General features: G+C 39.5%; 26 protein-coding genes, 4 long non-coding RNA genes and 1 pseudogene across 70 annotated transcripts; 13 read left to right on the top strand and 18 right to left on the bottom strand.

The window, feature by feature from the left end:
- The first annotated feature begins 31,147 nt into the window (after positions 1 to 31,147).
- On the top strand, positions 31,148 to 37,798 carry irx4a (iroquois homeobox 4a). The gene is made up of 5 exons (XM_018680313.2): positions 31,148 to 31,260; positions 32,195 to 32,446; positions 33,459 to 33,565; positions 35,311 to 35,621; positions 36,603 to 37,798. Exons 1-5 carry the CDS (start codon positions 31,216 to 31,218, stop codon positions 37,337 to 37,339), a joined length of 1,452 nt encoding a protein of 483 aa, XP_018535829.1. The 5' UTR covers positions 31,148 to 31,215; the 3' UTR covers positions 37,340 to 37,798.
- Positions 37,799 to 84,264: 46,466 nt separating this feature from the next.
- Positions 84,265 to 108,860, top strand: LOC108889071 (lysophosphatidylcholine acyltransferase 1). The gene is made up of 14 exons (XM_018685384.2): positions 84,265 to 84,775; positions 91,135 to 91,274; positions 92,454 to 92,668; positions 95,740 to 95,852; positions 96,298 to 96,358; positions 96,602 to 96,660; positions 99,094 to 99,128; positions 99,923 to 99,977; positions 100,224 to 100,306; positions 102,053 to 102,178; positions 102,824 to 102,977; positions 103,442 to 103,540; positions 104,018 to 104,159; positions 104,388 to 108,860. Exons 1-14 carry the CDS (start codon positions 84,653 to 84,655, stop codon positions 104,618 to 104,620), a joined length of 1,638 nt encoding a protein of 545 aa, XP_018540900.1. The 5' UTR covers positions 84,265 to 84,652; the 3' UTR covers positions 104,621 to 108,860.
- Positions 108,861 to 111,851: 2,991 nt separating this feature from the next.
- slc6a3 (solute carrier family 6 member 3) lies at positions 111,852 to 128,016 on the top strand. The gene is made up of 16 exons (XM_018685410.2): positions 111,852 to 112,792; positions 113,707 to 113,831; positions 114,255 to 114,465; positions 115,268 to 115,399; positions 117,424 to 117,640; positions 119,010 to 119,148; positions 119,426 to 119,560; positions 120,393 to 120,496; positions 121,125 to 121,249; positions 121,945 to 122,057; positions 122,621 to 122,749; positions 123,014 to 123,113; positions 124,523 to 124,623; positions 125,206 to 125,373; positions 125,536 to 125,607; positions 125,796 to 128,016. The coding sequence occupies exons 2-16, from the start codon at positions 113,745 to 113,747 to the stop codon at positions 125,817 to 125,819; spliced, it is 1,857 nt and encodes a 618-aa protein (XP_018540926.1). The 5' UTR covers positions 111,852 to 112,792; positions 113,707 to 113,744; the 3' UTR covers positions 125,820 to 128,016.
- A 3,978-nt stretch (positions 128,017 to 131,994) lies between these two features.
- On the top strand, positions 131,995 to 153,065 carry LOC108889092 (doublecortin domain-containing protein 2). The gene is made up of 9 exons (XM_051076103.1): positions 131,995 to 132,697; positions 133,561 to 133,615; positions 136,694 to 136,770; positions 137,051 to 137,185; positions 137,680 to 137,829; positions 138,870 to 138,924; positions 139,632 to 139,809; positions 150,476 to 150,546; positions 151,112 to 153,065. Exons 1-9 carry the CDS (start codon positions 132,411 to 132,413, stop codon positions 152,150 to 152,152), a joined length of 2,049 nt encoding a protein of 682 aa, XP_050932060.1. The 5' UTR covers positions 131,995 to 132,410; the 3' UTR covers positions 152,153 to 153,065.
- Positions 153,066 to 156,340: 3,275 nt separating this feature from the next.
- Positions 156,341 to 162,412, bottom strand: nrsn1 (neurensin 1). Of its 4 annotated transcripts, XM_018685457.2 has the most exons (7): positions 162,301 to 162,412; positions 158,815 to 158,933; positions 158,480 to 158,572; positions 158,194 to 158,312; positions 157,777 to 157,964; positions 157,467 to 157,603; positions 156,341 to 156,679 (listed from the first exon to the last, which is right to left on the bottom strand). In XM_018685457.2, the coding sequence occupies exons 2-6, from the start codon at positions 158,911 to 158,913 to the stop codon at positions 157,500 to 157,502; spliced, it is 603 nt and encodes a 200-aa protein (XP_018540973.1). In that variant the 5' UTR covers positions 158,914 to 158,933; positions 162,301 to 162,412; the 3' UTR covers positions 156,341 to 156,679; positions 157,467 to 157,499. The 4 variants fall into 4 exon arrangements, with proteins under 4 accessions (XP_018540973.1, XP_018540948.1, XP_018540955.1 ...); XM_018685432.2 differs by having other exon boundaries at positions 156,341 to 157,603; XM_018685439.2 differs by having other exon boundaries at positions 156,341 to 157,603; positions 158,815 to 158,930.
- Positions 162,413 to 240,165: 77,753 nt separating this feature from the next.
- LOC108889124 (uncharacterized) lies at positions 240,166 to 246,698 on the bottom strand. Of its 10 annotated transcripts, XM_018685471.2 has the most exons (14): positions 246,610 to 246,698; positions 245,944 to 246,041; positions 245,301 to 245,583; positions 245,035 to 245,180; positions 244,615 to 244,906; positions 244,300 to 244,445; positions 243,880 to 244,171; positions 243,565 to 243,710; positions 243,145 to 243,436; positions 242,830 to 242,975; positions 242,410 to 242,701; positions 242,091 to 242,236; positions 241,671 to 241,962; positions 240,166 to 241,501 (listed from the first exon to the last, which is right to left on the bottom strand). In XM_018685471.2, exons 2-14 carry the CDS (start codon positions 246,005 to 246,007, stop codon positions 241,327 to 241,329), a joined length of 2,712 nt encoding a protein of 903 aa, XP_018540987.1. In that variant the 5' UTR covers positions 246,008 to 246,041; positions 246,610 to 246,698; the 3' UTR covers positions 240,166 to 241,326. The 10 variants fall into 10 exon arrangements, with proteins under 10 accessions (XP_018540987.1, XP_050932141.1, XP_050932137.1 ...); XM_051076184.1 differs by lacking the exon at positions 242,091 to 242,236 and having other exon boundaries at positions 241,671 to 241,935; positions 242,675 to 242,701; XM_051076180.1 differs by lacking the exon at positions 244,300 to 244,445 and having other exon boundaries at positions 243,880 to 244,144; positions 244,880 to 244,906.
- Positions 246,699 to 273,693: 26,995 nt separating this feature from the next.
- On the top strand, positions 273,694 to 274,499 carry LOC127143342 (uncharacterized). The gene is made up of 2 exons (XR_007814668.1): positions 273,694 to 273,965; positions 274,132 to 274,499. It is a non-coding gene; the product is annotated as an uncharacterized LOC127143342 (long non-coding RNA).
- Positions 274,500 to 281,949: 7,450 nt separating this feature from the next.
- cdkal1 (CDK5 regulatory subunit associated protein 1-like 1) lies at positions 281,950 to 717,131 on the bottom strand. 9 transcript variants are annotated; one of them, XR_007814618.1, is made up of 19 exons: positions 716,971 to 717,131; positions 715,126 to 715,289; positions 713,700 to 713,812; positions 682,287 to 682,371; positions 653,156 to 653,252; positions 646,102 to 646,150; positions 640,128 to 640,248; positions 621,475 to 621,578; positions 594,888 to 595,054; positions 585,512 to 585,657; positions 563,472 to 563,652; positions 554,266 to 554,328; positions 522,896 to 522,979; positions 519,169 to 519,333; positions 370,175 to 370,311; positions 356,329 to 356,421; positions 340,477 to 340,539; positions 327,203 to 327,259; positions 319,445 to 321,553 (listed from the first exon to the last, which is right to left on the bottom strand). XR_007814618.1 is itself a non-coding variant. In XM_018685548.2 (15 exons), the coding sequence occupies exons 2-15, from the start codon at positions 715,281 to 715,283 to the stop codon at positions 507,541 to 507,543; spliced, it is 1,695 nt and encodes a 564-aa protein (XP_018541064.1). In that variant the 5' UTR covers positions 715,284 to 715,289; positions 716,971 to 717,131; the 3' UTR covers positions 505,760 to 507,540. The 9 variants fall into 9 exon arrangements, 2 of the variants coding, with proteins under 2 accessions (XP_018541064.1, XP_018541068.1); XR_007814617.1 differs by lacking the exon at positions 356,329 to 356,421 and adding an exon at positions 346,059 to 346,292; XR_007814620.1 differs by lacking the exon at positions 356,329 to 356,421 and having other exon boundaries at positions 319,445 to 321,094; positions 321,447 to 321,553.
- Positions 311,282 to 312,819, top strand: LOC127143293 (myosin heavy chain, fast skeletal muscle-like; annotated as a pseudogene).
- Positions 407,890 to 418,511, bottom strand: LOC127143318 (uncharacterized). Its single transcript, XR_007814623.1, has 3 exons — positions 418,362 to 418,511; positions 416,509 to 416,875; positions 407,890 to 415,208 (listed from the first exon to the last, which is right to left on the bottom strand). It is a non-coding gene; the product is annotated as an uncharacterized LOC127143318 (long non-coding RNA).
- Positions 424,126 to 428,677, bottom strand: sox4b (SRY-box transcription factor 4b). The gene has a single exon (XM_051076036.1). It carries the CDS (start codon positions 428,065 to 428,067, stop codon positions 426,814 to 426,816), a length of 1,254 nt encoding a protein of 417 aa, XP_050931993.1. The 5' UTR covers positions 428,068 to 428,677; the 3' UTR covers positions 424,126 to 426,813.
- Positions 717,132 to 717,945: 814 nt separating the features above from the next.
- LOC108889207 (transcription factor E2F3) lies at positions 717,946 to 730,179 on the bottom strand. 2 transcript variants are annotated; one of them, XM_018685572.2, is made up of 8 exons: positions 729,616 to 730,179; positions 727,131 to 727,251; positions 725,923 to 726,053; positions 725,713 to 725,801; positions 724,465 to 724,623; positions 723,875 to 723,989; positions 722,826 to 722,967; positions 717,946 to 721,988 (listed from the first exon to the last, which is right to left on the bottom strand). In XM_018685572.2, the coding sequence occupies exons 1-8, from the start codon at positions 729,895 to 729,897 to the stop codon at positions 721,696 to 721,698; spliced, it is 1,332 nt and encodes a 443-aa protein (XP_018541088.1). In that variant the 5' UTR covers positions 729,898 to 730,179; the 3' UTR covers positions 717,946 to 721,695. The 2 variants fall into 2 exon arrangements, with proteins under 2 accessions (XP_018541088.1, XP_018541097.1); XM_018685581.2 differs by lacking the exon at positions 729,616 to 730,179 and adding an exon at positions 729,264 to 729,587.
- A 3,181-nt stretch (positions 730,180 to 733,360) lies between these two features.
- On the top strand, positions 733,361 to 746,818 carry mboat1 (membrane bound O-acyltransferase domain containing 1). The gene is made up of 13 exons (XM_018685592.2): positions 733,361 to 733,766; positions 734,264 to 734,409; positions 734,870 to 734,947; positions 736,238 to 736,333; positions 738,636 to 738,691; positions 739,116 to 739,170; positions 740,362 to 740,554; positions 740,846 to 741,038; positions 741,163 to 741,266; positions 741,422 to 741,486; positions 741,575 to 741,707; positions 742,245 to 742,396; positions 743,342 to 746,818. Exons 1-13 carry the CDS (start codon positions 733,677 to 733,679, stop codon positions 743,520 to 743,522), a joined length of 1,542 nt encoding a protein of 513 aa, XP_018541108.1. The 5' UTR covers positions 733,361 to 733,676; the 3' UTR covers positions 743,523 to 746,818.
- On the bottom strand, positions 741,643 to 790,909 carry LOC108889232 (transmembrane protein 65). 4 transcript variants are annotated; one of them, XR_007814581.1, is made up of 11 exons: positions 790,701 to 790,907; positions 789,944 to 790,294; positions 775,624 to 775,668; positions 772,779 to 772,846; positions 766,752 to 766,806; positions 759,994 to 760,036; positions 752,842 to 752,947; positions 750,702 to 751,990; positions 747,670 to 747,738; positions 741,961 to 742,082; positions 741,643 to 741,757 (listed from the first exon to the last, which is right to left on the bottom strand). XR_007814581.1 is itself a non-coding variant. In XM_051075768.1 (8 exons), exons 2-8 carry the CDS (start codon positions 790,251 to 790,253, stop codon positions 751,835 to 751,837), a joined length of 783 nt encoding a protein of 260 aa, XP_050931725.1. In that variant the 5' UTR covers positions 790,254 to 790,294; positions 790,607 to 790,909; the 3' UTR covers positions 748,137 to 751,834. The 4 variants fall into 4 exon arrangements, 2 of the variants coding, with proteins under 2 accessions (XP_050931725.1, XP_018541117.1); XR_007814582.1 differs by lacking the exons at positions 741,643 to 741,757; positions 741,961 to 742,082; positions 747,670 to 747,738 and having other exon boundaries at positions 748,137 to 750,903; positions 751,665 to 751,990; XM_051075768.1 differs by lacking the exons at positions 741,643 to 741,757; positions 741,961 to 742,082; positions 747,670 to 747,738 and having other exon boundaries at positions 748,137 to 751,990; positions 790,607 to 790,909.
- An 880-nt stretch (positions 790,910 to 791,789) lies between these two features.
- Positions 791,790 to 843,747, bottom strand: LOC108889255 (protein MTSS 1). 7 transcript variants are annotated; one of them, XM_018685632.2, is made up of 16 exons: positions 843,213 to 843,747; positions 841,269 to 841,330; positions 835,808 to 835,881; positions 810,690 to 810,774; positions 809,255 to 809,346; positions 809,021 to 809,095; positions 802,397 to 802,554; positions 802,048 to 802,155; positions 801,785 to 801,882; positions 799,950 to 800,214; positions 798,375 to 798,485; positions 797,758 to 798,003; positions 797,257 to 797,490; positions 796,522 to 796,681; positions 796,124 to 796,405; positions 791,790 to 795,916 (listed from the first exon to the last, which is right to left on the bottom strand). In XM_018685632.2, the coding sequence occupies exons 1-16, from the start codon at positions 843,282 to 843,284 to the stop codon at positions 795,351 to 795,353; spliced, it is 2,688 nt and encodes an 895-aa protein (XP_018541148.1). In that variant the 5' UTR covers positions 843,285 to 843,747; the 3' UTR covers positions 791,790 to 795,350. The 7 variants fall into 7 exon arrangements, with proteins under 7 accessions (XP_018541148.1, XP_050931920.1, XP_050931919.1 ...); XM_051075963.1 differs by having other exon boundaries at positions 791,790 to 795,847; XM_051075962.1 differs by having other exon boundaries at positions 799,950 to 800,211.
- A 1,660-nt stretch (positions 843,748 to 845,407) lies between these two features.
- Positions 845,408 to 851,735, bottom strand: mal2 (mal, T cell differentiation protein 2). 2 transcript variants are annotated; one of them, XM_051076235.1, is made up of 4 exons: positions 851,429 to 851,735; positions 849,934 to 850,002; positions 847,347 to 847,547; positions 845,408 to 846,774 (listed from the first exon to the last, which is right to left on the bottom strand). In XM_051076235.1, exons 1-4 carry the CDS (start codon positions 851,543 to 851,545, stop codon positions 846,703 to 846,705), a joined length of 459 nt encoding a protein of 152 aa, XP_050932192.1. In that variant the 5' UTR covers positions 851,546 to 851,735; the 3' UTR covers positions 845,408 to 846,702. The 2 variants fall into 2 exon arrangements, with proteins under 2 accessions (XP_050932192.1, XP_018541236.1); XM_018685720.2 differs by lacking the exon at positions 849,934 to 850,002 and adding an exon at positions 849,739 to 849,909 and having other exon boundaries at positions 851,429 to 851,712.
- A 3,179-nt stretch (positions 851,736 to 854,914) lies between these two features.
- LOC108885637 (CD209 antigen-like protein E) lies at positions 854,915 to 856,913 on the bottom strand. Its single transcript, XM_018680073.1, has 4 exons — positions 856,808 to 856,913; positions 856,539 to 856,613; positions 856,024 to 856,260; positions 854,915 to 855,291 (listed from the first exon to the last, which is right to left on the bottom strand). Exons 1-4 carry the CDS (start codon positions 856,911 to 856,913, stop codon positions 854,915 to 854,917), a joined length of 795 nt encoding a protein of 264 aa, XP_018535589.1.
- Positions 856,914 to 858,645: 1,732 nt separating this feature from the next.
- LOC108889315 (CD209 antigen-like protein E) lies at positions 858,646 to 862,258 on the bottom strand. 2 transcript variants are annotated; one of them, XM_018685709.2, is made up of 4 exons: positions 860,412 to 860,715; positions 860,080 to 860,154; positions 859,642 to 859,878; positions 858,649 to 859,463 (listed from the first exon to the last, which is right to left on the bottom strand). In XM_018685709.2, exons 1-4 carry the CDS (start codon positions 860,515 to 860,517, stop codon positions 859,087 to 859,089), a joined length of 795 nt encoding a protein of 264 aa, XP_018541225.1. In that variant the 5' UTR covers positions 860,518 to 860,715; the 3' UTR covers positions 858,649 to 859,086. The 2 variants fall into 2 exon arrangements, with proteins under 2 accessions (XP_050932194.1, XP_018541225.1); XM_051076237.1 differs by lacking the exon at positions 860,080 to 860,154 and having other exon boundaries at positions 858,646 to 859,463; positions 860,412 to 862,258.
- Positions 862,259 to 862,385: 127 nt separating this feature from the next.
- On the bottom strand, positions 862,386 to 873,211 carry colec10 (collectin sub-family member 10 (C-type lectin)). The gene is made up of 7 exons (XM_018685701.2): positions 872,935 to 873,211; positions 870,583 to 870,654; positions 867,021 to 867,092; positions 865,096 to 865,149; positions 863,815 to 863,910; positions 863,148 to 863,359; positions 862,386 to 862,756 (listed from the first exon to the last, which is right to left on the bottom strand). Exons 1-7 carry the CDS (start codon positions 873,050 to 873,052, stop codon positions 862,499 to 862,501), a joined length of 882 nt encoding a protein of 293 aa, XP_018541217.1. The 5' UTR covers positions 873,053 to 873,211; the 3' UTR covers positions 862,386 to 862,498.
- Positions 873,212 to 914,725: 41,514 nt separating this feature from the next.
- Positions 914,726 to 934,898, top strand: LOC108889331 (tumor necrosis factor receptor superfamily member 11B). Its single transcript, XM_018685728.2, has 6 exons — positions 914,726 to 914,920; positions 924,757 to 924,984; positions 925,768 to 925,912; positions 930,994 to 931,206; positions 933,248 to 933,472; positions 933,560 to 934,898. The coding sequence occupies exons 1-6, from the start codon at positions 914,873 to 914,875 to the stop codon at positions 933,952 to 933,954; spliced, it is 1,254 nt and encodes a 417-aa protein (XP_018541244.1). The 5' UTR covers positions 914,726 to 914,872; the 3' UTR covers positions 933,955 to 934,898.
- Positions 934,899 to 937,691: 2,793 nt separating this feature from the next.
- On the top strand, positions 937,692 to 941,831 carry LOC108889340 (tumor necrosis factor receptor superfamily member 6B). Its single transcript, XM_018685739.2, has 5 exons — positions 937,692 to 937,834; positions 939,053 to 939,443; positions 939,776 to 939,955; positions 940,115 to 940,196; positions 940,301 to 941,831. The coding sequence occupies exons 1-5, from the start codon at positions 937,817 to 937,819 to the stop codon at positions 940,500 to 940,502; spliced, it is 873 nt and encodes a 290-aa protein (XP_018541255.1). The 5' UTR covers positions 937,692 to 937,816; the 3' UTR covers positions 940,503 to 941,831.
- Positions 941,832 to 945,076: 3,245 nt separating this feature from the next.
- On the top strand, positions 945,077 to 1,010,433 carry LOC108889349 (F-actin-uncapping protein LRRC16A). 3 transcript variants are annotated; one of them, XM_051075975.1, is made up of 39 exons: positions 945,077 to 945,543; positions 949,897 to 949,994; positions 968,912 to 968,962; positions 974,111 to 974,170; positions 975,863 to 975,984; positions 976,567 to 976,664; positions 976,892 to 976,962; positions 977,203 to 977,276; positions 977,477 to 977,552; positions 981,391 to 981,479; positions 982,348 to 982,442; positions 983,494 to 983,580; positions 984,963 to 985,066; positions 986,233 to 986,310; positions 986,896 to 986,972; positions 988,056 to 988,160; positions 988,554 to 988,623; positions 990,595 to 990,676; positions 990,839 to 990,938; positions 991,238 to 991,292; positions 995,149 to 995,321; positions 995,539 to 995,607; positions 996,917 to 997,010; positions 997,191 to 997,289; positions 997,824 to 997,952; positions 998,051 to 998,182; positions 998,497 to 998,672; positions 999,112 to 999,199; positions 999,484 to 999,624; positions 1,001,484 to 1,001,550; positions 1,001,767 to 1,001,993; positions 1,002,203 to 1,002,312; positions 1,002,473 to 1,002,736; positions 1,002,846 to 1,003,056; positions 1,004,752 to 1,004,788; positions 1,005,070 to 1,005,336; positions 1,005,470 to 1,005,613; positions 1,006,097 to 1,006,133; positions 1,007,093 to 1,010,433. In XM_051075975.1, exons 1-39 carry the CDS (start codon positions 945,504 to 945,506, stop codon positions 1,007,145 to 1,007,147), a joined length of 4,152 nt encoding a protein of 1,383 aa, XP_050931932.1. In that variant the 5' UTR covers positions 945,077 to 945,503; the 3' UTR covers positions 1,007,148 to 1,010,433. The 3 variants fall into 3 exon arrangements, with proteins under 3 accessions (XP_050931932.1, XP_050931931.1, XP_050931930.1); XM_051075974.1 differs by lacking the exon at positions 1,006,097 to 1,006,133 and having other exon boundaries at positions 1,005,073 to 1,005,336; XM_051075973.1 differs by lacking the exon at positions 1,006,097 to 1,006,133 and having other exon boundaries at positions 945,078 to 945,543.
- Positions 1,002,637 to 1,032,572, bottom strand: LOC108889382 (uncharacterized). Its single transcript, XR_001961970.2, has 4 exons — positions 1,032,139 to 1,032,572; positions 1,007,059 to 1,007,227; positions 1,002,811 to 1,003,014; positions 1,002,637 to 1,002,720 (listed from the first exon to the last, which is right to left on the bottom strand). It is a non-coding gene; the product is annotated as an uncharacterized LOC108889382 (long non-coding RNA).
- On the top strand, positions 1,010,608 to 1,022,302 carry LOC108889373 (secretagogin). Its single transcript, XM_018685800.2, has 11 exons — positions 1,010,608 to 1,010,792; positions 1,011,092 to 1,011,162; positions 1,014,438 to 1,014,530; positions 1,017,497 to 1,017,586; positions 1,018,261 to 1,018,317; positions 1,018,707 to 1,018,784; positions 1,019,254 to 1,019,309; positions 1,019,685 to 1,019,730; positions 1,019,895 to 1,019,954; positions 1,021,376 to 1,021,444; positions 1,021,669 to 1,022,302. The coding sequence occupies exons 1-11, from the start codon at positions 1,010,723 to 1,010,725 to the stop codon at positions 1,021,795 to 1,021,797; spliced, it is 819 nt and encodes a 272-aa protein (XP_018541316.1). The 5' UTR covers positions 1,010,608 to 1,010,722; the 3' UTR covers positions 1,021,798 to 1,022,302.
- A 1,406-nt stretch (positions 1,032,573 to 1,033,978) lies between the features above and the next one.
- ccn3 (cellular communication network factor 3) lies at positions 1,033,979 to 1,037,603 on the top strand. The gene is made up of 5 exons (XM_018685817.2): positions 1,033,979 to 1,034,178; positions 1,034,497 to 1,034,725; positions 1,034,847 to 1,035,101; positions 1,035,673 to 1,035,902; positions 1,036,022 to 1,037,603. The coding sequence occupies exons 1-5, from the start codon at positions 1,034,122 to 1,034,124 to the stop codon at positions 1,036,313 to 1,036,315; spliced, it is 1,065 nt and encodes a 354-aa protein (XP_018541333.1). The 5' UTR covers positions 1,033,979 to 1,034,121; the 3' UTR covers positions 1,036,316 to 1,037,603.
- Positions 1,037,604 to 1,039,877: 2,274 nt separating this feature from the next.
- LOC108889396 (E3 ubiquitin-protein ligase TRIM39) lies at positions 1,039,878 to 1,045,955 on the bottom strand. 3 transcript variants are annotated; one of them, XM_051076031.1, is made up of 3 exons: positions 1,045,847 to 1,045,955; positions 1,045,416 to 1,045,633; positions 1,039,878 to 1,041,984 (listed from the first exon to the last, which is right to left on the bottom strand). In XM_051076031.1, exons 2-3 carry the CDS (start codon positions 1,045,629 to 1,045,631, stop codon positions 1,040,407 to 1,040,409), a joined length of 1,794 nt encoding a protein of 597 aa, XP_050931988.1. In that variant the 5' UTR covers positions 1,045,632 to 1,045,633; positions 1,045,847 to 1,045,955; the 3' UTR covers positions 1,039,878 to 1,040,406. The 3 variants fall into 3 exon arrangements, with proteins under 3 accessions (XP_050931988.1, XP_050931989.1, XP_018541340.1); XM_051076032.1 differs by lacking the exon at positions 1,045,416 to 1,045,633 and having other exon boundaries at positions 1,039,878 to 1,042,202; positions 1,045,847 to 1,045,940; XM_018685824.2 differs by lacking the exons at positions 1,045,416 to 1,045,633; positions 1,045,847 to 1,045,955 and adding an exon at positions 1,042,424 to 1,042,551 and having other exon boundaries at positions 1,039,878 to 1,042,202.
- A 6,626-nt stretch (positions 1,045,956 to 1,052,581) lies between these two features.
- Positions 1,052,582 to 1,087,024, top strand: sntb1 (syntrophin, basic 1). Its single transcript, XM_018685834.2, has 8 exons — positions 1,052,582 to 1,053,533; positions 1,064,439 to 1,064,685; positions 1,071,520 to 1,071,637; positions 1,071,799 to 1,071,888; positions 1,073,994 to 1,074,130; positions 1,074,829 to 1,075,025; positions 1,080,982 to 1,081,211; positions 1,084,445 to 1,087,024. The coding sequence occupies exons 1-8, from the start codon at positions 1,052,987 to 1,052,989 to the stop codon at positions 1,084,535 to 1,084,537; spliced, it is 1,659 nt and encodes a 552-aa protein (XP_018541350.1). The 5' UTR covers positions 1,052,582 to 1,052,986; the 3' UTR covers positions 1,084,538 to 1,087,024.
- An 11,149-nt stretch (positions 1,087,025 to 1,098,173) lies between these two features.
- mtbp (MDM2 binding protein) lies at positions 1,098,174 to 1,125,238 on the bottom strand. 2 transcript variants are annotated; one of them, XM_018685856.2, is made up of 23 exons: positions 1,125,060 to 1,125,238; positions 1,124,581 to 1,124,664; positions 1,124,404 to 1,124,477; positions 1,123,528 to 1,123,676; positions 1,123,261 to 1,123,319; positions 1,122,281 to 1,122,425; positions 1,121,748 to 1,121,862; positions 1,118,619 to 1,118,735; positions 1,112,761 to 1,112,855; positions 1,112,405 to 1,112,471; positions 1,112,077 to 1,112,194; positions 1,111,396 to 1,111,575; positions 1,109,768 to 1,109,881; positions 1,107,974 to 1,108,132; positions 1,105,436 to 1,105,529; positions 1,105,187 to 1,105,345; positions 1,104,475 to 1,104,570; positions 1,104,033 to 1,104,296; positions 1,103,742 to 1,103,905; positions 1,102,405 to 1,102,517; positions 1,100,145 to 1,100,258; positions 1,098,946 to 1,099,011; positions 1,098,174 to 1,098,844 (listed from the first exon to the last, which is right to left on the bottom strand). In XM_018685856.2, the coding sequence occupies exons 1-23, from the start codon at positions 1,125,124 to 1,125,126 to the stop codon at positions 1,098,806 to 1,098,808; spliced, it is 2,652 nt and encodes an 883-aa protein (XP_018541372.1). In that variant the 5' UTR covers positions 1,125,127 to 1,125,238; the 3' UTR covers positions 1,098,174 to 1,098,805. The 2 variants fall into 2 exon arrangements, with proteins under 2 accessions (XP_018541372.1, XP_018541379.1); XM_018685863.2 differs by lacking the exon at positions 1,109,768 to 1,109,881.
- A 650-nt stretch (positions 1,125,239 to 1,125,888) lies between these two features.
- Positions 1,125,889 to 1,136,691, bottom strand: LOC108889432 (zinc finger protein ZFAT). Of its 3 annotated transcripts, none has more exons than XM_018685868.2 (24): positions 1,136,496 to 1,136,691; positions 1,135,337 to 1,135,495; positions 1,134,814 to 1,134,963; positions 1,134,349 to 1,134,483; positions 1,134,000 to 1,134,110; positions 1,133,643 to 1,133,765; positions 1,133,483 to 1,133,556; positions 1,133,213 to 1,133,298; positions 1,132,838 to 1,132,921; positions 1,132,514 to 1,132,662; positions 1,132,313 to 1,132,404; positions 1,131,928 to 1,132,076; positions 1,130,874 to 1,131,837; positions 1,130,500 to 1,130,626; positions 1,130,094 to 1,130,326; positions 1,129,709 to 1,129,790; positions 1,129,101 to 1,129,220; positions 1,128,191 to 1,128,364; positions 1,127,917 to 1,128,005; positions 1,127,256 to 1,127,394; positions 1,126,960 to 1,127,066; positions 1,126,655 to 1,126,742; positions 1,126,452 to 1,126,549; positions 1,125,889 to 1,126,373 (listed from the first exon to the last, which is right to left on the bottom strand). In XM_018685868.2, exons 1-24 carry the CDS (start codon positions 1,136,512 to 1,136,514, stop codon positions 1,126,173 to 1,126,175), a joined length of 3,753 nt encoding a protein of 1,250 aa, XP_018541384.1. In that variant the 5' UTR covers positions 1,136,515 to 1,136,691; the 3' UTR covers positions 1,125,889 to 1,126,172. The 3 variants fall into 3 exon arrangements, with proteins under 3 accessions (XP_018541384.1, XP_018541400.1, XP_018541390.1); XM_018685884.2 differs by having other exon boundaries at positions 1,125,889 to 1,126,367; XM_018685874.2 differs by having other exon boundaries at positions 1,133,213 to 1,133,295.
- A 1,253-nt stretch (positions 1,136,692 to 1,137,944) lies between these two features.
- LOC108889453 (protein tyrosine phosphatase type IVA 3) lies at positions 1,137,945 to 1,141,135 on the bottom strand. 2 transcript variants are annotated; one of them, XM_051076158.1, is made up of 6 exons: positions 1,140,998 to 1,141,135; positions 1,140,780 to 1,140,872; positions 1,140,547 to 1,140,677; positions 1,140,235 to 1,140,309; positions 1,139,980 to 1,140,105; positions 1,137,945 to 1,139,945 (listed from the first exon to the last, which is right to left on the bottom strand). In XM_051076158.1, the coding sequence occupies exons 1-5, from the start codon at positions 1,141,091 to 1,141,093 to the stop codon at positions 1,139,988 to 1,139,990; spliced, it is 513 nt and encodes a 170-aa protein (XP_050932115.1). In that variant the 5' UTR covers positions 1,141,094 to 1,141,135; the 3' UTR covers positions 1,137,945 to 1,139,945; positions 1,139,980 to 1,139,987. The 2 variants fall into 2 exon arrangements, with proteins under 2 accessions (XP_050932115.1, XP_018541441.1); XM_018685925.2 differs by having other exon boundaries at positions 1,137,945 to 1,140,105.
- Positions 1,141,136 to 1,143,154: 2,019 nt separating this feature from the next.
- On the bottom strand, positions 1,143,155 to 1,146,539 carry LOC127143330 (uncharacterized). Its single transcript, XR_007814647.1, has 2 exons — positions 1,146,118 to 1,146,539; positions 1,143,155 to 1,143,420 (listed from the first exon to the last, which is right to left on the bottom strand). It is a non-coding gene; the product is annotated as an uncharacterized LOC127143330 (long non-coding RNA).
- Between the last annotated feature and the right edge of the window lie 6,894 nt (positions 1,146,540 to 1,153,433).

The raw sequence follows: 1,153,433 nt of genomic DNA, 5'->3' as shown, positions 1-1,153,433 counted from the left end.
AACATCTGATAGAGTCAGCATCCAGGGGGGATTATCACATGCATGAGTATTAGACCTCATTACCAGCTTGACTGCAAAATTATTACATCTTGTAATTGGATGGCGAGATTTATACACAGATTGGGCCAGGGTTCCTCGGTAAGATTGTAATTACAGGCTTCGCTGGTTTGCTACTTATCACACCGCATGCAGGAGGGAGGAGGGCCGAGAAAAACAAGCGGCGAAGAGGGGAAGGAAGGACCGTTTCATTAAGCAGGGCTACCCTATCAATGGCAGAATGGCGTCGCAGCCAGGCTGCGTGGATGGCTGGGGCGAGTGGGTAACATCTTCCCTCTCCTTCTCTATTTATGAGGCCAAACACTGGAGGTGTTTGCAGAGGGAGAGTGGGGTGGGGGCATTGGAGGGTGGGGCGGGGGGAATTTATTATTACCGGGGTTCCTCTCCCTGACAAATGGGATTTCATTTATTTAACCTCTGCTGATCTATTCCACTGAAACGTATAAACAAGCCATCCGTTTTTTTACGACCGCCGCAGAGTCAACGCCTCAATTATCTAAAGGCTAACTAAGTGTTAAAGTGAGCCATCTGCCAGTGGGAAGCCCATTGATTTAATTTGCCTTGTGGTTTTACCCCTGATGCAACCAGGGCCCCACTTTGTGCCTATAGAAAAAAAAAAGATCCCTCATTGAACTTGAGTTCAAAGAGAGTGGTCATGGGGTGTTTGTCTGCGTGCAGTTGTTGCCATGTCACTGCACACTCCCCAATTCCTTCTTGGAGCATATGTACTCCCACTGCACCTCATATTCTTCTGTGGAACACAACTGAAAAAGAGAGACAGAGTGAAAAGAGAGAGAAAGAGAGGTTAAGGGAAATCAATACCTGGGCTTAAATTTGACGAGGAGGATGTCTGGCTGCCAACGGAGGGGACACCTTTGTTCTCCTGTAGCCAGCTAATCTCTGCCTGCATGCTGAATGACTATTGACACAGTGCGTGCGTGTATGTATACGCGTGTGTATGTGTGTGTGTGTGTGTGCTCATCTGTGTGAATTTGTAATGTCTGTGTTGTCCATGCATATATTTCTCCCACTACCTGATTGGATGGTATGTGAGTAGTATCTGTAAGCATGCATGTTTGTATGTGTGTCTAAGTGTGTGTGTGCATGTGTGTGTGTGTATGTGTGTGTGTGTGTTTGCATCCTGGAGGGCTCCTTTGCAGCTAATTTTATAGTCGGCCCCACACACTAATCAGTGTGCCAGCAGTAATGGAGTTGTTATTGGAGTCCATTACAAAGACCTAGGTTGGATCAATGCTGGTATCAGTGTTCACAGATGCAGCCAGTTCAACCCATACAGACACAGAGATTCAGAGGGGAATGTGTGTGTGTGTGTGTGTGTGTGTGTGTGTGTGTATATATGTCTGTGTGTGTAAATGCTCTCTCAGTACAATTACAAACTCAGTACACAGGCTCAGTGGTTAAGGCTCAGTTGGTCTTTTATTAATACAACTAATATTATATCATTAAGTTTTATATCATTCAGTTTTAATGTTGTAATATATCAAAAGATGAACATATAAAGTAATCAAATTGAATAAAATTCATAAAAACTAGTATAAACTAGTAAAACTAGTCTTTCTCTATTCACCTGCATCTTAAGTTTTCAGTGGTGCCCTGTGTGAAGTAATGTTGCAAAATGCTGGAAGATTGGAATAATGTTTAGACAGTTTCCATTGCTAGTGTACAGCTACTGAATTCAGCCAATAATCACCTGCTGCTAACACTGTGAGTGTTATTGGCAAGCAGATGAGTGAAAATCCCTTCAAGTGACACTCAATCTCTTCACGAGCAACAGCTAACGAATGCATGGGTTCACTCTAATGGACAGTGACCTTATGTATTGACTTACATGTACCTGCTTGCAAACACACTGAGATGTACATGCAGTCACATTCTGATGCACACACACACACACACACACACACACACACACACAGAATTTACAGAGGCCTCTTAAATCCAAAATTCCTACATTTTCTATATTACTGCTCAACCTTAAATCTGTAAATTTGTGATTTTAATCATTTTACCATACTTTATGATGAGCATTCTCTTATTCACTCTTCCTCTCTTTCTTAGTCTCCCTCTATCATTTACACCAGCAACTATCCCTGGCCTACCCCATCTCTTTACCCTACCTCAATTATTCATCCTCCTTCTAGCCCCTCCTACCTCCTACAGCCTTTCTTTCTCCCCACTTCTCACTCTCTCTTTCCCTTGTACTTATTCCCTCTATTCCTCTTACCACATCATATCATCTCTCCTTCCCTCTCTTCTATTTTTTTTCCATCTTTCAGTCTCAGTCCTTCTCCCCTCCCGTTCTTTCCCTCCCGCTCTCCCTCCATCTCTCTTTCCCCAGAGTCACTCATATGGTATTTAAGTGGAGTGGGGCCCATTAACCCTGCCAGCTTGTGTCTCTTCTCTCCTCCATTGATCAGAATGCACACTGGAGATATTTTATTACTGCTGGTTGTGGGGGGACTGGCAGAGCCATTTAAGCAAGTCTTCATTTTTAGTCATGATGGAGTGGGATTGTGTGTGTGTGTGTGTTTGTGTGTGAATGAATATAGGATTGGACACAGATTAGAAGGAAAGTTGCTCCCCTGGGAACTATCAGAGGGAATTATGAGTGCAGTTAGACTGGCTGGAAATTGCTACTGAAAAGAGCTTTTGTTAATTTTTCTTATTTTTTCTGTTGTTTGTGTCTTCGTTTGTGTCGTCATTATCAGGTGTTGCCTGAACTTATAGATTTCTCCAGCACTGTAGTATTTCCTCTGTACTGTATCATATATATTACTGCCTGTTTTTTCTCTCTGTTTTACTTAATGGGTTGATATTGTTATTATTTATATTGTAATGAGAATTGTTTGTCTAAATGCCATACAATATGCTGATTAACTATAATCATGGAGGTCTGATTCATTTGCACCGTAAGCTCAATACAGTAGTTTGTGATCTCTAGCTAATCTTACATTTCCACTTCCAGAATATCAATAATCTCCGTACTTACTGTATCACTGCAGATGGATCAATGGCTCAATTTAGCCTGCAGAAACTGGTGTGATAGATCTAGAGTAAATCATTGCACCTTTTGTGATTCACAATAAATGTTTGCAGCTATATTAGAAGGAGGAATTGGCAACAGCAGAGACAGATAAATGAAAGGTGCATGGAAAGATGTCAGGAAAAGCTCACCAGGTAAATGTCAAGGAGCCTCAAGTCCACCCTTATTATTATTATTATTATTATTATTATTAATAATAATAATAATAATAATAATAATAATAATAATAATAATAATATCAGGCAGTGTTCTCCTCGTGGCAGAACTCAAGACTTCAAACTTGGATAAAACAAGGCCACCAAAAATGTTCTGCAGATGCAGAGGTAGAATTTAAATCTGAGTAAAGACTGGACTTCTTCCAACTGCATATAAACCAAAACACAGAGCAGAAAACAGCTGGAAATCTTTGAGCTGGAAACAGTTCATGGTGCCAAAAGAATCTGACACATCAGCTTTAAATCAAATATCTTTTTTTAGTCATTGTGACTGAATACAGACATGGGTGTATGTAAGATAGAAATGTTAATGAATGCTGTACTCAGTTGTTAATGGTGCTGCATAGGATATGTTGAAAACTGTGACTTTAAATCTTCAGTCTGTTTATGTTGGTTCATATGACCTGTTACTTTACTTCAGCGCCACTTTTCTTAAAAAGTGAAGGTCACAGTGGCTGCTTTACTTTATTTTCTTAATTTTTTTTTTTTTTTTTTTTTTGTTAATGTTTCTATGACAGCTTCTGAGATTGAAAGTGGGTGTATAGTACTGTGAGCCACTTTGGGGACTGGAACAAATGAGGAGATAATAAAAGACGTGAGCCTGGGGAGGAAGTCAAAACAGAGTCAATGAGTGTGTTCTAATTTATCCTTAACTCAGCAGTTCTTTGGCGTGCAAGTTTGACTTGATCTAACATGAGGATAAATGTCAAAATGCAGGGATTTTTACTGTAATAAGCACAAGCGCACACACAGGCATGCAGGTAAGCCGAGTGCATGCTCATACACATTTTAAGCTCTTGAGCCAGAGATACCAGACAATTCTATCAAGTCTTAAAGCTAAAGGGAATTATTTTGCAAAAAAAAAAAAAAAAAAATCTTAAGAGAAACCTTTAGCATGATGTTTCACTTAAACAGTTTCATTTAGTGTACTAACCTGCAAGTACGTACACTACCACAAGCTCTATATAATAGATTGCACTGCACAAGGCTGTACTGTGTACCCTGTTGTATTTCATTGTAATGTATCTTGTATGGCACCAGACCAAAGTGAGATCTCAATCATTCACACAGAACAGTTTTATTGTTATTGTTGCTGACATCTACGTGTTGACACATTGTCAGCAGGAAGAGAGAGAGAGAGAGAGAGAGAGAGAGAGAGAGAGAGAGAGAGAGCAAGCTTTGGCAGCTCTGTTGCATGTGGAAAAAAAAAATCTGCTGGACGTGGAGTCGGCTCAGCACAAGGAACTGGCCAATTATTTCTGAAATGGCAGGGGAGTTTTTGAAATGTGAGAATATTTCCCCCGATATATACCTCAGACAGCAAATAAATGACAAGCACATAAACAAGACGTTCAAGTGATGACTTTTTCCCCTTCCTTTTCCCCTCACACACACACATATTCGCGCACCAACACAATGGACAGAATAGTGTTTCTGATATCAAAATTATTGACTCAAAAGCTCTGGCCGGCTCAGTAAACGCATTCAGCATGTGTGTCTATGTGTGTGTGCATGCGCGCTTACACACCTCTCCGTGTGTTTCGGCATGTTTGCTCACAAATTCCATTCACTTGAAGCAGCGATTCAAAGGTTGGCTTGTGTATCATAAACCTGTGCTGTTTGACATTTGATTAAATAGCATTACTGCCAATCAGCAGGGCGAGATGCTGAGCGTCAGGTCACACGGGTTGTGGATTCTTTCCCTTACCGTTGACAGGCTGCCCAAATAAAAATGTTTACAAGTCTGTGTCTACAGTTTATATCCACAATCAGCTAGTTATACATGATATAATGTGTCGTGACCAACACGTTTTCCCTATATGCCAATCACGTGTACAGTTGTTCTCACCAGGTCACAAAAAATACATTTGGTGTTTGCAAAAGATATTAAATATTGCACATAAATTAGCATTTCCACAGAAAATGTCATATTTGGTGTACTTAATAAAACATTTTGATTACATACCAGGACTACTGATAAACCAAATCACCTTATCATGTGTATTTCACACTGAGGGTAGTTGATTTAAAACTCATGCTGTTGTGTTTTGGACTTTTGAACATGTTTAACCAGTACTGCAGGCAGCCACTAGTTTCCATTCAGTTTAGTGTGGTTTAAAAATGTCTATATACACAAGATAGAATCCCAGTACATACTGTACATAATGATATTGGAATAATATAGTAAAATACCTACATATACACATACATGCACCTGCATACACATCTCCACCCTGCAGCTGTTAGAAAAACAAGACAGAAGACAGAAACATGCTACACAAAACACGTGACCTCACAAAAAACAGACGAGAGGAGAGGAAAGACAGTTGGCAGCGGTGCTGTACCCACTCAAGTATGTGCATTAAACCCGGCGAAGACACTGTCAGAACATATGGAGTGAAAGCAAAACCGTTCTGTTAAAGTGGTTTCTTTCTGTATTTGACAAGCTGAGCATTATTGTACACATTTTTACATTCTCAAATGACTGTTCATCCAATATTCACCCTCACTTCTTAGCCAACTGTTCCAGAAATAGATGATCCTACTTTCCTTTAACTATTGACAATCTGATCAAAACACAAGAGTCAAGTATCAGACCAGAGGAGAAAAACGAAAAAAAAACACCAGTATTTATTTGTCTTCAGGTCAAGCTTCCTCCACAATAAAAGGTTGACCCATGACCCCTCTGTCCATTAATCAATGTAGAGATGAATAAATAAGTGGGATATCTGGCAGCTGGCCTTCCAACAAGCTGTCTACAACTGTCCAAACCACTTCAGAGTCATTTGCCAAGGGGAGGCCTATAGATCAGCCAAATGGAGTTTGAAACCTAAAGAGTGACCAGGGGATTGGAGAGGAGAAGAGGGGATGATAGCACAGCAATCTGCCACTGGTGTGGGGGGTCTCGCTGGAGAAGGTGAGACGAGGAAGAGAGAGAGACAGAGGGAAAGGGTACTGGAATATTTTAGAGGGGAGATGAAGGATGGGTTGGAGGTTAGAATGGCAGAAGAGGGGATGTGTAACAAGAAATCAGACAGAGATGCTGGGTAATCTGTTGCTGTGGGTGGTCTGGGAAAGCCAACAGGCAGAGAGGAGAGAGAGACAAGGCAACAGAGAGGTCTTTAAGGGACGAGAAAGAGGAGGGGGAAGTTATATATTGGTGGACCCCAAAGTGAGGAACTGGTAGAAGTAAGAGGAATGTAAGACAGGGCTTTAATGGGGGACTTGAAAAGGAAAAAGTGAGTGTATCTGACTTGGAGATGTGTTTTGATTTGATCACTTAACAGGATCTTGTAACATAAGTTATAGTACAGTCAGTCTGTCTCAAATCAGTAGTTGGAAGGAAAGATGGATTAATGGACAAAAAAAAGGACTGAAAGTGAAGAGAGGGCTGGAGTTTACAGAGGAGAGAGAGTGCTCTACTCCCTCCATTATTGATTATGATCTGAGCCCACCAGAGGCACCAGATGTTAACCAGCCAGTTTAAGTTTCCACTGGCCTGTTTAAAGCTGCCAAAACTCATCTCCCTCTCTCATCTTCCCTGTAATGTCCCCTCTGCTTTGTTGCAAAGTCTCAGTTGTTGTGTTTGTGATAAACATTTCTTTAAAGGTTTCCTCAGCAATGTATTGCACTTCTACAAGGCTTGCAAGAGACATATTTCAAAATAGAATGGTCAAAATCGAAGCAACCTAATGCAACCCAACAGTGTTTTGTCATTAGACTTCCCTCACCAAAACTCTATGCCTTAGTTTGTTAGGCAGGATTTCTGTAAAGACAAATGTTTCACAGGCTGGGAAAGTACTTGTTACTATGAATTACCACCAAATTGAACTTAGTGGATTGCCCCTTTAATGTGTGGTCACCACTCTACCTATTTTTACATGCTGTGTATTTACAGTCTCTCTCTCGTCTTCTCTCATTCTTTGTGCTTCATGCCACTATCCACCGCCCACCATTACTGCTAATGAGCAAATTGATTTAGGGCTAATGACATCTGAGAGACAGTGATACTCTGTACATCATAACTGACACAACAATGGAGCAATGGGAGAAAAGGTGTTTGTGTGTGAAAATATTTGAGTGTTTCTTTCTGCTCTTTATATCTTCATAACAGTTTTTTTTTTTTTTTTTTGGTTGGGTTTTTTTTGTGTTTGTTTGTTTTTTTGTTTGTTTGTTTTTTGAGAAGTGTGTTTGTCCTCTCAGTATCTCTCCCATAGTATCTGTGGGACACATCAGGAACGTCCCAGTGACCTGATCCTGAACAAATGAAATAGTAACGCTTTGGATGGGAAACAAGAGCAGCCACATAATTCTGTTTGAAGAGAAAATCAATTCAACACCAAAACACAAGTCACCCATCCACCACACTGTGTCTCCACTATGGCTGAAAATGAAGTCATTGTCCCAGTATGTGTGCTGCTGTAACTGTAGTTGCTGTTGTTACTTTACAATACTGTAAATATGTTCTCAGGAATAGTAGTGCATTTCAGTCTGTTTGCTCTCTCTCTCAGATAGAGCTATACCACATGGTTAAGATGGCAATACTGACTGGAAGTATGAGTAATCCAGAATATCAAAGTTGAGGGCAAACGTTTTTCATTGACTGCTATCCACCTCCTTTTATTCTGCACAATATCAACATCATCATATGAACTTCTCATCATAGAAAACAATTCAATTCCTGACCTCTGGTCTGTTTAAAAACCATGAAGAAAAGCTAAATGTGGAGTTAATTGGCTGTAGTTAACTTGGTAAAACAAACCACTGCAGTAGTGTTATTTTAAAGGTAACTACAGGGGCCTGTGGTGGGGCACAAAGTTATACACTGGCACATTAAAGTTGTATACCTAAGTTCTGATTTGCAAATCCATGTTGTGTGGAGCTTTTTACAGTGGTTAATGTCCAAATACCTACAGAGAGTGCTGTAAATGGGGACAAAAGACACACATATATAACCACAGGCACAACCATACAACTCACACACACTTAATCAGAGAAGAGAGGAAGATTTTTTTTTTAAACTTCACCTCACTCTTCCCTCTCTTCCGTCACTCGATTGATTTCCTGACAGGGATGAGAGGGGAGCATGCGACCTATTAAAGACTAGTGTCTGGTGTCTTAAAGGTTAACTAATCAACAGTAATGGAGAAGAGTAAGACGCTTTTACCGCACCAACACACACACACACACACAAACGTGTTTGCATCATGCTTAACTCTTGACACAATAATGTTACACTCCCTGTGCGCCTGTAAGTGTTTGTGTGTGAGGTGGATTTTATACTGTTCACTCACACCAAAATGAAAACTACTTTTTTTCATGTTTTGAATTTGCAGAACCACACGTAGGGTGAATGAAAGCAATGTGCCTGTGCCTGTGTGCACGTATTTGTATGACTGTGTATGCGAGTGCATGTATGTGCATTGCATCAGATGCTTAAGTGGTATTAAATCACATTTAGTTTTGCATGGTGCAGATGTGATGTCCAGGCCCGTGTTTAAATGTCGCAGCATTGATAAGGTGTGACTGGACTCAGTCAACTGTTAAGGTTTTGATGTCGCATTATAGAGTGTTTAGTTCTGCGTTAATGGGCCGCTGCACAGGAGAATGTTACATTTACATCAGTCAATGTGTATCTCGTGTAGGGCAAGGAGGAGATTTTTTCTTCTATTATCGTATTTTCTCTATAGATCTATTGTTTTAGGATGAATGCATGTCTCCGTGATAAATGTGTTACATCCTATTCTGAAATTAGCTGTAAGTAATACTTTTTTCCAGCATCTGCTCAGAGCAACATATTAAGTCTTTCAAGAACATTTAATATGTGATGTTCCTCACCATAATCCACAAGGGTTTTCACATTCAGTGATCAATCTTGTCTTCTTTCATTTGAGCTCCACACTTATGACATTTACAGTTACTTCATATTTGTGTGTGTGTCTCTTAGCTGGGCTCCTGTAATACAAGCCCACTACGTGTGTATCCAGCAATTTTATTTCCTGATTTTGAGCAGCACTGTTGCAATACTTCAAGAAACCAGGAGGTGGCAGCTCTTATACTGTTTCCACAAGCTCCTCACCCCAACTACTGAGGAGGCTTAAACCACCAGCAACATCAGCAGAATGATATTACTTTAACATTACATTTAGAGAGAAATAACAATGATTTAAAATAATAATAATAAGACAAAAAGGTTAAAAGGATTGTTATTCATTGCTTTGAAATACATCTGAAAAACAGAATTTGTATTGAATCTTAACTCGAAAATGTGTCAATTAATTGTTCTATTTAACCTAATTGTGTCATTGATTCTGCAGTTTCCACAACTGAATGCTTTATTTTCAGAGCCAAAAAAGAGAAAAAATACAATTAAATATGTATAGTTTCAGCTCTATCTCTCCCTTGATATCCTTTTCTAAGTGACTGACCTGACTTTCAAACTGCCGCACAAGCACCACCATCATCATATTCTGAAATGGTTTGCAGTGACCCACTCGCAGGCACATAAAGGAACAATCAGCCATCACCACGTCCAAATACCTGTTTTAGTTACATTATAGGAATTGAGAACCTTCCCAGGGGGTGTTTTGTGTCCATTTAGTCCCCCTTCTTCCCCTCTGAGAGGTCACACACCCACACGGCCAGTTTACATTTCCTCTGTCACAAAAGCAATACACTGCAATTTCCCTGCACGAAATACCCCCTCTGGTCACCACCAACAGAATGACCTTTTCTTTCTGTCTTTCCCTCTCTCTCTCTCTCTCCTTTATTTCTCCCTCATGTGATTTAAACACTGACAATCCATCTTCAAATAAATATACACACTTATATATTTTTTTTCTTTCTTTACCCCCCTCTCTTCAATCCCCTCTATCCATACAGGAATGGAGGATAATCCTCCTGAAAGAAACATAGAAGGGTTAGAGACAGAAGCAGGAGAGTGTGCATCTAGAAAGCAAAACAGGAGGAATTCATCGCTGACCTGCAGCAGCGGCGTGGATGGGCAACAGGAGCTATTCCCCCCTGACTTCACCCTCTCCTTTCCACACTTCTCCTCTCCTCCCACCTTTTCAACCCTTTTTCCTCTATCTTCCCCTGGGTGCCTCCTTGCCTTTCCATAACCCCCTCCCCTCCTCTTTACTTCACTTTACTCCTCTTCTCTTCAGCCTGTCTCTCTTTCTCTCTCACTCTGTCCCTGTGTAGCACTCTTGACTTTTCTTTAGTTTTTTCGCCACTTTTGCTTTCCTCCTCTTGTTTTCCCTCTTCTGCGTCTGGTGACCATTTCTTTATTTTTCCCTTTCTCCCTATCTGGCTTTTCTCTTCCTTCTTACTTCACTCCTTTCCCTCCCTCGTCCCCCTAACCCCACTCCTCCACCTACAGCCACACACGCACGCACACACACACACACACACACACACACACACACACACACACACACAGAGTGCCGTTCCCTCTCTTCCCCTCTCTCAGACTAACACAGGGTCTTTCCGGCCCACTGCATCTCCTGTTCAAATGTAACAATGCTCAGCGTGATTTGATGATGGCCTCAGTTCACCAGCCTGTGTGTGGGTGTGTGTGTGCATGCGTGCGTGTGTGTGCATGTGTGTGCATGTGTACTGTATACTTGTGTATATCCAAAGCCCACCACAACTGGAATTGTATGGTGTCTATGTGCGTGTGAGTTATTAGAAAGCAAAACACACAGGAAATAATGAACTAAATCATACAAAATTAAGTGTTAAATTATATATAGTATAACTCTACTCAATATTCTCATGTTTCTCATTTTCTTCCTGCATTTTTTTGATAATTTCTCCTCTCCTTTTTACTATTCCATTGTACTATAGTGTTATCTGTTTTACATGTTGAGTTTCTCTTATTGTTTGTTCAGTCACCCTCACTCTATATTTGTCTGATTTCTTTTCATATTCATAACAATGACTAATTGATTTCCTTTGATACGCTTTGGTCATTTTCTTTCCTCTATCCTTGTCTTTCTCCCTCCATTTGTCCAAACATGCTGCCTTTATGCAACATACATTTATTTATCCTCTCTAGATCTCTCACCACACACCCCTCACATGTGCACAAGTATGTGTGTTTAACAGTATGCTGTTATGTTTGGCCTTTTTACGTCTGGGCTTTAATTTGTGTGTTTGTCTTATGTACATGTGAGTGTTTATATGACTGTCTCTATGTTTTTGGGTGTGTATGTGTTTTTGTACACATAGAGTATATGTCTGCATAGACATGTGTCAGTATGTAGTGCAGTGTTGTCTCTTTGTTACCTCCTTCAACCAAATATAAGTGCAATAATAAATAAATACACAGATAACAAACTTCTTAAGTGAGTGCAACTTGCATCACAGAGACAGAAAGTTAACTTTGACAACAGCATTGCATGTGTGCGTGTGTGTGTGTGTGTGTGTGTGCGTGTGTGTGTGTGTGTGTGTGTGTGTGTGTGTGTGTGTGTGTGAATGTTTGTGCAGGTGTTGGCTCTCCTCTCTATGCAAGCACAGGCATTAAAACACATCAGGAGGCGGGCGGGAGGCGGGGGGGATATTGACTAGGCTGTGTCTCCCTCACACTCGTGTTTGGTCGGCAGGCAATCTACCAACCGTCAATCACAGAGAGGCGACCCAAGTTGGGAACCATCAAACAGCCTGACTTCTGGTGTCAGTGCTGAGGGGGATCTATTTCAGCGTGACACGCCATCAGCAGCAAATCTAAAGAGGGCTCCATTGTCAGAGCGGGGGAAACACACAAGGATACACATATTCATGAATAAGCACACATCCATACATTGTGCACCCACCTATGTGTTTTACTTCAGTTTGATAGAATATTTACATTCAGGTGTATCTTTTTTCCCCCATTAATAATAGTTTGTGCATAAGAATTGTAATAGAAGATACATTCACTTTCTATAGAGGATTTATTTTCTTGAATGATTTAGACAATATTTACTTCACATGCAGGTTTTTTTTTTTTTTTTACCTCATACCATTTTTTAATAAATAATATTAATCCATAAGCTATGTTAAAAATCAAACATCTACTTCCCTCTTTACCTGTGTTCTTAGATTGGTTTGAATGAGACAATAATAAAGCATTGATGCCCTACGGGGCTTATAATCATTTGAAATCGATTGATAGAAAATTACTTTTCCACCGGTAATAAAGCATCGCACTTTCCTTAACCTTTGAACTCTTGCCACTGTTGCCCCTGGCTCTTCAGCAGCCGCGGATGGTAAAGTTCAACATGACATTCAGACACATTTAAGTGCTCTCAAGCTTTGAATACAATTAAAGGGTTGTTCTGTCTTTTTCTGTAAGAGTGACTGATTCAAACCTCCTGGGGGTAAATGCAGCCCTTAATGAAAAATTAAAGAAATGCTATTGTTGACTATGAAATAGCTAAAACAGTAGTTATCGGTATATTTTGTTTTGTATTTTGTATTTATATATTTATTTTTAAACATAATGACATCTTAAGAGTATATTAAACTACATAGTTTGGCAGAAGAAACATATACTAATATGTTCCTTCTGTTCTGCATGACCTCTTTTCATGGTTATGAGTTATTAACTACCTTTAACACCACTGCCTCATATGAATTCCTTAGGGATTATCGCTCTCAAGCCCTTATACCAAAGTCATTAAACACTGCTTCCAAATTAACAAATGACATGTCCTGTTAGTATAAAGTATTACTTAAGCAAAGCATATTGATCCTGATTTAAATGTACAACTATATGCATATTGATTATCTGAAAACCATTAACACAGTAACTGAACGAGTAGAGGCATATCTTATTGTTATTTATTGTTAGACATAGATAGTGGGATTGGCCAGACAATAAAGTGATTTACCTTAATAATTTTTTTTAAAAAGGAGATAAATGTATATTGTTTATGATGCATGAAGCAGTGTGTTCTTGGAGAGTCCTCATGGGTGATTTGTCATTTGTTGTTTGTACATACAAGGCAATAAACAGAGAGGGAGAGAGGGAGGGAGGGAGACTGCATTTCTAACTTACAGTAATAAGCCTCCAAAGTATTGTAGACCACCATAGTTGAAAAGCATTTCCAGTAAGGCTCAAAAGTGATTCACAGTTGCCATCAATCTCACACTTATCTCTCAAATCACATCTTCTCTTCTTTGCCTTAATGTCTCCTTCAGTCAAACACATTAGAAACCATGCAAAATTAAAGATGCTGTAAATATATTGAGCAACATTCTCACAATACCAAAGAGTAGCAGGAGGCATGCTGTATACCGCAGTAAATGAGTGAGCCTCCATCAGGAGTGAATGTTGACAGAATGAGACATTGTACTTTTGAGCCATGAAATTACAGGCTGGTAAGCCCAAGGCAGTCGCCAGGTGTGACTGATGCGATCGGGGGGCCTGCTTGGACAAACGCAGCAGTGCGCACCAACATTCCTACTTGTCAGTCATGTTATAGATCTCCAGGATATAACTCATCACAAGCACCAAAGATGAATGTTGAAGTTAATTGATGTATATGTGTACATCCCCTCTCAGTTTTATACTATATAGAAAATTAACTCTATACAGTATGGGTGTACTTTTCCCATTCCTAAAAGCGAGCACAGTAATTGAAAAAAAGTTAAAGGGATAATTGCCATATATCTGTTAATTGTGTCACTGGTCACATTAAAATTCACAGTAGTAGGAACTGTTGTAGACTTTTATTTTACCTACTACTGATTTTGCTGTTGATGCACTACAGACACACAACTGGGGACTTCTATAATGGCTGCAACTGTAATCCTTCTGGGTGCATGGTGGTTTGGCCTTTGATGTAGTTTTATGTACTTGTATTGGCTTGGCCTCTATGCTATACTGATAATTACAGAGAGAAGTTGCTTTAGTGACTCAAAAATATTGTAACCTCCAGAGAAAGAATACTAACATAAGAATACTAACTATATTTCTTTTACCTCACATCTCATAATTGTTTAGAGAATGTTGGATATTCACAAATTTCATTCTTGCTAATTGCAATTTAATTCCACTGAGCAAGTTCTATTTTAGGCTTTCTAACATGTTTGAACAGTGGGTGGTCTCTGTGGAGAGGTAACTGTGCTGCTTTCTACTGTACTGTGACAATTACAGTGAATCAAAGCTGCTGTGTGGGGGCCTTTAAACTTCTCTCTCCCTGGTTCCCACACCTGTCCTCAGGGCACAAAGATTTATGTCTCTGTCCTGCTGATGAACCACTGTGGCCCTTGCTTACAATACCACTGTCTGTGCCTGTGTAGTATATGCCTGTGAGTCTGTGTGTTTGTGTCTGTATGTGTTTGTGTGTGGGAAATGAATGTATACTGGTATGTGAATGCTTGTAATACTACTGGGGGTCCACAGTTAGACTTCTGAATTGGCAAACACTGAACTCTGTGGTCTAACAATCTATAACTCTCCTCTGTTGGGACATTTTACTCCCTGGAAAGAAAAGTCATAGATGGCTTGAAAATTTTGATGCAGTCTTTGAAGTGGATGTATACACAGATCTGTCAAATGAAGTGAGAGTCACACTGCCCAGTCAACTGAGAAAGCCTGATGATGATGAAATGAACATCTGTGAAAATGATCTGAAATAATCTTTTTACACATCAAGAGCAAGAGCACAAAGACTCGCCCTTTTACTATAATTTTGACATGATACAGATGGTGGAATTTATGACATGTATAGCAATCATCTCAACTCAAGAAATGTTATACTGTATGGCACAAAAATCATCATGTTGATTGTAATCAGCAATTACAATCAACATATTTCATGAATTAAATTGTTGTGGATTGGTGTCAAAATATAATTACCGCTGATAACTTCCACCTTCTTTGACTGCAATCTATGTTCAAACTTAGCTGTCAATCCTCAAGTGTAGCCGCTATGGTATGGTCTCCAAACGCCAGCGACAATTAGAGTCATCTCCTCTCCAAGCTTCTGTGACACTCTCCTGATGGTGATAATATGCTGTCCTCATAAATATGATGTGCTCTTAAAGGACCCACAGGACACTGCTTAAATCCATCTGAAATATGCATAATGTTCCCCCTATCTTGAGAAGTGAGAGAGGAGAATCGTGTCCTATATACTGTAACAACATGCTACCAGCTCATTTAGGCTCGCATGCAGCTTTGAGTTTGATGTTCATCAAGTAAGAACAATAAGTTTTTCTTATATTGCACCTATTTGCTGTAGTCTGAAGTTGAGGCTAAATGTTTATGCTCTTTGTGCTTTTACACTGTTGTTCTAGGTTACCCATCATTAATAAAATAATAAGAAACAGTCAATAGCTTTGCACAGCCCAGGAAAAATAAACTCTGACATACAAACAACTCAGCAAACCAAACTCATCTTCAGCATTTCCAGTAATTTAGAAGTGAAAAAAGTTTCACTGCTCATCAAAGCAGAAGGAAGGCACTCTCATATATCCCAGGCTATCGAGGAACGGAGTCTAGAGAGAAAATATTGAGCTTTAAACGGTAGCTTTTAAAAGGTAAATTGAGTCAAAATGCTTCAACCAATAAATTTGCCCCCAGAGACAAGAGGGAATGTGTAGCAGGCAGAATAATACATGTGGGTGAGGGGGTAATGAATTGGAAGGGATGCAGAAAATGCGCAGTGCTGAGCATGGCCCTATGAAATGGATGGGGAGTTCTCAGAGCAGACTGCTCTGATGCCCTCTGAAGCATCCTCATCCAAGAGAAATGACTATCCTCTAGCTGATTCTGATGTTATGACTCTCTGTATCCACTGGATATGGTCATGTTAGATATGTACATTGGTTTATGCCATTCCTAAGCAAGAGTGCATTGTTCAACTGGGCATTTTCTTCAAGGAATGAGGTGAAAGATGGCAACTGTACCACCTGACCCACAGTGGGAGCCTCCTGTTGTGCTAAGGGCTGTTTCATTTGAATCTATTGATCGGATAGTCCTTACATTTCAGTCTTCTATGCCAGTAGATGGCTCTGACTTTGGCAAAGCCAGTCATGGATTTGTGTTTTCCGCCAGTCCACTTGAGCTGTTTGTTAATTTGAGAGGACTGAAGTGATGCTACATTTTTATTGAACCTTTCATTTGTAGTTAAGAACCTCACATGTTCTGCTTGAGTTGAGGATGATGCAGTTTAATGCTTGCTTCCCTTCTCTATCTTGCAAGGAAAAGAAAAGAGAAATTGAATTGTTTGCCTCCTGTGCATGCTCTGGCTTTGTGAAATGCACAGTATCGTTGTGAATCTCACAGCAGGTGTTCCTCTATTGTGGTGACAATGTCAAGCCCCTGTAACAGTGGCTCACTCTTTGGCTAGAGCAAAGCTTTTCAAATGTGTGAATTGGAGTACTGCTGAAATACACTACACCAGGTGTATTGTTGCTTTAAGTGCTGTCTTCAGTGAAACTGTAGTTTACAGTGTAGTGTGCCAGATCCTATAAAGGTGAGATCCCTATTTAGTTCAGCACTATAAACCTTTTGAAGAATTTCAAACCTCTTTCAGTGTTTTCAGCTGTGGGGTAGTGTAGATACCTGACCAAAATCTGTCGCGATCCATCAGACCAGGTTTGGACAAAATGTTTTTAAAATATTGTTCGGGTTCAATCACTTCAGCCAAACAATAGGCAGCGAACATTTGACTGATCACATTTAGCTGATGACATTGCATAATTTGTGTGTATGTGTGTGTCTGTGTTACTGTTAAAATAATCAATAAATCTGACTTTTGACAGACATTTACACAGTGCCCACATGTGTAATTAAACTTAATGCTTCAGCTTACGTTAACTGCTTCAGATGTGGTTCGGGTTCAGACAGAAATTTGCATGATGATGCCTCCTGACCATTCTGGGATTGATTATATTTTGAGGGTTAGGTTACCAGCATCAGGCGTTCTGGACCTAATAAACACTTGGTTGAGGTTGTGGAATGGTCATGTTAGGCATACACTTAGTTTACAGGACCTTCAAGATCAAGGTTAATATAATAAAAAATGCGGCCATGGTTTTACAGCAGTCAAGGATAAAAGAAACTACAGTGACTTTTGGTTTCACACAGGAAATGTACAGTAAAAGTAAAAGTCCTGTGTTTTCCTATTTTGTTCCTGTAATTACTAAGGCTCCTAGAGGTTGCTAACAATTAAATGTAACCAGACAAAAGACAGACATATTATGACCCATGGGTTCTTTTTTCTTTTTTTTTTTACAGGAGCATAGTGTCATACGTGTTGGTATATGCTGAGGATCTTAAGGATTGTCATCCTCATGCACAACGAACCTTCAATTATGTGTTAGTAGACTCCTCATCTCATCCACTACCACCACTATTTGGTATGCAGGGGATACAGACTGTGTATGTTTTGTACTCTATAAGTTCAGTTAGGTTTGGTGGCACATGGCATTTACTTTCCCATCCTCACTGAGTTAGTGCTACATTGCATAACCTTTAGTATATGGCTCCAACAACAGTTGCAAAAGATTCTCTTAAAAACACAAGTATGGCAATACATTTTGGTATAGACTACTGATTTGCTGCATTTACTTTTATCACTGAGGAGGAAGGACCATTCCTGCCTCCCTTTTCCTTTCTCATGGGTTGCTGAGAAAGGATACTATACTGTAAAATTTCATGGAGCGCGCAGGTCTGACAAGCACTTGTAGTGGATGACATTCTCTCCTGAGGCCCTCTGAACTTCTCTCTCAGTCAACTGATGAAATATTTAGCATTACAATAGCACCCTCTTTAAGGGAGGAGGGTGTCACTGACTTAGATCCATTGTTGTGTTCCTGCGCTCTTATTGTGTGTTTTGGATGTTAATCGGTGAACTGTTGTCACAATTATTTTGTTATCATGATGATTTTTGTTACTGCCATTGGCTGGGTATGGAGAGTGGGAGGAATCAAGTATACCTTAGTATGTCCTTGGAAATTTCCGTGGCATGGCAATATAAGCAACGCTGTGATGAAATCTCCAAGAAGCAGATGACACACAGGCTCAATTGCAAGATGTGTAAAAATCTTGCTCTTAGTTGCAAATATGTATAAAGGTTGTTGTTGTAATGACAGTTTTATGACAAAAAACAGCATGGATTTCCTTGGCAGAATACAATGCAAAAGTGACTTTGGGATTTAAACTCAGCTTTTATTTCTTTTTTTCATCAGCAGTGTTGAAAAATAGATGGAATTGGGGACAGTGCAAGGTGTTGTATTCAATATATGGGCTTTCATGTGATAAATTGAACGTTATTCATATATGAGTGCACACTGTTTTTTGGTTATTCTGGAGAGAAGTTGCTTCTTGCTGCCCAGGGACCCTTTTCCTTTTAACTGAGAAGCGGTTCAGGAGCGGTTTAGGAGAGGAGGGGTTGGGGGTGGGGTGGGAGGAGGGGTGCGTGGGTTGGTGGGTGGTTAGGGAATCTCTACAGACCTTGATACAATTACTGTGCCTTCCCCTCTCCTTCCGCACCACTTCTGGCCACGCTCTCACCGCGCCGCTGGGAATAGAAAGGCCCAGCTATCTGGCAGAAGATTTGGTCAGTCAGGCATCAAATGCAGGGCCCTCTTCTCACACTCTGTGCCGGGGGTGGGCACACTGGGGGACCTGCATTGTGCATTTTCACACACTTTTCTCAGAGGGGCCGCTGGAATCCTTAGCCTTTTTGGAAAGGAAGAGAAAGTGGGTAGAGAGAGAGAGAGAGCGAGAGAGGCAGAGAAACACAGACGGAGGGAGAGTGATGGGGTGGATGGGGGAAAGAGATGGAGCAAGAGTGAGAAAAATCGAGGGAGGGAGAAGGAGAGAAGGGAGTAAAATAGGTCCAGAGGCTAGACAAAAAGCATCAAGCCTGCAGGCAACCTCAAGGAGACAAATAACAGCTCATCAGACACTGGAAGGGTTCTTTCTCTGTCTTTCTGTCTGTCTTTCTGTCCACCCTGCCCCACCACCACCTCTCTTTGGAGGGTAGAGAAGGTTTTATTCAGGGGTTTGGTGAGTTGACCCTTCGTGGGTGTGTGACAGTAATGGCTGCAGGCTATAGGGCTCAGGGTCAGGGTGGAAACAGGGAAATGTATTTCTATTCATGGTTTCAGGGCACTATACTTGTTCAAAGACTAATGTCACACAAGCATTTTTTTTTTTGTTTGGGAAAAGGAAGGTGTATAGAAAAGGTGCAAACCCTCGAGCATCAAATCTCCATCACCAGGCCAGGAGACCCTCTCATTTCCCTCAACTATCTCCACAGAAAATGTGATTGTTTCTCAGATCAGCTCAAACTTTTTTGACACATAGGGCGAAAGGCCAACACATATCATTTGTCTGTGGGCACTGGGGCAAAAAAGAACAAAGGAAGCAATGGAGTAGTTTGTGAAGCATATAACAACAACCAAAAAGAGAAAAAAAAAACTTACATCACATCACCAACATGCAAATATCTGAAACTATGTCTCCACATTGCTACTTAGATACCATTCATTTAGTTGCATTAAAGCAACAACAGATAAGCTTGTTTTTAGTTTTATCTCTGATATCAAACAGTATGGTATAGTGTATAATAAAATACATTGCTACCACAAGAAAAAAAAAGTTTAAATTAATTTCAAATATGTTTCTTCTTCCTTTAATCATTCCACAGGATGAAGCTAACTAGTGCACCACTCTTTAAGTGGTTCTTTATCTATACAATAAAACAATGCAATGCTACATTTCAGTTGTCATGCTTCCCAATGTTGTTTTGGCAGGGTTGCACGAAGAAGAATGTTCTCTTTTATCATTTGACAAAAACACATGTTGAGGGTATTGTATACCCTAATGAAAGAAGTTAATGATAAAGGAATGGCGTGACACCTTGTCTAACCTGCTGTGTACGTGTGTGCTCTGCATCTCTGTGTAGGTGGAAGAATGAATGATGGGTCCTGAAATGAATTAATGTAACACACTACCTATATACTGTACCTTCCAGCTGTCCATTATCAAATAATGCAGTGTCACAATAATTATGGTAATTGTTGCAAACATCAAATGTTCTGTTAAAAGTTATGTGTTTTATAACAACTTTCCCAACAACTGCAAGGCCAATAAATAAATAAATGAATAAAATACTTTTTTGGTTTAATACCTACAAAAATGTGGATGCTTTTCATCCAAGTATAACATTTGATTTTACCTATTCTAAATATATTCATCAAACTCCTGCAACCTTCCCATAGAATTGACAAAGCTACCCCATATCTTCCACTATAATTCATTCCCTTGCAGTTTACTTTATTATCTGCAGTGATAATAGGATTTCTGCAAGAATTTGCCAATTCACATTCCAGTTGAAGGTAATATCACTCTTCTCCTGTCCTTGTATCAACACATTACAAAAAACAGCCCCAGTATCATTCACACTGGATAAATCTCAGCTACTAACATGCACATCTTTAAAGAGATTATAAAGTCAAACGAAAGACCCCTCTTCTAAAAGCGGGTAGTATATGAATATTATTATTGTTGTGCATCTCTGTGAAAAAGGGAGAGAGACTTCCCGGCCATCTTTATTGCAGTGTTAAGGCCCAGGTAATGCCTCAGAATAATGCATGATAAGGCAAACATAGGCACTCCTTTCAAAATATTCAAATGTGATCGGCGGAGTGGAAAATAAAGGAACGTGGATGGGTGGAATGACTTCCCTCTTCTCCATACTCCTTCATAATATTCATATCACTGCTCATTTCTTTTTTACTTTGTTTTTCAAAGTGACCCTGACACAAGAGGAACACACATTCTAATGTTTTAAGGGACCTAATGTTTCAATTTTTTTTTTATTTTATTTTTTGTCCGGCAAAATTTATTCTGTGTCACTGAGGTGAATTTGAGCACTGGAGCATATGTCCAGCCTGTGTTCATTCACCCTACAGTACTCGCTGTATATGGTGTAAAATCACTTACCTATCCATATATGCACAAACTCTGTGAGTTTGTGTGGCAACTCTGCTTCTATCTAATTTCAGAGCACACCAGTGACTCCTGCTCTTTCTGTTACTTTATTTCCTCCTGTAACAACAGATTCATGAAACCCCAGGATAAACACAAACACTCAAACTGAAACAGTCATATCCACTTGCATTCTTCCATTGACTTTATATGCAATTATGCTAAGTCCCATTGCATTCCTTAATGGTTTCTATTGGAAATGTAGTTAAGATATCTGAAAGCTGAAAGCTGAAACTTTACTCAGTTGACCCTTTTTGCTGAATTTTATAAATCCTGCATCCATCATATTATGATCAGGAAACCTAATCCCAACCATGGCCCCAAACCTAACATTAACCATCTTTAACCTAAACCCAAAAATTATTTGATTGATGGGGCTTGCTGTAAGCATGACACACAACTTTGGAATATGTGTTTCCTCAGAAGCTCAGACATGGAAAGGGGTCAGAGGTCATGAGTGGCCTGGTGCTCACCACACACTGGGTAGAAGGAAACACTAGATAGGTTATGAGTCTCTTTGGTGTAGAAGTTCATGTAAACATGCTATGAATCCATAGTCCATGAATCCATCACGTTTCACATCGCCATTCTTGAACGTGTCTTCTGACTCTGAACAGGACTTTTCAGGAGAATAGATACATTGTTGCGCGATCATTCATGACTGTTTGCCTCCATACTGTACATGCATATGAATCCTCTTTACAGCCTGAATTCCTAATTGTGTCCTAAGACTAAAATGTTTTCTTATATGCAGAGAAGTGCTCAACTACAGACAATAAAATGAATTATAAAGTACAAAGTTCTTTATGTGCCCCAAATCTTGTGCATTTTAGAGCACAACAAAGACAACAGAACAAAGGAGAAAGCCAGAATTAGAGTGCTGGGAGAGAGCAGCCCACTCAGCAAGCGAGATCTTAATGTAGCGATTAAAGTCGGGGAATGCTGCAGACGTGCCTGGTTGAAAAACCATGTCCTGCCCATAGCTGCCACAGTTACTCCTGCATTACCTGCCTGCTTTTTATGCAGAACTGCAAAAAACGAGAGGCACAAAAAGCAACTGCATGTTAAATAGGTATTAAAATTGTATAGTTTTAATACCTCCAGGTAGAAGAAAATATTTAAATGCATCCATTCCCTCTTGTTCTGGTTTTGAGTGATTGAAGGAACTTGTGATTGGGTTTCCACATAATGCTCCCATCTGCACATGCCAGCCCTTATCCACCTTGATATTAACATGGCTCTTTCATTAGAAACCCAGCCCATTTTCTGGTTTATGGGTAAAATAAGACGCGGAATGAGACAATAAAGTGCATTTGTGTTTCAGTAGATGCATTATGAATAAATAATTGTAAGTGCCTGCCTAGGCTGTGTCGTCTTCAGGAAGATAATCACTGCCTATAACACATTCTCTGCTCCTTAACGCAGCTATGCTCGATGTACTAGTTCTATTATGTAGGTGAATATTGAAAGAGGATCATGACTTTATAATATCTGTGTGCATCAGGCGCAGAAACAAATGGAGAGATGGTGAAAGAGGATGAATACAGGTCATTTCTGGTCATTCTGACTCTGGTTATTTCTAGACAAATAGGAGAGAGAGAAGAAAATTTTTTTTTTTTTTAAAAGCAAAAAAGCTGAGACAGGACAGGAATCAAGTTTTAACCATGTCTTAACAGGTGCACTGACACGACTGTATTTGGAGGGTCATCTAACTTTTTAAAATACTTGTCTATGACACTTGAGCTGATGATGGCAAGGTCCTGTCCAACAAGTCCTCCAATCTAAACCACCGTACAGGTCGCTTCACCCTACTCTAGCATAGAGCAGCAGGCATATTGGCATATACGTTAGAGGACCTTTGTCATTGTAGTTGCAATAATAAATAAATAATATGTGGATATGGTTATTTTGTAAACACATCCATCCACCTATAATATTTTAGTTCATTGGTGATTCCATAACAGACCTCTGTTTTTAACAGCACATTGTCATGATTGGTTTGAATGAAAACTACCATACTTGTGTGCAGTGGTGGCCAGTGGGTAAGGCTTTTAAACCATACTATAACCATTAAAACAGCAATAAGCAGCAACCCTGACTTGTATGACAGTCTGTATATTAATATTAAACCAAATGTTCCTCACAAATTTCAGATGGTGAAAATGTATTCAATAACTGGTGGCTACACATGGCTGCAGCTGGGTTGGCTGCACTGGTGAAGGTCGCAGGTGCCGGGGGCGGGGGGGGGGGGGGGGGGGGGGTCGAGAGAGTCAGTGGTCTGGTCTAAGGTCTGTCATGACAGAGAAATCAGCCACCTGGCCCTTCTGTGTGTGTGTGTGTGTGTGTGTGTGTGTGTGTGTGTGTGTGTGTGTGTGTGTGTGTGTGTGTGTGTGTGTGTGTGTGTGTGTGTGCGTGCGTGCACATTACACTATGATCAGTGTCACTCCAGAGTCTGACATGATGGGCCTGCTGTTGGTGACACATGCAAGTACACACACACACACACACACAGTCAGGCAGAAAGGTGACTGACAAGTCACATTGTTTGGCCAGCCATCATGTTTGCATTTACCTTCCTTAAGAAGAGCAGGGGAAAGGAAACTACATTCTAATCAGATATATAAAAAATGATAATCCATCTGGCCCAGGACATGTGTTCCCTTTGTCTAAAGTTATCTTAGGCACATGTGAAATTTAATCTTTTCTTTATTGTAAAAGACTGTTTCCTGAGATGTGAGATTTAACATGATAGGCCCTAATACACCTTTGCTGTTTTACTTAAATTTGGGTTAACTCTCAGAAGTTGTTCAGGATGCAGAACGCTGGATGATTTTAGAAACATTCGTAGTAAAAATCAATAACACGGTGCGTCAAGATACACTTAAGAATAGCAAAATAAAAAATGTTGCAGTAAAATAGAAGAGCTTGGTTTCTAGATTTGTTTTACAGTTTTACATCCAACTTAGTAGAAGACATCAGAGCAGATATAAGAGAGTCAGAGAAGTGATGACCAAAGAAACAGAGATGATAATACAATGCAGACAATAGAGACAAACACAAAAATGAGTTATAGTAGCTGAATCAAAGGAACAATATCCCGTTAAAAGTATGAAAAGTGTATCATATTGTCAGCCACCAAAGGCTGTATTTGTTCTGAATGTGTATTATATGACTGATCTGTATAAATAAATGAGTAAAGCAAGATACATCAGATTACAAATCAAAACAAGTTATGTATCAAAAGTGAAGTCATATGAAATAGTTGGATAACTGCAATATATCCATATGTTTCTAATCCAATTCGCATAAAAAAGCAGCATTGTTGCATAAGTTGTCATTTACTACATTTTCATGGTGTAAAGAGGAAATAATCCTTTACACTCAGCATTTAAATCGCAGGGATGACCACAGAGGAGCAGGTGCAAATGCCAATGTTACAAGACATTTCATTGTTTTCACCCATATCCTGGACTGTGTAATGGGCAGACACACATACTGAGTCCAGTAACACAACCAGGGAACAAGGGGCCAGCACCAAGATTTACAAGACACATCGGGTTCACATTTTTGGGGCTTGGGAGTCTACATACAGTACTTCAGTGTTTCAGTCCCTGGCCAGTTGCTAAGGGAACACCTGCAGATAGCTAGTTAACTAAGTGCAGCGAGGATGCTCCCATTGTGGTGATCAATTATGGATGTGCTGAGAGAACTTTGACATGTTAAACCTCTTAGAGAGGCCGGAGAGGAGGAACAGCGAGAGAGATGGGAGTGAGATGAAGACTGGGAAAGAGAAGGCTGGGTAGACTCATTCCAGACATTATCGTGGAATTGTTAAAATCTTGCATTGGATTTCACCACCATTGCTACACACCCTGCTTGGGACAAATACATGAGAGATAATGGATATGATATCATTTAAAATGCTAAGGCTGCATGATTCGCATAATGCATTTAGATATCCACCTTAGTAATATGTTTAATATAGTATATAGCACAAATCCATACACTGCCCTTTGCTTTCTTTTTTGTAATGCTTTAGATTATGGCTTGTAAATTACAGATTACATATTTTGTAAGAAAATAAAGTTTTTACTGGACAACTGACAAATGTTACAAATGTTCCAAACTAGCTAGCATGTTAGCCAGTTTGTAATTAGCTGGAAAAAGGAGTGAACCAAGAACTGCTTTTATCAACACCCACATATCTTTTAACTACAATGTAATCACAGTGAAAATTGGGTTTCACAACGGACCACTATATTTTACAGCCCAGATACTCTGGACTTACACTGCAACAAGGCAGTACACATGTGCACATTTTCAGTTCTTTCTCTTGATTGTAGTGTACTGTGACCAAAAGGTAACCATTGCTAGCTCAGCTGGAATTTCTATGACCTGCTTTTGAATTTAAGTCTTTATATTTAACCTCAATAAACTTTGTTTTTGAGTATGAATATATGGCTTTGGCATCTTAGTTATGTAACCTGATGGTAAGACATGGATATGGATATGGAGTATTTGCAAATGTCTAGGTTGCATGAAGAACCAACATTAAAACTGCATTACTTTTCCTTATTGATACAACTTTAAAAAAACCATGCTGGTAATTATTTTATCAGTCATGTCTTATCCCAGTAGTTTGTTTACCACCAGCAATAATCATGTACACTCCATATTGAAGTTACTCCATGTAACTCTAGATTTAAAAAAAACAGTAAATGGTATAGTCACACAATAACTAACCCACATATATTTTAAAGTTACCCAGGTACTATAAAAAATGACCTACAGCGTAATTTATTTCTAAGTCCCTCTTGAACACAAAGCTCTTGTCTTTTTCCCCTTTTCTTACACATTTGTCTAGTATAGGTACCCAGTACTCCTTTACTGGATGAAAAAATCAACAATACAGCTGACTGACCAAGCTAACCTGATAAACAGCACATTAGAGCAAAGTGATCTTAAAAGCCACCTCAGCTGGTAAAGACAGAATGTTTACTAGTTTGCACAAACCACCGAATAAAATAATTTATTACCACCTGGAAACATCTTCAGCAACAACAACAAAAGTCACCATTTTTACACATAGTGCCTGAAGGAGCCCAGACTACAACCCAACTCATGCAAAAACCATTAGGGCTTTAGGGCCAAAAGAGGAGAAATGGTAAAAAAAAAAAAAAAAAGGAGAGAGAGAGAGGAAAAAAATCATTGTGTTGCTCAAGAGAAGAAATAAGAAATACATTGAGAAGATCGTTGGAGATCAATATTCCATTTGGACTCCAAGACTAGACTAGACAGTAGATAGGCTAATGTTTTGCTGGATAAGCATTGTGTGTGCGTGTGTGTGTGTGTGTGTGTGTGTGTGTGTGTGTGTGTGTGTGTGTGTGTAAAGAATGCTTGAACATTATTTCTATGACTGCAGAAAGAGAAACATGGTAGCTATTGAAAAGCCTGGGAGCTGCTCGGGGCTTCATGTCACAGAGCGAGTCGGCCTGTGCAGCTGTCTTCGCCTATTGAGGTCAGCTTGGGTTTTCTACATTGTTGACTCAAAAAACAGTACATGAAACAGTGGACCATAAGACATCAGAGGGCTGGAGCATTATCCTCATACGGGGTGAAGTAGAATAGAACTAATATTTCATAAAGCTGGACGATTGCACAGAACCTTTATAAACTGACAATTTGGCTAAATGTTTTATTTTTATAACTGTGACAGAAGAGAAGAGAAGACTGAGAGGGTGACAGGATGAGAGCTGAGGATAAAGAAAGACACAGAAGTAGGACAAGTCCATTTTGAAGAAGTCAATAAGCTGAGTTCTTTTTCGTCTTTCACCTGATGCCAACCCACATTGGGGAGTTTTAACATGGCAGGGGTCAACATCAGCACTATCGCTGAACCACACTTGATTGAGGCAAGTTCCCTGTTTCAGCGTTCACTCAGTCCTCAGTACTGTCCAAAACTCAGAGCAGAATTCATTCATTCAATCTGCAGAAATAAATTGCTCACTCAAAGCTTCCTCAGGTACAAATTAGTGTGATGATACTGAAAGTTAAATTATAGAGCTAATTATCAAAGGTTGACCACTGATCCAGACTTGGCCTCTTAACAATACTGTTCAAAAGTTTTTCAAGCACAAAAGACAGAGCAGATGAAACAAGATAAAGATGTTTACTGTGAAAAAAATTGGATTAAACTCAATTCTGAGGAAGATATTTAAAAGTAAGACGATCTACATATAAATCAAGTTGAGTGAATTTTATAATAACTCAGCCAGCTAAGTTTGTTCCCAGGTGGCCATAATACCATATGGCCATTGTCAATAACTGTGTTGATTCTCAAAGCAGCTAATAAACAGTCTTGTTGTACATAAAAAAAAACCCTATCCATCAACATTTAACATCACCCATCGCTGTCATGAAAGATTGAGTTTGCTGCATCATCAACACCTTTGTTTTTGTTCCCTGTCTCACTTTAAGGTCAGCTGACTGAAATTTGGGGATAAGAAGATGTTCAAGCCTCCTCCCTTCTCTCTCTCTCACTTTCTTCCTCCCTTTCTCTGACTGCATCTTTCACACACATAAACACACACATAGAGGCACTCACGCACTCCCCTCCTCCAGGCTCATTAATCAACCACAGATTATCAGGGAAGTGACAGCTTCATGATTACAGTGTTTCTGGGGAACTTTTTAATATGAGTTAAGCTGGAAAGGAGATGCAAATTAGCGGGCTGCACTTCAAAGTGCAACACAGATTACAGTAGTTTGGGGTTGATGTGGCAAAAACTGAAACTCTTGCACATAAATGACCAGAAAATCTCAAGAACGTTACAGACTTGGAAGATTTTATGGTTGAATTTATGACTGTGAAGTAGAATTGTGGTACAGTGATAATAATTACCCCATTACTTGGTCTAATTCCAGTGAAGGAGTTGATTTATGTTGCTCATTGAACATGATGGATTCTCCTACATTACATCACCGCTCAACACTGTTATCTGTCTTTATCTACGTCAAAGTGAAATCATACCAATCAGTAACAACTAACTGACAATAACTTGCTCATTATCACGTTTAATTTCATTACAAAAAAAAGGAAGAATAGAGATGCAATCAGGCTATAAGCATGGCATCTTTGACCTGAGCTGGAACAGCATCTTATCCCTCACTTGCTCCACTTTAAACGCAGAGCATCCCTGCTTCCCCACATCTGTCCACAAAAAAAAAAGAGAAGTAGCTTCTCTTTTAATCTTTAAACGCTAAACAAGCATGAACCCCCGCTGTCGCCTTCATTTTCCGTCTAAAAGCATATACTAGTGCGCCTAAATATTTTATTACAGGCGCCCGATAACACTGAGTAACGCAGTGTATAATGAAAAGGTATACACCGAGGGCAGGGTGTGTGTGTGTGGGCTGTATAGTGTAGAGAATGTGTCCAGTGTCTCCGGCCTAATTCCATACATACACAAGGGCAAAGGTCCATGCAAAGGATGATAAAGTAGGCTCTGTAGCTCTGATTATAGAGTATACATGCCACTTAGGCGTGTGTGTGTGTGTGTGCGTCAGGTGCGTTCGCACCATCCCCAAAATCAACGTGTCAACACTTTCTCCTCCGTCCACTGGGTGTGATGTTGAAGATAAATTGGGTCCCGCCCTGCCTCAATGCACCGCGTGTAACATTAACCCCAATGAATTTAAAGAAGAAAAAACCTAAATTAATAAGACAAAATGGAGCTGTGTGTGTGTGTGAGGTGTGAGCGAGTGTATGGTTGAGCGCTTCAGACGGGTTGTTAATGTTGAGGTGGCATTAGAGTTAATGCAAATTAAAAAGCGCTGGCTGATCCCTTTGGACCCCCCCGCCCCCCCTTTCAGCAGCGTTAATGCGGCCATTTGCTTGGAGGTACTAACCCCCTATAATTCAATTTGTCAAAATGAATGAGAGAACAGACATTTTATGGAGCCCCGCCCACACCACCTCACCTCACCTTCCTCCCCAAAAATAAAAGGAAGAAGAAAAAAAAAAAAGGGTAAGACAAAAGTTACCTAACCGAATCACAAGCCTCTCCATCTTTATGGCTCTTTATTACTTCTTTCATCTGTAAATGAAAGCGAGCAATTATTACAAGGTGCCGGTATCATATTATTATGTTGGCCCCGGTCCCCTAGATAGTCATCAATCACTCTCAATCGACCTGTCACCGGCAGGCAGAGATCCAGCTGGAGAGGAGAGGAGGAGGAGGAGGAGGAGGGAGGAGGAGGAGTACATCATCATTAATTTGAGGAGTGACCCCCGGGGCTATCCACATGTCTCAACCCGGGATTCTCCAAGCAAGGCAGCGCGCGCTCGGTGCTGGAGCTTTGGCGAGCCAGTTTTGGGGCCTTTTTTTTTTTTTTTTGGCCGTTACACTGCTGTTATGGTTACTGCAGCTTCACCAGTTTACCTGGCCAGAGAGAGAGAGAGAGAGAGAGAGAGAGAGAGAGAGATATTAAGGGAGGGTCCATGTGTAGATAGATAGATAGATAGATAGTTAGAAAGAAAACTGTTATAATAAGAGTTGAAATTGAAAAAAGTTTAGAAAAGTTAAAAAAAAACAGCTTTTACATCTAATAAGTTAGATATTAATTAAACTGAAAATGTTACATGCGGTGCAAACTTATTACATCACATGTAACATGATTTAGCAATCAGATAGATAGATAGATAGATAGATAGATAGATAGATAGATAGATAGATAGATTAAAAGACTTAAAGAATTAAACTCTTTTCTGATTTTCTCCAAGATGTGCGTGAAGTTCACATGGACAGGTGCAAAGTTCATTCAAACTACATCCCATTAAGCACTTTTGGGGGGGTGTGGGGGTAATTACATCACTCCAGGGACTCATTGCTCCAGGTGGAGTTGGAGAGTAATATGTAACCAATAGATGATCTGTTGTGACTGGCTTATTATGGTGCTTAATTTAAAAAAAAAAAAAAAAAAAAAAAAAAAAAAAACTAATATTTTCAATGCCTTTATTTTTGCAGGTTTATTTGTTTTGAGTCTGGCGGGCTGCAATTTGTCTTTTTGCCCGAGATGAAAATATTCTTTACTAATTAATTTAAAATCAATTAGCTCCCCGTGTGATTAGCATCAGTGCGGAGGAATGATAGGAATGTGCTTAATTAGGGCCTAATGCATTTAAACCGATACATACGTTTGCATATTCGAGACACTGATTGCCCTAATTGATTGATTGGGACTGCAAATTAATCTCCAGGACATCTTTTCTTTCTTACTTACTTTCCTTCCTTCTTTCTTTCATTCTGTCTGTCTTTCTTTCATTTAAACAGAACGCCTTCCTTCGTTACCTCTCAGAGATTTTCATGTTGAATCTGCTCTTTCTGGTTTTTTGTCGTCATCCCTGGGAAGGAAAATGCATATTAAAGTTACAGTCTGGTCATTTTTAGAGTGGGAAACTTCTGACGTCAGAGTCGCCGCCGTTTAAAACAACCTGCCTCTGCTGCTGACGTCTTTTATACTACTTTTTTATAAGGCAAAAATATGTATCTGACAACAAAGTGATTATTCTAGGCTGTAGCACAGTAATTCATTTATTTATGTCTAATAGTCTTTTTAGAAGAAAAAAGGGGGAAGCTAAAGATTTTCTTAATTTATTTATTTTTTATTTTTTTATTCCCCCCCATACACCCCTCCTCCATTGAAAGGCGTTTGAGTGGGGGGCATTTTACACAAATTAAACATGCTACTCTGCTTCGCCCTATAAGCATCCTAGGAGCCTGTGCTTACCAATCAATTGGTACAGTCAAACAGAGCCGCAGCCTGCGTTAGAGTGGAGACCTTCAGTCTCGCTTTATTTCTGGATATTGGGGGACCTCTCTACCATGTCATATCCACAATTTGGATATCCCTACTCGTCTGCTCCACAAGTAAGTTCGTGTAACCACCTCTGTTCAGTTAATGGCTTGTTTTGGTTTAGATCTTGCCCGCGATTGATTATGTCATCGATTCAAGCTTGATGCTTTTTACGCACTTTGGCCAAGAATCAGAGAGGCTTCCACAGCGCTTTCGGGATATCGGGAAAGGTATTGCGTTACAGCCAGTGGTACCTGTGTTCCTGCAGCGATAGAAAAGAGGTAAGGAGAGGGTAACCAGAAGCCAACGAGACCCCCCGACCTCCCTGTTCACTGATTTCTGCGAGATAATAGCCGCTCCGTAATGTCAACCATATGTTTATCTGCGCTGGAACACACATGCCAACTTGTTCTACACACGCTGTGTGTGTTGTTGCCTTTTTTTTTCGCCATAACCCAGCTGCTGTTTTGTTTTGGCTTTGAGCCATAAAAAATCATTTGGGGCTTTACTTTGGGTATCTACCGGGCGACGTTGGGAAAACATGTTGTATCTGTTTGTAACGCTTGTGTTTCTTTTGGATCTGAGCTAACAGACGGCTCGTTTTGGACATGTTTTACGCGCACATTATCACAAGAATATCATCATCAAATATCAGCCTTTACGAGTCATTTATTCTTGTATTTTAGTTCTTTCAGATTGACATTCTGGAGGAAAAAGCTGCCAGTAAAGCAACATCGCTTTTGTCCAAAAGTTACTTAAATCATGTGTCATTTTGAGGTTAGACAAGTAAAACAGTTTTGGAGACGGTTACACGGTTGAGTTTATTTCATCCTGACGATATTTCCTCCACATTTTAAAATAAATAAAAGTTATGAACTAACTTCCAGACCAAAGTGCTCAAGGTTCAAGCTTGAAATCAGATTTTGTTTCGTTAAATAAAGCACACCGATAACTTAAAAAAAAAGAAAAGGAAAAAAAAAAGATAATTCTCTCTCGGTCTCCCCCTAGTTCCTGATGACAACCAACTCTTTGACCACTTGCTGCGAGTCCACCGGCAGATCCATAGCCGACTCCGGAGTAGCGGCGTCCGGGCAGACACCGGTCTACTGCCCCGTGTACGAGAGCCGGCTACTGGCCACGGCGAGGCACGAACTCAGCTCGGCCGCCGCGCTGGGCGTGTACGGGAGCCCCTACACCGGCGGGCAAAGCTATGGGAATTACGTTACATATGGCACGGACGCCTCGGCTTTCTACTCGCTGGTAAGCCCCATTCATCTGATCCCTCTTGGCATTGATTAATGGAGCCGCAGGGTGCTGAGCCTTGAGCCAGGCTTGCACACCTCTCCTCTTGTTTTTATGCACTATAGCTACACCGCAAAATACCACTCCTTTACTGTACGTGATGTATTTCCAGATCATCCTTCAGGCCAACTTTTCTTGAAAAACTGAAAAAAGCTGTTCAGTGTAGCAAGATAATCTCACTTGTTTCAGGTGTATATATGTCTTGAGACAAAGCATTTTTATGAACGTTAAATACAATAAAACACATAGCTTTTCATTGAAAACAAGCTGCATCTTATAAATAGACAGACTTTGAAAACTCTGTAATTGTTAAATTATCAAAATAAAAACAAAAATACAAATTCTCAGTTGGTTTTTTAATAACTGACTCTATCAGGATTACATGGGCCTGTGAAGTTCAAGAATGGTGTTTGTTTCAGTTGTTTTTGTGTTGAAATTCTGTGCTGACACAGAGGAAATATATGATGATAAAGGCAATTAGAATAGCTTTGCAGTATGTAATGGATAATTTCTGCTGTATTAATTAATCTAGTTTATACCTTGTAGGATACTCTTCTAGAACCATCTTACAAATGTGTTTTCTCAGAGCTCTGCACTGAACAAGTTTCTAAACCTGCAGTTCATGTTGTTTTCCCTCAGTTTCATTTTTAAAAACTTCTGTTTTGAAGGTCTTTTGAAAAGTTCTGTCACTTCAATTTCCGTGTAAACATATGCATCTGAATATAACATATCCCATGGACAGTTTGATCTCTTTAGTATAGGTACTGTAGTTTATCCATGTTTCTTTTAGCACAACTGCACACTCTGCACAGTACAATCACAGACAGCCCTAATGAATGACACAACCAGGCAACTTTGAAATGCAACCAGTATACGTCTGTTTTACTGATTTACTGTCACTTAATGAGCCAGAAATCGACATCTTATTTGTGTGACTTTTTTAAACACTTGTCTTTATATATGATTGCAGGGCACATTTGACACTAAAGATGCCACAGCTTCTGCGCATGCGGGAATAACCCAGGCAACAGCCTACTACCCTTATGATCCTACCCTGGGACAGTATCAGTATGACAGGTATGTTTCTCTGACAGTGTGACTTCTGCTGATGTTTCTAGTGTAAGACACTTGATCGGGAATGCAAACATCGGAAACTTCGAGTGAACTGTGGGTAGTAGATGATGGAAAAGTGGTGTGTCTAGTTAGAAAAGTCAGAACTTATTTTGAGCCGTGTAGTTCACACAGGTTTGCAAGCTCGTGATGTGAATACAATTTAGTCAAAAGGTTACTATTAAGCACTGTGCGCCAGTGTAGGGTGAGTTTTCCAGCATTAAATCAATCATCTCTCAGAGGTCAACGTCATTTTCATCACGTCTAACGACGCTGGGTGAACACCTCCATCTCATGACATATTTCTTTCCTGATGGTGTGAATTGCATCAGAAGACCCTCGCCCCTTTCAGCAAAACAGGAGGCCTCTTCGGTGTTGAAGAGCACGCCTGCCATATTGAAAGGTCTTCCCGATAATCAGATGACACTCAAATTATGTCTGTGATAGGGTGAAAATATGGGGCATGGACAATAACAACTGATTATGTTAATCGTAGCATGCTCTTTGAATAAAACTAGCAACTTTAAAGGAGCCAGCACCAACAGAAGTGCATGGGGGGCACAGAAAATGTAACTCTTTTTATGGTGTTGTGTGTTCAGTGATCAGCAAAGTGTCATATTGATTAGCCTTGTAGCTCAATGAGAGTTCACATCACCAAAAAACAAAGAGCCCTTTTACCAATCAGTCTAAATTCAGTATAAAGCGTAAAAGGTGTCAGCATGCATCCCAGTAAGTGCATATACAGCAAAAGGCCTTAAGTCTAAAGCAGAACATAATCAGTAACATTTAGATAAACAAGCAGGCCCACAGCAGTACCACTCTGTCTGCACCCGCCTTTTACCCGAGGGCTCATCATTACACTCAATAAAGCAATTTTACAGTCTATTTTATCTGCGAGGGAGCAACACGGGGTAAGGAAAGGTACAGCGCTCCTCTCCTTTTGATTCCCTTAGCAGTGCTTGACCTGCACTAAGCTATACGGAGCAATAAAGGCCTCATAAAAGCCTCCCCTGAGAGGACTTTTACAGCTCACTGCTGACTGAAAATCAACACTGTGCATTTTAAATGTAGGTCTATGGGTAATATTTGTGCCAGAGGAGAGAGTATGGGGATGGACTCGTGCTGCGCTTGGGATGGTTTTAACAGATAATACATTGAAAAAGGTTTGGAAATAAGAGGTGGAGCCCAAATGTAGTTGGTATTTTTATTGGTGAAACATTTTATTGGTAGAATAATTTGCACATTTCCAAAGTATATTGATTGCAAATTCAATGTCCTCTCCCTTCCATCTTGTCAGTCCTGCACAGTACTTTATACTGCACAACGCCTATGTCCATTTATATTACGATGTTTTGACAATACTCATTTCACAGTTTCCCAAGGAATAGACTGTCTGGTGTGTTTAAAGTGGGTTGGTTTTCACTCCCAAATAATGTCTCCTACCTGACATGTGTTTATGATGTCTACTTTTAATTTTCAGATATTGACACAATTATAGCAGGAGATAGGTTAGGGGATAGGAGTGGAACTTTCAGGCTTATAGGTGCATCGTTTTAAGAATATCCCAAGAAGCAGATGGTACTGTCACGGTTTTCAGGAGGAAAAAACATGCCAGGGCCACAGACAGACATTGGCATGCAACAAGCATCATCAGCATAGTATATGTGGGTTAACTCTCATTACCATTTTGTTTGTGTTCCTCTTGTTAACAGATATGGTTCCATGGACGGGGGGACGAGGCGGAAGAACGCGACGCGCGAGACAACCAGCACGCTGAAGGCCTGGCTGCAGGAGCACAGGAAGAACCCATACCCGACCAAAGGCGAGAAGATCATGCTGGCCATCATCACCAAGATGACCCTGACGCAGGTCTCCACCTGGTTCGCAAATGCCAGGAGGAGGCTCAAGAAGGAGAACAAGATGACGTGGCCGCCCAGGAACAAGGGCTCAGAGGAGAAGAGATATGACGAGGATGAGGATGGGTCTCAGGAGGAGCAGATAAAAAGCGAGAACAACGAGGATGGTTAGTGTCAAAATGCCTTGGTGCTCTGTAGAAATAAAGTAAAAGTGAATGTTTTAAAAACTGAATACTTATGACATCTTCCCTTGAAAATACATTATTTTATTGTCATGATCATTGGTATCAGGAAGTTCCAGCGCAACCATATCTATAAGTGCTCTTATTTCTTTGGCACTCTATAGACTGGGATGCTGTTACAATTAGGCTATTAATTTATTTTTTGAAATTGTTTGTTTATTTATTTTTCATTTGTTTATTTATTTATTTATGCTCAAATTGTAAACTAGAATAAGGATTGTTGATGTCACATTATTTGAATTTTTATAGATTCTATATATGTCTTCTATCTGGATAGGCCAGCAGTGTAATTTTTTACATAATCATAACAAGAATATTAGTGTCTGATACTTAATGCTAAGCAGTGCATGATGATGATACTTAGAAACAAATGACACTGAGGCCTTACAGTTTATTTAATTGAAGGTAAATAATACAATTATTGCAAGATGCACAGTGTTGCAACCACTTTGTAAGTTTAAATAATAACATTTTAATTCTATTCACATACAAAATGAAACTTTTCAACAGCATCAGTTTTTGATTTTTTTTTTTTTTCTTTTTCTATTCAGGCTTGCCAAAAGACTTTGGTCAACATAAACTATGGACCTGTGAACAGGCCTCAGTCAGTTTCACAGAGGGACAAACCAACTTCTCACCAACTTCTTTAACTGATAAAAGTTAAATTAAAGTACAGCAAACTGAACTATATAACTATATAACTATATATATATATATATATATATATATATATATATATATATATACATATAGCAGCTGTAATTCTACAAATTTGACTGCAAATCCAGTGTTTGACTCCCGACTGAACTGTCCTGGATGCCATTATCTGATCTGATGCCACATCGTCTGACACATTATCTGTCACTGACACGTCTGCTGTCTCCTTTCTGCCCCCCCCCCCAACAGAGACCAGGAGTCGGGCAGACAAGGACCTCCAGCTGAGCGACTTGGACGATTTCGACACGCTGGAGTCTGAGAGCTCCGAGTGTGAGCTGAAGCACCGATACCACATGAACACACACATGTCAACGACAGCCGACTGCCCGACCGAACACCTCATCAAGGACTCGTCCCTGAAAATCTCCATCCCGGATTCTCTGGGAGGGGAGCAGGACTTGAGCAAAAGTTGTCTCAAAACGAACCCAGAGGACTTCCAGCCGGACAGCAGACAGCAGGCAAAGGCGTGTTATAATCAGCAGCAGCATCAGCAGATATTAGACGGCAAACCCCGGATCTGGTCTTTGGCCCAGACTGCCACGTCCCTGAACCAGACTGAGTATCCGTCCTGTATGCTGAGGTGCCAGCCGCAGCAGCCGCAGCCGCCGCCGCCCTCCTCCCTCACCCCGTCCCCCGCCGCTACCTCACCCGTGACCGGCCTGGACAACAGGCAGGACTCGCCAGTCACTACCCTGAGAAACTGGGTGGACGGGGTTTTCCACGACCCTTTGTTCAGGCACAGCACTTTGAGCCAGGCTCTGACCAACACCACCGTCTCTTGGACCACGAACACCAAAGGCGCCATTCTGGAGGCAGAGAGGAGCGCGGCGGTCTTGCAGCAGCAGCAGCAGCAGCAGCATCAAGACTCCTCCAAAGACAGTGCCATGAGTTTTCCCAAAACTATCAACAAACTTTTCTGCTCCTAACAAAACCAAATGACCCTTTTATTGCAAAAAGAGAAAGACTTTTTTTGTGACTGGCAGAAAGTCGAATGGAAAAGCCTGTTAACGTCTCCATGTCCCTCCCTCCCCCTCATGATGTTTTATTCGTTTTTTTTAAAGCAATGGTAGCTATATACTGTTACATTGGCGTCACACAAGTGAAATATCCGGATCTCGTTTGGCTTATTTGATTCAACGCACGCACAAAACTTATCGAAATGTATTAAAAAAAAGTTTACATCTTGGAAAAAAAAAAAAAAAAACATAGGCCTAAGGTTTACATGATTTTTATTTTCTTTACTATGCGCATGCAAATGTAATTGAATATTATTTAGGTCTCAGCCGTTAAGTATCACTATTAAAAGAGGAAAAAAAAAGTCTCACAAATGCACAGCTCTCCTAGGAGGTGGATGAGAGCGTTTCAACTTTGTTCACTGAAAATAAAAGCAGTCGGTTTCTGAAGAGCGCTTGTGATGTTGGCTTCATGCTAAGAGCTGCTGTCCATGGTGCTGAATCGTAGGCCTCGCCGGTCTTTCTTCCTCTGTGGTTTTCATTTATCTTTGTTCATGTGAAACAACATCCAGTCTTTTACAACCAGGACACACGAGGCCTGCAACACGCCTGAGCAGAGAGGGACCTTTTAAAACGCAATCTACTGTTAAATAAAGCAGTTTTATCATTCCAATTCATTTTTATCCCCTTAAAACAGGCGCAGTCTAACATCTCTCACCATCTTATTTATTTCATTTTTTGTCTGAAAACATTCACTCCCATTTAGTGACAGCGAGAAAAGGAGGCAGCTCAACCCTCAAGACAGAGCAATATCAGTATCCAAGATCTGCCTCATTAATTCCCTCTAAACAGGCTGTAATTGGGATGTTCGCAGTCATATTTCATGTCAGGCTATTGATCCCCCCCGCCACCCACCCACCCCCTTCTCTGCTCTCTGATAATTTTATCGAAACATCTCAACACCGTCCATGATGCAGTTGTCAAAAGGGTAAGTTATTCGCCATTAACGGGTTCAGGGACGGAGACCCCTGCGAAAAAATAATTTGAAGTGAAGAGTTTTCGTTTTGACACTAACCCCTCAATTTCCTATAGAGACGCGGAAGGGAGGAGGTGTGTGTGTGTGTGTGTGTGTGTGTGTTTGGGGGGGGGGTTGCACAAGAAAACCTGCAGCCCCGGATGCCGATTCCTCCTCTGAGAAAAAAGTGAAAGGGCTTTACGGGGGAGAGGCACTCACGTCGTCTAAAAGTGAAAAGGGCAAAGGAACTCGAATTAGTTGTTGTAGATAAAAGGGCAAAACGAAAGGAGTCAAGGGTACTTGACAGTAATGGCGAAAGTGGAGCTCTCGGGGGACTCTGTCTGTCCTGCGAGAGGGAGTAGGGGTGGTGGTGGGGGGGGATTCAGTGATGAATTTTAATGGGAAAAGCACAAACGATTGACCCCCCCAATGCTATGGTGGACAAAGGGGGTTTTCTATATATATTTGAGTCAGGGTGTATGTTTTTATTTGCCTCCTTAGGTAGGAAAACCCAGCCTGCAGCATTTTCTTTCCTTAAGTTGACATGACGGCAAAGAAACTGGAGGACAGACACAAATGCTTGTCAGAGAATATATACCTGACAGGTGTATGCAGGGTTAATGGTTGCTTATTTTGTGGGGATATTTTTAGGCACTTTTTACTCGACGTGTGCCTGTTTATTATTAGTCTACATGCAAAATCGTGTATTTAATTTTTCATAGCTGCTGATAGAAAAAAAAAATAGGCCACAGTTTAAGTCCCCCACAGATAAGACAATACCGCCTTTGAATTTAATTAATTTAGCACGAAGACAGATTTTTATTAGACCTCTGAACCAAGTAGGCTTCTTTTATGAGAGAGAGAGAGAGAGAGAGAGAGAGAGAGAGAGACATGGAATAAAACAGGAAAGAGAGAGAGAGGGGGAGAAAGAGGGAGGGAGAGAGAAAGAGAGAGAGACCTGCTCTAACTAAATCATTCAGCCGTGGCAAATACGAACACACAGTGGGAGCGAGATGGTAAATTAACAGGAGCTTTTTACATAGAGACCAAATAAAACTGTAATCAGCGACGCGTTACTTTTCATTAAGCGAGGTTGACAGCAGCATATTCAGCCACTCCGACACACACACACACACGGGAGCAGCGCAAGGGCCGGGGCTGAAATAAACTGCTCTCAAACCGAGAGTCATAAGATAATTCCTTAAGCTCCATTAACAACTCTTAGCCGCAGGAAATGGGCTCCCCCTGAAAACATCTCCAAATCTAAAAGCTTTATCGACCTGGCAAACCTCAGCTGATGGCTTCTCTTTTTTTTCACCCCCTCCTCTTACCTCTCTCTCTCTCTCTCTCCCTCCCTCTCTCACCCCATCCCCTTTCCTTTTTTTTTTTTTCAACTTAAGGGACAGAAACGTCCAACTGAGGTAATAGACTTTGACACAACACATTAAATGGGAAATGAGAAAAGGGAGAAGAAAGGGCACTCTTAAACGCCTTTTAAACGTTACCAATTAGAGGTTTAAAACTTGAATAAGATGTAGGCCATTGGCATATGCTTGACTGATGGGACATTTAACTGAATACCTTCCCCACACTTGGTAAAGGCAGTGCGTAACTGAGCATAGTGTGTAGTCATCCTGTGAGGTATCTGAGTCAGGGGATTAATACCAAGCTTTTTCTCTCTGTCTGAAAAAGAAATGTCCACCAGTCTTGTGCTTGTGCAACATGATTGTCTCCGGATAAGTTTTTTTTTTTTTTCCCCCACAGTGCCATAAATGATATCCTGAAAGTTATGGAACCCTTTGGTACTTTTCCTTAAACAAGAATTCAGTCACACACACCTGCTGTGTTTGTAGCAGAAGGCCCCACAAAAGCTGAACTCAACAATCAGTAGCAAGGAGCTCCCCCCAGAGAGAGAGAGAGAGAGAGAGAGAGTCTAGGTCAGGTTAATACCACAGTGACCCTGAGCCATAAATATATTTACACATCATTACACATCAACGTACACACACTGACACGCACACATACATACAATCCAGCTCAAATGCACTGCTGTGTGCGCGCACACACACACACTCACACACACACACACACACACACACACACACACATCAGGCTTAATTGAATATTTAATCTATTCATTGACTAACATTAATATGGTGAGAATAGCAGTAATGTGAAGCTTAAATGAAAATATGAAGCATGACCACACACAAAGAGCTGTGTAGAGACACCACTAGCGTGCACACACACACACACACACCAGCAGAAAGCACAGTGCTGTTGTGGCCCATTTCAAGAATCAATGGGATGGCCTTTTATTCCAATTAAAATGAAGCACATTATTATTAGGAAGAAGAAAATGTATTCACAGCTACAATAAACAAAACAGCCTGTAGGTGTGTAATAATATCATTTCAAAAACATCTTTTTTCCCTGAGGATTAAATTAAATCTAAATGTCAGTTGACGTGAATGCTTGGCACGGCTGATCTTAGCAAATTAATATATTGATAAAATACAGAATAACACACCAAGTAGATCAGCAGAGGAGTTTGAGTAGAGAGTTGAGTAAAGTAGAGAAGACCAAAGTGGAGAAGAGGGTATGCAGAAAAGTTGAAATTTGCAGATCCAGGCTTTTAGGGTGAGTGACACATCTAAATCTAGCAGTAGTTTTCTTTATCATGAGGATGGGATGTAGAATATCTACCCCTCTACTTTAAGATCCAAAGTGCCTCCTCTTATTCTTCCTTTAGTGGTTGGAGATATACTGTGTGTGTGTGTGTGTGTGTGTGTGTGTGTGATCATGTGTGTATATTTGTGGCTGTGTTCAGAGCCCAGCTGCCAAAAGGACATGTCCAGGATGTGCTTTTTAGGCCCCAGTGACTGGCCTCTATCAGCCCCTTGCTGCCATCACCTCCCTGCAGTCATTCCACAGGTCAAGGGGTTTTAGCCCGAGGGGCATCACTTTTCATCATTTCAGTTGTCTCAGTCTGACTGACTGAACTTTGACTGTGCTTCCCAAATTCACAATCACTCGTGTTATAGGTAGAAAAATGCTTTCCATATAAAGTACTTACTTTTTCTTGATATGATATGTATAAAGATGCAACTAAATGTTCTCAATAGCTCAGAAAAGCAGTCATAAAGTGGCAAACTGGCTCTCATGTTCTCTTCTGAACTAATAGAATGTAAGATAAATCACAATAATGCTTGTAGAGAGTGATTTCCTAAATTTGAGTTTGCTGTATTTGGATACCATACTATATTTATATACCAATGTTCTAGTTCCCCAAAAAATATCCAGGATTGTGTTCTCACACCCACTCAAGGTCAAAGGAGAGGTCAAGAAGGTCTAATCACAGGTCATCACAACACACTTCAACTCTGTCAGACAAGTTAAGCTCAACACCAGATAACTGGGATTCTGTCAGCAGACGTCAGAGTTGTTCACTCTATGTTTATTATTACGCTTTTCATTTATAGCCCAGTGTAATGGCAGTATCTTCCAGGTTCATAAAACGTGACATCATAATAGTATCACACTCATTTCTAAACCTGAGCATATTCTAGCAGCCTGAGTCAGTTCAATGGAGGAAACAAAGACCCAATATTGCCTTGTTGAACATGATGTTTTGCTTGTTTTATTGTGTGTATTGTCACAACAGCTGATCTGATGAGCATGCGTATTTGATATTTTCTCTGGGCATCTGTAACAGGCAATCAAAGTTCAAAAACATATGCAAATACTCTTTGGCAATAAGGTCTTTCCATATGGTTGAAGCAGTTATGCTGAGTCAGAGCCTGCTGCTGTGTAAGAGTTGCTTGTAGATCAGATGTAAATCTTCTATACAAATGCCACAACATCTTGTAGTCATAATACATTCACTATGACTTCACTGTAAAAGGCAGCATCTGTGAAATTTAACTAAAATCCATCATTACTGGAGTAAAGTGTAGGTGTAGTTACAAACAAAAAAGAAAAAAAAAAAACAAACAAAAAGAAAATGAGTTGGACATTGTTTTTTCATCTATAGTACCACTAAAGCCACATAGAAGTAATTGCTAAAGGTCAAAAGAGACTGTGTTTTACCAACGCATTTGTGTTTATCATTCAGGACAGATCAATACAATATTGTTGTTTTAAAGAACAAAAGCCAGGGGAGACTTAACACTGACCTTTGCTTCCATTTTCCATTGTGTTCAGGAGGTCCAACAAAACATACAAATGAGGCCCTCTGGTTTCTCTGGAAACAAAAGGTTTCTTAAAGTGCTGGATGGGTGTTTAACTAGGAAAAGTATCACATACTTTTTTGAACAATAAGTCACTTAGAAGAAAACTAATGCAGACTTTTCTCCATTGTGCAGGGCTGTTGTTGTTCTAGACCTCCATAGGGGACAGAAATTTCAATCCTGAATTCCAATCTGAATTCAAATGCTATTTGAATATGTATGTTTTTATAATGCCACATGAATTTATAAATAGTTCTAAGACCATAAAGCCAAAAGAAAAACTAAAACAGAACTAGATTTTATTAACTTTTATTCATTTTTCAAAAAAAAAAAACAAAACAAAAAAAACTATGAACCAGTGTTTGGAGTCTTTATAGCCCAAGATCTCAAGTAACAAACAACAGAAAAATGAAGCCTCTAGTACACACACAGGCAAAAAATATTTACATTTATATCTATGCGTCGGACTTATCAGCTGCTTTCAGATTATTATCTTGACATATTATTTCATCTCTTAAGTGTGAGTTCTTGCTACACTAGATTTATAAATGCTAAGGACACAGCATAAACCCGGTCAGTCATATCCGTAAATCAGGGATCCGCCATATTGTGACTCTCATTGGATCAGCTGTTTCCGCAACCGGCTCAACAATACAGCTTATGATTGGTTTACACAGTCAATATGGCTGCCATGAATTTCATTAATCAGAACGCGGTAAAAGTTGTTAATAAATAATGCATTAATGAGGACGCCAAACGCGAATTTATCGACTTATTTTTCCCCCGGATATATCAAAAAATAACACCTGTTTCCATGATGGATTACAAAGCTCCTGGAAGGATGATAATCGCAAACGAAGGCTTGTTGTGAAGGCAAAACCGAGAGGAGTAGGACAGTTTTTAAAGTAAGTTTCTACACAAATGCGCTACAGAAATACTGATGAAAGTATCGGATGAGTATCCCAGAAGGTTAATGTGTTGCTAAATTGCAAGATGATGATAGTGAACATGTCAGCTGAATGTTCATTGAAAACTCATTGTGTCTGTTCTCCCATAATGTCTGCATTTGCAAAATCCACTTATAGCAACTAAAGCATGATTCTTGGCATCAACAGTCCCAGCTATTTTAAGGTTCAGGTAACTCTTCAGGAAGAAAATGGTTTTGGTTAAATGTAAATAAATCCAATGTATCTAAAGTCACTACCAGTAGATTCTGGGAAGATAATCGAGGTTATGTTTCTTTACAAAAGAGACAGTGTTTGTGAAAATGAATGCATCTGCTAGAAAGAAAAAAAAGTAATGGTACAATATAGGGCCTGTTTATACAGAGTTCAGAAATGTATGATGCTGCAAACTGTTGCTGGTTGTTATCAGCCATAACAGGCTTGTCCATCTGCATGGTTGCTGATAATTATTGTTGGTGCTTGTCTGATCATGTGCTTTGATGCAAATGAGTTTGATCAGTGGTGGCAGTGGTTAAATTGTTTGCTCTCATGCAAGTTGAAATGAAAATCAACCAGCTTTTATGTTTCAGTCTGATGGTTTTGGTCTCATCTTGATCACTAGCTACAGTATGGATATGTGTACCATGTGGCACTCCTCTTTTTCATTGATTGTGCACCTCATGATTTGTATCCAGGGCCAGCATGTTCTGATGTAATGGTGGTTGGTCGTGTAGCGATTCTGACTTTCAGGGACAGGTGTTCACACCCTGTCACAGGCCTGTTCTTAATGTTCAGCTTTTTATTCAACCCTAACTATGATCATGTCATGTGCTTAGATTGCAGTGAGCATGAATTTAAAAAAAAAAAAAATGTTGGAATTATTTGCACATTAAAAAGAAATCTTTGTCTCTGAGCGTAATCAGAGGTTTTGCCGAATCATTCATCAGCAACAGTTCTTGTCTGATGATCAGCTTGCAGCTCAGCACTCATGATGTTTTCCTCGGAGCAATTGAAAAGAAAAAAAAAAACAATGATTTTCACATTTTAATTCCTTTCATGCTTTAGTGTCTAACAATGGGGTGTCTTGTTGGCCTGTTTGCCAATTAGTTTTTCAGTAAATTATCTGTGGCGTTTTATCTGTCGTGTTTGCATGTGAAGTTTTTTTTCCCTTCAAAGTGCTGTGGTGACCTTTTGAGTCTCATTATAGGGAAAAGTTTCTGCGTCAGCACTTCCATTATTTGAAAACAGTGTACTGGTGTCATCTGAATCAGTCTAATGCAGAAACCATTGTTTTCAAAGAAGATTTTTTTTTTCCTCAGGAAGCTATTTTTCACAGTGTCTTAGAAAGCAAACTTCTTTCTCATACTGCCACATAGTGTATGTACAGCCAAGTCAGTACAAACTATTTATTATCCCAATTGGAAGGTGAAAAATCTCATTCCTTTTAGCATTTCCCATCAACCCTCCAGTGTGTCCACACTTTACTTCATGCTTTTGTGGACATGAAGCATCCACATCACCAGCACGTCCACAAACATTGGTTATGTGGTAAAGTTACAAATACAAAGCTCATACGCAATATCGCTGTATGTCTTCAAGAAAACAGTCGTTTGATTCAAAACTGAATTTGAGTCGACTGCACAGACTGTGTTCTGTACCGTGAATGTGAACGCAAGTGTAGCTTTGTGGTCATGCATGAAAATTAGTTGTTGCTCTTGCACTAGCTGCCATGAAAACATTAAAAATGTTACGGTTCAAATCCAACAATTTTCTCTTGGATTGCTTTCCACTAGGAACCAGAATTTCATAAAGTATATGGTACATCTCAAGGTGCTTTGCAGCAGCTAGAATGAGGGCAGAGGAGTTCCAAAATAGCACCTCTAACAAGTCCCGCAGAGAGAGGAAAAGAGACACCTTTGTGGGCCCATTGCTCCTGGGCTACAACATGTAGTGTGACGACTCAGTAACTCCAACAGGTCGACTTTAGACTATTTGGAGAGTTTTGAGAGACAGCCCGGCCAACTGTGAGGATGTGCTCTGACGCGCTAGGTGATTCTCCGTCTGCCACGCGTCTCAATCAAGCCTAATGTCCGCTTCCTGGCTACTCTATCTTCACCCCTCACTCTCACTTTCCTCTCAGCTTTAACTTCATATTTGATCTCTCCTCTCCTCAGGTGGAAGAAGGGGGAATCATTTTTGCCTCCAAATTGTGATGAGTCAGCCAAGCGGTGTGCTTTCCACCTTTTATTTTTTTTCTTTTTCAGAAATAACTGTTTGACTCAAACCTACAAGCTGTACTTTTTCTTGACAATCCAGAGGGAGAGGAGAGAGACAGCATCTTTGTTCACAGGCTTGTAACTGCACCGGACTGGTTGTGACTGAGTTTACAGTGTCCACAAGCTGTCAGGCTAACTGGGACTTTACGAAGGACAAGGCTCTTGGTTTGCCTTTTTAGCCGACTCTTTTGCAAACATTCCCAATTTCTGGTTTTGTACCCCATTTGACAGGGGACATTTACACACTTCAAAATGACCTTGACTGAAATGTATGGGTTTCAATGCAGAACTGTTTTCTCAGTTCCAGAGGAATACGTCAAACAATGATATCTGTGACAAAAGCTTCTTTAGGGCTCTGCTCTGTAAAGAGTTTCTGTATGTGTTAATGTTGGTGGCAAAGAAAATGGACACATTTTGTGACTCTGTTGTACAGTGTTAAAGCATAGTGGTAGTTAGGAGCTAACTGCATGGATTAATCACTGAATGAACGTAACTGGGCCCAGGCCCAAGGGCCCCAGAGAGCAACACAGTTAGTGTCTGAAGTGACTATGCTGGTGTTATTCTTCTTCGCATTTGCATGTTTTCCATTTAATATGAAGGGATTTTGATAAATGTACATTTTAGTTTTGATTTAGTTTAATTTTGGCTTATGTCAATAAGCTTTCTCAGCTTCTAAGCAAGGCCACAGTTTTAAGTAAAAGGCTGAAGTGAGGAGGTTTTCAGACGACAGCAGCAGCGGAAGTCTGTTTTTCCTTGGGTCTGGTCGAGGGGTGGTGAGGTTCGTCCCTGCATAAGCAGCATGTGGGACTGGTACAGTGGCTGCGGCTGACTGACCTGCCTGCTCATTAAGGCACTAGCGAGCCCATTTGGCCTGCTCCTGTAATGGGAGTCTGTACTGTGTCAGAAACACTTATTTGCTCCACAGCCATCACAGAGCATTAACATTCACGACAGCCCATCACATGAGGGAGGGCGAGGGGGGGGTCAGAGGGGTGTCTGTGAGGGTTTGCTCACTGCACCAGCCCAGTCACACACACATGTACACACACACACACCCACACACGCACACACCACATTTCATACATGCACATATACACAAACACAACACTTATTCTACTCACCTAACACACCTGAAGACACACAGTTGCAGCATATGCATGCTATTACATAATATGTATGAACACTCGCATGCATACACACATGCACTTACACATTTTCATTCTCTTAACACACCCTTTGTGAGATCACATACTTGCTCTTGCTCTCTCTCTCTCTCTCCCTCTCTCTCTCTCTCTCTCACACACACACACACACACTTCAAAACCCTGTGTTCTCTCACACACTCTAGGAAACATGCAATCAGCCCTCTAAGTAAAGGTCACATTTGCAATGCAGGTGACTCAAGCAGAAGGCAGCAGGTAATTGGCTGATGGGACGGGGAGCACTAATACCTCGTCTCTGAAAGATAATGTGATGGATGGGAAATGCTTGGCATTGGGGTAATTAGATGTGTTTGGAGGAGAGTAGACCAGGCCAGGGCCTCCACTTATGGAGAGTGGAAGTTAAGGGGGAATGAAGGGGGAGCAGTTAAAGAGAGAGTCTTAAGGTTGAGCAGCAAGGGTCACGCAAGGCCTCCACTAAATTTAAGAGATCAGGAAACAGAGACAGAAATACAAATGCAGAATAAAATAAGCTTAAGCATCACATAAGTTTTAAGCTATATGTATGCTTCTCATATTTATTATGCTTACTTAGCTTGTCAAATGCATTAACTTGAAAACTTGTGAGGAAGAGAGGAAGTTGTACAATAGAATATTACTGAATACATGCGTATCTGTGTAGTGTATTACTGTACCTCATGTAAAGAAAATCAATTTACTGCCACTGAAATTTTCTGTGCAAATGGTTGAAAAAGCACACATACTGGAATGACCGAGGAAAGGAGAGAAAGGACACATGAGAAAGGAGAGAAAAGATGAGTGCAAAGCGTTCTAATTGGAGTGGGCCAGCTGTGGTGGGGTGAAACCCTTTAAGACACATGCATTATTTACATAGTGTGTGTAGGCCTCTGTGTGTGTGTGTGTGTGTGTGTGTGTGTGTGTGTGTGTGTGTGTGCCTGTGTGAGACACCCTGTCTGCATTGCACCTCCTTTGGAGAAGGAATATATTCTATCACAGGGCATCCAAGTGGAAACAAAGAGTCAGCCATTCTCCATACAGACTATCTACACAGCTGGAGAGAGGAGGATTGGAATGGAAATATTGTCATTGTCACTGTTCATAACCGGGGGTTGGAGAGGAAGGAATTAAAAGTATTCTGATCTTTCAAGTGGGAAATGCATCAGTTACAGATAAGAGACAATAAGTAGGTGAGGGTATCTGAGGGTAAACAACACAATCACAATATGACATAAATTTCAGTTGTAATTCAATACATTTGAACATATTTTTCACAGTTAAAGATTAAAGCAGATGCAGGGTGTAAATTTTTTATGGTGATTCAGTATCTTACTGAATGTAATTAGATTTACTTAATACATTTAAGTAGATTGAATGACATTTCTATGTCTAATAAGTAATATCAGTATATTACTATTATGTATGTTCTTTATGGAGTAGATTATACTATAGCAACTGTTGTAAAATGGAGAGCTTTATGTATTTTTATTCCAGTATCAGCATTAAAGTGGGTCACATGACATATCATAATGACATATGGTCAGTAATTCTTGTCAACCCTTTTCTATCCTCTTCTTCTCTGTTATTTCTTCCTCTTTTCTCCTCTCCTCTCCTCTCCTCTCTCCTCGCCCGGCAGGTTATTGCCGCTGTGTGCAAATAAGATTAGCAGGTTGTATTTTCTCAGGTCTCTGCGCTGAAACAGTAAGCCTGGCTGTGTATATAATTAGAGAGAGATTATGGCAAGGCCACTGCCAACGACAACGGCCAACTGACATTTTGTGTGTGCATGTGTGTACGCGAGTGTGAACTGGCTGTGTTTTTTTTTTTTTTTTTTCACAGTGGCCTCTCCATAATCTCTGTGTAATTGTGAGTGCGTGTGTGTGCGTCCGCGTGTGTGTACAGGACCACAGGTGATGTTTGAAGTGCAGTGGAGCCAGGACCATGGAAACCAAAGTCCTGACAATGCTGTCTCTGAAAATATGTAACATATAAAGATGTATGTTGGGTGTAATTTACCAGCTGAGAAGAGATGTAGAATGACAGACATAAACACACAAATATAGCACAAATTAAAGGCTTATTAGGTGTTTCTTTCCATGATAGAAATGTGTTAATTTGCTTGTCAGTGCTTGCCCTTTGTTACTCCAGGCTTCAAACTCAATCACAGTGCAAACATGCACCCCTGTGAACTTGGCAGTTGTCTACAGCCAGTATCTATCATCCTGATGGTCCGAGTGTTTGACTTTGACACCATCGATATCCTGTTTATTCAGTCTGCATAGGAATAATCACTTCAGTAAATGTGTGATATTTTGCAGGATTTATAGGTTTGTAGGTCAGAACTGTTGTCAAACACACTGACTGGTGTGGTATTTCAACTTTCAAATCATACACCACACTCACCCTCAAAAATACTGGACAAATAGAAGTGTTATTCCTGCATACCAAGAACCAATGAAGGAAAATGTTCACATAGAAAAATATGAAAAATGATTAATAAAATACTACTTAGGAGGCATGCGTTATTTTCTCTGCAGTATTTCTCTTCATCTTGCTTTTATTGTGCAAGGGCATTTAAAGTTGAATACAATAGTCAGTCACAGACTTCAAAGGTTGCTTTATTATTCATCCGTCAAGGCACATTTTTGCAGATTTAAAGAAAATAGTTATATTTTCTTTACATTTTATCAATTTATAGTTTGTCAGATAAATGATAGCCTTGTTATAGCAACCAGTGTGTTAAACACTACAGAGACTCAGGTGCTGTCACTTGCATCTCTTTGCATTTCTTTTTTTTTTTAAGTGTGAAAGTAAAAATACCTTCCTTTTTTTTTCTTCTTCAACAAGAACAACAACAAAAACCCACTGTGTAACATCACCAACTGCAGAAATTCAGACAATGCCTTTTTTCTTTCCCCCTTATTTTCCATGTGCCCATCACTCCATGCTGCCTGAAAGTTACTAAATAATAGAAGAATTATGGGTATTTTATTCAGCTATTTTTCACGCGCAGTTTCACACACATTTGCGCTCAGAGCGCTTTTCTAACTGACTGAAGAGTCTTCATCGTGGTTTTGCTGTTGCCACTCCTAATAGACGCCTCACAGCTCCCCATTTTCACCTCTTGCAATTAGTTTTCATTGAATGCTATTGATTTTTACCCCCTTTCAATTACATACACAAAAGTCAACCACATAGATGTTTGTAGTCATTAGGAGGCACTCTTTGTGTCTTCTCCAATACTAATTATGTCTGGCTGCTGGTGTTTGTTATCCTCCCTGGATGAGAGAAAAAAATAAAAACTCCAAGAGAAAAAAAAAAAAAATAGAATCACTACATGCACCAGTGGAGATCTGGGCTCCTGTCGTGTGTGTGTGTGTGTGAGCGAGTGTCTGAGCGCATGGCTATCCTGCCACCATGAAGCCTATGGAGAATACACCTAATAAAATAAATATGACTTGGATAAAGAAAAAAAGAAGAAAGTGTTTGTCCCTTGGCACGTCTCTCACAGAGTGTGTAATGTATTGTGTTTTCTATGTGGCCTGGCATTTCTCCTGCATTGTTAAAGGAATGTTCCCAGAAATGTCTTTGTTGTATTTAATTCTAAGTAAATCCTCACATTAAATGGCTATTTCCTTTGAACACAGTTTTGGGATTTATACTGAAATCAGTTTGAAGATAAAAACAGAAAGGAAAGGACAGGACAGGGAAGGAAAGGAAAGGAAAGGAAGGGAAGATAAATAATTTAATAATAATAAATAATAATAAAAAGTTATACATTTATAACTAAAGGATGAAGGCTTTCAGCTTTTGATCATGGGCCTTTGATGAACAACACATTATTATTCATACATATTGTCCTATTAACTGTACTCTGTAATTGTTCATGTTCCCCTCTCCCTCGCCCCTGTAGCCAAAATGTTGCAGATTAGGGGAAAAGGTTGCACAGGTCCCTGTGTTTGAACTAACCTCCGCCCTGTATTTACACATCCTCTAAACAGGAATGCCATGCATATGTACAGAACAGATTTGGCTAGCATCTCTCTGAGATGAAGCATTATGCCCTTTCCTCTGCATGGCAGCAGTTCAATGATAGCTCTGACCGTGAGAGGGAATGGACATACTATTGCACAGAGATGTAGAAGCTCTGTGGTATAGTTTTTGGTCATTTGATCTGGAAACCCACATTTTCCTAGTGTTCTCTTATGAAAACAACATCAAATCTTGAGGAAGAGATGGTCTCATAAAAAAAAAAAAAAATGTATTTTTAGGGGACCACTCACATCAGCGTTTAAAAATGTTAAATTTTTATACAGCGTCAGTCCATTAAAGTGCAATCAGTGGATTATCTTGTGGGACTAAAGTTTTTTGCAATTTCGATGTGCAAATTTGTTTCGTTGACCAATGACAAACCATCTTAACAGTGCTCACCACTGAGGGAACGGTCGAGTCCAAAATGAAGGAAGGCATTGTAGTTTCCTAACTGTGTTAGAACTTCCACATTTGTTTTAACCCTGTTGGAGAATAAACTGCTACACAAGAGAATAGTGGCGTGCAGACAGTGTAAATAGAACGAAGCTCAGAACAGCTGTTCTGACTGACCAGCATGTTCCTGGCTGGCTAGCATGTTAGTGGTTAGCTTGTCTGCTTGTGTAGTAACCAACCAGCTCTGTGAGTAGTCCCTTCGTCATTAAGCTTTGAGCTACTTTCTAGTGTGATCAGGCCAGAAGACTTCTAGCTTAGATATCCTAATATTCTATACAATGTATATATACAGCACAATAAAACCAATGATTGTATACTCCAATGACATTTTATCAACATTTTACTCATATGGTTTATCCTTCACAAAACTTCCCTTAAAGTCTGTTTTGGATTGTTCCTGCAGTCTGCAGTTCTAAGTGTGGAGATTGCTTAAAGAGTGAAGTGAAACAGTGTTTATAAAGATCAGGGGTCATGACCTTAACTCGGCTGCAAGCAAACTTCATGAGATCACATATTAATTTCAAAAAGTCCTGCTCCATTCTTATTTCACGACCTGCTGAACTTAATGCATGAATCTAGAAAATCGTTTTAAGAGCACTACGGCATACTTAAAGATTACCACCCTCAGTACCCACTTGCCACACACAAAGCGTTATTTGTGCTTCACACACTTTTACTTCAGCACTTTGTTATCACCAAAGGTTAGCATTTAGTGCGTTTTCCTTTGACAGCTAATTAGAATAGCTTGTTTGACAGGTGCACGGATGTGTCTCAGATAGAGGTCTAATATATCAACTTGAAAAAGAATTCATGAGAAAACTCTTATCCGTTGGATCAAAGTCAGAGAAATCCTCTAATTATGATGAGGCTCAGACTGGGTGTCTCACTCTCTCTTTTCTTTGTGCTCCCTTGATCTCTCAGTGGTTGACTCTGCCATCTATCACAAAGTGTTCCTTTGATAATTACATGCCAAAATGACTTAAAACTCCCCCGCTAGGTGTAAGGCATTACAGCCTGAATGACATGCCAGCTCACCTTAAGGACTTTTTAACAAGGTAAGTCAGGAGTACGCCATGCAGTCACTCACTCTTTTGCACAATCATTCAGCAACACCTAATTACAGTCTTTCATAATCCTCCGACTTGTTATTTTGACTAAACAAGTTCACAATGAAAGCCACTGTGGCAGTCTGCCATCTCTCTGTTTCTCTCTGCCTTTCTATCTCTCTGTTTCTGTGTGTGTGTGTGTGTGTGTGTGGAAACATGTAGGCATAAAGTAAGGTAGAGACAGTCTGCCACTCAGTGAAACAGATAATTAACTGTTGTACAGCGGAGTGGGGATTTATTTATTTATTTTAACAGATTCAGTGGGCAGGGAGGATCCCGCCTTTGTGTTTGTCAGCTGATGGAAATGAGACTTCAGGAGAGAGGGGGCAGACAGGAAATAGAATGTTGATGGGCCAAATGCCAAGCCATAAAGTCTCTAGTGAGTTCCTCCATGAAACCGTGTGTGTGCACAAGCGTGTGTGTGTGTGTGTGTGTGTGTGGGTGGGTGGGTGCAAACCCCCAGAAAAAGCCAGCGGAGCTTGAACGTTTGGCACTTGCAGTTCATGTGTTAAATGTGGGCATGGTTGTCAGCGTGTATAGAGGTGTGTTGAAACTTGCTTAGCATGTCCCATGGACACTTGCACACTTTGTATACTTTTACACAGCATGTCTGGGTTATGGAGGCCTCACACACGCACCTCTGTCTGGTTGCTTCAGTTTGTATGTATATATGCAAGCAGACTGGGTTGGTCGTTGGTTTGTGTGTGTGTGTGTGTGTGTGTGTGTGTGTATTTCAGAGCCTGAGACTTAAATTTGACTGGTTTTCTTGTATGTTTCTTTTTTTCCCCATCTTTTGTTGCTGGCTGCGAAGTTTTCCACATTGCGAAACAGAAACGCTCCTGTCTTCAAGCAGTCTGTATCTCTCTTTTAGAATGATTCATATAAATTAAATGTTACAAGTGAAATGAATAGACAGGGCTGGAGCAAATGATAACTGCATTTATGACCATGTCTGATGCTGTGTTTTATGACTGCCAGTGTATAAGTGCTATTTTCTCAGACAGGTGAGTAATACTGACAGGGGTTTCCACTGAAAGTCAGAGATGAATGTGAGGAACACTAAAAATTATAGCCTACAGCCAGAGCAGCTGTCACGACAAATTCCAAGTTGTTTTTTTGGTCTTCGAATCCCAAAAACTTTCATCTAGGTAGAGGGTCGTGTTTTTATGTTACGCTGAATAATCTTTGTACCTGAGGTCACATTTCAGGGTCAGTTGGTTTACTGTTACTAAGATTACAGTGGTATGTGATATCATTACTGCAGCTACAGCATGTTAATGTACCAGTGATCATTTAACCATAAAAGTATATAAGAACAAAATAAGAACTGTTAGCAGTTCTAAAGATGGATGACGGTTAATTATAGATCAGAGTTAATGTTAGCTCTGGAACCAGCTGGTACGAGGAACAAGTTAGTAGAGCATCTGAAAACTCTACCCTCTTTGAGAACACTTAGATTTCTTTATGGTCTTATATCTCTTCCCCTTGAGATGTCAACTGACTAATCTTAACTAAACGAAATAGGTTGGAAACAGATTTCACTGATGGCAGCCAAACACCTAGAATACTGAGATAATTCTCTAAGATTAACTTCCTAATATTGTGCCCAATACACCTCTCAAATCCTTACCTTTATTAACTGCTCAATGATTTGCTTTGGCGTTTTGAAACTCAGTGTGAAGACATGGTGGTACTACGGAGCAGTGTCAAACATAATGACATATTTGAGGTGTGTATCTTTTAAGGAGTGTTTATTAACACATAAAAAACTCTGGGCCATGCTGACCAAAGCATTTTATATGACATCTGTTGTTTGTCTGCTATGGTGGGGCCTGCTAGCAAATGAAGATGTGGTCAGCCTACTGTACTTGCATTCCATTTTGGTGTACTGACACTTTGAGTATTTTCATCTTTATTTCTTTCTTTCTTTTTAACCCGTACACCTACTGCTCCATATTTGTTTGAAGATTAGTATTATTATTATCTTTGCAGAAAAAGGCATTTCATCACACTCTGCTGGACAACAAGTGTTGAATGCTGTGGTCGTATGCTGTTAATTTAGAGCTCCTACAGGGCCATCCTTCAAAGCTTATTATAATATGCCATTATTATTTTTGAATGGTTACAATTGACTGCTAATACCTCTGTACGTTTATTCAGGTAAAATGTAACATTTTAAACTTAAATCAAGGATGTTCAAGACCTTTCCCATCATCGCTTTAGGGTGACTAGTCTAAAATACTCACTTAGCTTTATGGTTTTGTGGTTTTAGTAGTTCAACAAGGTTTCTATAATGTCAGCTAAAAACTTGAGGTATGTTTCTCGTACCAAGTTTAACCACATCAAGTGTGTTGTAAGTGCTTTGAAAAGTGTTTGAGGCTAGTTTGAGGTTACACCCTGAGTGCTTAAGCTCTCTTACAATTTAGACACTATCTCCTGTGTGCTTCAGCCCAAAAGTGAAAAACCACATGCAGAAACCTACCTCTCCATACGTCAGTGCAGTGGCTGCAAAAAGAACACTTGAAAGTATACTGTATATTGACAATACACTAAACATTACCCCTTGAGCTCCAGTAACACAGTTTACCTCATTAATCTTGATAGAATATAAAGAAGAAACATACTGAAACCATATCATGCACACAATTTAATGAGAAAATAAGAAGCATTTCAGTGTTATGTGTGGACTTTAAAAGGGACAAAGGCAGGTTTACAGAGACTATCTGCTTTAAGTAGTATGTAAAGCAATAGTGACCTCTATGGTTTTAAAAGGGAACTGCAGAATTAAGCCTAAATCCAAACCTTTTAACTTCATATTATTTTATGAAGTTTAAGGGCTTAGATTTAAACTCAAGATAAAGTTTCAGAGCTGGCTGAAAGAGTCAAAGCTGTAATATTTTTTTTCAACAGCTACTTTAACTTGATAATGTGAAAAGCTTGCTTTATACCAACATCCAAAACATGTGAGCAAACTTACACACATCAGTTTAAGAGTTGCACATTAGAAAGGAGCAGGGCAGATATTTAGTTTTTTAATTTTTTAAAATTTCGTGTGTGTGTGTGTGTGTGAGTGAGTGAGTGAGTGGAGAGAATCAGCAACCCAGTGTCTTAGTGCCCATCCCTCTGCCAACATGCCTACAGTGCGTCTCTTTGTCTGTCAGTCTTGTCTGTCCATCTCGCTGTCGATCATTGTGCATATGTCTGTGTGTCTGTCTGTGTGTGTGTGTGTGTGTGTGTGCTAGTAAGAGAAAGAAAGAGAGAAAGGGAGGGAGTCTGACTGTCAGACTGTCTGTCACCACTGATACTAGCAGTTTGCTGGAGGGGAAACATCCAGATATTTCTGCTTGACCGTACAGCTGCCCAGCCAGAGACTGCCTCTTTTCCTGCTTGGCCTCTCTATGGACTGCTGTGTGTGTATGTATGTGTGCGTGTGTGTGTGTGTGTCTGTTTATGTATGTGTGTGTGTGGGTGTGTGTGTGTGTGTGCATGTGTGTAAGTCAGACAAAGCCAGACAACATGTGGCCAGTTGGACAGTGATTTTGGAATCTGTTTCACCCTCAGGTGACTGTCAAACTGTCAGAAAAGCAGGTTTGTTCCACCTCGAGATGTACCTCACCATGTTTATATTTGCAGTTATTTTCCCCTTTGAGTGCTAACATCTTGTTGACAACGCTGTACACAGAGAGGCTGGACAGGTAAATAAGTCACACAACTCTCCAGATCTGCAGGAGCATTTCAAGAAGCCGGTATTTGTAAGATAGGCAGGTAACAGGAGTTTCTTTGTAGTTCTTGGAGATTTTATAGGCAGACTATATGAGATCTTAATATATACCAGTTTTAGAAGCAAATACTTCTTGAATTGCTGAACATAAACTAAAGAAATACACAATTTTAAATGTGAAAAGTCCTTTAATAAGAAAATGAGTTCTATTACAGTGATTTCAGCAGAAGTTCTGTGCTTTAATCCAGTCCAGTACGCTCAGACTGAAGCATGACACCAAACCACACAGCAGCTGTATGAGCGTTGTATCTGAACCATCCATGTGGTTTATCACTATACAGATAATAATGAGCCTCTTAGTTTATCGTAGTACACAAGACAATCTACTCTGCTCATTGTCTCCTCTCCCTGGGTGAGTGTGCCCTGCTAATCACTCCCCTGGTCCCTCCAGCAACAAGGACAAAGTGAGGAAAGGCCCCTATTCTCTCTGCACCTGAATACCTTTTATGCAGCCATAACCATACAGTAGCATTTCATCAGAACAAACAGCAACCAACAATGAACGGACACATCATTTTGGCATGAGAAACGGCAACAAAGAGTTTGGTCAAACAATAATCCAGAAATGTCCATTTTTTTATGATCCAGGATTGTAATGAATGAAAGCATGTGAGATTAGTTTGGGGGTTTTGTTCAAGCCTGTTATCAAAGAGGAACAACAATGGCGGCGAAAGATGGAACAGGCTGGTGCAAAACAGAAAGTTTTTGTTGTTCAGTTTTCAAAGCCCTCGCTAAGAGTCGCTAGGGGAAACAATCGCCCTGACACAGGTCCATTGTTTCTGGGCGGGTATAAATACAAGAGGCCTAATGTGTCTGTTGTTTACAGTTTCTGGCTCTCGGCGTTCATCGCTTCCCAGAAGATAGGTGATCAAAGATAGAGACAACAGGATGCCAAAGAGATATCACAGAGAATGTGAGGATTTACATCTGCACTGCTCATAAAACCAGACGCTTTTTGCAATGGGATGGGATGCGATAGGCCCCCGCAAGGACTGTTTGTGTATGTGTGTGTGTGTATGTATGTCTGTGTACAATGGATTTCCAGCTCCAAATCAGTCTCCTGTTATTATTTGCTGTGTGAGAAACACCTATGGGAACCTCAACAGAAAACGCAATATCTGCAATTTAACACAAAGGAGCAACTAACAGAATTATGCTTTCAAAAACCTCTGTCTTGGATGGAAACAAATGCATGTGCACAATCCCACATGCACAAACTTGCACAAACACGCAGCCAGATGCAGGCACATGCACATCACAGAGCACGGAAGGGATTACAATATTTTCCCCCCTCAACCAGATTAGACAAGATCAAATTATTTCCCTTCTGTGATGCCAGTTTGCTGCTGTCTAATGCCGGCTTTTCAAACAACACAAGGTTTATTGTGCGAAGCACATAATGCAGCAGATTTCAAATTCCTGTCAAATGCGGTGTGACAGAATACAGTAGCTCTTCTCGTATTCAGCAGGAGGAGGCCCACGCAGGCCACTTACACTGGGCTGCAGCTAAGCTGTTTATGTCCCCCATTCAGCAGTTACAGAGGCCAGCGAGTGTAAACACAACAGTATCTTTTTAATTGTGCTGTTTCAAGCCTCGCTTCTCTGTCGAATTAGAGAGCAGACCACTCTCTGTCTCTCCCCGAGTCTGGCAGATTAGGGGCCTCGCTGTAAGGAAATGCCGGGGTGGCTTGGTTTGGGTTGTCACCGAATCAGCTTAAACTTTGCTCAGCGAGCATGGCGAAGAGCGATAACAACCGGACGCTTGTTTGCGGTGCAGAGATGCTGCGGCAGGGGCGGCTGGGCACAGGCGTGCCACGTGTGGATGCTTGTGTGTGTATGTTCAGCAGACTTTTTCTGCTTGTTGTCCTCTTTATTTGTTGGAAAGCCGGAGATAAGGAGAAACAGAGAGAGCGAAAGGGACTGAGATAGGTACTCTGTGTGTGCACAAGTGTGCGATAGAGAGACACTGAGTGGGTAAAGTTTGTGTACAGTGCTGAGTACAGTGGGTACAGTGTACACACATGTCATAGAAGATGGCAGTTACACAGTAGCTTCATATGCTAACAAAACGGACGTGGTGCCTCCAGCTCTAAGATTTGGGTTTTTGTTGATTGTTTTTTTTCTTATTTTGCCTTCACTAGTAGACTAGAGTTGACGTAATGTCTGATCTAAACATAACCGTTTGCATTTAGTTTCAGTGAATTGTTACATGTTAGTTTGAATTTGTGTGGACTTTTTAGTGTTTTACCACAAAGACAAGCCAGGTATGGTACTTGGCGTCTTAGTTAATTCTGGTGAATTTCTAAGTCCTAATTACACATGAAAATGAGACACTTTTTTTCTGTTGCTCCATCTCAACCAATTAAAACTTCTCCAAGATTGGTTGGGATGCATTTTTCATCGCACCATGTGCTTTTGTAGAATGATCAGCTGGAGTTAAATTGGTTAGGACATGTAGGTTTTTAAATTTTAAACATTGTCTTTAAAAGATGGGGGGCAGGGATATAACCCTGGCGGTTGAAATGAGGTCTGTACACACTGAAGGAATTAACCTTTTCTGTATTTCAGAGCTGTGGAAAAAAGACAGGAGAGTCTCTGTCTGTCACCTCTGGCATTCAGGAGAGAAGAGAGGGAGAGTTAAAGAGGAAAGGGAATGAGGAAAGGAGAGGAGAACAGATAAAGGGGGAGGGGAGGGATGTGAAAGCTCATGAATATTATAATGACAGTGGTTTAATATTTTTTTATACCATTGGTACTTCACAATACAGCCAGACCTTGATAACTTCCCTGACATGAGAGTGGCATGATACTGTACGTGACAAACACACAGAGCTGTGTGTGTGTGTGTGTGTCCAAGTCCCAATATTTCTTCTGTCTTACTCGAGCTTCAATACTTCAGTAAGCACTATTTAAAAGTGGACATTGTTGTTAGTTGGACCTGTTTTTTATTGTTAAAATGACAGGTGGGTTTCAGTGAGCTGTGCTGTGAGCTTTCATTTCAGTTACCACTGATGTCTGTAGGTACATATATTTTAAAGTGACATTATTTCAAATAATCTGGTTCTGTGCCTATATTTGAAAAATAACTTTAAGCAGTTTGGTGCAGAATGAGATATCTCAACAACTACTCGAAAGATTGGACCTTTGTGCAAACATTCTTGGTCCCCAAAGGGGAAATCCAAATTACTTTGGTGATTCTCTCACTTTATTTCTTGTGCCACTATGAGGTTGATATTTTTGGGGATATTTTTTGGATGGTTTGGACTTTCAGACCAATAAAAATAACTTTAGGCAGGCTTGTCACCTGGTTAACAACACAAGAAGAAAAATAGCCAGAAGGTAAAAATGAGCCACAATAGCACATGTGAAAAAGAAAAGATGACATATTTAATTGTAATTTGGTCAAAAGTCAACCTGAAAAACATGTTTAAAAAAATGCAGAAATGTATAAGTTCTCTTCTGAGTTGATTTGACGACACACCAGCATTAGACACACTCCTGCTTATAAACCTACTAATGTCAAGTATAGGTGATGATGACAGAACATAGACCTGTCTTTAGTGTACTCACAAAATTGCGATGTGAAACAAAAACTAAGCAGATCAAATGCATTCAGTGTAACAAATACATTAACTTTAAGGTGTGAAAATACCCTTAGTCTTGTTTGAAATTATGTGTTGCACTATAGTGACACCAAGAATGTATTGTTTGTTAGGACATAGTTCCTCCCTAAACTCGCACTGAATGGTGAGAATGACAATATGTATCAGTTTTATGCTACAGTAAAGATAGTATGCAGTTCTCAATCTGTTTTTTTTTTCCCTTCTGTATTTTACTAATCTGTTTGTTATGAGGAATCATGTTCCACTATGCAGTTTATCAAGTAGTGTATGAGTATATATTAGTCTAATACACTGTGCTTTAAGACAACACTGGAGTATATTTGAGATCTAAAATAGGTTTAAGGTCAATGTCTGAGCCTGTACTTGACATAGCTACATCATTAGAATAAATAAATCAAAAAAGAAAGTTGCTCTAAGAGTTGCTAATCTATTAGATGTCAGTTAGTTTTAGAAGAAGTTGGTGTAAATGAAAAGCAAAGACGTTGGTGTAACTCTCACCTATGAAGATCTTAGAAAACACCTTTCATTTCCTTGATTGTTAAATGTCATTGATATGCTCTCAGCCAGGGAAGATGTTTTAAAATACATAAATTCAGCAGGAAAAAAATGAATTTATATTAATATTTTCAAAGGCAAAGAAAAAAATCAGGTCTGAAGAGCACTGAGGTGATGCCTATTAATCCCCTTCTATCCGACAGCAGCGTTGGAAAAGGTAGAATTGTGAAATGACAAGCCCCTAAAAAAAGTGAACGAGCACACTTGAGCGATTTCGACTACAGCTCCCCTCAACCATGCCTGTGGTTTTGAAAAGGAGGCGAATATGGTGAATTCTGTCTCTAGACTGACGCAAAGCCGAGTGGACAGGCAGGTAATAGGAGGGCGAGGTGGGGAGAGAGAGACAGGCATGGAGCAATCATGAAAATGAATGCAAATGGAGGCAAGGGCAGCCATGGGAGGTCCCGGAGCACGGAGAAGAGTGTACTTATAAAATATCTGTTCAAAGAGCACGGAGGGCCTAACCCTTACTGAATACAAACAAATGGTTTGATGACTTTCTTGCTTCCTCCTAACTTGCATTAAACAATATGATCATCATGGGCCTCATCTTGCCCATAGCATTGATGACACATAAAGGTGTTTGTTATGTTTCAAAACCTGTGGGTTATTATTCGTTATCTTAGCTTTTTCCTCCCTTTATTAGAACCACCTGGAACCACAAGCTGATGATTTTTGCATCATCCCTTCACTCCTGTCCTCTTCTCCCTCAAGTTGCCCCCCCCCCACCCCACCCCCTCGATTCCATCTTTGCTCCCATCACCTTGCTTCCCGCACTCCCTTTGCCTCCCCTCTCACCTTCCATACCCACCGCTTCTCCCAGTTCCCTTTCTCCCCTTCATTCTGTCTCCACCCCCACCCCCTCCACCCCCTGTTCTCTCTCTTGGCTCCTCACTCGCCTCCACCTCCCCCACGTCATCCCCCTCCTCTCGTCTTCCATACTAGCACGGATGCAGCATAGCAGCTTTTCTGCTCAGTCGTCCCAGACTGACAAGTACCTTAAAAAACCCTGTCAGTTTAAAAACATGACGCCCCGTGACCTTCCCACGCCCAATAAATGAATGGAAATATATATCAGAACTGTGAGTGTGTGTGTGTGTGTGTGTGTGTGGTTGTGTGTGGTTGGGTTGGTTTCCACATGCAAATGCAAAAAAAAATAAATTAATGAATACACCAGAATTGACTGTTATCATACTTTTATGTTACAAAACTTAAATGATGAAAAGCAGCTTTGTGTGTGGTTGAGTTCTTAGACTCTAGTGACTTTCTGGATAACTTTGAAGCCAGTGATGGTAGGGCTCCTGATGAAGTGTTGGCAAACATGCATACATAATTCCTCTGTCTCTTTCCCTCTCACTTATCTGCCCTCTTTTCCTGCACCACAGGTTTTGGCCTTCCTGCAGCTTTGAACATCTCAGCTTGTGGTTCCAGATTAATAAAACAGGAAATTAATGAATTTTGGATGAAATCTTCTCAGTTGGGGACAGGTTGCGCCTCATTAAGGCCTGTATTATTGATCAGATTGAAAACCTCCACTACCTCTGGAACCAAACTGTTAAAACCAGGCGCCCATACCACCCCCAACCCACCCTCCCACCTCCTCCATAAAGAATGCTAATTGTACAGAGGTAAAGGATTAATAGCTAATTGAGCATATTTTCAGACAAATCATCGTCATGGCTTGACACTAAAACGAACGTCTTTAATATGCATGGGCCATGTCACACACAGTTAGCATGGTAATGTTGTGGACAAGATTAAGAAAGGTCTTGCCAGAATCAAAAGAGGCTTTAAACCACTGTGCATATTATAAGACTCATATTCCTCTTAATACTGCTAGACTGGGGAAAACATTACTGTATGAGGAACCCACAGTATTTGGCACATACTTTTAAAAGTATTGTTATTCCATCAGATACAAACAGTCAAATGTTATTTGTGAGACTTTTGAAGGTGCAGTTTTCTATTAGTGATTTGCAATTCTCGCATCAAACTTAATATAGTATATGGAATCTTTGATAGACAACAAACAGCTATGAGAACATATGACGCTTTGCCAGAGAGATTTTTAGTAAGAATACATCTGGTGTCATTGAGGTTAATGTACATTTTCTTTTCTTTTCTTTTTTTTCTTCTTTTCAGTTTTACTCAACTGGGTTTGAAGCTCAAAGTAAACTCAGAGCTCTTGCACTTCATTGCCAATATGTTACTTGCCCCCTTTCTGTGTGACAGCTGTATATAGATGCATCTTCTATGGTTCCATTTTGTTGTTTTCTCCTCTGTGACTGTATTTTTTTCTCCCAAGCAGCTTGCCATGAAAAATTAAAAGGATGCTAAGTGACTAATGCATTTTCTCAGTCGTGTGTTGAGACAATAAAAAATTAACAATAGAAATAATTAATTTTGATTGGTGCCCACAGTGCTAAAAAACTTGTGTTGTGCTCGTATGAGTAATTCATATCTCATGCAAATTCTCCTCTTCACTTACATGCAAAATAATGTTGCATCCGTGTTATATAAATTCTGAAAGACTTTTAACTTATGTTCCAGCATGTTGTGATATCAGCACGCCTCGGTGCACCTCAGCGTGGCTTTGAAATTTTATTTGATTTTATTTTGAAGTTCCACCAAGTCATCTAATATGCATTTAACCAGAGGTAAACATGCATCCCAAGCAAGATTTCATTTTGTAACTATTAATTCTTACCTTTCTCCCCAGCTTGGCTCATTGTCACACTATTGTAAACATCTCTCCTTTTGTTTTGCTGTCTGCTACTTAGCATATCGCTACCAGCCCTGCATGCCTTAGTTTTAACTGTCATTTAGTCTAATGCGGCATCCAGTTCTCCTTGTTTACATGATGTTACCCTGACTACTACCACTGTGGTTACGTTAGTTTGACTGTTTCCTAAAGTGATTCAACAAATAGACCCGATGTTACCGGGGTACCTACAGTACAACTGTAAGTCACCATCTATACAAGAGGGACAAAACTTCTAATTGCCTCACGTAAAAGGATAATATAGGCATTACTTGAGCTGCGGACAACACTTAAATGACTTATTCTTTCATTGTTGTGTGTAACACTGCAACTAGACATGATTTACTGTTTGTACATTTATGACTTGTACACTGGCAGTTCCCCAAGTAAATGGGACAATAGTACAGCAATATATCCACAAGGACTTCATGTACTTTATGCACTGTACTTTTCTAGATTGAACATGTTCCTCAGTTTCCAGGTGTTTCACCAATATGCTTTGATCTAAATGGTCTGCAAATCAGTCACTGAAGTTCAGCTGCAATGTTTTATCTACTTGTTTGTACAGAAACAATGATTAACAAACCATATATAAGTGATGATGAACATATATAAACATGTATAAGTAATAAATAATCTGGTGTACTGTATTTAGCTAATACCTCATGTACTTTTCATCTCTAGATACTGTGGAGGTAGACATAAAAAAACAACACAAAGGACACAGTGAAACATACAACACTGTGATTACATGCATTTTCCCTCAGCCCTGCCTCCGCCCGACCAACACTGACACTCACGTAGACAAGTAAAGTTCTCCCACTTAACACTGACGAGTACATACACACATGCACACACACACACCCACCTCTCTGCCCCTCATGATCCTCTTGTTATCCCCGTATGGCATCTTGCTGAATGAGTGAATCCATCTTGACAACAAATGGGATATAAGACAAAGAATATGTTTCCCTTCACTCTCCCATATTACTAATAGATAGACTGTTGGGTTGCATAGCATAAATACTTTAACCACGTCGTCTCCATTTGTAACTGTGTGGCCCAAACTGATTCAAACAGGAACATATAAAATATAAATTGGCATTTTATAATGGCACTTTGTGTGTGTGTGTGTGTGTGTGTGTGTGTGTGTGTTGCATTGTAGTGACACTCTGCAGGGACTCCGCAGCCCTTCAAGACAAAGTAAATTGAGAGAGAGGAGAGGCCAGGCTTTTTCTGTGGGGATTTGAGTTGAGATGGCAGGCAGCTGTAACAAGTCATTCCAGGGAAAATGTATTTCATCCAGCAACATCTCTGCCCTAATTACACCCCCCCCCCCAAAACACACACGTATGCACTCTTTCAAAACCATGTCACATGCAAGAAGGTGGTAATTGTATCTACATATGGAGGGGATAGATGTGCAAATCAGTAAAAATATAATCACATCAAAGGTAAACAGGATAATTCCACTTTCAGAATCTTGACAATTTTGTTGAGGAATTGTCTCAAAACCTACCATGGATTCAAAATCCATGGTAGCCTTATCCTCATTTATGCATGACTTTTAAAAATGCATTCTGTCAGAAAACAGAACAAAAGTTGAACATTTAAATGAAAGTGACACAAAAAAAAAATGTAAAAGAGAGGGTCAAATAAGAGACTTCAGGGAGGAGGGATGCCGGAGAGGAAAGAAAGCTGCCCGGAGGTGGAAAGTGCTGGAGGAAACCTAGTTAGCTGAGCAAATGCACAGAACATGTAGACCAGAAGCAACATGGTTTCTTGCCGCTTGTACTACACTCCTGTTGGACATCATGTCAACCCAGGGCTGATCCATCACACTCAGCAACACCATACACTCTAGTTGTGCATCTCCAACCGCAGATCTGTCATTGTAAAGGCTGTAGAACATCTTGTCTGTCTAACACACATTGGAGCTAAACTGCTGTACAACATCTTAAATCACGGGTCCATCATTGTACTGGGTGAAGAACATCTAGTCTGTCTTGTTACAAACTTAAGACTACGAATTGAGGCAATTACGGCTTCGCAGATTTTACGCACACACACGTGTACACTGAGACGATTTCACTTTGGCTTGATTATATTGATGTAATACACCTCACGCATCATTACACACTGACTTAATTATAAGAACATTAACAGCACAAATAAATACATGCATATGCACTAACTATGTGCCTCTAAAGCACTTCACCAGCTGTTAATAGCACCCGTTTTGAAAAGAGGAGACTGACCAAAGGTTCCCACTTTATCCTTAAACACATAGGAATACATAAATACAAAAGTACTACTCCCTGCTAACACATCAACATATCCATAAATGCTAATTCAGAATCACTCACAAGCACACAGGATGTTAGTTTTCTCCAAATAAAGTGGAGCATATGCTTGTGTTTTGTTCTCAAATACAGTCCTGTGGGCAAATATCAATATAACTCACTGTGTGTTTATTTAATAGCGTCCCCGCCAGCACAATGAATGTGCAAACCAGCATACACAACTCTACCACTAGTAAAACATAACTTTTGCAGAGTGTTGCCATCAGAGCCAAATAAAGTGTTTCTCTTTGGTCACAGGTGAGACATTTAGCCTGTGAGAATGCAAGAAATTCAAGAGAAAATTCTGGACTTTATCTACACTCTTCAACACAGGTCCACTTTATGACTTGTTTCTATAAGACAAACATAAGGAAGCATAGTTGCAATGAATGTAAACAGCTGCTTTGACCATGTGTGACCAGGTGTGTATATGGCATTTTTGACCCCCCCCCACACACACACACAATAATGACGGAGCAAACAGACACCAACTCTCTCAGCGTCAGTGTTGGAATTGCATTGGAATTGCACACTCTGTCCTTTAGAATTATCTTGTTTCCATTATTCCTGTTTGCGTACACACACAAACTCATAGATGACAGTGGTTAGCTTTGCATGCATTGTGTCAGACAGCTGAAATTCCTCTACTGTCTGAATGCTTCCTCAGTTGATAACTTGCTGATTCTAATCTTAGATTTCCAGTGAATTTTGAGGCTGTGCAAGGAGTAGCCAAGACAAAAAAGACAGAGAGAGGCAGAGACAGTGGCTGTCCATCCAGCTCAGAGAAGTACCAGTTCAGATAGCACTGGCAACCTTTGATTTAGAGATAATCTCCTTATCCTCTCCTCTGTGATAAGTGGACATTGGATCTATCTGGAGTGACTCACTGCTGCTCTCTGCCTGTCAGCCTGATTGCCTCAGTCTGACACACACACCTCTATAGCCACACACACACTCACAGTTTCTGATCATACACAGTTGCACAGGTACATATACATATTCAGGAATATTGTCAGGGCTATTATCAGGTCACACACTCACACACAGACACTAAGTTTTCAGCATAGATGGACACACACTCTTTCTCTCTTAGACTTAAACACACACACACACACACACCATCTGAGGGTCTGACAGAGCACCCAAGGGATGGATAGCATCACATTTAAACACTTAACAGACCAACCGGCTGTCTTAATGTATCTCAGACTCTTCTTCTTCATCCTACAGCTGCTGTGAGAGACAGACAGATACTTCAGATGTTTCTGCTAATGGATCAAAAGACAAATGGGCCTTTAAAAGGGACAGCCGCCCCACAGGAGTGGTGTGTCCCGAGGAGATAATTATATGACACATTCTTTGTCTGGTGATTTTATCATATGCCATTTTTATTAGCCCTGATGAAAATGTATTCTGCAGCTGCAGCAGTGCAATGTAGCACATTGTATGCTACTTAATGATTTTGTCACAGATGGCTGTCATCACAAATCGCCAAGAAAAGTGGAATCAATTTTACATTGTTACATGTGCAGGTTTATTATTTTGTGCACTGGTAAACTTGCTACCTTGAATGCTTTCTGTCTAAAAAGATTTGGTATTGGTTGAAATCTTTTGTTCCAGAGAGGAACTTTAATCAGCAGGTAGTAAAATCCTGTATCATCGCAGCAGCTCCCACAATGTTCACACACACACACACACACACACACACACACACACACACATAAGCTTAAATGATGTGATTATTTTACTATTTCTTTACTGTTTGCTCTTTAAAACTTGACTTTTGGCATCTCATTCTAAGTGAAGTAGAAATATATGAATGAGCCCATTTAAAAGGATTTTTAAAAATACCCTTTTTTTTTTTTTTTTTTTTTTTTTTTAACTTTTATGCGGTTAAAAACTTAACTCAAGCTGGACTTTAACTCTCACTTAAAGAAAAAGTTTGACATTTTTTCGAACACATTAATGTGTTTTCTTGCTGCAAGTTACATGTTAAGATTAATATCATTCCCATGTCAGTATAAGCTACCACCAGCAGTCAGGTGACTTACCACCAAGACTGGAAACTGCCAAAGGTAACAAAAGCCATTTACCAGTCACATCTGAAGCTCATTAATTACGACATTGTATCTTGTTTGTTTAATTCATACAAAAGCTGTGCATAAAAAAACCTAGAAACAATAAATCACCATTGAACTGTGGTTATGTGGCAGACTTTGTTGTTGTTGCTGCTGTTGCTGCTGGCCAGGCTAGTCCCCATGTTTCAAGTCTTCATGTTAATCATACTGATGATTGTATTGTACTGTTGCTATCAATCTTGTCATCTCAACTCTGGGCAAGAAAGCAAAGCATTATTTCCTAAAATGTTGAACTTTTCTTTCTCCAACTGCAGCAGCTTCTAACATAGACAAAGTTCCAGATACTCAGATGAGCTTGCATTGCATGTTTTGAGTCATATGTCAAAATATGTCAGTATCTTTTAAAAAGATGGAACATTAGAAGTTTCCATTAGGTTGTTATGAAAATCAGTAATGCTGTTTCATCTCTTTTAGGGCAGAGAAAAGAGGGACAAAGAGAATGGCACTGAGAGAGAAAGAGAGAGAGAGAGAGAGGATTAAACCATTAGTCAGATGTTATTAATGACTCGCTCATATGCATGTGCTGGACAATTAACCATTCACAGGTGAACGTAACCGATAGGCGCCTTGCTTTCTCTGTGGCAAATCGAATGAACTTCGATAACATCAATGGCATCCCTCTTGTTTCCTGCACTCATTCATTCTGCTCCTTTTTTTATGCGTTGTCCGCAGCATGCTGGTGTCCCTTTGGTTATCAAACTATCGCCAAAATTTGCTTGCCCATCTATCGAGGTGGAAAGAGGGAAGGAGGGCAGAAGAGAAGGAGAGAGGGAAGAGCCTAATTACTTTAGCCTGTTCCACTGTCAGGTCATTAATAAAACCTAGTTATCTTCCAGTGACGTTCAGCCAGGAGCCTCCCTCGGCCATATCTGCACCTTATCTACTATAAAATATTTTGGATTTTTTTCTCTGAAAATAATTCAAGATTTTTGTCTGGGTTAGATATTAAGAAAAGGGGGGAAAAACATACTGGCCATGCCAGAGATATTCATGGCATAATGGAAAAATCCCACTAAGTGTGTGAGCTTGTGTCTGTATGTTTCCGTGTGCATGTCTACACACGTGTGTGTGTTCCTGCTGGATAAATGTGCTAGAATTACACTGGCCCTGGCTTCATAAACATTGATGGATCTGGGCAACCTGCAAATGCAGATAAGGACTGTGGAAAAATCACTGGGGTAGCTTTTTACTTCTTGGCCAATGTATATTTAAAAATGCTATAGGTTACATATGCATTACTTATTCCTTTGCCCACATACATCAATGACAAGCAGGGAAAAATGAACAGTCAATAATAGCATGGCGAGGTTGTCCCACGGAGTCCAGCCGTGCATATTTTACACCTGCCTCTATCAAAAAAAGGAATGGTTATGTGATATTGAGTTCATTTCCTGTAGTGTAACCTCTTTGGCCTGTTTGCTCAGGAGTCTGGTAGATAGAAAACAGAGTGCAGAGTCTGTAAATCAGGTAGGGAACATGTGCCGACACTGTTTTTTACCTGCTATCATTTGTCTAGCTACAAGCCTGGAACTAAGTTTGCATTTTTAGTCCACGGCCAGCTGTATCAAATCAGGCAAACTGCTCACTGGACTTGAGAGGGCTAGGTAGGGCCACAGTAGTAACAGTCAGAGTGATCATTCATGGATATTATGCAGAGGTCACTTGGGCAATTTGTCTTTTGGTTTGTGCTAACAGAGTTCAGCTGAGTAACCTGAGTAACCTGAGTAACAACAGGGCTTGAGTTCCCAAACCCTGTTGTTACTCAGGTATTACAATGAAATACATAGCACAGCATCTGTGTGTGCATGTGTTAATAGTGTATGATGATCCTAAGCTTTCAGATACAACCCATAATACCCATCCATTACCCCCACCCCACTGATGACAGATCATTTCCAGCTGCTTTGAAACAGTAGCACCCTCAGCTGTGTACAGGTCTCTGATCACACAGGAGCTGTATTCAGCGGAAAACTGAGTCACTGGATCACTGGATATGGATTATAGAAGATGCTGTTCACTCAGAGTATCCCATCCAAAGCATTCCAGAGAAACTTAACTCAACAGGAGGAGGGGAGGAGGAGTAGAGAGTTCAAACAAAGTGTCTGGAGAGAACATGAACAGGTGTCTCCTCATGTTCACTGGTCAAAGAGAATGAAAAACTATATTCAGCCTGTTTCAAGTCATTAAACAGTTTGTATGTAGTATTTATGAGCAGCAATCCTTTTACTTGACAGCAAAATACATTCTATCTATATCCCTGTATAACCATAGCCCATTCTCTACCTGTTCATCAACATGCATATTAGTGATTTTTAAAATATATTTATTTGTTGTTGTTTTTGTTATGATTATTATTACTTTTAGTTGTCTCTGCTCAGAAGTGCATCGGAAATAAAATATTGAGTAAATCAATAATAATGGCTGCACAAAAGGCAGATTAATTACGCAAAAATATTTGTTTGACTCTTTTGCATATTTCAAAAAAAGAATTCTGTTAAATTCAACAAATCTATCTAGGAACTATGTGATGGTTCTGTACCTCATCATTTACATCCAGTGCCAACATTTAGTGCCAGTTGAGTGCCTTTAAATATAGTTGCCATATCCAGTTTAAGAACTGGTAGGCTTGAATTCTTTTTATGAAGATGCAGAATTGCTTTAACCTTTTAAAACACATCATCCCACCATCCCACACTTTGGCCTTGGTCCTCTTTAGGTTTATTTTTGTCTTTACCAAAAGTTTGAAAGCTCTAAGTCTCCTCATTCTATCTGTGCAAAGCATTTTAGGATCCACATATTACTGCAACAGCTGTTGTTCATTTTGTAGCAGATTAGCACACAGAACAGAAAAGTCACTCCTCACATTTTCAGTTGTTTGTTTGAAAAAATCCAAAAGCATGAATAGGTTTGTTTGCAATTGCTTGACTGATTGAGACAAATGTTATGACTATACCCACATGGGTTGATGAGCAGTAACATTTTTATTTTGGGTAACACTTTTGCACAAAAGTGGGGTCGTCTAGTAAGAGGTTAACTTCAATTCAGGTCCTCATTGAATCACACACTCTTCAGTCATTATTCCCAACAATAACATATAGAGTAGCAGTTCCATGACAGTACAACAGCAAAAATCAAAAATGTTTTGTTGTGTTTTTAAATAACACTGTTAAAAGTACTAGCAGATCTATTCTGTGTACTTGTAGTGTATCAAGAGTACTAATCAAATTTGAATATATCCTTAAAGAACCCCACTGACAACACACTCTCCAAACTCTCCTTGCCTACTTTCTACCCTCTCTGTCAAAAAGTTGGAGTGCTTGGGCATAACGAAAGAACATGTTTTATAAATAAAGATTGCATATGCTCTTTGTTTATCTTAGATGGCCCTGTAGATAAAGTCAACATCGCAGCTGGCGCACTGAGTTTGATTCAATCACAGAGCTTTCATCTAATATCCCCCACCACACACACACACACACACACACACACACACAGACACCCATAACCCACCCCCTATGATTCAGGGTCAGCCATGCCCATCTCCTCTGCTCTGCATTTAGGACTCATGAATAAGTAATGACATCTCTCATCACCTCAGAGCACTGACAGTCAGGCCGAGAGCTTTCATCTGCTCCAGCCCTTGTTCAATGTTAATGTTTTTTCTTCCTTCCTGATCATGTGACAGACAAGCAGCTGACCCGAAACCACCATAAACAGTAGCGACCTGTAAGTGCATGACGGTGGGGAAATGGAAATATCTGGCGAGATTATTTGATTTTCATTTAAAGTCATTACTCAGGCAGGGTCAACACTCAAGTCTAAGTTATTTGAAAGTGAGATATAGTTTGGGATCTTAAATACAGCCTGCATCTGCCAGTAACTAGAATGAAAAGAGAGGTTTTTAAGCCCCAGACAAACAAAATAGATGATCAACTTATCAAATCCATTAGTCGAGAGAGAATCGAAAGGGACATGATATTAACTAAGTGTAAGTGTTTTATAATAAACATCTGAAGTACCACAATATTGCAGGAAGCACACAATACATGTTAGACCTTTGGATAGCTAGAGTCACCATAGAATCTAATAGCCAGCTATTTACATTTACAGGCAAATAGACAAATTCAGTATCCATATACATCAAAGCATCATCAGTATACTACAGCAGTTTCTAATTTTATCAAATGAGCAGACAGTTTTCATCAATTAAGATTACATAGTCAATAATCAAACCTTTAAGTTCAATACCAGACATATCAAAGTTTATATATTACATTCTTTATAATGATTCTATCACAGAAATACATGTATCTCCATCATCCCCATAGGCTACCAAAACATGGCTCCCTTTATCAAACTATTTTATTATTATTATTTCATAGCTGAATCTGTTTAAGACTGTAAGTCCAACATATATGAATGAATGTGCTGATAGTACAAAGCTTTCACAATGTTATTCTTCAACCTGGTGTGAGGTTGGTCTTTCAAATCCACTCTCTCCACAGGAAGTGATGCATTTCACAGCTAGCCTGGTTTCTCTGTAATATATACAGTAGACCTTAAACACAAAGAGCTTTTTTTGTAATAGTAGCATAGGTAGCAAAAGCCACTATGGCTGAACAGATACAGAAATCATACAGCTATTTGGGGTGTTGTGTGCCATCAACCCAGTCGTAGCAACAAACTATTACTGTTGTGAGATCATAGGGAAATGTATAATATCAAAGCAATAACTATATGTAGCCAAAGGTGACATAAAAATCACAAAAAACTCTTGCTGAATACCAGGTTGAAAAAAAGAGAAAAAAAGATAAATGGTCAGATTTCTAAAGCACAGAACAGGTTCTGGATCCCATGCAAGGTTCAGGGCTGCCCTTAAAGATGCCCTTTGGAGTAAATAAAGTTTCTGTTTGTATTCAGTGTTACTCACCAAAACACACCATGCATAGCCATGAGGTTTAACAAATATAAAACATTTGCAAAATGGATTTTTCTTAAAGGTTTGAGTCTTCAATTGTATACATTCATGTTTACGTACATCGCTGTGTTTTTTGGTTCATTGCCATCAACTTGAATTAAATAGCATGCAACTACTAGCAAGAATATGCACACAGAAAAACATTACTCTCTAGCACTACTACTGGTCAAAAACTTTACAGGGTAACTTTAAAATTTAGTTAAGATTAGGGAAAGATGGTGGTTTTGGTTAAACACCAAAACAGTCAATGTGTCCCTTCCCTTTAAAACAGTGTTGTCTTTTCAGTAGCTGACCAACACCACAATCTTTCACTAACATATCCGGCAGCAGACCTGGACCTTGTACTGAAGTCGTCCTACGTACGTACAAGGCATTGAGAATGTTGTCCTTACAGGTCTGTTGATTCATCTTAAATGATGTTACAATGGTGATGTGTTTTCATTAGGTGATTTATCGATGTGTGCAACAGTGAATTGCGACTGTAATTTGGCTCCGGTGCGTCTTATCTGTCATTTTGAAATATGGTGGAAAACAAAACATCTGGTGATGGATCTGCCTTGAAGATGCGAATGTGGTTTTCGTAGGTAGTAACTAATAATACCAAACCCATCCCCATCCGTTATGCTTCTCTCCTCCTTTCCCTCTCTCTTTTCTCTCTCTCTTTCTCTTCCCTTTCATTTATTTGCCCTCCTCTTTTATCATTGTTGACGAGGTTGGCTGACACCCCCCCCCCCCACACACACTTTTGCATATTCATTTCATGTTAAATTGATGGATTAAGTTATCCCTGGCTCAAAATCAATCGTGGCTTGCTATTCCTTATTCTTTTACACTGGACCACAATCCCAGAGAGAGAGAGAGAGAAAGGGAGAGTGAGAGAGAGAGAGGGAGAAAGTGAGACTGAGAGAAAGAGAGAGAATGCATTGAGACACTGATAAGGCTCAGTCCCATTATATGTCATTTTAAACAAAGAAGCAAAGCAGCCTGTGGAGACTCCCTATCAGCTATTAAACAGAGACGTAGCATGCAGCCTGAGATTGATGATTAGCATTTTCTCCTGGTAGAATAAAGATGCCGGCCTGGCCCAGCGATAACCAGAGAGAGTAAAAAGCTCCCCCTTTTTCTCCCCTCTTTTCCTCCTTTTTCTTTCAGGATTTTTTTCCTCCCTCTGCTCTTGAGTCCATAAATATCCATATCCAGAAATAACTATTTCACTCTCTCTCTTCCACTCTCTTTTTTTCTCCCTCTCCCGTCACCCTCTCAGCCCCTTACCCTCTCTCCCTCCCTTTTTATCAAGGCAAATAAATGCACAGGCCGTGTTGCTGTCCTTTTGTCTTCTGTCCTTGTGTAATCTGTTAGGAGTGGACAACATGGAATCCCTTATGTCACAGCCGGAGACTTGTAAGTCCTGGCCAGATACAAGGCAGAATGACACAGAATGAAAGCGGGGTAAAAGGGGGGATTTAAGTAAGAGTTTGATAGGAGCGTGTCGGGCCATTGTTTTCTTTGCTGCAAGACCAATGTCAACCATTGTGCTGGGACAGTTTTAACAGCATGTAAGGACTGTAAGACAGCTGGGTTTTAAATGTAAAGAAAGGATGTTTCTGTTTGATAATCTTTCTGCTGTTGAATGTCATTGTAGTTGCAGTGGAAAATTACATTTACTCTTCAAAACTACAGTACAGTCCTCTCTTCCTCCCTGCAGAATCCCTCTTTTTTTTTTTTTTTTTTTAACTTTTTCTTTACAAAACACTTGTGAGATGTTTTGAAGTAATAATCGTTTTCCTCATAATTACAAGTCATGGGACCAGAGTGTCACCAGTGTCAAATGCACACTGACCTTCACATCTTTGTTTTATTGTTTTTGTTAAACCGCTTCATGGAATTCTTTTAGAATGGACAAATACAGTTCTCATATCAATGCACGTCACTTATCTGAGCTGAAGTTCATAATGCAGATTTCACAAAAATGTTCCTACCTTTAACACTATTACAAACAAGAAGTTTTAGAAACTTGTATTAAACTTGTAATGTATTTTGTATTATTCCTTGATTTAACTTTCTTAAAAGATGGTTAATTGCATGATTTTGTCTTCGTGGGTAAAGGCATATACCATAAGACAGGTCATGTAAGTTTGGCAGGCTTTTAATGTCTTCCCCATGTTCTACTCTTTGGCCTCTTTCTCTGTGTATTTTTCTATTGTATATTTTTATACATTGTTTTACATCATTAATGCTCAAAGGGCAATGCTCTGGAGCCCTGTTGTTTTTCTTCATTTTCTTTATCATCCTTCTTCTCTTTTGAGATATTCTCAAATAAAAGACACGCTGCAGCTTAACTTAACTAACAGATCCTACTGACTTCTCAAGCAATCCTGACTTTCTAAATGGTGACACTGTAACAACCACTTCTACTTACTGACCAAACTAACCTTTTTTTTCCAATCTCTAAAGTCTGTATACTAACTTGGACAACATGTGGTACTGTAGGTCTGAGAGAATCCAGCTGCCATGGATCTTTGATGCTTCTAGTTGCTGCTTGTGTGGCTATGTATATAAGCCATTGTTATGTATGTGTGGCTATGTATGCATTGATATTGTTGATCTTTTCTTGCTCAGGTCAAGAGACATACTTCTGATAAGATTATTAACATTATACAGTAAAGTCAGAATAGTTCATTGTGTGATTTTGAAAAACTGGCATAACCAAGCAATTTAGATTAGTTTTCATTCTGATTGAAAGAAAGCAACATTTAACTTGTAGCCATACTAGTGATTATTTGTTACATGCACGTATTGAACACAAATATGCATAAACATATGCATAAAACCAAACTCGACCCCTTAATGGAAAAAACAAAAACAAAATCATATCCACAAACGCATGTCCATATTTGTATCCATGCATACTGTACATGCAGTAGTAACACATAAACACATGCATTCATGCAAATGTAGGTGTTCACACACACATAGAGACACAATATTTGTCTTCTGGTCCTCCCAGTGATCTTCCCAAGTGGTCTAAAGTACATCACTAGAGCTCCTCCTTTTGCTCACAGCTAGAACTGCAACAAAGAAAAAAACCCTGTATGATTTGTTCCACCTTGTAGCAGTTGATATGTATCTATTTATATACATGTACTTAGAAAAACAGATTAACATATTCTATATAACATTGTTGCAGGTGATTTTTTTTTTCACCATAAGTAACAACACTCTGCCATGTCAGTCCAGAAAAATGTCCTCAGACTCTGTTACATTAATACTTTTTTTTTTTTTTTTTTTTTTAACATTTAATCACATCTTTTAATGCAGAATTAACAGTTGAAGGATTATGGCCTGTGTCATACAGCTGTCCTACAACAAACCTTTTTTTTCTCCACACAAAAATATGTTGCATAGTAAAATAAAAATCAAATCAATCATATAATGTACCTTGATTGTGCCTGCGAGGCAAAGGCAAATGCAAACTTGACAGAAGTGAATATTAAAACACACATTTAAAGACAAATAAGGAGACTGATTGTTCAACATTGTAATGAAGGTCAATGCTGTAGTAACACTATAATATGTTTTTTAAAAAAAAACATCTTACCAGTTATGTCATGCTGAGAAGCTCTGTTGAATTAATTGTTTTTTATTTATTTGTTGGTTTTTCCCCCTTATTCATTCATATTCTACAAACACATTTTCCCAGGTTTGAGGAGAACAACTGGCTTTCTTATAATCATAATCTCTAACCTCAAGGTTGTCACCACCACCACAGACAGTTTAATAAGATCTCCTGGAGAGGATGAGGAAATGGCCGAGGGAAAGAGACAGAAAAGTCCAACAGGAAGAAAGAGCGTGAAATCAAAATCCCATTGCTTTGATACCTTTGTCATCACCATAGATGGTCAATTAGACTAAACAGCAGAGAGCAGGACATGATGACAAGAGAGGCAGAGAGAGGCAAAGAGAGAAGAAAGAGAAACATTTGTTGCAGTGTTGACAGATGTGGGGACATGGAAGGACATCTCCTTAAGAAAAAAACTTACCAAGAACATTTGACTCAAGAAATGTGACGCTGGTCTTTCACCAGTCTGACTGCAAATTCATCTTCCCATGCCCCTCCCTTAATCCTTGCATATCCTGACCACTTGTTTCTATCAAAGGGGAGTAATTTTGTTTTTGTCCACATTGTTTCAATCTTCTTGTCAAGAAAATAATTAACCCTCTCTGACTCTCTCTCCCTTTCTGTCCAGTCTTGTCTACTTGATGTTTGTCCTGTCAGGTTCATGACAGTCCTCTAATGTGTCTAACTGCGCCAAAACTTTCTTTTGATGTGGTGCTGCTTTTGAGTAACTGTGTGTGTGTGTGTGTGTGTGTGTATATATATATATATATATATATATATATATATATATATATATATATATATATATATATATATATATATATATTTTCACTTCTCTATCACTTTACAAGAAACTTGTGGATCACACATGACAAGGGTCCAGGACGTCCATGGCAAAGTGACGCCAAGTCATAGATTTTCAGAATGGAACAGAATTTGTTGACACTCATTTATTTAAAGGAATAGTTCAAACACTTAAACACTTCTTTCCTCTCTTGAGTAGAATCAAAACCACTTTCATGGTATTTCATGGCACTATCCTGCCTCAGTAACTTTCTGGAGTCCCATAACTGATGAAGAAATAGTATGGCACATAGCCTATCACAGCACCCTGTCATGTTGTTTATACACATATTTTTGTGTGGATTAAATAAATGTGCTTCCAGTCTTTGTGCTAAGATAAGCTAACTATGTCTTACATACATGAGAGTACTATCAATCCTCTAATCTAACTCAGCAAGAAAGAAAATTAGCACATTTTGAAAAATGTCAAACTTTTCCTTTGACTCTGATGTGAGATGCTACTGGTTCACTGTCTATACATTAGGAACTTGACTTTGTCGGTTCATAAAATGAATCTGCGTTTTATCCTTGAAAATCCTCTACTGTGAACTGCAGTACATCAAACTGCTCCAAAACATGAAATCTACCATAAAATGTAAAGCTATCTTCCAATCTTAATCTCAGGGGCTTCAACTTCTGTTTGTTGACTATTTGGCAAACACAAACCAAATGTGGGGCAATGACAAATTTCAAAGCAAAGTCTACTTTATGGTCTTCGTCTGAGAGCAGCTCACACATAAGATGTGGACCACTGAAGTGATGGGTGTGCCTTTTAGTGAGTATCGTTTAAGCCAAATCATATACATAATGGATTATTCCTACTAAATTATGAAGCATAACACCTGCCACACTATGATGTCGGTAGTGTTGTTTTATACCTCAGAAGCCAGAGTGATGCGAGTGGAAAGGTCTGGTTCTCAACCAGTGTATCATGATAGTCTGGTGAGCATTGTGAAATCTTTCCAAGTATGGGAGAAATCTTAGGATAATAAAAAGAAAAGAGACACCAATGTTTTGTCCTCTAAAGCAAAGCCTTTCTCTCACTCTCATACATACACATACACACACACACACACACACACAAATACAAACACTGACACAGGTCACAGATGTCCTAGTGCCTTATCAAGGTTTTAGCACTGAGGCAGATCGGTGGTTTCTGTCAACTAACACTCGACCCTTGATGATAGCACAGCGGGGTGCATGTATCTGTATTGTGTGTGTGTGTGTGTGTGCGTGCACGTGTGTGCAAGGGCTGCATTGCAAGAGTTTATCTGTTTCCTCTTCCTGCTCTCTATCACCCAGTCACATTCCAAAGCTATGACCTCCCCTTTCATCCCCAAATAGGCTTGTGTTGCATCTCTATTTATTGTCCCTCCTTCTTGTTTATTTCATGTTTCACTCTCTCTGAATGCGAAGCTTACAAGGAGAAGATGAAACCATGTTGAAAACCCCAGATTTTCAGCCATTCGGTCACTCACAGTGACCAGTCATGGCCCAGCTTTCTCTCAAGGTCGAAGGCCAACTCTTGAATATTCCAGCAACATTTTTCAGTGTCCAGAATCAGGTGTCACATTCATTTGTTCAGTGTATCGGTCCCACCTCGTGAGAGGCTGACGCTTTTGAGATGGAGGGTGATGATTTTCCCCATCAAACATTACCCTTCAGAAGAGGGCACTCAGCACCACTTATGGAATTCTTCACAAAGAAAACACACACACAAACACAGGCCTGTATAATCCACCCTCCCCACTCCCCCCACCCCCCACCATCTCCCTGTGTAGCATGACTTTGTTTTTGCTTGTGTAAAATTACAGTTGTACAGGTGTCCAGTCGGCAAAGCAATGCTGACAGACAGGCATGCGAGAGGACAGCCAAGCACTTGTGTTCACCACAAAGATCTTTCTTGTCTTACAACTGGCTGTCCTGCCCAACATGTGGCTTTGGTTACAAAACCCGCTCCTCTTGCAGGAGCCCCCTTCATCTTCCCCCGAGGAACACAAGAGGACGATGGAAGGCGCTTTCCAAGACGAGCGGCAAAAGTGGCTTCCGCTTTCAAAGGGCTGTGGATGTACATGGCTCATGGATGCCTGTGTTAGCTGCGAGATAGCACGGCACCTGGAGAGGCCAGACAGGAAGAAAGGACAAGAGAACGGGAAGAGAGAGATGAGAAGGAAAAAAAAAAAAACGGAGAGAAGCCGCTTAGATTTGATGCCAGGGATGGGGGCCGGCAGCTCTCTCAGATTTCAGTTGTCCGTTGTGTGAAATTGTGGTTTCAAATGCTTACAATCTGACTGCCTTCCCACCCCACCCCCCCCCATCCCCCCTACCCCTCTCATCCTCATCCTCATCCTACTCGTCATCAGCATATCATGAATCATGTAGATTAGCACTTTCACAGAAGCATGCAGCACAGATGTGACTACTGTGAATCCCACTCTCACCTGTAGACTTTCGACAAAATCCCCCTCCCTAGGATAAATCTACGGCATTATACTTTTGTTTCATCTCAGAAAAAAAAGTCTCTTTTTCTCCTCAGTCCAAATTTAAAACAGAAAATTCATGTGTTTATGAGGCATACAAAGACAAACGAAACAAAAGGAAACGTCTTTGTTCCCGAAGCTTGGGACAGGGGTAAAACAAAGGGCCTTTGGTGATTGACACATCCAGAGAGTCCCCTGCCAATCTTGCGCACAATCCATTTCCTCGAGCCAAAGTGTTCTCTTTGTGTGTTGAATATGTTTTGGAACATGCCGGCCATTGATTGACATGGGCGCAGGGGCTGGTAAAACATTACTGTGGTGTGAAGCAAACAACGGTCCGTCTGTCACTCTGCCTCAGATGTTTGGCCTGAGGGGGTCTACTGGTACAAATGGTGGTACAAAAATCTGGACATTCTCTCTCTTGTTCTCATTCTCTCTCCTCCCTTTCCCCTTCACTCACTGTAAAATGATCATTCTCATTTGTATTTTTGCTCTTGAATTCATTCAATGCTCATCGGGGGCCTCTGACTGTCTGCTTCTACTCTCTGCACTGATCTGCTGTGTGTCTCTCTCTCTATGCAGTGCCTCCTTTATTTCAGCAAGACACAACTGGTCTTCAAAAAGTCCCAGAAGCTGTTTTAATTTTGGGTATAAAAGCATATTGAGAGTGATGATAGTCACCCAAGAAGGTAGCCATCGTTCACATGCCCCCTTCAGAGTTGAAGTACATCTAATCCTGCTCTGACTTCTATTGTTTATGAGGAAAAGCATGAAATCTTATCATTTAATGATGATTGCCACAGTAATGTAAACAAAACCACATAAATATACTGATTACTTTCTCATTTTCGGTTATTCACTGTACATGTTGAGTAAGTACTATGTAGAACAATGATAGCGACATATTTATACTTGTTTAGGATATTGAAACTTCCTTTTTTCTCTTCAAACAGTTGGAAGGCATAGTAATGACACCCTGTGCAAGTCACCACCTTGCACCTTTATGTTTCAAATGAAAACAATGGGGGAAAAAATGCTGTCTATATAAAATGTCCTGATACTTGTGTATTTCCAAAATGTCATATGGATTGATTCAACACTGGCATTACAATTTTAATCAGCGGTGTAGAACCAGGTGTTAAAACGCATGCGGCAGCCCTCCAGGCCATAAGAAATTGGACAAGGCACCAGGAAATTGTGTCTCCTCCAGAAACAAGTGTTTTGTGATTGTTTACCCCATGTCTTTAAATTGCATTTCTTCCTTTTTAATTTAAGCACCTCAGCTATGGGATTGAAGTGGGGGAGAGAGCGAGGGAAGGGGATGTGGGAGGAATGGGGGAAACCTTTTCCACTATTTTTTTTCTTCCTTTTTTTTCTATCCCTCCATTCTCTCCAGTATTAACCCTGTCTGATGTGATTCCTGTCAAATGCAAATGTCACGACCTGATATGGTCAGCCCACAGGGCACTTTGACTACATGCTCCACACCCAAATTAAAATAAGAAGTTGAATGGTGTGTGTGTGTGTGTGTGTGTGTGTGATTGTCTGCCCACAAAGTATGCATGCCACATGGTTGTGCACATGTGTATATTTGACTGGTTGATCTTGACATGGTTGCAATTACAAAAGCGTAAGCAAGAACATGATTGTGGTGAGGACAAGGAGAAATCAAGTGTGATAAATAAAGCATAGCCTCCAAAATGCAGCACTATGCTTGAGTACCTATATGAACATGAAGTCCAGTCAATAGGTTTGCGAATGCGGGACTTTACAAACTGCTGTGAATGCACAATTCAGCTTATAAAAAATAGAGTAAAGCTCTGTGGTATACAGTGAGTAAGTTATACTTTTGTCTTTCTCTACAAAGTGTTCCTTTTGTTTCAACTTTGTTTCAACTTCTGGTTATGGTTGCAATTCATGGGTGGCCTATTGAACTTCAGTACTTCAGCATAATGATTGTTTCATCACATATGTTTTAAGGACAAACAGATTTTTGGGGACTGTTCAAAACTGACCAATTAACAGTTTTACTCTGGGTTTTTATTTTTATCTGTTCTTACGCTTGTTCCAGTAACACATTGACACTACTGCAAAACATCCTTTACCCCCACCCCCACTGCCCACAGTTCTTTACCAAACCAATACTTTACTGCATTGAGGATGGAAATCAATTGAGAATCATGTACTGTAAAGGCAGTTAGTTTGTTTGCAAGGCACATGCAAGCCATCTCTATTTTTCAATAATAATTGTGTCTGTCATTATTATTATATGTAAGTCATTATTCTTATCCTTGAAAAGTCCACATTACTGGTTACAGCTGCTAATCAGGAGGCAGTACCTGCTTTGCTTAGAGCAAAAGGAAAGATTGTGCTTATTATTAGTAGACTAGAATTGCTGTCCAGCTCTTCATGTTGTGGAGGAGTGGGCAAAAATGTATTGTAAAGTGCACTGTATGGTTCATGAGAACTGTGGCTGTAACTCTGCGTGTGTGTGTGTGTGTGTGTGTGTGTGCACGTGCACATGCGTGCGTACACATATGTGATTGAGAGGGTGTAATATTCCACATAGCACCTCTGGAGGTACTGTGAGATTTTAACCACTAGAGGGAAGCATATAATCAGTTTTGAAGAGCAACTAAACTGAGACTAGAAACAATACAAAAGGCAGGTAATAAGGCAAAACATATCAGGCCTCTGTATGAGATGAGTGCAAGACTGTCATCCGCCTTATGCACTATAGGTAGTATTCTGATCAATTCATCTTACATTTAAAACCATAGTGCTGAATGCACCCATATTTTCAAATACATATATGCTTTAGGGAAAATCCATGAGTTCTGTATTTTTATTTTGAGGTGAAACATAAATGCAAAATAGCAAAGTCAAATGCTCTTAAGGTTTATTTTCATTTGGGTCATCACATCATTAAGTGGTTAAAAAAAAAACTTAACCACCCCTAGCAGTGCATTAATGGTGCCCATTCCAAATGTTTAAAGTGATATGAATTTGTATTCAGTCAGACAGAATAAACTAAACATTTGGATATACTGTATATTACCACTTGTGACCAATAGGATTTAAAAATCACAGGGTATTAATTGATAGCATCAGTAAACAATTTATAGTTTGCTGCAATGACATGTAAATCATCTATAAATATAGACCATCTTTGTGTTCTATGAGTCATTTCACAGAACCAGTGACTGTACTTCAGAGCATTACACCCACTCAATTACTTATGTATACACACACACACACACACACACACACACAGGGCAGATACAGCTCTTGTGGCCCATACAGTACATTTTCACCCAGCCATCCAATAATAAACACCAACTCTTATGACTCCCACTCTTCTGCTACATAAATATCTGGACACCAATTCTAGCCTGCTAATAATAGGCATAACCTTTCCTTTTGTTCTAAGGAAAGCAGGTGGTACTGCCTCCTCATTAGGAGCCTTAACCACCAGAGTGCTATAGATAGATAGATAGATAGATAGATAGATAGATCCATGCAATTACAGACTTCCCCCACTTTTTCTACACCCAATCCATGCACACATTTCCTTGTGCTGGAACACACATCATTAGTAGGATGGAATATTGATGAAAATATTGATAAAAAATAGATCTAATCCAGAGATGGAGTGAGATAATTAAACATAGTGCCAAGCCACACCATTTTCAGATGGTTGCACAAAGATGAGATGAGCTGCAGGTGTATCTATTATTTTTATTTTTATTGTTATTTTTTGGTAGGCATTGGTATTTACTATGCATTTGTGCACATATACATACATTGTAGCAATGGTTAGTTCCTGTTTTCACTTTCTCAAAAAGAACTGGGCCTGCAATTACAGCCTGTTTGTCTGATATTATATTTCAGAAATGAATGACAGAGACACAGTTAGGTACATGCACTGTATTGCAGAAATATATAACATTTTGTTGCAGTTTTCTGTAATCATTATATCTTCCTCTGAAATATACATGAAATATATTCTTGCACAACTTTCCACTGAGATTTGTGCAACAGTGTGGGGTAATTCAGGGTATACTAGAAATGTACAAATATCAAGCACTTGTTGGGAATTCCCAGTGTGCTGATGTATAACACCTCAGAAATTAACAAATTTTAAATTCAGCATTTGGCAGTTGCGGGGATGCTGACTATGGTAAACATGGAAAGAACTAGAAGCCAATCATAGATCGATTTTTACATGTATTTTTTTACGGTGCTGTAAACTGTCATCTCTTCCATATAAATGACAATCCAGCACTACAAATAAATAGATAAATTAAAAAAAAAAAAAACTTTTGATGCTTACACTTCAGTTGCGGTCACTCATAAGTGAGGATTTGTTTCAACTGAAAACACTTTATTATCATTATTATTATTACCAAAACAGTAATAACGGTCTCAAAATGTTTGAAACATAACATAAAGTGACCCTACTTTGTAGCTGCTTATATTTTGTCCATGTCCAGTGGTAGAAAATCCCCTGTGTAAATGTAAAATTACTGCATATTTCGGCCAGTTGTGAAGGTAGCATCACATCGTGCGAGGCACAACGATATGGATGCGAGTGATGGTCATGCGCATGCGCCCTTTCAGAGGAGAAGAATCGTGGCTCCGTTAGCATCCAGAGCTAGCGGATTGATTGGGGAGCACGGTGTGGAGGAAGGCGTCTTGCGCACGGAAGGCAGAAAGATATCGGCGACTTCAAATACCCCCAGCTAATCCCTGAGCTAACCATTATCCCTCCATGCTGTCCGCGGAAGGAAGATAACGTTAATAACCCTGCACTGCCACCTGAATTAGCCACGGTGCAAGACAGATAGGGGAAACTGCGTCTTCCTTTCTGGCAGAATCAGTTTTCTCTTTTGAATAATAAGAATATATCTGCAGCATCGACTAAGTAAGAATGAAGCTACCGAATAACAGACAATGTGCGATGGAAGGAGATGGAAAGAAGATGGACCAAGCTCCACCGGTCAGAAACCCTTTTGTGCACGTCTTGAAATTCACCCCCCTGGAAAAGGCAAAGGTAATATTATGTTTTCAGGTTTACTGATTTACCCGTGTGCGGATACGTTGACATGCTGTTACGGTTGTTTGCAGAACATCAACACTTTAATGCGACACAGTGGAGAAGCTGTCACCGTCGTTTAACTTGGCAGTTTTTCCCGATTGCCTGTAGTCAGCTGAGCTAGTGTTAGCTAGCCAGCTAACATTAGCTACATACATGTTGCTCTCTCCCTTCTGTCTTGTTGGCTCGCTGCCTCCCTTTAATGCTTCTGTGAAGGGCTGGGAGGGTTTGAAAAAAATGGATGCTTAGTTGCAGCCATGGTGTGTATTTCACACATAAATACATACAACGTGAAATTGTAACTCGTCTCGCCCAGGAATCCGCTAACAGCCCACTAAAATGAAATACAGTTACTTGAGCATGGCCGCCTGTCCACGATGGGCCTAGCTTGTTGCTCTTCAACTGTTACCATAGATATCATGGTAGGTTTTACCAGGAAGGCGTGTCTCTGCGGGAACAATTACATGTGGCATTTATATTAAACACGGTGCCGTTTTCTAGCTTCCCTTGCATTTCTTTCTTGCTTTGTTGGCTCTCACTGTGCGTCCTACTCAGCAGCCAACACGTGTGGATGTGGAGGGTGGAGAAAGGGATGGAAAACTGACAGTCATGTTCATTTTTTCCCCCATCTGCAGCTTAGATGGATTTTTTCCCCAAATGTTAAAATTTACACGCTTTTGCCAATCTCGTTGAAAATAGACCAGTCACCTGATTACATATTTTACAATTTTGCTGCACAGAGCAAACATGCAGTGCAACTATCAGTAATTGCTGTTATAATCAGATTTAGAGCTTTCAGGCTTCTCAGCAAAAGGTGTTAACTTGCAGGCTACTTCAAGCTTGAAGCCACTGGTTTTATATTTTTGGACTTCGCTGCTCTTAAAAAAGGTATCACTGAGATGCAGCCTGCACAGACATTACAAGACAGAAATTTAACAGCCTTCCTAATCTGATTGATATTACACTTACGGTAGAACTGAGGCTTTCCAAATATTGCAACATGTTGCATTATGCACAGGTGATGGACACCTCTACTCATCATGTATACGGCTGATATCTTGCTCTTTCAAACTGCGACTGCTTTTGAATTTGGATGCACATGTGGTCTCTTTGAAGTTCACCTCATACGATCTCTCAGAACGGCTTAAATAGTTAAGGAAGTTTGTGTCTGTATATTCACCCTCATGACCCATGAGTTACCATTAATCAGTATACTGAGTCAGTAGATCCTGTTAAATACATTTGTACAGTAGCATAGGGATTTAGGTGAGGTTTGAGCTGTTCAAGTGTATTGTACATTTGCGCCAGGAAAAAATATAAAAATGTTTATTAAAAAATGCCAGCATGCATTCTAAAATACTTTGATATGAATGTAGTGTTGGTGGACTCTTATTACCTACAGCTCTAGGGCAGACAAACAGATAAGTGTGATAAATCTTATAAAAACCAGTTCAGAGACTTTGCCTCTAAATCTAAAATTGGCAGGAGCTCTACAAAGTTGCACTTTGATTGATGTCTAGCTGTGATTACATTGTTACCTGTAAGTACAAAACGGTAAAGCATGTTAATTTCTCAGCATGTTAAATGGTTGCCATCAAGATTTGAACATAGCGTATACTGTGTAGTATTAGTAAACACTGTGGAACTGGGACACAGCTGTGAGGTATTTTCAGTAACAGACCTCAGTGTAATGGGAGAGTCTCAGTTTTATGAATGGCGCTGCACTGGCATAGCAGGTATGAGAGAGTATCTTTTTACAAATAAGAAGAGGGTCACACATACTGTATTTCCTTCCTCCTTGCTCTCCTGGCAGAGATTGAAGGGAAAAGTTAGAATGTCAAGTTAATCAAAGCTAAGGGAATAGGTATGTTTTCTGGTTTCTTCTCTAAATTTAACACAACAAAGTCAGTGGAGCAGTGAATTCAGCTTATTTATTTAGACTAATCACAGAATCTAGTGCTAACTTGTGATTATATGTGCAGATTAAAATTTGCAGAATGTGATTTTTGTCGACTGGGCCAAAAATAGATGGTATCTGTTTTTGCATGAATACACGTTTTAACATTACATTAAGGAGGTCAGAGCAGATAGGCGCTTGAAACTGCTTTCTTGTAAACACTAAGTGCTGAACAAAAAGTGGGTCATGGAATGATGGAAATTACTGTAGTTTCCTAGTTGTTGTGATGTAACTGGGAACAACTGCTTTCAGCACGTTGCGCTGGTCTTGCTTTCACATCCACAGCAGCATGAGGAAGGCACAACCTGAACTGAAACACTGACTACAGCAAATAAAGCAAGAGTGGTGTCTGTCAGATGACTAGTCATACACAGATGAACCCACATCATTTCTTTTAGGATGAAAGATAAAAAGGGTTGTACTAAATGTCCCTTGTCTTTTGTGCCTATCATACTGTGCTAGGTGACACACTGTAACTGAATGGTATGAGATGACTCAGTGTTGTTGCCCCAGTGCCAATTACTGTAATGAAACCAATGCAACAATTTTGTTGCAGTGGTTTGTCACAGATGGATACAGTTGTCTCTGAATTGTTTTTTCATTAGTAAGTAATCATTCCATATAAAACCCTCCATAGTCCACATTAGGAGGGGTAACAGATGGTAATAGGAACAGATGAGTTATGTTGGATTAACCCAGGCCATGAGAGTATGGTTGGTGTTAGACCATAAGGCTATCGCCTGTAGGCTAAAGGCCTGAGAGCCACTAGGCTGTAGCTGAATGAAAAACTATTATTTTGTAAATTGGCATTGTGGCTCACAGTGCAAGAGTCTACTGCCGAAAACAGTGGAGAATAAATGAAGACATTGCACCTCTCTTCCAATCCTTGACTTTTATTCCTTTTTTGTGTGTGTCAAAAGGGACAGCTTATGAGAAAAGAGGGCATAGTTTATATGGTGGACCCAAATGTTGGATCAACTGTGGAGACTTGCAGATACTCATTAGTAGTCTCTACTATAATCCAGTAGCCTGACCCGTGAATCCATAGAAAGATGCTCCTGCAGTTTGGTACCTTGATGAGCTAATTCATAGCCCTATTGTGAGAACATATTGCAGTGTTTCTGTTCTGCTCTGGAGTATCAGAAAACATTCCAGTCTTAAAATAGTCATAAACCCTAAAAGATGGTAAGTCAGAGGGCAAGCTGCTAATGTTAAAGTTAATTTAATTCCCAGCTTAGCATTGACAAGCCTCATTTGCATTCCTGTGTGATTTATTGGGGGAATCAGCAAAGACCTAAATCTGTTTTGATCCTACCAAAGCAGCAATGAGTCAATAGCTTATTCCCACACTGTATAGATCAGTATTTCTGTGCATTGGACTCTGAAATAGGCATCTGAATACAGGAATAGTTACACATATTCATCAGACAGATTTTGAACGTTTGTCCAGTTTAAGGCCCCAGGTTTAAGACATTCAATAACTTCAAGTAAAGTGCCAGTAGCATGTAAAGTATTGCTCGCCACTGAGCCCAGAAAGTGTGGTTAAAGAAAAGCCTGTGAGGTCCCAACTATAAACTTGACTTTTCTGCTTTATGTTTTGCTGTATTTCTAATCTTGCATGCCTTTTAAGCTCATGAATGCAGTACTGTTTTGCATCTACTCAGCAATACCTGAAGCAACTCACCCACACCAATAAAGTGGAAACACACTAAAAATATCATTGATTGCCCCTTTTTAATTGGCCAGAATGGAAGATTTTTCCTTGTTTGACAGTTGCGCGTTCTCCATGGCAGTTTTTTGCAAAATTTGTTGCAGGTAGATCTCAAAGACATATCATAACAAATGATTATCAAGGTAGTGCACAAATATCAAATGAAGTATTAAATTTGTCTACATTCCCCACACCAGTCTTGCCATTGAATTTAAGAAACTAAATGCACTGCTGCAGCCTCTCAATGACCCTATACACAGTTCAGCAAGGAGACTGTTCAGGTTTATATGTGCAAAACAGTTGCATTTTGAAAACAGGAAGCTCATACACACCTCTACTGTGAATACAGTTCAGCTTGTCTATCTGGTTGTTTTTTCTTTTTTTTTCTTATTTAGCACAACTTCCTGTTTGGGCATTAAGTCAAGAAAGGTTAGAAATGTAATTTCACTTGTGGGAAATTTACATGTTACAGCAGCAAAAAAATGTTCTCTTGGTTTGACAATGCATTCAGAATTAAAGAATACACACCCATTAAAACAGATGGTTATATTCACACACTGAGACACTGGGTCTACTCTCCTAACTTTTTGTTGAACATTAATGGTTAAAAATGCAGCCTGGTTTTGACCTTCCGGGGTCGTCCTTGTCAGGGTGGAGAAATCAAAAACAGACAAGTAACATCTGGTTCGCAGTTGACTCCAATTTTTGCTTTGCATTTTGTTTACTGACTACAGTTCAGCATTTAGAGTAACCTGTGATTTTGATACCAGGTTCACTCTGCACATTTTTTTTTACAGTATTTTTACAATGTAGGCAACTACAATACAATTCCCAAGTTGCATCAGTCCACATGCATGTTTGTTTTGTTTTCCCATTCATTTTTAAGTCGGTGACAAGCCCTGTTGCATGAATTGAAAGATGCCTTTTAGTACAATGCCTGAATTCACTCAAACTCCTACATAACCTCTCTGCCTTTGTAGCATTGCCTGTTATTTAATTCCAAGTGACATTCATGCATTCTCATGCTTTGGGTCTGAATAAATGTTTTAACAAATGCATTATACAGAGGCTCTCAAACATTCCAGGCAAGGCCCTTTTTATTACAGGGAGGAGGTACTGGTACTTACTGTGTTTGTTCTTTCTTGTGCAAAACAGTATACTTCAGATTTTTACAAAATGAGAACTATATGTGGTAGAAGTGCATGATTAATTCATGTGTCTTAAGAGAATCTTGGGAAAGTAAACAGTTTGGAGGTCTCTGGAAAGAGAAAAGAAACTAGTGTGGTGTGTCAGTGTGATAGTGGTAAGATTAGTGTATAATATCTTAAAAAAACACATCTATAATGTGGATAATGCCATCATAATGTCTGTCTGTAATATTTCTCAGTGCAGGGGTATGTTTTGAGGAAGACTGACTAGCTTTCAACAAGTAACCAAAATTTGTTTAGTTGTTTGGTGCTCATTGTTTGTCAGTAGTTTAACAAGCAAGCTTTCAGTTGATTGATTTAAATTTACTTAACTGTCAGACAAGAACTCTCCCCAGATAAGAGAGTGCAGATAGACTTCATGCTCCCCAGTGGTTGCTATCAGGACAAATATTGACAGAGGATAAGCACTGTTATTAGGAAGTCATAAAAAGCGCTAAAGTAAACAGCTGCCAATGGACTCAAACAATGAAGTGCCAGGTTTTGTCAGAGCATTAGAAAATGCTCATATGTTAGATGTAATATTTACATTCTCGTGTTTCTGTATGTGGCTCTAAGAAGTGTCATCCACACGAAACTCATACTGTGATCTGAGGGTAATCAAACCATTTTTTAAATAATCACTTACATGTTACACGCACAGCTCTTTGTGTAGGATCACTCGTGTTTTGCTGAGCTGCTGCTGGCAGCTGTGAACAGAGGCCAGGCTGTAGATCTGGTGATCTCCAGTACCAAAATAGTCTATTTGTGGAGTAAACTTTTGGTATATGGTATAAGAATATTACGTGGAACTTTTTCAGTTGAACCTTGAGCCCTCTTTGCTTTTTAAGAAGAGAAGAAAGAAGAAAAAGTTGTTAAAAAACATTTATTGTGAAGCACATGAAAAAGTTGTTGAGTTAGTATCAATTACATCTCAATACATTGTTTTATTACTGCAAATAACAGAAAAAAATTGTGCTTCCCCAGTGGCAGCAATAATTAAGATATATGATAGATGTACTATTATACACAAGGCATTGTCATTTGTCCTAAACATCTGTGTTGGTGGGCAACCACCACTGACAAATCCTAGAGGAAATACTGCATGGACCAAAGTCAGCCTGAGACTGAGGATGTGTTTGAAATCACTTTCTGGTTACTATTTTAACCTCTGTCATTTTATTTGAGTGACCTCTGAGTCTGTATGCAGTGCCCTCAAAAACTCCTCAGTGGAACAAGAACATTTCCATTGTGTCCATGGCATATACACTACTTAATGCTAAGAATTCCACAGTGCAACGCTCAGCATTTTATAGATGTGAAAAGTGAGTGTCTGTTATGTAGGGAGTAGTGAATGAGGAGGTGATTTTGGACACAGTCTTGAAGAACTAAAATGGCTCACAACACTTATATTGATATGGATCTGTTTCTGTAAGCCTTTTCTCTTTTCCTCAATCTCTTACAGATTGCATTAATGACAGTCACACTATTCCCCATCCGTCTACTCATAGCTGCATTCATGATGCTGCTGGCTTGGCCTTTTGCCTTCCTGGCCTCAGTGGGACGCTCCGAGACTGCCGTCGAACCCCAGTGCCTCTGGAGGAGGTGAGTGCTTTGTATGCATATGTGTTCTTGCTCTTTCAAACAAGTAATATTGAGTCATTTGTCTTGGAAAGATTCATGCCTGGACTTGACGCCAGCAACAGTGGAATGCTATGGGCAGTCAAAAATGCTATTTCACATACAAGTTCCAACAACAGCACTGTATTTTGTCTGTCTTGTGCTCCATACTCCCTGATTGTGTAATGTCCAAGAAACTCCCACAGCAGCTACAGGTCTCCTCTTCTTGAACACTTGCCTCAAACAAAAAACTAAAAATGCTGCCTGAAGGGTTAATGAATAAGCAGGTGAATGACATGTTTTCATAGGAGACTTGGGTATAAATGATGCTAGTCAATGAAGTATGTGGTTATGGTGGAGAGAGATATATAGAGAGAATAAATTGAGAATTTTAAAAAACTGAGTGGAGGTCAAGTAGGGAAGAGAAAAGACAAGTGATTGAAATGCAGAGAAAAGACACACGTGGGTAGCAACCAAGAAAGTGACGGAGTCAGAATAGATAAGGATACTCTCTTAGAATATGTGCTGTTGGGCCTGAGTGTATAGACAACAGCCATATGCAAAGATGAGTGAAGCTTTTTATAAATGTCTGTATTTCTGTTTGTTCTATTGCAGTTTTTGGAGGAATTCTGATAAAGAATTCTCATAAAGAAGTAGCATCTGTGTTCCTTATGCTTAGCAAATTCAAGATCCTAGCCAGGCTCTTGATTGATCTAGAGTGATGACAGTTAAATCTTTGACTTAAGCTGTGAGATCTCAGCAGTCGTGGCAATGAAGAAACGCTGACAGGCCGAGACAGGGGAGAGGCAGAACATTGACTCAGTGGGGACGACTACACCACTGGCAGATTCTACACACTGTGGAGAAGTGCCTAACAGGGTGTTAACAGTGTTAGAGCTTAGTGTTATGGTGGTGTTTTCTCTCTTGTCACCACTCACTGATCCTGTCTATTTCCTGCTTTGACTCATAACTTTGACCCTACCTAGCCCTAATCCTCTAGTTCTATTATGTTTTTGGCATTGAACATACACATCTGTCATATTATCCGGTGTATTATTTGACGACTGTCAAATCATGTTACATCATATAGAGTGTGTCTCAGTTTGTCCCCATCTACAGTTTGAATGAAGAGTGTCCCTCACACTTGAATGATCTTGTTTCCAGACTGGTGGACATAATTCTGAAGATCATCATGCGGGTCATGTGGTTTGCGGGAGGCTTCCATTGGATGACCATCAAAGGGCAAAGGGCCTTGCCTGCAGAAGCACCCATTCTCACCCTGGCACCCCACTCTTCTTACTTTGATGCCATCCCAGTCACCATGACAATGGCCTCAATTGTCATGAAGGCTGAGAGCAAGGATATACCTCTTTGGGGGAGTAAGTAATGTTACTTTTCTGACTATGACTTGTATTGGGAGGGAATAATGTAATAACTCTAATCTGAAAAAAAACCTGATCTGATGCCTCACAACAACGTTACAAAAAAAATGTGACTGGCGTACAGAATTTCTATGCATAGGGACAAACATACGTGGGTTCCACAGCAGGTCAAGTTACACATTATGTGCCTTGTGCTCCCACCTTGTAAGAGGCAGGTCACAACAGTTTCTACGATCAGCCTACATCAGTAGACAGTAAACAGAGGGGATTGCCCAATCTACTTCCCAGAAATGTTTTATATGAATTGAAGCCAACTACAGCTTGACTAACATTCACAGCAGTAGTAACACACACACACACACGCATGCACACACACACACACACACACACACACACACACACACACACACAAGCCTTGTTGTAGTGGAAGCAGAAGTTATTTTCAACAAGAAGACCTTTGATTTGTCACATCTGACTCAACAAGTTGATTCTATAAAACATTCTGATTGTTATTTTTCCTTCTATTCCTTCTAATTTATTTATTAATGTTAGAAAAAAAGAATTTATCCCAACTGCTGCTCGCTTCTAAATTGTTAAGATTTTATTGTGTGTTTCAGTGTTTCAGTCTATATTTATTGTGGTGTCACTACTGCCAGATATGGATCCCATTTTCAGAAAGGTATCTGGAGTTACTGTCTGTTCACTGCCCAAGGCCTTATGCAGAGGTTAAGTAGGTATTGCCCAGCTGCAGTCAGTACACACACTAGTATAATAGCAGATCCTACTAACTAGCTTGCAAGTTCAGTTACGTTTCTAGTAGCCAATTTAAGCATTTGGTCCAAGGCCAGGGCGTACAGTAAAAGGCTTTGGTATGTGTTACTTTAACCCTCCTTTCTCCACCTCCCACCCTGCCTACCAAGTCGGTAACTAGACACTTTTTTTTTTTTAACCTCCAGTCTGAGTGAACTTGCCAAGTTACTGCAGCTCTTCTAGTATGAGGACTGAAAACATTTGGACACATTTGCTCCTTGACTAATTGACATTGTTGTTAGCATCACGCAGTCAGCTAAGATGATGTTTTGAAGGAATCTAAGGAGCATACAAGTAACACATTTTACAATTTCAACATTAATGTGGTGTGTCTGGTCTCTGTATGTTGGGCTTCCCCTAAAATGTTAAATACAGGCCACCCACTAATGTGTCTGTTCAGCTTTAAGTTGTTGGCCGTGTAGTAGGACCCAGAGACCAATGCCTGGCCATGCAAGTGGAATCCAGAATAAGCATTAAGACCTGATCAGCCGCAGTGACGTGTGTAGAGTGTCTCTCAGGGTACTAGCTAGAGCCATAATCCCTTCCTGTCGGCAGACAGCTCACAGTTGGAATCAGTATCTTCTTCTCATGGCCTCAACCTCTTCTTTCTTCATCTTATGTTATCCTCACTCTCCTCTTGTCACAGAGCTACCAGGAATTGCTTTTGATAATTTTTCTATGTGTTAATAAAGGCGGGATGTATAAGAAAATGCTCCCAGCATCTACAAACCCCCTGCAAATGTAATCTAAAAATATTTAAACCCAGTCTTTGTCTGTTCACAGTTCCTCTTTCATTTCATTGTACGTTTTCCTTTGTAGGTCAGCTATGCCTAACAGGGGTGAAATGCTAGAGATACTCTCAGTCTTCAGTCTCTACTGATTGCACACTATGCAAACATCATTTGGCTGAGTTTTCTTTTAATAATGCACCAACTCTGTGTTCACTGCATTACTCTGAGGAGTTTATCTGTTTGACACAATCAAGTGGCCATGCTATCAGATAAGTGACAAGACCTTCTTGCAGGTTGTTGCAACAATTTTCTTTAGACATGTGGAGGTTGTGTGGTAGTCAGTGAACAATTGCGTGTGTATATGTTGTTATCATTTATGATATGGCAAATGTATAAAATACAAAGTCACATAAAAATAACAAAGTTGAGGTTTAATGCTTCTGATTGTTTTTTAACACTGTAATGTGTTAGCATTTGTAACACATCTGAAGGAAAAAATGTAAAAGCTCATATGCATTTGCTACACCATATGATCATATCACTCCACTGAAAGTCCCTAAAAGATGATAACGAGTTGTTGCCCAGTTCCACAATATTGCTGAGATTACACATGTAGCTGATATCAATGTGATTCTGCCTGTTGATGCTCTGCCACTTTTGAATTAGAAGGTGTCTGTCTAAAGTTATGAATTTCAGTTTTAAATTCTCAGCTAGCAGCAGTTTAATACTCCATCACTGCAACTTTGTTTTGTTTTGCTGTGTCACTTGAATTTCTTAAGTCAACCCTTTGGTGTCTAAAACCCTTATAGGAACTACCTTACTGTCTTAATGCAGAAGAATACAGCATGTAAAATGGTTAGGCTAGCTTCTTACTGCAGCTTCCAGTCTTTGTGTGGAGAATATCACAGCTGGTTAGCAAGGCCCATAAACTGTAATAGTGTGATACTGATCAGTCAGTGTGACTGGATACTGTTTGGTCTGGTAGTTCAGATAATATGGTTTTTATCCTGGCAGTGGTTTACTGGTATATGAATATGTCATGAACACACAGGAATCTTTCAGTACAACCACATTGTTCCACTCTTCACCACCGTGCAGCTCTGTGGGAGTGATTTGGTTTTAAGTGCTTTGTTAAAGGACACCATAAGAGCGGTGGTTGATGTAAAGAAGAGTTTTGCTCTTTCCCCGGCTGGTTTTTCATTGTAAGTGAAGTATTTGTGATACCTAATATATTAGATTATTTAACAGTTTTGATATTGATATTTACTGCAGAAGCACAGTCACAGCATATATACCAACTTAAGTGAAAAGAACTTGCAAATTATTGTGTTTTTTGTTTTACACCCAATTCTAACTGGAAGTCAAAATTTCCCCCTCGCTCAACAAAACCATGAAATGCAGTAGATACAAATGATGAAGAGAAGTTTTAGTTGCTTAGCTGTCAAAAAAATATACAAACGAAGAATAACTATTTATGTAGTAATTTGTATGTATTTTCTCCATTCTCTCTTTGCCTTTTGCTTCTAGCTTTGATTAAGTACATCAGGCCAGTGTTTGTGTCACGGTCAGACCAGGACTCCAGAAAGAAGACTGTGGAGGAAATCAAACGCAGAGCCCACTCTGGAGGAGAATGGCCTCAGGTAAGGAAATAGAAGTCACACACAAACACATACGAAAAAGTCTTCATATTTGCAGTTACCAAATCCGTGCAAAATGGTACCTGATTTTTAACATCAGTAGACATCAGTTGAACTTTTTCACAACTCATTTTCCAAAGACAGGACAGAAATTGTGTAAGAAACTATACTGGTGACTCTGTATGGCAGCAACTGACCTATATTCCCTGTAGTCATATTTTCAACTGAGATGCGCTGGCTAGTTGTTATGAAACCAAAATGTAAACAGCACACTCATACAGTATTTTTTATGTGTAAATCAGGTTTGCAGATGCTGTTGAACTAACTAAAATGTTGTTGCACACAACACACACAACATGCTGACCTAACTTGCTGTTTAATATGTAGCCACTGATTTAATTAATTTTTATTTTCCAGTATTTAAACCATTGTCTTCTCTTACCTACAGATAATGATTTTTCCAGAAGGAACATGCACCAATAGATCCTGCTTAATCACCTTTAAGCCAGGTAATTCCTCTTTCTCTTTCTTCTCATCATCTTTTGAAGTCATGGAGCCTGTTGTTTTTGTTGAATTAAGATGTGAAAGTGAAAAAAGATTTTTGGCTGACAGTGAAGTTTAGTTATTGAGTGCACTCTTTCAAATATGCAATTATTATTCTAATTTGTGTGGTCTTGCTCTCAAGCCAGTTAATTGTTTGTGCAGACACGACAAATTGAAATAAATCTTTTATGTTGTATTTACTCTTACAGGGGCCTTCATCCCCGCTGTACCAGTGCAGCCTGTGGTGATTCGTTACCCTAATAAACTGGTAAGACTGCTTAAGGATTCTTTAGTAACACCGCTTAATGACACCACTATTTGTTGAAAAATCCCATTCACATTTTTGATTTTATGCGATCAGTGAAAAATCTGTGAAATAATCTGTTTGACATCAAGACGTTGTAATATCAAGCAGATCGGAAATAGAGTGTGAATGACTCCCCACTTGTCTCCTTATTCACAGGTTAACTGTTTGACAAATTACAGATGTGACTGGTTAAACACTGGTTTTACTGGAGATTAATTTGTGGCCCACTGACCCCCATCAACAATCTTCTTTACTCTGTTCTTACTTTCATTTAGCAGGTAGTGACCTCTGACCTGCTCTCTTTTGCCTCACTCTGATATCTGCTGCTGTAATACTGCCATTAACACAACCTAGGCACTAAGATTATTATAGAGCAGATATCCCATCTGTTTCATCATAGGTGAGGTATGAGTTATGTACAGTTAAAAGTCAAAACCTATCAGTGGCAGTGGCAGGAAATTAAATTATGTGAAGGGCCTGCAATAGGGAAAGTGTTAGTGCTTTGTGTTGGTTCTGTCAGCCATTTGCATGGGCCATATTGTGTGTGCATATCTGTATGTATACTATGCATGCCCTGTAGCGTGCTTCGCATCTTTCCAGAGTCATACTCAGTGGATCGGTGAATATCTTACCGGTCACATGGTGGGAACAAAGATTTTACAGTTTATATATATATAGTATCCATGAAGGAGAAAATGTTCTGAGTCAAGCAGAAGCATTTTGAAAACTCAGCAGAATCCCATACAGTAACGTGAGACCCTCCCTCAGTCAGCCCTTGGTGTTGTGGCCGTATCTTGTCCGTCTTCAAACTCTTTAGGCAGGGGCTGCCAGGGACATTAATGATTAATGATTGATTAAGTAACGTTTTGCAAAATTGACTCAGCAGCATTTGACCGTCCCTGGGATATCAGGGTTTTCAGCCTAAAACTGAATTCCCATTCAGTTTGAATGCTTCTTGCATAATGTGAGTAACACTGATCAGAGCCTGTGGAGCAGGCATGAGTGGTTTTCAATATGTGGGGAGTGTTAGAGCAAAAGGTGTTGCTACCTAGAGTATGGTTGGGTGATAGAACAAAAAAGTTGCTATCAGAAAAGAAACCTAATCTACATTTAAAAAAAATTATAATAAATACCTTAATATTTGCAAATAATGAAACTTTAAATGCAGACAGCGCCATCAGAAATCATATCACTGTTTACTACATATTACTGATGAGCTGTGTCTGCTAACCTACAATGCTCTACTTCTGTGGTCCACAGACATCATGTGAGACTTTGTAATCCAGTAGAGAATTGTCGTTATGTAGATGTAGCATGTTGTGGGGCATATGGGACTCATGGCTATGGCAGCAATTTTGAGTGTTTTTATTTATAGATCAAATCATGTACATCTGTTCATTTCATTTATGATTCAGATTTAATTCCCATTGTGCTTCAAAAAATAGCCCATGGCAACGATTATATAAAGCTCACATAATTACGTAAAGCTTTTACGGAGAAAGTATGAGTTTGCCCTGTTCAAGTTTCAGCATCTTTGTCTGAGCCAAACAGCCACAAATTCTGGGTGCTCACATGAGGCTACGTTTATCAACTAAATTTATCTGCGCCTGACATAATGTGAAGCATGACAGAAGCTCAATTCAGTTAACTCCCACTGGCAGGCCCAAGAGGCTGATTTGGTTGAAGAGGTTGGAGTCTGTTTATGAACAGAATTCAGTGAAGCATTCAGAGCTTTCTTAGTCTACCTGGAAATCTGGCTGATCGTGGTATGACTCAGCAGGCAAGTCTAAGGCATTGCTCAGGCTTGAAGCTACTGAAACCCATCTTCAATGGAGAACACTATGAGAAGGAGTTGTTTGATGAAACAAATGTACTCTCTTTTTTCTGAAGAGGTAGTGTTAAGATGTTCTGCAGTATCTGTTGTAGAAATCACAAATGCAGTTGCAGAATTTCAGAGTAGTGCCTGTCGTGACAGTGTGGTGAGGAAGTTGAAATCAGTTGGGTCAATAGTTGAGTTGAGACATACCTTAAGTTTTAAAGAAAATATGCAAAGTCACTGTGTTTAGATGCACTTCAGTAACTCTAGTATTCCCCACTTGTTACAGTAACCTGATTTCGGAAATGTCCGTGTAAACAAGAGTAACTTGGTCAACATAAATAAATTTATTAGGCCTGGGTTGTCCACACTGCATGTAAACCAGTGTTTACCAGCGAGTGGTCAGACTAGAGTAATACATGGGAACCGATTTCCTTCCTTAACCTAATTGCATAATAATCTGTTGTTGTTGCTGTTTAAAGCAAGAACAGCTGCAGTGAAAATGCACCCTGAAATATTTTGATTTATTTTTAATTTAGTCTGTGTAACACTGTCTTGGCTTTATGTGCTTTTTACAGGACACAATCACATGGACATGGCAAGGACCTGGAGCGTAAGTGCACAATTGATTCATTTTATATTTGTGTGTAATGTACGGTGTTTGTCACGTTGTGCTTGGTCTTAAGATAGCAAGAAAATGTTTGTTCTGTTCTGTTTTTTAGATAAAATTCAGATCGCTCAATGAATAAACCTATGTGTTAGCTCAAATATAAAAAAACCAACAATATGTTTTTTTCTTTTTTACTTCCAGTGTTCAATATATATACAATTACTGTTATGCATGACAGCAAAGGTTTCAATCTACAACTCAAGTGCAGGCTATATCTTGGTAATGAACAACTTGGAAGCAGAATAGTTATGGCTGTGGAAGAAAGACTGTCCTTGTTATCCATCTCTGAAGAGTCCTTAGAAAACTATGTTCTGTTTGGATTCCATCATGGTGGCTCTCTGGATGCTGTTGGCCGTCTTCCCAACTCAGCTGAGCAGAACCATATACTATTTGACAAAATATCTAAAACACACCCACACACACAAACTCATGCACATAGATTATAAAAAGACATTTCTTTCCAACCATGACATAATAAGTTTAATAGTAACACCATATTTAGGTGCCCATATGGTTGGCTCTGTCTCTAAACTGAGCTTACATGCATCTTGTTCTGTACTAGGCCCAGCTAAAGGCGAAACCAAAACATTTAAAAATATCTGCACCTATCTGTCCAGATCCAGGCATGCAAAGCTTTGAAAGGTACCTCCTAGAGGATTGATGCATGTAAACTGTGGCAATAATGTGGAAAAAGTAGAGTGTGTTCTGTATTTGTTTATTGTCTGTTTATTATCCAGGTTTGAAATCTTGTGGTTGACACTCTGCCAGTTGCACAACGAGTTTGTGATCGAGGTGAGCGCAAAAGTACCTCTCCATACTGCCTAATTCCAAATTAAGACAGCCAGGGTTTAACTGTAATTAATTCTATTCTCTTCTTTATTTCTTCAAGATATTGTACAATATATGTCCCAACAATACTGTGCAATTCTCATTTCTGTGTTTGAGTGTGTATTTGAAAAGTCTGTGAACACTTAAACTAAAAATATGCCCATACACTTAAAAAGTTTATTTAATACCAGTGATCTGCTCCCTCCACAGTTCCTTCCCATCTACACACCATCAGAGGAGGAAAAAAAGAACCCTGCTCTCTTCGCTATCAACGTGAGACGTGTCATGGCAAAGTAAGTTGAATGAATTGTTCCTATCTTGTTGGCTGTTCACCCTTTGTACAGTACAAAGGCAACCTCCATGCAAAAACATGTATACATCTGTGACCACTGCAGCAAAAGCGAGTGTACCTGCCTTCACTGCAAAAGTGATTACACTTGTGATTTACAATAAAGGCTGATTGCACAAACAAGGTCATAAAATAAACCCAATTGTGAGTCTCCAAGAGCATCAGTAGGCTACTGAACCAAAACACAGTTGCAGCAGTGGTTAGGAGGTACAGCAAAAGCCATACTACTGATAACAGAGGTCACAGCAGCCATCCTTGAAAAGCAGATGAGTGATTTGTGATAAACCTTATAATATGTGGAAACTGGTATTTCAGTAACTAATCACAGTGCAACGGACATCGCATGACGTCAACCCCTACAAGCAGTGTTCAAGAAGAAAATCATTACTCACAAAACTGCAAGATAAAATTTTGCCAAAGAACATGAAAAGAGCCTTGATTAATATTGGCAGCACATTCTTTGGTCAGATGAAACCAAAATAAATTTGTTTGGATCAGATGGGGTCCAGCATGTTAGACGTGGAGCTGGCCAGCACCACCACAATGACTGCATAGTGCTGACTAGGGAACATGGAGATGGGAGTGTGCTGATATGGGGCTGCATGATTGCAAAGGCGTAGAGATGACATTTATAGACAGCTCTATGAATGTAAGTTTGTACTGAATGAAAATATGACTCCGTACCTCAAGAACTTTGGCAGGAGAGGAATTTTGCAACATGACAGTGATCCCAAACACAAAGCAAAAAGAGAAAAAACACAACAGTTTTTACAGAAGGAAAAAGAAAAAAACTATGATCTCACCAAGTGTGTCCCTTGAGTTGAATCCAGTAGAATACCTAGACGTATTTCAAAGCAGAAGGTAGAGCAACAAAACCATTTCAGCAAAGAGCGGCTGAAAGGTAGAATGGCAGAACATCTCACCACAGATTTGTACAAGCCATGCCTAGGAGGATTAAATCTGTCATCAAAAATGGCAGACATATAAAATATATTAAAAAATAAATAAATAAAAGAATACAATCCCACTAGTGAAGGTTGTACTGACATTTGTTGTAGCTGGCTCTTTTATATGGACTTTTCATCATAGTTTAATTAACATTTCGGGTTTTCAAATTAATTGGCCTCATTCTTCTTCAGGTTGTGGCTAAATCCATTTAAAATTGTATTAAATGGACCAGATTTGTAATTACTTAACATTACTCAACATTACTGACCAAGGGTGTACCTATTTTTTTTAACACTGTACATTATGTTTGTCTGTCTCAGCAACAAGAAGGGACAAAGGCCTGTTCAGTACATCTTTCACACAAAGCAACAAGTGAAAACAGGTTCATCTCTGTGCAGCCTGGTCTGAAACAACCAACAGTGGTTATGAACACCTATGTTAGTGGCTCATTCTCATCACCCTATCTTTCTTTTCATGTAAACCCTTTTATGCAGTGCTCATGTTGTACAGGCTATACTTACCACCTGTGTTCTCATACACCCCCACACTCTGTGCTTCACTGCTGTGAGCCCGGTTGGGGGGGAAACTTCTGCAGGTGGCCAAAAAAAAAACTGCACACATTGTTCTGAACATCAAAAGCGGTCGTATCGGCTACTATATTGGCCTTATAAGCCGCAAGCGAAGTTTGTATTGATTTGCACACACTGATGTCCCGTTATTGTCTCCTCTGTGCTCTGCTCAGAGCCCTGGGCGTACCTATCACAGACTATTCATTTGAAGACTGCCAGCTGGCCATGGCAGAAGGCCAGCTGAGACTGCCAGTCGACACCTGTCTGCTGGAGTTTGCCAAGCTCGTCAGGAGACTGGGGTGAGTCACTCAAACCTTCCAATGCAATGTATCCATCAATGAGAACTAAGTGAGGGGCACAAAGGCGAGTCGGGCAAATACTCACACAACACTGCAGGCACCCAGAGCCTTTTTCTGGCAGTGGTATTCGTGGCGTGGGTGTGCAGGTGGGAAGGAGTTTGGGGATTGTTTCCTTGTCCCCTTCGCCAGTGACTCCCACTGGTTTGTCAGGTGCCTGCACACGATGTGATCTTGAGGGGGGGATACAGAGATCTCCACACATAATTCATTTTCTTGGTGAAACACCTCTCTGGCAGGTTAAAAGAAGCAACTGGCAACAGCATGTGTATCAGAGGAGATACGTGACTGTCTACTCCCTCCTGGCTCTGACGGTGGAGTTGGCAGTGACAAGGACCACTGACAGAGCAGGAGGAGAGAAAAGGGGGATCTGGATAGAGAACAGGGGAGGGAAAAATGTAAATAGACTGGACCAAATACTACAACAAACATTTCAAAATAAAGCAGCCCGACAAACTACGGGTTAAACAAATTTGTGAGAAGTTCATATACATCTTTAAAAAAATGAAGATGGGAACAATGCCTCTGCTGTTTATACTCTGGTCAAGTTATTAATTAACATAACGCTTTTTCCTCTCGCTCTGCAAGGCTGAAACCACGGAACACAGAGAAGGTTCTGCAGGAGTACGGGAACAGAGCCAGGAAGCTGGAGGGGCAGAAGCTGGACTTGGGTGACTTCGCTCAGTTCCTCGATGTGCCAGTTTCAGACATGCTGCGAGACATGTTTGCTCTTTTTGATGAGGTAATGACTGAGGAGATTTTTCATGTACAGCCTTGGTAGCTCCCCAGTCTTCCCCAGTGGCCGCTAATAAATAACTAAGCTTTATTGTGTCTCTTTTTCTTCATAATGAATTTTACACTCACTGAAATATCTATCTATATATGTACACCATTTACATAGTAAGCAATATGGGCCCTAGTTTAGGGAATGATAGAACTCCTAGCAGTCATTTGTCAGTGTCGCTATAAAAACACTACCAAGCCTGGAAGCTGCATTGAATACCAGATGTACTTGTAAAACTAATCACAGCACCTTGTTTTTCATCCAGGGATACATTTGCAGTGTAGTACCCAAACAAACTAGTGGTGTGTTTGCAATTCAGACAACAATCACCCACAGCCACTCCTATGAAACAAGTAAGTACTCTTGCTCACACGCTCTGTCTTCATCTCTCGTAACGTGTTGTTTTCTCTTGTTTCATTCAGCATGAAGATAACTGCATGGATATCAGAGAATATGTGATAGCCTTATCTGTCGTATGCAGACCTGCCAAAACTCTGGAAACGATGAAATTGGCCTTCAAGGTATGTTCAGTTTCAAGCTTTATCCTTATCTAACCACCAGACAGAATACAGCTTTCTGTGCTTACTTAGGATCAGCATGACATTTGCTATGTTAAAATGCCACATACTGTTGGTGTCTTAGGTTTTGTAAGCAGAGTAATGAAATGAAAAAGTGCAATCAGGGGGGTTATTATTGCAGCCAATCTGTTGTTGTAGTTGCATGAAAATTAAATAGCTCAAGTTTGAATCACTTTTGTGTTTTCACTCGAATTGCTTCATATAATTCATAGACTTGAGCAAGTTCTGTGACCTTAGAGCTCACAAACCCTCTGAGGAGACATTCATTATTTATAATAGCATGTATTATTTCAGAAAAAGGGCATCCACTTGAAGACTGATTTCACTGGCACCTAATCTCACAACCCTGTCAGAGTAACATGCCACAAGGCAAAGTCAAAGAGATGACATCTGCATCTCTTTTTTCTTTATCTTTCCCAGATGTTTGAGGCAGAGGAGGATGGTGCCATCACAGAAATGGAGTTGGCAGTTATACTGAAGACAGCTTTAGGAGTGACTCACCTCAGTGTGTCGCGTCTGTTTACCGCAATCGACCCTGAAGACACAGGGAAGATCACATTTGGTAAGAATAACTAATAAACCATCTCTAGGTATTAATCAACCCAGATATTTCTTAATTTAATCATTGTTTCAGACTTTCCCTGGTCATCAAAGCAGTTGTCTTCCTTTCTGGCTTTCCCCAGCCTCTCTTGTGGTGCAGGTATTAAGTGTAGTCAGTCTGTGTGCATTTTTCTAGAATTGTGTTTAACGTTTTCTTTGCCTCTGGCGCCCTCTTGTGGTCTTTCCGCAGACAAGTTCAGATGCTTTGTGGAGCAGCACCCAGATTTTGCTGAGGAGTACCTGCACACAGAAAACGCAGGCCTCCACACCGGGCCCTGCCACGGTCACCAAATAAAGCCCAGCCTGTCTTCTCTGAACCTGCAAGGCACTGCCACCACCAAAACGGCTAATGGTATCTGCCCCGACTTTAGCCCCAACGACCACGATCGCACAATAGATGGACTGCTCAAGAAACACAACTAAAACAGTTTGAAAAATGTAGTGGGGGCAAACAAACTCCTCTCCTGGTGAGAAGGTGTTGTGTAAAGGGTTGTTAGTTACTGGTTAGTTAGTAAATCGTTTGAACAGTAAGGGACTATTATTTCAGTAACCCCAGCTACAAAAATGAAGAAGTTTACCTAACCCTTTTTTATTAGTATTGTTTCAATGAAATTTTCTGAGGTTATTTTCAGCCTGGCAACAGTTTATTTTGTTATAAATTCCTTTTTTTTTATTTTTTCATAGAAAGGATCGTCAAAATGCCAAACACTGGTTGTTTCAGATACAATGCTTGAATACTTGAAGGGCAAGCACTTATAAAAATCCCCGGGGCAAAAGTTTATTTTACTTTTTTTTTTTTCCTTTTCCCTCCAACATAGTACTGACAGTGCATGTTTTTAAAAGGAGGGAAGCAAGAAAAAAAAAAACCCTGGACAGTGAAGTGAACTAATTTTTAGTGAAATCAGTGTTGGATTCTCTTTTTATTTGTAACTTTTAACTATTTCCTTTCTTTAATGGTAGCTGCCTTTTGAACTGAAAGTGCAGAATGCATGGGCTCATGTTATTTTGAGCAGTATTGAGGATTATTTATCTGAAGAAGGGAGGCCTGATGGTACCAGTGACAATTGTTTGACCACTTGAAGCGTTTAGCTTTAGTAGCCACATTTGAGGTGAACTCAGGTCTCTGTGAGTCGATGGTCATAATTGCTACAAGCCTGTTTTTATATATATTATACACACACACTTATACATATGTGTGTGTGTGTATATATACATATATATAATAAACACAATGATATATTTGATTTAGCTCAGGGTTCAGTGACAAAAATGAAAAACTTAACTTGTATGATGTCATCATTTTTGATGCTCACTGGGTTACATGCATGTTCTTTTTTCTTCTTATGACATCAGTACTTTTCTGCCCAGTCATTCCTCATTCATCAACTTCACTGATGTATTTTTTTTCTTTCAGGTCAGCAGATTCAAGTGTCTTTTTTTTAATTGTTAAATTTACACAACTTGGACCAAAAATGCATTAGGTGATTTAATGTCACCTTTTATATTTGTACTGTCCTTTTCCAGTCGGCAGTGTAATGGCTTTCAAGGAAGAATTCAGTGTGTGTGACCATTGAAAGCACATTTAGATTGGTGGTGAAGTTGGGTTTGCCAAAGGCAAGGTCATACTATTTCCCTCTCAGCATTACACTGCTATACAGTATCAATCATTCCATCACTTTTCATGGCATATTATTCCTCAGTCTATCTGAAATCCTTACTATTCCTGTATGTTTTGAAGGATCTAATAACAAACCATTGGCTCCTTAGTCACTTGTAAATTTGACCTACCTGCTCTGTTTCTGATGTCCACCAACAAAGGCATGTTTTGAAAGAGGTCCAAGCACCTTTGCCATTTAATCACATTTTAGGGACCAGTATAGAAATTGAATAATATCTGCCTGAGGTAATATTTATGCCTCATTTTTAAGTTTTTGCTAATGATGGTCATATTGGCACAAAAAGATTTGTCACAAATGTGATTTAATGGCCTCTCAGTAAACTGACATGCAGCCTCTGGCCATAAAATGTATTTATAATCATGGGCCAGGTGGAGCCATGCTTTCAAATTGAATTAAAATGAAGGAATATTTAAGTTAACAAATTTTATGTCAAATCAGGCAAATAGTGCAGTTGTTTATTAGTCTTAGTTTATTGGTCTTTTAAATTATTGATTGATTCATACTGGGAAGAATATTGTGTTAACGCTTCTCACCTGATATTTTCTAAATAGCCCAATACTCATGCTTTTTTTATTTATTTTTTTGTCTGATTTTAATTCAACAAACTTAATCTGAGATTACAATCAAGTGACACTGTCTGATGTGTTGACAAAACTTTTAGATTTAGATAATACAGTGATGCTCATTTCAATCATTTTCTAACAGTTAATTATTTGGCTGTTTTTTAAAACTTCTTTTTGTTTCTGGGAGCAGATAAAATAACCTAAAAATAGTGCAGTTATTTATATTATGTCATTTTGTAGAAACATTATTTGTTAAAGGGAATAACTCTCCTGAGCAGATTAAATGAAACACATTAGAATCTGTCTGTAGCCAGTTGTACTCGGGTTCTGTGCACTCATTGTTTGATACTGTTGACTTTTTATTCATCGATATCACAAAAAGGATTTACAGTGGTTTCTCTTTTCTTTCCTTTTTTGAAATTTTGTTAGTTCATCATGTTGGTGAGCATCGTATTCCCATCACATTCATGACCATGCATACTGTACATGTATCCCTGTTATGGCTTTCAGTGAAGCAATATTTCACATCTTTTAAGCCTTCTCAAGATGTATGCTTTTGAAGAGTTCTGATATGTATTTTGAATATTCCAAATGCAGGACATTTTGTGAATTTTTGATATACGTATATGAATGATTTTTATTTTCACTGCCATGACAGAGATCTGTGATCTTCTCTCCTCTGCAGATTGTATTGATGGTGAAATTTGAGCCACTTTTTTTTTCCTTTGTATGATACTGCAATCGTTTTGTGCTGTATTCCTCCTACACAGTGTAAAGTTTTATTGTTGTAATATTATTACTATTCCCGCTGAGTTGACTGCTTAGAAACAAAATGCAGATTTCATATGGAAACCGATAGCCTTGAATCTATAGAATTTTTATGCTAAAAAAAAAGAGAATGTATAGACAATCTTGTCACAATCAGAAGCTACACAAAGCGCTGATCTCTAGTGGACATTTTCCTAAGAAGTTATGGTTTTCAAATGTACACTTTTTATCCTGTCTTCATTGACTTTTTTTATGTTTGAGGCGTGCAGGTTGAACTAAGCAAAGTGTGAGTGTGTAAGTGTCAGGCCTTGAGGTGATGTCTGCCGCCACATGACGGGCCACATCGCACAAACACTCCAGACTGTACGCAGATATAAACTTAACATTTGATATGTTCAATCACAGTCTTTTAATATTGCTCCCCCACCCTGTTCTACTTTGTCCTGTTAAACTGTATGTATTTGTGCTTGCACTTTAGATTATTTTCTTTATTTTTTTAAAGAAACATCACATTGCTGTAAAGCCTGTTAAGTTTGTAGATTACAGTATTGTAGCGCAATTCTGTTACTATGAATATTTGATAAAGTTTGCATTCATATGTTTGCTACAGTAACGGGAGCACAGAGGAAAGTAGGGATCACAAGTTAACTGAAGCTGTCCCTTGCCCCACATTTGATTTTGTACTGTAAGAGCTCAGTTAGTTAACAACATCTAAAACACTTTCTAGACCTACTCTTCTGCTTTGTCTCAGGATTGTGGAAATTTTGTAGCTTGAAAATGACTGTAAATTTGTAGAACATGGCTCGTACAGATTTGAATGACTGAAAATAGTTTGCACCATGGAATGGATAAGTATTAAATATGTACTCCTAAGTGATGTGATTTTACAACAGGTGGTTTGGTATACAGTTCACCCTGTATGTATGTATGAGGGAAACCATGCTGTTTTTGTACATAGGTGGGTAATCTGATTACAAATTACAACTGACACAGTGATATCAATTGATATCTCAAGACATGGCCCAGGATGAAATATACTGAGCCACAGTAACCCCTAATGTAGTTTTTTTTTTTTTTTTTTTTTTTAAACAGAAAATTCCATCTGAAGGTCTAAAGGATGTTACCATACTTCATCAGCAAGTCAAATATGTACATTTATTTATATATTCAATATTACATTCAGAACAATTCCGCATTGGGGTTGTGTAAAAGTACTGGGTCCATTTCTTTTCACACTTGTTTTACTTCCCTTTATTTTAAATACCTCAGTAGAGGTGAATCTCATTTTCTACTTGCTATCAATCTGAGAAAATGTAAACCTGCGAGAGATAAACTTGTATTTATGGTACTGCTGCCTGCTTAACCACAGTTTGTCCAGCAGTGAGCCTAAGACGAGAGACTTGTGTACTCTTGACAGAGTGATATTGTCTTTCTGATGGCTTACTGTATGTGGACCAAGAAACTGAACTCTGTTTTCTCTGTAGCTTTACTTCCTGTCTTTTTCTATTCTCTACAGGTTTTATTTTATTAATGCATTTTGATGATGAAGAGTCATTACTGCAAGCTACTTTGAATTTGTCTGTTCAGGACTGCTATGATATAACTTGTTAATGTGACTCTTGGATTGAATTAAAAAAGAACTGTTAACACACAGTAGTGTCACTGTCATAAAGGTAAATTATAATGTGTGTTTATGGTCACATGATGTAGAGCCTGAATGTGTTCTGTGCCTTTCAGTTAGCATGTCCTCTTGAACCAATGTCCCTTCCTTCCTCATGTGCTGGCTTATTGGATAAATGTCTCCCTCTTGAGGTAACATAGTGAACATGTGGTCCTTATTAGGTCACCACAGTGTTGAGATTCACATCAGGTATGTTGTATTTTGTAAAGATATTTCATACAGCTGTATGCCGAGACCCTGGCAGGAGAAATCCATGGCAGTAATATGAGTGGATAGACCTGTCAATACATTTTAAATGAAATATCTATGATGTATGATGTGGCTTTTAATGGACAAGTTTACTTTGCCATTACCAAAGCTCTTCTTTTACTAGCCTTGATCTCTGTTCTCATTGATTACACGTTGATGTCTATAGATATTCTGTCCCTCACTGCCTTGCAGAAAGCCATTGTGTGGGATTGGATGGAATTTGTATGATAGTGATTTTAGGATTTCTACTGATAATGTATGCTATTTCTCACTGACTGTGTGGTGATCTTTCTTAGCTAACCTGGCTGTCCTTAGTAGTGTTGAGTGACTTCAAATAATCTCCTGTCTCTTTCCCTGTAGGTTTGACTGATGGACGGGGCTTTGTGGCACAGTATTGTGGGTCAAGCCTTTGTCCACCATTTTAGTCCTGACTGAAATATCTCAACAACTGCTGGATGATTTGTTGTGAGATTTTCTACATACATTCATAGTGTCAAAACATTTTCATTTTTCCAATATTTTAACAGCTACTGGATGAATTGGTGGTTCCCAGATGTTGAAACCTAATGACTTTGGTCATTTCCATTTGTTGCTTTCAGTGAAATGTTGGATTGGATAGCTAATGACATGACTTTGCTACATGTTTTCACGTTTCCTTTTGGATGAATTGTAGTAACTTTGATAATCCTTTTTCAGTTTTCAGTTGTCTAGTCATGGCCAAACACCTGTACCAGTAATATTAGAAAATCCCATCAGCCACATTAGCACTTAACGCTTACCTGTGCTAACTGGTAAATATTAGCATGCTAACACCCTGCTAACATAAAACCTGCTAAACATCAGCTTGTTAGCATTGCCACTGTAAGCATGTTGCAATGGTAGTATTTAGCTCAAAGCACTGCTGTGTGTGGTACAGCCTCAGCATGGCTGTGGACTTATCAGTCAGTTGAAACCAGCTACTCATTAACGACATACAGTGTAAAGATTACTAAAAATCCCTTGTGTGTAACAGGGTCTCAGTCTGGATCTTGAAACAAAGTGCTTTTTGTGCATCACCATTAATTACACAGAGAATACATTGAATATTTGAAGTGCACTCTTACGTTTTATTTTAATTAAGAACTATTCTCTTTTGCAGGTCTCATTATACGACTGAATGAGACTTTGTCAAAAGTCTCCACCGCAGGTAAGATGGTGGTCTGTTTTTTTTTTTTGGGGGGGGGGGGGGCAAAGTTCTAATTGTCTGGAATCACTGGTTCCGGTCATGACTCAATATGCAAAGAATTTGTCCTCATTCCTCTTTTATGTCTTTTTTCTTCCTGCAGGAGCAAACAGACCCCCCCCCCCACCCCACCCCTTTCCTATTCCTCCTCTTCCTCTGCTTCACCCATCCCCTGCTTCTTTCCCTCCCCCTCTCACTCTTCCTCTCTCTGGGTCTCAGCTGTTGCATTTATGAAAACAAGACACTCAATAATGTTCACCTCATCGTTGTCCAAGCTCCATCTGAAACCTCATACATCCAGCACGGCTTACATTGACCCAACGCTTTCTGATATGAGGCCTGAGGCTTGATGGATGATTGCACTTTATAGGTGTGTGCGTTGTGGTGGCGGCTGCGTTAGTGTTGGGGATTAGTGGCCAATTGATCATTACGATTGGCTTGCAAACAATAAGCTGTCATTCTGGGCACGAGGGTCATAAATCTGTCCGTGGGGAGCGGGCTGATTGTGTTATTTGATGCCCTGGTCCTGTTTTGGTTGAGTTTGAAAAGGGAGAATTGTGCTTAGGCCTGTCGGACATTTACAGGTAATGAGATTTCTGCCAATTGACAGGTTGGGTAGGTGGGTCATTGGGGTCTATTGAGGGGTGGGGCAACAAGAGAGTAAAAGAAAAAAGGCAACTACTGTCATGGACAGAGACAGGGAGGGAATTTTCTACTGAGCAAAACGATCAAGTAGATTTTAACACAGGAGTTAAAGAAAACTGAAAAGTTTTTATATTTTGAAAAAGTCCCTTACTTCCCTGAACCAATCAGGATTTAGTGATATTTGAATCGGAATCTGACAACAGTTAGTCAGTTGTTTATGTTGCCAGGACATTATCAATCAAATCTGAACAAACCACACCCACACAGTAGTGATGATGCAGACGTTTCACTGTAGAAAAATAATACCTAAGGGTAAGTAAGTAAGTTACCAATTGTTTAGTCATAAATTTGTAATGTTATCATGAAAAACTTAAGATGTCAAACCAAGCTGTTGTTGTTTTCACATCTTGCACAATTTAGGGCTGGAGACAGCAACAAACAACAGCTCATTTCTTTGATTATTTATTGAGGAGTTTGCACTAGTTTGCTTCCAGCTCTGCCATATTCACACACATTAGTTGAGTCACAGCAGAGTAGGATGTAGAATTAATATCACCCATCAAGTAAATCAAGAGGATAGCATTTCTTAGACTGGAGTTCATTATCTTTTATTATCTAAGTTTAGTTATTTTTCATATGTTCAAACCAAAGAAGAGTAACGTCATTATCTTGGACTTTTTCCCTAGTTTTCCTTTGTTTTTAGACAAATGTTTATTGATCAATATTATAATATATAGTATTTGGATTAGAATTTATAGAATTTAAAAAGGATTAGAAATTGAAAGCTAACAAACACTGTTAACTTATTTTTCCATACTGACAATATAAATTTTTTTGTCCTTTCAAAAAAAAAAAAAAAATTGAATCACCCAAGAGACTATGCTTTATATGCATGTGGATTTATATGCATTCAAAAGCATTATCTTTGGCATTTTCATACTTTGTCATTTTGTCAGCAGCTTCCACTGGTCTGGTTATAAATGTGAATCCACAATCCAGGGATGACACTGAGGGTAATAACATGCCAACTAACTTTAAGCTTCTGCCACAGCAGTCACATCCTCAGGCCATGAAAGATCCATTGCATGTATACATTTTGTACAGTTTATCTTTGAATAAAACATTTGGAGCGAGTAGATGATGGTGATGCTGAAGGTGACCACAGAACAAAGAATCCAATTATTACAGAGTCGAGAAATATCAGTGTATCTGTGTGTAATATTTAATTTCTTTATATTTGTTTTTTACCTTGCAGATGTATGTTTGCACAGAAAGAAAATGCTTAAATCAGTTAAGAAAATATGCAATGATATGAGAAAGAGGAGGAGGAACAGACAAAGCTTTGGTGAGGAAGGAGGGAGGGAGGGAGGAAGGGAGGAGAGTGACGGTGATGTAGGGGGTGTCGATGATTGTTTCTCATATTTCAAGAGTGGTCCCGCAGACAGATCTTCACATCAGACTACAGGGTACTCTGGACTCTGTGTGTCTGTCACTGGAGGGTGGGAGGGCTTCCTGCAACTCATCATAGCTTTACCAGTTCCTCTCATCTTTTTTTCTGTCTTTATCTTCATCTCCTGTCTCACTGCCACTGTCTCTTACTGCATTTTTTTTCCTTCTGTTTTTACTAACATCTTTGCCTTGATGTGGGTCTGAGTCTAACTTCTCACAAAACGGTCTGCGTAAATATGGTCAGCATCAGTTTGCGGCACACAGAGGAACATCAGCACAACTGGAGTTAAATCGACCAAACTGTAAACTGGAGGAGCTTTCACCTGTCCTTTTTCAAAGGTAAGTGTTTAATTTCCAAGTAAATATTTCTTCTTTTATTCCCCTTTTTTTGTTTTTTATTTGTTTTATTTATTTATTTTTTTATTTTTTTGCATATTTGAAATTGATTTGCAATACAGAATTTGATTGTTACCTATGGTTTAATAAATTATTGAATTTGAATTTGAATTATTTTATCTATTTATTATTGAGTACTTGGGAAATTGTTTAATGCTAAAAATGTTCAAATGATCCTTAAAACAGTGATTCAGGATTAATGTCAAAAATTAAAACAAAAGCAAAGAATGCACATCATCTATTGCAGAAATGTATAATGTGTCTCTTTCTTTATTAAAGAATTGAACTTGGGCCTATTACTGGTACTTTTTCTAATAAAGATCATTTTAAAGAAGAAAATTCTAAACTGAAATCAGAACTAAATCAGGTGAACAACATGTTGTGGTAAGACGGGAATTGTAGACGCTGGGCCAAATCCAGCAGCAAAATGGCGATCAACAAGTGTGAAATGAAATGAGCACGCTGTGATGGCCTTGCAGAGACGATCCCCCACCCCCCTCTTGTTACACTCATCCCAGATCCCATCACTCTGTTGATTTTCAAATCTTTCATTTAAGTAACTTACGCTCTCTATATATTTGACAAAAAATGATAGAATTTGTCATGTTACATATTCAATGCTAAAAGTTTTTTTTTTTTTTTTTTTTTTTTTCCCCCCCCACTTTTGCTTAATTTTTTGCTGCACCATTGTGGTGAGTTCCCACTTAGGCTTTTATTATATTTGCAGCAATAACCTCATCTCCCATCCCATCTCTCAAAGAGAATGATAAAGTTCCCTTCCTAAGTTATCTGCCTTATTTTGCACTTAAGACTCATCAGCTACAGCTACTCTCTCTTCCTTCCTACCTCTTTCACAGCTACCGGCATTTCACTCCCAAAGACTGTGAACCCCTCCATGCTGACAGAGAGAGTCCCTGTCGGCCTGATGTCCTCGGTTGTAGCCCCGGAGAAACCCACCTCCAACACCATGGGCCCCAAAGAGGTCAGCGTAGATCACGTCAGACCCGTGTAGTGGATTAGTGGCAATTCAGCCCATTTGATAAACTACTGTGTGGTGCAAGCTTCTTAATTAAATGCGTTGCTCTTTAACTTGGTCTCAATTGACTGTGAGTGTTGGGTGGGAAAAAGGATCATAATGATAATGAAAGCCAGATTTTCTGGACCTCTAGAGCTCTTTTTCCCCCATTTACAATGTACTTATGGTATAGATGACATGCTAAAAATCCTCAGTTGGTTTATGAGATGAGGGTGATAGTCACTGTCTGTTATGTGGGAGGTGAGAGAACATTAAATCACATATGACATGGTATATGCTTGTAAATGTAAATGTGATCCATCTGTGGTTCTGTACAGAGATGGTGCATGGTAAATGTTGATGTTGATCATGAACTTCACGACCCCTCAGGTGGAGCTGATCCTTGTAAAGGAGCAGAACGGGGTCCAGTTCACCTCGACCACTTTAGTGGCTCCGACCCCGACTCAGACCAACCCCAGCGGGGAGGAGGAGAGGGAAACCTGGGGGAAGAAAATCGACTTCCTCCTGTCCGTCATCGGATTCGCTGTGGACCTCGCCAACGTATGGAGATTCCCCTACCTTTGCTACAAGAACGGAGGAGGTGAGATGGATGAGAGGGGTATGAGGAGAGGAAGCAAAAGATGGAGGTTAGGTGTGTGACAAAGTAATCAAAGTAATCATCCTTCTCTCCTACAAGAATACTGTGGTTGGGGTAGAAGTTGAAGGGATGAAGTGTGTGTGTGCGTGGTTGTGTTGAAAGGAAAAACAGCTTGGAGAGGAAAAAAAGTGTAGCATAAGAAAGAGGAGAGAAGAAGGGGAAATGAAGGGGGAATTCATTTACCCACACTTGCATACTATATTTTTCCACCTACTTTCACTATACGCATATACATGTGCAAGTGCACAGTATTTACTTAGGCGTGTGTACGTTTTGCGTTTCATCTCCTTGTACATGCTGGTAGCTGTTTGTGATTTTTTTTTTTTTCCAAACCCTTTCCAGAGATCAAAATAGGGGAAAAAACCACCACAGCTGCTCCGAATAGATTAGCTCTAACAATCACTGCCACTAATTACGGCTGTTTAACATAGAGCTCTCATTATGTTTAAGAGCTGTAAATGATACTGTAGCAGTGGTCGAGGCTGACACCCTGCTCCAGGGGACAATGTGTGTGTCCCCAAATCCAACATGCTGTCATACCTGTGTTAGGGAACATAGACCAGAGTTTCATTTTAGGTAGTTAGCCTAAACAGATCAAATCAATTCTTTATCAGATATTCTTTATGTACTTTGTTTATCTATTCAAGTATGAAACCACTATATTATTATGACTAAAAGGAGTTAGGAGTTTTAAAGTGTGTGTGTGTGTGTGTGTGTGTGTGTGTGTGTGTGTGTGTGTTTGCAGGTGCGTTCCTGGTTCCATACCTGTTCTTCATGGTGATAGCAGGCATGCCTCTTTTCTACATGGAGCTGGCTCTGGGACAGTACAACAGAGAGGGGGCAGCAGGGGTCTGGAAGATCTGTCCCATATTTAAAGGTAGGATGTGACATGACTTAGCCAGGAGACATAATCATATACTGTATCCAGACAGACTTGAGGATGTACACATCTCTCAACACCTGCATGTTCTTACAGGAATGTTTGCACATGTATATTAAATCTGCCCGTCATGGTATGAGTTGCATTCTCTCCGTATGGCTGTCTGATAATATACCTCCTTTAATATCTACATGTCTTTCTGTCTGCTTGTCTGCCCACATGCCTGCCTGTCCACATGCCAGTCTCTTTTGTCTGCTTGTCTCTGTGTTGAGTGGCGACAGGCATTGTTTATCCTCCCCGGAACATCAGGTTCTGTTGGCACTCAGATGGAAAGCAAATGAAAATTGGGCTTTTAGACTCTTGTCCTGATTGTCCAAATCCTTCTGTCAAATAGTGGCAGGGCCGCACAGTCTGACGCTCTCTCTCGGGGTACTTTTCAACACATCAATAAGCAAAGTGTGGTTTAGGAGACTGCCATCCAAACGTACACTAATGGAGAAAAACACATTGAGACCAATGTGCATTTTTGAGCAAAGTCATTGGGTGAAAATATAATGATATGCTTCACTTTTTAAATGTTTTTTAATATATTTTACAAGATGTCACTAGTGTGTATTTATCCGTCTGTCTTTTGTACTGTATACCCTGCTCTGATTTTCTTTTAAAAGCTATAGTTTAACTTAAATCCATTTGTTGCACATCTCTATGAAGTTAAAGATGCACCAGAAATGCAGCATCAGATACCGTTATTACCAGCAGACCATCTGTTGCTTCACAGTATGAAGCCATACCGCTGTCTTTTGTTGAGCATGATCATGTCCTTGTTGGTCTGAAGGTGGCCTACAGTGTGTACATATTTGCCTCATGTGTTTCTTTGTGTGTGTGTGTGTGTGTGTGTGTGTGTGTGTGTCTCTGAGCCTGAGCCTGAGCCTCCTGTGTACGAACATGTGCCGTCTGTCAGGGACCACACTGAGTACGTTGACGTTCTAATCATATGCTTCGCTCTCTCTCTGTCTCTCAGCGGGGGGATCACAGTAATTATTCAAACACACACACACACACATGCCCATATTGACAGTAATTATTCTGATCAACAGGCTGGTTTCCTCTCAAGATCAATGCATTTGAAGAAAAGGACTGAGAGAGGGGCAGACAGAGAGAGATGGAGAGATAGCATGGCCGCATGCGGCGCTAATAAGAGGCACCGCTCCTTGGACAAAATATCACATCCACATTACAAAGGAATCAATAAGGCACAGTTGTGGTCATGCCTCTTAGCAAAGGTTAACAATTAAATTCAGCCTTAGAAGAGTGGACATTGTTTCTGATTTATATAAAGGGTAGATGTGTTGATAATTAAGGCATGAAGAGGCAAACTTGAAAAGTTGTGCTGCTCTCTGTGAGACAGCAAGCATGTATCATACGCTACTGTACTCACACTGAGAGAGAAATAGTGCTCTCTGGTGTGCGTTGTGGTGCAGGGATGTGTCAGGGTGTAGTCACAGCTTAGCCTGAGTTTGAACTGTATGTGGAACATATTACTTTTTCTCCTGATTCATACTGATGTTTAATGACCAAATGATTAATACCTAGAAATAACTAAGATGAGCACTGTCAAGGGTTCGAATATCGTTTGTTCTGCTATATCCTGCATGGTACCATATGCTGGAGGGTGTATGTTGCAGGAAAGTGCGAACAGGTGATTTTGTGGTCCCTTTTTGGTTTGGTCCCTTGAGCAAAACAATAAATGATTTCCTAATCAACTAAGATTCACTAAAACCTGGCGTACAATACTATTTGTTAAGCTTAAGAATCAGTATGTTTGTATATGGTTTTGGGGACATTTTATGCCTTTAGTTGAAAGCATATATTAGCCATGAAAGCACAAAGGCACTTCTGTTTGTCATATGGATATATTCCGCTGAAGTGCTCCTGTCAAATATCTCAGGTGCTAATTTGTGCAGTGAGTGCAGTCCACTACTGCTGTCTGTCAATATTGATCATGTGTGTTCCCCGAACAGGTGTTGGCTTTACAGTGATCCTCATTTCCCTCTACGTTGGTTTCTACTATAACGTCATCATCTCCTGGGCGCTGTTCTACCTCTTCTCCTCGTTCACCGGCGAGCTACCCTGGGTCCACTGCAACAACACCTGGAACAGCCCAAACTGCTCTGACTGGGCTGACAACAGCTCAGTCAGTGACATTTACAAGGCTACCCCTGCTCAGGAGTACTTTGAGTGAGTTGGCTCGAACTTCAGAACTCTGAAACTTCAGATTCCCTGTTTTTGTTGAGTTCTTTGCAAATATGAAAACTGCACTTAAAGGCAAACCTACTTAACATTTTTTGTCAACTGCTATATATCACCTGCACATTTCCACTTCAAGCAGTGCACATGGAAAAGTTGGTTTGATGCAGTAAAGCCATGTCATAATGTAGTTACTTGTCTTGACGCTGTCAATCTACAGAATAACTGAAATTACTGTAATTACTATCAGCCCTTTCTCTAGATTTAGTAATACCTTAGAATATCGATGAATAACTAAAGAAGTAATAAAATATTCAGACATGAACATCAGATATGCAGTATTTTCCTCAAAATAGAGCCAGAGCTTGGCTACATGTAGCTGTTGCTGCCTCCTAGTGCACCTGACCAGGTGTCTCCTTTTCCAACAAGTGAGGGGTTGTTGTGTTGTGACAGTTGAGGCATATAATCCATGCTAGCTGAGGTGGGAGTATGCTATTTAAACAGAACCACCTGCAGACAATTTGACCACATCAGCGGAACACAGGCTGATCTTATTCAGTCTCATCCGTTAGGCCAGCTCTGAAATTATCTGAATCAAGGCGTCAGCGATGTTCAGTGACTTTAGTCTAGTCCTGTAATATAAATGTACACTTTCAAATCTGTCACCTTTTACTGCTCATGCAGTTTTCTCATCTTTGCAGGCTGCCATGAACTTTGAGAGCTTTAATGTACTATAATGTTAAATCTTGCAGCACTCGCAACAGATGCACCATCGCTTCATATAGTATCTATCTGGCAAGATTTCCCGCGGTCTCACATGTACCTTGTCACTGAACAACAATACCAGGTATCTGAGCTTCCAATAAAGCCAGGGGTTAATTGTTAATTCCATTTTTACACAGGATACACTTTCTGCTGTATTGTTCAGTGGACTCTGAGAGTAATAATGTCTTTCAGGTAGGCTGCATGGGCATTACAATTTGCTAGAGCCTAGATGTATGAAATCTGAATACATCTAAAAACTAACTCTGCTCTATCTAACTCTGCCCAGCTTTACCTTTAGTCTCATGTGCATCTTCAGTGTAACTGTTGCCAGAAAACATGAATCTTGTTCCAGTAAGATGCCTTCTGCAGTGAGACCAGTAGCTTAGGCTCTGGCACTTGCCATACAGCTTCTTAGACGTCAACTACAATGTTAAACACAATCCAAATGAAGGCGCTTGTCTCAGCAACACGTGATATCATGGTAGGTTCTTAGGTTTGGTAGTGGGTACTAGTTCTTAATGGAAAAAATGTGCTTCAGATATATTAACAATGGTGGAGTTGTCATTGTACTTAACTGGAATATTCCTTTTCTTAGACGAGGGGTGCTCCACATCCAGGATAGTAATGGTATTGATGACCTGGGTCGTCCACGCTGGCAGTTGACTTCCTGTCTAGCTGTGGTAATTGTTCTACTCTACTTCAGTCTCTGGAAGGGAGTCAAGACCTCTGGCAAGGTAGGAAATGACATAATAACCATGTTTCTTACTGCAAAAAAGAACCATGAGATATAAGTCACTTAAAGCTATGGAGTTACTGTAAGGTTATGCGTGATGAGGAAGTGCTGTGTCCTCAAGTCCTGTTTAAACCCACTGTATGTGTGTGTACAGCATAAATGCGTCTTTTCACTCTAACTTGCATGTGTTCACGTGTATGAATCTGATGCGCATGATCTTCTTTCCTTCTGTATGTGTGTGGCTTGGCGTGTGCATGTATCGCGTGCGACCCTTTCAGGTTGTGTGGATAACAGCCACCATGCCCTACGTGGTCCTGACTGTTCTGCTGCTCCGCGGAGTCACTCTGCCTGGAGCCATTGATGGCATTAAGGCCTACCTCTCCGTGGACTTCCTGAGACTCTGTGACGCCAAGGTGAGAGAGTGGGGGAACAGAGAGAGGTGAGAGTGGTGGGGATGCATTCAAGAAGAAGGAGGAGAAGAAGTGGCATTGGGGGAAAACAGTGGCTAAAAGGCACTTTAAAGGAAAGCTCTGACATTTTCGGCTCTAGTTTCATTTTCTTTATCTAACGTTATCTAAAAAGAGGGGTTGTTCTAAGTAGAAGTAGTCTTTACAGGGGTAGAGGGTGCATTCTGTCATCATAAAATCTTGAGAGATATTAACCCAAACATTTTATAACAGTCCTTCAACTTCACTGTCAAATTTAATTTTTATCCACAGGGCAGAACAACAAAAGCCTGAGTGTGCACTGTTGGGTTGATACATAACATCCGTTAGATGTCTGCCTTATTGAAAGGAATTGAACACACTGGTTTAACACACTGCTAAAGAGGGATTTCCCCATGTTACACAAAAATGTGAAAAAAGTGTTGGTGTAACCCGTGTCTAATATTTCCCTTATCTGTGACACCAGCTGTCACATTTTATAACAATATCTTATTTACCTTAATATCAGGCACTAAGGAGCTCGGTAAGTAAGCATGCGGTACCAAAGGATCCAGTTATGGAGAAGGAGAGAGAATGCAAGATGGAGAGAGATAGAGAGATGCATGGCAGCAATTGGAGAATTAGATTAGATAGATGCATGGAGCAGTAATTTGCAAAATTACCCCCCGTATTCACAAGCGTCTTTCATCTACTGCCGTTGAATGAGTTTCCTGCAATTAACCCTAATAATGGCTTTTTTCCTCTCCTGTGCCTTTTGTTTGCCGCTTCACACAAGTGCGCTTGTTCTGTCGCTCCCCAGGTCTGGATTGAGGCAGCGACCCAGATCTGTTTCTCACTGGGAGTGGGGTTTGGTGTGCTAATTGCCTTTTCCAGCTACAACAAATTCAGCAACAACTGTTACAGGTAAAAGACACACAGCAGGGAGGGCAGGACAGAGGACGGGAGAGAAGTGGCTTCCTCAGATTCACACACACACATTGCGTGCACGACATAAGCAGGTGAATTACAATAACCTTTGAAGCTCCTTGAAACCCGCTATGTCTTTGACACCAAGCTGAGCAACAGACAGCCCTAACACCAATCAAAACTGTCGCACTCTTTGAAAATCATCAGCATCCCACAGGAGGCTTTTATCTCTTTTTTGTGTCTGATAACTGACACATGACACCATCCACCTTGAGGATTCCTCCTTGAGCTCATTTTTTTGTAGGGCACTAACAAAAAAAACTTGCATTTAGTCAGCTATCTTCTTTATTGACTTACTTTCAAAAAGGTTCTGTTATTATTTTCTAGCCAACCAATTTATAATTTTTTATTTGATATTTACTTACTACAGTGAAATCAAGACAGATTCTCTAAACTATTCTGCCACTCAGACTCATTACAGCAAGCCAACCTGATCAGCCTAGACCCGCCCCTGACCTTTTCTTCAATTGACTGATCAATAATGTTGATATTGACTGTGTGATGGCTGATGACTGACCAATAAACTGATTTTTGACTTTTATCTTATTTGATTTTCTTGATCCAGAGATGCCATCATCACCAGCTCCATCAACTCTTTAACCAGTTTCTTCTCTGGCTTTGTGGTCTTCTCCTTCCTTGGCTACATGTCCTATAAACACAATGTGGCCTTGGACAAAGTTGCCAGAGATGGTACGGTGTTACTTTATCAGTGTCCATGTTTGCAATGTGGTGTTTGTATATATACAGTATATGGTGTCGATATCCTGAAGCAGACAGTATCATCAAGTCAAGACTTTCCCTTTAAATATGGAGCGGTCAAAGCAAAAAAAAAAAAAAAAAAAAAAAAAAAAAAAAAGAGTCTACGAGCGCTTACATACTTTTGTAGCTTCTCTGCACATGTCAGTAATATATGTGGGAGAGAGAGAGGGTACATTATGATTGGCTGTTGATTTTGGGTATCCCACATCAGTACTTTTGGCACTATTCCATGCTGGGTGCTATTCAATGACACTGCAAACAGCTCACAGTGGGATAGTCAGTGCCAGAAGAGTAGAGTAGTGCATTCTTTGATTATTTTGATTTTTAAGTGTCAGCGATATTTAAGATGGCTCATTTTCAGTTGTCGGCACTGTAATCAATGAAGAAAACCCACACTGAACTTTACACTTACATCATGAGTCCTGTTAGTGGAACTGGCTTACTGCTCTCAAGCTGATTAAAATTGAAGATGTTGCACAACTTCTCTGTTATATACCATACTTTATCCCCCTGTCTTTTTTCATGTATGTTGGAGGTACTTTTTCATGTTAAATGCTCCAAATGCTGTGTGTGTGTGTTTGTGCAGTTTTCTACTTGAATCTTGACTTGAATCTCCTGTTCTTTAGGTGCTGGATTAGTGTTTGTCATTTACCCAGAAGCCATTGCAACATTACCTGGGTCATCAGTGTGGGCAGTTATCTTCTTCATCATGTTGTTGACACTGGGTATTGACAGTGCTGTGAGTATGTGCCCACCCCCACACACACACATTTGTTTCACTTTCCCCATGGGGACAGCTCATTGACATAATGCATTCCCTAGCACCATACCCGAACCTTAACCATCACAACTGAATGCCAATCAGTAACCCTTACCCTAACCCTAATCTAAATCTAATTGCAATCCTGAGCCTAAAGCCAAGACTTAATCCTCAAAAAGCTCTTTGTACCCATGGGGGGCTCAGTTTTGGTCCCCACAATGATGGTGAGTCCCTATGGGTTGGTGTGTATTCAGGTTAACAGTCGCCACCAGGTAATAAAAACAAAAACACACACACACACAGACTTGTATACACACCTGTTTTTCTCTAGCAGATGACATTTGCCTTTTCGTTATTTGTTATATATGCTGGGTCAGATTGATTATTATTTTATACCTTTAAATAATATCTCAGGTGTTTGATTCCTTTCAGACATTCATTGGACAGAATGTAACACAAACTACTTTCATTTTGCTGGAGCTAAAAAACTGGGAATCTATAGTGACTTAGCAGTTCTGTGTTTCCTTCTAACTCTCCTGTAGATGGGTGGGATGGAGTCAGTGATCACTGGGCTGATTGATGAATTCAAATTCCTCCACAAACACAGAGAGCTGTTCACCCTCTTCATTGTTGTTGCCACCTTTCTAATATCCCTCTTCTGTGTTACAAATGTAAGTATCATACTGGGGGGGTCAGTTGTGGCATGTTGGTTTTGCTCATATGTTTGTTGATATCCACCTTTACACGGTGGTTACACAGTAGTGACTTCATTTTACACTGTCCTGCCAATCAAAGGTGGACAAACATCCTCAAATGCAATGAACTGAATAATCATAATTAACTTGTGTGTCTGTGCCCTCTGTAACCTGTATGATAAAACTTTATATAACAATTATTGTGCATTAATTTTTTCCTCTACCTCTCTCTCTTTCTAGGGTGGGATGTATGTGTTTACTCTGCTGGACCACTTTGCAGCAGGAACATCGATTCTCTTTGGAGTGCTTATTGAAGCCATTGGCATCGCATGGTTCTATGGTGAGAAAGATGGACGGGAGAGGAGAGGAAGGAAAAACAGACGATTCACGTTTTCATGGCCAGCAAAGCTGATGCTATATTAGGGGTTTGATGAGAAATCTGTTGGTATAGGTGTTCTGTGCCTCAATACAACATATTTCTATTAGACATAAGAATACCACATTTAGAGGATCTTCTTCTGCTAATGGTTTTGGCCTCTTCAGTCTCTGGCGAGGTCTCTGCGCATGTATTGTTAAGGTACAAGGATAAACTGTACCTGTAGCTGTGGTGCTTGTGAGAGCTCAGTGAAGTTAAATGGCCCGGGTTTGACCGCTGCCAGTGTTACAAATGTGTTCAGCAGTGGTGAGATATCACATAAAGAAAACTAACTGCAGCTGGGGAACAGGCACTTCCCTTTTCTCATGGACAGGAGTCAGCTGTCTAATAGCTAGACTGTAGATTGCTGTGGGTGGCAAGTGAGGGGTGACCTCAAAGTCAGTTCCACTCCATATTCCTCTGACAGTGCATTTTACATCCATTTACCATCATCCCTACAATGTTATGTCAAACATATATATTTCTGTACGTTATTGTTTATTTCTGCATGAGATCAGTTTATTTTCTGGAGTGAACGACATGGCTTTAGGGTGATGTTTTTCAGTACCATATCAGAACTATATCAACAATATGGAGGAAATCCTCTAGTTGTGAAGGAGTGAATAAACTGCAGATTAGTCACTAGATTAAAGACCTCTTATGGTCACTAAGACCAACTAACATAGTACATTAGTGTTAGTTGTTTTTCAGCTGTAGTAGATTTCTGTAATCTTCAGTTGCTTTACTGATGGATATTTTTCTTTGCATGCATTTTCACCCTCCACCAGCAGAAAAATGATGTTTTATAGACCCCCATTTTGAAACAGGGAAATCAGGAAAAACGATTGACCTGAACTTCTGTGTTGAGTTTCTTGTCTCATGTCTTCTTAATTTCACTGTGGAGAGATCCATAAAGGGATAAATACTAACCAGGGGGTCACCATATTGCCCCAGTTAGGTGGGTCCTGACCTTGGCAAGCCAGATAAATCAAGCCTAAGGCTTCACTGGGCGGTTTTCTCTTCCCTTTAACTGCTGGCAGGGACCTTTGACCCCTGGCCACTGTGGTCTTTCGTTCTGCTGTCCACCACATTTGTACATTTAGCTGTGCTGAATACCTTGTTGTCGGTCTGAATATAGTCCTCTGCAGTAAGAGATGCCTTCCAGGCAGAAAGGAAAAAAGAAAGAAAAAAATCACAGAGCCAGTTTTATGAGAGAAGGAAAATTGTGAAATGGTAAAAATGATGCAGAGGCTTATTAAATTTGGCTTGCATACCAAGCAGGAGAGATGACGAATGTCCCCCAAACCTACTGAGAATATTCCTGTGTGTTTCAGGAGTGGATCGTTTCAGTGATGACATTGAGGAGATGATTGGCCAGCGACCGGGCAGGTACTGGAGGCTGTGCTGGAAGTTTGTCAGCCCCTGCTTCCTCCTGGTGAGTCGTAATTTTTGAACACAACAAATCAATAGATTGAAGGTTAAAATAAACTGAACTGAGACTGTGAGGTTAACCTCAACAACATATGGCTCTAGCTCATAAGCAACTTGACTTTTACAGTGATTTTACACTACTGACAGCCTAGTTGCTTATTCAGATCAAGTTTCTTGTGAATGTAAGCCAAGTATATCAGATGCTGCTGTTTGTTTTTCCTTGACAACTACTTCCTGCTCCTCCTGAGCATTCCTCAAAAGCTCCCAGGGGGCATAGGATAACCTTTCTAGGTGTCCTGAGATTTGCCAGCAGGTTGCCTAGTGTTTCATACACCTACACAGCTATAACTTATACTTAACGGAAAGTGCTCCTCATCTACTATAAACAGGATAAAGAAATTCTCTTGAACCCGATTTGAGGACTGTCTTTCCTTGGATGGCTAAGATATGCTATGTGCAGTACAAAGATTATTTTAATGACATTGCATATATAATCTTCTTTGGACGTCTGACTTAATTTTGCGTTCCCTTTAACCAGATGGTTTTTCAAGCCTTTTGCATTCATAACATTTTCTCATCATCATAGTTTATGGTGGTGGTGAGCTTTGCCACATTCAACCCTCCAAACTACGGCTCCTACATGTTCCCTCCGTGGGCTAACATGGTGGGGTGGTGTCTGGCCATTTCCTCAATGACCATGGTGCCTCTCTATGCCATCTACAAACTCTGCACACTGCCTGGGAAATTTTGCGATGTAAGTCTGACCCATGTCAAAATGAGGTGAAATGAGTCATATAAATGTTCATCTTTCTTTCAGTTTGCTTTGTCATGATGGAGTCCTTTCATTAAAGATCGAGTACAGTGTTTTGTTAGAGCAGGGGGCTCAAATTGCTCTTCTCCTTCTCTGTTGTAACAGAGACTGGCTTATGCCATCACCCCAGAGACAGAGCATCATTTGGTAGACAACGGGGAGGTTCGGCAGTTCACTGTAAGTGTTGATTTGACTATAACTTATCATAATCATACACATAAATGTCACATAGCTGCAGCTTTTACACAAATATGCATATTTACATTGCTCTGATCACTCCCCCACTGCAATTGAATTTAACTAGTATGACTCAGGTGAATATAACTGTGTTTTATTTCATTGGCATATCTCGATTTTTCCCACAGCTGCATCACTGGTTGGTGGTCTGAGAGCTACAGTGAGAGAGACAGAGAGAGAGAGTGAGTGAAAGAGTAACAGAGAGAGTGAAAGAATGAGAGAGAAAATGAGAGTATGGATATTGGGTGGATGAATGAAAGCACAGCAAAGGCCTGAAGAGCTAAGATGAAGAGAGAAATAGCCATTTAAATTGATCCTGGTGATAGGTGCGGTGGCGGTGGTGGTGGTAGTAGTTTAAAAGTGCCGACAAGAAAAAAAAAAAAAACCCATAGAAAATGTAGTGTTCTTTAATTTCAGCAGTGGATGTGTGAAGCTGTGCATTGACCCTCTCCACCATTGCATTGACATTGGTGTATGGGATTCAGTCAAACAGGTCATGTGGTGTTTTCAGCCTGTTACTTCCATATAAATACAGAAATCACCTTGAAGATACACTCTGCCATGTACCTTTTAGCCTGCTGGTTATCTTTATTTAGCACTTGTAACAGTGTGAGAAACATTCTCAGAATTTCCTGCATTACCCATTCATAACAAGGTGCAATGACAGCTGCAGGTCAAAGGATACAGAATAATTTACTTTATATTGCGTCAAGTGCACAGTGAAATTTTGTTGATGTACATGGGGTGTAGATGTTGAGGTGCTACACACAAGAATAGGAAGATTTTTTTTTCCCTAAATGCATTGTCTGCTTTGGCAATAAGCATTTTTTACATTCATTTCTGTTTGTTTTGTTTTATTTTTTTCATTTTTAATTAGCTAATCACATTAGCAATAGGCACAAGTTTATTATTTATTATTAAGTTTCATATTGTTATTCTGCATTAAAACTGAACTTTACAGTCAGACATGTATTGAATGCCACATGCGTTACTGAATCCCAGTCAGTTTCTTGTAATTATTTATTAACTTAATCTTTTTAAAGACTGTTATGATGTTATGTCACAGATCTCTGTAGGCTTTAAAAATAAAGACACTCAACTTTTGTTTACTAAACATTTACCAGAGCTTTCTTAGAGCTAAGCTTCTTTTTTATCCCATAAACACAAAAGGGACTCATCGGTTACAAATCAATAGAATTGATTGTCTGAAAATAAAAGTCATCTCCTCTTACTGTGTTCCTGCTTTTAGTTATGTTTGATGGACCAACAGAAACACAATCTGACACATCCATTGTTTGTTTATTCTAACACTGTTGTTGTAAATGATAATTGCAGGGTTTCTAAAAAAAATACTAGAACAAAACCTGCTTGTCATCAGTGCAGTTTAAAATTCCTTATAAAATGTGGTGCATATAATCAGACTGAAATAGTTTGAACCACAGAGTTACATCAACTTAATAAGTGAACAAAAAACTTCACTCAACTTCCTAATAAATATCATTGACATGCTAAAAAAAACAAACAGCATCATCAGCCACACTGCTGATTTAATCAACCAAAGACTAAAATGAACTCAGACACTCAGATATCGCTTCCTCACATGAGAATATTTTGCAGAGGCAGTTTCTTTTTTGATTAGTAGACCACTTGATTGTTAACTCTATCATACCAGGTTAATCCCCATTACGACAAAATAGTGCCATTGCAAATGTTTTTTTGTTTGTTTGTTTGTTTGTTTGTTTTTTTTACTTAATTAGACAGTTGATGCCCCTTTTCCCTTCAAAGTTTCAGGTGGTGGCTAGGGAGCTATGACTGTCATGTTTCACCTCCATAAAGCATAAAGCTTTAAGTTTACCGTTTACAGAATCTTATTCAGTAATTCAAGACTGTTTAAAAAGCTGCTTTTTATTGAACTGCAAATGAATAGTGTGTAATGTAATATAAGAAGTCATTTAAGTTATATATCTGTGTCAGTAAATGTAATGTAGAGGGGCTTGTATCGTATTGTATTGTATGAAATTAAATAACAAGACCAAGAAGATTATACATATGGATTATTGCTTTGTTACTGTGAAGTTGATACATATTAGCCTTAAGAATCTTGATGAGAATTACATGGAAAATTCATAGAAACCTTCTTCTCACAAAACTCTTTCAGAAACCAGAAACCATGAAACCCTTTTCAGACGGGTCAGCAGTGACTTGTTCTCACCTTGTGGTACATGTAACACACTGAAGGGTTAATTATGTCCCCAATTGTATGCCTGTGCTGCTGTTCTGTGCCTTGTGGTGTTTCTGACTGTATGACTTTGTTTTGTACTGTCAAATAAAGTATAAATAATTAAATTATTACATTTAAAATGTCCATCTCTATATTTGCCATTTTCCTTACTTAATTTACTTTGTTATTAACATAAAATTCGCCATCAGTCCCTTTCCCTCTGCCACTGCAGTGGATTTCTGGAAGGTCAGACGCACATAAAACTGTCCCCTTGCAATTTTGGCAGAGTCATTTAAGCCAACAAGGCAGCATTACCAGTACCATTGGTACATGTCATCACTGTGCTTCAATTTCAGTTTTAGTTTTAACAGTTTCTATGATTACATGATTCATGTTGCTGAGTCACTACACACTGTTCCCCACTGCTTACTATACTAATAAACAAAGCTATTATTTTGAAATTAAATGACATATCATCCTACCACTGCATTTGGGCTATTAAAAAATCTATTGTAAAATGCATGCTACAATACCTTCCCAATGGCTACTTAGCAGCTGTGAAAATACTGTGTATTAGTCCGGTATCATCACAAGCAGCAGAAATGTCAGGGTTCCTCTTTAACGCTCGCAATGAACAAAATGAATAAAGATTAACAATCCATCATAATGTTGTGTTCAAGATTCCAAAATGAGACATCGGTCATCTTGCCTCAAAACAGATCTATACGCAGAGAAAGGACAGATAAGGAAACATAAGCACAGCCCTAACGTAATGAGGAGCACCTATAATTGTTGTGAGCTTCTTCAAGATTGGTCAGCATGACCCTGAATCAACAGTGTTCATTACAGTAACTGAACAGTCAAAGCACACTGTCTTAGGGGCAGCCTAGACAGGTAGAGGACCCAATATCCTCAGCAGACAACATTTGAGGATGATTACTATCTTAAAAGCTTTGGGATTTATTGACATATGTTCTAGTCAGTGGGCGGTCCGACCATCACACTTGAGTTAGATATTTTTCACAAGGTTCACAGGCTATCGACCAGCATAGCAACTAGTCATATTTATTTAGGAATGGGCAGACTAGCATCCTACTGTGCAAGTAGGTGTAGTGGTCTATATTTACAGGCTTGTTCAGTAGTTACTTATTATAGATTGTTTATCAGGTAAGAGGAAAAGACGGAAATACTTTGTGTTTGTGGATAAAATGTGTCATCTCTGTCATTTCCCCCTATTTCATCCCTGACCAAGCGCAAAATCTCCACACCATTTGTCCCCTGTGAAACCACGACTGCAGCTGGGAGGACAGAATCATTATTGCAGTCAATACATTTATTTGTAGTTAAATGTTACTTTTATGTTCCTCTTAATAAGGAGGTTTACAAATGTAAATATTCATTTTGTAATTGTTCTCCACCGCATCTGTATTCCATAATAATTACCCACTCAAGAAGTCTGTACTGTTTGCACACTACAGCTTTCATACGGTAGATGAGAGCAGGTTCGCTGAAAATGCCACATTAGCATTAAGCTACATTCACAGAGAACAGATATTGTCGAAGCAGAAACCCAATTGAATATGTTACTACACAACTTACTCTGAGCCCACTGTCAGTGTGTGGCAGTAAACCTGTTGATGTCTCATTCTATAATCTGCTATTCTTATATTTTGCATGACATAAAGGGGGGTTCCTTAACAAATCTAAATGTGTGTGTTTGTTGATGCCACCTTACCTCCATTTGTTGACACTGGTAAAGAGCTGTGACAGATGTTTTGCTGTGTGATTTTCCAAATGTTGTCAAGCTAGGACAATTGCAAAGCAATTTTGGCCATGCAAGGAATAGGGTTTAAAAGGTGCCATTATCACATCCAATAAACGATGGCAATTATGTATAATTTCATGTCTTGCCTCTGGTGTTGAGACTGAAAGGATATGCACAAGGAGAGGTGGAAGGAAAAGGGATTTTCTTATTTATATGTGTGATATTGACTTTGTCTTGACATTGTGTCAAAGAAGATGTGCACAGTCAACAACCAGTGGCTTTGGCTGAAATATCTCTGGCTCTCTAATACTGAAAATGCAAACACAGATGGTTAGTAATCACTGGACACTGTGGGCCTAGATAGGCATGTAATTGAGAGAGAGAGACAGGACAGGACTACATGTAAGTAATACTGCATTTGGGTTTTTGACAGAATACAACACATACAGAGAGATGACTATAATGACTATACTGTCCAGAAGTGTAGAATATGGCTTCACACATGCCAGTTTTGGACAAACATGGTGACTGGATGGAGCAAATTTCACACCTTTTACTGCATTTACATAAAACGTACTTCTCAATTGTATGCGCTTATGTGTGATGGTCAAGTATGAGCTGTTTTTAGTTGTATGCTGCCTTCTGCTGGTGAAACAAAGGCACTACATGTCTCTCCACGTACAGCATCTTAACACCATTACCACAGTTGACATGTTTAAATAAAGCTCCTCGGATGTTTCAGTCTTAAAAGAAAACATCCCATTGGCAGAGTGAGAGCTCAGTCACAGAAGTCATCTGTGAACAAATTTTCACATATACCCTTGCTCTGGGATGTGCAAAAGCCCTGTTTAAAAAATAGCATTTTACATTTTAAAAACATAGGAACATAGCTCAGGTGGTAGAGCGGGTTGTTCACTTTTGGCGGTGTGATCCTCAGTTCCTCCTGCCCATGCGCCTAAGTGTCCTTGGGCAAGACAATGAACCCCAAGTTGCCCCACTTGTAAGTCGCTTTGCAGAAAAGCATCTGCCAAATGAGTAAATGTAAATGTGGATGTATAACACAAGCTTAATATAAGAACCTGTGAGTTTCAGGGGTGTAAGCAGCAGGTTGTCACATCTAAACTTCTATCACTCTATACTACAAGGTCAGGTCTTTAATATTTATCGTCTACTATCTATCTTTATTCAAGTTTGAGCATATGATAACTCTGCAGCTACTACTAATTAAAAAAAAAAAATCCTACTCCACATTATATGCTATAGCACCATCAGGTGGCTCCAGCAGCAAACTGCATCTAAAGAAGTCTACAGTATAGTTAGTCTGTGCAGTAAATGAGGTGTGGGGTGCATCTTTGCAGTGTAAGCAACTAGGTTGCTACTTACAGAACTGCTGTAGGTCTATAAGCATTATACGTTATATTATGTTAAGTTTATTGGAGGCTTTTAGCCCTGGCTGACCTTATTGTTGGCAGTCCCACCCAGTACACCCCAGTGAAGTAGTAATTCTAACACTGATTGCTGCTAATGATGAAAGAGGTTGTGTGCGGTGAAGGAGGAGGGAAAAGAGTAAGAAGAGGTCTTGGTGATGATTAGCCCTCTGGTTCCACAGAGCAGCTGAAATAGCCCGAAAACAGACAGAAAACAGACTGTAGGCTGTGGTAGTACATGTCACAACTTCTGTGAGAAATATAGATAATAACCTGTTATATTTCACGGCTTCATATATGGTGGGAAATTTATTTCAAGAATTTGGATTAAAAAGATAGAACTGACATAAATGTACTACTATTTAATCAAGTTATATTATAAATTCATCTTGCTTTTAATTGGTTCAAAAAGAAATGTGCCACTTGACAATAATGTACAAAAGGACATAGCGTACAGATCTCCCTGTTGTTGTGTAACACAATTAGAGTACACAGAACAAACATGTTTTGTGTCTCACTTTCGGGACCGGGATGTCACCGGGTTTCCAATTGGTCTCTTGATGCCCAATTAACTTTCTCACATGGCTGTTGGAGTGTTTTACACCATTTAAGCGTTGCAATTTAGTTTACTGTCCCCCTCCCGACCCCCCGCTCACTGTGCTGGTCGTCGTGCACCTTTGCTTGTGTTTCCCCACTCACTGACAATGTGCATTTTATTAAATAAATCATTTTTTTTCTCCCTCTTCAGTTAATGATCGACTACCTGCCGATTACAACTAGGTGAGGTCTGTGGCAATCGGTGAGAGAAACAGCGGGGTGTTCCCATAGATACATCCCAACAGATGAGCTCCCATGATGCTCAGCCTACATCGTAGGGAAACTACAGAGAGTCGTTTGGCTTTTACCATCACCTGCTGCGCAGCTGGTGCACGCGAGGCGGATAACTCTGCGTTGTTTCCGTTGTAGCGGATTGAGATTCTGCAAAACTTATGGATAGCTGACATTTACGACGTTGGATCATCGTAACACATACTGAACTTACGTGCACGTGGTTTTATTTTTGTTCCTTTACTTCCTCCTCCTAACCCCCGAGTAGCATTTTGTCCTGAACGCTTTTCTGTCCAAACCATTGACCTCCTTGATGATCCGCGTGCCGCGTGTTTCTCCGCTCAACCGTAAACATTTGGCCAGCATGGACCAGCTCTAATGGCATTATAATGGACTGTAAGCTTTTGTCTGGCAGTTGGGATCAGCCCGTTGTAGGTTTATTATAACAACAGATCTCTATTCGTCGCGCGCGCGCGCGCCAGCCTGTTGTTAACGCACAAAGATGGGCTCGGAGAAGCCAAACTTTTTGTCACAGCCAGTCGTGAAGAACATTTTCATGTTTCGAAACGGTGACCCGTACTATGAGGCTCGTCGTATCGTCATAAACCAAAAGAGGGTTTCCAACTTTGAGACTTTGCTGAGGGAGGTGACCGGCGGGATACAAGCCCCGTTTGGAGCGGTGAGAAACATCTACACACCGAGAGGAGGCCACAAGGTGGACTGTTTGGAGAGCCTGCGGAGCGGAGAGCAGTACGTCGCTGCTGGGAGGGAGAGATTCAAGAAGATGGAGTAAGACTAAATTACGACTTGGCATAATGATATCAACTTTCAAATGTCTTTCCCCTCTCACTGTTTTAAGAGTAACTGAGGATGCAAGTGTTGGTGACCTGGCAGTAGGCAGGGAAGCATGCTGGTCAGTTGTAAATATTGTTAGTTGTAAGGAATTGAAATCTCAGTTGTATTACACACGCACCAACTGGGTTCCACACTCGGTGCTTGGTCCAGCAGCCATTGTTTGCATACAGTACATAAGACACTAATGATCAGACCTTTTGACTGGGTCATGGTCTTAAAATTTAAGTGACTCAACAGTTTTGCACCAGTGCTGAGTCACAGCATGAGGCAGATGAAATCAACACTGTAAAAATGTGTTCTCTGCTCTTCTCGGCTCTGCCCCGGCCTGGCCTTTCCTGGTCCTAAAAAAAGATGGACTTAGGTTGACACACAACAGGTAATGAGATTTGTGCAGTCAGTTATTCATAGAATGCAGAGGTGAAGCAGTTGCATCAGGAGGTATTCTGGAGACATGAAATTTGACTTTTGCCTTGTTAGTCACAGTATGAATCCTCTGTTGCAAACCTGAGTATATAATTTACCACAGTTGTCATTCTACTGTACCTCTCCCTGATATCATATTGTCACTTTAATGCCCAAAGGAATTGAATGCAAAATCAGTTCTAATGCAAGAGATGATAAATACATGAATAACTCCAAGTAAGAATTTACTCACAGTAAAAATGTTACAGCAGCTACAGAATAGATATTCTGCTTCAGCTAATCAGTGCTTAAATACGAGCAACTTACTTGCACCTTTTTAATCATTGTGACCTGAATGATTCACTTAGCCTTGTTTATTTATGTTTTATCTGCAGTTACCTACAGATTGGCTCTAGAAAGAGGAGGATGCTGCAGAGTCTTCACCTGCCGGTAAGGAGGAAGTCTTCCCTTCTGTCAGTTTTTCAGAAAGTTATTTCTGTCACAAAGTTAGTCAAGAAAGGAAAGTTCCCCTTGAAAGCAGCAAAAGCCCTGCTGTCGATGTATTCTGTTTGTTTACTATGTAGAGCAGTTTAGCTGTGGCTGTGTTGTGAGGTAGTAGTAAGGTAAGGTAACTAGCAGCAATAGCTGTGCCAGCCACTCCCAATAGTTATGATCTTTGGCATCACATCAACACAATCTGCAGAGATGGAACCTGTTAATTAATAATTTACATAGTCTTGTCAGTGATCCAGACAGTCTTGAGGTGTTGTGGATCTTATATGCCCTAACCAGGGAAGGGATCCTGAGGTTGAAAAAACACACACTGGAATGTTTTTGCTTCAATCATAAACACATTCTTTAACCGCTTTATTTTCTTGCATTCGTTTGGTTTTAGTTTTGGAGATTAATGAAACCCCTTTAGTGGCTACGTTTTCGCGCCCTGGTTTCAGTTTCAACAACATCCTTACTCAATCCAACTCTTCAACATTTGAAACTGCCACTAGATGCAAGATAGATGAGGATTTGGGAACATCACCTCTGCACCCTCGCCCCCACCCACAGTGTAAAGGTTTTAGAAAGATCATTTAAGCAAGGTGTAATGTTAAGCATTCCTCCCCATTGTTCTCTGTGAAGAATCACTTTGTTGTTGTCTCAATGGCCATGAATTATTGATTTATGGATCATAATCATCCCTCCTTTCAATGCATCTTTAATCACCAGCTATGAAGTCACAGCCAAAACAAGGGCGTCAGGCTCATCTATTCTGAAAGTCAGCTGCAGGTCTTCCTTCCAAATGAGAGCTGAAATTTTTTTGTTGTTTTTTATAATAAGGTTTACAGATATTTTAGCATGCTAATGTAAGTCAGAGAAAACAATGGGTCACACAAGGTCTCAGCAGTAAAAGTGTGCATCTCATTTTTTTTCCTTTGTCTTTGACGTTTATCTCTGGCCTTGTGGTCAGAGCCTCAGCACTGACTGTGTGTGCACCCGGCCTCTCTCCACTGTAACATGTTAATCACACAAAGAGAAATCAGGAACTACTCTCTGTGCTCTTGATTTTGACTTATCGCCCACGAGCAAGTAGCTGTTTTTCATCTCAGATAACCTCAAGCACTTGTTGCTGCTGTGATTGGCGAGCATTAAAAGAACCAATTTTGTTTACAAGGACCCCGCTTCCTCCTGGCTTACCCCACTTAACCTGGCTGATTATGTTGATTAATGATGAGAATGCAGTAAGGTGCTCAGCAAGTTTTGTTTTTTGGCCTTACTGATTCTGGGGCAATTACATGATGGACTGACAAAATTTTATGGTCACTGTCTTCGATGTACCACTCTTTATGTGACCCACTCTGACCACAGCTTTCCCTTTCACCTGGAAATTTATGTTTTTGTTAGTCTGTTTTTGATTGGATACGCTTTAGAGGACCCACTTCAAGCCGTGCTCAAACCTGCTGGTCATTATAAACAAGGATCTAAGTATGCCAATTGAGTTTTTAAGTGAGATGAAATTATTGAAATGAATTGGTCATCGTGATTTCTGCCAGCAGTCAAGATGTAGTACCTTGTTATACACAAAATCCATGCATTAGAAATAAAGAGCACTGATTTTGCTGTTAGCGTAGCATCTGCACTCTGTGGATAGAATCGAGTGGGCGAGAGATGTTAAGTATGTGAGCTGTATTGAAAGTAAAAGGTGTTTTCCCAGCCTGGGTTTCCTGTTAAAGGTGCTATAGGTTTCATCATTTGACTTATTAAAGCCACGTAACCGCACCAAATGATGTCTGCCAAATGGGATGGCCATTAAAATGAGCTGAGTGGACTTTTTCCCACTGTACTATAAAAGATCACGAGCTGATAAAAATCACTCTCAACAGAAAAACAAATCTGATACTTTTAATAGCTCCCTGGAGGCTGATTCATGCCTTGCCTGTTTCTGTTTGTTCCTGGGTTGGACTGGTTACCAGCCGTGTGGTTTATATTAGTCTCTGTGGCACACATGTAGCTGTTGCCTTTGTAGCACACATAAAAGGCAAATAATTAAAGTGGACATGCAAGCAACATTGTTGGGAATTTGATTATATTGGGATATTATTTGAATTAAAATATATTTTAATGTTTGTGTTATTTGTACAGTTTTTAGCCAGAGACATGGGGCTTAAACTCAATAACAAGACCCTGGTCTCATGCCTGGTTACAGGTATATCTCTGAACATGTCCCAACACCTTGTTTTAAGATGCACATTTTTGCGTTCTCCTTTTCACATCTCTGTTACCAGGGTGCACTCACAAACCCCAGAGGAGTTTTAATATACCTCCTACCATATCTCTCTTTCTCTCATAGGATCCAAATCTCAGTCTTAGTGTCACAGCAGGTTACCAGGTGTTATGGGACGGGACCTGCAGAGCTCACTCTTTGCAACCTCATAACCTCAATGGACAGAAGGATCATTCTTTTGCTGTCACAGAGATGAGAGACAGATTCTTTCAGTGTGGACAATAGCTCTTTCTCTTTGGCTTTTATGGGTGAAAGCTTTTGATGTCACACAGTACTGTTTTCAGGTACTGTAAACTGACATTTCTCACAGCAGAAAGAGAGAAAAAAAAACAAAAAAACAAAACAATTAAAAAGTGGATTCATTCTTTAAAAAATGCATAAGACTATACATAATATTGTCGACAATAAGCACATAATTCTACATCAAACTGCTGCCACCCTCCCATTCTCCAAGCACTTCTGGCTCTAGAGGATGTATAGTATTAACTCTGTTGACTGTCCTGACATGGGCAGTTATATATAGCAACTGGAGTTACCTTAAATGTTGTCCTTACCAACCAGAATATCAATACTGACTCCAGTGTTAGCATTGGTCCCTAAAGCAACGTTCACACAGGTCTGTTTTTCTGAGCCTCCACTGGGAAACGAGAGCTGTCCTCTAATCCCAAGAGGAAACACTGATCTGCTGACAAACTTTCAAAGCATTGATAGGTTCATGACATATTTCACTCTTTCTTATCTCTCCTTTCCAGCCCAAACCACTCCCACAGAATCGAATCGTTGTGTCCGCTCGATTTCTGAAACCCATCAAGGAGCCGTGTACAATATTGTAAGTTCAGTTTCCCCTAATTTCACACTAACCATCTTACACTGTTTTACCACAATCCTAACCCATTCATTTTGCCCGCAGAGTGTTTAGACCCACTCATATATACTGTACATATACAATAATTTAGCTGCCAGCAATGTCTTTCTGTGTTCCCAAGTGGGAGATAATGTCACAGACTGCTGACTTCCTGATGTCACAGGGACATGCTCGATCTCAGAGGAGATACACTCAGTGTCACTGTTATTTGTAACTCATATCCATGTGTATTTTCTTCACTTAGCGTGGTTGCAAATGGTGATGTTTTAAACCCCGCCATGAGGCTGCTGATCCACCAGAGGATGCTGGGCCAGTTTGACAGAATACTAGAGATGATCACGGAGAAGATGGGTTTGAGAGTCCTGGGGGGTGTCCGAAGGTACCACAAAAAAACAACAACAACAACAACAAAAAAAAAAAAAACATATGGAACATATGGACTGTATTTTTTTTCTCCCTACATCATGATATAATGTCTGTTTATACTTGTTAACGAAATAAATCAAGAACAGCACATGACAGAGGCTTCAGACTTAAACCACATGTTCTTCCATCATAACAGATGATCTCATTAGATTTTCTAGCACCTTGCTGCATACATTTGCATATGAATGAAACTGAATTTTCTTCAAACTGCTTCAAGTCATTTATGTTAGCGTAGACCTTTTTTGAATAAGTTTTCACTTGTTGTACGTGATACACACGCCCACATATTCTCTATAAAGACATGAATGTGGTTGTTGGTGTTAGTGAATAAATGACCACATGATGATTGTGGGTGGGCATTCAGCAACGAGTCCATCTCGTTTTGACTAACTGGTGCAAACACATGATGGAAATCGTGGGGCTTTTGACTCTCTTTGTGTGCTCTAGTCTCTACACCTATGAGGGACACCAGGTGACTGATGGGAATCAGCTGGAGAGCGGTCAGCTTTATGTGGCTGTGGGAAGAGAAAAGTTTAAGAAGCTGGCCTACAGTGACCTGCTCTTCACCAAACCAAGAGGGACAAGGAGGGTCAATGGGTAGGCAGAAAATATACTGGAATAGCACGTTCTCTGAAGACTGACATCTTGATAGAGAATCCAATTTAGTCAGTGGTTCTATCACACGTCTGCATTGTATTATTTGATAAACTGATTCTCAGAACATCTTCACATGTATCTTCTGAATGTTTCAGAAAGGCATCTCTTTATAGAGGATTATTTGGTGTTCTTTTTTTCTCCTCCCCCATATGACACAACCAGTTGAAAAATAATGCCATAGTAGGGTGTGCCTTTATAACTTCGGAATTTCCCATTTTTTCCCATGCTTACAGTATCTATATTGATACTCATCCTATAATACAAACATGAAAATTTTGAACTTGCACAAACTGATATAGAGGCTAAGATATAGAAACTATTAATGTCCATTTTGTGTGAATGTCTCTTATATACTGAATAAACCCCTTAAACAGGTGTTTTTTAATTGACCAGTATATCTCAGGTTACTGATTTGACATGCAGCAAACAACACTTTCAAGTGATACACATTGCTAGTATCCATCAGTATGTAGAACCTTGAGTTCTTCTTCATCAAGAGTTATAGAAATGTAAAAATGGAATACTATGGCTACCAGAGATGGTTCTTGGAGACCGTTCAGTTTGTGTTCTAGTGTGGCAACTAATTACTCCTCCAGGGCTAATAGCTTCCCTCAAACCTCCTGAAAGCTACATCCCTTAGCTCCAAATATTATTTGCAAGATGAATAATTTACTGCACATGAATAAAAGTTCTAGTGCTTATATTTTAAATTATTATTATTTTACTTTGAATGGACAAAAATGAAAATTTACAGTGTTTACAGTTTTCCATGCTCATATTGAACAAAAAATCTAATCTATCTATCTATCTATATATCTATATATATATAGACTATTTAATAGGCGTTTAGCTTTACCTATACTGGGGTTTACAAAATTACATGGCTAATATCAGATGTGCTCATGAACCAGTTTTGTAAAGCAGGTACTTCATATCATGTGTTTATGTAAATTACATCTTTTTGTCTGTTTTGTCTACAGAATGAAAGCCTACTCTCTTCCACCTATCTACAGATTCTCCAAGCACAATGGAAATGTAAGAACTGCATTATCCCTTTGCATGAATTATTTTGATTATTTAGGTTTGAATGAAATATTTTTACTGTTAAAAACAGTATTTTCTCTTGGATTTTTTTTTTTTTTTTCAGCAGCGGTGCTGGTGTGCGCACATTCGCAAGTACATGACGCCAGATCTGCCTTTACACGCACTGGTGGAGGAATAGTCATATTAGCTAAATTATGTTATCAGAATCGTTATATATAGGGTGATTATTGTTCACATTGTTATGTGTGTGTTAATTTATCAGGAGCTTTTAGGGGGAGGCCCAGATAGCCATAGTTCTAAATGTCAATGAATGAAATGCCTCAATGCTGACAATTGCTCACAATATTCCATAAAAATCCATAAATGGAAATGGATCATATAAACTCAATGTTTTTTTTTTTGTTGTTTTTTTTTTAACTTTCACTTGATACTGCCATATCATGTTAATGTGTCATGTTTTAACGTTTAGTTCCCCAGCCCTAGCTAATTTAAATAACTTTGGTCTTAACCTTCAAAGAAAATATAATAAGCACTTTCTCATATCAAAAGATAAACACATGCAGCAAGGATAAGCAAAAAGTCTCTTCATCTCAACAGGAAGATGTGCATGATATTTTGTACATTTTCTTCTTATTTCCACACTGTATATACAGTATATAAAGTTTGTCATTAACTGACTAGACTTCCACTTCCCCCAGAGTAAATCCACGGTTCAATATAGTGACAGTGGAGACTCCAAGGCCTCCCCTCCAGGCCACAGCGGAAACAACAAGGAACACCTGGCCTCCATCGTCAGAGAAATCTCTCAGGCCAGACTCCTCTCGCTCAGGAAGAAGAGGAGCGGACAAAGCATGACCCTCGGCACCTCTGACAATGGTAACATGGGAGAAAATAGAACAGAATCGAGTATGGAATTTATATTACTAAATGATGATATGTTTGTGTTCTGTATTAGTAATTCAATTATCACCAACAATAGTGATAAAAATGTCTTATTAATGTGTTGAGGTGTGATGACATTTAAAAAAAAAAATCTGTGACAGACTTCGATCTCAAAACTGTCACAGGCTATTGTTCTGCAGCTGCTGCTGAGTATCTACTGAGTGTCATCCCCATGTGATTCACCGTTTTCTATTAGTAATTGTTTATATGCAATTACTAATAGCGCTTGGATGTGTGTGTGTGTGTGTGTGTGTGTGTGTGTGTTTTAAATGACAAATTGAATATCTAAGTGGGTGTATGCATTCATGTGTGATTGCATGTGCTTGTGCAATTCAGAAGATGAGTGTTTGGCTTCAACAACATTCCCTCTCTACTACACCTGTCAAGATAATACGACATGGACATATACAAATTACCTCCTGACCTTTGAATGTCTGTATGTCTTAGTTGTCTTCCTCCATAGATAATTACTGCAACCTGTGGCACAAACAGGCCTATATAGCCTACAGTTAAGATTATAATGTATAGAGATATATGATGTAATGCATGGTGTTTGAAATCTTATGTAACCTGCTGTGTACTTAAATGCCCACATAGTGGCACTGTTGCCCTGCAAAAAATACAGCAAGGAATATTGAAAGTAGGTCTAGTATGATGACATTAACTGCTATTACAAGAAACACATTACGTCATCCTCTTGGCTTCTGATCATTCTTTTATAATGACCAGAAACTCTCTACTTCCAGTTAAACTTCACTTGTGTGCTTATTGGCAGCTGACACTCCTTCCACCATTAAGGTGTTTTGTTGCTTCAGGATCCTGATATTTTTTTTTTTCCATGAATGACATCTGCATTACATACAATAACTATTGGAGAGCAGTTCAGAGCATTTTTTTCTATTTTTTTATGATCATTTTACAGAAAAGGGATTTAGATTTTCTGCAGACTGCTGCTGACCTCGTTGCAACTCCTACTGCGGTATGAGCCACATTACGTCATCTCGTGGCTCATGATAGATGTTGCTGGTTTTCTCCTCTGGCAGGATGGTTGACAGCAGAAGCCCAAAGGAGCGTGGAGAATTGTGTCTGTGGTTCAGGGGAGCTGGCATTTTGCATCAAAAGAGAGGAATAAGGAATGTGTGTGTGTGTTTTGTCTGTATCTGTGTGTGCATGTGAGCATTTGAAATCTGTAATGTCACCCTCAAAATCCTCTGTACATCAGATTGTGTGGCATGTCATATTATAGCCACAGAAAACCATGCTGCATTATTGGTCCCCTTGGGTGACATTGACCAAAGATTGAATTAACAGACAGACAGCTCGGAAAACAAGATCTGGCATTAGACGAGATCGTTTGAACGGCTTAGAGAGCATATCACATTCTCATGCACCCTCCACTGACCTATGAAGTCTTTTGTTAAATGCTGACATGTTTACAAGAAACAACATTTTGCTTATTTGTTTGGCTCAGTAGCTTGGCGTCGTGGATACAGTGCAGTTTCTGTGTATGGCAGTTAGCCTGTCTCTGTCCATGGTGCTGAACAGACTCAACGTAAGATACAGTAGGTTCAAATGTCCCAAAGGCATCCTTATTCTTTTTTGTTCATTGCCCTGTCCAAAGAAAATCAATGCTGAAATATTATTTGTCCATTTGGCTTCTCAAAAGCAAACATGAGCTGAAATCATAGCTGCCCATTGGCTTACCACAAACAAATTAGCTCTACATCCGTTAGCCTTCCTGGAGCAGGTTAAGTTTAGTGTTGTGGTCTCGTTCGTCCAGTTTAGCTGCTCAGTGGGAACATAGTGTTTATATCACCTCTGCTTAGTGATTCACAGCAGAGCAGAGGCGTTTTTGGTGTTATTTTCCCCTTGGGGGAAATCCTGCCCTGGTCGGGTATGAGGTAAACACATCGCGATCTGCTGCCAAAAAGGAATGCAGCCAAAAAAGTTGGCTGACTGGCAGAGGCCGTGGAAAGAACACAGCATGAAACCCACACTTCAGATCTCTGGTGTGCTGGAGCATTGGAGCGAAAACAAAAGATTATTATAAAGGTGTCATGTCATTATAAATGTATTTGCGATGAGAGGAATAGAGGGAAGTTCAGAGAGAGATGAGAGAGAAAAAAGATAAATGGGACAGAGTGACCCTGTAACTTGAGATTCACCCTCTGTTCTGTGCTGACTCTGTTGTGACAGCGAGGTTAGTTTTTGTGTGTGTGTGTGTGTGTGTGTGTGTGTGTGCATGTGTGTGTGTGTATGTGTGTGCGTGTGCATGTGTGTGTGTGTCCATGTGTGTCAGTACGCCGGTCCCCATTATTCACTGTCTATCAGCTGCTGGGAGCCAGACTGAGGATGAGCGCGGCAGTTTCTGCCTGTGCGTATTATAAAGCTTCTGACTTTTCTGCTTCATTAGAGTGAACACAGTGGTGAGTGACAGCAAAGATGAGGGGGAGGCAGCTTGACAAGCCATGCAGCAAAGGTCATGGAATGAATTTGAACTTCCCATAACAAAGACATTTGGTTTAAAAGACTTAACCAACAAGACACATTGCCTGTCGTATGCTTCGCCCAACAAAGTTACACTTCATAGTAGCTCAGTTTGACCAGTGTAAGCTGAGAACACTCGTGTTCAGTTTGTAACCAATTAGCAGTTGTTGCTAACCTCAAAATAGAAGAAGGATGTTCACAAGTGTTCTTTTTCATACAGGGCCTTTGTGATCAGTTCAGTTTAATGGCTCCCTTGAGAAGGAGAGAGAGAGAAGAAGTAAAAAGAGCAGCAGGAATGGGGAAAAAGGAGAAGAATAAAAGATAGGAGAAAGAGGAGATGCTGATGCGGTTGGACACAGGTGAGGAGGACATAGGAGACAAAGAGAAGAGATGATAAAAGAGGAGGTTAAAGAAGAAGAGGGAATAAAAGGTTGAGATGATGAAGGGAGGAGAACATTATGAGGAAGCATGGAGAAGAGAGAGAAAAAAAGGAGCACAGGTGGAATCAAATGGCGAATGTGGTGAATAGCCTGAGATGGTGAAGCACGAGCGCTGGGTGTAAAGAAAGGCTCAGAGAGATATTGAAGGGTAGAGGGATGGGGCGGGATCAGATAATTGCCTTTCATTTTGATAATCTCTCCATTTAGAGTCATCAAAGCAGAATTTTACTTGTCTCTGCCCCTCGCTGAGGCCAAATTGCTGCTCTGAAAATCAACAAAAGAGCCTTGCATGTTGAGGAGGAAGGACAGACAGGAAGGTATGGATGAGAGGAAGGAGAGGAAAGGCACTGATGGAGGGAAGTGCGTGTGTGTGTGCGCGCAGTGGGGGTGGTGGGTGGGGGTCCACTGACAGAGGACAGAGTGTGTCTTAATTATCTGGACTCTTACATGGCTTGAACATGCCTCCGCGCATGCATTAATGAGGGGGCACAGCATTGCAAGCTTTTTGATTTGCAGAATTATGTGTGTGTCCTTTTCAAGTCTATCAAGCCTGAATGAGTATGAGTATCTGTCAGTATACGCAAATTTTCCTCCTTCAGATGATGCAGAGCATTGGACCAAGAACTGCAGGATTAATAAATGACATACAGACACTGCTTTTTAGAATACAAGTTTGTTTAAGGCCAGAAAATCAGCTTGGATCCCTTGCTTGTCTCAGCAGCGTGAAAGGTGACTGCTTCAAACAATCTAAAAGCAATACCTGTTAATAGTAAATTTTAGCTTTAAAACCTCAAGGGCATCCTCTTCCCGCAAAACCTTGTGTTATGAATAGCCTGCTACTTCCTTTTCATGCACTAGGGCCCATATTTGAATGTACTGCAGCAGGAGCCAATTCAATTTATGATACATGACAGATCCACGTCACGTCTGTTCCCATTATTTTCCTCGGAGGGACTTTGATTGGAAGTCGAGAAAGTTTAAGGTTGAGGCATTCTTCAGGAAAAAACAAATTTCAAGAAGTCAAAATGGAAACATTCTTGGTATTATTTACAAGTTGAATGTGAAAGAAATGAAGATTGTTGTGTGTGTGTGTGTGTGTGCGCGCGTGCCTTTGCACATGCATGGGCCCATCCAGCCAGATCAACCTTCTGCCTCTGGTGTCATAAAATGTGATGCTGCCTTGGGGAATTAGCCCTGTTAGCATATGTTTCTATAATGCCTGTCAGCATGAAATAGGGTTCAAAACAGCCTTGGGAGGCAGTAGACATGTACACAAAGAGGCTGTGTCTTAAATCATGTGCCTGTGTCAAAAAAAGAGGTTAAGCAGCGAAGGATGAGAGATGGCAACATTTAAAGTTTTTATTTTTCCCCTTGCCAAGTTCTTAGAAAGTGTGGTTTGTGAGCACAGTTTTTGTATGTGTGTTATGTGTGTGCCTGTGTTTCCGTGCATTGACGCACACACTTGTACGCCACATTTCAGACAAACATGACCATCCTTCCCTATCCCTCCTTCATTCTTCCTTTCCTTTCATCTCTCTCTTTTCACTACAGTAGAAAAAAAGGCTTCTTCATGACCCTTTGATGCAGGATTACTGGATTAAAGAGCAGGGTAGCTGTGCTAATCTGCTACGTTAATCTGTTAACAAGTGTTTCAGCTGTGACACACAACGGTGTTGGCTATGACATGCAAAGCATAAGGTTAGGGTAACGTGTGACACTCTCAATGACACAAATTTTCTTAAGGCCTGTCACTTTTAATCTAGGCCCGCTTTGCATGTTTTAGGGGCCTTTTTTTTTTGAGGTTGAGCCAGTAGACGTGCATCTGAAGTGGTTATGATAGAGCATCTGCAGGGTTTGTATAAGCCCGAGACGCTGAAACAACATTGACATACAGCCTAAATGGCAAGAGTAAATATCTGACATTTGTGGGGATCTAAAATTTACATCATGTGTTGGAGACAGGCTTAAGATAGCATCTGAAGTTGCTGTGCTGCCAGAGCAAAATGCTGTGTGTCCATCCCATAATGCACTTGCTCATACATTATTACAGGTTGTGTATTACAGTCATCAGCCAGCTGTAGTTCAAATAATGTAGTTTGGGGTCAAAGAGAACATGAAAACAAATTGCACAGGATGTAAAGCACATCAGCAAAATGCTGAATTTAGAATTTTTCACTGAGGTCTTCATTCATACTTAATACAACGGTAAAAAATATTACTTTCAGTCTATCTTGGTTCAATGATCAAATACTCGACCACATCCAATGATAATTAAGTCACTACTGAGGAAGACTTTAGAGCATAAAATAGCTTAATATTGCTGCATTTTGGAGCATGGAGTCGTGCATGCTTGTTGAGAAGGAAGAAAAATCCAGTTTCAATATCTGTCCATATTACACTTATTAGACATGAGCCTTTTGGAATAAAACCTTCATTTAATGGAGATACTGGATAGTAAGGTTTCAGGCAACTGTGAGAAAAGTGAGAGAGAACAAACTCCATGAATTATTAAAATATTTAACTGAAGCCATGACCTTTATAAATATTACTCGGCCTGTCTGACTGCAACATTGTTAAGCAGAGCTCTCCTCTGATTTAATGTCAAAGCTATTTAAGCACAGGACTGCACATAAGAGGCATTTTCTACACCACTGAAAAGGTTCACTTCAGAGATAATGGTATGGTATCTTATTTTTATATGGGTGCATCTCGGAAACAAACTTTAATGTAAAGAATGTTATGCACCAGATATGCTTTACAAAATCAATGTCATAGACCATGTGCCCACACAAGAGAATGAGACCTGTTTCTCTTTTTAGTGCATTCAAGATATTTGAAATAAATATGCTTAAGATGTTATGATATTTTAGTCATAACCACAGTTTCCATCAGGCTTATTGAGTTTTTAAAGGGACACTCCAGGATTTGAACAGAGCATGTCCATAAAGTAAAAAAAAAACAACAAAAAAACAAAAAAAAACATCTAGATCAAAAGCTGCAGAGGCTGAGATATCATATTTTATTCCACAGATATGGTATCTGTCATTAGAGAAGCTTCCTTTTTACAGGCTAAATAGAGCTTCAAGTAAACCGAGCTCCATGTATAAAATTGGTGGTGTACCCCTTTGATAGAATTGCTGTGACTGTCTTTGCACACTTGTGTTTTAGAGACTGAGATGTGCAGTATGTTTACACGGAGCCTCACCTTAACCCCAAATCTAATGATTCTCTTGATACCCTTGCTTTGTGCTCTTCTGCCTTGTAAACTGAATTCTATGAAAATATATTGTGTGTATGCATGTGAGAGATAAACACATGGACATGCAAAATGTCCAGTCATCAGATTTTACGCTAAGCAGCTGGACTGGTTTCTCGGTGTCACATCACTATAAATGTTTTAACAGGACCCTGGTCAGTGACTGGAGCACACTTGCTGAGTGGCAACATTTGATAATTACCATTCAGAGTTACTACCCATGTTGTTTTACACCCCACCATAATTCAGGCATGTGCTGACTAGGGTAAATCAGCAGGGTGTATATAAGCAATATACTGTACGGTGCTGTGCTGTACTGTATGGTGATATGCAGAGAGTGGTGTGTGGAGTGATTTAGGTACATTAGGTGGTGTGTCATGGCTTGAGTGTTTATTTAACACTGAAGAGCTAATCCACTAGAAGTAGAATTGGCTTGTGGAGGCCATGTTAATGATTTTTCCATGCTTTGGTTTATAAGCATGCAGTAAATACACTGTGTATTGAAGCAGTGATTTGGTTTTATTCAGAACTGCAACCTCTTAGGGATGTTGTTTTGAAAGAATGAGGATTCTGCTTTTGTGAAGCCAGAAAAAAGAAAACACTATTGACTAGTCCGTCCAAAGCATTTCCAGGAACATGTCTCTCTAGTATGCTTGTAAGACAGATGTCATCCTGTCAGAGGTTATAATGCCTGAGTGTCTCCAGGTGCACATTGACTACAAAAAGAATGCTGTGGATGTTAGGTTATCAGTAGACTGCACAGTAAGTTCTGGGTAAAGATTTTCTAATAAGCACTGCAATAATTGGAATACATACAAATTCGAGAAAGGCAAATAGTTTTTTTGTATTTGATGTTTTGTTTTGATATTATCAGTGCACTTTCTTGAAAAAACCTCACTAATATGGTTTTCTAGTCGTGTCTCAGCACAAGACAAAGCTTTATTCAGTTCAGTAGGTTTTCCCTGAAGTGGCACAGCACTGAGGACTTCTTCTAATCCTAGAAAAATGACATTAAAGCTTCTAGAGAAACTAGAGGAAATGATTTGCACAGCATTAAAAACAGCAGGTTTCTCCAGGATGGTGATTTCGCAGCCATAAAAAGCATCATACATCCTCAATGAACCTATTCATGTTTTCAATTTGCAATGGAAAAAAATGTATTCTTGAACTTGCCTGCCACAGATTTCCTGTGGTGTTGAGAACTTGATTGCACTGTATGGCTTTTACACAGAAATGCTTCCTGGAGGGGTGGAAAAGCTTTTAAACTTATTAGACCCCACAGTTCTCTGCAAGGCATGGCTGCCCACACAAGGAAACACTGAATTAATGCACATTGTCTCATTTGCCATTAGAACTTCATGTTCTTCATAAAAAGAGAGTGATACTATGCAGTTCTTTTATTTTGTTCCACAAAAAGACAAGTCTTTATTCCCATAAAACATTCTCCAACTCCCTGTTGAGTTTAATCTCATTCTTACAACTTCTGTAAACAAGAAATGACTGCTGACAATCCCTTATATGCTGTAGAAGAAGTTGGAAGATGTACCTTTTTGCTTACACTGTGCCAGGACTTGAATAAAAAAAAGATATTCTGTGGCAGATTCAGGGTTCATCTGAGCATGGGGAACCACAGGGAGTTGTTTCTTGCTGTGTTACATGTTGTTTTATTAATTAAGTTGATTTATGTAATCCGTACATATTTCATGGAATAGTTTTCACATTGTGTTATTCCCCTGTGGTATCAGGGTTACTAGAAGTGAATGAGCACATCAAATGGAAACACAGATCAAAGAAATGCTGCACCATGTTATGTGTCTGAGGTGTGGAGATGGAGATCACAAAAGTCCTGTTTTTATTTATTTATTTCATTTTTTATAAAGCAGTCCCCTAAAACTAAAATCCCAAAATCCCACAGAGGCAGAATGTCTGTCTGTGTGTGTGTCTGTGTGTGTGTAAAGAGATATATACCGTTTGCTTGTTGTGGAGTGGGAGGTTATTGTAGTTTACTACCTGCTATCACTTCATCTTCAGTTGTGTTTTATTACATTTCTCTGGAACACCAGTCATTTATAACTTTACCTCTCATAAGAATGGCAGCGAGAGCCATTTATGTGAGTAATTATACCCGCTTACAGTTGCATCCTTGTTTTACTTCACTCTGATGGATGAGATGTAGCATTACCCCTGAAATGTGGGTGTGCTCTACTGGTGTTTGTGTGCCAACAGTGCATAAATGAAGGAAGGAATGTGTGTGTGTGTGTGTGTGTGTGTGTGTGTGTGAGAGAGAGAGAGAGAGAGAGAGAAAGATTTTTGCATGATTATGACAGAAAGAAAGACATTTTATTCACACTTGCACACACATACACAAAACTGTCCAACCAATTGCAATGCTGGAGCCCAAATCTACTGGATTTAATGAAGAGCAAGAAGGGGGAGACTAAATATTGTATTTAATTTGATTTAGCATTTTCATGAGCCTGTGCCTCATCCTCAAATCACGTTAAGATGTTTAGAGTCGTGGTGGCTCATCCACTGCTTACTGCTTACAGTCAATCGTTCGGCCCTCGCCACTAATGAATGCAGGCGATTTCCATAAAATATTCTTAAAGAGGTCCGTTATTATTACCATAACGTTTCATCTCCTACCATAGCTAAACTTCAATCAGTTTTGCATTTGAAATGCATTAAATGTCTCCATAAACTCTTCTAATCTCCACCCGAGTCATTTTTCTTCTTTAACTGGTATTTGTAGAAAGGGAAACTAATATTAAAGACATTAATTACACTGTTCTCTTTTTTTTTCCTCCACACTCTTTTGCCGCTTATTTCTGATTGGAAACTTCAGTCTCATCCAGTGTTTCAAAACAAGTGCGTAATTATGTTGTTTATCAGAGCGTATAGTTGTATTCCTCTTATGATGTTTAGGGTTAATTACTCCAAGGCCTTTGATGCACATGCTCACATGAAAACTGAAAATCCCCACATTAATTTTGCACTCCAACAAACCTGCCTTGCTGAGCTGATTGCTTCAATAGAAACGAGTGTGTAGCTGGTATTGAGTTGCTGTATTATGTCTTCATTTAAACAGAGGGATCCACAGTATCACTTTGCAGTTGTTCAGACTGTCTGTGATGACAGGTGTTTCCTCAGGGGGCCAGTGGAAGATGTTTTCTGTAGCGGAAACTAATCTTGTGGACTGTTATTAAGGCTCATCATATTTCATTTCTTTTTTTCTCTCATCTTTTTCTGCTGCCATGCGAGTACTTTATTTAGTCTTTCTCGCACAGTTTGTGTTGGACAAAATAATCTTGACACAAGGTTGCAACTTAAGTAAAAATTGGAAACTGAAAAAGCTTCAGCAAAAACCAGAAACCAGTCATTTATCCAAATTAAAAAGAAAATGGAGGGCCCATTTCTCCCTTCATGAGTGCCTACGCTAACACTGAAAACCACTGTTAGTGATAAACATTAGCACTGGAATCTCTGAGCAGTGGTTAAGGTAGAGCAACCTCTACCTTATGAAATATACCTGTGGTGATCATGAGGATGATTCCTGTGGTGGTGATAGCAATAATGATGATGAATATGATAGTAATCTAATGTGACATTCATATTCTCAATCTTCTCACGACCTTCAACTTCCCTGCAGTGCTCTTCCCACCCCTCAGCTTGTAAAATGTTTACTGTCTCTCTCTCTCTGGCACACGTCCATTGTCTGGGGAAGTTGTTTACTTGCCTGAAAAAAAAAGTGATGAGTGGTTCCCGCCTTTACCACCAGGTGTCACTCTTGTGCTGTGTTTGTTCAGGTTCTGAAAACATAACTGCTGAATAAAAGCTGCACAATTTCAACAAGTCACTTACAGGAGAATGTATAAAAGCTTTGTTATTCATAGAGGAGGTTTTATGGATTTCTGAAATGATGTAATGGGCTTTGACTGAATTACACAGCCTATTTGTGATAGTTGTATATAAACAAACACAGTGCTGTGGTGTACCATGTACGGTGGTGTATTCTGCTTCATTTATTCTTGTTGAGTCTCTTTAAGACAAAATGTCACTCAGTTAATCAAAATATTGTTCAGGTCTTTGATGCAACTGATATCATTTTATTATATTTCTGTTAATTTTGTCTGTTTTGGCCCAGACAAGTCTACTTAAGTCTGTGTTAGATAAAATAAATGTCTCTCATTCACACTTATCACTCAACTCCAGGTTATATTGACCCTAACAAGCCCATTCAAGATATAATATCACATGGATGTGATGAAACACATTGATTTATATGTGCCATAACATCACAGTGAAACATTCTTTATTATTTTTTTCTTTAAAGGAGAAGTCAACTTCCTGTAATATCAGCTTCGCTTATCTGCCTTGCTCAGTGCACCCGGTTAAAATGTCTCCCTCTTATTCTCAGATGACCTGGAGTCAAAGGTTGATGATGGAAACACTGACAACAAAACACCTCAAGACCAGCCAGCTGAAGAGGTACATACAGTAGTATACATAATACACTACTGCAAAGACAGTTTTATAAACAGAGGTAAACTGTGGGTAAACATTCTGCTTGTCTCATTAGGGGGTACAGCAGACACATTTCCGGCCATAGTGTTGTCAGTTTGGTTATTTGTCGCATGTCAATCTTTTTGTCATGGTTTTCTGGAAATAACTTATTATGATTGTATATTTATATCATCAGGAACTGGCTGAGTCTGATGCTTCTTTTCTGATGATTCTCATAAGAATGAGACAAAACTTTTATTTCAGCTGTTAATTCTTTAAGACACAGAATTGATACTAATATCACCCATGTGTTAAGTGAATAATTAATTAATTATAGAATTCTGTAACGTCTCTTATTTAATTACCCCTTGATACCCCCTGATTGATATACCGTTATAACCACTTGTTGCATATTGAATGACATTCCATAAAAAAGGTTCTTGAAAATCTCATGACATTATAGAGCTATCACTCTCTTTCAGGAAAGTGTAGATCACACACACACCTACACACATTTAGAGAAATTGTTTTTGTGGCATTTCATCCACAGAAACCTGCAGATAATGATGCGAAAGCCACAGAGGAGAATGGTTTAAAGGAAGGCGAGCAGGACGAGGCTGCTGCTGAAAACACCACAAAAGAAGACACTTTGGCCGGCAAAGAAGAGAAGGAGGAAAACCAGGAGAGAAATAGTGAAACTGGGGGAGGGGAAGAGGAAAAGGAAAGTAAAGAGCCAAGTAATGAGAAAGCAGACAAATCAACAGTGGGACCTGAGGAGGTGAAGGAGGAGGTAAAGGAGGAAGTAAAGGAGGAGATGAAGGAGGAGGTAAAGGAGGAGATGAAGGAGGAGATGAAGGAGGAGGTAAAGGAGGAGGTGAAGGAGGAGATAAAGGAGGAAGTAAAGGAGGAGGTAAAGGAGGAGGTGAAGGAGGAGGTGAAGGAGGAGGTGAAGGAGGAGATAAAGGAGGAGGTAAAGGAGGAGGTAAAGGAGGAGATGAAGGAGGAGATAAAGGAGGAGGTAGAGGAGGAGGTGAAGGAGGAGGTCCTGGATGAGAGTAAGGAGGAGGTTAAGAGTGAGGAGCAGGGGTCCAGCAGTAGCAACGGTGATAAGAGCCAGGATAGTAAAGAGAAAGAGGATGGAGGCCATACATCTTCTGAGGGTGAAAAGGATGAGCAAGTTAAAGGAGAAGGAGAAGAGAAGCAAGATAAAGATGATGAAAAGGGGGAGGAAAGCACTGAGGACCAAAATAATGATGTAGACACAGAAAAGGAACAGAAAGAGACAGAGAGCAGCAGTGACCCAGGGAACACTCAGTCAGATAACGAGACAAAAGAGAACGATAATGACAGAAGCAACAATAGCAACAGTAACCAGGAGGAAGATGCGAGCAAAACAAAAGAGGGAGAGTTGGGAGAAGAGGAGAGAAAGGTGAATGGAGAGGTCAGTGGAGAAGATGATCAGGTGGAAAGTGAAGCAGAGCTGGACATGGAGGGGAACAGTTCAGCCAGCAAAGATACCAAAGCAAATGGAGAGAAAGGGGAGGATGGTGATAAAGAAAAGCAGGAGAACAGCACAAAAGAGAAGGATTAGGAAAGAGAAGTTATTGGATGAGCAGTGCTGAAAATAGGAAGCAATATTTTACAATACAATATAAAAATAAAGAAGGTGGCAGAGCAAATTCATGGAAAGTAAAGAAAGCCTTGAGTGCAGATATTTAGTACATGGCCTTGTAGAAGTTGCACTGAAAAGAAGATAGTTCCACAACGCTGAGCAAGTAATAGAATCTTTGAATGGCTGACTGCTAAATGATGGCAAGTACAAAAACTGTTATTATTAACTACTATTATCATACAAATTTCAGGTATGTATTCAAAAGCTATTCATCAAAACACTATCCATGTCTGAAAGAGACAAAAGAAATAAAAGCTATACTGATATATTTTTTTATTTTCCATTGAGACATACTGTTAACTCTTGGGCTGCTTTGTTGTTTCAGTATACACTGTGAGCACTGTAGTGAGTGATGCAGGGAAATAGAAATATATAAAGCTGCAGTCATACATTATGTTTAAATCCAAAAATATAAGTTTATTTTTAACAGGCATAATTCTGCTAGCTGCTTATTTTGAAAGAGGGCTTTTGTATGTATGATATTTTTTCTATTTCCCAAAGCAAGTGATACAAATGAGCCTTTTAAGTGAGTACAATAAGCTATATGTAATACTGTATGTGTCTGAATATTAAGCTAAATTATATGATGAATTAATTTGAGAGTCTTCTTTGTAAAGCTGTTCCAAATCATAATCCTTCATTATTTAGTCATTATGTCTCATGAATATTTGTTTGTTTATTTATTTATCTTATACCAAAAAATCCTGAAAATTATAGTTAGGCATCTTTAAAAGATGCTTTATTGTAACAGACTTTTATGCCTTTGTCAGTTCATTATAAAATTATGCTTAATCAATTTGTCAAAAAAATAAAAATAAAAACAATACTTGGAATGTTGGACAAATTGGACAATCTGCTGTATGTGATACAGATTATTTACTTTACTACTTATTTACTTACTTGTTCTTATTTTGGTCTTGTTTTAGACAACAGTAGTGAGCCCTTGGTTTGCCTCTATTTCTGTTTCTTCTTTTCTTTTTTCAAACATGGTTTCTTGCTGGAAATGGGCAATGGCGATAATTGTAAACATTGCTGTTGCTTTCCACTGCTGGAGACAGCTCTTGGCGAACAAAACAAAGTTTGATGCTGAATTCACAACTTTTCATCAAGATTGGTAAGTAAACAGCTAATGATGGTAACTGGCTATGTAGCAAAACCAAAAACTTACATATAGCACCTTTAAGGGAAAGTTAGTGGCCTGTCATTACTGTACTACTACTATGAATATGAACACTCCAAAATGAGTATGTCTTATGCCCAGTGGCAGTGTAAAAAGTACATTTGTCTCTGCAGTGTAGAATAGTACAAGTATTGCATAAAAAAGAAAATAGTCAAGTAAAGTACCTCAGACCTTTAGCTCAATGCTTAAGTAAATGTGCACCCACCTTTTGTATATACTTTATAGATATGTATTATATAATGTTGTTGCTGATGTCACATGTAAACAAAAAGGAATAAGCCCTTTGCAACACTGGAACTCATCATTAAGGAAAAGGAGGTGACAATCCTCACCCCCTGTAGCCAATCACTTAACAGCAGAATATGGTGTTGAATAATATTTCAACTATTTGTCTAACATTAGCTCCAAATCCAGCACAGACAGCAACAGTGATGAATACCATGTTGCCAGGTCAAATGATCCTCAGAGCTAAAGGCAAGGCATGTTAGAAATACAGCTGATGATGTTGGAGTTAAGGAACATCACTAGTATGGTGCACAATTCTTTTGTCATCTCTTGTATTCATCTCAGTCAGTATTTCCATGCAAACTAGTCATTTTTTAAACTCTGCATAAAAACATTTAGAATGTAATGTAGCTAAGACTTTTCATTTTCATTCAGTCATTTTGCCTCTCTGTTTTCCCATGAAACAAGGTTGTATAAAGCAACTGTAAACTGCCTTCCACTGGCAGGAAACTATAGTGTGACCCGCGATCTAATTTCAGCATCTATGATGCCCTCACCACCCTCTCATCCCTGCAGCTGCTTAAATTGGAATTCATGCAGTCAATGTGTTTGTGAGTCACCATCCCATGAGAGTGGGAGAGCATGGGTGAGAGAGAGGGTGAGGCAGGAGGAGAGAGCAAAGAGCAAGCGACACAGAGAAAGGCAGAGGAGGTGGGGGCCGGTGTGTGTGTGAGTCATACAGCCTGACTGGTCGGGGTGATGATCCTTAAGGTGCTATTTCTGGAGTTACCATCAATTCTGTCTTATCTCCACCACTGGCCCCTTTCAGTGTGTGTGTGTGTGTGTGTGTGTGTGTGTTAATAAGGCCCTGAATAGCACAGACACTCTTGTGCACTTCCCCTACCTAAATGACTCTTCTGATTGATTACAAGCTCCTACTCAGTGTAATGAAGTCTTTATATGTTGGGAAACCATTGACCGTTTGGAATCTTTTATTAATGAAAACCAAATCCTACAATTCTTCATTTTCTCTCTATTTTCTACATAAAAGGGATATACTATCTCCAAGAACAAGAAAGGACCCTGCTTAGACACATAGAGTTTATTATCTCATTATCTCAGGTACTTAAAAATACTTAAAAGTGTCAGTTGTAGGGCAAAATTCAAAACAGCAAAGCAGTGAATTAATAAGGAAAACGATGCTAAAGAATGAAGTACAAGAATAAAATGACATTAAAAAAAACAGAACTATTCTAGATAAAAAGACAGAACAACAGATATTCAGCCTAATGTCCCATGTGAGGTTCTCAGTATTATCAGCTATTAAGTATTATCATTAAATATTAGAAATTTTTTTTTTCTGTTTATTTGCTATTGAGTTTAATGAGTATATTTTGATATAAGGATACACAGAATCTTCACACATTTTGAGCTGCAGATATTTCAGTTTTATTGTGTTCTCTGAAAAATAGACATCCTGTATATAGACACTGATATATATTTGTTCTTTATCCAATCCAACCTTCCAATAAGTACAGTATACTTTTATTTTTATTTGATGGGAGAATCCACTGTTACATCAGGAAACAATTAGAGATGGAATCAGAGGAAATGAGATCAAATTCAGAATTAGAGCAGAGAAAATCTCCATCTTGGATTTTGGATTGCACTGAAGTTCTCAACTTCAATCAGTTGAAGGATAAAAATAAAATCACAATTCACAACTATAACTCAGCACATTTATTGACCACTTACTAAAGTTCCAATGACACGGGATAGTTTGTTTATAGCAGCTTGGTTTATTCCTCTTGTACTGTAGGTTTGCAGCTTAACAGTGGTTGAGCAAGTTTCTTGAAAAATGTCATAACTGATTATTAGTATGTTGTTCTTCATAGTTATAGCTACTACAGCTGTTTGTGTTGAATCTGAGACCGAATGTGTTGAGACGACATCACAGAATTCAGTAAAAGTAAAAGAAGAAATGCAATAAAGAGGAGAACCAAGGCTGTGAGAATGACTTAAAAGGTCAACTTACATGGACATAAACTGCACAGCAATTCACTATTTTATACATCAAGTATCCTGTGTTGATGCTGCATGGATTTGAAGAGAATACATTGTTTGGAAGAACCTGTTGCATTGATGCACATTAGGAGGCATGTAGCTTGATGTCACTTGGACAGTAACTACCACTGTAACACTGCTCTAACCAAGTACAGTATGTTGTAACTGTGTGTAATTCATTTAAAAAAAAAAAAAAAAGTAAAGTGGCATGGTCCCTATTCAAACATATATTTATGATCAATATAGACAAAAAGTTTTAAAAAGCAGCAACACATGACTGTTAACAGCTTATTGTGCTTGTAAGTTACAGTTACGGTATGTGAGCTTGAGCTTATGCCAAGCTTGTGTAAAATAAAAACCGTCTTGATGTAATGGCTGTTTCACATAGCGTGTAAGTGAATATGCAACTTGTAAAAAAAAAAATCTTTGATGATGCGCCATTTCACCATCACCACTGCTCAGCATCTGTGAATCCTCACAGACTGAAAACATTGAGCACTGTCAAACACATTGCAGCTGATGTGATTTCACTGGAGAGCTGAATGTGCTTTCTTCTTCCCTGTTACGCAACATATCTGTCATGTTGTTTGTCTCCCTTCATGCACCCTTGCAGCATCTCCATTCTAACATGCAGCACCTCTCTTTTTTTTCCAGCTCACGACTGCTAACTGACAACATCTGAGTTCGAAATGTTGCAAAAGTGTGCATATTTCAATGGATAGGTGTGTCTCTACAGAAATGATCAGTATAGGTATTGAAGTGTTTAGGGAAAACAACAACAACAAAAAAAAAAAAATCAAAGCTAGAGGGCATGATGAATGCTTTATTTATCTTATCTAGAAAGTAATCTGTTTGATTAAGTGACAGACTATGCTGTTCTGCATGTTCTGAATGGTTGGATGTACCTTTCATCAGTCTGTCTGCTCTCGTCTATCGATCCTGTCTGAGGATTTACTGAAGAAGATGAGGTCAGAGGCCTAACGAGACAGAAGAAAATGTCAGTGTGAAATCTGCCCTTAAGGTCTGTTCTCTTTGTGTTAAATTGTTCTGATGGTGTGCAAACTTCTGGCAACAAATCTGCTGAGACCTCTCTTGGCTTGCTGTTGCATGTAAACAGTTCTTACAAGAACCACATGTATTCATGTTGTGTGGTTGTCAGTGTAGGGATTAACAGCTGAACTGCATATACATATACACACAGTACACGCACAGTATTCTGTACATACAGACACTCATCCTCTGATGTCCTTTTAGACACTAGGCAGAGATAATGTTGTTGTGTTCAGTGCTTCATTTGATCATTTCTGTGGATGACACCCAATCACCAATCACTTCAATCACACTGCATCTGCTGCTGTACACCCTCCAGCAGTAATACCACCCTTTTATTTTAACAAAATGTGAATCCTCTCAACAGAGAAATGCTCTGTGGAAACCATGATGATATTGTTCAGCAGCTGTGTTCTATTGATTTGTTTCTGTGGTCTGTTTTCTGTGAAGGGCTCAAGACCTTGCATGTGCTTTGTTAGATTACTATGAATTTAAGAAAAAAATAAATAAAAAAATAACTTAAACTTTATTCAACTACATTAACTTTACACCTATATAACCTTAAAAATCAAGCCTTAATGTCAAATACAGCAAATAAAGATGAAGAATCAATACTATCAGTCATGTAAGCTGACCTTTCAAAAGAGAAAATGCACATGTTGATCGTGTACGCGCTCACACACATTCTGCCCTCCAATCAATCCTCATACACACTTTTATCACTTTATGCCTTCATCTGGACCTCTGTCAGGTTTCTGACTTTGTGGTCACTGGCTGGATGTTCTGGACTTTAGAAAGTGTGACTGGCACCTTTCCCTCTCCAGGGGTAGGTGCTCTCATTATGGGTGTACCTGTGAGAAAAGAAGTTGGTGTTATGTGGGGTATTAATACAAAACAATACAAGTACAGAATAATGGTTTTAAAAAATAACAGTTTCATTTACTCTGCTTACTGTTTCACAAATTTATTTTGAACATTTAATCCATATTGTCTTACAATGAGACAGAAGGGGGTGAAATCTCACCAACTGTTGCGTGCAGATCTGCCAACCTCTCCTTAAACTTCTGTTGCAGATACAATTCTTCTTTGGAATAGCTTTTGGCAAAGGCAGACAGCAGGAGGCCCACAGCCATAGAGGTGCCTCCCACACAGAACAGCACAGCACCAGTCAGCTTACAGACATCCAGGGCACGGTTGAAAGTAACGGCATGGCTGTCCAAGAAAAAAAGACAATTGGTTTAGGAAATTAATGAAAAGTGTATCATTAAGTTTTCATGTAACTGTGAAGTGGAAAATGTCTAAGCTCTGAGGCCAAAAAGCTACCTAGTGCAAAGTTACTCCAGTTCTGTTCTAGTTTAGGTGGAAATAACAACATTCACTCAGTCTGTGATCAAAGATTACAGCAATTTTCTACTATTAGTCGACTGTATTGATCATGTACCTGTCAACAAAAAGGAGATCATCTTCACCAAATGCCTCAATCCTGGCTGGAGTGGCGTAACCCACCAAAATAACAATGAGGCCTGCAAACAAGATCAGGGTGCCGAACGCGAGACAGACCTGGAGAGGAGGGGGAAAAAAAGGTCAGGATAGAGGAGAGACTGTGTTTCTGTGTATAACAAAACTCAAGACTTGCTCTGATCACAGATCACTGCTTGAAGTCTCTTGCAATTACAGTATGAGAATAAGAGCAGGTTTTGTTTGAGCAATCTGAAGGTTAACCTCACCTTCCAGAGTAAAGAGCTCCACCTGCTAGGCGATCTCTGAATCTGAAAATCTTCATCACGCTCCCAGATAGATGCTGTGCACTCCTCATAAAACTGGATGAAGGGATCAAAGAGAGATCCTTTTGTCACATTTCAAATATGGAAACTGAAACCCACCAGAGATCAAGATCTAAAACCCCAAGTTTCAAAAAGAAAAAGTCGAGCGATTACGATGTGAGACTGCGAAGATGAAGGGTATGTGATAGAGAATCGTTGATATTTGTAGAAGGATGCCCCATACTTGTCTTTCTTTTTCATGTGTGTATATATTTTATGCGTGTGTGTCTGTCTTGTACCTGGTGTAGGTAGGAGCGGACTCCATATTGCTGGTAGTTCCCGCTGACTTGAGCTTGCTCACCATACCCCGACCCACAGATCTCTGAGCAAGAAGTCATCCTTCACATCTGTCTACCTGCTTGAGATACACACACACACACACACACAAACACACATACACACACACACATATGCATGAATGCATGGCTGCACACTTGCTTCAAGAAACCACCCATGTAGTTTGTGGACAAGCTTTGCGTAAACATGTACATACACTGTACATTTAAACATTCACACATAGACAAGCGCGTATAGCCTCACACACGCAGTGCCAGAAAGTTATGTAACACTGTACTGAAGGCTAGGGTGGTTCAGTACATTGAGATTAATGATGCATTCTCCTTGTCTGCTATTATGAAATAAGCCATGAAACATTACATCGGCCTTCCTCTTGAGATTCAATCATGCGTCTGCTGGATACAGAGAGTGCTGACATACACAGAATGATCCCTTGTTTTCTTCTTTTCATATTATGCTCCATGTAAAAAAAAAATCATGCATCAAAACCCATTTCTTGCACCTGGCATCACAAATTAAAGCAATATATATATAGAATGTTGCAGTTTGCAAGCCTTTGTAGAAGATGCAAATCAAGGGCATGCTGTGTAAGGTTTATCATGCTTTTTGCTGTACAAGCCAGATCAGATACAAACTTTGCCATTTACAATCACACAACAAATGTAACAGCAAAAATAGCTACTGTAATTTATATGTTCTGAAATCATAAAACTGTTACTGTTAATGGGAAACTCATTTACCCAGATTTATTTGTTTTTACTAGACTAAAATATTTTACATAAAGCTCATTAAAGGAATGTATTTAAAGCTGTATATATATATTATATCATATATTACACCTGTTACAGTTTGTTTTGCTTCTTTAAAAGTAACTTGAATCCTGATTTATACACACACACACACACACACACACACACACACACACACTTGAAATTCCCTCACTATCCATCTCTGTTTCAGAGATCCAGAGACATTACACAGCTTGGCGCCTCTACACAAACACACATAACTATGTTTCAATTTTATGGCAGCTAGCACTAAATCTAAACTGCTGTTTCAGTTGTGCCACAAAAGAAATAGACTGGGGAACAAGAAGTGAGAAATAAAACATTGATCCTGGTGTTGGCAATATTTCTTCTAAATGCTAAAAGAACTAAAAAGGCAAGGTATACATCCCAGTAACACATTATTTTAGAATATATTATGGTTCCACAGCAGCAATTCTGTGCTCTCCTGACACATGTGACAAATGGAAAATAAAATCACCCTTGAAACAAAACCAGTGGCTTAACAGGCTTTCTGGTTCATCATGGGAGGTATGTAAATCAACTAGATAATGTTAAATAAGGTAGCGGTGGTTACATGCCTCTTGTGTCAGGCTTGAATCTCTAAGTACTTTCTGGTAAACTAATCAGGGAACAAGTTACAGAATAGTTTTCTAGGTAAGTATTAGAGTAAACAGTATCAGTGCAATTTCCTGATGCAAGGTGTGCAGTAATAATGCTAGATCAAAGAGTTTAGTGTCACATGAGAGGGAATTCGAGGGGCTTATTTACAAAAGAGCATCTTGAACCTCCAGACTGTATTGTCATTACACAACTCTGGTGTGCTTAAACTGTGGTTGAAAGGCAGTGTTTTGTAGGCCCCAGTATCAATTAATCCATAAAGGACATCACCACTGTCTTGCTCTGTTTTGCTTGCCATTTACAGCTCACATTACACAGTCGCATGTACCTTGTGATGCTTTATCCAAGTCAAGTCAGGTTTGTTTATAAAGCCCAAAATCACAAATTGCCCCCAAATGGGTTTGCAATCTGTACAGCATACACAACCCTCAATCCTTAGACCCTTGGGGAGGATAATTCTAATGTCAGCAGGACACAGCTAATATGTTGTCATATGTCTGAACATCCTCATAGATGTTCAGATTATATAGATTACAGATGCTCAGAAATGCATAGAGAAGACAGAGTGTCTCACTTCTGTAAATTACTAAACATGAATTCACATAGCGTACCATGGAAAATGACATATTTTCAGCCTGGTAACATAATATGACTGTGATGAGTGAAATGCTGCATTACGATGAAGCACACTGTTCCGTGGTACGTCAAGTTAATCATATTACTGTTTAATTTGTACCTGCTGAGGACTCTCATGAACATCTGGCTCGGCTGAGCAGATGTTGTGAAGTCTCTTTATACCCACATCTGCATATGTCTGAGAAAGTTTAAATATTCATCATCCTGCCAAGTGATCAAAAATGAAAATGTGGAAATATGAGAGATTGCTGATCATGAACTGCAATTATTGTCCTAATTTCTTAAACCTGGCTGGTTTTTCATCATCATATTTTTCATTCTCAGTATCAAGTTTTTGAAACATTACATTGGCTTTGAATAGTGCCCTTGACCTTAGGAGGCCCCAGGAAATAGACATACAGCAGATGTAAAAGGTTAAAGCTGAAGTACACATAGGGATATTTGGTTTACTGAATGAGATAATTTCGCCACTGTATGAACAGTGGCGAAATTAAAACAATACTACCAAGACGAGTCAAATATAAATGTCAAATAAGCTAACAGCTCACAGCTAAGGTCATTTTCGCTCTTAGCCAGGTGCATTCTCTTGTGTTTGACCCCCCTTCGTAACACATTACAAGCTGCTACTGAAACAAAACTAAACCAGCCACATCAACCGAACTACAGAAACCTCGACCTCTCTTGACCTACATCAAACTAGATTTTGATAAATAAAACCAGAACACGCCAGTACAATCGTCAAAATGAGCATGCATACGCTCGAAAAGGTCCCTACAATGTGTTCTCTCCTGGAACTGGTCGTGGTGCTGAACGCCATTATTTCCATCCAGCCCTCATCCCAGCAGGAAAACACACAGACGTAACATGTGACGCCAGTCTGAAAACAGACCTCATCCATTCGTCCTCCCCCACCATGAGACGCGAACAGACACACAGCACGTTTTCAAATAAACTTACAAGAGGTGGACTTTAGATGCGTTAAAGCATCTTGACTTAATCAGGTCAGCTGACGTCATGACCACCTGAAAAAACAATTCAATCTCCGAGAGAAAAGAGACACATCTACAGGTACAAGCACTGGGATTAAGTTGTATTCCATTAGGATTGATCAGGATACCAACGCCCGACACGCTTATAAATTGATATAGAAAGCATCGTTTAAGGTAAAAGACGACAAGTTTAAAACAGACAGATGTTCGACGTTATCCCCACACGGAAGCTACTTCCAGATGTGCAAGCTGATATCATGTGCACGGATGACACCGCTGAAAGAGATCTTTGCAGGAAATTTGAACCCTTTATATGTTATTTACAAGCGCAACAATCAAAGGTAGCCACCGTAGCGTCAGAAATATTATGTTAAAAATCATTAAAATCGTCATTTACCTGTCATTACCAGCTCGGAGAGTGATCACTCGCTGCTGTTCCCTCAGCCGGGTCCCATCACTCTACGGTCACCTCTCTCTCTCTCTCTCTCTCTCTCCCTCTCTCTCTCCCTCTCTTTCCATCGATGATTCAGATTTTCACGCTGTCTACTGCGCAAGCGTCACATCCATGACAATATATTATGATTCAATGGCGAATATAAATAACCAGGCAGCAGGGCTGGAAGGACTAGCTGAGCAGAAGGGCATTCATTCAAGATTCAACATTCATTGATGGATGAATGAATTTATGGATGGCTAAAATGAGATAGATAGATAGATAGATAGATAGATAGATAGATAGATAGATAGATAGATAGATAGATAGATAGATCAGTGAGATGTCATACATATAGAGCTGCAAATTAAGACCTACAGTGAACAAAGTCAGAGGAGAAACAAAGTGAAGGTGGTGGAAAGGCATCTGAGTCATGCATCCAAAACCACAACAGGTACACAACAGTGTACAACATACACACATACATACTCTCTCACACACATACACGGCATTTTCCTGAATTCCAGTCACATTCCAGTCTATTTTTAGCACTGTGAATGACGTATACTATTGAAGCAAGTGTTAGTCACCATCCCAGTGCTCCTCTTGACGAAGGTATGACCTAAAGAGACAAACCGCATCACGACTCAGATATAAAATCCCTGTTCAATAAAGAATGAGAATGAGTCTGCTGCTCCAGCAAAATTATTTTCATGATTTATTCATTAAGAGTCAGTACTTCAAACTGAGAGAAACTTTTTTTTTAACTTCTCAGTTTTTTAAGTATTAAGATTTTCTTTAAGAACTTCAGCATCACATGTTAACAAAATTAATTTCCTCTCAACATTGATAGTGGCCAACCATCAGGATTTAGATACATAGTGCATTAGTTTTAAACTGCCACATCATTTCACAATTTCAGGAGAAAAAAAAAATCATTTTAGGCTATGCAAAGACACATTGTGGAAAAAACACCCAATGGAATTTACTAGTCAGATCAGTTTTATTAATTGTTTGACGCTATTCTCAGGAATATATTGTCTTCTTCTGAATTTAAGTTACTTAAATAGGGCTAGGATTAATTATTACTCCCATCACACTTCCTCTCTGAGGGTTTGACAGTGTGTGTAACAGTTAAAATGAGTGATTTCCACTTGCACCTAAGCAACGTCAACCAACATTTATACATTTTCGATGGCTGTTCGAGGGAGGAATTATTCCTGCATGACAGATCTGCAACCATCAACCGATTAGTGAAGTGACTTTTTACTTGGTCAGTGTAGGAGGAATTTCAGTCAGCAAGGTGAGGACAGTCAAACCAGGCAAACACTATTAAGAGGGCTAACAGGAGGTGGCAGAGCAAAACATAGGCTGGACCAGAAAGACTGAGACAATCTGGCGGAAACTCACTGTTATCCACCCTCTTTATATGTGGAGGCTTGTGTGTGATAGCAGATGACTGAGTCAGATGATGTGCTGAGGTTAGAAACTCAAGACTGACAGCTGCTGGGCAGGTGTGAAATGGCAGGCAAATCAGGAGAGGTTATCACGCACAAAACATTAGCTGAACCACAGGAAGGAAAGGGAAGAGAGAAAGAGATACAGTTGGTGCAGCTGTCGCCATGACAATGATCTTCAGGATATTTCTGAGGTGAGATGTTGTCATGTCTCAAAGGAGACGCTGTGTTACATCACGCTTCAAATGAGCATTTAATCTGATCTGTGTGAGGACAGGAGCAGCAACATGTTGTGTTGCTCGTAAAGCTGTTTAGTATGCACTTGAGATTAAGTGAAAATGATGTCATTATATATTTTGGGTATATTAGATATGAGTATAAGAATTTGCAGACAAATGTATGACAGCTTTGGCCTTTCATTGTGTTAGAATAGAGTTAGACAAATGGCGAGTGTACAGATACAGATGATGATGTGATAAGGACTGGGGACCCAATCTAGAGTGTATCCCCACCTTTTATCTGATGTATGTTGTCACAGGCCCTAGATCTGCATGATCACTAACAACAGGATTAATAACAAAACAATAAAGAAATGATCTGCACATTTGGTGTTAAATCAGAATAAACCTATTTGAGACAAGAGCCTATAACAGCTTTCAAACCTTGGGTATGTTGTTTCTTGAGTAGTTTTAAAGTAAATTTTCTGACAGCCAAGTGTATCTCTTGCAGCATTCAGTTAACCAACAATTGCAAACACATTGCATGCAATCCTATGTTAAAACACAAAAAGTTGTGCTTGAACATATTGCATGTGATTGCAGCATATTCATAGTTGTTTGCATTTGTTTGGTGCCAAATCAACTAAGTGAGACAAAAAGGAAACTAAAAAACATAGGTCCGTTTAGTGTAAATAATTTTCTTAATTGCACCATTGGCCATGCTTTTAAAAATAAGTTGTAAAGCATTCCTTGAAGCACAATTCTTCATATACAGTAGATTAAGGGCATGTGTTTAAATTACCTCAAATAGTAGTGACTTTGTTTGCGAGAACTGCCTTCAGATTAGAGGAACTAATGGCCCTTTACATCCTATTTTTTTTTAAGATAAATTAGATGCAATTGAGTATAAGAAATGAAGGCTTGTGGATGGCCTATGTTTAATAATAGGTGAGTCCATACCTATTTATTATCTGTTAACAAAATAATCTGTACTTCCACATCACAAAATGATTTGTGCATGTGCTATCACATTGCAGCATACTAATGCACTTTTGTTTGGAAGAAAATGTTCTGTTATCTCTCTCTCTCTCCCACTCTGTGAACAAGCAGAGCATCTCCTAGCAGAGAGAGGTGGTTTCTATGGCAACATGGAAAGGTCACCTTCAGGAAGTTCTCTGTGAGCGTGTGCAGACTGCCAGTTGGATAATCAGGCTTCCTGTAATGACTGATAACAGACCACAGCTCATTAGAGAGAAAGAGAGAGACAGGGTGGGTGTGGGTGGGTGGGTGGGGATTGGGATAGATAATTACTTATAGTGCAAAGAAACAATAGAGCATTTATACAAATGGTATGCCACACATACACACTGTACATGTGTTATGTGAATGTCTTTGGCTCACAAGCTGTTCCCCTATGCAACACAGTTAATGTGAAATGCCATGCAAGATTTTTGCTTCATTCATACGGGGCATTTGGCACAAAGCAGCCAGACAGGACTCTAACTCTGAACTGTTCACTGTTCCCTCTGATTCAGAAGCATGGTGACACTGTAGGCAAGTAGATAGTTAATAGTTTAGTTAATAATTTAAATAAAAAATATCTGACAATTTAATCTGAAAAGAATGTCTGGTCTGTCTTACAAAATGTCTTAAATATCTTACAGTGTCTACCTCCTCCATAAATATTTTTTTGTACAGCTTTGTGTTTATTTAATTATTACTACTTAAGAAGTGTAATGCCGGTTCCCATATGCATATGTGATATGTTTTTTTTTTTTTTTTCATTACTGTTATGGAATGGGATATGGTTTAATCCAAACTTGTAGTCATTTTATTATTTGCCGTAAGCTACCATTTGGATTGAGTATGGGCATGTTTCCTCTGATTATGCGTGTATTTTTCCCCCGTGCTTGTAGGTAACACATTTCAAACTGGTGTATTTCCGATGAATGCGTCTGTTGTGCAAAAAAGCGTGCATCGGGGCAATTGTCGTAAGCCTCCTACAGCTTTGCAAATAAAGGTGATTTTTACATGAATCACTCCAGCCACCTGTTCCTACCTCTGACTTAAAGTAGGTACCAATTGTAGCCGCTAGGGGAGGCTACTAAACCGTATGCATCATCCGGGCAACTTGCCAGCTGATCTTACCCCGGAACCTCCGTATACAGTCGCACATGAGGTTAACGTTAAATTTACCTGCAGTTAAGGCTACTGTCTTAAGAAAAAACTGAGGAATATGTATGTGAAAAAAGCTAAATGCGATGGCGGCTTATACCGTGGTGAATTTTGAGGAGGGACCACTATGGTATTTTATCGTATTTTAACCTGTGGCTGTACCGAACCGGAGTAAAAAGACGAGGAGCTAATCCATTAGGCAGCTAAGACGACGACCCTGCTGAAAGACAACTTACCTCGCAAACGCAACGGTGTTCTTGCGGTTACTGCTCTCCACTGCTGACTAAGAAAGAAAACTTGCTGATTCCAGACAGAAATAATTCCAGGAGAAATGGATCATTCCACGGATGATAGTAATTCCAGCAACACTGTCCTCTTGGAGACTTTGCATTCCCAAAAACTGACTGAAGAAAAGACGCAGGCCAGCAGGACAAATGCAGCAGCTTATGACAAGGTAAGGTTACAACAAACACTGTCAGGAATCACTGTGTGTGTGCGCGTGTGTGTCCCATAAGCAATAAACAGTAGCGTATTGTTATATTTCTGGACGCACAATGAGCCGAAATTACAGTGGAAGCTGAGAGGAAATGGTCACAATTGTACTGGATGATAAGCCAGAGGTTAAGAAAATAAATAAAAAGTAAAGAGAGTGTGACATCTCAGAACAGTGTTAGGAAGGGGGGTCTGCCAGTTGGTGGCCGTTCCTAGCAGATAATTAGCTCTGGTCAGATTCTGAATCATGAGTTGGGAATAATAATTTAAAAAAATCACATTTATTTGGAAAGTTTTTTACCCTATTAACCCATATGACTTCAATCCCTGTATGCTAAATTATCTTACAGATGATTACATTTGTGACTCCTCTGAAAACTGCAGGAAAAAAGAACACTTAATCACTAGACCTTCAAAAAAAATCACAGGCTCAAGCTACATTGGGACAGATTTGGGTGAAGCATTTAAAGCCTCATATTTCATCGCAAACCATTCATCTCATATTGTAGTATTTGTGTAAGTCTGTACAAGTGTACAGCCTACTACTTATGAAACCTTATCTTTTGTTGTGCAGTGCGACTAGTCTAAACCACATTGTACTCATTGAGTGGAATCTTTGTGTCATGAAGACTATGGATATTTACATGTGATTGTAATATTGCTTACTCTTTGTCCCCTGTTCTTTGAAAACTGTCCTGTTATGATTATGTATTCTCTGATAATGGAGCCAATAAGCACAGTATTATGCTGGGGTGTTATCAGGGATGTTGCTATAAATTAGATTAAATCATAGTAAATCATTCAAGCAGCTCAACACAGCTGCACATTATTTGCTATTTGTGTACCACTATAAATACCAGTAGGAGAGTCAAGAATGACTTGCTACTAACAAGGCTGACATCTGCTGGACATAATGGGTTCTGCACCAACAGTAAATACATGCTGTGTAGATATGTTAAGTCACATCATCATTCTATTATATTGTCAGTACTTTGTCCAGTTTTTACCTGTTGTATTGTCTGCAATGTTTGCATTTAATGATTTCAAAATCTAGTTGTGTTGCTGTCAAAACTCAACTCGTCAAACATTTTTTGCAAAGCACAGTAATAAAATCAACTTAGTAAGTAGAGCTTTTGTCCTTAAGGCCAAGGCTTTTGCTGTAGCTTTTTGAAACTAATTTCACATATTTTTTCCCTTTTTATATTATAACAAGAATGAAATGTTTTAATTACCAAGTTTCACAGTGTTCTGTCATTTCTCAAATGAGACTAAAACAGATTTTGCTTTTCTAGATATGATTTTGGCTGCTTTGCTTTAGCCCCCCTCCAAGCTGTTATATTGTATGATAGATGAGAGGGAGGAAAAGCAGACCTATCCATCTCAGGAACCTTAGCCTTGGTGTTTCTGTTGATTCTTCATCTTATTGATTCTTCTGTCACTCTCCCATACCAGAGCTGGAAGCTTAGACTTTCCACTTGGACCATGTTGTATTTCATAAACCACTGACTGGAGGGGGCAAAAAAGTTGTTGCTCCAGTGGAGGTGATCTTTCTTTGTGGAACAAAGCTGTCAAAGTTATCGCTGTACAGACATTAAACTGTATCAACATTTACAGTCTCAAAGAATGGTGGTATATGTGAGAAAACAACGAACATCTATAGTGCAATTTAAAGAGGTCAGCTTGGGTAATATTAATTGGTTTAGATTAATCTTTATCTTTGTCATATGCCCTTTTTTAAAATAATGGAGACATCAAGCATACAGATAACTGTTATGCAAATTTAATTGTAATCCTACCACATGCTCCCCCATCATTAATGATAGCCATACAATAAGGCTGTGGCCAAAGGCTATCTGTTTTACTTGGTCTTCAACAAATCTAGTTATGAGAACACATCGCTTATGTTTCCTGTAATCATTTATTAGCAAACTGAGACGCTTCAGGCAGGATACAGAGAATCAGGTTAGGATGGTAAAGCCACAGTTGGGGATTTCTAAACAAATCAGTCACAAATATCCGAAGAAAGGGGTAGGGCTATATGGGCAAAATGTAATTTTACAATATTTTTCTTTATTATGAAAGTATAACAGCATTAGTCTCTTAGACCTCCAATACAAATTAAACTTACATCTTTTTTGTTATATAATTGTTTTGTTACAGTTTATATTGATATAGATTTTTTAAGACAGCAGGAGTGGAAGTGGAAGGCATGAGTAAGTAATTAGGTTAAGAAAATATATGTATAAATAAATCATATATTTATTCTCTTATAACATTGATTTCAGGTTACACAGCCATCAAGGTTTAAACTTAAGTAAAGTTATGCAAGAATGAAAAAGAAATGTTTCTATTTGAAATAAATTGTAAGTGTACAGGTATTAATCATACATCATACATAAATAATGGCAAGTGATTTGTTTAAGCTTTGTGACAACTTTTTACCTACAGGCCTCACCGCACACACACTCAGCACAGACACACACATACACAGTTTCTGGGGCTATAGCCCAGTGCTCCTCTGTGATCCTCCGCTACCCCCATATTTTAATTGTACCATTTCAAACATTTGTGCTGAGTGGCCATCAGTCACTGGTCTACCGGGGGTTGATGTATGGGTCTTAGCTGTAATAGTCTCTGCTTTGCTCTCCAGGCACAACATCACTTATGAGAGACACACTTAACAGCAATTAATCATGCCGGATCACACCCCTCAGACTCTCACACACACTCACCTCTTCCTATTGTGTGTTTCAAGACACTTAGATGAACAGTGCCAAAACAAAGCAGAGAATTTGGGTTAGGATGGTTTTCCATGCGTTAAGTGGTCTTTATGTTAAATTAGAGTTGGTTGGAATTTAGAAAGAGTTTGTTGTATTAGTAATTAGTGTATTAGTAAGGTTAGACTCTGGGGATCTCTCCATCTCTGCCTATAACTACAGAATCTGTAAGGAAACAGTGTTTTCTCAAGATTTAAGATTCATGGGTTCATAGTTTGCAGTATTTATGGCCTTTACTGGCATTCACTTTGCTTTCACCGTGTAAAATGCAGACCCTCCTGTGCCAACACTCCATTTTTCACTCAGTTTTAGTGAAAGAGCGCTTAAAAGTCTAACTTGAGCTGGTGTGTGCCACCTTGCACCTGCCCCTCGCAGTGGATGGGGTGGGGTTAGGTCCAGCTGGATTTTAACATGACACACACACACACACACAGACACACACACACACACTGCAGTACCTCTCCATCTACAGTACTGCTCTTTTTGTATTCTGTAGTTCCATCTGCCGTTCAGTTTACTCTCCTCCTCAGCCCCCTCTTCTCCTCTTCCTTTCTGTTTCTCCCCGTGTCTGTAATTGGCTATTTAAATGAAAAAGCCTCAAATTGGAGGATTCGAGGTGCCTGTCTCTCTCTTTCACTCTGTCTCTATGCGTGTGTGAAATAGAGTAAGAGAGAGAGAGAGAGAGAGCGAGAGAGTGAGAGAGTCCCATGGTGAAATGGCAGACAATCTCCAAGGGATGTCCTTAAGAACAAAAGCATCTGGGAGAGGCCTCCTTTACACTCTCTGTTACCGTGGTTACAGACTGGCAGCTTGTGTGTTTGTATAGTATGTCAGTCTGTAATGTAAGTATTTATTATCTTGTGCAGTTGAAATATCCTGATTGAAAAATCCCTTGGTTTTAAATTTCATGACAAAAAATGTTTTTAATGGACAGATGAGGTGGAAAATCACAGTTATGGCAAACAGTGGTATACAGTATGATATATAGGTTAGGGTAAAGGTAATAATTATTTTGGGGTGAATCAGGATTTGATTAGAACAAATGTTAGTTGATGGACGTTTCTGCCGGAGTGTATATTTGTGTGTCAGTGTGCATGAAAGTGTGTGTGTACATGTGTATAGACAGGCCGGCTGGCAAGCAACTGTCACCACGTGGCAACAGCCAACCACGCTTCACTTCTGGCCGTGCCAAGCTCTCCAATTACAGAAGCCAGCTCTGCCAAAACCCCCCTCTTTTCCTCTCAAAAGATGGGATGACTGGGCTGCATCCTCTGACACACACACACACACGCCTCTCTCCCCTTCTCTCTTCTCGTGGTGCACCTGCCTCCCTGCTCTCCAGGCCAGCTCAACTCCTATCAAAGGAGCTGAGCTCTTTTCTTCCAGAAAGCTAATCCAACACCTGTCTCCAGGCTTTATACTGGGAATAGAGGACTGTGTGAGTGTGAATGCATGAGTACAGTGTGTGTATGGGGGAGAGAGTGCAATGAAGGGAGTGTGTTTTTCAGAAAAGGAGACAGTTTGTGTTTTTGTGAGATCAAGAGCAAAAATAAAGAAATAGTGTGTGCGTGGCTCCTTTGTGTGAGGATTTGAGAATGGACATATGGAGACCACAAGGCAGACTGTATTCTTTTCAGTGGCAATGGAGTATCAAAGGACATTTTGGGAATAGATGGGGTTTTATTTTGCAGGGGGGTCAGATTAGTTGCAACACAAAGATCAAGAGAGCATTCATTGTACTATGAATGCTACCCACTGTAACTGTTGAATGTCTGTTTTTTGGCAGCAACTGAAGAAATACAGTATATGTCCCAGACACATTATGCAACAAATAATGTTACACAAAAGGCATTTAACACTGCATACAAAAAGAGCAGACTTTAACTTGTGCAGTCCTAACATCTCTATTTAAGGGGATTTACTCGTCACATGAGGGCTGTTTAGTTAACATTCAGTTCAGGTTTTTTCATGACTTTTTAGCTCTGGGCCCATTTCTGGGGACTCAACAGTAATGCACCCTGAGTCGAAGAGACCTAGAAACCATGATGGTTAAGTGATGCATACTGCTCTGTGTACAGAACATGGAAGGTGTTCTGGTCTTGTTGCTCTATTTAGAAACACGGGGAGCCATTGAAATATTTTTGCCATTTTTTACAGACTTTAATTTAACAGGACGACTCACATCAGGCCCTCTGAAGATTCGCCTCCAGCAGCAGGGGTCTCTCAAATTGGAAATTGGAGGTAAAATAAATCTAAGATTGCTTCCCTCCCTGTAGAGTCCCGAAAATGGCTGCAGGGGAGATATTAAAAGAGAGGGCTGAGAAGGAGAGTTAGATGGATAGAAGATGGGGGCAAGGGAGAAAAAAGGGAGAGGGAGAGGGAGCAAGTAGGAAAGAAAGAGCGAGAAAGGAAATAAACAGAGAAGGTAAGAGAAAAATGGAGTGAAGTGTAGAGAGAAGGAGAGAGAGAGAGAGTTAATGGAGCTTTATTCACTTTAGCCATCGGGGCCTGAAATAGTCATTTTAGCAGAAAAGGGCTCTGAAATCTCTGATGTGTGTGCGTCTGTGTGCGTGTGTTTGCCTGTCAGTGAACATGCATAGGTCTTGGTGCATGTCTGTACTTGTAGATGTGTCATGGATTTCACATGCATGTGAGCATGTATATACATGGATTTACACTTTGTTAAATATTCCATCAGTCATCAGAGGAGGGCAGTGATTGGATATGTCTAACCGTGGCACACCAGAGTCACATGTACACGTGTCACCGAAAATGAAACAAGCTCTGTTTGAATCAGTCTTGCCAACGTGGGAGCAGCTGAACGGTCACACTACACACACATGAACACAGCAGCACTGACAGTTTTTCTTTGCCTAGACATGTACTTACATGAAAAGTACTAGTTAGATTATAATCTAAATGTGTTACTGGGTCAAGTCTCAGAGATAGCAAGATGCATGTCCAATCGATTGGCCACAAGAATGGAAGATAAACTCAGCCATGTGATTCAAAATTATATTGTCTATGGGTTGTCAGATCTTAAAGCTCTGATATTTATGGAACCCTTGCATGCAAATTTGCCAAGGATTTTGGTTAACATCTGACATAAAACATGGTTAATATAACATTCAGGTTTGTAATAGCCATAAGGCACATTAAAAAATACATCAAAATTTGTGACCATTTTGAATGCTTAAAATGGTAATTAGACCTCTCTCAGACTGGATCATTAATGTGTTATGGCTAAAACCAAAATTTGCAGTCTATCTAAATAGCTCAGCACATATCATCCAATCTGGCTGATTACTCCGCTCCCAACCTGGACAAACTGCTAGGTTTTGTTGAACAGGTGCATTCATGTGTTGTTCACACAACAATTGACTGACTTCCCACTAGTCCAAAAAGACAGAATAGAAATAATAGCTATAATAGAAACAGAAATTTAGACAGAAATAGGAGAGAGTAGGCTTCAGTGGGTGAGTAAGTACAAACAAGACATTAACTGATTAATTGTTTTACTTAAATCATTAATGCCATCAACTCCTGGGGACCACAAGAGACTGGGTTGCTGATTAATGTACATTTATTGCCAGCATTCGTGCTCCAGAGAGGACAAACCCTTCCAGTTTTAACAAGCCCATGGCCTTTCCACCAAAGCCACCCCCAGGACAAACTTTGGAGCTTACTATTTCTCAGATTTTAACAAAATCAAAACTACATGCTTTTTGTCCTCATTTGAAACTTTTAATTTTATGGGGTATAAGTAACACAGTAGCATATAGGTTCCATAAGCCTAACATGATGAGTTTAGTCATCATTTTATGTACTTCCCATGCAGTCCTCTAAGGAACTCTATGAACTTAAAGGTAGTGATACATGGGCAAAAGAAAGAGGGAAGGTAAACATAAAGACATGTCGTTGCTGCAAACAACCAATGCTTCATTCTGATATGGACGTTTTCCTTCAAATGAGCTGTGTTGGCATTACAGTATGTCTATCCAGGAAAAAAAATGAGTCATAAGAAAATAACGTTCAGCAAATAAAGTTAAATCTGCATTGCTCTAAGTCGTGCCTGCATCATTGCATCATTTCATGGTATGTATACTTAGTAAAATGGATTCTTCGTGAGGCCAGTATTTTGCATTTTAATCCATCTAAATACATGGGCACAGTGCTGAATTTTAATGTCTGTCCCACTGTGTCAAATAACACTGTCACGAGCCAGAGAGTAAATTTTTCATACGGAACAATAGCTAATCTAAATGCGTTAGTGTTAATGAAGCAACACCTTTGCCTTGATGACATAAAGATATATTCAGGCATAAATGACCTTGCGCCCCAGCTCTAAATATGTATTTTTGCCAATTGTTGCTTAGCATCTGATTAACCAGAAACCCGCTAGCGCTGATACTCCCATCCTTCTGTCACATATTCACATGCAAACATTAACCCCTTCCTCCATAAACTGAACACACTTCTGGTCTCTTTTACCTCCTTCCATGCACATAAACATGTGCCCCATACCCATACACACTGTACCAATGTTTACCCCTTGCCTCAACACACACACACACAGTCGCATTTTGCTGAGTGCCTTAGAGGTAATTTATACTCACTTTTCCATTGCAATGAGATTATAACTGTGTCATTCGGTACTGGCTAAGCAGAGCTGGTGTAACTGGAAGCATGATGAAAAAGGACAACTGGGTCTTTTCTCACTCTCAAGCTCAGACACACACACATACACACCAGCCAGGCTGTTAAACTCATATCAGCAGAGGCTCACTGGATTAGCATATCTGGGTGAGATAAAGAAGCAGACGATGGTTACTTAACTTTGACTTAATGTCCCCCATCTGCCTCTTTCTATCTCTTGCTCCTGCTGTCTGGCTGTCTTTGTCATTCTGTCTTTCTGTATAACCGAATGGTTTTTTATTCTTTCCAGTGCTGATCCTGTCCCATTTTTTGACTAATTGTCTTAGTGTCTGTCTTTCTCTCCGTTTCTCTCTGAGTGCCGCTCTGTTTCTCTCTTGCTCTTCTTCTCGTGCTCTCCTTCCCTGCTTTTGGCAGCTGATGACATCAATGAAAGAACATTCATATGACAATAAATTTCTTATCATATTGCATCCACCATGAGGTTGGGGATTATCTGTTTGTGCATTAAACTGGTCTGTCTCTCAGTGCACACCACTGACACTGTAAATCAAGGACATCTACCAAAAAGTAAATTTATAAGGTCCACCTGCACACAGACAAATATAAAACATTCCAAAAAACATAGGTGCAACAAAGAACATATTTGCAATAAACACAAATGTGCAACACACACAGATACAAGGATAAACAAAGTTTATACCCCAAGAAATGTCACTCAAGAAATGTCACGGGTATGTACATGAGATAGACGACCATGACATTTTATTCCCGTATTTTGGAATTTTGGATTATACAGATAAGGATGAGATGGAAAAACGTTGCATGGTGTCTACCCAGCATATCAGTGTGGTTTAAATGGGATATTCCTTACACCCCTAGTTTCCATGCATATATAAAATAGCAATTGCTTTTCTGAAGTTAGAGTATATGCTGCATTTTTTGCCAACATGGAGCACTGCAATGGTTTAATCTATATTACTTTTATTTCAGTTATATACAAATGAATAGTTTATAGAAATATGACAGTTGAAATAAATGAAATGAAATAAACACATTAATTCTAATTTTTGCAATAGTAGCCATCATCCTTATCAGGCATTTATTTGCTGTACTGTGACACTGCACCTCAACCTATTCTAATATGACAAAATTGCATATTGGAAAAACTCTCAATGATATGCTTGGAGTCTTTCATCTTTTGAAAGATGATATTTAGTGAATTTACTGTAGCAGTATTCACTGGTAGATGTACTAGAGATTGGCACTTCTTTAGTACTGTATGGAGTAGTTTCATACATTTGTTTGGGTACAAATGGTACCAGCTTCCATTGTGTTTGTGAATCAATGTGCCCATCTTTATAACGGGTGGTCTGTGTGTCATTATGAGTTCAGTTAAATTAGATCACGTCCATCACAGCTTAATAAAATATTGGTATTTGAAAGTCTAAGCCAGAATAGAGTTAACCTTCCCTGATTGTCTGATTTGAACAGACTTTGTTCTGTATTAGAGCTGGACATTACCAATCACCAATGATAATGAAAGCAGCCCACATTACATTCCACAATTTAGCCTCTTGTCCAATCTGAATAACAGTGATCCGTGGACATGAATGTCCCATTTGAATCAATTGCAGTTCAAAATGTCACAGCCATACATAATCATAAGATTGCCACAGGAATGATGGTTAAGAAAGCAACTGCACTGAAACCTATGAATCTCTATTTTGGAGTAAGTTAGTGTTTTCATTTGTCAGAGGCTAATGGTGCTATTAGGCAGCTCATTGGCATTTGTTGCCCCTCAGAATGAATTCATACACAGGACTATTCATCCCAAAAGAGGACTCACTTGTACAGGAACCCACACAAAACATATACAGACACAATTACAGTCAGTAATACATTTGGCTGTACTCTGTAGGCATAATGATAATTTATTCAGTTCACTGTCACCTGTCAGTGTAATTGAGGTTTGCTTGCTACTGACCACCCATAACATCTGTCTGACAGAATCCCGAGGGTATGATGGTGATTGTGGATGCCGCTAGATACACTAATTCAAATAGATAGTTACTTATTAAGAAGGGTAGACAGGCATGTTCTGTACATGCATATAAGAATATGTTTCCAGGCACACATTGATGACTTTGGCTCCTGCAATGATACAATAATCTTGCTGGATGGCTGCAGAGTAAAATATGCGTGCATGCAAACATGATTACATCAACAAAACTGTACACAGTTACACATACATACGCACACCTATGCGGACACACAGAGAAACAATGATGAATTTGATCATTCAGTTGGACAGCTGCACACTGACACAAACATACATTGACATACTTTATGCAGATGCATAAAAAACAGTTTTATTCACTGTCACATGCACTCATACAGTATAAACATGGCAGCTTCCATGGGAACAAGGACAGCGGCATTGTTGACAATCTGAAAAGATCTACAGTAATCTAACCAATGATGTAATTCCCAGTGGAGTAATGCAAAATGGAAAGCTCTGCATTAAGGGCATGTTGTGGTGGAACTCATTCTTTAAATTGATTTGCAATTATCTTTAATAATAGATAAATATGCTTAAAAATAAGTATAGCTCCACCTGTCTTACCAGCTCTCACTGAAAACCTGTGTCATGTCTTCTCTTGTCTTAACAGCTCTTACTTCCTTTCTTGGCTCCTCTCCTCTTCCTTTTCTCCAGTTTCAAGATACCTATCTTTCTTGTCTCCATCTCCTCCATTTCTTCCTTTCCGTCTCACTCCTTCTCTCTCCCCTCTCTAATTTACCTCAATGACAGATCCCCCACCTGCTTCAGATAATAAGATACTCCCACTGGCCTGAGAGACTCATTCCCCCAGCATCCATCACTCCCAGACTCACATTACTGCCCTTTACAAGCACCAGGATGTTTTTCTCCTTAATTGTAGCCGTATACATACCTCACCCCCCCACCCCCCACCCCCCTGTAATAATAAATGGTCTTGTCCTCCATTATGGCCATTAGGGAACTCACACTGAGAGTAGCATGCTGCCCACAGTGAAGAGGGCTTGTTTGAAGTTGGGTGTCGTAGCCAAGGAGAGGAAGAATGTCCCTGTGTTCTGGAAACACATGTTAACACATTCAGTGTCTCGACTAGGAAGGTGCTGCAGAAATGGTCTTACTCTCCCCCTCAGTTTCTCTCTCACTCGGTCTCTTTCTCACTGTTCCAGACAAACACACAAGTAAATAGAAACACCAGGTTGGGCAGGAGAAGAGCAAAGGAAAGACTGAGGCTCCAGGGATTTTGCAACATTATGTGGCTGCAACCAGATGTCTCAGACAGCAAGCCAATTTCTATCCACAGTACCGCCTTGGGCCAGAAGATGGCAGTATGTTCCCATTATATTGCAAACACAATGCCTTATATTATATTGTAGTCATGAAAAGGCAGGATGCTTCACAAAAAAAAAAAAAAAAAGAATATTCAAAATTAGATGCACCAAAAGGCTTCAATGAAAAGGTAGAGATTGAATGATGTCTAAAAGTCTATAGTTTTTTTTATTTTTCTTTTCTGGCATTTATATACTGTTGTTACTCTTCTCAAAACAATTAACCAATTACATCAAACCCAGTGCCTGATTGTAGATGGTGTTGTTGCATTTCCAACTTTTTTTTTTTTGATTTACTCTATGAGCACTAAGTCAACAACAGAAAATGTAATTTGAAAAGCTGAAAACACACAGCTTGATGCATCAGTAATTTGATATTTAGCATAAAGTTTTTTTGTTTTTACTCTTGCATATGTGGCTGATAGAAATTTATGAATGAAATCACTGTGAGTAGAGTAGTAACGGTAGATGTCTGCGGTGTCTTCATTTTCCCATTGAAAACGAACTGCTGTTGTGAGGTAGAAAAACTGGTGATGTCATCCTCTCCTGTGAAGAGCAAACAGGTGCTGGCTGGCTAGAATGTGATGTCTCGGCACTTCGTGTTGCACATACTGTTCACTTATAACACTTCTGCCCAAGGTTTCTTAACTTGTGGATGCAGGGATTAATTTTGCTGATAAATGCTTATCAGCACAGTGGAAGAACTACATATCTTATCCACATTTCTTATCAAGCAATTTGATGATGACTCTTTCTGTAACTGTTTGTTAATGAACCCTAGAACTACATCAATGAATCAAATTGTATTGAAGTGATTATATTAATACTGGACTTTTTTGTTTTTTATAACTGTAGCTTTTCCTTCTCTTATTTGACAACATAAACAAAATAAGAGACAACATAAGTGATACTGGGCTATTCAGATAAACTTGACACTTAAAGAATATCCAAACCCAATGGGCATCAGAAGAAAACTCAGCGTTCCTAATTAAAAAAAAGGCTGACTTTTTTGACAGAATGCTGTATTACTACAGTAGTAGTAATACTTCTGTATTACCTTAGCAGTTATTTTGATGTTTTTTTTATAATGATTACTGACCTATGTCTTTTGCAAACATGCCAGGCTCTGCTTAAATTCAAACACATACTACTTGGTGTTGTGTCCTTGTCCCTTTTTCTCTTTAACAATTCCCCCACTTTCTTTATAGATTGATTTCATGTGTTACACTGAGACATTTCATCTCTTTTTCAGCAGTCCGCTGTCATGTCTGTCGCTATATGTGCCTGATACCAACAGGCCAATTTACAGATGGCGACACGAGAAACGGACAAGGAAATCATTACGGACAGATTCATAAATATCGGCTGCTCTGTTTCTTTTAATGGTCAGGAGTCAGAAGTTTAAGGTATGGGAGTCCTGGAGCTAAAAGACTCAAGGATAGATCAATGTCAGTCGTCAGGGGGAATGAAAGCCAGTCTGGTGGAAAAAGAAGGAAAGAAGGAAGGAGCTTCAGGCACTGAAAAGTCATATCATAGAGTCGTCAGGGTGGGCTGTGGTGGTTTCAAATCATGAATTCTTTAATGTACTAAGTCCAAATGGTCCCTTGTGCCCCCGCAGTGCCTTGCCTGGCAGTCTGAAAATAATTGAGGACTTGAGCTAGAGCAAAGGGAGGGGTGAGTAAAGAGAGGGAGTGAGGATGCGGGACAGGGGGAAGAGGAAGAAGGAGAAAGAGAGAATAAGTAAATGACAGGAAGAGAGAGATGGAGACTCTGCTCTTTACAAAAATTACCTTACCTCTACACTTACATAGCTCTCCTGCGACTCAGGGGCCGTCATTTGTTCAGTCCTCCTGCCCCTGTATCACTCAACACCGATGATAAAGCTCTGGTGGAAGGTGGAAGGTAATCTAGTGGCATTTCAGGGAATGGACCTCAGAGGAATACTTCTTTCATCTGAGGTCATTAATCGCAACGTCCAATCACGTCGCTCGTAGATCAATAGCACCTTCCCGGGCTAAAAATGAGGGCATGAAAAGTGATACCGAAGTATAAAACATGTGGTATATGTTCCCCCTCAGCAAGTTTACAGCTGGCAGGGTCAGTGAGTTGGTGCTGTGTGGCCTTTCAGATCATCATGAAGGAGCTGATCTAGAGGTTTGGTCGCTTAGGCTGTGATTAAGGACGCAAAACTGCTTGCATGTGAACTTTGGATAAGCTTCTATTGGAGACTCATTTTTGTGAATTTTTCTTTTTTTTTTTTTTTTTTTTTTTTTTCCTCTGATTTACAGCTGTTTCAGAGGATCATATTTAGGAAAGTATGTCCCAGAAAAGCATATAATTGCATTTGTGTAATAATGTAAACTGCTGCAGGGCTGCCGCAGTAAGACCAGGATTCTAAAACCAAGGTTAAAAACATGGCTCTGGGCAGCAATCCCCGATCAGCACTGTTTGGGAACCTTGATAATTGCCTTTCCTGGTTTCTCAGTTCAGTGAGTACTGGCCACTAACTCTCTTAGCTGGTTGGGTGTTCATTAGAAGTCCTCATTCAGTAGTTAGAAGGGATATGAGTTTTCAGCCAGCCCATTAAAGGCCAAATGTCACCAATTTAACTGTGTGCAAGACTCATAAAAGAAACCATGCATGCTATTGATGTTCAGCACCTTTCCATTCTTCATAACGAGCTCCCTGCACAGAACTGCAGAGTGTAGAATGGATATCTCTGACTTTAAACTGACAGATAATGAGCATGACTATGCCATTACAACTGTGTCTGTCTGCTATAGATAGAGAATTATTTTAACCCTTGTTTGTCATACTTGCAGACTTGGATTGATCAGGTATTGCACCAATTTATGTTTTTGAAGGTGTAACCACTATCCTGCGTCAGCCTCTACATTCTTCTATGTTGTTATTACTTCTATTGTTTATTGTGTATATCAAGTATGTCTAACAGCTTGGATAATCTTTTCCATTTATGTCTCGCTTGAAACAATAGATGTTTCATCATTAGCTCCATGCTATCTACTTAATGCAGTAATAAAGTCCAGGCCTATGTTTGCAAAGTCACATGAAGTGAAGACCTAAGAAGGCAAAGAGTTTACAACCATGTTAGTGGCTCTGTGAGCAGCACTATGAGCTAAAACTGCTAATGCTAAGCTGCTTGAATGGTAGGATTCAACTTCGGGTTAGGGTCAATGAGTGTCTCTACAAAATTTGCTGACAATCCATAATGAACTTGTTGAGATATTTTAGTGTGGACTGAATGACTGACCGACATTTTCATCCCTAATGCCATGCCGTTAGCATGTCTAAAAACATTAGCAAGCAGCATTTAAAAAATCTCAAAACAAACAAAAAACTTGGCATTTCTTTTTGGTTGCAAGTGTTCCAATCTGCTGCAATAGTGTAGAGCATACTGCAACAACATCAACTCAAATATACTTACTCCATGTGTTCACCATGAGGGTACAAATAACCCACATCAGCAAGCCTCTCAACATAGCCACAAGGGGAGAAAGAAACAAAGGGATTGGGTTATTCCAAAGATGAATGTGCCTTGCAGCTTTTGGGCACACAACACAAAACCAGCGAAAGGGAACATCGGCATCATTTGATGAGGCATTCCAAATGTCTCTAGGGGACTGAATTGCCAAGGGCTAAATGACAAATATATGTTGTTGGTGGTAGAGAGTGATTCTGCTGGCTGCCCTAAGGTGCACTGTGGCTGCCAGCACTATATCATTTGTCCTTGAAGATGTTGGCTGAAAATGTTGTCATCTGCTTGGGCTGTCTTTTGTGCCTAGTTTGTGTGTGTACAGTTACCTACTCTAAGTCCCTTTATCTTGGACTTGTGACTTCTTTTACTCTCTATGAGACTGTCTGTCTTGCCTGCTATCTTTATGATTCACTCTTTTTTTCCCTCTGTGCTTTTGGGTAGCTTCAGTCTCTCTATGCCCAGTACATTATATGGACATGCAAAGGTAGACAAGCAAAATTGCATTGATAGATATATACATACATATATATATATATATATATATATATATGATTGTACAGTAATGTCTCCACATGATAGCATGTTCTTGTAGCTAAGGACTTAAATCTACGTGTGTGTGCTGCAGTTATAAAATAGAATCTGCAAATATACAGAGAAATATAAATAGTCAAAGGCCACACTATAAACTTCAGGAAAGTCTTCAAGAAATCAAATTAAATTCTCACAAAAGTTTCAGCCTAATGATATGCAGCTGCCTACACACATAAAATCTACCATTTTCATAAACGTTACCTTCTATACTGTGCAAGACATTATTCCTATTTCAAAGTTTTGTAATTCTAAAAGGCTCTCACTTACAAAATACATGGAAATGAATAATTCTACGTGGGAAGCCTTACGTATGCCTTTCCTTTTTTCCTACCTATATGCCTGAATTATTGATACAAGTCTCAGAGAACTTCTTCTCCATGCACAACATGGATTATCTATGCATATGCCTAAAGACAAAACAACATTGTGAAAACCTCCATCAGAGGAGTGAGAGCGAGGGAGATGGAGTTTGAATATTTACAGTCAGTTAATGACATTTCCATTCTGTGGGCTTGTCAAAAATAACAAAGCCCTGCATTTACCCTCTGCATCTGCTTAAGTCTCTTTTCCTCCTCCCTGTGCCCCAAGTGGCTCAGAAATCCTACTTTATAGCGAAGAGGTGTCAGAATTTTAAACAGGCCCCGTCTTTATCCCCTGCTTCCCCGAGCTCTTTCCCTTTAATTCCTGGAAGACTAGGCTGCGGTCGCCTTTTAACCCTCACCTGCTCCTCTGCTAGAATAATGTTGGCTTCTCTCTCTATTCTGTGTGTGTGTGTGTGGTTGGGGGGAATAAGGGGAGCGGGGGAGGGGAGATGATGGAGAGAGAGAGAGAGGAAAAGGGGAGGTATGAGGGAGAAGAGAGTGTTCCACACCAAAAAGAGAGATAGGGTTAAGATGGGTCGGAAAGGGTGGGAGGTGTGTGTGTGTGTGTGTGTGTGTGTGTTGAGGTGGGAGTGTCTGACGGAGACAGCAAGTTAAGGAAAAAAAAAGAAAAATGGAGAATACAGGCAGAGGTAGAGACAGGAGGCACGGACAGACAGTAAAGGCTGGAGTTATGTTATTTTCTGGTGGGACGCTGACTAGCCATTTATCACGCCTTACTGTGAAAAGAAACGAAGGAGGGAGAAGGATGGTGGAGGGTTTTTTCCATCTCTTGTCAGACAAACCTGATGACAAAGCACTATCCACATGGCAGGTAACTTCCCCATTGTGAAATTGGAACAACTTTATACAAATCCAAAATAAAGAGGGGGAGTGATTGGCCTACATTTTACTCGAAATAAATGTCCTCCTTTGTCCTCATAAGAGTAGGTACACTTGGTTGAGTGAGGGGATGTGAATGCGGATTATGTGTGGAGTATTTACCATCTAAATGACCATTCATAAACGATTTTGTTTAAATTCTAACACATCTTACAAAATGTACAGTCTAAATCATACAATCATGACCTTTGTTGAAAGGAAATATCACTAATATAAATGCAAATATTATTATACCTGAAACATTTCTAAGAAAATATTCGAGACATTTTAACTTTGCTTCATCTAAAAATTGTTTGGCACTAAAAGAATAAATTGGCAGAAGTTTCAGAATGAATTGTCTATAAATTATATTCTGCTGTATGAGTAATTGCCTGCAATTCACTCCCCTTTGAGTCAATCTCATGTGTGAAGTCAATGCTGTTAATTAGACCTGTTTTTATGTTCAGGGAACCAGCTGAGCCTGCCTCTTTCTCTCCCTCTCTCGATCTCTTTCTCTCTCTAGCATTTGTACTTAATTACTGAGGGACTGCTGTCTGCACCAGCGAGGCATAACAAAGAGATGTAATGTCATTAGCAAGCACAAAAAAAGGAGAGAAATTTAATCATTTCTCTTATTCTTATGTCTTAAGAGAGTAGAGTGGTTAAGATACACTTTGTAGCTAGCTGTGATATTTCCCTATATCTAGTATTAGAATTGGTCATTACATTACTGGAAATTCTTCAGTCTGATTTATGTGCTGTATGCATTAAATGTGTAAAGTTGCTGCAAACGGATGGTAAAACCACTAACACGGCTAGAAATCCTTGGTATACTGTTTCCTCAGAGGTTTGAACATAATGGATCACAGGAAATGTGCTAATCATATATTAATGTTGATGCAGAGGTTTGTATAGAGAGATATAAACAAGTGCTCTGTAAATAAAATTTGTGGCAGTATTTTAATGTAGGACATTGCTATTTGAAAAGAACACATGTACATGTGGACAATGATTGCACAAGTCGAGGGTTTGCTCATTGGTGCGCCATCATGCAGTGTCTGAGGTTGAAAAAAGGATGTTGCTGGTTTCACTCATGTTTAAAATAGGTGACAATATCCAGAATTCATGAGCTACTCTTCTGATATTAAGTATAATTACTATAAGATAAAATAATGTTTTAATTGTGATGATGTAAGTAAAATGTGCAAAGTAGAAAGATTGACATAAGGCACACAATGACACCTCCTGGGTGTTGAAAATTGGATTCACACCACAGTGGTTACTTCCATTTGTTGTTCAAAGAGCAGAGAGCGATAGTGCGGATATTGAGTGGCAAGATAAAGTGCACACGCACACACCCTACATGCACAGGTGCGCGCTCACATGTACACAGAGTGTGAGAGGAAGTTTTACAGGTTTTGACACTTTTGATTGCATTTCACACCACAGAAGTCCACAGGACATGTAACGTGGAAATTATCCATTGATTACAGGCCCATGTTCCAGGTTTTTATATGTAGTGAATTGAATCAGTCATAGCTTTGCTAAGCTCTGCAATACCTGCGGTTATGAAAGAGAGTTCATAATTTAATGCAGGCATAACAGCTTGAACAGCAAAAGCAAAGGCAATCATGTAGTTTGAACTCATATGTTTGGCTCACCCAATTCCCCATGGTCCATGGCAATAGCTTGATTTTGTTGATTACAGTAATTGCATTGATTTCTAAAAGAGAATAGTTTTCTTTATTGCATCTAGGTAGCTTTTATGTGATTTAATACATTTAAGAACAAAGATTGGACTGGACATGTGTCATTATTACACATTACACAACAGTCTGTGACCTGGGATTTACACTTCAACTGGCAGCTTTTTTCCCCCCTATTTTTTCTTAATATGTATGTAAAATTCAGATTGTCCCTGTGTCATGACATTCCTTTAATTTGTTATTTACCAGTCAAAGCATTTTTTATGACTATTTATAATATCTCTGTAGCTATTACAAAATCCATACCATTGCATGTGTTATACTGTAAAATGTGACAGTGTTGTTTAAGTACTGTTTTTGGACAGATTAAGTTACAGGGCATTTTCTCCTTTGCACAATTATTCTCAAGATCAGGGGTTTAAAGGCTTTTGGTATATATTTCTTTTATCAACTGTATACTGTGGTTGAGCTTACCTCTGGCTTTTGGTCAAAGGTCTGACTCACTCCTCCTTTTGGAATTGTTCAGTTTGAGAAGCAACGAGCAAGTGGTGAGGATACTCACAAGGCCCCAGCTGAGCTCTCAGTGCTGGAGTTTGTCCAATCTGAGAAGGTCACCTCGATGCTAATGTGTGTTGCAGGGGTCTTAGGAAACACTCCACCTCTGCACTCTAAACACTCATTCTACAGTTAGCTGTCAGTGCTCACATTGCCATTAAGAAAGCAGGATGCTTTGCTATTGCACCTCTGTCTGGGGCATGATTGTCCATTGTGATTGTATGTAGGTCCAAAATGAGGTGTCACTTTCCACCAACATTTAATTATCAATTAGCATTTGGTCAGATGGCTGATGAGCACACATGGTAAAGCTAAACAACATGCAGTGAGGGTGAACTGTGAAATGAAGAATGTGGCCTTTTGGGCTTCTATTCAGTGCTAGGTCAAGTGTAGCTAATTATCAGTGGGTGCTGGACTCTGCCAGTGGTCATGCATGTGGCTGGTGGAGGTGTGCTCTGAGGATTGCATAACTGCTTTTTGCAGATGTCACTGTTCAGTTGCCTTCATCTGTCCTTCATCTCAAGCACACACTGGTGGAGGCCTTGGGTAAATATGAAGAGACCCTTATTTGGGTGTCCACTTTTAAGGCTATTCAGTACTCATGTAAAATTATGTGTATCATCCCATCTGGGTTTAAGATGCATTGCTGATAAATACTTAAAGTACCTTTGAGTCAACTGCATGAGTGAGAGTAATACAGTGTGGGATCAATAGGACAGCAGTTGTAGCCTCATGGTTATTGTTATGGTGGGAAGGGAGTTAAGCCTGAAGGCAGCGTTGATCTGCTTTATGTTCTGCTTTACCTCTACCCAACTATATAGTCACTCATTTTGGGTAGTGATCCAGAGAAGAACCAAGTAGATCACATTTGCAAGTTGTCAAAATGCAGGGTGTCTGGACTCACCTTCCAGGACAGACTGTGGAGCTCAGATCTCCAGGAAGAATTTAAAGCCATTTGATCAGAATACCTTCCTGTGACATACTCTGGCGAGGTATTTCAAACCATTCTAACCTGAAGGAAACCCCAGGGCAGAATCAGAAAACACTTGAGAGATCTAGAGAGATATATATCCCAGGTAGCCTGGAGAACACCTCAGGATTTCTTGGAAAGATTAGGCACTAAGATATACTGTTCCATAAAACCTAAAGACCTAGTTTTAATGCAGTGGTAGACCTTCATGCCATCACCCCCCTCTCTCCCAATATTTGACAGTTCTCTCCACTATTATCGATCAAATCATGAACACCTACAAAACTATAGTCATGGTGCATGCATATTCATTAAGAATATATTAAAATTAAATGCTCAATCAGTAACATTTTGACTATATTCACACAGTTGAAAGAGTGACGCCTTGCTTTCAAAATGATGAAAAACAAATAATATGAGGCCAGAGCGACACTGGAATCTCTAGGGATTTTGTTATTCACACAATACAAACATGCACACAGATGCATGCCGGTAGACAATCACACATACATTTCAGCGCTGTATATTCATAATATCAAAATATCTCTAGACTTTAATATGTCCAAACCTTTTGATTGATGGTTCAGACTTGAATAAAGCTATTTCAATTTTAGAGGCATCATGCAAGCTATATTGAAAGTAAGCATTCCATTGACTTGGTTCAGAAAGTGTTTAAGGCAAATTCCATTAGTCTCTATGTCCCATATAAAGACATAGACCTACCATGCCTGACTGCTTTTTGCACTTTCAAATGTGTGACATATTCTCATTTATCAAATGCTAAAACACTACAACCTGCCATGGGCAACAAAGGATCTCATGGATCAACCTGATCACACAGTTTAAGAGAGACTTCAGGGTATATGCTTTATGAATTGTTTGCATACATGAATGGTTAAGTTGATTTTAAGGATATTATTAATATCAACATTAAAACGGGGAGTTGAATTTTCATGATCTGTAAATGCTGGTGCAGGAGGATTGCCACCCACATGCAAGTGTGACACATCAGCCTATGAATTAAAATAATGTTTGATAAAGAGGGAACATTGTCTCTTTATTTACACAAATATAGCTGGAATCAGTTATTCAGAACCCAAGGCTATTTCTCACTAAAATCTTCTCAGTGGCACAATTATCACTTGTGACTGTAAAATTTGTTTCGTTTTGATTCATGAAAAGTATCAGATATTAGAAATAAATTACTAAACATAAGATTGTGATTGGAGACCTAATTACTGTTCCATATTAATCAGGAACACCTGCTATTTATGCAGTGTTATTAAAGATCTTGCACATTTCACATTAATTTTGCTAGAACTCGGTGTCAGTCACACCCATTCAGTTCTAAGAAAACAACTTTCAAAAGTTGTCTTTGGTTTAAAAAAAAAAACAAGTTATCTGTCACTATATAAAAGAAGGTGAAAATCTGATTTCACAATGTCGCACCTAAACGCTGATAGCGGACTGTATAACTTTTCAGAAAATGATGAGAGCTTAGATAATCAGTAGTAGAAATGACAAAGTAATCACTACAGTGCAGTTAATGGTGGTTGAGGCAGTCCCTTTCCTGTTTTGATTGAGGCCCTCTCTCATGCTGTAAGTCAGTCCTCCTTCAAGAAATTGAGCTTGGGGACAGATAGAATAAACACATGGAGAAAAATACATAGACTGAGTCAGTTTCCTCAGGTATAATCCAGTTTCTCCACAAGTTCATAGCCATTATACTACCCTGTCAAAAACAATTGGTGAATGTTATATTAAATATGTTAACTCCATTATGTCACATGCTCTCTGCCTGTTGTTATACATTGTTTGTAAAGATGCATTCAGACTATATAGAATATTATCCAAATCTAACACTGCCTATAAAAGCAACATGTAAGTCAGCCCTCAGTCTAAGCCTCTTTATATAGGTAAAATATGACAGTAAAGATCATATAATGAAATGTGTTATGGTCAGTGACTTACACTGGTGGCTGGCTGCTGCTGTTTATGACATTGGCACATATTGAAACACCCCATTTTTCATTTAGTGGGCATTAGTAAGAGTGACCTTTCACTAAACTACTAACAGGCGTTTTGATTACCTAGATTACATGATAATTACAGTAAGAATAAATGACTCTGTAAGAGCATTAAATCATACCCATGTAATATGTCCACAGTAATCTATGTATTATTCTCATAGTGCCATTAGCAGTCATGGTGTTCTTTCAGTATTAACATATGGACTGTGATGTTTTGGTCATGTGGGGAAAGTTTGTTTCAAAATGTGCCAACATGCCAGTAAGAAAACTCAATGAAACAACACAAAATGTAGACTATATTTTTATGTTTAGTCCACAAGAACTAACAAGAACTTATTTTGTCAGTGTGAGATGCGGTACATAGGATATATAATCAGACAGAGTATGAAGTGGAGTGTCTGGAGAATGTTAAGCAATCAGGTGTATTCAGGTCAACCTGTGCTAAAGCTGCACAGAATTACAGGAAACATTTTTCCCTGCCTACTTTAATGATCCTCTGTCTGCTTGGTTGAGTGTGTGTGCCCCTGTGTGTCTGTCTACTTTCATGGCCACATGTCAGACGTATAATTTACTGGATGTTTTAAGGGCACAATGTATTCATTCAACTGCATTTCATTCAACCATACAGTGAGTTCTTACAGTAAAGGCAGCAGTACAGTGCGGTATATTTTGGAAGAGCTTTGGAATGGTTGTGTTTCCACCGTATCTGTCCTTCCAGTTGAGTTACGACCCTGATGGAACAACAGCTCTTTGTGTGGAGTTGTCACAGAAAGTGAGCGATGGTGTTTGGGCAAAACACACTCCTGCTTTCCACATGAGAGCACACACTTAACTGTGTGCATGTTGTGCACACAGACGCTAGTCTCTGTCATATTCTGAATTTCATCTTAATCCGATTCCGAAGTAGGCCCATAAATAGCATCATTACTCATTATAATGGTGATAATAGTAACTGAGCTAAAAAAAATGACACGGTTACAACCATAGTGTATTTATTGCCAATTTTTGCAAAATTGTAACATTTTTAAAAATGATTTCAAATTATTTTAAAAGTTGTTTATTTTTTAAATTTTGTTTTTTAACCATTAGTATTGGTATACCAGTGTAAAGAGGCATTATTTTAGTTGTATACCTAAATTTATCATAAATGTAACTCACATCGCAACTGAGGTGAGTTTCAGTTGTATCATAATGGTAAAACACATATGGTCAATATTATTATATATTGTAATATATTTATATTATTATAATATTAAGCATTATATATTTATAGAAAAATGATGCATACTGCTATGTACAGTTTAGTGGTACAGTCATGAGGAAAACACATTAAACAACCACAGCTATGTATGGTCAATTTACTTACGGATTTATTAAAAATGAAACTTTAATAAAAAAAAAAAAACACTATGCTCACTCAGACTAGTAGCCTATGGCCCTCTTAAGTGCCTCTCTGTGTGTAGCATGGAGTGACGGTAAAAGGCATCCTTAGGAGGGTATCTTAAGGTCATCACCATCCCTCGCAGCTCACTGGAGCCGTAAGTTGATAAATTCAGAGGGGCATTTGCCCTTCAAGCCGCACAATTTGCTAGCGGCCCTGCCTCTGTTAGGCCTGCCCTAATCTAATGCCAACTGTCTGCCTGTGAAGAAAAATGGAAAAATTGTTTGTGAAAAATGAGCGTCAAATCCTTTCCTCCGCCCCCAGCCCCTAATCAGAAATACAGTCAGCAGCAGCATTTATTGGGCCTGGGAGAATTTCTTATGTTTGGCCCTCTAAGGAGAAGTAAATGCAGGCAATTATAGATGAAGTGATTTAACATGCCAGCGTTCCTTTTCTACATAAGTGGCTCATTGTAAAGAGCAGGCTAAGGGGGCAGAGCATGCTAAGCACCCTATAGCACTGCTGCTGTTACGACTGCAGCCATAGCAATAATTTCTGACAATGTCTTTAAATGGAATGTGACAAAGGAAATTTTTACTCTGTACCATGTTTCTTGGATGGTATGGGCACTGTTAGTAGAAACTGAAAATGTGAACAGCTCCACTTTCAGCTGAAGAAAACCCTTTGCAATTGCTCCTATTTGCCAGCAGGCTCCATCTGTCCTCATCTGTGTGGGCTTCAAAATTTGTACTTAAAAGAATCTAATTAATACAATATTTAGCCAAAAGAATCTAGACAGCATATTAAAGTTAGTCTCTCTTGCTGTTGTCATAATCATCCTTTAATTTCTGGTAGAAGCAATTATGATTTAGCTTTAACGTTTGAGTACTTATCCTGTGCATGTTTGAGTGAATATTGACTAATGTGTGCTGTGCTTTTTTTTTTTTTTGTTTGTTTTTTTAAGGTTTTGTTTTTTTTTTCGAGAGCAAAGTCTCACAGCATGGCAGTAGCTTTGCCTCATGTCAGCTTTGGACATGCTTCACACAAACACACATGCAGACACACAGGGCAGGAAACATATACCAGACACACAGTTGCAGACAGACCAACACACTCACACACACACCCCTACACTATAACCTAACACCCCCATAAGCGCCTCTTCTGCATGCCTCTGCCATAACTAACTGGATTAGTCAGCCACAATCGATTTGGCACATGCTATCAAAACCAAACAGCCAATCTCCTCTCCCCCCCGTCCATCTCAGCACCCTGTGCTTCCTTCCCCTCTCTCCCCCACCCCTCACCCCCTCCCATCTTTTTTGCTCCATGTCTGCTTTTCCTTTCCCTTTCCTCACTCCATCTGGCCTCCCCTCCTCCCCCTCTATCCCTCCTTTCTTCGTTCTCGAGCACTATTTCTCCACCTCCTCGTCCCCCCTCCATGCCTGCCTTCCCCCGTCCCTCCCTCCTTTGTCCCAACACAAACTATCAGTCCAAGCAGCCGCACACTTCTTTTTAATCCCCCTTTCATTTCTTGATTCCTCCCCTCCTTTTCTTCCCTCAGTGCCTCCATCACTCCCTTCTCCCTCTTCAGCTTATGCCGGTCCTCTACCTGTTTTTAAGCATTTTCCCAAGTCTGTGCATCCTTACTTTCTTTTCTCTCTCCTCTCTTCCACCCATTGTCCTTTCGCACCTGTCCTCGCCCCTGTCTTCTGCCTTTTTTAAAAACTTTTCCTCCCTCCCCTCCTTTCCCCTCATCTGTCCTTCACCGTGACTTCTCTTCCCATTCTCCATCCCTCCATGCCAGTGTGCCACCACTCCTCTCCTCCTCGCCACACATCCATCCATCCTTTCTTTCACTTCACCAGCCAAATCACTCTCTAACAGATGCCGCACTCATTCAGTTGGTCTCCCAAGTGTATGGGTGTGTGTCTGAACGAGTGTCTGTTGTGTCTGCGTAATTATGCATGTGTGTGCGAGGGAGCACGTGTGGGCATGTGTGCATGTGTGTGTCTCAGTGGAACAGGCCTGGCCAAGGCTAATTGCTGCCTCCTACCTGGTGGTGACAGGCCTAATCAAGGATGATGAGCTCACTGCTGGTCTCTCTCTCTTTCTCTCTCTCTCTCTCTCTCTCTCTCTCTCTCTCTCTCTCCCCCCCCCTCTCCCCCCCTCTTTCTCTCTCACTTACTCTCTCTTTCTGTCTCCCCTCTTTTGGCAGAAAAATAGATAGACAGCCTCCAGTCCCCCATTATGGGTTGTTTTTGGAGAGGAGAAGAGGATGGGAGGATGATGGTGGTGGCGGATGGGGGGGTGGGTGGGGGGGCAGAAGGGAGAAAGAAGGACAAGGCTTTTCATTTCAGCTCTCTCCTCTTAAGGGGACAGCATGGGAGCAAAAATTGGCCACAGTGCTTGAGGGGTTGAGGTACACAGGTTGCAGCACAATGGGCCTATTCACCTCCTCTCAAATAGTGAAGAGGCCAAAATGATTGGATGAATGAATAAATGAATGAATAAATTTTGTTTCAGGGTGTTTTGGGGGCAAGGTGAGGAGATGGGATGAGAGGGGTTGTATACGCATGTGCACTAGTGTGTGTGTGTGTATGTGTGACAGGCAGACTGTGTGTCACTGGCTTGAAGGGTATGGCTATCCAACAACTGCCTCTTGTGGTCCAGAACTGCTTGAGTCTTGAATTAGAATAATGACATTTGGCCCCAACAGCACTATAACAGATGTGTGTGTGTGTGTATTTGTGAGTGCCTGTAAGTGTATGTATGAAGCTGATTGCAAAGTACCTAATACTGTATTTGTGTGGATGATGTGATAGCTCAGAATAACCCCACAAATAACACAGTCTCTCTCTTCCCCTCTCACCCTTGCTGTAAAACACTCATTCACACAATTGCTGATACACTCATCCATGCGCCTAATATGTCACTCACTGATTCTTTTCGGACATTTCTGTTTTCACTTCACCCGTGGCCTTCTCCATAAGGGTCAGAGGTAAAGGTCAGGTGCAGTTGGGATCCAATATTGAACTTGACCTTGTTTGAGGACTTATCTGAAAACAAGTGTGGACAAAATGATGAGGACAAGAAATGAAATTAAACAAATACAGTAAAATTAATTTCATGAAAATGAACCCACAACGTGTTCATCTCCATTTTTCTCATTTTCACTTGACTGCATCACCAGCTATAATGAGCAAATATGTACATGTGTTCATGAGAATGTCCTTTTTTGTCACTTAGATGATGGTTGACCTCTGCTATATTTACACAGAACCAAACAAGAGTAAATAGCATTAAACAATTTTCCTAGAGATTCATAGTGAATTACACAAGGGATTTCTCTGAAAACTTTTAGGGGAAATGGAAAAGCAGTCATAAAAACCATTTATATTTTTCCCCAAAAGATGCATTAATCACAATCTGGAGATCTATCATTAAAAAGAAGCGTTAACCATAAATGTATTAAATTCCCATACCCAACAAATTTCGTCAGGTTTAGGTTCTTTATTAATTTTTCCGCTATCTCATCCCCTACATCAAAACCTGGGAAAATCCCATTCCCATTTTTTACACATGTTTTGAGAGTAAGATGTTTGGACCTTTAAGATGATAGCCATCAAAGCCTGTGGACCTTAAAGAAGTGGAGGCCTCCTGGTGCAAAGGAGAGTTTCATCATGATGGATTTAGCTCAAAGCTCTTCATCCAAGTATATGTCATGTGTGTGAGTTTCTCTCTTTCTCTCTCTCTCTCTTTCTCTCCATCTATTTATCTGTTGATCTCTTCCTCTCATATGCTGCTTTTCTGTCTTTCCTCCTCCCATTTTCTTTGTTGTGCTTGTGCTGTCTTTTTGTATGGTGTCCGCCCCCCCTCTCAGACCACCTTCCATTTTCTTACATATCTCTTGCTCTCTGGGGCTTGTCAAGTACAGGCAGGATTCACATGGATGGCTATCTTTAAGTATAGGCCACCCCTGCATATTGAGGTATTATCAGGCCTCTTTGAATCAAAGGTAATGGGTGATTGAATAGATCTCTATGGAGTGATTTGGTGGAAATCTTTAATTTATATTCCAGACTATCTCAGTTGGAAGAATATTACTCATTCTGTGTGTTTAGGTGGTGTATGAAAAAGAGTGAATGTGGTATATGGTGAGAATAGCATGCAGTGGAATTTATATGAGTTGCTTACTGAAATTTACCATAGTTATATCCTGGTTGATGTTGTTTAGATACCCCAAAATTACAGTCTGTAAGCCTCATTAGTTATTCTGTTACTGTCGTACTGCCAAATTCTGACAGTTCTCTGCATTTTAAAGTGCTCATCGGCTGATCATTTTCTTTTGCAAGAAAGTGAGCAAATCAGACCATTCCTCTGTCCGACACAGCAATAAAATATTTCTTTGATATATATTTATTAGACTGAGATTTAGATTTAGCTCATTTAGGTCACTGAAAAATTTAAGATTCACAACAGATTATATACCACACTATATGTCATTAGTTGCTGTCCCTGTCTTAATGTTATTCTGTAATATTTTCTTTTTACTCTTTTAATTGTATGATTAATGCCCTTCCAATGGAAGTGAATCATTTTTAGACCCCAGAAGCACACAGAAGTAATGTTTATGACCCAATCAAATATATGACTGTGGTTGTAATAAAAATTCATAATTTCCCCAGTGCATGATATTAGAGAGACATACACTTAGAATCATAATTTCTGGTTTGCACATGAATAATGCGACTGTGGCTTTGAAGCTGGCCTGTAGATCATCAGGTAATTTAGGAGAGACCAGGCAAGAATAGTGAAAAGATGGCTTCATCTCTTATACGCAAACATGCTAATACGGTAACACTTTAAAATCTTTAGGTAAAAGAAGTTGCAGTGTCTTTTTTGTCATGTGAAATTACAATTCTAATTGGAATGAAAACACACTTAATTTGAACTGGTGAGCTCAATCACTAGTTTATGTCTTACTGTAAACACTGATTCAGTGTCACTTGTTTCTATAAACCTCCAGCAAAAGGTTTTGGTAAAGTCAAGTGTCTTTTTTTCCAAGTGTGTTTTTTTTTCCCATGATGCTAGCATAAAAGAGATGGATAGGTCAAGCATTTGAAAGTGGCTAGGGGCAGAGAAGTGTGTCATATTCTCAAAGTCAAGTGTGTCTGCAGAAAAAATAAAAGGAATTACGAAGACAACTCCACATCAATGCTTTTCTGTGATACAGCACATACTGGAAACAACAAATAAAAGATTCTTTGTACTTACTAAAATTTCTTTTATCCAGCTTAAGTCTGACTTTAAGAATTCAGCTTGTAATTTATTTTTTTTCCCAGACAACCCACAATGAAACTACAGGGATGTCTGTACAGCACATCAGTGGTTTCCCATTAATTCATCTACAGAGGAAATGATGTGTGCACAGGCATATTTGGAACTTTTACACCTTACCTGGTGTTTCTGATAGTCCATGACACTTGATTTACCTACCTAAACTCTGCAGCTTTCAACAAAAATGCAGTGACAATATTAGATATGGGTATGGTTTGTGTATTTCACTGGTCAATAGATCTTTCCATTACTGTGAATCAGCAGGCATAAGGGGAAAGTATACAGTGGCGGTCTGCCGCAGCTCTCCCACTGGACACAAATCAACTTCTCTTTGTATGAAGGTGCTTTTTCCGCGCAAAAAATTGTGAGAGTATCAGTGGGAGAGGATGAGGAAAGGTAAATTGGTCCGAATAAGAATTTAAAGTGCACTCTATTCCCATACATTTCACTGAGCTATTCTTGATGTCTGTAAAGCTGATGGTTGAAGACGTTGACTGCAGTGAAACTGGCATTGATAGGAGTACTGGGTCTCCTCAAATATTACATTACTGAACACTCCAGTGATAATAAAACTTTCCTTTTTGCTCTCACAGCAATAACAGAATCTAAACTGCATTGCACATGAAAGACCACAGCAACGTCAGGTCCATCAAACCTAATTGATTCTACTATGTCTTCATTTCCAAGGAAAAACGTGTTGGGCCAGTGAGAATGATAGAGGGCTTGATTTATGAAGCGCAGAGAGTGGAGATGTGGGTGTTGCAGGTTTAGAAAATTTCATCTCGGATCAAGCCCCAGCACTGTGGAGATAAAAGCAAAACAGCAGAGGTTTTGTACTTAAATGGATTATGTTTATGGCTTGTGTCTCACAAACCACAAAGTGTGGGTGTGTGTTTTTGTGTGTTGTGTTGCGTGTTACTGTAGCTTTTCATATACAGAGCTCAAATCAGTAGCCTGAGATGGAGGAACCTTGAAGGGCTATCAAAAATAGACACTAATGATTTACAGAGCTGTTTACCAAACCATCAGTAACACTCTGACCTCGTCTTTCCGCCACTGGAGAATGGTTTTGTGCTCGCTTGTGTGTGTGTTTCTTTGTTTTTGGTTTTAGTGAGTGTTATGCATATGCATGCATGCACATAGACACCATTTACTACAATAACAGACAACAATGAATGAACTTAGAAATGAATGAAATGAAAGTGTTGCCCACACAGAGATATCGTTTAGCCTCTGGCTAAAAGCTGGGACCTCAGCTGTGAGACCCAGAAGAGCCACTAATAGTGCAATTAATGGATAGGAAATGGAATTGTCAGCCTCAGTTAATGTTTCATGTGGTGATATAGTTAAAGTTAATAAACAATAACCCATTTCCACATGTCAGAGGTTTAGAATAGTGTACATGTATGCTTAGCAGTTAATGGACATGAGTAATGTTATGAGGAAAAATGGCAAAGTATATTTCCAAAATAAATGAATAAAATACAAGGTACACCAAAAGCAACATTTAATAGTACAGGCATATGACAAGGTGATGCTTGAAAGAGACTGCTGGAATGGAGGAAGTAAAAAGTGTCTGCAGTTTAGGCAGGATCACAAATTCCAACTGAGACCTTCCAGACTATCTTACAGTAAGTACTGCTACCACCCCCCTCCCACCTCCCACCTCTGATACACTGCCTCTGGCTGTGCTTTGTATGACGGAGACCAATAAAACCTAAAGAACAGACAGCTACTCTTTTTCAAGTCAGCATTATGCCATAGGAATCCCGCACCTGCTTTCAAGTCTTCTTCCTCTGTGCTCTCGGCTGGGCTCAGACTGCGTGTGTAGTGTCCGGCTGGGGGATGTGATAACTCGGCCTAAGCCCAGTCAAACCAGCTTAATTCTCCCTGTGTCAGAAAAGCTTCAGAATCGTCCATTTTCTGGTTTAAAAAAAATCAGAATGTTCATTTGGCTTCCAGCAGTGAGGTGGGGCATCATCTAAGGCAGGAGATTTCTCTCTTACTTCCTCTCCCTTGCTTTCATTATAAATATGCCATGCCATTGGTCTTGTTCTTTGGTTTGGCTTACATCCTTGCAGAAGTTCTTTTTGACTCTCTCTGGTTTCAAACTTTCTTACTTAAAAAAAAAAAAAAAAATCTTTCTTTCTCTCTCTCTCTGTATCAACTGTCAGACATTAAATAAGGGATAAAGCTTTAGCTGGCCTTTGCCAGCAGCTTTCAGCCCTGTGAATCCTGTCTCCCCATCAAATAATAGTGAAATGAATTCCTCAGCATTTGATTTAGTCATGTCAAAAGGCCAATGAAATGAACCTCTGTGACACCAAATCCCTCTATGCCAGGAGATTGGAACTAAATTTATTTAATATTAACAGGAGCTTTTATATTGCATCCCCACATCCCCAGTCATCTTTTCTGTTCACTTTGCAGCGATATGCTTTGTAGAATCAGAGGATGTGTCCCTTTTATGATAGGGCCTGAATCTTTTTTTTTTCCTTTTAAACTCTAGTTTGACCCCTGCCACCTTATTATGGGGTGAATATTGGAGGTTCCAGGCTCTGTGAAGATCCAGAAAACAACATATCTGCATTACATCAATTACATCTAATACATCAGTTGTAAATTATTGAGTATTTGCTTGGTCATAGACACCCCCATTGCACCCCCAACCTGGCTCCATTCAAAGAAATGGGAGGGTTGCAGTTGTTTCATATAGTCACCTTGAACATAGCCTAAATCTGTTAACATGCGAAATGCCACAAGGGCTTCTAAGACTTTTTAGAGCGCACCAATACCATCAAGCTTGAATGAAACAGAACTAATGGTTGGTATCTCACCTGGCACTAATGGCACCAAACAGCTACATACAAGGACGAACTGTATTAGTTTCACTACAAGGTAAATTCCTGCTGCGATAAATTAAAGAACCAAAGAGACATTTGGCTTCTATTTAGTGTATGAGAGCCTTCACTATTAAAAATTATTTGACCGAATTTGTGCTTGAGGTTTTTTTTGGTGCTTAGGGCAGTCTCAGTGTACTATAAAATAATATGGCATACAATATAAATGGACTCACACACCTGTCTTGTGTGATTTCATTTCAGCAATGTCACAATTACATTAAACATATTTATTAAGACTTGTCTTACTTAATCTGTGAGCACTTTGTGAAACTTAAATGACTGGAAAAAAAAATAAAAATAGAAATTTTTATATATATATATATATATATATATATATATATATATATATAGAGAGAGAGAGAGAGAGAGAGAGACTGGTTTCAGCAGCTCAGTTAAATAAATCAAGAGGGGCTCTTATCTTATCTTCTTATCTCTTATCTTTTTTGTACTAATTCCCTCTTTGTTTTACTATTCAACTACTGTGGCTCAGTAAGGAAACACTGTCCAATGAAGAAAAAAGGGGGACTAGCATGGTAACCTGTAAATAAATAAAATATACAGTACAAGAAATACACTTCATAGATAAAAGCCAAGCTTCTTCTCAAAGCTGCTATTCACTGAAAGTAATGAATGCATGTTTGACTACAGGCCATGTTTCTCTAACCTCACCATTTGCCACAAAATCACATCTACAGCAAACCTAACAGTGAACACAGACTAACTGTCAACCGAAGCAAGCAGAATTGAAATATCAAGCGCTTGTTATTAGGCACTGTGTTCATTAGTGTCTACAGTGATTGAATTATCTGAGACTACATTGTTGTTCAATAATTAGCTTATTAGCATGGAAACCACAGCAATGGAAGGCCAAGCAATCAGACCAACAATTAGCCATCAGCGTAAAGACAGTGAGATTGGGGGCATGCAGCAGTGGCAGCTTATGACAATAGTGGTCAACTCATTTCCATTACAATCAATTAGTGCTCGGCCTAATTCGATCAAAAGGAAAAGAAATCATTAAACAATGATGCACTGTGAATAGCAAAACCATCTGTTTGAGTTTGTTCATTCTGCAGTGATTGAAGAAACAGGTTTCTTGAACAGAACATTAGGAGTGGTTATTTATAGCTGTCCAAAGGATCCTCAACAGACCTTTTCAGTGTAAAATGCAGCAGACTATATTTATTTGCCAGTATATCCATGTTTATTGTTTTGTCTGCATGGTCACATTATGTGTTTTATGCAAGTTTTATGTCTTATGAATCAACACTTTAATTTAGCCCATGTGAATATTATAAACATCTCCAAGTTTTGATATAGCTTTGACTTCACTCGTTTGTCTGTGGGAATTGCCCTCCCAGAGCCTTGTCAATGAGCCAGATCAAAGACACAGACATGGTATGTTTTTTCTTCTGTCTGTGCACTTTTCTTGAAGTGTAAATCAGACTGCAAGCCATTTTCCTGCTGTAAGCCCCCAGCCTGATCATAACTGAAATGCCAATTATTTTCTCATCGCTATAAAACCTCATCATGAAAATCTCACACACATCCACACACCTAATGAGGTTGAATCATTTGATATTGGTTTAAGGACCAGTGAAGATTGCACAGACATAATCACATCTCTGAGAGGCTAATTTCTGTGAGCCTGCCAGGTTGGCACTTTGTTGTTTGTAATGGCTGTTTTTTTTCTGAGGTGAAATTGCAACAAAAGGACTTTTAACCTGCATGTCACTGGAGCTTTTCAAAGCAAGTATGGGCACAGAGAGAAAAGTATAGAACAATCCCAAAGAGCTATCTAAAAAACAAAAACTCCACCACATATCAATGCCTAGTTTACATATCTTTGTACAACACATTTTTTTTACGAAGGCATCCTCCAAATTGCACAATACACTTTTCCAGAGTAGTTCATCTTACAGTTTGCCTTTCATTAAACTCACATGAGGGCTCATGCAAATGTGCTATGCTCGGAGGTACAGCCAGCACGTATCCCCATCTCCTGATGATTGTGAGGGATGCGTGACAACGCGCATTACTAATTTCACAGCCAAGGCATTTACTTTGCCCAGGGTGGAAGAAATCAATAGAGAAGCAGATACTGTTGAGGGAGCGAGCACACCCACATCTTCTCTTAGACTTTTTGCATGATTTCGATACATCTGTAAGTGAGGTATCACCATTCCAGGAGAAGAAAATGGGATGCAACACAAAAGCTGTTTTTGAACATATAAACTACTGAGCAGTCTAAAAGTTAGCAGTCAAAAAGATTACACCAACATTTAATTTATTTTTTTTTTTTTTTGGTAGCATGTTCAGCTGGACCCATGAATTTGTGCCTCTGACCAATAGTAAGCCATCTTGACAGTGCTGACCTTTGAGGGGAGAGAGAGTCCCAAATGGAGGAAGCTACTGTAACTTATTAGTTGTGTGGTACTATTCACTTTCACTTAACCCTCACAAGTATTAACTGCACAGGAGAGCAGCGGATTGCAGACAGTTATGCTGAAGAGTAGGTGGTACAAATCTGTCTCTTGAATAAACTGTGAGAACTTATTGTCCTGTTAGTGACCAAGCTAAGCTACTGAGTGTGCTAACTGTCCATTAGCAAGTTTTGTCCTGCAATCTGCTGATAGAAAGCAGTTTGAATTATAAGTAACTAGTTCATGTTTTGATATTCTCCCTAGTAGATGTAGGATACATTTTTTCTAACTGAACAAAACAATTTAATTTGGGTAAGTGTGATCCAATGCCCCCATGAAGTGACTTCTGCCTGCCCTTCAAGTGCTGCTCTCACCAAATAGAATGCAGTATACTCCTAATACCTTGTTCAGACTATGAGTTCTAGCAGTGCAACTCTTTTCCCTTTCTGCTCCTATCAGTTTGTGAACAGGCAGACCCACCAGATGTTCTTGCCAACATCATCTATCAGCAACTTGTATGAAGGTTTCAAAGCAGGCAGGATTATGAGAATAACAATGGAGGGACCATGTGGGTTGTGTACACTGGAGATTACCAATACCCCAAACACCTTTACACATCAATATGAACATGCTGCAGAGTTATTAAACAGGCTATTTGTTGGTTATTCAAAACACCTGGAGATTTGCATCACACAAACCCTACTCTGTGAACAGAATGGCATCTGTGGATGCGGTCAGACAAGAAAGGGCAGAGTGAAATTTACTTGCAACTCCTCTGTGTAAATTTTGACCTTCATTTAATCAGGAATTTCTCCTGAGATCAAAAATATTCTTCAACAGAGTCTGTTCAGGAAAGACTAGAGTTTTTATGGTTTGTGATTTGCCAGTTACCCTTAGCATTTCACACATTGCCAAACACTTTACTGTCAATATCCTCATCCATGTCCCAAATGTAAAAGATGTGTAAGTCTTTTCACATCAAAGTTCAGCCACAGTGACCTTTCTAAAAGGTGAATCTATTCACAACAGGAAGCCATCTTCGGCTATTCTTAATTCAAAATTCATACAAAAACAAAAACACAAATAGACAGATGTTTAATAAATGTAAACAAACTTAAAATGCCCCTTGTATCTTAAAAGGCACACACAGCAAATTTCAACAAGCCCTCTCTCACATGAGGTGAGTTGTGGCACTCTGTGGAGTCATCCAAGGGCCAGTGGAGGGATTGATTGTCTATTGGGAGGAGGATTACAGATTCCTGTGTTTAGCCTCCTACAGTCCAATTGGGTTTGTTCTGCCATGGCTAGATTATGGAGCTAAGTCTGAATGCATCGTATATCAACAGTTTCCCTGTGTTAAGAACACCCAAATGACACCTCAGCAGAGGATGTGAGTGGGTAAGCAGCCCACATGCAAAGATGCACACACAAATGCTCACACACAGCACAAAATCATAAGCACACATATTGACATTTTTTATAAAAACGCACGCATACACACACACAGCCTGTAAGCAGCTTAAGAGGAGGTGTATTGACCTGATCCTTTTATACACACACACACATAACACATAACATAGACATATACTGTCCTATATGGTAATAGACTTCATTTCACAGGTAGAAACGCATACATTCACAAGGCAATATGTATGGTGGGGATGAATGTAGGATGAAAACTGAAATATTGTAATGAAATGTTGAAGCTGAAGCTTTTTCTTTTCCAGGGATTTTTTTTTTTTTCAGGGCAGCAGTCCTTTCAAATGTGTAGGGGTTTTGGCAAGCAACATTTCATTTGACATTTTACTGATTCAAACATTCAATTCACTGTAACTACCAATCAATATGGCATGAATAATCAAAATAATTTTGATTTGTTCCACAGTATAACTTATGTCATTTATGATAACAGCTCTGCCATGTTGGCTGCTGGCATAGTGAGACTTGGGCATGCCCTTTAGAACAGTTATGACAGCCAATTTTTAACACAAATAGCTGAAATAACTCATCACTTACTTTGTGTATTGGCAGTGCTAAGATAATAAGAGAATTAAACAAAAAAGAGCAGCTTAAGCATAGCAGGGTAATAAAAGTCAGTTCAACATCAGTTTGCCACAATTGCTTAATACTTGAATGGGAAAAGAAAACATCCCTGAAAGTCCTCTGTTGTCCTAATGTGTTAGAAATCCATTAAAGACAAAGTGAAGCAGCAAAAGAACACTGCCAGCAATTCACGTGCGATTCTCATGAGCCCCACCGCCCAAGATATGGCCCAGGATGTTTGAGCCCTGCTCCAAATTAGCAAACCTCCACAGTCTAGGCCACACTTCAAGACAGCAAGACACTCATAAAACATAGTCCTAATTGCTCTGTCACATCAGCTAGTGTATCCCCAGTGTACTTTATTGTCCCCTATTAAATGCTAATATCATTCCAAGAAGTTTGCAATAATGTATCTCTCATTAGGGCCAAAACAGCCCAGAATAACATGAATGAGAGGAGCAATTAACTTAAACACACCTCCCCTATAGATTTGAGGCCCATGCCAAATGGTCTTAATAAGAGAGAAGAGGACAAGAAGGATATCCTCCAATTTATTAAAAAATACTCTGTTCATTAATGGCTCAGAGACTGATTTGCATAATTTAGCATTCACTTCTCTTTAGCAAGCATTATTTTCCCAGCATTTCTTTACACCCATGAGTTTTAGTCAGGGCACAGACTATAAATCTATGATAACTTTGACACTCACTTCGCAGGCACTTTTCAGCAAAGCAGGACATTTAGCTTGGCAGCAAAAACAGTTGTGTGGCTATTCACTGTGTGTCATTCCTCATGCCTGTTCCATTCATTGTGTAACCTAATTATATTTGTTTATAGCATAAGAATTTGTATAAAAGCACCTCATTATTTAGTACATGACTGCTATGGTTATAAATACCAAAAGACCAAAGGAAAGAAGAGTGATTATTTGGAAATTACCACACATAAGCAATGTTATGTGGTTGCTGTTTCCACTGATTTGCCATCCTTGTAAGATGCCTCAGTGTACAATGCCACTGACAGCCTCTGATCCCCTGTCTAAAAATCAATGTAGCATCTGAATGAAAAACCAAATAGCCTTTTAGTAAATACAAAACAGGTAGCTTACTCTCAATTCATTCTTGTCTTTCCAGCAACCTGCCACAACAAATCATGCAACAAATCTCTAGAGTAAAAACTGTGGAAGAAAACAATAACGTTACATTTGTTAAAAAAAAAAAACAAAACAAAACAAAACAAAAAAACCCATTAATCTGAGTAGTACCAACAAAAACATGTATATTTGTATTTTACTTCATCTGTTTCAGCTGTCATCCATCTGTGGAGTCGAACTGTGTCATGGCAAATATTGCAACCTGTTCCTCTGGTTTAAAGGTGTTGTATAAAGCAATGTATATGTCTGCACATGTTATATTTATTTAACTTCAAACTGGAATCTACTTTGGTATAAAGCACTGTCTTGTAATGTGTTTGTGTCTTTCAGCAATTAATTACATAGCTGAACACATTTGAGGATCATTATTAGATATTATTGATTCTCATAGTTTGTCACAGGATTATCTACCCCTAGATGACCATATAAGTAGACAGTGATTCTGCTAAAATGCTGCACATAAATTTCAGACCAAAAACTGAGCTTAATGCTTATGTCAAGTTGACAGAGATACAATATTCTTGGCAACACCTACAAAACAAAGAAACACAGCTTGGACGAGCAAGGTCACAGGCTTTTGTCAGGATCACTGACTTGGACATTAAAGGTGTGAGATACAACTGTCCCCTTTAGCCTGGGCATCCTGATACACAAAATTATATTGAGATTCAACAAATAAAGATCTGAATTCTGAATGGAGGACACAGATTTTAAACCCAATTTTGGAAAAAAAAAGAAAAAAGAGAGAGTGTGCTCAAAAGGAATCTTTGAATGCCAGTAGCTATGACACAGCTAACCTCTGTCAAATCCTGACCTCTAACTCTCTATGCTATTCAAGTTAAAACTTAGCAGTCATCTTTATGCTGTGGGGAGATGTTTCATGGATCATGAAATATAGGCTCTTCCCTTCTGTTCTCATCTCTCTCCTGTTTTATCTTTCCTGTAAGTCTCTGTCTACAATGACTTACCACAATAGCCCCAGGAAGAATGACCTTAGCATCTTAACAGACAAATAATTTCATAATATCCTCAGTCCTTACTCATTTGCCATGACATCATGGTGGCAATGAGGCCAGACAATGGACTGACTTCATAACTTTACATGCTTGTTATTTGTTTGGTGGCCTGAGGGGGGCAGACAAGACCTATGATAGCAGGCATACTGTGAAAGAATGATTTCAGCACTTTTATGTTGGATGCAGGGGAAGTTTAATTTACACCACTCCTTTCTCTTCTGACTTAACAAGGAAATCCAAAAAAAAAAAAAAAAAAAAACATCCATTCAATTTCCGTCACCATCAATGTTTTGTGAAAACATTTACTTTTGCCATCATGTTACATAAGTCAAGGTTATGTTTAGTCCTTTTACTGAACATGCAAATGTTAAATGTTTAAAATAACCAACATTATCATTGACACAGCACAACTGCTATTTTTTTCAATGAGTTCACATTCTTATTCATATTTTTTTTTCCTTTTTATCTATGTTTCATAGTGTCGCAATGAGTGCTGCCCATACTCTATGAACCAATTCACAGTCTTGTTAATTAAAGATTTAATTCTTCACTTTTTCTCTGTCCTTCTGTCTTTGTCTTTTTCACGAGTAGTCGCTGAGAATCAGTCATCACACTTCATTAATCATCTAATCTTTTGTTCTCTGTCTCTCTATTTTAAGTCAATCAAAGCATATGTATAGATTGTGATTAAGTTATCTCATTATTCTTTTATGTAGCCATCTCATTCTCTTTCACAGTGACTCTGTGGGCTTTTAGCTGCTTATGTGTCGGTCAGCACACACTGTAAATGCCCTCCCTAACCCCATTACCTTTATTCTCCTTCTATCTGTAGATTTAGAATGGTAGCTCTCTCTACTTTTTCAGCCATAATGCCCCAACAACCCTCATCATTACTGCACAAACACATTTTTTTACCCCCATTATAATTATTGATCTGTCATATTCATTGCATTATGACTCAAATTAACCAATCTAATGTCAAAGACTGTGAGGAGATGTCAGGTGGTTGCCCTCAGTGGCCAATAGGCACCTGCGGTGGAATAATTGCGCTGATTACGCTTCCTGGTGCACCCGTGTAGACCTGTTAACCTTTTGTTGCTGAATGACTAAGTTACCACATGAGCATTTGTGTTTATAGGAAGTATTTACACAGTAGCCTCTTCTGTATGTGTGTGTGTGTGTGCGTGTGTGTGCATTTAGGGCAGTGACATTGTTGTGTTTGTCTGTATGTGTCACAGTGGTATCTACAGAGCACCTACTGAAGGGCAGAGCTCCAGTCTTAATTAAAGTTATAGATAGAACACAGCATACAGAGAGATCAGCATGAGTACAACCACAAACCCTAAGGTTATAACAGTATGGTATGCATAGTACATGTACTGAATGTTGATGTGTAAGTTTATACTCAAAATGCTGTTTCTATACAAGTCAATTTTTTATGAGAATATGTTTATTTCTATGCTGTGATTGTACACAAAACACAGTAAATATATAAATATATATGAGGTGCATTTTTACAAGTTGATTACAAATAGAATTTATAATTTATGTATTATGTATTAATATGTATTAATCACAAGATACTTGAGATGTAACTCTGCATGGGATACATCTGAAACTGATTAAACCTAAAATCATGTTTTCAGAAAACAGTTTATCAGTGTTTACAGTGCAGCAATATCATGCATGAATATTCAGACCATTTATTCAGTGCTTTGCAGAGTCACCAACAGCACTAATTATAGCTTTCTGTCTTTTTTGTCTATGGCTCTATGAGCTTTACAGAGCTGGATTTTGGATAGATTCTTAACTTCTTTTAAGTTGAGCCTCTCAAACCCTGTCAGACTGGATACTGAGCATTTTTTAACTATTATCTTTAAGTCTCTTCAGACTATACAGATTCTATGTCCTTGGAGGTTTTTGTAGAGACAGTTGTGTTCATTGTTCAATCCATCTTTGACCTGTCTCCCAGTCCTTACATCCCTGTGGCTTTATGCTGCCACCACCGTGCTTTGCTGGCCAGATCGTATTAAGCAGGTAATGGGCAGTACTTAAATGTTATCACAGCTTGGCATTCAGGCCAAAAACCCCACTTTTGGTCTTATCAGTGGTTTTGGCCATTTTTATGGCCCACTTTGCAAACTCTAGGAGCACTGTCATGTGTGTAGTAGTGTGCTACACCATAAAGGCCAGAATGATGAAATTCTCTGGATTCTTGCTTCTTTAATGGCAGCTCCAAACTCCAAAACTCTGTTTTTTCTGTCACCTCCCCAAATAACACCCTTTTTATACACGTACTGAGTCTTGCCAGACCAGCTGTAGGAGTCTCATAGACCATGGAACTGTATTTAGACAGTGTGCGGTTGTCTAAATCATGTCCAGTCAAGTGAATTGAATTTGCTCAGGGGAAATCTAGTCACCTTCTAGAAAGATTTCAAGTATGAAATCATGTATTCTGAAGCCACCAAACACTGTTAGCACGTACATTTTATGAATATATTGGTAAAATGTAAAATAATATGGAAAAATCCCAGTGATGACTTAACAACCTACTTTCAATATCACAAAATGTCTTATGTCGTAATGAAACACTATTGTCATATAGCAATTTGAATTGTGCCTATAGACTGTGGAAAAAAGTAGTAGTGAATAGCTTTCATCATCAAAGATATAGCCTCAGGCAATTCACTTTGTAACATATTATGTAAGAATCTGTGAGCAATGTCACATTGCATGGAGTACGTTATCTTTCTGACTGCACTTGAGCTACATATACAGTGCCAGGGTTAGCGATGCTACATACTGGGTTTGCGAAGTAGGGAGAAGATGTGCAGAGAGGAAGTCAGGAGAAGTGCAAAGAGATGGGAGAGCTGCAACAAGGCCAAGCAGGTTGGAAGCTCCCAGGGAGAAGAGGGAGAGTGAGAAGCTGGGCTGAGCAGAATGAAGGAATGGAGCAGCTGTGTATGTGTGTGTGTTGAGTGTAGACACACAATCGTGCATGAGTATGTGTGAAGATCAGAACATGTATGAGCATCAAAAGCAGAGCGCATGCATAAGTGTGCATGCATTAATGTGTTTATGGGCAAGTGTGTGTTACAGTAGTGTGCGTTCTCTGTGTATATGTGCGTGTGTGTGTGTGTGTGTGTGTGTGTGTGTACATGCGTGTGTGCGAGCAACTGAAGCATTTTGATATTCCTATGTCTGTGTCTTCCGGCGTTAAATCGGTTGGGGGTTCAGACCAGTCTCATGCTGGGTCCCTCCAAGCACTCACACTGCTGTTCAGCATTCATTTGTCTCCTCTCCTCTCCTCTCCTCTCCTCCTACCCTTCCAGTTTCTCATACTCTCTCTACCCTCTTTTGCCACATGTCTGTCTCTCTGTTAACTGCCCTTGCTTTTCTCTTCATTACTTGGGTCTCTCTCTCTCTCTCTATCACACTCTGTTTTCACCACATCCTTTCTTTTCATGTGTGGATAGTGGATGCTCATGAATTTATGGATTTCTGCATGGGGGGCTCTCTTCCGAGGGAGACCAAAAATGATTTCACAGCCCGCTGTGTGGAATATGGGCTCGTGGAGGAACAGGGTGGGAGCTCAAAGCACCAGACAACTGTTTTGTTCTGGTCCATTCTCTGCCACAGAGGGAGTGGTCCACCTGAAATAGAGCATAAAGTGGCCTTTCTTAGAGTAGAGGTGTGAGGAAAATACCAACGACCTTGTTTTCTATTATGATTTTTCTGTTGCATGCAATAGCATTCCTTCTCTTTGATGGTTTGACTTGATTTCATTCAGACTGTTGGTTGTAACAGATGAGGGATGACCCCCACGCCCCCAAATAAATAAATAAATAAAATAAAAATAAATTAATATAATAAAATAACTAAATAAATAATTGTTAATTGCCTTTCTAAAACATTTTTTTGTTTGTTTTGCCCATTTGGGGGCAGCAGAACAAGCTGTAAACACAACACAAAAATTATTATCATGACATTGATGTGGCAAATGTAATTGTGTAACTTCAGGCTTCAGGCTATTGGCTTTTTCTTCACATTGAGCATTCATCTATTAGCATCATTATTCATGTAAAGTTGTGTTTGTGTCCACTTGGAAAATGTACAATATTCATTCTCTTTGCAGGTCTGTTTTGATTACTATTAATTCCTCCTCCCCACGAGCTAGTTGCTAACTTTGGCTGTTTTGCTGTGCAGGTAGAACACAGTATTTCTTTTGTTTGTTCTTCTTTTGTAACAGCTGCTAGCTACATCTGGAAATAGCGCTATGGAGAGCTTTGAGAGTGAACCAGAACATTGAAATTACAGGCTGTAAAACCAAAACACTTATACACTTGAGAGTAGGATGGAATATTCTCATCACTACATATGCACTGTTAATATATAAACATTGATTAGAGTAGCTTTAAGTTAAACAGTGAAATCCTAAATGCAACAGAGAATTCTGATTTCATGTTAGCAAAAATGTTTTAGATGCACCTTTGACACTGCTCACAGCCCAATACACAATAATGCAGGGCTAAGTTTAAAGAGATAGATCTGAAGTATGAAAGTACACATAAGGTCACTGCTATACATGTAAATCCAGTAAGTTGTTATTCAGCTGGTGTAGACGGTTGCATTGATTTAAAGCGGAGCATATCTGATCCCTGAGACGGATGACTGAAAAACATGGCTAGAACCTACACTTTGTTAGGGTTCAGTGGTGACACCCATTTGACATCATGCTGCTGGGCCTTCCAGCAACACACCCATAAAATGCAACCTTCCATATATTCACCTCCTAGGAGGTGTTTTTGGAGATGACCTAAGATTATTACACGGATATTTTCACAGGAGCTAAAAAAATAATTGAAACAAATTGACTCCATGTTTTCATCCAACAGTTTAATGAATAGAGAAACAGGGTGGAAAAAGCCTGCAGCAAAGTTCTTTATTCTTTTATTCATATAGCTGTATAAAGATGGAGCTACTACTCTAGCTACAAACCTGCATTATAGAAGCAATTACAGCAATGTCTATTGTTTTTGGCTGTAAAACTATGATGCATTATGTGATTGTCCTTCAAAATCTAATGACATTAACAGCATGGAAGAACAAGTAATTTGATTTGTTCAATTCTCCAAGCAACAGGGAGTGAGATATAGAGGAGAGGAGAGAAAGTGGGAGGGAGACAGACCAACATATGCATTAAAGTTAGAAAGAAAGGAGTCAACCAAACGCTGCGAAAATGCAGTTACACATGATTTATTTCAAAGAAGTTATTCAGTATCATCATTAAATTAGATTCATCTTGTCATCACTAAATGAACTGAGAGAGGTACAAGTGGGGAACAGTGAGTAAGTAATTTCAGTCAATCAAACATTAATACATATTGTGGTATTGGTTCACCTTCTTATGTTTGGCAGAAGAGAAATCTGACCTGTTCCATAATATAGTGGCAAGTGAAAGTAAGCAAGCCCTTTGGAAATACCTGGTTTTATGCATTATTTGGTCATGAAATATGATCTAATCTTGTGAGTCACAAGTAAGTAAGCATTAAAGACTGAGTGACTTCAAAAGATGGCTTTTCTTTGCTTTCTTTGCTTTTCATTGTCTTGCTGCATCACCCAATTCAGCTGGTGGACAGCCACCTGGACATTGTCCTGTAAGACACCTTGATGAACTTGATGATGTTTTCATGTTGATATAAAATGCATGTTTTTCCAAAACAATTCAGCCTTAGATTCATCAAAGCAGGAAACATTTTCCCAGTAGTGTGTGACTTTGTTTTTGCAGAGCTGTGGCTTCCTACTCAGCGTCCTGCCATGGACAACATGCAACCATAACACCATGATTTGCGTGTGGTGGACTGATGAACAGAAACCTTAACTGGCTCCAGTGATTCCTGTAAACCTTTAGCTGTTACTCTTGGCTTCTTTTTTTTTACCTCATTGAACATTCTGCATCATACCGTTGGAGTTATCTTAACTGGGCATACACTTTGAGGGAGAGGAACCACAGAACTAAATCCCTAACTGTGGACTGATGAATATCCAACCTCTTTGAAATTACTTTGTAACCCTTTCCAGCGTTATGCAAGTCAACAATTCTCAACAAGTCTTCTGAGGTCTCTTTTTGAGGCATGGTTCACATCAGCAGATGCTTCTTCAAATGCATACACTAGGTAGACCTGCACAGTGATTGTGTTCCAGGCAATGAATTCATCATGGATTTGCTGAGAGCAGATGAAACATAAATGATAATGTTAGAGCAATACAAAACATCAATGGCATACACAATGTCGCCTCCACTAAAAACATAATATGGTTCAGTTTATATATTGTGTCTTTGCAGATATATCTGTTTGGTTATTTTTAAATATTATCTCACATAATGGTTTACGTCCACACACACCACCTTCCCTCTCTCTCACACACACGTCAATGGACAATTAAATTGTGCCAAAGTTCCTTTTAACCTCTACTTCAGGAGGAATCTTCAAATTATATGTAGAAAAGAAATAATAGTGTAAATTCCCAGATTTTGCCCACAACAGACTGTCATTGTCATTGAAAAACATCTTTAATTCTAATTTCCACTGTATGTCCTTCCCTCAGAAATTGGTCAAATGTGTATATAAGCCATCATTGCACAGTGAACTGCAGCAGACATCAGAAGTCTTGGTGACTTGGTGAAGCAGAGACTCAGCAAGTGTGTGGCAGTTTAAGACTCCCATTCTGATATTGTGTAACTGCTGCAGTGCTTTTACTCCTTGCTTGCAACATTGGTCCTTACTTGCAATTTACAGGTGTTTACCATGCTGAAGATAAAATAAATGCACAGTGTGCCAAAAAGTATGGGCATGTAATGTGAGCCTTCATTAGGCAGACAGTACCAATAAAGATGACCTGTATGTAACCAGAGGGAGGAAAACACACTCAGGGTTTGGCAATTGAATAGAAATCACAATATGACTTTTTGAATATTGAGAAAGAAAATAAAACATGTATTCTACAGTGAATCCCTCTGGAATTTGACAGATCCCTACTTTTTCTTAAATATAAAAAACACTCACTTTGACATACACAGGAACAACGTATTTTGTTTACTCAATAAAAATAGTAAAAAATATATTGTATATCCCAAGACTTGTACTCACATTCACAAAGGACTTGCTCTTCTTTGTTGGGTTTTGTCTGTGTTTTTCATTTTTCCCAATAATATTCTGTTTTTCTCCAAGCCTTGGAGAATCCAGTGTCTTCTTCTTGTCTCCAGTCCTCACATCTTCTTGCAGTAGGGTTGCACAATAGATACACAGTAAAACTGAAAGCATGCCATCAACACAAAACCACAAAATACATCATACAGGCAGGATTCCCATCGCTCCCATACTCTTAGTGGTATATATCCCTTGTCTTGTCTGCTGGACTTGGGCTGCATTGTATAATAAAACCATTATTGTTGAGTTGACATATAGCTCTGCATTGCTTCCATGAATCCTATGTGCCAACAGAGCTATGAGGGTGTCAATTTGAGTGTCAGACTAGGACAAATTTTGGACAAACCACCAACTCAGCATTAATGGTAGAGAACTGGAGAGATGGGGTTAAAGGTTAGGGGTGTGCGAGGGAGAAAAAAATAAATCTGTGGCCCATAGAGGCATAGGTTAGATTCACATATACAGAGATGTGCAAGTGTACCAATATACGCCTACACATGGAAACAGATGCACACTAATGGATAGCCCAAACAAAACAACAAAAAGTACAGTATATTACACTGCATAAATGTGTAAACATGCTTGTATAAATGAAGATTATACAATGTTTTACTGTGTTAATTGAAGATTAAAAATATAAAAAAAAACACTTTCTTTGAAAGGGAAAGCAAAGATAACAAACCATGGACAAATTACTGGGGAATTGTCTGGGCCCCTATCCAAATCCTTTGATATCAAGTATCAATACTACGCTACAACTGCCCAGTTCACACTCAAGCCACAAACCTGAAAATGAGATGAGATAGAACTTGATTCAAAAGCTTAGTATACATCGTAAAAATAACTATGTACACACTGTGCTGTAATGTATCTGGCATGTTGAAAGTTGTAGCAGAAGCTGAGAAGATACAAGATACTACCTCAATGTTTTGTATACTTCTCTTTGCTAATAGAAAAGAGAAGGGCAAGATAGTGAATCTGTGTCAGAGGTCAGTCACTTGCTCCAGTGCCTTCACAAATGCAGTAGATGCTGGCTGTCATAAAGAAGAGCAGCTTTACAACACTAGCCAGTGGGGATGGACAAAACACAGTACAGTAAAGATAGGCTTGGCAATTAATTGGGCTCATACCAGTTATTTGTTCAATCCACAAGGGGCATGTGTTCAAATTACTGTTGTTTATGTTGTAACCTTCATTACTGCCCTGTAGCTCTACTGCTGCTGTTTCTACATCTTTTTTCTTCTTATTATGTGTTCCCCAACTTGACACATATCTCTCAGATGAGCAGTACATTCTCCCACATGTATTTCATGTGGGAGAATGGTGCCATCGCTTAACTTCTCATAAGAAGCGCTGTCTCACTAGACACCTGTAGTTGCTGTCTTGTTTAATTGTCCTTTGCTCTTCATGTTTGGCTTTACCTGTTTTTCTTTCTTTATCCCCATCCCTTCCCTCCTCCCAACATGGTCCTCTAAACTCTCTGGATTCGTGGTCCTCCGAGGTCTTCTGTTATGATACCTAAGTTTGCATTTTTCCAGCTCTCACTCAGACTTGCAGCTCATAAATTGACCATAACCTTGATGCAGTCCAGGCCACATGCATGTCATAGAGTGACCACAACAACAATTCCAGTAACCGCCTCCAGACCAGCTGTCTGAGAGTAACATGCTTAAAACACTCTACAAGGTTAACAGATGTTGATTATGTTTGGGAGGTAAGGTTATTTAGAGAAAGCTTTGTAATTTGATATTAAACTTAGAGGAGAGAGATTATGCTCAAGGAGTGTCCCTGCTTATTGCGTCAAACTATGGCACGGTTACTGTTTCTGTGTCTGTCACTAACTATTAGGATATACAAGTCATTAAATACTAAATAGTATTTTATTCATTTATTTAAAGAAATAATTTTCATGAAAATGAGAGAAACTAAAAAGGCTTGAAATCTGAAATATCTGCTGTACAATATGCAGTGTAATCCCAGAGAAGAGTAATTTAGATATTCCTCAAAAAGCCTTTGTAATGTCTTTAGAAAAAGAGTACAGTCCCATTATAAGGCATATCAGCTCGCCAAGAACATTTTTTTCATTATACAACCAGCTTTTCATTTCCAAATAGTCCATCATGTCTCCACTCCATGAATATTGAACAAAGTCTACTATCTTTATTCGGACGTGGTGGTTCATGCATTCAGACATTCAAAAGCTGTCCACACAAGTCAATTCCTCAGCTCTTCTATTATATCAAAGAACGTCAAAAGTGACTGAGAAAAGGAACGGATCAGTTACAGCTGAATAAATTCCTCCCAGATATACTTTTCTTATATAACATTTCACTCTTGTTTGATAGACACAAATCCCTGTAAAGGATAAATTATCCATATATACCCTAAGGAGTCAAGAAAAGTTTCCTCTCTTTAACATAATCCCACATTTCTATCTGTCAGACGCAGGGGAACGTTTTCCTTAAATATTCGTCGTGGAAAATGAGGGACCAAAAAGGCCAGACCTCTTAAAATACAGCTATTCAGAAGAAGTTATTTTATAAGCTTATCCTCCTTGTCTTAGAAATATTGTTTTAAACAAACCAGCAAGAAATCAAAATCTGATTTTTTGTTTGCTTGTATGGTCTGTGCATTTTAAAATAAGCCATTGTGAGAGACATACTCACTCCCTCTGAATATAATCTGTGAAATTAAGCTTCAGAAAGTTAAAGGACTCTATAAGACAAGACTAAGCATAATGGGTTTCATTAGGGAGTGCTTCCACTTAGTGTGTCTGTGTAACTTTTGCCTTGTACTTATCATACCTTATAAGTACTAGTGCTGTGGTGACTTCATTTAAAGGACATGGCTCCTTGGCTAATGTTCTCATGATAATTATGTTTTTTTTTTTTTCAATATATGAGACATTTGCTAAAAGAATTCAGATGTGAACAGACAACAAAGAATAGGGGCCACAATGATGTATTGGTGATGACCCACAGTATCAACACTTTTTAGCCATGTTAGCATAAAAACTACCAGATTGGTCCCCAGAAGATAAATCCTATTGAGCAGCTATTCTCTGAATTTTGTGTTTGACAACTAATGAATAGATTGACATGAAATTTGGTGCAGATGCCCATGGTGCCCACAGGATGAATTTTAATGACTTAATGACTGGTGATCCTTTGACTTTTCCTCTAGTGCTGTCATCAGGTTGATATTTTTTGTTAAGAATCTCTGCAACTATTGAATGGTTTATCGTGGAGACACAAAACTAAATGTTCCCATTATTTGTGTTTTGGGCTAATTAGGAAATGTAAGCACGCCAACATGCTAAACTAAGATGATGACCATGGTCAACAATATCCTAGCTAAAAGTGCATTTCACAAACAGTACCACTGCTTCACAGACCAACCAAACAGACACTCGATAATCTACTGACTTTGTATTTTGATAAAGATCCGGATGAGAGACATACTATGAGTGATTTGCATATGTGAGCTGCACAAATGTAATTTAATGAGGTTACTGCATAATTGGAGTAAATATGTTTGAATCTCTGTATCCTTTGACTAAAGGTGAACTTGATCTCTCCATTAAAGCCTAATCCAGAATGAAGAAAAATACATTATCTGTATCCTACAGCCAATACATCAGCTACTGGCTTACGATTAATTTTACCTTTACCGTAACTGCAGTAGGTGATCATACAAACATCACGTACATATAATTTGCACTGTCAAGATGCAGTAGAGTCCACCAAATCTGCAGAGGAAGCTGCACAGGGAATGATTTATGCTCTCAATTTATGTATGAAAAAGGTTGAAGTACAGTACTTTGGATGCAGAGTCAGATCCATTCAACAAGGTTATTCACAGTTCTGTCAATACTACGCTTACCTTTCAATATGCAAGATAAGCCCTTCTCTATGAAGGATCTAGAAATCTAATATACAGTACTGGCAAAAAGTGAGAACATACAAGAGACAAATACACACACATAAACACACACATGCATGCTGGTTTGAGAGGGATTTGAGGATTTGCTCATAGACTTGATGCACCTCATCACGACCTTATTGGTAAACAGGCCTTTCCAGGACCCTGAGCAAACTCAATAAAACTAGCCTCCAACTCCAAACCTACTGCACTCTGCAAGGTCCCTCGAGGAGCGCCAAGACAGAATGAAGGGAAGAGAGGCAAGGGGAGAGAGAGAGAGAGACAGACACTGAGAAATAAATGGAGAATCAGATGGGGGGGCGTATAACAAGATATTGAGATTGAGGGAGACAGGGAGGGAGAGAATAAGACAGGAAAGAGAGAGATCAAAGACAAACAGTGAAGCAGCTGAGACAAGGAGAGAAACACTGAACGAGGGAGAGGGGAACCCGGTGGTGGAAAAGTAATTCAGCGCTGCAGGGAGAAGTTGTGTTCCGTTTCTGCTCTTGGCCTCACCAGCTGTAATGAGCCTCAGATTACAACTAGGCCCCGACCCTGACATGTGCAAAAGGCATTACTGTTCAGGCTGGCAAAGCTGGAGACTGCACTCAGAGAATCAGCTCATCATTAAAACATATTGCCCTCAGCCAGAATAACTGAAAATAGGAATAAGTACTGTAATTTCTGATGAGTGTTTTTCAGAAAGGAGAAAGAGCAAGACGAAGAGAGATGGGGGGAGTCTGTGAAGATTGTACATCTTGTACATCTAGTGAGATTTTTTGGAGCGTTGTTTTCTATTTACAGTAGATCAGTAGACTTTGTGAAAAACAAAGCACTGGTGCTGTATAGCTAGTGAGGCTGAAGGAATTGGATATGGTTATTAGAATGATGAATATAGACTTATAAACAATTTAGCTGTAGAGAGAGGATCTGTTGTGAAGACTAAAGCTTCTACTTCCTTTACACTGTTTTAAACAACATGCTCCTATTACACCATAATATTTCATTTCTTAGCAAAATCTAATGAAATCTTACCATTGGACAGTTGTATAACTGAAGACATGTTGCCACTCAGGCTTTATTAGTTCTATTGGGAGGAAAAGTCAATATACACTAGGCTAACAAACCAACAAGTCAATCTATGATGATTGCTGTATCACATAACATCTGTGCAATGTCTTCCCAAGAAAGAAAACTGGTTCTCCCCATCACTATAGTATTGTACTGTTGTGACCTTACACTGCGAGATGCAACAACAGGTTATATGGTAGAAAAATCCTTTCTTACTACCAGCTCTCAGGTGGAAAAAATGCATGGCTTCCAAATATACAGCTTACTATCATCAAATGGCAAATGAATAACACGGCAATTTCCTCGAGTAATTTTATGTGTTATCACAAAGCATTTTGTGCTTTTCACGTGTCATTTCATGCTTCAACATTTCTCTACTGACTAACCCATAACCCTCCCCCTAAACCTAACCCTAACCAAAACTGTTTTAAATGATTTGTGGGACCAAAAAGGTATTAACAGACACACAAAAAGCTTAAAATGCGTAGATGTGGTGCACAATATGTCCCTGACAGTGGTGTGGTGTTCCTAAGCAGTCCTGTGAGATCACATAGAAAGACACTCCTGACTTGGCAGTACTACACTTACAGTAGCTGTTCCACACAAATACTGAGTTACACACGCAAACACATCCTATACATACATATGCAAAAATTAAAAGAAAAAAAAAGCATAGAGTCACTGAATATACACAAGTGCAATATTGAAATTAATGTTGACCATCTTAGTAGCCAGGTCTTCTGACTGACCAAACAGTTCCATCGGATATAGTGACAGTGTCTTTGTGTCTTTGTGTTTGTGCATGCATGTCTATGTTTATGAGCAAGAGAGACAGTCAGAGAACAAGTCTGGTCAAAGTGCATGAAAGGCTTAAGAAAAGACAGAAAATGGAGCTTAACCTGTATAAATCGTAGAGTAGGCATAACAACTTTGTAGTATGTGAAATGTTTCTGGCAATAAAAAATATCTCTTAATATTAAGCAAGTATACTTGTACTTCATGTACAGTGTATGTGTCACACTTAAAAGAGCTAAACAAAATCCCACACCCAAAGAGCTGGTCACTGAAAATCAAAGGCCACACATCTGCAATATATTGTGAGAATGTGTCAGCAGCTGCACATTCCCACCCAACTGGAATCCAGGCTGTCATTTGGCCCTGCTATTTCACTGTGCAATGAACCACCAATGCTATGCCATCACACCACACTTCACCACCAGTGAGGATTTTCTCTCACATACACACCGAGTAGAATTCTCAAAAATGTGAAATGGAGCTAATGCACAAGGGAAATATAACACAATTTCAACAAGCACTGTAGCAAGACATTTGTGGAGCAGACCGAAAACCAAAAATACCATCCTCTTTTTCTGTGCATGTAGAAATCACTTCATGTAAGTCAAATCATATAGTATGTTTATACTTTCTTGTAAGGTGGTGAGAGTTTGCCTGTTAAATGAAGGGTGAACACATCCTGGGTATCGGCTCTCCTCTCCTTTTCCACTGCACCCTTCTCCAACTATTCTTCCCTCCCTCCATCATTTCATCCATCCACATTGTATTGTGCCACTTCAGTGAACATCAGGGTGCACTGACTTGTTTTGGCTCTATCTCTCTTGCAAATTCACTTTAGTAGACAAAATTGAATGTGGGATTACTATCCTGTTGTGCAGCTCCATTTCAAAACCACAGATGTCCTGCCCCCCACCCCCACCCCACCCACACACACACACCTTTTTCTCGTTTAATGTATAACTCTGTCAACTTGGAACATACAGTTGCCTATCACATATTTCTGGGACCAACCTACCTGAGTGGATTATATTATTGTGTTATTCTAGCATCAAACTCTGATTAATATAGTGATGTAATATTGCAGTGCATACTGTACATCCATTTGTCAACAGGAACTGTACACCATATATCATATTTAAGGTTATAACGCAAAGCAACCCAAAGCCTAGTATCTTACAACATATATGCATGTGTAACCATCCATAACCAAAATGAATAAATAGGAGGTCAGCTGAAGCCACAGTGTGGCAGATGCTCAAAGCACTACTGCTTTCTGGTGTCTGATTTTTTGAATGAGACTGCATGGTGTTTCTGCTTCCAAAAAATTTCTTGCTTAACTCTGGATGGATGGATGGAACTCCTGGCAGTATCAAAGACAATGAGTTATATAATTGTCCATGCTCATGAGTACTACATTTGCATAAAGTCAAATAACTGACTAATTAGACTATTCTAGACTGATTCCCAGTGGCTCAGCCTCAGTCATTCTTCCAAATTGGTGCCTTGTGGACATGACTATTTCTTCATATGCTCATTATCCAATTTTTGTGCCAGTATTAGATTAAATGAGATGAAAAATGTGTGAGGAAACTGTTATATGTTTATAAGACTGTCTTACATACTATGTTCCACTTGTACCTGATGTTTGTATGATCACCTAATGCATTTATGTGTAAAATTATACTTAATACAATGCTTTCCCAGATCACCTCTAGTTTAGGATAGCTTCTTATTGAATATTTTCTATGATGCACTTAAATATATGATCAGTGTCTAATATGTATCATTATATAATATAATTTATATCAAAGCATAACAGTTACACATACTCAAATAGTATTCATCAAACACTGCTGTATGTCTAAGGCAAAATAGGTAACGTTTTTGTCTCAATGAGTAAGACAAAAATCAGTCCAGATGTTTAACTGTCTGAAACCAAAGCGGTCCATTAATGCTAACTGATGTTTTTATGCAGCCTATAGCTCAGCTAAGAAAACATTTTTATTTGATCATGTTATCTGTCCATGGTGATGATGCTCATGTTGAGCTGACATCGACTGCAAAGTCAGTCTTTAAACTTTAATCTGTTTTAGTAGGGTATGCACTAAAAATTCATCTGGACAAACATGCTCATGCTCAACAGTACATGTAAAGTAGACCCAGTCAGGCTGGAAGGCTCTGTTCAGGTATGACTGGAGCATTGAGAGGAAAGAGATGACAAATTGAATTAGTTACTATGACCAGCCTATGAAAATTTCACTGGCCAGAATGATATGTCATCAAATGCAATGGTAAGACTGTATATGTGATCATAATAGTTTTTGAATTAGGTGTAGGTCAATGGCTCTGTGGCAGCTATATGCTTTGACTACATGCTAGTGGCAAGGGGGATAAAATCATTCAGTTTAATTTGTGGGTTTTTTTTCCAAGAAAAATATTCATTAATTAAAATGTAAAACAAAACAAAAACAAAAGTGTTATCCATCAAAGTCACACTGTCTGTGCAAAGGCCAAGTTCTGTACCTTCGCCAAGAACATAAATAACAGTTGCTGTGATGTGAGCCAGGATATATACTGGTAAATATTTGATCGAAGAGCTTTCTCAGCTCACCACCAGCCATGCCACAAGTCAGAAAATCAAGGGAATCACCTTTGTGATTTGATGCAATAGAAGTCAAAAAAATGTTGCAGCCAGAGGACAAACACACACACACGCATGCACGCATACACATACACATACACACACACAGAAAGAGAGACTCACACACTTCCATTCTGCTCTCATGCTTGTTAAGATCCCATCTATCTTTTGAGAGAGGGTGAGAGCCCTTTAGCCATACTCAGAGGGCTCATTTTCATTCCAACACACACACACACACACACAAACAAAACATACTCACGCACTACACATAACAACAAACATGCACACACAAACACACATACCCACACTAGCGCAGGGATTCCACAAGTACCTGTAGATTATAATGAGACACAGTTCTTTTGACCTTGGAAGCACCAAAAGTGAAGCTTGTCAACCTCCAGGAAAGGCTTGCTTGAGATACAAGCATGTATGTGTGTGTCCCGAAGTAATATGCTAGGCTTTATCCCAGTGTTCCATTGAGTGTGTGTGTTTGTCTGAGACTGAGGCTGCATACTACATCGACCGAACACCTGCTGCTGCGGTAACTAGGATGTCAGTGTGCAGAGGAGTGCTTCATAAATATATATTAGAATCAGAGCTGATATTAAACTAGGGAATAACCCAGGGAATGATCTCACTTGGTCAGTTTGATCTGGTTTCATCCCTCCTCCTCCCTCACCCTCCTTCCTCATCTGTTTCCTTGTCTTGTTGCCCTTATCTATCCATCTGTTTGTGTGTCTGTCTGTCTCTCTGCCTGTATTTTACATGTCTCTTTTCAGGTTAGTTGAACTGGAACTTAACATGTAAATATGCACTGAAAAAAATGATTTTGTGTTGTAGTAATATTTATTACGTTAACTGTCACAATTTTTATTTTGTAATTGTAAGTATCAGTAAGAACTGGAATTATTCAAGTAAAACTATTCAAAGGTATTCAAAGGTTTCATAGTCACTGCACATGAACCTAGAAATACTTAGTAAGTTTTATTAATAGTGTTGCGTGTTTTGAATCCGCGCATGCGCCTTGTGACACGCATACAGCACACATGTGCTTCATTGTCCGTTTTGGCGGAGGCAGGAGCGGCTAAATCATTTTGAAGATAAGTCATTCAGGGTTTTTCCTGCATATTTTCCTGCAGCTTAATTTTACTATGGTCACTAAACGCAATGTCCCTGTGGACTTGGGTCGTACACCCCAGGGGTACAGCAGTTGGACCTCGCTGTCCCCTTGGTAAGTGCACAAGTTATGAGCTCCACCATCGTTTTTATTAATTATCTTAATTTTATACAAAACAAGTGGTTTATTTTGTGTTTATGAAACGTATAGCTCCCAAACGGTCAAGCGTGTTCTTTTAATGTAAAGTTGACGGTGGTTTTCTTTATTTATTTATATAATATGGCCAGCGCAACATGTGTTGCTAGCTAACCAGCTAACCTCTTTTTATTTTGCACTTACAGTGAGACGTGTGTGTGTGTGTGTGTGTGTAAACCGGGACTGACTGTATGATTAATCCTTCGCCAGATGCTGGATGTATGAAAGATGTGTAATTTTTTAGATCAGAGCGACCTTTTAAAATATTTTGACAGCATATTATCAAAAATACATTGGTTTGACAGTGGTACAGTTTATTTTGGTTACATGATTCTGTAGTTTTAATGTAGTATTTCTTGAAGTATTCTGTAGTTTTAATGTATTATTTTGTCTTTGTGTTTTTGTCCTTAAGCCCAAAGCAACAACTTTCTGCAGCTGACACAGTGAAGTCAAGCAGCAGTAGTCAAGAAGTCAAGCAGCAGTCAAGCAGCAGCTACAGCAAGCTGTGTCACAAGCAAAGCCATCTGGCTATTCAGGTAAAAAAAAATGCGTAGTGCTTTGCACTTCATAAGTTTTAAGTTGACTTTTATACTGATATGAAAATCTAGTTGAGATGAGGTTTGATTTATTTCTGTCTGTATTTTCCAGATTCAAAAAAGATGAAATGGTCGTGTAAAACATGTAGATTCGAGACTGACACACGAATAGAACTGTTGAAACACTACAGATTAAGACATGGAATGGTTAGCCATGGCCAGACAGTGCCTTGCCTTGCATATAGTAGTGTGTATGTTTGTGTGCGGCGTTGGAAAGAGCAGCAGAGCAAACAAAGATACATTATGTTTTTTGTAATATTATTTACAGAAATCTAATTCCAACCACGAGCAAGAACTTGGCACCACTGGCAAGGAAAAGACATACATGTTGAAAAAAATAAATACATATAATGTAATCTGTACTGTAATCTATGCAACAAAGAAGTGCCATTTTTTTGTTGTAATGAAGTTGTAGTTTGTATTAAATACCTAAATAAAATAGATGCAGAGATAAATCGTAATTAAAAAGGGAAAACAACTTGCTTTAATTGGCAAAGGCAAAACATTTTGATAGAGCATGTCAGAACTAAAAATTGTTTGTGTGTATTTTTCCTGTGAGTTTCTTGCAAAAAAAAAATAATTTAATTTATTCAATTTAAGCTGTGGACTAAAAGGAAAGCTTCCGCTGACCAAGCACACTAGAGCTGGAATACTTGAAAGAAACCATGTAATATAAAACAGCTTTTTGAATACCTGAATGATATTACTTCATCAGTTGTATTATAAAAATACTTTCTAAAAAGGGTGAGTGAGTATTAGGATGAACCAAACTCATTAGACCTACTGTTGCTGACAAAAACAGGGTCTCTCTCTCTTTCTCTATAACACGCAAAAAAAAAAAAAAAAAAAAAAAAAAAATATATATATATATATATATATAATATGTACTGTTTTAAAAAACATCATTAAACTGCATGTTTTAGGGAAGAATTTTTAAGATTTTTACTGTTTTGAAACTGAACAATGAAACTCCACGGTAAGTGAACCTTGCTTCATGAACTTTAATAGTCCCCTTGCCTCTGCTGACTCACAGTACCCTAAAATTATCTCTCCACAAATTCCAGAAAAGATGTATTCCAGTGAAAGACATCCCACTTTAAACGGTCTTTCACTCTCTGACATTTTATGGTACACTTCACACCTCTCAGCATTAATCTTTCTAATTTGATTTGTGACAGATTTTATTCGAGAGCACATTCCCTTCCTTAACTTATTCATTCATGTCTTTAAATCCCTCTGTGGTAAGCAGTGACAGGATATTGTCGAATCAAGGTACTGTGAAAAAAAGTATATAAGCGTGAAATGTGCAGGTCTTTACACACACAGGTCTATAAACATGAATTGGAGGGATACATTTTCTCTCTTTCTTTATTAATGGGTTTCTGTTTTCTTACCCTGTTAAATGGTTGTTTACATGTATTATCTCTGTAAAAAATAAATTCCCCTGTCTGTGAAAAAAATCTGCAGCTAATCACATTAACAACATAAAACTCATCGTTTATTGTGCAGTGTTTATTTTATTTTGCAAAGTTATAATTCTTCAAGAATAACTTTACATCTTCAGCAGAGGCACACATGACCACAAATAATATCTCTGCTATGAAGTCATCTGAATTACGTAAACCATAATTACTTAACAAAGGAAAAATAAAACACTGAGTGGACTGGAGGTCTATGCACAGGAAATACCTTGTTGAAATTCCTGAATGCCTCATAAATTAACATGATGATATTAGAGAGTACCTGGATGGATCAGTGCTACATTACCTCATGCTTAAGACAATATATGGACTTGCAAAGCTGATATATTGCTCACCCCAAGGGGGAATCCATCTTGCCTGACAGACAATGGAGCTAGTGAAAGACATAAAATCCTATCAGACTCCACCATTTGCCTGTAATTAGAAAAATAATGAAACAGGCAAATGTGCATAATATTGAGGGCAGGAGATGTGGATGGGATTCTAATTGATGCTAGACAGTTCAGTAGATAGTTCAGTATAAGCAATGCATTTTGCATCTGAGGGCATCTCTCTGATTTTTTAAATAAAGACATACTATGTTTATGCACGTTAGTGGTATAAACATTGGTGTATCTTTGTCTGTGTATGTAAAGTATGACTGCAAGGTGAAGGAGGCAATAGTTACGGAACTCTCAAGTTGCCCTCATAATTTTTATTTTTATTTTTGCCCTCCTAACTTTTAAAAAAGTGAAATGTATGTGAAATGTAATGTAAAGTGCAAAGTTTACAGTTGACCAAATTTGCTTATACTTTTGTTTAGATTATAATTGTCCAGATTATGTGCAGTTTTGACAAAGAAAATATAAATGTAGCTGCACTTGTTTATGACAACCATAATCATTCAGTTGTGTGTACATGTCCCAGAGAGTCAGCTGACTGGCTGTTCTTCTCTGTGATAACATAATATTCTTGCCTGGAAGATGAAAAAGGTCGAGCTCAACAAAGTGTACATCAGTTAAAGAGGATTTTTCAATCTTATGGCAAAATGTCTCAATTTTCAAAAGCTAGACCTTGAACTTGCAAGGTGACAAACAGTTCCAGGCTCCAACCCATCACCTTAATTCAACCGCTTGTCGTTAAAATCGCCAATTTATCAGATGCCTGTGTTATCAGAAATAACTTGCTCTTGGCAGTTGTGGAAAATTGAAGATTTGCTCTGGATTGGGTGGTCAGTATGTTGCTTGAAATATCAGATTTTAAGACAAAGTGAAAGCTGGGGCAAAAGCACATCTTCTGAACAACTTTATAGTTTGAGTACAGTGGCCTATAAACAAAGTCATACAACCTTTTAAAAAAGTGTGTGTGTTTTGTGTATATGCAAATATAGATTAGTTTGGTGTGGTAGATTTATCAAACCTCATCAGATACCAGAGGGCAAAGACTGACACGGTTGGATATTTCAGAAAAATTTGTCTCTTTCAGTTTTACAAAACAGCGGCACTTATCATTTAATGTCTAGTTTAAGGAATCACCATGATGCACAAGTGCTGGTTGTTTCTACTAAAATCAAATCCATAACATTACATATTCTATTGTCAAGGAGAAAATAAACAAATGGGGTGAAATGTAATAAGTAAATAAGGAAGAATAAAAAATAAAAATCACAACCTCCTAATATTTCAATCCAAATTCCTTATGACATCAACACCCATACTGACCTCTAGCACAATCTCCAACAGTCCACATGACATATATGAAACTATTTTTTCACTTTGCAGTTTGAGGACAACTCAAAGTCAAACCTATAGCTCATTCCATGTGTGGGTGTCTCGATTCATTTTCTCTTGACTTCCAATTTAGAGAGGTAAAAAAAAGAGTAAACCCCATGGCAGTGACCTCTGCTGTAGGGCCATGAATAATGGGGACTATTAGTTGCAAGGCACTGCATTCTGAGAAAAGTAGTCATTTCAGCCCCAGGGCTGTTTAATTTAGACATGGGATAGAATGTGACATTTTTGTAGAATGTTTTGCATACGCCCAAAAATATATATCTAGTTGTATGTAGAACATGCTGCAGGTCACAAACATACTGTATCTCACATGCCCTGTCCCATAGGTGCACATTGAATTTCACATGCTCTTAACCTGTTTTTCTCTCTACCTCCATCCTGCTTAAGCATGCACACTCTTATAGTGAATAAAGTATTTGTTTCATAGTAATGATAAAATGATGCAGTTTGTAACAAGACCCACAGAGTTCAAGTTTTGTGCCAGTTACCATGTTAATTATTGTGTTTGCTTTATCACCCCACAGTGGCTAAGCTGTATAAGTGAGGCACCGTTAAACCATTATTAAAGCTCAGCAGCCATGACTTAGATGTTAATTTAAGGTCCCAATGGTTAAAGAGTGCAAAAAATAGGTGGGGGTATTTGGAGTTTGGAGAAGCAGCACAAGCCAAGTAAATAGATCAAAATAAAGAAATCAAAGCTTCAAAGACTAAATTCTTTCAGTTGAATTGGTCCAAGGATAATGATCCATTTAGCCAGTCTGGGAGTTTGGCTGCCAAAGGCAGGAGGGGGAAATTACTCACCCATCTCCAGCAGAGAAATGTTTGTTTCCCAGCCCTGCCCTCAAATTATTTCAATCAAAACACAAATTAAGTGCAATTAACGGAGTGCTAAAATGCTCCAAACCAACTGATATGGAATCATTAGGAGTCACCTCAACCACATCTCCTTCTTTCTTTCTCCCTCTCCTTCTCTGTGTCTCTCTCTCTCTTCATCAATGAGCCCTCACTCAGGGTAAACTTCACACTTCATTAATTAATTCATCACCTAAAAGCTGAGTATTGATTTTCAGTAATGGCTTTACAAATCTAACGGACACCTAGCTGCAGAAATAATTAAAAAGAATGCGTATTTGCAATAAATCATCTTTAAAAGGGTTAAAAGTCTTGCAGGTCATCAGGGAGTTAGGTTACAATATCAACAAACAGGCTCTAATATCCCCTAGTCACTGAGGACACCAAAGGACAGCTTTTACGATTGTTATTTTTTACCATAGTAACAACCAAAGTGAGCTTAATGTATGTCATGAAATACAGAGGCAGAAACTGAATCATCACAGAATAGAAACTTAAAAGTGATGTATCGATGGAGGGTTATTGATTAAGTCAGCACAAAATATAAATGACTAAAGGTCATGGAGCATACACATTTTAAGTGAATGAAGATGGACAATTTTGCCAATATTTATGAAATGCATTTCTTCAGTGTAATTTATTCTACATTTGTTCTGTGGGGATTTTCTGTGGTAAACCCCTGCCATAAAATGTATTTTCATTTAAATGATGCCAAATTGCAGCATATTGTTACTGTAAAGAATCTGATGAGAGTTACAGTGCAGAGAACAATCAAGACAGTTATAAGGGATATATATCAGGATAATGGACATTGTGCTGGAAGGCTGCGTCTTCATTCCCTCGACTCATTTCCCACCAGGGCATGCTGGGAGAACATGAGGCAATGCCAGCTTTGAGGCCATACACCCAGAGCTAACTGAGCATGTTAGCTCCTGCTCAACAGAGACCCACAGCGTGTGAGTCTGTGTGTGAAGAGACACGTTCACAGATCACTGAACTAGACCCTGACCCTGACACTCAAGTTATCTACATCATCCACACAACATTTGGGGACTACACCTACATCAGGTTAACTTAGAGCAAGGCCCAACTGGGATGCAATCTTTTCATTTTTATGCACTTACTATTCTGTTTATTTACTTATAGTTTGCTTTCTGTCATTTTCAGAAGTGCATCTCTTTTTATGGCACATCCACAGGGCTCAGATAACTTCATAGAAGTTGATATAACCCATGTGTACTGTTCAGTCCACATAGAAACCAACTGGTTTCTGTCAATACGGAAAAGATTGGTCAATACCATTGTCAAATTGATATATCATGTTTTTTATAGAAAATCAATACAGCTAATTACCATTAGCAAACTGACATTACTGGTTCACGATCCCATGTGGTTTCCGAATGATTTGCTGATGGCCTTCAAAGTTGGGTGAGGGAAAAAATCCCACTGATGGTTAAAACATCTAAGTGGCTATTTTCCATCCTTGGAGATGTACATAAAGGACTGAGATGAATGGTTTGTTTGATATAACTGGTTAAGTTTTGTAAGTCATTCATTGTAAGCCTGTCAGTATATAGTGGCAAGAAAAAGCATGTCAACCCTTGGGAATTCCCTGGTTTTCTTCATAATTGGTTGTGAAATGTGATGTGATTTTCATCTAAGTTATAGTAATGAACAGACACCATCTGTTGTAACTAATAAGACACAAATGATTGCATTGTTCTTGTCCATACTGAATACATCATTTATATATTCATAATGTAGGTTGGAAAAAGAACAAGAAAGAAGAAAACAAAGGTTAAGTGGTGTCAGATGTTAGCAAACCTGGAGTCCAGTCAATTAAACCAGTTTGGAGGTGTGGGTTAGAGCTACTCAGAATTGTAAAAGAGCACCCAAACATTTTGAGTTTGCTGATGCTTCAACTGATGTGAACCATGCCTTACAAAAAAGAGATCTCTGAAAACATATGATTAAGAATTGTTGATCTGCATGAAACTAGAAAGGGTTACAAAGAAAATTCAAAGAGTTTAGAAATTCATTATTCCACAGTTAGATGTTTTTTTAGGTCAGTGGAAGTAGAAGTGGGCACTCAGCCAAGATTACTCCAAAGGCACAACACAGAATCCTCAATGAGGTAAAGAATAAAAAGTTAAAGGCTTAAAGTAATCATTGGAACTGGTTATCATCTCTGTTCATTAGTATACCTTACACAGAACATTGAGCAGGCAGGGTGTCCATGGCAAGACACAATGGGGAAAGCTACTGCAAAAAAATTTCCAAGTGCCTGAAGTTTGCTGAAGAGTACCTTGACACTCCACGAGATTTCACATACCTTTTTCTCCCCACTGTATCTGATATGCTCCACAGTGCAACTAAAAGCTTCATTCTAGAGGAGAACAAAATGGCAATACAATGAAAATAGTTGTACTGTATGTACAATTTCTCCTTAATACTAAAATTGCAATGGCTTTAGCCCCAACAAGGTGAATTTGTCATTGAGAACATGTAAATGTATTCAGCCAACACCTTATATCATAGTAATCACAACGTATCTCCACTGGGGCAAAGCCTGTGATTTAAGACTGGAGACTCTGTTTTATAACACTCTTTAAATTTCTTGCTCACTCTCCCTCCCATTCCTTCCTTCTGCCTGTATGTGCTCCATTTTCAGCTCTCTATCTTACTTTATCTCCTCTCTCTCTCTCTCTCTCTCTCTCTCTCACACACACACACACACGCACACACACACACACATAGCAAAGGAGAACATAAATCTGGATAGTGTGCCAGACTGGGCCATGGACACCATAATTACAGAACATCAAATGAAAGAATTAGTGTCCCTTTTCTCATTGCCATGCAAGACTTGCAAGTCCTCTGCAATTTCTCAGCTTACCTCTGCTTTACACCTACACATACAACACATTTTCTCTCTCTCTCTGACACACACACACACACACACACACAAACTAACACATGAACAGGTACACAAGTAGTTTCACAAGGCTGCAGACAAAAACCACTGTGCAAAAATACAGATAAGCACACATACATGCTCGTACACATACTGTATGGACGTGGCACATGGGCTGACACCTACAAGCATGCACCTGCATATGCAATCATCATCTATTCTGCACTCTCCAGAACACACTAAAAAACTACTGACTGATGTGGATACTATGTATTCGTTAAACTGTATCTTTAAAGGCATCATAAGGCTGATTATGTCACATAAGAATTAATAATGTAAGCGTGATGTGGGGTTCACTGCAAAGCTGTCCCACAGCATGTGATGGGCCTAACGTTATAGTGAAAATCTTGGTTGTTTGCTTGAATTAAAACTAGTATTACTGGTAATATTTTTAATAGTCAGACTCCTGATCTTGTTGGATTGTTAAAATCGTCTGAATGTAACCATACTGTGCTGTACCTTATACCTGAGGTTTTTGAAAATGAACACTATTACTGAAAAAGTTATTACTTTTAATGACTCTTAGCTAATGACCAACTCTAATAAACTTCTGTGTGTTTAAAAAAAATAAAATTAATAAAAATTAAAAGTTGATTCTTGAGAGGCATGTCATTAAAAGGTAAATATTTCTTTTGTGTCGCTGAAATTCCTAATGAATAGACCACCTCCTCACTTTGTTTCTTATTAGTTTATGTAGTTTATTAACTAATACATTATTAATCTTTGTTTGATTTTAGCTGTTGAAGAAAGGAATGTGAGACAGCATGCAATGGAATCAGTCATATTTAAAAGCTACACTTATTCTTGTTATTATTCTTATATGAGTAGTTAATTTGGTAGCCTTAAAGTTTTTTTATTACAGTCATTTTCTCTTAGATGCTATCTAACAAAGGAGAGAGGGATTATGTTTTTTTTTAGACGGGAGGAAAGGAGTCTAAACTAGTCAGTATCAACAAGTATGGTTTCAATATAATCAAGGGTATGATGTGTAGTGTGGGGATTAGAAAACAAAATATCTTCTAATTTGTCACCAGCTAGAACAATTCAATAAGAACACGACAAGTGCTCTTTCTATGCATGAAAAACAATAAATATTTGTTGGCAATGCTCCATGTTATACTCAGTGATATGGCAACAGTTGAAAGTCTGAGTGTTCAGTGTTGAGTATTTTTGCTTCTGTTTATACCACAGAAGATGAGAGAAAAATGTGCCATCTACACCAGAAGTACCAAAGCCAGTTGTGCGTCTTGATATAATGTCCTTGTCACACCACTCTAAATCCTTTGTGTTAGTGGAAATGCCCCAATCAGAGATCCACTATGTACAATATTGATGCCATGACAGACAGGCGATCCATCCACATGCCCTCGAATCTCCAAATCCCTGAGCTGAATTGCCCCAATCACAAACCCACTATGCAGACTCAGCGACAGGCATGCAATGCTACAACACTGACAGTTCCTCTCACCTATACCTTTCTTGTCAATTACCGCTCCACAGATAGATGGAAAACTGCACATCTCAGCAGTTTCAGAGCCACACTCAACTCAAGCATTTCCCAAGGTTTTGATTGCAAAATAACATGAAAAGCTCAAGGTAGTGGCTTTTGAGGCTGGCTCCCTATGGAATGTGAGGGCATACAAACGGCTGCCTTTAAGTCCTAACTGAACATAACAAGGCCCTGGAGTTAGAAAAGCCCTGGGAGAGCTTGACTGGAGATGAGGAAGAGAAGGAAAAGCATTTATATGAGAGAAAAAGGACAAAAAATGGAATTTCACCAGCACAATATTTTTCAAATGAAAAGAACCATTTATTTCACAAAAAACTGTGTGTGTGTGTGTGTGTGTGTGTGTGTCTGCCCGCTACAAAAGAAATGATGTCACTTAAAAAAGACTAGCTCAAATGAGTGAGTGTTTTCCTTAGTGAGGAAGCATTAACAGGGTGAACAAAAATAAAGAGAATGATTTTAAAAGCTCAGTTTTACTGTATGACTATGTTCCTCTGTTACCAAACTCACAGAATGAAACAGCTGCAATATAGTTCAAAGTACAAAAAAGAAATGACACATATATCTTGTTGTTAATAAGATTACATGGTTGACTTCATTTTGGCAAACATGATTATAATCAACTTTATTTTTTTTGCGATACAAGTATAATGATTTTACCTTTATTATCCTTGAAGATAATTTCAGTATTGTTGTAATTTACCTCATTAATAAATGCTAAAATGCTAAGTTGAGCACTAGGAACATCAACTATCCCTGCTGCCGTGTGTATGGCAGAACAATAATGTATGTATGAGCATTTCTCACTCCTATAAATAATGTTCACAGTACAAATCCGTATGTCATTGTAAATACACATGGCTTTATTGCCCACATAAAATATATTTCTATTCCAGCATTGTCTCGATGACTGTACAAAAGGCTAACTTATATTGAGGATTCATTATCATGTCAATTACCTTGCCATTGTTTTGTTTAGCCCTATTTACATTTTATGTAGTGGGTCTGTGCATTCAAACCTAATTGACATTGATTTCACAGAAAGAGGTTGGAGCCTTGCCCATAACACAGTTGTTTCCTCACTACTTGACAATCAATTACAGCTTTATGAATAGACCTGTGTCTATGTGGTTAGCATCTATCAACACAGCCCTCCATAGCCACCACTACCACCCATGAAGTTCACTTATGATTTAAAATCCATGGGTAATAACCTTTTCCGTTTAGAGGCTTATTTACACATCACGACAGATAGGAATAACAAGAAATGTTTGTGATGTACCACTCTGGTTGGTTGGGGTTATAAATATTAAAAGAACCCCCAACTGATTTCCATTACCCTACTAGCTCAATTCCACCTAATAGAGCAATCAGAGCTTACACTGTTATGGTGCTGCTACTAAGCCACCTTGCTCACAGGTTACACCCAGTTTGAGCATGTGTGACAAGGACTGACAGCTACAGAAATCAACAAAAGTGATGTTCTAGTTTTTACATACTCCAGTCCAGTCCAGTCTGCTTAAGAACAGTTTGTCGTTTTTCCTATTCCTTTAAAAGTATTATCTGGGATCAGGTAACATGTTACTTTTGTAACATGTTCATGTTCTTACTGCCCCTATTTTCTCCACAAGATTTTCAATAAATGCAGTTTTAGTTCTAAGCGACAAATACCGAAATGACAACACATCTCCTGAGGCTACATTGCACATTAAATGTGTTGCTCTATGCAGTGAAAATTGCTGCAACTTCCAACTTTTGCATTCCAAACCTCATCCATCAAATGCAATGGGGCATCCAATTGCATCTCATTGATTATTAAAATAAAGAATCCCACCTGGTAGATCCTTTGCCTTTCATGGCAGAAGGGGTCAGTGAACAAGAGCTGGACAGAAATGAACTCTGATGTAAATGTGGGAGTATCACTTCAGATTTTTCTCACTGAGGGGATGACTGATGACTGTTTTTCTGCCCGACTGCCACAGTGGGTTAAGACAAGGGGCTTTATGATGCATGGACATCCTTCGTTACTAATTAACCTTCATACCACACTAATTAATTAGATTCTAGCAAGGTCAAGCTTTCTAAATGGGACAATTAAGTGCCTTCCTCATACAATATTGCACAATAAAGAGCCTAACAAAGAGACTGGCTAGATACACTTTACAGAGAAAATAGTTAGAATAGCAATAAGTAAAACATTACATTACTGTGATATTATGAGGAATTTATAAATGTATATAGGCAAGTTATTGGTATTTAAAATGAGAAGATGATGTGACAGTGACCAAGGACGGATAGGGGTGAGAAGTTCAAACAACAGCTCAGAAAAACACTGGTTTGCACCGACACGAAAGATGGCTGTGGATAGTAACAAAATATTCAAATGAAGCAAGGTAATAATAGGGCGATGTGAGCGTGCTGTGGGTCTAAGAATGTTTTAACAACACATTAGAGATTTCACTAATGATAGTGGTAGTGAACATTAGCACACATTTTCATTTTCTTTCAAATGCCTAACAGATCTATTACAAAAAAAAAAGATGTCATGAAAGAGGATGTGAAAATCAGGAAATTAAGTCTGCATGAGTACACACACACATTTTCACTAGCAGGCGTAATGGACCAGTTGGACAGGACAGCTTGCTTATGTTGAGGAAAAACTTGTCAAATAATGCCACAACCACATGCAAATGTGCGCGCACACACAGTCATACACACATACGCATGCACTTACATAGTTCATTACATACGCATATGCATATGTACAAACACAAGTGTACTGTATATGTGTCTCATACACATTTGCATATTTTGCACAAACGTGAGCACGCAGACACAGGCGGTGGGGTAGGTATCATTTAAACGACTACTCCCCATGCACACTTGAGCCCATATCTGACTAACAGTGTGGAACCAGCCAAATGTGGCAGCCAAATGTTCCCCATCCTCAGGCTATCCCTGGACTTGGCCTGGGTACAGCAAATTGTATCATTGCGATGTGTGCGTGAGTGCTTGTGCACCTCTGTGTGTACATTGTGGATGCACTTCAGAGACACAACAGTGGGTTTGCGGGATAAAATAACTGTATTGACTGGTACTGAATAATGCAGTTGACTTGAGGTGGTGTTTGTGCATGTAGAGAGATGACATGGCTCCTACTTGGTTATGTGTTAAGACCTGTGGTTTGTTAGTAAATCAGTGTCAGGGCGTGTAACTGTGTGACTGTGCAATTTATTAACCAATCAGTAAACAGAGAATTAACATGCAACAATATGGACTAATTGTCTGGTGATTTCTATTTGTTTAAAATAATCTAGCAGAAAACAAGAAAGTAAGCAAACAAGCTAAAAACAGATATTTGCTGGTCCCACCTCCTCAAATGTGAATATTTGTGACTTTTTTCTTTTACGTACCTTAGGAAATGTAGGGTTTACACCTCTGATTCAACAAAATATGCAATTTAAACGTAGTGTTTACATCACTAAGAAATATTTTATACAAGTTGGTTGCAGTCTTATTAAAATAATGCTATAACTGTTCTCTTCTGTGATTTTAGGTGTAAGAGCAATGCAACCAACAAGATATTTGGTTTATGAAAACAATTTTTTCTTCGTCTTAAATGCTCATCAGAAGACTCTTTTCTTTCATAAATGCTTGGGTGACTTGTCAGGTTTGCGGCAGACATGGATGAATGGTTCTGCAAGGTTTGCAGTGCCATGTAGGGAAAAAAAATAGACAAATTATTAGGTCACAATGACCTAAGCATCAAGACTTTAAAATGATTCTCATTTAAACCCTTAATTTATGCTCTCTCTCTTTTCTGTCAAAAACTGAATCCCACTGATACACTGATTTGTGCTGTTCAGGTGTGTGTGTGTCTTCATCTATGAAAGTATGAAAGTTGTGGAAAATGTAGAAATAAGTGTATGTGTGTGTGTGCATGTACTTCAGATGTCTAACTGTGCATCTGACAGAGATTAATAGGCAGTAACCCCATCTTGGGATTACCATGGGGATATAGGCCCTATATTTTAGCAACTGCCACATAAATAAAACCACAGGGTACCATTTGGTGACAGTAACAGAGATAAATAAATCTGAATTTGAAAGAAAGAAAGAAAGAAAGAAAGAAAGGTCAAACATTTAAAAAAGTTGTTTCTCCCATTTCACTCGGGTCACTTTGAGAACCAAATTCTTCCAGATGGTGTTTTATAAATTTTTATTTATTTCTGGGGAGCGATGTGGTTAGATGACATGGCTGATGAGAATATTTCTGTGATGTGCCCTGGGACAAATGAAATGCTGTAAAGACTGCAAGGTTAAAGAGCCTATTACACAATCTGCTTAGATCACAGTTAATACCACAGGTTTTAGCATAATGCCCTTCTCAATGTCTTTTAAAAGGGATTCTCATTTTGGGAAAAATACTTGCTGTCTTACTGAGAGTTAGATGAGATCAGTATCAATTTTATTGCTATTTAGTCAGTTGAGAGACTGGTTCACCACATGTTCAGGCTAGCTTAGTGCAGAGATTGCAAGCAGGGTCAAAGAGTTCTGTCCTCCATCAAAGGTGCCTTTCAGCTACTCCAAAGTTCTTGTGCTTTTTAACATGTGAAAACAGAAAATCAGACTTTATAGGTTTTAGGTATGCATCAGAGTCTTCACTGACCAACAGTGACTAGAGCTAGTGGATGCACACCCACCTGACAAAGATGCAGGTGATTCTTGGAAGTATGTGTTTACCTTGTTAGCATCAGAGATAAAACTTATGAATTAGTTTAAGTTATTTTCTGGCTTTTTGCCTTTATTTGATAAGATAGTGAAGAGAGAAAGGAAATGGGGAGAGAGAGTAGGGGATCTCAAGTGCTGAAGTTGAAGGCAGCTGGACTTCTTTTAGGTTTCTTGGAGACATTTCACCTCTCATCCAAAAGGATTCCTCAGTTCTGAAAACTGGTTGGGGAGTCCCAGGTATTTAACCTCTTGGAGGTGCTCGTGATAGTGGTTAACTCACCCTGTCATTATGTGAGTCGTTGGGGTCACATGAACCCAGGTGTGACTCGTTGCTCCACCCTGACATCATGAGAGTCGTTCAGTCACGTGTCTCAAGGTGTGAATGGGGGTAAACCGCCTGGGTAAGGATCTCAGTACTGCATTATAGGTGGCTGATGGTTGGCGTCGTAGGCCGCGACCTCTGTTTAAAGATGGACATTCCAGATGGACATAGATAGCCTCTCTCAAAACATCTGTCCTCTCTATCCAAAATGTGGACCTTGTTGTTGACAATGTCCCTTCTCCTTTAGATGTAAATGAACAGTCGAGTGCATTGCACAGCATACACAAGGTTACTCAACTTGTGCTTGGGAGTCTTGTCCTTGGGATGAACCAGTTTCTGTCTAAGGGTGTTGCTGGGTCTGAAGAGCACCAGGATGGTGTGTTTGGAGAAAATTCATTTGAATTTCTTCTACAGGAGTGGAGTGACATTTTATTTTAATTTCCACCTATCAAACCCAAATCTCAAATACCCTCTTGAATTTTGTTAGGTTCAACTTTCAACATTTCCAAGTAACTTAAGTTGTACTGTAGCTCAAACCCAGAGATTTGTAAGGAACTTTTGTTGGAAGAGAAGGCAGAGACACTCTGAAGTCTACTTGTCTGAAAATGAGACAAACAACACAAGCCGTTATGCTGTATTTTTTATGAGTTACTTGTTCCAGTACTGGAGCTTGGAGCATTTCTCAACTATTAAGTTGATAAATGTACTAAGCTCCAGTGATGTGCATTGCAGTAAAAGTGCAAGATGCTCCTGAAATTGATCTGAAACAGTCAGTTGATTGATCCTCTAGAGATTATGACTGGTGATTGAGCATCCCTTCACTGAAAAGTCAGTGTAAATTATGTCCACTGGCATACTCTAATGGTTTTCATGATAAACAGTAATGCAGTAATATAAACAGAAACCATTCTGCCCTAGTAACATACAAAATATAGTATATGAATCCTGACTAGTTCAACATGTTGAAGTCTACCAGTTTACTCTACAATTTAGCTACTTTATAACTCTCTCAGAACAATGCTATGATAACAATATTTTCTAGAATATTTAGGTCATTGCATCAAGTCTGTTATACACATGTAATCAGATAAAAACCTCAGAGAGAGAGACTGAGAGTATGTGTGGGTGTTAGCAAGAGAGATGAAGGGGTAATTAGAGAACATGCTTGTATTATATTCATTCATCCACCGGGGAAGTCCAGCAACACAATGCTTAGGCACACAGAGACAAAATGCCACATCTCCAGGTGTAATTTATTAGGGAGTGATGGTAGATAATATGGATGCCCTGGCTCACACAGGAAACAATGTGTTATCCAGTTACCATTACACACAGCTAGCACTGCAGAGGGCTTAGATTAATGATGCACCTGTTTGGTCTATATGGAGTACACGTTAAAAGCCAATGGCTTGCATGTATTAAAGCTTATTAAGAGGCCAGAGATGGAGAGAAGGAGAAGTGGTTAGAGGGTGATGGAAATTAAAAAAGAGGAGAAATGAGGAGATGGAAGAGAAAAGGAGATAGGGGGGTAAAAAAAACACAAGTGTAAAAAAGGAAAGAACAAAGCATGGGAAGAAGGCAGCAGGGGGAAAAATAGATGAAAGACATAAAACAGGAAAGACAGTGGAATACCCAAATGCTCCCAGAAAGCACACTAAATTAATCAGATACATGTACATAGATGCCACAGTGCATATATTATTATCACAGAGACCATTGTGTTGGGTTTACTATAAATTAAAGTCCATTACAGAGCAGGGTTCACAATATTGACAATAAAGAAGCATAACCAAGGGACACATTTATCTCCCATAATGGCAAGAGAACATTACAACCAGAGACATAAAGTAAAATGTTCCTTGTTAACTAGTTGCAGTATTTATATAAATGTAACAGGATACAAAGTGAGTGAATGCTCTAATCACAGCTCTTCTTTACAGCCTTTGAAATAAAGATCTGGTTATCAAATGACTATGCACCACATACATTTCATATCCTATCTTAACAATTTGAAATGCAAAAGTTCAAACTGTAAGTAGTAGTAAGTGGAAGCAAGTTTAGATCAGATACAACAGAATATCCCCATTCATATCACAAGTTGTTATTTTTCCTACTTTTTGCCACACTTCATTATTAACCAGATTATAATTTATTCTGTTTTGAAAAATATATATTCAATATTCAATCTACCAAGAATACAGGTGGACTGATGTTCCATTTACCCCACCATGAAAGAACAGATTTTGTTCCACACTATTAAGAAATGACTGATAGGGAGGAGTGACAATGATCCAGCCTCCATGACAACCTGCTATCATTACAGTATCAAATGACCCCCTGGGCTATATTACAACCACCCAGTGTCACCAATTACTAAACAAAGATAAGTTGTAATATTGCAAATGTGCATTTATACTGTCTGTTGTCAAATGTTAATGTTGCATAGAGGTCATTTGGGCACAGTTTGATTCTGTATTGTGGCATTTGATGGACAGAAATGCAGCAAATTGCACCCTGAATGAATGGTGGAGAGATGCTGAAGCAAGACAAGTCAGACCATTATTATTAGTCATAACAGGAGTAAAAAGCTAAGATGTATCCTTCTGGGCTAAGACTACTATTGCAATATTTCAAGTTAAAGCCTACTTTTAGTCTGCCCAGTTACAAAACACAGTACAGCTAACAGTGGCTGTGTACACCCTGCACACTTACAATGCTGTGTATTTTGTGTAGTGTACTAATGCAGACACACACATGGCAGGTTGTGCTCATATTTGTGAGGAAAAATAGAAATCTATACATAAAATAGTGACAGTGTTTTGTTTATATTGCAAATAAAACACTCATATTAAAGATTCTTTCATAATTTTTCAATTTAACTTCATAAATAATCTGAATTGTGTTGGATTGTGGATTTTGGCTCTAACCTCTATGATAGAAGTCAATGGCTGAATGAACCTGTGTCTCAGAGTACTCCCTGGCTTCCCTTACGGACCTGAAATGACAAATATACAGTCTGGCTAATCGTCAGAGAAGTGCCCTTGCTATTACACACTGCACAGCCCCACAGGGATGGTCGGAGAGAAAAGAATGGATAATTTGCTGATCTGGACATATTCTTTCTCTCCCTCTCTCTCTTGCTGCGCATGCATATGTGCGTCTGTGCCTGAGTCTGTTTTGTGTGTGTGTGTGCATGTGTGCGTGTGCGTGCATAGGTAGGGAAGTGAGTGTGTGCAGATGTGCAGCAGAGGGAAGAGAGAGAAAGAGAATAAATGACTGTAATAAATGAAGATGAACATTCCAGGGCCTCTGCTCTCTTCCTGTGTTTTTCTCAATGCCCCCCCCTGCCAAATATGTATTGATTTCCATGCATATTTATAATCTGTGCTGAACCAGTGGGTCTCTAGTGTTTTCAGAGGTGATAGGCCTGCTCCATGGAGCAGAATCAACAATATCGAACACACACAGAATCTCCAATCCCTCCTCTAAGCTCTGATGATATAAAGCATTCATTTCCAACTCTGGTTTGTTCTGGCATTGTGTACCTTGGGTGTGGTGGAAGGTCGGTTTAGGGTTTTATATTGTGGTCAAACATTATTTATTCTGTTTTCACCTATTGGTTGTATTCTCCTAATTAATATGGATATATGTACTCTGCTGTGTTGTATTTTTGGTGCATTGTGTGCTTTACCATACAATTTACTGCATTAAGTCATTTCCTCTTCCAGTCTCTCTTCCATTTTCTATTCTTCGTGCATGACATTTGATGTCATTATATGCCTTCATATCTGAGTTACTCTTCAGGCTGGTTTATATGGCACTTTGATTAGACAGCATCCCCCAAAGACATCCAGCATGATTAATACTCCACTAATTCTTTGATTAATTGTAATTTTACACAATCATGTTCTACTTTTCTATGCTACCTTAAGACTTATTCCATTCATTTCTCTTCCATCTGACATTGTGAGCAACTATGACTTCATCGTTTATTCCCTATCAATAGGCTCTTTGAGCATAGAGCTCTCAAAGGGGAGACACGGGATAAAGACAAGAGGCAGGTCTCCTAAGTGGCTCTTCATCTGCCTGCTGTCAGGCTTGACCTTGCTCTGATGGCTTTGTGGATGTGTGTGTGTGTGTGTGTGTGTGTGTGTGTGGAAGAAAGAGAGAGCATGTTTCCTCAGTACATTTTGTGTGTATTGAAAATACATTCAGGTCCTTGTGTGTGTCAACTTGAATGCACTACCCTTTGTATGTTTACAAATTCATGTGGCATGGGTAGCTTAAATGCTTGTAAGTATGTGCATTTGGGACCAATATATGTATTTGGAACTATGTATAGTGTCTGACTAATCAGGTAATATGCTTTAGAGGGCATCTTGCTATCTCTCTATATCTCTCTTCCTCACTGTGAATTTCTGTCTTTCTCTAACCCAACATGTGTTTAATTAGTTTGGTTGATATTTTTTTTGTTTGTTCTTTGTTTTTTGTTTTTTTTTTTGTTTTGTTTTGTTGTTTTTTGATTCCAGTCTTTCTGTACTGTGTGGGATACACAATTCCTAAGTGACAAGTGATCACTGCAAATAGACCATGCAGATATATTGTACAGGCAAGCACAAATTAACACACAACAAACATAGACAAGCGTAAGCAGGCTTTATTTATTGTTGAATATTCAAACATACATGTCATCCACATCAAAAAATGAATAAAATTGTATGAATTCAAACATCCAAGAAAACCATGTACCAACATGGAGAGCCATTGAGACATAGACACAGAATGAACATGCACTTTGTTTGTGTCCAGTCTTCCAAACAGTAATTAAATGCTAGGTGAAGCACAAAATACTAATGGTTTGATGGGAGATTTCCCTTGGTACCGCATCCCCTCACTCAGTTGATCAAAAAAGAGACAAGTGATGGAAGGTTACACTGACCAAGTACGATGACACATCTAATGAAAACAGTACAAGTCTGCCCACCACCTACACACCACCTTTAACACAGTAGGGCTATGAGGAGACACAACTAGTATGTGTCCTTGTTCTTTAGCATAGCACATGAAACGTAACTCAATCAGTCTTAAAGGGACTAAGATTAAAGGACAGTTATACATTCAAATTATGAGAGGAAAACTATAGTACAAACAAGTGACAGCAAGAGCTGAAGCTTTGAGCAGGTGTCCAACAAAGTGATGTCCTTCTGCACCTATCCCAGTACCCTAATGACCACAATGTTGAGATGGAAGAAATTCTGTCTAATCTACCATGTGATACCATAGCTACAAACAATATTTCTATACTAATTAATATTCCTGAAGTGTTACTATATACTTATTTGGAGGGTCCAGCTAAAATCTTTCCACTTTCAACAATTAGTATTGAAATATTAAACATATATTGGCTTGAAATCTGAATACATATTTAGAGATTTATTCTAAATCTGAATTATATAAATCAAAATATATCATAGGTTTATTGGATGTGTAATTTAAAAAATGATTTCATCTGATGAGTTTACTGATTCTTATTGTGCAATAGAAAAAAGCAACTTGGCAAGTAGGTGTTAATATCATATAAAGAGACCTCAGGCAACTGTTCAAAAGCGATAAAAACACTGTTGAATAGTTCCAGGTACTGTATGCCAGCAAAAGAGAATGGCAACAATTGAACTTTGATATCAATCATTAACTATGAGTAAAAATATTTTAATCAGGAAATGAAGCAGAAAAAAATGTCTGAATTAGCTTTAAAATTAGTAGTACACCAGTAGTACAGGTGTAGGGAATTGTTTCAGACTCAATTGCAGCTATATTCAGGGAGATCATCTGATTCTGTTCCAGACACCTCTACCTCACACAGTGTGAGGTATTCTTTTCTTCCAGGAATCACAATGTTTATATAACGGCCTTCCATTCCATTACACACAAAGGTTTCGGAGGTCCCAGCTCCGATTGAGGAAATCACAGCACATCTGAAGAAAAAGACAGGAAAGCAGAATTATTGATAAACAGGTCTGCCCTAAAAACAAACAAACAAAATTATTATAGATATGATGTAGATACTGAGTGCTCTCATTGATTGTACCTTAAGAAACCATGATCAATTGTTCAAATCTGATATAAGACAGACAGTGCTGTTACCTGGGATTAGCATTGCCATTGTCATTGAGAGAATTTCCAATGTGGATCTCAGCTCCATCAAGCCTTTGGTGGCAACAGTCTTTTCTGTTGGTGATGGTGACAGTGTTGATCTTATACATCTTAAGAAGGTCCAGTCTCCACCATGGTTTGTGATCATTTTGGGTGTGGGTACAGGATCCCGCTGACCACATGCTGGCATGATTTCCATCAATGGCCCTTTCAGGGACAGCATTCCCATACAGTGAGGACTGAGTCACTTGTCCACCTCGAGCAATATTGGCAATTTTAGTACCTGGACAAAGGTAAAAAATATGTTATTAAAGATAGTATAAGGGAGGCACAAAAGACACGTGTTGATCTGCCCAAAACACTCTATTGGACAGTTTTTATAGTACAATTCAGCAGTCAGACCAATGTTACCTGAAGGCTGACCAGTAACTTCCACCTCACACAGTGTCAGGTATTCTTTTCTTCCAGGAATCACAATGTTTATATAACGGCCTTCCATTCCATTACACACAAAGGTTTCGGAGGTCCCAGCTGCGATTGAGGAAATCACAGCACATCTGAAGAAAAAGACAGGAAAGCAGAATTATTGATAAACAGGTCTACCCTAAAAACAAACAAACAAACAAAATTATTACAGATATGATGTAGATGTTGAGTGCTCTCATTGATTGTACCTTAAGAAATCACGATCAATTGTTCAAATCTGATATAAGACAGACAGTGGTGTTACCTTGGATTAGCATTGCCATTGTCATTGAGAAAATTTCCAATGCGGATCTCAGCTCCATCAAGCCTTTGGTGGCAACAGTCTTTTCTGTTGGTGATGGTGACAGTGTTTATCTTATATATCTCAAGAAGGTCCAGTCTCCACCATGGTTTGTGATCATTTTGGGTGTGGGTACAGGATCCCGCTGACCACATGCTGGCATGATTTCCATCAATGGCCCTTTCGGGGACAGCATTCCCATACAGTGAGGACTGAGTCACTTGTCCACCTCGAGCAATATTGGCAATATTAGTACCTGGACAAAAGTAAAAAATATGTTATTAAAGATAGTATAAGGGAGGCACAAAAGACATGTGTTGATCTGCCCAAAACTCTCTATTGGACAGTTTTTATGGTACAAATCAGCAGTCAAACCAATGTTACCTGAAGGCTGACCAGTAACTTCCACCTCACACAGTGTGAGGTATTCTTTTCTTCCAGGAATCACAATGTTTATATAACGGCCTTCCATTCCATTACACACAAAGGTTTCGGAGGTCCCAGCTCCGATTGAGGAAATCACAGCACATCTGAAGAAAAAGACAGGAAAGCAGAATTATTGATAAACAGGTCTGCCCTAAAAACAAACAAACAAAATTATTACAGATATGATGTAGATACTGAGTGCTCTCATTGATTGTACCTTAAGAAACCATGATCAATTGTTCAAATCTGATATAAGACAGACAGTGCTGTTACCTGGGATTAGCATTGCCATTGTCATTGAGAGAATTTCCAATGCGGATCTCAGCTCCATCAAGCCTTTGGTGGCAACAGTCTTTTCTGTTGGTGATGGTGACAGTGTTGATCTTATATATCTCAAGAAGGTCCAGTCTCCACCATGGTTTGTGATCATTTTGGGTGTGGGTACAGGATCCCGCTGACCACATGCTGGCATGATTTCCATCAATGGCCCTTTCAGGGACAGCATTCCCATACAGTGAGGACTGAGTCACTTGTCCACCTCGAGCAATATTGGCAATTTTAGTACCTGGACAAAGGTAAAAAATATGTTAATAAAGATAGTATAAGGGAGGCACAAAAGACATGTGTTGATCTGTCCAAAACTCTCTATTGGACAGTTTTTATGGTACAAATCAGCAGTCAGACCAATGTTACCTGAAGGCTGACCAGTAACTTCCACCTCACACAGTGTCAGGTATTCTTTTCTTCCAGGAATCACAATGTTTATATAACGGCCTTCCATTCCATTACACACAAAGGTTTCGGAGGTCCCAGCTCCGATTGAGGAAATCACAGCACATCTGAAGAAAAAGACAGGAAAGCAGAATTATTGATAAACAGGTCTGCCCTAAAAACAAACAAACAAAATTATTATAGATATGATCTAGATACTGAGTGCTCTCATTGATTGTACCTTAAGAAACCATGATCAATTGTTCAAATCTGATATAAGACAGACAGTGGTGTTACCTGGGATTAGCATTGCCATTGTCATTGAGAGAATTTCCAATGCGGATCTCAGCTCCATCAAGCCTTTGGTGGCAACAGTCTTTTCTGTTGGTGATGGTGACAGTGTTGATCTTATATATCTCAAGAAGGTCCAGTCTCCACCATGGTTTGTGATCATTTTGGGTGTGGGTACAGGATCCCGCTGACCACATGCTGGCATGATTTCCATCAATGGCCCTTTCAGGGACAGCATTCCCATACAGTGAGGACTGAGTCACTTGTCCACCTCGAGCAATATTGGCAATTTTAGTACCTGGACAAAGGTAAAAAATATGTTATTAAAGATAGTATAAGGGAGGCACAAAAGACATGTGCTGATCTGCCCAAAACTCTCTAATGGACAGTTTTTATGGTACAAATCAGCAGTCAGACCAATGTTACCTGAAGGCTGACCAGTAACTTCCACCTCACACAATGTCAGGTATTCTTTTCTTCCAGGAATCACAATGTTTATATAACGGCCTTCCATTCCATTACACACAAAGGTTTCAGAGGTCCCAGCTCCGATTGAGGAAATCACAGCACATCTGAAGAAAAAGACAGGAAAGCAGAATTATTGATAAACAGGTCTACCCTAAAAACAAACAAACAAAATTATTACAGATATGATGTAGATGTTGAGTGCTCTCATTGATTGTACCTTAAGAAATCACGATCAATTGTTCAAATCTGATATAAGACAGACAGTGCTGTTACCTTGGATTAGCATTGCCATTGTCATTGAGAGAATTTCCAATGCGGATCTCAGCTCCATCAAGCCTTTGGTGGCAACAGTCTTTTCTGTTGGTGATGGTGACAGTGTTGATCTTATATATCTCAAGAAGGTCCAGTCTCCACCATGGTTTGTGATCATTTTGGGTGTGGGTACAGGATCCCGCTGACCACATGCTGGCATGATTTCCATCAATGGCCCTTTCGGGGACAGCATTCCCATACAGTGAGGACTGAGTCACTTGTCCACCTCGAGCAATATTGGCAATATTAGTACCTGGACAAAGGTAAAAAATATGTTAGTAAAGATAGTATAAGAGAGACATAAAAGACATGTGTTGATCTGCCCAAAACTCTCTATTGGACAGTTTTTATGGTACAAATCAGCAGTCAGACCAATGTTACCTGAAGGCTGACCAGTAACTTCCACCTCACACAGTGTGAGGTATTCTTTTCTTCCAGGAATCACAATGTTTATATAACGGCCTTCCATTCCATTACACACAAAGGTTTCGGAGGTCCCAGCTCCGATTGAGGAAATCACAGCACATCTGAAGAAAAAGACAGGAAAGCAGAATTATTGATAAACAGGTCTGCCTAAAAACAAACAAACAAACAAAATTATTATAGATATGATGTAGATGCTGAGTGCTCTCATTGTGTGCTGTTACCTGGGATTAGCATTGCCATTGTCATTGAGAGAATTTCCAATGCGGATCTCAGCTCCATTAAGCCTTTGGTGGCAACAGTCTTTTCTGTTGGTGATGGTGACAGTGTTGATCTTATACATCTTAAGAAGGTCCAGTCTCCACCATGGTTTGTGATCATTTTGGGTGTGGGTACAGGATCCTGCTGACCATATGCTGGCATGATTTCCATCAATGGCCCTTTCAGGGACAGCATTCCCATACAGTGAGGACTGAGTCACTTGTCCACCTCGAGCAATATTCGTACCTGGATACAGTTTGAAAATTTGTCAGTAAAGAGAGAACAATGTTCTCTACTGGATACTTGATGTAGTTAAAAAAAAAATCATCACTTGGACCTGGACAAAGTTTTAAAGTTTGACATTACAGCATTTTTGATTTAAGCGTTAACAGTTACTGAACAGTTTTTTTTTTTTTTTTTTTGTCATTGTTTGTTTTTTTGTTTTTGAACTGGTTTCTACAGAGGTAGAAAAACAAACAATCAAATAAAAATTTTGGGTAATAATCTGCACAACTTAAAATGTTGAAGTGAACTGGCAATATTACATTGTAATTAATTAAGGAAATATCAACAATTTGAATGAGCCAATTAGAAAAGTAATCTCACCAAAAGAGCAAGTTGTCTGTCCTAGAACAATCAACAAGGCAAAGGCCACAGCTGGAGTCCTCATCCTGTGGAAATGTTCACCACCTCCCCGTGGAGCACTGAAATAATTTCAGTAAACCTTGATTTAATGACATATGCATGTATTTATATACAGATATGTACATAATACTAACATATGTTTCAAAGTAGTTACTTGACTAAATGAGTCTTTTGAAAATCCAGGTACCTTAATCTACCTGTTTCTGTGTACTTTTATTTCTCCACCATGGAAAACATAAGTGAAAATAGACTGGAAGGTTAATGAGTAAATACAAGTCAGAATTGCATTGGGCCATGTATGATATAAGCTCCAGATGGATGTGAATTTAGTCTGAAGTGTCTGCCATTAAAAAAATAAAATGACTATTTAAAAAGTAATAAAACCATTACTAAAAATTTGAAAAGCTCCCTTGCTCCCATACTCTGTGCATCAAATATTACATGCATTAATATAATTAAACCAGTGCTTTAGCATGGTCCTGTTATTAATATTATATATTATTATTATTGTACTTAGCATTACCAAGCTGCAAAGTGGTACCAGATTCTGTTTACTGACAAAATATTGCATGTAGTAAAAAATAAGATAAAAGGAAAGTTGACCATTCTATTCTACCGAAGACTTACCTTGAAGCTCTTGAGTACACTGGAAGAAGCGATTGTGATTTCCATGTGCAGAGAGAATGCAGTTCTTATATATCTTTGTCCAAAGCATGATTGACAACTGTTTGATGAAGAAACATCCTGGTTAAATAAAAGACATTGACTTTGTACCATTGCATACTGTTTATACACACCCTTTTCAAGTGGTGCATGTGATGTTGGTGTACATGGCCCCTAAAAACAAAGGCACACCCTGAGTTTGAAGAACAGAACATGGGTTTTGTTGCAAGGCACATGAGGAAAGATACAGTATATCTGTTAAATACACAATTAAGCATTCTTACATGAAAAAAGTAAACAACTGTTTGTTTCTGTTTTTGTGAAAACAACAAAAAGATGTTACTATCTAATTTTACATTAAATTACTGATGAAAGGATTTGCAGTTTGTTACTGTTATTTGCACTTAACATGCAGATGTTACGTATTGTATTTTTGCAGATTTTTTCCACTGTGAACTGCAGTACATATATCATTCATGATACTGTATATGTTATTGATTAACTAACTGCTACCAAAAAGTACTACAGAAATATTTTTTTTCAATACCATGTGATTTGAGAAATTACTCCTGGCAGTTCTGCTATAAAACACCATGGTTTAACACACGGAATAAACATTGTCTTTGAAATCAAAACTTACTTAATTTTAAGACAAATAAGGCAAAGAGACTAACAAGGTGTGTGAGTGTGTGTTCACTGACATATAAGTCCCACTCAAAGTCCTTTCATTTCTTTAGGAGACTGGAGACATGAGGGTTGACTGATGCCATCTTTTTCTGGGTGACTTTGCCCAGTCCAATCATGGCGCCTCACTTTGGTTTTATCCCATTGAACCACCTGAAAAACAAGTGTGTTATCTGTGAGATGAAACTCAAAGAATACAAGGTCCTCAAAATTTTCAAAGCTGCTATGAGCATAGTACCAGCTGGAGAATGTAAGCATCAAATTAATTTGAGTGAGCATGCTGCATCATCTTGGTAGTGAAGAGCAAAGCTGACTGGACACCCTCCCAAATGACGTGACCCTCAGTGCTGATCATCCAGTGGTGAATACATCTGTCTGGCGTTTCACCTGAAACCCGACAAAGAAAAACCTGCATCAGCATTGACATTGCTATTGTTACACTACAAGTGATGCAGCACCAGAGAAAGTGATTCACAGATGAGCCCTGTTCTTTTTAAGAAATGTATTTTTATTATTTCATCGATCATGGATTGGTCTGAATGTATGAGTATTTGCTTTACACATTATAAGGTTGTGTGATCTTGCTTTGTAGATTAATACTGAAGACATCAAAACTATGAAAGAACACATAGAATTATGTAGTACACAAAAAAGTGTGAAACAGACTAGAATATGTTTTATATTTTAGATTCTTCAAAGTAGCCAACTCTTACTGAGGAACAAGAAAAAGATTGTGTGTAAAATGTTAATCTTTTATTCCTGAGCTTCAACCAGAGATTTAAATGAAAAACAATGTTCTCTTTTAATAAAAATAGACCACATTATGATATATTGAGCTTTACATTTTTCACATTCTATGAAAGAAAACTGAAAGAACATTAAACTCCTATTAAAGAAGGCTATTGTGTAAACCTGAGTATTTTATCTTGAAGTGCTTTAGCTTCAACACAGTATGCAACTTGTCAGTTGACCTGTCCTTTCTCCAAAATCCAAAATGTTTCCAGATCACTGATTTACTACCCTGAGGGAAGACAATATAATTGTTCTTTTTTCTAGGTGTTTGCCATGGTGCTGCCTGCATTTTGTTTGGAGGTGTGTGCTCTCAGGCGGAGAAATTCAAAATGAAGGCGCGTCTTACAAATGATTCTATTGTGATGATATATGTTATGGTAGTGTTGTCTTAGCAAAGAAACATTGTTCAAACTGTTAAGTTGAAGTACTGTTATTTCAGGGTTAATGAACATGTTGCCAGTTTAGACGTGGTGAAGCCTGTCTGTCATGTCAGCTGCCTACATCAGCTGGGAGTCAGGATAGAGATGGTCTTTGGGTCTTTCCACAGAAAAATGGGCTGATGTAGGTAGTTCAGGATTTTTTGTTATTTTTGTCAGCGCTGGCCACACAGGAGCCCACAGCAGCCTGTGTTATTGCGCTAAATAAAAGTTGTGCCAAAACCAGCTGATGTTGATCCCTGAGACATTGGCTGTGGAGGTGGAGTTGCAGCCATTTTCAATTCCATTTTATTAATCAACCCTAAACCTAAACTCAGTTTTAACTCATTTGAAAGCCTCATTCTTAGTCTGTCACACCCAGGGTGGAAAACACTAAAGCCAGTTTTATTTATTGTATTGTACCACCCTCCTGGCCCATACTCCGTCTTATCTGAATTTTCCGAGTTCCTGTTGAGTTTAGTACTTAGAACAGATAGTCATTATAGTATGTGACTTCATTATTCTTGTAGATGTCAATAATGACAGCTGTGTGTCAGGCAAAAAAGTTCTAACTAGAAATCTATCTGATAGTGCAGTAGCTAAATTCAAGGAAATGATTTCCTCTAACCTAAATCCAGTGCCTTATATCAATTTAACGGAAGCTACTCCCTCCCAGCTTGATCATCTTGTAGACAGTGTTGCAGGCTCGCTATGTACATCTTTAGACTCCATTGCCCCCCTAAAAATGAAAACAATAAAGCGAGAGGCAAGCTCCATGGTACAACTCTCAAACTCGTACACTAAAACAAATATCACGTAGGCTTGAAAGAATGTGGCGTTCCACCAAACTGGAGGAATCCCACTTAGCCTGGCAAGATAGTCTCAAAAGATATAAGAAGGCCCTCTGTAATGCTAAAGACGCCTATTACTCGTCATTAATAGAGGATAATAAGAATAACCCCAATTTTTTAGCACTGTAACCAGGCTGACAGAGAGTCACAGCTCTATTAATCCATGTAGTCCTATAACCCAAAAGGATACAGAAAAACTAGTCCATGCATTTGTTACATCCAGGCTGGACTACTGTAATTCATTATTATCTGGCTGCCCCAACAAGTCTCTAAAGTCTCTACAAGACTCTGCAGTTGATCAAAAATACTGCAGCACGATTACTGACAGGAACCAGAAAAAGAGACCATATTTCTCCTGCGTTAGCCTCTCTACAATGGCTCCCAGTCAAATCAAGAATAGAATTCAAAATCCTCCTCCTCACCTACAGAGCCCTTTATGGTCAGGCACCATCATACATCAAAGATCTCATAGTCTTTTTTGGGCCTTTATACCTTTATTAGTTAGGACAGTGGAGAGAGACAGGAAGTGCAGGGAGACAGAGCAGGCGAATGACATGCAGCCCTAACCATTTACCTATCATATTTATCAGGTCACCCAAACTGAATTTAATCAGTCTTTAATCTACATCAAAATTCCAGCAGAGCTGCACTAATTTATGGCAGGGGTCCATTCCACACTTTCTCTGCCTCCTTTTCCCACCCTTTCTCACTCACTTCCTTTTTCATTTTTTTTTTCATTTCTAACTTCTGGCTATCTACATATACTCTGTGAACTATTTTCCTTTCTTTCTCTCAATTTCTTCAGATCCACTTTTTCCAAGTTCCTTTCCATTATTTCTGTTGTATGTCTATCTACATTTCATTCATTTTCTTCATTGCATTTCTATTTAGCTACTCTTCTGCTTACCTGTTGTAACTTCCTCTGTTATGTCCCCCTGTCTGTCCTCACTATGCCCCCTTTTCTATTCCCCTCCATCATACCCCTCTTTCTTGCTTTACATTATCTATGATCTGTCTGTCCCTGTGTTTGTCTATGTAATTATATCCACATGTTTGCATGTGACAGGCCACATTCTCACTGCATCCCTAATATTGCCACAGTCTGCTAACCTGAGTGTTCATGCTCGCATCAGTTACTGTAAATTGATCTTTCTGTTTGTTCAGTCTCTAACTATGTGTGCTTTCCAGATAATATCTTTGTGTATTCTGCTCTTTGCATACAGTAGGTCACATGCATAGGTTCATATCATGAGTGTCTACCCAGCCTTATAATATTAATAGCTTCAGTTTCCTTATAACACATAGTACCTTGCAAGAGAGCAGTCAAATCAGCCAGATACATTCCTGGCCACAGACTGCCTGAAAGTCTGCCTTAAGGGACACACTCCAGAGCACTGCTCACTCTTAAGTAGTTAACCTCTTGTTAGAGGACGGACGATCTTCAGTAATAAAATAGTGTATGATGTGGTTAATGTATACACCATCTGTTCCCTGGTCAAAAGCTCAGCTGTCATTTGGAAATGTTATTATACAAGAATTATTATATGGCATTAAAAAACAATGCTGATGTATGTATTTGGACATCTATTTCAAACTTTAATTAAGGATGAATAGAACACAAGATTTTGTTTGATGTGACTGGCAAGTTAGGAAAAAACATGAGTGATACAAAAACATAAGATATAATAAGGTAAGATAAGACTTTATCAAACAAATGGCAAAAAATAATATACTGATGCACATTCTAAAATTTTAGTGAACCTTATGACTCAAAATGTACTAACACAATAATTCATTTCTGAAAATTTGTTGTTTTTTCCCTTTATTGTACATGTTTCTTTGGTAACAGTTGTGTACTAGAAAATAGTAACTCTAAGCACAAATATATAATGTGACCTGCAATTCTGACTGTGGCCACTTCACAAAAACTAGCACAGTGCTCAGTGAGGAAGTGGAGCCTGTCTTATAGTAAGCAGGTTCTTTTGAAGCCAAACAGGCACAAGCACAAAAAACCTTTAAAACAATAGATAAATTAAAAAAATAAAACAGACTAGTATCAGGATTTTCTGCTGTATTAGCATTCTTGCTGACTTCACACTCACTCCACTCAAATGTAAGGGCCCATAGGTGCTAAAATTCTCCTATTGCCTGATTTTAGGCATTGCATAACAAATTTTTATATACTTTTATGGAAAATGGAGGCTACATGCAACACACAGCTGTTCTGTTGCAGAACCCTTGGAATTTTTGAACTTATTCAGTCATCATATTGCATTATTTATAACTAAAAGATTAAAAGTATTATTTTGTATCCAGTAAAAAAAAAAAGGACACTCAAGGACATTTTAAATGTTCTTTTCAGTGACTTACATGATGATTAAAAGAAATAAAACATGAAGTGCCATCAGTATCACAAAACTGTAACTTACTCAATGTCATGTACAAAGCAGTCAAACTGATATTTCTGTCAGTGATTACTTAATTAATAATTTTTTGTCATCATGTGTCATCATGTGTGAAAGTGTGTTTTTAAAAGAGAAACAATGCTGAGTCACTATATATTGTAAGTGCAGTGCAGGGGCTCAATCTTCAAAAAAAAGATGCTAAAATGTATTTATCAAATCTGTGAAGACATCATTTATTTGACAGAAGTAAGCAAGCAAGAAGGAAAGAAGGATAAAGAGGGGTGTTAAGAGGGAATCTCAGTGAAAGAACAGACTCCACCAGCTCTCCAGGGAAGCACTCTCTGCTCAATCGCTTGCTCTTAGGTCCCCTCTAATGACATCTCCAGCACCAGATTGCCTCCCCTGCCAGAGTACTTGTTTCAGTCTATTGTCCCAGAGAGATGTTTCTAACATGGAGTGTTGAGCATGTGGAGGTGGGGTGAGGGCAGTCTATCAGACAATCAAATGATAGGATTTTCTCTTCCAATCATTTTTGATAGCATGTCTCTTTCCCCTTCCCTGGCTTTTGGTGTGATGATGGCAATGAAAAGGATAGAGAATAAACATAAAAAAGGAAACACTGAATTTCCTTTTCTGTCATTTCCCATCAGGTCCATGAAGATCATTTGTCCTTTTCTCTATTGTTATTTGTTTTTTGGATGAGTAGTCCTCAAGTTGTCTTTGATTTGTCCTTTTCACAAATCTGAATGCCAGTGCTCTTTGTCTCCTCTCACCCACAACCAGCAAAGCCTAGTGGTTCAGCTGAGTAAGGCACTTACATTAGTATATATATGACATAACTGCACAAGCTTTCCTATAATTCCTTAAACTTGTGAAAATGTGAAAAAAAAAAAATGTGTATCTACCGTCAGGTGAGCTGAAATTTATAATATCTCATTAAGCATCCACATAAAAATGTTCAACACAAAATGTTGAGAGGGGCGATCCCACTCCTGAGCACTGTTGCTTCACTTTCTTCTCTAAGAGTGCAGGAAAACTGATGTTGCCACAACAAAGAAAGAAAATGTGGCAGAATGTAGCTGTACCTGTTGATATATCATTATCTAGCACGTTCACTTGCTGTGCCAGCTAATGCTATTGAACTCAAGAAACTCTGAATAAAGTCTGATGGCAAGGCCCTCTCCAGAATCAATGTGGTAGGCATTCTCTATTTCCACTGGTGGTATTGAAGACACAGGCTCCCACAAAATGAATGGATGTGAGAGGAGGAGAGAAAGGAAGTCAACTAAACTGAACTCTTGTTATGCCAGCATTTTCTTGATGCTCTCATAAACTGTTGCCAGATTAGGTCCTATTACTCCCAATGGAGATATCCTCCCAAGAAAACTAGCATCAGTTGTTTCAGTAAATGCCTGAAAGCAATATTTGTATATGTTCAGGCAACAAAGCTTGAAATTGAAATTTCTCTAACCATAACTAACCCTGGTTGTACTTATTTAAAAATAGACAAAACATTGTTGCTGTAATACTTTTTTTAGAGTTGTAAAATCCTGCTTTATAAACAGAGGTGTCGTGATTTACAGTATCTGAGTATGGCTACACTCAAGCATGCCACAGTCTTTAATGTAATCTGTGGTCACAGAATCAAGTCAAGAGTACAATATTATCCTCTGAATCTTTGGCCACACCAAAAGAGGCCTTTCTCAGCGTGACAGCCTTCACCCCCTTTTACAAACAGTGTTGTATGAGCTAGTACATTAATGGATGTAATTTGTTACAGCTGTTATGGTAGAACACATTCAAAACATTTCACTGGTAGATATTTAGTAAATATTATATTACAGGACATCCCCTTGAAGGACACCTAGACTGAGCAACAACAAGTGTGCTTATTGTTGTACCAAACACACATTTTAGAATTAAAAAACTCATGTGCAGAGACCTTCCCATGGCACAAGTTTCTCCTGATTTCCTCACTTTGTCAATTGCTGTCCTTCTCTTGCTCTTCCTGTAACCCCCCACCTTCACCACCACCACATACACACATGCACGCACACACACACACACACACAGTCTCTTTTTTTGCTCTCTCCTCTATTTGTCTGTCTTCCTCCTCTGTCCCTCTCTTCAAGCCCCTTGATCCTTTTGCTCCTTCTACAGTCTACAGTTTATCACCCCCCACCCCTATCCCCAAGCCCCCTCAATGCCTTCACCCATCCCTCTCTTCCCTCAGCTCACAGGAGGGTCAAGTGCACAGGCTTTTGTCTCAAAACATGTAGAGGGAATTAATTGGCTCCAGCATTTGGCTCTTTCCACCCGACTGCTTCTGTGTGGCTGTCACCTGGCTCTTGCTGCCGCTTCTCTCTCTCTCTCTCTCCCTCCCCCTCTTTTCTTACCCTATCTCTCCTTTTTGCTCATTCTCACTCCTCCTTATGTTCCACTTTTTTCTTTTTTTCTTCTACTGTTCTTTCCTCCTACTCTTTGTGTCGTGGCCCCCTTGTAAGATCAAGCCCTGTGCTGCAACTGAAGGACTCTCACGTTGTGTCTAATGAGTGAGGATAATGTGTGCTGTTGTAGCTGATGGTTGGGAGACAGAATAGATGGACAGAAAATGAAAGAAGAGAATGACAAGTACAGAAGTACATATACACATAAATACATACATACAGACTTATATACCATATATACAAGAAATTATTTTCAAGGTTTAATTTCCCATAAAATAAACAAACAAAAGATTCACCCTCACCACAGCAGACATGTACATACTTTCTGATTTTCTCTCTTTGTCTTCTTGAAAACCTGACTTTGACTAAAGCTTTTTGTTCACTTTAATCTGCATGCATGCAGTTATTTCAAATTTTAAGTTGTGGTTAAAAAGTCACATTTTGTAGAATCTATACAGATGGAGGACATCACTCCTCTTTCAGTCTGTCATTTCACCATCCTAACCCATCCATTGACCCACACATCCATACATTGTCACAATTGTCACAATTCCAAAATAAAAGGGGAAAAACTGCTTTGCAGGGGGCTAAAGATTGATTTAAAGCCATCTCATTCCACTTCCTTAACCTGTTTTATCCCTACCCATCAATTCATCCATCCAGCCTCCCATCTTCCTCACACCATCACACCCCAAAATTCAGATGCATTAAAAATACTGCTAATTTCATTTTCCCTCCTTTTTTTCTTACCCCAATTACCAGACCCCCACCATTCTACCCCTCCCTGCACCGTATCCTTAGAAAGAGGGATAAATCAGGCTGCATATTAATTGTATTCAAAGGGGGGACCATGTGCCTGGCGTACTCCTTGTTTCCATGACAACTGGCTCAGGAGCCATAAAGATTTCAGGGGCAAATGGGTCTGGGAGGGTGGGGGTCACCCCAAAAGAGGATAAGCATAATTACAGTTAGATAGAAAGACAGTCAGGGAATGGTGAGGTCTGTAAGCAGGTGTCCCAGGCAGAAAGAAACTGTGTAGACTCTACCTAGAATTTAATGGATGAAGCATCTTTTATACCCCCTGAAATACTGTTTCTGTCATACGTTATGCTATTACTATACACTATATTTTATACCTATAATCTAAGATACATTTTTCTAAAAAATGACTGTACTTTTGTTTTTTGGCACCAGATATTAACAATAATGGTCATTAATGCTTTTCATTGTGGCATCAATATTTCTTACTGGCTTCATGTAATTTGAAAGCATTTTACCATATCCATTGGAAGGTAAGCTTCTCTGTCCTGTTTCTGATCACCTCGCCCATAAAATTAGCTGTATTTGCACAGGCAGGCTTGCTTATCATGTTGTTTGTTTTTCAGCAACACCATGCAGCAGAGTCACTTTTATCAGCATGTTGTGTTCAGAGGAAAACCACACAAAAGAGCTAGGAAGTGTTTTCATCTTGACTTTCATTGTAGTGAAAAGTATTTTCAGCTGATTAAGCACAGCATATAGCCTGATGTGAGCATTTATCCAAAGCAGAGTATATGTTTTTAACATATAATTTGAATATTTTTTATATATATGCATATCAGATAATGATAACTGATCTGTGGACACATTACTGCTCAGCAAATAAGCACTGGGCATTAGACCCATCTGTGTGATTTGGAATCTACAGTCGAGAGCAGCACGACAAACTACAGGAACGCTATACTCCTGCCTCGTTTACTTAGGCACAGTACATAGAGGAGATCAAAGATGGAATTACAGACACACAGTGTATGTGAACAAGGCGTTACCTTTCTGTTTAAATAAACCTGAACTCTTAGGACAGATATTGGTTTTACTGAAATTTGGAATCTTCTGTATTCTGTATGTCCAGCTTATTTTTCCAAGTGATTTATCTAATATGTCAATATCACTCTTGGAGGAATGAAAAGTAGCCACACCCTTTTTTGTCACAAATACACATACACGCATACACACACATGCACATGCACAGACCAGTGCAGGGGTTTGATGTATTATGCATGAATTTGGTTTAATTGCAGGGATCCTATTTGCATAACCTCTCCTAGATTGATCAGATATGCTCATCTATATTGCAGCCCTCTGACCTTGGGTGTGGGCAGGTTAGTTCTTGTGGATGCATGTGTGATGTGTGTGCATGAGTAAACAGCCAGCATGTATAACCAGTCATTATGTACATATTCCATGTGGACATGCTACATTTGTATTTATGTGTGTGAATGTGTTAATCTGTGTTTGTATCTGTTGGGTGTGTATGTGTGCATATATGGTAGTGGTAGTCTCTTAATAACTCCTGTCATTGGTGCTAATGCTGCTCTGTCTATGAATGGTCTCGGCAGGACAGGCATAGGTAGTTAATCTCAGTATACATGCAGTCTCAACTGTCAGGACACTGAAAACTGACCTGGGGAGGTCACATTCAAAATATAATTGGTTACAAACAGGCAATTACATTCAAAAAGCTGTAATCAATAACGTGTAACACACAAAATCATCCTTGGTTACCATGGGGACTGACTACAACAGTTGCTATTAAACAAATGCTTTTCCAGCTCTGTAATTTGACTCTTGTCAGTATCAAATCATCATATATAATCATATACAATCAAATCATAATCAAAACAATAACGTCTGATGCCAGCACATCTGCTATAACTTTTGTGTTGGTTTGCAGTTTTTGGTTTTAGCCTGTTACACAGGTTAGGAAAAAAAAAAAACCCATTTGCAACTATATATAAATAACAACACATATGCATCATATTCAAACATACAAAAATATTCAAGTGTTTTTTTTTTGTTTGTTTTGTTTTTTTTTTTTCCGAGGTGATGTCAACAGCAGCTGTCTCTCTCCTCAAATAGTGGCTTAAACAGTGTAAATGTGCTTGAGTACGTCGCTGCCCTTTTGACTTGTCTTGAGCCTTCAAGTGATTTCACTGGCTGGAGTCAAACAAGTTGTTTGAGATGCAAACAGAGGAGAACAAATGCACATCTGCTCCAAGTGGCACAGACTGAGTCAAAAGGGAAAAAAAAGTTGAAAATGTGTCAGGTTGAGCAACAATTCATGGTGGTCTTATGATGTATTACAACATGAGACAGAACATCTGAGAAAGTTCCTGGTGCATTTTGAAATCAGTCTGTCTGAGCTGTTGCACACAGCTGTTGCTTGTTACTACATACATACCCTCAGTTGGAGAACTCATCCACTGAGTGTTTGTGGCCAAAAAATACAGATTGCAAAAATAAGTCAAAACAAGTCAGAAATTTACTTCATGCAGCATCAGAACACAGTTAGAGATTAAAAAGAAAAGAAAGAAAAGAAAAAAAAAAAAAACGCCACAGCAGTTCACACCTACTTGCTGCTGCTCATATACTGTTTGGGATGTAATTTATAAGATTTACTTGATGCTGCAACCTATTTTGCAACATCCTGATTCATATAATTATGTTTTTTTTTAATATGATGCAATAGTATCCTATCCTTTAACTCTGCAGGAGTATCAGTCAAGTTTTCCTGAGGTCTTTTGGGGCTGTATAAATGTGTGTATAAATTTGGCTCTGTCCCATTGTCAAATATTTGCTTGTGTTCTCCTTTCCATCCTCTTTCCTTAACTTCACCTACTGTAATTAAGTTCAGTGCAGGGCTAAGGGGAATTGTCAATGCCTTTACCTTTTTCACGTTTCTTAAATCCTTTCAAGAACCCTCCATATCATCCTGGCCTCTAGGTTGGAGCTGCTATCTCAGACCCTAATTCAAAACCAAGTTTGATGGATGGATGAACAGACAGATGGATGGGGGGATCGATGGACCGATAAACGAATTGGCAGACAGATGGACGGATGAACAAATGGATGGTTGGATAAGTGGATGGGTGAATGGATGGATGGATAGGCATTTTTACACATGACTGTCTGTCTGCATTCCCGTCATGTCCAAGGCTGATTTTTGAGCCCAGCTCGGGTCTGTGTGTGTGTGTGTGTGTGTGTGTGTGTGTGTGTTTGTGTGTGTGTGTGTGTGTGTGTGTGTGTGTGTGTGTGTGTGCGTGCGTGCGTGCGTGCGTGTGTATACGGGTGTGTGCATGCATATACAAGCAACTTTTGTTTTTATGTGTGTTTCTGTGTATGTGTGTTGAGCAGCTGCGCTCAGCAGACAGGTTATCTTGGAGGGACGTGCCTTAGACGGCAAGATGATATTTATTCAGAGGGGCAGATCGGATTTCTGCTTGGACCATTTCCTACTGTAGGCTCCATGTTGTTCTGTGACATTCTGCAAATATGTGACACTGCATTGGATTTTGACCCAAGCCTGATGTACATACAGTACTTAAAGCAGGGCAGGCATATTTTAGGAAAGAAAAAAAAACGTGTTAAAGACAGAAATAAGGAGCATTTGTATCACATACGCAAATGGTTCCACCAATATGCCAACCAATCTGTGGGTATGTACTGAAAGTATAGTTAAACCTCGAGTACATGTGTGCTAGTTAGTGAATTTGAATCACACTGATGAAAACAGATTCCTACATGCTTCATATTTTCATAATTTAAAGCCAGAATTGTAAGTGATTGTGTGTGTGTTAATATATTTAGATGGATGAATACAACGCTGCACACTCTAGCTACTATACTGGCTAGATGTCACAATGCAATCTAAGTTGTCCCTGAAGCTTTAAAACCACTTAAACCACATATGGTTTAAATCTATTTGCTTAGATGCATCATGTCATTAACTGTTGATTAATTGATGTTGAATTATAGCAGTGGTTATGACACTGGGTTGTCATGTGCTTGATAAGTGACATTATCACAATACTAATTACTTTAACAATCCGTGAATTGTATGTTACAATTATTACCATTTACATTTTATTAATATTATGTCTCACTGATATGTGTAAAAATTTCCACATTTCAATTCCTCTCAGAATGTTCTATTGATCTTGTAAATCCACTTTGTGTTTGTCTTCACTCCTGTTCCCCCCTCGAGGTTTAAGCCGTAAATACCAATAACCTTACTGGAGGAAAGACCTGGGAAAGAGTCATTAATTATGGGACAATGGTTTGGCAAGGAGCCACTGAGTGCAATCTATGAATTAGAAGCTGGCCAACAGTGCCATTTGCATAATACTGGGGGACTAAATTGCAATTCCAGTGATCTCTTGAGAAACAGTTGTGGGGCAAAGCTAATGCATCTAAGTCAAAGGGAGCTAGGCACACATTCACAATAAATTATCCCTCATCTATGCAATCACTTGAAGAAATGATTGCTCTCTTCTCTCTCATTAGTATTTTCTCTCTATTTCTCTCCTGTCTTTTTCCTCTTTTTTCCTTCTTTACTTCATTCTCCCTCTGTCCTTATTCACATCTGTATGTGACTCAAAGGCACAAATGCATACCATTATCCAAGTGTACTCCATTGTCTAGTTCCGCCTTCCCTGAGCCTGACTGTTCCTCACTGCCATTTAGGTGAATCTCTGTCCCTGTGCATTTAGTGAGGCGATGACAGGTGATGCATGGTAATGACATCAATTACTGTGAGCTTTTCCTCAGTACATCCCACAGAAGTAAAAGCACAACTAATGTTTGTATGAATAAAGGAAGAGGGGCTTTCAGGAGCATGAATACAGGGTTTTGTATTAATAAAGGAAGAGGGGAAAATCACACTGGAGAGTAAAAAGAAACACCCATCCATTTTATGTTTCATGCTTAGTTTTAGCTTTAAGTTTCACATCTAGGATATGATTTTCAAACCCTTATTTTATCAGGTAAAGTAGTAGTACTTTGAGAACCATAAGTTCTACTTTTAGGAAGACATCATGGACATGGGTAAAAATGATACATTTCACATTAGCAGCAAAAAGATGGGATGCAAAACTTTACTTTTTAAATCACTATATAAATCACTATATTTTTATAATTGCTAATGCAGAATATAGGTTACATAAGGCCACAAGCACTTACGGAATGTGCAATAAAATCTGCTCATAGATGGATACCAGGTGTAAGATACAAGGGGTGTTACAAAAAAAGATCTTATAATCACTTCAAAATGAGATCTGTGAAATTGTGAATGTCAGATGATCACACTCTCCTAGTGCTTGAAGGAGAAGAGTCAGTGCAAAACAAGTAAAGGCTAAAGCGTAGAGAGTGAGAGGCAGAGACAGACAGACAGACACAGAGAAAAAGATAAAGGTAGAGTGACAGAGGATGTGTACCTTCCTGTCTTTAATCCCTCTTCAGCTGGACCATCTGCAACCCTGTCAATGTAACTGTAATTAAAGGCTACGACAGCCGAGGACACCCGGCAGGGGGTCTGCCTGCCCTGAACCACAATGCACGTCAAATGCACCCCTTCACCCTCCACTATTCCTCTGCATTGCCCCTAATCTCATTTGACATTCACTGGAAAACAATGCAGAAAAGGGGCTTTCCTTAGGAAACTATGTGCCAACAACACTCCAATCCAATGACCAACACTGGAAATCATGGCAAGTGGGAAAGTTTGGTGTTTAGGTCTTTATATTGTGACTGAATTTATTTATTTTTTGCTATTTTATAGATTTAATATTCTGGTAGATAATTTCAAGTAATCAGTTTGAAAAACTTTCTCACATTTATTAAACACCTAAAATAAGACCGTGTCTTCAACATTGATACTGGATTGTCCTCTTCCTAGCGACCTTTCTACAGGTCTAAATAGATAGGTGAAATTAACTTGTCAAAAACACAATTTTATTAATTTGTGTTATTATTATTATTATTATTATTATTATTATTATTATTGCACTTTTCCCCTCTGTACTGCCTGTGAAAAGGGTTGTGGATGGGAGCAAGAAAGGTTAACTGGGTTGGACCATGTGTAGTGATAAATCTAGGGGTAACCTGGGTGGTAGAATGTAATTGTAAGTGAAGAGGGACTTTTTTTGGCTCTCCTTGGGCAATGCATACGGGCTACTGTTGGTCTCTTTAGATAGAGGCTTCTTAGCTAAGTCCAAGAAGATCTGGAGTTTGCTGGACATCTATTTGATCTGACTTAGAGGTCCTGCATATATATTATCTCCCCACCACACAGATGCACAAATCACCCCACACACCCCACTGCATACACACATATTGTGCACACACAAGCACACACACACACAACTGTATGTAACATTTATTAGTTATCTGGGCTCACTCTAGGAGGAAAAAATATTGCCCTCCTGCTGAGCTGCCACAACACTGTTTGCAATATTTCTCCCTATCTACTGTATCTATCTATCTCCCTCTTCCTACAGCATGTAATCCTACTCTGTTCTGGAGTTTGTGGTGCTGCATGCTGAAAGATAATTGAGATATTATTGTAATATATTAATAATGTGGATGAATAAAATACTAGAATCACCTTTCAATATACACCATTGTGAACTAAATGGTGATTGACTTTATCACCTTATATTCACCTCGACTAAATCAACACTTCTCTGATCAATTCTCAATAAAAACTCTTACTATGATGTATTTTGTTATCAGATTCTTTCTTTGACCATTTAGGTTTTGTGTTCTGTATTGGTGGTTTAGTGAAGAGCCTGTATGTGAGATGGAGAAGAGTGGCTATTGAGAAAATGCTGTGAATGACAAACAAATTGGAGGAAAAAAGTTATAAAATAGAATTCATGGTAGTGTTTGTAAGTGAAGCAACAGATGCAGCAGGGATATGTTACTCTACTGTATGCTGTCGGTGATGAGTAGAGCAGTGTTTGTGCCAGATTCTCTTATTACAGTGGCAACAAGTGCAGGTATTAGAGCTCCACTTGGACCACATCCAACCACACACACATCATACCTACACACACACACACACACACACATACAGACGGAGTGTCTGCCCTTGCAGGTGTTTGGCTTGCTAACAAGCGTCCTCTCATTATTCTTTTAGAGAGTCGATTAACCACTGAGATCGTAACAATCATGATCACTAAGCAGCTGATGAATTCCATAACATCATAATTCAGGAACTTGTGAGCCTCATTTGTCTCTGTGGCATTTTAATATTAAACCTTTAATTGATCATGTATTACCTGCTTTGGGCCATAGAACTTGTTTATGTCTCTGGCACACACACATGTTGTTTTCTGACTTAGTGTTATGACTGCTTGGACAATGTTTCAAAGTAACTTAGTGTAACATGGATTTTACATCACAGGATAGAAATAAGACCAAAACACTACATTAGTGAATTGCAGGCTCATGTCCATGCAGGAACTATGTGGTACCCTGGGATTTACCCTTGGCTTATTGCTATAAACTAAGTAGGCGAGAGAAAATCAATATCTGGTGACAGCTAGTCAATCTTGGACTCAATGCTGAAACTCCAGTCTGCTTAAAAGGACAGATCTTCCCCATTCACATTCAATCTCAACAAGGAAGCTGCGTGGCTCAAGATGGAGAAAGCCCCATGTAAATTGGACCAAATAGGAATAAATTGCCTGACAGCATCACTAAATAACTTTAAGTCCAGCTATCCCTGTCTGGAAATGGGTTTACATTGACTTGTACTGAGAGCATTTACATGTGGGTGAGCCTGTGGTGGTTTTACATGCCTGGACCCCAAATGAATAGAAATCCTGACACATCGAAAAACTGGCTGAAGCTCCTAGGTCTTAAAAGAAGCCCTTCAGCATGTTGCCGCACTGGAAAAAAGCAATTTCTGTCTTTCACGGTGCTTGGATAAATCAGATGATGCATTTCTGTGTGCATGCAGGAGTTGATTTATCAGGCAATATCAGTGGTGCTGCAAAAATCCCCTATTAAGCTTAGGTGTTTGTTCCTTTGGTTTAGTGCCTTGTAAAAAGTATCTCTTCCTTTTTAGGCTGCCTCATAAAACATTTCATATGTTACTGCTTTTTGCAAACTTTTTTCTTTATATATAAAAACTAGTTTGATTTTATATATATATATATATATATATATATATATATATATATATATATATATATATATTTATACCGCTTATAATGTTCTTATGTCACTCTCAGTCTATTAGCTGTCAATTCCAACTTGCACCAGTGAGAGGTAGGGTGCACCCTGGACAAGTTGCAGGGGCTAACACTTTAAGACATGCATACTGACTTTTTTTCTATTTATGGATAATACCAGTGCAGTCATATAGATAGATATAAAGAGCATAAAAAGTACCCACAGAAAGCCTGCAGCTATGGTCCAGGTTCAGACTCAGGATTTTTTTTTTTTTTTTTTTTTTTGCTTATTGTTATTTTTACAAGATTTCTCACCTACTGAAAGGTATTTTAGATTAATTATTACCATCAAAGATTCCCCACCACTCATATAAAACATGTATTGTCACAACTTCTTTTTTAAGAATCATTTAAAAAAATATTTTTAGACATACAAACATTTTGCTTTCATCTTCACTAGATAGAAAAAATGGAGGTAAATAGAAATATGACTCAGCCATATCTGAACAAGGAGTTACATTCTTTCATTTTAGACCACTGGACCATAAGGATGGCCAATGTCCCAAGTTTTAGATTAACATCACTGGCAGGTAGTCAACAGCCAAAAACCTAGCTTTCATTCCTTAAGAAACCAAAAAAGTTGTCCACATGGCTTGAATTTATTCATTCACATAATTAAGTGTTAAAAAAAATGGTCCTCTACAGTTGAATGCAGCCAATAAAAGCATAATTTTCTCATTATGATCATTACTTTAAATGTAAATACATCAAATTTACCAAACATGATATCCCTGGAAATTTAAATGATACCCTTTAATACTGGTGTAAACCAAAACTCATAACAGTTTTGGTTAGTCCCATCAGGGTAGAGTATTTTGTTCAGTGGTTATTTTGGAGAGCAAAATTATGTTTACTTTAACTTCAATCATTAATACAATAATCAACCCTAGAAGTTGTGGGTAAAATTAATTGCTGTAGTTTATAGTTGGGATAAAAACATGTAACTCATGGGCATCCATGGCACATAGCTGCATCTACAGTACATTATTGTGCTGTCTACAAGCAACAAGCTGTATCTAGCTGTGGCCACTGGTGTTAAAAATACATTATACATGTTTCATATTGTACTGTATGTGCAATCAGTTAAATCTTTTCCCTGTAGGAAGTCTAGTTGAAGAATCGGTGACCTTGAGAGAACAGTCTTGAGAACATTCAGCCTCATTCCATGCCTCTTATTGCTGTTTTGACAAGTGCAGCCCAATCAGACATGTTGGTTCAGGATCCAATTTTTTCACTCTCTGGTGACTGTGAGGGGGTCACAGGGTGTGTGAGAGAGAGATACAGAGGCTGACAGGGAGAGAAACAAATGTGTGGGGAAACTGTGCAACATTCTGTGTGGGTATTATACTTATACTGTAGGTGACATTAATTTTCAGTTATGTGTGTGTGGGCTTGTTTTGGGGCATGTTGTGGTGTGTCTCAGTGTCTGAATGAGTATCTATGTGATGAAGGCATCCATTCACAATTTGTGATAGTGGTATGATGAGAGACAGCCAGGGGCCTTAGGACCAAGGATACAAAGACCCTTGACACATCTGCCTTCAGGTGTGTGCATGTGTGTGAGTGTGTCAGAGAGAGACACCAGCATTTATATGTGTCTGGCATCCCTTTGTGGTATGTGTGTGTGGAAGGACGTGTGTATGGTGTAGTGTCAGCAGACTGCAATAGTAACTAGCACCAGAGGGAGACATTGGACACCTTTTTTGTCAGACCGCCCTGACCTATACTGAAAGAAAGAAAGACAGAAAGAAAAAGAGAAAGAAACAAAGAAAGAGCACATATTCAGATAGATGGGAACGAAGGAGAGGCTAGTTGAGCTGACAGATCACAGGAGCCTTGGAGCAGGGCCCAGTTGTCCTCTGTGTATGGTTGGCTGGGGGGTAGGTGATGTCAACCCCTGACAGGTAATTTGGTCTGAGCCGGGCTCCCTGGAGCCAACAACACACATACATTAGCCCAACACAAACACACACACGCACATACCCGCTCACTTGCACATGCACTGTCTCAAACCTGGCCCAAATCCCCTTAGCTACTCTATATTTGGATGTGATCTTCAAAAGGACATTAAGAAGAAACACATGCAGTAGTGTCAAGTGCTCTTGCAACAGACCAAGGTTCAAATCTAGAGAGAAAAAAAAACACACCTGAAAGGTTCAATTGAACACATCTCCAGCACAAGAGATTTCAGCTGAAAGTTGATCAAGGGATCACCAAAGTCTGTGGGATTTATCCTGTGGAGACCATGAACATCAGACAAAGTTTCATGGCAATCCATCCAATGGCTGATGAGACAGTTAAACCTGGACATTGCCTCTCCAAGAAAAAAGTCACATAGACCACACAACCAAATATTTCAGTTTAAGCATCTTGGCAAAAAAGAAAAACAGTTAATGAGTGAAAAAAAGAGTCACATCTTAACAAATAACTGAATTGGTTTTGACCACTGCTTACTCTCTATTTAAAGGACTCCCTGTGTGTCTGTAGAGTTGAATGCAGGAAAGATACAGTGTGTGATGAGGGACTTCTTTGACAGTAACAGTGCCCTGGTTGAAACAGTGTTCGGCAGGTTATGCAGTCTGTCTCTGCCTGTTGGCCAATTACTGTGTCTCTCTCAGCACCGAGAACTGAGGTTCTCACCTTGTCTGCCCCAGCTGTCCCTATGGAGCCCCAGTGTGTTCTGGATATGAAGGCATGAAGAGGGCATGTCATCTGGCAGGCTGGTTTGGTCAGTTAGTGCTGCTCTGGCTGGGATGCTTGCACATTGGCTTTGGGCCACAGAATCTAAATAAGGAGAGTCTTAATGACTTTCATTAATCCTCTGTACTGTATGAATATAGTGGCTGACTTTTTTTCCCCTTTTTTAAGGCATTGACTAATGTTTCACTTTTAAATATATTTCCCCTTTTACGCTAACAGAGCAGTAAAAATTGGTTTGGTGCATAGGACATTAAATATAGACTTGCTGCCCTGGCAAAACATGACCTGCCTGAAATTTCAATTTCAATTTCAATTTCAATTTCAGGACATGTTAAGCATTCCAGTTTTATAGGGTTTCTTCAAGCTATTTATTAATAAAGCTGCACTTATTTCCATGACAACACTGTCAGTCTGTCCTCTGGCCAGTGTTTGAATGTCTGTCTGAATATTCCTCAGTCTGCTTAGAAAAGCAGAGCATGCTTTCTTTTATTTTTTGCCATACACGTTGATGGTTTATTTTAACAGAACTGGTATATAAAAGTATACTTTTTAAATTCATTTGTTTCATTAGAAGCATACCTTTTGGACACACAGTGCAAGAGTAGTGAATGAAAGGACACTGATAGGAAGGCCATCCCCTCCTTCAGAGCAGTTTCACATCTCTATCTCACAGCACACCCCATATATCCCCTTGTGTCTTCTGGATGTGAAAACATGTCAACATACTGGTTGGCCCGGTCAGTGCTGCTCTGGCCTCACTGGACTCGCTAACTGCCTAGTTTATGTCTGTCTGTCTGCTACTTGGATAAATTTGGCCTGGCTTGACTAGGGCCTGTCTATCTGCTGCCCAATTATTTTCCCCAAGCCAGGACCCCTGAACTCTCTTCTTCTAGGACAGACGTGTTGATCCCATGCGTGCTGTAGTTGTGTCACTGAAGGTTGGCCCGGTCAGTACTGGTTCAGTGAGGCAGGGGATATCTGCCTGCTTGTGGCCAGGGTGGGCTGTTCAAAAGATTTGTATGAGCCACCATAGACAACAGAAACAGCACTAGAGGCAATTAGGCCTGTGGTCAACTTGTACTCCTAGATATGTGTGTATATGTGTCTTTGAATATTGAGGGAGCATGCCACACAGCTATTTTGCACCATTTGGAAAAGAAAAAAAAAAAAACTGCAGTGTTCACAATATTTGCTATTTACTTTGGACATTTCTAATGATCTAAACTGACAGTTAATTGAAGCCATGGTTTTGGATGTGTTTGGTGTTGGGTTGGCTTTGACTGTGTGCTACGGCCTTTGTGAGGCATGATAAACTACAACTGCCATGGCATTTCTGTCTTTGCCTGCTTGTGTTATGGCTCCCAATTATCTTCTTCAGACCAAGACCTCCAGAACCTCTGCAGAGTAGACATTGAGGAGTGGTCCTGGGGATGGTCATGGTCCTTGCAAGATGTATCAGTGACAGCTAAATAAATGTGCTCAAACAATACTGCACAGAAGCACACACATAAACAAGCATGTGAAGCCCGTCATCATTCCGATCCCTCAAATATCTTTTCACTGCTTACCAGAGTGCCTGTAGACAGTTGTAAGCTTACACACACACACAAATACATGCATGCACAAACACAGGCATACTGTGCAGGCATTTGCAAACTGCAAACTAATGAGTTCACAAGGGGTTCAAATTCAAACCTCTAGGGGCTAGAGAACATCAGTGGAGTTAAGCAGAGGTGAAGCGAGGGGTATGTGTGTGTATGCTTGCATACATTTGTATGTGTATTGGTTATAGTAGTCTGATGTGAAAGGAAATGGTTACTGTCATTCATCACAGCTAGGGCAAATAACTTTTTTGCAAGCTTTTATTGTATAAGCACTAGCTCTCTGACAGCTTGGGTATGCTGATGTGACATATCAGCCCTTGACTCCTTCAAAAGACAAAAGACAAGAGCTTTAGCTGAACTGAGCTCTCAAAGTGTCTGCTGTGTCAAAAAATTGTCCACATGGCTTGAATTTATTCATTCACACTCACATTTTCAAGAATAAAGCCATGAGAAACAAATCACTAAATCAAAAAGACTTCCTGTGCAGAAGCAAATTCATATTCAGTGCAGTAGCAATACTAACACTGAACAGTTTAGTGGGTACAGTATATCAGAGTCTTGCTCAGTTTGCAAACTGAGCACTATGCAACAGCACTGAAGCTTCAAAACTAGAGGCAAGGCTAATAATAATTAGACTAGAGGGCCAAAGGGCCAGTGACAGGATCATTTGTGACTCAACTAAAAGTGTAACCTGGGCCCACAGAAAAACATGCCGTGGGGTGTTACTTTCATGGGATACACAGAAACTGTTGATTTGAATATCATCAGTGCCCTGCAGAAATCTCATATCTTCAAAAGAGTGCACTTGACAGAAATTCAAATTGTATTTGGGAGATATGCAGTTTGCCGTCATCTCTGTGTCACTATGAGAGAGTGGGAGGCAATGTAATCTTTTAGATAATTAAATAAATAATGCTGGGCGGCACCGTGGTGCATGGTTAGCACTGTCGCCTCACAGCAAGAAGGTTCTGGCTTTGAGCTCTGGTTCGGGCCTTTTCTGTGTGGAGTTTGTGTGGGTTCTCTCCAGGTACTCCAGCTTAGGTTAATTGACACCCATAGCTGTCAATGTGAGTGTGATTGGTTGTTTGTCTATCTGTGTTGGCCCTGCGATGGACTGGCAATCCATACAAAGTGTACCCTGCCCCTTGCCCAATGACAGCCCCAGCGACCCTTAGTGGATAAGTGGTATAGATAATGGACAGATGGTTTGATACTTGGTGCTTATGGAACAGTATATTGTCTGTATAGGTTAAACAGAGATGGAAGAGATGTAGCTATATAAAACTTGTATTAAACAGTACACTTGTGGTACAGAGAGGGAACTTTTACTATTACTACTACAACACATTTGCAGGACTGCACTTTTGAGTGGAAAAAACTAAAATCTAAATAAAGATTAATAAATGTAAATCTGTATGCTGTTTTTCTGTATGGATTTTTTTAAGGTTGGAAAAATGGCATTTTCTAGTAATATGTTTACATGTGACAGTGGGGAATTTGCACATTTTAGCATTTGTTGAGAGTTGTGTTTCAGTAGTGTCTTCACAAAGAGAAGACAAGCATTATTACATTACCTCATTATTCAACCCACCCGTGACTCTCTCTCTCTCTCTCTCTCTCTCTCTCTCTCTCTCTCTTTCTCTTCATCTCACTTTCCCTCAGTCTGTTACCCTCCCTCCACTCCTCCACACACATCCTCCAATTCCCTTGGTGGCAGCCAAGGCTCTAACTGAAAAGCTTCAAGGGAGACAGAGAGAAAAAGAGATGGCAAGTAAGAGAGAGGAAGAGGTAGAGAGAGGCAGTGTTATACAAAAAAAGAAAGAAAGATAAGATCCTGGCACCAGAGTACATTGTTTTCGCTCTTTGCCATGTTTCCTATTTTTGCTTTCCTTACCCCCTCCTCCACCTCATCCTCCCTCTCCACTTCCTCACTGCTCCCTCTGTCTGCTTTGCTTTTTAGTCTGTGGCGCTTCAGGCAGATCAAAATTCAACTCACTGATGTGTGACTAACATTAGGACACACAATACGCAGCCACAAACACTTTGATCATAATTCCATTTAACTGTGAAAATGTACGTGGCAAATAAAGAATGAGGAAGAAAGGGGAAGGATGGAGAGAGGGAGGATGGGAAGGAAAAAAATAGGGAAATCATTGTGCTTGTTACTCTGTCTTCATGCCCCATCAAGCTTGAGATGGTCGGCTAAATGTCAAGAATATGAAAGACATGTACTGTACACAATTAAGGATTAGTTATTTTAAAAAATATGCCCACAGCAAAGACTGATTTTTTTTTTTTTTTTTTTTTTTTTTTTTTTTCCTGTTTGATTTGCCTCATTTACATCACGTGGCACATTTCTTCAACAATTACTGTGAGCTGAAAATAATATGGTGCTACTGTGGCTCGCAAGAAAATGCATGTTTGGCCCTGTACTAAATCCTCCTGCTATGTTTCAGTTGCTATTCAAATAAAAACTTCAAGTAAAATCACAACAACAAACAAACTGGCAGTAATGTGTCTAACTGTAATGTTATAGTACACTGTTGCCCATAAAGTATATAGGAATAATATTTTCAGACACATTTCTCTTTCTATTCCTATTTATACACATCAGTAATCACCTTTGACCAGGTGCAATGATTACACACTGAGTCCCTCTTACTGATTTTGTTTTGAGAAGATATACACTTTATCTATCAATAATAAATCACATTATCACAATCACGTTATTAGAAGAGATAAAAGATATTTTATTCAAACTTTATGGGCAACGGTGTAGTTGTTGGGAAGAGGGTGGACACCATAGGTTAAGGAGAGAAACATGGTTGGACTCATGGTTTGATTCCAAGCAAATAGTACCCTGAAAAAGGCTGAAATTTCAGTAAGACAGTCACATTTTGAATTAATAATTAATAACCTTAATGTCATCTGTGAATGTGAAAAATTTTGGCATTTTTGCCATACCTTAGGTGACTTAATGACAGTTCCATGCTTACATAATAAGGTCGGTGACCTTCATGAGAGTGCTCTCACTGTCCTTTTCTCAAAAACATCATCATTTAGCACAGAAGAGTGAATCTCCTGAGGGACTCCTGTTGCAATGGATGACCTGTGTCTCTCTCTGTGGCAGGCTTGCAATGTCTATGTCCATCCTCTCACAGACCATGCATGCGAAGTTGCCGAATATGGATGATAGATGATATATATACCTTGCATTTAAAATAGCATACTGTATGAGTGAGTGGTCATGGAATATGCTGGCAAGTGAATTGTCGCTATGTTTTTTATATCAAAATCAAAATCATTGAGTTGCATTGCATTGTATTGTAGGGTATTCATTGCACAGAGGAATCAGAAGGCCATCAAAAATGATGGAAGGCCATCAAAAATGATGGCCCTCTGGAGCCATGGTACCTGCAAGTTCAGTTTCTATTCTCTGTCTAGAGAATTCCTTCTAGTGAGATAGCCACATCCTGTGTTCATTGTTTCCAACACGTGCACTTCTCACAACAAAAGGGGATGATAACTGCTCCACAGTTTATGTAACTCAAGTCTATGTAACAGGTATAGCTGTGTCTGCCTCCCTGAGGGTTGATATATGCAAAACTACTGTGCTGCCAATATTCCCAACATTATGTGACGATCCTAGAGAAACATTCTTTACACCCTGTGCTGGAGGTTGAAAGCTCCATCGCCGACTTCCAGTTGCTTGGCATGATCAAACTAGGGTTTTGGAGGTGTCCATGGAATTTCTCCTGCAGGGAGAAAAACAGAAGCAGATTGTCTTTTAGGCCACTTATAGGGATGAAAAGTTGTCAGGACAAGCTTCTCATGCAGCTTGCAGGTAACTCCGGTTGGATTGAGTGAACTGCAACATAGGCAATAAGCTTGTTACAATGTGTCAGTTTTGGATAGTCTTGTTGGATAACTATGACATAAGCAAGTGCAGTAAAGCACTAGATGTCCTTACTAGGAATAAAATACTACATAATCCACCTTGATATACTAACCTGCCTGTCATAAACTGTTTCAGCATCATGAATGGACTCCTTGCTTTTGGGGCTTCAGGTTAGTGCACAATGTCTTATATGGTTGGATTTCAAGAAAATACTTCACTGAATGGAGCTAAAATTGTTAAGTAATTAGGATCCATTTTTCAATTAAAAAAATAATAACTTCAGATGATTGTGACAAATTTAGTCTTTTTCAATGAAAGCACTGTACACATTATCATATTCATAGGATGTTTTAAATATATTCAATCAAGGACTGTATTTTGAAAGTCTTCCACATACCCATGAGAGCACAGAGGACTGAAATAAACATCTGAAGCAGAATGAAGCGGTTTGATTTACTCAAAATGTCCTGGATTTTTGTTTTGTGTTGAAAGAGAAGTGAAAACAGGAGGTGGCGGTAACCCTCTCTGTCCTGCACAAACATTTATATAAGATACTTTATCTTGACAAGGAGGGATAAAGGTTACATCACAGACATTCTAAGATGTGTGTGTGTGTGTGTGTGTGCTCTTTTGTTCTCTTTTAGATGAAAATGTCTCCTCAAAGTCTTACTTATTGTCACTGTGTTATTTAAGCTTCTTAAGGATCTTCATATCTCTGGTTCTCTCTCTGGTCTTCAGGTTTTTACACATAAATCTTCACTGTGTGTCACTTGTCTGTGCACCAAGGATATTTATCAGCCATTTTATCTGTATCTGCTTTGTCAGTATCACAAAAATGTTTGTGTGTGGGTTTACTTGTGTTCCTGCTGTCTTCTCTCTCATATATGAAATTGTCTCCTGAAAGCTTTTAAGTTTTTTTTTGCCACTCTGTTATTTTAAATGCTCTAGTGACCTGCTATTAGCTAAAGTCGTTACTGGTTCACAACCAGTATGTTGAGATGAAAGGCCTATCTATGGACTTATTGACAAGCATTTGATAAACTTAACACACAGGGGTGGTAAGTTGATGTTCTGTACATCTATAAGTCTGAGTTGTGACCTGTTGGAGATTTTGAATGGGCAGCCAGGGGTCACAAATAAGATTATATTCAATGTTATCAAGTATACAAAGTAAAAATGATTTTCACACCCTGCTGTTTTGAAAGAGAGATCATTTATTGTCCAAGCTCTATTTTACAGTAAATGACGTTTTCACTGTAATAACAGCTGTACAATTTGTGTTATAGTGCAACAAATGAATACAATAACAAAATTTTTTCACAAAGCCTTTATTAATTCTTTTATTTTGAGATAAATCCAAAATACTCACAATTACAGTGCTAACAGGTTTAACAAGTTAATTAGCAACTAAAGCCCAAATACGTTGATGAACCACTGTTGTTAGCATATTCCATGTATACACTCATTTATCATAAAGATTGATTGTGTGTTTGTAGGTATCTTCTCCTTGCGGAGGCTAAAATCCAGTCTGGATAAGGTCAAACAGACACTTCACCGCTATTCCTATTCAGTCTCTACTTCATAGGTTTCAGGCTCCCCTTCTATCCACTACCTAAAGCAAGTTCTAAACATCTAAACAGTATATACTTAATAAAGTACATTTCTAGTGTATATTCTTATTCTAATTTTACATAAATTATTGCTAATTATCAGACAAAAGGATTTGGATATCAATAAACTGATGGTGCATACATCAACATATCACAGTTTTAAAATTTGAATTGTCCACTTAGATACATCAAAACTAATTAATCAGACACATTTTAGAGTCGCCTTCCTTCAAGTTTTGCTTACTAAGAATATAGTAATAAAGCTTGTGGTTTAATAAATACCTAGCTGAGGAGAAGATCAAGATCTTTCTCAGAAATATTTCTTAAATGTTAAGAAAGAGCCAAGAGGTAGTTAGCTTACCTTAGCATAATGACTTGAAGCAGGAGAAGCACCTATCTTGGCTGTGTTCAAACTTTTTAAAAAACCACATACATGACCTGCAGCTCTCAACCTCCTTGATTAAAAGATTGGAATACATTGTTTGTCATTGGGTCATGGTTTGGAGTGAAAAAATGTCAAAATTTCAGGTCCAACTTTTTCACCTCAAAGTCACTCAGGGGCATGTCTTATGCCATTTGGAGTGGATTTGGACAGGTTTTGGGTGAATTCTTTGAAAAAGTTGACACCACCGTTTTTGGTGACTGCGACAGGCGGCGGGTCATGGTTTGGAGTGAAAAAATGTCAAAATTTCAGGTCCAACTTTTTCACCTCAAAGTCACTCAGGGGCATGTTTTAGACCATTTGGAGTGGATTTGGACAGGTTTTGGGTGAATTCTTTGAAAAAGTTGACACCACCGTTTTTGGTGACTGCGACAGGCGGCGGGTCATGGTTTGGAGTGAAAAAATGTCAAAATTTCAGGTCCAACTCTTTCACCTCAAAGTCACTCGGGGGCATGTTTTATGCCATTTGGAGTGGATTTGGACAGGTGTCTGGTGAATTCTTTGAAAAAGTTGACACCACCGTTTTTGGTGACTGCGACAGGCGGCGGGTCATGGTTTGGAGTGAAAAAATTTCAAAATTTCAGGTCCAACTTTTTCACCTCAAAGTCACTCAGGGGCATGTTTTATGCCATTTGGAGTGGATTTGGACAGGTGTCTGGTGAATTCTTTGAAAAAGTTGACACCACCGTTTTTGGTGACTGCGACAGGCGGCGGGTCATGGTTTGGAGTGAAAAAATGTCAAAATTTCAGGTCCAACTTTTTCACCTCAAAGTCACTCAGGGGCATGTTTTATGCCATTTGGAGTGGATTTGGACAGGTTTTGGGTGAATTCTTTGAAAAAGTTGACACCACCGTTTTTGGTGACTGCGACAGGCGGCGGGTCATGGTTTGGAGTGAAAAAATGTCAAAATTTCAGGTCCAACTTTTTCACCTCAAAGTCACTCAGGGGCATGTTTTAGACCATTTGGAATGGATTTGGACAGGTTTTGGGTGAATTCTTTGAAAAAGTTGACACCACCGTTTTTGGTGACTGCGACAGGCGGCGGGTCATGGTTTGGAGTGAAAAAATGTCAAAATTTCAGGCCCAACTTTTTCACCTCAAAGTCACTCAGGGGCATGTTTTAGACCATTTGGAGTGGATTTGGACAGGTTTTGGGTGAATTCTTTGAAAAAGTTGACACCACCGTTTTTGGTGACTGCGACAGGCGGCGGGTCATGGTTTGGAGTGAAAAAATGTCAAAATTTCAGGTCCAACTTTTTCACCTCAAAGTCACTCAGGGGCATGTTTTATGCCATTTGGAGTGGATTTGGACAGGTTTTGGGGGAATTCTTTGAAAAAGTTGACACCACCGTTTTTGGTGACTGCGACAGGCGGCGGGTCATGGTTTGGAGTGAAAAAATGTCAAAATTTCAGGTCCAACTCTTTCACCTCAAAGTCACTCAGGGGCATGTTTTATGCCATTTGGAGTGGATTTGGACAGGTTTTGGGTGAATTCTTTGAAAAAGTTGACACCACCCTTTTTGGTGACTGCGACAGGCGGCGGGTCATGGTTTGGAGTGAAAAAATGTCAAAATTTCAGGTCCAACTTTTTCACCTCAAAGTCACTCAGGGGCATGTTTTAGACCATTTGGAGTGGATTTGGACAGGTTTTGGGTGAATTCTTTGAAAAAGTTGACACCACCGTTTTTGGTGACTGCGACAGGCGGCGGGTCATGGTTTGGAGTGAAAAAATGTCAAAATTTCAGGTCCAACTTTTTCACCTCAAAGTCACTCAGGGGCATGTTTTATGCCATTTGGAGTGGATTTGGACAGGTGTCTGGTGATTTCTTTGAAAAAGTTGACACCACTGTTTTTGGTGACTGCGACAGGCGGCGGGTCATGGTTTGGAGTGAAAAAATGTCAAAATTTCAGGTCCAACTTTTTCACCTCAAAGTCACTCAGGGGCATGTTTTATGCCATTTGGAGTGGATTTGGACAGGTTTTGGGTGAATTCTTTGAAAAAGTTGACACCACCGTTTTTGGTGACTGCGACAGGCGGCGGGTCATGGTTTGGAGTGAAAAAATGTCAAAATTTCAGGTCCAACTTTTTCACCTCAAAGTCACTCAGGGGCATGTTTTATGCCATTTGGAGTGGATTTGGACAGGTGTCTGGTGAATTCTTTGAAAAAGTTGACACCACCGTTTTTGGTGACTGCGACAGGCAGCGGGTCATGGTTTGGAGTGAAAAAATGTCAAAATTTCAGGTCCAACTTTTTCACCTCAAAGTCACTCAGGGGCATGTTTTAGACCATTTGGAGTGGATTTGGACAGGTGTCTGGTGAATTCTTTGAAAAAGTTGACACCACCGTTTTTGGTGACTGCGACAGGCGGCGGGTCATGGTTTGGAGTGAAAAAATGTCAAAATTTCAGGTCCAACTTTTTCACCTCAAAGTCACTCAGGGGCATGTTTTAGACCATTTGGAGTGGATTTGGACAGGTTTTGGGTGAATTCTTTGAAAAAGTTGACACCACCGTTTTTGGTGACTGCGACAGGCGGCGGGTCATGGTTTGGAGTGAAAAAATGTCAAAATTTCAGGTCCAACTTTTTCACCTCAAAGTCACTCAGGGGCATGTTTTATGCCATTTGGAGTGGATTTGGACAGGTGTCTGGTGATTTCTTTGAAAAAGTTGACACCACTGTTTTTGGTGACTGCGACAGGCGGCGGGTCATGGTTTGGAGTGAAAAAATGTCAAAATTTCAGGTCCAACTTTTTCACCTCAAAGTCACTCAGGGGCATGTTTTATGCCATTTGGAGTGGATTTGGACAGGTTTTGGGTGAATTCTTTGAAAAAGTTGACACCACCGTTTTTGGTGACTGCGACAGGCGGCGGGTCATGGTTTGGAGTGAAAAAATTTCAAAATTTCAGGTCCAACTTTTTCACCTCAAAGTCACTCAGGGGCATGTTTTATGCCATTTGGAGTGGATTTGGACAGGTGTCTGGTGAATTCTTTGAAAAAGTTGACACCACCGTTTTTGGTGACTGCGACAGGCGGCGGGTCATGGTTTGGAGTGAAAAAATTTCAAAATTTCAGGTCCAACTTTTTCACCTCAAAGTCACTCAGGGGCATGTTTTATGCCATTTGGAGTGGATTTGGACAGGTGTCTGGTGAATTCTTTGAAAAAGTTGACACCACCGTTTTTGGTGACTGCGACAGGCGGCGGGTCATGGTTTGGAGTGAAAAAATGTCAAAATTTCAGGTCCAACTTTTTCACCTCAAAGTCACTCAGGGGCATGTTTTATGCCATTTGGAGTGGATTTGGACAGGTTTTGGGTGAATTCTTTGAAAAAGTTGACACCACCGTTTTTGGTGACTGCGACAGGCGGCGGGTCATGGTTTGGAGTGAAAAAATGTCAAAATTTCAGGTCCAACTTTTTCACCTCAAAGTCACTCAGGGGCATGTTTTATGCCATTTGGAGTGGATTTGGACAGGTGTCTGGTGAATTCTTTGAAAAAGTTGACACCACCGTTTTTGGTGACTGCGACAGGCGGCGGGTCATGGTTTGGAGTGAAAAAATGTCAAAATTTCAGGTCCAACTTTTTCACCTCAAAGTCACTCAGGGGCATGTTTTATGCCATTTGGAGTGGATTTGGACAGGTTTTGGGTGAATTCTTTGAAAAAGTTGACACCACTGTTTTTGGTGACTGCGACAGGCGGCGGGTCATGGTTTGGAGTGAAAAAATGTCAAAATTTCAGGTCCAACTTTTTCACCTCAAAGTCACTCAGGGGCATGTTTTATGCCATTTGGAGTGGATTTGGACAGGTTTTTGGTGAATTCTCTGAAAAAGTTGACACCACCGTTTTTGGTGACTGCGACAGGCAGCGGGTCATGGTTTGGAGTGAAAAAATGTCAAAATTTCAGGTCCAACTTTTTCACCTCAAAGTCACTCAGGGGTGTGTTTTATGCCATTTGGAGTGGATATGGACAGGTTTTGGGTCATTTCTTTGAAAAAGTTGACACCACCGTTTTTGGTGACTGCGACAGGCGGCGGGTCATGGTTTGGAGTGAAAAAATGCCAAAATTTCAGGTCCAACTTTTTCACCTCAAAGTCACTCAGGGGCATGTTTTATGCCATTTGGAGTGGATTTGGACAGGTTTTGGGTGAATTCTTTGAAAAAGTTGACACCACTGTTTTTGGTGACTGCGACAGGCGGCGGGTCATCGTTTGGAGTGAAAAAATTTCAAAATTTCAGGTCCAACTTTTTCACCTCAAAGTCACTCAGGGGCATGTTTTATGCCATTTGGAGTGGATTTGGACAGGTTTTTGGTGAATTCTCTGAAAAAGTTGACACCACCGTTTTTGGTGACTGCGACAGGCGGCGGGTCATGGTTTGGAGTGAAAAAATGTCAAAATTTCAGGTCCAACTTTTTCACCTCAAAGTCACTCAGGGGCATGTTTTAGACCATTTGGAGTGGATTTGGACAGGTTTTGGGTGAATTCTTTGAAAAAGTTGACACCACCGTTTTTGGTGACTGCGACAGGCGGCGGGTCATGGTTTGGAGTGAAAAAATGTCAAAATTTCAGGTCCAACTTTTTCACCTCAAAGTCACTCAGGGGTGTGTTTTATGCCATTTGGAGTGGATATGGACAGGTTTTGGGTCATTTCTTTGAAAAAGTTGACACCACCGTTTTTGGTGACTGCGACAGGCGGCGGGTCATGGTTTGGAGTGAAAAAATGTCAAAATTTCAGGTCCAACTTTTTCACCTCAAAGTCACTCAGGGGCATGTTTATGCCATTTGGAGTTGATTTGGACAGGTTTTGGGTGAATTCTTTGAAAAAGTTGACAAAATGAGTTAAAAAATGTGTTAGCTGGTTAGGTCTAATAGTGTAAATTTTTACGAAAGTGACTATAGTAATTATAGGGTAATTAGGCCTAAAGATTTTTTTTTTTTTTTTTTTTTAAAGTCTTTCTCCCCCAGTGTGTGCTTGGAAAAATTTGGGCCTTGGACAAATGTAGTTTTTGACCCCTGCTCTACTATGCTCCCGTATTACATACTTATTTAAATACTACGTGTTGAGCTGACAGTTGTGACTGTGGACACAGTTGGATTTTATTTCACACCAAGCACATAATAGCCAGATTGTTAAAAAGAAACTTTTAACACCAGTTTCTTTGTTTTCAATACTTGCATTTATCTTGAGAAGGTGTTTTGCAAAGCACTTGTATGAAAAATTGTAGTCAAACAATTTTATCATCTTGTTTGTTTTCAGTTAAACAACAATATACAAGAAGACCATGGACCAAAGTGGAGATCTCTGCAGTGATGCGTCACTTCAAAGGTCACATCACCAAAGGTCATTTGGCCACTATGAGGGAGTGTGAGAACCTGTGAGGACCTGATATTAAAAACCCGCAGCTGGCAAAAAAATTGAGATTTTGTGAGAAACAAGGGGCTAATGCTGCAAAGACCAAAACTGATCAGTCTTGCAAAACAGGACACAAAATATTAGATGTTTTCACTCTCACTTGTTATTGTAGCTGTTTTTATTGTTAGTTTTTATGTCTCAGCTGTGGCTGGGAATTGGTCTCAAACATGAAGTAATTATATTTTGGTGACACTAAATGTGCAAGTACCCTGTTGTGATCACTCTGTTTTTTATTGCTACAATTATTCTTGCTCTTCATGAATATCAATTGCATTTTTGAGGGGTTAAAGTTGGCTGTGTAGGTTCTAGGTCATACTAGTGCTACAGCTGAAAGCAACTGGACTTCTTTTAGCTTACTTGAAGACGTTTCACCTCTCATCTCATAAGCCTGTGAAATGTCACACTAATATATGTATGTTCTGAAAGTGAAAATATGTTTTTGAAGTGGGATTTGTGTTCTGCAGATCAAATGATTTTTTTTTTAATGGATTTGAAGTTGACTGGATGGTACAAATAATGGGTCCCTGTAAACCACTGAGAAGTTAGATTGACCTCATAAACCACAAATGCCTATATGTGTGTGTGGGTGGTTGGTTGGTTGAGGCTGTTGGCAGCAGCTCTCTTTCTTTCTTTCTTTCTTTCTTGGGGTCTCTAGCACATGTGAATACCCAAAAAGCTGACACTTTCTGTCAGTGATCACAACCAGCACGGCAAGAGAAGGGATAAGAAAAATGACAACACACGATACCTCCACCACAACACTGTTCAAAACCTTAAAAGTGGCACTGCTGCAGGAGCTGACAAATAGTATGGGAGGCGCTGGGTTTATGTAAATAATTAATTTATTACTGAGGTGATATGGATTCACTAATAAACCTACAGTACAGTTGGCCCTCCTGTTGTGAGGAGATTTATTACTGCATACACTGTGGCAGGAGCTTCTGCTAGTGCATATGGCATGTCTCTGAAGTGTTTTATGAGAAAAAGACAGGAGAGGTGGATGGGGAGATGAATGCAAAGAGAGATGGATGATGAGGGATATGTGTAGTGAGAACAATAAGAACAACAAAACTTCTCTTTACCTATCAGACAATGGCACAGGGTAGAAATTATAGCTTAAACATCACATGAAGCATAACTATGACAAGCCTCAACACAACAATTTAGGTTTTCCAGTACTTTCATTGTAAATTAAATACACTTCACATTATATTTATGTTTACATGTCATTCTTTATTTGTTACAAACCCTGCCTTTCACAATAACACAGCATATACTTTCCACATATAGTTTGAAAAAGCCAAGCTGAGAGCTTGTACTGTAAGTCAGTTTACCAAGAATTGTTGAATGTTTCTTCAATTTCTCAGTCTAGTTCTAAGAGAGCTTAACAATGCAAAACATCTCAACAAACAAAGTGCATGCAAGAGTGAAAGCACAGACATCAAGGGAAACAGACAGCCTATCCTCTTGTAAAAATGAAGACTGTGAGTCTGTGCAAAGAGGTTATTACAACCCATGGTTATGTTATACTGTTAGCCAACCTCATGTGGTCATAGCAATTAATGAGCCAAGGAGGAAATTAGGTGACCCAATATATAGAGCAACAAAGTTAACATCAGATGGATGATTTGTTGACAAAAAATTAGTTTAACACAAGGGACTGCGGTTTGTTTCTCATGTGAAATCAATACTAAACATTGTTTATTTTAACCAAGATCCTTCCACATCCTTAACCATATGTTTATAACCGTGTTGATGATGGTCCTCCAGCAATGAATACTCATGCCTGCCCCTCAGATTTTACGTAGCTAACCTAAAATAACCCTTTATTAAGTGTTTGTGGAGATGCAAGGGTGCCCCCCCTCCCTTCCAGTAGTCATCTCAGCAGCTTGCAGTCACACTCCCAAGATGACCATCTTTCCACTGAGTCAAGGTTCGATGTGTTCATTCAGTTGTAAAGAGTGGCTATCTGAGTTATGATTGCCTTTCTGGCAGCTCCAACCAGTCTGGCCATTCTCCTCTGACCTTTTTCATCAAAAAGGCAGTTTGTCAGCAGAACTGCTGCATAAACATAAACTGCATCCTGAATAAACTCTAAAGACTATTCTGTGTGAAAGTCCTACAAGAAAATCCAGTGCAGCAATGACAGGTTAAGTAGCCACAGAGGATTAAATTATATGAAGCTAATTCAATAATTTTGATTGCATTTTATTAAAGAAACAAGATGATGAGAAATGATGAGTTAATGTTATCAAAGTTTATGGAATAGTATTTAATGCCTTAGATATGCTTATAACACTGCCTTAGAGCACAGCCAATGTCCAAACACCCTAAAAACCAATTAATACCATCTAAATACCACAACAAGAAGTATTTCTGCAGGTCAAGGTCACCCATCCATTCACGGCCGCAGCCCTTTTTCACAGATATGGATTATCTCCCCTGATAGAAGAACATGACAAATTTAGTTTGTTTCGGTGGCTTGAAAATAAACTACATCTTCATCCATTGGCTTGATGTAGTGTGATAGGTTAGCAGAATTTATGTAAATGCTGCAGAGGCAGCATGGACCAAAATTTCAACTGGCTATTTTCAGATTTTCAGCGATCTTGTGTCACAAAAGATACTGACTGTTCTCAAGGGAAAGACAGGCCTACCTAAAGATAGCAGATGTAGGCGATTAAGTGTCTCCTTTCATCTATGCACAGCCTTCAATTAATGTATGTAAAGAATCAAGAAATTAGGATTACCAGACAAAAATGGCACACACTGCTTCTCTTTCCCATTTCTTGCATCACATAATCTTGCAGTAATTGCCTGATGCATACTGACCTTTATTAGGTTAATTGAATTAAAATAGCTAATCATTGCACACATTTTTAGCATCTATGAATGATGAAAGCTTATTTAGAACCTAAGGAAAGCTAGGTTATTTGTCCTGGGGCATATGTTACTTACTGGAGCACAAATTAGTCACACAGTGAGGCAAATTAAATCTGAAATGACCATGCATATTCAAATTATGGCTGCATTTAGGCAGTACACATACAAGCACGCAAACACATTCTGAGGGAGTAGTTTGTTGGTAAGTACGGCTCTGGGATGTTTAATATGAAATCCTAATTTAGTGTCTTAACTCCAGGGTAAGACATAGCCCACTGTAAAATTAATATGTTAAAATGACAATGTAGGGAACAAATATCCACACATTAGTATTAAAGCACAATAATTTGCCTGGCCAAGTTTATTTATATGATATTACAAAATACAATGTGCAGATGAAAGAGATAAAATAACACAGTAATGAGTAATAGAATATACAGTACAATATGATATTAATATAGAATACAAATTGATTTATGACTTTAATAATTTGTTAAATGAAGCTGAATACATCCAATAGCCACATATTTACATTCTGAGAAAAGTGTTATGATCAGCACAGTTTTGCTTCAGAAAATCTACAAGATTGATAATGGTTAACCACGGTTCTGCTTTTTAGTTTGTGACATGTGACTTTGATGTAAATCTACTGTCTGAGCTGCAGTGTATATTGTTTCTCTAGCATACGCTAAAGTACAGAACCCCCCAAAAATGTAATAAATGTAATAAATCTGCCTCAGTTGCCATGGAGACTGGATGAAGCCTTTCTGTTGAGAGAGACAGTGAATGCCCTAGTGCCTGTCAAAACATTTCATTGAAGGGCAGTCCACATGGTGTCCTTGCATTAGACACATGTTACAGTATTTAGTGCTACTGGTGGAGCTGAAAGATAGTAAACTACTCCCCCTATTCCTTGATTAATAATTCTCTCTAACACCTAGAAATTGTATAATTTGATGTAGCAGGTTCCATATTTCTGTCATCTTTAGAGTTGGTGTTAACTAGTAGATTTCCAAAGAAATTTATGGCAAAGAGAATGGTAACATCTCTGTTTTGCTTGAATTGTGTGAAACATAATGGTAAGGTGAGACACACAGTACATATGAAGGCTTGTTTACCATCATTATATATTGGAGGGTGGTGGATGTAAGAAGGTCAGACCAACTGCAGTGAGACCCTGTGCATCTTCATTTGGCCAGTTCCCAGAAAAAATAATCAGTGGATAAAGTAACATAAATGTTATTTAACTGAACTAACAATTTTGAGCCACTTGCAGGAATTTTGAGGACATTACCTTATACATGCATTGTAGACACCTCTCAAGGAGACAACACACAGACAATTTTAATCACATGCACACTCATACACATGAAGGCATACACAATGCAAGCACATATTTGTGTGTTCTATACATGATAATATGACACGTCAATCTCTTTGGACCTGTCGTTATATTAGCCATCTATATGTCACAACTGAATGTAGAGTCTGCAGTGAAAACCGTTTAAAGGTGTACAATATACAAAATAGAACTTATGTCATTCAATGACACTTATCAATATGTAAGCCACTCATTTAAAAAATTTAAACCGGTAAATATGACTCTAGGATGTAACAAGACAGTGAGGTGCTTATGCATGTCGAGTGAGAGGAGAATGATTATTGGCTGTAGCGATATGTTGAGAATTTTTATGTTCACAAAGAAACATAAAAAGGGTCCTCCCACTATCTACAAAAATGCAGGTCAGGTGAACTGAAGGCTGCAAATTGCCTACAGGTGTGAATGTGCATGAATTTGTCTCCTTGCCTTCTGCTCAGTATATTCTCAAATAGCCAAGAGTCTGCCTGTGACCCTGAATAGGAATAAGTCAATATGGAAAATTTATGAATGGATGAATAAAATGACTGGATACATATATGGGTATTAAATATCAAATAGATATTCTACAGCTCCATAAAACTCCCTTTGGTTTTGGCGAGAATTTAATTCTTACATATTTCGTCTGTCTGGGATTGGAGGGATACCAGATAAATTCAGAAACTTAGCTTCCTCCACTCAGCTTACAGTCATATGCCATGCCTGTGCTTTCAACAAGAAATAAGCTCAATTGTGGGTGTAGTGTGAAGGCACTCACTAAGTGAATTAAATAAATATAGCTCCACAGAAAATCTGTAAATTGGTAATGTAAGTGATTACACTTCAAACTGTCATTACGTTTTATGTGTGTTTTTTTTTAGCTCTGGAAAGGAGACAAATCAAAATAACAGTATTGTCTGTATGTTTGTGTTTGTGTGTATATGTGTGTGCATTTGTGTTACTTCTTTGGAACCTTTTTCTTGTATAAAAACACAGACCTTGTAGGGAACAGTAGTCATCATGAGGACCAAATCCCAGTCCTAATGAGGCAAAATATAATTTCTGAGGTCCTGGTTAAAGGTTAGGGGTAAGGTGTGAATTGAGGTTAGGTAAAGGTTGGGGTTAGGGTTTGTGTTAGGCTGTCCACAATGAATGGAATTCAGCGCAGTGTCCTAACAAGGATAGCTGCACAAATTTGTGTGTGTGTGTGTGTGTGTTTGTATGTCTGTCCGCCTTTAGGGTCAACATCAGGAGAGTGCCCTAAGCACTTCCTGACATCTCACGACATCCCTTGCCTGTCTTCTTCTCTGCATTTCCTGTCTCTCTCTCTCTCTCTCTCTCTCTTCGCAGTTTTACGTCTCTATTTTTCTTCGTCTTTGTTTTAGGTTCTTTGCTTTAAACTGCCCTAAACTGCTTTCTTTAATGTCTTTGTAGGATGGACCAATTTGTTACCTTATATTCACCTAAACACTTTCAGAATCACTCCCACCTTACATTCAGAGACGAGTGTGTGTAGTTAATCAGTTAGTTAGGGCAAACCAAACCAATTTAAGACAAATTCCAAGGGTTTTTTTTTTTTTTTTTTTTTGATGGATTACAGGACCTAGAAAGCCCTTGCATGCTCTCTTTTAGTGTCTTTTCACCTTCTCTCTACTCACCTTTCTGCTTAGGTACCTTCCATCTCCTATAGATTCTTTCCTCCCCCTTCTCTTACTTTTTGTCCCATCTCCCTCTCTCTCCTGCTTTTCCCTCCGTCTATCTTCACATTCTCTCTTCCTCTCTGTCTTTCGTTCAGTGCCAGGTCCTGGTGGTTGGTGGTTCCCTCTCTCCAGATGGCCCACTATGATCATTTATTGATGACAGGAGAACAGAGGAAGGCCTTCCCAGCTGCTGCTGCCTGGCACCCCACCCAGTGTGCACACACAAATAAGCCCAGACACACAATTTTTGCACAATGACTCACACACATGCATTCAGTTATTTGGGATTGACTCAAACCCTGTCACACATTCAGACAAAAAAAATATTTCCCTTTGTCTCCTTTTTGCGGCGTCACTTGTTTCTGCATTGCTCTCTTCTGCTGTCTAGTGTAATTCTGTGCTGCACTTTTGCACCTTCTCCCTCCCTCCACCTCCCTCTTCCTGCCTCCAGCTCTCCCTCTTTCACCTCCTGCTGTGGTGTTACTGACTCTGTCACACAGGAACAGACAGAAGGAGAGACAGAGGGTGGGGGGTGGGTGGGGGAATGTGAGAGCTTGAGAGTAATGTGTAAGATTTTAGAGTTTGCACATGTCATAATAATCAATGTGCTGCAGCTTATAAAAAATGTCTTTGAGGGGGAAAATAATAACAATAAGAAATATTTAACTAAAACTGTGCTCTGATGCTTCTCTGACAAGTCTGTTTTTGATCAGAGAGTTGGTAGATACCTGCATCTTTGCATTGCTTCTACTACTGCTGCAATGCTTTGGGTAAGGGAGTAGCTCACCTTACAACTCATCTAAAACACTGGAACCAGTTTGTTTTCAGCATCCCAAATTCCCCTAGTATCATTCTGCTGCCGTGCCACCCCTTGCACAAACTGCCTGTGGGTAACTACCAAATCCTCAACTAACTAAGCCTTTCATGACAGTGCTATGGTAAACACTTGGTTAGATTTAGGCATAAAATAATTTAGTTAGGCTTAGTTAGGAAAGAGCATGGTTATGGTTAAAATAAGTAACTTTGTTGTCATGGTTACAATAATAAACATGTGGTTAAGGTTATATGATCATGGTCATAGTTAAATTAAGCAACATCAACTCTTAGTTGGAAATGGAAAAATGAATAGTGGCTTCTCAAAATCTGATGTTTTGTCCCTCCACCCCAACCATCTCTGTATGTGGATTTACTATATAATGACATCACCTTAATTCCTTCTTTACTCCTTTCATTATTACTACAGCCACTACAGAGCTTTGTCACTCAAACATTAACATTTTATTTTGGGGCAAGAGGTCACTTAACAATAAAATGAAACTATGGATTGTAATAAGCAGCTTGCACAACAACCTATTGCACCATTTTTATGGGAGGGTTGGCTCCTGGTATAGCCATAAAAAACATTAAGTATGCTTTAATTGCTCAAGCAGATATTGCATTACAAGCATTAGGAGGATGAATTGAATAAGTACAGAAAATTCAGTAAGCTTTACAAATACAAATCATTCATAAAAAAAATTTTCCTCATGTCCAGAATAAATTTTCCTATCTTATATAAGTCATTCTATCCTAAAAAAAAATCTGAATTTGGAGGCATTGTGTTTTTCTTAAAATTTATTTGCTGTTTTAGTAAGTAAGTCTTAGTAAAGTACATTATAAATTATAATTTCAAAGATGCAGGATTGTAAATTCAAAACCTAGCAGCCACTAAATTGAGCTGCCTCTGCTTTTCTTGTATTGTATAAGACACAGAAAGCTAAACTCTGCTTGAAGTATCTCACATTAACCGTCTGGCCAGTGAGTGTGTATCCCCTCTTTGCACTGTTTTCCCAGTACTTGGATCTGACATTAATTTTTGTATATTCAAAAGAACCAGCCTGAACTGATACTTCTGCATTGATGTGTATCCGCTGGACTTATTTGGGGAAAAAAAAAGAAAGAAAGAAAAACAGAAAGAAACAGCACATGGGAATCTGGAAGAAACCCAGTGCGACCAATGTAAACAACATGCACAAGACGAAGAAACAAGCAGTAGAGGTTCATAACTCCTGCTACTGCCTACTGGGAGCCAAACTGTTCCTGTGTTCTTGTGGAAATGCAATCTGTAGAGATACAAAGCACTTTTCTTTATGTTTATTTACAGATTCCTTCTTTTTTTCACACCACATGTTTTTTGTTCTGTTTCCATTGTCCTTTCTTTTGTTCATTTCATCCTCTCCCCAGCCATGACAGTCCAGAAGTTTTCAGGCAGACCTGAAAAACAAAGTCAGAACACAGTGAAGAGAGTCAAATTCTCTGTGGCAAGGCAGTTTTCAAAGCATGGTTACTTTAGTTTTAAGTTGTGTGAAGGACACATGACATGCATGCATGTTTCTGCTCTCCAGGGCCAGAGAGATTTCTCTGCAGTCCTCTCAGATCCAAAAGTCACTGAGAAAACTTACTGACATGATATCCTTGAAGGAAGAACATGGAGACAGTAGGAAGGTGAGCAGTATTTTTATATATGTCCAGGTTTTGTTACACAAAGCCCAGCATAAACACATGCGTCCTTCCTGTGACTGTGTCATAAATAGCCTGAACCGAGCATGCTGCGACTTTGAAGTTACACATGGGAGTCTGCTGTGATATACAGCTGGCTTCAGCTGGGGTACCCCAAGAGATGCATGAAAACACACACACACACACATATTAATATATTCCTTCATACAGCACACACACACACACACACACACACACACACACACAGATGCACAACAGCAACCTCTCTATTACCCCAGAGGTGCAGTTAGTGGTAACACACATTGTTACACACTAGTAGGGTCATCCTATCTCTAGAGCTTAGAGAGACAGTGAAAAAGGAAAAAAATGAAGTGTGTGTGTGTGTGTGGGGGGGGGGGGGTTGAATCACTAACTACAATTAAAAGGTAGATTAGGACTGACAACAGTCATCCAATTTGTTTTCACTGTATATATTATGTATTTACTGTAATGGGAGTCATCTTGTGATTCACCAGCATTTACCATTGAAGATTTTGTATTCAGTTTTCCTTTTTACATAGATTAAAGTTTTAAATAGAATTGTTGAACTTTGATTGTAACATTAAAAGAATATCCATCAATATCTATTTATTGATTTATACAATAAATTGCCAGGTATTTGTAAAGGAAAATAATACTTCTCTGTACCCTTATATCCCATGATGCAACGAGTGGCCAGTGGAGTCTGATTATTATATAGTAAACATGCAGTAGAGAACATTCTGTAACGTGTGCAGGCTCATTCATCAAGAGCGTGCAAATGTACCTCTAGGTGGCACCATCATCATGTGTTGAAGATGAATGAAGCAGTAGTCATTCGGTCATAATATAAAAATGCAGAGAGCAAGAGTATGTTTGACTTGGAGAGGAATATGTCTCATGTCTTTTTTTTGTTTGTGTGTTTTTTTTTTTTTTTTTTTTTTTGCTTTATAGCCTTCCATCACAAAACAAGGACTTCACAGAAAAAGTAATTAACAACCTCTCTTATATGATGCTTTATAAGAAACAGTAAAATAATACATATGTTGATGTGTTGTAGCAGAGAACGGGACAGTAAAATTCTGATAACAAGGTGCAATTTTTTGCTTTAGTTCTTTAGTTCCCAGCCTCAGGAAACATCTGTAAGCCTGTGGAAGAGGTTACAGTGATGGAGGACAGGATGACAACCACTATGTGTGTGCGTGTGTGTGTGTGCATGCGTGCACATGCATGTGTTTGCCTGTGCAAACACACATGTGCATATTAGAGACTGAGGACAGGTTGACAGCCATAGAACCCTGCTGTGGTCTAATCCCTTCACAGGTCACTAAGGGTCACATGCAGGGGCATGTGTCTGTTTGTATGTGTACATGAAAGAGAGGGATTGTCTGTGTGTGTGTGTGTGTGTGTGTGTGTGTGTATGCAAGCAATCAAGCACATGCACATACAGTTCACACACACTCAGGCATAGATATTTCCATCTACACACTACAGAGTTGGGGAGTCAAGCAGCACAGAGGCCCCACTGTATGTCCAAAGCCAGCTGCATTCCTTTCTGTCCCACTGGACCTTCTATTGCACACAGCACCACATCTGGATAACTGAACACCCCCAAACATACCTGTGTCAATATGTGGGAGAAAGTGTGTGTGTATGTGAGGAATGAAACTTCAAGTCATGCATATCAACATGCCGTTTACAAGTTTTCATTGAAATTTCAGAAGTCTGGTAAGGTTGGAAGACAGGTCCTGTTTTGCATTTTTTATGCATTCCTTCTTTTTATGCCGCTTGATTTCTCTCTTTCTCATTCACCCTCAATTTTTTATTCACAAACTTTCAGGCACATGGTTTGACATATTCTGTGTAGTATTATTTAGGGTTTACATCTCTAATAAATTACTTGCTTTTGAGTTATTTCCTTTCAGTCTGTTAATGTTTCCCCAGCTTAAACAAATGCATCTGTTCAAAGTCAGTTTGAAAATCATCATTCATAAAACATGCTCATGAGAACAAATTTTACTGATGCTTACACAAAATCTGACTAAATCACTCAGGCTTCTTTGTATGGAGTTTTTTTTTTTAATTCATGACTCACACTTAAAAAGGATATTTATTTTAGAACAATTTTGATTAGAGACAGAGTTTGAAATGCAATATAACTACATTTAATAGTGTAGACTAAAAAGATCTTTTTCGTCTTTGTCATGTCAGATAAAGATAAAAAAGCAACTGAGCAAGCAAGAAAGAAAAGAGTGGGTGAGTGAGCCTGAGACACAGACATGCATAGAGATCTGTACAACTCAATGAGTTACAGCAGGCTGCTGATAGTTTCTGACCCTGCAGGCTTGGAACTGAATCATAAAGAGTTCTGCTGCAGCCCATAAGACTTTGGATACAAGGTTATGAAACCCTGGAGTGGACTGATTAAGATCTGTATGTTGGAACTGTTTGATTTTGCTCTGAAACATCTGAAGCACAGTGTATGCAGGAGTTTCCTCAGTGTTTTCAATCAGGAAAGCAACCAAGTGGTTTAGCACAGGAGGACACAGGGGTTTTAGGAATATATCGAACACTGTAAGCTTTAACTTGTGCCTTCTCTATTTAGAAAACATGTTATACTCCATTTGTCTATTTGTGAGTCTGTTAATGAACATTGCATGTTGTCACACATGGAATTTATTGATAACAAAAGTAATTACATACCAACATACAATTGGGAAATATCTTCTGCTTTTATAAGTATTACTTGCTTCTTAATATACACAGAACACAGAACACTTTGTAAATATATATGGTTCAGTTAAAAAAAACTCTTTGCACTCAGCTGTGAGTATTTAGGTTCAATAAAGCAGCAGGGACCTAATGAGACAGCCAGGAGCGATGGCAAACAGTGCCCCTTACTTCTTTGGGAAAGTGTTCAATCAAGTGGATGTTTTCCATGGAAACCTTTGATTTGTTGTCATGCACAAGAAATGTTTTGCATGGAAACCCTCCCAGTCTCTTTGATACTGCAGAATTGTCTTGATTTTGAGAAGAAAAGAACACTGCAAGTATGTTATTTCATAAACAATCTAGGTACATTTGAAATATATTATGATCAAGTAGACAAGAATTTAAACAGAAAGCTGCTACAAAGTAGTCAATTAAAGCATTAAATGTGAAGTAGTTCACTGATATCTGTAGTCCAAGTAGCTAAAAGGATTTTATAAGACTCATCTGTGAGTATTTAACATTAACAAAGCAGCAGGTCAAATGAGATAGTAAAACAGACTGAGCTCCAAACACATGGTGGATTTCAGTGCCTGCCACTTGTCTGGAGGTCCTTGTTAAAGAGTTTTTGCAAAGATCATAAGGTGTATTGATGATATGCAGGCCAGGTCATATCATGGCAGTAGGGTGTTTGAGGAAGATCCTGTTAGTATACTAAGCTAAAGTGTGCACCACACTGTAGAGCAGCATTTTGACATAAATCACAAACTTCACTACTTATCTTTTCTGTCTTCTTAATTCCCAGTTAGTCTTTCCTGTATATTGTGTAAAAAGGGAAAAACTATCATTAGAATGATATTTTAAGGAAAATATCATATCTGCTCAAAGATATGTCCGCTCATTATACTCAGGCAATCTTGTGAAATCACTTCCACCCACTGGGGCTCACTCACTGTGGCAGAGAATCTGACATCAACGCCTGCCAGAGCATGTCATGATGTCATGCTTTGACTTACTCTTACAGCTTCAAAGTTCATATTTCATAATCTCGATAGAAAATCATCAGAGGCACATGGTTCTTTCCATTTTATGCCATCTTTAATTCATCTTATTCTCTTGCTGCGAGACGCATCTCTTGAGGGAAACCAGTGGCAAACAGGAATAAAGGCTTTAGAAAACAGTCAGAGCACCTGCACAACTGGGTTTTAAAAATAGGTTTTTGATAATTTTGTTCATTGATTCTCTTTATAATCATGTTATGCTGGGCAGAAAATGTTGTTTTAGGGAGATTGTATGTAATCCACAGTGAAGGTACAATCTGGTAATCCCTCATTAATAATACATTATGCTTCTGATGTATAAAAAGGCTTCAAAATCTGACAATATACAGAGTCTTGCTGTATTCAGGGCATCATCAAAAGCTTACAAAGAGATCTAATTTTAAGTTTAACTGTAGGCAGTGCTGAAGAATATGATTAAACCCTGTGTGTTATCCCAGTTAGTCCCAATGCAATAATTTGTCTGCTATATTACTGTTGTGTAAGGGTTTTTAAGGCGGTGTTACTCCTTTTGAGGGACTGGACAAACTGGACTGGTTTTTAAACAAGGAAAAGTTTGACAGTTAGTGAGATAATTGCGTATGTGCCAAATATTCAGACTCACAAAGAGCCAGATTTTTAATTCTTGGTAAATGTAGTTGCTTTTCAAAGGCAAAGCAGTCAAATTAGCAGATTCCATTTTTAAAATGCATTTACAGCTAAGTTCAAGTGTAGGTAAGTGTTCACATGGGACATAATCTCAGTTAGTCTTCTGCCTGCACTGGGATTTAAAAGCTAAATGCAAATGTAGCCAGGTTGGCTTTACTACGAATTACAGTTGTATTATACTTATGTGGCTTTATTATAGAATATGTCCATACTCACCAGTTATACAGTCATCAGTCAACAGGTGGAGCTATTCCACACAAGATGGGCAGTAGACAGTTAACCAAGCATGACCCACTGTGAGGTCTTGACTGCAGTCTGTTAATGTGAGTTCAAAGTCTGGGATCACTTTCAAGACAGGTGGCCACGATGCCAGCTTATGTGTTACATTCCATACTCAGTTATTGCAGAGTTTTCCATACATTTGTTTACAGTTTCAGTTTAGAATAGCACAGAGGGTTTAGTACAAGGCTTTGAGCAGTGCATTCGTAGCAGTTTTCCAATGAACACACAACCTGGTGGAGCCAGTTGCTTGTGGGGACCAGGATTTGAGTGACAGCTGTGAGGCAGCTTAGGGTATGAATTATGCTCAAATTGAATGGAAAGACAGAGGCTATGCTAACAAAAGAGTAAGTTTCGAATTCTCCTTCAGTTACACTGCTGGGCAGAGCACACTGAAGACAAGCAGGGGAAAGAAGGAACAGTGAGGCCAAGCCACATTCTTTATTTGTAAAGAATAGGTGCTTAAATATACAGTAGAAACTACCATGTTGAACAGCCAACACTCTCCTGTGTGTATGGAGCTTATAAAGCCAAACTGGTGTGAGGATGCATTGGTGTCACACAAATTCTCCACTAATCCTCACTTCCCAATAAAAGAGAAAGATATGATGTCATTAAAAAGTTTTTCCCTAACCTTTAAAAGATTTTTTTGCACTGTCAAATGTGTTGTTTTTTTCTCAAATTACAATTTAATTATTTACACAGATGCTATTTGAGCTTGGCCTCATCCCAAGTTGTCTTCATTGCTAAAGCCACATGGGAAAGGTCATATGTGCATGCGTGTGTGTGTGTCTGTGTACCTATAACAGAATCAGCTCATCACTCATGTTTATGCATAATTTTCTCTCTCTTCCCGTCTGTCTGTAAACACTTTTTCATCAAAATTCTTTGAGCAACAAACTCTTTGAAGGACATCGCCTTTAGGTACATCTGCCTTCAAAGCACTGCCTCTCTTTTTGTCTCCTTCTGTCTGTCTCTGTCTATCTCTTTAATGCTAAGCCTACACTTGTGTAGCAGAACGAACAAACCTCCTAATTTCACATCCCCATTGTTCAAAGCCCTGTGCGCACAGAGATGTAGAGTTGTGTGAGTGTGTGTGTGTGTGTGTGTGTGTGTGTCTTTGCATGTGTGTGTGTGCATCTATCTGAGTCTTTAAGTTGCCGTTTTGGCTACAGCAGGGCTGAGTTTGAACCAAAATCCTACAAAGAAGTTTGAAATCTGGCTTGGCTCCTCTGTTCAGCTGTGGTGGGTGCTATCACACACACATACACTCAGTGATGTGGTGGGAAAGCTATCAAAGAGAGAGATGCCTGCAAGGCACAGCAGCCTCAAGCCCAAAATTGATTTACATAGTGGGAGAGAAAGAGGACTGGGAAAGGAGAAGAGAGAGGAAACACGTTAGGGTGTAGGAAACATAGAGACAGAAAGATACTGAGAGACAGCAATAGATTTTAGGATAATGTAAGAATGTCCAGCTAAACTCAAAGCTTGTTAAAATAATGTGGCCCTTGTTAAATCATATTTTTCCTTCTTGAGGGTTTTAAGGATTTAAGGATTAATAAGTCTTGATGCTCTCTCTGTCTCAATGCTTCACTTGTGTTAATTTCAACCTTGAATTCCAAAACTTAATTTCACAGCAAGGCTTTGCTCATTACAACATTATCAGCGCATATCTTTATTGATTTGTGGTAAGAAAACTCAACAAAACAGCACACAGATCCAAGTTAGATAAAAAGTCACACATAGAGGTAGTCTTATGTTTGTGTGTGTTTTTGGACTACAGATATGGACCCAAAAGTCTCTTTGCAGGTAACAGCAGTGATGTGCTCTCGTGTTTGAGCCTCCATGTGAGATAAATACCTTAAACCTGAGTTTCAGGATGAAAGAACACATGTCTTGCTTGAGTCAGCATGGAGAAAAGTGTTCAGAGAGAAGCAACCAGGCTTGATTTAGAACTTACATAACTGTTGCACAGAGGTACTTCAGTGTGTGAACTACCACCTTTTTATTTAAAATACACTTGGATGTTACTGTTATTTCATAGGTTTTCATCATTAATTGAAAGGTTTCTCGTTTGCGCCCTGTGTTGCTTTTTATATGCACACAGGACTCTCTGAAAAGCAGTGTTGATAGATAAATAACAGTGGATTATCTGGATAAAATAAAGTAATGTGAGGCGAGGACCATTTTTGAGCCAGGATTTTTCATGTGACTTTAATGGTACAAACAGATCTCTTCCAGACACTGAAACATTCAGCAGATCTTCCCAGTCATTTTGATATTGCATACTCAGACTTTTTGGACATCCAGTGTGGTGAGGGCAATGCTCCCAGTGAGCTTCTTCATTTACCCTACATATCTAATGCCTAAGTGGGGCATTAGGTGCAACATTTTGAATAGCAGACAGGGCTTAAAGGAAAATGATTGTCTATTAAAACTTGGGTTTTTATTTTTATAGTTCACTAAACTAAATGCTGAGATCGCAGATGGCAGAAATGTCTCTAAAAAGTAGGTCAAATAGGGCAAGAAACATGAGCAGTCAAACAATCATAGGACTTTAAACAACCCAAAACTATGTATACTGTAGTGTACATATAGCATCTGTCTTCTTGTGTTTCTTGCTCTGTCTCTATTCTTAGCTGCTGACATGTTCCCAGATGTCAGTAATTTCTTGGATGACCACAATGTTGTAATAGCAATAGAACTGATCACCAGAACCATAAAAATAAAACCCAACTTGCCCCCTTGTTCTCAGTCTGCGCAAGGTTAGGTTTCCTGTTCCCTAAACAACTGAATAACTGGGTCAAAAGTAGACAAGCAGTGTGTCGTCAGGTTAGTGAAGTCTGTGAAACCAGAGATGGTGTACTTGAGTTTAAGAGGCTCCTCCAGATGTATGTAACACTTGTTGAATAGAGAAGACAAGGAGGAGTTTTTATTGTGTATTTATCATCCTGAAGTGTTGAGCAGTGGGAACAACGGCAGGGCTGAGTATGAGCAAACAACCACCATGTTCTATCTCACTTTCATCACTCCATCCAGTAAGTATGGTCCAAGAAAATGCGACAGTGTTACTATTTGTGGAGCTTAAGAGAAGCAAATAATGAGCAGAGTTGCTGCTGCCTCTTAGGAGCAGTGCTGACTAGTCTCATCCTGATGCAAAGTTGAATGGAACAAAGTTAATGTGTGTGTTATAGCAAAGGGCAAAGCCCGTGTGAAATCAAGTAATTAAAAAACGTCTGCTTTGTCAAAATTGCCAGTCCCTATCGCCTCAAAATATGATGCAATATTAGCTCAAAACAAATTACAATGATATACTGTAGACTGACTCAGCTCCAGGCCTCCAGCTCTGAGACAGACACAGAGAGAAACTATCACTTGCTTGTTAACTCAATCACTGTCTGCCTCTCTGGTTTGTTTTCCCTCAGCCTCATGCACCAGAGATTCCAGCAGGAAGGAATAAAATAAAAAAAAGACATCAGCTAAGATAGATTCACCTGTATGTTCTCTCTTGCTATCTCACTTACTCACACATTTCTCAGAGCAGAACTGGGGAAAAGTCTAACACAGCACAGAGGGTTAACTTTTAAAAACAAGGGCTGGAGTTCAGAGGTCACCATGGGCCAGTAGCCTCTAGCTACTCAGATGTTAATACGCAAGTGTGTGTGTGTACATGTTTTTGTTACCTCCTTGGGACCTTTTCTGGCATAAACACCAATCTTGTCAGGACCAGTAGTCTGTATGGGGACCAAAGCCCAGTCCTACTGAGGCAAAACATCATTTCTGAGGTCCTGGTTAAGGTTAGGGTTTGGGTTGGGCTGTCCACAATGAATGAGAGTCAGTGCAAAGGCCTACCAAGGACAGCTGCACAAACTTTTCATTCATCCATTTATCTATACCACCTACCCGTTAAGGGTTGTGGGGGGGCTGGAGCCTAGCCCGGCTGACATTGAGTAAGAGACGGGGTATATCGCAGGGCCAATATATATAACCAAACAACCATTCACCTGGAGAGAACCCACACAGGCACAGGGAGAACATGCAAACTCCACACAGAAAAACCCAGAACCCGAACCCAGAACTTTCTTGCTATGAGGCAACAGTGCTAACCACTGCACCACTGTGCCACCCACTGCACCAACATATCACACTCAAATGAATTAGAATATTGCTGTAAAATGTCAGAGGAATGTGTATATGACTTTACACAAATTTTGCAGGACTGAATTATAGTACAGAGGATGTGATTTGATCTGAATCACCTCACTTTTTATAAAAGGCCTGATGTTCCTGGAAATGACAAACTGTGGGACTCAGTTGTATAATCTTCCAATAAAATTTTAAGAGACACACAGACGAGGCAAATGTTTGAAAGGTCACTTTTCTTTTACAGGGGACATGAAGACAAAATGTTTTTGGTTTGACACTGATGAAGGCTTGATAGCTGAAAAGGTTTTGACTACTTCAAACACAGAGCATGATTACTCTGCATATAGGCCAATATTTGTTTTTCAATTTCTCACTATACCCATTTTAGAAAAACAATTCTCACCAAAATTTAGAATACTAAACAACCAATATCTAAAATAATTTATGATTTCATTATGAGGGTCTTTTCAATGCTTTTTAAGCCTCTCATTCCATATTCTGTGTAGTGCTCTTGAAAACACAATCTGGATTTAAAGTGCCACTGAAGCAGCTTGATGTGGCAAGCTAATGACATCAAAATGCAGATTGGGAGCTTTGGCTTTGGCACAAAAACACCTCTCACTTCTCCGACAACTGTATGCTGTATGATGCACACACACACACACACAAATGCACACAAATACACATGCACGTAACTCACTCATACAGACACACAAGCACAACTGTGTTAGCAGCCACTCCTCCCAGTCATCACATACACACACACACACACACATGCACAGTCCTCTACTCTCACAGTTTGCACAGTTAAATCAAACTGATTTGCTACCATTGTGAGAGGAAATTAGCATAACAAGGATGGGATCAAATGAGGTAGTTACAGCTTGAATCATAAATTGCAGACTGAGCGAACGTGTGGCTGCAAATGGATTGTAGTTCACATCAGTATTCATGAAAAGAGAAAAGTAAGCTTCAGAATGGGTTGTGGTATTTTTTTTTCCACTGTCAATTTAATGTAAAAACCTTGTATCTCAATTTTTGTCCTTTTTTGTCCAATATTTAGTCTAATTAAGTTTTATGAGTCAAGGACCAAACAAAATAGCATTTTTTGAATAGCTTATGTTTTATGTATTCATGTATTTATTGAGGATATAAGGTTTCACAGACCATTAATGTTACATGAATACAGACACTCAATTTTGGATCCATATGGCAATATTACCATGAGGACTCATGCATCCATCAGACACATGCATTCACATAAGATGAAGGCTTAAAAGGTTACAATATGCAAAGCATTATGCTATAATCAGCTAAAATTGCTTTTTTTTATGGCATAATCAGTTACTCCACCCTGACTGAAGTCAGTAATGGTATATTATACCAATATCATACCTGTAGTAAAAGTACTGGTGCTATCTATGCCTTAAGAGTCTGTGTTCACAACAAACATACATTAATATATTGGGACACAGGCTCATTGTCCTCTGAAAAACATAGAGACTGTTAACCAGGATGATATTCATTTTTAATATACTTCTGTCTTTGACTTGATGTCAATAAAACACTTATGACTGAGTAAAAGAAACTGTGGAATACAAAGTACTTACATATCTTCCATTTGGCAGTCAAGTTACATTAGTAATAAACAGACAACTGCCAGAACAACAATATCTCTTTAGCATTACAAGAATGATAACCTTTTTTTTTTAATGTGGCTGTGGACCAATTACTTATTAATTATAACACTGAATTAATTATCCATAGTCACTGTTTGGTTTTGAGGAATGGGTTTACATAATGATATTTAAAACCATTTCTCTCTGTCTCGTTCCCTGGGTCTGCTTTTTGTTCAACAACTGTACTGTCACACTTTCCATTCTTTCTCATTTCTCATGTTTCTCATATTTTGTAATTCCTCTCTTCTGCCTCTTACTTATTTGTTCTCTGTTGTGCAGCAAATGTTTTCATGCACCAAGGCAGCTGTTGACATAATGCTAGCTAATAGAGTGTTGATGTGGACCAGATATGTCTATAGAGGATCTAGGTATGTGATTCCATGGTCTAACCATACTGTGACTGCCATATATGTAATCTAAAGCAGATGTTACAAATAAGTATATGATAGCACCTTTGTAAATGTAATGGATGGATAAGTTAGTGGTAAAGGTACTGTCTTTGTGACCAGGTAACTGTGGATGTATGTTTAAACATTTCTCTCAAACTTTCATCCTAAAGAAGTGGTTTATGTACTGCTATTCTCCAAAGACAATAACTCAGTTTAAGCACACATCTGAAACTCTCAGTGGAGGAGCAAGAAAGCATAGAATTCTCTCCAAGTGAGTTATGATAGATTCACTACCTGTGCCAAAGAAAAAAAATTCTTGCTCTGGTTGCAAGCCTTGAAATTTGACTGGTAGGAAATCTTATTTGTGTACAGGAAGTGACAGACTGAAGATTAAAATAACACCCCACTGAAAATCTGTGTTTTGAAAATCAAACACTTGCTTGAGGTGTGGCTCTGAAAAGTTTGTAGCTTGCTCCTTTGCAATGACAACTGATATGGAAAGACTACTAAAGTACATAATACTCTGTTGACCATCCAAATGCTTACCAGGTTCAAAATACACATGTGTTTGCCTTGGGTATTCAAAGCAAAACATATTATTATTATTATTATTTTTGCAGAGCACCAAATAGCAGACATGCAAAGTTAGCAGCTACCAGGTGAATATGAATATAGTGAATATATTATAGTAATATAGTGAATATAGTAATATATTGAATATAGTGGAGCACTAAGTAGCTAAAGAGCCATGTATTTCCCTCACAAGTTGGCGGAGAACAAAACAAAGAAAAAAAAAAGAAAAAAAAAGAGTGTACATTTTGCTGATGTTGCTCTGTGTCTGCTGCATATGTGAAAAAGTGATGGTTGGTTTAGGAGCCATAGTTGCTCATAAATAAGAAGGACAAGAGAAAGCTGGGCCAAAGTAAGAATACACTGAGATCTAGATTTGGTGACATGTGAAGTTATTACATTATGCATCAACCACTTAACTGCCTGCTGTCTTCTGACACTACTACCATGCAAAGTACCCAAACATAGAAATTACATACATTTGCATTTATCTGCCACAAGCATCTTTTAATTGTGAGTGGGAGATTGGTTGGGATTTATTACCTCTCCGCTTGCCTGGCTGCTGTCACCCAAACCCTCTTTTAAAATAAGACTACACGGGATTGCTCAAATATCTACAAGTGCTGGTACCTCTATACTTGTATATTGATGAATGAAATAGACCTAAACATATTCCCCTTGTAACAGCTGCATGACAGCTACCTGACATATAATCAAGAAGACTGGTGCATACTTAATGGCGGCCTTCATGCAGTATTTATGAAATACCATTTTGTTTTGGACTGGAGCTTCAATTTATTAAGTAAATAATACCAGGCTCAGTGAAGTAGAACCATGTCTGAATTGTGTTTTTTTTTTTCCTTGTGTGCTGCTATCATGTGTTGAGAAAAAAGATGCTATTGATGATGAGGTGTGCTGACCCTCCTCAGTAAAATGCACACACGTACAGAGGTTCCTCTTGGAGAGGAAAAGTTGATGTTGATAACTTGCATAATGAGTACTTCAATATCAGAAGGTTAATACCATATTCCTATGTGACATTTTGCTTGCTAAATATTCACCATCCTGGATTTGGAGAGCTTAACCTTCCATATGAATATGAAGTTATTGAAAAATACATTTCAGCTTCCAGTCATGACTGATATCACAGAGAACCCAGATATTAGCTAATAAAAAAAATCAAACCCAAAACAGAAACTTTGGTCTTAATCAAAAAAGCCATCATTACTTATTCTGCTCCATGGCTGAAAGTGACGTTTCCCTGAATGTAATTAAGCCTGAGCCTGTAAGGATAAAAAGTAAGCTTGTTAATATGTTCCGTGAGTAATGAAAAAAAATAAAGACAAAGAATAAAATACACACAAGTACTGTCTCCCGTTTATTGCTTTAGAAATGATATTGGATCTAATAACCCAGAGCTGTGAGACCACATAGCAGGCTATCATTACACCGCCCCCCAAAAAAACACCTGACAACTGAGGGATAGAGGACAAGTGAAGGCAGCAGTGGAAGTAGGAATAGAGGGGGATTAAGAGGTAGAGGGTAAAGGAAAGGGACAAGGGGTGAAGAGAAGAGAAGAGGAGAAAAGAGAACAATGGAATCAACAATCCACAATAATACCTCTGTTTTGTTGTATTTTTCTACAACTAAGAAATCTCAATTACACCAATGAGAGCAAATTGCATCGAGTCCAAGCTGAGAATGATTAATGAGCTATCACAAACCACCATGTGTTTATTAATCTGGAATCAACTGTTTAGGTCAAATTTAGTATCTTTTGAAAGTTAAGTGGTGTTTGACATGGCAGCTCAGGGGCATTACTGTACATAGCAGATTGTGAAGAGGTGTTAATGACAATAATACACAGAACGCGGAGAGGGTTGTTTCACTTATAACATTTATAAACTGCACTTTGTGAAATTGAGCAATAACCACAATCCTTAGCACTGCATGGTGATTTGACATGTTTTCCAAAAAAGTACTTGCAATCACCAACTTGTTGGAATAACCTATTTTTCCTCAGTATTATAACATTTAATTACAACTAATTTCACAGTAATATTTTAATGAAAAAATCATTTGTGCATATTTTTTTTTTCATCTCCATTTGTATGGATTTAGACGACCCACTCGATGTTTTACTTTGCAGTGAGCACAGAAAAACCAAGGCAATTATTCAATCTACTAGTTCATGACCTCTGTTTCTAAAACTGCCATGCTTTCATTCTGGGTTCAGGCAGTTCATTCAAATGATAATCCTCACTTCAAACAAACAAGCCAAGGCTTCCTACAGACAGCACTTGAAAACATTCCATCACCAGCCCCTTGTTCCTCCTCTTCATCATAACAATATGTATGCATTCAGGCCTGTACATACACAATATGCCTGCCACCCAGAAACTTAAATTAATGCACGCAGATGCAAGTGGAAATCTCTGCATCTCAGCATGAAGACTGACATGCACACATTTTTGTGCATCTTAATAAACAGCCATGGTTCCAAACATGAGCACACACTCTGACGCATGTGCATGGGCACAGGAAAGCTCTTCTTTTGAAACTCTGTATATGTTTCTTTGCAACAAGAAAGGGAAAAGGCATAAGGTGGGAGGGGGCAGGGGTGGGCAGTGGGGGGTGGCGGAGGGGCAGCCCAGATTCTTTACAGTGAGTCACAGTGAAGCCGGCTGGAGAGAGATGGAATATCCTACCGAGCATGGATCGTGGTAATTGCCTCTGTGTCTGTGTATGGGATAGAAAGAAAGAAAAAGAAAAATTGTGTGTGTGTGTGTGTGTGTGCGTATTGCCAACACCACCTCCAGGCTGAACTGATGAGCTCATTATTTTTGCTCCCAGAACCCCCTCCAGTCTCTGGAAACAGCAACACACAGCGGAGCTCCCTGTTAGGGGGAGTGTGTGTGTGTGTGTGTGTGCAGGACTATGGCCTTTCCCTTAGAGTTTTGCCTCTGAACTATTTATTGTAAAAGCGATGGGGATAAAGAGAGGTGGGAGACGCAGAAAGTAAGGGACGTGGAAGAGAGACAAACGGGGAGAAAAAGAAAGAGACAGTCAGTTACCTGCGATCATGACACCAGCAGTGAGAGGTGAAAGATATTAAGTAATGCTGTGGGTATATGAGTGTGTGCAAGTAGTGTGAGTATAACTAATAATAACACTAAGAATATGAATATGCACAAACTAATCAACATTCCATATTCAAGACACCCAAATTTTAGCTTTTACCAAGATTGTGACAACGAGGATCAGAGGCTTTGAAGGTTAAAATGTCGATGTAGACAAAAGATCATGTGGGAATGTGTCAGATATTTGTCTGACTCCTGTGATTCACTCTCTTGATTCATTCCCTGCTTTGCTTCTGTTCAAAGAAAACACAGATCACAGATCTGACATGATCGCCACACCACAACCAGAAACTCCCAGCCCGATAACAGAAAAAGAATGAAGGGAAAGTGGATTTTGTTGGTGGTAACATTAAAAGGAAGGTCTCCATTCAATCTTAACTTAACCATCCATGTGGAAACCCCAAAACAGACTCACGTATGTTAGAAATGCTGCAAAACAACAGTGTATAACAAAATGCAGTGATCAGATAAGATCTGTCATGGTTTGTGCATAGATCACCAAGCTGTGACAGCAAGAGGTGCCCTGGCAGAGGATCTCACACAGCAATCAGGCTGATATATGGAGTTTGAGACATGGAGCTAATCTCCAGATGACTGCAGAGTCACTGTATAATTAGCATTTCAACCTTCTTACTAAGCAAGATTAGGGAGGTGCATATGCAGGCAGGCAGGCAGGCAGGCACACACACTCACACACACACACACACACACACAAGGGATCAGATCCCTATCATTTTGATAATTAATGCCGATGTAATAAAAGGCAGGACATCTAAATTTAAGACTTTGGGCAAGACAGACATCATGTGGCACAATTACGCTGCATGATATGAAACAGACACACAAACACACACACACACACACCCAACTGTGCTTTCATGTGGTTTGAGTTTGGGAAAGGCTAAGTGTGTGTGTGAGTGTGCGCGTACACGCGTGTATGTTCAGTTACTTCAACTTAGCAGAACTTAAATTTGTATTTCTTATTCCATCTTTGTTAATTTGTGCATCGTTGCTTGTTTTTTATTTTATAACATTCCATGTATTTATCTTACTTTGTTTGATTTGCAGCAGTTATTTTTGTTCTTTACCTTAACAAGCCCAGTTTAGGTCAGGTCAGGTCAGATCAGCTGAGCTGTTTTTAATCAGTTTCTTTTTCAGTTGTGTGTGTGTGACAAAATCCCAGACAGTATACTTATAATTAACAGCATGATAAACCCTACTGTGTTAAAATGCAATTAACACCACCAGTCATCTCTCATATCAGAAAATCACACAGAGGCGTGAGTAGGGTGGACGTGTGCTTCATCATATCAACTGAATATTCTCTGTAATCATATTTAGAAAGAACCTATTTGCATCCAAGCATCTGTCCTCTCATTCAAAACCCCATCTATCAATCTTGTTTGCTATGGTTTTGTTTTTTGTTTTGTTTCATTTTTTCTCCCATCCTCTCTCCCTCCCTTTCCTTGTCTGTCTGTAAAAAAGACAAACAGACAGCAGCTGGAGAACAGGAGCTGTGGTACATATATTGGTAGTCTGCAATGCAGCCCATCCTCCTTTTTAAAGTCTACAAAAAACAACTTATTTATAAAGCTGTTGTGGGATTTCTCAACCAGATCCTGCATCCAGGTAAGGTTTCAGTGTTTGGAGGTATTTTGTACAGAGCTTGCTTATCATAGAGAGGAAAGTGTTAACGTCAGATTATGAATGTTATCATTCATCGTCTAGAGTCTGGTTCTCATAGTTCTTCTGTGGGCTCATGATTACATCAGATGTGGCCCTGAGATAACCAGGCCTGCCAGAGACAGTTCTGTAGAGGACGCACATGGTTAGAATGGATGGAGAGGGAATTCCTGTTGAAATACGTGAACATTCCTAAAGTCATTTGGCTGATCTACTCATGATGTCTAAGATCCTGATAATGTTGTCAGAGATACAGGCATCTCTGCTCTGTAATGACTAGCAGTTTAACATAACATGGGACCACATGTGCTACAGAGAATTTATGTTCAAGTGAAGAAAATCAACATTGTACAGTAGCTGCAAGAGATTGCAATGGAACATTGGGAAATATCTTATCCCCAATTGAAATTATTTGTCAAGCTAATCATCACTTCAAGAAAAAAATGCTAAAATCTGACATAGTGCCCATTCACCATATGCTGTCCATGACATCAACTGCTAAACTCTTTTCAGTGGAAAAAACAAAGTTCATGCAACATTGCGACTGCAAGTCCTGAGGTACCATGATAATATCTAATAATCTGGAGGAATCATTTATTATTTAAGATTTGGTAAACCGTGCCACAGTACATGTATCATAGTCCTAGATCTGTGCTTTAATGATGATGTGGCTACAATGTCCAGTCCTTGTTTTCCTAGGGCCAGTACAAGACCTCTCTGTACATGTCTGGCTTCGTCAGCAGCTGGAGCTGCAAGCCTCATTTACCAGATTCAGATCAGTTATATTGCGCCACAGTTTAACTGCTGAAAAGTACAGGAAAATAAAGAAAGATAGCATCTGAACTAAAAACAAACCCATAAAAATGTCCTCTAGCAGTGGCTATTACTGTGTTGTATAAGGCTTTGAAACGAAGCCAGCGGTATTAAGAATTAAGTATTATTGCCAAGTCAAAAAGTTGCTTGCAAAGCAGTTTTTGCTGAGATAAGAGCTGCCTTTTCATTTAGGTCTCACGTAAAGTAAGAATAGATAACAAGGAGCTGATGTGCAGTATGGATGAAGATAAGGATAGACAGAAGAGAGACTGTTAAGTCAAAGATACATTAGCAACATCTGAAGAAATCCAGATGGATGATTTTGTTGTCAGCTGGAATAGTGAAGTGGAAAATGGACAAAAATAAAATGGATTAAACAGACAATTCGAAATGAAAATGAGTTGCGTTTAGTGTGGCCTTGTCTGCATTACAATGTTACTGTGTTTGAGAAACTGAACCAAAGCCCTCCCACAGGAGGTCAGGGCAGGGACAGGACAGGAGAGAGGATAGAGTTCCCAGGTCTGCTGCAGCTGTGGACATGACAGCATGGGAAAACAAGGGGGGGGTTCAAGGTAGAGTGATGCAAGAAAGAAAGAAAGAAAGAAGTGGATGAGGATAGGAGCAGAATTTAGCTGCACTGTGGGAAAGTGGAATTGAGCTGGCTGTTTGTCCAGCCGCTGCTGAACTGGCTTTGCTGCACTGCAATGTTTCCCCTTGTTTCCAGTCTCTATGCTAAGCTAACCTAACTGGCTGCTGCTAGTAGCTTCATATTTACCACTGAGAATGGTATTAATGGGTTTAATCTTCTCATCTAACATTTACCAGTAAGCTAATAATACTAAGCAGCATATTCTCCAAAATGTGAAACTACTCTTTTAAATAAGTCATGAAATCATAGTTTCTCGTCAGTGACCAGGCCTTATTAGTGTAAGAACCCAGGTTTTTAAAACCTTTGCTGAGCCTTCAGCCACTATAAGATATCCCACACGCACCCTGTATAATGTTAGGACTATAGGCATTTTTATATACAGGAGTGAAAATGTTGTATTTCTTGCAATGCAAGAACTCATGAATTTTTATATATAGTATAGTATACCATTACAAAGTTACTCAACTTTTTTGGGAGCACATGATTAACACTACTACTGAACCAATGGGAAACCAGAAAGCTTAATTCAGCTACAGCAATTATGTGAAGTATGCTTTAATAACTGAGTTTGAACAGCAATGAGTTACTGAAAAAGCAGCTGAAAGGAAGCATTACACAGTGTTATACTGAACTGAAAAAAAGGTGAAAAGGAGAGAGTGTTAGAGGAAGCAAGAGAGGGACAGAGCACCCGCTTTTTATTAATTTATTTATTTGTTAGTCAACAGAGAAAAATAGAGCAAACAATAAAAGAAGCTCATGTTAAGTTGCTTGTGAAATTCAAAAATTTACAGCTCATCATTTAGTAGTTTGAATTATGACATCCCACTTCACACTTCATCATTAGGGTGACCAGTGAAGAGGCAGTGAGCTTTTAGTTAAGGAGAGAAGATAGGAAAGGAAAGTGTGGGATGAGGCCAAAACAGAACCGGAGAGGAAAGAGACAGTTCTCATATCACTGAAATCAAAATGACCTCAGGTTTTTGGAGAAAACTGCATCTTCAGCTTACAGGGTGGGGCTGAGAGAAAGGGTGTGTGCATGTGTGCATGTGTGTGTATATCTATGCTTGTTCGTGTGTGCATGTACGTGCGTGTGTGCATGGTCACATGACTGACTGGCACATACGCAGCCAATCACAAACAAGAATTCAGGTTCACTGCTAAGTTTACTGGGTCAAAACAGATGTGAGAAGAAGGAGGGAGCACAACATAGAGGGAGGGAGGAGGAAAAGGGAGTGTACATCAGCCACAGTCGGAAGTATCTGCGAGTACCAGTCACAGATTTTCATTCTTCCTTGTGGGTTTTATTGCTTTTTCTGTGCAAAGTTTTTGTCGCTCTCAATCATTTTTCTACCTCTTGTCTTTACCATCATTTCCCTGTGTTCTTTTAGTCCCTTATGCAACAAATCGTTTCCTCTTTACTGCATACAGTATGCTGTCACGTTCTAAATATGCCTAAATAGCATGTTATCATGCCTAAGTTGCAATGATTTTGTCCACCATTTTACCCAACTTTAGAACTCCTGTCCCTTTGCCCTTATTACTTTCTTTACTCATTTTCACCTGATTCTGATGCATTTCCTCTTTCCTCTCATTTCCCCTCTCTATTCATGCATCTTTGTTTTTCACTCCTCTCTCCTCTCCTCTCCTAGCTCTGCTCCCTCTACCTTCCACTCTTCTATGTTTGCTGTTTTAGTCAGCCAGCATCACATATACACACCTCTCATCTGACTGTCAGTATTTGACATGTGAGAGAGTTGCCAAAAAGATCCCAGTAACAGGTGGAGTAATTTTGTAGATTTTTCTTTTCTTATTCTATTTTAGAGGAATAATTGTGCACAGGAGCAATTTGAGAGGTGCCTTAGCTGAGATCCTGCTATTGTTTTTTAACATGGCTTGTGGAAAATTGAATCAAGATATACTGTATGGGTGGGGGGAAAGCAAGAAGCAGGAGAACAACAGTAGATGAAACAGAGATATACTGCTTGGGAAAGAAAAGAAATCACACAGAGAGAGATCAAGAGTAAAATCTAAAAAGAGGAGGAGAAGCTGAGAAACACAAACAGGGGAAATAATAATAGGCTGAGGCAGCAGAGAGATAAGAATGAAATGTGAAATGGAGGCTTGATTGGGATGAAAATGAGATGACACAAATGAGACAGAGAGGAAGTGAATTGATATGCTGTTCACTGACAACACAAAGGGTGCCACACACATTCCTTCATAAACAATTTAACTGTATTTCTCATATAACACACTCCTCAGTTATTCTGTGCCATATGCTTGTCCCATTTACTTATGGTTTCACATGCAAGCAGTGTCATGACTATAATTTCCGAATAATTTTTTCCTGCTGTTTCATATGCCTGTATCTTATTGGCGGCCATATGGCCAAGCAGTGTGGCATTCAGTTTACATACAGTATACTTCTATTACCAACATCTCCATCAGATAACATTCAGCACAATCACTCTCGATATTGGACTGGCTATTCTTTCTCTCATAGCACAATGTTTTTCTGATTACCATCAGAGGCAATATGGGGCACCACAATTCACTTGCAAATGCAGCATGTATAAGACCGCATTATGCTTTTATTGGCGACTGAAAACATTTCTAATATAAGGACAGACACAGGGGGAGAAATAAGAAGGCACTGTGCTGGGTGCAGCCTTCAATAATACAATTTTGTGTTCAGCAGCAATAGAAGACTCCCTCCTGTGCTGCACATATACCACGCTGGCCTGTCAAACAGGCTTTTATTATGAGAGACAGAGAGGGAGAGAGCATCTGAGACAGCAGGAACAATTACAGTATTATTTGGGGTTTGGTTATTTCCTGGCACCCTGTGTGTGTTTATAGGAACATGCAAGCAAGTGCTGTCCTGTGTCTTTTGCCACATATTCTTCTTGGTTCACTTGGATAACAAACAGGAAACGCATGTGTTTCCTAAGGCCATGATACAGAGGCAACAACAGTGATAATATTTTTTCCATAATATATATTTTTTTATCCTTTGGATAGTTGCCCTGTTTAATCTGAAGTTATCTGCCCTGTTTAGCCCCATCTTTTCTCCTCACTTTGTAAAGAGAACAACATGGTAATATTAGTTAATATCAGTTTTGTGCCAGTGGTGATAATATGATAGGATACTGAGTACTTCAATGATCACTCCATTTCTAATTGTGTGGTATTTATTTTAACAATATGTGGCTCTTTGTTTTAAGTTACCTCTACTTAATCTACTATAACCCTAAACATTTTTAGTGTAGCATGATTCTGCATGTGTTAAACTGGCATCAACACAGCACATTTCAGTGAACACAGTTGACTGGGTTTGTTTATTTGTTGGTAATCCTCATTTAAAACTATGCACAATCACCTGTTGTTTTGGCAGGCCTGTTCTTTGAATAGAAACACGATCCTCTGTCCCTCAAGAAGACTATAGGCTTTGTAGGGCTCTGGAAAACCTGACCTTTTATTTGTGCTTCACTTTAGTTAATGGATTATAATGACTCAATGCTGAAGTGCAGCCCAGAATTTTTATAACAGCACCAGTTGCATTCAAGCACATTTTTCAATTCCAAATTGGCCTTTAACTTAAATTAAGGAGGAAATTCTAGCCAGAGTGCCTTTTGGCTGTGGATCAACCAGGTCCTTGAAGGTCCAGCAAGTCTGATCAGTGGATAATTTTTATTGGCTGCCATCAGGGATGTGTTCCAAGAAGCAGATTTTACTGAATTGACTTGTACTGTATTGAGTAAATCTAGGAAGAGGGTGTACCATATCCGTTCATGTTTCAGATTTGAGGGGGTTTCACATTTTACTTAGAAAAGTTATCAGGATATCTCACTAAACCTGCTTCTTGGAACAGGCCACAAATTTTGGAGCAACTGCTGAGCTCTGTTTGTCACATCCAGTGTCTGGTGCTGGGAAGACTGTCAACACCATGTTATTGAGTGTTTCGCAACCATTGCAGTGACTGAAGGCTAGAAGGTGGCAGAGCCCACCACTTGCAAAATGAAGGTAAATTCTATGATGAGTTGATATTAAAGATAACAGGCTCAACATAGAGACCCTGCTGTCAGAAGAATTTACTATGTGACCGTGCCATAAAACCATCAGAATGCCATTGTGCTCTGCAACCTTAAAAAAGATGTGTTAATAGCTACACGTGGTATGCAGTTGTACACAAAATTAGCTTGCCTAATTTGGAACCCTCTTTCAGTATCTCACTATGTTGACAAGGTATTAACAGGGCGGCCTCTACTTTGACAGCGGTATTAAATGTTATCAGCAGTACAGTTGTTGACACAGAGCAGTGGCATTGGCATAGGCCAGCAGTGAGGTACTGGAATGGTGGGGCTAATAAAAAATAATGAGCGACTTCAGAAAGCTAACCCCAACCCTAACCCTGTGTATGAGAGCTATAAGCTACTGATATCATTGAACTTTTTCAGCTAAAGATTACTCTTTTTGATGTCAACAAATTCCCAATAAACAGCAATGAAACACTGAAGCATTATCAACTGATCAACTGAGCACGCCACTTTCAGGGACATTATACACCTCCTGTCTATCCTGTCATTTAACACCATTTTGGTTAGGGCTAGTTGGAGGGGAGGGTCAGGGTTTGGGGTTAGTCAGTACAGAAATGGTGTGGCGTGAAATGACACACGAAAAGCAAAGAATGCATAGTGGGACTTGACTTTTTTGAAATTGATGTGTTATTCATAAGCCACTGCGTGAGACCAGACTGGACTGTGTCAGTGCATCATCATCAAACCAGAGGTCAACAGGCTGCAACAAAATGGTTTAAAAGGCATAAATGCAACACTCCTGTCAAAAGTCAGTGAGCCATGAGTAATACTTAAATTATGTGTTGTGTATATCTCTTTTTTTGAACATGTGTGAAATTCATTCATTCAAGGTTGTGATACAAAACAACCTCTGACATAAATATACTATGTTTGAGTGTGTGTGTAGACCTGTATGGATATTTTTATATTCTCTAACCTTTGTGACTATCCAGTGATCATCCAGGGTGAAATAACTGTCAAGTGCATAAATGACACTGAAGAGTTCATTGCCACAGATGTAAGTCAATGGAAAGTAATTTGCTGCGCTCCAGATGGATTTAGGCTGTGACACATTGTTTGATGTTTTGACTCCCCACTGTTATTACTTTACTGAATATGAAATGACACAGTAATTATGAGTTAAAAGACTGGCAGCTTTAATTAAAGGTTATATTCAGCCTTATGGAGTGAACAATTAAATAACTACTGTCATTTCATATCCAAGGTAATTAAAACATCAAACAATGTGTCACTGTCCAAATACTTAGAATCACAGAGAATACACCAAAGAATGAACTCTAACAGCAAATGACTTTTTTTCCTGTGAAATTCAGACTGCCATTAATATTCTCAACTGGTGACATGTTGACTGGTGCATTATAGCAACATAAAGTTAAGCAAGCAGGGTGAGCCTGATGGCATTGCAGTGTAAGTACAGGTGGATTCATTATTACATCATTCCAAAGCATTTCAAAAAAACCTAGTGCCATCACAACTTCCAGTGATCCCACATGATATGATATGACATGGCATTACATGACACATCATGTCATATCAGATTTAATGATTGATGTGGTGAAAGGCAATGAGTTGGTTCCTGGTCTTGACAAGAATCAGAGGAACATTAATAAGACAATTGGTCCATCAAGGGATATTGGAATTAAGTAAAAGAGTAGAAGACATTTTAAAAGAGAGAGAGAAAGAAAAAAAAGTATGATTTAAATAACTGAGATACAATTAAACAAAGAGGACTGCATATTGATATTATCACAGCATATTGCACTTAAACTAACACATTTCAGATTCTAAAATAATATAATATTGTCGTTCAGCAGGCTAAAACATACTTGGCTTCCAACTTCGTCTACTCTCTCTCCAAGAGCGATATCCTGTCATTACTCACTTTTCACTGGTGTATTTATAACACCACATTCTCGCAGATTGAAAGCACACGTATGAAGAGGGCCAAGCTGAGCTGGAGGCAGCCCAGAAGGAGGCCAGATCTATGAGCACTGAGCTTTTTAAAATGAAGAACTCCTATGAGGAGACTGTAGGTCAATTAGAGACCCTGAAGAGGGAGAACAAGAACCCCAGCAGCTTAGAGTACATCAAGAATGCTCTTCATGAGGTTAACACATAACTGCAAATACAGCACGCTTGAATTCAGTTCTTTCAAAACCTGGTAAGTGAACAGATTCAATGTAAGTGGCCAGAGAAACCGTGAAGACCTTGTCTGGCTATGCAACAAATTTTTGGTTCCTAGATTCACACCCTGTTTTGGTCATGTTATATAGACAAAGAACACACTGGCCATATATGCTACTGATATAATAACCAGTACTGCTGGGATTTATCAGCCTTTCAACAAAACAAATCATATTTACATTTCTCTGAAGAAGAAGCATGCTTCAGTACAGCAGGACTGTAAAAGGTTATTTTTATTCACAAATTAAATAGTTTACTTTCTATTATTTGGATAGCACCCATCCATGACAGGAAGAAAATGGAAAGGCTATCCTTGAAAAATGAATTCCATAATCTGGTAGTTCAGTTTATATGTTAGAGCCAAACATTATGTCGGGGGAAACAAATATTATAACATCAGAATTTCCAGAAGGTTCTGAAAATAAGTATGTTATGGGAGAATTAGGTTATAGTGGCTTTACAGTAACTTCAACATATTTCCAGTTGTATATTGGGTCTGTATCCTACTTAAATAAAGTAAAATCACATATCAGCATAACTATATTTGACTTCCAGATAATAGTGAAGAAATTTGATTGGTTGTTGACATCACAGATGCTAACGCACCAAACTTGGACATCTTTGGTGGAATATTCATAACATAATTTATAACCATGTGGGAACACAAATCATTGTGTCATTATCCAATAATTACACCAAACTAGAGGCTTGTTTGTTTCTCATGTTTTCTTCCGAAGTGAAAATCTCTGACTTAATTGAACAGAAAATGTGAAAATTAAATGAGCTCAAGAGGGCTAAAGAGGCAGAGTGTACCAGGCTCCAAGAACCCAAACAAGGCACCTTGGGGTTGCACTGAAAACTAACCAAAAATAACTTCAAGAACCCTTTGTATTTAGGAAATGTATAAAAATGCAGTGAATCATAACATTTAAACTGCACGTATAATATCACCTCCCTTTTGCATCTCATCAGATTGATTTATTGGATTAGTCTGCAGCATTTAGAGTTCCCTGATAAGGATACCCGTGAGCATGAGGAGCCCAAGATTTTTGGTGTTCAGCTTGAGCTGAACATGGAGGTCAAGATTAAGGCTGACAGGAAGTTGGCAGAGAAGGATTGAGATGGAGCAAATCAAGAGGAATAGCCAAAGGGTGATTGACTCCATGCAGAGCATCCTGAACTCTGTGGTGAGAAGCAGGAATGATGCTGTGAGGATCAAGAAGAAGACAGAAGGAGACATGAATGAGAAGAAGATTCAACTGAGCCGATTGAGCCAATTGCCAGGCTGTGGAGGCCCAGAAACAGCTCAGAGATGTCCAGGAACAGCTCAAAGTGGGTTATGGACCATTGATTCAGTAGAGCTGGAGCCAAAAAGCTGCAACCAACAGCTCAACGGCTGTCTAACTGTATAGAACCAAATGAAGAGCCAAATGAAGAATCATGGTATTTGTGAGCTGCATATATTTGTGAAAGTCATTAGCAATATTCCTTTGAATAATATTTTAACTTAGACAATCTGACTTATGTATGGGTGTTTATGTTCTTGGCTATTGATGGTAGACAGATTCCAGATTAACAGGCAGCCAAACACCCATGTGAACAGGTTCAGGACAGTATATCTGGAGCTGGAGGAAGCTCAGAGGGTAGCAGACATCACAGGGTCAAAGGTTAGTAAGCTAAGGTCCAAAGACTGTGCTGAACAAATAATACCCTTCACATATTGTGTTTTGTCTTATTTTCCAAATAATTTTAAGCACTAAATTCATATAGCTCAAAACAGAGACAGATCATTTGCTAGATGCTTTTGTCCAAAACAACTTGTGGTAAGTGTATTTTGAGAAATGGTTTCACCTGCTCATAAGATGTTTTTGTAATATTTATCAGGTGTGAATTATGTACCACTGGTTTACCTTTTAACCTGCCTTATACCTACAGCAAATTCTCATGTTTTCAGTTCTGTTCCATTAGGAAACTAGGCAGATGAATACAGAGAGAACACCCAGGTGGGCATTTCAACACTACTGATAAAATTCCCATTTTATTCACTGTTCTCGTTACTGTGCACAGGGGACAAAGCAATCTCCTGGAAACAGAGAGGCGACTTTGATGCCAATCTTCTTGTCACACACTGGGTGACCAATGGGCTAAAATCCCCAAAAAGCAGTGCAATCATCTAATAGCAGTGGAGCTTTTCACTTAGAAACAGTGAAAACTGAGCCACAGCAGTGGCACTAAACTGCACAGGCTGATTATGGGCTTGACTTTGAATTACATGACTTCAGCTAAGTGGAGTGATTTACAGGATCTCAACTCTCCAAGCTAAAATTTCGGCATTATGGCAGGAATGAGCCACAATAGATACCTGCAACAACACAGAGGTAGTGATGAAAATTGCCTTCGGGCTGCGCTGTAGGAGTGAACAACAGAGGAAGCATCTATTTTGTATGTGCATCAACGGCAGGTACACACGCAGACACCCACATATGTACAGTACACAAAAATACTGACATTGATATGTACACATGCGCAAAAACACTCGGGCACACACACAGCTCAATAGGTGGTCTGACAGAAGTGGTTTATTGTGCATGAATGCTCCTCAAATTTCACTGTGTTGCATCAGCCAGGCAACTGTGTTTTTGCTAAATTAGTTTGCCCTTGTTTCCTAGAACAAATGAAACAGCAGACTATGCAGTGTAAATGGCATTTAGATCTTGTATTTAGAGTGAAACATAACTGTAGAAAAAAATATTCATACATTGTATATGTTTTAGGTGGTTTTATACCTTATCATTTCCCACTTTTTTGTCTTGTTAATTGCTGTGGTATATTTTTAATAACATCAAAACATAAGACCCTTATATACAAAACATGGGGAATAGACAGCACATTTAGCATGGTTTGCTAAAGAGGAAATATAATGTCTTTATGCTTGATAGGTGTTTACTGGATATATTGCTCACCATGGGCTCTGAGTTTACTGCTGTTGATAAAAACATCTACTTTATAATCAAAACAAAGGACCACAGTTTACTTTGAACAATTTGTGTCAAAGAGTTGAAATTTGCATGCATGCGCATCCAGTCATTTTGTGGTTGACAATTTTTTGAATTCATGTAAATTCTTTCCCCCAGTTTGGGTTTGTTTGCTGACTCTGATTTTATGCATCCCTTTGAAATTCAATATAAATACAAAATCAAGTTTCAGAACCAACTACACACACTGTACTGACAATACATGTGATTGATTTTTATGGATTTATTGAAAAAAGAAAATATTCATATTAATTTAGTAATGATTTGTGCATGTTCGTACAGTTTGCAACATATAATTCTGATGTACCTGAAGATATGTTTGTAAAATGTATAAAAATATGATAAAAATTGTCAGGAAATGCATTCTGCAAAAGTCTGATTATGCAGATATGGTGATGAGGTTTTTGTGGATTGTCAGTCTGACACTCGCTTGGTTTGTTTAACTAATTAAATGATTAATCATTTCATTACTTATTCATTTATTTGTTCATATATTTACTCATTTCATCAGTCATTCACTGAATCACATAATGTGATACAAAGACTTAAACACCATCATACATTAATTATATTTTTATGGGCATGGTAAGTCAACAGTACACAGTCATGGATTTGTTTGTCAGTCTTAAGTCTGTTTCAGGGGATATTGTCTGTCTCCCTATTTTCTGTTGACAAAAAGTCAGATCTGCTGACAGAGAGCAACATTTAAACATTTGTCTCAATGTTTTTAATGTTGCTGAAGCATAAAACAGGGTGGATTATGTTTTACATAAGTAAACACAAGGGAGGGCCATACATACATTACACACCTGTCATCTTTTATTCAGGTGTGTAAAGGCATCACAAATGCTGTGATAACATTACAAATGTGTACCCTTGTGTCACTAACATGTCAAGCAGCCAGATCATGAATGAGTAGTTCAAGTGACCCAGCAGCGGCAGGACAGCAGAATAAATGAAAATGTGATTGACAACAGCAATATTCATGATATATTAACTTTCAGGAGCAGTGTCAGCGCAGTCTAAATTTATCTGCATCTGTTCTGAGGTCTAAAAAACATCCAGTGAATTTTATGCAGAAGTTTATACCAACACAAAACAGTCATAGCAAATAAAACATAAACCTAACATAACAAGCAAGTTTTCAGGCTACTGTAGTTGTGCACTGTGCCTCAAAAACAAGTGTTGTGTTTGTATCTATGTATTTTATCAAAAAAGTTCTTGTTCTTGGGTGGAGGTGATAGCTGGCACTGTAAATGTTTCATCATTCTTCCTGCCTCCTGTCTCAATAAAAAAAAAAAAACATGTTTTCTTTTTCAATCTTAGAGAAAGAAACTCAGCTGCTTTTGTGCATGCTGAGACACACACACGTACATATGCACAACATATACACACTTTCACACATGCACACATTGCTGTCAGGCCCGGTTTCTTCAGTGAAGTTACCAACTTTGTCTTTCATCATGGTAAAGAGAATGTGTGCAGGGCATGGTGACAGTTTCACACACACAGCTGCTGAATTAGGCCCAGCCTTGCTGGTATTTTTAGCTATTGAATTTTTTTTTTTTTTTTTTCCAGACAGAATTTGTCTGATAGTTAGTTTGGGTGGTGCTATTTTTTGTATTGTCTTTAATCTCATCTCACATTGTATACTGTACTGAATGTTCTGTCTTCTGCACAGCACTGAGCTGTTTTGTTCTGGTCTGGTCTTGTCTGCGATGATTTGGTCCATATTGTTTGTTTCTATTCTATTCTATTCTATTCTATTCTATTCTATGCCATTGCAGCACAAAGGAAAATGTGTTCCCTGTACTGTTAGTTACATATGTGCCAGAATTCAACCTCCACCCCTTAACAGATATTTTTAACTCTTTGACAGCTCTTCCAACAGAAACAGACAGAGTGATGCAAAGAGTTGTGGCTGTGAATTTTCCTTTCTTGTGTCACTTAACTTTTCTCTGTTCTGCTGTGCTGTATTAGATATCTGTGTTATTTATTCTATTTTAAGCTACTCTGTTCTTTTTCCTTCTCCTTGTTTTTGTATTCCATTCCACACTGCTTTCCTATTCCATGCTCTTCTCTTTAGCACTCATGCTGCTCCACATTTGTCTGTTCTATGCTGTTCTATTCTGACCTTCCTGTTATCTGCTGCATTTTTAGTATCGCAGTATCAGGTGCAGTGAGTGACAGTTATTGGTCTGGTGTCAGTGGCTCAGGCTCAGGCGTTACCTCTCTTTAAGGCTGATCTCATTTCCTGCACACTTCCTCTGTGGGGTTAACGGCTGGCAGGCTCATACACATCCTGGCTGAGGTACATAGCAGGGAAAACAAAATAGGAGCCATTGCTGTCACAGGAGTTAACAAGTAGAACATAACATGTGCACAGTGACATTTCACTATGTAATTGCTTCAAAAGTCCAATTACTTAAAGAGTCAGGTAACAGTTGTCTGTGCAGCTATGATGCTAATAATTCTTCTGTAATTGCCAGTATCTTTTTTGCTTGTTAAAATCAAGTTTTTAATTAACTTTGCAAACTAGCAATTTATGCCTTTTAATGAAGCAGACTTGTGGTGCAGACTTTGAAATTTTTTTAAAAGTGCATTTTAAGGTTATTTGTAGAGTCCTAAAATAATGTCATTAATCAAATGACTTCCTGCAGAAAGTTGGAAAATAGGAACCAAAAAGCCTTATTTTTGCTTGAAATGTCTAATGGCTTGAAAGACACCACCCTAACTTTCCAGCCTGTGTCAAATTAGACCATTGTTGTATGTTGTTTTGCACAGCTAGGAACCTGTAGCTGAAGAGAAAAGCAGGGGGAGATGGAATTTGAAGAGCATAAAAATTATGTTCTATCATGAATGAAAGGTGTCCACTAGTAGAGACTATATTTTTTCATAACCACTTCTAAAAAAAACACCTATTACAAGTCTAAAAATAGAATCCGGTCAAAGATTTACTGTGTCCTTACATACAACTTTCAGAAGAAATTGTACTTTTTTCCTTTAACTACAACTTACAGAAAAAGTTACAGGAAACATATTGACTGTTCAGGAACTTATACTTTGCCCTACTTCAAGTGTGGTATTGCACCTAACATGTACTACTCAACAAAAAATCATTAAGTCAAGAACAGGGGAACAAGCGGATCCTCTTTATATCAAGGTTTACTTGCATGCCATTAAACATATATGGTCTAAATATATATTTCAAGCATAATCCGTGTTTAAATCGCTTGAGATAGCAGCTTGCAGAAATAAGGCCAGCTATTGGACAGGGCTGAAGACAGAGGTGGTTGGTGTTTTATGCTTTGTTCCCTCGTAGGAAATTGGCTTCTCGCTTTCTGATAGAATGTCTGTGATGTCAGGAACAACTGACACAAAGTATAACAAACTGGCCAAGAAATTAAATCATTTTACGTGACATTTAGCTCCATACCTAACAATCTCAGTGAAATCAACCGAATCATAACTGATCTATTAAACAGTTTATTTAATAAAATATGACTCCATTCAGTTCCATCGAAATAACATTCACAGAAATTCAAGTTAAGTCAATTTCCCTACCATTCAATTCTATACCATTCAGTGTGTATAGGATCATTTTGACTCACTTCAATCAATCTAATGTGTAATGCAAACATTTATGTTCACTTGTGATGGTAGTTAAAGGAAAACTAAGCTAAGCCCACCATTCTGTTTTGTATTTACTTGTCAGACTTTTAGGTTATATATCATCAGCATGCTGTAAAGCACAATATAGCTTTCCATTTGCTCTATAATGGTATGTCCCAATGTCTTTGATTTTCCTGTCTGGTAGACTAACTGGGGCCCCAGAGCAGAGGGAAAGGAAGTGTGATAAACTGTCCATGGAAAACATAGGGGGCCCATATCTGACCACTTTAGCTGGGGTTAGTAACCACAGACAAAGATGGAAGGAGTCAGATAGAGAGGCCTCAAAACTGATCCCTGCATGGGTGTGATAGGGCTAACCCAGCTCTGGTAATTTCAGTGTTCTGCACTGGCTGAAAAAGTGTTTTCTTACATAAAGAAAAAAAAAGTCCAGGTTTTCTTCCATGACAAATTATATATGACTGGTCCAAACATTTAAAGCTGTTAATTAGCCATGGTAGCAGCATGGCTCAAGGGACTGTATTGTCGGTCGGTACTACCACACTGCATCAGACTGAAATATCTCACGGTTCATAGATCCCAGAGGACCTAGTGACTTTGGTGACCCTTGACTTTTCCTCTTGTGCCACAATGAGGTTGACATTTTTGTGAAATGACAACTTGCTGTGAATATTCATGGTGATCAGAGGATGAGGCATGCTGACTTACTGATCCCCTGACTTTTCATCTAATGACACCATCAGGTCTAAGGTTTGACTTGTCAAGTATACTTTAGTTTAATCTAAGAAGTAATAGAATTCCCATCAGCCTCAGCTGTACCTTGTGTTTAGTGCTAATCAACTACTGTTACCATGCTAATGCTAAACTAAGATGGTGAACATGGTAAATGTTAGCATGTTAGCACTGGCATTATAAGTATGTAAGCTTGCTGACACAAAAATATCCTCAATGCACACCTAACCCCACAGAGCAGCTAGCATAGCTGTAGACGCTCAGCCTTGTTTTTTTCTTTACTTACTTGAGTTTTAACACCTATCACAAAAGATACAATTCCTAACTGTCATAAGGGCTCTGTCAATAAGATGCTGCAAATTGTGATTTCGGTCATGGAAATATGTGATTAAAATGAATAAGATAACCACAATCTACTTTACTTACTAGATGGTAAGTAAAGTACACCTATCATAACTGCTGAAAGGTGATTACAGTTAAAACTCAACCTGTGAAGACAAAGGATTTAACCACAAACATATTTTGAAAGGAGGCTTAGGAAGTAGTATTTTATCATTCAAAACACAACTGTATCTAAGATGCAAAGCTTTGAATAACATCCTTTATTCAACATTGCATTAGCAGGATTCTTCACAATATCCATTAATAATCTATGTTGCAATGATGAAAGTGAAACGCTGTACATACATTTTCACAAGGGCACTACAGTCTGGGCAGATTTCTCCACAGAGCTTTACATATTGTATGAGTACATGTCCTTAATGTTGTCTTTGCTCCCTTGTGACCAAATTGTGATCATTATTTCTTAACAGATACTGTGCTCATACATGAATATTGTACCAGACACTAGGGTTGTCAAGGCTTTGTAACAGTACAGTTCCTCAGATGCATACATTGTTCTGACCACATTTCCTCAAATCTACACCCTATATGAAACGCATTAGGATTACACTAGAATAATGGCCTGTAAAGAAGAGCATTTACAGTATATAATAAAACACGGACAGTAGATAAACAGCACAAGACACAGGCAAACCACCATACGCATGTATACTGAAGAAATATGGTGGTGGTCCTGGATGTACAGCTAATGAAAATCTCATTAATCTTTACTATTATGCTTTTCAGATTAGGCCACTACAACTCTGGAGAGACAAGAATCTAAGGTCCCTTGGCGGGCCATAGAGGTAGCGTGGGTGAATCCTCACCGACTGGAAGACCTACTATATACAGGCAGGGGACATAGAAACATTAGTTTGTGCTGTGGGAGCACCATAACCAACTCTATAGCTGTGTGGCAAAAAGTTGAGCTGATGATGGGCAAGACAGGTTCATTTTATAAAACATCTCCACTATGGAATAACTATAATTTTCAATCTGGTTGATCAATCTACTCACACACTGGCAGTCGAAAGGGTGTGGGCGAAAGACCTTTATAGCACTGGTCTAGAGCCTGACTGGCCCAGTATATGGTCCAACCTAAACATCACTTCTAAAAATCTGCCACATCAACTCATACACTTTAAAATGATTCACAGGGCTTATGCTACTCCTATCAAGCATTTTAAGATGAAATTGATTACTAGTCCCAACTGTACTCACTGCCAAGTTCAGAAGCCAGACACGGTGATGCATATGTTTTGGGAATGCTCAGTGATGATTGATTTTTGGATTCAGGTTATGTTAACACTCTCAGAGTTATTAGGGTCTGCAATATCACCTAACCCCTGCCTTTGTCTATTTAATGATGATTCATCACTGTCTCTCAATCTGAATCAACGTAGCTTACTGTTTGCAGGCTTAACTGCAGCTAAAAAGGCTATACTGTCATTATGGTATAACCCTAATATCTCCTTGATTCACCACTGGATGGTATCCTATCAGAGCATAGTGTCTCTTGAGTGTACAACAGGCTTAATAGAGCCAGAATAACTACTGTACAGGCATGGTCAAACATAGCTGTATCTGAGGGACAACCTCAGAAAGAAGAGCTCTCCCCCCTCCCGTACATCTCCACACTGAGGACCAGATGAGACAGTTGTTATATATGATTTTGCCATTATTTAATTTCCTTTTAGTCCACTACTGCTTATGTTTTGTTAGTGAATGTCTCGCTTGTTTTTGTTTATGACAGTCATGACTGTTGTGCTGTAAAATTCCTTTTATGACCTTGTTTTTCTTTTCATCATCCTTGCTGCTGATGTGCCACCCTCTTGTTGCTTGTTTTATTTGTGTATCTGAAAATAAAAAATGCTGATCACAAAAAAATAAAAATGAAAATCTCATTAATCCAGGGCTTTATACATGCTCACATTGCTTTGTTTTAAATCCAGCAAGAGTTGTTATCTCTTCACCATATAACACATACAAAAGAACATGCATAACGATACCCTGTGAAAAATAACACTTAAGAACCGCTGGTGATTGCACATTCTAAACTTATCATTTAGACTCCAAAGCCACCAGATGTTGCTATATACTGAGAGTTAAATACTTTATTTGTAGTGGAGGGAGTTGACAGTGGGGATGACAACCGTTAGATGTTAATTTATATGTGGCAAATATATAGAATTTAGCTGTTTAACATACTCAAAAAAAGCAAATGTTCCCGCTTCCCTTTTGTGTTCCTTTCCATCAAGCTTTATCTTCATTTTCTCTTTCTTTTTTCCCATTTTCAAGCAGGTCACTTCCCAGATCTGGATTACACACAGTAAGAGAGAACAGATGATAGCATTAGACATTAAAAAAAAGAAGATAAAAGTAGTGGCAATCAACTCTAATCTTTCATTGAAATATTGAGCATTGCACAGCTGCTGGGGAAACCTGTTGTCACCTCTAATGTATGATCATGAGTCATAGGAACATTATAAGTTCCTGTGTGACAGTCAATGGTATTGCTGTTGCTCACCAAGCAGCCAGCTGATTTACAGTCAGGGTTGTTCTCATAACAGGAGGTCCAAACATGAGCCAGCTTTGATCCATATATTCCCATATATAACTGCCATGTTTCTCTAAGTTCTGGGTTTGCTCAGTTTCATTAAACGGGATCTGAGCTATAGCTATGGCCCAGCATTCAGTATGTGTATGTGTTAGGCTACTGCTGGACAGGGCCATATTTGCCTACCTTGTATAATGCCACTCAAGTAACATATATATTGTTCTAACACATTTAGATGATATGCAAATATATACAAGGTGAGTGAAAGAAGAAGAGGCAATTGCATATCACAAGCTCTTTGCTAAATTTCATTGTTTAGTGTCTGAGTTACACACATTTATCTTTCACTTGCAGTCAGCATAAAAATTAAGAAGTCTTGACAGTATCTCTCTAATATGTTGCACCACAAGACAATGATGGTTTAATTAGAAACCTAGAGGCCTTAACCACAGGACCAACTTGGCCTGTAGGGGATCTACAGCTTAGGATATCTGTCAGAGGGTCCCACATGTTGCCTTCACAAATAATGATTAGCACTCATTTACTTGCTAGACAAAAGGCTTTGACCATTATCTATAGAAAGGAATTCTGAATAACATAATGAGGTTCACTATTCTGGGAAACCCAACATGGGATCTTTGCTCAGCATATTGGAGAGTGTAAATTGAAGCCTGAGTCTGAATCTGAGGGCCTATGTGAAATGAAAAGCGGCTCATAAATCACCACTCTTTAATACTATATCATTAAACAGGAACTGACACATGAATCACTAGCAGTCTATATTATCCCCAGGGGGTATACGTGCTTTGCACTGTCTAGCTGTCTGTCTCCGAACATGTCAGTCTGGCAGACTTCACCTCTGGATCACTATTATTATGGCAATCATAACATTTAACAGGGTATGGTATTTTAGACACAATTACACAATATCCAAAATTGAAAGTCAGTGTCTTGTCAGAGAGGCATGATGTCTATATGTACAGTATGTTTTTAGACCTAAGAGCATACAAGGAACATATTCCAAGTAAACTGTAAGTGGACCTAACACAAATTACAAGCAATAATATAACTTAATTATTAATTATTAATTAATTATTAAGAATGAACTTGTATCTGAAAACTCATTACTCAGGTGAGGTAGGGAAAACACAGTTATATAAAAACTATATAACTACAGCTCCAACTAAAACAAATTCATGACCAAAAAGGGGTTGGAAAAGTAGAAAATGTAAATGTAGAAGTCATCAAACTTAAATAGAGACAGATATTACGGATTATGCTTAGAACAGCAGTTAGACAAAATTACCCCACCAGACTGTATCTCTCATATGTCAGACAGGCAGACAGTCCAACTATATCAGTGTGCGTCAACAGTGAACATCAGAGTCATGACTCATCATGACAAATCTGAAGACTCTTACATGCACATACACAAACACACACATGGCCACAAAGAACTATTGTCTAATGAGCTAAAATGTATCAATAGTCTGTATTCTTCTTGCGCAGTTAAAAATGAACAATTATCCACAGTTCATTATAACAGTCTTATCAAAGGTATGATCATCAGCCTTTGCTGATTTGTCAATGTGACACAACAAAATGGTGGATGAAATTTTATTGTCTAGAATATGCGTGAATGGTCACCTTTGTCCAGTCCTAGTCATCATCCCTACGGTCACGGAAAACCAAATATAGCCTTTGGTTTTGTACTGAAAACATGAACACATGGTTTCTTACTCACATGAGTCCAAACAAGCAAAAACAAAAGCAGTCACCAATCAACACACAACATTCAGCTCATACAAAGATGATGTTGAGTGAGAGGAGAAAAGAAGAAGGGCTGTGAGGGGGGAAAGAGGCATTAGAATAGGAGAAAGAAGAGAAAACCCCCTATACAAATTAAATTACATCCCTGTCCTGCCTCTTCCCCTCACTCACTGTCTTCCTCTACCCACTATTTTCCACCCCCTTGTTCTGCTCTTGCTTTTTCAACTCTTTTTGCTGCCTCACTTTCTCTGCCCCCCCTCCTTTCCCCTCCATTCTTTCTGTCAGTCTCTGTCTCTCTCTCTCCCCATGAGCAGACAGGCAGAGACAGGAAGGCTGTTGTTGTGCTTGCAGTCTGACACTATCAGCTCATAAATCCCTGTCAACAGCTTGTATGTCTCCTCTCCTCTCTTCTCCTCGCCTCTCCTACCTCCCTTCATTGGTGGAGGAGTGGAGGAACCCAATGACCTGCCAATGAGGGTTTGACTGGCACAGCCACACAGAGAGCGACACACATTTTGGAAAAAGAAGCACACATAGGGACATGCACATACATAGATAGATAGATAGATAGATAGATAGATAGATAGATAGATAGACCAAGCCACCAAGCTGTGTTTCTATGATTCCTCCTTCCTCTGTCTCCCTCCCTCTCTCTCTTCCTCCCTCCCTGTCTTTCTTTCCCTCGGGCGATGTTTGCCGGCAGACAGTCGTCACTGACAAGCACTTCCTGTGGTTGGGGGTAAACACCTGGGTAATGAGGCCACGGTGCACAACAACCACAAAAAAAAAAAAAAAAAAAACACACCCCACCAAGGTTCACAGCCCTCACTCACTGCATGTGACGATATATACTGTCAACACACAATCAGGTCATGCGAGCACATAGGGAGACACACATACACATACACATACACACACACACACACACAGTCGGGCATTCACACACATGCACACAGATCCTGGAGAAAGACAAGTACAGACATGCACACATATAAACACATACACACACACACATAGCCACACACACATACTGTATGCTTGGCTCAGACTGCTAAACAAGCACTGAGCCGACCCAGCCATGTCAGCCAAAACTCAATACCCAGACTGACTGCAGTGTTAAAGGCACGCTGTAGTGAGTTGAGGTGAGGGGGAACGAACCGAAGTCAAGCTTCTTCTTTTCCTCCGCCGTCACTAATAGTTTATTCTCCAAACTTAGAAACGAATCCCACTCCAAGTGTTGTCAGTGAGAAACTCAGTTTGAACAATTTGCAGTATGTCTAAAATCCTGACTGACTGCAGTGCAAAGTTGTGCTGTGGTGAAGTGTGAGAGCTACTGCAGTGAAGTGTAGAGCTGTCACTCTGACTGCAGTGTCACTAACACTGTATGTCACTGGAAGAGTTTTTCTCTGCTGAACTGATGAGCCATTAAAAGGAGGGATCCACTGACCAGTCTCATAGCCTTATGCACATCACTCATGGCATGATAACTGAAGTGTGAGTGACAACATAGAAGACTTCATTTGAAGTTAAATGATGGTCCTAACGGTCTTGTCAAACAGCTCTCACGTCATAACTGACTGTCTGAAGATAAGTTGATGAGCCAAGTTGCACTATATGAACATATTTGTTCAGAGCAGCTTGCTTCTGCATGTATTGACAGTATCAGTTCGTTCTCCAGATTCAGGAACTATTCACACTAAGTTCAATGTTGCCTGGACACATTTTGGAATGTGCAAATAAGACAGCTTTGGAATTGTTGGAAAGAATATTTTATCATTTTTGAAAAGGCTAGGCAAACACTTTGTTCTTGCTTGTCTTTGAACTACAAAGGCTAAATACACCCCAGATCTATCTATGCATTGGATGGATGAAGATGAAACTGATATCACTCTCCTCATGTGAATGTGGGTTTGGCTGCATACACAATTACTCATCTTTTCTTCTTTTTCGCTGTGTCTTTTATTTGTGGAGAAAAAAAAATTAAAGTGCACAAATTCTCTCTAGCCCCAAGATGACTTAATAGAATCATTTTGAGGAAAAAAGATGTGCAATTTACTCAACAACTACAACCAATAGTACGTTTTCATGTCACTCTTTTTCCGCGCAAATGTACTGTTACCCAAATTGATTTTGTCACAACAGAATTACATATTTTTGCTTCACCGCCTCAAGAATGTTCCGTGTCAAAAGCACTACTACAGTACAAGTGATTCACTCCAGAATCATCTTATTGTGTTATCTCTGGACAATACGGCGCTGCCTGCATCTCATGTGTCATAGGAACAACAGGGAAGCCCGTGTTGAATCATCAGCTCTGCCAGACTTGCAAAGCTGGAAATGTCTTAGAGCTCTTTGAGTTTTTCAGAGGTTTTAATGTCCAAAGCACGTCACACAAATCTGTTGTGTTAAGCATGACTAACTTTGGCAAAAACACTATGTATATTGTGTTTAGAGTATACATATATACATGTGTACATATGACAGTGTCTGTGTGTGTGTCTGTGTGTGTGTGTGTGTGTGGCCCACACATGTCTTTGTGTGCAAAGGAAATGGCTGACAGTGAAAAATGTGACCAATTCTAATTTTAATTGCCAACGAAAAAAAAGGCCTCAGTATTTATGGGATCTGTCCAGACGAACAGAGGAGAAGGGTTTAGGAATGAAAGCATATTCCTTATCACAATTAAAAGGTGCTTTAACATGACTGCGACCCCTTGAAGTTAGATTAGCAGTAATATTGGCGAGATCGGCCCTGGCTTCAAACAATGGGAACTGAATGGGGAAAAATAAATTATTTAACAGAGCTAAAGGTAATGCGTCCTTTTCGTTGTCTCTCTTTTTTCCTCTTGAATTAGCCTCATGCAATTTTTTTGATAGATTTTCTTGTCCAGAACCACTGATTTTTTCTTTCTTTTGAACATGAAATTCCTTCAAGTGTACATGAAAAAATATGCTTAGAGTCCAACCTTGGGACTTGACTGAAGGGACCAGAGAAGAAAAGAAAAAAATAATAATAATTTGACAGCACAGTTTGAAATCTTTTTAAAATAATTTGAAGCTTGGAGTGACAAAAAACTTCCCAGGTATACATAAGGCTGCTAAAGAATTGTAATTGCAAAGACTTTTGAGTCTGAATTAATGACTTGATTGTAAGATTCTGAAAACCATAAACAACCAACTGTGGATGTCTGAGTTACAGAAAGAATGTAATTCAGCCAGTCCTTACATAAAGGAAGACAACCCATGGGAAGACATGGGGCTGCGACTGAGAGCTGTGTAATTAGACAGAAAGAGGAGAGACAGAAAGAGAAAGGTTAACTCCAGGCACAGAAACAGGAAAGAGGGAGGGAAAGAGATTGACAAGGTTGACAAAAATCATCCCATGTTAACCTGAAAGAGAAAAGAGAGGGGAACAAGGAGGGCAAAACAGCAAACAGCAAGCAGCTGCTGAGGATTTACACGCTGTAAATTATTCATGTAATCAGCTGTAGGAGCACAGAGACAGAGAGAGATGGAGACGCAGACAACAAGAGAAAAAAAAATAGCTAGGCTGCGGAGAGAAAAGAAGGAGAAAGATGTGCAAACACAGAAAGGTATTGTGTACTGTACAGACAACAAAGGGAGAATGTAACACTTACCCTGACAGTCCTGTCTAGACCAGGTGATTTTCCCCTCTCACTCTCATTCTGCCACACCTGGAAGAAAGAATCACTGTGTTTACATGTGTGTGTTATTCTCCAGTTACATGCATAGCTTCAGATTTCTGCTTCCAAGTTATGAATGATGACTAAACATGTGCCACAGCTTTCTTTGAAAAGGTTGTCTATAGACATGACACCAGGACTTTATTGATCCTCTTATTTGCCTTTACATCATTTTATATGTCTGTTTATTGATTTACTCCCATGCACCCATAATGGTCCCTCTTAGGTCAAATGCATACTATATTGCATGTGTTATTGTTTTCTACCGTTGGTGCCTGTGCAGTATGGTGATAAGATGTTAAGAGTGTGTGTGAGCAGGCATGAGTGACAACACACTGACCATAAAAACTCCACCTGTTATATCAAAAATGCTGTGGTGTCACACTGTTGCTGTTTCTTACTGAAATGTTTCACACTTTGACCACACTACAGTTAAAAGTATCAGTCAGCTGCTGTCTTCTGTGTAAATAACCAGTGCACTAGCTTCCAATTTTGAATTTGCGCTTTGCATAAACTAAAGTAACAGAGTAAAAAAAGGAACATTAATTAGGTTTTCACTGTATATACTGCAGCTTTACATGATTCTTACAAATATCCCTGCAGGCAACACCAGAGTTGAACTGATACAGAGTGCAAAATCCAACAGCAAACATATTATGTATGTACTACACAATAACAATCACATACGAGTGCAGCTCACCCTGTGTGAGTAATTGAGTTTTATTTTTAGTATTTGGATTGATTAAAATGCAATGCAAGACAATGAAGAGCCCTACTTAATGTATTATATCAAACTTTCTGCAGGATTAATCTCACTGTATTGATGTAACATATCATTTACTTTTAGTTAAGAGAGCAAACAGAAACATAAGTATGCATGAATGTAAAAGGATAAATAAAGATTCACAAAATGCCATTGCACAGAGCAAAATGTAAGTAGATTTTTTTCCCCTTGTATGATCTGTTTTTTTAGTGTCAGACTGCCTCTTAAATTATGTCACCACTTGTCTTGCTCTCCTCCTCTCCCTGTCACCCTCCTCTATTAAACTATGCTACGCAGAATACATCAGAAATACCACATAAAAATAACGACCTCACTGCACTCATTGCACTCTTTCTGTGCTCAGTTATACACTCTAACGCCCAGGAGCTTTTTGAGAAGATGCTGATCCACAAATTCCCATGGGTTTGGTGGAGTGGACCGGAGCCAGTGGAAATTGCAAACAAACACTGGAGCTGCTGTGTCTGATGTGAGCACAAACAACCTCAAAGCCCTCATTCTCACACATCACATCTGTGCATGCGATTGTGCATGTGTTTGGTTGTACGTGGAGGAAAGTGAGAAAGGAATTGTGTGTATGTGTGTGTGTGTGTGTGAGAGAGAGAGATAGAGAGAGAGAGAGAGAGAGAGAGAGAGAGAGAGAGAGAGAGAGTGAGTGAGTGAGTAAGTGAGTGTGAGTGTGTGTGTGTGTGTGTGTGTGTGTGTGTGTGTGCCTGTGTGTGTCTGTGTGTGTTTGATTGCAAGGCCTAGAAGGCGTTTCAAAGGCATTACAGCATTAGATTTATGAGGGCATTCTCAGCAACACTGGCAATAAAACAAAGATCCCAGCTCCTGTCAAAAGTTCATATTAGGTCTTATTGTGTTGAGAGAGTGTGGGAGGAAGAGAGAGAGAAAAGTGTGTGTGAGAGAGGATGAAGGGTAAAGAAAGAGGTGAGACTGGGAGGACAAGAGAGACACAGAGAGACATTAAGGAAAAAGAGCTCGAGAGGAGAGAAAACAAACAGAAAACAATTTCAAACCAGGGAGAGAGAAACCTCTCATGACAGGCCAAAGGCGAGAAAGGGCCACAACCAACAATTCAAAGAGCAACTGAGAGAAACAGTTACCAGCTCCCCCTCCTCTCCCCTCCCGTCTCTCCACCCCATGGTTTTAGTGGCCAAGCCCACACCACATTATGGGTCCCTGGGTTTTTTATAATGGCTGGGTGTGTTCTGATCCCGCACTAAAGTCATCTGCAGTTAAATCCCATTCCTAATTAGTGGTGGGAACCAGAATGAAAAAGGGAACAAGCAGATCGGTTGAGGAACAATTAAACATCACTGAGGGAAAACAATATTTTCAAACAATATTTCACATCATGGGGTGTTATGGTGCCACATAAGGCACATAACATACAATCATGACACTGTGGATTTCAACTTACGACTGAGAATATGTGTTGTATTGCATCTTTCTCCTCTCCCTCTTGCCTGTATCTCTACTTGATACAGCATAATTTTACCTAAAACTTCTATCAAGCTCTATCTTGTTATCTAAAGAAATTACAGATGTTTTTCAGTTGATGACATTTTTGGGTAGAGCGATAAAGGATACAAATGTTAATAATAAAATATGTTCTATCTTTAGTAATAATTGATGTTTCTGATGATTTTTATTGCTTTGCTAGCCCAGAGAGCAGAATGTCGCAGTGTGTGTCAGACCACTTTAAACAGAGTGTCCCAATTCAAAATGCATTGTTTAATGTGTAAATGAAGACGTTTATCTGAAGTACTGTAACAACTGGAAATAGATTGCTAGCAGATGAATGTGGTGAGCAATGCTTTGGGGGTCGAAGTCTAGAAATACAAAGCATTGAAAACATGATGTAGAATAAAATAATTATATGGCAACATGTAGCACATTGTGGGCATTCCATGATGTCAAATGGCATTCGTGTCAGTTAGTCATTCACTCAGATCACACTTTTGCTCGAGTAAATCACAATGTGCTCTGACAGTATGGAGAGCACTCACCTGTCCTAGAGGCTGATGTTGAAAATCTTAGGAATGACTAATGACTAATGTAAGCTGTCAGTGTTTAAGGACACAGTTTTAATTGTATGTCTACAATTTGGCATGCCTGTGACTGAGACATCAATCAGTGATGGGGAAAAAAGAATTCAGGAAGCGAGAATCAAAGGTGCAGCTTCATAATTTTACATATGTGATCTCTGATTGATAGTGCTGAAAAAAGAAAAAAAAAACACTTCTGATGAGTAATTCTTGCCAATAAATGCACCAGACCATAAATAAGACTAAGAAACAGGAACCAATATACACTCACACTCAGATACTATTCTAAATGTCTAAATTGTAAAAAGAGCCAAAATTCTTATATAAGCAGTGCATTCTGCTGGTTGCACTCCGAGTTTGGCCTTCTACGCCTGACAGAGAACAACATACTATTGACAAACAAAAAAATGCTTTTGACAGTGCGTCTGTGTGCTATCTATAATACCCTACTTTCTCTGAGTGCAGAGAACCTTCTCATACTTTAAGATACAACGCAGACTCACATATTTCTTTGTTATTTTTTCATAAGCTGCTCTGTATCACTGAAAACTGCGTTCATACTGTAAATTGGATTTTTAACTATTGTGGGCTACATCGACTATGACTAAAGAGTCTTTAAAGCTCATGAAACTCATAGTAAAAAAAAATGGCTGCATATGTCAGCTATGGAGAATGCTGGACTTTAGAGCAATGGGAATTTATTACAGATCTCATCACTGCTGTTTCAAATCACAAATGCAATGGTTTTTGGATTAGGACTTTATTTATTTTTCTTTTGTTGCAAAATGCTAAAATATTGTGTTACTGCTTAGCCTACTGGGCCTCACTCTATAGCATGTGTTTCTCAGTGCACGTGCGCAATAGTTCACGGTAAGGAGCAGAAACATACTGCACATACTGTAAATCTCACATGACACATGTAACATTTGATCCTGTGAAACTGTTAGTTCAAATACAGGCTCTAAGATGTGACACAGTGCTCCAGCAATCCATCATCACTCTACAGCACACAGACTGTAACAGTGAGCTAATGTTTGTCTCTGCATTAATTGATCTAAGCTGCAAGCATGCATTAAGCTGATTTTTGATAATGGATCACCGTTGTTGGCACTTAATGGAAATTAAGTTTCTGTAAAGTTTTTGTCCTATTCTTTTATATGTCTCTCTCTACCCCTCTCCCTGTGGTGCTCTCTCTCTCTTAAAATTCCCTCTCTATAAAGTGATTTTCTAGTCAACAAGGTTTTTCTCAGTGTTATGTTAGAAGTCAAATGTGCTGACTCGCAGCATGGACATGATGTCAACACACTGGTATGCACCTCCGTCTCTCTGGGGGTGGAAGGGCGAGTTTATATTTGATTGACAGGTGGTGAGTCAGGCCACTGAGTGTGGAATGGGTGTTGAAAGCAGGAAGGAAAAGGGGGGGGGGGATTATGACTGATTGACTGTACCTACTGAGCAATTAAGAGTGAGATTAATTGGTTGTTGTCTCGTCATTGGACTCTTATTAGCCAAGTTGCTCCTCTCTGGAAACCATTTAAATGTGAGCTAATTGATGTAATTGTTCTGAGGATGACAGAACTCCTGTGGTATTACAGAACACAGAACACTTTGCCTCTGTGGGTTAACAGTGAACTAAATGGTAATTCACAAAATGTTGCAATTCAGAGTGAGGAGGCAGTGGTGAGAGAGAGATGAAAGACAGCAAGACAGGAGGAAGGCAGAAAGAACAGAGAGTAAAAGCGAGAGGAAGAAACAATATTATGTGTGTACACAAGTGTGCATGTGTCTGTATATATGTGTGTGTGTGTGTGTGTGTGTGTGTGTGTGTGTGTGTGTGTGCATGTTTGAACAGCATGGAGTTGAGGTCATGGAAACTTAACTGCCTGTGTGCTTTGGCCTGTGGATTAGCCAGGACATGCCTCCACTGTGGCAGGAATGCTTCTTCATCACACACACACCACACATACAAACTACATACACACATGCATGCACAAGGTCAGGCTTGGAAATTAGAGCAGCGTTTGAGATGACCTTGTGAGGTCACTTCAAACTACAAACTAGCTGAAAAGTTTATAGGATTAATAAATGATCCATCCAAGGCACTAACACATATCACATAATATATTCTTGAAGCTCAAGCACATTTTGTATTCATGATCTTACTAACGCATACACTTAAAATGTTGATACTTCTTAATATTTAACTGTGTGGTAAATATTTGATTATTTGTGTATAATTAATGCAATACTTACTGTATTATTGTCAAGAAAAATGTGAGCATATATTTTGAAACCTCCCTATCTATGTATTTTCAACTTGCCTGATAGAACATTTATGCTGTACATATATCACTGCTGAAGATCAGGAGGAGCCAGCCTGCAAAATAAGCTGCCATGGAGATTAGATCCCATCAACAGCATTCAGGATTTTACCGGAGTTTACAATATCATTCATTAAAAAGACATCAAATTATGTGACAAAGTGACAGGGAACTATATGTTTTTGAGAGATATGATATAAACCAATTAGGAAATAGTGTCTTTTCTTGCACAATCTCGAAGATGAGCAGTCTGATAAACAAGTATTCACTTACATCTAATGCTGAAAGAGGAGCTTTTGTAACTTCAAGTAAAGCAGCTTTCGTACTGTGTTTGCAACCAAAATCAGACAGTTTCCAGATTTCCAGATCTCAATGATCTGAAGAAGTAGCTGGGTGAGTGCAGATATATCAAGCATTTTATCTGAGAAACACTACAAAAGTGCTGAGTGCTTTCAACTTTCCATAATACTGAAACAGTGCTTTTACTAACAGTTCCTTTTTACATACAAAAACTTTTAGATTACCGCTCTTGTATTTATGTTCAGCTTTGTACTCAGCTGTCAGAGTACAGGTATGCTTATTCAGAGATAGAGAGCTTACATACCTGCAAGACATGGAGCTAACTTTGGGTCATCAAAACAGGTACAAAGGAAATAAAAAAGCTTGAGTCAAGTTGAATATGACTTTAAGATTAGTGTGACATTTCTATAATTACATGACTCTAAAGATGCCATATTGTATTAAAATGGGATTTCCAGGTTAAATTATGTTTATAAATGTTTTACATTTAAGTACCTCATCCCCTGTTTCATCTGGACCTACCTGGAGGTATTTGAAATTATTGCAGCTAGTGGAATCATCTTACCCAGATGGTTTTTATAGAATAATTCAAATAATTTATTCTAAAAACTGTATCCAGTTTGTATGTTTTAAAGGAATTAAACCAATGAAATCAAGCGTTTAACTCTAAATTAATAACCATGTTTCCTGTGGAGTATTGTACATTCTCCAACAAGATAAAATCCACCCACCACCTGGAAAGTATTACAGTATGTTACAGTGGGGCATATCTTTCCCTTGGTGAACAGGAAATGGTTTATTTCTCCTGAGTAGATCCTGTCCCAGCTTGGGAAGTGGCTAACCACATGAAGCTAGTGTGATCCAGTCTGTTTACATACAGTAATTTGCACAGGTGAGAGAGGATGGGCTGCTGGGATGAATACAGCAGAGCCTTGTTTAGTCCTCACCACGAGGGAGTGGAGGTCATTTAGGAAAAGTCATGAATTCGTGTCATTCATCAGACCCAGAGATTTGTTCAGGTCTTAAATCACATATGTAATACAAATATTGTTAGTTTTAGAGATATGGGAATGTTGCTGTAACATCAGCAAAGCAATTAAACAGTGTGGAATCTGTATTTAAGTCTAATTGGCCTGAATACATACATTATAACCACACAAACAGTGTACACACACACAGCTGGTTAATATAACATGTTCTTGGAATCTAAGTGATTAGAAGTGACTTCACAATAACAAACTTGCCTTGAGCCACACCTGTAGAAAACACAGTTAACACCACAATCCCCTTTTGTTTTACAACTGAAATGCTTGAGGTGGTACAGTGGCTCAGAGGCTTAGTACTGTTTGTCAAAGCAAAACTGTCATGACATTTTTTACATTCTTTTTTTTTTTTTTTTTTTTTTTTTTTAGTTTGCATAGCTTTGAACCAGGTCACTTTCCTCTAGTGTGAACACATATCAGGGGAATTGGACTGGAAAGGAACTTCCCCTTAGCATGTAAGGCTAGGCTCCAAATATATTTCAAGTGAATAAATTATAGCCACTTTTTAGTGAAAAACACCCTATTTTTGCAAAGATGAATTGTCTGTTGGGCTGTGGTTTTAAATGAAGCTATTTCAATCTGCTGTTAAACATCTTAGATCTGCACTGGCCTAGTTCCTTTTCTTGGTTTTCCTGTGGACAAGTGGTCAAGTGTGTTCACTAGGTCTGTTATGTAGACTGCAAGTCTTGTGATAATGTTGTGGAGCTGTCTCTGGCAGGGGAAAGACTCACAAGTGTCAGTATGACCCCGTCACATGGGCCTTGTAGTGACACAAAAAGACAAGCACAAGTAAACACGCTGACATCCCTCCAGCAGCTCTGAATCATTCCAGTACTTACTTTGGTTACATACAGAAGCCTCACTGTAAAGACTAATTTTAGTTTACAGCCCTTTTAATCTTAGCACATTTCTTCATTATCACTTCTTTATTCTGCCTCTGTGACCTCCATCCTTCCCTCTACTCGCTTTCCATTATGTTAAGTTGTTGAGGGTTGTTCCCAAAGTCTTTCACATCTCCTTTACCTTTCTATCCAGCATCAAGGTTACTGTAGGTTACTTTTTTCTTACTTTCCTCTATCATTCTGCATACGAAAATACCCCCCACCCCCCGCCCCGGGGGTGTTTTTGCCCATCATATGAGGTTATTCAGGCTTGTTTACAATTCCCCTTCCCTCTTTTCTCCTCCAATCACTCATTCATCCGTCATCATCACTGATCATCCATCACTGATGCAGTCTTTATCATCTGTCTTTAGCACTGGTTGTTTATGTGTTCTCAACCCTCCTCTGCTGTGCTGTTTACTGACCGTCCTTGCTTTTTTTTGGGACCACTCTCCTTCAACTCTTTAGCCCAACCTATTTATTAGAACCTTTTTCATCCTTTTCCATCCATCCATCTCTTCAGAGCAGAGTTCTTGAAGCTTTCTATCTATAAAAAATCATCACTTTCTCTCTCTTTCCATCCCTCCATCCAGCTCACTCACCTCTGCCGAAAGTTATGTCGAATTTGCCGCTACCTCTTTCATCATCCCCCTCTCTCTCTCCTTCTCTCTTAGAGAAGTTTTTTGAAGTTATTTGGGTTTGTTTATCAAATATTTCTCATCTTATCCTCCCTCATTCCCTGCCAGTCCACTTCTCCATTTATTCCCGCTCTACCCTAAGGTACAAAAGTTGTTTCACTAGCAGACTGTATGTAGTTCCCTCTCTCTGAGATCATATATGGACAAACTTTGTGATCGATGCTTATTTCTCTCTTCAGATGAAAGGCAGCGAAATAAAATCACAAATATCTGACCAAAACAAACCAGACCAGACAGTCAACACCACCCCACATTATGGGACTATGTGTGCACGTGTGTGTGTGTGAGGGGCATGAGGCGTGAAGTTTTGAAGGGAGACCGAGCGAGAGCAAGCATATGCACACAAGTCGCACACACACAAACCCTGTCAGATGTCCGTCTCACACTTCAGAATTTATTTGATTTTATTTTTTTCAGCTTTATGCAGCAATCCCCTTTCAAATCCAACTCGCACCCGTTCGTCTGACTGACCAGCTGCCCTCTTGTTTCTTTTCAAAGAGTAGAATTTCATAGACCTTGAGCAAAAAAAAGAAAAAAAAAATGGAAGAATGAGTGAGAGGGAGTAAGAAGAAACGCAGCTAAGGTAATAACCTGATTTCGCCTCAGTTGGTTTTGATTTAAGAGAGGAAGAGTGTGTCAGAGAAACAGCAGGCATTCTCCTGTCTCGATTTCATGCCAGATTTTTGAAGAGAGAAGTGAGAGCGAGGGATGGAGGCACAGAATGAAAGAAGAGACAAACTGAACAAAGAGAGATAGAGACTGTGAAGCACATCCCATGCCAATGAAATGAGGTGAACTGACACAAAGAGACAGAGATACCATTGAGAAAATGAGCGCGCTACAGGGGGAAAAAGGGTAAGGGAGATGGAGAAGGACGAGTGGGAGGGTATTACCAATGAATGAATTTTTAATAGCTCTGAGATCAGCCGTACTAGGAGCACAAACACAAATAAATACCTCGCCTCTGATAAAATAAACCTCTTTTTATAAAAATGTAGCAACGGTAGTTTATTTTTTTTCTAGCAGCATGATTCTTAATCAGTCAGCAAACATGACAGTGTACCTGACACCAAATAGCAAGGGAGGCGGCCTGACAACAAGACAGGCAGGGACCGAGAGGCTTATGGGTAAACACAGCCTTGCATGCCACTCACACCACATACGCACAGCCAGTTGATTACCCCAGGTGTCTGTATTCACACATGAGGAGCATTTGAATTTTAAACTCCTCCAAAAACATGTGTCAGCCCTCGCCCATCTGTCTGTCACCCTGCAACACCCTGACAATAGCACGAGCACAATTAATGTAAAGCTGGGGGAATGTGCCAATTTTACCCCAATTTCCTGCTTACAGCAACAGACCTTTCTTTCAAATGTGCTTTTTTTTAGCATAATACATGAGGCGTGCCATTTTCCTTGCCAAAAGCATCTCCATATCAACGAGGATGTCCCAATTTGCCAGTCTTGAAGCACATCCCAATTTAGTGCTTAAAACATTACAATTTTAGCAGCTATATTCAAATATACATTGCCACATGAAAAAAGGGCTATTCTACTGCATTTTGAAGCTGAAACATTTCAGTCTAAAACTTTTACCTAAAAATGAATTTGTCCATTTGTTTTCTATCAATCTATCTATCAAAGAATAACAGCTTCAGAATCATTTTGATGGTACACTGACTCGTAATAGAGAGAATGGTATACTTCTGTCATTCCCACTCCATGCCCCACACACCTGTTCTTGCATTATGTAACTATGGTGGGTGGATCCAACCTCCTGCGAGAAGTGCATAATTGAGTAATAGTCAATGGCTGCGATCAGGCCCAGCAACACCAAATTGCAGATCAGTTTAAAAGACTTCAGTCATTAAAGTAATCATAAAGTAGCATTCATCTCCAATATGCAGCAAGGAAACTTTGAAAATATCAATAATTCTAAATAGAGTTTGGTGTGCATTCAGCACAGCACTTCAGACTCTGAAAGGCAGGGATCATGAGAAATATACCTGGTTCAGCCATATTTCAATTCAGTGAAAAGGACTACGCAGACAGAACTCTGGTCAAGTAATTGATAGGCTTTACTTTCTCTATACAAAAACTGCTTGGCCACTCGGACGTGAAACCCAACAGACTTAATCACCGCTCGTGGCAGCAGGTGCTCCTGCAAAGTTACATTTTGTTGCTTTAACCTAGCTTGTCTGTCATAGTTTGCTCAAACAGAGGATGCACGGAACATGTAATAAAGGTTTATTTTTTTATGCTCTGCAGGTATACAAGAGCTTTGTTCAGCTTTGTTTATCTATATTGTGCATGAGAGCAGGAATATCAATATGCAGCTTAAAGTAAAAAAAATGAAAGAGACAGATTCAACTTTGATTTCATTACAGTGCCAGTCCCTCATCAATGAAAGTATTAACTCCCCAACAATATGCAGTCTGAATCAAGTGTCAACCTAATCCTTATTTTCTTATCCCTTGTCTGGAGCTATCTGTTAAGTTCCTTTTGTAACAGTCGTGACTGACTCAGAAATTTGTGTAGTAGCATCTTATATAATAATAATATCAATATAGCATGATGCATGCAGTTTATTCAAAAAAAAAAACAAAAAAAAAGCTGTGAACAGCTCTTTCAGTGTGGTGATGGTTATTGCTTCCTGTTCCAGCTGGTGGCTGTCAAAAAGACAACTACAGGCATAATACTAAAAAAGTAACAATGATGAAATAAACAGTGGAGGCCATACAAATCAGTGGGATGTCAAGAAAAAGAAAAAAATAAGTCTTTTACTTTCCACTCCCTATGTTTGTTTGTGTTCCTATGTTGGTGGTACGGTGGTGCAGTGGTTAGCACTGTCGCCTTATAGCAAGAGGGTTCGCGCCCGGGACTTTTCTGTGTGGAGTTTACATGTTCTCTGTGTGCCTGCGGCTTCCTCCCACAGTCCAAAGACATACAGCTTAGGTTAACTGATAACTCTAAATTGCCCATAGCTGTGAATGTACAGCAATCCGTACAGGGTGTACCCCGCCTCTCGCTCAATGACAACCCCGCGTCCCTTGACGGATAAGCAGTTTAAATAATGGACGGATGGATTGAATCATACATGTGCCTTTGGAAGCATCAACTTAGCAGTTACCTTGTTTGTGAGCAAACTTCCCAGGAGAGTGAAATTTTATGAAAATATGTCATACACAGTTAAAGATAAGGCAAAGAAACATTCTGTGCATGTGCAAGATTTTGATACATTTGGTTAGCATCAAGAGAATGAATGTGGGCTTGTATGTGAGAATTCAGCAGCGATTGTCTATCTGAGCAAAATGAGACTGGAGCGAAGCCAAAAGCACAATGATACAGATGTTTTCATTTTATTTCAGTGATGGAATTCAAATCATTTCCCAACCTTTGCATTAGATACAGAGGGCTAAAATGATCAATATTCTGATCCCTCTCTGTCATTTGAGACGTCTGCTGACTTTTTAATTTTATTTCTAAAGCATGGGATTGATTAAAATTCCAACCAGCAGTTTCAGAATGCTATTCCAGTTTTGAAGGGCAAGTTTTAATAAGGTTTTAATAAGTAAAATGGATCAACGACCACTGAGATTTTAGAGTTTGGTTGTTGTATTCGCTTTCCCAGGGAGATGAAATCATAATGCACCACACTGGCCTTGTGCAAAATGTGATTAATCCAGCTTGATTTAATTAACATACAATTCTTCTTTGTACTTACATAGCTCCTGCTATACTTTCTAACACAAAGAAGCAGAATTAATCAGAACAGCTGTCATGTTTCTGGGTGGATGCAGAAAGAGAAAAAAGAGACTAGAGGAGAATGACTTAAGGAAAAATACAGTGTTATTCTGTAAGCCTGTCTTTGTTTACCCCTGTTTATGCTTAAATCCATGGTTTATTGTTGCCTTTAGGAATGGTAAACAGCCCCCCTCTTCACTCCCTCCTTCTATCCAGTCATCCATCCATTCATCAAGCTTTCCTCACTCTGGTGCAAATGTTCTTTGGGCCAGACTCTGCTTTTTTTCTGCTTGTCTGTTGGCCTCTTCCCTTCCTCTTTCTCTCCCTCTCTCTGTTTTGGCCCCGGTTTTGTAGCAGACACGTTTGTCCCTTGTGTGTGTCTGTGCACATGTACTATTTCCATGCTATAAGTGCCCAGCAAATAGCGAATGACAGGTTTACTTGTCATTTGACTTTAACTACTTGCATGCTGGTTTTAACTAAATTTGTGTAAGTCTTCATTTCTTCATCTGTTAAAGACATAAAACTATGATTATGGTTGTAAAAATAATAGCAGTAGCAGGAGCAATATAACAGAGTTTGGGAATGAATATTACATACTGCATATTAGGTATTTTAGGAGCTAGTCCACCATGTTCAACTTCAATTAGCAATGTTCATGAGTGACAATCTGTAATATATTCCAAGTGGTGCTTTTTTCGGTTATAAATATGTGTTTACAGTAAGGTATAGTAGAGTTAAGTGGCAACAAGCAGGCTGATAAGTGGTGACTTTCCATGACAAGATTTTCACCAAGCTTTACACTAATAAAAATGGTAAGTGTAGTGGTAATAATGCTTCTAGATAATGTAGCTGCACTGTAGTAGTTTTAATGGTAATAGTAGCTTTTACAATCATAAAGCTTCTGTACTCTCATTTGCTGTCAGACAAAAGCAGGACTGACACGCACACACACGTGCAGAGCATGTGTGTCACTGCAGTATATGCAGTAGCTGAAATGTACAGTTGTAACACATTTAACAATATCATATAGAAGCAGTGGTATTCTTTCCTGCACCTATTCTTATTATCAAAGGCCCCTACAATGACTCAAATTAAAAGTCCTATTAATCCAATGGTGTAATCCCTCCATTGCAAGGAGCAGTCCTTTCAGCTTGAGTGTGGATTAGAGAACAGTGAGACCCTGTGTTGGTGGCCACTGGTGTATAACACCTCATAAAGATAATATGCAGTGTGTGTGCGTGTGTGTGTTTCCTGCTGTGTTGGTGGTCAGCATTGTATAGCAGAGAAAGCGTGTGTGTGTCTGTGTGTGTTAGGGTCAGATGGGGGTGGGGGGGTCGGTATGTTGTACATGTGGATAATGTGCTTCTTTTCTTCCTTTGTGGTTACCTGGTGAAGGGGAAAATCCCTGTGAGGTGGTCCATTCGCAACGTGGACTACAAAGAAGGGGGCCTGTAACAGAGGAAACAGTGAATTAATAAAATAAGCCCCCTGAGTTGAACGCTCTTTCTAGTCAGAGGGCTCAGAAATGGCATGGAGGGGAGAGTTTGGATGGGAAAAGCAGAAGTGTAGACAAAAGGCTTGATGCACGCTGGCCATATTTCATATGTTATCATTTACTGAATCAAGATGGAAGTAGCTGTCAACAACTTGTTTTTTTAGGTTTAAGTTCACTTTTTGTCAATCCCCCTCCCTCCTTACCCTCTCTACTAACAGCTCATCATGTAGCTCACACTGTGTCCCTTATTTGTATGTACAGTATCTCTAAGTATCTATAAAATCATAATTCTAACCCTCATTGGTGAAAGAGAGAGCAAATGCACCTCTTGACCCCAACTGCATCTCATTCCCTGAGATCATTTGTTCTACGCAAATTGGAACTTGTGGGCAAAAAAACGCAGATGGCGAATGGGAAATTGAAACAGTAATAATAATAAACATTTATATCCCTCTGCTGCTGTATGGAAAAATCTATACTGTACAGCCTTCACACAATCATGAAAAGATATTGGTCAGAGATGCACGGCTGCACAGCTCTCACCGGAGCCTGGAATGAATGTATTCATCACGCACTGTTGTTGCATCCCAAATGGGGGACAATTTTAAAAGGTGGTCCTAAACATAAAAACAGTTTATCTTCATTTGAAGCGATGATGCATAGTGGTGTGTGTGTAAGTGTGTATGTGGGCGTGCATCTACAAAGAGATGTACAGTATGTATATATTCACGCCTGACTTTTATAGCCATGAAAACGAGGCCCACTAGTCTACAGTGGCAAACAAGTAGATATTATTCAATTTTAGCACCACCATCAGCTTATAGTACAGTAAAGCGCCAAATAATGCGCCAAGTCAAGTATGTATGTTCACAACGTAATCCTATGCATACTTATTATTTAATCTGTGGTGTTGTGACGATGAGGTGATTACTGTTGATGGATAATGGAAGGACAAAACTATAGTCTTATAGTCTCTTTGTTAAGTCCTCTGGGAAAAAAACTGAAATTAGATGACTTATTGATTTGGAAATGTAATATTTTGTTCTTATTTAAGTCCCACTTGCTTACTAAGCTGTTGTTGCATCCCTGAGATGCATTGCTTGTGGAGTGGTACCAGCATCTTCCCATTACATCAGCACTTCTTCTGATCCTGGTGTCATTTTCTACTGCAGCCATTTATCCATTTTGCAGGCTTGCTGGAATGTTTCCCCAACGCACCCAAACCAAACTATTTTTACATGACAGTCTTGCTGTATTAATGCAGGATAAGTGTACTATGGTCATTCTGATTTTAAAAAAACATGGGTGGGCATGCACAAAGTGTCAGGTACAGTGCAGAACAAAAATCTCCTAATCCCCTAACTCTTTGCTATTCATTATTATTTCACAGGGCATCCGTCCCAAATACATAAGGCCCTTACCCTGCTCAGCCCAGTCTGCCAAGCTCCAAGTCTGGGTTTGATGTTCCTCCAACATCCAACAGGCTATGATTATTTCATTCCTTTTTTTAACATAACACATTAATTATTCAACCTAGACCAGATTTGATTTTTTTGATTTAACAAAAATGACTGTGTGTGTGTGTGTGTGTGTGCGTGTGTGCATCCACCCATCTAAGGGGAGACTGCATATAAAATATTCTGCAAAGATAATACCTCATGCCTTGGATGAGTGATAGATGGTAAAGGGGTGGAGTAGAGGGAGGAAAAAAAACGCAAATACTTCGAATAAATGATAACCACATTAGCATAGTATAGCAAATGCTCCTTTCACTCTGCGATAAATTGCCTCCCATCCTCATGGAAAGCTGTCCACAAAACAAGTGTAACTGTGACAGTGCATGTCCTTATATATGCTGGTGACTTTTCTTGTGCTAATTGCAGTGAAGTGTAGCACTTCTGTATCAGCATTGCAACAACCATAAAAAAGATTAGAATATTATACATTGACACAAATCCATTACCTCCAGGTTTTGCAGTGCAATTAAGTAATTTCAAATATCCACTGGGTAGCAATAGTAAACTTTTACTGTACCAATGTGATGAAGTCCTAAAAGTTATAACTTTTCCCTAAAGCATTTAATTGTTAAATTAATTAGCTTGCGATGCACAAGTCTCTCATTAATTCATACCTTGACAAAAAAATGCTTCCTTTATCCTTTGGCCTCATTTTCCCTCCCTCACTCCCCCTTTTCCTCTGTGTGTGTGTGTCTCTCTCTCTCCCCTGCCATTCCTCTCCCCTCCTTACATCCTCATCTCTGCTAATGAGCCCACTTAAATCTATGCCAAAACACAAACAGCAAGAGAAGAAGAAATAGGTGCAGGATTCATCATGTGAGCTGTTTTCAATAAATAATAAATGCAAACGCTGACTTTTGTCTGCAGACGAGACTTCGGGACATGAATTATGCATTGTTATTCCTGGATAGGGCAATGCAGGGACAGGGTGGCAGTATGTTGTGTGTGTGTATGAGTGTGTGTACATGCAGTAGATCTGTATACACTGTGAATAGTTTCTGAGGCTTACAATCAAGGCTCTTATGTGGACACAACTCACTGCGATTACAGCTCTTAATAAATTATGATGTGTGCAAACACATCTGTGGTCCAAATCTTAAGCTCCCAAAAGCTCATTTTGACTTTGAGTCCAAACTTAAATCAAAGGGATCAAAAACCGCACTGTGCAATTATTATCATTAGCTTATCAAGTCTCTTGATTGGCTGGATGATGAAAAGCAGGATGTGTGAGTGTGTTTTCACTCTCCTGTCCTGTGTGTAGGAGGTGTGTGAGGTGGCCCTCCCAGCACATTTGTGTTTACAGTATTTTTCCATTTGATCTCTACTCTCTCCCTTCTCTCCTCTCTTTTCCTGCTTTTTTCCCCACTCTGTAATCATTACAACAACAAAGGAAGCCACGTTCCCGCTAGACAGTGCAAAGGTTCCACTAGCGACGCTAAAATGTATGTGTGTCTTCTTCTCCTACTTCTCATCTCTCGTCACTGGGGGAACATGAGTGAAAAACTTGATTGAAAATCAGGAAAAAAGGGAATAATTACAAAGAGGAGAAAGGCACCCATCTACCCGCAACAGCAATCATCAGTGATCTCTGCTGTCATTTCACTCCGCAGTAAATAATTCATCAAAAGAAACAAAGGGGAAACAAATATGCAAATAAATCCCGAAAAGGCCAGTAACATCGGCCTATTGCCACATGGGAAGAATAGTAGTGGATTATTATTATGGCAGGTTATGACTGTGATGAATCTGAATTCCTCTTGTTTCATCTACCTTGACAGTACTGAAGTCACACATACACAGGAAAAAAAAAAAACCTGAAGGGATTTGAGGGTTTGATTGAGGAGAGAAGGGAGGGAGAGAGGGAGGGATTAAGGACAAGGGGAATGGAAGGATTGAGGGAGGGGGGAAGAAAAAGCAGGGAAGAGGGGCAGTCGACATCGGAGGGGAGAAGAAAGAGATTTGGGAGGGGAAGGGAGGAAAGGAGGGAGGGAAGCTTTTGAGGGTGTATTCGACAGTACTGTGAAAGGTAGCCATCAAGGGCTTTGATGAAAAGTGCAGGCCTTCTAAAGCTTAGGAGTGACAGCATATGATTTGGTCAAAGCATGAAGCTTTTCAAAGGTAGACATTCTCACTCCCATTCATCTTTCTCGGGTTGAATATAACTTTTGGGCTGAGCTCTAGCAAAATTCCGAATTGGTTTGACAGATTGACTGCATGTGGTATTGTCCCTGTGACTTACAGACAGTAGGCTGACTGGAAATGTAGACATCCTGAAATGAAGGGGGGATTACATGTAATGTTTCAACAAACTGTCCTAGATCAGCAGCTATGCAGAAAGCCACGTTTCTATCAAGGAAGTGACATAAGATGTGTAATTCTGTGTACCTAAAAGAAACCTCATTATCTTTGTCCATGGTTTTTTAACAGTAGCCATATAAAAAGTGCTTCATAAAACTATAACAGCTTAGCATGAAATCATTTGTGAGCATGTTTGATTGACTAAGTCCCAACACATGTCTGTTAAAACATTCAGCTGCCCTGAAAACCCATCCTAATTCTATTTTACGCAAGAACAAAATGGAATTTAGTAGATTTCATTTTACGAATTATGAAATCAGCTTTTTCCATACTTTCTTGCTGCAAACACACTTCTTGTGGATGTTATATGTGTTTTCTGCATTTGATAACACCTTAACACATGGTCACTGCTGTGCCAGTGGCCACACAGTTTTCTTGGAGTGGTGCTTGAGGCTTATTAGCAGTTTGGCTCAGTACCAGCAATATAGACAGGCTTTCTGCGCCAACAGTCGTTAAAACTGAGGGTTGAGGTTTACAGTCCTAGGTCAGTGGTAACAGGCAACAAGCCGGTAAGATGACACCAGAGTGTAATTTTCACACACACGTACACAAACACGCACATACACAAATTCATTATGTTGAAAATAGCATGCAATTTAAACACCCACACACAGACAGACAAACACACTCATGATACTGCTCTTTACATGTAAAAGCATGCATGTGCACAAAATTGAGTGTGCATGCCTATGAGGCTCTGGTCTGATAATGGCATCTAGTTCTCTCTCACTACACACACACACACACACACACACACAAAGATAATAGTGTCTAATTTAGGCCCTCATATCTGTAGAGTTCTCTAGAGGACTAGACCTCATCAGGAATATATTGGTGACCTACATACTAGGAACACACAGACAGACAGACAGACAGACAGACAGACACACACACACACACACACACACACACACACACACACACACACACAAGCATAACTGCACACACACACTTTGGCACTGGCACACAGACATCCACGGTACTAATAGGCATCTGCAGTGTGTGCCTGCGTGCAGGCACGTGCACAGAAACATGCCTGTACATCCTGAGTATAACTGTACCCACACAGTCAAAGACAGAAACACACAGAGACACAAATATGCAGGTGTGTAAACATGTCTATATGCTGTACGTCTGTGTCAACCCACCCTGCGAAACATACACAGACATATTGTATGAAGAAATTACTATACTCCCACTTCTTCTTTGAAGGGTCACAGAAGTTTTCATGAAAAATAAGAACATATTCATAATGTATATAGAAAATGTGAAATGATGAATGGGATTGCTGATGAAGTAAGGGTCAGAGGCACATTATAGCTTACTGTTTTACATAGCCTGGTTTTATATGGTTAATTGTTTAAGGTTGTGAGCACTAAGAACTTTGCAAGTCAATGAGATTAATGTTGAAATCATTCTTATTATTAGAAATTCAATCACAGAAAACACACACTTCTGACATGCCCCCCATGCTGAAACATTAGTTCATGTTTTTTTTTGAGTGTGCTTTTCAAGTCTGACCAACTCAGTCTTAAAGCTGCCTCACTGAAACACTTGGAGTGATGCATGGTTTAGGTTTCTGGATAGGAAAGACATACCTGAATGCTGTTTACAGTGGATTTCCACTTTAAGTGGTTGCGCTTTTCCGTTGAGGGCAGAGCTACCAGTGATATGATACAATGACTGCATCATGTTTCTGGTGGGAAGGAGTGGAATTGCTGTATCTATGCTGTATTATGCGTTCTGTTGGCACCAGACAGACCTCTAGTCATCATTCATCATTCATGGACATCGTCTGTCAGCTTCACAGTCTACTAAATGGCTGAAAGGACCTGACAGAGAGTGGGAAAGAGAAGGAGAGAAAATCTCAACTAAACATACCAGAAGGCCTGACTCATGCACAGTTATCACCATGGCAAACACCTAGACTGAGCGTAAGCCCAACGCACTCATCAAGTGAGTGATAGAGGGATGAAGAGTGAGATATGAGATGGCATTAAAGAGAGAGGTCATAAAGTAGATGATTATTGTTACTTCTCTCATACAGTTCCTAATACCTCTTAAGGATCTGGTGTCATGAAAAGAGTCAAACTGTATCCAGTGGCAGGTTAAAGAGAGGTTCGGAGCCCCTGCTCTAAAATATCTGCCAACATACGCAGACATTTGTGGGTGACTGTCTGCTCAGCACCATGTTTATAAATGGCTAGAGGAACCTGACTCATACGCTGTATTGGAGGCTACATTTGAAGGAGATGGAATTGAGGTTAGGGACCACAACTGGTGCAGAAATAGGCATCTGAACAGCATGGAAACACATTAACTATTTTCATATTTATGGGTGGTGAGAGGGACTCGGCTCAATGGCGATGAGGACCTGACTCATATATAGTGGTGTTTTTGCTTAGCATCAGAGCTAAAACATAATTGCAATTTTTGGAGCTGGTGATGGTCCACAGCTCAGTATTCAGTACAATTACAATTAAAGCAGACTCACCGCCCTATCCATCACCTTACATTGATGGACAGATTCTGTTTGAATTCATACCTGTCAATATAAAGTCTAAGGATAAAGTGGGTGTCAGAGCAATGGTGATGAAGAAATAATTAGATATTTATGAAAAGATTTCAACCCTTTTTTCTGACTTATCTCATACACAGCATCTTCCAAAAATGTTTCACAAAACGTCTGTCTCTTGGTTTATGTGAACTACAGCTGGAGACGATACAGCAGAAAAGTTGATCCTCTCTCACTCACTGAATGCGCCTGGAAGGCAGTCCCAGGCACTGATTGTGTAATTATCTGTTGCCTCAGTAAATCAGATGTTAATTACAGGCAGATTGTGCCTTCAAATTGAATGAAATTTGAGCTGCACTTTCATGTACGTAAATCTGGCCCTTAGAGCCTAAAGACTCAGGTAGTTTATTTCATCAATGGCAAAGGACTTGTTTGAGGTAGAACAGCTGAAACTTTGAACCAAGTAAGTTGATCAAGATGTTAATTAAATCTCAAACACACTGACATAAGGGAGCTGGCTGCCCTCAGGAAGGACAAAATTGTTGTCTGCTTTAGTAACTGTTGACAAAAACATTGATGTTTGTCTGCTGAAGGTAACATGAGGCTTCACCTCTTACATGTAGAACTGCAGCAACAGCAGGAGTTGACACAGCAAACTGCAAGCTCTACTTATGGCACAATATCACAGGATAGAGAAATAAAACACATATACAGTTTCTCCTTTGTACATTCCAAAAACAGGAATAAGATAGGAACAGGAATAAGATATGACTACATTTTTTTTAATTAAGTTACTGCAGGCTTCATGACCTTGCCAAAAAATAAAAAGCTTCCTGTTCTGTTTAGGGAACACAAACATATGGGAAGGTAGTTTGTCTCCTGCTGCCTCTGGCAAGACAGATAGAAGACAAATCATCTTTGCACTTGTTTTTACTGTGCAAAGATGACTTTACTTTGTCTTACTGCTGCGTACAGTATAGATTTATACTATGAGGTCATGTCAAGAATGATTATCTGTTTTTGTTTGTTTTTTTAGGATTTAGCAGTTCTTCAGGGTATACTGCTATGTCTGTGTTGATGCAGATTTATAAATTTCTATTATGAAGATAACAAATAGAGTGATAACAAAAAGAGCATGCTGCCCCTGTTGGAGCTATGGACTATGAGTGCTTTCTAGTTACTCCATATTTTGTTTCACTGCATGCAGTTAATGATTTTCTTACCAATATCATATTTTATCATGCCCATTGTCTTTCTTTTCCTGTGAATGCATAGGCAACAAAATTGAAACATGTCATGCCAATGGGGCAAGTTGAGATTGAAAAAAAAAATGTGGAGAGTTCAGTGTGATGGTGATATGTCTAGATTGCATAAAATGTTACTGTCATGAAATGAGATGGAAAGTGAAGGAGAGACAAATTTAAAGGGACAGAGAACGTAAGAGAGACCGACAGATGGACAGAGTAAGAAAAAGGGCGAGTGGAACAGACAGCATTTTGTAATCATACATTCAGCGTGTGCTACCAAAGAGCTGAGCCACTGTTATGTAAACCAGAATGAAACATTCATGAGCAAACTATCGTCTCGCTCTCAGCCCGTTGGGATAGTGCATGAATGACCCATATGGTGGGTTGGCTACTGTCTGAAATTCATCTATAGCGAATGGAAACACTTTGCCTAGATATCAAACCTGGAGAGTAAAAAGAGCAGGGAAAGCAACGACCTTTATTAGCATGAATGGAAAAAAAATCTTATGTTGCCAGAGCAACTAAGTTTATATTTAAACCTCAAAGAGAAATATGGAGAGGGGTGGGGGGGGGGGGGGGGGTCGAGGGACAGAAACAGGGATTCATAAGGAAGAAGAGAAGAACGGGAAGCGAGACAGGGATTAGGCAATAAAAAGACAGATGAGATCTAGAGACAGCTCTGACACGCTCAGGCAGCGTATGCTTTCTTGTGAGCCTGGGAGCAGCTGAGCTAACCACACGCACACACACACAGCCAAACACGCACACACACATGCACAAACGTTGTGATGTGGTTAACTGTGACTTTGTCTCTGACTGGGTGTATAGATGAGATGTTTAGAAAAGGGTTTGTATTGTAGGAAGTTGTGCCAGATCCCCACCACACCACACCCCACCATCATAAGGAGAAGGGGAGTCAGTGGGCTTTGCGATTCTGTTGTGGTTTCTTTAATTCTCTCCCTCTTTTTTTTCTCCTCTCCATGACTCTCACTCTATCTCTGTCCTTGCTGTCTGTCTGTTTCTCGGTCCAACGCTCCGTTTCCCTTCGGCTATTTCTCTGCATTTTCTTCTCTCTATATCCATCAAGCTTTTCTCTCATCCTTAACCCATCCATCGCTCACTTTCTAAGAGGCAATACACAACCACGAAATAACATTTGCAGTAATCCAACAACATATCTGAACGCAACCATTCAAACAGGGAGTGTAAATGTCCATAGCTCAGCAATCTAAGCTCAAACAGGGACACAAGAATATGAGAGGATCTTTTGAAAGTCTTGTGATAGTATGAACACTGAGCTACTGGGACACTAAGGAAGTATGAGTTTCAAGAAAAAGTCAGATCAGTCCCACACATGGTTAAAGAACCTGATCTTTGAGGCATGTGTGGACCTAAGTGCTGTAACATGAACACAGGGGGAGTTTAGATTATGACGGTAATAAGTATAGGAACCTCCTGCCAGATAAACCACACTGCTCTGTGATCATAAGGTGGTGGGCCTTGTTGAGGTTTATGACTTCTGTTGTGGTTGCTTTGTACTTCAGTGCTATTCTGTTTTTTTCCCAGGATTATCATGACATCTACTGAGCATTTCCCCATCACTCAACCTCTATCTCAACCATTTTTTTTTCTTTTTCCTGCAGTGTAACTTCAATATCCCTTAATGACTATGGTATGATGTGTACAATAACCCGAGCCTTTGATTTTCTCTGCCTTATAGCTGCTCTTATAGTTCTCCCCGCCTCCCTCCTCTCTCTCTCTGTTCTTATATAAACCTTGCTTTGTCTGAGAGCTATACTTCACTCTAACTTGAAAGAAATTTTAACCTGTCTTCTGTGTCACCAGGCACACAGGCTGGATCAAGACTCTAGAGGTCTGAGTAATCCCTAACCTCGCATGTATATTACCTCCACAGATTCCCACATACACGGGCACGCCACCACACACACAAATACAGAAAAAGCCCTAGGTGTACTGATACACACATGGAACCTGATCAATCAGATTTTCTGTCTATATAAATGCACACACACACACACACACACACACACTCTTCTACCACCCACCCCCACATCCCTCACTTCTTCCACTGTTTCCTAAACCTCAAACACCCACACACTGCCTCTTGATTCAATTAAACCACAGTCAAGTCTGGATTGTGACATATACCCCATGGAGGGAAGTGGGAGATGTGTGTGTGTGTGTGTGTGTGTGTGTGTGTGTGTGTGTGTGTGTGTGTGTGTGTGTGTGTGTGTGTGTGTGTGTGTGTGTCTGGGTTCTTTTGTATGAATCAGAAAACTTCATGACCTCCTTCGCCATGGCCCTTCCTGCTCATTGTGGTAATGGATGAGTAACCTTTGACCCCCTAATATATTCTATTCCTGCCTTCTTCTCCTGCTGCTCTCTGTCTTTCTTTCTCCCCATCTTTTGCTTTTTTTTTGTTCTTTCTCTCCCTTCCTGTCTGTCTGTCTCTCTGTCTCACTCTCAATCTCTCTTCCCTAATGAGACAGGGACTGTCCTCCCTGTAGGGAAAGAGGTCAGTGCCCCTGACACACACACACACACACACACACACACACACACACACACACACGTACACGTACATGCACACACAGAGATAAACAGACAGACATAGACTCCACACATGCATATAGGACACATGCAGACATGCACACATCCATGCAGATAAAAGGACAAACCCCCACTACCACAGCCACACACACATCATATACACAGACGCGCACACACACACACTGACTCAGAAATCCCATCTCTATTATGCAGAACATCAGTTAGCTGATGGTGAAGCTGATTATGCAGCTACCCTCAGCTAGCCCACAACTCCCTGGTGGATATCTGCCTTTAAAACCCCAATCTCAAATGTCTTCTTAGCATATCAATAGAGAATTATATATTCCTAAACAGTGGGACTTGCATACATACAGCTTTTCACAACTTTTTCATCTCATCATGTCACAGGATGACCCTGCTCGTAAAAAAAAAAAAGACAACTTAAGGCAAACATTTCACTCTAAAAGCAACCAAAAGTAACACTTAACTGTCACACTGATGCAAAGATTACAGAGGTTCCCTATCATGAGTTGTCTCTCCATCTGTCATAGTATATTCTATAAATATTGTATTAGCAAGTGCAGATATATTAGTTTGACTTCATAATGAGTTTAAAAAAAAAAGTATGAGTTTGCCAAAGTCTTTCATCTAAAATTTTATCTTTACTTGACAATATAACTCCGCTACATTTTGGGAAATTTGACTAATGGTCAATTCACTTAACAACGGATGAAAAAACAGACTCATCAGCCACAATTAATTATTCTGGTGCACTATGCCAAGACTTTAGCATACACCATATTCATTGACAGAACAGATAGTGTTACAGGAGCGAACACTTGAACATTCCAACATTTGAATGGACACATGAAATATCCAGTTACTGACTTTTAATTTGTGTTGCACACGTGGGTGACTGGGGATCAGCAGCAGGTAGCATGGTTTGGAGACATTTTTGATCAAACAGGGTCAGAGGTTCGATTCTCTGTTCCTCCCATTTACATGTCTAAGTGTCCTACACTGAGGAGGTGTGTGAGAAATGTTGCAGAACACGATGTACAAATAGTTAAGGATTTTGGAGACATTTTTGATCAATCCAGCAAAAACCATGATTTTATTTGCTAAAACATCCAAATTTGTGCCTCTGACTGGCATCTTCTCTATAGTGATCAATGCTTATGTGTGCGTAATGTTAAAAGAACTGTATATTATAGTGCTGCTAAAAGAAAAACATTTCTGACCACCTAACTGTGAGAAAAGAATACCTCTAGTCCTTTTACTCTCTGCTTGTTCACTTTTACCCCTTCATTGGCAAGTTTTAATTACTATCAGGTAAGTTTTCTTAGTTTCAATGCTGCTAGTGGCCTCTGTGACATAGTGAGTGAACTGAAGAAATGGCCTGATCGATGAGTTGATAGTTTCAGTCGAAAACCTGACAGTCAGTCTTTTACTGTTGCACACTGCATTCATCTTAAACCTGAAATCCCCAGTACAATGTGAACGAGTCAGCAGAAGCACAGAAACTAACTTCAGATCACTCTACAAATACCTTGGCTTGACTGGCTCCCAGAGGGTTGGTTTTATAGATTGGTGCAATGCAGGGGTGAGTCGTGGTGACCCCACCAAAGATTGCTTGCTAAGCAAGTAAGCAAAGTAATCTGGCTCTGTCTGTGTGTGCATGTGTGTCCATACATGCATAAGAGTGTGTGTATATGCCATATGCTTGTGTACTTGTCTGCATATGTGCCTGAGCAATGTCTGCATATGTTTGTGAGTGTGTGTTTGTATCTGTGTGTGTATGCTTGCCTGCCTGCTCATGAGGAACTGAGAATGCGGCCCCTCTTGCATGTTCATTGATAATGCCATGCATTGCCATTCTGCATGTTTTAGCTTGGTAATTGAAAGGCCATCTGTGGTCTACTGGGGAGGTTTAGTAAAGGGTAAACTACGAAGCTCATTATTTCAGGAGGAGGACACCCCCGGAGGCCAAAACAAATGAGTTTGTGTCCAGTTTCACCTTCGGAAAACTCAATTACTGTGGGTAAGGTGTATGCATGTGCAGTATTCACGCATGTTCTTCAGGAGTTTGTGCAGACTTGCATACATGCTCTCAAACAGCAGTAATAAAACAAAGTCAAGCTGACCTGTAGTTCTGGGCAGACAAAACCAGCCACTACTTTGTCAAACAGACAATGTTGTGTTAGCCAAAACTTTGTCCAACAGAGTATGAAACAAAGAAAATTAGTAACACACAGAGAGTGTGTGTTTGCTTGTCTGCCTTTGTGTGTCTGCTGAGTCCATAAACATGGCAACAGACATGACCTGCATGTCTCAGCAGTTTCCTGTGTAAGCCGAGCCCTGTGTGTATGTGTGTGTATGTGTGTGTGTGTGTGTGTGTGTGTGTGTGTGTGTGAGGAGGGGGGTTCATGGTTCTCCTGTCACTCCTTGGGCCTGCAGAGCAACACTTTCCACTCTATTAGTGTGTCTCGATATCTGTGCGCCAGCACATGTGTGTCAGCTTTTACATGTATGTGTGTTTCCATCTGTCTCCTGTCACCACCAGTTCTCTCTGCACCATTAGGACCTGTTAAGATCAAGGGTCATTTTTCTAAAGGTCAAAGTTCACCTCTCCCAAAGGTGAAAAGTCACCAGGGTCAGGTCTGCTGTGAGGTGACACTGAACAAGTACACATCTGCAGCCTTGACAACTAACACCTTTGGGAACTAAAAGAACATCTCATGTGGGCGGCATATAGTATATCCAATATAAAGACATACCACAGCACTCTTTGATAAGTAAACTGACATGGGAAATTGTTCTGAGGGACAAGTGGTTAATCAACAAAAAAGAGTAATATAAAAACTAAAGAGTCGTGTAAAACTAATAAATGACTCACAGTATGTTGCCAAGATTATATGAAATCTCCTTAAGGTTAGGATTTGAACATTTCTGACTTAAACAACCGTATCCTGTATCAGAGAAGCCACTGAGACAAACATCGATGTATGTGCAAAGCCTTATCTCAAAGATGCAACCCCAGGACATTGACATGACGGGGATAAAGCCAACAAATAGACGGCACCAACTTTTGCTATGATACTTAATATTTGTGTAAACCAAAACTCATGCCATTAGAGTAATTTGAAAGATGCTGTGATACGGTATTATGGTACATATACAGTAGGTGCTTTAATTAGTTTCCAAAGCATTCTTGAAATATATTGTACTGCTGTTGCTTATTAAGCTGCTTAAAATAGAGCTATGTTATAAGAACAATAAACATCTCAGTAAGGGTGAACTGCCTAAGAGGTGACTAATTTAGCAATGTCTTATGTCAGTCTGGGCTGAAAAGAAAACTTAAAAGGGGAGGAAGTCCAAGTTCATCCTGGAATTAAGAATAGGGGATGTTTGGCTACACAGACACAGACATCCGTTAACATCCACACACAAACACACCCACACTCTTGCACTAGCACGGGCACGCATGCACGCACGCGCGCACACGCACACACACACACACACACACACACACTGCCCAAACAAATATCTCACCCATGCACCAAGTCAACCCATTCACCCAGCCCCAGCAGTTAAAAACAAAGTTTGCCCCTCCAGCTAAACTCAAGCCTGAACATAATTGAGTCTGTGCTTTCAAATGATATTATTGAATTCCATTGCACTGCTGTACTTTTATTGTTTTTATTTTGTTTTCTATACTGCTACATTCAGTTTCATTGTGTGTGTTTTAATGTTTGATAACTTGGGGAGGATTGATAAAATAAATATCATCATGTGCCAATATGTTCCTTTCTTTACGGTTTCTTTTGAAGCATCTTGTGATGATATTTGCCACTATCACGGCTGGGATATTTGCAATTATAAGAAATGGTAATAGCAATGTAACCACTAGGCTTATAGAGGAGCAAGTGGACTTACATCAAAATATAATCCAAGCAAAAACGTAACATTAACTAGGTTAAATTCCTGTCTGCACTACATCATCAGTGGCTGTGGTTGCACAGCCAGGGGTCATGGAGTTGGTGATCACACTGGAAAGAATGTAACTTAGAGATAAGAAGTAACTGACAGTCATTAATGTGCTACCAAAAAAAAGACTGAAAAGAAAAAGACTGACAATTTTGTCTCCATCTCTCACTCATAAATATATTTTACATATCACAAATGAACATGCAGCAAATGGATACATGACAACTGTATACACCACATTTGCATGCTAATACTGAATACACATGGACACACATGAATGCACAAAGCCTAGACAGACGTAATGAAGGCTAATGTTAGGTTCTGAGTAGATGTTATCACAAAAGAACAAAGTAATGATGTCCAGCAAAGAAAGAGCCCAGAGCTACTCATGCTGCTTTTCCTCTCCTTTATTTTATTGGCAGAAATGGAGCCTTGGTTTCCAAGGTGACACTTTGTATCGTTTGGGGTAATTTTATTGAATGAAAAAAAAAAAAGCCAGCACTCAAAAAAATAAATCGTTTGATGAATGTAATTTCATTACCCCACTAAAATCCCATCCAAACAAATGATGTACACCCAGTCTATCAAGACTGTGTTGGTTAAAACACCATGTAAATTTGCTGGTGAAATGTTAATATCTGAAAGCAATGTATTTACCTTTTATTCGATCAGAATGTTCATCCTTAGTTCATCTATCTAAATTCTGTTTATATTGGTCAAACTGTTTACTACAATGAAATTCAGCCTTGTTCTATGAACTATAATAAATCGTTGGATGAACATAATTTCAATACGCCACCAAAATCCCATTTAAATAAATCAAGTAGAACCAGTCTCTCTTGACTGTATTGTTTGAACACCATGTTAATATCTCAATTCAACGTATTTGCCTATTATTGGATTAAAATGTTCATCCTCACTTTGTTTGGTCAAATTCAATTAACTTCAGTTTACAATGGTCAAACTGTTTAATACAACAAAATTCAACCTTACTACAGAGAAAAGAGCATCCAAAATTATTTTAATATTTTGCTTAATATTTTAATATACAGCTTAACATACATTCAGAACCATTCTACCCACAGAAATACATGTAGGAGAACTTCCACCACAAAATTCACTCAACTAATACCACAGCGAGAAGGATTATACAAATGACACACTCATTAGTACTGGGATGTTCATTTTTAACATGGTAATTGACAAAAACAGCACCAATTAAAAGCAATTTCTAAGACATTTTAAGGCTCATTTTGTATTGTTTGTGTCAAAAATTTACCTAAGAATGCAGTTCTTACTTCCAAGTAAGAAGTACAAGTGTAGTGGCTTCAAGAAGTTACAAACATTCCTGCAATACAACCATCACAACCACAGAGAACACTGCATAAATCTGGCCTGAAATTAGTGCAATTGATGATGATAATAGCCAAAGAATTAATTCAGTATTTTGTACACTAATGCCGTTTAATAAGTCATATTCATAACCCTTAATTTCTGCTGTGAATCTAACATAGTTGCACACAGACAAATACAGGAGAAGCAACTAACCATGTATTCCTTTACAAGTTTCTCATGGTCTTCATTCAGGTAGGTACACAGGGACTTGAGGATGCACGCTTGCCTTGTGTTAACTGTGTCATCCTGTAAAAAAACAAAAGGAACCTATTTTGACAATATTCTGCATTTTGAGCAGCTATTTGTTAAAACAAGTCTTAATAATAAACTGCAAGTTTGATGAATCATCAGTGTTCAGAATAGTGTGTGGCTGACTTTGGTCTTGGTAACCCAGAAGGCAAATATAACATCAACATCTATAAAGGTAAATCACAGCTAAATCACACACGAAATGAGACAAATTCTCTGTGTTTTTTACAGGTGCCATCTGCCAACGGTGGCTTTGCTAGCAGGGCGGCTAGCCCTCTTCCAGCATCTATATCCATCCATCCATCCATATCACTATAATATAACTATAGAAGTATATTATTAGGCATATGATTATAATCAGAATAATAACAATACAACCACAAAGGCCCCCACCCTCCCAGACAGTCATCCTAGGGAAAACATGGGACCTCAAAGATGTAAATATGTACATGTACAGATAAACAATGGAAAACTTATCATGTAGTGGTGAGGGGGTGCAAAGACACTTGCGAGTATGGGGACAGAGTTTTATTTTATGATGTATTTCTGGTAAGAAGAAAGAGAAAAAGAGAGGGATATTTGCACTGAAGGGGACTGCAAACAATTTTGTTGTGCTCTTGTACAATGACATTAAAGATTCTGATTCTGACGGTTGTTCAACTTTAATGCAGAAGATCCAGTAGCAGGAGCACAACATGCAATATTCCAATAAAGATAGTGATTTAAAATAAGTGCCATAAAGGCAATGATTTTCATCACTTACCAATTAAGGCCAAGTACTACTACAGATGTGCTAATGTGATGCTACAGAGGCAGGAAAAAGAACATACTTCTACAACTGTAAACAACAATTTTATCTTGCTTCTTTGTAATATAGTGCATATCAGTGTGCAATAAATTAGCAAAGCAAATTCTATTTGCTTGACAAGATAACACAGCTGCACAACAGCTTTCATTGCACCATATTTCTCTATAATATTTCAAATACTTTTGCTAGTATTTTCAGAACTGCCGCTGCAAACCAGCAGCTCCAGAGATTTCGTGTCGGGAGCCAACAGTAAAATAGTCAGAAATATCTATTTATACCTCATACTGACCAGACAACACTGCTGCATCGATAGTTTATACTTCTTCCCCTCGCTCTGCGCGGATCAGCTGTTCGTCCCGACAGGACGCTCCCTCACTCTTGCTCGCCCACTCACTCACTCCGCTAGCTTAAGAAGCTATGAGCTTGCACACTACAGCTAAAACATTAGCCAAGTGCCTCAACTTATCAAGCCTGCTCTCCAATACTACGCTTTTTCGTTTCCTTTTATTTAAAATATTCTGTAGCTCTCTTTGTGGTTCGTGTTTTCGGGTTTGATGTCAGAGAATAAACGGTTGTAGGTTGTAGAGTTAATATGCATAACACCCCAGAAGAATCACATCCCTCTACGTAGCTACGGTACCTACACTACTGTAGGAAAACAAGTACAGTCAGAATTATCAGAATCAAGCATCAACTTTGAACCGAAGTATCGGTTCTCGTAACAACCCGTAACTTAGACGCTCTATGACTTACCATGGCTACGACTACATCCCGGCGCTTCTCCCCACGCACCCCTCTCTTTTAAGAACCACTAGCCTAACTACAACCCAGGTGTAGTTTCCACACCAGGCCAGTCTCTTAAGGGGCTATTACTTTCACTGATATGAGCACTAAATTATCGCTACTGCTTGCGGTATTACTTTTCTGCACCGCAGTTGAATGTCAATTTTGAGAGATACATCCATGGTGTAATTAAATAACACCTAGCTATAGCAACGTTTAGCTAACATTAATGTAATTGAGACAAGCTTGCATGACAAAATTCATGTTTAAGATAAAACCGTCCAACTGAGAAATGTCTCAGAAGCGTCACTTAAGAATCACTTATCATGAAGAACTAAATACATTCATGTAGATATATTAATTTCTTACCCTTAACATCAAGCATGCCAAAAGATGATGCGAGAGTACAAGGGTATTGACCACTCCCGCCTTTAGGAAGTATTTCCGGATATGTTTGAATTGGAGCATGCGCAATAGCTCACCTTATCAGAGTCAGATTTTTTTTGAGTTGTGTCCAACGAACATAAACCAATCATTTAATGACCATAAACAGAAGCAATTCACTTTATACTGACATATTTCTAGGTTGCTAATCAAACACATGCCATAGTTGAGTTTTTGAGTGTGGTTTGTGTAGTAATTGATAAATAGTAATGTTACTTGCAATAACCTCTCTATCATAGTTTACTTCATTCTTGATTTCCCGCATTCTCTCACCCCCTCCTTTTGTTCCATTACATATTTGTCTCCCATTTTGTCTGTGTCACTCTTTAGGTTGAATATTTTTTTAACTCTATTGATGTTATAAAATAGATACAGACAGGGATACAGTTGATAGGAACTGAAATATGTGCTGTAATAAAGCTCAATGTCAGCTGCATCTGTTTAATGTGTGTGTGTGTGTGTGTGTGTGTGTGTGTTGTTATCTCTGAAACATATTTAATCAATTTCTTCCTTGATAGTCCACTTGTGTTTTTCTGCCCTGAACTACTCACATTAGTGAAAATCACTATACCTCTAAATTTACTTCCAGCCCACACAAAAACAAACCTTCTAAATCTGAGAGTGTGTGTGATTGAGTGTGGGAGTGGGTGGGTGTGCATATGTATGAATGTGTGTCCATCTTTTCCCAGGTTGAACAGGATGTGAGAGGTCAGAGGAGAGGGTCAAAGGTCAAAGCCTGACTAAATAATTACCAGATACTCTTTCCGATGACACACACACACACACACACACACACACACACGTCAAACACACAGCTTCACAGCTATATGGGTTGTTATTTTTGAGATGTCTGGACTCTGTCTTCCTCTGTGACCCCCCTAAGCTTGTGCACACACCCTCACCTATACACAAACATACACTTGAACATGCTCTCATTCCCCGCCTGTCTCAGTGGCACTGACACACTCGCCCACCGATCCACCCACTCACCCTCACACACACATAATGTGCTGGCCTGAAAGCTTGTCCCACTGACAGGCTATCAGTCAGGAAACAGAGGGGAGAAAAGGGGACGAGAGCAAGAGAGAGGGGCATGGTGGCTAGATTTAGCCTGTCAGTCACAAAAGGTCAAGGGTCGCACTGAAAGCCCACTGACATGTATGCACGTGCACACACACACACACACACAGGCATGCATGCACTCACACACATACAACTGTGTTCATCAAAACAAGGTCAGAAGTGGAGGGCAGACAGCTGGCTAGGTTTACAGAGAGTAAGAAGGAGAGCAGACAGCTGGGTAGTTTTACTAGCGTCTGCCCTTTAAATAGAGACTGGAAGAAAGTTTAAAGAGGGCACAAGTGAATGTTTACAGCAGGGCAAAAAGGTGCAAGCACTTATTTCAATTGTTCTGAATGAACTTAATATCAGTAACATACCCTCAACAATTCATGGGCACATTTTAAGGGAATAATAACAATTCAATCAGAAAAAATGAAACTGTTAAAGATGCCATAATGTAATTGGATCACACAAAGTACAAACTTTTTGTCTTGATATTTTTGCCACAAGTATTGCACAGCCCTTTTTCCCAGCACCCTTTGAAAACTGTTAAAACAGAGGAAGGAAGCAGGTAAAACAAAAACACTCCCTATGCCAAATCCTCTGTTTTTCATTCCATGTCACTGTGGCACACCTTCTAATCATCTAGATCAGTCTAGACCGGGACACACCAAATTCACCTCCTGTCTCTGGACTAAAAAAATAAAAAAAACCTTCTGTCCTTTTAAGTCCACACACAGGTAATTAGTGCCTTAATGAGAAGACATGAGCAAAGAGACCTGGGTAGAAATGTGCACACAGACACAAAGACAAATGGGTATATCTGCACACTTAATCATGCAAACTGCACATGTTCATGAACACAAACAATGTCATGCATTCAGACAGGTAAGGTTATACACACACACATTCACTTCCCCTCCACTCTCACCAACCATATGGCCCACAGGTCACGTACTTGCACTCACAAACTCTATAACCAAAACAAATTAGAAGTTTATTTTCTCTGACTACTGGAAAATGAAAGGAGAGAATAAAGTTGAGATAGGGCAGAGAGAGAAAAGGTGAAGAAGTAGTTTCAGATGGTAATGAGGGTGTTAGTGGCTCTTTCTCAGAATAGCCCTCTGATAACATTAGTATCAAAATATCATAATCTCACAATTTTAAGGTTAATGATTTCTTTGAGACTGTGACGGTTGTGCACTGCTGTTTGTCAGTTAGCAGGCAGCACCATGGCATTGTTTCCCTTCTTTTCAGTTAGTATATTTGACTCTGTAGGTGGAGTTCATTGCCTTATTTGTTCAATGAGGGTGGATATCCCTGGTTATGCTCTGGCACTGCTTGACACTAGGTTATTTAAACCTAAAATTTGAAAACATTTATCAAGTGAGCACTGGTTGAATCACTATTGCGGGAAATGCAGTAAGTTATCTGTAGAAAGTAGCAAATTTTATTTTCATGAAAATGTCCTGTGGGCTACTTTGCATTTCTTTTGTTTATCCCAGAGGAGTTTCACCTCATGGAGGACCACTTTTACCAGCAGGGACCCCACATGTGGCCCCAAACAGCAAAGATAGAAAAGCCTAAATAATGTGACTATTCAGTAATACAAAAAGCCAGACCAGGCAGAACAACATGGGTGGTCAAGGTAGAGCAGCCAGGTGGGATTAAAAGGAGGACTGTTGGAAATAAGAGAATGGAGTGGAGCATGTGGCCAACACAGCAGGAAACCCAGTGGTCATTTCACCCATGGACACACACACGTACACACAGCAATTGATAGACTTACTGATAAAGTGAAAGATGCATGGTTAGCCAAACATGGAGACAAACAGCGAGACAGGCCAGAAGCCAGATGAACAGATAAGGATGCATGCAAGGCTACAGTCACACACACACACACACACACACACACACATAAACACAAAGAGACAAACTGGTCAACCTGGCCAGACAGGCTGAGTTTGCTTTGCCTGTGGGGATGATCAAGGGTAAGCTGGGACACACAGTGATCTGTCTCATTAATGTTGTGCTGTCTGGGTCATGAAATCTACTTTTTTTTCTCCCAGCTCATGCAAGAGTAATGCTTTCCTTGTGATTTTATATTATCATCTAATCTCTCAGCCCACCATTGATCATTTGTGTGTCCACAAAAGGTGAATAATAAGTGAAGGTTTCTGTGTTTAAAAATTCAGCAAAACATATACTGTATAAAAGTCAATGCTTTTGATGCAATAAAGGTAAAGCATAGGTGAATGTGGAAGCAACGCTAGGGTTAATATTTCATTTGCAAGATCATTTATATTTTTTATAAGGCTGTGTCAAGTACACTACAAAAACCATCCATCTTAACAAGTAATTTCATCTCACATTCAGCCTTTGTGAGAGGTCCGTGTGGGACTGTTTCCAATGCCGCACCTGCCTGCAACTCACTATCTAATAAAACTCAGCCTCATCCCACAGGACAAATAAGACACATATTGGCCTTATGGATCTTTTTAATCTAAAAAATGAAATTACAGTTTCTCAGCTGTTTACTAACCAATGTGTCGAAGACCTACCAAATGCCTTTAAGAGTTAAAAAAAAAAAAAAAAAACTCCACCTTGCAACAGCTTAAGGCATTTGGAACTAAAATTGATAAAATCATTATGCATCATGTCCTTATTTCTCTGATTGTTCATGTTTTATGCAGTGGCAATAGATACAAAACAGATGTTAGAATATCTGATTTCAGACCAGCATTGTTAGTATTACTGTTATCAAAATGAAACCATCTATACATGATACTTAAAGTATTTAGCTTATCAGATTTGGACATGTACAGTTTATGGAAAACATGATTTGTTCAATTAATAATTGTAATATAACAGTAGTAATGTGAAATTTCATACAAAACTCATCTAAAGATGGTAATGATGCTGCATCCTCCTACCAACATTGTTTTGGGTCTCACAGACAGAAAGCAAAGCCAATTTTAGGGGCAGTGTGAGTGCATAAAAAACAAGATTAAATGTGAAACTGCCATGGGCGGCAAATTGATGCAAAGACACTCCCATGCAAGTTCAAGTTTCTGATGAGTTCTGAGTTCAGGCAGAGGCTGAGCTGAAAACAAATACAGCCACAGGCCCATGTCCACAAACAGGGTTGGAGCATATGTTACTAGCTAGCATATAGCTGTGTACAGTTGTGTACAGTTATGTACAATTGGGATTAATATACTGGCTGTTTGGGGCAAATGAACACAAACAGTCCAGCAGTCATGATCCTCTGCTAGTTTTGATCTGTAGTTACTGTATGTTCTTTTTGTGAGATGTTAAATGAGTCCTAAAAACAATTAACTTAAATTGGCCTTGACTATATCTGTAATGGTATTCACCCACTGTGTTGCTGCTCAATATTTGTGCTAAACATCAACAATAGCTATCAGTGTACTTGCATATGTAATGATTTATCAACCTTCGAGTCTTCGGGTCTTCTCTGCATGTCTGCTTCAGTTTAATTCTGAATATAGTCCAGTTATGATACCTCTGACATTTCACATACTTACTGCACAGCTGCTCCACCTAAAAAGAAATGATTTGGAAAGAAAACAGCACCGGAGCAAGACGGACACAGGAAATTGAGAACTGTGAAGTGGCTAATAGGTAGAGAACTGTTATCTGTGTATCATGTTCATGTGAGACAGAAGCATAATAGTTCATTATTATGATGTGGTGTAACAATCCAATCTGATGGCAGCAAAAACTCCACCCAACCACGTTGGGAGTGGAAAGATTGCATGCAAACGCCTTCTCTCTTGCTAAATCAGTCGAGGGGAAATGACGCGTTGCACAATGGCTCTGTTGTATTATTAGCCCCTCAGAGGAAGCTACAATTGTCGGATCAACCTCCAAAAAAAAAGAGTAAAGTAAGTCTGGGAAAATATCAGCTTCCTGCCCATGACTTCAGGGTTTAGCCTGAGTAAGTGTTTGCCTCTGCCTGTCTGCCTTTCTCACTGCTTCATAGACTTTCTGACCCTGTTTCTCCCCCCCACCCCCCCACCCTCACTTCACAGTTATTTGGCTGGCTCCTTGTTTACCCAGATCAAACTTGTCAGGGAAAGCCAAGTGAGTTTAAACAAACACATGCGTACACTCACACACACACACACACACAGACACACACCGATCAAAATTAGCTGGCACCAGGGCACCACAAAACACCACTGCTAAAACACCAACTGCACCAGTATCTGATTCACATTCAGTACACTCGAGATTATTGCTGTAATTTATGCTGACATAAATAAATCATTCAAATCTGTGTGCGAGCATGTGTGTGTAAGTGTGTGCACATGGGAGATGAGATGGAGAGGAAGTGAGTTAGGCTCAGAAGGAGTGATAGTAAAATGAGAAACAGACAGTATTTCATTTATTATTATTATTATTAGCGCTAATGGTCAGATTTGGTTTCCCAAGAGCTCCTCTCAACCTCCAACGCTCAGTGGAAGCAACAAGCTCCCAAAAAAATGAGAGCGAGACGGGACATCTCCTTCCAGCTTATCTGGTTGCTAGCCAGTCTGTATCTCCCCAGGGCAGCACACACTGTCTGTCTGACCTCAACTGAACTCAACTCAACTGCAACAGTAGTCTCACTGCTGATGATGTGGAGCTGAGAGAAAGGGGGTTTGAAGAGAGCAGTGGAGAGAGAAAAAGGGTGGGAGGGAGGGAAAGAAATGAACGCCCTTTACATGTTTCTGGTGAAGAGGCAAAGCCCAAGTCATCCCCTCCATTAAACTGCTAAACTGATTCAATATTCAGAAATCAGTAAAACCATATGTTATCCATTTGTTGGAATTATGTAATTAGGCACCACATAAAACAAAATTCTATAAAATGCTTGATTTAGCATTCATTTTAATGAAATAAGTGGGTGAAGTAGACACTTAGTGCATGGTCAGCAATAACCTGGACTGAACCAAATTATCATTCATTTTATCATAGAGAGAGATGAGAATTATAGTCCCAAAACCAATTTAGCTGATGATTTACTGTTATTATGATAGCTGTTTTTCCTCTGTTGTTGAACTTATTTGTGAGTGTTGACTCTTCCAATCACCACAACTTGTGCAGCTTTGGCCAGAGGTGGCAATTCCACTCTAGCCTATCAAACTTTACTAAGCTCCTCTCCCTTTATTTTCAGTGAGGTGGCTGTTGAGTGAGTGGTTTGCATGTAGCATTAAGTTTTGGGGTTTGCACAAGTTTAATGAAAGGTAAAGCTGATTTAAAAAAAGCATACATATATATGTAAGTTGAAAGAGACAAAGAGACATAGAAAAGGCAATGATGCCTCTCATTGTAAATGCATACAGAAGAGAAACACAGAACATGGGAACAGACAGAGTTGAGATCCAAAGCTACTGATGGAGGTTGGGAGTAGGAAATGAAAACAGAGAGGATAGAGTGATGGAAGGGCAAGTAAAGAGTGAGGAAGAAACAGGAGGAAAGACATGAAAAAGAGGGAGAAAGATCAGGAAGGAAAAGGAGAGTGGGTGTTCATAAGCCAAAGACATAGTAAAGGAAATGATGGAGTTGGCACCAAAGAGCAAAGGTAGAGAAGGGGAGTGATGAGTTTGGAGGAAGAGTTCAGCAAAGGCCCTGGATCCAATCAAAAGACTGTTTTTGATTCTGTTTTTCATTTCACCTAAAATAATGTTTCAATAGTCACTTGCTCACAGCTATAAGCACCAGCCTTGGTCTTTGAATGGGTACTCATTTTGAGCAAAACACTTCTCTGTGGCCCCGGATGAACTGCTAAAGCTCACTGCAGCTGTAGCTTGGGGAACTGAGCATTGTGGGATTAGCTAACCTTGTTTCACTCTGGCAAGCCCTGTAGAATTATTCAGTCTTTTGAAGATGTAGTTTAGAGCAGGACACCTGATTCTTTAACATTGCTTGATATATTTGATCCTAAAGGTGACTGAGCGGAACCACTTTTGGTTGCATGAGTGGAATTGAGCTGCATTATTCATAAATCAACTGATATTATGTTTTAAGTATGGAAATAAATGATGGATGATTATGGTAGAAACTAATGGTAATTTGTATAATTACAATATTTTCATAGGCTGCATTGCCATACGCATAACACCTTAAACCAATAAAATGAACAGAGCACAGGAGCAGAAGCGGCACCGTGTCTGCAAGGATCTCCATCACCAGGCCCGGGATGGGACCCAACCCTCATGTCTTGGATCATCACTGGGGACAAGAGACCAAACAACACTCTCTGCAGTGGAAAAGCCCTCAGTCTCCAAGACTGAATGAGGTGTACCATGCTTATGTTTTTCTTCGACATTCATAGGGTTGTACATCATGAGTTTTTACAGAACAGAACTTCCAGGGAGCATTCCAAGCACAACAGGAGCTTTGGGAGCAGTATATTACTGCACAAGGTGAGTAATTTGAAGGGGATGGCGGCCAAATTTAAATCAGGTATGGTTTTTCCTTTCTGTAGGTATAATCTGAGCTTTTGATTGCACCTCATATATATATGATATACAATATACTGTAAATGATAAAAACAAACTCAGAAATATTCAAAATCAAGATTTAGTGCCCATACTGTACTCTAGGGTAAAGTTTGGTATTATCTTTACATCACCTTGTATTCAAACCCTGAAAATGTTCGTAAAACTTTTATTAAAAAACAACTTACTTTGACAGCTTGTTGTTGATTTTTGGGTAGAATTCTCTTTCACAGCTTTAAAATAATGCTATGGGACGTGGCTGAAAAAGCCAGGAGAAGTGTTGGCAGCAACCATCATAAATATATGATACATGACTACAACAAATTAGAACTGAAATTTTAGCCTGGCACACATTAATTCTCCTAAGAGATAAAATATTGATTGCGATCGATACAGAGTAGTACAAAAAACTGAAAAACAGTGAGTTTTACAAACTACGTGAAGTCTCAGTGGTAGCTGTGTTTACAAGAACCAAGCAAGAAGCACATACAAAAACAAACTATACACTTACAGTACTGTATGGTCTGGCTTCACTACAAGCACATGCAGACGTGTCTCACAAGCACACATGGCCACATCAAATGCATGAAGTGAAACAAGCATATGTGTAAAATTCCTTTGAGAAAAAACTTATTTTTCAGAGACAGACCCAAAATACTCAACAGTGGCTAAGTGTGCACATTTCCTGTGAACACATAAACACATGCATAACGTTCTCTCCCAAACACAAACAAATGCAATGTGAAGTTTTCTCAAAAACACAAACTCGTAAATACACATGAGGCCTCTGACAAATGCATAACAAAACCTGCATGTGTCAAGCCCTCCACAAACTTATGCATTTATGCATGAAGGTTCTCACATGCACACACGTGCAGAGCTGCTGTCTGCCTCCCACATGTAGTGTTTGTGACGCATAGGAAAAGTCATTAGACCCGCACTTCCTCTCCAAACAGAAGAAAAAGAAGAAAAGACCGTCTTACATGAAACACACAGGAAATGTGTGGGTGACTGCCTGTATGTAAGTGTGTGTGTGTGTGTGTGTGTGTGTATGTGTCAGTTTGTATATTTGTATGTGCATGTGTACACCCATGTCTCCCAGACTGAAGTTCTGCCCCAAGGGCTGGTGACCAAGGTCTTGTAATTGCTTGCCTTTGATTGCTCTCATTGAGTAGACTACAGCAACAATTACAGCCAATTAAAACACACGGCTAAGGCTTGACTTGCTCAGCAAAGTCGCATACCATGATCTTGTGGGTTCAGTATTTGTCCAAACCCTTACCCCCCCGATTTCCAGATTTAGACTTAACCGAATTATATTAAACTGGAAACAACCCACTATAATTATATAATGTCAAATATGTTTTTTTTTTTTTTTTAAGAATAATCATCATTTAAAATGTGCAGCAAAGGTGGAAATACATTCTAACATGAACTCAGTCTATCACAAAACTGGCTTTAAGCATTAATTTACAGCATCCCTGATTCAACATAAAATAATGGCAGAAAACACATTACAGTGCTGATCAGGCTGGATGTGTTTTTCAAATTAGTCAACAAAATGTAAAACATCTCAAACCATGTATGGCTTCAACTGTAGATTTCTGAGCTTCACAAGTTTCATTTCTCTCTACACAAAGGTAAAAACAGTTAGAGCTTCTGCTTTTTAATGGAACTCATGGTTATAATTGTGTAACTAATCACTTGACAAACAACGGTGTGTGCGTGTGTGTGCATGTGTGAGTGTGCGTCTCGTTTATGTTCCTATACACAAGCTTAAATTTTGCATAACGTCCAAACCAGCACTTCCCTGTGTTTCTGACTGTGCGTGGGTGCTTGTTTATCTGCATACTCAGTCAACATCAACAGTCTGTGGCGTGTCTGTGTATGAATGTTGTGTATATGCTTGTTGAGTAGGTATATATATGTGTGTGGGTGTGTGTGCGTGCGTGTGAAAAAGAGAGAGAGAAAGAGAAAGAAAAAGAAAGAGAAAAAAAAGAGAGAGAGTTCTTCTCCAAATTGGCCCAAAGTCAATTTAAATAAATGATCCACTGCAGCAGCTTGTGAGAAAATGTGCGAGACAAGGAGAACAGGAAGAATTTAACAGAAAAACAGTAGCTCTTAGAAATCCAAAACAACAAAGACAGGAAGAGAAGACAGAAGGAGGCAGAGGGTGAATCCTGGGGTTTGGACATCTGCTGAAGCTTCAGAAAACTCAATCACTTCATGACTGAAGGTGGAAGTCTTACCTGTCTGCACTAAATCATGTCAGATTACACACACATACACACACACACACACAATGCCGTGAAGACAGCATAGACAGGTGAAGGGCAGCTTTCCTGACTGCCATGGGGAAGAGTACTCCCCCTTTCTCTCTCTCTCACACACACACACACACACACACACACACTCACCAGTGGATTAATTTGGACACTGCGTCTCATCTCTGCCTACCTCTGCCATGAACATCTGTTACCTCAGCAGGATCCAAACTGCTAATAAACACACAAACGCATGCTTGTGTGCACAGACACACACACACACACGCATTATCTCTGTTTCTCTATCTCACACACACATACAGAGACACTTCTCCTTCAGTCACAATAGACAGCTAAATTTGGCCCAGTCTCCATGTGTTACTGCACTGTTCCAGTATTTTGTATATAGCTGTCTGTCCACATACACACCTACACCCACAGCTAACCAGCACAACTAAGACTTCCACACTTCTACTTTTTGTATTCACTTGCTTTTATGCCTATCCATGTTCATACAATACACACTGATCCTTATGTGATAAGAAATTGTATTATGATGTAAGAACTAAGACATCTGTCCCTTATGATTCCTTGGAGTATAACTTTCTTCATTGCTAACAGCAAACAGTCTCTCAGGTGCTGTTTATTGGCACATGAAAAGAGAAGAAGGTCTGTGCATGCAAGGTTCACCTCTGATTATTCCACTCAGAGTTGGAAATCCCCCCCTCACAGCAGACACTAAAACATGCAGGTGTTACAAACTGTAATCATTAGCTTTTGAACTTAAGGCTGAACATTTTGTGTTGGACTGTTCAAAGGGAAAGTTTTAGTGTTTTCAATTTATAATCTGGAAATTTGGTTTCAAAGGTGTTTATGTGTGTGTGAGAGAGAGAGACAGAGAGAGGGAGAGAGTCGCTAGTTTCAGTTATTCTTTTTGTTCAACAACTCCAACTTTTCTGTAAATATTTGTCAAAAACTGCTTGACAACCACATGTTCCACAAACCTCTGACGTATGTATTTTTAAACTGTGTTACATCCTCAAACTGGCATACTTTCTGTTTAAAGAGGACAAGACCATGAGATATATTGAAGGGAAAGTTCATTTCAAATATAAATCAATGAAGCAGAGTGAGAAAATGGAACCAAAACAACATTAAGCTTAAACCTTAAAACATATTCCAACATGAACATGAAAGCAAACAATCAATCAGCTTATGGACAATTATTTGTTACACATATAGAAAGTTTTGCTGGTTAGCCACATTGGGGTGCTCTCAAACTGTGGTAAATGTTTCATGCTCTTCACTTTCACATTCAAACTTGGTGTTGTGGGTGTATGAAATTAATACATCAGCAACTGTAAACAGCCTGCACACAAAATGATGTGATAACACCATTTTGAACTTTCACAGAACTGTTGCATCTAAAATGTCAGTGTGGGCTGTGGGAAAACAGCACATAGTTGCATGCTAAATGAAGGGGCTACCAGCAGTGGTAGCCCTCTGTTGCAATTTCCCGGCTGTTAGCTAAACTTAATAGTTTTATATCCTCAAGTCCACTAGTTCGGTAGTTCTTTGCCTTGTAATATAGTCTCTCTCTCTCTCTCTCGCTCTCTCTCTCCCTCTTTTCATATATATATATATCTATACACACACACACACACACACACACATACATACATATATGTGCTAACAATAAATTAGACCAGTGTTGTTCATTTCTCTAAAACACTGCTAGATTACATGTATATTCAGAATTTCTTGTATGTTTTTATGCATTCAATATTACCATCTCTCTCTATTACCAAACTCAGTAGCTGTAATTTAAAAGGTTATTAGTGTATATTGCCTGTAAAAAACACATTAGCTTAGTGCCTTACCTTGGCAATCTAATTCCCCTGAATGTTCCCATTGTAGAGGTCTGGAGCCAGGGAGGATTCCTCCAGTGTTAATTAAACCGTCTGTCTTGCAGAGAATTAAGGTCGTGATCTCCCAGACCTCACTGCTCCCACACTCCCTGAGAAGAAAGGAGAGAAGAAAAGAGACTTAATGAAGGAATAAAGGGATGAAATGACTTAATGAACCGCCTAACGAGGCCTGCGGCCGTTTAATAAGGGCTTATTAAAGCTTAATTAGAGCAATAATCCAGCTTGTTTGGAGTCATTCAGTGTTGACTTGTGGCTGATTGTGTTTTTATGGTAACTGGGTAAACAAGGAAACGTTATCATTCCACAGGACGGAAGACAAGTTCAACAGTGTGTGAGTGTGTGAGGTCATGTGTGCATGTGTGGTGCCACAAAGAGGGACTCCAAGGTGAGAGCTTCAGATGACCTTCCTGTCACATAGAGATCCTACAATCACATGTTAAAGTTTGATTCACATCCACCACCCAATTAAAACACTCTTCCAATAACCATATTACTCCATAGATGTCAAGGTAGCTCCTTTCATCAACAGTTAATGATCAGATTTTCAGCATCTTCAAGGCAACCAGCAAAAGCTTTGTCATGTAATATCCTCACATCACTCGGCAGGAGCTGGAGCTCAAGGCACCAGACATGCTACTTATAGTAACACACTCCATGCAGTCAGATAGATCCTTTACTTTTTCACTTATTATTTACTGACTCACTAGTTTTCTGGCTAATTACATAACTACCAAACAATAAGGTCTGACTGTAAGATCATGCCATAGGATCTAATACACAGAAGTTGCTTTATGGACCTTGGCAAATGAGTTACGTGGTTTGTATAACCCTAATGATTCAGCTGGCAAACTACTTTCCTCATTGATTTTACCACAATACACAATGTTTCCTCTATAGACATCACCATGACTCACATGAGTCAGAGACCACGCTGCATTGTGCCAGAGGGCACATCCTAAGAGAGTGTAAGGTATATAGCACACATGAGGCTTCAGATTTTCATTATTCAGACAGTGATGCCATCACCCCTCAGAGGACTGAGTCAACCTCACAGTGTGCTGTATCCTACTGGTATGTGGCTGTTCAACTCTGATCTCATTACTATGGCTCTCTGCTCTGTGATTCATTTTATATCAGTGATTCAGATTGTTAAAGTTCCCAAAATCCAGTGGTCCCAACAATAAAAGGAATTACTCATCCTTCTTCCTGATAATGTGAGATCCCCAGACGACCATGCTTACAACATTCTGAGCCATACAGTGTGCATATAATATGCTGATTCAAACTAACTACATTGTAAATGTGGCCACCCCTGTAATGTATGTGCTTGATCCACACACAAAAAGGCAGTGCACACAGACACAGATCTAAATAGCAGTATATAATTCTAATATTTCAATGATATACTATGGAATGATGTATTTAAAAAATAGGCCAGGAACAAAATTATGCTATTGGCAGCATCCTATGTGCAGGGACCTGTATGGAGTTCATCATCTTATCTATCATCATGATCAGGATTTCTGGATCAAGACTCAGACTTTTGCAAACATACCAACTCAAAAAGCTAACAGCTGTAATTCACACTTTGAATGCAATCAGCATTTCAAGGACAGATCCAGTCCCAAAGTGTTAGTAGCATAAATGACACTGAAAAAAAAAATAATAATAAAAAAATTAGGCCGGGGCCTGGTTGTAGTGACTGGCAAGTGAAAAGCAGCACAGCCAAGAGTTATAAGTTGAAACTTCTTGTCAAACAAGCTTCTAAGCTTACCTCTCTCTAAACCTTAATATTGCCTTAATATAACTTATTTATTTTTTTATATCCCCACATTGACATTTGAAGAAATAAAATTGGCTACGAGAGACTGTGATGTCAACATGTATAGCAAGACAGAAGCAGTGATCCCTCAGTACAATGAGAATTTCCTTGGAATCAGCACCTAATGATCATTAGATGAACTACTTAGGAAGAGAATGAAATGAGCAACTAGCCTAACACAGTGTGTTAGAGTGGCTAAAAATGACATAAACACTGACATGTGGACTAGACAAATTCACACACTGACGATGAGTACACTATATACTGTATGTATGACTTAGGTGGCAGGGAAGTTTTGTATTTTCAGGTTAGAATTGCTTTACATAAAAGTGACAGAACATAGATAGTCCCTGTGGTAGAAATTTGCACACCCACCACACATTGGCACATTTAACCGATGCATATTGCTTTAGCACGATTCACGCAAGATGACATCACTTAGCTGTCAGCTCTCTGCAAACACACACCCCACCGCTGTAGTTGTGTGTGTGAAAGTGCATGCACAAGTGTGTCTTTGGCATTTGTGGCATGTGGCATATGGCATTTTTTTGGTGGCACATCATCTACCACAAATACACACACACAGACACACACACACACACATGCTGTGTCTCCCTCTCTCCTTAGGAAACCACTAACAGCTAACAAACACACACCTTTCTAGCACTGTGGTCATCATTTCCCACCATGCTGTCACTTTCAGGGTGCTAATCCACCAGAGGAGTTCTACACACAACTATTTAAGTCAGGTAACATTTCCCCAGCCGGTAAGATTTAATTCATTTTGCCTGTAGCACTTTTGGTTGTAGTTTAACACAGCAGAATCACCCTCAAGCACTTACAGCAGACGAACCCCTGCTTCTTAGTTTCGCAAATTTACTTCCTGGGATCAAAACCACTTGGAGGCTGGGGGAGGCTTAATAATCTGTGTTCAGATCCAAACACTATGAATTTTAGTTTTTTAACCTTGAGCTCTTTAATGTGGTTATGATTTTTCAAATGCTTTCGACTTTCTCATTTCCCCATTTTTATATTAGTTTCAAGTTTTACACTGGGTTCCCAACGTCTGGGAATTATGTCATTTAGCCCGAGGGCAGACTGAAGTCACACTCCAGAGGGTTATTAAACAACTTTAGACATTACAGTGTAGATACACTTGGAACATTGAGCGGAGATGTGTGACAGCATTTCATAAGGAAGGTTTGAACCCTTACAGTTACAGTTCATGGACCGTGTCTCTGGCAAGTCTGCCGTTCTGCTAAAACACTTCAATCCCCTCCATTTATTTCCAGAACGCCAAACAGCTGACGAGTCCTGCAGAAGGGCCAATGATTTCCATTGTTCTCATATATTTCCCCTCTTCCACACATATGTCAATTTTATGTCAGAGGATTAGGGATGCCATTTATTGTTCTGCAGCATGAGAATGATGTCAACTTTCCTACAGGGCCTTTTCTGTGAGATGTAGACAGCAAAGCAGCTGACAATTCCTGCAAGGATGCCAACACATCACATCATTTACAAAACCACTTCCCTGCTCTTCAGCTTGGTCCATCATACACTGGAGAGTTAAAGAGAGGAAAAAAAAGAATGATGTCATGTTTCCAGCAGGGCTTAAAAATCTCAGAGTTATTATGCCAGTGCGCTGAACTGTGGGAGATGATGATGATGGTGCTGGTCAGTGCAGTGGTCATGGTGGTGTTGACAGTGATGATGTAATCTACCCTAAAGCCTCTTCCCTTTTAGTTAAACAGCATAAACGGTTTACCACTTCTCTATTGGTAGCACTGTAGAGGAAGAACAGGTGTTTACAAGGCTTCAGCTGATATACCCCTTTTAATCAAAAAACACTCCTAATGTCCTTACTAATGTGCCTATTAATATTAATATCATTAATGTACCATAAATTGGAGGGGAAATTAAGTTTACTTTGAATTATTACATGATGTATTGGTCTTACAATGTTCACCAAAAAATAATAGCCTCTTATCAACTTTTTAATATTCATAAACATCCTCAAATTATAAGAAAATTATTGTAATCAGACTGGTTAAAATATTTAGTAAGTTGATCATGTGATACAGTACCAGAGCTTTTATGCTGGGAATGTAAATACAGTAATACTGGTTTATGTTAACTTTATGTATTTACTCCACCCACAATATTACATCATCAGATAACACATACAGTAAATATTAATTTTGGAAAGTTATTACATTTTATGGCACTTTTTAAATCATCAGCTGAAACATGCCTCTCGTGACAAGGAATTAAAATATTAGGCATTACCAGTGGTTTTCTGAATAGAGGCTACATCCTCTGGTGAAGTCTAAACTGTAGGCTCCAGTGCAGAAGAGTCAGTCCATCCTCTATTGCCCTACTCAGCAATGATGAGACGCCGCGCTCACTGTTTGTATTCTCGTCAAAAGCAATTACTTCAACATGCTTGAGTTTCTAATGTGAGTGGATTACAGTGGAGCATCCTCCCCTGCTCCAGAAAAACTGTAGCCGTCATTATTTCCATTGTTGTCAGTCTTTCTAAATTTTCACTTATTTCCAAAGATTCCCTGTTATTTTCCAGTTCCACCCCTGTGTGTTAGTCCTAAACTATAAATTATGTCACTGCCACTGGGCTTCTTGCTCATTATGACTAAACTGATAACACATGCAGAGGAGCTTTAACTGTTAAAACATTTCAACACTAAACAGCTGACTGTGCCGGAGCTCTTAAAGGGCTAGCACATGTAAAAATCAATTTGAGGCTAAAAATCTATTTCTTTAGCCATGCTCTGGTAAAACACATCAATGTAGGCCAGAATGTTAGCATTACTTTCATACTCTAAAGGTTGCTACTGTTGCAAGCATGAGATGTTCAAAGCTCTCACTGAGATTCTGATTTAACACACAGTCTGATTCAGATATTGGACTTATCACCCCAGCTTTGGTCTCTAACAGATCAAACCAACAAATGTAGTGTATTTTTGAACATTTCCGAATAGTGTACTGAAAAGTCAAAGCTGAGGTTTGCACTTCAACAGTTTGTGCACATCTTTATCTTTGTTTGTTTCCACCGGTCTCAGTTGTTTTCAACAATCTCTCCCTTTTCCTACATTTTCCAAGTTACACCCCTGTGTGTTAAAACTATATCTAGTTTTACACAAGGCATGATGTCATTCTGCCTGCGGGGCTTTCCCACATTCATGGCTCAGCTGATAACACATGTGGTGGAGAACTGTTAAAACACATGGGTGTGTATAAGTTTTAAACTCCTAACCCATATCAACCCTCCCTGAGAAATAGAATGAGGAGGGGGCTTTGGCAAAGAAAACAGGGGACCTTTTCTCCCCCGCAGGCAACAGCTTTAATGCTCATCTAAATTGTGATTATCTTGGCTGAAAACAGTATCCTAGCCCATGTTGATGCAGACAGGCTACAGCTGTGCTTCACTCCATAAAACCTCCAAAATTTCACTTTAGTCATTCCCTTTACCATGCTGATTTACAGAACTACAAACTCCACCTGAATACATCTGCAGGAGTGCAGTGTCATTTAAATGGTCAAACAGAGCTAAGCTGTTGAATTCCACATACTCCGGTGCCTGGGAGTTTTTTGACTCAAGCATACATTGTGGTTTGCACACATGATCCACATTGCTGTACAAACTAAAAACTGCTTCACCAAAATCCCAGTGAGAAGTCAAATCCTTTCACTCACTTAATCCATGCTGTGAGTCAGGGTAACTAAAGTAGACTCTAGGGATGATTTGGGGATAACATCTGACTCACCAACCTAGTCTTTTGTGGTGTGCACCAGTAACCTATTCTTATTCTTTGTCAAACACTGTAGAACTAAACAAAGTCTGGTGCAGAGTAAATAGTGAACATAGTCTCGTGCAGCTGTAGAAGATGAGGAAAAATTAATGCTGACTTTAGCAGTATGTGCAAGAGAGGGGAGGGAGGGGCACTCTGAAACGAATTCAAGTCCCACTGGGACACTCACAGGATAAACTCAGCTGATATGGACCCTTGAGAGGAAGTTTGGACTTGTTTATCAAGGAAATGACATCACTGGGCTTGGATCAGACAATGAGCTCATGCAGACAAGATAATGGCTGAGAGAGAGAGAGAGAGAGAGAGAGAGAGAGAGAGAGAGAGAGAGAGAGAGAGAGAGAGAGAAAGAAAGAGAGAGAGAGAGAGAGAGAGAGAGAGAGAGAGAGAGAGAGAGAGAGAGAGAGAGCGAGAGAGTGGGAGGGAGAGAGAGAGAAAGAGAGTGGGAGGGAGACAGGGAGAGCAGTGTTTGGTTCATGAAAGGTGAACAAGTTCACCATGGTTATTTTAAACTTCAGAGTCCAGTGCTTAATAGATTTGGTAAATGACTGCTTAGCAACATTGGCTGACTTTAGTTTGATAGCATTTGATTAATAGTTTTTCTCTTAATTTGCTGGCCACAAACAAATATTCAGTGTAAAAAATTTAGGCCACACAGGGAGGATATGAGGAATTTTTCATTAGTTGCCTCAGTGCAGCACACACAGTGTAGTTTAAAATGCACATTTATATGATGTTAGAGGATTGGATTATGACACAAGTCATACGACACACAAGTCAATTAGTTATTTCCTCAACAAACATTCTATGCAAGCATAAATACGACAGGTGGTAAAGATTTATCAGCACTATGTGATATTGCACAACATATGTGTGTCAAAACCTCAGATCTCTGGTGTTATTTGTAGATTGAATAGACATAATGAGCTTGAGCAATGGAAAGATGAAAATATATTCCATTCACATTTCAGAGTGTGAGTAAAATATGGTGAGGAATTTCAATGAATTTCTATACAGAACATTTAATCTTCTTGGGCAACCTTGACTCCTGAGGGATTTGGATAAACAAGATTTTACACTGAGTAAAAATTATTAAAAGATAAGCAACCTATTTCTGTTTCTGTATTGTACAAGTCTTTTTTTTTTTCTTTTAATGTTGCTGTTCCAGGCCTATTCACTCACACAAGGGACCATTACAACTTTCCAAAACAACATTCTGTTGCTCTGCACTTTCTATAAACTGCTCTGTGACGACCTCTAATTGTCCCAGGGATTGGGACAGCATGATTGAAAATAAAAACCCTTCACGCCGAAAAAATGACTAGAGGGGGTTTGGAGGAGCTGTTGGACCTCCCAAGAGCAGAGCTGGACTAAAGCCCAAAAACAAAGCTTGTTGCTGGGTTAAGGATCTTAGAATATGCCCTGGATTACAGAGCCAGAGAGCCAGAACATGCCCGGGGACAGTGGTGGAAAACTAATACTGATTTTGGCTAAAGAGGGATACTGGCTTTTTCGAGAGACAGTTTTGTTGTTAGGATAATGACAGTAGTCAGGGGATAAAAATAATGGATTTTAACAGGGGGAGTTTGCTGTTAGTCAACAGCTGGTTTATAGTGCAGGAAACTGCTTTCCCCACATTTATACGTGAGTGTTGGGCAAATATAATTAGAAATGATCACCGCTGCTAAAAGAAAACAAAAGTGTGATGTATATTTTCTAAGAGAAATACTTCCAGCGTTTTGTCAATCAGAAATTCAGATGCAAAGCATAGAAACTGGCACAGTGATCAAAAGTTAAAATAATGCTGATGTGAAAAAGGAGTCATAATTTGTGGAGGATTTAAAAGGGACAAATGCAGGCATTTAAATTCACAATAACAGCAAACACAAGGTTTCAGTTTTAAATCAATAAAATGAAATATGAGAATATCAGCTTAAATAATCACCAAAAGGGCTTAAAAACTAAACATAATTAAACTGTATGGCCACCACAGTTAAGCACACTGGATTCCACAACTCCATCAGCAACTTCCAGGAAAATCGTACAATGTTAATACATTAATTACAGTCAAACTGTACATATAGACTGCACCATAGTCATGTAATTTCAAGTATGAGAGAAGAGATACATATTACACGACTATGCGAGGGTTCACTAGCTGAAGTTGTTGCTCAAGAGAAGAGGAAGACATGATTGGGTAAGCAAATTCAGCTATGGGAAAGATAGTCATTGTTGCACCAGTGGTGAACACACAGATCAGTGCAGGTAAAAAAGAAAGTTAACAACAAGTCTGGTATATTATGCTATAGTTCAAACCTCCAGAATAAGGAGTGATTTGTAATTAGTTATAGGTTTTACTTAACACTTAGCTCTTTTGGCTAGTGTAGCATCACAGTAATGGCCACTATGGGGACCAGCAGTGAACAGAATGTTCTTATGGCCATGAGGTTCAGGGAAGCAAATCCCCCCCAAAAAAGTAAATTACAGCACTTGAACATATAATAACTCCAGGAATGTGCTACTCATCACAGAACAATGTTCATAGTGTGAGGGTATCTGAGGGTGGATTTGTTTTTAAAGATGCATGCTTCAGTGTTCCAGCCTATAGATTTCTAACAAATACTATGTATTTCTAATGAAAACATTTTCAAAGGCCTGTCAAGGATTTTCTTTCCAGGTCTGACGACAAAGAAGTAGAGAGAGTTGATTTACACAAACAGAATGGTCCCATCTGGTCTGATTAACATATTACACTGCTAATGCTAACTTTTAATGGTGTGATCATCTCACACGCTCATTTTCACTGAATCCTTAATGCAAAATTAGCATATTAGAACAACATATTGTCTCTCACTAGCTCGGGGGCCTGATGCAAGGTGGTGTCAGATTCCATTTTTGTCTTACTCCACAGTTTGAACAGTCAACAGTGGTGTTCATTTAGACCTGCAGAAATAAAAATTGTATAAAATGTGTCCTTGGACAGTAATATAATTTGGTTTATTGTGTGTTTTCACAAGAAGTTTAACAGAATTGTCAAAGTTAATCAAACCAGTGACACATTTTTTTTTCTGTTCATGATACACTCAGAGTAAACACAGCAGCTGTTATTAATGTGTATCCAGGTGAGTTAATGTTATTGCTTCTGTGTTCTGTAGCAGCAGCATCAAAATGCATTTTGGGAAAATGACAGTATATTTTGTTATTTAAAAAAATCCTGCATCATTTTTTAATTCAGCCAAACCATCTTCTTTTTTTAAAAAGCAGAGAACTTTCCAGGAAGAGATGTTAGATGTGAAATCTAATAATTGAAATGCATGTTGCACACAGCCTGCAGTCTCACTGACCCCCCCCCAGACACACACACACCCATCTGCCCCTCCACACACAGCAAAACACCGTCCTCTGCAGAATCTGTCGCACTAATAAGTCACAGCATCTCTTCATGCACGGAAGAGGAAACATAAAATAAAAATGCAAACGCCGGCAACAGCTTTTTAATGTTGCTATAAATCAGGACACACCATCAAAGGTAGCTGGTAGCTGTACTGGAATAACTCCCTCTGTTAACACAGACACACACTCACACACATTTAAACACACCATAGATATCTATCTATCTATCTATCTATCAATAGATAGATAGATAGATAGATAGATAGATAGATAGATAGATAGATAGATAGATATTATTTGCACCAGTTCTTTGAAAGTTACAGTGTGTGTGGTACAGATAAGAGCTCTGACGAGTGTTTGTGGCCCTCAGTCACACAGGCCTCAGACCACCACTGGAGCTGATAATAACTCCAGCTATCAAAGCAGACAGGCTTTCTTTTCAGCCCAGAGAAAGACGGAGAGGGAGAAAGCGATAGCAGAGCAGAGGACAGGTGGGGTGAGGGAGGGGGAGGGAGCCTACATATTTCACCTCCATTCACCTGCTGACATGGCCTCTCAAAGAAACCTTTCATTAGACCTTCAGAGGAGTCAGCTTAGCCTGTCCAGTGCCGTCAATTTAGTTGTCATATTACACTGGCTCACTTTCTGCTCTTTCATCTAAAGGGGTTTTTCATCTCATGATTTTCATATGGGAGGATGGGCAACAGAGGTGTACGTGGTGGAAACCTCAGAAGGCAAACCATCTAATACATCAGTTAAGTGATTTATGGTTTGCATGGTTAACCTGCACACACCTGAATCCACTCCTGCAGAAAAAGTGCTTATGGAAGTGACACCTTGAAAGAGAGTCTTTCAGCTATTCATCACTTTGGGAAAGGCTTCACTCCAGCTTTTATCATTCAGGCATATTTGATCTAATATAATCTATTACTCTTGGCAAAACAGCTTTAAACACCTCTGCATACAGTGCTTCCTTAACTGTGATCCAGGGCTTAAAATGGGCCATGACACATATTTTATTTTATTTTTTTCAGGTTTAGATTGACAGAGCTAAACAGCCATGGTTCATTACAGATTTGAACAGGCTCTTCTTGGGTTTGGGTGGGGCTAGGCTCAATCTTTCTTGGCTGGGTTCAGCTTCACTGCAGATATGTGTGGTTCACATATGGGATCTCAATGGGTCCTTTCAGAAGGTGATAATTTAGTCTGCCAACACCTCTTCTAAATCATTAACTTTAGGGAAAGTTAGCCAAGCCAGCTTATTTTTTCACATAGTTGTGCAGTGAGAGGAATGCTTAAAGCATACACAGACAGAGAGAGAGAGAAAGAGAGAGAGAAATAGGTACAGAGACAGAGAGAGAGAGAGAGAGAGAGAGAGAGTGTGTGTGTGTGTCTCCCAAAGCTTTCACCTTAAAATAGAGCACATCAATAACATTCTGATGTTGATGTAAGACTTCTGAGGATTGGCTGATTTAACTTTCCAGAGATCAAGCTTAAACTACCCTCCTGTCTCTCGCAAAAGTTTTAGGCCACCCACATCATATAGAGACTCTCTCTATACTCTACAGCTAAAGAGTAGTGTCAGCAACTTTTCATACCATCCTTCTGCCTCTCTTTCTCTTTTTTCTTCCACCGTCACCCTGTCAGCGAAATGACCTTCAGAGTTTTTATTACTGCACAGACCAACTCACAGGGTCTGCAACACAGCTATTAAAAGTATTTATACTTAAGCTCTCTTTTTTTCTCTTTTCCTTAACTTAAATAGCAGACTTTTTAAAGAGCTGCCCCACCTGTGACCAATTTCAACACAGAATTCCTGGACAAAATGGGCATAACATGCAACGAAAATGAGGGAATAGAGTGAGGGGACAGGGCACACCCACTATTTGCACATACACAGCCACACACACAGTCTCACCGCACTGTTTTCATTCAAATTGAGCAGAGTTGACAACCAAGAGACACCATAAAACTTCACAGCCCCACTGTTTATTGAGCTCCGGTTTGCGCAAATATCAAAGCTTCTTACCCGAACAGCTGAACAACTTTGCTTACAGTGGCCCAGTTGAAAACCGGTAAGTATAGTAACTAACATCCAATAGTGAAAGCACTGTCACTACAACAGACAAAGGTGTATATTGCACAACTAGGCTAGGAAAGTTTTTTTTTGTAATCACAGCCCTACAGCACCTCAGAGGTCCAAACGACAGGATATAGCCTTAAAAGTACCTAAATCAACATTCTGAGATGTCTACCATGCTCATCGCAAAGTTGCTGAGTTGAGTCTCAACACAACAACTTTGCTGGAGTCCATGTCTGTGGCACCACTATTATTGGAAATGGGACAAAGTTACAGCATCTCAATTATGGAGGGTGGACTTAATCACAGGCTTGAATAAATATCCCAATCCCAATAATTTATTAGCCATGCAGAGATAATGTTGAACAGCAAAAGGCAATGAAGGATTATACTGTGCTGCCCTCTCCCTATCCCCACTGCAGTGCCGTTATTCTGTAGCCAAGCTTGACCTCTGACATCAATAAAACACAGCATGTCTACAGGGATAAATAAAGCATCATATTATAACTGTTACAACACATTCAAACACAAGACCTCTTTGAAAGGAGCCTTACAGACAGATGATCTTCATGTGACAACTACAAGAGGCTTTTATACAGATGCAGAGATCACAGAGATACAGTGGGGACCAAATGTCTGAGACCATTTTCCTATTCACTTGAATGAATCCCTCTGTACATGACCTACTCTGTTTTCTTTTGCATCCCATCCCTGTATTTGGTACCATTAGACTTTTAGATGTTATTCTCCCTGCAATTTCCCATCATGTGACTGTTTTCTATTAAAGCTTTTCAACTAAACATGCTGTGTCAGAAGTGTATATATCTGCCAAAGACACCTAAACTACTACACTACACTGTAGGAGGGACAAGACAGTTTTCGCATTACAGCAAATATCATGCACTGATGTCATTTATTTCTGTTAAGACAAACATGATCAAATCCAAGTCCCGTAAGATAAAAATGAACACAATCCGGGTCGTGAGGGGTCATAGTGTGGCCAAACAACTGCACACACACTTACAGACTTTCATCCACAGAGACACAAATAGACAAACAAAAACCAACATACAGGCAAACACACACATGCAGACAGACACGCACAAACACACAGAGTTTGGCCACCCAGGAAGAGGGAGAGAGATGGAAACTTTAACTGTGTTTATAACCTAACTCTGGATTATAGGGTAGGCTGAGACAGTGAGGGAGAGAGGGAGAGAGGGAGAGAGAGGGAGAGGAGTTTCAGTTGCTCAGCTGTAAATAATTAAACTGCAGCTCTCCCCTGCTCTTTTCCTGTCTCTCCTGCACACGCACACACACACACATGCACAGTAACCTCTATTATGTTTATTTTAACTTCCCTTCCTGATATATATTAGTTGTCGATTTTACAGAGAACTAGCACAGCAGGCCCATCTTGTTAAAATGCAAGGTGTGTGTGTGTGTGTTTGTTTGTCTGTGTGTGTGTGTTTGTCTCTGTGTGTGTCTCTATGTGGTTACTGAGTTATATCAGGTAAAATGGAATGTCTGCCATAGCAGGTTCCACCACTGTTGTTAAACACACACAAACATTCAGTATTGTCCATCCAAAGTTACAGTGTAAAGCTTGTCTAGTCTTCAAAGTCATAGACACGGAGCAGGGTGAGTGACACATTGGCGGATTAGAGGTCAGTAACCTTCCCCCACTAAACCAGTTTTGGCTGCAACAAAAATCATTTTGAAAAGTTTGAACGCCACTGTGCATAAAAGTCAGCTGCAAACCATTTACTGTGGAGGCTGTAGAACTAGCTGCCAACTCTTAAACAGCATGTCTTATTGGCAGAGCTAACATATCTAAAAGCCTTATAGATGAAAGACTTATACTGTACAAGGTGCAAGCTCATAAATGCATTTATAGTGTGAACAAGCCTAGGAAGATTACTTTTGGAATGTAATCAATTACAGATTACCTGCTCAAAACCCTAGTCAGTGAGGCATTTCTTTGGAACTGCATAACTGCTTGGAAGATAAACAGAGGTTGGTTTTCCAAGCAATGGGAGTGGACCAAAAAATTAACCCACTCATAGATTTCAGTGATTCTCTACATGACAAATACTGACATGTTTTAATGAGCTTGGGGGCCGGGATAAGGGGAACAGAAGTGATTCATGTGTAGCACAGTGATTGCACTTAAAAAGCAAATGCAAAAATGTTGCATTTTGTAACAGCTTTGAATGGCATACACTGCAGAGATGTATCAGTTTTTATTAGATGCTTAAAAGATGGGAGTCAAAAAGAGCATCCCATCCAAGCAACTGCCTCTTTCTTTTAACTAAAAGGCTCAAAATTACAAGTTACAGAATAGTTTAAATGTTGATCTTTTAATATTTTGAACGTGGCCTTTCTCAGATGCTTGTTTTGGAAGATTTTTCTTTCTTTTTTTTTTTAAGGCAAAAATCCAACTCAGGCCAAAGCAGCATAAACTATACACACTTCTCTCACACACACCAAGCAATGACATACACACAAACACACTCACTTGGTGTATCCTGAGGAGCCTGCCAAGCAATGCAGGTCCTGAGCCAAGGATTTACACTGCTAGAGGTTAAGGGTTCAGTGCATGTCCAATGTGCAGTTAACTAGAAATATTAAAATACACAAACTTAAAATACACAGATACACATACATGCAATCCCATAGTGCCCTAAAGGCAAAAGTGTCATGAACTCTCAGGACTTTTAAGACTTGAGTACTGTGTACTTTGACATAGGATCATCCAACTGTTATATCGGATATAATGACTATTGTTCATCTGTTTTTCTTATCCACTGTTTTTGAAGTGCTGTTCTGACGTCTCCTCCTTTGTTCACTGTCCTTTGATTCCCAACTCTACCTCTCCTCTCTGCTTTTAAATCTTCATCACCCACTTGCTGCTCATGTCCTCCTGCTCCTTTAACGACACCCTGTTCCTTTCCTAAATTTTCTCCTCTCTCTTTTTCCCATCTTATCTTGACTTCTATTGTAGTTCTGAATATTGGTGCATGGTGGGGACACAGCATATTAGGTGGGTGAAGGGATGGAGCGATATAAATGATGGCAGAAGCTAAACAATTTCAAGGAAAAGAAAGCTTAACAAAATGGAAATAGGGATATATTCACTCTCCAAAGATAGCAACACTGAGCACAGCAGAGACCTTCAACAGACTTTTTTCTTTTCAACAGACTCGTTATTGCAGGAAAAGCTCAGGTGTGACTAATAACATCAATAATAGGTCTGTTCCATTAAGGTGTGCCAGAGCACAGTGAGGGCTCTAGAACGTTTTACTGCATTATTAATGTTATGTTTGACAAGTTAAGTCTGCTTAAGAAAACTTTCTAATAGAAATAAAAATTCCAGCAAATGCTTTAAGACTCCCAAATGCTACAAGTGTATTCTCAGCAACAACAAGAAGCAACAACTCAGTATCTGTAAACAGCCAAGTTCGAGTAAAGAATCCATACACCACCTGCTCCTTGAGGAATCACTGGAACTCCCTCAGCTAAACATCTTCAGAGCAGTCAGTGATTCAAGATGTAGATATATAGATTAATCACTTCAAAGCTTCATTTGAAACACCTGTAAACACAGAGACCAGAAGACAGCACAAACTAAAAGAGCTTCAAAACACAGATAAACATTGTCAGAACCCACTAGATTTCCCCAACACACAACTAGACCTGAAAGCTTAAGACCCTAATGGATAAAAAGGCTTACAGACTGGTCAGCACAACGATTTTTGAGTGTAGTACAAAAAAGCCAGTCAGCTATTTTGAAAAGTATTTTGGAATAAAAATAACCATCTCAAACAATACATGCAAACCAGAATTCTCTATTCTTTCTACAGCACCAATGGGATTAAATGGGTTAATTAAGATCCATCATTTGCAATTATCACATAAAAATCAGTAACCAAACTACTAATATTACTAGGCTTGTCAATGACAGAAGAGGAATGGTGATCTCTCTCGTCACCCTAACCTGAGAGAAACTTGCTACAAGCTGTCTGCACTCACTTGCAATTGGTCAACACAGACAGAGGGACCTCTTCCCCAGAGAACACATTGCATTCATGGAGCTAAATTGCCTTTTACACTCCACACATTACAAAAATAATAGAAGCCCCTACTTTCCATAATATGATCACAAACATAAACACCTTTCCTCCAACAGACAACTTAATTTTCACTAGGTAAAGAAAGGTAGTTTGCTCAGTGTAAGATTGTTCTCTATTGTTTGTTTTGCATGGAAGAGACAAACAGAAGGAGGGATTCAGAAAGACTGTGGGATGAGGAAAAGATGACAGGGGAAAGGGTGGAAGAACATGATGGGAGGAGAGTGTTAAAGTGGGGAAAGGAGTGAGGCATCTTGCCAGAGCTAAATCTTGAAAGACGCTACTTTTCATGGAGAGTGGGGGGGGGGAGCCAGTGGACAGGCAGGTCAACCATGTCAAATTAATGACCTTCCTGAGACCTCTCAAATCAACCTGACCAGGTTTTTTCTTGCTGCCCACCAGCTCACTACCTCTTTAAACATCCAGCTCTCACTTATTCTCCCCCCTCCCTCCGTTTCCCCCTGATTTCCCTTTCCATCTCTCCATCACCCATCCACCCCCACGCCACCCACCCTCATTCATCCATCCCATCCATATAATCTCATATCCACACACCCCTTTCTTCCCTTCCTTCACTCTTGCCATAATTCTAACCTTTGCAATGTCAAGTCCTTACTTTTTCATTTGGGTTAGACAATAGACCTCAGTGCCCATTTTACTCTTTGTCATCCACAACAGTAATGATTACAATCTCAATCTCCTAAATGTCCTCATGTAGGAAATACTCAATTTCATTTATAACCTTTAATTTCTCTCTCAATCGCCATAACCTTTCATTTTGCCCACAACAAAAGGACTGTTATGTTCATACTGGCCTGACAAGGATTTATAATGGGACTTATCGTCACAAATAATGGAAATGCTTCACTCTGCCCTTTTACTGCATTTCATGCCAAGTGATAATAATTATGATTAAAAACATCTTTGATAACCAGGTAATTCACGGTTAATATTAAAAGAAAGTACCTGAGGTAGACAACTGGTAGATTTAAGTTTGGACTCAGGCTGGCTATAGGTTCATTCCCTCCATCCACCTTGGAACAACACCTCACTGTGAATAATATTTAAAACTGCTACATTGTCAGTGTATTTCTAAATAAGAAACTGTTGCAAAGAAAAGCTTTCTGTTTTCTAATACAAAATTGTTTTCACAGATTCAAAGTAAATTAAATTCAGCTCCACTTCCTCAACCCAAGACAGATCCACCATAAAAATAAATCCAAATGTTGTGAGGTTAAAAAGCTTTGGCCCTGCAGGGATACAGGATGCTGTTGTCATTACATAAAAGCAATGACCAGGGTAAACGAATCCTATAACCCTTGGTTGTGGGTTAAATTCGCCATGTTTATGTGTCTATGAAAAGCTGAGTGTCATCTCAGTGAACAACACATAGAACTTTGGAGGGTCAACTAAACAAATGTGTAATTAATTAAAGAGGTTATTTGTAAGTTTTCCCTGCCACTGATCATGGTTTCTTGCTGGGAGCATTTGGTGGCGATGGTCGCTTGTCAAGAGCAAAACAAGATGTTAAAATATGCTCTCTGACCAGTGCTACTTCTTCAGGGCAGACAGGACACTACAGCGAGTCACTATTGGAAAGTGACGAGACAACTGGATTACCTGGCAAGTATGCTAGCTTCAAGGAAAAAAGTGATTAAACTAAATGCACAACATTACCATTGCTTTCCACCACTGGAGACAGCTCTCGGCGAGTAAAGGAATGAGACATTTCCTCAAGACTGATATGTACACAACTGTAAATGCTACCGTTGGCAACATAGTAATAGCAAAACATACAAATACCTCCTTCAATATCTTATTTAAGAAAAACAACAACTTGTAGATGATGCCAACAATTCAGTGAAAATGCTTTTGCTGCAGGCATCTGTGAACAAATTCTCCTTGTGTCCCTTTTCACGTGCTATAGACAATTGCTCTCAGTTACAAGTGTTCAAATACATAAGCTCATGGGAATAGCATGGGCAATGTGTTTCAGGGTGTACTTTCACAGTAAGAGGCGTTTAAAGTGTGACCAAATGAATCATTATAACTGTCTGTGACACCTCTCGCCACGTCTGGCCCAAACAAAGCCTCTTTTTCTGCACGCCCCCTTATCTCTGCTATAGCTACCCTTATCTCACAAATGGGCCCCATGCAGACGCACAATCATCATATACATCAATGGCACCAAGGTGGACAAACGCACACAAAGCACACATATCACACACACTAATGGCACTGGACTTGATCTTTTTACTGCTGTCCATTTGCGGTGAAAGACACAGCACATTAAAAAAACAGGGTAGAGAACCTTTTTCGCAGATGAAATGAGAGGCTTGCGTTGAGGCGATCTGTCAAAGCAAGCAAAGGTTCAACGGTGGGTCAGACTACAGGGAGATTTTTTTCACTGTGTTCCCTCTCAAATTACATGGTAAAGGAGAGGAATATAAAAAGAGGAAGGGGGTGATACTAGACAGCTCTGGCATAGAGAGAAAGACTGATATATTCTGACAGAAACATAGAGAGTGAGGCTTCAAAAAGTTCTTTATTTATAAAACCCAGTGTACATTTTTGCTGCAAAATATGTGGACCTTTGCAACATCTTATGGTGATACTAAATGGGGAATGGCCTTATAAAAGACTAATTGGTTCTGGTCATTCTAATAGAGGAAGGTAGAGGTTCAGTGAGAAGTAGAAGAGAGAAGTAGAAAAGAAGCAGTAAGGAAAAAATAAACACCAGTTGGATAGAAGGTCAGTAGGGCAGCATCAACATCAAGGCAATATCTAGCTGTACAATTCTCCCTCTCTTCCTCCATTGCATATTTCTCACTCTGCATGGCTCTCTGATTCAGCTCTCTCATCCTGTTACTCTCTACCGCCTTGTCCTCTTCACTGGATCCTGCTCTCTTTCCTACTCCTCCTGTTTCAAACACCAACATACACACACACACACACACAAGCTACAGAGAGAGTTCAATCACCAACTGAAAATGACCGCAGGCACTGAGAAAGAAGAGAAAGACATTGTGCGACTGTGTGACGGGGGGTAGAGAGAAGTAATGAGACAGAGAAAGAGAGGTGGGGAGGGGTTCTGGAGCATGTGACAGACGCGGAGGACAGCGAATGAGCAGAGGAGACAGACAGAGAGGGGGACACCTTCGCCCAATGAAAACTGGGGTTAAAAAGTCGAAGGCATCATAAGCGTCAAAGGCAGACTGCAGAGGCCATTCTTTCAGATGTCTGTCCCGTCCTCTTTTCAAATACAGGGCTATAGTGTTAGACTGAAATATGGCTCATTTCTATACAGTAAAGATGATTCCCTTGTATGCACTGAGCAATGGAAGACTGCCACCAAGCAACATTTCTAACACTTCTAAAGGAAATCCAAATGTGAAAAACCCTTTTAATATTCATCCATGCAATTATGGGGCTTCAAATGGATTGTTCCTATGTGCCTTAATGCTTGCCATTTATTCATTTTACGAAAACTAAGCCACCAACTCCAGAACTGCACACACCACTATGGAAATAATCACTGTTATAAAACAGCTTGCTGCCTGCAGTTTTGACTGACTGATGCGGGTTTACATGCATACAGATATAACCACATTCATATGATTTTAAAATTAACATGCCAACCCAAAAGTTACCACTGGCATGTTGCTTAGCAACCACTGCTTGTTTAGCTACTGTTCAAGGACTTTGCTGAAAGGAAAAAAATAACATTTAAATCTTATTTAATAAAAAGAATATGTCTTGTACAGTTTTGCCCGTTGTTATTGCAGCAGTGTATTACCAGAATTTTGTCCAAGCAATGAGCCGTGCAAGGTTGTGCTTTACTTTTTTTTTTTTTTCCTGAGCAGCTAAGAGCTATTATTATGACACAAAGACTTTACTTAGGTCCAATAACCAACAATATGCTCACTATTCAATTGAAGTGATCTCTTCTGTTGAATATGAAATCTAAGAACATTTTCACCCTCGCAGTGCAATTCAAAGTAACAGTAAAAAACATGTAACCACAGCTTTAAAACATTACCACAGGGAAGATACAGAGAAAACTGTATCCCATCTTACCTATCACTTCTCACCATATAACATCTGACAAAGCTGAACTGCGATAAAAAAATAATCTAGAGGGAGATAAAAGTGTGCCAGAGAACCATGAAAATGAATACATTTCTCTCTGCACTGTTACTCAGGGAAAATGAGTCAGGGTAGGGAAGTGGCACATTTAGGAGTTATAAACAACTCACATAGAGATCACAGAGATTACACAGACAAAACCAGAACAGCAGAGGGGAGAAATCACAGAGCTCAACTAGGAAAAAGAGAAGGTGTAGGGGAAAAACAAAGTGAGGAAAAATAACAAGATCCAGCTTAGAAGCAGACGAGTGGATAGAAGCAGAAAAACAAAATGAGCCAGGATGATAGGATAAGTGACATTGAGAGAAGGAAATGCAAATGACACTAGGAGAGGGGAGAGCAACAATGAATGGGAGAGAGAGAGCACAAGAGAGGGAGGAAACAGAAATGAATTGTGATGAAGTGAGAATGAAGACTGCTTGTTTATGTGTGCTTCCTCACTGCAATGAAATTACAGCTGTTTATCTCTCCGATCTTTCCAGCACGTCTGGAATATCTGCCAACAGTCAAGAAAAACTGTGTTTTTGAAGAGGTCAAGTCCTGTTTATTACAGTGTTTTAACCAGATTATTGATCAGAGCTTTTTTTTTTTTTTTATTCAAACTCTAGCAAAAGAATTTGATTGCACATGAAAATATTTTATGCTGCCACACATGAGCATACTTAACTCTGCCCATTTTTTCCTTACGCTGTTAAGTCACAGGACATTAAAACAGTTAAAGCAGGACGATAATGTAACAAAGAAACCTTGTCATAATTAACCAAGGTGTATTCTCGAAGCCACTTAGAGGAAAAAGTACATCAGCTACATTTGGCTGTGACTGCTAGTGTTCTTCTGGACCTGTGTCATTTTCCCTCATTACTGCCAGATCATCATCTGACTCAGGATCTAATGTGATCACACAGGTGGAGGAGACACAGTGGGCTTAACTTTAACAGAGATCTACATCATCTTAGATCCACATTAAATCAAGGTGTTATGGTTACTGTGCAGCATGCAATGTGCTCTGTCTACTCAAAGTGTCACTGAGAGAATGTTTGTGTGACACTTCAAAGACATTGCAGGGTGCAGTGGAGACTAAAATCAAATATCAGCTGCATTCTTATTTCTAGCAGCACTGGGCAGATTTTTATTTGCATATTTAAGAAGAATGATCCAACTCCCAGGTTAATTTAAAATAAATAATAGAGATGTAAAGTGGGTAGGAGGGTGGTTGTGGGAAAGGATATGTGGGTCAGTGGGGAGATGGGTCTGTGAGAGACTGTGCTGTTCTGTGAGGAGAAGGTCATTCTTAGGGGAGTACATCTGTTTGTGTTTGTCTATTCAGTGTAACTTAGCCTAAGAAGCCAGCAGCTTCACCAACAGATACAGAAGCCTATCCGCTGAATAACTGTAATCAACTAGCTTACTAGCAAAAGATTATGTCAACAGTACCACACATTAAAACTATGTCTTGAACTTGTGAGCAGAGTCTATGACTACATTAATTCCTCAGCTATTCCATCCTCTTAAATCACTCTACTGTATGACTAAACTAAACCTCATAACTCTTACACACATTTTGTCACATCTTTTTTTTCCATTTAAGGGTTTCTAGTAACACAACACACTTATACTGTACTGTAATCCATCCCCACACACAAACTTTCTGTTAATTAAAAAAAAAAAAAAACACCAACAACCATTGTCACTTACAAGAAGTGCCACCCTTGGGGAAAAAAAGAAGGTAAAACCAGAAATGAAGAGAGGTGAGAGAATATCCCTTGTGAGATTTGCAGACTGTTATTTTCACTGAGATTTGTTCTGTTGTGTTTCTCCAATAGGCTGTTGAGTGCTGTAGCAGGGGGATAGTCACGCTAGAGCTGCTTTGTATGAATAACATTTCATGTGCAATAATCTGTGGCTTTCTTGTCACAAAATTACACACAGACACATACACTCACATTCTCTCTCTCTCTCTCTCTCTCTCTCTCTCTCTCTCTCACACACACAAGGAATGGACTCAACCATGGCCATAATTGCACATTCTGTCTTTGTGTATATCTCCTCTCTCACGTAGACACACACACACACGTATATATACAACCCTAAAGTTGGGTAGAGACGAGCAAAAGAGAGACAGGCAGAGTGGCAAAGAGAGACAGATATAAATTAAAGAACATGTGGGTTCACCATAGGGACGGGTTGACCAAACCAAAACATGTGCTTCAAGTAATAATCTGTGGCAATTCCTTTAAATAAATGTCTGTTTTGCTAGTCTGTCTTGCTCTTTTTTTTTCTCTTTCATGCACATGAGAGTTTTGTTCTGTCAGGAATTGACATTCTCTGACACTCTAATTGAAATGAAATTGATTTCTATAACTTTTGTCAGTTGATTTTCCTCCTGTCTCCATAAACTCTACTGTCCCTTGGTTTCTGTCACCCTGTCTGTATGAGTAGATGAACGTTCATCTTTGAGTCTGTCAAAATCTATATTAAAGTAAGAGCTGGTGACATTTTGATATAAATAAATCTCAAGTTTGGCAACTCCATATTGCTGATAGAGTACAGGTGATGATCACTCCACGTGTGCATTCACTTCTTGGATGTTTTTCAAATTTCAGAACATCTTTAAACTGAAGGCAGACGTGTGATGTGCGAGAAGACAGTCAGAGAGGTGAACTCGGAGAATGAGAAAGCTAGACAGACAGAGAGAGGTGAGAAAGATTCACAGTGAGCTGTGAGGTGGAGAGGCGACTTGAGACAGACATGCCAGATTTGTTGGCAGTGTTACAAACAGAAAGCCAGTTTCATTTAACTCACGTCTGTTTGCCAAACTGGCTGCTTCTCCTGTTTCATTGACACTTAGATATATGCTAACCTGTGAATGCCCCAGGCTATGATTGTACAGGTTCTCTTCTTCCCTGGGTGTCTTAAATCCCACTGCATACAACACACCAAGCCATTTTTACACTCGCTCACTAATCTGAAATAAAAGCATACCTAAACTGAAATGACTAAATTAGTCATTTGTGTGCTATACAAAATTGTAAGTTGTGATAATGATCTGATAGACATTAGAGACTTGATTAAACAAAATAATGTGTTTATATATATATATATAGATAGAGATATACTTCACTGAAAGGTCTCACAGAAATTCTCATGCTTAAGTGAGACTGACATGAAATATGTGAATGTCAAGTCTTAATTATAGTTTGAGAGTCAGACACTTTTCAAGCTGTAAAAAGTTATTAGGTCGCATCAAATTTTAGTCTCTGTAGCCCTGTGACAAAAGTTGACAACAGCTGTGTGCTTACTATGTAATAAAATATGTAAAAATGAATTACCATTTGCTACATTCAGTTAGAAACTTCCTCACAGTCATTTAGCATTACCTCCTGTGCATTTGCATAAACAATGAGATTTCTCACTTGATCTTTAATCGATTTTCACTTTCCTTCCACAGCAGAACAAACAGGCTGTCAAAGTATCACTTCCTTTTCTCAGGAGTTTACAATGTGCGTAAAGGATCATCTGCGGCAAATAATAAATGAAAAATCAAGACAGATAAATACAAATAAATGTCACTGAAGAGCTTTAACTTAATTAAAAACACTTAACAGCATGTGTTAGTTTGTGTGTATCTGCGTGTGAATGTGTGTGAGTGTACAGCAGTGATTTTCCCGCACTCCAATTAACAGTCATAGCTGGAAAAAGGTAATTACAAAGCTAAGTGGGAGACTTGAAGTCATGCTGAGACATATAACGTACACACACAGCTTTTGTGCAGACAGACACACACACATACTGCCACTAACTCAAAATGATACATGAGCACAAGGGGCTTGTCAACCCATCAAACCCATATGAATGATCAAAATATGGACCCACTGTGACAATTAAATGTCATTTAAGCTTCTGAATGATGCAAACAGATTCTATATGGACTAATACTGTAGGGTAGTCAGTTAACAGAGTGACGCTAGAAGCATCAGTGTTTGACATAATTAATAAAACGGGAGCACACATATTCAGAAAAAGAATAATGATGTCTGATGTTAAAATCCACTGACATTAAACTTTGCTGGGAATTTACTTAAGGGTAAAGGAGGGGAAGGAGGGGGAAAACAGATAACTACAGCAAAATAGACACTACCAGTAAAAAGATGAGTGCAACAAAAATACTGATAAGAAACATGCTTATTCTTTAAATTCCTTGTATGAATAGATGTGTTATATTACTGGAACATTAAATTAATTGTGAAACATAGTCAAGTGATTTTTTACTCCCTAACCAGGAGTAGACACACACATCCTGTCAATTTTTCAATATAGAACATCATAACATCAGCTGAGACATGTCTAGACCACAAACAACAAACACAGATGCATTCACATGCCTGATGATACTATCACTGTTCTGAAAGTGCTTAACACCTTGTCAAAATCTACCTGATTAACAGGTTGCTTGTGCTCAGCCTTAAAGCCACATCACATTATACAGATGTGCTGTGACACACTTGTAGCACCAGTTTTTTAACTGTTAATGGAGGTGCAAAATCCTGGTCTACTGGTGCCACACGTGTTTGTGTTTGTGTGTGTGTGCAGGCGTGAACGGAATCCTGGAACAAGATCAAGTGACAACGAGACGAACTGCATAACCTTAGAGCACATAAACATGTCCAAACTTGTCTAAAATGATACCTGCATGGGTAAGGTTGATCAATGATCTATTGACAAACTAACAAACAAGCTTTAGAAACTACTAAAGAGCAGAATGAAAGGTTAAAATGGAAAAGTTCCATGTTTGCAGTATCACTTGTCTTCACGATGACCTTATTTCAAGGTAAAATTTTGTTAGGAAAAAAAAAAACCTTCCTTCCTTACTTTCCTCTGGCTGTTAGAAGTGATGTCAGTGTTTATAACTGGGGTACTGAAGACCAATGAGGGAATAAGGGTGTCCAGAATGTTACCCCTGAGTCACATAAAGCCTTTCATCCACACATATGGAGCTATTTACATGGAACAGGTGGTGGGGCAGTGAAGACTGAAGAGTCTGACACACACACACACACACACACACACAGTACCTCATTATCTCTGCTTCAGTTAATTCATGGTCTTGGATCAGACATTAGAAAATGATACACCTGACACTCAACCACATATCACGGAACGAAAGAACGGAATGGATGAAGACTGACTAACAGCTGTCTTGTAATTTACAGTACTGTCATCGCTACAGATTATACAAAACAAAAAGACACGAGAACCTGTCTGACGACCAGATACCACATGATGTTACCACACAGTGCAGATGCAGTCATGAAAAAAAAAGACGGAAGACACAGTTTCTCACAGCTGTTGGTTTATGACTTATAATTACTGTCATAACCATAGCTGTCATTCAGGACCACATAGTCTCATTGGTGTGCATGTGCTCACAACGCTGTCAGAGAACATCTCTGTTCTGTATTTTGTTCTCTTGCATGTATTTGTTTGTTTGTATTGTTTGGTGAGTCATGATCCTTCTCTGTCCTGTCAACCCTGAAAACAAATGAACAGGCGAAAAAGAAATGAATGGTGTATGGATGTATGCGTGAATGGACATCTTCATCTTTGTCAGTTTTATCACATTTTCAGCAAAAATACTTTTTTTTTTTTACCTCCCTTTTCTTCACTTTTCTTTCTCACTTTCTGCCTCTCTGTGTCCTTTTCATTTTAACACCTTTAAAATCAATACAAATCTAATCAAATGTAAAAACAGCCACACCATGAATGCATATTTCAACAATGTCATTTTGCTCTTATTTACACCACTCTGAAGCTGCCGCCACCACAGGAATGACAACCCTTGTTGGGATTCTGTCGCATCAAGCCAGCAGATTTGAATGCTAAACCCATTAGCCAAACATCACTCACAGTCAGAGCTGGCGATGATAAATAACCCAACCAGAGAAATCTGATTAGGAGAAACGGAGGCAGGGGATCTGAGGGAATGAATAACGGCAATGTCGGCTTTATCGGGGCCTCAGTCAGATTGGAAATCACACACCGAGAAAACATGAAATGTTCATCTGCAATGGGTTGTGTCGGCTGTTTTTCTTAAAACATGGGTTGGGACCCAAAATTGGGTCTTTGGTGGCATGCAATTAAACCAAAGCTGAACTTCGCATGCAGGTTCCTAAGCTCTGACACGCCAAAGTCACTGATTTGCATAACAAACAGCCTGGTTAATGGGTATATTTTAACTTGCAAGAGAGTGGAAGTTTTTGGGTGGCACTGTTGCCTTGAGGGTGAGGCTGTGGTTGGCTGAATCATTCACACTCACCTGGCAGTCAAGCATGTACAGGCTGACACTCAAATACACTGTTTGTGCACTCACTGTCTTTAACACTGGCTATAACACTTTTTTCATCTTGAACACAGATCTTTTACCCATTTCATCACCCAAAACACAAAATCTGCTGTAACAAACACACAAAAATAGTATTCACACTGCATTTGACCTTTGAATTATTCCCTTATTTTGGTGCACCTGGGCATGTGTGAATATTTAAAACTGCGAGCTGTAGTTTTGACTGACACCTACATGATGCTATTTGTTATCATGTAACTAAGTCTGCTCTTTGTTGTACCTCCTCTGGGTTTCATAGCAGACAGTCATGATTCACTGGATTTACAAGGACTGGCATCAGCTGTGTTTTGACTCCCAGCTCTGCCAAACTCTCACCAGAGATGACAGGTTACCAAAAAAAAAAAAAAAAAAAAAAAAAAAGAAAGAAAAAAAGCCACTTGTGAGTTTATGTCATGTTTATTAGTCCAGATTTACTTAGACAGTGTGGACCTAAACAGGCTTAATATATAAATCCAACAAAGTACACATTAGGGAACTCATGTTGCACTTGAACATTGTTGTTCTTAAAGGACAGGCTCATTTTTTCAACTCTATCCTGATGCAATGCTCAAATGCTCATATGTACATGAAAGAGATTGCTGCAATTACAATGCTGCACCCCAAGCACCCCTTCTTAAAGTCATTCCAATGTGAATATTGGTTTTAAAGAAATAGTTTACCAGTGTGTGAAATATACTTGTTTGCTTTCTTGCCACAACTTAGATGAGAAGCTAAATCCTACTATCATGAGACTGTCTCCTATAGGTTGTGTGTGCAAGCAGCTTATTACAACCCATACTTACATTTTATTGTTAAATCCTCTGAGGCTCACTGCAATGTTTATTCTTAACACAAACAGAAATGTTAAACAGACGATTTTGTGGTTTCACAGGGAGTATGTGCTGTAGCTATTTTGTATTTTCAATTCTTGCTTTCACTTCTTTTAGCTTTGGCCCTGACAACATCATAGAGACAACAAAACTCCAGGAGGTCACTGCACCCGGCCGCTGCTCGCCAAGAAGCAGATACAACACAACTGTTTTCATACAGATATGAAAAAATGTGAACTGGTTCTTTAATATATTAGTAATATTATGAAGCTACATTGCTACACTCAATATGAAAAAACCCACACATATTTATTTAGTAAGGCCACAATCAACATTTCCAGAGTCCACTTTGTGACCATCATCTCATATGATTATTTTGCACTCTCTTATTTTCTTGCGTCTCTCTGCTGCACCACATAAAGGAGCTTTTCCACAAGCATGAAAAAAGGCTATTAGTTTGTCTTTGCTCTGTTTTTTGTTTTTTTTTTCAGAGCCACATTTCCGAGCACCATCACACTCAAAAGGTCAGCCTGGACTCAGCATGCAACATTTCAATGAGACAATCGATTCAAACCCCCTAACCTGGTCACTCAGTTCAGGTATATACATTTACAATCATTAAAATAGCCCTTAAGGTCAAACTGAATTCAATTACATAATTTATCTCTGTACGGCAATTAAATCCATGGCCAAGGTGATTCTGTGCAAATGAAGGTGTTGTAATCTTTTTAATATCATAACTGCATTCCAGGTAGAAAATCTATGTAATGAATGGCCCCTGGCTCAAAATGTTTTATTTTCTTTCACGTAAACTGAAATGGCAGAGCAAGGGTATTTTAATCTAGCAGCGACTGTACAGCAAATGACACAGATCATGGTATGTGATACATTTGATTGCGTATCATCATTAGCCTGCAGCACAGGACAAACAAGCCACAACATCAAACCATCAGTCCTGGTTAATTATTAAGAGCAAATTCAATTTACCCTCACCAGTTCACTGACAAGCCCATATACCTCCTATGCTGAACCACTTAGAGGTTGCTTAAGCATTCCCTGTGACAAACAATTACACAAACACACAGACACACACACACATGCACACACATACATCGATTGACCTTTCCTGCTGAGCATTATTATTACATGCAGAAAAGGTTAACGAGCAGTAAGGCCAGCATCGCTCACATGGAATACGAAAAAGAACAGTAGAAGCCTAAACCTACACAGGTGCGAGAGATGGCTACATGACTTTTGGTGACTGAGAAAGATATTTACATTCATGTAATTATAATCACACAGAAAAGAATAAGCATGATGGCATTAATAAGTGACAGCAGAGGGGGTTAATGGTTTAGAGAAGACTTGACCAGCTTTGTGTCATGAGTTCAAACTCTTAAAAACAACCTGTGTTTATATTTATGTTTAATTATATTCTGATGCCATTTTATTAGCCTTTGGAATTTTCAACCACAGCTGTGGCACAGATGTCCAGTGGCCGAATGGTTAAAGTGCATGCCACATAACCCAAACATCCACGGTTTGTTTCCCAGCTAGGGAAACTCTGCCCTCACCCCCACTCTCTCTCCACCCTTGTTTCCTGTTGAATTTGACAGACCTATCAAATAAAAGGAAAATGCCTCAATTTTATTTACATTTTCATGACATATCCCCCCCGTGGCCATTTGGACAATGACGTAAAGCAAAAGCAGACACAATGTTATTAAAAAGTAACTTAACACTAGACTTAAAAAGAAAAAAAGTGTTTCACCATCCTCTCTGGTTGAACGTCTCATGCCTGTTTCTTCTCTGACTACACCCGGCATCACTGATAGTTGTGGTTGGGTGTGGTCAAACATGTGCTTTGTCGCCCCCATAACCACACCTAACAGTGATGTCATGGGTTCCTGGAGTACAGCTGGAGGTCAGCAAAAACAGGATTTTCAGGGGGTGTTGAGTTACTCTTTGAAGTACCGCAAAACCATTTGGGTGGATACCTTGGCATACAGGCCATTTAACTGTTGCACGAGAGACTACAGTATACATGCTGTTTGCTACCAACAGTCAACTGTGGTTTCTTTCCCTTATCTTGATAGAGTAGTTTTAGTTGCCTAAACTTAACCATAGAGTCATATGGGTTGTTTTGGAAGGCAGGGACAATCCAGTCCACCCAATAGGAGCTCTAGATTAAAAACAGTATATAGAAAACGACCAGTGCTCTGTTGTTTAGGTTTGAGAACTCTGAGAACCTGTTAACTTCCACAGAAAATGGCATAATATGCCCTCTGTTTACTCTTTGAAAACAAGATAAGATGATAGAAATCAAAGTCATTTCCCAAACCTAACAGTTACTTTAAGGTCAAGAAGATGGCCAGCCCAGAACTTGCATGCAAAGTTAACAGCTACAGTATGTGTCATCTAGGAAAGTACAGCACAGAGGAAAACCATGTGTGGTTGCACAGAAAATGTACAATATAGATCATAAATTATCTGAGGCTGCTCTTTCTTTCTTGCACGTCCAGAAAAACGTCCAGTCACTCAGTGCATACATTCCAAATGACCTGAAATATATCTCTTCCTCTTCCCCACATCACAGAGCTGCCAAGCATGGCTCAAAGCTTTAATAGCCTTGGAAACTACTTAAAAAGTGTGGAGTCACAAAAATAAATGTAAGTCACAAATGACTTGGAACATCTCCCTCTCTCTCTCTTTCTCTCTCTCTCTCTCTCTCTCTCTCTCTCTCTCTCTAACTGGGTCAGTGTGATGATGGTGTCAGTGTCTGGACTCAGCAGCAGCATATTTGCATCAGTCATCCCAACTAGACCGTGAAGAGAAGGATTTCCCTGCTCAGCTGTGCCAGTGAGACAGTGAAATATACCCTCATAAAACCCCGAGAGGAGGCCTGAGGATAACTTGGATCCATTTAATGGGCTGAACTTCACTTTGCACTTTGCTTTTGGTCATGCAGATACATTGCAAGTGGAAAGTCACACCACATGAGACCAATACTTCACATAATGAAGGTTAAAAGACAGGCAGACATCATTCTTATGGTATTTCATAGATGTTTTTAAAGAGGTTTTTTTAATAATGTATATAGACATTAAGTAGTGATTAAATGAAAAAAAAAAAAGAAAAATCATTAAATACTTCTCTTCTTTGCTCAGACTATATGCTGGGTTTGTCTGTAACTTGCCTCAAAATTACAAGAGGAAGGTTGCTTTCCTCAAATGCATTAACAAAGTTTCATAGCATGAAATGAGAAGCAGCAGGAAAAATATTCAGGGCCGTGAACGGTACCGACGCTTGTGATGGAATGCACTTTAATTCTGCTGAGACACCAAGACAGCCCTCTGGTGTGCTTTAAGGTTGGATGAAAACTCAGCGGTGCAGCCAAAGCTATGCAACCAAATACAACTTCTAATTAGGCCTGCTCATCCAGATTTAGAAGGCTGTGGTGAAAAATTTCCATGATACAAGCAGCCTCGGGACATCCCTAAACTTGAAATTTGGCTGCGATGGCAACTTTGGGGGCTTAATTAATTGAACAGTCAGGCTTGTCGGGTCATATCAAAATAGCATGGGATACTATTACAAAATTGCGATGAGGCTGAAAGGTGGTTAATTGAAGTCACTGTGAGAGCTGAGCATAACTCACATGATGCATGTTCAGTTACAGGCAGCAATCTCGGTTCCCTGTCTCACCTTTCTGTCAGTGAGATCAAGCAACATCTTGAAGAAAACACTCACTCACTCCTCTAGTTTGCATGATGGGAAAATTCTGACAAAGCATAATGCAACTACTCAAAGTGCAAATTGCACAAGTCTTTGTTTTTACATTTGTGGTTACCATTTGTCATTTCTGCTTTTCTGGAAAGTGTAAGGTATGACAAACACTGACAGGAAAAAAACACGAAACAAAGGATGGGTACAAACATTAAAGCAGAGATGAGAGTTACTTTGAGTCATCACCTCAACAATACTCCCTTCCCACCCTCTCTCTCTCTCTCTCACTCCAACCTCTCCCTCTCTCAAGTTTGAAATTGATGTGTTGTCTATCCTTTTTTTTTTTTTTTTCCCTGGATGCAGGTCAGCTGAGTGCCAGCTGGCTGGGCCTTGATCCTAAGCTCACTCCCAGGTAAACTTTCAACTAGAAAAGACTCCTATTGCCACTTTCAACTCTTCGTCTCTCTGCTCTCCCCCTCCTCCTTCTCCTCCTCCTCCTCACTGCTGCAAAAGTGCTTTGTTGATAAACCCACTCTAGGGTTCACCGGTCTGTCAGAAGTTTTCGCTCACCTCCTCACGCTATATGAGTAATGGGGATAAGCGTTGTGTTGTATATGAATGTGTGTGTTTTGGTTTGTGTGTGAGTGCGCAAAGACGTCCGCGTGCCTCCATACGTGACAGATGAGTTTAAATGGCACACTGATATGAGGTCTCAGTAGAGCCTTACTGATGTGGACGTGAAGTTGTTGTGATCAGCAGGGTGCAACACACATGCTAAAATGCATGACTACACACAAAGACAGCAGTGATAATAACACACAAATGCAACAAAAACACACTTATTCTGTCATTATCAGTCGCTCGAACCCTCAGACTCAACTCGGCGTTCAGAACAAACAGAGAAATACACAGTAGGAACTGCAGTGGTCTCTCACTCATACACACACACAGACACACAAACACATTTGATCAGTGGTACCACTAGCTGTGCAAAAAGGACAGTTCTCCTGCCAAGGCAGCATGCTGTTGGCGAACGCTGCAGAGAGGCAGAGAGAGGCTGTCGTGGAGTCTTCTGCTCACTTAGCACTTCACACACAGTCTGTCATACTCTGCGCTACTCACTCAGCAAAAGCAAGGAGTGCGCACAAGTGTTTTTTGCATGACGATCCAAAAACCACAGTCCCGGATAACCTGGAAACAAAGTAAAATAAACAGAAAATTTTAATCTAAGTTTTGGAGATTCGTTTCTTAAAGCCCAGAGTTTTCAAATGAGCTCAGACTGAAGCCAGATGGATAGAGAATAATTGTAAGAGGATGCTTGATAACTGATGAATGACCCCCACAGGTAATACAACATTTCACCTGCACATATTTTACTCTGGCTTGTCAAGTGGATGAAATGCTACCTAGTGTTAACCACAAGGGGGCCACTATTACAGTGGGAACGCCTTTTTATCCCCATTAACTTACCTGTAGCATTCAGGTAGCATGGTGAAAAAAAAAAAAACCTATATCCCTGTGGAAAAGACAAACACACACACACACACACACAGCAAACACACAGGAGCACTCACATATGCTCAGACATCCTTCACTTCCTTTCTCCCCTGCCTCTGTGTTGATTGTGCTGACACAAATACACCCCTCACCCACTGTCACCCTCACATATGCGCACACACTCATCAAACATCACTTCTCCTGGCATGCACACAAAGAGACACAAATACTCTCTCCCTCTCTCCCTCTCCTGCTCGCTCTGTCAGATGCAAACACACCCACGCACACATCACCCACGACTTTCCATATGAGAAACACCTGATGTTGGCTAACTAGAGTCGACTACTGAGAGGTGTTAGTTTGGTGCCTGCAGTACAACTGGCATCATGTGCAGTGTGTATGTGTACATGAAAGTCAGAAGAGAATCTGAGAGAAACGGTGACTATGTAATTATGCTAAATGGGTTGCACTCTCTACATGGCTAAACTTTAGTTCAGTGATTCAGCCTCTCTCTCTTTCTATGTATCTCTCTTCTATTCACTCACATTCGCACACACATACATGCACACCGTCAAAGCCCATACCCAGTTCCGAGCATGTAGGAGTGCCAGCAGTCAAGGGCAAAACACACACGTACTCTCATGCTCACACAATACTCAGTGTGACACCAGTTTCACTGCAGGCACTGTGATAGCACCTCTCACTGCCCGGCACTGCTCTGCCAAAGCCTCTCTCAGGCTTAAGGTGGGTAATGACAGTTTGTAAGTACAGTCACTATAAACATGTTGTTAATGCTTCTACACCATTCATGTCTTTAATCAGATCATGCCAAATGAGGATCATGCTTGTGAATGAACACACCACACTCGATTTAGGGATATTGTAGATAGCCACCTTATTGTGTTACATCTGTATAAATTATAGTTGTAGAGATAAGCACTTTCGAAGTTCAAACTGTGTATTCATTATCTTTTTCATTTATTCTGCACTTATTAAGAGATATTGAAATTATTTGAAAGATGATGATTGGAACTCTGATAAAAGAAGAAAGGAGGGTCCTGTGTTATAGTTCGTGAGGACGAAAAAAAATCTAATTAAAGCTGTCAACTGTTGTTGCTTATATGTGTTATAAATATAAAATCATGTTCAACAGATACAGAGAAGAGTGACTGAAAACACAAATCCCCCTGTGGGCAGCTTAGACTGGAGATTAAGTGCTTATGGGCTTTCATGGAAATTTGTATGTCGAAAAGTCAAAATATTTTTTCCGGTGTAAGTATCAGGCCTCGAGTTCTATCTGCTGTCCTGTTTTTCTCTCGGTGACCAATGGGCATGACACACGCAGATACACAGATGAACTGACTTCAAATAATTAGGACTGAGTCCCGTCACTTTCTGCCTCAGGCACAGTGTCAGCCAGGTGAACACACTGGCTTACAGACACACACACACGTACTGTGACAGAAAAAACCAACACTCTTTATCATCATTATCACATCATCAATCCACTGCAATGTTTGCAGTCCATCGCTTTTAATTACGCTGGTGAGCTAATGCCACTCCACATGTTATGTGTTAGTGTTTATGTCTGTGTGCACTTAAACTTATAGCCATAGGTTGTGTCCATATATTGAAATTGATGAGTGTGCAGTTGTAAGAGATGCTTAAGAGAGACTAATAAGGCTAAATGACTTGAAAGGAAAATAAAACAATAACAATAATCATTAAGATTCTGAATGAAATGTAAACATGAAACACTAAATCTCCCTGAACACAGTCACATACAAGATAACAAATGTTAATCCATATGTACTATTGTCTCAATTACATTATGTCCTAGATCAAATTAAATAATTAAAGGACAGCTTTAGCTCCATACGTTACCCTCGAGTCAAAGTTGAATAAAGGGTAAATACATATGGAAAAATATACATAAAAAACTGCAAGCTTCCCAGCTGTGATTAATGAAGTGAGAGCCTCAGTCGACCCCTCTGACCTGCACCGAGGCCATATAGGAGTGAAGCTTTACAGCCCCAAGGCAGTGCCCATGTTTGTGTGCGTTAATGGGCGAGCGACAGAAAGAGGTGTGTGTGTTTGTGCGCATATACATGTGTGTTACAGGAGTCTGTTTTCACGTGTGTTTATGCATATGCATACTTTCAATGCACTCGAAGCAACATGCCCCGGGGCTGTGACAGACGGACTCTAAACCATGTTACCCACACACCCCACTGCTCCGATTAATAGTGCATGAGATAAGAACATTTGGACTTCAAAATGCCCCCCATGCCCCCCACCCCCCCTCCAACCTTCCTCCATGGGAAATTGAGTTTTATGGCTCCCCAGCTTGCGACAATGGCTCCAATGGTTAAGACTGTTGAAAAGAAATTCCACGTCAACGGTTGGAGATGTTTTGGGGGGGGTTGACTAGGAAACCTAACATGAACCCATGTGCTGTCAGCATATGGGTGACACTGTCCACGCTGTATATACACACACAGTGGCAAGCACATACTTTCTATGTGCACACATGCAAAACCACAAACATGTAAATAAACAGACATATGCTGGCACAGATACATGGGCAGATACATTGCACACATGGACACCGAGGGACACAAACAAGCTGGCGCAGACACAGGCAAGGCAAAAACACACTACATCACAATCCGTCCATTGAGATTTGCTGTGTACAAAATATTAGGTCCACCTGCTGTTTCTATCACATTAACCGATCCGGTGCCTTCCATTTAAGAAGTAGATCATGAAAAAGAAGCTGAGTCAGCGCTGTAAAAGATGTCTACATGTTGAACAGTGAGTATATTTATTCCCAGCAGTGTTGACATAACAGCAGGATAATTTCTTGTGTACAGAGCCAGGTCGAAGTCAGCAAACTCTGCCATTGCAAATTATGTGTTCAAAATTACAATGTGCTATGGACTACATAACAATTAAAGTACCCTTCCCAACTCTGGAATCCTGGTTTCATCTTCCTCTGGCTTTACTGATGCAGTTAAACAAGTGCGGTAACCCAAGGAATGAGCAAAGTAATCCAAAACTCACTCAAAAAGTAATAAATCATTATCCTCCAAATGCAAGTCAGAGGTAATCTGAGGAGTGAAACCTTCTAAAGCAGCAAACTCTCACAGAGATCAGATGAATTTGTGCGTCACCCTGCAAGACAGTGACTCAGTCAGGGGGAGACAGAAGAAGTACACAGCTGCAAAAAAAAGGACTGATCAACAAACCATTATGAACATGGAAAACTGTAGTGGCTCACAAAAGGAAGTAAAAAGCGAGAGAAACAGGCATTAAAAAAATCCATCACTGGTGAGAAGACATTTGAGCACATTAATGCTCAAATGCAGACAGAGAGAGGTGGAGAGTGGGAGGAAGAGGCAGACAAAGAGATACTGCCAGAAACATGCAGAGGGAGAGAAATAGAAACAGACAGGCAGGCAGCCAGAAAGGCAGCCAGAGATCAAGAGAAATAGTGAGGAAGAGAGGAAAAGACAGACAGGCATCCCAACTGTGACAGGCGGGCCACATTGGCGAAAGGAAACTTAAAGTGCAAATACTGAAAGACAGCAATGCATACCAGCATGAAACAGAGATAGGGGGAGAGAAATACAGAGAGAGGCAGGAGGGAAGAAAGTCAAAGTGTAACTGGAGGGGAGAGAAAAAGAGAAAAAGTGACAGAGAAGGTAGCGCAAGTGGGGAGTATGAGTGAGAGCTTGAGATGATGAGAGAGACATGCGCACAGACTGATAGAGAGTGCAGAACTCAGCAGGGAATCTTACATTCTTGTCTAAGGGCACAGTCCAATGAAAAAAAAAAAAAAATACTCCACATGACAAGGACAACTTGTCTTTCCACCACACTCTCTTTAGCTTGGGCTCTGAGACTGCGAAACAGGCTGTAAACCAGCCTGTCACCCAACCAGATTACCGGCCATGCACACTGTAAAAAATGACTGCAGTAAACAATAAACTTTGTTGGATTAATAAAGTTTCTACAAGGACATTACAAAGGGATTGCTCTAACTTCTGCTGAGACTGTATGTCCCGGAATGCACTTTGTTTTGAAAAAGTAATGATGCCACTTAGTGTGGTATTTTCATCAAATGCAATGTTTTGTGCTCTCACAAGGTCTGACAGAATATTTTTAGATCATTTGGAAGCTCCTGGGACAGATGAATCAGCACAAAGTGACAGCATATTATCAGTCTAACAGAATGAGATACTGACTGAGTTCCTCTGAGACAAGAATAATACAGATCCTTGTCTAAAAGTCTGGAGTTACCCTTTCAAGTGAATGCAAATTGGTACCTTAAGTTTTGAGGAGTAATGTTAACATTTGTGGCTGGCACCCTTGCTGTCATTGTCAAATTTGCATTTCAGTCTAGCATCATTTCTGTCAGTGTGGAGCCAAGTGAACTGGCGGTGAACTGAAGAGGAGGCTGGCTCGGCGCTCTCACTGTCTATTGTGGCACAGCAGCATCTCACTGTGCGTCTGTGTGATAGAGAAAATCAGACAGAAAAATTAAGTCAGAGGCAGAGATAAAGAGTCAGAGAGGAAGGGAAGGCAGGGGGGTGAACAAAGATGGAATAAATTAAAGGAAGAAGCGAAAGATAATGAAAAAAATGGAGGGAGAGTGTTGGAGAGAAGGAGCAAACACATGCTGAATATCTGTGAGTCTGTGTGGACACAGTTCACTGTGTCAGCAGCTCTCATTACCACACACAGCTGAGGACATCAGAGAGCTTACTAAGTGGCTGGTAAAGCAGCTTCTGTCTATCTGCATACAAACATGAGCAGCACATAGACACAAACACAAACAGCAGGAAAAAGAGAAGTTCGCAATTGAACCCAGAATCACTGATGCACATTAAAACACTTGCACACTCACACATATGCATACCGTCGAGGATGGAAGTGGATTATCTACCCAACCCAACTGAAAAGTAGCCTGACTGGTGCAGAGGGATTAACTTTGTATGTGCAAGAATATTCAAATGAATCTGAATTTAATTTTAGCCAGAACGAGGCCACTCGGGTTCCTTGGGGCTGCCTGCGGTGCCGATGTGAAGGCAGGTAATTTGGAATAAAAGTAAATGAGTCATATTAAGGACAATTAAATTGCATGTGAACATGCTTAATTCCCTCTAGGCCAATTAAGGTGTTTACATGGGGCCACTTTAATTTGGAAAGAGAGCAAATTAGTCCTGTTAGCAAGATATTAGCCTGAAAATAAAATATTTCTGGTACAACAGTTACACCAGTCAGATAGAGATGGTTATATAAGGAGTGTCCAAAGACATAAACAGACAAAGACATAAATAAGTTGGATTTGTCATAAATCATTAAGACTAGTTATATTTTTTAATTTATTAGGGACTTGTTAATTTTTGGAGTTTTCTTACCATTTTTTTGGCTTCCATGTGAGGACAACGTGCCAATAGATTACAGGGTCACATAAGTAATCCTAAGTAAGTCTAGCCTCTGACAGCCATCTGAGAGCTAACACTGCCTGTCAGTCAGAGCGTGCATGCTAACAGGCTAATGCATAATTGAAAGCATGACTCAAGCTTACTCAGCTCATTTCTCGGCTGAAGATGAAGCCTTGACCTTGACTGCAAATAAATTTGTGTCCACTGTGATTCAGTGCTGGCTGGTTAGTCTTAATCAGAGCAGTGGCTTAATGTTGAGATGTTGTGAACATGGCTACAGGCTGTGCACCAAACACTGTGTGTGGGCCAGATATGCCTGTGTGTCTGCGTGTGCGATAATTTCAGTGCCTACTATTGTCAGCAAGTCACACACGTACAGTACACACATTTTGAGTCACAATCTAATTTTATTCAGCAAGGACATTTACAAGTACCATGAATTTGACCTTGTGAACTGGCACTGGCAACGCAGCACAGGACAGAATAGCTAACGGCTGACGCATAGTAATGAGATGCATAATAATAAGAGCAGGGCATGACTTGGCCTTATTCAACCACATTCCCACCAGAGATTACACATTGACCTCATATAAAAAAAGTCCTGAAATGAAATATGTCAGCCTTTATTCTTCACTAGATCTTTTATATTGTCTATAAAAGCCTTAGTTTTAAGTTGCAATTTGGCTTTTTTGACCTTATACAAATGCACATTAATGGGGGATTACTGCAGGTGAAAATAACAATGTAGTTAGCCTGGCATATGCTAAAATATACATATTCATTTAAATAAGTGTGCCCATTATTTTAAAAGGCTCTCATATTAAATGTAAACTACTACTTAACTGTTGTCTGTGATGCCATGTTTTATAGGGAATTGGGCTTGTATCCAAATGTAACCAGCACAGAGACTGTGTTTTGCATGGAGCTACTACATTATTGAGAGTGGGGCATTTACTTGGGTTTATTCATCCCATTTCCAGGCACTCAGATTATGTCTTGCACTGGACTGGAAAATCGTGTCAGCACAGACACTCTTACAGGAAGGCTTTCATACTCTGAGGCATAATCTGCCTCCAGTAAACCCAACTTTTTACATTAACCATCACAAGGCTATAAATGGCACGCCCATGCACAGAGATTCCTGGACATGAATGATCTCTGAGGCAGATCATGAAAAACAAAGAGTTAGGCAATCACTGATAAATTTTGAGTCATGTTGCAGCATGCTATTACACCATCATACATAATTATATTTAACATGGTGTCAGCAATGTGTACACTGGCAATGTGAAACAAATATGTGGATAGATGTATAAAAGAGGGGATGGATAGATGCTTATACACATATGCATACAAAAACATGCTTACATAAATAGACTCGGTGTGTCAGTTGAGCTCATATTCGTCTAGCCTCTTAAAGAAATCATTTTGAAACCACTTATGTTAAACCATCATAACTTTCATAACAAAAGCATAGGTGTACTGTGTACACCTACGTATGTAGCCTATATAAACCTTTTATTAGACTATATGAAGATTAGAATCAACAGAAGTACAATGAAGAATGTGGTTGTTAAGCAGTAGATATGAACATATCCAAATAAATCCTGGTCCAGCAGCCATGTTGTTGGGTAGGCCTGCTATCACTAAATGTCTACATGTGATCTGCTATCTCTCCAATGGGCTGACACAGCAATGAGCCAGAGGATGCACAGATCTTCATCCCACACTGTAATCTCGTTATTAAAAAAAAAAAAAAAAATCCAAATTGTTTGCAGGCATACACTGAGGAAGAAAGGGGTGTGTTGTATCCACAAAGGCAGAGACTGTGGCAGTTTAAAGTCTGATATCTCAGCTAGTGTTGCAGGTTATAATCTGACTTATCACACCACATCCAACTAAGCTTAAAGATATCTCCATCAAAACAGATCTGATTCAGCACTAGTCAACCATAGTACGCAGCCCTGACAAGGTGTTACACAGCAAAGAAAAGATATGACACGTGATAATATTTTGGATTAGCCCGCTCAACTATCGCTGTCCCAACTGCAGCAAGCTTTCACATAAACACACACACAAAGATATTATTTTAAGTCAAAATACTGCCTGTTTAATACTGATATGTCTCCCAATTCTAATCTGACAGCTATATCTGAACAAGATTACAATTCATTGCAGTAGCACCAAGAAAATAACTCTGAGCCCTCAAATGGCCACATTACAGATTAGCATTGTGCTAATAGGACAGTACAATACACCCGTTTTATATTTAATTTTATATCTTAAGTTTCAAAGTAGAATACAAGCTGTTAGCAGGAAAAGGAATTCACCATGTGTGAGATTATCAAATAAGTAAAGACAAAAAAACTATGTGATTCTATTGTATCATCTTTAAAAAAAACAAAACAAAAAAAAAAAACTCTAAAGTGACACTTCCAGGGCAACAGGATTGGAGTTTTTGCTCATTTAGTGAATTCCCTTATGGTTTTACATCAGCATAGATTCTCAGACATTCTCCTGTGCTTTTATCATTTTATGAAATATTTGCTATTTCACTGTGATCTTTTTTTGTTTTGCAAAGTATATGTTTTCAAATAATTACTGTCAAAATATTACAAGTTCTCGGGAAATCAGAAGGTGCCAGCTTCAAACAAAACTGCAGGCTTTAATTCTCCTTTCAGTTTGCAGACTATGACTGGCAGAGGCTTTACTTAGTAGTTAACTGGGTTGTGACTGACAGTTAAAGCAGGTTACTAACAAATGAAGAGAAACATTACTTTCTGGCTGACAGAATGATTATATGGAGGGAAACATGAAAATGTGATACAGAGTGAGTGTAGATTTGTTTATTTGTAGAAGGAAGAGCTGCCTCCAATACATGGAGTTAGCATGGAAACAGTGCATGTGTGCAAGTCTGGTTGCCATCCTAACTCTCCCACTACGTGAATCTTGATGTACAGTAGTGTGTGCTCAAACTTGAGCTGAACTGAGTTTCTAGCACCAAGGACAGTCCACCAGTCAACCATTCACTAATCAGTGGCCTTACACTCCTCTGAGGTATCCATCACTGACAACTTTGCTGTCTATAACCTGGAGCAGAAGACTGGCTCTTCTTCATTCATTGTGGTCTAATTAGGCTATACAATACAATACATGACAGTGAATTCTCTTCTTCACTCAGGCACAACAGGGACCTATCTTACATTTAACTGGATCATTGCTCCACTCGCTGGGTCATTGCTCCTTGCTTCTGACTACCAAACTGGTAAATTTATGGCAGATGTTCAGTAACAAACATGACAGATTTCCCCAAAACTATTGATTATGGACTTAAAAAAAACAGACACAGGCCCTGCATTTGCAACATTCAATGACTGGTCATGTATCTGAATTGGCTCAATTGATTCTCAAATGGATACTTTTAGACTTATGGTAAATGCCATGAAAAATGAGTTTGTGATATGTGCTCTGGCTATGTTCTAAATTGCTGTTATGGATCATTTGCCACTCATTATTATCAAAATTCAGAGGTGGAAACTGATAGAAACTGATGGTAACTGAAACAGGGCGGCATGGAAGAAATTCTGGTTGAGGTGATTTCTAGCACTAAAAGCAGCCAGAGCTGTTAGATGTAATATATAAAAAAAAACAAAAAACAAAAACATGTCTGCTTACACCTCTATTAACAGTGAAAATGCAAAACAGAACCTAAACACCATTAAGAAAAAGACTGCTCTATACTGGACTATACTGCAGCTGAGGGTGAAAGAAGATGTATTTGAAGTGCAACAAAACAACACAAATAAATGCATACGATAAAAGCAGTCACTAAAATGATGTACTGACACTGACCACAGTCAATCACATTGTTAAAGCTCCCAAGTGCTGATATCACTTAACTGCACTATGCCCTCAGTACGCAAGCCAGTGTGCATCCTCTAATGACACACTGCTGCATAATCTCCTAACTAGCAGACAATAACAGATTTATCTGTGATAAAATCCTAGTCTTTACATGTATATCTGTCTGTCTGTCTACCAGAAAAGTCTGTGTGTAGTTACTCTGTGTGACTGTGTGTTGCCATGTGAGTATTGCTGATGCATGCCTGTCCCTGTGTGTGTCTGTGTGTCTGTGTCTGTGTTTGTGTGAGGAGCAGATTTAGCTTTGATAAAACCCCAGTCTTTAGAGGGATTATCAGTCCATCCCCAGACAGCAACATGCTGTGCATTTATGGAGGTAATAAGTTGACCTGTAATAGACAGACAGACAACTGGCTAAAGCTGTTATTGGAAATTGTGTCCCTATATCTATACCTTGGCTAAGACGATGGAGGAGCAGAAGGCAATGTCTTCGGGGGCAGTTAGACCTGCTGTTCAACACACCATGTGAGCTCTCATCCAGTGAATTTTGATTTGGCGCTTACAGTTATGTGTTTTGCGATTGATTTGTCATGCTACTGTCTGCGGTTTAGTTTTGACTCTTCTGAAATCCCATAGGGCAAATGTGCAGCAGGCAGAAAAGTATAAGCACACAGTGTAGCACAAAACCAGACATTAGCATTTAAACTCAAACATAAGATAACTAAATAGCAATCTACATCACAAAGTCAGGTCTTCCTTTCCCTCCCTCTCGCCATTAAAAAAAATTGTCCCTGCGTCATTGCTTTGCCACACTAAAAGCAATACTAGCGTGTTTCAGATTGCAACATTTTTTAACATTTCCGCTAGCAATTTCTACTGGATGATTTGGGTATTTCAAACTAGGCCAAAATCCCTCAAAAGGTCATATGATGGAGGATGCAGGCTGACTGGTTTTAAGGACACAGCAGTAAAAATAAATAAATCTGTGCAGTAATTATTAGCCAGTGCAAACAGTGTGTTGTTTCTGACCTCATAGCTTCAAATATTACCTATCTGGGAAAAGCCTTTCAGTCATCTTTCTTATTGGCTGTAAAGAATAAGGAAGCTCTGGAAGTCTGTGTTTTTTCATAAATCCAGTAACAGTCAGACATAAAATGACTACTCCACTCTGACAGGGTGAGAGAATTACTAGAAACTGAAGAGAGGCAGATATAAAGACTACTATAAAGCTTCCTATTAGTCTCATTCTTGTCCTTTTCATCTCTCTCTCTCACTCTCCTCCCCTTTTGTCTCAATCTGTTTCACTATATCTCCTGTCTTGCTCTCTCTCTTTTCCTCCTCTTTTTCCTACCCATCATTTACCCCCACTTCTCTTTCCCCTTGCTTCATCTCCCTATGTGCTCTCTCTATCTCTCCCTCCCCTCCTTCAAATGCTTTGCCTCATGTGCAGTCAGAGAGAAATAATTTATTCTTGCCCCCCCCCCAGTGCGGGTATGTATTAGCATGCCAGCAGAGCACGTTAACTTATCTCGCGGCTACAGGCGCCAAGTGGTAAAACTAAGCTCTGATAGTTTGCAACAGGATGACCACAGAATGCCTGTAGCTCGGAGAATTAGGACTGTCGTCACAATTAGTAATGGTGTGCCTAATGTTTTACTGCACTGTATTTTACTATACTGTACCCACGGCATAGCGTCCTGTATGACTCACTGATACGCACAAAGGGAACATGAACCCAACGTCAGCTGGTAGGGAAAAATTTAACAAAATCATTATTGCTGCAGCATTTGAGCATTTGCTCATCTTCAACAATTTAATCTATCTCTCTTTTTTGTCAAGGCACATACTGTTGTACATAACATGTGCAAAATCTGTTTGAGCGGCTGTTCCTCTTTGTTCCAGTTAAAAAATTATTTATCCGTCTGTCAGCACTTGTATCAGTGCATCAAATATTACATTTCTGAGTGCAAAAATAGTATGACTTTAGCAAGGCATAGTGTTAACATACACAAAAGTGGGTAAACAGTGTTTCTAAGTATCAAATGCTACAAAAACAGAGAGGACCATAACTGGTCTAAGTGTACACATAAATGTATTATAGTGATTTCTATGACGGCCTACAAGCTGCAATGCCCACAAGCTACATGCAATGAGTGGTAAAACTAAACCCGATGGTTTCCCAGAGGCTGACCACAGGATGTCTGAGAGAATTAGGCTTATGCTAGTGATTAGTTATTCTAGGCCTAATGTTGTATTCTAGTCTAATGCACTTTGCATAACATCAGTCCAGCTCACAGACATGTTGTGCATACAAGTAATAAAACTGGGTAAGAATGATGCACATTTAAACACAACTATATCTGTAGAATTGGTGTCATTGACCCAGTAAGGTACACTACTTAGCTCCCACACAGCAATATGCTTTGTGGTTCTCGTCAGACTTCACCAGAAACAGGATGAGGTACTTTATGTTAGTGTAATAGCGAAATACAGATGGATGAAAGATTATAGTGACACAGATTTAGTTGCACATATGCTGCAGAGAAAGCGATGGTATGAAGCCATTGCCCATTTTAATGAGCATTCCAGCTTAGAAGGATATTGAGACTTCAGAGCTGGAAGATGCCACAGATTGCTGAGCTAAATGTTGTCCCCCTGAAACTCAGTGGATTAGGTTTAGAAGCTCTACTCTCACTGGGACATCTATACAAAGAAAAAAAAGTAGACTCTCATAAACTGCCCTCCAAATGGCAAATGTTATGAAAACTGCACTGTACTTGATAATAGCATTACAGATAAGCAATGTAATTAAGCTACACACAGTGGAGCATACTGTATTGTAGCAGAAACCATGCCTGTGCGATGCCTATTAAGAGCTCAGTGCTCGGCCTGTTACAATGATTAGTTATGCTAAACCTGATGTTTCTGTCTTACTCACAAGTTCATTAACTGGGTGCTGAATTGAATCTGCACACTTGTAATCCACAGTATCATAGGTGAATAGTAGAGCAGAAGAGGTGTAGCACTACTAATGAACTCAGATGAAATGAACTCAGATCTTACACATTAAATGAAAGAGCTAAAGTCGTAAACTATCATTCTCATATAAAACTGCCAAGCTTGCAGTTGAAATGAGTAAAATCTTTGTGTGTGCAGTGGATGGTCAAGATGAGATGCACTTCACACATTCTCCCTCCACATTTCAATAAGTGACCAAACCTTTTTTCCCTCTCTGCCTTGCACCTGCTAATTATAGATGCATGACTCATCAGCACCCATACTCTACCACTGACCTATATCTGTCCCACCTGTGTGTCACAGTGTTGACTGACCCACATTCCCACTGATCCAATGATTTCCAGTCTGTGACCTGAACCTGTTCCACAAGAGCAGGAGGAGGTGGGTAAATGTTCCTGAAGTCTTAAAGCTCTGCTGTTAACAAGCGCAGGTAGATAACATACACTCACTTAGCCCGTATGTTTTTTTTTCCACTAGAAACTTTTAAATATCATATATATTTATTTTCAATAAATGTAATCTTTTTTATGGCTCATCATTTATGTAAACAAAAAATGACAGCCCCATGTTGTTCCATGCATATGCTTACAGTGATAAACAAGCTTTTTTTCCTGAGCAGACATGGTAGATTAACATCACAGCACACAGCCGAGAGCAACATCTCTGTATCCCTGCCTCTCTCTGCAGCAGAGTAACAGCATGGTGAAAATGTGATGCTGCAGGACCATGTGGGCTGCCATGCACAAAGAGGCTGGAGGTGGAGCTTGGATGCTGACAAGTACCATTGCGTGCTCCCATTGGCTCTCAATGACATCATTGATAAGGGGCTGCAAAGAGAGTGAAAGGAGTGAGTCTACCTTTTGATCTCTGCCTCACACTCAAACATAGTACAAGCGCAGTTCAGGAAGGCTGCTTGGATTTCTTATGACTTTTCTTCTAACATTTAAGACGCTGGCCTAAATTAACTGTTGCATTATGACAGGCAGAATACAAAAGCACTCTCTTAATTCTGAGACACCCTGCCTCCTGTCCTGTCCTCTCAGTGAAGGGTTTAAGGAAATAATTTTGTAACTTCAGCCCACAAAGCAAGCAGAGATGATACTGCAGATCAGATGGCAATTCACATAACTGCAGCACAGTTTTTCACTGGCATCTCTCAACATCTCAAAGCAAATGGGACACAGAACTGATTACGAACAAATTAATTAAAGGCCCAACAGGCTCCATAGGATTTTGAAGTCAGGTCTGCTAAAACAGAAACTTGCATTCCAAACAATGAATTTGTATAGGATATCTCATTGGTGAGGAATACACATGCAATCTTTAATTGAAATAAACATTGATAAAGTAGCAGTATATACTGCTATCGCTTATCAATAAATACATATATGATCTATCATTATCATACATGTGCAGTGAGTGGGATAGTGAGTGGTTACATAGTGTAACAAATGGAAAATTGTGCATATTCATGAGGAGCTTTGGGCATTTTAATTGGCCAAGTGTATTCAAGTGTATGACAAATGTGAAAGGTCAGTGCTGCATGTTGTCCGTTCACAAAATCCCGAGCTGTGGCAAAATGTCTGTATTTAGAAACATTTTTTTTAAATTCTCAATTACTGTTAAAACGCCTAATATTGACTCTAATTGAAAGTAATGACTGATATTTTACGATAAGCATGAAAGACATAACCACATCATTTGATAATGGTTATCCAAACAACCACAGAGGGGAAATTGAATTTGTTCGTTTTCTTTTTTCTATTTTTGTTTTCTCAGATAAGGCTCAAAATAAACTTTTGTAAAGTTTTTTTTTCAAGTTCTGCTCAAACTTAATTCAACTTTGATCCCACATAGGTTATAGCAAGTTCAAATTTTTAGCCCTGCTCAAATGTTAGCGTATGGGTGCAACATAGCGTCGTTACAAATTTCAGCTGATATAGAGAAATAAATGGAATAGTGGTTGCAGTGGTGTATGAGTGTGTGTTTGTGAGTGTGCATGAATATGTGTGTCTATATGAGTGGGAGAGTTTGTGTGTGAGACTGTGTGTGTTGGGGGGTTGAACAGTCCTAAAAGCCCCTACAAACAAGTGGTTGAACATCCCAGTATAAAGTAATATTACCTACCTATGCTGAGGGGCCAAGGAGGATCAGAAATGTAATATCCTGCTATTCCCTGTGACTTTAGGGTTGGGACATGTCTTGTGGAGAGACACACTACACATTTTTATAATCCTCAAAGTGTCTCCATGAGTTTTAGATTTCCAAGTGTGCCTAAAACGCATCCCGCCTGGCACTGCTGCTGCTGCTGTTTAAATCCTTATGAGATGAGTCTTCACCTTCTCCAAAAAGAAAACTGCACAGTCTCTTAATCCTCCTCTGCGTCTTAAAAGCTGCTTGATAGTTGACTCTGTACATCTTCCATGTGATTTCCACATATTTTTATTTCCGTAACCTCCCACGCCTTGCTGGTTTATCAGGTGTTAAAATCTGCCTAAGGACACATCCCAGGGAGAGCATGCAAAAAAAGATTGAAAGCATTTTAGTTAAAACTTTATGTCAATGCAGCAATTTTCATTAAAACTGGTAAAATCAAAAAAAAAAAGAAGAAGAAGAGATACATTACATGATAGCTGGTATCTAACACTTTGGGTAAGTAGCATTTTAGGCTCTATAAAAGTTGGTATGAGCTGTATGAATTTGAAATTCACTGATAAAGTTGGAAAAACAAAAGCATTGAATATTTTACAGAATGCAAAACTAATTTTTCATTGAACAAATCAATCCTGTAAGTGCAAATAAAAAGTTTAGGGTAGGGCCACTGTACAATGGAATGCAGCAAATTCAAACAAGTTGTTTGGGCCACACCTTCACATGATAAAGAAAGTTTTAAAAAATCATGTAAACTGCATTTGTTATGTTTTAGACACTTTTCAAAATTCAACTCAAAATTAAAAACTGTCCAATGAACCACAAGTTAGTAACTCTTTATCTGGAGATGGGCCGGCGGGTTTTATGTATTTAAAGGAAGAAAAATGGAAATAAAAGCTTATTCAACATTTTTGAGTCTGAACGAATGATTCCAAAATATTTTTCATCCCGTGGAAATCATTTTAAGCGTTCAGTAAAGTTGTTTCCTTGTGGATTTGTGCTCCTTTCAGCTGCTTTTCTTTGTATGGACTGAGAACAAAGGAGCCTTTACTGTAACAAAGAAGCTGCAGCGACTTATACCTGTTGCTCTGTCTCCAATAAACTATAACAAGTTTCTTAGTGATTTTCGAAACGAACCTATTTAGTATTCCTCTCGTGACATCTCTTTGCCTCCACACATCACCGCTTATTGGTGCAACAAGTTTAATTCTGTGCCACTGTTTTGTTTCTTAGAGACTTTACACCTGATTGCATTGTTCTGAATTCCCACAGTGCACTGGCAACTTCGCAACACCACGAACGCCACTGGCATAAAAGTACTGCACGAGGAGGAAAACTATTTACAAACTATTTGTGAACTAATACTTGTCACTTTGTCTTGTTTCCAGCGTGCGTAAAAGCTCCTTTTCCCCGCAAACTTCTGACAGGCAGCTGCTTTGTCTTGTGCGTCGCAACATCCCCAAGAGACAAAAATACGGCTGCAGCACAAACTCCATCTCACCTCCATTAAAGCTCACTGTCAATTAATTCTGAGTATCATATGTTGAGTATTATTGAGCTTCATGGAGATGCGAGTCTGAGCATCCCCTCAAGTTCTCTCCTCAAAGCGCCCCGCATCAGACAAAGGAAAAGGGGACCGCTCCTCTCGCTCTCTCTCTCCTCGCTGCCTGTGTTTGTCTATGTCTCTCTCTCTTTCTCTCCTGCTTTGTGCTCAAGTTTGAGCGCTGACGCACCAACTACAAGCAGCAACTTTTGACTGGAAATAGATTCGAAAAAATCGCTCCGGGGTGCAAGCAAAGAGGATAGTATCCCGCTCGGAGACAACTCACCTGGGGGGTGGCTTGCTTCTGTGCGCGCCGCCGTGCGTCGTGGAAAAAAGTTTGAGAGGGAACATCTAGCTTTGTGTTGTGGAGTCCCCCTTTGTCTACACGTGTGATAGATGGATGGGGCTCCTTTTGGCCGCGCCTAGTTCATTTCGCTCTCCAAAGAGTCCCGCCCTCTCAAAGTCAAACAACTATGCACACAACAATATAGACGGGCCGAGTGTAAGTCTGATTACTAACAGAGCAAGCTGATTAACTGTTTGATGTAGGAATTTGATTATTTTATTTAATACTTACCAAGCTCTCTTAATCCATTTATTTACTTTCTACAGTCAATAACTTAATCTATCTATCTATAGAATTGACTTATTTTAATTCATTTTACTCAATTAATTATTTTTGGCTTTGCATTTGTCTGCCATCTATTTCCTCACGCACTCGTGCCTTTGTCTGCCACCCACCAGCATCCTGCAGGTTTTGCTTTTTGAGAACTCTCTCTTTCTCTCTGTTATTCTAGTGGCCACTCTAAGTAATACTTAAAACTGTCACACTAAACACTCCTTGCTTTGCTACTCTTTTTTCCCCCCTCCTCATCTTTTTATTCCCTCATTATTTGTCTACACATAATATAGGCTGGCCGACAAAAACTTTAGATGCACCGCCTGGAGACCACCATTGTGTCTGGACAGCAGCAGCAGCAGGGGAACAAAGGGAGAGACAAAAGAAAAGGGTCTCCTTGTTTTTTTTTTATTCACAGAGTGGCACATAAATATATATAAGGGCAGCGAGCAGAACTGCTGCTACAAGGTGGAACCTTGTAAAATGAAAGGTAACATTTGGAGCCAATGTGGGCCTGTGAGGTTAAGAAAAGTTGGCTCATTCATCTCACTGATTCATAGCTTATATCTATTTTATGTTTTAACATGGATTACAAGTATTTTTTAAATAAACACAATCACATTATATTTGCATAATTTCTCCTACCTCCATTTGATTATATCACTAGAGATATATATTTATCCATTGTATAAATCCATCTGCATGAGCAAAGTTTCTGGTTACTGTGCATTATTACTTTTTTCATTATCAGTCCAGATTATTATTAACATCTGCTGCTAATTACAAGCACAATCCTAATTACATTTTAAACTCTAATAAAACTGAGGACAATAGGCGCTTTATACCCACAAGTGATTTTTAGTTTGTTGTTGTTGTTTTAGACAAAGGACTACACATTAGCTATCAGCAAGATGCGCACCAGTTATGTAGTAAGACAAGATGTGAAAGTAACACATTATGCTACCTGTGTTGGAGGCAGTGGTGGTGGCATTTTGCCTGTATGTGTTAGGAGATGGGGGAGTTGAGTAGACAAGAGAGACAAGCAGAGGCAGAGAGGAAGTCATATACTGTAACTATGTTTTCAATGCCCCAGAGAAATCAAACAACCAGACAGTCAACAGACATGTACATGCAAATAAATGCAATGGCAGTCATTAGACACACATACATTCATAAGTAGATAAAAACATAGGCTGTGTGGCCCTTCCTGTTACACACTCCACTCGCTCCCACCAGTCGGACAGGTGGTTTGATTGACAGACAAACGAGTAAACAAACACACAGGAAGTACCACTCTCACCCACAGCATCCTGGGTCCTGAAAACAAACCAGCCACGCAGGAACTTCTCTGTGCGTTCTGGCTTGCCTGATGTTTCTGTTTGTTGTCAGTGCAAGCCTATGGGAACATCTCAGATGTACAGACAGAGCAAGTCAGGTACAGACTAGAAAACTAAAGATAACACACACCAGCACAACTGTGTCCTCCATTCATATGCCAGACAGATAGAGATAAATAATGAAAAAGGAATGCTACTGCTCATAGGAAAACCACTGTGAATTGAAAACAACAGAAACACAAGATGTTAGTACAAAAAAAGAAGTAGAAAAGGAATTTATTTTAAAAAATGCATAAAACAGAGAGATGGGAGAAATAGTGATGCCCCCAACATCACCACCACCACCACTACACCATTCAGCCCCACTGTGTTGAGGGCAGAACAGCTACATATACAGACAGGCAGACGCAGAGATACAGTCATACCTCTCCCACCCCCCTCCGGCAGAGCTCTTATCCCCCCCTGCTGTGGTTTTACTGGGCCACTGACTACAGCAGCCAGCCCGTTCTGCTCCACTCTGCTCTGCCCTGACTGCTGCTTGCATATCTCCCACTGAGGAGTCAGCTGAGCCACGCATGAGACTGCACACTGAACAGGCTACATACAGCTTAGAGGATCTTACCACGCACACACACACATGCAGAAGTGCTGGGGCTGTTAGTAAATTTGCAAGATTATACCACACACTGACGATATTATCTCCTCGCATGATACATATTTATCACTGGGATGTTAAGGCATAAAGTAATGAACACCAGGTATTACAAAATGCATGTGAACTGACTGTGTTTACATTCAGTTTGTAAAGTTGGTAGTTACAAGCACCCAATTAAGCTATGATAAAATGTGTTATCGCCATGCTGGTGTGATACTGCAAGGGCTTAGTTACTGCATAGCAGCTTCATGAAATTAGATATGGATTAATGCACTAGCGCACACTCACCGTGTTTCCTTTACTGTACACCTGCATACAACGTAGGGACTGAATGCTGACTGTACTGTATGACATACAGATAATTTCAAGGGTAGTTTACACTCTGTTTTGCTGTCTTCATCTCCTCTACTGTGCATGACACAGAGACTAATTCCTGTACACAATATTGCAAATGGTGAATCAAGTGAACCTGATTTTGACATGACATTTTTACAAAACTCATACTACATATCTTGATACTTGCTTACTCATTACGCACAGACAGTTAAACTAAAAATAATGAACTGCTTCAAATGGCTTGCTACATATGTTGCATAAAAATGATTAAAATTTTGTAATAGCACATAATTAAAGTCTTGCTATCTCAAGGTAATTTTGCACATTGTGTTTGTAGCATACATAATGACTCCACATACTCAATTATGCTGACCTTTATAGTAATTTCACACAACTAAAAAAAACTATTAAGCAATAGAATAGAAGTGTAAATGAATGGTTTCACGGAGGTCACACACAAGGAATACATATTGCATTATGAAGATTCCTTTAAAGTATCAAAACTGACGATGTGGCATTTTAGGATGTTACATTGTTACATTGTTTGTTCTTTTGTACTACTGAGCCTGATGGAAGACAGGAAACAACAATTTAAAAAAAAGATATATTATTTGTTGATGTATAGTATGAGGCAGACATACACTGTCTGGTCTTACTACAGGCATACCTATAATGTAGTTTAATTTCATGCATAGAATTCCAACCAATGTGGACACAAACACATACACACACAAAAACAGAGACATGCACATACCATAGACAGACAGACAGACATGCTTGTCAGCTATGCTGGAGGGCCCTTGGCTGAGTGCTGCTAAACCAGCCCCTCCCCCACAATAAGGGTCTGTCTGGGAGAGGGGGAAGGGAAATCATGACTGTCTGAACACCAGACAGACAGCATACAGCACAACAGGCTAGAACAGAATATAATAGAACATCAGTGTGCCAAGAAGATTTAACTTTTGAACTGATAATTGTGTCCTCTGCAACAAACAACCTTTATCACAGCTATCCCTTATTATTCAGCAAATTAAGGTGGCCCTAGTATGTGTGCAGCTTGTATTAATGATGTAAATGGGCAACATTTTATTCTTCAGCAGGAATACATTTTGGGCAATTAGACAAACCTAAGTAGGCAACATAATTGGGTACTCAAGAAGCACATTAGAAATGAAACAGTGCTGTTAGTCATGGGATGGTGGTAAAACCACTCACCTTCATCACTTGATCTGTATAATATGGTCTCTAGGTGAACGGATATGCTACCATATAAACGTATTAATAGCGGTCACCTGCTGCTTCATCTGGCCAGTTTTTGATCGCATTGGTAATCTTTTCATGCTGGATTCTTGGCTCTAGATAAGACTTTGAGGAGTGGTCCATGAGTGTGATGAGTCATAACTATCCAGGGAGTGATAATGGATGTACAGAATACATGTCTTTCTTATCAGCGGACATTATTAAATTCATTATCTTTTTTATCTGTCTATGCATTCGTTGTTGATTATTATGATGTTTTTGCTTGTGAAGATTAATGTGCTACATTGTGTTAATATGTTAACAAAAAAGAATAATTTGTTGGGATTCTTGAGGATACACAACTTCAAAGCAAAAGATCATCTAAGGGACAGGTTAATCAAAATGCTTCAGTGTTGGTGGGATTAGTCAAGTCAAGTCAATTTTATTTATATAGCACCAATACACAACAGAAGTTCTCAGAAGATCTCGAGGCACTGTACATATAGAGCAGGTCTAGACTGTACTCTTTATCTTATAAAATTTACAAAGAGAAACCCAACAGTTCCCACCATCCCACCATGGGATTACAACCTGTGTATTCTGTTTACTACATGTGACATTAAACGATTTTCTCTTTACATGGAGTATCAAAATGGCTTTGCATTATGCATATGATTGTTAACCCTTTAAGCCATAAATCAATGTTGCATGGCTGTTTAAAAAGACAAAATAAACCTTTTCATGCTGTTTCTTCCTGATGAGAAAAACTGTGCAACACAGTAAAAAAAAAAACAATCTCCTGTGGCTTTGTAGACCCAGTTATTTCTGAGCTGGGTCATGTCATATAGCCATATAATCATCAAGTGTCATTTCAACACTCTCCTACTAAGATACATTTTGAATGCATGATGTAGACTTAAGCCTTATGGGGGCTTAACATAAAAATATGTGTCACCATAGGGTTAAAATAATCTTATTGATTTGCTCTGTCTGAGTCTACTCTATATAAATGCATGTATTTCTTGGCTCCACACTGGTGTTTTAAGCTTCCCAAAGGCTTTACAATATCAAGACCATCCAAGTTTATGGTGAGGGATCCTGCTATAAACCTCTCTCAAAGTCAGTCCTGCCTATTGTACTATAACTGAGGGAAAAAGTGTGCTTTTTCATAGCTCAGTGATGAGCTTTCCAGAAGCTTGGTAGACCATCTGTGGATCATATTCACTGAATGTAGAAGACATTATTGTGTTGTTTTAAAAAAAAAAAAAAAAGTCATAAGAGGGATGTGCAGGCGTGGACAACACTTAATGTGAAAAACAAATCCCATCTCTGTAGAGGGGAATGTTTGCAAAGCAACATTTTAATAACTTATTATTAACTACACAATAGAATATGGCCTTTTCATCATTTTTCAGTACCCACAATAATTTAAATTCCCTCTACAGAAGTAGGTGATTATTGGTTGAGAGTCAGTATGTTGCCACACTATTGGAGTGGATTTCCCAAAAGCAGTCCATCAGTCTGTATTTGCTGGTCTGTATGCTAACCACTTCAGGGAACCAATCCACTGAGTTAAGTTTGAGTTACATTTACTATCAGTTGACATTATACCTAGTTGAGTGAGTAGCTTTGGTGGGCCTATGTCATCTCGTAGTAAATTCTTACTCTTTATCAAAGCAATGCCAAAGAATCAGTGACATGATAATCAAAGCGGAAAGCTGGTTATGATAATCAGGAGTTGATAGTAACCATTTCTCTCTTAGTTGCGGACTCTAATATCGTCTTCACAAATGTGTCACTTTTTACTGCTGACAGTCAAAGAGAGATAGAAAGAAGTTTGTGAATCAAGAAAAGAGTTATAGAGTTTCAGTTCCAGCTGATATTTATTATCCTTCCTTGAAAAAGTTCTGTACACAAGTTTATATCAACAATCTGACAGGCAGTGAATGGACACAATTTAGCTGGCATGAGTTCCCCACCCCCTTCCTCTGAGTCTCAAAGAAAGGGTGGGTCCTTTGTTTATGGCATGATTAGAGACAATAAATGATAATTCTACACAGCATATTGCACAGGATGGATGAAAAATAAAGTTAATATATTTAAAAATGCTTTCATATATATATAAAAAAGAGTCCTGAACTGACCACCTTAAATGTAAGTAAGGATGTGTAAAAGATAGCAGTTCTAGACAGTGCCTGTCCTCGATAGCAACAACATACATAAACACACAATCTTTTTGCTTTATGATACAGTCAAATATACAAAGATCGAGTTCACGTTTCATCGTTTTTTCCTCTTTTTTTTTCTTTTTTTTCTGAAAAACACAACAGCTAATAACCTGAATCTGAAATACAAATGCTATTCACCATGCCATAAAGATACTAAAACAATTATTAGCTAATAGTTAGCCGACAAGTAGAAAAGATTATATATTCAAATACAATGAGAAACGCAGTACAAGTAGGTGTTGCGGAACTCAAGTCAGAAATTTGAATATGCTTGATGTTATCATCCTAGTTGTTTGCTTTGCTATATTGATAGCCTGTTCAATCCAGTGGTTGATTGGCAAATTTGACATCAGTTAATGAAAACATCAAGAAATAAGTCAAATTTAAAGCTACAATCTCCTCATTTGTTGTCATAGGCAAGATATCTTGACAGGAAATGCAAAAACAAGTGGCTGCTTAAGATAGTGACACTGTTAAACCCACAGGGTCCACCTCTAGAAATAATGCGTTCCTGTGTCTTTAAGGAGCCTGTAGACTGGCACTGTAAACGTAGAAGGTAGGCTGATACAAAGACTGGTGCTGCCTTCAAGTGCTGTCGGGAAAATCGTAATTACATCCGTATAACTGGGTTGTTAGATATCTCATACCCGCATTGACAATACGGGATGTTCAGGGATTGGACATCAAAGAGGTCTTGTTAGTATTTGCTGGTAAAAGTCAAAGAAACTTTGCCAAATTAGTGATTTATAACATCAATTATACACCAGATTTAAATCATCTCCTCTGCTCAGTCACTTAAGTAAAAAGTAGGTTGGTGCCTTTACTTTTTAAAATCAAACAATAGGCAACATTGTGATATAAGGTTTGTCTTGCTGGCTGTCCTTTAAAAAGCACTTGAACAGACAACAACAAACGTACGAGCTTGCCATGAGCACTTGAAGGCAGCATGAAAACCAGCCTGCCGGGGTATTAAAAATTAGGAAATCCAATACAGCTGTATTAGTAGGCTACACACACCGATTGTTGACTCCCCCATTTTCTATATAGATTTGTACAAAAATACACTGAGAAAATAATCAAACTGTTTCTTCTCTTTTAAGTGTCCAAAAAGTGTGTACATTTAAATATAAAAAGAAATCAAAAGTTGTGTGTTTTTAAAACTCTAGCCCTTCGCCTGAGAAGGAAATGTGACAGACACAGACATACAGACAAACAACCGTGTAAGAAAAAAAAACAGGATTAGATCATGTATACAAGAAATAAAAAAATGATCAAGTCAAAAACGCTTGGCCCAGTATATAAATACAACATCCCATATAAAATGGCATCTGAATACATGTACAAAACAAAGCTCAGAGGATGAAAAAAAATCGGTGAGGATTTCTCTATAACTATCATCTGAAATTAACATTAAAGAATTTTGGTCCTGAATCGTAGAGAACACGTGTATAAAGTTCAGCACAGATTTGAAGTTGCGTTTGAATCCTGAAGTTTGAAAAATTACAACAGCTGGTGATTATTTCAATGTCCTTTTTTCTTTTTTTAAAAAGAAAGAAAGAAAGAAAAAGAAAGAGAGAGAGAGAAGAACCGAAGCGAGCGCCACCTATCCATTTAAATAATCCTAATACTATTTTTTAACTGCTCGACAGTCTCACAGAAAATCTCAGCACAAGATAGGAACAAAGTAGGCTATCATGCTTAACATGTTTTTTGCTTTTGAGAAAATATTCGACTTTTAAAAAACATCAACCCACCTCGGTTTCATTAAAAATTCCTCTCGGTGACACACCACAATAAAAATGTCGCACGACAGTCCTATTTCTGTACCTTTTTAGTGGTGAAGTTCACTTGGCGATTGGTAAAAAGTTGTGAAATGTCCCTTTTTTTAAAACCAGCAACAACATTGATTAAGTGAACGGCGGACCGCATAACGTGCAAATCAATCACAGTTAAGTTGTTCAGTTCAAAACAGTCCAGGACGAAGGGTTTCACAATCAGGAAACCCTGTCTCTTGTTTTCCTTCTCTCTCCTCTTGTTTGCACTCCCTCCACTTTCGTGGTTGTACCAAGTCCCACTACAGTCCATGCATCCGAAGAAAAGTACAAAAAAGCAAGTTATTCGCTTTAAAGTTTAGCTTCCCAAGGATTTGCAGTGCTTGCCTTTATGGACGAGAAGGGACGGGGGCTAGTTTCAGTGGGTCTTAACTAGTCTGATGTAGTTAAAACACAAACTATTACACCCACTGTACCAGGAACCCCTGTTTCTGTTTGTTGTCATATTTTTGCTCGCAGGACGTTACCTGTCGTTGTTTGCTTTCTGCTCACTCAGTACGTGAACACCAGGTTGGAGATGGTGGACTCCAGCCAGTCCCCGGAGATCATCTCACTGACTTCGGGTGTGCAGTAGTCGGGGAACTCGAAGTGGGAGCCCCCGGAGCCGGACTCAAAGTTCAAATCCAAGTCCCTGTCCAGCACCGAGGAGCCGAAGCTCCCCAGCGACATGCTGTCAAAGCTGGGGCTCGGGTTAATGTCGAGCAAGTCGTCCTCGAACTCTTCATCCTCCGAGGAAGAGGAGGACGACGAGTGGGACGAGGCGGAGGAGTGAGAGCCGGAGGGAGTCGGCGAGGAAGCCCGCCGACTGCTGTATGTGTGCCCGCCGTGGCGCTCCGAAGACCCGCCCAGGCTGCTGCTGCTGCTGCTGCCGGGGGAGTGGGCTCCCTCCTCCCTGCCGCTGGCCGCGTCCTCGTACAGGCTGAGCGGATCGCTGGAGTCTGCCGAGCTGCTGAGCGTCGGGCTGGCCGGGACCACGACGGAGGACGTGGGGCTGACGCTCAAACTGGCTGCGCTGCTCCCAAACACGTACACCCGCTTGGGTTTCTTACCGTCCGGTATTTGCTTGGCTGCCGAGGAGACAGATTTCGACTTGTACAGAGAGTTGTGGTGGTGCTCTGATGGGTGCTCAGAGGCAAACGGTGATGCTTTGGTGCTACTGCTGCTGCTCCCGAAAAGTGATTTGTGGGGTTTGCTGCTGCTGGGTGATTTGGATCCATTCTTCCTCGCAGATGAGGATGTCTTAGTGCTGGTGTTGTTAGAGCTACTGTTGAGTTTCTCTCCCTTGTCTCCGTTACTGCCAGGCTTAGAGGCGCTTGATTTTACCTTCTTCCTCGGCCGGTACTTGTAGTCGGGATAGTCCGCCATGTGCTTGAGCCTGAGCCGCTCCGCCTCTCTGATGAAGGGGATCTTGTCGCTGTCTCTGAGCAGCTTCCACCGCTTCCCCAGTCTCTTGGAGATCTCAGCATTGTGCATGTCCGGAGACTGTTCCATGATCTTTCTCCTCTCTATCTGCGACCACACCATAAACGCGTTCATGGGTCTCTTGATGTGGCCGCTCGGAGTTTTGCACCACGCCGGGTTGTCTCCCAGCTTGTCCCCGGCGGTTGAAGAAGCCGTGGAGCCCGGGGAGAGAGGCGAGGCGGCCGGGTCCAGGTCCATGCACGCCCCGGAGTCGGAGCTCGAGTCCCCGGCGAAAAAGGACAGCGCCTCGGCGGTGCTCTCTGTGTGGCTCATTTTCTGCACCATGCTGCCCAGTTACACACAGAGGGAGAGCGGTGTACTTGCTCCTTCTCTCCCTCTCTCCTTGGTCCTCCGAGTCACTTTAAAGCAAACTCAGCTATTTTCTCTCCCCCTCTTCACAGTTTGAGCTGAGTAAAAAAAGCGCAAGAAATAATTCACTCCTGAGATGTGCTGTAAACTCGGTAACAGTTCAGTCCAGAGTAGCCTTAAAAGGCTAGATGTGTAGAAAAAAAGTTTAATTTCCAGGTTCTGTAGGATGGACAGTATAGCCCACTCTCCACTGTGTACTCTGTTATCAGTCTCTCTCTCAGTCTCTTCCTTCTGTGTTATAAAATCAATTCAGCCGTGTGGTGACTGAACATAGTCTATGCAGCTGCAGAGCGCAGACTGAGTGCCACACTGTGCGCCCGGCCACTTACAAAGGACTCCCAAGTACAGTGTGTAAAGTAAGTGCTTTTCTCTGCATCAACTCTGTCCCCTCTCCTAGAAACAAAAGCCATGCATGCTGGGGAGGCAAAAAAGAAAACTAGAGCGAGTTATACTGTCCGCCTTCCATCTGCAGACCTGCAGTCGAGTTTCAAGCAGCCCTCCAGACCCGGCCCCCCTTGCTAGAATATATCCCTTCCCGAGATACAACGGCGATAAAAATCCACCAATGGGATGCTGTCGCTACCCTGCTTCTGCGCCAAACTCACGCCCCCTTCAGCGCTGATTGGCCAAAAATGGAATCTAATAATAATCAGCGCGTGCAATGAGGAGCCTCGTGTCTGACCTCATTCCAGAATACAACAAGAAACTTGAATTTTTTTTAAAGAGACACTGGCTTATGTTATGGACCCCCCTTTTCTAGTCTGTTACCAGCCCATGTGTAGACTATTAACATATACTGTAGCTATATGGGAACCTAAGTATACTTTACCATATGGAAACTTTAACACTGACTTTGTACCACTGTGTTGCCTATGAAAAATATACCCCTGCGATATTAACCTTCCTCTCTGCCCTCTGTTGGTGCTATGAATGGTTCCCACCTATGTTACTGAGGAGGGAGAATCTGGAACCAGAACACTTGATAGCGTAACGTAACTGATGTAGTTATGCATTACCTAATGTTTACAATGGATCGACATGTAGAGGAGGAGTAAAACCACTTAACCTTAAAGGTCCGCTTTTTAATGATAATACAGCATAATGATGATATAATGTACTGGATATTTTAGTGGTGATTATTAGTAGAAAAGTGGATAGTTTAAATAATTAGCTTGATTAATTATTGTTTGGTTTGATTGGTTCTTGTTTGGCTACAGGTAGTCGCTGACCGAGGTCATGTATCATCGACACGCTGCTAAACTAGACCACGTTCAACAGTTGATCCTCTCTTACTGAGCGCGTCACAAACAGGGAAATGTCTCTTGGACACATCATGATCGTTAGGCTGGTGTGAGAAAAGGCTCCAAGCCAAGCTCTATATTCTCTGCTCTTTCACCTCTCTCTCTCTCTCTCTCTCTCTCTCTCTCTCTCTCTCTCTCTCTCTGTATGAGGCGGGGTTGGGCGGTCTTTTGTCCCATAACACACATCGAACCAACCCCTCTCCAGCACACCAGACAGAGGAGAGAGAGGGAGGCAGCGGAGGATCAGGCGGCTGTGTGTGTAAACTGTCTCGTGTGAGCGCACACATCCTCACACCTCCAAACTGATATCAAGTGCATTTTTTTCCGCGTAGTGACACAAACTAGACAGAAAAACGCGTGGCACCGCGCTTTTACGCATAAGGTACTACTTTTACGCATGGAGACACCGTGTCCAATTTTCCACAAAACAAGATGCAAATTGGGTAAAAAGGGGAAAAAACATTATCATTATCTCTGTTAGCAATGAAACTTTTCATTTTCATGTAAAATCGCAGCCCTGTTCACCCTAAGTGCCAGCCTTACACAGATCTAGTTACCGTTATTACCAAACACAAGTTCTTAGGTGTAATTTGTTATCATCTTTTGCTTTCGGAAAAAGTAACAGACCACAATATAATAATCTCCTCCTTCCTTTATGACGAGAAGTTAATTTGGCTTTTAAATCAGTAGCGAGGTACAAAAAGGGAAGGAGGAAAGACATGGGACACATGCAGACAGAGTAAGCGAGGGCTACAGTGCGGTGTTGTAGTGTCGCTAGATGGCGTCGCAGAGCCAGAGAGGACTCAGGCTCGGCTGTGTTGCAGAGAATTTAGGGAGGGTAACAGGGATCAGACCGAGCATCCAGAATAGTTACCAGGGGTGAATTACATAATGTCTCTGTGCGATAGGGAAGCATCCAAGTGATGCTGTTGTGCAGTGTGTGTGTGTGTGTGTGTGTGTGCATAAAGTATGAATGCCATGTCCGTGGTAAGGTAGAAAAGGCAGTGAAATAAAGGAAGAAAAAAGCACTTTGGAGTTGGGTAAAAATCAGCTCGGTTTGAAATCAGTCACCACAAGAGAGCACGTTTCTGCACATGAAAATGCCATCAAAATATGAAATGAATTGGAAATGAAAATGAAAGTGGGTCTCTCTCTCTCTCTCTCTCTCTCTCTGTGTGTGTGTGTGTGTGTTAGAGAGTGTGAGAGAGAGATGGTCAGATGTTCTGTATTGAAATGAAAGGAGAGTCAGAGGTGACTTGGATCACCACTGGGAAATTAGTATGAAAGCACAGTCACCAACATTACTGGATGCATTTGACTGGGTACAATTATATTCAATATGGCCTCATATCTGCAGTGCATCCAAGTAAAGCAACGGGTAATTGGGCTCCAATTTGTGTGTTCATGGAGCAGAACTGCAATGGAAATAAGAATGTTAACTCATAAACTCACACTCGGTCCTCAATGCCATTTTAATAAGGAACCACAGGAAAGTGTTAAAGTGTAAGTAAGCCTGTGGCTATGCCTTGAAGGGCAACTTAGACTTCAGGAAGGACTTCTTTAAATCATACACTACGGTTTTTAAAAACAAGCCACAGTATAAATGTAAAGCAAAAATAACCCAGTGGGAACGTGTTAAGGTCAGTATGAACTCAGTAATAATTACCACAGACACACTGTAAATCCTAATGCTGTAGTCACTTTAAAAGTAAAAGTATTGTACATCTTAATACCTTTTTCTCTCCTCCAACAAACTCTGGGAATCTCAGTGCACCTGGAGTGACAGCTGGCAGGCTTTTAAAGCTAACACCTTATTCACTACTGTGAGCAGGTGTCCTCTATTCTATTGTATTTTATTCTATTCTATTCCATTCCACTCTATTATACAACCCAAAGATAAATAAGACCTTTCACCTAGTTTTGGCTTCATAGTTAACTTGAATGCACTTCTTTTTCTTGGCTGCCTACACTTCTCTGTCTCTCTTCCTTTCTCTCTCCCTCTCCCTCTCTCGCACAGTGTACACATTAGTATGCCACACAGACACACACACACACACACACACACAACGTGAAAGGATAAGTAGTGCATTCAAACTTTCCTCTCGCTTTCTCTGTCTCTCTCTTTTACTACCATTGTTCCGGTGAGGTGCAGCTGCCACGCGAGTTGGAGTGGGTCGCGTGCCAACCCTAATCTCAACAGGTGTTCTTTTGGGTGTCTCTCGCTCAACCTCCCCCACCTCCTCCCTTTCTTTGTCTATCCTCACTCTCTCTTTCTCACTCTACTCTTTCTCCTCCCCCATGTACTTCACTTCACAAATTACTTTTACTTTTCTTGATCACTGTTTCCCAAACTCAAATTTACTTTATTAGAATGATCATAATAAGGTTCACTTCTGCCAAAGCACGCTTTACAAGGTTTAACATATACGTGTCAAAATATAAGAAAATTAGTCAACAAATGGTTTGTACACACACACCACACTACAGATAGGACACACCACAGTAGTATACTACATATTGTAATGAAAAAGTTGGTTTTAAAATGAATGTAATGGTAATGGTGAGAAGTAAATATCAAAAAGAGGAGTGACATTTTTCTCTCCTCTGGCTGTCCCATGCTCTGACATAGTTTGCCGCTTCCATGGCAATGTCACTTTTTCGTAACAAAATCTTGAATTTTTGAGTGTCATACTGTTGGTAGGTAAGTTTTATTTTGTTCTTCCTGCCTGTACTGATTCACTGCACTTGTCTCTCTTTCCTTCCTCTCTCTCTGCTCTCTGCCTCTACTTTCTGTCTCTGAACACTCTCTCTCTCTCTCCCTCCCTGCTCAGTTTAGCTTAGTTTGTTTTATTGGCATGAATGTTAGATGAACAGTGTTGCCAAAGCACCCCCATCTCTTTTTCTTTTCTCTCCCCATCTCCCTCTCAAGATAAATCTGATCTGAGGTCATCTGTTATTCAGAACACTGACACCATATGGCCAGCCACCCACTCAGAGTACATCCAGTCAGTTTCATAAAAACTTAAAATCTTCCCATATTAAATATTAATGGAGCTGTATATTGACCGGCTGTTGCAGATCCTGCCTAGAGTTTAGCCTGCTAGAACTTTGAATTTGTTGATCAATTTCAAAAGATGTTGACTGGAACAAGTCAACTGATAAAAAGACAATGGAAAAACCAAAGGGTTACCCAGACATAGTAAATATAAGAGATACAAGTAGAAAATGCAAAAAAGATTAAGTGGGTATTCCTCAGAGAAATTAAATGATGAGTCTGTTCTATTAAAATGAAAAATGTTTTGGGCAATTACATGGAAAGTGTTTGACAATGTAATCAACACATCTTGAAAGAAAAAATCCACTCAGTTTTATAAACAATTATGATCTTTGCTCTACCACATCATGTTGTTCATTACAGCCACAGCTCAACCTCAGCTGCAATTAAAAATGTGATGCTTCAGGCACTACCTTTGTCAGACCTTTTTAAAAAATAAGCCATATGCCCTTGTAACCCAGTGTTATGGTAGTGAGGACGCAGAGATGGGATTGGCCAGAATTCACCCTCTTGAGGCAAGAAAAGTTGTTTCAGGATTTTTCATGGAGCGTAATGAACTATGTGTCCCTGTGCAGCCGAGGGATGTCACCATCTCTAAACCTCCTGATTCCTTTCACTACATTCATCTTCATTGTGTAGGACATACTGAGATATATACACAGAAATCTGCATGGCTATTTTTGCAACAGTTTGATGTTGGTTGTGCGAGATAATCAAGGTAACTAGTGGATCTTGTGTTCATAATCATACTCTGAAAATGCATGCCACTCAAATTAGAGACTGCAGATGGACCACATACCTGCTTCCTTCAGTGGCTGTATAGAGATTTAATTAGCAGAAAGTGTAGGATTAGAGTGGTGGATTAGAGATGCTGGTGAGAATACTTTACTCTGCCGTCAACCGAAAACAACAATTAAAAAAAAAAAACTGGTGCATTGTGCACACTACACTGCTGACCATGGCAGCAGACAGTGTAAAACACTGACACCAAAATTGCAATAGACCATTGGATTACCCTCCACTGCTCCTTCATCCCACTGTGGAGACACGGGTAAAGAAAAGGGAACTCTCTACCTCATGAAAACATTTTGACATTATGCACCCATACAACAACAGGGCCCACACCATGTATCACTAAACTACAGTACATACAATTAAGCTCTTTGATTTATTAAATTTTTACTGTCATCAAAGTTGTTCAACACACAATCTTTTACAACCCCATAAGAGACAGATGGCTGGTTACTGTATATGTGAAATGTATTTATTCAGTCATATTTCTAAAGCTTTGTTTGAACAGGTGTTTTCAGGTACAGATACAGACAAAGATGCAGACATAAATACACATACACACACAAAAACACAGACACACACACACACTCTCAGCAGTCAAAGTCTTATCTTATCCAGAAAGAGCAGCTGCAAAGTATGACCCTAGCTTAGCTGTTAATGATTGGTGGTGTGCGTTTTGTAGAATGTGTGTATGTGTGTGTGTACCTATTCTGCCCTCACAATCCCACCTCTCTCTCAACTGACAAGAGCTCATTATTAGTGGTCTAGCTTTGATTTGTGAAGTTCAGCAAGGTGAATTTGAACATCTGTCGCATTTCAAGGTTGTTTCTGTTTCTGGGAGAGCAAATACAGGCAGGGCTAAACTATCAAGGTAGTGATTAAGTGAAACACACAGACAGACACACACACACACACACACATTCATTCAGCAGGTAAATATGTGACAAACCAATACGTGTAAGATCACTGCATTCACAAATATATCCTATATTTGCAGTGTTATTTGAATCGAGTTGTTACTTCAGAGAACACATGTATGTATAAAAGCACTGCAGAATATTCAATGACCACATTTTTCTAAAAGCCTTAAACAAAGTTTCAGCATCAGTGGGGCTGTAAATTATGTACAAGTGTTTTGTTCATTAGCATTGTTTTATTGCATTACCATTTCTCTGCCCAAAAGTGTACTCGTTGCATAGCAACACTGTCAGCTTCAGAGGCATGTGTAAGTTAGCCATAATCTATATTTCTGTCTCTAAACAAAGACATTGAGCCTGTGTGGCAAAGCAAAGGCTTCAACAATTCAATATGGCATGACAACAGCTAGGTACAGTATACATGCAACATTTAAGGTATTCAAATAGTCTGCTCCATCAGAAATGGTACATGAAATTACCCAAATTTACCTTTAAAAATTATACAGATTTGTATGCTATTGCAGTAACCGAGAATGTAATTATACAGTTTGATCCTAAAAAAGTGATACTGGAACACAATGAACAGGCTGTAGCAGGGTTTAAAAGGTTCAGGCTGCTGACACAATAATAATATTCTCGCTGTCATTCTGAGAGTTAACAGCAAAACACACTTCATGTGGCACATGCATATTAAAATTCTTATGACATATGGCATGTGACCTTCATGTGTAAAGTGTCACAGTGTGAGACACCGTTCTGTGTCACTGCAGTGGACGACTGGTCACCTCAGAGAATACCTCAGTCTGCCATGCTCTGTTGTAGAGTGGTTTAAATAAGAAATGGATGTGTGAACAGTGCGATGTGTGTGTCTCTGTGTGCGTATTCCTGCATTAATGCATTTCTGTGCATATACCTGAGTTCATCTGCACATTTGATGTTTGTATGTGGGTGGGTGGGCAGATGTGTCAAGTCTGCATGATCTATGTGTATTTACATGTATATGTGTGTGTTTGAGTGTGTTTGTGTGTGTGTCCAGTCAGAGGTGACCAGTTGTCACTGAGCTCTGACAGAAACCAGGTATCAGAGAGACATGGTGTCACCTTGTCACCTCCACCCCTTACTCTTGGGAGTGTGTGTGTGTGTGTGTGTGTGCGTGCGTGTGTGTGTGGGTGTGGGTGTGTCATGGTTCTCTTGAGACAAAAATCCCAAGCAGACTGCACGGATGACACACATGGAAGGATCCCAGGAGTGAACCTCAGGTGATGAGGCGGCAGCCTGTGTGTGTGGCTCATGTCTCTTGAGATTCACTACCTCCTATACACACACACACACACACACACACACACACGATTTTGACATAACGGAAGTTGAGCTCTGCTCCTTCACATGCTTGATGTTGCAGTCAGTCAATATCAGGGTCAGGGTCAAAGTAAGAGAGGGAGGGGGAAAGAAAGCAAGAAAGAGAGAGAGAAAGAACACACCTCTTTCAATCTTATGATGAATAAGAGCTGTTCCCAAATCTAAATGTAGCTTAGTTAAGAGAAACTCTTCAAAACTGGGTCCTAAGACTGTGGTAAATTAGAGTCAGTCCAAAGGACTTATAAGTCCCTAAGATCTGCTCATAATCAGTCAAACCTTGCACAGTATAGTACAGTAATTAATTTTTAAATGGTGGATGACTCAGTATGAATCACAGTACACAAGTAAATCAAAACAATCTAGTGAAGGTAGTTTCTCCACAGCTTAATGTTACTGAATTCCATACTGTATTTTTTTTTAAAAAAAATCATTTGATTTAATTTTTAATGTAAAATAATTTAAACCATTATTTTTAAATCTATTACAACTTAGTTTTTTCAATTTATTACAAGTTATTTAAATTTTCTTTTATTTATTTTAATTTCATTGTAAAATATTTTAAAATTAAATTAAATTGAATATCAATTAAATCTATTATTTGTATTTGTTAGGTTTTAATTTGATTTCTAAAATTATTATTATTATTTTATTCAAATGAATCACAGCCTTAATTCTTACATTAATATTAAACCTTTAATGATTTGTAATTTATCTGAATTTAACTTAATGCGTTTTTAACTTAATTTAATTTTAATTATTACATTAGATAAATTCAATTATTTAAAATTTATTTAATTCAATTTTTTATTTTATTTGTCATTTGATTTAGCTATTAATCTAATTTTAAAATTATTTGTAGTTTAATTTTGTATGAATCCTAATTTAATAATCTAATCTAGTTTAATGTTATCCAATCTAGCGCCTTTTCACTCTCCTGTGTATTGTGTGAATTTTTTTTTTTTTATCACATTCCCTGACACAGACTGGTCACCTGTCAACCAATCACTGCAAACACTGTATGTAAATTAATTCAGAAACATGATAATTTCATAGCAACAGGGTCAGCCTTGTCATTTCACTTTTTATTTCTCTGAATCTATCAACTAATTTTAGTGTGAACAGCTTTTGAGAGGAAACCTTTCCAGGAACCTTTGGTGCCATTTAGGACTCCTTCTGATGTGGTAAGACACTTGGTGAATACAGCTGAATGTATGTGTAAGTTGTGTTTCCTGTTGTGTTTTTACTATTCAGCACCTGTGCCTTAACTTCTGTATATTTTCTAAATATTATGCAGTATGTATGAAAAGCAATTTCTCTAGCTGTCACGCAGACCTCAGATGATTTCATGGGACATAAAATTACTATCCTTCATAATTTGTAGTAATTTGCTTGGCATGCTAACAAATATTTTGGTTATTCACCATTATCCCTAAATGAGCAGTTTTTTTTGAGTACATTATATTAGAAAAGCCAGTCACAGGAGGCATTTCATTTCATTTTTCACTTTTGAGTTTGCCTTTGGGTTTCTGTAACAAGGATGAATATGATTTCTATTCTCTGTCTTCCGCCGTATTAGAAACATATTGGATGCAATCTATCTTCCATCCAGCAAAGTGGCAAAGTGCTTTCTCACCAATTACTGACTGCCATCTCCCTCTTCACAGGTGTGAAGAGGGAGATGGCAGTCAGTACTGACAACGTGTGTGTGTGTGTGTGTGTGTGACAGAGAGCGAGGTGGAGCAGGGTGGGGTGTTGGGGGTGAGGGCAAGACAGACAGATTAAGTCAGGGAGAGAAGTTTTAAAGAGGTTGTCACTTGTGTTTACGTTTCCTTAGTCTTCATCAGGTGAATGACACATCCTCAAATGATATCACACCGCTGTAACTGACCCTATGTTCCCATGTTGTTCTATTTTTCAGTCTCCAGAACCATTTTGCTCCACGGTAGAATCAGCAAAATCTGACTTGAAATACTACATAGTGATTCAACCTTTCTCCAGTTTCTAAACCTTTAAAATTTGCTGTTCTCAACACTCAGTTGATGCAGAGGAAGTAAATTCAGTAATGTCTAATAGTATCAGACCAGTTTGGTTGGATTAAGCATACTGTCTGTTGGATTAAACATATTGAACTTAGTAAACATAGTGTCAAAACTTGCCAGTGACTGTTGCCACAATAACACAAAACATCAAGCCAAAACAAAATTCTGCACATCTACAATTACAATTTATGGTCACAAGAATGCAAAAATGACCACAAAATGTCAAAAAGCCTGAAGTGCTTGAAAACTAAAATCATGGCAAATCATGTCCTCATCCTTACTAAATTACTAAAATTTGAAGGCCATACATTACCTGTGGGTGGACTGATTGTTAATTTGTTGGCAATTTTGGTTCAATAACCACCAGCTATCTACTGTCCTAAGAAAACCCTGAAACACACACATATACACATACACAGAAATGTAGACTGATACATATTTGCATTGCACATACATACACATTCACTCATATACCACTATTTAAAGAAACAGAAAAGCATGTTTGACAGCATGTGGTTTCTAACAGCCTATATATGACTTTCCATACCAGAGGGCTGCAGATACCTTCTTTCCCACATCATCCAAAAGCTTCATTACATGAAAATATTACTCTCTGCAGCAATATTTTCAGGTGCTCATATGATCAGTTTCAGTTGTAGCACAGGTCACTGTCACTGTGACCTGTGTTTTTAGCTAAAAACTCCATGTACATATGTATATATTTGGTTGGAGTCTGGAGATGCAGCCAAAGCCATTAAAGCTTCAGAGGTGCCTCCCACCTCAGATATGCACATTTACACAAGGTCTCCTTTTGACTAAGGAGACAACCTAAGGCTGGGCTCATTAAATGCAATCGTGAAAGGGCAGAACAACAGCCTTTGCAGATAGGATCTAAGCAGGGAGGAGGAAAGGAAAACTGGTTAATGAAAACAGGACTTTACTGAGAAACAGGATATGAACAAATTGGACAAAGGTTTAAAGAACAAACAAGAACAATTTGGAGTGCAGGAAGAAAGTCAAAGAGATAGAAGAAGAAATCGCTTCCCACTTTAAATCACACTGTCTAAAAGCTGTTTTGAAAAAGCCCCTCAGAACAGGGAGATGTGGAGGAGGCTGAAGAGAGGTGGTTCATGAAATAGGAGGAATGGATACAGAAGGTGAGAAACCCGTGCAACAAAATCAGCTTCAGATATGCTGCTTCATCTACTGATTTTATTTTTGGAATAATGACTTTTTGGATTCTAATTTCATGTTTAAGATTACTTCACAACCAGCCTAGGTTAGATAAAAGTAGAAAAAAATTAGAAAAGAAATAAGAGCGAGAGGAAGGACTTCTGTTCTTGGAGCAGTTGTAGGAATAAAAATGATGACAGGGACAATAAGGTGGAGGAGGTTGCTGCCTGTCTGGCTCTGACTGGACAGAGGGAGGCAAAAAGGAGTAAAAACAACAGCAAGGTGGAGGAAGCTTCTGCTTTTATGGTTCAGGCAGGGTCACAGTAGATCATTCTTCCTAACTGACTTCCTGACCTAGGCTGCATCTTTTTGACAAGTACAATGACAAGACACACATTCTCGGTTTCTTACTTTCATTCAGTGAGGATGCACACCACCAACCACAACTGTTCTGTTTTTTTTAGGCCTCAAGATGTTCTGCTGCTCAATAAACACGACATGTTTCCAGCTTTTGGATTGTTACAATATTTGTTGTATTCTGGTAAAGTTTCAATATTAATCCTATTTACAGTAAAGGCATTACATATTGTGCAACTACTTAATTGTAATTTGCACAGACAAGGACATGCCAGTCATTTTATTCAAATGAGATGGTGCTTGATTGCACTGCTGTCTACTCAGAGATACACATTTAAAAAACAAGGTGCTCTGACTTAACCTGACAAGCATGTGCCCCGAAAAACAGTAGGTAATTATGAATGAATAAATATAACTGAATTAGGCAAAGATTACTCACATACAGTACATAATGCACTATGGTGGTGTGGTAGTCACTGACCAGCACTTATACAGAAATAAATCCCATCCAAATGGGACCAAGCCTGGCTCCGTTATATCCTGTACTAATACCACCACCTACAGAGCTGAGCTGGAAGATTGGGGGGGGGGGCATGTCACAGCTCTCCCCTCAGAAGGGCTGAGGAATAGAGCAGGAGAGGAGGAGAGAGGAAGAGGAAGGAGGTGAGGGGAAAATAACAGGCTTGTTTTTATGGCAGGTGCCTGAGTTCATCCTCTCCTCTTTCTGTCTGTCTGTCTTTCCAGACTGGACACTTCAGAGTCAAGGGCACAGCAATTTCCTGTTATTTCACACAGACTAGCAGGCAGAGATGGTAGTGTTCCTTAGAGAGACATCTTCAGAGGCCTCTGTGTACTTGAAATGTTCTGATATACTGAGCACCGCCATTATGTGTTTCATAACTCTATAAATAAGGTCATGTTAAAAATTATAATAATAAATAATTCAGATATATTAGATATTTTATTCATAACTGCTACCGAGATCACATGTTGGTTCACTAATTATTCAAACTTCTCTGGTCCATCTGTGATCTGTCTCTGTTCAAACACTTCCATCACTCACGCTACATGTTAATATGTTCATGTATAGAATAATTAAGTGCTTATCAGTGAAAAGGAATAAAGAAGCATCTGCTGAAATAACACAACATCTGCTTCAGAAATACTGTAGAACAGGGTAAATATGGGTCTACAAGCTAAGGTTTACGATGAACACCTGGTCTATTCTATAGAATAAACACTCCTGGTTGCCCCACTGTAATCATTTCAGTCATGCAATTGAGATGCAGTAAGGTAATAAAGTGTTAAGTATCTTGGAATAGTTTTCACATACGAAGGGTATTCAAAGTGAGATTCTTGACAGTTATGAGAAGTACCTGTGTGTATTTTGTGCATGCATGTGTGTATATATGCGTATGTGCATGTGGTGAATGTGTGCATGGTCACTGAGGTGATGACGGCTGTGAGCACACTCCCTTATACACCCATTCACCCCTCCCACAAATACACACAGCTATTTGACATGACAAAAAGACTGCAGTTGACAGTGTTTGATAATTGATTGATGGCCTCAGCTGACTGCTGTGTTGCAACAGTACAGCCAGCCAGCTACTGTACTGTACACACACACACACACACACACACAAACACTTTCTGCCAGTCTGCCACCACAGAGTTAGCAACAGTCTGCGTTTTGCCTCCCTCACTTCTCCAAGCCAGTCGCTCTGCACTGCGGCAGGCAGGGGAAGCAGACACACACTAGCACACACTCTCTTCTCTGCTCCGCTCCCATATTTTTTGGAAGGGAAGAGACGAGGAGAGAGCAAAAGCTAGACAGCAAGGCGTTTTTCGTATTTTTTTAAAAATGGAGAGCGACTGCAAAATGAAGAAAACATCTCAGGGATTTCTGTTTTCCTGCCTTGTGTTGAAAGTTGTTTCAAACAGATTTGGAGTATCATCATTACAGGAGGAATACGCACAAGTCAACCTGCCAGCCAAAAAAAGAGACAAACAAAAAGTGGGAAGACAGAAATGGAAATTTGGACCTATGTGGTGGATTTTGGAAGCGAATGAACATGCAGTGTTCCAAGGGTCTTTTTTTGGATGAGAGGGAAAAGACAGGAGCGATGCCAAAGGGTTCTCCTTAGTCTGCTTTGAAAACACTCTTGTAGCAGCTGACCCCTTGGGCTCTGGCTATGCTCAGTCTTCACCTGCGTGCTACTGCTGATAAAGCGATGGAAATCTCCCCGCTCTCGATCCAGGATATAGATGCGGCCGGGCCTTGTGATTGTGTAGATTCTGCACTCTCCATATGCAATATAAATCATATCCAATACAGCGGTATCCAGCCAGGCGAGCTGTCCAGCAATCGGCACCCAGCCCAGAGAAATTGCAGCCCCAGTGGAGGAGAAGGAGAGGCAAAGAACTGTGGAATGAATGAACGGCGAGAGAGAGAGGGAGAGGAGCTTCCAGACAGAGTGACCTACATTCAACACTGTCTGGAGTCAAAGACAGAGTGAGAGGGAGAGAGAGGGAGAGAGAGAGAGAAATAGAGAAGGGGATGGAGAGAGCCAGCAGAAACAGAAAGCTATGAATGAGGATGAGACAATGGGAAAGAAAGATGAAAACAAGCGAATGAGATACAGAAAGACAAACAGAAAAGAGTGGAGACCGAAAAAGAAAGCTGACCTTCAGATGAGGATCAGCTTTTTTTTCTTACTCTGTATATCCTCTCTTTTCTGCTCGCTTACTCTCTTTTTTGCTCTCTCTTTTTTTGCCCACATCCCCTTTCTCCTTTTACCTGCTGTTCTGCTGCTTTCTCTCCATTTACTACCATTAATCAACCATTGTCTGGGGTGTCTGGGAGAATGCAGCTACCTATGGTGTAAACCCAGTCTGTGGCACGCAGACAGGCAGAGAAACAATCATTGAGGATAGCCACTTTTCACACTTATGCCCTGGCTTCTTTATCTTTTTATCTCCTATTGCTTCCTCTCTCCTCCACTTGTCCTCCCCTCCCTCCCTCCACCTCTGCATCTCATTCTTTAGCCCTCTTTCCTCCATGTCCAACCAGCCCTCTAACCCCTCCCCACCCACATTTATCTCTCTCCTCCTCCTCTGTCAGCATTTATCTATCTCTGGGTAGCTCTAATAGTATTTTTATGGTGGATTACTTTGTCTAGCTGCATGCTGTTATCTAGGAAGGAACAGTACCAAAGCAGCAGCAGCTCTATCTGTCTATCTGTCCATGAGGCTGACTGGTTAGCTAGCTTTCATATCTATCAGACTGCCTTATGGATGGAAAGCTGTCTGTCTGTCTGAAAGCTGGTGGCTTACAAGATGGCTCTCACAGCTTTCTGTAGCTGAGTGTACAGTTGGCAAAGTGTTCAATTCAAGTGTGATTGCCTGCCTGGCTGAGCATTTATCCATCTGGCTGTATTGTTTTTATACTGTATCCCATTGCAAGGTTTCACACTTGCTTTTTGACACAGGCATGGGCTTATTTATCTTCCTGCCTTGTCTATAAATCTACTTATGTATCTATGCAAACGAGCCACACTGAGGATATTATTGCCCACTGTAACCACTGTCTCTCCTTCACCTTGTCTTTTTTCTAGTTTTCACCTCACTTTCTCACAATTTCCCTCTCCCTCCCCGCCTCCTTCCCACTCCATCCCTTCCCTCCACTTGCATGTCAGTCCTCAGGGATCAACGTTAAGGACACGAGAGGGGATTGCAGTTGAAGGAGAGGAAATGACATGGGTAATGGAAGAGGACACACGGGCACCTGTCAGGGAAAATCAAGGGTGGAAGGGAGGAGGAAATGAATTATTCATGAGACAGAATTACACTGCTTTCACCTTCTTGAATAAGCTTGATCAGAATCCTACATTTCTTAAACTGTTAAAGGAGGGGAATTTATGTCTTTGTTGCACCCCTCATTTCCAACTTTTAGCAGCATTCATAGGAAGAGAAAATCATGGAGATATTATTGCCGGTTTAATTTGCAGATTTAAGAAATGAATACTTAGCGCGACTTTCACACATTTCATATTTTTAGACATGATTGGAGTGACATCAAAGTGAATGCCTAAGCCACAAACATGCATCTGTACTGCCTGCATTATACCATGCTCTCTCCACTCTCTTTCTGGTTTTGGTCACACAACATATGCACATACGTCTGAATGTGGTTTTACGTATACTCTGTAAAACAGATTACTGTTTAAATAATATTTACAGAAAGCAATGGAAGTAAAGTAAATAGAACTTATTTACACTGTGAGAGTGTAATATGGGGCATGTTATTATATGGCATGTATACTAGTATCAGATGACAGTGCAGTGCAAATACAACTACTGTTACTACTGGTAAAACCAATACTCTGACATATCCACACATAGACACATAAGTATTTTATAGAGACTGCACATTATACATAAATTTAACTTATCCACATGTGAGCATTTGCATTAATATATATGTTCAGAGGCTGATATGAAGTCATTAATTATTATTAGTAGTAATAGTACCTAGCACCTCCTGGAATTACAATGCTGTAATTGATTTTTAATAGGAAAAAAAACAATTAAAGATACATTTGTGCATTTATATATTCATTGGCATAGCTTTTACCACGCCTGGCCAGTATTCATAATTGCTCTCTGTGGCCAGGATAGCACACACTTTGGCCTGACTCCACATCCCTGATCTCACACCTTTGTACAAGAAATGATGTGAATTTATAAATGGAGTGCTATTTCCTCTTTTTGTAGCACTGAGGCAGACTAAATCATTGCTAACTCTGCCTCCACTCGCTGTAACCCTGACAGATACTTGCTTGCCTTGGTTGACAAGCTTGTTTAGGCCACTGTGCTCTTTCTATATCAACATAATAAGGTTGACCTTTACATAAAAATGCATCCAATGAACCAGTAGCTTCCCCCGCTTCCCATACTGCCATCATCCCACATCACATGACAGGTCTATTATTTGTAAATGGCAACTACACAGCGCATCCCTTGCTTCAAGCCACTTCTGGTGAATCACATTCATTTGTGTATGGTGTTTGCTGTCTGTCTATGTCAATATTCCCTGCTATTGCAAGTAATTACATTTCTTACTCTGTTCTTCTCACTTTTATCTTGTGTCCTGTTGAGGTCTGGTTTGTAAATGTCTCTAAAATCTTGTCAAAGTTGGAGAAAACCTTCATGATTGGACTTACTTCAACATTATATAGTGCATTATCAGTGGTGCAGCTTGTTCCCATTGTATGGAGTGCATGGCAGACAATGCTAGCTGACTGCAATTATAGTCCAAAAAGTGCTGCAAAATTGGAGATTCTCTGCAGGACTGTGGAAGATGGTGAATGCACTCTGCTTTGTGCCTTTTAAAGTAAATAGCATCTATTTGTAGAATAGCGTGAGTGAGGTGCTCTTGCGCTTTCTTTTTTCTTTCTTTTTTTTTGGTGTGTCACCTTATAGCTCTACATGGTTCCTTACTAAGCCATTTTCTATATGACATTTTCTCAGTGAATAGTGGACATGGTTTTTACCTTCTCTCTACTGCCTTTTCAGAATATGCTCTATAATTTCAAAAATGCATGGCACTCACTCTTTTTTTTCCATCTCAGAAAAACAGACATTTTCGCCTGCTAGGGTGTTCACTTGGTAGCAATGCTTTGCTTCAAACCTGCTCCATATAATACACAGAATTTTTTGTAGCTTGTACTGCACTGTATTTTTTGAGGGAATAGTTCAAGCTCCAAAAGATTTTTTTTTTTCAAATCTTCAAGAACAAATTTAAATAGTGGGGCATTAAAAAGTGGAGTCGCTTGTAGCATGGAATCTCAAAAAAAGCACTCAAGCACTGACAGGGTAGATTCACTGGTAGATATATCCACTTCTCCCCATGACTGAATCCTAAATGCATCAATGCTATATGATTCAACCCATGCTATTCACCAGATTTAAACAATATCAAAGTATATTTTACATGTGTTAGGTCAATATGTCACATTTCTATTTCAACAGACCTTTAAGAGGCACCGTGTCATCACTGGAGACAGTATAGACTATAACATTTGCATTTCATTTGACTTTTTTTTCTTTTTCACTCTTGGATACAAAAGGTCAAACAAGAATTTTGAAAGTCTGGAAAGTCACTAAATTAATCTCAATTTTGTCATCAGTGACACGGATCTGGTCTTATGTGTTATTCATAATGTCACATTCTTTCTGAGTTTGCCACAGTAATGTTCATGAATCAAATCTATGGTGAATTTGCTATTGAACATTACACTAATAAAGCAACAATTTTCTTCCCTTTCATAAGTCACGTCTTTCACATTAAGCTGTATTTCCTCCCTGTGTTTGATATGGCACTATTCTCAGCAGGTGGTCAAGTGCTGTATTAAATCCTCATCGTATTCTTTTCCATCTCACTCATCTGCTCGTAATATACCAAATTTCTCTCTTAACTCATTCTTCCTACTCAGATGTGAGATAGGAGATTGTTTTATTATGTGAAAAGCTCTTCGCACTAAATCTGAGGAAGTATACTTAAACTATTTAGAATAAAGAAAAAGTTGGGGGGGGGGTCTCTTCATCAGTTGTTCACAGTTCTCCTTCTGCTGTCTTCTGTTTCTTCCCAGTTAGATTTGTGAAAGAAGCACATCTGCTGTGTGAAAGGCAGGGATTGTTGTAATAAAATGTTGTGATGGATTACTACTGGGACTATAAAGTGAAGTCTCACAAATTAAATAGGTCAAAGTGTATTGACAAGATTTGAAAAAATAATCTTAGTTTGTTACTAATATCTTGTCACTTCATTTTCTTCTTTTTTTTGTGACTTCAACAGAGCATACGATAAAAACCATTTAGATTTTAATACAATTTGCCTTCTGTTAACAGCCAATATATCCAATGAGGCAAGTGCTGAATCACAGTGTACCAGGTAAGTGGTTGTTTGCTCTATTTTGCAGACAACCAAGCATATCGAATTGTAATCTTCTCTTTGTCATTTAATTTGATCAATTTGTAACATTTCTGATGAATAAATGAGGAGATCTGTACCAAATATCTGTCTCCAGATCTGTGAAAAATGCAGTCAATTAAAAATAATTTGACAACATGCTGATTTTGTCAGTGATGTTTTTGTCCTTCTGCACATGAAGACAAGAACAGAAGCAGTATGACAGTAAAAGCATTTAACATATCATTACCAGATTAAAACAACTCATAACAGTCATGTATGATAAGTACTCCATAACAGCACTAGTTATAAAACTGCTGAAAGCATCCCACTTCCTTGACTGATTTTTTTCATTTGATGATTTATTCTTTTTTTTATGTCACTGTGAACATTCTAAATAAAATATCTAAGACATCTTAAAGTATGCTACTAATGCAGAGGCAGATTTGTATGAAATTTTGTTTTGATATTACACAGACACACCAGAGTGTTTTTCCTTGGTGCCATAACTAATAAAAATTGTCATTTGATAGTGTTGATGTTCTACAGACATAGAGCACTCTTTGTTATTGTTCTCTTCCAGGGGCTGAGAAGCAGGTTTCGTGTAACAGACAGGTCAAACCAGCTTTAAACCACTGACTCAACTCAGTGACTCACACACATTATGTTGTGTCAACAGATAAAGAGATAACACAGTTGAACTCAAATGGAAAAATATGCACGCAGACACACACACACTTCGCAATTTTAGTGTAGTGTACACAATATCACCTGTGTGAGACACATAACAGATCCGTTTGCTCACTGAAGTTCCGTTTAACTGATTTCACTGGTGTGTTAATATTCATGTGTACAGAAACATTTAAACTGCTGGTTTGGTTTGAAATGGGTAAATAATGTGTGAGAATATAATTTTTCAAATACCATTTGCAGGGCAATGACTATATCTAGTCATTTATTGTTTTATTGAAGCATTTTGTGCCCAAACAGACAAATACAAGATTTAAAAATATTTGTAGTAACCAAATGTGTTAAATTATTAGTAAATCTCTTTGGCAACAAAGGTAACTTGAAGTGGTGCCTAACAGCTTTATAATGCTGACCACAGTGAAGCTGTAATTGGACAGTACTGCTTACAGAACCCATGTTTTGATCTTTTTCATCACAGAATGCAGTGCCAAGCAAAATAGTGAGTGTATGCTTGTTTGTTTGTGGGTGTCTGTGAGTTTGAGTGCCAGTGTGTGAGCATACAGGTAGGTAAAAGGTTGATGAATCTAGGTTTTTTTCCTTGTTTTCAGGGGGCATATGTGTCTGTGTTTGCCTGTAAACATGTCAAGTCTGAGTCTCTGTTCTTTTAACCCTTCTTATTAACAGAATGAGTGTGAATATAGTTACACACTGACACATTGTGTCTTTGGGCCAGATTCAAACAGCACGAACACAGTGAGTATAACATGGCTTAATGATATGGGACCTGACTTAAAGAAACAAATGCACACAAGGGGGGGGGACAGCAGTCAGGTAAACATGCCCACAGGATATTCTTGTGTGAAGACATACAGTGTGTTGACAGGTGAGAATGCATACAAATCTGCATTCTTTTGAGTGCAAACATAGATTAAAAACCACACAAACAGCCTGAAAAATAACATAATAATGTACACAAGTGTTTGGCAGGTTCACTGAGTTCATCTTCCACGTGGCAAGTTTCATCTTTAACTACACACACAAGGTGAGATGTTCTTTCTCACATACGGCAGGGTTTTACCTCTTAAACACACATACACACAATGAGAACATCAATACATACAATACACACTGACTTTCACAGCTACAGACACACTTAAACACACACACACAGACACACATGCACAAGCACACACCTCTCCCAGACAGTCCCATATGGACTCATTAGGGGCCAGTCTATCGCCACCTGTGCACTGAAAGGCCCAACGGACCAGCTCTGACACTGACAACGGACAGGAGCTGTGCAGGGAATATAAACACACACACACACACACAGGTGCAGCTTATCATGCACACGTATGAACACACACATGCATGTGTACACAGCTACAAGACAGATACACACCCTTTCTTAGAGGCAGACAGGGACACTAGGTGCACCAGCTTGAGACAATAAAGAGAGTTACTAGACTTCACACACTGTTGACTTGTATTTTTGAATTTAGTAGGCACTAAAATTTGTGCATATATCATCTTAATAGCACAATTAATCAAGAAATAACAATTTGATTTTCTTTTTTTTTTCTTCCTATCACTTATCATGGGCTTGCATCCCATTCATTTACATTTAGAGGGAGCCTTAAAATTGTTCTGCAACCAGCAGAGGTGGCTGAGGTACTGTCCTCATGTCCAATTCAAGACTGCTGGATTACAGGAGGAAACACAGGTTAATCTGAAGAGACAATGCAAATGCTCCTTAGAGAATTCAATGAATTGAATGCAATGTGATGACATTGTATTATTTAGACAGTCAAGACTCATTTAACATGTTCAGAAAACTGACATGATTTTATCAACAGGCCTGACTGATTATGACTGCACCTAAACATAACATTCACAGACTCATTATATAACATTAGCAGAAAGCACCTGACCAGTACCTGTGTTCATGCACAGTTTTATGTCTAATGAGCTAAATACCACCCAAACGTGGAAAATACAGCATATTCAAATGCAGAATCAATCCATTTCCCCTAAACTAACTTTAACTTGGCTGCTGCTGCTGCTGAGGCCTTCATTTAGTGGCTGATGGCTGATGGGAACTTGTTAGCTCTTTTGTTTATCTTGTTAACTTGGTTATACATAATAATATATTTTTAAATACTTTCTAGCTTTTTAAAAAATGCAAATTACATATTAGACATTAGGAAAAAGCACATATAATTAACATCCTGTCTATCTCTGTCTGGGACTGCACCAAATCATGTAAGAAAGGGCATACAAGAGATGACAGTTGGGAAAGATAATGATATGAGACAAGACAAGAAGGAGAAAAAAATAGAACAAAAGCAAAGAGAGATTAATAAAAGAATTGCGAGCAGAAGGATGGATACCAAATTTTACAGAGGAGAAGAGAGAAGATGCAAACAGAAAATTAGAGAGCATTCAGTATTCGCTTTCAGACAAAAGACTGCATGTGCATGAGAGTGTGTGTGTGTGTGTGTGAGAGAGAGAGAGCCATGACAGTGTCAGACTTCTTTCTAGGGGACATGATCAACCTGCACAGAGGGTAGAGGTGTGTGTGTGTGTGTGTGTGTGTGTGTGTGTGTGTGTGTGTGTGTGTGCTCCCCATGTTTTGCACAATCACACCTCTTGAAGACTGGGGAGAAGGGTGTATGTGTGTTGAATGCTCCCATCAGCACGCTATCTAGCTTTGGAAGGAATTCCCAGGGTGCCTTTTGATCCACCTGCATTAAGAGGTGTGTGTATGTGTGAGAAAGAGAGGATGGGGGGGGGGGGTTGAATGAATGTGTGTGTGTGCATGTGTGTGTATCAGAAGGACAGGCCCTCTCTGGAAACAGATGGTCTTGTTACCATAGTGTGCCGATTATCAGTCTGAATGCTGAATTATGGCAGAGAGAAAATGCCCCTGTGTTGAATTTGTATCTAGTAGTTTGTCCATTAACCAACACCAAGGTTGGTGTTTGTGGAGATTTTATTATGAAAGTAGAAGCAACATTTTTAATCCAAGCAATTGTTGGGACTCAGCTCATTCAAAATGGAGGATGAGACCAAATGGCTCTTTTTGTCTTACTTACAAAGAATAGCCATTGAACTCAGTCTCCCAGCGTCCTTCACCTTTTCACACCGAAGTGTGAAACCTCCAACTCCAGCTGCAATACTTGTAGTAGTACTAACAGAATAGTTTGCTGGTCTTTTTAATGTTGCACAAAAGTGAGTATTACCAACCTCTACACTGCAGAGCTAGAAATCCTTCAACTTTTACTAAGTATTGATGTGGTAATTTTGGTTGTAGTTATTAACATAATTATTAATCAGGGTTCCAAATCAATAATTATTCATAATATTTTTTATATTAATATTTTCTTTTACTAATTTTGATAGCCAATAACACCAAGTTGACCCCAACACAATGTACTAGTAACTACATCTCTGTCTCAGCCAAAAGGTCTGTTAGTGGAGCTTTTGATTATTTTCAACATTTTCCATCCCTTCAATAAAACTTCTAACTTGATTAAACTGTTTTATTAATGGGTCATTCATCAGCTGCTTGGCTACCAGCTGAGTGATGTCCAATATTATTCATACTGCTACTGCTGGTTTACACTTCTGTGCAGGACTGATACAGTCAGGAGCAGCCAGAAATAAGAAGGAAGAAATGTGATGCTACTAAGCACGCCAATCACAGTTGTTGCAGTCTGCATCACTGTGATGTGACACAGCTATAGTAAACTACTGCAGGATTCTATGCAGTAGTATAAACTGGCCTTTATTGGCTAAGATTTTGGGCTGTGTCAGGCCATTAGGTTTTTAGACTTTAAGAGAATATTGTTTAATTTTTTGCATTTCTTGTAGATATATTAGGATCTGTCAGTCACACTCCAGTCAAACTAACAGCAAACCAAAGCAAGAGACTTCCACAGCTATAGTCTGTGAAACAAAACTTCAAATTGTCACCAACCTCTGTACTACAGGTAACTCATAATATTGAGACAAAGCTTGTATCAACATACTGTATTGACTTACTGAGAATAAAACTAAGACTGAAGAGTAATTTACAGCAATGCCAAGTACTTTCACATTTGAAAGACACATATAATAGAGCATTCTGTGCAGAGAAAACATGGATACTTGTTTGAATGCAGCATCTATGCTCAATGCAGATAATAAGATGTTCTTTATAAACCTGACCAGCTTTCACTATCACTCATAATGTCACTGCTGCTTTGCTCCTGCGTGTTACACACCACTGCTGTGTCGATTGATTTCTCCCCCAATCACCCCTGCTCCTCCTGTTGTAGTTTATTACCATACTTGACAAGGCATATCTTGTCTTGTGTATTTTGTGCCTCCCATATCTCAGTGTTATTTGTCTGTTGGGGTCTGTTCTGTACAGCTTTAGGGGTGATTATTATGCCTCCTGCTGGCTTTTCATTGGCACCCTAAGCAGCAGAGCATATTCCACCATATAACAATGTATAACCATTTAAACAATAAATGGTCTTAGGGTATGTTTTCTGTTGCATGCATCATGTTCATTATAGACACTGAACTGAAAAGAAAGGAGAAATAAGGCTTATGTAATCAAGTTTACTCTTTGTTAGATGCCTCATCTGATTAAAAGATAATAGTATTCTATAATGTATAATACCACCAGCTTTATTATGGTTTTGTGGGACTCATGCTGGCTGTATAGCCCTCACAAATCTGACATTTATTACAACTGAAATGACATCACCATGGTGGATTTTGAATATATCATCCCCACACTTTACACTCATAATATGCTGTGGACCAAGCAGCAGTCATGTTCACTGTCATGAGTAGTGTCTAATTGGAGTTTACTTACTTTTTTCCCATACTATTGTAAGGTTGTTTTCTCTCATGAACACTAGCTCTGCCTGGCAACAGCAACATGGAAGAGAAGTTCATTACCACTATTTGAAGCTGCTCAGATCTGTACAATCTATTTAAAAGACTACAGAACTCAGAAATGGTTGTGTCCATCAGTGAGATTTGGTTTAAACTGACAATTATCTGACAACCGCTTGCTATCTACCCTATAAAATATTGCAGCAGTTAAGTCTAACATGATTTGTCAAACCTCAACTACACTACGCAGACACTCTGGCACTGCACACGGCCAATCAGAGTAGAATGACCCTTCAACAAAGTTGCTCACAGCGTGATCGCACGGTTACATGTTGTTAATGACCTGTCAAGGGCATGTTCTACTTTGAGCTGTTTCTCCATGTTTCCACACTTCTCAGGGGGGCATCACATTCATACTTCATCACAGGAGGTCACAGCCACACTGCTCCCCTCTGTATTGCACAGGGTTATACTTTCCTATCCCTGTCAAGGTAAAAACTTTAACCATTCACGTATGCATGGTGATGTGTGTTCACTCACTCTCTCTCTCACACAGACACACACTAAAGCTAATAATAGCCTAACCTTTATGCCGGATCAGTTACTGATGTCTTGGGATATTTCATCATGTTGAGGCAAGGTGAAAGATCTCGTTCTCACGTTTCCGACTTTTCTCCCCTTTTTGCTCCAGTTCTCTCTATATGTCTTTCTCCCTCCCTCTGTCTCCCCCTCCACCCTCCATCCCCTCCAAACTGGCCTTTATCTGTGAACTTTGCTTGACCCTCTTCCACTAATCTTCCATGCTCTTGGGAAGCCGGCGTCAAAATGCAGAGCTTTAATAGAGTCTGGGAGCTAAGGGCTAAAGTCACAAGAAGAGTAAAGGGAATAAGAGATGGCTGCTCATAGCATGGCTAATGCCAGGCTCCGTGAAATGCTCTGCAAGAGCTCTGCCATCTCTCATCAACTTGTCTCAAGGAGAAAAAAAACCTTGTCATTTTCATCACAAGCATACAATTAAATTGATATTATTTTGAGTTAAAGCAATGAGCTCCATAACCTTTTTCAGCCATTCATAGTCTCCTTCAGTGCTGCTCATTACTTTGCTCTGGTTTCTTACTTATTAGTGGATTTCTTTCTCTTATCTTTTTTTCTCCTCATGTCTCTCTTTCCTTAATACAGAACCATGTAGAATTTGTTAAAATAGCCCTGCAAAATGCAAAAAAAGACAACCCATTTACCATGGTTGGCGACTTGTTCATACTCTACTGAGAAATGTTGATCGGCTTGTCATGGCTTTTTGGGTTGCACCTGTGCCAATAAAGTCCATCCCAAACAGAGCCAGCGGACTGGAAGCAACGCAGTTCACACCATGTTTGTATTTTCACGCATCAAAATCAATTTAAACAGAGTACTTTCACACTTGGCTAGGCCCAGAACATTTTCCAGGTTTTGCAGTGGCTGTTTTAAATAATCAGCAGGCTTCCACTGAAACTTCCACAACTTTTCTGCAGACACCTTTCCACCTCAGAGGGAAAAAAAACACATGCAGGGAACACATTTCAGCAGAAAAGTCTATGATCTCTCCTTATCCTTACACTCTTTATGCTTCCTTCTTTCCATCACTTGTTCTCTCTGAGCTGCTTCTTTCATTAGATCACCACTAAGAGAGCTAGAAGGAGGGATGGCTGAGATGGGTGAGAAAGAGAGAGGAAGGGGACATAGAGAGGAGATGGCAACGAAGGAGGGCTACACACAGGGATAAATGATAAATATTTTACCATACATTATTTTAAAAGCTTTTCTCCCACATCTATTGGCATGCTACCTTGGGCATTTCAATCAATGCATTTCAGTTATATTCATCATAAAAACAAATTAATAAATAATAAATACTGTAACTGCACTTATAAGTTTCACAAGGACTGGAAAGGTGCCTTCTTTTACGTTCAATTTTAATGTCAAAATATTACAAGGAAGCAAAAGTCAGTCAATGACAAGAAGTGGAACAAATTAAAGTAGTTTCCTCCTCACAGTCTGCTTTAAAAATATTACTTTTTCTTCTTTGTGAGGAAAAATATTTGTATCTGATTCAGCATCTTTTCACCTTTTGACCTGCCATATTTATCAGAAGAAAACAGACTTGCATCTTTTTGAGAGTGAAAACCCTCATGAAACCCTGTCTTCTTTTTCAGAAGCTCATTTTATTCCATTTTCACCCACTTCATCACATTATGTTTGTCTTGTGCTATTTGTATGTAACCCCTAATATCAGGTTGATGCTGTCCTTTAACTTGAAGTCTCCCCTCAATGGGTCCAGTTAAAAACATAATTTTGAAACGTGTTGGTTTTCAGTGTCTATCATTTGTTGCCTTCTTTTTGCTTTTCACCAATTTTATATGTTGGTCCATCACTGCTTCAGTGTCATTCAGTGCTGCGCTTGTGTTGTACTAAATGTGACACATTTGACCCAGCAAAGAGAACTACAATTCCAAATGCACTACAGGAGGGAACATTTATATGGTTTCTCAATGATTCTGTCCTGTTAATTATCATTTTGTAAGCCATCACTGGTGAGTCCATTCTCTGGAAAGGTCATTTGCTCCTTGCATTACTGAATGTATTGCATTTAACTTTAACTTATTTGGCACACAGTTTTGGTTTGCAAGTTCCTGTGTGGTAAGACAGGTTTCACATCAGCTATTTCAATCAATCTGGGCAAAACAAGCAAATTCAGATTGTTTAAATTAGTGATGATGGGATGCTGCTCTGACTTTACAGTTTAGCCTCCTATAGACTTGCGTTATGTTTTTTTTTTTTTGTTTTTTTTTTTCAGATAAATAGTTTGATCCTCCAATATTACTTATGAAAAAAAGGCCTGAGAAAAGGTTTGCCATAGTAAAAAAATAAAAACACACACACACAGAAATACAGACCCAATAGATAGAACTCTACTTGGTCATAAATCATTGGTCTACATTAATTTTCCAAGTTCTGTTTAAAGCTATGGATTGTGCCCCTGGACACTGGGCAAGTCTAAATGTTAGTGTAATGCTGGTGCACTCCTTTAAACATTCATGCAAATACAATCTGGAAAGCTTTATACAGTCTAATTTGCAGCTGAAAAGCTTTTAATTGTGCATATCAACAAGGTGCTTATGTGCCCCTGTGTACATGTGTATGTACATGTGTGTAATGTCCTGGTGCCTTGCCAGTGACTCAGTCATCAGTATCTTGCCTACGCACACACACCAACAGGCAATATCAAACACACATCCAAATGCATACACATGCACACATGCACCACCACCCAACATCCCAACCCACACTCCTTATTTTACCCCCCCATACACACATTGTTACTCTCATTTACACACATCCTACAAATACACACACACATACACATAACGTCCCATTCAATTTCACACATGTCAGGGGAGACTCCCAACCAGGCAGCCATATTAAACTAGCTCATTATTTATGCAAGGGGAGAGATTGCCAGTCCCCGATTCGCCTCATAAAATGTTAATATATTCATCGGGAAATTGTAGTCTTTTAATCTGCCCTACCAGAAAAACACTTATCTGCCACTACAGCACCATGTTGTACAGTAGCTCTCTCTCTCTCCTTAAGACTCATTCTCCTTTTATATCTCTGTCATTCTTTTCCTCTCACTCCTCTCTCATTCTCAGTCTCTCTTTTTCTCTCCACCCATAGCTGGTAGAGATCATGTATGACAATTGGGATGCTAATTCTGATAATGCTAATTCGTCCTTTTGTTTTTAACCAAAATGTTAAATGCAGTGCAAGATTAGCTAAGCAAGATATTGGATGTCATTGCTCCAGACTATAATTTTCTCTTAAAAGTTTCAGCAGTATTTCAGGAGTGTTTTTGTTACAGTAAAGAAAAGACTGTAGAATTTGGAACATTGTGCCACACTTCAAAATACTGTTAAATACAAGTGATGAACTTCAAACTGAACTGAAGTGAATTGAAGTAAATTGAATTCAGTTTTATTTATATAGCGTCAAATCACAACAGAAGTTATCTTGACGCACTTCATGTATAGCAGGTCTACCTGCGTATTAATGATACTGTATTATATTGTATATCTGTTTATCTTATTATGCAAGTTAATTATTCTAGACAATTTAATTTCAAGTAAAACCATTTTATACTTTAACAAACATACCACTCCCTATTCTTTCCTTTCTTTCCCTATGTCTTTCTCTCCATAGCTGGTAGACAAAAAAATATCTCCACTTCTCCTTTTTTATATTAAAAAAAAAAAAAAAACAACAAAAAAAAAACATTTCTATCACCTAAAATGAAGCAGTGCTAGCTAGCTGAAAATTACCTTGGTTGCTAAGCAACGGCAGCATCCGTGCAAAGCCCTGACATTTCCCAAGCCAAACTAATATCCCATAATAACCTCAAATAAGCCCTTTACTGGTGTGCATGTGTGTGTGCATGTGTGCTTCTCTGTGTTATACATTTGTGTCTGAACATTTATGTGCATCTGTGCATTATGCATGTTGTGGACATAGCTGTCTATCTGCCTGTATGTCTGTCTTGTTTTGGCTGATAACAGACAGTGGATTACCATGAGGCAGTCATTCCAAACTGCAATTAGAAGGGATACAAGCCGGGACCTAAGAACAACAAATGCGCATAAAATTATATACTGCTAAAGTACATTTTATGAGTCCTTGGTTTTCTCATTATCAATGTTTTAATGTACTTAGAAGGTCATTGTTGCTTTTCAAAAGTGAAAAAAACCTCATTGATGATACCTTATTGGTAGAACACAGCTAAATAACAACCTTGTTTATACTTGTTTATATCCACTTTATATGTTAGTTTGCAGCATGGTGCAGGACAGACAGAGACAACTAAACCTATCAGCAACAGTAACACTGACTTTTGTGTCAACTGATCTGAGAGATGCTAATATGGGACTGAGCATGAAGACATCCTGATACCAACGTGGGCGGGCCATCAGTATCCGCAGCCCTGCAGTCTTGCTGAGATTTATCACAAAGTGTTGAGTGCAGTGACAAGTTGTTGCATGTGTGCCATTTGCAGGATGATAGCTGGTGCTAGTGCCATCCACTCCACAGAGTGATGTGGTGAAATGAACTTTAGGATAAAGGTTATTTCAAATTCCCTTGAGATATTAGAAAATGTAAAAGGTAAATGAAATAATTTTACCTTTCCCCTTATAGCCACTACATCAGTGCCCTTGAATAGCCATGTTAAAGTATGGCTAGAAGCAGGCTGATGGTGAAAAAAATCCTCTGATAGAACCTGGTAGCTCCCAAATATTTGTAATGTGCATAACACAAATAAAAATTAAACATGGACACAGTTATTGTTACTGTAGCAATTCTCTTTAAATATATGTAATGTGTGTGCCCTATTTTTACTTTAATTCAGCCACACAGGTCAAAGTCTTTAAAGATGTGTATGTGGAAGCCTGGCATTCAAAAGCTTTCTGAAAAGCATTAAGTGATCAAATTAATCATAATATCAATCAAATAACGCCTGTTCCATCTTTCCTGCAGAAATAAAGGAACCTCACGAATAGGTCAAAAACATGTTAGGGGTTTACAGGAAAACCTTTATTCCTTCATAAACTCCTTCACACACACACACACACACACACACACACACACACACACATATATATATATATATAGTCGTGGGTGCTGCTGTATGAGTTCATACTTGCAGAGCTTTGATCTCATTAGAAAATGCACCTGTGCTCTAAAGCCTGTCTCTGAAGAATTGCAGAAGGCTTAAAACTGCCAAACACAAGCTTGTGATTGCAGTCTTTGAATTAGAAACACAAACTTTCTTGAGAGAAGGTATCTGACTAAACATGTTCTAGTTACACAGCCATGTTCAGCTGGCCTTGATAATATGTCCCTCACCTTTTAATCACAGGAAATGTATTTTGTTTCTCCTGAAATACACAAGAAAATACAAGTTTTACAAAGCAGTACTGAAAATTTAAGACAACCAACAGCTAGTAAGACCAGTTTCATTGTAACAGAGGCACTGCGAAGTAGTACTAAATCTTTCCTTACAGAGCCACACCACCTTACTTTCACCTGTAGTTAAAGCTACAGGTTTCGAATGAAACCACATTTAACTGTGAGTGCTTTCAAAACTTGTACACCTTAATGTTTGCCCTCTATTGACAAAGGCTCAAAAAATTATTAAATTAGTGTATTATATTCAATGTATCTCAAAGTCAGTTTGTGTGAATCAGTGGGAAATTTCCTTGAAGGAAATCAATGTTTTAACAAATCTTAACTTCTTAAAATTACCTTCCGCTTGCTACCTTGCCACTGAAAGCCTCAGAGTACAAAACAAAACTGTGCTGGAAAATGTCAGCCTCCCTTTGCCAATACTTTTGATACAAGTGTTTTCAAGGAGGCGACAACAACATCAAGCCAACAAAAATTATTTGTATTGTACAGGTGAGGGACTTTTTTCTGCCTTTCCTTTTCAAGTCAAACCATGTGCAACTCACATCAAAATAAACTTATAAAAACACTCTGGCTTTCACAGAAGTTGCACAACTTCAGTCTAAACTTTCCTCAAAGAAACAACGTTGGCCCTGACTGCATATAACAGCCTGACCTTCTGTACTTTCCAAATATCAAAAGACTCATTTCAACACCCATTCATTCTCTTTCACACATTAATATAACACATTCCCTGGTACAATAGGCCAACATACAAACACACGCAGATGGCAGATGCTGGGACCAATCCAATGTGTGTGTGAGTGTGTGTGTGTTTGTGTGCATGAGTGTGTGACTGTGGCTGTAGGAGGTTGACAGGCAGTGTGTCTGTGATTGTATGTCCAGTCCAATTCTGTCTACGCCTGCCTGTGGTAGGAGGCTTAATAGGCAAGTGAGTACATAAAAAGAATATGCATTGCGGTGTGGGACTTTATGAGTCCATTGGAGTGAGTGAGTGTGTGTGTGTGTGTGTATGTGTGTGGTTTGACAGGGTAAGACATGCAAACATGTGTATTTATGTGTTTCAGCATGTGTGCAAAGGCAGACACAGATACATACACAGGCTTTACTCAGTTACTCAGTATTTCTGGCACGCTGATAAAGCTCTTGAAGCCATGAGAGTGAATAATATCCAAGACTGGGGAGGCCTGCTTAGATTCTCCAGCCAGCCCTCTCTGGTTTGATAAGATTGTGTTACCCACCACCTTGCACTGCCTCAGACTTCAAACAGTTACATATTGCCCTGGAAATTGTCGCAGGGAGCGCGTCAGGCAGATAAATTCATTTCTGATCATACATCTAGCTCAATTTATTTATAGTACCGCCAGCCAGCCAGGCAGGAAGCGAGGATGAAGGAGGGTAGGAGGGACAGCTGGAGCGAAATAAGAGAGGTGGAGAGATGGAGAGTGAGATGTATGAGGGAAAGAGGGGTAGTTTTACTCATGAAAGCCCTAAGCTCCCCTCCTCTCCTTTCAAATCCTAGTTTTCCCCCTGGTCATCCCACACTCTCACGCCCCTTCTTCATCTGAAGTCACGGCTGAGTGCATTGTGTAGACAGGAAAACTAAGGCCACAGCAATGTGCAAAAGAACAGGATATTTAACGTGTTTTTGAATCTGCATCTTAAGTGTTAAATCCACATGCTAACACCTTAGGTAAAAAAAAAAAAAAAAAGAGAGAGAAGAAAAAAAACATTTCTAAAGTTTCTTTCATAGTTAAATACCATTTGGCACAGCTGATTTTTTTTTTTTTTTTTTTTGCCTCATAAGCCAGCTGAGTCTCGCAGGTTGATCACTCTGCTCAACACATCTGGCCTCGCTCTCCCAGTAGAGGCCTTTTATAGGAGAAGAAGATTATGTTGCTCTTTTGTTACCAGATTCTGCCAGCTCTGTTAGTGGTGAAAAAAGGCAGAGGGAGAGGCCTAGATCTTTGTCTCAACTGGCTGCACTCAAGGAAAATCAAATCTTGTAACGTGCAAAACAGCAAGATGGATGGATGGATGGAGTTCAGTAAGTGATATAACATTGCTAGTTGGTCAGTTAAGTCTGGCGAGCATGTCTGTATCATGTTAAGTGTTATAATTTCCTTGAACATGTAAGTAACAGCAGGCAGCAACACTCTTCAGTGAAATCAAGACTCAGACAGCTTTTCAAGAGCTATCAACACACACACACACATACACATATACACCACTTTTCTGGTTTATAGGTACACACCATCTTTCCTTATTCCATGGCAACATTTACTGAACAAATGGCCCAACACCCCATCATTACTTTATGTAAAAAGTAGTTTTAGTATTACTATGCAAGCATCTACATGAAATAAGAAACAACATTTTATTTCAGCCTCTACCACCACTGAGCCCTTTTTTTAGAGTGTAGGCATCCAAGCACTTTTTCATTTAAACACTGATTTTTCCTGGTAAATTTTATTTTTACAGCATTTGAAGAAAAAGAATGTCATCTTCTCTGCTCCATCATGTTTAACAAGGTCACAGTATCAGCAAGAGAGGAAACAGGCTTCCATTATGAGAAAAAAAAGTCACTGACAGCATGTCATACAGCTGTGTATGTGTGTGTGTAGGAGTGAGACACCTCATCAGGTGGTTTCACGTAGCTGTGGTGTTCTCACCGTGCTCTGCACTGACACCCCTGCTAACTTCCTGCCTCTAAGTATTTTTAGGCTTGATGTCTCACCTCTGCTGTCTCAATCACGTACCCACACATGACAGTCTCTTACACTTAAACAAAAACAACACCTTTTCTACCTCTACAAGCTTCTCAAACCACTCAATTACATAGACACTAATTGTTCCTGTCTTTGAAATTCTTGGCATGACCACTGAAAAAGCCTTTTTTCATACAGAAAGCCCTGCACTCTTCTCTTTCTGTCTCTCCATAGCCAATGCGTGATGACATTTTTACGATCATTATTCTTCCACCTCCAGGCTGACTTCAGAGCTAATCAGCAAGGGGACAGTAGTTGAGCAAGAAATTGCGTGCACTGTGTGTGAGTTTATGTACTGCGAGTGAGAAGAAAAAGATAACATTACATGCCTTTACCCTGAGTTAAAATCCAGCTTGTTGAGTTGTGTCCTTTAAACTTCATAGTGATTCTTTAGAACCACTATAAAGGGAAAGGTTTATTAAAATGGGACTGTGGGACTGAGTATGTGAAATGCAGATGTTTTTCTTGAGTCCTGAAAAGCAGGCAAGTCTATCTTTGCAGCTTTCATATTTGTGCAGGAATCAAATTTAGACACTTAGATAAAATGTGGCACTTTATTACCGTAATCCCTTTTGGGAGAACAGAGGTCAAGAACAGAAAAATAAGATATTAATTATTCATTTTTGTTAACAAATACTGTGACCAAAGACAATAGAAGGGGGAACCAAATGATCACTAACTTGCATGTCTTGTCAGGTAGAGTTTAAAACAGACGTGCAGTCAGATTATGAGTACCAACTCTCTACCAAGGCAAATGGCCTAAAACAGGAGTGATGAATCACTGCTTGTTTCAGATCTGCAGTGGAGACAGTGCTTCCAGTTGTAGAGCCACAGAGAGAGAATGAGTAGAGAGCGCGCATCACACTGACAGCTTCCATGACAGACCGTGACAGTGTCTGTGCATTACAGCTGCAATCTCTCACTTTCTCAGAGGCGATGGCACCTTGACCTTTTCAACACTGGATGTTCTCACAGCAGTGCAGGTGACAGTACAAGTCAGGTGACAAGTCAGGCACATGGCACACTATATAGGTCTAATGAAGGAATTAATGAATCCTTTATTAAGGCGAGCTACAGTACTACAGTACTAACAGCAAGTGAAAAGACAGACAATGAGCATGTGCTGAGAGAAAGGGTTGCTGTTTCTAATGAACTGTTTTGGCTTTGTTGATGAACTAGAGTACACTATTAATGGATGAATGCAGTTAACATACACAGCAGGGATGTTGGTTTCATGCTGTTGCCCTATTAGTGTGGTAGCCTAGTTTGAAGACTGTGTAAAAAGACTCAAAAGATAGAAATAGATGTATGAAATTATCTACAAAACACCCAGAAATCACACATCACTACGATGTCTACAAAATTGTTGTTTTGATAATAAAAGAAAATAGGTAGAAGTTGTTTTTTTTTTTTTATCTGTGACTGCATTGACATCCAAGCACGTATCATGTTGTTGTTATGTGCATGTTATTCAAATTTGGCTGACACTGCACAGAAACTGTGAGGAAGCTGTGTTTCCAAAACAGTAAAAAAATGAAACAATCTACAAAAAGTAGCCTCTAAGCCTCTCAAATGACATTACTAAAGCAATAAAATGTAACTCTGCTGAGCAACAGCGGCCTCTGCAGCCACAAGCGGCAGTTAATTCTGTAAGGCTATGGGTCTGAGTGGTTAAGTGGTTCTCATGTACAGAAAACAAAGCAATCAGTCACTTGACCAGAGCTCTGACTGTGTAGTCCCACTCACTGAACTGAAACACTGCTGAATGATATATATTCCTCATGTTCTCCAGATTCCGAGCCAGAAGTGTTATCACTGTGACAAACACACCAAACCCCCACTTCCTCACTAGATATTGGAGATGAACATTGATTTTTTTAAGACTTCTAAATCTTTTTAACTAATTTATATATTGGCATTACTCTTGCACTTCATGGTCCTGATATTGCAAAAACAGGCATTCAGAGCATGGAGTAGTAATGACAGAGGCACAATTCTCCCTATTACAAGTGAAGAGATGTTATTTTAAGGTAGAATAGTTACATAATTTATAAACGTAAGAAAAAGACTGTCAAGTGCTTTACACCTGGCTAGATGGTGGTACTATGTGAACCAAATTCAAATTTGTTATGTAGTAATCAAAATATCCTGCTCATTAACAGGATTATGAATAAATGATGCTTATCATTTCTGGAAACAAAATAGTCCATACCTCTCATATCTGTCATTGAAAATATAATTGCACAATTTGAAGGTGACTCACAGATTCTAACTCCCTGTTTTTTTTTTGTTTGTTTGTTTTTTTTTCCTTTTTCTTTCCCTCTCACAGAGCTCAGTTTGCTGATGTTCTTTTCTGTAAATGGCCATTTGATTTATAACCTTTAGACTTTTAAGAGATTTAAGCCCTTAACCCTTACATGGTACAAGTAATTTGTGCAGGCCCCTTGGTGCAAATAATCAAATCTACAGTTAACTTCACCATCACATCGACAGACATGTAGTTTATCCTCAGCATTAAGGTGTCATACCACGCAAACAATACATGCGCACGTGTCATGAGTTTGTCACATGCCATCCTGTCTCTTCCCTCTGGTGTTCTCCCTGTCACCTTCCAGTACACACTGTCTATTTAAGTGGCATACGTCCATAGATGAGCAACAGAATAAGTGTGTACATGTTAAAAAGAGATGGACAGGGTGTAGTGTGACAGAGTGGAAGGGGGTGGACGTGGTTAGAGGGGGTGAGGGAGGCCTGCAGAGGTTGTTAATCAGTCAGTGTCAGCGGGAGATATGGGGGCTGGGAAGCAGGTAATGAGCGCATATGAGGGACAGCATTAGCATTGTGAGTGGATGAGGAGAGGGGCAGATGTAAAGAGACAGTGCATAAGTGTATTGCATCTGTTTGTATGTGATGTGGGTGTGTTGTATTATCACGGTTTAACATGTAACAACACTCTCCTCTGCCTCGTCCTCTTTCGCTTCTGACTAAAATTGACTTTACATAGTCTCAGCTATGACCTGTACATGTATCCCTCTCACATTGAAAAAAAAACATTCATCCACCAATTCAACCCATGTCAGTGTCCTTTAGGGTCCTTTCATTCCTTTTCCTGTACTTGTCCTTTGTACCTCTTTTACTTGTTACTCCCTGAACTCAGTTCTTGCACTGCCCTGCCATTGCTTTCCTGGCTGCCAATACCAATTTGTCCGCCCTTTTCTTTCCCTTCTTTCTCACACTCCTTGTTACTCATTCCTTCCATCCCCGTTCATCTCTCTTCCTTCCTTCCTTCTCCAACTACCTCTAGCTCCCGCCCTGACCTTCTGTTACCTCCTTCATCTCTCTCGTCTTTCCTTCATTTCATTTCTCATCCTCCTTGTTGAAAAAGAGAGAAAGAAAAGACAAAATGCAGCAGTTATAAATAAACCAGAATTCATTCATTCAATCCTTTCCTCCCCCTAAGTCTTCCATAACCCTTTCCTCCTACTTTTCATCCTACACCCTTCTCATTCAGGAAAGATTTGATAAAAGAGCTACTGGATCATGGATCTTATGGATATGAGATGCAGCTTTTAATCACACTGATGTTAAAGAGATTATCTGCAGAAAGAGGTGTCTATCTATCCACGTGTTATCTAATACTATCCCTCTTAGCATGCTGATACCGAACAAAAGGATTTGATTAATATGGGAGCTGACATCCATACACTAAGAATCCTGATTCTGGAACAAACAGAGGGCATTTGCATACATACTGTAGGTCATCCTGGAGAAGGAAAAGGCAAAGGGAGACAAGAAAAGTGGAGAAAGAAGAAGAGTGGGAGACAGGTGGAGTGAAAAGGCAAAGGAGAGATTTGAAAAATAAGTGTTAAGTGCTATTTAAGTGGTATTTCTTGTTCTTAAACCTCCACTTCCACCTCAGAAATGTCAGCTATTAGCTTCTTTGCCTAAAAATGAAGTATTATGACACATCATCTTATATACTTAAGCAGTGAGCAATCATAACCTGAGAATGGTTTTACTAGCTCTGGAGCTCCAAGTATTTTGAAAGTAAGCAAATCAGATAAAACATATTCTGTACAGTATTCATTCAAAGTATCTTTTTCTGCCTTAATTATAACCCTTGTGATGTGATATATCACACAGCACTTATTCCGAATGAAACAATGACATAGTACATCAAAATGAAGAGAAGAGGAGAGGAGAGAAGAGGAGAAGAGAGAATTTGTCCATAATAAACCTTACATTATTAATAACAGCATCATTATGGCTGCTTAACAATGCAGTGTCCATAAAAGGGCCAGAGTCATTACTGTCTGAGTGCTGGCTCAAACATAGTACATTGTTAGGCACCCTACAGTACAGCTCACACCATCACAGAAATGCTCTTACTGCTTCAGGCAACTGTGTGTTCACCCTGTAACAGAATCCATGTTTTATTGTTGTCAGCAATTTGTAAAAGTGAGCGGTGAGAAATTATCGTCTTGATTATTACTAATTAGTGTATATGATACTAAAATGAATAGATATATAGGATTAAGATACAGTTTCGTGAGATGGAGATAGAGGTTCAACATCTCACTTATAGAATTACAGAAAGTTGTTTTACACAAGGCCTGCAGCAATAATCGAGAACGTCAGTGGAAAACAGTTATTCCGTGTGAGACATTATGGTGTAAAGGCAGAGAGAATATGAAAGGAAAAAGACAGAATGTGGCACTTTAATCACTCACTCATTCCTCTCTCTCATTCCCCCTCTCTCTTTCTCCTTTTCTGTGCCTTCGGAGACGCTTTAGTCACTATAATCCGCTGAGCGTTGCTTTAATCACATCTTCGTGGGTCTCCACTTTTTAATTAAGGCCCGTGTTTCAGCTCATTTCACTGCGCATATTTAGCGAGCCGGTGGGACGCCGAAGCATTCATCAGACAGATAGTCTGACAGAATAGCATCAGGCCGCTCCTGAGCACAGATTTTAAAGGCACTGATTGGGTTTTGAACCAAGGGCAGATGAAGGCACGCACAAATGATTATAGACACAAAAAGATCACTGCATATACTTGTATTTGAAATATATTTCCACTGAATACATAATGTTTTCCCTCTCATTCTTACATACACAATGCATTGACATCAGGAGCAAAGGGCACCTCTCCCACTTGGCTCTTTTAAACAACAATTAAACATTCTCTCCAAATAACATTTTCTGTGGATAACATAACATACCGCACCACTGCTGTTACCATAATTGCTTTTTTGCCCCTGACTTCAAATTGTTTGTTAAGTGTGTCCTAAATAAAATGTTATTACTTTAATTACTGCCTGCTGAATTTCAAATTAAATATGGTCCATATGAGTCTCTTTCCCCCACACACAGAGCAGTGGCACTGAAAGCTGAACCGGCAAAGGGCAGACTGACACTCACAAAAGCACATGGATGTGTCTCTGCAAGCAAATGCATGCACAAACATGATCTCAGACTTTTTCCTATTAACATAAACCCAGAATTCTATGTTGCTCTCTTTCTTCCCCCTACTCAAACTCCCCTTTTAGTCTCTTTATTTCTGTGTACCTCACTCACTCTCTCTCTCTCTCACACACACACACACACACACACACACCTCCACCCATTGCTCCACAGTGATCATCACACAGTCTTCCATTAACTTCGCAGCAAGCGGTTTTCCATCTCCCTCAGATTGCTCTTGTTTGTCATCCTAAGCTCTGCCTTCAATCATGTTTGCCCACGCCTTTACAGCACATTGCCCGTTTAATTGGATTGAGAACCCCGTTTTGAATGTGTAAGAGCAGGAGCTGCATAATAATCAGAAATATTCAAATGAAGGACAGTGCTGTTAATTGACATTTCTGGATGTGTAGGACAGGACAGAAAGTCATATTTTATGGATGGTTAACAATGTTGGCTTTTAAAAGAGGTTTGTTACAGAGCGAAACTGGATGAAAACACATGTAATCAGAATTTTCTCTTAATCTTTAATGGAATCTACTCCAGACCTTGTGTAGTCATATCTCTTATCACTGTATCATCAAATTATAAACATTATTATACGGCTTAATGAAAATCTCCTTTTATACACAGTTTTAAAAGGGCATTTCATTTTCAACATTTTGTGAGAGAACAGAAGTGTTTTTACTCCTTTACCTTTCAGCACCACACAGGCAGTCTGGATACATACCTTATGCTGAGCCAACATGTGTCCCTATTAACACATCTTTAACACTTTAAAATGCATCATGAGATGAGATGAAACATTATTGATCACAGTCAACAAATCACATCATTGGTGCAGAAGCTGAGACTGAACACGACAAGGGGAAAACAGATACAGGAACAAAAATAGACAAATAAATAGACGAACTTAAAGAGGAAGAATAAGGGAAAAGCATGTGGTTACTTAAATAGGAGGAATTAAGTTTAAAGAAACACTTGTGTTGACCTTAATCTACACACAAGAATATGCTGAAAATAGCTTGTGCGTTATAAAGAGAAGAAAAAGCATCAATCTGAAACAGAGTTTACACCAGCCCTTCCCGTTTTGTCCAGTCTGGGTTTAAATTGTTCTGTTAATGGCTGAATGTCAATTATTGATCGTCTTGGTGAAGGCTGAACATTGACGTCCCTTAGGTCAGCCACATGTTGGAGTTGGTGGGTTTAAGGTCAGGTCTACAGAGTCAGAGTTCACACCTTAGTGACAAGAGACTACGCTTTGCTGAATAATGAAAGAGAACTGTCACTGTAATCACTGGAGGAGAACTAAACTGATCTCACCAAATGCCCAAAGGGTAATGGGCTGTATCAAGGAAAATAGTCCCATTATTTGGAGAGTAAGTAGATCAGATGGATGGATGGAGGGAATGCATGGATAGATAGGCAGATGGATGTATAGAGGGCTGATGCAATCTTTTTCCGCATTTTTTGATGTTACAGTCAATTGACTGACAGCAACAAAGGCAGTACGTTTGTTTCAACCCCACCCAGAGTCAGGATCACAAGGAGGTGATGCCTGAGAAGTGGAAGGAGCTGCAATGCTTGGATTCTTCCCATGTGTTTTGAGATCAAACACCTTTTAGTGGTGATTAGAGCTTCAGGTTGTAACAAGACCACATACGCAGACCTTCAGGGAGAGATGTATATCTGTACGAACACCTGCTGTCTGTTGCTGTAATTAAAGAATATTAAATGTGCCTTATGGTCTATTATTTTATCCAATAGTCTTCCTGAACCATACATACTATAAGAACCTTATTAACAGAGAAGGAAGACAGCTGGAGTGAGGAAAGCCTGGAAACAGATAAAGGAAAAACCACAGCGAGGAGCAGGGATGGCAAGAGCTCAAATGGAGAGAGAATATAGACAGCATAAAGCAGTGACTTATAACAAAGTGACAGAGTTCAAAGCAAGGCCGAGTTCTCTTGTCTCCTCATTGCGTTTGTCATGCACACACACACGCAGACACACACACACACACACACACAATGGCTGACAGAGAAAAGGGTGATTCCATTTCTCTGAGCTGACATAAAGATCAGTGTTTCATGGCCCAGGCAGCCTACTGAGCGCGTTCACTGTCGACTCCGATACTTCCCGACACTTCTGCCTCAGGGACAAGAGGACCCTGTCTCTCTTGCTCTCTCACACACTCATAGACAGAAACCACAAAGAGCATGACAAAAAAGCCATTCTTGTCGGTATGTACTGTATACTGTGCTGCAATCTACCTTTGTGCATGCAGCTGTGTGTGTGTGTGTGTGTGTGTGTGTGTGTGTGTGTGAATGCGTACACTTCCGAACTTATGCCCACGCATGTGTGTGTTCATCTATGCTTGGGTGCATGAGTGTGTACGACACTGCCCTTCTGCCTCATCGGCAAATGCCAGCAAGGACCAATGTGTCAGAGCTATGTGCAAATGCCAGTCATGATAAGGGAGAAGGGCAATTACCACTAAAAGGCTTTGGAGTTAGACAGCTCATTGGCTTTTAAAAAATGATTTGGAATGCTCCCACAGCCTTCTACAGTCTGGAAAAAAAATACAGAAACAAATAAAAAGTCAACCCTGTTGTGACCATTGAGTGAAAGAGACACCACTTGTTAGGTGGAGAAGCGGAATTCAAGCACCCAAAATTGCAGTCATTCACCACACTGAGGGCCCTTGAGCAGGACACTGGCTCTCTACTGGTTTCAGGGTCACTCTTCTGTAGGTAAGCTTTATAATAATAACCATCAGCTACACTGAGAAACAGTAGGAAAATAAGGTTTATTGGAGCTGTGCATGTACATGCTTACATCTATTCATCTCATCTCATCTATATTTAGGTATTAGAAAGGCTCAAAAGCCTTTCATTGACTCCAAGATGCTTCCAAATTAAATCCAGTTTTATAAAAGATTTGCTTTCATTTGTAAACATTTAAGATCAAATTTCACCACTGGGAAATGGGACTGGACCTTGGACTTCTAACTAATGCAAATCTGTTTCCAGTGGGAGTTTTCTGTGAGGTTTGATCTCAATATAAAAAGCGCAACATTCAGTGCATGGTCACCACTTTTGCTCTTAAAAGATATTTATGCTTAAAAGGTCTCAGCAGCGTCTATTATGAAACAAATAAAACTGTCCTTGTTTGCATAAGTGGTGCATCAGTGCTATGAAGTGCAACAACACTAAAAAGAATCTGGAGGACCTGTATGCACAAAGTGCTTCTACAGTGGTCATAAATGAAGCGTATTTACAAATTCTTAACTTGATGCTTACCTTTGAATTGTTTGTATAGTTTATTCATGAACATATGTGTTGCTTCCAGACTTGTAACAGGAATATATGTCATTCTGTTTGAAATATCTCAGATTAATAACTTAACATATGAGGTGCTTTTAGGCATGTAATGGTGAGTAATATTTTGTTCATTGATGTCTTCTTGAACAAAAGAACATATGCATTGCTTCTGGAGCAATTTAAATGAGTTTTTTTTTCTTTTTTTTTGAATACACAGTTCATACAATAAGTTTATATGATAAGTTTACATAAACATCTTTAAGGCTTGCTGTAGAATACTGTAGCATTTTGCACATTATATAAATGTGCACTCAAATATATATCTGTGTCCACAAATATCTGCATCCACCTGCATGTGTGTAAAAGTGTCTTCATGTCTATGCCTTTATCTGTGTGTGTGTGTGTGTGTGTGTGTGTGTGTGTGTGTTTATGGACACCCACAAAATGTGGATACACACATCAAATAGGATTGGGGTCACCAGTGTAATGAGCTTTGTTGTCCCCGCATGGTCAGTGGGTATCCTATTGGTTAAGAGCTGAACAGACGGGAACACACAAACACACACACATACCCAGGTCCCCCTGGAGCAGTGTACATATAGGCGACATGTTGGCACTGATGAGGGCAGACAGCTCGCCCCCTACACATAGACAGGCCCAGACAGGATGGCATGGTGCCAGCAGCAGCTACGAGGTCTGTGTGTACTCATGTGTGGTTGTGTGTGTGTATGCATGTGGGTGGGTGTGCGTGTTAGGTCTGCCCGCCTCAAGTGTCCTGCTGGGAGTTAGGCTCCATGTTATAAACAAACAGGCAAGAGCAAATAGGAGATGAGAGAAATGGAAAGAGAGTAGAAAATGAGAAATAACTATCCATCTCTGGTCTATATCTGTCAATCCATCTATCTATTTTTCTTTTCATCTACAACATAAACAAGTGCAAAAAATACAAATTAGAGATCATGAAGGATGAACCTTTTGCTGTTTTACTTGATGTCAGGTCAAGTCACAAGTCAAGCACTTTCTCCATGCCATATGCCTTATGATTCAGAAAAGGTCTTTTTGTGTGTGCGTGTGTGTTTGTGTGCGTGTGCGTGAGTATGACAGTCTCCCATATCCCACACCTCCAAAGGTGTAAATGAGACTCAAGCGGCAGAGGCATACGTCTAACTAAGACAGAGCGAAAGAGCAAACAAGGGATAGGACTGACAGTCTGTCCCTTTAAAGCTCTTTTCTCTCACGTACACATTTACCCCCCACACACACACACACACAAACCCCTACATACTGTGAACCACACAGACCCCCTGTTGTTCACGGCACTAGCTAGTTATGCTAATGTCTCTCCTCACTAAGACTGTCAAGGCGTAGAACAGGATTAGCATAAAGTTGATTTCAAAGCACGTACACACACACAGGCATCTGGGCTATTTAAAATAATCACTCTTCAGACTCTATGAGTAATCAGCGTAGGGTGTCAGGCCGTAAAAGAAAAGAACATATATGATGTGTATGTAAAAGCACTGTCTACAATCATGACATTATGAGCCTAACTTAATCTGCACAACAGCATAATTTGCAATTTTCCTGAAATAGGGGTCTGAGGCCAGAGGTGCTCATATTGGATTAGAACAAAAAACATCTCCCTGAAGAATTTACATATTACAGTTGAAGTTTACATGTACAAAAGTTACAGAAGAACAATTTGAGTTTACTATGGAGATAGGACATAAACTTTATGAATGTCGTTTAATTAATTGTTTCTGAAGAAGCAATCATACTGTAAAATGTAAACAAGCAACTTTTTTACACCGTGTGTGTTGGTGATTGTTTTTATTTACTTTCTAACTACTTCTTTCAGATTTTATTCACTTACATTTGCAGTTGAAGTATGTATTTGGCCCTTGACCAAAGCCACCAACTTTGCTATTTATTACTTCCATACTACACCAGCCACCAGGATGTATTATCATAACAATGTAACATCTTCTCTCTCATTCCTTTTCTATCTCCTTAATTAATATCAGTGAAGATTCACTGAGGTAGAGTTTTGATCAGAAAGCATGTCACCAAAACTGATGCAGACAACACTGATTATTGAAGTAAATAATACATACAATGAATACATGAAAAATTAGTGATAAAGAACACATGGAATTAAAAAACACATTTTTGATGAGACTCAGAAATATTCAGAATCAAAAGAAAAGAAAGAAAGTTATGTATACTACAGTATACAGTATATTAACTCTAATACTTTACTGTAGAAGGCAAATACACTGGCGCTGTGTATTGCATAAAAGTGAAATCTCCCTTACAGAATTTTACATAATTGAAAATGTACATAGTGCTTCACTTGAAATCACATTAGTACCACAACACAAAAGTCTGTGGTGAGGAATGATCACATAGTATGTTAAAAGCCACAAGTCCATTAACTATAGACACAAATACTCTCATTAACAGAAGTGTGTACACATGCACATGGTCACACGCACACACAAAGTGGTCACGCTGCTGTCAGTTCTAGCACACCATTGTGGGTTTCATCAGATGTTTCACTTATTTTTTTCTCTTCCTATGTTTTCACTTTCAGAGCATCTATGGGAAATGACAGATGGATGAGAGGAGGGGAGAGCAGCAGAGGGAGGGAGGGAGGGAGGGCGGAAAAGTGAACCAAGGGTGTTTTCCTCTTTCTCTTTTTTCCCTTTCTTTTTGTGATTCTAAACTGAATCTAAATTCTCTGCTGCCATATGCCCATAAATCCACTGAGCAATACCAGAGGCAAACACTGAATGAGACGTAATATTAAGTAAATTCAAAGAGCATTTGCAGAGACCTTAGCACTATACCAGCAGTGTTACTTTTCCTGCAGAGCTGGAAAATAGCTTTTGTGAAGTGCTGCAGCAGGCAGAAGAGAATTAATGGGAGAGATTAAACTTTGTGTATGGCCTCACTCATAACTGTCAAGGTGAATATAGGAAGTATAAAAAAAGAGCAAGGCCTTTAGATGTTGCAATAAATGAGCTATATAATGGAATAAAGTGATGCTTTCAGTAGATACATACTGTAGCAGCTTTAATCAAAACAAGATTCCCTGGGATCCAAGGGAGGTTTTTTTGTTATCATATTGAATGGTATCATTTTACTGGTTCACTTTGAGGCCTGTATTCATTTATGGGATATGTCATATATGGGACTACAGGGAAATCATCTAAAGTAAAGGTGTTCTGCAGTCCAGTTAGCAAAACTACTTCACTACATAAGCAGTTGATCCAAGGGACAATGCTATGACACTATGCAAGATAAGAAGTCATCTGTTTTCACTGGAAATTGCAAATAGTATATTTCACTTTAAAAAGAGGCCAACATGTATGATAATGGAAAACGCTAATGTACACTTTAATGCTAACAGATAAAGATTCAGTTATTCACTTCATTGCTGTGTCGTTAATGGAACAAAGTGATTTAATTTGTGATTATGTCCCTGTTGCTTGCTTGTTGCAAATTGCTTTGCATGTAAATAACGCTGTCCATCTAAAAGTTTGTAATCAAGCTCATCTCAGGCACTGAACAGATTTGTCTACTGTATGTGTAATATAGAGCAGTCTCAAAACCACAATTGTATATTTAGGAACTTCCAGAGTTCAAATTGTCATTGAAACAAATAATATATATTTATTCTTAATATTGTCAATGCCTTTGAGCCATCTTTGACTTCTCTCTTTTGCCCAAGCCTGCAGCAAAACACTTCACTGAGAAAAACATTTTATATTCAATGATATGCGCCTCCTTCGGACAAATATAAATGCAGGAGTTTTCAAAGCTGTTTCCACATTTGTGGAAATGCAGAAATAACATGAAATACACAGACTTTTAAAAAAATGTGAATTTTATAAGGAAGGTTTTTCAAATCAACTGTAGCAAGTAGGGAGATGCCCCAAAGGCCTCGCCTTGATCGAGAGTGGAGGTATATGCACAGAAGTGGCATTTTGATCCTCTCTCTCTTGCATGCATGCGTGCGCACACATGCGCACGCGCACACACACACACACACACACACACACACACAGTCAGACAGTGATATGGGGGGTTCTTACAGATGTGATTGGGGATCATTTGTGTGCATGTGGTGAATGAGCCCCCATGCCCCATAGACACACTCACTCTCTCTCTCTCTCTCTCTCTCTCTCTCACACACACACACACACACACACACAAACACACACACATAAACACACTGCCTGGGCCCTGCATGTCTGCCACGGGTGTCAGTACATCTAAAAGGTCTCAACATAAATGGGATTAATGCAGTCTCTCTCCCATCGGCAATCATTAAGCATTCTGTTTAAAGCGCAAACACACTCAAAATAAACGCACTTCCACTCTCCCCTGCTGCAGTAAATTATTCAAAGAAGAAAAAAAAAATTAAAGGAAAGAGAAAAAGAGAGAGAATTGAGATGGGGGGTGGTGATGCTGGTGCAATTGACTCCTCTGAGGGGAGGAGGTGCATTGGATAGGAGAGTCAGATACATAAGAATGCAAAGGGGAAGAGGGAGAACATAAAAGAATTGTTTTAGAGCTGAGAATCCTAAAATGCGAGCGGCTTTGTCACTCAGGAGTGATGCCCGCTTTTCTCCCTCACTCCATTTCCCTCTGTTTTTCTCCCATTGCCATTCCTCCTTTCTTTCACCCCTCGTCTCTCTCATTCTCTCCTGACACGTTCCTCCCTCTTTCTCCAACTTTCTCCTCCCATCTCCCTCCCAGTTTGAAATCCCTGCTTGCTGCTTGCCATTCGTTAATAACTGTTTACTTCCCACTGAGAGCAATTAGGCTAAGAGGGCTTATTTTTTTCTTCCTTTCATATTCTTGAACTTTTGAAACCAGGCATATAGTTTGAAGTCCATGTTTGGGGACCCTAACTAGCCGGTTCATGGATATTAGGTTCTCATAGTAGTAGGGCAAGTATGTATATATATATATATATATATATATATATATATATATATATATATAAAAGCTTTGTGATATTATGAATTAGGCTTCTGCCAAAAAGTTTCAAGTTTCATGAATGTAAAAAAGATTGTTTTAGTTTATCTAAAGAGGAGTTAAAAGAGTTAAGTTGTTCTGCTAATGTTATTAATTTCCTTTTACACAGTAAAACAGGATGCAATGGAATCTCTTATGAAGATGAACAAACCCAAGTGATATTTTTGCCATCACATTGTGCAGTATGTAAGAATTGAGAGGTTTCCTTGAAGCTAAATTCCTCTGGCTTAAAGAAATGCTGTGAGATGTGTCCATATGAACCGAAAAAATGGATTAAACACCTCAGCAATTCAAAGCAGAGGACTTATTGACATTCCTCATGAGATGCAATAGCATGAGTGATATTGGCAAGGTCTCACATTCAGACTCAGTGAGTGCATACTGTACAGTTAAACAAGAAATGAAACATTGAACATCAACTTTGCCTGAGTATCAAAAGGAATAAGAATCTTGTGTTAGATGAAAATGTGGTGAAAGGAAAGCCACAATAAGTTATTTCCTTACTGCTGTTAAAAAAAACAAGAATTTTACTTGTGACTTATGTCAACCCAAGTTTTTTATTTTGTTATTTTTTTTACTATTCTTCATGACTATAATAGATAGTACATTTGGTATATCTGATTTTAAAAACAGGCTCAGTTTATGTGTGAATACACAAGCTTCAGTAATTTTTTTTCTCACCTTTGCTTAAACAGCTTTCAGGAACAGAAGTTGATTCATGCCTGTCTGATTTTATTCTGTCATCTTTGTGCTTTACATATTCATGTGTAAAATTGTTTTTCTCACTTATTCGAGGTGTCTTGCCTGTTCAGCGCAGCCTCGTTATTTCTCTTAAAAACATAAGGCTGAAGGTTACATTTAACATGTTCTTACTTGAACCTCTTATTCTGCCTTCTTCTACTCATTTATTTGGGAACATTAGCATTAGCCATAACCAGGACCCACTATTTTCAGTCTCATTTAGACTCTTATCAAATAATTTTAATTGAATCAAAGTCAACAGCATAAATTTGACTCATCCAATAGTTTCTGACTCATTTGTGAATTACAATAATGTCCACAAGCTGTAATGACTTTCTATCCAATCAGGAGGAGGGGCTCTGCCATCATAGAAGTGTTCCCCTCTTTCAAAACGTGCGTGATTGTTAGGCCAACCAATAATGAGGTAATCTGCTCTCCTACCAACCATTAATCAGACAAGATGTCACTGTTAAAGGGTTGAAGGATGTTTGTAAAAACATCTGTTGTTCACAGGCTTCACTTTGTTGTGATTGACTTCACCACAGTTATTTGAAACAATGCTTTTCTTGCTTTTGCTTGTCCTCCAGTCTCCTCTTTAATTTTCCTCCTGTTTCTGGATCTTTTTCCTTTTCCCCTTGTGCTTGTGGGTTATCTTGTTCATATACTGTACTGTATTTCTCCCTGTCTATCTTTACCCCCCCCCCCTCCCCACCTCCTCCGCCTTTCATCAAAGTGAATTAAAAAGTAGACAGTCTGATTAACTTCACATGTAATATGCAGCCATGCCGACATGAAATACATAAAAATAATTCCCACTTTTTTCCCAATTAGCTATGACTTTGCTGTGGTTAATTACATTTCTTTTGGTTCAAAAGCTAGATAGAACAAGACTTCTGAGTGTAGATATACATTCCACTTATCTATCCAACAGTGGCTTATGAAGCCTCAAGATGAAACAGCACAACTGTTAAGAATTTTTTTCTTCTAGTACATGGTTTTATTCTGATTTTAAATATATGCATCATGTTAACAAGTGCAAGAGTGCCATCCCTTGGGAAAGCAAACAGGTGGTGACAGTAATATAAAAGCTTTGCATGTTTTTCCACTACATTCCATGGAAGAATAGAATTCCAGAAAATGCCAGTCTATCACCACTATAAACTATCAAATCAATAAAAAAAAAAAAAAAAAAAAAATCATGAAAGTAACCATGGAGTTAAAAAAAAAGTATTCATTGAGTTAAGGAGGCTCTGGGAGCCCTGTCCATGACAACTAAATTCTCAAGCCCTGAGCTTTGATGAAATATAGTTCAAGGGATGAGGCTATAACATCCATACCTTCTTCTTATCTCTCTCTTCTTTTTCGCCTTCTTTTCATTCATAAGTAATGGTACACACTGAGACTCATCAATAACCTACAGCACTCCTCTGTGAAGAAGCATCACACTCATAAATGTTATCATTACCCCCAATGTATAGCACTAGACGGTATCATATATCAGTGATATCTGTGAGCAGGCATGCATGTTTGTGGTTGTGTGGAAGAGAAAGCATGCCAGAGGAGGAGAGAGGCTGAGACAGAGAGTCAATGAGCCATTAATGAAGTTATTCTCATGTATATCTTACTGTAAATGTATACAATACCAAGGGTAAATCTGGCGAATGTGTAGATTTCCTTGTTAATGTGAGCGGAAAATCTTACTCACAGTAGCTCAGGGCTTTCTCACCCTCTTGATCACATATGGTATTTGTTATGACACTGAGTCAATGTGATGGTTTGTTCTGGAGCATATTCTGATTCATTAAATCAGACCAGGAAATAGAACAGGAAAACATAAGACCACAGGTTTGGTTGCACGCTGTGGTCACCAATTAGGTCTTATTACATTTCTCCTTAACAAATTTGATGGTCTGATTTTACTAAACACTGGATGCTGTGCTGCCTCTTTTTGTTGCATTCAGGTTTAGAAAAGAAAACATCTTTGCTATAACCAGAAAAATGACACAGTATATCAAATGTATATTGAGAAAAGACACTGGGGTGGATGGTATAGTGTTTGAAAAATCATCTCATATTGTTTATTATATCATCTCAATCAAATACATAGGTTGTTGTAGTATATTTATGTGACTAAGAACATGAACAGAATGTGTGAACACTATGTTTGGATTAATATTATGCCAAAGTTAAGCACTGGAAATGGTTGAAACTACTGTGACTGTATTTTTATTACTATGAGCTCTGTATAAAGCTGCTTTGATGTATCTTTGCTGTGAATTTCTTTGACCCTCACTGTTTTGCCTTGAACATTGTTTCCTAACAGACACATTATATCTTTTGCTGCACAGCTATGCTTTCACGTCTTTGTTGTAGATGTGAGATTCAATGTACTTTTAAAAATATACCATGTGTTGCCATATGTATTGGTGTAAGATGACTCAGAAAAAAGACCTGGCTAGCCCCACTAAAAGGAAAGAAAAAAAACAGGCAACTGGAGGAGCTTTCTTGAGTCTGCACTAGACTCAACCTGGGGTTAGCTTGTAACTTTTCAATAAACTATTTTGCAATGGATTTTGCTCATCTCCAGTAGCCTTTTTGAGTACTTTTCTCTATTTTCTCTTTTTGAGTATTCTTCAAGTGTCTTAAAAGATAGAATAGATACTCAGTTGAAGAACAGGATCAGGTCTTTTGTTCTGGTACAGACTGGGGATCATGTAACTCCACCATGGCATAGGAAAAGTGTGCAATTTTGACTTTGACATTGGCAACCGTGTCTCCAAGAAATTCCGCTCATATAATACTTAAATGAATTAATGAATGAAGTGCTACATTTATTACCTACAATGGAGGGTGTGAATGGAAGAGGTGATCAGGATGGATGATGGGCACACAAAGTACACAACTGTCTCAGTTGTGTAGTTTGCATCCACAGTCCCATCTGTGTTTAGGTTTAGGCAACAAAAGCACTTCAGTTTAAGTTAGGAAAACATTGTGATCTTGGTTAAATGTACTTCACTTCAGGAAAAGAAAAAAAGAACCTTAGACCCTGATCTTTGTTGATGTGTCCTTGAGCAAGACATTGAATGCCCTACCTCTGGGATGGCACCATTAACTTAATTAAATTTTCATCACCCTGTTAAAACATGTACATGTATGCACATCTCAGAAACATACCTCTAATTACATGGCCATTTAACATGGCCAGTGAACACTCTAAATTCTTTATTTAAAAAAAGAAAGAAACTTAAAAATAATTCATTTCCCTTTCATCAGCTGCTGCCTTTTGTGAACATGAGAGAATAGAAGTTCACAGGGTCCACATTAGCCGTGGTGGTGGTCGGGGGGTTAGAATCAGAGAGAGTACTTTGAACATATTAATTAATAATCCATGGCTGGGTTATTAGTGTATGAGGGATTTCAGGGTCCTATTACTGTAGATGAGTAGAACCAGAGGGCATCATGAGTGAGGATGAAGAAAGATGGCATGATGCTAAATAACCCTAAACACATTTAAACTATATTATTGCACTTTTTTCATATTCAGTGAGAATGGTAAAATTTTTTACTATGGGCGAGTGACGTTTTCGCTAAAACTTTTACTTTTTCCTTTTATTTTTTTCTTTTATTTTTAAAATTTTGTTTTTTGTCCTGTCAAAGATAAAAAAAAAATGTATCCCTATCAATCAACCAATTTATTACAACTATACTTTGCATTTTAATTGAATTTCAATGTAATTCAATAAAGTTTCTATCAGATTTCAACCCTTTTAAGCTTTTGGGATCTAAACACACCTTAGCCTCACACGACACAAGCTGAATACATATCTTGTAAGTAATCATCAAATACAGCCCATTACCCGCACATCACATGGAAAAACACCTTGAAGCCACCACACCACTATAGCCAATTTAATTTCCATACGCTTATGCTAATTACCTTGAAATAATCAAGCTAATTTAGAAAGATGCAAATGTGTTTGAGGCTGGGTTCATTAGTAAAGGGGGCCCATGCATGTGTGCAAGTATGTGTGTGAGTGTGTGTGTGTGTGTGTGTGTGTGTGTGTGTGTGTGTGGGATATAAAGAGAGGGAGAGAGAGAGAGAGAGAAAGCTGGGTTTGATTAGCGAGAGGTCCTAATGTGTGTGGAGAGGAAAGCTGTGCAGTAAATGACAGGTATATTGTATCTGGCCAGTGCATGTTCTTTCTGTGCATTTATGTTGTTTCTCTGTGTGATATTACCCTTTGTTAATAGAAAGGATTGATTTTGAATATGTCATTCTGTTATATATACTACGTAACATGGGGTTATGGACCTTTCCTCTGACATTTTTGGGGTTAAAAGGTTTGAACAGACAATAGGCAGTCTTTATCACAGACTTGTGACATGAGACCTACATGGCAAATAATTAAACATCCTAATATCCCTTTACCCTGCTTCACTACAAAGCATGGGGACTCACATTAGACACAAACACCTCTTCTGCAATCATGCAGATTGCAGTAGAGCCGCAGAACATTCAATCACAAATATGCATGCACAAATTCAGATACACATACAGTACACACTAGCACTCACACACATGTACTCTGTCTGGTCCCTGAAGGCCAGGCTTCGGTGCCACTGAAGGTTGTAGCAATTAAAAACATCATCCTCCAGTTGTCACAAACATGATGAATTTGTACCACCGGAGCAGTAAGGCATAACTCCTACATCCCACAATATGTCACTTTTTCCTGACATAATATCATCACAGAAATTACTAAATCAACAATTTTTATCTCCACCAGGTTGTTTTTACTTTTTTCATGACAGAGAAACTAACTCAAAGTTATCCTATTATTTAAATACTCTGTTTAGACAGTTAGCATATTGTCTCTTACTGAGTTTGGATTTTTACAAACATGTTCTCTAGGGGTGGTGGGAGTAGTGCCGTAGTAGAGCAGCAAACACATATAACTGTCATTTCAGTGACAGCTACATGTGCAAATGAGTAGATTCAAAAGGACAGGACATTTTGCAGGCATGAGGAATACTGATGTGACTTATAATATAAGTAAGTAGTAGGTGGTACAAAAAGCCTCCACTTGTCAACTCAATCAATTACTTGTCACCTCAACACCATGTAGAGATTAAATGAGCTGAAAATGGTCTATTCTTTTAGAAGCATTGTCTCAATGTAGACACCAGCAAAGACCCTTTTTTTTAAAACATGAAAGTCCTCTTTTAGTGTGAAATCCATTTAGCTGCTTCAAGAGGTGCTTTAATTAAGACCTCTACATTCAAAGCACCGTTTAAGATGTGCTCCTCTTTTTGAAATCTTACAGTTAATTGTCATAATGTAGTGGGTAAATGGCTAAACAGATGCCAGGGCTGTCTCCAGGTTCTCAGAGCTCCTTAAATCATCACATGCAGCATTTGCGTAGGCTATTTCAAAATTCACTGAGGAGGTGAGAGTGGCTGAAATCCCCGAAAGCATCTCTGTCTGTCTCTCTCTCACCCCAGTGGTCTCCTATACATAGGTTCACTGGCTCCTTTGATGGTTACCAGCAGAACAAAAGAAGAAAAGAACATAGAGGCGCTTAAGAAGCTGCACTTCATCACAAGCTTCTCCTGGGGCTGGCATCTTTACACTCTGGCATCTTATGTCAGCTGCAACACTTTGCCACAACCATAACCTCAAAGGTAAGGGGGAAAAAAGGCATTTCAGGTTTTATGTTGTACCACCTACATGGATTGCATTCTGGCTGACTGACTGATTTTTTAATTTTAAGGGAGACCTACCCATTTGTTAACATTTGGATCACATCACATATTTAGGTTCCTAGCCATTTTTTTTCTGTGAGAATGAAGGTAAAATAGCCAGAAAATATTTGATGAATAACACCTGGTGTACTGGAGAGGAGTTAGGGGACATATTTTAATTTTTAGGGATTCACACAAGAAATTATTATGAGCAAAATAACAGCATCAAAAATGCACCTGTTAGGAGTGTCATTACTGCAAATGTAATGGTGATCTGTTGATGGCATCCAGATCACCCCCTTCAGTTTAGAATAAATCATCAGTCTAAAAATCATCCCCCTAATGCAACAACAATCAGAGCTTGTTAAGCCCCTTGTTTGTTAATCAAGCACTTGCTTGTTAACTGGGAGATGAGATAATAGACCTCTAGTGTGTATGTCTAATTTTGGGGGCTGTCTATCTGCCTGATTGTTTATTGCTTTTAAATTTCAGGCTCTGCTGCAAAGGCTTCTCTAATTGGTTTGTTTGCATTGCCCTGCAGTACTGATGGAGTTTGACTCAGTCAGGAGCTGGTTGTGTTTTTCAATCAGTTTTTTGTTGTTGTTGCTGTTCGTCTTGTTTTGCCAGTCTCCAAAAAATCCTCAACAAATGTTTCCTGCGATATCACAGTGCTCGACTGTGTTCAGGATGAAAATGAACATTTGAACCTGCTGCGTGGTGCTCACAGAGAGACAATCCCAGTATTGAAATCTCATTGCTCTCTTTGCTTAATTTTTTTTTTGGTTTATTCCTCTCATGTTCCCATTGACAGTAACATTCTAATCTGACTTGCTGTATCTCATTGTGTTGTGGCTTTAAACATGAAGTCCAAATTGTGCTGATGAGTCAATCACATCATTCCCCAGCTATTCAGCTTTAAAATAAGACCTCTTGTATTTGGTAAGGATTGAGGATTCAGTGTTCTGCATATACACACTATTACTAAAGTATACAGCAGCCTATGTAGATTATCAACCTCCACAACACCGACATCAAAGGTTGAGAAAGCTTCCACTTTATGTTTCAGCCTACATAACCATAAGTCATAAATCCTAAAACAAGGAGAGGTTTAGGGGGAGAGGTGTTTCTACTCTATTATGAATGTTAAGTCCCTTTCAGAGAGAAAGCAATGTTGACAAATCCTTGTCAATGAATGCATCAAACCTGATCAGTCTGGATTTTTTAAGCATTGTCTAATATGCCATTAAACACAGAGAAAGACAAATACAGAGAGTAAGAGGGAATACTTTTAGCATCTCTAGTCTTGTTTTTTTTTTTTTTCCAAGTCATTCCATTATGAGCCAAAGGGGCAAATATGGTGCTTCTCTTAAGATGCTTTGAGTTCTACAATGGCTGAATGGTTACATGAGAGTGTTTTGATGTTGCAGCAGGTAATTCATGGCGTACTGGCCTAAAGCCGGCCACAGAGCTATGCCAGATGATAAATAACATGGATTTAGTCAATGATGTCTGTTCATGTCAGCAAAGCCCTTTTCTCTCTCTCAGGATTTCATTTTTCTGAGAGGCTCTTAGAGGGAAATTGTCATGTTTTCATGTTAAAGGCGAGCTTTTATCTGTTTGTTTTCCGGGGTGCTTAAAGTTGTTTACTGTGCCAGGCGGGCTTTCAGTCTCTGTGTATCTATTAGTGTGTATATTTGTGAGTGAATGCAAGAGAGAAACACCTAACCATGGATGATGCAAAAAAGGAGGTAGCAATTCAACACCTAAGCCTTAATGTATCACTGTAACAGAAGTGGTCTGCGCCAAGAACAAAACAAAATTTAGCAGTGGCCTACTTATCTTTGATCACGAAAAAGCTGCCATTGATTCTCAGCCAAATGTTGACATAAAATAAGTCAAACGTGCAGATGACCTTTCTGAGCAGAGCAGGGGCAAGGTAGAAAAGCTGGCAGTGTGTGTGGTGGAAATTATTCCTTCTTGACATTTCAGGGACCTTGGCCCACCAGCTTTTAGCATTCCAGTCCAGGCACCAAAGAGAAAATGTCACCTTTTTTATTTACTTGGGGGAATACACTGATTAAATGTGACTTTAAGGCCAGGTCATGATAGCTCCTGTCTACCACTGCCATGGTTGCTCATGAGCCAACACACAGTCACACACACACACACACACACACACACACATACTCTAGGAATGTATCCTCATCGTATCAGTGACATTTTAAATAATGCTGATGCCTGACCCTGTTGAGGTAACCTTTCTCACACAGGCAATTTAGAATTAGTCTCTGTAGCTTTCTGAACTAACAGCACTGACCTGTGGAACCAAAGTTGGACCATTTGTATATAAGAGGTTATGGTCACATTCCACTTTTAAGTGGTCCTGTCTCAGTCACAGCTCCCTGTTCAAACTCAGCGGGGACAGGTACTGTTTATCCCCACTACATGCCAACTTTGAACTTGGCTTATGAGTATAATAAACTCTTCCTAATAACTATTTCCAGTATTTCCTCAATAATTATAATATTATTTTCCAGAGGATTACTTTTTAAAGCACATTTGCAAAGCAATTTCTCCTTATGTCAAAATATTAAATTCTAAGAGGAAAAAAAGTTCAAATTTTGCTGTGAGCGGGGCCATTGTCAGAATTTAAAAAATACTGATGTCATAAGTCTAAACATCATGAAAGTTAGGTAAAAAATTTAAGAACAGATGTGTACAATTTATTGGTATTAATGTTTTTGAAAACATGTTACGTGTTCTCAGTCTAGGAAATAATAAGCAGTTTGTCAGGGTTAATGCAGCCCAGTCAGTTTACTTGACTACTAAAACCATACTGTGTCTGAGTAAGCTGGCACAGAGTATTACACTACAAGTTCAAAGCCATTTGCAAAAAAATTAAACTCTCTCTGCCAAGTTGTCCATCCTAGTACAGTTACATTAAGCAATGATACATTACACATACTTTTCAAACCACAAAAAATGCCCATTCTACATAGTACACAAAGTGCTGGCAGCCATGTGCCCAGTTAGCACAGGTGCAAAAAATTAGATTTGTAGCCTGAAGTATTCCTGGGCATTTCTGGACAGTGAAATGGCTAATGTATTTTCAAGGTACATGCCACAGAGTCACACCAAAAAATACATGTGTGGTTGGAGAAAACAGAATCAGATTTGAGATGCTGAACATTTAGCACCACAGCATGGGAGATATGGCTGCTATTATCTGTGTAATTAATACAAAACTCACATATCTGTGTCATATTATACTGCTGTTGGTCCACTTTGCTTTTGCACCATTAACATTCCACAGCAAAGGTTGTTTGGCAGAGATACAACTTTTAAAGAAGCTCCAGTGCTGCTTATTTGTGGTCTCACCAGATGAAACAAACCAGACTAAATGGGAACGTTTCCCACTATAAAACGAGTCTTGTGTTTCTAACAGTACCCAACTTACTCTCTCTTTTCTCAGACAAATGAGAAAGTATCAGTTTACGACAAGTAAAATGATCAATTAGTATTTTCTTAGCAGCAAGAAACCCAATAACTGATAATAATGAGAAACTGACTCATAGAGACACAACACTGAAGGTCATTATCTTAGTTTCTCAGTATCCAAGTTTCCTGTTTCTCTGTAGTTTACGTGACTTGGACTGGGTTCAATCAGCAAACCCTGTGGAATCATGACTTGATGTAAAAATGTACAATTTTATGCAACAAACAGCAGATCAAAAATAACTGATGCAACATATTAAATTGTACAGGAAATGTCTCTGAAGCAAAGGGGATCTTCTCATCTCTTTCCCCTCCTTCCCTCCCCCCTGTATCCCCCCCCCCCCTCTGTAATTAGTGCTTTTTCAGTATTTCCAGCAATGTTTTCATCAGTGCATAGCTTTGCTAGCCTCAGCTGAGAGAGCGAGAGAGTGAAACGAGGAGAGAGAAGGTCCTCTGTGGCTGTTAATAGTTCTCATCTCTCCCCTGGACTCTCCTTTAATTGCTCTGCTCTGCCTGCAGGGTCATTATTACTCTGATCAAGTGCAACTCTGTTTTTCACTGCTTTTCATGAATATCATTTTCCAAAACAACTGCTTTGAGGTTTCTCAGGCAGGGGATCAAATTTGATCACCTACCCCTATGTAAATATATGAGTGCACTTGGTATTAGCAGGACACAATGTCTTTCATATGCAGGGCTTTCAAGTCTTCAACAAATTTGACATCCAAAACACTTTGAAGTAATTTTTTTCACATTTACTTGCTTTAATCAAGCAAAATGCCTTTCGAGGTTTTGACAGTAAGTGGTCAGAGAACATAGATTAGTTCTGCAACCAAGTAAGACTGTGGAAGGTCCCAAAATCCTCATATTTGTATCTGGTAAAATGGAGCTCTGGTAAAATGGAGCTCTGTTCCCCTGGACCTTCTTTGTAATTGCTCTGCTCAGTCTCTTGGGTTATTATTGCTCTGACGAAGTGCAACTATGTTTTTAGAGCTTTTTTTGAATGTCATTTAGTGCATATAATAGCCCTGGTTTTCCCAGCAAAAAAAACGATAATGAAGTCCACAGCATTTGGGTGAATTTTTACAAAATGCATTTGGATAATAAAAGCATAGTCCAACAAAGGGAAGGGAAACATCTCACTCTCTCAGTGATGGTAAAAGTGTTGAATCTCATTGTTTGAAAAGGATACAGCTAAAGCACACACTGATTTGGTCAAATAAAATGGAATTAGATGTGGGACATCAAAAGGGACACATTAAAAATCATTTTTCTTTAAAGAAATATGTGAAGCAAAAGGAGAGATGAAGAGAAAGAATGTAGAAATGCTGATACAAAAGACATAAAGTCACTTTCTGCACAAAGTTCCCACCACCTCCACCATGGTGATTATATACGTTAAGGAGTAAAGTGTAGCTCACAGAGTGCACTTGCTCTTGCCATCCAAAGTTATGCATATAGACAAACATCACCTATTGATTGCAGCTGAATAATTTTAGCTCTTGACATTTAAGATCACATCAAGGTTTTATGTATTGGCAGAAAAGGTTATCATGGTTAAGGTAGAAGTGCCATATTTGAAGCACTAACAGATGGGATTTGACATTTTTTTCTAATATGTTAGCTTGATAAAGATCACTGAGGACAGAGCGAAGTGACAGGCTGTTATGCAGTCTTATCTGCTGAAAGGGTTACTTAAAAACACATGACAAATGTCACCAAAACTAGAGAAACATTAAACAGAAAACAGAAAAAAATATTAGCCGTTAGCTATATTTAACTTAACAACTTCAGTATTTGAGGAATAAGCAGCAAAAGCATAAACCCGCCTGAAATCAGAAGTCCCTCAATCACTCCTGATGCATATGGAGAATTACAGGACGAAGACTGCTATGCTGTTTGCCAAATGGTAGTCAATCATGCAAAGTCTGAGTAGTGTGCAATCTACCGTGCAGGCGTTGTCAAATAAACAAGTGGATCCTCAAATATGGAGAGGCTTATCTCTAACTTCCATTCCCTTGATGTTTTCTAATTTGAATGGTTTCATTAGTGCGGTTCTGAATACAGATTTTAGTGAGTAAACACTCTTCTAAACTTCATACCATCTCCAGAACCAAACATCTGCTTGGCCAGCATTTGCCATTGGATTAAGAGTCATCTGATGCACATTATACTCGATAAACAATTGGGGGGGGTCGGGGGGGCTTTGGTAAGTTCATTTGGTTTCAATTGCCCCAATCAGAAACTGCTTCCTTAAAAGGGGTACCAGGTGCAGCAGATTTTTTTTCTTTATGGAATCAGCTCTCAGCCATGTTATTTACTGCCTTCTTCTCCATGATGTCAACCAAAGCAGAAAAGAACACAACCATTTAAAAGGGCTCAAAGGTGAGTCCATGGTTTTACACTTCAACAAATCAGGATTAATTACACATACTGTGTCTTATTACTGTCCCTACTCCTTTTTAGGCAATATTGTGCCTCAACTGCATCTCTGTCTATCATTCATGTCTACAGTGCATTAATAAATACCTTCCTCTGCCAAAGACCAAACTGCTTCAGTTTTCAAATGACAGCGAAATGCAGCTCTATTATTTGCTTGGCTGAATTACAAGCCCTGTAACAACATTGTCAAATATACTTCTTTGGATAACAGAGACACCATCTCTTGCCTATGGTACAATTCAGTAATGTAGTTTGAGGGTACAAAAGCACATTTTACATCCAATTTTCTTGGACTGTGCAGCCTGGCAGCCTGCGGGCAGGACTCTTGGAGCAGAGGATTCTGTAATGGCTGTGAGGCTGTTGAAAATATTTGTTATGCCTCTGAAATCCAGAAAAGAAATACAAGGCGCAGTTGTTGTTTTAGTGCCAAAATAACAGAGGAAGAAACATGACATTTTCATGTAGTATGGAACAATTATGTCTAGATACAGACCTACAATGACTGATAAACTGCAGGCCATACAAGAGGTTTAACTATCAAAATCATTACAAATGCCACTGAATCTGTAAATGTGTAATTTAATATGGGAGCACTGTAGCTTAAGTGAAGAATGAAGAATTAATTCCTAAATAGGTCATGATATATTAACCCACACCATTTTCTCTTAACAAGAGTTAAGTATTAATACTTACCCTAAACAATAAACATAATCATGCACTCTTTATAACAATATCTGAATTTAATTTGCTTGCTGATTGTATGTGGATGTTTGTGCATATGTGTGTGTGTGTGTGTGTGTTTGTAGATGACTAGAAGGTTATCTAAAATGGAAATTTATTCCAGCAACATTCCAGTTAGGGTTGTAATTATTTATCAAAAGTATCATGCTGTGAGTTAGGCGGTGCCCTCTTGCCCTCTGATAAATACAGCAGACAACTGGAGAGAAATTGAATCCCATAAGGAGCCTTACTATACAAAGAGAGCATTGGAAAGATGACCATAACATACATGGTAAAGTGTAATTGCTTACAGAGATAAATTGACAACACACACAAAAACAAATGCCTATGGTACATTTTTAGGACAAGTTACACTGAGTCTAGGGACAAGGAATAACCCTGTCAGGATGATGAAAGAAATCCTCCAATAGAGGACATTTGGTTACTCAAGTGCTGCCTCATTGCCAATGGAAAATCAGGGAGTTGTGTTTGTTTTCTGTATGCATGTGTGTGTGGACACAAGAGGAGCATGTAAAATCACATTATCAACAACAAATTGAAGTGCACACAGTGTCGACAAACACACAATATTGACCGGTGTAATTCAAAATGATGGAGAGATTTAATTTTTAAGGCTATAAATGCCAACTAAGGTTTTTTTTATTATTATTTTCAACACACACACACACACACACACACACATACTTTGTAACTATTCATACCATATTAGTATAGCATATGTATCCTACAAAATGTTTTATGTGTTATTTTATGTAAAATGATGTTTTAGTTTTTATATGAATAAAACAATGTACTTTAAGCAAGCCTCATCATGCCGGGGCTCATAAACAGGGGCCTGCTTCAACTCCCTGACTGATGGCAGGAGATTCTGGTCAAGAATTTGTTGATAACACTGAGAATTTGTGGTTCCCTGGATAAAATGGAGTCATCCAGGTGTGGAGGTAGAAAAGCAGACCCAGACCTTCACATTTCCACCACCATGCTTCACTGTTGAGAGGATGTTCTTTTCTTGGTACACAGTGTTGGCTTTCCTCCAAACATGGTGGTTTTGATCATGACCAAATGATTCTATTTTGGACTCATTCGTCCAGAGAATTGACTTCCAGAAGGCCTCTGGTTTGTCCATGTGCTCCCTGGAAAAGTTTAAATGGACAGCTTTGTTCTTTCAGAGGCTTCCCTCTAGCAACCCCATGACTGTCATGTGTAGGCAGTTTTCCTCTGATTGTAGACACATGTACATTTATGTCATATGGTGCCAGAGAGGTCTACAGCTCTCTAGAGGTGACATGGAGGTTGGCATCTACCTGATTTATTATTTTTCTGGTGCTTCTTATTGATAGTTTTGATGGGCTTCCACTTCTGGGCAGAGTTGTGGCCATGTTGAATGCCCTCCATTTGTAAATCATTTGTCTTACGGTGGATGGATGGAGCTGAAATCTTTTGGAGATGGTCATATACCTTTCCCCAGACTGATGGGCTGTCACTATCTTCTTCCTGATATCCTCAGATGTCTCCTTTTCTCTTGGCATTGTTGATCTGTGTGGGTATGCCTTAGCACTACAGTGATTTGGTTGGTTTCCTCTCTCGTTTAATCAGTGCTGCCCAAATCCTTTCTGAAGAATGTCCTTTTTGATTGGTCTGCTTAATTGATTAATTGAGCACCCAAATGTGTTTCAGCTGAATCTATTACCTACCTGACTACCAGTGCAGCTGGGGCTTCACTTACCTTTGCACATACACTAATTCTATGTTTCACATAGTTTTTTGCCTACTCACACAATTCCATCTGAACAAGTACATGCAACTGACAAAAAACTGACATCTCATATATAAAATTGGTGATGATAAAATAAGAAAATCATGGAAAAAAAACACATAAAAATCTGAACTGCTCAAAGGGTTCACCTACTTTCAAGTTGCATTGTAATTATCTGAATTTGTCTAAACACACATACACTTGGCATATACTATTCTGATAACATTACACACATAGTGGGATTCTAAAGACAGAATGTCAATGAATCAAAATTCAAATTGAATCTGCCAATCTGATCATTTCCTCTGGGTCAATCTGCCAGCCATACTGGTTTTCAGGAGGTCAGGGTTCATTGAGCAGACTCCTATATTGTCAATATATCACAGTGCAGTTTCCAGTCAGCATCTGGTATGTGCATGTGTGTCTGTTCCCAGAAGACCTGCCACTGGCCCTGTTTCAACAACAGATCAGTGTACAGTCCAACAGGGAAGAAAGTCAGTCCATTGATCCACTGCACAGGAGACATCAAAAGATCCATAGGAGAAAGAGCAGAAAGGAGCAGAGACGGCTACGGGTATATGCATTTGAATGTGTGCGTGTGTGTGATGTGTGTGTGTGTGTGTGTGTGTGCGTGAGAAGGACAGAAAGACAGGGGGGGAGAGAGAGAAGGAGAGAGAGAGAGAGAGAGAGAGAGAGAGAGAGAGAGAGAGAGATCACAACTTTCATTAAATTTGTATTAAGTAATATTTCAGATTTTCTTTACATTGGAGTACACATCCAAAGGCAAGCACAGCTTTTCACATCATACAATTATGGGAAAGAATATCCTCCTCTACTTTCAAGATTACTGGATGATTTTATATTTTGTTTACAAAAATCACTATCTCTTTGCTATTCGGTTTATCCTCCGTGTGTGAAAAGCTGCTGGAAAAAACAACTCGAGCAACATCCATTACTGTGATTTGGTTGGCTGAGGGAATTAGAGATGTTGTAATGCCCTGGCAACACACACGCACGCACACACACACACACACACACACACACACACACACACACACACAAATCCTGAGTTGAGTGACTTGCCAAATCTCTGGGTAGCAACATGGGCCCTGTGCCTAAAAGTCTGCGCCTGTGTGTGTGTTTGTGTGTTTGTGTGTGTGTGTGTGTGTGTGTGTGTGTGTGTGTGTGTGTGGAGACAGAGAAAGAGAGATTGAGAGCGACTGTAGGCATAATACAGCATATTTGGAAAAGGGCTTTATGTACCAAAACAACATTTCAATTACCATTCTGTTACATCAACCACTAAAGTTTCAGTCTCACACAAATGCTCTCACAAACACACACACACACACACACACACACTCACATACACACAGCACTGCCATTTATGCCATTCATCCTCTGTGACACAACACACAAAAGAAAATGTTCACCATTATGTTCATGGCAAGAGATAAATGACACATTGAAAGACAGGATGAACAGAAGCAGGCAAGTAGAGAGAACCTTGACTTAATGTGCTTGCAGGGAGCTGTTACACCCTGAACTTTCCTAATAAAGTTATTCTGCCTGCCAAACAGCTCCATTAAGAGCATTTGTAAGGCAATATATTACTGTTGTCATCACAGTCACAGTGAAAATGTCCCCTATTTATTAAGAACAATAAAAGCACAGGGCAAAACACAGCAAACAGATACAAGAAGACCTTACAATTACTGCAAGATGGGAGGAAAATGAAGGTCAGGCAGCGTACCCTTAATTCTATGGCAAAGTCTCATTCAAGGCCACGCAGTGTGAATCCAAACATGGAGACAAAAAGCAGCTCTGAACTGAACATTTGATTTGTTTAATTAACAAGGACAATGCAATTTTAATTGGTCTGTCTGTCCATCCGTTTACTAATTTGGTTCAGAGCAAGATGACTATACTGGCCTAATTCACATGAAGTTTGGCACAGATGATGAATTATCTGTTTGTTGACCCCCCAGCAAACCTTCTAGACCCGTCATAGGATCAACATTTTCCTTTGACCAATATGTGCTCAACATTAATGGCTGGCAGAGAGAAAGAGAGAGTACCATGTGATGCATTACAGCTGTTTGTGTCCAGTCTCCAACACATTAATCACCAAAGTTATTAGCTGCTCTTTAGCTGACTCCATCCGTTGACTGTCAACTGATGCAACAGGAGGCAACTGCTACGAATTAGCTCCCCTGCTGTCTATATTTATACACAGCTTGGTCTCCCTGCTTCTCTGCCTTCTCTCTCTCTCAGTGAATGCACACACATACACATTTAGTATAATTTTTGCCAGCAGGAATTAATATTTGGGCTCTTGAGTGAACAACTTAAAGATTTTCCGAAAGAGCCTGTTGTAATGATAATAAACAACTTCATCCGTATTCTAGGTCAGCAACATGTAGGTATTTTTTTTCGTATGTGTGTGTGTGTGTACATATAACTACACAAAGTAGGTTTGTGATATCCTCTGTTTTCTGATCTGTTTGGAAAGCAATTTGACCATACTGTATCATTTATTATGCAATTTACTGTTTTTAACCTATCTGTGGAACTGGCTGTGCAGAGGTTCTAACTCCCTCCGTCCTGCCGACTAATTCAGTTTCCATGCAAATGACACTACCAATCCTGGGTACAATATAGCTTAAAACTGGCACATGGCAAGGGCACGCTGGGTCGAAACAAGACAAGCACACACACATGCACACACGCATACAAAAGGGGATGGCAGACGGGACGGGGTAGAGCATCTGCTCTTTAATTAAAATGAGAGGGGGGCCCACAGACAAGGCCTGAATCAGAATGGGGCCCATGCGCGCGCGCACACACACACACACAAACACAGACTTGAGAGACAGATAGGTGGGAAGGAATACAAAACAGAAATATAGAAAGACATATGATGAAAGAAACAGAAACTAGAAATATAAGTATACTGGACATAAGAATGTAAAACATGTAAATCATTGTCTTTATTCAAGCCTAGAATAAATCTGGAAAGACTGAACTTTTCTTGTTGCCACTTACAATAATATTACAATTGATGGATTAAGGTTACAGGTCAATACCAGCTATTAAAATGTACTTCCAGAGTTGATTATTTTGCACAGGCACGCCTCAACAACCTGAAAGGTTTGCTGGTTGCCAGTTGATCTATCATCAGCCCTTCAGTTGCATACAGAGGACAGGAACTGCAAAGGCATCTGCTATACATCCTCATATTTGAAACATCTCATAGATGAACACTAACACTCTAGAGATTTCTATATTTAATGATCTGACATGGCGCAGTAATCCAAGGGAGGAATCTTAACAATTTAGTTGGTGGACATGTAAATGACAATCTCACATTGGGTCCATTCTACTCACTCAGTGTTTGAGTCAAATCACTGTTTTGGTCTCTTCTTGGTTTGATGTATTTTAGACAAAACTAACTGCAGTTATAGAATACATGCTTTACAGTACTGTACAACACGAGGGGATCATACAGAAAAGTATCAAATCCCTCATATGGTGCATACTAGTAGAATAGAATGCCCTTTATTGTCATAAAAGTCACTAAAAGTACAACAAGACTGGTGAGCAAATATTTCAAAAATAAAGGAATTTCATGTGAATAGGATGGATGTGTCGGCAGTGAAAATTATGGTCCAATGAAATTTTCAAAAGAAATAGAAATGTAAATGGATGCACTTAAGATTATTTTAGGACCATGTGAGATTGTGGTGTTTCATTTCATGCATCAAAGACACAGTCAACAACCCAAGTATATACATATATATGTGTTGTTTAAAGGCAGCATATAAACTGCAGAATGTGCTGTTTAATGTATGTTGCTCCAGTTTGTAGTAAGTATTGTTTAAGTGGTTCATAAAGTCTTGGTTTTAAACTTATTTCCATCCAGACATTCAAAGTGGTGGCTCTGGATATATACATGTATACATACATGTATTTGTGTAAACGCATGTTTCTCTGCAGAGGTGTGTGCATATGTGCAGTGTGTGTGTGTGTGCAACTGGATCCATAGGGTCTCTCTGGGGAATGTCTCTCTGGAAGAGAGTCAAACAGAGTTAGCAGGACCCCATATATCTACTGTGACTAACAGGATTAAACCTGAGTGGGTAGGGAGACAGATAAAAAAAAAAGGGGGGGGGGGGGGGGGGGGGGGGGGGGGGCGAGGGAAGAGAGAAAGAGAGAGTGAGTGGGAGAAATCAAGTTCTCCTCTTTCATACCAATGACAGAGAGAAAAAGTGAAGAAGAATGAAGTTATGAGTGTCAAAAAGAGGTGGGCAAGAGAAGGAGGGCAAAGAGGGGGAAGATGATCAAACAAGGATGATCGGTCCTGAGATGATGGGGAAAAACTGTATGTATGTTTGTCCTTTACATTTGTGTATATGTATATATTTTGTGTGTAGCTATCACTGTGGTTTCCCACATGGAAGAGTGATGCTCCTTCCATTAGCCCTACAGGGCATATATCCACCTAACCCCTCCCTAGAGCAATTTAAGAGCAATTTAGAAATGCTTTCACACTTTAGTGCCCTTAACACTACTGAGTATACACACATGCACACACAGACACACACATACATAGGCATGTACTGCAGGGAGCATAAAAGCAGAAAGCACAGGTCAGCAAGTTGTGCTGTTACTAATCGTACAGCATCTAATATTAAATTAATATTTAATAATATTATTTAACTATGGCGAAAGGGAGTGAGAGAGGGAGAGAGAGAGGAAGAGAGAGAGCAATAACTTCTGTTTTTAAAAAAAAATTTTTTATCATCCCACGCTGGGTAAAATATGGTTTTCCATAAGGCTGTCCTCGGCAAAGTGTGAGTCCTGCTCAGCTGGGTTTATACATTAACACCCTGCAAAAACACATTACTACAAGCACTGCACTCTCACTTAACACAACATGTGGAGTGTTTTCAAGATGTTATTTCACTTGATATGGTTTGGATTTGCTCTAGAAGCCACCAAATCGCCTTGGAGTGTTTACATTATATTTCTGCATGGCTAGCTGTAAAGACTGTTGTAACTGTGAGATTTTACACCAAGAAGTGTTGCTTACCCATACATTTAGTAGTACTTATTACATTACAGGTCCCATGGGTGAGACTGATGAAGCAGATGGTGAAACTCAAAATAAATGATAAGACGGGAGAACATGATTTCCCAAAGCACCGCTCACTTATGGAAGCACATCAGGACTGTCGGTGAAAGCCCATGGCGAAGCCAGTGCACCACACTCCAACTGGCAGTCAACAGGAGGTATGAGTTCATCTAAATGACAACAACTTATAGACTGACAATAGTTGTCATCACCAATTTTCCAAAATCCCCCATACACTCTGTGGCTGCCACAGGAGTCTATAGAAAAGTGGCTTTTGAAAATCATCATCTATCTGTATGTAACATGATGTCAGGATATCCCTGACTCCAGACATTCACTCTGCTAAAGGTTAGAGAAGAGGGCCTGAACCTCTTCAAATCCTGAGGACTTCTTTAAAAAATGTAGATGAAAGTGAGTGAGTAGGGATATGCCAGAGGTCTGACCTAGTCAACCTTGTTCAGGTCCCAAGTCAGTGTACAGCAGAGAGTGTGTGTGTGAGTGGAGGGAAACGGCAGCAATTTCTGCTCCCTGCTCAAAGCATTCTGTAATCGCTCAGCTCCCAGCTGCTGTGGGATTCCTATCTGCCATTCCCCACAGCCCATGCAGAGGAAAAACCTGTTCACTCTGTAGGCAGGGTTTGAAACAGGTTCAGTTTGTCTTATCGCTGTGATAGCAACAAACTGTGAGTGCTGCCCTACAGTTGCACTATAGGCTGTTACAATGTCTTCTTAGCATTCTGACGTAATGTTTACAAAGTCAATTGGAAATGCAGATTCACCTTAGGCAGCAAACACATGTCTGCTTGAGCTGAAAATGTTTCAACTTGAGTAAAAGATTTTTATCCAGTTGCATGGATGTACAGAGACAGGAGCAAAAAGAATGAAAAGGAGGAAAATAAGTGAATCAGTTTGAGTTCCTGGTAAGTCTGATCTGTCACACATACAAAGACACACTCTGTGCATATATAGCATGACATGTTATAGAAAATACTGTCGTAGTAGTACTGTCTGTTAGACAACACATCCATAGGCTGTTTATGTCTATGGATGTGTTGAAGAAACAGACTGAAAAAACACGCCAACGGCCTAATTTACAAAAATAAAGGGAGACAAAAATTCATGTTGGTAATGCAACTATATGCTTCAGACTCCACGCTCCAGGCAAAATCATGTTGCTCCACTATCTAGTCTGCCACTTTCCCATACTCCGGTCTTGAGCTACAGACATACAGAAATACAGAAGTCTGAGTCATGTCATTAATGTCAAGCCTCAAGTCAAACATAAATATTGCAATCCGAATTTAGTCAAAACAACAGTGCCCTGTTTCAATTTAACATCTAAAAGGAATCAAATTATATTCAGAATTGATGTGGAAGGAAGCATGACCAACACTGGAGTGTTACAGCACTGTAGAAATCTTTACAGGCAAGAAACACAACACTGGGCATGGGAATGCTAATAAACTAAAGGTCACACTGATATCAAGATGCATTTACACACAAACACACAGGGCACGCTTATATTCAGCATATCTAATTGTATGTCAGCCCCATGCCAGAACCCACTCTGACATAGACACATATCCACAGGTAGCAGAGAGAAGAGGCTTGTTTCTTTCAAGTCACTACAACCAAAGTCACTTCCCTTTGTAAATCAGTGTAGAATCACGTGAATCAAATTCCCAAGCCGAATGGGTTTAGGTCTCATTCCCAGCCCTGCACTCTCCCTTCCTTCATCTGCCTCAGTTTAATTGCCCCTGAGCAAGGTGTTAAGCCTTCAGCCGCCACAGCAAGGGGGCCATCTGGGCAGACAACAGAGTGGGAGAATGCAGCTGCACTTTCTTGCGGCCAGCTGTGGATGTGAACCAGAGTGTTGCTGTAACAAAAGCAAGTGTGCTCAGTTGACTTTCCTTGGATGAATAAAAGGTTGATACCCTATAAATGCTGATGACTGATAGGAACACTCAGAGAGATTATATAGCGCTTGTAACCTACACAGTATGCCGTAAGGAATCTGAGAGAGGAACTGGAAAGTGGAGATACTATTATAATGGGAATAAATCAAGCTACACTCAGGGGCTTGAAAATGAAACCTGACATGGGTCATAAATCTTCAGGGATGTAAATAAAGCAGGACCAGAAATTAGATATTAGAACTTTGGTGTTAGATGACAGTGCTACACCAACTTAAAGATGTTTGTCATTTTTACCTAAGGAGACAAAAAACTACAAATAACCAACAAGCTCCAAGAAAAAGGAACATAGAGAGAGAAAAAGATTTATAGAGCGCAAAAAGGAAAGGGGCAGAAAGAGATATTAATGCAGACAGTAGACAGCATGGGAGAGAGAGACAGAGACAGGGATTATGGGTACTTTTCTTTTGCAGCCTCATCACAAACAAATAAGCTGATCGTCAAGAGCCAGCAAGGCAATTAATATTCAAGGAATTAGTTTTCTTTCTTTCTTTCTTTCTTTCTTTTTTTGAAGGGGTGGGGGGTGGGGATGGAGGATTTAGATTCTTTTCCCCTTTTGCTGCTCAAGGATCCATTTTGTGAGCTTAGGCTATAAACAGCTTGAAATCACTTTGACAGCCTGCTCTATCTCATGGAGTATACACACACACTTACACATACACAAACACACACACATACCATGGGGGATTTTAATTTCAACCTGTGAAATTGTAATTGCCTCTCCTGTAAGAGGCAAAGGACTGTGGGAAGGCTGAGTGCAAACTCTCTTGTATCACTTCTGCCAGCCTGAGTTTTTTTTTCTTTACCTTTGTTATATATTTATCAATCTTTTTTTCAACTTGTTTTCCATTCTTACCTCCCTCTTTCCTTTCTGCCTCCTGTCTGTGCCTCCGCTCTTCTTTTCCTCTCTCACACTCTCACTGCGCTCAGATCTGTTTGTCTCACAGTGATGAGGTGAGCTGGTGGAGCTGACATTAAATTAACTGGAGCTATCAACAACAGCCAGGAGAGGAAGAGAGAATAGGAAAAAGCAAGGAGAAGAGGAAGAAAGTAAAGAGGAAATAAACAAGGAAGAGAGAGAGAAGAGCGAGGGGAGAGTGATAAAAGAGAGGGGAAAAAAATACCATGGGGTGAAAACCCCCATGACACAAAAATGTGATGAAAATGTCTTAAGGGCATTTGAATGCCATTATTATTTTTTCTTCTTTTGTTCATTTTTTATTTTCTGACTGCTCTCGCTGTGAGGCTGCCCTGTGAATGACTTCTCAACTCTGTACGTGTGATTGTTGTTTTGCAACGTGTTGGAGAGACTGCCTGCCTTACAAACTGTCAGCAAAAGCTACATTCAACTCAGAAAAAAAAAAAATCTTCCAAAGCAGAAGGCAAAACAGGCATGACAGAATTGTGTGTGTGTGTGTGTAATTAGTTATGATATTAAGTCACTTTTCACCTGTCACAGCTCAACTCTCTCATTCACACACACAAGGTGGAAATGTGCCCATTAAATAACAGCTCTCTCTTATCAGGGCTTTACAGTAAAAGTACTTTAGGTATATGGCCATGTGTGTGTGCACATTTGTGTGTGAGAAAATTGTGATGTGACTGCAATGGCTGACTCTCCACAGGGAAAAGAGGAGGGGCAGGTGAGCTCCCTCATTTCTTAGAGCATAGTGGAATAGACTGACAATAAATGAGAAATGGGGAGATGAGAGAGAGAGACTGAGGGAGGGAGAGATAGAAAGATGAAAGAGACGGCAAGAAGACGGGGAAAGGGGAGCAAAGCAAAAAAACGAAAAAACAAAACAGGTAGAGGAAGAGGGGGAAAGAAAGAGTGCTGCAGTGCTGTTATGCAACATGTGGCGTATTTCTCAATAAGCTACTGATGCCTTCATATATCAGTTGCTTACTTTTTGTCATGATGTCACTGTCATTACTCTCCTGACTTTCTGCATAAAGACAAGGCAGAGGAGAACATTGGGAATGGAAAGTCTGTTTGTGCCTGGTTTTCAGCAGAGTTGGAGAACAAACATACACACACACACACACACACACACACACACAGAGAGAGAGACAGAGAGAGAGAAAGAGAGAGAGAGAGAGAGAGAGAGAGAGAGAGAGAGAGAGAGAGAGAGAGAGAGAGAGAGAGAGCAGAACAGAGCAGAGCTGAAAATCTGTCATGTTGATGAGATACAGAGATACACTGAGGGGATGCTTAGCTCATCTGATCTATCAGTTATAGTGATGGTTCACTGATTGCTCCAGAGTGGTCACGTGGGTCATGGCTTGGTGAAAATTTACTGTCAACAGCAAAAGCAGATACACTGGTGTTGAATTCATGTTGATATATTGCCTCATGTATTGTTTTTTGTTGTTGTTTGTTTGTTTGTTTTTGTAGGCAGCACTGCAATATATTCTTTAATTGGTTCAGATTTGTTTCAGTCCAGTTTTCCATATATTGAAGTTTTTTAATGTTTATGCAATGTTAATTTCAAAATATATATGAATATACAGTATATATTTCATATTTACACTTTGTCTAGCAAAGCCAGTTAACAATTTAATTTCATTTATTGTGGTCTAGCAGCATCACAGATGAATTTGCTTGATGTCAAGTAGGCTGCACAATGAGAAACCTCATCTATTCATTCTCAGACTGCACACAAAAGATGGTGTTATAGACATACAGACAACCAACAAAGTTTTTTAATAAATGTCAAGCGTAACACAAGTCATGCATTTGTAAAATAATGGCAGCCTATTTTTAGTCACTGTTCACAGTTGCAACGGCTGAGTCACGTCATTCTCAACAAGCTCTCGTTTGTCTCTGCAAGACTAACATACACTGGGCCTCTCAGAGGAATAGTCCTATGCAAAGATTTTATACGTAAACAATTCATACATTGTACAATTTAGTATTTGGAGTCAGTCTTGCGCAATAATGTATTCGCTGTAAGTTGGGTAGAAGTTCATGTGAACACAATCATCAAATAAGTTTTATTGCATTTTTCACATGATTCTTTTGAAGTCAAATCTGAGACGTGATGCAAGTTATCAACACTTGACTCATGTAGTCCTGAAAAAGCCTATTCAGTCCATAATATCATCTGTGATGTGGTTCAAACAGTGTGACATGTCTTCAGTTAGTGCTGGTTGCCATTAGTCAGTCTTGGCAGGAAACTGCTAGTAGTCGTGGTCTTTGTGAGGCTTTTTCTCTCTCTTGAATGCACTTTTACTGCTTTTTTATGGCTCTTTTTCACATAATAATTCCATCCTGCTCTTCATTCCCTATCGCTCATTTCTAATTAGCAGCCAATAAATTAGTTCCACCATCATTTACAGGATCTTCTTACCCTGAGTGTGTGTCTTAATTCCGTATAATTCCATCAAACATCAGTTGACAGCCTCCTTTCGAAATCCAAACAAGTCTTTCCATTGATTTCTTTCTTCATTCTAAAGATTTTATGGCAAGGTCATATCACAATATCAGAGGGGGCCATGACTGACTATCATGCAACAGAGGGAATAAATGATGCCTGTAATTACAAGCACATTATGTCAAAGTATACAGACACATTGAAGTAGAAGAAAAAATATACTCACACACCAGGAGTTAGCAGCCATGCTACCTGCCCTGTAAGAATGTACTTGGATACAGTAATGCTTTGCACTAAATGGGAGAATCAGCATGCTAACATGCTTGCAAGACAATATTCAGCAGTTATCATGTCTACCATGGTGTCTACCACAGTTCATGGCAAGATATTTATGTCAAAACAGCAAATGTCAGCCTCATGGTGGCACTACAAGAAACACCATGGGATCACCACAGTCAGTGGGACACATCTTCCAGCAACTATAAATGTCTCTACAAAATTTTATGTCAATCCATTCAGTAGATGGCTTTAAGATTTGACCTGCTCGAGGCCTTAGAAAAAAAGTCAGTGAATCACCAAAGTCAGTATGATTTATCGTCTGGGGACCATAACTGTCTGTGCAAAATTCCTCAGCAGTCCATCCAATATCAATAGTGTTGAGATATTTCAGTCTGGACCAAAGCAGAGGGTCGGCTGACCAACAGTCAACAATATTTACAGTCATACATTTATCAGTTTACTACTTTGTTACTTAATCAAAATGGATAAAGCTGTTGGAGCTCAAAATTCAGGGCTGTGCAGCACTCTAGGAAGCTGCCTGTCCTCTTGTCCAAGATGGGAGGGAGCAGCGTTGGTTACCTTTTCCTGCACACATGCAAAATGTTTTTACAATTACAGATATCAGTCCAAAGCACTTACTGCATTATTTCTGTCCGGAAAAAAGATTATTATCTGTTAAGAGCACTCTTGGAACACAAGAACCTGGCTCACCCCTAGAAAATAGTAATTCCCCTCTAAACATGTGAGAGGGTTGTCATTAAACATTAACAATGTAGTTATGTAAATGAGCATTGTTTCATGTGTGGACAGCACCACAGGAGCACTTCACCATGGCAACAAACCAGCCCTCAGGAGTCTCAGGCAATATACAATTATTTCCATGACAACATCATTAAAAAGTTTCATGGCTGCCATCTGAAGTGCTCTAATCAACATTAGCAAAGCCGTAAGACCTCAAGGTGACTTCTTGCTTTTTTCGTAATTCTTGTTTAAGTAGAGGCAATGCACATTCCCACTGTTTGATGAAAAATATTGCGATAGAGCAGCTCATATGGTTCATTAAGCTAAAACCTGCTAAATGTCTTATACTGTGATAATGATCAAAGTTTCCTCTCACAGTTACTTTTTTGACCCTACTGAAATGTGACTCGCCTGTCTGCCAACATCTATATCTGAAAAGGAAAAAGGAACTTTGAGTTGTTTCGTAAGAAGCTTTTCATTAAGTTTCCATGCACCCTAACAGTTCTACCACAAACTTTTTATAAAAGAAGTTTGAGAGACTCTTCAGGAAAACTTTTTTCAGCAAAGTTAATGTGTCTTTTTGTCTAGAGAAAGATTGATCTGCAAGATTTCACAGTGTATCACATCATTTCAGGATTATTAAACATGAACTCAATGAAAATTCAATTCACTCTGTTATACAAACAATACGCAATCTAGACAAATGGCATGTCAAGAGACATTAAAGCAGGTATTTTTTCCAAAGCTAAACAGAAAGTAGTGCCTTTAAAACTGTCTTCAAACTCATAACAGCTTTTAACACCAAGTAATACTGCAGTACCACTACGTCTCTGTGTGCTTATTAAAGAGCTTTCAAGAACAATGCTGTATAGAGCTAAAATGTTGACTTTGGTCCCCTGTCCCACTGGTGAATACAAACACCCTTACCCGCTCAAAGTCAAAGATGTATAAGCCCATCAAACACACACACACACACACTCAAACAAAACCACAGATGCACAAAGACATACACACTAAAACAGTACTGGCAAGCCACCAAGACACTCAGTAGAGCCAATCTCTCCCTCACACGGCAGGCTGTGAATTCCCAGCTTACTTTGCAGTGACAACGGGGTGTGTGCGCATCTGTGTTTGTGTGTTTGTGTGTGTGTGTGTGTGTAGATAAAAACACAACAATCACTGAACGCAGGCACAAAGGCCACCAAAGTAAATGCTTGGACGAAGCTGCCATGAAGACATGTACACACACGTACATACACACACACACACGCAGCACATATGATTAGGAATGGATATGCTTGCCAAGTCATTTTCCCCTCTGTTCCAGAAGGTACTGAAGTGCTTAGCACACAGTGAGCAGACCTCAGCCTATAGAAATGGAAAGGCAGGGTGAGACAGAGAGAAAGAGGGAAGGGTGGGAGGTGGAGACAGAAGGCACCAAAGCATGTTGGTCACCAAAATTGCAAAAATTAATTGGTCACACCCATGTGGGTTTGCATTTGCATCCAGCAATTGCACTTGGGCCTAGTTGCAGGAAATTAGATGCCTTTGTTTTTCACAAATTTTAGGTTAACACTTGTGTGCAAATATGCAATTTCATAATCATAGTCTTTCCGGCTGCCTCCTCAGTTAATAGCATGAATAGTCTGGCATTTATGGTGCTGTGTGTTCTTCAAGAGCTACATTTACTGTTGTTATAATGTGATGAAAATGACAAACATTTCCACTGCCATTACATAAAAATCAGTTTAACTGCTGAAGTAATTTAAAAAGTAAATAAAACAAATGCAAAAGCATTAAATGCGAGATGCCTAACATTGAGCTAAACATGACATAAAGCTGATGTTTTTCAGGGAAAGGACAACAAAGAATGGTTAAAGATTGTCAGTATGCCAACAGATAAGTTTGTTTAAAATTAGTTTAAACAAGAATGGAGTGTTTTAAATTAAAAATCAGAGCAGAAAGTGCATTATAAAATGGAAAATGCAATACAATACACTTGAGAACAGTTTCATTCACCAAAAATATTTATTCATGATCCCGTAAGCATTCTTCACTTCAACATGTGTTTTCTGTCTAAGATGGAAATGGCATTTAAAACACCATATGTGCAACCTGTACTGTTTACACACTTAACAAACTGTGCACGTGTTTAACATTCCTTGTATACTGTAAGGTAATGTCACTGTTAAGGGCAAATAGTGACTCTGTTCATGGCAGGAGATGAGAAAAAAATCTGTCCTTGTTTCTGCTTCTTCACACTAAAGTAGGGCCAGGGTGGTGGCTGCTAATTAGGGCAGCACACACACACATTATTAATAGACATTGTTTCAGCCAGGCCTCAGTTGTAAGGTAGTGTCAGTCACTGCTGTTACTCTGTGTCTGCCCTCAGGCAAGGTAGACCTCCTACCCCCCCGTCACACACACACACACACACACACACACACACACACACACACACACACACAGAGAGAGCAGAGTATTTTCATATTTTATGTCACTGACTGTCACTGACTGCATCCTGTGTCAATTAATGTCAGCGCTGAAATACATGTGAAATGAGTGCTTTCATCCTGTAAATATTTTTAATAGCACCTTCAACATTATTGTCTTGCTGTCACAAGAAACTCTGACTAACACAAAGATAGATCTTTGTCGAAAGTTTGAATTAAAACACACGGTGAAAAAAAAGCTAGTTTTTAATGGAACAGTTTTGAAGCACACTGAATGACAGCATGGTAAATTGACTGAGCTAAATTGGGCTTAACCTGACAAACATCAACATTGTAATTATGTCAGGTTTCTCTCTCCATACTTTACTGATTCCTTGCCTGAAAAAATTTCACACCCAGATAACAAATCTCAAGGTATCACCAGAAGCCTGGAAGAGAAAAAGAAAATACTGTCTGCATTTCTTTATATTTTGTATCTCCTCTCCCCCTCCTTTTTCTTTTCTTTTTTTTTTTTTTTTTTTGGCTTCATGTGCAAAATATCCTGAATTTAGAGGGTATGTAGTACATTGCACACTATGCTATATTCATTTTACTTTTGATTTTCAGTTTTGTTTTGTTTTTTTAAATGTTTTAAAATTCTGATACTTATGACTGCACTTAGCCCATACAACATTCACTTTATTTAAATGAGTAGTTTATGTGAAGCGTTCTGCTTCATATAGATATTCAGACAAACACACACGCAGAAGCCTCAGAAAAATAATCTCAGGAGATGGAATTTACTTCGTTAGGCAGAAATGAAAAGGTCATAGCCTGAGATGGTGGCTAATGAGAAGCTCTGTCAGCCAGTAGCTAATGTCAAGATTCTGTGTACTAGCTAAACTCATGCCAGTTGTTGGCAACAATTCAGTGCCTTATTAATAAATGTATTTCTAATGAGCTCAGTAGGAAAGATAACTAGCAAGCTAAAAGACAAGCTAGTCTTGCATGCTTTTGTATGTACAGAGTTTACACTACTAGTAGTGCAGGTACAGGGTCCTGGGGGTGTCAGTTTATTTTTTATATAGTTATCATTTAGTTACTAACATGAAGCAAGGCCTTAGTTTGATCTCCCTCTTGAATCAGTCCAGATTAGATGAGAACATTTTTAAAACAAACTGCTTCACTATCTTGCACTCTCTGGAATGTGGCATCTCAGTGTTTTCAAAATGCATTGTCTCAAAACATAAATGCCCTCCTTCAAGTACCACCAACAAGTGTGCATATTTCTATGCAAGCCAAACCACTCAAAGTTTAAAACACTTAAATCAATGAAACAAAAGCGATGAGACTACACAAGCAAGCACATTAATGTTCTACCTCCTTTGCATTTGTCCTGTGTCCAAAGTTTCACATCAAAAGGACGTCACTGCACAGATGACAAATTGACAACAGCTGCAACTAAGACGAGAATTCAGAAACTCTTGCTTTTATTAGAAACAACTGAAGTGAATGATGCAAAGTGAATAATGATCTCTCTTCTATGGTTCCCACTTCAATATTTCATAGTAAGCGATGATCTCCCAAACATAAAGGGTGTCGTTGCATCCATATTTCATTGGAGAACAATGCAGTGTAACTGACATACACAGGGAGGAAATATGCTTACAAAGCATCAAAAGAACTGTCACACAGTATGGATGGCTGCAGAATAATATAGGGCACTGCTGGATGGATGTAACAAGCTTCATAGCTACACGCATCATTTGATCACAATACAAAGCTAGTGTGAGTGTCTATGTGTAAGACACGCTTCATTTGATCGGGTAATATAAAGCTTTGGTGCCTGTGTTTGCGTGCAAGTTTGCTTGACGTGCATCATTTGCGCATACACTACAAAGTTGCAGTATGCTGTGAGTGTGTGTGTCTGTGTGTGTGAGACATACATCAGCTAGGTAAGAAAAGTCACGGTACGTGCATGTATGTGTGTGTCAATAGAATGGGTGACATGCATCATTTACTTAGATAATACAAAGCTTGTGTGTGTGTATGTGTGTATGTGTAGGCTACAAACAGTGGCATATCTAATAACAGGGCTTTCTGAGAGTGATGAGTCCTGTCACTCCTAAACCACACATACAAACACGCACAGATACACACATGCTGGCTTTCTGCTAAATTAAGCATTGGAGGAACCTACAGTAGACAGCGCAGGCACACATACACACACACACACACACCTCCTGACACAGAAACAAGCTCACAAACAAGCTGAAAGCAACACTTGTGACTAGGAATACATGCAGGGCACGTATGTACATGCGCACACACACACACAATAAAAATGCAGACACAGTGACAGAGACACATGTGCCAGTGTGATGCGACACATAAATTGGGGCATGTATTATTAACTGTCTGAGATTTCAGAGCACATGTTGGGACTGTTGTACCTCTAAACAGAAAGGAAGAAAGAAACACAGGCAGCCTCTATGCATGAAAACAACTGACTGATACAGAGCGCTGTGCAGAGACACAAGACTTCCCATATAATTCTATAGGACTCAATAGTAAAGATGCTGGCAGTTAATTCAGGGAATTAGTCAATCAATCAACACATAAGTCATTTTACTCATGACAAACTGATTTTGTCCTTTAATCAAGAAATCCAAAAGCAATATATAGTCTGTCTCAAAAATGACTCAGACTAATATACTCCAGGTATAGGCCACATATCAACAAAAAAAGTTGGATTACAGGGTTAGTTCACCTGATTTAGAGACAAATAAAAAAAATCTCAACTAGCACTGGTGATGTCTAGCAGTGTTAGTGATTTTGGCTATATTTGCTCATGTTTTGAGATATCTGCCTCTGAGGTCTCCGCTCCCACCCCTAAACAGAGTATTTAAACTTTGCTTGCAGTGGTTTGGATGATCCACAGATCTCTCTATGAACAGTTTTCACTGGAATATTTATCCAGAAGTCACGGTCCCTATGAAAACTGCTGATAGTACTGCATGATCAATGAATTATCCAGAGTAAAAGGGGTATTCATTGTATGGCAGCAGAAATTCTCAGAGGTGGATATCAGCTACACACTGCTGCAGGTAAGTGAGAAAATATGAAACAAAGTTGAAGTTGGCACCAGATCAGGTCATCAAATACAAACAAACCAAATCACACTGTATCTGTGTTGCTCTACAGGATAAAATGAAGAGTTAATAATGATCATTAGTCCCAGCAGTCAGCATTGTCCAGCAGTTATGTTAATCAGTTAAGATGTGACATAGATACAAATTAATTACACCTGACTTTGAAGTATGGCCATAAAATGACACAAACAAAACCAGTTTGAACAGCAGCTTTAACTTAAGAATAACATGCAACAACGTAAAAGACATTCATTATGTAGCTCTGAAAATATACTGTCCATGTGTCTGACTCAAAAATAAATACTTTGAAATGAAGGTTTCAAATTACCTTTAATCAGAGTATTAGACAGATTATTACTCCTTTCACAAAATAAAATAACCCATACTGTAAAGTAAATATAATCCAATCCTTAAAAATACAATGGGCAGCTCTATAGCACACCATATTCGGAAACCTACATGCTCAGTGCCGCAATGTTGAAAAATTCATTCAAACCTAAGAATCAATTTGCAGCTCAGCAAGCTTTGATAGACTCTGGTACTGATGATAGTGATCTCCAGAATGTATTTTCCAATAGTATAAACTAGTTGAGCTGTGCTTAATTTATCTGTGAAACAACTACACAGACCCAGAAACATGATTCAGAACATTTATTTGCCACTCTATGGACAATGTAAGACTGCAGTCATCAGTGAACAACAGACACAGCATATGTAAGCTATGTTCCTACTACACTTTGTAATCTTCAGCTCTCATAATGAAACACAGAATCTGTACTTGAAATAGATTCAAATTAAAATCTGGTATAACTTGGATGTTATCTGTATCAAACAGGTGTATATAAAAAGTGGTCTGTGGAGACTGCAGACCTGTCATGCCCATGTGGTTATTCTTACTTCACTGAAAGAAGACGACACTGACATCAGTTCATTTGGAGGAGGGTAAAATGACTGCAAAGTGGTAAACTATGGCCTTTAATTGAACAGTAAAACACTAACTATACTAAAAAAAAGATACTAAATCTCGCAGAACAAATAAAATAATCCTTGACTCTGAAGGTCTCACTGACATCCTCAGTTTTTCTCTTTGGGTTCATTCAAAATTGAATCAAAGGATGTGGAGTATGTTACAAGGGATCTAAAGAAAGCAGTTTTGATCACTGTATTCAGCCACTTCAAACACGTTTGGGCTCCTCTGATGTCACTGTCCTCTCCCATGTTCACAATCCTCTTCTAGTACACAGCTGCTCTGTCAGAACAGTTTCTCCACGATAAAGGCCAAGACAGCTGCAGCCAGTGTGAGCCCAATCCCCAGCTTCTTCAGCACCTCCTTGTCTAGACTGTAAGAGCCCATCAACAAAATGGACGAAGATGGCATAGAAGCAGGGCCTTGGATGCCATTGGCGATCTGTTCCTGTGTGGGGGGGCATACAGAAATAAAACTGCATTAGGCTGAGATCAAGAGATGGAACAAGACGAAGAACAGGAGGAACTTTACACTCACCTGTAGAACCTGTTGCTGCTGCACTGAGCTGAGCCTCCCTGCCAAACCTTCCTCTCACAAGGAGTCAGTTCAGGACTAATTTACAAATTTGAGTTTTTATATGTCTTGTGAAATCATGGGAAAATCCCACAGATGCATGAAAATACACAGACACACACAAAGGCATTGACTTGCTTTCTCCCCCACACGTTCATGTGCAGTGAAATCAATTCAGCTCATAAATTAGGTCCATAGCTCATATTTAGGGAGAGATTAAATCAGTTGGCCACAGTCACAAATCAAAGAATGACGCATGTGAGCAGAGTGGCCAGTGATCCGACACATCAAATCTCTGTAACCAGAGAGTTCTGTTTTGTCTTAATGTGGTGGACCATTAAACAGACATCTACCACTGAAAGCATGTGACAGTGAAAGATGGGGAGGAGCAATACTGAGAACAGCAGAGCAAGAGAAAAAAGATAAACTCAGGAAGGGCAGGAAGAGGGCGACCAAATTCTCACTGTGTTCTTTAAAGAAATATGTGGAGTTTCTGACATCTGTCAGCCAAATCATAATTTACTCAGCCTCTATATAAAATAGCTATTTTATGAGAGGGGGTATATTACTACCTTTCATGGATTGTTGCAGTTGATCATTATGTATTTAGAAATACATACATTGATGCCACTTGATATAAGGGTTCATAGATACTTGTGGTGCTATAATTTAGGAGAGCAAAGGGGAATTACAGCACATTCTCATTCCCTCCACTTTCCTGTCTCTCTCTTGTCCTCTCACCCTCTGTTTCTCTCCACCTTCTTCACCTCTACAGCTCAGTTTCATTTGGAAATTATCGACACAACAATAAACAGAATTTTGAATCTGCTGCTTATTTCAATATTTTGTGGATGAAAGCATTCATAAAACCAGCCATTTGCTTATGCAAATGAGTGCATTTCAATTATCTCTGTGTAAAGCTGCTAATGCAGTTTTGTAGTGATCCAATTATTACAGAGTGCTGTCTATTGAATCAAGCTGATGTTGAGAAGGTGCACTGTGATGTAGTGAGGGAAGGTTGGAGAGGCATGAGAAAATGAAAGTCAGCTTACAGTGTTACCACACCAGAAGAAGCTGTGATGAGAGGAACATTAAAAATAAGCTGGCGTCTTTCAGTGTTAATTTAATTCAGTTGGTAACACTGAATATTGATAACCAGCCCTACTTCTCCCTGACCTCCACACTCCCTCATTGATCATCATTCTGTTTGATTACACATTTATTTAGTATCATCTCAGTGTTTGACAGTGGAGACCAGAGGTGTGATTTCATGCAAAGCCAATTGATTGCTAAATAAAGAAATAATCCCACACGAGATGTGGTCCTTTTAATTTGAGCATTAAACAAACTGTATGAGAGAGCCAACACTTGTCAACATCTCTGGATGGAGATCGATCTGGATGACCTTGTGGAAGTTGTGAAAGTCTATATGTCTCCTCCTGCATGACAGCTGGTAAAATGCCTCATCACCACGAAGGTAGATTATGCTGGACGATATTGAGCAATTGATCAGTGGCTTTCTAGAATAACCTTTAATCAGGTTCACTAGGGATAACTGTAACAGGTTTAGCTTTGATATATACCAGAGGTGGATTCCTTCTCTCTCTCTCTTCTCCCTCTCTCTACCCTTCCTCATACTCACACTTCCACTAATGTATCTCCATCAGGTCATATACAGCAATCTACTGTCTCACCTGCCTTTATTAACAGCAAGAGGTCTTTCCATTTTTCTTTCATCCTCCACCCTTTTTCCAGGTAGGGTGCTTAGCCAATTATCAAATTCAAATATCTGGCTGTGCTTGTTCTCTACTACTTTGCCATCATATATTATGAAAAAGAAAAAGTAAAAAAGGTCCTTCATGAGTAGAAAACTCATTGATGAACATGAAAAGTTGCATTTGCAGAGAATTCATATGCATACGTACTGTACCTTTGAGCTATGAACTGAGAGTCAAAGAATGACAGACTTTGTGGAATGCAAAGACCTACTTGTATACACAGTATGAACACATATGTAACTGAGACTCAGCACACACCCACACGTGTTGTATGCACATGGCCATGTGTATGAGCAGCTGCAGAGCGTATGTCCTCTGCCTCTCTATCCTCACATTATTCCTGCTCCCCTGTCCTCTGATGGCTGTGAATGCTACCTTGCCACCCACTCTCCTTCTCACCGTTGCTGCTGAATGGTTTCCTCTGTTACTGCGCACAATGGAGAATGGATACTATGACTGGCAACGCCTACGTGACACATCTATAAGTCACTTACAGTAACTTCAGACAATAAGGTGAAGGGAGAATCGATAACAGAGGTCTGGCTGACGCATCCACATTTGCCTAATGTCAGGCTCATCTTTGGACTTCCTGATGGTGAAACTGATATACTGTTTTGTTGCTGCTTTGATGCTGTTTTGATGCTTGAAAAACAATGATGGTGCTTTTGGCTAAGGTATATGGTGGCAGTTATGTCAAGTCCAAGTCACGGTGCATGTACTAGTTGCCAAAGAGGCACTTCACTGTACATTTTGTAATGATGTTCAAATTACTAAACCAAACTCATCAGTGATAATATATTTGAGATGTATTCAGTTAGGTCACACAGTATGGCTTTTAGGAGATTTTAAATGTTGGTTCATTCATTAAAGGATGAATGAAATGGCAGTGAGAAAAAGAGATGAAAGTTGGTTGCTTTTTATAAAAATGAATGAATGAGACATGCTGCATGTAAACGGGAAAATAAAATTCACTTAATAGCACAAATTTAATTTCCTGCTTACTTGTGGAAGAAAAGTACTAGGATGAATATTTAATGTGAACTGAGACAAAAGAGAGACTCAGAGTAAAGGACTGGTGAAAAAGAAAAAAAAAAGTTGAGTCTACTTATCTGTCTCTCTGCAGGTGTCTTTATCAACAGGGTGCCAGGAGAAAGACTGAATAGTACTGTCTAAAATCTATTACTAGTTGGGCGGATAAGTGAAAATCCAAGTGCCAGTAGGTGCGTGTCAGCACAGTGGGAGAGATGGGAGGAGAAGAGTGGAGAAGTGGAAAAACTGAGAAGAAATGAGGAAAGGAAAGAGAGGGAAAAAAGGGGCAGGAAAAGATGAGAGATGTGGCTTTCAGTGATCACCACTTGCGAGCTGGCATGCTGAGTTTCTGCATATGTCTGTGAGAAAGAGAGAGTTGGTATTTGTGAGTAAGTGTGTGTGTGTGTGTGTGTGTGTGTGTGTGTAGACCTGTGGTGGATAATGTCTGTCTTTCTCTTCACAGCGGTAGAACAGTGGAGAGTAATCCTCCTGAAAATCACCTAACATCACACCAGGGATATAGAATACAGAGAGGCTAACACAGCTAGATACTTTCCCTCAACATCTAAGGCTCACAGTTTGCTCTCTTAAAAACTCTTGCTCCATTTACAAACATGTACCTATTTAAAAAAAAAAACAAAAACCTAATTCTCATATTCACACATACACACACAGACACACAAACAACACAACATGAAAGCCAGAAAGCACAATACACAGTGGTCACATTTCTCACATGATCCTCACCAGCTGTCAGTGTCACTCTAGACACACAGAGATCTTGGAATTGGTGTGAGTGTGAGTGTGAGTGTGCGTGTGCGCGTGCACACATGCGTAAACAGAGACAGGCTCCTTAGTCACTGGTGATTTGACAAAGCAAAGTGACAATAACAACATGCTGTAGTTGTATTTACAACTAAACAAAAGGATGAGAAAGAAATTATAAGAGTGACTGCAAGTAATATTTCTGATACAGATTATGTCTTTGTTGGAAATCTTTCACTGACTAAGTCCTAGTATAAATTTGACTCTTTTTGGTTTGTTGATAGAAGATAGAAGTTATGGCTTACAACAAAAAGAGGAAAAGAGGCTCAGCAAAGAACTTGAGTCATATTCTCTCTTTCTTACTCTTCCCTGTCACCTGAAATTTTTCCCATTGCCCAAACTGTAAAACCCTCCGTCGCAACAATGTATAGGCATACAGGTATACCTGTTGCCACTTTACATGCACACTAAGCTACACACAGCACAGCATCCTGATCCAACATACTGCGAAGTTGCACTGACAACTTGTTTCTTCATGCCACGTGTACCATATACACGCATGATGACTGTATAGACATGTGCAACTTGACTCACTAACACCCACAAACATGCACAACACAAATATATATAAACATATATCACTAAATATCACAGCAAAGATAAGATAAAAAGGTTCATCATCATCATTTTCTCTCACTGTGCATCATTTAAGTGCAAAATTACAGCCAAGACAACAGAGGCAAGAAACACATCAGTGCATCTAGTGTCACACAGTGTAGCGTCTGCAGGACATTTCCTCACAGTTATTTTATGTGGTGCTACTGTGGTATTTTATTGTTTTTAACAGCTTTTTGATTCAACTGTTGCCTCCAGTTAGTCAGTGGGGCTGGTGTCCAAGCAAAGTTATATGACATAATGTGGAACATTTTAGCTGCTGGATGAGAAAAAAGGAAAAACATCATTAAAGACTCCAGTCACCCTGCTCACTCTCTGCTTCTTCTGCTGCCATCTGGGAAACGCACCAGAGCATCACCAAACCAGCAGCACCACCCAGCTGACAAACATCACACTGATTGACTGAAACTGAACTGACTTACTTCATAACTGACTTACTACATAAACTACAGGGTATAGAGACGAACAGATGCCTCAAGTTGCTCCCACAAACAGGTTTACATTTACAGTAACTAAACACAGAAGAACACTACATTGACATACAGTAAGGTGTTAGGTGTGCATGTAGAGTATGACACTATAGTAACACTATTATAGTAGCACTATTACAGACAGTGAAGAAAGCAGACACCTTCACATGTATGTAGATACACATAAACATCATACATGAACACTTGGTGGAAAAGAAAAACACACACACACACACACACACACACACACACACACACACACACCAATCAGACTACAAGTAAATCTGACACTGCAGTATGGCATTTAAAAAGTTGCCTCCTCATACCGCCACTGTATTGTATTTTTGCCGGCAAGGAAGGAATGGAAGAGGCCTGAGGTGGTTGTTGGACAACCACAGACACATTTCAGATTTAATCTCATATTGCACAATACACCACTACATAAAAGTAACTTGATGTTTAAAGCACCAACAATATAAGTCTTTGGAGTTATTCCAGGTAATGTGTCTCTGGTGACAAAGATGCTTTCCTGAGCCCAGGATTAAAGAGAGCAGATTATATGTCTCATGCAGATTCAAACACTGAAACAGGTTTAACTGAGCAGAGACAGCTGTCCTTGTAGCCTATTGTTGTGGATACCATTAGCATAATTAAAGACTGGTGAAAAATATCACAAAACATGTAAAAGTAAAAGGGGTTATGGGAGGCCAGAATCCACTACAGAACCTTCTAGAGGGTTTGAGGGCCTCATTCAGTGCAAGGAAATAGTAATTACCCTAAAGACATTTCTGTTGTCACCTAACTCCACATGTGTTCAGAAAATGTCTACATAATTGCTCACCCACCCATAGCAGAGGGGGCATTTAATCAATTTAAAAGAAAATAATAATAATCTTTTTATGTTTCATGACTCTGGATCAAAAACTATTACGATAACAATAGTTCATTGCTGAGGCATACTTCCCCTAAACTGCGGCAGTTATACCGATGAGACAGCATGCTGGTTACATTCAAAATATAACATACAGCCATGGGTGACTCATCTGAAGACCTTTGCAGAGGAGGTTGTTTAAAAAGTTGATACTGGGAAAAGACTATTTCTATGATAACATGGAAGAAAAAAAAAACCCAAAACATGTCCTTAAAAAAGATTACTCATTAGCTAAACAAAATTTTTCTTTCTCCCCAACAATTGTTGGCTAAGTGCTTTATTATTTACATCTTACATCTGTGGTTCAAAAAACAAAGCTAAGAGCAAAGGCCCTTTAAAAGCCTATGACATTTTAAATAAACAAAACAGAATGAGGCTGTGCAATGCCATTTGACATGTTGGGTAAGAATACTAAAAATAGACATGACTGATATTTTGATGGCTTAACATTTATTCCTTTGTTACTGTGACTTTGGTTCTTCAAGTATACACAAAGCACAGGGCGTGTAATACAATTTGACATGCTAAATGAAATGCTTAAAATAGCTATGCCTGCTGTTTAAAGGCAAAACAAATTATTTGCTACTAGAGTAAACAAAGTCATGCAAAGGCCAAGCAGAACCTTTTGACATTTTAAATAAAAGTTTAAAAATAGGTTTGAGAGGATTAACTGTATCCAAACCAGAAAAAAACAGCCTAATCTTTGATTGTTGTTCTTTTTCTGACAATACAGATGACAACATGTATGCATAACGCAACATGAAAGCAACAATCCATAATAGTTGCATGTCATCACAGAGCAGTTCAATTGTTTGGTGTGAAATACAGATTTTTGTTTGAGCATTGCGTCTGTGTGTGTGTCTATGTACGTATTGGGCATGTGCTTGTGTTGTTGACACAATGCTTGTGTGTCTCATACAGCCTGCGGCTAGTAGGAGTCTGCCAGGCTTGGGGGTTGGGGGGGTACATTAGTGTATATGTGTGTGTACAAGGATCAGTGAGCATTTGTATGTGTGTGTGTGTGTGTGTGTGTGTGTGTGTATATATATATATATAGATAGATAGATATACATAAGCTTTACTTTAGCAATGAACCTTTAGTGTATGTGAGTATGTGTCTGCATTTACAGTGGGTACTGTAAGCATTATGAAGCAAAGTACCCGCTATTCCACTCACTCAGCCTATTAACAGAATATGTAAAGATACAATTAGAAATTGACCACATTCATACAGTGTGTGTTCTTATATCTCTCTTGCCACATATTCACAACAAACAAGTAATATATAGACACAAACACAGGTTGGCGGAACTGATTAAAACAGAACAGGGACAACAGGGGGACAAGAAGCAAAGGGAGGAAAGGTAGTGGGAGAAATTATACAAACAGGACAAAAACAGAAAGAACCAAAAACACATTAAAAGAAAAAAAGAAACAAATGAGAAAAAGAGAGAAAGACACGAGTAATGCTGGAAAAAACAAGAATACCACCCCAGAGAAAAGGAAAAAGAAAGGCCAGCAAATTTAATACTCAAGCCGAGATTTGTCCATTCACCTCCATTTTTTTTGTTATTCTGTCAATTTGTGGTCATGGAGGGACATTGTTCACTACCCATATTCCTTCCTCTCTCTCCCTCCCTCTCCAAGCTCTCTCCTTTTTCTATTCTGTCTTTCATACGAACTGTCAATTTGCGGTCTTGTGGAGAGAGCAGAGCTGTTTTCACCTCTCTCTCCTATTCTCTTGGTCTCCTTGAGAAAGTATGCTGTGAAAAGAGCTGATTATTGGATGGCACTCAAGCTGCTTTCCTGTCTCCTGATCTCTCCGTCTACCTTGCTCTCTACCTTTCATTCTTGCTTCATTTTTTGGCCTCTCTCTCACACATGCCTCTCCTCTTTTATCATTTAATTTCATCTGAGGATGAGGACTGGTGAAGATACTTTCTCGTTTTCTTTGCTTCACAATGCTGTTGAGTGCTTTCTATACTATTGTGTCCCACTAAAAGACTCATTACTGTCCTTCCTCTTCTGCAGAAAGTGCTGTTTCTGTGAATGAGGAGCTGACAGCCAGAGAGATAGAGCAAAAGAGAGATAGGGAGAGAGAGAGAGAGGGAGAGGGAGAGGGAGAGAGAGAGAGAGAGAGAGAGAGAAAGAGAGAACATAGGAAGAAATTACATCCCTGTCAATAAAAGCAAAATTCTCTGTCTTTAAAACCTTGGTTTTCTTTCATGGAATTACATGACAAAGACACCAATGGCTTTTAATGAACATATCACACCGCACTAAAGATTAAGGGAGAGGGAAGGTAAAACGAGACAGTCAGACTAAACATGGAGGGAAATATGGGAGTTTAAAAAGAGGAGAAACTGAGAAAGAAAAGAGAATGCATAACACAAATAATATGCTGCTGTCTGTAAGGATGCATCTTCTACTACTACTACTACTACTACTACTACTTCTACTACTTCCTAATTCCTTCATCAGTAATTGGGAAATGGGAAGGATTGTCATTTATCAGAAAGACATGAAAACACCATGGACAGGTTGCCAGTTCATTACTGGATGACCAAATAAACTGTTTGGGAAAAAAACTTGGCTTTTGTGAATATCCACATAGAAAAATATTCTCTAGTGGAGCACAAGCAATGTAATCCAGTCAAGTGTGTAAAATTGTCCACGCTGCCCGTACCTACCCTAGTTGGTTAGTGGTTACTTTCACCACTAACAAATGTGGCTCTAAAGACACTTTAAGGCAAGCTGCTGTACTCAGCACAACATCCTTGGGCTGCACACAGACAAAGAGCAGCCATTAGAGCGCTATGAGTGTATCCTCGTTATTCATCCATCCATCCATAATCCCCACACCTGTCCATCAGTTTTGCACATATAAGCCATCACGTTACTCATCCATACATCCACGTCTATCTGTTCTCTTTCTGGTCCATCCATTCACACCTAAGCACACAAGCTTTCACATGCCACTCCTCTATAAATCCATCCATCTATCCATCCGGACATATTGCTTCATTCCCACATGCATCAGTACGAATACTGGCTGGTGTGCAATCATCTCTCTCTCTCTCTCCATCTCTGAAATAATAGATATCTTGCTCTGTTCCTCGTTCCACAAATGGACATTACAGACCTCGCCTATCCAATCACCCACTTATCTACCAATCTTTCTTCTTCTCACTTGCATGCTCCTCTGCATCTTGGATGAAACAACAAGGCTCAGATTCTGTCCTCCCATCCTAGTCCTTTATTCTTCTGTTTTTCTCTCGCTTGCCACCAAAAGCCTGTAATTACAGACCTTGCTGTAACATACTGGGGGTGAGTGTCTATCTGTCTTTCCATAATCACTCATTCATCTCACACACACACACACACAATCAGCTCAGTGTGAGGTGGCCTCATGCAGAGACTCATAGAAAATAGATGGTCTTCAAATATGTATAGGCTAGCCACCAGTGTGTGTGTGTGGGCACATTAGCCTCAGATTATACTGAATGCATGTGTGTGCAAGTGTATGTTAAATCAGACCTATTCACGTATAAAAATAACATTGAATGCAGATACTGGACACATGGCTGTCAAGTACATTATATATACCAGAAGGCTGTGCTGTAATTGTGTCTGTAGCTTGCAGATGGTGCTGTGTTTCCAAGCCATTAGGTCACTTATCTATTAGCACTGCGCTCCAGTGACACTCTGCTGTCATTAAGAGCTGACAATGCAGGTCATGAGGACTATGGATTACAGATCATCAGCAGCATCACTGGAAAGTCACTTAATAAAACAATATAACAATTACCAATATGTGGACAGCAGAGACAAGCATACATGAATTTTTATACACCAGTGTAGCACAAAATACTCTGATCTGCCAGTCAGCCTCTATGTTTGTCTCTCTATCTGTCTTTTGGCTTAAATCGGTTTCTCATTCAGTCGTTCTGCCTCCTGTGATGATTTCCTTTCACTGTGGTTGCCAATCTTGATGTAGTCTCAGCCCAGCTCATCACCGACTTCACCCATATACACTAAAAGCCGTAGGACATTTTAAATTCAGCAGAGAATTTATATAGAGTAATATCTGGACAAAAGTATTTATAGTATTAGGACCAGACAGAGTGTATGTCGGTGTATGAGAAACAACCTGTAAGAATGTAATGTGTACGTATGAATCTTTGTGTGAGTGTAATGAATAATAGGGGCCTATGCGTGTTGTGTAAGAATGTCAGTTTGAAGTGGGTGAGTGTTGGCGAAAATAAGTGGGGGGGAAACTAATGCAAGCATGTGTTGGATTGCCTGCAGACTTTATGAGGCAACTACTTTTACAAGGTCTCGCCCCCACTGCTGAACTTTTCATTGTTGAGTGATGTGTCGCTTGGCTTGCTGTGAAACCTCTCTCTTTCTTTCTTTTTATCTCGTTCTCTGCCAACCATTTCTGTCTCTCTGCATGCCTTCCTCTTCATCAGTGTCCCCCCTCTCCCTCTCATGTCTCTGTCTGTTCCTTGGTTCCCCTCCCTCTCTGTCTGGCAGTAAAGGCTGATGGAGTGTGAAATTAGAAAGTGTATCATATTCTGCTCTGTGGCTCCATGTCCTGAGCTATAAGCTACAGCTAGTCAGAGTGAAAAATAACATGCAGTGAAACAGATACATTAACATGGTGTTTGTGTGTGTGAGTGTGTGTGTGTGTGTATGTCTGTACACCTGTGTGTGTATGTAGTAGGAAGGAAGGCAGAGGACAGTTTAGCTAGCTACAGCTTATCTTCAATTACTTATCTCATGGTGCTTTTCCACAAACTGCAGGAGCAGACATGGATTAAAAATGTGGACACACACATACATACACACACACATACTTGTTAATTTGCTAACCACACAAAATTTGAATTGCCTGTTGTAAACAACTTTTATAGTTTTGATAAGGAAAGAACACACAGAGAGAGCTTGACAGGTGCAGGGTAGGTTCTCTCATTACCTGAAAAAGACGCATTTGATGCATTTGCGTGAATATACGCATGTCTGAATACACGCATCCACACTACAGAGGCTACTGATTTGAAGTTGGAGTGTAACATTTCACCGCTACATATTTGAAAATCGATAGAAGAGTCAGATAAGGCTACAATGATACAAAATTGGAAATGAGTGACACAAGTTTTCCGAGTGACCGCCTCTTTCTGTGCTCGAAATTATCTATGCTAATGCTAATTGATTATTGTGTTTATGTTTTATTTACAACACAATGTGCCCATATACAGTAACGCTGCTGAAAATACCAAATTTAGATGGAAGACACTGACTGGAGATCCAAGGTATACAGTACTCAATTCATACCATATCTGAAAAATTCATCTTCCTTGGGGATTGGCCAAAAAAACAGCAGTGAGTACATCACTGCTAACAGTATTTTCTGGGACAGGGCTGATTCAATATTTTGATACAAATACAAATTCAAGCTTTTTTTTCCAACCAGCTAGTCAAAAGGGATACACTTTCATTCATGTAATAGAAATGAATCTGAACATTGATGCAGCTGAATTAAATTGCACGTAATGGACTTAAAACCACAATCATATCTATATAAACTTATCTATTGTTTTTGTATTAGATCATGGATAATTTATCCAGATACATATTGGATCATTTGATAGGGATACATGTGTGCATGTGTGTGTGTGTGTGTGTTTACCTGCATCAGGCCAGACACCTCCCCTTTCTGAAGTGGTGCAGCAATGGAGGGAGTGAACGGCTTACTATCTTCAACTGGCTGGCCTCTCATGAAGTGTTTTCCTGCCTCATAGATGTCCACCTCGATCATCTTCCCTTTGAACTCAGCCCTCTTAGGTACCAGCACCTGCAATCCATGAGCAACATATCATACCTGATGTCATGATTATTTAACATTTGACCGTGGGAATACACCTACAATAAAAAATAGAAAATAAATCACATCATATTGTCACAACTTCAGAGTAGAGCACAATGGAAAATATTAACATTACAGAACGAAAGCTGTGAGGTTTGGTAACTGTCGCCTAGTGACTGCACTTTAGTGCCCACAAATGAGATGAATCCAGCATCTTGTTGTAAGTTGCCTAAAAAAAGCAAACCTATATAACATCTGTCAATTACATTTTCAATTAACCACTGTTTTCCCCCTCATTGTTTTTTAGCTAGTCTCTGCATGCTTACAAAAAACACAGGATTGAGTTTTTCAGTTCCATTTATAGAAGCCCTCAAGGTTAAAAACTACAGCAACAGCTGTGAGATAAACCAGTGGGATTTGCTGGTTTGTCTTATTATTTCACCATGGCAACTATAAATCTTGGATGATCACAGCAGGAAGGAAGAGAAAACAAAGAGTTATAATTACGGCTTAGTGTGAAATGGAATTTGTTCTTAATGACTTACCCCTGTAAATAAAGATCATATTCAAAAGCTTTTTCTTTCAAAACAATTTTTAAACTAACCACAAAATTGACAGATTGACAGTGATGTATGCTGTACGGTTCGAGTACTGATTTACTCTTTTTATTCAGCTCTGATTCAATACCTCTGGTAAATACTAGTAGAATAATTGATGTTGTTATTGTTGGGATTTAAAACTGCAGGCAAAAATTGTAATCAGAGCCATAGCCAATCATAGTAAACATCCTTCAGATTTGAAAAGTGATGTTATCCTCTTGATGGCAAAATGGCAAAATATCTGACACTGCACTGACTATTTATTTTGGAATTAATATATTAGATAATTACACAAGTTTAAAGACAATGAGTAATAATTTAATAATAATAATAACAATAATGTCATCATTTGCTGATCTGTCTTGATAAATTCTCTTTCAGCTCAGAGACTTGGATCAGCAGCAGACCAGCAACCTTGGACAAGCTGGGATTCAATATCTTGCCCAAGTACACTTCAGTGGGCTGCATGCTGACTCAGATCATCTGGTGGTCTGTCTAACCATTACAAGACTCTGCAGGGCTAAGCTACTGACTCGGCAGAGAATAGCATGTGAACTGGTAGAGGGAGTGTTACTGCTGTGATGGCAGGACTACACCCGGCTCAGTGTTAATCTGTCAGTCTTTATCCAGCTGGTGGAATATGATAGGAAATGGAGAACAAGCCAGACAGACACACAGCCAGCGCCACACCTGCCATATCAACACACCTGCTGCTCGACACTCTGGCCACTGTGAAGATGTATGTGTGTGTGTGTAAGTAGCCAGCAGTGGCTGGGAGCAGAGAGGTAAAACAGCAGGGCTGTGAGGGAGTTAGGAGATAGAGATAGAGATAGAGAGTGAGTGTGTGTGTGTGCGTGTGTGTGTGCGTGTGTGTGTAGGTGAGGGTCATTCGATGCCCATTACAGGGTGATTAAATGATGAAAGAGCCTGTCCGATTTCATTGGAAACCCCCCTTCCTACTTCCTCACTCAGCTACTAACAGACAACACACACACACACGCACACACAGATACAACCCAGGTGGGTTGGGTGCCTATTACACCCGTCAGAATAGATATCCATCTGATGGTGTAAAAGTGAAACTAGGCCATTTGTTCACACTCACACCTCTCCACCTTATTCCCCACTTCCCTCCACCCACACACCCACTCTCCACCTCATTCTGTCCTTTCCTTTGCTCCCACTACTCTTTTCACTTCTTTCCTGACCTTTGACTTTCCCATTTTTTCTTCAACACCTCGACTCCCCGAAACCACCCACTCCTCCCAACTGGACTGTTCTAGGTTTTGTTTTTCTCTCTCTATTTGTCTCTCTGTCTCTCTCTCTCTACCTTCTCCTTTCTCCTGCTCTGTTCATCCAACACTCTTAATCAACACTGTTATATGTTATTGATGCTTTTATCATGAGTGACACACAATGAAGTTTAAGCTTTACATTTTACATGTAATTACATTATTGCACCAAAAATAAATACTGGGTTCCTAGAGTGATCATATATATTTGGACGTAGAGATAAAAGTGAGGAAGAATGATAACAGGTTCTCAAAATGCAACTTAAGCTGTGAGTCAGGCCTCTGTAATGCAATGTGTATACAACCTCAGTGTATGTACTATATGCGCATGTGTCCCGTAGGTGTAGATATATATATACATATATCCCCTGGGGGGACAGACTCAGGAAGATACTGGTAGATAGTGTCTTCATGTTCTTTTTTCAAGTCAGAGTGTGATTTAGGAGGTCATGCCAAATGCTTAATTTCCAAAAGGGTGGGGTGGCGGGTGCGGGCGCACATCAAACATATCAACATGTTCTCCTCGAGTACAGTCAACATGACACATGACACATACATGTCTGCATATTCACAAACGTACACATGTATGAAGGAGTGCACACTTGTACAGCACACATGAACCGAGTGACTTGTAACTTAAGTTTATAGCCTGCAGAAGGAGGTGCAAAGGAGGAGGAGAGGAGGGGAGGAGAGGGAAGTGGAAGGGAGGAAAAATTATTACCATCCCCTGCCCTCCCTGCTAATAAAAAGCATAACTTCAAACATGTTTCTGATGATGGTTAAAGCAGGAGGAAATTGATTTATTTGAAGATGTTTTAAAGTGAATTTTTCACAGGTTGAGAGAGGGTCTTTGAAGCCATGTGGGTGTGTGCGTGTGTATATGAACAGCTTGTGTGTGTGTGTAGGATGGAATGTTCATGTCTTTAGGGCTGACCTTAATGTTAGTACAGTAAAAAAAAGCAAAATGTACTGCCTCTATCAGCCGCCAAATGTTCTCATGAGCACCGCAGGGTGTGTGTGTGTATTTGCGAGTATGTGTGATATTACTGCTAACCTACTTTAGTCAATACAAGCTTAAGCTTCTGACACCTGCTGTGAGTTCTCCTGTGACGTGCGAAGCAAAGCTTCTGATCTGATTTACTAAGTGTGAAAATGAGGAAGAGTTGGATTAGCTTCACAAACGGAAAAAATATTCATCAAATGCAGATTAATTTACAGCTTATTTACTGTATGTTTTTGAAGGTGGATGGAGTGTGCAGGCCAACTAAACTATTTTAGGATTCATCCAATGTGTGTGTGCCTACAAACCTTCCTGATACCCATACCAGCCAGTGCAACTTTAGTGAAACATCAGCAAAAATGTATTCACCAAATCAAGGATTATAAATGATAGAAAATTGTATGACTTAAGTTCAACAAAATATGACAGTTTTAGAGGACTACTCCTTCAGCTTTACATGGGTGAATGATACTACTGTAATTTAAGTAAAAATTAAAAAGATTTAATTATGTAGAAAACATTTTTAATGTATCTTTTTTAATGGCTGTTGTCAAAAATCGTAGCTGTTTTGAATGTGCTGGGACAAATGGACACTAATTCTAACATGTTCTATAGTAGGTGCAAAAGAGTCATACTTTTAAGTGTTTTGACAGACATACCTGTTCGTAGAACTTGTTGTGAGACACGTAATATTGGGCATCGAAAGACTCTTCTGTCACCAACACATGTTGTCTCTCCCCTACCTACAAAGAAGGTGGGAGAGATAGAAAAAAATGAAATTGTACTTTACTCAGATAACAAATGTTTACCAAATTTGTTACCCAGGCCATATATTAGGGCTATATATTCTGTTTTAATACAACATGAGTAAGTTGCCTCCGTAACACAGTTAGAAAGTTTTGTGCTTTCACCTTTTTTTTCATGTTTTTTATTAGTGCAGTTCACTGTTTAATTACAATCTCAAGGTTCCCGAGCAACTTCACTTTTAGTATTTTGGCTGAGAGAACAGTGAACACTATTCAACTCAGGTCCTTACAAAAAAAAAAAAAAAGGAAAACTGAATAAAAAGAAGAAAAAGTACAAGGCTATAGAGGATACAATTCAAATGCTTACAGAAACAGTCTATTCAGGACATCAGAAAAACAAATACTACAACAAAGCCTCCAAATGAAGAATTTTAGCAAGGGACATAATAAAAGAAAATACAATTTTGCTGAAGAATGTTGTTGACTCAAAGACAGAGAAAGAAGTGGAGAACTTTGCTGAAAGAACGGCAAGCATCAATAAAGCTGGCCAGAAAGGGAGATATCTACTTCTCACATGTTCCCAATGGATAAGTGTCTTAACAATTAAGTTTGGACAAATATTTGACTACGCTTCTTGACTGGATATTTCATATTTCATTTTACGTTTTTGTGAATGGAAAAAGACAAAACTTTGTTGTTAGTATGGCCTAATGCATCTCCTGATGTGTCCTGAATGATAAGTATACCTGTACATTATGCATTATAATCTACCCCATTATTACACAAATATGATCACTCAGGAAGCACATAAATGTCAGCTGGAAACAGTGTCTTATATGAGACACTTTACATTTATTTTGCCATTAAAAACATGCAAATGTTCTCCCAATGTAAGAAAACACCAGAGTGCTGCAGAGCATAAAACACTTGGGTTTCAAATATCAGCAACATACAACAACATACAGTTGAAATATCCTGTAGGCTCAGTGAGCAATATTTGCATTTTAACTCCTTCAGTGATGAGCCCTGTACTGTAAAACTGTGCTGACTGATCATTTTCTTGGCAATAAGTCAGAGCCTCAGAAGTCATGGCTCTGACACATTGCTCAGGGTGTTTCCATTTTTGCAGACACCCATCTTCTGTACTCTTTTCTTCCCTCCCTCCTGTCTTTATCCTTTTTGCTCCCATCCCTCGCTCCTATCTCTGGGCTCTTTGTTCATACCCCTCTTCCTTCCACTATAATTCCCTCTCATCCTTCTCTCTCTCTCTCTCTCTTTTTTAACTGATTTTACTGTGCATGTGTGTTCCAACACCTGCACAGGCATGCTGACAGACTTAAAAAGAGGCCAAATAAATCACTGTTTCCTGCAAACAGAGCAATTTTCAAAAAAGAGCCTGGAAAAAATATTCTTTGAACATTATTACTGGATGGTGAACATTTGATTTGGGCCTTTTGTTTGCTCCTTTGGATTGAAGACAGATGTCTCTGCTGTGAGACCCACATCCTGAGCACATGAAAAAAGACTATTTTCACAGTGCTGTACATATATTTATGGAAAAAACACAGAGAACTCCTCCATTAACATTTAATAATTCTGTGAACCATCAACTACTGACTAATGACCATAACTGTCTATGTACTATGATTTTTTTTTTTAAAGTGTTCAATTTTTTCTCAGATGTATCACTTTGGAAAGAGACAAGAGGTTCGTCACATATTCGCAAAATGCAGCGCAGTGCCCCTTCACAAAGTGGTTAGTCATTTAGATTTCAGACTTGCACTGTGGACTAGAGGAGGGATGGAGTGGAAGAACTTAAAGCTAGATGTGTATGATGTGACTTTGTATGGATCTGCCCGGCTTATTAATACCTAATCCACACCTAAACAACCAGCAAGGAGCAATGATGTGGGATTAAGGTATATCCTGATATGTTGATTGAACTGTGAAAAAGAGGATGATCATGCATGAATACATGCTAACATAGACGGCGACAAATAGTAAATGAAAAGTTGATGAGCTTCACACACTGTGCAACACAACATGAGGTCTGCGTATGTGTGTGTAATTGTAATATATGTGTTGGTTTTTGCTTGTGCAGCTTCTCATCTTTCCTGTAAGAGTCTGCATTTAGATTTGTATTTACACCATCTGTTGAAAAACACCATAGAATACAGAATAATAATGTGTGTGTGTGTCTTTGCACAGTGAAATGTGTATTTAATTCACCATCCAGAGCATAACATCCCAAGATACACAGCAGATCCGCTACAGATCTGTGGGATCATGAGTTTAATTGATAATTAATCCACATCATAACGAGGATAATGAGGGAACTGTGGCTTTGAATTGTAATCAACATTTTCATCTGTGTCACAAGTAAAGGAGCAATTCACCCGAATACCATCCAAAATATCTTGCTGCATCTGTGGTCTTTTTACCATGCAACTGCATTATGTTTCTAAGCAGATTCACATTTAACCCACCCAACATGTATATACAATGAGGACAAGCTAGAATATTTTAGCCTATTGATTCCTTATGTGCAAGTATCAGTTAAGGACGGGATATTCTCAGTGATATAACAATATTTGATGAGGATGTAACAACCAGTGTGGCACTAATCAAAGTAGCAATAATGACAAACAGCCAGTGTACCCAGTCTCTTCTTTTGCTTCACCTTAATTCACTGAACACTTTATTAGGAACACCATACTAATACTGGGTATAGCCTCCCTTTGCTCTCAAAACAGTCTCAATTCTTTGTAGCTTGGATTCCACAAGATGTTGGAAACACTCTTTTGGGATTCTGGTCCATGTTGACATAACTGCATCACATAATTTCTGCAAATTTGTCAGCTGCACATTCATGTCGCAAATCTCCTGTTCAACCTCATACTAAACGTGTTCTAGTGGATTCAGATGTAGTGACTGGGGATGCTACTGAAGTGCACTGAACTCATTGTCAAGTTCACGAAACCAGTTTGAGATGACTTTTGTTTTGTGACATGGTGCATTATCATGTTGGAAGTAGCCATTGGAAGATGCAAAAATTGTGGCCATAAGGAATGCACATGGTAAGCAGCAACAGTCACATAAACTGTCGCATTTGAACAATGATTGATTGGTATTAAGGGGAACAAAGTGTACCAAGAAAACAGCATTACACCACCACCATCATCCTGGACTGCTGACACAAGGCAGATTGGATCCACGGATTCATACCGTTGACACCAAATTCTGGCCGTACCATCAGCATGCCTCAGCAGAAATGAACCACATAACTTAAAACTACAATCAGTTAAAATCAGTAGCAACACTTTAAGTTCCCCAATTCAGCTTTTGTAAGCGGTAAATATTTAATAAGTGTTTTATAACACAGTTCAATAGATTTATGTGCAGATATGTGATTATTAATGAATTTGTCAATAACTGGGGTAGTGTATAAACAGATGTTCAATGACAATATAGTGAAGCACAGTTTTATATAGAATGTCTTCACAGGAGAAGTTATAAAAGCTGCCAAATGCTGTGCTTAAAAATGTCCTTATTTCTGTGTACAACTACATGATTATGCATTATGGCATTTATTAAATCTTTGAATACTGATTATTAAATGTTTAATTAAGTAGTACACTGACAGTCAATGAAAATGCATCACCGTGAAGATTTTAAAATATTCTACCATGTCTTCTAGAAAAAAAAGAAAAAAAAGAAAAAGAAAGATGATCTTGCTTTGAAAAACTGACTATTACGGAGACAATTCCAAAAAACACCAGATCAGTTCTCATAACACCATTCTGTTTTTTAAAAAAAAATCAAGGTGATGTGATGTGACTGTCTGAGTGTATTATCCAATTGGTCAGAGTCAGTCAGAATAGCTGAGGGTCAGTCCTCACATAAGCAGATGAACTGTCCTACTCAGCGCCCTCTGTGTTTTTGACTACTTTGATCTACATCAAAGTACTTTTATTTGTGTAGACTGTATTTTACACATGGTGCCGTTTGTTTAAATTTTTCATCATTTGTGCAATTTACCACAGTATCTGACCAATATGCAACCATGTCTGAACTGTACCCCCCCCGCTGTCATGCAGTGGCTTGCAGGCATATGCAACACCAAAGCTGAACTCCATTTCCCCACTCACTGTGCATTTATGCATCACTCTTTCTCATTCTGACCCACTCGTAATTAATTCTTCATATATCTCTTGAAATTGTTACCCACAGTTATCATTCCAATACATACTCTCTTTCTCAACTGTATCATGCACACACACAAAAAAACACAGTCGGACAATATGATATGCTTTCTTCCTCACAAACCTTTCCAAATTATCACAATTGTGCAATCACCAGCAGACACACAAATCAACTGTTATTCTCAATCACATACACACAGCCTTCTGGAGCCCCTTGTAGAAAGAGATTTTGTTTTGTTGCCTAACTAATCGTTGTGGGGAGTGATTTAACAGGGCTAAAGAGAGATGCTCTGATCTTCTGGAGGTTCTCTTTGAATAAGCTGCTTGAAAGAGGAAAAAAAAAACCCACCCCTGCTGGTTTGGGTGTTTTGTTTTACCCTCAAAGTCAAATTCAAAGTAAAAGAGACTCAAACTTTTCAGTGTTTGCCACAGAGACTGAGAGGATTACGGTGGCTTTGGTTAAATGTTTGTGGGGACAAATGTAAAATCAACACAGATCAAAGTTATCCAAATGTACTCTTTGGAACAAGGCTGAAGCATAAATAACTTACACAGTAATACACTAACAACATGAGAAAGAAGACAGCGCAGAGTAGCTATAGAGTATGACAGGAGGGACAGACAGAAGTAAAGTAGGTTATAAGAAAAAAGGTGAAAAAATGAGACATTTATGCAAATAGAAAAGGAGAACATTTTGTCAAAATAGCTGTAATTCCATAAGCTCTTTAAATGCCTGAACGGTCTCTGAGTAGTCTTCAAAATCTTTGTCCTCTGCAAAGCCACCACAAAGAAGTCTATCATTTCATGTTCACTCACATACACACCCAGTCTTGTCTTGGGCTACCAACAGCCAACAGCTGAAGGTACTTTTCTCAGTTGATAAACCAACTCCTTTATCTGTCTGTTTATGCACTGCACTCACCTGTATTTTGCAATATGTTCAAATATCTTTCTGCCCATTACTCTCAGACTTTCGGAAGTTATGATATCAGTTTCATGTGCTGTGTGTATGTGGGAGCAAATAGCCAGAAGACTGACTCACTATTTATCTGGCTGCACTAAAGAAAGGAAAGCCATGTTATCCACATCTGCTGAGTTTACAATCTGATACAACTGGCTCCGACAATCTATGATGTCAAATTAGCTGTGATGTTTAGATTATTAGTGACCACTTGAAAGTTTGATAAAATCAAAATGACTAAAATTAAGAACAATTCATGGTCCACTTAATCTTAGGTATATGAAATATTGATTACACAAGGGCAAATGAAAGAGTAGAAAGTAGAAGAAATGCTGCCATTAATAATTTTAAGCTTTGGAGAATGCACAAAGTTTCAGATAACAATGGGTTAGAAATTTCAGAAAGTAAACAGTGGGAAAAAAGAAAGTTTCCAAGTCCTTCAGCCTTAACCTGACCTAGACACAAACACTGAGTAATGAAGTGCTCTTCGAAGGACACGTGACATCTTTGTTCAAACACTGAGTGAGTGAGTTTATTAAATTAATTACTACCTGAGACCAAATGCAAGCACATGTATTTATGTACATATGCACCTATACATTGTGTATCTGCAAATGCGGACATTCTGTTTACACAAAAATCAATCCTTCTCACCACAAATCAAAACTATATAAAGTTCCTGTGTTTGTAAAGCATGCTTATATTACAAAATCTCTTAACCTAGTCTCTAAAACAGCACAATATAATGTAAGTCTACACTGCTTTTTAAGGGTTTTCGCTCTGTTTACGTCACTTTACACAAAAATAAATTCTTGACCTTTCTTGAGGGGGCCTGGAATAACAATTTACATTTTTTTCACCAGTCTATTTTTCAAGGCTTTTTATATTCTGGTGGATGCCAACTTGAAATATCCTAGGTGTATTGTGTTCTTGACCTACAACTTGACACCTGAAGAATTTATCAGCAGCCATGATTTTACATGAAAAGAGAAATCAATATTTTGTGTCACCTTCTACAACTTTTATATCTCATTATTCCTCCAGAAGTTTTGAAACCTTGAGGTGCTCAGTGAACAACACTAAACCAATGACCCAGCTAAAAGAGGAGATACATAATGATGGAGTGACAGAAGAAGAAAAGTGAGGTGCAATATCTGCCCTGGCTTTAATTCACACTACACACGGAGACAGAGACAAAGCAACATGAAAACAAAGACAAGGCTCCACATGCCTAGACAAAGATCCCAGCACACCACTATAATGAACTATGTCTCTTTAAGCTGGTTTAATAACATACCTCCCTGAATACACACCGAGCTGATGCCTTACTCACTATATGTGTTTCTGCCTTTAGGCTTTAAACCAGACCTCGAATGCATTCTTGGAGTCACCAGTGCCTACGCTTTCTTTCTCTGAGCAGAGCTGGTGAAGTGTGAGAGGTTTTTGCCAGAGCAGATGCCGTGCACCTGCATCAAAGCTACAACCCCCTTCCAGGCCCAAGGTAGCCCTCCCATTGCTATCCAAGAATGAAGAATGGTACTCTTACTGTCCTCAAATCAAACAAAGCACAGTTCTTGGTTTTCATGAATACTGAGGTCAAGTAACTTACTGGGGTCAAACAGGAACTTTCAAGAAGTTTCATTGAGAGTGGAAGAAAGAATGAGAAACATGCAACGGTTAGTATAAGAGGGGGCAATGGGCAGCTGCAGACATCTTGACTTTTGTTTGCACGTGTTTTGTTCAATGTTGGTGAAGGTTTGGTTTTCAGTTCCACCTCTGATAACTAATTCTAAAACATTCCCATGGTACTTCTAAATATTTTAATAAAAAGACAACAAAATGTGTCTTGACTTCTCCAGAGTGCTATCCATTTATTTTTTCAGTGTGTTTTCATGACAAGGTCAACTCAGTACAGTTGATTTGACTGCATTTAATTTGTGGCTCTCAAAGTACCAAAAATTATTGAAATAATATTTTAATACACAATAATGAAATTAATTCACTGTAATCCATGACCTTGCAGTGAACAACTACAAAGAAACCTATTTTCTACCAAAACTATGCACATACACTATCTCTAAAAACTTGGCAAATCACAAGGAAACTGTACTGTATGGATATGAATAGATCACATCGCCGCTAATAGTAAAACATGTCCTTTAAAAATATATATGTTTCATCAGCAACCAAAAGATAAAGTTCAAGAAAAGAATACAAAGAGGAAGAGAGGAAAAAAAGCAATTTGAGTGAAAAGAAAAGTTGAAGCACTGAATGATGAGTTGTTACAGAAAGCTGATTTATGCATTTCCATGTTTGCAGCAATGGCCTGAGGATCATAATGTTACAAGACAATGTGCTCTGTGGCTCCTTGACAATACACACATGCTGCATCTGTGTACACAAAATATACTGTACTGTGGCACAGAAGAATGCATGCAAAGTCACACGCATACACAGTTGATTGCCTCATCAATTTCATCTAACCAACAGAAAAGACAGTCAAGTCTGCCACCAGCATGACAGATCTTGTTTGTCAGAGGAGACAGATAGATGTCTTTCTCACAAACACACACATACAAACACACAGGCCTGTGACAGCAGCCCACAGGCAGTTTTGTGTCTCAGATGCTGGAATGAATCACATCAAAACAGAGACATGGCAGAAAACACATAATGAAAGCCTCAGAAACATTAGTTACTAAAACACATGATATCACAAGCCCACATGATAACACAGTCCAACAAACACCAAAAACATAGAAACTTGATCATGCAAAAAATATGTCTTTAAGCAAAGATTAGAAAGTATCATAGAGAAAGTATCTGGCTGGATTAAAATTGAAGAGTTCTACGGTATGAGGTCTTTAGGTGTAACACGAATAGAAGCTAGGGTGGCATTTGTTAGTCACATCCAAATTGTAGTTTATCTCATCCTTCAATATGTTTAAGTTCTCTTACATAAATCACTAAAATAAATAAAAATATTACCTGGACAAAACTGTAATACTGTTCTGTTGATACATAGACTGTGAGTGCAATATCATTCCATAGACACCTGCCAGACCAAAAAAGAAAGAAAGAAACAAAAAAGGCTGTTGCCTTTTATTAAAGGAGATATAGCAGTGGACACCTTCTGACAGACCATGTGACAAATGCCCTTTGGCCTGAACCAATTCTTCCTCCAACATCAGGCTTCATACTGTTAAGCATTGATCATGTATTTCTTTCTTCTTCTAGAATGGTCACAACTGTCATCACATCTCACACAGCTACAGTTATTAGAAATCGTAAAAAAAACATTCCATACGCCTTTATTTATTCATCCAGCGTGGGGCTTGTTTGGCTCGGTGTGTGTGTGTATGTGTGTCTAAGGTGGGTGTGGGGGCCAAGCCCTTGGCATTGCAGCATCTCTGTGTCTGAAAATGTGTGTGTGTGTGTGTGTGTGTGTAACTGCAGCATCAATCAGAGCTCAGCTGTGATTGTCAGGCTGATTGTCTGTTATGTCCCTGTGGGCCTGAAGGCCTTGGTGTGTGTAATTCATGTGCATGCGCGAGTGTGTGTATGGGAGAGAGGGACAGAGAGAGGAAGGGAGAGTAACAAGGTGCACGTGTAATGCACACATCCATACATCCACATTAATCTATAATTGCAGCTGAAACTAATGCCTTGGTATGATTATGATTATCACTGGAGGCCACACCTGAAGACACAACAAATCACACATGCATAGTGAGGCCTATCTCGCGAATGCGTCTGATTGCTGTTCAAGGCTAGCCCTCCAGTTGTCCTATTAGAATGAGAGAAATGTACGGATGTGTTTTGATAAGGGAAAAAAAAAAAAAAAAAAACATGAGCTACAAGGCCACCCTGGTAGCTTTGTAGAATAAGGCGAGGATCATGTACTTCTAATGGTTGGTTAGGTTAAAAGCCGGCTCATGACTTTTGATGCATGTTCTATCTCTGTCTCCTTCCATATTTTTTCTTAACTCTTAACATTTGTGTAAATCCAAATAAAAATGCAATAAAAGTGAATGGAAATTTAGTTGGAAAGCTGATAAGACCCAGATAATTGTGTATGCTACTAAGAAGAATAGAGAGAGAAAAACTGACTGCAGCTGCCTTTCCAAGTGTGAGAGGTGGTAGACTTTCAAACAAATGTGAAGAAGGATGTGGGTGTAAATATACAAGTGCCCTCATTCAAATGCAAAAAAAAAAAAGAAGTTCACTACAATCTACATGTATTTGATGTTGAACTCTGCCTGTGTAGTGTAGTTTCCAATGTTGACAGTCAGTGGTAATACATGCAGTAGTGTGCCGGTCATATAGCATGGGAAGAAATAAGAGTGCGGGGATCAAATAATGGATAGGCACACAGTATATTCAACATCAACTTAACCCTAACCTAAACTTAACCAAAAGTTAATGTTGAAATATCTATATTTAATATTATGTTGCAGTGGCCATATGTTAACGCTGTAATAAAATGGTCTTATTCTAAATATTCTTACCAAAGTGGCAACTGAGTGTACATATCTATCAGGTAAAATGTGTAATTTTTCAAGTCACATCCACTTTGAGTCCTCAGTACCAAGTAAAGCTGTTATTCTCCTGTAAACCTTACAAATATCCTCAAAGGTTGTTTTGGTGTTTTCAACCAATGTCAAGGAAACCCTTAATAACTATCATTGTATACCTCATATTAGGTTTTTTTTGTGTACAATTATGATGTTCTCCTCCTTTCACTCCCTCTTTTGTGCATACAGAACACTGACAGGGGGGTAAAGTGTTCTATGCTGTAGTGTTTGCTCTTGGACACTCAACATTTTGATTCTCTTCATAGGCTAACAATTCTGTGTCTGTGTGCATTTGTGTGAATGTGTGCATGGTTCAGAATGCTTGTGTCCTCTTCATCTGTCCCACTGATGGTACATTCTGAAGTGGTGCAATGATGGACTGTCAAGTACTCTGCTGTTTTGTCTCTCTCCAAATCACTCAGGTACCCAAGGACAAGAAGACAACAGATGAACCAAGGGCGTATAGAAATGGAGAAAAATAAGAGAGAGAATTTGATTTTCTTTATGTATTTGATTTCTACTTGTAGTCTCATAACAATCTCTTCTTTTTTCCTGTTGTACTGTCACATCTAGTATCTATCTTTCTGCTTTACATAACAGTGGCAGGTCCAGATGTCATTGTTGCACTATGAACAATTTCTGGACAAGTGAAAGAGCCACATAAAAAAAATAAACATGGTGTTTTTGCCCCATGAGAGCAACACTTGGAAAAGAAGCTGGACGCTGTGGTTAATCTGGCTATATGGGCAAGAAGAGGAGACTGAATGAGAGAATGATGGCAGGAGATCTTGATGCAAGAAACAGGGCACCAATGAAATTTGAAGCTCTTATAGGGAAAAGTGATCAGAGGGTGAAAAAAGTAGTAGAGTTAACTCTGCAAAGCCTTGGGCTATTACTGGTGTAGATACAGTACAGCATGGAAAGAACATTGGGTCGCAAAGCGCTGACAGTACAGATCATATATATATATATATATATATATATATATATATATATATATGTGTGTGTGTGTGTGTGTGTAAAGGTCACACAGCAAGGGAAGCTCAGTGCCCACAGAATATAGTTCCCTATAGACAGACAGCAAGCTTGAAGTGGCAGAAATAATGTATGCTGAAAAACGAGTCATCCAAAAGGCATTCTCGCAAGTTCAGCAAGAATAGACAAGAACAGCCAGAAATTGTATGGATGTTAGTACCATGTACCAAATGGACAGGCTGGGTCACTGAACAAACCTGCTACATTCAGTTTCATATCTAAACCCGCTTTCTGTGATCTCTTTGAGTTAACCACATAATATGCTTATCTATATGACATTACACCAGCTTCAATTCCCTCTATAACAGTTTTCTTTCTTTTCTGTATTTTACTTTTTTCTTGTGGGTGTCTCCTTTAGGTTGTTGTGCTTTTCTCTCTGTACCGAATTCAAAACACATCACCCTGTGGATTCCTCTTGGTAAAATAGTAAATAGAACCTTTTGTTACGTGACGCAAAGGCAGCAAAGTATAAAGGTGGCAACAGAATATAATGTAACTGCAATGCTTAAGCAGTGCCATGTCAAGATCATGAGCCATGGAGTCTTTACCCAAACCTTTGTGCACTCACAGCAACACAAAAGCATCATAGTTTGAGTATGTAAGTCAAATTGTACATGCATTGTGGTAACTGCAGTTTGTCTGTTTATTGGCCACAGGGTCAGAAAGTGTTGACAAACAAACACTGATGTGTGTGTGCTTATTAACCAATGTATGGAGAGTATGTGAGAGTAATATGAAAGTGACAGGATAGCAAGAAAACATGTATGCACATAATAACCTTCATGTGCAAACAATGTGCACATTGGAAACTGGCATCCCAAAAGGGAAAGTCTTCAGGAGGATGGCACAGGGCAGTTATACAATGACTGATGTTTTCTACCCAGTGCATGGACAGTTTGCAGACTATAGCATAGGCAGGAATGAATGTATGTACAGTATATGTCAAATAGGTTTGGGCAGTTGTGGAGTATGAATAAACATATATTTTCTATTGGTCTAATCTACACAGACAGAAAGACAGAGAGAGGCTATAAGGATCAAAAAGAGCTGACATGTACACACAAAGGGCTGCTTGGCAAATTCTAATGTAATTAACTTCAGTTTAAAACATGCTCAGACCAGACACTTGTGATTTTTTTAAACAGCTTTTTCTTTAATATCATATGGCAGTTGGCCTTACTGTTTCATTTACATTTAGCACACACCGATTGAAAAGTTTTGAAGAGGCCCACATTGCTTGATTTTCTCTTAATAATTCGATGGATTAAAGCTAAAGTGAGATCTCTGTCAGAAAGTGAGGAAATACCAACTGAGGGATAAAAAATGAGTAAAAATCAGAGGAAATATTTGTAACTATCTTTTTTACTCTGATCAAATGTCTAGCAAAAGTCTGCTTTGTGTCTAATTTATCCAATTCAGAAACTCCATCAACCATCAGAGGGATATGGGGACACCAGGTCCTGCAACAGCCAATCAACCAACAGAAAGAAATCAACTACATTATTTCACTGAATAATTTTTTATCTTTTCCTTTTCCGTATCTTTTCCTACATAAATGAAAACATGAGAGGGAGGACCATTTAAATATCTAAAAACGTAGAAGAAAAAAATCAAAACAGACAAAATTCTCATCAGTAAAAGTCAGATTGGCTTCAGCGAGATGAGACTTGAATGAGCAAATGGCTTACAAAGGGGACAATATTAGCACTTCAATGGTGTTGATTGATTTATGGCAGTGCGGGGTGGGGTGGGGGGTGGTTGGGTGGCAGGTTGAACAGACTCAGAGAGCGTGCACACACACACAGACACATACACAGTCAGACATAATGAACATTAATCAATGGGAGCAGGTAGTAATCAGACTGAGCTTTAAAAGGCTAGCCTGCTACCACACAGCTGTGCCATTCAAACTAACAGTCATCAGAAGTAGACAAGATAGACAAGAAGCACAAACCCTCAGCATTCACGCTAGACCAGTAAAGCTCATGTGTAGCTAAAAACCCAGGATACATTCATAGGAGCAATCTTGTTTACTGTTCCTGTTAAACCACTTCAAACGAGAATCTTAAGTATGTCTATTAATGATTATAGCAAACTTGTTTTCGTGAGCTTAGTCTTTTAACAGCTTTTAATGCTAACTGAGATGAGTTGACCAGGTGCAATATGTAAAATGGTAAGTATGTATCATACTTACCATTTTACATATTAGGAATCAATATCCTACAGTGTTTATGACCATGAGAGAAATATTCAAATCCAAAGAAAGCAAGCAATGAATAAATATGAATTTCCAGCACAGATACATAATATACCAAATGCTCATCTAACTGTGAGCAGTGCGTTGTAGATGATGTAGGGGGCACGTTGGGAGAGCGAGCCGGATTGATTCTGGGCTAATGGCACATATGGAAATTAGGAGCTGATCAAAATGGCTTCAACATTATTCTGAGATGCATTATAGCACTCTGTGTCTTTGTGTGTACACAAATATGAATGTGACTCTGCATGTGTTCATAAATATGTGTGTGTGTGTTGTCTGACTGATATATGTGCACTGCCTCTGACCATGAATTTTCCTCGCATATGTGTGTGTGTGTGTGTGTGTGTGCATTTTTAAGGGGTTGATTTTCCATATACTAAGCTCTGATCTGCTGTCTAAACAAATGGGGATACAGGGACCAATATGCCAGGCCTATCCTTACGCTGTTCCAAGTCTGCTGTTTAAATACAGCGAATGAGATTTTCGAATGTCAGGTAAAGAGGGAGCGCTTCAAAGAATGTGTGATTTTCTTTATGAGTATGTGCATGCATGAAATGTGTATGGGTGCAACACAGAGAAAGTGATTACTTAAGTGGTTGTCTCATGTTACTGCATGCTTGTGTCACAGCAGATGCCAGGCCCTTGGGTGGCATATGGCTGAGTGGCCGGACTATCAAACGGCCATTGCTGTGTGTGTGTTTGTGTGTGTGAGTGAGAGTGTGAGCACCTCTATGTTCGGCACAGGGGGTTTCGCTAATTTGTATACAGAGCAGACGCTTGGAGCTACTGTACTCAATAGAAACCCACATACACAAAAGAGATGTACAAAAAAGTAGACACTTTCCTGGAAATAAACACAGACATTATATGAACATTGGCACTGATGAATTTGTGCAATTTTGTATAAACAAAAACACAAAGTCTATGCATTCAGCAATAGCAGCAAGCACTTATTTTCACTTATTTTCTACAACATTACACATAATTGAAAGTAAAGTTGCATCCGGCAAGGGGAAAGAGTTGGCTGCTTTGAGGGGAAGGTCAAATTAGAGCACCAAAGACTGCATCGAGACTGCACTGAGTTGCATGAAAAGCAAGACTTCACATGAATGTTTGTAAAATATTATGTTATGTTAAGAGTAGCAATTAATGTCTGAAAAAAAATCAAATTAGATTTGATCCCTTTAGCTACAAAAGAATGACAATATCTGTAAAACAGATACAACTGAGAACAAATTCTCAGTGCCAGTATTTCAGTGTAAATCCTGAGGACAGTAACAAGACTTTACAAAGTTGAGGGCATAACTCAAAATGACAAGAAAACACAGAAATATAAGAAAATGTAGCCTGAGTCAAGGTGGCAGATACACACCAGGGTATGTGGTATGTTATAGGGAATAGAGGGGCAGTGTTTAACTGGGTATGCAGAGAAAGTTAATGCATGAGACTTGTAATCAAATCTTTCTACAAAATATATATGGAAACCAATGCACATGACTGACTTTCATTCCATACAGTGTAGTTTAAAACAACATCAATGACCTTTTAATGCCTTGAGAGGCTGTCGTGACCTTGTTTGTCTAAACAAATCCATTTTTGCCTCTACTCACATCTGTTAATGGGCAGTGGATAAAGACACATCAACTGGCATACTGGCCTGTGGTGAACTTGATACATAAACAAGCCGACTGTATGTACCCAATAAAAGCCTATGGCAGTTTTGCCAACTCCATATACTAGCCTGCTAAATGGGCACACACTCTTATGCTCTAATGTCAACAGGCATTTACCCATAAGCAGGTCAATGCATGTGAAAATTACTGCACACTACATTAAATTAATAAACTAGCCTGTGTCCTCCACAAGTCCTCCACGCTGTTCTCAATTCGATCCATACTTACGAGCAAAGGTTATTCACTCATATATGGTGCATTAGATACATAAACAACTTGTGTCCTCAGTAAAGACCTGAGGCATTCAATGCACAACTCTGGAAAGTGTTATTTACTCATGAAAAAGGCTATCATATAACATAATGTTTAAACAAGCTATTGCAGTCAATGAATGATTTTTGACTTTTTCTAAGGTTTGAAAATTTAAAAACACAACAACACATGAACCAACATATACAACACCTGTGCTCTATAAGAACTCTCTAAGAAGACAATAAATAGTACACAGATCCTTAATGTCACACAGGAGAACCAGTTCTGTCTATTGTATAGGAAAGTGCAACAGTACACAAACTGTACACTGAGGTGGAAGTGTAGTGAAGCCAGAAGTGCAGCAGCAGTTCAGCAACAATACAGTAACTGTGGGATTTCAAGCATGGTTACATCTTCATATATCATACATTAAAGAAATGAGCCACACATCCTCACCAAAGGCCTTGAGCACTGGCTGTCAATGCACTCCCTGCAAAGTGAGGTTATTCACATTTTATATGCACTACATTGGATACACAAACTAGGCTCAATAGAAGCCCAGAAGCTAGTTATCACCTCCACAAATAACAAAGTTCATTAACATTATGTGTCAAATAACATAAGCCAAACAGAACTGACAGTTTACCCCACAGTTAGTAAATAATCAGCCCGTGTCCTTAATCCTTCATCGAATTCTCCTACAGCTGGTACTAGTAAAGGGTTATACACTATCAGAGGACAAAGAGTTATCCTATAGACTATACTGCTGTTGCCAAAGGGGAGTAAAATGCACTGGTTGTGTCTTAGCTTAACTTTAGCTTGAGGACTTGTTGTCACTACACGTGTTGTCCTGATGAAAAAAATATTTTCCAAACAATGTGATTACAGTGTGGCCTTGCAGTGTCTTGTACACACATTGCCTTGGAGTACAGCAGTCAAAATACACTAACTACTTGCAGACGTGAGTGGAAAGGCATGCTGTTGGGTCGACAGCATATCTACCACACACATAGTGATACAGACACCATATATACAAAGTGACTCAAACACAAAACCAAACCATAGAGGCTTTGAAAAGACATGATTTCAAGAACACGCACAAAAAGATGCACATTCAGTACATTTACAGTTACACACACACCCAAAGAGCTGCAGGGACACTCTGACTTAATTTGTTTATGCTGGAGTTCCTGGAAAAAGACTGCGCTCAAGGCAGCGCATCACTTCTGCGTGAGAGGAGATGACTGGAACTGGTCTGCCGCTCTCTCCTTATTTCTGTCTTCTTTCTTTCCTTTTTATCTGTTCAGGCTCTATCAGGCTTTCACACAGGCCTGCTTCCAATGTGAACTGTAGCCTCTGTTTATCTTTTTCCCTTTTATTATACATGTTTCTATTCACTGTCCTCCTTGACAAATGAGTCATTAAATTTATGAGGAGGTTTGAGGTCTATGAGAGAGACAGGGAGGACACACACACACACACACACACACACACACACACGTCTTCAGCCATACAGATACTGTATGTACAAATAAAAGCAAATTATATGAAAATTGAGGCCAAATGCCATGGGAATCACAAGCATACAGACAGATTCAGCACTGTTACAGCTACAACACACAAACATTGGGTCAGGAGCACTACTTGTGTATTCTAAAAGAAAAAAAAATCATCTAACTTGATATTTGCTCTTTGCTTTCATAACTGTTTAATTATTTATAATCAGATGCTGTTCAAAGAGGGGACATAGAGGATGGCTGTCTCTTCTTCTACTCCTTTTACTCGTCTGAGTACATACACACACACGCACACACTATTCAAATTCTGAAAGTATAAAAGTCCATTTAAGGGGCTGAAACCGATTTAATTTTTATACTGTGCGAAAATATGTTTATAAAAGCAGGTATTTACATTTTTATCTGCACTGACCATACTAACTTTTGCAAAATGTAAATGCAGTGGCTACACTTCTAGCACCCCTATTTTTTCTATTTTTTATTCAACCTGCAAAGCATACTGTGAATTTACATTAAGTGCGCTATACATTATGGAAATATCACTTGAAAAGACTTCAAATAAGAGAGCATGTTTAAGGAAAGGCACACACACACACTCACACACACACAGGTGGCCATTAAGCATTTGATCCTCCCTGCTTTATTTCAACAGATGCATCATGTCATCAAGTTGTCTGACAAGCCCTGGGGGCAAAGTTCCCTCCTTTGAAAGACAGACTTATCTTAACAGTATGACAAAAATACGTGTGAGATAGATGACAGAGAAAGAGACCAGAGAGAGAGAGAGAGAGAGAGAGAGAGAAAGAGAGAGAGAGAGAGAGAGAGAGAGAGAGAAAGAGAGAGAGAAAGAGAGAGAGAGAGAGAGAGAGAGAGAGAGAGAGAGAGAGAGAGTCTTTCTAATTTAAAATTGGTGCGTGGGTCTGCTATGCTTCTAATAGTTGATTTAGGCAAATAATAAAAATGTGAAATGACTATGCTAATTAGGTAAAGAGAGAGTAACCTGAGGGAGGAAAATGTTGACTGAAGAAACTGCAGTGTTGATCTGAATGAGGAAATGAATTCATTTACATTTAGGGACAGGCCACTGTTTCTCCCCAATGAAGTGACCACTGAAGTTTTGGGAAATTTGGTCAATAGATTAGATTCATAGTTTGGCTTAACTGATATACAGCAGTTATATCCAACTTATTTAATTCTTTAATTGAATTATTTGAAGGGTAAAATCATCTTGCTGACAAAGCTAAAAACACTCACATTGCACAAATACACACAGTTTGACATGCACAGATTCACCAAAAAAAATCAAACCAGTATGCATGTCAAAATTATATTTTACAATGAAATTACAATAATCAGATAATTGCCTTACAGTGGTTACAACAGCGCTATTTGTGTGTATGAACACTGACCAAATGAGTTGGTGTGACAAAGGAACAGACATGAAACGAACGTTTGTACCTCACCTGTGCCCATTTACCTCTTTATTTGCTTTTTTCAGACATAATATACAAGCAAAGATGAAAAAATAACATGCTATAGTCAAAAGAAAATCCCTGATGCATTAGCTGTTTAATGGGCTTAGTGTCCACTTTTTCATTGGCAGGACTTCAAACAACTATAACTTGCTTCAACAAGTCTGGGCCTTAAGAGGAGCTGAGAGGAAAGGAAAAAAAGAAAAGAAATGATAAAAGTGAGGAAAAGATGAGACAGCAAGAACCGGTAGGCCGGTAAAGATGGGAGTCTAAGTTTTCAATCAGTTGAGACAGCAGACATAATCTCTTCATCCAATCACAAAAAATACAGACTTGAGAAGAGAAGAAATGTAAAAAGATGACAGAAAAAGACAGACACTGCCAAAGGATTTTTTAAAAAGCACACGGCTCATCAGCTGCGCTCACTGGGTTACAGCAAAGTTCATTCAAGAAATCTTTTTCATAGAGTATATCCTGCTCCTTCACCACGTGTTATTGCAACACACTGTCTCTGCATCTTCTGCGCAAGCTGTATTGAATGTTCATCAAAGCTTATGACATATGACAGTGCCTTTGTACGACTGTACAGTGATGCAATTATACACTAACTAATAGTTCATATTTCAGTTTTAGGGCCTTTCACAGGTACTATCATTATGACTGTTTCACACCAACTGAGCAGGTAGAGAATTCAGTTTCAACAGGAAACGCTTACAGGTCCCAGTAAGACTGACCTTGCTACCCATTTAATCTAAATGTCCCTGTGAACAAAAGTTCCAGGTGAATGTTTCCACATTGCATTTCATTGTTTCCCCGAAGCTGGTTTGCCAGAGCTTTTCCATCGCTGCCTCACCTAACGATGCCTGTTAATTACAGCTATTTATTAGCCCCAAACACCCAATTAACAGGCCTTCAGCACAACAAGCAAACACACTAATCTATACGCAACACATTGAGGGACGACTTCACCAAAGATTATGGAGAAAAATGAAAATGAGGACCACAGATGCGAATAGGTGTCAAAGCTGTTGAAAAGGGTCTTTGTTTTCTTTTCTTTTGTTCGATCCCATAAATATTCAGTTCATTCTTTTTTCCTGAGGTGTTTGTTTTTGTTCTTTTGTCTCACTTTCTCCTCTTTGGTGTGTGGAAGCTCTAGCTGTGTTTTTTTTTTGTTGTTGATGTTTTTTTTCTCCATACTTTATCCTACAAATCTGTCAGGGGTGTTTTGAGAGAGCAGTGAGTGATGATGCTGGCCGGTCCATATCACTCTTGTAGTAGTGCTACAATAGCAAAAAGCAAAGAAAACAAACTGCTACTGGGGGGGAAATCACATAAAGGAATAATATTCATTGCTCAAAGTTATTAGTAAGACATGGTCAATATAGTTCATCATAATCACTACCTAAAACTCTCGCTTTCTCTGTCACTAAACAATAAATATCTAATTGATTTCCAACAAACATGCCATTTTGTCATATTCAGCTCCAGCATGGTTCACTGCAGTTTTATGTTTGCACCTAAATGTTGTTGTGTACACATAAAGCTGGATTATTGATTAGATGTCTACAGCAGATTTATAGTTCTGCAGTGGTGTTAGTGTTGTGTCTCTGGACCAGTAACACATTTTCTGGCAGTGATGCAGTTTTCTTTTTTCTTTTTTTTTAAACAATAATTGGCAGAGAAGTAGCCTACATTCTCAGTTTCAGGATGATAACATCACAATAGAAAATGATGTGGAACTTAAAATGGATGTGATAGCGATCAAAAAACAAATTTCAATTTCAATAATTACTAAAGAACAGAACATTTCAGAACAGAAAATGGTAATGGTGAAATCACTGAGGAGGGAGGGGAGACTTTGTAACTAATCTGAATAATAACAGGTCTTTCTAATTGAAGAAAGCTATAGCAGCAGCCTGTGCCCTGTAGATACCTACAGGGCAGTACTATTATGTTGAACCACAAATTAGCCTTTAGTGTATGAATCAATCCCATCCCAGTAAACATCCAGCAAAGAGCTGGATGATTCAAGATGTTCAGGATCTAGAGAAACTTCAACTAACTATTTATAGATAAGAATAAATACATTACAAGTTTGTCAAAGATGTCAGGATATGACAACTTGGGAATAATCCTTGTCACACAGACATGTACAAAGAATTGAACAAGACAATAAAGCACAAAAAACACATTTGCTGTCACTATTTTTTTACTGCCTTCATTTAGACTCTCTCTCTCTCTCTCACACACACACACACACACACACACACTGCCTGCAGTCAGTTCATATATCACTTTCCTCCCCTGCTGTGCCCCAGTTTTTGTAACTCAGCAATAATGAGAATAAATCCTTTACAGTAGTGATCCAGCATTTGGCCCTATACACACAGCTCATTTACAGGGCCATGTGTGCAGTGAGAGTGTGTGTGTGTGTCTGACTGTCTAAAAGCGTGTGTGTTCTGAGTTTAGACTCACTATTCTCCAAATCTGGCACTATGTTTATATGCACACAAGGAACCAGAAGTGGGGAATCAAATAGCATGTTTACATAAAATGTCACCATAAAACGCTTGATCTATGTTTGTTTTTTATTTTCCCTTTGTCTGGTTTGTTTGTGTTTGTGGTGTTAAAGAAAACAAGTTATATAACATAGAAAAATGGTTACTTAAATACATGTAAACTATCATTTAGATCAATTCTGATTCAGAATCTCTTTATTGGTGTTATTATATTATGTTTATTATTATACAACAAAAGGCTCACAATGCCATGAAGATGAATTTAGATAAAAGGAAAAATAAAGATGTTCGACCTTCATTTTTCAGGAATCAATAGACAGAAACAATAAAGCAGTGAATTGAAACCAGGCTCTAGAGGATCCTAATGTAAATGCTGTGTGTGCCCATGCAAGAGCAAGTTTGGTTAGTTAGTGATTGTTGACTCAACAGATGGAAGGCAGATGTAGAGTGAAGAGTCAGACTGAAGTTTATTAGCATCTGGTGGTTTCCCACACAGATGAAGAGATAGATGGGTCTGCCAAACACTGGCACTAAACCCCTTTATCTGAGGAGTTTTAACATTTAAAAAAGCCTGTCTCTGTAAAAAGGACACTTTTCAGGAATAGAGAAAATAAAGTATATCCCTGCTGACAAACACAGTGGGTTTAAGAGAGCTAAGTTTAAGTTGAGTTTTATAATTTTTAACTGTGATGGTTTCTTTTGAAAAGCAAGTCTACAAATAATACATAGAAAAAACACCATGATAACACCATTGAAATAAGAAACTCTCAATACATTATTTTAATGTGTCAAAGCAATATGGAAGAGAAAAAAAACAGACATACATGTTATACTATGATACCTTTAATGTTCTGAAATTTCTCAGGTCTTCAGTTGAGGTAAAGTAATTGCCTAATTAATGTAAGATTTGTTTTAAGTTCCTTCGGACATGTGGATAACATGTAAACATACATTACTCAAGATAAAAGCTCTGCAACTACTCAGTAAAATCAATAAGTAAATGCATGATTTCAAATGGCCTTAACATGTAATTTACAATGGAAGATAAGCTCGCCACAGCTTGTTAAATGAGAAACTAGAGTAGTTAACAGAGGAACTGGTGTAGGTTGCATTTATCAAGACAAAGTGGATTAATTCTGTGGAGATGTGGCTGAGTTAGTTCTCTGTCATGACGAACTGGGTGTGACTGTGAATGTGTGATACTGTGATAAGCTGGTATTTAAGTGAAAGGAGGAAATGTAATAGCAAGCCTTAAAACAAACACAATATACATATACTAAATAACTCGATTTCTGTTGCTGAATGACTCCCTCTTTCCCTCTTATGTTTGTGTGTGTGCTAAATAAAGAGCATCCCTACTTTAGTTTACAGGGTTGGGCTGTGTGGAATGAACATGGAATGAAACCAAGATGAAGTTGAGATCCCTAAACAGCATGGGCATTAGGAAGGCAGGCAGAAGGCCTGGATGAAAGAAAGAAAGTCCAAACGTCTTTTTAGCCTGTAGCCTGAAACCACGCATCTAAATTTCCATATAGATTGTACCGAGTTCCGTTGAATCAGGCTTCTAATATTTCTAATGACAGGCTGTGTTAAGCAATCAGGCACAGACAAACAATTACTAGGGCTGATAAGCCTGCATACATGAATACACAAAAACACATATACTCCAACATTTGCATGCTAACACACAGCAAGAGTTGATGTTAGTTGAAACTTTGAAACAAACAGTCATGGGGTGCATACATACATACATTCATAGACAAATGCACATACAGAAAGACACATGTACTGAGGCATACACACTCTGTATAATCAGCTGTGATGATGCTGAACTGTGATGGTGAAGTGAGACTCCATCTGCTACATCATTAATGATGACCCCTCGTTAACCGTGAGGTCATTAATTTCAGCCAGTTTCATAAGATCAGTCATTACCCTTTGCTCCTGCTCCACCAATTACATGTAAGATAAAATATTCTCTATCATATAGATAGAATCCATTTAGCCAGCCAAGCAGCTGCAGAATATAGAGGGAAATACACACACATAAACACAAACACACATACCTTTCCAAATGAGCTTGGCTGAAGGGGAGGCCTATTGAGTGAATCAGAAAGCATTCATACTTCTGTCTAGGAAACCATTTAGCAACACAAGCTCTAATACCCCTCCCTCATTCATTTCGCTGTCCCTTCCTCCCCCCCTACCCGCACACACTCCCTCCCACCACCCCTCCATTCAGATGTCAGTTAAAAAGAGGTAGCTGCAAACCATGGTTGTGTGTGTGTGTACCTGTCTGTGTCGATGTGTGCGTATAACACACAAGCTTGATGCCTTTGGCCCAACAAATGGAAGCAATCAACAAGCCATTACGGCACACACTGTGTCACTTTGAGAAAGACAGAGAGTGAGTGAGAGAGAGGGAGTGAAGAGAGGAGAGACAGAAAGTAAAAGGAGAGCGATAGGGAGCGAAAGAGCAGATATTTTGTTGGATTTTTATTATAAATGCAGACAAATAACAAAGCTGGCCAACTGAGCTGTTCGGATTTCTTAAAAAAAAAAAAAAAACCCTCAATATTTTCCATTTCCCAATTCAATTCAGTTCAACTAAGTGAACTTACAAAACTTTTTCTTTTTCCTTTTTGGCTACACAACCCTGGGACTATGGGGAGATGATAGAAAGATTTGGCTGAGTGCCCCCTGTTTACAGCAGCAACCTCTATCATTGTGACCAGGATAAATGGCTGTTTTTCTGTAAGTACAAAGTAACGATCTACTCTCTACTAGTTTGAAAACACACCAAAATATACAATTAGAGAGAAAAGAGAGCAACACCGCATGTATATATATCATATTTAGAAGTTCAGTTGGGACAGGAGTGTCTGCCTCTAACCAAAATAGCAACTTTGTTCAGGTGGTTTTGTTTTCTTAGGGTTCAGCATTTGTTGTGTAATAATTGTGTCACAAATAGTAACACATTAATTTAGGAAACTTGGCAACATCTCAGAAACTGTTGGTTCCACACTTTCCCTTCTCCTATGGGTGCAGAAAGGGATATGACTGTAGGAAATGAGCAGACAACATTTTAAATCAATTCATAACATGGTACACACTCCAGCCCTTCTCACAAATGTGTGTTGGTTTTTACACCAGCATCCACATTTAAAACAAAAAAGAAAAGACACTAAATAGTTTTAGTCTAATCAAAACATATATGTAAATGGATGCTCCCTTTATTCTATCCTTTGCATTGCTGCAAAACTGAAGGACACAATGCCTAATATTCAATGCTACTGCAAGTAAGGACATTAGCTTCAGTTTGTGTGTATGTGAACGCTTGTGTGTGTGGATAAAAACGTCTACCAATACTAAATCCATAAGGAAACGTTCTACTAGACAGTAATGAAAAAAATATGTGTCCTTTAATATGGTTTGTGTTTGTTTTTCTGTGTAAATGATGTGACAATTAACCCATTTCAGGCCACTGACATGACATTCAGGGCATGTCAACTGTGATGCACAAAGCTACATTTAGCCTGTATTGAAATCCATATTATGTCCATCTCTGATATCAATCGTAAAGTACTAATTTAGTGTAACTGCAGGACATGTTGGCCCTGCTTTCTTATGGGTTCATTACCACAGATAATTCTGGGCTGGGGCATACGACCTCGATGAGCTAATTTGACATGCAGTCAAACACAAAATTACAACAGCTGTCATATGGTTAGACTATGTAGCCCAATCAATGAAATGTTAACTTGATCATGTATTGCATGAAACTAGCCAGAAACTAAAGCTGAGAGTCAGTTTATTTGCTGCAAATGGCTAACATTTTCTTTTTTTCCCAGAAGTAGAAAGCTGAAGGTTAACAATATGACGCTATAGAGATGGACTATACTTCCTTAATAAAGAAAACAAACTATGCATACCCAGTATCACAACCATATTCTGTAGTTCTCAAAACAGACTTAACATATTGCAATTAAGTCAATTATGGTAAATTCTTATATATGTTTAAATGTCAGGTGTATCACAGACAGAAGAAGCAGCAGTCCAGATTTTCTGGGTAGCCCTAATGGTTTCATGGTCTTAGCTGTGCACCGTAAAAACCCTTTACATATATCACTGATATCTGCAACTGTGACGACAGAATCTGTAACAAGTAAAGCAGATAAGCAATGCGGATTATGGGCACAATGAAAAAAATTCTTATTGGTAACAGCCTTTAATAGTACACTGGTTCAACAATGTCCAGAGTACCATGCTTGGCAACTGTTTGTGTGTACCTCTTATACAATGTAGCATTAGTGTAACATTGCATTAAAAAAAAAAAGAAAAAGAAAAAAAGAATAAAGAGCCTGGGAATATATCAAAGGCAAATGTTTGTTTGGCACCAAATGCACAAAATAATTATGGTTGTGTAAGTATTCCTATTATTCTGTCCACCCCATTCAAATCAATGAGGATAGGCTAAACAACAGACACACCTCTTAGTATAGTGCAATAAAGTACCACAAGTTGCAGCCTCCAAAATGGTCACACAGTTGATTCAACCCCTCTTTAACATAGTTTTAAAAAAGCTGAATATTGTAATCTCGGAGTACATTAGCGGAGTGTTCCTAATAAATGGATTATACTATATATGAACACAAACACCAGGGTCTCATTCCAACTGTTCAATTTCTGTTGCCTTTGATCAAAAAGGAGGTGTAACATTATCCAGTAAAATAAGATATTATTCACATCGTAGTCTACTATAAGCTGCCAGGGAGGAAAGTGTGAGTTGAGCACTATGAAAAGGCCTTCGCACAGCTCTGGATGTGTTCAAAAACAACATGCAGTATGGTTTCAGTGTGACAGGATAAATGATGACAAGACTGACAGAAGCAGGTACGTGTTGGCTCTACAGGCTTAAGAAGCACTTGGTCCTAAGAGGAAAATCGATTAGGTTCTTGAACATCAGCTGGCACCTATGTGCGCAGCACAGACATGACGAGAGAGAGGACACAATTATCAGGGGCAGACATGCAGTATGTGTGTGTTGAGTACACAGGTTAGGGGAAATCATCATCGACCCTGTGTCTAGAACTGATGGTGCACAGGAACAAGGTGTGTGTGGCGCTCCTCACTCAAGTTTATATGTGCTTATACTCTGTGAGGAAGCAGTACCTCACTAACCATTTGCTGAACCTTTTGTTGGGAGTGTTTGACATTCTATCACATTTTATGTTAAAACTATGAACTAAATTGATCAGACAAAGACAGAGAATTATCAGTGTTAAGTTTATTTTGTGAGATATATTAACATAAGGGAAAACGGATATGGTAAGAAAGAAGTAACCTGTTAGATGGAGTCCTTTGTAGAGGTAATCTTGTTCTGGTGTTTAAAGAGGCCCTTTTATTTGAAAGATTGGTGGGTTTTCACTTTGATTGAGTGATAGCTGGGTGAAATCATCAGCTAATTAAGGTAAATGCTGAGTGTTGAGCAAGTAATTTGTTTATTTTGATTGCACTGTATATATGTTGATATATTGAAGAATAAGTTATGGCCTTGTTGGACTGAATAAGTGTCAGACAGTGTATGTTTCTGGTGCATGTCTCTGAGCCCTGACCTGATAGGCTGAATTGAAAAGGCAAACACTTATGTTATATATTTGAGTGAGATGTGGGGAAATGGTTTATTTTTTTGTTGTTGTTCTTATGAAGAGTGGTTTCCCCCACTTGCTTTATACATTACCATGAAAGACTATCAATAAAAGTCTGTCTATTTTCCCTGCACATCTGCCTGCCTGCATGACGTTTTCTCTTTGTACCTCACCTGATGACATACTCTCAATTTGCTATTTACTTAGTAAGTAAATGCCAGCTAATCAGAAACTACTAAATGTTACAATGTACATGTCAGTTGGGAGATATTGCAATTCACACACATTGTGAGCTCAGATTTCCTTTCAGGGAGTATGTGATACAAGCACACATACATCACACCATATATCAAACTATATGAAGGAAAGAAACAAAGCCATGTGGTAACAGGAACAAGGAGAGAAATGCTTTCAAGAACACATCTCATACAATAAAAGAATGCATCCTAAACAAACACTCAAAACAACCACGATGATAACATTTTCATTTACTGGTGAGTCCATCATAATTAGCGATTTAGAGATGGCATAGTGTTCACAGTTATCAGCCTAAAAATAATGGCAACATAATCAACTGTCTTTGTATGGCAGCAACAAAAGAGCTCAACTAAGAGCACTTTCAATACCTTTAAAGCCTTACACTGAATCATTTCCAGACTTCTTCTAAAGAGTCATGCAAAACCTGCAGACGGATTGAGCAAAAGGAAAAAAAAGAACATCTTTCACAGATTAGATAGAAACAGACAGATGGGTGGAGAGACAAGTTAAGAGAGCATGGCAAGAAAATAAATCACCATAACCAATATTTCTGTCTCTTTTTTTCTTCCCTCCACACCCTCCTTTTCTTGCCCTGAATAGTCAGTTAATTAACAGAACAGAAGAAAAAAAAGTGTGGCAAGCAAATGTCAAGTTCGACAAAGATGGAGGTTAGCTATTCACAACAATGCAAAACAACAGCAGCTTTAAAAAAAAAAAAATTCAACAAAATAAAAGTAATTAAAAACGCCAAAAGGGAAGAAAGCAGAATACTAATTGTTCAGTTTAGCAACGTGCAGAAAATATGAAAAAAGTGATCTGTTGGGGAGAGAGAGAATTATAAGACTAATTAACTTTTTTTTCCTTTTTCTTCAAATGATAATTATGTCAACTTCTATGAAGCAAACTGGGAGTTCGGAATAACTGAAGAAGAAAAGTTTATTGAGTGTAATTAAGTGTTTTATTTTCTGCAAATGCCTTCTTTCATTTGTTACACTTTCATTAAGAGTCTTTCATTTAACCACCTCTACCTCCCTCTCTATTTCCATCTTCCCTTTTTCTGTTTTGCTCTCTCTCTCTCTGTTTTCTGTGGTTGGGCAGATGCAACGGGCCGTGTTGACAGCTTGTCCCTCCTCTCTTGCCGCAGGGAAAACTGTCACCCCTGTCATTCAGGCCTATGAACACAGCAAGGAGAATGCATGCGTGCGCCTGTATGTGTGTGTGTGTATGTGAGTGTTCTCAAGAGAATATGACAGTGTGGGGTGAGAGGGGAGAGGGGCTTTGTTAGCCCTGCCAGAAACAGCTGAGTGCGTGGACACTCACACACACAAACACACACACGTTGAGTTTGCTGAGAATGACTTAGGCATGATGCGAGTTTCACAATCTCAACCTGGAAGGGCAAACCCTTCAGGAAGCAAAACTTTACACCAGATGACACCACGATGCTGCAAAGGCAGAAAAGTCTGTGTGTGTGGTGTTCATACTTATTTCCTACACACATACACACATTTGCACAAAGGAAAAAATGTGGTCAGTCAGATAAACAATAGCAAGACAAGCATGCCAGTAGCAAACTGTATCACCCCTGACTGTCTCATTGATGAATAAAACAGGAATAATTACATGGAAACTGAAGACAGAAAACAGGCACAGCAGAGGCCTATAGGTGACAAAAGGCTTTAGATTATAGGGATCATCAGCCCTCCAATAACATGGCTGGTCTGGATGATCCCATTTAAAAAAAAGTGAAGTAAAGACAGGTGGAACTTCTCATTACGGTGCTCACTGAGTTGGTTTTTAAACTGTGGTCCTACCACAATTTTCAGATATGTGCTTAACAGTGCAGTTCATGTTTTCTCAGAAACTCATGTGAACACAAGTTGTGCACTAGAATGTTAGAATCCAGCTATATGACCTTTAAACTCTGTCTTGGGACCAGAATAGGTTGCAGACCTGTACATTTCAAGACTATACCTGATCTGTTTTCAAGGGTAAGGTACCACCACTCATGTGGGACCTGGGCAAGGGAAAAACAAGCAAGAACCTGTATGCCAAAACAAAACACACGGCTAAAACATGGCTCAGTGGGTAATACAGTCAAGGCCTTGGAGAGTCTGAATGTGTGTGTGTGTGTGTGTGTGTGTGTGTGTGTGTGTGTGTGTGTCCAGTGCAGGGCATTGGCCCTAGACAAAGTGCTCTGCCAGCTTTCTGCCCACTGGTCTTTTCATTGCTGATGGATGGGCCTTGTTCAGCACCATCTGGCTATAGGATACTTCACATTAATCATCACAAACACACACGCATACACACACTTCTGTCTCTTAAACACACACACACTAGACGGATTGGCTACATGTATATGAGTGCACAAGACACAACAACACTTAACTCTGACACATTACAATACTGTTTAACATGGAGAGAAAGAAGAACAGAAAAAGAAAAAGAAAATAAAACAAGCAATAGGAAATAAGACAAACAAGGAAACTAATATTTGCTCTAATTGACAGCCCATTTTTGCTTGCATTTTACCTCGCCATTTTCCCCATTTGTGATTCAGAGTTAGCCACGGGAAATTAAGAAACAAGCTTGGTACAAAAACAACAATTAGTTCATTTAAAAACATTGTTTCATTTTGGTTGGTAGCCTGAAGCTATGGAATAATAAAGCCTCTCCAACCCCCCCACCCCACCCCACCCCCCACCCCCCACCCCAACTCAGTCTTTATTAATGACCTTTTTGTACCTATAGGAGGATGCGTATTAACAGTAATGGCTGTAGACACCAATTTCTCCCTTCCCTCTAAATCTGTGTGCTCCCTCTCTTTATCTATCCCTCTCCCTCACACACACACACTAATGTGTTAGTAAACACATAATATCCTTACATAAACCGTAAGCTGAAAGGCCAGACACCCAAGGGAATTTATTGTAAAATGAGGGACATTATCAGACTTCATTTATTTCTATCTAACGGCTATAAGGACTTAATACAAGCTATTTTGCCTCAACATTTCCATGGTGTATGGACATGGGCAAGGACAGGCAGAACCGTGGTTGATCTGGGAGGAAGCATGCTTGACATTAGATTTATTATCATTAAATCATATCTCACGGCTATCTGGGTTTGTAATGCAAGGGGATTTATTTGCACATCTACACAATCTATGGAAAAGTAATAAGACCTACAGAAATATGGCTGTAAGTTGGGTTACATGGAAGATTTACAAGAAACCTGCTTGACATGTTGAAAATATTTATGTATGAGGACTATCAGATATCATATAATAGGACAGGATTACTTTTGACACATTTTGTGCCAAATATAGTGAAATAGGCAAGGTTATCAGTAAGGTAGCTGACATTTTACTGTACTGGCAATCAAAAACATATGTTATACAGCAGCAAAAATGTGGCCTACAGCAGAGTAATCATATTTAACTGTGACATTAATGTCCTCATAATGTGTAATTCATATTTCAAAATAACAACGTGTTTAATAGCATGAAAAAAGCAGAATGTAATGCACCTAATACAAATGAAATCTGTAAAAAAGAATGTAGAAATTTGAACAAAAAAGGTATTCATTGTATATTTCTAATATTTGACAGACTTTTGTTAGCTTGTCTTTTACAAGAGGGGTTGGGGCTCTGACTGCAGCCATGTTTCATCCTTAGCCCTAACTTTGCAATCATAGTTGAGGAGAATGCATGTTCACAAATACTATGCATCTAATTTAGATGCAAATGTGTGAATTTATTAAGATATTCTCCGCTAACTTTGCTCAATCCACATTTCCTGTTTGTGTTAGGTGTGAGCTTATCCACTCCGTCGTGCATGTGTGTTCCATATGTACTATTATTAGTGTGCTAGTATGTAAGTGTGGGGTGTGTTTGAATGTGTGGGGGGCAGAGATTCATGCCTGCCACAGTGAAAACGTGATCTCGCTTGAATCCTTTTAATTAATGTGTAACATTTACTGCACCACAGGCAAACTCCTCCAGAGGTGTAAACTTTGCAATAAATAAATAAATTACAAAAACAGAAATGAAAATAAAATAAGTAATTAAAATAACTAAGTAAACCAATAATTCTAATAATAATAAAAATTACAAATAAAATAGAAACTTGGCTAACATAAAGTCTTGCTACATGACACATTCCAAAGCTTCAATCAACATGTTCATGACACTATGCAGTAACAGGCCACCACCTAATATGTCAAATATATCTAATATGTCAAAATGTAATTTTTATTTTTCATGACAGCAGAAAAATGTGGTAACAGATGTTGTCATGAGGTTGTCACTTTCAGGGGGACATCTTTATATAAGAACTCAGCACATAAACACACTCTTACAAACACACACAAACACACACACACACACACACACACACACACAGACTTGTCATAAGGATCTCATCATCATAAGCATGCCTGAAAAGCTGCTGTCAGATGTTAACCTCATAATGTATGGGCTCATACACACACAAAAACAGGACTTCATACACACATACACAGTTGAGGAGATTTACCTGACTTCAGAATTCAGCCTCTCACTCACACACACTCACTCATACTCTCTCACACACACACACACACACACACACACACACACACTTATGCACTCCCACAGTGTAATCAGGAACACTTGAGCTGTCCTCATCCACTAGATTGCTGACAAGTGGCATTCATCTTGAGAAGACAACTAACTCATCTGAGCCATAAAGACAATTCAGCAATGCTGACCTACAACTACTTTTGATGTCAAGTGAAAGCTTCTGGTTTTGAGGTGAATGAGGCTGAACATTCAGGGCTCTCTGCTTTAAGAAATGAGCGGATTAAATAATTCACTGTATCGCAAAGAAAAAATTAAACACCAGCTCATTTTGATCAGTGAAAGATGTCTTACCTTGTGGTCATAGGGGTTGTAAGAGTGGAAGAGTTGGGACAGCTCTTTAGTCCTCTGCTTCTTCTGCAGAGAGAAAAAAAAGAAAGAAAAAAATTAACATCTCAAAGCCACTCATAGAGTGTATGTATAATACAGCCAAAAAAAACAAATGCGAAAGCCAGGGCTTGATAATCACTTCATTTAGATTTAATTGTAGATAACAGAGTACACAGATAGGTTGTACAGATAGCAGCTTAAGACCCATTCATCTAGATAGATTCATCTAGAATCACAAGTGATGTCCCCTGTATGCCAGTTGCTCAGCCCTTGTCTTTTCTATGACAATTTGAATATGACATTTTGGTGACATTTTGGTGGTACTTTCGACTTATAAAGCTTAGTTTATAGGTTTATGAAACACTTTGATATGTAGGGCACTTCCTGAAAAGCTGATAATGCTCATAATGTAGCATTCCCTCAGTATGTCTACATTGTTTACTATTAGGTTATATTAATGTATTATGCAAGAAACAAATGAATCACCTGATACTGTACTTAATTATTTTTCATACAGTAAACAATATTCATAATGTCAAATATTGTTCAGTGGCACCTTATTTTCCTCTTTTGCTTGTCTCAGATAACAAAAAATGACATATGGTATGAATATGGACATACAGTACATCTTCAGTCATGTCAACTTATTAGGTCACTTAAACAGAAGGGAAAAAAATCACCATGGCTGAGAACATGCCTATAGTAATTCATTAAGCCTATAAAATATAGAATGAACAGAGGGGGGGAAACATTTATTTGCCCATCAGCTGTGACAGAAAATATTTCTCATTTTTTCCCGCTTAAAGTCTGGCCTTAACCTTGCATGTCCTTAATCTATAATGAGATGCACAAGTGTGAGACATGACTGTTTGATGTGTGGCAGTTGTTAATGCAATCAGTTACATGAGGCCAATGCAGTTACAAAGAGTGCTAATTAGCTAGCTGATTAGGCCATGTCTGGCTAAGGGGGAAGGATATATGTATATGTTACTGTAGCTAAAGGGAGTATGCATTCATCGCTATGCTTGTTCCTCTTCCCTCCCTCTGTCTTTTCCAGTGTTAGTATGTAAAGGGCTGGATTCAATGTCCTTAGGGCGGATCTGTACATATGGTGCAGACAACCTACAAGTCGTTCTGCTATCACACACAGGCATCATTATACATGACAGACAAACACTGCTTCAGGATAATGAAAGACAGCTTGAGGATGAGGAGAAGAAGGAAAATATCTATTAATATCTATAGCATATGTGGTCAAGTTGATGAAGATGGACCAAGTTTCAAAAGTTATCATGGAATCACATGTGCGGTTACCAATGTCCTTTTGTTTAACACAGACAGGGAGAGTGAAAAGGCCAAGATAAGATAAGAAGAGCAACAGAATAATGTAAAGATGATGTGGCTAAAAAAGAAAAGATGAGGGAAGTAAGTCTGAAATAAAAGCATTAAGACTGAAGTACGTATTTAAAGGTGGACATTGTACTCCTTGCCCTAGGCCAACTACCACTTTGACTTTCTCTGTCTATTCTGCCCTTCTCTCAATCATCCCATCAGTGTATCTCTTCACTTCTTTTACTTCCCCATGCTCTATAGCTACCCATCTCTTACTCATTCTCTGTTCACCCAGGGCTCTTTGCAATCTTGTAATCACTGGCCCTGTCCGTCTGCCATCCTGATTCCCTCTCTTTCTCTCTTTCACTGCCAAAGGGCTCTCCAGAATCTCCAAATCCCCTTTTCTCTTGTTTTCTTTGGCTTTCCACATATCCCTCAGTGCTCCCCCTCTCCTTTGTTCCCTGTGTTTTTCTCCAGTGAGGGAAAACTCATACTAATCATCCTGTCTCCACTCTCTCACCCATCCTCCCCCTTATAAGTCTTTCCCTCCACAATCTCTCTCTCTCTTGTTGCCTGGAGCACCTCAGGTGAGAGCAATCCTCTAATCATTGCTCCTCAACACCAAACACCATTCTCTCTCTTCCTGCCATCCCTTCATCACTCTCACCATCATTCCCCATTCAGTGATGTTCCACTGTGTATGTGTGTGTGTGTGTGTTTGGGGGGGGGCTGTAAGACAGATGTAACTGCAGGTAAGGATTTCTCAACCCTGAATGAGCTCCCAGCAGAATTTATCCAGTGCACACACATACATGAACGTCTTCAAAAACACACACCACAGGCACAAATACCAACACATGCTCACACACTGACTCACATGAACCCATACTGTATACTAAAAATTCACAAAGGTGTGAAAACATGCCAACTATAAGATAATTCAACAGCCAATATGAAAACACAAGTAAAGGAGACAACTGAAAGAGAGAAGCAGAGGCACAGTAACAGGAGACACTCATTTAAAACAAGATACAAAATGGTGAGAGAAAGAGAGATCCATTTCTTATCTCCTACCATAACAGGAATTACAGGAATGTACACCTCATCTCATGTCCCTTACATGGAGGTTAGGAGGTGGACATTTGTGATAGTAAGTCGAGTTTAAATCCCTCACCTGCTATGAAAAAAAAAAAAAAAAAGCTGGCTGTGGGAGAGTGAATGAGACATGTTCTCATTATCCCACTACACCTGCTGCTGAGATGCCTTTGAGCAATCACTACACCCTGAGCTGCACCTCCGGAACTGATTGGTGGCTACTTGCAGAAAGCCTGCATTTGAGAGGTGGAGATGTGTAAACTTCGTTAATGTGGAGCAAGGTGAGGTTGAAATAGGCAACACATATTCTGTAAGGGTGCTCTGCCGTAAACATTTTGAGACTGAGAATAACTGATGGACCAACCATCAGTGACAGTGGATTTCATTAAACTGTGCATTACATTTGCCCTCAGCATGCTAGGTAGGATCTGATAGTATGGATCATAGTAGTTTAAACTATATAAATCATTAATTTGATGACAAATGACAAAACTTAGTTGGTCAATATCCGAATCTGTTTTGATATTACTATAAAAATGCTGCTGATTAAAACACAAAAAACATATTTTGTAGAAATACAACCAGGACCTGTTTTTAACACAGACTTGTGATCAATATTAAAAACAATTCAGCGTTTGCATAATCTATGACCACCCTATTAAATGCCAGTGGTTCTGGTAGTCCTGCTTTCCCTCAGCCAGTTGAGTATGTGTCATCTTTATCTATTCCACTGTAAAGATGCAAATAAAGTGTCTGTATACACGTATGCGTCTGTGGTCCATCAACCAGAGAAGTTAATCTAGCATCCCATTGAGGTTGTGGTAGTGTCAACCCAGCAACCAAGTGCAAAGCCACTGTGTGTGTGTATGTGTGTGTGTGTGTGTGTGTGTGTGTGTGTGTGTGTGTGTGTGTGTGTTTGTGTGTGTCTATGGACCTGTCACCGTGGTGATGATGAACGATGGTTGTTACAATGACGTCCATCTGTTGTTGCCGCCAGAGACGGATGCGGCATCTAACGGGAAGTGACATTACATGGATGTGTACACTTGTACTCATACTCAGACTCCAAACACATACAGGGCCGGTGCAGACGGGAGCACATAAAACTATACAATATAAAGAAGCAATATCTGCACAATATTGTGAAGCTCCAAAACAAGATATGCAATTCTTGAGTGCAATTACCCAAAATAAGCTATACATGATATAACTGTCTTCAGATTGGCAGCTTTTAATATATTTAAGTCCCAATCATGAGCAAATAAAGACCAAAAAGACAAAGAGGACCAAAAAAAAAAAAATCTAAAACATGCATGATTAATTGCTGACATTGTATTCAGAACTGATGTAAGATGTTTTGTGAGATGTCAACTCCAAACACACTCTCACATGGGATGCAAAGGTTATTTGTAAGACAATAGGTGTTTACGGACCAAACAGTTCTGGGACTCCCTGAGAGGAACTGCCCTCTGGCGCACTCCCCCAAGAGCTACATACCTTCAAGGGCTTTTTTCTGTTTGCACTCATGTTGCCAATATGAACACTGAAATGACATGGTGGCTGGTATAGCAACATCACTTCAGCACGACAACAATAACAACCACTTCTATGACAATAAAAACAAAATGGAGGGCACCATGGTTGGAACCTTGATGAGTCAGAATCTTATTGTATTCCCCCTATCACATATACACTCAATTAAGCCTGGACTTCACTGTCAGTCCATTTGTCTGTGTTTTGTCCCATTTTATTGAGTTACAAGCCATTACAAGCCGTTATAAGCTGCTGATTACAGTTTTTAAAAATGGCATCAGCCACTGCAATGGCAATAGCTGATGCCTGCCATTACCTTACGTAAGCTTACCCTTACGTCTGGACCAATCACCTGAAAAACAGTCCCTCAAAATGGTATTCTAAGAAGTACAATCAAGGTCCGGACTTGCTTAATGTGTGACTCAAAGCAGCAGAAATGTATAACTGTGTGAGTGAGTGAGTGAGTGAGTGTGTGCCTATGTGAGGAGGTACTGTATATATATGTCAGCATGCCAAAGTGTGAGTACGTTGTGGGGCAAGGTAACAGTGATCTTGCCTTAGTCTATACTGCAATAGCTTCTGGCTCACCCGTATGTGCCTATTTGTCCCTAATGACAGACAGATGTTAGTGCTATAGAGCCTCTACCTCGGGCATGTGTGTATGTGCGGGTGTGCGTTACACTGCTAACACTTCCTAAAGCATCACAACAAGAGTGGTCACAGTGGTGAGGCTCTGTATGTGTGTGCCCTTCGTGTCTCTGAAGAGGCCATATATATACATAACATGTTCCAGCTACAATATCTTGACTTGTGTCAGATCAGCTGCATGCCCTATTAACTAAGGTGTACACAAGACGTGTACAAGCTGTGATACTGAATAGACACAGGAATACAATAATATATGAACTATGTTCACACTCAACACAGATGATGTGCCTTAAAGCTGCTCTTCAATCATGTTACATCAGAAGAGACCACAAACTTAAAGTGATTTCATTGTGTCATTAAGACACATATAACTAGTTGCACACAGTAGCTAAGATCAATAGTCTCACTAACTGCGTGCACTACAACACTTTGTTTTAGTTCAGGTACTTGAATATAGCAAGCAAAAACTGTGATCATTAAAATGTGATGTGTTATCCCTTCCATTATTAGTGGACTAGGACCTCATTAATCAAGTGCAGACCTATGTGGTCCCAGACAGCAACTTAACCATTAACTCAACCTTAATACCTGTTAGACTGCCTTTAGTCGAGCATTATTATCTCCCCTGATATGTATGTGAGAGAATAAGTGTCTACATTTGAGACAAAGAGAAAACATGTGTGTGTGTGTGTCTGTTGGTGTATGTCTATGCTTGTGTTTGTGTGTGTGTCCAGGCGTAGATAAATTATAGTGAAGCTAGAAGATGGAGCTACTAGTGGCTGGCCAGCTGTTTCACTTTGACAGCTGCTGCACCGGTGCCTCGTGGGTAATGGAGTTCTTAACCAATTACAACCTGGGGAAATTAAAAACATTGTCCAACTAGAACAGCTAATCTCCTGCTCTATCACTTTATTCTATCTTTCTCTCCTGCAGCTGCTCATTCTCAACTCTTCCTTTCATACCAACAGACATCCCAGTGCACACATACACCCCCACCACTCAGCAAGTCCATTTATCAAGGCTAAGTTCTAGTCACCTGGGGATGATTATGGAGATCCAAGCTAATAGCATTCACATCCCTTTATTCTCAACACGCTCCCTTCCCTCTCTCCATCCTTCCTTCCCTGTGGTCTCCGAATCTTTCCATCTGCCTTTGCTCAGCCCTCCATCCTGAATTCTCTCATATTTATTCCAATAGGTAATAAGTTACACCTACATAGCACAAAACACCTGGACCTCATCACAGCTGGACGCTCAGCAGTTCTATGTGTTTTCTCTGCTGCTTCACTCACTGAGACAAATCTGTCTATGTATTTTTCTATTCAAATATGTGTTTTTGTCACAGTTGGAAATCAGTGCCGAAGCAAAACCATATTTTTAATGTGACACTGCATCAAAATAAAATGTCAGGATACCAGTTACATTTATAACAAATATTCGTACTGATATAGTCAGTTTTTATGTCACGTTTTTTAGGAAGAGTGTGTTGTTGCAGCTTCACCACCAAAGTGAAGTCTTTTGTTTAAATCACTTTTACACACTGACATTTACTCGCTCATCAAACTTCAGTTTTGTATTTTAAATATTCTGCTGCAAGAAGCCACTATTACTAAAACAAATTAATCCTTTGGCTTTAGTACCCTGAATAATATTTATCTCTCCAAATGAGAAATAATGTTTGATTGAGCACAGGAAAAATAGCCAGGGAGAAAGCCCTGCATGCAAAACAAAGAGTGTGGTGCACATGGCTGAGACTTAGAGCACTGGCTCCACCATAGCCAAACTGTGCAAATGACATCCTCATAACCTATGAGCTGCCACATTTAGTAAGTGAGTACAATGGTGGCCAGTCAAATTTCCAAGGGGGATGGTGCCCCTCCAGGGTCTACAATGGCCATGTCCCTGTAGCAGTTTCTTTTTGTCTCACTTTATTTCCTCCATCCATCTCCCTTTCCCTTTTAGCTCCTTCTTCTATCCTCCCTTCTTCCTTACCTTCTCTCTCTCTCTCTCCCTCTCTCTCTCAGGCCTCCTTCTGTCTCTGCTTCCTACTCCATCTAGTTCTCCATCCATCCCTCCTGTGGCTATTCAACACAGTTGTGTTCCAGACAAACCATCTGGTGCACTTTATTAATGACTGACCCTACATGGCCTAGACATCGCCTAGCTGCCACCACTCACTGTGTGTGTGTGTGTCTGTCTGTATGCCCCCGTGTGTGTGTGTAAGAACAGGTGCATGCTGACTGATGATGTGATGTTGTGTGCAGCTTTAACCACCAAAGCAGGTGTACTGTTTGCAGGGACCCTAACATATTATTCTGACTCCCTCTCACCTTTTGCTATTCTCTGTCATATACACACAGTTATCTTAAATTTAAACATTTAAATGATCAGTGAAAATTCAAAATGCAAAGGAACACAAAGTGAGAAAGGTGACCTCATTTTAACTGTTTAGGTGAAGCAAGTCACCACTTTGTTGCCTGTGCATTCCAGATTATTTACAACACACTTCACAAATGCTTAATTCATGATTTATCACAACCATCATGGTCATTAGATGAAAAATAAAACAAATTAAAATAATTCTACATGTAAAAAAGGGGGTGACGTGACAGTGAGGAACAACCAATATGCCACAATCTGACAGTAAAAGAGCTGCCTGCTGAATGAAGTCCTGGAGAGATGAGTGCTGACATCCAACTGCTGACAATAAATGTCGGATGAGACAGATGGAGGAGAAAGAAAGGAGAGGGGGGAAAGATAAGAAGAAGTGTAGTAGCGATGTGGTTGTCTGGGGATTGATCCCTCTAAGACACACTCAGCTTCTCCTCAGAGAATGAAGAGAGGAAGGAGGGCAGAAGGAAAAAGAGAATGACTTATGAAGACACTCCACTTGAAAGAGATGTGTCAACACTTTGATGGTAAAGAGTGAGGGAATGCAAACGCAAGAAGGGATGGAGCATACAATATAGGGTACAGCATACTGTAGAAGGTCAAATGAAAGGGGAAAAAAAAGTCAAAGAAAAACATTTTAGGCATAAGAACAACAGTAACGTTTGCCAAGATTCAATAAGAAAATGTAAGTGAGAATGTAAGTACAAAAGGATAAGTAAGTAGTACCAAGTTACTGATGATATATAAATACTTTTTTCTGCTAAGCAAAGCTTTATGGAATGAGTTAAAAAGTGACTGAACTTCAATTGACCAAAATATGTTTGTTTAATTGTGCATCAATCCTCAGATAAACTGTAGAAAATTACAGTAAAACATGGGCATGATTAACATGAGCATAAAGTTACACTACAGTGGATATAGAGAACATCAATGTTCATAAGCACCACTGCTGTTAAATTATGTTTTGCAATTATATACTAGATAACTATGGCTCTGTAAACAAGGATGTAGCTCAGAAACCTATGAGGCAAAAGGTCAAGAAAATGCTGGAGCTGGTGATGGTGATGTGTTCATTCAGTTTCTCTTACACACACCTTTGCTTACAATTATGGCTTCATTAGCCGCTAATTGTTTCATATGGCAGCAGATTGAGAGAGGAAGATGGAGAGTTGTTTGGTTATACAGGGGACAATGAGAGGTCCAAATGAAACAGCAACTACCACCATTTAACATTTTATAAGTGCTTAAAGATGCACCTGCTCTAATGGCCTTTGGATCTTGATGCTGAGCAATGTCTGACTAGTGTTACAGTTAAAGGTCAAATACTTTTAAATTCTCTCTAAATACCATAACACGTAGTCATAGCCATACAATCTTGTTGGCCAAATTTCACCTCTCTTATGGAAATTCTGGTAATAATTGTTCATTTGAGGAGGTATTGAAGCTGTAGGACTGGGGACATGCTGGCTTAACTGACAGATGTCTTATACCATCACAGTCAGTTGCTGTTTGTTCATCCCAACTCAGTCCTGCACAAAGTATTCCCCGCTTTACACAAATCTGGGTTTTCTGGTCCCAGTTAACTGCCAGCAGCAAATGTTTAACTCAAATACAGGTTTTAATATTTACACAGTAACACTGTGTGCCTCCATATGTATACTGTATGTATGAGTCTGTCTGTCTGAAAGCGACAACCACCCCCAACGTGCGCGCACGCACGCACACACACGCACACGCACACACACACATTTACTTTTGATGGCTTTCAGGATTAGTAATATTTAAATTCCTACATAAGTCATGACAGAACTGGAACAGGTTTTTACATTTTCAGATGACAGGACCTGGCCTGTGATTCCTCAATACACCCACACGTAAATTTGCGTGTGCACAGCACAGTATACGTGCACACAAACAATATATGCACACACAGTGTAATAAGAATATCATTAAATACAGAAAGTATGTACTCCTGCTCATAACACCGTTTCTCTTATAGTTAAAGCTGTTAATTGGTATGTCATTCAATTTTTAAATATGCTGGTTGGTTTTAAGGATGATAACTAAAACTTAGTTCATCACTTTCACACATGAGCAGCTAAATTTAGCTGAAACCAGATATGTCAACTGACTAACAGTAAAGGAGTCTCTGTCTCCTTGATCACACTCACCACATGTGCTGGTACTTGCTCCATCTTGGCAGCAGGTGTACCAGGCCTGGGGTAGAACTGGTTGATGAAAAGACTGGGGAATCTGTAGCATTTCACCAAATCTATTGTCTCTTGGAAGTCTTCCTCTGTCTCACCAGGAAAACCGCAGATTATATCGGTAGCAATGGTTACACCTGGGACCCTGAGAGAGAGATAGGTAGAGGGTTTTAGGTCATGATTGATTGAAGCTGATGTTATTTCCTGGTTGTAAAATCATTTTTGAAAACATCTCGTTTTGTGGTGCCTTTGAGAAACTTGAACTTCTGGTGTTGCAAGGAAATCGCAAACTTCATCCTGTGATCCTCTCAGGATAAGAGTTAATATTAAAACAAAATAATACCATCTGAGAGGAAAACTGTGAAGCTACACTACAACATTTGGTTCTGCACCCATTTGATCTGCCTTACCAATGGCTTATGGTATTGATGGGTAGCTAACTCCACATATTGTTTTTTCTTAGGTTATTCATAATTCAATCAGGGAGCATCGTGGAGATCAACATCCTGTTCTCCAGAGTAATCTGTTGAGTAAAACTAATAATACAAATGACAAAAAATACATTTCAGTCTAACATTCATTAACCTGGAACTAATACTATATCAATTATTATTAAAATTACACTGAAGCTTGGAATTCTCTGACATTTTCCCATTGTTGGTACGTGCCTTTGAAAAACCATGTGAAGCACTATAGCATTACAGAAAGCTAAAGCCTTTCCCCATGGACTCATTCAGCCAATCAAAACCCGATTAGCAACCTCTGCTGACAATCGTTAGCTATTGATTATTGACCTGCTGGCTCATTGGATTAATTGTGGTCAATAGGGAATAGATGCATCGATTTGTTTTATATATTTTGTTTGTATTGACAACAGTTTGGTGGCCTATAAAAGAACTCTGAGGGTATATTACCATTATCTGTCAGAAAACTATGTATCTCCAAAGTACATACTCATTGAAATAGATGTTGTTTTGACAGGTTACCATATAGATTCAGTTATTAGGCTTGATCTCAAAGGCATTTAACATAATCTCTTATGATTTAAACAGCTGTCAATTAACTAAAAGGAACAAAATGAACAAGAAAGTAATGCTGAAACTATTCTATATATTCTTCTGAGCAACCGAGTGTTCTAATTATTGGAGACAAACTGGCTTTCCAAATGCTTTTTTTGAGGAAGACATTATTTGCTAATGTCAAGTCAGACTGGAAATGCTATCAAATACCGAGATAACTGGAAACCATTCTCAATACAAGTGAGCTGACCATTGATTACAAGATTTCTATCAAAGCTCTAGGTGCACTGGAATAGGAAGGACACTGGAGCCTCTTAATGTAACGTGTAATGTGTTATATGGCAAGCAAGTCTGTTATATGAAGCCAGGATTTAATTAGTAACAGACAACTGACAGATTTCCTTTGAAAAATCTGGACGCAATGGAGGAGGGAGACTGTGTAAATTATCAATCACCAAGTAATTTGGGCTTGCCTCTTTCTCTTCACTCCTTCCTTTTATCTTTATTCTTGCCACTCTTCTCCTTTCCTTACTCATTTTTAAGCAAATGTCTCACCCCTGATGTTGTGATTTCTTGAATGTGCATGCTCCCTTATCTTACAGCACAAGGCTGCATATGTGTTTACACAACCCAAAGACAGCAATGGGCTAAAAAGTATGAATATAAAAGGAATTCTATCTCTCGCTGGAAATCCTTGAAAACTGTTAAAGAGTAAGTGTAAAGTGCAATGTAAACTGTAAGACAAGAGGCAAACACACACACAAACATACGCATTTAGACCAACAAAGTGAAAGCCAGCTCAACAAAGACATTAAGAAAGGAATGAAAAAGACACTTTCTCTGCGATCGACAACATGATGCATCTTTAATTACATTAACTTCCTGCATCTGCAACACCACGATAACCTCTGACCTATTGATGATTTCCAATTGGCTGATGGTCATTAATATTAACCAATGGCCTGCAGGCACAGGCATCCTTGACCTTTCAGATCTGCCTGACCACTATACTATGGAAAAGTAAAACTGCATAAATTAAAAACAAAAGTCTGAGCATGGAATGGTTAAATGCCCAAATAAATGAATAATTCTCTGTTTGTGATTAAAATTCACATCTTGGATCCCCTGAAGCAATGCTTCTAAACCCCTTGAGTATTTAATTCGAAATGCATGTTTTTAATCCTTTACTTTGTTAGGTAAACAAAGGACTATTTGAAGCCTGTAGGCTCCAACAATAATTAATCTAGTCACGTGTAATGAAATGGGAAGGGGTAGTTCATTTTTTGGAGCTGAAGTTCTTCGTGTCGGTGTGTAGCCACATTAGTATCAGTCAGTAGGAAACATTTTTGTAGGCAAGTGAGTTAAGTCCAAAACATTCCTCTCCTACAGGGATAGAATAAAGTTTGAATAAACTCACTTTTTTTTGCTATTTAATGCTTTCGTCACAGCATATAAAATATATATAATGTACTTCCTTAAGCTATTTTATTAATGACAGTGGGAGGGAAAGTAAATAAAATTAGAAATGTCAACAAATAAGCACATTTTTTCTGGACTCAATAGATAACAGCCTTTTGCATTTCCCTGGGGCTTGTATATCAAATTCGCTATGGCCCTTGGCAGTAGTGGTGAGGACATAGAATACTGAGAGAAGGGAGAGAAACTGGTGTGAATTGGCTTTTGTGAATTTTCTTAAGGTGGAGGCTGAGAGGAAAAAAAAAACATGTGCACACACACTGTCATTTTGACACCTCTGTCTCTCTGATCTAAAGGTGATGGAGGTATGATGTCTGATACTAATGAACAAGAGCCACACTGATACTCCCCTTGTTAAAATGAGAGAGAGGAGAAATGTATCTTGTTATTGTTCACCTTTCAAAAACAGAGTGTGCGAGAAACAGAGAGAAGCAAAGATACAGAGACAAAGGGATAAAATCAAGAAAGGCAACAGATTAGGTTTCAGCTCAACTTTCTTTCAATTAAACCAACACAGGAAGAGGGCTATTTTTATAACTTCAAAACTGAAAAACAGCTTTGTTTGTCTAACCTGGGATGAACTTTTCTCACAAAGTACTAGACAGGATTTTAACTGTAGCTAAGATTTCCACTGTTTTGCCCCCTGTCAGCTGCATGTCCATCCATCCTACTGTGCATCACATTTCTATGTAAATGACAAAAAAAGCCCTAAAATATATTCACTGATCCTACCTGGTATTAATTGGAGCTCAAACAGAGTTTTGATTGTAAATGTTTGCGATTAACTGTATGCTGGGTAAATGAGTTATCTAACCAATAAACTGAGAGAACTGCAAGCACAGTAACCCAAAAACACTGACAGAGCAAGATTAGTCTGTTTGATGTGTGGAAAGGAGATAAACAGACAGAGAAAAACAGGATCTATCAAATGAGACATTATCTGGTATGTCAGGCTCAGAGAAAGAGTTGACATCGATAAGTATTGATCAGAGGATTGTATCAGAGAAAGTATTCTTTACCAAAAAAATAAAAAGGAAAAAAGAAATTAACGCCATATAAAGCAGAGAGCATGATACAATGCTTAAAACAGAGACACAGAAAAAAAAACAGTAGAATTATGCACAGACCCATGTTGGCTAAAAAGTAAGAAAAGAGACATTATAGGTACATATAGGAAAGGGTGGCTCAGCATTTTATATCAGATATTATATTAGGAATATAAATCAGATTAGCTAATGCTCATTACCCTCATTGCCTAACCAAATGGCATCTTTAAATGTATCCTAAATGTTTATAGGAGTTACATTTAATTAGTCCTCTGTTGGAAAATTATCTGTTTTAATGGAAAGTAAACTAATCCCCTGTGAATAAGCCACATACACGTGTGTATGATGAGAGAACAGAAGAGAATGGACCAATTTTTATCAACAGCTAGCAGTCAGGCACTAACCTCATGACTAATGCTGCACTTCCTGTCACAGCTTCAGAATACAAAGGCGTTACAGCCCCTGAAGCCCCTAAATCAAAAGAGATAATAAGCTGCGTGTGTGTGTGTGTGTGTGTGCTTTGTTCCTATCATTTCTCCTCCTGCCCCATGAAGGCAAAGAGACCACATCCCTCAAGACAGTAGCGTCCACTAGCCATAGTATGCTACCAGTCTGAGTTAGCATTTACATAGGGAGAGCCTGTTCACAGGAGGCTAAATTCATTTAATTAAAACTCAAGATAACTACACAGTCAGTCCCCTATCTGCCTCAATAGGCCGAATTAAGCTTCACAAAACATGCTATTGTCTACTGAACAATTATCATCAACTCTTTGTTTGCTGAGGCCCTCACACATCCATACATGTGTGTATATGTTTCCATACACACACAGCCATCCTCTTCATCATATATTCAAAAGATGTGCATGTGTATGCAAGTGTGTTTGCACAACAGATGCCTGTGAGCAGCCCCCATGATAGGATGAAGGCGAGACCACTGGGACAGAAGAACTCTGAAAAACGACAGCAAGGAACAAACAGATGAGTGTGGCATGGAGGTGTAGAGAGGAAGACAATGGGTGGAAGGATGGAGGGGTGAGAGTGGAAGAAAGACAATCTGGGGAGGTAAATATTTACCTATTCATCTGTCAGAAAGAGACCACGCTACCCATCTGTGCAGAAGCGTATGTGCTGTGCGTGCACTCTCTGAAATGATAATGTAAGGCACTCGGGGGCCGCTGTAGCGTAGGAGTCGGACAGTGAAGGGAGAGAGATGTGGCGAGGGGGAGAGGGAGGAAGAGATGGAGATGGGAGAGCAATGTGCTGTGGGGAGATTTGTTGTCAAATGTTAAAAAAAAAAAAAAGTTTGGGAAGCTGTTGTCTCAAGGAAAGAATAAAATCACATTAACATGTAAGCTGACGGCTTTACTATAATGTGTGAGTGTGTGTAGGAGAGAGAGCAGCAGCTGGGGTGAGAGTGAAATTCTACAAGGACTGAAGTTTGGAGATTACAGAACCACAACATATGTGAAAATTATGTTCAAGTCAGATATAATCAATGCTTGTGTGAGGATGAGAAGTGGATGGATCTTTAGCCTTGGTAAAAGACATCTGTTCACTCTAATACTCAAAAAACAAGTGATTCTAAAATCTAAATGGCAAATCTTTTGTTTTGTTTGTTTGTTTGACTGTCATTTGGCTGCCTAGTACATTAATCCACCTCAATTTTACCCGATGTTCCTGACAGTAATTTCAAAAACAAAACTCTCAGACTCAGACAGTTAGTTGTCAGTCCACCTCTCATCACACTGTTAGACTAACAGAACCTTTTTGAATGATCAAAACAATTCCCTCTGTGAGTTATACAGCAGCACAAAGTGGTTTCTGCAATGGTCATGGTGTATTACTTCAGAATGATGCACAAACTTAAAGTACTTACTTGAGAAATGAGTTTGACTTTAAAAATCAGAAATCATCTATACAGCAGGTAACTTGCAAAATGAACCTGACCCTTAAGAGCCTGAAAAATTCTCTTGAAACAAAAAAAAAAACATCTGCTGTCACGCTGACTCATTTACCTCATCAAATTCCTTTCTAACACACAGAATACACACATCAGCGCAGTGTCAAAGGTCAGCCGCATCTTCGCTTGCAGTGATTTACCAAGATTAAACCACTTTTGAAGATGTGATCAAAACCTAAAGGAACACAGAGTCATCTCATGTCATATGCTTGACACTTATCATTACTGATGCCTGGAATACATTTAGCAGAAATTTGTCAGTGACATTCATTTGCATTGTGTTATCCAGGTCAGGTCTTTCTTGATTTGTCATCTTGATTCATGTTAGTGTTGCTTGTTTTTCCACTTTAGTTTGTTCAGGTTTGGTTTTCTGCGCTCACTCTTGTATTCACTTCTTAATCATATCACTGCTGTGAGGCTGCTATACTTTTGTGTATGCATTTCATTACTGTGTAAACTGACTAAATGAAGAAAACATCTCATGCATGCTGTACTTGAAATCTAACAGAAAACATTCTTTCCTAAAAGGAGAAACAGAAGGAAGCTACAGGGGATAAACAGGGACACTTGTGAGAAGTGTGAGTAATCACTCAGACACTTAAGTGTTTGATTTAGCGGTGACAGCTGGAGGTAATGGCACTGTCATGTAGCAGCTCAATTTACAGGGACAGGGAGAGAGAGAAAGTGGTTTGCTTGGTTATCACTCACTTTCCTCACCTTCTTCCACCATCAAGGATGAAGGAGAGTGCTGTCAGAACTGGTTGAGGAGGTGCCAGGTGACTGGCCAGATAACAGGGGGATTTCAGAAAGATGGAAGCTGAAAATCCAAACAATGGTTCCCACTGTGGCTCTAATGCAAACTTCAATGACTGTAAAATGACTCTGGATGCCTAAGTGACAGCTATCGTGACCTAAAAACCTGATTACATCTGACAATAGAGTCAAGTGGAGGTAATGCTGTCGTCAAATTCAGTTCGTTTGTTTATGCAAGATGCTGTGTCTTTCAAGAATTTGACCACTTTGTGAGAAGTATCATGAAACCAGCAACGTCAAGTCCAGTTTCAGGGGCAGACATGAAATGTGTCATGTTAAAAAAAATTGGATAAAAAACACAATGTGGAAACATTTCCATTGGTGGAGGTATACATGTTAAATGTTCATAAACAGATTTTTTAAGTAAGCAAAAGCAGTTTGCACTACAGCTAAAAAGCATAAATGAATGCACTGAGTATATGAGACAAGCTGGCAGTTGCATTCTGGCATATTTCTGTAAAATAATTCAGTGACTGAAGGATACAAGGAAGGAAAAGCTGAGTGCAGTGTGCTTGAGAGTAGGGAAGTGACAGACAAATGATCGGTTAAGAGACAGAACGAGACAAGTGATGACTTCAGGTGGAAGGAGATGTAAAACTGTCAGAAAGACTTTCCCAATCTGCATCTCTCGCTCATTCTTTCCTCAAATCCTTGCTTTCGCTCACTCTATCTTGTGCCTTTAGAGAGTGAATTACTTTTTAGTGAAAACCTCACACATGCACAAACACACGAGCGGGCACAGCTACATTAAATGCGCCGAGCTGTGACAGTCCCCTTGGGTTAAACAAATCTCTCTCTCACTCTCACATACTATGTCACCTTCCTCCCTTAATCATCATTTCTCATTAGCTATTATTTGTCTGTAATGGTGACAGAAAGAACTCAAGTTTGAATATATGAAAAAATAAAAAGACATCACAAAATGTGTGGTGTGCATGTTTGGGCTGCAGGTAATAAGCATCCTTGTAAATTTTTTTCTTTTTTTATTCTTTACTGTGTTTGTTCAGGCAAAGTCTATAATTCTTTTCATTCCCTGTTTAACATGTTGGCTATGTCGTTGGTCTACTAAGTGAATACCAAGTCATTTGTCTTGAAACCTTAGGTGCAAAATAACCTCTGTCTTTCAGTGTAGCAGGTCATTTGTAAAGATCGAGGTGACTGCTCTGGAATGAATGGAGAGCCAAGTAAATAATGATCCCACTGGAGTCATCAGTAAACTTTATCATTTAATGAAACAGCCTGAACACACCAGAGCAGAACTGCAGTTCAATTTAACACACACAGTTACACATGCAGACACACACATACTTCATTAGCCTTGGAGAAGGGTAATAAGAACACACACATACACATTTCATTAGTCTGAGGGAGGAGTAATAAGAGACACAGCAAAATCATCCACTCACTCAGCCACACACAGTTCTTTTATATATATATATATTTATACTTGTAATTCTATCTTTGTGAGGACACTCATTGACATAATGCATTCCCTAGCCCCTTAGCCTAGCCTCGAGCATCACAGCTGAATGTCTACTAAACTAAAACCTAATTCTAACCTGAACCTCAAAACCAAGTCTTAATCCTCAAGCAGCTCTTTAAAGTTGTAGGGACCGAAAAATGTTCTAACTTTCCCATAATATCAAACTAGTCTCACAAAAATATAAGTGCACATGCATGTGCATGCACACACACAGAGAGAGACAAATGTATAAGCCTGCAGAGGGTGGCAGTGCGAAGGCGTGACACTCATGACTGTCTAGCCAGGTGTTAAATGGAGTGTCTCTTTGCTTTTTATTTCAATTTAATTCAACCTTCACTGACATAGCCACAGTATGTGATTCATCATTCCATCTCGGTGTGCTGACCTGACCTGCACAGATATGGACAACATCAAAGCACCGGATAAATTCTGGACATAAAAGCTTTACCTGAACTAAATGAATGGTGGGCATGCTTTAAGTGTGCGGTATTTTTGTACGGAGGAAGATATATAAATGGATGTTCCAAATGCTAATCAGTAATCAAAAGTGACATTTTCAAAGAGAGGAGGAACTACCCCTCTATAAAAATTGGACTAATAGAAGTTAAGAGGACCACAGAGGTAACTGTTAAGTCAATAGTGAAAATGTTTCTTAAGTAAGGACTATTTGTTCACCAGTGTGTACAGGCTTACTAGCAACAGAGGAGAAGAAGCTTTGGGCTCACATGCAGAAGCTGCTTTGCAAGCTGATAGGAAAGCTAAGTTTACCTGCTAAGTATATGAGGTATGGCTATTAAATAATGAGACTGCGTTCATGAGGATAAAACCACGTGGTTCACAGTCACACGGAGTGTTATATATTAAAGGTTGGGTATCCACGCACAACTGCTGTAAGTTTCCAATAAGTGACACTAGTTCACTGCTATCTACTGATTGAAGTGCACGTGTTTTATTGCTAAGGCGTCGGAAAATGATTAGCTTAAAAGTTGAGCAACGCATTAACTTGAAATTTTTGGTGAAATTCAACAAAACAGCAGCCAAATCTTTTTGTACATTAACTAAGGTGTATGGGTAACACTGCATGTCACATACACATGTGTGTGAATAGCACAAAAGATTTTGTGAAGGCAGAGAGGATGTCGAAGATGATGAACGTTCTGGGTGCCCATGCACATCAAAAACTAATGAAAACAATAAACAGATTGAACAAATCGTTCGAAATGATTGATGACTCAGTGTAAGAATGATAGCAGAAATGGTCTCCCTTGATGAAGAGACAGTTTGGCAAATTTTGCATCAAAATTTGAACATGACATAAGTGTGTTCCGAAGTTGTCCCAAAACTTCTGACTCCTCATCAAAAGGAAAAATGCAAGGGGGCGCCCCCATAGCCAAATGGTTGGAGCGTGTACCACATGGGCTTAAGTGCCCTGAGCAGCTGGTCCCCGGATGTTTCCTGTTTCCTGTCTCATCTCCACTGTCCTATCCAATAAAGGTGAAAAAGCCCCCCCCCCCCGCGAAAAAGAGGAAAAAATGCAAGAAAATTGAAGGAAACCCAAACTTTTCAAAAGAGTGATTACATTCGATGAAACTTGGATCTTCCAATATGATCCTGAGACAAAACTGCAGTCAGTGCATTGGAAAACACCATCATTGCCAAGTCCAAATTCAAGGCCATGTCGATTGTTTTCTTTGACATTAACGGCATAATTTTGGAGGAATGGATTCCAGAATGGTCAACGGTGAATAAACACTATTTTTTGGACTATAAGTCCAAAAAAAGAGACCACAATTGTGGAAAAATTGTTTCATTCTTCAACAAGACACATGCCAGCTCACACTGCACTCTCGGTAAAGCAGTTTCTGGCCCAAAAACAAATCACAGTACTTGATCACCCTCTCTATTCACCTGCTATAGCATGTGACTTTTTATTTTTCAAATCTGTGCTCAAAGGAACACGTTTTGAGTCTGTATCAGAAGTTAAGAAAAGAACAACAGAGGTTCTGAGACAACTGTCTGAAGAAGACCTACTGCCCTGCTTTGATCGGTGGAAGACCCGAATGCAACGTTGTGTTGATGCAGAAGGGGAGTATATTGAAGGAGAAAGACACTGAAAATTTTTATGTTCTATAAAATTGTAATACAGCATTAGTCTAATTTTTGGCTCTAAGATTAAATATGGGCAATCTTCAATCTCTCACAGTTAGGCCTAAAAAGAAAAATTAAATCAAAGACGTGAAACACTGGGGGCAGTAGCAACAGGATACAAGGGCGAACACTGTGTTATATAGACAAGACTTTTGATAGATGTTGAGGTTTGTTGTTTTCTGTTAGGCAGGTAATTAACTGCCTAATTATTTTTTTACTAACTAATCATTTTATGAATCATTAAGCTGATAGTCATTAGAGCCCAGGAAGAGCATCATATGGGCTCTTCTCGAGAGTGAGAAAGAACCTGTCTCTGAAAATCAGTTAGTGTGTAGTTTTAATGTGTGATTTCTCCAGTTAAAAGATCAACATCAGTCGGATTTTGACAGAGTCTACAAGACAAGTTAAAAACTGGCAACATAATGTGGCACATTATAGAACATTATATCACCATTAAGGAAAATGTCAATTGAACTTTTTTCACATAACCATAACCTTCACTGATGTAAATGAATTCACCTTACAAAATTGCTACACTGCTGCTTCATTTACTAATGATCAAAAACCAGACATGAGAAAGTTTTTGTAAACAAGATAAGTAACTGTATGTGAACAATGAAATACTGGGTTGAAGAATAATTAAAAAGCATAACCATTAACAATGTATCCAGCTCTACACATTCTCTACCCCACCCTTTGAGGAGGCCTTTACCTGTCAGTAATATTCCTTGAAAGAGTCTGAACAAGCACACACACGGAAAGCAGTGAGCATTCTCCTATCTGCCTAAGGTTACAGAACTGGCACAGCTTCATATAAAACCTGAGAAACAGATGACCTGAAATGGCATGGCCTAAGAATGCATTCCTCCAGGTTTAATAGCTCCATCCTGCTAAACATTACTTAACCTTCAAACTTAAGACATGCAAGTGGTAACACAGCAGAGGCTGCTGCCAGTACAAATCCACTTGAGGCTAGAATAACTTCTGCATAAAGGTAAAGTCAAAAAAAGCAGTGTCACTCAAACACATACACACACATATCTACTCTTACACAAACATACTGTAGCCCATCATAGTCCATCAACTCTGAGTGAAACTGTGTGGTTGAAAATAAGGTAGGCTGAGTCGAACTCTGAGCCAGAGAAATATGATCTGAGAGAGAGAGAGAGAGAGAGAGAGAGAGAGAGAGAGAGAGAGAGAGAGAGAGAGAGAGAGAGGTGAGTCATGTTTCACCTCACTGTGATGATGTACCCAAGTATCTGTTGACCTTGCGTGTGTGCTTAGGTGTGAAGGGTGCAAGCACATAGAAAGTTAGCACTTTGCTGCCTTGTTACTTGACTTGTTTGAGAGAGGTTGTTTACATGTTCACACTGTGCTGCCACGCTACCTTACTCCAAGTGATGATTGTGATGACGCAGGTGTTGGCATAGTAAGTCTAATCTCACTGTGGATGTGTACATGTGTCACAAGATATAATTTTTTTTGTATGTTTTTTGAAGCCAAATTTTATTTATGACCCAAAAAATTAATAAGAAACAACACTGACTGAACTAGTGCGATGGCAGTTTTGAAATCAGAGGCAGAACAATCTTTCTGAACAATATGAGAACAAACAATCTGTCCCCATCTCATGCAGTTTCAGTTTGTACTGTGTAATATGTCTAGTGGGAAACAAGTCAATGTACTTTCCCATACTGGTGTACAAATAAGATGTTTGAGGGAAAACAAAAAACAAATACCACTACTTTTGGTAGGCAAATACAGAAAAGATATAACAAGTGAGGAAACCGAGGTAACACAAACATAACCTCAGTCCCTCAGAAACTCAGATAACGTTGAGGCTCATGAGCCAAACCCACATTAAAGCATTCCATTGATTAAAATACAATGATAAACTGCAGTCAGTTAGTTCAGGACAATATTCACAAACCACCTTTGTGATGTCTGACCAACTTTATCTGAAATTTGTCATAAAAACAGTCAGCTGATAACAAACAAGAAGGCAGAGCGAATAACATAATTCTAAAATAAAGTGTTACCAGTGTTTTTGACTTTAAATCAAATGGGGTCAAGAGGTGGTGAATGTGTGATGAATATAGTGGTGAATATGGTGAAAAAAACTGAACATCTCGTTCTTTCTAAATTATTCTGGCAGGGTGTGTGTGTGTGTGTGTGTGTGTTGGGGGGGGGGTTGGGCTGTTTTGCCACCTGTTCTTTGTGACCACTGGGAGGCATAGAGTTTCACTGCTGCCCTAACATGTTCTGGAGATGAAGACGCATGTACGCGCATGCACACGCACACTGTGCTTACATAAGTGTCAATACTCTCTGTCCATCTGTGTTTTCTCCCTCCCTCTCTCATGCGCACACACTAACCTACTGCTCCTGCATTTGAGTCTGTGCTTTTCCCTCAAGACAGGAAGGATAGATATTGTGGTTTGAGAGGCCTAATAAAAAATGATCACAACTTCATTAAGGAAACCTTAACTCCTGTAATCATAGTGAAGCTGTATTTATTCTTTGTGTGTGTATGCGTGCATAGCTCTGTGTGTGTGTGTGTGTGTGTGGTTTGTGGTAAGGAAATAAGGTATAATCCAGAGGAAGTATCAATAAGACAAGGATGTGTTAGGAACTGCCAAAAGTCATTATCCACAAACTGTTTCTCTCTCTCAAGTCTTAAGTTCACACATATACACAAACACACTCAGACACACACACCTCAGTTTCAGCTTGTTGTGAAGTTAATGACTCATTTTCTGCTGGTTTCCTGTTGTTTAAACTGAGCCAATTCACTGCGCTAGACTTCCTGGATTAAATCACCTCTATACACAGGCAACATAAACAGCATTAACAAGCAGACAAAGAGATAAATCTATCCAGTATCTGTTTGTGATGTTAGTATAAATCTAAGGAAAGAAATTCTTGCTCATATCGTGTATGTATGTATTCATACATCTTACAATAATTGTAAGTTAAAGTGCAGGGGATTTGATTTTATGAATAATTAAAGCCAAGAAGTAAGTCTACCTGTGAACACTGCAACTAAAGTGACTGGTGTGTTCCAATTAAATGAACAAGGTTATAAAATAATCTGTGAACACCACAGCTTTCTCAGTTTGGGCCTGGGTTGTGTTTAATGCAGCATGGCTGTAAGAAACCAGACTGTGAGACTACAAGAGCATCAGTGGGTTACTGAACATAAACTGAAACACAGTGGCAGTGCGGGAAGAGCCACACCATGAGCTGAGAATTTTCAGGTTTTTAGCCCTTTCCTTAAAATTCTGATGATTGGATTGAGATATTAGTTTTGCCATTATCACTGCAGAGTTTCAGTAGTATGCAAGTACACATTCGCAGTATTTTGTTGTATTTTCTGTAACTGTATACATTTATACATGGGTATACAACAATAGTCAAATGTAGCCTGTATTAGTATGACATTTTCACAGACATATCTGTAATGTCACACAATCGAAAGCTTTCTGAATGAATACTCTGATGCATGGATGTGGCTTTACTGCTAGTGACCATGTTGATTACATACAGATACTGTGTTATTATGAAGCACCTGTCAGACAAAATGGTGGGCTCACAAATTTTAAAAAGTGGACATAAGCTTATACACAGACGTTCATAAGGTCAAATCTGCTTAGTACTTAAGGAAAATATGGCTGTGAAAACTTGGATACACAAACACACAAGTATGTATGAGTGTGAGATGTCCCCTGTGCTTGTGATGACTAAACCAGGCTGTTTGTTGTAAATGTTCTCATATTCTACTTGCGTGTTTAGATAAAGGTTTTAAATCAAAAACCAAAAGTCCAAAACACACACACAGACACACTCACTGCTTTACTTGCTGAATCATTAGCTGGAGGGAAAGGAGAAAAGAAAGGGGGGGTGAAATGTTGACAAGTCCCGCCAGTGTGGCAGGTTATCGCGGCAAACCTGTCTTGCTCACTGCTCTGTTCCCGCCTCTCTTGCCCTCTCTTCTTTCCCTCTCACTTATCTTATCTCTTCTTCTTCCTTTTTTGTCCCTCCCCAATGCCTTCAGGGAGCCGCCACCCCTCCCACCTCCTATTCACGTGAAACATTAGCCCTGGCCGATACCTTAAACCTTCAAGTGTGTGTGAATGCGTGTGTGCAAACTAATGAAGGTATGTACTCAACAACAAACAGCGTCTCCACGCTGTGTAGTCACGCTACTGATGCATGTGCCCTGCAGTAACCCAGGGAGGTTTGATATAACCCTGTCACTCCTCATGACTAATAGAAATGACTAACACATGCACACACACAAACATACACAGACAGCACGCAAACGCATCTGTGTTGGAGCCATTTGTTTGGCGAGAAACAGTCACTAAACTCAAGAGAGTCTGAGAGACAGAAAGTTTATCATCAACACCCTATATCAACAGTCACAGCGTCACTCTGACGGCACATTGCACCACACTATCAAGACTTAAAGGTGCCTTTAATACTAGGGAGATTACACAATCAAGTCATGACTGTTGCAAGATTGGAAAAACATGTCCACTGTTACTTTTTCAGAACCTAGTTCTGTTCATTTTTAAAAATCTATCCAAGAAAGTTACAATAAAGTTATAATAAAACTAAAGCAAGCATGTGGCTGATTCTCATGGTTACAACAGAATGGAAATCTTCAAGTCATGCGATGTGAATTATAATTACAGTTGTCTGTACAACTCTGAAAAAATGCAAATAATTTGCTCTGAATACAATATTGTGTACACAATTTTCTTTAATGTTTTGTGATTGTATACAAATTTCAATTCTGCCATCTCTAAAAGAGGTATACACTATGATGAATCTACCACCTTAAACCACAGAACACCCTGTAGGTGAAAACATGCCATCTTCAGACAGTTGTACTTGTCATATCCTGTTTGGACTGACGGTACACTGGTTTGGGCTGCTATTTATCCAAATGTTACATAAGAGAGAAACAGACTTCATCACATCACTAGGCTGATAATGGTATTTGGCATTTTGGGGGTGATGCAATAAAAACAACAGGGTCAAGAGTTAGATTTGACCCCTCTGATTTATGAATATATCACCAGGGTGTTTTGATCAGCTGTATATTTAAAAATGTGTGAAGTGATGAAATGTTCTATTCACTTTATTTGTAATAGTTGGTGCCTCTAAATCTGGACTAATTATGTGCTGAAAAGTCTAGAGACCACCCAGAGACAAGCCTGTGTCTGTTGCCCTTTGTGTATATGTACCAGTAATTTAAGAATTAAATTCCTCCTGGGCAAGAGAAAAGAGACAATATTCACGTAAAAGCTCTTTCTCTGACGTCTTTCAAACAACTATTAAGACAACATGAAATAATACTTGTCAAGTAATTGTGGATCATTAAATGAAATCAGGTGCAGCAACAAGAATGTCTTTGCACACTGTGCAAGGGTGAACAGGTTGAAATTTTAAGAGGACAGATACAAAGAACTGCTTTGGCACCTCAGATAAAGAAGAGAGTTGTGTTCTACGTCGGAGTGTTTCCATTCATCATGCAGTATGTGAACACAACCCATGAAAGCACATCAAAATATTCTTAGTATCCATATGGCTCACACCAGTGAAGCAAAGGGATAGAGCAGGACAGAATGGTAATCAAATGCTCATTAAGATTACCTGGGGAGTCCTAGGTTTTAAGAGGTCATGTTGTAGGTCAAGGGTCACTGTATCAGTCAGCTGATGAGATCACACAGATTAACCACCTGTTGACCTATCCAAAATCCTCATTCCTATGGGACCACAACTGTAAAAACTCCTCAGATGTTGCAGCAACATTATGCAAACATCAATAATTTGAATATTTTGCTGTTGCTGTATGTTACTGCTTTACCCCTTAATTTCTTTCAATAATGCAGAAACAATGGCAATTAAAATTTTAAAATGCTTAAATGCATAGCTATGTGCAGCTGACAGGCATGTGAATAAGTGTGTCTCCTTGGGATAAGGACCTCTATGGCCTGAAATTGAAAGGGGTTTCAGAGGTCAGGAACATTCAACCTCCAGGGAACCCAACCCACCACCCTGAGGGAAACCACAGAGGGTCTGAGGGCAGCTTAATGCCCAGCCCTCCTCCATCATCTATCCCTTTCTGGTAACATGATGGCTTACACCCCCACCCATCCGTTTTCCTGAACCAAACTAACCCAAAAGTTCAACATTAATGTTGCCAGAATCTGCTCCTCTGCACACATGCACAACCAATCCCCAACCCACAGAAGCATTACTATTCGTTTCCAGGCGTTTCATCTTCAGCCCCTGTGGTTCAAACACACTTAATCCCCTAGAGTAGTTGAGGGAAAATCAGCCCTATATTATGGCAAACTACGAAACAACTGTGGAAAATCCTCTGACCACGTTTACTCACTCTATAACAGCCTTATTCCACTATAACAGGATTTTCTCCATACATCATTACATAAAGACTGTACTTCATTATGTGATTTTAATTGATAGAAGCGGAGAGAAAGGAGAGAAAAAAAACTTCTGTGTTGGCAGACGAGGATAAATTAACCATTTTATTGAAATAATTATGCTACTGATTGTTAGAATTATGCACGGCAGAAAACAATCAGTTATAACAACTTGGAGAAATTAGTTATTATATCATTCAAAGGAGAATATATTTCATGCAATTTCTCTGCGGATATGGATGACTTTTGTGAAAAAGCTCTACCAAAACTTGAAGTGAGATATTAAAGCTGAGAACAATGGAATTATACAAAATATTTAAATAATGTCATAAACCTGGAAGGATGGAAGAATATAAAACTACCATGATGGATGCTGAGTGAAACACTAGCAGATTAGTATTCTAAAAAAAAATATACTGGATATACTCATTGAGTCAATAATATTTAAACATGGGATGTGCCCTGAGTTGAACTTAATCCATCATACCAACAGCATTTTGTGTTTCAGTGGTGTTTTCGTTGTTCTCCAGCAAATCCATGATGTGAAAAAAAACAGTCTGTCATTAATAACAACCCCAATCTTAAGAAACAGAATTGATTTCCTTCCACCAGTTCTTCTACACATGCCTCTATAAGGGTCAGAGAAGCCCTGATTTACCATTAGATTTGATAAGTGTGAATAAGCTTTCACTGACAGCAGAGATTTGGGCATTCAACCATCAAGAGACCTTTAAACTCAATACATGGTTAAGTGTGGAACAAATCAAATTGGTCGAACAAGCTGTTGTATGGTCATGAGTGTAAGAAATTAGCTTTTGTTTCCCCTCTTCTCTCCCCAGAGTGTGGTGACTGGTTTGTTTCTGGGTAAATTGCAAATATATACTTAATTAGGGTGACTTAGATTTGTTTTAGTTTCCACTGCTGGAAACTTTCAGCATTATTCTAGAGAAGGCCATGGGGATTTTTTTGACAATATAATCTAATCCAGCTGTTTAGATGAAACATTTGTACCTTTGATTTTTGTGATAGTCATATTTACTACCCTATGATTCTTTGTGTCTGACCAAAACTACTAGATTTTCTGCAGGAAGGTTGCGGTGTAAAGTATCACTAGTATCAGTATTTTAAATTTCATGGGTATTCTTTGAACTTTAATGTTGCCAAGAGTGACCAATAAAAATGAGACAATTCAGAATGAGGTTCAAGATCTTCAGCCATGAAAGATGTCAAGGAGGGAGGTCTGATGTGTATCTGTGTGTGTACTGGTTTTCTTTAATAAGGAAGACCAGAGGCATATGACCCCTCATGGCCTCTCCAGTGTTGATGGAATTAAGTTGTTTGTAAAGAGAAATACATTTGTCTCCTGCCATGTGTGTGTCAGTCTGATAAGCCCTGACCTCACACATACCCGGACAAGGTTCCTGCCTGTCTCATCATTTCAGGTGAACTTTACATGGACTAATTGTGAGAACTGACATTAGTGGTCACCTGTGAGGCTATGGCGGCTGACTTGCCGCCATACACTCACAGAGTTTCCCCTTCCACCGTGAGTTCTTTATATGAGAGCACTGGTGTGAAACACTGTGATTCAGTAATAACACTTTACAAGTTGCTCACCTATGTGCAAACTAAACACACACAGAGAATGGTGTGAGGCCTTCTTTTCTATGTGAGGTGCCTGAAAGAGAACAAGAAAAAAACAACAAAAGCTATAAACAGCCTTATGTAACCTATGGCTAAACAAGAATAAAGTTATATGTCTGGAAAAGGTCAAGGCCCAATAAAAAGTTTGAGGTTTAATTGCCTTTCACAAAAGTAATTAAATAATTATTGTTAAAGTGGAAAACAATACTTATTCACCTGCAAATATTAAACTGTTACAACCTTGTATCTAAAGGCTACTACAGTAACACACACACAACACTTGACTCCTGCTTACACTCTCGCTTTATCTCTCTCTATCATCTCTTAAAAGTTGCTGAAAGACTCATATCTCAAGACCAGGTGCCTTAAAAAGGCTTCCAAATATATAAATAAATAGACAGTCTGTTTATGTTTCACACATACACACTCCAGCACACTCCTACTCTTTCTCACTCACAGACACACTCACTCATACAGTGAGTGTATTTTTTGGCTTGTCCAAAACCCTGGCCTGATTCCCAGACCCCGAACTGCGTCCCAGCCATGACTGGAGCAGCCAAATAGGTCAGACCACTGGATGTATACTGGTATTGATTTCACACAACCAACATTGCCCGTGTGTGTGTGTGTTTGAGTAACAGAAGCCAGAAACTGAGTAACCATGCACAAACATATACCAAGACACACACAAAAGGGTAGCCAGACAGTTTATGTAAACAAGATGTTATGACGTGATAGCCTACGTGTGGCAAGCTTGTGTCTGTGTGTGTCTGTGCGTATGGTCTCTTTGTTTTTCTCATGACCATTTGCCACAGCATGTTAAGATTTCGACTGGGTCACTATCACTGAGTTTGAATTTCTATTGAGTACTAGAAAAACAGCTGGAGACACACACACACACAGATAAGCATCTGAGTCAGCGTTAAAGCAAACACAGCAGTATCAGTCCTCAGTTTAAGGCCCCTTCAGAGGGAACTTGAAGGGAGGATTTAAAGTTAGATGAAGCCTCCAAATACAGAGGAAGAAATGACCACACACTAAGCCCAATCAGAAACTTTCCATGGTAAAATATATATTTGTGTGTTGAGAGGAGAGAGAGAGACATACAGGAAAGATTACACAATTTCAAGTTATGGACCTGTCACCCACACCTGCAGACACGTACACAGAGAAGACCTGAGAGTGAAAACAGACTAGTAAAAAGATGACAAGTGAAGAGACAGAGGGAAAAAAGTACCAGGATACAACAAGTAAAAGTCACTGAGAAACAAGTAACCACTGTGCACAAAATCCAAAGAGAAAATAGGACAGGAAATAGGAAAACGGGACTCTTGTACAGACATGTCCAGACTTGGCCAAAAGTGCCTTTATTTTGCCATAGTATAAAACAAAGAAGCTGAGAATAGAGCGGAATTCTTGCTTATTCTACAAAGATCTTCTAAAATGGCCCGGATGAAACAACTGGTAACCCTTAAAAGTGACAATAAATAAGTGGATTGTAGTGATATTTCAAGCAGATTATTATCTTCAAATAGCTATTCAAATAATGAGTCATTCAGCCTATTTAAATGGAAAAAGTCTTCATTGTGCTGTTTGGTACCATTGAGTGTCTTTACCTGAACATGGAGATAGTGTGCAAGGAGGAGGACAGATACAATTTAACCTTTAAGATCAAGGTACAACAGTGTGTGGTTGCACTGCAGGTCCCTGTCTAAATGAAAGTGGGCTCCATGCAAGAAGACCCAGGAAGACCCCACTTTTGGAAGAGAACCATAAAAAAGACAGGAGTCTGCTAAAAATGTGTCTTGACAAGCCACAGTGTTTCTAGGAGAATGTAATGTGGACAGATGAAACTAAATTGGAGCTCTTTGGTGAGCCACATCAGCTCTTTGCTCACAGAAGGGAAAAAAAGCTTTCAAAATAAAGAACAGCATCCCTGCTGTGAAACATGGAGGGGCTCAGCACTCTCTTCTGTGTCCTGTGCACCACAATTGGGTTAAATTTTGAGAGCATTTAGAGCACATCTTAAATTAGGTAACACTACCAGGAACAGGAAAATGCTGTTGTTCTTGCTTATCATGACAGATGATGGAACAAGCAGTGGCGCAACACAAAAAAGGAGTGCTGCTTTTGAGAAACATTGGCACCAATATAATATCACTGATTTGAGATAGAGCCATAACCAAAACATAGCTCAGCAGCAATTAATTGGGCTGGGTTGATCATTACAATGTTTTGCAAAAACATAAGTGTCATATTCAAGTAAACTGAAAGTGAGGGATTGACACAAAATGTAACCGAACAAATGACAAAAGAAACATTTTAAGTCAAAGAGCAGAGTCACATTTCAAACTATTGGCTTGTGTTCAGGTAGTCTGGGTTTCTAGACAGGGACAGAGGGGAAAATAAAGGGAAGGTGGGGAAGACTTAAATGTACAAAATGTGTGGAGAAAGAGGTGCTGTAAGTGAAAGGGAGACCTATAGTATCTTAAGAATGATTCAAAGAGACACACTAACTCACATAGTGAGCTCTCTCAGACACACACATACACATGAATGAGAGCTAACTTTTTCTTCCAGCACTTCAGGTTGCATGTAGTGAGTGATTCTATGAACTGTGAATAAATTCAAATACACAAATACTTGTATATAGATGGCTATACAGTGACCTGAATAAAAAGCACCCAGATTGACATTTCATATTTAAGCCTATGGCATGACTGTTGACCTACATGAGGCATTTACATAAAATCTATTGAATGCTGCAGTACATGTATCTCCATGTATCTCATCAGCTTAGAGCAAACTCCATACTAACAAAATGGCTTTAATCTGCAACATCAAAAGACATGAATATATGGGAACCTGACCAATATAATTTGCTGCTATGCTCAGCATTATATATATATATATATATATATATATATACACACACACACACACATAAAAATAAATAGAAAATTCCTTTCTGTGAATTGTGTCTGTTGTACTGTGTGTTGATTTTGTCTCTTGTTTGATGTGTTTTTTTGTTTTTTTTTTCTAGCTACTTTCAGGCCCTTTTAAATTCCCCCTTGGGGACAAATAAAGTGATTTGACTGATTGATTGATATATAAGATAGATAGACTTTATTTATCTCACTAGGAAATTCATTGTATATACACTATATATACACACAAATGGTGACATTAAATTCCTGGAAAAAAGTACCTAAAATAAGAGGTTATCATCTGGCAACAGCAATAACATGCTTAAATATACTAAACCAATGCATATAAACATCTTTCTTCTAAATCACACAATAATAGATAGAGATTTAAGGCAGAAATATGACCCAAACTCATTTTCATATGAATCCCCTCATAGCATATTATCATAGGATCAATTCTATATTTATGCACCATTCCTGACATGCACAGCCATAATTAATCATACTCAAATTCCATGACAGATTATCTTTCATACAGTAAAAGATTAAGTTTGCATCATTTCTTATCTTCTGTGCTCTATCAGAGGTCAAATCTATGCATTATCTGCATGTTTTTAGAATTGTGGATTCCTATAACTAATCCACATCAGGAATGAACATGTTTAGCTTTAAAATCCATGTGTGTTGGTCACTGTGCATAGTTTGGAAAACATAGCTTGATTCAAACAGTGCCAGCAGTTAGTTCTCCATTAACTTGTCTATTAAACCTAAATGTTAAGTATTTAACTTTGTCCAACCCGCCTCTATAGGTTTTTCTGACAGAGAGAGATTTTGAGTGTTTGTCCATGTGAGGGGAAAGTTAAGTTCAGAGTTGTACTCACACACACACATGCACGCACACAGCCTAATTTTTGTAATAAGGGTGCACTGAAGTGAAAAAAGAACACCATCTACAAGTTATGGTTTGTGTCATCAGGACACTAACATGTAACAGACTCAAGAGTCCATGGGGATCCCACATCCTGCCTTACCTTTCTTTGAGGAAGTCCACAACTCTTTTGAAGTCATCAATGCAATACTCTCTCTTCATGTCCATCAGTACACTGTCTGAGGCTGACTGCACAGGAACATGAAGGAAGGCATAGACCCGTGGATGGTTCAATATCTTAGCCATCTCCTAATGAAACACAGAGAAGAGAGGGAGAGAGAGATGGGGAGACAAAAAAAACAAGAAAAAATGGCAATAAAGGGTTAGATATCCATGTGTGGAGAGAAAAGGCAGTAAGAGCCTCTTTCTGCACTCTTTTCACCCCAGACCTTTGACAATAGACTGCCTCTCTCTTATTTCTGTTTCTCTTTTTTATACTAGAAAAGAAAAAAGAAGCAGCTCAGAGCTCAGTGTGCTCACTACATTAAAAGTCTTGAGAGTCAAGGCTGCTCTAGAAAAAGCCACATTTCTTCCATTTTCATTGGAATTTATATTCTCATATTAAAAGATGTGGTTGACAATTCTGTCAATTTCATTACTTTTTACTTATTTCAAGTAAAGATGCACTACAGATTAACTACAGGGAATATTTCTGACAGAGAACAAAACTAAAGTTGCAGGTCATCAGACATCAATAATGACATGTATAATTTCAGTTCAGTTTTCATTAAATCACATCATTTTGTCAATGTATATGGTATGGAAAGGGCTGTGGCAACACATAACTTAAGAGTCATGTGTCTTTTTGTCTCCTCTCATGTTCTCACCAAAAACAACCGCAGCAGTGACATGTGCATGGCGGGCTTTTAATTTTCTTTCTTCCCCCCCCCCCATTCTCACTTTAATTTCCGCAGTAAAAGAACTGGAGCGTCCACAGATGTCAGATTTTTCTGATGGACATAATCAGGATGCTATCATTACCATGCTAATCACCACGAGAAGGAGAGAGAGAAAGAAAAAGAGAGGGGAGGAATAAATGATTTAATGATTTCCTACAAGAATGTACTGATTGCAGTCCGTCTTCTCAATTAAGATCTATTGTGGAATGTTCCCTACTTCATACACAGACACAAAAGCATATGTGTGCATGCACACACGCACACACGCACACACAGCTCAGTTGCAGCACCACAGGGGGTTGACCACTGGAAGCCCCAAATTAGAAAGAATTAATTTGGTCGGAAAATGGAACTTAATTGGTGACAGAAATCAGCCTGCTATGTATGTGTGTGTGTGTGTGTGTGTGTGTGTGTGTGTGTGTGTGTGTGTGTGTGTGTGTGAGAGAGAGAGAGAGAGAGAGAGAGAGAGAGAGAGAGAGAGAGAGAGAGAGAAAGAAAAACACATAGAGGAATATGCATTTATGTGTCTTTTAAAATGTTTTCAAGGGTGGATGCATTGTAGATTGATGGATTATGTGTCCATGTGTTATTTCTAAGTTCCTACAATTTACTATGATAATTATTCTCTACTTTTCTCAGTGTAGGTGCATTAGCACTTCAAAATTCTGGAAGCCTTTTAGAGTCACACAACCAAAGGGAAGTAACAACAATGAAGAACGATATCCAAAGTATACAGAATGACCTCCCTAGTCAGCAGTTTGTCAGATAACTAACAATAAAAGGTAAAAAATAAAACACTCAGTATGAGGGGAATGTACTTCAAATGTCAATGTTAGGATTTTGCGATACTTGAGGAAAACATGTTTTGTTTTTTTTTGTTTTTTTACCTCTGTATGACAAAGTGTAACCTTTAAACCTCTGGTTCTTTGTGCTTCAGGCCCTAAAGTGATCATCTCAGGGATTGATGTCTGCACTTGTCATTAATAACAGTTTATATCTTATCCTAGAGCACAGAATATACCTGATTTGGTAATGCAGTGCCCAGTTCTTTATTATACATGTGGATTGGCCACCAGTAAAGCTGACTGATGATAATTATCATGTGCAGTTCACAATAAGTACATTGACATAAGTCTTTTGGAACTGGCCTATCTCTTCATGACCTACTGACTGACACAATTATGAAACTGCTCAAGATCATGATTTGTCATTGTGTATGTGTGTGCTTACGTACATGTATGTGTTACACGTCAAGGTATGCATTTTGATACAAAGCACAATAAGTTTAATATGAGGCTCCAGTCTCATTAGATCCACTGACAATCATAACTCCCCACTGACCATGATCTAGCCCACCCTTCATGTGTGCATGTGTGAATCTGTGTTGCAAGGGTGAATGGGGTCTCAACAGATGGCATAGTAGTTTGAGTAGCAGGACACTGCTGATGGCAACTGGGGATTAATCTATAAGGGGAGGACTCTTTATTCACACAAGCCATTTATCATGTGTGTGTGCATCTGTGTGACAGAGTGCGTCCCATCCTCCAATGATTAAACAGTGCACTGATATGAATCTCTCGTTACCGATCCCTGTGGAGTTGAGGCCTTTTCGATGTTTGACTGCTGCTGACAGACAGTTTAGTGAGTCTGAAGTGAAAATGATGCTGTGATGAGGAAGATATCGCTCAGCAGTGCCCGGTGGCAAAAATTAAAGTGCTGCTTTAATGCCTTCACTCCTGGGTAGATGAACTACCCAGCTCAAAACAACATTCAAGGGGCTTTAACAAGCAATCAAGAATTGGTGCAAGTGTTTTTGTTTTTATTCTTTTTTTTCTTTTTTGTTGTGTTGTTTATCAGTCATGACAGTGTTTAAAGCAGTGTAATATTGTTTTCTCGCTCTCAGTGCCACTTTCTCCTTCCCCCCACCGAGCCTCTCTCTCTCATTCACACTAACAGACACACAATCCTTTCATCTTTGGTTGATCAGCTCAGATAGACACATAAACCAGACACATAACTGGCTTAGCTCAAAGGATCTGATATCTACCCCCTCAAATCAGATAGGACAGAAAAGAATATATATGGAAAAAAGAGAGAGAAGGCAGATAAAAGGTGGTTTGGCTCCAAGCAGCCTCAATGAAGGATGACACCCTTTCACACTACCTCCCCCTTCTTTGCTTAGACAGAAACTGTATTCTCGCTGTGAGCTTGGTGCTGTAAATTCCTTTGGAATATTCTGTATACAAGTTTTTCTGTTGCTCACTGCTCTGTTTCGTTCCCTCTCTGTTCATCAATCCAGAAAACATGCAGTAGGATATGAGACTCAAGCAGAGTCTCAGGATATGAGACTCAAGCAGAGTCTCATATCCTACTGGTACTTGTATTATAAGTGGAATACTGTGATTAAAAAAAAAAAAAAAGAAGACGTTGGACAACAATCGAGGCATAACTTCTGATTTGTCAAGTCTCTATGAAGTCATCTCTGTTTGCATTGTTTAAAATTCAATTACTTGTACATTTTCAAGTACCATTTAGCTTGTAGGTCTGTCCTCACACATACTCTGATCAAAACCATAAAATGCAGAGGAGAACTAAGAAGTCATATGCAAATGCGCCGTCCTACATTTCTTAGATTCCAGTTGTCAGAAATGTTCCAGTGTAAATGTAGGGATAAATAACCTTAACATCCTAAATATGGATTCATTATCAGGTATTTTCCACAATAATTATTGTATTTTTCTCAAAAATTGTTTGTTCATGACTTGATAGCACTTGAGAAACAGTAATTTTGGCCACAAAGAGAGAGAGAGAGAGAGAAGAAACAATAGAAATACTGTAAGACTTACATAAAATACTTTAAAAAATACAAAAAGGTTTTTCATTATATGAAAGATGATGGTGAAATTTCTCACTTGTTCGGGACCAAAAAAAAAATGTTTTACTTGTTATTTGCAATGTCAAATTTGAAAGTGTAATGTTTTGTTACAGCGTCACATCAGTGCCTGCCATGCATCAATTCACATTATCTAGCAAAAAAATAAAATCTTAGACTAATTGCTGCAGTAGTGCTCAGTCAGTATTATTATATGGCACATACAACACATTATCATATCTGTATGTAGTATGGAATAAGGACACATTGGTGACTGCAGTGTAAAAACACAAATTCTCCAGAGTGCCAACACACAGACAAAAAGGGTTATAGTCCGGTTCAAGTGAAAGAACTGAAGCAAACACAGAATAAGTAGTAGAGAACAACTGCATCCACACACACCCACAGACATATACACAAACCCACACATAACAGAGTATTAACAGGGTTCACCCAGGGGAGTCTGCGGAGAAAATGATTCTACAAGCTGTTCCCAGGATAATAAGTCAGGTCTCCGTGTGTGTGCACTGGCACACACACACACACAGTCGGTGGGAATTGTATTCAGCGGGAGAAAAAGAGGAACTGAGCTCCCTGTGGTATTAAACATTTCAAACACTTCAGGCTGCACCTGATTTTCCCTGGAGGGCATACCGCGCCTGCAGCAACTCAGACAGTGCAGATGTTACTGCACAGCAAAAGGGAAATTAAGTGTATGTATATCATTTGAATGTCACACTGTATTGCGCTGCATGTATCATCAGACTTTTGTGAGCTGGGGAAGATGAGCACTCTGACATTTTATATATTGCTTCATCATTATAATGTCTGTGTGAGAAAAGTCGGCCGAAAACAGATCTAAACCTAAAATGCATGAAACCACTACATGGATAAATATGTTTTTCATATGTTGTCACAAACTCTCTGCCACTATTGTTTACTTCATTCTTTTCACCTTTGGTAGCCATGAAAAAAAAAAGCACAACCAAAGATTACTGCTGGAATTCGTAATTTCAAATGGACAGCTAGCATTAAAATCTCCATCTTTCAAAACTCATGATAATGCAGAGAACATAATTCACTGCAATAAGTCAGGAGGCAATCAGAATAGCTTTACTGGGGGCATTCATTTGGTGTCTCATCCCTCACACAATGCTACATTAGGTTTCTAATGTGAAGTGGCTCCCAGAGGTTTCATTAAAATGAAAACGGTCTGAGGGAGTGTGTCTAAGCATGTGCCCATACAACTGCGCCTGTGTGCACATCTGAGTGTGAAGGTGAGAGTGTGTGTATGTTCCTGCACGAGTGCGTATTCATGTGTGTGAGCGCCAGTGTCTTGGGTATGAAAAATCATCCGTTTAAGAAAATGGAGTTTTCTCTTCGTTTTGGGTATTTGGGGGTTTGTCAACCTTCCCAAGACCCAGAGGGAGTCCAGGGAAAGAGAACACCCCTCTACATGTCTCAAAGTCTCTGAAATATAAATGGATAAAAGAAGAAAAAAAAAGAAAGGAAAAAAGTTATATCTCACACCATCAGATAATATTTACTTATAGCTGCAACATGGTCAATAACATCTGACACTTGAGAACAATTAAACTATCTCTAGCTCCACCAGCTCACTCTTGCCTTCTCCCAATCACAACCTGACACTCAACTTTAGCCAATCACCTGTGAGTTATCAAACTTTAAAAGTGTTCTTACTCTCTGCTGTCATTCAGCTGCCATTTAGGCACCATTAAGTCTTGTGATCCAACTCTGCCCTGGTACCACCCTGTATGTATAATATCCATATTGGAATTGAGCACTTTGAGTGATAAAAGTTGAGTGTAATGTAAAGTGAAATTACTCCTTGTTTGCAAAGTTATAGTCATCACACCATCACAGAACTGGGGAGAGTGTGAATGGCATAATTGATATATCTTAGATAAAACTGAGATGAGCGCTGTGGAGATATTGGATGACATTGGACAATGACTATTTCATTTGCTTCAGTCTAACTTACTGCTACGAATGAAGTTGGCTACTTTCACACCTCATTTACTGAGTCTGCTGGCATGCTAGATTCAATCGCACCAAAAGGCTTACACAAGCACATGCACATGTACAGATGACCAACTGTTGCACTTTTGACAGCAGCTTAGTAATTTATTCAAAGGTTCATGGATGGACAGATGGACACACAGACAAGTTCCTATGACAGATGGATAGACAGATAAAAAAATGTTGTGCTCAAAACTATAGCATGAGGTGTGGGGTGAAAAAATGTCAGCAAAGTGAGGAACAAAAAAGTGGCATTGTTAAAGACATTTTTAAGTGCAACTGCTCAAAAAAGAATCACTGAAGGTACAATGCAATCAGCTAAAATGTCAGAGACAAGTGGTCCATGAGAGGCAATTGGGCCTTTAACTGCTCCAATCAACAAATGGTGCTATGAAGCTGTCTACATCTGTCAGGAAAAACAGGCTGCACATAGGAAGAAATTGTGTGCTCTTGTGTGACAGACAGAAACAGAGCAAAAGTGCTGATCTGGGTGAGTATGTGTGGGAGATGGTGATCTCTTAGGGGTAAGTGGAGAGGTTACTTGGCCTTTTCAATTTCAATCACAGCCATCTGGTATGATGCTGTTATATAAGCGCTGGTGTTCTTTAAAGAAAAAGACAGCGGGGATTTATCATTTGGCCTTTACTGAAGATGAAGGAGAAACCTACTTCGAAAATGTGGCCTTAATTATCATCACACCGTTTTTATTACTGTGATTACCACCATCATGACAAGAACTGGAGAAAAGAGACAGAAGAGCAGGTGAAGGAAGAATAACTCCTTTAAGAAAAACAAAAAAAGGTGGTGGATTAATTGTAAGTGACACGAGGAATATGAAGAATGACAGAACTTCATACCACTTCATCACCATACATATACAGACATAGTTTTATCCCATATCCCTTGATAATTAGCATATGTATTCTTGAGTTAGGGCCAAAAATATGTGTTGTGTGGCCACAGTGACCTTGACCTTTGACCTTTAACCAGTTAAACTTCTCCAAGTGAATGTTTTAGTCAAGTTTGAAGAAATTCCCTCTAGGCATTCTTGAGATACTGCGTTCAAAAGGGATGGACAGACAACAACTGGAAAAAGAAGAAGAACAGCTAAACCAAAGTATTTTCTCTGGCAAGTCTGTCTGTTAGGTAGTGGGCTCACAATCATTGTCAATATACAAAAAGTAAGACTAGAAAGAAGAGGGTCAGTGGGGGGGGGTGGGAAAAGGAAGATGTGAAGAGGGGCTTGCTGGGAAGAGGAGAAAGGGTAAATGGGGGACAGGAGCAACAAAAGACAATGATAAGTTAAGGAAGAGGACTCTTATCTTTCCTTATGTAGGTTAATTGACTGAGGAATTAAAGCAAAAAAGATATAATTCAATTCAATGCATGGACATTAACAATAAAAGGGCCAGTAGCATATGAAATGATTCTTAACATAGACGCACACACAGGCCAAGCTAGTGTGTCCTAGTATATTTCTAATTATCAGTTAATTGTTATTCCCTATCATTAGGAGGGTGGTTTTTTAATTGTAATGTAGCCAAGCAGAAAGCCTACCTATACATGTGGGGGACAATTAGCCACCTCCATTAACCCCTGGTTAATTACAACCTCCAATGCTGCTTCCCACAGCACTTTTCTCACTCTTTTTTACCCCTCATCTCTATCCCCGGGCCTTCATCCCCATTTTTTCCTAATTTCTGCCCTCATTTCATTCATCTGTGATCTCCAATCTCCCTTGATTGTTTGATTCAAAAGTATATCTGTTGTGAACTTCATAGGCTTTTTCTACTAAAAAGTTTTGTTCCATTATACTTTTCTAGGTTATCATTACCCTATTTTAGCCCTTTTTTTTCCTCAGGGATGAGAATGACTGAAAATGCAAGCAAAAATACAGTAATATTTATAGTTTTAAATGAATGACAAATAAACAAAAGACATTTTATAAAATTAGAATAATCCCTGATTTTTGTTTTCATCACTTTAAACTAAAACCTGTTTATCCAATTTCACTTTTGACTACAAAAGTAATGTACAGCCTTCTTGCTGAGGCAGGTGGCAATAATCTAAACTGCTAAACCATACAATTACAGAGAATTACATAATATAATTACATTAACTGGAGTTCCAGGGAGTGATTGGAGCCTATCCTAGCTGACAGTGGGCAAGAGACAGGGTACACCCTGGATCCCCAGATCACCGGTCCATTGCAGGGACAACACATATAGACAAACAACCATTCACACTCCCATTCACACCTACGGGCAGTTTTGGCATCACCAATTAACTAACTAACTTGTCTCAGGCACAGAGGCTGCTAACCACTGCTCGCCATGCCACGTGTTGAGATCCAAGTATATGAAATATATGAAACTTAATATCAATGTGCAAGCATAAAAATTGGGTATGAAGCAACATAAGCTTCAGAGTTGGATTATTACTCTTGTAAAGAATAAGAAACAGACATGGTAAAAAGTTTATTAAGGTCAGATGCATACCCCAATGGTGCATTTTTCTTGCCATTAACTTTGTTTTCATGTACATCTACTCAACCTACAGTAATTTCTATTTTGTTTATTGTGGAATGAAAAATAATGGCTGATATTTTTTTAGCCTTCATCAGTTTAACATTTTAGCCTTTACTGAGGTATAACCAGCAGGTAGATTAAAAACTTTGACTTCCTGAAAAATCGGATCATTTTTGAGGTCAGCGGGCCAATAGGTGTTCTTCGAACACTAAAGTCTATTTCCTATACACACACACCCACAGCCCCTAATGAAAACATCAACCCTTTTCCTGGTACTAGTTATACCCTGCTGTTTGGATTTTATTGTTTTCAACAAAATGGAATTCTGACTGACCACAAAACTGAAACATGTCAATGTTTCTTAGACCTTCAACTCAATTTGGACAAGAAGGAAATTTCTCGATATATCTCCTTTGCATCCAACACACCCTTCTTCCATCTGGTTTTCTTTTCTTCTCCTTTCTCCAAGTAGATTTATTGTAATTGGGTGGTGGAAAATGATGATAACATGATACTGTGTTGTTACTCTAACACTTCCAGAGACAAAGAATTTAAAAAAAACCAAGACAGATTGACAGAGAAAGGGGGCAGAAAGGAGAGATTGAAATGATAGAATATGCATGTCTGACAGACAGGGGCAGACAAAAGCGGAGAGGGAGAGGGGGAGAGGGAGAGGGAGAGAGGGAGAGAGAGAGAGAGAGAGAGAGAGAGAGAGAGAGAGAGAGAGAGAGAGGATAACAATGTCCATTGTTCCATTAGGGAAGACAATAATGACTGATAAAATGAGGTTGCTAAAGAGGACACAATGGTCCTTAATTGACTCATTAGGGAAAGAACAGAATGAACTGCACTAATGAATGGAGTATGAGCACTGCAGCTTAACTGCTTGGTAAGCAAAACAGAAAGGCATTTAGTTTATTAAATCTAGGCAAAGCAATATTATTTGTTCACAGAAAAGGATAGCACAAGAGACTACACGGACAAAAACAAAACCATGAAGAGGAAAAACTCCTGAGTTCATACATATTTTAGTTTTATTAACCACTCATATTAGTATCTTTAATGGTACCTCTGAGTGAAATTGGTGGCGTGTGTGTGTGTGTGTGTATGCATGTTTGTGTGTACATATAGAGCGCATACCTCTAGGTGTTCAAGGATATATGGTGGGTTGGTCATACCCAGCCTCAGCATGGCTCCCTCAGGAATCTCCTCCACCAGTCTCCACAGCAATGTGGGTAGGTCTGTCCCTATATCTCTTCCATAAGCTCCTGTGTCTTCACTGGTCAGCCAGATCTCACACACTCCCTCTGGAGAGTCATAAAAAAAAAATAAAAAAAACACACACACACAAAACAAAAACAAAGATAAAATAAGCTTAATAACTCATCTATATTTATTTGGTTTCAGCATTGCAGAATGATAACCTATAGCACTTTTGTGTCCAAACACTGCAGTTTTCTTCTGTCAGTTGATGAGAACACAGGCCGCACTGATAGTCACACACACTGAACTCGCCATGAAGTTTCCATATCTGTTGTCAACTGCTGTGACAAGATTATTGTCAGAATTACAAATGCTGTCAACCAAGTAATTGTACTGTTTAAAACTGCTTTTGAACGACTGTCAAAAGTCTAGCAGTGTCATGAACTTTTAAAAGTCCACACATACCTATCCATACACAACATCTTATTGTATGTGTTGTGTAACTACTATACAAACCGTTCAATACCCAAGAGGACATTCTTTACTGTGACTATAGCTACTGTTGCACTTAAGGGAATCTTACATTTATATTTAATTAATTGGACTCAAAGTAACCTAACCTAATATATGTAGTGAATGCAAAGCCTGTAGACTGAAGCTGGGGGAGCTATGTGATTCAGACCATTATTTTGTTATTCTAGATTTCAATATTTATACTTTTTTGTAAGTTCACTCTTACAAAATAAGTTTTTTTTTATCGTTAATTGGTTATTTATTGGTTAGGTTTAGGGTTATCCTTGGTTAAAATTTTTAGCGCATCCCAGTTCTCTCTCCTCTTGCACTGTTTTATGAATGACTTATATACTATTCTTTAGTATATTGTTTTATATACAAAACAATGTTTTTTATTATTATTTTATTATACAATAAAACAATTTATTGATTGTTGATGGTTTCACCACATCAGCAAATTTTGTGTATAATGAGCTTTTTTCCCAAAATAAACATGCTGAAATCATAATAAACACAGATTTCTTCAGGTTTCATATATTGCCAAAATGCTTGTTAACCACTAAAACAACACCATCAAATCATAATTTTATCAATATGGGAACATTTATCATCACAGCAGTTTATGCCCCATCACCTTTAGCAGTCTCTTGTGCCTAAATGCTCAAAGGCTTTGGTAGAGCCCAGCTCATGACAGTCACTGAGTGTATTAAAAATACCCATCTTATAAACATTATTCCAGGAATGTGAAGGTCATATACAGCAAGAGGGGACAATCTACTGCCTTCATGCTAAATTAGAGCAACGCTCACTGCTAGAGCTTAATGATCTAACTGTCATTTGGCTGTAGGTCTGGAAATGTTTGAGTGTCTGCTTAAGCTATGGGTTAAGACATATCATATCATGCAGGCACACAAAAGTACATTTGCACTCACAGGAGCACAAGCTCAAGTAAACACACACACACACACACACACACACACACACACACACACACACACACACATCATCACCATCATTATCATTAGCTGTGCAGAGACAGAAAGATGCATGTGGTCATTCAGAGAGTAAAGATGGTGTTTGGCTAATTGGATAGTTGTGTAGTTGTGTGTGTGTGTGTGTGTGTGTGTGTGTGTGTGGGCCAGATAGATTAAAGATGATGACACTATAATTGTCCGGAGTGAAAGAGTTTCTAAGGCTCATCATCGTTGACATTAAGATGCACTAATGATTTCTGGAGCCAGCCACGTCTAAAAACACCATCAAAAACATCCATCCATCACATGTGATCAGACCTAAAGGCAAACACACACTATGCAAGAATGCATTCGGGGTATGATGTTCATTTGCTTCAGAATGCAATTACTTTCACCTTGGTCCAATACTCAATAGCCTAGTTTATTAAATGTTCTTTATCATTTATTAACCCATTCTATTTACTTACTTTGAACATAGGCTCTGTTTCAGCAACATTGGCCTTCTCAGATGCATTATAGATAAGAGCTACCAATCTACTGTTGACACCTGAGTGTCTCTTTTTAGCAACATGGTGTGATTGATTTGCTGCTGTATTTCTCCACATAATTTGTAACACATTTTTCAGATTTTTTTTGCCTAAAGGAAGGTGGTGACAGCACAATCCTAGGGCAGCTAATGTCAGCTTGTTTGGGCTCAATTACATCAATCTCTCTGCCAAGGTCTAACTCTTCCCTGCATCATCTGCATCCCAGGAGTGGATGTATTCCTACACCCATTGTGCCAGCGGCAAGATCTTCTACGTCACAGCTCTATCCAACAATAATAATGGCCAAGTGACCTCTTAATACAAGGCCAGACCTGCATTAAATTGGCCTAGGAGCTAAATTGGTTCCTTCCAAAACAACATTCCTGTGCTTCTACTCATATAATGCTGCCAAGATAGTAACCTTGTGTATTGTCTACTATCAAATAGCTCTTGTGATTCCTGTGTTAATTATTATTTGCACAGGGCAATGCTTTGGAAAAGTCTCAGGTGTTTACTCAAGGCCACAGTCATACATAGATCTTCCGATGAACTCAATAACCTGTCCAGTAATTTGCCCCTTTGGTTTGCTCCGCAGTCCCTTTTGTATTAGATGTGCCAATGGTATGGTATTGTTGGCCAAAGACACAGAGATGGTGACGGTTTCATCAGGAAATGTTAGCTTGTTCTCCCTTTTCTGTCTGTTCTGATACAAACTGCACAGCTGCTTCCTCTGGTTTTGGTATGTGTGCAGTGGAGAGAATGGTCACGGTGGTGCAGATCTGTAATGTGTCTAATTTGCTCCTGTATCAGACATATCAAGACTACAAAAAACGGTAAGACTATCATTAAATTTGTAATAATTTGTCAGAATGAAAGCCTTCAAAACCAACAGAGTGAGCCAAATAGTGAAGGAGACACCATATTATGACAACCTATTATTTGACTGTGACATGTTTTAATACAAGGTGGTGTTCTGACCCTGATGCATCAGGGACAGAACTTAAGGAGAATTCAACACACCAATACAATATGAACAACAATAATGGATTATTATTACTGTTATTGAAAAAATCAGGACAGGCAAGTTTCCATTCTACTTTGACCTGTGTGTGTTTCATTAGTAACCCTCAACCTAACCTCTTTTTTTTCTCCACGTCACTTTGTGATGCAGTTTGATGTCAGAACAGTTATAAACAGGGGTGGGGTGCAAGGCACATTTCCCAAATGCTATTAACATTCCCTTAACTCTTGACACAGCAGTGCAAAGACAGCACAGGAAGGAGTGAACAAACGGCAGGAGAGGAAGATATTAAAGATGAAAATAAAAAAAGACTGGGCCCTGCCTTGTTTGGGATTGGAGCCCTCAGGGGTAGTATTATAAAGGTAGAAAGAGAGAAAGAGAGAGGGAGACACCGATGAAGAAAGAGAGAGAGAGAGAGAATGCACAAAAGGAAACAGCTGTGTGTACGTTTAAGCTGTATTTGTCTTCATCCAAGAATAACACCATCAACATGCCTGACAAATACCATACACACATCAAACAATCATCACTCTAACTCTCTGCCAAATAGTTGTTTGCTCTGTGTATGGCATTTGTCAGGCATGTTGTGTGTGTGTGTGTGTGTGTGTGTGTGTGTGTGTGTGTGTGTGTGTGTGTGTCTGTGGGATTAATATATGACATCTTCCGATGCCTTATTTTTCATTGTGTCTACATAAAGACATGAATCCAGTCATACAGGAGGCCAAAATCAAAGTCTTTGAATGTAAACTCAAGAAAATGTCTGTGATGCAATTCCATGCTCAATACAATACAATTTTGATATACAGTTTTGGCAAAAAATATTTCAGCTCTCATTTGTACATCGTCACCACTGTAACACTGTTTCTAGGCTAACGCTGCCTATTAACTACACTGCTTGAAATCACTACATTTACTGTAGCAGACCTCTGTATAACATTATGCCGTTTACATTTGGCCCCGTGTTTCTGCTATGCCCTTGAATAAAAGGATGGGAAGAGTGGGAGGAGAAAAGAGATGAGGGCTTTGAAGTGGTTGCTTTGAAGATGTGCGACAGAACCAATTGATTCAGGTGATTGGAAGCTTTAGCAAAAGCCACTGCTGAAACGGTAAAAGGGTTTTAAATCATAAATGAGACACACGAGCGGCACAACATGACCACACATTTTCACATTGTGCTTGTTTCTATTATTGAGTAAATGCTGGTTCTGATTCATTCAGCATCAACACAGTTGGTGTTATTTGTGTGTGTGTATGTGTGTGTGTGTGTGTGTGTGTGTGTGTGTGTGTGATTTCAATACTGCTTTATTGTTCTATACAACAAAATATTCCTATAATACTCCAAAATATTATATACAAAAGGGTTAGTGTTACTATTTTAACAATTCTGCTATATTATGTTATTAGCCTAGCAGATACAGTGTCTATGGCTATAAAACTGCACAATGTCACCAGCAGTAGATGAAAAACAACTGTGGGAGATGTGCTGAACACTGTGCATTTTTATAAACTGTTTGCTTGACAGGTCCTCAACCAAATTCCTACCACTGTCTCCTTTACAAGCAAATTTTTATCACACTTTTGACATCAAGCATTATCATTACCAACACTCTAAAATGGCAACACATGATGATATTGGCCTCTCGGCCATGTTTAATGTATTTGTTTTGGCGACTGCGTGATCTGAGACTGTCTGTGGTACAAAAGCTCTGCTCTTCATATACTTACCAAGACGAGGCATCCCTCACATTTGAAGGTTTTGTGTGTTTTATGCATGTTTTAGGACTGCTACACCCAAAATACACTATTTTTTCTAGGCATAAGTGCATGTTTACAACTCCATGTGTCTTTGTGTGTATGTTTGTGCCCAAGTCCGTACCATATGTGGATTCAGTACATGAACAGACACATAACAAGTTACCCTTTTATTCATACCCTACATACAGTGTATGGGTTCAGTATTGCTACTTATCTTAATCTCTTTGGCATGGTATACATTTTGATTGGCTGCCACAGGCTACAATGTTTAAGAGATTATAGATTAGATGCACATACAGATGATCCTATTAAACTGCATTAAAAACCTGTTTTCCATAACACAAGTCAACACATGGCTAAACATGTTACAGCACATACATAGAGAGAGTGAGTCTGCATGAAAGAGAGTGAGAGGACCAGTGAACATGCTTTTTGTTGTTATTTTACTTGCTTTGAATTTTCTACAATACTTCAATATATGGTCATTGATTGTTTACTGGATTTGTCAAACACATTTATGTGACAGTCAGATAGTCTGGATGTACATCTACTGCCTTTGGGCCGATATACCTTAAAATATAAGCGCACACACACCTCTTCATGCATCATGGAAGCTTAATGTATACAACATGCTTAGCTATGTGTTGCTTTGTGTCATGGAAAATAAGTATTTAATGCAGTATAATAGGATCATCTTTATGTGCATATAATCTGTGATCTATTAAACATTACCGCCCATGCAACCAACCAGGATGTGCATGACCTCATGTACAGCAACATGTACAGCTTAGATCCCTTTGACTATATTCACTGTTTAACAGATCTCATTAAATACTTTGTACTGCCTTTGCTTTTAATGCTGTTTTTGTTCATATTGTTAATATATTCATCTGACTATGTTAAAATCAGCAAAAATTATGCACCTTATATTCTGCGAGTGGAAAATGTTATTTAGCATATCAGGTTCCACTTCTCCTGGTTTAGAGTGGAACACAATCTGTTTAAAACAGCTGGTACACTGGAATCAATAATTTTCACAAGATGTACATACTGTACTGCCATGCATTAAATCAAGAGCAGAAATCCAGTAAATAGACATTGTGTATTGCTTGCTAGCACATGCCTCAAGTTTTACAGTTGCTGGTTGAAGTGAACAGCAGAAGGACAGGTGAACTAAGAAGAGAAAATGAAACACATCCCAAGTGCTTGTCTGTGAATTGATCACAAGTTTGTGAACTCTCTTCCCTTGGTTTGACCTCTCACTACTCTCCTCTTTTGTTTGTTCCCATGGAGACCAATAATTTGGTAGAATATAAATATGCACAAACACACATCCACCCCCCATGGAGAGAGATGAGTGTTGACATGGACAGTGCATGGATCCATAAACTGACATACATAGAGTTTGTGCATGCCCAGGAATCCACATGGACAAAGACAGAGGGAGAAAAGAGAGTGAAAAGAATACAATGTAAGGAAGTGTCTATAATATTATGACATACAGTATATAATGCATGTTACAATCATAATCTGATATTAATTCAGGTATTCATCACATGGAGTGAACAGACACACACGCCTCATCTATAACCATGCAAGATTTTTGCAGTACCATTGACTGCAAGGCCTGTCTGACCTTCAGTCACATTAGTCTCTCCCCTGTCCTCCTCCATCAGCCAATCCCCTCTGGCTGTCTGCTTCCACAGTAAACCTCCCCACCCACCACTAGACAGTAAAAGAAATTCTGGCGCAGATGTCAGCAACAGTAACTTGAGAAATGAAATGATGAATTTGGAGGGAGAGGGACAAAAGTGAAGGACTGTGCAGAGTGAGGCTAGCCTAAAAGGAGAAAAACCTGGGTCAAGAAGAATGATGTCAATTCATTTAATTCATTTGATACTTCTTATTTTCTATGTTTCCATGTGATTGACCAGGACTAAATACATTTTTGCTATATTTCCAACAATTTCCATTAAAGGTTTTACAGAAATGTTGGAGTTCAACTACAACACACTTCACACTGGTGTACTCTTAATTCTATGAATACTATCCACCCCTGCATGACATATGAAAGCATATGCTGACATGAAAGATTAATGACAGTTTGTCCAAGTTTAAGATATTCTGCAAAGACTCTTAACATTTATCTTTAGGTTTGTATTCAACAGCTCTCACTGAGATTTTTAAACTTCACTAATCTTTGATTCACAGGCATGAGGGAAATAAACATTTTCACACACACAAGCAGCCACATATCAATACACATATACACACAGACACAAGCCCTCCTTCAATTCCTGCCACACACATTCATTTACTATACCTCACGCACAAACGCCACACAGAGTTTAATTGCAGTAATTAAGCAGCTTAATTTAGAGCAACAACTGTTGATGTGGTGCGTGGGCGTCTTGGCAGGTAGCATCATCATCATGGATTAACCCAACACACACACACTTGTATATGCAAATATTCTCTCTCAGGCATGTTTACACTAAATACATGCATGTGTGGATGCACATCAGTGTGTACATGTTGCACATGCATGTGTATGTGTTCTTACACACATGTGGAAGTACACGCATATGCATGGCTTTAATGAACAGCCTACACAATCCTTTAAACAACAACATGTCAGCTTTAACCTACTTTCACAAAGTTTCTGAACTACAGGCATGACCCTCTGTGCACGCCTGTGCATGAGATAGAATGTCTGGATACATCAAAGCTTGTATGTGCGCGTGTGTGTGTATGTGTAAGTATGTGCACATGCAATGTATGTGGTATATATGAAAAACATACCATAGAATATATGGGTCAGACATACTGTATGAACATATTAAAAGTAATTGGTAGAGGGGCTCCAAGTACTGTGTGTGTAAAGTATATACAAGTATATATGTGCGCTTTTGTATGCTTGTGTGTATATGAATGTATAGGGAGTAATTGGAGGAGAAGATAAGACAACGATGATAAGAGAAGTTACATACCCTCTTTAATCTTTTCTTGTGTGTGTATATATGTGTGTGTGTGTGTGTGTGTGTGTGTGTGTGTGTGCGCGCGCCTGCGCGCGCGTGTGCCTGCATGTGTGTTGTCAATGAGTAAGTATCTTGTGAAGCTTCCAAAGCAGATGGACAGCTGCATACACAATAAAAGAGGACCAAAAAAAACAAACTACTGATAGCTTTGCAAGCCAGTGGTAACTTCTTTTGAACTAAGGAGTTTCAGGCAACTAATGGATGTGAAAGATGGAGGAAGAGATGGCAATTGATATTACGGATGGTAGCAATGACTCCCACTGTAACAGCAGTAGGTTGCAAAGTGTTAATATAGTTCCTTCTTTTTTCTTACCTGAAGCAAAATAACACACATACAAACATAATTAATAATGTTCTTATGTTATTTAAAGATTCAAATAACAAGACGAGTTGACAGTAAATTACTTATGCCCTGTAATCGCTATTTGTAGCCTGAGTCAGATAAACCTTATGAAATATGTTAAATATTTCCTTGTCAGGAAAATGTTCCTTGTCAGGAAAATGTACTTCTTACCATTTTATTACATATTTGTAGCGGGGCCAAACATGCAAAAGCGCCACAGCCAATATCATAATTAAAAGAGCCACACCATCTCTGAGGCCCAGTGTTTAGGAGCGTAGATTAACAGTAAGCATGGGTTTCTATGTGTGCTCTAGATGTCTTAACCCCTGTGATAGACAGCCTGCCCATGTCTTGGCCTGTCTCACACCCAGTGCATGCTGGGATATGCTCCAACCCCTGACACTCTGAACAGGACAAGAAGGTATATAAATTGGATTGGTGATTAAATGGCAGAAATGTGACTTGGATATATGCTGGTACAGTACCTCAAGGTTACTTAGAGCTAAATATATGAGCTGGAGGTAACTGTCTTGGTGTATCTTAGTGTGAATCAGCTTTCACAGAACAACATCCCAAAAAACTGATGAAAAAGCAAATAAGCAGGATGGATAAGGTCTAACAAACAGGAGATAATAAATGCAAGATATCATGCAAGAACTCTTTACAGAGAAGGGTTTTTTTTTCCAGGAGTGAGACTAATGTTATTAGGGATTTTGTCAGCAATCAACAGGCCTTGTTATCTGCTCTCATTAAGAAATGCTCTCATTAGTGTCACTTAACAAGCAACGAATGCAATTAAACAGAAAAGTGAAGTAAAAGATGCAGCTGTCACAATAGGTCATATTTATCTGTTGATAAATTGTATGTTAATATGATCCAAAGACAACTGTCCCTGAGTTGAAAGAGAACATTATGCAAATCATCACATCTAAAAAGCTGTCATCTGGAAATGTACAGCATTTTTATTTTTTAAATTACTTAAAAGTTGAACTGATTATCAAAATTGTCACCTGTCAATCTATTGATTAATCTGATCTTTTCAGTACTAATTGAAATGTTTGGAAAAAAAAAAAAGAAGGAAAGTCATTCAGCATGTTACAGGGGATTTTATCACTAAATGAAGCAGGAGTTATCTATCAAACAGGGATTATCCATACTGTCTCGAGATTTGACCCAATGTCAGTCTATCAAGATAATGAACTTGTACTGTACGTCATTAAAAGCACATGAGTTGAAGCCAAGGGGAGGATGAATAGCTGATGGGGTGCTTGGATTAGCGGACAGGGAGGCTGAGACAGGGAGAGCAGGGTGGGGGGGGTGAGGATGTCAAAGGAAGCTATAGGGGGCAGATCCCATTTCTGTATGCTTCAGAGACCTCAAGAACGGCAAGGCACTGAGGGCATTAGGCGCACGCACACACACGCAACTCTTCACGTCTCAACACTGACATTACATATGGAAATGAGTTCCTATTAAAAAGTCATTGAGGTGGTAATGGTTAATATCAGCTGTCAAAGAAGTCAAGGCAGTGGACACACACACGCATACACAAGCACATACACACACTAAAAGGCACAATCACAAATATTCTCATAGACACACAAGATTCACACACACTCACAGATATATACAGTTACAGTTATGTTATTAATCAGACTTAATAAGGTTTAACTCTTTCTAATTCAAGGCTGTTGACCTACATTCTTTACATGCTGTGTGTGTGTGTGTGTGTGTGTGTGTGTGTACTTGTGCAGGCACTAATTTAATAAATAATAATACCCGTGGTCAGTATTTATGCTAATATATTCCTAACCCACCAGCAGGCATCGTGTTTGTGTTTGTTAATTCACTTAGCCAGTGTGTGTGTGTGTGTGTGTGTGTGTGTGTAATTAGTTACTCTAGCAAACTTGTACTACCTTTAAACACACCATGTTTGTTAATTAAGTTAGTGACTGAAAAAATATTAGGACTTTACTGCATAACTGTATTTGGAAATTTACAAATGTAGCAATGTGCTGTGTGCATGTGTGTGTGTTAATTTAGTCAGTTGATCTGTAAACATTATCTTATTATGTAAATATTAGTATTAGCAAGTAAACATATGGGATGTTTTCTGTATTAAGGTTTTAGACTAATGACTGTGGTTTGTTTACTAAGTTAACAAATTGAGGAACAGATAAGCCACATGCAGGGCTACTGATCCTAATCTACCCATGCCCCCACTCACTACCTTCTTCCTCTCAACTTTTTTAAAGCCTCTCTTACATCACAAAGCAATGCCACTTTCACATAAAAACTTTATGACACTATGGGCTCTGCATATGTTCAATCCACATTTGAAACAAGTGCATAAGAGTGACACGCCAGAGCTAATGTTGTGAGAGCTTATAAAAGCTGCTCTTGACACAAGCTGATTTATCTCAGCTACAAATATACACACATAGTCAGTAAGTCATATTAAGGGGAATGTTTGTCACTCTTAGATACCCAAACATGAACACACCATCATCATACATAGATATCCTTCATGGTCACATTAAGCCATGTAACTTAAAGGACAAAAAATATTTGTTGACTGACAATTTTTTTGTGAGTGACGGACAAGAACATCATCTCTGCACAGGAATGAAGGTGCTTTTTTGACCTCTGTGAGTGCAAGTATTCACATGAAAGTGTGTGTGAGTCTGTATCTCCATTGACATAAGCAAAGTTAGTTTAGTGAAAATTATACATAGCCCTATTGAAGAAAATTTCCCTTAAAGAAAAGAAGGAAAAATATTGTATGTTGATGACTGAATAATGTCCAATTAAATGAAAAATAATGTCAGGACAGTGAAAAACTCACTGGAGCTACATACCACACTACAGCAAGAGGCAGATGCAAAGAGGTAGACAGAGGGACGCAGTGTTGAGGACATGTCCTAACATGTACCAAACATGTACAGACATGTATCAAACTGTGGGAATAAGTGTGTGTGTGTTTGCATGTCATGCCACACAGCATAATAATCTCCTTGTAGATGGGAACTATTAATTTAATCATAATTTGTGATTGTGTTTTATCTATATGACCAAAACATTTAAAATACTGAACACAGTAAACATAAAAAGTAACTGTGTGTGCACGCAGGTAGGTGGGTGTCTCAGTCATTTAACAGACCCCTGCTTTTTTCATGTCCTCAAAGGTGAAAACCTTTAAACTGCACTATCTGCTCAGCTGAAACTTGATTCATTCCTCTCAGATTAATTCCATTCAACTAAACTGAGGCTTAGCATCGCAAACTGAAGCCAGATCTGACGATGACATACTGTGAAGAACAATTCTTTAACCAGCTCATTCTTCAAAGAAAAAAACCCTCTAACAGGAGTTGATCAGTGTAAACTAAGTTTCACCCTGATTCCATACATCGAAACATTCATTCGTTCTTTTTCCTGCTGCACTGGAAAAATTGTCTTCTCAATTAAAAGAAAAATAAATCCAGGCTGTATAGTAGCACATGTACTAACCCTCAACCTGCTTGGTTTGGTTGACAAATGTCAACTCCCCACCTACTTACTTGATTTGCATTTTGTGCAGGAAATTCAAAGCTCTGACTACAAAAAACTATTATGAATTGTCAGTCTGTTTGCATCTACAAGTAAAAGTAATCTTTCACTGTGGTACATCCTGTAAAAATGGATCATTTCAAGGTAAATCCCAGAGATTTTTTCAATTATCTTCTCTACAATCATACAAATGAGATAAAATGTACATTTCTAAGTGCAGGATGCAGGATGGAGAATCATTATTTTTAGACTCATAAAACAAAGCTTGTTTGTCAATGGGCAATGCCATGTACAACCTGAAGCACTGAGACAGAGTTCAAATAGTTAGAGGGACAATTTACTAGAGGACATATTCAATAGTTTTCAGCATTTGCAAAACATTTCTCTGAGCAAGTGTATCTGTGTGTGTGTGTGTGTGTGTGTGTGTGTGTGTGTGTGTGTCAGCTGTCCCCCTGTAGCCCTTTCATGTCACCCAACACCAGGGGCTTGTGGCGGTGGCCACGGGTGGTCCACTATGTGAGAACTGGCTCCTGCAGGGGGTGTGAAAAGACCCCCTGATGTTATCAAAATATATACCACAGGGGAACAAACAGACACAAGAATGTACACACAAACACACACAGCCACTATACAGAGCTGCAAATGATACTCAGAGGACATGGGTGCCTTTTTCTAGATATACACACTGATTATATATATAGTATATATATCAAAATGTATTGATGTATTTTATATATATCATTTGTTTTTGGGGGGTTTTTTGTACAATAAAGGCAGGTTCTTTTATATTGTCTGCCATTCCAGTTGGTTCGCATGACAAGAATGAAAAGGATGGATTTAAGAGGACAGGTACTTTAAAGGGCATCAATTCAATGAATAGAAAAGTTCACTGTTCAATGATGTTTTTAGTCTACACTAAATCAGAACAGCAAATCAGTACTGAACTGGCAGTTAAACTAGCTATTCTAGATGAAGGTCACAGTCTGACAAATAGAAGTGTGGGAGTACGCACAGTAATTTAGCAGTTGTTTTGACCGTTAACATCAGGCGATGCTAATGTGGAACAACCCAACCAAAGAAGCATTATACTTAAATAATAATTTGCCAGAAAACCACTAACTTGGCTTGCTTGTTTCAACATCAGTACCACTGGACCATGCGTCCAGCCACAACAACTCCAAAAGAAAGACAAGTCTTTGTTTTTTTAAGCTATTCTATTGGTGTTGTTAGACTAGTCCCGCAGGCCAGTCTAAGTAATTAGGTTAAAGTAATAAATGAATGAATGTGTAAATATTTGTTTGTGTATTTCAGTGCCTGAAGCCTTTAATAGTGAGACTAGCACACATAGCAGGGTAACAGCATTAGGACAGCTACAATCATGGTTAATAAATTACTTCTACATACAACAAAACAACCTCATCATATTATGAATCATTAAAAAATAATTTACAAATGAAGAATAAATAAATGCAGATGCAAATATCTGCAGGGCTAACATTTTGTTGCTAGGATTTTTATTCATACAGCACAATGGGAGATAGATGAGTTGCTGATGGTATGTGCTTTGAGGAATGAACCAGGGGTTAGCCTTTTCATAGGCAATATTTTTATTTAGCCATCTGAATGCAGACAAATGATTCAACATCAGACATCAAACTAAGTAAGAGGAAAAAGAAGGGAAGTACAGTGATTAATAAAGGACAGAAAAGATACTCACAGATACAAAGAGTGCAAGGGGGAGAAATTACAAGAGAAAATGATACTGAAATATTATAAGAAGAGTGATAAAGACAAAAAGGTGATTAAGTTAGAGAGATGTATACAGAAAGAGACAGGGCTAAGAAAACTGATCTGAACCAAAATAGGAAGATAAGAATGTGAGGGAGACGAAATTGACTGAGAATGAGGGCAGATCAAAGAACGAGAAGCTGTAATGACAGAGGGAGAGAGAGTGGGGAAAAGACTGAAAGATTGAACAACAACATCATGGGGAGTGAAGTGACAGAAAAGATTCAGACAGAAAGAGACAAACACCAGAGCAAAAGTGGGGCAGTTGCATAATGTTTTAGACTGAGAAGGACCAAATAATCTCAATATATTTGACTTTCCATCTCTATGTGCCTGTCTTCAACTCTTCTCCACGGGATATACTTATGAGGAACAAAGCAAAAAGCTTGCTCAAGTTTACTAGAATTAAAAAGGAGAAAAAAAAGCTGTGAAAAGAAAGATTTGGACACATATTGGGGCTTAATTAAGATATAATTCAACAATGTACAACTGCTGTTTCCTTTCATTCTCTTACTGGCACCTTTCAGTCTCACTCCTCAGGTTTTCATTAGTCTCCCTCTTTTGAGATCTTTCTCTTTTACATTAATGAGCTGTGTTGATCACAACATTGATGTGAGATTCAAGTTAATTACAGGTAGAATAACCAATTAATTGTGATGTGTGTGTTAAGTGGGTGTGCATGCGATGTTTGAGGCTGTGTGGGATATAAAAGATATGAGGACCTGTACTTTAGGAAACTGAGAACAGAGAAAATCAGTTCACCTTTTACTTACATGTCAGGCTGTTATACTGGACAAAATTTAAATGAACGGTCTTTGAATCAAATGTACTTATGATGATAAATAGATATGTTGTCTGTTAACAGGTCGAGGTGACATGGAAGACAGGCTGTTCATAACTATACTTAAGCCATGGAAAGAAAAAGTGGAAATGAAGGTGTTTCTCTATAAAGACAATTAGTTCTAAAAAATATATTGCAATTTCTGTCCATTGTTTATTAAGTATAGTGTGAAATAAGAACAGATCTATTGTCTACACAATTTCTGACAAGTGGCCCTCTCACTCAGTGTTTAGTAGCTTACATGACTGTTATTGTATCACAGTAGCCCATTGTGAAAATCTCCAGTCAACTTCAAGCTTCTCCAATCAATATTTTGATATTAACAATGGACTGAGTGTAAAAATGAAGGTCACTCATAGTGGAGCACTCAGATCACTTTAACTTCTTTTAGCTTATTGTCTTAATTTTCAACGACCTGCAACTTTATGGTTCTGATTCAATCTTGCTGCTTTTACCAGCATAGTTTCCGGATGCAGCAGGCAGTTGTTTCCAACTAAGAGCTCTGTACGGTAGTTGCTCAGCACCAAACAGCTAACAGACAAAGTTAGTGACTTGCTGATGACCACGGAGGATCATTTAGCAGCAAAAGAGCAAGATATTTCCCTCACAGCATGTTCCACTAATGCCCTCCCCCACCTCTACACCTCACACCCCCACCAGACAGGTCTCTATCCACCTTGAATGTGCAAACCAAACATACTGAATTGAAAGTGATTTGGCTGCTTTCATTTGTGAATATGTTTATGGCTACGACAAACACATTCAATGAGTAATTATACCACACTACGAGTGCCACTTAATACCCAACTGCTTTTTATCATCTACCTTTCACTGATCTAATGTAGTCTCCCCACTCTGAAATCCACATGACTGAAACATGTCACATGGCAGAAACTTTAATCCCTGCAGGTATCTAAAGGGCTTCGGTTTTGTGACATTGCCAAAAAATCTGAAAGGGTTCAAACAAGGGACTGTGTAGATTAAACAGTCCAATTAATCTCTCTCTCCAGCCTTGCAAGCTCTAAGTCTAGACTTCAAAGCAGACACAAACCTGAGGACTTGAGCCACTTGTAGCTTTTTTTTTTTCCCCTTAACACTGGTGTGAGTCGACATCATGACTCACCATGTCTTAAGGAAACAACCTTGTAGTCATGTAGTCTGTTATCTGTAATAGTAGAGTGACTGGTTATGAACAACCTCTACTCAACACAAAGCAAGTAAAACTCAACTGACAAAAATGTTTTTTAGCTAAGGAAATAAACTGAGTGGAAATAAGGCCTGGTACAAGCAGTCAGATTCTTTAAAACATGTCAATGCACTTTGTTTTTAGATACAGACACGGTAATTTTATGACAAGCCATCAAAAAAACACAGCAGAAGGATAGGGTGGGAAAGGAAAAGGAGAAAGAGAAACAGATAAAAGTAACTGATAGAGAATAAATGAATGATTGAGAAAAGAGAAAATAATGCTTACTCAGAAGATCAACACATTGAGGTATAAGGTGATATAATCGTGACCTGATTTATTCATTATATGTAACTCCCTTTTTGCTGGACAGGTAATAATATGCATTTTTTCTCTCTCTCTCTTTTCCAGTAGCATCTGGGTTGGGACACACAAAAAGGGTCACAGGGGAATTCTAAGGGGTTTGCCAAAAATAATTGTGAAAATTGTTTCTTTGAGTGGGCAATCATCACAAATATTTACAAGGCTACAATAACACAGAGGACGGTGTCATTTATTTTTAATCTTTTGTGACTCACACAGACTAATAAGGAGGAAGTTGGCATGTAAACAACAGAGCAGTAGTGTGCTTAACAGCTTGGGAAAGGGAACACACACATGCGTACACAGTGGCGTTTTGGGAGGAAGAACTAAAAGCCAAATGTGAGTCAGAGGACTTACAGCAGTTAAACATTTTAACAGGCACAAGCCTGATTCTTGGTGTGTGTGTGAGATTGTGTGCAAAGCCAGACAGACAATAACAAGGCCAGTGAGCCGAGCACATGGTCTGAGTCTTAACCCAAGTGTCTTACTGCCACCTATTGACTGAATGTGTAACTGCTCTCCCCTCCCCCACACAGTGTTGTGCACCCACAACATGCAGTCGAACACACCACCTTTATGTGAGAAAAACGAAAAAAAAAAAAGAAAAAAAAAACAGATGGAGCACAGGGGACAAAAAGGAGAAAACATGTCATGAAAGGAAAGAGAAGTGAGAAAAGAATGATGTTCACAAAAGACAAAAACTTCCTTTAATACCCCCAAAACAACTTAAAAATCTGTGATACATCTTCATCTGTTGCTCACCCAGCCATTTTTGCAAATCTTCAGCTGTTCTCATAGAGATATAGTACAGAATTTATAGAGTAATCATTCAGAACATACTTCACCTCACTCTCCTATACTGCAGTAAAGACTGTATCAGACTGTGTTAAGTCATAGACTGAGTGTAGGGCTTTTACACACACAGTAGCTCAGGATGGCTGCCCACCCTGGGGACGGTTCTGCTTGAGGTTTCTGCCTCTTAAAAGTAAGTTTTTCTTTGACACTGGCGCCTAGTGCTTGTTCATGGTGGGAACTGTAGGGTCTCTCTCTGTTATTATAATAATCTAAAGAATACAGTCTAGACCTGCTCTACATGAAAAGTGCCTTGAGATGACTTTTGTTGTGATTCTGAGCTATATAAATGAAACTGAATTGAAATGTAAAACTATACATACTCATATAGATATATTGCACATTTAGTAGTACAGCAGAATATAAAACATTTAGCAGCATTAAGGTTTATAAAGCAATACAGAGGAAATACAGTTGTAATATAATATGTGGTATTTATGGAAGGTTTTAATACAGTGTAATGAAGTACAAGAGGTGTGGACACAAGTTCACAGAGGACAGAGCAGATGGTGTCTGCTGGACTTACACAATCACACGCACGCACACACACACACACTGTGGTGACATAATAGCACCATGCCAGGTGTGCAGTTGGTGGCCTGCAGTCTGGCGCTGACTGTGAGTTGTGCATGTGTTTGTGCATGTTTGTGTGTGTCCTGTGCTCTCTTTGTGTGAAAGGGGCCCCCTATTCACTAGTCTCTGCTGCCAGCTTGGCACTAAATCACAGGACAAGACGGTACATGCGCACACGCACACCCATGCACGCACGCACACCACCCTCTGTTGTCTTTTTGTCTAGCCTATGAAGAGAATAAAAAGAGGTCAAACAGGAAGACAGAGGCAGAGAAGCAAATGAGGGACGTCTGTGCTTGAGTTGAGATTTGAGAGCAAAAGTCAAAGAAAAGATATTTAATATGTTATGAAAAAGAAAATAACTGTCCTTTCTTATCTTTAGTTTCTAAGAGGCTCTTGTCCCAACAGTGAGCTGACTCAAACTGAGGACAGACATGCTCAAAAACACACGCACACCTACTCAGCATCATGGCAATGCATAATGAGTGGAGGTGAGACTGCAGCTGGGTTATCCAAACCTTGCCTGAAGAGACTACCTGAGGATACAGTGTGTGTGTGTGTTTTTATATTGTTGTGTTTGAGTGGTGAGCAGCATTTACCGAAAGAGTCTGGCTCTGTATTTAACTGCTGCTACAACTACTACTAGGAAGAAGAGGTAGGTGTGTGTGTGTGTGTGTGTGTGTGTGTGTGTGTGTGTGTGTGTGTATCAAGCAGTATCAAGCACACTGAGTAGTGAGGTTGAGGATCAGCACAAACTGAAGGACTCTCTATTCTGAATGAAAAACATAACCTGTATACAACTGGCTTTCAATCACTTCCTAGTAGCTTGTCCTTGCCGAGCTGCTGTGGTAAAGGATATCACCCGTACAACAAACACTGGCAGTTAAGTTACCTGTTGATAAATATTACATAGTGCGAACAAGCCAGCTCATGGGGGAAGAATCCCATCAAGCTTTGATCTTATAGGCAAATACAATATACTCTTGTTGCCACAAAGCCCAGTTTTTTAGTGTTTTCCTTATTGTAAACTAAATTCCAGTTCAAATGTAAAAATAAAATCCTTCTTGCAGTTATTCTTTTATTCTGCAGAATACAGTGCAAAGGAGAGGTAACCGTACTGGCTACAATATAAGGCAATATTTATCCCCTGGTACAATTACATTTCCATTTATTACAACTGATATTCTTTTTGAATGGAGCAAGTATTAGTGTAACTACGGTATTTAAGAGTGTTGTTGTGGATTGTTTAGCCTTATTACGTTGCTATGCTAGCAAGTGTTGTCAATCCATGTATAGTGAGTTTTTCAGAGTTAATCAGCCCTAAAAGTCCTTGGTTATTTCAGTTTAAGCTGCAGGAGTTGGTGAAGCTGCTGTAACATGTTCTGCTGTGACAGAGGAAATTAATTAATGACAAGTGAAAACGAGTTCACAGTGTCTCCTGATGTCTTGACTGCAGAAATGCGGGGTAAACCTGTAAAACAGGTCTGACAAATATTAACTGTGAGAGAAAATAATTAGGCAAGAGGAGTAAGAGTGATAGAGGGGTCGACTTGCTACAGCCACTCAGTCAGCTGATGAGTGGTTAGCAGGAAAGTGAGCTGTCTACAGACGTCGGACTGAACAGAACCTGAAACAGCCAGATGATGTTACATTGTCAGAGGCTGTGGCAAGATGAGAAGATGCATTCCAAACCTATTCACTTTAGTGTAAAGGATTACTTCAGGACACAGCACGCACTCCATCAGTCACATCACAATGCAGTTTTCAACGTCACGATGCGTCATGTTTTCTGAATCACAGTGCATCGTGTCATGGTGCATTGTTATACCCCTAGTGGAAAATAATAACATTAATAATGGCTCAGCTCCATTTTGGTGTCGCAGTAAACTAAGACACTGAGCCAGTCTGCACAACACAAGACCCTGAAACTGGAACACCTGAATTTAATGAAGCTGTGATTAGCATTGTGATTACACCTGGAACTGACGAGCCAAAATGTCTACTGTGACAAAAAGCTAATTACTGAGGCTGACTACTGAGGCAACACAAACACTGTACTGATTTTCTCGGTGAATTGTTTGTCAAAATCTAAATTATATTTTTTGAAGAAAATAAAGCAGTTAGGTATTAAAGACCAACAAGAGACTGCCTCACATCTCCCTGTTGAGTCAAAGACTTTTCACCATAAAAAGCAAGATTTACAATCTTATTAATATGTTCATAAAGAAGTCTGCATCATGACCACAAAAGTACATTTAAGCTTTCCTGATTCTGTTGGCTACTTGTTTCTCATTAACATGCATGTCCTCTGTACAGACCATTAATTTGGATGTTTACCAGAATACATGACTCACATTGGAGGCTTTCTGATAACTCAGTTGAATTTTGGACTGCCCAAGTGCAAAGAAAATCTTTTATCATGTTGTGCTTTGCCCACATAACTACTAAGAATTGAACCGTTCCCCTTATCTTTGGCACTGTTAGTGTCAAGCCTCAGTTATTAAAGAAGAAAAAAAAAACTGCACATTGATAGTGAACAAATTAAGTTATGTAACTTAAGATTTATCACTTCTTGATGTTGACGACATATGTTTGAACTCTGGTGCGTGTGTGTATTTGTGGCTGAAGTCTGTTTGAGTTTAGTGACTACACAACAGCCAGCTTTTGAAAAACTGTCTCTGGAGCCTGGACCATTTCTCAGCACAGAAGAGCTCACATGAAGAAACTTCTGTCTGTGTGAAAAATATCAGCAAGTTATCGGCCTGGAGGAGATTCAGAAAATCCATTTTTAGCTTCTCCGTGAGAGCTTTCCCAGAGGATAATGAATTTGACTGCCTCCACACACAGGAAATTTGTGTTAGTGCTTGCATGCTCAGCAGTTTTCCACACAATCTTTCCAATACACGGCACTTTGATGGTGGTGACTCAACTATGATCAATGTGCCCCTGTCAATATTTCAGTCTCTCTGCTCCTCCGCCTGTGTCTCTATAGCCAAATCTCAATCAATACGAGACAAATTAGCAGCGAGTTTCCTTTTAATCCTCTAACCTCCATTTATTTTACCTGAATGAATGTAAAGTGTGCAATGGCACATATGCATACAGATCTATATGTGTTCTCCAATCTGCAGAGAAAATACCTGATATTACTAATGCACACTCACTCTGCTTTGACCCTGTAAATCTGTCAAATGTGTTTCATTCAGTCTTCTCTCCGCTGCTCTGATGACAGACTGTCCCCACAAGGTTCATTTACCTTTCTTACGATCTAATCAAAGGTTTAATTTACATGTATGCACTAAACTTTAACTTCAATGCCAAACCTGGAGGAACCGTTGACCCATGGAGGATCATTTCTGGCAAACTTTGGCAGCCTTGTCTGCCCATGTGTCACATAGCTGCAGACACAGAGGTAAACAGGAGCTGACACCTGTCACAGATGTTGGAGCTAGCCAGCAAGCAAGCCCACATATCTGTCCATCTATGGCTATCTGTCATATGTCATCCAGCTGGAGCCAGGGAACTAAGCAGTGTCATTTCTGTTAATATGTGTGCTCGACACTGATGCCATCAGTCTTGCGGAAACAAGAAAAAAAGCAGATGATAACTGTGAATATTAGGGGGTATATTTGCCTTTAGTGGATGATATAATTGTAAAAAAGATTATATTGTCAGTTTCATGTGCGGAATCCAGGCATTACATTGCATTTTCAGTGATTTTGCTTTGAATATAATGCATCTAACAATTTTGCATAAGGGAGAAAAGCACCAGCTGTCAGTTTTGGAAAAAAGCAATGCTGGTGATACAAGGTTTCAGTTGTGTGTTGTCATATGCCAACACTTGCTAGAGCCCCAAAAATTCAAGCTGTGTCGTGATTGCTAAGATGCATGTTGCACACTAATGTAGTGTGTCATGTGGGAGTGATAGCAGTGTGCTTGTATCTATGAGGCGCCATGTCCTGTTTTAGACAGGGCCATTTCAAAAAACACCCTACTGACAGTTTAAAATGACAAGGCGACAGCCACAGTGGGGGGTTTGAAGACCACAACAAAAATAGAGTTCTCTCTCGTACACAGCCCCAGCACCTCAGTCTGTCTGACTGGCCCCTTGTCTCCTGTCACATTAGTCTGCGGCAGCAACCATGTTTACAGCACAGGGCATCTGCAGGTTCCAGAGGTTAAAGCCCTGTCAAAGAGGGTTTTAATGCTGCCTTGAATATGAGAAGAGAAACCAGCCAATGTGCAAATAAACATTTGTAATAAAATCAATTTTAGTATAAATGGGCATTGCATAAAGTGTTGAAGTTTAGAGGACAAGAAGAAAGCCAGGAGGTGGAGAACAGTCACCGGTTTGTTGACGAACTGCTGGCAGAATTACCCTCTATCCACTGTACTCACTGCCATGTCCAGAACTGCTCATCCAAAAGAATTTGATTAGATTGTCTATTTTAATGTAACTGGGCATAACAGAAAGTGACTTAGTTATGTTTTATGTAACACAGATGCCATAAGAAAATGACAATATTAAAATTATAGTTAAGTCTGGTTAGTTTTTACCCTCACTATACTACTAGGTGTTACAGCTGTACTAAGAGAGCAGAAATATCTCGTGACATTTACAGTTGGATTCATATTTATATTGCAACTAAATATTTGTCACAGCAAGTCCCGAGACACACACACCCACGCTTAATTATAGGGCTGGTCACACATCAGCATCCATCATCACATGACCACCAAGAGCAGCATTTGGCAGAGTTTACTTTAGTTACCATTACGCTCGCAATTTGAAATGGCCTCTCTCCTGTGATGAGCATTTTTGCCCGAAATTGTGTGAGGCCTTGCGTTGCCCTACAGGTACAGCCTGTCCATTGCTGAAGAGGGACAGCTTTGATGGCAGACAAGCATCATATCCCAGAGTCAACCCTGTCAGTTCAGCTAATGCACTGATGAGGGGATTGATTTAGGGTTTTTAGAAACACAATGTCAAAGAAAGACCTTCACTGAAATAGTAAAAACAAACTGCAATCAAACACAAAACCAATACTGCTCAGAGCAATATACAGGAATGCAACTTGCCCATATATTATGCCTGTGAAGTTTTATGAGAATGTTTTACTTCAAGAAGATTTTGCAATTTGGAGATGACCTTAAGTTACCAAGCCTATAAACATCATGCTCCTAATTGCCAATACTGCTGACCTGGGAGGAAGTAAGAAGCAACAGGAAGAAGTGAGAGAAGAAGTAAGTAAAAGACTGGGACAAGGATGAAGGCTGGGGTGATTTTAGAATTTAGAGGCCAGGAGGAATAGACTAGTCACTGGTTTGTTGGCAGACTGCTGGTGGATGTACATTGTTTGCCTCCTATCTACAGTTCTCATCTCATGGAGAATACTGCCATCTCCAGAATTGCTCACCCAGAGGAATATGATTAAATATTTCTCTACCTCTGGCTGTTTCACACACACCTAAAAGATACACACCTCTGAGACAACACACACAAACCCACATACAATCACTGTTTCCCAGTATGTCTCTGTCACACACAAAAAGAGGTATGATCCCCCCCCACCACCACCACCACCCATTACACACACACACACACACACACACCTACCCACAACCTTGTCATTTCCTATGACATCCCCAGCCTCCATTACCTGCATATATTAACAAACCTCTCTGATGTTAAAAATTATACATTCATACATTTGAATAATTCAGATTATTTTAAAAGCTGTGCCACACACTCACTCTCTTTTTTTCAGATGGAAAGAGAGCTATTTACCTCAAATCGCATTTGAATAAATCCCATAAATCCTTTCAAAGTTTCCTGAGATAAACCAATCAAATACCCACAACGCAGGCTGACTGGCCAATCAAAATTAGCATTCATACTTGCAGCCTGTTTTTATTCAAAAGACATCAAATAGCAAATCAAATTGCAGGGCCTATTTGTGAGGCTCAATTTATTTGAGATAAGAAAAAGGTGACTAATAGAGAGGGAGTGAGAGAGAAAAAGGAGCATTGCTGAGCTGCAATAATGTAATTCCAAACAAAAATATTTGATGTAGTAAACAGTGTGCCTTTGGTTCATAAATGTAGTAGATGATTCTATTTGAGAAATATATTATATGTGACAGACAAAATATATATTAGATGGCCAAGGGGTGTGGACACCCAATTATTCATGAGATGAAACCTGCTTATCACACTCGCCAGGGAGTCTGTGAATGTCTGTCTGTGTGTGGGAAAATTATAACACGGTCAACAACAATCAGGAAACTAGGTTGGAAAACTGCGTGTTTTACGGTGTTTCAATTGGACATAAAAAATGTATGTGTGTATTAATACGAGATGAGTAAGAAACAAGAATATAGGGATGGAAAAAAGTGGTTGTGTACATGTATGGAGACATGAAAATATGGAGATATGGAGGACTAAAACTGAAGGAAGAACAAAATGTTTTACAGGTATCCACCACGGAGAATAGTGGATAGACAGTGAAACCTTACCTCTCTCCTCTCTCAGTACCTATGTCTGCCTTCGTCTTTTTCCAGCTGTCTGTAAATCATGACAGGCGGTAACCTCCAGCTTCCTCTTTCTCTGTTTTGAAAACAACTAACCGTCTCTAACACTCATGCTTCCTGCGTTTTAACGGATTACACACACACACTCAAAATAAAACCCCTAATATCTAACCTCCAAAGTTTCTGTTTTGCATTCTACACCTATGGTTAACCATCATCATGTCTATTATAACTTTGCAGAACTTGCAATTTGTTAGAGTACAGGTTGATTTTGTAACTGATTAACTGATTTATTCAGTCATTCGGTTAATGACTATCATCTATGGTTGTCACTGAGGCTATAACTGGATGTGATTTTGATTTTTTTTTTTTTTTTTTTAAATATAGCACCCAGGGCAGATGCTTACATTACAGGACAGTAATACAGTTAATACAGTTAGTTAAAACAGTATTCCCAAAATATCAATATGTCTTGCACATCTAACTTCTCTAAAACAAATGTAAAGGGCAGGTGTGTCTTCACCCTGCGCTGTCACCCACATCTCATATGTGCACAAACACCCTCACACACACACACACACACACACACCTAGGTTCAAGCAGCTGGTGAGTTTGCCCTTGACTGCCCACCCCTGGGCACAGCAGTGGCATGGATGCAGCTGTTTTAAAGAGTTCTGGAAGGGATTTAGGAAGCCATGTCCTTGTCAAGGGTATATTCTTGCTTTTCATTACTCCAATATAAACTGAGGTTGTGTTCAACCTGACAATAGCCTTGAATAACTGAAATTCCAGACTCCATATTCATGTTGATAAGACCACATGTGTGAGTTGTAAAATCCTGCCACAAACAGTTCAAACTGCTGTCCAGCATTTTTACATCTGTTCAGTCCTCACACTAATTTCAGTTTCTTACTGGTGCCCATATCAACACAGCCAAACAGTTCTTTGTGTATTTTGGACACAGTGCTATTGTCAGTCTGAACACAGCCTAAGGCCGCAACAGAAACAGTAAAATGATGCACTATAAGTAATAGAAATCACTACTTTTAAAAGTATTTAATAAAGTGTGTCAGTGTGCGCCTGCATGAATCTGTGGACAACTGAATCCCACTGCCTCAAAGCATCGTCTTTAAAAGTTCTGTCAGAAAACCTGACATTAAAAAGCAGCTATTGTCAAAACAGTACCGTGAATTTGCTACTGTAGCATCTGCCATTAAAAAGTCTGCTGCTCATCTACTGTCAAGACTTTTTTTTTTTTTTTTTATAGTAGGAGGTCCCTAAAGTACAGGGGTTATGCCACTGCTCAACAAGTGTTGGTTATGCACAGAGAGTAAGGTGCAGCTGCCTTTTTAATTACATGGGATACATGCAAAAATGGAGGTGTGTTACTAGAACCTTGTAATAAAAACTGAATGTCTGTAGCCAAGAGCTAAGTATCACCATGAACAATAAGATCTTCGGGGGGAGATCAGAGGGAGGCAATATTCAAAATATCTAAGTAGTATATTACATATTTGTTCCCTCCAAGCTTTTCTACTGCATTATCAGTGTTAGAACTCTCTACATTGTAGTCACTCTCTGAATAAGCACTTTCATTCATTCATTTATTTTCATAGCTTTGACAGCTCTCAGGGATGCTGTAGAGATACTGTGATTTTCAACTCTCAGGTTGAACTACATTTAAAGTATGTGTACAAGCAATGAAATGTTAATAGGAAGAGACAGTTGACCTTAGGTTATTATACTCTGGGCATGAGGACACCAAACACGGCATCTGATATGAACTAGGCTGGGGAGGTTTGGAGAGAAGAGGGGGGAAGATGATATGAGTGAGTTAGAAAGAATATTAACATGAATCGGTCTATTATTTTCAGCATCTGATTATACAGATGCAATACGCTGATTTTACACTAAAGCAAAAAATCTTTCCAAAAAATCCAACAGGCTATGCTAATGCAAAAGACATAAAATAGATAATATACTGTATATAGTGAATGCTTTGGAAGTGAGATTTGTGTTATCAATGTGGAGATTTGCCCTTGACTGACCCGCCTGAGGCTCTAATAGACGCATGGCCTGCTGTGCAGTTGGGGATTCTGGGAGTCTGCTCTCAAGGAACAGATGCCAGGACACAACAGCTGTTCATCTGGCATCGAACTAGAGCCAACTGGCTGGACCCTCCACCCAAGAACAAAAACATCAACATGTGTTACTAAAGCTTTCCCCCCTTAACAGGACAGACACACAAACACACACACACACACACAGCATAAATGCAATGCACTGGAACATACACAGACACAATGTCTTGTAAGTGACATAAAACTTGCTAACTTAATTGACAACAGCACCAAGAACCGCATTTAATCACGGGTGCACAAAATCAGCTTAAGCACACAACTGGACACTCACCAAGAACTAGGTAAGCTAATATCAGAACCTTCAATTACCCAATAGCAGCACTTCCAGTTCCACAAAAAATAAGCTAAATATACTGATTGCTATCAATCACTTCATCAGTGGAACCTCTTTTTTTCTTTTTTTTTAGGGAAAGAGAGAGAGAGAGAGAGAGCGAGAGAGAGGATTTCGAAATGATGCAGCATATAAAGACCTTAATTCACAATCATGTTGTGTCTGTGTGTGTGTGAATGCATAACAGAGATAATGTACTCACCCTGGAAAGACTGCCTGGCTCTCTCCACTAGCTCCTCGATGGGATAACTGGCAAGGTCTCCTCTGGCGTGCTTTGTCTTACAGTAGGTACATGCATTCAGACACCTAGACAGACAGAAGCAGATAAAGGTTATAACAAGAGATAGAGAAAGGGATGAATGCTCATTTTTACTGTTAAAAAGATTCATAATGCATAAGTTTGCTTCTTGTTCTACACTTGGCTGGAAAACTAAGCAAAACAATTGTTTATTTTCTCCTTATGTTTAATTCGTATATTTTCATATTTTTATATTATATTGTATATAACAACAGAGTTAGGCAATCCAGCCATTAATAACATTTTCACTTGAATCAACTGAACTGGTTGAAATACAAAGGACTGGGAACAGCATAGTGAGTGTACAGATAAACACAAGAGACTTTTTAATGTTTTAATGAAATCTATACATGCTGTGTTTCCCAATAGAGGAGAAGAAGAGAAGAAAGTGGGGAGTAAAAAAAAAATGTCCTTTCTCTCCTAAACTGTTTAGGAGAGAAAGGACTCCAGCTAGCTCCAAAATAACTATGGACAGCTGTCTCTCTGTCCAAGGCAAGCAGTGGAAAGATTAGACTCAATACATTGTTTTGTTTTACCACAACCAGAAAAGCTTAATTGAAATTGACTGTGAAAGGGAGGGAGCAAAACTATGAGGCAGAAATACTAAAACAAGAGACAAGAGACCTGGCCCCTACTCACAGTTTTTAGATGAATTTGGAAATTTTTTATCATGTCTTGTCACATATAGTGATGATATCCTAATTATGGGTGACTTTAACATTCACCTAAATAAGGCCTCTGATCCTTTAAATATAGCTTTTTTGGCACTTATTGATACTTTCGGGTTCACACAGTCTGTACATGAACCCACTCACTGTGGTGGTAACACTCTAGACCTGATTCTTTCCCGTGGGATTGAGGTGTCTAATCTGACCATCTCTCCTGTCACATCGGTTATCTCCGATCATTTTCTTATCAAATTTGATGCAACTCTAGTCTGTCCCCCTAAAATTGTCTCTAATATATCTTCCACCAGACACATAGGTCCCGCAACTCTAACTGTTCTTAGTGAACAACTACCAGAGGTCCTGGCCCCTTTTACGACAGCAATTGGTTCTGTTGATAACTGTACCAGGGACTTGAATACAACCTTGTCTAGTCTCCTTGATTCAGTTGCACCTCTCACCACTAAAATTAAACAGCCAAAGAGGTCCACTCCCTGGTTCACAGACGACACACGTGCTCTGAAGCAGGCCTGTCGGAAATTAGAGCGCAAATGGCGCAAATCCAAATCAGAAGCTCTGTATCTCCAGTGGCACCAGGGTGTTCTGGAATATAAGCATGCACTGTCTACTGCCAGAGCAGCATATTTTTCAAATTTAATCAATAGCAATAAACATAATCCTAGATTTCTTTTTGACACTGTAGCTAAACTCACTAAAAAGCAGCAGGCTCCTAGCTGCTCGCCCTTTACTGCCTGTGAGTTTCAGAATTTTTTCTGCAGTAAAATTGATGAGATTAGATTAAAAATCAGTTCAGTTTCTCCAGCATCTGCTGCAGAACCGGCTGTCCATCATATTGAGTCTCAGAGAGTTTCTGCTCTGATGAATTTTGACATTATATGTCTTGATTCATTATCTAAGATAGTACTAGCTTCTAAACCCACCACTTGCCTTTTTGACCCTTTACCAGGTAAACTTTCCAAAGATCTCTGGCCAGTCTTGGGCCCTGCAGTGCTGAATATTGTGAATCTATCGTTGACGACTGGCACTGTTCCTTCTAGCTTTAAAACAGCTGTGGTTAAACCTTTACTTAAGAAACCACACCTTGATCCTGGGTCTTTAGGTAACTATCGGCCTGTCTCAAATCTCCCATTCTTCTCTAAAATACTAGAAAAAGTGGTGTATCAGCAGCTTTCAGCTCATTTAGCTGATAATAATCTATTTGAACCGTATCAGTCTGCTTTTAGGGCCTTTCACTCTACTGAAACAGCACTTGCTAAAGTAGTAAATGATCTGCTACTCTCTCTAGATTCAGATTCCACCTCTATGCTCATATTACTTGATCTTAGTGCAGCCTTTGATACTGTAGATCACCGTATACTCATGGACCGATTGGAAAATAGATTTGGAATCTCTGGTCTGGCCCTCAGCTGGTTAAAATCTTACTTATCTGACAGAACTCAGTGTGTCTCTTGTAATAACACCATATCAGCCTTCTCTGATGTGAAATATGGAGTACCCCAGGGTTCTGTTCTTGGCCCCCTGCTTTTCTCTCTATATATTTCTCCTCTTGGCCAAATTATTCGGAGTCATGGAATTAATTTTCACTGTTATGCTGATGATACCCAGCTATATGTGCCTATAAAGGCTGATAATGCCTCTCAAATTAGGGAATTAGAGATCTGCTTGTCATCTGTTAAAAGCTGGATGTCTCAAAACTTCCTGCTTCTTAATTCAGACAAAACAGAAATGCTGGTTATTGGCCCAGCACGATATAGACACCAGTTCGATCATGTAACTATATCCCTTGACAGCTGTGTTATCCCTCAAAGTACAACAGCCAAAAATCTGGGTGTCACACTTGATCGTACTCTTTCCTTTGATCAGCATATTAAAGACATTACAAAGACCGCCTTTTTTCACCTACGCAATATAGCTAGGATTCGGTCTTTTCTCTCCATGGCAGACGCTGAAATTCTAGTCCATGCCTTTGTTTCCTCTAGACTGGATTATTGTAATGTTTTGCTTTCAGGACTACCGCGTACTAGCACTAAAAGTCTGCAAATGGTTCAGAATGCTGCAGCTAGAATGCTGGCCAAATCGAGAAGGTTTGACCATATTACCCCAGTTCTAGCCTCCCTTCACTGGCTCCCTATTCATGTTAGATCAGACTTTAAAGTTCTCTTAATGACTTATAAAATTCTAAATGGGCTAGCCCCCTCATACCTGTCTGATCTTCTTAACCCTTATATTCCCTCGCGTGCTCTGCGTTCTCAGAGTGCAGGGCTGCTGTCTGTCCCTAGAGTCAAAAAGAAGTCAGCAGGCTGCAGGGCCTTCTCCTATCGGGCCCCCTTCCTCTGGAACAACCTCCCTAGTGATATTAGACAGGCTGACTCAGTTGAGGCCTTTAAATCCAAACTAAAAACTCATCTTTATGCCTTAACTTTTAACTAGCACATTATTCTGGTTCCTATTTCAGGATACCATTTTTTCCTTGGCGGGTTGGGTCAGTCTCAATGCATCAGTTAAGATTAATAGTTAGTAAATGTTGTCCATGATGTCCTGCCGACGAGATTATTATTAACTGTCTTAATATCACTGCATCACTTTAACTGTGTGTTCTTCCCTCAAGCACATTACTGCCCAGGCTGTGCTTCTCTCTCTCTCTCTTCTACTGTCTCTCACTGCAGGGTTCTGCCTCCAGAGCTGGAGAGTCTCCTGCTGCTCCCATGATCCAGCTCAACCCATGATGCAACAATAATTAAAACATTTACTAGTGTTATTGATAGTGTTAGTGCTATTAATGTACCATCGTTTGTCATTATTATTCCTTTAGCTGTAATAATAATTATTACTATTATTATTATTATTACTATTATTACTACTACTATTTACACTTTGACTTAGTCTGTGTATGTGCAATGTTGTCTTTCTCCTACCCCATTCCCCCACCCCCCTCTCTTTCTGTCTAAACCCAACCGGTCGAGGCAGATGGCCGCCCACCTTGAGTCCGGTTCTGCTCGAGGTTTCTGCCTCTTAAAAGGAAGTTTTTCCTTGCCACAGTCGCCTAGTGCTTGCTCATGGTGGGATCTGTTGGGTTTTTCTCTGTAAATCTTATAAGATAAAGAGTACGGTCTAGACCTGCTCTATATGTACAGCGTCTCGAGATAACTTCTGTTGTGAATTGGCGCTATATAAATAAAATCTGACTTGACTAATCTGACAAAAAACACAGAAAAAGGAAGAAATGTTCCCTCACACCAGATCCAGAAGCACTGCATGGTATAAACTCAGGAAAAGTCTTTATTTAGGATGAAGGGGGCTTTTCTTCATGAGTCGTCAGTAAATCACTACTGAAAAGAAGAAGGAAGGCCTCTGTTAACAGTACTTTTTGTATTTACTCCATTAGGATTTCATTTCTGACCTCCAATTTGTCATACTGGGTTAAAAATACACATTTTTTTTTTTTACCACAGTCGTTTCTCTTCACTCATTATTTCACTTTTGGCTTAAATTTCTGGCAAAAGCTTGTTAGTTGCTGTTGTTGCTGGAACAGGCTGTGAATACAAGTTAAACACTGTGATTAGTTAAATGTGTGTTTGCGAGGATCAAAATATTTCAAAGGCAAAATAAGACCAAGCTATATTCTCATCAAGTAAATATAATTTATTTACCCATTTGTTATCATTTATCACTCTTACCTCCACATGTGTTCCCATGAGGTGTAAAAAAGTTAGCTTAGCACCTTTACCTTCAAGGTTTAGGGGTTGAATTTTCTGTACAACTTAGCTGAGGGTGACTCACACTGCCACATAATGAGTTCAATTCCAATGGAGCCGCACTTGCCAAGGGTATACTAACAGTGATGTAAAGCACTAAAAACTTCCCATAAATAGAGTGCAGCACGCCAAGTGGTGTTTTCACAAAAGACACAAAACTAACCAAACTGTGACTAACAGAAGACCACAGTCCAGCTATACTCAAAGAAAACAACATGACCATCTATTAACACAGCACTACTAATGCAAGCTTTTGACACAGAATAAGGATCAAAAGCTCCAGTTCCTCTTTAATAAAAGTGTCACCATGATGAAATTGGTTTGCTGTGGGATTTATACACTCCAGTGCAATGACAAAAACATCATTGCCATTGATTAATAACCATCAAATGCTGTGATGTAAGGCAGCTAGTATGAGACTATGAAATTGGACTGTTGTAGATAACAAGCGTAAACCCTGTATCTGTCCATGACAGACTCATGGAGAAATAACAGGGATTCCCCTGAAGCTCAAACTGGCAACAACACAGAACTCCCGCTGAACTGAAGATACAGTTGTTGTCATGTGTTTGTAAGTTGGGTCATGTAGACTCCATGTCTTTCTAGAGGAGCACTGTGAAAATTTGAACAATTTTTTCCGATTACTACTCAAAGTATGATGTCTACAGTCAAAGTCAAGTCAAATTTTATTCACATAGCCCAACATCACAAATGACACATTTGCCTAAAGGGCTTTCCAATCGGACCAGAATACAACATCAATCCATGATGGGCCTTGCCAGTGTAACCAAGTAGCAGAGAAACTTTGAGTGTATCCTCACAGTTTCCACTACCCACTGACTGAAGACTCTTGTTGTTATTAGCTCTGAGGAGAGAAGGGTGAGACACCACAGATCAAGTTGAGCAAGGCATTTCAGAGAAAAAGACACCACAGACTATTCAAAGATACCATATACAGACAGTGCTAAAAATATTTCTCAGTGCAAAGTTTTGTTATGCTCTTATAACGAAGGCTCACATTCAGGCCCCGAAGCACACTCACAATAGTCCGATGCCAGGTTTTATCACAGTCCACTACTGTTGGCTACTGAGTAGATTCATCATCAAAGCCCAGACAAAGCAGCAATTCAAAATGTAATCTATGAAAAATTATGATAAATGATTAAAAGAGGTCATTCATGTTAGTGATTAGGATACGAGGAACCTATAATTTTGGGTCCCTCTTTTTTTTTTTTTTTTACTTCATTTACTGGACACTGGGCACCTTCATTAAGAACTTACTGAAACACCGACAATATCTTTATCATCATTTTGAAACACAGCTGAAACGCCAAGAGCATTTTTTAATGTCACTATGGAAAATCCATCCATCTCTCCCTCTCAGGGTATTGCTTATCCTAGTTGAGGGCACTAAAGATGGCAGCTAGGTCACAGGACCTAGCTCTGGAGAAAACACAGACAGATGGGACCCTGCATGCACGCACACACACACACTTACACCACCAGGGGGTCCATCCATCTTAATGTGATCAGGCCCAGCTGAGTGGATCACACCAACATTAATCTCAAGAGACAGTCAGTGGCCTGCTTGGGTGTGTGTGTGTGTGTGTGTGTGTTTGCATCAATTATGTGTGTGTCTTCATGCGCCTGTGTGACTGTGCTCCTGCTGAACATTCATCCAGTATCACAACAAGGTATTAGCGATTTCGACCTCTCCATCAGGCTAAACAGACTGCGACAACTAGTCAGCACCCTTAGACTAACAGTGACTGAAGGAGAGGAGCGGTGTCACTTTCTCTGACACACACACACACACACACACACACTGTGAGTTGTGCTAGGATGGAGTTTTTTGTTTCTTAATCCCTTCATTTTCTGTTGAAGATAAGAGAAGATAAGAGAAGAGAGGTGGAGAGGAGAGGTGTAAAGTAAAAATATTTCTAGAATTAAAACCAAATATTTTGCCTCCTTATCAAGACACCATTCCTTTCCCTCCTTTGTTTCTGTCGTCCCTACCTTCTGTTTCGTCCTACTTAATTAAACCACAGAGGTAGCTGTTGTACCTGACAACAGTGTAGTTCATCAGTGTGTTACAATGAGAGGCTACCTCCCCTGTGTGTGTATGCGTGTGAGTGTGAGAGAGAGAGAGACTATTGTGTGGTTGCAGCCTTGAAAAGGTAACAAAGAAAGGAAAGCCCTGAGGTTTCTCTATACATTGGTAAACCTCCCTCGACACACTCACACACTCATGCACACACACATATATGCTCACACACACAAATACAGTATAATTCCCTTTGGAGGAGCTCCCTTGTGCAGCATTTTAAAGACAGACTGGGAGAGAATTGAGCAGGGAAAGGTTTCCTCAATGATAAGCATTTAGGGTCTTCACATTAATTAGAAAACTGCTCTATGCATAAATAAACTGGGCCATGGGTGCATTAATGTGAGTGTATGTGTGTTCATGGGGGTTTGTATTGTGTCAGCTTGAAGATGCAATTATGAAAACAAAGCTTAAACTGTGCAGGGAAGTCTGAGCACTTTGCAAACTGTAAAGCAAGATTATTCACTGCACATATTGTTGAGACTGGGAGAGGGGTGGAGTGGGTATATGAGCAAACAAAATCGTTAAACTGCTATTATATGAGTGAACAAAGCCTCAAGCCTGTAAGTTTACTATTAGTGTCATCTCAAAGTCAAAGTGGAGGTTGCAAAATAATGTGGAGTCAAGGAACAAAGACTGCTGACACAAAAGAGTAAAGACCTATTAGGAGCAAAGAATAGAGGATGATTAGTTATTCAGGGAAAGGTTTGGCAGTTAAATCTAATTTAGCCTCACAAGTAAGAACCTGGTTGCATTCAAGTTGCATGGGAATTTTGCATACACATCAATGATCTTGTGGGACTTGGATAAAGACAATATTCCTTACATCTTACAACTTATTAGGAGTGTTCTAACTTTAAACCATGATCGCGATTTGGGATGAAATGCAAATTTCAGTGAGTAGAGCTTGTGGAGCTTAATCTTTTTGGCTCACTTTTTAAGTAAAGAAATGTGGTGTTTATTAAGTAGAAACAGAGCTGCACCAGTAATAATAATACAGCCATGTGAGGAGCCATTGCAAAGACTTTCCCGAGAATTTTGTGTGAACTGAATATTTTAAACTGGCTTTTATTTATTTATTTGATAAAATTAAGATATATCACATTGACTAGAGAGGCACAACACAGTGTCTGAGGCCCTTTGCAGTTGAGAGTTTAGAAACATATTTGTCATGAACTTGCTTTCTGTCCTACCAATAAGTAGCTCTGACCAGGCTGAGAAATAACACACAGTTCCCTCACCATTGTCTCACATAATGTTGTTTTTGCATTTTTGTGTGTTGGATATGTGTGCACGTCTGTGCTTGTGCATGCACACAAATGTGTGTTTCCTTTCATCTGTGAGTAGACCAGTGTGAGTATGAGTGCGTGTCCTAATGCAGCTGGGGCCCATTTCTCTCAGTGTTCAATTCAGCCTTTGTGTCTGACCTCTTGAATTTTGTTACTCAGTCTCGGGTTCCCAGAACTGCGCACTGAAAAAGCTCTGTGTGTTTGTGCAAGAGTGTTTGAGAAAATGTGTCACATGCTGACCTTAGTTTTCTGTAACTACTACAGCAGCCTTGCTTGTTGTTGTGGCTGGAGAAAGACAGCACGTGTATGTGTGTGAGAGCATGTGGATGTGTGTGAAACCACAACTCCATGTCTACAAAGGAACTATGACTGTTTTCCCAACTTCTTGTTTTGTCTGTAGACAGACCTCAAGACGGTGTTTGTACTCGGTCAGTCCATTGTTTCTGGACAAGAATGGTATGATGTTTATTTATTACTGAACCACCAGACTACTGATAAAGTCAATCAAAGTGGTAGAAGATCTGAGTTGAAGTTGGACATGCAAGCAAGCTGTTTCACTACTGATCCCTCTGTTGCCTGCCTGGCTTACTGGCCATGAAATGGCCTGTTGCTGTAAACCTGTCTGAATGACAGGCTGAATTTACTGACGCACTAATCAATTACTTCACTGGCTCACTGACAGACTGAAAGACTGAGTGACCTGCTCTCAATGACTTTATAAACAACTGAATAACCCACTGGTTTAGTTAGTGTCTGGCTGCCCATCTGACTGACTGCTTTACAGTGTCACTGACCCAACATGTGTATGACTAAACTTGAACATCTGCAGGTATTAGAGATGTTAACTGAAGGCTCAATAAGCAAGGTGCAGTGTAACTTTAGTTTACTAACATGCACGCAGAAAGCAGGGCAGAGCCACTGTCAAGATTCTGGTGTGACCTTAAGGTACTATGAAACATATGAGATTTTGATTCCGCAGGTCATTGACAGATTGAAAGGCACAGTGCAGTTGGCTTAAGTACCAGCCTTGCAAAGCATCACCGCCAAGAGTCTGCAGATATCTTAAGGTCATTAACATTATAACATTAGTTAAGGTTGTGTTATCAATTACTTTGTCCCCTAAAGAAAGAGGGCATGCATTAAGTCTGAGTGACAGAAAGAAAGCCTAATCTCTGGGTTAATGTTTCTGTCTTACAACTGCAGACCATTTACCTCTTGAAAAGAAAACATGTAGGAAACTCGTTTGTACAAAGTCTGTTTGACGATCAGTTGTGTGTGTGTGTGTGTGTATGTGTGTGTGTCAATTGTGTTTTCCTGTGACACACTGGGGCTAATTCAGTTACTCAGGGGCTCTGTAGTGTAATGCCTTGTAATGACACACAATCTCATTTTGTCCAAGGAGACACATCAATCTTTTGGATTTACTGTGGGGAGCAGAGTCTCTCCTGGTGAGCTTGTGGGGAGAACAGTTGATGGAGCGTGTGTGTGTGTATGTGGGTGTCTCAGGCATGTATTTGTGTGTTAAGCAGTGGGAAAGAGGGAAATGGAATAATATGTTCAGACCAGTGGAGCTGAAAACTACCTATACATTGGTTTGATAAACAGCAGGAAAGGCCACTGTGGTACACAGCTAGAAAAGGTGTGGTGTGTGGTGTGTGTGTGTGGGTGTATGAGTGAGTGGGAGAATGTCTGCATATGATCGTGTGGGGGGGTGGGGGGGGAATAGAAAAAGAGAATGGGTATTCCTTTGTGGAGGTATGTGTTGTATATGTGTCTTAATGCAGAATAAAAGGACACTGTGTGAACACTGTGCATCCATGCATTCCCACAATCCACAATATATACATGATCAGAAACCCTACTGTAAACACACTTCACTCCTCTCCAACTCTACGTTTCTGAAACACATCGGCACATTTCCTTGCACTTTTGTTGCTGCTTCACATGATGTATTTTCACTTCTGCTCCTCAGAGAGAACAACAACACAGAAAAGAAAAGATGAGATCATTGACCAGCGATCAACAAAATGAAAACGCAGTCAAGTAGAGCAGTGTAACGTGGCTTGTGAATTTGCTTTTAAGATGAGGTAGAGATATGGACAAATTATCTGTAGTGAAAACCGCGTGAACCCCACTGGAGGATATGGCAGTGTGAATGGGAGTCTCAAGCTGGAGCAGATATGCCTGCGTCGATTGTTCGAGTGTAAAAGAGTGAAAAGGAGAGACTCCTTGTGTGCCTCTCTGAGGCATCTCATGCAAAAACTGGCTCCTTATTCTCTTAGGCTTTATTCACTTTCTCACTGCAATTGCTAAAGAAATTCAAATTACCAAAGAGCACATACAGTAGGCCTGATTCAATTTGCTTTTAACCCACCTAATGACTTCCCATCTCTCCCCCTCTTCCCTCTCCCTTTCAAACTGAGACTTTTATCTGCAGAAATGGCTCCTCTACACTTATAGTGACTCTACTATTCTTTTATGATTTTTTTTAATACAAAGTGTGTCCCCAATGAGTTGTGCTGTGTCTTTTTTACCCTGCCATGTGAAGACCTCTGGCATCAACAATACAGTGTGCTGAGTTCAACTGATCTCCAAACAAAAAATGTTGGAAAGGAGACTAGGAAAAGAATCCAGCAGCGGAGAAAGTGAAGTGCAACTATCAGATGCTGAGAACTCACTCATGTCTCAGTCATCAATGCTCTGAAAACACAAATAAAGGAATGATAATAATCAATATTAGACAAGTATCAAACAATGGTTATGAACTGGAAAAATTAACGGGTTGTGACAGTTTGGAAATGCAGAAAAGGATGTGGTGTCATGAAGAGATTTCAGATGTCTTCAAGAGGAGCTGATGTTTGCATCACATGTTACAAGAGACAAACAGAGAAGAGATTTGATTTTTAGAGAAAACAAACAGGACAAAGAGGTAAGTCAAGTGGGTTACCTCACAGGACGTATGAGCCTAAAATTACCTTATTTTGAAGCAGTTATCATGCAAGTATAGTTTAATGTGGGAGAGCAGGAGAAACAGCATATACAAGCTGTGTTGTCAATTTAATAGAAGTAGAATAACATGGTCAGAAAAGATATAAATCCTCTGTTATTACCATTATCGCTGCAAAGCAAAAAGGAAGCAGCTCACCATTACTTCATTTTAAAATAAAATCAATGAAATGCCTCATTGTTGTCTGAATTTGGACATCCATTTAGGCCCTGTAATGTTAATCAGGGACACATCAGGTCAGGAACAGGAGTAAGAAAATACTTTTGTTAGAACCTCTTCTTGCCACGTTATACGTCTACCTCTGACACACAGGACATTGCTCCTGCGGTTGTGGCTTAACAGCCAACTCCAAACCCTGTCTCTGCTTGTTCTGAGGCTTATTGTTTTTCTGTGCATCTAGACGTCTGAGACCCCAGATTTACTTCTCCCTCAGCTGGGTATAGCAGTGAACGCTATACCTTTGGCACAATGGTTAACACAAATCTATGTAAAGGTCAGGGGCAACGTTGATAAGACCTATTATTCCACTGTGTCGCCCTGGAGTATGGATGGAGAAGTTGTGGCAGTCAGATGCAAATCACAGGAAACAAGCAGCTAACACACTGACGGTCTGTCAGCTAACATAAACATATTCACAGTGCACGCTAATAGACACATACTCACAGACACTTTTCATTTAGTGATTGTAGAAATTAAGAATTTGGCAGGGATAAAGTTAGATGAGAAACAAGCCAGAAACCTGTTCAAATCCTTTATGACTGTCGCCAACCAGAGAAAAAAATAGAATAGAAAATAACAGAAAAAGAAAGATTGGAGATTACTACTATGTAGCTTGGGTAGGGCATCCAAAACATTCATGTTCAAAATGGTATTAAATATCCATTCAAAACCCTTACAATGGCATCATGCAATATTCAACATGGCTTAATGGCCAGATTAAATTAAATTTCAGTTAAGTAGATAAATATGTTACTAACAGTGTCAGAAGGTGATAAAAAGAAAACAGAGAGGACTGAATAGAAGGAGCTGAACAAAGGAATGAGGATGAAATAGTGTATGGGCTCCAAGGTTTTCTTTTATACTCCCTGGATGAGTGAGGCCAGTAACTCAGAGAACAAGAAATTTCCAACCCTCCACAACAAAAATCAAGAGGACTGTTGAAATTCATTATGAATTAAATCCTTCAATCTTTGCTTCTATTCAGGGGATGTCACCATCTCTATTTGTCAGCCTAACATAAGCTTAACCCTGCAAGCATTTCAAGGTGACTTATGTGCAGGCTGTAGCTGATGAAAATATCAACTAAAGAAAGCACAATACTTTACACCAAAAAATGGGTGAGAAAAAAAAACATTTTTAAATGGTATAGGTGTAGGAATGACAAATCAAAAATATTTGCACTATTCATGACCACAGACACTGAACATGATTTTCATTATGGTATAATATTTACACATTTTGAACAGTGCTGTACGCCTCCATGTCAGTATTTATTCAACTTCTATTTGTTGTGATGTAAGAGCTGCCAGCAAAGCAATCAAACATCAAGACAGCAGTTAGCCTGCCAGCAGTTCTCTGTGTTTGAAAGAGCTCTCAACCACAAGAAGCCTACCTCTTGAAGTTGGTTATTGGGTTGGGGTTAGAGCAGAGGATCATTAACACCTCACTTAAGCACATTGCAATAACAATGACAGCGATTATGACTGCAAAAAATGTGACTAAATAAGAGAACATGGAGGAGACAGATAATGAAATGAAATGAGCTGTAACAGTGGAACACAGGGCTTTTTTTAATGCCTGGAGTCTAATGGCAAAGGTTCACACAATCAGACACAACAACAAATACACACACAAGTTTAATGACCCATTGTGACTGAGTGGCTGTAAATTCCTTGTTTATGATGCTGAAGCGTCACAATTCAACTTGCTCACAAAAAGGCTTTTACTGTTGCTGACAACACACACACACACAATGTAGATATAAACAGAGCAAGAGGGGACCGTTAGTGTAGCCTAGGGCAAAAGACACACACACACACACACAGACACACACACACACACACGCATACACACACACACACACACGCGCATGTGCACACGCACACACACACACACACACATCTTCCCTCTTTTACCAGTTTAAAGTTGTATGAAAGATGAATTCTGCCCTCAGGGCTTTTCTGTTTGCATAAAGAAGTTAAGGAAGCAGTAACGTAGGAAACAATCCAAAACAAAACACTGGATCAATTGCAGAGCACAAGCCCAACATCAGTTGTTGAAGTCAACATCAGAAGCAGAGTAGAGTGGAACTCAGAGCAACCATCTGATAGGTCCCATGTTGAAAAATACCATCACCTTAGATATTTCAAGTGTTTCTCTCTTTTATTCTTCTCTTTCATCAACTGCTAATCTCTGCACTGCGTCGTCGCTCTCTTTGACCATTCAACACGCACATACACAACCTGTCAGAAAGCTTTCTGTTGTATTGTTGCAAATCCAAACTTCCACAAGGTTTAGAGGTTTACCTTGATCAAAAGCTGTTCAACGTTTTACTCATTTCAAGTATTTCTCTCTTTTATGCTTCTTATTCATCAACAACTACTCCTTCCCCTGCTTCACCTCCATCTCTGGCCATTCAATACACACAGACACAACCTATGAAAAAGCTTTCTGTTGTATTGCTTAAAGTCCAAACTTTTATATGATAGAGGTTATGATTGAAGTTTACCTTTATCAAAAGCTGTTTAAAAGTAGATAGCTTCCTGAAAACCTTGGCTGTGATTGATTCTGTTTCATTTCAGAAACTTTTGTGTTCACTTCATCTTAAGTAGCATGTTAACATTCCTGGTATTCAAGGTCACAGGAAGGATGGAATGATAACACTGTTTGGATGACTATTACTGTTTGATGAAATTATTACTTAAAGTGACAATTTCAAAGATTTTCAATTAAATAAATTAGTGTCTGTCACAGACTGAGGTAACGCAATGGTGACTGAGCCTATGTGTTGCGATATTTATCTACATATAGCATTACAAAATGGGTGCCTGTGGCAACATTCTCCGAGAAAAATGCTGTGTGAAGTTACTGCTAATGAAAAACAAACGTTTTCTACAGCCTCACATTAAAAGCATTTTACCAGCAAAACATGAGTTGACCTTTATTATGTCGGTGAGCTTAGCACTTACTGCTATCGTTCATTAAATGTGTCTTCAAAACAAGACAATGGTTATTTTCAGCATTTTTGGACAGAGGATCAGGTTGAAATATTGCACAGAGTAATGGAACAAGAGCGAGCTGTTAAATGAAGAGCTGCAGGCGAAAGACTGCACATCTCCAAACTCTCAGCGAGGTAACCAACTCCTCTCACTGTTCACAAACCCACGCCATGTGCAGCATAAAATCAGATCACAGTTGCTCAAAGAATGATGGAAAAAGACAAACTATTGGCTGACTTCACTATTAAAATGACAATAGTTTGTTCTGCTGCCCCCAGAATTCTTTTACCTTAGTATCATGCTGCATTTGCTGTTAAGACTGGTAACAATTTAACAAAGACTACATTTGTTCAACAGTTGCAGCATATTACAAAAATTAAGACACAAATTATGATATAATTACTAACACCAATAATGTTTAAATTGATTGAATTTTATAGATTTTGATTCAAACTGTGAGCTATTCACTGAATGGACGGCAGCAGATGTCGCTCTAAAACTGGATTACACTAAAATAAAACATAGACTACATTTTAAAGTTTAACATTTTGTACACATTTGTAACATGCAACATTCAATAATTGTCTTTCACTTCCATAATAGGTCCACACAGTCCGAATCATTCAAGTAATTGAATGAATCGGACTGTAATCCCCAGAGGCAAACAAAGTCTTAGTGTATTGAAACTAAATTGTTAACATACTGCTTTTGGACTGAACCTTCAAAGAACCAATCAGGGCTTTTGCTCATTACTGTGTCAAGTAAAGATGATTCAAAATAGCTGCACCAATGGCCCAGGAGAAACCTGACAATGTTCCTTTAATACAAAGCCAGAGGGCATTTGAGGACTAGCTGGACTATGTTGAATTTATTTTCTGATGGGATAAAATTAACTTGGTGAAAAAAAAGTCAATCTAATTTGTCTTTAATAGGTGCAAATTAAATTTATATGCATCTTAATGAAACTAATATTGTGAATCAATTTGAACGCTAAATTTAATTTTCATAGGTAATCCCAGGTGAAACGCTATGCCAAGCCGTTGTAAGGATTTGCATTAATAGAGTGAAGGGAATGGAAGTAGATTCTTCTGTTATATCCAGACAAAAATCAGTCTGTGCAGAGTAATTTGAAATGAGTACATGGGTTTTAATGACTGTGAATGTTATGGATGACTATGGTTTACTGAAGTCCAAGTGTGTAAAGGTTTTAGGGTTTTATTTTGAATAAAAATACACTTTATGATATCTGGTAGACCTGTGATTTCTACTGCTTATTTTACCAGGATGAGGCAATGTGTTTGCTGTTTGACCCTGTCTCCCAAGATTCCACCAGAATCCATGCACACATCCTAACCTGCCCCAATGAGACCTCCATCTCTAAGTGGCTATTGTGTTCAATGGAGCATTAAAGTCAAAAATACTGAACTGACATATCAAAAAGTGGTAGGCAAATGTTTTTTTTCCCCCATGGCAACTGACAATTACATAATGAGAGAAGCAATCAGGGAGTATTCTCAGAGAAATATGAGTTTAAAATGTGCTGGTGGATGCAGAGCTGGTGTGCAGGGTTGGCATTACAGAGAGAGTACATACAGGATTCAGAGAGTCCAATTTTAAGAATTTGTATGCCTAAAATTAATCCTGCTGTGATTTTTAATGTGGATCTCCTACAATGAATATTGCTGCAACATGTTTGATGAAGTTATCATTAATTTGAAAAAGCATAATACTAGAAATATGGCAGGTAAAGGCAGGCAAGATATTAATATCTTATGCCCTGAAAATATCTGAGATTCCAGACTTTTCAAGGACCTGCAGATAACCTGTGGGAGTACATCACATCAACTTCACATCTGGTAAGAAAACACAGGAAATGAGACAGAGAGAGAGCTTAAATGAATGCATCCCACGTGTCCACACACAAAGACAAACTGGCAACAAATGTCAGACATTAAAGGCCACACACACACAAAAAATTAATAGTTTCAAATCACATCTGACGCATAGACAGGCTGGAGAACAACTGCAACTGATGTTCTGCATGTGTGTGTCTGTGTGTCAGACAAAGATCTCTCTGTTTTGTCAGCTGACAAATGTCACCAATGATGTCACTCCTACCTCAGAGCACAGAGCACATAAAGGACGCATTCTCTTTTCTGCAACGCGCACACACGCACACACACACACACACACATATATATTAAAAGAGCCATGTCAATTAGTGACACTAATGACCGACCAACTCACACATTAAGCTTGGATTTTCAGTAAGACCAGTGTTATTTGGGAGAGATTTGTCAACAGCTGATTCACCCAGCCAACATATTCGTGTAATCCCCCAGCCTTCCAAAAGAGTTCCATTTAAAAGAGTAAAAACAAGGGGATTTATTTGTAGCTAGCCTGACCCTTTTGAAAAACAAGAGCAAGTTCATCTGGATCAGATACAGACCCCCTGCTGGAGCAGGGCTGGCAAGGGACTGACATCTGTACACACAGACCACAACACTAAAAAACTAAAAAGAAGACATGCAGAAATGCTCACATCTAGGCATGACAGCCAACAAAAGCACACAGATGCAAAAAGCATAAGGCAGGCAGGTACACAAGCACATAAAGCCAAAAAAGAAAAAGAAAAATATATTTGCACTGCAGCTGTCATTTGATAGTGACTCAGACATAGTGACAGAGGGACTGAGAGAGAGCCATTTATCAACAGTTATTAAAAAGGCACACAGAGGATGTGAAAGGGCCAGAAACAGTGTGTGTCTATATTCACTGTAGCTATTCATAACAACAAAACCAGGAATAAACCATACCAACAATAAATCAGGAATCATATGACACTGGTGGCCAATTTTAGGAAATGGTTTACAGAGGAGAAGTGAATAAGGTTTTCAAAACTATTTGCCAGTGGACACTGGCCAGCCTGAGTACCCTGTGGCAGCTGTACCAAAATGCTGCTTTTTCTTTCAAACGTCCAAATTTGCCTCTTTAAAGATGCCAAATTTAGTCTTCACCAAAAGTGGTGGTCTATCTGAAATCAGTTGGATTCAAAGGTTTTCTAGTTGTATTAGATGAAGGCTAGTCTAAGAGACTTTAGTCAGCATCAATGAGTTCTGCAGACTATAAACATCTCAGACACAGTCAACTCTTTGGGAAAACACTCAATGAGAGCTAGATTTGTGATATAATGGACTTGATTGTGTGTAATGGATGACTGCCTACAATCTATGTATTTCAAGGCAACGGTAAATGGATGACATTTATTGGTAATGTCACCACACTGCAATGCAATGCATCTACTGCAACACTATTACACCTGATAAAAATCATAAAAAATGCCCACTTTGGTAATATAGCAGTAATAAATAATAGGTCAGAACCTGAGAATAGGTCATAACCCTCTTCCAGGTCACTATGTTACAGGGACAAGAATGTTGCTGCAATTACTCAAGAAGGTTCAAGGACACTAATGGAAATTCCAGTAAAATAATGAAATCCCCTCACTGACAGAAACAAATGTACACACAACAGGCTCAAACAAGGAGATTATGTGTTGTTGGTCATGTAACTTTGCAATGGTGATCACTGGCAGCTTAAGCTCATTATCTCAACAGATGGTTAAAAAGCTGAAGGACTTGAAGAAATGACTACGAGAATAAATATGTATTTATTCAAACAAAGAAAGCTCTAGTCTTACAGAACACTAGTGCTGTGTCCACAAGTTGTTTACTTCATTGCTCTGTATGTCAAGCCATTAATGTATAGACACTGAGGACGTACAGAGGATGATTGATGGATTATCATCAGTTGAGGCCCAGCACAGTGGAATTAGTCTGTCGTAACCCTTTTTAACTAGCCCACCGAGAATAAAGCACGTGGGTTAGTATAGACACACAGATCTGTAAACAACATGAAATCGGCCCATAAAAATGTGCGTGTATGTATGTGTGTGGGTCTGTACTTTTCTATCTACACACACGAAAGTGGTCAAGCCTATCTACACTCATTCATCTATCCATGCATAGTATTTACATTTACGAATCTATTCTGAGTTATTGCTGTTTATGGTAAAATATAGCGAAATCACATACAACATAAATATTTAAGCAGTCTTAAACAAACTCACTTCCAGTGACATAACAGCCAAAATAACAGAACTATAACAGTATAATACAGAACAGGTCTATCCGTAACTATGTCTGTTTTTTTCTTCTGCTTTCATGATAGAAGTCAAATGGAGGCTGAGACAAAAGGCTCGACAGTCGACACCTGTTGGATTTCAATTGAATTTGAAGAATAATATACACATGCACGCACACACAGGCGCGCACACACACAAGTATATACACATCTCAAGCAAACCATGTGAAACTGATAAAATTAGAAACACAGAGGGGCTCTGTTTAAGTGGTTGTGCAAAGACAGAGAGGTGGTGCACATGCGCACGCTGAATATTTTATGAGGTGTGTTTTTTGTTTGTGCGTCTGTGTCCTACCCAGTGTTAATGGAGATGATTTCAATGAGAGGATTCCTCCTGATCTTGGGCAGGTCCAGTCTAGCTCCTCCGAGCCTCCGGCCTCCATCTTTCTTCTGACCCAAGAGACGAACTGAGTGGCCTGAAAACAACAAACAAACCTTCATTACATATTCCTTTTCAAACTCAAACAGTAACTGTCAGTGTCTTTTTTTCCGTTGTTTACATGTTGAAAAGGTGACACACTATCATGAAGAACAAAGTATGGGTGGGTGCAAAGATACAGTATAAGCATTTCCATGTTAAAAATGATTACATGCTGATGATTATGCCCTGTTTAAAAGTGCAAAAACCTGAATTCCTCTGTTCATCTCAATAAACATCTGGATGAGTTTATTCATATTCATTTATATATTGTTTGAGGGGAAAATAAAAGATGATAGATAGAACAGACAAAAAGAGAAGTTCACTGTCTGGATGGTTTAATAACTTCCTCTCCCTTGAGTCTTTATAATACAGTCAAACATAGAGTGCAAACACACACACACACACACACACACACACACACACACACACACACACACAGAGAGAGATAGAGAGAGAGAGAGAGAGAGAGAGAGAGAGAGAGAGAGAGAGAGAGAGAGAGAGAGAGATACATTTACATACAACTTCTCATCCACAAACACAATACAACTAGATAGCCACATTTTCACTGTGAAATATCCACGTCTACATAGCCATTCACTCATCTAATAAATATGACAGCAGAGTGGACAGGAGTCAGGGAGTGGAGTCAGTGGACCATATCAGAGCAGATTCCATGTGGTAATGGTGTGGTCAAAAGAGAAAGGAGAGAGAAATTAACACATCTAGGTGTGCAGGAGATGGTATAGACGGCCAACATCTGGCATCAGGTGCACTTATGGAGAAACATGAATACAGAAAGTGGGGCAAGACTTGCTGAGGTATACTTCAAAATAAAGGGGGCTATTTCATTTTTTCAAAGTACACACTGTAATAATTCCATAAGTATAACTCAGTAGATATAACACTGTGTTACAGAAGCAAATGAGAATCCATAGCTGAGTCTAATAGCTAATAGCTCATGATTTCCAGCCTTTGGTGTGTGGAAATGAGATGCTGTAGTCTCTCTTCTCCAACCGTCTAATAGGCTACCAGCTAGAGGTGTGCAAGATGGAGGCGCTGAGGGATGGAATTGTCTTCCTGTTTTCATCCGCTTTACATGGGTCTCCTGGGAGGGTGGGCTCAGGGCAGGAGGCATGGCTATCAATTGGTAGATAAAAATGACAATCTGCCCCAGAGGAGGACAAAGAGCCAATCGGTGAGGCGTGACTGGTCGTAATATCCCAGTACAAGCGAGGAAATGAGAAAACTTCCCTCATGGAAAACAGCTGGGACTTGGAGCACATTCTGCCATCTTTTCCTTTAGCTAGCTATCTGCGCGTCCATCAGGATTTTAAATTCATACTTTCACTAATCTTTTTCCCTCTGTAGCCACCTCTCTATCTGTTGATTGATCGATCACAGTCATCCATACATTAATGCTTCCTTTAACAGCTAGGTTTCACAGTTCCACCTGCTACCCAACTGGTGCTTTAAATGTTTTATCAGAAGTTCATTCAACAAATGTGCTGCATGAGAGAGAAGGAAGTTAAGGAAATACCAGTGTTGATGAAGTACACACAATAAAAGTCTGCAAGGGTTTTTTTCTTCTAGATCATCATGTTCCAAGGCCTAAAGTAAATACTCACTAAATTAGAAATGATTTGCCCTTATTTAACCTTGATTATACAGTTCACTATATCCAAACAACAGTAAAAATACTGAGTAGTCAATTTCAGAACTAAATGCAAATAATTTCCCAGGGCATGTGAATCTAACCTATCTTTTGTTAAAAATATCAAAATGACAAATTTAACAAGTACTGACCAGTCAAACTAGATGTTATAAACAAATATTTCCAGTGAACAAAGTGGCAGGATATCACACAAAAAGCTTAACCATAATGGTTAGCACATTGAGGTTGAATCATGGACCTTAAAACTCACATTTGGGAGATGTGTAGCTTCATCAGGTGGAAAAAAAGACATGCCAGTAATTTAACTTTAGTTTGGACCCATTGGTGAAGGATTGTGGTAAATTCTTTTCTGAAATTCCATATTTTTTCCAGATTGTTGATATTGTACATTTGTTTCTGATAGTTTTAGCTGTGGGAAAATAAAGTTACTGATACTTAATTGCATACACAGACTTGTCGGGAGACAGCAATTACCAGTATGGTACTGGATTTCCAGATGTTTTTCCAAATTATGAGATTGACCATTCTCATAAAACTTCGAAATTGTCATTCTCCACATATTCTTTTTTCTGTAATGCTGCACAGGACCCCTGTAGATGTGACTGCCACCCAAGACTCAAAAAATAATCTCACTACCAGCATGGAATCACTCCAGGAGTGTACCCAAAGCCAAATTCAATTTCAGGGCCTAGGGGACCATGAACGGGAAGCAAGAGATAAAATATCTAACTTGAGTTGCTGAAGAAGACTGAAGAATGCTGCCCTATTTGTCATCTCAATTACAGAGTTTAGAGAGGCCAAATGGGCAACCCCGCATAGACACAGAGACACCCATCGTCCTATACTATATTTTCATACTACTGACTGGCCTCCTACTTTCCCTCCTGCATTTTGTCCGATCTCTCTCCTTTGTTCTTTTCTCTCCTTCACAAATATAAGCCGATATAAATCCTTCCATCCACTCATAATGGCCCATCATAACACGCTAGAGAAAAGGAGGGAGGGAAAGCAAGGATAGACGGATGGAAAGGTTGATGGATGGATGGGTGAATGATGACAGAAAAAAAAACACATCACAGATGAAAGATGTACAGGATAGCCAGATGGATGGTTGGATCATAGAGGTAGGGAGCTAAAAGGATGACCTATTGACCTGTGTCTGATGTCTCATAAGTGGTGGGTCTTGTTGAGCTCTCTGGTTTGATTGTAAAGCAGCAGGCAGAGTCAAGGGGGATGGAGGCACACTGAAGAGAAAGGACAGAGGTGGCAGATGAGGAGGACAGGAGGGGTGTAATGGTTGTCATTTATCCTTCTAATATAAGAGATCATTGGAAATGTATGACTATCTTTATTTTCTTGCCAAGTGGTGATCTGTTTTGAGGGGGATACATCTTAGATGCACATCAAATGTATTATTTAGCAATTCTACACTGTGCATTAATGCAAATATTTCAAAAGAGCACTTCCTTTAAAAAGCCATGAACAAGCTTTGATGCTTGACAATGACAGGCTCCTCTACAGAGCCTGCAGTTGTCACTTTCAGACAGGAGGTCACAGAATATTAAAAGAACACCTCCAGGTAACTTCAAATATATATTAATGCATCAACTTGTCTCTTGGTACCTGCTCTTCATTTCCTCCTCTTCCTGCCTTGCTGTCTCTTTTTGTTCAGCAATGTCTTCATATTCCTGCTTTATTCTTCAGCACTGATATACGGAAACAGTTTGTTTATACTGGTGAAATAAGGATCATGAGGTTATATGGATACCATGCAGCCTCTGATCTGAAGCTAAATAGATACAGTAGCCTGTCTAACCTTTTCTACCCCGTTTCTATGTTACACACACACACACACACACACACACACACACACACACACACACACACACACACACACACACACACACAAAATCTAAACTGTTTCCGAAAGATAAAAGAATCAGGTGATATGGTGTCATCTGAGGCTATCATCTCAGTTAAAGAGGATCAATACTGAAGAAAAGAAATAAAGACATCAAAATGTCCTCAATAAAGAAGGAGATACACCAGATTTTTGTTAATGGAAGGAAGTCTGCATTCCTTTACAACTGAAAACATGAATAACATATTTTCTAGCCTTTTTGTTGGCTGCTATATGCATTTTTACTTGACTAAAAAGTGCACAGGTTAATTTTCACTGTTTTTTACACTTCAAATAATCACTTGTTCTAGTGTTTCTGTTTGTTGAGCATCACTAAGAGATATAAAATCTGTTTAGGTGCCCTTGCAAAAATGTGTATCCGTGGGTGTCACTATTGAATTTTCTATGGCTGTGCCAGTGGGTTTGGAAAACAAGATAAAGCCAAAGGTGTGTTTGCTGTTAGCAAGAAAATCAACATCTGGCACAGCTGAAAAACAAAAAAAGGCTTGTCACCACAGTAACAACACTGCACACCGAGTTACTGATGCCTCACAGTGGCAAACGAGAAGACTGGGCAGTGGTTGTAATGTGTGCGACTGTATAAATATGAAGTACTGTGTGCATACTAAGCAACCCAATGCCATATAACTTAAGGATAAAAACATGCTCTGGTGTTTACAAGAGGCAGTAACTATAGCTTTATGTTAGATACATTTACTATTCACATTAGTCAGGTATCCTTATGCAGTGACAGTTAAGGTCTTTTTGAGCCAGGATCCAAACCAAAAAGATAGACTCACACCTTAAGAACCAAGCTCATAAAAGCATACCAGTACTCATGTGGAAAACAGACCTGCGAGCAATTTTGGTGCAGCAAGAACTGCGTCTATTAGCAGTTCATTGAAGTAAGTATTTTAGTAGCCATTACAACAGGCAAATCCCATAGCTTAAAGGTTTATGCCCAGGCCTCTGAGCTGAAATAACAGTTCTCAGTTTATACGAGGTCATAAAGAACTGTAATGATACTGGGGAAATTAGTTTCCATGGTGGGGGTGAAGGAAGGAGGAAAATGAGGGAGGGAGGGTAGAAGAGAAGAGAAAAAAAGGAGGGGAAGACATCAAAAGATTCTGAGAAAAGGGTGGAAGAAGGAAAAGAAAGAAATAGGAAAAGAAAGAAAAAGGAAGAAGGAATCAGCCAATCATAGAGAAGAAGGAGGGAATGAAAGTCACAGAGTACATGTGTGAATGGGAATGTGCTGTGTGTGTGTGTGTGTGTGTGTGTGTGTGTGTGTGTGTGTGTGTGTGTCTGTAGCCAAGACAATTTAGGGTTGATGACACATTGTAAAATTAATCCTCAGTTCAGCTGTCCTTCATTAGAGTGAGGCCTGCAGTGCAAACTAGTCAGTCAGTCAGTCACTCACTCACACACTTACACACACACACACACACACACACACACACACACACACACACACACACACACACACACACACACACACACACAGTGTAAACTCAATCTGTCCTTTATTAGAGAACAGCTGGGGGTGTATGACAGCTTGACTGGACACTCTCACACTGTAAACTCTCCCTGACCTTCATTAAACAGTTAAGTGCGGTGGCTCACTAACAGTTTAAATGGATGACCTAATCACTGCCATGTGAGTCTGTCTCTCTGTGAGCCTCTCAGACAGAGAAGACCACTTAACAAGCTACTCAGACAGCAAGACAGATAGGATCCAAAAACAACACTGATGGCTTTACTTTTAATGCACAGCATCAATCCTAATCACTAATCTTACTGAACAATTTCACCAAAAATAAGATTTTAAATTACCATCCTTTAAACCACGAAAAAAGCAAGTCATAAATCAAGTCATCCTACTGTTGAATATCTCATTTAACACATAGGACAGATTCTTGAAGATGTTTTCACTTTGTACAATAGTGAATTTTCAATGAACTCTCCAGCTGGTACCTTATTGTTGTCAACAATGTCTGTCGTAGAATAGTTTGGTCATCATTTTTGATTAAGTGCTCCTCTTCAGGAAAGGTATATATTCCTACTTTTGACAGTCCAGTCATTCTTAGTCCTTGTCAATAAGTGGACAGACTACTTTACTGAAAATCATTCACACAAGGAGCTGAAGCTCAAGAACTTCATTTCCTATTCCAATGATAAAAGGACTCTCATTCATTCATTAGTTAATCAATGCTTTGCTGCTCATTCACTCTAACAGTCAGTGCTTGTGTGTGTGTGTGTGTGTGTGTTCAGAATACCTTTTACAGCCTCGTCCACTACTTCCACCACTCGATCAATCTGCTGGACCTGAAATACAGACAGACACACATGGGAAAAGTTTATTGATGCTAACAAGCCACAGTCCACATGGTCAAACAAAAGCCTGATATTGATAACCTAAAAAACATGCGTGTACTGATCCACATAGGCCTCTAGATGTACACAAAGAAAATATGGAGAAAGCACGCAGACAAACAAGTGCAGACACAACTGCACTGAGTTTTCTCCAGCCAGGATGAAGTGATATAGATTTACTAAATGCTACTGCGTGTCTATGTGGCTGCAACACAACATATATTATGTATCAACAGAGAATCGAGAGTCAGTCTGGCGGTAGGAATTCAGGGATGAGAGCAGGGAGGCAGAAAAAGAAAGAGGTAGAGAGGGTGGCAGACAGATGATCACACAGGTAACAGTAAAGCAATAACACATCCTTTGATTATGAGACAATGAGTGAAACAGAATTACGTTATGGGCAAGAAAGACTTATTCTCCTCATTGCCTCCAAAGGAGAAAATCCTGCAGCTCAAAGGGGAACTCTGAAACACCACCATTTCATGTTGAGAAAATAGGCAAGACCCCATTGGCCACAGTTTAATAAGAGCCAGACTATTAGGAGGTTGAGGTGGATACTATATAAGCCAGAATACTCTACTGAGAACAGCACACTTTACTAATCTACCATTCTAAATGAAATAATCTGGAGAGAGCTAGGGATGTAGGGAGGGATAAAGAAGTGAGGGAAGGAAAAAAAAAATCTTGTGCCATTATTTCTCCTGTCTTTTCTCACAGCATGCCCTCCAAATCTAATTCTCTCACTTTCTCTATTCTTACAGGTCTATACTCTAGCCCTTGGCTCCAGCTCTCAATGCCTCCAGGCAAATTACCCAGTGTGACTATTCTTTCAAAAACACTCATATGAATGCACATTGTGCTTTACAAGCAGCAGTTATATGTATGGTACGTAGTAAAATAATGCCTATTTTCTTCTAATGGTTAGGCAATCTGGCTCCATTCAGACCAGCAGCAAGTGTCTGTCCTCACAGCTAGGGTCAGGTATTGTTTACAATTTAGCTTTTCAGATTTCACTTTTCAATTCTGGTTCTTATCCATTCCTGCCTTATGTTCCTAGAATATTCTTTGAATAAGAAAAATATACATTCATACTTTATTAGGAACACCTGTACACCTGTTTATTCATACAATTATACAATCAGCCAATTGTGTGCCAGCAGCATAATGTAGGAGGAGGAGTTTCAGTTAATGCTCACATCAAATATCATAATGAGGAATGTAATCCCAGTGACTTTGACTATGGCATGATTGTTTGTGCCAGAGGGCTGGTTTGAGTGTTTGTGAAACTGCTGATCTCCTGGGATTTTCATGCACAACAGTCTCTGGAGTTTCCCGAGAATGGAGCGACAGTTCTGCTGACAGAAACGCCTTGTTGATAAGAGAGGTCAGAGGAGAATGGCCAGACTATTTGGAGCTGACAGAAAGGCTACAGTAACTCAGATAACCACTTTCAGAATGCACAACACATCAAATGTGGAGGCAGATTGGCAACAACAGCAGAGGATGATGTCAGGTTCCACTCCTATAAGCCAAGAACAGAAAACTAAGGCTGTAGTGGGCAGAGGATCACCAAAACTGGACAACTGAAGACTGGAAGAACATAGCTTGGTCTGATGAATGTCAGTCTCTGCTGAGACACACATTGGGCAGGGTCAGAATTTAGTGTCAACACCATGAATCGATGGACCCAACCTGCTTTGTGTTAGCAGTCCAGGCTGGTGATAGTGTAATAGTGTAGGGAATGTTTTCTTGGCACACTTGGGCCCCCTAATACCAATCAATCATTGTTTGAATGCCACCACCTGTCTGAGTATTGCTACTGAATAATCGATTAGTCGATTAACCAAGACAGTAAACATAGTTGACATCTATTTTTAAGAATCGAGTGGAGGTGGGAGGAAAGACGCGAAACTAATGTTTCTGTTTGGTTCTGTTTCTGTTTCTTCTCTGCTGCATCTTGCTCTGTGTGGTGCAAGCAAAAGACTGCAACAGACATCGACAATAAAATAAGCAGATTACAGCATTAAAAAAAATCAGTGTTTCTCCATGACGGACAGGGGATGTTGACAGCGATGGTTTTCTCACCTTGTTTAAGATTCAGACATCTGATGACAAAAATCCTCATCTGGTTTAAGATTAGAGTTATAACATTATATAAAATGACAGTGACGCAAACAACAGGAACAAATAACAAATTGCTCTGGTGACTTAAATGATTTCAGATGATGTGCACTTACAGCTCTGAAAAATAATCTGATGGAAGCCAAGAAAGCAGCAATAACAATAATTTTTTCATCACTGTCATCATTACATCGACGGCGACTGGAACATTTCAGGTTCTATGCTATAGACTCTCAGCACAGATGAGAAACACTGCTGAGAACTAGTCTGAGCTCAGTTGCTGATGAAATCCTAATGAATCCTATAAAACAACATATTATTTTGGTTTGGGTGGAGGGCTCATGTTAACAATGACGTCATGACTAATCGACTAATCAAGTTAAATTGGCTCGATTAATCGACTTCAAACAGTAATCTAAATGCCTGTCCCTAACCCAGAATGCTGGTTTGCTGGTGGTTCCTAGCATTTCCAGGAGCAAAATGGGAGGCAGAGCCTTCAGCTATCAGGCTCCTCTACTGTGGAACCTTCTCCCAGTTTCGGTCTGGGAGACAGACACCCTCTGCAATTTTACAAGCACGCTTAAAACGTTCCTTTTTGATAAAGCTTATAGTTAGGTTTGGCTCAGGCTTGAACCATCCTTTAGTTATGCTGCTATAGGCCTAGACTGCCGGGAGATTTCCCATGATGTACAGAGCCTCTCTCTCTCTCTTTCTCTCCCCCTCAGTATGGATTCATATTCCATAAATACATGTTACTAACTCAATATCTTCCCTTTCCCATAGTTTTGTGCTCTTTTGTCTCTCTCATGTAAAATCATGTAAAATCTGATCTGTGATGACAAGCCTCCTGCTGCTCCTACAGCCCCACTGAACACCTGCTGTTATATTTAGAAATTATTAGTACTGCTTCTTGTATTACTGCTACTATCGCATTTAGGACTTTAATTGTCATTACTATTATTACCTCTTTTGTATTATTGATATCACTTTACATTTTTACATGGAATCTGCATTATTCTATGTTCTCCTGTTACTATTTTCTACCTTCTTCCCCTCTCTGTCTATCTTTCTCAACCGGTCGAGGCAGATGGCCGCCCACCCTGTGTCTGGTTCTGCTCAAGGTTTCTGCCTCTTAAAAGGAAGTTTTTCCTTGCCACTGTCACCTAGTGCTTGCTCATGGTGGGAACAGTTGAGGTGCCTTTAGATAACTTCTGTTGTGATTCGGCACTATATAAATAAAACTGAATTGAACTGAATTGAATTAATCCCTATATGGCCACAATTTACCTCCTCATGGCTACAGAGCAAAGCACAAAGCAAGAGTAGTCTCAAACTGGTTTCATGGACATGACAATAGAGTTAGGCCTCCACTGAATGTCATTTATCAAAATTAACAAGATTAGTCTTTCATTCTTTTTTGGTTAGAAGCTAAAATGAAGGAAAATATAAATGTTCTCCATCTTGTCTCTCAGAAGTGAACATTTTACCAAAACATACAATTAGGTCCTGTATGTATAACACTGTGACAGTTAAGTCTGTTCTACACCAAGCATAAATATACTCACACACTCACACAAAAGTTACAAAATGTATGGCTCATGGATAAAGGATTATATATTGAAGTGAAGGCAAAACCTCTCCAGAATTAAAGACACCAAGGAATCATTGTAACCTAGGTTATTTTTAAGTGAGATGTCCATTTGTGTGATATACACTTATGATGAGCAGTGATGTAAATTGCATATTTTTTGTGAGTTACTGAAAAAAGAACAGAAACTGGGCTCACAATACTCACTGATGTAGCCAACCCAAGGCATACATATATACTGTATGCTGAGAAGACTGATGTGCGTGCATCTCATGTTTACAACATTGCTTACCCACTGTAATCCTCTGATTACCTAGCCAGCACTGCATACAAGTGTGTGACTGTGTGTAATGCGTCTCTGATATAGGATGTGACATTTCTACTTCAGAGATGCGAAACACTGTGGGCTTGCGTGACTGTTTGAATACCTTAGACACAATACACAAATTAGTCTTTCATTTCACAGTAACTTCAGATAGGACAACACAATAGAAATGCACATAAAAGCCAACACACAGGTGAATTAAACTCAATGAATTCAACAGGAAGCACTTTTTTTTAACTACAACCCTTATCTAGTGCAGTCCCTATATACAAATTCACAACTGCTTATTTGCATATGATTTGCATAACCCACCAACTGTCACTGTCATTGTGTGGCTGATTTTAACTACCAAGGATACATAAGGGGAGGGTGTGCACACTGAGAAACCTCTGTCTGTGTGCCTGTTCTACATGAATCCTACCTGTCTTTCTATGGTTGTGAGGACAATTTTTTTGTTGGCCAGTCCTTACAACTTCAAAGGATTGTTTAAAGTTTAATGTCTTAGGGTTAGGTTTGCAGTTAGGTATAGGTTAGGGTTAGGCATTTAGTTGTAATGGTTCAGGGTTGGTTCAGGGGCCAGGGAATGCATAATGTCAATGGTGTTTCCACAGCTATAGAAAGACCAGGGTGTGTGTGTGTGTGTGTGTGTGTGTGTGTGTGTGTGTGTGTGTGTGTGTGTGTGTGCGTGTGTGTGTGCGTGTGCGTGTGTGTGTGCGCGTGTGTACGCACATGTGTCCATTCATGTGTGTGCGTATCAATGCATAATCCAATCTAGTCATGACAATGAAGGAACCGGCAGTGGTAAACTTCCCAGCTGTTTCTGCCTCGCCCTGAAGGCTATTACATATACAAACCTGTTTATCTGAATGTAATTATATTATACATACATGCCACTTGATTTGAATGTAATTATGTTACACAGTGGCATGTTTACGTAAATGAAATTACATTATTTATAGTAAAGGATATTTAACTTAACATTTAAGATACCCCCCACCCCCACCCATTACTTCTAAGACCGTGGCAGTAATCGCATTGGAGATTGGACTGTTTTATTTTCAATGAGACTGTTGATTTTTTTATGCAAGTAAATTCAGCATTATATGAAATCAAAGTCAAGGTTTTCTGTGGTGATTTAGAGGGCAAAGCTTGGTTCTTAGTGAACAAAAGAATGCATACACACGATAGAAATGCAGAAATTGTGTGTGGTACAGACATGTTTGCATTACACACTGGTCTGCTACAAGGACTATTTAAATAACATTACATTATTTATTAACATTGGAATTTCTGATGTAATTTTGTCTGAAGGATTATATGCACGACTAAAAAAAATAAATAAATAAAAATTCAAGCAATCAATTCACTCTTTACCAAGACCCAACATTTTAAATATTGTAGACTGTGGGACTGTTAGACTCAAGATGGTTTCGTTTTTTTTGCAGGCTCTGCAGCAGCACAAAGAAAAACACTAATTACAAATATCACCAAAGATTTAATCAGTTTCCTCCTATGATTACTGAGGTGAAACAGACCTTAAAGAGAAGAATAATTGTACCATATCACGTTTTGCTATGCACCAAAGGGTTATGAGTGAAAATTTAACAGTTTCCAAAATAAGCAAAAGGAAAAATCACTTGTTCATCTCCACTGTTGTAAACTGTTGGACACTGTGGGACAAATGGTCCCTGAAATTCACATAAAAGAATGTTTCTTCCCTCCTGTTGTTATAGCTGCATATTTCTGTGACTCCCCCTGATGTTAACAGAGTTTTTCCTTCTAGTCATAATATCTTTTGTGTTGTCTCTTTGGCTCGCTGTGTTTTCTGTAATCCTCTACTCTCTTACTTCACTGTCTGAATTCTGCAAAACAGTTAGAGGGGCAGAGTCCCATTTTCTATTCCCCCCAAAAAAGGGGAACAGAAAAGCCAGTTTATGCTCTGGGCCCATGAGGTCTACACGTCATTCACTTGTCCCTTACTACCTCCATCTTTGTCCACACATCAGATAGGATAGGTATTTCTACACTGGAGGGAAATGCTCTGCATGTGGAAGACAAAGCAGCCATTAAATAAAACATAAAAATTGGGCAAATTACACTTACGCAAGAGGAAAATAGATAATAAAGTACAATTTTATCTGCCTGGTGAAGAGCACAGCCATTAATGCATATAATACATGGGATAGCACCTAATAAATTTGATTCTCAAAGTGAAAACATACTGTTTAATAACATTAAGCCTGACAGAATTAGCTCAGACTGGCAGTTTTGCATATGAAACAATGATTGGTAGCATTTTCTCAAAAATGAACTGGAGCAGTGTATCATATGATAAATAAAATAAAAACTCTGCTCACATGGAGCACTGCAGTTAATCAGTGTCTAAACTCTTATGATTAAAAAGGAATAATGGTCAACAGGTTGTAAACAGGTGCAGATTCCTCAAACAGGTGTCAATGTTATTTGTGTCAATGTCATTTTCCCTTTTCCCATTGTCCCTTATCTCTCAAATTCTCTCCTTCTTTCCTTTCTTTTCAACAGTCTCAGGCCCTTTTCTCCTCCTCATCTCCCCCTCTACCTTGTACTTTTCTCCCTCCTTCGATCATAAATTCCTTCTTTATCTACTCTCCACCCTGTTCATCTCAGTAGTCTTGGTTTTGTCTCCCGGGGATGTCTATTGATCCTCCGAACGGTGGGGAGGCCAGAATAGAACAGACAGAACAGCAGGTTGGCAGCAAGGTGAATGACAGGTCAATCCATCTGTATCTCTGTGTGTCTGTCTATACACACTGCTCAAAGGTTGCCCATCAGACACAAATAAAGACCAACGAAGGGACCCATGAAGACATTCAGTATATGCATGAGCATATTCCTTTTAGATAAGTAAGTTCAAGTACACACACATACATATACACATACATACCCCAATGATGCTGAGTCCTTTGAGGTAGTCCATCCGTGGCTGGGCCTGGGGAACACATCCTGCTACTACCACCTTTTTCTCCTGTTCCTGGGCTTTTCTGTAAAAAACAAAAGTAAAGGAAAAGACAAAATACAGTAACATTAGCAGGTGACACTGCATTTTTACACTGTGCACAATTCCAACTAAATGACTGTGAGAAAACTTTGGTACTGAAGACAGCTGTCCCCACCCCAGTACACTGCTGTTTCAACACTTTACAGTAGGTCAACCTTTAACTCTAATGGTTCTGAACTGTCCACTTTATGACAAATTTGTTACAGGCTTCCCCATGTCATCATATAAGTGCATGTAAAATGGGAACTTAACTATAAAATCTGTAAAGCGAACATATTCCAAGAGTAATATTCAATGACATTCATGCAAAACAAGAAGCTTTCAAAATGAAATGTTCTATTCTGAGATAAACACTCAACAGGTACTTAAATCAGTTTTCCTGTGGCATAAATAAGGATATAGTGGCTGCACACACATGCACACACAGATGTCTATCTGCATCCTGTATCAACTGACATGCACCTCCAAATTCTGTAAAATTGTACTTTCTACTTTTCAACAGCAAATTCTGAGTCCTTCTTTAAACTGAAACTATACAAATAGCTTAGAAGCAAGATAAAATCAGGAGAGGCTGACTGGACTTGCTGGTTTCTGTATTGAAAAGAGATGAGCCAGAAAACATTACTCTGAAGTGTACTGCCAGTTGGCTGCCAAACAAGTAGCAGATACTTCTATGTCAGTTATGGTCAATGTGACAAAGGGAAACAATGTTTGTGAAATTTTCTTGCTACAGGAGAGCCTTGTTTGTTTTCCCCTGCGGCATGTGAGCTATTCCTTCATGAAATGTCCATGAGAGAATTTAGTCAAGATAAATCCCATGGTGCAAATTCAGTATGTGTGACTAAGATGAATGGTTACTTTGTTATGTCTGATCATCAAACAGAGGTTCAACTAATTGTTTTTCTAAGATTTGGTTTAAGGTGAGAACTGGTCAATCTTTTACTGTAATTGAAGCATCTTCTTCAACATCTCAACTATTCAGCAAACTCTGCTGATGAAGACCACAAGACGTCACTGAAAGCTCTGAAATAAATCTAGTAAGTACCTTTTGGTTAAGAATTTCTCTGTCAAACAAATCCAATAATATGGACTGACAATGACGCTTCAATAAGTAATTCAGAAGAAGTCAGAATTTTGAACACAAAGGCTAGAGCTCAGAAAATCACAGCTTGGCCTCTATGACTAAGAAATCACACACTGCTTGGAGAAGGTTGATAAGATAAGCTGGTTGACATACAAACATGAAAACAGCATGGTCTCAGTTCTTTCATGATTGAGCCCAGATTCCCATGTTAGTACAGCATTACCCTATGTGACACCCTGCCGGCTCCATAATGTCCAAGGACCCAGACTATCCATGTGTATATTTAATGTCATGCAAAGCAGAGGGTTTCAGGAGAAGATCTGCTTTCATGTACAAGATGTAGTTAATACATACTGTTTAATCATGGCACTGTGACAGGTATATTGATGAAAAACATCAGATGAAATTCATAATATTGTTTTTTCTGACAAAACAGGTCACCATGAACTCTGCTGACCAAAAAAAGCCAAGCCAAAAGTGATTTACAGTACTCAACAAAACTGAGTAAAACCCTACACAATATCACAATAAAAATTAAATGTTTTTAAAATTGTATCATCTTACAATAACTGTGCTACTCTTAAGTTTAAGTGTAGGATATTTGATCTAATGGAAATTGGTGTTTGAATGACTGATCAGTCAGTATGAAGGACACTGCATGCAGATGGCATCCCAGAGGAAAACCATTGCTCACAAAACTGCAACATTAAATTTTGCCAGAGAAGATGAAAAGAGGCCTGGTGAATATTGGCAGCACATTCTTTGGTCAGATGAAACTAAAATAAATTTGTTATCCGATGGTCTCCAGCATGTTTGTGTGTGTGTGGACCTGGCCAAGATTACCACAATGACTACATACTGTTGACTGCAGACTGTGAAGCATGGAGGTGGGAATGTGCTAATATGGGGCTGCATGAGTGACAAAGGTGTAGGGTGTGACATTTATAGACAGCAATATAATTGCAAAAACCCATCCAGCAAAAAGCAGCTGAAAAGAATCATCTGTGAGGAAGGTTAGAACATCTCTCCACAGATTTGTGCAAGACTGGTATCATCCATGACCAGGAGGATAGAATCTGTCATCAAAAATGAAGTCAGACATACAAATTATTACAAAACTAAGGGAATATAATCTCACTAATGAAGGCTGGACTGACTTTTATTACAGTTGGGCCCTAAATATGAATCTGTCAAACATTTCTATTTTTCAGAATATTTTTGTCTATAATATATAATTGTCTATGTTCTTTTGGCTTTGAATAAAAACAAATAAAACTGTATTAAATGGACAGGATTTGCAATTTCTAAAAACATTTTAGTGATACTGACCAGGAATGCATTCACTTTTGTCATATACTGTACATCACAGCACGAAGTAGTCATTGGGAAGAGGTTTAGCAGTGGGAAGGTATTTTACAAAGAAGCACTAAGAATCTCATTTTCAAGATGATTTGAATTTAAAAGGGCTGGACAGAAAGTAAAATAGTGTAGCAAACCACAAAGAGGTGTGTGTGTGTGTGTGTGTGTGTGTGTGTGTGTGTGTGTGTGTGTGTGTGTGTGTGTGTGTGTGCGCCTGCATGCATGTGGATGTATGCGAGTCCGTATGTCACCTCCAGTTAGTGGCAGTGAGATTTGAGACACTCGGTCTGTCTGACAAAAGCTTTTGGAAGAGCTGCCGAGACTCCGCAATGAATCTTTAATAATGAAGCCTCCTGACAGCTGGAGCAAGAGAGGGAGGGGGTGAGAGGGGCTTGTAAGAGAGGGAGGAATCGTGGGAGGACAGGGGAGGAGCAAAGAAACTGGATGCAAACTGTCAGCTGTGTTTTAATTCAGACTGTGTTTGTATTCTTCAGCAAAACAAAGACAGGTAGTGATGGAGGTGGAGGGGGTGTCTGAGAAAGCAGAGTAAGCAGTGAGAGAGAAAGGTGAAGGCAGACAAACAACTCTATTCTAAGAAAGCTTACACTGTCAGGTGAGGGAGGAATGGAGGGATAGATGAAAGATTATGTTGGTGAGAGATGAGTGGAGGGATGAAGGGAGGAAAGATGAAGGCAGGTACTGAAATGTTTTTATGATTATTTGGATTATTCTGAGCTGTTTGTTTCAGGGTTATTTTAGTCCTCTCATCTTTACTTCCTAATCTAACTCTTTATTGGCACGTAAGTGTTGAGCAGGTAAAAACAAATCGCTTAATATGCCAATAAATATAAAACAAAGAAAGAGGAGAGCATGTTGGAGATGATGCCTCACCACAGGCAAAAGTGTTTAAACAGCATATTTGGAGAAACTGTGCATCTATTGATCCTCAGAAATGCACATTTTTAATGTACATGCACATTTACTAGTTTTACTCACAGGCCTTTCACATTCATTATAGAAGGTAAAGAATAATATTCAGCAACTACAACTCTCTTCTGGTGTGTGGGGGGGCTGGGAGGTGGGGGCGGCATAAACTTTCAAGATTGGGTGAACTGAAACAGAGGAAGCCAAAACAAAAGGCATTTATCTGCTAGAAGTAGCTTGTTCTCCCCACACTGTTCCTCATGAAGGACTCACACTGGCATCACTGCACACACAGATACACACACACAGTAGGGGTGCGTCTGCATAATTCACACCGTCTCCTGCCAAAATGCGCCAAACGTTCCTTTAATGCGCTACTTGCTCCCCGCCCACAGACTCAGAGCCATAGCTGACACAGCGAGTAAGCAGACAGTGCCTGATCCGTCGCCTCGGCGCCCCAGGGGGAACAGGCCAATCACGTCGCACACAGTTCCTGGATGGGATGAGATGGAATGGGATTATGTGATGCAGTTGCCGTGGTGATATTTTTGAGCCCGACTGAGCGCTCGCCGCCGGTGACCCGAACCAGAGCAGATGTCCCCTGAGATCAGAGGACGAGGTGTGCTAGCATGCACACCCACACCCACACTCAAACATTTCCTTGGGTTCCTTGGCACCACGCCCTAAATTTCTGTGGCCCCCTGTCAACTCTATGCTCTCTATAGCCTCAAGACCACACACTCTCACCCACACACATGCTCTGAACATACTGAATATACACATACCAATGGTCATGAATGGCGATGGCAATAGCATCCAGTAGTCTATGCATACATGTATGACCTCTGCGGTATATATGTATGGTAAGGAGGGCTGTGCTGTACATACTGGTTTTTAACAGCTGAGCGGACACAGTGAATCAGTCAAATTAGACCAGACTAAATGTCCAACTGAATTGATCAGGCTGACTTGGTGAAGCCCCTTGCTGTAAATATGACATTAAAATAACTCTAGGCATTAAGATGGACCATAGTGCATGACCTATATAAGGGCTTTTTCAACTTTCTCACAACAAAACTTGAAGTGGAAGAGAGGCCCTTCCTTTGTGGATACTGGCAGTCTTCTACAGAGCCATTTACATGACTGCAGCCCAAATGTGGTGACATCATCATATACATAAGCCACAATGCCGACCTTCTCACAACTGCCAAAAATGTTTCACATATCAAAAGAAAAAAATCAATGTTATCAAATATGACCAAAATTTCTAGTAAAGCCATTATAGATAGTAACGCTAACTATGTTGTCTTGAACACAGGATTTTATTTGTCTATGTCTGTAGCCATCATAAAAGATAATCGCTAACTCCAACAGAGACACCTGTTCTTTCTTCTTGTAAGTTGTCTACATCCAATCCAGGACAAACATTTTTGTCAGATGGACAAATGTCCAAATCAGGCTAGCAGCTGTGAACTCTGTGTGTGTGTGCACGTGTGTGTGAGAGAGAGAAAGTATGAGTGCAAGTGCAAGTGTCCTCTCAATGACTCTCCCTGCTGCTAAACTCCCTCAACCCTACACAGATAACTACACTGGGGGGTGGCGTGAGCTCATTACACACACAGAGCTAGCCATATGCTCCGTAACAAACATGTTGCTTAAAGGATGAGGTCATACTGGTAAGAGTAGTGAGGTAAGGTTGTGTTACTGAGATGTTCAGATCTACATTATGGTCAGGTCTGTGTGCTGCTTAACACAACGACCTTTGTCTGTGACCTATCCTGTTAGGAAAATGTGTTAAAATACCAACTGTCTGAATAACACATTTTAAAAGTTGTTGTTTTGATTTTGCTCAGTTAAATTCCACACAGGAACTGCAATAAAATTTAATCGAGAATAACTGAATAATTTTCAACCATACTTTCTCTGCCCTTTCTCTTTTTTCCCTCTCCCATATTTCCCCTGTCCTTGCTCCTCAGTCTCCTTTACTCCCTCATCCTCTCATCTGCACTCTGACAGTTGTTTCTGGCTGAGTTGACAGCAGGCCAGCCAATCAGCACACTTCTGACCTCTCTGCATTAGCATAAGCAGCAAGGGGCAAGGTTAAGTACCCATCAAGCCTCAGTAATTAAGATGTGAGCTGGTGTGTGCATGAGTGTGTATAAGTGTGTGAGAGAGAGAGAGAAACCGACCAAATGTATTCAGTCTTCCACTTCAAACTTCTCCTAATCATACAACACTGCAGTGCTGGGTTTGGTCAATGTCCTAATTTCAATTCCACGATGGCTGTCACAATCCAATCCAATACTTTAGCTTAGTTACCTTTGATCTACTGAGAAGGACAATATTGTATGTATATCTGTTTAATGCTTTATTCATTTTCTATATTTATTTTCCTGTGTTTCTTTTTAACAGCAGCTGCAGCAGCAGGAGATACATCTCTGTCACTGACTGACAGCCCAGACTGAATGAATGTGGAGAAAATACACTCTGTTACTCTAACGGAGGATGCAGCCTCTCCTCTGCAAATAAGTGTACTGAAAAAGTTTACTAAAACAACTGTCAAAATAAAATAAAAACAGTATAAATAAAACAGTGGCTAACTCTGGGCCTGTGGGATCTGGCTGCCGACAAACTAAACTAAATGAAAGCCGTTAATGTACCAGACCTGGGGCCTCTAGGAGATATAGCTGAGAGAAAGAGAGAAAGGAAGAGGAAAAATGCTGACTGACAGGGAACTGCCAAAAGGACATGTTTAGGTAACAGGTAAAATGGAGAGAGGAGGAAGCAAGGCAATAGGAAGTGTAAAACAAGAATCTGAAGGTTAGAGAAGGTAAAAGGCAGAAAAACATGGCATGATGCAGAGGGAGAGTCAGTGAACTTCTCTGCATCCCATCAGTCCCGGTGTACATTAACCGTCAGTTTAAACAGAGACCTTCTAAGGTAACTGGCTAACTGGTAACAGCTAACTAAACTTGTCTGTCTGGATAAAAAAATGTCCCTAAATTACTTCCTCAAATTATTGTAAATTTCAAAGAAAACAGAAAGATCCAATCTAGCTTAGAAGGTGTAACTGGAAAAAATATGATTAGAGGAACAAATGCTCTTAGTGTAAAACCTTTAAAAAAAAAAAAAAACTCCAAGTGGATAACTATTAATTATTAGTATCAGTTTTTATTGTGCTAAGTGACAACAATTCCCAAATGGTTAAATGCATCCAACTTTAATGTCCCCTGAATGTATTATTTTTTTCTTATTTGTTCATCTGTGTGGGAGAGTGATTCGAAAAACAGGGACATGTAAGGGATAGCTTAAAAATTAATTTGCACCTGCAGACCGACAAACTTTTTTTTTTTTAAAAAAAAGGTCATCAATGTCTGTCAGAACACACAAAAGAAAAAAGTCAAAATGTGAAGCTTGAATCCTTTTAAAATTCTAAATAGTGAGAAAGAGTGGAATATGTCATGAGGAAAGGAGTAGCAAGGGAGTGAAAACTCGTGAGTCAAAGGAAAGAAAAGAAAAAACAAACTGCCAAGAGCATGTCTTTATCACCAAGTGGGGAGAGGGAGAGGACAGATGACAACAGGACTCAAAAGGAAATAAGGCAAAGCACAATCCCTTGGGATCTCTCTCTCTCTCTCTCTCTCTCTCTCTCTCTCTCTCTCACACACACACACACACACACACACACACACACACACACACACACACACACACACACACACGCGCACACACACACACACACACACACACACACACACACAGAGTGCTGTTGCAATCATAGGACACCAATAGCTTATGTCCATAAAGAGACACTGAATGAGAGAAAACCTGAAATTTAAGACAAAAATAAAAAAACAAAACAAAAAAAATGCTGGAACAAAGCAAGGTAAGACATGGAGAAACCATGAAAAGGAATGTCTAATTTAATCAATACACTATAATTACATGAAAACGAGTCTATAAAAGTGAGTTGTAGTAAGTGATGTTGGACAATATAGATTTGGGCAGCCTAAGCACCTAAGACAACTTGCAAAGGCCTGATTGCCTCTCTTGAAACCTGGTTTTCGATCTACATTTTTAAAGACTTTGATGGTAGCAGAAAGATCAAGATCAATCTGGGTTACCATAACCATGTCCCAAACAACATGAAAACACAACCATACGGAGGAAAAAAAACACTTGACACGTTTTTAAGTTTCCACATTTATTGCCAATGTGGTTAATTAAGGCATTCGCGTTAGAGGTGCATTTTACAGGATACAGGCAATCTGTTGACCAATCAATACACCTATAACGTGGCTAGTTTATGACCAGCTCACATGGCCTTCGGGTATATCAGAGATAGAATGCGGCCCAATTGTCAACATGGGCCTAGTAAAGGCTGGTCAGAGGAAATGCAAGGCTTTCAGATTATGGCCTTTTTAAAAAAGCCTCACACACCTGCCCAGTGCTGTGAAATGGATGACATCTGTCTTGTAAAAATGAATGGAATGTGTGATAAATATTGCATTACTGTAAATGAGTTGTATTTGTCGCTTGAATGGTTCATAATAGAGAAAATGCTGATAAAAAAAGAGAAAAAAAAGCAGGAGTAATGGCAAAGGCCCACACAAACATTCAGACACACATATGTGCAGGGAATTGAATTAGAGATGAGCTCTTGACTGAACCATGAAGGGGGGAACCCCAGAGCTGAATCCTGATAAGAGTCCCATGAGTCCTATTTCTCATGCAAAGTCCTACTTTCTATAGGAGAAGCTGTTATGAGACAAAGGTATGGGAGCAACCCTTCGGCCTGAGGCTGCTGTGGAGAGACAACTGCTGAGGTAAGACTTTAGGAGGGGTAAACGAACACACAAAAATACAAACCTCAACTTAACTTTTTCTTTCTTTTTTGGAACCAGGAATTATTTTCCAAAATAAGATCCCATGCTTATTTGAACAAATGCCAGCAGAAAGTCACTATGTACAGATTAAGATTTGTAAGCATAGAGGAAGGAATAGAGGTGTGCAGTGTTTCAGAGAGGATTAGTCCTAAGTGTTTACTATTGTAAATTATAGCGTGTTTGCGTTGCAAATAAACCACCTTAATGGGGATTTTGAGTTTTGCTGTCTATTTAATGTAAACGAGTATAATAAATACATAGCTCATATCTGGAACACTAGCAGTTGTGCATTAGCGTGGCAGCTTCAGTCTGACACTAAACAGGTCATGTCACAGGGCACACACAGGCATTTATCATTCAGACCCACAGCCACTCCCCATGAGGCCTTTCACATCTGTGTGAATCAATCTGAAAACGTATGAGCATGTGTCTAGGCATACATGCTTCTTTTTTTTTTTTTTTTTTTTGGGGGGGGGGGTGTATACATGCTTGCATGTGTATGTATAGGTGTGAGTCCATGTGCACTGTAGGTGTACACATATGTGTGTTTCTGTGCAATTATTTTGATCCAGAAGTGGAGACAAGGGGGAAATCCTAGGATGACAGGGGTGAAAGGACATTGCTGGTTGAATGAATCCACACAAAATTAGACCAAGCATAAACAATCATGATTGGTTTCAAGGTCATAAATTATTACAAGCAAAGGTTTGGAAAAGTGGAATGGCACATGCTCAGTGACCTGGAATGCATCAACAATCTTTGCAAACCAACATTTTTCTTTTCAGCCAACACAAAGCTAAAATAATTATACCATTCTAACAAGCAGGGGTTGCTGTATAAAGCTGTATAAAATTTTAACCTGTAAAACTGTAAAAATGTCCCAAACACTGTCTAAATTTTCTTTTAGTAACATCAGATGATTGTTATGTTGAAAATAGAAGGGAAAAAAAATAGCAGTTGGTAAGGGCTGATTACATATGTAAAGTGACTGGCCAGTGAGCCCAGTCACAGAACATTCATGCAGCACACTCTCACGTGCACCCTGAATAGCATGCACCCAAAGCAGGCCAGTAAAGACAAAGACAGGGCTGGTAAAAACATTATAGATTTTTTGATGGTCCACCAGCCCACTGAAGCAGTGGCCCATCAGTATTTGTCCCAGTATGCCCAGCGGCCAGCACTGAGCGTTACTGAGGACATGATGATCGCCAGCTGCTCTCCTTCAACCCACGGCTGAGCCAAAGTTATAGACTGAGTGAAATTTAGCAGTCTAATCCTCATTACCATCACCTCTTCTATTTGGCCGTGTGAAATAAAAAACTGTCTAAGGTTTTCAGGCTTTATCTTTCCTCCTTGACATTATGCCTAAATGTCACAAAGCTGTGTCAAGTGTTGAACGTCAAGCTACAGATGTCACTGGTGAGCATTCCACCCATTATATCTATGCTACCACCAAGCCCCCAGACTGTAACATAGTTTAAAAAGCATCTTGATAATATACATTTGACAAAAATCCCCAATGCTTACGCAGGCCACCATGGTTGTAAAAGACTGGGGGGCACCCAGGTTTCTATAAAGAAGAACACGGAGACACACCAGAATGAATCTACGCCATATACAGTAATATACATGTATTCATAACTGTACTATATACAAAACCCCACAGATCCATGTTTAGCTTTGGCTGCAGTATAGCATGACATGGTAACATACGTTCCAGTGTGCGGTCACAGCAGGACACATCAGCACTGGCCTGTGATATTATGGCTATGGATTTAGAATTTGTGTAGCTACTTAAATGCATGTGTATCGCATATTTGTAAATTACACATCTATGTTTATGCAAGTTGGTGCACTGTGGGGTATTTATATGTGAGCATGCATGTAAATGCAGATTTGTGAGTATATGTACAGCACACACATTAGGGGACTATGCAGACTATGGGAGCCTCATTATAGAGCTACAAAGACTAAGCATCTATTCAGCCTGTTAATTTCCCTGGCTGATGTGTTCTCTCCTGCGCAGCCTGAAGTGGCACCACGGTGCCTCATCAGTCCCTCTAAAAAGCCTTCTCATTTAACCACAGTGCCTTATTTATTCTAAATAACATTCCTTTAAAAGCAAAGGATGCAGCATGCACAAAGCCAACTGCAGAACCCCCTTACTTGCTAAAAATTAATTTATGGAATGTTTAAAAAAAATGACTTTTTTTTTCCTCCACACACACATACACACTCTCTTCTTGTCTGAGTTGACACCAATTAAAAGGAAAGTTCAAGGTAAGGTTCATTATAATAGAAAAGAGAAGTGGGGGAAGGAGGGGGGCAAATTTTTAAAAGAAAAAAAAGGCTTTACAGAATGAGGAGGTGATTTTTAAAATATACTTGGCTTGTTAGAGGAACGGAGAATATTTTCTTTTAGTTGGGGATGAATAGAGCTGCCTTAGCCTCTTTTGTTGAACCACATTTGTTACATCTCTCTCCCTCTCTCCTTTTCACACTTAGAGTAAAGATCTTACTCAATAAAGACCTAAGTTATGTAGTCTACAATACACATAAAATGTTTTATTACATCTAAGGGCTAAAGCCACATTAATGATACATTTATATCTTACATCAAACTGGACCTCAGTTCTCCACCACATTTAGATAGACATATAAATACAGTAGTGACAGATGTGCTGAAATGCTTATTCAACACCATGTGCACTTCAATTTTCAGTTAATGTTGTTTACACCTGCAGAAACAGCAAAGTTAGTGATATCATTTTGCATGAATCACAAATTAGCATTTGAGTACAAAAGAGGATAGATTTTGAATATCTGTTTTAGGAGAAAATACGTCATATGAGGCAACCTCTGTAATGAAGATTAATGAGGATTTTTTTATATTCAGGCTAATCCTAATTTTGCATTATAATACTGAGTGTGAATCCAGAAAAATCTGCAGATTTTCCCATGGTAAAGGACACTTCTACTGCAAAGGTCCTGAAGCCTCAGAGTGACTTTGACTACTAAGCAAAACACTGGATAAAAACTGTGCTACACAACAAAGTTTACAACATGTGACTAGATGGCACACAGAGTCTGTATTGCAGTACCTTATCTGACATGATCAGACATACATAGGAAAATACATGCATGACATGTTAATCACAAGTCACTGCTAAACCACAGTGATATTAAGGCAGCCAGGGAATGTACAGTAGCCTATATGCCACATGTGGCCTGATTCCCCGCAGCGATATTGCTTCCTTCCATATCCAGCTATCTGTCTGTCTGTTTACAGTACCTAAGAGGTTAAGGACTGCCCCGGGTATACTAAGGCACCAACCCACGGACTCCATGCCTTATAGAGGTTGGCATCCTCTTGTGTATATTTTTGTGCATCCATCATTCTTTTCACATACATACTGTATACACCTATGGCCTAGTTGCAGGCCTTGGGCCTTTGTCACTCCAAATATTGTACGGTGAAATTGTTTCTTGGCGAATGTACAGCACGTGACCTATCTGCTGGTTAAGTAAAATTAAACAAGCCGTCAGAAATGAAGGTCAGAATGCTTTGCTGACAACATCTTCGAGGCACATATGTGCACACGTATAAATATAGATACACACATAATCACACACATCACCATGTACATACACAAAATTCATATATATATATATATATATATATATATATATATATATATATGTATAGTTTTACATCAGGGTTCAGCTGTAAACTTTACCCTCGTCCACAATTTCATGATCATCTGCAGATTCCACTTCTTTGTGTCACCTCCTTCATCCTCAAAAACCATTTGTTTTAGTTTCTCACTTTCTCCTCATCTGCTTTCTACTCCTATCCTCTCTCTTCCACACTGTGCATCGCCTCTAAAATCCCCCCTTAGGGTTTAAGCATAAGGCATGCAAAGGTCAAGAGTTCTTACTGTCATCTTGCATGACTTAATGTATATCAAGCATGTCTCTATACTTTAACGTATGGAATCTGGATGTGACATCCATTGAGAGAGACTTGAGTGAGAGTGTTTGTATCTTCATCACTGTGTATGCGTTACTACAAAGTTTCTGAAATCACTTTGCTGTCATCTGTCACCCTGAAGGTGCATGGAGGAAGAAGACACTCATTCAGAGGCAGGAGAGAATGTCATATTTTATAACTTGCAGCTAGTGTAAAGTATCTCAGTAGCTCAGTAATTTCCAGGTCAGTGCATGTTTAGCTAACACCAGCTAAAAAAAGCCTCTGGGATCGTCAGCTAAAAAATACAAGACCACAGCTCAACAGGGAAAATGCCAAAAGCTTACAGGTGCTCCCCTGGAGAACACACACACCTCTTTCCTGCTGTTGCCCTTTTCTCTCTTACAGTTAAGCATTATTAATAAAAGATTAGGCATGTAAAAACAGCTTGTTGAAACAGACGTTACAGGCTTTCTACTCTGTGTGGGTCAGCCTGTGTGTGTGTGTGTGTGTGTGTGCATGTGCACATGAGTTCATAGTGAATATGCATTTATGTAACTTGTGTGTATGCCAAAGTTTGCTGTGTCCACAGTGTATTTGTCTATCAGTGAATAGGTCCAGGCTGATCATGTTTCAGCGTCGCAGGGTTTGGTTCAGTGTCAAATCCCTCTGTGTGTAACTAAAGATACTTGATAGGAATACAGCAGCTGGTACGCTGGCTGCTACACACATACACACACACACACCTGCCACCTGAGTCAGTCAGTCTCTCAGGCTTTCCCACCCTCATACACACACACAAACACACACTGAACCAGGGTGCATTATGGCCTCACATATTTCAAAGATAAAGTGTGTCAGAGCAGTCCAAACATGAAAGACAAATATGACTAAAGCCCAAACTGGGAGAACAGAGCAGAGTCAGAGAAACAGAGATCCTCTAGCATCACTGTCCCAGTCTTTCATGTTACTGCTGCAGTTTTACTGAAATTGAAAGAGGAAGACGGGGAGCAAGGGGTGGAGCAGCAGGTGGTGTGGGTGTATGCGTTAGTGTGTGTCAGTACAGGTGAACAGAGGGTCAGTGCAGCACTCTCCATATGCCATCTGTCAGATCAGCTACATCTCACACTGACATTTCCCTACATAGAACAACAATGTTAAATGCTTCACCAAGACTACAATTCAATGCATTCACCAGAACACATGCATACTTTAACTAAATGTTGAGTTTACACAAAGCTTTATGTATTTATTTACTGTGAAACTATGTAATGAATCAATCATCAGATTTTTGGCTAATTAAGTCAACCAAATAACTGATTGAACCACTCCTTCTTTCAGCTAAAAAAAAAACCCTCTATGTTGTAATACACAAATAATTCCAATAATATCCTGACACATTTCACAGCTGGGAGTTGCCCTGTGCAACAACAATCTTCATCTGTTTTCTACAACAATTATTTGAGTGTTTATTAATAGGATGCCTATCAAAGGTTCAAAGACAGTCTTGTCACCATAGAGCTGCTCTTTGATCAATCAAAAAGCTTCTTTTTTGTGAGCTGAAAAACAGAAAAATTAGATGAAGAAAGTTGCATCACCTTGGGTCTTCCAACATGAGCTCATTTAAGTAACAAGACCTCAGTCAGTTCAATTCAGCCCTGAACTGAACTTGACTCCCTCATTTCCATCACTCCTCTAATCTTCTTCTTCTCCTCCCCATCATTCTCTCTCTCACTCTGTGTGTATGTGTGTGTGTGTGTTGCAATGCAAGTCCTAATGAGGTGCTAATGAGATTCACGGTCCTTTTCTGAATCAGATTACAGTGAATTATGTATAAAGCTTTTAAATCACTGCTTTAAAATTACACAGGTGGCCTATGTAGCAACATGACACCCTTGTGCTTTTACAAACTGACACAGCACAGTGGCAGTGCTGATTTTGTTTTACAGACATCTTTGGGTGTCATTTGTTTCAAAAATATTGATTGCAATTTCAAAGCTGTTATTATTGTGAAAACAGCAGGTAATATAAAGTAATATAATTAATGTACTATTATAAAATACCCTTAACACTGCAGATATTAAATATTTTTGTTTATTTTTTTTATTATTATTATTTTTAATAAGACTTGAATGAACTGCTGAACAGGAAATTTAATTGTGGGTGCCAGTGCAATCCTAATAAATCATTTCCAGCCAATCCAGACATGGGACATGGGGGGGGCTTGTAGACTCTCAGAGCATGGCTTTCCTGAGGAGACAGGCTGACACTGTCTTAATGTACAAGAGCATACAACAATATCTCATTGGCCCAGAGACCTGAGCTGTGAGAGAAAAGACAAAGGAGAGAGAGAAATGACATGGCAAAAGGTGGAAAAATCAAGGTGAAAGATGAGAAAACTACAGTCACCAGAGTGTGTGAGGGTGCAAAAGTGGAGAATAAATGAGGATGAGGATGACAGACAGAGAGAGGTAATGGTGTGACCTTGTGAAAGCCTGCCATTGCCTGCTGGGAGAGAAATTACCTGTAGGAGATATAGCCAGAGCACCTGAAAACACATCAACATTCACCTCTCTTTACCCTGTAGCTCCTCTCCACTACCTCTTTAACTACTCCCAAATGAGGAATATGTTACTTGCTCAAAATAACTAAACTCAATTAAACTGGAATAGAAATGACTCTGGTGGGTCCTCAGCTTTCATTAATTAGGGGCAAAATAACCTCACTCTCATTTACTTCTACATTTCATCCATCTTTTTATCTCTCTTTTCTCACTTCTTCCTTCCTCTCTTCCACTGTAATTTGTCTTCATCTATCTCACGTTATCTCTTTGGCTGTAAATTCAATTTAATGTGCCTTATTACTGCAAAATTTGAGAACGGTGTTGCCAAGGCATCAAGGTCATCAGTATTGCATTAAATTTGTTTCATGCTAAGGGTGCACCAAAACACACAGTGTAAACGTTAACAAGATAATTTCAAAAGCAAGCTGTGTGTGTGTGTGTGTGTGTGTGTGTGTGTGTGTATGTGTGTGTGTTTGCAAGTGTATAGAAGATATGTGCAGTGTTTCTTTTTCCTATTACAACCTTTAATTACAAAAAGGCATCCACTGTATGAAATACACTTATGCCTCTTCATTGTGTTTTGTAGCCTTTAGTAAGTGAGAAAACATGCCAAAAGAAAGAGATTCTGTAATTGTCTACATTTCTAAATATCTTCCAATTTTCTGCCTAGTTTTCCCAACTGTCACAGTCAAAAATTAGGCTATGCATTGCTTTGTAATTTTGTTCAGCAATTTTGTATGCACTTATTACACAATAATGTTGCAAGTCTTTCCATTCCTGATTCTAATTAACAGATCCACGACCTACATAAACATTTTACTCCATTTTACAATAGACCTCTCACTAGTACACACCAACTTGTGTAAACTATATTTCAGTTCTCTATCAGCATTGTAAATATTTTCCTACCTTCCCATACCATGTATAAGGTGGAACTAAGCCAGTTTGGCGTTGCTTTACTTACTCTCACTGTCTTACCAAGGGGCTAAAATGGAGGGGGTTCTCAAACAATGGTTCATTACCTGAAAAAAAAAAATTGGCTGAGCAGAAACAACTAAAGCACCACAAAAAAAAAAAAAAAAAAGCCGACAGCCGACAGCTGGTTTAATTTGTCACTCTGAGCCCCACAACCACACACACAGGCATGTTGGAAGTGCAGAAGAAGTGAGGTTACAAGCAAAAAAAATGCTAATGGTAGACTGAACTGAGCAGTGAGAGAAAGGAAAGAGTGAAGCAGGTGTTCGAGCAATGAGATGGGAATTTCGGAATTTAATCAAGAAGTGTGTGTGTGTGTGTGTGTGTGTGTGTGTGTGTGTGTGTGTGTGTGTGTGTGTGTGTGTGTCTCTATCTTCATTTCCCGCTTGTCACAGTAGTGGCAAGAAGGGTCCTGGGAGGCAAAGATCTGGCCTCCCACATGCCTGAAGGGGAAAACACACACTCACACAGATGCACGGGCTCACATGGAGGGGGTTATCATGGGAAATAACTTCATACCAAATGCAGCTTTTCATGTTATTGATCGGGAACGCCCACTTTCAGTTTATATTATCTAAGCACTATGGACCTGAAACTCACAGTTATGATCAGTAAAATGTGGCTCTGAAACACTCAAATAGCCCCAAAAACTAAAAAACTGCATCACAAAATTACCTCTAACTCTAATTACCTGTAACTACCAACAGCAAACACTGAAAATGCCATAAATCAAATTTACATAATAAATACACAATCTAACCAAACAAAAACAGAGTCCAATATGAACACTCTCTGCATGACTTCAATCACAGATAATGACATATGGACTGTATACTAAGTCTCCCTGATCAATGAGTCCCTGGTCCACACACAAGCCCCACAGACACAGCTAGGTGATTCATCACCAGCTGAGGAGAGCATGACCTCCAAAACCTCTTAAGTGACCTCTGACCTCTCCAACATGGCCTTTCCAAAGGGTCGTTGCAGATTTATCAAACAACATAATGAGCATTACATCCACAATCACTCACTAATGTTCAGCTCTCTCCCAGGAAAAACATAATATATAGGCCATATAAAGACACCACCTCCTTGTCAGCTTTCTGCAGGGACCTCCCATCTCAACATATTTCACCTTTTTCTTATTACTGCTGACAACTGACATTGTCTCTCAATCTTACACTCGTGCCCTGCTGCTTCACTCTTTATCTTTTCCTCTCACCCTGTGTCTTCAATTCCCCATCCTCGTCCCTGTCACATATTGTACCACACACATACCGTCCAAGTCAGTCACCAATGCCTGATAGGAAATTGGTTGGTGTGATCCAGCTGCCTGGGGGTATAAGGCATTGCTGTGACTTTGGTCATCTTGCCAGTGAAGCACAGAGTAACAAAGCTGTGACAGTATTATTGACATCTCTTCTAATAAACAGCCTGGAGGTTTTGTATGACAGACTGTCATGATAGTGTTTTATCAATAACTGTGCAGTTTTGTTTATTGTTTGGTGGTTTAAGGCCTCTCTTTATAATCTTTCCAATCTTAGCATATACAGCTTGGTTAGTTGGATCAGGTATAATTTTAAGTATTACAGATTCAGTCTTCATCAGGATGAATAGTAGTATCCCTGTGGTTACAGTTCTGCGGGAACAAATACCTATCCCAACCTAGCACCACACAGGGTGGGGTCTCAATTCTCTGAGGTCACTCAAAAGGTGGAGCATCTCACACTCATGATGTCTCCACTATAACACAAAAAGACAACTGATCGGCCACAACATTAAACATTAACTGGTTTTAATGTTGTGGCTGATCAGTGTACGCTCATGATATGTTTTATGAAAAAAAAAGTTAAACATAAATGACAAATGTGGAATCATTATTCAAGTATCCTACAGTAAGAGCCTTTTGAAATGTAAAGCCTCTTCCATCCTTTTCCAGCTGTTCGAGTGTCAGTAGTGTCCAAATCTCTTAATAAGACATCAGTGTTTCCTGAGAAGTATAAGCATTGCGTGACAAGTCCATCAAACCCCCCACCCCACCCCACTGAGGGATTTAGCACCCCTCCGTTCCTTTAAAGCTCACACAACATGGAGGCTGATTTGCCAGAAGGAGAGAAAACAGTTAACATGAAACACGGGTAATCCTGTCGTATCATAGAGGGCTGATGCATACACTGTGCTATGATATCTTCTTTCTCTGATTTTCCTGTCAGTCTACTGCAGTCTAATATAAGTCATAAAGCTGGTATTTTAACAATGATGCAGCTTGTAAATATTAAATGAATTCTGTTATTTATTTCTTGTTGCACTGTACCACTGTTTAGCCACCATTTCAGTAAGCATCATTCAGACTCATTAGAAAAAAAAACTAAAATTTAAGGCCCATCATTAGTAACAGGCAACCAAGATACACACAAAAAATTTGATTTGCATTGGCCTAACCTCTATATTTTTAATTGTTTGATATGTTCCCCCTCTCAACTTCTCACACACAACCTTTTCACAATTTCTCTTTCAAAGTCAATTATAGATGATTGGTCCCATCTCTAGATTCATGCTCTAAGAAATGTTAAAGGCCCTAATCTAAAACTGCAAAATGAGACACCATGAGAGAAAACATATGGAAAATATGAGCAGACAATTTGGCTTTAATTTTAAATCTGACTGACTTGATTGTGCCTTGAGATTTAAGACATTTTTCCCACTCTTAAAATGACTACAATTCACAAGGTGATGACCCGACTTTCCTACTTTTTCTACCCATATATTATTTCCTACTTTTCACTCTTATCTTAGTCACATTCCTTTTATAAGTTGAAATGGCCAACATGATCACAGAGTCCTCGATATGGATAAGAGATTCTTTAAAGCCCCAACCAAACTCAAACTCAAACTCAATCCCTTTACAAAATGCAGAATTTAACTAGGGATTCAACTATAGAAACCCAGTTACTTGCAAAACACCAGGGCGAAAGGTCCCCCGTTTATCTTCAATCCTATATTAACTCTGCCTCTTATGGCTTAAATCCACAGTCAGGGATCAGCGAAAAGGCTGGGGCCCAGTAGGGTGCCTTAAGAGCCCAGCCGTCTGAACGGATGAAAGGCGGGTGCTGTTTGTGATTGCTGTTAAGGAGGACCTTATATGGACAGCAACTATGTGACAGGCTGTGATTATGCTACCATTAACGCCAGGGACCACTCATGCACACACATCCCTGGAGTAACACAACAAAATAAGGACACTGAAGAGCACCAGTTTGTTTGACCTGAAGCCTTGAGTTTTCCTCAACTTGGGAAGAAAGCTTAAGATGCTCTGCATTACATTTATCAGTTTTATATGTAAAACAGCCTATATTACAGATTTTTAAAAGCCAGCTAAACCTATATAACAGACATAAACATATTGTTCATTTTCCTAAATGTCTACCACATTCAGAGTTAAATGTAATTAGAAAGCCCTAACTCTGATAAAAATATTAGTACCAAAAGCCAACAACACTTTTGCTAAAAGGCTGTCAGCAGCAACCATGTTAATTACTTAAAAGTCATCAAGCGGAAGAGTCATCAAGAGTTATGTGTACAGAAAATTTGGGGATACATGTTTGCCCTCTTTAATTCCTAAGCACATTGCATTTAATAGTTTAATTTTTCAGATTTATTCATAGGTGGCCAATCTTCTTTGTGGGAAAAATGTATGTAGCAATAGTGGTATACATACACAAACAACATACAGAAACAGAAGAGAAAGAGCATTTTTAACAAAATCAAACTGGGTGGTGGGAGAGGATGATGGTTCAGGCCTTTAGTCCCATACGGTGAGCTAGGATGCACTCAGGCTTGGATACCAGAGCCCCATACCGTGCTGAGCCATGCATTCAAACCCACTTTGTAGAGCAGATGTGACAGGTTGTTTGTGAGGAGAATTCAGCAACAGAGATACACACACAAGCACAAAAGCCTGCCTAGACACACACCCACCCACACACACACACACATACATATATATATATATATATATATATATATATATATATATATACACACACACACACACACACACACACACTGTATACTCTGCATGTAAGCATCAAAATGCACATACAAATGTGGTGTAGAATGGAATATAACTATAACATGAGACGAAGAAGCCTCGAGATGCTCAGACACTGGCTGAAACACAAAACCTGTCTGAAATAATTATAACCACAGATGCTGTATTGGTCCAGAGGTTTGTTGGTCCTCTAATTATCTCCATCACTGACACCCTCCGACTACATCTAAAGGCAATAAATGTCCTGTCTGTGTATTTGTGTGTGTGCGCAGTTCTTCGAGGCATAGGTAAAAATAGTGTGGAGTCAGGCAGTAGCTTAGTAGGCTTAGCTAAAAGCATTTCTACAATTTTCAACTTTTTGTGTGCGTGTTGTTTCCAGCTGAAGATACAGTCACACAAAAACATGTGTACACAGTATCTTGGGGGTATTTCTTGTCCAGGCACTATGCTCTTTAAGTCACAATCACATACAGTGTAGGGCCTAGATTTAACTTGCTTAACAGATGGGAGTGACAGAAAGATAGCAAAGCATTTCATTTTATTATGTTTGTCTTATACATCTATCAGTTGTACTTTCCTTAATAATTATGATGAGCATTTTAAGATTAGATTGCTGACTGCCAATTAAACTGCTCCTCCCCACAGTAACCTATAAAAACTTTATTGACTTGTTAAGGCATAACAAAGATTCCCCAGTACAACTGATGCTCTATTCATATTAATGTCCAGATAATAGCATAACCACCTCTGAGTTCACGTTCCATTACTAGAACTGTATAAAATACTTTTCACTGGCTGCAGAAATGAGAGGGCATAATACCTGGTCTTTTAAAGCCGACAGAAGCTGATAAAAGTCGAGTCCGTTAGGAACAGGGATTTAAACATTATTAGCCTTTCATCACATTACATTCATCCCTTCTGATGCCTGCTTTGCCTATTACCTTTTCTGATAAACAAGCTTAAAAAAGGTAAGACTGTTACTTCACTTTCAGCATTCCTCTCACAAAATTGGGTCTGACTGTTTGGGCTGAATGTCTTAGGGGTTAAGCACAGACAAAAGTACCAAAATCTAGCCTGACAGCAGGTAAATGATTTTAAAAGGATCAGTCTGTTTAGTCTGGAATGTTGCTGATTAGATTATTGTAAAAGTATTGTTAATAGGTTCATGTTAATGTGAGTTAGATCAAAGCTGGAGCTGCCCTGGATAGGCAGGATCTAATACAGCAGCAGAGAACTTTAAGCACTGTGGTCTGGTGCATTATCGAGGTCAGCCTTCTTTTCAGACATTTATCTGCGTCTTGAGCAGCTAATGGAGCTAACACCTTTAAGTGCTGTTAAATGCGGTTGGATATAATAAAAATGGGATAACACAGTTACTGTTCACTACAACATGGGCAGGAACTTACAGTATATCAGACAAATGTTGACAGTGAGAGGGAATGACACAAATGCATATAGTACACAGGATGGCATACAGACTTTTATAATAACCTCTACCCATGTGTAAGGAACACAGAGGTGAGCCCTAAGTCTCAGGGTCTTTACAAAGAATAAATCACAGATCTGACATGTTTGTACTGATGACAACAATGGAAAAGTATATTTGTTTTGACCACTCACTTCATGCTGAATCACACGTGACCTTAAGGGATTTCACCTTATCACAACAGAACAGAACAAAATAGGACAGGGTAGAGTAGAATACAGTAGAAAACAAAAGAACAGAAACAAAACTGAGAGGCTAATAACCTGCTTCATGATATCTGTTTTACCTGTGTGCATGCTGTTTAATCTAAACAGAAGTGAAGACAGTAAGCCTGCTCAACTGTGAAATGTAGACAACTGCGGTTTCTCCTGTCACCATGAAAAACATGTTGTAAAAATGCTGGTATGCCGTAAATGGAGACAATAAATCTAATCAAATGTAACCAAAGGAAATCAATACAGTAAACAGAGCAGACAATATGATTCTTTTGAAAATAAAACGTAACAGTCCATCACCTCTCACCTCGCTCAACAAAATACCATCTTTGGCTGCAGAGCAGAGAGAAGTACAGTGGAAGTTTGCTGATGTATGGCCCAGCTCTGGCTCAACACATCAAGATGCCTGAACCTAGCTACACTCTCTATAACTCCTCTCTGTGTATGCCTTTTTTCCCTCTGTGTCTGTACGTCTGTCTCTCTCTCCCTCTGACTATTTTTGTGTCTGTGTTTACCCCAAAATGTAGGCTAATGCCCTGCGGAATTGACAGATTAAATGCCAATCCATGGGTTGTACCAAAACCAGCCCCAGGCTGCAAGCTGTGTTTCTGTCCGCCTGTGTACATGTATGCATGTGTGTGTGGGGTTGCATGTGTGTGTGTGTGTGTGTGTCCAGCCAGCCTGTGTGTCTGCTGGACTGGGTGAACACAGACATAAAACAACTGCCCTTAGTAAACAACTCAAAAGGTCACTGCAGATTTCAGATTGTTTATACTTCGCTGTCATGTCCTGATGAAAAGGAAACATTTCTGGCCTTAATGTCAGTCACTTTCTGTGTGTCAGTTCATTTAAAACAACATGTTGTAAGGCCAAAATAAATAGCTCCACACATTATAAATACTGTAAAAATAAAATACTTCACCTCACCACAGAGCAGACTTCTGAATGATTCCTAAAAGAACAAACTAGAACAAAATACTGTATTTTTATGAGACTGTGAGGGTGAGTAGCGTTTATGGTTTCCTGAGGTCAGTCTCCAATCTATTATTAATGGAGCAGCTCAGGTCTTGTCATTTGAAAGTTCTGTCATCTGACAGAAAAAAGCCTCAGCTTTCTGAATTCTAGGTTTTGGAGAGAATTGTTAATGGTGATGACACTGTTGAAAGATTCGGCCTGTGGAATATCATGTGTAAATTTTGTTTTTTATTTTCCAATCATGACCTTTGCCTCTGGTAAATATGTGGTCAGGAATCAATGACATAAAATCACTTGCCCCTTGTCAGTGGACATCTTACTAGTTAACACATGCTGCCATAGGCTGTACTTCACTATAATGTATGGTATTAAATTAGAACATACACCCTGGGCCCGTGTGTTCAAGCTTTATAAAGTTATACTAAAATGTTAAATTACAAATATTAAGATCCACCCTACTACCAACTACTAACCAAGTGGAAATGTGATTACCTGCCTGCACTGACTTCCCAGCAGGAAACTGTGCATTGTTTAAACAAAATTTATCATTCTTAAAAATAACTGTTTTTACAATCAATGTGTATTCAAGGCCTTTAGAGGGCCATGAATATAAAAAATTGTGTAGTGTCATCTTTTGTCTAGAATTTGATTTTGTCTCACAATATATTCTTCACAAAATATTGCATCATTTTACTAATCTGTTCATTTAAAACTATTAGGATATAGTAACAACAATGTACTGAAACAAAGAAACTGTGCTCTTTAGATATTATCAAAATATTAGAATGCAACCGTTACTAAGACCCAATATCAAATTTTTCTACTCAAGTTTTATCTTGAGACATGATATATAAGCCTACATTCTGTGTGTAAAGTAGCTAACTTTATGTTTTCCACTAGTTTTGGCAGCATGTGGTCTATCATCAATGGCCCTAAATTTGTAAAGAAACTTCTGCCAAGACAACACTGAGCACACAATAGACTGTCCTGTAGCCAGGGGGCATAATGCATATTCACCACCCAGCCTACACATCTGTTATAAATACACAGTATAAGCACAGTACATAAGAATTTGGACTTACTCCAACAGTTCACTCTGTGTGCTGTGTGTCCCCTTTCAATTAACATTAATGATTTTTCTTTCTTATGGTTGGTTCATGAATATTAAAACTGTATTGAAATGAATGTAAATATAATGTGGGAATTGGCGTATTTTGAAAACAGAAATACAGAACTCCAAGTTGGGTTCTAATTCGTTAAGCACACATTCCCTTGATCATACAAATTACTTGAGACAGCCAAGTGAAAAAAATCCAACACACACACACACACACACACACACACACACAGTATACGCACCCACAAACACAGAGCAGTTTAATTACATGCTGTTGAGCAACTGTTTCTTTAATGCATTCCACGTTCATTGATTTGGGGGGTCCCAGACACTGAATTACACTACAGATTTCGGCATTTCAAACACACGCACACGTGCGCCCAAATATCCATACTAATTGACTTTTTAGCATTCAGAAGGAGCTCTATTAGCAGTTTATGCTACTTAGTGAGTTCCTGATGTAGAAGTCCTGCTGGCGGAGTGAGCAGCAGGGCAGAATATGCCATCACTCTAAAAAAGAGGCTAGAAGGAATCCCATCTCCCAAACATGTCGACTCACCCTTGCATGCTTAACGAAATCATACAAAGCAGCTTCAATTCAAAATGCAACTGTTAAGAGAAGCACTTCAACAGAAATAAAAATAATTATTGAGTTAACAAAATTAATGTACTGGGTTTTGATATCATCTTAATAAACACAGATTACATCAGCTCAAAACCAATCTAGAATTTAGCCTAAGTGTCTTTCAGCAAGACACATAAATGTCTAGACTCACTATAGATTTAACCAAAACCAACACACAAGTTGTGCTTAGTTCTGGTACTCACCTAAGGACAGGGACAGCATACGTATATGCACACAGACGCATGCACGTAACTCTCCACACCACACACACACACACACACACACACACACACACACACACACACACACACAATACTCTCACACAAGCTGCCTGGGCATCCACCCACCTGACTACCGCCATATACACACACACACACACAAATGCAACTCCTGTTCCCACACATTTGGCATTGATGCCAACTAAGCCCCAGACCTCCAGAAGTAATAAACCATCTTTTCACTGTGTCTCTCGAAACCATGATAGAAGACTGCTGAAAGCCCCTGTGCTTCCATCTCAAACCCCTCAACTCATTTACTTGGACACTGATTGTTACTTCTGTAACCATGCATTTGTGTGTGTTGGTACATAATGTCCCACACGCCACAGCCATGGGGGACATTGTGTTTTACACACTAATGTAAAACACACACACACACCAGTAATACGGGACAGGATGACAAAATGGCCTACTAAGTGTTTTTTAACATACAGAGTAGTTAGTTGTAAGCTAAGCTAAGGAAATGGTAAAATAGTCTGAATTTCCATACACATTTGTGAATTCACTGGTCAGTCTCAAAACACAGATCTAAAATAATAATAATGATAATCTGTGAACCGAAGACCCACAGGTATAGAGTGAATACAAACTCATTTCATTTAAGACAGATCTTTCCTTTAACTGGAAATTATAAAAAGAGTTAATGCTCCCTCCCTCCTGGCTGGGATTATTAAAAAAAAGAAAGAAAGGAAAAAAGAAAGAAAAAAAATTACATCCTTCAACATTAACGCTGAGCTGTGACAAAGCCTAACAGCATGGCTAATAATATGTCTCTTATACAGAAGTGTGTTCAGAACAGCAAGCTAAGCACCACAGCGTAGCACAGTTTGTTATTTAACATGTCGTGCAATGGCTTCCAACCACCTCTCCAGTCAGAGTCAGAGAGAGCAGACATACAGTACATACAAACACATAAGCAGATGGCATTCAAGGTTACAGCATTATTACCTGTGAAAGCCAAGCCCAATAGGCAAACAAATCTCTTCTGTTTTCTGTGGACAACCTTGACAGGAGACACAAGACTAGGTCAAAACCTAGTATATGGTCCTGCCTCGTCCTGAGGACGTGGTTGAAAACTGTTGTGGAACCACAGTTAACAACTACTTTCAATGGAAAGTATCTTAAGCCTCCTGGAAAAGTGCTAAATATCATGTCATATTTGCATTCTGTCTACAGTCAGATGGTTTCAGCCCTTTATTTGTTTCTCTCCTAGTTCCTGTGCTCACATATACAGTAATATAACTAAACCCCCAATACAGCTGTTCTAATCTCATTTATTTTGTCAGACAAGAGATCAAGTGTTAGACAAGTATGGCCCAGTAAGACTACATATTAACCAGCAGTCACTTCTGAGCCATTTTCAAGCTGCCAACATCAGACGTCATCTCATCACCACAAACATAAGTTAAAGACAATGGCTGTTTTGTGATTTCAGTTTTATTTACTAGTAAAATGATCAATCAGAGATAAAGTTAGAAGCTCATTCACGTCTATGTCAGCCGCTGTGCTTTGTCCAAAAAGTAGCTAGATTTGTCACTAGGCACTTGTTTGAAAAAGATGCACTAAAGAGGTCTGAAAATCAGTACATTTAGTGACAAAAGAGCTAAGTTGGCAACATTACCTATAAATGTCCCCCTGATGAAGTAACAAAATTTTTTTGCACCAATTCAATTTGGATGGGCAACAGCCAATGAGGAAACTCCAACACCGGCCAACCAATGGTCCAACTTCATCACTCAGTCATGGACATTCACATTTTTAAGGCTGACCTCGCTGTCGTTATAAAAAAGTAATATAACCCAGGGGGATATGCTCCACAATGTCTCATCACCAACAGTATACCAATACTAACTCTAGAGTTGGCTACAACTGTGGGAGAGAACCCACACAGGCACAGGGAGAACATGCAAACTAAACGCAGAAAAGCCGTGAGGCAGTAGTGCTAACTGCTGCACCACCGTGCAGCCCAAGTATATCAATGCAAATTTTAAATGAGATATGAAAACGTCTGCTGCATGTCAAACTTTTTCATCAACCTAAACATTAACTGTTACTCTGTTCAAACAAGGGGCCTAAGACTTATACATTTGAGATTCAGCTTTAAGATCTTAAAGCACTGAGTTCAAAAAGAATAACTGAATAGATTTTAAAGCATTTTTAATTTTTAGGGCCACCAGACATGATGCCTCAACATGTGCATGTGTGTGTGTGTATTATAAGTGTGTGTGCTTGTGGTATCAGGAGGTGCAGGACCAACAGCCAGAGTTTGACTGAGTGCAAGGCAGCTAGTGTGCCTTTTTTTTTTTCCCCTTTCTGTCGCTCATATGAAGAGAAGCCAAGGGAAAAATAAAGGCGTGAAAAAAAAGAGTAACTTAAGTGGGCATTTGGATTCTGTCTGATTCCGTACCCCCTCATTTTTGTGTCTCCATCATGAGAGCACCGAGTGATGAAAGGCAAAAACTTTTTTTTATTCCTCCTGCGTGTGTATGTGTGTGTGTCCTTCCCAGTGAATAGAGCATTAATTGCATTAGCATTACAGCTGGGTGATTTCAAGTGAAAGAAAAACTCTGGTATCAACAAGGAAGACATTTTCTAAGTCTTGAAATGTGTTATTATTTTGTGCTTCTCAATTCAAAAAATTTTTGCATAAAAATTGGCATGACAGAAAAAGTGAAAGAGAAAGCAAGTATGAGGAGATGGCTGAAGCAAAAGACAGGAAGATTGCACTGATCAAGCCAAATCGAAATTGTTCACCCTTGAGACTGTAATATTGCCTTATGATAAGTTACTCTATTCTGATGATTCAGACATCTAAAATGTAAAATGTGACAGATGATAAATAGCTTCTTTTTGCATTTAGCCTAAAATGCAAAATGTCTTTAAGAGCCAATCAACTAAAAAGCCTCTAATTTGTCCATTGAAACACATCATACTACTGTCCTGTAGCAGCAATGAGGTCACAGAGGGAAGCAGCTTTTTCAGGTGTCCAAATGCACACAAAACTCTTCAGAGCTCCAACCATGGAACTGAATGCTTTATTCTGTTTTGTTACTGCTTCAATCAGCCTGAGCAATGTGTAGTCTCTGCCCATTCACTGAGGAATTAAATTAAACTGAATTAACATGCTTGTTCTGTGTGACCAACAGTCCAGAACCCAAACATATTCAATATATTATCATAAAAGACGAAGAAAAACATAATTTTTAAGAAGTTAGAACAATTAAATATGCATTTTATATCTGAAAATGATATCTAGACTCGGCTGACTGATTAATCAAAATAAAGATAGTAAAGTGAACAATGGAAAATCACGTAAAGAAGCACCATGCAGTTATTTTTAAATTGTTGCAGGGGTCAACTTGGATATATTAATGCAATGGTTATAAAATTGACAGTAATTGGTTTCTAAATTTGATTTTGATTAGAGTTACATCATTTATATCATGTTGGATTCATGCAATAACCAGTGTACAAGTCCACTGACATGTAGTTCCTCTAATGGCCATTAGAGACAGGTTCAAGTTAAATATCTGGATTTGATAACTCCAAGGGATGTTACTAGAAATTTTACAAGAAAATGAATGTTTTCTTGGTCATGCTGTTAATAGTAGATATATTAACAGTCATTATGTTCACAATATCCACACACTGAAATAAAGCTTAAAACTATCCTTCATAACGAAATCCTGATTTTTACACATAGAATCACCTAGTGCTTCAATCTCTCTTGCTCTCTCTCACTACCACAAAAGCACACGCCTGCCAGGTGTGTGTGTGTGTGTGTGTGTGTGTGTGCCCCTGATGGAGGGAAATTAATCAAAATGCAAAACAGTATCTAGTTTAATTTCTCTGTGTTTATGCAAATTTCTGTGTTTCCCTCTCTGCATGTATTTCAACAGTGCAGCAAGAGATCAGTGGAACAGTGAGTAGGTGGAAACTGACATGGGGCATCGGGCTGGAAAGATGTAACATGCATGTACAAACACATACACACACATATGCATAAGAAAATGCACTTAGTATAGACAAACCTGAATGAAAACAGCCTAAATGTTAAAAAGCATATTAATTACTTTTTTGGTTACGCTATATGTTGGTGTAGAGAAAGAACATCTTGAAATAATGAAAGATATTCCAGGATCGAAGTTATATTACTCAAATTATCTCATATTTTGCATCTTTATTTGTTGATGGGTAATTATAATCTGGCAGGCTATTTGCTGTCTTGATATTTCAAGACAAAAAATATATAGTTCTGACTGAATCATATCATCTCATACAAAAGGAAATAAAACCTACGCATTAACTTGTTATGCACATGATCTTGACGGCTTACAGTCTTGCAGCAGACACACTATGTTGGATTATTCTGTCTATATATAGATCTTGTTCCAGCCTCCAATCAAACAGTCCTGATTGATTTTTTTTCTACTTTTTTCCCATCCAATTCCTATGAAACACCTAAAATTCCACAAACAGAGGTCAAAGTGTGTATTTAGTGTTTGTCAGTACTTGATTGAGTTTCTGAAGTGGTCCTCTGCAGGGTTTTTCACAGTACAGCTGTTGAGCAACCACAGGTCTGCTTCTGTTGGGTCATCTAAAGAAAGAGAGACAAAGGCCACTTATTTTTCATAATCAGAAAGAAAGAAAGAGAGAAAGAAAGAAAGAAAACCTAGATCTAACCAATCAACACATAATCACAAAACAAATCATATAATAGAGATTTAACACAGCACAGGGCAAAAAAGCAGAAATTCTTAATTGGTCTCTGGCACAGTTCCTTTATGTCTGAAGCACGTAGTGGGTCAGCATGTACACAAAAAGTCACACCCTAATGATGCCTTATTCCACTAATTTTCAACTGGTCTCTAAAATGTCACTTCTATTCTATTGTGAAAAAACATGTCTCCTTCACAAAGAATACTTTTTTAAGATCATTACAGGTTTTTAAAGGTGAATTCATATTTAGGTGGACACACTTCATACTCTCAGATTTAGAAAAAGTTCAGCATGTTCTCATCTCATTTAGTTAATTTAATGTGCACATGTGTTTGTATGTGTCACTTGTTTTACTCTGGCTTGCCTGCAGCTAATTCAGAATGCTGAAGTTAGGTTTCTGACTGCCAGAAGAAAATGGACCAGATTTCTTCTGCAATGGCTTCTTTTTATTGGGTCACAATAAGCAGAGCTGATTCAAAGGTTTTATTGTCTGTTTCTTGCTCAAGCTTTGAATGGTTTGGCACTTTCCTATGCTTCACATTTCCTTTCCCTAAACTCAAATAAACCAAATCTTTTAATTATTTCTGATTTATTTTGTTTTTAACTTGAAAATGTACAACATTATAGCTATGCCAGCTGTATTTTAAAGTGCTTTCCAAATAAGGTGAAGTATAGAGGCCTTAAAGTTACCAAAAGGATCCCATCCACCTCCTGAACCAGCTCTTGTACAATAAGACCTACGTGCTGGATAATAAAACTTGTGTTTATTAGCTGTGTCCCTGGCTGCTCTGTATGGTGTCCTCAGACATGGAGATTTATGCGTGCAGTTGGTTGCAAATAAAGTGATGGATAAGAAATGCATCTGGTTTACTCAAAAACAGACCTATTTTGACCTAACAACTCACTTTAACTTAGCATTTGAACATGTTTAATCAACATGCACACGCACACGCACGCACACACACACACACACACACACAAACACACTTTGCACGTTTGTCTCTCTATAGTTGTGAGGACAGTCACTGGCACAATGCATTTCGTAGTCCCTTACCCTAACCTTAACCATCACACTGAAGTGCCTAATCCTAACCCTTATCCTAAACCTAACTCAATCCTAATTCTAACCTTAATACCAAGTCTTAACCCTAACACAGCCTTTAAAAGGTATGAAGACCAGCCAAAATGTCTTCACTTCAATGGTTTCAAACTAAAATTCATGCACACAAACACAGAAAGATATGCACACACATACACACTGCTGTGTGTTGCTCCTTGTGATGTTAAGCTCTACTGCTACTCAAGGCAATGGTGGCAGGCTTTGCATGGCACTGCCAGGAGAGCTGTCACACACAAAGACACACATACTCGGTGGGATATGGCACAGCAGTGGTGGAGAGCTAGAGGCTTGCTGCTTTACGCTACATTGAACCAGATATTTCACTTAGAATCCACTTCCCAGCTGCAGTCAAGCATACACACACACACACACACACACACACACCCACCCACACACACACACACACACACACACACAGTATTTCCTGCATTAGTTAGTATGATACACGCCCACAGCACTTTCACATAGCAGTCCCAGGATGCAGAGAAAGGGGAGATTACCAGCCACACCACACCTTGCCTTTGGTAAACTGCTTCTCAAGCCCTCACTCTCAACAAGACACACACACACAGGACAAAAGACAAACTAAATTATTCACAGGGAATCCCAAATAAAATGAAAAGTTTATTATCTCTCAGTCTTACTCTGACTGAACAATCAATGTTTAGGTAGCACATGCTGACTTACATGAGCAAGAAAAAAAAAGACATAAGATCCAGTGCAGTGGGATTAGTATCACTTACAAAGTAATATCAAGATGTCTTAAAGTAAGTTATTGTAGGAAAGGTCCAATAAGACAACAAATCTCTAAGAGAAAAATTCAAACCACATCCTTTGAATCACAAAGTTTTCATACTTTTAAAGAACATTCACGGCACTGAAGACAGTAGGCTAAACTTAATGATGTCTCATAAAAACAGAAGTACAGCTGCATGTCTCATAAAAGCACTAAAACAACGCGAGTCACACTGGTAGGACATGAATCATGTGTTGGGTTTGTTTTTGTTGGTTGTGTTGCGTTGTGTGTGCTGCAGGGAATCATAATTTCTATTGGGACACAACTATAAATAGAAAGCCCCAAAATACAGACTAATCCTAAAGCTAAAAAACAAAATAAGTGTGTATGTATGTGTGTATTTGTGATGAGGAAATGAATACACACACAGAGAGAGAGAGAGAGAGAGAGAGAGAGAGAGAGAGAGAGAGAGAGAATAAGTTCAGCTAGCAAAAGATGCCCATTATGCCTACCTTTATTTGTCTAGGCAACGGACACACACACACACACACACACACACACACACACACACACACACACACACACACACACACACACACACAGGACTAGTGGGAGTGGTCTCAGCTGTGTGGTTGCTGTCTCCTCTATATCCCGAGGGAGGCTTTCCAGACCAACAATAACAACCTCTCCATCAATTTAACATACACATACACACACACATGCACGCGCGCGCACACACACACAAACACTCAAGACAGATACAGCACAAACATCTGTGAAACAATCCTATCTACAGAGTCAGCACAACTTACCAGTAAACAGAAAATAACTACACAGAAAAAGAGAAGTACAGCAAAACAAAAACATGTTAGGGTTACACTGCAAGGGTATTTCAGTTTTAAAGCTTCTTTTTGCTCAACAGTTTCTGAATCAGCTAGATCAAATAGGATTGCAACTGACTGTTATTTATATATTAATCCACTAATTACTTTTTAATCAATTAATTATAGTCTGTAAAATGTCACTATGAAGTTTCCAAGTAGGAACTTCATAATCAAATTACAAGCTAATCTTTGCATCTAAATCTTTGGTATTTTTACTTTGATATTTAACTCACTACAACTATAATCAATATTTGATACTGTTGCCATTATTTAGGGGTGCATCACCATTTGTTTGCCCAAATGCACAAGTTATACCACAAGCTCTTGTTCACATGATTTTCAAATCCTTGTTTTTCATCACTGAAGCAAGGCAGCCATGGATTCTGTCCAAATGCCCACACTAATGACTAATTTTCTGGTATTTGTGGCTTTAAACCTCTTGAGGCCCCTACAGTCTAGGAGGTGAGAACAGCAGCAGCTGTTCTTGATCCAGCATCAGTCTCAGCAGATATACACAGCAGCAAGTACAACAGTACATCTGTGTCCAGTGGCAAATGGTTGACACAGTCAAACTTAAGAGGCAGAAAACCATAAGATCTGTGCCAGTTCCTTTGGTTATACTCACTTGTACGGTGTAAAATATCAAGCTGCATCACTTTGCCTCCATGAATGTGGACATTTCTGCAAACCATTCTCTCTGTCTCAAAAAATGATGATGATGATTGCAAGCCTGTGGGTTTTCTGAAACACTGAAAATTGCAAGAAACTCCTGATTGTAGTACCAGTACCTTGTAGCTGAAAATAATCACATGAGGTCACATTTTTAATGAGGTGCAGTCTCTGGTCTGACATCACTGGATATTTGAGATACAAAAGCTTTATGCTGAGGTGAATTAGATGCCAATTGGGAAAGGAGAGATTGATATTGACGTCCAGAAATGACATGAGAAATCATTCATTTTCACAGTTGCCACTACAATTTACTGCCTGGTGACATTCTTATTCCTCCATGACAATCAGTTAGAGGAATAATACTACAGTCTGCGGATTGCACTGACAATGGCTGTCCCATTCTCTCTGACAGTTGCTTCTGCTGAGCGAACTTTATCTAATTTGAAATTTATCAAGACATAACTGCTATCATCGGTGTCACAAAAATGCATTGTCTTGGCTGTCATTAGCAGCAACTCAGGCTTGGCACCAATAATGATTTTAATCCAGACATGCATATATTTACATGCTACATAAGGCACTGGACAGCATATTAGAATGGCCTACAGAAATATGAAAGTAAAAACTCTTCAATTTAAATGCTCTCTATGTAACTTTCTAGAAAATAAGTTAATTTGTCCACGATTTCATGTCATGATTAGTGAATGGTTATCACTAATTTTTATGTGTTATCGTTTCTCAACCACAGATAAAAAAGGGAAGTACAAACGTAGTTTTTATTTTACTATTTTATGACATGAACTGCACAAACAGTGTGAAGTCAGATTACTTGTCTTTACTGACATCAACATTCTCCACAGTCAGACTCCTTAACTCTTAAGAAGAAAATATTAAACCACACAGAGCACTGTATGTTGACAGTGGGGAGTAGACTTACTTTTGAGGAAAATGTTATCAATTCGTGGGCCCCAACATGTGTGTGTGTTTTACTGTTCATCTTTGAATCAGTGTGAGAACACAGGCAGAGGTAACCTTTAATGACTCAGCATTTAAGTGGCCATAAATTCCTACTACACAAAGAAATGCTACTATTGGGAAATCTCTAGAAAGTTAAATTTGCATATGATTTGCATATGTATAGTGGTGCAGCCAATGGCAGAGGTTTCATTTGCTTAATTTTGCATATCATGGCCGTCAGGCAATTATGTGATTGGTTGTTAGGACAGAATGTGCAGACTTTTGATTTATCTTTTATCTGATAAAGAAATGCCCACAGGGTGAGACAAACATCCAAGTATGTGTGCAAGTGTGGACGTGTGTATCCATATGTGTGAGAGGTTAAATGCCTTTGTGCATGTGTGTGTGTGAGTCTACTTTAGCCCATCATTAAATCTGTAAAACCTCTGGAGTTCAGAGGTATGATGTGTGTGTGAAGAAGAGGCAGAAAACATTTCTAAACTAAGATTGGTTTAAGCAAAACAATAATTTTAGTTGCTGTGAACTTATTTTCATACTCTGCCATATGCAGATATAATGTACCCACAAAAAAGGTAAATAAATGAAATGTAAAAAATAAAACAGAATTAAGTATAAAACTAAGCTAAATATGGTAAAGTAGTGGTACGTAATTGTTCTATTGAACTGCCTGGGTTTTATTCACCTACTACAGGTCAATTAGAGAACAGTATAAATGGAGATTTTACCAGCTCTCCTCATGTGTGATCAATACCTAAATGGCAACTGTTTACAATTACTGCCCTGGTGCTATTGTGAGACTTTAAAAATACACTGCTGATTTTGTGATAAACCAAAAACAGCTTATGAAAAACTTCAAATGACACCTTTATCCAAGCTTTTGGAATCCTCAAACAATTTATTTATTTATAAAGCTCTCTAAGAGCTTTAATAAAGCTTTTAGATTGAGTAGTAGTAGTAGTAGTAGGAGGAGGAGGAGTAGTCTTCAACCCACAGATGAAAAGTCTGTTTTATATTTTATCCAATATATGATATATATTCCATCTGACCACAGCTCCAACAGCTGACCCCAGATAAATTGTTTTTTTGTTGACCCCACTATACATGAAAGGAAAATGACCTCAGTGTGTGTGTGTGTGTGTGTGTGTGTGTATGCAATGTAATTTATTTGCATGTGTATAGACGCATACTATGTGTGTAGGGAGGTGTGCCTTAACTCATTCTCTCCACTGACTGAACCAAATCACTAAATGTAATCCATGAGGCTATTCCTGTGTGCTCCTCTGTGTGAGCCTGCATGTTTGTGATGTTCACCATAAATTCACCCAAAACCAAATCATCAACCAAATCATCGACACTAGGATGTTGGAAAGGTAGCACCTGGGTTCTCCTCAGCTCTATGTCATACATAGACCATAGACTCTATGTCATACATAGAGCTGAGGAGAAAGGTCTGTGGGAGCAGGTGCATTTACCAAATAAGTATGGATGGAAAGATGGACAAAAGAAAGAGTAAGGGCAAGGATCAGATGGCTGCTACTGTATATGAAAAGAAATAAAGAAAAATGGATTAAATGGATAGGTAGGGCAGACAGAAATGGAAGAGGGTCATCCTGAGGTAGGAATAAACAGAGAGGAGTGAGTGTGAAGTGATGGCTGGTGACAGTCAACACCCAAACAGGATTTTAAGGATAACCAGGGACGTGAGCAATAATGAGTCAAAAGAAATAGTGCCTGAGAGACAAAACGAAAGTTGTGAAAAGAGGAGAGAGGAGAAAGGAGTGAAGAGAGGGGCGAAAAAGAGAAAAAAAAAGGGAGCTGCTGAGAGAAATAGGTGAGAACACCAGTCTGATCTATAACAAAACACGTTTAATAAACATAACAAAAGAAACTTATTTTATGGCTAATGTATTTAAGTGCACATGTCAGGCCTGTGTGTTTTCAGCATTGAAATTATATAAACATTTTGTTTCAGGTAACACTATAAATTACATATTCTGCTGTGTTTGCACATTATTCTATTGTCAATTTACCCACAGGTGTGAGCAGCACCCCACAGAGAAACAGGGACGAGGCTCAGCTGCACGGTCAGAAAGCAGAGAAAAACACAAACAATAACAGGCAAAATGGGAATAAGGTGATTTCCCTGAACTCCCATGTATGCACTGTATGCAGATGTGCTAATTCACAAATGAAAACTGTAAACTGTAAATTCCACTCAGTTGTTAACTATAAATAGACAAATAGCTGCTTTTCACACTTAAGTGAGAAAGTCTGTGAACTGGGTTTGTCAGTTTCCCTAAAAGCAGCTGATTAAAATGGTTACATTTCTTTAATAGGTGGAATTTACCTTACAATCACATTAAAAGGAAATAATGTGAATAAAATATCTACAAAATGTAATTTGCAACTGCTTTTAAAAACATAATATATAGCATATAAAGTGAATCTGAAGTGCTACACTGTAAACAGGAAGCTGTGATTCAACTGCATGTATTTAATTTTTTTCATAATATTTTTATAATGCTGGGAATGTGGGTCTCAAAATTAATCTAAAAAGGTTTGTAAGCATGGAGCGCTTAGCAAGAAGTGGTATCAGGTGTGTAAGACCAAGGACTACTTTTATTTCTGAACAGCTGAATTTCCCCTTGTCCATGGTGACACAAGACCACAGAAGGAGAGTGCTATTGCTTAACGAGAGACGTCAAGAAGTCAGAGGTCAATGTTTTTCAACAGCAATGATGCTGGAAAACAAGACTATGGTGTATGTGGCCTTCATTGCTTCCTTGGATATTCTCTGGCCCCCTATAAGTCTGCACAGAATACGCAGGTAAATCATGGACGGTTGGGTCCTGAGATGTGTCATACAGCACTAGTGTGTTTACGAGAAGAGGAATGAAGCAATGTGTTTAAATCACCTTACTGCCAGCGTCACACACCTACATCTGATCTCTGAAGTTTCATAATTTGAACTAGACCACATGTAAATGTGAAATACACCATAACAACGAGTGATTAAAACTGCTCAGAACATATCACCGTGCCCATTGATCGAGCATCAGCAAGATCAGTGTGGTGAGGTGCCAGTGCAGAGACCAAAGGACACTAAAAGACAATACCTGCCCCAGCCACAGCCTGTTCACCCTGCCACTATACCATCAGACTTTTGGAGCAGGTTCTTTCCTCAGTCTGTGAGACTTCTGAATTTATACTCTAAAATAGTTCTCTCTTTATGACTTGACTATTTATTCATTTATTTATATATTTTAAAATTCTGTTAGACAATTCTGTGTTGAATAAACAAGGAAAGATGGGAAGCAAAACTAAGTAAACACACCACCATATACTGCCACTTTAGACTGCAAGCAACACAAAAATAGATCATACTGGTATCAATATTAAATCAATGGCCATAGGCACTGTTAATAATATTACTAGCTAACTTCATTATGTCTAATTGAATAGCTATAAGATACAGCCCAAAAATTAATTAATACACAAAAGCGAGCCCTTCTATTGTCTTTGCATGCTGTTAAAATCCTGTCAGGAGCACTTTCCAGGAATTACAATAGCGGCGTTATATAGGAAAGTTCTCAAAATGCTAAGTAATATTTAAGGCTAAACGGTCTAAATGTCTAAATACAAGGCACAGAAATGCCAGAGGTGGATTCGCAGAGTCAATCGGGGACTGAACGGAATTTTTCTCTGAAAGTGAATAAAATAAGTTTCAAAAGATGTTTCAAAGAAAAACATGCTTTCAGAGTTGTTTCAAATAACTGCATTTTACTGGAGACACCAGAGTGTGAAAATACAAGCCACAGACACAGTGGGGGAGTAAGAAGAGATGGCTGTAATTCTTACAGCGTTGCTAAGCTTCTATCAGCATGCATATACCTGATATTTTACCATAATATCCCAAAACCACCATCGCTCTTTTACTCCCTCTGTCCCCCAAGTAACTTTTCTTTAATCTCTTCTCCCTTTCATTTTCCCCACATTACCCAAAGTCTACATTCTCCCTCCTCTCTCCTGCCTCATTTATCCACCATATATTACATCCACTCACTTTTTCTCCTTTCCTCCCTCTTTCTTATGTCATTTATAAAGCCCTAGTTGTCACCACTTTCTCTTCTTTCCCAATTTTCTCCAAATATCAAAATGTCTTATTCTCTTTTTCCCCTGCTCTCCTGTTTTCTTCAATTTCTACTGCACCATCCAACCCCAATATTGACCTCAGACTTTTCTCCCTTTCCATTTATCTCACTCCATCTTAAAATGACAGTGTCCTCAGCTGATTTAAAAAGGCAATTTTGCAGTCTTTCATTTTTACTTGAAGTGAAAAGTGACATGGTACAAATATTGTCAAACATCTTAAAGACAGATGTTCTGCAGTGGATGAACACATAAAACTTGTGTTTTCCTGGAAAACTTTCATATGCCCAAATTATCCTAAGTTATGGGTGTTGGTTATATTTTAAGGTGAAAGTGATAAATGTCCCTCCTGAGGCAAACAACTAGTCTCATTATTTATCAGTGTGGCATTTAAAGAACAGTACTATGTGTCTACTTGTAATGCATCAAAGGAATTAAAAAGTAAAGCATGGCTAATTAATGACTTTCACTGACAAACCTATCCACAATAATTACTTTATTAACTTTTTTTAAAAACAGTTCTCATATGGACAATTAGTTAATGCCACTTTGACTTCTGTGCCATAATAAGGCTATGTAAACAGACACTGCTCTTAAATAGAGGGTTAATTCACACAGCATTACAGTGGCACATTTGGTAAACGGTACTGTCATCTAAATAATTAAGGAATTTTGTGTTGATATGACTGCAATCTAAAATGAAACCGCAATCTTACTTCTAGCACTGTGGAGCTCCCATGGTGATTGCTCTGCAAACAGATTTGTTTTGTCCCTGCCAGGAGAGTACTTAGCATTTTTAGTTCTCACTGATTATCAAGCATCCTGCTCGGGTTTGTCGGGCGGTTCAGGAAGTTCACTGCAGTCAGATCTTGTATATTTATGTAGGAAAAAGAGCTCTGGAGACTCTCTGCTTTCCAAGCGCTATAAACATTTAATACAGACTCCTTTAATTCTCTCCTGACGATAGATATATATCATACATAGCCCCACTTTCACTGCTGTCATGGTGGCTAGAGTATCATATTTTCCATTTCAGACAGAACTACTTAACAAGCTTCCAAACTTTCTCTGTCATTCCCTTGCCAGCTATACATACACTGTGTTAGTCATACCTGTCCCTAGTGGAGACAAATTTAACTGTCCTGAGGAACAAGGCAACAAGAGTGAATGTAATGGTTGTTTATATTTGCTGTCTTTACAGAACACTGGTTCTCAAATCAAATTTGGACTAGATTCCCCATACTGTTTGGTTGCACTCTAGGAGTCCATTCAGTCACTTCCCAAGATTATATAAACTAAAATAAACTATCTGAGCAATTGAGATGTGCAGATTTTCCAGAGCACCAAAACAGATCCATGGTGTCTCTGATTCCCCTCTGGTCTTCAGCCACAGTGGATGATATACGAGGGCAAAGGCAAAGACGTCTGGGTGCCTATGTGTATTTGTGTGCGTGTGTGTGTGTGTGTGTGTGTGTGTGTGTGTAAGTAAGAGAGAAGAAGCAGACAGAAGCCCTAGGGGTCAATACGGTGCTCCTGGTGTTTCACACACAGACCACACCATGACCCACTTTCCACCTCATCCCACACACACACACACACACACACACACACGCACACACACACGCACACACACACGCACACACACACACTTATACTTCCCTCTCTTGTTATTTCTGCCTTCTACCCTCCATCCATCCCACTATCTATCTCAAACACATCATCTTTCCTTCTCCACTGCCCCCATGTCTCATCATCCACACACACACACACACTCACAGGACATGCTGACCTTGGGATACACTGCAGTGGTGTTTTAAAGGGGGTAAGCATTCTGGGGCAAAGGGGTAGCTTTAGGGTGAATAGATACACTTGACTGAGCTAACAAGCCCTCTATGGCCATACTGGCTGATTGGCTGACCAGACAGCTGGATGCCAGGCTGAATGGCTGGGAGGACAGGTGGACTGGAGGCCAGGGTGGGGCACTGACCCACTCCACCGTGTTGTATATCACAATCAAGTCAGATACAGAGATCACTGTCATGAAAGTTATATATAATTCTGTGTAGACATAATATGATCTAACAAAATTACTGAAAATAAGACTGAAAATAAGGATTACTCTCGGTCTTAAGCTCAGTGAAAAAAGTGGCTAGTTAATGCTAACAGCAGCAGCATCATACAACAATGCTACAGAGTAGGTGAACTGGAACATAATTTGGAAGATGAGGTTTTTAATCAGTGTCCTCACCAAGGTGTTGGTGACTGTGTGTATACACAGTACATATATATATATATATATGTGTGTGTGTGTGTGTGTGTGTGTGAGTGAAAACAAAGATTTTCTGTCAACTCTGAATTGTTTTTAGTCAAGTTGTTACACCACAAAATATATTGTCCCAAACAATATCCATCCGTGTGCATGACTGTGGATCAATACATCAACTGAGGCAATGACAGCATTTAAGCAATAGGAGTGCAATTTGAGAATTTATTACACATAGCAAGGTCTCTATTATGATGAATCATAAAGGGTGTTGATAAACTGGCCTGACTGTAAGAGCTACACATGCACACATACACAAACACACACAGTAATATTCCCATAGCATGAGATGTGTGTGAACAGTGACAAGTTGGGCATGTCTGATTGGGACAACAAGACAGACTCCCAGCTGACAACACTCCTTTCTAAAAGGTTCCTTCTCCCGAGTGTGTGTGCATGTGTGTAGGGGTTTGTGTAAATATGTCTGTATTTGAATGTTTGCCTCTCTGACATGGCAAATTGTGAATGGGCCTTAGAGGACTTACGATTTTCAACTCCACTGACATCTTACAAGCAAGCCCTAACAAAGGCACGCAGTCACATACACACAAAGACTAAGACAGACACACACACTTATGTACACACACAGAGGGGCCTTGGGGTTTTGGCGGTTGGTCTATCTGTTGAGCAGGGTGAGCAACCACTCAGCCGTGGATGATAATGCAATCAACTGTCATTAAGGGGATGCTGACTGTGGCCACACACACACGCACACAAATTGTACAGCTACCCACAAAACACTAACACCTGTCAGTCATAAATGAAAAACTGTAGACATTGCCATAGTATATCATGATATTAGCACATTTTCACTAAGTACATGACAAACTCCTCATATTTAAACCTTACAAGGCAAGAAGCAAATGAACAATGTATTGTTAGACTTGAAACAATGAATGCATTTATCAGTTAGTCAATTGGCAGACAAATACTGCTATTTTGATAATCAATTAATCATACAAGTAATTATTCAAGCAAAACTAGCACAAAAAAAGAATCATCTATTCATTTCAGTTTTTTGACATCATAGATTACAAGATTAATCAAAAAAAATTATCAACAGATTAATCAATAACGAAAATAACGAGTTGCTGCCCTAAACATAATAAATGTGAATATCTAGTTACGGCAAAAAAACAGAGACGTGCATACAAATACACATTTTTCCAAATAGCCAAAATACTACACAAACACAGAGAAGCACACAAGTGCAACCACATCTTTTATTCTCACCGGCAGTTAATCTTCTGATGCAACTACAGAGCAACACCAGTGCAGAACTGGAACCGAATGCCTCGGGCGACCCAGTATTACTACAGGTTTAGTGCAACAGTTGTCTGTCCTGTCACTGCTCCTCCTGCTATTTTTTATTTCCTTTATTTATAGAAAGAGGCCAAATTCTGATGGCATATAGGTAGACTTGAGATGGTCATCAGACCTGATGTCATGCACCTAGGCTGACTGGGCACAGACTGTTTAAGAGGATTTTTTGTTTCTTTTTAAATCCTTTTTCTCTGTTGTCAGAGAAAATGCCAGCAATTTAAAAAATTATGGAAACACTGCAGTGTATTCAAATTTGTCCACTCTGGACAGCCTTTTTAAAAAGCTTAGTTGTCATGAGTGGAAAATGCCAACTTAATACAGATATAAGTCCAAAATAGAGAGTGTATTTTCAAATGTATCCGCATTAGTGTGGACATCATCTAAGCTGTCATTTTTTACAGGTCCTTTCTTTTCTCTCCCTTTCTCTCTCTCTCTCACACACACACACACACACACACACACACACACACACACACACACACACACACACACACACGCGCTCACCAAATATACCAGACTGCAGTCCTCTCAGACTGACTGGGGGCCTTGACAGCATCTCTCCCATATATCAGCTTAGTTAAGTGGCAGAAATTCATGGCAATGATTTGTGTAGTATGCGCATCAACTACTCTCTTCTTGGAGACAGATATGGCTGTGTGTGTGAGCGTGACTGTCGCTGTGTGTCAGTGTGTACTAAGAAGCTGAGAGTGTATGCCAAGTTAGGCACAGCAGGGGCCCACCACAGCACTCACACCAACAGTCTGACAACAACTTAGAAATGTCTATTCACTTGGGATTTCTCTTCTGTCCTTAACAACTTTACTGTTGGAGAGACAGAGTCAGCCTGACAGATAGAGGCAGAGAGAGGAACAGAAAGAAAAGGGATGGAGGACTAGGGGAGAGAGGCAATCAAGTGAAAAAATTAAGAAAGATGGAGGTGGAGCCATAGGTGGATGCAAAAAACATTCAGAAGACTGAAGATGGAGGATATTGAGAAAAAGATCTGGGGAGCTGCATGCAGGGACAGAGTTTGTGGAGAGGAAAGGAATAGAAAGGAAAGAAACAGAACGTGGAAGAAAATGATAAAAATGCAGAGGATGAGACAGAAAGAGAACAAAATAACAAGGGTGCGCAAAGCTGAGACCTAGCATTAGAAGATTAAGTGGAGGTATCTCAGTGAAAAATAGCAGGCAAGCTCAGCTGAAAGTGGAGCAGGAATGATGAATGCTGTGAGACAATCCAACCGCTAATTTGGATGGCAGAAGTTTGCTTCTACAGGGCAAGACGCTGGAGTCAATCTGTCTCTCTTACATCACATCGTAGACACACAGCGGGTGCACCTGGGTCCAGACAAGGGCCTCTACTAAAAAACTAAAAATAGTAGAAACAACTACTGAATTGGCAATTCAAAAAGCCAAATACATATTTGCCCACACTGAGCAACATTATGGCACATTTTTCCATTGGACCAGTGTTAAATCTAGTAGAAGTGGTCAATATATGTTTAATACCAGAGAGCAGTGGCAGTTCTGTAATTAAAGATGCATGTGTGTGTGCGTGTGTGTCTGTGAACTGGAGAAATTAATATGTTTTGTGCTACTAAGTTCACAAAATCACAATCACTGCTAAGAAGATAAGAGGGTTTGTAGGGCATATATTGGTTGTATATGGAAAAAAATGTACAATAGAGGAAAGTGATGATAAACATCTGGCAGTGGATACTCTATGATTTTAAATGAGCACTAAGAGTGATTTATTGAGGTGCATACTGGCAAGGGATGGAAACCAGGCCTAAATAGATTTTTGCCATTACACGTCTCACCTTGCATAGATAGGATGATTTGAAGCCTCAGGTTCATGCAGTAATTGGGGCCAATCACTAGTCTGCAGCTCAGACAGAAAACCATTATGATCATCAGTGCAGGCATGAACAGATATTTCACACGGCCAGAGAGGGATTATTAGAGTCAAGGGCACAAAAGTCAGTGTGTCTGGAAGAAAGAAGGGCCTGGAAGGTTACTGACTGACAGAGTAATATACCAATGATTTCACTTTTACTACACACCTCAGAGTGAAACATGACATACACTTTCACTTTCTAGATGGAGGCTAGTATAATTGCCTTCTCATTATTAACAGTTTGAAATATGAAGTTACTATTTAGTCTGGTTGGGGATAGAGCAAAGTCAGAACTGACAAGCTAAAAGTGACACATTCACAGTAGCAAACTTGCTGCAATTTTGTCTTACAGTTTAGCTCCTCTGCTTTAAAAGAAGAGTATTTAGCCTGATCCAGGTTTGTGTGACAAGAGTTAAACAGAAGAACCAAACTATAACAGGGTGGAGCTCAGGCACTTAAAACAGAAAGTTGTTATTCAACAGGCCATGGCATCAGGGAATAAATACAGAGGAGACTACTGACTGTACCGCACAGTCCCTCAGAGGTATTATACAGAATATGTTTTTATAATGCCACTCATGTCATCGTTGTCTTTGATAAGCAACAACACTCTTCATTCAGTGTGTATAGGTGTTTGTATTGTAAGTAAAATAATTTAAAACATGCTGGTTTTGTTTGTCACATTCATTAATTCTTCAACTGAGAGAAAGCGAGTTTGTCTCATGTAAACTTGTATGACAAAATGCTCTATTGTGGCCTTCCCCCTCATACAACCAGATAACTAATAACATGAAAACATTTATTTCTATATTAACATTTTGCATGTTAAAGATGGAAGATTTGCAAAATCTAGTGAAAATTATCACAGTTGCTGGCCCAGCTAATTCGTTCATTGTACTCTCTTATTCTCCCCGATACATCACACAATCATTTAGCTACATAGGGGATTACTCAAAATGATTTTTTACTTTACAGAAATAATACAAATACAAATATCAAAATCAAAGTGTCATTTTAAAAACTGCTTTTTAAACATGCAAGTGTGTGTGCGTGTGTGTCTCCTTCTGTGCCTCAAAGCCAACTGTCAAAATCATGCACACCATGGTAACCACAGTCAGTTCCCCATTTCACAACAATAACAGACTAGGCAAATATTGACACACTATTTCTCTGACATTACAAATGTGATTATATTTGCTGTTTGCCCTAGGAGATGGCAGTTTATATTCAATGAGGTGTGTGCCCCTCTGTGTGTGAGTGGGTGGGTGTGCGTGTGCACATGTTGAATTTAAGTTCAAAAATAGGCCATGGGAAGAACATGCATCAATTTGGTGTGTACACAAGAAAATGTGTTAGCAGGCTGTGAGGAATCCTGAAAAGAGTGTGTGTGTGCGTGCGTGTGTTTTCATTCTATTTCTCCTGCCTGTCACCTGGAAGAGAGACAAAGAAAAACAAAGAAAAAGGCAAAAACAAAAGTAAAATCCACCTGTATGTAAAAGCTCACCTGTCCTGGGAAAAAAAACATAAATGAATGTGAACTGTAAGAGATGGAGCTTGAACTTAAAAAAAAGTGGAAGATAGTAGCTAAGAGGGGTCTACGGTCTGTGGTCATTAAAGAGATCACAGAGAAGCAGATGTGATAGGATACACACAATAACCTCCACTAATGCTGTTCTGTGTGCTGATTTGTCACACAAATAGCTCCCCAGTTTAGGTCACAGTTCAGATATATTCTGTAAAGGAATGAAAACAACACTTTAAGTGTCTCAGTGCTGTAAGCTCTGAGCTCTTAGAGAATCTATACTTAAATTTCAGTACAGTTCAGATTCACTTATTCCTTTAATCTAATAATCCTGATTAGAGAAATTGTTCATATCAGTGGTTTAACGCTCGCCATCTTCAAATATTTCAAAGCCTGTTGACTATGCTGCAAATCAAGCAACCAAATTCTTACCACCATTTGAGTTGCTGTGCATGACTTTCCCAAGCTTGTTAATGTGCAAAAGTGCCACATAAGCTTCCCTCAAATCTCATCTGTGGGCGCCCTGTTAATTATCAGTTTGTTTATCAGCTGAAGGAAAGAAATCCAGTTCTTGTGCAATGGAAAGCATCAACCTGGTTCAAGTGTTTTACATGGACAAGAGGATGCAACTGCATGTTTTACAGAGAATTGCAGTGTCTGTTAAGTCTTTCATATCATGGGCAAAATAGATGAATAACAATAAGAAAACAACAAATTCAGAAAATATAGAGGGAAAATACTGATTTAAATGTACTGATGAGTGTTGTGTCCTATATGTCTACATAGCCACAGTCAGTCTATCCAATGCCTTATGAAAGGTTTATAGCCTAATGCAATGCTAATTAGCTTCTATAATTAATTAGGTCAGTTTAAAGGGATATCTACCTATCTAAAATTGTTTCCCCTAAAATAGAAAGCCTACCAAACAAAAGGAGCATTTTGATCAATACCATTGGCAGAGAAATTGATGATGCAATGTGGGTAATCTAGCCAACTGCTCAACCTCAAGACACACAACCACAGACACACTATTTTATCATCTCGGCACTAAAGTAGTTTGTATTAAAAGCAGGATGCCTCAGCTTGCTAATGCAGCTAATAACCCTTTCGTATATTTACGCTCCACATGTAAAGCGTCCTAATTCGATTAATAGTAATAATTAGACCTTCCTCTGCTTTTTTATTTCTGGGTGGAATTGAAACAATTTAGGTCATCTGGCCCCTTATTCCCAGATCCAAGCTGAGGGACATGCAAATCAGATGCAAATGCCACAGAAAACTGAAAACTAGTTATGGGCCCCAGTAATAAATACTGAATTTAGCCTCTTGGCATTCCAAAAACAGCCAGTTGGGGTTCATATGCAAATAGTATGCAAATAGCCCAGACGCAAGGAGCTTTTATTTTTCTGATACAGGGAACATAGGGGGGTTTCCTGGTGGCTTATTAGGCAAAGGCACATAACATGTCCTTATGATGTTGTGGGTTTGAAGCCAGCTCATGTTGCTATCCCCTGACTCTTGTACTTTTATATTCACTCTCCAACTATCACACATGGAAGAAGGGGTAGAGAGGAAAGAAGAGAGGAAAGAAAGACATGAGAAAAGACACACAAGACATTAAAGGAGAGGAGTAAGACAAGAGAATAAGATAAGGAGACAAGGAGAATGGGAGGCATGGCATGTAATTTCCAAAATAAACCCCAGATACTGTCCACTGTTGATTAGAGGATCAGTGTCAAGATGAAGGCAGAGGAAGAAACAAAAAGAGTAGGGAATGCAATTTAGATGTGGGAAGGAGGCAAGTCAAATAAAAAGACAGAATGGTTTGACATGAGACAAAAAAGAATAATGATGAAGAAGTAGACTTGGAGACGGACACAAGCAAAGAACACGAATGTAGGAGAGACATCAGAGAGAGTCAGTGTGACAGACTAAGAGAGACAAAGCTACATAGATGGCCAAGGACAAAGACACAAGAGACAGACAGAGATACTTGAAAAAAGTGCCTTTGAAAGTGTCAAGACAAAACGAGAAAAAAGTAGCTTATGTACTGTAAAACTGGGATGGGTGGGGATGTACATGTACACACGTACATACACACACACACACACACACACACACACACACACACACACAGAGTTTTCTGATCTAGCTTGTTCACAAAAAAGAGGGGGAAAAGGTTAGATGTAGTAAATTAATCTGGAGGAAACACATTGTGCATACACAACACATGATAAGCTTAGTGGACCACCTTGTTCTATTGGCAATGTCTCCTCCAATTATATGCATCACTGGCACACATGTACACATGCGCACGTGCGCGCGCGCACACACACACACACACACACACACACACACACACACACACAAACCATGCTACGTCTCCACCTGCTGTTCCACCATATTAGAAATAATAATTATAATGCTCTTAACTGAAACCCAGTGTTGTGCCCTACACACATCACCTGATCTTTCTACCTGCAATGTCACCACATTCAAAAAGAACAATGCAAAGTGCTTAATCAGCCTGCTCGCTCCAACATACACAAACACAGCCTTGTGTTGATGTGCTTCACACTGGGCAGTTAAAGAGATGTTGATGTTGGTAGGTAGACTGATGATATAAAAGGCTGCTGAATTGTACACTGAGTTATAGCACAGGTGACTATCAAATGTCAAGAATTGTGTAAGATAGTAGTAACAGCAGAATCAAGCCAAAAAATCTCATACGAATAGAAAAAGTGCAGTGAATAAAAAGCCCAACTGAATACCAATTATGTAAATGATTAAACTACACCCTTGTTTTTTCTCTTTTGATTTTACCAGGTATATCAAAGTAATTTTATTCATATCCTCTGTTTTCTTTCCTGCCACTCATTTAAAATGCATATTCTCAATCTTGCTGTTTCCAAGCTATTTATTTGAACAAGAAAATTGCAGTATTCATTAAAATCTGATTTATAAGTTACAACAGGCATCTCAATGGAGAATCCTATAGAACAATTAAAAGTGTTTTAATGGCAAGCTACCAATGGCATTTGTGTGTGCATGTCTGTTTGTGCATACGTACATGCTTGCATGTGTGCCTTCATGCATAAATATCTGTGTGTGAATACGTTAGCTAGGTGGGGCAGACATGAAGCTAAATCCCAGAGAATCTGCCTCCTAATTAATAAATCATTACAAAATGGGACAATTTAAAGTGTTTTCCATCGTAAATAATTGATGTCTTTGTTCATAGTCTTTGTTAATAATGGGTCTGCTTTTCCCTGGGACAAAAATAAAATAAAATAAAAAAAAAACTGAAAATAATGGGACAAAGGGCAGTTAAATATGCAGCACAAACACAAATAACAAGGCTTAAAAAGTGGCAGGAGCAGGATGGGTTGCACACAAACAGAAAAGCACACACACATTCCCTCTCCCTCTAACAGATTCCATTGAAAGCAGATGGCATCAGAATTATCTGATGTCCTGTCACTGTCTTTTTATATGCTAATCTAGCTCCTACACACATCTGAGTCTCTTTAATCAGATATCAGGTCAGAGAAGCTAAATCAAGTTGAGACAATCGTGCTGCTAGTGCATTACAATACACCGAGACAGGTAGTCAGACGATAAAGTATCAACGCACTTAATGCTATGAGACTCAGGAAATGTGTGAAGGTAACACAGATGGGTGATATTTCTTAAAGCACTTCAGGGGACTGGAAAATTGGAAAGGATGTTTCTGTGTTACAGACATGTAGAGGGCAGTGTGCACAGAGCATGGACTGTGGTTATGCTGTTTCTAACAGAAACAGCAGAAATATTGAGTATAGTGAGCTAAATGAACAAAAACAGAGTTAAATATTGCTCCTCTGTTTTAAAGTTAGAAGTAAGGGCTGATATGAGTGGGACTGATAACCCACTGATTATGTTTAACTCAAACTGACCTATTTTCAAGGCCACCCATTCTCCTCCTTCCTTTTCAATTTCCAATGTGTACAATCCAAAGAAAGATCAAATAAATACTCACTTTATTTCATTTATAAACTCAGGATATTGAAGCATGACTGATATTTGACCAAGAAACCGGCAAATCGGAGTTCAGAAGTGGAGGCTTGTCATAACAGTGCTAGTCAACCATTGATCAAATATCAGCCAAAGTCTTATGATGACAAGGATACAGACACACTCAAACCGCAACTGCAAAATAAGTAAAACACAACAAAAAGGCAGAACATTCACGCATTCACTCACACACACACACACAGACAGACAGTCAGCAGGGGCCTTCTGAGGACAGATTTATTGAGTTCATCCTTGGAAACCAAACACAGAAAGGCACACACTCTCACACACAATAAACATCAGATCACATCAGATATCAAAAGGCAGTGTCTGTCTGGAAGATTAGAAGAGCCATCTGTCTGCCATGTGGAAGCCACTGATTATCAATAAACTTCACACACTTCTGTATGTGCATGTATCTGTGTGCTTGTGTGTTTGATCCAGCCACTGGGTATGGAATGTAAATGAGAGAGACAGAAACAGAAGCAAAGAATAAATAACTAATACTGACAATAAAAACAACACATAAACACTTTTCCTTTTGGCTGACCTCATTAGTTTATTTTAAATAGGGCACAATAGTTGCTAGCTATTCACTTTGCATTTACAACTAAAAATAGATGTGTGTGAAATGTACAATGTATTTAGGAGCAAGTGTGCAAATAAAAAGCATTACAAAATTAAACCCAAGCAGCCTAGGTTGATAATACAACAATGACATTGGCACAGTGACTGCTTTGCACCAGTCATAGTCACCAAAGTAGTGAAATGTGAACGTGAAATTTTAATTGGGCACAGCGGTGAGTGACTCTGAGTTTAGACACTGAAGCTGGAAAAATACACAGAATCACTAAGTTCAAATGCCAATAATCATTAGAAAAGCAAAAAACAATCAGCTGCAGCTTCTCATTTTAGCCAGTGCTAAGCATTGCTTTTGGTGGTTAAAATGGCAAATGCCGCAGGTGGTACATCATATCAGCTGTCACTAAATAATGTTAAGTCTGTGAGTAACTTGCTAGGTTCAACATCAGGATGAGTGTTAGCCATCAGCTATGGATGGCATCATCCATCAAGTAAACAATCACATAATTATTAAATAAATACAGTTTGAAGCATAAATAATTAAAAACCTAGTATATTTTTTTGTTTTCAAATAAATTAAATCAACTTGCTTCTTAATATCACATGTTCCTTCAGAAAAAGTAACCATCCTAATATCTGATAGCAAATATACTCTTCGTTCTGTCTAATCCAAAACATGTTGCGTACTAGAAACACAGAATATTTCAACTTTCAACAACACTATAACATAAGACATTTCCAAAAGCTCTAATCTTCAAACACAAACATGCACATATGAATAACCAGGAAATGACTTGTGGCCACACTTAATGCTTAATCAATACACAGCTATTGATTCCTTTCCTGGCTAAACATTACCTGCATTTACTCTGTTAATTTCCCCCTGTATGGAAAGTGGACTGAAATTTCTGTGCACACACACAGACACACATACCTTCATACAAATTCAAGCCCAATTATTACTTATCTACACCCTGCCTTGCAGAGTGCATAACAGAGGAGCTATTAGGCCTATAACCCATGGATGACCACACACACACACACACACACACAAATACTTAAATTCATTCACGATGTCTCTCTGGTCAAGCAAGGTCCGGCCAATGCTTCTAGTCAAGCCATCTTTTCTGCTCGGCGATCAAGGTTACTTTGTCCGATGATGATTCAAAATAAACCCACAGCTCAAATCATCCGTGGCTTTTAAATCCACTTTATCGAATATCTGTGCTCTCACATGGAAATCTAGCACATAGCTGATTCATTTATATGTATGAAGGAGAGATCTGAGAGAGACACATGTAGAATTAATTTATTACAAAGGACAGAAGTGTGCACACAAAAGCACACTCACACACACACATCTTGTAGTATTAAAATGCTTATGAGGACCTCTAATTTTTTTAATCTAACAATTCCCTCAGTCGTTTGATAAAATTTATGACTGGTCCTCATACAACTCATATATTCATACAATACACTTATGCACGCACTTATGTTTGCTCACAGGTAGCTAGTGCTTTCATTTCAGCAGATGGCCTAAGGTGACCATCCACACACAATGATACAGGTCACCCCTGCTTTCTATTTCAGCAGGTGGTCAGTGAGTAATGGCACTGATGGTTGAACATTGGACACTCAGACAGAAAGCTGGGGTTATCTTCCAAAACAACACAAAAAGGACCAAAGAGAAAGAGAGAGAGAGAAAAGCCTCAGAGGGGGACTTGGAATGTCTTTTGCTACATGTCCTTGAATGCCTAACTTCTTTGCTTTTTATCCATATGTCACCCACACACTTTCTCCACCCACACCAACAGCCTGGCATGCTACGTTAATTACTAATGTCTTTCAAGCTTTCATTTTCTCTTCATGAGGGAAATTACATTTGTTTTCCTTGTTGAGTCAAGATGACAGGGAAAACAAAGAGGAGAGGACAAATTAGAAGTGAGAAAGACTAAAAAGTCTCATTCAGCTTGTAAAATAACAGACAAGCTAATTATTCCAAAACAGAAAAAGTGACAATGAGTTGTCAAATGTCAAAGAATATAGATTATCTTGCTTTGGTCCTTTTAGCTCTACTGCCAAGGAGTAAGGCACAATATTACACTGTTTGTCCTCCAAGAGAAGAAAGCTAAGTGATTCCCTGACAGCACTCCACTGAATGAAGACACTGTAACAACACTAAAACAAAGACATTTTTAAATTAAGGCAGTTTGCACTGTCAAATTATGTGAATAAAACTCAATTTGTCCTGTGATGACCCTAATTAACCCATTGTTTGCTATGTTTTTATATCTGTCACAGTAACTGTCTCAGTGCAACTTTATAACTCTAGCTCTAGCTTGAAGTACAGGTTTAGAAAGGGGTGATGATAAAAAGGATGTTTCTTCACAATGAACTGATACACCTCTTGGTAGATTTTCCACCATGATATCATATGCCTCATAAAAACAAGAAGTAGATAATAATAATAACTGATGATTCCAAAAATCCAATGAAAAGACCTAAACCAACGGCATTAGTCTGTGTTTGATACATTTTGATTTCTATGGTATCTGGACCAAAGCCCATTTGAAGACACAAATCTTTACAGGCACAGCACGCATGCACACACAAATAGACGCACGCACACACGCACACACACATACAGATGTTTTCAATTACTTGTGCTGATTAAACCTCTAGTCAGGTTGAAGCTGTTTGGAGCTATGCTTGGTTGTACATCCCCACACAATCCTGAGAGGAAGTCTAATCAAGAAACATGATTAAAGACACCTGTGTCAGCAGACCACGGGTGTCCATTGGCTTTAAACACGTCACAAATATGTACTTGTATATAAAAAGGAAAAGTATACCAAACTCACTGTGATGTTTATGAAAACAGTTTGATACGACTTTTGCTTTGTGACCAGTTTCACTACCACACTGGAAGTAGCCATTAGGAGAAAGTAAATTGTGACCATACAGGGATGCACATAGTCAGCAACAATACTCAAATAGGCTGTGGAAGTCAAACAATGACTGATTGATATTAAGGGGCCTAAACCACCACCACCAGCCTGGACTGTTGACACGAGGTACACATACATTATTAGTCCTGTGTGCCTCAGCAGATATCCAGATTCATCAGACCAGGCTACATTTTTCCAGTCTTCAACTGTCAAGTTTTAGAAAGAAACTGCCCACTGCAGTTTCAGATTTCTGTTCTTGGCCAGTAGGAGTGGAACCTGTCATGGTCTTCTGTCGTTGTAGCTCATCCACCCCCAGGTTTAACACGTTGTACATTCTGAGATGCTTTTCCACTCAATACAGTTGTAACGAGGGGTTACGGCAGCCTTTCTGTCAGCTCCAACCAGTCTGGCCTTTCTCAAAATTATTCAAACCAGCCCATCTGGTACCTGGTTCCATGACACGATCATAGTCACTGAGATCACATTTTTTCATCATTCTGATGTTTGATGTGAACATTAAATTAACTGAAGCTCCTAACCTGTATCTGCAGGATTTTATGCATTGCACTGCTGATCGGATAACTGCATGAATAAGCAGGTGAACCGGTGTTGCTTGTAAAGTGCTGAGAAAGTGTACAGTATATGACTGTGTTAGGATGTATCCAATCCATCAACAAAAAGTCTTAACTTTTCTGCATCACACTTGCCCAAGAACATACTCACATTTGTATTCATATCAATAGGTATCGACTGGCAAAACAAGGATAATTGAGGGTGGGTGACATACGCACAACTAGGAGATGCCCAGCATATCAACAGGCATGTTGTGTTGCCCACTGAGCAGCTCAATGAGACACTGGGGGTTAAATGCCTTGTTAAATGACACCTGATGCAAATTGTTGAAAAAGACAGAAAGCATCTCCAACGTAGTGTGGCCATGTTGATCTGCGATTTGAACTGAGCTTTTTCACCATTAGGCCAACTGCCATAAAGGGTAATTTCCCTGCTCTAATTTAAAATTCAACTCTCCTTTCCAGACAACCTCCTATCAACCTTGTTTCCAAGTCTCTCCCTTCTCAATCCCCTCCACCCCCATACTTCTCCCTCAGACCCTGCCTTATCGCATTACTCATATCCCCTCCATGATATTCCCATTATATCCCTTCTGGGTATTCCCAATCCCAGTGGAATGCAGGCAGTATTCCTGGGATAATGGGAGCGGGCGGGCGGGTTGGCTGGCTGGCTGGCTGGCTGCTTGGCTGGTTAGCGGGCTAGGTGGCTTCAGCAGGGAATAGGGAAAAGGCATCCTTCCTCTACAGGGAAACAGCAAAGGAAACTCCTGTCCAGCTCCTCCATTCATTTATCTCTAGCTTTCTTCATCAGAGGCATGAAAGTGCGACTGAACAAATGATTGGAGAGGGAAGACTGGCATAGTGATTCTTGCTTCCATTCTTCTTCCTCTCCAACCTTTCCTGCTTCTTTGTGGTTTGCAAGGATGAGATATAACCACCCTTTGGGGAATCAATTTGTTCTGTCTTTTGTTATTTCTCAGAGGAACAAGTAGTGGTCTCTTTCAGTCGACTGTAATTCCCTGTCCTCGCTCCTAAACCTCACATACAAGAAGTGCTATTAGCAATAATCTTTCTATCCTTGGACAAATGATTGCCAGTTGTTTCCCTTCTGTAGTCGTCCACTATCGCTAGCAGGAATATGGTGATAGGCATGAAGACAATAAAGGTCATGTTGTTTTAACATTACCAGTTTACTTATTTGCTTATAACCCAATTAGTAACTTGGCTGTTAGTCTAAGTCACGTGGCAAAAACATCAAGCATGACACCTATAAATCCCTAAGACATATTATGTGGTCTTTGATTCTCAAGGAAATTTCTTGCTGCAACGGTTGTTCTCATCAGGTCAATCTGAGGTGCTGTCAAAATTCCTTTCCTCAGAGTAATCAATGGATGAGATTGAGTAGTGATCCCATCTTTCCTCAGGCTATCCCATTTACCTTCTCTTCTCTCTGTATTTCCCTCAAGGGAATTTTAAAGCAGGAATGGCTGAGGTCCCTAATCCCATGGCCTCTAGATCGTGGCTAGGTGCTGCCTACATGTGGGTCACCTTGTAGGATCACCAAAATACACACACGCATGCACACACACATATACATGCGGACAGGGCTTGGGATCACTCTAATCTCCTGGCCTCTAAATGGTTACACTCGACTGCCTGGACTCAAGGGGTCTATTTGTAGGCCTTAAGACCAATTCAAAGCCTCAGAAAACTTGGGAGTGTGCGTGTAATGTTTTACAGAAGTGGGAGAGGGCTATTCCAAAAGCATCGCTCTGTTAAAGCCATACATACATTACTAGTCCTGTGCACTGATGTGCTTTCTCAGATTATTTCAATTATTCTGACAAATCTCATTGAGTAGTTTTTGCTTTATGTGTGACTGCGACCTTAATATTCAAATGTGTTCAACCCTCATGTTGCTGTACTAATATTTACATATCTATATTTACATATCAACACCCTATCTACCTGCCAAGGTAGGGTACTATATTTAATATATTGAAGTGAACTGTTTGTGTAGTGATAAACATTTATTTAATTCCAGAAATGTATATACATTTCCATAGCTGCCATCTACCATTTCCTATGAGCTTGACCTCCTTCTGCACTAATCGTCTATTTCCTAAAATCTCTCCTGTCTCTCATTTCTTGTCTCTTTAACTTTCGGTCTTCCTCCTCTCCATTATTTCTCCACCTATCCATTCCTCTCCTGCCCATTTCGGCAGATTTGCCAGTGTCTAGTTCATTTTCCCTGGCAGCATACTGCCCTCCCCACTCGCCACCCTTTTTCCAACCGTCACTTTGGCTGATTTTGGCTTCAAGTGCATCTGTCTCTGTCGGCTGTAACCTTCTTCCCAGCATCTTCCTCCCTTCCTTAGTGACTCTTCCTCTAGTTCCTCTCCTTATGTTGCTTTTCTTTCCACTCTTTTTCACCCCTTTCCCTCTCTCAATCAGCAAAGTGGGTTCGTCTGACCCACTCACACACACAGTTGCAAGATAGTGGAAAGACAGAGCGAGCGTAGTAAGTGTTTCTCACACACGTAAGCACATCAGGTGATATGTCTAATCTTGCAGAGTGAAGGCTGTCGAAAACTGAACTGTCTCTCAATCACTTTCTCTGTACAATATCAATTCCCACCATGTCTGTGACTGTGTGTGAGAGGAACAAATGTGTGTGTGAGCTGGCTGTGTGCAATAATGTGTGTGTGTGTGTGTGAGAGAGAGAGAGAGAGAGGTGGAGTCAGGCAGAACATTGTAAGTTTTCATTGGCTATAATATTGCGGCGTGTAATGTTGCGTAGCACACAGCCAGCCAATCAGAAAATCCTCACACACTCCATTTTATGAATGAGACGGCATGTATGCGAGGTACACACTCACTCAGAGTGAGAATACTCTACAGTGATGTAATACAATCACACAGAGCAGCAGAAGCGCTTGAAACACAAATGCAGTATGAACTCAATCAGAAGTGTTTGACTGTGTTTCAGTATAAATTCATAAATACTATCAATTAACAATATCAATACGTCATTTGTGTAATTGGGAAAAGTACTGCAAATGTCACTCTTTATGCCATAAAATGCCAATATGCCTATATTAAATTTACAAATATCCCATATGTTTTTATTCAGCTGCCATGTAACAGCATTAAGTGATTCAGTTCAAACAGAAAAAAATGAATTTAGTGGAAAAATCACAATGTAAAACTTTCTAATCCATCTACTGTTCTGTTAAAACCAATGATGCATTTCATATTAACCAAAATTATTTCGTAGCAGTTCATTCGCCAGAAGATAACAGAATTACACTGGAAGTGACACCTCCATTTTCTATCCACAGCAACATCTGTAATACCTGCTGATCAATTAAGTCCTCGTATCATTTTATCAAAACAGCTCACACCCTCTCTCTAAAACCCATATCCTCCAACCGTCTGTGTCCAAACCAGGAACTGAAAACGCCTCATTTGGCTGACATTGTGTACTAGGGAGTAATTTTGCCTAACCAGTATGTAAAATCATAACTGAATAGCTGTGTTTGCGGCTGGCTGGCAGAGAAGAAATTGGGAGGGGAGGAGAGCAGCCAAAAACAATCAAAATATCCTGGTGTGACTTTCCATGAAGGGTGTGTGTGTGTGTACACCTTTCAATGAAGTCACAATTTGGCACATTGCTCTGCTGCTCAAATGTAGTTAATTTGAATTTATGTACTATCATGGGTAAACAGTGCCCTCTTTAGTTGTACACAGGAACAGCAACCAGCCAGGCTAAGCAAGAACAGCCAGAAAAACAAGTGTTGAGGTTGTTGCTTCATTTAAGTAAAACAGGACAAGCAGTCTGAGACTTCTCTTCAGATTATTCAGAATTACTAAATATTGTATATTTCATATTTTATATATCTGACTGAATAAGTGACCCAGCCACTTATTTATCTCCTCAACTGCCCAGTAAGAAGACGTGTTCCATTTAAGTGCAAATATGAATGAAACATGTCAAACAAAAGCAGCGTGAGTTTAAACATGTGATGAAAAAAACAAATAAATAAATACACGTCTTATTCATTAAAAAAAAAAAATGTACTGTATGCACATGCCCAGATGCTCTCCCACTGAAGAATGAGGAGTGGTCCCTCTCATCCAAACAAAGTCTTTTTGACCTACAGCCACTCTATATTCAGCTTCAATCAACAAGGCTCTTGTTATGTAAAAGTCCAAATGGTGTATTATTAAATTTGGATTAATAACAGTGTTAACAAGAGCTAACTTCATTTTATTAACATAAATGATCACACAAGATCATTTGTAGCCTTCAAGGACTGAAAGTTACAACTTTCAAAACTATGAATGAGAATACAGTGTGTGAGTGTGTTTTCAGAAGAATGACCTCATCCCAATACTGCAGAGATGTATTCTTTCAACAAAAAGCTCCTTGCATGAGCCAAGGCTGCCACCTAGAGGCCAAGGTAGGAGCTGCTACTATGTCTCACACCAGGTGATGTCATAGATTAAGAAAGAAAGAAAGAAAGAAAGAAAGAAAGAGTTAGGGAGTGAAGGAGGAACATAGGAAGACGGGAATGTGAAAGCGAGAAAACAGGCAGTAAAGATGAGGAGGAGGGAGAGAAGGTGATGTCATGTTTTCAGACCACACTGTCAGGCAGTGGAAGGTCCGTCTTTGTCTGAACACTCTTGTCTGCAGAACCACACTGCGGATCTTAACAACAGATGCTACAGAAGTGTCAATCTGATATTCATATGATACCACCATTTCATACGGTTTTCTAGGATGAGGACATAACATTCTGAAATGCCAATGCTGAACCTACTCAAAGTCCTCATGTTCAATCTGGCCAAAGACTAGACACTACATTTTTCAGGTACCCATTTCAGTCCTTCTCATTCCAGACTTTTCCACTCTCTTCACTGCATTCTCAACAATTTCATGCCATTCAAAACAATTGTACTGCATTCCATGCTATACCATTCAAAACAATCACCACCTGCTCTGACTGTAATCACCCCTGATTCTGGCCATGACAGGCAATTTCTCCTTCCAACAATCTCACAGTGAAAAACAATGAGCGAAGATACTCACATCTAAAGAGAGGCAGGAAAAAAAGGGATGCAGGAGGAAAGAGACAGAAGAAGCAAACAAGGGGAATAGATACAGATAAAATGCAGAGGAGAATGAGACAGAAACCAAACTAATCCTTGAGCTTTAGCAGTGAGACGCGAGACTGACGTTTAAAGTACTTTGAGGGGGGAAAGAGGGAGATAAAGAGACAACAAGGATAATGGCATCAGGGAGAAGGAGAGAGTATTCTGAAGCTTCATCAGACCAAGACATCTTTGAGCTACACAGTCGGACAAACACCATATTGAGTGAAGTTGCAAATTACACAGAACCACACTTTTACCTAAGGTGTTACCTGTTTGATATATATATAGTCAGAAAAACACAAGAGACTGCTAATAAAACTTGTGTGATCGTCAAGGCACTTCATTAGTTAACATTCACATACCCATACCTTTAACCTTTGTCAGCAGTGGTCATATTGTTCTAAATGTGCTACACTACATTTTACAAATTTTCTGTAAGATGAGTGGTGGAAGGAATGAAATCTTTTTATGACTGCAGATATTTATATTGTTATTTAGGTGTACTTCTGAGCAGAAATCTAATGAAATTCAACAGCAACTGTAATATCTTCTGAGCACTTTCTAGAACCAGGATCCCTGTGTGGTTATTGCATGGTTCTACTTTAAGGACAAGAGAATGAGACAGCAAAAATCATATTCTGTGATGGATTCTGTGATATTTCCCATTCAGAAATCCAAGTAGGAATAGAAAACAACCCCATCACTACCAAAAAAACAGGTTTTCACCACACTCACTTCCTGAGAGACAATTGCCACCATTCCACGAAATTACAGAGTCAAAACAGATTTAGGGCAAGACTAGGGCAAACTAGCACTAAATTTAAGCCTTAGCAGATGTGTTAACACAGGATCTGCTAGTAAATCAAGAGGGAGGGTGAGAGACAACAAAGCGAAGAGAGAGTGTGACTGACAGACAGACAGACAGACAGACAGATAGATAGATAGATAGATAGATAGATAGATAGATAGATAGATAGATAGATAGATAGATAGATAGATAGATAGATAGATAGATAGAGAGAGAGAGAGAGAGAGACATTATTTCTGGGAGGAGCTCAAGGGACAGAGGAAACTGTGAAAACAAACAAAGGTGGAAAAGAAAGAGAGATCGAGGGTCCTAACTACCAGATAACAGGGAAAGCCGTTGGTGTGTGTTTATTGCTCTGTTCGTGCGTGTGTGCGTGCGTACATCTGCATTTTTGAAAAGTATGATTAATGTCCTTGTATGGCTGTGGAGACCCCATGGTGAGAGAAATGCCTGAGGAGTTAATATTAACTCTCTTCCTCCATCTCTACAAAAAAATCTGTAATCTTACACCCATCAACTCTCTGATGTATTACAACCCAAGGATGCAATATAATATTTCAACTATAGTTGTAATGCTACTACTACCGCTACTACTTCTAATAATAATATAACACAAATGAGAACTCAATATTTTAAAAATGGTCATATCTTCAGTTGAATACATGTTATATACAAGTAACATTGACAAGTTTATCTGACAGTGTGACAATCCTTCAAACATGCATCTCTTTCACAGAAGTAAAGATTTCTAACAATAACAGAAATAATATTTATGTCAGTCTACATGAACATGGAAATGATCTGTTGTATTGTATTGCATTATTACAATGCATCCCTTATTCAAACTTAACCAACAATTTTGGCAGATGAATTGCCAGCCAAATTTAAGTCATATCCTATTTAAAATGTCTAATTGAGAAAATAAGCAGTCAATGAGGCACGCAGTTAGTGTTTTGTTTCCAGATGCAACAGCTCTAAAACATCCCACTGTACCAGTGTGCCCACTCAACTGCCACCACATCACCAACCTACTTCCCAGTTAAGTTTTGGGAAAGACACCAGGTAAAGCAGACTTGAACCTGAGCCTCATTTGCAGACTTTCCTCACAACACAGGCACAAATTCCACCTGGTACTTAAGGACTGGCAGACTACAGACATGGTCCAAATCCTCACATTAACAATTTTTAACCAAACACATTGGTTTGAATAAGTTCACTGAGGGCAGGGAGTTCAATTCAGAGCAACATTGAGTCTGCTGCTGGAGTAACACACAAGGTACATTTTACTTACAAAGCAAGAGTGCCCCCTTGTGTTTAAAAATAGTAATTGCATCAGTTGTATGAATATCAAGGATAAATACACCTTAAATTAGTAAAATAAATAAAAACAATAGCATTGTTATTTTTACTATGTTGTTCACTGACTGACTGACTAGTCAATGGATTTAATACAAACTACTACAATCAAACAATCTCTTACCAGTCATCTTGTATCCACTGGCAGCTAGCTGTCCAGCCATGTACTCTCCATCTGAGCTGTTGTGACTGCAGCCCCATGTTTTCATCCAGATCTTTTGGGTGCCAGGGATCAAACTAAAAAGTTGAATGAAATATATCTGTTATATAAAGTGTGAAAATGACAAAACCAATGTTTAAATTATTGTTGTTTTTTTTTACAAATCTGCCATAAAACCTGATCAAACAGTCAACTGATAAGGACTTGTCAATGTGTACCTATATGAACCTATATTCACCTATGTGAACATTGACAAGACTGTAAGGGTGCTTTTACATTTAATCTGTTTAGTTTAAGCTGCTAAAAACCTGTCTACCAAACTCAGGTGCAGACTAAGCAAACAGGCTGAGACCACTTGGGAACACAGGTGTGCAGGTTATGTGTGCCACACCACATAGTTTAGTACTTCAATGACAAAAAAATGAGTGAAACGTGTCTCCCCTTTTTGTCCCGTTTTCACCTGTCTGTTCTTGACTTGATTCTTGACATAAGAGGCAATCTCATCTAACAATGCTGACAATTATTTATTTCTTCATGATGCTTCTGTGTCACCAAAGAAGTTAAATATAAACAAGAAGCAGTACAGTGCTGCATAACTTGCTGGCTGTCTGATTCACGCAGCACTTAAAATACAGGATGACAATCAACATAGTCCAATGAATGAGTTATGTCAGTCCAAATAGCCTCATGTATATGCATCTTGGATCCTTTGTAATAAGTCTGTGTGAACATGAATCAAACCAGAACTAACAGAGAACAATGTATCAATGTTTTCCTTACTCCGGACCAAGTGAGCCAAACTGCAGTTGTAAAAGTTATTGTTATTGTACAACTGCACATGGCACAATTACAAAAACAGTTCTATAAAGCTTTACTTTGATACTTTTTAGACTGTACTGACTAAAAATCTTAACACAAGCAACTCATTTTTTCACATTTTATTCTGAGTTAATAAAGAAACGTTGAAATAATTACAGTAAACATATCCACCACATGTACCACAATCCATTTGAGTAACTGAAAAGCTTGAAATTAAGACAGACTGGTGCGAAATCAGCACTTACCTGAATTCTAAGACATTTTGACTTGTTACAGCAGGAAAGGCTCGGGTGAAACTAGTTTCATTAACAATGGTTCAATCCAATCAAGTACTCCAATAAACCTCACCAGAATACCAAAATACCAATACCAGGATTGTGGAATTTGGTCATCTAAATAGAGATGTTATCAATTACACCTGTGCTTTTGCTGCTATGACATGTCAAAATGTCACATTTTAATATTTACTCACCCATTACTGGCCTAAAACAAACAGTATACAGAAGCAATATCACAATAAATTAATATCCACTATCACTTACCGCACCACTGTATCAAACAGCTGACTTACCTGTCAGCTTGGAGCTCCTCATTGCACATCAGCTCTTTTTTCTTCCTGGACCTTGGTATGATACTCTTTCTAATAGACTGTCTCTCCTGAGGAGTGGGGTCACTAAAAGACACCATGTCTTCAATGTCTTCAATGAGCGAGTCACAGGTGGAAGCCATGATGGTCTGAAAATCAGACAAAGCCTTGGTCAGCACAGTATGTGTCTCTCAAAAATGACTTTCAACAACCACAGTTTTTCTCCTGTTCATAATAAGAATAGTAATGTAATACAATTATCTAATGACACAACTGACACTGATTCCATAAAAAATATCTATAGTACATTGATTATCACCTTTTATGTCAAAACTCTGGACAGTAAGATAAGATAGTATGATAGGGTTATTGAACCTCTGAATGCAAGCATGAATGTTGAAATGTTTGGCTAACAATATAAGATCAAATGATAATACACTTACATAAAACTACAAGCATGACAAATAATACATTGTTCAAATGTCTTGTAAATGTAAGGTCAGACTATGAACCGTATTAGATGAAAAGACATCATGCATAGTGAGGGTGGGATATTGCAGTAACCCAGTGATTTTATTTATTTTTTCTTGAAAAATAGCTTAATTCATTAACAGAATAGCTGCAGATTATTGGTCTGTCAACTAAATAATAATCATTACTGCTCCATGTTAGAGAACAGTGCAAACCACAGAGGAATTTAAAAGTGCATTGGTATGTCTATTTTTATCAAAAGGGGAATCATTTTATATGTTCCGAGCACCTCACACTGAAAAAACCATGATGCAACATGATGGTTTTCTCTGTGTTAATGCAGTAGAGGAAACTCTACTTATTGTAACAGTAAGGAAGCCTTAAGATGAGTTTCCTCAATGATTTGTCAGTGTCAATGTATCAGCTTAATAAGCAGCTAAAAGCCTGATACTCTCGGATAACACAGATGTTTGGATCTGGATTTGGAAAAATACTGTTTATGGTGGTGACATCAGAATAATTAATTCTAATAAAGACATGTTAACTTCATGAGATTACATTTTTTGAACCCTAGCCTAACTACAGATAAAATATATTAATCAAACATCATAATGCTGTGCACCTGCATCTACTAACACACCTGTACTAATTAGGCCATGCCACGTACAGAGGAAACTTAACTTGACACTGAAAGAAATTTTATCACTTTGATAAACTTAAGTTGTACTTTTAACTCATCTTTTCAATTGAGTCCATCTCTCACTTAGCGCTTTCTCATTCACCTCAGTTTACTTAATTCAGCTACATTACCCTGTCGTTGAAAATATTCCACAAAAAAGTCAGGTTACATTTAAGTGGCAGACAAAGCCACTAAAAACACTTTTGCTAGTAGACTTACTTACACACTAAAAATATTTATTTCACTTTATAATTAATTAAAGTACATCCTCGTGGCTGAACTGCTGCAGCTGACATCAGCTACATTAACGTTCACAGCATATTTACAGAAGAAACTTGCGTTAAATTTACTTAACTTAAATAAATTTGAACTTTAAACTGACGTTAACTAGCTATGTTAAAGTGATATCAACATACCCAGCTGATGTTTTCAGTATTTCCACACGACTTTCACCTAAAACCAACTGTTAGGTGATTTGCATAAGCTAACGCTGACCGATAAAAACTAGAAACACCTGAAATTGATTAATTTGACGAATATCTAGCTACCTAGAGTTTAAATTTGTTGGCTAACATGGCCAAGCTACCTCTTAGCTTGGCTAGCCTCATTGGCTAGCTGCTACCCACGTGCCCCTTATTTTGGACAGGTGGACCCCTTAACATAATGTAAAGGTACCTTACCGTGGTCGGAATGTAGTTATATTTTAAGATAAATGCGAATTCCAAGGACAGTATGTTTAGAAAATGGGAAAAAATATTATTTACACCATCAAAACATAGCTGCCACAACTCTCAGACCGCCATACTTGTACGTAGTTATGGTAGGTAAAGAGGGACAAACTAGACACGTGTGCATGGCGAAGGGGTGAATGATGAATAATTTTTGACCATATAATTTGAAGCATGTCACAAAACTGGGCGATATACGGATTACACATTTATATTCCTGAAAAAGATGGCATCTTGGTACAGTGGTTAGCACTGTCACCTCACAGTAAGCAGGTTCTGGATTTGAATCCCAGTTCACCCATGGAGTTTGCATGCATGTTCTCCCAGTGCCTGTGTGGGTTCTCTTCAGGTACCACAGTCTGAACACATACAGGTTAGGTTAACTGGTGACTCTAAGCTGTCCGTGGATGTGAATGTGCATGAAAATGGTCATTTATCTCTACATGTCGGACAAGATGACCTTTAATTTATACAAACTAAAATGATCAATTAATATGAAATCTAAAGGTAATGTTCTGTAGTAAACTGTTGGCAAAAATTTGAGTGAATGAGTAATTTACATGTATGTTGAGAGAAGCCATGGGAGACCTTCCAAGCGGTGGTGGTAATGCACCAGTAAGGTGGATGAACCGTAAGACAAAAAGAAGACCTGTAGCTTGCCTGCCTAACTCACAAACTAAGGTGCCCACTCTGGCAAGGACCAGGTTAACTGATCCAAACAGTTACATGAACTCACTGACTTGTGTGATACAGAAAACTGGTCATGGCACCCTGTGCCACCACAGGAAAGATGTCAGCCTGGGCAGCTGCCTGTGTCACCCATACCTAAATCTGCTGCTTCTCTGATGATTTTCTCGGTTTTTAACTTGTACCAAATTTACAAAGTAATCACTAAAAACAAACCATAAACATGATTTTAAAAAAGTCCTTATTTATATTGTCTTTATTCAAATTTTCAATTACAAACGCCCAGAGTACAAAAACAAATCCATTTGCCCTCCCCTCCCCCCCAAACAAATACAACTCAAATTCCTCATTTAACAGATGTTAAAGAAACAGTTTATATAACTGAATGACACACATGAAAAAAAACATCAAATTAGTTTACCTTACACATTCAACAGCACACCAATACTTTCACCCATGCGTTCAAATTGCAAAAAAAGTAATGTGACATTACAGCTCTTTTTACTCTCTGTAATTGGTGGAAACAGGCATCAATATCATAATTTTACAGTCAATTCTTTCCCATCAAATAGTTAACTTTTCACATAACCATTAAAGAATATTATGGATCAGTACATTGTATTTGGTAACAGCTTAAGAATAACCATAGGAAAATAGCAGGAAAAACAGTGCTGTTTCAATCTTGACTATAGTTAACACCACATTTAGCCTAATGATAACTTTCTGCAAGGTCTAATCACACATCAGAATCACACATTAGAAATGAAGGAGCTGTCATTTTAAGAGTCACCCATAACACATTTACAGACTCACTGGCTAACTAGCATTAGCAGTGCATTACAATCTTTAACATTCCATTAGAAACCCATGGAAAGGTACAATCTTTCCAAAATTCATGTTTCCATCACATAAAAGTGGATAAAATATTGTGACCAGATTCTGGTCGCTTGTAATAGATGGATGAAAATGTAATTATCTATGTAAATGGACTTAGAAAATACCACAACTGTGGTTAGTGAACCAAAATGGGGAAAAAATTGAGCTGGACTTTTCCATAAATACATATAAAACACACTGATATAAATATGCCTATAGTGAAATTGTGTTTTGTGAATCAGGACATTTCTGTGCGTGAGTCAAATTTCATTCACTTATGACAGTGGCGCAAATTAAGCAAAGCTCTGCTGACTTTGAAAGTGTTTTCTCCTCAACTGAATGGGTGAGGTTCAGGTTAACGATCCCAAACTACAACAGTGTCACAGAAGCAAAGCTCAGCTCCCTACACACTTCAGCAGAGAACAACCAAGTCACTGACCCTGGTTCAGTGGCACGTACAGACATTCAGGCAATGTCTCTTAATGACTCGTAAATGGATGATAGGCTATCTTTGAATGAATGCCTGCATGCATGATTGAATGTGTACTATTTTGGGGTCTAAAAGATGCTCTGCATATTACCAAAAAAAAAAAAAGTCATGGAAGAACTAAATAACTTATGGAAAATACCAAAAAAAAAAAAAAAAATATTGCAATATATTTGTCCACTTAACGATCCATCAAATGTGCACCCCAATATTGAAATTTAAGATGTGACAGCATGAGACTGTAAGATCAAAGGCATTCTCATTATTATAACACGGTATGAGTGGAATCTCGCTCACCTCAACAGACAAAAGTGCGATGTAATATCCAATATCACATCTAAATAATGTAAGGGTCATTTCTATGACAAAGGGGAATTCAAAGACTCATACACACTATGGCATTTACCTCTATGCCCTATTACTATTGTCAAACATTGAGTGAGAGGTAGCCTACAGTACCTTGTGCACTGAAAAATTTAGAAAACTGTACATCATATTACACATGGCAGGCTTACTCTTTAGCAAGCTTGATCTTTGACATTAACTCACACATGCTGCACACGCAATTACTCAAGCGCACATCAATTAGGTCGGGGAGAAGTTAACACTAACAGCAGCAATATTTCCTGCAGCCGCAGGTTTCTCTAGTTTAAAAGCTAGGTTTTCAGACAGGATGTTTGCTGTCCATTATTGTCAGGGATGTAATCAAACACAAGAAGCTATTTCAAGTGAACAGCAACAGTGTTCCAAATATTTAGAGGAAAAAAAACATCCCTACAGCTCTTACTTCACCAAGTCCACAAGCTTTTCTTGATTAGCCACTGTTTAAAGAGTCAGTGGCCATTGATAACACATGACACCAAGACTTGGGTGCACTGAATTTGCTTAAATTACAAAACAGGTCTTTTTTTTTTTTTTTTAATAATTTTTTTCAATATCCTATTACAGCGAAAAATAAGCCTGTCATACATGCTGCAGCCTCAATCAGTGGCTATCTGGTCCTTTGTTTCCTAGGTGACCATGATATTAGTTATTTCTACAGTATTAAAATCCATTAAAATTCAACACTTATTAAACCTAAAAAGACTAATACTCACCTATCCTGTCTCCTACACTGCTTTCAGTACACACTAAGTAAGCAGTGTGCATTAAGTGGTTCAAAGTCAAATTTTTCTGATAAGCTCAAACCACAGTATAATTTCACAGCACACAGTCTAACTGAGGAGGCATTAGGGGAAGTCTGGTTATGACAGTGTCTAGTGATGACGATGGAGGAGACAGGTGAGAAGCAGCAAGAAATATGGAGTTTCTGTCCTGAATTCACAAATAAGAGTTCGGGTGAGAGATGATTTTGCATTGTGTATCCTAACAGGCCTGATTTATACAGGTACATCAGATGTTTTTGCTTAACCCCACATTAACCACAGGTGATGGCTTTTCTGGGCTCTGTTAGCAACAGAACAAAAGTTTCTGGGGAATTCAAGGTTTTTTTATGTTGAATAATTTTGCATTTGCACTCTACAAAATATGAGGGTCCCTAATTGATCAGGAGATGACAGGGTGATGAGGTTGACAAGTAAATAAGACTAAGAGCATTTAGATAACACACTCCCATTATCTTCCATTTACTTGGGGACATACCAAAAACAGTCATTCATGGCACTCGCTATAAGTCCAAATCGTGCTTAAATGTACCAAATATGCATACCCATGGTAACTTTATAGTTACAGTAAATAAACTTACAGGTAGGCACAGACGCAAGATAGGTGACTAAAGTCTCAACCTGCTTCAACTAACCATAACTTAACTGTAGCCATGAATACATGAAAAAATTGCCCTGTTTTCACTTTATATTTATTTTAATTTCTAAAATGAAAAAATCCTACTAAACAGTCAGCAGTATGAGCATTCAGTCACAGATCACTGGTGTAATAGAATGCAATCATTAAGAATTCTTCAGTATCTCCTCTGCACCAACACACTTGGCATTAACACATCTTAAACTGGTGTATATGTCTAAGGATGAATTACCTGGATGAATTTAGACAACTGACAAGGAAGTGGGAACAACTTCTTCTCTCCTTGCCAAAACAGATTTAAAGGCCTGTCAAATCCTCATATTTGTGGCATCCTTCCAAGATTTAACAGTAAACACAGTTTTCCTCTTCCCTGCTCTTGAAGTCGATGGATGGTGGACTGATGGTTTCGGATCTGTGCAATTACAATTGAATTTATGTTAAACCCAATCATCCAGGATGAGTGTTAATGCCAGCTGACGTGAACCCTCACCATTTATAATCAACCAAACAGACAGCAAAGGTTTTCAGATGTCCTCCAACGCTCAGCTACACTGGAGGCCTTACATAGCCTGAGACAAGGAGTAATAGATATGTCTGTATACTGACCAGTTGTGTCTTTGTGTGAAAGCATTCAAGGCCATTCATCTCTCACACCATGACAGAACATGGCATTTAGTCCCACTGGGACTGAAAAAGCCCTAAATGTTTCCCCTGCAACTATTTAAAATTGGTTTCCACTAACTACATAGTCAGACACAGGCATCAAACCCCCCACTGATTCTCTATCTCTCTCCCATGCACTAAATATGAATTTCTGTTAGCTAATGCTAGCTGCACAGGAGGTCATCCAGGCAGGAGGGCATTTTATCAAAGTCATAGGCTTCAAACAAATCGCTGATTCCCTGATCATCTCCCAAACCTAAAAGGTAGTCATCTTGGTCCAGAAGAGGAGGCCCAAGGTTTAAGAAAGGCCCCAAGGATGAAGGGATCTGGTCTTCTGTCTGCTGGAGGAGACTGGTGTAAGGAGACGAAATGGGGGAGAGGGTGGTAACGGAGACAGCTGAGGAGGAGGAAGGTGCAGCCAGGGAGGCGCTGGGAGAGGCCGTTGTGCAGCCGGGATCTGTGAAAGAAAAAGGAGTCAACTACTTATTATCTATACACTATACACTGTTATGTTAACCAGTCTTATGGCACTTATCGCACTGGAGGACATACTTCAAATTTGATCAAAAACACCCTTCTGGGTCTACTCCCAGGTGGTTTGTTTCCTGTGACTGTACAGTTGAATTAGGGATTTGAACCAACAGTAGAATGGACACAAGCAAGTTGTTTATTTACCAGTCTGGGTTAACTGTTCAACAGCCAAGTTAGTTATTTTGGCACTGAAAACGGGAGTCGTATCATAGAATCATATTCGCGCTACTGTTGAACCAAGCACTTGACACTTGTCCATACGAGTTAAGAACAAATGCCCGTCACCACAACTCTGGTTTTCATTCACTTCAGCTTTGTTTATGCTAGCCTGCGTTACAAGCACAGAAAACTGTCCCAACATTGTAGATATTCATGTTTGTACTAGGGTTAAAAATAATTAATGTACCATTACAACAACAGTAATGGTTGCTGTTAATAAATTTGGTACAGATCAGATGATGACATCTAATGACTTTGTCGATCCCCAACTTTTCACTTGGCCCCACCAGCAGGTAAAATTTTCCACATATCAAGTCTTCCGTAATGATGAAATAATGATTAAATACCCTAACCCTAACCTGTTCTTCAAGCTAACCCTAAGTGTGTTAAAATTACAGTATACATCTCATCAGAAAGTGAGCGGCTGAAAAACACAGCAGGAAATTCTGCTCAGGAGCTTAGATGCTTTACAACCCGTCACCAACTACCTTGCTTAAGAATAAATGAAAACAGATAAGCACACCTATGCTTATCTGGCACAAACCTTGAAGGACTTTGAGGAAAGGAGAGTTCCCATTGATATCTGTGCTGCCATTTTTTACAGGACTCCTGGGGTCATTCTCCTCATCTGGGCACAGCAATACTTCTATAGGACCTTTGGTGCTGGTCAGATGGATGGACAAACTCTGAAGAAGAGAAAAAGGAGCTTGGATTAGAACACTGACAGAACTGCACTTGATAAGATGACTAGACAGACTCCAAGCAAAGATTTTCTTTAAAAAAAACTGCAAACTTTCCTTTCAGCCTTACTTTGTTTATGTTCCACCAAGGTATATACACAAAATACTGAAACTAAATTGATGCAAAAAACATCTTTTCACAGTTTTAGTTACAGAGATGTCATTCCCAAATGTCTGGTAAAACCAATCAGCAACACCAACTCTAGCAGGGTGAATTTATCTATCTGCAACCTACAAACCCAGTGTGCTAAAACATTTGAGCCCCTTGTACACAGAGACTGTGCTATAGTGACTGTTAATAAGACCCTTTATTATGCCACCTTTGCTTGTTTACACTGAACCAAAAAAAGCTGGCACAACACCACCCCAGTGTGTGAGTTTAGACAGAATGCCGGCATTGCGGAATAAGAGGCATGACGTGTGACACAGTAGTCTCTGCGTCAGTCAGTGTCTGTCCTGCCGTGCCGGGTCTCTTACACAGATGTCAGTTTGGCTCTGTGACTACCTCCACTGTTGACTTAAAGGCAAAGCAACAATGTACCCCCATTCCACGTTCAATCCTTATATAAAGAATGGCAAAGTGGAAAAAGGGCACAACATTCCAACTTTAAACAGTATTGCTTAGTGTAAAGACTGGACGCAAATGCATCACAACACTTGATTTAATGTTGAAACTTTAATGTGATCTTTGTAAAGAGGGTCAAAAGTTAATTTTCCCAAAGGTCCAACTGTTTCTTTAAATGAAACACAAGTCATTGGTCGGATGACCAGTGAGCAAGAAACAGAAGTATCATCAAGACAACCATGACAAATCCAGTCTATATTGGTTATGTGTTTGTGCATGTATACATACCTCATCAGGGTCTGGAACTTCTAGTTTTGTGTCTGTGGGCGCTTTGACAACAATAACAGTCTGGTCTCGGAGGTTTCCCAGCTGTTTGATGTCTTGATATGTTACATAGGCATATGTGAAGAAGAGAAGGTTAAAGAAATAGCATTGCAATGTCAGTACATGTTCATACAAAAAGTTCTTTATGTGATGACAAACTGCTGAAGTGATTGCAGTACTATGACTCTGCAGATGCCGGTGTTGAAAGCTAGATGAGTTAACATTTTAGGCACCATAATGTATAAAGATTTGCTCTATGTGGCAAGATGAAGCATTGCACATATGTTTAGGATCTAGTAAGTTTTTGTAACTGATATTGACATTTTAAAAACACTCAGTTCAGTAGATCACTGTTGAAGTATTAAACTGAACTTACTGTGAGCTAGGAATAAGCCTGAGCACACAAACAAGTTTACACTGACATTAATTTGGTGAGTTTACCTGCAGAGTTATGAGAACATGGTTACAGCACGTTTTAACACTGAAGTGAGGTCACTAAGAATAATTTTTTTAATAGGTTTTGGATGACATGTCAACTAACAAAAAAAGGATATTTCTGGTTGCTTGGCAACTCGCTCATGTGTCTCACATCCAGGCTGCATCTCTGGATAAGTTGTTCAAGCCTCTGCTCTTCTTCTCCCAGCGCAGAAACTTCCGCTGTCAGCCTTTGTCTCTGGCTTAATGCTCCTTCTACTTCCAACAGGCTACAGCCCCTGTGTGAGAGAGAGTGAGAGAGAGAGGCTTGAAAAGAGTGCAAACAGATTTAATTTTGTACAATAGCCTCAACAGTGCAGAAAAAGTTTCTCATCTAGGTTTTCCTTTGATTGTCCTTAATGCTGGAACTGGTATACCACAGATTTATGTTAAATACTTGTGTGATATCCACAAAAAAAAGCTTGTACTTCATTTTCAATAGGCAATGTAAATATTTCCTGTAAGAAACAATGTAAATATTTCCTGTAAGAAACATTTGGACAACAATTCTGTAATGAAAATAAGTGCAATCTAAAAATATTTTGACTTAGAAATGCTTTTATGTTTCATTAGATACAAAATGAACACTTTTACTTATCTGTGAACATCTCCAAGTTAAGTGACCGATACAGACTGAATTTATTTTTAAACTTAAGCCAACCACATCATACCCAATAAAGGAAAAATCAACACTGGGCCTTAACTGAAAGAAAACACATATAACATATCCTCATAAAAACACCATGAAAACATTCAGGGCTCATCTAGTTCACTGAATGTATTCATGGGCCTAAAGTTGTAAGCACATGTACTTTAAAGGCCTATTCCTAAACTGCATGTGCTCTTGGTGATTAATGAACACTTTACAATTATGTAAATAGAAATTTACAGAGCAGAGTGTAGCATAGTCAGGTATCCTCAGACTTTGATGTGGCAACAGCTTGCATGCAGCCACCTGCCTTCCTGTGCTGCACAGGCCAAGGAACACTCTGAACCTTTTTCTGGCCAAAACCATTCACAACACTTTTGCTACACCAACCCAAGACAAACTCATAGATTTTTTGAGACTTTAAAAAGCTTTACACTGCAGAAACCAATGCATATACACAACTCTGCTCAATGTTTTTATGACAGAAATTATGCTTTGTTATTTGTAAAGCGCTTTGATCAAACTATCAGTATTTGTCTGGATTTGTGTCTGGGGATACAGCTGAAACACAAGAGAGGAACAAAGGTGGAAGAGGAAGAACCATGGGGTAACACAAGTAAAACAAAACAGTCTCTTAAAAAGTATTTACATGATTGTGTGAGAGAGAATGACCACTTACATCCACTGAATATTGTTCTTTGATTTCTTCTTGATGAGGTGAATGCCCTCTAGTACATTGGTGATATCATACAGCCGCCTTTTCTGCACCTGAAATTAGACAATGCAGGTCTTTAGATGTAACCGTGTAAATCGCCAACCACAAAAATTCCTGACAGTGTTCATTTTCTTTTTCGATGCACTTAAGAGAAACATTCAGACATAAAAGTACCTGTAAGGTTTCAGCGGCGAGGTTGAGGTCTAAAACACCATCGGAAGACTGAGCCAGAAGGTCCACAAACTTCTTTGTTAACAGGCCCAGAGAGGTGTCATACCGTGTCTTCTCTGGTGGAGATTTGGGTGCTGTGGTGAAGGGAAAGTATCATTCATGGTCATAATTAGCTGGCGGAGGTGTGATTTATATCAAGAGGAGATCAATGGCTACACTACAGGTCAAGCAATGGTTTGAAGTTAAAATTTTAGAGAGGATCACACAGGTCACATTAGCCCCCTGCCTCACTCTCCAAGACATCCTGTGGATCAAGTCAACAGTACATTACACTGCTGCAACATAGTGGCTTGCCATTAAACATGAAGACAACAATTCATGCACAAGTTTGTTTCTCTTATAAGTTCCAATTATTTTCTACTTCAATAAACCATGCCGGACACACAAAATTAAGGAACATCTGAGAGGATATCTTTTCTTGTTTGTTTGTTTTTCTACTGATTAAACCCAGTAATATAAGTGGAATTACTTAAGCAGCAGTTCAGAGGGTTTTATATTGTGGAAACTCTTTGTTCATGCAGACAGAGAATAAATCAACTTTTTTCATGTTTTTTGAATGTGTGTCTGATCCCCATTTCAACTCCAACATTTTTTCTGATGGAAACATCTTTCTTCAGAGAAATTCAAGGGATTACAATTAAAAGTGTTATATCTTGTGATATGGTTTGTCATTTAGGCACCATGGCTTCATTTTTCACTGATGACTTCAGCAAACAGAAACTGGAAAACTAAGTGTTGCTACAAAGACGTACACATTGCTACGGTATATAGGTGAATTTAGCTGCTGTGTTTAATGGAAAAGAAATAATAATATAAGTACTTTTGATTGATTCTGAATCAACGTTGACAGCCTATTGTTCTTGCATATAAACTATGGCTCTGGTAAAGGGCTGGGTATAATTCTGCTCCATTTAATAGTATGAATTAAGCAGTTCTTTAACCCCTGACAATTATGTCTACAGCATCACACTGTACGATGTGTTCAATCTGTTTTTCCCTGATTACCGTATAAAGTAGCCATTATTGAGGCTGCTCTGTGTATGAAACCCATTTCCCACACAGGATGACCCTTAATTGTTGTGCTGTAAAATTCTGGATTGAATATACTGAATGCACTGAATGGATGCCCCTTATAGCCTTCCACTTCTTACTTCTGGGTGTCTTTAACCGTGTCCCATTGGTGGCTGCGGCTCCTCCTCTGCCTCTTGGAGTTCTGGCTGGTTCTGATTGGTACTGGTGGTCTGAATCATCAAGCGCCAATCGCCTTTTTGCCTAGAAGGTCAAAAAGATACTGTTAAAAGCAAATATTGGTGACATTTGGGTTGTTTGGCTGGCAGGCATCAGTCATCTCTGAAGCTACTTCACAAGCAGTGAAGAATGATGCCGTGATGCAGCGTAACCCTGATTCTCTCTTAGGAGTCTCTAAAGCAGAGGTGCAACAAAAATCTAACAAAAAAATAATACAAATAAAACATCCAAAGAAAACATTTATTATCTGTTTGATAAAGGCAGCACACTCGCTGCAACACACTTTGATCACCAAACCAGAGAAGACATTGTTCTTCACAGCCTTTTCCATTTCAGTTTTGATAAGGATTTTATTCTAAAGTATAGTAGTAAGGATATGGGATGGCTGTCATCGAGATTCCATGTATTGTGGAGAAATTGTGTCAGTTTAATATTTTGCCTTGCATCTGACGATGTGTCACAAAACCAGACGTTGATTTCTTCCTTTCCGAGTTCAGCCCACATAGCCCAGGAGTGAGTCAGACTTATGGGTCTGATCACAGTGCCAATGTAAGTATTCTAACAAGAGTGTACAAGAGACCACATGACGGCGTGACTAAAGAAAATGGTCAAGTCATTCTCCTGTCACACCAAGGCACTTCAAAAATTGCTTAAAGGAAATCCCAACATACTGTGAAAGACATTTTATGTCATTTTATTTTCTGTACCTCATTTACCCATTAATCAAATCCAAACAAGAATGTTATTTTTACCTGTGCAAGCTAAACAGCCATTTGCAAGCTTACTGTATGTTTGATGTCCAATGTTCATGTTCATGTTAACCTCAAAGCTATAAATCAGCAGTGTTTAACCTGTCACAATTTCTGGGAAACCATTAGAAGTGTACCTCTGCCAAGTTAGTAGTTTAGCTTGACATAGGCTGTATGTTCATCACCTTATTTCAGTAGTAGTGTACACTTCTGAATCTGCCTCATGACCACTATTGCATGTAACGCCATGTTTAAGCCCATTTAAACAATGTGTTCAACATCCCTAAGCCTTTATACTGCTAATGGTGAACCACCTTACATAGGCATTTCTGACTGATCTGATTTGCGGTTTTGTCAGCAAAAAACTACTTACTATTTTTTTCTATTGCAAGTCTAAACTGGTATTCTACTCATCATCACTATCATATGGCATGGTGGTTTGGTGAAAGCTTAGATTTCTGTGTCAGAAAGAATCCAACCTATTTTAGTGTCTTTGAGCAACACCCTAGTACCAGAGTGCTGTCTACTGAATTTCCCTCTAAAACCCTAGTAGAGAGGTAGTCAGTTTACTTCTAGTAAATGTAAACCATATTAAATCATAGTTAAACCCATCGCTAATACTTAATCTTACTTGACCTAGCCCTTGCATGAGGAAAAAATAATATGCCCTCTGTTGATGTCAGCCATTTTATATCAGCAAGCAGCTCCCCTCACCCCCTGCCTGGTCATGGCTTCAGCCTGAGATACAGACTGGTTTAGTTCATGAAAGATGAATAGCCAGGAACAAACCAACACCCTGAATGCTGCTGAAACTAATTTGTGTGGTTTGTGCATGTTGAAAATACAGGAAACGTGCATCAGCACTAAAGCAACAAACTCAAGTTTCACTTTACTTGGCATGAAAGGCACCATAACGTTACACTTTATTTGCAAAAGAGGGATATAAGACATTTGTGTAAAATTAAGGTCAAGGCCGACGAGTAATGTTGTTCTCTAGTAATCAATACTGCTACTAGCATAGAAAGCTAACACATTTTCAAGCTTTATCCAAGTTGGCTTGCATCTTCAGAGACGACTGGGAGAAATATCTACCGAGTAGTTTCAAAGCTGAAGTAAACCTTTCGCCATGCATAAGTCCATGTCTTTGCAAGTTTAGCCACTCGCGTCTTATTAGAAAGCGAAGAATGAGCTAACTAAGAGCCAAGCTGCCCAACAAATCCCCCCAACCCCCAAATTAAGACACTAACAGCAGCCACTAGGCCACCGCTAACGTTACTCATCTCTTACCAATATTTCCATCTGCCTGCGAGGGTGAAGCGGACTCAAAAGCACCATGAAGTTAGCATAGCACGCTATTAGGTGACAGGTCTGCGTTTCTGTACACGTAAAACTAACTTAAACTCATCGTTTGTTTCCCTATAGTCAACAAAACACTTAACCACCCCACTTGGGTAACTTAGCTAGCGGTAGTTAGTTAGCCACCTCGCTAGGTTGAGTCGTGGGAATGCCCTGGCTAAGTAGCTAGCGTTAGCTGCCCGAACAACAAGCTCGGCTAACCTAGCAGGCTAACATTTGGTGGTGTTTGCGGCTAGTTGTAGCAAGCCAAATGAGATAAAAAACGAGCTGTGTAGATTATTACCGGCGGTCTTCCCAGAGCGGGTCGTTGTCCTGCTCCGTTTGCTGCAGCTTGTTGTGGAGTTGTGTAAATGTTGTTTATCTGAGGCTCGGATAAACACACATTTGATGTCTGTGTAACGTTGCAAGGCGGTGAGGTGGTTATTATTTGGATATACGTAGCGTTGGATTGTCCGGGGTTTAAACGATCCGAAAGAGCTGTTAAAATTATATTATTGTCCAGAGGAGAGCCCCCAACCCCCGCTAAAATCACTTTGTCCGGAGCCGAGGAGATCCCTCTTCTCATCTTGCGTATTCGGGGTAACCCCTTTCTTGTCTCTGTACTTTCAAGCCCGTATGGTTGCTAATCCGCGGCAATAATAACAAAAATAATCAGACCGAAGTAAAGATGAAAGTCTGATTCATCGACTTTTGTAAAGTATTTTTCTTTATGAAAGTGCATTTAGGCAGATGCAACGGATTAAAAAGTAGCGCAACTCTCGTTTCTCCCGTCTAGAAATGGCTTCAGGAAACGGCCTGATGAATGAAGGGATACGGTTTACGCGCTCAAGAGCCCTCCCGCGAAACTCAGATTTCCCGGGAAATTTTCAAACGGAATTTACATGCCAGAAGCTATTGGTTCCTCAGAAAATAGTCCCTACCCACTTTACTGTCGTATTGACCAATGATAGCGCAAGAATCGGTGCGCCACGTGTTCATTGGCAGTTGTAAACAGGCGACGTCATCTGTCACGCCTTGCGTGTTCCCTGACAGGACGCTAAGTGGCGCAAGTGACCAACTGTGCTGACAAGACTGAGGTAGGCAACCCTACAACCACAGACTGCACAACAAAAGAGAGGACACGACCATGTACTTATAAAACGCGGCAATCTGAGATCTAGTCGCCATATATTTTACATTAGTGTGATATTATTTTGTATATTTGCGATTTTTCTTCTGATGCAGTAAATTAAAGCAAGGTTTCAAGATTTGATCTGAAGTTTACAGAGAGAGCAGCATTACAATAGGAGGGGGTTAGGGAACAGGGACAGGAGATCATAGCATAACATACATTCCATGTAAAAATGTCAAGAGTAATGACAATTAAAGTAGTAATTGCAATAGTAGCAGTAATACAAGAGGCAGTACCAATAATATCTAAATATAACAGCAGGTGTTGAGTGGGGCTGTAGGAGCAGCAAGAGGCTTGTCATCACAGATCAGACTCTACAGCTCCAGAGGCAGACGTACCTGCAGAAAGAGGAGAGAGATACAAAAGAGCACAAAACTATGGGAAAGGGGAGATATCAAGTTAGTAACATGTAATATGGGATATGAATCCATACTGATGGAAAGTGAGAGAGAGAGAGACAGAGAGAGAGAGAGAAGCTCAGTGCATCATGGGAAATCTCCCAGCAGTCTAAGCCTATTGCAGCATAACTAAGGGATGGTTCAAGCCTGAGCCAAACCTAACTATAAGCTTTATCAAAAAGGAAAGTTTTAAGCGTGCTCTTAAAGGTACAGAGGGTGTCTGCCTCCCGGACTGAAACTGGGAGAAGGTTCCACAGTAGAGGAGCCTGATAGCTGAAGGCTCTGCCTCCCATTCTGCTCCTGGAAACTCTGGGAACCACCAGTAAACCAGCATTATGGGAGCACAATGTCCCAGTGGGATTGTAGGGGACTATAAGATCTTTAAGATAGGATGGTGCCTGACCATTAAGGGCTTTGTATGTGAGGAGGATGATTTTAAATTCTAGTGTACAGAAGCTAACACAGGAGAAATACGATCTCTTTTTCTAGTCCCTGTCAGTAATCGTGCTGCAGAATTTTGGATCAATTGGCGAGTCTTTAAAGACTTGTTGGGGCAGCCTGATAATAATGAATTACAGTGGTCCAGCCTGGGAGTAACAAATGCATGGACTAGTGTTGACAATACTGAAAATTAATTAAAAATAGATAAAATACCAAATGTAAAAGATGGCTCAGTTTGAAATGTAATAATGTATGGCAGTATCATGTTCATTGTTTTCTGCACAGATCTTTGGAACCCCAGAAAGCTTCCCTGCCTTTCATAACATTTGCAGATTTATCTATTGTGTGCTTCTTTGTCTCTGGTCAGTGCTTCTAATTTTCAAAAGATATCACCATGTTGGACTCAAAGAACACCTTACCAGCATGAAGTTGACAAGCAGAAATGACCTCAATGCTCAGAAAAACAGTGAAGTCCTGATAGACATTGTGTTTTATTCCAAATATACATACAACTTACTGTAGAACAGACTCACAGAAAGTAACAATATAAAAACATCTGCATTTTCTTTTATTAAAAGCTGAATATTTGCCCCAAATTTTATTTTTGCTCATACATGTCACCAGTGACATGTATGATAATACTTAAGTACTTTTAATTAAATAAGATTTCAACTAGAGGACTCTACTGATTAAGTTTATTTTGCATTGTGGCATTTTTACTTTTACGTCAGTGAATGATTTTACTACTTCTACTATTTACATTACAGAGGTGACACTTTTCTCAGGCCATATAACATATTGTGTGTTGCTATCATAGAAACCTACATTATAAAATGTCTGTATTTTCTGTTGTTGTTTTTTTTGCGCTGGCATTGCGGTGGCATTATGGCATAAAAAAGGTAAGGAGACAGCTCTTTGGCTTGCAGGTTGTTATGCTCAAAAATAGACCTTCAGTCTGAAAGAAATTTAACTGTCCTTAAAAGAGATGTCACTACCAGGCTGCTAATTTGCAGCTGATCCCGAACTTTGACCTCCATGTTGAGGGGCACAACAATTATTCTCCCACTGAGATGCATTAAATGTCACATTATTTGTTTATTCTAAGGAAAAGCTAGCATTCTAAGCTGCATTCAAAGGTGCCTCACTTTAAATGCCATCCTTGGACCTACTCTGTGCAAAAAGTGCTCAGCATGTTTCCACCGACAAAACCTGGCAGTTATGATGACTCACAGCAATAACTGTACAATAATGAATACATATTCATTCCCATATGTCTCTCAACTCTGTAAGCTATGCTATGGTCTCAGAGAAGAGCATTAATCTGTTACCAGATGGCCTTTCTTGGCATCTTCTGCAATACTCACAAACTATTTTTGAATTTAGATTTGGGCTACTTCACTTTAACAGTGCTGGACATGTCCAATCATCCATTTTAATTTACAAACTTAAAGTCACAGTCACTTCTCACAGGCCATGAGGACACCTGTGGCAATTACCTTTACACACTTCACCACAGAGAATTTTGCTTCAGTCTCAACAACTTATCCAAACAAATGTTTATATTTTCTTAATTTATTTACTGAGAAATTCTGAGAAGACTCACTGACAAAAATCTCTCATTTTCAACAGAAACAGCCACTGGTCCCCACCTTGACAATTTATGTTGCGTCGAGCCTCAAAGACAGCCTGAATGACACCGGAAGTAATGTGAAGTAGCTTTCATATGTAAAAAAAAACAAAAAACATTTCGATATCCCAGTCAACTGTGCTAGATATTATACACTCAAAATTATCTTTAAATATAATGTTCACCCACTTCACCCAAACACAAGACACACTCGGTTACTTTTGACAAGGATTAGCCCATTACCCACAATCAAAAATTGTTTGAGAATTACTATATTATTATTATTATTAAAACGTCTCCTTCTATAGAGGCAAGTCTGCGAAAACACTGCGGAGAATAGAAGCTTGTTGAAATGTTCTCTCCTGACAGATGTTTGCTTTCTGTTCAAACAGTAAGGTAATATTTTGTTCGTCAACCCGGCTTTTATTTTTGAAGCAATGACCGGAAAACCCATTAATTTTCTCTCTGTCTCAGTCAGATTTGACTGGTTCGCTGAGACAGAGGGAGGAGGAGGAGGGCACAGCTGGGAGTGTCATGCCTGCTCTATCAAACTGTGGACTGGTTTGACCTGTCACGGAGCCTCTCCTTTCGGGCAAACAATGTATTTCAGTCACAGAAAACATTAAGTAGTTCGCTTTGGGGAAAAAAGGGAGAAGGGAATAGACGACCGGGAACACCGACGCGTCGCGAAACAGCAACTGCGCAGGATGGGCGAGCGGGCGGACACGGCGTTTAAAACCACTGGATCCAAGTGGTTGCTGCCTGTCAGTGAATACTTGGGTTTTCCTCTTGATCAGGTAGGATTGCCTGCCCACGAATCACAACCCGGCGTGGATATTTCAGAGGAATTATAGAGCATTTTCCCCAAGATACGCTGTCTTCTTTAGTACCCAGTGTCATGAATGAATGGTCTGTTAAGTAGTGTTGTGTCACTTGTTAGACAGCCACCAACGCCCACAGTTCAATTCGTGAGTGTGATGGTATACATAAGAGGCTTTTGATGTTATTTTCCTCTACAAAATGACGCGAGAAAGTGAAGACATGCCAAAGTTTAAAAATCAGGCTACTTAACATTAATAGCTAGTTATGTGGTAGTCTGCTTCACTAATATCACAACAAAGCCACTCATCCTTTTAGAATTGATATGATATCACTGTGGATGAAGTAACAAGTGAAACTTATAGCCATGCCATGCTGTCACAGGAAGTGCTTATAGAGGTATCAGGGGGTGATTTTGTGTTTAACAAAAAGCTCATGGTTTGACACAACTCAGATCCTAATCTCTCCCACACAGGTGAATTTTTTGGCGTGCCAGCTGTTTGCCCTGGCTGCTGCCTTCTGGTTTCGTCTCTACCTCAGTCCCAGCCATGCCAATCCCCTGGTCAGACATGCTGTGGCAACTCTCCTCGGCATCGCCTTTCTCATCTTCTGCTTCGGATGGTACTGCGTGATGCTGCCCTCGCACAATACTCCATTCATTTTCTCTCATATGATGCTACACCCCATTCATATTTTCTATTCCTAGCCAATACCGTGATTTGATTGCCAACATGTGATGAGTGAAAATATGTGACAGTTAACTCTCTGTAGTAGGTTTACCACTGAGCATATCTCAGCTATTATGTGTCTACCTTCCAGACAAATAGAGAGGCCTGATGGTCAATACACTAGGCCCACAGGTTTATAATTATAGGAGGACAATGAGGCTGTAGACAATAAGAATGCACAGAGAGGAGAGACACAGGAGAAATGTGGTAGCATTTGATCCACGAGTTCCAGGTTTCGCACACGCTGTATCATATCACAGGCTTACAGCATGATGTCCCACTTAACACACTATGTGTTATTCAGATAACAGTGACGATACACATTTTCTCATAGTGTGCATCCTTTTCTACAGGTACTCAGCTCACATCCTGACAGTGGTGGTTGCAAGCTACCTGATCATCATCAAAGCTGACATCAACAGTGTACACAGGTCAGTCTCTGTCCTCATACTTCTGGGATATGATTGCGTTATGGAGAAAAAAATATTAGATTCTAAAATGTTGAAGCACTGAAATTAGTTGAAATTCTTGACACTGAAACATATCAACTATTAAGTAATTAAATACATGCTTTAATGCTCTGTGAAATCAATCATTGCCCTTTTTGCGATGCAAAGTTAGTACATGTTGTTTCTAGACCAGACTGGCTAGGTGAATGACAGACCTCCTATAGCAGCAGCATCTCATTTCCATGACAGTGGTGCAATTCTAGTTACTGCAGACTTTAAGTAAAACTTGTCAAACAAGATCAGCCCAGAAACTATTTACGTCACAGGTGTGTGAGTGTACAGATGGCTCAGTCTAGATAATGTCACTTATATCGGAAATGTATTTGTTGTGGTAATACAGCGTTTGACATTTCGATCTTTTAAAAAGTTTTTGTCGTTGCTCATTCCCTTGAACTTTCCCATTCATTCACTCCCTCCCACACATTCCAACACAGACTTCAGTGCAATGCACCCCACCTAATTATCTTCCTGTTAAGTTAAAGCCTGAACTAAAATACTGTTGTTGAAGGCATGAAACTAATGCAGAGCACGTCCGGTGGAAAGCAACCTGGTATGCCAGCCGGACCAGTCTGTTGCATCAAGACAGCAAGACTGTGTGTGTGTGTGTGTGTGTGTGTGTTTGTTTCTTTTTCTCTCATACTGTAGTTGTGTAGTTTTGTGACCATACATACATTTTTCTTCATATTCTGGTGTATGTGTGTGTATTAAGAACTTAGTTTTTTCTCTTTATGAATTGAGCAGCATAAATGAGGTATGCTTAGGTATTTATGTTTAAATGGATTACCTGCAGGGAGAGGCAGATAAAAACCGGCATTGTTCCCTGCTTGTGTAAACTTTGTTTCAGGTTAAACATACATACTACATTACGCACATCTTTGTCACAGTAACTGACTGAATCAAGAAAATCTCAGCTCGCTGCAGACCATGCCCGCAAAATGAGTCATCATTCCTCGATTTTACAATGTCAGTGGTTCTTACTTCTATGAATTTGCTGAGATCCCGGTGTTAAAACATTTCTCTGAAGCACTATACTGTGACTATTCTTTTTGATGACTTTATAAAATATATTTCAGATAGTAAATGTCCTAACTGACCAAACACACTTATAAGAATAAAAGACACAACAGAGGAAATTTTTGAATCTACTAGACATTCATAAGTATCTCACTTGTCTCTTGTCTGATTTAGTTCTATTCATTTCACCATATACAGGTATTCCATGGTGACAGCTATGGGCTATCTGACAGTGTGCCAAGTGAGCCGAGTTTTCATCTATAACTATGGAATACTGTCCACTGACTTCTCTGGGTAAGGAAAAGCTTAATCAGCCAGTTGCCTCATCTCCTCTCCACTCTGTTTGCCACACCTGCTCTGTGACAGCTTATTAATCACTTCAGCTTCAGAACAGTTCTTACGTTATCAGTTAACGTTTCCAAACTGTGTGGTACCTACTTACACAGTCGCCAGTGCCACAGCCCTGTGTAAATACAACACCACTGATTAAAAAGCAGCAACGTGATTGTTCACTGTTGACATTGTCCAGCCAGGTAGAGTTAAGGTACTCACTGCCTCTTGGCAACTGTAACTTTGTTGTGGTAGAAACAAGCCCGCTTTTAAAGGAGTGGACAGTTTGATTTTTAGTATGCTTCTCTTTATATGGAAGGTTTCTCCTCATTGAAATATTACATTTCCCTTTTTGGACTCCATAAGGATTATAAAGAAGAGCTCAAAGGAGAACTTAGAAAAGTGGGAGGGGATTTCCCATAACAGAAAATGGGCTGTGACTCCTCTGTCATTACTCATTATTTCCTAAGTGAAAGATTGCATACTCAGAAATTACACTATTACACAGAACCGACAGGTGTTAACTAGAACTGCATTCCACAGCTACTCTCACACTGGTGGGAGAATTTTTGTTAACATAGTGCTTATCTCATTGTGGAACACCTCTTATAGAAAGAGCACGGCCTCCTAGGATTCACAAATAACAAACTAAACATGGAGCTGCCAATAAACATGCTCTGTCAGAATAATCCCAGAGGTGGTACCGGTGATTTTACTAGAAAATCAGATAAAGTGGATAATAGCGTTTCTGTGTGTAGTTGTGCTTTTAAAGGTGACGGCTGACTTTGCTGGCTCCTGTATTCAGCAATTTCCTTTGCCCAGTTCCCGTGTGGATGAATTTGCTGGCAGCCTCACTTGCACTCCACATGACTTTGATGATGAGCAGCCAGGGTTGTGAGTCAGCCTTTGGTATGGTCATATATTTAACTGAGATCCAGTTCCTTCAGGCTCTCAGATTGGACAGATAAATGGCTGTGGATCACAGTGGTGTCCATATGTGTAACTACTTACTTACTATGAAAGGATTAGGCCAAACAAAGGTTTTATTCACTTTTTCTCACTTTTCTCTGGCATAACAGCAACCCTTTATGTCGGGGATTGCCTGGTTTTATGCTTTATGCCTGGTTTTTGTGGTGGTTCTGCTTATCACCCTTGTATCTTGTGTTGCTTGCCCTGTGGGAAGATGTCAAACACAGTTAATCTAGAGCTTGTGTTTGAATTCTGTGTGCTATGAGCATTTCCATAAGCTAATCATTTCTGCATTTGTGCAAGGCAGCAGAACAGAAATTGAACTGGGTCAAAATCTTGTGTATTGTGCCAACACTATGGTCTACATGGAAAAACAGAGTCTGTGGGCTACAGTGGTGCAGTGTTGCACATACCGGCTGGCACCCTAAAAATGTTTCTCTAAAGCCAACTGCCAGCTCTGCCAACTAGCGCTGCCAGCCGCACGGCCAGCCCCTCTCTGCCTCAGCTTTCCATGCTGCGCACACAATGCGGCCCCCTCACACACTGGTTCCTGTGTGTGAGTGTGCAGGAGAAAGAGAGAGAAATGGAGAGATGCAGTTAAATGTGTGTTTGTGTGCCTTTGTGCACATACACACTCACATTCTTGGGACAGAGAGGTCTCTATCTGTGAATGAAACCAGGAGAGGGGGTGTGAAACTGGTCTGTTCAGACATACTGTACAGGACCTTAACACCCTCGACTGTTATCTCACTTCCAGCGCTTTTTGATAGCCATAAATGGCTAACCTACTGAAACACATGAAACCAATGAGTGGTTTAAAAGAAACAATATAAAGACCCAGCTGTCCTAGTTTCATAGGGAGATGGTGATTAAGAGAAAATTTGGATATTTGAATTGCATTGGAGTAATAAGTGACCTGACATGACATGACTGGAAAAGAATGCCGTGATTTAAGAGGGAAAATCATTCTGTAGCCTCAGACAGAGGCTCAGAAGGCAGTGGCTTCAGGTGTACTTTGTTTTAAGTCAGTCGTATAGTAGATGACCATAAAGTGCTCTTTTTTGGGGTGGGGGGGGGGGTTTATATCTTTTAAAACATGGTTGTTGTACTAGAAACTGTCAGAATTGCATGATACTATCAGTTCTGTGGCACAGGGTTGTCTGAAGGGTATTTATTCGTCTGTGTATTTATTCTTTAATCCACTAAGTCAGCTCAGCAGCAGATATCAGCTTTTTTTCCTCTACATTTTTACAGTTGAATTAAACAAATAAATCATTTATCTGCCTTTTCTGCTCAGGCCTCTGATGATTGTAACTCAGAAGATCACCACACTAGCATTCCAGCTCCATGATGGTAAGAGAGAGGATACGCTCTAACACACACACATGCACATTAACATTTAATCAACAGCTTTTTCACCACCAATTTTGTGACCTGTTGTAATAGGAAAATCACAGATGTTGCTAATAACAATAATAATGGCTCCCTTCTATTGGAAGCTATGTGTCAGTGAGTGATTGTGCACAAAATCATGGCACTAAAGCAGCTAAATGAAACTCAGTCGTCACGGATTTTATTACCAACACCAGTGCTGTTCCTACTGTGAACTGACAAAGTGTGTTCCACGACAAAGGCCTATTCGAAGAAAATTGAAAGGGAGGAAAAGAAAAAGATTAAATGGAATGATGACAGATTAGGGAAAGATGAAAAGTGGCCAAATTAATGTTTCCAAATAAGCTTACTGATGACTGCATCCTTTGTTTTGTTTTGTTTTTAGGTATGTGTAAGAAATCAGAACAGCTGACCCCGGAGCAGAAGCTTCTGGCAATAAAGTAAGCTTTTACTAAAACACACTAAAGACTTTTTATATGTTGCTGTGTGAAACATCAGGGGATAAACATGTTGGAGACCAGACAGAGCACTGTGCTCTGCCTGTGAATAATGATGAAGTGGAGGTCTTTCATGTGATTCCTTTTTTATCTCCTCCTTCTGCCCTGAGCTGATTTTCTTTTAAACCCAACCTTTGAGGTGCATAGAGTTTACACTGTAGGGTTAAAATGTATCTGGCTCCAGTGTCCCTGTCAAAGCATTTGTGCACAGAAAAAGAAGAAGATTAACATCTCATTTAAAGAATAAATAACTCTTTCTTTTCCTTTAGCCACGAAGGACAATGACAAGGAGATGCAATCATGGTGAATAGATTATTCATGTAAAAAGCATGCTGGGAACTTAGATAAGAGGCATCATTTTGCATGGAATATACATTTTTATGCATGTGAATCGATAAAACCACATTCATCAGTGTGCCATGCATGCCATTTTAAAACGAAATGAAAAACATATCAACAAATGATCATAACATGTAGTGTTGTCCTTGTGTGATGGTGCTGCGAATGTGGTGATTGTCTCATGTTCGTGACCATACTTTAAGATTCCTGTTCTCCCTATACAGCTGGGTATTAATTATATTTTACTGATTCGGATTCTGATTTTATTTATCAATTCTGGTTGTACTGTAACATGATAAATAGGGCTTTAATGCATCCATAACCAGCAATGTAGACAGAGGTCAGCAGGTCAGGTTGCTATTAGAAATCAATAAACTGAAAAACAGATTTCTTTATGTTTTGCTGGTTTCTCAGTATCTGGAACTGTTTACAAGTCAAAACCAGTTCTCAGTACTGAACCGTGGGTCCCTTAAAGGCTACATAACTGTTATTATCAGAGGGCTGAAGGAAGCAAAACATAATGTATAATGTTTAGATTGTCTCTGTGTGAAATGTGACATTTTGTCATTCACAGAATGTAACTTAGGTCGCCGAACAACAATAAAGTTTACCACCTTTTAATTGTTAATTTGTTATTTAGAAATAAATGGCATGCTTTTCTCACATTTCCACCCAACTTAAATGTAAATATATAGTGCCACTGTTAAATTTCACTTGAAGTGATCACTGTTTTTGTACTGAAAATACAGGGATGCCCTGTTTTGTTTGTGATTTCTTTGAATGTTCTCTCTGCAGTGTGAGGCCTTCTCTCATTGAGTACCTGAGTTATAATCTGAACTTCCTGAGTGTCTTGGTGGGACCGTGCAGTAACTATATGGACTACATCGACTTCATAGAGGGCAGACACATCAGCCAGAGGCTCAGGCAGCACTCCGGGACGTGTAACGGACAGAATGGCTATGATAAGACACCAAACCCATCACCTCTGGTAACTTCATGAATGCACATGTGTTTGTCGCTCCCTCTTCTGATTTTGCTCTGTGACACAGCATGGCCTGGGACTATAGTCAAGGGTGGGTTTAAATCTGTTGCTCTATTCTAGATCACTTCTCTTGCATTCCTCTCTTCCTAGTTTAATTTCTGAATTCACTAGAAGGTATATCAGGCACAGAGCACAATGTCACAGTTTTGTCCTTCTGTAATTTCTGGAAATGTCACCTGATATCCACTGAAGTCCACTGGTCTTCATGTACATTCATCACTACTGTTTTCTCTGCAGAACGCTGTCTGTAAAAAGCTGCTGGTCTGCAGTGGCTGTATGCTGTTCTTCCTAGTTGTGACTCGGTCTTTGCCTATAACTTACAACGTGGACCCCGACTTTGTCAGCCACGCCCCCTTCCTCACCAGGCTCATCTATGCTTTCTTCTCCATACAAGCAGCCAGGCCCAAATTTTACTTTGCCTGGACACTAGGTGAGCACAGCATGTGTTTGAGTTAGGTTGCTGTGATTGGCCAATCACATTGTCAGTTGTTAATATGAGGGGGACATACACTATCATTTTTGTTGCCATGGAAGTCACGATTTTCTTTTTGCAGCCGATGCTGTGAACAACGCTGCAGGTTTTGGTTTCTTGGGGATGGATGAAAATGGAAAGCCATCGTGGGATCTAATCTGCAACCTCAACATCTTGGGGATTGAGGTAACGCTAAGTGTTACGCATGATTACACAAAAAAAGACCAAACTGTCCTGGTGCTGTCTTAGAAATGAATGCAGGTCAAAGTCCATCATTGTGTCAAGGATTGGAGTACACACTCATTGCTTTTCACTGATAAATAACTTTTTTTTTTTTTTAGACCGCAACAAGCTTCAAGACATTTATAGACAACTGGAATATTCGAACAGGAATTTGGCTTAAAACGTAAGTGCTGCTAATATGAACCACAGTCAGAAAGCATTTACTAGGCACTCTTTTAATATATTCAATTCCTTCCAATTCATCTCCTCAGAGTGTGTTATGACCGAGCACCCAAGCACCGGTTGGCGTTGACCTTTATCCTGTCTGCCCTGTGGCATGGTGTTTATCCAGGGTACTATTTTACCTTCATCACAGCCATCCCCATCACCATGGCAGCACGAGCAGTGAGTACATTACCTCCTCTGGAAATTCTAATTAATAGTCCAGCATACAACTGAAAGGAGAATGAACAGTGTACAGATAGGACAGTCAATATTTTGGCCATTTGAAATCTTGCAACTTTGATTTTTTTAGCCTTATTAACTTCCCAGACTTCCCAAAAAACATTACATTTCTTATTGTAACTGCAAACAAGCACTTCTTATTTAAGTATTTAAGTGGTTGTAGAAATGTGTATTTGTCAGAAAAGACTTGTACCTGTGTAGGAAGGGGCTTGAATTGACCTTTCACTTCAGGTCTGTGGTCTGGCTGTTTATCTCTTTCCTGTGTGTGAGGTGCAGCTGGTTGAGCAGCTTGATCCAAGTTTTTTTTGATTATACCTGTGGAAGAAAGTAGATGTTATACCACAGCAAAACATAACGCACAGAAACAGTGTAGCTTTAAAAGAATTCATACAATCTGAAGAAAAATGCTAAAGGAAAGTAAAACAAATGTGGGGGAAAGAAATTCTTGTCATCAATTCATCTTTCACTCTCCACCAGATACGGAGATCTGTTCGTCACTACTTCCTGGGCTCCAGAGGCTTGAAGCTGGTTTATGACATCTTGACGTGGGCAGCCACCCAGCTGGCCATCTGCTACACTGTCATGCCTTTTCTACTTCTTGCAGTAGAACCCACTTTGGTGTATTACAGGTATGTCCCACTTGGTGTTAATTATCTCATTCTCTCCTGCCCAGTTTAAGCTAGTGTGGCTGCATGGGTTTGGGTGATGTAAGTTTTGTCAGATATCTGCCCATGTCTGTCAAGGTCAGCGTGGACCTCTGTGCAGACATCTGTGTTGTGACTGTGCAGACTGTTCGCACACGTACGCCAAGTGCTGGTGATGCTTTTCCCTGTCAACACTCTAATGTCTTGCCCCAGTGTACTGAATTCCTCACCTGAGGTGTTATTTTCATTCAGTGGTTACACGCGCCATTTTCTTTGGCTTTTTCTTGTTGCTCAGCTAAAATGCAACAAACAAAGGAGCTCGTCTTCTTGCTGTTTTGAGGTCGCTATCTTATTGTCCAATGTATGTGAAGAATGTGTCTGTGTATGCAAACCTGTGATTGTATGTATAGACACACATGCACAGCAGTGAAATGTGTTTATGAGAGAGTATCTCTGTTATGGCTTTCTCTAAGCCAATTTCTGGCACTACTTTTATTCAGTCACAAATATCAGAAAATTAACTGAACTAATTCCCAAGGTCCAAGTTCCTTGTTTAAACCATAAAGTCTAAAACTCAAAGATAATCAGTTTACTATCATAGAAGACTAATGAAACAAGAAATATACACATTTGAGAAGCTGTAACCAGAATCATTTCTTTAAAAAGGCCTCAAACAATGAATTGATGATCAAAATAGTTGTAAATCATTGCAGCTCTAGCTAATGTATGTGCATGCTCGCTGATGATGTTTGATAAAGTTTTACCTATTTTTTAAAAACACATTTCAATATTCCACATTTTAGTTTTTAACATGATATTTTGTGGCCTGGTCTATTTTGTCATGTCACATTTTCCAAATGATCTTCCTGCAGTACATTAATGACAAAGTTACAAAAGTTCCATTCGGTTTTTTCCTCCTTTCTCTCTCAGGTCTATGTACTTCCACGTGCACATCATCAGCATTCTGGCTGCGATCGCCCTGCATCGGAAACACAAACCCAAGGACCCCTCTGCAACGACCAAAACGTTTTCCTCCGCCTCCTCCTCCTCGTCTTCGTGCTCAGCCCAGTGCCAGCCTGTTCACTCCAACAACAATGACAAAGTAGACTGAAAATTCCCCTCTCCATGTTCTTTTACCAGGCTCTCAGTCCAAGTGAATATCCCTAAAGGGCATTCAGCCAACTTAAAATGGGAAACCATGGTGTTATTTATTTTACGAGACACAATGCAGGATTTGGACCTTTTGGCACTGAATGTACACGGGAAGAGCTTTTCTGCCATATTGTAAGATTAAGACAATACATCAAACATAAGCTCAGCAGACAGCGTGGAAAGAGAAACATTAGCTGAAGGAACATCACTGGTACCACCACCACCACCACCACAACAACAACAACCTGGCCTCCCTCTACTTTCCCCAAACACCACCCCTCTACATGCCCATCTCGACATCAGCCTGCCCGCTCCAACAACAATGCAACAGTGTGAAGAGAGAAAGGAGGCTCGCCTTCCTCCCTGTCCTCTATCTGCACTGTCCTGCCCAGTGGTGGGACGTAAGCCAGCACAGTGGGAGAACAGCTCATAAACAGGGCACAAATACCAGGACACACACACACACACACAAACTCACGCATAAACAGACACTAGGAAACAAATATGCACATACTCTCTCATAGGCACGCTCGTACTTGGTCACACTCTGATGGCACACAAAGGCTGCCCTTGTGTGGCCACAACAAAAGAGCATGCCAAGGGGATAGAGAGCCCGTGCACCCCCTGCACCCGCTGTGCCCAGAGGATATATATATGTGTGTGTGCACGTGTGTGGGAGTATGTATGATCGTTTGCCCTCTGTTATATCTCAGTGTGTGTTTGTGTGTGTGTGGACCTTGTCATGAAAAAACTGTGGACTGTGTTGGTATTCCTCCTACTGGGAAAGCCACCTGAAATACCAATTAGACCACAGAGCTTTCAAACTATCCACTGAAACCATTACTATTGACTTTTTTTTTCTTTTTTAGATGAGTCAGCTCCTCCAGGTGAGGAGGTTTGACTATTCTCTAGAACAAGGTAACACTTTGTTATAGTTTCTATAATCCTTCTCTTTACCTACACCCCTGTAAACACAAAGGAAAGGCTAACAGATATTTAAAGAATAAGTCATTCAACATTAAACAGTCTGCCAACAAGCTTTTGCTCATGTCACTGAATTGTAATAATAAAGAAATAGCGCCATATGAGCACAAATTGAAGCTAACCATGAATAACAAAAGCCTTCCTATAATTTCATCATTTTATTTCCCCCAAGTAATATTGTTTTGTGTTGAGGGAATGTAATAGTCACGCACCTCTTAATGTGTTAGTACTTACCATGTGACCGGTGCTGGAAACCTGCTATCATGGTATAGAGTAATTGAACAAAAAGCTGTGGCGAAACTGACAGGAAATACATCTGAAGTTTCCCCCTTTGGGAAGTAACCATTGCACACTTAAAGAATGGAAAATATGACCGCAAATTGGAATTTACAGGTTACATGTATTTCTCTGTCAGTGGGAGTTTGGTGCTGTGTTCATTTTCTGTGGTTCTTTCTGAGAAAGAGCACATTTAAAACCTTAGATTTACCAGAGCTTATCAGCAGCGGCAGGTTGAGTTAACAGAGACATCTGCTGGTTGTTTGTACTGTCTGAACTCTGCTGAATTAAGTCATGAAGGTAAGCCATGTGGGACTGACTGAAACTGCCACACTGCAGCATCTCCCAACGCGGCTTCATACCGACCATGAGCTGAACTGATGATACAATTTCTTAGCAAATATTCACAATTCCTTCACTTCACTAGCTTTTACCGATGCACAATCAGAAGCTGATGTTTGTGATTAGAGATGAGGTAAACATGGTGAAAAGAAACGCACCTTCACATTTTAAAATTATGAATTATTATTCAGTTGTTTTTTGTTATGAAAAGGTTATCACTCATGAGAGGTTTGGGAGCGTTGGGAGTTTTGAAAGCAGCACAGTGGATTGTTTATTAATGGTGCTAACTGCTGCCGGCTAGCATGTTAGTTTTTCAACTAAATTATTGGTTGATTAGAATGAGGTTTGCTAACAATGCTAACAAGTTGCAATGCAAGATTTTTATTTTTATTGTTTTTTTTTTTTTGGTGATGTAACTGCTTGGTGAAAAAAAAATTACACTTGAAAATGTCAGGTTGTCCCTTTAAATGCATTACATGGGTTGCCTTTCTTTGGGTATAGCATGTTAACTAACTGTTTAATCATGTTAGAGACACCATTTTAATTTTAATGCATTTTATTACCTGCTTTGAAATTGTAATCTCAACTTTCTGAGTACAGAAAAAATGTATATTTTGGACTCACCTGTTTTAGCTCAGTTTACATATTGACTCAGCCCTCTAACTCTAAATATGAAAGCCCTCAGATGGAGCTTGTTCATACGAGAAAAAAAAATCAAAGACTGTGCACAGATATTTTGTATTTTTCTATTAGGAGATAATATCTGTGTCACATAAAAATCACACTTCGCTTTGCTGTGACAAGGACCCCACTCACAGACAAGTGTTGATCTGAGGGTGAGGAGTAAGGGGTGGGGTGGTAATAACACTAATTATAAAATAAATACCACTGTGGAATTACTCAAAATTTTAGGGCATGCAAGAAGGGGAATGTGCAAATGAGCCTATTAGTTGTCTCCCTTGGCTAATTAGAACAGATCTTTCTGACATTTTTTTTAATCTCGTGGGTCATTTTGAGTAAAGATGGTCATATTTAATTTTTGTTCATTATTTTAATGTTTAGCTGCACATGAGTACCTCTCTTGGAGTTAATGAAGTGTCAGTAGTGAATGGTCTAGGGACCTGTAGACGTTTCTGTACAAGAGGCTTTTTTGCAATTATAACACTGTTGAACACTGACTGCACCTAGACTCCTCACGAGGTGTATGTGTGTGTGTTTGCTAAAAAAGTGAAAATACTCTTCCCATGTATGGCTTTGCTATAACTTGAAATTGCCTATGTGAAACAAAGCCCCTATTAACTGATACCAGCTCTAACCTTTAAATCTGTTTTTGTTCTCAATAACATGTTCATGGCAAGTATGTCTGCATGTGTTTTCAGTGCAGGGAAATGAGCAATGAGTGGCACATATACAGTATGAATGTGTTGTCAGAATGAGCAGCTATTTGAATGACTTAATACTGATTCTGAAGATATTTTTGTATGTGTTTTTGCAGATGCATGTGAGATCAAATATACTGACTGTGAGAGTGTGTGTGTATGTGTGATATTTTCTTATCACCCCATTGTTCCATTTTAGTATTGTTAGTATGGAGGAAAGAGTGAGTGGTATAGAAACATTTTTGAGTAACAAATAAAGCTTCAGTGAAACAAATGTTTCAGTTTTTATTCATCAAATTTTGAATTGTCTGATTTAGAATTTTAAGTTTGTAGGTTATTAATAATAATGAGGAATTATGTCGCTAAAAACCTTTTGTGTAAATGCAAAATTAAGTATCTTTTAGGAACAAGAGGAACAAGGTTTAATAATTCCAAGTGGCGGTGTGGTCTATTTGTTTTTTTTAACTGTTTTTAACACACTTGACTCTTCCCTCTCAGTTACAGCATCAAGTCAAACCCTCCCTATGTGACGCCTGTCCCATGCTGTCAAATCCCTGATGATATTCTCAAAGTGTGTGCCTCTGTCCCGTGTGTCACCTGTCTGTTCCCCTCTGACACAGGAGGGCATGTGTGTGTGTGCATGTGTGCTATGTTTTGATCCAGCTTTAGCTCACAGACAACTAATGACAACCGGTGGGAAAGAAAATGGGACAAAGATGACAACAACAACAAAACATACAGACGTGGCTGAATGTGGTTTTGTATAGAATAGCAGTAATAATAAATGTAGTGATATTTGAATTCTAGAAACAAATGTAGTGATAAAACATGCATATAAGCATATTTTCAAAATGCCTAAAAACCATTTTGTTTCTATCATTATAACCTAAGTTATTATTCATGATGATTAACGAGAGCCCATACACAATGCATTTGCAATACCTCACTATGCATTTTATATGAAGCATATAATGACTGTTCAGGATTGACTGTGTGCCTGTGGCTACAACCTTCACAGGGTATTTGGAAAACTGAATTTGTCTTAGACTCTGTAGACCTGAAGAAGACTCTTTTTGTGTTAAATACCCTGAAAGCTAATTCATGATAGTGGAAGCTACTACTCACCCATGACGCATCCCTGCAAGGTCGGGACTGTGTGAGAGAGACTGGGCTTGCTTGACTCTCCTGTTGCACCTGTTAAGATGGGACAGGTTATACATTTATCTTATTGGTACGTTGAGTTGGGTGACCTCATGTAACTCACAGCAACATCCAGCTAGTTTCAGTCTGAGCAGAGGTTGAAAAGATGAGTGTACAGACCTGATTTTACAAATCCAAATCTCCCCTGTGGTGCAGGGAGGGATGAGATCCAACTGTATGCAATACGCTAAGTTAAGGACATGCAGTGTTGAGTACAGATGTGCTGAAACTCTCACCTGCCTCAGTCTGTATAATAATTAGTTCTTCAAACGTGTGTCTCTAAAATGTACATGTTAACAGATAAGCAAGCACATTAAACAAATCCATGTTTAAGCCATAAATGTATACTGTAATCATGCAGAATGTAAAAGCAAAGTCCACATCAGGCCAGATGTTTGCAGCCAGGTAATAACTGTTTAATCAAAACACATAAAAGTCATCACAGAAACAAACTCTTGTTTGCTAATTCATTTTTTCCATCTATATTAATTTCTCTCCTCTTTTTACATATATACAGACCACATACTCAGTTTATACCAAAATATATATGTATATATTAGCAAAGCAATAGTGGATTATGTCACAAAGTAAAGTCATCCTCCTAGAAACACAATGTGCTCTATCTTCATTGCTAAACAGAGAGACAGAACTGTCTGTTCAGAATTTGTGCTGCTGCACAAGAGAGTAGATCAAAATTCATATAATTGGTAGGAGTTTTGTGACTTTTATGTTTTAACTGAGAACTGTGCCTCATCTCCCATGATGATTAAGTTAAATCCAAAGCCTTATTTCTTCCATGTTCTACCATGGCAAAAAAGTTAATACCATTCTCCTTTTCACTGGCCATGTTTCAAGAGATCTTAACATGCAACTCCGGATGTTTGGTTTTTATTTTAATTCTTAGTAATTTTGTGCTCTACAAATACTGGACCATGTCCTGTCAGCTGTAGGACAGTAATGTCTACATACACTGAAATGTCCTTTGGTTAAATGACTCCTGTCTTTCCAAATCTCCAACTAGTTAAGCTTTCTACATCTTTTGACATAAGACAAGGTCTATGCAAACACTGAAAGCAAAAAGAACTTCAAAATGACTTTCATCACCTGCATTTATATTAACTGAAATAATATAGACAGCCATCTTACTGATACAAAAATAACAGCAGGTATAAAATATGGTCCTTAAGTATGCATTCATGCATCTGCGAGAAACAGTATTTAACACACCAAGGAGGCAACCCTTCAAGAATAGTTTAATGTACTTTTTCAGTCATCTTTGATCAAACATTTCACCTCAGATAAAACAGAATAAAAATCAATTCAAGAGAACATATCACCTCTGAGCTTCTGAGTTATAGATGTTTTTTGCTTTCTTCCCAATAATGCAAACAGGTTTAGTGAGGCAGTGCAAAGTGAATCTAGGAAAAAGGTTATAGTCCCCAAACTGTAGTATTTTGACACTGAGATTATATTTTCTTACTATGACTGACTACGCACTAAAAACAGTCTTAAAGCACTGAGACAGGCAATTTAATGATGCAATGCAAGGAGGTAAATTGCTACTGTTATTGGAAACCATTACTGTCCTCACATTTTGCCCACTGAACAGTCGTCTTTTCAGAACATTCTGCTCCTTGTAGGATTCATCCCAAACACCGTCCAAATCTCCACAGAGAGCGGCTACCAATCCGCAAAAAACTTTACACAGCAACACAAAAACAAACTCCTTATTTTGTCACTGGCAGTCTAAAAAGGGAAACACATGATTCCCTGTTTAGACAGCCATTAAAGTATATATGAATCAAAAATCGGATCTGTTGCATGTTAATCCAGCCTGAGTTGCTCGTACTTCATCGTCTCAAGTGATTCATATCCTGCTGCAGTGCAGAATTTTAGAGCATACTCAAGTTTTTTTTTTTTAATTATTCTTAAAAAGTAAACACATACATTAGGGGTTTTTTTTATTAGCAGTGCATGCATGGTGGAAATCAAGCAATCAGATCAATAATCCTAACTACATAAATATGTTCCATTCTTTGTACATTTTCTTCATTTTAATCCCTGTTTAGGATCACTGTTACCCACATTATAAATAATTAGAACAATCTTATACAGGGTAAGTCTCCTTTATAAGTGTCTCAAGTTTTTAGCGCATGTTTAGTGAGTTTAGTAATGGACTGTATCATGGAGTGATCAGTTGCAAAGTCCTTCCTGTTAAGAGAACGCCACTGGAAATATACTCACAAAGGTGTTTTTGTGCTGACAAATATGTTCTTTTTCTTAACATCATCCTTTGAGATAAAGAGAATATACAGCGAGAACATACATGAACACCAGTCTGAATATTCTAACAAAAATAAATAACATTTTCTGAAAGGAAACTCTATTCAGGGACACGTGGCTGCTTCCTTTCATTTAGCTTCTAAACAGATTCAATACCATAAACAACAGTCTTCGGTTCTGCTGCTGAGATGAGTGACCTTTGCCAGGCAGGCGACAGGAAAACTTTAAAAGATAAACTAGGAAATCAGTGACAACTGAATTAAGACTTGGAGTGATGGTATTGCCATTATAAACTATTATCCCAAACACATCCTTCTTGTCACAGCTGGCAGATGCTGCAGATGACATAGTTTGCATATCCAAATAAGAACAATGATTAAAAATCCAGAATTAGAGCATGCTAAAGTGATTTGAATACTTTATAAGAAAAGCAAACAGGTAATGAATTATACCTATTTGTGTGGTAAAAGTTTTACCAAACTGAGACAACCGCCTCTTTTAAATATCAACCAGCAGAGGGCAGTAGAGCAAAGACATTATAATGAAGGTACAGGAAAAACATGTAGTTGTGCGTATTAAAAAGCAGTAACAGCTTTTTCACAGAATGAAAACTGGGTAACAATCATCTCTTGTGGTGTAATAGAAACTGGATGAGAGGCCTGGTGCTATCTCACCTTTGGAAGAGGGGTGTGTAGTTTGGCTGCAGATCTGCTGGAGCAGAGCAGGAGGAGATAAATCATACGGTATTGGAGCCAGAGGGTCAGTGCAAATGGGACCGAGGTCTCAGGTGGTTCAGTGTCGGGATTCCTTATCTTTCTGCCACAGCTACTCCTCCTCCCTCCGCCTCTCTTTTTCTCTCCCTCCTGCTCAACTCTTCTGGAGAAAGTAACAAACTGTTCTGTAAAAGATGTTGTAGAGAACTGCAGCCTTCTTCATGTCACTGCTGTGGGTGATATCACAAAATAAATAAGCATATAAAAGAAGAGACTAAAAATTCCAGAGAAGCAGGTAGCAGCTGTTTATGTATTTAACCACCTGCGGTCTCACTGCATCTAGCTGACTGTTTGTGATGGGGCGTGGAGGAGACAAAGTGTTATCAAAACTGAAAAATTATTTACTTGATCTTATCTTAACATGCAAATGTGACCCTCTTCCCTTGACTCATCATGCTCAAAAATTGATTAGGAAACACACAGGAAAGGTCAGTAACATGGATTTTAACACTGCTCTGAGAACACACAAAAAACCTTCAATGTCAAAATGTCAGGTAAGAAGCTCTGCAGATTTTTTCTGAATTAGCTCTGATAGTGTTTTGTCTCCTCACACCGATTCCAAGGGCCCTAACTTTCAATTAATCTACTTGCCATCTATCCATCTATCTTGAGTCAAAGGTTTATATTTGTTCCATTCATCAGACTCAGGGCAGAGGAGAGAAAGAGGCCACTGCACTGTGTTAGATAAATGAGTTTCAGCCTGTGTCAGTCAGTCAAAACAACAGTGAGGTTACGGGTGCAATAGTTGAAGTAGCAGCAGTCCAATGAATCAACGGTCTCATGTCTCTTCAAGAGACGGTCAGGTCCCTGTGCTTAAGTTAAAAGTCTACAATCAAATAATATCTAAAATCCTCTTCAGTATACCTTTGATAGTTTTGATTCAGCCTCTGCAAAGTTAAGTGCCAGGTGATTAGACTGTATGGGGTTCAGTGATATTTCCATACACTCCAGTCCACCGGGTGAGGCAGGTCAGTCCCAGTTTAAAGTATTCTAGTGGATTCCAAATAGTATTTGTCTCTGGAAAGTTGACAGTTTCAGTTTTTGCTGCTCTCTGTTGGAGCAGGTGGCGACTGCGTTTTCTCCTTCGCCTCCGTCTGGCCTTGGTCTTCTTTCTTCTCGTCATCGTCCTTGAAGAAGAGGAGAGGGAACATGCCCAGGATGCAGCCGATGCCAACGCCAATGGCTTTACCCTAAGAGAAGGAAAGCAGGAAGATTATATTGAAACACATTTTAAGAGCAAATGTTTTAAATCATTCACACTTAAACAAATTTCAGCCTTACATCCCTGTCATTCTCAGTAAATAATCGACTTAGAAGTAACTTTTTTCACCAAAGTGTCCTGACTCTCATTATTTCATTATACTTTACTTTGTTTTGCTTTAGCATTTAATCCAGTTTGGTCTAAAGTCACTGATGCACAAGGGAGCTTTATTATCATTTTATCTGACTGAATCTTTTCATGCAGCACCTGGCCTACTTACTGTAAGACTGAACAGGCAAAGGCTGCAAGAAAGATTACCAAGCCTAAAAACAACTACTCTAACAGCCCACAACTGATTGTCCATTACACTTTGACATTTCCTCTATGTGTTTGTGCAAGAAAATAAAACATATATTTCCCAACATGCCTGAACCACTGGCATGAACTTTTGCAAACCAACCAGGAACCTTTTAGTGCAAGACTAATCACTGAAGCTAATTGAAGCTAATTACATTACACACTTCAGCAGTCACAGCATATTAAAAATCATTCAGGCCTAATTTCCTTGCAGAATGACTGAGTGACCAAAAGGGCGCATCACAGGAGACTTTTATTTCTGCTGTGACTGTACAAAGACCTGACCTGGTTTGATGTTTACAATGCATTACACAACAAATAGAATCCATCAAGATGCTCTCTGCAGCAGGTTTATTAATATCTACTCTGACTGGGTTTATGTTGAGTGTTTATTTGTCTCAGTCGAGACAGACAGACAAGACAGTTAGAGAGCAGAGACAGGGTTAAGGGTTGTGTGCTCCAGTGAGGAATCATGGTACAAACCGTGTGAGAGCTGACTCTGGTCTGCCACATGTCAGCCTGTTTTGGGCTCAGGTCAGGAATCTGCATCCCCAGCCGAGACGCCAAGGCCTCCACGTAACCTGCCAGTCTGAAGAGAGGGAGGGACAGAAGAACAAGAAATACAGAAAGAAGAGTCAAACTTAAACTGTATATATGTGATAAATTATCCTTTCTTTTTTTCAAAAGAACATCCTTCCTTCATTGTGACAAATGTGGCACACACTGTGTTGACACTGTGTTTGTTAAGGCTTCAGGCTAATTCTGTAATTATTTCTTATGCGTGTTCACTTTGTTGCAGTATCACATAATAGTTTGATGTTTTTCTGCATTACATGTTATGACCTGCAGAATGGTACTTTCCCACTCAGGGAAAAGTCATCAAAGTTAACGACCAAAGTAATCGATAGCAACGGCAAACAAAATAAATCAGCAAATTAATGTTCCAATCTGCTCCTTGTTGCTGCTGTATTTCATAAACCCAGCAGGATGTCAAAATATCATCTCCAATAACCGAAAGAGAGGGAGAGACATGGAGAGCCTCCAGTGTGAATAAATCAAATTATTCCCAGCACTCTTTAGCATTTTACATGATGACAGAATAAAGACAGATTGCAGAGGATGGACAGATAGAACAGTGTTCACTGAGTAACACAGTAACATTTGAAACTCATCAATCATCCAAAGATTTTTTTCTCATTTCAATTCTGAAGATTTCTGTGTTAAATCGTGTGAATAAAATCACTTATTCTACATTTGAATGTAGAGACACTTCTGTTGCCTCCGTCTATAAAGGTTGTGAGCAAGATAACAATAAGATAAAAACAGTATTACTCCTGGCCATAATCATAGTGAAATTTGCCACTATAATAACAAGAATTAAATCATTATGTTTTTTGCAAAATCAGAATGCTGCAGCAACTAAAAAGGATTCAGAACATAAGGGGGCACACATACTGTAGCCTGTAGACTAAAAATGTGTCACATTTAAAAACCCGTTAACATATAAGTATACACACACACACACACATATATATATGAACATATATGAAAACAACGACAAACAGTAACAGCATTCTAACCAAAATAATAACTGAAAGTTATGATTTAATACAGAGAGCTGCTGTTCTTTACTGGCACATGTCACATCGTGTGTCCACTCTGACACTGCTGAAAAACATAAATATAGTGCATGTCTTGTAATTCCAGTGTGAGAAAAAAAATTCAAGTCAATATACAGACCCAGGCCTGGTTCAGTCACCGGCACTAATGGATCCTCAGTTCACTGCGCACACAAATAAGCTGCAGCTGGAGCTGTCGAGTCAGGGGAGTGATAAGTGGCAAGTAGCATATTTTTAAAGAAAGATAAGGAGACAAGGAGAGGAGGCCAGGGTGTGTGTGGCGAGAGGTGTGTGTGTGTCTGTGTGTGTATCACAGACTTTCATCATAGTAGAGCAGAAATAGCAGAAATAGAAACTTTCTGATAAATGAATTGCTTATAATCAGGACAGACAATCTTGTTAAACGCTGTGATGGCAACAGGGGGCAGAATTGAGTCTCTAGTGTCACAGCCAGGGAAATATACTGCATGTGTTCCATTTTCTATTCTGCTTGTAAAGTGCCTGCTGTGTTCATACAAAGCTTCTCATTTGTCCATTACCTGTCACTCAATAACGCAGACGCTCCCACCTTTAAGTCAAATTCAGCCCAAATATTTCACACACTTGCAACAGCAGAAAGCAAAAGAAATCAGATTTGCTTCAGAAAATAAAATATAGCAGTGTTTAAAAAAAGAGAAAAATGATGAAATTTACCAAAAGTATCATTTAAGGCCTGGTATCATGTTCTGTTTCTAGAACAACAGCTCTGTTGGCATTACCAAAGCATTCCCTAAAGCATGGACAATAACAAGCTGTGCTCTGCTGTGTTGGGAGTCAGCTGCTCTCATATTAGCGGGTGATATCTGGGAAACAGTTTGATGCAGGGAGCAGTGGTTCCTTTGGCAGGGATGTGCATCAAAGTCAGCACAGAGGATTTCAAAGTGGGTAGTTGATTGGTGGAGTGCCATTAGAGAGATCATCCTTCAACATGACAAACTTAGATTAAGCCAGAATTTGAACAAGCATCCGTCCTATTGAGATACCCTCAAGCTAAACACTGACTTTACTCTGGTCTGTAACAGATACTGACTATAAACCTGTATTAGAGGAAGATGAGCAAAATTAGATTTTCCCTGAGGGGATCAATGAAGTATCACACTATATGTTAATCCTGACAAAAAAGAAATGTAACTATTAATCATCCATTCCTTCATTGCCTTTATACACTTTTTAGAATAGAACGATCATGGGATATTCTACAATTTATCCCAGGATGCAAATGGTGTAAGGCAGAGATGTCACACACGAAGAAGAGGCTGGGAATCAAATTTGGGTCCCCACTTTTTCTTCCCTGGAGCCCAATAATGCATCTCCTCTATGTTTCCATCCCGTTCTTCTCTAACTGCGCCTAATGCATTAATGCTTTTCAGGCCCTCTTGTCTGCCCCAGAAAGCCACTGATGCATTGTGTCCATAAGAAACAAAAAATAGCAGTTTGAGACCAAGCTGGGCAGGAGCATCAGTAACGTCTGCTCTGAACGGTCAGAGTGACTCATGAGAGAAATTCTGGACATCAGCAAGATTCAGCTGGTTTGCTAAACACACACATGCATGCAGGAAAATCTTACAAATTCACCCAAGCATGAACCCACACACATGAAAAACACATACAGTAATTGCACAGATTTCTCACCACAGGCACCAACACACACACAAAACAAACACACACACACACATATGGGAAATTCTATACAAGAGCAGAGAGACAGAGCAGCAGAGCTCTGTCAGTGTCTCTTAAATGAAGAAAACAGACATTGAGTGGGAGGATTTACAGAGTAATCACTACAATATCGACCCAAAAAAGACTCTAGAGGTAGAGGAACATGCTGTGGTGACAGCTACATTTATTTGTGTTGTTCAATTACACGACTGAAGAAGCACGCTTTTGTAGACAGGCAGATGTCTTCAACTTTCACTGGGAATTCTGGTGGATCAGCAGGTTCACAGTCACATAAACTGAGGTTTGAGTCTGTTTTACAGCTTCATCATTTTTCATGTCATTTTCAGTTTGCCCTGCTCTCACCTCTGTGTTTCCACTGTCTCTCCATCAACTGTAGAAATACAGTTTGAATTTATATTTGATTTAATAAAGAAAATATGGATGATTTATAGTATAGCCCTATCCTCAGACTACAGATTTATGGAATTAGGAGAAACAAATTAGTTGTAGTGAGTTTGTAAAAGTGTTGGTTTATATCCGTAGAAAGAGAAAACAGGTTTTATAAAGGTTTATACAGGTTTAAAAAAAAAGGTTTTATGGTGAAGGCCACCTACTGAAAGAGTAGAAGAGGTATACTTGCATGTCAACCAAACAACTCAAATGGTATAGTAGATATTTCTGAAAAGCATCTTTCTCCACCCTAACCAGGGAGATCTAAAGTTACAAAACTTTTTTGAGGCTGTCCAGCAAATGGAATCTAAAGGAAGCCAAGGTTCATACGCATATTAGCAGTATTTTAATCAATCCCTTGAGCTTTTATGTCATGATGCGGCAGCTGGGGCCACATCGGGGTGGGTTCAGGGATTATTTTCTGTTTTTGTGTTCTTTTCTCATTTGCTGCAGGCTGGGAGGCGGAGCCGGAGGTTGAGTTCTCTGTGTAGCGACGACCAGGCACACCTGCGCAGCCTTCCACACCTGTCTCCACTTTCCCCTCATCACTCTCCCTATTTAACCTGCCCTCTGTTTTCCCTTCCTTGCCAGTTCTTCATAGCAGTGCACCCCTTAACCTGCCAGAAGTTTCAGGCTGTCTTACTCCTCCAGCTGCTTCCCCGTTCCTCGTCCCTAGCGTGTTTCCACACCGCTGTGCCTCCCTTGCGTCCCTGGCTGTTTCCTCGCCCTGTCTCTCCTGTGTGCTCTCCCTGTGCTCCAGGTCGCTCACGTGGTCTCTCCTGTGGCGTTCCTCTAGCTCCCCCTGGTCCCTGCCTGGTCGTCCGGGCTCTCGAGCTCCAGCCCGTCCTCCCGGCCTCCCTCATCTGCCTTCTACCTGCACCATTCCCCGGACCCCGCTCCGGTTACGGACCCAGACCCTGCCAGACCCACCGCTCTTTTGGCGGCCTCTTTGTGTTCTTCCCCAGCCCTTTTGGCCCTTTGTTTTCTTTGGACAATAAAACGCCCTGGTGTATCCGCATCCTTGAGTCCTCCCTTTTTCAGCGCTAAGCACTTCATAACATTTTATCTTGGCTCATTTAGGCAGTTCCAACTACATGAGCCAAGTTTTAACTACACATCACTACATCCAGACCACCTGAGGGGGATATTGATCTTATTCCAAGTGAACAGCAGAGCTGTTTGTAGTAATCTAAGCCAATTATAGGAACAACATAAAAAATATGCTAATTTATGGGTAGGAGAACAGGTATTTCATGTTAACAAGTCATTTCAGGTCATTTCTTGTAGACAGTCTGCAACAGTTTTATTCATTTATTTATCATTGATGTAATTTTGTTTCAGCAAAAAGGCCAAGAAGTAAGTGGTGCCACCTATTTTGGAGTGTTGTTCAGATGAAGCTGTTTAAAGACGTTACTCTGGGCTTTGGGAAATTATGATTTGATTTAAGTTTTTCACCATTTTCTGACATTTTATCAGTTGAGAAGGCAGAAAATTATAGTTAGTTGCAACCTTAGTACACAGTCAGTGTAATAGTAATAAGTCAATCATGCAAAACTTCAAGGCGCAGAATTAGATTTGTTTTTTTACTCTGACATGCCTCCAACTGTCTCTAAGATGGTGGAATAAAAGCTACTTTAAAGCATATTAACTTGCAACTGACAGTGTGGATCTAAGCCAACTAAATTCCTATACAGTTTGCAGTTAAGAGGTATCTGGGGCCTCCTCATCTGTCAGCTTCTGATCAAACTTTACCAACAATCTCAGCAAGAAGTCTACTGAGCTTCTTTCTCAACACATGACTCACCCCCTCAACTGCCACGCAAGTGCCACTGATTCCCAGAGTTATCCAAAGCACAGGGTTTATATGTTTACACGCAAGCCTTTTGTCTTTGCAATGAACAGAAGCTGTGATGCAAATGTTGCAGTGAAGGATGCCTGCAGACTCCTGTGTAGCAGTCAAACAGCCTTCACACTCACTGCTGTAAATCTATCAAAAAAACAAAAAAAGTTCTCCCTTGTCTGCTGTAATCCAGTCTCACCTTGACAAACTGGCCACAGGGGCTCTACTTTCCGATTATGATTGAGTAGGAAATTCAGACGCACGCACAGAAGCAGAATTGAGTGTGTCTAGTGAGAGCGTTTACAGAGACCACAATAACTTAGTAGATCAATCACACTGAAACGGTGTGAACAGCAGAGTCTCTATGGTATCTGTCTATTTACTGACTCTCTCTGTATTTAAACAAGAGCAATAATCTGTTACCTTACTAACGATCACTGAAATACAACCAATAGATTGTTGATGGTACATGGTTGAAGGCTCTTTCTAGTACTCTAAGTATTATGGTTGGTTTAGTCTTAGAAGCAGGTTAAGAAGCTGATTACGGTCCCTGTGGCCACTGGGAGGCTCTGAAGTGGATAATAGTTATGATCAGCTGGTTGAACCTTAGGAGGCAGGGAATCATGTAGAGGATCAAAGACACATCACTGTGGCAGAGAAAATAATCAACTTCCAGTTTTCATGGAACCTGTTATGCTTTTATTGATGAAACCTGGGCACATGCTGTACACAACTGTGATGGGCTGCTGGGATCAGACCTAGTAGCTGTTGTTTTGAATCACTTTTGATTCTTTTTATGGCATAATTTTGGAGGAACAAACATGGTTTTGTTTTACTTTATTTCTGTCAGTGGAAACAAAATAAAAAATGAAGAAAGCCAGAGGAGGAAAACAGAGATCAAAACAATGCTTGAATCCTGGCTAAATAATTAAGTACTTTTAGCGAGGTTGGATATTTATTTATTTTTTTTACATCTTGTGAAATTGGGATTTTATTATGTCAGTAATAAGAGAGATATAAGAGAGCATAATATTGGTACTGGAAAAAGGATAATGGATACCTATGTCCACACTTATGCAAAATATACCTCTATAGTACAAAAACCCTTAGATGACATGTTTATCAGCCGTGGGAGTGGCTTACAGACCACCAGTAAATAATATTGCATAAAACCCTCCCAAACTCAGCACAACAAAATCCCATATAATGCCAGTCTGATTAAGTAAATTAGGAAACCAGAAAAATTGTATATAAATCATTTCTTAAGTGATTTAACATTTAAATTATTTGTAAAACTATCTTTTATGATAGCTTTCAAATGAATCGAGCTTAAGTAAGTGTTTGTATTTTTAATAATCAAGGAATAACGCCAACAGATGCAAAATTAGGTGGGATGGACAACATGATGATTATCTCCTACATTTATTAATGACTACTTTAACATTAATATTTTTTTTTCTCTCTACAGCTGTAAAACAACCTGATCAGCTCAGAAATGGTTGGCTAAAGCAGGCTGCACTCTCTTTCCTCATTTATACACACCTCGTTCAGACTGTCTCGATTTAATCAAGCCACACTGATAAGTTTAAATTATTAGGCTTTTCTTATTCAAGGAAATATCCCTTTATGCTTTGTGCATCCACAGTCTTCTTTCCTCTGGGAGACAAACCTCTGGTGGCTGTATTTCATTTTCTCCCTTGCTGCTAAAGCTTATCTTCCTCTGAGCTAAATTCAATAATTACCTTTTTATACTAAACAATTTAATGATGTAGCCTTTACCAAAGGGAGTAGAGTGTGATGGCAAACCTCTACTTTTTTCATTAAAAAGTCATTAAAATAAGGACTCTTTATATTATTAAAAAAACACTGTATTGCTGTGATATCAGTGTAGTGGTATTAAAGTAAAATAAATAAATTACACTGTCCTCCCACAACCTGCCACGATTCGCAGAAACTTTAAGGGTAATAGCCGCCCGTGTTTGTGTGTAACTATGTGTGTTTCGGTGTGTGTATGTGTGAAATTCTTACCCTAGTCCTGCCAGATCAGACACCAGGTTGCCAAGGGCAGCAGCTGCAGAAAATGTGAGAAGAGACAGAGACATGATTACAAAATGAGTAAGGAAATTGAGGACAGCCAAAAGGTACCAGACACAGAGTGTGTTTGGCTAGAAACTGAATTTTTCATCATGTGAAAGAAAAAAAATATGACACACTTTTTTGTCTGCCTTTTACAGGCATGTAGCTGGATTCATCTGCCAGCAGATACTGTGGCATCCTTCACATCGACAGGTTGCGAAGTTTAGTTCCTTCAGTAACAGTACATGTAGGGTATACCTGAAGAGATCTAAGTTTCACAACTATAGTGGATGACAAAGAGGTAAAGGACCGTCTGACACAAAATTGGATAATAGGGCTAATTATCTGTGTCTACCTTTATGATACAGTATGTCAGCAATACCTGGAGAGTGGGATCAAGTGTTCTGGCAGATGTAATTTATTCTGAGCATCATGACATTAGGACAAAAGATGTACCGAATCAGCTACACAAGATGTGCAAATACTGGAAGACAGTGTGGGTGTAGTGCAGTTACAGCATCAGAAATACTGAGTCCTTTTTGGACTATATAGCCATGGTTTATTAAAGCATGTATCTACAACTGCAGGTGAGGTGTTGGCCACGAGCTGGAGAGAGACAAGCACTTCAATTATCTTCACATGCCCTCCTCTACTTCCCTTTGGTACTTGATGATATTACTCCATATGTCTCCTGAGTGGCTACTTGCATTGCAGAGGACAGGTGGAAGAGGCAAGAAGCAGCACATTTGAACCAGTAATGACAATATTTAGCCTATAAATATTATAAAGCCTAATAATCATCTCTGAATATAAAAACACTTTTCTTTTACAATAACCATACACTGCTTATTTTTACCATGTTGGTTTTTGCACAGGATATGATGGACAACTACAGTTCATACTGGGCTCCTTAATGAGGCAGATGCACCACTGAAGCCCATATCGCTGCTCCCTGAGCCTAATAACTTCACATGAATACGTAATGTGAGCAGCAGAGCAGCACTTCACAAAGTGCTCAAGGAGGAGAGGATGAAGGTATGTCAGGACCAAAGAACAGACCTAAGTGTCCTCTCTGAACAGTTGTGGAGAGTAGAGGACTGGGAATCTGCTTGTTGTGTTCCTTGTATGTTACTGTAGTAGCCACTGCGTAAAGAGAGAAAAAAGTCTGTGCTTTGCTCGTATTCCCTCTGTTGTCCATGACCCTGAGTTCAGAGTATTGCTGCAGTGGCACAGAAACCCTCAGGGGAGTTGAAACAAAGCAGCAGTGCCATCTTCAGTGCTTCAGTCTGATCTGTAGCAACAAGGTTTAAAATAGCAAATGATGTACCCAAACAAACATTCACTGGGTGCAGTTACTTTCTGTTAGCTGACACTTTGCAGTCACACATCTGAAAGTATCCACAGGACCTGCGCTCACATTAATCAGCACAGAGGAATTCAGGTAAGATTGAAAACAGTCACAGTCTAATTAGGGAAATCAGTGTGTGTGGTGCAGTCTGGGAAAGTGTTGTTTACTGTGCCTCAGCAGGTCTATGACCCTGACCTCGCTGAGGAGAGACTCGCCTGCCCTCTGCAACAAAGCATCAATGTTAATAGGTTGTGGGTAAGTTGTATTTGGCTCTAATCAAAGATGTTAGCTTGTTGCACCATGAGAAACTCTTCGGATGACTTTATCACGACTTCAGAGTGGAAAGAGAGAGGCATGGCAACAAGTTTCTACTTCTTGGCAAATCAGTTGGTGCCAAAACACACACAGTACATTTGTGCTAAATGAGGTGATCCTCCTGGTATTTTCAACAGAAAAGTTTGCACTTGGCAGGATCCTAGTCTGACTGAATGAAATGATCTCCATGAGGAGAAGAGAATTGATTGATTATGTGATAACATGGCTACAGTGCATTAAGTACATTTTCCTTCTGTTTTTTCTGAATGGTGGGTTAAAAAAAACTTGAGCTGTGCTTTAGACAGAGAACACTTGTAGGAGATTTGGTTCTCTCTTTGCATACAGTTACATAAGTTAGTTTTACACATCTCTGCAACTGACCTACTTAGTTTCTAGAGTTAGGTTAGTTAGAGTTATGTTATCAAAACAGAAATGACGATGTAGTGATAAAATATCCTGCAGTTGTTCTATCACATCTCTGTACAAGCCCCTGAGGAGGCAGATGTAATGGAGATCCCATCAGGCTTGATTATGTGGTTGAGATGCTCAAATGTAATTACAAGCCAAGGTCAGTGGTCTGCCTTTAACTCACTGCTCTCTGCATCTCACTGTGCATCAGATTCAGTTCACATCCACAGGCTGGCAAAAGGTGGAATCAGATGGTGCAATCATGTCAGACCCTACCCTGTATTAGCACTGCGTTCCTAATAAAGTGCTTGGTGAATGTACAATATTACAATATAATATGTTTTTATTTAAACTTTGTTTTGTCTTTTTCATTTTTTTTTTTTTTTTTGCAACTTTGTCAGAAAAGTATAATTCTGGCCCTGGATTCAAAAGAAAGACAATGATAATTATGATCATAATTCATAAACTATACTTGCAAATGCAAACTCATCAGTGCTTACCCCATCATTTTTTAAAATCTATTTTTATTACATTTTCTATAACCAAAAGGAGTTTTCAGTCGGCCTCACAGATTCAGATCAGCAACAGGTGCCCAGCACAAGCTGTCTAAGGAGACAAGGAAGAACTCCCCATGAACCCTGAGGCGACTCAAAGAGAGATCCTCTCTCCTCAGAGGACATTTTGGCCTCGCCTCCTTTGTGTGTAATCAAGTCTGAATCCTCAAACAGCCCTTCTGAAAATGCTGTTTGGAGGTTAAGAATGCTTCAACTGATTAATCCTCATGAGCATACATATATAAATGTGTGTGTGTGTGTGCTCTTTTTCCTGCAGAGTCTTCATTAGGTCCTCAGTGGTCTGAAGGAGGGATGACTTGATACAATGACTCTCAAACTGCTCGTCAACCTTCTTCAGAGCAGCCACAAGGTTGTTATTGTCGGTTTTTTGCTGGTCAAGTTGAGGTACATAGAGAGTCACTCTTTAGCTTATTTTTCTGACCCAGTTGTGCCAGACAGGAGGCTCTGAATTTCACCATCTCCTCCTCGAGAGGAGGTTTTCTCCGGCTGCAAGAGGAGGTGCTCACTCTACAGTAAATTTTCTCCCTTTTTGAGGGCAGCTTTGATCTTGCTGGTCTCCGCTCCGTGCTCCTCCAACTGAGCTCAGTGGGAAGCCTGGGATCTTGCCACAGTCTTCTTAGTATTCTTGTCCTTTTTCAAAAGACTTGCCTTCATCTCACAGTCTCCTCTGGAGCTTCTCAGTTTGAGCCCTCTCAAATACGAGATCTTTCTTAAGTTCTTCTTCTGCCTTTGACTGAGCCTCTGCAGTGTCTCTCTCAAACAGCTACACCTTCAGGCAATGAGCAGTCGTCTCCATGTTGTTTTCAGCCACTGCATACAGCTGCTTTTCAACACAGAGCTCCAGCTTCATTGACTCCCATTTCATTTTGAAGGGCCTCTTTATCTCTCATCCAAGCAGGGCTTTCACAAAACTTCACAGTCGACAACTGCCTTGGGTCCTCAGCCATACACCCACCAAGTTTGAAGTCAATTGGATGAGCGAGAAGATTATAGGACAGACAGACGGACAGACCAAGATTTCTCCATTTAATACTAGGATTCTGTTTATCTTACTTGATGATGTCTAAGATGAATGACAATTACTGATATGATCTGCATCGAAGTCACCATTAATATACCCAGAATATGAAAATATTGAAAGACTATTTTGTAAGGTTGTTGCTGTTGTACTGCTGCTGTATTTTTTGGTGGTGGTTAAAAAACTCAGTGGGTAATATGGCTGCTAGTTAGATTAAAGGGAGATGAGCTTAGTGGGCAGAGTCTGGGCAAAACTGAAACACTATAAGAAACAGTTCTTATTATTTATTTATTTATTAGTAGGATTTCACTTCTGGATAGAAATAAATTAACATTAGAACAGTTAGCCAAAAAAAAAAAAGAAAGATTTTGATTTCCCTCCCTGTTCTCCTGTTCCTTTACTTGCATTCTTACTTTATGATGGATCTCTCCATCTTTCACAGGAGCTTCCCAAAACTTTCTATTCCCGAAGCTAATACTATCTGCATGTGTATTTTCCACTGATGACTGCTGGTGGATAAATGGGCCATGAAACAATGTGAGATAGCAAATGTGACACAGTGGGAACTCTTTATTGGTCTCTCTTGCTTTTGTCGGCAAGGCTCACTTACCAACTCTATTTTTTAGGTCATAATGTTCACAGACTGAGAAATGTAAGCATGTGTGTTAGCAACACCTATCTATACTTGCAGTTTTTTTCAAAGCGCAAAAATAACACATTTACACGTACACAAAACTGAGCACAAGCACAAACAGGTTTTGCTCAAAGTTGTGTGTGCATCTACTGTATGTGTACCAAGTGTGTTTGTATGTGAAGGTTTGTACTGTAGGAAGGCTTCAGGTCGGGCAGGTAAGTGTGGAAATTGCTCAAGGATCAAAAGATTAGAGGGAAAGTGGTGAGAAAACTTTGCACAGCAGCATCTATACAGAATGGTGTTATATTAAACTTTGAAAAGTTAGGAGATCTTTATGAAAACACATTATTGCAATATAATGATGAGAATCTAATGTAAGTGTGCCAAGTTATCAAGGTTGGGAAGTGCATGGGTCCTTGAAGGCAAGTGTCAGCAGAGTGTGGTGATTTTGTGTGTTAATAACTTGAGCTGTAATTTTGAATGGATTTAATCCTATTTGGAGATTTTCACATCATTACCTCTGTTTAAATTTTGCAATTAGCCCGACTCAGCAGCAGAGCATTTTCTAATGGGGCAGCCTCCATCTTCTATCGAGCCAGCTGAGACACAGTTGCCTCCTGGAAAATGTGTGATTGGTGGACTTGACTACAGACTTGACACTAGTGCTAAATCACTCTGGACTGGGTTAGATAACTGCAGCCTTCTGATTTGCAGACCCATGAATGTCCCCAATGTGGCAGGAATGAATAACAGTACAATTGCTGTGAAAAATGGAGTCTGAGTGATAGAAACTTGGCTGAGGCTGTGCTTGAGGAAAGAACAAAAGCTCCCCCTGTTTTATCTCTCAGTGTCTGTGTGGTATCATGGGTAGTTTTTTCAAATCACTAATTTAAGTGTATTTCTGGAGCTAGAGCTCACTGTCAAACCTGGATAAAAAAAAATCCAGCCACACAGAGATAACAGGCTTTGCCTGTCAAACTACTGGAGGCCTGTCTAAAATTGAATTCCACATTTTCTGCCTGAGTTTGCAATGTGATAACCCTCTTGTCTATAAATCCCACCAGGCCTGAAATTGTTCATTTGGCTTAATCAAAATTGCTATCTCTCCAAAAATCCCAGATTGAAAAACTGGTTTGAATTGGAAATCTGCATGAGCAGGATCAAGTCAGAAGCATGTTTGACACACATTAAGCACTTCAAAGTGAAGATTAAAATACCTTCTCTCTAAAGTTTACCCATCATAGATCCATTTCTCCTTGCTCTAGTCTGCAATGGTCAAGTTATTTCAAAAAGTGCCAGGCTTCTACCTCCTCTGCTGTTACAGCATCAGCTTTGACTCATCTAACTCTTTTAGACAGATCAGTTTACTGACTCTGTTTGATGTTTAAAAGCTTAAGCTACAACCACCAGCAGCAACAACAGAATCACAAGGGGAAAGGTAAAAGTTAGGCAGAGTACAATTGGGAACACCAGCTGCCCTTAAGCCAGTCTTTTGTGTGGACATGATTGACAATGAAGAAAGTTGGGATTTTGATACAAACATTCAGCATTTGTTCATAATGGTCAAATGCTATTAAATATGTAAATGGCAACAGTCTTAATACTTCATCATGATTAGCTGAGACTACCATCAGTGCAGTCCTCTTCTCCTGTCCACATTCACACTCAGTCTAATAACATAATAACCTTAGCGTCTCTACCAGATACACTGAATAGGAACAGGTGATGACATTAAAATGCAAATGTGCCTCTCTGAGCTAAGTGGATATTACTACACCCATTCAATCTGCTGGTGAACAGCATTAACATATTTATGAAATTATCATTATCTAGGTCAGACGTTCTGTGCTTTATTTTGCTGTTATCTCTCTTTCTTTTTGTTTGTTAGTTTATCATCAGAGCTTCATTATGAGATGGTCTCAACATTGAAATTTAGTTTTTCTTAAAAGAGTTGGAATGTAAATGGTGCAACGCTTGGAGTCTGGCCAGGCAAAATGTATTTCTAAACCTATACTAAGTCTTTGAGGTAACACTGTTAAATATAGATTTGATATATTTGAGTTTTCTCAAACCTGGCTGCAATCTCAGCTAACAAATGATGAACTTGGTTTGACTTATGTGTATGAAAATATATGACAAAAATGAAAAATCAAATTGAGAAAAAAAATTGGGAAACGATGAAAACATATGTCATGGCAGACAAATGTAACCCATTTATTAAGCATGAGGTGAATTTACCCAATTTGCTTTACAGCAAGCAAAATGGATGTCTCCCTTGCGTTGTCAGGGCAGGTATTACTACTGGGTAACAAAACCCTCAGTCAAATTTATACATTTTGAAAAACCTATGGTAAGGATGGTAAGCAAAATGAAAACCAGGGTTATGGGTATCAATAAGAAAAACTGTCTTACCTGCCATAGTTGAAATGCCGAGGATAACGCCGATGGATAACTCAATCTGTGTGCCCTAGGAAATAACACAAACACACAAGCACACAGATTACAGAAATTTGTTTGTAAAGACAGGAAAGCTCAGTGCTGAGGCTCACTTTGCAACATCTGTGCAGCACAATCTGGACTCCATATTTATGGTCCATAATGTCAGTTTATAAGTACTGAGATATTTTAACAATCAACAAGATCTCTTTCCTCTTTACTTTCTAACAAATGTCTTATCCTAAACTACATAACAAAGTTTTTGTCATGATGCGGCAGCTGGGGCCGCATCGGGGTGGGTTCAGGGATTATTTTCTGTTTTGTGTTCTTTTCTCGTTTGCTGCAGGCTGGGAGGCGGAGCCGGAGGTTGAGTTCTCGGTGTAACGACGACCAGGCACACCTGCGCAGCCTTCCACACCTGTCTCCACTTTCCCCTCATCACTCTCCCTATTTAACCTGCCCTCTGTTTTCCCTTCCTCGCCAGTTCTTCATTGCAGTTCACCACTGATCATGTCATATGCTCCAGGCTTTTCTAACTCCTCCTGCTGCTCCCCCGTTTCTCGTCCCTAGCGTGTTTCCACGCTGTGCCTCCCTTGGGTCCCTGGCTGTTTCCTCGCCCTGTCTCTCTTGTGTGCTCTCCCTGTGCTCCAGGTCGCTCACGTGGTCTCTCCTGTGTCGTTCCTCCTGTTCCCCTGGTCCCTGCCTGGTCGTCCTGGCTCTCGAGCTCCAGTCCGTCCTCCCGGCTTCCCTCGTCTGCCTTCTACCTGCGCTATTCCCCGGGCCCCGCTCTGGTCACGGACCCGGACCCTGCCAGACCCACCGCTCTTTTGGCGGCCTCTTTGTGTTCTTCCCCAGCCCTTTTGGCTCCTTGTTTTCTTTGGACAATAAACGCCCTGGTGAATCCGCATCTTTGAGTCCTCCCTTTTTCAGCGCCAAGGCGCTTCATAACAAGAACTGGCCACAGAATGGACTCAGCGGACAATCTCACCGGGGTGGACCTGAGAGACTTCATCCGGCAGCAGAGCGCTCGTCTCCGACAGCATGAGCAGGCCCTCTCCCTGCTGCAGGCTGAGAACCAACACCTCCACACGAAGCTCAACGAGCTGTCCGCTGCCGCGGCGGTTCCCTCGGCCGTGGCCACTGCTCCACGCTCCCCTGAACCCCGCCTACCTCACCCCGAGGTCTACGACGGCACCCTGGGGAATTGCCGAGGCTTCCTGCTCCAGTGCCAAAACGTCTTCGCCCTCAAGCCGCTGTGTTATGACACCGAGCACAAAAAGATCAGCTATGTGGTCGGGCTGCTACAGGGACGCGCCCTCGCCTGGGCAGAGGCAGAGGGCTCCCAGAGACCCTGGAGCACTCGTTCCCTCAACGACTTCCTGACTCTGTTCCGAGCAGTGTTCGACTTGCCCGAACGCTGGCAATGTTGCCCAGCGCCTCCTCGCCCTCTCTCAGGGGACCCGGTCGGTGGGACGAACCCGCCCTTCGGGGGATCTTTATCCGGGGACTTGCCGAGCGGCTCAAGGATGAGCTCGCCGCCCGGGACGAACCGCCGACGCTGGACGCTCTCGTATCCCTCGCGGTGCGCCTGGACAACCGCCTTCGGGAGAGGCGGAGGGAGAAGCACGCCACCTCCAGCAGCCGGCCGGCTCCACCGCCCCCCCCCCCCCTCCTCGGCGTCTGCGGTCATCCCCCGACCCCTGTGAGCCCATGCAGCTGGGCAGAGCACGCCTCACCCCGGAGGAGAGAGAGTCACGGGTCAGGGAAGGTCGATGTATTTACTGTGGTGTCCCTGGTCATTTCATGTCTGCCTGCCCGGTCCGCCCAAAAGGGCTCACCCCTAGTGCCGAGGTTAGTGGTGAGCAATACTATTAGCAAGAATAAATCCCGGTTGGTCCTGCCGTTCACTATTATTTTTGCCCAGTCTTCCTTATCTGTCTCTGCTCTTCTAGACTCCGGAGCTGATGGGGAATTTTGTGGAGGCGGCCTGGTGCGCTAAGAATCGCATACCCCCCGAACCCCTGGAAGTTCCCCTAGTCGTCACCGCACTTGATGGTCACCGCATCGCCCACGTCACCCAGTGCACTCCCCCACTAGAAGTTATAGTTTCTGGCAATCACCGCGAACACCTCCGTTTTTTTATCCTCTCCACTTCCTCCACTTCGGTGATCCTGGGGTTCCCTTGGTTCCAGCTCCACAATCCCCACATAGACTGGCGGGGGGGGTCGGGTGCTGGGCTGGAGCGCCATGTGCCACGCTGTCTGTTTACAGTCGGCGCTTCCACCGGCACCTGGCGTGACCGCTCCGGTTCCGGATTCCCCAGACCTCAGCTCTGTGCCCCCCGAGTATCACGACCTCGCACCCGTCTTCTGCAAGCACCGCGCCACGTCACTCCCCCCTCACCGTCCGTACGATTGCTCCATTGACCTCCTTCCGGGCGCGTCATTCCCCTCCAGCAAGCTGTACAGCTTGTCGCGGCCCGAGAAGGAGTCAATGGAGCAGTATATCCGAGTGTCTCTCGCCGCGGGTCTCATCCGGCCCTCTTCTTCCCCTCTGGGGGCCGGGTTCTTCTTCGTGGGGAAGAAGGACGGCTCTCTTCGGCCATGCATAGACTACCGGGGTTTGAACCGCATCACCGTGCGCAATAAGAATCCCCCCGAGAAGGTTAAGGCGGTGGTGGCGTGGCCCCGCCCCTCCACCCGGCGCAAGCTCCAACAGTTCCTGGGCTTCGCTAACCTTTACCGGAGGTTTATCCGGAACTATAGCCAGCTCGCCTCCCCGCTCACCCAGCTCACCTCTCCTGCTAAGCCCTTTCACTGGACTCCCCCGGCCGAGGCGGCGTTCGTAAAACTAAAAACTCTATTTTCTACCGCCCCTATCCTGACCCAACCTGATCCCTCTAGACAGTTAGAGGTAGACGCCTCAGACTCCGGGGTGGGGGCCGTCCTGTCCCAGCGAGCCGAGGAAGACGGCAGACTCCACCCCTGCGCCTTCTTCTCCCGCCGACTGTCCCCGGCAGAGCGGAACTATGATGTGGGGAACAGAGAGCTCTTGGCGGTGAAGCTGGCACTGGAGGAGTGGCGACACTGGCTGGAGGGGGCGGAACAGCCATTCGTAGTGTGGACAGACCACAAAAATCTCTCCTACATCCAGTCCGCCAAGCGGCTCAACTCCCGTCAGGCACGCTGGCAGCTGTTTTTCACCCGTTTTAATTTCACATTGACTTTCAGACCAGGAACCCGCAACGCTAAGCCTGATGCGCTGTCCCGCCAGCACTCTCCAGAAGATACGCCCTCTCCAGCCACCATCGTGTCGCCCTTCCGGGTGCTCGGGGCCGTTACCTGGGAACTCCAGAGCCAAATCCAGGAGGGACTCCGCACGGACCCTGACCCCGGTAACGGTCCCCCTAACCGTGCTTTTGTTCCCCAGGGAGCCCGTTCCGCCGTCCTCCAGTGGGCTCACTCCTCCCGCTGGTCCTGCCACCCCGGACTCTCCCGGACCCTGCATCTCCTTCGGCGGTTCTTCTGGTGGCCCACTATAGAAGAGGATGCCCAGCGTTTCGTGGCAGCTTGCTCGGTCTGTGTTCGGGGAAAGGCCCCACACCGCCCACCTGCTGGACTCCTGCGCCCCCTGCTGTGCAGCGGATCCCTCCTCCTGGTCGGAGCAGCTTCCCTGGCTTGAATACGCCCACAACACCCACACCTCTGCCTCTCGGCCTCTCCCCCTTCGAAGCCTCACTAGGTTACCTGCCCCTACTGTTCCCGGCCCAGGAGGAGGAGATAGCGGTCCCGTCCGTTCAGCATCACCTCTGCCGCTGTCGCCGCACCTGGCGTCGGACTCGCCAGGCGCTCCTCCGGACCACCGAACAGAACCGTCGGACCGCTGATCGCCACCGGACCCTGGCTCCCCAGTACCAGGTTGGACAGTTAATGTGGCTGTCCACCAGGAACCTTCCCCTGCAGTCCACCTCCAGGAAACTAGCTCCCCGGTACATCGGCCCTTTCCGCATCCTGGAGGTGGTCAATCCGGTGGCCCTCAAGCTGGACCTTCCCACCTCCATGAAGGTCCACCCCGTCTTCCATGTGTCCCAGCTCAAGCCCCACGTCGGCGACCCACTGCAACCTCCGGCCCCCGCTCCGCCCCCTCCGCAGATCATCGACGGAGCGCCGGCATATACAATCAACCGCCTCCTCGATGTCCGGCGGAGGGGACGGGGCTTCCAGTACCTGGTGGACTGGGAGGGGTATGGGCCGGAGGAGCGCAGCTGGGTTCCCACCGCTGATATCCTGGATCCGGCATTAATAAGGGACACACATCCGGACAAGCCCGCACCACGGGTGTTGCCCAGCTGATATTGGCGACTGCCGAGGCAGTCGTTAAGGGGGGGGTACTGTCATGATGCGGCAGCTGGGGCCGCATCGGGGTGGGTTCAGGGATTATTTTCTGTTTTGTGTTCTTTTCTCGTTTGCTGCAGGCTGGGAGGCGGAGCCGGAGGTTGAGTTCTCTGTGTAGCGACGACCAGGCACACCTGCGCAGCCTTCCACACCTGTCTCCACTTTCCCCTCATCACTCTCCCTATTTAACCTGCCCTCTGTTTTCCCTTCCTCGCCAGTTCTTCATTGCAGTTCACCACTGATCATGCCATATGGTCCAGGCCCTAGCGTGTTTCCACACCGCTGTGCCTCCCTTGGGTCCCTGGCTGTTTCCTCGCCCTGTCTCTCTTGTGTGCTCTCCCTGTGCTCCAGGTCGCTCACGTGGTCTCTCCTGTGTCGTTCCTCCTGTTCCCCTGGTCCCTGCCTGGTCGTCCTGGCTCTCGAGCTCCAGCCCGTCCTCCCGGCTTCCCTCGTCTGCCTTCTACCTGCGCTATTCCCCGGGCCCCGCTCTGGTCACGGACCCAGACCCTGCCAGACCCACCGCTCTTTTGGCGGCCTCTTTGTGTTCTTCCCCAGCCCTTTTGGCTCCTTGTTTTCTTTGGACAATAAACGCCCTGGTGAATCCGCATCTTTGAGTCCTCCCTTTTTCAGCGCCAAGGCGCTTCATAACAGTTTTTAACTTCAACCCAGTAACATGGTCACTGCTGGCCAACAGAACTCTCATCTAATCAGAGTCTATACTACTGTGCTTCTAACTTCAAAAGCTGCTTTTTAAGATTTTAAGATGACTTTCAGTCCTTCAGTTTATAGTTTCCTGGCTTTGGTGCAGACCTCTTATCCCATACAAAATGGAAAGCAGCCTGGGATCTTCAAGGTGCATTAGTTCCACAGTCTGGACTGAAAGAATAAAGGGAAGACTGTGGGAGACAGTTAGGTCTTACTTTAAAAAATACAGTTTTAATAAATGCACAAACTTGTCACAGACCAGATGAATCCAACCCAAACCTGTGATTGCATATTAGTTTACGTTTTCATTCATTTTCTGAGCCCACCTTAAAAAGAGCAAAACAGCAGTGTGGTCTAAATATTCATACTTTTTATTAGAGTATATTGGTTTTTGGACAAAGCTATGGCATTTCATAATGTTCTATTCAGATTTATTCTCTTTTGTTTGTTTCTCTTGTATATATTCTCTCTTCCTACATCCCTGTAGAAGCCTCATAAGAATTCATCATCTTGTGCTAAAAAATAACCCTGCTGTGCAAGTACACTTTGAAATTAAATGCACTGCTATTAATTTTCTGAGCAACCTCATCCAGTTCCGTTGGGTTTAGATTTCATTATTTGAACCACTTTCCAAAGAAGTAATAAAGAACAACGTATTAGATGTTAAAAGACAAAGAGAAAAGAACACAGAGAAACAGAGATGAGGAGCAGGGACAGGAAATATACAGTAGCACCGAACCAAGGTGATTTATTTTTCTTGTTCTCCCTCGATGTTTCTGTCCAAAGTTTCCTGCAGTATCTCAGGCATATACAACATGTTCTTTCTGTGCAGGTACCTACTGTGGAAATCTCTATACCCACTAAGCTGCAAGAGACCACAGCACTGCATGAAGCCGACACTTACAGCAACAATCATGATGCAGTTGTCCAGGAATCCAAATCCAACGAAAGGGAGTGCGTTGTGCAACAAAACTGTGAAATAACAAACACAAACAATAAATCACTAATAGACAAAATAAACAGAGACTATGCAGATTGTGTATAAACCTAAATTAATAAATAACAAGCCATCAGACACAGTTGAGTCTTGCAGAGCAGAACTGTAGCATAATGAACACAAACACAATTCTGTGCTCAGAGCAAAATTATATCAATGAAGCTGCTGGAGAAATAAATGTTGATTAATACTGAAGATGGAAAATAAGTTATTTATTCATATATATTTTATATTATATTATATGATGCTATAACAGATTTAATTGTGGAAATGTGATACAAATAAGCTGTGTGCAGATTTTCAATGTGTACAATATCTCACAGAAAATACATCATTAACCCACAGAAATGAATGTAATGCTTTGTAAATTCAGTTTAAATGTCTGAGGCAAAAGTGAAGATTAATTGACTGGAATCACACAACCTCAGTCTCAATCATGATGAGGTAGTAGCTTTGTTTAGCTAACAGTTCTGATGCTGGTAAAGCCTCTTTTTATCAAAATTGTGCCAATGTACTGCTCTGGTAAAAGACAAGGACAAGGACAAAATGAATAATATATTTTCCCATTTCCTTACCATGCACGCTCAGTATATGACATATACAGCAAGGTACATGAAATAATGAGGTAATATGCTAAAACTGATCTTACATGAAGAAAACAGTTATAGGAGCAAGACATGCACAAGTTAAATGAAAATGAAATGAAAGTTAAATGAAAATTAGTTAATAAGTATCACACAGTAAGATGCTGCAGCAGCTCTTCACATCATATTTCTTTAGCACAGTCAAGGCCACTGACTAGAAGAATGGGCCACCTCATGAGCCAGCAGCAAAACACAAATAAAGCTTTAAATAATTGGAATGGGCTTTGTCTTTGAAAATCAAAAAAGACTGAGGTTCAAAAAATGCTGTCAGAATGTAAATATTTCTACATAATGTATTTGTACCGATGCATGCATAGACAGACACCCTCTGTGTGTGTGTGTGTGCATGGATGAGATATACAGTGTAATACAGTGTTTGTGCTGTGAAAGTGAATTTTAAATGTCACCCAGTTCAGTTCAGTCTATTCCTGCTGAAGTTCAAGTGAAGTTCAGTCTAGTTCAGGTAACTGATCTGCAGAAAAGTGTTTGCTTAAAGCATAATTACTGCTGAACACTACATTTCTTTTCTAAAGCTGCAGCTCACCCTCAGCATTGAGAATTTTCAGCCTTGCTGTTTGAGCCCCACTACACAAAACACCTACTGACTCATATCTTAAACAGTGACAACTTTATTGCTACACCAGGGGCAACTTTGACTGTATTCTGAAGAGCATCTCTCCATACAGAGACTTGCTCTATCACACCCTGGTGTTTTTTTGGATGCTTCTCTATAGGAAAAAAACTAACTAGGACTTAAAGGTGAAATCCAACAGGTCTCTGCAGTGAGTGGTGCAATGTTGTGACAGGTTACATTACCACTGAGTTTAAAGTCCAGTGCAATTTTTCAGCTGACCATGAACTCAGAAACTGTCCTCTGACAAAGGATTCTCACCACCTCCAATAAGAACCTCTTATCTCCCATGGACTTGGTTGTTCCAGGCTTCATTAACCTGTTTTACACATTGAAGCCTTTGAGGACAAAATGTCTTTCAGTGTTTTCACCAAATATGCCACAGGTAACGGGTGAAAATTAAAAATGGACTTCTCTGGCTAAGTTTCAATGAAAGGACTAATTATAAATCTATTTCAGAGTCACTCCTTACATTTAGAAGTCTCAAAGATAAATGGGCTTAATTCTATGCATTGACATATATTGGACAATTTGCTATTTGCTCCAAACACTCACTCGGTTTATCGAGCTTATTTCAAGCTCTTTAGGCCAGAGTGTTACAACTCAAATGTTGAAAGGATACGTTTTTAAAGCAGTGAAAAGTCCTGACATTTTTTCCCACAGAAGTCATCCACCTGTGTAACTACCAGTGTGAGAAAAACAAGGCAACACTGAACACAACACAGAGGCTTTGCTGTGCTAAGGAAACTCATGAGTACAGTGCTCAACACTGTTGCCCCAGTGACAGCTGGCTGAGTCTGTGTTTCCTTTTAAGTTTCACTCAGGTGTGTTATCTTTACTGAGGAGCCAAAGCAGGAAAAACAGCATTTCAGCACAGCAGGAGAAAGAGCTGAACTGTGGAGCAGAAGATAATGTTATATTTTTTCACATTGCACATTGCATTTGCTTACAGTCACAAAGATCACACTGTTAAATGTGTGGTGGGAGAGAGAAAGACAAACACAAGATGATATGAACTATGTTAGGTTATGCAGCAGGTCTGAGGTCATGTCAGTAACTGAGCACTGTAGGGTGAAGGATACCTGCATAAGCATTCTGCTGTGTGTGTGTGTGTTTGTGTGTGTAGGTGGATAGCGTGTGTGTGTGTGTGTGTGTGTGTGTGTGTGACCTTCCACTGCAATATCTGTTCATGGAAAACTTATAACCCTATTAGTCAGCTCCATATACACTATGTTTTTTCCTTTCCTTTGGGGACACCGTGGAAACAAAGTGTTATGAACCACAATAACTTGCTCAGTAGTTATCATTAAGACTGATCCCTCATTAATCTTCCTGGTCGACTGAAGGCTAAATGAGGGTTGTCAGTCCAGGCTGTCACGAAGATTAATAAGCATTTTTCGAATCAATGTGCTCATTTAAACCATCCATCTATTAACAGCACACAAACACAAGATTCATTAAAAATTTGAGTTCTTACCATATCTTAACTGTGCTGCAGTGGGTGGTGCAATTTCCAGCTGCCCTGAAAAGAAAAGAAGAAAAAAAATGAATTATAAAGAATGTACATCTCCTCTGGCCAGTTTTTCTATGGAGGCAAAAAGTCAGTATAAATGTCAGATAGTTCTTAAATGAGTCAGGACCTTTTGGACACAGTAAGAAAAAAGAAAAAGGAAAAAAAAAACAGAGAGAGGAGGAGTGAGGGAGAAATTTCAATAATGTGTCAGAGGAGATGAAAGGTAGTCAGGGAGGAGGAGGAGAACGGAGCGTCTCCCTAGTTGCCATTTCCTCAGAGCGAGACACAGATGAGGACAAAGGTGACGTCAGAAAGTGATAAATCCTGCTGCCAATCAGGCCTCAGAGGAGGCCTGCCAGCACACTGATTATAACTGGTGCGTGAGTGTGTTTGTGTGTGTATGCTGACAAACAGACGCAAAAAAGAAGACGAAGAAAAGCTACAAGGTGTGACAAACCAATGTTTTCTGCCTTCGGATTAACATGTTTTGAAGCGATAACATCATCTGACACAGCATGGATGAAAATAAAATGACTTTACCGAAATCTAATCACAAGTTTTTGACACTGTGACTCCAAAGTTAAAGAGCTGTAACATCTATCAGCAACGAGTGGGTGAAGAATAAAGTAAGTGTCAGACTGGATTTGCCACATTAATGTCAACAGTCACTGAATTGTGAAGTAACGCAAGGTCCTGCTGTAAAACAAGAGATAATTACATTGGTTTTAAGGCTGAAGACACAAGACAAAATCATCTCCTCTGCAGCTTCTGTGAAATTGGATTTACTGCTGTGAGGTCAGTGGAAATGTTAGACCACATAATGAAGTATCTTGCAGGTGTATGTATTCACCTGCAGACAAATGCACACACTCCCACTAGCAAAATCCCCACGGAGAGTAAATAGCAAAATCGAAATTTGCTTTCTGGGAGGAAAGCTTTTACTGCCAAGTATTGACCCAGGGAAATGTCCAGTTATATACAGTGCCAAGTTTCTTTTCATTTTCAACACAGTTTGACTGAAAAACGTCTGCCCTTTTTCCTTCATCCTGTCTGCTTTCCACACCCATCTCCTTCTCGCTTCCTCATTTCCTTTCAGGAGTTGGTGTCACATTACAAGCTTCATACTACAGTCATCAGTTCAGCCTCCATCTCATGTTGCTGACACAACAACAGACAATTGTTCACCTCAGTAGCAGCCCTTTCATTAGCACTATTTAAAAAAAAAAAACCTGCTGACACATTCAGTATACACCGACACACAGTATGTTCATCATCAGCGCTCATGCTCACATACAGTCACACACAGATCTGTCATTGCCTTCATCTGCAGCTCCTTGTTGTGCATCTGTAGGCTGTAATGAAATGTTCTTTTTTTCTAATTTCCCCATGAGCAGCTCATTTCACAGGTTTTCGGAAAGTCCTAACTATTCCACTACAAGACGGGATGTACTCGGCAGAGATGAAGATCCTATCCGCAGAAGATGGATGGCTTCGGCAATTAAGTGTCGGAACACATTTCTTTCCATTTATCGCTCATTTAGGGGTTGTTTTAGGGTTTAATTAAAGGCTTTCAATGATCCTCCTGTGCTCATGAGTGAACCACTGCTGTCAGAGTAACTGCTGCCTCAACCACATTACTTTTCTCACTGAAATCTCCCTTTTAAACAAATGCTGCAGAATTGTGATACTAATATCTGTAAACCTCTGGAAATTAGAAAACATTTGCTATGAAGTAGTATCCTTTAAGCAGTGACAGCTTGTGGGGGAAAAAGTTATTGCACATTTTAGATTTATTTTGACTTAAATTTCCCAGAACAACTTCGAGATTTATATTGGCCACTAATATTTGTTTAGACAGTGAAAAAGATTATTATCATTATACAGCTTTGGGACATAATAAATGCCCATTAGGAGTGTTCTAGTTTTCTAAAGAAAGGAACTTGGACCAACATAAGAGAACAGTATCTTTCTCTATTTCCTAATGAGCTACAAACAGTGTCAGATGTGTCAATCCTACATAAATAAAACTTGTGAAGGTCAGTCAAATTAGTCATTTACAGAAGCAAGGGTAGGGGTGTCAAACTGTGAGGCTCTGTCTCAGTATTCACTCCTGTGTCTTCTTGTGTTGTCTGTGTTGCTGTTACTGCAGCATCTACCAAATTAATTGTCTTCAATTGTAAAAAAAAACATCCCGCTAGTTTTCTTTAAGACAGAGACCGATGTTTCCGTTGGCTCATTCTTCTCTCTACTTGCACACTTGTGATTCTTTTTATAATAAACACCACATGGATATATTCTCACCAATCCTTAATGGATTATTTCACTATTCTAACATCAGGCAAACAAGTGTAACTAATCAGGGAAATAATCTGGTGTAGTTACTGATTGTAATGAAACCTTTTGGCCCTCATTTAACTGAGCTACCATATGTATGGGCTGACAATAATAACAAAACAACAAAAACAACAAAAACAACAAAAATATCTTAACCTCAGGGTTAAATGTTAACACTGACACACTCTGGCATTCCTTTGTAAGAGGAAGGCAGCCATTTACCTTTATTTGCATGTTTGCTCTTACAAAATGTCACACCCTGACATGATCCCTGCTTGTTTTGGTTATTTTAATTAGCTTCTTCTGCAGCAGATGCTAATCTTTTTTTTCTGGTCCCCACAGGTACAACATTTGCCTTGTTTCTGACTCATCCATGAGCCACACAAGAGACACTGTTGTCATATGCTGTTGATTGATGCTACAATACAGTCCCGTGATCAATCAAATAAATCGCTCTAAGAAATAATGCAATTCATCATTCTGGCCAAAAAGAGAAGCCAGCTCCTGCCATTTTTTCCCATCACTTAGAAAAAAAGGAGGCCAAATGACATAAGCAGCTGAGTCACTGTCTCATCATGAAAAAAAACTATTAACAACTAATAGAATCCCTTCAAGAATTCTTCTCCTCCAGTCCACTGGGCTTCATCTCACCATTTATTAGAACTGTGATATTTGACATGGCTGTCTATTGCCCGCCAGAACTCCACTGGTGCAAAGTATTGATTGTCACAAGAGAATTCAATTTCAGGAGACAGGAGTGGTGAAAACATTTAATGTCCTGTGATAAGTAGCCAACCATGAGCATGATTAAATACCAAAGCAGCCATGTTTCATTCCACTTAACCGTTCTTATCTTGCATCCTCCTATTGCAGTCACCCATTCAGTAAGCATCTGGCATCCGATAAAGGTTGTGTTTACAGGTAAACAGAAAATAGGACATGTGACCATTTTGGCCAGAGATCTTAACTGTTAATTTGCTGAGTTAGCTACAACAATTCTCTGAAACATCTACTATACACGCCCAAACAAAACTCAAAACTTTAACAGTCCTATTTAAACGTAAGCAAATGTCTATTAACAAGCTAATAAAAAAAAGCCAGGCTGTATCTAGCCAGCATTTTGACGTAAGAGAAAACACTTTGAAAAAATTATTTTGCTAATGTGACTACTTACAGTCTGATCATGACATTTAATACTTCAGCTCTGCACCATTAATGTGCTTTATCTGAGACAAACACTGTCTGTATACAATATTCTGGTGAGAGACAGAACTCTGTATTCCCTATTCAGACAGTCAGATGGACTGTAAAAGGCTCAGTCTGAGAATCTCTTATTTGGAATTTGCTAACAATCTCAAAAGCCTGTCTGCAAACATTTATATATTGGTGCGCTTGTTGGTTGGAGTTTTATCCCCAGGTTTTCAGTTTTGTTGGACTGTTGGAGAAACTTTATTGTCCATTCGCGGCCGCTTGCTTCTCTGAAATTGTTTGCGTTTGAAGAGGCACACTAGGGAAACTAACAAGTTTTTTGCTGCGATTGCTTAAAGGCGAGATAAACTTTTTCTTGTCTTTGTTTTGCTTTGACAAATGACTCATTCCAGACTTTGTCTCTTGGTGCTGGTACAGCATGAAACTGAAGTGTGACCAGAGTTTTGGAGATAAGTCTGTAAAGGAACCCAAAAGCCAAGTTCTCCCTCAGCAAAACTCAGTTATGATGAATAAACGTGTGTGAGTTTCAGCCGCCTCAATACAAATGACAAATAGAGGCAATAAGATTTTCTGCAAATGCAGGTGTTGGTGTTACAGGGGCAGAAACAAGAGCATTTGCAGGGGCATTTTTAATTTCAGGACTGTGTATAGCAGTACAGTTAATGTGTGTGTGTGTGTGTGCATGTCTTAGGCTTTATCTAGTGAGAGTACACTAAAAGACATCCCTGCTTCCCCTCAGGATTTCATTGATTTTCGAGTTGCACACCTTCTCACATAGAGAAGTGATTCTCATTATCTGGGAGCAGTTTTAACTTGATATAGTTCTGTGCATATGTATAAGCCCATGTTCATCTGTATGAATCTATGTCACCTTTCTGAGGATGTGTTTATGGTGTGTGTGTGTGTGTGTGTGTGTGTGACCGAGCATGCACATGCAAAAGATCAATAGAGTTAAGCAGAGAAGGAACAATGGAAGGCAAGAGTCATTCATCAACCACACAGCACTTTGCTATTCTCCCATTGATGATTTATGAGACAGAAAAGAGGAAATTATACAGTGGACAGAATGTGGGCCAAGATGGCTAAGACAGTCATTAGTAAACATGAAATGGGAACGGATTTGTGGTTGAAAAAAAAAAAAAACTTTCTGTAGCAACAAGTTAAAAAAATTTGAGTTTGAAAGTAATTTGCCCTTGAATTAATGATTAGATTTAACAATAACTTGCATAAAATATTTGAGAAAGTACAACATTATGAAAATCATGGCATGAAATGACTAACTTGTAGTCTAATGTAATGTAGCAAAACATGAGTCTACCTTAAGCTTGTGATTTGCATATAAAAGCTTATTTGAAAGAAATTCTAATTATTTCTGTTTTTAGACTTGCTACTTCTTATGTAATTCTACCTGCCTGCCTTTACCAACCCCTTACATATTTACTGGAGGACTTCTGAATGTCACATCACAACTTAAAATAATGAGTAGCTCCCAGTGAATGCAGAAATAACCAGTCAGTTTATACCTGGGAGAAGAAAACACAAAGCACCGGAGCATGACACTGCACAAACTGAGGCCTCACATTGTAGTTAAATTTCATCAAAGTACTTATTTTTCCTGTGGGTTCAGTAAACTCTATGGCAGGTAGACACTAGTATATTCCCTCAGTGCTAATTAAGGCAGCTGTGGTTGGTCGGAAACAAAACACAGAAACAGACAAAAAACAACCACAAATCCTTGAAAATATCCCCCTGACAAATAGCAAACCACAAGAGACGGGAAAGAAAGAAGGAAGTAGCATTGTTTCTATCTATCTTACAGATGGCACTCAGCCAGTAGGAACAAAGAGGAGAAAGGGAAATATCTTTAACTGAACAGTGGGCTGCTGGAAATAACTCAGCCAGACTAACAATAAAGACACTTAACAATTACTTTTCCTTGCACTTGAGTAACACGACATAAGATAAAGCTCCTGGGAGACCATGCAATTTACATGAATGGTTAAGACAGACATACTCTAATAATAACACTATATTTCTATGCATAAAAGTTAATCATACACTTCCCATGATGATGGAACTCAGCACATTTCCTTTTCCAGAGGATTCAAATCCTGCAGCAGCCGTCTGCTTCACTGTAATGGCTCTCAGTCCTGCCACTGAATAAAAGTGAGGAATGTTTTCCATCATACAAAGCAAGTTAATTGCTGTTAATTACATGCACCTGTCCTCCTAGGTGCTAATTAGTCATTGATCCGATGATACACGGGAAAACATGGACAGGTGTTTTCACTTATTTTGGATAATTAGAACCTCTGTGTAGGTGTGTACAGACCATCTTCCTGACTCTCTTTTGTAGATTTTTTTTCAGAGCAGACATTTTGACATATCATAGTAGGAGAAGCACAGGTGTAGCTGATAACTTTAAAAACAACTGCCCTCCATTAAGGTGAGCTAACTCCAGGGCTCTGGTATTGTGCATTCTGGCTCAGTGGCATGACTTACTGAGACACCTGATGGAAATGATCCATCGTTAATTAAATGAGTTTCATTTGAGTTTCCTGCTGAAATGTCAGAATGTGTGCTGTGAAAAAGGTCTGTTGCTCAACAGCAATGAATCTGAATCTGAATCTGTCCAAGCTGACAGATTTTTGTTGGGGGTGAGCCGTACAAAGTTTAGCTCCATTTAAAAACGGCTTCTGACTAACATTTGCAATTGTTTTCAAAGCCACTGCAGTAGTATTTACAGTTGGTTTCAGCCATGTGAAAGATGTTTAGCAGTGTTCATTGTTTACCATACTGCTGGCTGTACTTTACATGCTGCAAGCCAGGAATCTGGTTCAGCACATTTAAGTTTTCCAAATTTTGACTTTAGCCTTGTGGGGCCGCAGTGAAATCAGCAGCCATGGTGGCTGTGCAGCAAGGTCAGTTAAAGAAGCCTCTGAGGGGCCTGGGTTCAAACCAAGGAGAAAGCAGGCAGGTATGATGTGCAGTGTGATGTGCTGTGGTAAATCTCATATAAATGTGAGACAGTGTGAGAGAAAGGTAAGAGTGAAAAGGGAGTGAGAGGAGACAGGAGAGCAAAAGAAGAAAGAGAAAACAGTATTTGAGTTGACAAGAAGTGAGTGTGTGTTGTATTAAAAGGTCACATTGTCCTATGGAAAAAAACAAAACAAACAATAAACAGAGAAGAATCTGTCCCTGTCTCATATGCGCTGAAACTTGTGACCTCATGATCGTACGGACAGGTTCACAAAAACAAACACCACCTTGAATATCAAACACATCCTGCTGTGCATAATAATATTACCTGGGCTTCTGTGGTGTCTGTGTAATTTGATTCATGCCTTGATCCATCTGTCTACGTTTCACAAGAAAGACGAACCATATGCAGTGATTTTCTTCCTCAATTTATACATTTTGAGTGAGAAAATTTTAATTGGTTCCAGATTGCCAACTGGCAGACAATCTCACAAACAGGGCTGTGTTTATGATGGGATTTTTTTCCATTAAACCTGGCCTTGATGTGTTCTCTTACAAAGACTCGACTACTGTTGTCAATCAGAAGAAAAAAAAAAGCAAAATTGCATCTAAAGAGCCTGGTGGGTAAATATGCCACAGTTTCTGTATCCTATGCTAGATCAGAGGGCTTGACAGGTGTAGCGACAATACGGACTCAATTATACTCGGATTGCTGCAGACACTAAAGGCCAGTTGCAGTACATTGTCCATGTATAATTAATCAAATAAGGTATCGTACAAGGCAAGGGAAAAAAAGTTTAGAGAAGTTTCCATCTGAGGACCACTTTGCCTTAAATCTCTTTGGCACACTGAGACTGACGTGTTATTAAGGGCTGCAATGCTGTTGTTGGCAGCAAAGAGCACTCAATAAATACACACAGTGTGATGAATAGTGCATTTTCTGTACACAAATTACCAGACAAATGTCTCAGGGACAGCATCCATGGGACAGCAGTAGATCTGACTGTCTGGCATGTTATTAACTCAAGTAATTCTATGAGAATCAGTGTTGCATGATGGCAGAATCATAACGATGACTTGCAAATGTTCAACAGTGTTCTACTTCCTCTACCTTTTTAGCAGAGAGAGGGGGGGGGGCACTTTTCTTTGTGCACAAGTCACAGCAGGTTAAATGTCACCACAGACAGCCATTATGCAGCAGTGTGTGTGAATTAGCATGATGATAACACTGCATGAGGTGAGGCAGAATGAAGAAATGAAAAGGTGATGCTCTCCTTTGTCCGTTATTTCAAGGAAGTAGGCTGCAAACTGAAAGGTGGTGACAGGATACGGCTTCTCCTGGATGGAATAAAATATCATGATGCTATATATTATGCACAAAAAATATAAGGGTCTCTCTTTGAAACAGGAAAACAAGAATGAAAACTGTGATCCTGGATTCATTACACCTGAACTGAATCTGCAGTCATGGGCAGATTAAGATGAAGAAGAATTTGTAAGCTTCAAAACAAATGGAAGATGGGTTATTTAGAGGAAATAAAAGGAAGTGTGACTTTGGTGTTGATGCCCCTAGGATTTTGCACTGCAGCCTCAAGGGTCACTGAGTTGGAAAAACAAAAACAAAGTCATAAAGATCATCCAGACATCCTCTCTTCCTCTCAATGATCTCTCTCCTCTTTTGCATCCCCAATGAACTCTTCCTCTTCTCCATCCTCTGAGCTGTGAAGAGAAATTGCCTCTATCTCATCTCCTCTCAAATTTTCCTCCTCACAGCCAGGCGTGTGGGAAAACCACGTTGGTGTAGTGGATGTCACTCTGTAACTAAACCCTGATGATCTCTGATGACGTCCAGATGGAGCAGAAGGATTTCTGGTCGTTTATTCACTTATCTGCATCTCTCCTTCCCTGCTTTCTAAATCTGTGCTTCCTTTCTCTGTGCTGTGCTTTCATCCAATCTTATACAAACATGGGGTTGAATTTTTAGTGAAGAGAACAAGAGAACTTTATATGCAAATATACTGTATGCTCCCTGTCTGAGAAGTGAGAGAATAGCTTTTCCTATTTCTGAAAATGTGTATAGATCAGCATATACTCCTGGTAATACAGATTCAAGTTATACTCATGCGATATAACTTTTTTTAGGCAGTATTCTCTGAAATATATATACATATATATATATATAACATCTCAGTCCCATTTTCTAGTTATCACGCTTGCTTGGTTTTGCTTGGAAATACTGATGTCAGTGTATGTCGAAAATAAATGTGACTGAATGAAAATGGTGTACTGTACATTGGATGAATCTGGAGATAATACCCCCATCATCATTACTCCAGTAGGCCCCCCGTATTTCCACTCCCTCTCTATCATTATAATAACATGGCAATTCAAACAATCACTAGAGCCATCTCTCATTTCGGATAACTTAATTTTTTATTATCATTTCTTAGTTTGATATGAATACTCCAGCCTGAGCTATTTGGTTATTCATTTCAGATATTTATATTTTTTACCCAGCCAATCATTTCTTTGCCATGAAAGGGATGTATAATAATAACTGTCTCTGTCTCTGACAGTGGAATTAGTAAGAAATCATAACAAATGGAACTCCTCAAGATCCACACTTTAACTGTGCACTAGGTCAGACATGTAATGGAAGTTTTAGGCTGCGCTTTTGTTCCCAGATTAGATTTATTGCTCTCTATGTTCAATTTTGTTGATATCATGAGCTCATTTTTTGTTCTCCGTTTCTAGCTTAACTAAAAATACTGACATGGATGTCCTTCATCCACTCTCTCTGACCCCAAGTCACTTCTGTCCTCTTACAAACTTGCATACTTTACTTTCTCTTCTCTTCCTTCTCTTTGGATGGGCCATTTCTACCAGTACAAACAGTCTTCAAACCTCTGAAGGGTCCATTTCCATACACCCCAGAAACAAGAATGTACTTGTGTAGGACCTTCACTACAAATTGCTTCTTCCTAACCTTTTTATTTTGTCTGCACTCATCCAAACATCCAGTCCTTGAGAGAATCTTAGCTGTTGCCCTCTGACCCTAAAAAGCTTGGTGGACATTTTTCTGGAAATTAAAGCTTTAAAAAGTTTTCAGACTTTTAAAAGGTGAAATTTGGAAACAGAAATCGCAAAAGACAAAGAGGCAACAGCTTACCAGACTTCAGCTAAGGTACATCAACAAAAGTAGTCTCAACCACCACAAAGTGACAAATGGAGGCACGACTAGAATTTGATATTAAAACAAACTAAAGTTGACCTCGGAGTAAGTACTACCACTTCCAAAGAATGGTGAGTGAAGTTTTCAACTCAGGAAAAAAAACTGTACCATTGATCCACCAGCAGCATTTGAACAGCACATTCACCTTTCTGTCCACAGCCTTAAAGCTGCACTAATCAAACTTTTTAGATTAACAATGGATCAGAGGAGCATATGATATATGAAAGGGGTTGCTCCTGGTGACAAACCCATTAAGAATTATCATCCCACTCTGCTGTTCTCCTCTGCTCTGTGGAGCGTTTATCACCTCTCACTGTTCTCATCGGCATTGTCTTTTGGCTGCAGCGGGCAGCTATCTTCAGCAAAATAACCTCATAAACCCAGTGTATGCGACCTGCCCAGCAGCACTAAATGGCAGACAGACAAAGTTAGTGACTAGCTGGTGAACAAAGAGGGGCATTTAGCAGAGTCAGATATTTCCTCAGGAGTTGTTGAAGCCAAAGGAGAAGGGAAGACTGAATCTGCCAAGTCACCAGGAACATAAAGTCAGAATTAATGCTGGTGTTGCTCTGTGTTTACAGGGTGCATAAACAGACAACTGCTTGCTAAAGCATGCATCATATGAATTTTATACATTGATTACATTTCAGTGTTGTGTTTACATCTTATCATTGATTAATGCAGATTTAAATGTGAGAAATGTAAGAATTTTACTGCCTTACTGTCCAACAGACTGCAATCTGTAGGGTTTGTTAGAGGACCGTACCCCTATTAATATCCCTAATAGTCCTGGCTTTGCTATGGGGTGAGATTTCTGAGTGCCTCATTTCCACATGAATGAGAAATATGCACATCCAGAAGTACACAGCTAATATGCTATGTTGTACTTGCTGTATTCAGACAGGCACTTTATAATATAATATGGAACTTAAATCTAACAGCACCATCCGGAACTTAGGTGAATATGTTCAGTAAATATGGCCACAACCAGCATGAATATACTGCAGTGCAGTCCACTAACTCAGAGGGCTGCCCGGTACAAAGATATGTCTGTGAGATGCAACCGCAAGCAAACACCCAGCTTCCTTGCTGCTCAGCGAACCTGCATACTAACATCAGGAAAATAAGGGTCTGGCTTCAGGTGTCCTGAAGCCTCAGGGTGGAATGATGATGGATGTTGATAAGCCTGCCAAAAAAAAAAAAAAAAATCAATCCCTCAGTCAGCGAGTCAGTGAGACGGGTCCAGCAATCACCTGCATATACAGTAGGTAAGAGAATCCCTGAGGGTTTTTATAGCATGAAGGTGAGGATGTCAGTAAGCTCCAGCCAGGCAGGCCCCACAGATGAGAGCAGAGGAAAGTACTGTACTGTCCTCTGTGTATAATCACTTCAGCCCACATTATTCTCACATTTTCAGTTGTGTCATTTACTGTGGTTTCGAATTTGAAGAAATATTAAGCTTTAATGAGGGCTAGCATTCCCTGCTTCTCCACAACAATTACAATGGTTGTGCAGGCATCAGAGCAAAACATCAATTAATTTTGCTTTCAAGATTTTAATGGTGAGAGAGATCTTTAATTGAGGTTTGTCACCCCTTAGGTGCAACATATTCCAGTGGTCCAAAATGAGTGAGATGCTTTGTTTTTTGCAGCCTCAGTGTGTGATATAAAACCCTCCACAACGAGGCTCCTGTGGGATTTCATGCTGTTTGCTCAGCGTTGATATTGCCTTGGCCTACAGGGGGGAGGCTCGCAGCATGCGGTCAGGATGCAATCAGCCACGTCCGACAAGAAAATAATGATGTGCTATTAGGATTGGTGAGCATGGAAGATCTTATTGAAACGCCTCGTAATGATGGGTCTGGTGGACACCACAATTCTCAGAGTCTGGATACAGATTGGGAAGGAGAAGACATACCACGTTTCTTCTTCATCTTTGCCACCAACTCCATAATCACCACTTTCAGGATTATTATCACTGCCAAAATGACCACCACTAATGTTGCTATCAGTCAGGGGAAAAACAACTGGCCTATTTTAATGTATATGGAGAGAGGTGAGTGACTGCTATGACCTGATCAATAATGTAGAGGATCATTACCATCACACGCAGAGGACAGTAGCATGCATCCCTCCCCCAGTTATATTTATGTTTCTGACACAAGTCTTACATTGTAAACCAAACAAACATGATATTTTTCAAGCCACAGTGTCAGAGGTATGTTAAAAATGACAGTCTGGCCTGTGTATGTCCCTGCTACTTATATTCAGAGCCTCACATACTGTACAGTGAGAAGAAACAGTACAGACATGACACTATTCATAGCAGCAGATGCATGTATGTTCAACATTCAGCAGTCTGTTGTTATAGCTTTAAAGAGCCATGGTGCACAGCGTGAGTGTAACAGTTTGTCGACAAAATCATTAGCATTGAAATTAAAGCTCAAGCCTCTTAATGTTGGAGAAATTCAGAGATCTTAAGAGATTGTTCTCTTTAAATCTTCAGAGGCATGAGCTAGCTTCCCTGCAGGGTGACCCTCTGCATGGGAACCATTTGTCCATCATGAGACACTAGAGTAAACAAAGCTACACTGATTTCTCAACGTGTTTCTCACAGAGCCACGGGGAATAAAGTGACAGTGCCTGATCTATTACCCATGATTCTGGGACTCAGAGCAACAGATATGATATTCATATCAATATTTTCACTTATAAAACTTTGTAAAAAAAAGTTTCCAATATATACTTAATGCATATTATTTTTCAATGGCTTTTGAGTTGTTGGTTGTTTTGTTCATTCAAATCCAATATCCAGCAGTTTGGCAGAGATGAAGCACAAAGCTGTTAGACAAAATTATGAGTTATTTTACACTTATACTTCACCACTGGAGAGGAAGATAGAGGGTGACAAGAGCTCAGAGCAGCATACTCCCAGAGAGCCTTGCATGCTGTAAAGCCTCTTCATCATCACTCATGTCTTTCCTCATTCTCTCCCTCCATTCTCCTCTGTCTCAGTATCGATCGACCCACTTCCTTCTTTCTATCCTCATAAGGGACATCCACTGTACTCCCCCTCTTATACTGTACTCTCAAATTTCAATTCTTATGTTTTGTGAAACCCAGATAGCATCTCACACAGCGGACTGTAAAACCTGCTGGAACAGCCTTTGCACCTGAACATGCTGTACTAGCAGGAAGCATCAATTGTTCGGGGTACCCTGCACTGCAGGTCGGTGTGTGTTGTAAGCATTTTGTAAGGACTGCAAAGGCCAGGAATACCAAAAAAATAAAGTCCCTAAATGAATCCAGACATGCTCACATAAATTTGACCAAATGTGTTACACAACTCTGTCTACGGCTAGCTGATATCAGTAAGAGCCAGAATGAGGGTTTTTTTCTCCAAAATGGGAAAACAACTGTTACGATAATAGGTAACCATATATGTATTGGATATATACTGTAAACATATATTTTTTAAGAAATAAATCAACAATTGCTGAATAGCTCCAGGCTATCATTTCTGGGAGAGTATATTAATTCATTTTTGAATTTGGGGTCATGGGTGGCTGGAAACTACAAGGCACTTTTTTTTTTTTTTTTTAAATCCCCCAGCAGTTTCTGGCAGAAGTATTGACTCACACTGCAGAGATGACAAATGACTTCTCTGCCACTGGACTAGAGTGACAGTCACACACACATTCACACTGACAAGCAAGACTTACATGTCTCCGGACTGTAAGAACAAAAGGGGTGTGAACCGAACCCCCATCCTCCTCCTTGTGGTAAAGAGACCGTGCATCCTGGTCCAAAAGATATACGCACCACTGGCTTATGTACCAAAGCTTTCTGTTCTCTACTGCCCTATACCTCCAGGCTTGACCAGCCTGTAGTGAACATGTTTGTACACCAATATGTCAGTAATGGCAGCATACTTTATAGATCCCTGCTAATAGATTGTCTTTTCTCTACACATGGGAAGGTCAGAGGTCAGAGATCAGGACCAGCTGCCAAACAGCACTCTGGGATTTACAATGTAACATCACAATAGAGCAATGGACCAAAGAAAGGCATTAACCTGAGTCCTCCAACTGTGGCACTCAGCCGTGCATTGTACTTCAAATGAAACCACTGATTTAACAGCATCACATTCTTAACAACACTACATGATGCTTCTTTTTGTCAATGGTAATCAGGCTGACAGGTGAATATTTTTAACTCCAGAGTTAACTGCTTGTCATTACATCTTGTATTCAGTATTACAGTGGTCAATAATCAGACTATGGATCATTAGTATGATGCAAAATGCACTTATAAATTATTTAACTAAAGCTTTTTTTTTTTTTTTCAATTAGCCATTTTCCAGTAAACCATGTCATTAAAAGATGACCTCCTATGTTTTATGTTATATGATAAATAGACTAAAGTTATGGTTAAAAGACTATGTATGTCACACCAAAGTCTACTGATGTATTAACCCACTTAAAATGTGAATCGGTTTAACACTACATGCTGTACTGTAACTGTCACCTACCTTGAGCTATAGCTATGGACTCGAACCTGTGCAGTTCTCGGAGCAGACAGGTGCGCTCAGATGGATGAAGGCTATAAATAAACTCCTTGGCTCCTCGCGGCGAGTTGAGCGGCTCCACGGGCTCCTTCAGCGGGTGCGTGCCCAGGTTACACCGCTGCACCAGCATGTAGAGCGGGGGCTCCGAGGCGAACCGTGACGGTTGGGACGCTACGGTGGGTGTTTGGTGGTTGTCGAGTCCAGCTCTGGCCAGCCCAGTCCCGGCTCTCAGAGAGAGAGCGGGCCGCAGGACTCTCCGCAGGCAGGGTAGCATCTCCGAGGTGGAAGGGGAGGGAAGAGCAATGAGCCTGGAACCTGAGAGGAGGAAAGCAGAGGAAGCCACGGTTACAGGCCTGGTTATCACCACTCAGCTGAAACACATGACAGATGTCGCTTTACGTGTCAAAATTTCGTTTAAATTCGAATTTGTAGCTGCAACGGTCGCGTGAACAGCCTCCTCAGCCTGGGTTATTTAAGGGCAAACCGCGGGCCCGACACTAACAATTACACATTTATTTACCAACATACCAATTCAAGACTATCTTATACGCCTTTTGTGAAGAATTAAGTGGGAAAGGATGCGACAGCAGCCAAAAATCTAACTGCAACTTGTCTTATCGGACGCACCTCAGTCGATGCTCCGCTGTCCCGTACCACAACCTCCACAGTAAAAAACCTTGAGAAAACACAAGCTGCTCCGCCGCTTACGCTTCTTATTTACCTGCGGTGAGAATTTGTAGATTAGCCGCGCTAAAGCCTCCAACACCTTAACTGGCTGCAGTAGTAGTAGTGTTCGTACAAAAATCACATTTTTGCGAGCGTAATCCCGGGCTGGCGTAACCTCTGGTTGACAGGATGGTGTGAGGCGGATGGGAGGGCGCTTTCAGCGGACAGCAGCCCCGAAAATATTTTCCAATAGCAGCGCTGCGTTCCTCCGTGCGTAACTCTGACGGCACCGCGAGACGTACGCAGGCTACATTCAGTTCATGGGGACCATGGACGGTCAATTGTATTCATGTTATGGGCTACTACGTCTTCTATAACGAAAAAGTATGATGTTCGGCCCTGCGCATTTAAATTGCTGACTTCATAAAGGATAAAAGTATTGTGTCTGTATTCTAAAAATAAAATGCTCTTACTGTTTAGACCATGTATTTATCACTCTATGGTGAATCACTTAGTTAACCATCAGGATTTACAATGTGAAAGGAGTGTATTTGTCTGATGGGTGTGTGCCCATTCACTCCCTCTGCTACTATGCACGTGGGGCTTTTGAGCTGTTCAACCAGAGCCCACACCCCAAGAAAATATGACACCATGTGGAAGTTATTTGTTTCGAAGGGGAACCCTGTATTGGAAAGAAAAAGAGGAAACGGTCGTGACTGAATTCTTTGTTCATGGCTTTTTTTGATTTATTCCAGGACTTTCTGTGTATGAGAGGCAGAGGCAGATTATTTGCTTTAGCTGTAGTTTCATTGATTGGACGAGTGCTTTCAGGCCTCTAAGGATTGGGGAGGAGTGATGCATTATCCAAGCACAAAATATAAACCAGTAAGGTTTTAAAGATCGAACAAGAGCGACACCTGGTGGCCAAACCCAAACACCTCACCTGTTTATATCCACTGACCCTGCACTGCAGTTTCAATCACATTTGAACCTGTATGTCAGCTACTAAATGAAGCTTAAGGCCTGATTATTTTGAGATTTTGTCGACTACTTACCTTAGATTTTAACTTAGTACTAGGGGAGTGGTCTGTTTAATATCTGGTGCTTTCAACACACACAGAGAAGAAGCCAAGAAGCCACCGAACCAGAGCAAAATTTATATTTTATTACATACTGCTAAAGCTGTCATTACACAAAAAATAACAACCTTTTACTTCCTGAAACAAACTGCATCATAGCGTGTTGAACTGTACACGGACAGACAGAGAGGTCAACTCTCCTTGGATGGGGAAATTAGCTAAAATCTAAACTAGAAACCAGGTTTAACTATACTTTCAAACTCTCACAAACTATAGACTTCTTATTCATAGGATATGGTGACATTTGGCAGCTCTGATATAATATATATTTGTGCTAGCAATTTAAATATGAAAATTACAGGTTGACAATATAACTTTTAGACAAGTGGACGGCCAAAAAAAAAATTAAAAAAAAATTATTAACATCATCAACAATATTGAAAACCAAATGCTGGGTTTCCCAAAACATCTAAGCAGTAATATTATCTTTACTCTTTTTAAACTTAACAGTATAGAGGTATTTTGTATGCAAAATATGGTTTGTGGTGCATCCTCCCCATCCACACTATAGGTTTAAATTTGGCCACAGAGATGATATGTTCTTTTCTGTCATGCCTTCTTTTGCTGCTCTTCGTACTGTTGTACCTCTCTCTTACATAAAATGTGTAAGAAACATGTTGAAAATATATAAACAAATTGGATTTCCCCACTAAGATGTCTTTGGGAAACTCAGGTCATACAAGGCCAGAAAGGCAGGACGTTGTGGATGGCATGCCATTTGTTCAAATCTAATAAGATAAGATGTCTACCAGATAAACTGTTGAATAACATTTTACCTGAAGTTGTACACAACCGAGGTACAAATATTTTTATTTATATCACCCTCAGGGAACAGGTCAACGTTTGCATACAGCCATCTCTTCCAACAAACTCAACAGCAGGGTTGTTGTCAGCTCGGCCACTCCCAAATGTGTACAACCTGAAAGCAAATTACAACAATAAAAAGATCTGGACGTACAACAAAATATACTTTCTTGACTGAACTGAAAGTGAAGTTGATGCAGCTCTGCATCATCCCAAAATCTGCACTTATAATACTGATTAAAATCTCTCCATTACAGAACCAAAATTTTTTATTTGAACCTCACTTCTCTTGGTACCTGGAGGTCAGAAAAAATACATACTTTTCTATAGCAGCTGTTTACTTTTAAACCAGCTGGCATTTATGTGATTACTAAAATGCTGTTGATGCATGTGGGTGTGTGTGAAATAAGGGACTTAAATGAATTGTGGCAGGACAGTCACGAACATTTCACTGATGCTAAATTCTGATGTACAACACATCATCAGATGAGCACATGCATGGATAAAGGAACAACTCTATTACTCTGGTATTTCATATAAGTATAAAAATAGAGAGAGGTTGAGAAAGAAAAAGAGATTTAAAGACTGAGAAAGAAAATAAATTAAAAAAACAAAATGTGTGAGTTCCTGGACCAACTTGTACAGCTAAATAATATTTACACTTTCATACATCTTGTAGTAGCCATGGTCTCACAGTGCTTGAACTGAAAAGAAAATTAAAACAGACTATAACTCAGTGGCACTAATTGCTTTTAGCCTTTAGTCTTACAATGCTGCAATGTGAGGAAAAGCCTCATGTCATCAAAACATCCAGATAAAAAAAAAAGAATATTGTACCTATAATGATGTATTTCTTAAATTATACAATGGATTTGATTTCCTAGGATAACAAAATCCGGACTGGACTGGACTTATCACCTTTGACGCTATTACGAAAAAAAAAAAAAATCAAAACGCCAACATCAGCAATGACATGTAAAAACCTAATTAATCAAAAGGATGCATGCGCGCTACATGCATTTCAAAGGAAAAAGAGTTCAATAACAGCAACCAGACAGAGCAATAAAACAGTATGGCATTACCAATTAGAGCCTTTAACTTATAACTTTCAAAACATTGAAAAAAAAAAATTGCCTCATTAACTTCTATAAAATGTTATATACATATATATATATATATATATATATATATATATACACACAAATTTGAATTAATGGTGGATTTTGACATGGCACATCTGTACTTTGACATTTATCAGTAATGTTAGAGCAATCAATGTGCAGGCTGCAGTATGGCTAATAAATGCTACAACAAAAGAAGGGGCTAATATATAAAGACTAATATATAAACACAAACCACTGAGGAGTTCTACAAAGCTCAGCATGTAGATGCTGCAGATTAATGAGAATCATACTGGAAAAAAATTATGAAAAATAAAACCAATTCATATGCTGAGGCAATGGGGTATGATGACTATGACATAAATATCAATAAACATCCTGTTCAATGATGTGAAACTGAATTATTCTGACTCTGTGGAGCAGGTGGAATTGCGGCAAAGAGAGTGAGAAGCACCGACACACTCCTCAGCAACCGAGACGTGCAAAATGATTTACAAGTCATGTAAATACTAAAACTACTAAAACAAAACAGGACGCAACTCATCAGCCATGTGACGCTTCAAGCTCACAGCTCACAGTCTCCTCTGACTTTGACTTGAGTGCAATATAGTCAGATCCTTTGCTTTTTACTGAGCTCTCTGCTCAGGTACTGTTTATACCATGGGCCCAGGTTGGCTCTGTAGACATTCTAGGTATTTTAATATTTGAGCTGTCAGTGAAAGACAGCTTTGACAACACAGCACCTTTCCACAGTCATCAGGGTGTCTCTCCAAGTAAGCAGTCGATGCAGTTCAGGAGTTGCCAAATAGAACCATTACTTTCAAGTGCACCAGAATATTGCTCTCTTGATGGCGTTATACTTGCAGTGGTTATTGCGCTCCTTCTGCCGAGTCACTGTGCAGTCAGAGTGTTCATTTGTCTCTTGATGGTACAATGCACTTCCACAACAGTAAGTGTTTAGACATACTGTGTAATATATTGTGTTTTTTAACACTGAGAAGAGGCACACACATTGTCTTTGAACAACCTTCTCAGAGAGAATACTGGATACATGTGTGTTAAGTATGTCTTTACTGTCCTCTTACAGAAATGAGCACACTGTGCTGTAATGCTGCTCTGTCCTTCTTATCATGAACATAAACATCCTCATGTTTTATACTCTGATAACACAGCTGTTGGCTCGGATTCAGAAATACATTTAATGCTTACTACTGAATCCTTTATTTGAGAACGTATGTAAGAAATTAAGCCTTTTCCTTGTACCTGTACAGGCTCATACAGTTATTTATCCTGTACAACAAACTACCATAAGAAGGACTGTGATCTACTTCAGGTCCAAACCAATATTCTAACTTGGCTTCATAACCCAAATTAGAAAACTATATTTTCCTCTGATTTGGATGGCTTCTGTAGTGAGAGAGATGAAAATTTACAGAATGAGAAGTGTTGAACAGGTGCCAATGATTTCTAAGATACAGACATACTAACATAAGAAGCCTTTTGATTCTGTACATCGCATTTCTATCAGCAACACTTTTTGTAAAGCCTTTAACCTCATTTACAAATATAATGAAGGGCGAGCCTCTCTTCTACAACATGTGTTTCTTTGTGGCCAATCGCCTGCATATTGTGGTGGCATCATCATGCGATGCGTGGTGCGGAGCGATCGTTAGTGAGGGTTCTCTTGAGTTTGACCCCCTTGCGAATGGCCATCAACATATTTCCTTCTCCTCCTTCTCCTGCCTCTTCTCCTCCCTCCGGCCCAGTCTCACTCTGAGGGTGCTGCTGGGTCGGCTGGTTGGGCAGGGGGACGGTGGGAGGGTTGGTTGTAGCCTGACCACTCCAGGACATCACAGGCAGTGTGCCAGCATCCTCCCCTCCTGCATATGTTGGAGAATCTGGGCTTTCTTCTCCTCCTCTGCCCCCTCCTCCTCCCCCTCCCATTTCCTCTGAACTCCTGCTTCCATTAACTGCGCCTGACATATCAGGCACTGTTGGGATTTTTACTGGGATGACAGGTGTACGAATAGGGATGGGGCCTGTACCCACAACAGAGCCTGAACGGCGAGCGGAAGGTTTTGAAGAGGGGGTGCGGCGGATTGTGGCAACCCCCGGGGTGACGATAACTGGACCATGGCCTGTAGAATAGGAGCCAGAGGCATTATGGGAGCTGGATCCAGAATAAAATCCCTGACCTGAACATGAGCCTGCAGTGACACAGCACAAATTATGATTTGAGCCATTGACAGTATATTATACATTATATAAGAAGGAAACAATAAAAGAACAACTTGTGTTTGAAAAGGGAGTTACAAAAAACATAATATCTTAGAAACATAAAACATAGAGAAAGCGAAAATGGAAAGATTTAAGTATAAAAAAAACAGATGTGACATTATTAGTGCTTTCTGTACCTGTAGGAGTAGGAGGATAAGCCACAGCAGGAGTAGACGGATAACCTCCGGTGTGGATAGGTGTGGGGGGATAGGGCCCTGCAGGGTAGGTCCCCTGTCCGGGGTAAGGAGCCTGCGTGCTGGGCAGGCCGGCTGTGGAGGCTGGGCGTTTGGTCTGGAACATGCGTCGGTAGGACTGACTGATGTCACTGTTTCTGGGGATGGTGGAGGACTTGTCAAAGTCAGACTGCTGCTGCTCAGGCTCCTGATCTCCAGCCATTGAGAAATAGTCATAATCTGATACTAGAGGGGCAGAAAGAGAGAGGTTAGCAGTGCACTGACATAACAAGATATTGTATACTGTAATACTGATGGATAAAAACAGAGAAGTTAGCAGTGTAGCAGTGAAAGTATGTCACCTTGTGAAGGTATAGTGTCTTCAGAGCAGCAAGGTGTGTTGGTCTGTGTGCTGTAACCACTGGAGCACTGGATGGAGTCTCTACTGGACCTCTGGATGTCCAGCTCCAGACCTCTGGATAAAGCCAGAGCCAATTCCTCATGGGCGTCAATATCACCAGCCTATAGCAATCACCAGATGAAAAAAAACACTGAGGGATAGGGTCTGAAAGTCTGTCTGGACACGGTCAGGTACAATTCATTTAAGTCATTAAAATCATTAGGTACAATTTATTAAAGTCATTAAATGGGAACATAAGTGGTGGGAGCCTCATTCATGTGGTCTAAATGTTGTGACTGCAAAAACATGCTGGAAGTTGAACGAGAGGTCGTCTGAGACTTAAGCATCACAGATGCCATTACATGTGGACTGACCTGTGTTCATGTGCTTCATCAAGTATTGGCAGGAAAAAAGTAACTGAATCACTGCATAATTCTCATGTTTTGTTTTGGGACTTTGCCTCCAGCTGCAGCAAAGTGGAGGAGCTTTCAGGCAGTGACAGTTGACAGATGAGAAACAAGTGGAAAGAGTGACTCAACATGTTACCGGCTAAAAACACTCTCACAAGTTGCTTTTATTGAGACTGATTTATTAAAACTACCAAGATAAGATAAATTCAATGAAGAGTAAATAGAGAAATAATGCAGAATTGTGGTAACAAACAGACAAACTGTAGGAGACGGAGACTACAACTGACCTTGAGAGGTGCAGCCACAGTCCTGCTCTTGTCTTCCACTGAGGCCGATGAGCTTGGTGTTTGTGGTGCAGCTGGAACTGGTGCGGAGGTCGAGATCAAGGCTGGGCCTGAGGATGGGCTGCTGTCACTGTTCATACTACCATTACTGTCTATTACAGCTGGGGTCTCCTTGTCTTTCTTCCTCCTTAGTGTGTTGACCATGGGCTGGTCATAAGGCCCTGGCTTCGCCCAGTCCTGTAAAGAAAGAAATATCAGTGTTAATGGTTGATACTTCACATTTCTCTGATGTGCTTTTAAAAGCTTTCATTTCGCCTCTCAGTTTTAAATCCTGCAGATTTTTTACAAAAGTATAAAAGATAAACAGATATATAAAAGTAAACAGATAAATGAAATCTATTTATACATTAAACAACAGCAATTAACAACACAACACAACAACACGAACTGTGGATATAGAGGATGGGACAAAGTTGATCATCAGGACTAAGGTGATGGACAAACCTTCCAGCTGGGGACTCGAGATGAAGGCACCATGGGGGAGCCCATCGTGCAGTAGTGAGGGTAGTCTGGCAGCAAGGCAGAGGTGGGACGTGACCATGAACGAGTGGGGCAGGAGGAGGAGGTGGAGGATGAGGAGGAAGGAGGGAAGAACGGGAAGGCAGTGCCTGACACTGAGCCCAAACTCCCCCCATTGTTATGCAGGTATGGGGAACTGGCTGGACTGTAGTGGTCAAAACCATTGGACAGCTGGATGTGTGTGCGTCGGTAGGAGGAGGGATGATGAACAGAAACAAACATACAGTGGGACAAATTATTGAAATGATGAACAGCAAAAAATAAAAATACATCACTGAGGAGAAATCATTCAAAAAGAACACAAAAATAATGAAAAATATGTATTGATCACGTCAAAACAAAACAAAACAAAACAAAGGATATAGCCATGAATGCAGAATTTAATAAAAACTGAAACTGATGTCAGGGATTTTGAAAGTTCTTTGGCTCCTTTAACTTTTCCATGATGAAAATTTAGTGTGAGGAATGTGGGGAGTGTATAATGCTGGTACAACACAGACATTTAAGTAAAAAAGGGGTAAGGTTGGATGAGTGTGTTTCACCTCAGTAGTGTGGTGAGCTGCAGTAACAGCAGCAAGAGAAGGGGGGGAGCTGCAGTCACTGTAAAGCTGTCCAGTCTCTGACACCTCAGAGGAGCTGGAACTGGGACAAGGCTGGGACAGCGAGGACGGCAGCAGCAGCAGCAGCAGCAAGCAGGCAGTGAGACCAGACCAGAGGGAGAGAGGAGGACGAAGAAGAGGGTGAGGGGGAGAGAGAAATTGAGACAGACGTGTGCAGAGGGAAAGAATTGCAAAGACAGACATGTCAGCAGGTAGACAGAGAGAAGCAAAGAGAAGCAGTTTATTAGAGGGCAGAGGCAACTTTCCACAGTTCTCAGCAGTTAGTGAGGAGTACAGCCAAGTGACTATAGAGGCCGTAGAGAAGGTGCACTGGGAGTCGTACCAGCATTAACTGCATGGACATCAGCAGTGATATGTTAGAGAGAGTCTGGAGTCTTGTTAAAGAGAAGCACAGGCAAAGTTCTACTTCTCTAGGATGTAGAGAGTATCCTCACAAACTCATTATATTTAAAGGGATATATTAGCAAATAAATCCCTGGTTATCTTAATAACCTCAATAACATGGTACTTAATCCATGCCTAAAGGGAAATAATATTTTGCATGTCAGCTATAGAACAGCATCCAGCATGGAAGTGAGTTTTCAAAATGGATGGAAATTAAAGCGATCCATATTAAGTGGAAACCACAGCCCGACCTTATTGACCCTGGGTTAAGGAGTAAGCCCTGTTTAGCCACGTGACTGTTCTCTTTCAAACATCCGCTACTCGGCCTACATCAAGACTGAGGCAATGAGAAAAGAAGATTCCCAGGACTGTACTGTAAAGGGGTCAGATAGAGACTTGCCAAACCACCTTGACTGCATCATAAAAACTTGGAGTCTAACTATACCAATGTGTTCTGGACAGACGAGCTCTGGTTGCTGGCGTGCTGACAAAACGTCAACTCGTGCAGCCGCTCTCATGGTTGATCTCAGACCACAAACCCCACACAGACAATCCCCTGGACTATCTCACCGATCATTATCTGAAACCCCATGTCAGATGGTTAGATAAAAGTGACAAAGTGAGACCTGCTGATAGAGACACACTCTTAGTGCCTATAAAACATAATGTTGACACAGTAACATGTCATTTTACTGTGATACATTTAATGAAAATACAACATGCAGTAATGTCAAGCCTCTGCAAGTTTAACCAAACCACAGTCTGTCACAGCGGTCAACTCTTTAATAGCAGGATGGGGCTGACCTGTTTTGCCCTGAGCTAGAATGGAGGTAGACTAATTTCCTGTGCATTTATGCTATAATAATAGCAGTGAAATGACCTCACCATGATCACATACACTAACTGCTGCCAGCTAACTGCCTCTCATAGTGGCTAAGGAGATGTGTGAGAATAGACTTGTGTGGATTGCTGATTTGGGGTTGTCTCTGTCTCTGACTACAATAACTTGTAAAACATAGAGCATATGTGGTTTTATAGTCCTGTCTCAACCATGTACATACTTGGATCCAAGACTATGGTTAAGTGTGGGCAGCAGAGTTTTTTTTTTCTTACCTTTGTTTCAGCTGGCATAGGCGATGATGATTTGGACGACGTGTACTGGTCTTGCGATGAAGAAATGAAGCCCGAGTCATGGGAGGAGATGCTAGAGAGCCGAGCTGGGGCCTGTTGCGGTAGCGTGGAGCTACGGTACCGATGGCGTGGGTGATGGTGGTGGAAGAGGTGGTGTGAGGAAGAGGAGGAAGAAGAGGAGGAAGGAGAATGAGAGTGAGAGCCACTGGATCCCCTGGAGTCACTACTGTTAACGCTGTTCAGACTACTGTGAAAGGGGAAGGAGTGAGGGATGAGGGGAGGATCAGAGGAAGGAGAAGTTTGGAAGTGACAGGCAGGGTAAAGAGAATCAAGTGCACCCAAAGACATGGATTGAAGAAAGAAAGTTGGGTAAAAAAAAAAAAAAAGAGGTGAAAGGAAAAATAGAGAAGGAATGAAGGCAGAGGATTGGGGGGGGAGGTGTGGAGGAGACAGGGTGGGAAACAATTAACACAGCACACCAAGATGCAGCAAGCAGTGACTGAGGCCAATCCAGTCCAAACAACAAAACAAGCCAACATAAGAGGCGTGAAATCATAATGACAATAATTACAGGCAAGAAATCACAGGATTTCCTTTGAGAGGGCTTTTTGAGAATATTCACAGAAATATTCACAGAAAACACTCATGAACAGCAAAAACAACATAAACACTGGGTCTAATTACTGTGAGAACTGAGAGGCAACAAATTCAACATCTGAAACGAATATAAAAATGGTATATTGCAAAAGCTGTACTGTGAAAATACATACAGCATGTACGGACAGTAAAATGCACAAAGAACCAGGCAAAACTACTGCATACCTAGTTTAAGCTGCTAGTGCTACACGGTCATGCACAAACAGGAACACGTACAAATGTTTGTGCATTAAGCAAGTCACAAAATGGGTAAAAAGTATAAATTGCAGCATCAAAGCATCAAAATTATAATATCAGCTTTCTTGCAATGATTTGTAAAATTCAAAAATGTCATAAGTTGTTCCTCTAGTGTGGGTTTGAAATGTTTTCACAGTCTGGAAGGCCTTTAGACATTCTCATCATTATATAAGAGGTCATTTTAAAGTTTTGGCTCAATCATTTTTAACAGGATAAATGCAAAGCAATCAAAAAACCCCAAGCTTCAATTGTGTTTCAGTTGAGGAAAAATCATTGGGAGACACAAAAAGCAGGGAGGACAGAGTACAGAAGACATGGTCTGAACAGCCACAAGAGAAAACTACAACTACAACTTCTGACCTTTCATTCTTGGTTGGTTGTTTCAATACATTTCTCGCAATTGCCTACATCAAAATAGTGCCTTTCCTTCAACAATGTAGGTCCATTCTAACTCTGTTTGTCAATAAGGTAAACTATTAACAACTAGCAGACAATCAAAGCTACTAGGATAAAGAATTCGCCAACTTTTGCAGCTCATATTGACCACTGGGTGGCAGACATAGATTGGGCAACATTATTAAAAGTTTTTCTTCATATCCTGGCTCCCTACCCCTTTACACTGATGTAAGCTGTCTCCAAAGAAGATTCATAATTATTAACAGGGTAAAAATTAAGAATTTGTGCATTTTAGTAGAGCTTGTACCTACCTACCTAACGTCATGCTATTGTCATACTGTCTAGCCTCTAAATACAAATGAAGACTGGGAAACTAGTAACCAAAATTCCTGGAGTAATTAGATTTTCCACATCATTTTGGAGCACACTGGATAACAAAAGGGGACAGTAGGTAAATGTATACTTGAAAGACAAAGTCTCTCATTTATTTGTGGCTATGAGTCTTTTGATTGGCTGTAGGAGCCTACCTGCACATGCTGGACTTCCTGGACATAGTGGTGCTAGGGGATGAGGGTGGTGTTTGGTATGACCAGCCATAGTCTGAGCCCTTCAGGTCCAAGATTACCTGAGGGGAAGGGAAATATTAGTCATACTTAACAGTTTTACTTGCAAAGGACAGCTGAATCTCTGATAATTTAAAAACCTCTTAAAATGAACACAAATATAAAACCATGAAGTGTCTGTTTTTTTAATGTTCACAGACTGTTTCATCCTTGATGTTTTTCCTAACCTGTTCACTAGCAGGGGGAAGCTTGTGTGGGTCAGAAGTCAGGGCTTTGAGGTCATCAGAGATGGCCTGGAGATGAGTGACCTCTCCCAACATGGAAATTTCCTCATCCTAAAAGAGTATATAACAAAGAGAGCAGAGGTCTTTAAAAAACTGAGTTTACATAGCAATAGAAAAGTGTCATTTTTAGGTAGCAGTGGTGGTATAAAAGGTTTTAGTGATTGTCTGGAGAAAAAAATAATAGATGTATTAATAGTCTGAAGAAGTAGATGAAGTAGCATGAAAAAGCATCTTTCTCTCTGAGTGCTTTCCGAAGGCTCATTTCTCTCTCTATCTCTCCCACTGTACTCACCACAACAGGCTGCAGCATGGCTACGAAACAGCAGAATCTCTGTCTCTCCTCTATAAGAGCCTTCCTCAGGGCCTGTTTCTCTGTTTCTTCCAGCAGAATGTATTTGTCACTGACATCCTGCATGGCGCTGTCCAACTGGGGCTGGATATCACCTCGACCTTGGAAACAAAACAGACACATAAACATGCACACAAATTGAAATTAAGTATCATTACAAGGGAAGAAAAGGCTGGTCTATTTGAAACTCAACAATGTTTAAATATCAAGTTACCAAGATAAACTTGACAGCAAAACTTGAAGAACTTATTCTACCTTAATCAAGACAAATACCAAAAAGAGTTATGCTACTGTAACATGCATGAATTATTACAAACAATATGATCATGTAGCAATGAAAGAACATTTGGTGCTTCTGATATTCATGACCTGATCTGTTACTACTGCTCCACATGTTATCTTTTCATTGTGGATGTTGCTATCTTCATTGTTACCATTTGAAAGTCTCCACCACTTTTTGGCTATCACCTCAGCATGAATGGCCACTCTTGTCACTGAAGTGTTTCCTGTCTCTTGTTCGGGAGTGACAAGAAGGTTATCTCCTTCGATCTATTATGACGAGATACTCAGAAGCGAGAACACTTTTCAACTATCTCTGCTGCTCTTTGTTAAACACTTCAATTCCAGGGTGTTTCTTGACAGGGTTAAGAGAGATTGTTTGTGTGTGTGCTTTCATGAATGACAAGGGTGCAAGATATCTACAAGACCATCTGGTCCTTGTGCTGTGTATATGTGTGTTTGAATATGCATATGTAAATCTGTGAATGTTTGAGGACAATGACAATCCCAAGGTTATCCTGTTATCCAGCACTGTGTGTGCCTTCGTGCTGTGTGTGTGTGTATTTAAGTGTGTGTGGTTGCATGCACTTCTCTCTGCATGTGTCCGATGTTAAGAGAGGATACCCTGAAGCCAAATCAAGACCTCTTGAGTTCTCTGTGGAGGCAGGATGGCTGGCGACTGCCCAAGATGACATACAGAGGGCCTCAAAGGCATTATCTAACCACTCAAACTGCACTTGCACACAAACACACACAGTCTTGACTTTGATACATCAAGGTCAAACCCACAGTGAACAACTCTGTGGTCTGTCTGCCTGCTCTTGTGTCTGGGCATAGATAACAAACTTTTGTCTTTGTTGGATATTTGATGTGAGGCCCTGTATCATGCAAACCAGTAGTAAAGAAACATGGATAGTGTTACACAGGCAAATCATCTCCTCAAATGTAAAACATCTTATCGTGAGGGCAAAGCATCAGCTCTTTCCTCTCTGATGTGTCAGTGCAGTCTATAAACTATACATGATACAGAATGTCAGTAGCTCTCTTTCCACTGCTATTTCTCTCCATCAGTCGAGGAGACCACAATAAAAATGACAGTTAACAATGGCATCCAGCATGCACACAAACTAAGCTGATGGAAAAGCACAACAAACGGAAACTCTTCATTATGTGCCCGCTAGCATCACAATAGCTGATAACGAACGAACTGACTGATTTTCTTAATCACTGAAGTACAATGTGAATGTTGATAGTGGGTGAAGTAGTCAAATATAACTGTATTTTAGGTGGATGAAGTTTGTTCTTCTAAGACAATGTTTGCACCCAAAGTAAGAAGATGGCACAGTTATTTCTCCAGTCTAAGGAAGTGTTTTCACCAAAATATCAAAAGTTACCCTTGTAATTAGGTATATATAGACTATACTAGCACTACAAAACAAAATAATATGGGGCAGTATATATCCTGTGTAGACAGTGCTTAGAATTTCATAGTTGTTGACAAAATAAGACAAATTGAGTTTCCATATATATAGAGAATCCAGCTTGGTTTAGTGTCTGTCACACTGGACTCAGTGGAATGTGAGTTATGTGTGTGTCTTTATTGCACTTCCTCCTATATCACACTACAGAGACCACAATGGAGTAGATGGACTGTGGAGGCCAGAAAGAAAAGTCAAAATTGCAGTATATATTTTCAGTCTCATATAGATCCCAAAGGAAGCAGTTTTGAGTACACAAGTATACCATTACATTGTACAAGATCGTGTGGAGAGCTGGCTGTATGACTGAGCCTGAAATGGCTAGACAAGCCACACTCGTTAGTCTGATTCCCACTGCAGGACCAAAGTCATTATTATTCATTTCCCTCCGGGCAAAATTAATCTTTTTCCATCTTGTTGCCATGGAAATTATTTGTAAGACTGGCTGACATTTCAAATAATGGTTTAATTGCAAGTTATACACAGCTGGTCAATCATTATTAAAAAGGTATTGCAAAACAACAATGTATCAAGTGCATTCATAAAGTAAAACTGCTAACAGCTGAATCTACAGAATTTCAACTCTTTATGGCAAATTGCTCAATGCTGTGAAGGAATACAGGTTCTGCTATAATGTTCAGTTATAGATGTCACATAACTCTGAGAAATACTCTCATCAAAATGATGTTATCTTTAACTCTGTTTTAAGATGACTAAAAACATTTGAAACTTTAGGCTTTAGTTGGCCTCACTGTGGAAAAACAGCTTTTCAAGCCCCAATGCCAGCGATGCTGTGGTGTCTCCTTGGCACGCAGTAAAACGAGAGAGCATGCTGCATTCTGGTTTCTCCCGCTAGTTCAACTCTTGGCAGACTGTATTCTCAACACAACCAGTGTGGTTTTGGAAAGTCACTACTGTAAGCTGAGGAACTTCGTCTGAGACAGATGGAAAGCCAAATATTTTCTTTGTTGCTGTTTTGGTAGTGCCTGTGAGTAGCTTGAGTAGTGCTTAACATTATCGCAATCAGCGTCACATTAGTCCCACATCTACTTCTGTTAAAGGCTGACCCATCAAGTGCCACCTTATCTCTTCACTCATTTAATTCCATGAATCTTTTCCACAAACGTGGGCAAACAGATTTCCTTAGGGCTTACTGCGTGATATTTGAGTTTAGCCCTTTAAAAGCGAATCATGAGGTCACAAACTCCCAACATGCATATACTCATGACACTCATAGTGCTCATGTGGAAACTACATATAATGGCTAAATAATTATAAACTCCTTTTAACCACACATAGACTGAAATATATTTTTGATATTCAACCAAAAGCCATATTCATTACTCAATCAGGCTGAGACAGACATAACTCACAATTGCAGGGAAATGTGTGCTGAGACAATGCAGGCACATCCTGGCATGAAATAACAACTTGTGGTGAGCAGATGGGTTGTTAGTGCTGAACTTAAGCTTCTGTTATGTTACAACTTTGTCTCTGCTATGGGCTGTTCCTTGGTTTGTCCACATTCCCGGTCTCTGTGCCGTAACTTGTGCATCTGAGCTTGTGCAACTCTGTGAATGACATGGCTGTGATTGCTACTTCCTTTTTCTCTTCAACCACAGATAAACACTGAGGTTCACTGAAGCTCAGTGGTCACTGACTGCATTGTGAACAAATCCACACTCACATATTTTACAACTCTTTTAAGTACACAATTAAGGACAATAAGGGCTTGTGACATTGTATTTTTTTTTTTTAACTTTTTTTGTCTAACACCTTCTGAATAACTAAGTCATGAAGTACTGTAGATGTCCTTCTGTGTGTGTCTGTCAATTACACAGACACAATCGTCTCCAAAATATGGTAATATCATAACACACACCCTAATGTACAGTAATGAACTCTACCACTCAATTCATCATCATTATCTTTGGTAGGTTTCTTAGGTTAATTGACTGATTAGCTCATTCGCTCATCAACACAGCAGCCTGGGCAGCAAGGAGAAGAAGATCTAATATCTGTCTTCCAATAAGAGTCAAAAATCTTACTGATAATCTGGAGTTGTTTTCACCAAACGCAACTTGCCAGAAATTCATCGACTGAGCCAAGATGAATACGGTGGGGGTCGAAATGAACCCACATTCTGCACACATGCAGATACGTGTGCACACACAAATGAGATTAACTGCTCCAAGCTTTCACATGACCAATGATTACATTAGGTTGCAGTCACAGGCTGTTTCTTAGCAAGGCTGGGGTCTCAGGTCAGAAAAACACCCTCACAAGACACGTATCAAACATCAAATATAGACTCGCCAATACGAGCTGACAGAAGGGGTTTTAGTCATACTTTTAAGTAGTATGACTAAAATTAGTAGCCATTTTCCTAAATTTGATTTAAATGTTGTGTGTGTATTCTGTGATACAGCGGTTCACTCACACCAATGAGGAGAAGCCCAAGGTGTGCGAATGCGTGTGTGAAAGCTGGGCAAAGGAACAGAAACGTGCCAACATGGACAACACTTAAGGTGGAAACCACAAAGCTGATAAAAAAAAATACATAAGACAGACAATTAGTTGAAATGAATGTAACACTATGAAACTGAATCAGTAAAGCAGGAGCCACCCACTGGACCAGTTAGTACCTGAGTGTATCTCAAGTCTACTGAGGCCTCCACTTTCTTCTTCAGAAACCAGCCTGTTTTTACAATCACTGTTAAGTTCTTCTCTAGCCCTCAAGTGGCTAACGTTTATGGAGCTGCACCTCTGATTCTTGTTCAATTTCCTTTTCACAAATACTTCATTACTTCAGGTGCTTACCAAACATGGGGCATCTAACCAAGAGCAACAGACAGTAAAAGAGAGAATCCAGACAACAATAAAGAAATGGAAGTAGAAGAGGCCGCAGTAAACAGGATGGACCTTGGGTTTATGTATGCTTAAGTAAAAACCTATTGGGAACTATATTATCTTAATGTGCCAGTATGTTTTAGCAGCCATACACTGTAAAGAATAGCTTCATAACTGTAGAGAAAACCTGAGCATGCCAATATTTAGCATGTGTTTATTTTTTGCATGAAAACCAACATCTTTGATGGCTTATTTACAATGCAACTAAGATGACTGATTAAGTGTTGTAGCATAAGAAACTTCCCAGACAGTGGGTCTGTTCCACAGACTGACTTACCTAGATTATCAGCTGCAGTGCAGCATAAGGCGAAGGATTGTATCAGAGCCACATGGGGACAGGGAGAGGAAAAAGATTCATGTCAACTGAAGAGAGTGCCAGCACTAAACACCAATTCACCAAGGTGGAGCTTTGTGTGTCTGTATGCTTGTTTAAGCACTGTAATACAAAGCCAAAACAATGTGCCACTATGTTTTTTGTAAATCAATATTATTATCATGTAACAATACTGACAGAGATACAAATCTAGTACAAATATAAGCGCAAAATCAGGCTGAACTTTAAAACAATGTGTCTGTTACAGAAGCAAAATCCTTAAGAAAGTCAAAATGGTAGTCATGTTTACATCTAAACAAGAACAAAATACCAGCAGATTCTGATGAGCTGCAGCAACTATACTAACAATGAAAAAAAAAAAGATGAAACATCTGAATATGGCATTATAGCTACTGCTCTCTTTCTCACTGGTGCACTGATCAAGTTCTCAGTGAATTTAAGTTCATCAAGACAATTCCTTTTAAAAAATTAAAGAAGACTAATTGACAAACTGTATTGTTCGTCCTATGCACTGCCAGCAGTGTTTGATGATAATCAAAGTCATGCAAGCAGCTATAGAGGAATGACATGTCTTATGTAGATGTAAAAGTAATGATCATTATGCAAAATATAAGAATTATTTTATAAGAAACATTAAATCTGCTGCATTATAGAAGTAAGAAAATTTTTCCTCAATATTTGTACATTAGGAACATTCAACATTTACTGATTCAAACTGCAATCTAACCTCCCCAAACATAATGGAAACATATTCACCTAATTCTTTTTTTGTGTGTGGTATTTTTACTCTAAGTAGGTGAATGCATCTAAAGAACCTGAGCCAGGAGGAGTGCAGAGAGAAACAGCCCCTGCGCTCTCACTGAGTGCTTACCAAGTAAGGTAATGTTTAGCCTTACTACATCTGTCTAATCAGTAAGGACAAACTTCTTCTATACACACACATCACTGCTGTCATATATAAACAACTTGGACACTGTCCCAAAATCCTATTTGAGAGACATGTTTTATGATTTTAAAAATCAGATTTCTCTTTTAGACCTGAATGTTAACTTCTCACAAAGATCTTTAATCTAGTGCAGTATAAATCAAACTAAACTCTACTGAAGCCCAGGTGCACGTACTGTACTGTAGTGTGATGTACTGTATTGATGTAGTTCAATGGATGAGTTGCTTTCTTCCCCCTTCTTTTCTGATGTACACTACTTGATACAGCAAGCAGACCAGAGACTTCTAATTTTAGCTGTGCTTGAGTCCAGAAAACAGATTATTACAACATTCTCACAGAGGTCAATGAAAACCACTTTCTTATGTTTGGCTACTGGTGGCAGAAACATAGCATCTATGGGAAAAATACTGAAGCTGAGGAAGCCAAGCCTTCTTTAACTTGAGGACTGTATAGTCCCTCTGGTTTTCATTCTCTGTGGTCAAAATTTTACTGCTCTCTGCGTACAAGATCATTAGAACAAGATATGTCTCCATTATTAGCAGATTAACTGCACTTAGCAGTGTTATTTTTGTTGACTCACCTAAGCTATGGTTTTAAAACAAAATTGAATTTTTTTTTACCTTTCTTTGCTTTCTTCTGAAGTTTCAGCGTGTCTGAGGACTTCTTCTTTATTTCCTGCCGAGCTCTTTTATACTCTGGTTCAGATGGACAGGAAAGCATAAAAAGTCAACTAACTGTAAGAACACTGACACTTTTTTACTTGAAAATGATTAAGATGCATCTTGTTATTAAACTAATTTCTGGACCAGTGTATTGTTTATGTGCTTGTATGTGATTACATTTGTTTAACCTACCTTTAGCATGGTCCTTGTCCAAAGTATTGACTCCTCTTTTCCACTCCTCCATCTGTTCTTGTAGGGGGTTGATCAGACCCTCCAGGAAACCCCTGCGAAAAAAAACAACAACCGGTTACTCACTTCTGATTTGAAGTCAGTCTCATCAGTTAAACAATTTATAAGTAGATATTCAAGAAGAACCTTTTAAAATCTAAACTTGTCTCTTAAAGAAGTTTTATTGACCAATCATGTGGCAGAACATCCTATTTCTAGACACATGTAAAACACCCCTCATTAACTTTATTCGTGTCACACAGACTCACTCTGCAGGGTTGATCAGTATATCTGTAGCAGACAGACTGTCCGACAGAAAAACCATTCAGTCTGGTTTGCCTCTCTGCCTGTATAATGTATGGTCTTGTCTGTCAATCATTAACAATCAGAAACAAAGGCAGAAAAACAGACTGAGAGGAAAAAAGTCTGCTTATGTCTGACTGTGTGTCACAGGAGGAAATAAGAGGCTTGTGCAGTCATGTCTGTCAATCATTACCCAACTGTGCCAGTCTTCCAAGATGTATTTGTGAGTGTGTTTAAGAGGCTGAGAGTGTGAGAGGTGGGCAGCTGCAGGCTTAGTGCATGAAACTAAAATTAGACTTCTCCCTCTTGCAGACATTTCTCCAAAGAGTTAGTCTGTGTGTGTGTATGTGTGTGTGTGTGTGTCGGTGGGTGGTGACCACAGCCCCCCTAAGTACAGCCCCTGCTATGGAGATCCAAGTGGAATCTCTACTGAAATGCCACCCGAAATTAGAGAGCCCCTTGTCTCCGTAGTCTGCAGTGTGTGTGTGTGTGTGTATCTGTGTGTGAGAGAGAGTTGTGGTGTGTATGACTTCACTGAGACATTGCAGACAAATGGGGCATTTTCACCCCCACACACTAAATACCAAGATATGGAGACATGTGGTGAGATAACAGCTCAAATATGGACCATTTTATTGGAGTTGCACTGCTAGGGAAACAGCTTGGGTCGAAGTACACTAACTGTGAGTCACTAATAGAGGAAATAAACTTGTTTATCTGTGAAAGTTTGAAAAGCTTTATAATCCTGACTGTTTTTGCTTTGCTTTGTTCTTTTTACATCAGAGCTTGAAAATCACTCAGTTGCATCACTTGACTTTGGCAGGGTTTGATTGTGTTTGGAGGGGATGTTTGTTGGACATATGATTTCTGTGTTAATATTTTGTGTAACAGGGTTTGTGTGCCAGAGTTAACTGATTAACCCCAGTGAAATCCCCACTCCCATCCAACAATCTAACATCTGAGCCAAAATTCCATCAGACATCAGGCATTTATATCAGATCCTGTATGGCGGTAAATGTCAATAGTACTGTAGGTGAGGAATGAAAAGAAAGGGAAAGGTGGAGCACACAAATACAGTATGTGTAATGTTCCTTACATGGAGAACTGCTTGAGTTTAGCCTCTATGCTGCGATGTCTCATACACATCCTAGTCAATGCTGATCCAATGTCTCTGGTCCCACCTGAAAGATACAAAAATGACAACAAAAAAAAAAACAAGGTTTTATTGTGATAATTGCTAAAATCATCCATTTATCAATTTAACCAAATCTCAAATATGAATCAGCATCACTACAATTTACTGGAAAAGGACATGACATTAGTTGTTCAAACAATCCACATGAAAATATTCTTCAAATTATATAAGTGGACAAGAACAGGTTTGACAGTAAGGAGAGGGCTAAAGGCTCAAGGGCAAATATCACACATTTTTCAAACTTCACCCTAAAGACCAAAACATAACGCAGTACAGCGCACATCAAAACACTTGTCCCTATTATTTTCTATGTACAACCCCCACACAATCAGTGGCTAGGTGAGCACTGGCAGGCATCAATGTGCCACCCTGCAACACTTCACGCCACTATCACATTTCCAGACTTGCCATCATTTAAAAAAAGTCCCGCTCTGTGTGTGTTGCTCAACAGTCCAACACTTTCTATTGGTACAAAGGGCAGGACTTGATGCAAATCATATGATGTCCTGTGGCGGCAGTGTGTTTTCAGCATCAGTGGCACTGATGTCCATAAAAGTGAAAATAAAGTACAACTGTATCACATTCACTCCAGCCACTAAGTCTGTTTTTGGGATTAACTGAATGAACCACCTATCAAATACTCTGACATTTGCAACAGAAATTTTGCTGCAATTTGAGTCAGGTTACCATGACTTCATAACTGTAGCTGCATCATTTAGTAGAATTCTTATTACAAAGGTAACTAGAAAGAATCCACAGAGCTAAATGCAGACACTGAGCTTTTGAAACAAAAAAATAGGAGGCTGTACATCTGCAGTATAAACACTGACCGAAAGCTAGAATTTAAGAGCAATATACAACAGTCAGCTAATGCTGTAAAGTAATTAACGTCATACTAAATTGAGAGTGACTATGCTGCTGGAATTTGTTGCTGTACTTTGTAAATGAACCATTACGAATGAGCACTCACTGACCCCACTCTTTCCACTGCAGCTGAAAACTGTGGGAATCAGTGGGAAACGCTGATTTAAGAATTGCACACATATTCAGGTCAAGAGAAGTGATGGGAAGTTGGAGCAGGAGCCTAGAAAATTGACTAGCTTGGGGCTAGTGTCAGCTTCTGTCACTCGGGCTAACTAGCCATCCACTGGAAGACCTCAAGCTGGACAGCTAAGCAGGGACTTGACGCTGATTGACAGATCTATTGTCTGGCTGCTCAGTATGACCAGTCAGTTTCTCTGTGGGACTGAAGCACTACTGTGTGTGTATCTATGTCCGCATGTGCTTGTGTGTGCACGAGAGAGAGGAAAGGTGGGGGCAGAGAGATCTTGTATGAAACTGTGTAGAGTTCTTGTGACATTCTGTTCGGTGACAGAGTGATACTCAGTTTGTGTGTGCATGATTTTCTGTGTATGTGTGTTATAGACAGTTTGGTTGTGATGATCTAATGTGAAGTGTGAATCCCCTCCAACCGAGCAAGCCATTCTGCTGTCAGCACAGTCCTTGCTGCATGCAGAGACACACACACAGAGCTGTCACTCACTCACACCCACTCACAATCAGATTCACGACACACATACAGACACAAAATCGTCTTTTATTCAAGTCAAGAGGCTGGACAAAACAAATGCAAGAGGCTGCTGATTTGGCCTACAACACAATTAGTACGTTGAGACGAACTTTCAAATTGAATTTGTGGTTTCAAATGGTCAAACTGAGTTAAATTCTACTTATGTTATTATTTAATAATAATGTGATCAGGGCCAAGCAAAATTATGATAGTCCAGGACAATTTTGAACTGTATTCTAGACTCCTCAACATCTTATACTGATAAGGGATTTTTTTGGAGCTGCCCTGTGTGAACTGCGTAGCTAAGCTGTTGGGCCAAAACTTCTTGTTTGGAGCATGTCTGCAGAATTACTGAATAACTAAATTCAACAAGATGATGGTGAAGAAAAGTTATGAAAATATTTTGTTTTGTGGTGTGTATTCAAACACCCTCTGTATCTGTGCAGAATCTTCAGTGTGTTGCAAAATGTGCAACTTTTCAGCACTATATGAGAAGTAAATCTCCTTTGTTTCTAATCTAAAACTGTTTTCAGACAATCTGCATCTGTCCTGCTCTTCCAAAAGACCACTGTGAGCTCACTATGCTTTTGACAGCTCAGTGAAAAGGCCGAGACAAACTGTTACACATAGAGACACGGGGTAACATTGAGTTAAGCGATTCTATACGGCGAATTACAACTTTCCCGCATCTTTCAACGATACATAATTTAATGTCAATCCCACTGAGCCCATTATGACCTCAATTTTTTTCCTCTATCCATTCATTCATCCGTTCTCCCAAACTGTGTGTGGTTATTATTGCAGAGGGTGTGGCTACTACATGCCATAAAAGACCTTTCTGTTATACAACACCATAATGCTCATTCATTCCTGTGTTGACTTGTTTAGTCATCCTATCCATCCATCCATCCATCTGCCCACCTCTCCCTCACTTTAACTGCTTGTTATTATAGAGGGTGTGGCTGATAGACGCCACAGTGCCACAGAGAGGCCACACAGCCAAAAAAAGGAGTTAGCTTTTCATTAGGAAGTTACTGCAGAGTTCGAGCCCACACTGTCAAGGGAAGAGTTTGGTTTCAGTTGATTATGTATTTGGCACAACCCCACCCACACTACTGGATTTGATATGAGCCATACTAAAATCTGTTCTTGGCTACGTGCAGCATTATGGGTGTGCTTGAAATATTACACTCCAACTCACACTCCAGTCAGATTTTGTGAGATTACTGCAATACCCCTATTTCCATTTGAATAGAGTTCCAATGAATGGCACATTTCCTTTCAAGAGGTTATGTGAAATAGAATACTGCTAACACACAGAAGATGAGCACATGTAGAAATGTGTCTGTAGATGTTGGCATCATTTAAGATGTGGTTGTGGCGAAAGAACTCCTCCCATGCAGTGAGCACAAACGGACACATAGATAACCTGTTTGCACCACAGGAACTTGATAATCATAATAGTAAATAACTCAGCAATACACATCTTCCATGTACGAAAGAGACTCATGTCTTCTTCGCTCTACCCTGGTTTCTCCCTCTCACAGCAGGTTGCTAGTCAATGTGGCCTCTGCCATGACTGCCAGTTGCCATGGAAACTGTACATGTATGTGTGAGTGTGGCTGTGTGAGCCAGTAATGTTACTAGGTTAGGACCCTTTTGTTTTCTGTCATGTGTAAAGTGACTGACATGTCGGACTATTTGGGAAGCATATTACACACACAGCCTACACATACAATCTAATGTAATGCACAGCACAACGTAGCAGCATGTCGTAGGACTGGGAGATAATTAAATATTTTATCAACTTCTGATCAAATATATTTGTCAAGTTGTTTGGTGTACAATAAGGTAACATAAAAGTAAAGTGATTATTTTAGATTTGATTTGGCATACTATTGCCAAAATATAATAAATGATCTAAATATTAATCATGATACTGATTTCAACCCATTAGGAGTTCACACATCACAGTCAAATGTGTGAAGTGTACAGTACTGCTCAGTTTGTGGCAAGTTGTTTTGTTGCTCTCAGGATAAAGTGGCTGCTAACTCACATCGTCTACTCCGTCTAGCACTGAATGACCCCTGGATAGAAATAGCTGCACTGGCAGCTCCAGTTGTCTGCCCCACACACACACACACACACACACACACACACACACAAAAAAAGCAAGCTTCAACTGCCTCACTGCTGGGCCAGACCGCTGCAGTGTGTGTGTGTAGTGGCATAGCTGGCTGTCAGTAGAAATAGCTCCTGTGTGACATGGTTGTTTCAGAGGTTTGTAATTATACCAGCACTACCAACACTTAACCAGTCGAAAAAACACACACATACAACTCAGAGACTCTATAAGCTCCACTCTTTGGTGCATCTGTGTCCGAGCTACGCTAAACTAACGCTTTTTTTCACACATAGCAGACAAGTAGGCAGTATGAGTACCTTTGAGAAAAAGAGAACAAATCTGCCCACAGAATGTTTTAAAGCTTTGAGGCTTGTGTATGATTTGTTTATTCTTTCAAAAACACTGACAGTCACAGGCCTTGTCAATCATATGAGAATATTCACAGGCTTGTCAATCAAGTACAAGGTCAATGGACTGTCTTTTAGATGTATTCATTTACTACTTCCTTCTTGGTGGTAATTGATTTTCTCACCACTTTCAAACAATTTCTATCAAGTGATTATGGCAGTTGTATGTACAGAAAATATTTCTCACTATACATGTGTCAGGTTGTGATACTAATAAACTATTACTTTTCCTATCAAAGCTTTGTCTCTTGGTCTCAAGATACTGCAGCCTTCTGTGGGAACCAGCATCTCAAGAATCTATAGAGACATTTGTGACAGAGGTGATAGTTTTCCAATTAGTAAGTCTGTGTGTGTGTGTGTGTGTGTGTAAGAAAGCATGCGAAAAAGGGGACTTTAAAAGGACACTTGAACAAAAGGCTGACGAGTAAATGTAAACAAGGCACCCATCAATTTAAGGTGTTTTTATTATTAGCTCTCATTATGATGCCTACAGTTGTACAGTGTGTGCCAAATCTCCTGTGTGAGTCACCACTCTTAATATTTGTCTAATGTTGCAATAAACTCACTTGCTAAATAAACTTGTCAAACAATTATCCCAAAGACAGCAGATTGTGTAAGTCATCTTCCCTGTAGGAAATATAAGTGGAAGGACAGAGTTCCTTCCTTTGTCAGTATTTATGTAACAGGATTACCTTTCAGGTTGTTGCATGGATGTGATACAATTTGATGCAATCTGAAACCATGAATAATAATGGCATCACTACAGGAAGGAGCGAAATAATACCAGTAATATGATACTGTATGATCCTGTCCTATAGGCCTGAACCATATACCTGCAGTAAAAACTCAATATACCAGTACCTCATTTGCACAATGATAACACACAGCTAGACATAAAGGTAATCTCTTTACATCACAAAATAATATTGTTATAAGTATTAAAAGATTGTTATAAGCATTTCTGACACATCATGTTTTCAGACCTTACATACATCTTTAAAGGCACTCATGTTGATGCAGAACCTTTGGTGTACCCGTTCTAAAAATAAGATCCACAGTTCATTTCTGGTAAACCCACTAAAGAAAGCATGTGGTACACACTAAGCCAATCTGCATCTTTAAACAGATCTCAGTGTGTCATTAGAGAATGGCGGGAAAGCTGATGAAGAGAGAAAAATTAGATATTCAGACTGAAAGAAAGAAAGGGAGAATGGTTGAAGAGGTGAATGTTAAAAAAGCCTCTTCATGCATTCATATAAAAAACAGAAAAGAAAGGGAGATTGAAGGAGGAGAAAGGCTTTGGAGCAAACGAGGGAGAGGGTAAATTGAGAAAGAGAGAGAGAGTAATTTGGCTTGGGTAGGCTGGCTAGCTAAAACCAACTCTGTGTATGGGCCCCAGATGGTTGCTGTTAACTATGGGCCAGTGGTTACACTGATAAGAGACCGTAGACCATACAGCTGGATACACACACGCATGCACATACACTCACCCAGCTGGACAGAGGTAAGGCGATCTGTTCACTAGCTAATTAGAGAGCTGGAGAAAACACTAAAGCTACATCCACACTAAACTGGCTAAATTTAAAAACACGTCTTCTCCCTCTTCGAGTTCCAAATCTGGTGTTCTTTCACACCGAAAAGGACGTTTTTTCAAAAGGACTCTGTATGTGTGCATGCCTGCCTTCTATGTAGCAGCAACATTATGAAGCCAATTTTTTGGTGCCTCCAGCTAATACAGCTGATTACACAATACAGCTGTCAGCAACCTGCATTTATGTTTATTGTTTCAGGCTAATTTAACTAGTGATTAGACTGAGTCTTACTATAAAACTGCTGCAATTACAGCTGGAACAGATGGTACCTGTCAGGTCACTATTTCATACTTGTTTAGGGGTTTGACAACAGATTTAAAAAAATTGTTAAAACACCCAAATTCAGTGTTTGACAAGGCCACTGAATTGCTGAACTGATTTTAAAATAATACTTATGTTATATAATAGTATGTTTATAATGTGTTACTGTGTTAAAAGATCTGAATCATTTTTATTTTTACAGACTACTTTAGGTTCCAATCATGTCTTCGAAAACATATCTCACCAACACACACACAGTCCTAGCTGAGCAGTTGGCATGCCCAGATGGAGCCACCCACATAGCACAGATACAGGCTAGCATTACATTCATTGATTTATTTATCTGCTCTGTCAGTCTGGTAGCCTACTGTAAGTCTGCTATTACAATTTTTAATAAATGATAAACTAAGTGATTGATTATGAGGGGTTTCAGTGAATCTGGGTCCCAAGGGTTGTGGAAAAACATTAATGAATGTAGGAATGAATGAGTCAAACAATTAAATTTAACTCAATAAATGTACAATACTATTCATATTAGTTACAGGGGTTAAATAAGGAGAGGTGAGTGAATGATCTCCACGGTCAAGGGCTTAAAATAGTCTGCTCTAACGGTTGGCCTGGCCTCCTCAGGAACCAAACTCATCTCTTCATTCATCAATAGCTGCTGACAGAAAGTCATCTAGTCTGTCTTACCCTATCTACCCACACACACAAACACACACACATCTGACAGTCAGCAAGTCTAGCTTCAATAGGCACCAACATATGCAAACGTGTGGGTGAGCAAACGCACACACACCTGCTGCAGTGTGACCAGTGCTGACACACAAAAACTCTGGACTGTCTGACTACAGCTCCCAACAGCTGTCATCCACAGACAGGAGAAGGAGAAGGGAAAAGGAGGACAGACGGGAGAGGAGGAAGAAATGAGGAGGGAGTGAAAGATTGAAAGAAAAAAAAAAAAGAGGACTAATTTCAGATACTGTAAAAAATGTATAATGAATATGTACAACTGAACTAAGGTTCATATAGTGGAAAATACGGTAGTTGACACCTATATATCTCAAGTAGGGCTGCATATTGGCAAACCCAGATATTGACCTAACAACAGTAACATTACTGGTGTTGTATTGATCGATTCACAATGAAACATACTGACATTAACTAAGAATGGTGTCACAAGGGCCAGTGCTGAAACTGCAACATCAGCACTAGTACATGTGAAATAAAATTTACACACCCAGTCCTGAACCTGCTGTAATGAACATGTAGTAGATTGTAAAAGGACATACGGTATATAGCAACAAGGACTGTAAACTACTAACCAGTGTAAATTTTAACAGTCCTGGCTCTTACTACGTAGCACTATATTTACTGAATACTGACAGGAGATAAGAGAAGGACAGAGGGGAGGACATCCATCACAGATGATTAGCCCAAGTTTAAACCCATGATGCTGTTTGTCAGTGATTTGCATCATAGTCAAATGAGGCACCAAAACAACAGCAGGCTGATATCTGAGTGTTTTAGGCAGACAGTGAATGATAGCTGGATGTGAGCTTTAGTAACAATATTTATCACCATAGGCAACGGGCCAATAGTGTAATGGATCGTACTCCTGACTGCAATTCTACAAAGACATTCACAACCTGCATTCTTTAAAAGAGACTGAAGGAGACTCATTATAAACTGCAGTTGTGAATGTGTGTCAGTGTGCCACTGCAATGCAGTGAAATGCATCCTGAATAGCAATAGACTCCCGTTACCCTTCTCTCCTTTACATTGCTTCCCTCCCCTGAGAGTTGCGCCCCCCCACCTCCTCTCCTCCTTATGTGCTTCTACATTTCTCTCCCTTTTAGTCCAATATTTTTTCTTCTTTTTCCTCTCTGCTTATCCACCCAGTTTGATCTGCTCTTCTCATCTCATCCCCTTTTTTTTAATCCTTCTTCCAACTCACTTGTCCTCTCGCTCCCTTTTCACTACCTTCCTGCACTCCTCCACTCTATTCTGTCACCTTGGTGAAGTCAAGGAGCGGAAAGATTCATTACAGGGACAAATAAATGATGAGATGATTTAGAGGTATAAAGAAAAGAAACCAAAGAGTTTTGGACTAATGCGCACTAAACAGAGCCAAGGCTGGTAACAGTAAGTGTGTCAGTGTGCCACTGTAGTGCTGCAGTCTGAATACTAATGAACTGTGTAAAATTCCCACAAAACTTTTTAGCATTGACATAGGGCTTATTAGAAAATAGAAATAGATGGATTTTTGATGCTAAGGACTTGAATGTGAAAAGGTGAGGAGAGCAGACAATTAAGAAGAGAGGAGAGAATACAGATGACAAAGAGGAGTAATTTGAGATTGATGGTATGCCGCCTCAGTGTGATTCTGCAGTGTGAATGTTAACGAGGCCTCGAGGACACAGATAAACAAGAAAAGATAGCTGACAAATGCAAGCATTGCTCTCGGTCACTCCTTTTTTCATTGGGATGCTTACTGTGCTACTGTATCTGTACCTCCCTCCTCTGGTATCCTCACACTCTTTCACAATTGCTGTCTTTTGTATGAATGGATACTAAAGCATTGGATGGGAACCAATTAAGATAACAAGACTGCATTGCTCTTGTCTGCAAAATGCCACCATCATTTTTCCTGTCACACTCGGTGGTGTGCCGTGTGAGTTATTTCTTATCTTTTATATACACAGTCCCCTGGTTTTGGGACAATGCAACTGTATAATCATCCTAAACATACTGCTAAGGCAAACAAAGAGTGTTTTATGACCAAACTGTGGAATGTTCTCGTCTGGCCAAGTCAGTCACCTGACCTTAGTCCAACTGAGCAGGTGTTTCTCCTGCTGAGGACCACACTGATGGTAGAAAAGCCCCCAAAACAAGGACAACAGTAAAAGAGGATGGCTTTGTTAAAGGCCTTGCGTCACCACAGAGGAAACCAGATGTTTACAGTATGGTCAGAGTCTTCAGTTGGTCATCGAAAGGCATGAGATCAATATTTTAGAATACCATGACATTTCTGCCTGGAGACAAACGGTTGATAAGAGGGGTGCAGTATAGTAGTGTGATCTGTAAATTGTACAGCATGAGAATTCAGATGAGTACAAGACAGAGGCATGAGGGTGGTCTCTGTACAGAAATCCTCTGAAAGCAAACTGTCTCCAGGCAGACTTGATATGCTAATTTATGCTAACTGGCTTACTGTACTCTTACAGTACTATGTCATGACTGCACATGTTGGCTTCAGCTGCAGCTTGCAATGCAAATGTAGGTCATGGAGGACCCCCCCCCCCTTTTCTACTGTATTCCTTTGATTTTTTTTTTTCCCTTTGAGCTGTTCCCTCTCTGATCTACTTCTCAATTGTAAACTCTAGACTTTCTGTGCTCAGCTTCCTTTTCCTTATTTCTGGTTTCTCTCTGTACTAGCTGTACCTCTGCTCCCACCCTTCCTCTCTGATGTCTGTGAATGTAAAACCATAATGTTAACATGGTGCCTGAGTTAATCCAGTCAGTAGGCAGCTGGCCAGTTCAGTGAGCGGTCGAAGCCATGACAAAAATAAATGCTCAAAGAAAAGTGGAGTGTCCCATGGGAAAGTACATCATGGAAATATAGCATTTTGCTGAATTCTTTCAAATGCCATATCTACTGACTGAACAAGTGAGAAATGTTTCATGGTGTTGGTCTTCAAAGCTGCACCCTTTGGGACACAGTCAGTTCTTGGATATTGGGGTGAAATGATCTGCATTGTGTGTACGGGCCAAATACACAGTCTTTGGTATGTATGTGGGCCGAATATAAATACGGCATCAATGATAGGCTACGTTCGGTGGACTTTTGGACAATGTAAAATAGCATAAGTGCCATTACATTTCTGTGTAGTCAGCATTCAACGCACCAAATGCGATGCAAATAATTAACCTGTAGAAGCTTAAAGCACAAAAACGTCAGTTGTTGTAATAAACATAAAATGACTATATGGGGCTTCAGTCACTGATAGCCAGTGCCTGCATATTGTTGTCCACAGTGTTTAACAGCTCAGCAGCAGCTATAAGTCTGCTGCCCGGAATCCAGCCAATTAAAGCCACCAACAAGGGGGTTTAAGCGTGTCATAAGATGACCAGAGAGAGAGGAAGAAAGACAGAGAGAGAGAATAGATTACCCCAGAGCCCACTCTTGCTCTTTTCCGGGCTCTGGTGCCCCACTTTTTCTCTAATCTTCCTTTCTGGTCTGACACACATTCCACAGACAGATAGAAAGGATTTACTAGGACCTCTACCAATGAACTATATTCATTGCTTTTTGTGGTTGACTACTGCCATCCATATTCGTGGGGTGCAGAACAGAGAGGCAGTAGTAATGATAACTGCAGCTTTAAACAACCAAATGTGAAACCCAATCAACATAAAAGCCAATGTTAAAACACTCCTCTTCTTAGATAAGTGGACAAATAAGACTGTGGTAAAGAAAAAAAAATCCCAGACAAGTGTCACGTAAGCATATGATCAGAACGTGAAAAATAGTCTGATGTCTCAGTTAATCATTTACAGTGGAAACTGTGGAGGTTCATGTTTCAACTGCAATAACTGAATGAACGAAGGTCTGAGTCACAGGGTCTGAGTCACGTTCGTCTTGTGTTCACAGCGGTCACAGCTGTAATTGCCTTCATTGCTCAGTATAGATTGTAATTCCGTAATTCTTTACAGCGTGAACACAGGTGAGATACTAGAATAGAAGTCAAGGTGTCAAGTCCCAGCTGTACAGTAGAGTAAAATAAATCTAACTTTTTCAAAATATCACCAAAAGAAAACTTTGTTACAACATGTATGTGTAAATGATACAGAGAAAAAACAGGTAATGCAGGTAAAGAGGGTGGAGAGGTTCTACTTAAAACACAGCAACAGACATGCTCTTAAAAAAGCCATGAGAGGAGTTTTAGTGCTCAACAGTGTCAGGGCCCCATTTAGGGGCTTATGCAAGAGAATTACTTGGAAGCAGCACTTCTGAAGATATTTGAACAGTAGTTATAACAGCAAACATACTATTCTATTAAAAAAATGCCAAATTAATCAAATTAACCATGGTGTACATGTCCATGCACTGACACGGTCAATTTATATGTTGTGTATACTTGATATATAACCTTCACATATAATATAATCTTATCTACCGAGGCAGAATCAAATAGAGATGAGACACTGCTACTCAGTGACAAAACGTGCTGTATTTATTATTCATCATACATTAGCTGTTTGCAAGCAGGAGGACTTGATGCAACATTGAAAAACTATAGTGATGCTCAATCAAATTTAGCTGTAATATTTTTGATAAGTAATCTTATCAATAATTACATTCAAACAACCAATATTACGTCTGGTTTTATTATAATCTGGAAAAGACAACAGGAGGATAAGATAAAGGCTTATATCATTAGAACAGGGGTAAATGTCAATATCTGCCTTGGTTTATAAGAGTTAAATTAACAAACAACTGGGCTCCAAGCATTAGATTAAGGTATCTTTGTGGTGTTACCAAAACAGGGAAAGGCCCCAAAATGAGCCTTGACATCAATGTAATTAAGACAAAAACATTTCACCGTAAACAATGGAAAGATGATCTTCTCTGAGTGTGATACATGAGTGTCTGAGGGGAAATCCGGTCTCTCTCTTTCCTTCTATTCTGTGGTATAATCAACAAACACATGAAAGCAATGAAGATCAGGTTCTAGCCCAGCTTGCCACTACCTTAAAACCAAACAGGGCATTACATATATCTGCTTTCTACAGTGTTTGACTTTTCACTTTCTGCACTTAGTCTCTGAATGAGCCTGTGACCTTTCCTTTCCCTGCAGGGAGAGAGAATGAAAGGCCCCTAGTCTGGGAGATACTGGTGATAATTTAAACCAGAGACACATGAGAGAGACTGAAATGTTTGTCAGTACAACACAACACTACCTTGTTTGCAATAATGGCCACCAGATTACATCTACCATGTGTGTCTGAGCTTTTGCTGAGCATATATATGTGCATGTTTGCGTGTGTGTGTGTGTGTGTGTGTGTGTGTGTGTAAAAGTCCCATTACTGTCAAAGAGTTAGCAAAGGAACATTCTCCACCCCAGTGTCACCCCCATCCATCCATCCACCCGCCCACCCGCCCACACACACACACACATAATCTTTGCACAAACACATCATTCATTCCGAGTGTTTTATGAAGTGTCTATGGGACGATAGGGAACAATCCAGTCACTGAAAGCTCACCGAGTCACTGACTGAGTAACTTGAATGGACTGAACATAACCATTATTTATCCATCTATCAACCAATACAATGGCTGTATTATCTCAAGCACTCAACAATAAACTCATATCTATTGAATCTACTTAAAGGAGGCCGTTTGACATGCCTGTTCAGGAGTTTACAACACAATTACTGAAAACATTATTTTTCCTAAATTTAAAACATTTAAACTTGAAATGATTACATGCAGACATATTAGATAAAACTTAATACTCAGCATAAGGTCATTTGTTAATATTTACGTGTAAACCTTATTCAAAAGCACTCGTTCCAGTGACAGGGGAGGACTGAATGAGCTGACACTGTCCAAGTTCACCTTTAAAGTTCATGCTGCAGCAGATGGCTCCCAAGCCCAGTGACGCAGCAACAAGCTGATGATGGTATCCCACTGTGCATGTGTTGCATTCTTTGTGTGTTTATGCAAATACGTAGCTGTTGTACCCTATTCCCAAGTATGACACATCAAAGACTGGAAAACCTAAGTACACAAACACACCTTTTATTTCTGTGTTTCCCATCACAACCTAGCTCCTACTCGTGTTACTCTGTCTCTTCCCCTGCCACCTCCACCTCCCATACTTTACCATCTTCCTCACTGTCCTTGAGGGGAGTTTCAACTGAGCAAAAAGTTCCTGGTGATAAAACAGAAAATGGTGTTGCTGTCACAGACCGGCTGTGTATACACCTGGCCTCGACAGCCTGGACGCAGACAGGAGGTGAGGGGGTAGATGCAGGGGAGAGGAGAAAGGGAAGAAATTAAGGAGACAGTAAGTTTTTAAAAAAGAGAGAGTGACAATAAATATGCAGAAAGAAGGAGGAATAGAGAGCTTAACAGGCAACCTTAAATGACTGGAACATAATACGTATGGATGGGAAAGGGAGAACAAGTCAATAAACATATTTAATTGTTTTCTTGGTATGTGTTAGTTTATCTCAGAAGATAACAAATATAATTATTTTGTTCAGTTTCTTTTTTTGGCTTACTGCCAAGGTCCTCATCAAAAAATAAGCAAAAGAAAATCAGTGAATTTCGACACAGACCATCAGCACAAGTCTATAAGGGTGTGCATGGTAGTATAGAACAAAACCAGACTGTGTTGGGTCACAGCCTCACTGTTGGGACTATTAAAGAGAGAAACCTAAAATTAGCAAACATAACCACAACACATTTGTTTGTGAGCTAGATGCAAAAAACCCAACACATAGGTCAGTGCTTTAAGGTAAACCAATCAATATACACACACAGCAGACAAATGCAATTATACACACTTACAATACTTGTGTGTTTGAAGGAAACTCATGTCCAGACATAGAGCAGAACTGGCTGACCTGGGTTTCTCAGGAACACCCATAAGCAGGCAGAAGAGAAGTTATCAGCTCAGAACTTTCTTATGGTTTTATACTGAGTGGTGAACTATTAGAAAATCCCAACAACTGAGAATTAATTATATAAAAATGACTGGGATAAACAGGGTTTTTTGTGGTTGTATTTGTTCACGGTTGTCTTTTTCATGGACAATGACAAAAAAACTGAAAATGTCTAGCGAGGCCGCCAGTGTTAGGTTTCACATTAAAACAAGTTTCCAGTAGAAAAAAGGAAGCCACAGTGACTTTCCCAGATTACTATTTACACTCTTTTAGTGGGTGGGAGGAACTGCCACCATGTGATTGATGTCCTCAGCCTGGCAACCTTGTCTGGAATGTACATTTGATATTTTAATCAACAGCCACGTGAACAGTCACATGAGACATTTCTGTGATTTTGGCCAACATGAAGACAGACAGTAATGACGGTAATGATGAGCAGGTAATGATGTTCTCTAATGAGATGTCATCTAGTGTCTCTCAGTGGTTTGTTCTAGGGTATAACTGGTCCAAGACAATTGGAATCCTTTTGTTATCTACTGAGACTGAGATGATATTCAATTAATCCCCTTGTCTCCCTCTCTTCCACCATTTGACTTGTGTTGTATAGACTAAAATCAAATGTAAGACGAGTCCAGTGCATTTTTAGACATCTGAAAGGAGCTTCAGTTCAGCAACTTGCTTAACGGATGCCTATCATACTACCTCAGAAAGGCAAAAGTCTGAAGTTCATTTGCCAGAGAAGTGTGTGTTTTGAATTTGGCTTTGCATGCATGGCAGATGCTCCAAATCCAAAGCTCACTGGTCTAACCAGGTTTATGTTTAAACAAAAACAGAGAGCAAACAGAACTCACATGCACGGACACACACTGCATGCACGCATAGTCAAGTGCACAGAGGATTCACTGGGTCTCTAGCTTAACCCAATTGTCTCAAAATCATACCCATTCTCTCTCTCTCCTATGTGTTCCACACATGTATAGAAACACATACACTCACACGTTGCTGCCTCTTTAACCCCATGACAAGGGCGGTTTGGAGCCAAATGCTGAATTTGTAACATCAATGGGCAGATGTTCGCATTTCAGTAGATGGCTGCAGTAAATCTTTTAAAGAAAGTTCCTTGTATTTTCGATGTTAATGCATTTTAAATGCCAAGGCAAGAGAGTCTACCATGAGATGTGACAAAGAGTTTGACCCATAAATTCTCAAACAGTGGAGAAAAAGACCAGCACTAAATCAGCCAGAGGAATCTATTGTCTGTGAGTCTGGAGGGGCAAAGATCATTTTGACCATTTTAGTCCATATGACTGAATCTCCACTCATGTTGTGCGTGCAATGCGTGCATGTGAACACAAGCTTGTGTTAATCTGTGAGTCTATGCATGAGTCTGTGTATTTGACCCATTAACTGATTTAATTGCTGGTTCCAGTGATCTGTAAGATTCCCAGGATGGGGTCATGGTGAACAGAAGAGAACAGAGGGTGGATTGAGAGACACTGTGCTCGCCCAAGGGATGGGATCTAGGTCTGGGCTGGACAGAGGGCAGGAAATGTACACAGCCACGCTGGTCTTGGACTAAGATTGGAAAAAAAAAGGATAGAGCCCTTTCAGAGAGGGCATTGAGACAGTGGGTTAGTTCAGGGTCTAAGGCTGCTCTGTAACAGAGGCCAAGGCATGAACTAAGAGGAGCAAAGAGGAAAGGGCCTGATATTTTGTATGAGAGCCTGTCCATGGCAGAACTCACAGAGCAGGCTTAGAGAAATGAGCATAATGCAGACAGAATTAGACTCAAGTCTGTTACAAACACTTTGAGTTCAGTGCATTCAAGGTTGACTTTAGAAAGCTGGTGTGTGCATGATTAGTTAACAGAAGGTGTCACTTTTGTCTTGGGCTTGTCAAGTAAAGTACCTCTGCATTCAAGTGAGGCTTACTGGATTATCTAGAGTTGCTGTGAGCTGCTGAAAAAGAAAAGGGCATGGTAAAACTGTCTGCTTATTTCAAACTTTGTAATTGGATCACTTATTTACTTTAAGTAAAATAGGCTGTATGTGTGCTAGTTCACAGTAATTATATGGCCGAGCGTCACTAGGTAAAAAAGGGACGAGAGGGAACAGAGGCCTCATTGAGAAACAAGCAGGGCATGCATATGTACACACTCACACACACACATACATGCATGCGCACACGCACGCGCACGCACACACACACACACACACACACACACACACACACACGTGAACACACTGGGTGACATACACTATTATTAATGTGTAGTGTTTGGGCCCCTGGGACTCATTCAGGCTCAAAGACTACAGAGATCTACAATATCTGGTTCATGTATACACTCATTATAGATCCCTCTATTTCCCATTTAGACTTTGTGGACCCCACTGTTTCATATCCACACTTAATGAACCGCCCGCTTCATGCGCATATTAATTAACCTCAATTTTTTGCCATACATGCTGTAGCTGTAACTCTGCTTTTAGCTATTCTTAAAGCACCAACTACCAAGACTTAAAAGTTCAAAAGAGTAATAATATGTCACTATGTTATCTATGCTTGTAATAGAGACAGGCATAGATAATAGGTAACAGTTGTGACAGCTTCTGCCCTGCATTAACAGAGGCACCAAGTGCATTACCAGATGACTGGAAATAGTGGAAGGTAAATCTTTAGAAACAGCTGGGCTTTACAGCTCCACTTACTTTTGACTATCTGCTAAACACAGTAACGTGAACATCATGGACAACAATTTAAGCCATATGCATGTAATCTGCTGTTTTTGTCTTTGTCAACTGACTTTTTTCTGTTTTAGAGACAATTTATTTTGAAGCAATAAGAAATACACCACATACACACCTCTAGATTGGAAGTTATTTTCAGGTGCTGAACTCATTGTGGGCACATAAAGGTCTCAGAGGACCTAAGCTATTCCGTAAGGAGGGGCGGCGTTGATATTAATGGGAGAGGTTAACAATGAGCTGAAGCTAGGCAGCGTATGGAGGTCAGAAAGATGTAGCACAGCCACTTTGTCAAAACTCAAAGCAAGCTGGCAAATATGGAGCAATGAAAGGACTTGGCAAGGGCATTTCAACCAGTATACCTCTATGGTAAAATCAGAACTGGAACTGTTTTCATTAAAACAGCCCTATCTTCAATGTTAATTACTATATTCCCAGTATACACCATTATACTGTGATGAGAAAAAAAACATGAAATGGAAAATCCTCTACCATCCTCTACCTCTCCATGTTTACTGGGAGACCAAAAAACATTAAAGTTTTATAAAGGCTGCAGCTTACTCAAACATTTTGGGCTGCTTCCAGTCAACATACTAGTGTTTACATTTGGTTGGTATTTTGTTTTTCTCCACTGGTTCTGGTAGAAAAACTTGGTTACCACTTCACTGTAACTAATGTGAATTATTAACAGTTACAGTCTGCAAGGTGGATACTGGCGTGAGATAGAGGAATAGTTAGATAACAGCAATTTTTGTAATAATGACACTAAGACTGCAATTATAGCTGGCATTCATATGTATTAGCGTATACACAATTATAGTGATTTGGGTTGTTGATTGTGATGTAATCTTCCTTAATGATTTATTATTCTTGCTCATCACAGTTTGAATAACTGGATTGGTGACTGTAAGATTCAAGTAATTATCAGCCCCAAAAACACGTTGGTACAACTACATTATCTTTTTAGGTCCAAATAGATTCAACAGGCTTCTACACGCTAGCTTTGTGGTTGGTGTCTATTTCATCTCTGCGGACCTAGACGTGTCCAAACAGATTCAACACTAGAGCTGCTGACAGAGCCACTGGGCTTAACATACACACACAGGCACACATTAGTTCACACGCTCCCATGCACTGTATATGTACAAATGCAAATACTCACTCTGCATGCAGAGGCAATGTCCTGACAGCTGCCAACCCACCCATGACACAGCCCTAGTTATTTTTAAAACTGTGAACAAACAATTATGCTACGGGTGGGGTGAGAAAGTCTTTGTTGCATGTGTGTCAATGTGTTTTTGAACATGCATTAAGAAAGACACCCTTACAATGTTTTATATACTACATTATATATTCCAGAGGCCAGTTGCAGCATAATTGCGAGTACAAGCTCTAAGTGAGACACAACTCAACTCCTTGTTGTTTTTTCCAGGGACAGTGGTTTTCAAGATCAGACACTAGAATTTAAAGATGGGTCAATGGGAGACTCAAACAAACCCTCTAATTATTTCTCAGACTGGTAAAACTTGTTCTTTTTGAACCTAATGAGATGTTAAGATGCTAAGTACTCTTCCTACAGTACATCCCTGTCTGCATACCAGTCACATACTATGGTCTAAGGCATACTGGTCTTTGAAGATAACAGCCCTTAAGAAAATAATTTTATATAATTCGTGTCTGTTTTTAGTCCAGCAATATGTGGTTCCTGGAAAGGGACAAACTTGCATTACTGTGTTATTTTTAACTTTTGTTGTCCTTGTCTAGTCTGTTGTATGGAATGACCTCATCACTCCGTGCAGCCTGGTTGCCATCAGCTGTTTCACTGAGGCTGACGCAGAAGAAGTCTTACAACTCACCCACTCCGTCACTCTCACACTTACTTGACGAATGGAATACCACAAAGAGGTAGCCCTGGTGTACGTGAACACAGAAATGCATGCACAAGCAGGCTAAAAAAAAACATATACAGGGACGCACAGAAACCGACACAAACACAAGACCCATTATACGATGAAGGAAACTATGACAAAACTATAATTTGATACTAAACAGAGGCATAGAGGGGTTCTACATGGAAAATGAACTGATGCATGGTGAAACAAGAGAAAGGATTATTCTCCAGAATAGCTTTTCTCCTGCCTCTGTTCTCTCTTTATCTCTCTCTCTTCATGGATTCAATAGGGCTTTGTCTCATACTTTACCACTGACCAATGCAGTTTCGAGTTTTCACTGGGAGCTTTCAGGGATTGCTTGGTTTTGTCTCAGCCGACAGCCAAAATTTAAGCTAAAATGAAGATCATGAGATACTGAGTTGTGTTTTGAAGCTACTGGACTGGTTTTGTGTAATTGTCGTACAAAATATATTGGTCTGTAAACTTTTGCCAGTAAATTGATGCTTTAACTTGTCTGGCATGTCTTCTTGATAACATGGTAGTATTTAACAAATAATCAATAACAAGAAAAGAAAATCAACTACAATCATGTAGTCTGTGCTTTTTGTGGCTCATGTGATCAAAGCTCTTGAGAGGGATGATCTAAACTTTGGGCTCAAGACACTTGCAAAGAAATTATGGAAGCAGCGTATACTTGTTACCAGCCTAATGTTGCACCCTGTACTCAGATTCACTGGGTCCATCCTCAGTGTCTTCTAAAGTACTTAGTTACCTAGTGGGGGTGGGAAAAATAATTGGATCTTAAATGCATCGTGACAACTGAGCACTGATGCAAAAAACTACTTTCCTGGACTTCAGGGGGCTCTCCACGGGTGGCTACTTCCATATGCTGCAGTGAAGTCACATTTTGGAGGAGGTGATAATGAGTTAAGGAGATTATTGACGGAATGTGATGTGAATCAATGAGAGCCCTTCTGCTCATTTAACACGTTTAGTTTAACCAAGATTAATTAACTGATTCTAACAAGTGCACTCTGCTAAAACATGTCTTTAATCATCTCTACTGACGAAAGCTTTACTCTGAGCATAATAAAGAAAATCATTGTAATGGATTCTGTTTCTAAAATACAAAACATTAGAGTAAATTAATACTTTATCTAAAATGTTTCCATTTAAGAATCAAACTGTGGCTAGTCAAGGTGCCCATGTGCATCTGGTCAAGAGCAGTTTTGTGAGCAACCCATAGCACCTTCATCTAATTGAATTGTGAGCCCATTGCCTAGAGTATCACATTTTTCCTTTTAACAATGTCACAGATACCTCTTGGTATCAGCTTGTTTTTCAGTCTTCTGGACATTGTTCAATGTGGCCTGAGTCTGAGGACTTCCATCAAGTCAGACCCAAAACAGGTTTAATCATTAACGCTTAATCACGAGTTTAAATCAAATAGAACCATTAGAGCCATTAAAGCAAACACTGTCACACTGCTTCAGCTTCTTCAGTTCAGAGATGCAAGTTCTATAGGTGCACAGTGTGTACATAGAAAGAGAAGGGCAAAAGACAGAAAAAGTGGCAAAGTGGATGGAATAAGATAGAAGGAGCAAATAAGAGTACAAATTGCAGCAGTCTAAACAGACAAAATATTCAAATTCAGTTTCTCAGTTAATGAGTCAGTGGATTAGTGTTAAGACAGCAAACAAACATTATTTAAACACACGAGGATGTGATCTTCTGTCACCAGAAATGCTCTAGGCAAGGCAACTTAGAACATGTTATTAAGTCTGAACATTCAACAAGCTCTTGTCATGGTATAAACAATAAAAGATTAGAAAAAGAATCTTTGTTACTGATATGACATGGTGACACGCAACATTATGCATAACAAATCATAATGTCCCATGTGAGTGCTAATGTGAGTTTTTCAACTTGACAGCACAAACATTTTTCAGTAGCTTGGTGCCAATATGTACTGTTTCTTGAATTATTAACCAGTGTCAAAAATTTGCTCAGGTCACTTGAATCTCACTGCTGACTGACAAAGCCAGCCAACCAGTGTTTTAGACCATGCTGAAAAAATGTGAAATCCCTTTTGAAAACACTGAGTAGCCAAAGCTAAACTGTCCGTGTTCAGCACCTACGGCTAAAATAAACAGTGCAGCAAGGACAAATGCAGGGTAGACAACAAACAACTGGATGAAGAAATGTACACAGGGATAGGACTAAAAAGATCAGGAAAAGGGAAGTCATTTTAGATAAAACTTACAATGTATACATGTATATATATATACAGTAAAACCTGGCATTCTAAGCATAAATATGAAAAATAATTTCTCAGACAACATACAAGAATAAAATCTGTGCAAATTGCAGCTGAAAACATGTAGAAAGGAGAAGGAATGGGGGATGCCAAAGCACACTTCAATGTACTTTATCAGACTGAGACAACAAAGCAAAGTGAACCCTTTGTGCATGGAGAAAGTCCAAATCCAACAGCAAAACAGGTGGTTTCGGATAATCCTCTGTCTGTCTGTGTGTGTGTGTGTGTGTGTGTGTGTGTGTGTGGCTGTGAATGTACATGTCTTTGAAAGAACACTTTCAGATGCATTGGAAGTGTATGACCATCTATCTGGATATGTGTGTGCATCTCTGTGTTTATATGTAGTTGTTTGTACATCATACATATGCATATGTATGTGTGTTTGTTCTACAAAAGAAAGCAGATCCAGCCTTTGCTGAATTATGTGATCACTGTCAGCTTTAGTGGAGCCAGAATAATAGAGCACTACAGAGGAAAAGAAAGGCTTTGTCTGGAAACTTAAGTCGGTCTTTCGTTCTTTTATTCAAACTTTCTCCACTTGGCATTCCAGTTATTTTATCTCACTCAACTGTAAACTAATAAGATGGAATTTAACATAAAAAGAAGCACATGCACATCTCTCATGGTGAGTTTATGCTGGTAATATACATAATTAATAATTACTGTATCTTAATCCTCATTTCTTCTCTAGTCTTAACTGTAAGTCTTCAACCTGGCCCATGCAATGAAAGAATTATATAATAATGCCACAGTTTTGCAGGATTTTTGCTCATAGTGAAAGACATCTGGTTCTCCTAAATCAGTTAAAATAAATCACCTAAACAAATGCACAAGCACAAACAGCATGCAACAGCTGATAATTATGTGAAACTACAGTCTTTGACTGGAGCATTTCCAAAACTCAGTTGAAGGTTTTTACTACACCACAATGATTAGCTCATGCAGTGAGTATTTACTGATATTTACATTAGAGGGTTGTTTCACAACAGCAGCAGTGTTTTTGCATGAAACAATTAACTATATTGCTGACATAAGTCTTAAAGCACAAATCAACATCAAACCCATATGCACTAATGCTAAAAGCATGGCATACTACACAATTTATTAGGTTCAGGCTTGCTTCAATTCGCTTCACCTGAGTTAACATATACTCTACACTTCAGTGTGAGCAACATCAAGGAAGTAACAGGGATTTAACGATGTTTGAATGTGACTTACAAAGCTGCTGAGCAGGCCTGAGAGAGCTACTCCAACAGTCCATCAACACTGATACTGACATTGTATGAGTTACATTCTAATTTGATAACAGTGTGATTCTGTCCAGCCAGGAATATATGAAAAAAAACAGGACACAGTCAGATCAATCAAGGATATCTTGGCAAAAGGTCAGCTTCTGTGCATAAGCTGTTTTCCTGTTATTTTACTGTATTTTATTGCCTGAACCTAATGAGATCATTGAGTCATTTCTGAAAGGGGATTATATAAGGACTTAAGTGAAAATATCTTATATACTGTTGGTGTAAGGACAGATTTGCAGAATTTGTGTCCTGCCTCTGGGTTCCCTGAGCCATAACTGCAAAAAATGTTTAATCAGTAGTTAAACAAGTCCAGGCTATGTTTACACTAGGAAGGGAGGGAACTGAAAATAACATATGCATATTTTTACAAAGATGTATATGTGAACATAATATGGCAGTCCAAGGTTAAAGTTTTGAAAAGTCTCCTCTCTGATCATGCTGCTTCAGTGATAGCACTGATAAAAGTAACTTTCATCTGAACGCCTATAAACATAACTGCTGTCAGATATCAAAGTCTTCTGAGTGTATGGTTAAACCTTTGAATCTTTATGAGCTACCATCACTGCCAATATCTGCAAGGCTACAAAAGGACAACCGCCAACACAAGCGGCTGAGGGTTTTGTTCCCATGCTTAAAAGACTAAATGACCTTTAATGTGTGCTCTGTCAAATCGTTGGTTACCTTTATGTTGGTGCACATTTATTATTATGAGAAGAACATCAACAGTTGCTATATCTCTGAGGTGTAGCAGTAGGGATAAAAAAGGGCTGTTTACTTTTTAACTTCAGCCCTTCAACACACACACACACACACTTCGATCTGCAAACTACTGATTTCCATGCCGTTACCATAGGCTGTAGGAAGCAGGTTAGGACTTGGAGACACACAGGAGAAAAAGAAGACAGATGATGATAAAAAGGATGAAGGAAAGAGGTCACCATCAGCTGTATGTATAATGTGGCCTCAACAGCCTCTAGCTAATTATGATGAGCAAACAGAAAAAAGCGTGTCTGTCACTCTGTACTTCATCTAACCCTACACACAAATCCCTGCTGATGCTCTTTGACTTCAAAGCTACTGTAGCAAGCACACACACAGATGGCTGTCTTTAGAAAAAACATTTTGCTCTTCTGCTTTGTAGGTGAACAATACAGTAAGGTGATATCTTCAGAAAGGCAACCACCCCAGGCACTTCTAGAGGTCCACTACATGCTCACAACAACGGTTTTGTAGATACAGTAGATTCCAGCAGAGCAGTTCGGTTTGGTGACAAATGAGCCCTCAGTAAATTATACTCCGGAGATCAAGTTTTCTTTCCAAACAGATTTTATGGGCTGCAGTGGAGACTGTCCTAAAAATCTATCCAATTTTGTTTTTGCCTCCAAGCTACTAGAAACCATGGCCACCACAAAAACCATATTGCAATCTTTAAAATAAGTCAATTTCTGTGGTAATAAGAAAAACTTGTCAGACTCACTCTCCTGCCTTCTAGCAACTGTCCAATGTGTTTTAAAACAAATTCAGAGACCTGTGAGTTAGCTCGATATATAAAAGAAACCTTTAACAAGCTAGTGAACAAATATAAAAAACATTATATCTTTACTTTGACATCAACGTAATTTTCTCTCAAACACATGTTAGTCATTACTGCAGCTATCAGAGCTCTCTAGAGCATGCCCAATTCCAAATCTCTTTAATCACTATGGAAAAATCAAACAACCCTATCAGCAGGAAGATGGCCATTAGGTAGACAAAGTCTGCATGTGTGTACCCATGTGTGTGATGTGATGGGACATAAGTTAGATATAGTTTCCATTAATACAGTAGCCCAAATTGGTATTTTCTCCAGATATTTGAGCTACTGCAAAGAATGATCAAGCTCAAGGTTGTTATCAGCACCAAACTAGTCATAAAAACATTTTTAAATCCATTATTTAAAGATAAACAACTACACAGATAAGAGAATAAAGATATTCATATTAAAAGCTATTTGCCATGTCAAGCTGTCAAAGTAAGCATAAGCCTGTACAAAGTATGATAAGCAAAATGAAAGGCTAACAGGCATAGGTTATAAAAAACAGTGTGCCTCACCAACCATTGGGTTTATAATAACCTTTTAGAAATACAGAAACCTATAAAACTAGTCCCTTAATGGAAAATATGGTCTGTAATCCTGGTAATCAAGGCTCATTATAATATCCTGGTACAACTGTCACGTGGACAGGTTATCTACCTGTGATACAGACAGCAGCGTGTCAGGCAACAGCGTATTATAACTCATTAGCCATGTTTGCCACTTTGCTGCAGAGCTCAGCTGTAAAGTGAAACCTGAGCAGCAGAGCACAAAAATGATAAGGGGTGGTATGTGATACTGTTCACCTAAGACACAGAAAGTAGAGAGAATGGGGAGAGAAAGTGATGAAAGAGCAGATGAGAGATGACGCAACACTCTCCTGCTCACTGAATCTGACTCCTTCATAGCAAACATTTATACTGGGTGTGTTACACACACAGAGAGAGAGAGAGAGAATGATGACTCCCTATACTCCCCCATTTCTCTCTAGCTCAATTCCCCCTCTCTCTTTCTCACTGCAGTGAGTGAGGTGATGAATGTGTGTGTCTGTCTCAGTTCCTATTAATAGTATAGAACAGGGCTGTAGGTGTCAAAGCTGGGGAGAGATGAGATCTCTCACTCTCTCTCTTTCCCCCTCACACACATACAGAGTGGAAGCAGACTCTACCAGGGAGTCCAGATGTAGCAGGGGTGGGGTACAGGTGGGGGTGGGGGCAGAACGCAGAGGAAAGGGGGTAGAGGTCGAAGACAGAGCCAGCAGCGGAGCTTCAAACAGCATAGTGACGGATTTACTACCCATATGATAAAGCAAACAACCCACAGAACTTCTCAGCACACTGGGGTGAAAGACTGGACTTGCACAGTAGAGCTACACAGACAAACACACTGACACATAGGTGCCCAGACTCACACTGTTAAACGGTGAGTTAACTGGTTTAACCCTGTCAGCACAGTGTGACAGGTATGTCAAGACTGAAGACTGAATCCTTTAAGAGATGAAGAACAGCGGAGAGGATCATTCATTACACTCTCAGTCTTTTATATATGTGTGTCTATTCCTACCTCGTGAGTTGGTGGCCAGGTCAGCCACTTTCTGAAAGGCATCTAGGAAGGCAGCGATGGCAACCACTGTCGCTCTGGGAGAAAAAAAGAGAGAGTTTTAGTTAAAGAAAAAAAAAAGGAAAAGGGGTGTAAAAAAAAATCACACTTCACTGACAGAAAACAACATACAATACCTTGTTTTACGAGATTAAAAACTGCACACAAGAAAGGTAAAAACCACAGCGCAATAGTCATGGTAGAGGCAGGACTTCATGTCAGTCAAAGGTTATATAAATACACAGACAAGGTACTAGCTGATCAATTGTAGTAATTACATACAGGTGTTGGCAGGCAAAGACATAAACTGATAAGATGCTTTTGCTGAAGGAGAAAAAAAATCTTTTGCATGTGCACATATGTGAATGCATATGTGCTGCATTTTTGATTATGCAAACATCAACCCTGATAATTTGATAAAATATGACTGAGTATGAATAAAATGTAAGTGCATGTGTATGTGTGTGTGTTTAAGTTAAAACTTAAACATGCCCTGCTGTGTAAGGAATGTCTATGTGATTACTTAGAGACCGCTGGAATCTGTCCGGCTCAGCAGAGAAGCTCTCGTGCAGCCTTTGCCACACTTACAGTTCAGTGAAAGGATCAGTGTGGGATCTACCCAGTTCAGCTCTAAAATGGAATAGAAGCCTATGGCAAGTCCACAACTCATACACACTTATCTGTCATTTGGTATAGTTAGCCAAGTGTTTATAAAATGTGACATAAAACGCTGCCTATAACAGACTGAAGAGAAGGCAAAACCCAGTCCCCTAATAAAAAAGAAATGGAAGCATGGTGTAAGATTACTTTCTGTTTTACTCATTATAGACACCATTTTAGTGGTATCCCAACTGATTGCCTGGCCCCCTGTCTGACCAGTTGCTTTGCTGACTAGCAACAGGCTGAGCCATTGGAGGGAAAGCTGACTGGTTAACTGACAAACACTGCCTGGCCTACTTCAGAAACAACACTCCTCCTATGATTAAGATCACAGGTATGAAGATGAAAGGTTCTTGGTATGTGTTTGTGGGTGCATGCGCATGTATGTGATATCTGATCTCCTCAGCAGAGACGAGACTATCCTTCAGTCATGCGTGCTGGACAAAGAAACACAATTGTCTAGAAATTTTCCACGCCATGTCCAGCCACAAAAGCTTGTTTGTTCTAACCCTGAGTACCTTAATTTCAAAACACCTGTTATCTTCCATTCGCCAACAGAAAATCCTCATAACACAACCTGGGAATTTCCATAAACACTCCAGACAGATCTTCACAACTGGGCAAAACAATAGCTGAAAACAGGAGAGTGGTGCTCCTAATGCATGGGGCTTTGGGATGGGGTGGTATTCTTAAAGGGGAAGTAAACTGATTTTACATATCAAAGTCTTTTTACAGGTCTGGGGGGCACTACTGTGTATGTGACGGAAATTTCACATTATTTGGGCCCGAAGACTACAAGCTGGAGACAGAATTTTCATCTTTGCTTGAGGCTACATTACCCACACTAGCATAACACATCCAAATCACCAACCAGACTGCTGGAGGTTGAGTTGTAATGTGGGTAATGTAGGCACCAGGTTTTAAAAAGGTAGAAGAACACGTGGAAAGATAAAGACAACATCTCTGTTTCTGCTTTTGAGTCTAACATTAAATACAATACTAAAATGGTGAGGTACCCTATTAACGCATGTCTTTTGGGGTAGATGGACATTAAACTAAGCTGAGTTGCAAAGTATTCTGAAAAAAATTAGCTGTATCGAGACTGTTAAAGTTGTTAGCCTATTCCATCAAGTGTCTGTGACAGAAAGGGAAAACAGAACACAACTGATAAACAATAAACAACCCTGGTCCCTAACTTAGTTACAGGCCTTAATATTCTTCTTCATTCAAGTGACTGTCAGGTCTTAGCATTCAGTCAATGATGGAACAATCATTTCCTTTATCACTCAGAAAACTCAATATAATGTTGGCTAATAAGTGCTGCGTTGTTTCAGAGCTGACCAGAAGATCCTAGGGTGTGTCCTGCAAATGGAAAAAGAAACATACTCGCAGGCACACACAGATTCCTTTCTATATATAGCCCAGTACGGGCACCGGAGCAACCTCCAACTGATATCTACCTCCACTCATTCATAACATGTATACATTGGTCTGTGGATCATACGTTTACATGCACTTGTAGCAAAGTCTTGTTCGGTCAAGTTTAACTTGTTAATCCAAAACAGGTTTGTGTGGGAAGTGGTTTTAACTGAAGCCTGTTTTTAATATCACTGGCACCAGTGCACTGAAGTACAGTGAGCAGTGGTTTACAATTACTAGTAATGATCATTTGCTGTAATCTGTTCCATGCTTTTACATGAGAAATGCTAAACTATTAAACTGGTTTATCCACTCGCTACACTTTCAACTACTATGAGTGCAAAGAAAGACAGGGATGAATCATAGTTTTAACACTCAGCAGCACTGAAAAAAATAAATGTGAAATTTTACATACTTTCTGGCTCAACTGACTGTCAAATTGGGTACCTTCTTAAGAAGTAAATGAATAATAAGTTGCAAAGGCAGAATAATCAGGTTTTAATTTCAGCCCTGACAGTCAACCAGAAAGCCTTAAGACTTATCTAGCTGTACAAATAAAAAAACCCTGCTGATACAAGCTTTCAGCTCTGCACAGTACTCCAACAATGACCTGACTGCTCCCATTGGCCTTAAAATCTGCAAACGCCCCTGTCCTGGAGTCAAGACAAACGACTTTAACATATCTATTCCATAAGGCCTTGGCCAAGCCAATCTAAACTCCCCATAGACCCTGGTGTAGTACAGCAGAGAGCTCTTTCTGACAATGATACATTCAGCCCTGCTGCCTCCATCTATTCTTAGTTCAACAGAAACTAGAATGTGACTGTAGTTAATCTGAAACATAGAAAGGGGTTGTGTTTTACTCCACTTGTTTCAGGTACAACATACCAAGAATTATGACAGAGATATTGATCTGGGTGTAGAGATTTTTTATACTCGTATATATGTATTAACTCATATCAACCCATCTGCTGAAAGACTATACATCTCTCTTTTGAGCCCAGATAAATGTTGTGACCATACAGTTTATAAGCTGAATTGGAAGTCTTTTTCTTCACAAAGTGAACTATAAATCAGAGGGAGAGGGAGGCCTGTGTGTAAGCCTTGCTCTGACACAGCTGCATCAACCATGACCCACCAAACACTGACAAGTTAAAAGAGGACTGTGATTAGAAATCAGCTAGCCTTTATTCCACCCCACCCACTTTCTTCAAAGCTCTGTTCAATGCACATGCATGTATGTGAGTATATGTGTATGGGTGTGTGATGACTGCTTAAAACCAGAATGGCCAGGAAAAAAAGCACCACATTTGGACAAAAAAATGACAGAACAGCCCCAACACTGTAATTGGTTGATTTCCTAGTTGCTTTGTGAGAGGGGAGCAGAGGGGCTAAATTACAGAGTAGTCTGCCTAAGGACGTCATTACACAAACAGACATATGCCGCTACCACTGCTGGCTAGTTACTTATTGAGGCCAAGGAGGGACGGTGGGTGTGTTTGTGTGTGCCCCTCTATGTAGTCCAGTCCCCAAACAGATTACAGAGGTCCTTGGGTGGGGGGGTCACACTGTAGTCAAAAAGGCTAGTTTGGCCACATTAGTAGTGGCTGGAGACCAGCTTTAAAGCAGACAGAAAAGTCTTATTTGTAGGTCAACATGAGCAAGCCCAGCTAGCGCTCCAGCAGCAGAGACATCGTTACAGCCAGCCATATGCCACAACCACTGCAGCCTGGAGCGGGGCATAGGCCAAGCTTGATCAAACCGTAATGATTACATATGGTCATATTTCTATGGATGACACTCAATTTGTTCTGAAAGGGAGGAATTGACCTTTTCTGAGACCATCACTTGAATGATCCTCGTAGGACAAGAAAGTGGTGCAATGCCATAAAAAAATAGGTCAAAATATGAGACAATAAATACACTAAATACACTGTAACATATTGATATATTGGACTGAAGGTAAAGTTTTCACTCACTGTCAAACAGCCACTAACCTACCAAGACTGGTAAAAACATCTCTCTGACACACTGTAGGTTCAACTCACCTTCTCACAAGCATAATAACTGGATGATTTGTTCTTTTATCACAGTCTCCAGACACACAGACGTCCTACTGCTAAACAGCCAGTCATTAGCAACAAGGCCACAAATACTCCCCTGAGCTTTAGCATGGCAGGGTCACATATTTAACCCATGAATGATGGAGACACTTGAATAACATATCATCATTGATCAGCCTTAATACTGAGAAAATGGAAGAACAGGACACTGAGTGGCCCCTGGAAAGTATTGTTAAATCCTTGAGCCTTTATTCAACTGTCAGTCTTAGTCTGTCTGTGGACACGTGGACACTTAAATGGCTAGAGAACTGCCATGCATTGTTAATCACGGAGTAATTTAGACCACAGGACATCCGTATTTACAGTACTAGCTGGACAGTGAGCCTTTATTTCAGCTGTCGTAGGTTGTTTGTCTCCTGACACGTGGCCACTTAAAACCAACTAGGAGAAGTGACTGGGATTGGCATCCATTGTTAGCATAAGACTTGGAATAATTCTGGCAGGAGGTGTGTAAATTTACAGCATTAGAAAGACAAATTAAATCAGGCTTAAAGAAGACTAAATGGGGGAGAAGGGCACATATTGACCTTTGAACAGTATTGTTCAGTCATTGGGCTTTTATGTAAACTGTAATTACTTGTTAGTCTCAGGACACGTGGCCACCTAAAATTTCTTGGGAAGAGAACTGACATTGACATCTAATGTAAATGCCAGATAAAATACAAATCAGTTGATGAAATTATTTTTTTTAGTGTAATATATACATAGGGTATTAGACATGCTATGCAACAATTACAGTGGTACTTCCCAGGCCAGGTTGGTACTTAAAAATCTTTACAGTCTCTGAGTGTCTATAGTCAAGTTTCCCAAATTTAGTGCTTTCACAGAGTTTCGAGAAAATCTGCATAAAGAAATTAATATACATTTCAATTCCCTCACTAACAGTTGGTGGCACTAAAACTCCAGTTAGGTGCCATTAAACAACTGCTGAAGAAGATAGTGCTTTGAGATGACTGAAGTAAAAGAGGTATAGTCAAACCTCAAATAAACAAAAACAATGTGGACAAAATGATGGAAATGTAACATTTAACTTTCTGTATCATTTAAGGAATAATAGTCTCCTCAGGTTGAGATTACTGGAAGAACTAAATTACTAAGAGAAAATGCTGATCCCTCTTCTTTTTAATTTTTTCTGTTGTAATAGATTTTTATAGTTTTCACTGCCAATAAAAACGCACAGAAACATACAAATGTGTTGTGCGTGTTTACAGACACACTCTCACCTGAGCTGTGACTGCAGTTTGCCAGCCTTGGTGATAAAGTCCTCCCAAATAGGGTAGCTGCTCTGTGGAAAAAAAAAGACACAAACATGAATGACACAATCATCAGAACATATTTCAGTATTCCCACAGTTGCATAACAGTTGAACCACCATGAGACCATGCTGGTGCCTCACCTTATCTGCAGGGCTAAACAGAACTAACCAAGGCTTATGCCTTCCCATACGCCCGTAACCCAGTTATGTCATCCCAAAAACATATTTTTCCATACTGCTGTCAGTAGACCTGAGGGAATCTCAGAATTTAAGCTATAGGATGGAAATTTGTTTAGTGGGGCTGTATGCAAAGGAAAAGCATGAGATTTGCTCTGATTACAGAGTAAAATTTAATAACAAATTACCTCCAAATATTTCCAAACAGCTGGCTTTCATTTAGCTCCTACTTTGTTTAACTTTCTTTTTACTACTATTAATGGGACAGCAGACATTACCATCATGTCTTGCGTGTGTTAGGTTGCAAAATGGGTCACAGGCCTCTTTTGGAAAGATCCCCACACAACAAGGGCACTAATACTATGGTATAATGAGCCTGGTTCCCGATGGAACTCTAAATTTACTCAATTTGGGTCCTGGGCTGAAAATAGTTGAAGAGCCTTTTATAAAAACTATCACAGAGAACAAGTGGCCTAATGCATCTACAAGAGGAGGCTAACATGGTAGAAAGACAGCACATGATAAAGTGATGAATATACTGCAGCATGAGCACATGTTTGTCACTGATGTGCTACTACTGTCGTGGGCCTGAGGAATGTCATGTTATGCTGTCAAACATTACACCCAACAACCATCTCTCTGCCTACTTTACTCCTCTCTTTCTCTTGCTCCCCCCCCCTCTCTCTGAGGAGGTCATCACTATCAGCTCTACCTGCTTCAGTATAGATATCAAACACTCCAGCATCAAGGCAAATGAGCTTTCTCCACATTTGTCACTCTTGTTGACAGATAAGATTTACATAGAGAGTCAAAGTGAGATGCCACTTTGTTTTCTGAGTCTACAACCCCATCTGTAGTAGCATTAAAAAAGGCCCACTGAAATTTTGAATGGCTTAAGCAAAAAGACAAAGCAAATACACTAGGCATTTGCATATTTCCACTGCTGCTGTCTGGCAGCATAGTTATCTGACAGTTAAAAGACAGGGAGACCATGAGCTACCCAGTCAAGTGAGACATGGAAAGTGGAGAAGTGCTGAATGTCTGAGCAGTGTTCATAACAAACTTTCTGACTCCAGCAGACCCCGATGGCTGGCCATTTGACCTACACATGTCAAAGCCTTCAGACCCTGTGGGTAGTTTTCTACCCTGACAGCTACATTCCCTACATTCCTCCAGGCAAGTACAACAGCTGGGAAATCTGCTAATTGTCTCATCAGCCAAGCTCTGTCCAAAATAACATCAAAATAAGATGCCCTAGTTTTGGGGAGTGATGATTGCCCTATTTATCCAATGTCGGCTGCTGCATCCACTTCAAACTAGAACACATTAACTACAGACGAAGAAGTAGTATAGCGCAGTCGAATATAATTGCATTGCTACCACAAAATGAAAATTAATGCAGGTTAATATAGAATAAAACTAGAAGCACCACAGCAAACACCACAGTAAACAAACAAACAAACAAAAAACTCACAAATTGGAAATAATGCCCGAAATTTGCACAGCTGTAGGAGATTTTTATCGACTTCTAGATACACAATAAAAATTTGGTATACCTCTCAGTTGACTCTAAGTTAGCTAAGTTGTTTTTACTTTTCTGTTGCAGCAAATTTTAATTTACAACTACCGCCGGGTGATTGGGACGTTAACTAGCCGGGGTAGTTAGTTTCTGGAGGACGCTCAGTGGCTCTCGGCTATCATAACTCGTGTTGCTAAGTTCATTTGGCTTACTTACTTTCATGTCTCCGATAACAGTTTGGAAGAGCCCTCCGAGCGCGCTGCATTCCTTCTCGATAACAGCCTCCATTTTCAGGACCAACTCCAGTGGTCAGTCCCGACTCAGTGAGCCGCTTTCAGTTCGCCACCTCCGCTCTCCAGGAAAACCAAAAACTCCAATAATGAGGGGAAAAATGAACAAAAACGAACTAACCTGTGTGAAATAGTTTCTGCTGCTCTGACAATGACGAACAAAAACTTTTATCTCAGATAAAAAACAAGAAACGGCAGCTCGGTTCTGTTCTGGTGCACCGTTTACTTCCAATCAAAAGACGCTGTTGGGACGAAGAGAGAAATTTAAACCCCCCTCTCCCCTCCACGCCGCCGCGGTCATACCCATGGCTGGACCATGAAGATAATCTTTTGCAGTTTTATACTCGAAACTAGAAATAATCCACAATGTTCGGGTGGTAACGTTGTTCCGTTTCTCGACAGGTAAATACCGACACACAGAACTGCACACACTGCCTTCCTCTCAACACTGAAAGAAACGACTCGAGAAACAAGAGTCAACTCTCCCTGAATAAAGAAAAAAAAAAAACGCTTTTCCGGTTGATTATTTTCCCACCAAAATAAAATGTCTGATTAACGTCAGTTTTTAAAGTCATCCTGAATTGATTGAAAATTTGTGCTTCAAATTAGCATTTGGCTAAACTTAATAACACGAGTGTTATCAAAGTAAGATAAAAGTAAGGAAAAGCGGTATTCTTTAAACATTGCAGTGGTATCATGTATAAGTAAAACAGTTTTTGCATTAGTTCAACGCAATATAATTCATACATGGAAGAGAGCTTCCACTGATAGCTCGAGGTAAAACTTTCACCTACTTTGACCAATTTTTGCACATTTCTTTTACTGTGAAGGAATGCCCGCGATACTTCCGGTTTTATTCTGTCAATTTTGAATACACGATGCAAAGCTGGTGAGGTGAGCGGGGGAAAATAAAGTGCGTTCATCAGTGACGTCTTTCTTTTGGAAGTACTTTACCGTAAAGAGACAGAAGTGAAATAAGGGCTGAATATATACAATAGTCTAAAAACGTCTCTTCTAAAACACATATCGCTGTGAGTTTTGCATGATTTCATAAGTGTTAAGGGTGCATGACGCAGGCACAATATTGTAAAGCACCACCAACATTTTTTGTTGATGCTAACGTTTTGCTATTTATGTATAAACATAGGATAAATGAGAACTAATTCAACACAGTTGAGCAGTTGTAGATAACGGGGGACATCTAGTGGCTAAAATAAAAGCAGCAACATAAATCACTGCAGGGAGTTCAAGTTTGGTCCAAAATCCCACCACAGACTTAAGTTTCATTCAAAGTGACAATTACTGGAACAAATAATGAATCCCTTGTGGTGACCATTGATCTAAATACAATATCTATTGTGCATAAGGGCATTTATAGATTATAATATTTAATCGCCTTAATAGAATTCTCAATGGCAAATATTTATTATCGTGCACTCAAGTATATTACAGTACACCGTGAGATATTAAGCTGATTGTTTGTGTTATTTAAAATTAAATATATGCACATATATGCACAGAATGAGCAAAAAAAAAAAAAAAAAAAAAAAAGTTCCACCCTTTCTGATTCGAGTCCAGTCCCCGTAAGAAAAAATCTAGAAAGTCGTCTGTACATAAAGGAGAAAGACAGGACTTCACGTGGCCTGATGCCAGCAGGTCCACTAAAATATTCTTTGCTACTGTCAGAGGGGGTACTTAAAAGATCACAAAAAGCCAAAAGTGCTTAGAGAGAGCTAAAAGAGGTTTTTCGGGTTCAAAGACAATCTGAGGGTTAACTAGTGAGCTTTCAGCAACAACATAGAAGGAAGACTTGATTTATTGTGAACTCCTGAAGGGTGTCTGAATATATCTAAACAGGAATATATATCTTTTTGGTGTAATTTTCAATTTTCTGTACACTTGCTTTCATGTGTAGGATTTAAAATAAATAAATAAATTCAAATTCTAACTTTGGCGACTCATAGTGGTGACATCAAGAAAGACACTGTGGCAGATGACAATTTACCCCTGTAATGATGTATGGAAAAAATCATCTTTTTTTTTTCTTCAAAACCTTTATTTCTGTAGGTCTGAAATGCATTTAAAAAGTCAAAAACAGCTGGTAACAAAATCAATCAAAGATTCTCAATTTAAAACTATTTAAAATCAATAATAACTTTTAATAGCCTAATGCAAACAAAACTATACAATAAATACTACTACTAAATCATGTTGCAAGTAAGATAGTTAATGATTTGGACAATTTAATGATGCATTAAAGGTCAAACACTAAAAACATACTACATAAAACATATATTTAAACAATTCACTGATCACTGTTTGAAATATAGTAGCTGACAAAAGCATTTTATTGATGATCAGATTAAATGATTAGTTTTTATTAGAACTCACAGGAATGACAGATGTACAGTATTTAACCCAGACCTTGGTCAATTTATATTTAACAATAAGTCACTGGATTTAGCCATTCAGGACAGTAACAGATACTATTATGTGATAAATATTGTCTGTGTAGCACAATAGTTACAATACAGTGAATCAATTATGCCAGATATGCTGAAAAAACCCAACAAAAAGTGCTCATAACAGGTAATTAAAACTTTGAAAATTCAAATATCAAATCAACTTACATTTTAAATAATGGCCACATGTAAAAATGTAACAACAGACATGTTAAATCTAGAGTGAGTTGGCAGCTCCTTAGCACCAAGGTAACTGAAGAACAGTGAAAGCAATTAATTTGCCTTTCAGGGTCTTTCCAAAAAAAAAAAAAAAAGCATCACATTAACGTCCTTGTGCATATCCTTTTAACAGCACATGTGCACGTGTTTTTGTGGTAATGGAAATGGGAAATATTTTCTTTGGTGAGGATGTGACTCAGGAAATGGAGCAATACTTGTATAATTACTTGTATGAAGTGGGTAAGAAAACAGAACTATAACTGTCAGAGGCATCACACACATCTTGCAAAATTGCCCTGCATAGCCTAAAAATGCACCACTTTCCCTAACTTCACACAGATTTTCCTGGCAACATTAAGGAAGGCTGCAGAACAGTGAAATCATCAGGTTAGCAGCAGAGGAATGAAATTCATTTGGTGCTAACTGGACAGCAACTGCTGTTCTTCATTGCTGTTCTCAAAATATACTTAACAGCACAGACACAACCTACTTCAACAATCTATTGCTGTATGAATATTATTGTCCAGAAATCTGAACAGAAATTTTGTCATCCATACTTTTCCCAGTGTAGCTTTGATGTTGTGATCGCTTGCTGACAGGAATTTCCTATAAGGAAATAATATAGTTTGCACTGACCTGAACTGAGGACAGTGCTCTGTGTGGAGCTTTGTAATGTTTTAACACACACTGAAGTTATGAAGCATTTGTAAAATTAGGTTATGTCAGTTTTCATGGTTACATCCTCCACCTCTTGAAGCCCATCAACATACTGCAGCCGTAGCATAGTGTCACCACAAATGCAAATATCTGGAATAGAAAGAGTAAATAACAGTCAACCAGTTGGTCATATACAAAACATGTTTCATTAAACAAACTGGCTCAATCCATAACCTCAAAAGTGGCCCTATTGTAAACTGAAAATTGTCAAGTCAATTTTCTCAAGGCACTTAGCAAACTGACAGTCCTAACTAACAGCAGAGCACCACAGACATACACAATATTCTGTTTACTTTTGTTATGGTGGAAACTCTTTCACATGGTATCCAAAGGTGCAAAAGGTGTAAACAAAACCATAACCAGAGTTCAGTCAGCAGGGAGGTTACTTTTAAACGGAGGTGTTTTTCTGACACGACTCATTGAGAGCCTGAAAGACACTTGGCACTATTACTTTGAAAATTGTGAATTCTGTTGCAAAATGAGATTTGTTTTACCTTTCAAAGACACAGCTTCTCCTCTACCTCACCAGAAGTCACTAAACAGGTCTGACATTGAGCTACATTCATTCAGATAGTTCTGAGTGCTCTGTAATAATATGAATTAAAATGCACAGATTATGCATACAATATTACAGAGCTAATTTGAAGATATAGGGCACTCACCGTTGCTGCCACGTTAATACTGTATTGCTTGTCACTCAGGACTGTGAATATATTGCCTCGAGGGTAGGTTATACACAGGACAGTGTCAGTGCTGTTAGGTAGTGGCTTGACGTGGGCTCCTCCATTTGCTGCTGTAGTTGCTGCCTCCAACACGAAGGCAGCAAAGTAGAAAAGCAAAGCTATGAAATGGTAAAACACATCCTAAGAAAAAGAAGAGAGAAGGCATTAGAAATAGTGACGACAGAAGAGTTCAGTTTCAAGTTTCAAATGTAAACAGCTACAGACTAAGTGAAAGGGGGTTTTTGTTAACTTGTTGAACAACTGTTAAATTCCACTACCCAGGACAAAGTGTGGAACCTTTTGTCCTTCAGGAACAAAGAATGACCAACGTGAGTTTTTTTCCCATTGGGTAATTATCACATAACGGCTGCACTGGTTATTGCAGCCACATGTACTTTGGCATTCGTACAACAAACCAGACCATCTGACAGAGAATGAACCATTTTAATTAGGTGTAAAACATAACATGGTAGATACAGCAACCACAGCAAATAAAGGAACAAGAGAATAAAAATTGCAAGAGAGTGGAAAGGTTTACATGATTTGAAAATCAACCATAAGACACAGAGAAAGGGATTGAAGATACAGAGGCGGAGAGACAGAGAAAAGAGAGTGAGGGCGTGTCAGAGAGTAAGGAAGGTTAATGAGAGTCTGTGTTGTCGACTCTGTGAGCCTGGCAGGACTACAGTCAGGCCTTTGTTGTGCTTTGGTGTGAGCTCATCATCCATGTCACTCATTGTTCGGCCGAAAACAAACGACCCCACACGCCTGGCTACTCCTGGGAGCGGGGCATGGAGCCTGAGGCAAGGCTGGTTCTGTCTGAGAGCCCAGACCTTAACACACAGTCCTCTACAATGACATAACATGACAATATGGCACAGGTTCTCACTTTCATCTCATGTCACTGATACATTTATCATAGTTATGGCACAACCATACTAATAGACTCTCCACTTCTAGCAACTGGACCACCATTTGTAGCTTGGGCTCATTATTATAAATGAATTTTAGACTAAGAAACCAACCTAAATATGTTGCTTTCCACTGAAACAGAAAGTGCTGCAGGCTTCTGTTGGCTTGTTGGATTCTGATCAATCATGTTTTATTGTTTTTTCTTTTATTGTAATGTACAGGTAACAATGAAACATCATTACCTGTAATGAAATTCTTGGACTCAGACCCCTTTTGGACCCCTCAAAAACTGCACATGGAGGATGCCGAGAGGCAGCAGCCATCCCCACCAGCGCCATTGTGTGTTGTGTAGTTTCTGTTCCTCAATCACCACTAGCACGTCTACAAAGTCTTTCAAGCCACCTGATTTGCATACACTCAAGCAGTTACTTACATCTGTCATAGTAACAACTTGGCTGTGGTCTGTACTGGCACTTAATCAGTCAGAACATGTGAATAAGTCACATAACTCTGCATGTACTAACAAGAGAGCTAATAAATCACAGAGCTGAATCATTGCATGTTTTAGTAAAGAAATATAATTCATTTTGCCACCTTAAATGTATTAGTGTTTAATTGTTTAGTGGCTGCCTTAGATACTTAGATAATGCTAAGACACTGGGCCTGGGTGAGTCTTTTTCAGTGACATAACATGCTCTTTTATGGAAGTTTTTTAATGTAATATAAAGAGTAATATTTTTTTACTCAGCATGTGTGTTCACACTTAGATAAGTGCTGTGTAGTGGTGGGTGAAATCACAAGTGAGCTTCTGTTTGTTCCTTATAGTAGAACTTACATAATAGCCACAGACATAGATACTATTCAATCTACAAGCAATCACACTGACAAAAACAAATGCAGCTTTCATACACTAAAAGGAAAAATATAACAGATATAGCTGAACATGTAAAGAGAAAGCCAGAACCTGGTACCATACTATTAGACCACTGTATTACAGCAATGCCCAATTTGGCCCAAATAAGACAGTTGACTTCTAACTTCTATAGAGCAGTCATTGTTTGATATGTAGACAGTTCAAAGCACAAGTTAAACTGAAGTACTGCCACTGCCATAAGACTCATTTGCAGTTTTGCCACTGAACCAGTTCTCTGACTTTCACGCACCAGCTGCTGCCATAACAACATTATCAAACACTGACGGCCATCTTAAATTTCAGAGACTGGACTTTTTGCTAATCGACTGCATTTACACATTGTTTTAAATCACTGTTGTTTGTTTCGTAGTCCCTTAAGACATGTCTTACATTGTGTCACTTTTTCACTGTAATTGTGTAATCTGTGTATGCTTTACTTTGGTATGCAGACAGACAGATGGACAGATAATTAAGATGACTAACTGACTGACTGATCAGCTCATTTACCAAGAAGTTCCAGTCAGTGTTGATGCGGTCAGCCAGGCCGGTGATGAGGAGTGTGAGGTAGGCGGAGGAAAGGAAGAAGGCAGTGACAGAGACAAACATCACCCATCCCTGCAGCAGAGGCACGGGCACATCGGAGGAAGCCACCAGGATCCATACTAAGCCACCAAATAACTGGGGATATAAACAAAAACTCACACTGAAGACAGATGTAGTGTGAACTTTGTTGTATATGCTGTAATCCTCAAGACGGAGCTGGCAAAGGCACTTTCAAAGTTCATAATGTTTTAGTGGACACATTTGGATACTGCAGTTACAAGCTTGTCAACAGTTTATAATGCACTAGGCAGACTTAAGGTATAACAAAGGTATGTATACTGGTACAGTGTATTGTACCTAGGGGGTACACAAATCCAACTTTTTCTCTTCCAGTTTCTATACTGGTACCTACTCCCCATCTGATACCAGTGCTCTGTTTTTCACAAAATTGGCATTTTTACCACTGCATGTGACTGACTGGGATCAATTATAAGTGAGGTAACATGAGGCTGGGGGTAGCCAAGGTGCCAAAAAATTCTACTGTGATTTAATAAATGTAACTGAGTGCATTAAAACCGAATTTAATGACGTTGACAAAGAAATTGGATATAATGTGGACCAGTTATATCTGAATCGTCCTTGAGATAACTTTTGCTGTGATTCTGCACTATATAAATAAAATTGTCTTGACATGACATCCTTAATTCTGCAGTTTATCTGCATTATTTTAAAATGTCACTTAAAACACACTCTGGTGTACAGATCAATTTTGTCTCCTCTTAAAAGCAACGTCTTACCCAGTTGCACCTTTTGAAGCTGGCAAACAGGATGTAAATATTGCTATTGCAAGGCTGTATGAATAAAATACACTGTTTTGTTAGAGAATGCATGGCAGAGTAGCCAGTGTTATCTTTGATATGGTTTACTTTGGACTAAGGTGCAAACATGCAGGTACCTCAACTGATTAAAGCACTACAGAATAGGGTGTTACATTATGTAACTTTTCAGCAACTACTTTAAGGCTATCTACTATAGTTAATGACAGGTAGTACATGGTGACAAGGTTTTAACATCAGATACAGTCCTGTTTCCAGCTGAGGGCCTATCTACACAGGCCTTCAGCTGAAAATAGGCCTAAAGATAAATAGTCAAATGATCGGTCTATATTCTCAGAGCATTTTAGAAGTCACCTTGCAGGGTTAAAGGTCACGAAGAGACATAAACTAAAGCTGCCACTCAAACTAGAACTCAGAATGAACTGTTAGTAAAGTCATTATTAAGGAGATGATGCTTGTAACACAGTTGGTGTTTTATGTTTCTACACTAGTAGTGAGAGGTGTGGTTTTTGATTCCTTGCGGCCAGACCTGGCAACAATGCTTGAGGCGACATTTGCCTTTGCTTTGGCTGTCAAACAATAAACCCAGCCTGAGGTAATGACGACCAGTGTGTGGGCAACTTTTAAACACACATCAACGAGTAAAGACAGCGTCGGCAGCCAAGAACTAAAAGTCTGACTAGCCATGTCTGACAATGGGTCATCAATTATTAATTAAGAAATACTGACTACAGGCTAGGCAGACTTCTACAACACCAGCAGGGTTACTGATAAATGTAAGAAATACAGCTGAATATTCGAAACAACAAGATACTCACTATTTCTAAACAGACCAGGGCTCCAGAGTAAGTCCTCAATACTTCCAGTCCCAAAGGTAGAGAAATAGTTGGCGCTGGGAACGAGGTGGCAGCGGGATTAGCGGCTGGTTCCGACATCTCTGTGTCTCCCTCTGTCTTCTCTCTGTCTCCCCCTCTCCTCTGCCTCTCACCCCCTGTCTCCCACTGAAGAAAAGACTCCGTTCAACAAAGGAGCGGGAGCAGCGAGCGAAATTCCTCGGGAGTCATGTGTCCCCCTCCCAAAAACAGGTCGGACAGGTGCAGGTGCCACTCCCTGGAAACCTGCGCTGCATTCAAGGACCTCGCGGAAGTTCCTACATTACATTAACCATTTTGTAAATTTCTACTGTATGTCCACGTGAGACATAATGTCAGCTTGGGCCGAAATGACTGAAGGTTGGTTTTAACTGGTTGATGTTTTATTCTCAATGGCGATGATTGTAGGTGCAGTAGTTTGAACTGTATACACAATTTAAAATACATGTTCGTTTGGGTTTTTTCAAGCTGATAATCCCTGTTTATTTAGTCTTTAAACTAGTGTAGAGATCAAGTTTATATGTGTAAGGTTGGCAAGACGAAGACAATAAGATGTGAATAATTCATGTGAATGAGCTTTTAATTCATTTATGGTCAGAAGTTACCAAGTACAACAGAAAGGGAAGCTAGGAATATACAATACCAATTATCCAAAATGCATCTCTTTATGTATTGATATATATATCTTGGTTAATGGTTATAACATGCTAATAAATTTGATTTTGACAGCACAAATATGCTTTTAGAGCTCCCTGCTGTCTGCTTCAAGTAGCCTTTGTCATAAAAGCCTTGAGGGTGTGTTTACAATGATGAAAGCACATAAACTGGTCACTCCTTTACTATGCCCTCCACACCTTAAACATCAGCTCTGTAAAACTGTAATCACTAATCATCATATGAGCTCATTTTATACTCTTGATAACTCCAACAGTAACTGAAGCCACCAATTTTACTCTCATTGAATAAGTTTATTGGGGGATTTGACACCCTGTGTGTGTGAACAGCCACTAGCAGACAACACAGCATTAGTGAGAAGGCAAATAAAATAGCTGGGAGTCATGACTCCAGAACCCCATTGATTCCTGTCAGAAAAGAAATGAGGCCTGAGAAACAATGGTGTGTACGCTGTTTAACCTTCAAAGTGCAGGAGCAAATCAGTTTAAAGAGTAAATATTAGTTTAAGATCTAGCTGAAGAGAGAGGAGAATTGATTTCTAAACAGACTCTGCAACATTGTAACTGTATTTGCCCTAAAACACAGCACTGTTCTATAGGAGATAGGTAAATCTTTTTTAATCAAATGATGAAGTAAAACTGCTTTGTTGTTATGTCAGTTTGCATGAGCATGAGTTTCTCATGGTAAGCCACAGTTAATATTTAGCTAGGACTTGGTTTATGTGAAACAATGTTGACATAACCTCTGAGAGGGCACTGGGCTTAGTTCAGTATGGCATGGCAGTAAGAATCAATATGACCTGTGTAAGACCCTGTATCCTGTACTGTAAAAGACCATCGTTTATAGAACCAGGAATGCTAGATCATAAATATTTTTTTCTTTTTTTAAAGGGTGGATATTTTCCAAGCATCAAGGAAATGGGTAACGAAGTTTTGGCAAGTGCAGATTTGACCCTCGTCTCTGTACATGGAAACACATTTAGCACAGTGAATCTCTGTAGCCCTCACATCTATCTCACAGCAGGAGACGTTTATTTAAGAAGCAATGGAAGAAACATTCAGAGGCTACAATACTGTACATTTTACTTCCAGTACAAAATATTTATAAGAAATATTGTGAATATGCTGTATCATTTTTAATGTATGTATCACCTGTACCTTTCATTTGATATAAGGAATGGAAAAAAAAAGTCTGAAGGGCTTGCTTATTATGAAAATGTAAAATTACTTTATAACAATTATGTAATTTCCCCGAGGGAGTCATCCCAAAGGGATCAATAAAGTCCGTCTAAGTCTAAGTCTAAGTCTAATTCTTATCAGACAATCTAGTGTCTTATATACGTCCAAGAGGACCAATTGTAATCCGTGCAAAGAGTCCAAACATCAACTCTGGTATTTGAATTCTATGGGTTTACAAATCAGGACATAATTTAAAAAAATCATCTTTTCCTTTCCAGGTTTTAAAATGATTCAAATCTAACCTCAGGTGTAAAACATTCTACAACAGATTCCACTGTGTCATTATTTATTTAACAAAAATGAAGCCATAAGGGAGAAGCAATGCATGAAAAACTAAGTACACACCATGATTCAGTAGCTTGTAGAACCACCTTTAGAAGCAATAACTTGAGGTAATTGTTTTCTGTATGACTTTATCAGTCTTTCACATCGTTGTGTAGGAATTTTGGTCCATTCTTCTTTACAACATCGCTTCAGTTAATTGAGGTTTGCAGGCATTAGTTTATGCTCTTTTAAAATCCCGCCACAGCATTTGGCGGGATTGAGGTCTGGACTTTGACTGGGTCATTGCAACACCTTGATTCTTTTCTTTTTCAGCCACTCTGTTGTAGATGTGCTGGTGTGCTTGGGATCATTGTCCTGTTGCACAACCCAGTTTTGGCTAAGCTTTAGCTGTCAGACAGATGGCCTCACATTTGACTCTAGAATACTTTGGTATACAGAGGTGTTCATGGTCAACCCAATGACTGCAAGGTGCCCAGGTCCTGTGACTGCAAAACAAGCCACCAGGCTTGACAGTTGGTATGAGGTGTTTGTGCTGATATGCGTGGCGTGGTGCATTGTGGCAAAACATCGCCACTTTGGTCTCATCTGTCCAATGGACATTGTTCCAGAAGTCTTGTGGTTTAGTCAGATTCAACTTTGCAAACCTAAGCCGTGCTGCCCTGTTCTTTTTAGAGAGAGGAGGCTTTCTCCTGGCAACCCTTCCAAACAAGCCATACTTCAGTATATTTAACTTCATCTTCATCTTTAACTTTATTTAACATGCTAACTGAGGCCTGAGGCCACATCGTGTTAACACACACCTGAATGCTACAGACCAGCAAACTGCCAAAATCTTTGCTTTTAAAGAGGTGGTCACACGTGTTCTCGATAAATTAATCAAGGGCATTTGATGATCAGCACCTAGCTGCTACTTACCCTCTTAATTCTTATGGAAGCATCAAGGGTGTACTTAATTTTTCACACACTGCATCTGCTTTATGGTCTAGTTTTTGTTAAATAAATAATGACACAGTGTAATATATCATGCGTCGTTGTTCATCTGAAGTTGTATTTACCTAATTTTTTTTAAGCCATGCTACCTGATTTTTCATTATATCCTGATACATAAAACCATAAAATTCAAAGAGGGTGTTCTTTCATTTCACGTTACTGCATGTGTTGCACTCTACAGTATGACAGAAGGGCCTGAATCACATCAGCTGTAAGACCAACTTGTATGGCTGCCCAAAGGACCTTAATCCTCACACATCCATGGTATTTCATTTTCACATGGCATGTCATTCCATTCCCCATTTGGATTTGAGAGCTCCACACAATCCTCATTTCCCACATTATTGGGCTCCCCACTTTGCCAGAATCCCCTACCTTCTAGGTCAGACCCATCCACCCACCGCCACTTGTTCTCTTGCTGCATGTCAGACAGACCAATCCAGGTTCTGGAGTAAAATTTGGAAACAAAAACCAGCTCATCTTTTGTGGTTATAATCACCAGATCAGCTCTTCTCTGTAGACAGTCTTTTCTGCTTTCTTCCCAGGTTTTAGCTGCTCCTTTATCAGAGGCATAGTAGCACTTGTTGTTGAACTTTATCCATCCCTGGTAGCAAATTCTCTCTAGAGAAAGCAGAAGTTTATTTTAATTATTCTGTTACTGAAACCACCAAGATTTGGGGTCCAGGTTGTTAAGATTGATTTCCATCATTTAGTGATGTTATTAATAACAGCTCAAAGTGACCACCTGGCTCAGCCACTCCTGAAGCACATATCTGCTGTAAACACTCAAATCAGGTATTAGACCAAAGAGAAACTGAAGTGAGTTTTTACTTTCAGCATTACAAGAGAAAAGAGAAATTTAACAGTTATGCAATTTAAACTTTTGGCTGCCATGGAAAGTTGCTCTCTTAGATACAAGACTTTTTGTGTTGAGTTTTTTTTTTTTTTTTTTTTTTTTTTTAAGTTATACAGAGGTATTCAGTGTTTCTGTGTAGCATTAAACAGACAGTACATGATTATTCAGAGCAGGTGGACTTATCAGTAACCAAGCCTTGCACTTGCTTCACTGACAAATGATTTACACTGCCTGCTATGTTAACCCTAAAATCTGAACAAGCAGCAGGAAATGTAACAGTCTGTCTGAAATTATGCTGTGTTATGATAAAGAATGCCATCATCTTCATCCTTGTATTTAATAGATTATATTAGAAAATACTTTATGATCCAACCAAGTCTCCTGTTGTTTGATAATGTTACTTATTTTTGTGGGTTTTCTTCCGTTTCCTTTCAGCAAATCCAAATCACACAAAATTCTATTCAAGGTTCTATTTCTTGCTTAAGTACATTTCTTACCTGTTTTGCTGTGATTTAACCTTCTGACGTCTTCTTGTAGTTTGTCTCGACTTGCAGCCACAGCCTTGTATTGGCTCTGTAGCACGTCTAATTCTTTTTTCAGGCTGCTGGAATTTCTCTTCAGCTGGTCTCGTTCATCCCTCAGAGCATCTCTGTCTTTTGTCAGATTATAAACCAGGTTTTCACACTCCATCAGACCAACTTGAAGCTTTTTCCAATGACTGATAGCACGGCCATCTGTAAGAAGTTCATTTAGAATCATTGAAAAACTGTGAAAATTATCTGGTGACCATTCAGACACACTGTTAAACTCACAGTATTGATAGGTGTTGAATTTTTGGTGACTGATTTAAAGTATTCATTGGAGTTTTTGACCTGATGTGTCTCTGGATACAGATTTTAAAAGCTCTCTAAGACTTAATAACAAACTTTGGTTTCTGCATGCTTGATATAAGCTGAATACTGAGGATTTTGTTGTGTACTTATGTTCACTGTTGAGGCAGATTGTTACTCACTCTGGGCCACCAAGCCTAAAATCACCAGCAGCAGTAGAAATCCCAGACACACTGCAGCAGCTCCAATCCACCAGACTGAACCATGAGTCAACACAAACCACAAACAAGCAATTCAGATGTGTAATTTTGCTTAATGGTTTAATTATTTTGTCAGCCTCTATCTATCACATATATCTTAGCATCTTTAGAATTACTACAGTTAATTACTACAGTTAATCAGTTACAGTAAATGTATGTTTATAGGAAGGTGGTAAGGTGTGTATTCTTACCTGGAATTTGAGGTAGCCATCCATATTTTGATCTGTCATCAGGAGCCATCAGAGTACAGCTGTCTCTCTTAACCTCAGCTGTTTTGCTGTTCAGTTCCACAGACATCTGTCAGATTTATGTTCAGTGTTTTTCACCTGCCTGGTTTTCACTCACGTACTGAGTTTCCAAGTGTCGCATCCAACAATTTTTTTACTAATGTACAGTGAATAGTTGATACAGCAAAAATACAGGTCTTTTCCAAACAAAACTACCAAAAACTGGAAGGTTTGTTTGGAAAGGATCCCGCCTTGGGTTGAAGTCTTATTTAAAGCAGCAGTCTGGGATTTTTTTACATTAGTCATGAGCTGTTGTGGATACCAACTGTTAATCAACTGTTAAGATCCACTTTGCAGATTCATTTATATTTATAGTTTATACTTGCTTGTAAATGACCAGCGGTGTGTATTAGCAATGTATTTTAATCTGTGATTGCTTTTCAGTCTTATATTTGCATCAGCATTGCGGACTGAGTCTTTAAGAGTGGCACAGTTACAGGATAATCTGCCAAACTCTCAGCTTGCATTTCTAAGCTCATTAAGCCAAATTGTGATGCGATTATCAGAGACCCGTCTAAGACCAGTCAGTGAAAAGAAACAGAACATTTCAACTGTAAAAACAACACTTCTCTTGTCTGGTGCATGAATCATATGGAAGTTTAGAGATAACCAAGTTTAGTGAGGACAAAACCGTACACTTAATGATAAACCTGGACCGGGCAAACAGATCTGTGTCCAGTGGAGGTTCTGTTGTGATGGTTAACAACATTATTTTCTGCATAGGTGAAACGTATATTGTTCATCATTTTTTGACCATCCACTGCCATCAGAAACACTCAGCATTACAGTGGTAGATGTCATTTGTAAACCCACTGAGTGCATAGATGAGTGGCATGCATACAAGGGTTTCAACATGGTGTTCATCAGGTCGACCATGTAGGTCCAGTGGCCAAAGAATGGGTGGATGGTTGACCTCTGCAAAGCATTCTGACCAGAGAGGACACAACATATGGTAGTTTAGTAAATCATTTTGGTAATTTAAATGGATTAGTGAGCACCTGTTTTAATTGTCCTTATAGTTCTTGGTATAGTAGTTGCCTCAGATAATGAAAATGCAAAGACAGTGAGTCTGTCTATAAGACTCAGTATCTTTTTCAGTGACATAGCTTGCTCTTTTTACAAGAGATTTTTAATGTGAGGCTAAAGAAGAATGACTTTTCACAATAGTGTACTGATGTGTATGAGAAAGAACTACAGTATTTCCTCAGAGATTTTACACATGATATTGATATTGTGAGTAACATCTATTCATTTTTTACTCAGTATGTGTGTTCACACTTAGATAAGTGCTGTAAAGTGGTGGATGAAATCACAGTTACTTACATCTTAAATTTCAGTGATTGGACTTGGACACTGTAATATGCACATCAAATACTTTGGTATTTTCCAAAGCAAGAAGGGACAGAAAATGGATTATAAAGAAACATTATGGTAGCTCTGAAATGTATTTAATTAGAGCATAGAGGACTTGGTCTGTGTGGAACAGTGTTGATATAACTTCTCAAAGGGCACTGGGCTTAGTTCAGTTTTGTGTGGCTAGCAGTTAGAATCAATACAACCTGTGCAAAACCCTGTATCCTGTAAGATAAAAGGCTGATGGATGCTTTCCAGGCATCACGGAAATGAGTAAGGAAATTTTGAGAAGTGCAAATTTGACCCTGTTCTCTGTACAGGGAAACATATTTAGCATCTTCTGCAGCCCTCACATCCATCTCACAGCAAGACAGCAGAGATAACCCCTTTAAATATTTTATTATTTATTTAAGAAGAAATGGGAAAAAAAACATTTTGTACACATACATTTTACTTCAGGCAGAAAATAGAAATAAGAAATATTGTGAATTTTCTGTATCATTTTTAATGGATATATCACCTTTGCCATTTTATTTGATATATGAAATAGGAAAAAAAACAGTAGGCTATGTCTGAAAGGCTTGCTTGTTATGAAAATGTAAAATTACTCAATAACAGTTGTTAGCAGACAGTCTAGTATCTTCTATATGTCCAAGAAGATCAATGGTAATCAATGCAAAGAGCCTAAACTTCAACCCTGGCAGTTGACATTTGGGAAGCAGTAAGATAATGTGTATAAATATGAACATATGTGTTGTACTCTACAACATAATGGAAGGGCCTGAATCACATCAGCTGAAAAACCAATTTGTATGGCTGACCAAGGGACCTTAATCCTCACAGATCCATGGTATTTCAATACTACAAAGTGCATCATTCCATTCCCCATTTGAACGTGAGATCTCCACACAGTCCTCATCTCCGCTATTATTGGGTTCTCCGCTTTGCCAGAATCCCCCTCCTATCAGGTCAGACCCATCCACCCACTTCCATTTGTTCTCTTGCTGCATGTCAGACAGACCAATCCAGGTTCTGGTGTAAATTTTGGAAACAAAATCTAACTCATCTTTTGTGGTTATAATCACCAGATCAGCTCTTCTCTGTAGACAGTCTTTTCTGCTTTCTTCCCAGGTTTTAGCTGCTCCTTTATCAGAGGCATAGTAGCACTTGTTGTTGAACTTTATCCATCCTTGGTGGCAATTTCTCTCTAGAGAAAGTACTAATGAAGTTTAGTTATTCTGATATTGAAACCACTAAGATTTGGGGACCAGGTCCCATCTTTTAGTCATGTTATGAATAACTCAAAGTGACCACTCTGCACCACCTATCAAACTTTCAAAGGATTCTATTCAAGGTTCTATTTCTTGCTTAAGTATATTTCTTACCTGTTTTGCTGTGATTTAACCTTCTGACGTCCTCTTGTAGTTTGTCTCGACTTGCAGCCACAGCCTTGTATTGGCTCTGTAGCACGTCTAATTCTTTATTCAGGCTGCTGGAATTTCTCTTCAGCTGCTCTCGTTCATCTCTCAGAGCATCTCTGTCTTTTGTCAGATTATAAACCAGGTTTTCACACTCCATCAGACCAACTTGAAGCTTTTTCCAATGACTGATAGCACGGCCATCTGTAAGAAGTTCATTTAGAATCATTGAAAAACTGTGAAAATTATCTGGTGACCATTCAGACACACTGTTAAACTCACAGTATTGATATATACTGATGTGCCTCTGAATGCAGATTTTAAAAGCTGCATGCTTGAGATAAGATGAATACTGAGGATTCTGTTGTGTACTTATGTTCACTGTTGAGGCAGATTGTTACTCACTCTGGGCCACCAAGCCTAAAATCACCAGCAGCAGTAGAAATCCCAGACACACTGCAGCAGCTCCAATCCACCAGACTGAACAAACAAAAACCACAAACAAGCAATGATGTGTAATTTTGCTAGATGTTTTAATTACAGGTGTTAGTCCCTATCAATATTTCATCACATACATCTTAGCCTTTTTAGAATTACTACAGCTACTTTATTATAAGGTTTAATTATTTTGTCAGCCTCTATCTATCACATATATCTTAGCATTTTTAGAATTATTACAGTTAATCAGTTATAGTAAATGTATGTTTATAGGAAGGTGGTAAGGTGTGTATTCTTACCTAGACTTTGAGGTAGCCATGCAGATTTTGATCTGTCATCAGGAGCCATCAGAGTACAGCTGTCTCTTTTACCCTCCTCTGACTTGCTGTTAAATGCCACTGACATCTCTCAGATTTGTGTTCAGTGTCTTTCCCCTCCCTGGTTTTCACTCCCACACTGAGTTTCCGAGTGTTACATCTAACTGTTTTTATGAAGGTAAAATGATTTGCTGACAAAGTAAATACAAACCTCTTTTTTCAAAGGACCCCGCCTTGGGTTGAACTCTTATTTAAAGCAGCAGTGTGAGATTTTTTTTATTTTTTTTTTTTTTTACAATAGTTATGCGCTGTAGTGGATACCAACTGTTAATCACCAGTCAGACGCACTTTGCAGATTCATTTATATTTACAGTTTATACTTGCTTGTAAATGAGTAGCAGTGCGTAGTAGCAGTGCATTTTAACCTGTGGTTCCGTTCCTGTCTTTTATTTGCATCAGAATTGTGGACTGAGCCTTTAGAAATGGCACCGTTACAAGATCATCAGCAAATTCAGTGCTTGAATTTCCTGTGAAAAATAACAGGATGTCAGCTGTCCTGATGTTGGTTTATTGATGCTTGGGTATAGTTAATTTGGAAGAGCAGTTTTTATACACTTAAAATCACTTGTTCATAGCAAACTGCGTAACTAACCAGGGACAATAAATACATATACATTTTTTATAATGTCAGCTTGAAGGTCCACTTACCCATTTTTCAGAGCTTTTAGGCACACGTTCAATAAATAGAGCTGGCTCAGGTATCATCACATGACCAAAGGGGGACACATATGAGAGGGAGATCATGACCCATCTTGGTCTTTGATGCTGATGTAAATGCACCATATGGGGAAAAGTAGATGCTATGTAGTGTAGCGATAATTTGCTCATTGGCAACATATTGCAAAGACTTGAAAGTGACACTAAGCCAAAGTGATTATCAGAGACCTGTCTGATTTCAGTTGAAAAAATGACACCTCTCTGGTCCTAGTGACAAAACCTTCCACTTTACAGTAATATAAACAATATTATTTCCTGCAGAGGTGAAACATATGCTGGCCAACTAGTGGGTGGGTGGTTGTCTGGCGTAGGAGGACCAGAGGATCACACCTCTCAGAGCCAGAGAGTGGGTGGACACAACATCAGGTTTGGGTCCTATACTAATCAAGTAATCTGAAAAACAAAATACACAGTATGTAGGATATTCAGCCTGTGTATAATGACACAAAACCACCACACAACTCAGTGAACACCTTGAAATATTATCTCGATTGTGCTTTGAAATTGTTATGGCCAACACAGGCTGTGGATGTGTAATGTTACAAAACAGATATTACTATCAGATAATCAAGAGCCCAACACTACTGCACTCAGTGAATGGCCGATAATCCATCTACCCATCTGAGTAGCATATATCCCAATGAGCCTAACTTCAACTAGTGGCCTATAAAAGGGCAGCTAGGGAGTATCAGAGTTATAGAGCAAAACGGGAGACATTAAGTCTGCTGCTGCTGTGTGGCTCACCTTACAGCGGAACTGAAGAGACATTCACAGAAAGAGTGTACACACACGAGGAGATACTAAACCATCTGGCAGAAAGCAAAGGGGAACAGGGGCAGTAATTAAACAGGTTGGACAAGCAGGAACAGCAGGGGCAGGTAAGGAAGTGGGGACCAGGTGAGGATAATCAAAGGGGCGGGAAACACACAAGGGTGGGAACTGTAGAGACTGACAGAGAAGTATACAAAATAAAACAGGCAACCAGGCCATGAAACAACATAATAAGAGGTAACATAGACAGGAAAAAGCAACACATTAGTTATGCATTTACACTTGTGTGTCTGTCAGCAGGCTATATGTGTATTTGCATCGGGGGCTGGATAAAATGAGGGGAATGCCCCAACTTCCAAAAGCTGATGTATGCTGAAGTGTTTAACAGAACAACAGCTCAACAGATAATTAATCAAGAACAATTTTAATTATCATTTAGTTCTTTCTTTTTAGTTCGAGCGTGTTTTATGTTATAAAATGTTAATAAGTAATCAATGCATTACATAAATCATCTCATTTACTCATGATGATGCAGCAGTAGGTGTCCCTCTTCCTCCTCCCACTGTTCCTCCTCCTCTTCTCCTGCTCTTTGGGAACTCACAGATGAAAAACATGGTGGCCTCACACTCAACATGACCCCATGTTCCAGTGCTGAGCAGCTCCACACAGCTGGAGTTTGTGGTTGGAGATAATCTGGAATTTAGTTCCTCCTCTTGACTCCAGCCAGCAAATCCCTGCAAAGGGCTGGAGTCTGCATAGACATACATGCTTGTTCCATTCTGACAACAAGAACATAGGAGAGAAATATTTGGGAGATTTTTCACAACAGTAAAATAGCTTCTCATCATTTCATCAGGTTACAGAAGAATTTGGCCCTGGATACTCATCCTTCTTTAGAAAGGAAATTAAAATAGTGATGAAGAGGACAGTTTTTCACACAAATCTTCATCATTGGTTATTCAGAAAAGTTTCCAACTGCTTAAGACTCATATTTCTGTGGGTTTGCTATGGATTCTTGTTTTATTTGTAATGCATCTGTAAGAATCTTAAACTCTCTTCACCCTGAGCAAGAACTGATGACTAATCTGCATCTACTTAAGACCAAAAACTGCAACTCCACCCTCTGCAGTGTGTGTGTGTGTGCATTATGTTCTGCTGGGGACCACTTACCGTGTCCTTGCTTTGGGCCTGCACTCCTATGTAAACTCTTGTCAGTCCTGCCTGACTGACATAGTCTGCCATGAGACGGTTGGTGTTGGTGGTTTTTGGCATGGCCAGGGCACCTCCTCTCAGCTTGCAGTTCATTGAAGCCTCCCTGAACCTCTTAGGCTCCTTCACCAGCAGGTAGTACCTCTCCTCTGTTTCCTTCAGCCCCAGGATGACTGCACAGGGCAAGATTAAAGGTTGTATTTATTTATTATTTCCCATCACAACTGACTGTGTTTTTCTTCACATAGGTCGACAGATTAAAAGTCAGTGGGCCACAATGTGGCAGTAAACTTTTCTATAGCAGGTCAAACCTAGGTCTGTTGTGTCAACCTCTGTGTCAAGTTCAGCCACATGATTGATGGGGCATTAAGAGGACAATGTGAAACAAAATGAGGACATCTTTATATTGTATCTCTATGGCAACTCCACTGGCCTTGTCTGATGTGAAAAAAAAATTGATAGAGAGAGGCCTGTGTTGTGTCTTGTTGTCAAAGTTCATGCCAGTCATATGCACAGGAAGGAAAAAACAAAAGTCGTTTCTATCTTTAGTGCTGCATGTTAAGGATATTCAGTTTTCTTACTGCCACGTGTACGCTAAACTGTAGCAATCACACCATAAAGGACTCACCATTTTTCATGAACTTGACAGCATTCCTCAGCTTGCCTGTATTGACATCCAGCTGTCCAACCACCTTTCTGTACCTGCCACAGTCACATGTGGTGCCTGCAAGGGTGAGCACAGGATTTCAGTGTCTATAGTATTGAATGGCACAGAATCACCTTACTGCAATATGACAGTGACAAAATTACAGCCCAGGCCTATAATACCACATGTCTATAGTCACTTTATGCAGCTGTGTCCTTTGCATAGTAAACACATCCTCCTCCCTCCCTCCTGAGTTAATTCAAATAATGTTAATACCAGTCAATGATGCAATGATTTCTATGAGGTTTTATTATGTGTACACGGAGCAGAACATATCAGGACAGTGACACAATTTCCTTGTTTTGGCTCTGGCACATTGGACTTTAAATGAAACAGTGATGATGAGGTTAAAATCCTGGCTCTAAGCTTTAATTAGCTGGCTTTTTAAATTCACTTCAGATGAGCGGCATAGGAACTGTAGCTCCTCTCATATTTAGTTTTCCAATTTTAGGAGACAGAAAGTATAAAGTCATTATAATTTAATATTTAGTTGTACTTTTACTGGCTGAAGTCTTTTTCCCGCGGACATCAGCCAACACTCGTTATTTTCCCTGGTGATGCTCTGCCAGGCCTGCACTGCAGGCATGCTTGTCTCTGGACTTTTTCCTCTCAGTCTGGTCTTCAGCAAAAGAAACATGTGATTAGGATCAGTCAGGTGGTCTGACTTGTCAAACAGTTCACTGTTTCACCATAGAAAATATATTGTACGTATAAAATGGGCTACTGACATACACTATTCAACCAAATTGGATTTATATACCTTCAAACTCACTTAAAGCTAAAGGTCAGCACTCATTACATCTCAAATCCAGTGTGCTTGACTACACAGCCAAAACACTGAAAAACTTATAATTGTCCTAATACATCCTTCTGATTGCAGTGTATTTAATGCCGGACTATAACACAGCAGCAGTAGGGAGCATCCCAAAGAGTGTCTAGAGTGACTTTATAGGTCTCAAAGAATGTTGTTTGTTTTCCTTATAGCAGTAACTGACTGGAATATAGTTTCTATATTTACTAGTTCAAACCCACTTACAAGACTGGACATTTCATGGAAACAGAAATGTTTTCTGTCTAGCTGTTTATTTTTACATATAAAATTGCTGTAACATCATCATATTGGTCTGTGGGGAACAGAATGAGGTTATAGTCTTGCATACAACTTGAAAACAAGCAGTGTCTGTGCACTGTGAGCTCACTCACCTGGTTTCCCTTTTAGACCGGAAGGCCCATCCAAACCTGTATCACCTTTGTCACCTACAGAGGAATAGATAACACAGATTACGATTACAACATCTGTGATGCTGGTAACTCATTTTCCTTGTTATTAAATAAAAATGTAAATAGATAATACGGTGCCATCACTGACCATCTACCAATGGTTTGACTTGTGGACAGCTGACTTGTGTTATTAATTATACTGTGTTGTAGTTCCAAAACATTGCCACCAGATGGCTGTATCATACATAAAACATTTTCAAAATGGTCGCACACAGGTTCAGACTGACTTAATATTTACACTTACAGTAGGCCCAACTACAGCTCTGCTGTGGAAATTAACCCAACTGGCAGTTGCACATTTTGGGGAAGTGGGCTGCAGTACAAACATCACAACAGACTGGTGTTGTATGAGGAAGAGCCACAACAGACTCACTGTACCGATACAATCTGACCAGCCTGAGGGGTTTTTTGAGTACCCTGACAAAAATGTGAAAACACTAACAAATAAGTGAAAAGTAAACATTTCTAGCTTCGGACTTAACTTCTTATCCTGTTGTACTGTAGCTCCATGGGTTATTAAATAAAATACTACCAGATTGTTATGGTGCAGTTCAGTGAGCATACAGTATAATGCCCCCAAACAACCCTACTGCTCTTACCTGGTTCTATATGAACTAAGTAATCACATGCGGTTTTAAAGTTTGCACAGTAGCTCTGGACAGTTCTTTTGCCTGAACAAGCTCTGTAGATACTCTAATAATACACATGCATGCACTGAATTATAGCAGATAGAGACAACACTTGCTCATGTACTAGAATAATCTTATATATATCTTAGATATCAATTTCACTAATGCAGACATGAACATTTTTTTTATGTGAATGGCCCTTTAGCATGATCAGTATTCTGTAAAAGAGTAGCTGAATTTTAGTTTGTGATTCTGCTTAAGCCAACATTGGCCTGAAAACCTGTTGTTTTCCAGGTGTTTTATGAGCTACAGGCGCTCAGGATCAAGGAAAATCCAAACCTGTGACCTCACTCCTTTGACTGCGATGGCTGATGCACAGCCACTTTCCTGTAAGCACATTAAACATAATGAATACTGAGAAAAGTGAATGCTTAGGAAGGCAGGAGAACGGGACTGCCCATAAAAATAAAAGTAAAGATAGAAATTGTTTCAACCACCCTGGGCAAAGCAACTGGATGACATCATACCGTAGGATTACGTTTTCTTCTATCTTTGGATGTGATAACTTGAAACATAAAGGAAATGGGGAAAATACAACCTTTTTAAGGAAACTGCAGTTGGCTTGAAACAATTCCTCCTTGTGTGTATTAGTCTTGGGACTTATTAAGTTTGCCGATTTTGTAGAAAAGTCCATTCCACTTATTTTAATGTTTGGAGTCTATGGTTATGGCACAGCAGTCCAAGCTGCGGAGGAGTTCGGGAAACAAGATTTCTTCTTTCAGGCAATTATAAAGGAGAAAATCACAGCTACATTATTTTGCCATTTTTGTAGCCTGTTGTTGACAACTACAGGCTTTTTCCTGCATGTTGAAAACATTTGCTGGCAGTGGAACAAGGACAAAGTTACACGCATGATAGTTACAAAGCCCATAAATCTTTTTCTCTTTTTGGGAAAGATGTTTTTTTTAACATGCTGAGGACTGGAAGCTTTGCTCTTGATGCACTCTCTTGTTTGATCGCTGTGTGCAATATGTTTCAGTTAGTAATGATAATGAAAATGGATAAGGCCTGTGTTTACACTGTATTATAGAGTAAACAGAGAAGGAGAGAATGATAGAGAGGTAGAGACAGACACAGCATTTACATTCAAACTACATACAGAAACAAACTTTAGATTTAAAAAAACAATACTGTTGTCTTGTATTGATATTGTTTTACCTTTGTCTCCAATAGGTCCCATTTTTCCTGTGTGGCCCATCTGTCCTCTAAGTCCCTTCTCTCCTGGCACTCCTGGGGGAAAAAACATGGTAAATAAATCTCATGATCTCAGTTTGATAATGATGTGTTCCAACCCAACACAGTGTGCCTTATACACCTGGTATCGCTCTAAAACCTCACATTTTATCATAGGTAAATATTGTATATATCACTTTACATTATATTATATAAAGGGTCCAAATAATCATAAACTTTAGGCATTTGCCACATTCTGTCATTCAGGTTTGTTATTCTTACAACTATGACTGTATCATGGCTTTCATAATTTTTCTATTGTTTCTTGATTATTTTGTTGTTTTCAAGCCTAATCAATATGATTGCATGCTCCCATCTCATCTTTTTGAAATTAGCTCTGAGAGCCCTGGGGGTTTTTTCCAACAATTTCTGAATTGTTTGGTTCTAAACTGAGTGAGTGATTATTATGATTATTATGCCAGTAAGCAAATTGGGGGAGAAAGATGCTGATTTATTGTGGGCACAAACTAAAGTTCTTTGTATTGAGATTCTGTTCTTGTAGAGTGAAGATAGTAAATGTGTGTTGTTGCAGAATTTTTTATTATTTTTATTATTTTCAGTTACTCTTTGCATGTGTAATCAACTATGTTCTGGTACACTGAACATCCTGTGAGGAGATTTTTTTTTATTTGTAAACATCTGTATTGATTGACTATTGTTGCCTTATACTTTTTTGATGCTATTGTTGTCATCACAATAACTGCAGCTGATTACAATCCTCTGTAATCTGATTACTATCATCTGTCTGACTGTCTTTAGTTTGTCAGATAGAAGAACTATCTGAGAAACTGAGAAAGTTAAGGCATGATATTGGGTGTTACAGTGAAAGTACAGGAGAACGGAGAATATCAGAGTGAGCGAGTGAGATATTGTGTGTATGTCTGTCTGTTTGTGTGTGTGTGTGTGTGTGGGAAAACTACAGAACAGACTGAGGTTTTCTGCCAGCACTTGAATGAGTATTTCCTCAGGAAACTATTCAACTGGAAATTGATGGCGTTTGAAATACTAAGTGACGCATTGGAGAGGCCTATCGCTATTAGAGGGATTTGCCACACACACATACACACACACACACACACACACACACACACACACACACACACAACAGCCAGCTATTCACTACCATTTCCCATTTTGCACTTTGTCATGTTGATGTTCTGCTTGATGATTTGTGAGAAGTGTTGGCAGAGGGTGTGAGGTCTTATGGATTGTGTGAGGTCCAGTTGACTCCATAAAGCCCATGCTTTTGGGAAATTTCACTGTTCACTATAATCTGTGTACGATTTTGGCGTAATTTTCTGTGTGAATGCCTGAGAAGCACAATCACAAAGTAAACATTTTTACAATACTGACCTGAGAGAGATTGTGAACAGTGATTAAAGGTGTTTGTTTTTTGCTATGTGAAGACATTTCATCTGTTGGGCTCATGTTGTTCCTTGTGCGTCTATAAAAGTTGATTAATGTTGTTTTCGCAGTGCTTATGCTCGCCAGTTAAACTGTCTATCTAAACGTCCAGATAACAGTTCTTCCTATCACTGCAGTCACTCTTTATAATGGCCAACCCCTCCAACTGGTTTAACGTCTGGATTCTCCAGCTGCTGGAGGATAAAGGAGGTGAAGGCCACATTTTTCACTGTAATTATGGAGCCTGAGACACACTTTAATGAACCTTAAGCTATTTCAAAAACATATCTGTGCTGGCTTCAACAGATGTTTTAAAAGCCTACTTAAAACAACAGATTAAAATGATAAGCAGACTGTAGATCATTCATTGTGCATTGCTTGCTCAGTCATAATAAGCAAATACTGATACTGGCATTACTGCTATTTAGGGTCCAGTGGACACTGGAAAGAGAACTGGGCTTCATGAAACATGGGCTATGAGCCAGATTTTCCACTAGTTGTGCCTACGCTTCACTGCTAGCTGTCCCAACAGGTTCTTCACAAGAATTAAGAACATTACATAGCACCAGACTCTGCTATCTATAGCACTGAAATTCCAACCTCAATAATAGGTTTGAGTAAAGCAGAATTAACAAATGTAAAGAAAATCATAAAAAAAAGAAAGAAAAGGAAAAAAAAGAAAAAATCAAGCTTAGCTGTTTGTTGACATTAATAAGGTTGGAGCAACAAATTGTTGTTGTTGCCCACGGGAGCATTAACGGTCATGTATTCCCTTTTAACATTCCAAAATTAAGCAACTGTTTCCTGTAAAAGGGCCTAAATTAAGACGGGGAATACATGCGTCATTTGTTGAGCTGCTGACATACTGCAGTTACAAAATCACCATAAAAACCTACGTTCATGCCTACAGTAAGCATACACATGCAAAAAAAACCATAATGACTGGGTTTGCTATAGTGTTGAAAAATATCCGCAAAGTTGAAAAGTTGAAAAAGGTTCATATATGTCTACATATTTTCTTACTTCTGGAAATGACTCAAAATGTCCTGGCATTTGTCTTTCACACAGTCTGACGGGTGAAGTGTGTATCTGTTGTTGTGTGCATGCATGCGTGTGTGTGTGTGTGTGACCTCTGTGTGAAGTTATTGAATTAAGCAAACATCTGCAGAGAACAGGAGGACAGCCAGGAACCAGTGTTTAGTGTGTGTGCCTGTGTATTTAGTTATACATTGTGTGTTTTTATGTCTATGTGCATGTAGATCTGCTTCCCTGTGTCTATATGCTTAAATTCCTCGTGTGTGTAAAGTACATTGTATGTATGCCTCAGTGTGTGAGTATGTGGGAGTGTGTGCAGACATCTGTGTACACTATATGCCTGATTGGTTGGCCGCCTAGACTACCAGACCAGTTGGAACACATATGGCGAAGCGGGACGCCGCTGCTTTCCTCAGCAGCAATTAACACGTCTGTTTTCTCCACAGAAACGCAGCAGTACAGGGCTGTCTGCCTGTCTATCAGAGAGCAGAGCAGGCCTCTGTATCTCCCACATGGCAAAGCAAAGCAATGTGTCTACAGCAGGAAAAAGCAAAAGCTGCTGCCAGGGCAGAGTCACACAGGCTCTCTATGCAGAGGTCAGACTTGTTGTTTGTCCATGTTACATCAGGAATGCAAATTATATTTTTGAGTCAAAGAGGGATGATATCAGACTTAACAGTTCAGTGTGAATGTGATGAAATGCAACCTTCCTGCTCATCACTTCTCTTTTTTCCACCTTTGACTGTCTTAAGCACATGGGGGAAAATTCTACTAATGCTCCTGTTGCTGTTGATTTGTTAAGTTCTGTTAAAAGATTTTGAAAATTGCCAATGAGAACATGACTGAACACTCACTACATTGGCAGTGTGAGCATCATTTTTAACTGTCCATCATGAGTGCAGTAACAATGCAGTAGTGTAGACTTTTTACAGGGAAGTGTCTTGTTTTAGTCCCCATTCCTACTTTTCAGTAGCTGGTTTACGACTAAATAAACCACCAGTTGATCTCCTTTCTCCCCTCCATACAGAGTAGGAAAGATGCCAGATACCTGGAAATCCTGGTGGTCCATTCTTCCCCAGTTTTCCCTGATCCCCCTCCTCGCCGACCTCACCTTGATCCCCTGGATTTAAAAAAAAAAAAAAAAAAGACAGTGAAGAGGAGTATGAACTTGAATTTGTCCAAACAGGCATACTATGAAAAGAGAGCATATTCCCCATCATATTTCATACACTGTTCAGGAGGAGCCTGTCACAGACATGCTGGTAAGATACCTGAATATACTGTATGCAGCAGTGTACAGCTGGCCTGCTTACCCACTGTGGAAGGGGTTAAATCTGCATATTCCCACTGGCATAGATGGAGTATCAAAGCCATCACAGGATGATGATACATTAGAGCAACTATCAGTTGGCCTAGAACTACTATAGTATAGTGAGTGTTTATGTATGCGTTCAGCATAAAAGTATCAATGACACCAAGATTTCTCAGAGTTGAGAAACAGAAATGAGGTGAAGGAGAAATATCTCTGGTGGGTCCAGAGGGCTCAAAAAACTCTTGGCAAAAAAATTCTTGAGAGGTTTCTGAGTGTCTATTAGAGCTGTAATTTCACCACAGCTGGTGATGCCAACAGCACTTTATATCTTGTTAAGTGCCGGGCTTTGAAACGATGGATTGTAACAAACCCCCTCTAATAGCCTGGAGGAAAAATTGATTATTCAATTTTGCAGTCTGTGTAGACATTTTCAAGCAACCTAAATCACTGCATTTTAAAATGATTCTGCCTGCATAAAATTCTTTCCTGTTGTGGACTAGTGAAATGAAACCATGTACGGTAAAATTACTAGCATACCTTATGTATGATTAAGGTGTCAAACTACATTGAGCTCTTCAATGTCAGATACAGTATACTCTGGCAGCGATTTTACATGTTAGCAAGCCATAGGATCTGTTAATTCAATAGTTCAGGAAACGTTAATTCAAAGTTTTATGTCACCAAACTGTCAAAATTGTTAAACAAATGGAACTGAAGTGTTTTGACCCAGAGTGTCCAATGCTCCCACATCTTAATAACACATAAAATGCTGGTAAATGCATTAAAAAAATGCTGAAGTCACAGTGCCAGTAAATGTAGTAAAAGTATGTTTGTTTAAAAAGTTGTGTGGGGATTTTTGGGGGTATGAAACATAGAAAACTTCTTGTCTGACACCCACTCAGATAGGCAGGCGTGAGAACACTGTAGTCAGTATTATCTAGGATGAGTCTTGTATAAATAATTAGTTCGGTTTAGTGGCAGCTGTCTAAATACACACTGTTACAGTGGAATTTTCTTACTGATACAGAAAATTCAGTGAACAGCTGACACAAGTGCTCACTTCCTAGTGAGTGTATGTGATGTTAGTTCTGACTTAGTTTTTTTAAAGATTATTTTGTGGACATTTTAATTTGATAGTGACAGTGAAGACAGACAGGAAATGTGGGGAAAGACAGGAGGGAAATGATGCACAGCAAATGGTCCTGCGGGCAGGGAATCTAACCGGAGACTCACTGTTCAGGACATTTACACACATGTGGTATGCTCCTGAACCACTTGGTTATTGGGTCCTATCAATGGCCTGATTTACACTTGGGACATTTTTTTCTTTTTTTACTTGACAGGTTTCTGATCTCAGTTTCTGCCCGTTAGCTCCTGAAGCAACATATCTCTAACTCTTTTAAGGCAGAACTAAAAGCCATGTTTTTCAGTAGCGTGAATGGAGCTGAAAACAATGGAGCTTAGCTTAACTGTGTGTTTTATTAGGTCTGTCTGTCTGAATCAGCGGGGGAACAAGCTACTGGATGTCATAAATGGAAAACACACACAGGGAGGCATTCCCTCCAAAAGACTATGGGGTAGCAGACTGCTAGCTAATAAACTGCAGGACATTACATGCTTGGTACCTTTATCATCAGCTCTGTAAACCCTGAAGCCTATTATTGGTGTTTCCTCACAATTTTCCACTCCACTTTTTTGTCTGACACATACAAATTAAATGTATCAAACAAAACAAACGTCCACAGTAAGGACATTTTCAGTAACGTGTACACATTTATGGTGAGGTCATAAACTTAAATTGCCTTATCTCCAAACAATAGTAAAGATTGGAAGCAGCCAAGAACCCAAACAGCATTTACTATTATAGCTACGTGCACTGTACTATACAGTATAAGTTCATCTTTGAACATTTATTTGCTTTATTTAACATTGAATGATTAATGTTAAACCTCTGCTCTTGGACAAACTTTTACAATTGTAAATTTTACTTGACCTGTGCGGTCAGTAGGATAAATGGTTTATAAACCTGCAGAGTAGTTTACAGTAAACATTAACACACAGACACACACATACAGGGACGTGGGTTACCTTTAGCTCCAGGCAGGAGGGAATTGGTGCAAACCTCTGGAGAGGCAGAGATGTAGCTGAATGTGGCCGCGCACACACAGAGCGCCAACAGTCCTGTGCTGCATCTTCTTGCCATCATCTCCTAATTATTACTGACCAGCGATGAAGATCCCTGACTTTAGATTTGTTTTAATAGGAAGCTGTTTGTGCTGCGAAAAGTATCTCAGTATGCAGCTAGTGACAGTTTTAACTGCAGGACTAGAGGATCAGTGCTGAACTAATAAGCAAACGTGCTGCACAGACAATCAGAAACACACACACACACACTTGTTTATAGAGTCTTATCAGTCACTTGTCATAATGTCAAACAACATTTAACAGAGTACATTCCTCTGTATCTCTTGCCCCTTGGAATTTAAAACTGTTTAGGTACAGCTCATACCATAATCAAGATACATACAATGTAACATACTTATTTTATTATTATTTATATTTATTATGTTTCATAATTTAATACTTTGACTTTTAAGAATGGTACTCCTGATCAAGAGACTCAAGAGTCTTGTGGCCTTGTGCATTTTTTATATCCTTTGCCATTTCATATGAGTGTGTTAAAATATATGCACTATACAGTGTAGTGCCCTCAGATATACCCACAGTGGAGTGAAAAAAAGTTAGTATCTGGAGCATGTTCACATTGGGAAATCACACAATGCAGTGCTTTGCATCTGACAGATGTTTAAAGTAGAATTTTGTCACAGATGATATGGAATCCTCTGAAATCTCAATGTACTACTCACTACGGAGACACAGCCGGAGACACCGTGATAGTCGACAAAACAGAGATGAGAAAAATGTCCACAAGCCACATTTTAAACGATATTTAATGTTCATCCACTTCCCTGCTCTTCACAGTTATTTTTCAAGTGCCTTTACCATGTCGTGTGGCAGTTGCAATATTTCCCTTGTCATAGTCATTTTTTTTATTTTAGTTGTGTACAATGAAACAGATTGTTTTGGTTGGAAAGACTTGGTTTGGTACATGACCATGGAACTGTAGCTGTTAGTTGAAATTTGTATTTTTGGAGAGGAAATGTGGAACTCAGAGGAGAAGAAGTTACACCCCTGTTCATCATCTGCACATTGTTTGGCATAATTCATCAATATGATCATGCTGCAACTGCACAGTAACACATGCTACAAGACAGTGTTTTTTGCGCTGTATGCCCATGTGCTTTAATAACAACTGTTGAAGTGAAAATAAGTACTATGCACTATTTAACATATTTCCGTACACATATTCTGAATGAAAATGAATTCATTGTGACATACTAAAGATTTCTGATGAATCATCTTAAAGATAATGTAATTATTTAGGCTAAATAGAGACAGCACAGTGTTTAATAGTAGACATGCCTGTGTCAAAAGCGACTGGGATGTTTTCTTATCAACAACAAGGGAGTAGCACCTCTGGGCCTGGGCCTCTTTTCTCCCTCCTCCTCTCCTCTTTTACTCTTCCTTCCACCCTTCAGACCACAAACCATTTGGTGGGAGAGGTTTATGCTTGAACACATACACACACACACAAACACAGATGATCATTATGTACATGCACTTATGCACAAACGCACATGCCCACAAACACACAAGAAAAAAAAAGTGCATGAGAACAAAAATGCTTCGTGCACGCAGATTCTTGCATAATTGCATCCTCTGGTTTGTCACTATGTGATGAAAACATACAAGGATTAGAGGGTTTGGAGGTCTTGGAGGGACAGAGAGAAAGCAGGGAGGGTGGGTGGCAAAAGAGAGGAAAAGAGACAGGAAAGGATAATGAGAGAATGAGAAATAATTTGATAAGACGACAGAGAAAGACAAGAGACAGAGCAAGGAATAACAAGTAAGGAAGAGTGTGTGGTCAGAGCCACATGTCTTGGCACAAAGAGGGATCTCCTTATTCAATAGCTATGCTTCCAGGGATGTCTTCAGCTCGCCATCAGTGAGACAAGTCATCGGGGGCGTTAGTATGTTCTGCTCTTTGAAGTAAAGGGAGGCGCTGATGTTATTAAGAGACTAATAATTGAGAAAAACAGGGAGATTCATCTTAATCAGAAATGGTGCTGTCGTTCCCCAAGGGTCTGAGCTGGCTAGTCGTCACTTTGAAAAGCGGCCATTTTGAGGAGAAGAGTGAAATGCTTCATTGCTTTTAATGCGGTTGGCCTGTTTTAACATTATTTGTATTTACAGACAAAAATCTTTCAAACACATCCAGTATTGGCTCTGAAATGACAGCACATTCTTCCCCCTACAGTCAAGTTACAACTTTTTTCAGCTGTTGCAAACGCTGTGCTTTTCAAAGGAGATAATATAGGCCTGTCACATGTTGGACAAGTCATAGCATAGTCATTAATCAATTCGTGGTGCTGATTGTGATGTTTGTTTCTTTTGGACTATCTTTGAAAAACATTTCCAGTCACACACACAGGCTTGAAAATACTTCAGGCCTCACAGACTCAATATCAGTAACAGAATTTGACAAAAGTTTTATTTGGCTTCTTCCACTGTTTGCTCCAAGCTTCGAAGTCTATATCATTCCTGCTAAGGAATTTGTTGATGTTGAGAGCTGTGTATTTTGGTACGAGAGCTATTTTATGGCTTTTATGGCTCTGGCATTTGGTGTTGCAGATGTTAACTGGCTAGCTGGTGTGGCTTGACGTGGTGAAAATTTAAAAGAAACAACCAATTTCAACAGCAAACGTGTGTGACCAGTGAAAAATAAATAAATTAATAAAAAGTCATAACCTTGCTGCAACTGAGACGCTGAGGAGAGTGGTGAGAGTGAACCAAAATCAGTAAAGCTGCCAGCTGTAAAACCATTGTTTTGGTTTTTGTAAAACCATTGTTTTGGTTTTACAGCTGGCTGAACGATTTTAGCTGAACGATGCTAAAATGTGCCATAGAGGTTAGAGGAATAATTCTCTGGGGGTTTGTCACCATGAGTGACATCTTTCACATACTAGTAATATAATGTAACATAATGTCAAATAATAATATAAAAATGTTGATTTGCTGCTCAGACATGGAACTTGTGCTAAAAACATTGGAGTATTTATTCAACTTTCTATTTAAAATTCAAGGTTCAAGATAAAACATAACTGTTAATGGTACTGAGATAATATGGAGAGCTCATATGCATAGTGGTAGACAGTGTGTGCTCTGTGTGTGTGTGTTTGTACCATCAGTTATTAATCATCCTCTCATTTTTTGTGGATTGATACACTGTTTCAGTCAAGGTCTGGGAAAGTGCAGCATTCCTACTCTGTGAGGGCACCACACACACACACACACACACACACACACACACACATATTCACACACACACACATATACATAGGAACACCCCTGCTATCCTGAAGGCTAATTGTTTACATGTGGTTTGGATTGCGTTCTCTAATTAAGAACGTGATTCACACTCCTGGATTGAGGGTTGACTCCATAGTGGTAACCACACCACAAAACAGCCCTGTTTTCTCTGCTGCTTTAAAACCCACTTACAACGCTGGAAGTACCATTCGTATTTTAAAACAGCCAAAGTAGCAAAAACTGCCCATATGTGTGTCAATGACAAATCCGTCAACAGCAACTTCAGCATATAAAATATTTACCTAACCTCTACTCTCAACCACATTAACTTACTGTAGGGCATGAGTGTCATGATTGGCCCAGTAAATGTTGTGGAAGTGGCTGTGCTGCCTGTGTTTCCTGGTATTTAATGGGAATTCAGGCACAGACAAAGCTGTTTCTTGGGAAAACACACAACAAACAGTGGTGACAACCAAAGTCATACACTGTGTGATGTTTCCCTTTTGTTTTTATGATTTCATTTTTCTGTGCAAGTGAGTCAGATGATTTCCACTATCACCCGACTGATCCTCACCAGGAATCAATTAAAGTCGTGTTCCAGTTTGCTTCAGCACTTAATCTGCTGGCTTTGCAAGCAGTCAACCATGAGCGCTGGTGGTCTTGGTGATCAGAAGGGCTGTCTCTGAAAAGCCTAAAATAAAGAGTTCAATTGTGAAAATCTGGGACTGACAAGTATATTGACATGCAAAATACTGGGACATTTGGAAGTCATATCAACGCGTCAACAAATACTAGTTGGTTTCCTAACAAGCAGAGGGCCTTAAACATTCAAAAGGCAGTTGCATACATTGTTATGTTTCAGCAGTTCAGAGTTCATCCAGACACCAATAACAACCCAGTCTGGCTTGGAAAGCTAAGCGAGGAGAGGAATCTCATGATGGATTTTGAAAACTGTACACGCAAAACAACAGTATTTATGAGGACAGACTCATCTGTGGTTTCAAAGTATTGACTGATGTAATGTAAGAGGCATTTTTCTCTAAAATGGATTTTACAGTATACTGTGACATTATGTAAGGCTGAATTTGAGTCCAAGCTTCCAAGCATCTGAATGAATCACATTTTGAGGAGATACAGTAAATAAACTGTTGTGTATTGATTCAAATTAAACACAAGGGTAAAAAGTCTTCCAAGATCTGTACGTCTATATCTGATGCACTGGCAATCATGGAAAGACCCACTTCACTTTGCACCTTCCATCTGAGACTGAAAACTCATCTCACGTCTCTTTTTTTCCCATGAAACATTCTTCCCACACGGTGATTTCCCTTTTGTACTCATTGTGATTGCTTTTAAAAAAAAAAACATAAGAAACCCTTCTCTATCACCAAAGTATGTAAAATAAGCAAACTCACAGATTATTTATCGCTACTGTCTGGCCTGGGTGTGAACCACATCACTGGGCACATATATCAAAACCAAATCTTAATGCCTTTTCTATAGAAAAAATGCACTTATAGACAACCACTTATAAATATACAACTGCCTTCCTCAGTGTAGTCTTACTAGAACAGACCATACGGGCAAATAAATATAAAGGACTATGCACAAATTGCAAACTGTCTAAGCCACACAAGGTCGTTTTGGCGTTGGGGAATGAGCACTCTGCTGTGAGTGAAAAACAACATTTTCATATGTTAATAATTTTGTTCGTAAGGCCCTTAATCTGTTCAGAGTCACATGGCATGCCGGGATAGGCAGATTGAGCCTATCCTAGCACACAATGGACAAGAAGCAGAGTAAACAGTGGACAGGTTGGCAGTCTATCACACAGCCAGAGGAGAGTTTTCGGTCTTTCTGGGGTCAAAAAACAGCTGGTTGTGCCTTTTAGACTCAAAGCATATGTCTTGGATGATACCAGTGGTTGCAAGGCATCTGATTAAACTAGTTTATAAGAGAAACAGATTGTCTTTCCTGCATGAAGTGGAGGGTTATATCACTTGTCCATCCTGAAATCCCTGTGGAATCTGGGGGGGTAAAATGAATTGAGCTGAATGTGTTGAAAATACTGGTGTGGAGGTGGAGAGCTCAAATAAGGAGGAGTGGCACTACCCACGTAAAGTCAGTATGCTGAAGCTGCCAGTATGCTTCATCAGGACTGCTTGTTTGATGATTGGACCACTTTGGAAACCCCCTCCCTCCACACCTTTCCAGTGGCAGAATTGGTGGGACAGTGTCTGACAATTTCTGTAACTTTCCAAAACCAACAATCCGACATTCAAACTAACCTCATGCTGTGATTGGTCAGCTGCGTGGAGGTGAGAAAGGAACCATGGTTTGAGCTTCTCTCTCTCTCTCTAAACCACTTTTGAGTTCCGATGTGGGTGGTCAAACAGTGCTTGGATGCTGTGGTGGTGGTTATAGAAAATTAGGTATCTATTAGAACTTTGAATAAGTTCATCCCATCTCATTTATCTTTAAGTGGACCTGTTGATGGAGTTCTCAGAGGTAGAGTTCTTAATCCTGGCCTTGTTTAAATAAGTGGGAAGCAAAGAAAATGCCAGAATAAGCTTTGCATGCAGGTTTTTGACTGCTCCTCACTGTTGATTGTGCAATTTTGAGAGCAGTTACACATACAAAAATCTCCTCAGGTGACCAAGTTCAACAATTTCAGAAAAACAAACAGATATCAGAAACAAATTTAGGTTTTGATTCCACTAAGATATACAAGTAACAACTCTGTGTAACCGCAGATGGCTGAATTTTCACTTTGACACTGTATCGACAAAGGTTTTGAACCTGTTCAAGCCTGATATGAGAGTCCAGGCTCTCATATCATCTACTAAGCGTCAATACAGACAAGACTGTTCCTTTGAAATTTTGAGAAATGATCTCCTATAAAGCAAGTGTGTGGTACCTGCGTGAAAGCCCAGACTGCGCGTTTCTCGTTCCCGTGAAAAGATGATGTTTCTTCAACAAAATCAGCCATTTGTTTGACATGGAAACAATATGACGGAAAGTAATGGTGTTGTGGATTGGTGTTTACATCTGCCTTCAACTCTGCTGACTTTGGTTCAAAATCCAGCTCTTCCAGGAAGTATTTTACTGAGAGAAGTTTTCTTTTTTCAAAAAGTTTGCCTTATTTAACCATGACCAATGGCTTTCCCAAACTTAAATAAACTGTTTAGTCAACTAAACCTCAACTTAAATTTTATTGCTTTAACCTAATCCTAACCTTAATCAAAGTTGTTTTAACTGGTTACCAGTATTTCTCCTGTTTGTCATATACAGTATATGAAACTCAAGTGAAGTGTTCAGTGCCATAGTTACATCATATTCACAGCTCATGATCTGGGTTTCAGTTCAAGCTCAAGTCATGAAGTCTAATGGGACTGCGTTGAACAGACTCACTTCAGTATATCAAATGTCAGTTTTGTTGTCATAGTGGTAAAATGTTAACCAGCTATTCAAATAAGGGGGGTGAAAAAAATCCAGACGCTGTTTGCTGTTTATTATGAATCCTAAAAATACAGCTCTCACGCCTCAACATATAAACCCCTGAAACTCTTCATTGAACATAGATTATTCTCACATTTTTAAGAAAAATGCACTTTTTCCCAACATCTTGTCCAGTTCTTTAAAAGAAAATCTGTCACTGCACCAAAACAAGCTTTGTTTTCTTGATGAAACTTTTATATCCATCCACCGTCTGCATTTCTCTTCAGTATTTTACTCTGTGGCGCTTGATCAAACCAAGTTTCTGGACATAGTTTTGCCTCTGGACAAAACATTTACACTTGAGGAAAATTATAAACAGCAGCAGCAGCAGCAATAGAGCTAGAGACGATTGTTTCAGGTCTAGAGACGATTGTTTTGTTTACTGATATGTGTCTCAATGCATATGCTGCTACTTATTCACTACACATTGTAATACATGCATTCAGATACCATGTTGCTTTGGAGGTTTTGAGCCTTTATACTCCTTGGTTACATGATCTCAGACATGAGGCGGATAGTCCTGTACACCAAAAGCAGTAAAAGTTAAATGCATGCCAGAGAATGAGTATGTGTGTACTCATGTTTGTGTCTTGCCTCTGCTTCTATGTGAGCAAATGCGTGAGGGTGATGTTAAAATCACCGTAGCATGCCGTTCAGATGAGAGGCCCGATTTGCTGTCATTTGCATCGTTGGAGTTGCAGCTTCCCGGAGAAAGTCCCCCGGGGGAAGTTTGATCAGCTTCCCTGAGCCCTATAAATGGACTCTAAGTAATTTACTTTATAGAGTTTAAAAGCACCGTCCATTTTTAGAAGAGAGTGGGCAGGAACCACTCTCACGCAGTTTTTTTTATATCTGTAAAAAGAAGGGGTTATTATGAGGCACATTAATAATGCACATGTATGGCAGACAGACACAGACCACAAAGCAAGCAGACACTCAGGTAGACAGACAGATAAATATGTTGGAGACAGACATTAGGATGAGAAGATAAACACACTCAGTGTCTAGAAGTGAGAGAGCACGTGCAGTGCTGAATGATAAACTAAACCACCATCATTATCATTATTACCGTGGAGCTATTAGACCTGGCACTGGAATCACTGGCTTTGTTTTCACTGGTCTTGCTATAACTGATTTAAAACCACCCTTTTGGGGAATATTTTAAGAGTTGCTGAGCTCCAACATCTTCAGAGTGTTGTGTTTTTGTTATGAAATGTCAGCTAGTCTACTTCTAAAGCTAAAAATATGTGTATAATAGAAATGATTCCATAACTCTTTTGAGGAAAATTCATTTTGAAGGCACAGTGAAGACACCGCCAACATAAGAACCTATTCCAGTAACAAATCAAACATATCAGATTATTTTCTTCCCCTTGACAACAAACAGTGTGGCAATGCCGTCTAATACCATTAACACACACAGACACCACTACATTTATCCTCATTAGAAATTTAGAAATCTTTTAATCAAATTCTGATCTCACTGAGATTATAAGCCCCTGGTAATGTAACCTCTCAGGATTTAAGACACCATTTGGAGTGAAGACAATTGCGCAAATGCCTTTATCTCACTCTCGATGAAACGTTGGATTAGATAGGGAGCTGTAAGCCGCAAATTGTGGTACGCAAGTAGCTGGCAATATTAAGTAATGTGAGTCAGATGGGTGTTGAGAAAACCACCTCTGGAGTTCTCACCGTTTCTCACGACTCCACCTTACAGCTTTGGATGTCACAGTGTTTTTATAGTATACCTCATCCAGACCTGTGGTTGCACTTTAATTTTAAAAATCCTTCCTGTTCTCAATGATTGACTTTAGCCTAAATTCCTTCTCTTTGTGTGTGTATGTCTGAACTACACCTAAATGTGTGGAAATAACTTCTGCATAAGAACAAGTAACAACTGGGGAATCAATAAAAGCTGAACACAAATCCCACTGTGCTAAATTGTTTCCTCCACTAACTCAACAGTACCTTAATCATCAACAAATACAGACAAAATTAAGGCACGTCTACAAACTGAATGCATACAGTATTTATCATGTGTCTACTGAAGTAGCACTCCTTATTTCATAGTAACAAAAGAACCTCCCTAACTTTTTAAAAAACATTTTGCTTCTCCAAGTTGTGGTATAAAAATCATAGAACCAAAATCATACTTCAAATTCTATCTACATACTGTAGTTTCTGCATTGTGACATTTGATAAAATTCTATATTTTTTAAAACATAAAATCTATGTGCATGATTATGGATGTCAGAGACACAAACAGATTTAGGTGCTATTACCTTGACAGTTGTCCGATAAGGTGATTGCTAAGACTGTGTCTTTCTTCCTAGTCAGATTGTCTTGTATAATCATCTTTGGGGTCAGTTACTATGGCAAGTTACTATAGCGACACATAAAAAATATAGTGTGGTTAAAATTTTTTGAAAAATATATAATGAATGTAAGATAATTCAGCAGTATTTGAATCCAACCCACAAGTGTTTTTGTTCATCCGTTTATTGTTTAGCTCACACAATATCTATTTGTTACAATGGTTTTTTGGTTATTTGATTCACCCAAATTAGTCATTTTGGTCATTTTAAGAGTCCGTTAAATGCAGCCCACGTATAGTTTGATGGAATAAACAGAAAATAAAATGATGGAAAACCTTTAATGGTACTTTCATGTCACTGTGGACAAATTAGCCTTTTGGAGAATTCCCCTTGCTCCCTTGAACACGTTGTGAAAGTGGTTTGGTTGCAGTTTAAAAGCTTCCCGGTCCTCTACATCAGTGTCTTGGCAGCACGGCCTGTTTGTCTCACGCTGAGTCTTTGGAGGGTGACTGAATGACTGATTTCAACATCAATGTCTGAGACACACACACGCACACACACTCATGCACACACACGTACACACACATGCAGATGCACACTGATGTATAATTTTCCCAATCTAACTGCAAGTTGACCTCAGCTCACCTTTGAATTTATGTTTGCAGTCAAAGGGAAAAGGAAGGAAAATATATGTATTCAAAAATATGGCAGTGGCTTTTTCTTTCTTTCTTTTTTCTTTCTTTCTTTCTTTCTTTCTTTTACTTTTACTTCTCTAAACAGTATCCTAATTCCAAAATTAAAACTGCACAAAATGTTGTTGTAACATGCACCTGCTGTATGAGTCTTAATGACAAAAAGTGAATGTAGCACATCAAAGAATCCTGTGACTGAAATGCTGTTGATTTTCTTCCTGAATTAATTTCTGGTGTCTACAAATATGAACATTTACTCTATGTGCCAATGTGTAAGAGCAATCCATTAGATGTTTTACCTCTCTGAGCGTGTCACAGTATCACAATTTCTCTTTATTGAAATACAGAACAGTTGCTGCCATTTGGAGTTGCTGTGTTATGAAATAGTTTGATGTAGCATCACAAATATGCATTTCTGGATTTCATGGCTTTCCCTTAGATGTTATTGATAACTGTTTTTTCAACATGATTAATGAGCTTGTACCTCACTTGCTTGTCCCAATTGGACACAGCTGTGAAGCTGTGTCACAACTGTCATAAATTATATGGGTCTAATAACAATGACCCAGGTTGTAAAAACAGACTTTTCCTTTTAAGTGTTTTTTTCCTTCCAAAATACAAGACTTTGAAAGGACAAGATACCACTACATGATACTGGATGTTCTGTGAGTTATGTTGTTCTGTGATTTCTCAGAAAAAAAAAAAAAATCTAACTTTTAGTGGAGACTACTAGAAGGCCTTGGACTCAAACAGAGATCTTTATTTTTATGGCTTTTTCTTCACAGCATAAATCACTGACACAGAAAATTTAATTTGTGGTGGATGACTTATGGAATGACAACAGAAGGCTGGAGTGGCTTTTGAAGACTGAGGTTGGAGCCGCTTGTGTTGCTTTAGGCACGGCAAGTTCTGTGTGTGTGTTAAACCGTGTGTGTGTGCGTGTGTGTCTTTAGCATGGACTTGATATTTTCTGTCTGGACTCAGAGTTACAGCAGCCATAATAATTTATTTCATGTACACAACACAGACTTGTTCACTATTCACCTTTGTTGTGCAATTACTCGTATAAATAAGCAGTGTTTCCTCCTCTATTAACAGCATCAGTTTACTGTATTAGAGTGAACTGCAGTATATCTGCACTATAGCGGGTCAAACAGCAGACTGTAGTACAGTTTGTACCATGATGTGTGGGCTGAGATCATGATGTGTGGGTTGAAACTGTGATGTGTGGTTTGAAAGGCTCCTTGAAATATGGGTCCACGTTGGCGACAGTTTGTGAGAGAGACCTACGCTCCTCTTTGCTCTCACATTCACCCTATAAATCTTACCAGTGGGTGAATTGTTAAACTGTGACAAGAGGAAGGGTGGAGAGGCAAAATTTTTGATGGTGTGTAGCTGAAACAAATTGATTCCAATTGAGATTTTTTTTTTTTTTTTTTTTTTTAAGAAACTGATGCAGTTACTGAGAGGCACAGCATACTGGGCATGTTAATAACTTGATGTTAAAATTAATCTAACTGACCTAGTTAGTTAGATCATGTTGTGATTTTGTTTGTCACTTCTAGTGGTACAAATATTCATATTTGACAGCAGGCTTTTATTTTGGTAAATACAATGAATACACAGTGTCTTTAAGTTGATAGTCTTGAATAATGCAGTTCTTTTTTCTCTTCTTTTTTTTTGGTGAGCCCTAGAAATTTTAAATCAACCCCATTTCAGCATTAATTGTCACCTGACTCATCTTCATTTTCAAACCCTGTCTGTTTGTAGCACTTGTACTTCAACGTTTCACAATTCTGAGAAAGGATATAGCTTGCATGACCTGTGTTTTCAGTGTATGTGTGCATGCATTTTTTCATGGTTTCATGGTTTAAATGGTGTTTCCGAGACTTTTCACCAGTAGATCAGAAATAGTATTTGTCATAAAAACTGGTATAAGAGTTTATATTATATATTCACTTTTTTTCTTAATTCTGTAAAGCCATATGTGAGGCCTTTGCTTTTCCAAGTGCAGACTCACTGTCATTTTGAGTCCTCATAAAGCCTTTTGAAAAAGGAGATTTGGGAGACACCTCATAAAAGTACAAGCACAAGAGTGTGTGCAGTAGTATCAAACTCACCTGTCCAAAGAAACCACTTATTTTGTTTTCCTTTGGTTTGGAAGATTTCCTGTCTGTTACGTTTGAGGCTCAGTGAATCTGGCTCTGTTCTTTGTCTGTTTCTATTCAACAGAGGAGTAATAAATATAAAATCTTTTGTAAGATCAGATCTTACTTCTTTTACTTATGTTCCACTTTTGCCATTATTCCAAACAGCATTTTTTGGCTTAATATGTCTTTAATTTCTGTTTCTCCTTTTCCATTTTTTGTTTCCCTTGTTCCCTCTCTGTCGAGGCGGGAAAACTTTCTTTTGACTACTGAGGGATAAAAAATGGTATAAATCAGCATTAAGTTGTCCCATGTGTCAGAAGAGAAATCCAGCCTCATATGCACTTTAATACATGTGGACATGCACACGGAGCTCTGCAGAAAATCATGCAAATGTGGATGCAAAAAAGCAAGAATCCAGAAAAACTCTAGCTTCTTGGAATGGTACCAAAGATATGATACTATATTAGAGCTCTGCTCACATGCAGGAGACTTATCAACTAAAAAACATTCAAAAACAGATTTTAATTACTTAAAATAGTTTTACTTGCTTTGAAAGAGAGGAGGTCCCCAAATAACTTGATATAACCTGTTAAAGGGAAGACCATCTGCAGACATCATATGATGCATCCACTAACTCATCATGTTTTTTCCCCTGTCTCTTCCTCCCTCTCTTTCCATGTCTCCTTTCCCACTGTATCTTTCCTTCCACTGGTCTCCTGAAATTTCAATGAAACGAGGCTAATGACTGAAGATTCAAAGGTTCATTCATATGAAGTGAGAAAAAAACCAAGAAACAACTACAGGCAGCTGTAGCCTGACTCTCAAACAGTACGATGGAAAGTGTAAGCGTGTGTGTTTTAAGCTCTGGCATGTAGTCACTGCCAAACTCATGCTAAGAAGTGTCGTTCTACTGTGAATGAAAGCATTTCTCATGTATTCATGACCAAGACCTTCCCAAACCTCAAGGAAAGTTGTTTTAATTTTACTAACCCTTTCACATGACAAGCAAGTGAAAATGGCTTTCACAGTTGTTCGGCTGCCACAGAATTCTTTCATGGGGGAACAATTTGATCTCACTTTTATGATCATAAATCTCTCCACCTGTCTCACCAGATCATAATACTTGGTATTTTTCTTCCCCATTTCCCTTTACATCCATCCATCATCCAGTGAGAACCAAAATGATCTGCTTGAGAAATGAGTGTTGACTACATCCTACCTCCTTATTTACTGTCTCACATGGCACATATGCAATAAACCAATGATAACAAAACCACATTTACCACTTGAATATCTTAGTCATTTGTTTCTCCCAGACAGAGGTAGACAAAAACAGGCCTTTCATTTCTGTGCAGTGACTGTTGCTTTTGCCTGAAAAGTGTCTGGGATTTCATTAGTTGTAGCTAGCTTGTTTCCAGCTGAGTCATTCAAAATGAAAGTCTTGTTTAGTCTCAAACATGCATTGATGGCTACATAACATGATACTGTGCTAAAAGATTGAGGCTAAAGCTACATGTCCCAGGCAAAAACACAGCACACTCACCAATCATGGCAATCCATGAAGAAGATATGTTTGCTAACATTAAATAAAGAAACAGAATTATTCTTGTATGGAAGTCCAGAGCTAGTGTGTAGTGATGTCAGTATGATAAGAAAAAACATGATGTGCTCCTTATCCTTGGTAGTAACGCTAGGTTATGGGTGTTAAGCTAGTTAGCTGGACATGCTAATGATTACAGCTTACATGAGAGCAAACACGCTTTTTAATGAATTCGTTACACTTTTGCTTTTGTGTTTTTAGTTTTGGAATGAAAGGGAATGGCTTTGGCATGAGGAGAAATCCAAAGCTTGACAGGCCTGACATGCCTATTTATGGTTGCTAAGCTATGACTGGGCAGTCACTGTTTGGAGAAGGGGGGGTTTGCAAATGGTTTTGTTTCATGGATTCAAATGATTGGATCTGGACTGACTGTGATCACTGCAATGGTTTCCATGACTTTCTGTTACAGATAGTGCTACAAAATGTCTCTGTTGGTTAGAGTGCCACCATGGGCTCCCTCCTGTGGTGCTCCAGCTGAGAGTGTCTGGCTGTAGGTCCCATCTCCTGGCTCAGGGTCACAATGGTGAATCAACTTTTTCCAGAGATTTTGATGGGCTTGGTGGGTCATCACAGATGGCTTGGGTAATTATTGTTGTGATGTGCTCATCTCATTCTCTTTGCTGTCTTCTTTCCATCATCCTGCTGGCTCAGATTTCAGATCCCTCCTCCTGGACTAGCTTGTGCTCATCTTTGCCTTCAGTGTTGTGAAAATGTGTGACCGCAACACTGTGAAGGCTGGCTCTTTCCAGAGCCAACAGCCCCTCTCGCCAGCACCTTAAGCCACACTACCAGAAATAATTAAAGCTTGCAGAATGTCTCTTGTCCAAGCTCCATTTTAAGTGAGACACCACATCACAGAGGCCAAGTTTGCTATCCCATCAGTGTAGTTACCGTTACCAAAGAACCTGATTACAAGTAACAAGTCGTGATTAAATTGTATGTGTGGGTGTTTTTTTTTTTTTTTTAAATTCACTCTTAAATTAGCCTCCTAACAAGCGCACCTTTTTGTCTATCTGTGCATTTTTCAGGCTGTGCGTATTTCTCACCACACCTAAATAGAGGTGACATCTCTGGCTACATTTCACTTAATTCCCATCCCGTCTCTCTCCATCTTTCTGTCCTCCTTATTCCCTTCTTCTCCCTCCACCCAAACAGTGATGACAGCGTGTCACTTACAGATGAAAGTTTGCGTATATTCTCTCTCCCCAGGGCATATGGTGGAACATATGATACGGCAAATAGCAGGAAGGGAGGGGTAGGGCAGGAAAGACGAAAAGGGGATTGGGATGGATGATTGATTTTATGGAACACCGTGGCTGACATGTAAATGTTCATTCATGCTGTCGGCTCTGGGTTTGGGATTACACTGCTGTCTATTAGGATTCTGGGCCCATTTTTCCCTCCTGGAATACTTCGCTGTTCCCCTTAAAATCATCATTATAAACAGCATATTGGTCATCAGCTTGCCTTATTTTTCTGGGCACTATTTTAAGCGGAAACCAAGACTCGGGAAAGAGAATCAGGAAGTGCTATTGAAATGTGATTTATTATGACTATTGTGAGGAGTTTCTTATTGACAAAAATTATAAATAAGTCTGCAGAGGACAGAAATTGTTACAGTTACAATTTTGAAGAGATTTCGTACCCACAAATGGATGTGTCATATTTTACACCTAGGCGTGTGCCGTTTGACTCAGAAACATCTTGAGGTACTTTTTACCACAACATGTGGTAATGTGAGTTTTGTCTATAAATCTTGGTCACATGCTGTGCTGAAAGTTCTCACCACCTGAAGAGAGTCAGTCCAATTTGAAAAGTTGGCCCTGTGTCTTTGATAATCTTCTACATGACTTATCTTTGTTAATATTAGATTTACGTTACATTACGTTTAACTGTTTCTCAATGGGCTTCTCTTTGTTCACTGGAGGTAACTCATGGATGTGTTGAAATTTTGATGGTCAAAGGCGCATTGAGAGTCAGAATGTTAACTGGATACAATAACAGGAGCCACTAATGTCCTCTAGGCTCAAATGCATGACAGATATTCAATTTATATTAAAGTTTTCATGGCTTTATTAACACCGTTTTCATTCAAATTTTGTTTGCCAATATTTTTTGTACAACACATGTCACATTTTTGTTTTACACCACTGCCTTTTCTCTGTCATCCATGTTCCAGTAGAATTATTTCTCATCTTAATTTGTTTAGACTCTGACTGGGACCCACTGACATCATCAACATAGCTCCAACAACATTCACACTCATAGTGGTTGTTCAGTCCATTTGCATTGACAAAAGACCGTTTAGTTTCTCTGGAAGTGGACAAATTAGAGCCACAGGAGCTACAATAACTTACTTCTTTTCCTCCATTCTCTCTCTCTCTCTCTCTCTCTCTCTCTCTCTCTAGTTTTCACCATCTCCCCACTTTTCTTCCTGTAGCTCATGTGCACTTATTTTCATTTCTCCTGCCAGCCGGTCTCTCCTTCTCTTCTTGTCTGATGGGCTAAATCTGTCACTGTCCTGTTAGAGAAATAAACACAGCGCCAAAGTAAAAGCAGGAGGACAGAGAGCGACTGTGTTCTGGTCTCACTGGTTCTGATGAGAGGAGCAGACAGAGCGCTGGCAGCACTACAGTGAGGTTGTCTGGGAGAAAGGGACCGTTAGGAAGAAAACATTACGTCGTCAAAGCAGACCAGAAAGGTCACTCAAGATGCACTCAGGATGCTCTGGAACAAACAGAGCCTTGCTCCAGTGAAAAAGAAACAGGATAAAAGATAAACTCAGGAAACCAGTGACAGAAGCTGTCCATGTGAGAAAAACTTAAGTTGGACATCTGACTCGAAATGGAAGCAGAAGCTTCTCAGCCTAGCTTTCTAACATTAGCACTGATTCCTTCTGGACGTTACATTTTGTGTTATGTTATTTCAACACCTGCTGAGTAGCTCTCACACATCCATCCTGCACTGTAGAAAATATGGGGGTCTAACTAGCATTAGGTGTCTCCCTTTCATGGGTCCAGGTGTGGCTACAGTCAAAACTGACAGCAATGGGTAGCTCTGTGACCCCAGAATGTGGAGTAACATACAGAGTAAAATATGGACTATCTTACAGAGTAAAGGACATGAGGAATGCTCAATTCATAGATATGACAATTGGCTAACAATGTTACCCCCCTAGATACTTAACTAAAGGAAAATAAATTAAACGTACATTTCTTAAGGTATATTGCATATAAAGGATTAATTAAAAAACATTTTCTGTAGTCTTCTGTGATGATCGTCTAACTGTAATTTAGTTTACTTCAGGCCTGCGTCATAATACATTTAGTGGAACAGTGGAAGTTGCGGCACAGCAGCAAAAATAAGTCCCTGACCATTTCCAGTATACAGGGAATTAAGCAATGTCGTAACAAAGCTCCTCAAATATAAAGGACATGGTTCACTGAACGCTCTCATGAGTTGAACTCCATTAGATTAATAAACTCTGGCCACATCACTGGAACAAATAATACCCTGCGGTGCAACAACTGAACCTGGTTTTGGTCATTAGTGGCAGGATCAAAGCCCTGTCCCAACACAGATTCATGGTCTTCATTTAGAAGAAGGAACATCCCTTCAGGGCAGAAATCACGGCAGTAATATTTAGCCCTAATACATCATATTTGACTGGAGTTTAAGGGTTTCTGTCTGTCTTAGCCTGTTAATCTGGGTAGCCACAGTAGCTTGGAACCCTGTTGATATTTAGTCATGGTCGCGTGTCTGGAGGCAGAGCGGATTGCCACTTGTCGGTGGGTGTGAGTCACCAAATGGACCGGTGGTTGATGATGTCCTGGGTCAAAAATGATCCATGGCATGACAGGAGCAGGGATGTCTGGCAGGTGAAACAACAAGCTCCGGTGAATCACAGTTAACGTGAAATGAGTGTGAATACTGTTAATCGTGGTGACATGAATTAGAGCAGCGTATTGTGTGTGTTTGTGTGTCTGTTGATGTGTGTTTGTTGAATGGCGAAAGAGGATGAGAGAAAAGATCAGTATTTTGAGTGGGGGGAATAATTTGCATCGATGAGAAAACAAGTGTGCAAATGTTAACAGTTGACCACACGTACACACAGTTACGGACACACAGTGACCCATTCATCAGGGTCTGTGGAGTCTGGAAACTCCCCTGTCACAGCCAAACACACACACACACACACAGACAGACTTACAAACACACACAGTATATGCTGAAACACTGAGAAACACATAAACAGTTGGCCTGCTGAATCCATCTGTCACATTTTATATGCTTAAAGAAATTTGAATAAATAAAAACTTCAATAAATCTGTTGCATTTTTCTTGTCTGACATGTAAAGCTTCATATAATATTACGGGACTGTTTTCACGCCATCTAAATCACTGAGGCCTGGGATTGCTTTGGCTAATTGTCATGTTGTATGTTTTTGTATTTTTGGCTGAATTTGATTTATTCGTGGGTGTGGTAGGCTTTTGCACTTTGCAAAAACTGTAAGGGAAAGTTTAGTTCTATTTTTAAAATGGCCTAATTCATAAAGCAGCATTGGAAATAAGAAGGTGAAAATCATCCATCAGTGGAGAACTAAAAAAATGTATTTTGTTTTTAATCATAAATTACTCCTGGAATTCAGTGTTCAGAAGTGTTTTCATGTCTACACCTCAAGAACTGTTCATTTGAATTAGTGCACAAGTGTCTCATATTGCTGAAGACTGGAGTTTAGTGTCGGCCATAAAAAAGTGCTGCTACAGTTTCAGTGTCAGGAAGTTGGAAGGAGCACAGCAGTGGCAGAGAGAGCATCCAGGCTCTCTGCATATTTTTATTTAGCCCTTAATATGAACTTGTTTTTTGACTTGCCATCTGTCTGCCCTGCTATACAAAGCAGCAAGAATAACATAAATTAAACATAACATATTGATAAAATAAACATAGTTCTCCCAATATAAGTAGTGGATTAGTTCTTTTATTGTACTTCCAGCAGTTTTGTTACACAAAACCACAGCAGTAAGGAAGTAAGGAAACAGGGACAGATCATTATCATCATCATACAGTATCATCATCATCATATCATTATCGTTGTCATGGGAAATCAAGTCTGTCTCTTGTCAGTTTTTCCCACTAATTTTCTTTCTTTCTTTCTTAGATTCTCAAAGCAGTTTTCAGCCCTTGATTGAGACAAGAGCCACTGTCATTCTCATGAGAGCACATATACCTTTATGTCTTTCTAGCTCTGTCCTTACATAAAGGCCAGTCCTAGTACAGTATAAATTTCCTCCATATTTTCCGTAATTGTCCTGAGAAAAACAACTATGCTGCTCTTCCAATTGACCCAGCGAAACTGGACCAGTAAGTATGATTAGAGATTTGACTTCAGACGTCTAATTTGGTGGCTCCATGATGTGATGGCAGAATAAAGACAGCAAGAGGAGAGGAGAGAAGAGGAGAGGAGAGGAGAACTTCAAGTGAAGAGGAGGAAATTGGAACATTGTGTGACCACAGAAAGGCCATAGATGGTTTTAATATGCCCCACTAAAAAGAAGGGGAAAGCCAGAAAAACAAAAGGGGGTTTCGGCAGCGCCTCTTTCGCAAGCGACCTGGCCAGCTGCTCAGGCAGGGTGCAGGGTGGGTGGGGTGTGTCACACACATGGAGGCTGCAGGAATGTGATTTCCCGCTCACTTTCTGCTTTCCTCCTTTCCATTCACTTTCTCTGTCCAAGTCTCTGGATCCTGTTATCTAATCCTGAGAACCTCTTCTCTGGAATCTGACAAACTACTGTTGATGCATTTTTGAAATTGTATCGGTAAAACTCTCTCTCTCATTACCAAATAGATTTGATGCAGTAGCTTCCATTCAACAGGAATCCACCTAGTCCACCATCATTTCTGTGTTGTGAGAAGGAGGTAGCAATAATGTGGCAACTGCATAATTTGCTCAATTTGTTACACAGCTACTTGGGTTGACTTACTACAGTGACATTTTAAAATGAACAGGCACGACTATGACAAGTAACTACCATGACGGATCACAAAGCCACATCAACCATCTTAACTTCCGAGAATACACACAGAGACTGGGGTAAATTAAGAAAATATTTCTGTCTTTTCTTAAGCTATTTCAATCATATTACGCAGCCTCAGAGGAATAGTCAATTACTTAAACAGAAACTTGGAGAGAAATTACCCAGTGGCAGGAATCAGGGACATCTAAACCACATTTATAGGAGGGACAGGGATCTACTGTAAAGTAGATACACACAGAAGCCTACATACATGCACAGAAACACACATGGAGACCATAACATTTACAGTAAACCCCAAAGGAACACATATGGGGCTTGCATGATGTGAACATGGGAACTTATATACACATATGTGGATACGTGGGCCCTGGCATTGCATGTTCCAGGATGCGTGTGTCCTACATTTACCAGAAACTGTATTAACAATAAGAACTCTAACAAGATGATTATATGATTATTACTGTCTTGGCCAGAGAGAGAGAGACTTTAAATCGAAGAAAGGGCAGTGGCGGTCAGAAGGAAAATGACATGAAAGAATCAGGGAGGAGTTCTGGCCAACCTTGAAGGGCTTTTAAATTTTTCTTTAAATTTCAAGGATTTTCTGATCTTTAAAGACAGGCCTGACCTTAAACAAGACACACACACTGACCAGTATCTCTTAGTATTCACTGGTAATGTCCTCACAATAAAACCAGCGTTGTTCTTTTTGTTTAATGGTAATGGAGCAATACTGTGTGCTCTTGGTGACCTCAGTTCAAACGCAGCTCACAACTTTCACTACACAATAAACGCCTTTAGCTTTCTTTCATTTTTCTCTGTAGATCCGTCTACCAAAACAGAAAATGTGTTAAAACTGGAAAGGATGTTTGGCTCATAGGTGTGAAGAGATGGTTTTGATATAACTTTCCTGAGGGAACAAACTCACACACTATTTCTCAATTCTTGCACTTCTTTACCTCATTCCAACTTTTGCTCTCACAGTAATCTTAGAAACTCAGATCAAAGGCTGTTGTTTCATTGTTTCAGTTTCACTCAATCTTGCCGCAGAACACAAGAATTGATAGATGATTTAAGACCATCATTGACCATTTCAACCTATGTCCACACGCAGACCCACTTTCCAGATGTTCATTGATAAACTATGAACCCGATTTGGCCAATCCACTCATGCTGTACCACAATACTCAGCCATCTGAATGGGAGCATGATGGAGTGGCCTTATCCCCAAACCTCACCGCTGCTTTGAACTTCCAGAAGGTTTAGAGAGAGACTTAGGAGCTCAGCTCATAATATGGTTACTGGTTAGCCACCAGCGACCACACTCTGCTCTCTGATGTTGCCTTCAGAGGCCCAGTGCAGCTGGCTGATGGTCGAGGCTTGGCTGAGCAAAGCTCTTTGTAGTGTGGCAGGTTGCAAAAAAGCAGGGAATGCCCCTTCATTGGATTCCTACCCCCTGAAGCTTATGTCTTATCAAGAAATGGAAACAATTGCAACTTCCCACAGATGAACTGTGATTTGATGACTTGCAACTGTTGTCCCAGAACAGAAAGGCTCTGCAGTGTCAAATGCTCATTAAAGGTAGATTTAGCATTGTCTACTCCAAGCTGTAGGTGGAAGTAAATAAGCTGTGATTTCTGCAGTGGCATCTCACTTGCAAGCCTGCACAATAACACTGTAATTTATGGAAAAGATTTTTTAGCTTTTTAGATTTTTTTAGATTTTTTTTTAAAAGATTTTTAGCACTTTTGGACAGCTTTTACTAAGAAATATGTCCAGGAGATCCTGCTGAACCAGTTACATGTCAAAAATGTAGTTACTGAAATAGAATTGAAATAAATGTTGCAATCTAAAAAACATAAACTTGTCAACAAAATTTAGTCAATTTTTTAGAAGTTCTAATGACATTTTTCACTTAGAAAAAATCACCAAAACCATATTTACTGGACTGTGCTGTTATCAACTCCTCCAACAACAGACTCTTAACTTTGGAAGAGAACAGACAGATAATCCACCTCCTCTGGCCACATACAATTTAGGACTGAGCAGGCTGTCTTCACAGAGCCAATAGCGAGCTGCACAGTTGTTCCAGCTAGAGAATGTTGTGCATGTCAGCCAGAGAAATCATGGATTGCAAAGTTTGTTGATTTATGGTCATAAGCTAGCAAGTAAGCCCAGCTAGGCTAATTAACACGCCACACTGCAATCTGTGGGGAATGGATAGATGGGGTATGTTATGGGTTTTTTTTTTTTGTTTGTTTGTTTGTTTGTTTTTTTGTCCAAACGTCTGTGTCATAACCAAATGATCAACCCAAGCATCCATGTTTTTACTGTCGGTGAAAATGAGTTTCCTCTGACTCTACCACGGTAGTAATGGTAGGATTACTAGAGAGCGCCAAACACTACATGTGACAAATAACCCAGCAGATTAGTGTATATTTCCCCAATGTTCATGTGACTTTATTCCCACTGTCCAGAAGAAGCTGAATTTAATGTTGTAAATTGTCCATATGTGTTAATGTATTTCTCTGTTGATGTAGTGATAGACTGGGAAGCTGTCCACAGTCTTCTTGGTGGCCAAAACGTTCTGGGAAGGCTCCAGCCCCCTTACTTACCCTCAGCAGTTATAAATGAGTTTGTCCAGAATGGACAAATCAAATGAATCTAAGAAACTAAGCATATCCAACCTTAAAAAAAAATAGACAGACAGGAAGATGACCAACGTCACTCTTATTTCTGTGCATTAAGGGAGATATAGGTACATTTTTGCTATTCCTACGCAGTCTGTTAGCATTAACAGCTGTTTACTTACCAGTTTCATTGTTAACTCTCTTGGCAAACGACTATAACCATCACCAGATCCTGGCCGGAGACCATGTACAGCAACAGAGAAAAATTACATATAGCCCCTTTAAGCTGAACTTAGAGACAGGAGGCAGTTAGCCTATCCAAGCATAAAGACTGTAAGCACAGGGACCAAATAAGGGATAACTCAGTTGTTTCATCTGTACACAAAAATGTCACATGGGCATCTGTTTCTTAATGAACAACAGTTTATCTGTCCACACAGTCCATCAGTGCTGCTTGTCCACTGTGACTCTGTCAGTCTTCATATCTAACCTGTTTTAAGTCAGTAACTTGCTGTATTTTCCAAAATGTCTGGGTACACTGAAGAATTAGTTGAAGATGTTTGGTGAAATTGACCTGAGCAGAAGAAACCCAAAGAGAACTGAATCAAGATGAGCCCAGCTCAGTGAGTCTGGCTGCCAATCCAATGTTATTAGCACAACGACATCTGGGAAACAGGGATTGGTTACCATCACAGTGTGAAAATGCTCAGCCACAGAGAAAGCCATGATTCACACAATAAATATGTGGTGTCTCGGTCCAGTCATAGACCCAGGATATCCGTCTCAATTTGGTTCATAGAAGATAGAACACTTTCACATCAGTGAGTTTACAGTGAATCATGCCACTTGTTTAGCCCATGCTTTCACACCCTGGCAGAACCACACCCCAACACACATACTGTAAGCTGTATTGCTATGATAATTTTGGTTTTTGTAGGAAGACTTGCCACTCCCTTTCACTTCATAACCTTCATTAAATATCTCACTGGTGACTCGTGTGTTTGTCACAGCAGTGATGGCCTTGTTAAAGCTTGGCAAGATATAAATACACTTTCACATGCTGATGCTTTGTGTTGAGCTACAGAGAAGTGAGAGTTCTCCCGCCTCAGTGATAGCAGACTGCTGCAACTCACTATGTTTCTCTTTAGCTTTGTGCTAGCTGCAGTTGCTGTGATTTTAAGCTCATCCTATCCATAATCTGAATGTGGTATACAGCTCAGGGACTCATGAACCCTAGTCTCCATGCCCTAATGAGTAGATTCATATGTGCTGATTGCATGTGTGAGCACTCATGTTGTGAGGTAACCCTAGCAATATAATACTAATGTCCAAGAGTTTTAGCTGTTAAACCTGTACCCATTCCTGTATATCAATTTGATATTTTAGCTTTGATGTCATCCCAGAGCCCTACATGTTTTTCAAGCACGACAACTTTCAAAATGAGGCTGCTACAAAGCCACTTAACTGGTAACCCTGTCTATTGACAAGCAGACATTTTCATAATAAAAATAAAATCCGTTTAATGAAGCACTGACATGTAAAAACTAGAGAGACTTGCAGTGAATTAGCAACAGCACCAGTTAGTTGGCCCCTGTAGCTCTGAATGAAAAGTTTGTGGTTGATTACATTACTCTGTCATAGAGATGAAGTTCGATAGCATTTTTATCGAATCTGATTTTGAATTCAATAAGCAATTCCAAATCTGCTTATTGAATTCAAAATCTTTTAAATCCCTGGGATTTTTTTTTTACTTGTTATGGCTAGGTTTTTTTTACTGGATCTGAATGTAGACAAAGACAAGGGAGAGAATGTTAAAGAATTAATTTAAGCCAATAACCATTAGAGGGAATGGAGCTGGAGATGGCATAGGAGTCCCAAGCACAAGAGACAACCATTAGTTACTATTAGCACTAGAGAAAACAGAATAGAACCACTGTAGTCACAAAGAAACTCGACTGTAACAATCTGGCAGACTGGAGAGAGGGCTGGGGTACTTGAACCACTGGTGATGAGTAGATTGCGACCAGGTGTGAAGAAGAGTCGGGTGAAGGGTGATGATGCCACACCCACAACTCACACACACACATACACACACACACACACACAGTTGGAGGGGACAGGGGGAAACGCAGGAACAACAACAACCAACACTGGAGGTCTGACTAAGCTGTGGCATAACTTCTATGTTTTGTGAGGAAAGAATAATCACATTCATAAGACACTTTGTAATTTGTCTGTTGTGAGAGAACCAGATTCAACATTGAACTGGCGATTGGAACCCTTCCCTACTCTGTCACTTGTTGAAACATATTAAGATTGTACCAATCCAGTTATTGTTTTTGGTGTATGTGATGCTGTATGTGTGCACCTGGCTGTACTTTATAGTACTATATGTTACATGAAATCCGCACAGTCTCGATTTTTTATATTTTTGTTGGTATAGATTGGTTGATGATTGTTTGGTAATCTATTCTAATAAACCAAATGAACCAAATGTTTTTGAATTACTCAGGTACATCCCAACTGACAGGACATTGACCAAAGTTCTCTTTATGTCCTCATTGGCAAAGCTGTATTGAGACTAATAATTAAATAGTTATGGTGTGATTGTCCTATCAGGTTAAAACCGTAGACTTAAATCAGTCTGTCATTATTATGTTTTGTTGTAAGGGAGGAACTTACAGTAGTCTTAAATCAAAACTAATCCCTCAGGTGAAAGACTGCACTTTAGTAATGCTGCATCATTTCTGCCTCAGGATTCAGGCAGTAGTGCTGTGAGTCAGGCTTCCCTCAAACCGGAGGTGAGCTGTAGGAAGATGATGTGTGACAGCATCCACTGTCCTCATAAAAGTGAGTGAAAACAGTGCCCCTGTTTACTGGAAGTAGCATCATAAACACTCTCTGCCCGTAAAAATTAGGAACATGCACTTGACTGTGTTCAGGACAGATCGTGTTTTCCTATCCCAGAGCTTAAAACATATGAAAACATGACAGTAACGGCAACAGTGAAAAGAACTGCACTGATTCAGATTGCGAGGCATTACAGAGCAGGATTGTGTTAGGAAAAGGGGGGCTGGGTAGGTGGTTGCGTGGTAGCATTTGAGAAGATCTGTTGAAGGTGTGTTCTCATGAGAAGTACTGAAGCTATGCAAGTTATTGCATGAACCAATGGTGTGATCACATACAGCTCATATTTTGTACACTTAATCACTGAGCAAAAAAAAAGTTCACCAGATATCACTCACACTTAACCAAGATGTCAGATACGGATGTTATGTACAAGGATCGCATTTGAATGAAGAGTGGCTAAATTACTACGTGCCTAATATTGTGTAGGTCCTCCTCCTCCTGCCACCAAAACAACTCTGACCCATCAGGGCATGGACACGAGACCTCTGGGGTTGTCCTGTGGTGTCTGACAGTGGAACATTGGCAGCAGATCCTTTGGGTCCTGTGGGTTGTGGGGTGGGGCCTCCATGGATCTGACCTGGTCTAACCCATCCAAAAGATGCTGGATCAGATTGGAATCTTGGGAGTTTGGGGGCCAGGACAACACCTTGGGCTACCTCACACCATTTCTGAGCAGTATTTGTGGTGTGACGGCAGCATTGTCTTGCTGGTGGAGGACCATGCCATTGGGGAGTGCTTTTGGCATGAGGGGATGTGCTTGGTCTACAGCAATGTTTAGGTGGGTGGTATGTGTCAAAGTAACATCCAGATGAATCCCAAGATCCAAGTTTTCCCATCACTGATGATGACGATCAGTGTATATTCCTGCTACATTACCCAAGAGGCATCCAGAGAGTGAGCTCAACTCAGCTAATCTCATTGTTCAGCATACATTCAAACTGCATGCAGAAATATAACAGTATGTGTGGGTTTTTATCAGTCAAGTTGGGAAAGTAGCATAATCCCATTAAAAAGCTGAAACAAACCCTTATTTGCCATATGTCTTTGCTAAACACAGACTGCATGAGAAAAGCAAGAAAATCAAAACATTTCGTCATATGTACCCTTGTCACTTTTGATAAAATTCAGCAATTCACTGCCTCTCCAGACACTGCCAATATTAACTAAATCCAGTATTCCACTCAGCACTCTATTCAACGTTGCTAAACATATGTGCTATTTATCAGCATTAAAAAGCTTCACAGTTCACATACTGTCAGTTACTGCTGGAGGCTTAGGCGTCTTGGTCAAGAGCAGTTTGACATTGGTTCTTCAGGGAGCCAAGACCCTTGTTAATTTAACTTTCCCACCCAGATACTTCAACCTTGTACCAAGATAAGATCTGTTAGTGTTACAGTCACCACCCTTTTAGTCAAGCCAAATGCTGTTCCACATCTGTTGCGTCTGTCCACCAACTCGCAAGGCCCAACGTCTGGAGAACATCTTGAGAAAAATAAAAACAGAAATCTTCAGTATCTTCAGCATTGAATAAGTTGGAAAAAAAACCTTCCCCAGAAAACAACACCTCAGTTAATCTTCTGTTGGGGTACAAACTAATCCTCTGTGGTATATTTAACACAGTAGCCATTATATGGTCCAAGCCACACAGCCAGGTTTTACAGTAGCAAACCCTTGTTTAGTCACATATTACAAGCTTCATGGGCCCACTCTGAACTGCTTCTTATTAAGGCAAGGGCATTTTACTTAAGCATTACTTTAAGGCTGCATCAGCAACAGCAAGCTACCATTTTCCTTCAAATAATAAAGTGCTGTGTTTGTATATTTAAAAAAATGCCTGTCTTGCTACAGTATTTACAGCAAGGTATGTCTTGTTTTAAAAAAAAAAAAGACTTGGGTAGTTCAGCTGAAACAGAAACATAGCTGAAATCAGGCAGAAAGGAGCACCATTAACAGACATTATACACTATATATCAATAGTGATTTCTGGACTTATATATGCCGATGGCAGCATGCTAACGTGCTCACAATGAAAATGCTAACATACTGATGTTTGGCAGCATGTTTACTGTGGTTAACATGCTCATTATGTCACGACTGAACTAGGACGTGAACCCAAATGCACGACTCAGACTCAAAGTACAAAAAATGAACAATCTTTATTAGACAAACTAACAACACAAAATCACTCAAGGCGAGGAACCCAAAAGGTAACAAAGTATCAAACCAAAATCGCTCGTGAGGAGGCAAAACCACTAGGCAAAGTATCAACAAAAAAATCACTCAAAAGGAGGCAAAAACTACTAAACAAACAAGGCAGAATAAGGCAAACACAAAGGATCAAAAACCTGGCGTGACTAGGACTCGAGGTGTAGACTGGCTTAGCTCTCTGACTGAACAAGACGAACTAACACAGGACAAAGGGAGACACAGACTCTAAATAGACACAAGGTAAGGGGAAACAGGTGGAGACAATCAGGGCGGGGCAAGCAATCAGACAAGTGGGAAACACATGAGGGGAAGAGGCAAGTGACCTGAAACGAGAGGAGAGCAAGATTTCAAAATAAAACAGGAAGTCACAAGACAACATGAAGACGGGACAACACAACAGTGACTTAACATTTCCTGGACATGACACACTACCAATATAGACAAACCCGATGATGGCGTTAGGGGATCACCACAATTATTAACTGAGTGTGTCAAATTCCATGGAAAAGCATCTGGTAGTTGTTGAGAAACTTTATGCAGCTACTGTGGCTCAGCAACGTGTCATCAGAATAGAATAAAAAGTCATCTTGACCAAGGATTTTGTCTCATTAATACTGTAGGCAGTCATCTCTATAAAGTTTTCATTGTAGAGTTGGGCATCTTCCACTCTGACCTTACACATTGCTTTGCTACCAGAAAAGAATTAGGAGCTGGCTGTGGTTATTCCTTTCTAATTGTAGCTTAGGTGTGATGCATTACAGCTAATAAATGTGATTCTTACTGCGAGAATCTTTGCCAACCATTACAGCAGCAAACCTCACTGTTTATTCACCCCTGACACATTAAGTGCTCTCTACCACCCATTGCTTAGCATTACCAGCAGAGGCACTGGCTGGCCCACACACCAATTCATGACCTGTCTATTCTCCTGGCTGGCCCACACTGCCTTCCCAGCACCGAGCCACTGTGTGATTCCACTGGGGAACATTCATTTATGTTTCCTATTGCCATTGAATGTGGAAATAAATAGTTTCCGACCAGACAGGGATCTCTAAACTGTTTTTAGAGGCATCACCAGAACATTTGTTGATTATGACCACTAAGGCTGTATTTAAACAGGAACCAAAAATCTAATTTTTAACTGTTTATAGCACAGACATGTTCTTTGACAGGATGTCTCAATATAATGAGTCCTGATGGAGACACATTTACTTGACATCATTTCTGGGCAACAAAGAGGAAAAACAAAATAGTTTCAGTACGAATCCATCAATAAACTCTAACTTGTACAGTAAAATGATGACAAATGCAAAGAGGAATTTCAGAACTAGATCACATTACATTTATACATAATAGTATGTATTTTCCCATGCGTCATTTGTTGTCTCTGTGTGCGGTTCAGAGAGATGACAGGATAGAAGGTAAAACAATAAGATTACACTGATTCACCACAGAAGGAATGCACTGAACTCGCTAACTGACCTCAAATTGTCCCTGGACTCCATAAAATCAACTGTCCAACCTACTGTACATTGAGAAACGATGGAGTTTTTCTCTTGAACACAAAGTCAAACTGGTCATATTTAATAAAACCAGAGGCAAATTGAGGGAAATACCCCAAATAACTGTCATTCTAGTTCAAGACCTTGATAATAATCCCAACCTGGAGAGAGAAAACAACAGCTGTTTGACTGGTGTGGATGTAGAACTCAGAGAAATACTGAAACATATACTGAATACTTCCTTCAAAACACCTAATACTTGAGAGCTAAGTTTCAGATATTATCAAAAGATACTGAGTCACAACCAGTACGTGGCTGAATTATTTGGAATGACATAGATGTACTGGATGACATGAGCAATAAAAACAGGTGAAATATTTATTTGCCTTTGTAATGAAATTAAAATTAAAACATAAAAATGTCCTCTGAATATGACATGACATGTTTCTACTTTTAAAAGCAAGGTCACAGACAAACTAGCAGGAAATTTGCTAAGGGATAATCCAAACATACACACCCTTTGAACATGTCTGATTTAATAAAAAACATAAAATCTGGAGAAATTTAAGTGTCAGCAGCCTAAATGTCTGTGACAGTGGAGCCTCAAAGTTTGTAGATGCACTGCACAAGTTTAATTCTCAAAGGATCCACTGCTATGTACAAATTTAGGAGAAACAACCCACTGAGGAACAGTTCTTATTCAGGGAGCACCTGGTTTTGATTTAGTATTAGCCTCAATTTTTTTGAAATGACAAAAAGTTTTGCTTATTAGTCGTAGATTGGTGGTAGGCATTTTAAACATTTGATTCTGTAGGTATTGTTTAGATGAGTGAAAGAAAACTAAAGACGATTTTAGTTTTTCAGTCAGTTTTTTGTTGTCATGTTGTGCTGCTAAATGGAATTCAGCCAATATTAGGTTTATTATTCAACACCTGTGCTTTATAAATGGTGACATGTCAAAACGCAAAAGGCTTATACAGTGGTACACTGGTAGGCTGAAAACGTCAAACCGAGGCACATGAGAAGAAAATTGAACCAAAAATATTTATGACAGGTTTATCACAGTGTCAGTAGGGAAGGCATATTAATGTCTTTGGTTGTTTAAATTTGAAATTAAATAATCATTGAAATGCAAGATGCTGTGCTGTTAGAATACAGCTCCCTCATTCACTTCAGACATGTGTTTCAGATTATTTCTACCATTAAGCATTTGACAAATAATCTAAAGCACATGTTCTAAAATAAATAAATAAATTTACGTAGCCTGTCTGGAAATTTGGAAACAAACAATGCTGAAAATATTTCTTTGACTAAAAAAATACATTACAGCTATTAGAGCTGTCACATTACACAACTCCTCCAGTTCAAAACACAACTTGTGTGCAGACTAAAAGACTTTTTCAATCAAAGTAATGAGGACAGATTTTAAAGCACAGTTTCAATTAGTAAGACGCAAAAATAAAGACAGCTTCTCCGCCCAGAACCTGCTCGAAGATTTAACCATTTTTTAATTTATTTTTTATTTTGATGATGTTTGCAGTTTCATTACAGACATCATCATAGATTTAAATGCTTTTTATACATTTCTGAATTGGCCACATGGTGTTGGTATGCATTTATACTATATTATATCTAATGATTAAATGGGTTATCCTACACCCCTACTGAAGTAGGTCTCTGAAGTCAGGACCACTAATCTGTCAGATATTGGTAAAATTGTAGTGTAGCTTTTCACCGTATCTTGTGTCGTGTCACATCACCTTAGGGTGTTTTTGTATTTCATTGTGTCCAGTGTACACTTCCTAAAGAAGGCTGGGGTGGTTCTTGCAGTGGTCTCACTTCTTGACCTGGATATTGGATCATACTTGCAGTATCGCAGGGGAGAAACAGTCAGCCTGTTTTTGTTTACTTTATTCATGAAGACTGGTGAGAGTCAGTTCTTTGTTCTTCCTTCCAAGGCATCCTCATAAAAACAGGTGGAGCGCGCATCTGATGTCAATTAATGTGATTAGCAACAGTGCTCTAAAACAGTAATAGTAAACAATGGCAATCAGTCAAACAGCTAACAAAATTGCAATCAAGATACAACATCACATGCGCGCACTTTTCTTTTCCTTTATTCTTTTGCACATGCATGCACAGTGGTGATACCTTTCCCGACAGGCAGCTGTTCTGGTGATGAATCCCATCCCACCTCTTTCTGCTGGCGTAAGAGGTCATTGGTCTGCTCAGGTTTTAGTGTGTATTCAAGTGTGTCTAAATGTTTCCTGCCCAGCCTGCCCCTGCACACATGCTTACAGGTCCTCCTCTTCTTTTAACGGAATGATATGGTATTCCCTCTCTCTCTTCATGTGGTCGTAATGACGCTTCCAAGAAAGTCGAGCAGACCGAGAGTTTGGCCGCAGCGTGACCGTCAGTGGACCACTGCTGTGGTCAGAGAGGGAGACCTTGCTGAAAAGAAAACCTCCCTTGGATGGATGGGACGAAGCTTTACAAAATTCTCCCCCTGACAACCTCTGTTAAACAAATACAGCACTGTGGTGAAGGCCCAAAGGGAACACATTCATTGATATTTATTTATTCCCTGTCTCCACTGATCTCTTTTTCCTTATTTGTCATCTTTGAGTTGAGATCTATATATCAGATTAACCTTTCTTGTATTTATTTTCCTCCTCCAGTTTCTTGTTGCTGTCTCCCTCTTTTTTCCTCACTCATTTTTGTGGCATTTTTCCATCGGTGCACCTATCAATTTCTCTCTCCTGAAGGATTTAATGGTTTCCTCTGTGCCGTTTCCAGTCATCCAGACCCCAGTTCGGACAAATATAGTTTTCAACGCCATTTTACTGGCAGTGAACTCATCAGTGGATTTAGCTCACACTCCTTGCTGGCTGGTAATTTAACTTAAAAAAATAAAATAAAATAAATAAATAAATAAATTAAATCATGTGTCTGTCTGTCTACCTGTCTGTGCATTTCATACAATCTGGTAGTGTTCTGACTTCACGCTGCCATGTGCCATCATCACCGTAAAATTAGCCTGAGCATAAGTGCGTCTTGTTAGCAAAGCAAACAAACATAATTGGCTGTAAATGAAGGAGAGAGGCTGACTGGAAGTCGTGTGTCGGCCCCTGGGCCTCCTAAATTTATATATACTGGTAGGAATCAACAAATGAAATCAGGAAGGGCACATCATTTCAGGGATTTTTTTTTTTTTTTTTTTTTTACAACCTGGGTCTTATTTTCCTAACGGTTGTGATAATGTTTTACTCACCAACTTAACTGCTGTGATTTGGGGAAGGTGACGACATTGCTAGAACAGTCCAACAAGGCGAGCAGCAGAAGCAGTCAGATTGTAAACAACCCCCCCATTGTTGCTTAGTTTGGAATAAAGTCAGTCTGTTACCAAAACTGCCCATTGTAAATGTTGATTAGATACATTTTATATATCCTTGTTATATTTCAAATAGCAAAATGCTTTGAATAGTTATAGTCAATATACACATGTACCTCAGTCTAAACGAATAATAAAGCCAAAAAACACTGATTTTGTAGAGTTCACATTGTGATGACAGGTCAGGTTTAACATGGGTGGTCTAATAAATGTGTACATCTGTATTTTTGTTTACAGTAGATAAGTGCATGTGGTCATGTATTTTGACCAACTTGGGACTTTATGAAGTCAATGAAGTCAACAGGATTACTTCAAAGTCATTACATTTTCCACATCTTTTTTTATTAGGTATGTGACTCACTGAAATGAAACTGTGCATGCATTGTTTTGCTCCTGTTCCTTTTGCAATATCTGACATCTCATTTTTTCATTTAAATGCCTCATGTAGTCACAAAACAAAATTTTTATCAGTTTATTGTACCCTGGCCATCCATTTTGAATCGTTTCTGCGGTTTAAATTGCCAGCAATTATGTTTTTAATCTGATACTGTGAAGCAAAAATCAATACAGTTTTCGAACATATTGTGTTTTGGTTGCTTTTCTTGTGGCTTCTGACAAAAAGGAAGCAAAAAATTCTTGTTTAACCAAATCTGCCAACATAAAATTTAAGTATAGGTACTGTTTAACTATCTCCATGCCAACATTCTGCACTCTGAACTCATGTTCATAATCATAGTGATTAAAGCAATATTAAGACTTGGACTGCTTTGAGCATGGCGCAATGTTATTATACTGTAATGTTTTTTCAGGGATTATAAAGGGATGTCTAGTATTTCAGGAATATGCTCTCCTTTCATTTAGTGACCCAGACCTGTATGCTGACATATTTTTCTTTGACAAGAGGTGAAGGGGGCAAGAAAACACAAAGGAGTGTCATAAATGTGGGCAACACTTGCCTTCTCTGGAACACACGCCCACCCACACACTCCTCAACATACAGTTGCTAGCAGACGGTCAGACAGGCAGGCACGCAGGCCATTCCTCTGAGCAGAGCTAAGACCTCAGTGCTGGGAAAGCCTAGTGGCCTGCATGCCAGTGGCATCCTGGTGAGAGAGCAGGAAAACATGCTGCTGTTTCAGAGGCTGCTGGCCTGTTTGTCATCTTTTCCAAGGTAACCAGAGACTGCAGGAGATTAGCCCAGTGGAAAATACTCACAGAGATAATGATGGAAAAAGACAACAAAGCGAAAATGTACGAGTCAAGTGGAAACCCCGTTGTCAAGTCTTGATTATGCCATTTTTGAATGAGCATACTTCACAGAAAGTGAAAAAATAATGAGGTGATAGTAGGAAGAAAAAGAAAGCCCAGCAAAAATGAACACTGAGACACATGGAAACCCTGTCTTCCAATCAGGTCATTTTTAAATAAGCACACATTTTCAGCAATGCTAGTTGCATGTTTCTCAGGTTAGCACTGTTGGTATGTCAGTTGTTTAGTCCGCCCATCACTTTGGTCCAGGCTGAAATATCTCAACAACTACTGGGTGGTTTGCCATGAATTTTGGTACATACATTCATGTACCCCTCAGAATGAACTGTAATAACTATGTGGATCCCTTGACTTATCATCTTGTGCCATCATCTGGTCAAAATTACTTTGGACTTTGCGACCAATTACCTAGAAAAACAAATCACATTCCCACCAGCCTCAGCTATACAGTGTGTTACATGCTAATTTGCAAATGTTAGCACAGTAGTTAACACAAAACTAAAATGGTGAACATGGTAAATTATTCCAAACGTCATCATGTTAGCATTGTCACTATATACATGTTAGCCTGTTGATGTTAGCATGTAGTGCACAACATCACTGCACAGCCTCACAGAGCCCTTGGGATTTTCTTGTTTTACATATTCTTACTGTACATTGTACTTGTTTTGTGGTGGGCTACATACTAATGTTATCTAATGTTTTAATCATGCTAATTTTTCCTTTATATTTTTCATGTCGCTTTCACTTGTGCAGCTCTTTGTAACCTTAAGAAAAGTGCTATATCATCTTGTCACTTACTGCATGTTCAAAAGTAATAAAACTTCTGACAGTTTATTAGTGCTCCAAAAATCCTGTATATAAGCAGTCATTTTTCTGCCCTGGGGAACATCTGGTTTAGTTGTGTATTTTTTATTAAAACAGAATTATTCCTGAATTATGTGTGAGATTAGAGGCTTCAAGCCAAAATCTACTTCCTCTTTCTTTATGGCATGTGTTTTATTTTTACTCTGGTTATTTTATGGAGGTGTGACTGAGGTCGCCAGGGGTGAAGCCTTGTAAGCGGACAGTGTAAGTACAGTAGTTGCACAGTAAGACCATCTTTACTTTGGGTCCACGCCACTGTAGATTGTGGCTGGTGACTAAGAACTTCTTTGCCACGCGCTCGTTTTGGGACAGTAAACATTAGACACAAATACACACATTCAGCGCTCCTCTCATGAAACGAATAAGACAAACAGGGAAGCAGGCTGCTGCCTCTTGTCTGTTGACTTTACCTGACCATCACTTCTCCCCTGGCAAAATAATCAAAACACTGTCAAATACGTCCTTGTAATTCAACTGTGAGTTTATTTGAGATTCATTTTACAGAATCCGGTAGTTTCCCGGCAAAGGATTGTCTGTATAATGAATGAATACACTGCAGTTCTCTATCGGTCCTTTCTGAAACCTGTAATGCTACAGTACACCTGACTTTATGGACCTCTTAAATATTGCTGCTTTTAACTTGAATCTAAATTCCTATTGGTGCATAGTCCACGGTCTAGTTCACAGCAAAGTTTATAATGGCCAGGAAGAGATTCAATATCACATTTCCCATTTAAAACAATACAAGTGTTGTTTCAGCTACATCAACTTCAGTCTCCTTTAATTACACATACTCCTCTCTGTGTATCTGTAGCCTTTTCACCTGATAAGACTAGATTCAGAACAACACACTGTTGGCCCTCAAATTGTTTAATATATTGCACTGCCAGAAAGCCCTTATTAGCTTGTCAACCAGTGACGGGAATGTGAAATATTTCTTATTTTGTACATTACTTCAGTATGGCACTGCATGCCAGGGAATGTCAAGGTCAACTGGAAACAGGAGAAACATGTTCATTCATCTGAATATACAGTACACATGCAGCATTTAGTGGGAAGCCACTGCTAAGGAGTAGATGTGTTTTGAACATGAAAATAACAGTCAACAGTAGTGAAGAGTTATAATTGCCTCCTCATTTTCATGCCCTCTATTGTGTGGGAGTTTTCCTGGTAGCAGTTATTTAAGCCATATGCTGCTAAATGGTGTAAATAGTGACTATGTTTCTGGTCAGAAAGTCATATGTACTGTACTCAAGTTGTAATTTGTAAATCAAGTGATGTTAATTATTTGACCAATGTTTGTATTGGTTAATTTATCATCCAATCCCACATCAGTTTGAATATATGGCCTTTACATTGGTTTTTAGGGGCTCATGCTATAACTCTGTCATACCTGATTTGGATGTAGTACATGGCACAGCTCGGTTTTAAAGTCTATTGACTGTGTTTGTTAAACTCACAAGCTGACGATCGATACAGGAATACAGCTTGTGATTATATTATGGTGCAAACAAATGCTTTCATTTTCAACAAATGATGCCAATAAATCTACTGCTAATAAATCAACACAGATAAGACTGCAGCATAGCTTTAAGTTAAATGCTAACATCAGCATGATAATATGCACACAATGACGATGCTAACCATCCTAGCTTAGTGTATTAGAATGCTAGCATTTGCTGCTCACAGCTTTTACAGGTGTTTAGTCATAAACCAAAGTACTGGAGACAATAAAATTGATGATGCTGGCACCAGAGGAAAGGGTCAGTGTTAGTGTTTGTACAAAATTTCATGGCAATTCATCTTCTATCTCTCTCGTAATCTTAATACCTGAGATATTTCAGTCTGGACCAAAGTGGTGGACTGATGACAAAACCTAACATAGGTTATCTCAGGGCACTGTTCATATACAGTGGAGCATGTCTAGATCATACTCATTATAATTTATTTACAGAGACCCAGTGTTCCTTCATAAGCAGGCGCTTGGCAACAGTGGTGAGGAAAAACTCAACAGGTAGAAACTTTGAACAGAACCCAGCTCATGGTGGGCGCCCGTCTGCCTCGACTGGCTGGTTTGACCGGTGCATGGTGGTAGGGGATGGTAATTTTCAACCACATAGACGAGGTGTTGGTCCTGACCTATTTGGTACTTTAAAGACTGGCCCAAAATGCAAAAATATCACACCATGTGCACAGAAATATGCAAGTATAAAATTTTTTTTTTTTTTTTTAAACAGGAAGAACCAGACAGTAAACTCACCTGCTGTAGTGCTTGGTTGGACTAAAAAACTGCATGCATTCAGTCTTTTACCATTAATGGATTAAACTGATCCTGAGCGTGCTCTGAAAACTTCTCCGTCAGATGAGCATGCAAACATATCCTGAGAATGAGCCTTGTTGCATGCGTCACTCGCGACACCACGCAGTCCGTAAGCCCTAAAGAGTTTCCTCTAAATCATTTTCAGAAACCTCACCAGAGAAAACAAGGTGACCACATCAGCTGCCGTGGAAGTCCAGGGATCCCTCTGCTGTTATTTCTTCTCTCAAGGTCACAAGTGACTCACTGCTTTGACTGGCAAGACTTCCAACACCGGGCACAAGGGCTGCTGGAAGCCTCTTCCTTTTTTCATGCCTGTCTCACTGCTTCTCTCTGCTACTGCTTCCCTTTCATTCTCTTCACACACCCTCAAAGCGTTGCTCACAGGTTTTCATCAGATACACTCCTACACCATTCTTAATCTCTTTTTCCACTACACCTTCACTCTAATTCCCGCCTCCATGTGCCCACAGTTTCTCTAGGTATCTTTGCCCCACATTGATGATTTCAGTATCCTGTTGAGGCTTTTTTCATCAGTTAGTAAAATAAAGACTTGTCCACTGTGATTTCCATCTGAGGGGCCCGGGCAGTGAGAGATATAAAATATCCTGAAACAAGAACCCTGAGGTGGACCGCAGGAAGGCAGAGAGGAGAATATGAGAAGGTCAAGAACCTTAACAAGGCAACATGCTTCTTCTCTGTCTGTACAACAACACAGATTAAAGTGGTGTGGCCTCGGTTTCCTGAAAACATTTTGCACTAAGGTCACCCTACCCCACTGACCTATAGCAGAACTAAACTGACCTTAAATAAAACAACGCATAGAGAGGTTTTTCGGATTAACATCTGTTGCATGTCTGCACGCCACTATTTCATTGTTAATATTTAATATAGCCGTTTTGTCAGACAGCATTGCAAATTATTGATTTTATCAGCTCCTTGCCAGATGCTGGCTGTGATTCAGTTTTGTAGCTTATGAACTAAAAAGATGACAAAGAAGAAGAGATTTAGCTGTTTCACTGTGGACAGAGGTTGATCCAAACACAACCTGAAAATGTTTCTCTTTTCACACAAAAACTGTGTTTTAAAATTTAGTTGCATTAATGCAGACATAGTCTCAGAGTGCTCTAAAATATGAAAAACATACAACACCATCTGTTCCTAAACTCTAAATATGGACAAGGAAAAAATGTCCACACAGAAAAACCTTGGGCAAGGGATGGTAAACCCAAAGAAGAGCAACAGAAAGTTTTCCTTTGCATAACAAACACCATATGTAACTTAAATCAACAATTTAAATGGTGCATGGTACCTGATTAAGAAATAATTAAATGTGAATTGAAATTTCTATTCATTAAAAAATATGCTTTCACAAGCAGTAAAAGCAGCACAGAAATCTTTCATTGTAACTGCATTGAAAAGGTTCAGAAGTAGCAGCAACAGTAACCATTAACTGGCCTGTAAAAGTTACCACCACAGGCATGTCAGATATGTACAATTCACCAGGGACCGTAATGCAAATCAAGGTCTTTGCCACATCAGCACTTGGAGATACATGGCAGGCAAAACCCTTTCAGCACCAAATCCAACCAGATCAGGTTAAAAAATCTTTTCACTGTTGAGCTGCTATCATAATATGATCGCCCTAATGAAGTACAGTGCACAATTTGCAGTTGGGCCTGTCATGAGGATGTATAGACCCTCTTGTCCTTCTTTGTCTCGTTCCCTCTGAAGTTAACCTACATGTAAACCTTATTTGCATGAATGGGTAAAAGCCTTTGTTGTGCAAGTTCAAAAAGTTATCTCTGTCTTTCACCTTTCACTGTCTCAGGTCACTATCAACACAGAAACAGTTATCAGTTCCCTTTTCCATTCGTTCGTTTTTGAGATCTGTTATGGAAATGAGAGGGACTCGGATGGATTCACACACAATATTGGCTACCACGCAACCAGGATCTGAACAATAATTGGCTATGACAGCAAGAGATCTACTATTTGCCTGTAGTATGCAAACAAGATGGCAAAAGCACTACAGAGAAGTGACCTCAGCATCTTTGCAGCTGAATTTAAATCAGGAATTATTTATCACACATTGACGCTCACCTCTGGAGTCACTTTACTCTGACCGGTCCAAATCCATGTAATCAGTGGGGTATTGTGTTTAGTCTGAGGGGACAAAACTTAAATACATTTTGACAGACTAAACTAGAAAGTGGCACAGCTGTTGACAGACCAAAACCAGCCAACAATTTATGGACATAAAGCAAGTCAGCAAGTAGCTTTATTTTGATTTAAATACCAGCCTGTGTGTGTGTGTGTGTGTGTGTGTGTGTGTGTGTGTGTGTGTGTGTGTAATGGTCATTCTGCAGTTGCATCTGGTTCACCTCGTAACACCCACGTTTACCCTGCTTGTACACTGCAGACCTCATGGCCAACTAACACGTCAGGAGGGATAGTTGTGAATGTGTTTTAATGTGAGTGTGCGTGTGTAACTAATTGAGAGGGGTAGGCGTCCAGCTTCCATCCCACTATTGTTGCGGTGTACCCTGACCTCGATGCTGAAAGACACGTGTGTGTATTTTTCTGCACTTTTGTATTTATGCCTGTGTGTACGTGTGTGTTCAGTCATCCTGTGGTGAGCTGTGACCTCACCACTGAGATTTCCCTCACTAACCTCGTAGACTTGTAGGTGGGTGAGTGTGTATTTTAACTGATTACGTTGAGACTGAACTGTGTTTCTACGTCAGCAGGCCGTGACATTTTGTCATGCTTCTGTATGGGCTGGACTGTGAGCAGCTACAAAAAGACAAATGGAAAAGCAGATTTGTTTTTAGGACCTTTGATGTTAGAGGTCTTTTATCAGCATCATATGTTCATATAACAGTGTAGGAGTGCCCTTTTGGGGTTACTACGTAAGTTATCCAGTATCTGCTATGCATTTTGACCTCTATGTGGGAGCTGACCTTGAGTTGAAACCTTGATAAACATTTAAATGTTTTGCATGGTACATAACTCATTTAAATGTTTTTGAAACACTTATAATTAAGACAATAAACAGATAGCTGTAGAGAAAGAAGGATGACGTTTCCTGAAATATCACTAGTGGTGATCTTACTGAATTGGCCTATTCATACACACACACACATACACACATACACACACATAACTGTACATATTTTTTTTTTCCTTAGGAAATGGAAAACCAATATCAACCCCTAATTTTAGTCTGTTTCATCTGGTCACCTACCAATAGAGTCATATTCCCTTTATGGGGTTACCCCACCATAAACACAGGATGATGCACCAGAGAGTGTGGAAAAATGAAGACGAAGAAGATGCTAACTAGCTAGCTGCTCTGTTGTTCATGACGAGCTAGGGCTACAGAGAGATACTGATCTTGCATGTGTTCTGGTAGGCAGGCAAGCACTCATTTGGTTAACGTTATTGAGATAATAATAATCATAGCATGCTGCATGTTATGATGATAGCTAGTAAGTTAACTAATGTTACTTGCAGCTATTTCATCAGAATGAAACTTCAGAATGTGAAAAAAGTAAGGTTATACCAATAATATAGTAGTAGTAATGATAATTAAAGTATTAATTGCAAAGGTAGCAATAAAACTAGAAGCAGTACTAGTAATTACAACAGCAGGTGTTGTGCAGAGTTGTAGGAGCAGCAAGAGGCTTGTCATCACAGATCAGACTCTACAGTTCCAGAGGCAAAAGTACCTGCAGAAAGTGACAGAAGAGGAGAGAGAGACAGAAAGATATTGAGTTAGTAACATGTAATATGGGATATGAATCCATACTGATGGGGAGAGAGAGAGAGAGAGAGAGAAAGAGCGAGAGAGAGAAGCTCAGTGAATTATGGGAAATCTCCCAGCAGTCTAGGCCTATTGCAGCATAACTAAAGGATGGTTCAAGCCTGAGCCAAACCTAACTATAAGCTTTATCAAAAAGGAAAGTTTTAAGCGTGCTCTTAAAGGTACAGAGGGTGTCTGCCTCCCGGACTGAAACTGGGAGAAGGTCCCACAGTAGAGGAGCCTGATAGCTGAAGGCTCTGCCTCCCATTCTGCTCCTGGAAACTCTGGGAACCACCAGTAAACCAGCATTATGGGAGCACAATGTCCTAGTGGGATTGTAGGGGACTATGAGATCTATTACAAAAACTACCTGGAATCTATGGACCAAACACCTGAAAATATTTTTATGGAAAATGCTCAGATATGTTGATTTAAAGATGCAGCTTTCTTAAAGCTCTCTCTAATTTGTGGACAACCATCCAGAAGCTGTGATGGTCCACAGTTTTGAGATGGGCAATATTTGGGTCTTTGATTTTTTTGTATCTCAAGGCTAAATCAGTTCTTCTCCACACATGGATGCAGTTGTCCATCCACACTGAGACAACATTTCAAAATTCCCTGAGCACATGTGTTCAAATAAGCAGAACCTGTCTTACTATATGACTTTGGCTGGTCCAAATAAACAGCTGTCAATCACTGTCCTTGCATGCTGTCAAAGCTGGAGTCAACACACACACCAGGTGTTATACAGGCTGGTTGTCATATAAAAACCTCTTGTTCACACTGTTCAACTTATATTACATATAGAAATTGTGTTGGTTAGTGTATTATTCTGCCTCAGTGTTTCAGTAGTCAAGAATATATTAAACAAATAAGTTACTGTCTTTCTTTTCTCCATTTTTTTTCGCTAGAAAGAAAAACTCTTGTATTTGTGATTGATGTTTTATTCCTATACACATTGTCATGGCAGGATAACATGTTCACATCACACTATTCCTCCAAAATGTCCCATTTTTTAGGGATTTTTCAGGGGAATATTTGTGTGCCTTGGAAAGTCGAGTACATCCGACTGAATTCATGAATGAATTCCCATCATCTGACGATCACTGAATGCTGCTTTTCAGACCCCCGCTTTGTTTCCTCTGATGTCGCCCACACCACTCACTACTTTGCGTAATCACGCAACGCAACTAGTGAGGATGCAACAATTTATTTTTAGGGACTGAAGGAAGGCAGAAGGAGAAACACAGAGGCAGAGAGAGAGAGAGAGAGAGAGAGAAAGAGAGAGAGGGCTGCGCGAAGTGGGTGGGCACATGCTCTCTCTCTCTCCCCCTCTCTGTACTGTATAAGTACAGTTCTGTGATGGAGATTCCAATCACATCGCAGTTCACTTTTACGCAGTGGAGATGAGCTCTCGGATTGCGAGATCCAACCCGGCCATGAAACTGATAGTGGTGAGTAACTAGAGTATCTGCTGCCCTTCTTCGTGATTTGCGGACCCGAACTGATCCGCGGGACACTCCTTTCTGAAGGAATGACATTTTATGCACTTAAATTACTTTCTCCCTCTTTCTTCTTACAAGGGATTCTTGCGAGACGTGGATTATTATTGCGCTACACGCGGTTTCAGTCATTTGGTTATGATCACTCGCCTTAGTCTAGAAGTACTCACTATAAAGAATAACACAAAAAGGGAAAGTTTTGAACAGCATGCGTTAGAGCAGGTAGTTGGATGGTGTCTAACTCATTACAGGGGCCACTAATCAGTCAGTGCATTACAGTCACAGTGACCTCTGAAGTAGGTGCAGTCACTCCTGATGATCTGACGTTCCGGTGGCAGTTGTTTACTCCATCACTGGGTTTGAGGAAAAGCAACGATCCCTGACAGTGTAGGTTCAGTCATGAATCGTAATGCCATGTGGGCGCTACATAAGTTCCCCCCTAAACAGTACCTGTTTTTACTTGTATCAAAAATGACATTTGACGTTTGATGCATTTAAAAGCTCAAAGTAAATTTCCTGCCCTATCTTAGGCTACGGTATTTGTTTAGTATATTTGCATGACATTTCCATTAGGTACAGGGATTCCTCTTTCTCACTGGTGTGGATTGTCTGCTGTGTAATGCCGCCAGTGAACCTAAACCTAAGTTTGTTGAGGCTGACGTCAATATTTATGATGTAGAAGGTGTGGACAAAATAACAGGAACACTTGACAATATGATGCAGTTCCATATTAGCAGCCCTGCGGTGCAGGTATTACTCAGTTTGTGTTGAGGCTGTTTCAGAGGCATGATTCAATGTTAACTAACATAATTTGTGAAGCTGTTGCATGAGATTATAGCTAGCTATAATAGCCTATATATAAATCACAAATTACAGCAGTTATCAATTGTAGTATGTTTCTTAGTGCTAAATGATTGTGAGAATTTAGTCTTTGTTTATAGTGGAGGCCTGTGATGATGAACAGAGCTCATGCTTATCTGATCATTGTATTCACTAGTGTGAACGCTCACTATCTGCAAAATAGACCAACAAACGAGATCTATCATTCAAATAAATGAATGAAAGTTTACTCTGGGTCACATTTCATTGCTTTTACTGTAGCACACTTGAAATGAATGAAACTTAACACTCTGAAAATAGAGTCATGTGGTGTGTTGCCGGCAGTTGGTGTTTACTGTGGGTCAGTCTTTACACTTATTTGTTCTACAACGCCTCTCAAGGGGTTTTTAAATGTATGCCTCTGGGCTAAGAGCAGTCATTTCCTTTGGGGTGTTTTGCATGTTGAGCTGTGTTGGGGCCTTTGCAGGTTTTGCATACATTCATGTACAGATGTGTATCAGGGCAGAGACAGATTATACATGATACTAAACACTGGACCCACTATCTAGCCTTGTGAACTGCATGTGTGTTTGTCCGTGTGTGTGGGAGAGAGGTTAGTTAGTAAGTTGGGTGTTAGATGTGTTACCTATTTATGAGTATGTATACAAGGCAGTGAAATACAAATGAATGCGTGTGTCCATGTGCACTTGCTGCCACGATTTAATGTGCTACCATCCATACAGAGTGTTTCCTCTACCTCACTGCAGTCTGTACACTACACTTAACCTAAAATATTATGGTGTTACAATTGTGTTTCTGACGTAGTGTTCCTGTTGTTATCCTACATTCATGTCAGCCAGTCATTTGGCCAACCACACAAGCATCTATTTAGCCAACTAATGAGTCAGTCTTCCAACCACTCAGTCAGTCTTGACATCTAGCCAATAAGTCAATCTACACCCCCCCTGCATCCCCAATACCTTTGCGCCTGTTTTTGTGCGTGTCAAACACCTAGCCACTCAGTCTGTCTGTAAGTAATTCTATGTTGAAGGGACACTCTGCAATTTTGCACCCAAAACATTGTTTTGGCTCAGAAGCTCAGCGGAAAATGCACCTCATACACCTGTGTGCTCTTCCTAGTTTCTCTGCGTGCTCCTGAAACATGTGGTTTTTCTGTCTGCAGAGAACACACACTTTTTGTTTGGGTCCGTGCCCAGGATGATGTCAGTGGAACAGAAATCTAAATTATTAGTTAATGTTGCCTGTCTTTTTGTTTTTGTGTGGACATATTGCATGTGATTTGTGTGGTGGAAAAGTGAGGTTCTGAGGAGCTTATATTTTATACCTCTCTTACTTGTTTTGCCAGCAAATCAGGCAGTTAGCTGAGCTGCCTGTTATCCATCCATCCATCCATCCAACCACACACACACACACACACACACACACACACATGCACATTATGTATTATCTTTTATCTGCTGTCTTTATCTGTGCACCTCCTCTCCTGTACTCTCTGGTGTGTCCGTTGGCATCAGCCGCCAACTTCCCTAAATCTAGCGCCATGTTCACACGCAGACAAGCGAAGCTACGGAGAGGTCACTTGACCAAACGGACTCCGCACGATTTCAGGTGGAGAAAGGGTGGGGAAGTGAGTGTGACCATGGGGGAGGGAAACATACAGAGGGTGTGTAAACATACAGGATCAACATGTTTTAAACAAACAAGTACAAACGTTTATTCACAAAGCAACGATTACCTCTGCACACCTAACTTCCCCTTTTCTATCAACAGTACTACTGATAGCAGAAGTATGTGTGGGCGGGAATGTGTGTGGCACAATTGTGATGAACTCATTGATCCAGTGTAAGTGTGTGTGTAGGGCTGAGTGATTAACAGGCAGAAAGAGCAGAGAGAGAGTAGGCAAAATAGATCCAGCTGTTGTATTTAGTGTCATGGTCACACACAGGCCCTCATCTTTGTTTTTATCTCACTACTGTATGAGTCATATTAAAAACAGCATGACTGATGTGATGCAAATGTCTCTGGTGAAAGTTTATCTGACAATAGATGTGTTAGAACATGAGGAGGGTTTGGATTATTTTGCATGGAATATTGTCAGTCAGAAAATATGATTCATAAATCCTCCTGTTTAAATGTGTAAAGTTTGGATAAATGCACCTACTTCTTTTTTCCCCCATATCCATATCTGTCCATAACAGTTTAACACAGCAGTCTAAGTTATTGTGCTGTATCCAGTGGAGGTAGAGGTGCTCAGATCCTTTACTTAAGTAAAACTATCAATATCATGCTGTATAAACACTCTATGACAAGTAAAAGTCACACAAAACACACAGACAGATAAAAGTAAATAGTAAATGTGCTGAAGCATTATCAGCAAAGTGTACTTTTTACACAGCAGAAGGGCTCAGTTGTAGCTGCTTTGAATTATTTTATATACAGTTATGCAGTTTTGTCCAGTGGTTCCCAACCTGGGGGTCTGGCCCCCTTCCAGCAAGTTGCAAGATAAATCTGAAAGGTTTGGAGATGATTAATGTTGTGGCAAAGATCAAAAGGAAAGTTGTGCTTCACAAAGTTATATTCTTTTTTGGGGGGGATATTTGCTTTTTTTAAATAGTGGATAATTTCACATGTTTGGACTTTAAACAGATGTTTAAAGGGGAAATGTTTCTTTGATTGAACTGCTAACAACTCCTATCATAATTGTGACCATGAGCCCCAAATAGACACTGCATTTTTGTAAGAGGTCTCAAGTCAAAAAGATGTGAAAGAAACATCTACTTTAATCTTAAGCAATGCATTATGTTTTATGAGTTTATTACATGTTTTCTTTTTTACATCTTAATCTAAAAAAAAGTAACAAGTAAATATAGCTGTTAGATAAATGTAGTGGAGTAAAAAGCATTTCTCTCTGAAGTGTAGGGGATTAGAAGTGTAAGGTAGCATAAAATATACTTTAGTACAGCACTTGAGTTACAAACTACTGGTTGTACTAATGTAACACTGGATGATTTTTCTCTTTGTTTCAAAAGAGTCATTGATCTGAATGCCTGGACCAAGGGAGAAGAGCTAAAAAAATCTTTCTGCTTGTAAAAATCGACATCAGGACCGTAAGCTATGATTATTTTCTCTATTAAACAACTGATCGTCAGGTTTGTAAAATGTCAATTGTTTTTTTTAAACCCAAGTGAAGTCATTCAGATTGCTTGTTTTGTCTGACCAACAGCTTCGAACCCAAAGATATTCAGTTTAATATCTTGGAAAAGAAAGAGAATGAGCAAATATCACAATTAAGAAAGGCAGAGAGCTCATTTTTGCATTGAACAGTCAATTAATCAATGTATCCTCTCTAAGTGGTATGACATGCACATTATACATGAGAAAATAGATCTAAAAAAATGTGCTCAAAGATTCAGCTTGGTTTGCAACACACTGGCAGACTGTCTGGGTTTAGTTAACTAAACAGTATTAACTAAGCAGTATTAAAATCTTCACAGAGTTTTCCCAAAAATGACTCAGTAATTCAGTTTTATCTTTAAAGATATTTTGCAGCAATTTAAAAATCAGAAGCACTTGTGGTTTGAGATAACGGGAGTGTGTGGAGTGAACATTGCTCACATTATTGAAATAGTAAATGTTGAATTTCATCTATGATTATGAATAACTGTAATGATGTAACAAGGCACTGTGTCCCATAGTATCTCTCTGTCTCTGTATGAGTGAAAAAAGACCATATTCCATATTCACATGAACCAACACACACACACTCACATACACAGTTACACACACACACACATGCACACACACTCCCAAGAGTTGGAATCCCCCCTCAGACCACCTGCGTTTTACAGTTAACTGAAGCCATGTGCATGGTGGATAAGCTGGTGTAGTGTGGTTTGGTCCCTTTGTGCCATGGCTCTTCTCCTCATGCCATTAATTTAAAGCTGACCTCAGGCAAGCCAAACTCTGATTCTCCTCTGTCTTTGAATTTCAGTGGGCGCCACAGCTCAGTGTAACCCTGAGCCTCAACCCTATCTGTTGGAAGTTAGTTAAATACTGCGGCTAATGCATTTTTCAATATTTCTGCTGCCAACACAAGGGAGGGCATGTTTACTATTATATCATTTAAATGTGATTTACTGAATTACATTAAGTTGTTGTATGCTCTTTTTTGACTTTTTTTTTACCCTGCTTTTTACCCTAACTGCTAAACTTCTGTATCATATTTATCTATTTACCTTTTGTATCACATTAAAACTAATCAAAATGTCTTTGGCCTTGTGCTTTTTTGCACAGTTTTTAGTGTCTTGTCGGTGCAAACTTCCCAGTGAAAAGCATTTTAGCCTCAGTTTACACCTATTAATTCTTTGTTTTTACAGATATGTAAAATTAATAAGCACAGTACCACCTACTATCTGTAGATGCTGCTCCCTTTATAAACTCATATGGAAAGCATGTGTGATCTTTTTTAAGGCTATTTTTGTCAGGTGTCTGAACTCTGTAGTTATGCCGCTACAGCCCATCTGTCATGCAGTGCTCAAATGCAGTTGATCCTGTGTCACCAAAATACTAAGTCATCATTTTACATTACTACAGATATTATTTTGGCAACTGACAGGACATAGAAAAACAAAAGCCCTCCGAGGTCTTAAAAACCATCTCTAGGCGAAGGACTGGCATTATTTTAGGAATTAAAACCAGAGATATTAAATGTGTTGCTGGTCAAAATATATCTATACACATAGACACACACTGGACAAGCAGCAGTTAAAGAAAAGGTCGGTGCAACACCTCACTTCCAGTAAACATCTGACTGGATTTCTCACTGTGTCTCGCGTGTGTTGCCTGTTGTGGGAAGCGTGGTCCATCTCCTCGATCCGGCACGGCCTTGTGTATCACCACACTTGCAGACTGGAATACACTTGCACTGTTGTTTGTTTCATTCAAGAGGATGACATCTGTTGAATAACATGTGTTCTTTGTTAAAGAACTGGTAAAAACTGTCTCTGCTCTGCATAAACACAAGGTTGTCCCTCAACTCGATTCAAATGGGATTTACTGGCACAGATCACATAAGCAAACTGTATCAGATGTACTTGATTTAACTAATGTAAATATATTGTCTTTTTTAATTTTAACCATTATATATCTGGGAAAAGGCAACTGAATGATCAACAAGCATCAGTTACAATCATTCAAATAGCAGCCGCTGTGCCTTGCTCAAGGAAGGGCATCTTCACAGTAGATGCTTAGGGAAGGTAAGACTGTATCATTACCTTCATTCTTTCATCCATCCTCTCCTCTGAGCTGGCAGAGCTCCATGTAGGATATGCCTCTCGTTTCACTCTGATGATGCTAACAGTATAATTATGGCTGTCAGTGGCCCCTAGCTGCTGTGTAATTTGGGTTTCCAGCGGTTGTCCGTGATGTCGTCAGATGGCAGCTTCCAAGGCGACAAGGAGGGTGAAAAGTTCAATATCTCTTTTAGCTGCTGATAGATGGACTCTCACACACCACAGGACGTCTTCCCAATAAGTTAGGTCTTAAAAAGTTGACAGTTTTTCTTGTCTTCTGTAGCAGAAAGCTACTGTGCTGGCTGGTTTAGAAAAGTGTGGTTCTGCCTGAAGAGTGACATTTCCAGATAACTAATAAATTCTACTTAAGAAATGTAACATTTCCCAGCCTTTTCAATGGAACAATTTTATGTGGTATGTCATAGAATAATAAATTTAAAGCAACAAAATGTATCTTTGCTGAGCAGCAGTGGTCTCCGCAGCCACATGTGGTAATTCACTCTGTTGGGCTCGGAGTGCGAACGGTTTAGTGGTTTTCATGTACAGAAAACAAGGCCTGAACGGCGTATACTCCTCATGATACCTGGCCTCAGGAGCAGGAAGTGCTGTCGCGGTAACAAACATGCCAAACTGTTTAGAATTCTTGCTATTTTCACAGTCACACCCTCACTGGATAGCAGAGGCAAACGCTGGTTTTGGACTTCTAAGTCTTTTACTTTTGAACTTGTTGGGCTTGATTTTGGTAGTTTAAGTCTCTGGCTATCACTCAGTTATGCACTTCTCATGGGAGATCGTACCTGTTCACCACTTGACTTAAGTTTGGCTCAATTTCCCACTGTGGACAGGATGTCAGACTCTATTCAAGTAAAAGCCACTGGCTTGTTTTAATTAGAAATGGGTTAGGTCTCACTGGATGTGTCTGTTGAACATCCTCCTCAAAGCAAGGTGTAGAATGTAGAGGCTAATTGATACCAAACTACAATGGTATTCAGTGTTAGCTCACATGGTTCACCAGTGATGACCTTTTTTTTTTTTTATTAGCAGCATGCTCCATTTACTTTGTTATACAGGTTTATGGTGCATGAAATCAGAAAAGATTTCTTATCATGAACATCTTTATGATCATTTTTTAAACTTGCATTACTCTTACCTACTCTTTCCTTTAATATCTTTGCTTTATATATATTGTGGCTGCAGCCAAACCAATGTTCTGTATGAAGGATTTGAAAAACAGTGCAAACCAGACCGCTGCCACATGTGTTCACTCTGATGACAGAGGAGGGTCCACTTCTGTCAGCAAACTCATCCTGACTCGAACCAAAGATTAAAGTGGAAGTAACAAGTGTGACCATACCCAGATTTGCAAAAACCCAGGTGACCCTCTGTCAGTGCCTCAGTGCGCTCCACCCTCCTGGTGTTCCTGAATTGATTAGATGTGGTCTCACGGCTTAATAGTGTGTACATACACTTCTTAATTTGAAGAGCAAGACTATGATTATGGGTTTGATTCCCACTGGGGCCACCCATGCTACAAACAAACACATGCAGCCAGAGTAGTGCACTGTGAGTCGCTGTGGATGAAAGCCTTCCACCAAATGCTGTGCTCAGAGGTCGATAGGTTTTGCCGGGAAAACCGCTGTGCTCGCCAGGCTGTTTGAAGCTTGGGTTTCTATTATGGTGTGTAAAACCCATTCGTCTATTTTTACTATCTTTTTCAATGACCTCCTGTGCAAAAGGAAACAGAAATAGAAGAATTCCAATTTAACCTACGCAATTTTTTCTTCTTTTGTGTCTTGCATCATTTGGTAGATCACCCCTTAAAAATGAATAATGTTTAGAACAGGGGTTTAATAAATTATTAAGGGAGAACTCAAAGGCAGTAACACACATACATGAACAGAGGATCAGGTCAGTATGGCAGATGGGGAAGTCACAGCTGCACTGCACATTGTCTCATCCACACAGACAAACATACACCCATATAAACACACATACATTTTGACGAAAAGATTTCTACGATTAAATATTTTGTAATAGTGAGTTAGAAATGCACTAGCTCCCATACACATATATACATACACCCTAAAAACACACTTTTTCTTTTGTTTCATACACTCATATACAAACTCTCACAGATAGTGTTTTGTAGTTGCAAGTTATGTACTCTAAGGTAAATGGGATGAGCACAAATACACACAAGCAGAAAGGAGATCAATGGTGTGCAGCGGGTAAACTGTAGAACAGAGTGTTTTGTATTCTGGTGGTGAATGGGGAAAGCCCAGTAACCTCCAACAGTTCTCTTTATGAACAGCAGCCAGGAGAGGAGACCGCAGAGCACACAGACCAACACTGTGGAAGACGGTAATTGGACATGAACACCGACAAACATGCACACACACACATGTGAAGCGGCGTGCTCGTTTCTGCATGCGTGCACTCCCTGCACGCACATGCATGAATGTTTTGTAGTTGTTTGTTGTATGGATTCATTTATTTTTGCAGATGCACACACAAACATGGCAGAGAGCAGAAAACCACATACAAGCATACACACACACATTCACACACACAATGGAAGGACGGACTATTGTTAGTTTGTCCAAGCAGTGAGGATGTATCCTGGCCAACGGGAAAGTCCACAGAGCCAATGGCTGAGGGCCTTTAGGGTGGAAGGAGCCTGTTGTGTGACATCTGGTCTGCATGTGGCCTCGACCAGCTGCATGGCTGCATGTCAAACATGCTCACCAACTGATATCTTAGATTTAAGTTTGGCCAAAGCTCTTCAGTTCCAGCTCAAGGCGATGATACATGGGCTTGTTTTTGAGGAAATGGCTACATATGTCCGTCTCAGAGGCTCAATTGCAGCCACCCACTTTACAGTGTGTCCATATGGATGGGTTGCTTTTAGGGGGGAAAAAGATATATGGGTGTGGTGTGCTCTCACTCCAGGGCATTATTAAAGTGCTGTAGATCACCATCGAATCACGTCAGCTACAGCTGAAAGCGGCCTATCTTAGAGAGCTGCTGACATGAGTAGAGATCACTGGTGAGGTCAGAGAACACAGGGCTGCGCAATTAATGTCTGTAATCCAGTGTCATATACTTTTTATTTTAATTTAATATTTGCAGAATATTGGCATGACTGAAACATCTGAATTCATTTAAAAGCTTTGGAATGTCAAGAAAAGATGCTGTGCAAGAAATTGAATTTGAAACCCTAATCAGGTCTAATAATCAGGATAAAATCATGCTCACAGCATTTAGCAAAGTAATCATTATGATTTGAGGCATTTTAAAGGGTTGACATTGCCTCCAACAAATATAGAAAGATTAAAAATATACTTACATTGTTTAAAAGGTTGGTCCTGTGCACTTATCTGTGTCCACAAAACTGCTCCTGAGCTTCTTCCCTGACTCCCTGAGCTGCGCTCTGTAGAGCAGAGGAAATCACTTTAGCACTGTGTGTCCACCAGGAGCTTCAACTTTACAGCTCTGACCTTTCTTTCAACTCTTACTTACTGGAAGCTTTGGGTTGGTGACTGCTCCAAAATATAAAAATATCTGAACCTTAAGCCAAAGAGGAGTTGCGCACGAGATGGGTTTCATTAGAGATTTTGTCACTGCTGTTGACTCAGCGCTACTTTCCATCTCTTACAGCTCTTCACAGCCTCTCTCTCCTGGGCCTTCCAGCAGCAGGCCGTGCCACCAAAGTACCAGTACCGTGACCCTGTGACATCTGACCTCCTTCTGTGTGACCAGTGCCCTCCCGGCACGGCCGTGAAACGACACTGCACCGCTGACACACCCACGGAGTGCCAGCCCTGTCCCGAGAGGCATTTTGCTGAGAACTGGCACTGGGGGGACACATGCCAATATTGCACCTTGGTATGTATGAAGCCAAAGCTTCTACACATCATTTTAATATTGAATTATTTGGTTTTCTTCCTAATAGACCCCTAAGATTAATTTTTTGTCAGGCATTCTATGCATTAAGTAGTATAACTTCAGCTTTCATGAGAAACACCAGTTTTTTAATGTAAGAAGTACCTCCTTTGTGTACTCACACTTCAGTGAATCGACCAAGTCTGAAATTACAGCATAACGTGGACAGGAACTCTGCTGAAGTTCAATATCCTTTTAATGTTTTTATCCTACGGCTTTGCCTTTATGCCACTCCTTTGCGGCTTTTCTGGTGTCCTTCCCTTAGATGCATGACCATACTGTTTGTTTACATTCTGGCAAAGCATCTGTCATTTTTTGAAACCAGTGTTTCCACTTCAATTGTTGTTACTAAAAATAAAGTCTGAATGTGATCATTGTGGCAGACTGATCTTCCCCCAGAGTTTTGATGTTTTCTTCTTTGCCACTTGGGATAAATTATGTAATATGACCACTTGTCAGCTCTATATATTGTTATGTCCCCCATGAGGTATTTTTATACTCCTGTTTTAGCATGCCTGTTAACCATATGTTAGGGGAAACAGCAGCACCATGATACTCACTATTACCTGTGTTTTGTCTTACAAATCATTACTATGCATGTTTCCTGTGCATTTATGTCCATATTAACAAAGTCTTCCACCATACGTTCTTGTATAAATGTATCAACGCCCATTATCAATAGGTTTTTGGTGTGTGACAGTACCCCTCTGTGTTTGTTGTGTCCAGGTGTGTAGGGAGAAACAACTAGTCAAACAGAACTGCAACAGCACTCATGACCAACTGTGTGAGTGTGCTCCAGGTTTCCACCTAGTGGTGGAGTTCTGCATCGCACACAGTACCTGTCTGCCTGGCTACGGAGTGACAGCTTTAGGTAAGTACTCAGATTAACATTAATATTAAGATTATTATGAGGTGAAGTCACTTCTGCTGGCAGGCTGCCTTTGTTTTAGATCCGGTCAGCATATAAATTAGATTTCAATCGGAAGACCAATGAATAACAGTATCATAGGTATCTGTGCTACTCCAGAGAAGATTAGGAATTCAGTCAGCACACAGCCTGGGAGGAAGCACTGATTTAGGTCAGTGAATAGAAATCCCATCGTCTCAATCTTATCTCTTAAATGTAATATATGTGGATCTGTGAGTATGTTTGTGACCATACATATGTGCTTTCAGTATTTTGAGTAGAAATGTTGTGTATTTTTGCCTCTCCTTGAATCTTCTCCTCTCTCTGCTTTACTCCTTCACTGTCTTAAATCAGTTCAGTTCCAAATATGTTGGACTGGCATGTCAGGAAGGAGCCATTATGCTGCCAAAGCAAAGACACACATCAGTTACAGATCCACACTTTCACATTAAGCCGTCCTGTCACTTCACTGGAAGCCATTCTGTCTCTTTTGTATCCCTCTGATTCAGTACATGATTCAGATCTGTTCCAGATGCAGATGTCTCTTTTCCAACTTTGACTCTTTCTTAGAAAAGCAGGAAAGTTCTCTGTCTGTCTGTCTGTCTGTCTGTCTGTCTGTCTCTCTCTCTCTCTCTCTCTCTCTCTCACACACACACACACACACACACACACACACATGCATGCACGCACACACAGACAAATTGCGTTTTGAGGTTTAGCTTAAGGAACAGAAATATATCATAGCTAATAATCCTTTTTTTTTTTGTTTGATCCGTTTATTATTTCCTCTGTTTCCTTCTTTTACCCTCATCTTGAATTTTTATGACAAAGAGAAACAGTGAGAGAGTGATTTTGAGTGTGTGTATGAGTGTGTGTGTATATTTCCACACCTGACCTTCTCTGCCATGGGGCAGTGTTGCTTTAAACATCACAGTGTGATACACTGTGGTTGTAGTTCTAGACAAGTACACTGGGTGTGTGTATAACAGATCTTTCTCAGTTATGTGATTTCCAGCTTTATAAAGTGATGTAACTCATCACTTAATTTGCAATAGTATGTTGTCAGAAATGATTTAGAGTTGTGGATATGATTAGGAGAGAAATGAATTAAGTTTTAATGGGCTCTGAATGGCTCTTGGTCAAAAGAGAATAAGTTTAGAGGAAAATTTTCAAAAAGGAAGAGTAATGTGAAGATGATGTAACAGCATGATTCTGTCCAGAGTGGAAAACTTGGAGATTTTGCTTCATAAAGTGGTGCTGGTAGTAAAAAGTCATTGTCACGTTGTTATAGTGTGGAAATCGAGAATGTGAAATTTTCCACAAACCCCATAACTTCCAAATACATCTTTATGTGTGCGTTGACTGTGTCATGTGAGTAATTCCAATGCAGCATCATTTAATTCCATTGATGTACAACTTCCTGTAATAACCATGTGATTGAATTTGTCTGGCTCAGTCTCTTTTATTACATCCCATGCTGTCATAGCACATCACACCATAAGGGTGTTTCCTCCGGCATCACATAAGAGATTAATATTTAATTTATTTCACCTGTGTGTAATGTAAATCAAATGAATCTGAATGATTCTGTGTGTTTTTCCGTTGATTGCAAACCTTACTTCCTCATACCACTGTACACACGTAGGTTTATCTTCCAGTTTTGATTGACTCTTGTTGTGTTTGACTTATGGGGAGTTTCTCTGCAATAAGGAAGGTGACAAATTCAAATCTGTTTTTACAGGAGCTGTAAATACTCTTCAGTACATACCACTAATGTGAGTAATATTAGAATAAATCATACATTGTGGGTTCCACCTGCGATAATACTAAATTGTTGATAGGTTCTGCAAAAGTACAGTGTCTGTCAGCCTTAAACAAACGTAAAATCAATCCTAAAATTGTAAAATTCCTTAGAAAAGGTTAGCTCATCTTTAAAAGTCAAGCTCAGTTCCCTTGAATTCTCAAGCTCCCGTCTGCAGGAGAATCAGCCGGTGCTGGTTTCAGTGATTGTGATATATGTTATATAGCTGTCAGATAAAAGGTATGACTGTCCTGCAAAGTGCCTAATCACTTGTTCCTCTTTGTACATCATTATACATAATTTTACAGGATAAGAGGAAACTTTAAAGACACATATCCCCTGTTTGTATTGTCTCAGTAAAATGCTATAACCTTTCACTCTACATTCCTGGAGTTGGTCTTCCTCTTAGATTATACTGAAGCTGGGCTAAACAGACAGAACAGACTCAAATATACTATCTACCATAAAGATTTCTTTGTAGTCGTGTGAAAGATTTCTTAGTCAGATCTCAGATAGCTGCAGATTACTCTGACTGCTGCTGTTTGAGTCCTAACAAACACTAAGACCATCACTTCAGTCCACAATTATCTGCACATGTATGTGAAATGATTTTCTTTCTCTGAGGAGTAGACTAGAACATGTGAGTAATGTTTTTGTCATTTGGAATCACTTTTCTGTTGTGGTGTCAACATCGGCGTCAGTCATTACACAATACAGCACCAAATGCCATCTAATTTCTAAGCCAGGCGCAACCAAGGATGTCATTAGCATGGTGGATATATGACCTGATATTCTTTGCAGATTCTCTTCTCAGTGTGTCACTAGCGATTGTGGGCAACTCAGAGACAGGCTGATGCTGAATTTCAACATTCCAGTGAACATAATCTGATATTTCTACTGGAACCACAGCACAGACTGGCACTACACTTCTCATGACTTCATCTTAGACCTGAGACCAGAATCCAGCTGCTGCATAGATCAAACAACATTTTCCCTGGATGCTTGTCATTATCTGACCCCTGCAGTGCTGACACTGTTCAGAGAAGACACAGAATTTTCCATAAATTCCTCCACTGTGGATCTACAATCAAAGTCTAATGAAACTCTGCAGACATGAGACAGCATTTCAGGGGATTCCCCTCCTCGAAGCTGAAGGACTTATTATGTAATGCCTTGAGTTGTGGTTTAGACCTTTAAACCACAGGATGTTAGAAAACCCATGGTTCAGTCTCCCAACAACACATGCCTTTTATGACTCCATTCCTTGATATCCTGATCTGTCTGTTTCTAGTTTTGACTCTCTTTTTTCTCTTTCTTAAGTCTTTCTAGCTGGTTCATCTGTGTTTTTGAGAACTGGTTTTATTGACCAGTAGCATCCATGGAAGACACAGGGGAACACAGTATATAAGAGAGAACCAACAAATTATTGAATGAAACAGTACAAGTTTTCCCTTTATATGAGGTCGTCAACAATGATTTTGGATTAATCTTGTGGTTATTTTCTTGACTGATTGACTGTTTGTCTGCACAGTTCCTATCAAAATTCCCTAAAGCACAATTTAATGTGATTAAATTGCTTGTTTTATCCAAGAAATCAAAGAAATATAGATCCAAGATTTTATTTTTATATATTTATTTAACCAGGTAAGCTATATTGAGATAACCTCTTTTGCAAGGGAGACCTGGCAAAGATGGCAGTAAAAGAAAGCTGTAAACAAAACAATACAAAATCAGAAAACAGTTAAAAGAAGACATTAATAAGTTAGACAAAGAAAATCAGCAGATCCCCACAGTTGAGAAGCTGAGTGATTTTTAAATCACTTTTGCTTGAAAAAATAACATTAAAGATTTTAATTTATATATATATTTATGCATCTAATCGCAGCCAATTTAGTTAATTAATATAGTCAATTAATTAAGACAGTAGAACTAGTGCCACTGCTTTAATATCTTAACTATTTCTTATGATAGTAAAATGCTAACATGCTGATTTTGCACAGATAGAGGAAATTCTAAGAAGAAAAAAAGATAGATGTCAGCATATTAAACCATATTGTAGGTAAGCTGACACATTTTCAGACCCGCACTGTACATCCTTTGTCATCAGTGGTACAGGAAACATTAGCACTTTGCTGTATGCATATCAGCTGGTGGTTACATGTTAAATGGTGAAATGTTTTCAAGAAAGAACACACAGTGCCCTGAAAGCAGGAAATTAGTCAAAGGTTAAATCTGATAGGCACATGGCTCATCCTCCCACAATGCTTTCACTTCTACACTTCAGAGATAAAAATAAAAAGAGGATATGACCCATTACATGTGCTTATCGCCATGTGTGCTGCAAGTCATATACCAGAAGGTTATATGGTTTACTGTAAAGTCATCATGGTAACTGCTGAATAATTGTGTAACTTACAGTATGATTTAGTATTACTGTAAATGAGTTCAAATGTTGCTCAGATGATGTTTTCATTTAAATAAATAGGTCACATTATTACATCATTATTACAACACAAACTGAAAGATATATAATGCGAGATATTACAATTTAATTTTTCATTATCATTACTTTATTGCTTATTATGAAGTGACAATCATTATATGATAATATCAACTTAGACTGACATTTTATTTTAGTACAATTTAAAATGAATTTATAGTTATATAAATTTGTACTTAATTATTGCACATAATGTTCTAGTTTAAGATCTGAGAAGAGTTTCACTTATGTTTTACAACAGTTATTTTACAAAAAAAATTTACATATTTGTGAGATTGGGGTTTTCATTGATTCTTCCTGTCAGTCTGTCAGAAAAATTGGCTGACATATCACACTGCGGTGCGGTTGAAGCTGCCCGTTGTAATAGTATTGGTGTTTGAGTTTTGTGGTCTGAACACAAGATATAGAAACTACGGCAGTGATGTAGTGAGTAAGACCAAAGTGAGTCATTCTCAGAATCACACAGTCATCTGCCACCCTGATCGCTCATCACATGTCGCTGTGGTTGTAGTTCTTGGAATCACATCATCCTGCTTGATGAGCTAAATGGTGCATATCATGTTCACACGCTGGAAAATGCTGAGATGTATGAGATGTAACTTGTGATAGTAAAGAATATGTATGGTTTGGTGTTTTCTGATAGATTAGAATATGACACCAATCATCTTAAAATGTATGACTTATTTCAGAATCTGTTTTTCATTCATAAAATAAACATGCCATCCTATGTGTTATCTCATCCAGGTACACCAGTGAGTGACACTGTTTGCGAGCACTGTCCTGCCGGGCATTTCTCTCCTGGCGGCTCCTCTACCGAGCCGTGTCAGCCCCACAGAAACTGCTCAGATTTGGGCCTGAAGACACTGAGATGGGGCACATCCACTTCAGATAGTCTCTGTAGTCAGCACAAGACGGAAACACTGGAGTGCTCTCAGCATCACACTTTGTGCCACACTGGTGAGAACATACTATACTGTAGACTACAACGTGCTGTAGAAGGGCTCAATCTCTAATAGCAATCATATGGAAGGTTTTAGGACCAAAAGGAGGCTGGAATCAGGGTAGAAATCATCTGTGCAGTGTATACACAACACACACACACACACATACACACACATGATAATGATTTTGAGTAAACCTCAATTGTCAACAACATAAAGAGTCAGAACTGAATTATTTCAGACATGTGGTCATTTTCATTCCTGAAGGCAGGGGATTTCCTTGGTCAGGTTCATTGTCCAGATTCCATTCTTCTCCAAATTCTCCTGAAAACCAATGCTAAAGAGAGAAAAGCCAGGGAAAAGGGCTGAATGGGGTGTTTATAGCACTGCTGTCATACTGACCCATGATGGATCAATTACTCCTAACTGTCACATCCTCAAACTGCAATAACAGAGGAAACTGAGTCAAGCAGAAATGAGACCAGAGATGGGCCGGTTGGTCTTTGTTACTCAGACTTTAAGTATGACAGATGCTGACAATTAATTTTCGAAGAGAAGCCTCAGATATGGCACTGAATTCTCTAGGTCTGAGAAACCACAGTAACTGAAGAACACACACATACAGATGCAAAAACCCAGGCACACTCATACATTCTGTATACCGCACTTAGAAGAAATCACACAGAACCGTTATCCCTCTGGGAGGGTGATGCTCTCCTCAAATATTCATTCACAAATTGTCTTCCTGCTAACTACACAACCACAGATTGTCTGCAGCAAATCCTGGAAGAGTTAAGCAGTTTTTTTTTTTTTGGTTTTTTTTGAGCAAAAATGCAAAATTGAAGGCAGTTGGGATTCCCAAAGTTTCTACGTGATTTGGAGTAACCACCAGAATATCAGTTTCAATTATAGCTCAAGCCGCACTTACAACATCCAGACATCAGAGAAACAAGCCTAATATCCTCTTCCTATTAAAGTCAATCATACTACACTTACATTGTTCTAGTTTACCGGTGCCCGTCATGTTCTGCAAGTCAATCTGAAAATATTTTCACACATGCATGAATACAGAAATGTTTCATGATTGTATAACAGCTGCAATTTCTTTATCTTCAGCTTTAACTATAACTGGTGTCCGGTTGGAATTGCCTGTAATGAGAGACAAAGTTTCCCTGGTTTCAAGAAAAAGAAAAGAAAGAGAAGAAAATGCTGTTCTTAAGATTTTTTTTTTTTTTAACCTTATAAGGAAGGCTGAGGAGATCTTGCCTTGCAGAAACATAGGACACGTAATGATGAAACACTGTAGGTGTATGTTTGGTGCGACTTGGGAAGAAAATTCATCAAATTTCATCACAGCTCACTCTGGTTCGCTTCAGCAGACCTTGCAGCTCTGGTCGCTTTAGTGCAGGGAAACACAGACAGGCTCAGTTTGGTTTAGCTAGTCAGACTCATGTCGGTAGTTAGTAATCTATACTGTCGATGGAGAACAGAGAGAGAGGAAATCCCTGTGTCTGTTGTGGTCACATTACAAGGCAACCCTCTAAACATGCATGCAAACATGTATAAACAAAGCCAGACATACAATAGACTGACGGGACTCTGTGGAGATCAAACCATGTCATCACAATCTAGTCTCAATATCACCTGCGTCAATAGTCCAGTTGCATAATATGCCACAAGCAGCAGATCTACGTGTGTTCACTGCGGGCACATAGAACAAATGCTGGAAAATATTAAATGTTTAAATATATCAAAAGTGCAACTACATCAGTGGACTGACTTGGTATCATTAGATAATGTCTGCTGCCATAAACTACTGGTCATACCAGACCAAACAAGACTCCAGCAGGAAAACCGCTGAGTGTGCTGAATTGGCCGGGGTTGCATGTCATTGCTCATAAATTCTGCTTTTTATTTGAAAGAGGAAGGATGTGATATTTCTTCTTGCATTAAGCTGTCAAATGTCCGGCAATGCCACCAGTTTGTTTCAACATTCTTTTTTCTATGCAATATATATAGAAAAAATATGGTATGGTGTCTCTTTCAATTTATTCCAGATGTGACCCTGTGTGAGGAGGCAGTCTTCCAGTCTCTGGCCTCGCTGCGACTGTCCTCTGTGCCCCTGGAGAGGCTGCTGGAGAGTCTTCCGGGGCGTAGGGTGGATCGTAAGAGCCTGGAGAGGCTGAAGAAGGCCTGCTCTCCTCAGCAGCAGGTCCTCCACCTGCTGCGACTGTGGAGGGAGCAGAACAAAGACCAGGACAAGCTGTACGGCATTATACAAGGTACAAACAAAACCTGCGCAAAGTTTTAGCCTGTTCTTAATCAAGTCCTGCAATAGTGTTTTAAATGTTTGTGTCCTGTCCCTCCAGGTGTGAACCACTGCGAGAGGAAGGTCTCCCGCTGCAACGGCCTGAAGAACTTGACCCTAGATGACCTCCTAATGGTCTCCAACAGCCTGCCGGGGGTGAAAGTTCAGCAGGAGGATGTCCGGGCCGTGTTCTCTACCTGCCTGCCCAGGCAATACATCCTGCAGCTTCTTCACCTCTGGAAGATGGCAAACTACGACCTGGATCTAGCCAAGGGTCTCTCTCACAGTCTGAGGGTGCTGCGCAGCCAGGGGGCACCGCGCTATCTGCTGAAAGGCCTGAAGAAGATCAGCCGCATCATAGGAACCACCTCCGCACACAAGATGTACGAGAAGATGTTTGTCAGTATGCTTCAGGATGAGTTGTGCTTTAAGGCTCACAAGCCATTAAATGAATAATGAAAAGGGGGATACAAACAGGAACAGATGCAATCAAACAGACACTAATGCATTGTCAAATAATGAACAGGGAGATAAATGTATGTGAAAGAGAAACAGACATGGGTCACATGATAATGTCAGGTCTTAAAGATATCACCAAATGATATCAAGCTATGCACATAGTGCCTAGAGGTATTTTGTCATGGCAAGATGGCAAGATGGGAAGGTAAATTCCTCTTTCCATCTCTGATTTCTATCAAAACCCTACGCCAAAATAAGGTGGTTTTGATTATATGAGATAACAAGGGATGCTAATAACTTCTCCCCGTGTACAGTATCTGCCTGCAGTTATGAATCTAATAAGCCTTAAAATAAAGAAAGAAACAATCTCACATCTGTGTACTCCAGGCAGGCCTAAACAAAAAGTAAAAAAAAAAAAAAAAAAATCCTGGAAACTTTTTGACCGTAGTCTGTGAAAAAAGAAAAACTATTTAATATGTAAATAGCACACTATTTTATGGAAGATGGGCTGGCAGATATTGTGTTTTTATTATTGTTGCTTTCTCGCTGTTTGAGAGGAAGGATTTGGTTTCATAATGAAATGCATATATTTTCTACAGTTTTCCTTTGTTTGTTAGTTTGTTCTGGACTGCTGGCAAGTAAAGCTCATCTGATTTTTTTTAATTGTCAGCTTTATGAATGTACAAAGGAGTGCAATTGTTTTCTATTTAAAAAATAATTTTACTTTCTGAATATGTAAAGGCTTGTTTTTATTACTTCATCAGAAATACTGGATTCCAAATGCTGCAAGTTCATGAGGTGATAATTGTTTTATATTTTGTTTTATCACTTTTATATTATTAAATGTATGATCTTTATTGTATATATGCTTGACTGGTTCTCTTTAAGCTTGTGTAACTTGTGAACACTAATGTTAAATGATTAAAATCAGTTTGTAAAAATTCATTGTCTTCATAAATAAGCACCTGGCAGAAAGAACTAAAGGGGTTAAATTTCCTTCTTTAACTTTTTTGCTTTGTCTTACAATGTCCTTTCATGCTATAAACAACATTAGCTAATAGGACTCTGGCACACTCCCACCAGTCACTGGTCAGGAGCTAATAAATCTTTATCCGCTTTACTAAATACTTCCATGTGTAACCATGCTTTGAACTACTTTGCTATTCATGAAAACTTTTGAACAAATTACGGATGAATCAACAATATAAGCCGGTGATCATCTTAGTTTTAAAAACGTATTTGTTCCTCTGATGGATGGGAGCCAACCTGCTGAACTGAATCAGAGGATATTTGATACTATGCACGAGTCATGAATATGGAGCTCCCAGAAACGGCCACAGGCAGTTTGAATAAGATACATACCAGGCTGCAAAAGAATAATGTGATCAGGTCGTTGCCACGGTAATATGGAAAAAAATTCCTCCCACCGAAACTACCATACAGGTCGCTTACGACAACTCACGAGCGTGTCAGCCAATAGGAGCGTCCCAGCGGCAGGGGTACCGGAGCTTCGTCGTCATGGTAACATAAACAAGTGGTTAACGTTATGAAAGGGTCTCTGTTTGGTTAGGTTAAGACATAAAACGTACTTGTTTAGGTAAATGCATAATCAGTAGGTATTAGGAAAAGATTTTGGCTAAATTGCCTTGGAAAGAAACAACAATCAGGGGAAACGGACACAAATCTGTGAAAGTCCTCTGACTCCTTGACCCAACCATTCACCACATACTTCTCATTTTGCTCGTTACTGTCATCCACTTCATAGATGTCGTAATAACTATGGCCACTAGATATGGCTTAACAAGACTAGCCGTAGATCATAATAGGCGGCTGCTCAAAGGACATATGTGGTCGTTTTGAACATGAGGACACCCCCAGAGAACACTAAAAGGCTGTGTCTCAACAGCAGGGACAGAGGGATTGGACAGACTTGAGGGTGGGATTAATGCAGCTTAATACAGAGAGGTCGGTTCACATTTCTGCATGACAGCGAACCAAAACATAAAAGCACAACCACAACAGCCCTGAAGAGGCTTCAGGACAAGTCCTTGAGTGGCACAGTAGAGAGACCTGGAGCTGGCAGTTTACAGACACTTCCAATCCAATCTGATGGATCTTGAAAGGATCTGCCAGGAAGAATGGGATTAACTGCAGAATTCCAGGTGTACAAAGCTTGTGGAGACTTACCCAAGAAGCTAACTGCTGCCAAAAGGGCCTCTACAAAGGACTGCGTTCTGAGGTCTGTATACTTTGTAAATGAGAGATTTCAGTTTTTGATTTTAATAAATCTGCAAATAACAAAACCATGTTTTCATTTATCATGATTTATTAGGCAAAAATGGCAAGTAAAGTGAGGGCATCTGAATACTTTCTGAAGCCACTATATTTCCTAATTTAAACAATGATTTTGCTTTTTTTACACTTTATTTTATTCAGGCAAAGTTCTTGTATAGCTGCTTCTGTTAATAGGAAATTAAGGACTGATGTATTTGAGAAATTAGGATTCTTTACTTGAAAATGGTCCTTGTTGTGAAGCATCAAAGTTTTGTTTTGCTATTGATAACAAAATTCATTGTTTACACACCAGTGTTGTTCAAACACACCCTAGCATGAGTGTATCACATTCTCATATTCAGGGGAAATGAGAGGCACGTAGGTACTTGTTTGACTCATTACAGTATTGTAGAACAATTCATCTCAATTTACTCAGTCAGGACATTGACATAACACTTAAAGTGACTCACTGACATTTTTACACAAGAATAAAGGTGACTTATAGACATGCTGACACATATTTTAGGCTGTTTAAACAACCTGCCACTGGAAATTCATGAGATTTTATACTTTGGGTTTTTCTTGAACGTCACCTGCTGTAAATTGACGATGACCCGCATATCCATGCAAATGACAATAAAGAGAACTTCAAGGGAATTTTTAAAGTGTCTTTTTCAAGCGGTTGTGCAAAAACAGACATTTCCTTAAAACCTTTTTTTCTCATTTAACAGTTTCAAAACCTCATGAGTCATGACCTTTACTACATTACTATAGCATGAAACATTGCAGTGGATTAAGATACATTTCATTTCATTATCTGCTGTACACAAGCTAAACAATTTAATGCTTTAAAATGTACAGGCTTTTCAAATAAATGTTTAATGTAAGCATAGAAAAATGGCTGGTCTTGCCCAAAGAAAACATACAAAGGGAAATGTAAACAACATTATCACAGACCTTATATCCATCCATCCATTATCTATACCACTTATCCCTAAGCGTAATGGGGCAGTGGAGGTGGTGGGTTGACACTGGGCAAGAGGCATGGTACACCCTGGACAGATTGCCAGTCTATTGTAGGGCTGACAGACCTTATAATGTAACAGTACTTAGTACAGCATGACAGATAACGTCAGGAGAGAGCAAGAGGATGATATATGTTTATATAATTGTATAGTAGATCCCTAAGTCACCATAGCTGATGAACAGTGAAAGATTAAATTCCAGTAAATTAGATGTTATGTGTGTGGAGTGGAAATATCAGTTTCTTCTAGCAGACAGGAGGAAACTGGAAACTGATGGCCTAATTCAGTGTCACTGAAATCTAAATAACAGCTTGATCTGTTGCTTTGTTGATTAACAATGTGTCAACCTCATCCCCAAACTCCCTAGATGCTTATTACAATTTCTGGTCCAACCTTTATGTGGAAGTGGAAGTTGGAACTTATTTGACCTTTCAAATGAGGCTTTACAAATCACTACTATCGACAACTGCATCCACCCACACAAAAAAGTAGTTCCTGTATGAGCACTATAAAAAAGAACCTGATCCTCCTGTCAAACCCTCTTCAACAGAAGTGACGACATGAACATCATCAGCATGGTGAGTGTTATGTGTAACTGTGTTCTGTGTCTAAGTCTAAGATGATAAAATCCAGTAAAGATAGAGACAGATGTGATGATTAGTGACGCTTTAATTATTGCTTGATTCTAAAAAAGAAAGAAATTATCATTAGAGGCAGTCACAAATTTTACACTATTTTTGATTAACATTTTGTGAAATTTATGTTTTAAAAAATAATAAGAAAATAGTTCCTAAAAATCTACTCTTATTAATTTTAACGGAACTGCCAAATTTATCTAATGGGAAATGGACAAAATTACATCATGTTTATGAGTGTCTCTTGTTAAAATATACTATGTATGACAGGTTAATTTCTTTAGAGCAAAAATCTTGGAATATAGAGTCTGATTTAGAGTCACCTTAGTATCGCATAGGTCCTTAAATAGAAATATTTAGGGCTCCAGTGGAAATGAATGAATAAATGTCAAAGTCAAAAATTATTTTATGAGATAACAGCTGTAAAGAATGGCAACTTTCAATCGTTACATTTGTGAGTATCCATCTCATAAACAAGTAATATCAGGTTTTGGGAAAATGGCCAATCATTGTCTTCAGCTTTGTCTCCAAGGAAACTAAATTATGCAAAGTCCTTTGTTTGGGAAGTTTCTCCCATTAAAAATGCAACATCAGTTATAAGATAAATGCTGCAGCTGCCAAGCTCTGTTTGCCTCAGGTAATGCAATAATCAGATACTGTGAAAATTATCTAGGCATTTTCCTATTTTAAAAAAATCATAGACACGTTTCCAGTGCTATCCTTCCAGTTCCATTGCTGCAATTCCCCTGAAAAAGAAAGCGAAAGATGACAGGGTATTTGCAGTAACACTGGACTAATAATGTCTGACAAATTTCTGTATCAAATTACAGGTAAGAGGATGATGAGGCTGTAAGAAACTCATGATACCATGGTTTAGTTTTGCTTTTAAATGTCAGTGTGTGATACCACTACTAATCTGGAAAGTGTTTCTCCTATGGTGTTATCAATCCCAGACAGTTGTTGTCGATTATAATGTGGTGCATTAAAAAACCCATGATATTTTTAATCTAGTTGTATATGTGGTAGCAGTACTGCAGAACATTATAAATACTAGACTATAAAAACAGATGTTCTGTTAGGCCTACCTAATAGCAGCTGTAGTAGGTAATAGTATTAATAGGGATACTTGCTTGAACTGTAACCATGGCCTTCTCTCCTCAGCTCTTTGTACCGGTGCTGGTCCTGCTCTCTGCCGTCCTCCGCAGTGCCACGGCGGGAAGACCCGTTCCCACCTTTGAGTACCGGAACCCGGTGACAGGAGTAACCCTCACTTGTGACAAATGTCCACCAGGGACGCACATGTCCGCGTACTGCACCGCCACCACGCCCACCCAGTGCGCGCCGTGCAGAAGTGACCACTTCACGGAGCTGTGGAACTACCTGCCCAGGTGTCTGTACTGCAACAACTTCTGCACTGACAGCCAGGAAGTGGAAACGGAATGCTCACCGAGAAACAACCGGGTCTGTCGGTGCAAAGAAGGCTTCTACTGGGCCAGTGACTTCTGTGTTAGACACTCGGGGTGCGAGCCGGGGCGCGGAGTTCAGACGAAAGGTATCTATCTGGGGAAATATCATTTCCTACTGTACCTTACAGTTTATTTTTTGTTTTACTTGATTAAATCTTGTATTTTAATGTAGTGTAACTAATTAAATTTGTCCAGGTCGACATTTTCGCATCAGTGAATGAATGAACATCAATGTTCTTGTATAAATGCGTAAATCTTAAGTAAATAAAATGCGATAATCTAATGAAAATAATCTAATAAATAACGAATCAGTTACGCAATATTTTACAGATGCATCAGCCCGAAACTATTGGGTTTAATTTCGAAATCCTTAAGAAAATTAAAACATCATAACGACCCCATTGTTGTCTTATTCTAGGCACGTCGCAGACGAACACTGTTTGTGAACCGTGTTCTGATGGGTACTTTTCCAACTCATCATCTGCGGTGGAAAAGTGCGAAAAACACCAGGAATGCGCAATTGGACAGATTGTGCTCCTCCCCGGCACAGTCTACCAGGACACAGTGTGTGGCACCTGCGAGGACCTTGCAAATGGAGGTGTGTACTTCATACAGTTAATTTTAACAGCCCAACACTTATTTATAGTATTTCTGACAGAATTTGAAGTCAGCAAGGTATTATGATAATTGTTTTGGTACGACAAAAACTTGATTTCAAACTCATCCTTTCAAACTCAAAAATTTAATTTTTTTTAAGGTGAGGCGTTCAGGACATTCCTCTCAAAATTCTTCAGTATGCACAGGATGCGTGTGGTAAAAATGAAGAAATTTGTCACCAGGTGAGCCTACACCCTGTGATTCCCTCTTTTTCTTGCTTGCCCCTTTTCATCTTTTAATTCACTTAATACATTGACGCCACTAAACCATCATCTCCCTCCAATAGGTACATTAATAGGCCAGTTCCCAGCCAGAGAGATCAACTCCTGAATCTAATCAGAGCATGGCTGGCTGAGGCCCCAAAGGAGCAGCTGAGACAACTGCCAGAAATGCTGAAGGCTTCACAGCTCAACTCCATGGGAGAAAAACTAGAGAACAGAGTTCAGGAGATTAAACAGCAGAGCCCAGGATGTAACTTAATTCTGTGAGGTACTCTTATAGACTGACAGTGTCCATGATACATGTAGGAGTTTAACATACCTTAACATTTAACATATCAATTTAACATACCTCTTTCTCTGGGTACAGCAGATTTTTATTTAATTTTTTTTACATTTTTAATTTGAAAAAAATCATCATGTTTTTTGTGTGCTAGTTTATTGAGTGCATGTATTGCCTCAAAGGTTGTCAAAGTAATATTTTATTGAAATCATTTTATTTTTTGATATTGCTTAATAACTGTGAGGTGATAGCCTACATAAGAGACACATGAGTAACATGATGATGGACTGTTTCCCAAGATGGAATAAGTCAAACCACTTAAACATACAGATGAATTTCAGTACTACAGCAAGGCTGTAACCAACAAAATGTAAAAAAAAAAAAAAAAAAAAAATACTCATAAACTGACAACCTGTGTTTGCTTCAGTGTCATTTGTTCTTCATGGACTCAAATCTCAGTCAGATTTACAAGGGGAGAAAATGGGAGTAAAAATTTGACAGAAACTTAACAAGCAAATGTGAATATGCAAATATCTTGAACATTTCATTATTCCATCACTCAAGTGTTACATAAAAGGCAGTACATAGAAATTATGTTTTAATATGAAATCAGCTATGACTAAATGAATGTTAATATAGAAATGTACAATGTTCTCTAAAACTGTCTGAAATCAAGATGAAGACTATTTTAAATAAAGTGCATGTTGTAATCTGAAATTGTTCTAATCATCAAATGCAAGGAAACCAAGGTGGCAGCCTGCAGTTTAATCAAGCCTGGCTGTAATATAACCAAAATACCACAAGGTGTCGCCATCGTCCCTCTTTAACTCTTTAGTTATTGTATGCGAGACCGTGAACTGTGTTATTGAATTAAATTGTATCCATTTATATGTTCACACATTTTCTACAATTTACATTCAGAAACATTTGCTTATCTTTAAAATAGCCAGTTGCATGGATCAAACAAGTGACTGCAACCTGTGTCTTACTGATTGGTGATCTGTTTTTTTTTTATTTTATTTATTGGTTTTGCCTGCACAGACTACATGTATCTCTAATTTATAGTGATAGACTTAATCTTGTGATATTCAGTGTGTTTGTGAGAGAGAATTTTTGTCACAATGCATACATATACTGTATACATTCCCATTATTTCTACAGGTACCACCTGGTATTTCAGCTGTTTTTGCTTTGTTTTAAGTTTTTTTGTTTTGTTTTGTTGTTGTTGTTTGTTTGTTTGTTTTTTAAATTATAAGCACAGACCTCTGTGGAGCACAACTTCTATCAATAAAACTCCCATGATATTCCCTCAATAATTTAGTGTGTTTATATTCCTAGCAATGACTTCATGGTGACCCTGTTATGAGCTACAGTTATTAGGACTGTATTGTTGACTAAATGCATTGGGATAGTATAGTTACGTTTTTATTATGAATGAGAAGTTGTGCTGGCAATATATCAAGGCTCCTAGCATCTTTATCATGCTGTAATACAAGCATGCAAATGGGACCCCGTGGGCCCCCCTGAAGGACCGCTAGAGGTCCCTGGTTTCCAGCTTGAGTGTGGCTGGTGTAGCCTGCTCATTTATTTTGGGCTGACACCGTCACCACCACCCCCTCCTGCCACGCCACACCGCCCCGGCATCGCATAGTCTCTCTGGTTGTCGGATCACTGAACAAGCAATTATAGGTAGATGGTTGGGGGCAACAAGGGGACTTATGTATTGTAAATGGGATAGAGTTTCAAAATAGACAAAAACAACTTCCCAATTTCCTGTCATTTGTAATGATTTATTTATCTTTATGGATAATATTCACCTCAGTTTGTTCATATTTTTTCCCAATTATCCCATTAGTTTACAGTGTTAGTGTTTGGCAATTAGCACAGCTGAGGATGATGGGAATTCCATTCATTTTCATTAAGTTTCATGGCTGTCTATTCCATAGTTGTTGACATATTTCACACAAATGTCAGCCTATGGGTGGCACTATAGGAAATAAGGGAGCCCTGCCATAGACTGCGGTGACATTATATGACATCATAGCCACTAAGTTATTTTTTGAAATAAGGTGACATTTTTTCCCTTTACTTGACAGTACTTAATAGAGCAGGATAGATAATGTCAGGAGAGAGAGCAAGTGGATGATATATGTTTATATTTGTGTAGTTGTATAGTAGAAAATTGATGATGACCCACATACCCATGCAAATGACAATAAAAAGAGCTTTAAAGGAAATTTTAGAGTGCCTTTTTCAAATGGTTGTGCAAAAACAGGCATTTCCTTAAAACTGTTTTTTTCTCATTTAACAGTTTCAAAACTGCTGACCTAATTCAGTGTCACTGAAATCTAAGTAACAGCTTAATCTTATGTGGAAGTGGAAGTGGAAGTGGAAGTTGGAACTTTCAAATGGGGCTTTACAAATCTCTACTATCGACAACTGCATCCACCCACACAAAAAATACTTCCTGTCTGAGCGCTATAAAAAAGAACCTGATCCTCAACACAAACCCTCTTCAACAGAAGTGACGACGTGACCATCATCAGCATGGTGAGTGTTATGTGTAACTGTGTTCTGTGTTTAAGTCTAAGATGATGGTAGAAAAAGATCTCTGCACACTTAGATCCATGCAGTGTTTTCACGTTATTTGTGAAGAAATGATAATTAGTGATGTTTTAAATTATTGTTTAATTTAAAAAAAAAAAAATAGGAAATGGCCACATTATTAGCAAATATAGAGGCAGTTAAGAATTTTACACTATTTTTATCAACTTTTTGTGAAATGTATATAAAGAATGATAATAAGAAGAAAGTAGTTTGAAAATCTGTCACTTTTTATTTTATTGGAAATTGCTAAATTAATCTAATGGGAAAAAGCTGCATTATACTAATCAGGGACTGTTGTTAATATACAGTATGTATGACAGGTTAATCTCTTTAGTTCACAGAAATGCCAGTCCTCCAGTTCTTCTGAAAGCAGTGGCAGAAGCTCATCAAACAAACCTAATAAGATGCACCTTTTCTACAAAGAATTGAAGGGATTCAGATGCCATCACCCCAAACATAGACCTTTGTTGAAAGTCACTTCCACACCTGCACCAAGGATGAAGATCACCCAGCCAGTTCACCAGAGGTCATCGAGCCTTAAAGGAGATTATACCCCTAGTGAATATGGTGGTCCATCTGTACCTCACAGAGAGACTGAGGTCTGCAAAGGACGACAGTCCCCAACGAGAATGATACATTTCTAAGATGAAGTGATGGATGAGCTCCAGCTGATTAATGGAACAACTGTCTGCCCGTACAGAAGTACAAACCAGAACACATCTGCATCAGTGTGCAACACCACTAGGTCAGCATGAGTCTGAGAGCCCCCTTAACATACACAGACACAATGTATGGCAGCATGGCAGAAGTCACGAGGCTGTGCTCTACCCTAAATCCTATCACCCATCACCACTGACTGCTAGTCACCTTGGTGATCACCTGGTGGCGCCCAGTTGGCAGGTACCTCATGTCATACAGAAGGCTACTGGACAATATGTGCATCGCCAAGCACCCTATAGCTCACAAGCTTAACCTCCTACTCAGAATTAAAATTGGTTCTAACCATCACAAGCATGAAAACCAAGTTGGCGGCCTGCAGTTTAATCAAGCCTGGCTATACTTTAACCAAATAACCACAAGGTGTCCCCCCCCTTTTAACTGCGGTCAGTGTACAATGAAGTATTTCAACACAAGTTATAAACAGTAAGTAAATAAGTTTTATCCATTTATATATTCTCTCATTTTCCACAATTTACTTTCAAAAACGTTTGCCGGTCTTCGGAACAGCCAATCACATGCATCAAACAAGTGACAGCAACATATGTCTCATTGACTCGGGGACCATTTGACTATTTATTTGTGTATCTGATTTATAATGACAGTGGAACAGCTTGAAAAAAATTTAGTCTAAACACTTTTTGTTTAGAAATTGTCTTCACTGTGTAAATAAAAACATTTTGTAATATTCATTCCAAGGTTTAATTTTGTTATATTCAGTGTGTTTGTGTGAGAGAATTCATGTCACAATCCATATCTATATATTGTATCCATCCTCATTATTTCTACAGGTAGACCTGGTATTTCATTTCTTTTCGTTTTTGCTTTGTTTAAAGTTATGTTTTTGAAGAACCTCTGAGGAAGGCAACTCAATAAAATTCCTATGATATTTCCTCAGTGATTCAATGTGTTTTATAAGAGCTATAGTTGTTAGAACTGTATTGTTGGCTAAATGCATTGGGGTAGTATAGTTATGGCTTTATCATGAATGAGAAGTTGTGCTGGCAATATATCAAGGCTCAAAGCATTCTTCCCATGCTGCAATACAAGCACAGGACTGGAACCCCCCCCCCCCCCCGAAGGACCGCTAGATGTCCCTGGTTTCCAGCTTGAGCGCGGCTGGTGTAGCCTGCTCATTAATTTCGGGCTGACACCGTCACCACCGCCCCCTCCTGCCACGCCACACCGCCCCGGCATCGCATCGTCTCTCGTCTCTCTGGCTGTCGCATCACCAAGCGGGGAGGGGCCCCGGTTCTCCACTATTGGCTGGTACTGTATTACCGACAGCTTTACGGGAGGGCCACGGCCAGAGAAGGATGTGTGCGAACGGTGTTTTTTTCATCTCCCTGAAAGCGCAGAGTCTGCTGGGTCTCAACATGATTTTAAGAAGACTTTAGCGGGTTTTTTCTCAGTCTTTTCTTCAGCATAAAACCTCTGAAACCCATGCTGTTTAACCCTAAAAGAGATGCGCTCAGATAAACGCGGATACATTGTACGGACAACGCGAGAGGAGGAGAGGAGCATGTAACCGGGAGAAACGCACCGGCAGCGGCGGCGGCACCACCTGACACTTCTCTCTCTCGGTCCTTGTTTCCTCAGTATTTGAGGCTTCTCGACGTGTTGACTGAACTCTCGTCGTTGTTTTGGATATTATCTTAAGCAAAATGAGCGAGGAAGTGTCAGAGGTCCCTAAAGAGCTTCTGGGTAAGAACAGACACGGATCATTTGTGGCCATGTGTCCAGACTGGAACAATCACTGATACTGCCGCTAACATACACCTCAGTGTGCATGTGCTCCTCTGTGCTAACAAGTTTCGTAATGACCTTATTCCATACAATATATTCTGTTTCTATAACAGAGACACAATAGTAGTGTTATTGTCTTTAGATATTGCTAATATCCAACCATTATCCCCCCAGAGCCAGTTATTATTGTGACAATTAGTAGCTGTCTCTTTCCTTGTCATAGGGTTACCAAAGCACAATAATATACCCGTTATACATTCTTTAGATTAATTCTGCAGATGTCTACACTGAGACTGTAAACGCCTCAGCTGCAGTAAAGCTAGAAGCTGTTTACACATGCAGAGCTGCTGTTGATAATCAAGGTGCAGTGAGTGTAACGTGGACAACAGCAGCCTGCATTAGGAAGAAAAGCCAAATATTTTAGATGTGAGTGGTCAGCCTCTCATCCCTGAGCGACATAATTTAGGGGATTAGTTTCCCCACAGCACCCATGATCCACTCTCACATCTCTAGCCTGGAGTTTGATCATGCCTGGTATCCTCACCACTGCCGGTCCTATTGGCTAAAGTCTGCCATGTTTCTCTTGACTTACTGTATTTGTACTGACTGTGGACAAAAACTTTACAGTCCTGCAGGTTGTTTGGCTGAAGCTCAGGGTCTCTTTGTTTAGCAATGTAGCTCAGTTTTTGACACCTCAGTGCAATGTTGGACAAGCACAAGCTCTGTTGCTTTTTGCATCTCTCACACACAGGCCTATATGTTCCTTTGGTTCCATTTCTTCTTTGTAAGAGATAAAAAAAGGCAGTGCATACTGTAGATGAGGCTATTAGGAAAATGTTGCTAGGTCATGTAGTCACTGGGTCAGTCATGCATTTACTTACTGAGTCACAGAATATTTCAGCCAGACAGTCGCTTCTTTTACTCTATCAAAGTATCCGTGGCATCAAGTATATCCTTGCACACTCATACAGTTATTGGTTTCTGTGTTATGCTTTCTGTTGTTTGAGCTCTTATTACAGTCAGGATTAGGAAAAAAGGAGAAGAAAAAGTATGTAAGTTTGATGTGGGAATTTCACTCCCTTGATGTTAAAGTGTGGAATAGTGTCATGCCCAGTCTCTTAACATTAAGTTTTCCCCCCTGTTGTCCCATCTTCTATATCACTTGTTCTATATCACACGTGATGTATTTTTCTCTCCCTGGAAAGATCAAGATCTTTTCTAGATAAGCAGATTTCTTATGTCAGGTCTTTAGTGCGCAATCTATCTTCCCTCTCTTCAAGAATTTGCCTTATTTTAGCTGACTCATTTGCTTAACACTGCACACTTAACATAAGGAATTTGGTTTGGCATGATCCTATTGTCATGTGGTGTTGTCTGGGTGAGTGCAAAACTAGCCATTGTTTGAAACATTTACTGGTGCTGGTGATTCACCATCATGCAACAGTGTAAGGAATGATGCTGCAGATGGAACAGTCCTGGAAAAGATCTCCTTTTGACAGAAAATGTTACATTGTGTTCTAGCTGTTAAAGAAATGTTGACAGAACCAACATGGGGCACTGAGGTTCAGAAACTGTATTTGTGTGCTAAAAAGATACTTAACTGAGACTGGGAAACATTTTAGGTGACAAAGCAAAGAAATAACTTTGGTTACCTGTCAGAGTTTGCTTTTTCCTAGCAGTAAACTAGTATGTGTCTGTGAGAGAGTTGTGTTGAAGCTAGAGAATCCTTTGAGGAAAATAGTGTCAGATAGAAGAAGAGGACAGAGCAAAGCACATAAGATATTACGGAACTGTTTGGTTATCTCTCTGATGCTGTGAGTACTTCTCATTGAGGCCTGGCTTGCTCAGAACAAGAACAAGCAGATTTTAGTTGCTGTGAAATGCAAAAACCTAGAATGTGTTTTCTATCAAAGATATAAAATGAGGCTTCATGCAAAGGCGGCTAAGTACTTGCACAAAAAAACAAAAAGGGGACTTAGGATAGTATAGAGTATCAAAATAAATAAAAGGAACTTCCCAGTTTCCTGTGAGTTATAATGATTTATTTATGGTTAAAGTTCACTTCTATTTGTTAACGTTTGTTTTAGTTATCCCATAGTCTGTGACAAATCAGAATTCATGTTATTTCCATGAACTTAAGCACCTCCCAAATCACTCTGTAGTGAAATCTAAAATTCATTGATCTAATCTGTGACATCCTTAACATACAAATCTCTATAAAATGGAGAGTGAGTTTATGGGTGTGTGAATTGTTTGTTTTTAGCTTTTACAAGGCCATAAGTCTCCCTCTTCCCTGTCTTTCACACAAGTCCCAACTGAAATGCAACCTGGTGTGACCTCATGCACATACCTTCGCTGCTGAATATGAACCACAGGGCGGCTGGCCAGTAAAATGTCCTCTCTTGTCAGAATTTTAATGAATAAGCAGAAAAATGAATTAGCAGAAAAGTGATATATGAGATTCTGTCAGGAACTCTCTCTGTCCGGGACCAAAAACTGCCCAGGCTCATTAAAACATACCAGGTTCATTTTCTGTAGAGTCCCACTGGAGACGTCTTTATGACTTATTGGCTGTCTGAACTAGAGTTTTAGAGATGCTGCAGTTGGAAATGCTGCACATTTTCAGTGGAGTGTCTTCAGCAAGCTCAGGGCTGGCAGATAAACCATTTAGCACTTTCTCTAATTATTAGTTTGACTTTGATCTGATGATAGTTTGAGGAAGCCTGTAGCCGAGGGTACATGCATGCCAGCACAGATGTACACACACACACAGAGTGTCTCTCTGTCTCAGACACATGTGCACACAGACTGTATCAGCTGCTGTGTGGTGGATGAATGAGGAGCGTGGAGAGGAGGCTGACCCACTTCTGCTCTTTAAGCCCGTTCCCGGCTGTGGACACTTCGACTGGGTGTGAACAATCAATCTGAACAGCGGAACACACACTCAGCATAATGCTCATTTAAATCTACTGTATATTAGGGTATATATATATATGTATTAATAGATTAGAGTCCAACTGTCTGTTATTTTATTGATTGTATTACTTAAAATTTGTTGTTAAGTAAAGAAAATGGAGAACAACATTGAAAGTCTGCAGCAATGCTAGCACCTCTGTAGTGTTGTACTTAGGCACGGCAGTACTTTGAGCTAAATGCGAACATGAGCTTGCTAATATGCTCACAATAACAATTCTAACATGCTAATGTTAAGTGGGTATAATGTTTACCATGTTCATCATCTTTGTTAACAACTGAGGATGATGGGAATTCATTTTCATTAAATTTAATGGCTATACATCCCATAGTTACTGACATATTTCTCCAAAAATGCCAATCCCCTGGTGGCACTATATGAAGTAAGGGAACAGTAGGATTCATCCTCTGAGGACAGTGAATATTAGCACAAAATTTCATGGCAATCCAACCAACAGGTCGTGAGACATTTCAGTCTAGGTCAAAGTGGTGGATTGACAGACCAACCAATCGACCAATGTCAGCTATCCTGCAAGCATGGCAAAAAATGGACATTATCTTTAATGCACAATGATAGAAAAAACAGATAATAATAAATATAAATATAACACTGATTAGATAATAAATAAAACAGATCCTCACACTTGAGAAGCTGAAACCAGTGTCTGGAATGTTATGATTCATCAGTGGTCAGAATTTGTTGTTGACCAATTTAGCGTTGATATGACTTTGTCAGCACTGTTATGAACAAATACGTATACAAGGTCATATGCACAGGTTTTTTCAGTTTACTACTTTCTCTATGTGAAGTGTGTACTTGGTTTTAGCGTTACTTGTGAGAATTTCACATCTCAGTTTTCAGATGAGAGACTCATGATGTGCAAATTAAATGAAAACTCAAAGACACATCTTTCCTCTTGTGGTGTGTTAAAATAAGGCTTGATAAATGTTTCATTAAATACATATGTTATTTTTAACCAGCGAATATGGGGAATTATTCTTCCTGAGGCAGAAGTGTGCTGATGTGTGCTCTGCTTAGGAAGTCAATATGTTGAAATTCTGGCTCAATTTGAGCTTTTGATTGAGATCTGCTCTTTGTTAAGACTTTGGGGGAAACAGCTTATAAAGAAAAAAGATGCTTTTTGTGATGCATGATGAATCACTTGGAATTAATTTTGTCTTCCCTTCTCTGTTATATGAAATGACATTTTTTGTTTATTTTTCAGTTGAACCACTGTTAAAAATACTTTTTAATTCAATGTACAGAAATGCAGAATTTTCCATATTTGTGTTCGAATCTCTCCTCATTTTCTATCCTCCCTTCTCCTCTCTGTGCAGAGAGTGTGAGGGATGCACTGGGGAGGAAGGTGAAGCTGTCGCTGAGGAAGAGAGTCAAACTGGAGATCAAAGGAGACAAGACCGAGAACAGAGTCTTGGTGAGTCAACTCATGCTGCTCTCAAGCTAATTCTTTATTAAGGGGAATAAAATCTTTCTCTGTTTTTCCCTCCCCCATTTCTCTGCTTTTGAAATGTACAGTTTTTACACCAGAATGTCAAAACCTCTCTTCTTCTCTCTCTCTCTTCAGCACTTGAAAGGCTTTCATTTTTTAAAAACTTCACAGTGAACATCACTTCACCGCGCTGTCACTTTTGTCTCTTCAGGCTCAGTTATACTTTGATTTTGGGGTAATTTCTTACAAATCAAGGGTTAGAAGGGGGGTCAGCATTGTGGTAGTGGGAAAATTTCAAAACCGTTTCCAAAAAACATAATTATTTATGCTGGCTGAAGAGCAACCAGTATCATCTTAGATGTAGAGGGGTGTCTTTCAGCATGTGAATCTTTGCTCATTTATAAGACGGTTTTTAACTGATTGCCGGTGTGCTTCCCAGTATCTGGGTCTTTGTAGTGTATGTGTGCGCCAAAGCTTTCAAGACTCATTTAAATTGCACAAGAAAGTGTTGCACAAAATCTGAATGACTAATGATATATCACAGTCTGATGAATCGGACTCAAACGAAATAAGTGACGGATTCGGGGGGGTTGCATATATTTGTTGGCAAATTGGCACCATTAAAAGTATGCTGAAATAGCTAGTAGCAGTTCCACTTGGGTATATGGAGGACTATCACTGTAGTACTGAAGCAAACTTAAAAATGTGATGATTCTCAGGCTTCTGTAGTATTGTAATGTGTTTTACATACTATGTGGTCAGATCTGACTGAGTTATGACTCCCAGAGGGGTTTACAGTTTTGATTCTGACAACTGGGCGTAAATGATTTTTAAGTACCTCAGCTGTCTGCATGAACTGTGTGTGAGTACTGCTGCTGCCCCCACGGTTTGAAAACCCTTGGTTCATACTGACATTTTCATAGGCCTTTATTTAGCCTCAGTGGAAAGTCCAGAAAGAACAATAAAAGCTGCAGCTAAAGTTGACCACATTGACCCAGTGCTGAGGTAATTCATTCATGTAGTCACACCTCTGACTGTGTATCCACACCAGCCCCGAGGCTGTCTATCTACCAGGTGGAAATAGCAGCTCAGACCATTAACTTCTGGCCACGGAGCAGTAAATCCACTGAATGCTAAATAATTAATTCCTGGTAGATCATTAAACATGCATATTGGCTCTTCATGGGCTTAAAAAGGCAAAGGAGCTGAAGATAGTTAAGACAGAACAGTTCTCTCAGTAAATCTGTGTCTGAGTGGGGTCCATAAAGTTTGATGGTGGAATCAGAAAACTTCCAGTTGCTGTGAACGAACCCACACAATGTTTAATATGTGTGGCTATGGGTGGAAATGGCAGGAGGCTTTTAGTTATACAGCTCTCAGAGGAACGAGAGGCTTTTAGTTATACAGCTCTGTGTGGACCAGACAAAGAAGTTAGGAAGAGGAGGAAGTTTTAAAAGCTTTGTGAAGAGGCGCCACAGCCAAGTTGTCTGCTTCAGCATGTAATATTGTCACATATTAACTCAGCTATCAGCTAGACCCTCAGGGCACGATGACTCTTAAGTATTTTTTATTTTTTATTTTTCATTTTAACAGCCTGACACTTGTAATTACTGCAGGAACTTAAATGATATACGAGTAGCAGCCATCGAGGGACACAGGCAGGGAAATGATGAGCTCCGCTTTCACATCTCCTGTTCTCACGTAATGATCTGGGACCACGCTGAGGTGGGAAGTGGTGGGAGAGAGCGAATTTCTATGCCAGAAAATTGCACTTGTCAGTTTATGCAATGTAATCATTAATTGGAGACACACCATTACTGATGGAATCTGTACCCATCAGTGTTTTATCAGCAAGGAACATGGTAGATTTACAGCAAGTAGAAAAGCAGAAAACTATTCTTTTATCATCTAATCCAGTCCAGTCAAGTTCTTGGTTTGAGGCTAACTCTTCAGCAAGTGACTATGGCAACAATGTCAGCATGTGGGAGCTGGAGACAGAGGCTAGTAGCACTCTAACACACATACACACATATGCACGAAACAATGTAAAGAAGTGGGAGTCAGTACTGGGAAGTGAGGAATTCCAGTGGAGTGGTTCTGGTATTTCATCTAGACGCAGAGCATGAGAATGACTCTGTGAGTTTGTATCAACGCTCCGCTTGACTGGACTGAACAAATAAACCAGTGTTTGTTGTTCTGCAGAAAAACAGACTCGGAGAGACTGATTATGGAGGAAGTGGCTGAGAGAGAAAACAAACATGCCATGGAATTTCAGCCTGTGCGTATTGTAGTATCTAATGTTAGACATGGTGAAAGAGCAGTATATTTACGGCTTGTTTTGAGATCAGATGTTTGTAATCGCGTGAAATGTAAATTGAAATGTGGTCAGTGTTTCTGGAGAACTGTGCAAGTTCTGGGATATAAATTCTGACATGACAACTAAGAATTAAACACTATATACAACACACAGCAAAGATAAGTGGATTGGGTAACAGAGTAAACATGAAACAAGCATGATAAACAATAGTAGAACAGCAGGAAAAGCCACAAAATAAATGACAAAAATGTGATAATGCAGGAACTGAAATGGTGGTTGAGTATGTCAGTGAGTCAGAAGGTTTAATACTTCACAAGAGGGAATGAGACAAGGAGGGCAGACAAATGTGTGTCAGGTCTTTATTAACACGTGAAGATGCAGTACAGTGTAAGCAGCAGCGCTGTCTGTTGGAAAGTAACTGACTCTGTGCTGTCTGTGTGACTAATAGAAGAAGAAAAGTGACTAATTTAATTGACTGATTTATTTCCGCTGCCCATATCTGTGGCTGAGAGTTGAACATTCACCTGTGGGTGTGACAAGTAACCACTAAACCTCAGACAACATGACTGTGTTTGACACAGTAGAGGTGTCTGTCCAAACAGAACAGAATCGCAGTCTTTCCTCTTGAGTTTTTTGGATGGTCTGTCAGTTTAAAAAAAAAAAAAAAAAATCTCAATTAAAAAGACTACTTTGTCAGATAGCTAAACATATAGACAGTCCAGAATAAGTTGTCTTCAATTTAATGTCAAGTTTGACATTCTGTTTCACTCCATTAGGGTGTATGTTGTTTTAAATCACTATATAATGAGTGTTGAGCCTCTGTCTACTATTATTACCCATCTAGCTGTCTGATGCATAAGCTGTATGAAAACATACCCTTCTCTGTATGGTATTTCTAAGTATAAATCACCTCAGATGTCAAACACACAAGCTATCTGTCCTTCACTGAGAGTTACAGTCCATATTTGATGTTTTTTGTTGACATTTATCGAACTTCCCCTGTCAGCTTACTGCAGCCACATACAGCACAGAGCTTGATTTACTTCAGACAATGCAGGACATCTATCTACACAGATAATGAAGGGAGGAATATGGTTATTTCCACTATCAATTTGCTAGTCTGTCAAATACACACAAGGCTTTCCCGCTGAGCTCCGCTCAGGCTGGGAGTGGAGCACTATAGTGCCCGAGGTGTCTCTTAAGCACACTAAAGCCTGATAGATACAGTCATCTGCCTCCTTTGAAGACAGGAGGGATGAAGGAGGGAGAGATAATAACATCAGTCCATCAAACACACCCCGGGGAAGGGGTCAGGGGAGAAGGGGGGAGTATAGGAAGAGGAAAATTGGCAATGGGACATACTGTACAGGGCACAGGGGATGGAGAATGTGAAGAAAAACAGCTGTGTGCTGCAAAACTCTTGCACTGTGACAAACAGAGCCCATCAGTCACTTTAGTCCAGCCTGAAATATCTCAACAACTTCTGGATGAATTATCATAAACTACACTACAGACATTCGTGGTCTCTTAAGGATGAATCCTAATGACTTTTTTGCCAGAGGTTGAGGTTGACATTTTGTTTTTTAGTGAAATATCTCAGCGTCTATTTGATGGATTGCCTTAAAATTTGGTACAAATACCCATGGTGACCAGAGGAGGAAATGTAAAAACTTTTGTGACCAATGGACTTTTCCTCTAGCGCTGACAGCAGGTTAAATGAATCCTACTAACTTTAGTAATCCCCTGGATTTTCCTCCAGTTGATTTGTGGCTTTTAGTGAAATGTCTCCACAACTATTGGACAGATTGCAATGAAATTTGGTATAGACATCCATGATCCCTTCAGGATGAATTTGGATCACTTTGCTGATCCTTTCAGTTTAAATTTCTGTCATTCAGTCAAACTTTAAATTTGTCCTATATCTTGGGTTATGACCAGATACCTGCAAAACTAATTTTTGAGTTTTGAATATAAACCTTTTTGTCTGGTGGTAGGGTTTGAACAGCAGCAGGGTTTTTTGTCTGACAGAGCACATATGACAGGAGAACAGCTTAACTCCCATAATTTTGTAGACGCAGAGATCATAGTGCTGTCTGTTGTCCTGCCATTAGTCATGTAGCAGTGTAACTCATTCACAAATCATTGACTGCCACTTACAACTACGAAACTAGAGGGTTGGCATACTGTCCAACCTCCTCATGATCTCTTGGCGCAAATAAAGCAGAGTGTGTGTTTGTCCTAGCCAGAGACTGTCACCAACAGTTAACTTCTTTATTGCATCTCATTGTTTGCTTTGTACATGGCACTTGCACTAAGATAGCACAGATAACACTGTGTGAAACAAAGCTGCTACACATCAACTCAATTAAATCCAGAGTGACACAGATTTTAATCTTATTTTACTGGGACATGATGACACAGCACGTTACTAAGCAATGAAATTACAAATATAATCTGTTGTGTAGTCATCTTGTGTCACACAAAAGTAGATCCTTGGGGACTTTGTACAACATCTCCCCACATATTGGGTAAAATTGGTTTCTTTGACAAATACAGCATGTCCTATAGCTGATCACCTCAGTGACATTAACAAACTCAGTCCCTTGGTGGAAAATGTTGAAGAGGCCCTGTTTTAACATTTGGGAAAGCCTAGAATCTTGTCCAACTTGTCTTTCCCGCCGTCTCTCTCTTTCTTTTAAACCTCGAGGTCTGTCATTAGGGACAGTGGGAAAATGGTGGTGACCCAATTCTGTACTCCCAGATGATCACCTGTAATGCCCTCTCATGGGAACCTGCAGTCATTCCGCTATCTTTTGTTAGAGGTACTTACAACTCTTGCTTAAAGGCTGCAGAGCAAGTATCCTCCACACTTAAAATTCCTTTTGATAATAGACCATGGCATCCTGTCTTTGCTGTTGGCTGTTGGGCTTTTTGTGTCTACTTTCTAATCAGAAAGGTTTTCAAAATAGTTGTGAGTGCATTTAGGCTATTTTTTTTAGCTCTGTCTGATTGGTTGCTTGGCTGTATATTGTCCTGTGATCACAGAATAATGATCTACAGTAAGAGTAATTGCTAGAAAATAATAATTTGAGACTAATGAATTAGTGTTTTTTAAAAATATTGACATGAAACTTGATGATGGAAAATATTCAACCAAAGTGTTGTAATATTTCTGTTGATAAAATGAGGATTAGATTGATTACTGTACAATATGTGCATATAGGCATTATTATGTTATTCTGTGTGCAGTGAGAGTCTGTATCATTACTCTTTCAATTGAGAGCTAAGTGTATTGGTATCAGGTAACTTCATGCATCATGATACAGATAGTATTCCTCTGCCTCCCTCTTTTCTGTTTCTTTTTGTGTTTCTTCTGCTTCTTTTTTTCTACAAGTGTCACAGTTGGTGTTTGAAGCTGTGACCTATCTGGGTTCTTCTCTGCCTAAGTAAATCTGCTTTTAGTTTCACTTTCATTTTTGCGACTGGGAATCATTTTTTATTTGTGCTCAATCCTTTTCTTGGTTGAGTGGAAGTTAACATGGGAATACTCTTTATTTGTCGTCTACAGTTCAGCCTGAGTTCAAACTATTATAATGTTGTGAGGCACGTAATCATTGTGTCTGTCAAATAGTTAACTGTGCTTGAAGGTCCTATGTGTTTTCTGTCATAATGCTGTGCTGATTATTAACATAATTGGGGTGACATTCAGAGCTAACCAGGCAGAAAGAATGTGTCAAACAGGTCACAATTTTCCTGCTGAGCACGCTGCAGTCACTATATAATCTACTATAGTGTTGTCATTCCTGATTTGTGTTTGGTCAAGTGGACTATATTAGACTCCAATTAAATTTACAAAAGCATTTTTAACAGAGAATTTAGCCTATGATGAAGGAGGGTTTAATTGAAAAGGAAAATGAATAAATGAATTAATACTCTTACTCAATACTCAAAGATTAAGGATACATGTGACACTGATTGTGGTGTTAGGCCACAATTAATTTTCTCTTAACCTCTAAATGTTTTAGAAAAATTTCAGATGCAATCACAGAGGAATTTTTAGTTTCCAATTCACCATACTTGTGATGAGAGGTGGTGGGAGAGGAAATGTACACACTCCAACACAGAAAGGTCCCAGTTTGGCCCTGGTGGGGTTTAAACCCACGTTGTTGCTGTGAGATCAAAATATGGATATATATATAAACACTAAGTGTTCCCAGTCTGAGATAATCTCATTAGGTACACTTCTTTGCTTCTCTTAAAACAGAGCAATGTGTTATCTCCCCATGCATTAAAATAGGATGAAGGAGCCTAAAACACACTTACCAGTGATTCCTCTGGACTTGATGCTGATTTGCTGTGTCGTACTGTGACCACCAATTCAACCAGAGTCATCTGTCAGAGTAGGCTGAATGCAGATGCTAGTTTAGGTTAGTCATGGAGTCTAATTTTAGCTGACTGTGCACCTACACCATGTTATTAAACAGTTTTTTTTTTTTTTTTTAAACAGTTGCTTCTGAGTGGTTTGGTTTTTGTAAAGCTGAATGAGCAGGTTAGTTGTGTTGATAATTGTGTTGTATAATGGACAAGGACCAAGGACAAAAAGAAAGAATGATGCACATTAAAAATAAGAATTACAATATATCCGCTGTACACTTCTTTAAAATAACTTGGTGTCACATATACAAAAACAGCAGAGATAAACAGAGTGAAGAAGATGCAAATCTTCACAGGTGAAGTCCAGAACAAAGAGGTAAGAGTAAGTAAAGTTAGTGGAAATGCAACACACACAGGTTGGTTTGTAAAATGTTAAATGTTGCATCTCCTCTTAATACATATAACAGCAGAAAACAGAAAATGAATTCTACATTACAACACATTTACTCTTATAACAATATAGTTAACACTGTGAAAACTGAATTTCTCTCAATATGCACTGTTTAAAATGCACAGTGTGACTAACTCCTTTTCCAAGTGTGTGCTTGTCCATCTTTGTGCGTGGGAGAGAATTTCCATTCCCTGTGTGGCCACTCTCAGAATAGATGGAAAGGTTGAACGTGCTCATTATGTCCTGTAGTCTTTTCACTCACTGTCACATTTTATTGGCTGAGTATCTGTCAGTCTGTGTTGCATTACGCCCAACCGGGCTGAATAGGGATTTTGTTATAGCCTGTTTCCATCACACAATGCCCTACAAAAACCTCCCTGGAGAGACATTAACCAGCCACATAGCCAAGCTCAATGCAAGCCCCACCCACAGCCATTCATCATCATTATCTGATAGGTCAGGGTCGTTGTCAGTCAGACAGTCTTAGCAATATAACTGACCCTGCCTCAGGTCGTTGGTTCGATGGGTTTGGTTTTTATAATCTCAAACTATTGACTTCTAATATGTCTGGATTCAACCTTGAGTCTAATGGAACAAATGAGGTCTTTTCTACTTTTTTGTCTTTTATTTCCATTTGATTTTTGAGTTTGTTTAAAATTTGCACATCTGATCCAACTGCTCCTGTCCCTTGTTAATTCTGCTTGGTTGTACTGTTGGAAGAGTGGCAACAGGGATTTCCAATGGAATGGCCTGGTTAGTACAGTATCAGTCTGCTCTTACTGGGTGCAATTGAATGGGGTTTTTAGGTCACAGCAACACACAGATTGATTGGATGATAATGGCATTTGTGGTCCATGTCATAGTAAACAGCCACAGAACAATCCAGTCTAATCAATATGAGGTTTTGTGTCAAAACACTGGAGCCTGTGTGATTTAAAAATAAGACAACCATCATGATGTGAGTCTCCCAAAGAGGCTTACCAGTCATTTTCATTGCCTGTATGAGACACAGTTTATCATTAATTCTTACTTTAATCTCAGGTTATTCATTCATGAATTTTAAACACATCAGAGGAGACTGGAAGCATGGGTATGATACTGGACAGTCTGCTCTCTCTGCCTCCAAGGACACTGTCACAGGCATTTGCTGGCACACATGCAGCTGTTTGTCAGCAAACCACTGCACTGACTTCACTGCCAGCGATGTCATATGCTTTTGCTGCATGGTTGGTTTTTATGGCGTCCTTGCAGTTTTTATTGTTGCCTTGTGCAAACTGTTAACCCTCTTACCATTTTCCTCCATTGTTCTATTTTATTTCATTTTGTTGTTCTACTATATTTTTGTCATTGTCACATACAGTGCACAGTGTTGGTAGAGAGTCAAAATCCCATATAGCATATTTTGTAGAGGGAAAAACCCAACCTTTTACCCTCCATGTTCATTGTGTTCTCAGTCTTTGTGTGCAATCATGTGTGTCCATGTTTTTATGTGTTGGTGCGGTCGTCACAAACATGGATTTTGACAGATCAGCAATATGTTGTACTGGATATTGATGTATGACCCTAACTCTATGGCATACACTTCCTCAACACTGTTTCAATGAAATGGGTGGAACAAAAAAGCTTGGCCTGGGTCTGTCCAACTATAACAAAATCCACTGATCATTTTTACATTTGTTTCAGTTCCAATTATTATTACAGATTAACAAACCAGATATAATGTGTTCATTAGTGAGCTTCAGAGTTGCTGTAGACAGATTTTGTTACCTTTTGGACAGAACCACACAATGTGTTTCTCCCTGTTTTCTGTCTTTGTGTTTAGCTATGTTAAGCTAAGATAACTAGTTCTTCACCAGATGTCTGTCTTCACCAGAACTGTTTTTTTAAACTCACGTAATTGGTGGTTGTCACAGTACATAAATAAATCACCAACTGCACCTGCAGCTGAGAGAAATGTAATTTCTTTGTGTCAAGCACAAACCACCCAGTTTATTTAGGGTGTACTCCCAGTTTTCAGGTTTCTGTCATCTTTTTTTTCTCTGAAATGCAAAAGGTCCCAATAGAGTCCTTACAGGAAACCCATTACTAGTCTTACATCATCTTCTTTTGATCAGTTCTACTTTGATAACATCAACTTAATCTTGAGAGGACCTTTGCTTAACTGCAGGGAAACATACTTGATGATCTAAGCCACACTAACTTTATCGTTTAGATCAGTGTTCCGCGCTGAGCGTGTGTTTGTGTGTGTTTGCGTGTGTTATTAGTGCCAACTGATGTTATCTACCCACTCCAGAGGGAAACCACGGGTAATGCCAACACCAGCCCAGAATGAACCCCCTCCCCACTCCCTCCTCCCCCACTCCCTCCTCCCCTACTCCTCGCTCTGTCTTTGTCTCTGTGAGCCCTTTCTTCTCTCCTTCACTTTCTCTTTGTCATACCTGTGTGTTTTTCTCTCTCCTTGACAAAACACCGTACCTCAGATTGAGGAGGGTCTCCACTTTGGTTTTCTTTGTTATGCTTGAGTTTTAAAAAATAACAACGTCTCTGCCTCTATTCTATGTTTCTTTCTCTCTGGTTTTCTCTCTTTCATCTGTGTTGTCTGCAGCAATATCCCATTTACCCAAAAACCTTGGCTCACCATCACATAGCTACACACACACACTCACACTCACAGAAACCAACCTATTGTGTCTGGCTGCCATGCTGATGAATGAATGAACCCTTGTGATTATTCCTTATCTCTGTAACCTAAAGACACACAAGGAACCCCCCTCTATCAGTGTCCCCAGAGTCCAGTTTCTGAAAACCCTGACATATATCTAGTGTGAGAGGGCGTCTTGCCAACCTGGACAATAATCCTAATCTGAAAGCACAATCATCTAATCCCTCTGTCCTGGCCCTTTGAATGCTCACTCAGCCTCAGTTGTGTTGTGTAAGACACGTTTGGCAGGTTGACTGAATATGCTAAGCTTGTTAGTGAGGCTATGATACACAGGCAGCATGTAGAGATAATGTATATGGTGTCCTGTATAAATGTGCTGTTGTTGATTGTACCCAATTCAATGAAAAAGGAAAATTGTCAGCTGCTACAAAGAATGTTTACTGCCTCTAAAGGGTTTCCATATATTTTAATCATCAACCTTACATTGTATATGTCTCGTTTATTATTTAGCACATCTTGCATATTCACTGACACTTTATGTTCTGACTGAAAACAAAACCAGCAACAGTAGCAATAAAAAAAAAAGAACTAAACCATGAAATGTAACATAATCAGACACCCCATTTATTCATGCCTCAGCTCGCTGCAGCTGTGGTCTGACTAGACCAGCCAATCAAATTTATTCAGGAAGTTCCACTGTCAGCCGCCTTTGTTCCTCACCACGCTCATCTCCTCAGCAGTAAAACACATAATGATGAGCAGGGCAGTGATAAAAGAAAATTGATGTCTCTCTCTTAATGCTCTCCTTGGCTGCCTGCGCAGTGAGAGGAGGATATGCACTGAGAAGAATGGCTGTATCCATAATTTGAAAAAAGGTGTGAATGTATTCTGACAAAGTGAATTGTAGCTTTGATGTCTCAGGACTCAGGAAAATGGTACATTATCAAGGATTTGTGTTCTTCATTTTTTTTATTTTTGCAAGTTGTGTATTGTGATGTTGCTATAAATTCTATAAATAATAATCTTAGAAATATTTAAGGGTAAGGTGCATGTCTGGTTGCTGTTATGCTACATAGTGTGATACTATGGTTTTGTGTATCATATCATGTTTTGTCTGAGACTGCCGAGAGGAGACCAGGCTGTGCACATGTTAGCTGTTCTCTCACTGAACCGTGCGGTGCTATGAAGGAGTACTACATGCTCACATTGTGCTGCGGTTTTGGCGCAGTGTGAGTCTGCAGACATTACAGGACCAGACCTCAGCTGCACTGTCAGCAGCTTGTCTTGGCAGTGGAGGATCGACGTATTGTAAAACAAATGATTTTTCTGCCTGGGTGTAGAGCGGTTAGGGGGCTCTTTTCTGGAATCAGATTAAGTTCCAGTTGGCCTCAGAGCCAGATCCCACCAGGAAGATCTGTCCTGCGTCAGCCTTACTGAGTCTCCCTCTCAGTATTCCCACTCTTTCAACACAGATAAGTGGTTATCTTTGGCTTCAGAGTCAATTCCCACTGCAGGCGTATGGCATGAAAACAGAGGAGTGTGTTTCCTCTGCAGCTGGGGGGATTAACCAGGTTTAAATTATGTGCTCAGGGTCATTCTCAGGATATTTTGACAGATTCGATGGCCGTGTGTATGGAAGTTTTGAGCCTGCATGAGGTTAATTAGCTGAACATTGTATCATTAGGGTTAAACAAACCTGTGTGAGGAGTTTTTATATCTTAAAAAGGGCATTTTATCAGTGCCTCATTGTAGAAGTCTTCATGGACACAAAACAACAGATCTGATTTGAAATGAGGACAGAGAACCCATTCAAACCCATTGTACATAAATTCATTTTCTACAAAGAGAGACCTGAGCTGAGGGCGACCCAAGCACAGTCGGACCCAATCTGAATAGACCTGTGAATAATCAGAGCTGATCCAACAGAGCCTTCAAGAGAGAAAAATGCTTTCAATTAGCAAGCTTTACAGAAATAGCTAAAAGTCTCATTTTCAAATTAAATAATAATAACATTAAGGAAGATGACAGAAGATACAGTTTTCAGACCAATTTAATGTCTGTGAAACTAATTCCAAAAAACTGTCATACATAGCACCCATTTTTTCCACAGGATGTTAATTTCCTAAAATATTTTATTCAGCAGTGACTATGACATACTGTGTCACATGATCAGCACTGTTACTGAACATGCTCTGATCCATTCAGATCCACTTAGGTATTAGACATACTGACACAGACACCCAACATCTGTGGCAGTGAAATGAGACCCTATCCAACCCAATCAGACTGACTGTAATTTGGACCCAGGGCACGTGAAGACCTCTACCGTGCAGATGGTACTGTGCTGTGTTTTTTGCCCCATATAATTACTACTGTATATTGAACAGCAGCCTGGAGAGACATGCTCATCTATTACATGGTGTTACACCATCCCTGATTATTTAAAGATTAAAGCCGGGAGGTGTGTGAGTGTGTGTGCGTGTTTCCTCCTCTCCATTGTCCCTAGCTATACACGTGCCTGCTTGTTTGAATACATTCACCCACGCAGCACACACACACACACGCAACATGTGCATATTCATAAAATGTACTATATAGACAAGAAAAGAACAGAAAGAAACACTACAGGAAAGAAGTCAACTACAATAACTATTTCAGATTACACCGTACAGTCTGGTAGTATGTTGAGTGATGACTATATCTAAATAGTTCATGGTGCAGTCCACTGGGCAACCAATAGATAATAGACAGAAAACAAGAATGCATGAATGGAGAATGGATTTTTCTACATAGTGATGGTTGGATTATCCAATAGTCATATATTTACCAGCGTAAAGTCTCGCTAGTAAAATGCATACAGTTTTACAGGTGTTAGTATCTTTTTAAGCAATTGTTAAAATACAGAGAGAGAGGACGAGGTTAAATGAGGGTAAGGACATGAAGAGATTAAGAAAGAAAAGAGTGGGCGGTAAAAGCAGAGAAGTGCAGGATAAGAGAGGGAGAGAAATCCACTGCATTGGATCCAGGGAGAGCTGATTGATTTCAGTGTATCAAAAGCTAATATGGGGTCATCACGGCAGCATTGGTTCTGACAGAGATGAAACCGCTTTTAAACACTTTCCTTCATTAAATATCTTTCCCACTGATTGGATTTAAATCTTGGCTGCTTATCAGCAAAACAGCACTTAGAATCTATTAAGTCATTTCACTTGCTTTGCCCTTCCGCCTCCACTCTGTCCCTCACTGTCTCACTCTCTGTCTCTCTGGTGTCCACTCTGCTCGTCTCACCAGCTGATCCCCCCCCCCCCCCCCCCCCCCCTTTCTCTGTTCTCTCTCTCTCTTTCTCTAAAAATACTCTAATTTCCACTGTGCCGCGTTGACAGTTTGATTTTGCAGCTAGCACATCATGACTCATTAATGTTACAGACGCACATGCAGGACTTGCAGGCATTAGTTATGCAATAAAGAGCCTGTGTCAGCAGTGGTGTGGGGATGAGTGTAATTGTGGCTGTGTTTTTTTTTTTTTCTCCGCTATTCATATGAGGGATGATTATTCTCATTTAGAGAACCATTGTTGATTACTGCTTTTCTTTGGATATCATATATATGATTGATATGTGTTTAGATTGGACAAATCATTCAAAGAATCCCCTTGTTGCCTGGGGAATTGTGATATGCATTTACCCAAATTTTCTGATTTTACATAGACCAAATGAATGGCTGGTTGATTATTTGAGAAAGTAATCTGCAAGGAGGTCAGTCAATTTACAATGATGGTAAAACAGAGAAAACCAGCAAATCATCACTGTAAGAAGACTGTATACTCTAAATTTGACATGCAATGTAAATTAGATTATTATTGCCTTAGTTAGTATACAGATGATTGGAGCATAGAGCCTCTAGCTGGTGTGCACATTTAAACACAAGGATCCAAGAGCCATTTGACCATTTAATGAGTGATGGAGTATGTAGATGAATGCATGGAGGAATAGATGAATAAAAAGGATTTTCTGAACAATAAACAAGCATAAGTCAGTATATTACCATGCATAATAGAGCCAGGCTGGCTGTCTTCCCCATTTCCATTCTTTATGCTAAGCTAATCTCTCCATCTCTTGGCTGTAGCTTTATATTTGTGTATTTCTCATTATGTCAAACTATTTCTTCAAGGACACTGCACATGCATCAGAAGAGCTTGTTTTTTAATGGTTACATTTCCAGCAAGATGAATCAAGCATACCTCAGTGTGGTGGTCAAACACGTGAAGCATTTGTAGTTAGCATTTTTGATTGTCTTCTTTGGTGCCGCCAGAGTTTTTAAAGACAGTGTTCTCACCCAAACAAACTGAAATCAAGGAGTGGACCCAATATGGTGTGATAGATACAATAAGAGTTGGAATGCACCCCAAGACATGATGGATGAGTAAAGCATTTTTGGTGGGGGGTAGATTTCCTGTGGCTAAGTGCTGTCACAGCTGAATGACTGCAGATAAAACACTGCTCTGTATTGCTTCGGTTCCTACAGAGATTCAGTATAACTGTAGGCCAGTGTGAATGTTGTTTAAGGGGCTGAAAACTCATTGACATTCTCAGTCAAGGCTTGGCACTGCAGCGTGCTACTTTCATGTGTGAGTGAGTGTCTATCAGTGTGTCTGTGCACAGTTTGGGCTGGCTGTTACCATAGTAACACAATGTGCGTGTGACTTGCACATGTGGGGTGGATAAATGGGAGGGGCAGGAGGGGGGGTTTGACAGTTTGGCAGAAAAAGATAATCTGGGAATGGCAGTCCTGTAAATGGACTACACACACACACGCACACAAACACAAACAGAAACATAGATTTCAGACTTCTGTGTCTATTACTGACCCCGGGGTTTGAGACCTTGTCAACTTTCTCCCATGGTGTGTCTTCAGTGTGTATGTCTTTAGTGTGTGTGTGTGTGTGTGTCTTAAATAGCTACAAAGCATGATATTATTTATCCATATAAAATAACACAGAAAACTCTATGAAAAGAGTCTGTGTCAAATTTTCATAATAAAATGGATTTGGCTCATAAATCCCCCAGCAGAGCTCCTTCTTTCTCTCTCTCAATCTCTCTCTCTCTCTCTCTCTGTGTGTGTGTGTGTGTGTGTGTGTGTGTTTCAGGCCAAGGAGACAAATGGTGCTTTAGAGCCTGTGGCAGTTATCTTGTATGTGAGCCACCAGTTTTGGTGTGTGTCTGTGATAGAGAGAGAGAGAGAGAGAGAGAGAGTAATAGCAGATGCTCTCTCTGGTCTTGTAGACATGCTCCAATGCTGCTGCCATCTGGTTGGCTGAGTAGAGCTGAAGGCGGGATGGTGGTCACAGTGAAATCATTGGCTGATGGGACAGCTGAAGGCTTTAAGTCCACTTAAGACAGGGAGCAGAGAGAGAGAGAGAGAGAGAGAGAGGGAGAGAGAGAGAGGTTGGAGGGCAGTTACAGAGCAGAGAGGGGGCATGAAAAAGAGGGGTGTTATGGCTTTGTCCACCCAAAAGGGCAGATGGAGAGAGTGCTGCCCTGGGAAAGTGCAGAGGAGCAGTCATGCATTTACTGGAGGATGGGTGGATGAAGAACGAAAGGAAAATCCAAGACGCTGTGACAACAAGAATCAGAGTATGTTTAAAAGCATTTTAATAAGTTAGAAGGAGCAGTCACTGAGTGCCCTTGTGTCCCTTTGAAATTATCTGGCTACTACTGACTAATTGCTTTAAAGCCTTAATTGATTATCTAAGTACTGAATGATTTACTACCCTCTGTAGTGAGACTGCACAGAGAGGAAGAAACCTCAGTGGACAGTTGATACCTCCCATTCACTCACAACCAGCAGGTTATTGGTTATTGCTGGACATGATGGCAGCTCCTATTCAGCCTGATGTGTACCATTCTTTCTTTAAATCCAGGTGTTTTTCACTTGTACTGTTAGAACTAAAATCATTACTCATTGTCACCAGACTCACTCAAGCAGGGCTTTATCTATGGGAAATAAAAAGGTCACATGGTCAAGAACCTTTTTCACCCAACTCTAAAGTTCTGACATCCACAAACAGCATTTTTTATTTATTTATTTTTTAACTTCTAAGATCATACAAACTGCAGAGATCCTTCTTTTTACCTACTGACCTTTCCTCTACTGTTCTGTGCACTATAAAATGTGACTGAGGGATCATTCCAGTTTATTACAACCTGGAAATATTTTCAAGGGTTTGCCTGTAGTTTCTATTTTTTTATGATAACATTGTTCTCACCAAAGCAACACAGCTGAAAAGACGTCTGACATTGAAGGAAACAGGTAGTGAGTCAGATGATAATACAGCTAAGGGTTACTCCGTCAATTAATTATTACACCTCTGTGAATTTGGGTGACTCACAAAAGATAGATTAAAAAATGTTTGTATAACTCTGATGATGTCATGTTAATTTAACTTTGGAAAGTCCCTCCAGAGCGCAAAAGGCATTATAAAATGAATGCTCTTGTAATGTGTGCAGGAGTGTGCTCCTTTAGCCAAGCTCGTTTATACAAATTTATTTGGAAGAGAAAACAACACGGAAAAAAAAAAGAATGGTAAAATAGTATATAAATAAATACACAATGGGCCGAACTTACTTATCTAAGTTTACTCATCTATAGTTTTCCTGTGGAATGATAATTACCAACAGTTTGTGTGTGCTCGCTGTCAGTTTTACTTTCTGTTTAAATGGAAGATAATCCGGCTGATAACTGTTTGATTGTTTTGCAACTTGATTGATTGTTTGACCAATTAAGCTTCCAGCCTAGTTTGACGTCATTTTAGCAATGATGCGATTTTAAGTCGCCATAATGGATAGAAACACTGGTCAAACCTATGAAAATAAGACCCAAGTTAAACTGCTGTTATCCTGCTGTTAAGACACATTTACATCATGTAATGTAGATGTAGCTTTAAAAGTGAAGCACCAGCACACGCAGTATGCGTTATAGCTACAGTCTAGACAACAGGCAAAACTGACAGTGAGAGGGGTCTAGTCGAGCGTAGCAGTGGTGACTGGTGCTCTTTAGGAGAGGTTATCTTTGGCCACACAGGCCTGCCTGTCTGTCTCCATCACATCAAGCCACACAGACCCTGCCTGTGGAGCTGAGACACAGAGGGCTGGGAGATACTGTCATCTTCTTTAGCCACGTCTCTAATCCCTCTGTTTCTTTTTTAAAAAATATATCTTTAAAAAGGACTGTGACTGTTCATAGACTCCTCTTAATCTTGTTTTCTCCTCTGCTCTCTTTTCACCTCCTTACCTGCTTTCTTTCCCTTCCTGCTGTTGATGCCAGACATTGTTTATTTGTGACTTGTTAGTATGCTGTGCTCTCTCTCTCCCCCTTCCCTCATCTGTAGTCTTTTATTTTATCCCCTGCTCTTCAGCTTCAAAACCTCATCTCCAGTTCTTTTTCACCTTTGATCTGTCTTTCTGCTTCTTCTCATCTCATCTTCCTCATGACAGTTTCTCATTCCCTTTATTGCCATTTCACTCTCCTTTACATGTTTCATCTACTCTAAGCCAAGCTCTCTCTTTTTTTACTCTATGTTCCCTGTTTCATCTCTTGTTGTTTATTTTCTGTAGCTTCTAACCTTGGTCTTTTCATTGTAGCATTCAAAACCCAACAGGTTTAAGCCACCTATTTTCTGGGGCCTTACACACTTGCCCTGTAAACACCAAGATTATGAATGTTTTTGAGCTGTTTTCATGTTTCTGGCATCCCCCTGGATTGCAACAAAGCTCATTGCAGTTTGCGCTGTTGAAAATAATTTATTGGCAATAGTTTTTGATTAATCACCAAAAATCACTGATCCTAGTTTGAGAAAATGTAATACATATTGTTTTTTTTAATCTATGATAGTAAACTTAATATTGTTGGATTTTGGGCAATTATTGGTTGGACAAATCAAGCAAATTAAATACATGTCTTTGTTGAAAAGAGGAGCATTTCTCCCAGATTTTAGAAACATTTTATTGAGCGGTCAACTGAGGAAAATAGAATTAATCAAGTGAAAACAACCGTTAGTAGTGGCCCTTTTTAGTATTTGCCTTTGCTGACCAACCAAGGTAGACGGCAGTGTCCCTTTAATGATTTCAAAGGTCAGCCTTTGGTGTGTTGTGATATTTTCTGACAAGAGAAAATCCAGTGTCATGGCACCCGACTTCAGCTTTTAAACATCATTGTATTATAAGTTGAATTTGTTTTAGCTTTACAAGTCTGTGTTTTTTTCTCGTGTTTACCTTTGATCCTCTGATGGATTATTTTATGGTACATAAATATAATTCATAATTATTCACTTTGGTACACCAAAGTAGTTACTACAGAATTTTATATTGTAATGTAAATGCACAGTGATGTAATATAGAGACTACAAGAGACTCAGTGTTTGGATTATTCAAAACACGCAGGACTGGAATCTTTTCCAAAATGACATCTTTGTCAGGGTTATCACATTCTCAATTACACTGAGTTGTACAAATCTTTTTTATAACAATATCACACTCTACGGGAGCCATCTCAGTAAACCAGCCTTTTCAAGGCTGCTTGTCTGAATAGGAATGTCAAGTTTATGTATTCCAGTTATGCCCCCTTGAGCCTTGACTTTTTCTCCGTATCTCAGCAACAGAAGCAAACTCTGTCCTCACCATGTGCTCTAATAAACAGTGGCAGTTGGTGTCCAGTTTGCTCAGCAGGCAGAGGAAACACATGCAAGAAATGAAGAAGAACACACTGACCTATGATGGTCTCACTCAGCCAGGGTGTATTCCAATAAAAACAAAGGCAACATGGCTAGACTCATCTCAGTGTGTCGTGCTGGTTAGGACCAAGCACTTCTGTGAATTGTTCTTGAATTACTGTCTGTTTATATGTTTGTTTTCAAGTAGAGAGTAATACTTCTTTTTATTGTCATCCCTCAGACAGAGAGGTTTCAGAGTCCCAAGCCTTTTCATCTTGATGAGTCAACCGGAAAGCTCTCTGTGTTCTTTGTCATTTCCTTGTTCTTGTCATTCGGAGTGTATATTTACAGCTACATACTCATTATTCTCTCTGTTCTCTCCCTGTTTCAGGCTCTCGCATCTCACCGAGCCTACCTCTTGACAGCACGCATTCCCACCAAGGTAAGAGCAGCAGCTCGGTTTTAAGTGTTTTGTGCTGCACAGTCAGCACTTTGTTTCTAGGGACCAGAAAAATACTTAACTATACCAAAATAAGTAGTACTGTATTATGTCAGCAAATTTTGTAAATGTTTTTTTTTCCCACTGATTTGGATGTAAATTCATTATGATACTATGTTGTAAAAAACTTTACAATAGCTTTGGGACTTCTTCCCAAAGCTCAATTAGATTAACTGAAAAATGCATAGTTATAGAGTGTGTTAGATCCTTGTACTTGTTAATGTGTCACAGTGTTTCACTGATTAGTAACAACATGCATTTTATGCCCTCTTCTAGTCCTTTTCCCAACTCACTCCTCACTAATTCTGATTTTGTGTGGATGTGTACATGTGCTGGTGTGTTTTGAATGGGTGATGCCAAAGAGTAGATTAGAGTTAAAGTAGTAGCTTTGTGTGTGCCTGGTTACAGTGCAATTACATAGCTGGTTGACAAGCCTGTGTTTTTTTTTTTTTTTTTTTAACATGGAACAGCAGTGCCATAATGCAGTGCAGATGGCCTCTGTTAGCACCATCACCAGCAAGGAAACATCTGTCATCATATTTACCAGCATCATTGTCACCACTACCACATAAAAACCAGCAGTGCAGTAACACGATACAGATGTTCACACAGACTTGTGGTAGCACCAGTCAAATAGCTATCACTATCATGACTGCCATTATTAAACTTCACATCAGACTCATGCAGCTGTACTGTGACCCTGTTATTAGCTTGGTCTAGCCTGCTAGCTTGTAAAAACGGGCTGACAGCAAATGTAAATATCATCCCCGATGAGTGTACAAATCACTTTGCTTTAAAAGTTTCAAAGTAGTTTCTTGACCTTAGAAAGAGCAGCTGGCAAAACAGTCTCACCTCATGGTCCATGTAGAAGTTGTTCCAAGGCTTTCAGTCATATCACATGATCTTCTTCAGCAGATGGAACTTTTAAAAAACAACTTTTAAACCAACAGAGGTGGTGAGTCTGAGTCTTTATAATGCAGAAACTGAACATCTGCAATTCCATGATGAGCATCCTCCATCTGCTGATGATAATCTGAAAGGATCAAACGCTCCAGAACAGCTGCTAAATGAACCGTGAGATGAGATAGTTTTGTCAACTTTGCTGTATCATTTTTCCACCCAATGTGCACACAACATATGTTGTTTTAAATATGAAGAGATTACTCTGTACTACTAGACTGTATCATTTTGATCTCTACAGTATTAATGCAAAATAAACATGGTTGGTAGGATATGGTTGAACATAATAACCCAACTTTGAGTTTAATTCTACATAATTGTTGAAGCTTTCGTTCTTGTTTTCTCAAAAAGAAACTCTTTCCAGCCTGTGATGTTGATTCATTATTGAATTGTAATTATCCAGCAAAACATAAAATCCTCTAATCAGACCACACACACTAACCAAAACACAAATTCACAAAACCAAACAGTGCTGTGATTGTATATGGAAACAGACCATGAAACAACGTTCTCCCTTCATTATCAGGACTGAAGATCCTCCTGCTAGGAAAGAGTAGCACTTAACAGCATTTTCCCCCACTCGTGAGATCACAAAGCATCATATCTTGCACCAGGTCCAGGAAATACTTAACGGTTGCTCTTCAAATAGATGCTTTCCAGTCAACAAGATGCCTCCAGGGACAGTTTAGGCGATTGATTGGTTGCCTGAAAACTGATTTATAGGTTTACTAGGGGTAGAGGAGGCCATAAAGAACATTCAAGCTGACCCTATTTCACATGACGTCACATATGTTTCCAGTGTTATGAGCTGTTTATTTAGCTGGCACTGCTGTTTTCTATCTCTGTGTTCTCTCAGACACCTGCTTTATGAAGAACTAACCCATCTGCTCTACTGTCTCACCCCATCTCCTTCTCTGTTTTTCCACTCTATCTTTTTCTTGGTCTCATTTTCCATGTAGTAAAAAGTCTTAAAAGGTCTTTTTATTGCAGCAAATCTCTAAATGGTTCATTCAGGTGTCTCACTCTCATCCTCGCCCCCTTACTTTTATTTTTCAGCGATCCAGATTACTTCCCTCTCTCTTCATCCCTTTTTTTTTATCTCTTTCCCTTTATCTCTCTGTAAGGATTACTTACAACATCTCAAATTCAGTTGAATCTGATGGTTTTTGTCTCAGAAGTAACCAGTGCATGGTTTTCCCTCCAGGAATTTTCTATTAAGATTTAAAAATAATTGTCATAATCATGTAATCATACAGTCAGTACAGAAAATAGTGTAAAAGTGCCCATCACAAATTCCCAGAGCCAGAACATGATGATTCTGACACAGTGCTGGGTGGGTCTTTTAACAGTGCTGCGTACAACATTGTTAAAAGATGGCGCTTGCTAACATCCATAAGAAGCTGACTGTTGCAGTATTTCTTCTTGTATCGATTTTTGTGATGTGAAATCTATATTACAGTGGAGATGAGTCGACTGCAAATGGAGATTAGCCTTTGCTCACTGTTCCAACACATGAACTATTGACTCTGTGCAACCCCTGTAGGTTCGGTTTTCAGGGTTTTTGCTAAAATCTTTTTTTTTTTTTGTTGACAGTTTTGGGTGTTGTTTGAGTATGTATGCTTCCGGCCATCTGAATGCATTGTAGGCAATGTATTTGATCTATCATATGTATGTGAATGTGGAATCCAAGAGATACATCTAAAACACACAAGAAAACAATCTGCAGGTTGGGATTTAGTTAGCGTTGCTCTTCCGAGCAGAGCCCAAGGCCTTGATATCATAGTATTATGTTGCAGTAAACCCTCAGTTAAATACTTACAGTATATTTCTCTTCTCTCAGACGTAGCTGAAATCCCCCTCTAGCTCTTTCATGCACCTCTCAGTGGGTTTTCTGTGTGTGTGTCTCCAATTGATGGTTTGGCTCCTCTTGAGAAGCTGCAGGGCCTCACAGTCTGTCAGTGTCTCCACCCAAACATCACACATGCTCTCTCATACACACACATACATTTCATTCATCTCTCCCACTCGTCCTTTTGTTCTGCAGCCTCTTGTTGCTGTATATTTAACATACCTGTACAGTCTGTATCTGCCTTTTGTCTCTGTTTAATGTCAGAAGTAGGAGTGTTTACGTAACAAAAGATTACACTGAGCATACCTTTCATAACTTAGACATCCAAGACACAAGTAAATGCAAAACGTTTCATCTAATCTGATGCAAACCAGCTCATAGAGGCCTGACGCAACATAAACAAGAGGCTGTCTGACATTCTGAAGTGTGTCACGGCATCCTGATGTCCACAGTTATAATCAATCCCCGTACATCAAATCAGCCTGTGTACATAACCAAAAAATACATGTTGAATATTTCATGAAAATACAACAAACAAATAAACAAAAAACCAGCATGTGAGTGGTTAAAGTGACAGACGGATAGTGAACGAATGAATGACCGATGCAATTACTCAGACATTTGGTTCCTCCTCACACCTCCCAGCATGACGCCTACAATTGGCCAGAGCTCGTATTTATCAACGTGCCCACTCATTATTGGCTGGTGCTCAGTTCAGGATATATTGTATGTCATCATGCCATTTACTGGCTGTACGAAGTCAGGTTTGAATGCTGTTTACTGCACACTGTAACATACAGATGATAATTTCAAATACACAAATCAACAAATATTGTACTACTGTAGAAGCCTGTCAAGTATTATATTAACATACAGTAAATCAATTCAAATAACTTATGTGCAATGACTTCCTCTTCACACTTGGGTCAGTGTGTAAGTAATTAACTGCAGTGTAGTGTTTACCCTCTCAATATGACAAATTGTTCTGCAATAGTTTTCTAAATCTATAGTAAATAATGAGAAAGATTCCTGTATTAACCTGGAACTTTTATACATACATTACAAAACCACATGAAATTTGCCTGACTACTCTGCCTAACAGACTTTTAAAGGAACTCCATTCAGGATGATATCTTAATGAGTTTTAGGTTGTCTTTATTTCCATTCCAAGGAATTATTTCTAGCTCGTAGACTGGTCATGAGTGAGTAACAACATGCATCACTGAAATACTGTACACGCAAACACTGCATACTATAGTCAGACAGTAGACAGACAGTCTGCTTATCCTCTCCCACCTCTCATCTCTGAGCCAAGCCTCAGGAACACAGCGCCCACCTGGAATAGTCTGGCCTCGCTCCCTGGCCTGCCCGGAGGCGCTGCACTATATGTGTGTGTGTTTATTCGTGAGAGAAAGAAAAAGACAGAGGGATGAAGAGATGCTGCAGGAAAACTGTGTGCTCTGTATATAGTAGTAGGAATTTGTATTCAAGGTTCCCCCTCTCACATAAAAGAATCTCTCTTTCTCTCCTTTTTTGGAGTGGAAAGGCAGGCTGCTGCTTTTCTTTGTTTTCTTTGTCCTGAGGTGCTCTCAACAGAAATTGAACATGTGGATGTAAGAGTTCTGGTTGTCTTTATCCTGACCTGTTTCTGACATGTCTCTCTATAAAAGAAGTCAGGAAGTAAATTGTAAACACTGAAAAGAAAAAAAAGGGTTCTTATCAATAAAGTTCTCCAGTGTCTTTATCTTGTCTTTGTGTAACTGCAAAGAAATTGCATCATATTAAGGTATGCATTTAAATATATTTAGCTGGTAGAGATAAAGTACTGGAATAAGTGGGACAGAGGAGCTGATTCAGTTATTGTATCTCATATCCCAATCATAGTTTCATTTGAACTCACAGATGAGTCTAAAGTGGCTTTGAAAGAGAAAAACATGTAAATATGTGAGTCACTGAAGCAGTCTGCTCAGGGGCCGAGAAAGAAATGACTGTATCCCTACCCATTAATTATGTAACAGACATATTTTTACACAGCATTCCTCAAACAGTCACTGTGCTAGACTGTTGTTATTAGCCATGATTACTACAGTACACAAACTGTGAGCTCTCACACAAGCACAGGAACACCACAGTTGTACATTCATTCATTCAAATACTTGCATCCATGTGTGGGCTAATTGATTGATTATTGAATGCTGTTAGAGGCAGCCTACTGTTCAGAGCAGGCCAGAAAGCGAGTGGCATTTAAAGAATAGTAATGTTGATTTCTGTGCTCTTTTTAGGTGGAACACTCCTTTAATTATCTGGAGATCCAGGGGATTGCTTGTAACAAGCCTACACAGGTACAGAACTCCAGCATATTCTGACTGGATAAATATTAAAGCAATGTCAGATGAGAGTATTGATACCACCTTCATGTCTCTGCATTAAGTACTGAGTTGCAACCTAGCTTAGCTTGGCATAAAGACTGGAAGCAGCGGCTGGAAGCATCCAAAGATCCTCCCTCTACACCAGTCTGCCTAAAACCATGTCATCTTCATTTCTGTTGGTGTGCAGATTAAATAAGTGAGATGCAGTGGTATATTCTTTAACTTTGGACAGACTAGGTGTTTCCTGCCATTCCCAGTCTTTATGCTAAGCTAACCAACAGGTAAAGTAAGCTCCATACTTAGTGTACAGACATGAGGGGATTATCAGTCCTCTTACCTACAGGTACTTATTATAGGTAAATAATTGTATTTTTGTAATTATGTTGTTTAAATGCATTCAAGAGTATTGTTAAAGGACTGTTACAAAAAAAACCTACTGTTACACATGGTCCAGCTTCAGATTCTGTGTCCTTTTCTTTTGCATTTAAAATGTAATATCATAGTTAAAGTGTGCTCTTGTTGAACACCTGCTTTAAACTAATTTCCAATGACAGAAAAGCCAAGTAAATGAAGACCTAGAGCTCATGAGTGTTACAGCAGATGGAACTTGATGCTAAAACACCGATAGCTACAGTAGCACACAGTAAAGGTGTGCTACTGTTTGCTATTCTGACAAATCCAGTCAGGGAGAGATGTATTATATTCACCTCAAATCCATACAGTCAGCTAGCAGATCTATTAATGGTACAAGGATCAACAGTACTACTGCGGGGAAACACTCCAATGAGGTCAAAGGTCAGGGTCAGCTACAGGACAGTTGTCCAGGATTCTGTGTCTTGTTTAGGGACACTTGAGCAGAACTGATGTTTGCTGATATGGGTACTCAAGCCCAAGTCCTCAAGTCTAAGGACAGTGCCTGTAACCACAACAGATGCTTAAGTGAGCAGGAGATGCAAAACTGAGAAAGATGGCCAGCAAAAGATCCTGAATGCTAGTAAAATCCTAAAAAAAAAAATAATTCATATATGCAACACCAAAATCTGCCCTAAGGCACAGAAATGATAGCTCTGGGTTTGATGTTTCCCATCTGGAGAGAGCTTCCATTTGGCTTTTTGACCAGAGCTGGCTAGCTGTCAGTAAGCAGGATCTACCTACAAAATATGATAATCTGTTGCTAATCACACTGTTCCTGCAGCTGAACCTCTCTCCCACTCATCTCAAGAGATGTCAGTCCTCTTAGTATCTGGACTGATGCTCTCCTGTACCAGTACTAGGATTATGTTAATTTTGGCCTATAGAGGAAGCCTGTATCATCTTACATGAACATTTGCATAATTGCAGTGAATGCTGAAATGGTTAGCCAGTCTTGGTAAATGTTATTAATTCTTTACTTGATGCAAAGATGTGGGACATAGATAGATGGTGATTATCTTATACCTGTTATTCATATTATTGCTGGGTACATTTATTTAATTCATGGGACTAGATGGGCAGAAAAGTGGAATATGAAATGGAGAGGAGGGAAGTTGATAGGTACCTACATATACAGACAATTAAACCAATAGACCTGTTTATGAGCTAAATAAGTATACCTGTGGTTGAAGCAGGTGAAGGTAGGACCATGCATGCTGGTGAGAATCGATAATCAATGATGTGTCCTTTCAGCTGCTGATAGAGTATGAGCGTGGCTCCTTCTCTCTGAAGCTGCTCTCTACAGAGGAGGTTAATGAGGTGGTCGCTCATATAGGAAACTGCTTGCTGAGGATATGTCCTGGTCTACCACCTAAGTGAGTTCATCCTCTGTATATGTGTGTAACAGTTAATGCTCTTTTTCATTTATGATGATGTTAATGCACCAGGCATGTTTAGAGATGGAAATCAGCACTAATCTGATATTACTGTTCTGTTGATTTCTCTGCGGATGTGACTCTGGTTGATTACAAGAGCTACAGACAATACAATACAGTATGTATTGTATATCCAGAAAACAAGATAATCACAGGCGGTGTAATGCGGATGTGAATCTCTTTTGATATTTTTGGTCAGAACAGGAAGCATGAATATAAATGCAGAAATGAATGAAGATATAAAACCATAAACTTTTAAAACCTTTTCTTGTGAACAGACAAGACTGATTCAACTTGTGCAGTTCAGTCAAATTGAGTTAGTTTCTTATTATTGGACTACTCAGCAGTGCAGCGACTTCCTGATTGCCAAGTTGGAAAATGTCCATTGACAAGTAAGATGGAGAGAAAGTAGTCTGCTAGACTGAACACAAGAGAGTGGAGGATGCATTTTTGGAAATTTCACCAGCTACAACGTAGAAATAGGATGACTAAATTATCTTTTCATGCGTCTTCTCTTTTTAGTAAAGTGATGAAGAAGCTCTGCATGGAGCCTCCAGACAGGCTGACCTCTCTGCAGACTCTGTGGGAGAACAACAAGCCTGCTGAACCTGGACCCTGTGGTATGAAACCTGTGCCTATAGTTGCTTTGTGCCTCTAATGATGTACGATGCGCTTGTATTGTTAGTTATATAGTGAGTTAACATCAGGGGTATTGTAGTTTTACTTTGGTTTGTGCATTGAATTGATTGTAGTGTTATATTATGTGCATGTTTTGTTTGCAATTCACATCTCAATTTTTTATCAAAGTTTACATTTTTTTGCTGAGTTTACCCTCTCTCTTGTGCAGGTGGGTTTTCTCAGATGTACAGATGTGTTTGTGACTGGTTGGGTCTGCCTTACAGAGAAGAGGTGCAGTGGGTCAGTATTATTTATAGTCTTTTCTACAGTTGCGCAAGATCCTGACAGATCCTGGTTCAACTGTCTCAGTGCTGTTGGCTGGACGACATAAAACTGCATGATTTCTGTAACAGTATATGACTCAATACTCAAGATCCATGCTCTTGCTTCCTCTTGTCTGAAATGAAATGACTCTTTCTGTTCTGCAAATATTCAGGCATGTTTGTTAACACCAGCTTTGATTAATTGTTTCCTTTCCAGGATGTAGACACTATCTATTTGACACAAGACACCAGAGAACTCAACCTGCAGGACTTCAGCCATCTGGAGAACAGGTGAGACACAATGTTACCACCGCACACCAACATGACACGTAACACAGATAAAGGTCATGTGGCACAAAACAAGAGAGGGGTATTATAGACGTGACATGATTTATTGTGATGTAAAAATGCTAAAGTCACCACATAGCGTAAGGTGGTACTGATGAAGATGAATATTTAATTGCAGCTATGACCTTTTCTCTCCTCCGCAGGGATCTGGTGGCCATAATAGCAGTCCTTGAGTTTAACCAGTGGTTCACCAAGTTGTCCACCAAGGACTACAAGCTGGTCAGTTCCCATTTTCATCATCCTCTTCTCATACTTAGCACCAACCGCATTCAGTGCTTGTCTTTTCTACCCACTGTTGCACATTGACTTCTCCATAATGATAGAAATAATAATTATATAAAGAGGTACTGTGTCCCCTAACAACAAAGGCAATAAACAGGTTTTATTACCTCCTTTAGTTTGCTATTCTAATAGTTTTTACACTGTAGAAATATAAACACATCTGTATGTATTTAATCATTTTGCTGGATGAGTGGTATAATACTGTTAGTCTGCTGCCACAAAATGACAAAATAATCCAGATTTAATCCCATCTCAGAGTTAAGAAGTGTGAAGAGTCATGTACCTGTCAGTTCCCGTCACATGAAAAAGATCCTGCTTCTCATTTGCTTACTGCACTACTACTACCACTGCGCTGGTGCTTCAGCTACAGTACAAGAGCTGCTGCAGTGGTTTCTGCTTTGTCTGTTTCGAGCACTGTGTTATGGGATTTATAAGCGTAGTAAGTAAAGGCCACGGCTGTTACACCACTGGTCATCCAAAATGGCAGCCTACATTATTTATTTGACATGTGCCGTTGCAGCTAATGTTTTTTTATTATTGATTAATTTGCTGATTATTTTCTCAATTAATTAATGAATCATTTAGTCTATAAAATGTCTGAAAATAGTGGGTAGTCATAAACCCAAATATAATTAATATAGACGACTATGAAAACCAGAAAATATTCACATTTGAGAATCTGGAACCAATCATTTTTACTAACAGATTATAATATAATGAATCATCAAACTTGTTGCAGGACAATTTTATGCTCATTGACTAATTGATAAAACAATTATTTTAGCCATACATGTTTATGTGTTTTTTTCTCTTTCTGTATTACATATTTATAGTCTCTATCTTCTCTGTTGAAAGTATTCTTCTCTATCTGCATCAACTTTTTCATGCACATCTCTCTGTCTTCTCTACCTTTGCCTAACAATGTGTATGTTTAGAATATTTCCCCCTTTGTTTCCTGCACGGTCCCTCCTGTCTGTTGACTGAGGATCAGTCCAATGTTCTTGTGTGATAAGACTCTTAATCCCAACGAGACAAAGGGGCTCAATGTCTCAGGCTGTCGCCCCCCTGCAGCACTCCATTACTAACTCTCCGTCTTGAGGCTTCGCTCAGTCTCACCAATTACCACACGCAGCTTCCTCAGTCCAAACAATTATCTCATGCCTCCGTCACAGACAATTCCTTTTGTATTGAATTTTAAAATCCTGTCCCTCCCTATGCATGTGTGCATATTTAGTTGCAAACACTCATGCAGGCACATGTGCAGCCTGTGTCTAATGTTTTTTTATCCCAGATTAGTGTGTAGACCCGTAGGGTTTTGTGTTTAGTAAGGTTTGAGTGGATGTTTTTTGAGGTATTTTATAGGATGGAACCTGCATGTATTTTTAGTGGTGTTATATAGATGCCATTTTGTGTGTTTGGACAGTGTTTGAATTGTGTTTTAGGCAGATCTTGTGGGTTTGAGCACTTATTTGGTCACTGTATGAGTCTCCTTTGTGTATTTTAAGTAAAAAAATAGTTCTCTTTTTCCTGTGTGTTCATGTTTGACCAGTGATAATAGGGTAACTGTAGAAACAAAGGCTGCAAGGATGTGCTCTGGAGCACGAGTTTGAATAGGTTTTGATCCTGTGCCAGCGGGAACAATAGCAAGTTGGGACGAGGAGAGGAACACAAAGTGAAAGAGAGAAAGTGTTGACAGCAAACAGAGCAGCGAGACAAAAACATAAAGGTCAGTACAGAGGTCAGCGGACGGAGTGAGAGGGAGAGATGGCAAAAGAATGAGGAAATGAGTCAGGAAGCATTTGGAAAGAGGGATCAGATTCAAAGAATGAAGGTAGAGTGGATGACAGACAGGAGAGGAACTAAACAAGCTTGGAAAACCAGTCTTCACTTTCCACAACCAGCAGTTGATGTTCCAGCCAAATCTGCTGACAAGCAAAAGTTCAACTTAAGGGCAACACCACACATCAGCCTGAACTGTTGTGTCTGTGCTGGTGAACCATACAGTTGCATTAGAGATGTCTAAAAAGACATGTCTGTGGATCATAGAGAAGAAAAAGTGATGGGGAACATTGAATGCACAAACCTCAGGCTTAAATTACAATCTAACCATCTCTACAAACAGATAAGGAATATCTCAGTGTAGTGGACTGGATAATACACACACCCACACACACAAACACACACACACACACACACACACACACACACACACACACACACACAGCCGGCTATCACAGCGAGGGATTATGCTGCTCATTCTCAGTTCAATCAGGCTGTTTGTCTTGTGGAATAATCAAGATGCTGAGCCGTAAATGAGAAAGGGGGAGAAGAAGAGGGGAGGACAGCAGCGATAAGAGGACTTTCTGATTACCTCATGATCGCCACAGCACGTGTGCGCGTGTGTACATGTGTAAAAGCGTGTGATATTTCAGCAGGACCTAGGGTCAGAACAGCACAGCATGACAAGGCTGTTATTTAATGAGTGGTAAATGGTGCGATCCACACGCTGCCAGTGTCACCCAGCAGTTTTGCTGCGACTCTAGTGGAAAATACAGGCCCCTTTGTACGCTCTCTGCCTTTCTGCAAGGCCACGGCCGACTGCTCTCTCTCCTCTTTTTCTCTATTTCATCCCTCACTACCCTCATATCTCCTTTCTCTGTATTATGTCATCCCTCGCTGCCCTCCATCATTCTTATTCCTCTTCTGTAATACTCACAGTTTCATAGAGTAAACATGTGAACAACGGCCCCTTTCTTCTATCTTTCCCTCTTGTTGTCCCTGTCTCCCTCCATTATCCCTCTCTCCTTCCCTTCCCTCGCTCTCTCCCCATCGCCGTAGATAACAGTCTGGGACAATGTCACCAGTGTTGTGGTCACACTGAGGCAGCTGGCTGAGAGAAACAGTTCCTTATAGCAGGAATGTCACTCACAAAGAATAAAAACAATACAATCATCCAGTAAAGTTCTGTTATTACAATGGAAAATGCGAATGTGAGTCAGTGCAGATGATTAGAGATTTACTGTAGCAAAAGCTGAGTGTGTGGGTGTGTACGTGTTTGATAATGACGCAGCACACAGTGAAATGGGTCAGTGACTATCTGGGTAGGGCATGGACATCCAACTGTTGAATTTTTAATTCTTGTCTAAATATGAGTGGCTTCGCTCCCTCAACTCTCCTCGCCTCTCCCGTGGTGCTGAGACCACAGAAGCGAGACAACTTTCTCCCTCTTTAGTGTCCAAAGTCTGCTCTCTCCCCAGCCTCTCTTTGTCACGCATAAATGGTCTTTAAGTGAAGGAGACAGAATTTACTTGTATGCTTTCTAACGTTCTACAGTACGGCTTTAATTAGCATAAATGAACAGCTTTCCAGAGTGGTTTCACCGCACATTTTGTACAAGAACACTTGTGGGAAATCATGTGTCCCAAAAGTAAATTTCTGTCTTATTCCCACGACCTTGAATGTTTCAGTGCAAGCTTTGCTGTTCCTGTTAAAATAGCATTCTAAGCCTTCAGTTAATTAGTGTCTTTTTTATACTTTTGAAATCGATGTGATAAGACTAGTACTGTGCTGCTGTGAGTGTGAGACTCATAATGTGTAACATTGTGTGTCTTTCTCTCCTTTCATACCACTCACACTATCTACTGTTATATAGAATACTAACACAAACACTGCAGTAAATTTAGAGACATTTTTCCTGTCTTTTGTCCTAAAGATAATACTATCTACACAAACGTGAGAGCTGACATATGTTCTGTGTATGTGTGTGTGTCTTTAGTCTGCAGATGTGTGTGAGCAGATCCTCCGGGTGGTGTCTCGATCCAGTCGACTGGAAGAGTTGGTTCTGGAGAACGCAGGACTCAAAACGTAAGATTATGTAAACTATTAAAAAGGGCACTTCATCGACCTCACATGTCAAAGTCAACTAACTTGCAAAGAGGAGAAAAACTGAGGCAGAGCTTTGTCAAGTGTGACATTTCAGATGTGTTTTTTTAGCAGAGAAACTAGGGATGTGAAGTTTGAAAGATGTTGGTGATTCATCAGTCAGGAAAAGTTCAATGGAAACTTGACTTTGCATAATGGGAAATGTAGGAGAAGTTGCATCAGTCCACTAACTTGAAAATGCAGTATTAAATTGCAAGATTTAAAAATAAGATTTCAAAGACTACTTGCATCAGCTTTAGATTTTAGGTTTTATTATTTAATATTGAACATATCTTTAGTAAAACCATTAATTAAATATCTAAGCAAGTTGAACTTGTGTTTATAACCAAAGAAAATGTTACACATTTACAGACACATTTGCTAGCCAATGTGAAGTTCTAAAGCTAAAAATGTTCTGTACTTAAACAACAGCAGCAACATTATGGAGGGCTATTGACATTGGCTAGAGGTCTGCTTTTATCAGCTCTATGAGGGGAAATAGTTCTGGATCCAATTTTGTTCAGTTCAGGGCTGACATGCTGTTTTTTTTTTTTATGCTGTTTCTGTCCATTTAGCTGTTTAACAAGATTTCAGTCTTGCAAAACACATTCTGTAATTGCTTTAACCAAATACACAAAGAAATTCAGTCTTGTGCAACAGTGCAAATGCAGCATTTCAGTACACGTCTATTCAGCCCTGCTTTTGGGTATGACTGGCTGGGTAAAGATATTTATGTTGCCAAAGCATTTTGATAGGTTGCACGTGTACAGGTCATAAACACATAATGGAAACACTCTTTCACATTCAACAGTGATTTTGCCCAGAAGCTAGCTGCTGCCCTGGCCCACAACCCCAGCTCAGGACTCACCACCATTAATCTTGCCAACAACCCACTGGAGGATAGAGGTATGATATCTGCTCTAATCTGGTCTAATGTTCTCATCTCTGGTCTGTTACTCTCTCTTCTGTAATTTTTGGTTTCTAATCTATTCAGTATTGCTTACTACTTATTTTACAGCTACTCAGATGGTACAGCACTGTAAATATTTAAATATAAATATGGAATATTTAAACATAGACTTTTTATTGTTGGTTGCTATTAGCTTTAGAAAGAAAGAGAAAGACAAATCTGAATACCTGAATACTGAATATCTGTGAAAGGTAAATGAAATAATGCATACATAAAACCCTTGCCAACTATTAAATACAAAACCTTTTTTATTTTACACTGTATATATACTGTACCACAGGTATGTTAACACATATATACAGTTTACAGTAGGTTCTCTTGTTAAAGTGCAGTGAGTGCAACAAGTTTAATATTTCATCACCTCTGTCCTAGGGCCTCTCTGTCTATCCAGGACACATAAATTAAAGATAGATTCCACCAAATATCCAGGCAGCCGCATGTAAACATACGACAGATTTCTGGGGCTCACCAATCTCTGAATTATTTGTTCTCATGTAAAATTTACACATTTGACATTTTGGTTCTATGTTATTTTGGTTTGATAGCTTTTTATATAGATCAAAGATTTTTGCCTGTTTACTGTGGCTGATTATTTACTACAGATATTAAATTGGAACAAAAGGAGGCTCTTTCTCCAAAACAGACATGAGAAAATAATTTAAGCTGCATTGTTGTTTCCCTTTGAGAATTGTGTGTATTATTGCCTGTTTTCATTTTAAGCAGGGTTTGTAAATTTATGCTGTATTTGAAAAATGTAATGTAGCAGAAAGAAAGAAAGGAGTTGGATGATGACATACTGTTGAACAGTTAAACAGAAAACAACCGTAAAATTTTGAATACGGGTGCAAAATGATTTTGAATTTAGAAATGAAAAGTTGCTATAGTCAAACTGGCTGTGGATGAAAAAAGGCACAGCAGCCCCATGGGAGAGAAGTGAAGTGAAGAAGAAAATCATTGTCTCTTTCTGCTTCCCTTCTCTTGCCATAGGTATCTCCTCCCTGGGTGCTCAGTTTGCCAAACTTCGTATGGGGCTAAAGCATTTAAACTTCTCCAAAACCTCACTATCACCCAAAGGTAAGTGCTGTCTTGTGAGAATTTGAGATCAAATCGGTTGATGATCAGCTGACTTTTCTGTTTGCTCTAATTTACATACTCCCCTGTGATGCAATTCACATCTTCCACTAATCTGACCGCACCTACCACTGGGATGCTAATGACACTTAATTATTGTACTATTAACGCTGTGAGTGTGAGAGGGAGGGAAAAAAAAATGTATTTGTAATGTGTGAATGTGCAAAGACAGTCTGTAAACAATACACATTTTCATTTGCATAAGTGTTGTTCAGTGGACCACTTTCCTTCAGTCACCAGAACTGTAGCTTCTTGAGAATTCTCTCTATAGTTATGGTGTTTAATGAAATGCTATGAAGGGGCTGATTGTTCAGAGGCTTTTCTGCTTAAAAAAAAACTGCAAAGGAATTGTAGTTATTCTCATCAAAAATTCCAGATTAAATGTGGCTGTTGTCTGCAATCACTTGCAGGTAAAATTTCTTTTTGGTTCTCATCCAAAGTAAATGCTCTAGCATCAGGCACCATCTGTGGGGACCCGCTGTAAACATGCTCTGCTCTCAGGCAATCAATAAAAAGCTATCATATTCCACAGTGCAGGGTTAGTGAGAAGGCTGTGCTGCTTAAACTGAGCTCTGCTCATCTTGCTAAAGGCCTGATCCATAATCCAAACCCCCAAAAGCCCCCAGTGCTCAGAGAAAAAGCAGAGGATTGAGGACATTTTATTATGTAGAATGTTGAATTATTTGAATCTAATGCAAAAATCTCCTCCTCCTCTTCTTAATAATTTGTATTATTTCCTGTTTGTTTCTCTAATTTTTCCTTTATCACACTCTTTTTCATCTGTTTTCATCTGTCTCTCCTGGTCAAACCAGTCACTTGACAGTCATGCCTTGATTTCCTGGCATACAGAAAAGTGCAAATTCAGTGTTGTGATAGATGTGACACAAGTAAATGGTTGTACACACAGTATGTTATTTGTATGTCAAAACTCTGCATGCAAAGACATACATTTTTACTCTCTCAAATAAATAATTGGCATTTTCAGCTCGTAATGAGGCAATTTTGGGCTTGATTTAATTACAGAATCAATTTTCTTATGACATAAGAAAGAGAGAGTGGCTCATCCTCAACATCGCGTGACACAGACAAAGGCGTAACACAACATTCACACAACCGTGAGAAGGCCTACTCTTTTCACTTTCCTTGAATTCACTCTTTATTCTGATCCTGTTCTTTCCTGTCTTCACCCACTGCTCATTTCCTCTGCTATTTCCTTCAATATGCTGTCAAAACATCAAGGGGAGATTTGAGGGTTGAGATACTGCTGACACTGCCTGTGAATGTGTATTTGTGTGTGTGTGTGTGTGTGTGTGTGTGTGTTCTAGGGGTGAACAGCCTTTGCCAGTCACTGAGTGCCAACCCGTCCATCCCCAGCAGCCTGGTCCATCTGGACCTCTCAGGGAATATCCTTCGAGGAGACGACATGCAGGTACATATGCACAAACACGCACAGTTTCTAATCCATCTCAGAGCTTGTATCAATAACACTTAATTGATTGCAACAGTTCAGTGCTGCAGTTATGTGGAGGCCTTTTCAGACCGTTATAAATCAGTTAGCTAGTCACTCTGTGGGAGAATATCGACTCGGGACATTCGACATCTGTTCAGAGCACAGATACAGAGATGTGGGAGAAACTCCTTACTGTGGGGTTATGAATCAGAATCCAATCCATAACAGACCCAGTCACACCCATCATAGTGATTTACTGTATTTGTAGCTGGACAATAAATCATGATACATACAAACACAAAGGTCAGTATCATGTTGCCCAAAATACTGCAGTGACAGAAAATAAGATTAGTTTATAGAAGTGGTTGGACATATTGGGAATCATGCTTATACACTTTCTTGCCAAAAGTTAGACTGATATGACTCGCGTGTCTGTGCAGTGAATAAATGAATATGAAGCTAGCTTCAGCGGCTGGGTACAGTTAGGAGTGAGCCTTAGAGGAGCTGGTGGACAGACTTTGTTACCTGACAGAGCTAGGCTAGCTGTTTCCCCCTGTTTCCACTCTTTACACTAAGCTAAGCTTTACCATGCAGACATGCAAGTCAGGTCAGGTTAACTCCAGGCAAGAGGGTGAAGAGTATTACCAAAAATGTGGAACTATCCCTTTAATTTACAGTCCGTCTGAAAACATTAACTCCTACTTCTAGATCAAGCTGGATTTCTAAAGACAGACAAATGTCTTTTATACTCATTATACAGAACAAGCCAGTTTAGAATGTGATAAAGACCATTTTTATTTTTATTCTATAAGTTTGTCTGAAAGAGATGGGGAAATCAGAAATGAGGCAGGAGAATTATGAATGAAGATTTCTGAGGAAAGAGGAAAGAAATAGCAGAAACTCAACAACAGGAGAAAAAATTAGAAAACATAAAAGGCCTTAATGTAGTTTCATAAAAACTGCAGGAGTGAAAATCACGGTGTTCACGAGGAGCACATTAGAAACGCTTTTTCACTACGGCTGACAACACATCTGTCTGCTAACATACTTTACAGATGAATGCTCACATCCTTCTTGGTTGACAAGGTCTCATTTTCTCCTCTGTAACACTGTGTGCTGTGTTTTGTTTCGTGCTCTGTTTCTAGCATTTCTGCCACTTTCTTGGTCAACCCAACAGCCTGGCAACCCTTGACCTCTCCAACACTGACTGCTCATTGGACCAGGTGAGTCAGGAGGCACACTGATATGAAATCCTACCTGCTGCTCAGAGGAATAAATGAGTAAAGAGACTCAGTATATAAAAATGAGACCCCATAAAATCACGGTGTTATTTTTCCTATAAACAAACCACTTGCAGTTAGAGTCATATCTCATTATACAGCACTGTAAGATGAAGTGCTACCCATTAACATCTGTGTTGCAGGGAATGTAATCCCATTTGATACACCCACTCAATCTGTGTTGCTGTCCGCTTCTTGTGTAGTGGTCTGAATACTGTGTGTGATATATTGGCGTGGGTCTGAGAGCCAAATACAGCTTATTGATTAGTCTGAGATGTAGCCAGCTGTCAGCCTGTCAGTGAAAATATTGATTAGTTCTTAAATCATATTCTGTCTCTCTCACATACAGCCAGCTATAAATACATTTGCACACTTGTAAACACAATAAGGTTGGAAGGTGCAGAGAAAAAGCGTTTGGGTTAAGAAAGTCATTTACATTTAGTATTAAAATGTTATTGAAACTAACAGATCAAACAATACTTGAGACAGTTTAGATGTCATTGTGACAGTCTTGCGTGTGTGTTCCAGGTTTGTTCTGCTCTGCTGCGAGGTTCAGTCCAACACCTCTCTGTTCTCAACGTGTCAAAGAGTGTCTTCCCTCACAGGTGAGAACCCGTTTGGGTGTTACTAAAAGGCAAATTTATTTGTTGTTGTAGTGAAGCTTCTTTCTTACAAGGTTTACTGATCAAGAGAACCTTTTAATGATTTCTCAAATATCACTGTACAGGCTTCAGTTGAAGGTAGACAGTCGCACAATAAAGGATTAACAATAGAAAAAGTCTGATATGATAAAGAAAATAAATAATTGTAACGATACATTGCCTATACAACAGTCCTATCTGTGATTGTCTGTGCCAGCTTAATGTGGTGCTTTCTCCAACTTTCCTTTTGCCCTAATATTCAGATTTGACTAGACATGAGTTAGTTTTAGCCAGAAATTCAGTCTGTATGTTGGTGTGTGACACCTACTGGTGGCAACATGCTATTACCAGCGAGGTGAAATACAGGGTCAGGATGACACATTTGTATGTGTGTGCGAGTGTGTAAGTGTGTGTTGAGTTTGTAGATGTGTGTTCTTTAAATTTCAGTGCCCGTTTGTGTGTGTGTGTATGTGTGTGTAACAGATGGGTGGTGGGTGGAGTTGTCTTCCCATTATTATCTCTCTTTCCAGTGTGTCTCTAGGGAGTTGAGGACTTCATCAAGGGAAGAAGGAAGGGGGGGTGGTTGAGGATGGGCGGGGTGGGTTTGAGAGGGAAGAGGAGCAGAGAAAAGGTGAGAAAGAGGAGGAGGAGAGGTTGTAGAAGTGTAGGGAAAGGAAGGGAATGGAGGTCAACAGAGAGTGTGGTGGAGGTGAGCAAATGAGTGTGCACACGCTGGGAGAGGTGGAAGAGGGTTACAGAGGTGGGAGAGGGATTCTAAGGGATTCTGCCTTTTTGAGAACCCCCTCTGTATCCTTTCTATGGAGCTGAAACAGTTTCTTAAAGAGTAGATAAAACCTAAAATGGGTTATGGGCTTTTAGGGCATGGCAAGAGTACTAAAAGCTTAATGTTGGCCTGAATCTCAGGCCAGCTCAAGAACTTCTAATCACTGAACCTCATATGGTATTACATCAAAAAAGCATAGAAATCAGCTTTAGAAGTGGTTGTCAGTGTCTAGTATTATTTAATTTCCTCCTCTCTTTCCACAGGAAAGGCAAAGAGGTGCCTCCATCATTTAAGCACTTCTTCAGCAGTGCCATGTCTCTCAGCTCCATCAACGTGTCAGGAACCAAGCTGCCGCCAGAGGCCCTCAAGTGAGACAACAATTCATTCACATTTAATGCATCTGAGGAGCAGCCCCTTCTGTCCCACATTCTCTGTATTTGTACACTTTGTTCTTGTTCCTTGTCTTATTGTACCACCTATATCATCATTTAAAGCTTTTAAAGGTACAGTAAAAATAAACTTGACATCACAGGGAGCTGCTGCAGGAGAGAACAACTGCTGCAGCTCACATCTAACTGGGACACTGCAGTTGAATTTTTTTTTTTTTTTTTACTAAAAGCGATATTACTGCTGTGTGGAGTTTGGATATTGACAGTGGTGCTCCCAAATAGAGAGACAAAAAGTTTGACATAACAAACAATGCACTGTAATAACATTTAGTTGTGTGATAAAAATCTGAATTACATCTCATTTTGTTTTAGAGCACTCCTGCTTGGTCTGGCCAGTAACCCCAATCTGAAGGACGTGTCTCTAGACCTCAGCTGCTGTGAGGTGAGACCCACAGATATTCACTGCACAACATTTTTACTCCATCCATCCATCCATCCATCACTAAATCATTTTCTTAAAAGTCAAGATATATTTTATAGTGTGTACATTTGTACCTGGCTGACAAGGTATCATTCCCTTGTGGCTGCACTTGTGAATTTTACTTGTTGGCCAGGATTTATGTTGAGGAGGTGAGGGACTCTGTGGTTGGGGGGGTGGGGGTCTCCATGCAGATTCAAAATCAAGATCAGAGCATTTCTAGTTCTGCAGTGCAGCCTGTCAATGTGTGCAAGGCGAGCAGGCATCTGGGAACTTTTTCATGTTCAAAATGAATACTGAATGATTTGTAAAATCAAAGCTTAATGTGACAAGTTAAAGCCCCTAGCCTTCATTAGAAATCACTTTGGTGTTTAAAATTTATCACAAAATACAGTGACAGCAGTGTTTTTCCTAATCAGTCACAGAGGAGAGTACACCTAGATCCCACAGCTACAGTTCTGATTCCATGTACAGTGATGCTGATGATAATACACAAAAACAATACCAGCAATTAGGCAGCACAGTTTTAGCACAATGCCACAAAATACAGTGAGAGGTATCTGGTGCAAGTCAAAAGACTACATCTAGTGGATTTTGGGGGAAGCATTAGTTTGTTTTCTTGATTTTATTCCTGTATTATTCCTGTTTCTAGTGTTAGTAGCATTTGTATAAGTGCGCTTGTCAGCTAAAGTTTGGTAAGTGTTTTTTTTTTTTTTTTTAATAGTTTGGAGGTAAAACTCGTCCAATGCAATCAGCATTTCAGGATCCACTCCAAAACCATTTGACAGGCCAGTGACACCGTTAAGAGGCTGTATAATGGAATACTTGGCAGACAGCAGGCTGGGGGTGGGGGGGTGGGGGGGATGAATGGTGGGAGGGAAGGGTGAGGTTGGGAGGGTGGAGTGTTCAGTTTCCCTCTCTAATTGTTTCATCACAACTCTAACACGCACGCACCAACCACCCCCACCCCCCACTCCCGCTCAAACAGATAAAGACAGCTTGCGGCAGATTCAATGGGATTGCTAAAGATAACACATGAATACAAATTACACAGGAAATCCAATTCCCGATTCCCATAGAAATCTTCCAAAACTGAAGCTGTGGGGGGAAATGATGCGTTCTGTCCTCTATTGAAGCCTTAATGAACCGTTTGGTGGAGGCAGCCCAAAACTGCACTTTGAGTGGGTTGACAGCGTGCAAAATAAGGACTCCCTGTTGAGTGTGTTTGTGTAATTGTGTGCGCCTGTGATGTGTGTGTGTTTGAACAGAAGTATGATCATCAAGCATCTGTGTGTTTTGTTGTCGGTAATTGTTGGCTTGACTCTGACATGCTGTTCTCCCCTCTTAATGCCTCTGTAAGCTTGGCCATTGTGTAAGTACCAATATACTCACTCTTAATAATTAACATCTCATTCTTCCTTATTTTCATTTGCACGTCTGTTTTGGCAGATACTTTATTTTCTGCTGATCCTATTCTTCTCGGGTCCATTTTTACACTGGCATTTCATAAGAAATGAAATGATTATAACTACAGGGAACATCCAGCTGCAGTTGTTCTGGATGATATGTGTTATTTTAAACAGTGTTGTCTTCCATTACCATGTTAATCACAGTTCTACTTCATACTCTCTTTCATACACGATTCCATCTGTAGTTGCATGTTTCACCCAAACAATCCTGTGTGTCTTTTAGACTGAAACCATCTGCCTTGTTGCCTTTACAGGTGCACACAGGTTCATAGATCCTTGAATGTAGTATTGTTCAATTTGCAGAGTGGAAGATTTTCTAGAAGTACTTTGACTTGTTCAAGCAGTGGAAGAATCGCAGCTTTACAGTGCTTTCTTACAGTGAGAGAGCATATGCTACATTGTGTCTGATGTACTGTGTTTTTGTGTAGCTGTGTATTTTAAGCTTGCCCCCCCCCTGTATTTACAGCTGCGGTCAGGAGGTTCTCAAATCCTTGAAGGTTGTATCGCTGAGATCCCAAACATCTCCAGCCTAGATATCTCTGACAATGGTGAGATAGCTTCAAGACACATTGTACCATATATTTACTGAGCTTTTCAACCCTAACCCAAACTTTTCCAGATTAAAATAAAGGCTGTGCAAACATAGCTTCCAATATCAGCAAAGGTCAGTCAACTTTATGATCATGTCTAACCTATTTCTCTACCTCCAGGCTTGGACTCAGACCTGTCTACTCTGCTGGTGTGGTTGGCCAAGAACCGGTCCATTAGACACCTCTCTCTAGGCAAGAACTTCAACAACATCAAGTCAAAGTAAGAATGCAGAGCAAGAGGAGAGGGTGCACAGCTGATGTGTACAGAATTGTGGCTATGGGAGAGACCTTAGTGGTTCAGCCTGGGATGGGTTTGGTTGTGGCTTAGTATGGCTTGGTTTGGTCTGTCGTGGATGACTAAAGACCACTCTGTTACATGCCTGTCGCTGGGCCAAAAACATCAACCAAAATCAAGCAATAAAATTCATTGGTTTTCAAAAAATTGTTTTCTCTGCGAGTATCATTTTCATTGTGTATTTTATTCAGTTTCTCCTCCTGTCTTTCTTCTACCTGACTTAGAAACCTTGCTCCTGTGCTGGACAGCCTGGTCCATATGATTCAAGAGGAGGAGTCGGTGAGTTTTCTATTTCCCTCTACTGTATGATTTGTTTTGTCAGGGAGCTTTAGCCTATTCATAACAGAACGCATCCCCCAAACAGACGCCTCAGGTCTGGATCCTGTATTAGCGAGTATCTAACTGGCTGAAGCAAATCACTGAATCCCCACCAGCTGCTCCTCCGCTGACCTCTGACCTCTCCAGTGGATGGTGCTGTGAATAGAATTTTTCCCCCATTTGATCAAACTGAAGGGAAACGTGGCTTATGAGAGTTGTACTAAAATATATCTAGATGTCATTTACTTGGTTTGATATAGTGGTAAAAATGAGTTGTGAATAGCTCAATGCACTACAAAGAGAAACCACCTTAGTACAGTACATCATGGAAACGACTCATGGGATTATGACCCCAACTGATTTACTGAAGTAGGCTAGCATAACTTTTTATTACTGGCTGCTCATGATAACTATCTCTATGGTGTCTATCAATTCCTAATGGGATATCATATAGGTATTAAAAGATGCTAGTTAAGTGGTCATTTTCCTCAGTAGTGAAGTGAAACAAAGCCATCTTCTCCAGCTTCAAGCAATCTCCTCCCCTTCCTGTCCCTCAATCCATCTCGCTCCTTTTTATCTCTCTCTCCATCATGGGAGCTGTAACAAATTTTGCTCCAGTGCCTGCCTTTCTTTGTCTCCCACAGTGCTGGATGTACTAGATTGATGGCCCTATTGAGCCTCTGTGCTGGATTGGTCTCTTGGTGCTTGTGGTCTGTGTCTGTGTGTCATTACGTGCATGAAAAGATGGCGTGTGTGTATGAGCTGGTTATCTGGCTACACAGTGAAAAAGAGATAGAAAGAGGTTAAAGGTGGTAGCTCAGAGGGCGGATAGATGGCAGATAGTGAGAAAGTAAAAGTGAGGGTGTGGAGGAAGGCAGAAGAAAGTAAAGTTTATTTCAATATACACAGGACAGCTGATTCCAGAAGGGGTTGTTGTTGTTGTTGGGTTTTTTTTTTTTTTTTGCTGTAGGCTCAGACTACAGAGGTTTGTTTAGACCAGGTGCCTATGAGTACTATCTCTAAGGTGCATGTGAGATAGATTCATCAAAACAGCTTTTCCTTTTGCGCCTGGAAAACACACATAAACACACACACAGAGGGCTAGACAGGGCTCCTGGCCGCACATTTACCCTGTTGTGTTTCTGTGTCCCAGCGTGAATCCAGACAGCTTGACCTGGGATAGTTTCCAGCTGCCAGAATATAAACAGATAAACAAACTGTATTCTGCGTTTTATTAGTAAAACGGTATCTGCTTCACTTATCCACTAATCGTCAGAAATTAAAGAAAATGTGACAATAGAGACTTCACAGAGCTCCTTAAAGGAAACCTTTGGTCACCACAAATATCAGATAGTAATTAACAATCCAATTACAGAGTAAAAACCTAAAATCTGCAAAAACAAATTAAGAAATATTCTTGCGTTGTTCTAGAAGAAGAAGAGGCTGTGATAAACAAATAACATATCTATTCTAGCCTTCAAAGGAAAAGCAGTATATTTAATGGATGGACAGATAGATATTTATTCCATTTCCAAACTAGAGAAAACATACTTGACTGGTGTTCTAGCAGCTATGGTAGGAGCTGCATGAAGGTTCATGATGTGGAGGAACAAATCAGTAACAATGTAAGTTTCATCAGTGCAAAGCTTGAGATGTAGAAGAGTCAGAGAATATCTGAAAGAAAAAACAACAGAGGAATAATTGGACAACCCCAGTTTCTCCCCCATGACAATGATAATAACAAAAAGTATTTGATACAAAATAATTAGTAAGAGTACCATCATCCCCTCTACACAGCAACTGCAAGCTGTAGTGGAGAGATAGGATATTATATTGCTGAGCACACACTGTAGAGCCAATGAATTTCATCACAATATTAAACACAATCCATCATTTTATAGACAGACATTAAATAGGTTAATTTGTCTCTGGTATAAGGTCACTTTTATTTGTGTGTCTTGGGTTACAGTTTCTCATTTTCTTGGTTTGATTAAACAAGACATGTATGCATATCCACAGTAATGATTTCATCATTTTTGTGATTAATAAGCACTGAAAAGCTTCGCTGCTGAAAGTCATTTGCTTCAGCCATAGCAAGAGATGGGACTCACAATTACTTTTGTTGGCACAATATACAGATGTTTCCACTGTAGACTTTCCTTCATTTTTAATATTATTTAACTGTTAGAAACTGTGTGGGAACCCAGTGATAAAGATCTTGTTTCATCTTTACAGCACTGAAGGAAGAAGTGGCTACTGTGGCTACTGGTGCATAAACCTGTACCTATTGAAATTTGCATGTTTAATGTCTGCTATGTGCCCCAAAGGAGCACGTGCAGGCAGTAAATAATTCTCTCTGCATCCTCAGACAAGACATAACACAGTAATTTTGTGTCTATATAACCATGTTGATGCTGTCTCTCCACACACTCATTAATATGCATACATTGTCTTCCCAAAGTAATCTACCTCTATAAAACGCACAGAGCCTACTGGGTGGGTCCTAAGTCCTAAGCTGTGAGGTCAATTTTTTCATACTGAATTTTGTAAAATGTATAATAACACTGACGGAGCTCATATTGCCTTCATAGTAAAACCTTTTTATATTTTTAAATACATTTTTCCAGTAATACTTACTGTATTTTTCATGCATTATTTTAAAACTCTGGTATTACTTTTTCTTTTTTTTTTTTTAAGTCTGAGCTCTTAATCTTCCACCACTGCAGTGAACCAATACTGCAGCACACATACAAAAGAAATGGGACACTGAGTTGTCCTTTTTGTTTGGCTGATGCTCCCATATCACTGCACTAATGCCCCCCACCCACCCCACCCCCAAAAAAAGAATGAATGAGTGTGGCTCAACAGGGTGAGTCAGCAGACGGCCCATAGAAGGCAGATCACAGGAGTCTCCAGCTGTGTAAATGGCACGCATCATAGAGCAGCTCAAATCTGGTGAACAGACGGACACTGTTGGGGATTTGTAAACCCCTAGCATCGCTCTCACATCACCAAAAAAATCTACTTGATCCGGTGATGAATGTTTCATTTTTGCCCCTTGACATTTTGCAATTCCACTTGATGCTCTGATAAATGTTTAATTGGGGTTTGCCCTTTTGAGTCTACAGTCCCTGTAGGAACATACAGTTTTCTAAGTGGTGTAATTTCAAGAGATTTTATCGAACTGCTAGATATATTGTTCTGGTAATGACTAAAGTCGAGCTAAAATTTTAGGCAGTGAATGAATCCTTAGGGCTTCTGAACATTAAAAAAATGCTTTCATAGTTCATACTAATCATGAAACTTCTTGTAATGTTGTCAAAATTACTGTGAACTCTGTGACTGCACGCTCACACTTTCACATTTTTGGGAACTGCCAAAGATCACAGGGGTGGGTGAAGGAAAACAAACGCTCAGCATTAAGCCAAATAAACAAGAAAACCAAGCATCCACTGACTGTGAATAAATTCAAGGACACTATGGCAGGAAAACAAGCTGGCACTGCCTAAAGGAATATTAAAGCTCTCAATGACATGGATTATAATAGCTTTTGTTAAAGTTGGCAGTTATACAGAACATAGGCCAAGAAAGGTCCTTTTGAATGTTCGCTGGTGGTGGTCAAAGCTGCATAAACACACACAACTGGAGGGATGCTCATCAATTCTGCCACTATTGAAGAGCCTACAGGTGGCAGATAAACTCTGACTGTCCTTTAACAGTCAGTCACAGTATGATTGTACTTTACCTCTTGTTCTCATTATATAAACCCTCTCAATATTTTTTTTCTCCATCATCCCTCCACCCCTCCCTCCCACAGCCCCTCACCTCTCTGTCTCTAGCAGACTCCAGACTAAAGAGCGATCTGACCATCGTTCTCAATGCCCTCGGCAGCAACTCCTCGCTCACCAGACTCGACATCAGTGGGAACGCCATGGGGGACATGGGAGCCAAGATGCTGGCCAAGGCGCTGCAGATCAACTCCAAACTCAGGTGAGTTATACAGTACGTTCACTGGTCACACAGTATGTCAGATATACTCCAGAAAGTAATAACATAACAACATAACAATAATAACTTGCTAGGATGTAGCCTACTGCACCTACTTTTAATGGAGTCATTATTTTGATCAGTGTGAGGAGGAATATATGAAGATATTACCTTGAAGAGCTGCACCTTTGCTTGTGTCACATTGTGTGTGTTTGTTCAGGACTGTGATCTGGGACAAGAACAACACCAGTCCTCAGGGTCTTCAGGATGTAGCAGCTGCTCTGGAAAAGTAAGTAGCACCATGTGTATTTATTTATTTGGTAGTCCATACATGTATATATGAGCATATGTTGATGATTGTCTGCTTCAGTATTTCATTTTTACTATGAATGACTTGTAATAATCCTTCAAAAGTATACCCTACGGCTGTGTGGTTAGCTGCTGCCTTGTGCTGAGCGGGAGAAAGCCTTGAGGTGTGTTTAGACAGGAAAGGAGAGAGAGAGAGAGGGGATGAGAGGAAGAAAGGTAGAGATGGGAGAAAGTAACTAACACAGGGAATGTAAAAATAAAGAGGCAACGGCACAAGAAAAGATGCTGAGGAAGGGAAAGGAGAAAGCAGAACAGATTAATAGAGACAAAAAGTACGAGCCGAGACTGAATAAATCTAGAGTTTTGTCTACTGTCTCTTCTGTCTGTAGATCTGAATGCTCAATATTCAGTGTGGAGTGGGAAATGATGTGCGTCTAAATAAATTTGCTTCTGGGACACATCTATACATCCACCTCTCTCCACACTCTCTCATCTCCTGTCTCTGTTTATCATATTCTCCCAACAGCATATCTCCCCATTTCCCCTCTGTCTCTGTATTGTATTATTGAAATAACTTTTTTTTTTTTCCTTGCGTGTGATCTCCACTCTGTTCAGCACTGCCATGGAGAGAGAGAGTGTGTGTGTGTGTGTGTGTGTGTGTGTGTGTGTGTGTGTGTGTGTGTGTGCAATTTTGTTGTTACCCTTCAGTCAATTCCCTCCTGTCTCATGTATTGGTGTTTTCTATGCATTTTTAAAGGTTTTTTTTTCCAATGTTCAATACTGCAAAACAATGCTTTCTGCTTTCCATTTCACCACATCTTCATTTTTCTTTCTCCTTTCATTCTTTCCTCTCCTCCATTATGACATGAATATTAATACTGTGTGGTGACCTCTATTTCAAGATCAGTAACCTCTCTAATAGTGCCAGTTCATTGCTCTGTAATAGACCGATGTGATAGCAGCTGAGGGGCCAGGCCACAGCTAATGTCTGTCTCAGCCTTGTTAACACACACACACACACACACACACACACACACACACACACACACACACACACACACACACACACACACACACACACACACACACACACACACACACAGAGTGCAATCAAGGGTTCAGTTATTTGCATTTCCTTAGAATTCCTTTTTTTCCCCATGTTCAAATGTTTTAGAAATATTGGGTCTGCCTCTGTCTGTATATCACTAAACCCAGGTTTCTGTCTCGTTCTCTTCCTCTATAATGTGAACTAACTGTAGAATAATGTCCTCTGGCTGTGTGTCAATCAGGAACTTCACCATTCGTTTCATGCCCATCCCCATCATCGATGCCTCCCAGGCTCTGAAGGCCAGCCCTGAGAAAACAGAGGATGCCTTGCTAAAGGTATATCAACAGTTTCCTCCACCTCTGTCTATATGTTACTGTATTTATGTAGTGTATGTAAAGCAGAGCAGCAACAGTGGCTACAACTATAACTCAAATTTAATACATTTACTTACCACTGTTTACATAATTATCGTTTTGGTTTATTATTATGACAGTGGCTTTGAATTCTCCCACCAGATCGAGAATTATCTCTACAGGAACCATGAGACCAGAAAATACCTACAAGAACAGGCCTATCGGCTTCAGCAGGGCATTGTGACCACGACCACACAACAGGTGTGTACATAAACTGAAACAGACGCGTATGTATGTATAAGTGACTTTATTTGCTCTGTAATCTGTATGTTTTTTGACCAATCTGAAGATTTACTTATCAGTAAAGTAGATTTAGCTGTGCCAAATATAAAAAATTTTGTTCCATGTGTCCTTTTGCATACATAAGATTGTCTTTTTGCTTTTTAAGCTTGTGCTAATTTTCCACTTTTGGTATTTTTGTTTTAGTTTCTGATTTGTAGACAAAACTATTTTCCATTGGGCAGAGCCAGTGAAAAATATCCATCCAGTAGTTATCATGTAACTAATGCTAAAACAGTTTGCTTCCACAGCATCACACTGGTAAAGATGACAGCCATAGAACTGCAGTTACTGTTAGATGTGATATATTCTTAAATTAGTATTAAACTAATATAACATTGAACCCATGGGTAACCATGTCCCCAATGATACTAAACTAGCTCAGGAAACCCACAAAACGTACTTGACCTTTGACCTATCACACACAGACTTTCATGTCTTGTTTTTATCTTCCAGATGATTGACAGGATTTGTGTGAAAGTGCAGGACCACCTCAACTCTCTGAGGAACTCCGAGACAGACGCCATTTTGGAGGACGTCAGGTCAGCAGAGAACCTCATCAAAGACGCAAGAAACTCTAAAACGGTGAGGGGAGAGAGGTTTTTCTCAAGTCCTAGAGGTGTATATAAATGCTGCCCTTAGTCTATTATTATTTCCCTGTCCTCCTCTCTGTGTCTCCACAGCTGCTTCCTAACCTCTACCACCTAGGATCAGCTTCCAGAGAGGAGGTGGACAGCTCCTCAGTGGGGCCCATTCAGGAGAAACTGGAGTCTATGGCTGGAGAGGTGACTACTGTCATGGACCAACAACTGCAGGTAGGGTTATGACTTCAACAATTTTTAAATCATATTTTATTTTTGGCTAAAGACCTCAAATCTAATACTAAGAAGGGGTCATAGTTATAGATATGGAACATATATTGTTGTACATTATATACATATCATATATTATATGCATAGATGTATTTGTGCTTTACAGGGTTTGTTTGTTATAAAGAGAGCCCAAAATGGAAAATGGATGATGCCCAAAAACACAAAGTTAACCAACAGGCAATCTAAGAAAAAGTCTTTTATTAATTAGACACAAACTGAAGTATTTGCACAACCTACCCCATTTTCACTCCTTCCAGACTCTGCTGGAGTCCATGGTGGACACAGCAGAATCTCTGTGTCCCCATGTGATGAAGAGTAGTAATCTTCGTCCCGAGCTGATGAAGGCCAGCTCAGCCAAGATGGTCGTACCCAAGAGCTTTGTCACCAAAACCCTCCTGGAGCAGTCTGGGGTGGATATTATCAACAAGATCAGGTGTGTGTTTGAGGGTTACACAGACTTTCATGTATATGTACAGTACCAGTCAAAAGTTTGAACACACCCTCTCATTCAATGGATTTTCCTTTTTTTAGTTACTTTTTTAATTACTTAGCATTCTCTCTGACTGAGAAAATGCCAAGTGTGCAAAGCAGAAGGTGGCTAAAATATAAAAACATATTTTGGTTTGTTTCACACTTTTTTCTTAACTACATAATTCCATATGTGTTTCTTCATAGTTTTGATGCTTTCGATATTAAACTACCAACTAGAAAATAATAAAAAAAAATAAAGAAAAACCACTGAATGAGAAGGTGTGATCAAACTTTTGGTGTTGTTCATATAAATACTGGGTTTTGGTCTGTTGTGAACTTACTTCAGGCGTCCTCTTGGTCTTGCCTTGCCTTCTGACCATCACTCACTTTCTCTCTGTCAGTGAGGTGAAGCTGAGTCTAGCGTCCTTCCTGTCTGATCGCATCGTTGATGAGATTTTGGAGGCTCTTTCTGCTTCACAGCACACGCTGGTAAGATAACAATCATCAGAGCTTTCAAATGCTTTATCGATTCATTCATGGTGGCTGTCACTTTGATCCCTCTGAATTATCTATAACACATTTTCTACTACAACCACCTTTACTGAACTTTGTCAAATTCATAAGTAGTTCCATTTCTTCTTTTTCTCTAATCTCTTTTCTCTGTCTCCCTCAACTCCCCGCTTCTCATCCAATCTTATCTTCTTCTTCTCTGTTCATCTTCTTTCTTCATCACCTCTCCTCCATGTTTTATCTCTTCTTTCTCATCCTTCCAGGCAGACCATCTGGTGCGTCGAGGTCGCCCTTTGGTGCAGCAGGAGTCTGTGGATCTGGATGTCCCTGAGGAGAAGATTCCTAAACGGGCATCGACCGAAATATTAGAGGCTGAGAGGCTGGAGGATCTGGAGACGTGCATGGTAGGTCTGGGTGGGTGTGTGTACGTACAACATATTAGAAGCCCAGTCAGTTAGAGTAAGTTTTAACTGTCACTGATTTTTGTTTGGGAAGAACTGACACAAGCTGCCTTAATAAGGCTGTAAGCAAGTGTGGCTCAGTTTTATAATTCAGAAACTAGGTTTGTCATGCATTTCATAATCCTGGATTTACATTATAATGAATGAATTCAGATGCAACAGTTAGAATTGCACCTCTACTGGAGGTTAATATCAAACCAGACATTACCCTCTACTGCAGCCTGTAACAAGACCAAAGTGTTATGTTTCTAAAAATGATTAAATTCTACCACAGTTTTTGTGATAGAAGAAAAACAATAGGAAATCATTTATCATTAACAGGTACATGTAGGAGTTTTTTTTCCTGGTGAAAACTATGGGACATTTCTTTACTTACACCTTCACCTCCTTCTGTTCGAGTTTGTTTAACCTTTATGAATGTTGTATGGCTCTTGAGATGTGGGATGGTTCCTTTTAGCTTTAAATATTTAGCATTGTGTAGTTGACTACGTAGATACTTTTGCTGGCAGCAGAAAAGGAATAAGAATGCGATCCACCGTATGACAGTAAAGTGTGGTAAATGTAGGCTGGAGTCGAGAGACAGCTGCGTGTTCTTCCGTCTGTCCCCGTCTGTCCCTGTCTGGTGTCTTCTTAAATACACCTGCTGCTCCCTCTTTTTTTCATCCTTTATCCCTCTCTTCTACCTGCCTCTCCTCTCTCCTGTAAAAAGGCTAACCTTTAGAGTTCACAGCTGTTATGGCTGTCTCTTTCATCTTCCCTTTTTGTCTTCAGCCTTACTGTGTTGTCTTTCTTTCTCTTCAATCTTCTTTTCCTCTGTTCTTCCTTCTCTTTCTACCTTTGCTCCATGGAGACTTTGTGCTGCACCAGTGTAAGTAATCTTGGACTGTCCCTCTACTCTCCTTTCTGTCTTTCTTTAAATCTTACTGTGCTTTTGCTTTCCTCTCTCTCCTCACAGTTCTCTGTGCTGTAGTATTTTCTATAGCACAGAAAACTTCCTTAGATTTTTTAAATGTATCCAGCCACACTGCACCGCTCCTGTCCACTCAATGCATGGTGTCTGTCATCACCACCCAGTAAATGTGGATCACAGCACACACATCACAATATAATATTCAACATGTGTTAGGGTGCTACTGTGTTTACTATCCGCCAATGTTTGAAGACAATGGAATTAGTTGTATGTTCCTTCATTAGCCCTACAGCTGTCCTCATTCTTTCATTTTACTTTTTAGGATAATATATTCAGGAAAATAATGATGTGTCACTAATATGCCTTGTCAACCTTGTTTAAACATAACAAGTTCCTGTCTCGATATAGATGTCTATGCTGTTGTTAAGTGGCTCCCGTAGCTTTTACTGTTGGCATCTCAGATATTGTCTTGTTACTTAACTCAACACAGTCAGTGAACTTTTACTTAATAATTACTTAGTTATCTACATAGTTTTAATGGGTAGTGAATTCTATACATTTTTATAGAGTAAAGATCTTGTTGACTAAATAATGTCTGGTCTTAGTGTCAGTCTGTAACAGCCTATATATCAAACAAACAAACTCCCTAGTGGTAATCCAGGATCCAACAGCTACAGACTTAGTTGTACTGGTCTTTTATCATTTTTGTGACAAATACTGCTCATCTTTTTGTTCTCCAGGATATTACTTGTCTTTTTTTCCTGTATGTGAACACACATGCTCACATGGCTTATCACTCCTTCAATACTCATCCAGTCATCCACTGTAGAAATTACAGTTTCAGTATTTGTTCAGTTGCCACAAATGTCCACTTAACTATTTCCCTCTTCAGATGACTCCTAAATCCAAGAGGAAAAGCATCCACAGCAGAATGCTTCGGCCAGTGTCTCGTGCCTTTGGTAAGCAGTTTTTTTTTTTATTTCTTTACTTTTTTCTTTATAATATATATTATATGACATTTGGTCATATAAGAATCAAATAAGGGGTTAGGCTAGGGTGACTGGTTTTAATCAGTCTGTATTTGGTCTTTCAAATAATTCCTCAGTACTGATGCAACTTAGACTAGATGTCAGCACTCTTAAATATTCAAAACATATCTAATTACAAACCAACAGAGATGGAGTTTGACCTGGACAAGGCCCTGGAGGACGTGCCTATCCATGTGGAGGACACTTCAACTTCGTCTCAAACTCCACCTACCCCATCTCAGGTCCTGCCCAAACTGGAGCAACGTCCAGCAGGAACAATGGTAGAGCTGCCATCTGAGGAGGAAAAAAAGCTGCAGCACTTCACCAAACTACGACCCCGAAGGAACAAAAAAATACATTCCAGCAAAGTACCTGTGAGTAATGCTTTGCAGGGAAAAAATATATGATTATATGCAGTCACATTTTTCAAAAAAATGATAGCTGCACTTGATAAATTCAAATTCATATCTTGTCTCTACATGAAGTCTACAACATGACTGGACTGTATACCACTCACTCACATGCATGGAAGCAGTAGATCTGCTGTTTGTCAGTTGTCAGATTCTTTAACTTCCTCTTTCAGCAAATCAACAGTGCTCCATCTCAGGATGGGGAGCAGAACGGCCTCATGGGAAGGGTGGATGAGGGTGTAGACGATTTCTTCTCTAAAAAAGTCACCAAAATGGATTCCAAGTAAGGACTATGCTGTATCTGTGTATTTGATTATTTTCCAGTAATATGTGCTTGTTACTAATATTTATTGTTACTAATAATTATCTTTTAAGATTTATATACATTAAACATTTTAAATCTGTCTGTCTCTCTGTCTGCCTTTCTTTCATTCTCTTCTCAGACGTTCACTGAAGAGTTCAGAGTCTCAAGATGGAGAGAAAAAGAAGAGTAAAGGAGGATTCCTGAACCTCATCAAACGGTCCTCCAAATCTGACAAATCAGATAAATCTGACAAATCAGAAAAGTCAGAGAAAAACCAGGCAGCTCCTCTATCCTCTGGTACATCCTCGGCCTCTGGAATTTCAGTGCCAGCTTCTACCATCCCTGAGGAACCCTCCTCACCAAAGGTTGCAGTGAAGAGCCCAGCACCTGAGTCAAAGTCAAGGTATAGATGAGTTATTTTTCTGTTATAGAACAACAGATTACCTACTTAATACATCAGCCTGAATTCCAGTCTACCTTAGCTTCACAAATAAGTTCTGTGTCCACTTTAGAGATGCCTCCAGTCGCTCACAGCCCACAGACTACAGCAGCAGCTCAGACCGATCAGAAGAGCTGAGGACACCAGACTCCATAGACGAGCCTTGGGAGGGTTCAGATGGCAGGGGCAGTCCTCAGGGAGGGAGGCGGTACCCGGGAGTGCAGATGATGGGCAGTGGCCTCCTGGCAGAGATGAAGGCCAAGCAGGAGAGGAGAGCACACAAGGTGATTTTTACAGTACCAGACAAGAAGGGAAAAGGTGGGAAAGGTGGGAAACAGCAACATGTAGCGAAGGTTGTGTTGACTCACCACATCAAAATATATATCCTTTGGGGTTGCAACTAATCATTATTTTAATTATTGATTAATCTGCCACTTAATTATTGTAAAATATGCCCATCACAACTTTGCAAAGCTGAATGTGAGGTCTTTGGTCTAACCAAAAGTATAAATATGAAAAATTTGTAGTTTACAATGAACAAATGAAGCATAACAGAAGACCAACAAACGAGAGTGACAATAATAAACTACAATAATCGAAAAAATCTTAATGTAATATGTAAAATTTTTAAAAATAATTACATTTCTTGAAAAATGTAGTGGCTACCAAATGAAAACACCCTGGACTTAAGGCTAGACTTCCATCTGGTCACATTTCTATCAATTAATTTCAAAATAAGGTGACAATTAAAGATTAACTACAAAATAATGTAAAGATTTAATGTCAGTATTGAGACAAGCAGTGAGATACTGAGAGATGCTTGTTCAAATGAGGACACGTTGGATGTTTTACCAACAGCGCTGTAGGTGTTCAGTTTCCACTTGTCAAGACCGTTTTGTTCAACACTCACTAACCAAAGATTCTGGCTGGGAGAATATGAAAAATAAGAGGCACTGACACATGCAGACGCACAGGCACACACAGATGCCGAGAATGGTGTATCTCTTCAGGCTAGTCATTGTGCCTGTCAACATGTTGACATAAAAACACAAACAACCCTGATTTTCTGCCAGACGACAAGGTGGAGGAGGAGGAGGGAGGGAAAAGATGGAAGCATAAACTGCAAATGGACAGAATGAAGACAGAAACGAGGGCTGAGATGCAAATTCTCTGTCATGATTCACTGTGGGATGTAAATGTCATGGGAATATTTCACCTACTTCAAATTCCCAAATTCACCAGGATGCCTTAAACTAAAAATGCTCTTAGTTCCTACACCTCCTTTGTTCCCTTTCCTCAGTTCATTTCCTCAAAGGCATTAAAAAATTAGAAAGAGAATGTTTTATGGATGTTAAATAAATCATAGTGTGATTTAGCAGAATTAGTGGGACAGTACATGTCCCCAGAGATTAATAATGGCACAAGTGTGTGTTTCAGCATTTAAAATGTGAGTTGATATTGGCACCTGTAAGTCTTTGTTCACTAGATGTATAATTGGTGCATAACTAGTCACTGCACTGTAAACTGTATGTGTGCTTACAGTAAGAGGTTTATGGTGTTAGGGTTTTTAGGTTTAGGGTTTTTTCTGACCTTGTATCAGTGGCTCTAAAGCTTCTCTTGCCATCTGTTTGTTCTGGCTGGCTTCCAGTTGCAGGTAAAATGAAGAGAGCTTTTCAGGAGGCAGGTCATTAATACAAAGCTTGGGTGTGTTGGCTGTATCCTTTGCATTTTCAAACACAAAGGCGCCCTCTTCTGTTAAAATGTTGCTTAACAGTGTTACATTAGACTCAGTATCAGCACTGGACTAGAATATGGGCCTGATTCTGAAATATATATAAATTGACTGAAAAGTCTAAAAGGTGGTTTAGCATTATGTAATGTTTGTATAAGGGAAGGGGGTATTTGTATATACTAGGTTTCATGTTCCCTCTGGTCATATAATGGAGTAATCCAGTGTTCTGTCTTTGGGTTTCTTTCAGTCTTCCAGCCCTGATAGACCTGACAGCAATGCAACAGGTGAGCTCTTTAGCTGGATTTATTATGTAATTTCTATTTATTTACACTGTATTTAACTAGAGTAGACTTTTAAGATAAAATTAACTAGGGAAAAAAGGAAAGAGGAGCTACTTTAAATTCAAAATTAGACTGTTGATGGTTTATATAGGTCTTTTTTGGATCACAGTTTTAGATAAAAATTCAGTTTATGCATTGCCAGTTTGGCTTTTCATGTTTTTACTTCTGTGTTCATACAAGTGCACAAAAAAACATATGTATGACTTTCTTTTTATGTATTTCAGCAGCTAAGCCTCAGGCCCCAGCTTCAGAAACCAGGTCTCCCAGTGGTGCCATTAATAAACCAGACACTGGTTCTCCAGAAAAGACCCCACCGCGTGGTGAGAACAAGCCGGAACTGGCCACTCGTCTCAGAGCTACATCCTCCTCAAGTTCCCCTGGGGGTCCCGTAAGTCCCAAACCACCGGTGCCGCAGGGGGCAAAGCCTGCTCTTGGTGCCCGACCCACCATCCCACAGAAGCCCAGAACCACTAGTAGCAGCAGGAGCATAGGTACTGATCAATCTGTTAAGAATGCTATGTATGACAAATTTAATATGGCAGCCTTGTGCTACTGTGTTAACATTGTGTGATAAATGATAAAATGTGTGATTCAACATGTTTTTCCTTGTCATATCTCTAATAGATGAGAGCCCAGATTCCCCCTGCAGTGGCGGTGTGTCTCCTAAAACCACAGCTCTCCCTCCCACACTGAAGAGGGCCCTGTCAGAGAAAGAAGGCCAAACCAGTCTGCAGTCAGGAGGATCTGCAAACAAAACCACTCAGGAAGGTGGGTTGCAAAATCTCTCTGAGTATCTTCTTAGGTGTTATGTTAATAAATAAATAGATATTTGAGTGCATTGAAAGTGAAGTAAGCAGTTACTTTTTTCTGGCTTTCTCTTTCATCTAAAGCTTGTCCTTTGGCCAGAGCAGATTTCCCTCAGACAGACTGGTAGATGTTTGATGTCACTGTCAGAATCTGACAGTGTGTTGACTTCCCCTATGGTCTCATATATCTGCATAGTTCCCACGGAGGCTGACTGTTGCCTGTCAACATGTACAGTATGACAAACTTCAGACTGATAGATTGAGGTCACATCTCTCACTGAGTCCCACTGCCTTTCATTTATTATCTATTATGTAACAGACACCACGGCAGCTTGGTGACGTTTTTGTCTTTGCTCCTCTCTCTCTGATGGTTTTTTCTTGTCTCGTGTGTCCTCTCCTTTGGTCTCCCTTTCTTCTCTCTACCCTCCACCCTTCCCTTTTTTAGTGTGTGGTTTGGTGGAACCCTCTGGTGCCTGGCAGAGGTAATCATATCAGATACATGTTCACAAGCATAATTCTTCCTCTCGGGCACGTGAAAATGTACCTCTGAAACTAGTGGCTAGATGTTCTGTTGGTTGTTGGCTACAATAAACCACAAAAGAAGTATCAAAAATAATTAGTGCTGTTTTGTACCATTTATACTGATTGATACCGAAGAGGTTTAAAAGATAGAGGAACAGTTCCTGTTTACACCAATGTAATCTTACAACCTCTGTGCCAACCTCATTACAGAGTAAGTCAAAGGCCATTGGGTGGCAGTATACATGTTCAGCTGCTTCTACACATATTGGAGCAGGATCCCTTTTAAATAGGGACTCTATCCCAGCAGGCACCAGACAGAGAACATTGAAGTAGTGTGGCCAGACCACCAGTTCATCACAGGGATAACAACCTACTTCTTCTTAAAATTCATACTTTTGTCATACCTTTGTCTCCAAACTTCCTGACTAGATAGCATTTCTAGTCTAGATGAAAACTGAGGCATTTAAAAAAAAAAATTGATTCATAAAGTGAGAATCCAGGCTAAAATATTAACAGCGTTAGTCTGACCCCTGAGGTAAAAATTTCATCCTCATTCTACATTATTAAAAATGGTTAGTGCTACAAGTATACATATTTATATTTATATATCTGCTACAGTTTTAAATCATGCTATCCTTTGAACTTTTGCTGGCCTTTTTGGAGCTGTTTTTTGTCAGCAGACCCCACAGTATCAGAATACTTATTCAGTCTAGTGGGGGGAACTTCCTAAAACTACAACGTTAAAGTGGGACTGAGGTGCTTTACATCTCTCCCTGTTTTAGTTCATAGATTCCAACTGGCGGTAAGGCTGGCATTGAAAGATGAGCCACCTGTAGCAGCATGCTTAATAGCACTTAATCTCCCCCTTGTATTGCCAACACTTACTGTCATTTTAATCTTCTCTCTCTCTTGTTTTCAGGAAGGGTGGCGTCAGACTCTGTTCAGCGACCCAGCCCTCTCCGTACCAACTCTGAGGATCACGGCCCCTTCAAGACCAAGGACCAATCTCCAAACCCAGACAAGGACAAGGCAGCAGGCAAGAAGTCATCAGACTCTGGGGAGGAGGCAGACAAAGACTTTATTTTGATATGACCGAAACAAGTTTGCAACAAAAACCTGTTGACAAGCCTTGCCTGTTTTCCTTTAGGAAAGAGACTAATGGGAAATATAATCAAGATGTTTTCATCAATGTAAGCGGTTGTACCTGTACTGTAGGTCCTGTCTGACCACAAACTACACATCATGTTTGGTTTACAGGAAGACCTGCTGTCGTATCAGGTAACACACAGTTTCAAATTCAGTTTAATTTGATGAACTATGATGCCAGTGTTGATAGGTATTAACACTTCGGGGAAATATCCTCAATACATTTTTCAAGTCACATCAAGTCTTCTTGCAAACCAAACTGTGCTAAATTTCCTAAGAGCTTCCTTCTCATGAACACCCTTTTCTCTAGATCTGGTTTCAACCTACTCTCTGCTGTCAGGTGAGAATCTAATGTCTCTAAAACAAAAAACTTTTCAGGATCCAAAAGAATGGGTTATGGGATGATCCAGCTTATTCAGCCAGTGAGTGACAAAACCCGAAACGGAGTATAAATTTGTTAACCACTTAAAAAAAAAAAAAAAAAAAAAAAAAAAAGGACATGTTGCTTTCAGGAAATAGCAGACTTTTTGACCGGAAGAGAGAGAGAGAGAAAAACTGTTTACTATTATTTTGCAGTAGCTTGTCTCCCAGGGACCAAACACACAATAAAAATACCACTACCACTGTACTGTACTTGAACTTAAGCATAAAACCACTCCGGGACCCAATGGCATTCATTTCCTCAAATATATTTGTATGAATTTTTCTAGATGCTATTTTCAGTATGCGGAAGTTACTTTTCTCCGGACTGAATCCATTATGCAATTCATCTTTTTTTTTGTATTACAGGAAAATACAGGTTCAGCTGAGAATGTCAGCACAAAAATAAATCAGTAATACACATTTGATGTAGCTCGCCTGACAATAAAACTATGAGTTATTCAGAGGGGACTAAATGGACTCTTCACTGAAGGACTGAAGAATGGCTATAGACTATGTCAAACATCCCCAACTGGGACCCTAAGTTGTCTCGTGTGAGAGAGTCGGAGTGACCATATGAAGTGTTTGTGCTTTGAGAGGACTGTGGTACACTTTAACTCCACTGACGAGCAATCAATAAGGCTTCAGCACTGTTAACAAACACTAAACACTGTGGAAGCAACACATTCATTTTATTTTTACATTTAGCGGCTGAGGTCTTTTTGGTTTTATGCACTAACATATGATATTTATGAATATTCCCCTGATGTGCTGCTGGTCCAATGAAAGCAAAGAACTTACTAAAAGAGAAATCGCAAAGAGAATCTGCTTGAAGGTAACATGGGAGACGCAGTCATGAGTTTCCCATTTCAGTAGCTATTTTGAGCCAGATTTTGACACGAACCTCTTGTGTAAAAGCAAAACACTGAGGGAACTCCAGCCTGCAAACACTCTTCTTCCTCTAGATATTTTTTCCTTCAGAACTTTCAAATTCAGCTCACTTTCACTTTGTTCCGTGCAAGATAAGAGACTTCTTCAAACTCGGCATTGTAATCTCATTGCCTCTGTGATTGAGAATACAGTGCCTGAAGTGGAAGTGAACTGAGGGTAGCTGTACATTTACCACATGGACCTCTTGGCTATTCTGTATATACCATTTTAAGGACCTGAATGCTTCACAACAACAACAACAACAACAATACAGGTCTCAGGATGATTCCTCTCATTTTTCTCTGTCAAGAGCAACAAATGCCCTTTTCACACTGCTACACAGTCTGCAACTAGCCTCTCAAAAGGACCTTGGCAATTCTTAACTTAATTTACAACCTGTCATTCTTTTTGTTGATACAGAGTAAGACAATTTTCTTCATGCTGTATATGTAATTTTGGGCAGAAGTTTGGTCTGTCAAACTTTAAGTGTATACAGCAAACTCTACACATCTCCAAATGAAATGGATTTAAACTCCAGAATTTTGATTTTTTTGTTCTACATTTGACTGTTTGGTTTTTGTGTGCCAAGCTGTACAAAAGCATTAATTACAGATGTACAACACACACAGTGCAGCAGTTCTTATGCATCATCAGTGTGAAAGGGGCACAACTTGTGTTTTTATTGTACTGTACAAGAGTCAATTTCAAGTCTGGGCCCAAGGTCTTACTGGTGCACCTTCTCCTATGGTGTCTATCGATGTCTTTTTGTAGGGTTACGATAAGGTTTCAGCTTCTTTATCACTAATCATGGCTTCAAAATAACACTGTTCCTGCTGTATATAGTCAATCTGTACTTGATGTCAATGACTGCTTTGATTTTCAGTCTCTGTCCCAAAATCAAACATCACTTTTTGTGTGGAAGGTGTTCCAGGACACATGGCTGTATTCTGTTGGCATTTTCATCCATTGTCCTGATGCAAAGAAGGTATCTAGACACACTGTCCTCTACTGTTTTTGCTTCCTGTGTAGGATTTCAGAAGCTGGCTGTGTTTCTGTCAAGTTGTGTGAAAGATTAACGATGACTTGCTGTTCATTTCTGAAAAATGAGCATCCACTTCATTTCTGTTGGTGCACGGAGTGGACAAAGTGAAAATAACCAATAGCATTGAGTCTAGACTCCCGAGTCTACATGTGTGTGTGACTGCATGATGTGGCTGTGAGTTGTACTGTATGTATATATGTGCTTTCATACATGTAGGTGTATGCGTGTGTATATATGTATGTGTAATATATGCACATGTAATATACACACTGTGGTGTATTCACACGCCTATGTGACCACAGCAAATCCTATATTGTTTTGGTACTAAGTACACTACTATACTAGGGGTTTGTTTGTAACTTATTTGGAATAAAAAAGTGGCCGGTAATGTCTTGATCTTTTGTTGTTTTTCCTCTCACTTGTACATTGTGTTCATAAATGTAGAAATTAATTCTTTGTATGTATTAATTTGTTATTACATGTAATCAATTTAATGTTACTTTCATCCTATTTCAGAAAAGAAATAATGCAAAACAACCACTGGTTTTCTTGAGCTGGGTAAAAAATACCATTAATACTAATGACATTTGCTCGTTTTATCAGTCTTGATACATCATTTGTTCCATTTTGTCATGGATCAGTATGTTTCACTAAGTCGTTCTGCTGGTGTTGGACATTTCTTCATGCAAATATTGATTAAAATAATTTTACAGGCTTTAAAATCTCTTTATTGTCTCTTTTTTGTAACTTCTGCTGAGTTGAAGATCTGTTTTGCAGTGTAACAATACAGCCACCAGATGGCAAATACAATGCTTCAGTGCTCTCTCTCTCTCTCTCTCTCTCTTGCCCCCCCTCTCTCCCTCTCTCTCACTCACAGGAGAGGTGTGGTTTTTACTAAGTCAGAAAGAACATATGTCAACCAAGCAGGCAACTGAACAGTGCAATCACACCTCAGTCTTGTCTGTTTTGATGTGTGAAAGTTGACAGCTTACTTTGCTTCTCTTTACTACAATGGACAGTGCATTTGACAACCTAGATGCAGCTGGTTTCCTGGAAATCTGGCAATATTTCGATGCAGATGGTAAGGACAGTTAATTACATGTTAATGGTTTTTCTCCATAAATATCTATTTAACTTTTTAAGTCATCTCCTTCTCTTACCAGACATTGGAGAAAAAGACTGTTTGTGATAACAAATGTGGGAGTTTTGGTTGTAGCAACTAATTTAAGTTTCTAGTATGATGTTCAACACTGATGTCATTACAAAAAAAATCTGAAAATAACTGAGTTCTCACTCAGTATTTGAATTCTGAAGAAAACACCAACTCTGCACTGGTTTTACAACCCAACAACTTGTATAACTTGTTTTTTATTTGGACAGATAATGGCTACATCGAGGGAAAAGAGCTTGATGACTTTTTCCGCCACATGATGAAGAGACTGGGTCCACAGGTAAGTCAGCTTTGTTTAGATACTCTTACTCTTAATAACAGCTAAATGCAGCATGATACATCCGTGCGTGTCAAGGGCAACTGAACAGACATGAAGCCACTGATAAGAACATCAGTTTACTGTTTTCTCCATCCAGACAACAATAGACAAGGTTTTGATTAAGACCTAAACAAATAGAATAAACGTTTAACAAATTAGAAATTGCATTTTCTCTCTCCCTGTTAATCTGGTCCAGATTTGACAAGTCTTAAGTGTAGTGGTTTTTGCGATGTAACAACCCTTTTTTGAGTTTTCAAAAATATAGTAAATCTGAAACTGTGTTATTAAGAGTTATTGGGTTATGCTGGGTTTTAAGCCAAACCTGATTTTATTGTTGTCTGGATGGTGAAAACACAATGAAATCGCAGTTTGTTTTTTTCCCCTTAATAAATAGCCAACGTTTTCACAAGGGTCTGAAAGAGCATTAAGGCTCTAACACCCTTCCACAACAAATACATCAAAAAATGGACAATCAGTTGCTATATTGTATTGTTGTTGATACTGTTGCTGAAGATTCCTATAACTTACCTATTACCTATAACCTATAACTGCTGAATCAGAAGCTAAGTTAAGCATTATGTTTAGAGATCAGACTACTACAGTTGTGACATAATAGACTTGTCAATGTGATTCAAAAGAAAAACGGATTCAGATTATCCCTATAGTCAAGAGTTGTTGTTGTCCTCTAATTACAGAGCCTTAGATTAACATATATTTGAAAGGATGCTTCTACAGAGAGGAACTTGTTGGGCATCACGTGATCCCTATCTGTAACAACAACAGTTGTATGTTATTGAAAATGATGTCTTGAAAAGTGTGGGAACCCTGAACAAGAAACCAGCAGAGCGCTATAACAAACATAAATGGGCTGATAAAATAAAAATCTGTTTCTGTCAAAATGATGGAAAGAGGGAAGTGTGGAGAAAAAAAGGAACAGCTCATGACCCAAACCAAACCACCTCCTCTGTAAAACATGGCAGTAGTTCTGTTATGACTTGGGCATATATGGCTCCACTGGAACTAGCATTAACTAGATTTAACTGCTGACAGAAACAGCAGGATGAATGAAGATACATACAGAAGCATTCAGTGTGCTCAGATTCAGCCAAATCAATCCAAACTCAAGATAACCACCCTAAACACGGAGCCAAAGCAGGTGGAATATCCTTCAGCTCACTGAGGACCAGAGTACAGACTGAGAGACCCCACAACAAGCAGGAGCTGAAGGCAGCGGAAGTAAAGGCCTAGTGAGAGCATCACCAGGGAGGATACAAAGTGTCTGCTGATGTCTCTGGGTTAAAGATTTCAGGCACTCATGAACTGCAAAGGGTTTTTCCTCAAAATAATAATAAATAAAATTTCTCATGTTTAGATAAATGAGTCTGTGGGGAATGCAGCTTGTCAGAATTAAAGTTTAGCTTTTAGGAAATACAACTAGCTCTGGACACAGACTTTGCAGCACTTGTAGTCTTTGCTGTGTGGGCAGCTGAACCTCTATGCAGTTATCTGGATGGGTGGGGTGACTGTAAGGATGTTAGTCACAACACAATTAAAGAGCTCTGGTTCCTGTCAAACGAAAAGACCTTTACTTGGATACAAATTGACCTGGAAAAAACTGCACTAAAAAATACTGCACTCGTGTGTGTTTTTGTGTAAATGTGTGCATGCGCTAATGACACATTGTGTTTACTCAGCAATGTTGAATACTATTATGATGAACCCTCTCCCTGACTAGTTACAATGGAAAACCCAATAAGTGTACAGTGCAGCTACTTATACATGTTCTTGTGTGTGTGTGTGTGTGTGTGTGTGAAACTAATGATGCTGTACTTAAACAAACAGACCACCAACCATATGTCACTTAGTCTCTCTGATGTTTGCTTTTTCATCAATGTCCCTAGGATGAGTTCTGTTTGGTGTATTTTTCTTGAGCTACAAAAACCCTGCACAGTCATTCTGTTATTTCCTATGTAGCTGATGAAGCATTAGGTAACATAAATCACGTGGTGTCTTTCTGTCTATTTGCCCTAGTAATCAGTTAATTTTTTTCTACATGGACTAAACATTTTCAATTAGTTGCTCAAACGCAACTAAATGAATGTTCAGGTGCTACACTTTATCTTGGAGAATACAGAAGTTCATTAAGCAGTGGGGAAACAACATGCTTTTTGAATTAAGTGTGATCAATCCAGTCTTTTAATTCAGAAGTGTACATGCAGAATTTAAAAGCAACGGGAGAATACTGGAGCCAAACATGAGTGCCTGATAAGACAGATGAAAAGGTGATGCTGAAGATCAATACTTGTCTGTCTGTAATGAGCAAGAGCCCGGCACCTTGTAGTCTGCAGACTGTGTACTCTGCACTGCATGAAACGATGATTCAGACAGCAGATCACAGATCAAATGGTTTCTATAGTTACAGTATGGTCATTGCAGAGTTTGAAGAGAGAAACTGGATGATTAACTGCTAAATATATTTTAAGATAACTCTAGCAGCTGGAAATATTCTTGTCTTCAGTTGCTTCAAGCTCTTGTTGAGAAACAACTGGTGTACACAGGAAAAGAAAATAAGATTCTTAACTCAGATAATCTTGCTTCAGACTGTCTCTGTCTTTCAGATGGTGTCTCTCTGTTAATCTATAGTTATAATCTGCTAGAATATGTCTGCAATGTCCTTACATGCATCACATTTCATGAGTAAATGTAGTGGTGGTATGGACTGATGGTAGTGTAGACTAAACAGGTAAACTACAACATCAGATAGGTTTCATTTATTTCATTGAGGAAACTGCAGTGAATTACTTGCTGTGGGCAAAGGTGGGTAAGTCATAGACTGATATGCTTGATAGATGAAAAGAACAGGATCATGACACTGCAACACAAATCTCTCTTCTTAGATGACAACTCTTGAATGCAAATGTTTGAGGTTTACTCCATCATACTCTCTCTTCTGTGTATTAGAAAGGCTGAGTAGGCCAAGGACGAACCAGACTCAGCTACAGAAACGCTTTAGGAACATTTTTCCAGGGTTTGAAAAGCAAACCTTGAGAAGAAAATGGCAGCTCAAATGAGTATCCATGGTGACGTCGCTTAAAATAACAGTGACTCAGCCAGTGAAGTATTTGTCAGTGAAGTATTGCACATATGTGTCCAGTTTAATACGCATAGTAGCTTTGTAATTACGGCTTTGGGGCATGAAGATCAATACTGCATCTTAATCTATTGTGTCTCCACAGGAAAAGGTGACTGAGGAACAAGTTCAGAGGCTGAAGCAGAGGTTTATGTCCGCCTATGATGCCACTGCTGATGGGAGACTACAGATTCAGGAGGTATAACGTGATTTTATGAGTCTAAAATAACTTCTTAATTCACTCTATAGTCTACTTTATAGTGAGTAAAAGTGAATTTACTCCTCTGTCCTCTCTCTCTCTCTCTCTCTCTCTCTCTCTCAGACTCTCTATTCCTCCTATGCCCCTCTTTTTAACTATTACCCCTCCCTCTGCATCCACTACATCTCCTCTTCATCTTTTATTTATCTTGTGTCTATGACAATGACACAGCTTGTACCTTATTCAAGAAAATCTCATTTACTGGACTGCTCAGGGTCACACTCAGCCATCCTCTTGTAGTGGGGAGACAGTGAGAGGAGGAGCACTCAAACCATTTATCTAAATCAAATACCTAACAGTCTACTGCATGTAAATAAGTGTGAATAAAAATCTAATTTGAATGGCACAATTCCTCTAAATGAGAAAAAGCCTAATGATCCTTTTGGATTGTTGAGTGGGACTTTGAAAGTTCTGAAACAAATAGCTGGTTATTGATGAAGGTCGAGTCTGAAATGACTTTTTGATTGAGTCAATTCTTTTAAATTAAGTAAAACTTGACTGACAACTAAACAGGCTGTGGCCATTTCCCAGAAATTTCAAGCCATATTTTGATGCCACTACTTTCTCAGTCTCTACTGTGCAACTGGTGCAGCTCCTGACACAGCCCCTGTGTTTCATCAGAGCAATGAGGTGCTTTTTCTTTATTCTGAAAAAACACTTTTACCCATTCATTAGGCCAATCTCTTAATGCACTGCACCCACAGGCCCCTAAACTCTGGCTTTTACTCATAAAGCTGGAAGAAAATCAATACATGTATGCAGTAAGTGGCCTGTTAAGGACAGTGATTTACTGAGGCTAATGTGGAGACAGTGTGGTCAAAGCTCTTTGTAGCTTTGTTTGAAGCTACACACCCTGTTAAATAGGGATGCACCATCCCACTTTTTCTCTCCCGCTACTGATTTAACTGACTTAATAATAATAAATAATTGGCCCTGATTCTGATCCAGCGAATGAGGTGAGTGCCTCCCTACTGCCAAGAGTAAGAATTTAGGTTCACGTAGCGAATATACACTCAGTCACTAGTTGTTTACTAGACACACCTAGCTAAAACTAATGCAGTCTAATACAATGATTAATGTATATATGTTGAGTGTGTCTCAACTGACCAGCTTTTGCAATGTCTCATGCTATTTTCTCCTGTGCTGTTGCTTCTGTCTTATGGCACTGATGAGGAAGTGAGTGAGCCTGTGTGAAGCCACAGTATCCTGCCTGATAGCTGCATGAAGTTCAGTATCACATGACTGATCTGTTGCTACACAGTGTTTGCTTAGAACCAGACAAGAAATATAAGATGATATCTGAGTCGTAACTACCACTCACTATTGCATTTCTTTAACATATCTCATAGTAATAATCAGAGGTAGGAAATCTTCTCTCTTACAGAATTTTGCAACACAGCAGTCCTGGATCTTGCAGGGACTGAAGGACACAGTCAGTGGGTGGATGTTTGATGAAATGAGGGTTTTATCTGCCATCCACAGTATTCTATAAAGTCTGAGCAGCTACACTGTGCTGGTGTATGCTGTCATTTTACAACAATGAGGTGACACTGTGTACTGTGCGTAGGCTACTTTGTGTGCACTGTGAGTGCTCTTTACTGCTTTTCTCATTGTTTGGGTTTTGAACTTTTGTTCTGACAAAAGAAGCAATTTCACTAATTCCCGCATTTTTTAGAATACACAATTATCTTAAAAATATATATCAACAGATGGTTAGATGATAAATCAGTTCTACTTATTAATACATGAGACATGTGGCAATGGCAAGACCTTTTTTAAAAGTGGGTTTAATCCTTGAATGTCTGGCTCATCTGTAGTTGGCATCACTACTGGTGCATTGCGCTTGTTCTCTGTGCTGTACTTCAGCTTTGTGACCCAACTGGCTGCAGTACCATCTTGTATTTTAATTAGACTGGTGATATTGGCCAGTTTAATCTGCTAATGGAGGGCTGATATTGTTAAAGAAGGGCAGACAAGAAGAGGGCAACATGAGTTGGACAGGAGCCAGGAGGATCTGGTGTATGGATGCTTCATCCAAATGAAAGTAGAACATGAATTCCTACTAGTGCCTGTTCATGCAGATAGCTTGTGGAGGTTTTGAGACACAGTCCAGTATTTGAACAGTTACACATTTCTTGTTCTTCAGGCTCTGCGCTTCAGTACATTCAATTTGACATACCCTGGTTACTACATTAATTTCTCAGCTTTAATTTGACTTGGTTTACATCACCATAGAAAGCACTGTGTGAAAGGTAGTGTTTTTAACACATTATGCCCAAATTGCAAGAGTTGAAAAGTAATTGGACACTTGGCTGCTGAATGATTCTATTGCAGCTGTGTGTCATTTCAGTGTTAGTTCATGCACAAAAGAGCTCCATTTAGACTGACGCTGAGTTGTCTGTCAATACAAGGAGTGAAGAGGCAGCCGTGCAAGTGAAGAAGATGACATTGAGGCTAAGGAAAAGAGAGTATCAGTAGTAGTTGGTTTGCCAAAATCAACAGTTGGGTACACAAAAAACAAGGCGAGGACAAGCAAACTTGAAAATGACAAAGATGTTTTCTTTGTCAATGAGCAAAAAAAGACTTCATGACCATAACACCTCAGAGGATTCTCCACAAGATGCACAATACTAGTAAGCCTCAAAAGCAGAAAGGCACAGACTTGGCACTTTAATGTAGTATACTTTATCTTATTTCAAATTTAGTGTGCTAAAGCACTGAGCCAGAGGAACAAAACAGTTTAACTATCCTGATACTTATCGTCTGGACTGTATCTGCGGCTGAGGCTCCAATAGAACTGACTTCAGATCTGATCAAGATTGACAGACCAAGCCAGATTAGACTGAAAGTTTGTAGATGGAAAGCCTCATAGAACATCATCATTCAATCCGTGTTCTGTTTTCCAGTTGGCCAATATGATCCTCCCTGAAGATGAGAACTTCCTGTTAATTTTCCGCAGAGAAGCTACTCTGGACAACAGTGTTGATTTCATGAAGGTAAGATCGCAGAGCACCATATCTCTGAGGGGCAAAAGGAACAGAAATTACTATAATTATTTAAATTCCAATTTGCCACTGTCCATAAATGACAAGTATCAGGATATAAACCCACGTACCAGTTTATCACATTTTTAAGCTAAAAAGCAACTAAGAATTTCAGCAAAATTTCAGTAGTTGATCAATTTTGTTCCAATATAATGGAAAATAGGAAGAGTAGATTATTACTAAGAAAATTATAATGACAGGTAAACAACACTTTCCAACATTTCCCTGCCTAATTGCTAAAACCAGATCCACCAGCGACAGGTCAACAGGGCAGAGGAGAATGTAACTTGGAGTTGCACACAGGCCAAGTATGAGGAAGTCTTCCAGCAAACAATAAATAGTAAACTTATTCATTCAGGGAGCCTGAGCTTTAGACTGGAACCAGTGCACAGTTTGACTTTTCAGTGTGGTTTAAGTAGTGGTGATAACACTCACTGCTCATTTTTAACTTTGACAACAACTTAGTTTAATATTTCACCAGTGAACCCAGTACTCATTGTAAATGCCACTATATAAATAGAGTGACACAAGTGGCTATAATTATTTTACGGTTTCATATTAAATTAGCTGTACTCCTGCCACATTACACTGCATGCAACCATTTGCTAATTTGCCCTCTCCTGCAGATATGGAGGAAGTATGATGTTGACTGCAGTGGCTACATATCAGCTCAGGAGCTCAAGGTGAGGTTGTTAACATGAACAAAATGCACACCACAGAACCAATTACACACCTCCCCTCTGTTCAAGGAAAAACTTGCAGTCATGGCAATGGCAGAAAATAACTGCAACCTTTGGCGATTATTTCATGTTCAGTCATTGACTGTGATGTTTGCCCCTTTTTCAGCTTCTACCTTATTTCTTTAGAATAAAGATTTTTGGCTTACTGATAGGGGGAAATCATTTCATGATTTTGACCAATGTTAATTTTACTGTCAAATCCTGTTTTTTGGACCCAGCTCTTTCTCCCTAAATGATCTACACACATGAAGTACCTTTTATTTTTATTTCTAATTTATTATTCAATGGATTTGAATGCTTGGCTGCTTGTAAGAAATACTCTTGTTCCTCAGGCTTTCCTGAAAGACCTGTTTCAACAGCACCACAAGGAAGTGTCATCTGATAAGATGGATGAATACACTGATGCAATGGTAGTAGTACAATCGACTCACTCACACTCACTCACACTCACTCACACACAGAGCATGGATCATGATTTTCTTATTTTCAAATAGTTTAAAAAATCAGAAAATGAAAAAAAAAATGTTCTGAAGAAAACCAACAATTGTTCAAAGTGACTTGTGATATTATTTTCTTGAGATCCTGTGTTCCACTGCAGCTGTCAAAAGACAGATTAGTACAGAAACCAGACAATATATCTAATTAACCATCTCCCTGAGTTACTTCTGTGGAAACTCCTAGCCTCAGACAGCACACTCCTACTATTTTATAGAATTCAATTTAGATAAGATTGATTCATGATCAAAGTCAGATCGAATTATGAGTCGGCTCTAGAGTCACAGGTGGTGTGAGGAAATAACCAACAACAGGACAGAGAAAGAGATTCACAGCAGCTTAAGTTATTTTCATGCCTCTCAATACATCCTCTTTTTCTTGCAGATGAAAATCTTTGACAAAAACAAGGACGGCCGCTTGGATTTGAACGACCTGGCCAGGTATTTATCAAAGAGCAGGATGAATATCTTAGAAGTCCCTGCAATGTTAAAATAACTGTGACCTGTGAAGTGTTGAACTTTATGGCCACTGCCAGATGTTTTGATAGCCATTTATCATCTACCTTGTAGCATTACTTAGTATTACTGCAGAACCACATCACTAAACTCTGACTGTTAAGAGTCAATGCACCAACCTGTGGTGAATTTTGAAAGGAATGTACATGAAAACATGGCTGAACAATCAGTGTTTTAGGTCTTATACTCTATCTTAAATTTCCCACAACAGAAAGGAGGTGACAGTCTCACCACAAGGAATATTCTTCTGTTTGATTACTCAAGCACTCCTTGTAAAGTATATATTTCTTCTTCAAATAGGATCTTGGCTTTAGAGGAGAATTTCCTGCTCCAGTTCAAGATGGATGTAAGTGCGCTGTTTATCTTGTTCATTAACATTTTTGTCAGATGAAAACATGAGGTAAAATCATGATGCAACAGGTTAATAAGTTATCTTCTATTACTGTTTTTAAAATCGAACTTCTCTCCTCCCATGTTGATTCTTCACAATTTCTCTCCTCTTTCTCTAAGGCCTGTAGTAAGGAGGAGAGGAAGAGAGACTTTGAGAAGATCTTCAACCATTATGATGTTGTAAGTACAGTAATAAACCGCGAGACAAATGAGGCCTGCCATTTCACACATACATGCAGGCCTAAGCATCAGGAAATTCAGGACAACTCAGTTGAAAACATAGGTACAATGGTTGGTCCTCAGTAACATACAGTGATCTACTCGCCATTGGGTGTACCAGGAAAAATCCTGGTGAACCACAACATCAGTGGGCTGGTGAACCATCCAAAAAAAATCCATTACGTTACACCTTGTCTGTCTCTTCTCCAGCCCTCTCTGCGTGCCTAACAGTCAGGGTGCACATGAGTGTATGCTGCATGACTGTTCCAGGACTGGGCTCACTGGCAAATCACACACATAATACATAATCAGATATGCATATGTAATCAACCCCCTCCAGGTCCCAGTCACCCAGCTTGACAACTTTTCTGCCAGAAACCCTGTCGCTGCTACTTAATGTTCCTCATTCCAAATTAACTGACACTCCAAAATTTGCATAATGTATGGCAGTGTGCATAAGAGGTCTCAGAACAGCAACCATGAATCTAATTAGTTCCCTTACCTCTAATGTAACATAATAGAATAAAGCACCCATTATGCTGTCAAGTCACTCTCTGGGATGATTATTAATCACAGTGCAGAGCCAGATAGAAGTCAGTAATTCCTATTAGGACTTCCTGATAAGTTTCTCCAATCATATTTATGACCTTGTCCATAATCTCAAGCGTGCATAAGTTAATGGTCTTTCTGAAACATTTTTATCCTATCTCCAAAGCTTTTTATTTTCAGAGAAGCTTTGTGAGAAGTGTTCTGTGGTTACTGTTGTCAGTTATTGTCTCGCAAACTATTAGCTGGGGTCTAAAGTAGTTTTCTATAAGTAACAGCTCAGTTAATAGTGTAACTTTGATATATCCATCTCCATCACTGACACATTTTCATCAGTTTGTCAGGTCACACCCATCTCGGTTGACAGTGGCAATACAGACTGTTTAAAACACAGCCAGTGTCAGTGACATGTTTCACACCATGGCTACATTTCCAAGTATTTCAATTAACAGCGCAGCAAGTGACACTGTTTTCACATTTCAGTTTAACACAGCATGCTTTCACACTATATCTTCTGCTCCTGGAGAGGGTGAATATATACAAGAAGGTACAGGTTACAGATTCAGGAGCTGTAAGGTGCCCCTCCATTTCCTCTATGCACTGCATTGTGGGAGAGTAGTGTGCATCAAAACTGACTGTATTAATATGAATACTGTATGCTTTTAGTGCATTTTATTTTGTAATTTTTCTAGCATGAACACACTACATACAAAAAACCTGCATGGGATCAGTGTGTTGCACAAATCATCTCAGTGGAATGTAAATTCTGGGAAGTAATTAGTACTTTTTTTTGTCTTTTTCTTTGTTTTTTTTCTTTTCCTTTTATCCTTGTTCAGAGTAAGACAGGGGCACTGGAGGGTCCTGAGGTGGACGGCTTTGTCAAAGACATGATGGGGCTGGTCAGGGTAAGAGTACCTTGTTCCAATAGTGTTCTGTAATGATCATGCTTTTTCATGGTCCAATAACAGTGTTATTTAGTGACAATGTTCCTATTAAGAGTCCTATAAATGCTAATACTAGAACGTAACAGTTAGAAACAACTTCATTAAAAGCTAAAAAGCATTTGTGCTGCTTACAAATGCCATATTTACAATAAAATGCCTTCTCCTCCCTCCTCTCTCCTCTCCAGCCCAGTATCACAGGTCCTGAGCTGGACAAGCTGCGAGCAGTTCTACTGCGTCACTGTGACGTCAACAAGGACGGAAAGATCCAGAGAAATGAGCTAGCTCTGTGTCTGGGAGTCAAGCCTAATCCTTAGTTAATGATCTGTATGATACTGTATTATGAAACACTGACTCTGTATTTGTTGTATAGTCAATAATTGTAGAATGCCGTGTTTTGATCCAAAACAGGTAATTTAAGGTCAATATTCATAAAGTGTTATTTTATCCTGAATATGATAGAAACACAATTGGACAGTGTGTACTATGACTTCAAGTTGTGCATGTGTTGGGGCCAAAAGAAGATAATGAGTTGTGAATATTTTTGTTGTTTTGTTTTTTTTTTATGTCTGGTGCTGTAAGAATTATAGTATATTAATCAGTTTGTCTGTCAGTGAACATGTCAGCGTAGCTTTTGAAAACATAGAATGTTTTTCATTGTAATATTAGGTTTTTATGCTTTTAGTTTGTAGCTGGAGTATGTTGGCCATTACTGATGTTTGGCCAATAGCATGTTTCTCTGCCAAAAAACATACAGAATGCTGTTAATTGTTATTCTAAAATAATGGGCTGTTGAGAAAATAAAAATACGATGACAAGTACTGACCATGTTCCACATTCTTTTTACTACTGTAATGTACTGAACTACTTTTCTAAATACATTTATAATTTAAACTTATATTAATTAGGTTAACTTACTTTTTAATTTACTGAATGAGGAAAGCAACATTTTGATCTGCTGATAAAATAGAAATAAACAGTTTAATCTTCATTAAAAAAAAAAAGTTAATATTGTATCATTTAAAAATCTTTAAAATAATCCTGGATGATGAACTACTATCAATATATTCAAAATGCTGATAAGCTGCTGCAGTACCTAGTATTTACTGTACTGTATCACTACTAAACATAAATACACTGAGACACTGATAGCCTTTATAATGCTTTTACAAAAAGCATTTCCCAAAACTCATTTTCATCATGCTGTAAATGAGGTATGTTCGAATGTAAGGAATTAATTTTAATAAACTTGTTCTTTGGATTTCACATTCATCATGCAGTGACTCATTAACTATCATGTTTTTGCATTAATGCAAAAAATTTTTTTCAAGAAATAGTGAAGGATGATGAATGTCCAGCCAAATTCCTAAGATCCTTTTCAATATACCTCTGAAATAGGTGAGTCAGCAGGAGAGAGGGACGGTATTCTTTATACCAACTTGTTACACAGAGTTAAAATATAACGTAATACAATTTTGTTGGTTGAACATTATCATAGATGCATCAAAAAGAAATTAACTTTCACATCTCATAAAGAAAAAGAAAAACAACAGTCCTGCAAACTACAGACGTAGATGAGATGAGATGTGATGTAGAGTTTAGCTTAGACCTAAACTGAACAGTTTTATATCTACAAGATACACTGTAACGCAGGTCACTGTGACCCTTCTCCTGTGAGATGCAACGAGCTGACAGGGCGAGTCTTTGTTTGCTAAGTAGGAGACAGACAGTGGAAACCAACATGGTTAAGTAGCTGGAAACCCCTCAGGCCACTAAAATGGAGCTAATGGTGTGGACCTAAAAGCTTTACTCTGCCTCAGATTGCCCTTTGTGGCCTAACAAAGCTGTGGTGAGTGTTCCGATAGCATCCTTTTCTCAGTCTGTATGCGTGTTTGTGTGTGTTCACTAAACAGAGGGGCATGGATGCAAACATTGAAAAAGCAACTTTAGATCGCGTGTTTATATACAGAAAGTAGATATACTTGCGTGAGTGTTTGCATGTGCATACTGTGTTGTACAGTTGTACAGTTAAGGGCTTATGATTGTGTGTATTTGTTTGACAGAGCAGCTGCCACACAGCTGCTGCAAAACAAACAGTTTCCCATTTAGGCTGAAAGCTTTGCTGCTCATTGTATCACAGGCCTCATTTACACTGGATGTTTAACAGTTATTGTGGTGCAGTAGCAGGGAATTTCAATGAAATACTATCTGATAATGTTCATCATCAGTTATTGATTAAGGTGAAGCGCTTTAATGGATGCTGAATGAATGAACAGCCTGTGGTAATACATTAATGCAGTTAGAAAAATGACAGCTGCATGTACAAAGCCTTTTCAGCCATCCGTGTTTTTCCTATTCAAATACTTTCCAGTGTACAAAATTGTTTCCATTTATCCTGCAGTGATGGGGCCTTTCTTGAACTAGTACTGCTCTGCCCTCCTAAACAGGTTATCAAGCAGTTAGGGGGGATTTAATTTTTAAATAATCACCCAGTTGGATGCATTTATTTAGTGGTGTGTACCATTGCTGTCACATTAACAAGTACAACACCTGGGGCTCAAGTGTGTTGTGGGTGAAGCCAGGAATACAAAGCAAAACCAAGAGCCATTATGGAAAAACATGAGATCACAAATGAGGCCGAAATATATAACTAATGTATTTCCCTCTATTTTATTTCTTATTCCAATCAACTCCCTCTCTAGTCTTCATGTCATCCATACATGCTAAAAAAATCTGTTGTGATTATTTACTCAGATTTAATGTCTACATTTTTGCAGGTATGTCGCAGTATTTATTCAGCATTCGGAGTGCAATCATTCTGTACCCCATGACCACCCCTGGTTTGTTATTGATAAATGAACAGATCACTTAGAAAGAAACAGAACATAAGCTCAAACCAAATGTGAGTATGAATTGCCTTTCACTCAGGACCTTGAAATATCGACTGAGGAAACAGAAAGACACATTGTAAGCCTGTGTGTGTGTGTGTGTGTGTGTGTGTGTGTGTGTGTGTGTGTGTGTGTGTGTGTGTGTGTGTGAGCGAGCAAGAGAGAGAGAGAGAGAGACTGTGACTCTATACACACAGACGTGATAGTAAACAACTGAAGGTACACTGTACATCAATAATCAACACCTCACCTGCAGAGACAGCACATTACTGGAGGTAATATTAAGGCTACACCTGTTGATCTAATATTGGTGTGTTTGCTGGAGGCGCTTTTAATATTAAGGGTACACCTGCTCTACTAATAGGTTTGTTTGTGTGTGTGTGTGTGTGTGTGTGTGTGTGTGTGTGTATGCTCATGTAAGTGAAAGAGTGTGAGTGAGAGAAAGAGAAAGAGAAAGAGAAAGAGAGAAAGAGAGAGAGAGAGAGAGAGAGAGAGAGAGAGAGAGAGAGAGAGAGAGAGAGAGAGAGAGAGAGACCTCAAAAACCACTCCCTGTCATCACAGCATTCAGAATTACATTGCACAATGCTGCTCTCTAGTGGTCGGGCTGAAGTGTTGCAGTCCTTGAATTAAATATTTGATTAAAATTAATAATATATTTACGTACAATAGGAGTAATACAAGTAGAGACATATTTTTATTTTAAGATTCTACTGTGGTGAATATTTTTTTAAAGGCTGTAGAACTATTTAAAGCCTGTTTTATGCGCTTATTTCACAAGCATTATATAAATGAATTAAGGAGACATCAATTGAGGCCCTCTGGAATTAAAAGTAAGTTAAACAGATTGTTAACATGTTTTGCAGTGGAAATAGTGCTGCACACTTGAAGTGGGTAGATTAACTTTTATCCTGAGAAGATGACACTACACCTTTACTTTACTTAGACACAGGATGGCTGATAGTCAGCCATGTTTCTAAAACAGTTTTCTATCAACAGACACATTTCTATTCATCCTGAAACAGAAAATATGACCCTGACAACATTTCATTTTTATTGACCAGGCACAGCCATTACTTTAACTTAAGAGCTTACAGCCATTAAGAAAGAGTAGCTGGCTTGCTGCATGAAGCTGGTTTGAGCTTTGCTAAGAACAATGAGTAGTTGAATTTATAAAGGCCATGGCACCAGGCTCCTCACCGGGGACAGACTACTGACCCCCATTTACTTTTTCATGTCTTTTCTCTCTCTCTCATTCTTTTCTTCTCTGCTCCAAAGGTTGCTTACTAAGTAAACAACAAATAAGAAGGGTGCTGTAAATTGTAACCCTTAAAAGTTTCCCACTGCCCTTCTTTAAGGTTGCATTTCTGTCCCTCTCCTAGGTGAAACCTAATGTTCCCATTCCCAAAAATGCCAGTGCTAAATGTAGTTCAGGGGAGCTATAAGCTGAACTGTAAACATAATTCACAATGTATGGATCTGCCACGTCAACAGTTGCCATGGTTGCACCTGAGCACCTCAGTGACCTTTACAACATAAGGTCTGTCACTGGAAAAAATGTTTTGGCAAGAGAACTCCTTCAAAATTGTGCCAGCAATTTCAATTATTTTTCATCCTAAGTCAAGTAAAAATAGCATGTATAAAGACATGAAGCGAGACAGAAAAGTGTTGAGTGGGTGTACTACCAACCCTTTTCCACAAACTGCTTTTATTCTAATTTACTATCTTTCTGAAGTAAATTAAAGAAATCCTTCATTATATCAATTTTGCTACTTGTGCTGAATTCTGTTTTCTTGTGGATTATAACAGGTCTGATCTGCAGCAGCTGTTATTGGATTAGCTGTCAGATAAATTTGATTCAATTACATTTAATTTGTACATTCTGTTCCAGGAAAGCAGCAGTAACTAAAGACAGAGTGAGGGCTAAGAGCCATACTACTGTCACAGTTCCTTTTTTTAACCAGTGTTACTATCTCTGTAACAATCATGTACATGAGAGAGTGAATGTACATCACACAGCATTTTGAAACTGGGACAACATGCACACTGTATGAAAAGGTAGTGTATTTGAAATGGTGGTGGGTAAATACTGAAAAACCTGCGCTCACTGTGTTTTATGAAGTGTGACGCAAGTCCCTTCACATCACATTCTTTACAAACTGGACTGTCTCATGTGGTGGACAAACACTGTAGATTTACATCCATTGTCCCAAACAAGGAACTTGTGAAAATGTGACGAAGCTACATAAACTCAAACCATCCAGATGATGAAAAACTGTGTTTTTGTAGTAACTCCTGTAACTGCAGCAAGAAAATTTGGACATTTTTGGACATTGGTCAATTATTTATAATTATTAGTAATTAAACAACTTGCAGGAGAGCTGTTAGTGCTCTGGCCAGGACTAGCTCCCCTGCCAGCAGCGGCAGTGCCACTGTCACCAGTGTTTCTTATGCTCCAAGCCGATAGTAGGGGAAACACTGCTGTAACACTACACCATTTCATTTATAATGGTATGCTGTGACACATTTTACCTCTATCAAAAAAAAAAAAAATTGGAATTTGGATACTGCACTTGGCCATGCTGTGATTCAGCTCTAGTGATAATCATTAATCTTAATATAAACATAAGACTCCAAAGTCTAAGTCAAAGCTGTGATCGACCTTCCAGGATGAAATACTGTGTTTCATCTCTCCAGTCAGACCTCCCTAGGCTTGCTCTGTTTTTGGTGCTCTGTGGCCATAAATGTTAATATTTGTTTGTTTTTTTAAGAGATCTCCCCCAAGTGGCAGCCATGTGTTCAGGTCTTCAACTAAGCAGAAGTTCAAACAAACCTCACCATGGAACAGACGCAGTCGGTCTGTGGCTGCAAACTGAACACTCAACAAGGGGTCCTGTCAGAGATGTAAAGAGTGACTTAAGCAGCAATAGGGCATTGTAATTCCTTAATACTTGTATGAAGCATTTTAGTCCAGAACTAATATGACAATGGTTTGCATGGGCACACGCTGACGAAACAGCAGGAGCAGTCTGCAGGACTAGAATCCACTCAGATAGGACAGATTTTTACTAAGACTACACAATCCTGTCTTGCTTCACTAACTGCCAACAGTCATTTCTTAATGAACATATAACAGTGCTCTCTGGTGGAAAAACTATGTTATAAAGTTTGTGAATGACCTCACACATCACTTTGGCATATCTTGACATTTCACATTACATCTCAATTAATCATTCTTGAGCAAATGTTGAAATGAGCAAATGTTCAAAATGTTCAAAAATGCAATTTCCATGTACAGCTGCAACAATTTGTCCATTCATTGATTTGTTAATCAAGAACAATAATGACAAGTCTTTTTTCAAGACAAAAAGGCTAATGTCCATGTAAAATGCTGTTCAGCAGCACCACAAACTACAGTGTTGAATCACCACCTCTCCAACAGAGTCTCAAGCTTCTCTAATAATTTCCACTCGCTGCCTCCTTCCACTTCTGCTCTGACAGAACATAAAGCCTCTGACATCCTCTTGTAATGCATCCTGAGATTTTTCCATACTACATGTTTTATTAGTGGAGGCGCCATATTGCTGCCACCCACCATAAGACACATCTGCCTCTGTCACAGTGTCTCAGCTCATGTACACTGGCGTACAGCAAATAAACCATGAGTGAGAGATTTGCGGTGGCCTCCCAAGCTGTTAAACCCACCACCTGACTGCCACTTGGCGAGCAAATTGAAATTATAAAGAGTGCTCAACTTTATTATTTGAATCTGTGGAGGAAATAATGTAAACCGACAACATGTGTGTGGAAGAGAGCAAAGGAAGAGGTAGGAAGAGAGACAGGAAAAGACCTAAGTTCAGAAAATAAAACTGAGTGGCAAAGACAGTAAATGGCAGAGAGATTTTGACAGTACCATATACCGCACCGCACCGCACCACACACACACACACACACTCTCATACACACCTCTTCCCAGCAGCTACAATATGTGGTCCTGGAAAAATAATACCATTTGGGGGGGGGCCACCAACCAGCCACTTTCTTCAGGACCTTTCAACTCTAACTGACCCCAACCAGAGCCTGAGATGAACTTCCAGTGAAATGTAAACAGTTTCCAAACAATCCCTGCAACATCTGCAGTGCTTTAACTCTCTGGTTATATAGCCCATTGAGCAGACATTTCCATTTTGTGTCTAGCAACATGGAGAAATCAACAGTGATTAAAATTCCTTTCAGTAGATGTCTTGTGTAAGTCACTAACAGTGTGCTGTTGCAGTCAGAGTTACATGCCTAAAGACTGGAAGCCAATGTTTAATGATCTGAAAAAGACAATATTTGGATTAAAGTAAATGCTATTTCAACCATGTGGAATTAGTCGGGTTATTTGTCTGAGTTTCCTTTGGAAGAGCACTGATCAAACACACTGCAATCCCTGCTGCTTTAACTCTTTGATTTACTGCACACATGTAGCACACAGCACAGAACAAGATGAAGCTTTCTGGTGCACCTTAACACACATACCACAGAGCCAAAATGCAATATCAACTCTATATGTTCAGTTTTATCATTTTCATGAAGCAACAGAGATAAATGATGTCATGCAGGAGGCAAGTGTACAGTATGTAATGCTCAGAGACAGTTACTACAAACAACAATCTGCGCCTGTAATTACATCATTGACCCACAGTGAATCAAGTCATTGTTAAAAAGCCAAATTTGCACTATACTTCATAACTCTTTGGATCCAAGTATGACCAGTCCCACATGGTTTTCAGGTGTTGTTAAGTTCAAACCAGTGCTAGAATAAGACATAAAAATGACATATAGTGAGGAGGACGAGTAAGGAAAACAGCAAAAGACCTTTTTATAAAACAATGATGACTAAATTACTTACTGAAATAGAAAACCATCTCATGCACAGAATACGACCAAAAATCTGGACAGGACAAGCTTCTCTGTCAAGATTTAATTCCAGCCAAAAACTTTTCAATCTTTTTTTTTTTTTTTTTAGCTGTATCAGACTAATGAAATAAGAGTCCATGTACTTACTTAATAGCCCATTACACCTGCTGAAATGTGTCATTTCCTTGACATGCAACATTTAATGATGTTTTTGTTTTAATTTATAAGGAAATGAGATTCTCATCCAAAGTTTAGTCTGTGAAAGACTGCAACCATGAGAGCTCAGACAGCATTGTTTGGCTGCCAAGAGTAACTAATGATAAATGGATAACCTAATCAGTAATATGATTTTGCCTGAATGGGTTTTGATGTTCCTGAACAAATACTGTGCCTGCAAGGATTCATGAATGAATATATGCTTCAGAGTGCCGGAACAACAGTTAATGACTAAACTTTACTTCCCAAAAAACCCATGACTGCATTAAATTCATCAGGAAAATGGTCCAAAATGACTACAGAGTCCCACACTACAACTCAAGAAAAAGGAATGCTGACCTTAAACTGAAAAGCATAAAATAAAATATAAGTTTCTAGATGTAGACTGAACAACATGACATAAGGCACAAAGAAGATGCTGAATCCTCAACCTACTGCGCCACACAGACTGTTGACCACAAATCTGTTGCAAAATGTCATTAGACTGTCCATATAAACTCTGAGCAAACCATGGTGAAGCCCTCAGAGGCGGCATCGACTGTGTGGCCTGACCACTTGGCAAAAGGCTTGAAGCCATACAACAGAGTCCAACACCAACAGCTAGCAGGCCGACAGACCGACTGTTAGCTGAAGGCCTCCACAGTCTGATCTTTCTTTGTTTAGAAAGGACTATGTCAAACCTCAGTTTAAAGTGGTACTGAACCATTCCCTGCCACTGGGGGATGAAGTGCATTTTCAAGGTAAGCAAAAGATGAGTGTGATAACAAGTGTAAAATCTCAACAAGCACTGGTGCGGCCACAGACCCCCTCTGGACAAAGGAGACAGACACACCCAAAGAAACATCCACTAAACCTCCCCACCGCACCGTCCACCCTACTCCAGCTTTTTTCCATCCTTCTCTTTTCTTTCCCCTTCCTCCTCAACATCTGTCCATGAGATGCCAGCTACCTCTCTTCCTCTCATTACTCCATCTCTGTCCCCCTGTCTGTTTCTCTTCCATATGCACCTCTCTCCTCTCTAGAGGAGAGTGGAAATATTTCACAGATACCATTAATGTGCGTATGCAGACTTCCCACCTCGTTCCTGGGAGATATCACACTTTGCCATACCATGCCAAGCTGTCAAAGACAGCAAATAATAAAACGTTTTCCAGGATGTATATTTGTATTTTTTTTTACTTTTCACCAGTCTTCATAATTTAATCATTACTAACTTTCAGATCAGCGGTCTAACAGGGTATCTGTGAGAAATACAGAAAATCAAATTAAGGAATTTTAAGGGAAAAATGAAACAAAGAGATTATACTTCCTCCCTGCCAGTGAGTGACTAAGGAAGAACTGTTTTGAGGAATTACAATCAAAGGAATTAAATGCATTTTAAACTTAAAAGAGATATGAGAAGGAAAGACTAAAATTGACAGAGGCCTAATGATTCACGTAGGCCTGTTTTTAGGTTAAATAGGTGGCTGCCTTCCAAGGAGTGGAGGCCCACTGACCTAACCTCTTACTGTACTCAATTTATCTAATTATGATAAGGTCAAGGCTCTGAGGGGAACAAAACAATGTAGACAGTTTTACAAATTAAAGTCTACTTGCAATGTTGATAAAAGCATTTCAGCACAAATAGTCAGAGCTGATTCATAGGGCCAATGGTTTTATCAGTACAGTATCCCTTTTACCCATACCAGCTATGAAACTCAATCCATATTCAACTACGAGTACAGCATCTGAGAAAAACGTGTCAGGTAGCATCTCCTGGTTTGTTTCACTCTTCAGAGACAGAATTTGCTAGAAAAAGACCACAGTAGAGGCGATAAAGGAGCAGAAATCCACACAGAGTAGGCAAACACAGCCATCCTGTTACATTTGACATTCTTCAACTTCCATTTGCAAACTGTTTGAACAACACTGAATCAAGATTTTGGCAGAGCTATCCACTGCTTGCTGGAATCACAGGTCATTTAGAAAGCAGTCCTTAACTTCACATTCTTTCTGTTATTCACTAACTGGATGAGTGACCGTATAGATGGACTAGGGATGGACAGGAAGTCCAGACCAAGAATTCTACAAGGTGTCTGGAGGTGAAATATTTCTTTAGTAGAGGAAGCAAAATTGGGGAGAATTTAATTTGGAACCTGCATATAAATGTTATCCAAAACAGCTGGCCTGATGTGGTTGTTGTTAAGAGTTTCTAGGTCACATATTTCAGATATCTGACTTTCCCAAGACTAAGAAATTGCTATAGCAACAGACAACAAATACATAAATAAAACTGGTAGCAGTGGGTGTAACCACATGGTCCAAGTCAAGTATCAAGAATAGAACATTTTCAACACTGAGCTCCTACAACACGTAAGCTTACAACTACATACTCTCTAATTTTCACAAACCGCCCCTCATCAAATATCAGTTCAAAATTAAATTAGTGCTCTGAATTTCAAACCCTAATACTAAATACTATTATCTCCTCTTAGAAGCACCTACCTGTCGGGCTGCCACCTCTATCAAACCAGAATTACAGTACATATTTGGCACCTGAAGGTCGCACCTCATTAACAAAGCCATGAACCCATGGACTCAAACAGACAAGACAGTTGCACTGCTCATTAAACCAGCGATAAATATTAGCACAGTAGCGTAGCAAGTTGTCTTACCTGAGACCCAGGTGTGTGTTGCTGTCTGCCGAGGTCCTTTCCACAGAAATATCCACCATGACACCCAACTCCCAGGCAATGGACAACTGCTGTATGATAATGTCCTGGGTTATCTTGGTGTGTTACTGTTTACACTTAAGACCAAACGTCCAAACCTGAGGAATGAGCCTGACCCAGGTAACATAGCGGCTGGTGGCATTAGCGGCAGGCTAATTCCATGCTAGCAGTTAGCATTCAGCCGCTGATGTCGGTGGAGTGCTCTTTTCCCAACGTGGCCCTCCTCCGTCTTATTGTTGTTTTTTCGTTAGCTTTGTCTTTCACAATAAATATGCCCGTTCTTTCGATTGATCCACTAACTTCGGTTTGGCTAGCAGCCACGTTCTTGTTTCGGTTAACCCGCCACCCGCAACCTGAACTGAGCCGGAGTGAGGTCGGCGGCCTGTGGGCGGCGAAACCGAGAAGCACGAGGAGGTGAAACTTATAATTAAAGTAATTGTGTGTATTTTTTTTTTTATCTGTATGTTATTTTTGAATCTTTCTAAAAGTATACGATTTTGCTAATAGTTTGACTTGTTTGGGGGAAGTTTTCACAATCCTGATAAATTAATGCAGTTACTACAGCATCTTTTTCAAAACTACCAGGAGAGGGCACCAAAGAGGTACAGGAACCAAATCCACAGTGAGTGAGTTTCATCTGCATTATTTAAACTTTATTTTCTAGAAGAAAAAAAGAAAGAAAAAAAAAAGACAGATTCCCCCCACCCCCCAAGAAAAGCTATAATTTGCAATGCCGTTTAGTACCACGTTATACTGAGTGGTGCTTCTAATATTTAATTTATTCATACTGATTTATATGTAGTTGTCCTTAACACAATACAATTCAACAGTACTATAAATGCAGCTGCCTCTCTAAGACAGTTTCAACTAAAACTAAACATTATGACCTAATTGAAGATATGATTTCTTTAATTGTTATCTTAAAATTGTCTTGTGTTTTCAGTGCTCTAGAAATTCAGTTGCAGTTGAGAGTTGAATTTTTGTTTTACAAGTAGCAGATATTCATTCTTTGACTTCTACACATATTTTTCACTTTTTGATAGAGTCTGAGAGAACATGCAGGGGAGTCATAAAATCCTGATTTATTCAAAGGACTGGAATGAAACTCATTGATCTTTTCAGTTATTCTCCATTCAGGGATCTAGCCAGCTTCACCCCCAAATCCGTCCACATATCTCTGCTCAGAACAAACTATAACACATCTCTGACCAGATGTGTCGACAACCCCCCTAATCCAAGCGACTGATGAATAAAAGTTTCCACTGTGTTGCTATTTTAGGAAGTAGAAAGAGTTCTACAGGGAATAAGAGGGGTTTCCATTGTGACCTCCCAGGTGGGGTTTGAGGAAAGAGGTCAAAGGCCAACCACCCAGTGTCAGTGGGAATAAAGGGAACCCTCAAGCCCCATGTAATAATATGAACATCATGGACTGCTAAGAATATTTCAAGTAAGAAAAAAAGAAGTGCTTGGAAGAAAATCAGTTAATTACTCTCTGATTAACAAATGTACAAATATATACTTTACACTGATCAATTATCCTTATATATATATATATATTAAAAACAAAAGCAATGTTAGCAGAATGTTAAATTGTAGAGTCTAAAACCTCTGCATGTGTGTTTGTGGTACCTTCTTTGACAGGATCTCACAATAAAATGTGACTCTCGTCTTCCTCCAGCACTCTGGGCGATCGCTCCAACATTCCTTCTTGTTTGTCGTCATGGTGCCAGCAGGACAGCCCCGCTATATAAGGTCCTCCTCTCCGGAGTCCTGAGCCAGAACGACAAAGAGAGTACAACCTTCTGCTACACCACAGCCAGAGCGGAGGGAACATTCAATCCCGAACCAAAGGACTCAATTCAGCTCCCTTAAAGACAACTCAACACTTTTTTGACTGCAGATATTTTTGATTCTGCTCTACAAAACATGAAGATGTCCAATCTTTCAGAGAAAGCTCTATTTTTCTTCTTTTTTTCAGCACAGGTAGGCATTACAACCACAAAAGAGCATCCTTGACTTTCATTTAGATAGTATTTTATATAGTAGTACCAGATTTAAAATAATGGCAATATTTTCAAAATTTTTGAAGCTTTTAGGTTATCTTGCAGCAAAAAATGTTAAGATTGGAAGGCATGAAGACAATGTTTCTTCTTTCATTTTTGCAGATGAAACAGACTTTAATCAAACTTGTTTTTGTATGTAACATCTAATGTCTAATTAATCATATTAATTGATTTAAAGAGAGTTAGATTCACTAACTTGTACCAGAAAACAACAAAATTTATTTTCTCTCCCACCCAGGTGTTTACAATAGTATGGTCCCAGACATGTCCTCGGAGATGCCAGTGTCCTAAGGAGCCCCCCGTGTGTCCCCCTGGGGTGCCCCTGATCCTAGACGACTGTGTCTGCTGCCTGGTGTGTGCCCGTCAGAAAGGACAGGTCTGCTCTGAAATGAACCCCTGTGATACACGTAAAGGGCTGCAGTGCGACTACACAGCTGACGTCCACAAGAGGACCGGTATCTGTGCAGGTGAGTGGGCTGTTGGTATCATCATTCATAAACATATCCAGGGTGTCTTGTTGGTCCTGACATGAGTAATTTATTTTTAAAAACTAAAACAAAACCTGCCTCCTTTCTCTATTTCCTCCAGCTCATGAGGGACATGTGTGTGTTCTGGATGGTTCTGTCTACCAGAACGGCCAGACCTTCTTCCCCAGCTGCAAGTACCAGTGTGTGTGTCGTGACGGACAGATCGCCTGCTTGCCGCGCTGCAACGTGGACGTGATGTTGCCCGGTCCAGACTGCCCCATGCCACGGAGGGTTCAGTTGCCTGGAGAGTGCTGCGAGAAGTGGGTGTGTGATCCCCAGGCTGAGGCCAGTGCACTGGGTGGCTTTGCCATGGCAGGTGAGTGAGACTGGAAGTGCAGTGAGATGAGATGGACTACATGCGCAGACAGATATAGACGTACAATCGCCTCTTCCTCTTTGACGTCTGTGTCACTCAAGTGCCAGACATAAAGTGAAAAGGTTATGTACATTTCTCTGACCTGTTCGGGGTAAGGCAGCTGAGGAAGGAGGCAAAGAGGAAAATGGAATAAGGGGTGAGAAAAGAAGAGGAAAGGCAGAGGAAGGAGACAGTGTTGTCACTTTAGTCTGGAATGTGAAACAGTAATATAATATACCACTGTGCAGTTAGTTCAATCCAAACACAACTATGTCAGTGATGGTTTTATAAGAATATGCTTTTAAACTTTTGTTTGGAGTTAGTTTCTCCTATTAATAGGAAGGGAAAGCAATGAAACTGCAGTATTTCATACAAGTGTGATCATTTTCACTAAATGTTAACTAAATATATAATAATATTCTTAACAGCTTTGTCTACTTATTTGAACTATGTGTAATTTTCATCAGATAATGTGTTGATTCCTTTATCCTCTCTAAGCCATGGTCCTCTGTCCTTCTGCTTGTTCCTTCAGCCTATCGTCAGGAAGAGACAGTGGGTTTTGACAATTGGGACTCGAGCCTCAACTGCATTGAGCAGACCACAGAGTGGGGCGCCTGCTCTCGAACCTGTGGCATGGGGGTGTCCACCAGAGTGACCAATAAGAACAGTCGGTGTGAGATGGTGAAGCAGAGCCGGCTGTGTATGATCAGACCCTGCGACGACGTACAGAACCAGACACAGCTGAAGCAGCTCGCACCAAAGGTACTTTTGGGGGAGTTCTTTGGAACAACATGGTGTGCCAGTAGCACACTTAATGTCTTGCTTTTCTTGAGAGATATGGTACGCACTCAGTCAGTGAACAGCTCTTTCTCTCCCCGCAGAGAGGCAGCAAGTGCCAGAGGATGGTGAGGAGCGACAAAGCCGTCCACCTCTCCTATAGGAACTGCACCAGCGTCCAGGCCTACAAACCTCGCTACTGTGGCTCCTGCACAGACGGACGCTGCTGTACCCCCCACAGAACCAAGACCGCCCTGGTGGAGTTCCAGTGTGCCAATGGTAAAACCGCCAGGAGGCCGGTCATGGTGATCCTGACCTGTGCTTGCCACAGCCACTGCCCCCGAGACAATGCTGTGTGGCAGCCATCAGAGCTGGGATACAGCGGCATGAGGTCATAGGTCAGAGAGTCACCATAGGATAAAAATGAAGTTTAAATGAACAGTAATTCCAGATTGTAGCTGATGACCCTGTCTATAAATCCAGGGATTCCTTGAGTTTGATTGAAGGACAATGAGTGTCCACAACATTAAGTATGCTGTATGGTAGTCCTAAAACTGTACAGTATATAGGCCTATAACTTATGACATGTCAACAATGAAAAAAAAATTGGCTTATTATGAGAGAGTCAGAGTCATTCTTGTATTCATACAATGAGAACCCTCTTTTGAGGATGAGATCGTAGAGAATGAAATAGCTAGGAGAGGGATTTAATCATGTAACATCCTGTGGACAAATTAGTGCCATCTTCACTATTGCTAAGTAAAGCACTTAAACCTTGTGAGGAATTGCTTCTCTCCAGATCGGGTAGCATAAACTACCAGACATTTACAACAGACAAGCCTCTTTTTATGAGGTCAAATAGTATGAAGGTGTACAATCACAGGGTCTTGTACATAAACAGCAGTGTCATGACTGCAAATAGCCTCACAGCTTTTTTAGTTTGATTGACACTAAGGTTGGCCAATCAGGCAGAATTTAGCATTTTTTTATACAAAGAACATAAATGCATGGTGTGTTTTGTGCAGCCTAAATTGTGAGGACGAAAGCTTTGGCTATATAATGTAGCCAGCAGCTTCAAATACTTTATGCCCTCTAATTTCATCACTTGCTGTACAGTGACACTATGACACCTTAATTGGTAATTCAAGCATTTTCGCATTAATGAAATAGAAAGACAAGCAAGGAGGCTGAGGGAAATAGAATTATAAGGTGAGTTGTTACCTTTTACCGGCACTGTCATGGGAATTTTCCAACTATAGAACACATTCTTTAAATAACTGGACTGTGTACTTTGACCTGGTCCCAACCAAGGGCTAAACCTATGAAAGAGAGGTCACTGTGGTGACTTAGTGTCATTTCTAACATCTGCCTTAAATCTTACTCCTGTTGCAAAATACATAATGCTTGTGTTATATGTTTGTGTGTTTGTTGGTGTAGAATGGATATTATTACTCTTGTTAAAAGTAGTGCACATAAACGACAGCTATTTTTATAAAGACAAAAGTTTTGTAAATACTTGCTGTATAGCTTGAGTGTGTATCAAATACACAGCATTAATCAGTAACAATGTAAACATGAGCTGTATATATTGGTATGTGGTATGTGTTATACTTCAAACTGCTTGTTTCTGTATCTGTTGGAGCAATACTGCAAAACACAACATTTGAAAATAAATGTGTATTTTTTTGTATTAAAGTTTGAATCTCTTTATTGTCATTGAATGATAAAATACATTTTTGTATTGATGGCGGCGGTGCGAAGGGAGCATCAGGGAGTATATTTTATGTTACAGTGTTGGTGCTGTTAACCGGGCTGAAACAGGAGGTGATGATTTGTTTGTAAATGCATGGCAGCTACAGGCTAAGTTTACTGCATTGAATTAATCAAGAAGCAAGTACCTCTTAGATTTTGGATAATGAAGAGCAAGAGGAAAACATAGGATAGGAGCCAAAAGATGCGGGTGAGAGATGAAAGATAATGAAGAGAAGAGGGAGAGAGAGTGATGTAGCCTTAATGACAAGTGACTTCTTGTGCTGTTTGATGTATGGCTGATCATTGCCCTACATCACACTGTTATGTTAAAAATAATGCAGTTTTCGTGGATGTGTTATGTAGGTTCTAGGTCAGTCAAATATATGTCAAGTATTACCTAACACTAACAATATGACTGCTCCACATTTATCAATACTGGAGACTTGTCACCTTTCTCAAAAAGATCCAATATTTTTGGTCTTGACATCTAATTAAAAAAGACCTTCCATCATATTGTAGAATTATTTGTACTGATTTCCCTTCTAAGGTACAAAGTGTTTTTCACTCGAAATGAATACACATCTTGAAAGTTTTCACACATCTGCATCTAGATTACACCTCTTCCTGTGGACTTCCATTTAACAATCCAGGATGTTCATGTCATCAAGTGGGACCCAGGGGTTCCCAAACCCTCCAGGCCCCACTGACAGTGGGTGGTGACATTTGACCTTTGTCAGTGAACCCCACCTAGAAGGTGACACAGTGGAAAAACCTCTTATCCCCTGTAGAATTGCTCCTGCTTCTTAAAATAGCTCCTCAGTGGAAACTATAGCTCCTCAGTAGCTTGAATCAGCTGGGGACTGACACTGTGGTCGACACATCTGGTTGCAGGTATGCTATGGTTTCCACTGAGCGCAGGTGTGTGGTAATGTTGCATGTTGGTTATGTTTGTGGATCTAGGATTTGAAGCTTATTCTCATATTGCGTTCACTGTAAATACATTAAGATTAAAGAGACGGTTAAATAATGAAAATACATGAAAGACAGATGCAAGTGGAAATTTTGTACAGACATCTAGCTATTAATCTGCTAAATATCAACATGCTAGCATTGTGAGCATTTTAGCATGCTGATAATAGTATTCAGTTCAAAGCACCACTATACCAAAGCACAGCCTCAGCTGACTGATGGACTGACTGCTACTGTGAGACTTACTGACTGGCCACTTGGCTGGAAAAAGTGAGACAATCTGACCAGCTGAGTAACCACAAAGCTGCAGCTCAAACTTCATAACAGAAATGTTTTTAGGCCATGTTTTTCTTTCTCCCTGTCTGAAATATTGGCTGTTCTCATCTGAGACAGAATACTGCACAGACCAGACCTGGCAGGTTTCCTGACACATTTTATAACTCTTAGTTCATCTATTGAAGTACTGCGGAAGAATGTTAAACCTGATTTTTAGGTATGAATGGGATGACAGATGTGTTCAGCTGCAGTTACCAGTTGGTAAAACAAAAATAACCACGTTTGCCAGTTAAAATTCTCAGTAACTGAGTAGTTCAAGAAATAATGGGATGTTGAAATGACTATAAATGATTGTATTTAATGTGCTATATCTTTTCATCCTTAAAACGCAGAGCAACATACCAACAGATAAAAAAAACCACACAGCTCTAAAACTTTATCCTGTGGGGGGCATGAACATAAAAAAATTCATGAAAATACACATTGGACAGGGCTAATTTATAATCCAACATATGTAACTATACTGCTGCAACAATATATAATGTGTGTAATCTCTGACTAGAAGAAGTTAAGTAACTCATTTACAGGTTTAAGCTTGACAATGATAATTTACATGACAATTCCTATTATAAGGAAAAAAAACTGATAAAGTTCAAATGTGGTGCCTTAGTGGCTTTTAACTCTATGTGAATAGACTGGGGAGTGGGCCATTGTTTGTATGAAAGGTGAGTAGACTGCTCCCTCTAGTGGTGTATTTGAATAGAGTCTGTATCACCATCTTAACTACGGTGATCTTTAATCCATAACATGAATGTAAAATTGCACTCTGTACTTTAGGTAGAGTAAACAAACTGATACCAGTCCAGTAGGCTGAGGCACTGTAGATATTCTAATTGTTTAGTGTGGGTGATTTGTTCCAGAAATGACACAAGTTTACACAAGACACATGTTTCAGAGAAAAAGTAAACTTTGTGTAAATTTATTTGGTGTATCAAACATGGAAAATTCAGCACCAAAGGTAAAGCAAGCATTCACAGTCATGATAACAACTTAGTGTGATTTACAGACTTACTGTATATGAAATATTCTCATTTGGTTACATATGATTAACTGAGACACTGGTTTTTAACCCTCCTTGTCTCTACATGTACATCTACCACTAGCAAGCTTTTTAAGTTGTTGTAGAACACTGTTTTTTTAAATGTATTATTTCTTCTTTTAAAAAAGGCTTTTGATAAATGTACATACTTAGTGTAATTACAAAAATACATTCTACAGTATAGGTAAAAATAAACATGCAATATCATGTCTAACAAATATCAAAAAGAATTTAAGAAGAAGGTCATTATTTCCAGTTAAATTGACCTTGGTCTAAAGCTCTGTGGGCTTGTATGTATGGCTTGTTTTTCAAAATATTGTAATCAGATTTTACTGAATTCAGATTTCATCAGAATCAGTTTCAACTCTGCCCTCATACAAGAGGATGTAATGTTTAATTTATGCAAAGAAAAAACAGAGCAATCAGAGTAATAATCAGGCCTAAAAACCCATTTGATTCTTCAGACGTGGCTGAGCATTTGGCAGATGAGAGGACCAGGGGGGCGCCATTTATACCGTCCTCAGAGGGGCCGGGGCTAAAGAATGGGTAGATTTTCTCATTGAACATACAGCCAGTAAAAGAGTAGATCAGAGTCACAGTGTCGACATCATAGAAGGACACCAGTCCCTTCTCATAATCCACAAACACCCCAACCCTCTCTGGTATTGTTCTCAAGGAGAGGTTGACAGAGGTATTATTTAAAGCTGTGCATTTGGTGTTGTTCCTCAATTTAATGATCCAGGCTCCATTCCTGGGGTTTTGTGTGAATGTCCTCTTCCCATGGATCGACTCTCTGACTACTCCTAAATCCCAGCCTGTCTTCATTGCGACCTGAACCTCATAGTAGAATCTCCCTTCAGAGAAGCCCTTTTTTCCCAGAATGTAGGCATATCTGTTGAATTTCTGCGGGATTCCATTTGGCCACCAAATGTGAGCTGTTCGCACTTGTTTTGAATCCTCTGAAAGCAAGAGCAGCTCGTTTGCGCTGCATGGGTCAAATGTCACGTCCACGGTATACTGCTGCCGAATGACGTCCAGCTTGATGCCTTCAGGAAGCGTCTCTAGATCTGTGATTGTGTGTGTTTTTTTCACTGCGTCAGTTTCTTCAACAAGGACTTGACTACAGCACACCCTGAATTCTCGACTGGCTCGCTCCAGCTCTTTGGTGAGCGCCTCCTCCAGCTTCACCATAGCTCTCTTCACCTCATCCACATACTGCTGACCACTGATGCTGATGTCAGACCAGTTCTTGGTGGGTGGAGGGGAAGAGGAGAAGGACACAAAGCTCTTGATGAACTGGAGATGGTCTTTAGTCTGTGAGATGTGCTCCAGTTTAGTGATTCTCTTCTGGAGCTCACCGTTTTCCCTCTCCAGCTCTTTGACCAGCACCTCAGCCTGTCTCTCTGCTGCTCTATGCTTCTCTTCAATCACACTCACCAGCCCACTCAGGTGTCTTTGAATAGAGTTTACCAAAGTACTGAAGACCTGGAGACTATTTGCTATTGCTTCATTTTTGTCTTCCCCCTTGGTGTCGGCCACTTCTTTTATCGTCTGAATCTTCTTTTGTCGCTCTTGTATCATCTCCTGTACTTCCACCTTTTTCTGCTCCAACTGAAACTTCTTCTCTTCATACTCCTCCTGTAGAGGGACTGTATCATGAGCCCTGTGTTCTGTGCACAGGACACAAACACGAGTCAGGTCATTCCTGCAGAAGAGCTCTAAAATCCTGTTGTGGTTCTTACATACATTGTTCTCCAGGTTGTGCACAGGCTCAGTCAGTTTGTGTCGCTTTAGGGCAGCAACTCTTAGATGAGGCTCCAGGTGAGTTTCACAATACGAAGCCAAACACACCAGACAAGTTTTAAAGGCCTTGAACTTGTTGCCAGTGCAGCAGTCACATGGCACCTGTCCCGGTTTGGCTGGGACATCATTTTTAGATATGAAGCGAAGTTTCTTGAAATTCTCCACAACCTCCCTGAATCCGGTGTTGACACGGAGTTTGAGCCCTTTGTTGAACTTCTCGTTGCACAGTGGACACTGACACTGGTTTTTGCCTTCCCAGTTCTTAGTGATGCAGGCCTTGCAGAAGTTGTGTCCACATGGAATAGACACAGGCTCGGTGAAGACTTCCAAACAGATGGAGCACAGGAACTGATCTTCTGACAGGAAACTACTGGCTGAGGCCATTTCTAGAGGAGAGCAGAGATTTTAAAGCTAAGAACCATAAATGATTGATTGCTTTTTTTGTCTTCTAAGAGCTACCAGTGTGAGCCATTTTACACAAAATTCATGTATGACAAAAACAGTAACACTATTATGTATATATATATACACAGTTATATTAACACATAATATCCACAAATATCCTACAATATCAAATTATTAGGTAAATGCAGGAGTTTTACTTTACCTCTTCAGATGCTCAGCTCTGCTGCCTCTCCTTGTACACCAGCCGACAAAGTGAACTGTGTTTACCAGTTGTTGTGGTGTGTGCATAACCGCAATGTTAAGTTTCATTTCTCTGTAAATGATGCAATAGTGCACCTCCTCTTTTTGATACTCCTCCCATCGGCTCCTCCTACTTGACATTAACCATTTGACTATCATTTGACCCATGTCAGACTAATTATGACATGAACTATGATTCTGAGCAATGATAAAGATAGTAAAGAATCTTTAAATACTACTGGCTGGTGTCACTGTGGTCAGGAACCGCGTCAGAGTGTAATTACAGATCCACTCAACTAAAACAACACTGCAACAAACATCTGTGCCTCTGACTCTGACACTAAAAGGAAAAGTATCTCTGTGTCAAGTGTGAAATTGTCTGTAAAGTCTCTGCTCTTAGAGGGTTAATTTCAGAGGAATGATATTTCAGTGTTTTTGCCTGCAAGATGCAATGAATCACTCCACAAATATTCTCTTCTCAGCAAAACAGTCTCAAACTCCTTGATGGTTGCTTGGTTTTCCCCTGTATCCCTGAGACTACAGTCAAAGACCTTGCCCAGGCTCTTGACTGGTTTCGCCATGATGGATGGGTAATACCATTCAAAAAGAAGCAAAACCTGTTCACTGCTTTTCCCCTCTTCAACACCATGGTCCTGGATTTGGCAGGTTTGAAACTCATCCTTGCCCAGGAAGATGAGCTTTTTTTTTTTTTTCCAGGTTCTGGAGAGTCCACTTATACCACCAGGCACAGATGAGGTGGTGCTAAGTAGTCCTCAATATCAGATCTGTACACCCAGGCAGTTAGATGTAAAACAACTCTCATCACACAGGGTTATTACCACCCGCTCCAAAAGTCATTCCAACTCTTCCCATCAGGCTGCTGGTATAAAAACCTTCTGGCTAGAACAAATATATAAAATAACCATAAAATAACAAAAACAACAACTATACACACAAATTCCATTAACCATTAGTATCTGAACACTTGCACATATTTGCACATTTTGCACTTTATGAGCCAAAGACAAATTTCTATCACCTTGAGACAGACAATAAAGTTTTTTTGTTTTTTTAAATTCTGATTCTTATCCATCCAAGATAGAGCTCTGTTCTTATACTTAAAACTGTCTGTAATCCTCTACATATACATTCTGTGTACATTCTGCTGCAGCAGTGTGTAATAAATATGTCAGACTACTGTGTATATCTGGTGCAGTTTCCCCATTCAACTTAAATTCGAGTTTCAAGGCATAACTTTCAATTTTACATTCAAACTAATTTACAGTGTCACACGATAGGTCCTATAAAAAACACTAATAAAGAGTTAAACTGTGGTGGCTCAGTGGCTGAAAATATTTCCCCTCACTAAATTATGTTTGTATGAAAGGTGAGTAGATCGCTCCCTCTACTGGTGTATTTGAATAGAGCCTCTGTCTCCATCTTCACTACAGCGATGAATGTAAAATCCCACTCTGCACTACAGGCAGATTAAACATACTGATACCAGTCTAACAAGCTGGGACACTGTAGATAATCTAAATGTGGTGAGTGGTTTATTAATTTCAGAAATGACACAACTCTCATGTTTTATAGATGAGGTAAACTTTATGTAAATTCATATTGTGTATCAAACACAGAAAAGCCAACACCAAATGGTAAAGCAAGCATACAAAGTCATAATAAGAACTTCTTAAATGTGCATTGTGATTTACAAACTTACTGTATATTAAATATTGTCACACGATTAACTGACAGATGAATTTGTGAGTGGAAACACATCATATTACAATGCATTAACAGCAGATGAAGGTAATTATTTTTCCAGTTGAGTTCAGTGTACAGTTTTGTAGAGATGTTTTTCATCAGAATCTGTTTCAACTCTGCTCCTGTAAAAAGACTCCATTTGCTAGTTGCACACTCAAAATCAGAACAAAGGCCATAAAAATGAAGCAGATTAAACCTTCTGTGCTCATTATCATCGCCTGAACCTTCTTCTGTAGTCTCCGTACCAAGCTAACATCCTCTGCAGGACTGGGGCGAAAGAACAAGAAAATTCTCTCATTGAATCTGCAGTTGGTAAAAGAGTAGATCAGGACTGCGGTGTCTGCATCAAAGAAGGTCACCAATCCACTCTCATAATCTACAAACACTAACACTCTCTCAGGTTTCATTATTAAGGAGAGGTGGATGGGGTCATCATGTAGAGCTCTGCAGATATTGTTATTCTCCAACCGAATGATCCAGTTTCCACTCCGTGGGTTTGGTGTGAATTTTCTCCTTCCACGAATTGACCCTCTGACAACTCCTAAATCCCAGCTGGTCCTCCCTTTGGTGTCAACTTCATAGTAGAATCTCCCCTCGGAAAAGCCCCTGTTTTCAGGGACATAGGAATATTCATTGAACTGGTGCAAGCCTCCATTGAGACACCACCAAATGGGAGGAGCTTGCATTTGATCAGGCACCACACTGTTTGCTATCGCTTTATCTTTGCCTTTCTGCTTGGTCTGCGCTGCTGCTTTTGTTTTCTGAGCCTGCTTTCTACTCTTCCGTTTAGGTTCCTGTACTTCTGTTTTTTTCTTCCTAATCTGAGCCCTCTTGTCTACATGCTCTTCCTCTAACAGGACCGTATCATGACAGCTGTGTTCTGTGCACAGGACACAAACATGAGTCAGGTCACTCCTGCAGAAGAGCTCTAAAACCCTGTTGTGTTTTTTGCATATCTTGTTCTCCAGGTTGTGCACAGGCTCAGTCAGTTTGTGTCGCTTTAGGGCAGCAACTCTCAGATGAGGCTCCAGGTGAGCTTCACAATACGAAGCCAAACACACCAGACAGGTTTTAGAAGCTTTGAACTTGTTGCTAAGACAGCAGTCACATGGCACCTGTCCCGGTTTGAGCAGGGAATTGTTGTTGACACATGATATTTGTTGATGATGTCTCTTGAAATTCTCCACAACCTCCCTGAATCCAGTGTTGACACGGAGTTTGAGCCCTTTGTTGAACTTCTCGTTGCACAGTGGACACTGACACTGGTTTTTGCCTTCCCAGTTCTTAGTGATGCAGGCCTTGCAGAAGTTGTGTCCACATGGAATAGACACAGGCTCGGTGAAGACTTCCAAACAGATGGAGCACAGGAACTGATCTTCTGACAGGAAACTACTGGCTGAGGCCATTTCTAGAGGAGAGCAGAGGTTTTCAAATGAAGAACCATCAATGTTTAATGATTTTTTTGTCTCCTACAGTAGCAGCTACCAGTATGAGCCATTTTACACACAAAAATAATGGCAGACTAAGATATCAGCAACACTATTCACATTACAGTATGTGACATAATATCTATGAATATCCTATAATATCAACGTGTTGTTAGGTAAATGTTTCACTTCACCTTTTCAGATGCTCAGCTCTGCTGCCTCTCTTGCTAAACTGAATCGTGTTTACCAGTTGTTGTGGTTTGCGCAGAGCTGCAATGGGATGTTTCATTGCTCTGTAAGTGATGCAATGATGCTCCTCCCCTTTTTGATACTCCTCCCATCTGCTCTTCCTACAAGAGCATGACATTAACCCATAACATTTGACCCTCGTCAAACAAATTATAACATGAGATATGATTTTGAGCAACAATAAAGCCAGTAAAGAATCTTTACTCTTTAATTACCTCTTGCTGTTGTTATGTCATTGTATGTTTTGTGCATTACTGATCCACTCAACTAAATTGCAACTGCAATGAGCATCTGTGGCTCTGACTCAAAATACTAAAAATAAATCAATCTCTGAATCAAGTTGACAAGTGCAAAATTGTCTGTAAAGTCTCTGCTCTTAAAGAGTTAACTTCAGAGAAATTATATTTTTGTGTTTTTGCCACTGAAGTATAATGAACCACTCCATAAATATTCTCTCTCCAGCAAAACAGCTGTTTAGTGTCTATGTTTTTACATTTAAGATATAGTAGAGAGAAGTATGAATTAATTCATTATGGTCATTTTTTATGTTGAACTGACTACTGACAGGTAAGGTGGCAGGCAGGTATTTCTTCCTCTGGAGCTGTAGAGTCTGATCTGTGATGACAAGTCTCCTGCTGCTCCTACAACTCCACTCAACACCTGCTGCTAGAATTAGAAATTACTTATACTGCTATTAGTTGTATTGCTGTGTTAGCAGTTAATACTTTAATTATCACTACTATCACTACTACTGCTGTATTACTGGCCTCATCTTACATCTGATATGGAACCTGTGTTATGCTATGTTCTTCTTTCGCTATTCCCTACCCCCTCTCCCCCCTCTCCCCCTCTCTCTCCTTCTTAACCCAACCGGTCGAGGCAGATGGCCGCCCACCCTGAGTCCGGTTCTGCTCGAGGTTTCTGCCTCTTAAAAGGAAGTTTTTCCTTGCCACTGTCGCCTAGTGCTTGCTCTTGGTGGGATTTGTTGGGTCTCTCTCTGTAAATACCTATTTTAAAGAGTATGGTCTAGACCTGCTCTATATGAAAAGTGCCTTGAGATGACTGTTGTTGTGATATGGCGCTATATAAATAAAATTGAATTGAATTGAATTGAATTGAATAACATTAATCATCTCGTTACAATACAATGTTTTGCTGATGTTGCTTTTACACATACCACCCACCTAAATATTGCACACCATCACAATGGCAACAGCACTGCCCAGTGGCAGCGTCCTCCCCCCAGCAGGAAAATGCTCCCATCACACCACAAAAACTGGTTCTGGAAAGTTCCAAATCTGATCCTGAATACCAGAACCCAAGGTCTCTCAACATTATATTGTAACAAGATGATCAATGTTATTCACTTCACCTGTCATTGGTCATGATGGTATGGCTGATCAGTGTATATTAAACCATCTATAAATTAATAAAGCCAAATTTCACTGGATGAATCAAGTGAATCTGATTACTTTCGATTATGTATTACCTGACATGGAATATGAAACAGAAACTCCTGCACAGTATTTCAGGCTCTTTTTACTGTAGTGCTGTCAGCATGCTATTGTTTCACTCTAAGGTTGCATTTCACAAAAACTGAAACCAGACAAGATCCAGACCAACAAAAAAAAAAAAAATCTGCTTAGAACTAACTGGCTGGGATGTGTTTGTGAGTGTGTTTAGTGTGATCTAAATCTGCAAACAGACTCAACCTCCTCCTACCTGACTGCAAGGGAGTTGCAGGCATCCCCTCAAAACAAATACATACATGCTCTGTTAAACAATTATTAAGTTCAGTTATTTGTTCAGTGGTTCCTTTTTTATGTGTTAATATGCTGAGGATTGTTTCTATGTTTTTGTTTGCTGTGCTCTCTGTTTTTTTTTTTCTTCTTTCTGATCTCTCTGATGTGATTCCCTGGGATCGGCATTGTCATGGAGGCACCTAAGAGAGTGTTGCTGTCAAGGGCCTGTTGTGTTCAATTAGTCTGTATATGTCTGTAATGTAACAAGTCCGTAAAAGACAGAGCTCTGCCAAAATTTGGATACTTAACTGGTTCCTGCTGAATGAATATATCTCACTAGTCACTGCTATTCTCATTAACCTTACAGTGATTTATCGTGTTGACACTGTTATCCCATCCAAGTAGGTTAGGCTGTACCAAAACAGCAAGCATTGGGTTAATAAAAGTCTGAAAATATGCCTACATTAAAAGAAACTGGCATTTCTATGTGGTGACAGACAAAGGGTCAGCAAGTCGGACAAAAGTTCACCACTGGAAATGCAGGGGCGGCATGGCTCACCACCACGATAAGCAGAGACCAGAGTCCAGCTCTAATCAAATGCCTTGATCTTGGAGTGGAATTAAAAGGACAGGTGGTGGAGCAGGTGGGTGCCTTCAGATACCTGGGCAGTGAAGTGCACAGAACCCTGCTCTTTTCTCAGCACAGTGACTCTGTGTCTGTGCCGAGCAGTGCCTCTTTCTGATGAGGAAACTCAGAAGTTTTAATGTTAGGAGAGATATTTGAACATGTGTTAACAAAACAATATTTAAAACGCACACCGACTAACAGAAAATAAAGTTTTTCTGATTTCTGATTCTGACCCATCAAAGATGAAGCTCTTTTCTTATTCTTGAAACTGTACTACATATAATTACATACTATGTAACCCTGGTGCACTAATATATAATATATCAGACTACTGTGTATCTGTAATGCCTGTTCAGCTTAAATTTGAGTTTCAACACACAACTTTCAATTTTACATTAAGTAACTAATATAGAAACATTAAGTGACACATGATAGGTCATATAAAAAAAGACAAAGTGATAAAGAGTTAAAATATGGTGGCTCAGTGGCTCGAATAAAATATTTTCCTACTTGTAGAAAGGTGAGTAAACTGCTCCCTCTAGTTGTGTATTTGAATAGAGCCCCTGTCCTCATCTTCTCTACAGTGATGAATGTAAAATCCTGCTCTGCACTTTAGGTAGATTAAACATACTGATACCAGTTCAGCAGGTATATTAGAGTTTCATAAAAATATTGAATAGATAAGTTTAAAATTACTAACCTAAATGAATATAAAAACAACAAATCCAATGAATGCGAATATTTTACAACATCAAAATATTATCATGTAGGTTATATGTATTCCATAGGGAGCTGAACTTCAGACATCTTGAATGTCTGTGTTTGTATACAGATGGACAAACTGAACCATGAAGTTTCATTTCTTTGTAAATGATGCAATGATGCTTCTCTATTTTAGACTTTTTGCCTTTCCTTTTTGCTTTTTTTTTTTTTTTTTTTTTTTTGGCCTGTCTTGAATCCTGCTTTGATCCATCAACACTAGAAAAACCTTGCCTTTACCTGTCTGCCTATCTTTGAGTCATGCATCTGAGTCCTTTACCTGGCCCACTGAGCTGTCACAGCATTACTGAGGTGGTATTTTCTTTAGATTGATTTAAACAAAACTCACAGCAAAGATTGTTTGATAAATTGACCATCAATTAGTTGAAGGAGAGATATTGGCAAAGAGAAACATGGAGAGATGTGGCAGAAGGGAGAGCAGGAAGGACAAGTGAATGGATAGAAGGAAAATGGAAAAAAGAAGGCATAAATGAGAAGGTCACATTATTGAAGGGAGAGGAAAATGTCTCAAAGAATCTCTGAAAATGTCCACACATGCAGCTTGTGGAGGTTGTTAACTTGTTCTATAAAGATCACTTTGACCCACTGAATAGTGTTTTCCACACCATTGGGTGCAGATGAAATTTTGAAACTGCAGTGAACCTCTTTCATTTGGTCTAAGCATGAATGATTTAGAAGTTACTGAGAAATGCTTATTTCTATGGCTGACTTACTGATACTTCAACTCCTGATAATGCTAATCCTTAACTTTTGTTTTCTTCGCCGGTAAAATGCAAACTTTAAAGCAACCTCATGGCAATAATATTAAAGGTACCCTGTGGTGTTTTTGACAACTAGTAGGGATATGGAGTAATGTACGAGTGGGTGCCCATTTTGTTTAATTAGGAGGATGAACATGGTTCATTTTTATAAGAAACACTGAAGGTCAACAGAACTTTGCTTTTTTCCGTTTGCAAGAAAAAGCACTGGACACCTTTGAACCCTGAAGCATGGAAGCATTGATGAAGAGTGGGAGGAATCAAGAAGAGCTATAAGAAAAGAAAAGAAAAGAAAAGAAAAGAAAAGAAGGAACATGGAAAGAAATGGGTGGAGGAAATATGGGAAATGGAAAGAAAGGTAGGTGAGAAGAGAACATTATTTAAGGGGAGTAAGCAGTCTGTTTTTCTTTATGCAGACAGAAACTCGATCATGACATTTGTTAGTTAATCAATCTCATATTCTATGTAAAAACATGTAAAGAGGAAGCTTGAATCCCCACTTGCCTCAGCATTGGAGTGCTCTTGATCAATACATTTCTCTCGAATTACTCCAGAAAGCTTGCTGACACACCAACAACACAAACTCCCCGTGTGATTGCGTGTTTGTGTGTAACCACACCTGTCTATGCAGCTGCTCCCTGTTGCAATGAAAAAAGTTGTGTAATCAATGTGCTGGCTGACTGAGGATTTTAAAAAGCTTCATTAAAAACCTGTAAATACCATCACCTTTAATAAGATTGCATTCTCTGTTTGTTTGTTTATTTGTTTGTTCTGAAGGTCATTACCACAACAAAGAATGGTGCATTACATCTGATAGCTCATTTCCATATAAAAGTAAAAATCAATTGTAGCTCCTACACCTCATTAAACCAAATTATTCTTACTATTTCTGTTTCTCTCTCAAAATAAATAAGCTAATCCCCTCTTCAGTGCAGTTCAGTAGTAATGATCCAGTGTGGTTTAGCAGGCGGGCATGTGAGGAAGCTTGGCTCATAGATTGCACAGCATTCCTGTATTCCCATGATTACACATTGGATTAATTATGACTCATACACTGGCAAACATTTTAAATCATATACATATCTACATATGAAATAGTACTTTCTCATTATAATCACATATCTCCTTTGAATTAAGTTAAAATCTAGAGCAACTGTTGTCTTTTTATTTAAATTCATTCTAATAAACAAATAGTAATATTTTATTAATAACTGCAATTTATAGAGCACAGGACAGAGGCTATTATGCAAGAGAAAATTTAAAGGTCGTTTTTACTTTACATTAGCAGCACGTGGCCAAGTCACACATTCACACAATAAAATAAAGGATTATGGAGTAGCTAAAAGAGAAATGTATACTATACTGTATGTACTTATAAGAAGCCTGGAAGTGCACTTCATCTAATTTCTACATGTTCATTTGAGTCAGTGAATATTATGTGAAAAACCTTAACCTGGGAATCAACAACAACACTCAATCTCATTATGAAAACAACAACAACATGTTTTTGTGGATGAAGTAAAGATGGCCAGTTTGTGTTAGTGGCTTATCATTATCAAATGCCCAAATACAAAATGGGTTACTTTTGTGTTTCTAGAATAGGACCAAATAATCTTTACTTCCTGGGGGCCAAGACATTTATCTCTGTTTCATTAATAAGACAATAAACACCAGTCAGCATTAATACAGAAACATAAGTGCAAATGTTGATACAAATGATGCAATTAAAAACTCTCTGTATGAAGTTATTTTCTAGCAGTTTGTTCATTATTTTGTTGCTGTTGGTACAAATGATCCCCTGTGTATGTTTTTGTTTGTTTTGTCAGAGTGGACTTTCTTACTGGCTGTAGTGTAATGCCAGGTGTCAATTCATAGTGTCACCAGTAGGTGTCGCAGCCACATTTCTAACAGATCGGTGAGAGGTAATGGTTTAGCTCAGCCGGCCGTTCAGCGAAGATAGCATGCTTCAAAGTGAAAATGCGGATGCACCGAGGTAAGTGCTGTTATTTAAAAAAAGTTATCGGCACTTAAAGCCCTCACACAAGTGACAACAGCTGCTTAGTGTGAATGTTTTTTTCTCCTTAATATCACCATGTTCGAGAATCAAACCTCCGTATTCCTTCAACCCCCTGTCAGTCACGCACACACACACACACACACACGCACACACATTAGGGCTTGAAGCCGGGTCATCCCTGTGAGGGACGCCCCCCACCCCCCGACCCTCAGTCATTATAGTGATAATAGTGTCTGCACCCTCGCGGTGTGGATTCACTTAATTGAACTCTGACGAGTCGGCAGGATTGACAGGGCATGAGCTCGTCCTTTTGGAACAGCTATAATAGAGATAGAGAGCGGGGCCTTTTTGGGGGGGGGTCTCTCCATGTCAGAGCTTCCCAACAAATTCTCTCTCTCTCTCTCTCTCTTTTGAAACATCAAAACCGGCACAGGCGCATTCCTGTACGCGCGTTACCGATCTCACTTCTGCAACGTGAACGCGGCCAAATACAGCGGCAGAGAGGGACTCAGAGGACATTTGAAGACTGGAAAGTCAGTTCGGGTGATATTTTGAGTCAGTCTATGCACGTAAAATGATTTTTTTTTAAATAGCTGCCATAATGAAAGCATTCAGTTTTCTGTCACTTCTTCAGATCCATGTGGCCAAATGACGCACGCTACAAAATGTATAATTTTATTCACTAAGTGTACACATCAGCACATTTTACCACCGCAGTATATATCATGGTAACTGTTATTAACTCAGTGCAAGTGAAATTAGTTAAATACTGGATTTTTTGTGAAGATGTTGTTGGTACTTGTTACATTTACCTCGTGCATCACTTGTCATGTCTGAAATGTTGTGGGGAAATGATGAGGACGTTTTGTGCACGCAGGATCTAGAGATGGGATCTGCTGACGGCGGGGGGAGCAAACTCCACCCAGCAGATAGGATCTCAGGCAGGCGGAGCGGAGGGCAGCTTGTGCCCAAAGGGCTCGGGCTGGTTGGTCGGGACGCTTGACAAGTCCCGCAGAAAACTTCTGAGAGAGAGGGGCAAAGTCCAGCCTGAGCGCGAGGGAAACGGGGGTGGAAGTTAACGCGTGTGGGAGCGTGCCGGGGAACTAAAACAAACAAACAAAAAAAAATATCGCAGGTCATTTTAAAGAAATGCTCCAAAGATGGCGGTGGTAATATCGACGGGAGTTTCGGGAGCCTCCGGAGTGCAAAAAAGTGGATTTGTGGAGGTTTTGGTGCGGGAGCGGTGGCACAAAGTTTTGGTCAACTTGAACGAGGAAGCGCTCACGTTAAGCTGCGAGGAGAGCGGCGGCAACGACAACGTGAGCGACAATGTCAACTCCAACGGCGTCAGCAACGGATCTTACCTTGATAACAACAACGCTAACTCCAACAACGGCCCCAAAACTGTGCGCACCGCGTTCACGGACCTCCCGGAGCGAGTGCCCGAGGCGATCGCCAACAGAAAGCGGTGCGTCAAGGTGACCAAGCAGGAGATCGGGGGGCTCGGGATCAGCATCAAGGGAGGGAAGGAGAACAAAATGCCCATCCTCATCAGTAAGATATTCAAGGGGCTCGCCGCGGACCAGACCCAGGCTCTGTACGTCGGGGACGCCATCCTGTCCGTAAACGGCATGAACCTGCGAGACGCGACCCACGACGAGGCTGTGCAGGCGCTGAAACGGGCCGGGAAAGAGGTGACTCTCGAAGGTACGAAACCTGAATAGACTGTATGTGAGAGGATGACAGAAACAGTGGAGAGTGCATGGGTCAGGGATTCCCAAACTTTTTTTTTCATTCCACATACATGCCCTTATTCATGTAGTGAAATTCCACAAGATAAGGTCTCATTTCAGGAAGCCCCCATGTGAGTGTTAGTGCTTACGTTGATGAAGGATTGTGCTGCATATCTGGGGAGATAAGAGTTAAGTTTTAGATCTTAGTTCAGCTAAGCACACTCTGTGTTTGGAGCACACTGGAGGCCTAATGTAACCTTTCTGAGAGATCCCTAAGGAAGCTCTGCCACACTACTCATGGAAATCTCATCCATCAGGGAAGGAAACATGTTATGTAGTGTTGAGAGTTCTCACCCTACATGGCTGCCTATGTTCTTCATTGATGTTGGGTTGTTTTTTTTTCTGCATATCCTCCAGTAGGTCAGTGGCTCTCTTTCAACTCTGGTGCCCAGGAACACAAAGTAGTGCAAGTTTTCTACTCTACCTGCCAGTTGATTGCATTCACTTAGCGTCCCAGGTATAAGTCACTCCTTGATGAGATGAACAGAACAAAAACCAGCATGCCTCTGATTGTTGAAGCCTGGCAATGAAAACCTCTGCTGTAGGATGTGATTTATTTTCCATTAGAGAAAGGAGCTACTAGTTAATACTAAGAGCTAAGAAAGGAAAGGTGGTATTTTTCTTACTTATTTGTTAACAGAGTCACAGTTGGTTGTCGTCGTACAGTCTCTCTCCCAGGGAACCAAATTAAAAAGAAGTGAAACTTTTTTCTGGCATCTCAGCAAATTTATTTGATTCACAGGAATAAAGGGGAATACACTGTATTTAGAGGGTGTATGCAGTGCAAATTTGCTGTCAGGACATGCTCGCTTTATGCCATAGTTGGGAAACGAAAGGAGGCCGACCGGTGTTTTTTTTTTTTTTTTCTTTCAGAAAAGAACAGTTTGGATTTCTAAGGAAACAGTTATTATGCAACCAGAGGTGCCATGGGAGGAACATGCACGATCAAACTAATATTGTCTTCCTTTACCTCCTCGTGCACTCCTCTTAGCAAGGCCATTCAAACCAGCCCTTTCCTCTAGCGTCCTTCACACACACACACACACTTAAGCACACACGTAAACACACACGCACACACAGACGCGCGCACACACACACACACACACACACACACACACATTTGCAATACACACTTACTTTTAACTCACACAAGTGCACTGTGCAGCCAAGTCAGTCTTGGAGTTGTTTTTAGCCAAATTTGAAAGTGAAAATTAGGCTGATGGCAGGCAGATTCCACTCTGAAAGCTGAGCATCATTTTACCCCCTTTACACACACACACACATGTGCACACACGCATACGTATGCAGGCACAAACAACACACACACACACACATATATTCACGCACTGGAAAATGTGCCCACTTCTGAGTTTTTTTTTTTTTTTTACGTGTTCCTATGAGGACTCTTGGACCCAAGATAGTAAGAACAAAGTGTCTCTCACTTTCTCTTTGTCACGCTCTCTCTCTCTCTCACACATACACACTCTCTCTCATTCTCTCTCTCATACACACACACACACACACACACACATGCAAACATGGTGATGAGCCTTCCCAGGGGGGTACAGGGGGCTATACTGCAGAGGGGAAAGCAGGTCCCAGCTGAAAACTTACTGAGATAAGAAATAAGAAGAGAAGGAATGGAGCAAGCACGGAGAAAGAGAGAGTGAGAGAGGGAGAGAGAGGGAAAGAGAGAGGGAAGGGGTGGGGTGGGGATGGGGGGTGGAGCTGAAATGTGAATTTAATGGGAAAAAGTGCTGAGAGGGAGAGAGATACAGTAGGAAGAGACTGGGACAGAAGCAGAGCTAACGAGGGAAGCTAAGAGGCTGATATACAGATGACAGCATGGGTTGACTTAAGGGTAACGCAGTAGTTCACCATAACTGCACTCTTACTGAGATCATTTGCATTTGGGGGAAAAAAAGCAGTGAAACACAGAGGAAGAATACAACGTGACATTTTCAGAGGGTTTCATGAACCTCTGAGGGTGTGAAAGGTGCTTAACACGTAAAACCAAGCATGTAAATTTTTGTTTCAAATAAAAGACAAACGCAGTGAGATGTAAATCCTAAAACTTCCTTTTTTATTCGTGAGAGTAAGTAAGCCGCCTTTTAAGATGTGAGAGAATGAGAGAAGCAGACTGTGCTACATGAGGAAAGAGACCAGGGGAAAACATTTGATCCAAGTGTTAGGTGATGATACATGTTTCATGGAGGAGAGGAGTGTGTGTCTGTGTGCGCATATTGTACTGTATTTTTCAGCATTTTCTGTAAGTGTGTCTGCGAGAGAGCTTGCACACGCTTGTTCGCAGTCTGTGTACTTTACTGTAGCACTGACAAGCCATCCTGAAACTCATTAGGAAGATGGAGGACAGAGTCAGCTAAAGCAGACGGTGACTGCTCACTCCCACCTGATGCAGGCTGTTTGAGGACAGCAGGTTTACCTAATGGTTAGAAAACTGCTCTCCGGCCAGGCCGCTAGGGTTCAAGCCCCCCGTGTCAGAGAGCATTCGCTTGGTTAAAGAGCCAGTGAAAGAGACGCTGACTCTTTGCTGCTTCTGTTCAGTGGCTCAGCATGCAGTCTGACAAGCCAAAAGTGGATTTCCCTATGGGGATCAATCAAGGCTCTGCAGCTGTGTCACGAAGCTCCTGGCAACGGCAACCAGCACCATTACTGTGGTCCAGTGAAAGATTGGTTATCTGCAAATAACGCCCTCAATTATATATCGATGGAAAATAATAAATACTGTAGTTACAAATTTGTAGTTGAGTACAGAATATAGCCAATTTAAACCCTATACAGCTTGTACAGAGCTGCATGACATTCACACTAAAGATTGTTAGGTGAGCTAACAAGGACAACCTGGACAGCAACCAGCATAACATCATCAATGGCTCTGCTCTCCTCAAGAGTCCCAGTGAGCGTGAGAGTGAGAGTGACAGTGAGCCAGCGTGCACAATACTGAACTTAGAGCACCTGCAGTAAATGGAATTCAGCCATCATTATTTCCATCTGTGCTATTGCTGCTGTGACATGTCAATATGTCCTCAGTATGAAAGGCCTAATGGCCAGGTGAGTAAGTAGACATGTTTGGAATTTCTGTATTTCTACTTATTTTCTTTAAACAACTTCTTCCATCACTGGTAACTACACTGTGAATGTCTTTAATCAGAGACCATCCTATTTTTATGATTCATTTTGTGGAGACAAATATGTACAAAAGGCACAGAGTTCTTCCAACTATAAGAAGCCTTTCTCCTCACCTTTGAAGGTGGTAATTTGGTTCAAGTTAACACGAGTGCTGGCCCAAAACGTACAAACTTACCTCTCCTACTGGCATTTTTGCTGGTTTGATTGAAAGTTTACACTGCCAAATTCCAACATGATACCAGCTCAGGCCTTCCCACGCCTTTTATGTGTCATGTCGTGCCCCCCTGTACAGAGCCTGTCAGGAGACATGACCCCTTATCTGCCAGTGGTCTACAACAATGAGCAGACTTTACAGGTGTCAGTCCTGGCTGCAACAGGCGGTCGCACATGGATAACTCCTCTTAATGTTCACAGCTGTTAGTGTTTTTCTGTCTCTGTTGCTCTGTTTTGTTTTTCTCCTTTTGTTTCCATTTTTGTCTCACTGTTTTATGCAGCGATGATTGAAATATCAATCACATGAAGGGGGTGTTAATTTTATTCTTTTTCTTAGCATAAAGAGGCATTTGGTTAAGATAAAAAGAGATGAGAATCATTTCTATAGAGAATTGTGTAGTTCAATGCAACATTTACTTTCACTGACCTCAGAGTATAGAATACATAAAAACTTTTGAACATTTTATTTGAAAATTAAAATTAAAGTTAAAAATACAGTGGATAAATAGCGCACACCCAGTCTCATAATGTGTAATGTATCAACTGACCAAAATGATGTTTTCACCTTTTGATATTTGGAAGTTCACTTAGCCACATAGCCAAATATGCTATTTTTTTCACAGTAGCCAACAATGCTGTAGATAACTACTGTATGTAGAGCGACTTAACATCGCTTGTTCCTTTTGAGGGAAGTGGCTTAATTGTTCCAAAAGCCTGATGGGTAGTGTAGTCAATAACTGTTTATATTGTCCATGTAAATAATAGTATCCATCCATCCATTATCTATACCGCTTATCTGTAAGGGTTGCAGGCGGAGCTGGAGCCTATCCCGGCTGAGACTGAACGAGAGGCGGGGGCTTAGCCCTGGACAGATCACCAGTCCATCACAGGTCATACATATATAGACAAACAACCATTCACACTCAAAATCACACATACAGGCAATTTAGAGTCATCAATTAACCCAACTTGCATGTCTTTGGACTGTGGAAGGAAGCCAGTAAATAATAGCATATTTCAGGAATTTGTATTAAATGTTAAACAAAATGTTCAACATGTAGAGAAATCCAAAGCTTGGCAGGCCTGCTGTGTCCAGATACAGTTGCTAAGCTATGTCAATTAACATCAATATCAGGACCATATAATGAAATAACGGAGATGGTTTGGGGCAGAATGGATAGATGTGATGGGAAATGCTGGGTGAAAACAATCCACGTTGAAACTGGGAGTACTAAAGGAAATATTACACCAGATGTATTTCAGTGCAGGTACACAGCATCAAACAAGTGTTATTTATTTAAACATCAAGACAAGTCCAAATAGACTTTAACGTGGAAGCAGAAGAAATTAATAATGAAAAGTCAGACTACAATGAGGAAGAACGTCTGTTAAAACACAGCAGACAGGAAATGAGTCAGTGTCCTGAAACCTCCCCTGCTGAGCCCTTAACAAGCTGTACCTGTCGTCACCTGACATCTGGATGGGCCTGTGTGAGTGTGTGTGTGTGTGTGTGTGTGTGTGTGTGTGTGTGTGTGTGTGTGTGTGTGTGTTGCTGTCAGCGGTGTGATGCAGAGTGTGTGCGCGTTCCTACGAGCATGTACCTACTTGAGTGTATCGATGTGTGTCATCACGGTTCAGTCAGCAGTGTAGTCTAGACCGATGCCACAGTCAATATGTGGTTGAGTGTGAGTGTGTGTGTGTGTGTGTGTGTGTGAGAGAGAGAGAGCCTATGTGTCTACCAGCTGACTGTTTATGTCATTAGAGAAGCTATCATCTCCTCCGCTACTGTTTGTGGAGTCTGACTCAGAGCGGATGATGGTGATGATAATAACAACAACTGTGGCGTTGCAGTAGTGATTGTTGTGGCGAAGATAATAGATTGAATCATTCATTCCTCTCCTCTGTGGATGTTTACACAGCCAAAACAAAAGCGGAGACTGAGAGCTCAGGCTCATCTGTTTTTCCTGTCAGCTTTGTTTGAAGAAAACAAAACAACAACAAAAAAAAAAAACTCCCTTTCCCCTCCAGGTGTAATCATTGTTTTTTTTCATCGCTGTGCTTGTTTTGTTTTGTCCTAGTTTTCTCCTGGTGGTCATCATAAAACAGAGCTCTCCTGCAGAGGAGAAACACTTCAGTTTCACGCTTCAATTAGGAATTTCAGAAATATTTAACAAGGTGACCACAAATGACCCCAAAATATGAAGTCTGTTAGACTGTTATGTTGCTTCACTGACTTCTGTTGAATCCGTGACACTGTGTATGAGTCAACAGCACACTGTAAAAACTACCATCTGCTCATATTTTCTGTGGTTGTGGTTTTTAGTGAGTATGGTGGTTTTTGTTGCCATTTATGGAAATAAAGGAACATGTAACACACAGCTCTGTGGTCAAAACTCTGCTGATCATGAAGATAGGTATCGTACTTTTCACTTTTTCCACTTTTTTTGTGAGAAAAGTTTCTTTGTGCAAACATCTTTTTGGCATTAGGAAAAGTTGCCTTGAAAGTGCTCTGTGGAATATAAGATTTTTTGCACATCTAGCTCTTGTTACTATGGCTGTTGAACACAGTAAGTGGCCATTTAATAATCCCCAATCTCCTCAATATTATGTGTAAATTTTTAATTAATGGCTTCCTAATTCCCCCCCCCTCGTATATGGGAGGTTTTTGTCCTTTAAAATTCAGGGTATTGTGGAGTTGTCACATTTCATGTGTCTTCCTAAACAAACTATGTGATGTAAGCACTACTGCATTTGCCTCTGGTTATTTGATTTTTTGCAAATAAGCTCCTGAGCACTACTACTCTGTCCATTCCCTGTCTGTTCTCAGAATTCAGCTGTACACTTTTTACTTGATTAACTCACAACATTAGTGCCTTCAAGCTTGTCTAAAATATGGCATTTCAGCAAACAATTTCATCAGATCCGACTGCTGTGTTACGTAAACACATATTTCACATCTCTACTTGTGAGAAGTTGTGTGCCTGCAACGAGGTAGTAACTGTTTGACAGGAGGTTCAAAGATCAATGTCACAGAGTCATTGTACCTACGCACATTTCAAATGTCTTTGTTAAATTACTTATGTAAGAAAAGACTTTCAGTGTAGTCACTGTTCATTGTTAAGTTAAGATGATATTTGAACTCTTTTAGATATAGATCCAAATTTTTACAAAAAGTTGCCCTTGAGGCTGGATTTGTAAAGACCTTTTGTGCTGCTGTGATATCCAGATACCTCCACAGGAGTGAAACCCTTCATTCTGCAATCAGAGCCTTTTTCTTCTTTTCTACATCTTTGCCCCCAGTCTGTTCACTTTCCAACTTCTATCAAAAACCTTCTATGCTTTCTCCCACAGGCTTAATGAGAGGAAGTTTCGTTTTTCCTTGAGTACTTTTTCTCACCGACAAAAAAAAAAAAAAAAAAAAATCCATCCGGAGCATATGGCAGAAAGTCCAATGACTTCAGACCTCATTAAATATTGTTAAGGACCATTAAGTGAAAAAGACCCAACAAGACAGATATAGCAATTACACCTGATGTTATAGAGTGTGTGTGTATGAAGGGGGGATGGTGCTGCGTTGTGTGTGTATTCATTGTGAATGTGCGTGGTAGATGAAATCCACGGGTTGCTGGTTTCACTGTCAACACAACAAACTGTAACACTTGTGAGGAAATGAATCACCTCATTTGTGAAATGTGTAAATGAATGGGTTTGAGTGCAGTTTTGAAATAAGCAAATGGCTTTTGAATGTCACAAAGGGAAGTGAATGAGATTTTCATTGGGGAGCTGAACAGCTGGTCTTTGGTGATACGCTGCCATTCATACATCTGCATCACAACTACAGTAACAGCAAGCTCATAATGAAGCGGAGAGTGGGAGTCACAACGAAAGAGATTTCGTTGTGTCTGCGTGTGGCGTGCATGCTCTCACTTTGTCTCAAGCATGAGCCAGAAAAATGGAAAAATAAAATCAGACAGATGGCGGAGGGCGAGCCCCTCATTTGGACCTTTCGGTTTCAGCTGGAAGCCCAGTTTCAAATGAAGGCTCAAGTAGCAAGAGCCCCATCCTCTCCAAGTTCTTATCGTGCTGTTGAGGTTATTGTGCAGACTTGGCTGTGTTGGTGCTGTAATGGAATAAAAACATGACCCGAGGGAATGCACACACATTTACACACTTACAGTGTAATGATCACATGGACACCGCCCCATTTATTTTCCTCTCTGCTGGAAACACTTACAGCTCTATTTTTGGGCACTGTGACGTTTGTCAGTGAGTATATATTTCCTCCTTCAGGTCTTTGTAAGTGTTAACAGAAAAAAAAACATTTTTAAAATTTAGTCAAGTGTAAATTTATAGCTACATTTATAAAGACTTGAGGAAACAGATTGAGAGTGAAGTGTGCAGAGAAACAATTGCAGTATCATTTGAATCTTTGAATATCTTCTTCTGTATTAGGGCTGCAGCTAATGATTATTTTCATTTTTCCTTAACTGGTCAATAATCTTTTTGTCCAAAGCCAGAGATATTCGATTTACAATGATATAAAGCAGAAAATCTTCACATTTTAGATCCTAAAACTACAGAGTGTTTGGCTTTTTTTCTATTCATCACACTCCTCATAGTATTAAGTGAGGCTCTGAAAAGTCTAAAACCAGATTTATGGTCTATGCAAGAGGTTAATGGGAGTCCTGGGAGTCATAGGTTTTGATTTATAGTTCAGTGTCTGATTTCTCCCCTTGATATCAGTCCTCCAACACTAGATGGATGTATTATACCTGATTAGGTGTTATCATTGCTTTAATTATACTCCCAACAGTAACTGTGTGTGCATGGTTTCATTAACTCTGTGATAAGGAGCAACTGAGGGAAGATTCATCTTGTCTCATTACTCAGTATGGGGCTATTCCATGGAGTCGCTGTATTCACACTGATAGTAAGTAGGGACTGAAGTGAGCAGAAGGTTTATAGTAAATGTTTTACTGACAACTGCTTCATGTTGTGGTAGCTATGCTGACCAATGACAGTTTGTGTGGTTCATGGTACCGTCATCATAGCCCTGATGTGCAGCTACATTTTTGAGGAGTAGGTCAGCTACAGCTCAGGCTTCGTGGCTACAGTTTGCGTTAGATCCCAAGTCTCAGGAGTAGGTTGTCGTACAAACCAGCGCAGACTCGAACGCTCATGCTGACAGAACAAGGACGAATGTGTCTAAGACTAAATCTCCCCAACAGAACATGATGGCACAAACAAACATGGGATGTGGGAGTCACCGGTAACATCATTTTAAAGGGAACGAAGTGAGAAGTGTTTATGAAGTGTTTGAAGTGGGAACAGACAATGACCCACTCTGACACAGGCACACTTTTTGTGGATCTGAGGTGTTTCCTCATGTTCATTTGCAGATTCATCATGCTTTGCAGCACAGAGTTGAGGCAGACAGTCTGTGTTAGTGGGAATCGTTGCACTCAAACAAGTGTATCTCAAATCTGAAAACTGTGTTGGTCTTTCCTTTCCAAATTAAAATCCTACACAGTCCTTTGTGTCACCTTAGTTTGCACAAATGCACGGCTCCTAACAAACAAAACCAGATGAGGTTGCCATCGCCGACTGCAGCAGATTCAGTCTTTTGTCAGTCCATTGAATTCACTGGCATTGTTCTTTGTTATGATGCGTTTTAACACATACATCAGCCGTTTTTCAGCCATTTTAATTTGATCTGACTGTGTGGGTTATTCTGCTGTGCAACTGGATCACGTCGTCTCTGTAGGTCCATTGAGGACACTCTCACATCACCCCCGTCTTTTCCTCTTGTGTTTTGTGTCAGCCTGTCATCTCTCCTCTACAGGTTGGTGGTTAGGCTTGTTACAGTCTCACAGGGGTCTATAGTGCTTCTCCCAAGAATAGTTCACATGCTGGATTATAAATGCCACCAGCCATATGCCAATTATACGCGGCTCGTACAGTGGGATATGCCAATTAAACATCCAGGGCATACCAGGGATTCAGAACATTCAGGACATAGAGAGCGTGCTAAGCGCCTACTTTATCTCTGCCTCTCTATTTCTGTCTTTCATCAAAACATGTGTCCTGTCTTCACTTTTCTTCTCCACTCCTCAAATCTAAAAACATGAGGAATTTTAAAATAGTTGTAAAGCCTCCAGTGATTCAGAGTTTGACTTTTACAAGTAAAGCTTCCTGTTTTACCGCTCAGAAAGTTTCTGAGGCGGCCCGGCAGCATCAGTTGTGACCATAATATCTGGAGCTGTTGAGAGCTGTGGGGGTAGAGTCGGTGTTTTTGGTGCCTTAACTCTCTCTGTCACACTGCTCGCCTGTAGCTCCAGAGACAAGGTTTGAATCATCAGGAAGAATACTTACATTTTAAGACATTAACCAGGAGGCGATGAGCCACCCCAAGTCTGTTTTGGCTATTGGCATTTTAACATTTTTGCTGTGATCATTTCAAACTGGCAGCAGAGGGGGCCGACTGTGCCAGAGGACGAAAGGTAATCACTCAATCAACCGAGCTTCCTGCTGTCTGTGCATCAAACACGAACTGCTTCATTTGCGTATCGCTCGGTGATAGAATGACAAGTTGTACATAATTCATTTTACAACGTAACGTAAAGAGTTTACTTTAAAGAAAATCCATTCATCCTTTCATGTAAACCTGAACCACCCAGTGGGAGTAGGATAATGCTGTTATTGAGCAGAGTCATAATCAAACGTTTTGTTACTGAAGAAGGAAATTACATGCTGGCAAGTTTCCACGGGCTGCCCACACATCCTCCTGGGCCTTTGCGCCCAGAGTTCAAGCGTCATTAATACACAGAGCTGTTGCTGAGAATTACCTTCCTCTCTGCTGCCCCGTGTACCTCAACTGTTTCTATTTCAGCTTTGTATCTGAAAATCTGTGGTATCCCTACATCCTTCCTCTGACCTGTAGCAAGAAACCCCAACTACAACCACTTTAAAACAGCAAGTTACAGTTTACTTACTGCTGCTCAAATGCATTTGGGTTTTTACATCAAAAGATGACTACAGGGTCAAACTCTCACATTTTAATTGACCTTTGTGTTAAATGATGTTAGAACATTGCCAGTTTTGTTATGCAATTTAAATTCTGTTAAGTTTTTTCTCCAAAACTTAAATATTGAAAACATAAAAAGTCAATTTATTCATTAAGCATTAAGCAAAACAAAGTTCACAGTGTACTGTTCAGTGTTAAACCAGGAAAGTGACTGCAGTTTTTATAACACTATAAAATAAGTTTGTGGGTCAGTGACCTCTATCCTGTTAAACGATTTTCTGTGCCAGTTAGTATGCTCAAACTAACCACTTCCCCAACCCCCAACCCTGACCAGAAATGACTCCTGAACATTTAAAAACAAACTGTGTCACTTTCATGCCCCTGTTGAATCTTTACCTCACTATATACTGATATTTTTTCTTTCCTAATCAGTCAAATACATGCGGGAGGCCACGCCGTACGTCAAAAAGGGCTCCCCTGTGTCGGAGATCGGCTGGGAAACTCCCCCTCCTGAGTCTCCCCGCATCGGCAGCCCTCCCATCACCTCCTCCTCCTCCTTGTTTGACCCTCCGAGCCCAGCTTCCCAGCCCTCCCTGTCTCTGCAGGGCGACAGAAGGTGCATACCACTCAAGATGTGTTATGTAACCAGAGCCATGACCACGCCAGACCCTGAGAACAGGTAGGTGTGAGACAAAACACACACACACACACACACACACACACACAGAAACACCAACCAGTTGACCGGTCTTTGGGGCTGAAGCTCCTGAACCCTCCTTCAAAGTCACTTAGATGTTTTCCTCTTGCCGTCTTGACGCGAAACCAGAATCAGCTCGGCCTGCTCAGCATTAATTAATCATGCCACTGAGCGTTATTGGATGTTAATTGCTTAATTATACCATGTAGTGCACCTGCATCTGCATTCATTATGTTTCTCCGCTCATTTATTCAGTTTGTCACTCGTCTGTATGTTGCAGTAAGAAAAGTATGTCAGTGGCAAACCCCCCAATATGATTACCTTCATTAACCAAAGGTTAACTAATTCTTCTCTGCTCTTTAACTCAACAGTCAGAGGATATAAAAGTCATCCCCTGAGTCTGCAGCTTCTTCTAATATCCTGAAGGGATTATTCAGTAATGTTTTCTCCGACATTTTTTAGGCCATTTTCACATTTTCTTAAAGACAGACGTTTGAAGTAGCGTTCAGATAATTCTCAGTCAGCAGGGGGTGGTCTGTTAGGAGGTGTCGTCAAGTTAATTGGTTGGTAATGTGACAATGGCCCAATCAAAGAGAATTGGGCCTCTTTCAGCTTTTTTGGTGTCACAGGCTGTGAATGTGTGTCTTCTGTCCTACTTGTCTCACCCTTGGTTTCTCTCTTACTATGTTGTTTCCATTCCCACTTGTCATTCCTTCTTTTGTCTTTGCTTTTTTCCACCTTGTGTTTTTCAAACACTTGTTTGTGTTTGTGTTTTCCTGCTCCTTTTGTCTTCTCCCTATCCACTCCCCTATGTCTGAATCAGTTCTCTTCTATCTCCATCCTCTTCCCATCACTCTCTCTCTCTCTTTTTTTTATTTATTTCGCTACAATTCTCTGTCTCTCTCTCTGTCCTGTTGTCCGTTCCATCCACATGTGCTGCCTCCTCTGCATATGTATGATTTTAGAAGTGTGACACAGTTGAACCTCGCTGAATTTCAAAGCTTCGGATGATGGAAGAAACATCAAGTGGTGACAGTGAGCAGGGACTTCAAAGTTTTCTTGTCTGTATAGATGTTGTTAGATGGCTTGATGCTGAAATTGTAAAATGTGCATGCGAGCACCCACAAACAAAACACACAAACACTAACAAAATGAAAAAGAACATCTTTCTTGGACAGAGCAGATGGTCCTCTGTTACTGGCAAAACTTGTGTTGACCACTGAAAAAAATGTACATAACTCCTGACAGATATAAATGTAACTGTAACATGTTTCCTTGCAGGGAATGTGTACAGTCTTTGTCGAGCAAGTTACTGACAGAGACTGTCTGTACTTTGCCTGAGGCAGTGTGAGCACCACCATGACTCTTCAGGTTAGAGATGTGGGCTTGAGATCAGTTCAAATGCTGACCAGGATCTGAAGCCACGCTCGCACTGTGCACATATTCTTTGAAACAGCATCAAAAAGTAAATAAGGTGTCTGTTGTGCGTATACACATGATAACCCTGCTAGGGGCGTAGCACCCCTGAGTCCCCATCTGGATTAAAACACGACCCCAGGTTTGCTGAGAGTTAGATGAGAAGATCAGTATCATTGATACTGTATTAACTATGGAGGTAGTGCCTGGAGGCAATGAGCTTAGCTTAGCATAAAGAGTGGATTCAGGGGGAAACAGCTAGCCTGGCTCTGTGCAAGCACCTCTAATTCTCCTTTACTAAAATGTTTGAACCAGTTTTTGGTTCAAAGGGATTTTCACTAGATTTTCTTCACAAGCCACATTTTATGCATCTGCCCAGCACTTTGCTTGTTACCTGGCAACAATAAAACAAACCAGAACTGAACAGAGCCAAGCTAAAGCTAGTTTTTAACACCTGGCAGGACCTCAAGCTCAGGTAATAAAGCAGACCCTCATCATGGCAGCGGATTCCCCCCAAAAAGTTGCAGTTGATTATATAATCCCAAACCAATTGCCATAAATTGCCTGTGAAGCTAGAGCCCCGAGGCCTGGAGACAATCAGCTGATTTCCAGGCCGGTAATTCAGCTTTAGCCACAAGTGAAGACAATGATATGGACATGCTGTAGCTTGTCACTGGATCCAGTTTAAAAACCTTGGTCTCCCCCACACACAGGGATCACTGAGGTTTTCAGAAACACTGCGACAAGACTGTCGAAAACTGTGAGATTTGTCCAGTTCCATTTATGAGAGTCTTGACTGGAAAAATAATGGAAAGCCTCTTGGTGGGAACAGCTTTTAAAAATTGATGTGAACAGGCTTGTTTGGACGGAGTATATGACTGGAGTTTAACTCTACTGAAGCATAACGCTGTTGTTGCACTGGTCAGTTGTTCCTAGATATGAATCTGCGTAACTAACAAAGTTTAACAAGTTTTTTTTTTTTTTTTTCCTGAAAATGAAAATATGCGTTAAACTGATTTCCCCTGAAACAGAATTGAATCATAACTTTGAAATGCCCTGTTTGACTGTTTGGTTAAACTTTGAGCTGCACATTCACAAATCTCAGATGATGTATTAAACTCTTTATGAGCACAATAGGGTTGAACATTCACTTCATTTGCCATAACTTTGACTTTATTGGTCAGCCAGTTATTGAAGGAATTTCATCTCGTAACAAGGTGAGTTTTTGCTTCGCACAGATAACAGACTGTTTTGTGGTTTGATAAAGCTTTGCGGCAGCCCTCTGCCAAATTTACCTTGACCGCATGTTTTTTTTATGAAGTTCCTTCCTTACTCAACGAGGACAAATTCCCCTTTGACTCACTGGTAAACATTTAGTAAATGTTTGAATGGGAGGACACCCAAGTTGAAATGTGGTCTACCATGTTTAATCCATGTCCATGAATGTTAAAAAGGGATGTCACATTTATACTATAAAGTTAAAGACTGCAGAGCAAGGCTAAACTTACTCTCTGTTTTTCTTATTTTGGTTTCAAAACTGGAATGGTTTAAAAGGCTCCGTGTTAAATGACAGTGAAATCCTGCTTTTCCTTTTTTTTACTAGACTCTGCAATGTTGCACCCCTCTGAGGGATTCTCTGTTCATTTCAGCAGATGTTGTTTAAACTGTGTTTAAGCCTAAGAGGACAGAACGAGGAAAGGCGGGACGCATACAGCGATGAGAAATGGTGATAAGAGACAAGGAAAGAGCAGTGAGGGAGTAGATTGGGGAGAAGAGAAGAGAAGAGAAGAAAGGAGAAGAGTCATAATTTTTACTTTTGAATAAAGACAGACTTGATTTATTGTAATCTTAACTTGGACATGCTGAAGAAATTTTCCTCACCTTAACATAAACTGTATATGAGTGTAGCTTTCGATATAATTACACCCTAATGATTTACAGTGCAGATTAAAAATGTTATGAGAAGTATGGAGAGGACGGGGTAAAAGGAGAAAGTGAAAGTGAGAAGAGGTGGAGGAGAAAAGGGGGAAGAAAGATATTGAGAAAGAACTGGAAATACATAAATGAGCAAAGATAAGGGAAAGAGAAAGAGAAGACAAAGGATTTAGCTCCTAAGGATGAAATCTATCTCATTCTTCCTTTGCCACAAATCAACAACAGACTTGAAACTTTCAGTGTACAGTGTACAGCTGTGTAAAAAAAAAAAAAAACAGGAGATGACTCGTGGCAGAACCAGCACGGTTCCTCACAGTATGACATTCTCTACAGACAGTACTGCAGTTTAACCTTGACCTTAACATTTTTTGAATGCAAAAAACAACCTTGGTGTATATGTTTTCACATCTTCTTTTATCTTGGTCAGGTGGAGAAAATTGAGCTTAAAACTGGAGTGATACAACCTGTTATTTATTATCTTGTGTTTTAACAACTGGAGGCAGTCCAACACACTGGACTAATATTTACACATTGTTCAGTGAAGAAGGTAGGGTTTTACATCCTGATGAGTTAGAGCTGAAGACTTGAGGCTTGACAGTTGGACTTAAGTTTGGCTCAAGCCACAGAAATGAGTGACTGTACTTGAATGTTAACTGTCCAAGGACTTGACTTGAGATGGGACAAGAAAAAAGCAGAAAAATTAAAGGTCGACTCCAATTTCACATGTCAATTTTTACAAGACAGTTTACCCGTCATTAGGAGTACTACACAACCTGTGAAAACAGTTGTAAAAATGTTTTTGTGGAACTGGAGGAAGCTTTGTGAAAATAATAACCCTGATGATGGCATCATCTTCAAATAGCTTGTTTTGTCTGACCTACAGTTTAAAACTTTTTAACATTTAAACATTATTGCAGTGTGAGTCTGCCAGCAATATGCTAGAGTAACCCTGTAAGTGTCTTGCAATTTCCTTATTAAGATTTAAGGACTTTAGATGTAGCTTGAGTCTTATTTCAACTCAAGACTTCAGACTTGATTTGTCCCAAAAGGCTTAAGAACAGCTCTGGTTGCAGTCTGTCTATGGTGCAGCAACAGTTAATCCATGTTGAGTCATCGTCTGGATTTAAGCAGAGGTGGGGGTGGACCAAAACAAACAACTGAACTGATTAATTGTTTAATCTAACTATGTTTTCTTGTTCTCTTTGACATCCATCCATCCATCCATCCATCCATCCATTATCTATACTGCTTATCCGTTAAGGGTCGTAGGGGGGCTGGGGCCTATCCCAGCTGTCATTGGGCAAGAGGCAGGGTACACCCTGTATGGATCACCAGTCCATCGCAGGGCCAACATATACAGATACACTCACATTTACACCTACGGCCAATTTAGAGTTACCAATTAACCTAACGCGCATGTGACTGTGGGAGGAAGCCGGAGTACCCGGAGAGAACCCATGCAGGCACAGGGAGAACATGCAAACTCACCTGGACCAGGCTCAAACTGGGGCTCGAACCTTGCTGTGAGGCGACAGTGCTGACCACTGCACCACTGCACCACCGTGTCGCCCTCTTTGACATACATTTAGGCTTATATTTTGTTTTATTGCATTGAAGACATGATCATTTGTTCAATGATCACATGATCAATGGTTAAAACTTCTCTTACATGTAACTGTTATGTGTGCATACAGAGTACGATTATTGCACATCTGTATGCTGGAAGAGACCTACCAAGCTTGAATACATATTTGCTATACATAGTGATAATCCTGTGAGAACAATTACCCTTTGATCAAGTGAGAGGCTGATCATCATGCAATCAGGACCAGACTTATGTAATTACATGCAGTCCGTGTGTTTCTCTTCCAGTGATTCCCTCATGCATGCAAGAGATGAGGTAACTTAAGCCATTTGCACATATGAACTCCAAACAATATTTGGAGAATTAGATCTGGACATTGTCTGGAGTTGCCCTTTCACACATGCCACCCACAACCATAGATTGTGTGTGTGAGATGTGTTCTTACCCACTGGAAATACTCTATTTGGTTGGGGGTGAGGGATGGCGACTGGTTATAGTGTGCAGGAGAGAGGGCAGAAACACAGGCCCACTCGTTCGCTGACATGATACAGACTTAATACTAGGGAGCTGGCCGGGTAAAGTTCGTTTAATATTAGGTTCAAGTGTTGTGGACATTTGCATTCACACATAAAACTCTTCCAGGTAATGTCTAGAAAAGTTCAGGGTTGCTCTGCATGTGTGAAAGCAGCTTTTGCCTCACAGTCACTCCACGTCTTGGCCAGAAAACAACAGGTCAAGTATAACTCATGGGAGTCAGAATGACACCATCCTTAAAGAACCTCCTCTACTGAACGCACATCTGGTCTTGGAGTCCCTACCTCACCCCTCACCCCCAGTTCATTCCTCCCCTTCCGCTCTCCCTTGGCATGTCCTCAATCAACTTGCCTTTTACAGGCACCAGCTCTATTTTTAACCCAGAATAACACACCTGGAGCAGATCTAGACGGTCTCTCCCGCCTCCGAGGGTTTGATGGAAGAGCAGATTCATCACATTCACTGGGGCTTTTCCAGGTCCCCAGTGTGTGTGGATACGGAAAGCTGCAAAGGAAGCATGTTTGCAGAGTTGAAACCACACTGGGTTTGGAGTAGTTTCTTTTTTTAAACACTGGGAGCACCTGGACAGTAGAGTGCTGTTAACACAGATTTTTCAGAGTTGGTGGTTACCTCACCGGATCAAGAGTGCATTTCTATTGATGTTGTGGGTTAAAACTGAACCTGTGCTCCCAGAAACCTGTTCCGTGCGCTTCCTGTAGTAGGTTTTCCTGACTGTACTGTCGCCCCATTTCATGAGGTACACACTGAAGACTAGTTGAATTTTACTCATGACATGAACACCAGCTGTACTGAAGCTACAGTATGAAGCGACAGCACACTGCATTATGCACTGTAAAGGCTGTCACATGTACCTTCTTAAAATTCATATTCACTGAGCACACAATCAAAGAGCCATTCAGGGAGATGGGGAAGCATCCTACAGATGCATTTCTCTCGAGGCCAGAAATACTCCCTTATGATATAAGCAGATTAGTTATGGAAATTTAGTGGGAGACGGTATTGTGTCATATGGCCCGCAGAGGATGCAAGAGCAAAAATTCGTGTTTTGAATAAACTCAAATTTCAGTGCACTTCATTACATCGTTCTGACTGAGTGCCCATCTTCAAGTGAATGAGACAAATGAGCATCTGCTGAAGCTGAACATTTGGCTTCTGAAGCTATGAGTTGAGACTAAACTGAGTCAAATTGGGTCTGCCCGATAAGCCTGGCAATACATTTTCAATATGCAAAAAGGAATAAGGTTGTGAACTACAAAAGTTTTAGAACCCTTCAGTGATAACAAAGAGGTTAAAGCTGTTTGAACTTTTCTTATCTTCTCTTCCAGACAACTGGAGCTACACTCCCCCGACGCCAGGCACACAGTGGTGCTGCGGTGCCCAGACCAACCATCTGCCCTGTCCTGGTTCTCTGCCATGCACTCTGTGACATCCACACTGGCACAGGTCTGTCTTTGATTGCATTGATTTTTACAGGTGACTCTCATCATCAGCCTGACCATTAGAATAAGATATTTCAGTGGCCGCAATTCAGCTCCTGCAGAGCTGCTTTGAATCTAATGCATTCTGAGCCGTCATCTATCCTGAAAACTGTCATCCCACCACAGCAGGCACTGGCAGAGGTCATCCAGAACACAGTCAGGACGGGGGTTGCTGGCAGCAAAGAGATACGACACCTGGGATGGCTGGCAGGGAAGGTAGGAGTGTGTGCGTGTTTGTATGTGAGAGAGAGGTAGGGAATGTAAAATTCATAATACCCAACTGTACAATCATATGCATATGCAGGTATGAGTGTGTGTGTGTGTGCATGTGACACCAGTGCTTCTAGATTTAGATTCCTCACATTTTTAATGGGGTACCCTCTCTGTTATTACCATTTTGTGAATATGGTGTGTAGGTGTTTAATTGCATGTGTGTGCTTCTGTTCTATCTTTATGAGGTCCAATATGACTTTTACACCTTAAAAGTGCCGACATTTTTGGAGTTAAGGACATGGTTCTCCTCTCTACAGTAGGCTGGTTATAGGTGAAGATTTGGTTCTTCACCTATAACCAGCCTTGTTCCTTATGTATTGCCTATTTATTAATGTTGTTCTGATGTGCATCACTTAAAATTGTCCTTTTATATATTGATTCATATATTAATTGATCAGTTGCTTTTAGGCTATATAGTTTTTTTATTTAGCGGATAGATGGGCTGCCATGTTACACTAACGCTGTCTTTAGATGCAGTGTTGATGGTGTGTAAAAGCCAGTTATGCTTGAAATGTACTAGTTTGTATGTATGTATCATTTGGACATATCCAAATAGCCATACTTGAAGGCAGAGTCAAAAGCAGGCTGTCACAAAGATGGAGAAGACCTGCTAATTGTATAAATAACATAACATCTCACACTTTCAGGCGATCATCATCATCACTTGCACTCATTTGACTCAAGTGGCAGTTGAAGTTTAGAACAAGGCTTGGAGTTTGGCATGTAGTCGTGACTGTTGAGGTCACGAGCTCAGGAATACGTTATGGCAATGAGGGTCCTCATAAATATACAATTCTAAATGTGTGTGTGTGTGTGCACATATACCTGTTTGTATGCATATTTTTGCTTTATGCTTTATCTACTGCACACACAGATGCACACATTTTTGAAATTCACACAAGCGAGTACACAGCTAAAGCTTAACTCTTCCTTTCACATACAGACACACCTGTGCAAACACACACCACAAACACACACACACACACAGCCATACCTGTCTAATTTAGTCCTCATGAATTTGCCAATATTTGATCCTTCAAATGCAGTACAATACTGTTACTTAGCAACATATTCTCATTATGTTAAAAAGCCGACCTTTGACCCTCTAAATCCCACAGTATGATTGGCTGAGGCAGAGCTTCAAAGAACAGCTTAGGATTCCATGGCTGGGCCACAGATAAGCTCTCATAATGAGAATAGTTATGGAGTATTGTAAAATGAAATATATGGGGTTGTGTGTGTATGTGCATACGTGTGTGTGTCTGCTCTAAGTTAAGAGATTAACAGTGTGTGTTTCTGAAAGGAAAGCGAGGGGTTTTGCTCATTAGCAATGATGGGTGGGCGAAGGGCCACAGCAAAGCAAATGTAATGAAAGTGTACCCACACCTGCAAACCACAGGCATCTTTATTTTTAGCCATTCCTAGAGAGACTGAAAGAATAAGAGTGTGCATGAGAGAGAAAAATAAAATAGTGTTTGCCTTTCCAGTCATGGATTAAGTTGAGAGGCGAAAACTGGTCTATACCCGCTACTAAGTATACGCACAGTCTTATTAAACACACACATGCGCCGTTCCTCTCTCTGACACAACATTAGTCCTATAAAGCAACTCACTGGCACACAACCATTGATATCTCTGATGAAATATCTGCTTTCATCTGTAAACCTGAAGACAATTTCAGTATTCGTGACAAATGTAAGACGGCATAGCTACATCAAACTCTGCAGCATCAAATCAATGGAGGTTGTGCTTGTTTCAATACAAGCTGAGCAACCTTGAGCGAGTAACTGAATTTTAACAATCACTTGTTCAGTTTCAACTAAGTACAAACTAATACAGCTGTCAATGTTATAAAATATACCATTTAATACTGAAATGTATTACTTCAGACAGGTAAAACAGTGCAATAATCCAAAAAGAAAATAACTAACATTTGGAGCCAGCTTTGTTTTCTTTTGTTTTCTTTTTTCATTTGAATAAGTGGGTACAGAAAATGGATAGACAGGGAGAGCTGTCCATGTCTCACTGTTTATCTGTTTGTGCTGCAGACAGAGAGCGAGAAGGAGTCCTGGAGGCCAGTGCTGGTGGTAGTGACTGAGAAAGACCTGCTGCTGTATGACAGTCTACCACGAGGCAAGGAGGCCTGGCAGAGCCCTGCGCACACTTATCCACTTTTAGCAACACGGTAGGTCCGCCCATCATATGTAAAGACATGACCAACACACACAGTATAGTTTCACAATTGACTCAGAGTAATTAAAAGGATGTAGATGTTATTGAATACTGAATTTATATGAATAAAAAACGTATATTGCTAAAATACCACAGAAAAATAGTCTAAACTTACACTACAATACCACTATTTTGAGCCATTTTTAGCTACTTAGTGCTGTTAGCTGTCAGCCAATGATAGCATGCTATTGCCATTATGAGCATGTTAGCATGGTGACCGTTACCACAGCCATTTTAACATTTATTTAACCATGACGGTTAAGGATTAAACTTGCAACTTTGTTTTTCTCACAATGAACGATATAGCTTCACCACAGAGCTGCTAGTGGGGCAGTAGACTTTTAGTGTCTGAACTGTTTGTGCCACTTTGCTGTGACCTTTGAATCTTCTCTTTATTGGCTCTCAAAAAAAAAAAAAAAAAAAATCTGCTCCTGTATCATATGTGACCACCAGGTTTTGTGAAACACTGAAAAAGGCACAGCGAGGAAAAAGTCTTATAAAAAAATCTTATAAGATAAAAGTGCTTTTAATAGGAAGTTAGAAGTTTCCTTTTCTAGAGCAAGATACTTTCTTAGTTATAATGATAAAAAAAAAATATCTTGGTCCTTCTCTATACTATATGACAGTATATGTTTGTCTGTGATCATTCAGTCTGGTCCACTCTGGTCCCGACCGGGGATCCCCTCACTCTGGCACCGAGCTGTTCTTTGCCACTCGGACTGGCACGCGACTCGGCATTGAGACTCACCTGTTCAGGGCTGAGACCACCAAGGATCTGTCCATGTGGACCAGACACATAGTCAACGGATGTCACGCCTCAGCTGAAATGATCAAAGAAGTTACGACAAGTGAGTGCCAATACATTTAGATTCAGTAACATAGGCATCTTTGAGATGGGTGAAAACTTGTAGAAACATACAAGCTCAGACCCTAAAAAACAGAAATAAGAACACACACGCACACAAAAATTTAGCTGTGGATATAGTGGAATGAGCTGTACAGGTCACTGTTCAGGATTTTACTGATGCTTCGTCAGTCGTGTTCAGGCGTGCTGCAGCAAAACATATCCGGAGAGATTTAAGAGGCTGCAAGGGTAAGTACAGCCTGAGGTCTCGAAAGCTGAAAATAAAGTCTAAATCCAGAGTATAAAGCAAAATATATACATACACAAACACAGACTCCCACATCCACTGAGATGGAGGAGGGTTTGTGATATCATTTGACAGCCATATGGAAGAGGTGGACAAGGCACTTGCTATTTATAGAAAGGAATGCTATTCTAATGTGTGTGTGTGTGTGTGTGTGTGTATGCTGTTTAAGATTGGGTATTGCTCGTCCAGGGAATTCCAGCAGAATACCCCCCACCACCCTCCCACTCCCTCTTTGCCTCCCTCTCCAAGCACAAAATGTCCTGGGAACATCACTTCTCCCTTGAGTCCCCCTCCTCTCTCCATCTATGATAACACCATGCCAAATTAAGTTTCACTTCAAACTCCGCTTATATAGTAAACAGCATGCTTCCAGCAGCAGACGTTAGCATTTATTGCCATCAAATTCTTGTTAAAACTCTCCTAAATCGTGTCTGCACCCACTGATCCAGGTTTAAATGTTATGCTGTGATTACCATAGCAAGGCTGCGTTCACGTCTGCAGAGCACAATTTACATTTAACACTCCAAACGCGCCCCGACCCCCTTGGATAAGCGGAAGAAAACGGATGGATGGACTCCAAGGTGTGCAATAATGATCAGATTTTGTATGTCATGGTAGTTAATTGGCAAATGTGAATTTTAGAAGGACATCTTATTTAATCCCATGACAAAACGCTGTCTAGACTGAAACAAGCTGCTCAATATCAACAAGTTTTAACCTAAAAGTAGCAGTGGAATCAACAGATAAAGCTTAAGCCTGCATAAATAGGTTTTTTGTGGACAATTGGAACACCACTGAGACATTATCACCCTTTTACCAAGTTGATATGACAAATGTGCTAACAACAACTTATTTACACACCCAACATTACAGAGCAACATTAGCATTAATTTAGAGTCGTGTGTCTCACTACCTGATGAATGTTCAGGTAGTGTACACTGGGTTACTGCACTATGTAGTAGATGGATACAGACATGGATGTCTATTCCAAATTCAATAGAAATCCATCCAGTACTCGTTGAGACATTTCACTGGAAAAATGACAAGTCAGTCTCATGGTGGTGCTCCAAGTCAGGGGACCTAAAGTTTATTAGGATTCAGTCTCTTGGAACCATGAATTTACAAATGTTAATATCAATGCATCCTGTTGTTTTTGAGATATTTCAGTCCAGACCAAAGTGTTGGCCTGCCAGATCAATGTCGCCATTCACTGAGCCACGCCACTGAGCCACACCACTGAAAATATTTGTCATAGCAGCTTTAATTTTGTACTGTAATGCTGATTTACAATACAGGTCACTGACACAGGCCAAAAGAATGAGAAAAATGAGTATGGTTTTTGAATCTTTACTGCTCACTATTGAATTTCTGTCTCAAATGGATCCCATAACTTTTCTGAAACAGATTGATGTTAGCACCAAGCCCTCAGTTTCTCAGCTACTTAGAGAAGTAGGAAAGTAATTTACACTTCTCTGAGTGAGAGTGTGATAATGCATACAGAGTGCATTCACTCATTTTTCAGCAGTTGCCACCCGAGCAGTCGTTGCGCTGACCTTGTCAGCTTTTCATCTGTGTAACATTCTGATAAATCATTGCGATGGTTTATTCACTGTCAAGGCTCGTGATAAAGATTTGCTCTGAAGATAGATTAACTCTCAATCACTCACTGGGCAGCAGGCCATTCTTAGAGGGACTTTAAAGGGGAAAGTAATTTGTTCAAATCTGAAATCAAATTTCACCGGCACTTGGCCTGCTGTCATTTCTGTTATTATTATGTCCAAGGTGACTTAAACTTTTCTGAGGTTATATTGATATTTTGAGCAATTAGCAGGACAAGGCATTGCAAATCATATAGTCACGGCATCAAGGTTTACACCCTATCTGTCCTCTATTGCTTGTCTAAACTCACTGTCTTAATAAAGTTAACAAAAATCAATAATTTGCATCAGTCCTCTGCAGTGCTCCATGAAGCAGAATGTAGATCAGTAGACTTTGTAAAACTGTCACTACAAGGTCCATTTGGGAACTACTCTGGGGCTTATAGTACTTTCACATGATCTTCATCAGATAAAGTTCTCATGTTGCCTAGTAAACTCCCATATTAAAGTGCTAATTACTGTACCATACCTCATAGCTGACAACTGCTGCTAATTGGCAGCTGACTTAATTAGGCTCACCTTTGTAGCAGCGTTATCTGTTTCCAGTCTGGTAAGATAAGCTAACCTGCTGCTCAGAGGCGCCAGAACAGCTTCTAAATGAACCCTGTGGTGACATTGTTTTCTCATCAACTCAACAGAATGAACTTTGAACCACAGATTCAAAACATCATGTTTCAGATTTATGTGTTTAAATTCAGTAGTCCCACTTCTCTGTCTGTCTATACTTCCACAGCCTTCATGTTAAAGTTGTTGTCAAAAGTGACAGCTGTAAAACTTGTTAAATTGTCTTAGAGGTCAGTTGGGACTCCTCAATGAACAGGTAAACAGCTTAATGACTTGGAGCACTTTAAAAAAGCAATTTTACCTCAGTGGTTGTGGAAAATTAACCTGTTAACCTGCTGTGACACTTGAAGTTGAGCGCAGTGGGATGCAGTTTCAGTCTATGAAGTACATTACCTGCTGCTAATATCATTTTCAAGTTTAAAAGAAATGGCTGTGAGAACTGAGTTTCTGTCCTGTAATAACCTTTTAGTGTTTCCACATGTCGTTATGGTAACAGAGTTAGTGTCTCCCTCCTCTCCCACTGTCTCTCTCTTTCCCTCATTCATTCGGTTCCTCTCCCTGTCTCTCCGTGTTATCACTCTCCGCCCCTACTTCCCTCCCTCTGTCTTGTCCACTCACCGTCAGGCAGAAAGAAGGGCTTTTGTTGCAGCCTGAAAAGCCCCTTTCTCTGCGTGTGTATGTTTATGTGTGTGCTCTGGTGGGAAACCCGGCTTGCCCCACAGATCAATGCTCTCAGGTAGAAGAGTAGAGTTTCAGGTCTAATTTTCGCTCCTGAGCACAACAAAGACCCTCACACTCGTTGCCCCATTTACGACTGTTATGCCATTAGGGAGACATTCGTCCTGTTACAGTTTATACATCATTAGAATAATATTACACATTATGAGACTCATTTTTCATCATGAATGGGATGTCTTCAGGGTTCTGAGGATATTACACTGTATATATGACTGTGTGCATGCCTCATTTTTCTGTTTGATTCACAGTTTCCTTCCTATCAACATTACTTCCTGAAGTTGTAATCGACACACTCCTGTTGTTTTAGTGAGTCTCACAGATGATAAGGAGAGGATAGATTACTGTACCCAACACCTCACCTGATCAGTGTGGTTCGAAACCAGCATTACCTCTGTGGCATTCTTATCTTAAAATACATGGAATACAATGATAAAACTATATAATAAAACTGTCAGAGACACTTAAGTCGAGAAACAAACCACTTACAGCAAATAGTTGTATAGTTAAATTTAGTGGAAAAGGCTCTGTTGTTTAAGGGAGCTCTCGAAGAGACTAAGCAGTAATGTGAATTCCGCTGGGAGAACTAATCCCCACTTAACAGATACATTGACATCAATATTAGCAAATCAACAATACTAAAAATATAGTACATAAGCAGAAAGAAGAGGTGGCAGAGAGAGCTGCAAAAGTTAACTGTTTGTTCACTGTATACCTGCATGAATATAAGTGGATGTTACTAGTCCGCTGGTAGCCAAGCAGCTGATGGTAAAACATGATTCAAACAGCTGATGCCAGTCAACTACTGCAAACACAAACTCCATTTATAATCTTTACATTTATCACCTTCATAGCAGTGCTTGTAATTGTGACTAAGTTATTTCAGAGTGAGAGAGCTGAGAGTGAATTTGTCTCTCTGCTGAACCATAAAACTAGTGAAGAAACTACACTTTCATTGATGGTTAAAATGTAGGCCACGCAATGAGATGCCAAAAAAAAATAAATAAAAAAAATCCAATCAATCACAATCAAAGTCAATTTAGCATGCATTTCTTTGACTTAATTACGTTATGGTTATATATATATATATATATGCATCTCCATTTCTCTTTTATTCATATTCATATATATCTTATATCTCTTATATCTGCAAAATGGAAATTACACACCTATTCCCGCCAACACAGACGCATTACAAACACTCTCACTGTCATATGTACACACATTCAACACTCTTCTCTCCGAACATGTTATACACAGACACACCCTGCTCACCCGGCTGTGAGCAAACAATGGAAAGATAACAACGCTCTCCTTGCTCTCTGCCTTTGTCACACAAACAAACTTCCTGGTAGATCAGATGTCGTCAAGAGAGAAGAGCTTATGCTCTAAATGAAGTTTTCAGCATGTGGCCTTCATGTCTGTCAGGGGAGGAGGGCGGGATTTGGGGGGGTGGGGGGGGGCTCTGCTGTCAAAGCACTGAAAAATAGGACTAAATGCAGCTAGATCACACTGTGTGGAGACAAGACAGGTTCTCCATTAAAGCAGCGGAAAGCGATGCGTAAATTGGGAGAGTAGATAAAGATAGTACACTCAGCTTTCAGAAAGACACATGCTGTGAAGAGAGAAGAGAGCAGGAAAGAAAGTGCTTAGAAATGTGGCAGAACAGATAAATTACACTCTGCTTTCAGCGGGATGGTCTTCACATGAAGAGAGGAGTCTGTCACTGAAACTTTAATGTTTTATCTAAGTGAAGAGTAAACCTAGTAAACAGCAGGGGAAAAAAAGGGTTTTTTTTTCTTCTTTTCCTGTTGAAACATATTGTACCATTCTGTCAGTCATTGTGTTCTGAACAGTAAGAGCCCAAAAATATAGCCAAGAATGTCATCACAGTATCAAATCATTATGCTACATGAAAGGTGGAAAAAAGTCAGTGTTGTCCAAGTATTTTTGGAAAACCATAATAAATTCAGGTCTGTTGAGTTAATTGGAAGCACTAGAACAGAGCAATATAAGGCTGGGAAATAATTCAGTATTATTCAATACTCAATATTCAGAATAAATGAATGCTTCTGAGCAAATTGTATCTAAAAACTAATGTTTTTTTGTATAAGGATTATCTCATGTAATGCAGAACAGATGAACACAGTTATAGTGTTGGACAGAAGTTTGATTGTTTTATATGTGATTTAGCATTTCTTCCAGCCATGTGATCACCGGTGTCACTGAAAAAGAAACTCAATCACTGTTCATTTTTTAATATTTTTAACATAGAGAATGAAATAACTTTGTACAAACATCTAGCCTTCTTACATAACACATTAATCATACTGAATGGCCCTGCCCTTCCAAGTCAAGCTAAAGCCATTAGACAATAGAAAATGTATAGTATATCCCCCTAAAAGTAGGTGGGTGGAGAAGGTTTTCCAAGGACAGGGATGAAATACATTTTGAGGTCCACAATATGCTTTTGAAATTGTACTGCTGTGTCCATACACGGCTGTGATTTAAAGTCTAACTTACCTCTCATTGTAATTACTTATGCACTAAGACAGTGATTCACATTTCAAGTTTAGCTCTTACTTCTGTCGTCCTTGTATTTTTAATGCAAGGAAATATGGATTAGAACAGGAGGCCCTGTTAACCATGTTGTTAACCATCAAAAATGATGAATATCCTCTTTGTCTTTCATCCAGGTTGTCTTTACCGGGGTCAGGAGTGCCGGCTGGTGATTCACTACGAACAGGGCTTCTCTGTGCTGGCTGACCCCAAACTGGCAGACGGGGAGAACGGGGAGGAGAGAGGAGCTCGCACTCCTACAAGGCCCAGGGTGCTCCTCTCATACCCCTATGAAAAACTAAAGATGTCCTCAGACGACGGAGTTCGCATGCTGTTCCTCGACTTTGGAGGGAAAGAGGGGGAGATTGTGAGTGTTTTCTATTTCTGAAGCATTATGTTTTGACACACGAAATGTAACAAAACATGGTCTGACAGGAGTTCTGTTGTCCTCTGTTTTCCTGCTCCGAGTAAATATCCTCCTCATAATATTGTGACTTTTACTCTTTCTGTCAAAAACAACTGTAAGTGATCAACATTCTTGGCTTCATTTTGCTGGAGAATGTTATGTGTATAAATAGCCAAACACAGATGATGTGAAATGATATTGAGATATTTTTGGCTCGGCCACAGCATAGTTTGGTAGAAGAAATGTGAGAAGTAGAAATCACTTTCTGCATTCACCAATGTTAAACAAGCACACAGATAGAGAACCACCAAAGATGATGTGCTGTTTTTTGCCCTTTTAGGCACCAGTCCTAACATGTCATTTGTTTGAATTAATTTTTCCCATAAAGGAACAGTAGTTTGAATTTCAGACAAATTGTGACACCCCTTATGTTTTCATTCAGCTATTAAGTCTGATGGGTAAAAAATATATATATCAAGCTTACTGGCTGTGGTCATGTACAACTCGCACTGAACAGAGCAAGTTCATGTTCACTTTTGGGGGGAGTTGAAAAAGCCTTCTGGGAAATGAAGCAAAACACAAACTGGAGTACTTGTATAGAAGACAGGCAGTGGGAAAGCAGTGTATGGCAGAAAGTAAATTACAGCACTTCATCACAAAATAACTCCTGAAAAAAAAAAAAAGACCTTCACACATACGCAGGTCTTCTAAGGTATGAGTGTTCGCAAGCTGAGTTTTCTTTAAAAATAGCCTGTCATTCACTGTAAGAGTTTTAATCTTTTTACACCACTCAACAGAGCACTATATGAAAGTCCAAGGTGGCTCGTGTTTCAAGAGCTCTCCCTTAAAGTAATCAGGACCAATTTAATGTTCACACCTGAAAACAACCAAGAACAAACACCCCCACTATCTAATATGTTCATCGATTTCTGTTTTTAAAAGTTTCACTTTTTACCCTCTTGGAGCTTATATGGCAGTGCTGATATGAATGTTAATGTGGGTGTCAGGAGAATGAGCTCTAGCAGCTCTTTTATTACCTTCCCCTGGTGCTAATACAAACTGTTGTTACACAGAAAAACAACATTGATGTTTCATCATTCATAAAGTCATAACACCGTGATTTACTGTATGTTGGGAAGTAAAGTGACACAGAGAACTAAAATATTTACTCTCTAAGCTTAGGGGATTTAGAAATTGGAAAGTGAGGTGTCTTGATCTGTACGACAGTCCATATACAGCGTATCTCAAATACATTACATACATACATACATACATTCATGTCTGACTGTTCAGTTTATGCTGAAGGCAAATAAGCAAAGACTTGGGAGCTTTTGATTTAAAACCCTCTGTTGGCTACCTTAGCAGAATAGATTTTAGTGTCTGTAGTGTTTCTGAATCCCAGCACAGTTATAGACAAGGCTTTATAAAAATCCCAAGGCACTAGTGGATGTGGCTGATGGCTCATTAGCTTAACATTTGAAAGTGGAATCAGCTGGGCTTTTTTTTCCCACAGCGTTGACTATCCTGTCATCATTTGGCAGGAATGATGTGTATCTAATTTTATCACAGCAAATGATAGTTGATCACCTCCCCCTACAGAAAATATATTATGAGATTGGATCAAGCCAAATCACTGTTTGTGGCTTGGAAAACAAAAATTATTCACATGCTTCTGCCCTGGTTGATCAAGACAAGAGCAAGACTAAAAGTCTACACACAATGTGAGTACCTCTGTGAAGTTTTATATAGTCACAGTGATAGTTTAAGCTGAACATACTCTTAGGCCTGGATCTATTCCTCGTAATATATCTACGGGCTTTTCAAAATTTTCCAACGTTGTGGATGAAGTCAGCTAACATTAACAGTATGAATAAGTATGAATTACGCAGTTACGCAGAGCACATCAGCTGAGTAGTAGTCCTTCATTATGGCCCAGGACACATTTGTGTACACACTGCTAAATGAATGTATGTATGTATGTGGCTCAGATCACCTCCAAATGTGACCGGATCTCACTGCATCCTAAACTAGTCTTGGGTGCATTCATGCCACTACTTAGAGCTTCCACTTGTGATTGGATCACCTTAGACACACACAGGGCAGGGCAACTCCAAATGCTTATTGTGGACTTCAAACATGTATTTCATCCCTGTCCAAGTGTTGGCTTGACCTGAAAGGGCAGGACCATTCAGTATGATTAATGTGTTATGTAAGTAGGTCAGATGTTTGTACAAAGTTATCTGAAAGCCGATGTGCTAATTTGAAGCAGTCACTGTAAAATATTTACCCTGTTCATCACCTTAATTAAATGTGTTAGAGTGCTAACATTTGCTAATTAGCACTAAACACAATCATGCCGCTAGATTAAAAGTTAAGGGATCAAGTCATTACAGTTCATCCAGAAGAGGATGTAAATGTCTGTACCAATTTTCATTTTTGGACTTTTTCACTCAAAACCATAACCACTGAACTACTGATGGTGTTCAGGGGATCACTAAACCTGTTGGGATTCATTAGGCACCAGGAATGTCTGTACATAAAGTTATGGCAATCCATCCAATAATTCTGAAATGTTTTGGTCTGGATCAAAGTATGGACCAACTCACTGACCAGGATTGAGCCAAGCTGCCAGCGTAGTTACTGACCTTTTGAATATTTCTGGATCAGTTTCGTTGTTTATTGTAAGTCTACTCATGTTTCATCGTGCTGGGATTCCTGGAGAGGAGGTAGTCTCCGAAACTTCCTCAGTGTTAAATTTGACCGGATAAACTGTAGTGTAAGTGTGAATTTATAGGTTAAGCTTCCCTGTTGGAATTAGGAACAGGATATGAGTCATAGCACCGGTGAAATCACCCACTGTTGATTCAGGCTATGAACAGAGCTTTGTTCACAGTGGTGTGATGTTTGTGTGTGTACAGTGCTTAGCTCCAGGTAGGACTGTCTAATCCTCGCCTCATGGGGAACTGTTGACTGTGGAGTTAGTTTTGAATATATTTCTATGGTTTTATGTGCTTTACAAACCCCATTTCTTTTCTTTTTTCAGCCCCTGCATCTTTCTCTGTCTGCCTTGCCTTCTGCTTCAATGAATTCTCATATCTTTTAATCACACCCTCTACTTCTTTATCCCCGTCACGTTTTGCATTATCCTGTCTTGTTTGACCTTTTAATTCTGTTGTTTTCCCCTCTCCCTGCAGCAACTGGACCTCCACTCATGTCCGAAGCCAATCGTCTTCATCCTCCACTCCTTCCTGTCCGCTAAGATCTCCCGTCTGGGTCTTGTGGCCTGACGGCCTCTCTAAAGGGACATTTCAACCCCTTTGAAAACAGAAATCCACTTTGTTTCTTCACCTATCTGCAGCCCGCATGCAGTACATAATGTCAAACTCCTTCAGTCGGGGACCCAAGCTGAGTGAATGTAGCTTCTTTCTGGAAATTGACTTTTTTTGGGTCTTCACCTCTAAACTAAAGAAACACTGGAGAAACCGATCCAGATTGGTTTTGCTTTGAGTGGAATGGACAGATTTTTAGGGGGACAAACCCTCCCTTTAAGGGCTGCATGGACTGAAGTGTTTGACTGAAGAACCACAGAAGAAAACAAGGACTGGACTAGATGCAGAGGGATGATATTTACAGTATACAGACAGAGGGACACACCAGAGGGAGCAGATAGGGCATTACTGTCATGACCAGAATTGGAAGGACTGGACATGTGCAACAGGGGTTGAGATGAATTCACTTTCAATTCATTCAAAATGTAATGGCAAACTGCCTTCCATTTACCCTTTATATAATTTATTCACCATTAGCTCTGAAAAGACATTCTGAATTTCACTTGTAATTTTTCTTCCACAAACACTTGGCACACCGTGGGAAAAACATTTGTCATGCATTTGTCTTTCTTAGCGTCCCCTGAGATTTCTTGTTAGCAGTGTCAGCATTCATCTTTGAAACTGGGAGCCACAATCGGCGACAAAGATCTGCGCGATGTGACAGCTGACTCAAATTCAAATAGTCTCAGTATTCTTTTAACAGGTTGCATATGGTGACCATCTGGTAGTATTTCAGCGTTTGACTGATTTGACAGCGATCTAACATGAGCTCTAATAACTTCAAAAAATAACAGTTTAGCTTCAGTTACATGAATTATAATTTACTCAAATATTCTGTTTTTCTTTTGTCACTTTTAAATTCTATGTCCCATTTATTGCCCAAAAGCAGGAGAAAAAGTCACATCTAACTAAAAAGTGAGAATAATGGCCTGCTATGGCAATTTTGTCTTCAACACTGGGGAACCAGGTTTCTGTACACTAGTTTTGGACTGTGGACTAGTAATATATATACATGGAATTTTATGATAAGGACATATTGGATGTATATGATTAATCTATCCTTGATAGTGCCATAACCAAATAATGACATAATATTCAGAAAACTTACGTAAACATATTCTGACCAGATAATTTAAGGCAATAGTTTGATTGGACAGAGAAATACACTTCCACTTTCTTGCTGAGATTTCACTGTCTGTATGAAGCCACAGTCACTAGACAGTTAGCCTAGCTTAGCTTAGCGTAAAGACTAGCAACAGGGCAAAGCAGTTAGCCTGGCTCTGACCAAAGCTAACAAAATACACCCACCAGCACCTCATGAATTATCACATTATATCTTCTTTGTTTATCCTGTCTTATTTATTATGATCAGTTTGGACAGAGCTGAAAGTTTAGTCTTAACTTAGGTTAGCCTAGCTTAGCATAAAGACTGCAACCGCCCGTGGCCAGGAAATAGTTCAGCACACATCTCTGGTATTCTCATCTAAATCTTGGCAAGAAAGCGAGTAAGTTGATTTCCCAAAATTTCGGAGTATCCTCTAAGGGCCTCCAGTGTGATCAGACATGATGATGCAGTTGGGCTCTTTCCTCTTGTGTTTAAGGGTGGACTCTTCATCATTTTAAGCCTTGTTAACCCATTGAAATCCCAGTGTACTCTGCGAAGAACTGCTGATGTTTGCCTCGTTAACTGACAAACTACAGTCATGTTCTGCCCCATTGAGCAAATGTCTGTCATGAGTCATTCCAGTAATTCTTAATATTCATATTGAAAACTGAAACTCAATCAAATGGCGCCTCAATCACTTAATCGAGTATTATTTATCTTACATTACAGCAAAGTAGCCATCGTAGGAGTCTTCAATCCTGCTTTAGTCCTGCAGCAGCCAGTGTGGGTCATTATTTTTTGGATGTTATACAGCAGACCAAATCTGTATACTGCACTGTGTCTGACATGGCCTGCTGCCAGGGCTTTCCTTGTGCCTTCAGATGACTAAGAAGAAAACAAACATTTGAATTTTGACAGAAATTAATCATAGAGATCACAGGATGAGTGTGGAGCAACAATGTGACTTCTATGATGGCTACATTAGTTCTGGCTCAACCAGCAGAAAGCTTTTGTTTGCTCTTTCCTTTATATAGTAACACATATTTCCACTTTCACACTCACACTGTGAACAATGATTTTACACATTGTAATGCTACCGCACTGTAGAAGAAAACATCATCTGTTTTGTTTATACTAAAATATAGCGGAGGCATTATAACACACAAAGAATCCAGCACTTACTGATAACCTCAAGTGGAGAAGAAGTTCTTTGAGTAAAGGCTGCTTTGATATGTAGAATACTCTGATGCCTTCGGCAGCTACTGTACTGTCACTCAGAATGATAAAGCTTAGTTTTTAACTCAAACGGTGCACATAAATCATGTATTTAACAAAAGTGACATGATGAGTCTGTTTTTATTGTCTTCCCTTGTGATCTATTCATTTCTCATCAACAGTGAATACAAATCAACAGAAGTAGCTTGGAAAAAGTTGACTGAAAAGAGTTTCAATTTCACTTCCATTATACTAAAGTGTAAATGACATCCACAATTTGTTTGCTAATGATATTGATTCTTAATTATGTTTTAATATGATATTATTAGTAGGGTATTAGACTGTTCCCCTCTTCCACCTTCAAAGCTGAGATGAACTTAATCCTGCTGTAAACATATGCATCCTCTGCAGTGCAACAAAAACAGACAGTATTTTATGTTGAGGACAGTTTAGATGAAAGGTTGTGTACTAATTTACTGCTTATTAGTGACAGTTCAGCTTGATTTGGGAAGTGTTTTATCAACCAGCTCAGCAAAAAGGATTCATGTGTCTTTAGCCCAAGAGCTTGAGAGTAATTGAGTTGTAGGCAGCGCTTCACACAATCGTAACTCTTGACATTGTTTACTTGGCTCCTAGGTAATGAGCTGGCATCCTTACTCTGTCTCTCACACACACACAGACCAATGCACAGATGGATGGGCACATTCATGTTACTTATAGTAAGGAGTTTAGACCTCAAGCACAGTCATAACTCTATGACACTACTCACTAGTTGACACTGTTTACCAGCAGATGTTCCTACCTTTTGCCACCTCTTAGAGTTTATCGCTGTATTCCCTTCTGCTCAGGCCGTTACTGAATCAAGCCAGACTCTCAGCGGGACACTAAATGTCTGCAGATAGCAACTGTTGCATCACACCAAAGAGAAATGGAGCAAAATTCTCTCCGGGTCAACATTCCCACTGAGACAGATGGAGGGCTGTGTGTTTGTAGACCTGAAAACACGCACCAATTGGCCAACCCCTTTATTGTCGAAATTTTAACACACACGCAACCACACGAACATGCACGCTCCCTAATAGCCAGCTTTCTCTTTGAGAGACTTGAGAGAGAGAAACGGCCATATTGACTGGAACTGTCAGCTTTTCATTTTAAGGGGCTGGAAAAGAGCCAGATCAATTAGCAATCAGCCATAAACTGTGTAGCTGAGACTGTGTGTGTCTGTGTGTATATGTGTGTGTGAGCTAATAAATGACCAGAGTTGTGTTCATGTGCACACAGTGAATACTTTTCTCAGTGACATGCAAATACTTGCTAAGGGCTTTGTTTGTTTGTTTGTTTGTGTGTGTGTGTGTGTGTGTGTGTGTGTGTGTGTGTGTGTGTGTGTGTGTGCGTGTGAAGGGGCTCTGAATGAACAGCTTTTGTCTTGGCTCAGTCTCTTGTTGCATTTCTTGCCTGTGGCAGGTCCTGACAGATTCTGGACTGCTTCTGTGTGTGTATGTGTGAGCTGGAATCAAAATTCTGTAGGTAATGGGGAACAGGGCAAGCAGAATGAAAAAGGTGGGGGAAAGTGGTCGGCAAGAGGAGTAGCTGAGATTTAACAGGTCCAACTCAAGCTGAACACCCATTAAAAATGATGTGTTTGGAAAGGGTAGTCAATATTCCAAATGTTAACCGCTCAAAAATCATGCATTTTTGGTTCAGGCAGTGTATCTACAGTATTTATCCTCCCAACATATGAATGAGCCAAGATAGAAGTTAGAAAATGAGCAATACACACACACACATGCTGGCTGAAACAAGACTGAGACTTTCTTATTTATACTATTTATATACTTATATATTATATATTATTACATGTTATTATATATTTATATACTTGACTATCACTGAGCTACACTACAAGCCAAGGTATATGCAACCTGTGCCACAGTATTGGTGTGAATTCCAGTGTGGCAGGACGTAAATTATTAATGTCACGTCTTCAAAAACGTATCAGCTGCTATAAGAGGCCTATGTACTGTTTTCCAAATAGCTGAACACTTGGCCACAACACTGCGCTTCAGTTAGTGGGCGGATTCTTGTGACATTGCTCTCCCTCAAGCATCACACACAAATCCTTATACTATACAGACTCTTTTGAATTATCATAATCATCTTTCTCATTGTGGCCAAATTTCTTCAGGGCTATCACAAAGCTATCACTCATGGTAACTTTTATCCTAATGTGGTATGCCCCAATGAATCATCGTCATAATGCAGTTCACACCAGCTGCAGTAACACTGTCTGAGGTGTCACTTTGTCATGGCACGGGGGTAAAGACGTCCACCATAAGTAAGCTTGAGTAACGTACTTGGACTCTTTCAGAGCATAACAATGAACGTGAAACATGGAACATGGAACAATGCATGAGGTCTCCAACTATGCTACAAAATTAGCTAGTTAAGCACTGGGCGCTATCACTTAACTGGAACCAGGCTACACACAGAATGTTTAGCATTTTATGCTTTTATTGGTGGCCTAAATGTTGAGTGTTCATTGATTTTTTTTTTTTTCCTTTGGCCACTTATGGGCAGTTTAAACATATAAACAACATTTTGCCTACCCAACAAATGTTAAGTCTTATATTCACTCTTCTTTTTTGTTCACCATCAACTCTATGTGCCTTTTGGTGCTGGGTGTGTAACATCTGAATCAGTTTATTAGAGTTTTTTCTGAAGAAACAGATAAGTGTAGCTTAAAGACAAAATACAAAGCTTAGAAAATTCTGGTTAATGATCATTTCCATTGGTCTGCCACAAAACGAATGATGAATGAATGTAACAATTAGCAAGCTAGTTGCACAATTCCTGAAGCTAGCAAGGTGAGCAGAGGAAACCTCAATATGATTTTAATTAATCCTTTAATTTCTCAGGAATTTACTTGCACTTTACCATGAAATTCTTTTGATTTTGTAATTTTTATTCAAAATGCTTTTTATTATCATCATCATATTTTCAGCTTGAAGTAACTCTACTGCTCTCTGATGTTGCTACATTTTGAGCTCCAAAAATTCTCTAACTAACTAACCAAAAGAAGAGAGAGGGGAGAAATGTACAATATTGACAGCTATTTAGTCAGTTATTACAATTAGCTACCTGTTTTCCCTCATTCTAAATTTAATTACAGTGAAATGTCAGAGAGATAATGTATTTTCCTACAACGCTGTCAAATATGGAATAAAATATATGGAGTTTTGTAGTTATCTTAAAATTGTGAAAGTGTTGAAGATATTGCAAACTTATATTGTAAATTAAGTCTCATCAACTTGATAATGTTGCTGATTGGGTTCCTGCTTAGGGATGTGCTCATCCGCCCCCATAATACACAAAGCTATTTAGAAATGTGCACCATGTAAGCAAAATACTGACTGAATGATCTAAGAACCACATTTTGGTCCCTACAGGAGGTTCCTCTCTACAACAGGGCCTCAAGAATAATAACTAAAGACCCACCATATAATTCATCATTATTTCAGTAGTGTAGTCCTTTAGTGGTGCATATTCTTAAACAATTCTAAGGACCTATTTTTGATAAGACCTCAAACACAGAGATTAAGCAGATTATAAAGGAATACAAATAATCAGTTCTTTTTCTCTTTTGTCCTTCTTTCAATTTCAGCTGTCTGTGAGAAAATAAGTCCATGGACAGTTCAAGTGCATCTTCCCCGAGCCCCACCCTAGACAGAGTGTCTCATAAGTGGCCTTATTTGTGTAATACTTCTAAGTAGAACTACTAGTAGTGATGACAGTTAATGTTGTTGAGGTTGGGGTTGATTAGCCCATGTGAACCTAAACAAACTTGTCATGTGTGCCCAGGCATCCATGCCAAGAGTCCTCATGCACTGCAATATGGACAAATTTAACATCAAGTTTTATGGCAAGTTCATTGTTAATAGCAGGATTAGTCTGGTATTTGAGATGCTGGACATCAGCCTTCTGGACTACCTACTGGATTTAGAAGGCCCTGTGCGTTTACAGGACGTCAGCACTGTCATCCAACAGGTACGGAATCAACTAGAACCCAGAAGCTTCGAGACCTCTTGAATTCAGTGCTGCGTACTTCTCATCTGCTGTGAAAACTCTGTACTGCTGCTATTATTTAGTTTGTAAGCTAACTATATGTTAAGTTTTGCTTTAATTATTAAAATACGTCAGTGTTCCTAGTTTTATTCCATACATTTCCTCCACATTCAGGGCTCCAGAAGTTATTTGGTCCTGCATTTTCCAAGGCTGTAGACATCTGGTTGCTGAGCTGTGTAATCAGGATCATGGTCTTTGGCTGTATGCTCCTGACAGGGAGAACTGATCGTGATGCTGTAAGTAAGTTGACTATAAAAGGACTCTCTGCTTGTTCTCTGCAGCCCTCTTTACAGTCTTTATATGAGCTATTTCCTGTTACATCTTGGGTTTTCCACAAGAAACACATGTCTGACCTGCTGTGTAAGGGCTAGCTGCATGAAGATGGATATTGAATTTTACAATTAGGATTCATCTTAGTGAATAAAAGTCCTTTCAAGCTAAAACACATGTCCACAGTGTAGCTGCATCACATCAATCATCACAGGTTGTTGTACACTTTGTCATGATTAAGACTACCCATCACTCATTGTATTCAAGATTATATACCATAATAAAAATGCTTTTATGTGTCCCTTACAGTACTGTTGTTAATATTAACTGATGCAATATATCCTATAATATATTCTATTTGGAATATTATTCATGAAAGGTTTATGATGCTCTGTCATATGAAAAATGATTAGCTTTTAACATGGATATTTTTGCACAGAGGAAGAGGAGAAAAAAAATCACATGGCTAAAGGCAACTACAACTTCATGCATTGCTGTCAAAAGTTATAAATCTGCTGCATAACTGTGGGAATTTCATGAAGCTGCAGATACCAAAGGTTGGGTTTGTTGGTTTGCTGATTCATGGTATGAATAGTTGAATTCGTATTCATCAATTGTGTGAATAAGGACAGTAGATATTGGCTTAGCTGGAAAATGTAGATAAACACTCTTGAATCATAAGTAAACATCATAATCTAATCTCTGTACTGCGTCATGCCCCTCAGACAAAACTGAAGGTCTTTATTTCTGTGCTCCCCCAGTGACAGTACAGGCCTCTGCCTGGCCACCCCTATGAAAACTGTCTGGTTTCACCACTGTGCAAGAGAAACAAAATGGGTCATCTTCTCACTCTGTCTCTGTTATTATCTGTTAATAGACAAGAAGAGGATGAGTAACCTTCTCTGCAACATACACACCCTGTACGCAAACACACACCGAGGACACACTGTCTTACAACATTAGAGGACAGATGGAGGCATGTTCGTGAGGTGATGCCGCTGCTGTGACCCTCCCACTTAACGAGGACTGTGCTTCAAGCTCTGTTACTCTCGAAAACAACCGCCCACACGTAACCTATACACATATGCGGCCTCAAATCATGAAACTATGTACTCCCACAGCCTGTCTTTGGCAGTGAGGGAGAAACACTGCCCACCCCCACCCCCCATTTTTCTCTCCCTCACATGCAGTAATACAAAGTACCAGTTGCTGGGAACCTAATGATAAAAGAGATGTGGGGTGAGGAAGGGGTGTGTGCGTGAGAGAGAGAGAGCGACAGAGAGAGAGAGAGAGAGAGAGAGAGAGAGAGAGAGAGAGAGAGGAATGTTTCAGGTTGCTACTGCCAAGTCCCTACAGTACCCCTGAATGTGCCCCCATCTCTTTCTCTCTCTCCCTCTTTCATACACACAGACTGTGTAATTGTTTTTTGTGTCATCCTCTGTCCGTGAACCTGTGCACAGAAGCACAGGGACTGATTAATATATAATAAACTTGTGCATGCTTTGCTTTCTTGCACATGTGGAGGCTCCCACGAGTATGGCCTGCTTATCTTATTATGAGATAATTTGATCAGCAAAGCAGGACTTCAACTGGACCTCTGTGCTCGTCACAGGATACCAGCTGACAAGCAGGAAACAGCCACATGAAACATCCAGGGTATTCTCACATGTGAAGTACTCAGAGTACTCTATTGCTCTGCTCTATTTTATTCTTTCGTGATCAGTGTTACAGTCAAAATTTGTATGCTGGGGGCGAGGATGTGGGAAAGTGTCATAAAAGGCAAAACACTTGAGACAAAACCTCAGAGAGAGAGGACACATACACATGCAGGAGAAGTGGGACAACAAGATTACAAAGCAAATCATTAAACTCTTACAGTGACGGTCCACTGTGGTAACATTCTTCAAAAGGAGCTTTGGGTGACTTAATGGGAATTAATGTGGAGAAAACCCTCAAAGAAAGTAGACTGATTATTCATAAAGAGCATATATTAATTATGTACTTCAAAGCTGCACTAATCGATGTCTTTATATTAAGAATAGATCCAATGACTATGTGTCATGTGAAAAGTGATGTTTGTAGTGACACATCTACAGAGAACAATCACCGCAGTTCGAGGGTTTCGTTATGGTTTACCTCATCTTTTTGCTTTTGCAAGTTGCAACTTTAATGTTTAACGCTTTCATCAGTGTAGTTTCTAACCACAGCAGGCCATAGTTTTTTGCATAAAGTTCTGATAAACCCACAGCACACTACCTGCCCATCACTAAATGACAGATAAAGTTAGTGACTACCTGGTCCTTATGGCTTATGGCCTGTCACCTATGGAAAATGAATTCATTATGAGGTTTAAAACATGAATTAAATAAATGCTAATGTTGCCATGCCAATTTCTCCAGTCATATTAACGGGCATTTCTTTGGATTGCGGGAAGAAACCGGAGCAACTGGAGAGAAATCACTCAAACATGCAAACTGCACACAGAAAAGACCAGCGTCACAATCAAACCTACAGCCTTTTGCTGTGAGGCCACAATACTACTCACTGAGCCACCATGTCCTCAGATGTGGAGGCTGATGTGTCACTTTCACTGACAGACTCCTCTTCAGATGTCTCTTCAGTTAGATGTTGGCCTTTGTGTTTCATACGTGCTGTTGACTAAAGACATATGCAGTTAATTACAGATTACTATAGACAGCTGCCTACAGCCTCAGCTGTCCTGTATTATTTAAGTAATAAATAAAGCTCTCATTGATTACATTCAGAATCAATTATCATAAAACCAGTGTTTAGCATTGATTCAGTGTCATCTCACCAAACACTTACCGGTCATCTCCATGGTTTAACTGCAGGGCCCCAACTGCATAATGTTGAGTCGCCTGGTCGGCGCAAGCCTCGGCTGCCTCTTCAGCCTCGGGTTCAGTGGTGTTGTTCAGGCCAAGCTCAGCAGTTTGGCTTGTACTGGAGTCGGCTGTCTGTCTTTTGACAGCCTCAGCTTCCACTGATTCCAATGTAACATTGTTAAAAGAAAAAAGAAATGAGTTATTTTCACAGACAGAAAATATATTCTGTCTGAAATGTAAGAATTGAATTAACAGGCTACCTGTTGAGCTATGATAAGCAAACTTTCCCAAGACTTTATATTTAACTGATAGATGTGAGAGTGGTATTTCTTTCAGTTAAAAATAATTTTAAAAGTATATTAAAACAAAAAAAATAAATTAATGTCAGGCCAAAGTAAAGTATAAATACTTTTTGTGTGTGTTAGAAGTTGGTGACGTGCTGTCTGGTCACAGTCAAGTTGGTCCAGTATTGTCTCTCAGAATAAAGTTCTGGCACAGATGGTGTCTGGCTGCCCAGGCTAGATGGCAATCATGATTGCAATTTCAACTTGATGGCTCCTCGTTTTCATCAAGTCTCATAAAGCGTTTGTTGATGTGTATTTTTTGCATTACTGTTTTTGTCACCACAACAAGCACTGTCACACACTGATGCACCCAAACAAAATCAGCCACCTACCCACACACATGCACACTGTGACTTCCTATAGTCTGTTCAGCACTAATTACTGTTCTATAAAATGTACAAACGCAGCAGTCTGTGTCAGCCTGTTTCTCTTGGGACTTCAGTTTCTTTTAACTTTCTGCTCATTACTGTTCCAGTAAAGGCATAGAGTATCAATCATCGTGCTAAAAGTGTTTTTCATGCATGAGGTCAAACATCTGACATGCCTGCCTAAAGACTACAGCAGGTTCTTTTGATTATAATGTAGGAGACGTCAGTGCCTGTCCAAGTCACTTATTGTTATATTTAGTCAAAGTACAGGGTACTTAGTTAGTGATGTAACTGAGATTACACACAATTACACAATATAGCCGCCATCGTCCCCAAGTCCCAGGAAGCCAGATCTATCACAGCTGTAACATTTTGCTGGAAAAGTGATGGTGTGGAAAAGACTTTAAAACAGCATGTAGAACATAATGTAGGGGCAGTGCAATTACATATAAAATCAATACATAGACAGATGTGATGTGACGAGGTTCGGGGGGGAACTGAGACAACAAATGTAAATATGAGTTGAAAATCTGAGCAAAAACAAATCAGTTCACTTCATAAACATACAAAGACAATAGACAGAAAATGAGAACGACACGTCTATCGGTTACAGAGAAATGCTAGCTTTCATCTGGGGTCTTGGCACCTGGCAAACTTAAGTCCATTACTGACTCTGTTGTAGCTCTGTCTTTGGTTTCCACCCACTCCAGATGGAGATCTGTGGCTCTTTAGCTGCTAAATGCTGTGCTGTGTTCACCAGCTTATTTCTAATTATTTACGCCTCTTAGTGATGAGCAGCTTGAGCACAGTGGGTTTTTTCTTCTCACACTGTCATTTGATACATTTTGCATCAGTTATGCTTTAAAATCATGGCTATGGCCCTGATAAGTTGGATTGGTACATTTATACTTAAAGTATATCTAAGCATAAATGGAGATAAAAGAAGATCTTACAAGAAAAATGAAAAATAAAGCCTTGCTTCATTTGATGTTATTCCATCAGAGGACAATTGCAAGGGAAGTGAAGCTTTTATTGCCAAATTCATGGTTGAGAAGATGCATAGTAATGGACTTACATTACCAGGAAACTACTTTGGCCACAAACAACAACAAAAACAAGGTGGATAACAACATAATAGCATTCTGTGAGAATGAGCTCTTCAGTACACACTACTGATCTGAGGGACTACACTTCCGCACTGAATTAGCCTTTTATACCTATTGTCATGAAGACAGATGCTGTGCTGTTCTTCATACACGCACAATAAGATTGAATCATTTTCCCTGGCAAATAAGTAACTGGGTGGTAACTGGGCTGAAAATGTTTATACCTCAAGTTTTTATAATAGAACAGTTTAGAGATAAGATAGAAGACTTCATTTTGATTTCTCGCCCCTCTTCCCTTGTTAGTAAGAAAAATTAATCTGCTGCCAGTGCATCAGCCTATTCTTCCACATTATGCATCTCTCCTCTTTTCTTTCATCATCCCTCGTCTTTCTCATCTCTCAGTCAGTCAAAAGACAAACCTCAAGTCCCTGGAACAGGAACCTCCCCAGGCCATTAATAACATTTATTTTACATGTTGCAACAAGGGGCAGCGACAACAGATGGCCAGCTCATTTAATCTTTACTGTCTTTGTTTAATAGGCCCACAGAACATGTCTGTAAATCATTTAGGGTCCAGACATTAAAACTGATAAGACAGGAAGAAACCGTGTGTGCTGCTACAACACATTAGATCCTGCAGATACTGGTTGAGGATTCGTTTGTTCCACATAAATCCCTCAGCTCCAGTTTTGTATTGTCTTCCTTTGAAATGGATACATATCTGATAAACCACAGTAACAAAAGATTTAAAAAGTCTCCATACTAGGAGTTTAGGCCAGGTTACCTTTATCTTATTATACCAAGGACTAATGATAAGTGGCAGCATTTGGTGTCTCCTCCTCTGCACAGCCACAATGTATTTTCCTTTTCTGGTCATTTTCTTCTAAGGCTTCTGTGCGTGACGCAGATGTCTGAGGCACACTGTAACTGTATTATCTCTTCTGCAAGTCCACTGCGACGTCAACCAACACATGCAGATAATACACTTTCATTATCTCACCCTAATGCTCAGCAGTGCTCCCACACGCCGACGGATACACACTCCACAATCCATTCCCGCAAAAGCATGCAGGCTAAAAATTTCAGGTTATGCTGGTTACACGACCCTTTCATACCCTTCAACTGAGTATCCCTGATATTAAAAACACAGACACACTATATTTGGACAGTCTAATGTTGATACTCAACTATCAGCTGACCAGAGAGCAGTGGTAGATGTTCAAAAAGTGTCACTTGCCTACATTTTTCTGTATAGGTACATTAGGCAGTGCTGAGCCTGACATTAAATATAGACTGGTTTTCCACAGCACTGAGAACCACCTGCAACTCTTCTAGTTTCAAGTTTTCTTCAAGTCTTTTAATGACATACAGTATGACAATAATTTAAAAACGGGCATCAACTGTAAATTAAAGTAACTTCATAACAGGTAATGGAATTCAATACAATTTAAGTTAGTATACTTGCAATCATCATAAGGTCAGCAGCAGCAGGTCACTGGAAGATGCAAACATTTAAAATTCATCTATAGGCAGGCATACAATTCAATGAATATGGAGAATAAAATTTCCAGTAATACGCAATAATATGTACTTAAATTGAATAGAGAAATTCAGTAAATCAAAATTCAGTTTTACCAATAATCATTATCAAATTCCTGCCAGCAAACCAAAGCAAAAAAAAGAAAGAAAAAAAGGAAATGATTTAGACATTAGGAAATCACTGACCTGTAAATAAAGTGTTACAGAACATTATAATTCAAATTAAGTACCAAAACACATTTGAGTTATTCCCGTTCGTATAACAGTCTACCAGCTATCCAACTTCACAAAATAGGAGATTGTCTATGCTCTCTCAGCATTCTCTTGGAGAAAAGCCAACATGGTGTCAGTGGTAAAATGACTGGCTCTGTGTTTTATCTCATCATGGAGAATCTTAGCCGTGATCCTGATCAGTCTGTACTGAGGGAAAGCCAGTGCAAACAGGACAAATCTGACTGTCAGTGATAATCAGAGCTGCATAATGCGGCACACTGCTCATGGCTTTGTTTTCACTGTCTGAAAAACAGCTATCATCCACACTGGGCTGTTAGCTGTCAGCGCTGATAATGTAATACATATTTCTTGGAGACAACACACATTCACATAACTCACTAAACACATAAACACATGAACATTTCCCACCAGCTCAGGTTGTAATCAGGAAGTTACACTGTTTGCAAAATATGATTCGAGAACACTTTATTGTGTTACAAAGAATAAAATACGAAACACAAAGATAAAATATGCACATTCATAAAGTCATAAAATGATTATTGTATTTAGAAACAAGATGAACAAGTGGGAAAGGATTTAAAATCCGCTACAAAGAAGAGACGACTGCAACCCGAGGCCAACATCTAAGCCCTTGTGGCCTCTCAGTGACTGCAGCCAGAGCAGAGTGTACTATGTCGACTGGACTCACAGTGTTCTTGTTTCAAGGCTCGATAGCAGTGAGAGTGGATCAGGATGGATGAGCAGACAACTCTCTACAAAAATAAAAGCTAGAAAATCAGTATGCATCAGAAAAAATAAGTATATAGCCATATGATCTCCGTGAGAAATTTAAATAAAGGATTAGGTTCATTAAAACAGGCTTAATGCAAGAGTTTAAAACCAATCAGAAAGGCTTAAAAAAACAATCAGTCTTAAGAATGCATTATGAATGTGATACAAAATGCACTTTTTTTAGGGTTGGAACCCCCTTTACCTATGAGGAAAACTCCCACAAACAAACAGACTTAATCTGACTTACTACAATTCTGGACAAAAAGTGTCAAAATATTTTTTGTTTCTACTTATTCTTCCAAGCCATCTTCACTTCTCTGAGTTCTTCTCCAGCACCCAGTCAATGACCTTCAGTAACAGAAAATATTATTTTGAAAGTGCTACTTTAAAAGGGTCAGATTCAGGACAGCTAAATCAAATGGGGAACTGCTGGTGTTTGGTGGTATTACCTGTTTGACGTTGCTGCCGGCTGCCTTCTTCATCTCATCGGGCAGACCACGGGATGTCTTAAGATCCTGGAATCAAACAACAGAAAATCACTCAGTGAAACAGTCAGGTACATTCACATGAGCTTTACATCAAACCAGCTCAACTCATTTTATGTCACAAATGAACTCATTTCATGTGGGTAGAGGATTTACATGGGAGACATGAAGCATTGCTGGCAAGCTGTGGTGGAGAGTAATTAAGTACATTTACTCAAGTACTGTACTTAAGTACAATTTTAAGATATGTGTATGTATTTTCATTTTCTGGTACTTTATATATCTATTACTTTTTAGTACTTTTTATTCCACTACATTTATCTGACAGCTATGGTTTCTTGTCACTCTTTCAGATTAGTTTGATTTTACAAATAAAACATGATATGTGTTTATAAAAATACAAAGCACAGTATTGTAGTAGATTAAACTGTTCATAAAATCAAAGTGGAAATCAACAGGCCACTGATGCACCATGGGGAATGAACTGTATGCAGGCAAAAAAGTTGATTCTCTGTGTGTGTAATATATTATTAAAAAAATAAACATTAAATTAAACCCTCAAAACACATTATAAATTGCTTCTACACTGCTGAACTGTGTATAAAGTAGCTGAAATTATCTCCTCTTTGAACAGCTGTAACATCAAAATACAAGCTTAAGCATCAATAATAATAATCTAATGATAAAATATATATAATAACTCTAAAATGGGCCTTTCTGCATTACAAGTACTTTTATTCTTTATATATTTTAAGAACATTTTGCTAATGATCCTGACGCAGTTTGAAGGTAACCCTTTAACTTGTAACAGAATTGAGGTAATGCTACTTTTATTTTACTTTTATATAAAACATCTGAGTGCTTCTTCCACCACTGCTGCCAAGATAGGGCAACAGTAAGATTTTTTATGTTATCAAATAAAAACATCTGATTAAGATTCACGAGGACACACAAAAGAAATGAGATGAAAATGTGGATATTGGGGAAATGGTTTCTTCAAGCTGTTCCTATAATCTTGTTAATTTGTTGTGAGGATCTATAATAAAACAGCAGCATATGTTCAAATCTGCAGTATATGTCCTAGATGCATAGAAGCACACAAACAAAGAAATTGTCAAATGAAAGGACAGTGCTGACTGTGTGTGGGCAGTAAAAAGACTAACCTTGAGATAGAATTTCGAGATATCAAACAGTCTTTTGCTGCAGGCCTCAAAGCACTCGTGCTCAGCAGTGATCCCATGGTGTTTGAGCGTTTTAACTACTACCTCCTGCAACATCTGAGGACACAAAAGACAGACACACACATGCACTTTTGTATTAGCACAATTGTGAAAATGTTAAACCTGGTTCTGTTTATTCCCTAACCACCTAATGCTAAACCGGTTCAGAGAAACTAATTTTAGCATGGCTCCCTTTTTAAAAAGGAGAGGATGTCAATATGTCTTGACTTTTGGGGGATGTCCTTGCACTGAACTGCACGCCTTTACATTCACAGCGTGTGCTCGCAGGTACAAACATACAAATATTTCACTGGTAGCGTCGACAGGGAAAACACATTCCAGAAATAAATAGATCCGCCTTTAATCTTGTCACAGCGACTGTTCTGAGGAAACACTATAAATTATTGTGAAGAATCATTGGTGCCATTCAGTCTCATGAGGAGTAGAAAGGCAGCTTTTAATCTCTGTCCTGAATAAACTGGTATCATTATTTCTGAATAGGGCCAACTGTTCTTTTCTATACTTGGGTTTAGAAATGATAAGCCTGTTTGCATAGTAATCAGAAACCAGAACAAGTCAAGGTCGGGATGCAGATTGTGAGCTGTAACGGGGGGACAACGTAAAACAACATGGAGGAGTGTGGGGGTGTGTGTGTGGGTGTGTACTCGTGCATATGTCTGTATGTGTTTCTGTGTACATACACTGTACATATACGTAAAAGATGAGGCAGGAAAGTGTGTGTGTCTGTAGAGGCAGCAGGTGATATGATAATGATGTGGTTGTTAAACTGCCTCTACCACAACATTATAATGCAACCCACACATTCACAGTGACGACATGCAAAACATTTATCTTTGGTAGAGCTCTTGGAAAAATTATAATTTTGCGTAGGTGTGTCTGTGCGTGTGTTTATTTTGTTGTGTGAGTGTGAGTAGGGTTAGTGGTGAGCAGGAGTAATACGTACTCAGTCGTTTTCGGGTTCCAGTAGAAAACAGTTTATTACAACTTAAGTTTTATTTTTGTAACTTCAGCCTTTGCTTCTGTCAGTTATGAATATGAACACAGGTCCAGTGGAGGGAGGAATAAGTACAACATATAACTAAATGCGTGCCAATATACTGATGCCTATATACTGTGATCAAACACTCTAATGGTAACAACCATGCCAACAAATTCTATTTCTGTCATTAGTTCTTCAGTAACCATTGTCATTTTCAGAGGGTAAACTGAACACAGCAGTGCTCCTGCCTTCATTAGCAGCTTTATTTTGCTTAGCCACAAGGGAGCAACTTCAGCCTGTCAAACAGAGGCTAAGTGACCGCAGCAAGGAAACAAATCAGGCTCCTTGTCTGTCAGGCTCTAGATAATAGTGACCCCAGCTAGTTGACCTAGCTGGGGTCACTAGTTTATGGGTGCAGAGAGAGCACAAACATATACGTTAAGGCACTTCCTCATGTTTATACTGTTTAAAGTGTCATCACTTCTTCTGCAACAAACCAATCATATTCAGTTTGTTAGCTTTAAACTCCAAGGCTAATATGGTGCTTGGTAATTTTACTGTGTTTCAGCTCTAATAGTTGTTACTGAGGAAAGTTTGAGGAATAGTCTGATAATATAATTCAGCAGGATATGTTTGGTCACAATAATTACAGCATGAAAATATATAACATGTAGAACCAATGGCCAGAGGTATAATAAGAGAAACTTAGCTAACAAGGTGTAAAAGTCATTTTTCACTACACTGAAACTTTAATGTGAAAATGCCAGCCTAAATTCAAATTACCCCTTGAATATGATCTACTGCCTTTGACAGCAACTTAAACTCTGAGAGGAACATTTATATAAAACTGACAAAAAAAACATACTAACACTGTACAATGTGTAATCATACATCATGACCTTTTGTCTTTTGTTCAGTTATGAAACAAAAAACCTTGCAACTCTATTTCTTAGATTTCCACAATACAGTAAGTGCGTAAATCTGCCTGTAAATGTCAATACTTGAGATACCCCAGTGAGTTTGGCATGCTGTGATGAGAACATGTTTCCATGGTTACAATTATTCTGAGTTATTCTTGAATGTGAAAAATAACATAATCACTGTATGTTTGGTAATTACATTAAAGTAAAAAAAAAAAAAAAAACATGTCATCCTTCTCAATACAAGACACACACACACACACACACACACACACACACTCACCCTGTTGTGTTTCTGGGAGCGTGACTCTTTTGCAGGTTTGTCCTCTGTTGCCGCATGATGTGTCCTCTGCTGTTGGGGTTTAGATTTGTCAGCGGAGGGGACAGTCACCAAACCTGGAGAGTAATGACAGGAAAATCAACAGTGAGGCACTACAACCATGGCAACAAAAGAAAATAGTTATATTAACAAACTAAGAGTACATGATTAAAACAAACTCACAAATAAAACAATGTGGTGCCAAATTTACAGTGAAGCATCACTATTGGCAGGTTCCACATACACACACACAGAGGTCAAACCACACAGGTGTTTTCATTTAATTTACCTAATTAGACCTCCTCTCAGGACTGACTGGGCGTGTTCAGACTGGGTATAACTGACATTTCCCTGACTCTCCTGTTTGCTTTGTTGCATTTATCACCTCTATTATTTTAAATTCCAGTATAGCGCTGCCCAAATTCATCCTAAACCGAGGTCTAATCAGCCAGAATAAACCACTACGCTGCGTGAGTGTGCAGGGGCTTTAAGTCTTACCAAATCTTCAACAGTATTCAGCCTGATTAATTGTTAGGATCATGCAGTAAAATTGGAATAGACCTTTTTTCACAGTAGACAATTTGACTCGTTGTAGGAAAAGCACAGGTGTTACTAATAACAGTGACTCCATTCTGTTCAAGCGTCTCAGTAAGCCATGGCAGTGTGATAACTTAATTTGTAGCTTTTTGATTTGATTTTTGATCATTGCATTTTAAAAAGAAATTTTACCCTTCAAAATAGTTAATTACATTAAAGAGAAACATATATTAGTACTTTATATTATTATACATATCAGTGTAAGAGAAGAGTTGAGAGAGAGAGAGGTTTGGATAAATCTTGGTTTCAGTTCTCCAGGTGATTTGTGTTAAGCGCTACTTAACTCGCCAACATGACCCTTACATAAATAAAGTTTCAAGTGATCAACATAAAGGAGCTCAATATAACCATATGGGTAGGAGCAGGGACAGACTAATCTAATTTTCATTCAAATATATCTAAGGGTGTCAAGAAGGAGGATTTACTGACAGGTTCATCTGTACTAAGACCAGTCTGTTGGTCTGTTGGGGTTGTAATTACTCCCTTGTGTCTAATCTGACATCACCTGGCATGTAGCACACTTATAGCGAGAAAACTGAAGACTTTCATTTTTTCATGATATACAATGTTATGCAAATGGTATTTCTTAAATAGCCCTATTATTAAAACATGCATGATGGCCTGATTTGTTACAGTATGGATCTGAAAATGTAGATGAAAAATTCTAGCCCTTCTCCACGTAAGGTTCAGTAATTTTGTTTTACTTGAGGATGTTCGTCTTGTGGCTGAAGAGTGAGAAGAGCCAATGGGGGTTGATGTGGACTGGGATCTGCTCGGCTGTTGTCTCAGCGACCTAATGGCAGGGTGTGTCCCGCTGCTGCCACTGCTCTGAGAACAGAGGGAGTCGCTGCTCTCTGACTTCACCAGCCTGGATCATTCAGACAAACATGATGAAGTTACAAACACAGTAAACTTCTAACCAGGAGAAAGAATCAATCAAAAGTCAAAAGTTAGAAATCTGGGTTTAAAAAAAAAACCATACACCATCACTGTACCTCTTGCGAGGATAGCCTCCAATAACGTCTGTGTCCCAAGACCTGCGCTTGAGTCGAGCCACATCAGCGTTCTGCAGAGTCTCTCCGTCGGGCACACTTCCTGGTTCTGACATCACAGCGGGAGAGGGGGCAGGACTGAGGGCAAAAGGGAGGGCACACGGCTCTTTGGAGCAGGTGGTTTGGGTCTCATGTCGAATCAGGCGGGACTGGAGCCGCACAAAGGCCTGGTCCCGATCCAAGGACCGCTGATTGTCCAGGCAGAACCTAGACAACAAATAAAATTAATTCAAAATTGTAACAATTATAAAAACAGAAAGAGTAGACACTGTCATGGCTTCTGGTTCCAGGCTGAGCTTCTACTGACGATAAAACTTTTGTAGATGCCTGTACTTTAAAATACAGGTTTCTGTGGCTGAACAGTCGCTGTACACTTTAAACTTACTCGATGCCGTGGTAATGTGAGGCTGAGGCCTTGCTGAAGGGCATCTGGCTGACTCTCCTGGGAGAGAGGTCTGGTGACAACTGAAACACATTATTGCTAAACAGGAGGAGAGTGCAGGAAGACAGACCAGGTGGTGGTGGGGAATAGAGAGAGAGAGAAAGAAAGAAGGAAAGAAAGAAAGAGGGAGAAAAAAATTAATAAATAACTTGTCAAAGAAACTGTTTTGGCTTGTTTCTCAAGTTAATAGTCTCTTCATTAAATCACACAAAGAAATTTTACTAATTAAAACACACACAATTTGGTCTGACAGAATTATTAGCACCACTGGATGACTGTTCTGCTCCAGAATAATGGTTTTTTAACCCAACTCAATAATTTTCTTGTGAAGGTTGTAAGCTCATTGTTAAAAGCTAATGATCATAATCAAATCGTCATTATGGCCTCGTTAAATTTCTGTCAGTCAGGACCATCTAAGAAACAAACTCATAAAACCACACTGAAACTCACTGCAGTATGTGTATGTTCATTTGTAAATGTGAAAATGCAGTGAATATCTTTCTGTACTACATCATTTGTCTTGATTTGTGTCCATCTTTGATTTCATTTTGTGAATGTCTGCTACTTTCAGCCCATGGCATCGTTGTGTGGTCGTGGCTGCCTCTGTGTTTGTCTGTCTAATTATGTCTGAGCCAGAGAAGAAGACTGAACCTACCCTCTATTGATAGCTAGTGGTTGTAGCTCCCCAGCAGGCAAACCATCAGATGTAAAGTGTTTCAGAAGTTCTTTGGCGTCTAGTAAAGCAGACGAACCCTTCTGACTGTCTTTAGGACCCAGCAGGCTGTCACTGGAGCCTGGACCTAACAGTCCAAATCTGAGACACAAAAAATACAGTGAGGATCAGATATATTAAGAATTAACACTCAAACAAACAAAGACTTTACCCAGACTAAATCCCACTTACTTCCTCTTCTGTCGTCTCCTCTGCAGGTTCTCTATGTTATGGAGGACACTCCTCTCAGGCCAGTCAGATGGCTGCTGGGAAATAGTCTGAAAACCTACAATGACAAAACAACATGGCTTACTCTGGCAGTATTAGATAAGGCCTGTTTACAGTGCTTAAACTGGAAAGCCCCTTCAACAAGAATGTGTGTTCAGAGAGAGTTTAAAAATTAGTAGTTTAGTTGTTTAAAAATTTGACTTATTGTCTCCCTCTCCTTCAAAACCTTAATTAGCTGATTTCCATTAAAACTGCAGCCACAGGGTGCTTCCCATTATAAAGCAACTATGGACACAAAAGTACACTGGGCACCCAAATTAGTTTAATAACAAATGAGCTTTCAAGTTGTCAAGTTCTGTTGGCTTTAGTTGTCTCACATGGACGTGTCTAAAAATACATAAAGTAATTGTTCAGACTCAGATGCTTTTGTATAGTTTGGTACCGTTTGACCCATAAACTGTAGCTCACAGTAGCTGATGTGATTAAAGAGCAGAGGGGGGAGTTATAAATTATTTTAAAATGCTGATGGATAAGCATTTACAACACCTAAAATTAAATAAAGTTCAGCACCGCTGTGAAAAATCATTAATAAGTGCTTTTATATTTTAGAACACTGGAGAAGCTAGACATTATTTTCTAACAGCAACAGAAGAATGTGGCACTGGCATTAATAAAAAAAAACCTAAAGTGCCCTTTCTATCAGTACACCCAGTAATGTAAGCACCATGTACTGCATGATGGATTGCAAGAGTTATCCCGGCTTTCACTTGAGCCAGGTCAACACACTGAACTCTTGGCAGACGGCACCCTGATCAGATGAAATCTCAGCATCCAAAATATCAGCAACTCTGCACTTTACTTGTGTTTGGGCAGGAAGATTGTATGTTTTCTCCAGGATGGCAGAAATGTGATAAATCTGTCTCCCTGACGAGATGGTGGAGTTTCGCGCATGTGCCTCAGGATGTAAGTATATTATATGAAGAGACTTAATGCTCTCCGCCAGCGGTTTGACAGCCCACACAAAGTCATTCACACCTTTAGGCAATGCAGATACAAAAATGCAAAAGACATTCCTTATGGATTGCAGATGCTGTTCCCTGCTGTAAATGACATCTCTAGACCAGAGGGTGGGCATGAATTACAGAAAAAAAAAAACTGATTTGCACCTTACCCTGTTTGTCTGTACATGTTTACACCTATCATTACTTCTGTTTTTGAAGCTTGGTGCCTCACCCCTTCTGAACTTTAAGTACCGGTATATCCTTTTTTGAGGACAGCTCATATACAGTACAGAACTGGTACAGACCACGAAATCAGAATGCACACAAAGGCCATGATGTGGACTGTTTTGGAGACAAATGGCAGATTTGCTGGTAAAGACACAGGTCTATTCTATTATTATTACACTCACTGGCACAATGCCTGAATCTAGTAGCATAGATAATTACACAACAAACATTATGATGGTCAATGTTGTGCTGAGACTCACAAAATAATTGGCAAATAATGTCACAACATTTATGACATGAGAACCTCAGGTCTATTAGCCCCACAGCTATGCTTTTAAAAGCAGCAACGCCTTGACTGTGCACATGTAGCTCTAGCTGCAGGCCCGGGACTTGTTTTATTGCTAACAATTTATTTGCATATTATTAGCTGGCAATGTTTCCTAAAATCATCATCCTTTGAATGTGCATGTAGTGAATACAGATGTATTGCTGCTGAACAATTCACAAGGAAGTCAGAATATATGTTTTAACCAACAATAACCAACATTAGTTGTCTTCATGTCTTGTGTGGACTTTTGCCCACAGTACTGTAGGATTTCTAGTGTAATATTCACTCTGTGTATATCTTTAGATTGGCTGAATAATCTTGGACCAATTAACATTTGTAAATCTCATAATTTGAATACAATGATCTCTATCTTTGTATAACTAGAATTATACACAACCACAGTATCTAATAGTCATGGCTTCCTCTGTCATGTAGACGGTTATACAGTAACACTTATGTAATCTTACAGCAGGTGACCATGTCTTTCTGATATCATTGTATTCTTGAACCTTGTGGATTACAATTAAAGCCACCAATTCTTGCAGTTACATTTAGACAAAATCCATCATTAACACATGCATCAGTTCAGCTAGTTTCAAGAAGCATATACTTTGTATCTGATTGCACTTGTTAACAAACTGATCCAAGGGTAAGGCAGCAAAAGTTGCTAACGTAGACTTTGCTTTGACATCAGGGCCAGAAATCAGGGTAACCATCTTGGAATAATATGTGAACAACAAGTTGGAGTAATGGCATAATGGAGTGTGAATGCAGCATCATCCCAAGTATCTGATGAACAGAGTTTTAATGTGTCAATTTTGACAGTTTCAATAACAGCTTTTAAAAAAGTGACGTTCATTTCCACTGTGTTCGTGTGTAGTGTTGCTGTGAATGAATGTAAAAATACTGTTGGCTTGTTCTTTGTCTGTTTCTCCTCTACTATACCTGAGTTCCTGGCAGTCTCCTGCCCATCTTTCAGACAGGTGGCAGCAGATGGCAGAGTGGAGTCAATCATCTTCAGGTACTGCTCCCTGGCCAGACTCAGAATGACCTTCAAGTCATTGACGGGTACTGAGGTCGCAGCTGATGCTTCTTCTTTCTGTCCTGGACACGCAGACAGAGGCTGAGTTTCATTCTGGCAACATTTAGTTTGTGGCTCACTGGCACACATCCCAACTCACTGGAAGATTTTGGCATCAGTGTTAATGTTACATAATAAGTGGGTTGATGATTGATTCTCCTCCAAAACAGGAGTGTATTCTTTTAATTAGTTTTAGTTTTATTTTAAAACTGCACTAGGTAATTACATGTTGGCAACGGCTATGCATAGGGCTGTTATGACATCACAAGAGGCAAAGGTGGCCATTTGAAATGATAAGTGGACATTTTTATAGTTTCTCTCTATAAAGCAACAATTTGGCCTGCAGTTTTACGTAAAACAGCTTCACTGATTGGAAACTACACTATTGTCCGAGTAACTGTATATGTCAAACTGCAGTCTGACATATCTACAATACAATACTCTCTCATTCTAAATAGTTGAGAGTTAGATATCCACTGATTATTGAAACAGAGAAAACTGATATCTGAACATGCGTCAACCTGCATACTTGCACAGACACAGACACAGATTGATTATAGTCTTTGAGACAGAAAGACACCCATGATTGTGTCCCTTCACACCAACACACACATTTCACATGAGCAGTAAAACTTCTGACAGTACTTCTAACTTTTGCAACTTATAAGGACGTGCCTTTTTCCAATTTAATGCCAAGGCAGAATATATTGCGATGAATTTCATTAAGGCCTGTGGTCTGTCAGGCCTCTTCATTCTCCTCACGGCCTTTTCAAAGAATAGCCCTATTGCTTTTCCTCAAGTCTGAGGAATTTCACTCCACTCCCTTTAAGCTGGCTCCACTCCACTGGTGTTTCACTATCTTTTCCTGCCAAGGGGACATTATGTGGGTCTGTAAAATAATGATATTTCAACACAGTATTTCTAAGCGCCAGTGTGTGCTTAGGGCTGAAGAGAACTGCAAGTTCACACTGACGACAGATCAAGTAGCTTAGAGTAGAAGACAGTTGATACATCTCTTCTGTCCATTTCTTTGTCATGATATTTTGTTGGCTGATCTCAACTGAATTTGAATTGAATTGAACAGGCAGCACAATTATTACATGCATAGTGAAAAGGGCTAAGTGAAGAGAGGTGTGAAGTAAGTCTCAGCCAGAAACAGGGTTAACAACATGAGGCCAACACATCTCTCTTTAATAATCCTAAATTAAAACGAACCCTGCGTTTTCCCTGTGTGCCTGTTTTTCAGTGTTAATTGTCAAACAATGTCCCTGATGAAGATAGACGACAGTGCTTAGTTTGGGGGGGGGGGGGGGTGTTAACAATTCTGTCTGTTATGTGATAAATCTGTCGTCATAAAACTCCCAAATCTGTTCTCTCCTCTACTGTTCTGTGAGGGGGTCACTTCCCCATTCAGCCTGGGGGAATAATATTTTGACTGACATATCATAGTGAGCTTCAGATGCAGTGCTGAGGACTCTAAAATACAGCAAAAGTTATGATGAAATGTGTGTCTTGTCACAGCATGCAATCATTTGCTTTATTGTCTACATAATGCTGAGGTCTACACCTTTCAGTTTTTGTTTCTTTTTTTTCCAGAACTATGTTCTTATTCTGTGATTTGTTTTCCATTTCAAGTGCTCTTTAAACATAGTACTTACTGAGATATTCTTTCAGTACCAGAGTCTGAACCTGGGTCACCTTCCTCTCTCTCTTCAGCAGGCTGTCTCCTTGGAGACAGGGCAGAGGGCGGAGGATGTCGCCTACACCTCCTCCTGATTGAAGAGAGAGAGAAGTAGTGAAAGGGGAAAAAACAGAATCATTTGCAAACCTCAATTATGTTCTGTTTGGAGTGGACCTCACTGAACAGTGAACTGAACATTTCTCTAGTGGGATCGGGGGGCACTCCACCGATTTTACACAAAAAGGTCAGTTTACTTCAAATATTTGACAGAAAGTCTGCACTAAAACCGCAGAGCATGGAGTTTGAAAGATGAGGGGATTTAAAAGGCAGAGATGGTCCAATGAAAGGCACAACTGGAGTTTGAAGGATCCAGTGTTTGACTCATTCTAGGGAGTGACTGGAAATCTCAGCCTCTGCTGCTTCTGTGTTGACTCATCCTTTTCTAAATCTCACCCTGAAACCATATGCTAATACAGGATACAAAGGTGTAGTGAGTATGTTTTTGTTGAGGTGCAGCCACCCTCAGATGTGCATTTAAGACTTTCCTTTTTATGGAAAACTCTGCCGTGTCATTGCAGCACCTTTTATAGTCTTGCTCTGCATTTAAAAATCTTTCAAAGATGTCCCCTGAAGGTTGCATAAAATGTTAACAACAGCAGGGACTCTCATGAGGAAACCCTACAGTAGGTCTCTTGAATATCATATAAAGCCAAAGAACAATGAAGGGCTTTCATCAGATAAGAAGCTTTCAGTTTAGGGAACAAAACAAACACCAAACATTTCCATTTCCAACAAATGTTCATCCATTCATCTTATCCCCTACAAACAGCAAAGCCCATACCATGATCACTGATCATCTAACCATCTATACATACGCTCCATTCCTCCCTCTTCATCCTTCATCCGTTAACCCATTCATCCTGATGAACAATGACAGCCCCTCAACCTCTGTCAATGAAGCCAGAAGGACTTCTACTCCAATCAAGCTGAGGAGCAGCTTTAAGAGAACAGGATGCTTGAAGTGCTTTTCTTTACAATGTGGCAGAGAGCAATTTACTGATAGATGTTCCATAGCCTCTGAATGTTGATGAAATACTAGAGTGCCCTTTAAATTTGATAACAGTACAACATAGGTTTTCAAACTGTAAGGCTTGGAGGGAAAAGGTGCATGTGGGTGTTTATAAACAACAGGAAGTTAGTTGTTGTACTATGGACTGCTCAGACACTCAAGAGCTCCCACATATTTCAATTTTCTTCAGGATCAAGATAATCCAGTGATAGTTGTCTGTACATTCTGGGTCATACTGCCAACAGGACTGCTAATAGCTAATTCTGCAAACTTTTAACCGTGCTGATTTTGTGAAAATGTAACTAACTAATATAAACTAATTAATATAAACTGATATAAACTAACCTAATATAAGCAGAAATGTAGACTAAGGTGTCTTAATTTTGGACAGTGTCAGCCTTTGAAAACACCTGTAGTAGAACATTCAATGGGGAACAAATCCAAGTGACACCAAAACATTCACAGTGACAGCAACACAGACAGAAATACACACACACACAGACACAGACCTCTATGAACATGACAACATAATATACCTGATAATGATAAAGATTTCTCTCTCAGCAGCCCAGAGACGGTTGCCATGGCAGCTGCTCCATTAATTTGACTGTCTGAGTGCAACATCCTGACCCTGCAGGCTCCACACCCAACATCATCTGAGCCCTGGACCAACAGGAAGTAGTGAGCGCTCTCACCTTTCACCTCTACATCAGGCACTATAGAGTGAGGCAGGGAGGGACAAAGATTATGTACAGAGTTAATCAACAACAGAAAAATACTGTTACATAACTAATAATAACTTTTTTTTTTTGGATAATAGTAACTACTGATCCCTCTCTATAGATTTTATCTTATATTGTCTTAGTCCTTGCTACTTTCTTAGCATACATTTCTACTTCTACTCTATAAAGTGCTTGTGTGTATGTGTTATATACCTAAATTTATTTTTTACTATTTGCTGTAAGAATTCAATTTCCTGTATGGTTACATCAGTTATAAATAGTTTTTTTCTGATTCCTCCACCAGTTTTCCAAATTGATTTAGTCCCACATCCAAGTCTACTTCTCCAATGAAGGGCTTTATTACCCACTGAATATCAGTGCAGTCCTAGTTGTCAATTTATTTCCCCACAGAATACGGCATGGTTCCTCTCTGCTGTTGCCAAAAAGTCATCCATTTAATGAGGTGATGAAAACGCTTTAAAAAAAATGTCTTACCAGGTAAGGACTTTGGTCTCCTGGCTATAGATTCCCTCCAGCGCTGGGAGCTGAGTTGGCTCGCTGCAGGCTGGGCGATGGGGGTGATTATGCAAGACAGGCTAAACAACGCTCCAACCTGGAGATTGAAACTCAGTCAATAAACCTAAACACACAGTCCCTCAGTCCTGTGAATCACGTACAAGATGAATCTTATATGCATCTCCTATATACATTTGACTGGGGACTAAAACAGATTTCGACACAAGCAGAAATCTTTCCAAATTTCCATCTTTGCTTCAAATTACAACTTTCTACAGTAGATTTTGTACATCCTAGGAGTACATACCTGTCCACGCAGTGATCTCAGCTGGTCCAACAGAAGTTTAGCCTTCGCTGACTTCCCACACAGGCCACTGTTTGGTAGTAGTAAAGGAATAGTACAATATTAAGGAACAACAGTTACCAACCACATTTTGAGACAGGAAAATACATTGGGCTCATTTGTAATAAAAAGCTACAACATCAAACATCAATACATACAATATGTAATAACAGTCGGTGCTAGTCGGTGATTATAAAAATCAAATGGTTTGCATGTGACATTTCGCTACATGGTATGAATATACTTCATTCATACTTCATTCATTTAAATGTTAAATGTTTTCTTTTGAAGCATGCACACCCACGCGCCTGCACACTTACAGTTCAAACTGAGTGGTGGACACCAGAAAGCTGGGCAGGTCTGACAGACTAACCAGATGAACCAAGTCTAAAACCGGTGCATAGTAATGGAAGACCTGCAAACACAGGGCAGACAGAGAGAGAACGGGTGTGGAGAGAATGAAATAAGGAAACAAACAAACACAGATAAGACAAAGAAAAGTCTAAAAGGGTTGTCTCACAGAATAACATTTAGAGAGGTAAGCAGCAAAAAAAGGTACTTCCAGACATGTTCAGGTGTGTGTGAGGAAGAGGGTTAAAGGGACAGAAAGGATGATTTAGCATTAGAGATAGAGCCGCTAAACGCTAGTGCTACAACTAACAATTAACCTACTGATTACTTCTCTAACTAATTATTTGCAAGATAAAATGTCAGAACAAGTTCCAACCACCAAGATGAGGTGTATTTTTTTTCCAATAACAAGACATTATGGAAGGCAGTAAATCCTCACACCGTAGAAGCTTGAACCTTTTTTTTTTTTTTTTTTAGAAAGGACTAAAAATGATCAGACACCTGAAGACACAGAATATCTTGTGTTTTCTGTGAGGGAACCCACCAGACTTGGGTCCTTAACACACAGTAGCTCACATAAAAAAAAGACCTTAATTCCAACAGCCTGCAAGTGTCCTACTTATCTAATGAGCTCATTACATTATGAGGAAATCAATAATATATAAATCATTTGTCACATCAGAAAACAGGTCATTTGCATACACACACAAAAAAAAAAAAAAAATCACACAAATACAGAGCAAAGCCCAAAATCTCAATCTCATAATTTATTGAACTGAAACCAAAATGCAGTGCCGACCTATTTTTGATATACCCCTATAGATTAAGAGTAGATGAAGATTTTAATGAACACTGGTTGAATTTCCCCTTTTCACTGGCAAGATTGGGAGGTTTATTACCCCCATGTCCAACCCAGTGAGGAATCTAGCTAACGCAGTGGCCTGTAGAGATAAGCCAAGCACATCATTAAAACCTCCAGTATTTAATTGTCCTCATTACTTACAAGCATTTAAAATGATCCTTTTTAATGGTTAAAAATTGCATGTTTCCGCATGTTTAAATATGACTCAACATGGAATATTACTGTAAACATGGCTTCATTCAAATTGCTGTGGTGTTTTTTTTTCCTAGACAGGGGCATTAAGTATTATACTCATTCATTTCTTGTGCACAGATTGTTAGAATCTAGTCCCATGTATTTCTCCTGTGACTATTTGAGGGCAGAAGCCTTCACAGATCAAGTACAACAGAAATGTTATATACTGCACTCCTTCCATGTCCATTCAACATCGGTAAAGTTGTGTTACACTGTAATGGCAGCCATCAAATCATTAAAATCACATATTAAGGCTTTATTTATGATTGGCAGAGGTAAGTTTAAACAGATCTGACAGAGTTGGGGAAGTGTAAAGGCTTTAATGCAGATTTTGTGGCAAGAAGGTTAAATCCCAAAAGAAAGTGAAAGGTGAAGCTGTTTCCCTCCCTTTTACAAAGAGGGTTAAGGCGCTTTTAAAAGGACACTCCAAGAGACTAAATGTCACCATTTGAATATGCTGTAGGGCTGTTGGATCTGGGAGAGAATATTTTCTTTTTACAGCTCCTGGGAGAATAACCTTAAAAGAATAAAAAGTGTGACTGTGAAATGACTCAGATGAATTTCCATCATATAAGCTTTGGCCAGACATGTATCCTTAACAGGGAAGTACTCCTTCCAATATCTCTGGTTCAATTAAGCCATTATGGGCAGTGCTGAAGGTCTATGAACAGAACTCTGTTACATCAATATTTAGTTTCAGGATCACTGTGATGATGTACCTTGATTTAACAAGTATCTAATTAACTATAAACTGAGATTTCCATCTGGATATTTTGACATTCAAAATATGTCAAATTCTCAAAAAAAATGTACTACATCTTGATAACTTGATATCATGACACAAACATTTTATCCATATAATAAACACGTAAGCAATGTAAGCATTCCTAAACTTAACACAGGACACTGAACAAACACCTCACAGCACAGCGTGGCCTCTCTGCCCACTGAGGCTGAGCATGTGTGTTTGTATGTGTTAGTAATTATCACAACAGTTACTCCTGACAGTGAGGAGGCCTAATAGTTTTTGTCTGAGCACAGTTTAGATTGTGTATCATGTGTGTGTGTGTGTGTGTAAGTCATTACAGAGTCAGTTATCCAAGCAGTGTGGAGATGTGATAGTTTTGTTGTCCTCAGTTTTTTTTTATTTATTTTTTTATTGTGTGCCAAGACAATCATCGCCATCTGCTTCTCTATACAGGGATCTGATGAGATCACACAACACACATAAACACCATCTCACTCTCTAATGAGTAGTACACACACACACATACACACACCTTAACTATGGAAGTCTGCTGTGTTAACTGAATAATGAGCACACACAACAACACAAGCATATACTGTGTGTTTCCAGACAGAAACTCACAAAGCAGACAATGATTAAGATAAACACAACACACACTCTAGCCTCAAGAGCTAATGGTTCTTTTCAGTATTTCTCTAAATGTGTACAACAGACACCCTTTCCACAAAATGTCTTTAATGCTAATCAAAGTAAGTAAAGGCTGTTTGTGAGTGTGTGTATGTGCACGCATGTGTGCGATACGGATCCTTTTGGTAGCCTCTTATTCTCTCATCTTTAGCGTTGGCCTTAACAGTACACTCAGAAAAATAAAGGTGCCAACTGGAACCAAAAATGTTCTGATGCCATAGAAGAACCATTTTTAGTTCCACAAAGGTGTCTCAAAGAACCATTTTTTGATGGGTCTTTGAGGCACCCCTGGGTTCTTTAAAGAACCGTTTGCCGACGTGTGTGTGTGTATGTGTATCAGGTCATAACTTCTTGGGCACAGCTCCTGTGTGTTTTTTTATTATGGATATTAATCTACATAAAAAGCTCATTACAGAAGTATACCAACTGTTATAAAAGAGCCGGTCTCAAACAGAGGACATTCTCTGTACAAACGCACAGTTTTTACAATGCACACACCACCACCAACACACAGACATACAAACAGAGTGAATCTTCTCCACAGAAGAGAACACACTGTCAGATTATAACGGTTTCATGCCGGTACAGTGAGCTGTGGGTTTTATTACTTCTGCTTTTATATGGTAAAAAGCTCTACAAATGCCATTTATCTCTGAGCTGGTGGCTGTTTCAGTGGCGAAATAAGTGGCGGATAAACACTTAATTGTAATTTTGACAGTGAGCAATTTAAAAAGGAAATCAAACAATTATAATGAATTTTCTTGGAAAACAACTTCCACTGTTATCTAACTACCAAGTGACTGTATGTTACAATATTTAGAGCTAAAACATTCATTGATTAGTCAGCAGAAAATCAATCACCAACTATTTTGGCAGTTGTTAAAATGATTTATCAGGCAACAGGACCAAGAGTCTACAGCCATGCTAGCAGTTCTCTGAGGCTGTACTTGGGTACAATGGTGATTTGAGTCAGCACGCAAATATGGAAATATTAGCAAGTATGTTTAGAATTTATTACCAATTAAGATGGTAACTTGGCTTGTAAGCATGCCAACACTTGCTAATTAGCACTAAACACAAAGAACAGCTCAGGCTGACAGTGGCTGCTAGTTTTTCAAATATCGGATCAATATCTGCAATTAAAAAAACAAATTGGAAATGATGGCATGAAAGTTGTTGAGATATTTCTCAACAAAGTGCAACATGTAAAGATGGACATGGACTTGTTTTCACTATTTTCAGACATTTTAGAGACCAAACAATTAATGGATTGTTAATATATATACACATTGCAAACACTGTGTCTGACAGTGCCATCCTGTTTTGATGAATAAGAGCTTACAGGGGTAGTTTTGACATAAGGTCATATGAGTCACTTACTGTCAATATTTTTGATATATGGACATTAAGTGAGGCTACACACTGACTGAATGGAGATATCACAGTGAGCTGTCAGCTCACTCTAGTTTCAGTTTCAGCACAAGCAAGTGACTCATATCACCTCAAGACAAATAACTCTGAACCACTCTATTAATAAATGTGGGTGACAAAATGGATCTGGGCTACAAAGTGCCAAACGAAGGTGAGGATTTCCATTTAAAGAACATAAAATGTGGTGACAGATGAGGGACAGAAGCTGAGTGCAAACCCAATGGAAGTAACATATAACTGCAGCTTGCTGATTTCCCTCTGTTGAAACCTTGGGCATTGGCATTCCTGGATGATATGTTAAATCTATATCCTAAAGCTGTTTTCTGGCTACAAGGTCTACAGAAGTACCAGAGGTTGATGCTCATTTGGCAGATAAAATAAATTTGATTTATCTGACTGATGGTCCACCTGTCACAGGCTCCTCAGTGTGATTAAAGAGGAACCAGGAAGTGACCCTTTGGAACTTCCTGCCACCAGAAATCATTAGAAGATGGACTGTGTGTAGCTCATTTAACTCTTTAGCCAGGGGGTAAAATGTGGGTTGAACTGGGTCAAGGGAACAGTTCTACCCTAAATGATTATTCAGTAATTATCTACTCATCCTGTCAATCAAACCTTCCCTGAAGTTTGCAGGAACATGAATACACAGATAAGTGTTTCATCATACTCTTCTTTCAAGTTGCAGGAATTAACAACTTCAAACAAATTACATTTCTCTAAACAAGATTTCTTCACTGACAACGTTTGGATCAAGTGCAGGCCCTACAGCACTCTGGCAGAGGACTGTGCTTGCTACTGTCTTTGTCAGAGAGGAAGAAACAAGAAATAATGAGGAAAACAATTGTACTTTTGAAACAACCATGCAATTGTTCTGCAATAAAAACCACATGAATTTAGCTGCCTGAGGCGTTTGGTCAAGTTAAATGAGATGCAGCTATGACAAAGCCTGGTTCCAGACCTCTGAATCACTGTTGTCTGTTGTTGTTCCTACTGACGGCTTTTATCTCCAGCTGGAGAAACCAATCAGAGCTTTGTAGGAGGGATTAAGAATGAGGACATCTTCTTCCTACGTACTATAGCTAGCTATTTAGATACACCCATGAAAAATGGTGACAAAAAATAGCAAAAAACCCTGCAACAAATATGGGTGGGCGTGGTGCAGCCTGTGGTATCCTGGCCAGTTGTCTTGTCAACAACAAAATTATGTTTTCATTAATTATTTTTCACAAAAATACATTGTGTGTATTCTTGAGGAGGTCTAACATCAAAATATCTGCCAAGCTGATTTTTTAAATATGTTCATTTGCGTAATGTTTACATCCAGTTTTACTTTTTGACATCTTTTCTTCCCCGCCTTTGTTGGTACGTTCCTGCATTTCTTGCATTTTACATCCACCAACTGCTGATCAGTGGAATAGTGTGAAACTGGTTAAAGGATGCAGATGCACAATAGTCAAAAGTCAAAAAAAGTCAAAAAACAAGTCAAAAATTCCACAGGGCATCTTTACGTTATGTTCTTTAAGAAACAGCTACAGCATCTTTAGACTGTAAATGATGTGGGCAGAGTGGAAACTTGAACGGGTGAGGCAAAATAAAACAAAACATCCCAACTCCCAAGCAGAGCACACATGGACGCTAATGTCAGGCTGAATAAACAAAGTGAAACAAAACGACAATTCAGTCTGATCTTCTGGCTAGCTATCACACACTTGAGCATGAGAAAATAACCACATTTTCATTTCAATGTGAGCTATTCCCATAAGTTTGGCTGAGACTGTCTGAATTTTCAGGGCTCAGTTCAACAACAGGAAGATTTAAAGTTGGGAATTAAATATGTGAGAAGTAGTGAAGAGCTCAGGACTTACCTCAGACTGTAGTTTGTGGTCTGTGGTGGTGTGGGGAGCTTGCAAGAGACTGGATCCTGACATGTGATGCACTGGAGAGCGCAGAGAAAAGCCATTGAAGCGGAGCTCTGACACATACTAAAGCAAACACACACAGGAGAGAAAAGGTCACATAACAGTAAGGTGATCTTACTATCACATACAGTCTCTCTTAGCCAGCATTAGTTAGAAATTAGTACCTGTGCTACATATCAAAAACATATGCAAACTATGTGACCTGATTGGGATTGCTATAACACTATAACATATCATGAAGCTATCAAGTGTTCTGATCTCATGGCTGTGCAGTTAGTGATACACACACACACACACACACACACACACACACACACACACACACACACACACACACACACACACACACACACTAGTTGTTATGCTATGTATTACACGGCTGTAAAGTGGTGACGGTTGCTCTCAGACAAACTTTTATTCCTGTGGGATTGCTCCTTTGTTCCACCACTCTCCATCTATGAAGCTTTTACTGACTGACTGCTGAGGCCCAATCACTTCTGAAGGCAACAACTTAGCAAAGGTCACTACGGTGAAGGAGAGGCTCCATGCTTGCCTCAGCATACTCAGAGTAAAGCAGACAGCAGAGATGACTGGGAAAAACTTTTGTCAGACAGGAAATGAGTTCATCACATAGTGTGACCGATACTAGATTTTTGAGGCTGATAAAGACATCTGATAGGAAGATATCAGCCTATATTCATTTTATCACACATTTTTGATAAGGATCACTTAAATGTGTTTAAATTAGCTCATTTCGACAACAAAAGGTCTGTGTCAAAGAAACAATCTTCCAGATATATTCACTTAAACAGGAACGCTGCTTCAGCATATCAATATATCAACATATCGTGTTGATAACGATAAAATGATTTAAAAACAATTGTGGCCATGGTAAACATGCACCATCAAGTGAAAACAAGGTTGTAATTCTGAAAAACATGTATTTTTGAGAAATGCTGGGCTCTAACCCGATAGCAACAATACGCCCTCATTTGTTATTCTTTGCAAAACGCATATGCAACATAAAGATGTAACTCAAGTGTATATATTCTCAGACACATGCTGATCAACATTTAAGATTGTCTTAAAATGCCAAATGAAAATCTTCAGCCAGATTAAAACACCTACAGTGGGAGACATGAAAGGAAATTCTACCGCGAAACAGATTGCTGATTCTCCCCAGAGGACCGTGGAAGAATAGCACAAAATTGGCCAATTCTGTCCGGAGACAGAAAACTACTGCACCTGCCAGAGTTTTCCCATAATGAGAAAGAAGTACAAGTGGGCGTGAAGTAATCTCCAGAGTAGCAACAAAAAAATCCTGTCAACTTGCCTCAGCCTATTCGCTTTGACATCAACATGCAGCTACTACCACAAAAGTGGGAAATAAAGGACAATACAAGACCAAAAATATATGTGGACATATGATATTACACCCATATGTGAATGTTAAACCTCTCATTCCAAAACGGGCATTAATTTGCTGCTGCAACAGCCTCTAGCCTTGTGGAAAGGTGTTTCTCACGATTTGGGAAACTGGCTGCTGCAGGGATTTGATCTTGTTCAGCCTCAAGAGCATTAGTGAGGAATTCCAGTTCATCCCAAGTGTTGGATGGGGTTGTGGGGAGGCCAGTTAATTTCCTCCAAACCAAAATGAGAAAACAATTTTTTATGGACCTTACTTTGTGTAAAGGGCTCCTGTCATGTTGGAAACTGGCACACTATGTTGGATGAACACTATTGCCTATAATATCATCATATGCTACAGCATAGGGCTTAGCTCAGACCATGTAAAGTGCTCCAGCTCACATATACACAACAGTATGTGGACACAGGTGTATGCCAGCTCTGGCTATGTATACTTTCTACACTTTAAACTCCTACAAAAGTAAAAGAACAGCACTGTATCTGCATGCCAATAACAACAGCACTGTCCTTTAAATACAGACAGAAACTGCCCGGAGGCGTTCTTTAACAGTTGTCCTCTGCCTAAGTCAGAGTCCGCACCAATAATCAATTGAAGCTGACTCCTCAGGGAATGAGGTCGAGGCAGAGCAGGGCCAGGCAGGGCCTGGTATGCTCTGCCAGGGCAATGCCAGCAAGGCAGAGCTATTTCACATGATCCCTCAGTGACCTCCAGTGATTCCTCTAGATTCATTCAGCAGCAGAGAAAGACCAATCCCCTGCTGACTCAAAAAAAATTCACTCAATTTAAAAAAGGAAATACGTGAAAATTTACCCTATGGCCCTGCGTGCAGTGAATAAGTAATTTCACATGAAAAAGATATTGGAACACAGACGGTGGCCTGAATCGGGCCTCCGAACCACGATTAGCCTGAGTACAGAAGGTTCATAAGGAGATCAGTGTTTTCTCTGCCTTTCTCACTGAGTCCAGCTAGTAGTGTGCTCCTGCCTACAGAGAACACTGTTCAGAATAAAAAGCCCTGGGTAAGCAAGCTGGTAAGTTCAAAAGGACACAGCTTTTTCTCATGCCCTCTACAGTACTTGTCCAGAACACACAACCTCTCACACATGGAGTTGATAAGACAAAAAAGTTCTTTCTCTCAGCCAGTGCCTTACAAACATCTTTTTCCTTAACTGCTGCTTTTAAATGATAAATCACACCTATAGTTCTTCAAAACTTTTTAAACAAACACACTCACAGAAGCTTGTGTATTCAGATTCATACAAGCGTAAACAGGGAATTACAGATAAATCTTAACAGCTGACACCCGCATACACATTCTTCTAAATGTCTGACCCTTCTTGTTACTGACAAACAGCTTCATCGTAACGCTGAGGCATGTACACACTATACACACACACTCTTAGTGAAAATCTGTAGTGCTCAAGAGTCTTCTGTCACCAACACCCTCTCTGCCATGTTTGTAACCACTATACTGCATTTTAAAAAAAGCTAATACTGTTGGGATTTTCTCATGGTTCCTTTTCTCCACCTCCTTCCAAACCTTTCTATACTAAATAAAGAAGAAAAATACAAAATAAATTATGCAAAAAGAGCAGTATCTCCAGTGTTTCTTTCCTCACACTTAATCCATTTTCAGAGACACTTACCTTCCTCTCTCTGATAACCAGGCTGCCCCTCCATAGTTCCTTGTGGTTGATGCAGCTGTCCAGGTCAGCAGGCTCCACCAGACCGGCACTCAGATAGGATGCTGCTTTCTGCCACCTGGAGCAAGAAAAAGATCAATCAATGACCAGCAATGGGTAACTTTTATTTCCAATTCTTGTAAATCAGGGATAAAAGTCCTGATTCATGTTAATTCTCCCATTTAGGCAAGTAAATATGAATATATTGTTAATGATTTAATGCAGCTACTCTGCTATTAACTAAAGTGAGTGCTTCTGTGAAAATGTTGCTGGACGATTCATCCATTATTGAAAGTCAACACATGTATACACTCATCTATCTCCCCCTAGTGGTGAACTGGGAGTATATCACAAATAATCATATCTGCAATTTCACATTATACTGCTCTTTTTCCTGCATTTTGAGCAACCTTTGGAAATTCATTTAGATTCTAAATGTGCTGAATGTGTGTAATTAATTCAATGACTTTTATATTGGCTTAAAAGTGCCTCCTCACCCAGTTGTGTGCTGTGTGATGACATTAATCTTAGCAGCGTGCCAGCAGGACATGTGTTTGAGGGCTCCCAGCAGAGGCAACAGGTCTTTAATAGGAGGGGACTGCTCTGCAGAGCCCAACACCAGCACATCCAACAGGGCTTTACCTGATTAAGAAAAATAAGGCAAACCAAAGAGGAAATCATTAGATGTTTTCTTTCGTCTTTTTTTCCTACATACATGATTTCATGAGGGGACAGTGACCTAAGCTAGTCGCTCAACTGACACCATCTCTTCTGTCTGCCACTGTAAATATCAAGACTGGTGGAAGAAAAGTTGGAAGCCAGCAGCGACTCCAGCTCCCCGGGGCAGCGAAACAGTGGAGGGTGACTGTTCCTGAACTCCTGTAGAGGTGGTGTATGCTAGTATCCTTTAAAGAGTGAATTAGCACTTCAGGAAGAAGAACTTGCCTAGAAGACAGAGCAGAAGTTTCCCATCTTCCCAGTGGTGAGTGCATATATATATTAAGTGCAGAAGGCCATTTTTTCTACAAGGCTGCAGCAGGCAGATTTTCAAAATCTAATTGGCTGAAATTGGACTGGATCCCTCTCACACAGCTGAGGAGTTTTGCTTCAGTAAAAAGGTTTTAATTCCTCACCACTGGCAGCTTTTTGGCTAAGAATTAATTTCCACTTGAGACAGTGTTTTGTGGACTAGACTAACTTCTTGCTCTGATACCCTATCAGAAAAACTATACAATTGTTGTTCTCCTTGTTAAAACTGGTGAGCCATGCTGTAAAGATAATCATAACAAATAAAATCATCAGAGAAGTAATGTGTGGGAGCATTCTGGATTCCACACCATTGATGGAAAAACTGTGCATTCATACGGATTTGAATGCATTTCAAAGACAGCCCTACAGCACGCAGTTAACACTAACACAAATGACAGATATGAAAGTAGAACATAACCCACAGACAATATGGACTGGTCAACTGTACCTGGAGGTGGTAGCTTGTCTGACAGCAGATTAAGTCCATCTGCAGCCTCCTCTAACAACCTGTTCACAAAAGACATCCAGATCAGAAAGACCCAGTCAAAGGCCCAGTGGCCAAAATGTAACACCTGGACTTTAATTGTCTGAGATCTTCACACAATGACTGAATCACTGCTTACATTGATGTATTTGGCCCAATCCTTCAACACAGAACTGAAAAAACAAGCCTACTTCTTTACACAAAGAGAAGAAAATACCATCTGTCACTCACTCTGTCAGTGCTGTCTGGTCAGCTTTTTGATCAGGTGCCTCCTGATTACTCAGAGAACTGAGACATGACTCCACAGCAGTAGGCTTCTCCTCCTCACTGTCACTTTTCTGATGGACTGTCCCCAACTCTTCCCAGTCAAAGCTGCAAAACTATAAAACAGTTGATATAAACTGAAGACTGATTATAATTACAGAATTGCTGCTCTTCTTCCATTATTTATTATTCCATTATTATTATTATTATTCCATTATTTATTTATCTGTACACTGTTATTACTTCTGCTCTGTTGTTTATGATGCTGAAATAAAAAAAAAAACTTAAAAAAAACGTAATTTTCCACTTGAGATCAATAAAGTGGTAACTTCTCTTTAAATGCTCAAAAATCTTTACAAAGTTTCCCCCTTGTGTAAAGAAGGGGCAACCCAGAAAGTCAGTTTAGGTGACCTGCATTAAAGTTGCTCAACAATTTCTAGTGACTGAAAATACAGCAAGAGAATCAGCTGGACTTCAAACAGTAATGTAATGGGGCACAGTACAATACATGCATGTTTCAATTGTAAGTTCATTTAGTTTTATGTATTGTCTGTTTTGTAATTTTGCTGGCATTATGAAGTTTATCACAGCTGTAGCAACTTCTGTGAAAAACATTTTATATTATCAGTTGATTTGTTGCTGCTCTTGAAAAGACAGATATGATATGTGTTTATGCATATTTCAGTCAAGATTTCAATCAATACCAACCCCCTCAGTAGTCTCATTTCTCGCCTGCCTCTCAAATTGAAAAAAACACACAGATAAATGCTTATGCTCAACTCCGTGTAATATAAATTATTGTTTATGACAATAAACAACTTGGATCTCTCCTTAATTTCTTACCTGTGTTACTCCCTGGCAAGCCTGAACAGCAAAGTACCACTTCTGGCCCAGTGGGCTGCCACTCAGAGAACAAGCTTTTTTAAAAAATGCAGAGGAAGTTAAAGTTAAGGTAAGTTAAGGAAGTTATTGAAGTCAGGCAGGGTAAATGATGCACATAGAGCCTCTAAGTTACTGTACCTGGAAACACAGAGATCCCTCTCACTGACTCCTGAGATGAAATGTCCACCAGTCTGTCATATATGTGCTTCACTGGCTCCAGACCTGAGAACAAGGACAATAAACTAAAACTTAAAACTAAAAACATACAAAAAACATTTCGATAATGTAAACTCAGAAAAAAAACACTGTATGCTAATACAGTCCTCTCAGATACCAACTTTTAATGCTTTTCTTAAACTGTAGAAAGGTTTTGACTGGGTTACTGAAATGTTTAGTCCAGATGTACGTGACTCAACTCTCTCCTAACACAAACTTATCTTTAACAAAATGTTAACTATGTACACTAGATATTAAATACTCCTCTAGATAAGCCGGAGTACGTTAAACTAGTGTTAGTGTAATTTATCCACACACTCTCTGTGCGACTAGCTAACTAAACTACACTCGCCGTTGACATTAGCAGAGTTATTTGTTTCAAAAGGCGAATTTAAACTTACATTTATAATCCTCTGCCACGTGGTCATCAGTCTGACAAAGGGATATAACCAACACGTACCGGTCCATCTCGAGTAAACACGAGTAAATTCACGGTTGGTGTTTGTTTGGAGCGAAATATTGCCAAACCAACAACAGGCTTTCGCGCACTGTCAAATTTCCCACCAGTTCTTCTTCTTCTGTTCAGTGTATCGGCGGCGACCAACAGGACACAAAGCGCACCACCGCCACCTTCTGGTCTGAGACTGAAACATTACATAACCACTGAATACTCCTGACTGTTTTTTCCTCACATAAAACGCAGTGCTTTCATATATTATTGTGTGCTGTCAACAGTGATCCCATCCCCATCAACAGAGTGTGGTATCCTTATCCAACATGTGTCAGTATTCTACATCCTGCATGAAGAAAAGGGGTATATTTATTCCATATGGTCATTTATATATTTCCAAACTTAGTCTTTCTTGTCATGGTGGCCTGTTTGTACAGTTTATGTAAACACTGTTCATACTGTACAGTGTGATGCGTATTTCCAAGATACAAAACACTAAAAGCTGGCAGTTCAAACCCCAGGGATGTTCTGTGTGGAGTTTGCATATTCTTCCTGTGCCTGTGTGGGTTCTCTGGGTGCTCTGGCTCTGTCCCGCTGTCTGAACCTTAAGGATAAGCAGTATAGATGATGGATGGAAGGAAAACACTAGAGGTAGCCATGTTGAGAACATAATGCATGGATGGTGTTGTTTTAAGTGCACTGCAAAGAGTCTGAATCTTATATTATACAGTATTACTGAGGTTATACTGACTTTTAGAAAATGAATCCACTCCAGTGCATCAAACAGTGCAGGACAGAAATTTTATTTAAATATACTTTGTAAGTACAAAATATGTCACATAATCACAAAACAAAGTAATACACTTACTGTTTTTATAATTACCAAGTGACTGAAAAAATAAGTCTAATGAAGAAAATTCTTAATAATGATTAGGAAACATTCACTATATCATGATTTTATTGCTATTAGTAAATTTTATCTTACTCTTATTTTGTAAACTGATCTACTGGCACTCACTGATCCACTCAGCGCTGATGGGTTTATGTTAAAATGAGAGCATTACTAGTTGATTTCTACTGTGTGTTCCTGAACGTAGACAATATAGTGGTGAGCGTTTTCTCCCTGAGTAAGGACTGTCAGAGCCTCGAGGCCATGTGCATCCTCCACCACCATCACCTGGTCACCAGTCAGACCCCCCTCTGCGTTCACCACCATCAGCTGGTTGCTGCAGTTACTGACTTCCTGCTCGTCAGCCACCTGCAACTTTGGCCACAGCTTAACGTCAGCATTTTATTGTAACCGCTCATGATTTCCCGAGTAAGCGATGCAATGATGTTTTACCTGCTGTACGACAGTAACCGTGCCTGGAGCCATGGCGACCATGGAGGTGACGGCGTCTTGGGCCTCTGAACTGAACTCAGTGATCTGCTGGATATTAACTGAACAAAAAAGGCAATATATTACATAAAGTATATTAGTGACAAACATAGAATTAGCAAGGAGTCATTTATCTGCTAAATGTTTGTCACTGTTGCTGTTGTTACCGTTGTCATGCAGAGCTGCTACAGGTGCTTCTGTCAGTTGCTCCTCATCCTCCACAGACACATACTGGGCCTCTATTGCCTCACCCACCTGGATATTTATACATACGGCAGATACTGTATTATCCCGTGAACTCTGGCTTTGACATATAAAAACAACTGGTACAGCACTTTGACTATATGAGCTAGAAAGTTTTTCTGGCTTCTCAAATTTTGGCAGCAGTTTTAAAATTTTTCTAACCCAGAAATATCTTTTTCAATGATGAAAAAAAAATTCTCTGTATCTAGTCTGTGTTTGTACTGTTTACCTCCCAGGTGCCTTCTACCACTTTGAGGCTGTGTTTGCTCTTCAGGTGGCGGTTCAGCTCCCACTTGGTGCCATAAACAAATTCACATTCAGGACACTTGATTCCACCTAAACACAGGCACACACAAAAGCTGAACACATTTTTTGCTCTGTAAGGACTTTCCTCCTGGTATCAAACTGATTCCCACTCCTGATAGTCTTAACCATAATGTCAACTGTACTTTAAAAACCTTTGCACAGAAATGTCCTATGGTAGTAAATGAACACAACATGGTAGTGGGAAAGCAAAGCTCAGACCTTGCTGTTTCAGAGCATCAGCATTAGGCAGTCCAGGTCCGGCATTCTCATATTTCTGATCTGGGTGTTTCAAGTTGTAGTGTCGCTTCAGGGGACCAGCGATGTTACAGGAGTAGTGGCAGTGGGCACAGCGAAAAGGCTACAGAGAAGGACAAAAACACACACAAGTAAATGCAAATGAAATATCAGGAGGACAAGACTGAATTTGAAAACTTCACTGATTTTTCTAAACAGCTTGTCAATCATTTTGTCAGAAAAATGACAGATCATGGATGCAACTGAGGTTAGGTTTATGGCCCATTTAATTTGGGCTGAGAAAGTGGAAAAAACAATAGCAAATCGACAACTAATATTTAATATCCAGAACACAGAAAACTGTGACTGAGATTCAGTCATTGATAGATAAAATAAAATACTGCTGTTGAATCACATCGGCAGCATTTGCATGTTAAAACTATTTAAACAAATACTTAAACAATTTCAGATTTTTCAGAATTCAATTTTAAAATTGCCAGACATGAGATGAATTTTTTTTTTTTTTTAGGCAGTTTCTTCTTACTGATATTTTATCGTTCACAGTGATGTACAATAGTATACTGGTCTTTCTACATGCTGAGGTTATAAGGTGTGTGTGTGTGCATGCCTGTTTGTATATTCTGACCTTAAATTCAGCGTGTTGCTCCATATGTCTGAGCAAGGAAGGTTTAGAGACTGAGGTAAAGTCACACTCCGAACACTGAAACCGCTTCCCTGAACAAACAGAATTATTTTTTTTTATCATTGCTTTGCATTTCCTCAACTTTCTGGAGAATACTTGAGACATAAAAATACATAAGCAATCGTAAAATAATAAGTAATAAAATAAATAAACCAATAAATACCAATAAACCAAAAAAAAACACATCATCACCAGTGACAGAGCAGGGAGTATGTACCTTCATTGGTGTGGCTCAGTCTGTGGCTTTTTAGCGTGACTTTAGACTTGAACTTTTTGCCGCACAGATCACAGAGATGACGTCTCTCTGTGTTGTGTCGGTTCATATGAGTCTTGAGGTTGCTCCTACTGCGACCCGCATAGTCACACACATTACAGAGGTATGGCTTCAGACCTACACACATAGATACATATAGGACAGAAGCAGAATGTTAAAAAACATTTCACAGAGTGACAGGAGGTACAAGTTGCAAGGACAGTGGCAGAAAGAAGAAAGAAAACAAACAAGTCCTGCTGAAAAACACAATGAGTATCTGCACTGCAGTAAACTGGCTGCATTCACTGAGACCTTCATCAACACCTGCTCTGGATTCATGTCTGCCAGGTACCACAGCCTCGTGACAGATGTAACTTCAGGGTAAACAGCTCAGTGAGTTAAGAGAGTGTTAAAGCAGGGACTGAGGGGAAGGGGACTCACACTAGTAATTCTTTTACTCAAAGCAAAATGCTTTACATTACAGCTGATGTGTCCATGGTTTATATATTGAACCAATCAGCTGAGAATCCACATATTCATCAGACGTAGAGTGATTTTTTCTTGCCAATCTTAATTGCCACATTTCTTTTTTTTTTTTTTTAATTCTTGAGTTTATGCCAGCAGCACATAAGCAGAAAAATTGGTTTGTTTGTGTTCTCATCATTTCGCAAACTGACAAACAGGCCAGTTTCCTCTTGCAACATCTGCAGTGTGTTTTCAGTCTAGTCCGTCCTCCTGGAGTGCAGCCAGGAGGAAGAGAGATAGATGGAAGCTCAGCTCACATAGTAATCAGTGAACAGTGAAACACTGTGCATGGGCAATTATCAGCCCAGATGCGTTGCTCAAGACCATGAGTGTGTATGGGATATCATACCTTGGTGGGCCCAGATGTGCTGCTGAAAATCACTGCTGTTCTTCAGGAAGTAGGAGTCACAGTAAGGGCACTTCTCTGCACGCTGCACCATCAGCCCTTTTCCCTGCACAGGCAGTGTATCTGTCCAACGTGTATAAACACACACACAAAGACACACAAACAAGAGGAAATTAACCTTGTAAGATTGGTTGTCAAGCTATTCATGTCAATCTGATGTGATATCTGTGGTTCAAAGCCAAGAGAATCTTTCCACAGTTAAAACAATATGAAATCATTGTCCCATAAATAACAGTATGCTGCCAAAATAGCACCCTCTATCATTACAACGAGTTGCCTAAAATGTAACAAGAGGATGACACACAAAATTAGCAGCGATCTTCCAATGACAGAGCAAGTAAAAATAGCCAAGCTGTCAGTTTCTGGCTCTGTGCAAAGGTTCCACCCTAGACTTTGGATTTAGCAGACAGTGCAGAGTGGACAAATGTGAATACTTAAACTGATCTAAGAGACAGACTTGAAATTGTTTCAGGATACGATAATAAAAGATGTTAGCAGGTTATTGTGTGTCTCTTTGTCTATTTCTACAGATACATTTGTGTATTCTTTACCAGGGTGGGATGTTTTGATGTGGTGTTTCAGTCTGTGCTCTGGGTAGCTGTTCTTGCAGACAGGACAGGCCACAGTCTTCCCCTGTAAAACAACAGCAAGAGAATGGCATCAGGCATTCACTTTTGATTAAGGCACAAATACACTACATTTCATTGCAAATAAATTACAGTGTTGATTAAACATGTGTAAGAGAGGTAGTTGAGGTGGTTCATGTACTCGAACCACGATTAGACGGGGATGGCAGTGTATCACAATAAATTTAACTATAACTAAGACTAGGAGCATGTTTTCAACAAGGAATTTAACCTGCAAATGCACTCATAGTCTAATCAGAAATGAATTCCAAACATTTTTCTGAATATTGTGTCTCCTCAGGCTGGTTACCTGTTCCTGGTGCGTCCTCAGATGAGCTTGTAGTTTGTATTTGTCAGGTGTGGTGTATTTACAGCTAGGATTAGAACAAGGCAGCAGCAAGCCGCTGTGTTTCTGGATCTGGTGCCGCTTTAAAGAGCTTTTGGTGATGGACGAGTAGCTACACTTTGTACAGTAATGCAAGTGCTCCTTGGTGTGTGTGCGTACATGGACGTTATAGTGGACTTTGTACCAGAACAGTTTACCTGTGCAGCAGGAAAAAAAAAACAAAACATGATTAGTCTTGCAGACATAATTTAACACTCAGATAGGTGAAAGGCTAAGTAATAAATAATGTAGTATACCGTGAAATTAAAAATAAATACATAACATAAATAACAACAAAACCAGCCTAATCAATGTGGTTTCATCATCTCACCACAGTATTGGCATTCCAGGTCTCCATAAATTTTCCTGAGCCTTTGGAAAGTCTCCATGTTAAGCTGAGTTTTCTGAAGAGATGAAAACACCTGCTGGAACGCACTCTGATGGAAAATCTCTGACTCCTATCAGCAGAAAACAAAGACAGACTCAGGAGAAAGTCAACCTAAGGAGAGTTTGAGAAGATGATTGAAAATCAACCTCCTCTAAAATGAGTTACTTAATTCAGAGACATTCAGTCTAATCAAATAATTTTAAGTACAGCATTACTACTGTAACTACGGAGCTGCTTTTCCTTGTATAATCATTATATTAAATTCAATATGGATACACAGAAACAGCAAACAGTACCTGTTGTTGTTGTTAATTTACCTTCTCTGAATGTGGAGTTTGGTCCTCTTCCCCTAAAGGTGCTGATGATGACAAAGGTATGTGTACACCCAAACCAGGTACGTCTGCATTTCCTGATGATGAAGTTGTATGTATTTTTTTTCCTACATGTGTGTTTTTTTGAGTCCTGTCCTCCAGGAGAGAGATATGAATGCTCTCAGGTGATAAAAAAGTCTGTGTGTTGTGTTCGTGTCTGCCTGTATTTTGAGCTATCGGGGTACATGAGTCCGTTGTGTTGGCCTGTGATGGCTCCCCAGCTGTTGCTTCATCCTGTCTGTCAGTGGTTTCTTCAGAAATCACTCCTTGGGAATCTTTCTGCACACCTCCATTTTCTATTTCTCCTTCTTTTCCTGTCTCTAATTCTGTCACCTGCACCTCCTCTGCAATTCCACTCTGAATTTTTGCTTCTTCCCTCTCTTCCTGCTCCACCACCTCCCTCACTGCTACTTCTAGCTGCTCCACTTCCCCATCTGGCCACTCCTCCCCTCGGACGCCGTTCATTCCACCCCCCTGTCTCATCGTCCCATCTTCACCCTCCTGCTCTGTCCTTTGCTCCTCGTTCATCCCTCTCCCTGAGTCCGCCCTCTCCTCATCCCCCCACATGCCTCCTCCAGGCTGTATCAGGTAGTAGCTGTTATTGATGCAGTCGGTGAAGGCCTGCTCCTGGTCCAGCTCAGGGTGAGACTCTTTCAGGTGACTCTTCAGTCTCTGAGAGCTGACAAACTTCCCGTCACACACGCAGCACACGTAAAGGAAGAGGTGTTTCCTGACGTGAGCGGAGAGGGCTTCCATCTTGGTTGCAGCGTGGTCACAGAGCAGGCAGGCGAAGGGGCGTTGAGGCCCATGGACCAACAGGTGGCGCTCCCGCTCGAGCTGGTTCTTGAAGCGTCGGTTACAGGTGGGGCAGTGGTACAAGAGCTGTCTGAGGCCCTGACGAGTCTTTAACCTAGAAAATATAAATAAATCAGAAAGGCAAGTAGATCATCTGGTTAAACAGATACAGATGAATTTAAATTTTAGATACTGTAGATCACACCTCAGCTGCTGGTAGCTCTGGTACACCGAAGCGTCTTTCAAGTTATGCCGTTTCTCTATATGTTTCAGCAAGTTCTTCACATCTGAGTACTTTTTCTCACAGAAGCTGCAGTGCTGCTTCACCTTCAAATGGACCCTCTCTATATGGACCTGCAGAAACACAGAATTACAAACCAGAATCAGAGAAGATCATTGTCAATGAACAAAGATCACAACCCGAACACAAAATACCGTATATGAGAATACATACACTGACCTGTCAAAATGAGATTTAAAAGTCAGTGGACTGCTGTATTCCAGTATGAAGTGACAACATACATTAAAAACAACAACCTAACCCTGATAAAGGGACTTCAGACTGTATCTCAAGGTAATAATAACAACACCTTGAGGTGTCCTGGGCTGAGGCAGTTGAAAGGACAGTGCTGACAGTTGAACTTCTCTCCTGTGTGCTTCCTCAGGTGAACATTCAGGTTGGCTTTGAAGGGAAAAATCAAGTAAGTAAGCAGGTCAGTAAGCAGTTTCTTCAGATTGATAAATAATTTTGCATTTTTCTGTGCTTGTGCTGCCAGAGAGCCTGGATTTACCTTTGATGGCTGATGCGTAGTCACAGTGTGGACACTGAAACGGTTTCTCCTGGGTGTGTGTCCTCAGGTGGGCGATTAGTGAGTGTCTGAACTTGAAGATCTTGTTACAGAACTCGCAGGCAAAGATCTTCAGCTGGCTCTGAAGTAAACTGGGACACACAGAGTAACAATATTATTATTAATTACAACCAGGTTTATTCACAGCAATATTTATCATGTGGTCTACACAGAGCATTTAGCTACATTTGACCTCCAAACAAAGCTATAACTAATGTAAAATGAAATCACTGTTAATACATTCAATTAAAGACATTCACACAGTACTTGGTGGCATCTTGCTTGATAGAATATTCCTGGAAGCCTTTGCTGGCTGCTGCTGCTGTTGTTGTTGTGGAGGTTGGGTTAGAACTAGGAACAGAAAACAACGAGATAAGACCGCTGCCAGCGGATAACAGTGATGGTCAAACTACTACAAGCAACAATTAAAATAGAACTCTGCAATATTATTTATACATGTAATTGATAGGTCAACTTTCAAGCGTTTCACCATTTCATTAGTTTGTATCACGGATAGTGAGATATTGTGCTTAACTGTCAGTTCTTCTATATCAGGTTTACTGACAATTTGTTATTGGGACCATCAGTTATGTATTACAGTCAAAGAATAATAGGAGAAACTGATATTTTTTGTTATATTACCTTGGCTCCTGGTCCGTTTTAGGGTTACTTTCGCAGATGGTGGCTCCATTTGCAAGGTCTTGTGACTGACTCTTGACTGCAGACTGCTTAATGACCGAAAAATATTAGGGTGGTGGTTCAGAAATCTTGAAAGACTCATATGTCAACACTTGGGAACATAAAACTGTGACTGCTCAGCTATAGTAAGGCTAGAGGTAAGTGAAAAAATCGATCTTTTTGTAATTTGGGTGAACCAAGCCATCAAATGTTTATGTGTATTCCTGGGCTTACCTGTGGCTGAGTCTTGGTGGCTGTAGACTCTGTTTCTGCTAAATTGTCCTCTACTGGAACCATTTTAGAAACACCTGAAATAAAGGTAAGAAATTATACATAAGACATACTGCCCTATAGCAGTCAGGTCAGTAGCACAAAAAAGCTCTTTGAGACAGACCTGGAAGTGTTGCATCTTCTGTCAGAACAACACTGATGACTGACTTTTTGTTTCCTGTTGCTGGGCCTCCTTCTTTGGAAGTGCGGCTTCGGTTGTTTCTTGGGGGTCTAACGCTGCTCCCATCTACAAAGAGAGGACAAGACAGTGTAGTAAACTAGTATACAAACTATTATAAAACTACTAACCCATGAGTGGAGCTAATACCCAGTAGAGATTTAGAGATAGAGAGTCTTATGACACACAGTAAATACCCATAAGAGCACACATCCATTACCTCTTTTGATTTCAGATTTTATAAAACAAAAGTAAGTATAAAAGTAAGAATCTGCGGAAATAATATCCTGATATTAAACATACCTTTTTCTCTTGCAAGTCCTGACCTCACTGGTTTTTGGTGCGTCTGGTTTATATTAGCTTTCCCAGGATCCAAACTCCCAGAACCAACTCCTGCTCCGACACAGTTTCTCCCTGAGAATGTTTATCTATTAATCACAATCACCTGAATTGCAAAGTACAATAAATGTTTGTAAACAATATATTTCTGTAGTTTTTCCCAGCATCTGTATGTAACACAGAGATATTTAATAATCTAGAATTACAATAAGAACAATTCCTAACATGCTCCTTCGCATCACTCCAACTTACTGCTCTTTGTATGAATCTATGGTTAATATTTAATTACTTTTCTGCCTTTTCAACTCCTCACCATTCTGCTCTTCATCCTCCTCCTCCTCCTCCTCCTCTTCTCTCAGACAGATGTGTTTGCGGATCTGTCGTCTGTTGCTGAACGAGCGATGGCAGTCTTTACATTCAAGTCCCAAAATCCCATCGTGGCTTTCACCTAGAGGAAAAAATAGAGTCAGAGCACAGAGTGCAGGACACACAGTATGTTTAACAAACCATCCAAAATATTTACAGTAATATTTGTGAGTAAATGAAACTGTATGTGATATCTCTTTTATGTCAGGTGGACTGTGTGTTTATTCTCACTCAACCAGCAATGTGGCATTTACAACAGGGGTAACAGTGCACCTGTCAGGTTTTACTGACTGTAAACTTTCTAAAACTAGCTAGAAACTCTAACCAAGCATCTTGCAGAGGGTACTTATCCAGTCCTCTGCATAGACAAAAAAGAATTATAGAATACACATAAAAGACAACAGTGCCCTACCTTCTCCTGAGTTACATTGTTGGTCTGCCTCCTTCTTTTTCCCCTCTTCTTGTCTTTGGGGATTGTCCTCTGGAGAATGGGTGGAGTCAGTCGTGCGTACCTTCTTCGTGGAGCCTTTTGGTCGCCCTCGCTTTCGCTTCACTGGGGTCTCTGTGAGCCAACAAGATGGCAGAACACCGGGTTTTTTCATCTCTTTATTTTTTATTAACAAGACCAAAATCAACAGAGATTCTCCAACAAACAACTGTTTTCTGCATAGCCAAAGCTTGATCTACTAGAACTTTGCTGTAATCCCCCAAAGACAATATTATATTACATTACCATGTAGTTAAGTTTATACTTCAATCTTTATTAGTTGTTATCTGTATTTGCTTGCAAAATTGTGGTACTGAGTAAGTACTAAATAAGTCAAATTTATCCAACTCATCCTCAAATTAGTGAATGTAGTAATAACGATTATGACTCCAAATATGTTTTTAGTGTTCTTGTACTAGTATTCCCGGCAATGACACATTAATCTGACCTGTCAGAGTCTCCACAGGCTCTGCTACAAGGGGTTGCAGTGCGATGATGATGTCATCAGGAGGTTCCTGCTGGGCATGCAGCTGGGAGCAATGATCCAACAGCAGAGAGCGACTGGGAGAGAAGAGGTTGCACAGCCGACACATAAACACTGAACCAGCTAGAAAGAAACAGGGAGAGGGAAGGCGTTAGACTCAGAGGGTCAGAGAGGAAACTAACAGAGTCATTTTAAAATGAGATTAACATAATGTGTCTACCAGCAGTGGAGCAGACTTAGTTTTTGGGCTTGTTGCACCTAGTTACCTCATATTTATATTCACAAGTTTTATCCTCTATCCACCTCCAACATCCTGCAAGGATGGTCTTTCTTTGACATGACAGATTCTAAAGGGCCAAACTGATGAAGGAATAACAACAGCTTTTGTGTCATTACACTACAATCTTGAGCGTTACACCTGCATACATTTAAAACAAATATATTGTTCCTTTAATAGTTTTTTCCCTAAAATGTTCAGGATATGTTTGTTCTTGTTTTTAGTTAAACAATAAATAGTTATTTGTCTGTCGATTGATTGATCAATTAATCATAGCAGCTGTAACATAAAACATCTTTTCCCTCTAGATGAGGGTAATGGCTTGTTTAAATTATGCTGGTGTATGAGACAACTGCTGTTGCATCGAGATCAGATTCATTAATCTAGTCATATCTGACTACAAAATAGGCAGCTCCATGTTGTTATGTGTTAGCGTGATAATTAAATAAAACGAAGCCATGAAAATATGAGCTAGCTTTTTTGGTGCTTTCTGGTGTGTTTAGTCTTTAAATGAGGCGGTGGTCTCTCTTTGTCCACAGAGTCTGATGCTGTCTTACAGTTTTCACCCATACTGAGGCTGAAGACTAACGATTGTCATTGAACACTTAAGTAAACCATACTAACAACTGCCAGTGAAAAACCAAACTCTGGAGACTACCTGGAACTTTATTGAACAAGAAAATGCCTGTAAATAATGTCTACAGTGTAAAAACAAGATGTGGGACTCTAGAAATCGGTGCAATGATGCGTTTTTATAAGCGGGCACGTTTGTTTATTTTGATTTGGCCCAAGCTAACGTGAAGACCCAACAAACATATTCGAGTTGAGGCTAGCTCAAATTCTTACCTGCTTTTTGTCCGTCCATCTCTCCAGCGCCTACACGGCAAAATAACACACATTTATCGATGGATTTGAGCCATTATACGACTGAATATAATCTCTGAATTTGGATTTAGAGCCTAATTTCACATTACGCAGATGGAAATTTCTGTCGAATCTGCGAAACAAGTCCTTTCAACCAGCGGAAGCAGACAGGACCTGGTGGTGCTGTAGCAAATAGCGCCCTCTGTGGCGGGCGGACTACCCTGCGTCTGAAAAGGAATTACAGCGTTCACAAGCAGTTTGGCCTGGTTTTAATTTAATATTAGTTTAATTTCGTAATTTGTTACTGTTGTTTCCGTAAATTTTAGGACAAGTTGTGGGAGTCTTGTAGAGTTATACCTGTTCTAATGTAACACTTATGGTGGTTATGTGGTGCATCAAAGAATGGCCATATCAAAATATAGATTACACCACATATAGTGGGGGTAATGTTACTGTAAAAAATAAATAAATAAATAAAAAAAATAATAATAATAATTACTTTTGACAGGAAGATGGAGCAGTATGGAGAAGTATCTGTATCTGGTTTTTCTGTCACTAAATAAACATTACTTGGCTAGACAATCAGTAGCGGCTTCTCTGGATGTTAAGAATACATTACAATACTATAGATAAAATAATTATATGGTCAATGGTATGATCAGTGGCTTATTGGAAGTGGAAATGTGCTGTGAGTTAGTATTTTATATTTAAAAAAAAAAATAAAAGTATACAATATATAAGTCCCAATTTATGTTGCAGGTTACAGAGAGTTCCTACTAATATTTACCTTCATTTACCTTCAGTGTTTTTGAAATATTCTAAAGTGAACAAATGTGAGACAACTTAATTTTGATAAAATAAAATTTGTGGCAAAACCCCAAATTTTTACAGCTTACTTCTGATAAGATGTCATATAATTATCCTTTAAGGCCTCAGTCCTCCTCTCTACAAGGCTTCCAGTAGTGTAAGGTGGTCAGTACTACCATGAAGCACTTGCAAGTACTGAGTAATGAGATACAGAAATTTAGGAAAAGTTATTATTATATATTATTAATTAATAATTTAATGAATTTATGATTTTTAAAGTATGAAGTATGCTTTCTATAGTCATATTAGAATGTTAATCTAATGCCAAGACCCATCCACTGCTCTGTGGTTGAAAGTTTTGGTTTTGTTATGATGGTTTATTATCAAGCTCACAGGCTACATATATTTATAAATCTAATAGTGACAATAATGGTTTTTATAGCACTTCAGAGGTAATAAATCACATTTTTTTATTATGTTGTATTTATTTTCAGCAACAGAGTTTAATAAATTCCTTGGTCTTGCATTTAGTATATGTTTGTGATTTTATGTTTTGTCATTTCCAGCTAAATGGAACTTAATAAAGCCATAAAACAGAGGAATTTATGAAAAACTAATAACATATAGGGACAGAGACAAAACCGTTATTAAACAATGCAAGAATTTATAGACATACAGACATTTACAGCATTTGTTTTTACATTAAAAATGTGTCAGCTCAGGCCAGTCTCAATGAGCACAACCGCTAAAGGCTATCAAACACACACACACACATACACACACACACGCACAGACACACACAGACACACACACACATATTCCAGCAAACACAGGCACACATATCATCAGTTTGTTGAAAAAACAACCGAGCTTACAGGTTAAGATGATGGAACCTGTTTCCTCTATAAATCTCTAATTGTTTCTTTACTTTTATTTATTTATTTATTTAAGCTTTACTTAACCAGGTGAGTCAATTAAGAACCAATTCTCATTTACAATGACAATACTTCAGATCATACCTTCTGCTCTCATTTCTTCCTCACAAATTTTTGTTGAGGTCAAAGATGTTTTTCATAACACAGATGATGAGACTATCATAAGCAGCCTACTAATACATAAAAAATGCATGCTCTATCATCAGCAAAAAAAACATAACTCAATTCGGGATGAAAAACGGAAGGAGTCTCAGAAGCAGTTGCTTACATGTATCTTTTAGGAACAATACAAATGAAAAGGTAAACTCCACCTCACAAAAAAATGTGTGTCAGACACTGTAACCAGGTCTAAAGGATGTGATGATGCACAGCAACATTTGTGATATGATTAGACCCGATTTCTAAATTTATCAACATACTTATCAGGCCAAAATTGGCCTTGGAGCTTGGCTAGTCAGTGTGATCATCTGCTGATATGATAGACATTCCCCACTGACCACATGAGTATATAAAATATATTTGTAATACCAGCAATGATTTAATGTTCTTTGTGCATTTTATAGTCACTGAATGGGAGAAGTGGTTCACCCTGTCTTATAGAGAACCCTCATTTAACATTATTTACACCTAGTTTACATAATCTTTGAATGTATGTCATGTATGATTATAGTAGATTTATCAACATTTCCTATTTATGTAACACATATGTACTATGTTTGCCTTTGCAATCAGGTGCTGCTAACCAGTAAGTTTCCTTCTGTGGGCGTCAGTAAACAGAGCATAACATAATGCACACGCAGATATGTAAACACATCACTTGAGCACAGTGTATGATGTAATATTAAAACAGTGACTGTGACAAAACCAAATAAAGGCTTTATGTTTACCAAAATGTTTCATCCATTGTAGCATTATAGAGGCTGATTTTAATGATAATTGTAGACAAATGGCAGAAAACGCTGGGATTAAAATGAGCCCTTATATTTCCTGTTAAACTGAGAACAGACACCAGGAGGAATAGTGTAAGAGAAGGTCTACCTGGAGAACCAACACTAATTTACTGAGCTGCTGAGGTGATTTTAGTCTTGTGTTTCAGTGTTTAAGTTTAAGTCTGCCAAAATTGTTTAGAAATTGTATCTGACGGTTTTTTCATAGCAAAAAACAATCTCAAAAAACACAGAAACACTGCATGTAATTATATACCCTGATTATGGTTAAGTTTAAACATACTGAACATCTGTACAAAGTCATTGAAATTCAATGGCATTTTCACAAAATATCAGGTGTGATTTGAGGTTTTTTTTGTATATGATAAATGAGTCCTACACCAAATCTGTTCAGGTGTCCCTATGGGCACATGCTGTGAATTTGATTTGTTGAAAATTTGAATGTGATTTAAGAGCCTCAACATATAATGTCCACTGTCCTAAATGAGTCTTTTCCAGACTCGTGTAATAAAGCAGATATATAATGAAGCAAACATGCTGATAAAATAAACTTTAAAAGACAGGAAATTATTACAAATGAGCAAAGAAAGATGCATTCTAATGAAATGACTGAGACATTCAAGAATTCCCACAGTACACATGGGACAATGATGCGGGTGAGACAAGGCTTGTGTGGTTGGATTCCTGAGAGCATTTTTTGAGGGGTACAATAAGTGTGTGAGTGAATGTGTGTGTGTGTGTGTGTGTGTGTGTGTGTGTGTGTGTGTGTGTGTGTGTCAGTGTGTTCACATGGTGCAACACTTGTTCTTGTGTGCGTGAGAGTCTTTGAAGCGGAGTCTCTGCTTTGATCGATATTTCTCCAGGTAGGTTAGCTGTTTGCTGTTGATGGCTCCGCGGCGCTTCCTAAAATATACAGATGCGCAAATATTACATGGTGGAAGTCAGTGTCAGTGCTTCTGTAAACACTGACCCTCATGTTGCTATAAGTGCATGAGGATAAATACACAGGATGAAGTATAGAAATGTACCTACTGCCTGATAAGTTGAATGGCATCTTCATACTTCATCCCGCTCTCTATCAGAGCCAGAGCAACCAGCACAGGCGCCCTGTGTGCATACACAAACACACACAGAGTCATGTCTATTTCTGTTGAGTCTCACTGAGATGTCTCACAAATACCACAAGTTTGTCTGCAGTCTTTGTGTGTGGTTTTGGTTTTATTTACAATATGAAACCGGTGCAATTAACCATTATGTATAATCATAATTTAAAGTGCATATATGTGACTGTGTGTTTGTGTGTGTGTGTGTGTCTTTCAGTTCACACTGAGGTGTGTATCTTACCGTCCCAGTCCAGCCACACAGTGAACAGCCACGCAGCATCCTGGATCCTCCTGAAACTTCTTCTTCAGAAGACTCAACCAATCGTCAACAAGCTTACTCGGGGGTGGGGCTCCATCATCAAAGGGCCAATCCTGAAAGAGAGGAAGAACACTTGCTATTTCTTGAACTTTATATTTTGTCACAGGATGACTACTTTAGAGTGTTAATTGTGTGTTTGTATGTCGTATCCTCACCACCACGGTAATGCCGTCTTTCTCAAGTGGTGCTTTGTCATATGTGATGTCACAGACTCGAACCACAGTGGTAGCACCGTAGCGCTTCAGGTCCTGGAGGGGACGAGATTGGTAAAGGACAATTTTCACAACAAACCCAAAATGCATATGTGCATGTTTATCTTATCTTTACGAAGCTCTGCAGTGTTCTGGTGGCAGTCACGTGCATATTTCCTTACCTCTATGAAGGAGCTGAGTGTGCTGTCTGTGGGGTTGTGGGTGATAAGGAATCTCATGTTCTTGTGGCACAGTTCCACTGGAGCTGGACGATTCATGATGGCCAGAGTGACCTTTGACCTCCCAGGATGAATTCTGACCTTTATGTTTAAGGAGATAAGCCCAGTGTCGAGGAAAATGTATATACTGTATATAACTTCAAATCAACCTGGTTTAAAACATATTAGCTATATTTGGATTATATATATATATATATATATATATATATATATATATATATATATATATATATATATCATTGTTTATGCAGCAGTTACATGACCAAAAAATCCTAAATGATCTTGAAAAGCTTTAAATAAATGCAGCAAAGTGCCAAACATAAGTTACCTCACAAATGAAACATGTTTTATATGTCTCTGTAGTGAGAGCACATGCAAATTTTCAGATTTTGTTGCCCACAATATACCACTGAGTATAGCTTTGAGTCCTCCTTAACAGAGCCGGCTCAAACATCACAAGCCTTCTTTCGAGGCATTTTTCAAAATTTGACTAAACCTGCTAAACCTGTTAGTTCACCATACATCAAGACAAGTAGTCACCCATTTTCACATTTTGGTTTTTGTATGAATTAGAGAGGCAAACTGCAGCATGATAATCTGCAAAATTTAGAAGTGCTGCTGATAGGCTAATGACTTTAAATCTGCAAAGTAAGGTGGTTCCCCCAGCTTCCAGTCTGTACGCTAAGCTAACAGGCTGCTGGCTCCAGCTTTGTATTTACCATACAGACACAAAAGCAGTGTCAAACTACCAATCTAAATCGCACTGAGAAAGTAAACAGGTGTGATCCCCAGAAAGTTAAACTACTTATTTAAAACTACACTGAACTCAGAGTAATTAACAAACAACAAGTTAGAAGCTAGTGATGTGACAATGCTGGTCTCAAAGGAATCCAATATGGGAGTTAAATCCCCAACACACCCACTGATCACCCCCACTGCTATTTTCACTTATTCACCTGATCAGACCTCTTCTCAACACTGGCTGTGCAAAGACTGTGCTTGACTGACATTTTCCTTGTGACCCTCATGCACAAGTTAAATTATATCTTTATTATTCTTATTGGTACTTTGAGGTTGTGAAGCAATCATAGCTACACCCAGCTCCAACCTGGTCTGATCAGTCTGTGTGCTCGTGCACTGTACACTGAAGTATCCTCAAGAGAAAACAGTTCTGTTGATATATCTGTCACTGATGTTAGACTGTTATGAATGGAGCTGTAAACCTTTACTGAAAAGGGTGCATTATATATAATTAAAATTCATTAATACTACACTTGTGGTAGTACACTAGATGTAAAACAAAAATGACAAAATCATAGCTGTCAGTGGAACAGTGTCTCTTGTTCATCTGCATTGCTCTCACTCATATTTTGATTGCGATAACAGGGACGTGAGTGTATTTTAGGATGGAATTTTAATTTCATTAATCTTAATTCAGGCATGCCTCACCCTCTCCAAGGTGTACACAGCTACTATTTTAGCACAGATAAGAACTATTTGGGTGATACCAGAGTTGTCACATGCAAGTAAACAAATGGGGAAGGCAACAAGCTAAATGTGGATAAACGAAGCCAATGGGTTGGCCGGTTGGGATGACTGAGCAGCAACAAGTTTACATTTCCCAAGAACACAGGAGAGACATATCTGGTTACACCTTGTCCCAGCATTATTGGCACTGGTTATATTTACAACTACTAATGTTTCCTGTTGTGTTGAAATGAGATGGGAGCCAAATGTTTTTAGTCAAAGAATTATCGTCAGATTTCAAAGAATTAATACTAAAAATGGGAGCTGTGTTTCTAACCTATCATACAATCCTATAACTAGAATGCCAGAACAAGTCAGTGAAGTGCAGGAGTTAAAATGTGTTGGTGCATTACCCCCTCACCTTTAGCTCTGGCTGTAGCAGTTAGCTGCTATGTCTTCACTTAAATCAGGTCTCCAGGTGATACTGGACTTCCTGTTTGTTGTAGAACTTCCTGTTTATAGTTTTTCTCCCAATTCGGAGGTTCTCTTGTTTTGACTCCTTTACAGCATCGGTTGACTGTATCCTATAGTCCAAGAGTCTACAGTGTGTCCTTCTCTTTGTTTTTATCTCTCTGATTGTCTTCTTCTCTTTCTCTCTTTGTCTTTCTCAGTAGCTCTCTCTTTCCTTCTCTCTCTCTCTCTCTCCAGTTAGCTTCTGGTGTTGCGAGACTCCACTTGTTACCCCATGAGCTGGCTGGTTCAGGAGGCAATGACCAATGGTCTTTCAGGGTTCAAGGCCCCAGTACAGCATAGTGCAGCTTCATCCCAGATAGGGTCTAAATGTGTTGGGCGTGGCAGTAGTCACCACTCCGCCGCACAAACTCCATCAACCAGCAGTTCTAAAGTAAGAAACAGAATAAAAAAGTGGTCAAACATTCACCTTCCAGAGTCACGATAATTGTTACAAATTAGGTCAGCTAAGTTGGACCATATTATAATGGCAAATGTTCTAATTACAGCCATTATTGGCTCTGTAAAGGCCAACTGGAGGCCATGTATTTGATTAATATACATAGATAAACACCCAAATATACACATGAGCATATGCACATTTACAGATGTTAAATGCTTTTATTGAAGCCACTATATGAAATTATACAAGCTATAATATGATGATAATGCCAGAAGTGTAGGGATTTTTGATGATGTTAGCAAAGGTGGTTGTTAGAAAAAAATGACCCACAGCAAAACACTGTGGATAACCCTGAAGCATGAGATTGACATTTAATATACTGTATGTTGTATACTGATATATTCTTAAGAGTGATATTTACAAGGAACTGGTTCTGCTTTGTCTGAGCAGACTTACTCAGAACTATCTTATGTACAACATAAACAACTAGAACAGACACATACAAAAGTGCATGGAATGGACAAGAAAGCTGAACAACAGATGACAGACGCACCATGAGCTAGAAAATCTAATATATGATGGGGCTCACAAAATATGGAAAACTGTATTAGATTAGCCTGCACAATATCAACAAAATTAGATTTGGTCTGAGGGGAAAAAATGAGGACAAAATCGAAAAAGTAAATGTTTATTTTACCTAGTCTTGGTGGATTGTGTCTATTTGGCTAAAGGAGATTATTTACTACATTCTTTCCCCCTTTAAGCTACCTGAACCCTATTAGTTTGGTGTGTTTGTGGAAAATTCCCATCTGGTCCATTTATTACATACAAAGCAGTGAAATGATGAGGGATGGGATTGATGGGAAATTATAATGTAATTTCCTCAAAAGTTAATACGTTATGTGATGTACTCCTCTAGATAGGCCAGGCACATTTCTTAGAATTCAAAACAAGGCATGACAGTAATAATTATTGGCTAATAATTGAGAAATATAATATAATAGATATAATATCCTGCAATAAAGTACAAAGGTCAGCTATGTACAGTAGTTACAGAGGTAGTGAGGGAAATATGAAAGAAGGTGCCTGAGGATGTCACCCTCCACCCACTAACATGCCCAAACATTCAGACAAACAACCAAGGAAAGCCAAGAGGTAATCTGGGTAATCTGTGGTCACCTCTTCACCTCGGCTCTGCCAATACGCACACACACACACACACACACACACACACACACACACACAAACACTTCATAATCACATGCCGACTTACTCACTCACTCTTCCAGAAGAGTGTAGTCTATTCCAGGTTGTTGACTATCTATAATTAGGAATTTATCCTGTGTCACCACTAATCAGGATAGAGGTCGATTGTTTTCCACCCAGTCAATTCAAATTGTAAAAACAACACTGACCCTCCTTTAACAAGTTTTATGGAGATGTCATTTCTGTTTTTAGAGCCTCATTGAAAACAAGCACAACAAATTAAAACTAAGACACACAAGGGGTAGAAACTAATTACACAAAGCAAAATGATACACTGTCACAGACAACACACAGCTGTGAGTTCACTGAAACTGAGACACAGACCAGGTATGAAATAGCTCTAAAGCATTTTAAATACAAATCAAATAGAAATTCTAACTTTTCACAAGCACTACCATCACTTTAGGAATTTAGCTGACATATAAAGCAGAGTGACATAATATGAAAACAAAATAGTTCTACAGAAGCATAAAAGAGTGTGAGGGAAATGGCTAGACGGTAGCAGTAATTCCACTTAAAACTGTAAAGCCGATCTTCCCTGTTACCTTAGAGCGCGGTTTGGTTTGTAAAAACAGGTGCGTCCCCGCTTGGTTGTCTGGCTGCCTGGCTGTTTCCCTGTCACAGGCTGGGTCAGGACCCAAAGAAGTTAAAAATGGATCTCAGTATTATTTTAGAGCCATATTAGATTGCCAAACTTTTCTACAGTACCTGCAATGTGAGGCTGAATCAAACACAGTAAGCTCGTAGGTTAGTAGTAAAGACAACAACGAGACAGGTTAGTAGTAGCCTCAAACAGGTCCAATCCTGTTACAGTACATTTTATTGAGGTGGCTTTCTGTAACAGTTCACAAGTCACTGTGGAAAAAAGAGAATATGCTAAATGCCTACCCTTAAACCTACACAACCTTCTCTCTTACCTCAGTGGACAGGTTGGCTGCTGAACAGGGAAATCCGCAAACCACTGACTGACTGTTCCACCAAAGTCCTGACCCACAACAGTTTGAGTGCTGACATACAACCAGCTGACTGCCTGTTATAGTACGCCCCTGTAGGCACTGAATACCTGCAGCTGTATTTATAGCTGTATCTATACTGGTAGCTGATTCTGTGACACATCACATTTTTGTGGAAATAAGTCTCCAGTGCTTGTGTCCCCCTCTCAACCTGCTCTCTGCTCTCTGCAACCTGCTCTCTGTGGAAACGAATTTCTGTGGAAATTCTCCATAATTGTGACTACATTGCTTATCTATCACTCAAGTTAATGCTTATAGTTACAAATTTACAAACCTGTTGTAGCAGTTTGCCACACTGTCTACCTGACAGCATCAGGAACCTTTGCAAAATACCACTCAGCTGTGATGTTTATGCATGTATTAACAGCAATGAAATGCAATATCTATTGAATGTGTGTCCTTACCGCTTAGTTCTTCAGTGTCATCCCCAAAACAGACTAAACATTAGTTCTTCTGCCTCTTCACCACAGCAAAGTCCACCTGTTTTCAGCCCTTTTTTCCTGCCCCTAGAAGCTGAAATATCTTGATCGCAAAGCAGAAAAGTCTCTCCGCAACAACCTGTGGCTCTGGCCAACTGTCACACTGAACTATCCACCCCAACCCCCGTACCCTCCCAGCCTCTCACTGCGGTGCACGGTTATGTGCCTGGTCTGTGGCTCTACCTCGCTTGTAGCAGGGCAGTGCACCGGGCTTGAGGATCTGCTGTGAGCTGGTCTAATCAGGCTGAGCAGCCATCTGACCCTGACAGCCCTGTCACCACCAGAACACTCTACAGTTAATGCTCTTAGAGAGAGAGAGAGAGAGAGAGAGAGAGGAGAAAAGCCTCACTCACCCTCCTCCTCCACCACCACCTAACCTTCCTCCTCTTCATCCACTCTCCTCCTTTCTCCCTCCCTTCTTCAGGCAGGCACTTGGTGGGTAAAGAAGAGGTGCTGTTCCCTCCTCCTTATCCCTCCTCACCCCTCCTCACCCCCTCCTATAGGCGGATGATTGCAAGAATTCAGTCAAGGAAGTCCATGGTCTCGTGCTTAATACATTTCACAGTGACAAAATAAATGCAAATCAGTGTTATAGTTCATGTTCTTCTCAAATATAAGTAAAAGAGCTTGTTGAATTGTTGCTCTCATGAACAGTTCCCGCTATGACACGTCTGTCTGGACCCTCTATGTTTTCCTTGCGTCCCTTTCGCCCCCTCCCCTCCCCGAAAGGGCTAAAAATAGAGGGTCTTTTGAGCTACCAGACAGATTGGACAAGTCAAACGTTTGAGCCCCTGTTCATGGAGTTAACTTTCTCTCTAACTCACAGTAGCACTAGCTTGTTTGTTTTCCTGCAGCCAAACTACAGTGTGTAAAAGCCCCAGGGCATCAGTTGTGTTGATCAGTGCGTTCATCCAAAAAAAATATAAGATTATAAATGTTTAAAATGGCAGGACATGTTTTCTGAACAAACAGCCACTGACTTTCAATAAATCCATGCAGCCTTGTGCTTTTGAGTTTTCAGGATTCACCTTTAAGTTGTCTTCATCCCGTTTGTTTACGAGGTTATGGTATGGGTACATTTAGACCAAAGAGTCACAAGGCAGGCATAGGCACAGACTTTTTTAAAGTAGGATGACCTGGGGCCTCACCTCACTATCAATCACTTTTAGGAGAGGTTAACATGATGTTTCACACATGTACAAAAAAAAAAAAAAAAAACTCATCTCACTTGCTAAAATTAGCTGCAGCACCATTAGAATACTTTCCAGTTCATCACATTAAAATCTGACATGTTCACGATCACGTCTGCTTCTTATAGCTAACATCATGTGTTGTCAGGGCCGGAGTTCAGTTTGTCACGCGTGTTACGATGGCAAATTTTTGGCTTCTGCACCACTGCCCGCTGTTATCCTGCTGATTTTCACATGGTGACCTGTCACCTTTTCTGTTTTTCCTTTTCTGATAACAAGCGTAAATATAGCCACAAGTGGTGACTAGCAGGCTCCAAACACAAAGTGACAGTGAGATAAGGACCTTTAGTGAGAAGAAGAATAAGATGGGAAAAGGGATGACTCAGCTTCGAAGACTTAGACTTAAAATAACATCTAAACATAGAATAGAAGTGAAATGACATACTGTACAGTTCACACATTTTACAACTTTGAAAGCACAAATGTCATCAGTGTGATCGAGATGATGACATTTGGGCATGACATACTATAAATATGAGTTATTGAGGCTCAAAGTGGTGCTTTAATAGTTACTCATAAAACATCTGATGTAATAGTATCAAAACTGCATGTGTTTTTACTGTTTTCATAGGATGTGTTAAATGTACAATGGATATCTATGAGAATTACTATAGAGGAAATGTGTTGTAAAATAATGTGTTATATACTGACCAGAAACTTACAGATAAAATAATTCTGGTCAACACCGATGTATCTAATGTTTGTATATACACAATACATTTTACATTAAAATATTTATTCTCAGATCTCTTTTTTTTTTTAAAAAAAACACCAAATACCAAACACAGCTATTGTCCGGCTCAGTCCAGATTTTGTCAAATTTCAAGCCTATGAAAACCTTCTGCTCTCTGGATGTTGGCCCATGCAGTGTCAGAGCAGGTGTTCTGCAATGGCACCCCTAAAAAAAAGAATCCATATTCCAACTTGTCTCAAACCCTTTAACTCCTTTCGTGCTTTTCCAATAAAATATATATTTAAATACACCTGAGATGTCATCTCCACCTCTACTTGTCATCATTGTTTCTGGGATCCACATACTTTTCCTCTCAAGGCTTCCTCCTGAGGACCAGTCAGGTCCAGTGTGACCATCTGTTTTGATGCTACAAATGCCAGTGCATTGGCCTAAACATGGTTGCTGCAATGGTTTCTGGAAATGTGAGCTGACACCCAGTAGGTCAGTCCTCAGCTGGCAGTCTTGTGCTTTTTGAAGACTCTAAAGGACACTTGGAGCACTGGCAATGGCCTCACTGCTAGAATCATTAAACCAATGGGCTGACCTGCAAAGACTTCAGCACTGAATCCTTTTACCAGAGCTTAAAGGAAACGCCAAGGAATCGCTCGAGCCTTATTTTTATAAACCAAACATTGCTGACGGTGATGATCATGGTAATTATGAATCATTATGAGCCAGAGTTGAACTAAAGTAGAAACTATGAACAGAGATAATTTACTGCCTTGTTTTCTCACATCAAACCTTTCAGTGTAACAACTCTTTAATCATAGCATCAGCGACAGCACGGCTAAATTACATGACCACTTTACGTCACTTGATCTTGAGTCAAGCCAAACTTATCCTTCATTTCATATCTTGTCAGTGTGTGTGTGTGTGTGCATTTGCAGGCGTCAGTGGGAGTGAGAAAGTTTTTCAATTTAATAGATAACATAATATACTACATTTGGACTTGCTGATAAAAGTAGAATCACTCATTGTTGCACTGTCAAGAATGGGAACTGATGGCAGCATCCCAGCATACTAACATTTAAGTCATTCAGTTGAGTTGGTTGCTGGAGAAACAAAAGACAAAGATAGTCCATAAGTAAACAGACTATAAAGTGTTTCTTGGTCACTTACTCCTCATAAGACTAAATGTTGTTGTAGATCTAGATTCTTCTCTGTAAGCTATTTGTGGCATTATGCAATGATTGGCACTATTTAAACCTCCTATCACGTCTATAGAGGAGCACTAATCTGGCTCAGTACTTTCTTGTCTCACCTTGTTGCATTTGTGCCGGATAAATACAAACATAGCCTCTGGTAAAGAAAAGAAAATTGACTGAGCTACTATGATGGAGTATAACACACACTAATAACACTAATAACACTAAACTGCTATTACTACAACCATAATACTGATAATAACACCACTACAAACAATAATGTCTTTTATATTACAAAATAATCACAGTGGGTAATTTCTTGTTAATGACCCACATTTATCTACAAACTACTGAGAAACAAGAATAATCTTTCATAAATCCATCCTCTGACTACTGACTTCTATGCAAGTTTGGTTCTGTGTCATTCATTCCTGATGAATGACTCAAGTGGGAGAGCAAGCAAGATTAATATTTACTCACTTTAACCTTGTTGATATATACAATTACGCAATGCATCCCCCTCCCCTGGACAAGCTTGTAATTCTGTCCCTCAGGCACACTACTCACATAGCAGTGTGAAATACTATGTTATTCCCTGAGCAACTAGGAAGAAACTAGATATGAAGAGGAAGCACAGTCTCTCCCAACAGTTTTGTCTTTTATACTGTAAGCTGACATTTGGTATTTCCACACATGACTTGTTAGTGTTAACTAACAAGTCATAACTAAATGGCACAGAATCACACGGTGGCAGAGTTTTGATTTGTATCTATGTTTAGAGGATGTGACGTAGCAACAGGTGCATTGCTATGCTGGAAAACCAAGCTTCTCACTGGCTTCTCAGAGGCTACAGTGAGCTCTGTGGTGGATCAGGCCATCTTTCAGGGGCTTCCCACTTTGAGCCGTGATAATATTTTCAAATATGAGTAGATTACTCCGATGAATAAATGAGTGTGCCAAAGTTACATATGACATATTGGTTTACAGTTTTGGTTGGCTGCAGTACATCTCGCTGCAGTTCAGAATCTTTGATGTGTTGCAAAGTGGTTTAATCTATTTAGTATGGTACAATACAATATGATACAGTGCAAAGAGATATATGATACATTTGGGACATTTATTGCAAAGGTGGGGTTTCCCATATGGGGATCAGAAGGCAAATCTGGAGGGTTGCAAGAAGATTACAAGGAAATGAAGAATATTAGATGGGATGTTTGACATATTTTTAATTTTAGATTATTATTATTATTATTAGTCTTGTGAATAACTGGATGGTTTTACCTCTTAGACCTCTTAGTGTGCCTAATCTTCTTCTCTGTTTCTGTTTTCCCTGAGCCTGGACTCACACCCTTACACCTAATCATACTATAAAAGGAGTCATGGAAGGGGCCTGTGTGTTCATGCACAGAAAAATGCACACACCCTCAAAAACATGCTTGGAGGACAACTCTTATACACGCACGTACACAGAAAAGAGTCAGAGGAAAGTCCTGTGCATACCTACTAACAAACACACACACACAGGCACACAAACAACGAAAAAACAAACTCACTCACACACACACACACACACACACACACACACACACACTCATACACACATAGTCAAGCATGTGGCAGGCGACAGCAGCTGCTGTGTATATAATTAGAATGTTTTGAAAGCTGAGAGACAGACAGCAGGACTTTCACCTGCAGACTGAAGAGTTACCATGACAACCAGTTGTCAGCATGACAATACTACTTTACTGTACCAACTATATTAATTATGTGTATGTAAGTTTGGTGCCCTGATGTGAAGAAATTCCACTAAGATCATGAAAACAGAAAGTAAGTATGTGTGGGATACCTGCCTCTATGAAGCCTGCTGCTGCAGAGGCATAAGATTCTATGAAAGACGTGTGTGCAGGTGGTTATTTGGGAGGTTATATGTCAATGCTTGTAACTCAACGATCACTTCACAACTCACTTTCCATCTCACTGTCCATCCCTTCTGTTTTGGAACAGCCATGCCCACATGGGATATCATGACAAAATAAAAAAAGAAAAATAAAGAAAAAAAAAACACAACAACAACAAAAAATACAGCCTTCAAATTTCTTCCTTAAATATCAACAAAGCACACAAAGTGTCTGCGTATGAATGATGACAAATGTAAAATATCTTGCAAAACTGTATGAGACTGAAGCTCATGTTACACATTCAACAAAGAATCTGCACAGTTCAGTTAACTGAAACACTTTGTGTGCACATAGCAGAAATACATGAATACTGACAAACACTAAACCAAAGTAATGTCAAAATCAAGGTTTGCCAGGTGAAAAACAAATCAGTGTGATGAAACCCTGACCTTCAGTCGGCCTGTTGACAAGCTGCACTCAGAGAGTCGACATAAGACTCCATCTAGTGGACCCAACTGGGAAATGACACAAAAGTATGCTCTAAACTAAATGACTAAATGTCATGCCTTTAATTACTGGTTAGAAGGAGCAGGAAACACAGAAATATTTTCTGGTAACTTATCAAATTATCAAATTAATTGCAGCTTCAAATGACCAATTTATCTTTTAAGTTTTTACTTTTAATACAATGCATGCATGTCACAGGTCAAAATGTATGCTGTGAAAACCTTCATTCTATTGCTTAAAAAAATGTTTTTCATCCTTTGGTTTTTGAACTAGAGTACCTCATTATTTGTCCCTCAGCATATGCCTTAAATGCTTCTCACGTAATGAGTGGTGTCCAAGAAAAGATTAATCGAGGTCAACTGGACCAAAATATAAGCAAGAAAAAATATGTACTGTATTTACTGCTGCTGCTTGCTGTAACTTCAGAACTGACAGGTTTATAGGTAAGACACAGCGCAGGAAAATAATGATCTATTGAAATGATTTTAATCACAACACACTAATAAAGAGTACAAGACAGTGATGAATGGTGAAATAGGCTAGCAGGCCAGAGCTTAGTCTGATGTTAAAATGGCTTCACACTGACGTGAGGCTGAGTAAGACCCATCTGCTGCCCTCTGCTTTTCAGCCACCACTAAATGGATTAAACCTGCTGCACACACAGAGCCCTCATCCAGACGTGTGTGTTCAAGGCAGTGGTGGCATTACTTCTTAAAGTAGGTGGCCCCAGCGCAGTCTGCTGTGTTTCCGTTCAGCCAGCTGTTACTGTCTGCCTGTGTAGTCCACCTGCTGCTGTCTAGATCCCTATTGCACATTTTTCTCTATCAATGTAGGAAATGTCCTGCATGTCAGTGACAATAACTGTTGTATATGTAGTGTAAGTCTGCTGTATGCTGATAGTTGCAGATATTCACAGTGTGAGGGACTGGTCAGGACTACATGGCTGAGAGGAGAGCACTCATTCATTTACCCACCCTGATTTTCTGCATCTAATCCATAAACCTTTGACCCACTGCCGTCACGGGGGAAAGACCATTTCATTCAAAAGCAATTAAATTGCTTGTACTGCAATCCTGTTTGCAGATGTGAAAATCTCTGCCTACCACTTTTAAAAACATCACAATAATCAAAAAGCAAACAATAACTTATTGAAGTATGGGTCTCCCCTCACACTTGGTAACCCTGTTTAAACAACAGCTGTTGGTCAAGACTTCAGATATTAAATTGACACAAGGATATGACTTCTGAGATTGTCAGTTAAAGTCGTTGGAGGGCAAAAAAAAAACCAAAACAAACAAACAAACATCTGGTCTATAGCCCACATCAGCCAGTCTGTGTCTCTGTATCCGGTTTTCTCATACTATAACTTTTGAATTGACTTTAAATGTCCAGTGGAGTGATTGTTAGATTTTCTTGAAAGTGAACTCCAAATAAAAGAGTCTTTTTAATACATAATGTTGCTTAATCACCATACATCTGGCTTTAATAAACTGTGAAAATGAAGAAGTGTAACTGACTGATTGCAAACGGAGAGCTTCTCATACCTGTATGAGACCTTCATTTCTACCAATTTCTTTGTTGCTGGATTTTGTAAAAATACATTTTTAAACTGAAAAAAAAATAAATGCACAAAGGTATTCACAGAAAGTTTGTCCATGCATCAACCATCACCTTTAATCTTTTTATTTCCATTGAAGGACCAAATTTG

The sequence above is a fragment of the Lates calcarifer genome, linkage group LG15, assembly GCF_001640805.2.
Source record: "Lates calcarifer isolate ASB-BC8 linkage group LG15, TLL_Latcal_v3, whole genome shotgun sequence".
Classification (NCBI taxonomy): domain Eukaryota; kingdom Metazoa; phylum Chordata; class Actinopteri; family Centropomidae; genus Lates; species Lates calcarifer.
The sequence above is the reverse complement of the archived record's forward strand: the minus strand, read 5'-3'. Positions and strand labels throughout refer to the sequence as shown.

Bases quoted from the DNA above. Each gene is read 5' to 3' on its own strand.
- mtbp (XM_018685856.2), bottom strand. From the start codon at position 1,125,126: ATGGACCGGTACGTGTTGGTTATATCCCTTTGTCAGACTGATGACCAC. The intron at 1,123,677-1,124,403 runs GTAAGAAATTAA...ACTGTTTTATAG, and splicing joins CTTGCCAGGGAGTAACACAG to TTTTGCAGCTTTGACTGGGA. The intron at 1,112,472-1,112,760 runs GTAAGTGTGCAG...ACTACCAAACAG, and splicing joins TCCACCACTCAGTTTGAACT to TGGCCTGTGTGGGAAGTCAG.
- LOC108889071 (XM_018685384.2), top strand. From the start codon at position 84,653: ATGAAGCTACCGAATAACAGACAATGTGCGATGGAAGGAGATGGAAAG. The intron at 99,978-100,223 runs GTGAGCGCAAAA...CTCCCTCCACAG, and splicing joins ACAACGAGTTTGTGATCGAG to TTCCTTCCCATCTACACACC. The intron at 100,307-102,052 runs GTAAGTTGAATG...TGCTCTGCTCAG, and splicing joins GTGAGACGTGTCATGGCAAA to AGCCCTGGGCGTACCTATCA.
- sox4b (XM_051076036.1), bottom strand. From the start codon at position 428,067: ATGGTGCAGAAAATGAGCCACACAGAGAGCACCGCCGAGGCGCTGTCC.
- LOC108889432 (XM_018685868.2), bottom strand. The intron at 1,127,395-1,127,916 runs GTCAGAATATAC...CCTTCTCTGTAG, and splicing joins AGCAACACGCTGAATTTAAG to CCTTTTCGCTGTGCCCACTG. The intron at 1,126,743-1,126,959 runs GTAAACAGTACA...ATAAATATCCAG, and splicing joins TGGTAGAAGGCACCTGGGAG to GTGGGTGAGGCAATAGAGGC.
- slc6a3 (XM_018685410.2), top strand. From the start codon at position 113,745: ATGCTGACAGAGAGAGTCCCTGTCGGCCTGATGTCCTCGGTTGTAGCC. The intron at 113,832-114,254 runs GTCAGCGTAGAT...ACGACCCCTCAG, and splicing joins ACACCATGGGCCCCAAAGAG to GTGGAGCTGATCCTTGTAAA. The intron at 114,466-115,267 runs GTGAGATGGATG...GTGTGTTTGCAG, and splicing joins TTGCTACAAGAACGGAGGAG to GTGCGTTCCTGGTTCCATAC.
- ccn3 (XM_018685817.2), top strand. From the start codon at position 1,034,122: ATGAAGATGTCCAATCTTTCAGAGAAAGCTCTATTTTTCTTCTTTTTT. The intron at 1,034,179-1,034,496 runs GTAGGCATTACA...TCTCCCACCCAG, and splicing joins TCTTCTTTTTTTCAGCACAG to GTGTTTACAATAGTATGGTC. The intron at 1,034,726-1,034,846 runs GTGAGTGGGCTG...TATTTCCTCCAG, and splicing joins GAGGACCGGTATCTGTGCAG to CTCATGAGGGACATGTGTGT.
- mboat1 (XM_018685592.2), top strand. From the start codon at position 733,677: ATGGGCGAGCGGGCGGACACGGCGTTTAAAACCACTGGATCCAAGTGG. The intron at 741,039-741,162 runs GTGAGCACAGCA...TTCTTTTTGCAG, and splicing joins TTACTTTGCCTGGACACTAG to CCGATGCTGTGAACAACGCT. The intron at 741,708-742,244 runs GTGAGTACATTA...ACTCTCCACCAG, and splicing joins TCACCATGGCAGCACGAGCA to ATACGGAGATCTGTTCGTCA.
- LOC108889232 (XM_051075768.1), bottom strand. From the start codon at position 790,253: ATGCTACCCTGCCTGCGGAGAGTCCTGCGGCCCGCTCTCTCTCTGAGA. The intron at 775,669-789,943 runs GTAGGTGACAGT...TTTTCTTTTCAG, and splicing joins GTCCATAGCTATAGCTCAAG to GGCAGCTGGAAATTGCACCA. The intron at 760,037-766,751 runs GTAAGACAGTTT...CATTTTCTGCAG, and splicing joins CGGCATTTCAACTATGGCAG to CTGCTGCCCTTGGCAACCTG.
- LOC108889255 (XM_018685632.2), bottom strand. From the start codon at position 843,284: ATGGAGGCTGTTATCGAGAAGGAATGCAGCGCGCTCGGAGGGCTCTTC. The intron at 841,331-843,212 runs GTAAGTAAGCCA...TTTTTTCCACAG, and splicing joins CTGTTATCGGAGACATGAAA to AGCAGCTACCCTATTTGGGA. The intron at 798,004-798,374 runs GTGAAACACACT...ACACACATCCAG, and splicing joins CAGCTCACCACACTACTGAG to CTGTCCAATGGTTTTGACCA.
- LOC108889315 (XM_018685709.2), bottom strand. From the start codon at position 860,517: ATGTCAGTGGCATTTAACAGCAAGTCAGAGGAGGGTAAAAGAGACAGC. The intron at 860,155-860,411 runs GTAAGAATACAC...TTGTTTGTTCAG, and splicing joins ATGGCTACCTCAAAGTCTAG to TCTGGTGGATTGGAGCTGCT. The intron at 859,879-860,079 runs GTGAGTAACAAT...AACTTCTTACAG, and splicing joins TTTAGGCTTGGTGGCCCAGA to ATGGCCGTGCTATCAGTCAT.
- LOC108889349 (XM_051075973.1), top strand. From the start codon at position 945,504: ATGAGCGAGGAAGTGTCAGAGGTCCCTAAAGAGCTTCTGG. The intron at 977,277-977,476 runs GTGAGACACAAT...TCTCCTCCGCAG, and splicing joins TTCAGCCATCTGGAGAACAG to GGATCTGGTGGCCATAATAG. The intron at 998,183-998,496 runs GTAGGGTTATGA...CACTCCTTCCAG, and splicing joins TCATGGACCAACAACTGCAG to ACTCTGCTGGAGTCCATGGT.
- LOC108889124 (XM_018685471.2), bottom strand. From the start codon at position 246,007: ATGAGGACTCCAGCTGTGGCCTTTGCCTTGTTGATTGTTCTAGGACAG. The intron at 242,976-243,144 runs GTAACAGCACTG...CTTTTTCTTCAG, and splicing joins AATGGCAATGCTAATCCCAG to ATGTGCTGTGATTTCCTCAA. The intron at 241,963-242,090 runs GTAACATTGGTC...ACCTTTGTCCAG, and splicing joins AGTTACTGGTCAGCCTTCAG to GTACTAAAATTGCCAATATT.
- sntb1 (XM_018685834.2), top strand. From the start codon at position 1,052,987: ATGGCGGTGGTAATATCGACGGGAGTTTCGGGAGCCTCCGGAGTGCAA. The intron at 1,064,686-1,071,519 runs GTAGGTGTGAGA...CTTCTCTTCCAG, and splicing joins ACGCCAGACCCTGAGAACAG to ACAACTGGAGCTACACTCCC. The intron at 1,081,212-1,084,444 runs GTGAGTGTTTTC...CTCTCCCTGCAG, and splicing joins GAGGGAAAGAGGGGGAGATT to CAACTGGACCTCCACTCATG.
- nrsn1 (XM_018685432.2), bottom strand. From the start codon at position 158,913: ATGACTTCTTGCTCAGAGATCTGTGGGTCGGGGTATGGTGAGCAAGCT. The intron at 158,573-158,814 runs GTACAAGACAGA...CCCTTCATCCAG, and splicing joins TCCGCTCCTACCTACACCAG to TTTTATGAGGAGTGCACAGC. The intron at 157,604-157,776 runs GTGAGATTTCAC...CTTTTCTCACAG, and splicing joins AGATCTGCACGCAACAGTTG to GTACACCCATAATGAGAGCA.
- LOC108889331 (XM_018685728.2), top strand. From the start codon at position 914,873: ATGAGCTCTCGGATTGCGAGATCCAACCCGGCCATGAAACTGATAGTG. The intron at 925,913-930,993 runs GTAAGTACTCAG...TATCTCATCCAG, and splicing joins CTACGGAGTGACAGCTTTAG to GTACACCAGTGAGTGACACT. The intron at 931,207-933,247 runs GTGAGAACATAC...AATTTATTCCAG, and splicing joins TCACACTTTGTGCCACACTG to ATGTGACCCTGTGTGAGGAG.
- cdkal1 (XM_018685548.2), bottom strand. From the start codon at position 715,283: ATGGCTTCCACCTGTGACTCGCTCATTGAAGACATTGAAGACATGGTG. The intron at 595,055-621,474 runs GTGAGTACATTA...ATGACTCTCCAG, and splicing joins AGCCAGGCAGTCTTTCCAGG to AGGGAGTGTGTGAGATCTGG. The intron at 585,658-594,887 runs GTATGCGCTCTA...GTGTTTCATTAG, and splicing joins ATATCCTTGAACACCTAGAG to GAGATGGCTAAGATATTGAA.
- LOC108889396 (XM_051076031.1), bottom strand. From the start codon at position 1,045,631: ATGGCCTCAGCCAGTAGTTTCCTGTCAGAAGATCAGTTCCTGTGCTCC. The intron at 1,041,985-1,045,415 runs GTTGTGGAGAAT...GGATTCAGGGAG, and splicing joins TCAACACTGGATTCAGGGAG to GTTGTGGAGAATTTCAAGAA.
- mal2 (XM_018685720.2), bottom strand. From the start codon at position 851,545: ATGTCGGAACCAGCCGCTAATCCCGCTGCCACCTCGTTCCCAGCGCCA. The intron at 849,910-851,428 runs GTGAGTATCTTG...TTATATCCCCAG, and splicing joins CCCTGGTCTGTTTAGAAATA to TTATTTGGTGGCTTAGTATG. The intron at 847,548-849,738 runs GTAAATGAGCTG...TCTTTTTCTTAG, and splicing joins ACACTGACTGGAACTTCTTG to GATGTGTTTTACCATTTCAT.
- LOC108889373 (XM_018685800.2), top strand. From the start codon at position 1,010,723: ATGGACAGTGCATTTGACAACCTAGATGCAGCTGGTTTCCTGGAAATC. The intron at 1,018,318-1,018,706 runs GTGAGGTTGTTA...CTTGTTCCTCAG, and splicing joins TATCAGCTCAGGAGCTCAAG to GCTTTCCTGAAAGACCTGTT. The intron at 1,019,731-1,019,894 runs GTAAGTGCGCTG...TCTTTCTCTAAG, and splicing joins TGCTCCAGTTCAAGATGGAT to GCCTGTAGTAAGGAGGAGAG.
- LOC108889092 (XM_051076103.1), top strand. From the start codon at position 132,411: ATGGGCTCGGAGAAGCCAAACTTTTTGTCACAGCCAGTCGTGAAGAAC. The intron at 138,925-139,631 runs GTAAGAACTGCA...CACTTCCCCCAG, and splicing joins TCTCCAAGCACAATGGAAAT to AGTAAATCCACGGTTCAATA. The intron at 139,810-150,475 runs GTAACATGGGAG...TCTTATTCTCAG, and splicing joins CCTCGGCACCTCTGACAATG to ATGACCTGGAGTCAAAGGTT.
- LOC108889207 (XM_018685572.2), bottom strand. From the start codon at position 729,897: ATGAGAAGAGGGATCTCCTCGGCTCCGGACAAAGTGATTTTAGCGGGG. The intron at 725,802-725,922 runs GTACTTTTATGT...GTCTAATTTCAG, and splicing joins TCGCCGCTGAAACCTTACAG to GTGCAGAAAAGGCGGCTGTA. The intron at 723,990-724,464 runs ATATCCTTTTTT...TCTCTTCTTCAC, and splicing joins GAGTTGCCAAGCAACCAGAA to ATATGCCTATGTAACATATC.
- irx4a (XM_018680313.2), top strand. From the start codon at position 31,216: ATGTCATATCCACAATTTGGATATCCCTACTCGTCTGCTCCACAA. The intron at 31,261-32,194 runs GTAAGTTCGTGT...GTCTCCCCCTAG, and splicing joins CCTACTCGTCTGCTCCACAA to TTCCTGATGACAACCAACTC. The intron at 33,566-35,310 runs GTATGTTTCTCT...TCTTGTTAACAG, and splicing joins GGACAGTATCAGTATGACAG to ATATGGTTCCATGGACGGGG.
- LOC108889453 (XM_018685925.2), bottom strand. From the start codon at position 1,141,093: ATGAATCGTCCAGCTCCAGTGGAACTGTGCCACAAGAACATGAGATTC. The intron at 1,140,678-1,140,779 runs GTGAGGATACGA...CCTCTCTTTCAG, and splicing joins AAGACGGCATTACCGTGGTG to GATTGGCCCTTTGATGATGG. The intron at 1,140,310-1,140,546 runs GTAAGATACACA...GTATGCACACAG, and splicing joins TGTGTGGCTGGACTGGGACG to GGCGCCTGTGCTGGTTGCTC.
- colec10 (XM_018685701.2), bottom strand. From the start codon at position 873,052: ATGATGGCAAGAAGATGCAGCACAGGACTGTTGGCGCTCTGTGTGTGC. The intron at 870,655-872,934 runs GTAACCCACGTC...TTTTAAATCCAG, and splicing joins CCTCCTGCCTGGAGCTAAAG to GGGATCAAGGTGAGGTCGGC. The intron at 862,757-863,147 runs GTAAGTGGTCCC...TCTTGTTGTCAG, and splicing joins AGGCCCAAAGCAAGGACACG to AATGGAACAAGCATGTATGT.
- LOC108889340 (XM_018685739.2), top strand. The intron at 939,444-939,775 runs GTATCTATCTGG...GTCTTATTCTAG, and splicing joins GCGCGGAGTTCAGACGAAAG to GCACGTCGCAGACGAACACT. The intron at 939,956-940,114 runs GTGTGTACTTCA...ATTTTTTTTAAG, and splicing joins CGAGGACCTTGCAAATGGAG to GTGAGGCGTTCAGGACATTC.
- LOC108885637 (XM_018680073.1), bottom strand. From the start codon at position 856,913: ATGTCTGTGGAACTGAACAGCAAAACAGCTGAGGTTAAGAGAGACAGC. The intron at 856,261-856,538 runs GTGAGTAACAAT...AACTTCTTACAG, and splicing joins TTTAGGCTTGGTGGCCCAGA to ATGGCCGTGCTATCAGTCAT. The intron at 855,292-856,023 runs GTAAGAAATGTA...TGCTTTCTCTAG, and splicing joins GTTAAATCACAGCAAAACAG to AGAGAATTTGCTACCAGGGA.